The sequence below is a fragment of the Schistocerca americana genome, chromosome 2, assembly GCF_021461395.2.
Source record: "Schistocerca americana isolate TAMUIC-IGC-003095 chromosome 2, iqSchAmer2.1, whole genome shotgun sequence".
Taxonomy (NCBI): Eukaryota; Metazoa; Arthropoda; class Insecta; order Orthoptera; family Acrididae; genus Schistocerca; species Schistocerca americana.
The window spans coordinates 14,465,980-15,619,412 of record NC_060120.1 but is presented as its reverse complement, the minus strand read 5'-3'; the positions used below and the strand labels follow the sequence as shown (position 1 = coordinate 15,619,412).

Genomic DNA, 1,153,433 nt, shown 5'->3' with positions numbered 1-1,153,433 from the left:
AACTTCTCCAGTGCAAAGCTGTCCTTTAATGTAGCAAGACATATTAATATTTCAGGAAATCAAACCTTATATTTCTTTCACTGCTAAATGTTTCACAAATAAGAAATCTGCACTAAATGCATGTGATTGGCACTCAAAATCTGCTTTCACTTGGTCCTTAATCTCTGCCCATTTTCTGTTCACTGCACCTTCACATTCCCATACCCTGCATTTTAAATAGTTGCCACTTCTTCTCTTTATCACATCACTCATGGACTTCTTTAACCAACACTGACACTTGGTTTCCAGAGCCGAGTATACGCTGTATTGCATTTTCAATGAATGTAACTCCATCTTCTGGCGGAGTATGCGACTACAGCTGTTCAATATTCAATAAAATCAATACCAACTGCCGTTGTACAGGTTTATTTTTAGGCAACCAGTTTCGACGTTACACTACGTCATCTTCAGGCTTAAACTGCTCCAGTCTAGTAACCTTCGTGTTAAAAATATATCACTGTCTTTAACTGGCCTCGTAATAGCTATTACGGGCATACATGCCCGCTGGACAGCAGTTAGCAAATGACGCGCAAAAGGTTTTAACTGTGTACGCCGGCCATCTAGATAAACTAGCGCACACACGTTATCTAAAATGTATCCGTCTGTGCGAGTTACAGCAGTTAGGCCACAACAGCAGACAGACAGCAACTCAACAGCGCTACAAGCTCACACCGCCGAACTTACCACACAAGTCGCTCCCCATGCAAACGCATCCGCTCACCTTCGGATACGAAAGTACGATGGTACCATCACCGATTTGGGTCCGAGGCACAGAAGTACAGCCCACCTTGTGAACAGCGAAACAAAATAGGAGCTCAGTGACGCTACGAACGGCACCTGTGTAATGTTTACGACAGACAAAGGTACGAAATTACAGTTCTTTGTGTAGACGGGTGTTAACGGTTGTAACCTCCCCCTCACTTATCGACCTCAATGACAGTGAAAAATTAAACCGCGTGTACCTAATGGAAATTTGGGAAAAGCAATCGTCACCGAAGTTAATCTGTCGGTAAAGAGGGAGGAAAGGGTTACATCTAAATGAAAGGAAAAATGCAAATGAAATTGGTGAAAATTAATTTTGAGAAAAGGGTAAAATTAATAAAGAAAGTAAATGTGCAGTCGTTACGTTAACAATTAATTGGCGTTAATTAGATATTTGAGATTTGGGGAAAATTACGGTCGCCAGTCCTATGGACAACTACAGTAATAACTGAAAACGAAAAATTAATGCACATATAATTAGCACCAAAGGTGTGGCAACTGAAGGTTGACATGTGCTGTGTGAAAACTGAATGTTTGTCAGAAGTAATTAATTTCGCTACACTCTGACTTAATTTAACAAAAGAATTAATAAAACTGGAAAATTGAAAGTTAATTTAGTGACTGAAATTAATAGTGAACTTTGTTTTTGAAGCACTACGAAATTCAATAAAATAAGGTTAGTCTTGGGCTACCTCAACAATCATTTCAAAAGCTACTTGAATCTACGCAATTTAGAAATAAGAGATTTAACTTTGAACTTGAATTAAACGATTCTGAACAATTAACAATAGTACAATTTAGTACGTACCAAGCTGAGCTGCAGTCACAGGTAAGCTAAAATATGGTAACAAAACTCGCACTCTTAATTTCTGCTTGTGTAATCTAAATATCGTAGCCAGCAATGAATACTTTAACTGAATTTTGAAATTAAAGCAGTGAAATGGAATCATATTACTTTAATGCTGGCGTATGAATTTCAACGACACTCGGGTTCATTCCGGAAAAGGAAGGGACCCTGCTTGGTAATGCAATTGGGACAACGAGCAACAAAGGTTCATGCTAAGTTGCTGTATTTCTGTGATGCAACAGTTTAAAAAACTGAGGTCTGCCATACAGTTCTAAAACTTTACGTGCTTCCAGTCTTCCTTGTTGGTTGATTGAAGGTTCGAAGTCGTCGATTGGGGAGGTGGCGACAGTCACTCATTGTCGGCCGTCGCTGTTGCAGAAGCTGGATGTTGGCGCGCCTTCTTCTCGACACGGTCACCAGGCGAAACGGGCTCTTGATGTGCGCCAGCTAATGCTTACCGTCCGCGACACCGTGTCAGAAACTATCATAGCCAGTCGAGCGCAATTACATGCTGCCTAACGCCGAAAGCGCGGCAACTCGCGGGAGCGTCACACAACACACCTGCTCCACCGGCCTACTCCAGCCAGATTCTAGCACTACCAAAGATCCTAAACACTTTGGTTCTCCACACGACTCATCGATGTAATCGCTCGATAGCATAGTTTTCCCCAGGCAAGACCCAGCGAAAAAATACAAGTAATACTTACGAAACAAACTAATTATACATCGACATAAATGCATAAATATATATATATATATATATATATATATATATATATATATATATATATATATATATACAAACTGTAAAACAATTACAATATATGAAGACACAGAAATGTCATATCTTCAGGTAACAAAATAAGGAAAAAAGTGTATAGTACAATAGATAGAAATAGGAGGATATGCACTTCCGGCGTTAAACGGTCCTGCTGCAGTGGTAGCACCGGTTCCCGTCGAACCACCGAAGTTAAGTGCTGTCGGGCTGGGCTAGCACTTGGATAGGTGACCGTCCAGTCTGCCGAGCGCTGTTGGCAGGCAAGCTGCACTCAGGCCTTGTGAGGCAAATTGTGGAGCAACTTGGCTGTGAAGTAGCAGCTCCAGTCGCAGAAACTGACAAACTGGAAGAGTCGTGTGCCGAGCTCACTCCCCTCCATATCCGCAACCAGAGACACATCCAGGCTGAGGATGACACAACGGTCGGTCAGTACCGTTGGGTCTTCCGAGAATTATTCGGTCGGAGAGAAGTGCAGAAGTAGACACGGGTGATGATGTATCGGTCTATCCATCCACCCATCTGGCACCTCATAAGCATAATGGTTACCAACTCTTTGCAGTCAATAGCTCTATAATAGACACATACTGTCGTACCACGTTAGTGTTAAACCTAGGCCAACGATGCACACTTGGGTGGCAGTTTTTTGTGACTGACATCACATATCCTGTACTGGGACAGAGTTTCTATTATTTTATGGACTTGTACCCAACCGGCATCATCGACGCCTGCTGGACACCAGCACTAACTTACCTAATAGATGACCAGTACGTCATGTGGAAGATGCTAACTTGAGGTGATAACTGCAGATTCTCCGTTTATCTCGGTTTAACGAGATTATGTGTCAAGCTCCGACGTTAGCCCCCGTGCAGCACTCCTTAGTGCTCTACGGTTTGATACTTTGACCACGCCTGAGCTACAACTTCGTACTCGACCTCCGCGTTTAATGCTGCAGAAACTGAAAGCGGTTAAACAGGAATTCGCATCCATGCTCACACAGGTGATCTGCCGTCAGCCAAGTAGTTGTCGGGCATGTCCCCTCCACCTGGTACCAAAAACGAACAACGGATAGCGAGGATTTGACGTCCGGTTTCTACGGAAAGAGATCTCGACCTCATCAGAGGCTTTTACCAGATACTCGTGGTTCCAGACAACGTTCTGAAGACAGCTGTATGCACGCCTTTCGGGTTGTTTGAGTTCAGCCCCATGCCTTTAGGTTCAAAATGGTTCAAATGGCTGTTAGCACTATGGGACTTAACATCTGTGGTCATCAGTCCCTCAGAACTTAGAACTACTTAAACCTAACTAATCTAAGGACATCACACAGATCCATGCCCGAGGCAGGATTCGAACCTGCGACCGTAGCGGTCGCGCGGTTCCAGAGTGTAGCGCCTAGAGCCGCTCGACCAATTCATTTAGGCTACGTAACGCTGCGCATACGTTCCAACTATTTATGGACGATGTTAAACGCGACTTCGATTATTACTATATATATATATATATATATATATATATATATTGACGAGGTTTCGTTCATGTCTGGCTCAGAAGCTCAGCATCTGCCCTCAACGACGACAACATTTTATCCGTGTAGTTGAATATGGCCTCATTTATCCTTCCAAATGGGTCTTTGGTGGCCATGCGGTTCTAGGCTCTGTAGTCCGGAACCGCGCGACTGCTACGGTCTCAGGTTCGAATCCTGCCTCGGGCATGGATGTGTGTGATGTCCTTAGGTTAGTTAGGTTTAAGTAGTTCTAAGTTCGAGGGGACTGATGACCTCAGAAGCTAAATCCCATTGTGCTCAGAGCCATTTGAACCAGTTTTTTGGGTCTTTGGGGCGGCAGATGTTCGGTTTCTTGGCTGTACCAATAATGCTCAAGGAAATCGGCCATCAAAAGAGAAGGTAAATGCAGTACTTGGTTTTCCACGATACACAACAATCAAGGAATTACGAAACTTCCTCGGAGCCACAAACTATTACCGTCGTTTCGCCGGTAACAACGGCCTCCTGACTGCGCCACTGAACAAATTCATAAAAGGCAAACCAACATCAAAGGATGAACTACAGTGGGTTTCAGAAGCTGAAACGGCGTTTTCCCATTTGAAGTCTGTCACTGCTGGAGCTGCAGTCACGGCGCACCCAGTAGCGCAACTTGCACTGACGATTGGATGTTCTGCCTCTGCAATCACTGCTGCACTACGACAACGCACGGATGGACACTGGCAACCGCCAGCCTTCTTTAGCAAAGTGTTGTCACCTTCACAGGAAGACTGGTCAACATCGGTGAGCTGTATGCTGTTCATTCATGAAAAAGTTCCGGCGCATGTTGGAAGGGACAACAGTTTGTTTTGGTAACGGATCACTAGCCACTAATACACTAGACTAGCGAATCCTGCCCTCCGTAGTCCGGCAACTCAGTAACCTGCCGCACACCCAAAAACATGTGCATAATGAATTATCGTGCGCAACAATGCTTAGTTAAACAATGCTTTATATAGTGTATTTGAAATTGTAACTTTATTTACAGTTCGGAATCATGTCGTCTAAAAGGAAACACATTACACTAGACCTCAAGCAGAAACTCGAAATTTCAGATAAGTTAAATCGAGGTTCTTCGCAGAAAGCCATTGCCGCTGAGTTCATTGCTGGAGGAGCAACTATTTATGACATGAGAAAGGAAGATGATGTTATTCGATAGTACTCGACATAAATGGATAGTGAGTTCGGAAAACGGAAGGTTATACGAAAGAGAGAATGAAGAACTAGACGTACCTGTTTATAGATGGTTCACAGAGCAACACAGTAAAGGAATTCCAGTCAGTGATCCGATTATAAAGGAAAACGCAGCTGCATTTAACAAACAACTTGGCTCTAGTAACTTATTTGCAGCGAGCGAAGGTTGGCTATTTAACTGGAAAAAACGACTTGGCATTCGGCAGGTGACAGTCACCGGAGAAAGTCGCTCAGCTAACGATAAAGATGCTGATGAGTTTGTAAGCAAGATAGGGACGATAACAGAGGAAGAAGATTTAACTGCTGATGTCTTGTATAATACTGATGAAACAGGACTCTTTCACAAGATGCTTCCTTCAAAAAATTTATCTGCCAAGAACGAAAAGGAAGCTCGTGATTACAAGCAACAAAAACAGCGCGTAACATTAATGGAAATGACAGTGATAAAGCACTCCTTATGGTGATTGGAAAATCCCAACATCCACGCTGTTTTCAGCACAGTGACATTAATACTCTACCAATGCAGTCTTGCGCTCAGAAAAAGCGTGAATGAACAGACAAATATTCTCTCGGTGGTTCCATGAAACGCTTGTACCAGCACTGAGAAAAGAGCTAAAGAAGAAAAAGCTTCAATTGAAAGCTATCCTGATAATTGACAATGCTCCCAGTCATCCTTCAGATGTTTCTCTTAAGCCCGATGGTAAACATGTACAAGCACTTTTTTTTTCACCCAATGTGGCAGCACTAATTCGACCCAGGGGCCAGGGAATTTTGGAATCAATTAAACATCATTATCGACATTCACTTCTCGTCTCCTTGCTGAACGAAAGTGAAAACGACTCTATCGAGACTATGCTGAAGGCGTGGAAAGCAATTAACATACATGATGTTGCTTCCTAAGCAGCTGAAGCATGGGATAAAGTGGAGAACGCTACCATAATGAAGAGCTGAAGAAAATTGTTGCCATCCATTAATGCAGAGTTGGATCCAATAGTGAGTGACATCGATGATCCAGTCACTTTGGGATTATCAATTAGTTTGTACAATGAAATGTTCCACAACCTTCCAGGAGGAGAAGAAATTGACGATGAAGATGTTACTAATTGGCTGAATGAGGAAAACTGTGATACGGACCAAACTTTAATAGATGAAGAAATAATAAAAAGCGTGCAAGAAAGTAATGATGAAAGTGGTGAAGAAGCGGACACAGGAAGAGAGATCATGAAGATTTCTCACACTGCTGCTGCTAAAGCCGCCGAGGTCTTCCTGGAATACATCATGCAACAACCAGATACATGCAGTACCGATGTACTGCTTGTAAAGTGATACATCATGTCACCGTCGCGTGTCATCATTGCGACAGCTAAAAATTAGACACGCGTCATAGTGAGTGATACAACTGTATAATTATGTACAGTATACACTCAAGGATTAAATTTTCTTTGAAAATTAATGGCGGCTCGGGATTAGCCAAGCGGTCAAAGGCGCTGCAGTCATAGACTGTGAGGCTGGTCCCGGCGGAGGTTCGAGTCCTCACTCGGGCATGGGTGTGTGTGTTTGTCCTTAGGATAATTTAGGTTAAGCAGTGTGTAAGCTTGGGGACTGATAATCTTAGCAGTTAAGTCCCATAGGATTTCACACACATTTGAACATTTTTGAAAATTAATGTATTTTTGGGTTTAATAAAGTATGTGCTCTATGTTTCAAAATTGTATCCTTCGGTTAATAAATTACAGTACCCTATATCCCCTATGGTTTCAAAATAAATAAAAACAAAATAAACGAATAAAATTAATTTCAGACACTCAATAATCCGGCACTTCCGCTAACCTGGTACCCTTATGTTCCAGGAATGGCCGGATTAGCGAGAGTCTAGTGTATACTCTTTCTGACAGCGCCCAGAGAAAGTTTCACCACGACAGGCTCGAGAACTTTATTTCATCAATCAAATCACTACCAACATCATCCCAAGCTGAAGGCGAACTGAACGTGGCAGCTGACACACTCTTGCGTGTAGAGTCTGTTTTCTGAAGCTGCTGACTTTGAAACTATCGCAGCGGCGCAACTACCTCGACGATGAATGATATGGCGTTGCCGCAACAGTCATGCTTGTACGAGGGTTGTTTTTTAAGTAAGGGCCGTTTTTATTTAAAAAAAAGATACAAATACTTTTGCAAAAAAAACTTTTATTTTCTGATTCTACACACTTTTACCTATTTTTCTACATAGTTGCCTTGTTTATTTAAGCACTTGTCATACCGTACAACGAAGTTTTTAATTCCCTCTTCAAAGGATTCGGCCGCCTGCTCCGACAGCCAAGAGTTCACGGCCGCTTTCACTTCATCGTCGTCATTGAAGCGCTGCCCGCCAGGATGGTGTTTCAGGTACTGGAAAAGGTGAAAATCGCTAGGAGCAAGGTCGGGGCTGTATGGTGCATGGTCCAAAACTTCCCAGCCAAAAGAATCAATCAAATCCCGAGTCTTTTGAGAGGTGTGGGGCATAGCGTTATCGTGCAGGAGCAAAACTCCTTTTGTCAGCATGCCGCGCTTTTTGTTTTGAATTGCTCTGCGGAGCTTCTTTAGAGTTGCACAGTAGGCATCTGAGTTGATTGTCGTTCCTCGTGGCATAAAGTCCACTAGCAGAACACCGCGCCGGTCCCAGAACACAGTTGCCATAATCTTGCGCTTTGACAGCGTCTGTTTCGCTTTGACCTTGACGGGTGAGGTTGTGTGACGCCATTCCACCGATTGTCGCTTGCTTTCGGGAGTGATATGGGATACCCATGTTTCATCTCCAGTGACAATTTGACTCAACATGTCATCCCCTTCTTCCTCGTTACGAATCAAAAAGTCCAATGAAGTGGCAAATCTCTTCCCTTTGTGGTCCTCTGTGAGGAGTCTGGGTACCCACCGAGAACACAGTTTCTTAAAGTTTAGGTTTGCAGACACAATTTTGTACAAAACCGATCTTGAAACTTGTGGAAATTCCAAAGAAAGAGTGGAAATTGCGAACCTTCTGTCCTCACGAATCTTTGTTTCGACTGCAGCCACCAAATTATCAGTGATCACAGAGGGCCGGCCTGAGCGTTCTTCGTCATGGACGTTTAGACGGCCATTTTTAAACTCTCTAACCCATTGACGCACTTTACCTTCACTCATTGCATTCAAGCTATAAACTTAACTGACGATGAATTTCTGCAGCTGATAGGCTTCTCGCGGTCAGAAAACGTATCACTGACCGTATCTCACACGCGGCGGGCGATTCAATAATCGTAAACATTATAAAGTAGCACAGCGATGCGTACACGACAGCTACAGAGCTGCAACTTGCATCAGTGTGAACGGGAAGGATGCCGGCAAGTGGCGCAGTGGCTTGTTGCGGCGTCCGCGCGAACTACGGGACTATAGGCGCGAATGGCCCTTACTTAAAAAACAACCATCGTAACTCAGCGCCATCGCTCTACTAGCGTTAGCTGTTCAGGTAATCGCCTCGCTGCACAACACGTTGCACCCATGGGTTAGAACCACAACAAACACGGTGAAGTGAGCATTCGTCTGACGGCCGGCCGGTGTGGCGGAGCAGTTCTAGGCGCTTCAGTTTGAAACCGCACGACCGCTACGGTTGCAGGTTCGAATCCTGCCTCGGGCATGGGTGTGTGTGATGTCCTTAGGTTAGTTAGGTTTAAGTAGTTCTAAGTTCTAGGGGACTGATGACCTCGGCAGTTAAGTTCCATAGTGCTCAGAGCCATTTGAAACATTTGTCTGGCAGTATAGGGACAGGGATTGTGAGCAGTGTGTACGACTGCTTGGCCTGTCATCGCAATAAAACTAGCATACATGTCAGCTCACCGCTGGGAAGCGTTATCCTTACAAATCTACGATTTGAACACTTTGGAATGGATCTCAACGGACCTCTCCCGCCGTCGGAAGGATACACTTGCTGTCGGAGAGCTATATGAGCCGTGGCGACTGGCACTGGTTATGCTCCACTTGCATCGCTAATATCGGCACTCGTCTGGTCTTGTATCTCTGACTGTTCCGCCTTTGGTTTTCCGGCTTAGCGTGTGGCCGAGCTCTCTCGCTGGTTGGTGTTCAACGAACCAACATGTTCTATCCGCTGTGCCTGGGCGCCGCCGTCGTTGCCGTTTTGCGGCACGCCGGGTATACACTGCTCATTAGTAGACGCGTTTTCGTGCGAAACGGTGGCAGGTCCGTCATCTCAAGCTGGACATCTTCTCATCACGTATCTGGAAGCATGAAGTTACGTATGATTCATACGCTGCTGTTAACCTGTGAAGATTTGCGTAACTTATGGTGGCATATTGTATGTGCCGGAGATCAGCTAAGGATGGCTCTGAATAAGAGAGTGTTATACTGAACTTACAAAGTCTAAGACTTCCAAGTGTTGTTTACTGCTTGTTTCAAAGGTTCTTTGAAGTGTTAACTTGATGGAGTATGTTAATTAGTGTGATCTTCGGTCAATTTTGGTTTTAGACTTTCTTTTAATATGAAGGGCAAAGATTTTGTTAAGGGTGATAGGCAGTCAAAAGGGCCGACTTGGAGCAGGAGAGGCATCACAGGACATTTTAATTTCCACTGTCTATACTTTTACAAATAAATTCATAACACTTTGTCTCCATCACCAGGGAGGATTCAGGATTCACGCTCATTGCAGTGGAAGTTCGAAAACGTAACAAAATAATTTTTTGTTTACTTGTGAAATTTCATCATTCTTCCTGGTCATGCTGACAAAGTTTTATGAATTTATTTGTAAAAGTATAGACAGTGGAAATTAAAATGTCCTCAGAAGCCTCTCCTGCTCCAAGTCGGCCCGTTTGACGTCCTGCCCCCCTTAAGGCAGAGTAATTTTAATTGTTCTTTTATTCGGTAAATGTCCCAGTTTGGTTGTCAGTTGTTACAGTTAGTTGCGTAGTTAGTAAGCCTTGCATGGCCTTGAAAAGCTGAATTATGAGTTGAATTTGTCTGCCGCGTGAATTATTTGCTGTTGCAGAAATGTTCTGGTACGTGGGGTAGATAGGGTTCGTGGCCTTGGCAGGCAGGCTGAGATCGTGTGTATGTGTGGCGTGTTTTCTGCCCTAGTTTGCAGCCTAAACATCTTAGAAATTGCTTGGCGGTGCTTTCTACTCGTTTGTTCCGAGTACCACCGTGCATAAGCCGTGCTTCCATCCTTTAGTTACGTATCCGGCCTGTCTTCCGGAACGGACGAGATATTTTCTTCAGTAACTCAAAGTGAATCATTAGTGTTGTGTAAAATTTGGTTACGTAAGCAATGAACTGAACAGTGGGCTTATGGTACTGACTGTCTGTGATCCTTTTGCAATGAAATCTAATTATTATCTTTAAAATATTGTTTGTTATATTAATTCATGGCAGACAGTTAAAGTCGACTGTATGTTCTCTTAAGAGGACAAAGGTCCGAATTAAATTTTATGTTGTTATTCCAATTCTGTAACTCCGTAATAATGAAATTTGTTTTTTAGTGGAAATTACGACTACGTGCCAGTCACAAGTTTGTCTGTCAGCAAAGATCCCTAGCTCCCTATCTCCTTTTAGTAGCTGTGGTTAAATTGCGAGTCTGATTTTTCCAGCACGTGACTTGAGCAGTCACACAGATCACTATAGACCATTAGACACGCTGGCCTGAAGTATCCCGGATAACTGATACGCCCGATGGAGCTGTAGTGACCGGATTCTTTCGTGGGTGGATCACCCATTTCGGCTTACCCCTGTCGATCACCACTGACCAGAGAAGACAGTTTGAGTCCCATCTCTTCAAAGCACTCGCTGCCTTAGTTGGCATGAAGCGAATCAGGACTACAGCGTACCATACAGCAGCAAATGGTTTAGCTGAGCGTATGCACCACCAGCATAAAGCATCGCTGCGCTGCCACAATTCGCAACGGTGGTCAGACACGCTACCTATCGTTTTAAACGTGTCCCTGAAAGAAGACCTCCAAGCAACTACAGCGGAACTCGTGCATGGTCACCCTATACGCCTTCCTGGCGATTTCTTCGCCAGTGTACAAAATTAATCCATTGACCCGTCGAGTTTTGTGAATAGCCTGCGCACAGAGATATACGACAGCTACGTTCAGTGAGGGCAAGGGATAAGGCGAATTTCCACCCGTTCGTTTACCATCTATGTGATGGTCACTACTTTAGTTCGATACGACGTGGTGCGCAAGCCGTTGTGGCCATCCTTTGATGGACCATACCGTGTAGTTAGTAGGCAGGACATAACATTCACCGAGCGGTATAAGGCGCTGCAGTCATAGACTGGGCGGCTGGTCCCGGCGGAGGTTCGAGTCCTCCCTCGGGCATGGGTGTGTGTGTTTGTCCTTAGGATAATTTAGGTTAAGTAGTGTGTAAGCTTAGGGACTGATGACCTTAGCAGTTCAGTCCCATAAGATTTAACTCACATTTGAACATTTTTTTTTTTTTTGGAAACAAAACATTCAAAGTCGACTTAATGGGCGCACCCATGGATATCAACGTCAACAAAGCCAGCCTTCCGTATAACCGGCACAGATCATCACCCAGCTGCTCCCACCACGGACACGAGAAGCACATCTGCCTCCCCTCCACACACTACGGAGCAGCCGTAACGGCCATTAGGGCCCTCCAGGAAACCAGCAGCAACCGGTACACAACCTTTTGTAATCCGATCCGGGCCGCGCGGGGAAGCCGTGAGGTGTAGGGGGTCTTGTCACGGTTCGTGCTGCTGCCCCCGCCGGAGGTTCGAGTCCTCCCACGGGCATGGGTGTGTGTGTGTTGTCGTTAGTTTAAGTTAGATTAAGTAGTGCGTAAGTCTAGAGACCGAAGACCTCAGCAGTTTGGCAGTTAGGTCCCATAGTCCTTACCATTTTTTTTTTTACCCGATCTTTTGTAGTCGTATTAAATCGGGTGATGATGCGGGAATTAGATTAGGAAATGAGAGGCTTAAAGTAGTAAGTGAGTTTTGCTATTTGGGGAGCAAAATAACTGATGATGGTCGAAGTAGACAGGATATAAAATGTAGACTGTCAATGGCAAGGAAAGCATTTCTGAGGAAGAGAAATTCCTTAAGATCGAGTATAGACTTAAGTGTCAGGAAGTCGTTTCTGAAAGTATTTGTATGGATTGTAGCCATGTATGGAAGTGAAACGTGGACGATAAATAGTTTAGACAAGAAGAGAATAGCAGCTTTCGAAATGTGGTGCTACAGAAGAATGCTGAAGATTAGATGGGTAGATCACATAACTAATGAGGAGGTATTGAATAGAATTGGAGAGAAGAGAAATTTGTGGCATAACTTGACTAGGAGAAGGGATTGGTTAGTGGGACATATTCTGAGGCATCAAGGGATCAGCAATTTAGTACTGGAGGGCAGCGTGGAAGGTAAAAATCGTAGTGGGAGACCAGGAGATGAATATACAAGCAGATTCACAAGGACGTAGGTTGGAGTAGGTACTGGGAGATGAAAAAGCTTGCACAGGATAGAGTAGCATGGAAAGCTGCATCAAACCAGTCTCAGGACTGAAGACCACAACAACAACCTGATCTTGAAGACGCATCAAGTTCAATGAGAAGTATCGGTGACTCTAAGGAGAGGGAGGGAGGGGGGGGGGGGGTGATGCCGAAGTCTACGCAAGGTAATGCACAGTGTGTGTGAATGGTGTAGTGATAAGCGCAAGTGAAGGCTCCATGCAAGATCATTTTTGGCTCAGCATATGATGTATCTTTACTAGTTGTTTTCTCTGGTATAGTCCTCTGCTGTTTTGTCACCCAAATGTCATTTTGGTTTACGGGTTATTTTAAAGCCAACAAAGTGAGTTTTGTCAAAGCACTACACCGAGTCGAAACCAGAGAAGGCAGTGATGTTATTTTCTGAGATCTGGAGCGACATTAAAGTTCTAACTCTGTTGGGTTCACTTAGGACTGTGTGCCCTCAGTCGATTGCCTCACACATGTCACTCTATTACATGGTTCAATGTCGTGCGGATACGAGCAATCATTGTCGCTAAACCGTTCCTCTACTGTGTGCAGTACAAATGCTATAAAACTTACTTATGTCCATCTGCATTTAGGATTTTATTAACCACAAAGTGTTGTTCACAATGTAACTATGAAAAATGCCCCTGTACCATGATATTACGTCCTCTGTACTTCACCCTTGGCACACGATGGCAGGCAACATTTTCCAGGCACTCATCAAACCCAAACAGCTCCAACAGGCTACAGCAGTGATTCATCACTTCCGATCACTCGTTTCCAGTCATCCGTTGTCGAGTGGTGTCAGTCTTTACTTCAGGGGTGGCCAAGATTTCAGCTCACAGCCTGTGCCTTGGCGCGAGTGCTATAGCTCTCAGCTTTGATGCATACTTCCCCCACCACTGCGCCCTGCTGTCTGAATGGTTGGAGGTTCCAGAAGGGGAAACTGGGAGCATGCCGCATTTAAATGAGAATGCAGTTGTACTCCAAACAACTTGATTTTATATTTCACATATCTCAACAAGAACATCGCATACTGCTTCTCTATCTACTGACCAACTGTCGGTCGTAATGTTTTGCTCGTTCAGTGTCAACTAAATATTTAAAATCTTTCTTCACGATATTATAATATCGTTTTACAGTAAATTTGCAGCACCTACCACTGCAACTGCATCACAGATACTGAGAATTGTCGTCCCTCTCTTCTGTCATTCCCATTCATTGTTAAAGGCTTGTGACGATAGATGGCTAGATTCCCTCTTTTTCGTGCAAACAGCTAGCGGACATATTGAAACTTCTTAATAATTTTTTTTATTTTTTTTTATTTTTTTATTTATTTTTTTTACTTAAACTGCTCAATGCTTACTCAATGTTCGTAAACTGGTGAGTGAAACTGAATGACCCTCACTTTGCTTGTTTTTATCATTTCAACACCGACACACAATATTGTAGCGCAACGCAATCTGACTGCTCAAAAATGATAACCTGACTTCAAATAATTAATACAGAAGAATGGCCCTGAATTAGAGGTAAACCTATACATTTCATAAGTCACTTACCTCACAAAAGTCTTCATTACACGAACTACAGCAGTGCCGCAAGCACCAATACTGCCAGCTGAATAAAAAATTCTAACTACTGAAGGCTCCAACTACTGATAGGCATGTAGTTAGCAAAGGAAAGCTTTTGTTGCAAAGCAAACAATGTATTTTTACCTTAATAATGTGACATCCGCTATATATATATATATATATATATATATATATATATATATATATATATATATATAATTGTCCGTGACATCAAGCTCCAAAAATTATATAATTATGAATAATATTGAATCTCCAAGTCGGACACCTCCAGATTGTCCGCTAGGGCTAATACTGCAAACCCCCAACACTGCTAATTATTATCCTCTAACCTCCATCACTACTGACTACTCACTTCCAACTTCCATCACTGCTGGCGACTAATTTCCAACTGCCACCTCTGCTGGCTATTCACCTCCAACTGCCATCACCGCTGACTGTTAACTTCCAAGTGCAAGTGCGACCAGCCACAGAGTCTCTTACAGATGGCGCACACCGCAGTCAGAGTTATTAATGCAGAGCGCTACACAGCGCTGCCAACATACCGACACACAAACAGGCTACCTACAATATGAACGTCCTTCACATCACAAACAGTAGCCGAGGGTAGACAGTGATGACACCACAATTCCCCAAACCGAACAGAGTTGTGCCGACTGAAAAATGCCATACGGCTGTACTAACTGAAATGTTGTGATGAACCGTGTGCTTCCGGAGAGAGACGAGGAATGCTACGACACACCGAGCAACTACTCACACATGGCCGCACACTCGACCCCCATCGAGTTCGGCATGCCGTGGTCGGCCCTGCTCTACACCATCCCACTTCTCTTTGACGACAGAAATGTTTGACTTGTGAGGAGCTGTTTCACAATTTCACTCCACTCTTTGTAACTGTCTATGTGCGACGTTGTGCTAGGTGGACTGCTGGTGGTACTTTGTGACTCACTAGTGATTTCTTCCACTAATTTCTTGTGATTTTTTCAAAGCATCCTCTCGAATTTTTAGAGCCCCTCTCTGTCATTTCATTAAGTCTGCCTGGTCTTGATTTAGCTATGCTTGTTTCTTAGTGTTTCCGCTTTACAGTTACATCACCAACGGCCAAGTGTGGCAGCGTTAGAAGGATTGAAATGTCCCTGACAGATCTGTTACGTAGGTGACATCCAGGGACTTGTCCCCGTTCGAGGTCACTGTGCTCTCCTGCCTGAACAATTCTCCTGTCACTGCTTCCCGCTCACCACACAATACTTACAGAGTCTTCCTATAATGGTGTGTCTACCTCTCGTGACGTCTTGTGTCCGAATGCTTTTGATCAGATTATGCAGTTAGCTGCTGCTATTCCGTGATCAAATTCGTGTCATCGGTCCCATAAGCTTGAATAAGTGGTCCAAACCATTATTGTTTAGTCCTGGCTCCCAACAAAATATTTTATATAAGCTGTACACACATGAAAATCCCGACAATTGCCTTTGACTGTTAGGTTTCGGGAAATTATTGACTGCTGACAGTATCTGAGGATCACACTTTATTCCTTCTGATACTATGTTCCAGTTTCACATACTGCAAAAGACGTGCTATTTATACTTATGATGGCACCAAATTTAAAAATTTTCAGAACAACTTTTCCAGCGATTCCAGGTGTTCTTTCCACATTGTACTGGCTATACAATATCGTCTACATAAACTATAATATTACTCCACAGTTTATCTACTAGGACTGCATCAACCTTACTTATCAGTATGGCGACTTAAACGTTTAACCCCTATGTAGTGATAATATATATACCCTTCCTTATAGAAAAATTGGGTGTTGACGTGAAGCTTCTGCCACATAACTTTAATGAAACTTTGTTTTCATATTCAAGCTTCAAAAGATTATAGCAACGCTGAATCACCGTAATATTTTTTCAAATTTCTCTGGTAGGTACTTTTCTGCCTCAAGGATTCAATTTTCCTTCGAGGTGTCGAGAACCAGCCTAATTGCACTCTTCCTTTTTTTCCGTGGGAAGGAAAGGATTATTTAATTATTGCATTAGCTGCGATGTCATTCAAGATTCCTTCTGACAACATGCAATGTACTTCCTTCTCCACAAAGGTTTCTTAGCCTGTTGCACTTGATGTTATTTGGTGCAGAATGCCATAGGGTTTTTAATTTTAATCATACATTATGGGAACCACAGCATTAAATATGCATAATAGGTATTCAAAGGTCACGTCGCCTGCAACTGAAGTAGTGTTCTGATGATATCTCCATTGGCAAGAGATTCAGGATTAGTCCCCCATTCACATCATCAGAAAGGGCGCAGGGGGGGGGGGGGGGTGAGGAATGAGAAAAAGGTAGAATAACTAACAAATGCATAACATTCTACGAGTCGAACCATGTAATGTCAGAAGTTTGAAAGTAGTAGGAAGGCTATAAAAATTAAAAAACGAAATGCAAATGCTCAATCTATATACAGCGTGGGCCAGTGAAGTGAAAAAGGAGATAACGATTAATATCATTGAAAGCGCTCTGCGCCCTCGGCAAAAAGATTCTATGGTTGGACAGACAAGGAGTTAGCGAGTGGATAGGGAAGTGTATGAAGCATATGGAGAGAAGTCTTCCGAAGTAAGAGTGATTTCAGGTGTGCCGCAGGGGAGTGTCGTAGGACCGTTGCTGTTCACAGTATATAAATGACCTTGTGGATAATATCGGAAGTTCAATGAGGCTTTTTGCAGATGATGTTGCAGTATATCGAGAGGTTGTAACAATGGAAAATTGTACTGAAATGCAGGAGGATCTGCAACGAATTGACGCGTTGTTCAGGGAATGGCAATTGAATCTCAATGCAGACAAGTGCAATGTGCTGCGAATACACACAAAGAAAGACCCTTTATCATTTAGCTACAATATAGCAGGTCAGCAACTGGAAGCAGTTAATTCCATAAGTTAACTGGGAGTAGACATTAGGAGTGATTTAAAATGGAATCACCAAATAAAATTGATCGTTGGTAAAGCAGATGCCAGACTGAGATTCGTTGGAAAAATCCTGAGGAAATGCAGTCCGAAAACAAAGGAAGTAGGTTAAAGTACACCTGTTCGCCCACTGCTTGAATACTGCTCACCGGAGTGGGATCCGTACCAGATAGGGTTGATAGAAGAGATCGAGACGATCCAACGAAGAGCAGCGCGCTTCGTTACAGGATCATTTAGTAACTGGGAAAGCGTTACGGAGATGACAGATAAACTCCAGTGGAAGACTCTGCAAGAGAGACGAGAGACGCTCAGTAGCTCGGTAGGGGTTTTTGTTGAAGTTTCGAGAACATACCTTCACCGAGGAGTCAAGCAGTATATTGTTCCCTCCTACTTATATCTCGGGAAGAGAACATGAGGATAAAATCAGAGAGATTAGTGCCCACGCAGAGGCATACCGACAATCTTTCTTTCCACGAACAGTACGAGACTGGAACAGAAGGGAGAACCGCGCGAGGTACTCAAGGTACCCTCCGCCACACACCATCAGGTGGCTTGCGGAGTATGGATGTAGATGTAGATGTAGACATGATTTTCTTAGAGGAGAGTCTGTGTTGAAGGGACACGCAGTGTAATGTGAGATGAAATGATGTGTTTATAAGAAAATATGCAAGGAAATGTATGATGATGGAAGTTGTTGATAAATTTTAGGTAGTGGAATTATTGACAAGCATATAATTTTTAGAACTGGATGCCACTTGAATAAGGTAAGATTTTTTAAATACTTTTTGTTCTTCAACAAAATCTTTCTTTTGCTAACCATACGCCTCCTAGTAGTTAGAGTCTATAGTGGTTAGAATCTTTTTATCTAGCTGGCTGTTTTTGCTACTTGCTGTATTTGTTGTATTTCGTGTTATGGAGATTTTCTGTGAGGTAAATGACTTATGAGAAAGAACGGGGCTTCCACTATCGGGATTCGTAACTGAATTGAGTTTAGGCAATTAACAGTGTTGGAGGTAGTTTCATATTTCTTTAATTTCATATTCTTTGAATTTGTGGTATTATTAGGATTTCTTGCAATTCAGCAACATTCCTTTGTGTTAATTGTTGGAAGTCATGTTGTCAATGTATAGCAGTCAGATTGCGTTGGGTTGTATATTGTGGGTAATAAATGAGTAGATTAAGTCTGAGTTGTATTTGTCAGCGAAAATTCTGTAGGTCAATGTTTCATAACAAAAAAAATTAAAGAGGTAGTTTGAAGTGAGCTACTATGAACATTCGAGTGATAGGGTTGTTCTTATCAGGTTCGATAGCACACCCTGTATACCTGACGACATTGCAAGCAATAGACGACGGGACACACAAAATATATGAGGATACTGGACAGCGTGAAGCGAGTTGAAATCTAATAATAATTGGTTGTAGCGAAAGAAAGAGAAGTAAGAGCTACGGGAGAATATCGCCATGGTAGTTGGAATTAGAGAGGAAAACGATTAAGTTCTACAATAAATTTCACATAGTAATAAAAAACACTTTGTTCAGGAGTCACAAGAGACGGAAGAGGTATACATGGAAAAGACCCAGAAATACGGGAAGATTCCACCTGGATTACATAACGGTCAGGTAGAGATTTCGAAATGAGATACTGTACTGGTAGACGTACCCAGCAGAATATGTCGACTCAATTTACTATTTAATAATGATGAAGAGTAGACTGAAGAAGAGCATCGGTAGGGTGAATCAGTGTGGAATGAAATGTGATAGCCGGCCTTTGTGGGCGAGCGGTTCTGGGCGCTTCAGTCTGGAACCGAGCGACCGCTGCGTTGGCAGGTTAGAATCATGTCTCGGGCATGGATGTGTGTGATGTTCTTAGGTTAGTTAGGTTTAAGTAGTTTTCAGTTCTAGGGGACTGATGACCTCAGATGTTAAGTCACATAGTGCTCAGAGCCATTTGAACTATTTTGAAATGTGATACGGAAGTATTGAGAAATGATGAGACACATTTGAAGTTCGATAAGGATGTCGATCGGGGATAAGGAATATTAGAATAGGCGGCTCACTTGAAGAGGAGTGGACACATCTAAATAGGGCAATCAGAAACGTTCTACAGACAAAAACAAGTAAGAGAAAGAAATATTGGGTAACAAACGAAACACTTTAATTAATACGTGAAAGATAAAAGTACAAAAATGTTCAGGGAAAGACAAGAATACAGCAGAATATATCACCTAAGAATGACATATATAGGAAGTGTAGGACAGCCAAGGCGAAACGACTGCAGGATGAATTGAAAGAAATCAAGGAACAGATGTTCATCAGATTGACTGACTCAGCATATAGAAAAATCAAAACAGTCTTCGAGGAATTTAAAAGCAAGGATGGTTAACGTTAAGACTACAATGGTAATTCCACTGATAAACGCAGAAGGGATAGTGGATTAATGAAAAGAGTACATTGAAGATTTTGAGGGGAAGGACTAATCCGATGACGTGACAGAAGAAGACACTAGAATCGGTGTGGAAGACATAGGGGATCCAGCATAAGATTGAGAATTTTAACAAGCTCTTAATGACTTGGGATCAAATGATGCAGAAGGGATAGATGACATACCATCTTCCTAAAATCGTTGAGGGAAGTAGCAATCAAACGACTATTCACGTTGATGTGTAAAATATATGAGACTGGCAACGTGCTATCAGATGACGTAAAAAAATGAGCCACACAATTCCGAAGATAGGAAGAGCTGATAACTGCGAGAACAATCGCACAATCAGTTCAGAAGCTCATGCATCCAAGTTAATAAGAACAATATACAGTAAATAGAAAAGAAAATTGAGGATCTGTTAGATGACGGTCACTTTGGCTTTAGAAAAGATAAAGGCATAGGGAAGCATTTCTGACATCACGTCAGATAATGGAACCAGGACTGAAGAAAAAGCAAATCATGTTCATGCGATTGTCGACTTAGATAAAGCGTTCCACAATGTTAAATGGGGAAATATGTTCGAAATTCTGAGAAAAGTAGGAGTAAGCTGTAGGAGGAGACGGGTAATGTACAGTAGCTACACGAACAAGAGGGAGCAATAAGGCTGGATGCCCATGAACGAAGTGGTGAGATAGAAAACGGCATAAGACAAGGTTGCAGCATTTCACTGTTAAATCCATAAGCCAAAAAATCAATGACGGAAATAATAGAAATTTTCAATGGTGGAATTAAATTACAGAGTGATAGGAAATCAGTAATAAGGTTCGCTGATGACGTTGTTGTCGTTAGAGAAGGTGGAGAAGAATTTCAGGATCTGTTCGATGGCATGAAAAGTCCAATGAGACGGAATACGAATTGAAAGTAAACTGAATAATGACTCAATGTGGTAAGAAGCAAAAGAAACGAGGGTAGCGAGTGACTTAACATTAGAATTGGTGATCACGAAGTAGACGAAGTTTAGGAAGTCTATCTTGGAAGCAAAATAAACCATGAAGGAGGAAGCAAGGAGGACACGACTAGCACAGGCAAAGAGTGTATTTCTAGCCAAGAGAACTTGACTGGTACGAAACAGAGGCCTTAATCTGAGCAACAAATTTCTGAGAATGTACAAGAGGAGCACAACATTGTATGGTAACGATTCATGGACAGTGGGAAAACTGGAACGGAAGAGATCTGAAGAGTTTCAGACGTAGTGCTACAGAGAAGTGTTGAAAGTTGGGTGGAATGAAATATTTTAATTCAGGAGGTTCTCCACGGAATCAGTGAAGACTGGAACATCTGCATGATAGGACACGTGTTAAAACATGAGGAAATAATCTACATGGTAGAAGACACAAAAAAATGGTTCAAATGGCTCTGAGCACTATGGGACTTAACATCTGTGGTCATCAGTCCCCTAGAACTCAGAACTACTTAAACCTAACTAATCTAAGGACATCACACACATCCATGCCCGAGGCAGGATTCGAACCTGCGACCTTAGCGGTCACGCGGTTCCAGACTGAAGCGCCTAGAACCGCACGGCCACACCGGCCGGTGTAGAAGACAGAGCTGTAAGACAAAAACTTTGGGGAGGACAGAGACTGGAATACATCCAGCAAACAACTGAGAATGTATGGTGCAAGTGCTACTCTGGGGTGAAGAAGATGGCGCTGGTGAGGAATTCAGGGTGGGTCGCATCAGACCAGTCGGAAGACTGGAAACAAAAAAAAAACAAAAAAAAAACAAAAAATATGGGCTACTAAAGCTTACCAGTGAAGGAAACCTACTAGTGAACCAAACGTACACTACCCCAGCTGAGCGAGGTAATATAAGGTAGCGAACACACAGATGGAGTGATTGCAGTTACCCCTCACAAAATTTATACCAAAATAAACTAGTTTTTGCAGACATAGAAACTTTCTTCCCTGTCTGTGTTTTATCATCAAGGATTGCAATTTTTTAAATTACTTTCTGTATTTTGGTTTTTGGTTCATAATTTTCTGAATCGTTTGTTGCAGCCCCTTACGGCTTCCACTTCTTTGCCAACTGCTTCATCTCACAGCAGCACCTACGCTCAACGTCCTCATTGTGTGTCTACTTAATTTTCAATATGCCTCCATAGAATTATATCTCAAATGTTTTCTCTTATTTTCCGCATGCTCCAGCATAATACATTTCGTTGAAATGCAGTGCTCTGCACATACATTCTCTGGAATTTATTTGTCAAATTAAGACCAGTGCTTGATACTACACTGAAGCGCCAACGAAACCGGTATGGGCATGCGTATTCCAGTACAGAGATATGTAAATAGGTAGAATACGCCGCTGCGGTTGGCAACGACTATGTAAGACAAAAAGAGTCTGGCACAGTTGTTAGATGTGTCACTGCTGCTACAATGAGTTTGAAAGTGGCGTTATAGTTGGCGCACAACCGATGGGACACAGCTTCTCCGAGGTAGCGAAGAAGTGCGGATTTTTCCGTACGACCTTTTTACGAGTGTGCTATGAGCATCAGCAATCCGGTAAAACATCAAATCTCCGACATCGCTGCGGCCGAAAAAGATCCAGCAAGAACAGAACCAGCGACGACTGAAGAGAATCGTTCAACGTGACAGAAGTGCAACCCTTCCTCAAATTGCTGCAGTTTTCAGTGATGGGTTATCATAATGTACGAGCGGGCGAACCATTCAACGAAACATCATCGATATGGGTTTTCGGAGCCGAAGCCCCACTCGTGTATCCTTGATGACTGCACGAGAAAAAGCTTTACTCTTCGCTGGGGCCCGTCAACACCGACATCGGACTGCTGACGACTGGCAACATGTTGCCTGGTCGGACGAGTCTCGTTTTACATTCTATCAAGCCAATGGACGTTTACGGGTATGGAGACAACCTCGTGAATCCATGGACCCAGCATGTCAGCAGGGGACTATTCTAGCCGGTGGAGCCGGCCAGGGTGGCCGAGGGGTTCTAGGCGCTACAGTCTGGAACCGCGCGACCACTACGGTCGCAGGTTCGAATCCTGCCTCGGGCATGGATGTGTGTGATGTCCTTAGGTTAGTTAGGTTTAAGTAGTTCTAAGTTCTAGGGGACTGATGACCTCAGATGTTAAGTCCCATAGTGCTCAGAGCCATTTGAACCTAGCCGGTGGAGGCTCTGTAATGGTATGGAGCATGTGCAGTTGGAGTGATATGGGACCCCTGATACATCTAGATACAGCTTTGACAGGTGATACATAAGTAAGCATCCTGTGTGATACTTGCATTCGTTGATTTCATCGTGCATTCCTACGGACTTTTGTATTTCCGGCAGGACAATGCGACTCACCACACGTCCAGAGTTGGTACAGAGTGGCTCCAGGAACACTCTTCTTAGTTTAAACACTTCCGTTGGCCACCAAGATCCCCAAACATGAACATTTTTCAGTATATCTGGGATTTCTTGCAGCGTGCTCTTCAGAAGAGATGCCCTCGCACTCTTACGGATGTATAAATAGCCCTGCAGGTTTCAGGTATCAGTCCCATGTAGCACTACTTCAGGCATAGGTCGAGTCCATGCCACGTCGTGTAGCGGCGCTCCTGTGTGCTCGCAGCGGCTCTACACGATATTAGGCAGGTGTACCAATTTCTTTGGCTCTTCAGAGCAGTAGACATCTTCCAGGCAGGAGAGCTAAAAATGGCTCTGAGCACTAAGGGACTTAACTTCTCAGGTCATCAGTCCCCTAGAACTTAGAACTACTTAAACCTAACCAACCTAAGGACATCACACACATCCATGTCCGAGGCAGGATTCGAACCTGCGACCGTAGCGGTCGCGCGGTTCCAGACTGTAGCGCCTAGAACCGCTCGGCCACTCCGGCCGGCCGCAGGAGTGCTCACTAAGACTGTACTCTCTGCTTTTTATATCATTCTTGCCACATCTGTCATTTATTACCTTACTTTGAAGATATCAGAACTCGTTAACTTTGTCTACTTCGTGATCCCCATTTTTTACGTTAAGTTTACCGCTAATCTCACTTCTGCTAATCACCATTAATTTTGTGTTTCTTGGGTTGACACTACGTCCAAGGCGTATACCATTAGACCCTTCTATTTATCAGATATCACATCTGAATGACAGCACAACAGCTTGAATCACAAGAGTGATAACAGATTTGCAGTCTGGATGTCGACAGGTTGGTAGCAGGCCCTCAACTTCCCTCCTTCTAACCTACGTACGGCCATCACTGGCAACGAGGCAGAACCAACTTTAATCAGGAAACACAACAGATCTCTACCCTGTTCTCCAACACGCTTTCGCTTGACACCCCCTGAAGTCGCAAATAGCGGTGGTTTGGGGCGAGTGGAACGCATACTACAAGGCGCTACAAGAGCTGTTCTTGAAGTAAACGATTTTTAAAACTTCGTTGTGTCACTGTGGTGCCAACAGCTGTTCATATTGCTTCTGTAGTTGCTTCACGACGTGCCAGAACCGTACGCCGAACACGATTACCTTCCCTCTCGGTAGTTCCATATTTTAATATGTTATTCTGCAAGGAAAACAGAAGAAACAAGTTCATATAAACAGAGATGCCCAAATCTCTAGTTACGAAGTTACGGCTAGTAAAATATTTTGCCTGAAATTTAGCAACTTCGCTAATATGAAGCCATCGCAAAACTGTGCGAGGTTAAAGTAAAACACGGTTTCCATTTATTTTGTTGTTATTGGTCTGGTGAATCAAATAAAACAAGTTCCAGACGTGTATCTGCAGTAGTTATCCAGGACATCAAGAGAAGCAACTAAGTAATTTCGTAAAATTTTTAATTTATTAGCTACTCGGCCCAATTTGTTTCTTAAATTCCAGACAATTACAGACAGTTTTCAACAAAGTTGTAGAGAATTTAATTTTGGAAAAATGATGGTAAAACGTTGACTGAAACTGTATGAATGTGTCAGATAATCTGCTTTTATTAACACCATAGCACACGTGAGTTCATGTTGCACCGAAAAAAAAAAAAACAAAGCTCAGTGTTAAGTAAGTTGTACAGTGCACACACAATTTCACAATACATTCACAATAAATGTTCAAAAATGTCTCCGCCGAGTTCAAAGCATTTAGCTGCACATGTATGAACAGATTTTCTTGCTCGTTTCATTTCACAGGGTTGTTCTTAATTTCATCTATTACATTCATAATGCGAGCAAGTAATGCCTCACGTGTACTGACTTTGCCCTCATAAACTGTGTCTTTCATCCATCCCCCTACACAAAAATCCATTGGTGTTAAATCGGGCGACCTGGGTGGTCACAGACGTGTAGCACCACGGCCAATCAATTTCTGGGAAAATGTTCATTTAAATGCGTAGTAACGGTGTTGGTGAAATGTGGAGGCGCGCAGTCATGTTGAAAATACATTTTCAATCGTGTAGCAAGTGAAACATCTTCGAGCAAGCGGGGCATTTCTTCTTGAAGGAATTGTAAGTACGTCTCGCTAATTAGACGGTGTGGGAAAATGAATGGTCGAATAAAGTGCGTGTTGATTATACCATACCACACGAGTGTGCTAAATCGCTGCTGGAAATTGCGTTGCAGTATTGCATGTGGGTTTGTTTCAGACCATACGTGCTAGTTATGTAAATTGTTTATACCATCTCGAGTAAACTGTGCCTCATCAGTAAATAAAATATATTTTTGTAACTGCCGATTACTATTTAGCCAGTTGCACAACTACAAGCGAAGGGCAGTTTCTCCCGGATGTGAATGATGCACTTTTCGTTTATGGTAAGTCTACGCCATACCTTAGACTGTGAAATGCCCAATCGTTGAGAGATACGTCATGTACTGGTATCCGGGATACGTTGAACAGCATCAGCAATATCCTCAGCATCGTCTTCACATATCGAGCCATAGTACAGATTATGAGCGCTAGGTAGAGAACCTGTCTCTCGTAACATTCGAAACACTACACTAATGGTTCGTGCATTCGGAATCCTCCTAGTTGGATAACGTACGCGATATTCGTTAACTGTGGTCGTAGCATTACCATCACATTTGCCATAAATAGATACCATATCAGCGTATTCCGCTGTCGTAAATTTGAAAGGCATCCCTATTTCATAAATAATATACAAAATACAACAGTTACGATATGGTTTCACTTAAATACATTGTTGTTATTATGTTCTTTCACTGAATAATACAGAAACCTAACTCGTTTTAAGGTTAGGAAACGGCTGAAACAACTCACTAACGGTTGCCAACAGTGAAGTAAACGTCTCTACATTCTTAATAGAAAGTAAACAAATTTACTTGTATAATTATCTTTGGTTCTCTGGATATTCTGGAAAACTACTGCAGATATACGTCGGGGACATGTTTTATTATATTCACCGGACCAATAACAACAAAATAAATGAAAATCGTGCTTTACTTTAACGTCGTATAGTTTTTCAGTGACTTCATATTAGCGAAGTTGCTAAATTTAAGGCAAAATCTTTTATTAGCCGTAACTCCGTAACTAACATTTCCAGACCTATGTTTATATGAACTTTTTTCTTTACTTTTACTTGTAGAATAACATATTAAATATACGCATATCTTCGTGAATCACCCTACATGTGCAGTGGCTACATTCATGCCAAGTCTTTCTGTATTATCGTAGAAGAAACACCCAGCTTCTCGTAGCCCTATTCCGACCTGATTCAAACTCAGTGAGGTGTCGATAATGGCGTCTTTGTCGCCTTAAAGGTATTTTTGAATTTTTGACTAACATCAACTCTCCATGCCAGTCTCAAAGGTAACTAACGCTCACGTCAGTTAGTGCGTGTATTTAAAGCAAACTTAATTTCCTTCCTCATAATGGCGTTACTACCACTGTTCTTATACAGCTGACACGAACTGTGAATCTTTCGGATGTAGAAAGACGCCTACCAACTTTCCTTGTCGCAGAATTCCTTCTTCGTGTTGTGATTTTGTTTCCTGACAGTGTATTTTTATATAAACAGTATCATAACTTCTCAATAAAATGTGAGGCGTTATTAAATAACCGGATTTAGTTAGTAATAAATGAAGTGTTTTCATAAAAATGGTTGTCACTGTTTCGTACACTACATCTTCTGTTCAGAACAGTATGTTTTGCCAACACTCTTCCAATCATTTGATTTCAGCTTTCCAATGAGGAGGTCTCAAGAGATTCCAGTCGACATTCCGCAGGCGACATTGATGAGAGATTAAATTGGAAGAAACACATTGATGATCTGCTGAAACGTTTGAGTTCAGCTACTTATGCAATAAGGGTCATTGCAAATTTTGGTGATAAACGTCTTAGTCAATTAGCTTACTACGCCTATTTTCACTCATTGCTTTCATATGGCATTCATATTTTGGGGTAATTCATCACTGAGGAATAAAGTATTTATTGCACAAAAGCGTGTAATCAAAATAATAGCTGGAGTCCACCCAAGATCATCCTGCAGACATTTATTTAAGGATCTAGGGATATTCACAGTAGCTTCTCAGTATATATACTCTCTTATGAAATTTGTTATTAACAACCAAACCCAATTCAAAAGTAATAGCAGTGTGCATAACTACAATACTAGGAGAAAGGACGATCTTCACTATTCAACATTAAATCTAACTTTGGCACAGAAAGGGGTGAATTATACTGGCACTAAAGTCTTTGGTCACTTACCAAATAGTATCAAAAGTCTGACAGATAACCAACAAGTATTTAAGAAGAAATTAAAAGAATTTCTGAATGACAACTCCTTCTACTCCATAGAGGAATTTTTAGATATAAATTAAGAAAAAACAAGAAAAGAAAAACAAAACAAAAGTATTAAAAAAATTAAAAAAATAAAAATAAAAAATAAAGAAAAACAAAAAAACACAAAAAAAATAAAGTTGTTATATTAACTTAAGTATGTGTTAAATTAACCTAATTATGTCATGTATTGGAAAATTCGACTCGTTCCACATCATTACGAAATATCGTATTCATGATCCATGGAACTAGTATTAATCTAATCTAATCTAATCTAATCTCACCAAATTTACCCGACGTTCAGTTCTAGTAAACAATTATATGCCGGATCCAGAAAAAAACTTTATAACAATGTTTTTTCTTCCTAACCCAGCCAAAACGAAACGAGACAAAAAAAGGTCAGTTTTAGCGACTGAGTTCAGCTGACAGTTCTACGCATCGTCAACCTCAGCTGATGCTACTGTCTGAATACGGCCTAAACCTAGGCCTAAACCGGTCATTTTAATAAAATAATCAGCTCGTTCAATACTGTTTTTCCACTGATTTTAAAAGGAAGGCTTATAGTATACTGCAGAGTGTCGCTAAAACGACTGGTTATGCGTGTAAGCACATTTCGAGAGCACGTTGTCACTAAGGTACGAAAACTTCCTAACCAGAAAAGATGCACCATAATACACGGGATAAATAGCCCGATTTTTCAGGTTGATATGAAACTGTACACCCAACAGCTTTACGCCATCAACGATGATGCAAATGGTGCACTCTCTTCGTTTGCTCGCACTCCTGAGTAAAATCATGTCCAGTGCAGTTACGAAACACCGAACCACCGGTCGCCTTGGGCGCCTTGAATTCCATGTTCTCCGTTTCAGGGAGCCCAGCGGCCCGATCAGGAACGACATCGTCTGCTTCCCTCACAGAATTGTCTCATCGCAGGAATTCGTTAATAATTATACCTCCTGACCTGTACTGCAATAAAGGAAATCTGAAATAAAGAATATAATTTACTTACATGTTGTAACGTCCCCTTTGAAAAATTATGAATGACTGTGCTGGAAAAACTCTTACGTTATTTGAGTTTCAAACACCTGAGCAAAACTCAACGTACTCAGACAGTTTTATCTTTACTTACTCTGATCATCACTAAACTGACACACAATACTTTAGCGCAACCCAATCTGACTTTCAATAATCCCTACAAAAGAATGGCTCTGGCTAACAATAACCTATACCTTTCATGAAAGACTTACCTCACAAAAATCTTCGTTATTCGAAATACTGCAATACAGCGAGCACCAATACTGCCAGCTAAATAAAATATTCCAACTGCTGAAGGCACTAACTACTGATAGGCATATTTAGCAAATGAAAAATTTTGATGGAGAACAAACAATGTATTTACCTTAATAATGCTCAAAAGTCATCATATATATATCTATCAAATCATGATATCCATCTTTACAAACTTCCTTTTTCTGGCGGACACACGCCCAGATCGTCCGCTTATAATAACTTCCCAAAACTCTGGCATCTCTCTCCAACTGCCCAACGCTACGCGCTGTTCACATCCAACCGTCCAACACTACACAAGCGAATATTCCAACAATGAGTCCAACCAGCCACAGACTGCACACAGTGCAGTCAGTGATTTTCATACAGAGCACTACGTGGCGTTACCAACATAAAACCCGAACAGCCTACTTACAATGTATAATTTTTTCAGTGTATCATTAAGATATCTGCACACTTCAAGAACAGTTACTGAGATTTTTTGCTGGGATACTTTGAAGAGATACTTCAAAATTGAAAACGTGTCTCCAGTAGCCAAAAACAGTGTTATTGGAATTCTCTCTTTAGAATATACTGCACTTCAATAATTTGTCTCTTGTTTCTCTATTACTGGTTCAATCTAACTGGATAAATGTTCAGTATCTTCCAACGACATGTAACAAAAATTTTCAATCTTTCCATTGCTGTCGATACGTAAATAATTTAAATGATAATTTCCACCATATTTGTTTATCCTTTTCCAGTACTGGTTTCCGTGTCATCTCGTTGTCCCTGTAGAGCTGTATCTTGGGAAGCAAGGAGAAGATGTTTGATGCCCGGTATCCTCTTACTACAACACAACTGCACACATAAATTAACATGGTTCTTTATTCATAAAAGCAAAAGGTTACATATCTTAAGCTAGTCCATGTGTCGTGGTACAAGCCCTTCCATAATAGTCCAAGTTAGCCTCTCTGCTGGTGAAATGCAAGTCCTGCTATGGCACTACTATGGTCGCTGTGAGTCGCCTGAGAGTGAGATTGTGACTATGCTTTTGATTGCCTGCCGCTGACTCGACTCTGAGTTAGAAGTTGAGCTAACTGTGACTGCGACTCTCACTGGACTGTGGCTCTCCGGTCCGCAGCGGTGATCTAAATACTGGTGGCAGAGAGGGCGTTGGCGGCACGTTTCTTGCGTGTCTGCTTTGGAGATCGAGGTGCTGGCAACAGCTTACGCCAGCACACTGGTGACCTACAATAATTACGTTTTCTACATTGTTTAGTCCTTCAGCTGATGATAAAAAAAGTATGAACGCAGCAGTTGCCATTTTTAGAATTTCGTCTTCCATTTTTAGTGATGCGCACGCCCAGACTGAGACATTGGTCTGCACTTACAAATATACCATTCTATTCTGTGCCATTCTGTGCTGCTCCACACTGTTTTGCGCTGCTCTGCGCCATGTTTTTGTGCACACACTGAGCGCTATGGATCAGCGCGGCCGCTATGGACGCAGCTTTAGGTGAGGCGAGCCTGTTTCTCATACGATTAAAGTTTACCGTAAGTTAAGATACTGTACTTGAGGAACATTGGATGTGTGAACAAATGTATGAATGTAAAAAGTTTTTACAGTCTGAAGACACAAATGAATTATAAAGATTAGCAGCAAGTGGGAAATGATTTATATCAATGAGCAAGTTGAAAATTGTCAACTTGACTCAATGATATAAATTAATGCCCACTGGCAGTTAACGTTTTATTTCCTTTGTGTCTTGATTCATAGTAGCTGGCAGGATATGCTATATCTGACATGACCAAAAGAACAGACACCACATATATATACCTAATGAAGGCTATGATGGCTCATGATCACTTAATTGGAGATGCACACCAAGCTCGAATTCGAATGGGAATCAGTGAGATGCTGCAAATAATGTGGCTAATCAGTAGGGACACTGCATTAGTGGTGTGTGGTCTAGGTTTCCATACGGATGACGACAGGGCTTCCTCCTCGAGGTTCTCCATGTACAAATTCGCTACCACCGGTGAGAGTGGGCTACCCATGGCGACTCCCTCCGTTTGTTCGTAGTATTCTCCATTAAAAAGAAAATACGTGGAAGTCAAGACATGCCTAAAAAGTTCAGTGGTCTTCTCGTCAAACTTCTGACTAATCAATTCTAGTGACTCTCGCAGGGGTACCCTCGTAAACAAGGAAACAACGTCAAAACTCACCATGATATCTGACTCATCCAACCTGAAGCTATCAAGGCGTTTAACAAAATCCACGGAATTACGGATGTGATGAGGGCATTTACCCACATGAGGACTTAATATTCCCGTCAGGTATTTGGCCAACAAATATTTAGGTGCCCTGATGTTGCTGACAGTGGGGCGTAATGGTACCCCCTCTTTGTGAACCTTCGGGAGTCCATATAGTCTAGGCGGTACTGGACCTTGGGTCAACGCCCCATTGTCAGCAACACCAGGGCACCTACATATTTGTTGGCCAAATACCTGACGGGAATATTAAGTCCTTATGTGGGTATTGTGTACAGCTGTGATGGTCACTGTGTCCAGGTGGCACAATGGTCAGAACATTTGCCTAGTAAGCAGAAGACCAGGTTCGAGTCAAGGGCCAGCTCAAATTTTCAACTTGTTTTATTGATATAAATCAATGTCTTTAATTCTCTTGTGCCTCATTACATAGTGGCTACAGGATGAAAATGGTGTCTGTTGTTTCGGACATGTCCGAAAGAACAGAAACAACATAAATATCAAGCATAACAGGTTACTAAAGAGAAGGTGGTAGTGGTTTTAGCGAAAGGTAGAGATTCAACAGTAGTGACAGTAACACAAAGTTCATTGGCCACATGAGTTATAGCAGAAGGGATTAATTACGGCATATTGGATTTATCTAGCAACTTTGATAATGGTAATCGATGAAACTCATGCATTTCATCTGGGATTACCTCCGGAATATTGTTATTATCATTTTTTGGATGTAATTCAAATAGTGAACTGTGCAAATATTTCAAGTAATAGTGTGCAATTTTCTCAACCAGACTAACTGATGCAGCTCGATGTCTCCCAAACATAAGTTAATGGTTTGTTTTCTTCATTTTCTTGCCATTTTCTATAGGTAGTTTTATGAAACCTCGTTATGTCTTGAAACTTTGCTGTATTTATTGTAATATTTCATGTACTTGTTAAAGTGTGCTTTAAATTTTCGTCTTAACTTTAATAGCTGTCTTGATGCAACTCACACATTCTTTTTTTTTTAGTTTTCTTTCCTTCCTGCAGCATCTTTTCTGTTTCCATATGAAAAACCAACCTGGACCGTGATAGCAATGAAAGAGTCTGAGATTCCAGTCCATTTGCGCCTCTTACGGTCTCTGCAGCCTCTCTTACTACAGAGATTTGAATAATTTTTTGTGCTCTACTACGTGCGGTGAATGGAAGGCAGGCTGTGAGAATGGCTACTTGTGGGGTATCCACGTGACAACGGTGGAGCTGGACAACGGGCGAGGAAAGGAGAGGGAAGAGGGGGGGGGGGGGGGGGGTGCGCTTCTGCAGCTGAGCCAACAGAGCCGGCGCCGCTCCCTATTATTGCGCTCATGAATATGCAGCAGCGAGGCGGGGGCGGAGTCCCACTCGCCAATCACTCAGTGTCTCACATATGAATGTGCTGCGAGTGGCCGGGCCGGGGGAGAGCGCGGTGGAGCGCGTGGACACTGGCCCAAGGCGCCGACTCACTTTGCGTCCGTCTACAGCGCCGCTCCATTAATGCAAATGGAGGGACGTATCCCACTCCAGTATCGGATAGCACAGGCTTCTCCGGCGATCTCGTATCAGCACTGTGACAGCTGCAGACCGTGTAGACAACGCTGTATCTCACTTTCTCATCCACAAGAGAACTGTACAGTTATAGCAACTGTAGTACTCCTAAACTTTTCATTGACGTTGTAAGGCTTCCCATTGGGGTAGTGACCTATATTAAACATGATTAAAATATATTAATGTGACAGTGACGGCTAACTACCACTGATTACTGAATCAAAAGCGATATTCTTAATAACTTGTATTTATTGTAAATTATCTCACGATAGAAATTAGATCATATTGAACAAATCATGAATGAAAACAAATTAAACAAATTGTACACTGTTCTTAGATATACTACACTGGTAAGATTGGCTCTCAGCTCTTAATGTTAAGTTGATGCGAAGTTAGATTTAATTATACCCCTGGACAATCAAATGGTAAATGCGATCTGACTGCGTTCCTATAATCTCTTTTGTGTCTGAAATAATACGCACTTCGGACACCACCACGAAGAAACTAACCAAGCAACATGCAAAAAGACAAATAACCAATAACGAATCGTAAGCAAAACTGCACGGATGCTCAGTGGATGGCAAGAACACGATCCAACAACTATTTCTGGACTTTACTGCCGCTGCTGCAAGTTTTGCTATACCGTCTACCAGCGTGCTGGCTCCGTCGATACTGCTGGGGCGACGACTGCGGCTGCGAAGTCGCTAAATTAGGATAAGTCTCTCAAATATCTTGACCAGAATAAACTACTCAGAAACTACTAATACCACAAGCCCTATATTTCGTCTAAATGGTATACAACGCTTTCAAGACTGGCTCAACTACCTTTAAGATGCAGCCCAGTGTGTCTTGTGCTAACGTGCAATGCCGGTATGATAGCTCTGTGCACTGGTTGACTACATTCAACGGTGACTGCCAGCCTATAAGGCGGATTCAACTGCAATTATACTAGTAGTCAATGCAATGCCTATCGTGGACGCTGACGTCCTACTGTGGCTGCAGACTCTAGATCACACACAGCAGTCTTCAGAATCTAAGTCCCTATCTCAGAGCTACCGAACTTTGCGACTCTCCACTTTCACGGCACAAGACGCTCTCCCACCTGTCGCTCTCTGCACGATGCTCTTGCGACAATCTTGCCGTCAAAATCTTAATCAGCCAATCCCGACGCTGCAAAGGCCTCCCACATCTCCCTCGCGGAGTGATACAATTTCTTCACCTATCCAAGAATTTCTCTGTCCAAACAGCGGGCGTTGACCCTCAGCGTTTCCCGCACTTTCTTATGAACTGCCCAACCAGAGCTCAGCCCATTTGCCGCTAAAACAGCGCGCGACCGGGCGGCGCCAGAGCGTACGTTGGACGCTCTCTGTCTGCTCGACATTTCCCCTCTCTCTCTCACCTGGCACCCGGCGGCGCTCCTTTTGGTGCTTGCAGGTCATGGCCGCATCCCCTGGGACCCCCGGCCCCTGCACAATGCTCTTCCAGCGCTCACCGGCCTTCGCCTCCCCACCTCCACTGGCAAATCCACTTTGCTTACACCAACAGCATGCAACTAAATATTATCATTACCAAAGCATGTATTATTTCAGACATGTGTCTAATCATCACGTATCTCTCTTTCTAATCCACCTAATAAGACTAATTAACCATTATATGGGTTTATGTACTCCAAATATGCAGAACAATCTGCGAAATGAATGTCACAAATGAAAGCCACCTTTCAACGTCTCCATATATCTGTATTCATAGAACCAGTTACGCGAAGGAGGCGTTTGTCGACAGTCTTCATGCGATCTGTCATTTCACCTACAGTGCATTAAAAGACAAAATTTCACCAGCAATCACATTCGACAGTGCAAACTACGACACTGCAGTGGAGAAATTTAGAATTCATTGATGTCAAGACACAATGAGTAAGTGGCTAGCTTCTTGTTTAGCAGGTAGGAAGCGAAGTGTTCCACAAGATAGCACACACAGTGCTCATGATGAACTGGTGCCAAGTTACTAATGTACCACAAGGTTCAATACTGAGACCGTTCTTTTTCTACCTTCCACCATATTCTGATAAAGCAAAAGAAGTGCTGTTAAGGCCAACAGCCTCACTGCTGTGGTACCACTGGTTTCCATCAGATCACCGAAGTTAGGTGTTGTCAGGCCTTTGCTGCTACTTGGCTGAGTGACAGTCCAGGTCTGCTGAGTGTTGTTGCCAAGCGAGGTGCACACAGCCCTTGCGAAGCCAATCGAGGGGCTACTTGACTAAGAGGTCGCGGCTCCGATCACGAAAACTGACAATGGCCAAGAGAGCTGTATACTGACCACGTACCCTCCATAACTACATGCAGTGAGGCCTATTGGCTGACGATGACAAGGCGGTCGGTCACTCAGTAAGGTTGGGCCTTCCAAAGCTTGTTCAGATGGAGTTTAGTTTACTACATATATATTGTAAACTAAACTCCTAAGCAAGCTCTTCATTTGTGAAATTCAAATGGCACTGAGCACTATGGGACTTAACATCTGAGGTCATCAGTCCCCTAGAACTTAGAACTACTTAAACCTAAGTAACCTAACGACATCACATACATCCATGCCCGAAGCAGGATTCGAACCTGCGACCGTAGCGGTCGCGCGGTTCCAGACTGAAGCGCGTAGAACCGCTCGGCCACACCGGCCGGCATTTGTGAAATAGCAGACACAGTTAATATAGAGAGTTGAAACATATGTGATTAAAAGAATAAGAAAGTAATACCTCTATTTTAGCTGGAAAAAGCCGCTTATGCTCTGAATAATTGAGTTATATTTATCCCGTCCGCAGCGCGTGGTCGTGCGGTAGCGTTCTCGCTTCCCTCGCCCGGGTTCCCGGGTTCGATTCCCGTCGGGGTCAGGGATTTTCTCTGCCTCGTGATGACTGGGTGTTGTGTGATGTCCTTAGGTTAGTTAGGTTTAAGTAGTTCTAAGTTCTAGGTGACTGATGACCATAGTTGTATAGTCCCATAGTGCTCAGAGCCATTTGAACCATTTTTTTATATTTATCCCTAATGCTATTCTGAGATATTTCATCCCACACAACTCAATTTTCTGTGTGCACATGGTGTAGATTTCTAGATAAGTGTATCGTCCTGCTAATGTAGGTGACATAAAACCCAAATTCCCAGCTGGAGATCTTGATGAGTTGGTTGCCCATGGTATGCACATTCTAAAGGCAAGGTGTGGAATTCGCACTATTTGTGTATAGAGAAACATTACAGCCAGTGTACGCAAAATAACTTTACTTCATACGAAAATAAAATTAGTGCTCAAAATCTTAAGTACCTGTATTGGACAATTTAAACTATTTGTAGCGACATAGGAGTAATAAATAATGTCAGAGTGGTTGACAGAGCTGTAATACATCAGAGGCGCACCATATAAATTAATCTGATCATTTCTTCTTGTGAAGATCATATCACTAACTGTTTTTTTTTTTGTAATGATATTAGTAGAAATTATTAAATTTCCTGTTTATTTATGTTATATGAAAGCATGTACCTTTACCTGTAAATTATATCACTAGCCATGTTAGGGACTTGGTGTATTGAAACTGTTTGGAGTAAGGCAACGTCAGTCCATCCGTTTTCAAGAACAATCCGTCAATACGAGCTGTCTACTCTAAGGAACATACATGTCTGCCGGCTGTCGATGAGATGTTGACGTTCTCCAGTTCATGCAAGGCTCCTAGCTTAGATTATGTGCTGAGCTATTTGTCACGAGCCTGGCATTCTGTTGTAGCAGCGGCCACGACCGTACGGGAAGCGGGATCCCACTCATAGTGCCGTTATGACGATCCAGAGTGGCCTAATAAAGGAGAGTAAAGGGGAACGTTGACGGCTTTCATCACACTACAGCATCACTACTGCATTGTTATCATCGCCACTATCGCCTGCGCAATAAAGACTTAGACAAGCTTTACGCTGCATAGCTACCCCAGAGTTTGATGACAACAGTGTGCATGAGTGATTGTTTAATTCTACAAAAGATGCCAACAACATTAAAAACTCAGCCTATGGATCTGATGAGGACATAAGTATATATCAGATGTTTTTAATAATTTTACATGTACTGCAGCACAAAAATTTTACTGGACTCTTCTTCTCAACGGTAAAACGGCCTAAATTGCTATAGTGAATTTTGTGAGTAAATAGTTTTTACAGTCAAAGACGACGATTATGTTTTTAAAAACTTTTTATGCTACTGTGAAACCTTGCCAACAGAATTATTTTTTAAACAAGCTTTGGACCGTATTGGTGCCTGGAATGACGTTGGTATTAAATTATTATATTAAATTTATAGCATAAGATATGAATAGTGCAAGAATTAACAATATTCCAACATAACACCTGTTAGCAGCGCATGGAATTTTAGTGGTAGAGTTATTTTAGTATTTGCAATAGAACATACACGGCATATGTTCATGTTTCGTGGCATTTCGGTGGTACCTCTGTTGTGACTTATACCAGTACCTCGAGTGAGTAAACGTTTTTCTCTTGTATCGATTCCATGGATGTTTAATTTTTAATAACTTTGTGAGTTTATTGATGATTGAGTCTGTCGCGTTCCACTATTATAACAGCATTACATTTAGTGATCTGTATTATGTAGGTCATTTCTGCTGCACTTCCTAACTCTAATAATTTCCCGTGGACTTGTACGTACAGTTGTCTAAATGATAATGCTTTCGCTATTTGGCTGTTATTTGTTTTCTTTTGAGAAAACTATTGCAGTCCCTGCTTTATAGCTATTGTTGCGTTATTCATTTTTGTCCTTTGGCGATTAGTGACGTTGGATGTCGTAATACATGACAATAATATCATAGTCATTATTTGACCACACTAGTAACGTAATGCAGTACCACTTTAATGATATATTATAGTGTGAATGGAAGCTGTAATGTAGCTTGTCAACAATTTTAAACAGGAGCCCTCTGAAAACGGCTACATGTCTTACATAGCAATAGTACATCCCCAAGGAAATGTACCGCTTTTCCAGCATGTTCCGTTATAGACATTCACGGGTAATCCTATTTGTCTGTTTTTTGTCTTTGTTGTTGTTGTTTCTCGAACTATTTAATGGCTGCTTGAAGAAAATTCCTTTGGATTTGGGCAGATCAGTTGCTGGAAGTTGTTCGATGAATGTTTCCATCTCTGGGGAAGGCCACCATAAATAGTCTTTTATAGCATAACTGCTTTATACATTCCAGAGAACTTTGAAAGTTGAGCCATAGTGTTAACACAAAGATTGGTAATGAGGAACTATTTCAGACCTACATCACCTCTCAGACCTGACTTGGTCTAGTGACTGAAAAATTATGTGTTGTTTATCTCGATTATTATGTGTTGCTCTCTGTAATGCCATTATGCAGGAAATTTGACAATAATCAGTAACATTAAGGGGGGATGTAACGAAAATGTAAATATTTATTTAAAAAATCATTACAGCCATACTTATTAATGTAAAAATCTAAAACGTTGCATGTGTAAATCAAAGAGCTGTGTTTTAACAGAAAAAATATAATAAAATATGCAGGATTAATATTTTGCCAGAAACTTGGATTTTTAATTTTTTTATTGTCTTTTCTATAAAAATCCCTAACTCAAATTCTAATCATGCAATTAATCTGAAAATTTTATTCTAGTGACCTGAGAAGGTTTTAAGACCACTGAACTACAGTTATTAATTTATGGTACAAACTGTATCATTAACAGAGTTTTTAATTTAGCAGAACCAAAATTAATTTTTTCTATATACATTCATCTAAAAATCAGAATGTATTTGCAGGATTTCGTAATTTTTAATTTCTGGGGTGACAGCAACACGTTGCGAACAGTTCCCGAAAATTTCATACCATTAGCGCATATACTTTTTGAGGAAAGGCTTCTAGTAACGTAAAAAAATGTAAAACAGAGAAAATGGGTTTGAAAGATTTTCTTCTCATACTTCTACATGTAATAAGCTTACGTCAATTTTCGAATCCTCCATGCTGATACTCCTCATTCTCCAGGTTTCTCTTCTCTCCCTTTCGAATCTGCCTGGCCTGTATTTGCATGTAAGACACTGATCTGTTAGCTTTCTTGACCTGCTCTCGTCGATGGTGTAAAATGCTTTTGTTGTAAACACACCTGGATCTATACCAACTCTCTTCAACACTTCAGTTCTGCTATTATTTACGTTATTGCAACATAAAACTGATCGTAGACACCTCTTTTGAGTACTTCAAGTCCACGGAATGTACTTCTTGAGCATCTAATCCAAATTAAATTATTGATGCTTTCATTTGCATTTTGTGTCTTTCCGTGAAGACACTTCCTCAATAAATCAAGGTCTGCAAGAAACCCGAATGTGGGTTTAATTGCATTCAATGACAGGTTCTGGTAATGAGTGTTTATGTGAATACGTCTCATTCCTGTTGTTGGACTTACATGAATCGTCTTTGGTGTTTGGTCAGGGGGTAGTTTGTAGCAAAAAATTGCCCAAACAGCACGCCTTATTGCCTCTAAATTATGTTGGTTTTTCGTAATAGCTCTCCCATTAAATAACTGAAGAGAATCAGTTTCTTTCAGAGTAAGCCTGCCTTTTTCACCGAGTGATTTTCCATCCACAAGTACTTCACCTTTCTTCTCTTTCAGCGAGTGACGAAGCCTACCACCAAGCTTCTTTTGGATGTGGCCAACACATTCCAACTTTTCTATTGTTGTATTGGTCCGATTTTTATCTGTTACGGCTTTGAACGAAGAGGAGTCCTCATCACGAAGGTATTTAGTATATCTATCACCATACTGTTCCTCAGATATGGAGAACATCCTCACAACTGCAGCAGCTTCCATGCCCCCACTTGAGCCACTATAGTTTCTAGAGCATGCCGCTGCATGCTTTTCTTGCCACAGTTTCTGACTTCATTGTTGGAAATTTTCCTTGCTGCACAGTGGTGGCAGTATTTAGACATAATTTCTACATCTAAAACTTTACAGATAACAGATGTAACTCCATACAGGGATGTGTGGCCCCTTTTCATCCAGGTCCCCTCTACACACACACACACACACAGGTCACTAACATTTGTAGTAGATTCACTGCCATGAAAACCTAACCCAGAATCTATTGCTTTTTGGTTTATTTCCACCAATTCCTCCACTGCTTTCTTCATAGAAACTTTGGCAGTGTCACATACAACATCAGACATTTATTTACTTATTTTTTCAAACCTCACACAAGGTGGAGCCATTTTCAGAAAACCACACAATAAATTACCTCTTTCCCTGCCCCGTCCAAGGCATCTCAGAGCATATGCTATCCTAAAATTGCTTTCATAAGTACCAGTGTCAGTTCTTTTGGAGGAGGAAAATGAAAATTCATATCCACACGAATTACAATTAATATAAAACCACAAGCTGTTCCCACTCTTCTTTCTTCAACAACAATCATATATTCCGTATTTTAAAGCTAACACATGAACAGGAAAACTTCATAGCCTGGCAGAGGCGCTCTAAATCAATAAATCTGAATCCCGTGGAATCCATATCAACATCATTCACGCACCTGTACAATTCTCTGTCCCAAGTTTCGATGCTGTAGCGGAAAGCTTATGTTCTTCATTTTGAGATGTTTCCTCTTTTTTGTTAGTAAACCAATTTCCACGAAACGTCCATTTCTAAATACAGTTTTCCACCGCCCATTATGCGTAAATTTTACCTTCCACGTAAAGGTTTGCGAATTCAACCTTCCTCCTATTGATATGTGTTAGTATTTTCAGAACGTAAATAAACAACATGCATTTACGTTTTTAGGCAAACATATAGTTGTCAGCCAGAGATACAGATGTCAGCCAAAGACATCAAAAGAAAATAGCCTTCACTCTGTCAAAAATTCCGCTGAAGCAACCAATTTCCCAAATGTCGGAAATGGCCGCCAGTGCAGAGTTAAACAGTTAACAATTTTAAGACATTTGTGTAGCTGCTATCACGATAAAATTCACACACAACATGGATTAAACTCTGTAGATCAAGAAAATAAAATTTTTGAAAACTTGGTTTTTTGTACCAAAACAGCTAACACATGAACATGAAAACTTCATAGCGTGGCAGTGTGAATCCAGATTAATATAGTACGTTCTAAATGGTTTGAAAAAAAAAATTCTACGAAATACGCTTCATTAAAAGAGGATATCCCCCTTAAAACATGACACACAGAAGTTTTTGATGTATTTGATACCACTGGTCGGATCATACGAATTTATTTTACCAGATCCTCATAATGCAGCCTCATCCTCCTATAGGTCACTGGAAGGTCATATACACTACTGTTCATTAAAATTGCTACACCATGAAGATGACGTGCTACAGACGCGAAATTTGACCGACAGGAAGAAGATGCTGCGATATGCAAATGGTTAGCTTTCCAGGTAGGTGGCGACACCTACAACGTGCTAGCATGAGGAAAGTTTCCAACAGGTTTCTCATACACAAACAGCAGTTGACCGGCGTTGCCTGGTCAAACGTTGTTGTGATGTCACGTGTAGGGAGGGGAAATACGTACCAACACGTATCCGACTTGAATAAGGTCGGACTGTAGCATGTCGTGATTGCGGTTTATCGTAACGCGACATTGCTGCTCGCGTTGGTCGAGGTCCAATGACTGTTAGAAGAATATGGAATCGGTGGGTTCAGGAGGGTAATACGGAACGCCGTGCTGGATCCCAACGGCCTCGTATCACTAGCAGACGAGATGACAGGCCCTAAGTCAACAGATGGGGACGTTTGCAAGACAACAACCATCTGCACGAACAGTTCGACGACGTCTGCAGCAGCATGGACTACCTGCTCGGAGACCATGGCTGCGGTTACCCTTGACGCTGCATCGCAGACAGGAGCGCCTGCGATGGTGTACTCAACGACGAATCTGGGTGCACGAATGGCAAAACGTCATTTTTTCGGATGAATCCAGGTTCTGTTTACAGCATCATGATGGTCGCATCCGTGTTTGGCGACATCGCGGTGAACGCACATTGGAAGCGTGTATTCGTCATCGCCATACTGGCGTATCACCCGGCGTGATGGTATGGGGTGATATTGGTTACACGTTTCGGTCACCTCTTGTTCATATTGACGGCACTTTGAACAGTGGACGTTACATTTCAGATGTGTTACGACCCGTGGCTCTACCCTTCATTCGATCCCTGCGGAACCCTACATTTCAGCAGTTTAATGCACGACCGCATGTTGCAGGTCCTGTACGGGCTTTTCTGGATACAGAAAACGTTCGACTGCTGCCCCGCACAGCACATTCTCCAGATCTCTCACCAACTGAAAACGTCTGGTCAATGGTGCCCGAGTAACTGGCTCGTCACAATACGCCAGTCACTACTCTTGATGAACTGTGGTATCGTGTTGAAGCTGTATGGGCAACTGTACCTATACACGCCCTCCAAGCTCTGTTTGACTCAATGCCCAGGCGTATCAAGGCCGTTATTATGGCCAGAGGTGGTTGTTCTGGGTACTGATTTCTCAGGATCTATGCACCCAGATTGCGTGAAAATGTAATCACATGTCAGTTCTAGTATAACATATTTGTCCAACGAATACCCGCTTATCATCTGCATTTCTTCTTGGTGTAGCAATATTAATGGCCAGTAGTGTCTTTATTATTCTCGTAACTGGTATTAACTGCGTGACCACTCCACCAGTGGACAATGTCACCTATAATTGCTCACAGTATGAGGACAACAGGGCTATGTAATTACATACGAAAGGGCTTATTCAAATTATTCTGAAAGTTAGACTCCTCTCTTGCATAGATTTTATGTCGAAATTCAACTGCAGTTTATCATCTGAACAGGCCATCTATGAATAATAACGCTACGAACACAGTTCACTGTTAGCGACGTTAAAAACCGTCGCACGTCGACGTTGTGCTCACAAGTAAACGGGAGGGGAACTGAGTTTGCAGTACGAAACAGAGGCGACTAATGGCGCTTTGGGCGTCATCAGCGCTTCCGGATTCCACGGAGGTGCGTACCTGGTGGCGGGGGTGGTGGGGGGGGTGGGGGGGGGCAGCGCGCGCGCTGACGACGTAAGCGGCCGCCGGGCGCTTAATTGCAATTGGCTGTGATTAAGAGGACGCCTCGCGTCGCCCGCCGCCGCCGCTAGAGGCGCTGCTGACTGCGCCGTGCGCCGCCGACTGCAAACAACCGCCGCCTCCACACGCGATTACGAACTGCGTCTGACGCCGTGTTTAGGGGGGAGGCGAAAACCGACGCTGTGCAGTCAAATATCATGTCGCTGCTCCACAGTTATTGCTTCGCGTTGAGAACAGCCGCCGATCCACAATAACGGAAACATTTTAAGTGCGAGTAATATCTGCCCTCAGCACAAGTAATGCCTCTCACACAAGGGGAAACCTAGCGTGTCATGAACGTTCCTGGATAACGAAATGACATATTCGACGAGCGATAGTATTCGAAAACGAGATTTTTCTTGTTGTGTAATACATAATCATTGCTGTTTTACCTACCGAGGAGCTGAAATAACTACGTTCTTCCTTTGTCTTCTTTTAATGAAGCGCACTTCGTAGCATATTTTTTTTCGAAAGCCTTTTGGAACCTATTATATTAATCGGAAAAACAAAACAAAACTCAGCGCCCAATATCCTAGTAATCCAGTTACGGCTGAGCTGGTGCTTTTCTGGCGCCAGTTTCCATCGATCGTCATTTTGATCTTTGAGTCGACTTCGACGCTTATTTGTCTTCTGCTCATCTTTGGCGGCGCGTTGCTGCCCCCCGACCCCCCCCCCACTCCATCTGACTTTGGCTCAGGAGTGTCATCTTTGTGCCGTGTTTTACAGTGAATGTTCCGTGTTGTGTCTTTTGGGAAGTGTTGCGAACGGCCATCATACTGTCGCTGGGTGTGATTTTTTATCTCTTGCGAACAGAAACCAGACTGTCGCCATGTCTTTTAATTGTGTGTCTACTATGTTACTTGTATGATTCCTGTGTATTTTATTAACATTGCCAACCCCTTTTGCTTTCTGTTTTAACTTTCCGCATTTTTCCGCCATTTTACACTTTAAGTCGCCGTTTTATCGCCTCTTTTTCTTGTTTCTTTTCTTCTTCCGTTTTTACAAAATTCTGTAGGCTGTAGAGCAGCGTACTAAGCTGCTGCCAGCCGGCCCCCTTCGGGGGAAATTGAAAATCAGTAAAGAAAAAAGAAAGAAAAAGCTCTGCTCGGGAGGTGTGTCGGTATCGGCGGAGACCGACAGTCACGTGGGACTGTGAACGTACGCAGGACGCCAAAAGGACGCGTGCAGGTTAATTGAATTTGCCAGTGTACTAAAAATCCTTTGGAATTGTTTTAGTTGTTTATCACTTACCTCGATGTCGTGACTAACTATCTTAACTATCTTGGGGAAGTGTGGCTACGCCCAGCCAACCGACATGAAGCGTGGTTAAAGAAGGAGCTAGAAGTGCAACGAGTAGTAAATCCCGCTCTGGAGTTCAAGACAAGCCGAGATACGTCTTCTATTCTATTGGTAATTTGGCGTGTAAATTTGCACCGAGATAATTCTTGTTTTCTTAACTATAGGGCATGATTTTTAGTGAACTTATTAACCGAAGTTTAAGGGCTGGCACTGGCCAACTCACGCAGGCTAATTTGTTTCTATTCAGTTGTATTGATCACCTGTTCTATAGATAAGGTTGTGTAATTTATGTCTCAGAATATTGTCTGCCGTTGATGTGTGTTGTGCTACAGACAATTGGCAGCGGTCGACGCGAGCATACTGGGAGTAGAGTACAACGGGGACAGAGATGTATTTAAGGCCCTGTCTTCTCCTACGCATCATGGTTGTGTTGTCACTGAGGCGTGAATCCATCTTTCCAGTGGAGAGTTATAGCATCTGAAGTTCAATTGTAGTGCAAGCTTCAGTACATTTCTATTTCATTTCTTGTCTCGTGTATCTCTCGTATTGATTTGAATCCTTGGTCTGCCCGCGTCTATCGCTAATTTACACGCAATATTGAAGCAATGTCATTTTAGGGATATTGTCATATGGTCATGTTCTAGTTGCAATCATTCTAAAATATTGATGATTAATCAACTAAGTGAGTAAATTTGAAGATTTATTTGGTCAAAATTAAAGCACCTCCTTAATTGTTTTAGTCATTTGTATACAGTTTTGCTTAGGAAAGTTGGCTAGCCAAACATTAAAAGATCTGTGTTCTTACACTTAAGCTGTTCCTCAGCTGATTGAAAGTAATGAGAACTCTGATGGGAATTGTATGGACATTTGTACTATTAAAGTAAATCTTTACCTGAGTATATTTACCTAGTCATATTCAAATTTCAAGTTTTATGGGTCTTGTTCCGGTTAAAGAAATTTATTTGTTATTTGTCCAAGTGATCTGGCCTTGTGAGGCAGTCTCCTGTATTATCATGATTGTGATTTTATAATGCTTTTGATTGTAATAAAATATGTAGCAACTACAACGGACTAATATTGTGATTTTGGTGTGTCACTACCACTATACATTTCAACGGCTACAGTGTTACTGTACCATATCCATCACTAGCTGCCTCCATGGCTGCCACTTTCCAAAGTTGTATCCAAGTATTAAGGCGGTGCAAAAGTTCGTAGGATTTTTACATAAGTTTCATAAACGCAACATACACACATAACAGAGACTTCAGTCATGAATAGTATATTCTCCTCAACTGTTTCTATTTGCTGGGATAACTTTTCAATTGCGCTACTAGAGAAATCATGTAGTTTTGAGGCAAATACCTCGTCGAGCCATGTTCGGAGCGCATTTTCATCCAGAAAGTAAGTTACTTGAAAGTTGTTCGATATAGATCGGAAAAGGTGAATATCTGAGAGCGCAAGATCAGCTGAATGAGGTGAATGTGGAGTGATTGCCCCAACCCAGCTCCTGTACAGTGTTTTTTCTCAGTCTAGCAGAATGCGGATGGGTGTTGGCGTGGAGTAGCATCACTTCACGCAGTCTTCCTGGTCGTTGTTCTTAGATTGCATCTGTAAGATGTCTCAGTTGTTGACAATAAATGCAAGCAGTAATGGTTACACCTCCGGGAAACAATTCGTTGTACACCACACCGTCACTGTTCCACCAGACGCATAACATTATCTTATGTGGATTTGTGCAGATCTTTGTACGGGGAGTTGCTTCTTTGTTTGAGCTCACTCAATCATTTATGTATTTCTTTCCTTCATGTAAGCATAAATATATCGTTTCTCGTCTTTAGTAACGCTAAGGGATAGGAATGGTCGCTATTTTTTGCACAATGGAATGATCACAGTTCATACCAGAATGAGATTTTCACTCTGTAGCGGAGTGTGCGCTGATGTGAAACTTCCTGGCAGATTAAAAGTGTGTTCCGGACCGAGACTCGAACTCGGGACCTATGCCTTTCGCTGGCAAGTGCTCTACCATCTGAGCTACCCAAGCACGACTCACGCCCCGTCCTCACAGTTTTAATCTGCCAGGAAGTTTCACATCAGCGCACACTCCGCTGCAGAGTGAAAATCTCATTCTGGAAAGATCCCCCAGACTATGGCTAAGCCATGTCTCCACAATATTTTCTCTTTCAAGAGTGCTAGTTCTGCAAGGTTCACAGGAGAGCTTCTGTAAAGTTTGGAAGGTAGGAGACGAGGTACTGGCAGAACTGAAGCTGTGAGGACCGGGCGTGAGTCGTGCTTCGGTAGCTCAGATGGTAGAGCACTTGCCCGCATAAGGCAAGTTCAGGTCTCGGTCCGGCACACAGTTTTAATCTGCCAGGAAGTTTCACAGTTCATACGATTTGCCAGTTCTCGAGTACAGTGACATGGATCCTTGTAGATTAATGCGTTTAAACGATCTTCACCGAACTCTGAAGGCCTTCCAGAACGTGTAGAGTCACAGATGTCAAAACGATACTGCTTAAAACGATTAAACCATTTTCTTGCCGTGCTCTGTTCAGTGGCATTATTCCCATGTACCGAGCAAATTTCTGGGTGTCTATGCTGCTGTCACCCTCTCCTGAACTGAAACAGAAGAATGTCCAAAATGTTCCGATTTCTTCACTTGGCACTCCATTTTCTAGCATTCACAGGTCAGCTCACGATCTCCAAATGACAGAATGACAGTATCTTAACTCAAATAGCAACAGTGAAGTACAAATAAAAAGAAACAGTCAATAAATAAGCATATAGCAACCGGAATACCAACATTCAGAACAAAAAATTTTGAACTCATGCATCAACCTAATATTATATCTTCACTTAAAACTTCCGGGCTGATAGGCCGTGGTCGAAGTATAAAATTCTTCCCTGACGTTTCGTCTCCGACTGCGGGAGACATCCTCGGAGGTAAAGCGGCGAACTGCGAAGAGAACTCGAGGAAGCGCTGATTATACAGGCAGTTCAGAGGGCGCCACTGTCGATCACGTGGCGTCGGCTGTGAGATTGTCTCTGGTAATGGCAACATTCTCGATTGAAAGCAATCGATCGTCACGCTTGCGGTGCAACGCTGACATCCAAATTGTATCCAGTTTAGCACCTTCGTCTTTCCTGTTAAAATTATTGCGGTGTTATATATTTTATCCTAATATTATATCCTTCCTATCAGCCATAGCCAACAATGCTCTAAGATGACCGCACCACAGCCTAACCTTCCTTCTCCTTCTTCTTCTTCTCTTATTCTTCTTCTAGCTCCTCCACCCCTCTTCCTCATCTACTAAAATTGCCTCTTTTATAACCTATAGTTATAAAACCAAAAAACTTATTATTGCCGAGAATAAGATCTGTTCATTCCCTTTTATTGCTATCTCCAGTGATTTGCTGTTATTGCTATTTACCTATTTACGATCGATTGCAATGCCCAGAGGCTTCAACTTCTGGCATGGTGTGTGCCTTAAGATTAAGCCATTGTGCTTTGAGATCGATAACAACAAATGGTTCAAATGGCTCTGAGCACTATGGGACTGAACTTATGAGGTCATCAGTCCCCTAGAACTTAGAACTGCTTAAACCTAAATAACCTAAGGACATCACACACATCTATGCCCGAGGCAGGATTCGAACCTGCGACCGTAGCGGTCGCGCGGTTCCAGACTGTAGTGCCTAGAACCGCTCGGCCACCCCGGAAGGCAATCGATAACACGCAAGGAAAAATAAGAACAGCTTTCTCAATATTACCGTAAATAAGAGTCAATATTTTTTACTCTCCGAAATAAGTTTTTTAGCATCTCAAGTACCCAATTACTCCACCACTGTGGAAACCACAAAATCTTTGCTTCAATTGTTTTAAATTTTATAAAACCATCATAAACTACGTAACCTTTTGACCGAAGATCAATTTTATCCCAGTTCAGCCTCTCGCACTGTAATAAAATAACAAAAAGCTTAAAACGATCGTTTCGGTTCTTACTGAGGACTTCTGTTCGTCCCAGTGGCGGTCGCGGTAAGGTTCCACTTCAGCGACGTGCTCCGCGCGAGGCAAATTGTGGCGTGGACGTAAATAACAGGTGAAGCGCCAAAGAAGGAAAAGTTGAGTTACCTGCGAAATTCCACTGATAATGCCAAAGGCAGTAACGTAATGTATATTCTGTCACAAGTGCCATAAAAACTGGGGAACAGTGTCTACAGCTGTCTAAAGATGGCACACGTGTCTAAGACCAACAATGATGAATGATGTTCAAATAATGTATGGTGCACCAACTCTCCGTTTGTATCACGAAGTGCACTCGTGTAAATTTCTGACACTTGAAGTAGCTCTGTGTTTTGTTTGCAACGATAGGGCATTACTGAAGTAATTTTTACATGCAAACAATACACAATATTGCAAAATGGAAAGGAAAACTACACCGAAACAATGGAAGAGAGGTGAAGGTAGTCCTCACAGTAAAAGGGAGGAACTAGGCAGTGAACGAAAGGAACATACTCGAAAAGGCAATACTGTGGTTCCAGCTAAAGGGACTTTCAAACACCAGGGAGACTTTGACTGTCTTTTTAACATCTATTATAAGGTTTGCAATCAACGTACGAAATATGAAAGTGTTTTATTTCCTTTAATTTATTATTAAAAGGAATTTCCTGTCGACAACAATCTTCGCCATGATTATGAGGTTACAGTTAACTACAGTACTTTTCTGTTATTATTTACTTACCTAACAGAAAACGGTTACTTCACGGAAATAAAACACAAGTTACTGGTAAAGGATGCTTTTTTGCAGCTTGCGATCGTGATTTTGTTCACAGCGAGAAATGAAAGAGGCTAACTATGTGTAAAGTTCCGAAAGATTTAGTTAGCCTCTTCAGCAAATCTATCGGCACAACACTATTCATAGTGACTGTTACGTCTGAAAAAGTTTTTTACGACTTAAAGTCAGTTGTTGAAAAGATATGAATTTCACTAATTTCCATATATCAAAAGCACAGTGGATCAGACAGACTGCTGAACGGTTAGGGGTATTGCAAGTTCGGTTAACTCTGAATGCAACTGGAAAATTCAACGAGGAACGTGAAGCGTTCTGATGTTCAGCAGGTGCACCTGGAAACACTACGCTGTGAACCTAGGCTGTCTGAAAAAAAGAGAGAAGATTTTTAGCTAATTTGGTTCCATTTGTTAATGAGCAGAATTTCCGCCCCGATAGCTGAATGGTCAGCGTGACGGTTTGCCGTCCTACGGGCCCGGGTTCGATTCCCGGCTGGGTCGGGGATTTTCTCCGCTCAGGGACTGGGTGTTGTGTTGTCTTCATCATCATTTCATCTCCACCCGGCGCGCAGGTCGCCCAATGTGGCATCGAATGTAATAAGACCTGCACCAAGGCGGCCGGACCTGCCCCGTAAGGGGCCTCCCGGCCAATGACACCAAACGCTCATTTCCATTTCCAACAGCAGAATAAGTGGTTTTATGTGAACCTTGTAAAATGAGAGAAAATGGATATGACGGCATTTGTACCGTCATTTTTGTTAAAGCCGTTGCAAACAAAACGTTTCAGTTTCTTCAAATGCCGGCCGGAGTGGCCGAGTGGTTCTAGGCGCTACAGTCTGGAACCGCACGACTGCTACGGTCGCAGGTTCGAATCCTGCCTCGGGCATGGATGTGTGTGATGTCTTTATGTTAGTTAGGTTTAAGTAGTTCTAAGTTCTAGGGGACTGATGACCTCAGCAATTAAGTCCCATAGTGCTCAGAGCCATTTTTTTTTCTTCAAATTTTCTATCATTTTGTTCTTAAACCTAGTGACGTGGAACATAATAATGTAAAGGTGCGTGTGGCTAGGGCCTCCCGTCGGGTAGATCGGTGGCCAGGTGAAAGTCCTTTTTGGTTGACGCTATTTCGGTGACTAGCGTGTCGATGAGGAATAAGCGGTAAAGACAACGCAACACCCAGCCCCTGAGCGCTCGTACACATTGTGTTGATTATCTTTATATCAGATTTCAAGTGCTTGACCCAGAACGTATTTACTAACGTGCCACATTATGCGATGTGTTGTTCGGCAGATTTACTCGGATGCGTGTACTGGCATATTCCTTGCCGTATGGGATCACTACGGACATCAGTGAATATTCTACAACGTGCTCCCATGCTGGCCATAAGATTGGAAGGAGTTCCTGTGTTAGGGCGTCCCATTCTTACATCAGTGCGCAAGTGACAATTGTTCAGTGGTTGTTGGTGCATGCTGACGTATGTCCCCAACGCGTCCCATACGTGTTCGATGACATTTACGTCGAGAAAGCGGCAGGCCAGTCTATTCTTCGAATAATGTCGTATTCCAAGAGCTTCTCGACCTGGATGACAACCAATAAAACTGAAGTTAGCTCCGAAGGCACCCCTGAGACGCCGCATACACAGAGGGTAATAGGAAGGTTTTTCAATACAGCTTTACATATTTAATTTTTTCGAAATAATTTCCACCGTATTGAATACACCTTTCCATCCTCCGAAACCAATCCCTAAACCAGTTCTCCCAAGTTACTGTGAGGAGTAAGGCAACTTACTGTCCCAAGCCCTCAGGAGGCCTCACCACTTGAAAACTGCACTCATTTCAGCTTCATTTTCACATGCGGGAATTGTGAAAAGTCACAAGGAGAAAGGTCTGGATTGTAAGGAGGGTGCTCAAGAAGTTCCAGTCACGTACCAAGCAAATATTCGGTGCATGCTTTGGTGCGGTGAGTTGTAGCGTTGTCGTGACGGACGAACCAAGTGTCCGTTCTTGACTTCGGTCGCAGATTCTTCAAAAATTGGTTAACTTGGGCAGGCACTGCTCTGTGTACCACTTGGCTGTGACTGTCTTCTGTGTGTCCAAAACAACCCGCTCCACAATTCCACAGGTGCCATTTTCTTCTTTACTGATAGGAATGTTCTGACATACGGGTATGTCGTCATCTTCAAAGACCCCAATATTGTTTTGAGTCTTATTCTGCACATCATAATAGTACAGCCAAGTGTCGTCACCTGTCACAATCTTATTCACACGCTGAGACTGTCTCTTAGAAAACTTCTTTAAGATCTCCTGCACCACGTCACATGTCATGTCATCAGCACTTCCGTCAGCCTGAGACAACAAAGTTTCTTTACCTGCAAATCATCATGCAGAATCGAAAGAAATGCTGCTGCATCTATCCCGAAGGTATCCTCTGCTTATAGGTCACTTGCCTGTCTTCCTCTAGCATTTCCATCACAGCATAAATGTTTTCCTGCGTAACTGATGATAGTGACCTTGCCGTCCTCCCAGCGTCTTCCAGAGTGAAATTTCCTCTTTGGAATTGTCTGTCCCACCTGAATACTGCCGGCCGGGGTGGCCGAGCGGTTCTAGGCGCTTCAGTCTGGAACCGCGCGGCCGCTACAATGGCAGGTTCGAATCCTGCCTCGCACATGGATGTGTGTGATGTCCTTACGTTAGTTAGGTTTAAGTAGTTCTAAGTTCTAGGGGACTGATTACCTCAGATGTTAAAGTCCCATAGTGCTCAGAGCCATTTGAACCATTTGTAGTGGTGTCTTGGTAAGGAAATAACACGTATTTTATTAAATATTCTATATTTACACACTAAAATGAATTCCCTGCCTGCTTTTTTCTGTATGTCCTAGCTAATCTGAGAAACTACTGTAAAGATTTTGATACGAGGTTGGAATTCTCGGTACCGATACCTTACCGCCATCCATAGCGATAACAGGTAAAAATTGTTGAGATTCTCGCTCGCGGGGTGTATATACGAGGATTGGAACTTTAATAGTGGCAGCTATTTATATACAGCTCGTAAAAAAGAGATACGCGTTTCAAAGTTTTACTGACCTTCTAAGTAGTCACCAGCATTGTGTCTAACCCGTTGCCAGCGATGTGGAAGTCGTGGGATACTCTTAGCAGTGCCAGTTGTGTTGACAGTTCTAGCGGCGCGGTCTATAGCCCGACGAATTTGTAGCAGTTATGAAGCGAACGCTGTGAAGTGTTTCCTTTAGTTTAGAAGTCGGGTTGAACTCACCAGGGCTTAAGTCTGGGGAGTGCAGTAGGTGGTATAGCACTTAGCAGCCCCATCAGTCAAACAAATCAGTAACAGCTTGCACTGCACGTGCTTGAGCCTTATCCTGCAAAATGATGGTCAGGTCGTGCAGAAAGTGTCATCACTTCTGTCTCTGAACTAGTCGTAGGTTGTGTCCCAAAAATGAACAGCATAGAGACAGAAGTGATCACACTTTCTGCACTTTGCAGCACAATGCGAAGCGCGTGCAGTGCAAGCTGTTGCTGATTTGTTTGACTGATGGGGCTGCTAAGTGCTATACCACCTACTGTGCTCCCCTCAGTTAAGCCCGCGTGACTTAAACTCGATTTGTAAACTGAAGGAAACACTTCACGGCATTCCCTTTGGAACTGCTACAAGTTTGTCGGGAAATAGACCGCGCCGCTCGAACTGTCAACACAACTTGCAGTGCTAAGAGTATCCTACGACTTCCACATCGCTGGCAGTGGGTTATACATAATGCTGGTGACTACTCTGAAGGTCATTAAAATTTTGAAACACATATCTAATTTGTACGAGCTGTAAATAGTTGCCACTAATAAAGTTCCAGCCCTCGTATGTATACGGTGAATGGAGTGACCTGCACTCGCTCCTTACTTAAATCCCATGGAGCACTTCTGGGATGCTGGGATGCTTTGGAGAGACATCTGCAGCACGTCCACGTGCACCGGTGACCATCCAGCAATTGTCAACAGCGCTGGTGGACGAATGAAATTCTCTAACAGAAGAACTTAGTGCCGATCTTGTGGCTAGCAAGTGAACACGATGAAGAGCACGGAGCACACGCTGCCATCAAAGTGGTCGCACATCCTGTTAAGAACTACGCCCCACTTTTTGTCATGTGGAGGAGACCATCATAAATCGCAGTGATTTCAGTGTAATTATCAGCTTTGAATGAAAGTGTCGTTTCTGTTCGTCTCATGGCGTATTTCTTTCAGTTACCTCCCATACTATACTGCAGAAATTCTGACAGTGGACCACATCGACTTACGTAACTTGGCAGTGACACATCGCGCTGAATATAGCAGCAAACTTTGGAAGGTGTGAGGACAACAAAGGCTGTGTGTAGATCAAGCTGAACGATACCGAGCGTAATCAGATCCCATGCTGCCTGCACAGGTTGCGCTGCAGGTAGCTCCGCCGGGAACGCATTTCCACTCCGCTCACGGCTCGCCCTGTCAAACGACTGGAGCCGTGACTACCGAGGAGGAGGCGAAGGCGAGAAGGCGGAGGAGAAGGCGGCGAAGGCGGCAGTGATTGGTTGTCTGCGAGGCGGCGCGTGCCGTCTAGTTACACTTTAATGGGATACGCAGGGGAGGCGGGCTCTGGCACCGCGCTTAGTTAGCGATTCTAATTACAAAGCAATCAACACTGAGAATACACACCGTCATCGCCGGGGCCCGCGGCGCGCTCGATAAACGACGGAGGCGGCGACGGCGCTGGCGGCGACGGCGGCGGCAGCGTCCCGCGGGGAGCCTATCGACTCTCCTAATCGATTCCTGTTGCCTGTCGACGGCTCGCAGAGGGGCTTTCCCTGCGGCTAGTACTCTGTTAGCGCGCATCTTCCTGGGATAGCCGCACTCGGCCAGCTCGAGTACGGTGCACGTAGAAAGCACAGCCGAGCGACATGAGAAGTGCGGCAATGCCTTTAATGCGGTGCATTGCTAATTCGCTGCCTTTTGATTCTATCCAGAGGTACTTTCAATGGCCACTAAGTCGCTAGTGACTAAGGAAATTGGCACAGTGGTTGAGAAACTCGAGTAGAGATAAGTAGCCTATTCGTCATCCTGATTTAGGCAGTCGGCTTCAAATACTGAATAAATCAGTAACGCCTTGGGTCACCTCTGGCGCTTTTGCAACTAGTTATTCGGGTTGGCATTCATTGTGGAGGTTGCAGCATCTCCAACTCTCTTGTGGTTCCGTTTTTAGGTACTCCACGTCGACGTCTGCTTGTAGATACGTATCGTCGGTAGGTTTTTCGGCTTTACTTCCCGACGTGACAGCGACGACTCTCCGATGAGGTGCGGGCTTTGTGTTTTGCTATTACTGCGAGTCTTGTAAATATCGCTTTTATTTAGTTATTTGTCCGGCTAAAACTCTCCCCTTCTATGATTAAGACAGCCTGCGCCACCTTTCGGAGGGAGTGGGGACGTCAAAGAGTCACAAAAGTTCATATTAAGCAGTCCGTAAAACACGTAAACGTTCACTTCAGTTAGCGTGTTAGTTAATGCCTACGCTTTCCGCTAGATGGTGCTTACTTACTGCTGAATAGCTTTGGTTCCGTAAAACCTTCACTGATTAGTACTGGGTAAATGAAATAAGTACAACACTCTTGTATTTCACTTCCACTCTATATTCAAGGATTAAGATGCTGATGGATGATGGTTTATTTAAAAGGTTCCTAACCTGGAGGAATCTAAATAGTCCGCAAATGCCAATATGCACGCGCTCTACGTCCAGATTCGCAACTAACGGCACACGACACATTCAAAACTCCACACGTTAATATCTGAATACCGGTACCTCTGAATTCACTCGTATCAGCACATAATTTGAGTTTCTGTATGTCCGTAAAGTTCCAATCTAGCACCAAAGTCCTAAAATCCCCTTAAATACTCCGTTGCTACCAACAGTCAGAGATCGTACACTACATCACTTTTAATCTCCGTAATATTCTAACCGTTTATCGTGAATCTTAACACGATAAAGTCCAATCTAACTATTGTCTCGCTGACTGACACGGGTTCCCCGCCCTTTAACGAAACAATCAAGGAAAAAAAGGCGACAATAATGACGATCGGGCCTTTTTCTAGGTTTTTCATCAAAAGAGTTTAACGTCACTGCCTTCTCCATGAAGCAGCTTCCGCGGCTTTGCTGTACTTAGACGCTAAACTACTTGTTGATATAATATAATTTTGATCTGCAATTACCGAACTCTGATTCTACAGTATTTTCCCCTCTAAAAATTCTATTCTTAATTTTAAATTATTGTTTCTATAGCTTTTATCACTGTAAACTGAACGGAGGTGTTACAAGGTCCTCCTGAGGGATGTCGTGCCAAATTCTGTCCCACTGGCGCCTTAACTCAAAACCCCAAACTAGTTGGAGGGACCTGCCCATAATACTCTAAAAATTCTCAGTTCGGGAGAGATTCGGCGACCTCGCTGACCATTGTAAAGTTTGGGAAGCGTAGAGACAACCAGTCGAAACACTCGCCATGTTCGGGTCGATATTATTGAGCTGAAATTTAATCTCAGAAAAACTTGTCACGAAGGGCAACACAACACGGCGTCGAATATCGTCGACATGCTCTGTTATGTAAGGGTGTCGCAGGTGACAACAAAAAGGATCATACTATGAAATATCATCCCATGGCGTCACTACATCCCACATCTACATCTACGTGATTACACTGCTATCCACAATAAAGTTCCAGGCAGAAGGTTCAAGCAACCACCTTCAAGCTGTCTCTCTACCGTTCCACTCTCGAACGGAACGCGGGAAAAACGAGCACTTAATTTTTTCCGTGCGATCCCTGATTTCCCTCACTTTATCGTGTTGATCATTTCTCCCTGTGTGGGTGGGTGCCAACAGAATGTTTTCGCAATCGGAGGAGAAAACTGTTGTATGAAATTTCATGAGAAGATCCCGTCGCAACGAAAAACTCCTTTGTTTTAATTATTGCCACTGAAATTCACGTATCATGTCTGTCACACTATCTCCCCTATTTCGCGATAATACAAAACGAGCTGCCCTTCTTTGTACTTTTTCGATGTCATCCGTCAGTCCCAACTGATGCGGATCCCACATCGCACAACAGTACTCCAGAATAGGGCGGACAGTCGTAGTGTAAGCAGTCTCTTTGGTAGACCGGTTGCACTGTCTAAGTGTTCTGCCAGTGAATCGCAGTCTGTGGTTTGCTCTACTGACAATATTATCTGTGTGAGCGTTCCAATTTAGTTTATTTGTAATTGTAATCCCTAAGCATTTAGTTGAATTTACAGCCCTCAGATTTGTGTGACTTATCGCGTAATAGAAATTTAGTTGATTTCTTTTAGTACTCATGTGAATAACTTCGCACTTTTCTTTATTCAGGGTCAGTTGCCTCTTTTCGCACCATACAGATATCTTACCTAAATCATTTTGACAGTCGTTTTGATCATCTGATGACTTTACAAGACGGTAAATGACAGCATCATCTGCAAACAATCTAAGACGACTACTCAGATTGTCTCCTATGTCGTTAATATAGATCAGGAACAATAGAGGGCCGATAACACTTCCTTGGGGGACGCCGGATATTACTTCTGTTTTACTCAATGACTTTCCGTCTATTACTACGAACTGTGACCTTTCTGACAGGAAATCACGAATCCAGTCGCACAACTGAGGCGATACTCCGTAGGCACGCAGTTTGGTTAGAAGACGCTTCTGTGGAACGGTATCGAAAGCCTTATTGAAATCTAAAAATATGGAATCACTTTGACATTCCCTGTCGATAGCACTTATTACTTCATGAGTATAAAGAGCTAACTGTGTTTGACAAGAACGATATTTTCTGAAATCGAGCTGACCATGTGTCAATAAATCGTTTTCTTCGAGGTACTTCATTATGTTCGAATATAGTATATGTTCTAAAACCCTACTGCAAATCGACGTTAATGATATAGGCCTGTAATTCAGCGGATTACTCCTGCTCCCCTGTTTGGGCATTGGTGTGACCCGAGCAATTTTCCAATCTTTAGGTACGTATCTTTCTGTGAGCGAGTGGCTGTATATAATTGCTAAACAGGGAGCTATTTCACCAGCATACTCTGAGAGGAACCTGACTGGTATACAATCTGAACCGAAGGCCTTGCCTTTATTAAGTGATTTAAGCTGCTTTGTTACACCGAGGATATCTACTTCTATGTTTCTCATCTCGGCAGTTGTTCTTGATTGGAATTCATGAATATTTATGTGGTGTCACCGCCAGACACCACACTTGCTAGGTGGTAGCTTTAAATCGGCCGTGGTCCATTAGTACATGTCGGACCCGCGTGTCACGACTGTCAGTGATAGCAGACCGAGCGCCACCACACGGCAGGTCTCGAGAGACTTACTAGCACTCGTCCCAGTTGTACGGACGACTTTGCTAGCGATGCAACGCTGACGAAGCCTCGTTTATTTGCAGAGAAGATAGAATAGCCTTCAGCTAAGTCAATGGCTACGACCTAGCAAGGCGCCATAGCAATTGATAGTTATCGTATGAAGCATGTCTCATCAAGAACGATGTATACAAATGATGGATTAAAGTTAAGTATTCCAGCAGCTACTTACTTTTCTTTGTAGCATTCATTACGTATCCTGTTTCAGACCTCACGCCATCCTGCGTGAGCTTATAGCGTGCATTTCGGCCTTCTCTAGCAATATAACAATTTACTTCGTCTTCTTTGGTGAAGGAGTTTCGGAAAACCGTGTTTAATAACTCTGCTTTAGTGGCACTGTCATCAGTGACTTCACCGTTGTTATCACGCAGTGAAGGTATTGATTGTGTCTTGCCACTGGTGTGCTTTATGTATTACCAGAATCTCTTTGGGTTTTCTGTCAGATTTCGAGACAAAATTTCGTTGTCTGGTTGGTATTGCACTGCTGCCCGAATTGTGTCCCAAACGTCTTCGTTGGTCATTGGGGCTTGGAATCTCATTAAATGGAGTAGAATTATCTTTACTGATGAGTCCAGCGTCGAAGTGATCACCGATGACGGCCGTAGACGCGTCTGGAGATCACCCGGACAGCACTGAGCTTTACCAACCTGCCACCCATCATACGGGCAGATGAGGAGCGATGATCTGGGGTGTCATTTCGTTTCATAGCAGGACCGCTTTATTTATCATCTGCGATCTCTTTACAGCACCGCGGTACGTCGGGTATATTACACGCTCCGTTTTGTTTCCCTTCATAGCATCTTGGTCTTACATTTCAGCAAGATAATGCCCGCCCACAGATGGCGAGATTTTATACTGCTTGACTTCGTGCTTTGCAAATCCTACCTTGGCCAGCAACATCACTGGATCCCAACCCTGCGCAGAACGTTTGGTATTAAGGGCAGGACCCTCCAACCACATCGATATTTAGACCATCTAACGCTCCAATTGGACAGAATTATGCACGATATCCCCCAGGAGAACATCCAACAACTCTATTAATCAACTACAAGCCGAATAGCTGCTTGCATAGGAGCTAGAGGTGACGCTGTTTCCCTTGAACAGGTCATGCAGTTTTTTCTGGAATTATAGTCATTTGTTCGTCTGTACATGCACGCCTCAACATTTTTTTTTAAATTTTGGTCTTAGTGCTTACAAAAAGTTTATCGTTCAATGTCACTAGGGCATTAAACCTTCCATTCTCTGTTCTTCTTTATATTTATTGAGTATATTCTGGCATTTGATTCGTGTTAGGAAATGAGAGATATTATAGTGATATTTATCTGATTGGTCCTAGTATTAAACTGTGTTTTGAAGGCCCCAGGAGTGTCCCGGGAGGTTGCTACTGCTGGCACTTCGTTTACATTTTGGCACTCCAATTGGTTTGGCCACACGGCGCGAAAGGGTGTTCAGTATTTCTGGTCACAGTTACTTCTTTCAGGTAATAGGAAGCTCCTTTACAAGTTATGTACTAGAATTTCCTGGCCATTGTTATTGATCGACTGTAAAGAGAATAAGGTGTATGAAGGCGTTGTGTAGCCTAATGTTAGACGGTTTTCCATGACGTCAACATACATTTTTCATTATGTTGTACTGACCGTCACTAAAGGCAGCAGCATGCTTGGAGGCGCAACTTTGGAAAATGAAGGCTACACTAATCACACTGGCAGAGGGAGTGATCATGCGAAATTTCCTGTTGATGCCACTGTCAAACTGATGATGGGGAAAGTATATGTTAGCTCTATTTCATAATAATTAAGTTTGCTGTTGCACTGTTTCTACCTCATGCTACAAATTTGTAATATCAAGTGACCTCGAGGGAGGAAAAGATGTTTACTTTATTTACGTCTGGATTGAGTATCAGTGTTGAAACTTCCTGACAGATTAAAACTTTGTGCCGGACCGAGACTCAAACTCTGGACCTTTGCCTTTCGCAGGCAAGTGCTCTACCATCTGAGCTACCCAAGCACAACTCACGGCCCGTCCTCACAGCTTTACTTCCGCCACTATCTCGTCTCCTACCTTCCAAACTTTACAGAAGCTCTCCTGAAAGAAAGCATACTGCGGAAACATGGCTTAGCCACAGCCTGGGGGATGTTTCCAGAATGAGATTTTCACTCTGCAGCGGAGTGTGAGCTGATATGAAACTTCCTGGCAGATTAAAACTGTGTGCCGGACCGAGACTCGAACTCGGGACCTTTGCCTTTCGCGGGCAAGTGCTCTACTGGCAGAAGTAAAGCTGTGAGGACGCCCCCTGAGTCGTGCTTGGGTAGCTCAGTTGGTAGAGCACTTGCCCGCGAAAGGCAAAGGTCCCGAGTTCGAGTCTCGGTTCGGCACACAGTTTTAATCTGCCAGGAAGTTTCATATCAGCGCACACTCCGCTGCAGAGTGAAAATCTCATTCTAGCATCAGTGTTATTCCCATCACTGCAATCCTGTGTGTGAATATCAGTGAGTGGTGCATTGGATTGAGTTCTTATGAATGATGGAGTTCGTGGTCTGCTAAGCCAGGTTTGCTAGTCTTTGGGATACTAATGTTTGCACAGAGATATTAACTGTAACTGCACAATGGATACCTTCGCAGGATTACTTCCGCTCGACTGGCGAGGGAAGGGCGAACCTCTTCGAAGTACTTCTTCCCTCCCCGCCACCGTTTTAAACAAGCAAGGTAGCGGTTGGAGGTTTTGTACGACACTGTTTGAGTTGATTTTGGTAAGGCATATGTCGGTGCATTTCCCTTCACAATCGCTAAAAGAAGGTGTTGGGACGTTTTTAAGCAAGAGAATATGCTCTCACTTTTTGCTTCAGGACTAAGATGTTATTAGAGGTCTTACTTGTTGAAATAAATGCGACATTGATTCTAAGCGAGTTCTAGTTATTATGGCGGGAGTGCTCTGTTTACAGGCAAAGTGGCCATGTACTTTTAATCACACAGAGTAATAGTGTTTTGTCTGATTAGTCTTTCAAAGTAAATTCATTGCTGCCGTGTGGAATAAGAAAAGAATATGCGCTTAGCGTGGTACCGAAATCCATTATATTTCATTAGTTTGGGAACTTTAGAAAGTAATGCCTTTGTCACGACCCCATAACGACATGGGTAGTGCAGAGATCATTTCAACTGAGCTTAAACCGTTATTACGTGTTTCAGTTATTTAACAAGTGTCATATTACATTCTTAGTTGATTTTCAGAGTAAATGTTTAGTCTATTCTTTTCTCACTGCACCTATGTTCAGTCAGATGTCCAGCAGACAGAGCGTAGGTACCTGTAATGTTGCTCAATGAACAGAACCCACTTGGTTTGTCTGCACAGCTGTTGTAACAGTTCTTCTTTTGGTGATGATATACCTCATATATTCATCGATATGATGGTCTCGTGCTCAGGAAAATCTACGAGAATTCTTGAGCTTATGTTAACATCGGCGAATCAATTCAAGAATTCCGCATCACGAGGGGTGTCAAGCAAGGCGATCCCATCTCCCCAAAACTGTTCTCTGCTGTATTGGAAATGGCTGTGTCAAAGCTCAGCTGAGAAGGTCAGGGAAACAGAATTAATGGAAGAAGGCTTACCAACTTGAGATTTGCTGATGATATTGCCTTACTGGCCAAAGATTTCGCAGAGCTCCAAAACTTAGTTACAGATCTTGCATCGGAATGTCAGCTGGTTGGCTTGAACATGAATCTTTCCAAAACAAAAGTAATATCCAACAAATGGGTCCCAGCTGGAGATGTGAAAGTCAAGGACAGTCTACTAGAAGAGGTCAGTGAATATGTCTACCTTGGCCAGATTATAAATATGAAGGGAGACATAAGGCCAGAAATCTATCGACGCATCAAGCTTGGCTGGCAAGCATTTGGGAAGAATTCAAAAGTATTCAGATCAAAAATGCCAGTAAATCTGAAGAAAGCAGTATTTGATCAATGCATTCTTCCTGTGATGACGTATGGCTGCGAGACATGGACACTGAACTCATTCACCAATGGGAAACTTAGGACAGCACAGAGAGCCATGGAGAGATCAATGCTGGGCTATACAAGAAAGGACAGGAAAAGGGCAGATGACATCCGGTCTGTGACAAAGGTTAATGACATCTTAGAGAGAGTAGGTTCCTTGAAATGGCAGTGTGCTGGCCACATTGCAAGAAGAAAACACAACAGATGGACGACGCTAGTGCTGGAGTGGAGTCCGAGAGAGCACCGGAGGCCTAGAGGAAGACCACCAGACAGATGGGACAAAGACATCAAGAAGATCGCTGGTAACACCTGGCAGAGAACTGCCCAAGACCGTCCCACTTGGAGAAGACTTCTGAAAGCCTACCTGAATCCACGACTCGAAGAGGCCACATCATCTAATGATTGAATTGGCTGATGATGTTGATGATGATGGTCAACTGTAGTCCTGAAAAGGACCAAGATGATGTTTCTGGTGTGAAAGGATCAGCCGCCAGAGAAAGCTGACGCCCAGGGTACGCCCGATTGCAAGTCTTATCTTGGTCGGAAATCATTGGAATCTTCGTGAAGGCTCCTTTCATGAAACAAACTAATTCGCAAACTAGCGGGGACACAGTGGGGATCACATCCAGAAAATATTCGCTGTTCTGCAATGGCACTGTGCTTTTCTGCTGCTGAATATGCTTCTCCATTCTGGTACAGGTCATCTCATGCCAGACAAGTAGACATTGCCCTCAACGAAACCTGTAGGTTGATCACAGGTTGCTTAAGATCTAACCCAACTGATATGCTCTACTGCCTGGCTGGAATAGCGCCACCATGGATACGCAGAACAGTGGCTGCCAACAAGGAGAGACTGAAAGTGGAACAGGACAGTGCCCATCCACTGCACGGACATAATCCACCGCAGCAACAGCTGAGATCGCGAAAGAGCTTTCTGAGAACATCCGAGAAGCTGACCATTTCACCAGAGAAGGCAAGGCTGGAGTTATGGAAGAAGTCGACGCCTCACCTGCAGACGCCAGAAGCTGAAGAACTACCACCTGGACGCAACAAGAGCTGGCTGGTGTGGAAAGCTTTAAACGGATTACGATCAGGAGTTGGACGATCCAGAGACAACCTGAAGAGATGGGGCTTCATAACAGAAGATACGTCCTGTGATTGTGGACAAGAGCAAACCACAAGCCACATGCTCCAGCGCCTTTTGTGCCCTACATCCTGCACGAAGATTGATCTCCTGCAAGCCACTCCAAGCGCCTTGGAGGTTGCAAAGTACTGGGCACATGTAATATAAATACAATTTATGTATATGTACGTACAGTATGACTACTGTAAATTTGTATGTTTCTGATTCGAGACTAAAAAAAAAAACCAGAACCTAAATTTCTGAGTCTCCTAAGACCTACACCAGAATCAAAATTTTATTCAGCTTAGAAAAATTGAATTTAACTTAGTTTTTCGAGCTTCCGTCATATGCAGTCATAGGTCCATTAGAAAATCTTAATGAAGAGAACTCAAATTTCGTAAATTTAACACATTTTTGTGATTCTTGAACTAAGTAACTTATGCACAACTTTGTCACCTTTCATGTGAACACAGTTCTGCTTCTCTGACACACATATTTTAGCGTTTTCATGATCCTGTACTGAACTAGAAAATACTTTTGTGTATGTGGTATGTTGGACGCATGCGAGGATCAATGCTTCCTTCTTAGCGTACCTTTACAGCGTGCTCCCCGAGTCCATTCTCAGCCTCGCACTAGCAAACGATATTCTTACGATCATGCACATGAAAGAAAACGCTGTATAAAGCTAAATTAATTATTTTGTTAAATGTGGGGACCAGTGAAGTTCAGAAAATTATGTGCACTTTATTGTTCCTTTCTTGTTCAATAAATCCCACGTGGACATTACTAGCAGACCGCAATTACTATTTCCCCTCTCAGTTTTGTTAATTTGAACCATTATTTGCTGTATGAGTTAGATCTTGACTTAGTAATACCTGTATGTCATTATCACAGATAAAGTAAAGGTGATCGTATGACTACCCTTTGTTGTTACAAGATATTATTTAGAACTTACCCTTTGCTAGCCAATAATTAAATTCACATGTCACCTCAACGAATTCAAAGTCTCCCTTCCCCCTTCTGTATCAATGAGTTTACACCCACCCCTCGCAGTAGCACGGCTAAATGACGACATGATACCTACATCGTCGTCAAGATTTAGATTCTCACTAACAGTGACGTCTTGCTGAAACTCAAGGTACAACTAGCTGTGCTCACGTTAGCTACGTGGTCACGTCCAATTTGTTTTCTTACAAACTTACACAGCAAAACTGTACGACAATGGAACATTTAAAAATTAAGCATGACAAATTGTGTGGTAGAGGAGGACTCGAATTTAAAATGGTTCAAATGGCTCTGAGCACTATGGGACTCAACTGCTGTGGTCATCAGTCCCTTAGAACTACTTAAACCTAACTAACCTAAGGACATCACATACATCCATGCCCGAGGCAGGATTCGAACGAGCGACCGTAGCAGTAGCGCGGCTGCGGACTGAAGCGCCTAGAACCGCTCGGCCACCGCGGCCACCGCGGACTCGAATTTAGATTAATTCTTTTCACAGGCAGTGAGCAACTACGAGCGTTATACTCGCACACGTCACAATCTCATATCAAATCAGTTAACGTTGAGATAGGTATCAGTGATCATAAGGTTGTGACAGCATGTATGACGGCGGATCCTACAAGGAATGTTAAGAAAGGTGGGAAGATATATTTGCCCAGCAAGGGTGACAGGATACAAATTTCAGAATATCTGAGCAGTCAGCATCAAATATTTGCTGATGTTGACGAAGATGTGGAGAACAAACGGAAAAAATTCAAAGGCATTGTTCAATATGTCCTAGGCAAGTATGTTCCGAGTAAGGTTTTAAGGGATGGGAAAGATCCACCATGGTACTTCATCTCAGATTCAAGAGAAGTAAAAACCTTGCTGACAAACAAAAGCTGAACGGAGTGAAAATGACCGTAAGGAGAGCAATGAGAGAAGCTTTCAATGATTTTGAAAGTAAGACGTTGTCAACTGACCTGAGTAAAAGTCCTAAGAGATTTGGGTCATATGTAAAATCAGTATGTGGGTCAAAATCATCTAGTCATTCTCTCAGAGACGATACCGGCACCGAAACGGAAGATAACAAAGAGAAGGCCGAAATACATAGGAAAATAAGTCCACTACTGTACAGCTACACTGTTGATGACAAACAGCTGGAGACAATACCTGCCATAAAATATCGAAGGGTAACTATGCAGAGCGACCTTAAATGGAATGACCATATAAAACAGATAGTGGGAAAAGCAGACATCAGAATCAGATTCATCGAAAGAATCTCAAGGAAATGTAATTCATCCTCGAAAGAAGTGGCCTGTAAGGTGCTTGTTCGCCCGATTCTTGAGTATTGTTCATCTTTCTGGGATGGTAGGACTGATAGAGGAGATAGAGAAGATCCAACGAAGAGCGGCGCGTTTTGTCACAGGATCGTTTAGCTGGCAAGAGATCGTTACGTAGATGCTAAACATACTCCACTGGCAGTCGTTACAAGAGAGGCGTTGTGCATCACGGAGAGATTTACTATTGAAATTTCCGGACATCTCTTTTCAGAAGGATTCGGACAACATATTACTTCCCCCTCACATACATCTCGCGTATTGACCACGAGGAGAAAATTCGAGAAATAGAGCCAATACAGAGGCTTACCGACGCTCATTCGGGAGTGGAACGGGGTTGGGGGGATCAGGTAGTGGTACCGAAAGTACCCTCCGCCACTCACCATTAGGTAGCTTGCGGAGTATGATGTAGACGGTGAGGAAACCCACTCAAACTTGACCGCGTGCCTCATTTGAACAAACCCTTCGAATTGAAAATAGGGCGAAACAAGGTAGAAATTGTAGTTTTGAGCCTTCACAGAAGCGTGAATGAATACTCTCACAGGTTCCGTAATTCCTGCGAAAAGCGGAAGTCACGATTCTCGAACGACATCAGATATAGCGTGGTTCCACAAGTCAGCGAGACTTCCGTAATCTACGATGAACTCGACAAAAGAATCTGCGACCAGCTGGCGGGGACGCGTTAAAATTTAGTCAACACACAGAAGCGTCGACTGCCTGAACATATTCAACTATTAAAAGATAATTCCCTGGAAATCCGTCAAAACCGTAAGTAATGTTGCGGGCTGTTATTCCACTTTTAATTGCTGCATTATATTTAGTTTGTGAATCCTATGGCATCCTGTAAAACATTTTAATTATGAATCATATAACAATCATGAACTGTCAATAAATTCGAAAAGATGAGACTCGAAGTGTTCGCGATGCGATGGTGTAGAAATATGTTGAACATCAGATGGACTTGATAACATTTAAAAAAATGGAATTCTCCATCAGATCAGCGAAGAAAGGAGTATATGTAGCGCACTGACGAGAAGGGATGGGTGGTAGCAAATGTGATAAGGCTGGGAATAACTTTCATGATACTCAGTGAGCTGAAGAGGGTGGGACGCGTAGGAGAACACAGAGGCGTTGAGTGTAAGTACTCCGGGATGAAAAGTTTGGCACAGGAGACGAACGTACGGCGGGACGCATCGAACTATTTAAAAGACTGATGTCGAAAAAAGAGGAAACTACCAAGCGTCAAGACAGGAAATTCTGACGACGTTCAGTGAATGTTCTATAATATTAGAAAGGGACTGACTTCAGAATCACGCAAGTGTCTAAGCGCCGTCTGTTGCAAGATCAAATTCTGTAGGTGTGTGAGCCGGCCGGTATGACCGAGCGGTTCGAGGCACTTCAGTCTGGAACCGCGCGACCACTACGGTCGCAAATTCGAATCCTGCCTCGGGCATGGATGTGTGTAATGTCCTTAGGTTAGTTAGGTTTAAGTAGTTCTAAGTTCTAGGGGACTGATGACCTCAGATATTAAGTCCCATAGTGCTCAGAGCCATTTTTTTGTAGGTGTGTGAAGAAGTTTTGCAGTCCAGTACGAGACACTTAAACTCCCCTTTAAAAAGCGTATTAAGAAATGTAATGGAAAACATGCAGTTCAGATGACCAGAAAAACAGTAGTATGTGTCCACACTAAGAGCTATGTTTAAGATACACAGAATTTTAAGTGAACCTCTTTCCAGTAACCAAATATATTAAACAAAAAATTTCGAAAGCAACGTCCAAACAGAAACAAAACGAACGCTCGATAAAAACCAAACAAACAAGGACCAACAGGTAACAACCATGAGCTAGTGAGAGCACAGGATTTATCTAGCAATGTTGCTGCATTAAAAGTACGACAATGTCGTCCGTCTTTCATCAGATTAACATTAATAATAAGAATAATAATAATCATTACCATCAGCAGCAACAACAACAACAACAACATCTACAGTTCTACACTACATGAGACCTGCCTCCTCCAGCTATCTCCATGGTCTTGAGTAAACAACGAAACCTAGTTCAGGCTCGTCCATAACTGGAATTAGACTTTGGCACCAATTTTGATGCCAACTTCTTTGAAAAAAAAATGGTTCAAATGGCTCTAAGCATTATGGGACTTAACATCTAAGGTCATCAGTCACCTAGACTTAGAACTACATAAACCTAACTAACCTAAGGACGTCACACACATCCATGCCCGAAGCAGGATTCGAACCTGCGCCTAGAACCGCTCGGCCACAGCGGCCGGCCAATTCTTTGAAGCATATTACTTACAAAAGCCTCGTTCGATGAATAGTCGTGTTACACTAGACGGGTTTGGACCCTCATAACTTAGGATTAGGGGAAACATCAGATCCAGAACAGTAAATTTTTTTTTCAACTGTACGGTTAGAAAGCGATAAAGCCTCACGTAATGCCCAGCCAGTTCCTGACGCACTCGCTACAAGGCAGCTGGTATGGTTTGTTGTTAAAATTTCGGGAGTGTACGTTCCTAGAAGAATCAATGTATTGCTCCTTTCTGTAACAACAGTCATGCGATACCTCCAAATATTGTGTCCGACCTCCAAATTTTCCGCTCGAGATGTCCAGAATGCTCTTCAAATCAATCGCGATCTTTTGTGGCCCGGTGACATGGCGCATTGTAATCCATAATCATTCCATCGTTTTTTTTTTTTTTTTTGCGATCATAAAGTCCATGAATGACTGTAATTGGTCTCCAAGTAGCCGAAAATAACCATTTACAGTGAATGATTGGTTCAGTTGGACCAGAGGACCCAGTGAATTCCATGTAAACACAGCCCATACAACTATGGAGCCACGATCAGCTTACTAAGTGCCTTGTTGACAACAGTGCCTATCACTTCGTGGAGTCTGCACCACACTTGAACCCTGCAACGAACTCTTTATCAACTGACCAGGCCATGGTTTCCGGTCGTCAAGAGACCAGCCGATATGGTCATGAGCCCACGAGAGGCGCTGCAGGCGATGTCGTGCTGTTAGGAAATACACTGACTTCGGTCGTCTGCTGCCACAATTAACGCCAACTTTCGCCGCACTGTTCTGACGGAAACGTCCGTCGTACGTCCCACAAGTATTTCTGTAGTTATTTCACATAGTGTTACTTGACTGTTAGCGCTGACAACTTTATTCAAACACCGCTGCCTTTACTCGTCAAGTCTACATCTACATCTACATCTACATCTACATCTACATGGTACTCTGCAAATCACATTCAAGTGCCTGTCAGAGGGTTCGTCGAACCACCTTCACAATTCTCTCTTATTCCAATCTCGTATAGCGCACGGAAAGAATGAACACCTATATTTTTCCGCACGAGCCCTGATTTCCCTCATTTTCTCGTGCTAATCGTTTCTCACTATGTTGGTCGGTGTCAACAAAATATATTCGCATTCGGAGGAAAAAGTTGGTGATTGGAATTTCGTGAGAAGATTCCGTCGCAACGAAAAACGCCATTCTTTTAACGATTTACAGCCCAAATCCTGTATCATTTCTGTGGCACTCTCTCCCATATTTCACGATAATACAAAACGTGCTGCCTTTCTCTGAACTTTTTCGATGTACTCCGTCACTCCTACCTGGTAAGGATCCCACACCGCGCAGCAGTATTTTGAAAGAGGACGGACAAGCGTAGTGTAGGCAGTCTCCTTAGTAGGTCTGTTACATTTTCTAAGTGTCTTGCCAGTAAAACGCAATCGATGGTTAGCCTTCCCCACAACATTTTCTGTGTGTTCCTTCCAATTTAAGTTGTTCGTAATTGTAATACCTAGGTATTTTGCTGAATTATTGCTTTTAGATTAGACTGGTTTATTGTGTAACGGAAGTTTAATGTGTTCCTTTTAGTACTCATGTGGATGACCTCACACTTTTCGTTATTTAGGGTGAACTGCCACTTTCCGTACCATTCCGATATTTTTTTCTAAATCGTTTTGCAGTTTATTTTGATCTTCTGATGACGTTGTTAGTCGATAAAAGACAGCGTCATATGCAAACGACCGAAGACGGCTGCTCAGATTGTCTCCCAAATCGTTTATGTAGATAAGGAACAGCAAAGGGCCTATAACACTACCTTGGGGAACGCCAGAAATCACTTCTGTTTTACTCGATGACTTTCCGTCAGTTACTACGAACTGTGACCTCTCCGACAGGAAATCGCAAATCCAGTCACATAACTGAAGCCCGTCGGTCACTACGTCATCCGTGGTGAAAGGTAATACCTGAAAATTGGTATTCTCGGCACTTTCTTGACGCTGTGGATCACGGAATATTGAATTACCAAACGATATCCAAAATGGACTGTCCCATGCGTCTAGCTCCAACTAGTATTCCGCGTTCAGAGTCTGTTAATTTCGGTCGTGCGGTCATAATCACATAGGAAACTGTTTTCACGTGAATCACCTGGGTACAACTGACAGCTCTGCGAATGCGCCGCCCTTTTATACCTCGTGCACACGATACTACCGCCATCTGCATGTGTGCACCTCGCTACCCCATGACTTTCGTCGCCTCAGTGTACACTGGTGAGCCAAAACATTATGACCGCCTGCTAAACAGCTTCTTTGTCCGTCTTTGGAATGAAATACATCACTGATTCTGCGTATCAGAGATTCGGCAGTTTGCTGGTATGTTTTTAGAGGCATGTGACATTGGATGTTGTAGGGAAGCAGCCTACTCACGCCGTAGTAAATTCACATCAGTCTTTCCATTGTGTGCCAGCCAGTCCGCTGTAACTAGCTCTGACGTCATAAATGTTGCGCAATACTTTTAAAATCAAGTAAATAACCTGAAACGGTTCTAGCATGTTAGGAGTAATACTAAATTAATATGTGTTGAATATCAGTTCGATAACTTTAACCATTTCCGAAATTTGGACGTTTTTCTGTAAAAATCATTGGCGCAACAGAAAAGAGCTAGAGACTTAAAAATTTATATTTAGATTCCTTTTCCATAATAATTTAATAGAAACAGTACTTTGGATCTCACAAATTAAATTTTTTGTTGAAATTCATAATTTTCTGGATTTTGTCTTAAAAATTAAGGAAGCAAGATAGATTAAGTAGGCTAATAAATAAGGCTAGGATGTTTATATTTAAGTAGAATGGAGATCCGCTATAATCATAAAGATGTGAGAAGTTTCAACTGAATAACTATAAAACTATAGCGATAGCGTATCTCCAAAGGGCAAGTTCAGAGCTCGTCTACTGCGTGTAGTGTAATTAAATTAATTCTCTCGCCCAAAATATTTGACTTAGCCATGTCAGACTTTTATTATGATTACTTACCTGTGTGCTGAATGCACATTTAAATTGAGAGCTTCATCGGCCATCAGCAAAAGAAACTATGATTTATTCAATAACTTAATGTGGTGCATTACAGGCCCAGCGGCTAGTCGGGAGAGCAGACTTGATCAGGCCTTCCCTTAACCGTCCGCACCGTGGCTTTATATATAAGAACGCTGCGCGAGGAAGCAAGGCCCCAGTTCTCTCCAGACGCTGAATAGCACGCCATCTGTGTCGGGATTCGCGTAGCGTCGGTATCATTGCTACAAACAGCCTCGGATGCCGTATTAAGTTACTCGGGATACGTGTAACCATGAATCATTTTGGAGTGAAGTGTTAATTCTGGGATGACTTTAATTATCGATTTTCAGTTTGCGTATGTCGTATTTTCACGTGCCGTCGCGGGACAGACATTCTACCATTATTAGCGTGGCGTTTGATGAACATTATCATCAAATTATGGCGAGCATTCACTTAAACATTTAATTTGGACAGTTATAGTTGCACCAGCGCATTAGACTCTGAACTGCTCTGTTAGTCAGATTGTGTGGATTCTTTTTTTTTTTTATCTGTGACTTTCAGAAAATACTGAACTATTTTTAGAAAATCGTTTAGATTATGAATCCCAGACAATCTCCTAATTTCTTAGAGCTATAAGCTGTAGCTATAAGTGTATTTCTCAGATGAAGTGGGCACTAGGAATTCTAATTACAGGCTTCACGTTTTGCTAATCACTTTCTGGTTGCCAAAATTGTAGTTAGAGAGCCAGTGTTGAGAACGACAAAACAACAGCATAAATAATAGGAACATTTTAAACAACAAATATTCCACCAGCCGCCCCACAATTGGTGCATCGGCTTGGAAGTGTTTCTACATTCTACAAAATTTTATGACAACATAAAATTCCACCCGCCGCCCCACATATGGTGCATCGGCCGGGAAGTGTTTCTACATTCTACAAAATTTTATAACAACATTAAATTCCACCCGCCGCTCAACATATGGTGCATCGGCCGGGAAGTGTTTCTACATTCAACAAAATTTTGTAACAACATTAAATTCCATCCGCCGCCCCACAATGTCCTCGCACAGGTCATGTAATTCGCGTAAATAACGGGTCGTTGGTGGTGATGGCTCCTGATAGCGATCCACATGGGTTCTATAGGATTTACATCAGGCAAGTTTGGTCACCAAGACATCAGTGTGAGCTCGCTATAATGTTCCCCAAACCACTGCAGCACGGTTATGGCTCCGAGACAGGGATAATTAGACTGCCTTCGAAGAAGGCGTCAAGCGTGGAGGGATGCAGATGATTCGCAGCTCTCATCGTGTGTTCCATTACTACCACAGGTCCCATGCAAGCGCAGTAGGATGTCTCCCATAGCGTAACATTGCTCTCACTAGCATGCGTCCATTGCGCGCTGCACGTTTCGAGCCTCCATTGTTTTCGATGACGGCGTTTGCGGAGGTGAACACCGATCTTTTTTTTTTTTTTTTTTTTTTGGTCATCAGTCTACTGACTGGCTTGATGCTGCCCGCCACGAATTCGTTTCCTGTGCTAACCTCTTCATCTCAGAGTACTTGCAACCTACTTCCTCAATTATTTGCTTGACGTATTCCAATCTCTGTCTTCCTCTACAGTTTTTGCCCTCTACAGCTCCCTCTAGTACCATGGAAGTCATTCCCTCATGTCTTAGCAGATGTCCTATCATCCTGTCCCTTCTCCTTATCAGTGTTTTCCACATATTCCTTTCCTCTCCGATTCTGCGTAGAACCTCCTCATTCCTTACCTTATCAGTCCACCTAATTTTCAACATTCGTCTGTAGCACCACATCTCAAATACTTCGATTCTCTTCTGTTCCGGTTTTCCCACAGTCCATGTTTCACTACCATACAATGCTGTACTCCAGACGTACATCCTCAGAAATTTCTTCCTCCAATTAAGGCCAGTATTTGATATTAGTAGACTTCTCTTGACCAGAAATGCCTTTTTTGCCATAGCGAGTCTGCTTTTGATGTCCTCCTTGCTCCGTCCGTCATTGGTTATTTTACTGCCTAGGTAGCAGAATTCCTTAACTTCATTCACTTCATGACCATCAATCCTGATCTTAAGTTTTTCGCTGTTCTCATTTCTACCACTTCTCATTACCTTCGTCTTTCTCCGATTTACTCTCAAACCATACTGTATAATTATTAGACTGTTCATTCCGTTCAGCAGATCATTTAATTCTTCTTCACTTTCACTCAGGATAGCAATGCCATCAGCGAATCGTATCATTGATATCCTTTCACCTTGTATTTTAATTCCACTCCTGAACCTTTCTTTTATTTCCATCATTGCTTCCTCGATGTACAGATTGAAGAGTTGAGGCGAAAGGCTACAGCCTTGTCTTACACCCTTCTTAATACGAGCACTTCGTTCTTGATCGTCCACTCTTATTATTCCCTCTTGGTTGTTGTACATATTGTATATGACCCGTCTCTCCCTATAGCCTACCCCTACTTTTTTCAGAATCTCGAAGAGCTTGCACCATTTTATATTGTCGAACGCTTTTTCCAGGTCGACAAATCGTATGAAACTGTCTTGATTTTTATTTAGCCTTGCTTCCATTATTAGCCGTAACGTCAGAACTGCCTCTCTCGTCCCTTTACTTTTCCTAAAGCCAAACTGATCGTCACCTAACGCATTCTCAATTTTCTTTTCCATTCTTCTGTATATTATTCTTGTAAGCAGCTTCGATGCATGAGCTGTTAAGCTGATTGTGCGATAATTCTCGCACTTGTCAGCTCTTGCCGTCTTCGGAATTGTGTGGATGATGCTTTTCCGAAAGTCAGACGGTATATCGCCAGACTCATATATTCTACACACCAACGTGAATAGTCGTTTTGTTGCCACTTCCCCCAATGATTTTAGAAATTCTGATGGAATGTTATCTATCCCTTCTGCCTTATTTGACCGTAAGTCCTCCAAAGCTCCTTTAAATTCCGATTCTAATACTGGATCCCCTATCTCTTGTAAATCGACTCCTGTTTCTTCTTCTATCACATCAGACAAATCTTCACCCTCATAGAGGCTTTCAATGTATTCTTTCCACCTATCTGCTCTCTCCTCTGCATTTAACAGTGGAATTCCCGTTGCACTCTTAATGTTACCACCGTTGCTTTTAATGTCACCAAAGGTTGTTTTGACTTTCCTGTATGCTGAGTCGGTCCTTCCGACAATCATATCTTTTTAGATGTCTTCACATTTTTCCTGCAGCCATTTCGTCTTAGCTTCCCTGCACTTCCTATTTATTTCATTCCTCAGTGACTTGTATTTCTGTATTCCTGATTTTCCCGGAACATGTTTGTACTTCCTCCTTTCATCAATCAACTGAAGTATTTCTTCTGTTACCCATGGTTTCTTCGCAGCTACCTTCTTTGTACCTATGTTTTCCTTCCCAACTTCCCTTTTTAGAGATGTCCATTCCTCCTCAACTGTACTGCCTACTGCGCTATTCCTTATTGCTGTATCTATAGCGTTGGAGAACTTCAAACGTATCTCGTCATTCCTTAGTACTTCCGTATCCCACTTCTTTGCGTATTGATTCTTCCTGACTAATGTCTTGAACTTCAGCCTACTCTTCATCACTACTATATTGTGATCTGAGTCTATATCTGCTCCTGGGTACGCCTTACAATCCAGTATCTGATTTCGGAATCTCTGTCTGACCATGATGTAATCTAATTGAAATCTTCCCGTATCTCCCGGCCTTTTCCAAGTACACCTCCTCCTCTTGTGATTCTTGAACAGGGAATTCGCTATTACTAGCTGAAACTTGTTACAGAACTCAATTAGTCTTTCACCTCTTTCATTCCTTGTCCCAAGCCCATATTCTCCTGTGACCTTTTCTTCTACTGCTTCCCCTACAACTGCATTCCAGTCGCCCATGACTATTAGATTTTCGTCCTCCTTTACATACTGCATTACCCTTTCAACATCCTCATACACTTTCTCTATCTGTTCATCTTCAGCTTGCGACGTCGGCATGTATACCTGAACTATCGCTGTCGGTGTTGGTCTGCTGTCGATTCTGATTAGAACAACCTGATCACTGAACTGTTCACAGTAACACACCCTCTGCCCTGCCTTCCTATTCATAACGAATCCTACACCTGTTATACCATTTTCTGCTGCTGTTGATATTACCCGATACTCATCTGACCAGAAATCCTTGTCTTCCTTCCACTTCACTTCACTGACCCCTACTATATCTAGATTGAACCTTTGCATTTCCCTTTTCAGATTTTCTAGTTTCCCTACCACGTTCAAGCTTCTGACATTCCACGCCCCGACTCGTTGAACGTTATCCTTTCGTTGATTATTCAATCTTTTTCTCATGGTAACCTCCCCCTTGGCAGTCCCCTCCCGGAGATCCGAATGGGGGACTATTCCGGAATCTTTTGCCAATGGAGAGATCATCATGACACTTCTCCAATTACAGGCCACATGTCCTGTGGATACACGTTACGTGTCTTTAATGCAGTGGTTTCCATTGCCTTCTGCATCCTCATGTCGTTGATCATTGCTGATTCTTCCACCTTTAGGGGCAATTTCCCACGCCTAGGACAAGAGAGTGCCCTGAACCTCTATCTGCTTCTCCGCCCTCTTTGACAAGGCCGTTGGCAGAATGAGGCTGACCTTATGCCGGAAGACTTCGGCCGCCAATGCTGATTATTTATCAAAATTTAGGCAGTGGCGGGGATCGAACCCGGGGCCGAAGACGTTTTTGATTATGAATCAATGACGCTACCCCTTTTTTTTCTATCCATCTTTTTTTTAGACGCTACCCCCTTTTTGGACCACTTTTTTCCCTTAAAAAGCCCCTTAGGAAAATGGAACTAAAAAAATAAATAAATAAAAAATAAAAAAATAAAAAAACCTAAGTGCCACCGCCACTTGTCATCCTATAACAAAAAAAATATGATCCACTTCAGGCGTTGGCTCCTGAGTAAACCCACCCCAGAGAGCTGCCTATAGACCAGGGGAAGTATGGGAATCAAGGTTAGGGCTATTCGTTGCCACTTTTTCTTATTTTTTTATACGATTACATTTAGGGAGCGTGTACAAATGAGAATTCTAGTAACTAAGTGTTACAAGTAAGTGTTACAACATCAAAGGTGGCATAAAAGAGTAATCAAAAAAATAAAAATATAAACCACTGATGTAATTCTAACTAAAAGGTTCTTCAATAACGTAACTGGTTCCACTTGGAGCCTTGCCATCGTTATCTGAAATCTCCAATAGCGCCTTTGAAGGGCATCTGCAACGGAGGCATTCTGCTTCGCTAGTGCCTCAAGGAAAACAGTATCCTTGCAGCAGCTTGTCTCTTCCTTTGGTCATGGCTGACAAGGCAGAACGTTGAGCCGTTAGTGTGATGCGGCACAGCACATTAACCACAGCCTGGCACTCCCCAGCTGAGTGGGGGGTTAACGAAAACGCTGCGTAAATGATTTGCGAAGAGCATACGGTATTTCGGTGTGCGTTCGAGGGCATTGTGAGCATTTTGTAGGAACCACCAGTAATCAAGCTGCTCTTTCTCTCCGTCGCTAAAGATGTAGGCGACGGTAAGTCCCTTGAACCATGTAAGCGCATGATATTTTGCAGCCGGAAAGTAAGTTTCATCGGGACAGAGTAGGGTCTGCGGGTCAATCATATCAGGTGTGACCCGAAGGTAACAAGCCAGTATCTTCTGTGTTAGTCGCCAAACTCCGGACGATGATGCGCAAGTAAAACGATGTTCATCGGTATCCAAAAGGTGACAATCTGGGCAATATGGGGAGTCTGCCAGTCCAATAGTGTGAATTCGCTGGCGTGTGGCATATTTTTTGTTGGCGATCTGATACCACTTCGAACGCACCGTGGATGACAGAAAGTGGTGGTGTATCGTTTTCCTCACTCTTGGCCAGCGAACCGTAGGATACTTGTTTTCCACCACGTTATGGTGAACAGCCCGCAGAAGGTTGGTATAAAAATCATTCGCCTTCGGTGGACGTGTGGCGGAGAGGTTCAAGCTGACATAGCTGTACTCAAGAATGAAGGTCGACACATGGGAGAGCTGTGGTGCGACGTGCGCAACCGACACCGGCGGGACGTTAGAGGCTGGCATCAGAACCTGCAGTAAACGACCCGTGAGAGAGGTATATTGACTTTTCCATCGTTTCCTCATGTTGCTCATGTAAAGGGCAGCTGCTCTCGCCCTGACGTTGACCAATCCCAGCCCTCCTTTGTGCACTGGGAGGGTAAGAGTGTCGTATCGTACCTTAAAGATATGACCTGCGGAAACGTAGTAACTGAAGCCGGCGACCTATCTGCAGCGGTAGTGGGAGGACCTGTGCCACGTGGTTGAGTTTGGATGCTACGTGGAGGTTCAGGTATTCAACACGTTGTAGCTGATTCAAGTCCCGGAGCAGGTTCTGTCGCACCATTGCGCGTATGATCTGTAATAACCGTCGGTAGTTTGCTGCAGCTGTTTTACGTACATCTTTCTTGAACGTGATGCCCAAATATCGCAGATCAGAAACTGGTGGGTGGGGAGCGAGGGCTTCCGGTCCGAGACCACGCCCAATGTCCAACGCCGCCGACTTGTTGATGTTCAGAAGACTGCCTGCGGCCTGTCCGTATCGCTCAATCCAGGTTAGTACGCTTTGAACTTCGTCATTGGAACGAACCAGCAGTAGCAGGTCGTCAGCGTATGTCCTATAGCGAAAGGTGACGTCCCGCAGCGTCATACCAGATAGGCGGTGGTTAAGGCCTCCTAGGAGTGGCTCGAGTGTGATTGCATAAAGGTAGGTAGAAAGGGGACAACCCTGTCGTAGAGACCTCTTAATGGGTACTGGTCCTACCGTCCTTCCATTGACCTGGACGTGTGGGCTGGCTGCGGTCCAAAGACGCCGTAGGGTGTCGATGAGGCCCGGGGGGAATCCCATACAGTCCATCACTCGTAGGAGGAAGTTTTGGTGCACTCTATCAAAGGCGCGGTTGAAATCGACGGAGACGATCGCCGCTCTCAGACGGCACGCAGAAGCGATCGCTATTAAGTCCCTGCAGTCACCGGTGGGCATGTGTATGTTGGCTTCTCCCCCCTGCGACGTCTGTTCTGGAGCGAGGATCATCGGCAAAGTCGTCTTAATACGGCTCGCCATAATCCTGGTGAAAATCTTGTAATCGGCGTTCAACATTGTAAGCGGCCGATAGTCGTTAATCGATAGCCCTCCACCTGGCTTGTGTACTGGTAGGAGGAGACCTTCTACAAACGCTGGCGGCCCAACACAGTCTGGAGACATAAGTTCGCGGAACATTATAACCCAGCGAGGCATCATGATATCACGGAAAGTCCGGTAGAATTCGATGGGCAATCCATCAGGTCCAGGAGATTTATTGGCCGCACCTTTGTCCACGGCGTCTTCGACTTCTTCGAGTGAGATTTCCTCTGTTAGTGCATTCACGGTAGCCTTGTCGATAGTACGTGTTATCTGCTGTAACACTTCAGTAGTGGCCTCGTCAATGACGGTTCTTTCCTTGTACAGATGACGAAAATGATCCTCCACCGCCTTTACTATGGTTGCTTGGGTCGTACATAAGCGACCGTCGTGTGTCCTGAGTTGTGTGATTAAATGTTGACGTTGTCGGCGCTTATCCGCCACAACGTGGTGCATAGTGGGTTCCTCTGCAACCGTTCGGTCGTGCCGTCGCGAGCGGACTACTGCACCTTCTAGTCGACGCTTCGTCAATGATAGTATGTGAGCCTTGATTCTGCTTTGGTCATGGTGTCTCTCCGGGGAAGGGCTAAGGCGTCGAGGTCCCTGAGTGCCGCGTAGTAAAAATCGAGGGTCTGTCGATGCCACGCAGTCACGTCCTACGGATTGCTGGTTTGGCACAGAGGAGCCACCACTCCAGGGTCGAGGTGTATCGTGGGTGGCGGCGTTCACAGTCAGTCCACGTTGCTGCAACTTGCCGACGGCAATCCAGGTCCTGGAGATGAGTTATGTTGAGCTTCCAAAAGCCATTGCTGCGCCAGACTTGTTGGGGGCGTAGGTGTATAGTGCAGATATAGGCACTGTGATCGGAATAGGCTTGAGGCCATACTTCGGCGTCCACCACACCTTGTGTGAGATCTTGTGACACATATATGCGGTCAAGTCGGCTGGCCGAATGACTGGTAAGATGAGTGTGGCCAGAGCGGTTACCGTGGACTTTTTCCCACGTGTCGCACAAGTGAAGTTCTTGGATCATCGCACCCAGTTCCGGACAAGGCATGTAATGTGGGATTTGGTCCTTGGGGTGAAGTACGCAATTAAAATCGCCGGCTAAGACGCTGTGGTCGTATCGTCCAAGGAAAAGGGGAGCGACATCTGTGGAGTAGAATCTGGCGCGGTCGTGACGTCTTGTGGTACCCGACGGCGCGTAAACATTAATGAATCGGGTGTTGAGTGCCGTAAATGCTATTCCTCGCCCGGAGGGAAGAAACGTGACGTCGGTAACTTCAATACCTTTACGCACTAATATCGCCACTCCGGTGTCTGCAGGGCTACCGGGCGTCACATGTCTGGCGTAACCGTAAAAGTGCGGGAGTGCAGTCATTTTCACTTATTGTAGGAAAGCAAAGTCAACTCCCATGGCTCGTATGGTTTCTTTCAAAAGTTGGATCTTGACAGGAGAACTGACCATGTTGATATTCATTGTCGCCAGGCGGTAAGCCTGGCAACGCGTTGTTTGGGCGAGGTTATCCATGTTGAAGTTGGAGAGAAGCGAACATCGGAAGTGATGTCACCCCCCGCCAAACGCGGTCCTCCCTGTGCTGCTTATGCTGCATGATCCGGCGGCGCCTCAGCTGGCCGCGGGTCGGGAACTTGTGTCTCGACGTCCTCGGCCCACGAAGCGGGCGCGGATGTCTGTTCATGTTCCATAGCCTCGGAATGTTTGGTAGTAAGGGACCGGGCGACTTCGCTGCCTGCACTGGTACCTTCCCGCTGCTCACTGTTTCTGTCAATGGGCTGATGTTCGAAAGCTGCATGTTTTTCTGTCTGTTCTGCAAGGTTGGAGTCAGTGGAAACAGCCCCAGCTTCGGGGCTGGCTTCTTGAGGGGTCAGTTGTTCTTCCCCGGCCGAATGCGAACCGCTGTGTTCCGACACGGTCCGACGACGGCGCTTTCGGCGTTCCGGTGATCGCTGTTTCCGTACATGGCCTTCATTGTCAGAAGACGGCACTGACTCACGCTCCGCCGGAACAAACGCTTCGGTCGGTACAATAAGGGAATCAATTGCCATCTTGCCGGCGTCAATGTCTGTCGCGTTCGGTAGCTCCAGAGTCGTAGTACTATTTTCCACCACTGGCCAGGTCGGCGGATCATCCAGGTTTTTGTCCGTGGAAAATGATGCTTGTACCGCTGAAGCGGTCGGCCGTGTCTGTTGTGTGGAGAACGTCGTGAGCGCCGCCGCGTAAGTCACGGATAGAACAGTCTTCGCCGCTGGTGGTGCAACGTTCTTCGGTGGGAGTTGTGTGATCCGACGCTGGAGGCACTCGGAACGAAGGTGTCCTTCTTTGCCGCATCCGGAACACGTCTTCGGCTGGCCGTCATAAATAACTATGGCCCGGCATCCTCCTATCTGTAGATAGGATGGCACGTGTCGTTGGAGATCTATGCGCACTTGGCGTACTCCATTGAGTACGGGATACGTCTTAAACTGGGTCCATTTTTCAGCCACGTGTTCGTGTACCGTGCCGTAGGGGCGGAGCGCCGCTACAATTTCTGCCGCCGGAAGTTCAAATGGAAGTTCGAATATGCGGATAGTCCGCAGTCCCATTGCGGCATGGCCAACCTCGACGTTGCCAACATTGCCATCTGCGTGGCAGAAGCGGAGTTCTTGTTTCATCTCACGAAGCACCTTGTCGCATGTAGTTTCGTTTATGAGCTTTACGTAGACCGTGCTACTGACGATCGAAAAGTGAATGCCGACAATGTCGGCAGCCGGGATCTTGGCTTCCTCTTTTAAAAAGCGTTCGACTTCGAGCGCCTTTGGTCGGGTAAAGTCGTTCCGAAATGTGAATTTCAAGGTTGATCTTCTGTATTGGTTTGCCATGGTCTTGTAGCGCTACGGCGTCACGTTAGTGTCGGCCGAAGAAAGTAAACAAGGCGCGCGGGCTCTCTCTGACAGCGGAGAGCACACACCGCACGTCTGCTTCGCTCGGCTGCGAGAGCCGCACTCCCCCTAGACCACCGATCTAGTATAGCAAAAATGTGATTCACTCGAAGAGCAGACACGTTTCCATTGATCGACGGTCGAATCCCGCTGGTCCCGTGCCCATTACAATGACGATGTCGTTGGTTAATGTCGGAACTTTAGCGTTTTCAATCAGCCCTAAAGTTGCAAATGCACACAGCGAACGCCCTCTACTGGTGCTGTGGCCTGCGTGCATTTTCAGTCTCAGGACAGATTGAAAACGCCAAAGAAGTGACGTTAATAGTTGTCCACTGCATTGGATACGTTCACCCGTCGTATCATCCTTTTGCTTCTTCTTATCAGTGTTTTGCCTGTGATCTGTCCTTCGCCGGTTATCCAGAGATCCTAATCATCCCTTATCAGTTCATCAGATGGTTGTATGACATAACAGTTAACTTGTTCTGTTTTCTTTCCGAGGCAGTGATTACACATTCTTGTTGTCTTACTACAGTAGATTTTTGAACCCATTTTCAGTCTTACTTTTTTAAGACCTTTCATAATCTGCCTGAGTTCATCTGAAGTAGAAGCGAAACGTGGAATCTCATCACCAAGAAACTGGTTGTTTAGGCACATTTTCTACGACTTTTTCCCTATTTAAGAGTATCAAATCGTCCTTCCGCTGTTCTCCGAAAAACTTAACTGTTCTGGAATATTGTTGCATGAGTCCTCTTTTAAAGAACTTTCAAAACGCAAATCATTAGATACCTCACGGAAAGGCATAACCGCTGTTTGACTGTATGATATGTATTACTACACGATCTAGATTTCAGCGGCCGGCCGCGGTGGCCGAGCGGTTCTAGGCGCTTCAGTCCGGAACCGCGCAACTGCTACGGTCGCAGGCTCGAATCCTGCCTCGGGCATGGATGTTTGTAATGTCCTTAGGTTAGTTAGGTTTAAGTAGTTCTAAGTTCTAGGGGACTGATGACCTCAGATGTTAAGACCCATAGTGCTCAGAGCCATTGGAACCATTTTTAGATTTCAGCCTTAGACCATCTTCTAGTGCCAAAAATATCATCTGAACTGTGTGGAACGTTTATTTTTTTAATTGTTATTTCATCCCCCCACGGCCCGTAAGGGCGGAGGGTGGGCTGTCACCGCTACAGTACTCTGCTCGTCACCTAAGAGTCCTCACAAAAAGATAACAAAGGTGGTAGAGATATAAATATGGGAATTGTTTACATTTTAAACTAAAAAGATTACTGACGAACAGCTAAAAGGACGAAGAATATATACAACTTAGAAACAAAATTGCCATGAAGGGAATTTATTCTATGAAAAACGCTGGAGCACTCGACATTCACTTAACATTTGAAGGACCTGTACTGGATGAAAAATTATTTTGGGACAAGAGCCATGGAGGCTCGGGGGGGGGGGGGGGGGAGAGGGAGGTTATGTGGTATGGACATATGGATTGTTATGCGCGGAAACTAATGAGATGATAGTAGGAGGTGAGGTAGATGGTGGGAACATAGACACTGGGAAGGACAGAGGGTGAGGAGAAGTAATGATGTATGGGGAGGGTACTAGCACAGGAATAAAGTGATACGGGCGGATATAGAGAGAACAGGGGAAAGGAGTCCTGATGTGTAGTGGGACAGGTGGAGAAGGGTTAAAGTTGGTATGAGGGATTAACATCTGGGCGGATCTCATTGACTGGGAGAGGGAGTTAGTTGAAGCTGCGTTGAAATAGGATATGGAGTGTGTGGAGTTGTAGGGACGGACGAATGTGTTTGTGAAGGTGCGGCAGCATACCAGGATTGTTGATCAGAGGGAAGAAACGCTTGAATACATAAACCTGATGATTCGTAAGTAAAAGTCAAAACACTTAGTGAAATGTTAATGGTTGGTGTAATGGTTCTTTATTTACGTGACCATTACGGCACTCCAACCACAGTCCTCGATACCAGTAATATCGTACTACTTTTCTGCGAAGTGACAGACATATTTTTGTGACAATATTCACATTTGGTTTTATTAATGTATAGGTACTCCGATGTATCGATATAATTACAGTGATATGGTTCTTGTGTGTATTCATTTCTGTGACACTGTCATAATCTTTGACTTACTTGTAACCGTTTAGGCGCGAATGCGCACAGAGCAGTCTTTGTTTCACTTTGCAGAAGTTGAGTTGTTATTTCGCTTTGTAAAAGAACAGTCAAGTCTTGTGTTTGGTTAAAGTGGAAATTAAAAATATGAAGATTGACACAAAACTGTTTTCTTGATGATGCGGCAATTAAGAAGAAGTATATGTGAATTTACAAGAAGTTTAATAAAAATGTGGATCGTGGACACCAAGTCAAAAATTATTTCTACCATACCAATGTTCTGATCTGGGATTGTTTGATCATCAAGAATTTCCTGAAAAACGCATTTGTTAGGTCTTCAAATATTGTTAAAATACAGACCTGGACCTTCTAGCAGTCAAAGTGGAATCCCGCTAGAATCAACAAGATGAGCCATAACAACTTCGACGAAATCTACGTATGAATCCATTCAAGATAAGTGCCAAAATTAATGACTTTTTTACAGTGCCTTCATTGTTTCCATTCTGACGATACCATCCACTGTCATTAACTTTGTTGTTGCCCGATATAGAGAACATATGCTGCGTGAGCAACTTTATTAATCTGATTTCTAACCTACTTTGCAAGTGGTGGTATTGTTAGACTGGCGACTAGCAGAAGTTATTAACGGGATAATGGTGGGAAATAAAACTGGTGACCAAATCACAGGTTTACACTTCCTCAAACAAAAAGTCGTATAAGTCGTCATCCAATTAACATTTCACAAAAAAAATGTTCTCACTTTTACTTACGAATCGTCAGGTTTATATAATTAAGATTTTTGACTTTTTTAACACTTGAAAGTGGTCTAACGCTGAAATCGCGTAATGAAGTACATCGCACCGGCAAATGGCCGTTGCATCTTCCCGTAAATTTTATGTGACTGTGGCTCCTCTTAAGGGAAAAATCAGCATTAAAGCCCGTTTCATACCCAAGTCCACTCATCGAGACCTTTGAGAGCAGTTCGTTGTGGGTGTACTGCAGTTAAAGAGACACGCGTCGATAGCCGTTTGAATAAAACACCAGTTCCCTCTCGGACGAATCTCTTTAAGCCTTACAGATGGGTAGTCTCGCGTCCCAGAAGTACTTTGCTTAAAACCCCGAGAGAAGGAAAATTTAAATCCGCATTCTCTCTGTCCCTCGGAATTAATCCCAAGCGACAGCCAGGCGGAAGATTTAGGCCGAGGAATCCTTCGGCCCAGAAAGCAGGTAGGCCACGCCGGGACTGAGCTTAGCTTAGGCGAGCTGATTAGCAGCGAATCGTTCTTCCGCAGGGGGATTAACCGAGCAGCGCTGCCGAACGACCGCTGCGCGGAAACACGGTTCAGCTCGATAACCCTCATCGGAAAAAGACCGGCAATGTATCGTGATCGGGTGTGCGTCATACAGCACTACAAGTCGCCACACGGAGTCTGTTGAATACACTACTGGCCATTAAAATTGCTGCACCAAAAAGAAATGAAGATGATAAACGGGTATTCATCGGACAAATATGTTATACTAGAAATGACATGTGATTACATTTTCACGCAGTTTGGGTGCATAGATTCTGAAAAATCAGTACCCAGAACAACTACCTCTGGCCGTAATAACGGCCTTGATACGCCTGGGCATTGAGTCAAACAGAGCTTGGATGGCGTATACAGGTACAGCTGCCCATGCAGCTTCAACACGATACCACGGTTCATCAACAGTAGTGACTGGCGTATTGTGACGAGCCAGTTGCTCGGCCACCATTGACCAGACGTTTTCAGTTGGTGAGAGATCTGGACATTGTGCTGGCCAGGGCAGCAGTCGAACATTTTCTGTATCCAGAAAGACCCGTACAGGACCTGCAACATGCGATCGTGCATTATCCTGCTGAAATGTAGGGTTTCGCAAGGATCGAATGAAGGGTAGAGCCACGGGTCGTAACACATCTGAAATGTAACGTCCACTGTTCAAAGTGCCGTCAGTGCGAACAAGAGGTGACCGAGGCGTGTAACCAATGGCACCCCACACCACCACGCCAGGCAATACGCCAGTACGGCGATGATGAATACACGCTTCCAATGTGCGTTCACCGCGATGTCGCCAAACACTGATGCGACCATCATGATGCTGTAAACAGAACCTGGATTCTTCCGAAAAAATGACGTTTTGCCATTCGTGCACCCAGGTTCGGCGTTGAGTACACCATCGCAAGCGCTCCTGTTTGTGATGCAGCGTCAAGGGTAACCGCAGCCATGTTCTCCGTGCTGATAGTCCATGTTGCTGCAAACGTCGTCGAAGTGTTCGTGCAGATGGTTGTTGTCTTGCAAACGTCCCCATCTGTTGACTCAGGGATCGAGACGTGGCTGCATGATCTGTTACAGCCATGCCGATAAGATGCCTGTCATCTCGACTGCTAGTGATACGAGGCCGTTGGGATCCAGCACGGCGTTCCGTATTACGCTCCTGAACCCAACGATTCCATATTCTGCAAACAGTCATTGGATCTGGACCAACGCGAGCAGCAATGTCGCGATGCGATAAACCGCAATCGCGATAGGCTACAATTCGACCTTTATCAAAGTCGGAAACGTGATGGTACGCATTTCTCCTCCTTACACGAGGCATCACAACAACGTTTCACCAGCCAATGCCAGTCAGCTGCTGTTTGTGTATGAGAAATCGGTTGGAAACTTTCCTCATCTCAGCACGTTGTAGGTGTCGCCACCGGCGCCAACCTTGTGCGAATGCTCTGAAAAGCTGATCATTTGCATATCTCAGCATCTTCTTACTGTCGGTTAAATTTCGCGTCTGTAGCACGTCATCTTCGTGGTGTAACAATTTTAATTGCCAGTAGTGTAAAATTCCGAGATCAAGTGTTGAAATTGGTGTGTTTCCGGCAAAAGTGATTTCTATCCTACATGATTTTCTGTGTTATCTGCACTAGTGAAGATTTCATTTCCGTTGCCAATACATCCGTAAATAATTGCAGATATTGAGCCAATGCATACTTTCACGGGGAATTGTTAACAGTGGTTGCAACTCTTACGCACAGGGCCCCGGAAATCATGAAAATGTAAAAGTCTCAGGAGCAACATTCTTTTGCAATCCGAAAACCTCCGCATTATGTCAGAAAAACGATAATGTAAGTCGAACATAGGCATTAAAATCCATACAATTAGAAAAACTGCTAACGAAATTCTGTCTTCTAGAAGATACTGAGTCTAAATAGCTAAAAATGAACATTTTGGCGTAGGGTGACTAGAAGTGGTGGGTTCGTAGGACACATCATGAGGCACAAGGGAATCGTCAATTTGCTACTGGAGGAGAGTGTGGAGGGTAAAACGTGTCAGGTGTGACTAAGACTTGCGAATAGGTTGCAGCAGTTATCCAGAGATGGAAAGGCTTTCGCAGGATAGACTAGTCTGAGAGCTGCTACGAACCATTCTATCGACTGAAGACAGCTTCAACAACAACAGCACGAGACGCTGTTAATTTATTTCTTTTTCACCTGTTCATATTTGAGAAAATTATGAGCTATCTTTCGTGCGTTCGTTATTTGCTCAACTTTCTCTTGAAGATTGTTCGTACGGAGTGGATCCATGCTGAGTGTTCTAGTATTAGGAATATTCCACGTTCAACAAACTCAGATTTTGTTCAGACTTTGCATGCACCCTTTCCTTTGGACGATATAAGAACTATTTCCTAATTTCAAACCCACAAAGTTAATATTTTATGAGTAGAGGTCTCTTTAGGGACGGCTGATACCATTTTATGGCGATATTTCAATAACTCCGAAGGTATTTTAAGTGATGTAATACAGGGAATAACTGTGCCGAAGGTGTAAAACATGAAATGATAGTGTAAAGGATGCTTTCTGCTTGTTCTTTACGTTTCAGGCCATTTGACTAATTTTGCTCCTACTGACACTCAAAACTTTCAGTACGTTTCGTCTTGATAAAATTTATCGCCACTTTAAGTAGCTTCAGCTGTTCTTATTGATGGACGTCTTCTCGGTTTTGTCAAGCAGCTCTCAGAAAAAAGCAACGAGTTGAATCAGTTTCGTAGCTGCATGTTCAGTCGACTGAAAAAGTTGGTTAAATGTAAATAACTTGCTATTATTTATTTTTTAGAGGGGACAATTCTCTCATTCTTGCGTTAAACACCATTTGAAAGAACGAGTTTCTGTTTGAATTACATTTTCTCTATCGCTTTTCTTCTGGTGATCAACTATTATTTCCAATGTAAGTCGCTGTTTTGTTACATCTTATTTCAAATCACACAACTCTTTGGCATATGGTAGTAAATGAACGCACAAATTCAGTATTTTTGACGGCAAATCAGAAAACTAGGCCACCACGTAATTCTCAAATTTGCAGATTCCCTCGAAAAAGTAGCCAACTATTAAAAAAAACAGGACAAGCGCGATCAAGACTCGCTCTCTAAGGATGACGCACAAACTTAATTATGTATCAGATTGAAACTTCCTGGCAGATTAAAACTGTGTGCCCGACCGAGACTCGAACTCGGGACCTTTGCCTTTCGCGGGCAAGTGCTCTACCATCTGAGCTACCGAAGCACGACTCACGCCCGGTACTCACAGCTTCACTTCTGCCAGTATCTCGTCTCCTACCTTCCAAACTTTACAGGAGTGCTAGTTCTGCAAGGTTCGCAGGAGAGCTTCTGTAAAGTTTGGAAGGTAGGAGACGAGATACTGGCAGAAGTGAAGCTGTGAGTACCGGGCGTGAGTCGTGCTTCGGTAGCTCAGATGGTAGAGCACTTGCCCCCGAAAGGCAAAGGTCCCGAGTTCGAGTCTCGGTCGGGCACACAGTTTTAATCTGCCAGGAAGTTTCATATCAGCGCACACTCCGCTGCAGAGTGAAAATCTCATTCTGGAAACATCCCCCAGGTCGTGGCTAAGCCATGTCTCCGCTATATCCTTTCTTTCAGGAGTGCTAGTTCTGCAAGGTTCGCAGGAGAGCTTCTGTAAAGTTTGGAAGGTAGGAGACGAGATACTAGCAGAAGTGAAGCTGTGAGTACCGGGCGTGAGTCGTGCTTCGGTAGCTCAGATGGTAGAGCACTTGCCCGCGAAAGGCAAAGGTCCCGAGTTCGAGTCTCGGTCGGGCACACAGTTTTAATCTGCCAGGAAGTTTCATATCAGCGCACACTCCGCTGCAGAGTGAAAATCTCATTCTGGAAACATCCCCCAGGCCGTGGCTAAGCCATGTCTCCGCTATATCCTTTCTTTCAGGAGTGCTAGTTCTGCAAGGTTCGCAGGAGAGCTTCTGTAAAGTTTGGAAGGTAGGAGACGAGATACTAGCAGAAGTGAAGCTGTGAGTACCGGGCGTGAGTCGTGCTTCGGTAGCTCAGATGGTAGTGCACTTGCCCGCGAAAGGCAAAGGTCCCGAGTTCGAGTCTCGGTCGGGCACACAGTTTTAATCTGCCAGGAAGTTTCATATCAGCGCACACTCCGCTGCAGAGTGAAAATCTCATTCTGGAAACATCCCCCAGGTCGTGGCTAAGCCATGTCTCCGCTATATCCTTTCTTTCAGGAGTGCTAGTTCTGCAAGGTTCGCAGGAGAGCTTCTGTAAAGTTTGGAAGGTAGGAGACGAGATACTAGCAGAAGTGAAGCTGTGAGTACCGGCCGTGAGTCGTGCTTCGGTAGCTCAGATGGTAGAGCACTTGCCCGCGAAAGGCAAAGGTCCCGAGTTCGAGTCTCGGTCGGGCACACAGTTTTAATCTGCCAGGAAGTTTCATATCAGCGCACACTCCGCTGCAGAGTGAAAATCTCATTCTGGATGTATCAGATTATTCACCTATAAGCTTTGCTTAATAAGTTTAAAAGTATTAAAATATATGGCATAAACGGAAGTGTTTTTTGGTTGCACTGACTTACAAAGTTTTTCATCGCCAAGAGGCTGTGGGAATTAGTATTTCACATGTATTTCAATTTGATACGTCTACCAGTTCGGGAAGAAAAGGGACTGAGACAGACAGAAAGACAACAAAGTGATGCTGAAAGGATTCCGCTTTTACCGATTAAAGAATGGAACGCTAAAAACGATTCAGATTCTATTTTTTGATGTGACAATAATTCTTTCAAACTTTCAGAAATGTTGTAGACTGCTCTCTTGGACAACACTGTTTTGGAGTTCTTCTGGTTTGTAGTGGACAGTTTTACTTTCAATATACAGTTATTTTTCTGACAAAATTTGAATCTCTTAGAAGATCATACTGTAATCTCTTTTCAGAAAAGCGTAATCACATTTGAAAGAAATTGAGACTGCTTAGTGAAAAGCTTCCAGAGCAGCTAAAAATTCAGCAAGCACTGTTCATTTGGACAAACCATGCGTTTAAAATGCCAGGTGAAGTGACTGTAACAAATGGTCTTCTGTTAAAGCTTCAACTTCATCTGACTGATGTTCAAAGATTCATGTAAAAAGTTGAAAACTATGAAACTTCCTGGCAGATCTGGCAAATTGAAACTACGTGCCACATGAGGACTCGAGTCTGTGACAGTTGTCATTCGCAGGCAAGTGCTCTACCGACTGAGCTGCCAAGCGTAACTCATTACCCGACCTCACTTTCGCCGGCAGCTCGTCTCCTACCTGCCAAATTTCACATACGTTCTCCCGCGTAACTTGCAAGGCTAGCACTCCTGAAGTAAGGCTATTGCGGAGACATGGTTTAACTAGCTCCTGGGGAATGGAATGTTCCCAGATTGCCTTTCATTCTCTAGCGGATTGTATGCTGATAAGAAACTTGCAGACACATTAAAACTGTGTATCCGACCAGGACTCGAACCTCTGACCTATCGCTTCATCGGGCAAGTGCTCCACCGACTAAGCTGATGAAGCACGACGCAATATCCTTTCTTACAGGAACGCTAGTCTTGCAAATTACACAGGAGAACTTCTGTGAAGTGTGGACGGTAGATAGGGTACAGGCGGAAGGGCAACTGTGAGGTCGCGTCGTTTGTTGTGGTAGGTAGCTCAGTTCGTAGAGCACTTAACCGCCAAAGAAGAACATTTCAGGTTTGAGTTCCGGTCTGGAAAACAGTTATAATCCGTCAGGGAGTTTATCAGCGCACAATCCACAGCAGAGTGAAAATTCGTTCTGTTTTAAGAAACCATGAAATGAAAGCGCAAGCACAGAACTTTGAACCATGAGGTGACGACAGGAAAGGGTGCAGAACAAGGCACGCAAAGAGTCATAAGCAATGGACATTTTGAACACTATTCCCTTTTGTACACGGAGAAGAGATCGGGTCCTGAGATCACTGCTGCTGTCGCTGGTCTGACATACGCCACTGTTGCTACGGAGCTTACACCAAATGCTAGAACCGGTGACTGATGGAGAAGTATTGGGTACCATGAGAAAAGAAGCACGCAGTATGACTCCGGGACCGCATGAGTTACCCCTTACTCCAGGCTCTGCGCTCGTAGGTAGCGCACCGCGCCTTGTACACGTCCACCGCTGCGCTCAGGGGTCACAGCACCAAGTTACGATACCTGAAGATGGGCGTATAAGAGGCCGAAACCGGTCGAGTGATCATAAAAGAATTTTATAGCTGTAGCGGTAGCCCTGGAATTTTACGCGACGTCCTGGAGGCTGATCGTACCCTATTGGATGACAGCATGTCAGGATCCCACGACACCGGAAGTGCAACTTCCGGCTATCTTTATAGAAGGTGCTGTATTCCCAATCCGCAAATCTCGCGGAGGATCACGTATTGTGGACTAACGTTCATTACCTTCGTTGAACTGTGATATGAAAACCTTTACACTCTTATTGCCAGTTCAAATTCGTCGTAAGACGTCTCTTGTCGTATCAGTGGATCTGGCATCTACGAGTGGAACTCTTAATACCGGCGTCGCCCTGGGTGGAAGAGGTGCATCACGGAGCCCCAGGGCTGGAGGCGATAGACTGTACTCAAGCATTTGATCACGTCAATCACGTAAACGTAGCTGGTGTTCTTCAGAATATACACTACCATGGCGCGTTCGTCGAGATGATGCTACGTCTCCAATGTAGTGCAACATCCGTAGTGCTCGTCAACATAAAACTGGCGAACACTTTGCCACTCTGTCAGAGAAGGATGCTCCTTATTGACGATACTGTACGCCTCAGCATTGGAACCGTTATTTCGCAGTCTGCGACACCGCCCACGGTGTTGTCTACCGGTTGCACCGTTTTTGGGTCCACCGCAAACGCGTATGATACGATGTTAACACTTCGTGATGTACATGTTGACCGCGCAGCCATCGATTGGTTAGCCACGTATGGTGAAGATTCGGGGAACCACGTAAACGTACATAAATCGGTGGCCTTGAATATTGTCACTGGGATGACATCTGCAAACGTCGTCCCACTCACACTGTGCGATACAGTCCGCTGTCTTGGTATCGATGACATCTTAAGCACGACGACCCTTAATTATCGGAACCTCTTGCAACATATCCGTGGTGGACTTGTGAACAATCGTCTCTGGGCTTCTGACGTTCTACTGGACCCAGTTTAAAACGTTACCAATGCCTAAAGACATAGCCTGGAGCCTCATGTCGTTGATGCCACCTCTTGTAAAGGTTGCTTCGTCACTGAACGTTATGAAGCGATATAGTTGCCCATTTCCATTTAACCAGTTACAAAAGTGCAAACGGTTGGCACAATCATGTGGCTCTAAATGGTGAACTCTCTGCACATGAAAAGGATACAGGCCGTTCTCATGAAGAATCCTACATACCTTAGATTGTGAACCGCTCGATCGGGTAGCTAGGCGTCTTGTAATTGAACGAGGACAGGGCTCTACTGAATTGAGAATGTTTTCCTCCTCTTGAACGTCACGATGTTTTTCGGAGTGAATAAGAATACTGGGAAGAGTATCAGTTTCTAACAATGTTCGATATCTATCTATCTTCTCAGCGATCACAGGCCCTGTACACCACGCGCTGCATCAACGATCTGCTTCCGCCGACATCTGTGTCTCACAGCCTCTCTCCACCCAGCGCAAATTCCTAATGCTGCGATGTCCTTCTCTATGTCATCTTTCCATCTTGTACAAGGTCGGCCCAATGGTCTTGTTGCCTGAAGAGTTCCTTCAAATGCTTTCCTGGTGATTCTGTTGTTTTCCATTCTGGCCACATGTCCAGCCCATTCCAGTCTCCTACTTTTTAATTTCTGGATGATAGTGGGTTGCTTCATTAACTGATAAATTTCATTGATCTTTCGAATTCTCCATGCGCCATTCTCGAACAAAGGTCCCCAGATTTTTCTCATTACTTTTCTTTCGAAAACATTCAGTTTTTCTCTTTCATTCTTTGTAAGCGTCCAGCTTTCTGAACCGTATAGTTCTATGGGGCAGATATGTTCGATATTTTCCACTAAATGTCTTGACACTCGGAATCCTACGATTAGGATACCGACGGTAATACTCGGCAACAGCAGCTTTCGCATTACCATCACAGAAGCCCAAAATGTTCACCATCTCTCCACACTCCCGCGATAAAAACTTGTAAGGCATCGCAATGTGTACTGCGAAGAGACAATAACAGTAAACAGTGGCTGCAGTATCAACAATGTGCTTGTCGTGCAAACGTACCACAAGCTGCACTCGTCTACCTAAGACTGATCGTGTGTCCCGTGAACACAAGTGTAGCGCTCCATACACCGTGGTATGTTTCAGAACTCCGTTGTAGCTCCTTAATTATGGACCTGATCACATTACTGTTCAAATGGTTCAAATGGCTCTGAGCACTATGGGACTTAACTTCTGTGGTCATCAGTCCCCTAGAACTTAGAACTAGTTAAACCTAACTAACCTAAGGACATCACACACATCCATGCCCGAGGCAGGATTCGAACCTGCGACCGTAGCGGTCGCGCGGTTCCAGACTGGAGCGCCTAGAACCGCTCGGCCACACTGGCCGGCTTCACATTACTGTATTTACATTTTTTGTTCCGAGTAACCTAGGGAATTACCTCCAGCAACGGCGGGAAAACCTCGAGACTGACCCTGTATAATTATTAGTCGAGCAAATGACGTAAGCATTTATGTAATGTTGTTCAGTATACCGTCCTCAGTCACCAATGGAAATATCTTCACTTATATCCATTACCCCCTGGATACAGAATGGAGATGACGCCATTCCGATCTACATATTTATGTGTGTCATTTGCATAGTTAAAAGCGGTGGCTCGTTATTTTCAGGTTACTATTCCTTGCTGTAGGGGCTCTGATTTTTGATATTTTTGTCTAAACCAGCAAGGTAAAACAGAGGCCACTACTTCCACCACATCAAGTGGATTTAGTGCACACGCTTTCACACTCAGCCGTGAACACTTCCCAGTTTATCTATGGGGAGTAATTGAACATGGTTAGTACTGTTATTGGTACCATGCGTGCAATAGTCGTGCCAGGCGCGTGATATTGAATCTTTATACTATCGTTAATGGCGCGAGACCTGCACGACTTCATAGCAACCGTTATGGTTCTGCATTATTCTGTTACACTAGGGGTGATTTCACGTAATGAAAGAAAGAGAATGTAATATTAATGGACTCATTTATTAAACAGTTGAAAATTAAGCAATAATACAACAAAATGGGGGTGGGGGAAGAAAGATTCGAGTTCAGCAGCCTGCCTCGACGTACGTTCATAACAACCCACGATAGCAGGAGGAACGGAATTTTAGTAACGATCGCTGTATTATCAAATAGAATCTCATTTAGTAAAGGAAGGGGTTGCAGGCATGTAACGACCACCACCATGCATCAGCCGAAGACCAAGAAAGTTGCTACTGTGCGTGAATCGCTAGGTAGCCTCCTGTACTAAAGGAATAAAACCCGCAAGACGCGAAATTATTCACAATGACCTATAAAGTTCCCACTGGGCCGCAGGGCGCGAACCTACAGTGCACGCCGGTGCTCATGCTTACCGAACTTCATCTCCTGGAAGCAGCACCTCCGGACTCCGGTACGGTCACACTAGAACTGACCTACTGCCCCTTTGTCCACTATCCATCCGCGGAGGGCGGTTGGCGCCTACCTGCGAAAAACGGGCGCGCACCTGAACCGGCCAATCACAGGGCCGGAATTCCACAGGGAGGCGACCTCGCGTCGTTAAAATCGAGTAGAAATAGCAGTTACAAGGTTGGTAAGGCAGGTTGGGGAACTGAGATCAGGAGAAACTTTGGCCACTACTGAACTTTCAAACGACACCACATGCTACCCTGGCGATCGGAAATAGAATGGGAAACGGGAAGCCATCGTGGCTACTAGGAAGACTGCTGACCTCGTCCATAAATAAAGAAAATTCCGGGCGCCAAGCTAATCTCACAGATCAGTGTGAGACAAATTGTAAAAACCGTCAAATAAATCAGGCAACCCATAGAAATTATTATTATTTTTTTTTTTTTTCATCAGTCTACTGACTGGTTTGATGCGGCCCGCCACAAATTCCTTTCCTGTGCTAACCTCTTCATCTCAGAGTAGCACTTGCAACCTACGACCTCAATTATTTGCTTGACGTATTCCAATCTCTGTCTTCCTCTACAGTTTTTGCCCTCTACAGCTCCCTCTAGTACCATGGAAGTCATTCCCTCATGTCTTAGCAGATGTCCTATCATCCTATCCCTTCTCCTTATCAGTGTTTTCCACATATTCCTTTCCTCTCCGATTCTGCGTAGAACCTCCTCATTCCTTCCCTTATCAGTCCACCTAATTTTCAACATTCGTCTATAGCACCACAACTCAAATGCTTCGATTCTCTTCTGTTCCGGTTTTCCCACAGTCCATGTTTTACTACCATACAATGCTGTTCTCCAGACGTACATCCTCAGAAATTTCTTCCTCAAATTAAGGCCGGTATTTGATATTAGTAGACTTCTCTTGGCCAGAAATGCCTTTTTTGCCATAGCGAGTCTGCTTTTGATGTCCTCCTTGCTCCGTCCGTCATTGGTTATTTTACTGCCTAGGTAGCAGAATTCCTTAACTTCATTGACTTCGTGACCATCAATCCTGATGTTAAGTTTCTCGCTGTTCTCATTTCAACTACTTCTCATTACCTTCGTCTTTCTCCGATTTATTCTCAACCATACTGTGTACTCATTAGACTGTTCATTCCGTTCAGCAGATCATTTAATTCTTCTTCACTTTCACTCAGGATAGCAATGTCATCAGCGAATCGTATCATTGATATCCTTTCACCCTATTCCCTCTTGGTTGTTGTACATATTGCATATGACCCGTCTCTCCCTATAGCTTACCCCTACTTTTTTCAGAACCTCGAACAGCTTGCACCATTTTATATTGTCGAACGTTTTTTCCAGGTCGACAAATCCTATGAAAGTGTCTTGATTTTTCTTTAGCCTTGCTTCCATTATTAGCCGTAACGTCAGAATTGCCTCTCTCGTCCCTTTACTTTTCCTAAAGCCAAACTGATCGTCACCTAGCGCATTCTCAATTTTCTTTTCCATTCTTCTGTATATTATTCTTGTAAGCAGCTTCGATGCATGAGCTGTTAAGCTGATTGTGCGATAATTCTCGCACTTGTCAGCTCCTGCCGTCTTCGGAATTGTGTGGATGATGCTTTTCCGAAAGTCAATTGGTATGTCGCCAGACTCAGACATTCTACACACCAACGTGAATAGTCGTTTTGTTACCACTTCCCCCAATGATTTTAGAAATTCTGATGGAATGTTATCTATCCCTTCTGCCTTATCTGACCGTAAGTCCTCCAAAGCTCTTTTAAATTCCGATTCTAATACTGGATCCCCTATCTCTTCTAAATATTAATATTACCTGAATTATTATTTTACCGAATACCAGAATGCTGCGAATAGAAATATGGAATACGAACACTGAATGTCGAATGAAGTGCACGTCTTTCATAGTATTCAGGCAAGAAGAATACTTCATTGTAATTTGACATTTGCTGCTTACCACCTTCCGGGTACTGCAATTTTCATTGCTACTGGCGCACTTAGATAAAGTACACAAAGAAACGTAGCTATTTTGGACTGTGTACAATATTTCTGGGAAATTAGAGCGTAATATTCTGAGGAGGAAGAAGGTGAGTTGTTATACTGTTGTGGTGGATCAATCTGACAGAACAAAAATCCGTTGGCGCCGATCAGGTGCGTTCGGTTCGGCTCTCCCGCTGATCACATATGCATTCGGTCATTTGAGGCAGCGCCGAATAATTCGCCGCCGCGCGCCTGTGTGTACAGTTTCGCCGCGTAATTGAGTTATTCTCTTCGGACGGCAATTACGTGTGACTGGCCGGCAATTAACTGCACAGTGAGGTCTGCATTGTGGGGTCGTTCGGCCGGCCGGGCGCTCACTCGCGGCCGCTGGGCGCCGTATTGATTCAGCACTCGTGTGAGTGAGCGAGTGTGTGGCGCGTGTCCTGTCTGACTGGCGCTGTGACGTGCGTGGCGGCGGAGGCAGCGCGGGGCGAGGACAATGGAGGGGAGCCGCGCTGCCCGGCAAGTGGGAGGCCTGGAGTTGGACCGGAACGTGTTTTCCTCCGTGTCACATAAAACCCCGGTTTTCTCAAGGAAAGAAACGTGATTAGAAGAGAGTGACAGTCGCATCTACCTATAAGAAATAAACCGAAGAACTGAACTCGCGCCGGCCGGTGTGGCCATGCGGTTCTAGGCGCTTCAGTCTGGAACCGCGTGACCGCTACGGTCGCAGGTTCGAATCCTGCCTCGGGAATGGATGTGTGTGATGTCCTTAGGTTAGTTAGGTTTAAATAGTTCTAAGTTCTAGGGGACTGATGACCACAGATGTTAAGTCCCATAGTGCTCAGAGCCATTTGAACCATTTGAACTGAACTCGAGCTCGCATGACCGTTGTTATTCATGAGTTTACAAGATAATTAGTCAGTTTGTTACTAAAGCATGCATTAAAAAAGCGTCGCTATAGGATGTAGAACCGTACTGGTCAATTTGCAGTAGGATTTTGGAGCATATACTGTACTCGAACAATATGAATCACCTTGAAAAAAATGACTTATTGATACGTAACCAACATGGATTCAGAAAATTATTAAATTAAGACAACCAATATCAATAACACTTTTCATTGTCCTTCAAACTTTCCTAGTTGGATTAATAACAGGAACAATAATGCAAAGCTATTGACTATCATATATTTTATTCTTAACATTTCTTGGCGGTATATTAGTTCTATTTATTTATATTACAAGAATTGGATCAAACGAAATACACTCCTGGAAATTGAAATAAGAACACCGTGAATTCATTGTCCCAGGAAGGGAAAACTTTATTGACACATTCCTGGGGTCAGATACATCACATGATCACACTGACAGAACCACAGGCACATAGACACAGGCAACAGAGCATGCACAATGTCGGCACTAGTACAGTGTATATCCACCTTTCGCAGCAATGCAGGCTGCTATTCTCCCATGGAGACGATCGTAGAGATGCTGGATGTAGTCCTGTGGAACGGCTTGCCATGCCATTTCCACCTGGCGCCTCAGTTGGACCAGCGTTCGTGCTGGACGTGCAGACCGCGTGAGACGACGCTTCATCCAGTCCCAAACATGCTTAATGGGGGACAGATCCGGAGATCTTGCTGGCCAGGGTAGTTGACTTACACCTTCTAGAGCACTTTGGGTGGCACCGGATACATGCGGACGAGCATTGTCCTGTTGGAACAGCCGGTCTAGCAATGGTAGAACGATGGGTTCGATGACGGTTTGGATGTACCGTGCACTATTCAGTGTCCCCTCGACGATCACCAGTGGTGTACGGCCAGTGTAGGAGATCGCTCCCCACACCATGATGCCGGGTGTTGGCCCTGTGTGCCTCGGTCGTATGCAGTCCTGATTGTGGCGCTCACCTGCACGGCGCCAAACACGCATACGACCATCATTGGCACCAAGGCAGAAGCGACTCTCATCGCTGAAGACGACACGTCTCCATTCGTCCCTCCATTCACGCCTGTCGCGACACCACTGGAGGCGGGCTGCACGATGTTGGGGCGTGAGCGGAAGACGGCCTAACGGTGTGCGGGACCGTAGCCCAGCTTCATGGAGACGGTTGCGAATGGTCCTCGCCGATACCCCAGGAGCAACAGTGTCCCTAATTTGCTGGGAAGTGGCGGTGCGGTCCCCTACGGCACTGCGTAGGATTCTACGGTCTTGACGTGCATCCTTGCGTCGCTGCGGTCCGGTCCCAGGTCGACGGGCACGTGCACCTTCCGCCGACCACTGGCGGCAACATCGATGTACAGTGGAGACCTCACGCCCCACGTGTTGAGCAATTCGGCGGTACGTCCACCCGGCCTCCCGCATGCCCACTGTACGCCCTCGCTCAAAGTCCGTCAACTACACATACGGTTCACGTCCACGCTGTCGCGGCATGGTACCAGTGTTAAAGACTGCGATGGAGCTCCGTATGCCACGGCAAACTGGCTGACACTGACGGCGGCGGTGCACAAATGCTGCGCAGCTAGCGCCATTCGACGGCCAACAACGCGGTTCCTGGTGTGTCCGCTGTGCCGTGCGTGTGATCATTGCTTGTACAGCCCTCTCGCAGTGTCCGGAGCAAGTATGGTGGGTCTGACACACCGGTGTCAATGTGTTCTTTTTTCCATTTCCAGGAGTGTATTTCAACCTAAATCAATTACCATAATTATCATCTTAACAATATGAGTCTTTATTGTATCAATATTAGTTATCCTAGACATAACAATATTTATAGACTTCTTCAAAAATAATGAAACCATAAATATTGATAATTCAATCAATTACCAGAAATAACAATATCCTTAGAAATATTATATAATAGACCAACATTTACTATTACAATAATAATAATAATAAATTTATTTTAGTACTATTAGCAGTAGTAAAAATTACTAATATTAACCAGGGGCCTATTCGGAAAATAAGATAATTTACTAATTAATAAGCCGTTACGATTAAGACATCCTTTAATTAAAATTATTAACAACTCTTTAGTTGATTTACCTGCACCAACAAATATTTCATTTTGATTAAATTTCGGGTCCCTACTAGGATTTTGTTTGGTAATTCATATAGTAACTGGACTATTTTTAGCTATATATTATACATCAAATATTGAAATAGCATTTAGTAGTGTAGTACAAATCTTTAGGGACGTAAATAACGGTTGAAATATTCGAACTTTACATGCAAATGGAGCATCTATATTTTTTATTTGCATTTATGTGCATGTAGGACGAGGAATTGACTACGGATCTTATACATATATATGCACACCTGAATAATTGGTACAGTAATTATATTCTTAGTTATAGCAACTGCATTTGTAGGATACGTTTTACTTTGAGGCCAAACATCATTCTGAGATGCAACAGTAATTAGCTCTTTACTCCCATGAAGAAATGAGTGCTGTCGACAGGGGATCTGAAATCGATTCCATATTCCTAGATGTCCAGAAGGCTTTTGATACCGTTTCTCACAAGCGACTATTAATGAAATTGCGTGCACATCGAGTATCGTCTCAGTTGTGTGACTCGATTCGTGATTTCCTCTCAGAGAGGTCACAGTTCGTAGTGATAGACGGTAAATCATCGAGTAGAACACAACTGATACCTGGCGTTCCGCAAGGTAGTGTTATAGGCCCTCTGCTGTTCCTGATTTACATAAATGATCAAGGTGATAATCTGAGCAGCCCCCTTACATTGTTTGTAGATGACGCAGTAATTTCCGGTATAGTAAAATCATCAGACGATCAATTCCAATTACAAAATGATCTAGAGAGAATTTCTGTATGGTGCAAAAAGTGGCAATTGGCATTAAACAAAGAAAAGTGCGAGGTCATCCATATGGGTACTAAAAGAAATGCGATAAATTTTGGGTATACGATAAATCGCATAAATCTAAGGGTTGTCAATTCCACTAAATACCTAGGAATTGCTATTAAGAGCAACTTAAATTGGAAAGAACATATAGATAATATTGTAGGGCAGGCGAAACAAAGACTGCGCTTTGTTAGAAGATGCGACAAACCCACTAAAGAGACAGCCTACATTATACTTGTTCGTCCTCTGCTGGAATATTGCTGCGCGGTGTGGGATCCTTACTAGGTAGGATTGACTGGGGACATTGAAAAAGTGTAGGGGTGAGAGGGTCACTGATATATATGATACGCGACTTGGGGTGACAGTCACTGAAACACAGACGGTTTTCTTTGCGGCGAGATCTATTTACGAAATTTCAATCACCAAATTTCTCTTCCGAATGCGAAAGTATTTTCTTGACACCCACCTACGCTGGGAGAAATGATCATCATAATAAAATAAGAGAACTCGGAGCTCAAACGGAAAGATTTAGGCGTTCCTTTTTCCCACGCGCCATTGGAGAGTGGAGCGGTAGAGAAGTAGTATGAAAATGGATCGATCAACCCTCTGCCAGGCACTTAAGTGTGAATTGCAGAGTAATCATGTAGATATAAATGTAGAACTGTAAATACACTGACCGAAAAAAAGTCACAACACCAAGAATCAGTTGTGCAACATGAACGGAAGTTGATAGGCGTGTTTCTACATATGAAACGTTATGTCTATTCCAACTTCGTGCCAGTAGCAAAAGAAGGGCTCTAGTTGCGCCATTATGAGGATGGAAATCAGGTTGCTTTAAATATACTCTGTAACGGTCGTGAGCGTTAGCTACCTTTGAGATGGGACATAGTGAGCTGGTGTTAATGAAGAATGCCTTTAAGGGGACAAAGACTCTCCATCTATATTTACACTCCGCAATCCACCCAACGGTGTGTGGCGGAGGGCACTTTACGTGTCACTGTCATTACCTCCCTTTCCTGTTCCAGTTGCGTATGGTTCGCGGGAAGAACGACTGCTGGAAAGCCTCCGTGCGCGGTCGAATCTCTCTAATTTTACATTCGTGATCTTCTCGGGAGGTATAAGCAATATATTCGATACTTCACCAGAAACGCACCCTCTCGAAACCTGGACAGCAAGCTACACCGCGATGCCGAGCGCCTCTCTTGCAGAGTCTGCCACTCGAGTTTGCGAAACATCTCCGTGACGCTATCACGCTTACCAAATAACCCTGTGACGAAACGCGCCGCTCTTCTTTGGATCTTCTCTATCTCCTCCGTCAACCCGACCTGGTACGGATCCCACAGTGATGAGCAATACTCAAGTATAGGCCGAAGGAGTGTTTTGTAAGCCGCCTCCTTTGTTGATGGACTACATTTTCTAAGGACTCTCCCAATGAATCTCATTCTGGCACTCGCCTTACCAACAATTAATTTTATATGATTATTGCACTTCAAATCGTTCCGTAAGCGTACTCCCAGATATTTTACAGAAGTAACTGCTACCAGTGTTTGTTTCGCTATCATATAATCATACAGTAAAGGATCCTTCTTTCTATGTACTCGCAATACATTACATTTGTCTATGTTAAGGGTCAGTTGCCACTCCCTGTACATCATCTCATCTGTTATCATGATCTCACTGAGTTTGAACTAGGTCGTGTAATAGTGCTACGAGAAGCTGGATGTTCCTTCTGCGATGCTGTAGAAAGACTTGGCAGGAATGTAACCACTGCACAGAAGTGATAGCGGCAGTGACCACGGTAATGTATGGTCGCAAGAGGACCCGGCTCCAGACGGGCACGTGGCACTACCGAGTGGATGACCATCGTGTTCGGCGTATCGCTCTGGCGCATCGTATCTGCATCTGCAGCAGCAATCTAAGCGGCTGTTAGCACCACAGTGACATAACAAACTGTCACAAATCGGTTACGTCAAAGACAGCTCCAAGCCAGATGACCTGTTGCTCGCAGTCCACTGACCCCAAACCATCACCATTTGCGACTTCAACTGTGTTAAGTGTGAGCTCATTGGAGAGGAGGGTGGAGGTCTGATGTGTTTTCTCATGAAACCTCGTTCTTATCGGTGCCAGAAAAGGCCGCGTGTTGGTCATAATAAAGCTAATTGAGGGTATGCAACAAGCCTTTTTATGCGTGCTAGTCATACTGGACCTGCAACTGAAGCTATGGTCTGACGTGCGATTCCATATGACTTTCGTGATTACCCCACGCACCCTGACTGCAATATTGTACATTAATCTTGTGATGCAACCTGTCATGCTGCCATTCATGAACAGCACCCCACAGGGTGTTTTTCAACAGGATAACACTCGTCCACATTCTGCTCTTACAATCCAACGTGCTCGCAGAGTGTCGATATGTTTCCTTGGTCTGCTCGACCACCAGATCTGTCTTCAAACGAGCACTTAAGGGACATTATCAGACCACAACTGCAGCGTCATCCGTAAGCTACTTTAACTCCATCTGGCTGGACCGACGACGTGCAACAGGCATGGAACTCAATCTCACAAACTGACATCCGACACCTGTAGAACAGAACGCACGCACATTTGCATGCTTGCATTCAACAGTCTGGCGGTCACACCGGTTGTTAATGTACCACCATTTCACATTTTCATCTGCTTATCTGGTGCTTACATTAAACTGTGATCTTGCAATATTAATCACTTAAATATGTTACCTAGACAAATGTATTTCCGAAATTTCATTATACGAAATTAATTATCTTTTGGTCTTCTGATTTTTTTTTCCGTCAGTGTACGTGTCAAGAAACAAATAATTGTTAGAATTATTTGATACTGATTGAAGCTGTAATTTTTTTCTTCATTTGTGTACTATTATACAGTTTCGGTTATCGATCATTTTCATTTATTCTAGTAAACGGAATCAACAGGAATTCAGCGCGTTAACAATCGGTTAAAAATTAAACACAGTAATAAAATGTGCTTGGATCCCTAACAACTTACTGTACAAAAATTTAATGATGGTTCATTAAAACTTAATAGTGTGTATTTTTACTTTTTTAAAATTTCATCCCCGCTCGTTCTCAGGGGCGAAGGGTAAGCTGTATGTGATACAGCGTCCCTTTCTGCAGCCTAAATCTTTAACAATATAAATAAAGACATTTCAAACAAGATTAAGGATAAGCGATTGATGCTATTTGCATCAAATGACGCCGTTAGTTTCTATTCGTTCCTTAATTAAGACAAAACAGACTACAACATAAAGATAAAAACTAAATACTTGAAACACAGTGAAAAATACGGACACTTTAGTTAAAAGGCGCACTGCACTTTAAATATGAAGGTGAACGACCTACACTGAAAAAATTGTGTCTTAAGAGAGGAAAACGTGTTTTCTGTAATGTTGAACGGTGTGGATAGCATCTGTGAAATTTAATGTGGATGTTGGGGTGGATAGTGGGAAAACAGGAAGTCACGAGGAGTGGATTGAAGTAAGTGGGCAAGAGTTATAGTTGGTAGCACGGGTAAGTATCGGGGCGGATTTCATTGTCTGAGAGACGGAGACAGTAACACTCTATGCCCACTTTATTATTGAGTGGCGTCTTCTGTCATTGAGCTTGTGAGGGAAAATGTAGTCGCCATAAACCAGTATGACAAGCACTGTTAATGTAGGAGCACGTCACCGACTTAAAATTGTGTGTATTTCCTTGTACCATCGTACTCTGTTATCAAGTTATACCACAATGATCAAAATAGCCATAGCATTACGCAAAACGCTGTTACAAAAAAGCTTACACTAAGCTACACAGCACAAAAACAAGAATGATGTACCCTACATACAGAGATGATGAATGCAGCCGTCATGATTAGTCTATATCTGTCAACTTTCTTCATGTAGAGTTAGGAGTGATGTGTCAGTTGGAAAGAAATGGTCAAAATCTATAACTTACTGGTCGAGAAAAATAAAATATCATGTTTACTCCTACGGCTATATTAAAATAAAGCAACTATACAGGGTGTTACAAAAAGGAACCCCCAAACTTTCAGGAAACATTCCTCACACACAAAGAAAGAAAATATGTTATGTGGACATGTTTCCGGAAACGCTTGCTTTCCATGTTAGAGCTCATTTTATTACTTCTCTTCAAATCACATTAATCATGGAATGGAAACACACAGCAACAGAACATACCAGCGTGACTTCAAACACTTTGTTACAGGAAATGTTCAAGATGTCCTCCGTTAGCGAGGATACATGCATCCACCCTCCGTCGCATGGAATCCCTGATGCGCTGATGCAGCCCTGGAGGATGGCGTATTGTATCACAGCCGTCCACAATACGAGCACGAAGAGTCTCTACATTTGGTACCGGGGTCGCGTAGACAAGAGCTTTCAAATGCCCCCATAAATGAAAGTCAAGAGGGTCGAGGTCAGGAGAGCGTGGAGGCCATGGAATCGAGGAAGTACAGTACATACTGACGAAACTAAAATGAGCTCTAACATGGAAACTAACCGTTTCCGGACACATGTCCACATAACATCTTTTCTTCATTTGTGTGTGAGGAATGTTTCCTGAAAGTTTGGCTGCACCTTTTTGTAACACCCTGTATAATGCTAGACAAATTAAGAAAATGGAAAAAATGACAGCTCTGTGAAGTTCGTAAACAACTACTTCTTGAGATATGGGCGGTTTTACTTGTGTCGAGAAGGGTCAGTACTCAATGATTCAGGTTGCCTTCCCGCCTAAGTTCTTTGCTCACATCTTACTGCCGGCCGCGGTGGTCTAGCGGTTCTAGGCGCTCAGTCCGGAACCGCGCGACTGCTACGGTCGCAGGTTCGAATCCTGCCTCGGGCATGGATGTTTGTGATGTCCTTAGGTTAGTTAGGTTTAAGTAGTTCTAAGTTCTAGGGGACTGATGACCACAGATGTTAAGTCCCATAGTGCTCAGAGCCATTTGAACCATTTGAACCACATCTTACTGGTTGTGACTGTGCCTATACTTTGTCCTTTGTATAAATAAAACAGTTTTCTGCGACAGTCACTTATTTATTTTTCCACTACGCGTTTCGATACTTCACACTGTCATTTTCAGTGGAGATTTGTTTAGTTACATAGCTGGTGTTATTGAAGCGCACAGACGCGTTTTTACAGCAACAGAACAAGTGCAACACAGGTTGTGTTGCGTCTTTTGCTAGCGATATTTGTGTTTTTAGAAAAGGCACTGTTAATTAAGAAAAAACATGAATTTCTTAAATGCACCTACAACGGACATAGGGTCGAAAGAAAGCTGCGTACGGCTACTTCCTACATGTGTTCTGCACTGTACATTATGTTTGTACTGTCACTTTAGAAACATTCTTGTTTGTAGCTGAAAGGTGCATTTTGTGGATCTTGGATATTCGTCACTGTACATACCAATTCAGTTTTTAAGTTACATACCTGTGATCTTACACCAGTGGTAACACTGGTTTCGTCAGATCACCAAAGCGCTGTTGGGTTTGGGTAGTATTTGTGTGGGTGAACGTCCGGGTCTGTTGAGCGTCTTTGGAAAGTGGGTTGCACTCAGCTCTTGTGAGACCATTTGAGCAGCTACCTGACACAGAAGTTGTGGCTCCAGTCACGAAAGCTGACAACGGCCAGGACATCGGTTTGCAGACCACATATCCCCGTATACAGAGCCTATCGGTTAGTAACATTGAGCCTTACGCGGCGTTTTGGGATGGAAATTTGTTTGTGTTATTATATTAAATGCTTACGTACACAAATCCGTCCTTTTTTATTTTCAAATATATCAGTGGGCTGCAAGAGTGTATGGGCATGTCAACAATTCAGTTATTATGTCAGATGGCTATATAGATACATAAACATGGTTTTCTTGTATTTCAAAAAATGTGGTGTGCTGCAAGACAATATGGATATAATTATTCAGTTAATATATTTAAGTGCTTATACAGATGGTCAGGAACAATGTGAATAGCTTGTAGGGGTGTTGGAGAGGAGATTTTGCTAAGAAATAATTTTTAAGAAAAATTTCGATGCATTCTACCGTTTTCGAGTTATTTAACAATGAAGTTAGCCAATAGGCCGTCAAGGGCGCACATTCTAGAAACAGCACGCGCTAAAATGCGGCAGTGAACGGACGTCTGTGGGTCCGTCAGTTACACTTCTTCAAATGCTCATTACCAGCTAAAGTGTACCTTTTTCGGAGTGATACATTTAAGTTAGGAAATGAAACGAAGAACACATTTGGTGACCCTGTCTCTGGAAGACTGCTTGAATCTGCGCGCCACGAATTGATTGGTTATCTTCAAAGCTAAATTGTTTGGAGGTGTATCGATTTTTCTTTTTAACAATTATTTCTCAGCAGAACCTGCCTTGTAACCCGCCTCGGTGGCAGAGGTCGCAGTTCAGCCTCTAGCGAGTAGCGAGAAGGCTGTTATTAGTTTGTCGCCGGCCGGAGTGGTCGTGCGGTTCTAGGCGCTTCAGTTTGAAACCGCGTGACCGCTGCGGTCGCAAGTTCGAATCCTGCCTCGGGCATGGATGTGTGTGATGTCCTTACGTTAGTTAGGTTTAATTAGTTCTAAGTTCTAGGGGACGGATGACCTCAGATGTTAACTCCCATAGTGCTCAGAGCCACATGAACCTTTTTTTTTTTCGCCTCACAACAGCTTTTTTTCAGTCTTCGAGTGTGCTGCATAGTTGTTTGGTTCGTAGCGTCTGTTACAGATTATGTCCGTCAGCAGCGGCATAGTCCACTCATAACGTCCGCATTGGTTCCAACTGGGTTCCCAGAAAAGGTACAATCAGCTTTAGTTTCGATAAATCTTTGCTTTCCGTACAGCCCGTATCTTTGGAGATTCATAACTGACTCGCTGATACCATTCACATATCATCTGATTGGCTTCATATTGCCAATTCTGATTCTGATTACTAAGCCTTTTTCGTAAGGTTTTCGGATCCAATACAGGGAGATAGGTTACTTTTGCGACATGGTTCTCAAGTTACCTTTAAGAATCTTGATGGTTCTGTAAGTAGAGTCCTTCTTGATTACGCAGAACGGAATTATATCAATGTTCGAGTGTTCAGTATCCCGCCGGAATTTGAAGACAGTTTACTTATGGAGGTGTTGCTCCCTTACGGAGATGTGAGTAGTATACGAAGAGAACGCTGGTGCACTCAACACTGGTTGCAATGTTATGGTAGTCAAACGTACGTTCATGTCACGTGTAGTGGGCCAGTGGCGACATGCTTTCTCTGCAACGGAAGTGGTCACCTTGGATCTAACTGCTCATGAGGGGTCTTTGTATTGAAGTCCTCATATGAATATCGCAGAAAATCGACGATTGCTGATCTCGTTTCTGCTGCTCACGAGGTTGGTACCACCTCTTCCCTGAGTGCAGTGGAACTACAAAGGACTGCCCAGTTTACTGCTCCCAACAGCACGGTCCTCAGATTATTGTAGTGAAGCCGGTAGTGTCCAGAGTGCAACAAAGGAGACTTGGTATGCAGGATGGTGTTGAGTCGGATACTTCTGCTCCTCACACCCCCTTCCTGAACTAACTTTGTCTGTAATTCTGAGTCCTGCATTTCTGATGAGGCAGATAGTGCGAAAACAGTTACTGACGTTGCTAATGTTTCTCCAAGTATTTCTCTCGCGGCTGAGGTAACTCCTCCGGAACCACCCAAGGCCGGGGAAGTTTGTGAGCGTTCTGATGTTCCAGTGCTTCAGCAACAGCACATCGAGGCGTCCCTAAAATTACCTCTTTCCTTGATGCCACCTGTTCAGGAGACGTCGGTATCACTAGTTGTGATGCCAGTCCTCTCACTTGCCATGTGAATTACAAGTATCTCATCCTACGGAATGAGAATCTCTGGCTCCTTGTTTATAAGCTACTTTGGTTAATGTTCGAGAACCCCCTACGTCCCCAGCTGCTGATGCTGTACTGCCTCGCAGCCGTAAACAAAGCGTCCGACCTGAGCGGGCGATGGTTAGTAAAAAGAAGAAACAAAGATGCCAGAGGTGGCGGGTGGGAGCTCCCCAACTTCTGTCTCGTCACTGGACCTGACAGTGGATCTTGACGCTCATTGATGTAATTCAGTGCCTCGAATTTCGTTTCTTGACGTTAACGAATGTAGGATTACACATTTCTTTCTGTGAGTGTTAATAAGGTAGAATCGATTCTGCGGCTCGCTTCGTTGCTTCAGTTTATTGACGATTCCTGTAAAGATGTCGTAATCTTACAAGCAGTACAATTTACTCTATTTTATCTCTCTGGTTTTTTATAGAGTGATTAATGCGGCTATGGTTCCCGAATGTTCCAAGGGGACTGCCTTGTTTCCTAGGAAGTGTAACCCATTGAAGGGATCGATGTTCTCAAATAATGGTCGAGGAATAGGATGTATTTTTCTTCACCTAACCTTGATTCTTTTTTATGCACCGTCCGGTACAGGATGCACTTTAGACTGTTCCCGATTTTATAAGGAAGAGGTGGTTTATCTGCTATGGAAGAGTTCACAGAATATTTTCAGAGGTGGTGATTTTAGCTGTGTGTTGCTTCCCGTGTGTTGCCACATTCAGTTCATTCCTTGAAGCTGCAAGATGTTTGGGTCCGTAAATATCGGACTCTGGTTAAATACGCCTATTTTACTGCTACTTCCAGTAGTAGGTTTAACAGATTTTATTCATCTGATAGGATGAGTGATAAGATTTTGGCTGTCGATGTCATCCAGGCCAGGTTCTCTGACCACTGTGCAGAAATTGTTACTTTAAATCGTACACGACAGTCGGTGCAATTGTTTCTATCGCCCTGGATATGGCACGCGTGGAGGATACGTATCTCGATGAGGTGATCCGAAAGTGTAGGAGCGCACTTTATGTTTAAATGCGCGATCCGCCTCTATTTTGGAATGGTGTGTTCAACTGGCAAAGCCAAGGCCCATACAAAGGTTGATACGATTCTGCGATGATAAAACGCGGGAATTTCAAAGGACGAAAGAGTTTTACTGCCCTTTCTTACTTCTGCAGAAACCAGATGGCAGTTATAAGAGTCGAGGGGCATGAAAGGGAAGCTGTGGTTGGGAAGGGAGTGAGACAGGGTTGTAGCCTCTCCCCGATGTTATTCAATATGTTTATTGAGCAAGCAGTAAAGGAAACAAAGGGAAAATTCGGAGTAGGAATTAAAATCACGGAGAAGAGATAAAAGCTTTCAGGTTCACCGATGACACTGTAATTCTGTCAGAGACCGTAAAGGACCTGGAGGAGCAGTTGAACGGAATGGACAGTGTCTTGGAAGGAGGATATAAGATGAATATCAACAAAAGCAAAACGAGGATAATGGAATGTAGTCGAATTACGTCGGGTGATGCTGAGGCAATTAGATTTGGAAATGAGACACTTAAAGTAGTAAAGGAGTTTTACTATTTGGGGTGCAAAATAACTGATGATGGTCGAATTAGAGAGGATATAAAATGTTGACTGGCAATGGTAAGGAAAGCGTTTCTGAAGAAGACAAATTTGTTTACATCGAGTATAGATTTAAGTATCAGGAAGTCATTTCTGAAAGTATTTGTATGGAGTGTAGCCATGTATGGAAGTGAAACATGGACGATAACCGGTTTGGACAAGAAGAGAATAGAAGCTTTCGAAATGTGGTGCTACAGAAGGATGCTGAAGATTAGATGGGTATATCACGTAACTAATGAGGAGGTACTGCATAGGATTGGGGAGAAGAGAAGTTTGTGGCGCAACTTGACTAGAAGAAGGGACCGGTTGGTAGGACATGTTCTGAGGCATCAAGGGATCACAAATTTAGCATTGGAGGGCAGCTTGGAGGGTAAAAATCGTAGAGGGAGACCAAGAGATGAATACACTAAACAGATTCAGAAGGATGTAGGTTGCAGTAGGTACTGGGAGTTGAAGAAGCTTGCACAGGATAGAGTAGCATGGAGAGTTGCATCAAACCAGTCTCTGGACTGAAGAGAACAACAACAACAACAACAACAACTCCTCTTACGTGACCTTCATGAAAGCTCGCATCAGGCTCCGCTACAGATTGCAGCCGTCAGGCGTGTAAAGGCGCAATTGTTACAGTTGAAGCAGCATCAAATGGGAGGATTAAATATGCGAATTAAGCCACGTTCCGCGGTAGCAGATGAAATGACTTCTCTATATCATCTCATTCGACATCAGATCTGCCGTCGACGTGCGTATATCACATCTCTCAAGATAGACGACGGTAATATTGTGACGGCACAAAAGGATATATTACGTTCTACATGAATTATATGACGGTATCCGTTCCTGTCGATACGTCAGCCGATTTGTTTGTTGAGGCTCTGGATATTAGACTTAAACCTGATCAGAATGCTGCGCTTTTGAGTGCTTTTCAGAGTGGAAGTGGGCATAACCTTATCGTCAATAGCCTTCTCGCAAATCGCAAGGACGGTCTACCTAAGGAGTTTTACAGTTGTTTTTGGCTTTTGTCGGATACTACTTTTACATTGCTTTTGAATGAATTGTTGAGAGGAGGGTGTTTGCTCTAGTCGTTGAAAGTTGGCAAAATTGTGTTAGTTCCTAAAAGTTATGGTCAGGCGGCAACCGATAAATTTCGCCTGATTACCTTATTCTGATTATAAGACTGTGGCGAGGTCGGTGAATACCCGGCTGTTTGCGTTGCGGGGGAAAGTTGTTGCCGACCACCAAAGTTGTATTCCTGGTCGTACCACACTGACGCTGGTAGCAGAATGTCATAGTGTCGCACTGGTGGCCGCTCTTACTTCTCTTCCTAATGCTCTGGCATTGTTCGATTTTGACAAGGCTTTCGACCGGGTCAGCCATGTGTAACGTTCCCTTAGAAAAATTTATGAATTACTGTGCTGGTAAACCCCTTACGTTATTTCATTTACAAACAACTGAGCAGAACCGAAGGTACGCAGATATTTCTCTCTCTAGTTATTCTGACACACAATATTATTAGCGCAACGCAATCTGACTGTCAATAATCCCTACAAAAGAATGGCCTTGACTAACAATAACCTATACCTTTCATGAATCACTTACCTCACAAAAATCTTCGTTACTCGAACTACTGCAATACAACGTGCGCCAATACTGCCAGCTGAATAAAAGATTCTAAGTACTGAAGGCACTAACTACTGATAGTCATAGTTAGCAAATGAAAGATTTTGATGGAGAACAAACAATGTATTTACCTTAATAATGTTCAAAAGTCATCATATATATAACGGTTCATGATATCCAATATTACAAATTTTCTCTTTCTGATGGACACACGTCCAGATCGTCCACTCTCAGAATTCTGCCATCTCGCTCCCCACATCCACCACTGCTGGCAGCTCACCTCCAACTGCGCAACGCTACGCGCTGTTCACATCCAATTGCCCAACACTGTAATAGCAAATATTCCAAAAATGCTAGCCAGCCACAGACTGCACACAGCACAGTCAGTGATTTTCATACAGAGCGCTACGTGGCGTTACCAACATAAAAACCTAAACAGCCTACTTACACATGTCTTCCTGTCGCTGGTACTGGAAGCCGTTGGGTTCACAGTTGACGTGCACAGTATCTTGTATAATTTGTTGAAGGGTATTCAAGCTTCGCTGGCTCTCAATGACCAACTGACACCCTCTATTGCCATCCGTAGAGGTTTTGCTCAGGGAAGTTCGCTTTCACTGTCAGTGTTTGACTGACTGATTAATTGAGGGCGGGGGAGATTGGGGGGGTGGGAGTTATGGGACTAAACGGTGAGGTAATCAGCCCAGCGATCCCGCAGTTACTCGCGGAGGAGAGAGAGTCAGAGTAGTCAACTATAAAACGAGAAGTTAAGACGCACTTAGTAGGGCATGAAAGGGTAGACCAATATAAAAACTCGAAAAACAGAGGGGGTCTTTTCATGGGACAGTGGTCATGGGTCCCATACCGAGAAAACATGAAGAGAGGCCCCAACCACAACCACCCTTCTCGTGCTCCAGGAGTAAAGCAAAACCTTGTAATTGGAAACAAAAACGACTGTCACGAAGGAAACCGAGGACCATTTCAACCACCCAGGAATCATCTGTCAATATTAAAATTGAGGAATCTGGTCGACTATACTATGCATGAAGGGCCAAAAGAAGGGGACATTCTTCTAATACGTGGTGACAGTCCATTCCTTGTTTGTTATGCTGATTATTTTTCATGTAAGAAGTATCTCCCTTTAATATAAGCGGACGCAGTGCTCCATGGTTCCCATTTCTACCGCCTTGTGTCTAATTCTCTCAATTAGGCCCGATAAATTGAGATATGTGTAATCAAACCCGCTAGAAAAGATAGTATTCTAATTTAAAAATGAAGCAACGGATAACGCAACATCGGTGAATGGCCATGGAACAATACGTGCACATTAGAGACTGTAAGACTTTCTTTTTTTTTTGATACTATGAATTCAGTTAGTCGCATGAAGTGCATAATGTATACAATGGATATGCCTGGAGTGAAAATTCATAGAATATAGTCATTATCTCAGGGGTATGGATGAAGGATACTAAATAGCCCTAAGAGAGAATTTCAGTTATCATTCTGATTTCTTTCGATAATATTTAAGAAAACTATTACTCTCTCTGACAAAACATACACGAAATCTATTATATTTAAGAGAACTACCACTCTCAGTGACAAAACCTTCATGAAGCACTCACTACCTCTTGCATCTCGTCATACCGGAAACATAGACGACACTTCGTCGCCAGTTACATCTACTAATGATTAAAATGGGTAAAAACGAATGTTACTGAATGGTGGCCGCTTAACACCATTTAGTTATTGTCACACCTATTTAACGCGCAGAGTAGGGAAGGATATTACCTTCCACTCTCTCAAACATTACTTGTGTTAGCACACATGCAGTACCATGCGGATTAGTTCATGTTGAAACTGCGTATTATGCAACCGCAATGCAACGTGAGCAAACCAGCCCAGGCTTCGTGACTCCACGTTATTCATGCTATGATTAACGAAAGGCTAATCCAGTGACTACCGTTATGAATGCTGGCAACACGTGGCCAAGTTCGACAACAAAGAAACGAGTAAAATAAATCGTTTAATCATGGAAAATTTATATTACTTGTATCCGGAACTAAACTATGCAACAAATGAAACATTAGTGAACCTATCTACTGTTGACCTAAGAACAAGAACCGTTGGTTCACGCCCAACTCCGCTAGTTGAAACACATTAATCTGAAAAATTTCTACAAATGCACTATCGCTGAACGTTTCCCGGTATTAATTCACATCCGAACACGTTTCATAATGAATGTTACCCCAATGAACCTACATTATGAATAACTTTTCTCACCATCCATGACAAGCGCCGCACCCCTGCGTCCGTCTCGTGCAATCGGCGGCCCCAGAGTGTCTTAATATGGCGCGTTCCAGGACCAACCGTCAACCGTTCAAAAAAACTGGTGGTGGGGGTAGGACCTCAGTGAGAACCAACCTCACAAACTCTGCCCTGCTCATCCACACTATCTTTGGAATCACGAACTCTCTGCCGAATCTGCTCAGGTTGTTATGTTGGTGCTGAACTACCCTACTGCTCCCACCTTTGACTAACCCAGATTATTATATATTCCATGGATAATTACGTTTATCCATCCACATACATAATGGGATCATAGGATGGGAGAGGAGGTGTGACACCAACAGCAGAAAAAATATACACGGAAGCGTTCTTGAATCCAGAGGTTAATTAGCTAGACGAAACATTGAAAGGACGCTCTCGGCGTAAAATGAATTATTAAACATGTAGAAATTAATCAGTTAGTTAAATGAAGCGTAAACCTGTGACGTTCCAGTGGGATACCGTCAGTCTGGCTACGCAACCACATTGTGGAGCTGGTTCGTTACACAACAGAAAATAATGGATGAGCCTGGTATGACCAATGCATAAGACAGTGGACTTCTTCCGAGAGCGGAAAGAAGAGCGCCGAACCGCAGTAGTCTCTTCAATAAAATTCTTCAGGGTATCAGACCGCATCGTCATAATTTTAAAATGCGCCAACGTTTCGGCCAGCGTTGCAGCTAGCCTTCATCAGGGCCTTACGTTAACTGCTAAATGAACACACTTGGATTCCTTAAATAGCTGCACGAGAAAACCGTGTCGTTACTTGATTGGCTGTACTAGGAGGAGGAGGAGGGGTGAAAGGTATGCTTTATTGGTGTTTCCTTTATTATCTGTCATTGGCTGAAATAGCTGTTTTCTATTGGTCTTTATATTAATCCACCCCATTGGAGGAGACGGACGAATAGCGAACAGGTGATGGCTGTGACGTCACACTGTTTCCCTGCTGTCCAGAAGCCGGCTGCGGCGTGCCATTGCTCTGTGTGCTCGCGACCACTACTGTGGCTCTCCGCGTGTCCGCATGGGCCACCACGGCTCTGCCGCCGCTCCGTAGCCCTGCTATTGCAGGCAGCCAAGACCTCGGAAGCTTGTACCCGTCCTCTCTATTCATGTTGGCGGGTCTTTTGGCTATTTCTATCGCCTCTCTAATCTTTCTTTTGAAAGTGAGAGGCTGTTTCGCCAGGACGCGGGCTTCTTGAAAAAATATTGGTTTCCCGCACTCGTCTCGGTGTTCCGCCACTGCTGACTTAGTGTGTTGTTTCAGGCGGATATATCTTTCATGTTCCGAGAGCCTAGTGCTGATCGGACGTCCCGTCTCACCTATGTAAACTAATCCACACGCACAACCAATTTCATACACGCCAGCTGTGTGTAGTTTGTCAACTGCATCCTTGGTAGAACCGAGCATGTCTGATATTTTGTTTCTGCTTCGGAAAATTGGTTTGATGTCGGCTTTTCGTAGAATTTTGCCAATACGTTCGGTAACCCCTTGTACATATGGTAACACAGCAATACTCTGTGCCTCCTTCTCCTCTTCCCTATTAGTCTTCTCCCTTGTCGACATGGTGCTGTCTATCATCTGCTTCTCATAGCCATTAGTTCCAAAGATGGACCTGAGGTGTTCAAGTTCTGTCTTCAGATGCTCTTCGTCGCTTATCCTGTACGCTCTCTTCGTTAGCGTGTGCAGGGCGGACTTCTTCTGCGTGGGGTGATGGTGGGAGGAGGCGTGAAGGTACCTGTCCGTATTGGTTGGTTTCCTGTACACTTTGTGGCCAAGTTTACCATCAGGTTTTCGATAAACTTCCACGTCGAGAAAAGGCAGCACCCCATTCTTCTCTGTTTCCATTGTAAACTGGATTTTCCTATGCTGTTGGTTAAGGTGCTTGTGGAAGTTCTGTAACTCCTCTTCTCCGTGGGGCCAGATGACGAAAGTATCATCGACATAGCGAAGCCAACAATTTGGACGTAATGGTGCGGACTGGAGGGCTGTTTCCTCAAATGCCTCCATGAAAATTTCTGCTGCGATAGGCGATAGGGGTGAGCCCATAGCTACACCGTCAGTTTGTTCATAAAATTGACCTCTCCACTTGAAATAGGTGGTCGTGAGACAGTGGCGCACAAGCTCACATACATCATGTGCCACGCGTTCTTCTAGGATGTTCACAGTATCTGACACTGGGACATTCGTGAATAGGGATTTGACGTCGAAGCTAACCATCAGATCTTGGTCCGTAACACGCATTTCCTTTAGGAGAGACACGAAGTGAGAGGAATCCTTAACGTAGGACTCGGTTTGATGCACTAGGTGTCGGAGCCTAGGTGCCAGTTCTTTCGCTAGGTAGTAGGTCGGCGAATTTATACTGTTTACTATGGGCCTTAAGGGGAAGTCGGTTTTGTGTACCTTCGGTACACCATATATCCTTGGTGCCTGTGTCACTTGCGGGATGAATCTTCTGGCCTTGTCGAAATTGATTCTAGAGTGCTTGAGCAGTGCCTGCGTCGTTTTGATTACCTTGGCCGTCGGATCTCCCTGAAGTTTCTTGTAGATAGGTTCTGCGAGAATATCTTCCATTCGTTTGTTGTAATCAGTCGTGTCCAAGACTACAGTGGCGTTGCCCTTATCTGCCTGTACCACTACTAAGTGGGGGTTGTCCCTGAGTTCCTTGATGGCATGGTATTCCTCAGCGTTGATGTTTTGCTTCGGTGGCTTTGCTTTATTCAGAACTCTGACCGTTTCCTGCCGGATCTTCTCCGCCTCGGCCTGTGGCAGATGACGTACCGAAGCCTCTACGGATTCTATGATATCTTCTTTTGGAACTCGCTTAGGTGCGACTGCGAAATTCATCCCCTTGGCCAGGATTGCTGTGGTTGCTTCGCTCAAGGTATGGCTGGAGAGGTTGACCACTGTCCGTCGCCTGTCCAGCGTCAATGTTTCGTCCGTGGCTTTCTGTTGTAGTTTGTCGTACTTTCTCATCTGGCGGTTAGTAATACTATTGCTGGTCCTTGATGCTTGTTGAAAGGTTAACCTGTCGACTTTATCCCAGTCTTCCATCTGAAGTTTTCCGGCCAGAAATAGGTGCAGATCACACAAATTCCTGTTGTGAGCATCGAGACTTATGCGGATGTGGCGAATCCTTTCCCGTAGCAATGCTTTACTGGCTTTAACACAGATATTCCTCCCCTTGTTCGTTTTTATGTGAGATGTCAACCGCAAAGAATACGGCACAACACTCGTGTCTCTGCATCTCTTCAAAAAAGCAAGGTCATTCAGCAGATTACATCTTTTTAAACGCAGTGCTTCTAACTTCTTGATGTTTCCGTGAATTTCCTGCCCATACAGGTTGGTTAAATGTAAGCGTAGGCTTCCGCGGCCGTTGTCTTCTTCAATAAAATTGACACAGGCACCAAGGATATATGGTGTACCGAAGGTACACAAAACCGACTTCCCCTTAAGGCCCATAGTAAACAGTATAAATTCGCCGACCTACTACCTAGCGAAAGAACTGGCACCTAGGCTCCGACACCTAGTGCATCAAACCGAGTCCTACGTTAAGGATTCCTCTCACTTCGTGTCTCTCCTAAAGGAAATGCGTGTTACGGACCAAGATCTGATGGTTAGCTTCGACGTCAAATCCCTATTCACGAATGTCCCAGTGTCAGATACTGTGAACATCCTAGAAGAACGCGTGGCACCTGATGTATGTGAGCTTGTGCGCCACTGTCTCACGACCACCTATTTCAAGTGGAGAGGTCAATTTTATGAACAAACTGACGGTGTAGCTATGGGCTCACCCCTATCGCCTATCGCAGCAGAAATTTTCATGGAGGCATTTGAGGAAACAGCCCTCCAGTCCGCACCATTACGTCCAAATTGTTGGCTTCGCTATGTCGATGATACTTTCGTCATCTGGCCCCACGGAGAAGAGGAGTTACAGAACTTCCACAAGCACCTTAACCAACAGCATAGGAAAATCCAGTTTACAATGGAAACAGAGAAGAATGGGGTGCTGCCTTTTCTCGACGTGGAAGTTTATCGAAAACCTGATGGTAAACTTGGCCACAAAGTGTACAGGAAACCAACCAATACGGACAGGTACCTTCACGCCTCCTCCCACCATCACCCCACGCAGAAGAAGTCCGCCCTGCACACGCTAACGAAGAGAGCGTACAGGATAAGAGACGAAGAGCATCTGAAGACAGAACTTGAACACCTCAGGTCCATCTTCGGAACTAATGGCTATGGGAAGCAGATGATAGACAGCACCATGTCGACAAGGGAGAAGACTAATAGGGAAGAGGAGAAGGAGGCACAGAGCATTGCTGTGTTACCATATGTACAAGGGGTCACCGAACATATTGGCAAAATTCTACGAAAAGCCGACATCAAACCAATTTTCCGAAGCAGAAACAAAATATCAGACATGCTCGGTTCTACCAAGGATGCAGTTGACAAACTACACACAGCTGGCGTGTATGAAATTGGTTGTGCGTGTGGATTAGTTTACATAGGTGAGACGGGACGTCCGATCAGCACTAGGCTCTCGGAACATGAAAGATATATCCGCCTGAAACAACACACTAAGTCAGCAGTGGCGGAACACCGAGACGAGTGCGGGAAACCAATATTTTTTCAAGAAGCCCGCGTCCTGGCGAAACAGCCTCTCACTTTCAAAAGAAAGATTAGAGAGGCGATAGAAATAGCCAAAAGACCCGCCAACATGAATAGAGAGGACGGGTACAAGCTTCCGAGGTCTTGGCTGCCTGCAATAGCAGGGCTACGGAGCGGCGGCAGAGCCGTAGCGGCCCATGCGGACACGCGGAGAGCCACAGTAGTGGTCGCGAGCACACAGAGCAATGGCACGCCGCAGCCGGCTTCTGGACAGCAGGGAAACAGTGTGACGTCACAGCCATCACCTGTTCGCTATTCGTCCGTCTCCTCCAATGGGGTGGATTAATATAAAGACCAATAGAAAACAGCTATTTCAGCCAATGACAGATAATAAAGGAAACACCAATAAAGCATACCTTTCACCCCTCCTCCTCCTCCTAGTACAGCCAATCAAGTAACGACACGGTTTTCTCGTGCAGCTATTTAAGGAATCCAAGTGTGTTCATTTAGCAGTTAAAGTAAGGCCCTGATGAAGGCTAGCTGCAACACTGGCCGAAACGTTGGCGCATTTTAAAATTATGACGATGCGGTCTGATACCCTGAAGAATTTTATTGAAGAAGACAACGGCCGCGGAAGCCTACGCTTACACGCAGTAGTCTCCTTCATCGTGTGGAGTTTATTACTGAGAGCAGTAGTGCACCAGATGTCCTTCCATTTTTGGGCATAGAGAGATCTGACGTAGATCATCGTATCTGCTGCAGGAATAAAAGGGAATGGGGTAAGTATCTTCTTCTCTAGCCGAACAGTGAGCCATTTCATTCCCTGGGATGCCTACATGGCATGGGACCCAGAGAAAGAAAATAGGGGTGACACAGCCAAAGGCAGAGAGAAGGGCGACGAGAGTAGCATCGGTCGATAGCTCGCAGGTTGCTCATTGAGTCGGTAGATACTAAAACACTGTGGAGGGAGGCACAAAATGGAGGGCCCATTAATGACTAGAAGCTCTGCTGAGAACATACTAGATAGTCTCGGCAGTAAATGGTACTCAAAGGCAGTTGGAGATTTGATGGAGTATCCTGCCTTATTTATCGTCTTAGACTCATCATTGTAGAAGATCTTAGCATCCTGAAACTGTACAAGGATGTGACGTAAAAGACGCTGGAAGACCATAGGGGCCAAAGAGACCTTGGAGGCACCACATGGGGCGCTTACCAGTGAGTGGAGATGGAGATCCACATAAGAGGAAGTGAGATACATTCCAACTGGCAATCCCACTCATGAGTGGTTATGAGGAGGTAGGCATCCCTCGTTGGCAAAGAGGACAGCGTATCTGGGATGGTCAGGGAATCGGTGAATGGTTATTGCATAACAAACCCGAGTTGGCTCCATTGTATTTGTAGAGGGAGAATCCCCACTTCTGGGAGAAAACTGTCAACAGGACAAGTGCGAAAGGCACCAATAGCCGTATGCACCCCTCCAGTGGTGGACAGGATCAAGTATTTTCAGAGTGGAAAGAGCTGCTGAGCCATAAACTTGACTACCATAATTTACTCTGGACATGAACAGAGCACAATGAAGCTGAAGAAGAGAAGCACAGTCTGCACACCAAGATATGTGGACCAAGAGATGGAGAGCATTAAGCTTCCACAACCACACAGTCTTCAGGTGGAGAATATGGAGCAGCTAAATCAGTTTTTTATCAAAACTAAGTCCCAAGAAACGGGACTTTGCTACAACATTTAGGGGATAGTCGCCTAAATAAAGTTCTGGATCGGGATATAGTGTGGGTCGACAACAAAAATGTGTAACCCTTCTTTTTTTTTTTGCAGGAAGAAAACTGGAAGCCATGGGAGACAGACCACCAGAGGCCTGTCGGACGGAGTCTTGGAGCCGGGACTCAGCAGATGCTGCACCAGAAGCAGAAATCGTCGACTTTCAATGCCAGGGTAACCAGAGGACCAACAGAGGTTACATGCCCATTGATGGCTATGAGTGTAACATAGAACCCTGTAGGATACCGTTCTCCTGAATCCGAGGGGAGCTGAGTGAAATATCAACTCCAACCCAGAAGAGCCAGTGTGATAAAAACTTGCGGATAAAAATCGGAAGGAGGCAGCGAAAGCCCCAGTCATGGAGGATAGCTAAAAAGTGATGGTGCCAAACTGTGTCGTATGCGCTCGTAGATCAAAAAAGACCGCAACAAGGTGCCGGTTTCCAATCTGAGAAGATGGTCTGTTGGAGATCGTCCTTCCCATTAGCATACTGATACGGGGACAATAGGTCCCAAGATTCGAGTCACCAACATAATCGGAAGCTACCCATCCTCTCAGGCAGTTTTCAAAGTACGTTCGTCAGGCTAATCAGCGGTAGCTGTAGGGAGATTGGGTCCTTCCTTGGCTTAAGGATGGGGATAGTTATACTGTCTCGCTATTGTGAGAGGAAGACACCCGTGAGCCAAATGCAGTTGAAGGACCCTGAGTAGATGTTGTCTCTGCAAAACTTCCAAGTGTTGGCTCATCGGTTGTGTATGGAATGCAGGCTGGGGCCGTGTCATGTGAAGAGGTAAGACACTGCAAGAACTCCCATCCAGTGAAGTGTTCATTATAGGGTTAAGCTTGGTTGGGGGTTGAAACAGAGGGGGGTCTGTTCAACAAGGCGTCTCCGCTGGAGAAAGGTTGCAAGATATGAAGAGGGCGCCGAAGCTGTCGCAAAGTGTGTCGTGAGGTGTCCTGCAAGGACCAATGGATCAGTACACATCGTCCTTGGAGGATAACGCCCTGAACAGTTGACTGTCGCTATTGGCCAGAAGACTGTGGAGCTTGGGCCAAACCTGAGATGAAGAGGCGTGTTCCCCAGCGAGAAAACATAGCGCTCCCGGCTTTCTTTTTTACTCTGCTTCATAAGGTAACGAGCCTTAGCAAGGAGACGCTTAAAAGCGAGGAGGTTGGTCTGTGAAGGGTGTCGTTTAAATAGCTGCAGCGCCCGTCGGCGCTCATGGAAATCGACTGTGACGACCTTGGTCCACCACGATATTGGTCGACGGCGAGAGGGACCTGTGGATAGGGAGACAGCAGTGCCAGCAGCATGAAGAATAGTGGCAAAGACGCCCTGCATGATCACATCACTGCAATTCAAGAGAGTTGTCGAAGTGTGTATGAGAAGTATACAAACGCCAATTGGCTCTGCAGGCCTGACGGCGGCAGGGTAACGATATACTGGAAAGTGGTCAGTGCCACAGAGATCACCATGGGGTGAACAACACAGGAAAGCCATGAGGGCAGGGGAGATATCGTGATATCGATAGCAGTTTATGTGCCATGAGCAGTGCTGAAGTGAGTAGAGCAACCATCATAGACGAGGCACAAAGTCTGTAATGAGTCGGCCTGTTAGAGGACCGCTACCTGAAGAAGTGGCATCCCCCCCCTCCCCGAGGGGGTGGTGTGCATTGAAGTCCCTGAGGAAGATATATTAAGATAGACAGTTCAACATAAGGACTGGTCTAGCTGCAGAAATTGCAAATGGTAGTTGCCAGAGTCACTTGCACTCTAACCACTATTTGCTTCATGGTTGGTATCAAGGGGAATCCAGCCACTAATGACCCTGGCGCGAACCAACGTGTGGATCCCTCCAGACACTATGCTGGGGCTGGCATTGTTCCGACAGAACGCCCGACAACCACAAAACTTTAGAGGGTGGTCACTATGTAAGTGCGTTTCTTGAAGAGCAAGACATAATGCAGAATAGGAGGGAAAAAAGCATTGTATTTCTGGTAGGTGACGATAATATCCATTGTAATTCCACTGGATTATATTGTGATGAGAGTCCAGATTAGACATGAAGAAGCTAAGGTGACGTCAAGTCATTCGATCAATGGTCGTGACCGAGGAGGATGGGGTTTTATCTATAAATACTGGGTCTGATTCAGAATGAGGAGGAGGGGGTGAAATCCTCCAGGAAGTCTCATCATTTGCCTTGTGGTGCTTCTTCTCTTCTCTTGGAGGGAGGGAGGGAGGAGGTATTATCACTAAGGGAATACGGGACAGCAATGTTGGGATAAGATAGAGATCAAGCAGCTTTGGGATCCTCGGAGTGTGGATCTCTCAAACGACCCCAGGTTGTAGGCTTCCTATACTGAGAATGCCAGGGAGGAGTGTTCCAAGAGGGAGCACCATCCCTAGCAGGAGCCAGAGAAGAAGATGTTTTCCCTGACTGAGGAGGAGGAGGAGGGGGAGGAGGGGGAGAAGGAGCAGTTCCTGGAGGGGAAGGGATGGGAGCTGCCGATGGTGAGGAAAGGGAAGCGGGGGCATGATAGGGATAAGAGGAATGGGTGAGGAGGGGAAGACATAATTAAGGCAAAGGTAGAGAAGAGATTTACAGAGTGAAGTCTGTCAGTCTACTTACAGGCCTCAAAGAAGCTGAATTGGTCAAGGATCTGTATTCTTTTGCAGACATTGAACACTCTGGTGAGTGAGAAGAATGGCGACCAGAGCTGTTTACACAGTTAGGCAGTGGTGTGCCATGGGTCCCCACATGAAGAGGGGGGCCACAGTCACCACAGATGGGAATGGCTGACATCGCGAGGACATGTTGCCAAACTTGAGGCAATGGAAGCAACGCATGGGAAGTGAACTGTACAGTTTCGCTTCGCATCTCTACACCATTACCTTGATCTTCTTGGGCAGGGTATCCCACCCAAATGACAGGATGAAAGCGCCAGTGTCTACAAGATGATCCTTAGGGCCTCTCTGGACACGCCAGATGAAACGAACGCCACCATGTTCCATATTAACCCTAAGTTCATCATCGAACTGGAATAGAGGCTCCCTGTGTAAAATTATATCCTGTGTTATACTGAGTAACTTGTGAGGAGCGATAGTCATGGGGATGTGTTGCAGAGGGAGGCCAACAGACTGGCAGAAGCTGTCTTTATGAGGAGAGAGCCAGATCGCATCTTGCTTAACGACTGAACTTTACCGAGTCTGTGGCCCATGGTCTAGTGACTAGCATTGAAACCTTTGGATCACAAGGTCCCGGGTTCGTTTCCCAGCCAGGTTCGAGATTGTTACTAGACTGGACTGTGTACAGATTGGGAATTTGTGTGGGTGCTGATGACTGCGCAGTTGAGAGCCCCACAAATCAAACGTCATCATCAGAATCATCAACTTCACCGAACTTGTTCACAATATGGTCCACAAAGAAAAGTGAGTTGGCAGTGGCAGAAGTCTCCCCTAACAGACGAGGAACCATGGAAAGGTGTTTGCCCCGATTCGGTGGGCCTGGCCCTCCTCCCACAGCGTGAATTAGGAGGGTAAGGCCGGGAAGGCAGAAACAGGAACTGAGAGAGGACTATGTCGAGGAAGAAACGCGGCCGTAGTAGAGCGACAAAAGAATTTAACATGTTTCATGTGCCGAAAGTCCGTCCTGGTACCACCCACTCCGAACAGGGGTTTGCCTCATGGGCGCCACCCAACCACAGCTAAAGCTGCCTGGCAGGAAGGTCGTTTCTGGGAGTTCCGATGCCCCATAAAGATGTGCAACCACTCCTGGGGTTGCACAAGTCGTTTACAGTGCAGATACCGGTAGCGTGATTCCTGTTGTGTCAGGGGACTCAGCAAGATGTGTACATAACAGCCACAGCAAACAGACTGACTACCGGTCTGGTGACCCAGTAAGGAGGCGAAAGGACTTTGTAGGGAAGGGGAAGGAGGGACAAGGGAAAGGGAGAGGAGGAGGAGGGTCTAGGAACCTACGCTACAGATTTCAGATATGGAGGCCAAACCCTTGAGTGGGACCAAAAAAACGAAAAGCCAAAAAAGAGAAGGGAAAAGCAACCAACTAAAACCGCAAGATGAAGCAAACTCAGGAGGATATCCATGCCAACAAAAAGAATAACACCAAGAGAGGGAAAGGAAAGTGCAAAGATAAAAGAACAATGGCAGGGAAGAAGAAAGGGGAAGGTAAAGCAGCCCGCAAAAGGTTCGGGGGCCCTTGCGTGTCATACACATACCGCAAAAGAACTGTGGGCCCCCTGGAGGGGTCGTTGTATTTTTGTTACTTGGACCCCTTCTTCGAAGAATCATCGCCCAGTTATAAGGATGGACACTCTTGGGTGAGTCGATCTTGGTGCGTGCATACGCGGATGATGTGATGGTGTTTCTCCGTTCTCCCGCTGAGATTCCATTGCGCAAACGATGTTTGGTGAAATTCCGGATTTTAATAATGCTTTCGTTTCATAGGCGTTCTCCAATCCAAGATTGGAGAAGATACATGGAACCATCCTGAACATGACTGGCGTTCCCTTAACCTGCTTCAGAAAGCTCCGATTCTAGGTATCTACGTCTTGTGCAAAGCATATTACATCGGTATGATCTTTCCCCTTTTCGCGATGATGGACTGGAAACAAAAACAGTTGTCTAGTCGTTTGCTATGGAAGTATCACATTTTTCGATTACTGTATGAAATGGTTGCGCTTGTTTGCTCTCTCGGAGGTTTGGAACTTTCCGATACTCGGAGTACGGCGTCTGTTATTTGTTCGGCACATTGTGCTGTCTATCTCTCATGCAATCCACACGTTCACGTCTGGATTATATTGCTGTTGAGGCCGGGCAGTGTTGATCCACCTGTCGATATAGGTCTAGCGAATTTGCATTTAAAACATTTCCGTGAATTTCATATTCCTAGGCTGAAATTCTCATTATCACATTTTTGTCAATTCTCGATAGAGGACAGACTATACGGAACCTGTTGAGTGGGCATCACCGCAGTCTTCTTGGTGTGCTTTCATCTGCGTCTTCCTGTTTTACCAGTGACGGTGGCGTCTTCGTGGTATCACGTGGTACACAATCTATTATCCACCAATGAGTGCCTATTTCCTATTGGACTTATTTAGTGTCACTGGTCGGTGTAGTCGGTATCCTGGTATAGACACGCTGCAACGTAGATTTGCCAGTCACTGTCACGGAGCGAGCTAGCCCTCGCTTAAAAATCAACTAGCGTTTCTAAGTCGATCCACTGAGATTGCCTTTTCGGCTGATATCCCACTGCGTCCAGAAAATTAAATACCATTGCATGGTTGATAAAGCTGTACTTCACTACACTGTAGATGAAAGGGGCGCTATGAACATATTCGCCTTCCACCAGTATAGAGCCACTACATATTTAAAGTGTTTGTGCCCGCTGTGGTATCGCGACCTATTCGCCAGTTCGTTGAAACCTGTATTTCGTCGTAAGGGTGTGGGTTGAGTTCACCGGTTCTTGTGGTATTCTCGTCATGTTCCATTGTAATATCTCTTTATATTCGATGAATTATTCAGATACAATTCTACCCTTGAATGACGTTTACTAATTTTCTATCTTCATACTCGCAGAATCCATGCGAAAAGTAGCTCATACAATAGCTATGCCATGAGCGCATAAGTATTCTTTGTAGTACTCTCTCTGGTGGTTGTTAGAAAAAAAGAAAAAAGAAAGGGGGCTTCCGAGATTGTCTTCGTGCCGATTAGCCTGAGCTTGGTTTGGAAGAACTGTAATCTGATTATTGAGATTTATCACAGAAGATAACTGATACGAACTGTACGATTAAAAGGAAATATATATAGACTGCTCCTTCAAAAGAAAAAGGTGTGTATTTTAAATTTGAGAATTAATGATATTTATCGATATATTGCGTAGTTGTTAATCAGAAGGGAACTTCCGAAAGACTGGATACGAACCTGCATTTAATAATCCAAGAGCTCCATTACTTCTTCGGAAGGTTAAACTTCATCAAAGCCAAATATCCGCTTGATAGGAGATTTCCCGACTGATTATACAACGCTCCCAAAATTACGAGGCATTTTATTTGTATAGATTAGCAGACTGCCGCAAAGCACGAGCCTGCAGAGAAGAAGAATCATCGCCTGATTTCCTTCTGACAAGTAAAATTTCAGAATCATTTTGAGTGACTGAGCTATGACTGTGTTTCCTATCATGAATGATTGATTGCTCGAACGAATTGAGAGCTACAGAATTACGTAGAAAAGATAAAAAAAAATAATTACAGTGGCGCCAGTGTGACAGGACACTCTTGGATTCTTATATAATATATGTATTTTTTGTTTCATGAAAACCAACGACAACGAGAGGTAACTAATCTGAAGAGAGATTCGGTGCCCATAGTAAAAGATTGCTGATACCAAGAAACGATGTCAACTATTGGACAACACCGAGACTACAGAACAAGGCCAGAGATATCTAATTTTTTTATCCTGTAGTTAAAAAAGTTTGAAATCAATTTAGAAAGAACTTTTTTTCAGATAGTAGTTAGATTTAGAACTGTATATTGTGTGATTTTCGTATCTGGACATTGAACTTTATACCATCTGTGAAGTAATTTGAAAGTTAAGTGTGTCTACGACAGTAAATTTGAAACTGTATTTAGTGATTAGAACCTGATATTGACAGTTATTTAATGGTATTGACTAGAGCGGCATTTAAAATGTCATTGAATCAGCAACGAGATGTGCAACAGCCTTCAGCTGTTTGCGCAGGAGCAGAGGCCACGGATAGCAATTCTGAGACTGTTGTGGCTAGCGGTAGCAATATAAATAATCCCGCTGGTTCAGAAAACATTCATACAACAGCTGATCAGACTGTTGTTGACACATTAGTTGTTATTATGCAACAGTTGTCTCTATTAGCCGAAGGCCAAGCGGAGGTAAAACGAGACTTATCCGTTATACAAAATGAACTCCAAAATCAATTAGCCGAAAATCAAACAGAATTACAAAATCAATTAAGAGCAATCTTTACCGAATTAGATCAGAGATTAAATACCCAGACACAGAAAATAAAAGAACAGGCAGAAAGGACCGAACAGAATCTTATTGCTCAAATTGAGCAGGTCCGACAACAATGCCAAGAAAACAATAGTAAATTAAAAGCGGAACTAACCGAATATGTATCCGTCAAAATTGACACGATACAAAAACAAGTAGAACTGTTTCCTCAAGTAATACAAGCTCAAAAGGACATACAGTGTTCCGTAGCTATGATACCAGAAATTATAGAATCCCAAGATAATCTAAAGAAGCAATTTGACGAAGTGAAGGAAAAACAGGAGACAGTGGAACATAGAATGAATGTACTTGCGGGAAAGTTTTCAGAAATGACATTAGAGCGGCAAAATTTTCCTTCGGAAACCATAGAAGAAACTGTGAAAGTAGCTTTACAGTCAATTTCAGAGGGTTCCGAGGAGAATATTTTCAACAAAGGGTTAAAGGAAGTTCGAGAACAACTTGGCGAAGAATTCTCGCGTTGGAAAGAAAATATCGAAAGATCACTAAATCTCTCGCAGGAGGATTTAGAAACAGCGAGAAGTAGGAAACAACATTCTCAATCTGCGCGTGAAATTCCGTCCACGTCAAGATCCGATGTAGACAGAACTGGAACATCACAAGTTAGATTCGATATAACGGATAGCCACAGGGAAGAGTACGAACAGGATGATTTTTGGAATCGTAGTACCGTTGAGGAAAAGATGATTAAACAGAGACAATTTCAAATCTTTAACCCCGACAAAAAGAATGTTCACCCTGTAGTCCTTATTCGAAGTTTCAGAGGTCTATTTCCACGATCTTGGACAGAATGGCAAAAGATTAGTTTTGTATCTGGATATATACAAGGATCAGCAGCATTGTGGGCATCCGAACAAACATCTTCTTGTAAATGTTACAAAGAATTTGAGCAGGCTCTTCTAGCAAAATATTGGTCTGCTGGAATACAAGAAAGACTTAGGCAGGAAGTATTATATCCTGAGCCTTTCTCATTTTCTAGAGGATCTCTAAAGAGATATTTTGAGAAATACATTAATAAATCTTTGTATTGGGATGTATCGATTTCTTTGACGGATATACTTAGAATACTCAAGTCCAGACTACCCACCAGTATAAGGAATCAGCTGTTATATATAAATGACATGGATATAGATTCATTTATGACTACTATTGATATAATTGTGGAGGACAATAAAAGGGCAAGAGAAATGTCATATCAAAGAAGAGCAATAGAAGCGAATCCGAGCTGCAACTCGAGTGGGAATGGCAGTAATGGTAGCAGTAACAATAATCATAACCAACTACACTCTCCGAGGAGACTTAGCAATGGACAAAATGCAAACAATAATTATTACCATAATGGAAACTTTAGTAATTGTGCAGCGAGGGGCTATTTTAGGAACAGTAAGAATTTTAATCGATATAATCCAAAGTATGGCAACACAGGAAAGTTCTACCAACACCATCAGAACAACAACAATAATTACACGAATCAAGCAAGACGACATAGACAGAATTCACCACAACAACCGATAATCACTGAAGTAGCTGAAGAGACAAATACCAATCGGACCAACAATCAGTCAAACTAAACATGACCGCATCGTGCCCCGGAGGAGCGGTCAGGGGATCTGTTAGGGGTGAAACAGTAAAATTACAATTGTTAAGATATAATGATGGTGAGCTGTTGACTGAAGAGTTAACAAAGGATTTAATAACGTGTCATAATGACAGATCGAGTGTTCCGGTATCGCAAGTATTTGTTGAAATAGAGGAAGTTCCAACGAATGTGATATTAGACACCGCCGCTTCCGCCAATGTCATCTCAAGCGCTCTTTTTCGGAAAATTATTAGGAAAAAGAAGGTACCAATTTTGCCAGTACAGAACTGCAAAATTATCGGAGCTGTTGGAGCACGCTCTCCCAATGTCAAAATACAAACACAATTAGAGATGAAAATGGGAAATGTAGCAATAAAATGCACGTTCCTTGTAGTGGAGAAGTTATTAGTGGACTGTATTCTTGGTATTGGGAGTATGCAGGAGTATGATTGTCAGATTGATTTCTTGGAAGGAATAGTTAAATTTAGATTAATTGGAGAAGAGATAGCACTGGATTTAAATAGAAAGGAAACTGTGCATGAGAAATATTGTTGCGGTGCCATAATTCAATTAATTGACACTACAAACGGTCGTTGGAAGGAGCTTTCAAAGGATTTGATACAACAGGAGGACTTTAACCAAACAACAATGATAAAAGCTAGTGAATCAAATAAGTTTACCGGAGGACCAAGGCAGCAGCTTCATTATTTGTTAGAGGCATATGAAGAGATTTTTGATGAGAAACCAGGACTTATTACTGGGTATATTTGTCACCTACAAGTGAAGCCACATCAGACTTACTGTTACACGCACTATCCGATCCCCTGGCGTTTAAAACAATCCGTTCAAAGGGAGGTAAATAGAATGTTAGAATGTAACTTGATTGAGCCATCAACTAATCAGATTGAAAAGAACTTCTGGATAAACCATCTGCCAAAGTATGAAGACCAGAATTTAAAATGGGAGGAAAAGATTAGACTCGCACTTGTCAATTTAACTAAAAAGGCAATGCAACGGAAATTGACATATGATAAACGGATTCACCGGATTCAGACGTATCATCTTGGAGAAAAGGCTTTATTGAGGCGACACATCCATTCCTCGAAACTGATGAAGAACATAAAGAAATGGAATCTTATTTATACCGGACCATATGTTATTGTAAATATACCAAATCCTGGATCATACTTGTTGGCATATCCCAAATCGAAAAAAATAAAGGGATTATTCCCGCATAATGATATTAAGAAATTTTTTGAAGGATCGTAGATCCGTGATACCAAATATGGAGAAGAATTTAGAGTGGAATTTGACTATGAGTCAAATGTGTATATAAATATCAAGAAGTTTATGTTGTCTAGAGGTTAAGAGACAGTGAGATTACTCCTGTGGGAGGTTAAGAGACAGTGAGATTACTCCTGTGATAGGTTAAGAGACAGTGAGATTACTCCTGTGATAGTTTAGCACAAAAATTTTAAGATAGGTAGAAGAATTTGTTAATTACTAGTGTTTGTAAGTGTGGACTATGAGCAGAAGCCACAGTGATATACAATGAAAGTTCATCTACGTTTCCTCAAGACACGGCACTTATGTGAGAATTGCGTGTGAAACTTGAACAGTGTGGGATATGTAGCTAAATACGCTGTGAGTATGATGTGCGCTGTTCGTGCAAGAAAACAAATGAACTGTGAAATGAAGCAACAGTCGATAATGTCACTGTTGCAAACAACTTAAGAAACTCTCTGGTTGCACGAGAGAAAATTATTATAATTTTTAGATTTTTCATTATGCCTTCTTTACCAGGAGAATTAATTTAAGAATTTTAATTAACTTTTTAAGAATAGCAGTTTGTGTGATCCATATTATGGACATAATTGTTGAAATATATTTTCATAAATGTTCATGAGAGGATGAAGAAGATTCTGCGATTGGATGATTTGTTAAATGAACATACGTCATCATTAATGATATTTATTTGCAAGTGGATCTATAAATCAATTAATTATAAGAATAATGAAAATTTTTGAAATTATTTCTTTTGTGGAGTCAGTGTCATATGCCTATGTTTAAAATTTTTCATCAGGTGTAAACTTAAATTTTATCCATAATCCATAATTTCGTAATTGAAAGCAAACCTCGGACAGATTCAATGCTCTACTTCACCTGCACTATAACAAAACGAAGCTTTGATTAAAAATTTTTTCGAGAGGAATACATTCGATATGAGCTACAACAAAATTTAAATGCCCACAGTCTATTTGGCAATGTTTTGGACAATCAGCAGTTGTAACGCAAAACAACTTTGGTATTGAAGACTACAAAAAAATTCGCGATTGTCAGGACTGATGGATGTTCCAGTCTAGTACAGATGGAAGAATATAAGAATCCACTCCGATTTTGAGTTCAACGATGAAATATGGACTTCGTTGCCTTAATCCACTCTCTCCCAGGGATTTATTCAGTCAGAACCTTTTCTTATTCCACTTTAAACCTGTTTCATGTTCACGTCCCTGACCATCTGTTCCTGAGATCATCTTCCTGTTTCTACGGCACGTTACCAGCTTCTATCCTGTACCATAAGCCATCGCCTGTCCTTCGTGCCGCGTCCACCAAACGCTGTACGTCGCCTACCCGGTGTCCGTACCCAGTGTTTCTGTTCCATCGACTTCACAACGAGATCGCCGGCTGCATCGTCGAAAGAAGAATTTTGAAAAATTTTTTTTGACCAATATTGTAAAATTTTTTTTTGGCTATGAGGCACTTTTTCTTCAATCTAATCTATGGAGCTTCTATATATTTCAAAATTACTGAATTTAGGCTTTCCTATCTTCTTTAATACCTGAGCTGCGGTCTATTCTTCCGGGTTTTCCAGGGTTTCCCTGTGAAGGCCAGTTCCCAAATGGGTAGACCTTTTTCGTAATTACACAAATCTACATCTTCCCTGGTTATGTACTCGGGATGCAGGTATACCCCGGTACATGTAAAAGCTACAGCTTAAGTATTCCCGTAACTTATTGTCTTAACATGTTACCCATACTCTCTACAGAAAAAATCTACTAGTTCAAAATATTCCTCTTTTGAATAAACAACCCAACAATTTTTTTCTGTTAGCTCGCAAAGTGTATTATCATTAACTTTGCTCGCTGCGAGGGGCAATTGTAATATCTCTTTATATTCGATGAATTATTCAGATACAATTCTACCCTTGAATGACGTTTACTAATTTTCTATCTTCATACTCGCAGAATCCATGCGAAAAGTAGCTCATACAATAGCTATGCCATGAGCGCATAAGTATTCTTTGTAGTACTCTCTCTGGTGGTTGTTAGAAAAAAAGAAAAAAGAAAGGGGGCTTCCGAGATTGTCTTCGTGCCGATTAGCCTGAGCTTGGTTTGGAAGAACTGTAATCTGATTATTGAGATTTATCACAGAAGATAACTGATACGAACTGTACGATTAAAGGGAAATATATATAGACTGCTCCTTCAAAAGAAAAAGGTGTGTATTTTAAATTTGAGAATTAATGATATTTATCGATATATTGCGTAGTTGTTAATCAGAAGGGAACTTCCGAAAGACTGGATACGAACCTGCATTTAATAATCCAAGAGCTCCATTACTTCTTCGGAAGGTTAAACTTCATCAAAGCCAAATATCCGCTTGATAGGAGATTTCCCGACTGATTATACAACGCTCCCAAAATTACGAGGCATTTTATTTGTATAGATTAGCAGACTGCCGCAAAGCACGAGCCTGCAGAGAAGAAGAATCATCGCCTGATTTCCTTCTGACAAGTAAAATTTCAGAATCATTTTGAGTGACTGAGCTATGACTGTGTTTCCTATCATGAATGATTGATTGCTCGAACGAATTGAGAGCTACAGAGTTACGTAGAAAAGATAAGGAGGAAAAATTACAACCAGTATAGAGCCACTACATATTTAAAGTGTTTGTGCCCGCTGTGGTATCGCGACCTATTCGCCAGTTCGTTGAAACCTGTATTTCGTCGTAAGGGTGTGGGTTGAGTTGACCGGTTCTTGTGGTATTCTCGTCATGTTCCCGTTCAGGAGTGTTGTCAGGAAGTTTATTTGTCCTCCTTTTCTTCTTTAATTAATTAAAAGAAAATAAAGAAAAAATTGCAGGCAATGACTGGAAAAGACTTTCTTTCGTAAGCGGCGGGACTTAACTTTTGAAAGTGGCGGAAGTCATATAAGATGACCTGAAACTGACTGTGTCGGCTCCTTCCTGCCGTTACAAGCATTTTCTGTATCATAAAAAGGTCGATAATTGATGTTTATACGGTCGCTCTCGATCCGAAGGTAAGCCGGTTCGAATCATGGCGGTGAAAAAAATTTTCACTGGCAGTATTTGGCTGGCAAAGGGGGCCAGGTAGTGATGTAAAGTTACTGATCACTAGACCTTGCGCCGAGGTCCCCAATTAAATTTCAAACCTGTCCGCAGTGTTTCTGAAGTGAGCTCATGTGATACTGTTGACGGTGGTCCGTCAATGGGATGGGAGGTTAAGCTCGGCCCGCTTGGTGTTGTCTCCAGAAGTAGGCTATATGCCAGCCCCAGGTTCCACCCTCTCCCTTCTCTCATCATGATATAACGCAAAACATTACACCACACAAACACAATACGTACATGTAGTATTACAAATATTGCAAGGGAACATATTGCAAATGAATAAACAAGAGAACCTCCCCTGCAACACCACTGCAAATTTTTCATAATTTTCGTGACGACCCTATACACAAAACAAATAACAGAAAGTCATATTTGTGTATTGTAGGCCGAACGTATTGGGAAATTAATGTAAGAATGAATCTGAGATCGTCGCGCGGGATTAGTCGAGCGGTCTCAAGCGCTGCAGTCATGGACTGTGCGGCTGCTCCCGGCGGAGGTTCGAGTCCTCCCTCGGTCACGGGTGTGTGTGTGTTTCTCCTTAGGATAATTTAGATTAAGTAGTGTGTAAGCTTAGGGACTGATGACCTTAGTAGTTAAGTCCCATAAGATTTCACACACACTTTTGAGTCTGCAGTCGCATCCCCGATAAAAGATATAGGTCAACCATTTGACAGTGTACTAAGCAACAAGATATCTCTTTGTGAATAACTGGAAATCTGTATCAGCAGAAACAGACTTTCAAGAAATCGAGTCAGTGACAACAATGAATCAGGCTCAAACAACCTTTTTCAAAGGCTTTGAGACAGCTCTTAAAAATATTTTTACAATTTACAACTTCAATGCACAGAATTTTATGTCACCTCTTACATTCATTTCTCAATAAGTTCAACCTATAATACATATAGAAGATCTGTTGTAATCTTTTTTAGATATAAGCACTTAAAAATAAAATCTGAATTGTCCACGTCTCCGTAGTCTGTAGCGGTACGTCACATGTTCTAATACATAAGAAAAACACGTATATGTATATAACCATTTAATATAATGAGTGAATTGTGATGTATAGTAACGAATAGCCAAGCTGCAGGGAATGAACATTTCAATATTATCTTTGTACTTAACGTAAGCAACATCTTTGTTGACAGTGTGAAGATAATGTACATGCAGCAAGTAGCTGTATGCAGAGACAGACTTGTACAGTCATTCAGATTATTGCTCAAATTAACAAGTGCTGTTCATTATCAGTGTCCCACACTACTAGAGAATGTTACATTCGTACAACACAAGAGACGTTGTTTACGTATAAAGGTACTAAGCGATATTTCTTACTCTTGAATGACAGTACGTGAAATAAATATTTAAGGAGCAATGGTTGAACCGTGACTAAATGTCGCGGTTGGTACTCTGCGTTTCCTCCTTGTCTGTATAGCGCTCCTTTTGAAATTCCCGCCTCGCGCTCTGCTGTTTCCTTACCGTAAGTCCTCCCCCGGTAGCTGAGTGGTCAGCGCGATAGACTGTCAATCCTAAGGGCCCGAGTTCGATTCCCGGCTGGGTCGGAGATTTTCTCCGCTCAGGAACTGGGTGTTGTGTTGTCCTAATCATCATCATTTCACCCCCGTCGACGCGCAAGTCGCCGAAATGGCGTCAAATCGAAAGACTTGCACCAGGCGAGCGGTCTAGCAGACGGGAGGCCCTCGTCACACGACATTTTCATTTTTTTCCTTACCCTAGCCAGAGGGCGCTGTGGCGTTGCTACGGCCGGCTGCCTGCCGTGTTTACGGGAGAGCATCGGTCGGAAGGAGGGACTCCGATTGCGGACGTCTTTGAGCCTACAGGAGAGGCCACGCCGTTTTTTGATGTTTAGCGTGACTCGTGTCAGGTGTGACGCGTCGTTAAAGCCGTGATAGCAGCCAATGTTAGTATCTTGGTCGCAAGTGGATCCAAGGGGATGAGGCCTGGTTGCCCATTGAAACTCCTATCCTACGGATGTCGTCAGATTTAAAGTGAGACGTTTTGACCATTATTTGCGTCATTCGCAAACAACTGGGGATTCCGGCGTCTGCAGTAATTCGGCGAAGATTATTTGTTTCGTTGGTATGTAAATGATTGAACAAGGAGCAGTTTATTTAATGCTCACTTTATGCTCGTGTTCTGCGTGTGCTACTTGCGAGTGTAAACTTGACTCTCAACTTTGTCTGTTGATTTTGAGCGCATCGTCAAATACTGAATCCAAGTAGTGACTTTCAGTTAATTACCTGCATTCCTTCTTTCCCCGTCACGACGCGTGTTAAATGGCAAAGTAGAATTGTAGATCTTAAACTTGCTACCTTATTTGCGTGGCATCAATAACATAGCCTAACCTGTTAACTGATTATGGCTTGTGGTAAACCAAGGTGCTTAAGTGTGTTGTTCTAAATTTTGTCTGAAATGTGTCAATGATTTATGTCGCGCCAGTTGATTCTGGGGTAGGAGCGGAAGTGCTGTCACGTGTACCCTGTAAGAGAATCCTGCTAGTTTTGATTGTTTTGGAAACTTTAATTGAGAGAGAAACTAGTGTGCTTTAGTCCTGCCTTGGGTTAAGGCTATATTTGGGCCCTGGCATTTGTACTGCAAGCTGCTATATCATCCTGTTGTTTCATCGTTGTTTTGTTCTCAGACTAGTTGTTTGCGCTAAACATGCTTCGGGATGGGAGTTTCGCCCCTCATCATTATACTTGGGTTTCAGTTGAGTGTTCAGTCTACTGACTGTCCATCGTACGCCACATCGGTAATGGTCAACCTGTCATCAGTTGATTTCAATGCTGTAGTTAGTTGTAAATCAGTACTGGTTCCATTTCCTTCTAACCATGGTTCTTGCTCGACGCTTGAATATGCCACTAACCTGCTTAGCGTATGTTGTGGCTAACTTAATAGCCCAACACAGTTTGTCGGCAGTCAGAAGCAGTGTATGTGTTATTTATTCCCTTATTCTAGGCAATCTATAAGCATGCTATTCTTAATTTTGTTACTCTAGGTAGCCATTAAGCTGCCATTTTGAAGGTGTTTAGATGGAGTGCGGCTCCTTTGAGTATAGATTTGTCAGTTTCCAATTTAGTGTTTTTCCACCAGTTATTAATCGTGCTTATGCGCTTATATATATCGATGGAATCTAAGTGTTTTTGTATTACCATTGAGCTTTACTTAATGTCATACTGAAAAGAAAGGAACTTATTGGAAGTTAACTGCCACCGTAAGGTGTTGTGGGCGGTGCACTTTCATGTTATTCACCTTAACGTTCTAGTCAGTGTGTAAAATTGCTAATTATTTTCCCTTTAAATGGAGTGTGTCGGCCTTGATGTTATAAGTGACTCTTTCATAACCAGTTCTTTAACGCGCCTACGCGAATTTTTATATTTATGGCAGAACTTAAATTGAGTTCGCTTGTTGAACTTTAACTAAAATGCAGAAAACTGAATCAGGTGTTTATTATTGTTCTAGCGCTATTATCTGTCTAGTGTAACACGTGACATTTTCTTGGTCTGTTATCAAGTGATACAATAAATGCAAATTGCGGTGAAGTGATGCGATATTGCAGTTGTTCCCGTGATTGCCTATCTCCGCATATAATATTTAATTGTTTGATATAAGAATGATTAAGCCTATGTTGAAATATTGCAGGGAGGTGCGCGATCTCTTAAGTTTCTGATTATAAGGGCATTTAAATCCATAGCTGTGTTGCACACTCACAGCTAACGAGCATCCTTTACAGGATAGTGTAACAGTAGTAGGACTGTACAGCACCTGAGATACTTTGTTTACATTTGTGATATAGGCCACTGACCTCAGGATATTATCATCCCTACAGGCGACATCATCAGTGACATTGTCTGTTGTGGCTTGGCAAGACAGTCAAGCCACTATGAGGTAGCCGAAAGGCACGCGTTTAAGCTCACGCAGGCTGGCGTGAGGTCTGGACCAGGTAAGGGAATTTATAGTAGCAAAGAACATAAGTAACTACTGGAATACTTAACTTTAATCCATAATTGGTGAACATCGGTCTGACGGTACATGCATCACAAGATAAATAGCAATTGATAATGGCGCCTTGCTAGGTCGTAGCAAATGACGTAGCTGAAGGCTATGCTAACTATCGTCTCGGCAAATGAGACCGTAATTTGTCAGTGAACCATCGCTAGCAAAGTCGGCTGTACAACTGGGCGAGTGCTAGGAAGTCTTTCTAGACCTGCCGGCGCTCGGTCTGCAATCACTGATAGTGGCGACACGCGGGTCCGACGTATACTACCGGACCGCGGCCGATTTAAAGGCTACCACCTAGCAAGTGTGGTGTCTGGCGGTGACACCACATTATCACTGTTATCACATTATTCTAAAACGTCGGAAAAATTTGTCGACACGCAAAAAGAGCCATGTTTACATCAATTATCATCTATTTATTTCGTAAAGTTATTTTCCATCTATAAAACATGATTGTGAACACTAGAAAGTATTTGTTGATGTGGGAGGTTCAGGCGAGGGTAGAATTAAGACAATATACCACAATAAAAAATAATATCGATAACAGTTATTGCAAAAATAAGTACAAGAAAAACGCTGTAAGTCACAAATTAATTGTTTTACCTGAGTTATGACGCCTATCCAAGAAAGTCACAATATTCTAAAATTCACCCGAAGGTATAATATTTACATTGAAACATTACCAAAATATGTAAGGTGTTTTCAATCTGATAATGTGCGTACTGTTATCACTTAACGTTTTTTCACCAGTTTATGAAGGGCTCAAACGTGATGTGCCACAAGAAAAATTACAGTCGATGACAAGTATTAGAGACAAACTGCTTCTGAATTTGGAAGTGTTAACTGATTCTTTAAACACACTGCATCTGCAGTGTGCACATTTCGTTTCTAAACTCGGATCTGATACATTTCCTCTCCTTAAAACTATTAATAGCGTGCGGAAAGGTATTTAAAAATTCCCAGCGGCTTTTACAATAGATACATCTTCAACAATAGCTAGTTTCGCTACTTTAAAATCTTCTGCAGTCCGTTTTGAATCCATCTAAAACATAAAAATGGATTCCATTGACTCATTGACTCAAGGTGGTGTACTCAGTAATGAAACAAAGCGGTAGGCTCTGCCAGAAATATTGACTCTGAGACAATGTGTATAAGAGTGTAGTTTAATACGACAGTAGGCCATCTTAGGCAATTTATAACACTTAAAACACTTGATAATGGCACTTTGAAGCCGAAATCATGACTGTGTAAGTGTAAATGTAACGCTGTAAGTAAACAACAGTATAATGGCGGTACTGACTTTAAAGAAATAAATTATGACTGTGGCCGCGCATTATGAAAAAATTATTGAACAGCAATTTCAAATACCGTGTGCAACACCGTTGACTCCGATGTAGTATAAAAGAGAGAAATGTAGCTGGTGGTACAATATAAATTAAAAAGTTCGCTTACATGAAATACAGTATACGGCTGACATATTTTTGGAGGCATTTTAGTAACTGATCTCTTGTGCGGGAAGTACAGAAATGCTTTTTGTTTCATACAGAAGCATTGTTTTGCGGTTGGTTTCACATAATCATTTGTACGTTTCAGACTGTGTACTTCCGCATTGGACGAAAGCTTTAACCTGTACCACAGTTCAGCGTCTCGCTTTCCTCGTGATGAGCCAATGCAACCCTCGGCGCCCTGTTGCAGCTAAATTTGTCCGAGAGACTATGAAACTCAATTTTCGGGTCCTACTGGGAACAAAGTTAAAATTGCATATTGCCGTCAATGCAAGCGCGAGTTTTCTCCGATACCATCTCTGAATCCAATGGAGTACCCCAGCTCCCTGTCGTATTTGAAATAAACTGCGAAACTTTCATCATAACAATGAAACACGTATACGCATGAGGCCGGGAGGCAATATACGTGGCAGCTTTCTCATGACATTTATTCACCGATGGACAGGCTAGGCTATACTGGATTTCCATGCAAATGATTTGTTACTTACTCCACACACAGACAGTCAAAGGGTAAATATGGGTAGGTTAGTTAATGGTTATTAAAACTGAGAGATAACTTGGTGCGGAAAGTATAGGTGTTACGAGTCTTTTCTTATGCCATAAAATGTTAGCTTCAGGTCGAGTAATTGTGAAAAGCAACGAGTAGGGGGACGTAAAACCGTGTTCTTCTTGATCACAAATGCATAGAGTTAGTTTTGCATAGTAATAAAAATCACAATCCGACTTCATTTAAAAATATCGAAGAGGAAACAAGATGGCCCGTTTGCAGCTAATTTACAAAGAAATAAAAAAATAAACTTCATTAGTAAGGGGAATCAGGTTTTCTTACTGTGCTACCAAAATAAAGAGGAAATGACTTAAATTGCACTTAAGTTACAGGAACGATACAGCCTTCTATAGCGAGTCTCTAAGTAGAAGAAAGGAACACAGTCTAACACGTAGCCACGATGTTATACAGTGCGACAGCAGTGCACCAAGCGGACAGAAAGCTACCCTTTTGAATACGATATCGGATGAGTAGGAATAATATCGTTTATGTTGATCTGTAACACAGTTTTAACTACAGGGAGCGAATGTAGTGGCATAGAAATGACTTCACGTCAGTCATTCTTTAGTTTCTTAAGGACCCTGTGAGCTATGAAACGTAATATTACAGAACAGTTTCTTTACGATTCTCTTGAAACCTACAGATATTTGCCGAATTTTTTTTTTTCTTTTAAGAATAAAAATAGCTAGCAAACAGCAGAAGACCTGACCTTCCGCAGCAACATGAAGTTTTCTTCAATCCACTTCCAGTCAAATCAGTGAATGTAGAGCGTAGGAAACTTGTGTGGAATGCAATAGCTACATTATTTAACGTACCAAACAGGTCAAAAGGCATCGTAGCGGAAAACCACGCAGACGTGATAATAAAACGTCAAAAGATATAAATTGTTTCCCAACACAGAAGAAACCACTTCCACAGTAGTTGATACATCTGAGTTACAAAAGAAAAGTATCTCCAGTAAGTTCATTTTTGGAGCAAATTAACTACATTTACACAAATATTTGTGTATCGTGAAGTCGGGTGAAGTATAAGAACGTACGAATCATACAGAGTTGTCAAGTGTGAAGGAAAGCGCCTGTAATAATAAGAATGAACAAGAAGACAAGTATCAACTTCCCATGTATGAAATATGTGTTTATACTCTCTCGTTTTCAGCGGAGTAAGCTGCAGCTATACGCATATTCGAAAGTATTTCTACTGGAATAGATTGTAGCTTATGTCACTGAAGCAATGAGATTCAACTGCTTTGTAGATTTGTTTCACGACCATCCGAATCTTTTGATCGGTTACACTACTAGCCATTAAAATTGCTACACCACAAATATGACGAGCTACAGACACGAAATTTAACTGACAGGAAGGAGATGCCGTGATATGCAAATCATTAGCTTTTCAGAGCATTCACGCAAGGTTGGCGACGGTGGCGACACATACAACGTGATGACATGAGAAAAGTTTCCAACCGATTTCTCAAACACAAACAGCAGTTGACATGCGTTGCCTGGTGAAACATTGTTGTGACGCTTCGTGTAAGGAGGAGAAATGCGTACCATAATGTTTCCGACTTTGATAAAGGTTGGATTGTAGCCTATCGCGAATGCGGTTTATCGTATCGCGACATTGCTGCTCGCGTTGTTCGAGATCCAATAACTGTTACCAGAATATGGAATCGGTGGGTTCAGGAGGGTAATACGGTACGCCGTGCTGGATCCCAACGGCCTCGTATCACTAGCAGTCGAGATGACAGGCATCTTACCCGCATGGCTGTAACGGATCGTGCAGCCACGTCTCGATCCCTGAGTCAACAGATCGGGACGTTTGCAAGACAACAACCATCTGCACGAACACTTCGACGACGTTGCAGCAGCATGGACTATCAACTCGGAGACCATGGCTGCGGTTACCCTTGACGCTGCATCATAGACAGGAGCGCCTGCGATAGTGCACTCAACGACGAACCTAGGTGCACGAATGGAAAAACGTCATTTTTTCGGATGAATCCAGGTTCTATTTACAGCATCATGATGGTCGCATCCGTGTTTGGCGACATCGCGGTGAACGCCCATTGGAAGCGTGTATTCGTCATCACCATACTTGCGTATCACCCGGTGTGGTGGTATGGGGTGCCATTGGTTACACATCTCGGTCACCTCTTGTTCGCATTGACGGTATTTTGAACAGTGGACGTTACATTTCAGATGTGTTACGACCCGTGGCTCTACCCTTGATTCGATCCTTGCGAAACCCTACATTTCAGCAGGATATTGCACGACCGCATGTTGCAGGACCTATACGGGCCTTTCTCGATACAGAAAATGTTCGACTGCTGCCCTGGCCAGCACATTCTCCAGATCTCGCACCAATTGAAAACGTCTGGTCAATGGTGGCCGAGCAACTGGCTCGTCACAATACGCCATTCACTACTCTTGATAAACTGTGGTATCGTGTTGAAGCTGCATGGGCAGCTGTACCTGTACACGCCATCCCAGCTCTGTCTGACTCAATGCCCAGGCGTATCAAGGCAGTTATTACGGCCAGAGGTGGTTTTTCTGGGTACTGGTGTCTCAGGATCTATGCACCCAAATCGCCTGAAAATGTAATTACATGTCAGTTCTAGTATAATATATTTGTCCAATGAATACCCATTTATCATCTGCATTTCTTCTTGGTGTAGCAATTTTAATGGCCAGTAGTGTATTAATGCTTGAAAAACAGAATTTTAATAACCAGTTCGTTAATTAGGTACAAAAATAATCAAAATAAACGTGAATCTCATGACTGGCTTTCTCACCGTTAGGTGCGCTAGTGTCCGTCTGTCAGGCGGTCACAATTTTCGCAGCAGTGAGTATCGAGACTCTGTATGTCAGACTGTGGAAGGAAAATCAGTTCAGTCGGTTTAACAAAAAAGATCAAAAACATGTTTTATACACTGCTGGCCACCGTAAATGCAACACCAAGAAAGACAAGAGGTAGCACAACAAAATTTATTTTGTAGATAACATGTTGACCAAGTATCAAATGATTACGTTTACAGACATCTGTGACATGTGGTTCCTGCCAGAATCAGTAGCCAGAGTAGCCGCCATTGTTGGAGATCACCGCTGCCACACGTCTCGGCATTGACTCAAAGAGACGTTGGATGTGTTCCTGGGGTACAGCAGCCCAAGCAGCTTCCACACGTTGCCAAAGATCATCTGATGTGGCAGCTGGGGATGTAATCTGGGTCACTCGTTGAGCAACCATCTATCGGCGAAAGATCCGGAGAGCAAGCCGGCCAGGGAAGCACTTCAATCTGGTTATTGACGAAGAACCTTTGGACAATGCGTGCCACGTGTGGTCGCGCATTATCCTGTTGAAATATGGCTGTGGCCGAGCCCTGAAGTTAAGGAAGGACAACTGGCTCCATCACCTCGGATATGTAGCGCCGGCTATTTAAAGTACCGGCAATGCGAACTAGAGGCGTGCGAGAATAATATCCAATACCGCCCCAACCATAATACCCGGTGCAAGACCAGTGTGGCGGTGCATAATGCAGCTGTCCAGCATCCTCTCTCCACGGTGTCTCCACACTCGAATCCGACCATCGTGGTGCTGCAGACAGAAGCGTGCCTCGTCAGTAAAGACAACGTCATTCCATTCTGCCGTCCACATCCGTCTGTCATACACCATTGGCAACGGAGACGTCTGTGGTTCTGCGTCAATGGTAGACGAAGCAATGGACGTCTTGCGGACAGACCACTCTGCTGTAAACGGCGTCGAATGGTACGCGCAGACACTGGATGATGCTTACAGACGCAATGTGCTGTGCTATGGTTCGGGATGTCACTGAGCGATCCATCACTGCCATGTGCACAATTTGCCTATCAGCACGTGCAGTGGTGCACCGAGGTGAATGCGATCGACCACGTCGGTCCGTCGTACCCTCCTGCATCCAACGGTCATATATCCGCATTACAGTTGTTTGGTTTCGTCCAACACGACTAGCAATTTCTCTGTATGATAATCCACAATCTCGGTAAGCCACTATCCTTCCTCTGTCGAACTCGGATACTTAATCAAACGATGTTCGCTGTTGTCTACGAGGCATAACTGATCGTCTTGTGAAACAACCACAAGGTAAACACACGTGCTGAACGTACACTCGTCGAAATTGTCAAGCCTTAAATGGCGCTATGAGGTGGTGCCACAGGCGCGCGTGATGTGCGTATGCGCTGAAATTCTAATCAGTTGCATATCTCATCGCTGCAAACCCATGGTGTAAATTTCACTTGATTCGGATGTTTCCTTCAGGGTGTTGCATTTACGGTGGCCAGCAGTGTACATAGCGAATATACAAAGGTAAAGTTTCTCTAATGTCGAAATGTCAATTTCAGTCGGGGCGGTTGGTTGAAATAATTTTTTTGCTGTACTGGAAAATAACCCAATTTCAGAACTGCCTTGAACGGCCATTTGAAAAGAGCGAATTGTGGTCCAGGACGATGCTGCGTTGTACGACACATTGGCCGAAAGAACGGCACTGAATTGGATAACCGAAATTTTTTAGAGAAATCTCAGTTATTCGCCAGGTGTAATGTAAGGCGTATGAGTTTGGGAAAAAGCTGAATGTCATTAAAATGGATATGAGAAGACTCCAAATAAATATGTTTAAGTATCAGGAAATTAAGAGGGACTCACGTCGTTTCAGGCAACGAAGTACAAATGAAGAACTGCCAGCATTCACAATAGAAAAAAACCTAAGTAATGCAGTTCTTGGATATAATCCCATAAATAAAAAGACTATTACCAATCCTAAGAAGAATACAAGTAAATTTATCTGTAATACATGGGTATATTCCAACAACTAATGAAAGTACTAAGACCGCGGAAGCTTGTGTGATGAAGTGCAGGAAGCTCCGGTTTTGACACCAAATGATATGGCAGTTATTAAGGGAGTCTGTAATGCTGAAGTTGGAGGTATACAAGAACCAAAAATTACAGGCAAATTTGGTTTGGGTCAGTGGGAGTTATCAGGGGAACGTTTACTAGCGTTCATTATGGAAAAATCTCTGCTACTGCCAACACATTTTTCAAAGCGTATAAACGCCGACTATTCACGTGGAAATCGCAAAAAGTACTGTACAGGAATGAAACTGACTACGTGTTAGAACAAAGGAGGAGGAAATGTTCCATACGGTCGGGAGAAACACAGATACAACAAACAGGCTCACGTTTCTTGACTCCGTTAGCTAATGAGCTATGGGAAAATATTAACATAACAAAAAAGAAGCTGGAACAACCACTTCTAGCATCGAAAAGCGATTCAGAACGCCATGCCTCTCAGAAGAGTCAGTAAAATGGCAAAATGGAAGTACTGTGAGAGCAATGTGACCAGAAAACTACATAACGAGAATACAAAAATGGTCGAGATAGACAGTATTATTTTAATGTAAATGTGATTGGCCAATTTCAACCTTTGGTTATTTTCAAGCACCTTATGATGACTGCGGCTTGTAGACATTTCTTGCTGAAATTTTAAAATATTATGTCCACAGGCTATAGTCTTCCCAAGGTGCTTGAAAATAACCAAAGGTTGAAACTGGCCAGTCGCATATGCATTAAAAGCATACAGCTTACCTGGACGATGTTTTCATTCTCAGAATACGTTGAGGCCGTGGAACCCCTGGTACGTGGTTCCCTGGTTGTACCACACTTACCCACCATATCTTAGATACCATAAAAGAGGAAGCGGGACGGACTCTTGGTTGGTAGTCACAATTTAGAATTAAGACAGTTTATTGACGTTACGCCTTTGAAGGAATCTGGCAATTACGAATTGTGGACGAGCCACTTGATAAAGCTTTGTAAATACAGTTAGAAACCCAACATACTCAGTACTGAAATAAAGAGTCCGTTAAGAGAAAGTTATAAAAAAATTTAATGTGCCAAGCATTTACAGAAACCTTAAGCATAGCAGTTATCAATTACTTCACATAGCCACTTCATCAAACTCCTTAAAACCAGTTATTACATTAAGACGGTCACACTTTTCTTCACTAAAATACACTTATAAACTTACTACTTCAATCCGTTAAAGAAGCGCTTGTTAAAAGGTCAATTACAAACTTAACGGTGGCAGGCACTAATACCCCTCGCTTTATTTTCCCTTATTAAGAAATCAGAATTATTGACAAACTTTAGAAATTCAAACTCCCATACAGGATTTCCCTCAAAATACGAATAATGCAAAGAGTTACCAATAAAGGATGACTTAATGACACTGGCGCCAGCTCGCCACGGCTCAATCCCCACATAAATAAAATTTTAAAACTAAATACTGAATTCCAAAATCAAGCTAGAAAGACAAAGAGATACGTAAGCAAAAAAGAGAACAATAAAATATTGGAAAGAAGGGACCTGTTGAAAGGGGCCAGAGACTAAAAAATGCCAGCTGTTGTCAACGTAGAAGAAAGGAGCAAGGGTGAGAAACTAACTGAAATGAATGATATGCTTATAAGATGTGAAGAGTAAGGAAAAACATACACAAGGACAACAGAGGTATAAAAGACAATCAAGAGACAATGCCATGTGATACTGAACGCATAGGTTCAGAGGAGAACATCACATGGACCCTAAAAAATTGCTGGAAGAAGAGCTCAAGGATTTGATGACCTCCAAATAAAGCCGGTAAAATGTGGGAAATGAATTAATAATGAGATTGCGCCATCTACACGTCTGAAGCCTAGAAAGTGAAAACATTTTACATACCCTACGTGAAGAGATGGAACCTGTGACGGGTAAAGAAATTAAGACGGTACTTTACGTCACGGTTCTGTGTCAACAACTGGTTGTACGCAGTCAAATAAAAAATGTAGGAGGACTATTCTAATTATTGGTCAATGAAATTCTTCTGGGTTTGAAGCAGCATTATCGCTTGCAAAATTCCGACGTTTCGGCGACTGTTGCAAGGCGCCTCCCTTAGGGTGTATTGGTAACAGCAGTTAGCAGTACACCCTGAGGAAGGCGCCTTGCAACAGTCGCCGAAACGTCGGAATTTTACAGATGACAATGCGGCCTCAAACCCAGAAGAATTTTATTGACAGTCACAACGGCCGCGGAAGCCTACGTTTACATATTCTAATTTTTTATGCGGCCGTTTGTAATGTTGTAAAGCGCAGTTTCAAACCGATGTTATACTGCTATGACAACCGAGTCAGATCAGAGATGAAACTTGTGGCAAAGATCCTGTCAACAAGAACTGACCACCCGAAGCTGCGTCGACGTCTAATACCAGTAAGAAAGCTGTTGTCGAATGCACGGATAGCGTTGTACATTTATTCGCTCTTAATGATTCCGAGAGGACCTTATGAACAGACACCATTGGAACACAGTTACTGTCTGACCATGGTCTAGGTTTGTTGAGCGAACTGAACTCACCTAGTCACATTGGTCGCGGATTTTATAGACGGTTATCGAGGTATAAATGGTGATTAAATAGCGGTGTGGTTAAGTTTAGTACGGAGAGAGTGAATGCTTGTAAATCTTACGATTACGTTATAACGCGTTGTGTTTCGGTAGTGTAGGTTCAGGAGTTTGCTGATGGAGATATTAATACGGGAATCTTGAAGATTGTTGAATGAAAACAGGGCTTGAATAATTTTGTTAGACTGTTCTTTGACGTGCATGTGTACAGACATTCTGATCAAGTAACTGTTAATGGAGACTGACACGTTAAATAGTTAAAAATCGGGCAATGATACGAATGGTTCCTTATTTCATGGCTAGTGATCCTGTTGGCACTCAACGGCAATTGAGATAAGTAATTGATTGAGGTGACAGTAGGCACACTTAACGTACTTTATTACTAGATTTTGTAGATGATGTGCACGCTCTAAGGTAACGGAGTCGTTGCTTTTTGATTACACTGTTCGACATGGGTTCTATTTCTGACATTAAAGTTTGTGCTTCTAGACCATTTTACCATCGGAAATTCAAATATGTAAACAAAATATCGTTGTCAGGGATACTTTTTATGTAATATGTATATATATGTATATTCACAATTTAAGGCATACACAGAGACGTTGTAGAGAAATACGGGTATGTTGCCGTATCCAGTAGTGATAGTAGGTGGGAAGAATCAGACATCATTAGGTTATCCCCCGCCACACCTATGTCATTAAGACCACATGAAACATCTCATTAACGGCGACAGCCGGTCGCTACCTCGGCAGTAAAGCTTCACGCCTCCTAGGTGCAGGTGCATCGAGTTTACAACAGTGGTGTTAACCGCAACTTGTGTCAGTCTTAACGAGTGGGTGTTTTGGCTGACAAGTAACTGTGTGTCATATTTCCGAGCAATGTTGAATCTTTTAGTTCCTGTGTGTAAACTGATTGAGCCTGGTGCTGAAGGTAAAACGACTGCTTGTTTTTACACATCAGCATTCCTCTTGTTCCCTACTATTAATTTAATATAGGTGTATTACCAGAGTGGTATTTTTAAATTTGCACAAATGCCACGTCGTCGTGGATGTTGATATAAGCCGGACAACTTCTGCTACATCTGTGGGAAGTTCACTTTTGCCAGAAATAGGAAGAAAATTTCTTCAGTCATAAAGAAAGCATACAAACATTACTTGGGAGTAGAGGTAGGAGACCAAGATAAAGAATGGGCACCACATTTCTGTTGTGCTACATGTTACTGCAAACTAATTCAGTGGTGGAACGGTAAAGAGAATGTGGCGTTGTTTGCTGTTCCCAAGGTGTGGAGGGAGCCTAAGGACCATGTTACTGATTGTTATTTCTGTCTAACAAAAATTCAGGGTTTTACAAACAAAAAGTCGAAGAGGCACATTGTTTACCCAGATCTGCCTTCAGCGAGAATGCCAGTGCAGCATTCCGACAACCTTCCAGTACCTTCAAGAGCCCGAGGTCAAATTCCGAGTGACAGTGAAATAAGTAGTACTGAAGAAATCACAGATGATGATTCTTTATTTCACTGCACAAGTGAGTCATCGCCACATTTGTTAACACAGGCAGATTTAAATGATTTAGTACGTGATCTAGGACTAATTAAACAAAAGGCGCAGCTGCTTGGTTCAAGATTACAAGAGTATAATCTACTGCACCAGAGTACCAAAATCAGTGTGTTCAGGCACAGAGAACATGCCTTTATTTCTTATTTTTCTACTGACGAAGCACTGACATTTTGCAAAGACGTTGCTGGCCTAATGAAAGTGCTGAACTTCACTTATATTTCACAGGAGTGGAAACTTTTCATAGATGCACCGAAAACAAGTCTGAAGGGTGTTTTGCTCCACAACGGAAATGAAATACCCTCTGTTCCAGTAGCTTACGCTAGTTTGACAAAAGAGAGTTACGAATTCGTACAAAGGAGCTAAAGTCATTAAAATACAATGAACACAAATGGAAAATATGTGCAGAGTTCAAGGTAATTGCTATGGTACTGGGAATGCAACAAGGCTACACAAAGTATGCCTGTTTTCTTTGCGAGTGAGATAGTCGAGACCGAAATTCTGACTACGTGAAAACGAAATGACCTAGGCGAAGATGGAAAGTTGGCGAAAAGAATGTACAACGTGAAAGTCTGGTAGCTCCTGAATATATACTACTTCCACCACTTCACATCAAACTTCGCCTGATGAAACAATTCGTGAAGGCCATGGATCCAACAGGCTGTGGGTTTGCATATCTAGCTACCAAATTCCCCCATCTTTCAGCTGCAAAAATAAAGGAAGATGTATGTGTGGGCCCACAAATCAGGGAGCTGCAGAAAGATGCAAATTTTGAAGCATGTTTAACTGATAAAGAAAAAACCGTATGGGACTGTTTCAAGATGGTGTCGGAAAACTTCCTTGGAAGAAGAAGAGCTACTAAGTACAAAGCAAAGGTGAAGGATATGATCAAAGCATATCAGGATTTGGGGTGCAATATGTCTTTGAAGGTACATATGATGGACTCTCATCTGGACTACTTCACAGAGCATTGTAGTGACGTATCGGAGGAACATGGGGAAAAGATTCCATAAAGACATTTCTACCATAGAAAGGCGCTATGAAGGGAAGTGGGTACCCTCTACGTTAGCAGATTATTGCTGGAATATCATTCGAGAGAAGAAAGATTCACAATACAAGAGAAAAAAGTGATGTGCATTACAATGCAGTGGCTCATTGTTTGTCAATTTTCTGTAATTTCTCATGTCAAATAAATGCTTTAATGTGTATACACAAAGGTTACTGTGTTATATGTTAGATCCCACCCTCCATTAATGTGATGAACTTATAACATCATAAAGATGTGCATTTGTTTGTCGAATTTCACCTCACGTTTGCTGCACTATATCAGGAACTGAAAAGAGAAATAAAATTGCGATTACTCATAAACTATCCCTGACAGAAAAAAAACAAAAACAGTTTTCAATACAGCACCCATATACAACTAGGTTTTTTTTTGTAGAACAGTGTTATTAGTTGAAGCAGAAGAAGCTAGCATTAAGCGAGGTATTTCCGCTTAGAGCGAGGTATTGCCTTATTGATAAGAATACGTTTTAAAGTGCACTTGTCGGACTTCCGGAAGAGTGTGTGGACTTGGTCATAGCGTAAATATTGCCCAAGAAAATGGCCTAGATCCAACCGAGTTGAATTGAGGGGTTATTAATTACGGAACCGTTATCGCAAGCTATATATAGAACTGTTGTAATAATTGTGGCAAGTAACCATTTAAATTAGGTAATATTACAGGGACGCGACAGTACATCTCAAGTGGATTCAAATTCTCTGTAATTGTTTAACTTTGGGGATAAAATTAGTGGCGGCGCACTGGACTATTGTTTCTTTTTTGTGCTCTTTTTCGTCTTAACACGAATAATGAATTTTGCTGGCATTCGACCATCTACTACAGATGCTATTGTACTTGTGAAATATTAAGAAAAAAAATAAAAGTTGTGCATTAAATTTAATTCCTAGAACCCGAGTGTTCGTTTGGGGTGTAGTTGGAAAGCTTCCCTGAAGTATTTACACATCTGATTCACAAAGAAATAAAAATGAAGGAAGGAAGAAAATAAAAACAGAATTCAGTACTCGTAATTTAAGAAAATCTTAACAAGAAATAAAGTCTTATGCTCTAATTATTTGTATTAAGTGATACAGGTAGATATACGTATAGCTCGCAGATGTATTAAGACTGAAAAAAGAAGACAGACGTGACGGTATTCAGCAATTCTAAGTAAATAACGGTAAGTAAAGGCACAAAAGGAAAATAATACTGTAATAGTAAGGATCATTCAGACAATATTGTGAATATTCTGTAACGATAGTAAAACAGTACTAATATTAACAGTACTAAATATTAATAGGATTGAGCCAAGAATTGTTTGCCCAGTAATAACAGTACAGGCTCATTACGGTTAAGTCATTAAGTACCACTGGCTGACTTCACGTTTCTACGCTGAACGAGTAGAAGTGACCAGAAGAACTGCGGATCATATTTAAACGGTAGACTGCCAGATGCATTGGTTTTCATTAGATGTTACTTGTTGTTGTTGTTGTGGTCTTCAGTCCTGAGACTGGTTTGATGCAGTTCTCCATGCTACTCTATCCTGTGCAAGCTTTTTCATCTCCCAGTACTCACTGCAACCTACATCCTTCTGAATCTGCTTAATGCATTCATCTCTTGGTCCCCCTATACGATTTTTACCCTCCACGCTGCCCTCCAATGCTAAATTTGTGATCCGTGGATGCCTCAAAACATGTCCTACCAACCGATCCCTTCTTCTAGTCAAGTTGTGCCACAAACTTCTCTTCTCCCCAATCCTATTCAATACCTCCTCAGTAGTTACGTGACCTACCCACCTTATCTTCAGCATTTTCTGTAGCACCACATTTCGAAAGCTTCGATTCTCTTCTTGTCCAAACTGGTTATCGTCCATGTTTCACTTCCATACATGGCTACACTCCATACAAATACTTTCAGAAACGACTTCCTGACACTTAAATCTATACTCGATGTTAACAAACTTCTCTTCTTCAGAAACGCTTTCCTCGCCATTGCCAGTCTACATTTTATATCCTCTCTACTTCGACCATCATCAGTCATTTTGCTCCCCAAATAGCGAAGCTCTTTTACTACCTTAAGTTTCTCATTTCCTAATCTAATTCCCACAGCATCACCAGACTTAATTTGACTACATTCCATTATCCTCGTTTTGCTTTTGTTGATGGTCATCTTATACTCTCCTTTCAAGACACGGTCCATTCCGTTCAACTGCTCTTCCAAGACCTTTGCTGTCTCTGACAGAATTACAGTGTCATCGGCGAACCTCAAAGTTTTTATTTCTTCTCCATGGGTTTAATACCTACTCCGAATTTTTCTTTTGTTTCCCTTACTGCTTGCTCAATATACAGATTGAATAAAATTGGGGAGAGGCTACAACCCTGTCTCACTCCCTTCCCAACCATTGCTTCCCTTTCATGCCCCTCGACTCTTATAACTCCATCTGGTTCCTGTACAAATTGTAAATAGCCTTTCGCTCCCTGTATTTTACCCCTGCCACCTTCCATCTACATTGTCAAAACTTTCTCCAAGTCTACAAATGCTAGAAACGTAGGATTGCCTTTCCTGAATCTTTCCTCTAAGATAAGGCGTAAGGTCAGTATTGCCTCACGTGTTCCAACATTTCTACGGAATCCAAACTGATCTTCCCCGAGGTCGACTTCTACCAGTTTTTCCATTCGTGTATAAAGAATTCGCGTTAGTATTTTGCAGCTGTGACTCATTAAAATGATAGTTCGGTAATTTTCACATCTGTCAACACCTGCTTGCTTTGGGATTGGAATTAGTACGTTCTTCTTGAAGTCTGAGTGTATTTCACCTGTCTCACACATCTTGCTCACTACTTGGTAGAGTTTTGTCAGGGCTGGCTCTCCCAAGGCTGTCACTAGTTCTAAGGGAATGTTGTCTACCCTGGGGCCTTTTTTCGACTCAGGTCTTTCAGTGCTCTGTCAAATTCTTCACGCAGAATCATATCTCCCATGTCATCTTCATCTACATCCTCTTCCATTTCCATAATATTGTCCTCAAGTACATCGCGCTTGTATAGACCCTCTGCATACTCCTCCCACCTTTCTGCTTTCCCTTCTTTGCTTAGAACTGGGTTTCCATCTGTGCTCTTGATATTCCTACAAGTGGTTCTCTTTTCTCCAACGGTCTCTTTAATTTTCCTGTAGACACTATCTATCTTACCCCTAGTGAAATAAACCTCTACATCCTTACATTTGTTCTCTAGCCATCCCTGCTTAGCAGTTTTGCACTTCCTGTCGATCTCATTTTTGAGACGTTTGTATGACCTTTTTGCTGCTTCATTTACTGCATTTTTATATTTTCTCCTTTCATCAGTTAAATTCAATATTTCTTCTGTTACCCAATGATTTCTACAAGCCCTCGTCTTTTTACTTACTTGATCGTCTGCTGCCTTCACTTCTTCATCCCTCAGAGCTACCCATTCTTCTTCTACTGTATTTCTTTCCCCCACTCCTGTCAATTGTTCCCTTATGCTCTCCCTGAAACTCTGTACATCCTCTGGTTCTTTCAGTTTATCCAGGTCCCACCTCCTTAAATTCCCACCTTTTTGCAGTTTCTTCAGTTTTAATCTATAGTTCATAACCAATAGATTGTGGTCAGAGTCCACATCTACCCCTGGAAATGTCTTACAATTTAAAACCTGGGTCCTAAATCTCTGTCTTACCATTATATAATCTATCTCATACCTGAAACTTCCTGGCAGATTAAAACTGTGTGCCCGACAGAGACTCGAACTTGGGACCATTGCCTTTCGCGGGCAAGTGCTCTACAAACTGAGCTACCGAAGCACGACTCACGCCCGGTACTCACAGCTTTATTTCTGCCAGTACTTCGTCTCCTACCTTCCAAACTTTACAGAAGCTATCCTGCGAAACTTGCAGAACTAGCATTGTTTTTCTTTATTGTATTTCAATTCCTCATTGGGGCGTGCTGGCAGCAGCATATGCGCTGCTCTTCAGCCGAAAAACAGAGAACAAACAATAGAAGACAGTTAAAAATATACAAAGGAGAGAATATGGTGAACATAGATATAAAAAAGGGGGAACATCATGGAAGGCAAGAGACAAAAAAAGGGGCGACTGTAAAACGGAGATAAAAAACTCTATAAAAGTCGCGCACACAAAAAGCCACACACTGCGACAATTAAAAGAACACAAGGCACAGTATGATCGGAGCATAAGAGTACCAACGGATGGCGTAGCACATAACAAACACTGACGGCGAACCTCAAGGCAGTACACAATTAAAAAATCACGCCTCTTCACGCACAGGAGAAACAGCGCTAAACACAACACTGACGTGACACACTGACGATGATCAAAATGGAGGATCTGCCAGGCGCTAGGAGATGATGGTGACCGGTAGAAGGGAGGGAGGGGAAGAGAGGGGGGAGATGTCCAGGGGGGCATGCTGAAGAGGGCCAGGTAGGGAGGGATGTGGGAAGGAAAGAGGCAAGTGGAGTGTTTCTGGGGGGGGGGGGAGGGGGGGGAAGGAGGAATATCCGATCTGGGAGAAGGAGGCGAGAAGAGAAAGGGGGCCCTGGGGCGGGGGGGGGGGGGGGGTCGAAATGGCAAAATGTGATGTCTTATAGGAGTAATTAACGCGTACGACAGCGGTAACTGTCGTATACCGTGCAGCGGCGGTTCTGTTCATATATATATAAAGCGTGGTCCATTGATCGTTATCGGGCCAAATATCTCACGAAACAAGCGTCAAACGAAAAAACTACAACGAACGAAACTTGTCTAGCTTGAAGGGGGAAACCAGGCAGTGCTATGGTTGGCCCGCTAGATGGGGCTGCCATAGGTCAAACGGATATCAACTGAGCTTTTTTAAATACGAACTCATATTTTTTATTACATATTCGTGTAGTACGTAAAGAAATATGAATGTTTTAGTTGGGCCACTTTTTTCGCTTTGTGATGGATGGCGCTGTAATAGTCACAAACATGTGGCTCACAGTTTTAGACGAACAGTTGGTAACAGGTAGGTTTTTTAAATTAAAATACAGAAGGTAAGTACGTTTGAACATTTTATTTCGGTTGTTCCAATGTGATACATGTACGTTTGTGGACTTATCATTTCTGAGAACACATGCTTTTACAGCGTGATTAGCTGTAAATACCACATTAATGCAATAAATGCTCAAAATTATATCCGTCAATCTCAATGAATTTGCAATACGTGTAACGACATTCCTCTCAAGAGCGAGCAGTTCGCCTTCCGTAATGTTCGCACATGCATTGACAATACACTGACGCATGTTGTCAGGCGTTGTCGGTGGATCACGGTGGCAAATATCCTTCAACTTTCCCCTCAGAAAGAAAACCAGGGACGTCAGATCCGGTGAACGTGTGTGGACCATGGTATGGTGCTTCGACGACCAATCCACCTGTCATGAAATATGCTATTCAATACCGCTTCAACCGCACGCAAGCTATGTGCCGGACATCCATGATGTTGGAAGTACATCGCCATTCTGTCAAGCAGTGAAACATCTTGTAGTCACATCGGTAGAACATTACATAGGAAATAAGCATACATTGCACCATTTAGATCGCCATCGATAAAATGGGGGCCAATTATCCTTCCTCCCATAATGCCGCACCATACATTGACCCGCCAAGGTCTCTGATGTTCCACTTGTCGCAGCCATCGTGGATTTTCCGTTGCCCAATAGTGCATATTATGCCGGCTTACGTTACGGCTGTTGGTGAATGACGCTTCGTCGCTAAATATAACGCTTGCTAAAAATCTGTCATAGTCCCGTAATTTCTCTTGCGCCCACCGGCAGAACTGTACACGACGTTAAACGTCGTCGCCATGCAATTCCTGGTGCACAGAAATATGGTACAGATGCAATCGGTGTTGATGTAGCATTCTCAAGACCGACGTTTTTGAGATTCCCGATTCTCGCGCAATTTGTCTGCTACTGATGTGCGGATTAGCCGCGACAGCAGCTAAAACACCTACTTGGGCGTCATCATCTGTTACAGGTCGTGACCGACGTTTCACATTTGGCTGAATACTTCCTGTTGCCTTAAATAACGTAACTATCCGCCGAACGGTCCGGACACTTGGATGATGTCGTCCAGGATACCGAGCAGCATACACAGCACACGCCTGTTGGTCATTTTGATCACGATAGCCATACATCAACACGGTATAGACCTTTTCCGCAATTGGTAAACGGTCCATTTTAACACGGGTAATTTATTACGAAGCAAATACCGTCCGGAATGGCGGAATGTTACGTAATACCACGTACTTATACGTTTGTGAATATTACAGCGCCATCCATCACAAAGCAAAAAAAGTGGTCCAACTAAAACATTCATATTTCTTTACGTACTACACGAATGTGTAATAGAAAATGGGGGTTCCTACAGAAAAAAACGCAGTTGATAACGGTTTGACCTATGGAAGCGCCATCTAGCGGACCAACCATAGCGCCATCTGGTTTCCCCCTTCATGCTAGACGAGTTTCGTTCTTTGTAGTTTTTCGTCTGATGCTTGTTTCGTGAGATATTTGGCCCAGTCACTATCAATGGACCACCCCATATATTATAAGAGGTAAGCGCTGCCTGCAATAGGCAAGGCATAGGAGAGTCTCTGAGCAGAGAGCAGTATGTTGTTAGTTGTTGCTTGTCGCTAGTCTGCAGTAGTCTGCAGTAGTCTGCGTGTGTGTTGCGTGTCTGCGGTAGTCTGCGCGTGTCTGCGCTTGTCTGCAGTCCGCTCTGGTCGGGACTCTGGAGGATGAGTATTATTGTACACTCCTGGAAATGGAAAAAAGAACACATTGACACCGATGTGTCAGACCCACCATACTTGCTCCGGACACTGCGAGAGGGCTGTACAAGCAATGATCACACGCACGGCACAGCGGACACACCGGGAACCGCGGTGTTGGCCATCGAATGGCGCTAGCTGCGCAGCATTTGTGCACCGCCGCCGTCAGTGTCAGCCAGTTTGCCGTGGCATACGGAGCTCCATCGCAGTCTTGAACACTGGTAGCATGCCGCGACTGCGTGGACGTGAACCGTATGTGCAGTTGACGGAGTTTGAGCGAGGGCGTATAGTGGGCATGCGGGAGGCCGGGTGGACGTACCGCCGAATTGCTCAACACGTGGGGCGTGAGGTCTCCACAGTACATCGATGTTGTCGCCAGTGGTCGGCGGAAGGTGCACGTGCCCGTCGACCTGGGACCGGACCGCAGCGACGCACGGATGCACGCCAAGACCGTAGGATCCTACGCAGTGCCGTAGGGGACCGCACCGCCACTTCCCAGCAAATTAGGGACACTGTTGCTCCTGGGGTATCGGCGAGGACCATTCGCAACCGTCTCCATGAAGCTGGGCTACGGTCCCGCACACCGTTAGGCCGTCTTCCGCTCACGCCCCAACATCGTGCAGCCCGCCTCCAGTGGTGTCGCGACAGGCGTGAATGGAGGGACGAATGGAGACGTGTCGTCTTCAGCGATGAGAGTCGCTTCTGCCTTGGTGCCAATGATGGTCGTATGCGTGTTTGGCGCCGTGCAGGTGAGCGCCACAATCAGGACTGCATACGACCGAGGCACACAGGGCCAACACCTGGCATCATGGTGTGGGGAGCGATCTCCTACACTGGCCGTACACCACTGGTGATCGTCGAGGGGACACTGAATAGTGCACGGTACATCCAAACCGTCATCGAACCCATCGTTCTACCATTCCTAGACCGGCAAGGGAACTTGCTATTCCAACAGGACAATGCACGTCCGCATGTATCCCGTGCCACCCAACGTGCTCTAGAAGGTGTAAGTCAACTACCTTGGCCAGCAAGATCTCCGGATCTGTCCCCCATTGAGCATGTTTGGGACTGGATGAAGCGTCGTCTCACGCGGTCTGCACGTCCAGCACGAACGCTGGTCCAACTGAGGCGCCAGGTGGAAATGGCATGGCAAGCCGTTCCACAGGACTACATCCAGCATCTCTACGATCGTCTCCATGGGAGAATAGCAGCCTGCATTGCTGCGAAAGGTGGATATACACTGTACTAGTGTCGACATTGTGCATGCTCTGTTGCCTGTGTCTATGTGCCTGTGGTTCTGTCAGTGTGATCATGTGATGTATCTGACCCCAGGAATGTGTCAATAAAGTTTCCCCTTCCTGGGACAATGAATTCACGGTGTTCTTATTTCAATTTCCAGGAGTGTATAAGGTAAAGAAGCAGCCTTGCGCATATCTAGTAATGTATGTGAACTGTCACCCAATTTTTTTAAAAAATGTCCTAATAATAATTTTTATAATATAAAGTAATTTTTTTAAAAGCATTCATTTCAATTTAAAGAATTTATCCAATGCATGATCATTCCTTTCACGAATCACAAATGTATAGGCCAGCATTGCACGGAGCTGTGCCGAAAATTTTTTATGTAAGAGCAGATATATTCGCCGTTTTTATTGAGGTAGGAATTTTTGCTTTTTTATTCAGAATACAGGGCCGTGGCGCAGCATTGCTGTCGTCCTAGAATTTACCAGGTTACTGAATTTTATTTTTTTTAATTTCGGGGTTTAGGAATTTTTCTGTTTCGAACTTAACATTAAATGAGAAAAGAATTTTGGGGGTACATCAAATGTGAATGCATTTCTGCATGGAGATTATAAATGGGAACCAATTTTGTTCAGAGGTTACATTAAATTAGAATCACATTCATTATTCATATTTTTAAAATTCGTGTGGAGAATCTCATTCATTTATTCATATTTTTATTATTACATGTGGGGAGGTTACAATGTATATAATAATAATAATAATAATAATGATAATGGCATCCCTCCATCCTTGAGGGATGATGGTGTAGCATGCTTGGTTCAGAGTCTGCAGCGTCTGCTGTGGCTAAAAAGTCCCACTCGAGAGTGGCAGTCCCTACTGCAGTTTGGACATGTAAAATTTGAGGGACTTGGAACAGAAGCCGCTCTGTCTCTTCGCTTTGTCCTCTTCCTGATTTGTTCCTGTGTGCGTTCATCCTCTGAGAGCTTGACGCCGTTGTGCACAGTTACTCACCACTTGACACGGTCATCTGCAACGCTTTCCCAGCGACTTGGATTGATTCTGGTCTTGCTCAGGTCTCTCTTGCAAACATCCTTGAAACGAAGATGCGGTCGTCCCACTGGCCTCACGCCTTCTTGAATGTGTGTGTATATATATATATATATATATTACACGCTATAGAAAGTGTCGACCGTCATTTGAAACAAGTCATAAAATGTAGCTGTATGTGTACATTTATTACTTTTGTGCACGAAACTTTACGTCTCCTATTATGTAAATTGGAGTTGGAGGGGGGAAAAGAGGAAGTGAGGCGGAATCGACAATCCCCCACGTGGATCCTCTATGACCTCATTCCTTTTCCCCATCTGCTCCTCTTCCTCGAACATATCCGCATCCTCTACATCTCCCGCCGTCTTGAACCCCCTCACCCCCTGGTTGCTCCTCTCCTCTCCCATCCCCGCCCCCTGCCACGTCTTCACTGTTGTGTCGCCCCTACCCTCCATCTCTACGCCCTACATCTCCTTTCCCAAGGTGGCTTCCATCAACTCCCCCTCCCGGATGATGCCCTCTCTCCCTCCATTTATCCCTCCTATCAACTCTGATCCTCAATTCCCCTCCTTTCCTCTGTCCTTTTCCCGGGCTCCTTCTCCCCCCCTTCCATCCTCTATTTTCCCCACCTACCCTCTCTCTGCCCCCTTCTCTCCCCCAAGTCCTTTTGCATTTCCCTCCTCTGCCTCTTCTCATTCCCTCTCGCGTCTGCCCTGCCCCTCTCCCCCTTTATGAGTCCTCTCCCTCCTTGGTTCCCCCCGCCCTTTTCGTTTTTTCCTTCTTCCCTCCTTGTTCTTCCCCCTCCTCCAGGACCCCCCCCCCCCCATCTGCCTTTGGCCTGGGAGTGTCATCATTGTGCCAACATTTTAGTGCAGTGTTTACAGTGAGTGTTCAGTGTTGCGTGTTTTCCGAAGTGTTGCGAACATCATACTGTCGCTGGGTGTGCTTTTTATATCTCTTGCGAACAGAAACCAGATTGTCGCCATGCTTTTTAATTGTCTGTCTCCTATGTTACCTGTCTGCTTCCTGTGTATTTTATTAGCATTGCCAACCCTTTGTTTTATGTTTTAACTTTCCACATTTTTCCCCCGTTTTACAATTTAAGTCGCCGTTTTATCGCCTGCTTGTATTGTTTCTTTTCTTCTTACGTTTTGAAAAATCTGTAGGCTGCAGAGCAGCGTACTAATCTGCTGCCAGCCCACCTCCTTCGGGGGGGAATCGAAATTCAATAAAGGGAAAAAAAAAGAATCGATAATGGCAAGTGAATATGTTTTCCTGACCGAGACTGGAACACGGGTTTTCCTGCTTACCAAGCAGCTGCGTTGACCACTGCGCCATCCAAAACACACTGTTCAGCACAAATGCACGGACTACTTTGGCAGGCGATTGAACTATACTGTGCATTCGCATTGAAAGTTGTGGATTCATTGCCGTAATCTTCTGTGCAGATGCACATCTCCGCCGGGAATCTAAAATTAACTACAATGGGGGACACGGACCGGGACGACGGGTGGGTGCCGCTAGGTGGGACCGTAGGTCGTCTGGGGAGCGAGGAGAGGTAGTCCGTGCACTTACTATAGACTCTGTGCCCGGATGGCGCAGTGGTCAACGCAAGTGTCTACTGAGCAGGAGATCCTGTGTGCATCATCATATTTTTGCAGCGCAAGGATTGTTCCATAAATTTTCGAGCTTTCAGGCGCTTGAATTTCACTTCTTCGTCTGATATTTCGGCTGCAAGCCGTCCAACCATCTTCAGAGTGTGCCGGGTGACTGTCGCTCCACCACTTATCCCGCCCTTCCAAATCCGCGGACCGCTCGACTGCGTATGCGGTCACAGCCGCACAAGGCGCCAGAGACATCGGTCAGCGCCAAAGAGGTACAACATATGCATGAATTAGATCTATAGCTGCTCGGTCGATCCATACGGTGATATCGATGTAGCAACCCCGTTTCGACGTCTTTATCAGTTTATTACAGGAAGTATCGGATTCCATGATTTGTCCAAGTTGAAGCCGCTATCTCCATTAATTAAATTCATGAGGTGGCCGCATCAAGACAGACGGCGAAGCTCAGAAGGCCTGAGTCGTGTTGGTGGAAAGAAGCAGTTATTCGACACTCCATCAGTAATTTGACGGATAGGGATTTAGACGACGCTACGATGATAGTTTTAAGAAAAGGATTGAAGTTTGCACCCACGACAAAGGTTTCAGCAGTACCTGCGTTCATCAGTGCCGTTGAAGAGGCTGAGCGACCTCCTTCCACGGACTCAGCAGAACCAATGGGACGCTGAACTTGTCGACCAGTTATGAAGGTTCCCCACAAAGAAGTAACGATTCTGTGGCAGGGAGGGCTACTGCGTAAGCTTCGCAAGGATGCCGAGACGGTGGTTCTTACAGCTGATCAAGGTTTTAATTTCTCGTGACGACTATCATGTTAAAATGAACTGTTTACTTAGTGATAGCACGTACCGGGAGATCAGTAAAGACCCTTCAAACAAGTGGTAAGGAAGGCTGCTTCGCTTCTGAACGCCTCCTACTTTCCATCAAAAGTTATGCGAAGATTGAAACCAAGTGATGCGGTTCCTCCGAGGCTTTATGGACTTCCAAAGATCCTTAAGAATGATGTTCCTCTACGATCGATAGTGAGTAACGTTGGCCCTTCAACCTACGACTGTGCCAAACAGCGTCGTCATTAAGACCTCTTGCGAGAAAAATGTGCTGGTCACATACGTAACTCTGCGTACTTCATTGGCAAACTAGAATCTCTCAGACTGAACAGTTCTGATATGTTAGTTTAGATGTAGTGTCATTGTTCACAAAGATTCCTCTTTCAGAATCATTATTCCTCACTGGCAAAACCTTTGATAAAGAGACTTCTGTTCTGTTTAAACACGTCTTGACGTCGACATATTTTTTGTTCAGTAACGAATTTTATGAACAGACTGACGGTGTCGCTGTGGGTAGTCCCATGTTACCCTTGGTGGCCAAGTACTTTACGGAGGACTTAGAGGAAAATGCGCGGAATCGGCTAACTTGAAGCCCACAGATCTTTGGAGATAAGATGACACATTTGTAGTGCGGACCCAGGGTGAAGATAAATTAAAAGAATTTTTGAATCATCTGAATTACATCCATACACAAATTCAGTTCACAATATAAATCGAAAAAGATGGATGCCATCAATTTATGGATGTTCTGGTACGTCGCACAGATGGCACTTTGGGAAATGCAGTATATCAGAAACAGACCCATATGGATTTATATTTAGGTCCAATTAGCTGCCACCATCTTTCGCAGACGATGAGAGTTCTCAGAGCTCTGTTACACAGAGAACACATCATTGCTGAAGAGAGCACAAGGACAAGTTTCTACACTTGAGAAGAGTTTTTGAAGCCAACGGGTTTTCTCCACAGCAGACCTGAAAATTTGGAAATTTGTGGTAAGGTGGGAGCAAACTGCTGAGGTCATCGGTCCCTAAGCTTACACACTACTTAATCTAGCTTAAACTAACTTACGCTAAGGAAAACACACACTCCTATGGCAGAGGGAGTACTCGAACCTCCGACACAGGGAACAGCGCAAACCGTGCAAGACGCCTCAGACCGTGCAGCCACCTCGCGCGGCTCCACAGCAGATACCTGAGGCACTACGAATGAAACCAACAGTGGGTATAAGGAATGCAGAAAACGGAAAGTTTTAAATGAGAGAATGAGAGATAGTAAACTGGATATACATAGCCACTAAGTGGCTGTGTTATTTCCTACTTGTGTGCAGCACTGGTACATTTGAATGAAACGGTTTTATTGTTCGAATGATTTATATTTGACAGCCTTGTCATCCATTCTCCAAGTGCCTCGATCTATTTCCATTTCAGATATGATATCAACGATATCAGCAAAATGTAATTTTATGTTTCATTGTGATCAAAAATATTTTAAAAAATTAACATACCAACGACAGCCAAGCACACCACTTTTGACGGAAACTGAGTGACGTAATGACGTCCTACACAGAAAGATTCACTCAAACTACATGTCTAATTCAGATGATCTACAACTGTCCATGCCACAAGGGTAAATACCTGCTACGCCGGTTAGATCTCAAGCTATCGATTGTTTCTGAGACGTTATGTAGAGCCAACTCAGAGCTCAAAGACCATTCTGTCTAAAAATATACATGACGTGAATGATCTTTAATGCTTTTAGGTGGGGATCGACGAAAGAGCGACGTTGAGAGAGGCTGCGACCGACTCGCCACCGCACAGTTACGTCGAGATGGGCGACCATAGATGCCAAGTCCCACTTGCAAGGGTCGCTGAAAGAAGGCGTTGCACTGCCCCTTCTGATGCCCTCTACTTAGTGCTCATAAAGCTGGCAGAACTAGTTCCGCATGTAACGGAACCTATTAAAGGCTTTACTTTACCGAAGTATGCGATACCCTCCAAATTCAACCAGTTTAACGAGTATTTATGATTATAGAAAAGTTATTGTATATGTTAACAATGATTGGATAACATGTCTCTATAAACAGTCAACCCATTAAATTATACTGAATAACTGAGCCATACAAAAGTTAATATCACTTGATCACTGATGCAGCAAATGTCATCATGCAAAAACACTAAGTTCATCTTAAATAATTAATATGAAGTACGAAAAATAGTGGCCAACTTAGGTATTTTGGATCTCCTTAAATAAAAATCACCCAGTGAAACCTATTTGTTCACTAGGATCGTTTTCACTCAGTATTCACGTAAACACTCCTGTTTTAGAGGAAAACCAATGTAATTCTTAATAATTCATGTTATTTACTTATTTATGCAAATTAGAGAAGTCAATTGACAAACTTCTAAAAAACTGGCCTTTTTGTACCAAAGAATTATTCTGTCAAGTCAACAAATCTGTCTGTCATTTTAATAACATGTTAAATTATGTCACTCGATGTAAATTAATAACTTTTCTGCACAAATTACGATAACGTGTGACTTATAAACTATATCTCTTTTCAGTAGTCCTTTGACAATGTTATAAATACAAGCAGCAAGAAGGGTTGGGGGCGCAGTCGGAATGTCACTTTGGTAATGTGTGTTGGTGTGTTATTGTTTGAGGTGGATAAACAATGTAAAGAACATGTAAAAGAAGTATTACTTTGTGTTGTGTCATTGTCTTTGGTGGACAGTGGAATGAAGATGGCCACCAGAGTAATAAATAATTGAAGTTTAAATATTTGTTGGTTGCGCTCGTTATTTATCATCTTTTTACCCCTAGACAAGCAGATTTAGAGCCAGCATCAACATCGAGACATAGCAGCGATCCAGCAAGCAGCAGCGATTACTACAAAGCATTTTAATGGCGCCAACCTAACATCAAGTGCTAACAAGCTCCGTAAATGGGAGTGAAATAGTGCGAGTATAGCAATATCTACGACTAGGCGACCATTACACGCACTCACACGGGAATGAGAGATTCAGTGAGCTACCGATTTTGCTCGTCTTTCATCCGACTGTGGTACTTATCCGAGTTATCGAGTAACCCCGAAAAAAATATTTACACCATAACATTTCTTCTTTTTTGTGTGTAGATATTTGCTGACCTGGTACACAATGAAATTCTGGCGCCAGAGCACCGTATCATGTCGTCAGAGGACTCGAAAGTAAATGTCACAACCCACGTCCCCTTAGGAAAATCACTGACACACAATATTTTTTGCCGCAACGCAATCTGACTTTCAAAAATCCCTACAAAAGAATGACCCTGACTCACATTAACCTATACCTTTCACAAATCACTTACCTCACAAAAATCTTGGTTACTCGAACTACTGCAATACAGCGAGCTCCACTACTGCCAGCTAAATAAAAGATTCAAACTACAGAAGGCACTAACTACTGATAGGCATAGCTAGCAAATGAAAGATTTTAATAGAGAAGAAACAATGTATTTACCTTAATAGTCATCAAAAGTCATAATATATTTAGCAGTTCATGACATCCAGTCTTACAAATTTCAAAATTCCCCTATTTCTCTCCCCACATCCACCACTGTTGGCGGCTCACCTCCAACAGCGCAACGCTACGCGCCGCTAACAGTCAACTGCCCAACACTACAATGGCGAATATTACAACAATGCTAACCAGCCACAGACTGCACACAGCACAGCCAGTGATTTTCATAGAGAGCGCTACGTGGCGTTACCAATAAGAATACCTAAACAGCCTACTTACAAAGTTAAGTATCGTGCAGTAGTTCGCTTTCGCCAGGAGCGGCTATGGGTCACATGTGTTCGGCCAACAAAGACGGCTAAAGAGGGCACCTGGATTACCCCGACACTGCTGCTAAATTTCCGCATCCGACGAAAGCGGATTACTGCACAAAACTTAACTTTATCAGTGGATTGTGACACGTGGTTTGACTTCCCTAACAATGCGTTATTGTGGCGCGGGAATTTCAGTGTATACCAGAGCCGAAGACATTTACCTGTAAACAGACACTACATCAATTATGCAGCTGCCACGCGGGATTAGCCGAGCGGTCTGGGACGGCTGGTCCCGGTGGAGGTTCGAATCCTCCCTCGGGCATGTGTGTGTGTGTTTGTCCCTAGGATAATTTACGTTAAGTAGTGTGTAAGCTTCAGACCTGATGACCTTAGCAGTTATGTAAGCTTAAGGACTGATGACCTTAGCAGTTAGGTCCCATAAGATTTCAGACATATTTTTTCACTTATGCAGCTTTACAGTTTTCAGTGTAAGACGTAGGTTGGATAAAAAGTAGTGGTGAGTAGCAGTGGCTACGTTCTGGCTGATCAGTACAACGCAGATGAATATTATTCCACCATTCATTTGAATAACGACCTATTCCTGGAATGGAAGTCATTGGTTTCTGCTTATGCGCTAGCTGTATATCGCTAAACAGCACTGCGTGGTAAACAAAACATGTGATATACTTAGAGAAACATCCATTTGCTGGGACCGAAGCTTCTGCTCTGCACACACGGCATAGAATGAGGTAACGGATTTCGGTGAGTAGGCAGTTGGCAGTCAACACGATGGCACAACAAACATTACATTTTCTTGCTGTCTAAAAGCTTCTGGGGAACAATAACTCGAAATGTCGATTGCCGTTTCAATTCTGATAATAGCGCAGCGCAGCCGTAGCCACGAATATTACGCAGTTCAGTATGATTGTAATGGAAGGCAGACCGAAAGAAATGGAAAGTGGGATGCATTTCTTACTGGTCGCTCTCTGCTCGTTCACCGGCTGTACCTCCTCACTGGCGGTGACTAATACAAAGACGAAGGTTTGTAGCCCGTATGTCTTTCATTACTGCTCCTCAACTTACTCTTCCGCGTTAATACCTGGCCAATGTCGTTGTTCTGAATAGGGACCGACGATTTGTGTTTGTTTTTCGTCGACCTCTGTGGGAAAAAGAATATTCAATACATTTCTACAACATAACTTTAAGCCGCCTGAATTTGAAGACATGGATGACAATATTGTAAACTGCTAACTACATATGAACTCGAATCTCGAAAAACTGCATGAGTCCGTCGGCCGGGGTGGCCGAGCGGTTCTAGGCGCTATAGTCTGGAACCACGCGACCGCTCCAGTCGCAGGTTCGAATCCTGCCTCTGGCATGGATGTTTGTGATGTCCTTAGGTTAGTTAGGTTTCAGTAGTTCTAAGTTCTAGGGGACTGATGACCTCAGAAGTTAAGTCCCATAGTGCTCAGAGCCATTTGAACCATTTTTGCATGAGTCCACTGATAGGTTAGGTTAGGTTAGGTTAGGTTAGGTTAGGTTAGTGAGTGACTGCTATATGAAATTATTAGGCACGTTTCACTCCAAGTTAGAAATAGAAGACTTTACTTCCGCAGAGCAGTCTTACGGAGATTCTGTCTGTGTGTACCGTTGCAGTTGACATTAGAAAGCCTACATCATTGACTTATTTCCTAGTTACTCTATAACATACTCAATTACGGTGGTCTTGGGCTAATATCTTCGACTACTACTAAAGGCGACCCGGGTTCGTTCCCAAAAACAGCTTAGATTTTGAAAAAAAAAAAAAATTGTCAGCTATGTCGTCCAAAGACTTCCGGTATAAAGAGTTACTCTCATTCTGCCAACGCCGTTGGCGATGACGATGGTCGAATGGAAAGAGTTTTAGAGCCATGTCTTGCAAATTTAATGTCAAACTGGCCCCAGACTGGAAGAACAAGGGATGATCGAGAGCATGGGTCTCCAAACATTTTAGCCTAAGTGCCATATGAGCTCTTCCACTAACTTCGAAAGGTCAAAACCTAGCTATAGTGTTTCTTGTGGGCTTGTGTACTTCTCGGAAGTCATCAGCACAATTCAGTACCCCGTAAACTGCATATTTTTTGACCTTGAGCTGAGGCTTTAATTTACATCTACATCTACATCCATACTCTGGAAGCCACCTGACGGTGTGTGGCGGAGGGTACCTTGAGTACCTCTATCGGTTCTCTTTCTATTCCAGTCTCGTATTGTTCGTGGAAAGAAGGATTGTCGGTATGCTTCTGTGTGGGCTCTAATCTCTCTGATTTTATCCTCATGGTCTCTTCGCGAGATATACGTAGCAGGGAGCAAAATACTGCTTGACTCTACGGTGAAGGTATGTTCTCGAAACTTTAACAAAAGCCCGTGCCGAGCTACTGAGCGTCCCTCCTGCAGAGTCTCCCACTGGAGTTTGTCTATCATCTCCGTAACGCTTTCGCGATTACTAAGTGATCCTGTAACGAAGCGCGCTGCTCTCCGTTGGATCTTCTCTATCTCTTCTATCAACCCTATCTGGTACGGATCCCACACTGCTGAGCAGTATTCAAGCAGTGGGCGAACAAGTGTACTGTAACCTACTTCCTTTGTTTTCGGATTGCATTTCCTTAGGATTCTTCCAATGAATCTCAGTCTGGCATCTGCTTTACCGACGATCAACTTTATATGATCATTCCATTTTAAATCACTCCTAATGCGTACTCCCAGATAATTTATGGAATTGACTGCTTCCAGTTGCTGACCTGCTATTTTGCAGCTAAATGATAAGGGATCTATCTTTCTATGTATTGGCAGCATATTACACTTGTCTACATTGAGATTCAATTGCCATTCCCCGCACCATGCGTCAATTCGCTGCAGATCCTCCTGCATTTCAGTACAATTTTCCATTGTTACAACTTCTCGATACACCACAGCATCATCTGCAAAAAGCCTCAGTGAACTTCCGATGTCATCCACAGGGTCATTTATGTATATTGTGAATAGCAACGGTCCCATGACACTCCCCTGAGGCACACCTGAAATCATTCTTACTTCGGAAGACTTCTCTCCATTGAGAATGACATGCTGCGTTCTGTTATCTAGGAACTCTTCAATCCAATCACACAATTGGTCTGATAGTCCATATGCTCTTACTTTGTTCATTAAACGACTGTGGGAACTGTATCGAACGCCTTGCGGAAGTCCAGAAACATTATCCAAAGTGAGACATACAAAAGAATTTTACAGATCTAAAAATAGTATTTTAAGTCGCTGCTGATAATTTCCACTAGTAAAATTGATCCAAAATTGCAAAACAATAGTAAGTGAAAAGTTACAGCTACATAAATCCCATTACTCATAATTAAAGACCGAGCGAGGTGGCGCAGTGGTTAGACACTGGACTCGCATTCGGGAGGACGACGGTTCAATCCCACGTACGCCCATCCTGATTTAGGTTTTCCGTGATTTCCCTAAATCGCTCCAGGCAAATGTCGAGATGGTTCCTTTCAAAGGGCACGGCCGACTTTCTTCCCCATCCTTCCCTAATCCGATGAGACCGATGACCTCGCTGTCTGGTCTCCTTCCCCGATACAACCAACCAACCATCATAATTAAAATGCTTAATTTCATTGCGTGAATTGCCTATTTACGTCCTTAGGTACGATAAATTTTCAGGAGCTCTCACATAATTAATGATATTTAAAATGTTTGGTTACATTACATACGTCAGTTACATTGCCAGATGCAAAATTTGTTTTGTTTGCAGATGATATAAACATTGCAATAAGTAGCAAGTCAAGTAGAGATTTAGAAGGTACCTGCTAATCGAATTTTCACTGACAATAAATGATTTAAAGCTAATTGACTGTCATTAAACTTTGAAAAGACTTGCAATATGTAGTTCAGAATCTGCAACAGATTTCCTTCCAGCATGTGTATAACATATGAAGACATGCAAATCGAAGAGTTTGACAATGTTAAATTCGTCATACTGGATCATATAATATAGCATTGTAATTTTTTATTTATAGTACTCTACGCCCTATTTCAGAAGAAAGTTCTCTAAAGAAATTAATGCCTGTGCTTCAAAATTTTCCGAATAGAGACATAACATCGATAGCTACGATGCCACGGAATAGGCTGTGCAGATCTACGAGCTCCTCTCCAGATTCAGCCCATTTGATTCAGAGGAGACGACCTAGCAACATTGTTTCTACTTCATAGTGGGCTAGCAATTACAGACTGTGTTACTTCAATGATAGTTTGTCCAACTACTAGTAGCTGTTAGATTTGATGGATGAACGGCTTCTCACCTACGTGCTCATCCGTACGCAGAGTTAAGTAAAAGAGTTGTAACCTAACTGCAGTACCAAGCTTTTCTTGCTCCTCCTAGCTTCCTTCATTCGGTCTACCCTTCAGTTTACAGGAGCAGACCCACGCGCCGCCTTCCAGGCGGGATACAAAAGCATTTTCGTTAGTTAAATTCCTAACCTGCATAGCTACTGCCTTACGGGCGTCTTTAATGAATTCTTCGTAGTTAAAAACGATGAATCAGAACTGGAATTAATGAACAGATACTGCAAGCAAGAAGGTTACAAAGCGTCGGCGAAGAAAAGACCTTGCATCATAGGTGCAGATAATGTGCAACATAGTCGTGGTTACGGGTGACAACAATTGTGACGCCATGGGCATTGCTCTCTGTACAGCTGACGAAATACAGAATTATCCGAGCTTCTATTTTACAGAATGGTAGTTCATTGGAGAAGGCGTGAGTTAGTGCTCATTTATCGTGACCAAAGATACCAGTTCACACCAGACGGTCGTTTTTGTAATGTTTATTAGAGACTGAAAAAATATCTGTAAACAGAACCTTTATGTGAAATATACGATGGGCGTTCAGAAAGTAAGCTCCGATCGGTCGCGAAATGGAAACGACTATGAAAATCCGATAAAGCTTTGCACAGATGTGTTGGGTAGTGTCTCTAGTATAACCCCAGTTAGCATCACGTCGCTCTTCTCATTTCTGAGCTCGCAGTGAGTGCGCAAAGATGTCTAGAAAATAGTGTCTGCCGCCAAGTACGAGGGCCTGGTGAGAAATTTCGCCTGAAGCTATGCAGCTAACATTACATAACTGTCGTGCTGTTTCGTCTTCACGACAATTCTCAGCCGCATTCTGCAGGGGCAATGAAGATGCTCCTGCATCGTTTTCAAATGGAAATGTTAGATTACCCACAATACAGTCAGCAATTGTCTCCCCCTGAGTTTCATCTCTGGTCACATGAACCGCTGTCTTTGAAGACAACATTTTGACACCGACAACGAGGTGTAGGCCAGCGTGGAGAATTGGCGGAAAGCACTGGCGGCTGCCTTCTATGATGAGGCTATTGAAAAGTTGGTACAACGCTATGACAAAAGTCTAAGTCAGAACGGCGACTACGTAGAGAAGTAGCTGAAAGATGTAGCTAACTGTTACAAGTAAAACATTTCTGATGTTCACTGTGGTTTCAATTTGGCAATCAATCGGAGCTTACTTTCTGAACAGGCCTCGTATTTCGTTAAGCGAATCAGTTGCTTACATTTTCTTCTACTCATTGTGCGAATCACTCGTTATGCGAGGCGTTCCATGAAAAGGGTTTCACCGTACCGGAAGTAACAATACGGCGCGCCTGATACCATTGGCTATCCGAACCGTTACCGCAGGCCGGTGTTGGCTCGCGGGCCGTATTTTGGAGACCGTTGATCAAGAGCGTGAAGATGCAGAAGACTATGTAAACCACAGAACTAAAGACATATAATGTTTGTGAACAGGAAATGTGGCCTGCATTTAAGGAAAAGAAAATAATATCATGATGATTTCTGCCTGTAGAACAGTTCTGGATTTGTGCTCCATTGGAATCTCCAGGAGGTGACTGCCAAGGAGAAGTCGAATATTACACAAATATTGATAAGCCATAGAAGCTACGTCAGTCTACGAATCGAAGTGTGGAATATGGTAGGAAAGCTATAAAATTTGAATGGGGAAATACAAAGGCTCAGTCTAGATAAAGTAGGTGGGATATAATAGGGAAAGACGCAACATATTTCTGTTAATATAAGGATAATACCAACAGTACCGGAAAATGTTATAACGGGAGTAGGATTCTTTATGAATAAGTAAATAGGTTGCTTTGAAGAGTCCAGTGATAGGATTAGTCTCCGGCAGTCGTTCTTCCCGCGAACCATACGCGACTGGAACAGGAAAGGGAGGTAATGACAGTGGGACGTAAAGCGCCCTCCGCCACACACCGTTGGGTGGCTTGCGGAGTACAAATGTAAATGTAGATGTAGAATCGACAGCAAACGAATGATAATGACAATACATCTGATACAAATGCCAACGTCACAGTCAGAGGAGATTAGAGTGTAGGAGGTATTGGACGGGTAACTATCGGAGGAATGTAGAGGGAGATGGAAGTCTAATAATCGTGGGTGAATACTACGGTATGTTAGGGGCCGGATCAGAGGATCGGATTCCGATATCAGACTGTGACGTGCACACAGGAGCAGACTCAGATCACAGATTAGTATAAATTAGGAGTGGAGCGGAGTTTAAAAAAGTCGTCAAGATGAATCTCTGTGTAAAAGAAGTTCTATAAAGGTGTAGATAATACTATTACAAATGTCAGAGTAGGCAGTACAGCTGAAGAAAAACGTACATCACTAAAAAGTGCTATCCTAGCCTAGAAAAAAAGGGGCGTGGCCTTTCAAAGAGTTGCTTTTTTGGACCAGTTGAATATAACTGGTCCAAAAATGTAACTCTTTGAAAGGCCACGTCCCTTTTTTTATCCGCTAGAGAGTTCGAATGACGAAGAAAAATAAATATTGTTATTAGTTATTCGTGAAGATTAAATAAAAGTATTTACTTCAATATTACTCATTTACACGAATAAAAACGCTTATTCGTCATTTGAATCAAACAGGTTACGAATGAGAGATAAATTACAAATCCAAAGACATTTACTGTTCTAGTTTTATGCCATTTGTAAAACAGCTGTACTATCTGTTGCTTACAAATCAGACTTCAGAACAACTTCTTTTTCATAAAACACCACGCCAAACAGTTTATTTGGTTTTGGTACAGATGCCATATAAATACTTCCTACACTTTCCAAAGAGGGACTCGGTATGCTACAGATTCTAAGGTTCGTCTTCTTCCTGTGACTCCACGTTGGCCTCATCCCTGATCTAAATTGTTAAACATTTTTTTATTTTTACACACGACTTCATATGAAATTGGTCACCGAATTTTTTGACGATCGTTTGGATATTATATGTCTGTAGTTCAGATCGAAAAACTGTTCTATTTTGTAATGCGAAGCCTACTCAGAGTTAGTCCTTAAACATTTCTCCTTATTCCGTATAACACAGTGCCACAAAATGTTACATTTTCGAGTAATTTTGCGATGCACTTCGACTATTGCCGTTTAAGGATTTTTTAGGTATTATGCCCTTTGATGTCAGGTGGCAGCAACCAGTGCCCTTATTTTGTTCCTTCGTTATATAGAACTGCGAATATGTTAGAACTACGGGCTTGTATCAACGGAACACCCGTATTTGACAGCGTTTGCTATTGTAGATTTTGAGTCACAGTTGACTGCGATCTCATTTTTGACAAATCTGTAGAGTGGAGACTGGGGGGGATTGGGGGGCGAGGCAGCATAGTAGGAAGTGCTGGCAAGTGCAGACTCAGCTGAAGTGGTACTCGTCAGTGTAGTGAACTTCTATCTTATCATGTTGCTACTGGTGTACCATAACCTTCCTTCGACCTTTGAAGCGATTTATCCTGCCAGGGAACTGTAACATGGACGGCGAAATCTTATGTAGCTTGATATTTTTCTCGTTGCTAGAGGAGAAAGGAGTGACAAGTGACTGAAAAAACATCTGGACCAATGGGAGATCGAATCCCACCCCTTACTTCCGCCGCCTGGAACTTACCCGTAATGCAATCTCAAATAAAACCAGTTAATAAAGTATTAATCAAACACAAACTGCGTTGAGCCACAAAAACAAGTACATGTTATAAGCAATAGGATTCTGTTATAATAGTTGGCAAAGAAAACGTGATTGTATTATGCTATTCCGTCATTTAAGTTACGAACAATAAATAACAAATAATTATTTGTCAGTGAATAATTTATTCTTGAATAACATTTTCGAATGATACACTTATTAAAATAATTATCTACATAAAAATGTTTTAGAATAATTCCCATGTATTCTCCACCAAGACGAGCTTTTGCTTCGTCTTCAAAGACCTCGTCGTCCACGTGACGATAAATCCTATGTCGTTCCTCCAACATGCTGTGAGTTTAGGTAGAAGATCTTTTACTTCTTCTTTTACGGTGCAATCTCAGCGAAGTGAGAGAGCAACTCGGTTTCGATTGAGTTGCTCATAAATTCATGCATGATTACTTCTGTAAAGAGTTGTGGGGACTTTGAAATTTCTGCTGTATCCACATTTTCCGTATACAGTCGCTGCATCGTTGCCTATCTCGTGGCATTAGCTGCCAAAATAAATAATGATCGATACTCTGTATGCATTTATCTGGTGGGTCACTTAATTAATTATAGAAAACAGTTATTAACATAGACCCATATCAGTGTGCCATAAATTAATACAAAATTAACTAACAGTTTTCGATGTAGACATTTCAGTCCATAAGGCCTAACTAATTGAAATAAATTAGGAAAAGATAAACTTGGTAACGGAATGAGTAATACCTTGTCACACATTAGCAGCAAGGCCTGGAAAAATACTGGAAAACCAAGTATCGCAGATTCCAAATATTTATTGGAAATAGCAGTTTTTATTCTTGGGTACATATGTGCCATGTCTTAAGTAATGGTGATGATAAAACATGGTCATATCGTTACAATGAAGGACGCAGCTCAGTAGCTCTAGTTTGCAAACATATTATTAAGTTTAGGTTCCGTCCAAGCAGTGTCCGGCGATATACACTCCTGGAAATGGAAAAAAGAACACATTGACACCGGTGTGTCAGACCCACCATACTTGCTCCGGACACTGCGAGAGGGCTGTACAAGCAATGATCACAAGCACGGCACAGCGGACACACCAGGAACCGCGGTGTTGGCCGTCGAATGGCGCTAGCTGCGCAGCATTTGTGCACCGCCGCCGTCAGTGTCAGCCAGTTTGCCGTGCCATACGGAGTTCCATCGCAGTCTTTAACACTGGTAGCATGCCGCGACAGCGTGGACGTGAACCGTATGTGCAGTTGACGGACTTTGAGCGAGGGCGTATAGTGGGCATGCGGGAGGCCGGGTGGATGTACCGCCGAATTGCTCAACACGTGGGGCGTGAGGTCTCCACAGTACATCGATGTTGTCGCCAGTGGTCGGCGGAAGGTGCACGTGCCCGTCGACCTGGGACCGGACCGCAGCGACGCACGGATGCACGCCAAGACCGTAGGATCCTACGCAGTGCCGTAGGGGACCGCACCGCCACTTCCCAGCAAATTAGGGACACTGTTGCTCCTGGGGTATTGGCGAGGACCATTCGCAACCGTCTCCATGAAGCTGGGCTACGGTCCCGCACACCGTTAGGCCGTCCTCCGCTCACGCCCCAACATCGTGCAGCCCGCCTCCAGTGGTGTCGCGACAGGCGTGAATGGAGGGACGAATGGAGACGTGTCGTCTTCAGCGATGAGAGTCGCTTCTGCCTTGGTGCCAATGATGGTCGTATGCGTGTTTGGCGCAGTGCAGGTGAGCGCCACAATCAGGACTGCATACGACCGAGGCACACAGGGCCAACACCCGGCATCATGGTGTGGGGAGCGATCTCCTACACTGGCCGTACACCACTGGTGATCGTCTAGGGGACACTGAATAGTGCACGGTACATCCAAACCGTCATCGAACCCATCGTTCTACCATTCCTAGACCGGCAAGGGAACTTGCTGTTCCAACAGGACAATGCACGTCCGCATGTATCCCGTGCCACCCAACGTGCTCTAGAAGGTGTAAGTCAACTACCCTGGCCAGCAAGATCTCCGGATCTGTCCCCCATTGAGCATGTTTGGGACTCGATGAAGGGTCGTCTCACGCGGTCTGCACGTCCAGCACGAACGCTGGTCCAACTGAGGCGCCAGGTGGAAATGGCATGGCAAGCCGTTCCACAGGACTACATCCAGCATCTCTACGATCGTCTCCATGGGAGAATAGCAGCCTGCATTGCTGCGAAAGGTGGATATACACTGTACTAGTGTCGACATTGTGCATGCTCTGTTGCCTGTGTCTATGTGCCTGTGGTTCTGTCAGTGTGATCATGTGATGTATCTGACCCCAGGAATGTGTCAATAAAGTTTCCCCTTCCTGGGACAATGAATTCACGGTGTTCTTATTTCAATTTCCAGGAGTGTATATGAGGAGACTTCGAAAAGTAAGTTGCACATTATTATGGCAGCTCATGTAATTTTCATTGAATGTTACACTACGCTACGAAGTGGCACAGGTATATGAACTAATTATCCGATCAGCCCCCAGATCTCTATAAACAACAGTTGGAACACTACTGATCATTCATTTCCTCAAAGATAGAAACCTGCTCCCTGTTCAGGGAGCCAAGCCGAGAGCCATTGTGTGAGCGCCGGTAAATGTTTCTAGCCCCTCAAAAAAATGGTTCAAATGGCTCTGAGCACTAAGGGACTTAACATCTGTGGTCATCAGTCCCCTAGAACTTAGAACTACTTAAACCTAACTAACCTAAGGACATCACACACATCCATGCCCGAGGCAGAATTCGAACCTGCGACCGTAGCATGTTGCCCCTGACGCTCTTTTACGCGTTACTTGCCGAAAAGCTGGAAATCGCATGGTGCAAGATCAGGACTTCTCAATCGATCAATATCACCCACGTTTCTTAGCACCCTTTCATTATGGCTGGTGGCGACATCGATTGTGGTCCATATATCGCTGGCATTTCAAGGTGAATCTGTGTGCAATTTAGACTACTGTCCTCCATACCTGAACTATAGAGTTCATTTCCGGTTGCCTAACCATATCACTCGCACACGCGATGTACCTGTTATCAGAACTGCACCAGAGTCTTGTCTGCAGGAATGCTGGAATACGTACTCCCTCTTCTAATGAGGAGCAGAAGCTTTTGGATAAGGGGCTTAAGCATAATCCGCAAACTTGCAAGATCGAGACATCAACAGAATGATCGCAGAAGTGAAGGTAACATGTAGGGACGCTACGTTAACTAAATTCCAGGATACATGTATCGCCACCAGAGTCAAAGAGGCAATTGAATGCCAGGAAACATTACGTAACGGTAAATATAGTGAGCTGACGTTAGTGAAAGAAATTAACTTAAAATTGGATTCTAACAACGCAATCGTGATTAAGTCAGATAAGGGCTGTACCTCAGCTGTGATTTACGAAAAAGATTATGTAGATAACAGGATGCAGTCTTTTTCAAGAAAATGGGATCAAAAAAGATCTAACAAAGAAGTTTCAGATAGATTTAAAGGCTAGGGTAGAAGCAATACAATTTTTATTCACTGCAAGTGAAAAATCTAGATTAATAAAGATGAATCCAAGAACACCTGAAGCGAGTGCGCAAATAAAGTTGCACAAGGAGAACAAACCAATGCGTGTTATTTGTAATGGGAAGGAAGCCGTTAATGAGCTCTTGAACGCAAGATCGAGACATCAAGAGAATGGTCGCTTTGTACCGTAAGTTAAAATCTGCATATAAATACCAGCAAGCTTACAACGTAAAAAATAGTGTGTGTTTCGCGAAAGAAGTGAAGGACATTGCAATTCTAGAGGACACCGTCCTAGCCTCGTTAGACGTCGTGAAACTCTACACCAATTGCAGAAACTTTGCAAATTATAAGGAAAAACATGATAAAAAGTAGGTCAATCAGCACGGTTGAAATAGTCGAACACGTGGATATGCTAGAGTTCACATTGAGTTTTAATAGTTTCGTCTTTAACGACAAGGTTTTTATTCAAGATGAAGGTTTAGCTATAGCGAACAGTCTATCAGGCATTTTAGTTGGAATTTTTATGAATGTCTTTGAGAACAAAGTTTGCAGCTCTTTTCCAGAAATTAAGGGGAAGTTAATTTATCACAGACGGTATTTTGACGACACTATTTTATTATTCAAAGGGAAAAAAGAAGTAGAGGAAATGACTAAAGTTTTAAACGAGCAGCATCCAAGAATTCAATTTACGCTAGAAATGGAGAACAATGGGGCGAATAACTATTTAGATTTGACCGTCCGAAAGGAGGGAGGTTGGCACGTTTTCGGCGTCTATAGAAAAGACTCTTGTTACGACAACATTGTAGAAGCGACGTCACACCACCAGGCACACCATAAAAGAGCGTACTTTCACGCAATGTGCAACAGAGTCCCGAGATTGCCACTGTAGGTAGACCAAATGCAGAAAGAACTAGGCAGCAGCTAATGGGTACAGGACACAAGATGTTACACGTATGTTTAACAAGATTAAAAACAAATCCTCGGGTATCAGTAATGATACTAGGAAAATTAAAGTTAAGAAGAAGTTTGTTACCCTGACGTACAAAGAGCATGCGTCGGAAAGAATTGCTAAATGCTTTCCAAAAAACATCGCTGTGGCATCCCAGAATGAAGGACAAGGCACATAGACTAAGACATAAACCAGCAACGACAAAACAAATGAAAAAAAACAATTCCGGAGTATACAAGATCAAATGCGCTGAATGTGACAGTTATTATAATGGCTCTGAGCACTATGGGACTTGACGTCTGAGGTCATCAGTCCGCTAGAACGTAGAACTACTTAAACCTAACTAACCTAAGGACATCACACACATCCATGCCCGAGGCAGGATTCGGATCTGCGACCGTAGCGGCCACGCGATTTCAGACTGTAGCGCCTAGAACCGCTCGACCACACCGGCCGGCCAGTTATTATACAGGGTGTTACAAAAAGGTACGGCCAAACTTTCAGGAAACATTCCTCACACACAAAGAAAGAAAATATGTTATGTGGACATGTGTCCGGAAATGTTTACTTTCCAAGTTAGAGCTCATTTTATTACTTCTCTTCAAATCACATTAATCATGGAATAGAAACACACAGCAACAGAACGTACCAGCGTGACTTCAAACACTTTGTTACAGGAAATGTTCAAAATGTCCTCCGTTAGCGAGGATACATGCACCCACCCCCCGTCGGATGGAATCCCTGATGCGCTGATGCAGCCCTGGAGAATGGCGTATTGTATCACAGCCGTCCACAGTACGAGCACGAAGAGTTTCTACATTTGGTACCGGGGTTGCGTAGACAAGAGCTTTCAAATGCCCCCATAAATGAAAGTCAAGAGGGTTGAGGTCAGGAGAGCGTGGAGGCCATGGAATTGGTCCGCCTCTACCAATCCATCGGTCACCGAATCTGTTGTTGAGAAGCGTACGAACACTTCGACTGAAATGTGCAGGAGCTCCATAGTGCTTGAACCACATGTTGTGTCGTACTTGTGAAGGGACATGTTCTAGCAGCACAGGTAGAGTATCCCGTATAAAATCATGATAACGTGCTCAATTGGGCGTAGGTGGAAGAACTAAAATGAGCTCTAACATGGAAATTACGCGTTTCCGGACACATGTCCACATAACATCTTTTCTTTATTTTTGTGTGAGGAATGTTTCCTGAAAGTTTGGCCGTACCTTTTTGTAACACCCTGTATAGAGCAAACATAGCGGAATTTTGAAATTCGATACAGGGAACATTGTAATCATAGCAATCGGACAGCATTTGTAGCGCATGTAAATTATAGTAAACATGAAGTGAGCAATATAAATTAACAAATGGAGGTGCTACATAAAGATCCAAAAAGTCTCTATCTCAACGTGCTCGAAGAGATTGAAGCATACGCTCATCAAATGAAAAACCCAGATCTCCTACTTAATGAGATTTTTAAAGACATGTTTCAGGCTTACTCTTGAATGCAACAGCGCGATCCAGTAAGAACCAGCTGCAGCGGAACGGCCCTCAGCGTACTGGCGGCGAGGTGAATTGGGCGCGGCGAAAGAGGACTCGGCGTGGCGCAGTGTACGTTCTGACGTAAGAAAATCCTATCCACCACCGGTCAATACAAAGAAGAGGAAAAAATGGTTCAAAGGCTCTGAGCACTATGCGACTTAACTTCTGAGGTCATCAGTCGCCTAGAACTTAGAACTAATTAAACCTAACTAACCTAAGGACATCACACACATCCATGCCCGAGGCAGGATTCGAACCTGCGACCGTAGCAGTCACGCGGCTCCGGACTGAGCGCCTAGAACCGCACGGCCACAACGGCCGGCAAAGAAGAGGAAACGGACATTTTCGAAAAGAATATATAAATATGTTTTATTATATTTTTAAGTTTCTTTAAAATTTTTGAACTAGTGTAAATTATTTCAGTTCATGATCCTCTCAAAAAACATTATTTACATGTTATTTCTTTAAAAATTTTCTTATTATTATAAGTATATTCGACATTAATATGTATGGTGAAAAATAATATCTTACTACATATGCACAATTCTTACAGACAGAGGGCACTGTTTATTTTTACCAGTCAGGTTTCTCCAAACTGTGATACAAGGTTTTAGCAGATTAAAAATTACTTTAGTTATGACAGCGAACCAATAGTTCAGTACTTACAAGTTACTCTGTAACTGCAGTATATGGTATGTTGGCATTTAATACATTCCAAAATTTCTTTTTCTAAACTAAGACAGTTCTCTCAATAATTATATCTCTCTTGTTAATTATATTTTTAACTTTATCGAACAAAACTTGTAGTTCTACAACGATGAAAATTAATATTACGACGATGTCAAACCTTATTTTCATGATTTAAAGAAGTATTCACGATATTAAAATTGTAATTATAATTTTATTATTTTCATTTTTGTGTTCAATGTATCAAAGACTTTCTAGTGCACGGAATAAATTAGCATTGTTTGTACTACAAAACTATATATGACTGTTAAGGGTTGAGCATGTAATAATTCGATGTAAGACATTTTGTTGAGTCTGAATTTTGTTCTCGTACTGGTCGGTAGAGAAGGAAAAGTTCCTTAATCGATGTGGAGGTGTAAAGGCTGTAAAAAGGAGAGAGAGAGAGAGAGAGAAGGTAAATACAAGTTATTCAAAACAAATATCTCTAAAGTGTTACGTCTTGTGATTTCCTATAACTAAAAATTGCAAGGTCTAATCTGAGCCTGAGTAACAGCGAAGAACATTTATGTTATCATATATTTTCTTCGTTTGATCACGGTTGTGATTCGCATGTTTCTTTTCGTTGCGCGACGTGTTATGAATATTTTCATTATTCGCGCAAAAGTGCACACAGCTTTAATCGAACCTGCGTCTTTCGGAAACGATAACTTTTAATCAGTACAATTACGCGAATACCGTCTAAATCGCAACCGTGACCGCAAAAGTGTTTCCTGGACCAAATAATTCTTATAAAATGTGTATTCTCCAAAGCGAGCAGCATTGCACTATCGCTGACTCGCAACAATCGAAAGAGTAAAAACAGTGCTTAAATAAAATTGCCACCTTTTAATAATTATTATTGTCCCATTAAATAAATAAATAGCAATTCAGTGGCTATCCAATCAATAAACAGAGATGGCAATTCAAACTGTAGATGGGCAGCTAGCCTGAAACCGGTCACTGAAAATAAAAAATAGCGAAGAAAGACTGATATGCCATATTTTATTCAAAGAACGATCGCGGCAATCCCAATAAGACAATCACGTCTAGTTATGATAAAACCTCCGAGTTTTCTGAAATTATATTCATATTTAGTCTGTAGATGTACGTCACGTCTACTGCATTCCGTATCATTCGGATACTTCCTTCGTGGTGCATCTTTTTTTTTTTTTTTAATGTCTTGAAGTGTAACTTGGATATAACGTGCCTGAATGGACTGTAGTTGCATTTTAGTACGAATTAATAAGGAATCCTGACGCTAAAGAAGCGTACCCTCTGTAACAGACGTCAGCAACCTCTTTGTACAGAGTGTGTTCAGAACTTTGAAAGTCGACCTTTTACACACAGAAGTTGACCCCAAAGCTAATAGTTTAGAAAATATGGCCGCAGTTAAATGTGAGGTGGTTTACAACGTCTTGAATGGACAATGCATTCAACTCACTTTTTTGTAAATTGTTTGTGTTTCAAAACAAACGACTCTCTGATACGTTGACTTTGTTGGTACTTTCTTGAAAGACAACTCCCAGTCACTGATGTGTGTAAGGTGCTTACAGTTGTGAAGATGATGAATCATTACTCGTTAGAAGAATTTGGAAATACGAATTCGTTGTATGATGCAGCATACCGCACTAATCAAAGATTGTATGGGAAAACTTTTGTAATAGGCGTATATATATATATATATATATATATATATATATATATATATATATATATACGCCTATTACAAAAGTATATATATATATATATACATACAGGGTGTTACAAAAAGGTACGGCCAAACTTTCAGGAAACATTCCTCACACACAAATAAAGAAAAGATGTTATGTGGATATGTGTCCGGAAACGCTTAATTTCCATGTTAGAGCTTATTTTAGTTTCGTCAGTATGTACTGTACTTTCTCGATTCACCACCAGTTGGCCCAATTGAAGGAAGGTAATGCTTACTTCGGTGCTTGTGTTGACATGCGACTCATTTCTGTGAGCGTTTGGGCAGGCATTGTTGGTGAGGTCTTGATTGGGCCCCATGACCTTCCACCTACGCTCAATGGAACACGTTATCATGATTTCATACGGGATACTCTACCTGTGCTGCTAGAACATGTGCCTTTACAACTACGACACAACATGTGGTTCATGCACGGTGGAGCTCCTGCACATATCAGTCGAAGTGTTCGTACGCTTCTCAACAACAGATTCGATGAACGTTGGATTGGCAGAGGCGGACCAATTCCATGGCCTCCACGCTCTCCCGATCTCAACCCTCTTGCCTTTCATTGATGGGGGCATTTGAAAGCTCTTGTCTACCCAACCCCGGTACCATATGTAGAGACTCTTCGTGCTCGTATTGTGGACGGCTGTGATACAATACGCCATTCTCCATGGCTGCATCACCGCATCATGGATTCCATGCGACTGAGGGTGGATGCATGTATCCTCGCTAACGGAGGACATTTTGAACATTTCCTGTAACAAAGTGTTTGAAGTCACGCTGGTGCGTTCTGTCGCTGTGTATTTCCATTCCATGATTAATGTGATTTGAAGAGAAGTAATAAAATGAGCTCTAACGTGGAAAGTAAGCATTTCCGGACACGTGTCCACATAACATATTTTCTTTCTTTGTGTGTGAGGAATGTTTCCTGAAAGTTTGGCCGTACCTTTTTGTAACACCCTGTATATATTGAATCTTGTGAGTGTTGAGTACTGGCGGAGCAGTACATAGCTATCACGACTAGCTTGTGCAAGTCTTGCGGTCAAATGTTTTTCAACGCGTTGTTTATTTGTGTCAATGACTATGTTACATTCCTCGCACTGGGATCAGCCATCATAACTTTAAACATTTGTTATGAACTTGTTTCTACAAATGTAAGGTGCGTATGACAATCTGGGTAACGTTGACTCTGAACGTTTAGTCTGTGATACGCCTGTTGTGTCCACGCAGCAAACAGTTATCATTAGAAGCAAGAGAAGTAAACACGTGTAGGGACATTGGGTGAATGTCCCACGCATTGTGCACATCCCAGTTACTGGGGCGCTGTTTACAATACTGTCCATTGCGAGAGCTAATAGGGTCTAAGGCAGATCTGACACTCCCCTATAAACGTTCTTACACGTACGCAGTTTACGTACTTAGCTGAAACGCAGCATTACGGATTTTTTAAACAAGTGGTGGAGCCCATCCACGCCCACACCGGCATGATGGCCAACTCTAAAGGTCTACTGCCATCTCTGCATAAGGGTTAGTGTTCACTAAAGTGAGGTTCGCAGGATGTGGGTACTGCGATGCTTGCGTACGTCTGGTTAAGGTTAACCATTAATACGCGCTCATGTTGTGTCGAAAGTCGAACCAAGGATAGCGGTTTGAAGGGTAGAGGAAGAAAAGTCCCTAGGCAAGAGCCAAGAGAAGAAAAACACTGTGATAGTTCGGTCGGGTAGTAAGAGCAGTAGCGGATGTCTTGCTGCCTGCGACAGGTCATGCAAGGTAGGCTTTGTTAGTAGTGGGTATCGTGCAAGTCGATACCTTTGACGTTGTGCGGTGCTGTTACTCGGCGGCTGCCGCTGGGTGCCGGTGTTGGTCTCTCGGTCAACGTCAGCATACCTGTAACAGTTAGGTTCATCATTGTTTTGTGTCCGATAGTTCAGATGCACATTGTAGGGTGATGTTGACGGTTTTTTTGTGCGTCAGTGGGCGAGCTCGTCGGTTTCCCTGCTGTAGCCTGTTGGTCGGCGTTAATAGCAGCCGGTATATCCAGTCAACGTTGCTGATATGCAGGGGGTTGCCGACGTTTGTCACTTGTTGGTGAATTTTAGCTTGCCAAAGGTGGTTATGCCCTAGCTGGTAGTGTCTCTGGCAGCTTATGTTTCTACCTATCGTCGTGATCACAATTTCCCAGAGTAAGGATCAAAGGATTGTTCGAGTGCCTCCAGTTCCTGAATTCCAATCAAGAACAACTGCCAAGATGAGGAACATAGAAGTAGATACCCTCGGTGTAACAAAGCAGCTTAAATCTCTTAATAAATGCAAGGCCTCCGGTCCAGATTGATTACCAGTCAGATTCCTCTCAGAGTATGCTGGTAAAATAGCTCCATATTTAGCAGTTATATACAACCGCTCGATCACAAAAATATCCGTACCTAAAGACTGGAAAATTACTCAACTCACTCCAATATCCAAAATGGGAAGTAGGAGTAACTCGCTGAATTACAGGCCTATATCACTAACGTCGATTTGCAGTAGGGTTTTAGAACATATACTGTATTCGAACATTATGAAGTACCTCGAAGAAAACGATTTATTCTCATATAGTGAGCACGGATTCAGAAAATATCGTTCATGTGAAACACAAGTAGCTCTTTATGCTCATGAAGTAATAAGTGCTATCGACAGGGGATGTCAAATTCATTCATATTTCTAGATTTCCAGAAGGCTTTCGACACCGTTCCTCACAAGTGTCTTCTAACCAAACTGAGTACCTACTGAGTATCGCCTCAGTTGTGCGACTGGATTCGTGACTTCCTGTCAGAAAGGTCACAGTTTGTAGTAATAGACGGAAAGTCATCGAGTAAAACAGAAGTAATATCCGGCGTTCCCCAACCAAGTGTTATAGGCCCTCTATTGTTCCTGATCTATATTAATCTTAGTAGCCGTTATAGATTGTTTGCAGATGATGCAGTCATTTACCGTCTTGTAAAGTCTCAGATGATCAAAACGACTTGAAAAATGATTTAGATAAGATATCTGTGTGGTGCGAAAAGCGGCAATGGCCCCTGAATAAAGAAAAGTGTCAAGTTATTCACATGAGTACTAAAAGAAATCAGCTAAATTTCGATTACACGATAAGTCACACAAATCTGAGTGCTGCAAATTCAACTAAATACTTAGGGATTACAATTACAAATAACCTAAATTGAAACGATCACATAGATAATATTGTGGGAAGAGCAAACGAAAGACTGCCATTCATTGGCAGAACACTTAGACGGTGCAACAGGTCTACCAAAGAGACTGCTTACACTATGCTTGTTCGCCCAATTCTGGCGTATTGCTGTGCGGTGTGGGATCCGCATCAGGTGGGACTGACGGATGACATCGAAAAAGTACAAAGAAGGGCACCTCGTTTTTTACTATCGCGAAATAGGGGAGACAGTGTCACAGACACGATATGTGAATTGGAGTGGCAATCATTATAACAAAGGCGTTTTTCGTTGCGACGGGATCTTCTCATGAAATTTCAATCACCAGTTTTCTCCTCCGATTGCGAAAACCTTCTGTTGGGACCCACCTACATAGGGAGAAACGACCATCACGATAAAATAAGAGAAATCAGGGCTCGCACAGAAAAATTTAAGTGCTCGTTTTTCCCACGTGCCGTTCGAGAGATGAACGGTATAGAGACAGCATGAAGGTGGTTCACAGAACCCTCTGCTAGACACTTTATTGTGAATAGCAGAGTAATCACGTAGACGTAGATGTAGACAGTCGTGTGGCGTGTTTTTTGAATACTTTCTCGAGAGTTTCAAGGTGGTATTCAGTGTGAAGATCCACGGTGCGTGTGTAGCGTGGAGCGTTGCTAATGATTCGTGGCACTTTGTCCTGTATGATCTGCAGACGGCGCAGGCGTGTAGGAGCTGCATATCCCCAGACGGGAGCTGCGTACGTCATCAGAGGTCTAGTTAGTGCGATGTGTATGCGCCTCGACAGTCTCCTATTCAGTGTGCTTTGGCTCTGAGCACTATGGGACTTAACTTCTGAGATCACCAGTCCCCTAGAACTTAGAACTACTTAAACCTAACTAACCTAAGGACATCACACACGTCCATGCCCGAGACAGGATTCGAACCTGCGACCGTGGCAGTCATGCGGTTCCAGACTGTAGCGCCTAGAACCGCGCGGCCACACCGGCCGGCCAGTGTGCTTTCCCTGTTGAGCATTGGGTAGATTTGTTTGAACCTCGCGTGCGCTCTGTTGGCAACGTATTCGATGTGGTCCCCCCATGTAAGTTTCCGATCCAGCCATTTCTCTCGGAAACGTATTGGGCGCGTATGTAGTGTTATCTGTCTACTATGTTGATGTTTGCGGAGTAGTTTCGGTCTGCGTGTGAACAGAACTGCTTCGCACTTGTCGACGTTTACTTTAATAAGCCATCGTTCCAACCAAGGCTCGGCAGTTCTGAGTGCCGTCTGTGTTCGTGAATTAATGTTCGATGATTTCCAATCTTGCCCAAGGATGGCTGTGTCATCCGCTTAGATGGCTAACGTCGTGGTTTGTGTTGCTGGGAAGTCGTTAATGTACAGGTTGAGCAAGATGGGGCCTAGGATGCTTCCCTGTGGTACTCCAGCTTGGATACCGTGTTGTGTCAATTGTTTTCCACTGCACGTCAGTGTTGAAACATCTGTTGGTGAGATATGAGTGTATGAGACGAACGAGTCCGTCCGGGAAACCTGCTTCGCTTAGTTTGCGTATAAGGCCGTTTGCCAAAGACAGTCGAAACCTTTTTCGACGTCCAGGAACACGGCCGCTGTGGCTTTGTTCATGTTTTAGCCGTGTGTTATATGTTCGACTACGCGGAGGAGTTTTTGTGTTGTTGAGTGGCGATTCCTAAAGCAGAATTGCTCCGGTCATAGGGTGTCATTGTTAATGCAGTGCCTAGTGATGCGTTTTAATATTACCTTCTCAACAGTCTTGCTGAGCGACCACAGCAGACTGATGGGTCGGTGATTTTGTGGGAGGGAGTGGTCTTTCCCCTGGCTTCCTGAACATCTGGACCTTGGCCGCCTTCCAAAAGTCCGGCAAGTGTTGGTGTTTTAGGGTGGCATTCATTATGTGTGCAAGGTATTCTACGGCTCTATCCGTGAACTCCTGGAGGACACGGTTTTCAGTGTCCTAGTGTTGGCATGCTTGATAACCCATGTAATTTCATTTGTGCTAGTGCTTCTAATTTCGTAGCCCGTGGGCTGGGCTACAAGTCTTGTAACCTCCAGGCCCGTTTCAAGTGTGAATACTGAATCTGAGGGAGCCAGATTCGGAATGAAAGACGCTGCAAGTGTTGTGGCCATAAGCTCTGCATTCTCCTCGCGGAGTAAGCTCGGCCGTCTGGTCCGTGTAGAGTGGGACTGTAATGTTTCTGCCTGGTTGTGAGGTAACTGGCGAGTCGTCGCGCCCTGAAAATATTCTGAGGAAGGAGTAGCCGCACGGACCGTTCGGCAAGCGCGGACCGCTCGGCAGCAACCACGTGGTCCCGGGCGTTAGCTTAGCAACCGCGTGATGTCGCACAACGGCCGGTCCAGCCGCGTGGCTGGGAATTCCTTGGCGACGCTGTATGCCGAGAGCGCCAAAGATGGCGGACTTCGTAAACCCATAATGGCAGACATTTCGCAGTTCATAAAGAAATTAATAATAGCCAGAGGAATCATGATACCTCAAAAAAGGATTCTGATGGTGTAATCAGATTTTCAGTATCTTTATTAGTTTAAAGTTTAGTGTCTGACTGTTAACTAGAGAAGTAACACCCAGAACGAATTTCCAAAATGTAAACGCTTCATCAGATTTCGTCGACCGAAGTGTCTTTAGAAAGCTATTACTGTAAACCTAAATTGTTATAAATTACAGGCATGTAACTTGAATAGTACATGAGTTATTGGAGGTCAAAGTGGCCGATTACTATCGATCGCGTCAGGCCATAAGTACACCACAGTTACACGAAAAAACGGTAGCAGTATGCTTATAAATTTATTTATTCATCTATGTCTTTGTTTATATCAGATATATACTGTTCATGAAGAAACTGGTTAAATATTTACTGCCGGCAGGAGTGGCCGAGTGGTTCTAGGCGCTACAGTCTGGAACCGCGCGACCGCTACGGTCGCAGGTTCGAATCCTGCCTCGGGCATGGATGTGTGTGATGTCGTAAGGTTAGTTAGGTTTATGTAGTTCTAAGTTCTAGGGGACTGATGACCTCAGAAGTTAAGTCTCATAGTGCTCAGAGCCATTTGAACCAGCCAAATATTTACTATGTCTTAGAAAGCACAGAGACATTAGGCACCTGGCCTAGATTTTGCTTCTTTTCTTTTGATACATATTTATTTAACTGTTTATGTATTTAATAATGTGTCTTAGAGCGTGTTTATAGCCCAGCCGTAGGATTATTTACTTAATTTCAAGTTATTTAAATGTAATTCCAGTGTTTGGTATGTGTTTTAATATGTTTGTGAGTGTACCTTAGCTTGGAGACATGGAGGGAGCGCTCTAGCCAATCACAGCGCTCGTTACTAAGAGAGACATCTGGAAGTTCTGGCAGTGCAGTACTTCTGGACAGTACGATACACGACACGGGACGTACTGGACAAGACGGCGCGACGGACGCGGAGTCGGCGGAAAGACTTGGAGAGTGGAGCGGTTTGCACGTTGTCGCGAGAGATAGAAATACCTCGGAGTGCCGAATTGTGAACTTGTGAGATTTCCGTGGTTTCTGCAGTGAAGACGTAGTACGCGTTTGGAAGTGAATATCTCGAGAGCTATGTTGTTGTTCATAACTAATTACGTGAAGTAGGAATCTATTGTTGCCCTTTTATTCAACTTATATTTTATGTAATTGCTGGACCATCGACACCAATAAGTGTTTCGCAGAAATATACCACATTCTGAAAAGTACTTCTACTATCGTACTCATCATTGAAAGTAGTTAAGATAGTACCTGCAGATTTTATTTAATTGCAATCTTTCATTTATAATTTATATGTTACATTCATAATTCGCAATTGCCGAGTGATAGAAACCTTCGACCATTCGATTCATGTGTGTGTTCTTATCGTATACTGTAGACGCAGCAGTATTAGGTCTGTAATGCGGAAACTACGTATCCCAGCCCCTAGACAAAGAGACCAGCCAAAACTTTTAATGTTTCAACGTTGATTCGGAGGGTGCCTAGTTATTTGAAAGCCCGCATGGTGAAGTCTCTGGCTAGCTAGCACTGCTAGTTCCTGTCCCCATTGTTCGTTTATAAATGTTGGAGCCTGTTGACGTGCAGTTCACAGAACGGGCGCCTGGTACGCTGCCAGTACCTCCTGAGGCGATTCCTCATTGAGATAAGGCCCAGGATCTCCTGCGACAGGGCCGTCGAGTGTTGTTTTGGTGTTGTGCGTGGAATGGCGTCAGTCATTGCGTCTTGGACGGCAGTAGTAAGAGCCTCCACAGCCTCATCAATTTGTTGCGTGTTGTTAATTTCGTGGGTGTCAGGAATACGACTATCAAACTTTTCCTTGAACAGTGTCCAATTTGCGCTTGTAGTTCAGTATCCTGCTTGGTCCTGTGTCCTGCAGTGTTACTTCCGCGTGCAGTATTACCGGCATGTGGTCTGAGTCCAGATCGTTTCCAACCATAAGATTCAGCGGTCATGTGATTCCCTTTATGAGGGCTATGTCTAGCATGTCTGGCCTGTGTCGGGCCTGTGTAGGCACGAACTTGGGGACGTCCGGCCCAAGTATAATGTAGATTATGCCTAGTGCGTGTTCTTTGTAGCTTCTTGCCGTTGGAGGTACGTATTCGTGAGTTCCAGTCGGGGTGTTTTGCATGTAGGTCTCCAGCGGCTATTACCCGCGGTGCTATGTTGAGAACTGTGCCGATATCGCGTGTTACTATGTCTCTAGGAGGATTGTACATCGATACCAGTGCGGTGTTGGCTCCGTTGAACTTCAGCCCGACGGCCGTGGCCTCTAGTCTCTCAAGTGCAGGGAGCTCGATGTTTGTGCGTTCTGTGTCTTTGTGTATGATGAATGCTGTGGCGCCTCCCCTCCTCCCATCCTCTCGGTCCGTACCACAAACACAATAGCCTGGGAAGTTTTCCTGTTTGCGGGGCTTAAGCAGTGTTTCGATCACTAGGGCCATTCGGATACCCCTTCGCTCCGTGAACACAACCATTTTGGCTCTTTTTTTGCGATCCCTAAAACAGGATCTGTGAGTTTGTGTTAGCGTCTGCATTTCGGGGCTGGCGTGGTCTATTACCCATGTAGTGGTGTAAATAGTGGCATGATAATGGTTTGGGTGCTAGTCCAGTTGAGCGAGCCCGACATGAACTGCGTGAAGAGCTGTGTGATACACCCCATAATTTTCATGACTACTTTGGTGGTCGTGAGCCGGGAAACAATGTCTCCATTATTCTATGGAATGTTGAGGTAGTGTTGGACGTGTCGGAATGTGAGTTGATGGTTGTGTTGGCAGCTGCTGATACTTGTGCTGGCGTCTGGTGAGGGCTGGCTTGAGTATCAGCTGTTTGAGTGACGGTTGTGGGCGCCTGTGTGGGCTCTGTGGTGAGTGGTTGTGTTGTGTGGGTCGTTGTGTTGGTGTCCGAATTGTGTTCGTGCGGATTGGCGCCCTGTTGTCTGTGCGCCTGTTGTGGTGTGGTCGTGTTCCTCCTGTTTCTCCTTCTCCATCTCTGGCGTTGTGGTTCTCCCTGTGTTTGTGCGTCTTCTGTAGCCTGTGGTGGGCTGCAGTCCACGATCTCAAGGGGTAGGTGGTGCTGTTATTGGTGTTGTGTGGTGTATCTGGTTCAAAAATGGTTCAAATGGCTCTGTGAACTACGGGACTTAACTTCTGAGGACATCAGTCCCCTAGGACTTAGAACTACTTATACCTAACTAACCTAAGGACATCACACACATCCATGCCCGAGGCAGGGTTCGAACCTGCGACCACATCGGTCGCGCGGTGCCAGACTGTAGCGCCTAGAACCGCTCGGCCACCCCGGCCGGCGGTGTATCTGGTGTTGGGTGTTGTGTGTATTGGTTGTGTGTCTGTTGCTGGGGGTGTTTGTTGTGCGTGTGCTGAGCTCTGAGGCTCCTCTGACCGTCCCGCGCTGCTGGGGCTGCCAGCGACCACTCCAGCGAAGGATACTCCACTCCTTACTGGGCGCCGAGTCGATTTTGGAGCTTTGATGGCGGTAGTTTTAGTGTGTTTCGCTATTTTGCGCCTCAGAGCTTCTTTGTTGCGCAATGCACCCTCTGTGGTTGGCCGGATGGGCCGCACCACAGTTGGAGCATTTGCGTGGTGCTGTGTTGGGGAGTTTGCACTATTGTGTTGTGCTGGCAGTTGTGACATTGTTGGGGGGTGCGCGGTGTGTTGTAGACTTCTACTTTGACGACCATGTTCAAATAGTTCTAATGGCTCTGAGCACTATGGGACTTAACATCTGAGGACATCAGTCCCCTAGGACTTAGAACTACTTATATCTAACTAACCTAAGGACATCACAGACATCCATGCCCGGGGCACTATTCGAACAAGCGACCGTGGCGGTCGCGCGGTTCCAGACTGAAGCACCTAGAACCGCTCGGCCACAGCGGCAGGCGACGACCATGTGAAGAATTAATTTTAAATTCAGCAGGTCGCTGGACTTGGCCGTGTCAGCCATCTCCGCCATGTAGTTGTCAGATGGTCTCGCTGTGCCGAACTCTGTCATTCGGTTTACACTAATGCACTCTAACCCGAGGGCGGTGAGTTCCTGGTGTACAGTCTCCATCGGGGTTCGTGTGTCTATCCCCCTGATCGCGTACTGCTGTGTTTTTTCCAGGACTTCCCTGTACGTGTAATGTTCTACCTTTCTCTCTTTCAGAAAGTCGAGCAGATTCGAGTAGTCAGATTCGTTAGCCACATACAGTTCGGCGTGGTCCCCGATGAGTTTTGACTAGAATGTTGTGGGGTCATGTTTCTTATTAAATTCTTTGTTAAAAATGGCTCTAAGCACTGTGCGACTTAAGATCTGAGGTCACCAGTCGCCTAGATTTAGAACTACTTGAACCTAACTAACCTAAGAAGATCACACACATCCATGCCCGAGGCAGGATTCGAACCTGCGACTGTATCAGCAGCGCGGTTCCGGACTGAAGCGCCTACAACCGCTCGGACACAGCGGTCGGATTTCTTTGTTTAGGAGAGTAAGGTCTCCGTAGTTGTGTATAATGACTGGTAGGAAGGCAGCCGAGGAGATGTTCTGAATCTGCTTACCGGTATCTGTTTGTGTGTGCTGCAGTAGCAGGAATGTTCGTATTGTTGTTGCTGGTGTTGCTATTTAGCGATGCAACTAGAGTTGGCGGTTGCCTCGTGAGTTTGTGGACTCACTTTTTTGTGTCTTTTGAAACGGTTTGCGTCGCGGACCGACCTGTTGCCACAGTCCGCCTTCGGAGTTGTTAGTGTGTCCTGTCAGCTCTGGATCCGGTTCGGTCGGTACCTAAGCCGCCAGAGTTGAGATCGAGCGCACATCTCTCGTGTTTGCGGCAGGCGCTTGTGTTTGTGGAGCGTGTGTTTGTGTTTGTGTGTGTTAAGCCCCCAATCAGCAGCTCGATCAGCTGTTGCTCATCTGCGATCTGCTGGTCCTTCGAGGCAGCTGCCCCTTGGAACGTGGCGAGTGGGACGGAAATGCTGGCGGGAACAGCCGGCATTCCCGCCTCTTGTGCTGCAGCTTTACTGCGGGTAACTGGAAGGGATATGCGGGAAGCTGTTTCACAGAGGAAGACTGCACTGTAGTTCCTTCTCTAGATTGTCGCACAGATGACAAAATGGTAGACATCGAAATAGATGACAGAGGGATAGAGAAACAAATAAAATCGCTCAAAAGAGGAAAGGCCGCTGGACCTGATGGGATACCAGTTCGATTTTACACAGAGTACTCGAAGGAACTTGCTCCCCTTCTTGAAGCGTTGTACCATCGGTCTGTAGAAGAGCGTGGCGTTCCAAAGGATTGGAAAAGGGCACAGGTCATCCCCGTTTTCAAGAAGGGACGTCGAACAGGTGTGCAGAACTATAAAACTATATCTCTAACGTCGATCAGTTGTAGAATTTTCGAACACGTATTATGTTCGAGTATATTGACTTTTCTGGAGACTAGAAATCTACTCTGTAAGAATCAGCACGGGTTTCAAAAAAGACGGTCGTGTGAAACCCAGCTCGCGCTATTCGTCCACGAGACTCAGAGAGCCATAGACACAGGTTCACAGGTAGAAGCCGTGTTTCTTGACTTTCGCAAGGCGTTCGATACAGTTCTCCACAGTCGTTTAATGAACAAAGTAAGAGCATATGGACTATCAGACCAATTGTGTGATTGGATTGAAGAGTTCCTAGATAACAGAATGCAGCATGTCATTCTCAATGGAGACAAGTCTTCCGAAGTAAGAGTAATTTCAGGTGTGCCGCAGGGGAGTGTCATAGGACCGTTGCTATTCACAATATACATAAATGACCTTGTGGATGACATCGGAAGTTCACTGAGGCTTTTAGCGGATGATGCTGTCGTATAGCGAGAGGTTGTAACATTGGAAAATTGTACTGAAATGTAGGAGGATCTGCAGCGAATTGACGCATGGTGCAGGGAATGACAGATGGATTTCAATGTAGACAAGTGGAATCTGCTGCGAATACATAGAGAGAAAGATCCTTTATCATTTAGCTACAATATAGCAGGTCAGCAACTGGAAGCAGTTGATTCCATAAATTTTCTGGGAGTACGCATTAGGAGTGATTTAAAATGGAATGATCATATACAGTTGATCGTCGGTAAAGCAGATGCCAGACTGAGATTCATTGGAAGACTTCTAAGGAAATGCAATCCGAAAACAAAGGAAGTAGGTTACAGTACGCTTGTTCGCCCACTGCTTGAATACTGCTCAGCAGTGTGGGATCCGTACCAGATACGGTTGATAGAAGAGATAGAGAAGATTCAACAGAGAGCAGCGCGCTTCGTTACAGGATCATTTAGTAATCGCGAAAGCGTTACGGAGATGATAGATAAACTCCAGTGGAAGACTCTGCAGGAGAGACGCTCAGTAGCTCGGTACGGTCTTTTGTTGAAGTTTCGAGAACATACCTTCACCGAAGAGTCAAGCAGTATATTGCTCCCTGCCACGTATATCTCGCGAAGAGACCATGAGGATAAAATCAGAGAGATTAGACCCCACACAGAAGCATACCGACAATCCTTCTTTCCACGAACAATACGAGACTGGAATAGAAGGGAGAACCGATAGAGGTACTCAAGGTACCCTCCGCCACACACCGTCAGGTGGCCTGCGGAGTATAGATGTAGAAGGATCAGACGTCTTTCCTGCATAGGGACGTTTTATTGGATAGGGAGGGGTGTACGACAATTTTGCTCTTTTGGAAACGCCAGCTTTTGCTTTTTTGGCGATAGTACAGTATATTGTGTACCTACGGAAGAGGGGAGCCCCTACGACCCATCTGCGCGAAGTGTAATGCGTGGCTATAGAGAGCGCGGGTAGAAGAGAGCGGCGTACAGTGCACGGGGTTATCCGGCGTTGACGGGCCCCTGACACGGAAAAAAGGCTACCAAAGAACGGGAGAATCTCGCGCTGAGGGGTTTGCAACCGAGGTTGCGGAGAGTTGGGCCGAAGGTCTTACCGCTTAGCGCTGGGAAGCGTTAAGCGGCTTCCGCTGGTTCGTGGCGCTCAGGAAAGCATCGCCGGCAGCTATGCCTGTTGCAGCTTGTCAGAGACCACTCCGAAGAGCTATCAGCGGGCAGCTACGCCTGGTGCAGAGAGCAGCTGTCCGCTCGGGTCGGCTGCTCGACCGCATTACGGATATCTCAGGTTGCCATAGTGACAGCGGTACTAGACACTGATCTGTTGTAACTGCGACCGGGACGGTCGCGGGGTTGAAATGACGGAAAGCGCGGCGGGACGCTTGGAGAGGCCCGTGAACAACAACACAACGGGAGAGAACGGACACGACCAACGAAGAACAGAACGAACAACAACAATATCGAACAACAGAGTCACAAGGAAACCTAACAACCACGTCCACTTGTACACAGAACAAGAAAGTAACTAAGTTATCTAAGCGAGACGATGTGTCCACAGACGTACGCGAGATTAGACTGGCTGGCTGAGCTTTTTTATTTTTATTTATTGTTATTTTTAAACCTGTTTACAGGCAGGCCAGCAGCAGCATACTACGCCACTCTTTGGCCGTGGAGAAACACAAAAGAGACAAATGAAGACAATTAGAGTAAAACACGGTGGACATATAAATGGATACAAACACTTTTTAAAATACATGGAGCCATTCACAGGCGTAGAGACCAAGATAAAATTTGTTCAGACACTTGGATGCATACAGAGATGAAAATTGTCACACGCGAAAATAGGCGCACAAAACGAATAACACTGAACCACTTAAGCACAAAACGACGGCACACACAGAAACACAAGGCGTTGTTCTCCGGCGCGCGAATGTTCACTAAGCAAGTGTGTAGGAGTCCGGGTAGCTGCCAAGAGAGGAGGAGGGGGGGTGGGGTGGGAGACGGAGAGGGGAGAGCAGAGATGCCACGGGCGGGGGAGAGAGGGGGAAGGGAGGAAGGGGGAGGGGAAGCCCCAAAGGGGGCGGGCTGGCAGCAGCTTAGTACGCTGCTCTACAGCCTACAGACATTTTTTTTAAAAAAACGGAAGAAGAAAAGAAACAAGAAAAACAGGCGATAAAACTGTGACTTAAAGTGTTAAATGGCGGAAAAATGCGGGAAGTTAAAACAGAAAGCAAAAGGAGTTGGCAATGTTAATAAAAGACACAGGAATCAGACAAGTAACATAGTACACACACAATTAAAAAACACGGCGACAGTCTGGTTTCTGTTCGCAAGAGATAAAAAGCACAGCCAGCAACAGTATGATGGACGTTCGCAACACTTCCCAAAAAACACAACACGGAACACTCACTGTAAAACACTCACTGTAGAACACTGTACGAAAGTGGCAGCACAAAGATGACACTCCCAAACCAAAGGCAGATGGGGGGGGGGGGGGACCTGGAGGAGGGGAAAAACAAGGAGGGAGGAGAGGAAAAAACGAAAAGGGGGGGCCCAAGGAGGGAGAGGACTCATAAGGGGGGGGGGGAGGGGCAGGGCAGACGCGAGAGGGAATGAGAAGAGGCAGAGGAGGGAAATGCAAAAGGACTCGGGGGAGGGAAGGGGGCAGAGAGAGGGGAGATGAGGAAAAAAGAGGATGGTAGGGGGGGGGGGGGAGGGAGCCTGGGAAAAGGACAGAGGAAAGCAGAGTTGATAAGAGGGATAAATGGAGGGAGAGAGGGTATCATCCGGGATGGGAAGTTGATGGAAGCCACCTTGGGAAAGGAGATGAAGGGTGTAGAGATGGAGGGTAGGGGGGACACAACAGTGAAGACGTGGCAGGCGGCGGGGATGGGGCTGGCTGAGCTTTTTTCTTTTTTTTTTTTTCCTTTATTGTAATTTTCAGCACCTCATACAAGGCGGGCTGGCAGCAGCTTAATACGCCGCTCTTCAGCCGTATGGGGTACAATAATATGAGATAGGTGACACAGAAAATACAAAAAATGGCGGGCAAAGAAAGTAGTTACAAAAAAACAAAAAACAAGAAGCCGTTCACGTTGGACGAAAAAACACTAACACTTGTTGACACGGCGCACAAAACACGGAGAGCTGCGACGGCACATGTGAACAGTGGAGTTGTAACTGCACGAAACACAAAACGAAGCACACACACTAGACACTGACGGCGATGATCTTTGGCGCGCGAATGTTCACTATGCGTGTGCGAGTCCGGGGACCTGCCAAGAGAGGAGGAGGAGGAAGGGGAGTGGGAGAGGGAGAGGAGAGAGCAGAGATGCCACGGGCAGGGGAGAAAGGGGAGAGGGAGGAAGGGGGAGGGGAAGCCCGGGGGGAAGAGTGGTGGAGGGAGGGGACGGGGGAAAAGGAAAGAGAAGGGGAGGGAAGGGAAGAGAAGGGAGGGAGGGAGGGAGGGTGCCTAAAGGAAAGGACACCGGAAGTGGGTGGTGGGGCAGGGTCAAAGTTGATAGGAGGGGTAGATGGAGGGGAGGAGGACATCCTCAGGGAGGGGGAGCTGGCGGAAGCCACCTTGGGAGAGAGTAAGGAGGGTGGAGAGATGGAGACCGGGCGGGACGTGGGAATACAGGCGCGGCAGCGGGCGGGGATGGGAGAGGATTGGGGAGACGAGCGGGTGAGGAGGATCGAGTTTACGGTAGGTGTACAGGATCCATATCCTTTCAAGGAAAAGGAGGAGGTGGGGGAAGGGGATGAGATCATACAGGATCCGCGTGGGGGAGGGGAGACGGATGCGATAGGCGAGGCGGAGAGCATGGCGTTCAAGGATTTGGAGGGATTTATAAAAGGTAGGGGGGGCGGAGATCCAGGCTGGATGGGCATAACAAAGGATAGGGCGGATGAGGGATTTATAGGTGTGGAGGATTGTGTAAGGGTCCAGACCCCACGTACGGCCGGAAAGGAGCTTGAGGAGACGGAGGCGGGAACGTGCCTTGGCTTGGATTGTATGGAGATGGGGAGTCCAGGAGAGGCGACGGTCGAGGGTGACGCCAAGGTACTTAAGGGTGGGAGTGAGGGCGATGGGACGGCCATAGACGGTGAGATAGAAATCAAGGAGGCGGAAGGAAGGGGTGGTTTTGCCTACGATGATCGCCTGGGTTTTCGAAGGATTGACCTTGAGCAACCACTGGTTACACCAAGCGGTGAATCGGTCAAGATGGGATTGGAGAAGGCGTTGGGAGCGTTGCAGGGTGGGGGCAAGGGCGAGGAAGGCGGTGTCATCGGCAAACTGGAGGAGGTGGACGGAGGGCGACGGCGGCGGCATGTCCGCCGTGTACAAAAGGTACAGAAGGGGGGAGAGGACGGAGCCTTGGGGCACACCGGCGGAGGGGAAAAAGGTGTAGGAATCTGTGTTATGGATGGTGACATAGGAAGGACGGCGGGAGAGAAAGGAACCGATCAGACGGGCGTAGTTAATGGGAAGGGCAGAGGTTTGGAGCTTGAAGAGGAGACCGGAATGCCAGACGCGGTCATAAGCGCGTTCGAGGTCAAGGGAGAGGAAGATTGCGGAGCGACGGGAATTAAGCTGTTCGGAAAGGAGATGAGTGAGGTGAAGGAGAAGATCGTCGGAAGAGAAGGATGGCCGAAAGCCACACTGGGTGACGGGAAGGAGGCGGTGCTGGCAGAGATGCTGGTGGATGCGGCGGGTGAGGATAGATTCCAGGACCTTGCTGAAGACCGAGGTAAGGCTGATGGGACGGTAGGAGGAGACGGCGGACGGCGGTTTGCCAGGTTTAAGGAACATGAGGATACGGGAGGTTTTCCACAGGTCGGGGTAGTAACCGGTGGACAGGACTACATTGTAGAGCCTGGCCAGGGTGGAGAGGAAAGAGACAGGAGCTTCACGAAGGTGACGGTAGGTGGCACAATCGTGACCAGGAGTGGTGTTGCGTTTTGTGCGGAGTGTATCAATGAGATCCTGTGTAGTGATAGGGGCATTGAGTTCCGTGTGTGTAATGTTGTCCAAGTACTGGAAACCAGGAGCGAGGGGAGGGACAGAGGGGTCAGTTCGATCGCGGATATCCGGGAAGAGGGAGTAATCGAACTGGGGATCGACGGGGATGGAGAAGACATCGGAGAGGTAGGAGGCAAAGTGATTGGCCTTACTAAGGGTGTCAGGGAAGGGATGATCATCGTGGAGAAGAGGATAGTAGGGGGAGGGTTTAGTTCCGGTAAGGCGACGGAAGGCCGACCAGAACTTGGACGAGTTGATTGGTAGGGTTGCATTTAAACGGGTGCATGTCTGTCGCCAGTCCCGGCGTTTCTTAGCTGCGAGCAAATTACGAACGTGTCGCTGGAGTTGCCTGTGGCGTCGTAGTGTGTCCGGGTCACGCGTGCGGAGGAAGGCACGGTAGAGACGACGGGATTCACGGAGGAGGAGAACGGCCTGTGGGGGTAAGGTAGGACGGTGGGGGTGGATGGCGACAGTAGGAACGTGCGCCTCCACGGCCTCAGACAAGGTCTGCTGGAGAAAGGAGGCGGCATGGGTGACATCGTCAGGGTGGTGGTAGGTGAGAGGGTGGCTATCGACCTGGGTGGAAAGGGTATCCCGGTAGGCATTCCAGTAGGCTCGGGAATAGTCGTGGGCATACTTAGGGGGAGGGTCAGTACGAGGGTCAGGGCGAGGGCGACGACCGTCTGAAACGGTGAGGACAGGGAGATGGTCGCTACCAATAGGCTCCAGGACATCCACCGTTATGCGGCCAAGGAGGTTGGGGGAGGAGAGAATAACATCAGGAGTGGAGTTGGATTCAGGACGGGTATGCCGGGGGATGGGGACGAGGTCACCTTGAAGGGTGGAGAGGAACCGATGCCATCGCCGTAACTGGGCAGCGGAACGACTATGGATGTTGAGGTCGGCGGCGATCACGTAGGAGGAAAAGGTACGATCGACGTGGGAGAGGAAGTCGAAGGGAATAGGAGCGTTGGGGTGGACATAGATGGTGGCGCAGGTAACGGTAAGGCCGGGGAAGAAGAGACTAAGGATCAGGTGTTCGGTGGGGTCGGGAAGGAGAGGTTGGAGCCGAACGGAGATCTGGCGGTGGTGACCAATGGCAACTCCGCCACGCGCAATTGGGAGGGGATTATCGGAGCGGTGGAGGAGGTAGGGCGAAGTGTGAATGGTGTGGTGGGGTTGGAGGAAGGTTTCATTAAGGAGGAAGGCATCCACGCGGTGGGTGGCAAGGGTGTGCAGGAAGAGGTTCCTGTTGGCGGGTAGGGAGCGGATGTTGTTGAAAAGGATACGTTGCTGTCGCGCCATGATAGGGATTTAGACGAGGGTGTCGAGGCGGGAGAAGGTGAAATGGGCCTGGTTGTTGGAGTAGGTGGCGTACATCTTGAGTTGGAATATGGAACGGGCGGCGAGGGAGATCTGTTGGAGGGTGTGTGGGCGCTGAAAGGGATGAACATTCTGGAGGACGATGGTAAGGAACCTGATGATGTCCTCAGCGGTGGGGGGGGGGGACGAAGGGAATTGCCAGGAGGGGTGGGGGCGTCCAGGGGACGGACAGGGACGGTGAGTTCAAGAGTGGTTGGAGGGGGTCGGGCTTTACACTTTTGGGAGTAGGTGGGATGGGGGATATTGCAGGTATTGCAGGAAGGAGGGGATTGGAGGTTGGGGCACTGCCTGAGGAAGTGCGCTTGCCGACAATGCAGGCAGGTGGGGGCCTCGCGGCACTCAGCTGTGGGGTGCGCGTTATAGCGTAGACACCTCTGGCAGCGCAGGGATTGAGGAGGGGAACGGGAGGGGTCGACCTTGTACTGCTGGTTAAAAAGGAGGGCACCCTCCTTCAGGAGACGGTCAACGGAGGGGGCGTGCTCAGAAAAAACCCGCATAAGGCGGGTGGGGCCGGCAGCGTTATGTATGCGGCGAACCGCACGCACCTCCAAATGGGGATGCGCCTGGAGCTCCGCCAACACCTCCTCTTCCGTGATCACTGGACTAAGCCGAGTGATCACGGCAGTGAGAGTTGGCGGGCGACGCGGAGGTTGAGGTTGGCGGGAGGGAGGTGGTGAAGGAGCAGGGGTAGAGAGGCATGAGGGCCAAAGCGGGTGACAGGGATGCGGGAAAGGAGGTAGGTGTGGAGGGTTGGGCTGGGGGAGGAGATGAGGACCGAATCTCAGCGAGGAGTGAGGAGGGAGATGGGGGCACCAGGACAATGCTGGCGAAGGAAGAGGGTGAGGTTCCGGGCTTCAAGGAGAGAGGGATCAGGACGGGAGAGGAGGTAGCGGTAGGAGGAAGGGGGAGAGGAGGAGGATGAGGGGGCAGGGAGAGGCGGGGAGACTTCCATGGCATCATGGGTGGGGGAAGGAGGACGAGGCGCAGCCTTTTTGGAAGCAGAGGAAGCAGGAGTGCCACTGGGGCGCTTGACGGCGGTGGAGGAGGTGTGGGGGATGGGAACAACGGAAATGTAGCGGGGAGGGGCAGGTCCCGGGGCCGGAGTCGGCGCCGGAGATGGTGACGGTGAAGGCGAAGGCGACGGCGACGATGACGATGACGGTGGCAGTGGCGGCGGTGATGGCGAAGGTGACGGGGAGAGCTGGGCGTGGGCAGTGGCCCGACGGGCCACCACCCGAGCCGGAGCTGCAGTGACAGGCTGTGGGAGTGGGGGGAAGGGATCAGAACGAGAGGAGCGGGAGGAAGAAGCGGGAGAGGGGGCGACAAAGATAGAGGGTGAAGGGAGAGTGAGGAGAGGTGGAATGGAGGGAGGGGGGTGGGACTGGGCACACCAAGTTATAGTGGTGGAGGCGGCGGAAGGGGAGGTATAGACAATGGCGGTGGTGGTAGTAGTGACAGTGGTGGTGGGGGCGGACATGACGGGAGAGAGAAACAAGAACGAACAGAATGAAGAGCAGAGGACAGAAACTGGGGACAGACAAAGACGAAGACGAAGACGGATGAAGACGGCCGTAGACCAGGGTCAGGACGGCGGCGGCGGCGGCGGCGGCGGCGGCGGCGGGCACCGGCGGCGGCGGCGGCGACGGTGGCGATCAGCAGGCGGCGGCGGCGGCGGCGAGCACCGGCAGGCGGCGACCAGGCGGGGGCGGCGAGCCCCGGCAGGCGGCGACGGCGGCGGCGAGGACCGGAAGGCGGCGACCAAGCGGCAGCGACGGCGGCGAGCACCGGCAGGCAGTATAGACGGCAAGCAGACGACACGGCAGGGATCTTCCTCGTCGAAGGTGCACCCTGAGAGTAGCCCAGGCAGTGAAACTCTTCGATGAAGAAGAGAGGGAATCCAACCCTCGAATGCGGCTGGCTGAGCGAGAGGCAGGCGCTTAAGTAGTCTATCGGGGGCGCCACTATTGGCCGCTGCAACCACGTGTTCCACTGTGGCGCCCTCACGCTAAATGCGGGCCAGGAGGCGCGCGCCGCCACAGCTTACGGCGCGATGGTGCAGAGACCTGTAGGGCTCTTCGACGTCCATGACGTCTGGCGGGTATTCAAATTCCGCGGCGCGCGGTACCTGATCTGTAGCTTCCGAAAATTGTATCTCAGTGAGCGTAGGTTTCATTTGCTTGAATGTCATAATCCACTCCCCACTGTGTTTCGAGTACTGTGGTCTTCCGTGGTGGTCATTTTGGACCGTACCTAACGACGTTTCCTGCGGCGGAAGTTCTTCTTAGAACATTACTGTGCATCTGACATTAACTGCATTTCCTTAGATTCCTATAGCGAATAACGCTCCAACTTTAACATCTAGTTTTGCAACAGTTACATTTTCCCATGCTCAGCACGACGCGTATCAGCAACTAATTCCCATTTTAACGTTATGTGAGAGTTTTCGTAAACATGGGTCGTGGTCTCTGCGTGCCTATTTTTCTGCCTCTCTTTCCTTGCAGTCATTTTTCCCTGGTCTCAAAGTATTGTGCTTCCTTCATCCCTGAGAAATTTACACACATGCTGTACATCATCCACAGTGTTTCATTACCATGGCCTTTGTTATATTTTGTGAGAAACAATGTGAATCATTTGTAGGGTATGAATGAATTTATGCCAATTAAGGAGTCACAATATCTTGACAACATAAAAAGACGACCGACATGTAGACATCACATCTGACAGATATACAAGGTGCTCCATTGATCGTGACTGGGTGAAATATCTCACGAAATAAGGATCAAACGAAAAAACTACAAAGAACGAAACATGTATAGCTTGACGGGGGAAACCAGATGGTGCTATGGTTGGCCCGCTAGAAGGCGCTGCCATAGGTCAAACGCATATCAACTACGTTTTTTTTAAAATAGGAACCCCCATTTTTATTACATGTTCGTGTAGTACGTAAGGAAATATGAATGTTTTAGCTGGACCACTTTTTTCGCTGTCTGATAGATGGCGCTCTAACAGCCACAAACGTACAAGTACATGGTATCACGTAACATTCCGCCAGTGTGGACGCTTTTTGCTTCGTGACACATTATCCGTCTTAAAATGGACCTTTTACCAATTGCGGAAAAGGTCCATATCGTGTTGATGTATGCCTATTGTGATCAAAGTGCCCAACGGGGGTGTGCTATGTATGCTGCTCGAGATCCTGGACGGCATCATCCAAGTGTCCGAACCGTTCGCCGGACAGTTACGTTATTTAAGGAAACAGGAAGTGTTCAGCCACATGTGAAAAGTCAACAACGACCTGCAACAGATGATGATGGCCAAGTAGGTGTTTTAGCTGTTGTCGCGGCTAATCCGCACATCAGTAGCAGACAAACTGCGCGAGAATCGGGAATCTCAAAACGTCGGTGTTGAGAATGTTACATCAACATCGACTGCACCGGTACCATATTTCTATGCACCAGGAATTGCTTGGCGACGACTTTGAACGTCGTGTACGTTTCTGCCACTGGGCACAAGAAAAATTACGGGAGGATGACAGATTTATTGCACACGTTCTATTTAGCGACGAAGCGTCATTCACCAACAGCGGTAACGTAAACCGGCATAATATGGACTATTGGCCAACGGAAAATCAACGATGGCTGTGACAAGTGGAACATCAGCGACCTTGGCGGGTTAATGTAAGGTGCGGCATTATGGGAGGAAGGATAATTGACCCCCATTTTATCGATGGCAATCTAAATGCTGCAATGTATGCTGATTCCCTACTTAATGTTCTACCGATGTTACTACAAGATGTTTCACTGCATTACAGAATGACGATGCACTTCCAACATGATGGATGTCCGGCACATAGCTCACGTGCGGTTGAAGCGGTACTGAATAGCATATTTCAAGACAGGTGGATTGGTCGTCGAAGCACCGTACCATGACCCGCACGTTCACCGGATCTGACGTCCCCGGATTTCTTTCTGTGGGGAAAGTTGAAGGATATTTGCGATCTTGATCCACCAACAATGCCTGACAACATGCGTCAGCGCATTGTCAATGCATGTGCGAACATTACGGGAGGCGAACTACTCACTGTTGAGAGGAATGTCGTCACACGTATTGCCAAATGCACTGAGGTTGACGGACATCATTTTGAGCATTTATTGCATTAATGTGGTATGTACAGGTAATCACGGTGTAACAGCATGCGTTCTCAGAAATGATAAGTTCACAAAGGTACATGTATCAAATTGGAGCAACCGAAATAAAATGTTCAAACGTACCTACGTCTGTATTTTAATTTAAAAAACCTACCTGTTGCCAGCTGTTCGTCTAAAATTGTGAGCCATATGTTTGTGGCTATTACAGCGCCATCTATCACAAAGCGAAAAAAGTGGTCCAACTAAAACATTCATATTTCTTTACGTACTACACGAATATGTAATAAAAGATGGGGGTTCCTATTTTTTAAAAATGCAGTTGATATCCGTTTGACCTATGGCAGCGTCATCTAGCGGGCCAACCATAGCGCCATCTGGTTTCCCCCTTCAAGCTAGACGAGTTTAGTTCTTTGCAGTATTTTCGTTTGATGCTTATTTCGTGAGATATTTGGCCTGGTCACGATCAATGGGCCACCCTATATATAAACTATCATGACACATGAAAATTGGAAAAAGGACATCAAAACACGTCATGCCAAGCACGAAAAAATGTAACTGTTGCAGCATTCCTTTACTTAAATCACAACTCATCGACATCCACACGAGTATCGGCAAGCCACCGTACAGTGAACGGCGGAAGATGCCACGTACCACTACGATAGTCCGATCCACAAACTATGGCGGTTCACGCATGTCGAGGCACGGACGGGGAACGTATTAATGTCGATTCAAGCGACAGTTGGGGTACGTGAATGCGCGTCCTTTCTGCTTGAAGAAACCGTATATCCTGCAAATTAAGTCTTTTGCTTACTTATGCAGAATTTATCACTTACCACCACAATCAGCGATGATATCTCGTAAGAAATGGAATCTAACTACTAAACAACTGGCTACGATCACGTTTAATGCTCGCATTAGCTACGGTATTCACGGCAGGGCAATCTGAACATACTGAACGATCATTCGCTCTCGGAGTATACGTGATGTAGGTGCGCAGAACAAGCTGAAACCCGACCGCCATCGTTCGTGACTCCAATTATAGTCATTTCCTTTCCTGTTCCACACTCAAATGGAGGGAGAGAAAATCGTTACCTATGAGCCTCCCTACGAATCCCTAATTTCTCTCAACTTATCTTCGTGGTCCTTACGCGAAATGTATGATGGAAACAGTAGAATCGTACTGCAGTCGGCCTCAAATGCCCGTTCTCTAAATTTCCTCAATGGTTTATCACGAAAAGATTCCCACTTTGTTCCCATTTGAGTTCATCAAACAGGTACGCGCTGATCGAACCTATCAGTAACAAATCTTGCAGAACACCTCGGAACGGCTTCGCTGTCTTTCCTTAATCTGACAGGGTGCTAATTCCAAACACTGGGGCAGTACTTAAAAATGTCCTATACGCCGTCTCCTTTACAGATGAGCTACACTTTCCCAAAATTCTCCCAATGAAACGAAGCAGACCATTCGCCTTCTCTATTACCAACCTGAAGTTTCGTTTCTTATCGCTTTGCAACTTTATGCCTGCACATTCAGTCGATGTGTCTGTTTCAAGCAGCACGCTACTGGTGCTGTATTCAATCGTTACAGGACTTTCTTTTTCTACTCGTCTTCATTAACTTACACATATCTACATTCGGAAGAAGCTGCCGTTTATCACAACAACTACAAATTCTAAGTCATCCTGTGTCCTCCTATAGTCACTCAACCACGCTACCTTTCCGTGCAGCACAGGGTCATCGGTAAACAGCCGTAAATTGCTGCTCTCACTGTCCGTCAGATCATTTATGTACATTGAGCAGGTCTGGTCGAGATTTACGTTCCCTGCGTGCGCTCACGCTCCGCAAACGAAGCTGAGTTTGCTCAGCATTCTGGCCATTTGGGGCACGTGTACAAGTGGGACGTCTATACAGGGTGAAAACATTTAAACCGACAAACTCTGGGAGGTTGTAGGGGACATCAACTGAAGAGTGTAATACGGCCTCTACCGGTTTAAATAATCCTCATAGGGAAAAATGACATTAGGGAAAAATATTTGTTTCGATGTCCCACGCAACCTCCCAGAGTTTTTCGGTTTAAATACTTTTCACCCTGTATGTTGAAAGCTGCAGACGCGGGAAACTTAGGAAGAAGTGTTTGCAACACGGTGGAACTTATACTAAAAGGCGAATATTGCACCACACTTTTATAAGCAGGAGTTTATTATGTGTGTTTATTTATTTTTCTGCAAAAGCAATAACTTCTAAACTTTATTAAGAACATTAGATAGTGGTAATACGGTGAATAGGACTACAAAAAGCTTTACATACAGACATTGATAAGTTGTGACGTTTATAAATTTATACAAATGTTGATTTTAGAATATGCTGTATATCTAGGACTAACAAGCACATGGAGCTACGCAAATTGAAATCTGTTTAGTCTGATCTAGCAGTATAGGTTATTGCTCTTGGGTTTTTTTTCCCGCCTGGAAGGCGGCGGGTGGATCTGTTCCTGAATACTGAAAGGTTGGCCGAACGACGAAAGGGAGTAGGAGCACGAGAGGTAAAGTTATAGATGTTTACTACAGGCAAAAACCAAGTTCATAAATGGTTGCATAACTTTGCAATGATGAGCACGTAGGTGCGAAGTCTTAGACCCGTCGTAAGTAGTGCGAAGTCTCTATATGAAGCGAAGTGTCCCGGCCGTCTGCTCTTGGTCAGTGGGCTGAATCTGGAGCGGAGCTCGTAGAGCTGGACAGCGCCGGCTAGAGGGCGCTGTCGTCCGTGTCGGTGTCGTAGTGCCAACCTAAGAACTTGCACCTACGCCGTGGCATCGTAGCTATCGATACTACAGGTTGAACAGCTTATAAAATCCTCTTAAGTTACTGATACGTGTGTCAGTTCAGGTTGGAAGTAATAAGGTACATTAACAGCCAAAGGCAAGAATCGTTTGACGCAGTCCGTCTTCAATCGTGCAGTGTGGTGGAATCTCCTTCAGAACGCATAATGAAAAACTTTAATTACGGCAATGAAGTCAGACATGTCTGGTCCACAAAAGACTGCGTCGAATTACACGAAATGTCCCGTGTCACGAACTTGAATTGATTTTTTCATAGGATTGCTTTTTGCGACACAACATCAATCTTGTTATTGAAAAGGCTGTGTATGTAAGGATAAATGATCATTTTATATCACACGATTTTCTATCAAATGTACAGGTCGTTTAACAACTGTTAGGTACTGGATGGTTTAAACAAACGCTTGGTATATGTTTTGATTTAACTATAGCATTTGATTGTGTTGATCACAAAATATTGCTCCAGAAGTTGGACAATTACAGAATACGGGGAGTAGCTCACAATTGTTTCACCAGCAAAGGTCATTATTCACAGTGTTGATAACGGCTGTGATGTGAAGTCTGAGTGGGGTACTGTCAAGTGGGGGAGGTGCCGCAGGGATCAGTGTTGGGGCCACTGTTGTTCCTTATTTATATAAATGATATGCCTCTAGTATTACGGATACTCTAAGATATTTCTGTTTGTTGATGACACTATGTTGGTAGTAAATCATGTTGTGTACAACATTGGCTCGGTTTCAAATAGTGCAATACAGTTCATGGCTTGTAGAAAATAAACTAACGCTAAATCACAGTAAGACTCAGTTTTTACAGTTTCTAACACACAATTCGACAAAACCTGACGTTTTAATTTCACAGAACGGGCATATGATTAGTTCAAATTTCTAGGTGTTCAGATAGATAGCACGCAGTCATGGAAAGCACCCGTCCAGGATCTTGTTCAAAGACTGCCATTTTTACTATTCGAACGGTATCAGAAGTGAATGATCGTTCGTCATGAAAATTAGTCTACTTTGCTAATTTTCATTCGCTTATGTCGTATGATATTATATTTTGGGGATACGGGATATTTTTGGCTCAGAAATTGGCGGTACGGGCAATAAGTGGTAAAAGTTCACGAACCTCTTGTCGACTCCTGCTCATGAGTCTGGGTATTTTGACATTGGCCTCTCAATATATATATATATATATATATATATATATATATATATATATATATATATATATTCCTTACTGTCATTTCTTGTTAAATACATTAGCTTATTCTCAAGAATAAGCAGCTTTCACTCTGTTCATACTCGCCAGAAATCAAACCTGCATATGGATCGGCCTTCCTTAACTCTTGAGCAGAAAGGTGTGCAGTATACTGCCGCATCCATTTTCAATATGCAACCACTTGAATGCAAAAATCTTAGCAGTAATCCATGCGCTTGCAAATCGAAACTGAAGAGTTTCCTCATGGGTCACTCCTTCTATTCTGTCGAGGAGTTCCTTGGAAAATTAAACTGATTCTTGTTGATTGCGCTTATTTAAACTTATGAACTGACTTTTTTCGGGTTCATAAACATTTATTTTTATCTCTTATCTGTTATTACTTTTATGTTCTAATTTCATGTACTGACACGTTCCATGACCTTGGATTTGCTCCTCAGTTTGGTCCTATGGAACTTGACGTGTAAATAAAATAAATAAATTGAGATAATAAATTCAAATAATTGGTGATGTTGACCATAAAACATTTTGTCCCCTCTCTCATTACCGTTTTTTTCCCGTACTGCCGTCTTCAGCCAGCATTGAGTGTCGTTCGTCAGAAAACAAATCCATCCAATTGCCGTCGTGGCTGACGTCATAATGACATACCAATAAGTCACAATTCACAAAATATTACGGGCTATTAAGCAGTGGTCGGATGGATTTGGCAATAAAGTCCAACGTTTCGTCCTATCTGTGGAGGACATTTTCGTGGGGGATCGTAGATACTTTGATCGTCCGATTCACGCACTGGCTTGCTACAGACTGCAGCAAGACTCCGTTTACGCGTGCTCCCGCACCGTGGCGTGGCGTAACATAGTTCGATTACCAGAGTGCAATTAGCCGATGTTCAGTTTCACGCCCTTCTCTTTACTACTGGAATTCCTGGGGTGCTCAACAATCTCTATGATCTCTCTATGTAGCCTTTCATGGTATCCGCCTGTAGCTGCCAGTACTTGAGTCCCATCAAAATGACTGTGGTCCTCTCCTGACAGCAAAGCATGCTCCGCAACAGCTGATCTGTCAATTTCCGCCCTTCTGCAATTGCCCTCGTGCTCCTCTAGTCGTGTTTGGACCGTTCTCTTTGTAGTATCCACGTACACTTCTCACAACTGCTCGCAAAGCTATAAATTCCTGCTTTTTCAAGTGGTCTGCCAGCATCTTTGGGCAATTATAGATGATCCTGTATCTTCCTATATGGTCCGTAATGTCCTTAATGAAAGACAGGAAAAATTCCGATTTCACAGACGTTTATGCATCGCTATGATTTTTGCGCGACGGTCTTAACGTTATTTTTACATCAGGGGACGAAAAACCATTCTTCAGAAATGCCTTGGCGAGGTTTTTTATTTCCGCCTTAAGCAGCTGTGGTTCACAGATATTCTTTGCTCTATCCGCCAACGTCCAGCATGAGATTTTCACTCTGCAGCGGAGTGTGCGCTGATCATAATAACGCCTCGTTTTTTGCTGTGGGGCCGTCTGCTGCGGCCTAGCGGTTCTAGGCGCTTCAGTAGGGAACTGCGCTGCTGCTGCTGTCTCAGGTTCGAATCCTGCCTCGGGATGTGTGTAATGTCCATAGGTTAGCTAAGTTTAAGTAGTTCTAAGTCTAGGGGACTGATGACCTCCGATGTTAAGTCCCATAGTGCTCAGAGCCATTTGAACCATTTTTGTTGTAGGTGGTGACTCGAATCCCGGTGCAGGTAATCGTTTGCGCTGAACTCTGTGGCCTAAGCTATCATCTTCTTTCTGGAAATGTAGTATATCGAGAAAATATAATCTTCTGCCTCCTCCAGCACGGCAGCACCTTCGGGTTAATCCCGCTTGTGAGAACGACCTAGTTCTTCTCTGCCATTATGTAAGTAGCAGAGCCATATATTCAGTTTCTTGTTGGTAGTTTCCAATGCCTGCTGCTCGAATTTTTCCTTAAGGAAATTTATTATTTCTGTGCTAAAGTGGCTCCCCATAGCCATATTTGTTCATAGAACCTATCGGCCCACTTGAAATACGTGGTCGCGGGACGATATTAAAACAGTTTTACAATATCAGGAGGAAAAAATCGGATTCAGATGTTGCAACATCTCATTGAGCGGAACCACAGAAAATAGCGATACCACATCAAAATTAACTAACATGTCCTACAGGTAGAGCACTGTATCGTTTAATTTATTAATAAAGTGTGGCGAGTTCTTGATTTAGAAGTCCGATCGGCCCACATACGGTCGAAATAATGCTGTCAACAACTCGGCAATCGAAGGTGGAGGGGCGGGAGGGAGGGGGGGAATCAGTGCTACTCGCTATACATCTCAGAGGAAACTTTTCTTTTTGCACCTTTGGTAACCTATGAAGTGTTGGTGGTAGCGCAACTGATTTGAACAGATTTTTCTGAACCCTGTCTTTGATAGAGAACTTTTCTTAACAGCCGCGTAACAGTTCTGTCAACTTTGTCAGTGGTGTCTGAGGCACGCGGCTCGGCTTTCTTTGAATTCCCAGGATCTGTCTGTCCTTTTGTTTGTTCCCTGCTTATACGTTCTTGTTCTGGAGCAGGTGTCGGCCTCGCGGTGGCAGCTGGATTTCAGCGACGGTGGCTGCGAGAGGGTGCGATAGGCAGTACGGCGGGCGCAGTTATCGGTGCTAGGCAGTTGTGTGGAGCGGCTCTGGCCAGAGGGAAGTGACAGCAAGCTAGGACGAAACCGCCTGGACACACAGAACGTCCACAGGTGTATGCGTTCCGTTCAAGGGGATCATCGTTCGCCCTGGTCGTTTAGCCAAGTTTTCGTGACCTCCTTTAACTTCTGTTATTTGGTAGAGTGGCTGTAGTGCTGTCATCTTGGACACGAATTTTGATTCTAGTTACAAACTCCGACTGATGGCTTAGTTATTTGCTGTCGTCAATTCCCAAAATAATGAGCCTGGAGAATGTCGCTTTGGTGGCAGTTGTTTGATACGAGGGCTGTTCAGAAAGTAAGTTCCGATCGGTCGCGAAATGGAAACCACAGTGAAAACCAGAAACGTTTTATTTGCAACGGTCAGGTACACCTTCCACCTACTTCTCTTCATAGTCGCCACTCCAACTTCGAGTTCTGTGGTAGTGTTGTATCAACTTTCCAATATCCTCGTCATAGAAAGCAGCCGCCTGTGCTTTCGGCCAGTTATCTGCACTGGTCTGCTGCTCGTTGTCGGTGGAAAAAATTTTGTCTTCATAGCCAGCGGTTTTCGTGAGCAGAGATGAGACTCAGGGGCAGCCAATTACGGACTCTATTGTCGGTGATCAAACACTTCTCATCGTAAACGCTGCAGGAGGGTCTTCATTGCCCCTGCAGTGTGCGGCCGAGAATTGGCATGAAGAAGTAACTGCTCGACAGTTGTGTTACGTGGGCTGCATGACACAGGCGAAATCTCTAACCAGGCCCCCATACTTGGCGGGAGACGCTATTCCCTACGCATCTATACGTGCTCACTGTTCACTCAAAACTGAAATGAGAGACGCTACACGATCGACGGGCATACTAAAGACACTGCCCAACACATCTGTGCAAAGCTTTCCCGGTTTTTTCCAGTGGTTTGCATTTCGCGACCGATCGGAACTGACTTTCTGGACATCCCTCGTATTTATTCAATTAATCTGAAGACCACCTTCCCCCGTGTTCTATTCTTGATATTTCCTGACATCGGGGTAATGAGAGTGTCACAAGCTGCTATATGGGTGTGGGTCATTAAACCCCACCCTTGAACTGCGCGAGTTGCTGTCTTCTCCGTAGTTAACCTAACTGGGCGGCTGTTTAGTTTAACCTTGTGCCTGTCGCCCACCTCTCTCCTGTGGAGGGTTGCGCGCCTTGGTTTGTGCCCGTTGCCTGTTGAGACCCTGGCAGCTCGGTGCTTATATTGACTGTTGTTTTACAAAGGCATTGTGCTATTTCGCATAGGACTTGCATTCCCCTTCTCTGTGTATTCATTAAAACTACTTCTCGACAAGTGGTATGGAAGCGGCCGTTAACACACGCCTTAGCGTGTTCTCGCTTTGCTAGCGTGAGGGCCACGCCTTACAGAAGACGACGCCGGTCTGATGGGATGGAAGGATTCATGGACCTGCGGCAACCGAGGGACAATGGCTCTGCAGACGGCTAACCGAATCAAGAGTTACGTAAAGCAGTTATACATATTTGGAAGCTTCGCTTGAAAGCACATTCTGTGGGTGTCTGTTAAATAGCTGGTTTTAGTAAATGGTTAATACTTTAAGAAATTTCCTGTTGTTTGTTAAAGTGAAAAAAATTGTAAGATTTTGTTAAATGTGATGGAATCACTGAGAGTCAACATTTTAAAGCAATTATATATAATTGGACGCTAGTCTTGAAAGCACATTTTGGTTGTGTCCCTCAGATGGTTGTTTTTTATAAAATAGTTAATACCTTTTTTAAAAAAATTACTTGTTGCATTTTTAACCGAGCGAAAAATGTAAGATTTGATAAGTATTCTGGAGTCTTCCGCAGATAATATCTTAAAAGATTTGATACATATCTGCTAAGTCAAGGTAAAAGCATATTTTGGGGGGGGGGGGAGGCTCTTAAATTCTTCTTTTTTTTTGTCGTAAGTGGTTAACACTTGTTTTAAGAAATGGACAATTGTAAACCATTCTCACGTGATTGAGTAGGCTTGTACTTTACGCTACATGTTTTTTTTTTTTATTTAAGTCCTTTAAACATTTTATTATATTTCTTAAAACACTGGAAATGTTTTCTTATTGAAAAAACTTTGGGTCTTGTTTAAATAAATTGTGTAAACTAAAACGTGAAAGATGTTTTCCTGAACTTGCCTAGCCGTCCCACGTTCCCTTGGCCTTTTTTCTAAAACCGTTGTTACGTTATTTTTGGCCATGTCACGGTCTTTACTTAGTTTCCTATATGCCTGCGAATCTAATAATCTGTTTGGTGGTCGATCACATTCAAACCTACGGTCGCATTACCCTCATCAGTAGGGAGAATGATAATACACACCTCGATTCCGACAGTTCCGAAACCTGTACAGAAAACTGGAATAGAGATCAAAAGAAACATCATTTCCACCCTTTTTATTGCTCTTGAAAACCACACATTGCATGTTGTACCACCATACAGCGAGACCTTCAGAGGCGGTGGTCCAGATTTCTGTACAAGCCGGTACCTAAAATATCCAGTAGCACGTCCTCTTGCATTGATGCATGCCTGTATTCGTCGTGGCATTGTATCCACTAGTTCATAAAGGCACTGTTGGTCCAGATTGTCCCACTCCCTAACGGCGATTTGGCGTAGATCCCTCAGTGGTTCGAGGGTCACGTCGTCCATAAACGGCACTTTTCAATCTATCCCAGGCATGTTCGATAGCGCTCATGTCTGGAGAACATGCTGGCCACTCTAGTCGAGCGATCCCGTTATCCTGAAGGAAGGGGCGCGAATTGTCGTTCATGAAGACGAATGCCTCTCAAATATGCTGTCGATATGGTTGCGCTATCGTTCGGAGGATGGCTTTCACGTATCGTACAACCGTAACGGCGCCTCCTTGGCCACCACCGGCGAACTTCGGCCCCACATAATGCCACCCCCAAAACATTATGAAATCTCCACCTCGCTGTACTCGCTGGACAGGGTTGCCTGACTGGGCTGCCTCCAAACACGTCTCTGAAGATTGTTGGTTTAAGGCATATGCGACACTCATCGGTGAGGAGAACGTGATGCCAATCCTGAGCGGCCCATTCGGCATGTTGTTCGGCCCATCTGTACCGCGCTGCATGGCGTCGTAGTTGCAAAGACGGACCTCACCATTGACGTCGGGAGTGAAGTTGCGCATCATTCAACCTATTGGGCACAGTTTGAGTCGCATGACGAAAAGCATTATTCAACATGGTGGTGTTGCTGTCAAGATTACTCCGAGCCATAATCCTTAGGTAGCGGTCATTCACTGCAGTAGTAGCTTTTGGGCGGCCTGAGCGAGGCATGCCATCGACAGTTCCTGTCTCTCTGTATCTCCGAACAACGTCGCTTTGGTTCACTTCAAGACGCCTGGACACTTCCTTAGTTGAGAGCCCTGCCTGATACAAAGTAACAACCCGGACGTGACCGAACCGCGGTATTGACCGCTAGGCATGGCTGAACTACAGACAACATGAGCCGTGTGCCTCCTTCCTGGAGGAATGACTGGAGCTGATCCGTTGTCGGACCCCCTCCGTCCAAGAGGCGCTGCTCATGCATGGATGTTCACGTCTTTGGGCGGGTTTAGTGACATCTCTAAACAGCCAAAGGGACTGCGTTTGTGATACAATATCCACAGTCAGTGTCTGTCTTCATGGGAATCGGGGTGATGCAAACCTTTTTTTTTTTATTTGTGTTTTACTGTCGCCGTCATTCAGGCGTTTTATGGCATTCTTCTCTCCTAGTGTTAAATTACCTTTTCGAGGCTTTGTGCAAGCCAGTACTCTTACAGCACTACGAATGAGTGTTTCTACAACTGCTATTATGTCCTCATCGTCAAATGAAGAATGGCTGGATGAAATGGTAACAGTATGGAAAGTGGTTCCCCAGATTTGGTTGCAAATTATCAAATTTCATTTTTTGCCTACTATATATTATCAACGCTTACTAATTGTACCGTACACTAGTTTTGCCAGTTCTGTCCCAGTCACCAGTAAAAAAATTGTTACTGGCAGTAATACGGAGAGGAATTAACTTACAGTCTGTGTTTGCCAGGTTCCTGCGGGTCTGTTGAATGCCCTCTTGTAGTAAAGGCTCTTCCGTCCGTTCGAAAATCCGCTACTCCTTGGCCGAACTATATAATCAGTTAATACTTAAAAACTTCGGATTAACACTTACCGCTCTGCAACGAGACAGATATGTGAGGGAATACAAAAGTGGAGATCCTCCAAGCGTCGTACATTTCTTGACATCTCCTCCACTTGGAGGCGTAATACGGTATATACAATGTAACTGTTTTTTTACAAAATGTATAACACTCTGCTGTCTATGATAATGTTATTTATTCTACTACCGGTTTCGGTTCTAAACCATCATCAACGGCAGAAAAATAATCATCACAGATGTGTCACACGTCATACATGCTCCGACATAAGTTACCAAAGAAAGCCATAATTGCCAACAGAAATCAGAAATTGTGACAAGATTAAAGTATGATGGCACATTGACAAAAGGACAACTTCTGATATATCTATGATAATTTTTTTGCCGTTGATGATGGTTTAGAACAGAAACCCGTAGCACAATAAATAAAAATATCACAGACAGCAGAGTGCTACGCGTTTTGTAAACTATGTACATTCTGTTGACCATCGCCTAAGTAAGATGTTCTATAGCCGTCCATAGTTACGAAAATGTTGGGGGTATCAGATTTTGTGCACGAAATGACTTCTCGATGATGTCACATAAATGTTCGATGGGGCTCATGTCAGACGATGTGGGTGGCTAAATCATTCGCCGGAATTATTCAGGACGTTCTTCAAACCAGTCGGGAACTCCTATGGCTCGGTGCCATGAGATCGTAGTTTGGGTACATTAAGTCCATGAATGGCTGCAGACAGTCCTGAAGTAGCAGAACTTAGCCATTTGCAGTCAATGATCAGTTCAGTCGTACCAGATGACCCAGCCCATTCCATGTAAGCACAGCTAACTCCATTATGGGGCCACCACCAGCTTGCACAGTGCTTTGTTGACAACTTGGCTCTGCGCCATCAGTTCTTACCAACTGAAATCGGGACTCATCCGACCAGCCCATGGTTTTCCAGTCGTGTAGGATCCAACCGACATGGTAACGAACCCAGGAGAGTGGCTGCAGGCGATGTCGCGCTGTTAGCAAAGGCACTCTCCTCGGTCGTTCGCTGTCAGTCCGTTAACACTACATTTCGTCGCACTGTCCTATCGGTTACGTTCGTCGTACGTGCCTGATTGACTTCCGCGGTTATTTCACGCAGTACTGCTTGTCAGTTAGCACTGACTACGCTACGCAAACGTTGTTGCTCTCCGTCGTTCACAGGCCATACTTGCATCTACATCTACGTGATTACTCTGCTATTCACAATAAAGTGCCTGGCAGAGGGTTCAGTGAACCACCTTCATGCTGTCTCTCTACCGTTCCACTCTCGAACGGCACGCGGGAAAAACGAGCACTTAAATTTTTCTGTGCGAGCCCTGATTTCTCTACTTTTACCGTGATAATCATTTCTCCCTATGTAGGTGGGAGCCAACAGAATGTTTTCGCGATCGGAGGAGAAAACTGGCGATTGAAATTTAGTGAGAACATCCCGTCTCAACGAAAAACGCCTTTGTTTTAATGATTGCCACTCGAATTCACGTATCATGTCTGTGACACTATCTCCCCTGCTTCGCGATAATACAAAACGAGCTGCCCTTCTTTGTACTTTTTCGATGTCATCCGTCAGTCCCACCTGATGCGGGTCCCACACCGCAAAGCAGTACTCCAGAATAAGGCGGACAAGCGTGGTGTAAGCAGTCTCTTTAGTAGACCTGTTGCACCTTCTGAGTGTTCTGCCAATGAATCGCAGTGTTTGGTTTGCTCTACCTGAAATTTTTTATCCTCGGTACACTCTTCAGTCTGAGGGTCTCGGAAATGGAATGTCGCATGCTTCTAACTCCAACTACCATTCCGCGTTCAAAGCCTTTCAATTCTCGTCATGCGGCCATAAACATGTAGGAAGCCTTTTTACATGAACTGCCTGTGTACAAACGACAGCTTCGCCACTCACTTCTCTTTTATATGTTGTGTACGCGATGCTACTTCCATCTGTATATGCACATACATCTGTCGGATGACTTTCGTCACTTCATTGTGCATGTAAGCTTCCAGCTGCGGCTATTTCTTTGTAAGAATTTCGTATTCTTGACACTTTGCAAAGACCACTGTGGTGGTAGCCACGCAACAAATATAATTCTCCATTTTATAGCTTAAAGCACTAAAACAAGGGAAACGTCATGTAAACAATGGCCCTCGCACTAACTTTTATCAAAGATCTTTGCTAAAAGCTTCCCTACTACGCTGTCAAAGATATAACCGATAGGTTTTGACAAGTATTTATCGCTGACCAAGAACGCAACGCTGCTGACGTTATAAAGACAAACTCTCAGGATTGTATTTATCGTTGGACCTGCTTTGAATTTGAAAACTGCCTTGCCGCAGTGGATACACCAGTCCCCGTCAGGTCAACAAAGTTAAGCGCTGTTGGGCGTGGCCCGCACTTGGATGGGTGACCGTCCAGGCCGCCATGCGCTGTTGCCATTTCTCGGGGTGCACTCAGCCTCGTCATGCCAATTGAGGAACTACTCGACCGAATAGTAGCGGCTCCGGTCACAGAAAAACCATCATAACGACCGCGAGAGCGGTGTGCTGAGCACACTCCCCTCCTATCCGTATCCTCAGCTGAGGATGACACGGTGGTCGGATGGTCCCGATGGGCCACTTGTGGCCCGACATCGAAGTGCTGCTTTGAATATCCGAGCGTAACTGACTGTTTCCACTGCAGCCGTGAGCTAGTTTTTGCATAGATATATACGTAAGTTTAGGTAACAGACACAGGATTCTCTCTCTTTCCGAGTCTCATTGAACACGGAGCTGTGGCGTGCGAGAGCGATGGTAAGCGGCGGCTGCGCCTGTATCGCCGCTCACCGCTCGGCGGCGCCATAAACGTGATAAGAGGAGAGAGCGGGCCAGAGCGCCTGCGTGACGGGGCGTATTTTATTTAAATGCAATCAGGGCGACGGTGTGCGCCGCTAACGAAGCTCGCAGATCCTGATTAGAGAGCCGCCAAGTTGCGACTGAATGCCGGCGACGCGGCTAATCCGATAGTGCTCTCGCCCACACCTGCCGTGACTCAAAACTTGTAGCTTATTCCATTAAAGTTTAACTAGGATTCAATTACAGCTTACGGTCACCCCCCGGGGAAGCGTAACTTATGGAGCTGAGTCAGTTATGGTAAGTTCGCCGCTTCTTAGCCCCGCAGCGAGCGGTTTTAATGAAATTAACTAAGCCTATTATAGCAGGTATTAAAGCATGACCCCCCAGATTTTGGCCTTGCGTAGGCCAACAGGCTGGAGTGAAATACTGCTCCTGCGGTTAACGGCGGTGTCTAGGGGGAAGCTCTGTGGCAACGCCTGCTGGCTCTCTTGTTAGGGACTCAGGTACAGTAACAATGCGCAGGTAGCTGCTGGTAACAAAGGTGCAGTGATGTGAAAGTCTAACTTTCGTTTCTTTTTTTGCTCATTCGAAACTGGATCAATTAAGTTTATGGATTGGTAAAATACGTTTCATACAAACTCTCGGCACTTGAGCATGGCACTTTCGTTAAAGGTCCGTCTCTAACATCATAGCTGTAAGGCTCTACTGATTTATTTTGCCTTTTTGTTTTATTTAACAATCTGTAGTTAAACTGTTCAAAAATGGCTCTGAGCACTATGGGACTTAACTTGTAAGGTCATCAGTCCCCTAGAACTTAGAACTACTTAAACCTAACTAACCTAAGGACATCACACACATCCATGCCTGAGGCAGGATTCGAACCTGCGACCGTAGCGGTCGCGCGGTTCCAGACTGTAGCGCCTAGAACCGCTCGGCCACTACGGCGGTCGTTAAACTGTTGTAAATATTATTTGACTGTATCGATACCATAAGAACGTTTACATTTTTTCTTTGTGAAAACTTTGATGTCCTGGTAAAAACATATGCTATGTATTATCATTATTAGTTAACCACTTTGCCTCACTTGGAGGGAGACAAAACTTATCATATATAACTGGAATTTGGGTGAATAATTTTTTTGTAGAAATGTCAATACGTGCAAACGTTCCATTTTAATTAATATGTTTGGTTGCTGATCCTCATTTAGGATTCTTAGTTCTTTATATGCATAAAAGGAATCTTGCAGTGTGCGCAAAATGTGGTTGGCAGGGATAGAAAGGCGGAGGGAAGAGTTAGTCTGGGGCGAGTTACTTAATTGCGAACTGCTCATGTAAAAGTTGTGTATTGTGCTGGTGCCGAGAGAGGCTTTTCATGCGTTTTGCAATGTGCCAAAGCCTCGGATGGATGTATAAATAGCTGGAACTATTCTGGAATTGGTATCTATCATCGCCACCAAGAAATAACAGAGTCCAGCATTTCTACCTGCGAATCCACCAGCAAATCTACATGCACTCGCCACCACATTGCGCAATCACTGTAACGGAATGGAGGAATTGTAGATATGTAAAGTGAAGAATCAGGTCATTGGATGTTTAAGTATGCTCAAATATAAGGTAACTTATACCTGAATCTATGTGGTTCCCTTGATTTTTTCCTTATTACAACACCTTTTTGGTTCCTCTCCGTTTGAACTATGATTACCGAGTGTCCATGATGTGAAAAATGAAAGTCATAAAGTAAAACAGTTAGTAAATTGTGTGATCTGAGGTTATCCCGGCGTTCTGAAATCTTGAAAATTTCTCGGGTATTCAGCCAGATAGCGTCGCCCAAAAGGCGCCATATTTCGGCAAATTTTATTTGAAATTTGGTAAAAATGAGTATTTAAATTTTCTGTTGAATTTGGTAAAGTTGAGGGAGGTAGTATGTGTACATTTGTGTGAGCCTCCCAGTATTTGAGATAAATCAATATAAAGTTTTGTGGACTTTTAAAATCATTTATTTAATTACTGACTTTAAAGTTAAAGACTGTGATGATAACGAAAAGGCAATAATCCGTCTTGTGGTTAGTTCTAAAATTAAATATTACTAAAGTTTGGTTTGAAATGTTCTTCTTAGTAAACAATTACTGTGCAGTCTGTTGAAATAGCGCAAAAAGGTGAGTCATTGTGATATAACTATGTCAATTTGAGTCTCATTGCAGTAAAAGTTAAAAACTGTTACTGTTGAAAGTTATATACCTACACTTGCTCAATTCTTGATCCTCATATGTGTTAAAAGTGCATATTGCCGGTGCAACAGGATCCATAGTTTGTCTATTGTGCTCACTGATAGAAAATTATTGACAGAAAGATAATTTTCTATGAAAATAGTAATTTGTTTTATTCAGAGGACAGTGAGTAATTGTTTGCTAGTGAACTCCTTTTTAATTTCATCTCAGATAGAGAAGTATTTGGTAAAGAGGGACTAAATTCACGCCCAATTTTATAATTCTACAGTAATCTTTAATAGTAATGTTATTGAAATTATTTAGTTTGACTAAACCCTGAATGCAGAAGTGTGTGTCATTATATGTTGTGTTTATGCAAATAGCTTTGTTCTGCTTTAACTGTTTGCATTTTCTTTACCGTCAATATCTGCTAGTGGCAGAGTCCATTACACTCTCCTGTAGTAAAGTATAGGCTGTGTCCGTTCATTAAAGTTACCCATATCTATTTTATCGAACAAGAATGTTAATCATTCTCACGCCTAATTAGGCTGGCGACCGTTTTCTTTATTATTTGGACAATATGAATAGGTAAATTTTATCTGTTACTTGTTGAATAATTACGTAATTCAGACTTTCACGTCCGATAAGCCACCTCCTTTAGGTACATCACGGTCAAAATAACAAAGTTCCTTTCAGAGAGTAGCATTTCACTGCTTCTAAATGCCATAATTGGTTAACAAAATAGTTTCAGAACGTAAATAAAGAGCAGTGGTAGTGTTGTACGTTCACGTATTTTTAACCGTGTTTCTTCTCCATGTGTTTTCACTAAAATCGGACTTAGTTATCAAACAGCACCCGAAGACGACGGTGGATCGAGCTCGACGACTTTTGGGGTTAAGAGTACGGAACCTTTTGCCATGCCAAGTCAACCAACCAGCGTACAATGACTAAAGGCACAAAATAAAACATACATAGGTTAGTAATAATTACATTCTCAAATAAAAACACAATTTAAAATTACACATACTTTATGTGAGTACGAGTGCCGTTTGGTTGCTGCTCGTGAATAAAATAATGAAATAATGTAGAATTAATGGCGGTGCGCCTAAATACGTCCGATCCGGACAAGACCTAGAAAACAAAAGATGACTCTTCCTCTTTCGCCAATAATATGACGATCAAAAATCTTCAAATGTTACCAGCGGCTGCATATAATATTTATACAGCCGTGGACTATATCTATGGCTTAAATTATTTTCTTTTATTACCTACAATTACGTTTTCTGCTAAGGAAACTCAGCATGCAAATATGCCTTTAAAAGCCGAAATAGAAATAAAAAATTATAATTGGACTGCGGTGACAGAAATATCATTACCACATAAATGATGAGAAATTTAATTCGGGAATAGAGCATCACCTTTGTAACTACTTCAGGCACTGAGGATGGTGTAGTAAGAATAGCGACTGTTAAGGTCAGCGAAAAGATTACAATAGCAGCTTTACGAGGGGGTAGTAATAAAGCTGTAATTGTCACCTCGAAGAGATTAAAGCTTTTTAAGGGTACGATGCTCCTCCCTTGCTTTAGCGTTTAGGAATTAAAGTATTAATGTTTGTAATTGACGTTGTTGACACTGTGTAAAACATTTAATTAGCAACCAATGTATTTTCAAGTGCAAGAAAGGTGACATCAAACAATAGAAAAAAGTTCACTTCGCTTTTTAAGATGGCTTCAGCGTCCAGAGGCTTTGAAATACTGTGTAAAGTACTTTTTGAGGTCCGGAGTGTTAAATGACACAGTACAGAGATAATACAGTTATTCTGTCAGAAAATACAGTTTGTGTTTGAATCCACATAAAATTTCACACTCATTCTCACATTTCTATTAGAACATCTTAACACGTAGAACGTAGAGCTCTTTCGTTGTCTCTCCGTTACATACATCATAAACAGTCTGTAACTGATCTGACATGAACTGAACTGAACTGAACGTATGACTTGATATCAACTGAACTCAACTCAACTCGACCGACTCCACTGTCACCAAACAAAAATAAAATGAGATGCGTTATTGTTTCTCGAATCTTCCAGTACATTCCGTAAGTCCAAACAATATTAACGTGACTTTTATAAAAATTATACATCAGATTTAGTTTACCGTCTCTGAGCTCCATGGGACTTAACATCTAAGCCCCTAGAACTTAGAACTTCTTAAACCTAACTAACCTAAGGACATCACACACATCCATGCCCGAGGCAGGATTCGAACCTGCGACCGTAGCGGTCGCGCGGTTCCACACTGTAGCGCCTAGAACCGATCGGCCACTACGGCCGGCATTTAGTTTACTGAACGGTTCCACAAAATGGATTTTCATGTGAAGATCTTTAGTAAAAATACTTGATAACAAAACATACAAACATAAAAATTGGTAGCTTACTATTGTGGTGCAATATCTGTGAACGTCCATAGTTATGGAAATATGAGGTCAAAATCTAGGTGGTCTCGCATAGTACCGTATCAGATCAGAAGTTCGGTCAGATGGAAATTTATTACAAAGAGAATCCGCGCAGGACGAAACCACGGGGCAGAACGGGACTAGGGACTATTCTGGCTGCTAAGTGGTGCACTGTAGAATAGCCCTCAGTAAGTACAAGTAACACTCCTGGTAAGAATCCACTGTAGACAGAGTTAACTAGTAATTGTTGTGCAGCTAACATGTTTGCTCTTGTTCTTCACAAACATATTATAATACCATTAATACTTCTGTCTGCTATGTAAGCGAAAACGTTTTACTTACTAGCCTTCTCTTTCCTAAAATCTCGAAATGCATGCTTGGGTCTTTATTTTAGAGCTTTTATACGATGTTCATCTCTCAAAGATCGTTGTGCGTTTTTTGAGTTTTTAACTGTACCTAACCTCACAGGTCTTTGATGGTTAGAATATACGAACGCAAAACTAATCGTCAAAGTTGGTCCACAGACAAGACATGGTAGTGGCAGTGACAGCCGTTATGCAAAAAGAAATTGGACTTTGGAAAGCCAGTATGCAGTTCCAATTTCCTAAAACAACTCTTCAGAGAGCAGTTCAGAATAGATTTCAAAATGAGTTGTTTCAAATTGATACTCAAAGGAAAAATCTTTGCGTGTATTCTTGAATGAGCACGAGTTAGAGCTTACCGGTTTTTTTAAAAAATCATTGAAGGTAGGTCGTTTGAATTGGCAATGAAGGAATTCCGAGCTTTAGCTTTCCAGTTGGCAGGGAAAAAATATTGGAGCACCCACTTAATAAAAAACTGAAATTGGCTCTGAAGACGGGATTATTCTTTCTTTCGAGGCATCTAAAATTCTGCCATTTATAAACTCATATGCTTACGGTGGTTTTTGTTTTTTACTTTAGGAAATACGATTAGATTTTGAAATTAAACATGTAGATGTTCGTATGTGTGTCTTCTTAAGGGACCAAACTGCAGAGGCCATCGGTCCCTTGACTTACACACTACTTAAACTAACTTAAACTAACCTAAGAACAACACACACACCCTTGCCCGAGGGAGGACTCGAACCGCGGAGTCAGTAACATAGCGCCTCTAACCGCGCGACCACTCTGCGCGGCGTTAAACTTGTAAAGTAATCCAAACAACGGACCAGCTGTGAGCCTCTTAATTTTTTTATAGTGTTCGTCAGTGTGTCTTTACATCAGATTTCTTTGTTTCACTGTTCAAAGTACATATTAAATTTCGTACAGATTTTTTTTGCCTTTTCTTTACCAGTTTGACTTACGGTCATATTAATGTTAATGTAATCGTACTGCTTTAGGTTACCCTATACGCCCAGCTCAGATGTACTTTCAAATCAGACGCTGCTGCACCATAGACTATCGCTAAAGAATCCAAAATTGAATATAACACAGCCTATTGGTAAAGCAGACTACCGTGAAGTACTCTGAAGTGCCAAGGTATGAAAGGGCAGTGAATTGGCGGAGCTGTCATTTGCACTCAGGTGATACACGTGAAAAAATTTTCCAGGTGATTACGGTCGCACGACAGGAATTAAGAGACTTTGAACGCGGATTGGCAGTTGGAGCTAGACGCATGGGACACTCCATTTCGGAAATCGTTAGCGAATTCAATATTCCGTGATTGACAGTGTCAAGAGTGTGACGAGAATATCAAATTTCAGGTATTAACTCTCACCACGGATAACACAGTGGCTGACGGCCTTCATCTAACGACCGAGAGCAGCGACGAAAGCATAGAGTTGTCAGTGCTAACAGACAAGCAACACTGCATGATACACCTGCAGAAATCAATGTGGTACGTATGACGAACAAATCCGTTAGGACGGCTCGGCGAAAACTTGTGTTGCTGCGCTACGGCTGCAGACGATCGACGCGTGTGTCTTTGCCAACAGCATGACATCGCCTGCAGAACTTCTTCTGGGTTCGTGATCGAATCGTTTGGAATGGAAAACCGTGGCCTGGTCAGATGAGTCCCGATTTCCGTTGGTAAGAGCTGATGGTAGGGTTCGAGTGTGGTGCAGACCCTACGAACCCCAATAAGACACTGGGCAAAGTGGCAGTGGCTCCATAATGATATGCGCTGTGATGTGGAATGCACTGAGTCGTCTGGTCCAAATGAACCGATCATTCACCGTAAATGGTTATTTTGGGCTACTCGGAGACCATCTGCAGCCGTTCGTGTACTTCATGAAGCCAAACAACGATGGAATATTTATGGATGACAATGCGTCATGTCAGCGGCTTGCAGTTGTTCCCGATTAATTTTTTGAATATTCCAAACAATCCAGGATTTGGCCACACATCTCGCCCTACATGATTCCACACGTCTTGTGTTGGTTTGGTGGCTACAGATGTAGATACACATCTTTTGTCTTAAAAGCTGGCATCTGGCCCTGCTGCACCAGGAGGAAACTCTCGCGCAGGAGGTGTTGTGACCTTCACAAAGTGCCAACAACTGTTTCACAGAAGTGTTTCGGGTAATTTTCTGTTAATGCTGGTACTTTTACAGACACAGGAAATACGATTTATAAAACAAAAGAATAAGTGGGCTCGAACTGTCGACTTAGTGTTCCCACTGAGCAACGTTTACCATTTGAATACACAATGGCTGTGATCGAAGGGGACCCAGAATGTTTTGACTACTAGCCAAGGACACAACCCTGACACAACTGGTCTAAAAAAATTTTTGTTAAACAGTTCAAGGAAAATCTCACCATTTCCTTTGCGTGGATGCCGTTTCTGGAAGATGCTCTCGGTAAATGTTCCATACCACTCTGCAATTGAGTTGCTCCGTAATATCACACCATCCTTCCTCCAATTAAAACAGGGCTTTTCTTCGCAGCATTACTCCCTTCCTTGGGTGGGTCCGTCACATCACACTACAGAACTGCTTTGCACTTACTGGCGGGCTACTGCAGATCGTTGATGACTTAAGAGAGCTCCCTTTACAACACTGCCCATCAAACACCAAGGAAGGTAGCAGGATTTCGATAGTATGCACTTGTGTTATCAATGCAGGTTTGCAAAATCCTGTCACCGAAAGCACCAGTAGTCCATTGCAGCTGCATGAATTGCCTGGTGATCTGTGATAGAGTGGCTTCAGTGACTGCTACTGCTGCTAGACCCTGGACGTTGCCATGCTGATTCACTGCACACTGAGCACGGCAAACATGAAGGTCCAGATTGTGGTAACGGGGTCGAACTTGGTGACCACGGCAAACGTGCGGGAGTCGATGATCCACACCAGTTTCATAGTACAGGTTGGGCCAACGAATTTGTGCTCAGCGACCGCTCAAATCTAGGGTGAAGGAGGCACCGCATATCGTGTTTGTGGGTGTGGCGGCGGGGCTGCAAGCAGTGCGCCGCACGGGGTAGCCGCGCGGTCTAGGGCGCCTTGTCATGGTCCTTGTGGTTTGCCCCAAGAAAGGTTCGAGTCCTCCCTCGGGCATGGGTGTGTGTGTTATCCTTAGCATAAGTTAGTTTAAGTTAGATTAAGTAGTGTGTAGTTTGGTCCCATAAGACCTTACCACACATGAGCCGTGTGCAGGTGGCGCTGGTGAAGTTGGTGACATTGGTAAGTTGGCATCGTGTAATAGGGATAGTGTCGTCTCGTTTTCTTCTTCTGTTTACTGGCGCCAGTGCATTTGCTAGCGTTGTCTGTTCGCGTGTGGCAGCAGCAGCGTTTATCGATATCTAGTACCTGTGCTATCTCTGGAAGGACGTGCTACGTTTTCTGGGTCGGGTGTGACGTAGTTCGGTTGGGGCAGAGCAGTAGACATGGTAGCAGGCTGACGTGGACGTAGTTGTACGAATCTTTTCGTTACAAGGTACCGTCATCGATGCTCAACTTACTGTGGATGGATAATTGCTACGTTAACAATTTAACATAGGACTGTATAATATGTTTGATGTGATACTGTAACATATATCGAAATAATTTTTACAATTCTCTGCTTTGGTAAGATGATACTGCTGCTCGTAGTTCATTAAATATTTTATATGAGGAATTGCTTAATACCATAATGCTGGACTCCTTTATGCTTTTTGAAGACGTCTTGAGAAGCTTTCTGTGGTTCCTCTCTGTCATGTAGGAGTCATAGAGACTACCATAAATCTTTCTTGTCAGTTATGAGGAACAGGTTAAAGGCAACAAATATACCATTCGGAGAAAAATTCCATATCAGATTAAAACTCTAAGAGTTACACTGGAAGATACAGCAACCAGATATTGGACATTTGTTTCCGTTTTCGTCAGCCAACTTCGGGTCCTTGTAAACGATTGATACCACTTGTTTGCAGTTATGCACAATTAACGGCTCCACATTTCCCACGAAACACTTAATGCTAAGCATACCTATTACTCCGATAGCAACCGATTTGTGTTCGTCTTAGATAAGACTGTCTGAGCTCTTGCTGCTCTAACGACGTCTGAAAAGCGGCAAAAGAGGATTCGCAGTAATTCTCAACGTCCAGACTCTAAGATATCCCTATAGAGGCGACACACACAATATAGTGTAAATGTACTAGGTGTCTATAGCGGGATTGCAAATACAGTCGATAAATCACATTCCAGATGTAAGAACGACATGTTTGTTGACTTGAAATAGTGTTGGGTGGGGGGAGCTTAGTATATAAAAAAAAACGGCTAGCGGTTGTGGTTTAGACTTGTTTGTGCTGGCTACCAACCTCAGGGTACGGTATAAGATACGATGTAGCTTGTTTGTCTGTATGATTTACTACGTTGGAATATTACATACGGCTAACATGCTAGTGCCATCTTCTGCACTGCATAGAGTAAACCCACAGCCCCTGGTTCACTATGCAGTGCTAGTGTCGTAGGCATTGGTGAACATCTTCGGATTGTCTCCTCTGACAAATGTTTTGCATCTCGCAGTGGGCACAGCTGGATTAGAGCTACTGAATGTTTACAAATTGTCCCTTGTTATAGTAACATCATATGAAAAGATGGTTCTTTAATGGACATAAGTTCCTCTAGCTAAAGAGTATTACAGAGATAGAACACTCTAACGTCATGTTTGCTCATAGCTATAGTTTACTTGCCGTTTTTCGTTTTAAGTCATCAGTCTCCTGCCTGGCTTCATGAGGCACGCCAAGAATTCCTCTCCTGTGACAACGTTTCATCTCAGATTTGCACTTGCAAACACACGTCCTCAGTTATATGCTGGGTGTATCTCAATCGATGTTTTCCTGTACACTTTTTACCCTTTACAGCTCCATCTAGTATAATGATGTTATAACAGATGTCCTGTCATCCTGTCCTTTCTTGTTGTTAGTGTTTTCCGTACATTCCTTTTCTCTCCGCTCCTGAGGAGAACCTCCTCATTCTCTACAGTATCTATCCACCTAATCGTCAGCATACTTCTGCACCGCCACATCTCAAATGCTTTGACTCTCTTCTCTTCCGGTTTTCCCACAGTCCGTATTTCACTACGCTATGCTCCAAACTTACGTTCTCAGATATCTCTTCCTCAAACTGAGTCTATGTTTGATAGTAATAGACTTCTCTTGGTCAGGGCTGCCCTTTTTGCCACTCCAGTCCCCTTTGCTCCGTCCGTCATGGGTTAATTTTGCCGCCCAGATAGCAGAATTCCTTAACTTATCTGCGTAGTGATCCCCAATTCTGATATTAAGTTCCTCGCTGATTTCGTTTCTTCTGCTTCTCACTGCTTTCGTCGTTCTTCGATTTACTCTTTGTCTATATTCTGCACTTCTTAGACAGTTCATTTCATCCAACATATCCTGTAATTCTTTATCACTTTCACTCAGGAGAGCAATGTCATCACGAAACTTATCATTATTATCCTTTCACCTTAATTTTAATTCCCTCTTGAGCTTTTCATTTACCTCCGTCACTGATTCTTCGATTTATAAATTGAACAGTATTGGCGTAAGTCTTCACACCAGTCTTACACCCTATATAATCCGAGCACATCGTTATTCGTCTTCCAGACTTATTATTCCCTCTTGGTTCTAGGACATATTGTATATAGCCCGCCTTACACTATAGTTTACAACTTTTTCTCTCAGAAATTCGAACATTTTGCAACATTTTACACTGCCGAACGTTTTTTTCCAGGTCGAGAGATCCTCCGAAACGTCTTGATTTTTCCTCAGTTTTGCCTCCGTTATCAAATACAACGTCAGAATAGCCTCTCTAGTATCTTTTCCTTTCCTAAAGGCAAACAGATAGTCATCTAACAGATCCTCAATATTCAATTCCATTCTTCTGTTGTTATTCTTGTCAGAAACTTGGATGCATGAGCTGTTAAGCTGATTGTGCGGTAATCCCCGCACTTGTTGGGTTTTGCAATCTTCGGAATTACGTGGATGATGTTTTTCTGTAAGTCTGGTGGTGCACAGCCAATCTCATACATTTACACATCAACGTGTACAATAATTTTCTTGCCACTTTCACCAATGACTTTAGATATTTCAATGGAATGTTATCTATCCATTTTGCCTTATTTGTTCTTAAACCGTCCAAAGGTATATTAAATTTGTTATTTAGTACCGGATCCAGTATCTCTTCCCTAGCAACTCCGGTTTTTCCTCTTATCACATCATCAGACAGTTTCTCCCCCTCATAGAAGATTTCAGTGTACACTTTCCACCTATCCGCTCTCTCCTCTGCATTTAAAAGTGGGTTTCCTATTGCTCTCTTGATTTCACCGTCCTTGCTTTTAGTTTTGGCTTTTCTGTTTCCTATCGACAGTCATGCTTCTTTTATTTCTTCACATTTCTCATGCAGCCATTTGAAACGTCCCCTTAGAAAAATTACACATGACTGTGCTTAAACTGACACACAATATTTTTTAGCGCAACGCAATCTGACTTTCAATCATCCCTACAAGAGAATGGCCCTGACTAAATTAACTTATACGTTTCACAAATCACTTACCTCACAAAAATCTTCGTTACTCAAACTACTGCAATACAGCGAGCGCCAATACTGCTAGCTAAATAAAAGATTCAAACTACTGAAGGCACTAACTACTGATAGGCATAGTTAGCCAATGAAAGATTTTGATAGAGAACAAACAATGTATTTACCTTAATAGTGTTCAAAAGTCATTATATATATATATATATATATATATATATATATATATATATATATATATATATATATATATATATAACAGTTCATGACATCCCTCGTTACAAATGTACTGTTTCTGATGGACACACGTCCAGATCAGCCGCTCTCAAAAATCCGCCATCTCTCTTCCCCACATCCACCACTGCTGGCGGCTCACCTCCAACTGCGCAATGCTACACGCTGTTAACAGCCAACAACCCAACACTACAATGGCAGACAACAATGCAAACTAGCCACAGACTGCACACAGCACAGCCAGTGATTTTCATATAGAGCGCTTTGTGGCGTTAACAATAAAAAAACCTACACAGCCTACTTACACATTTTACCACAGTTTTCCTGTACTTCCTATTTATTTTATTCGTAAGTGATTATTATTTCTGTTTTCATGACTTACCCTGAACATTTTTGTACTTTCTTCAACTGGAGTGTTCTTCCTTACATTTCTTACACCTATGTTTTTCTTTCGAACTTAGTGACTGCCCTTATTAGGTATGTCCATTTCTCTTCAACTGAACTATCTACTGAGCTTTTCATTATCGCAGTATCTACAGCCTCAGTGAACTTCAAGCATATCTTTTCATTGCTTAGTATTTCCGAATCTATAGCCTCAGAGAACTTCAAGCATATCTTTTCATTGCTAAATACTTCCGTATCCTATTATTTTGCATATTGATTCTTGCCGACTAGTCTCTTGACGAAAGTTCATCATTACGAAACTGTGATCTGAGTCCGTACCTGCCCCTGGGTACTCCTTACAATCCAATACCTAATTTCAGAATCTCTGCCTGAGCGTAATGTAATCTAACGGAAATCTTCTCGTATCTCCCGACCTTTTCCAAGCATACCTGCTCATCTTGTGATTCTTGAATAGAATATTCGCTATTATTACCTGAAATTTATCGCAGAACTCAATTAGTCTGTATGCTCTCTCATTCCTACTACCAAGCTCATATTCTCCCGTAACCCTTTCTTCTACACCTTCCCGTACAACCGCATTCCAATCCCCCATTACTATTAGATTTCCATCACCCATTACGTACCGAATTACTCGTTCAGTATCCTCATATCTTGCGACGTCGGCGCAGTTGGAGTTGGTTCACTGTTGATTCTAAAGAGAACAACCCTATCACTGAATTGTTCACAGTAATTTGCTCTCTGTCCTACCTTGCTGCTGACTAATTACCCTACACTCGTCTCATTAGATGTCCTTGTCTATTTTGATTTCACTTCACTGACCATCATTATATCTAGATTAAATTTTATCTTTTCTTTCTCGAGCTTTATGCTTCCCCAGTGTGTTGAAACTTCGACATCGCACTCCCCGACTCGTAGAACATTACGTTTCGTTGGTTATTCAATTTTTTCTCATTGTCACCTTCGCCTTGACAGACCCCCCCCCCCCCTTCCCAGGGATCATAATGGATTTTTCCAATAGCGATACCATGACGACGCTTTTTAAATCAAAGGCCAGATGCCATGTGGATGCACATTATGCACTGGTTTTCACAGTCTGCATCTCCATGCGATTGATCACTGCTGATTCTTCCTCCTTTGAGAGGCAGTTTTCCAGCCCAAGACCAAGAGAGTGACTAGAGTTCTGTCCCCTCTTACCTCTGTCCTCCCTTCCGCCCTCGTTGACAAGGCCGTTGACAGAACGAGCGTGACTTCTTATGCAGAAAGTCTAAGTCTTCTCCAGCCATTGGTGATCTTTGGCCGCCATTGCCGTGCAGTCTCGATATTTGTGATGCGGTTGCAGGCAAAGAGTCCAATAGTTACAGCTAGATACCCAACTTATGATTAATGGAGGCATTAATTACAGTAATTTGGCCAACAGTGTGTTTAGTAGGCTAGCCTCTAGTCACACACAATTCGGCTATAAGAGATGGACAAGTACCAGCTGTAAATTATATTTGATAGCAAATAGCAGGGTTGTAGTGGTAATTAAATGAGGCTTGGAACGTAATAGCACTGGTTTACACAATGAAATAGACTGAATGTTCTTCTACATATCCACAGCATCCGAATATTTAATGTAAATTCGTTACACAGCCTCGTTTTTAGAGCAGATGTTTGTGCAGTGCTTGCAGAAAATGGCCAATCCCTTGCTGATAACTGTATTAATTAAAATACGAAAGCCATTAATTATGGTAATATTGAGTACCGTTTTTAGGATGCCATTCTGCAATGTCAAAGTACCTTATGTCACCGGTTTCTTGAACCTGCTTCTCACTACAGCACCTTGTTCCTCTCACATTAGAGCACAATTCTCGACCAGGGAGCGGCAGCGCATTATTGATAAATAATTCATATTTTGAGCACTAAATTAATTATAGACCTGAGCAGCGCACGATGAAGTTGACGTAATGTGACGTATACGTGACGCCAGATACGCCTACGTGACACCTGAAGTTAATATTACTACATTGTCACAAGATAAAACCCCATGACGCCGTATAGTCATGTGTAGGAGCGTACACAGGCTGTGACACAGCTAATGAATCTGCTACTACCAGGAGCTAGTAGTTACACACAAGTGTCGTCAAATAACCAATTTAACATAGGCTTGTCATTTGGCAATAATTATTTACATAACCAATTTAACATAGGCTTGTCATTTGGTAATAATTATTTGCATAGCATTATAGGTCAAGGCGTACTTAATAAAGCGTGGAAAGTGTGATTAAGTTTCGTGTCATGTCGTGTTTGCAGAAGGTGGATACGTGTGGGATTTATGTCGGGTGGTGAAAGTGCAAAGTGAAGCAACACTGCCTATCTCAATCTGCGCCTATTTTAGAGGAGTATCTGGTATAAGAGTGTGGTACTCGTACACGGTTTCAAGCAAACATAGGTCACCTAGTCACCAATCACAGAGTTCATACCATAATGGAGGAAGACAGCTTTCATCGATATTTCAACACGGTATTTGACTGTTAGTGTCTATATAAACGCATCGTACGTCCGGTATCCACCTAATATTTCCCACTATACGTCGTCTCACGGTCTCTACCTTCACTTTCCCTGCATAACTAACACACTCATCATTTTAAACAATTCATGTGCGAAGTATTTGGGCAGTAACAGCGATCACTGTAAGAAGGAACTTACAGACGGAAGGTAAGCACTGGTGCTTCTTTGTTTCCTGGCTGTGGTTTATCGACAATCTTTTATCTATTCATATATACATGCATAAAAAAAAGTTTTGCATCACCTCGTTTCCGCGAGTTCCGGAGCCTCTACAGAAAATTAGAATAGAGATCAACATCACATCATTTCCGACCTTTTTATTCCTCATGAAAACCGCACATTGCATGTTGTACCACCATAGAGCGAGGCCTTCGGAGGTGGTGGTCCAGATTTCTGTACACACCAGTACCTCTAACAACCAGTAGCACGTCCTCTTGCATTGATGCATGCCTGTATTCGTCGTGGCATACTATCCAAAAGTTCATCAAGGCACTGTTGTTCCAGATTGTCCTACTCCTCAATGGCGATTCGGCGTAGAATCCTCAGATTGGTGGGTGGGTCACGTCGTCCACAAACACTCCTTTTCAATGTATCCCAGGCATGTTCGATAGTGTCCATGTCCGGAGAAAATGCTGGCCACTCTAGCCGAGCGATGTCGTTATCCTGAAGGAAGTCATTCACAAGATGTGCACAATGGGGGCACGAATTATTGTCCATGCAGACGAATGCCCCGCCAATATGCTGCCGATATGGTTGTACTATCGATCAGAGTATGGCATTCACGTATCGTACAGCCATTACGGCGCCATCGATGACCATCAGCGGCGTACGTCGGCCCCGCATAACGCCACCCCAAAACAGCAGGGAACCTCCACCTTGCTGCATTCGCTCCTCGCTGGACAGTGTGTCTAACGCGTTCAGCCTGACCACGTTGCCTCCAAACACGTCTCCGGCGATTGTCTGGTTGAAGGCACATGCGACACTCATCGGTGATAGTAACTTGATGCTAATTCTGAGTGGTCCATTCGGCATGTTGTTGGGCCCATCTGTACCGCGCCGCATGGTGTCCTGGTTGGAAAGCTGGACTTCGCCGTGGACGTCGGGAGTGAAGTTGCGCATAATACAGCCTACTGCGCACAGTTTGAGTTGTAACACGACGTCCTGTGGCTGCACGAAAAGCATTATTCAATATGGTGGCGTTGCTGTCAGGGTTCCTGCGAGCCATAATCCGTAGGTAGCGGTCATCCACTGCAGTAGTAGCCCTTGGGCGGCCTGAGCGAGGCATGTCATTGACAGTTCCTGTCTCTCTGTATCTCCTCCACGTACGAACAACATCTCTTTGGTTCACTCCGAGTCGCCTGGGCACTTCCCTTGAAGAGAGGCCTTCCTGGCACAAAGCAACAATGCGGACGCGATCGAACCGTGGTAGAGACCGTCTAGGCATGGAACTGCAGTCGACACGAGTCGTGTACCTCCTTCCTGGTGGAATGACTGGAACTGATTGGCTGTCGGACCCCGTCCGTCTAATAGGCGCTGCTCATGCATGGTTGTTTACTTCTTTGGGCAGGTTTAGTGACATCTTTGAACAGTCAGAGAGACTGTGTCTCTGCTACAATATCCACAGTCGACGTCTATCTTCAGGAGTTCTGGGAACCGGGGTGATGCAAAACTTTTTTAATGTGTGTACTAATAATAAAACTACAAAACTATTGTGCCAGTTGGTTCGAACACAATAATCTCCAAAACTACTAGACGAATTATCACGGGGTTCCGCACGTAATTTGACGTAGTTTGTGGTAAAATATAGGATTTGCATCAACAAAATCGGATTACAGAAAAAAGACGTTGTAATTCAAAGTGTTATAACGAGTCATATGGAACCATAATTACTCTCTGACAAAGCTATTTCCTCTTTGACGTTTATATTGAGGTATATTTGCAAAATTACGTTTACTGATTGGTAGATGCTACGTAAACCATAATGAGTGCAACGACTTTACAGCCCTCAACGTCTTTAATCCGTAGCTCCCCATTAATACTATGAATTGCGAAGGTAACACTGTTTGCTAAGCTTTCATGACTGAACTGACAGTTCTATGAAGTTTACTATGAAGAGAACATGAGTCTTTGAAATTTCATCTTTGACTCTATGTTATCATTTACTTCTGTACTTTAAACGTACTTCAATGTAATTTTAAGTATTGTATACACTCAGATTAACATTTATAGCTGTCAGTGAACATTAAAGGCAATTTTTACTCCTGTCAGCCAGCTTTGAACTGTATATTCTGATGACGCTCTTACACTTTTGAAGAGCGAAACCGGTAAATAAAAAATACAAAGTGCGATTTATCTCTATTTTTAAAAACTTATTTTTAACAGTTACTCCCTGCAAGCAATGCCTGCTCTTCGAAAAACCTAGGTAAAAGGAAGGTAACTGTGAAGAAACAATGGGTAACAAAAGAAATACATCAGGTGATCTACATAGAAGGAAGTATAAAAATGTTTCAGAAAATTCTGGAATACAGAAATACAAGTCATTTAGGAATGAAATTAATAGGAAGTGCTGGGAAGCTAAGGTGAAATGGCTTCATGAAAAATGTGAAGAAATCGAAACGGAAATGATCGTCGAAAGGACTGACTCAGCATAGAGAAAAGTCAAAATCACCTTCGATAAAATTACAATCAAGAGCGGTAACATTAAGAGTGCAATGGGAACTTAAATGCAGAGGACAGATCAGATACATGGAAGACTATACTGAAGGCGTCTATATAGTGAAAGACTAGACTGATGTGATAGGAGAAGAAACTGGAGTAGATATAGAAGAGACAAGGGATCCAGTAATAGAATTTCAAAGAGCTTTGGATGAGTTAAGAACAAATAAAACAGAAGAAATTAGTAACATTCGAATGGAATTTCTAAAATCGTTGGGGGAAGTGGTAACAGAGCTACTAATCATGTTGGTACGTTGAATGAATGAGACTGGGGACATAGTATGGGACTCTTGTAGAAACATAGCCACAGAAATCCCCGGACAGCAAGAGCTAGAAAGTGCAAGAAATATCGCACAGTCAGCTTAACAACTCATACATCCACGTTGACGATAAGAATATTGTACAGAAAAATGGAAAACAAAACTGACGATCTGTTTGATGACGAACACTTTGGATTTGGGAAAAGTAATGACACCAGAAAGGCGGTTCCAACATTGCAGTTGATAATGGGAGCAAGGCTACAGAAAAATCGAAGAACGCTCATAGGATTTATCGAGTTGGAGAAAGCGTTCGACAATGTAAAATGGTCCAAGATGTTCGACATTCTGAGAAAAATATTGGTAAGCTATACGGAAATACGGGTAATATATAATTTACACAAGAACCAAGAATGAACAATAAGAATGGAAGACCAAGAACGAAGCACTCGGGTTAAAAAGATTGTAAGAAACGGGTGTAGACTTTCGCCACTATAGTTCAATGTGTTCATCGAGGAAGCAATGACGGAAATAAAAGAAAGGTTCAAGAGTGGGATTAAAATTCAAACGATATCAATGATAAAATTTACTGATGATATTGATGTCCTCTCTGAAAGTGAATAAGAATTACAGGATCCGTTAAATGCAATGGACAGTCTAAAGAGTACAGAATATGGATTGAGAGTAAATCAAACAAATACGGAAGTCATATATAAAAATTTTCTTTAAACTTAAAACAGGTTTTTCTCCAGAAACAATGTTTCAAAACTTCGTGCACCATAAACTAAAAGCACCTCAACCTATTAACTTCTGCCTTTGACCTCCCCCCCCCCCCCTCTCCCCAAATTAACACTTTTCTTGGGAGCCTATACGTATAATACTTGAAATTTGTTGATTTTAAATATTTTTTGTAAAGCCCTAAAGAGTGAAACAAACCCCAAAAAAATCAGGTTCAGAATTCGAATTAGCACCATATCATTTAATTTAAGGTTATTTCATTCTGGTTAGATATAAGTTCACATAAATGTAATGCAATATCGACTGAAGTAGTCCATTTTTGATTTCAGATAACTCCTGAGGGACTATACAGTACCTAGTCTGCGTACTTCAAACTCGCAGCCCTTGGTCAAACCACAACTATGGGCTCAATTTTGTTTTTTCTTGTACTGAAAATCTAAAATAAATTTGAAAATATGGATCACTCATAATCCCCAAACAGATCTTTTGTCTAAAAAAAATCCTTACTTTCCCTATTTCTTGCTCATTTGAGTGAAAACCTGCGTTAAGACGTCAGGGTGCGGCGGCGTGGTTCTTTACGTCCCTTTACGACGTACGTGGACCTACCTGTGAACATTGTCTCAGCAGATCATCAGCAGGAAAGCCGAGTGAAACCTACTGTACTTCGACGTGAACCAGGCTGCAATTTAAGTCACAAATCTACGTTTCTGGAGACAGTTTTCACACAAATGAAAGTTTGGAAATTTCGTCCTCAATTAATGTATTCTGAAACTTAGGCGAACAAGTATCTACGCCAAGCCCGTGCTAGTCTTTACACAGTCACTCACAATTCCTTTCACTCACGTTAGCAAGTTTATGGTGTTGCATTTCCCGAAAACGTAATAGCTAAAAAAATACGTATTGTATTTTATTCATAATGCTCGCCAAATATTAAGTCTGTCTGTACCTTATGCAGTCACAATTTTTAGCCACCGACCTGCTCAATACGCCACGTGGAATTTATGTCTTATCTCTTCACAAAATTCACTTAAAAATTCTGAAATTTCTACACGCCCATCGAAATAAGTATGCTGTCACTTTACCACGCTTTTGAAGTATGAAACACTGCTAGATCCGGCAACTTATCGTATCCATCGGAACTACTATTACATACGTCCGAACTGTTTCATGGCTAGGCTCCCACTCTTCTCTGGAATACTCTAAGTCTTCTATACCAGCAGAGAAAGGCGCGAAGAATATTGCTTTACCATTGGTCAGTTTACTCAACAGTCAATAGCAGAACAACATTCTCCCGCGTCACTCCGCGCTTTTCATCAATAACCAATAGCAAAATAGTAAACCTAATGACTGCAATTTTTACCGACGTAATTATCTAATATGCTGAAGTTTTGCTTATGCATAAAGTTATTTACTATTGTTATTTATACCTGAATTAACTTTCCCTTTACCATAAACTTACTTTACAAATCTATTTTACAAAAATCCCCTATGTCCATATCCATACTTCTTCGCAATGTTCCCACACTAAATCCCACTGCATAATTCGTTAAACAATTATCTTCATATTAACCTTAAACACCACTCACCCATCATTCATACTGCTAAAACACATTTATAGCATTTTACATACACAAAAAGACATAACACTTTATGAAAATACTAGAACAGTTTATTAAAAATATTCTATTACTTTAGTGCCCTCTAGTGGGCACAATCGAAACTAAAATCACAATCCCCCTATCCAATATTGACCTCTATCGGCTGATACATAAACTACGTGCACGTCCAGTCTCGCGTCACCATCTGTCACTATCCAGCTCTGAGACACATCTCCCACTTAACCGCCTCCAAGGCAGGATCGTTATACGGCGCTACGCCTCAAGGGAATGACGTCCATGGCACTAGAGTGTACTGTAGATGCTAGAAACTGTAGAGAAAGACAGAGACTGGAATACATATAGCAAATAATTGGGAATGTACGTAGCAAGTACTAGTCTGAGGTGAAAAATTCGGCACAGGAGAAGAGTTAGTGGTGGGCCCACCACACCAAACCACTCAGAAGACTGGCCACTCAAAAAAGAAAAAAAAGTGGTGTTTCACTCGCAGCCATGTAACACTACGTAAAATCAGTGATCGTAAAAAGATTCTTGCCTACTTGGGTACGGAGACAAGTGCCACGCCTCGGAAACACCTGTCGATTTCAAATTCGACAGGAATTCGGTAAATGGAGGTCCATCTCAATTAATTTCCAAGCGAACACTGCGAAGGCAACTGAATGGTAGGGCCATTTGAATGGTACCTCTCAAAAGGCTGGTATTCACAGTGGCACATAAAGCCACACGCCTTCAGAAGATCAAAAAACACAGACACTGGTAGTAGCTGACTGGAGGCGTGTCGTGTAGTCCGACGATTTGCGGTTTTGCCTCTGCCGAGTCCGGGATTGTAAGCTCTGTTGTGACGGGGCACAGTGGACTGCTTAATATGGGGTTGGAATACTTGCACGGAGTGGCATTTGCACGGAGTGACACTTGCACGTATGCTGGAGCTCTTGCCGGGCTAACAGGCTTTGCACAGGTACAGGCACACTAAGACGTCCAGCAGTTCAGAACAGTTGCTCGCGAGAGCTGGCTCACAGTCACACCACAGCAGAGAGCAACCGTGTATCACTTCAGGGTGGATCATTAACGAGTTTCGTGGCAAATTTATTTTTCAGACATATTAATGATAACTGACAATGAAATTCAAAATAATGATAACTGACAATGAAATTCAACATCTATTTAATATTTAGTCGATGCAAAGGGTAGTGGGCGGAAGGGGGGGGGGAGCTAAGCAAGAAACATGTTATTTCTTGCAATTGATGTAGCCTTATGATGACTGCTGTTTTAGGACACAATTTAAATTGACAAGTTTGTATTTGGTTACCATTTTATTTAAACGTTAAACACGGAAACACAGAGTGTCGATGAATATTACTTATTTCGCTTTTCACTAAAATATCAATGTCTAGTACTACTTTTCGCGTAATACTAATTCGAAGACAAGCTCTTAAGTTGAAGTCTGCTTCTAAATACCCACTGCGTAAGACACTGTGGCGCACCGAAAGATGCCAAAGACAATTTCTGATTTCTATCACCATCAAACGGAACCAACTTTACTCCGAATTTTGCATAAACTCAAACTGGGAAACAAAAATTGCAAGATTTCCACGAAAACTGAAGCAAACAATTGGCAGCCTGTCGCTGGAAGTCAATTACCTTGCCTGTTGACCGTGTAAATATAAATTTAGGGAATACACTGAAGTCGCGTTCAGTAAAATTAACACTCTCCAAGGAAACAAGCATCGGCTTTCAATCAGACATCTCTATCACTGCACCTCCTCAAGAAGAGTGTGACAGATTTTTTATTTAGGAACTTCAAGAAAAAGGCTACCCTGATTTTGAAACTACAAGAAGTCTCATATAAACAGGAAGGGAAAACGTTATGGTGCTGGTAATAGTAATGGGCGTGTAACTTGTAGAAACATTCATTTTATGACAAAATATTGAAATCGATTTTACCATAAGTTTGTCCCTACTTTCTTATCATTAATGTTAACCAATACGAACGAAATTTTTACAAGAATCTATGCATTAATATTATCAGCAATATAATTTGTTTGCTTTAGCAATACACTTATGTTTCCATAATTAAAGAAAATTCAAGGCTAAAATTTAAGGCTAAAATTTAATGTAATCACTCCCCATAAAATACTAATATTTCTCATAAAATAAATACAAATAACCGTTGAACTATGTCTTGTGAAAGTACCTTCAAAATTTGTCATGCGAAAATTGTGGTGTGAGTACCAAAAGTTGGTTTTCAAGAATACCATTCAAATCATATAAAAAATTCAAAACTCGAAAACCAGTGAAGTTATTGAGTTCAGAACTTGAGTATTGCTACACCTCTACATAATAGACACGATTTTAAAATTTGGTTGCGATCCGCAGCAAAGATTTCGTATTTGGTGTCCGCTCGTACAGATTTTGACTCTAAGAACCTCTAAAGGCGAATGCTGCACATATTCCCCAGAAAAGGCCTGGGCTTTGAGAGGGTCTTTTCAGTCAAGGAATGTTTTACAGGTTGCAAGATACTTTTAGCCGACTTTGTGTCGTTTCCAGGTAACAGCAAAGGAGGGAGTCCCTTTCAATCACCCATAAAATTTCTTTATAACGATTACATTACACTACTTTTCAATATTTACAAATTTGTCAATCATTCTAAAGTTCTTCATCACTGTAACTTCTCTGCGTAGGTCAAACAAGTCAGAAATGATTTGAAGGTACCGTTAGCTGCAGTTTCTCTAAAGTCTTTGCAATCATTTCGTCAGTCTTCATTGCTGAGCTTTTTCTTATTTTACCAGCAAACAATAAAACTTGCCGGTCAAACTGGTAGCCATGGTACGCTGCATATTCTCTAAGATTTTTACTGACGAGTAAACATTCGGTTGAACTTTTGATGTTATTGTACTTATTCTTTGGTTCCGTCCTTCTGAGATGTTATTGGTGCTATGGCGCCTTCCTCCGCAGTTTCACATCTCTCTTGGCATGTGTCCGTTATCGAGCCACTGTTCCAAAAAAACAGTCATAACAGTCCTGAAGCTTTTGGTTTTCAGGACTCCTCTCTTGAATACAAAGCCAACCATAGACCAATTTTTCGAGGGGAATATGTATCAGAGCAGAACACATTTTTATGTGGCGCCATATTTCCTCTGAACCGTGAATTTACTTTCAAAACCTTTTCTTAAAAAATTACTTTATTTACTAGAGATTCATCCAAAACATTAACACACTTCATCACACTATGTGAGCGTGGAAGTAGTTGCCAGTGGATAACTGATGAAAACAAATTAAATTTCTTTCAACAAATGGAAATTTTATTCCTAAAAGCCCTTCTTTTTTTTTAGACAGATTTAAAATTATAATCAGAAAGCACCTTCTAAATATCAAGTTACAATTTATTCAGAGGCAGAAAGAACAAATTTTGACAGTATGAACTTTCGGGCTGAGAACCTTGCTGCTTCCTTTTGACACGGCCGTAGTCACGACCGTTCACAACAACCTCTGAAAGACTACACTGGTGCAAATCTGCAACACACCAGATTACTTTAAACTAAAAATTTTAACAACTCACACAAGTACATAAACTATGCACCCCGTAGGAGGGACGGAAATGGTACAAAACACTAACATTTAAAAAAATTAACATGCCACCGAAGGTGGGACTTGATTTAAAAAAAAAAAAAGAAACTCTTACGGTGAAAGGGTGGCAACTTTATATACTAAAATGACCATTTAAACAAAAACCCATGAAATGCACTCTTACATAAAATATACAAACATGCTTTACATTACACATATACCGCCAAGATGATAGGCAAGATAAAAATATATCTCAGGAATTCGGCCGTTACAGTTGAAGCAATAAATTCGTTAACACCGAATCCGACAAGCATGACAGAGGCAGCTATTAACGTACGGCAGACCGATAGATAGACACTAACTGCCTAACCACTGCGGACAAGAGACAGACGAGCAAGCTGGGGACGAGAGATTAACCAAGAAAACAAGTAGAATTTAACAAGTAAATGAGACAACATATCACGAATCACTTAACTTCTAATAAACTGCGATATCTGGCGAAGACCTGGCGCAGCAGCCCCAAATCGCTCTCCCGAACCGTCCGCTGCCAGCCGCTTCAACGGACGCAGGAAGGCGCGCCAATCTCCCGTCTCACGGCGTCGCAGCTCGCACCGGCCAGACCGATGTCGTGGGTTGACTCCCGTTGCTCTCACGTCGACCGCGAAGCCACTGCCCCTCGCTATACGGCGCGGCCCACTGGACTCACGTGGCGACCTCGCATGCGCCGACGCTCAAGGCGGACAAGTCGTCTTGTGTCTCAGTGCGCGACCGACCAACCTATCGATCCAACTGCTTATAACCATTGCCTAAACAAACTCGAGCAGACTGGCGGCCTAACACATACTAGCACTCCGCACGACAGACAGACACTGACTGCCGCACACTGACCCGGCTGACTAACTGACCAGACTCGACTCTTTAGCGAGCTCCTAGCGTCCCTTAAGTACACGTGAACAGGCAACCTTTGCCCTATCCCACCACAGGGAGACACCAAAGCTGCGACTGCCACAGCGGCGCCACCGCCAGAAACGGAGGGCGACTACTTCACACTACGCGCTGCGGCGCGCTCTTCAAAACAGCAAATTTTACCACTGCTCATCCTCGTTTTCCTTATAGGCTGGAACGAGGCCGCATCACTGAACTTGTTTTCACAAATATGGATTAAAATGATAATTGCAACCAGTAATCTCTGTTCCACGAAACAAACTGTTTGCTGCTTGGACGACAGCAATTTCGAAGTCCATCATCAAAGATGCAGGTTTCTATCCACGCACTTTAGTTCTAATAGCTTTAAAAAAGGTTCACATATTTCTCGCTTTATACTTTGCAGCAAAGCCTAAACAACTGAAATGGTGTTTGTTTCATCCCAAGAACTATTAAAGTCGTCATGCGATACAAACAACTGTTCAAACTGCTTGCTCGAACTCTTGAAGAAGAAAGATTCGCAGTTTGATAAACACGGCTTTTGCGTTTTCGCTGGCAAACACCAGTATTAAGTCATTCGATCTCCTGTTACTTGCAAGTAAAAAGCTGCTACAATTCTTCTCGTGTCACATCCTTCAAATCTGTTGCATCCTCAAACGCACTTTAATTAACCTCTAATTTTACTTAGTTTCATTACTGCCTATTTCTATTGTCTCTCTTACGTTAAATCAATAGGATTTCTGACGATTTCTTCCCCGCCATTTTGCATCTGCGTGCCATCAATGACTCGATGGCGATGGACGTTTATAGCTTGAAGGGCCTGCACACATTCAGTTTCGCTGAGCAGTGTATCGCAACTGACGTCATGTGACAGGGATAAGGTGCACGATTACCGATGACGCTGCGCAGTTCAGACAAGCTGTTCGACTACGTGAGAGTCTCGTCTTTTACGACGATGAACTGGAATGGTTCCCCCGCTAATTGTTCAGTTCGTATACACCTGTCATCGTCAGGTGCTTGAACTTCAAGCTGCCATCATCGCCCCCGTGAAAAATCTGAAAGGAAGGGCGATTTGCTTCTATTGGAGCCTACCAGATGCAGAAGAAAAATTGAGACTTCTGGAACCTGCCGTAACTCTTGATAGTATGGTGAAGAGTAAGAAACGAATTAAATAAGCAACCACACAAGAAAGTGTGGCTCACATTTTTCTGTCATCCACTGTCAGTTGATTGTGTGAAACCCAGCTCGCGCTATTCGTCCAAGAGACTCAGAGGCCCATAGACAGGGCTTCCCAGGTAGATGCCGTGTTTCTTGGCTTCGCAAGGCGTTCGATACTGTTCCCCACAGTCTTTTAATGAACAAAGTAAGAGCATATGGACTATCAGACCAATTGCGTGATTGGATTGAAGAGTTCCTAGATAACAGAACAGAGCATGTCATTCTCAATGGAAAGAAGTCTTCCGAAGTAAGAGTGATTTCAGGTGTGCCGCAGGGGAGTGTCGTAGGACCGTTGCTATTCACAATATACACAAATGACCTTGTGGATGACATTGGAAGTTCACTGAGGCTTTTTGCGGATGATGCTGTGGTATATTGAGAGGTTGTAACAGTGGAAAACTGTACTGAAATGCAGGAGGATCTGCAACGAATTGTGCATGAAATGACAATTGAATCTCAATGTAGACAAGTGCAATGTGCTGCGAATACATAGAAAGAAAGATCCCTTATCATTTAGCTACAATATAGCAGGTCAGCAACTGGAAGTAGTTAATTCCATAAATTATCTGGGAGTAGGTATTAGGAATGATTTAAAACGGAATAATCATATAAAGCTGATCGTCGGTAAAGCAGATGCCAGACTGAGATTCATTGGAGGAAACCTAAGGAAATGCAATCAGAAAACAAAGGAAGTAGGTTACAGTACACGTGTTCGCCCACTGCTTGAATACTGCTCACCGGTGTGGGATCCGTACCAGGTAGGGTTGATAGAAGAGATAGATAGATCCAACGGAGAGCAGCGCGCTTCGTTACAGGATCATTTAGTAATCGCGAAAGCGTTACGGAGATGATAGATAAACTCCAGTGGAAGACGTTGCAGGAGAGACGGACTTTTGTTGAAGTTTCGTGAGCATACCTTCACCGAGGAGTCAAGCAGTATATTGCTTACGGCAAGAAAAAAAGGAATAAAAATGTTAATACTTTCATCCTTCTCTACCTCCTCTGCATTACTGCAGATGACGTGTCACTGAGCACATTTGTACTGTGCATGTAGTACACGTGAGGTGCCTAGTTGTTTCCACTGCCCTGTGTGGAATACATAAGTTCTTGTACGCTTCACTAACCTGCTGTCTTCATGATGATGATGTCTCCAGCGCAGAAAACTGCACGCAGGTCGTGGATTCTTTTTCTTGAGGCTGAAATTAACTTCGCAAGGAACTGCTGCTACGAATAAACTATTTTTGGGATGCCACTCGCGTTTTTATTGATATAGACAGTAGAAACTATGCTTGATCACAACATATTGAATATATCTTTCCACAGTCATTATATCTGGCTAAAATAACATGAAATACATCCTGCCACAGACAACATGTCTGTCTATTGGAGCCGGCCGAAGTGGCCGTGCGGTTCAAGGCGCTGCAGTCTGGAACCGCAAGACCGCTACGGTCGCAGGTTCGAATCCTGCCTCGGGCATGGATGATTGTGATGTCCTTAGGTTAGTTAGGTTTAACTAGTTCTACGTTCTAGGGGACTAATGACCTCAGCAGTTGAGTCCCATAGCGCTCAGAGCCATTTGAACCAATCTGTCTATTGGAACCGTCGGAACTGGAGAATAAAATTACATGAATCAAATACTACTATTACAGACAACATTTCCGTGCCTAGCGACGGTCGGAACTGTAGTAAATGAAATTGTATGAAACAAATACTGCTACAACAGACAACATGTCTGTCTACTGGAACGGTCAGAACTGGAGAGCCGGACTACCCGAGACACTTCGCGCGCCAAGCAAGCAAGGCGTGACCCGAACGCCACCGAAGTGCATCGGCAGTAATATCGTCAGTCTTTTGTTTTAGTAATTCTTTGATTTCAATAATTTTGAAATGACTGATTGATAGCTGGCTGTTGAGAGATGTTTATTTAAAAAATGAAGTAATTTGGATGACAGGTTTAATTAATAATAGCCGGCCGAAGTGGCAGTGCGGTTCTAGGCGCTGCAATCTGGAACCACCAGACCGCCACGGTCGCAGGTTCGAATCCTGTCTCGGGCATAGATATGTGTGATGTCCTTAGGTTAGGTAGGTTTAACTAGTTCTAAGTTCTAGGGGACTAATGACCTCAGAAGTTGAGTCCCTTAGTGCTCAGAGCCATTTGAACCATTTAATTAATAATAGCACCTAAAGTTTAACGTTTATGCGCCCTACCGCCGAACACAGCAGCCAATCACAGAGCAGCAGCATCATGCAGGCGGTCTTTCTCACGGGAATGGTACCGAATCTAACATCTGTCACCGGTACCTCATCCCACATTGCGTCATCTCTATGCTTCTTGCATCTCCACTGCCCTGAGAATAGCTTCCTGGAGCCTAATATGATGGCTGAATAAGCCAGAAATATTACGTGCTCCCTCCTACGTATATCTCGGGAAGAGACCACGAGTGTAAAATCAGAGAGATTAGAGCCCACACACAGGCATACCGACAATCTTTCCTTCCACGAACAAGACGAGACTGGAATAGAAGGGAGAACCGACAGAGGTACTCAAAGTACCCTCCGCCACACACTGTCAGGTGGCTTGCGGAGTATGGATGTAGATGTAGATGTAGAGTGTCACTAACTGTTGTGTACATAGTTCCGCGTAGTCAGCGCGTACACAACTTTCCCACTAGAGCGCGCCCCGCTGAGCACAACAGCGCAGGCGCAGCGCTCGTCCATCTCCGCACTACAAGATGGCACTGCCATAGAGACGGACCAAATTCACCAAATTCTGCTTATGCCGATCCGCGTATTAATATGTAACGCAGCCAATGAGATTGCTGCTAACGCAGAACCTTTTCTCCTGACGGGGGGGGGGGGGGGGGGGGGGGGGTTGTTTGGGGAAGGAGACCTGACAGCGAGGTCATCGCTCCTGTTGGATTAGGGAAGGACTGGGAAGGAAGTCGGCCGTGCCCTTTCAAAGGAACCATCCCGGCATTTCCCTGGAGCGATTTAGGGAAATCATGGAAAACCTAAATCAGGATGGGCAGAGGCGGAATTGAACCGTCGTCCTCCCGAATGCGAGTCCAGTGTGCTAGCCACTGCGCCACCTCGCTCGGTTCTCCTCGCGGATCACACTCGTGCAGTGATACCTAAACGCTCGAGGTATTATAACGAGTGTACAGACCTCCGATTAGTCAGTCTGCATCAGTCTGCATCATGTTTCAGTCTGCGCCTAATAAGATTATCATATTCCTGTACATAGCCATGAAGAGAAATGTGAGAATAATATTAACATACCAAGTCCAAAGGAATCTCAGATTGTCAATTGTAAATAGCATCCAGAATCAAGCTAAGTAAGGTTTATGATTATTATTACTTTAATAAATGTGTGTGAAAATTAATCAAGTTCTGAATAAAGTTGGTCACCGTCAATCTGCTACTCTAAACGTGCAAGTGGCATTTCCATCGTCTGACCTAACGGCAGAAGATAAACACGCCACGATAAGACCACGAGACATATTGCTGACACTCGCCTACTTCGTTAGAGCGACAAGTCAAATAATCTGATGGTGTGTGTACAGAGGGTCTTACAGTACGCACACCACACTAACACTTTACAGAACTGAGGGAACTGAGAACCGAATGTCGCGTACGCACCTTTAATTCAGATAACGAGCCACATTCGGCTGAAATGGAGGCCTGTAGGCCGCTTTAAGTTTACTTCTGCCCTTCGCTCCGCGCGGCCCAACTTCTCGCTCCCCCCTGCCACGGCAGCCAGCTGGAGCCCCGGCCGCGGCCTCCGTCCTAGGCCACTGTGCAGAGGCGAAAGGGCGCCGCGCGCGTGCGCGCTCGCCGCGACGCCGCCGTTGCCATGGCGACGGCCGACGCCGGCGCGGCGCGCGCACCCCGGCGGCCTCTGCGGGCCAGTTGTGCCGCGGCGCTCTTCGACGCCGGGCGTCGTCCGTGTAGCGCGCACCTCCCCGCCCCGCAGTTCTCGCGAGTGTCGGTCGGTCGCGGAGGAACCCGGCGTGTAGTTCGGTGGTCGCCGACCGTGTGCTGTCAGCCGGATCGTCATTCGCCCACCTCTTGCCACACAGGTAACAGCTTCCTCCTCTTACCACTGATGAGCGACGCAATAAAAATTTCGCAATTTTGCTGATTAAGTTCACAGTTTTGAGTACATTATGGGAGTAGCAGTGATCAATGAGTTACAAATATTTACTATTAAAAGCAGTCTTGATTACGATTTATTTATTAAGGTGACCGGTTTCGACCACTACTGTAGTCATCTTCAGACCATTGAGTAGGAACCTCTTTCTGCTGGAGAATCACTACTCAGCAGAAAGAGGTTCCTACTCAATGGTCTGAAGATGACCACAGTAGTGGTCGAAACCAGTCACCTTAATAAATAAATCGTGATCACGACCGTTTTTAATAGAAAATATAAGTTCAGAGTGTTTAGATACGTGAAACAAGATATCTCATTTGTAACGGAAATAAAGTATACGACACAGATTACAATGAGTGAAAACCTAAATTTACATCGCTTTCGCTCTAGTCACTACCAGCTGAAGGCACACATAGCGGAGTCTTCATTGCTCACTTTCGTCAGACGAAGAGAAGTATTTCGAAAATCTCCAGTTTTTGTTCTCACCCAAAGAGATCTGACAACCTACACCAAACAACCTGGCTATGCAGCAGTGTAGCATAATGTGTTCTGAACGGCTGCGTTAGTTGAATCTCAGGCAGCCTTCGGTATTTGGCAACACCGTCTCCTCTAACTTCTCTAAGTGTGACTATGAAGTAGTGACCCCTATATCTATGTAGCAATGAAATACGCTTTTTTCTTTTACGTTTTCCTTTTGTATTTTTCTTCTTCAGTTATAGTACAGCGGATACCACAGACAATTAAAGTATTTCGGCCACTAATAGTTTCGAAGAAAGGTGACCTTGTATTGTTACCAACAAAATCCGAATTCCCTGATACCTGCAGGTATATAGGTCATCCCTCTATGGATGCACAGTACGTATGGATGTCACAACAAAATATACTCGGTAGTCAACGACATGAAAGTGAAATGCTGGACCATCTGTCTTCATCCAAATCACAACCACGAATGCTTTACTCGCAAACTAACACTAGAAGTTTATTACTCAGTTATTTTCCATAAATACTTTTATGATTTTATGTTTGTGGGTGTGTTATTTTGTCCTTACTAATAACACTGCAAACACTGTCACCGTTCAAATGTCGCCTTATTGGAAAGATTGAGCAGATTACTATATATGGCGTCCAAGTCGCAGACATCAAACCATTGTCCCTCTCCTATCATTTGCCTTCCCTAATTTCTAAGCCGTTGTACGGGATTAACCAGTTTTGTAAAGCTGCTGATCTAAATTACCCCCATACAGTAGCAAGATAATTTACGTGTATGTAGTCATAATATACTACTAGCCTGCGTTGATTCTAACACTTATCATGGAAGAAAGAAGAAAGATTAGATATCATCAGGTTACCTTCCATTCGGAAAGTGGGTGCACGCAGCGACTGTTATGTGGCTTATAAATTAGAGTGCACCAATCAGTCGTTCTTTTTCTGATTTTGTTACACAAATCCCGATTTCGGCTAGTGGCTAGCCGTTCACAATGCACTGTTTTCTAATTTCGGTGCAAGTAAGTCCCTGATGTTCGGGCGTCAGTCACATTATCTTTGAATACTACTACAACAAGGACTTACATAAAAAAGGACGACTGATTGATGCACTCTATAATTTCTAAGATTGATTATTGTGTGACTATCTTTATGCAAGGAGCATTAAGGGCGTTCAGCTGAATTTCATTAATATACTATTAATGGATAATCCATTCAGCTGTTTTATAGGTGATATTTAATTCATGCGACCTATTTCTTTAATAGACAATCGAAATATTGAAGTACACGAAGTGATCCGAAACGTAACCACATCGAAAATCGGTAGTGCTACTGCAAGCATAAAGCATCCTAGTTCTTATGTGAACCCAGTATGAAGGCCAAACATACCGTAATCAGAGTTTTATGACTGTTCACAGAAAACAAAGCTCGGAGAGGCTAAGGTTGAGATAAGAAATCGGCCACGTCGTTTTCAAAGGTACCATCCCGACATCCGGCATAGTCGATTTAGGGAGACCACGGAAGACGTAAATCAGATTGGCAGGATATGGATTTGAACCACGCCTCGCCCCGATGAAGAGCTCAGTGTCTTAACCATTGTGTTCCCTTATCAGTTTCTTGGAGCGGGATACACTGTAACTAAAGTTTTGAACAGACAGATCTCAGTTCTTTCTCTCTCATTAAATTTAGTGTTGTTTTTCCCATTGCAGTGTCTCCCATTCGCCTAGATGGAGGCTTGTCTGCTGAATGTCGTTCGGTTTGAGACTGCAGTGGAAAAGGAAACCATTCTGAAAGAGTTGCCAAATAAAACAGGTGTTTTTAATTTCATGTTAAGTATCTGTAACGAAAATCGAGCTTTAAAGAAAATAACGGCGAGAAAGCGATGTCTTCCTTCGTATAAGAATTGCAGGCGAGCCACGATGATGCATACGAAACTAAATTTATCTTCCCAGAGCTACAGTAGTAAATATTACAAAGCAGACGCAAGCAAATATTCTTCAGTTAACAGTCTGTAGAAACAACTGTTGCTAATATCATTGTGATTCTGGAGGAAGTGGACACAGGAGATGAGCATTAAAAAAAATTGAAAGAAATTTTTTATGAGAACAGCTATGAATAATTATACTGTAAAGCATGTTTTGTTTAGAAGTTTGACTTCCATTAAAGCCAGCTTCGGGACATGAGACACATATAAGTCTCACTGTGCAGATTTATACAAATGAAGACAAATTAAAATTGTTTATCATTTAAAATCGGTTAACGTTTATTTTCTGATCAGAAAAAGTATGAGATCGGCCCTCAGGTTAATGCCGTGTTCCTAGGCTTCCAGAAGGCGTTCGGCACAGTTCTGCATTGCAGTTTAGTCAACAAAATACGAGACTACCGAGCCTAGGACCAGGTTTGCGAGTGGACTCGGGACTTTCTAGCTGACAGAACTCAACACGGGGCGAATCGACAAATTTGGCAGTACCATAAGACGGCACTTTCAATGTCGTTACTGTTTACAACATATAACTGATCAAGTAAATAACATCAGAAGCGCTATGAGACTGTTTGCAGACAATGCTGTTATCTATATAGAGCGAAATGCAAGACGACGTGTAGAATATCGACAACTGAGCAGCGACTGGTAGTTCATCACGAAAGTAAATAAATGTAGCGTATTCTAAAGAAACAGAGACAACTTCATAGCAGTTAAAAAAGAAAGCATAGGGCTACAAAAAGAGAGATGCTAAATGAAATGCTTTTCGCAGTCAGGAGAGCAATGGGTGAAGCCTTCAGTGACTACCGGAGAATAAAATTGTCGAAATAGTCTGATCGTATGTAAAGGCTGTTAAGTGACACGAACTTAGCGTCCAGACATAGGTGGAAAAGGTAGGAACTGAAATCGAGAGTAGATAAGCAAAAGGAGAAATGTTTAACTCTGTTTTCAAATATTCGTTTACAGAGGAAAGCCCAAGTAGGCTACTGCTCCGTTTTAATTCTCGTGACACCGGAGAGTGAGTGAAGTAGATATTAGTGATAGTGGCACTCAGAGACAGCTCAGATGTGCCCGATGAAATCCCTGGATCCCTGTCACACTGTACTCCCCGTTTGCGGCTGAGTTAGCCCCTCTGTTAACTGTAATTTGCCGGCCGGGGTGGCCAAGCGGTTCTAGGCGCTACAGTCCGGAACCGCACGACCGCTACGATCGCAGGTTCGAATCCTGCCTCGGGCATGGATGTGTGTGATGTCCTTAGGTTAGTTAGGTTTAAGTAGTTCCAAGTTCTAGGGGACTGATGACCTTAGAAGTTAGGTCCCATAGTGGTCAGAGCCAACTGTAATTTATCGTAGATCCAGCAAACAAAAATCCGTGCGCATTAGCTGGAGGAAAGTACGGGACACACATTTCTACAAGAAGAGTAGCAGAAACTATCCTTGACTCAGACATTATAAGGCCTTTAATGCTTTGGTTAGATAACATTCAGCACCATTTCAGTGACTGAAGAAAAGCTTTTTGATCATCAGTTGTTTTTATTTGAAACTCGATATCTGCCGGTTTCGGTCTTGGACCATCTTCATATTATATCTACAAAAAATGCAAAATGGGAGTTATATCGTGCGCGACAAAATTCTTCATACGTACATAACCATAATTATTGGCAACTTGCTTTAAACGTCCAGAAATGTAAAATGGTGCACTTCACTGAAGTAAACGACATAGTATCCTGAGAATATAATATCAGTGAGTCACAGCTGGAATCTGAAAACTCATACAAATACCTGGAACTTAGGAACACGAAACACGAAAGGCGAAGGTCACATACGCTTTGTCGCGAGTAAAGCAGATAGCAGGCTACGATTTATTGATAGAATAATCGGGAAACGCAACTAGTGTACAAAGGAGATAGCTTACAAGTCACTCGTGTGAGCCATCCTAGAATACTGTTCAAGTGTGTGGGACCCTTACCAAACAGGACTAGCAGCGGATAACGAAAGTATACAGAGAAAGGCCCTACGAATGCTCACAGGTTTCTTTGACCCGCGGGAGAGGCTCAGAGGTGTTTAAAGAACTAAACAAGCAAACTCTTGAAGGTAGACGGTAACTACCCCACGAAATTCTACTAACAAATTTTCATGAACCGGCTTTAAATTATGTATACTAAAACCCTCTACGTATCGCTTGCAGACGGATCGTGTGAACAAAATTACAGCAAGCGCAGAGGCATTTAAACAGTCATCTTCCCTCGATCCGTACGTGAATGGTACGAGAGAAAGTCTTAATAACTGGTACACTGGAACGTATCCTACCATACACTTCACAGTGGTTCGCAGAGTATAGATGTAGATGTAAATTGTGCATAAATTTTCGAAGAGATCCGTTTCTGTTCGGTGACGCTTTTTACATAAATCACTGGAGGTAAGAGTACCCGTCTGGAACGACATCGAGTGGAATGATCACATAAAATGTGTAAAAAAAGAAAATACCATGCAGAAATTCAAGAACCTTAAGGAAAAATAATTCACCGACGAAAGAAGTAGTGGCATAAAAAACATTTGTAAAACTGATTATAAAGTATTGCTCATCAGTTTGGAACCTTTCCCGAAAAAGAAGACATGGAGAAAATGTAACTGAGAGTGCGTCGTTTTCATCACGAGAGCGTTTTATAAGCGTGAGAGATTTACGGTGTTGTTGAACAAACTCTAGTAATAGAAGTTACAACAGAAGCGCCCTGCGCGACAGAAATGTTTACTGTTGAAATTCCAGGGACGTACATTTCGAGTAGTCAGGACGCATTTTACCGCCTTCCACATACGTCTCGCGAAACAAACACGATGAGAAGATCAGAGAAATACGCTGGTTTCTTCCCACGCCCCATTCGCGAGTTGAGCTGGGAAAGGCATAAACGGTATAAATAGCCGAAGTATTCCCTGCTACATACCACGATGTCCCTTGCAATCTACGGATGCAGATATGCTATTGCAAACATCCATTTCGAGTAGAATTTTTCAAAACGCTCTTACAAGGGGCAAGCACCTACTCGACATAACCCATTCCGTCCAATGTGATCAGAAATGACACTGACAGGAGTGAGAGCTTCAGATGGACAAGAGTTTAAAAAAAAAGCACCGCGTGGCGGGTGAGAGGTGAGGCATTTAGCTACGTTAGTGATTTTTTTCCAGAGAGCGGGGACAGAACGGTAATCGGCGGGTCGTGCCCTTGACCCCTTGTCGGAAAGTTTTTTTTTTATTTTTCAATTTTTACGTTACACAAATAGTCACTATCCACTTCTCCATATTCACCAAATTCGTCAAGATCTTCGTACCAAATCAGCTCTTCGTCTCAAACAAGTAAATACTTCAGTAACACTTCCAATTTAAATGTGTTTTCCGGTTGTTAAGTCAGAACTTTCTAATGTCGTCAGATCGTTTTCGGCCAAAAGATGTGAGCTACAATCCAGCGCCGTTTCCAGTCATTGCTGTGTGTATCCATCATCCCCGTTCTACTTTTACCAATGTTGCAGACACGTCAGTATTTTCACGCGCACTGTCAGACATTTTCCGCCGACGCGATATTCTTCACAGTATTCTCGCTGTGTTTTCGCAATATTCTCAAACAATTCTCGTTACCAGTTCTAGCGCTAGTGATGGAATGAGTTCCTTAGCTGTAGAAAACGTTATCTAGAACGACTGATGGGCCGGTTTTACCTGCACATGGAACCTATCGTTTGCGTGCAGCGCTCGAAGGTCAACATGAAACTAACTGAATACGTCGTCCTGTGCGTTTTAATTATAATCTCTTCTTTGAAAATTATTTACGGCGTCCTGAAGGGCGCTGTAAGTAGCAACAATTTCTTCGAAATTTGTTTCCTATCCTAAATTTTCCTATACTCTTCCTTTCCATGCATTTCAAGAGAATGTTAATAAATATAAGTGGCTTAGCATTATTTTGGTTTATTTGCAGTTTAAATAGCGTGAGAGGTGAAATTTAAAAGAAGAATTCCACAGAGAGACTCTACCCACGACCGTCCAACTACCGTTCCGTACTCTTTCATTCCTGGTCAGGTTATGCATATACAATAACTTTGAGTGAATTTAGTGACGACGAATAGTTGCGAATCCCTAGTGACCTCATAAATGACAGACGGGGACGACTCACGCAAAACGTAAAAACTATTCTCGTTTCCATTGGCGACATTTCTGCCTTCAGTTCCTTTTATTGACGCATATCGGATGGTATCATTCTTTCGTTTCCTATTTTCTTGGTTGAAACACGGTGGATGCTGGTGCTTAATTTTTTCACGCTGTCAGAAGGAATCCAATAAATAATTTGGTTTGTTCTATGCTTGCCAGCTAAGCATGAAAAATGCCACCCAGCGTAACACCCTTAGCTGATTTCATCTAATCGTATCAGGTGATGATATACACGCTGGCTGTGAAAATAACGCGCAATTTTATCCGCACCATTAGAAGCAGGATACTCCAGGTTCAGTAGCACCCTCTACACTATTTAAAATGAAATAAAATCATAATCAAACGACTGTATGAGACGTGCCCGGTTTGTTAAATTACATTTTACAGCTTCGAAGCTCGCCACTAATAATTTTCGTTCTAGATTTGTTTCTTACAGTAGGGTATCACAACGACAAATAATTTGAAGGAAAACTGCCTTTCTTACTTGAAATCTTCATTCTCAAGCGCACCTAGCATTTTGTACGGAGTACGTTTCCAGTTTTCAGTAAACACTGAACCGCTGTATTCCTCACACTTTTTTTATGAAACGTATGCACCAACTTGGCCGTCTAAGTGAATGGCTCCAAGAAGAGGTTAACTTCCTTTAAACCCCCAGAATTTCCCAGCAGGTTTTATTCTTCACACTTCAAAAACTGCTGCAAGTTCCCCTGCTTTCCTCTTCAAGCGAGCCCTTATTTAATTATCGCAGAACTGTTCGCTGTATAATTAAACGGTCTTGCAGAAAAAAGAGTCCTTCCTGTAGCAGTTACATTTCTTGAAACCAAAGTTCCCCAAGTACAAGCCATTTAACGTCGTTATGCGTTTGCGACATTTCTGCGAGTTCCACGAGAGAAACTTCGTAACGTCGCATGAGTTTAGCGGTTTTCCGCAGCGAGTTAGGTAGCCGAAGTTGTGTCGTTTACTGAGCAGTGGAAATTACTCACGGCTTGGACTTCCCGTCCGAGATGTTGCTAATTGCGCTCGATTTGTGCTGCAAAAAGTCGTTTTGAAACTCAGAGTACGGTCGGGAAATCTCTTGCATTGTATGACACTCGGCAGCGTGAAGCGCTATAGAGGGTGAATCAGGAGGAAAGGTATATGCTTTGAAGGATGACAGTGATTCTTCGTAAAAGACGTCGTGGAAAAACAGCCTGTTCTTAGCAGTTTCCGAGAATGCTAATGAAAACAGTGGGGAACAGGACAAATGCTGTTGATAATAAAAGAAAAATTGTGAGACAATTATTTGTTTAATGGTGTGTATTGTTGTGTCTAGACAAGACAGCCTAGACACAATGAGAGGAAGCCGAAAGGCACGCGCTTAAACTCACGCAGGCTGGCGTGAGGTCTGAAACAGGATACGTAATGAATGCTATAAAGAAAAGTACGTAGCTTCTGGAATACTTAACTTTAATCCATAATTGTATAACATCGCTCTTGATGATACATGCTTCATATAATAAATATCAATTGAATACGGCGCCTTGCTAGGTCGTAGCAATTGACTTAGCTGAAGGCTATGCTAACTATCTTCTCGGCAAATGAGAGAGTCTTCGTCAGTGTAGCATCGCTAGCAAAGTCGGCTGTACAACTAGGGCGAGTGCCAGTAAGTCTCTCTAGACCTGCCGTGAGGTGGCGCTCGGTCTGCTATCACTGACAGTGGCGACACGCGGGTCCGACGTATACTACCGGACCGCGGCCGATTTAAAGGCTACCACCTAGCAAGAGTGGTGTCTGGCGGTGACACCACATATATTTCCTCACAAAAGGTATCCAAAAAGTCCGCCGTCAACCGCAGAACATTTTGCAACTCTTTCAAACATCTGCGGTGTTGTCGATCTGAGTTCATTCGTACGGTCCTTTACTTGAGCACACCAATGGAAAATGAGAGCAGTAATTTCCTTGTAGTAAGGAATATCTTCGCTGCTGTTCCCGTCGAAAGGTCCGTAATTGAGGTAACATCAGCCCAACTGGTGTAAAAATCTATTACCGTGAAGACATGTCGGAACACTACTACCGGAAGCCGCGGGAACACTAAGTTAATGAGTATGTGAAAGAAAAGTGTGGCTTCAAAAAAATGATCTATAGTCAGTTAAAAACACCAATACGCAGTGTAACCTCGCTCTGGTTGTTTTCGCATGTGAGTGCTGGTGAGAAGGGCTGACGTCCGTATGTCGGATACGGTTAAGAAAATGAGTGAGGCAAATGAAAACTTTTAATATATTTTTAAATATTGTTTATTGTGCAGAAATGGTACAAAGCTGTATCACTTTTCAACATAATCTCCTCCACGCTCAATATAAGTCCTCTAGCGCATACAAAGTGCATAAATTCCTTTAGAAAAGAATTCTTTTGGTAGTCAGCGCAACCACTCATGCACCGCGTGGCGTACCTCTTCAACAGCACGGAACTTCTTTTCTCCCACTGAGTCTTTGAGTGGTCCAAACAAACGGAAATCATTTGGGCCAAGGTCTGGTGAGTGTGGTGGATGAGGAAGACACTCAGAATGCAGGTCTGTGATTGTTGCAACTGTTGTATGGGCAGTGTGGGGCCCTGCATTGTCATGTTGCAAAAGGACATCTGCTGACAGCAATCCACGTCGCTTTGATTTGATTGCACGCCGCATGTGATTTTTTAGGAGATCTGTGTATGATTCACTGGTGACAGTGGTCCTCCTAGGCATGTAATGCTCCAAAATGAAGCCATTTTCGTCCCAGAAGAGAGTCAGCATAACCTGCCCTGCTGCTGGTTCTGTTCGAAACTTCTATGGTTTTGGTGATGAGGAATGGCGCCATTCCTTGCTCACTCTATTCGTTTCCGGTTGGTGGAAGTGAACCCAGGTTTCGTCCCCAGTAACGATTCTTGCGAGAAAGCCATCACCTTCTCGTTCAAAGCGCCGAAGAAGTTCTTCACAAGCACCAACACGTCGTTCTCTCATTTCAGGAGTCAGCTGCCATGGCACCCACCTTGCAGACACTTTGTGAAACTGGAGCACATCATGCACAATATGGTGTGCTGACCCATGAATAATCTGTAAACATGCTGCAATGTCATTCAGTGTCACTCGGCGGTTTTTCTTCGCTATGACTTCAACTGCTGCAGTGCTCTGTGGAGTCACAACTCGTTGTGCCTGACCTGGACGAGGAGCATCTTCCACTGAAGTCAACCATTTGCGAACTTCCTACTCCATTCGTAGACTTGCTGCTGTGACAAACATGCATCACCGTACTTGCTGCTGTGACAAACATGCATCACCGCACTGAACCTTCATTCGTCGATGAATTTCAATAGGTTTCACACCTTCACTACCCAAAAACCGAATAACAGAACGCTGTTCTTCCCTGGTGCAAGTCACAAGTGGGGTGGCCATCTTTATACTGATACTGCGACGGTATGTGTGCATCTGCACTATGCTGCCACCTACAGGTCATTCTGCACGCTGTTTGTAGCACGCTTACCAACTTAAAGGGTAACGGCGAGAAATTTCAATTTGTTATTATAAATTTAAGGTTTTATATTTGACTCAGCCTCGTATGTTCATTTGAGGGTTTTTGTTTGGAATCACCAATACTATCAGCACTCAGTGCATGTGCCGTTCTTCCAGGTTCTTTCTGCACCATGTTGAGGTGAAGGTAGCGATCTTGCTGCTTACTCGTGAAATGTAATGCGTTACAAAACTAAAGAAACGAATAGGGAAGTAACCAGGTACAGGTACTATGGAGGATTGTCGTGCTTAGTATTTATGAACACGGCACGTAATTTATTTGTGATACGCTGCAGTTTCTGGCGTCCACAGTGGTGACAGCTATGTTACGAACCGTTGAGTAGAGTGAAATACTCGAGTACAATACGTAACAGCCTATAATGATTACAACTTTAACACCGTATTAGAGTAAAAGCAGAAAAAAATAAAGCTAAACTTTGTAGAAGAAACCATTTTATCATCGTCACCATAGTAACATTAGGACTAAGCAGTTACTCTTACTACTGGTTTGGTGCATGGTATCGTGGCGTTTTTCCATTACTTTAATAAACACAACAGCTACGCATAACAGAGACTCGAGTCGTCAATAATATATTCCCCTTGACAATATGCCAACGTTGGGATAACTTTTCGATTCCGCGACTGTAGAAATAATGTGGTTTTGAGGCGAAGAACTCGTTGAGCCATGTTCGGAGCGCGTTGTCATCTGGCAAGGAAGTTCCTTGAACGTTGTTCGATAGAGAGCGTAGAGAGCGGAAAAGAGGAAAATCTGTCGGCGCAAGACAAGTGAATAAGATAGTTGCTTAATGACTTCACATTCTAACTCCTGTACAGTGTCTTTTGACAATCTAACAGATTGCAGGCTTATGTTGTCTTCGAGTACCATCACGCCATGCAGTCTTTCTGGTCGTTGTTCTTTGAGCCCAAGACATCTAAGTATTTGACAATAAATGCCAGCAGTGATGTTTATACGTCGGGAAGCAATTCATAGTACGAGAACACTATACCTCCGCTGTTCGACCAGATGCATCCTGCTGTCTTTTGTAGGTGCGCGCTGGTCTTTATAGAGGCAGTTGTTGCCTTGTTTGGGATCAACCATTCCTTTCTTTTTCTTATGTTAGCATTAAGACACCATTTCTCGTCACCAGTAACGACTCTGGATAGTAATTATCGAGAGGTAGGAATCATCACGACAAAATTGATGACGAACAAGCAGATATGCACATATTTTATGATTTTGGCTCAGAGCATGCTGTAGCCATACACCCAATTTTTGAACCTTCACCGTTGCAGGCAAATGTCGCACTATGGTGCAATGATCACACTTGATCTTGTAGCGTACGCTGATGTGGATCATATTAATGATTTTAATCGATCTTCATGAAATCCCGAAAGTGTTCCTGAACCTGGAGAGTCACTAACGTCAAAATGACCCTCCTTAAAACGATAGGACCATTTTCTCGCCATCCCTGTGTCCAGTGGCTTTATCCCTGTACAGGGATCAAATGTCAAATGTTTCTGTCCGTCTCCGCTGCTATCACCCTTCTACTGAACTTAAAGAGAAGAATAAGTCGGAAATAATCCGATTTCTCCGTTTGATACTATTCCATTTCCTAGAGTCCACAGCCACGCTCGCTATCTCCGAATGAGAAAATGATAACATGTAAACTCAGATAGCAACAGTGAACTACAAATAAAAATATGACAATCATTAATAAACCCGTAGTAGTCGGAATACCAACATTCAAAATAAAAACGCTTCCAAGTTATGCACCAACCTAATACAAAATCGGAAAGGAAGTCACTGGTGCCCATTTGAAGGAAACCTCCTGCCATTCAGGGATTTAGGATAATGAAGGAAAACCCAAATCTCCATGGTCGGGCGGAGATTTGAAGCGTCGTCCTCCCGAATTCGGATCCAGTACTCTACAATTCTGCCACCTCCAGCTGTATAATTTCAGCAGTATACAACGGCATAATATCGAACTGGAGAAGATACCTGCGGTAAATCACTGGTTAGGCAGAACGCTGTTAACTTTCAGTTATAGGTTAAGGTATTGTGTACTTATCGTATTCACTGCCTCGTTTTCAATGTTTCATCTGCGGGCACACAATGAGGCAGCAGTTGTTTTAGAAATTTTTTTCGAAGTTCGTCTGCACACCCGCAAAGGACCAAGCTGATCCAAATAAAAAATGTATTTCGTTTTTCTCGTCAATCTGATGTCGAAGAACAGTAAAACGGTCTGCAAAATGGAAAGAAGGAGAAACCCTACGTTTTTAAACATTTATAATGTTTAGAACATGGCTGTGCTCAGCAACCGTAATTAATTACCACGTTACAAACATCCAGCCAACCGACTGAAAACAGAATTTAAAACTCTTTAACTAGTTTTCAACGCCAACCACATGTAAGGTAACAGTTTCTTCTGAAGAAGGCTCCCCTAGTTGGCGTTGAAAACTAGTTAAAGAATTTTAAATTCTGTTTGCAACCGGTTGCTGGAAGTTTGTAACATTGTAAACATTTATAACTATTGCGTATAGTCTATTTCTTACTCCCACCGACTTCCAATAGGCTAAGGACCACTAAACACCACGGCGAGAACGTTAATCACGACCCCAAGGCACACAAAGGGCAGGAGTTAATGTACCGAAAAGAAGGTGGAAAGACAAATGAATGCACGTCAGGTGAACGGTACTGGAGGGAGACAAACAAATTAATGTGCTCGCGTGGAAGGGTTAAAAGTTTGCTCCCCATTTCTCGCTGTAAGACAAATGCCCTCCATCGCCACACCTCTCTGTCCAATGGAGGCTTCGTTCTTCAAAACCGTCGGCCACAGCCATATTAGTAATATTTATTTTCAGCAAGCCATAAATCCCCTTAGCATGCGTTGTCGAATACATATAGAAAATAAAATTAAGGACCTCTAAGATGATGATTAGTTTGACTTCAGGGAAGGTAATTATACCAAAGCAGTTCTCAAATTGCTTCTGATAATGAAAGGAAGACTCAAGACAAAGCAACTCACTCACTAGATTAGTCGACCGTTCAAATTTTTTCAACGTAAAACGGTACAAGATATTTGAATTTCTCAGGAAAATCGGTATAAGCTATACGGAAAAAACAATAAGTTGTAAGAATCGAAAATCAGCACAAGCTGCTCAGAAAAAAACAATAAGCTATAAGAATGGATGGCCAAGAGCGAAGAGCTAGCATAAGAGTGTACGACAGGGAAACAGCATCTCTTTCCCAGTGCGCAAACCCTACATCTAAGAAGCAATGATTGAAATAAAAGGAAGGTTCAGGAGTGTGATTAAAATTCAAGGTGAAAGGATGCCAATGATACAATTCGAGTCCTGCATTCCTATCCTAAATGAAAATAAGGAAGAATTCTTAAAGAACTTGTTGCGCCAGGTGAAAACTCTAAGTACAACAGGATATGGATTGAAGACTTTAAATAATTAACTGCAGCAGCTTAAAATTATCAGGCGAAGTAGGCGTAGTGAAGTTACTCTGCCACTTTGGATGCATAACTATGCACATCAGACGAAGCAAGGTGGATGTAAGAAGAAGACTAACATAAGCAGAGAGGGCATTCCTCTTTGAAAGAAGTCTGTTAATATAAAAAGTCCGCCTTTATTTGTAGCAGAAATATCTGAGAATGTGCGTCTGGAACGCAGCATTGTATGGAAGTAAATAATCGGCTGCAGGAAATCCGCAAGACAAGAGAACGTATTACTATAAAAGGACGTTTAAAATAAGGCTGAAGTAATGTAAGAAAAGGATAAGGTTCTCTCCAGAGCCGGCTAAGAGAGCAACATATGGAAAACACCGAGAAGAGGAAGGGACAGGATAACAGGCTGTGCATAAAGACGCCATGGAAAAGATTCCATGATAACTTAGCGAGCTGAGGAGGGTACAAACTTTAGGGAAAGAAAGAAATTCGAAAATGTGCAATAAGTTAATGACGTCTTTCAGTGTAAGTGTTAGAGATGTAGCGGTTGGCACAAAAGAAGAAACTGCGGTAGGGTGCATGATGCCATACAAAGGACTGATGAATAATAACAACAATAACGATAAAAATGACAGTAATAATATTAATAACATAGCGAAAAACAACGCTAAGAGTGTTCCCTGCTGTTTCCCCCAGAGAAAACCAGCGTAATTTCCTTAACCGTTTATTATTGTATGGCATAACAGAAGAAAATAATTGTTGTTTGAAAACCAACATTATTATACTAACGAAAATCTTGATAAATGGAATGTCACATCTGTACTCAAACTGACGTTGGATAATCTGGTTCACAAACGTCTTTACTGGAATAAATGTACGAATGCGCAACGTATCTTTGCTGGATTTTACCCACATTTGTTCACTTACATTTAAAATGAAAGAAATTTGATAGTCATGCATTTCCCCATTTAAAATCCTTAATTAGCATTAAACAGTCATTAATTTTAAGAAGCTCATTATTCTTCTTTCGTTTTACAGAGTCCTCAAGGAGCCTGCTTACAAATTTAACGAAAATTTTTGGAACTATGTATTGCGTTAAATACGCTGTATCGTTTCTTGTTGCCTGATTTTACACATTTATTTCACTATCTACTTGAAAATGCGACTCCTCTATTACCAGGCCCCTCTCTCTGTTGTCTTCATCTTAATCGTATGGGTTCTGTGGTGATTACCACGGTCTTTCTAACGCTGACTGGGTGGCAACAACTTCCACTGCTAAACCGGTCGTGAAAGACTTTTTACACATATTTCAGCTCGGGTTATTTTAAACACAGCAGTACATTACAGTTATCATCATTAGTATTAATTCTAGGTAGAAGGCTATAGAATAATTTTGGATCCACTTCTCTCAATCCAGCTCATGTAGTTATTTCTTTACTCAGTTAATTAATATCAACCGGTCTTTTTCCGGCAACCCTTAGATCAACTAAGTTACGATTTAAATGATGAAAATCTGCACCAATTAGTTATTTTTTTCAGGTTCAGCACAACGCGTTTCGAGGATTTATTCTCAATTTCAAGTACATTTGTTTACGTAAATATTTTCTATGACGTTTGCATGTGTGATTTTCTGCCTCTCTTGCATTGCAGCTGTCTTTTTGAGGTTATACGGCAATCGAAAAATAGGACAACTGACTCCTGGAACGAATTTCTATGCTAAGATGATATTTTTGTTTGCATACATACAATTATTGTGGCTCTTGCATTGCACAGAATATCACACACAGTCAGATCATCACCTACACTGATTGTTTTTGTACTGAAACAGGCTACATAGTTATTAAGACACAAAAGTTTTACAAAGTGTTTGTGAATATTAAGAGGTGTTGCATTTTCTGTGGATTACATTTTAAACACGAAGTTGTCAAATTTATTTAATCGTTACGTCAATCTCTCTCTCTCTTTCTCTCTCATATATGAGAAAATATACAAATTTATGAAAGTTGTTATAGTTATTGTATGCAGTAGTAACGTTTGAAAAACAACAGTGATTTGCTTAACTGACAATACGTCCTTGCATCCCCTGTCACCGTGCTGCACTGCACTGAATGCTGCATTCATATTCTCAGTGAATTCCTTTAGCTCTGACTTATTTCTGTTAAAAGAGTTGCTTATTAACTGCACTTATTTCACTAACTTTATTGCTACTGGAGGGGTTCATTTTTTACAAAAATAAATTTACTGAATCATAATGTCATTGTCACTTGCCTAAGTTTCGTTATGTTGCAGTGGCAACGGCGTCTTTTCTTTGGCATTGCTTTCCGCGTTTTTTTAACCTGTATTTTACGAGTTCTGCTGGGCCTTCCTTTCGTCTTTTTCCATCTTGTCTAGCTTCGACAGGCTCCTCTGGAATTCAAATTTGGTTTCCTCTTCTTTTTGGACCTGTATTACCTTTACACACCTGATTGGCCTTTGCTACTGTCGACTTGCTGTGCGGAATAACTAGATATCCTTCCTATTCTCTCTTCTTTTGTTCTCTCACCCGATTTGTGATCTTGACCGCCGAAAACGCATTTACCTCACATGGCACTAAAAGATTTATCTGGCGTTCCCATTATACGCTTACGAGACTTAGGCAATAATGAATAGTGATCTGGCTCCATTGTAAAGTCGTAAGAAGTGAGAAGGAGTACGAGCCCTTACCTTCGTTACTTACGGCAGGTGAATGGAATTGAGAGGATTGTTATCACACTAGGAATATTTCAGATTTCAAACACACAGTGGCTATGCACTTCAACAATTTTGTTCACATACATTCCTTAACGGATTACGTGTCTTTGAGTGACTTGACTTTTATGCCCTAATCCTTCAAAAGACAGCTGCATTATACTAAACCGCTGCAATTACTCTAACAATAATAGCACACAGCCGCCAGAGATGAGTACTGTTCCATTACTCTTTCTGCTTTCTTACGGAGGACCATACATTTCATTCCACTTTCTTAATTACTCATCTTTGTCAGAAACGAGTAGTATGCGACTACTCGTTCTAACTTTTTACGGAAATACATATACAGTGTTAGCTCACTAACGGAGACAAGCGCAGATTGCCCTTGTTTTTCTATTATCTGAAACAGGCGGACAAAATTTCTGTTGTACTATACACTGATCAGCGAGGAGGTTGCGACCACCTACGTAACACCGAAATGTCCACCGTTGCCACTGATAACAGCGGCGACGCGTCGTGGCATAGGAGCAGTGAGGTCTTGGTAGGTCAATGGAGGGAAGTGGCACCACATCTGCAGACAAAGGTCATCTACGAGTAATACCGAGGAGGGGGCGATTAGCTTCGACGCCACGTTCAATCACATCCCAGATCGATCGGGTTCAGATCTGGCGAGTTCGGGGCCAACACGTCATTCGTAACTCGCCACTGTGTTCCTCGACTCACTGCATCACACTCCTGGTCTTGTGACATGGCGCTTTATCTTGCTGAAAAATGCCACTGCCGTCAGGAAAAACAATCGCCACGAAGGGATGTACGCGGTCCGCAATCAGTGTACTATACTCCTTGGCCGTCATGGTGCCTTGCACGAGCTCCTCTGGACCCATGGATGCCTACATAAATGTTCCCCAGAGCGTAATAATGGAGCCGCCACCAGCTTCTCTCAATCCAGCAGCACAGGTGTCAAGGAGCTGTTTCCCTGGAAGACGATGGATTCGCGCCCTCCCGTCGTCATAATGAAGTTATTCGCATTGATCGGACCATGAAACTCTCTGCCGATGCACCAACATCCAGTGCCGATGATCATTGGTAGTTGCCCATGTCGTGGTGTTAACATTGGCACATGCATGAATCGTCGACTATGGAGGCCCGTCGTTAAGTGTGTTCGGTGTACTGTGTGTTCAGACACACTTTTTCTCTGCCCAGCATTAAAGTCTGACGTTAGTTCCGCCACAGTTCGCCGCCTGTCCTGTTTTACCAGTCTGACCAGCCCAAGACGTCCGGCATCTGTAATGAGGGGTATATGTCAGACACTCTGTGACCAAAATGGTACTGAAACAGAGGATTACAGACTAAAGGCCGAAATACTAAATGCCTTTTTCCAAAGCTGTTTCACAGGGGAAGACTGCACTTAGTTCCTTCTCTAGATTTTCGCACAGATGACAAAATGGTAGATATCGAAGTAGATGACACAGGGGGTAGAGAAACAATTAAAATCACTCAAAAGAGGAAAGGCCGCTATACCTGATGGGATACCAGTCCGATTTTACACAGAGTACGCGAAGGAACTTGCCGCCCCCCCCCCCCCACCCGCCACCCTTCTTGCAGCGGTGTACCGTAAGTCTCTAGAAGAGCGTAGCGTTCCAAAAGATAGGAAAAGGGCACAGGTCATCCCCGTTTTCAAGAAGGGACGTCGAACAGATATGCAGGACTATTGACCTATATCTCTAACGTCGATCAGTTGTAGAATTTTGGAACACGTATTATGTTCGAGTATAATAACTTTTGTGGAGACTAAAAATCTACTCCGTAGGAGTTCGAAAAAGACGATCGTGTGAAACCCAGCTCGCGCTATTCGTCCACGAGACTCAAAGGGCTATAGTCACGGGTTCCCAGGTAGATGCCGTGTTTCTTGACTTCCGCAAGGCGTTTCATACAGTTCCCCACAGTCATTTAATGAACAAAGTAAGAGCATATGGACTATCTGACCAATTGTGTGATTGGATTGAAGAGTTCCTACATAACAGAACGCAGCATCTCATTCTCAATGGAGAGAAGTCATCCGAAGTAAGAGTGATTTCAGGTGTGCCGCAGGGGAGTGTCGTAGGACCGTTGATATTCACAATATACATAAATAGCCTTGTGGATGACATCGGAAGTTCACTGAGGCTTCTTGCGGATGATGCTGTAGTATATCGAGAGGTTGCAACAATGGAAAATTGTGCTGAAGTGCAGAAGGATCTGCAACGGATTGACGCATGGTGCAGGGAATGACAATAGATTCTCGATGTAGACAAGTGTAATGTCCTACGAATACACAGAAAGAAAGATCCTTTATCATTTAGCTACAATATAGCAGGTCAGCAAGTGGAAGCAGTTAGTTCCATAAATTATCTGGGAGTACGCATTAGGAGTGATTTGAAATGGAGTGACCATATAAAATCAATCGTCAGTAAAGCAGATGCCAGACTGAGATTCATTGGAAGAAACCTAAGGAAATACAGTCCGAAAACAAAGGAAGTAGGTTACAGTACACTTGTTCGCCCACTGCTTGAATACTGCTCACCGGTGAGGGCTCCGTACCAGATAGGGTTGATAAAGATCCAATAGAGAGCAGCACGCTTCGTTGCAGTATTATTTAGTAATCGCGAAAGCGTTACGGAGATGATAGATAAACTCCAGTGGAAGACTCTGCAAGAGAGACGCTCAGTAGCTCGGTACGGGCTTTTGTTGAAGTTTCGAGAACATACCTTCACCGAGATGTCAAGCAATCTGTTGCTCCCTCCTACGTATATCTCGCTTAGAGACCATGAGGAGAAAATCAGAGAGATCATAGCCCACACAGAGGCATACCGATAATCTTTCTTTCCACGAATAATACGAGACTGGAATAGAAGGGAGAACCGATAGAGGTACTCAGGGTACCCTCCGCCACACATCGTCAGGTGGCTTGCGGAGTATGGATGCAGATGTAGATGTAGATGCCCGACCTCACAATGACTGGACGTGGTTTCAGCTGAGTTTCACGACGTGTGGAAGATACTCAACACAGCTCTGCTCGAACGCTCGACAAGTCGTTCGGTTTCCGAGATACTCGTGCCGAGTCCCCGGACCTTCACAATCTGCCCTCGGTCAGATTGATCGGCGTTTTCCCCGCTCTACTCACGGACAGTATGCTCCCTGATTCTACATGCACCATGCGTGTGTCTGACGTGCAGTCATTCTTCGCCAGGTGACGCTGCTATACCTCGATGGTAGGTCGGTGCTCTTATTGTTCTAGCTGATCAGTGCGTCTAAGTCGGTTGTTTCCCGAAATGGGAACCATTCTTCCCCATAGACTGATTCATTGGTGTACTCAGTGCCGTGACGTCGAGGATTTGCTGGTGAACTCAGAGGCGTCTAGATACTGGAGATGATAAATAAGTTCCGTTTACAAGTTTTAAACAAGTAAGTGAGTCCTCCGTCACCAACTCCGAACGCTCCGTCCCCGCGCGCCGGTAGACTAGACTCGAACTGGACGCGACTCGCTTTGAAAGGAGAGCGAATACACGAGATTACAACCGCCGACTTGCGGTATTCCCGCTACATACACAGTCGTCTTTAAAGATACTCCGCCAGTTAACTGTAAATTACTATTCATTTATTTCACAAAATCATTATTTCCGCTTTATTGCCATTCTCGAGTGACAGTTGAGATATCGTAAACTGTCTCACAGCCTGGATAAGAGAAGATACCATTGGGCATGAAGATTATTATATACCAGTATACTGACTGCTCGGTTAGCAGTGACTATTGTTCAGTTTATATTTAAATGTACCAGATGATCAAAAAGTCAGTATAAATTTGAAAACTGAATAAATCACGGAAATGCTTGGAATGACATGGGGTTTTATTAGAACCAAAAAAATACAAAAGTTCAAAAAATGTCCTGCAGATGGCGCTTCATCTGATCAGAATAGCAATAATTAGCATAACAAAGTAAGACAAAGCAAAGATGATGTCCTTTACAGGAAAAGCTCAATATGCCCACCATCATTCCTCAACAATACCTGTAGTCGAGGAATAATGTGAACAGCACTGTAAAGCATGTCCGGAGTTTGGCTCAAATGGCTCTGAGCACTATGCGACTGAACTGCTGAGGTCATCAGTCGCCTAGAACTTAGAACTAATTAAACCTAACTAACCTAAGGACATCACACACATCCACGCCCGAGGCAGGATTCGAACCTGCGACCGTAGCGGCCGCTCGGCTCCAGACTGTAGCGCCTAGAGCCGCACGGCCACTCCGGCCGGCTACGGAGTTATGGTGAGGCATTGGCGTCGGATGTTGTCTTTCAGCATCCCTAGATATGTCGGTCGATCACGATACACTTGCGACTTCAGGTAACCCCAAAGCCAATAATCGCACGGACTGAAGTCTGGGGACCTGGGAGGCCAAGCATGACGAAAGTGGCGGCTGAGCACACGATCATCACCAAACGACGCGCGCAAGAGATCTTTCACGCGTCTAGCAACATGGGGTGGAGCGCCATCCAGCATTTCGGTTCTAATAAAACCCCATGTCATTCCAAGCATGTGTGTCAATTTTACCTCTCTATCTACATTATTCCGTGGTTCATTAAGTTTTCAAATTTATACTGACTTTTTGATCACCCGGTATATAGATAAAACTTTTTCGTAGACTGCTGTAAATTTGTTTTAATACTTTATATCTATTCAGAGAATGTCTAACACTTACATCTACATCTACATCTACATTTATACTCCGCAAGCCACCCAACGGTGTGTGGCGGAGGGCACCTTACGTGCCACTGTCATTACCTCCCTTTCCCGTTCCAGTCGCGTATGGTTCGCGGGAAGAACGACTGTCTGAAAGCCTCCGTGCGCGCTCTAATCTCTCTAATTTTACATTCGTGATCTCCTCGGGAGGTATAAGTAGGGGGAAGCAATATATTCGATACCTCATCCAGAAACGCACCCTCTCGAAACCTGGCGAGCAAGCTACACCGCGATGCAGAGCGCCTCTCTTGCAGAGTCCGCCACTTGAGTTTATTAAACATCTCCGTAACACTATCACGGTTACCAAATAACCCTGTGACGAAACGCGCCGCTCTTCTTTGGATCTTCTCTATCTCCTCCGTCAGACCGATCTGGTACGGATCCCACACTGATGAGCAATACTCAAGTATAGGTCGAACGAGTGTTTTGTAAGCCACCTCCTTTGTTGATGGACTACATTTTCTAAGCACTCTCCCAATGAATCTCAACCTGATACCCGCCTTACCAACAATTGATTTTATATGATCATTCCACTTCAAATCGTTCCGCACGCATACTCCCAGATATTTTACAGAAGTAACTGCTATCAGTGTTTGTTCCGCTATCATATAATCATACAATAAAGGATCCTTCTTTCTATGTATTCGCAATACATTACATTTGTCTATGTTAAGGGTCAGTTGCCACTCCCTGCACCAAGTGCCTATCCGCTGCAGATCTTCCTGCATTTCGCTACAATTTTCTAATGCTGCAACTTCTCTGTATACTACAGCATCATCCGCGAAAAGCCGCATGGAACTTCCGACACTATCTACTAGGTCATTTATATATATTGTGAAAAGCAATGGTCCCATAACACTCCCCTGTGGCACGCCAGAGGTTACTTTAACGTCTGTAGACGTCTCTCCATTGATAACAACATGCTGTGTTCTGTTTGCTAAAAACTCTTCAATCCAGCCACACAGCTGGTCGGATATTCCGTAGGCTCTTACTTTGTTTATCAGGCGACAGTGCGGAACTGTATCGAACGCCTTCCAGAAGTCAAGAAAAATAGCATCTACCTGGGAGCCTGTATCTAATATTTTCTGGGTCTCATGAACAAATAAAGCGAGTTGGGTCTCACACGATCGCTGTTTCCGGAATCCATGTTGATTCCTACATAGTAGATTCTGGGTTTCCAAAAACGACATGATACTCGAGCAAAAAGCATGTTCTAAAATTCTACAACAGATCGACGTCAGAGATATAGGTCTATAGTTTTGCACATCTGCTCGACGACCCTTCGTGAAGACTGGGACTATCTGTGCTCTTTTCCAATCATTTGGAACCCTCCGTTCCTCTAGAGACTTGCGGTACACGGCTGTTAGAAGGTGGGCAAGTTCTTTCGCGTACTCTGTGTAGAATCGAATTGGTATCCCGTCAGGTCCAGTGGACTTTCCTCTATTGAGTGATTCCAGTTGCTTTTCTGTTCCTTGGACACTTATTTCGATGTCAGCCATTTTTTCGTTTGTGCGAGGATTTAGAGAAGGAACTGCAGTGCGGTTTTCCTCTGTGAAACAGCTTTGGAAAAAGGTGTTTAGTATTTCAGCTTTACGTTGACATATACGCACTTTTGGAGCGTTACCGAGTCTGTAACGACAGTATCAGAATGCATGACATGATAATGACGTGCAATCTCTAAATGTTGATTAATTATTAAAATAAATTACAGAAACGAATGAAAAGTCATACTATTGGCTGTCAGCCGATAAACACAAATTGTCATCACCAAATGAATACAGAGATAGCGCGCTTTTTTATTGTAGGGATATAACAGTGACGTTTCTCTATGTCCAGTTTTCGATTGACGCAGCACGTGCTTTCTCACGCGAAGGTGCATCAAACAAGAATACAACCATGTTGTTTGTTTTAGACGTAATTTTTATGTTTTTGTTTGAAACATGGACTATATCACGGAACTTATCCCAGATATGACTCCTCTAATGGAACACATTGCAGTTGTGTACTTTGCATCAGTTAATTTTAGTCTTACACCCTCCACAGTCTCACAAAACACAGCTTCGTTAAAGGACATCTGATTCCAACGATCGGTCATTTTACCTTATCAGTACTACTTTGCAACTACAAGATCGCTTATTAATCTTCCGTACTAACAGTAAGTCACGACTACTCTTACACTCCTGCATCCTTCGGACAGAGAGCACGGCTTGACGAGTCCTTGGCGAGCACATCGCCGCAGTTCTCAGACTCGTGATACCATAATCGCGAAACTGCGGCAGGAACAAAGGAAGGCCGTTAGCACTGATATAAGAGCGACGCCTTGATTGGTTAAATACCTGCAAAATTAGACCCCGTACTCTCCGTGTTTCTGACCTGTACTAGGTTACACCCTCTGATTCACTAAGCACCTGTGCTGCGACAGCTACATGCTTCTGCTCATGCTTTTGACGACTCACTTATAGCAGTAGTACGCCGACAGCTATTAGTTCCATGTTCGTAGGCTGCCTCGTCATGTAACTTCTACATTCACTTACTGCTTCCCTAATTTCTGGAAGCATCCTATCTACGCTGGGGTGATTTTATAATACTGGTTAGCTTGCCAGTATTTCCGAGTTTCATTTGCCTGTATTTTCTGTTACCCAGAGGCATTATATCGCACCGCAGTAATCTTTTTGCAGGGTACTAGGCATTCCACTTTCACCTTTGCGTATTGACAACACGATGCCCACTCTCCCAAACCACTCTCTGCCGGTCCCATACAATATTCATCGCATTGGAACCTACCTCATATACCGTCTCTTACATTTAACAATTATGGAATCTGGTAGTCATGACAAGTCCTCATGTGGAGTAGTCGTAGCTACCAACCGCAAGTAACATGGGCAAACCGTGAAAAAGACCAGTTTTCCAAATAAGTCATCTGTTGGACAAGACACACAAGTATCAACATAGTCATACACAATACTTTCTATGAATAAAATAATAGATCATTCCAGCCAAGTTCTTCTATTCAACCAGAATCTCTTGCGTCGTCCGTATTGCTTTGTAAAATTTGGAGTTTTTAACTACCGTGACATTTCTGTCACGTACAGCTATGTGATACTGATTCATTTTTGCCACCACTTCGTGTTTAATTTTATTGCTAGGAGAAAAGTTTTGCTTTTCTCTCACTGAGAAAGTGTTCTCCCAGTGTTATTTCAGTGTCCTCTTTGTCGGTATGAAGCGGCCAGTTAATCTCATTAAGAAGGACGAAAGTCCCTTGATAACTGGACAGTTTTTGTGGACGTAAGCCTACTGCTCATTTCATTTTATTTTTCGCCGGAGTAGGCGCCCTTCCTAGCCATCAGCCCTGCTGCCACAGCTATCCTCCAAATCGTTCTCACTTTGATCGCGTTGTCCTTGTCCATATTGGTCAAGTCCAGCGATCAGTTGTATCCAGAATTCAGAGACAAGAACAAGCACTGCACTAGCTCGTCTTATACAATTAAGAACTTCTTTTTTTACAAGCATTGCACTTACGTTACTCGACTCCGATTGCGAACAGTGATCCAACTTCCAGTACTATTTGAGATGGGCTTGAGCTTTCTGAACTATGTTTTTCTCCCTTGTAGAACAGTATTCCCCCTCCCGAGACTCGAACTCGGGACCTTTGCCTTCGCAGGCAAGTGTTCTACCAACTGAGCTACCCAACCACGACTCACGCCCCGTCCTCATAGCTTCACTTCTGCCAGTACCTCGTCTCCACCTTCCAAACTTTACAGAAGGTCTCCTGCGAACCTTGCAGAAGTAGCACTCCTGAAAGAAAGGGTATTGCGGAGACATGGCTTAGCCACAGCCTAGGGGATGTTTTCAGAATGAGATTTTCACTCTGCAGCGGAGTGTGCGGTGATATGAAACTTCCTGGCAGATTAAAACTGTGTGCCGGGCCGAGACTCGAACTCGGGACCCTTGCCTTACGCGGGCAAGTGCTCTACCAACTAATTCCCACTATATCTAACTTTAACCTATCCATTTCCCTTTTTAAATTTTCTAACCTACCTGCCCGATTAAGGAATCTGACATTCCACGCTCCGATCCGTAGAACGCCCGTTTTCTTTCTCCTGACAACGACGTCCTCTTGAGTAGTCCCCGCACGGAGATCCGAATGGGGGACTATTTTACCTCCGGAATATTTTATCCAAGAGGACGCCATCATCATTTAACCATACAGTAAAGCTGCATGCCCTCGGGAAAAATTACGGCTGTAGTTTCCCCTTGCTTTCAGCCGTTCGCAGTGCTACAACAGCAAGGCCGTTTTGGTTAGTGTTACAAGGCCAAATCAGTCAATCATCCAGACTGTTGCCCCTGCTACTATTGAAAAGGCTGCTGCCCCTCATCAGGAACCACACGTTTGTCTGGCCTCTTAACAGATACCCCTCCGTTGTGGTTGCACCTACGTTACGGCTATCTGTATCGCTGAGGCACGCAAGCCTCCCCACCAACGGCAAGGTCCATAGTTCATGGGGGAGAGACTTTCGATAATGTTTTAATTTTAAGTTTCAAGATTAATTTTTTGTGTAATTTCGCGTTCTATAGTCTTTTTCATTTATTTTATTAATTCTGAGTTATATTAATGTGTTACACTAATTAGTTGCACCGATTAATGTTTAGGTGAGTGAGTTTGCGAATATTAAAACATGCGATATAAATGGCAGTATTTTTTGATTGCATTGATGTAGAAGCTTTAATTTCTGTATACGACTAAGGGGCCATAGACCTTAGTATATGACACAAATTTCAGCTTGAGACGTCCCTACTCGTTCCTAAGAAACATGGATCTTAACAGACAGATAAGAAGTGACAAAAAAGTAATTATTTTTCGTGTGATATAAATTAATAATTTCAGTATTTTTTGCTTTATTTGTACTGTGAAATATTGCTTCTTGTCAAATCTAATGATTCTAGGTCAACGGGAAGTACTCTACAGGTTTTGATGAGTGAAATTTCGAGAGTCAAAATATATAACGTAAATGATCGTGTCTTTTGATAACATTGATTTCTTTTTACACTATCAAGAGACCGTAGGCCTTAGTATGTGACAAATTTCGACTTGATACGTGTACCCGTTCCTGAGGAAACAGAGTGTTAACAATCGTACAGACAGACAGAAAGACAGACAGACATTGGAATCGTGTGTTGTTTGCCAGCAGCCTCAGAGAGCAAAAAACCAGCAGACCATTTACGTACGACGTGAACCGGAAGAAAGATTGATCTGTAGCTGTTTTCGCTTCTAACGACGTCTTCACTTTAACAACTACCTGTTGAGTTCTGTTTTCTAGGAAGTCTTCACTCCAATACCTGTTTCTACCGATTCCCAGAGATCACATACTTTGTTTGCTGTGAGACGGTAGTGAACTACTTTTCAGAAGTCACGGTTTCTACACCATTCTGAATTTCGTGAATGAATGTGCGAAGCAGAAATGCACTGTGCTCATTACAACACTCTCGTGGCTCGAACCGCAAAATGCCATCACGTCCCCGCCACAAAGTATTTTGAGCAAATTTTAATTTTAATAATTAACAGAGTTGCACCGTTTATTTTATTAAAATTAAAATTAATATTTACACAGTTGCTGACAGGGCCGCGAAATGTGAAAGATATTCATTTTGAGAAATTTTACTGCCGTTCTGTATACTTGACCGAAATAACGTGAGCTTTTTTATTTTTTATTTATTTTTATTTTTAATTACGTGTTACACTCCCTCTAATCAGCGGCATACGGCATACCGTTGCTGTGTTATAGTGGTAAAGTTCTTGCTGAAGAGAAATCTGTTTGATGTGTGTCATGTTGCTCTGAGGACCCCCTTGAGTAAGCCATCTAGTATCGTCAAGGTAACAGAACAGGTAGAAAGCGTTACCTGTCTTGAATATAAAATAAGTCATTAAGGAAATCAAGATGTTAAGAGAAAAAACTTCCAAAAATTTCGATTTTAGTGAAGCATTGTAAACGAGGAAGGAAAGTAAAGCTAAATTTTATAAAAGTATGGGGGTTTCTGTGCATTTCTATACGGCAGTGAAGACGGAATCGTTATCCAACGACAGATAAATAAAATTTAGATAACTAAAACTAGATTTCTAAGAGCTGTGAAAGGATCTACAAAATCACATTAAATTAAGAGAAAGTACAAGTGTGAGTATGATTCGCAGTCTGAACGTACCGCACAAAGTTAATTATGTATACAGACGACAATTACAATTTCGTATAGGTCGGCGTGTACTTCGGCGACTTACGTGACTCTATCCTAACCCAATTATGGATCCGGGGAAAGGGGACCCATACTCTGACTTGGAATATTAGGTCGTTAAGAGATGAAGTCCGTGGCCCGACCGAGATTCCTATCGGTTTCCCGACGCGCGATTTACTGCTACACCACCAGGCTCAATATATGTTTTCTACGGTATAGGTTTTGAAACGTTCCCTTAGAAAAATTATGAATGACTGTGCTGGTAAACTTCTACGTTATTTGATTTTCAAACAGCTGAGCAAAACTCAACGTACCCAACCAGTTTTCTCTTTACTGATCATCACTAAACTGACACACAATATTTTTAGCGCAACGCCATCTGGCTTTCAACAATCCCTACAGAAGAATGGCCCTGACTAACAATAACCTGTACCTTTCATGAATCACTGTTACTCGAACTACTGTAATACAGCTAGTGCCAATACTGCCATCTAAATAAAAGATTCTAACTACTGAAGGCACTAACTAGTTAGGAAATGAAAGATTTTGATTGAGAACAAACAATGTATTTACCTTAATAGTGTTCAAAAGTCATCATATATAAATCTATCAATTCTTGACATCCATCTTTAAAAATTTCCTTTTTCTGGCGGACACATGTCCAGATGGTTCGCTCATAGTAACTTCTCAAAACTCTGGCATCCCTCTCTCTCTCTCCACATCCACCACTGCTGGTGGCTCACCTCCAACTGCCCAACGCTACGCATTGTTCACATCCAACTCCCCAACACTACAGTAGCGAATATTCCAACGATGAGTCCAACCATCCACAGACTGCACACAGCACAGTCAGTGATTTTCATACAGAGCGCTACGTGGCGTTACCAACATAAAAACCTAAACAGCCTACTTACAGTTTTAATGAATGCGTTTGTCAGTATTAAAATACTTGACATAAACGGCGGTATCTTTGGACGCATTGTACACCTCCAAGCGACCGTAGACTTCAGTAGCTGGCATAAATTTGAAGTTGATACGTCTATCCGTTCCTGAGAAAAAGAACATCTTCACAGACGAACAACAAATCGAAAAACCAATATTTTATGTGTTATAATAATAAATTAATAATTTTCGTATTTTTTTTCCTTTGCGCATACCGTAAAACCTTGTTTCTTGTCAAATTTCGTGATTCTAGATCAACCGGGAAGTGCCCCACCGATTTTGATGAGTGAGTATGCGCATGTTGAAAAATGTGACATAAATGACCTAACTTACGATTACACTGATATAGGAACTTAGGCCTTTTTACGCTGCCAAGGGACCGTATACCCTTGTGTGTGACTTAAATTTCAACATGATACTCCGTCTGTTCCTGAGAAAAAGGGGTCTTAACAGACAGACACACGGACAACGGAGTCATCTTATAAGGATTTCGTTTTTGCCGATTGAGTTACGGAACCCGAAACTACTATATCAGCAGTCGTAATTTGATTTCATGTCAGGAAAGAGTTAAAATTTGAACCAATAAAAAATATAATAGATGCATATAGAAGTAAGTGGAAAGAGGAGGTACCAAACACCGAGGAACGTAGGGGAACGATGCGGGAGACCCGCACCGCCGTACTAGGCAAGGTCCTAGTGGAGGTGGTTTGCAATTGCCTTCCTCAAATGGAACAACTGTGCCACGAAATGTGTACTACACTGTAAAACAAGTCTTGAGATTCGAGAAGGGATGAAAAACATGCCTAATCCCTGCAAGTAAAGATTTATAATGCATTCACTATTTTTCCATGTGTTGTGCTGTTTCTTTAATTTATATTCTCCTGAAACACTACATTCAGTAAGTCACTCAGGTGATCTTGAAAATCTTCCTAGCCTTGCCGCCCAAGATTTATTCCAGTTGTGACACAGTTAATTAAAAGCTCCTTCCTGGTGGAGAATGATGGAACACTTCCCGAGTGATATGAAATCTACCTTCATAATCACAGCCAAACAAGCGGGGGATGAAAATAACGATACATCTTGTTCTCCATCCTGCATTTACAGAGTGTACCACTGTCGTGGTTGAATAATGGAGCAGGTGTCTGTCGCCAGAAATGGGTACTTTAAGACCACTACTTTTCATATGAGGACGTCGCCAAACATTCCAAAACTGGACCTCATGCAAAGGTATGCCGACTGATGTTCTTCCCGAGTACCATTCTAGATTCGAAAAGGAAAGAGACGTATTTAGTTGTTCGCTAACTATCCTCTGGCACCCACCGCAAGGTGCTTTGTGGAGTCCTATACAGGGTTATTACAAATGATTGAAGCGATTTCACAGCTGTACAATAACTTTATTATTTGAGATATTTTCACAATGCTTTGCACACACATACAAAAACTCAAAAAGTTTTTTTAGGCATTCACAAATGTTCGATATGTGCCCCTTTAGTTATTCGGCAGACATCAAGCCGATAATCAAGTTCCTCCCACACTCGGCGCAGCATGGCCCCATCAATGCGTTCGAAAGCATCGTTGATGCGAGCTCGCAGTTCTGGCACGTTTCTTGGTAGAGGAGGTTTAAACACTGAATCTTTCACATAACCCCACAGAAAGAAATCGCATGGGGTTAAGTTAGGAAAGCGTGGAGGCCATGACATGAATTGCTGATCATGATCTCCACCACGACCAATCCATCGGTTTTCCAATCTCCTGTTTAAGAAATGCCGAACATCATGATGGTAGTGCGGTGGAGCACCATCCTGTTGAAAGATGAGGTCGGCGCTGGCGGTCTCCAGTTGTGGCATGAGCCAATTTTCCAGCATGTCCAGATACACGGGTCTTGTAACGTTTATTTCGCAGAAGAAAAAGGGGCCATAAACTTTAAACCGTGAGATTGCACAAAACACGTTAACTTTTGGTGAATTGCGAATTTGCTGCACGAATGCGTGAGGATTCTCTACCGCCCAGATTCGCACATTGTGTCTGTTCACTTCACCATTGAGAAAAAATGTTGCTTCATCACTGAAAACAAGTTTCGCACTGAACGCATCCTCTTCCATGAGCTGTTGCAACCGCGCCGAAAATTCAAAGCGTTTGACTTTGTCATCGGGTGTCAGGGCTTGTAGCAATTGTAAACGGTAAGGCTTCTGCCTTAGCCTTTTCCGTAAGATTTTCCAAACCGTCGGCTGTGGTACGTTTAGCTCCCTGCTTGCTTTATTCGTCGACTTCCGCGGGCTACGCGTGAAACTTGCCCCCACGCGTTCAACCGTTTCTTCGCTCACTGCAGGCCGATCCGTTGATTTCCCCTTACAGAGGCATCCAGAAGCTTTAAACTGCGCATACCATCGCCGAATGGAGTTAGCAGTTGGTGGATCTTTGTTGAACTTCGTCCTGAAGTGTCGTTGCACTGTTATGACTGACTGATGTGAGTGCATTTCAAGCACGACATACGCTTTCTCGGTTCCTGTCGCCATTTTGTCTCACTGCGCTCTCGAGCGCTCTGGCGGCAGAAACCTGAAGTGCGGCTTCAGCCGAACAAAACTTTATGAGTTTTTCTACGTATCTGTAGTGTGTCGTGACCATATGTCAATGAATGGAGCTACAGTGAATTTATGAAATCGCTTCAATCATTTGTAATAGCCCTGAATGTGGGTGTACGTATAAGTAACGGCAGTGTTTCCATTTGTCATCCAATTGACTGATTAATCTTTGCAGTGACTTTACTAAATGACATGATGGGCGCGCTGGAATGGTCCCCCACGGTATGACAACGGCGAGGCGTCTTTCCTTCCCGTCCTTTCTTGGTGATTAAGCCTTTTGTCAAGAGACCACTTCAGTCGCTGAGCAGCCAGCGCGTCACTCTTCCACTCGGAACATCCAAATGTGGTCCATGATACCACTAGCGAAATCACGTCGATGGGATAAACAGAATGCAGTGAACTTGGCCTCATGAGAAAACCCCAGGAATTATGTCAAGCAGAAATGAAGTTACCCTTATTTCGATTCCAATTTCAACATCTCCACGTGACCGACATCACTACAGATGGTGTCCAAACTCCGTTGGGTAATGATAAAGTCTGAATGTTCCATGCCCTTATTGCAGGGAGGCTGCATGGATAGCTGTACACACATTGGGGCACCCTCGAACGAAAGCGCTACGCCAGCTCTGCCGAAACAGAACTATCGGTTAGGAGTACGAAGTAGTGGGAAGGCAGAGGCAGAGTTTCGGTAGTCATGTTTTTACAGCCTGTCCTCTTACATCCATTATGCACCTTCCCGCACAGGGGAGGCTTTTTATCTGAAAGTCGACGGATAAATACGACACTGCAGCGCCCTTATTGTTCAGAAATACGACGCCGTGTTCCTTCAGACATGCATGCATGCACTGCAGTATCGTATCACAATTCCTCGTGCTACCATATATTCAATTAACAGACATTACAATAGCCAAATATCGCGTCACTTCTCATTTATAATCAGCAATAACTAACAGAACAGATAAAATTATGCACAAAAAATACATTGTTTTGACTGATTCATATGTCATTGCCTGTACAATAGTGACATCTCGTGGCCGGAGCTGTAACTTCTAGCAACTAGCCTAGAAGATACTAGCCATGAGAGTGCCGTGACTTATCTCTGCATGAAGCTACTTTTTGGGAGCGATGTATCGCACTTAGGGTGCTTCTTTATTTCTTGATTCTTGTATTTCCTCACTCAAACCTAATAGACATCTATCCTTTCGTTTTAAGAAGAATTTTAAGACCTTGTTTGTTGAAATTGAAGGCGAGGAACCCATGCCCCAGTGGCCGACAAGTTGCGTCATATCGGAATGTACTTTTTACTATCGCTTATGCGTGTTAATGATTGCTGTCGTAGTTCAGATCTCAGCAGCGTAATGTGCGCTGATATGAAACTTCCTGACAGATTAAAATTGTGTGCCGGACCAAAACTCGAACTCGGAAGCTTTGTCTTTCGCGGACAAGTCCTCTACCGACTGAGGACAATTTGTCTGTATTAGCACACCCTGTTATTCTGCTGAAATTCTTTTGCAGGTACCCCGAGGATAATGGGGAAGACTGAGCAAAGAAAGAAGAGTCCATCTAAAATGACTAAAACTATTGATGCGTTTCATGTAATGATGATGGGCTGGAAGAAGCGAGCAAATGGTTTAGCATTCCAAAAACAACACTTATGAGGCTGTCCAACATGAAGTTCGGTACACCAGAGGAGCCAATAAGAACAAAATATAAATAGGCAGACCTACAATTCCGGGTAAAGATCTTGAAGAAAAGAAGGTTTAATATTATCTTCGCCGGCCCAAGTGGCCGTGCGGTTAAAGGCGCTGCAGTCTGGAACCGCGCGACCGCTACGGTCGCAGGTTCGAATCCTGCCTCGGGCATGGATGTTTGTGATGTCCTTAGGTTAGTTAGGTTTAACTAGTTCTAAGTTCTAGGGGACTAATGACCTCAGCAGTTGAGTCCCATAGTGCTCAGAGCCATTTGAACCATTTTTTAATATTATCTTCATATGGATTTGTATGGAGTGTAGCCATGTATGGAAGTGAAACATGAACAATAAATAGTTTGGACAAGAAGAGAATAGAAGCTTTCGAAATATGGTGCTACAGAAGAATGTTGAAGATTAGGTGGGTAGATCACGTAACTAATGAGGAGGTATTGAATAGGATTGGGGAGAAGAGGAGTTTGTGGCACAACTTGACTAGAAGAAGGGATCGGTTGGTAGGACATGTCCTGAGGCATCAAGGGATCACAAATTTAGCACTGGAGGGCAGTGTGGAGGGTAAAAATCGTAGAGGGAGACCAAGAGATGAATACACTAAGCAGATTCAGAAGGATGTAGGTTGCAGTAGGTACTGGGAGATGAAGGAGCTTGCACAGGATAGATTAGCATGGAGAGCTGCATCATACCAGTCTCAGGATTGAAGACCACAACAACAACAACAACAATGGATGCTTCTTTCTTTGGGCTTACTCATAATGACTAGTGGAAAATTCCCGTACAAATGGACAAAGAAATTGCACTGAACACCCTCTCAAACAGGAATTTCTGGTGAAAAGTGGGTTACACTTTTTCTTAACCTCACAGAACAACACTGTCAGAAAGACTGCCTACACGAACATCCTACAGCAGGTCTCTTGGATTCAGCAAAGGAGTCATAGAGAAATTCTGCAACATTCTGAAAGGTGTTATATTATTGAGACTGAACTATGTTTTCTCTAATATAACACATTTTTCCAGTTTGGTTCAGTGGTATTTCGTTTATTTTTAGAAGAGGTCCGGTTTTGGAAACTAATTACCAAATTCGCTAAGTCTTTAGTATCAGAAACTTTTATCGTAGTAACTTTTAATATTCTGTAAGACCAAAAGGTAAATGGTGTGTAACATTTATAAAATATGATTTTTTTTACATCTCCTTAAAAATAAAACAGGTTCCCGGTTTTGGGCACTTTTCTTTACCGTCATGACAGCTATGTAATGCGTAACAACCCATGCAATATTTGTAACTAATGTACGTGTTTCAGTTCTTTTCACAGCGTTTTCTTTCCCTCACGCGCCAGAAAAATGTTTCAAGAACTGCCGCATCATTCAGATATTTCTGCTTGTCTTATTTACTGTCTCGCAAGTCCATGTGATGTTCATACGCGCGTCTCCACTAAAACTTGAGTACGGGTAAATCCGAGTCCCCGATAGCTTGGACAGTGTTTATAGTTCTAGAACTCTTTGATGTATAGATATTACTGTGCGGCTTCGGAGATCAAAGTGGTGTGAACTGGTGTGCCAACGAAAATCTGTACACCGGCCAGCTAGAGCTCATTCTCGTTTCCGGAGGGTGTGAGTACATGACTGAATTACATAGGTCTTAACACGACATGTGGCAGAAATAGCATCCGTCTATTCTAGGGCTTCTCCAGTTTATAAAATGCACATGTAAACCATTTTCCAGTCACTTTGAAACATCACATGAGCTCTTCAAGGAAGATGGCCTTGGCCCTTCCAGGTCTTTGCGAGCGAGATAGAAGCGAATACTGTGTTATATTTAAAGTGTGGAATAATTCTAAGGCGATAAATGTTGACTTTAGCTTTCAGGTACTCGCAGATATAAAGGAAAAAAATACGTCACGTCAATCACTACGTCACTTTTACCACGCAAAGAACTCAGATTACCAAGGAGTGTCTCTCTCAACAATGATAGTAAACGATCAGATCTGTAGTCCACATTCCGATCTAGCTGAAACCAAACGTTCAAGTTCATAAGACGTAGCCACAAAAAGTTCCGTAGGACATTACAACACTAATTCGAGGTCACACTAGCTATTAAATGCTTCAGAAATACTTGACGATACATACCAGTTTCGGGGTATTTCCAATGTGTGGGGATGAAGGTCTTCCGTGAGAGCGGAGAAGTTATGTATAAAATTCAATATTACAATTATTCTGCATCCACAATCTAAATGCACGAAGGTTGGCACTTAAATAGTGGCAACTATTTATTCACGACCGATACAAAAGCGTTACATGTTTGCACTTGTTACTGTCCTTCAAAATAGTCACCAGCGTTGTGTAGAACCCGTTGCCAGCGATGTGGAAGGCGTTGTATACCGTTAGCAGAGCCTGTTCCGTTGGTGGTGCGATTGGAGCGGTCTACTGCCCGTCGAATCTCTAGAACAGTTGTGAAGCGAATGCCACCAATCGGTTCCTTCATCTTCGGAATCAAATCGAAGTTGCAAGGACTTAAGTCTGGGGAGTACGTTGGATGGTACAGTATTTCCCAGTCCCATCTACCGAACAGAGCAGCCACAACTTGGGCTGTATGGGCCCGCGCATTGTCGTGCAAAATGATCGGTGGGTTGCGCAGAAAGTGTTACCGCTTCTTTCGCAAAGCTGGTCGCAGGTGATGCTCCAAAAACGAACAGTAATACTGTGCATTGACGGTCTGCCGTGGAGGAACGTAATGCGTTAGGATAACACCATCACAGTCGTAGACGAGAATCACCATAACTTTGACCGTATTGGGGCTCTGACGCACTTTCGACTTTCGCGGCGACCAATAATGACGCCATTCATTGGATTGGAGTTTCAGTTTTGGCTCGTACGATGTGTCCCAGTGTTACGATACGGCGTAAGAACGCCGCTCATAGCGCTCCAAGTGCGTCAGAGTAACATCGTAACGCATCCATTTCTGCGTTTCCGTCATGCGGAACCCATCGTGATGCAATTTTTCGAATGCTCAGGCGTTCCTTCATTATGCGAAGCACAGTCGTATGCGCTAATCCGGTTTCGTGGGTGAGCTCACGAATCGTATGGCGTCGATCACTGTCCACTTACGTAGTAACACCGTGCACTTGTTCAGGGACGCTAGGATGACCTGCCCGATGCATGTCTGCCACAGTTTGCCGACCTTCGTTGAAGGCTTTTACTCAACATGTCATTGTTCTGTACGGCAATGCCGATTTCCCGCACGCCTCTAGAAGACCTTGATGACATTGTCGTGCTGTACGACCTCTGCCTTTGATAAGTGCACGATATCTATATCTACATCTACATACATACTCCGCAATCCACCATACGCTGCGTGGCGGAGGGTACCTCGTACCACAACTAGCATCTTCTCCCCCTGTTCCACTCCCAAACAGAACCAGGGAAAAATGACTGCCTATATGCCTCTGTACGAGTCCTAATCTCTCTTATGTTATCTTTGTGGTTCCTGAAGCATTTCCATAACACTTGCATGATGATCAAACCTACCAGTAACAAATCTAGCAGACCGCCTCTGAATTGCTTCTATGTCCTCCCTCAATCCGACCTGATAGGGACCCCAAACGCTCGAGAAGTACTCAAGAATAGGTCGTATTAGTGTTTTAAAAGCAGTCTCCTTTACAGATGAACCACATCTTCCCAAAATTCTACCAATGAACTGAAGACGACTATCCGCATTCCCCACAACTGCCATTACATGCTTGTCCCACTTCATATCGCTCTGCAATGTTACGCCCAAATATTTAATCGACGTGTCTCTGTCAAGCGCTACACCACTAATGTTCAAACATTACAGGATTCTTTTTCCTATTCATCTGCATTAATTTACATTTATCTGTATTTAGAGTTAGCTGCCGTTCTTTACACCAATCACAAATCATGTCGAAGTCATCTTGTATCCTCCTACAGTCACTCAACGATGACACCTAACCGTACACCACAGCATCATCAGCAAACAGCCTCACATTGCTATCCACCCTATCCAAAAGATCATTTATGTAGATAGAAAACAGCAGTGGACCTACCACACTTCCCTGGGGCACTCCAGATGATACACTCACATCCGATGAACACTCACCATCGAGAACAACGTACTGGGTTCTATTACTTAAGAAGAAACAAGGCTTTGCCCATCGCCTGGGCCCGTCAACACCGACATTGGACTGTTGATCTCTGGAAACATGTTACCCGATCGGACGAGTCTTGTTTCAAGCTGTATCGAGCAGATGGCCGTGTACCTCATGAATCCATGGACCCTGCATGTCAACAGTGGACTGTTCAAGCTGGTGGAGGCTCTGTAACGGCGTTGGGCGTGTGCAGTTGTAGTGGTATGGGACCCCTGATACGTCTAGACATAACGCTGACAGGTGACACGTGCGTAAGCATCCTGTCTGATCACCTGCACCCCTTCATGTCCATTGTGTATTCGGACGGACTTTGGCAGTGCCAGCAGGACAATGCGACACCCCACCGTCCAGAATTGCTACAGAATGACGCCAGGAACACACAGAAGAGTGTCAGCGTGCGAACCATTCAGACACATCATTGATATGGGATTTTGGAGCCAAAGGCCCACTCGTGTGTATATGATGACTGCACGACACAAAACTTTGCCCCTCGCCTGGGCCCGTCAACACCGACGTTGGACTGTTGATGACTGCGTCTTCTGAGTTTAAGCACTTCCGCTGGTCACCAAACTCCCCAGATATGAACATTATTGGGCATATTTGGGGTGTCTTACAACGTGCTGTTCAGAAGAGATCTCCAGTCCCTCGTAGTCCTACGGATTTATGGACATCCCTGCAGAATTCACGTAGTCAGTTCGTTCCAGTACATTAGTTGAGTCCATGCCACATCGTGTTGCAGCACTTCTGCGTGCTCGCGGGGGCCCTGCGAGATATTAGGCTCGTGCAACAGTTTCTTTGGCTCTTCAGTTTCATATCTTTTATCCCGATGCAGTTTTGGATTCGGTTGTTTTGGACGAGGAGACCAAACAGCGAGGTCGTCGGTCTCATCGGATTAGGGAAGGATGGGTAGGAAATCACCGTATCCTCTTCAAAGGAACCATCCCGGCATTTGCCTGAAAAGATTTAGGGAAATCACGGAAAACCTGAATCAGGATGGCCGGACGCGGGATTGAACCGTCGTCCTCGCGATGCAGTTTTCATCTACTTAGCACTAAGATGTGTTGTGACCCGGTTCTGCTGCCTTTGCCTCAGTTCACAGGTTTAAGTGTATTTTTCGTAATATGTGAATATTTTAATGCAGTTTTCCAGGTTTGTGATTAAATTTGAAACTGACGACTCAGTGCGTCAAATCTAGTAACGCAGCCTTTTGAAAATTTGATGCTTTTAGTGACTGCGGCTTGACGACTGTTGTGGTGTCAAACTTTTCAGAAGCGCATTAACTGTTGAGTGCACGCATGGTCCGTGGGAAGAGTGCTCAAAGAAAGTATTATTAAAGTGTTAACGTACTCAACAATATTGATGGATTTCGTGGGTGAAGAGGAAGCCCTTGGGTTTGCTGATAGCTGAACATACACTCCTGGAAATGGAAAAAAGAACACATTGACACCGGTGTGTCAGACCCACCATACTTGCTCCGGACACTGCGAGAGGGCTGTACAAGCAATGATCACACACACCAGGAACCGCGGTGTTGGCCGTCGAATGGCGCTAGCTGCGCAGCATTTGTGCACCGCCGCCGTCAGTGTCAGCCAGTTTGCCGTGGCATACGGAGCTCCATCGCAGTCTTTAACACTGGTAGCATGCCGCGACAGCGTGGACGTGAACCGTATGTGCAGTTGACGGACTTTGAGCGAGGGCGTATAGTGGGCATGCGGGAGGCCGAGTGGACGTACCACCGAATTGCTCAACACGTGGGGCGTGAGGTCTCCACAGTACATCGATGTTGTCGCCAGTGGTCGGCGGAAGGTGCACGTGCCCGTCGACCTGGGACCGGACCGCAGCGACGCACGGATGCACGCCAAGACCGTAGGATCCTACGCAGTGCCGTAGGGGACCGCACCGCCACTTCCCAGCAAATTAGGGACACTGTTGCTCCTGGGGTATCGGCGAGGACCATTCGCAACCGTCTCCATGAAGCTAGGCTACGGTCCCGCACACCGTTAGGCCGTCTTCCGCTCACGCCCCAACATCGTGCAGCCCGCCTCCAGTGGTGTCGCGACAGGCGTGAATGGAGGGACGAATGGAGACGTGTCGTCTTCAGCGATGAGAGTCGCTTCTTCCTTGGTGCCAATGATGGTCGTATGCGTGTTTGGCGCCGTGCAGGTGAGCGCCACAATCAGGACTGCATACGACCGAGGCACACAGGGCCAACACCCGGCATCATGGTGTGGGGAGCGATCTCCTACACTGGCCGTACACCACTGGTGATCGTCGAGGGGACACTGAATAGTGCACGGTACATCCAAACCGTCATCGAACCCATCGTTCTACCATTCCTAGACCGGCAAGGGAACTTGCTGTTCCAACAGGACAATGCACGTCCGCATGTATCCCGTGCCACCCAACGTGCTCTAGAAGGTGTAAGTCAACTACCCTGGCCAACAAGATCTCCGGATCTGTCCCCCATTGAGCATGTTTGGGACTGGATGAAGCGTCGTCTCACGCGGTCTGCACGTCCAGCACGAACGCTGGTCCAACTGAGGCGCCAGGTGGAAATGGCATGGCAAGCCGTTCCACAGGACTACATCCAGCATCTCTACGATCGTCTCCATGGGAGAATAGCAGCCTGCATTGCTGCGAAAGGTGGATATACACTGTACTAGTGCCGACATTGTGCATGCTCTGTTGCCTGTGTCTATGTGCCTGTGGTTCTGTCAGTGTGATCATGTGATGTATCAGACCCCAGGAATGTGTCAATGAAGTTTCCCCTTCCTGGGACAATGAATTCACGGTGTTCTTATTTCAATTTCCAGGAGTGTATATTGGACGGTGAAGAAAGACGATTACTTGCACCAGACCTATGCGTAGCATAGAGAAACAGCATAATGTTTTTGACTCTACGTCAATTAATAGTACATCTTCTTCGGCACTGAAACGCATTTATATATTTTTGTGCCATATTTCCCTAAGCGAAAACTTTGCGCTGTATAGTACATAATGCACCTGACCTACTGCGCCGTCCACTCAACACGGACAAAACAGTGAAGGTGTTTCCCGACATAGCGCAATAGTAGTGCGCTAGCGCTTTACGTCGGGCGTGACGGGCCAGCTGTTTCTAGATGAGTCTACAGCCTTGAAACCCGGGTTCTAGTCAATCAGAACCGAAGACAGTGTAAGACCATCCGTAATCACCACAGAACACAGAGAACAAAAGAAATAAGTGTCGCACGGTCTGCTGCAAACAATAATAGAGTTAGCTACTGGGGCAGGCTGAGATTTCTAGATTGTTTGGAAGATGAACACTTTTATCAGATCTTATAGGACATTGAAAATACGGAAAATTTTCCTAATGTGTCGGCGGAATCCAATAATAGACTCTGCAGCAACGCTGATGATGACTGACCGGAAATAACTGACAATGAGCGTGAACCAGTTTCTCCCGAATATCACCAAACATCGGAATGAACATAAACTATGTGATCAAAAGTATGCGAACACCTGGCTGGAAATGGGACACTCCATCGGTAATGCTGGAATTCAATATGGTGTTGGCCCACCCTTAGCCTTGATGACAGTCTCCGCTCTCGCAGCCATACGTTCAACCAGGTGCTGGATGGTTTCTTGGGGAATGCCAGCCCATTCTTCACGGAGTGCTGCACTGAGAGCAGGTGTCGACGTTGGTCGGTGAGGCCTGGCACGAAGTCGGCGTTCCAAAACATCCCAGACGTGTTCTATAGCGTTCATGTCAGGACTCTCTTCAGGCCAGTCCATTACAGGGATGTTATTGTCGTGTAACAACTTCGCCGCAGGTCGTGCTTATAAACAGGTGCTACAAAATGGCTCTGAGCACTTTAGGACTTAACATCGGAGGTCATGGGTCCCCTAGAACTTAGAACTACTTAAACCTAACTAACGTAAGGACATCACACTCATCCATGCCCGAGGGAGGATTCGAACCTGTGACCGTAGTGGTCGCGCGGTTCCAGTCTGAAGCGCCTAGAACCACTCGGCCACACCGACCGGCAACAGGAGCTCGATCGTGTCGAAAGATGCAGTCGCCATCCCCGAATTGCTCTTCAACAATGGGAAGCAAGAAGGTGCTTAAAACACCAATGTAGGCCTGGCTGTGATTGTGCCACGCAAAACAACAACGGTGCAAGCCCCCTCCATGAAAAACACGACTACACCATAACACAACCGCCTCAGAATTTTACTGTTGGCACTACACACGCTGGCAGATGACGTTCACCGGGCATTTGCCATACACACATCCTGCCATCTGATCGCCACAGTGTGTACCGTGATTCGTCACTCCACACAAGGTTTTTCAGAGTTCAATCGCCCAATGTTTATGCTCCTTACACCAAGCGAGGCGTCATTTCGTATTTACCGGCTTGATGTGTCGGTTATGAGCAGCCGCTCGACTATGAAATCCAAGTTTTCTCATCTCCCATCTAACTGTCGTAGTACTTGCAGTGGATCGTGATGCAGTTTGGAATTTATAAGTAACTATCAGCCTCGATTGCGGTAATGAAAGCAACCTTACCTATGTTTCACCCCAAATAATTGAGCCTTCTTCAGAAGATATACCTGAATCTATAATTTGTCTAAGAGGGCACAGTCTAGAAATAAAACTAGAACAGCCTGAGTAGGCGTAGTCACATTTTAAAAATGCGGAACATACTAAATATACTAAATAGGACTAGATAATTTCACGCGAGCTCCCGAGGCCCACCGCACGTCGTCCATGGAGACGAGGCGCACGCCAGAGCTTAAGTCTTGGTGTTGAGGTAGTACTTATGTACCGCATTTTTAAAATGTGACTACGCCTATTCAGTCTGTTTTAGTTTTATTTCTAGACCAGGCCCTCTTAGAAAAATTATAGATTCAGGTATATCTTCTGAAGAAGGCTCGATTATTTGGTCTGAAACCTAGGTAAAGGTTGGTTTCATTACCGCAATCGAGGCTGATAGTTTCTTATATATTAGATTATCACGGCTGCTGACTGGGCTGCAATGTTGAAAGTACAGTTTGGAATTCCTGTGTGATGGTCTGGACAGATGTCTGCCTATTACGCATTACGACCATCTTCAACTGTCGGCGGTCTCTGTCAGTCAGCAGACGACGTCGGCCTCTACGCTTTTGTGCTGTACCTGTCCCTTCACGTTTCCACTTCACTATCACATCGAAAACAGTGGACCTAGGGATGTTTATGAGTGTGGAAATCTCGCATACAGACGTATGACACAAGTGACACCCAATCACCTGACCACGTTAGAACTCCGTGAGTTCCCCAGAGTGCCCCATTCTGCTCTCTCACGATGTCTAATGACTACTGAGGTCGCTGATATAGAGTACCTGGCATAGGTGGCAGCACAATGCACCTAATATAAAAACTTATTTACTATCAAAAACAGTCTTGATCACAATTTATTTATTATGGTGACCGGTTTCGACCACTACTGTGGTCATCTTCAGACCAATGAGTAAAAACCTCCTGGTGGTAAATCAGTAGTGTTTTACCACCGGAAGGAGGTTGTTACTCATTGGTCTGAAGATGACCACAGTAGTCGTCGAAACCGGTCACCGTAAGAAATTAATTGTGATCAAGACTGTTTTTGATAGTATATATTCACCGTTCACTCCCACAATGTATTCAAAAATAATGAAAAAATTATGTTTTTTAGGGTGTCCATATACTTCTGATCACATGATGTACCAAAGTCTCCCGATCAAAAAGAGAATCGAAAGTGATGCTCTTCGGAAATATTTAAATAGGAACAAAGAAGATTAACTCCACTTTAAAAGCTGTCAGCAAATGCCGCCGATATTAGTACCACAAGAGGATAAAATAGACGTGTTCGTCAAAACCTTGGATACGACTGTGAAAAAATTGCACCCGGATCACATTACTCAGACCAAGATTGCAGTTTTCCGAATCGTGACAATGGTGAAGTTTCACACCAACAGCCTTATTACGGTTGTTGTTCACCAACAGTGACTTATGGCAGTTATTCGCCGTCGCACCTTCGCCAGCACTGCTCCTCATATCCCCCACTGAGACACATACAGCCCCTCTTAGTGCATTGTCACTCAGGCATTCGGTTTTCCACTAAATGAGTTCACTGATCAGCAGTACTAATACAACAAATAACACGGAACGAGGCAGTGCCTTGTGTAAGGTACCATCCTTTATTTGCTATATAAACCTTAGTGGAATCTATAAGAGCTGATCAAAAAGTTCTCGTGTGAAGGCCGTACGGTCCACAACCGCTATGTCAATCAGACAAAATCGCTGTGAGCATTGAGGCAATAATCGCACTGAAGCACCAGATCGAAGATACCCGTTTAGTAAAACTCCGTGTCCTGCTGCGTGAAGCAGTCCGTAACTACCTGCTGCACAACGTTGTCTGACAAGAAACGTCGACCCTTCAGGGTCTTTTTTCAGGGACCGAAGGCGTGATAATCACATGGGCAGATATCAGGTGCTCGATGGTGATATTTAGTTTGTAGGGCTCTCAAACGCGCGCTTATCAGAGCCCGTACAAATTCCCACTGTTTACACAGTCCAGTCTCGCCACTTTCCCGAATGCTGCTGAAATGATGAGGGGAGCACAAACACACAGTTTTCGACCCGACTGGAAATCGAACCCGGGACGCCGTGATCCAGAGGCAGCAACGCTAGCCACTAGACCACGGACTGCGGAGTCAAGTTCTCTACGGCCTCCGTATTGAGCTAGTGTAACTTCTGCGTTACGATACTTGCGATGTGGAAATGCGCCGGCACGGAACTTGGCGTGCTATTCCACGACAGTGGTCTTCAAGGGACATACTACCCCGTACACATTCTTCACTCTCCGATGGACGACCACCGGTGATGGTCCTTCGGCAGCCGAAAAAAGAACAACAGCACGTTGGTCCTGTTTGGACGCGTTTGGAAGTCGCCATTGTTCAAGTTTCCGCATTAATCCCACGCAGGTCGGAAAGACGCGAATGCAACACTTACCCTTTGCCAACATGTTGTTACTTATATACCAGCATCGGTGTCACGCAACGTGTCATATAAGCCACAGCAACGCCCTCAAACGGACACTTTTTGTTCGCCCCTTTTATATAAAACTCACTAGAATCTTTGAAAATTGTTTTGTGGTTGTACGGCGCTGAGGTTTTCGTATGGCGTGTTATAGACTTGTAAAAGGTTGCATTGAATCCCTTGCAAATAATAAAAAATTACGGGAATTATATTCGCATTTGGGGATATTGTAAATCTGACTGCACTCTCCATTGGTGACACCGAAAATTTTTGCACGGGCCTTGATTCGAAGCCGAATCTTCCAGTTGACGCAAGCAATCGCCTTAACTGCATCGGTCACCCGAGGACGCTCACCTGGACCGACCCAGACTTCGATATGGCACCGCTTTCGTCTACATTCTATAAACGCACAGATACTGTGAGTCCCGTACAGAAAGACACATGTGATTACAGTCGGAGCCCACTTGTTAAGTGTAAAATACTATACTAAGGTGTATGTGTTGTTCTAGTGTGCTTTGCAATGTCCGTCAGACATACATGCATTCTGGAGGGGCAGGCACTGCAGCGATTGACAGCCATATAAACGCGAGAGTCATATTCACATTTGCGAATATTGCTAAACTTTGGTTGCACTACGCATTGGTGACAATGAAAATTTGTGCACGAGCCGGCATTCGAAACCGGACCTTCCGCATGGAGCGAGCTGTTGCTTTGATCGCATCGCCCGTTCGAGCATGTTCGCCGGATCGACCCAAAATTCGATATGTCACCGCTTTTATCTCAGTCCTACATTCGCACGAATGCTGCGATCCCGTACTGGGAGAGAAGTGTGACTAAAGTCTAAGCCCAGTTATTATGCGTGAAATACAATGTTGCAGTGCCTGTGGTGTTCTGAAGTACTTTACAATGTCCGTCAGGCTTGGCTGCATACACAGTGCTATCAAGGTTATACGTATTAGCAAATGCCAATTTGATTCTCATGTTTCATATGGCTGTTAACTGCTGCAGTGCCTGTTCCTTCAGACGTTCAAGCATGTGTGGAGGACATTGTAAAGTACTGGGTGATCAAAAAGTCAGTATAAATTTGAAAACTTAATAAACCACGGAATAATGTAGATAGTGACGTAAAAATTGACACACATGCTTGCAATGACATGGGGTTTTATTAGAACTGAAAAAAAAACAAAGTTCACAAAATGTCCGACAGATGCTGCTGGACAGCAAAACTGCTACCGCGATGGGTGAAAGGTACGCCGATATGTTACAGAATCGCATCATCCCCAGCCTGGCTGATAAACACCTGCTGGAACGTACCATGTTTATGCAGGATGGTGCTCCACCCCATATTGCTAGACGCGTGAAAGATCTCTTACGCACGTCGTTTGGTGATGACCGTGTGCTCAGCCGCCACTTTCGTCATGCTTGGCCTCCCAGGTCCCCAGACCTCAGTCCGTGAGATTATTGGCTTTGGGGTTCCTGAAGTCGCAAGTGCATCGTGATCGACCGACATCTCTAGGGATGCTGAAAGACAACATCCGACACCAATGGATCGCCATAACTCCGGACATGCTTTACAGTGCTGTTCACAACATTATTCCTCGACTACAGCTATTGTTGCGGAATGATGGTCGACATATTGACCATTTCCTGCAAAGAACATCATCTTTGCCTTGTCTTACTTTGTTATGCTAATTATTGCTATTCTGATCGGATGAAGCGCCATCTGTCGGACATTTTATGAACTTTTGTATTTTTCGCTTCTAATAAAACGCCATGTCATTCGAAGCATGTGTGTCAATTTGTACCTCTCTATCTACATTATTCCGTGATTTATTCAGTTTTCAAATTCATATTGACTTTTGGATCACCCGGTACATTATAACAACACAAGCACTGCAATACAATAATAAAGAAATTATTAGAGACAGCTACAAGAAAACTGCTATCACACCATGCACTTCCCAAACTGCAAATGTGGACACAACAGTCGATTCCCTTGTAGTTTCGTTTCCTTGGTAAACACAAATGCGCTGCGTATTTAAATTAGGCGACGCAAAACGCTCTATCTTGTTTGCACGGGGTAGAACTCCTGTTCTCAGGAAGACCCGGCTTTAACACAACATTTCGCACACGAAATTTACGCAATTTGCAGCAGCTGCTTCATTGGTACACAGCGTACGACACATTAGAGTCATTCAGAGCCTGTTCTCCTGTCACGCCTAACGTAAAGCGATAGCGCATTACGCATTGCGCTTTGCCAGAAAACACCTTCACTATTTTGTCACTGTCGAGGGGTCGACACGATACGTCGGGGGCATTATGTATTGAGCGGCCCAAAATTCCTACTCTGAGAGAAACTTTGCTTAACTTGGTAACGAGCCGCCAACGACGGAGGGTCTCTTACATCAGAATGCTCAGAAGGAATCAAATGGCTCTGAGCACTATGGGACAGATCATCTGAGGTCATCAGTCCCCTAGAACTTAGAACTACTTAAACCTAACTAACCTAAGAACATCACACACATCCATGCCCGCGGCAGAATTCGAACCTGCGACCGTAGCAGTCGCGCGGTTCCGCACTGAAGCGCCTAGAACCGCTCTGCCACAGCGGCCGGCAGAAGTAATCCCTGGAAAACCTCTGAAAGGTTGACTGTGAAGTTCTAGTTCATCCTGCATAGAACACCTGCAACATTAAAACACCAGATAACTTTTTTCTGTTTTCTTTTATGAATCCAGTCTCTAGCCTTTCTGGACTGATGAGGTTTTGTTGTCCAACAACTTGTTTCCCTCCTACCAGTCAATAACAAACACTACAACGAATGAAAATACTTGGGACACATTATTAGGTAGTAGATCGTGAGAGATGTAACAACAACTGTTGTTGTTGTTGTGTTCTTCAGTCCTGAGACTGGTTTGGTGCAGCTCTCCATGCTACTCTACCCTGTGCAAGCCTCTTCATCTCCCAGTACCTACTGCAGCCTACATCCTTCTGAATCTGTTTAGTGTATTCATCTCTTGGTCTCCCTCTACGATTTTTATGCTCCATGCTGCCCCTCAAGTACTAAATTGGTGATCCCTTGATGCCTCAGAACATGTCCTACCAACCGATCCCTTCTTCTAGTCAAGTTGTGCCACAAACTTCTCTTCTCCCCAATTCTGTTCTATACCTCCTCATTAGTTATGTGATCTACCCATCTAATCTTCAGCATTCTTCTGTAACACCACATTTCGAAAGCTTCTATTCTCTTCTTGTCCAAACTATTTGTCGTCCATGTTTCACTTCCATAAATGGCTACACTCCATACAAATACTTTCAGAAACGACTTCCTGACACTTAAATCTATACTCGATGCTAACAAATTTCTCTTCTTCAGAAAGGCTTTCCTTGTCATTGCCAGTCTACATTTTATATCCTCTCTGCTTCGACCATCATCAGTTATTTTGCTCCCCAAATAGCAAAACTCCTTTACTACTCTATGTGTCTCATATCCTAATCTAATTCCCTCAGCATCACCGGATTTAATTCGATTACATTTCATTATCCTCGTTTTGCTTTTCTTGATGTTCATCTTATATCCTTCTTTCAAGACACTATGCATTCCGTTCAACTGCTCTTCCAAGTCCTTTGCTGTCTCTGACAGAATTACAATGTCATCGGCGAACCTCAAAGTTTTTATTTCTTCTCCATGGATTTTAATACCTACTCCGAATTTTTCTTTTGTTTCCTTCACTGCTTGCCCAATATACAGATTGAATAACATCGGGGAAAGGCTACAACCCTGTCTGACTCCCTTCCCAACCACTGCTTCCCTTTCGTGTCTCTCGACTCTTATAACTGTTATCTGGTTTCTGCACAAATTGTAAATAGCCTTTCGCTCCCTGTATTTTACCCCTGCCACCTTCAGAATATGAAAGAGAGTATTCCAGTCAACGTTGTCAAACGCTTTCTCTAAGTCTACAAATGCTAGAAACGTAATCTAGCTTCTAAGATAAGTCGTAGGGTCAACAACTGCGAGATAGGAAGAATTGGGGAACACCGTCTAACATGCCAAAAAAGGACGAAAGGGTCCAAAAAAACTGAAAAGTATCATAGAGAGTGGCCATATTTCTGATATCCGATTCTGTTGTGCGGCCGCCCAAAGACATTTTCAAGGGTTGGTTGCTACGTCGACCTCGAGACTCGATTTCGAGAAACCAGTCCCAACGCAACTCAGACTGGTCAGGGAGGAGCCACATCTTGCCTGCCAGCGGCCAGGCGTATTAATCTCTCAACCTCACGGTCCAGCGAGCGAATCGCCCTTCGCGCAGGGCTCCGTGAACGATACTGGAAATGGCCCTGGCTGGCGTAGCGGCGCGTCGGGCCCGTCCCCTTGGGAAGCCGATCACGCGTTTCGCGCGCGGCGGCGGCCGCTGCGACGGCGAATTCGACGGCCGCCCCTTTACTCCCTCCCCCCCTTCCCCCCCTCATCACTGTGCGCAGCAGTCCTGCCAACAGCCGGTGCTGGCGTGACAGAAATACCGCGCCCGGTATAAATAGGCGTGCCGCGATGCCACCGCCGGCTGCTTCGGTCGTGCGCCCACTGTGCGCGGACGACCGCTGTAAATATCGGCCGAAATCCGATTTGCCGCGGCAAATTGGCTCTGCCGTAATGCCCCGGCGCCGCTGCTGCCGCGTGTTGTTGCTGCGCGGCGCAGTCGGCGTAGCTAGGGTTTCCCTGCACGGAAACCGACGAAAATTCCGCAGCGATGAGCTACTGCCAGCAGTTACTCTCACTGGAGGACAAAATTAAATAAAGGCTACGCGAGGTACTTTTTAGTCTTTTCTACAGTCCGAATAACAAGACTGTTGATGTAATGACAAAATTAACATAGAAAGCAGTAGTTTGTACCATAAGATATTTATTGTATAAACAGTCCATATCGACAAATAGTTAGAAAAAACGCGTTGACAAATTACTAACGGTTGAGTCTTTGATAAGTGATCTGCACAAATTAATTATGGAATGGCTTTCATGCACATTTAGCGTCATCTCCACCAGATGATATTTATCTGCATCCTAAAATTGGCGTATTGGGAATTTGTAGTTGATTTGCAGGAGGCTGTTGACTGATGTTATGATGCAAGAGAGACAGCTAGAGTTGTAACTGAAATGGATTTTATTTGAAAGACATCATGTTTACTGTGAATCCCAGTTACTAAAAGGATGTTTATTTAGTCGGTGACCGTTTTCGGCCTATGCCCATTCTCAAATCAACCAGTGTACGAAGGTTATTCGCAAAAATCATCTACATCTACGTGATTACTCTGCTATTCACAATAAAGTGCTTGGCAGAGGGTTCAATTAAGCACTTTCAAGCTGTCTCTCTACCGTTCCACTCTCGAACGGCACGAGGGAAAAACGAGCGCTTAAATTTTACTCTGCGAGCCCTGATTTCTCTTATTTTATCGTCACGATCATTTCTCCCTATGTAGGTGGGTGCCAACAGAATGTTTTCGCAATCGGAGGAGAAAACTGTCATTGAAATTTCACGAGAAGATCCCGTCGCAACGAGAAATGCCTTTGTTTTAATGATTGCCACTCCAATTCACGTATCATGTCTGTAACACTGTCTCCCCTATTTCGCGATAGTACAAAACGAGCTGCCCTTCTTTGTACTTTTTCGATCTCATCCGTCAGTCCCCTCTGACGCAGATCTCACACCGCTCAGCAATACTAATAGGGCGGACAAGCGTGGTGTAGTACACCTGTTGCACCTTCTGAGTGTTCTGCTAATGAATCGCAGTCTTTGGTTTGCTCTACCCACAATAATATCTATGTGATCGTTCCAATTCAGGTTATCTGTAATTGTAATTCCCAAGCATTTAGTTGAATTTATAGCCTTCAGATTCGTGACTTATTGCGTAATCGAAATTAAGTGAATTTCTTTTAGCACTCATGTGAATAACTTCACACTTTTCTTTATTTAGGGCCAATTGCCACTTCTCGCACCATACAGATATCTCATCTAAATTGTTTTGCAAGTCTTTTGATCATCTGATGACTTTACAAGACGGTAAGTAAGGTCCGATCAGTCGCGAAACGGAAACCACAGTGAAAATCAAAAATGTTTCATTTGCAGCAGTCAGCTACAACTTCCAGCTTCTTCTCTGCAGAGTCGCCGCCCCCACTTAAAAATTTGTCGTACCTTTGTACCAACTTTCCAATGCCCTCATCATACAAGGCAGCCGCCTGTGCTTTCCGCCAAATCTCTGCGCTGGTCTACAGCACGTTGTTTGTGCCAAATTGCTCTTTTCATAGCCAGCGGTTCACGTGAGAAGAAACTAAACTCAGTGGGAGCCAATTACGGGCTACACTCTGGGTAATCAAATACTTCCCACTCTGCCCCTGCAGAGTGCGGACGAGAACTGTCATAACGAAAGAAACCCATGACAGTTAAGTTGGCTGCATAATATCAGGCGAAATCTCTCACCGGACCATCACACTTGGCGGGAGACACTATTTTCTAGGCATCTTTACCTGCTCACTGTCGCTCAAAACTGAAAAGAGCGACGGAACGTGATCGACGGACTTACTAGAGACACTGACCAACACATCTGTACAAAGTTCTGTCGGATTGTCACTGTCGTTTCCATTTCGCGACCGGTCGACCTTACTTTCCGAATGGTCCTCGTACCTGCCGTGTCGTCCGAACAAGACAATAGCACCACAGGCGCAAAGAGCGACCTGGTGGAGTGCCATACAGACTCGAAACTTGCGCAAGTTCCACCAGCGCCACTGACGGCGCTGAGGATGAAGATATCGACTTCGCCTCGGCCAGTTGTCGGCCGAGTACAATCCGCCAATGACCCGACGACATCGGACAGAAGTCCAGAAGCCGATTCGGAAGATAGAAGAGCAGCTCTCGCCCACCTGGTTAGAGATCATCGTCCAGGGCTGACTTAGACAGGGAAAATCGTTTAATGAACTCTTTTTAAATGAACAGACAGTTGCTATAAATTACGTTTGTATGAGAAGTTTACCTACGACTGTTTCTACTTAACCACTGAGGGCGTTTTTTGTGTTATATTACGAGCAGTGTTTCAGACTTAATCATTCAAAAAGTCACAAAGATAAGTAAACCTTTTTAACTCCTTTGTGTGACTTAGTTACTAATTTGTTGGAGTGTTGTAGAACCTTCGTTCTCCTATCCTCTTATCTGACCCTGGGATCTAGCTGCGTAATAGTGGCAGGGAGAAAATGTCTTAGCGGTGTACAGCACCAGAACCGTTTTACGAATTCATATTCTCGACCTACTGCAACAACAGTGGCAATTCGACCTCCAAAGCCGTAGCGACAAGGCCTTTACAAAACTGGCGACGAGGTTTTACAAAAGTACCGACTTAATTTGCTGCTGTTTCGGAGGGAAATTTTGCTTGGAAAAAATTGGTTGTTTTCAGAATGGACATAGACCGAAATTGGTCACTGACTAAAGAAACGCCAATTTTAGTTGCAGCTCTGTCTGTCTGTTTTTGAGTCACAATCCAAAATAAGTTTGTGTCCCACATTACCCAACACACTTAAGTTATTCAAATGACTGAGTTTATTTTACCAAGACGTCTGTAATACGTGGCCCTAATGCCTAAGTACAGGGTAAGTCGAGTTTGCATTGCTGTGTTTGTGCCTTGGAGGATATTTACATCTACATGTAACCCTGGAATTCACGAGTAAGGGCCTGCCAGAGTGTTATCGAACTACCTTCAAGCTGTTTCTCTACCGTTCCACTTTCAAACTCCACACGGCAAAAATGAGCACTTGAATCTTTCCGTGCGAGTTCTGATTTCTCTTATTTTACTATAATAAAGTCTTTGTTTGTAGGTCGTTGCCAACAAAATATTTTCACAATCCGAGGAGAAAGTTGATGACTGAAATTCCACGAAAAGATCCCGCCGCAGTGAAAACTGATTGCCACCACAATTAACGTATCACGTCGTGGCACTCTCTCCCGTATTTCGCGATTGTACAAAACGAGCTGCCCTTCTTTGAACTTTTCCGAAGCCCTCCGTCAGTCCCATCTGACGCGGATTACAGATGCTAGTACAGCACAAGAAAACCTGGTCATCTTTTTATTAGTTTCATTGATAGAACTGATTTTTATTTATTTAAACGTATGGCTAGGGCCCCCGTCGTGTAGACCGTTCAACGGGTGCCGGTCTTTTATTTTGACGCCACTTCGGCGACCTGCAGTCGATGCGGATGATAGGATGAAGACGAAGACAGCACAACACCCAGTCCCTGGGCGAAGAAAATTCCCCGACCCAACCGGAATCGAACCCGGGCCCAGAGGATTGACAATCCGTCACGCTGACCATTCATCTACCGGGGGCGGACAGGACTGATGTGGAAATATATTACGATTATTTATGCTTCAAACTATTTCCACTTTCAAATGGTTAACATTACCCACGACTGACGCAAAATTCCATGGGTCTTTTCCTGGCGGTTACAGCCAATTTTTATGGGACAGAAAGGTCTGGTAGCGATGCACTAGTTGTCAGCTGTGCTTTATTTTTATGCCACTATCAGGTTCGACGCATGTTTATTGTTTATGCCGAGATCAACAGAGTCACATAATAAAATTAATAATTTCGGACGACGTGCGCTGTTGTCAGATCGAGTAAACCTTACTCGAAGCCCATTGTGAACCTGTTGTATTGCTGTAAAAATATATAACATTTTGTGTTCTCAATTACGGCTGTTTTGGAGGATAAATATTCGATGGGTGGCCAAACCATTCGCTCAAACTGCTCAGGAGTTTTTGAAACCAACTGCGAACAGTTGTTACCCGGTGATATGGCTCCCTGTCATCAACAAAAATTCCATAGTTCTTTAAGAACAAGAAGTCCACAACTGGCTGCGTAGCAGTTAATAACCATTTCATGTAAGCCGGCCGGAGTGGCCGAGCGGTTCTAGGCGCTACAGTCTGGAACCGCGCGACCGCTACGGTCGCAGGTTCGAATACTGCCTCGGGCATGGATGTGTGTGATGTCCTTAGGTTAGTTAGGTTTAAGTAGTTCTAAGTTCTAGGGGACTGATGACCTCAGCAGTTGAGTCCCATAGTGCTCAGGGCCATTTGAACCAACCATTTCATGTAAACACAGCCCACACCGTCATGAAATCACCACCAACTTGCGCAGCCTGGGTCCATTTCTTCGTGGGGACTGCGTCACACTCGAATTCCACCATCAGCTCTTACCAACTGAAGTAGGGACTCTTCTGACGAGGCCACGGTTTTGCGAACCTATTGTATTGCTGTAAAAATATAGAACATTTTGTGTTCTGAATTATGGCTGTTTTGGAGGAGGATAAACTTCTCTATTAAAGTCAACAAGGATTGCACAAACATAGATATTGCGAAATTCAGATCCTTGTGTTCGTCCATGAGGCCTAGAGTAGCACAGACAACAGCGACCAGATTCATGCCATGTTCTCTGAGTGCAGGAATTCGTTCAATACAACTCCGTACCATCGTTTAGTTTTCAAAACGTGATCGTCCGCAGTGACTGTAATCAGAACTTCCCAGCACATAGAACTCACAACAGTGCTCTTATCGGATACACAGCGGTTCGAAAAAAATATAGAAACACCGCTCGAAATGATTGCTTAAACTTAGATGCCGATGCTACCCAAGCCTGCAGGTCGTCCTCAGTACATTGCAAGTAACAGTCGTGATGTGAACAGGGTCCTTTGTAGTTGGGAGTGCGTTTTATCGCAAATACGTTAATATGTACATGGACAAATTGTTCCTGCTCGTATGATAGGTGTTCCCGTAGCCAAAGGTGCCGAAGCGTTTAATGTTTCCAGAGGCACCTCAGCAAGATTGATACCGCTAAGTCACATCGCGGACGAAAGTTTGCGTTACGTAATGGTGAGGAACGGCCATTGAAGAGGACTGTGACATAAATAAGAAAGACGCCACCTGTTGAAGTCGCTGCAAAACTGAATGTCTGACTTGTGTTTCCTGTCAGCACCAAAATAACGCGAAGGGAACTCCGTAAGAAGACAATCACTGGGCGAGCTGGAAATTCAAAGCCGCACATCAATGCTGCAAATGGTTGTTGCTGAAAAACGTGGTGCCGAAGCCATAACACCTGAACTATGGCGCTATGAAAAAAAAATCATTTGGTCGGATGAGTCTTGTTTCCAAATGCTGATCGAGTTTATGTCTCAAGACTGAAACATGGCAGGGGTTCGGCGGTGATTTAGCACCCATAACCCAATATATCCATGGGTCCGTGGTTATTCTCCAAGGTCGCATTACTGGCAACGATTTTATGTGATCAGATCCATTCTGCGATACAATGTTTGTTCCCCAATAGTGACGTTGTCTTCCAAGACGACAGGGCAACTGTCCACTCAGCTGACATCGTCCAGAGCAGATTTTATGAGCGCTGCACTCACGAGATCTCAGTATTGTTGAGCCTTTGTGCTCTACCTTGAAGAGAAAGATGAGTAATCGCCAAGAGCCCCCATCATCATTACCTAAACTTGACTGTGGGGTTCTTTTTTTCTTTTGCGGGATCTTTGTTTATCCGTTTTGAGACGAGTGCGAGCTATTTTGAATGGCGAAGAATTTCCTGCACTGCAGTAGGCGTGGTAATGTAATGTGTTTGTGGTGTTTAAATACTTTTGTGAAATCCCTGTGCATGCAAAAGGTATCTACACTCCTGGAAATGGAAAAAAGAACACATTGACACCGGTGTGTCAGACCCACCATACTTGCTCCGGACACTGCGAGAGGGCTGTACAAGCAATGATCACACGCACGGCACAGCGGACACACCAGGAACCGCGGTGCTGGCCGTCGAATGGCGCTAGCTGCGCAGCATTTGTGCACCGCCGCCGTCAGCGTCAGCCAGTTTGCCGTGGCATACGGAGCTCCATCGCAGTCTTTAACACTGGTAGCATGCCGCGACAGCGTGGACGTGAACCGTATGTGCAGTTGACGGACTTTGAGCTAGGGCGTATAGTGGGCATGCGGGAGGCCGGGTGGACGTACCGCCGAATTGCTCAACACGTGGGGCGTGAGGTCTCCACAGTACATTGATGTTGTCGCCAGTGGTCGGCGGAAGGTGCATGTGCCCGTCGACCTGGGACCGGACCGCAGCGACGCACGAATGCACGCCAAGACCGTAGGATCCTACGCAGTGCCGTAGGGGACCGCACCGCCACTTCCCAGCAAATTAGGGACACTGTTGCTCCTGGGGTATCGGCGAGGACCATTCGCAACCGTCTCCATGAAGCTGGGCTACGGTCCCGCACACCGTTAGGCCGTCTTCCGCTCACGCCCCAACATCGTGCAGCCCGCCTCCAGTGGTGTCGCGACAAGCGTGAATGGAGGGACGAATGGAGACGTGTCGTCTTCAGCGATGAGAGTCGCTTCTGCCTTGGTGCCAATGATGGTCGTATGCGGGTTTGGCGCCGTGCAGATGAGCGCCACAATCAGGACTGCATACGACCGAGGCACACAGGGCCAACACCCGGCATCATGGTGTGGGGAGCGATCTCCTACACTGGCCGTACACCACTGGTGATCGTCGAGGGGACACTGAATAGTGCACGGTACATCCAAACCGTCATCGAACCCATCGTTCTACCATTCCTAGACCGGCAAGGGAACTTGCTGTTCCAACAGGACAATGCACGTCCGCATGTATCACGTGCCACCCAACGTGCTCTAGAAGGTGTAAGTCAACTACCCTGGCCAGCAAGATCTCCGGATCTGTCCCCCATTGAGCATGTTTGGGACTGGATGAAGCGTCGTCTCACGCGGTCTGCACGTCCAGCACGAACGCTGGTCCAACTGAGGCGCCAGGTGGAAATGGCATGGCAAGCCGTTCCACAGGACTACATCCAGCATCTCTATGATCGTCTCCATGGGAGAATAGCAGCCTGCATTGCTGCGAAAGGTGGATATACACTGTACTAGTGCCGACATTGTGCATGCTCTGTTGCCTGTGTCTATGTGCCTGTGGTTCTGTCAGTGTGATCATGTGATGTATCTGACCTCAGGAATGTGTCAATAAAGTTTCCCCTTCCTGGGACAATGAATTCACGGTGTTCTTATTTCAATTTCCAGGAGTGTACATCTACATCCATACTCCGCAACCCACCTGACGATGTGTGGTGCAGGGTACTTTGAGTACCTCTATCGGTTCTCCCTTTTATTCCAGCCTCGTATTGTTCGTGAAAAGAAAGATTGTCGCTATGCCTCTGTGTGGGCTCTAATCTCTCTGACTCTATCCTCAGTCTCTTCACGAGATAAACATAGGAGGGAGCAATGTACTGCTTGACTCCTTGGTGAAGGTATGTTCTCGAAACTTCAACACAAGCCCGTACCGAGCTACTGAGCGTTTCTCTTGCAGAGTCTTCCACTGGAGTTTATCTATCATCTGCGTAACGCTTTCACGATCCTGTAACGAAGCGCGCTGCTATCCGTTGGATCTTCTCTCTCTCTTCTATCAACCCTATCTGGTACGGATCCCACACAGGTGAGCAGCATTCAAGCAGTGGGCGAACAAGTGTACTGTAACCTGCTTCCTTTGTTTTCGGATTGCATTTCCTTAGGTTTCTTCCAATGAATCTCAGTCTGGCATCTGCTTTACCGACGATTAATTTTATATGGTCATTCCATTTTAAATTGAGAGGCACCCACATGCCTTGCTCATACTGTGGCATCAAGCAGTCAGGCCTGCAAGATGAGTGGTCTGCCAAGCGAGTGGATTCATTCTTAATTTATCGAGTAACATGAACTCTACTACTCACACTTAAGTTACAAGTTATCCTCCTATAAGATTAATACGCAACGGAAACACGCATCTGACTATCAGTAATTTACAGAACTCTGACTGTACACTATGCACTGGCAATACCACATTTTCTTTTTTTTTTTTTTTATTTAACGGCTTTTGTCAACACGTGGCCACCGCAATGAATATGAATGGCGCACACATTATAAATTTGGGACACTATGACAACATACAATTCGAAGGAAAAGTCCACCAATCTTTTTCTTTTCACTATTTTCGTTTTTATTCCGATAAATTCTCTAACCTAAACACACAAATCCTATAACCTACAACAATAACACATGAGAAATTCCGCCCAGTGGGCATGGCTTTACATTGGTGAGTCTCTAAATTATGGTCTCGTAATTATTTAACGCTACAGTGCACTTTCTGAATATGATGGTGGATCTTTTATTATTTCTCACACTTCGACTCTCACAATCATCATCACGAAACTATCCTCCAGACCGAGCAGTACAGAAGGAACAAGCATAACCCACTAATCTTTTGCAACTACCTTGCTACTCTCCCATGCAAACCACACATACCCAAATTACGTGACATACACCACACTACAATATGAAATACTACACAGAGAATAGTCACAACATTATCACTTTCAGCTTTCCCACTTCAATTAATATTTATCCCAGTTTCACACGACACTGCCCCACTTCGTAATTCTACTTTACTACTATGAACTCTGGAGATATATCCACGTCTTCCTGTGCAATGCAAGCCAAGTGGCGTTGCTGGATAGACGGCCGACTCACCTTGCTTCTCTCTCAGAGTTTGAATCTAGCGTCACACGGAATCATATCACGCAAAGTAATATTAAGAACGTATTCATCACACACGCGAGTCGTCAACTGATACCATGGACGAGTACTTCTCTTTATCTTTTGTCTCATACACAGTTTGAGACTCACGCAGTACTCACCAGGTGGAAGTTCTCGTCTCTAATTTCAAGTCCTGCACACGCCATTTCTTAAATATTTCAACTTCTTCCGAAGATTACTACAATCCCATTAATATTACCTGCCTGACATTTAATTCTCCCCACAAAAGTTCCTGAAATAGAGAAATTATTATTTCAAACTACTCTTAAATATTCCACATGCATACCATGTCTCCACTCTTTCGTCATTACAGAGCACAACTAAAACAGGTCTTAACAGCACAAGATCCAGCGGCAGAGTGCTGAAACATGGCCGTTCTCCAGGTCCTCTCACACCTCTGTCGAAGTGGGGGAGCACCTTGCTACCGTATTGGTCAGCCACATTTCAGGCGCTCAAAGCTCAGGTAAATTTCTTCTCTTTGGTCCCACCAAAGGTGGCCAAAGGATCGTCTCAAAGATGATCGTATATTCACATTCACTATCTGCGGTTAGCAGACGACCATACATTAATTCATTTCACAGATCTCACCAAACTGGATGTAGGGATTTATTTTGTGGGAGTGCACATGTGATCAATTAAATAAATAAATTGTCATTCTTTCCCACTGGTACCCGGCTTCGTTGTATTAATTGAAATTGAGTTATTTTACAAAAAAAAATGTGTTGTTCTGACAAAAATAATGAAGTATATTGTACCTATTTTCAATGTCGGGCGGTACTGTACCCTTTCAAAATCACTCCTAATGCGTACTCCCAGATAATTTATGGAATTAACTGCTTCCACTTGCTGACCTGCTATATTGTAGCTAAACGATGAAGGATCTTTCTTTCCGTGTATTCGCAGCACATTACACTTGTCTACGTTGAGATTCAATTGCCATTCCGTGCACCATACGTCAATTCGTCGCAGATCCTCCTGCATTTCAGTGCAATTTTCCATTGCTACAACCTCACGATATACTACAGCATCATCCGCAAAAAGCCTCAGTGAACTTCCGATGTTATCCACAAGGTCATTTATACATATATTGGGAATAGCAACGGTCCTACGACACTCCCCTGCGGCACACCTGAAATCACTCTTACTTCGGAAGACTTCTCTCCATTGCGAATGACATGCGGCGTTCTGTTATCTAGAAACCCTTCAATCCAGTCACACAATTGGTCTGATAGTCCATATGCTCTTACTTTGTTCATTAAACGACTGTGGGGAACTGTATCAAACGCCTTGCGGAAGTCAAGAAACACGGCATCTACCTGGGAACCTGTGTCTATGGCCAGGTATCATAATTAATAGCAAAAAGTGATAACAGAAGCTGAAACGTTGCAATAAGCATTGGGCCACTAACGAGCCGCTTGCGAATTAGATGCAAATGTGGTGTGCCACTCTTTCCGGTATGAAATATTATCCTAGTTAATGAGGAATATTTTAAATGTAAACTTTTCGATTTAGCCTCCATCAAATTGCACTCATATTTTACCTATGGCCTACGTTAACAAGAAATATAATTTCATTACAAGATGTTACACTTCACTATGGACTTGGACTTGTTAAATTCGGTGTTGTACTTGTTGTTTTCACATTTTGATGTGATACTGCGCTAGCCTCTGCACTGTGCTACCGCTTCTTCTAAAGACCCCCGAATCACCTCGTAAATCTTGCCATGGCTGTATCGTTCCCTGTTCCAGTTCTTCAGCTGTATCAAAGGGCGTAATGTACACTCTGAAATGACCCTAGACGTGATCTTTGAGGGTATTTATGTTGAACAGTATCGGCGCATTCAATGTCGTTTTATATAAAGGGAGCGATCAACGAATTCCCGTTTGCAACACAGCACAACACTGAAGCGGCTACATAAGCACCGATATGTAGGCAAGGAATTAGTGTAGTATTCGCGACTTGCCGACATGCATGCGATAAATACGGGAACATAAACTATGATAACGTGATTACTAAATGCGCCTAAACAAGACCAGTGTGTTGTTTTTCTTTTCTTGGCTGCCGAAGGGCAAACACTGTAGACGTACATTAGAGAGTGAAGAATGTGTGGTACGGATAGCTACGATGCTACAGCGTAGGTGCGCTCTACTAGGTTGGCACTACGACACCGACACCGATGACAGCGCCCTCTAGTCGGCGCTGTGCGGCTCCACGAGCGCCGCTCCAGATTCAGCCCATTTGATTACGAGTAGACGACCAAGCAACATTGTTTCTATTTCATAGTGGGCGAGCCACTACAGATTTGTCTTCGTAACTTCTAGTAGCTGTTAGCTTTGATACATGAACGGCTTCGCATCTATGTGCTCATCTGTACACAAAGCTAAGTAATATTATCAGTTGTATATGTTCATATGCCAGTAAAAGAGCTTTAACCTATACGCAGTACCGAAGTACTTCACCATTGCCTGCTCCTACTCGCGTTCTTCACTCTCAGCCTATTTTGCAGAAACAGTTCACTGGAGCAGATCCACGCGCCGCCTATCCAGGCGGGAAACAAAAGAATGTGTATGGGCAGAATGTCTATCGAAAACCACTGTCGTGGGATGGTGCACCAAGTACAGTGCTAGTCCCCATTCGACACAAGACGCAGGTCGATCTGGGAGGGTGGCCTCATCTACTTCGGACAAGTGGGAGACAATTCGAGCAACCGCCATGGTGTCCTGATCTCTTCACATACCATTACCACACCTCCGGTCCCTTAAAAATCACGTTTAAGATTCGACGATTGCCCTCGGTCGGGGACGTGCAGCAGGCAGTTACGGACTTGTTCACACAGCAGGGCACGATCTGTTACCAAAAGGGTATCTTCAAACTGGTGTGTCCTTGGGATGATTGCCTCTATGGTCATGGCGATTTTGCCTGACTGGCGTACCGATTCTTGACTATACGGCCTTCGAACCGAATCTTTTTGATCACCTCTCATCTCGTAAGGTTGTTAATATCTGTCAAGGGTTCGGATATGCAAACTTCAAGTTTAATACCAACATCTCTGGGCATCTTTGCAGCATGTCAGTGTAAGCAAGAATAACAAATTTGAATATCACAATCGAGAAAGGTTATATTACCGTTGATTAATCAACTCCTTATTACGGTAGAAAAGGTGCCTCTCTTGCTCAGCAACAAGCCACAACCTATCGTGGCCAATTTTTTGAGCTGGCTCTCACGATGAAGAAGGTATTTTGATTTTATTGAAAAACCTCGATAGCGAACTTAGTTATGCAAATCTGCTTGAGTATTTTCAGCCACCAGCAATCAAGACGAACGTCCCTGTCAGAGAAAACTGCTGCCGAAAACTGGTAAAAAAATTCCACACTCGAATCGCCAGTATTTTTATTCCACCGACACAAGTGGATTTTGCCGGAGAAGCTTTCCTCCGGAGACAGCGTAACAGCTCGCGGTGGCTGCCCTTTGGAGAGCGCTGCTTAATATTCTCGTCAGGGAGGGCCCGTCTGAGGAGAAGAAGGCCTGTGGGCGGTGGTGGGGGGAGGGATAAGGAGGGAGGGGAGAGGGGAGGGGTGCTAATATCTGCCGACCGACGGCAGAGGATCGGCACCGTCCTCTCCCGTGCGTCGGGCCAGGACCTGCGGCAATATCGCATAATTTTTCAATAGCGGCCAGTTTGGCAGAGGCCTCTCTTCTCCGCGTCTGCGGGGCAGGCTTTCCCCTAAGGCCGCCGCCACAGAGCCTTCCAGAAGGCGTTCCACGGCGGCGACGGGTGGCGATATTCGCCCGGGGAAATATGAATCTCCAATCGTCGGTCTGTGGTGGAGAAAGGAGTGGAACAGACCGGAGAGAAACGTGGCTGCCGTTTCTCACCAAAGCTTAGGTCGACTCAGTCTCGGGAACAATGGCCACCCGTAGGAACGAAATTTAGCTAAGCGCCTCAGTTCAATGTAAACATCCACGAATTTACTAAATATTCCGTAATTACATAATCATCGATAATTTCGCAACCACTTCTATTTTTTTAGAAATGTTCGTGGCCACTTCTTGGCATCAGAGGTGACTCATCCCCATATCACAAGCTCCAAACGCTACGTGTCAGGCCGGCCGGAGTGGACGAGCGGTTCTAGGCGCTGCAGTCTGGAACCGCGCGGCCGCTACGGTCGCAGGTTCGTATCCTGCCTTGGGCATGGATGTGTGTGTTTGTCCTTAGGTTAGTTAGGTTTAAGTAGTTCTAAGTTCTAGGGGACTGATGACCTCAGACGTTAAGTCCCATAGTGTTCAGAGCCACTTGAATCGCTACGTGTCACGCGTTATCGGGGGCCGTCAATTTCGAGTTACAGGTGTGAGCTTGGGATTGATCTGCGATGTTATTCTGTGCAACGGATTAATCTGAGATGTACCCTTTACCCTGTGGCTCCTGCAAGATGCAATTTCCACCCCCACACTACTACAGAAGTCAGACAGACGCTCCTAACGTTCTAAAGAGAAATGCCTGAAAAACTTTCAGCAATAAATATCTTCTGGAGTCGTCTGCTGTCGGGAAATGACACAAAAATTCACAAAATTTCTTACGTAACTAGTGGGATAATTGGGTACTGGAGTAGTGCTAATTAGTGTAAGAAAAACATGAAACTAACGAAAATTATTATTTATTTTGCAAAAATTCTAAGAAATCACAATGGCACTTTTAGTTATGAATTGAACAAGTTATATCCTGGTTCTTTTCGGAATGTGAAGTTACCTCTCAAGGATAGGATTCGCTAATGATGTAAGTGGGCTGTTTAGGTTTTCTTATTGGTAACGCCACTTAGCGCTCTGTGTGAGAATCACTGGCTGTGCTGTGTGCAGTCTGTGTCTAGTTTGCATTGTTGTCTGCCATTGTAGTGTTGGGCAGCGGCAGCTGGATGTGAACAGCGCGTATCGTTGCGCAGTTGGAGGTGAGCCGCCAGCAGTGGTGGATGTGGGGAGAGAGATGGCGGAGTTTTGAAATTTGTCATGAACTGCTATATATATTATGACTATTGAGGTAAATACATTGGTTGTTCTCTACCAAAATCTTTCATTTGCTAACTATGTCTATCAGTAGTTAGTGCCTTCAGTACTTTGAATCTTTTATTTAGCTGGCAGTAGTGGCGCTTGCTGTATTGCAGTAGCTTGAGTAGCGAAAATTTTTGTGAGGTAAGTGATTTGTGAAAGGTATAGTTTAATGTCAGGCAGGGCCCATTCTTTTATAGGGATTATTGAAAGTCAGATTGCGTTGCGCTAAAAATATTGTATGTCAGTTTAAGCACAGTCTGTATAAATTTTTTCAAAGGGGACGTTTCAATGAAATTTCTATACAAACTTTAATATTGTTATTGACTTGGCAGAATGGTTGAGAGCCGCGCCTACTCAACTTGAATAATTATCCATTAGAATGTTGCTAGGTACGGTCGAGACTGTCGCCTGTGAAATGCAGTGAAGGGTACTGTTGTGGAGGAAATATGGGGCTCGCAGTAGCTGTAGCGTACAATACCGTAAGCTGCGATGACTGCTGTCTGCGCCACTCGCTGCTGACAAATAAGATAACTCTCGTTCTATCTGGCTTGACCTTCGCCAATCAAACTCTCCCTACGCCTTAATGAATTCAAGGACTCCTATTCGCCCCTAGTCTGACTGTTGGCGTGGTACACCGGTCAGATAACCAGTCCACTGCGATGCCACTCAAAAATTCGCTCGCAAGAGTTTAACTATAACTCTGCCCGTTCAACCGCACAATAAGTGTGTCGGCCAACACAGTGAACAATGCTTAATCGCAAGTACTCAATATAGATTCGCACTTCGATTCGCTCTCGACAGAGGTGCTCTCCCAGTGACATACTGAGGAGAGACTTGTTCCTCGCTCTTTGAGTACACATACGAGCGCGCACGCTCTCGTTACGTGTTCTCGTTCTAAGAGCGACCCCTCTCAACGCCAGACATGAAGGGGTATATCTCTCGGACTCTTCCATTACTCCTTCAGCTCAAGGCGTCAGAAATATCGTCTGCCAATCTGCATTGACGTTTCGTTTAAGGCGAACAGTCCGGAAACCTGTAGTATCGGCGTTTGGCGTTTGCTGCCTCCCTGTGAAAATCTCTGAAACTGCGTTCTATGTGTAAAGAATGTGTAGGCTGGCCGCTCCCACACAATGTAGCGGAATTTGCTTTTAAGCCAATCACAGGGTTGTTCCTCCTTTCCCTCGGGCAAACACTGTCTTCTCCAAGGGCGGTCACCGGCCGACATAGATAGGCTGAGTCGTCCTCTGAAGGGACTGGCGTTCCGTTGTGCGGTTTCTCTCCCGAACTAAAAGCTCCTGTGACCGTCGTGTCTTGAATGTGTGTGTGTGTACGCCAGCCTCGAGTATTTCAAACACGGTGCGCTTACTTCTTATGTGCATACCGTTTACATGAATTCATACGACATTGGCTTTATCTTATCGAGTTTGGGTTCGAATGAAGCATCTTGATGTTCGGAATATTATTGTGAGGGCGGAATATGTAAGCAACGAAGGTCAGGAGACCACGACGTCTTACACAGGGGGTGGACAAAAATGTGGAAACACCACTCATACCTTGACAAATACGGTGTACAAAAACCGTTGGCGTCGGAAACTGCCTCCACTCGTCTCGGAATGGATAAATACCGACCCTGTTCTCCTTTCGAGGGAACATTATACCATCCTTTACCATTAGAACAGTATCTGAAATAAGTGACATTTCAACACGAAAAGTAGTATACTTCGCATATTTTCATACGCTTATGTCATATGGTATTATTTTTTGGGGTAATTCTTCTGATTCAAAAAGGGTATTTTTGGCTCAAAAACGGGCTGTTCGAGCTATGTATGGTGTAAGTTCGAAAACCTCTTGTCGACCCCTATTCAATAGTCTGGGAATTTTGACATTGCCCTCACAGTATGTATTTTCTTTAATGTCGTTTGTTGTTAGCAATATTAGCTTATTCCCAAGAGTTAGCAGCTTTCACTCAGTTAATACTAGGCAGAAATCAAATCTGCATGTGGAATGCACTTCCTTGACTCTTGTGCAGAAAGGAGTGCAGTATTCTGCTGCATCCATTTTCAATAAGCTACCACAAGAACTCAAAAATCTTAGCAGTAGCCCAAACACTTTTAAGTCTAAACTGAAGAGTTTCCTCATGGCTCACTCCTTCTATTCTGTCGAGGAGCTCCTGGAAGAGATAAAAAATTAAGCAAATTCCAGTGTTACATTCTTGATTTTCTTTATTTAAACTAACGACTTGTTTCATTTTATCTGTTTCTACAATCGTGTTATAATTTCATGTATTGACTCGTTCCATGACCATGGAGACTTCTCCTAAATGTGGTCCCACGGAACAATAAATAAATAAATAAATATTGGCAAGTTCATGTAACGATGATAGTGATGAATAGCGAACAGGCATATTTTGCTCCAAAGTAGACCAGATAGGCTCCATAATATTGAAACGTGAGTGCCTATCGTGGCCAGTGGGAGATGCGACATTTCGTCCTCGGATTCACAAAACCAGTCATAGACGATGTGAGGTCTGAACAGGGGTCCTGTAGTCTTGCAAGACTACATCACTATTGAGGAACAAACATTGTGCCATGGGATGGATCTGATCATCCAAAATGGACACGGAACCTTTGGCAGTAATGCGGCTTGTCTCAGTACTACTTGGGCGCATTTAATAGCAGGAATTGGCTACCCAAATCACCATGTTTCCCTTGTCGGAGGTAAAATCGGCTAGAAGCTGGAAACAGTGAACAACAAGACTCATACGACCTAAAAATTGTCTTCCACTGCTCCACAGTCGAGGTTCTGTGGCTTCAGCATACGTTTTCCTATTACCGGTATTTGTGGTGGTGGTGGTTAGTGTTTAACGTCCCGTCGACAACGAGGTCATTAGAGACGGAGCGCAAGCTCGGGTTAGGGAAGGATTGGGAAGGAAATCGGCCGTGCCCTTTCAAAGGAACCATCTCGGCATTCGCCTGAAACGATTTAGGGAAATCACGGAAAACCTAAATCAGGATGGCCGGAGACGGGATTGAACCGTCGTCCTCCCGAATGCGAGTCCAGTGTGCTAACCACTGCGCCACCTCGCTCGGTTACCGGTATTTGTATCGCTGATGAATGGTTTTCAGCTGATGAAGACTGGAAATTGAAAAATCCAAAGTAGTGGATAGTTGGGGAAATTCACAAAAACTCTCGAAAAATTCCAAAGAGATCGATTCCCTCACGAATAAAATGCCAGGAAATTAAAAAAATGGTGCGAAATTCTAATAAATATAACATGGAAGATTTTGGGGAATTAAAAAAAATTAAAAACGATAGGAAATTCAAGAAATCGAAGCTAGCGTTGGCGGGAAATTTAAAAACTGACGGGAAAAAATGCAGCTAGCCCAGTTGTGCATTGTACAGCTCCCGAATCCCCGCAGCCTCCTTTTCCACTTCTACATTCCCTTCAATCTGTCCGAGTGATGGCAATGAAGTTTTAAAAATAAAAGAGCCAATCAAAAAATCCAAAATGAATGGACTAGCCGAATTGTATTAAATGTAAATTTAAAATTCCCTCCTCTTTCCAACGATGAAAACGTAATAGTTAAATTATGTGTAAAAAAAAAATTTCAAATTATATTATCTCCAGAAGTGGCTACCATTGGATTGCAGGTGGTAGGGATAGTAGCGGTTGCCACGCAGGATACGCGTCGTCGTATTTTGATTCACACCTCGTTGGCGAGCTACTTGTGTGGGCTTGCATTAAGATTCGTCTCAGTATCCTGTGGAATCTGGTGGTCCAAATCTGGTTGGTTCAAATGGCTCTGAGCACTATGGGACTCAACTTCTGAGGTCATTAGTCCCCTAGAACTTAGAACTAGTTAAACCTAACTAACCTAATGACGTCACAAACATCCATGCCCGAGGCAGGATTCGAACCTGCGACCGTAGCGGTCTTGTGGTTCCAGACTGCAGCGCCTTTAACCGCACGGCCACTTCGGCCGGCTCCAAATCTGGTGTACGCACAGTCCGCCACCTCCCTGCATGTTCGTCTGTCTGAAAGGACCTATGATCACACAAAAGCCCAAAAGAGGCTTAAAATGTTTTGTTGGGTTGGGTTGTTTGGGGAAGGAGACCAAACAGCGAGGTCATCGGTATCATCGGATTAGGGAAGGATGGGAAGGGAAGTCGGCCGCGCCGTTTCAAAGGAACTATCCCGGCATTTCCCCAGAGCGATTTAGGGAAATCATGGAAAACCTAAATCAGAATGGCCGGCCGCGGAATTGAACCGACGTCCTCCCGAAATGTTTTGCGATGTGGCTGCTATATGTGAGGGTGGTTGTTTTGGTAAGGCCGTGCTGCCTCTTGACCGTTTCCATCTGCGTGGCCGTACACAAACACCATTTCAGCTTATTCCCGACATGAATAACGGACCATTCTGCTGCTCATGGAACGCGCTACGTCAATCACACAGCCTGCAACAAACGAGGAACACACGGCAGGCAGGTGGTCAGAGGAACGTTCATTGTCAGGGCCATGTACTGTGGTAGCGATGCACTTCCAGACACTTGTTCATAGCACCTTTTTTCCTCTATTCCCAGTCAGGAATCGGTCCCTGCAGTTTGTTGGTTTTATTAATGTTCACCCTGTGTAGTCATGAACTCACTAACAGGCAGGTGTGATTGGAATAATGGGGCCTACAATGCGTGCTTCCTTTGTCGATGTTGTGACGTCCAGCGTTTCATCTCCGAATAGAATTCTGGTAGACCATTTAAACAACATTAATGAGACCTAAGAACAGGTGCCGCAACGACAAGAATATATCCTGTAAAAATGCAGTGTCTGTTTGTTTGAACACGCTAATCTTCAAAACTACCACACGAATTTTCATGTGGTTCTCATGGGTAACTTAAGTATAACGCGGAGCACCGTACACACATTGGTTCATAAAAACCGGATCGCCGGAAAAAGATATCGTGATTTACACATTTATCTAAAACCGTCACATTTGCCTGTTTCTCTGAACACGCTAATCTTCGTATTTACTAAGCGAATTATGATAGGGTTTTCACATGTACCTCGAGCATACCTAAGAGCACCGTACAGGTTTTACTTCACCGAAACGGGCCCTGGAAAAAAAGATACCGTAATCAAGTTTTGTCCTTACTAACATAAAAGCGAAAGTAACTCTGCTATGTTACCACGAACTGATTTCGATTAAATATGTTATGGAGATAGCTTAAATCCTGAGTAATTAGTGATGTATTTACTCTGTGAAAAAGGTATTTGTTCTTTGGCTTTTGATCTTTATCATATTTGTAAAATTGCTTTTATTTGTTGATATGTCCTACGTGCTACGCTCCGAAGCACCGAATACACTAAGATGAAAAGGAACAGAAATATGTAAGCATCTATGTCAAATGAGGTGACAAAAGTCGTGGGATAGTGATACGCACATGTAAAGTTGGCAGTAGTAACGCGCACACAGGGCACAAAAGAGCACTTCTTTTGTACTCAGGTGATTTATGTAAACAGCTTTCCAATGGGATTATGGCCGCATGACCGAAAGTAACAGACTTTGAACACGGAATCTTAGTTGGAGCTAGAAGCATAGGACATTCCATTTCGGAAATCGTTAGTTAATACAGTATTCCGAGATCCACAGTTTGAAGAGCGTGCTGATAATATCGAATTCCAGGCATGACCTCTCACTATAGACAATGCTGTGGCCGATGGCTCGCACTTAACGACCGAGAGCAGCGGCGTTTGCGTAGACTTGTCAGTGCTGACAGACAAGCAACACTCCACGAAATAACCGCAGAAATCAATGTGAGACGTACAATGAACATACACATGTGATCAAAACTATCCGAACGCCTCCAAAAACATACGTTATTCGTATTAGGTCCATTGTGCTGCCACATACTGCCAGGTACCCCATATCAGCGACCTCAGTAGTCATTAGACATCGTGAGAGAGCAGAATGGGGCGCTCCACGGAACTCACGGACTTCGAACGGCGTCAGGTGATTGGATGACAATTGTGTCAAACGTCTGTGCGCGAGATTTCCACACTCCTAAACATCCCTAGGTCCACTGTGTCTGATGTGATAGTGAAGTGGAAACGTGAAGGGACACGTACAGCACAAAAGCGTATAGGCCGACCTCGTCTGTTGATTGACAGAGACCGCGGGCAGTTCAAGAGGGTCGTAATGTGTAATAGGCAGACATCTGTCCATACCATCACCTACGAATTCCAAACTGCATCATATCCACTGCAAGTACAATGACAGTTAGGCGAGAGGTGAGAAAACTTCGATTTCATGGTCGAGCAGCTGCTGATAAGCCACACATCACGCCGGTAAATGCCAAAAGACGCCATGGTTGTGGGCGTTTCAGTACGGAACCGCGCTGCTGCTACGATCGCAGGTTCGAATCCTGCCTCGGGCAGGTATGTGACGTCCTTAGCTTAGTTAGGTTTAAGTAGTTCTACATCTAGGGGACTGATGACCTCAGATGTTAAGTCCCATAGTGCTTAGAGCCATTTGAACCATTTGATTGACGAATGACGGTACACAATATGGCGATCCGATGGTGGTGTGGGTATGGCGAATGCCCGGCGAAATTCACTGCCAGCGTATGTAAGGCCAACAGTAAAATTCGGAGGCGGTGGTGTTATGGTGTGGTCGTATTTCTCATGGAGGGGGCTTGAACCCCTTGTTGTTTTGCGTGGCACTATCACAGCACCGGCCTACATTGGTGTTTTAAGCACCTTGTTGCTGCCCACTGTTGAAGAGCAATTCGAGGATGGCGACTGGATCTTTCAACATGATGGAGCACCGGTTGATAATGCTCTGCCTCTCGCGGAGTGGTTTCACGACAATAACATCCCTGAAATGGAATGGCCTGCACAGAGTCCTGACCTCAGTCCTACAGAACACCTCTGGCATGTTTCAGAACGCCGACTTCATGTCAGTCCTCCTCAACCGACAATGATCCATTCCCCAAAATACCTTCAAGCACCTGACTGAACGTATGCCTGCGAGAGTGGAAGCTGCCATCAAGGCTGAGGGTGGGCCAACACCATATTGAATTCCCGTATTACCAATGGAGGGCACCGAGAACTTGTAAGTCATTTTCAGCCAGGTGTCCGGATACTTTTGATCACATAGTTTATCTGTTAGGACAGTGCGGTGAAGCTTGGCGTTAATGAGCTATGGCGGCAGAGGACCGACACGAGTGCCTTTGCTGACAGCACGACATCGCCTGCAGCTAATCTTCTGGGCTCATGACCATATCAGTTGGATCCTACACGACCGGAAAACCGTGCCGTGATCAGATGATTTCTGACATCATCTGGTAAGAGCTGATGGTAGAGTTCAGGTGTGACGCAGACCCCAGTTGTCAACAAGATACTGCAGAAGCTGCTGGTGGCTCCATAATGGTGTAAGCTGTCTTTACATGGAGTGGAACTGATCAGTAACTAGGAAGGGTTATGTTCGGCTACTTGGACTTCATGTTCCCAAACGACGATGTGTTTTTTATGGATGCCAATGGGCCATGTCATAGGGCCACAGCATTTGGGATCGTTTGAAGAACATTCTGGATAATTCCGAAGGATTTGGCCTCCGATGTCGCCGACATGAGTCCCATCAAACATTTGTGGGACATAATCGAGAGGTCATTTCGTGCACAAAATCCTGTACTGGCAACACTTTTGCAATTATGGGTAGCTGTAGAGTGAGCGTAGCTTATTATTTCTGCAGCAGATTTCCAACGACTTGGTGAATCCATGCCACATCGAGATTCCCGACGGAAGGAGGTCTGACAGGTTGTTGGGAGGTATCCAACGAGTTTTGTCACCTCAGTGTGCAATGCCTGCATAAACTTCAATGTTTTTAATGCAAACTGCTTCCAAGCTATTTGTTGCATACTGTAGACATAGTATAATGTATAGATACTTCAACAGCACCACGCACAGACGTGTGCTCCCGCCGATGCCCCCCAATGTACGCATTGCCCGGCAATGACACTGTACGTGCCGAGCATTGTGCATTGGGACAGCTTGGGAGAGGAAAGCGGGACGCACATGTTGAGCAATGATTACCTGAACAGGCAGACACGTGAGGGCAGTTGATGTTATTCCACATACAGCATCTTACTTACTCATCATCACTTATCGTAACAAAACTGCTGATATGCGAGTTCAGCTGCTGGAAGCACTTGGTTCATGATACAGGGTGTGGTAGATAAGTAATGAGACTCAGTCTAGAAAAACAAATTTATTGATCCAATTTGTACAAAACGTTAATATTCTTCAAAGTACTCGCCTTGGGCGTCGACACAACGTTGCCAGCGCGTTTTCCAAGCTTCATAGGCCCCACTGTAGTCCATTTGAGTTATCCCAGTTAGTGCCTTCGTGACAGCACGTTGGATGTTCGGAATATCGTCGAAACGATGACCCTTCAGGCATCTTTTGACCTTCGGAAATAGGAAGAAATCAGGAGGACTCAAGTCAGGGCTGTATGGTGGCTGTGGCAAAACTTCAACTCCAATTTGGGTCAAGTAGGAGGTCACAACGAACGCTGTGTGCGCCGGAGCGTTGTCGTGGTGGAGACGCCAGCGTTGAGCAAGGTCCTGTCGCTTCCGTTTGACGGCTCTGTGCAATCACTGAAGGACTTCTTTGTAGAATTCGGCATTGACAGTCTTCCCCTGAGGGACAAACTCTTTGTGAATTAACCCCCGCTTGTCGAAAAACGCAATCAGCATTGCCTTGATGCGGAACATTGACATTCTTGCTTTCTTCGGCCGTGGGGATGCTGGTGTGTGCCACTCCGAGCTCTGGGCTTTCGTCTCCGGGTCGTACTGGAATGTCCACGATTCGTCGCCTGTTACTACGTTGTCTAAAAAGTGTGGATTATTTTCCAAATCATTCAACATCTCATGGCAAACGTCCACTCATTGTTGCTTTTGTTCGGCGGTGAGCACTCGGGGAACCAATTTTGCACAAACTTTCCTCATCATCAAATCTTGCGTAACAATGTGGTGAACCGTAAATTTATTCACGGAGACCTCATCGGCGATCATTTTGAGACTTAAACGACGGTCGGAGTCCAGGAGTTCTTTCACTTTGGCCACCGTTTCATCCACACGACTCGTTGAAGGGCGTCCAGATCGTTCCATGTCTTCAACGGATTCCCTCCCGTTTTTAAAGTCATTAAACCACCGGAACACTTGAGCTCTTGATAGGGAGTCTTCTTTGTAGGCCTCCGTAATCATAGCAAAAGTTTCCGAAGCAGTTTTGCCCAAGCGAAAGCAAAATTTGATTGCATACCGCTGTTCTATCGAGCAATCAATCTTCAGCGTTTTCACAAGTGTCACGGGCACACAAACAACGTAATACGCGAAGCTCGACCCTCACTGCACCAGAGATCCGACGCGACTGCGAACCGGTTCTATTGTTAGCTCAGATCCCCCACCACGTGACGTACAGGTGGAGACCGCCCTGCGAGCGACTGGGGCGCCGCGCGGCGGCCAGTCTCATTACTTATCTACCACACCCTGTATACTTTTTAAATAATATCAGTGCCGCCATTTGACTGTATGTTTTTTATTCGTTCATTTCACCATCGTAATTTTGTCTTTAGAGCCATTTTCAGCCGCAACAGTGAAAAACAGCTATCTCAGACAAATTTGAACGATTATTACACCTATGACACGTCATTCAGAGATGTCATTTTATGAGTTTTACACCTTAGCACTTTAAAATGGCTATGCACCCGAAATCTTGACAGTGAAATAAATATGCTCTGGCGTAACACTTAGCACCGGCACGAAGGTGCACAGCGCAAGAGCAGAGAAGGCTGTGTGACATCGTCGGTCAACAGCATGCTGACTAGGACGGCATCGCGAGAGAAGCGGCCTCTACAAGAAAAGCATATAAGCGAGGCTCCTGCCAGCCTTGCGGAGAGCAGAACGCAGTACCACACCCGACCTAGCAGAGAGCATTACGATAGCAGGTGTTAGTGATCCATACCCGTTGCTTGTATGGATATAGTATATAGAGAAAGACTCTGACTGTTTGCCTGTCGCCCATCTTTTGCGACTCGTTCCTGTAATACAAAGAATTGCCTATCATCTTTATTGTAATGAAAACTGTTAATGTTATTTGCTAAAATTGTTGTACAGCGTTCCGAGAATGCAGCATCCTTTAGGCACGCTATAAGAGACTAGCGGGCAGGGCCCCACAAAGTATACAACAAAAATAAAGTTGCACATCTAGATTTAAGCACAAATGCACAGTCAATGACATCTATCACAGTGTTGTGGTAATGCAATGTAAAAAGTAAAAAGTTGAACAATAAATAAATACAAAAAGAGTTAACGGGAAAGTGGAAAAGCATGACTACATACCCGTCTATATTAATAAACAAAACCAATAAAATAAGATTAATACTTGTCAAGGCTATTTGAAGAGGTTTAAAATAAGGGGAGTAATACGCAAACCAATTGACAGTAAGAATTATCAATTGTAACTACAGAATATATGAAGAATTTAAGCAGTCTCAATAAGACAAACAGAAATAAATAAGTGCAGGAAAATGGAGGAATGTGACAGAACATACAGCAAATGTCATCTTTGATGGTGTAGTGGTACTACATTTTAAAAAGTAAAATGGTGAGCAAGATACAAATCTAAACGCAGGAAACAGAAGAAATGTTAATACTATGCATTACACCACATTCTACCTTATTTTTAATGCGTTTGTGCTTCTATCTAGATTTGTAACTTCTCTTCCAGTGTCATTTACAAGCAGTGTAACTTCTTTGGCGACAATAGTCAGTAAAGGGCTGATGATGGCCTTGTAAGCCGAAAACCGGGTAACACAATAAATTAATACTGTAGAAGAAAATAAACTAGCGCTCTTGATTTATTATAATTTCCTTCTACCAAGAACAGACGGAAAATTCAGTGAGAAAGATAATAAAAACTTATACACTACTGGCCATTAAAATTGCTACACCACGAAGATGATGTGCTACAGACGCGAAATTTAACCGACAGGAAGAAGATGCTGTGATATGCAAATGATTAGCTTTTCAGAGCATTCACACAAGGTGGGCGGCGGTAGCGACACCTACAACGTGCTGACATGAGGAAAGTTTCCAACCGATTTCTCATACACCGATAGCAGGTGACCGGCGTTGCCTGGTGAAACGTTGTTGTGATGTACGGGTAAGGAGGAAAAATACGTACCATCACGTTTCCGACTTTGATAGAGGTCGGATTGTAGCCTATCGTGATTGCGGTTTATCGTATCGCGAGATTGCTGCTCGCGCTGGTCGAGATCCAATGACTGTTAGCAGAATATGGAATCGGTGAGTTCAGGAGGGTAATACGGAACGCTGTGCTGGATCCCAACGGCCTCGTATCACTAGCAGTCGAGATGACAGGCATCTTATCCAAATGGCTGTAACGGATCGTGCAGCCACGTCTCGATCCCTGAGTCAACAGATGGGGACGTTTGCAAGACAACAACCATCTGCACAAACCGTTCGACGACATTTGCAGCAGCATGGACTATCAGCTCGGAGACCGTGGCTGCTGTTACCCTAGACGCTGCATCACAGACAGGAGCGACTGCGATGGTGTACTCAACGACGAACCTGGGTGCACGAAAGGCAAATCGTCATTTTTTCGGACGAACCCAGGTTCTGTTTACAACATCATGATGGTCACATCCGTGTTTGGTTACATCGCGGTGAACGCACATTGGAAACGTGTATTCCTCATCGCCATACTGGCGTATCACCCGGCGTGATGGTATGGGGTGCCACTGGTTACACGTCTCGGTCACCTCTTGTTCGCATTGACGACACTTCGAACAGTGGACGTTACATTTCAGATGTGTTACGACCCGTGGCTATACCCTTTATTCGATCCCTGCGAAACCCTACATTTCGGCAGCATAATGCACGACCGCATGTTGCAGGTTCTGTACGAGCCTTTCTGGATACAGAAAATGTTCGACTGTTGCCCTGGACACCACATTCGCCAGATCTCTAACCAATTGAAAACGTCTGGTCAATGGTGGCCGAGCAACTGGCTCGTCACAATACGCCAGTCACTACTCTTGATGAACTGTGGTATCGTGTTGAAGCTGCGTGGGCAGCTATACCTGTAAACGCCATCCAAGCTCTGTTTGACTCAATGCCCAGGCGTATCTAGGCCGTTATTACGGCCAGAGGTGGTTGTCCTGGGTACTGAATTCTCAGGATCTATGCAACCAAATTGCGTGAAAATGTAATCACATGTCAGTTCTTGTATAATATATTTGTCCAATGAATACCCGTTTATCATCTGCACTTCTTCTTGGTGTAGCAATTTTAATGGCCAGTAGTGTAGTTGCATGGCTGCAATTATTTCATTTCAGATATCTTTTGCAATTCCCGTATGGGCGCTACGTACGTTTATGACGTAACAAAAAGATATCTGTGACTGGGATCATGCGACGTGCAAAGCGTGCTTTCTTTGAGCTGTCGATGTTGTGACACCGGTACAGTTTAGCGTTCCATTTCAGAATAGTAGTCTGGTGGCTCAGTGAAGCAACATTTCATCAAATGTAAGCTCACCTGCCGAAGCCGACAAGAATACTGCAATAGACCGGCCGCACGTGAGTACTACACCTTTTCCCTTCCGAATTTAGGCCCTACTCCTCAATCACTGTGCCACCTCGTTCACGCTTAATGAACATATTGTCCGCCAGCGAGATACTCCGTGATGATTCGTCACCTCAGCTCTCGGACAGCGGACGTCACCGACGCTGCGTTCCGCGCCGCCGGGGCTGTACACGCAGCGGCACGCCCTGGCGTCGCCCCCGTTCCGGCCCGCAACTTTTGTTTGCGCCGGGACAATGGATGGGCGCCGGCGGATTCCTCACCACCCGCCCCCGCATTTGCGTCACTCGGCGACCCGCTTCTGTCACCGGCCACCAGAATACCGGCCACCAGGAAAAACAAGTTGGCAACTTTCGCCGAGGCACTCAAACGTGCGTTCCGCACTTCACATTTACATTGCCTCTGTTAGATGTCGCAGACTTGGACGAACACTTTGTAATGTAGCCTTCAGAAATAAGTTCGTAAACGAAATATCTCTTTGGTAAAATACAAGGACGTTCAAAAATGTTGCTGCCAAATACAGATCTACTAAGAGCCTGTCGTAAGTCTGTAGTGCATGAGACTAATAATCTTTACCCGAGATGCGCTACAGTTGAGCAGTCGTATGTTTCAGGAGTGCAGCAGGTGTCTAGCAGTCATCTCGACTTAAATGCGCTCCATCATATAAGGGTGATTCAAAAAGAATACCACAACTTTAAAATTGTGTATTTAATGAAAGAAACATAATATAACCTTCTGTTATACATCATTACAAAGAGTATTTAAAAAGGTTTTTTTTTACTCAAAAACAAGTTCAGAGATGTTCAATATGGCCCCCTCCAGACACACGAGCAATATCAACCCGATACTCCAACTCGTTTGCGACCGAACCGCCGAATCTTTCCATCAGTAAATGGGGTATGTTCTCAACTGACTCGGTTGTTTTAACCCCTCCACTGACGGAATGACCCGCTTCCTACTTCCGTATGTATAAAGCCAATACGGACTTGTAGCTGTCACGCCTTTGCGCTTACTGCTACGTATTTTAACCGTAAATAGCTCAGCCCTAATGGTAAGAGGTAGTAGTGAATTCACGTTATTAATCTTTGAAGACAGCACAGCTGCCACAAGCTCAGCTCACTTTTACTCCACTCCTACCCTCGCCATTGCACCACATTAATTAGGTGCTACATGGACCTTGCTAAATTCACTTGCGTATACATTTTTGACCGTTACTCGCCAGTATTTACCTATTGGATTAGTACACTCCTAACCGGACTATTTCTCAAAGAGCTGTGGTGATTGAACGGGTTCGATCCACGGCCTACAGTGCCCTACAGTTCACACGGTAACACTGCCTACCTGACCCACTTAGCTTGGTAGTGAGCTTATGTATCCAATCACCACTGCTAGCAGCAGTGGATAATCCTATCAGCACGACGAGAGTAGCAGACTTACCGTCGAATCCTCCTGAAAATACTTATAACTACGGTCGCCAGCTCTGAAGGAGCAAAAGAATAAATCAGTTTTTTGGCTCGTTTCAAAGTGAAACGGCTTGAGTTGAATTTAAACTTAATTCTGAATATTACTATTTCTGATGATTCTAGGTGATTCTACAAAGCAAATACTCTCTCAATTTCTGTGAGTTGGCTTGGTAATTACCACCAAGACAACTTATGCAACTTAGGTTAACAAACTTCTACCCTTCAACTTTTTTTAATGATTTTTGGATATTACTCTTTGGACAATTGCTATAGAATTAGTTAAGTGACTTTACTTGAAAGGTTACTCAGAAAAATTTAAGTAACTATAAATAGGCGACTCATTCTGGTGTGACCATTGCTCTTTTCAAAATTCTTATACGCTAAAGTATTCTACACCCAAAAGAATTGTAAATGAAAGAGGCGATGGTGGCCTCAGTCTGATTTCACTACACTATGTTTCAGGTTACTACACTTTACAATGAACAACATGCGTCGTAATTTTACTCATTACTATATTCTGTCTTCTGCACTTGCACAAAAGAAAACTGGTATTCTCCTTTTACATGTATACAAAGTTCGACTTAACAATTGCAAGCAGTCTTGCCTTGGGTAGACGCGTCGGTGCTGGTGGTGAGATGCATGTGGCTAACGCAGCTCTTCATGCCTCATGCCCTCAATGGCGGCTGGAACTACGAGCTGTAGCACTCGTATAAGCTACTGCACGTCCGCCATTAAATCTGGGCGCAGGAACTCTTACAATCAGCACCAGTGGCATAGAGACGGCTTCGACAACCATTCGTCGCGTTCCACTCCACCAAACGGCGACGATATTCGCCTATTCGCTGTTGCACAATCACTTTTGCGTGAGCACAGTTACGCACGTCCGGTCACGTCAACCCTCCCCAGGCCATTCCATTGTTCTGTCCCTGTGTCTCCAGCTACCTCTAGCTACGCTCGTATCACCAAGAGTGGGGGCGTTCCCCTACCATCTTTTCACCGAAATCATTTAGTATTTAAGAATATTTATATTTATTACCCTGGAGTTCATACCAGTCATAATAATTTACTACTAGCGCCTTATAACATTAAATCATACACTAATAACTTATAATTACCAAGAAAAAGAATACATTTGACTCCAAGAGCTTAGTGCATTGTCTGAGAGGCAGCGCTAATTCCCAGTTTCGCCAATAGATGGCATCAGGGTGTACTCCCTGGCAGTCTCACACCAGCGCGCCCGTTTCCGACGCGCGGGCTCCAAATTACTGTCAGCCCACCATCATTTCAGTTCCGTTACACGTTCCACACTCTCTGTAGCATATCAGGCGTAACATTTTGGATAGCTGCTGTTATTTCTCGTTTCAAATCATCAATGGTGGCTGGGAGAGGGGCCGAAACACCATATCCTTAATATACCCCAATAAGAAAAAATCGCAGGGGGTAAGATCAGGGCTTCTTGGAGGCCAGTGATGAAGTGCTCTGTCACGGGCTGCCTGGCGGCCGATCGATCGCCTCGTGTAGTTGACTTTCAGGTAGTTACGGATAAGTGCCAATGTGGTGGCGCTCCATCCTGTTGAAATATGAATTGTTGTGCTTCTTGTTCGAGCTGAGGGAAAGGCCAATTCTCTAACATCTCCAGATACTGTAGTCCAGTTACAGTAGCACCTTCGAAGAAAAAGGGACCAAAAACTTTATTGGCTGAAATGGCGAACAAATGTACAACTAAATGAAACTTTATAGCTCCCTTAATTCGCCGACAGATAGTGCATAGCTCTGCCTTTTGTCGTTGCCGAGTTTTAAATTCCTAAAGTTGTGGTATTCTTTTTGAATTACCCTGTATTACGCCTGATCCACTTTTAACAATTTTTAAATGTTCGGATAATAAGTTGCCGTCTCTTTATCTAAGAATAGATGATGAATGCAGCTAGCCGCTATCTCTGTGTAATGTCTTGTCTGTATAGACGTGTATCTGTTGCCCTTAAGATCCCTTCACCTTCACACATAAATCTATACAGTAAAGTAAGGCCCTCCCCGTTCTTAGCTGATCCGTGATAAGACAGGCGAAAAACTAGACTAATGGAGGATTATTAGTATTATCTCTATTTTCATTCGCTCTCTCTCTTTCTCTCCCTTACCTATGTACAGTTTTTAATATAATTTCATTACGTGAAATCAGCCAAATAGGATCTTTGGTGGAGTCCTTCGTCTTGGTAATCAGCGGCTGGCTTGCTGTAAGAGATCTTTACATTTATTATTGCTGTTAAACACTTCAGTCAGTCGGGAGAATCAATCGTTTGGACAATTTGTTCCTTTTACGACAGATTGCGAATTCCAGATGTGTACGAAGCCTTTTTGGACGATTTAACACAGACTCAGTGATTGCAGGCTCTCTTCGGCACAGCTGAAACTTCCCCACTAATTACAGGGCCAACGTGATCATCAAATGATTCAGAAAAAACTCATTCGTTCGTTCACTCAAGAACAAAAAAGTCACAAACCTTATTTATGGAGGAAATTGTGTATTAAATCCATCTCCATTACATATACAGATCTCCGGTGATTCCACGCCTTAATTATTTTCCTTTAACAGTCTCTTTCCCCTCAAACAAACCGCTAGCGGCACAAATGTTAATTGGCTCGCTTTAGCGAGAAGAAAAGCAGAATATGTATCTCTCAGAAACACGTAAATCCCTCGACAGATACTCCAGAAGCTGTCCTAGTTACCACTCTAACAACCATGGAGAATGCATATATGCATCTCTGTTATTGCAAAGAATAAACGCACTAGAAAATACTTTGGCTTCGTCGAGCTGTCGCCGGATATATTACGAGAAAATCAGATCAGATAACTTTTTCAAAGTGAATGAATGTGGATGGTTTGATTGAAAATGATTAATTGGTGCGTGGTAGAGCGTATTTTCTGTGGGGACATTACACACTGCTCAGAACTTGGATTTCATCAACTCATACTGTTGTGCTGAAGGAAAAGTGATGTGTCCGTTAGGGTGCTCTGTCCATTGAAGAATGCACGTGTGTTTTCGTGTCCAGCTTCAATTTTATTGGTTCAGTAAAAGCTTTGAACATTTTTGGCGGTGAATTACAATATTGTGTCTCTAATGGTCTCAGACTGGCATACTTAGCCTATGCAGACGACATCTGTTTACTCTCTAGGTCAGAAGAGGAGCTGGAGCAAGTGACCAAAGCAGTAAAGGAGGCTGCCAGCAAATTTGGGCTAAACATAAACGAAGCCAAGACAGAGTACCTCGTAATGACGCGTGGTCATTGTCAGACTGCTGATCATCAATCACTGCAGGTTGGGGACCAGTCCTACAAGAGAGTGCAAGAATTCAAATAGCTAGGGGCACCTTTCACTGAGAACTCGCCATGTGAAGCAGAGATCAATGCCAGAGTACAAGCAGGAAACCGATCTTACCACAGCCTAGCACAGCTGCTTCACTCCAGATATCTCTGCAGACAGTTCAAGATTCGACTGTACAAAACCCTGATCCAGCCTGTTGATGGCTGTGACACATGGAGTATCCGGAAACAGTACTTCCATAAGCTCCTTGTTTTTGAGAGAAAAGTGCTTCGGAAGATCTTCGGTCCGGTTCTGGATGCAGATACAGGGGAATGGAGGATTAGATACAACAGAGAGCTTCAGGAACTATACCACCAGCCCAACATAGCAGGAACTGTCAAAGCCAAAAGAATGCAGTGGGCCGGCCATGTGGCCCGGATGGAGGATCACAGATGGTCTCGGAAGCTCCTGGATTTCACACCTACAGGAAAGAGACCGCCAGGGAGACCCAAGAAGCGTTGGATGGATGGACTCCATGAAGATTTAAACCAAGTGTCAATAGATGTGGACGGCTGGCGGATAGCAGCAATGGACAGAATACAGTAGAGGAGGAAATTTGTAGAAGCGTGCGGTCCACTGGGCCTAATCACGTAGTAGTAGTAGTAGTAGTAGTAGTAATGGTCTCGTAGACCATTATAGACACAATAAGCAGAAACAGCCACCTCCAATGAAAACAATGTTTCTCCTGAGGAAGGAACATCCAACACGCTACGTGGATAGATTAGTGTCGAAAGTATTCTGTACAGGGTGTCCAAACAATCTCTTTAATAATTCAGCAATTCACTGCAAACGCAACTGATGAGAGAGCAATAACAGATTTGTAGTGTGCGCTCAGTGGCTATCAAAGTCTTTATGTGTATCGAATACTCTGTTGATGGATGAGATACTCTGAAATGAACCCTATAAGAAATGGATACTCTCCATGAAGAAAGCATACGGTTTTTCGTGATTTATTTGAACAATATCGGATCTGCAGGTCATTGAAACTTCATAGCTAGGTCCACGGCATACAGAATTGGTGTGTAGAGTGTCAATGTTCGACAAAAGCAGGAGAGGATGGTCAAAAATCTGAGGATAACATGGGAAGTGTAAAGCAATCCTTTACTCTCTCAACGAAATTCGATCCGTACTGCTATCAGACAGTCACAGATATCATATTCAGCGGTACACAAAATTGTAGATCTATACTTCCGATTGCATGTTTACAAAGTGAAATTGTTACATACATTGCAGCCAAATGATAATCGAAGGCGAACCAGAGCTATTTTCAGAGAAAGATCTATAATGGAATATGGACACATACACTGTGAGAATCTGGAGATTACGAAACTCCCATGTAACCAGGAAATGGCCGAGCAGTTCTAGGCGCTTCAGTCCGGAACCGCGCGACTGCTACGGTCACAGGTTCGAATCCTACTTCGGGCATGGATGTATGTGATGTCCTTAGGTTAGTTAGGTTTAAGTAGTTCTAATTTCTAGGGGGCTGATGACCTCAGATGTTAAGTCCCATAGTGCTCAGAGCCATTTGACCCATTTTTTGTAACCAGGAAAGTACGGCAAGATAGTCCGAAGACTAATTTGTTGTGTCAGGCTATGTTTAATAGCATCAGTGGTCCATTTTTATTTGACAAGCCAGCAAAAACTGCAAATACACTCCTGGAAATGGAAGAAAGAACACATTGACACCGGTGTGTCAGACCCACCATACTTGCTCCGGACACTGCGAGAGGGCTGTACAAGCAATGATCACACGCACGGCACAGCGGACACACCAGGAACCGCGGTGTTGGCCGTAGAATGGCGCTAGCTGCGCAGCATTTGTGCACCGCCGCCGTCAGTGTCAGCCGGTTTGCCGTGGCATACGGAGCTCCATCGCAGTCTTTAACACTGGTAGCATGCCGCGACAGCGTGGACGTGAACCGTATGTGCAGTTGACGGACTTTGAGCGAGGGCGTATAGTGGGCATGCGGGAGGCCGGGTGGACGTACCGCCGAATTGCTCAACACGTGGGGCGTGAGGTCTCCACAGTACATCGATGTTGTCGCCAGTGGTCGGCGGAAGGTGCACGTGCCCGTCGACCTAGGACCGGACCGCAGCGACGCACGGATGCACGCCAAGACCGTAGGATCCTACGCAGTGCCGTAGGGGACTGCACCGCCACTTCCCAGCAAATTAGGGACACTGTTGCTCCTGGGGTATCGGCGAGGACCATTCGCAACCGCCTCCATGAAGCTGGGCTACGGTCCCGCACACCGTTAGGCCGTCTTCCGCTCACGCCCCAACATCGTGCAGCCCGCCTCCAGTGGTGTCGCGACAGGCGTGAATGGAGGGACGAATGGAGACGTGTCGTCTTCAGCGATGAGAGTCGCTTCTGCCTTGGTGCCAATGATGGTCGTATGCGTGTTTGGCGCCGTGCAGGTGAGCGCCACAATCAGGACTGCATACGACCGAGGCACACAGGGCCAACACCCGGCATCATGGTGTGGGGAGCGATCTCCTACACTGGCCGTACACCACTGGTGATCGTCGAGGGGACACTGAATAGTGCACGGTACATCCAAACCGTCATCGAACCCATCGTTCTACCATTCCTAGACCGGCAAGGGAACTTGCTGTTCCAACAGGACAATGCACGTCCGCATGTATCCCGTGCCACCCAATGTGCTCTAGAAGGTGTAAGTCAACTACCCTGGCCATCAAGATCTCCGGATCTGTCCCCCATTGAGCATGTTTGGGACTGGATGAAGCGTCGTCTCACGCGGTCTGCACGTCCAGCGCGAACGCTGGTCCAACTGAGGCGCCAGGTGGAAATGGCATGGCAAGCCGTTCCACAGGACTACATCCAGCATCTCTACGATCGTCTCCATGGGAGAATAGCAGCCTGCATTGCTGCGAAAGGTGGATATACACTGTACTAGTGCCGACATTGTGCATGCTCTGTTGCCTGTGTCTATGTGCCTGTGGTTCTGTCAGTGTGATCATGTGATGTATCTGACCCCAGGAATGTGTCAATAAAGTTTCCCCTTCCTGGGACAATGAATTCACGGTGTTCTTATTTCAATTTCCAGGAGTGTATATACCTCACCCGTAGTGAGAATCCTAAACGTAGAATTTTCAGACCAAGGGATAGGAAGGGGTCACCCATTTCCTTGGACATTTCGATTACCATATGTCATGTCCCTCGACTTTTCTATGTTCAGGTTATCGTGTACTAAGCAGGGGTACGGGATAACAAGCAGAGGATTGCTGACACCATTGCCTCCATCAAAGAGGCTCTGCTAAAGTAGACGTTTCCATGCTCTTTCTGCAACCGATGGCACCCATATAGAAATGTAATTGATGTAGGAAAACTAACACATGAGTAATGGCTGGAGCTTCAGCCAAACGGGTAACCCACTTCTCTTCAGTGTCTGTTGGGATCAGGTACACTAAACACGCCATCTGCTCCAACAAAAAAGAAATCAAATGTTTACGAGGGTTGTAGCTTAACGCACGCAACACCGAAAGGTCGGGGGTGGAGCCAGTGCGTTCTTGGACAAATGTACTCTTCGACACAGCACTCACCAGGTCTACATAGAACGCGTGTGCAGCCAGAATCTGCTTTCAATAGTGAAGACCACAGAGCAAGCCATTCCACCTTCAAAGTGATCCTCTAACGGCATCAGTCTGGCGCCCACGTCGATGCTGTGGTGTGAGTGGAAGATGAGCTGGAGGTGTGCGTGCCCATAGCCCCCACTGTTAATAACCAGTTTGCAACAGTTCACGTTGACACGTCAAGGGCTCACACGTCCTTTCAACTGTGTTGTGGTGGCTGTACGAATCGTCATTGCTGCCCTTACAATACGACGATCCTGGCGGGCGTCTGTGCTGCGTGGACGAGCGGAATCTCATCTACAGGTGTGACAGTGTTCACGTGATCACTGATACCTGCATCATGGCCAAATTGACACAAATTGTGTGGCAATTTCTCGAAAGGAACGTCACACAACTAGGAAAACCACCATTGGTCTCCTCTCAAACTTGTTCAGTTGGCTGTAGGAACCACGAGTGCACCTCCTTGTAATGGTCACCTGGTTGCTTTAAACTTTTGCACCATACTGAGCCTTCTGGCTGTGAGAATTCACCATTAAAAGATAGACACAGATGGCGCCGTGGTAGCTGTGTTGACGCACGACGTTGAAACCCGTTTTCAGCACGTCTACTAGCCCTCAGATACCACATGCCGTCATCATATCAAAACTGACATCGTCTTTCCAGGTGTACTAATTCTTTTTTTCTGCCGGTGTATAAAATCAGAATATAGCGACCCATCAGATCATAATAATTATTCAACACTGAGTGGTTAAATGCATTTCAGTATCAGCGATTTTCAGTAGTTAAGTTGTGTAATGTATATTTTTATTTGACATTGGGTGGTTTATACAAGTACGAAGCCACATTGCAAGCACACTGGGACGAGCTGCCATCACCCAGGCAGGCACTGAGGTCAGGTAGCTGGGCTGTGGGATTCCCTCCATGGGAATACTCAGAACGAGGCGCCAGCAGAAGTGCAGGTCAGTGCCAGTCGGTTGAGCAGGCTTTCCTTTGAGATGCCACAACTGGAGAGAGGAGAAATGTTATTTTTAGTAAGGTCCGGGAAGGCACTTTTGTAAACAAAATGTAGACAGCTTTGTTTCTCTTAAACACACCAGATGCCATAGATAACGTCTAACAAAATGGAGAGAGAGACCGCAGTTTGGGACATCTTTGTAAATTTAGGGTGTCACCAAAGGCTGGTCGACAAAAACTAAATATCTGTGCAATATAAGAACGGCCAGGATTGGCTGATGTAAATAGCCTGGAAGCTAGAAAGAGAAACTAGACTGCGCTGACTGGCTCGACTTCATTGACCATAGAAAATGACAGAAAGAGAGTGAGATGTTTTTTACAGCACGAAACGGTAGGAAGCACGTTACTGGTTAACTGCCTGAAGCAAAACTCAGGGACCAGCATCTTTGAAAGAATCTTTTCACTGATTGACGCTCGGAATATCCACAGCCCAGCCAGTATAAGTTAAACGCAAAGGTATGAGCCCTCCTTTTAGTGAACTGTCGGTTCAAAATCACTTTAGTTACGGGAGTCTTCTCTGCCAGAATTCGATACCAGGAGCCTTCTCCACCAGAATTTTCTTAAGGCAGCCTTCGCCGCCACCACATTCCATGTCTCAGCAGAAGAGCTGAGAGCTAACCTGAACTTAACCAGAGGTGCGGGTCGTTGGTGCACTGCCAATGACTGATTCTGCAGTCACTTCAGACCCTGTCTATAGACTGACATGATGAGACTGAACCATGACAGCGAGGTGATCCATAGGGTCAGTAAAGACAGTTTTATAGAATATCAATAATTTCAAGCTTCACTCTGAAGATCTCCTTTCAGATTCGTATTACCAATATGCTTTCAGCTCCGACCACAGCGCTATCTGTCTATTATAATGAATACTGCCATTACGAAAACCATGGAACAACCGTGTGAGTGTTGTTGTTTCATTTTGAAATACGATCTTACTCAGACCCTTTAGTCAGATGTGCCAAGGTTTTACTTTAGAAAATGGTTCAAATAGCTCTGAGCACTATGTGACTTAACATTTGAGGACATCAGTCCCCTAGAACTTAGAACTACATAAACCTAATTAATTTAAGGACATCACACACATCCATGCCCGAGACAGGATTCGAACCTGCGACTGTAGCGGTCGCGCGGTTCCAGACTGAAGCGCCTAGAACCACTCGACCACAACGGCCGGCTTTACTTTAGAACTGCTGTTACTTGTCAGATGATTTATTAGCCACTTTCATATAATAAACTGAATTAACTGTCATCATCGTTTCCTTTAGTAGTCATTGAATTCCTAATTCATTATTCTGGACAGTGTTTAACAATAATGGATTGAAACGAAAGGTGCGAGTAGAGGACAATGAAACAAGGAAATAATCGTAATAATCATAATAAATCATAAATCGGTGATTTCCCAGATACCTCGTATGCACAAGTGTGGTCATCCCAATGTTCTAACGCTATTAATGTGTAAGGCTACGTTTACTTCGAAACATTGAGAGTGAGATCTAAATGAAAAAGTGACAAACAGTCCTCGCTCGATTTTATCGTCATTCTGAATACAAGTAATAGAAAGACCCGTGACGCAACAAGTACATCAGTCGTGACTCGTCACTATCATGGCCTTCGGGGTCCCCCGACTTGAACCAGTCACCTTTCTGTGTGTGGGGATATTTAAGAGCTTTGTTGGTGGCATCGAAAAGCACTGAGCACACATTTTGGATGCTTGTCATTGCCTTTGGAACTTTCCTGCATGTTTCCAACGTGTACAGGCAAGGACGAAGAGATGTGTTTCAGCCTGCCTTCAGATGAACGATGGCAATGTGAAACACTTCTTGTAATGTCTTTGGTATCAAGTTCATATCTGCAGTTTGGTTAGGAAGTCTGAAGAATGATGCAGCAGTGCTATCGCAGATCTTGTTCTCGAACGAATCGCGACTCCGCAATAATGGGACCGACATACGCGACAACACGCACTATCCGAGTACTGACAGTCCTCACAGGGCTCTACAGGCAGTCTCTATCAAAAACGATGATGATTGTTTAGTGTGGCCTTATTGGTCCGTATTTTTTTGAAGGCCATTTGACGGTCACACGATGCCCGGCGCTTTCTCTGTCAGAACTCCTACTGCTGTTGAAGAGTGTGCTGCTGCGAAGTCGTTTAATGATGTGCATTCAACAGGCTGGAGCTGTGCCACAAAGGACTTTACCCGTTCGTAACCATCTAAACGAGAAACTTCCAGGGAAATGGATGGGAAGCGGAGGAGCAGTTGCCTGGCCCGCTAGGTCACCGGATTTAACACCACCAAACCTCCTCTTGTGGAGGCATTTCAAACAAGTAGTTTATATGCATGTTCATATTTTCGGGGCGGAAAGACTAATCCATAAAATTTCGGGCGTGGAGCGGCATAAATTCGACGTCTCCTAATATTTCCAGCCAACTCGGCACACTCTGAAGATGGCTAGACGGTATTCAATCGAAATATTAGAAGAAGTCGAATTTATGCGGCTGCCCGCCCGAAATTTTATAGGTCAAGTAGTTTATACTCAAGCAGCAGAAACTCATCACAGAAACCTGCAGATCAATAACGCAGGAAATGCTTTGGCGTGGAAGGAGATCTACTCAGCAGCGAATCCAAATGTGCATGAATCGAAACGGTCATCACTTCGAGTGATTGCTAACATAATAAATATTGTCGCTGCAGTTTTCTTGCCCCTATTTCGGCTCCGCATTTTTCCGTCCTTCTGACAAATCATCCACGCTAAGGGCCACAGACACTATCATTCACATACAGTTGGAATAATAAGAGGGTCTTTCGTGTATATTATGTGCGTCAAAAACTGAACAAACGCAAAAAATGAATGGAAAGTTCGCCCGGACTTCGAACGTTGCACCTTACACGCAACACATTCCCGCAATGCTCGGTGTGCCCTTACCGACTATGCTACACTTCAGTACAGTGCAAGTCGTGCAGATTGTAACATGTATTAGTCTTAACACAGTCACAATATCACCTATTGTAGTAGGTATTATGGCGGTAGATATTTGCGTTTGCTGTCATTTCAGACGCATAGATGTTTTCGGAAAATATAAAATTGCAGTAAGAATATAATAATTCCAATCCCGAAGAAAGCAGGCGTTGACAGATGTGAAAATTACCGAACTATCAGTTTAATAAGTCACGGCTGCAAAATACTAACGCGAATTCTATACAGACGAACGGAAAAACTGGTAGAAGCCGACCTCGGGGAAGATCAGTTTGGATTCCGTAGAAATATGGGAACAGGTGAGGCAATACTGACCCTACGACTTATCTTAGAAGCTAGATTAAGAAACGGGAAATCCACGTTTCTAGCATTTGTAGACTTAGAGAAAGCTTTTGACAATGTTGACTGGAATACTCTCTTTCAAATTCTAAAGGTGGCAGGGAGCGAAAGGCTATTTACAATTTGTACAGAAACCAGATGGCAGTTATAAGAGTCGAGGGACATGAAAGGGAAGCAGTGGTTGGGAAGGGAGTGAGACAGGGTTGTACCTTCTCCCCGATGTTATTCAATTTCTATATTGAGCAAGTAGTGAAGGAATCGAAAGAAAAATTCGGAGTAGATATTATAATCCATGGAGAGGAAATAAAAACTTTGAGGTTCGCCGATGACATTATAATTCTGTCAGAGACACCAAAGGACTTGGAAGAGCAGCTGAAAGGAATGGACAGTATCTTGAAAGGAGGGTATAAGATGAGCATCAACAAAAGCAAAACGAGGATAATGGAATGTAGTCGAATGAAGTCAGGTGATGCTGAGGGAATTAGAGTAGGGAATGAGACACTTAAAGTAGTTAAGGAGTTTTGCTATTTGGGGAGCAAAATAACTGATGATGGTCGAAGTAGAGAGGATATAAAATGTAGACTGGCAATGGCAAGGATAGCATTTCTGAAGAAGAGAAATTTGTTAACATCGAGTATAGATTTAAGTGTCAGGAAGTCGTTTCTGAAAGTATTTGTATGGAGTGTAGCCATGTATGGAAGTGAAATATGGACGATAAATAGTTTGGACAAGAAGAGAATAGAAGCTTTCGAAATGTGGTGCTACAGAAGAATGCTGAAGATTAGATGGGTAGATCACCTAACTAATGAGGAGATACTGAATATAATTGGGGAGAAGAATAGTTTGTGGCACAACTTGACTAGAAGAAGGGATCGGTTGGTAGGACATGTTCTGAGGCATCAAGGGATCACCAATTTGGTATTGGAGGGCAGCGTGGAGGGTAAAAATCGTAGAGGGAGACCTAGAGATGAATACACCAAACAGATACAGAAGGATGTAGGTTGCAGTAGCTACTGGGAGATGAAGAAGCTTGCACAGGATAGAGTAGCATGGAGAGCTGCATCAAACCAGTCTCAGGACTGAAGACCACAACAAAATTACAGGTTGCATAATACGACATCGGTAGGGGCAACTGAATCACACTGTATATACACGCGGAAAGAAAAATCGCAACAGCAAAAATTTATTAATGTAAAGTAATGAAATTCGGGGAATACGTTTGTCTTGGTAACATACTTAATTGATTAACATTGCAAAGTCACAGATTAATGTAACCGCGAGATAAGATTGCAAATGTTAGATGCTGGCACCTTAATAACCAGTATGATCACCAAAATGCTGAATACAAACATCTGAACATACATGCTTTGTGTTGTACGGATAGCGGATATCGGTCTGTGGGATGGAGTTCCACGTCTGTTGCATTTGCTTGGTCAATACAGGGACACTTCGTCCTGTTTCTGGAGGACTCTGCAGTTGTAGTCTGATGATGTCCCGAACGTTCTCGACTGCACACAGACCTGTTGAACGACCACGCCAAGGCATCATGTCAACATGCTGTAGACCACGTTGGGTTGCGTCAAACACCAGTAAAGACCACTACACGCAAATGCCCAGAAATTATTCATCCAATACATGAGAGTGGGAGCACTTACTGACTTGGAGCAAACTTTACACTTAATTTCTAAGCTCTACGAAACATTTTCACTGACAAACCCCACAAAATGATGAAAGGAAAAGTTTCTTGCTTGCTAAACTGTCGCTATTCATGCCGTAAAACTGTCGATTCAGCCATGAGGTTTGCATGTATTACTTCTTTACTGCTGCCTGCATTCCTCCCATACATGTTGTACATTATTCACATATTCCACTGAATGTAGCTGCAAAATTTTATCATTGTATTTCACAGCAGATACGACGTCGTGACTGATGAGATGCGTGAAAAACTGCCGCATCATGGATAACGTTAAAATTTATTACTTCCTTGCTACTAACTCTACTCATCCCTCATTTCGCAGACAGTATCCACAAACGCAAGCTGAATGAGTCTACAAAACTATAACATTTTATTACACGTAGTTCTGGAGATATAACACCACAAACATTGACCTGCGTGAAAATGATACAACAGTGCAATTCGCTAGGGACAGAAGGGATATACACTGTCTGATCAAAAGTATCCGGACACCTGGCTGAAAATGACTTACAAGTTCGTTACGCCCTCCATCGTTAATGCTGGAATTCAGTATGGTGTTGGCCCACCCTTAGCCTTGATGATAGCTTCCACTCTCGCAGGCACACGTTCAGTCAGGTGCTAGAAGGTTTCTTGGGAATAGCAGCCCATTCTTCAGGGAGTGCTGCACTGAGGAGAGGTATCGATGTCTGCCGGTGAGGCCTGGCACGAAGTCGGCGTTCCAAAGCAACCCAAAGGTGTTGTATAGAATTCAGGTCAGGACTCTGTGCAGGCGAGTCCATTACAGGGATGTTATTGTCGTGTAACCATTCCGCCACAGGCTGTGCTTACGAACACGCGGTCGATCGTCTTGAAAGATGCAATCGCCACCCCGAATTGCTCTTCAACAGTGGGAAGCAGGATGGTGCTTAAAACATTAATGTAGGACTGTGATGTGATAGTGCCATGCAAAACAACGAGAGGTGCAAGCCCCCTACATGAAAAACACGACCACACAATAACACCACCGCCTCCGAATTTTACTGTTGACACTACACACGCTGGCAGATGGCGTTCACCGGGCATTCGCCATACCCACACCCTGCCATCGGAACGCCACATTGTGTACCGTGATTCTTCACTCAGCACAACGTTTTTCCACTGTTAAAACGTCCAATGTTTACACTCCATCTACAAAGCGAGGCGGCGTTTGGCATTTAGCGCCGCGATGTGTCGCTTACGAGCAGCTGCTCGACCATGAAATCCAAGTTTTCTCACCTCCCGTTTAACAGTCATAGTACTTGTTCCTGATGCAGTTTGGAATTCCTGTGTGATGATCTGGATAGATGTCTGCCTATTACACATTACGGCCCTCTTGAACTGTCGGCGGTCTCTGTCAGTCAACAGACGAGGTCGGCCTGTACGCTTTTGTGCTGTACGTGTCCCTTCACGTTTCCACTTCACTATCACATCGGAAACAGTGGAGCTAGGGATGTTTAAGGATGTGGGAATCTCGCGTACAGAGGTATGACAAAAATGACACCCAGTCACCTGACCACGTTCGAGTTCCGCGGAGCGCCCCATTCTGCTCTCTCACTAATGACTACCGAGGTTCCTGATGTGGAGTACCTGACAGCATGTGGCAGCACAATGCACCTAATATGAAAAACGTATGTTTTTGGGGGGAGGGAGGGTTTCCGAATACTTTTGATCACGTAGTGTATAACATCATAAACATTGAGCTACGTGGAAATGGCACTACAGGGCGAAATTCGCTAGAGATAGAATATATGGGCAATGACAATCTCTATCTGCTCGTAACTAGCATTTAATTCTACTAATCAGTATTTCCACGAACAAAGAGATTTTTGAATGTGCATGGACTTCTCTAATTTTTCTAGACTTCTACTGTATAGCTACACTTTTACACATGTAGAACTTTATCTGTATCACATTATGTTAGCTTTTGAGAAACGGTCTTTGCTTCTCCCATAAAATTTAACAAAAGCGAGTTATGAGGTATCATTGCCTACCATATGTGAAATACTTGAAACGCAGGATGCTCAAAAACAGTGACGAATACTTTGAGAAGTGGCGCTACTCATCGAAACAAGAAAAGTAAGTCCAATAAACATGGGTCAGGAAGCGTATACTTTCCGAGATAAACACGAGTTCCTAGGAAGGGTTGCGCGATGCTTGGTTGCGGATATCAGCACAGTCATTGCATTGGCGCTGCGTCAAATGTGTCGGAAGAGTATTATGTCGTCTTACTCACAGTACACTACGTGCCATTAGGTGGTCTGCTGTCAGATGCCTGATTAGAATCGTGTTGTCGGCTACGTTAGTTTCCGTCAGTACCGTCTACCCTGCGCACGTAGCATGATGTTTTACCTTCTTCCGAACGCCGATTTAGTGATGTGTTTATTGTTATTGTGCTGTTTATATGTACAAATGATGTAGTACATTTACATTTTCTCTCTTCCGCCATTTGTTAACAATGGAAGCCTACTACTCGACAAGTGAAATAGCGGATATGACGTTCTGATATGGTTTGGCGAATGGACATGGCCTGCGAGGCCGCGCCCTCTAAGCTGAAAAATGTCCACAGAGCAGAATGTTCTCTGATAAGCTGTTCGGCAGACCAACGTCTGGTACCCTTGTAAATCGGAAGTCAGACATGGGAAGGCCCCACACAATCTGCATGCTTGACATGGAGAACTGCGTGCTGCGTTCAATGGAAGAAATGGAAGAAACCCCTGGGACCTGATGATTAACAGCAACGGAAGGCATGCGTGTATCACTATCTTACCTGGGGGGAGGGGGGGGGGGGGGTTATGTGGGTGGGGTGTGTTATATGTGTACTAAATCGTGGACCTAGAAATGACGGTGAAGCTTTGTCCTGCCGTGGCCCTCAGTGGTTCACAAGAGGCCACAGCAATCCTCCCTCCCCACCGCCGCCCCACACCGAACCCAGAGTTATTGTGCGGTTCGGTCCCCAGTGGAGACCCCCCCCCCCGGGAACGTCTCATTCCAGACGAGTGTAACCCCAGATTTTTGCGTGGTAGAGTAATTATGATGCCGTACGCGTCCGTGGAGACAATGTTTGAGCAGCAATCGCCGAGATAGTGTAACTGAGGCGGAATAAGGGGAACCAATCCGCATTAGCCAAGGTAGATGGAAAACCGCAATAAAAGCCATCCACAGGCTAGCCGGACACCGGACATTGACACTTAATACGCAGGGCAGATTCGTGCCGGGGACCAGCACGCCTTCCCGCTCGGAAAGTTGCGCGTGAGACCGCGCGGCTAGCCTGGTGGGCTTGGGATGGGGGGGGGGGGGGGGGGGGCACTTTATGAACAATTGCTGTACCCGTATCATTTACAGCGCGTTCAGGCCCTAAGGCCATAGGATCATCATGGCAGATGGCGGCAGATCCACTGTTCACATCCAAGACTTTATTTACCAATGAGGCAGGGTTCACAAGCAATGGTGCTGTGAATTTCCACACACTTTCGTCACAATGTGCGTGAACATCTGATGCAGACAGTTTAGCATCACTTGGTAGGTCAGAAGCAGGGCCCACATGTTGGCCTGCTCGTTCCCCAGAACTGAATCCACTAGCGTTTTCGTCATAGGACCACTTGAACGAATTGACCCATGCCACGCCAATCAACGATGTGCTGACACTACAGGGTCACGTCATCAATGGGTGTCAGCAAGTACAATAACACCATTGTATACTTCAATGGGTGTCCATTCCTTACGCCACAGTCCAGAGGGATGCATTGTCATGAAGGAACGTCACGTTGAATAGCTACTGTAAACATGTGTTTATCGTAGAAAGTATGCATTTCTGGACCCATCTTGACTGGACTAATCTCCAAAAGTACACTTTTCCAGATCCATGTTTACTGGACTTATTTTTCTTGTTTCAATGAGTACTACCACCTCTCAATGCACTCGACACTGTTTTTTTGAGTTGCAGGATGTTTTCGTATCAAGTGCGGTACTTGAACAAGACATCTGGGTCGCAACCTGATCGGACACAGCGGCTCGAGGCAAATCAGCGGATGAAATACTTCCCTTAAACCCCTCGATCGATTTCAGACAATGCAGATATTACTCATTATTTCGCAAGAAAAACTATGGGGAAACCCCCAACCTCTTGTTTGGTGTGGGTGTTAATGTGGACAGAGAATGGGGGCGGGGGGCGGTGATGGAGGAGGAGACAGAGAAAGGGAAGGAGGCAGAGGAATAGGCAGCGAAAGGAGAAGGAGAGAGTGGGCAGCGAGTGAAACAGGTAGACAGAGAAAAGGGGAGAAAGAAATGTGCCACAGATATGTGGAACGCGGAAGAGGACAGAGAGAAGGGTGAGGGAAATAGGGAAATGGACAGAGAAAGGGAACACAAGGAGACGCATGGAGGAAGGAAAGAGGAGGAGAGGAAAGAGGAGATGGACATAGAGAGAGGGAGAAGCACGGCTCGCACACGCTCTGCTGCGACAGAAAGAGCATGGGAAGGAGTGGCCTCAAGGGGGGGAGGGGGGGAGTAAATGGACAGAGGGGGCAGAAGCAGAAGGACAGGTAGAGGGGATGTAGCAGATTGACAGAGAGAGGCAGGAGGATACAGACAGAGTGGGAGGTAAAGGAGTTGAGGGAAGAAGGATGGAGAGGTGGGGTGAGGTGACGGGCAAAGAGAGTGGCAAGGAGAGGAGGGACTATTAGGAACTGGAATAAATACATACCCAGGTCACACCAGGAACTGAGCTAGTCTGTTTATAATGGAAGTAACAACAGCCCTGTAATATCATTGCATCATCTTCCTTTCCAAACCCATCGCCTTTTTGCATTACGCAGATTTACAGACTGGACTGGTTTTATACTGCTTTATTCATTTCAGTGGGCAGTTGTAGAACATCTTACTACAAAGCTTTACAAGATTCCAACCACGACACAAGCTTAAGAAGAGTTCAGGTTAATGGGCTTTTTGTAAGAGTAAGTAACAGTTTTTCATTGTTACTGTTTCCTTCATTTTCATAAATATCATTCACCATCAAAGTATTTGTATGGAGTGTAGCCATGTATGGAAGTGAAACATGGACGATAAATAGTTTGGACAAGAAGAGTACAGAAGGTTTCGAAATGTGGTGCTACAGAAGAATGCTGAAGATTAGTTGGGTAGGGGAGGTATTTAATAGAATTGGGGAGAAGAGGAGTTTGTGGCACAACTTGACAAGCAGAAGGCACCGGTTGGTAAGACATGTTCTGAGGCATCAATGGATCACAAATTTAGTACTGGAGGGCAGTGTGGAGGGTAAAAATCGTAGAGGGGGACGAATACACTAAGTAGGTTCAGAAGGGATGTAGGTTGTAGTAAGTACTCGGAGATGAAAAAGATTGCACAGGATAGAGTAGCATGGGGAGCTGCATCAAACCAGTCTCAGGACTGACGACCACAACAAGAACATACTTTTTAGGAGCAAGTACTATACTGCTTCGACACGGACAAACGTGTTTACCTGTTCTGCAGGAGGACGATGTTTGTCGCCTGCTACCCGCAGTGTGGCCGCCCTCAGAAGGGCTCGCACACGCTAAGCTGCGACAGAAAGAGGCCGAATGGCATGTGGGACCACGCTGCGGCGCAGCGGTCAGCGCGAGTTATATTTTACGCTCCCGAGATTTCGGCCGAGCGCCGCAATAATTCCTTCTCGCCACTACGGCCGCGGGCAGCTCCGGTCGGGCGCTACGCTCTGCAGCCGTGGGGGGCGGCGGTGGCGGCGGGGGCGGCGGGGGCGAAGGAACGCCGAGGGCGGCGGGTAACCGGCGGACTGGCGGCCGGCGGGGCGGAACGAAATATTTCACGGCAGGCTTCCGACAGCGGCGGCGACCGGGGGCGCGCGTGGACGCAATTACCGTGTCTCGGGGCGGCGCTTCCTGAGTGCGCGACGGCGGGCAGCGTCTCCGATGCGTTGCCCAGCGACCTAGGACGGCTGGCACCACTCCTGCATCAGTAATTCCTCCGAGAACAGCTAGGGCGACTATAGTCGAAAGCTGTATGGGGGGTTACAGTCCAAGGCCCGTACAGTCACAAGAATTGTGCCAAGCAGAATGTGACGAGGAGGTCTGTGTACAGCAGCAAGAAAACATTATTCACAGTGACATACAGGCTGTTTATAAATTAGTTGTTGTTGTTGTTGTGGTCTTCAGTCCTGAGACTGGTTTAATGCAGCTCTCCATGCTACTCTATCCTGTGCAAGCTTCTGCATCTCCCAGTACCTACTGCAACCTACATCCTTCTGAATCTGCTTAGTGTATTCGTCTCTTGGTCTCCCTCTACGATTTTTACCCTCCACGCTGCCCTCCAATGCTAAATTTGTGATCCCTTGATGCCTCAAAACATGTCCTACCAACCGATCCCTTCTAGTCAAGTTGTGCCACAAACGTCTCTTCTCCCCAATCCTATTCAGTACCTCCTCATTAGTTACGTGATCTACCCACCTTATCTTCAGCATTCTTCTGTAGCACCACATTTCGAAAGCTTCTATTCTCTTCTTGTCCAAACTAGTTATCGTCCATGTTTCACTTCCATACATGGCTACACTCCATACAAATACTTTCAGAAACGACTTCCTGACACTTAAATCTATACTTGATGTTAACAAATTTCTCTTCTTCAGAAACGCTTTCCTTGCCATTGCCAGTCTACATTTTATATCCTCTCTACTTCGACCATCATCGGTTATTTTACTCCCTAAATAGCAAAACTCCTTTACTACTTTAAGTGTCTCATTTCCTAACCTAATTCCCTCAGCATCACCCAACTAAATTCGACTACATTCCATTATCCTCGTTTTGCTTTTGTTGATGTTCATCTTATATCCTTCTTTCAAGACACTGTCCATTCCGTTCAACTGCTCTTCCAAGTCCTTTGCTATCTCTGACTGAATTACAATGTCATCGGCGAACCTCAAAGTTTTTACTTCTTCTCCATGGATTATAATATCTACTCCGAATTTTTCTTTTGTTTCCTTTACTGCTTGCTCAATATACAGATTGAATAACATCGGGGAGAGGCTACAGCCCTGTCTCACTCCTTTCCCAACCACTGCTTCCCTTTCATGTCCCTCGACTCATATAACTGCCATCTGGTTTCTGTACAAATTGTAAATAGCCTTTCGCTCCCTGTATTTTACCCCTGCCACCTTCAGAATTTGAAAGAGAGTATTCCAGTTAACATTGTCAAAAGCTTTCTCTAAGTCTACAAATGCTAGAAACGTAGGTTTGCCTTTTCTTAATCTTTCTTCTAAGATAAGTCGTAAGGTCAGTATTGCCTCACGTGTTCCAACATTTCTACGGAATCCAAACTGATCTTCCCCGAGGTCGGCTTCTACCAGTTTTTCCATTCGTCTGTAAAGAATTCGCGTTAGTATTTTACAGCTGTGACTTATTAAACTGATAGTTCGGTAATTTTCACAACTGTCAACACCTGCTTTCTTTGGGATTGGAATTATTATATTCTTCTTGAAGTCTGAGGGTATTTCGCCTGTCTCATACATCGTGCTCACCGGATGGTAGAGTTTTGTCATGACTGGCTCTCCCGAGGCCATCAGTAGTTCTAATGGAATGTTGTCTACTCCGGGGGCCTTGTTTCGACTCAGGTCCTTGCAGTGCTCTGTCAAACTCTTCACGCAGTATCGTATCTCCCAATGCATCTTGATCTACATCCTCTTCCATTTCCATAATATTGTCCTCAAGTACTTCGCCCTTGTATAAACCCTCTACATACTCCTTCCACCTTTCTGCCTTCCCTTCTTTGCTTAGAACTGGGTTGCCATCTGAGCTCTTGATATTCATACAAGTGGTTCTCTTCTCTCCAAAGGTCTCTTTAATTTTCCTGTAGGCAGTATCTATCTTACCCCTAGTGAGATAAGCCTCTACATCCTTACATTTGTCCTCTAGCCATCCCTGTTTAGCCATTTTGCACTTCCTGTCGATATCATTTTTGAGACGTTTGTATTCCATTTTGCCTGCTTCATTTACTGCATTTTTATATTTTCTCCTTTCATCAATTAAATTCAATATTTCTTCTGTTACCCAAGGATTTCTATTAGCCCTCGTCTTTTTACCTACTTGATCGTCTGCTGCCTTCACTACTTCATCCCTCAGAGCTACCCATTCTTCTTCTACTGTATTTCTTACCCCCATTCTTGTCAATTGTTCCCTTATGCTCTCCCTGAAACTCTGTACAACCTCTGGTTCTTTCAATTTATCCAGGTCCCATCTCCTTAAATTCCCACCTTTTTGCAGTATCTTCAGTTTCAATCTGCAGTTCATAACCAATAGATTGTGGTCAGAATCCACATCTGCCCCAGGAAATGTCTTACAATTTAAAACCTGGTTCCTAAATCTCTGTCTTACCATTATATAATCTATCTGATACCTTTTAGTATCTCCAGGTTCTTCCAGGTGTACAACCTTCTTTTATGATTCTTGAACCAAGTGTTAGCTATGATTAAGTTATGCTCTGTGCAAAATTCTACAAGGCGGCTTCCTCTTTCATTTCTTCCCCCCCAATCCATATTCACCTACTATGTTTCCTTCTCTCCCTTTTCCTACTGACGAATTCCAGTCACCCATGACTATTAAATTTTCATCTCCCTTCACTACCTGAATAATTTCTTTTATCTCGTCATACATTTCATCTATTTCTTCATCATCTGCAGAGCTAGTTGGCATATAAACTTGTACTACTGTAGTAGGCATGGGCTTTGTGTCTATCTTGGCCACAATAATGCGTTCACTATGCTGTTTGTAGTAGCTAACCCACACTCCTATTTTTTTATTCATTAGTAAATCTACTCCTGCATTACCCCTATTTGATTTTGTATTTATAACCCTGTAATCACCTGACCAAAAGTCTTGTTCCTCCTGCCACCGAACTTCACTAATTCCCACTATATCTAACTTTAACCTATCCATTTCCCTTTTTAAATTTTCTAACCTACCTGCCCGATTAAGGGATCTGACATTCCACGCTCCGATCCGTAGACCGCCAGTTTTCTTTCTCCTGATAACGACGTCCTCCTGAGTAGTCCCCGCCCGGAGATCCGAATGGGGGACTATTTTACCTCCGGAATATTTTACCCAAGAGGACGCCATCATCATTTAATCATACAGTAGAGCTTCATGTCCTCGGGAAAAATTACGGCTGTAGTTTCCCCTTGCTTTCAGCCGTTCGCAGTACCAGCACAGCAAGGCCGTTTTGGTTAATGTTACAAGGCCAGATCAGTCAATCATCCAGACTGTTGCCCCTGCAACTACTGAAAAGGCTGCTGCCCCTTTTCAGGAACCACATGTTTGTCTGGCCTCTCAACAGATACCCCTCCGTTGTGGTTGCACCTACAGTACGGCCATCTGTATCGCTGAGGCACGCAAGCCTCCCCACCAACGGCAAGGTCCATGGTTCATGGGGGGGATAAATTAGTTACACAATAGTTGCCTTTAACATTTAACATTTGACTATGCCACTATGGGTGCAGTAAATTAGGACTTTGTTTTTATAAAACAAATCTGATGATGGCCATTATAGACCGAAACCGGTAATCTGTTAACAGAAAGTTTATGACCATAGAGGTAAATTAAAGGAACTTATTGTATATACGGGACACTGTTGTATTCGCGACCATATCGTTGCTTGTGAGTTACCTTAAATTATGAAAAAGCTAAATAACTTACAGAAGTATTTCATACAACACTGAATGCCGTCTATCTGCATCTCTTATGTATAAATGTTCACTGCGTCTTTCTTCTGTAAAGCGACAAATTCCCATCTGTAATTAAGTCCCTACCAAATCCTGAGAAGCAACTCTTGACGTACAGTGGCGACTGCTTGTGGTATCCGATGTCGCAGCTCGCTCATGTTTCTCGGAAGCGGAGGAACAGACAGTCTTTAATGTATACTCAGACACAGAAGTCAGTTGGGGTTAAATCTGGCGATCGTTCTGGACAGCATTTTTTTTTTCATTTTTCTCTGTCACTGTCTCTTAAATCTTGCAACAGTTCAGATTTGTAGGGTTTGAATGGCAGACATTTCAGCAATACTTTCCACACAGTAACATTAGGCATATCCAGTCCTAAGCTGGCATATCGAGTTGATGTATGTGGACTACAAATGTAAGACTCCCAATCTTGTCCAGTTGCTGCATCAGAGACTGGTGCCGAGCGTCAACAGGCGTCCTATGTGACGTACAGGCAGACTGGATGAAAAGATTGTACCACTTAATAACAGTCTGTTTGTGAAGCGATAGCTTCCTATATTTAGCCCCGAATTGCCTCTGAACTGTAGTAGCATATTTGGATTCATGAAACCATAAACAATACTGTGGATGCTCTGCACTATTTTACGACTACAAGATCACTTTTAGAATAACTCATTCGCGCACATGACCTAGCGGGCACGGCAATGTCGGGATAGAACAATGTTAGACGAGAATAAAGCTTGAAAATACACTGCATTCAGTCTTACATTAAACCTTCCTGTAAATTATTTATCCTTTTCACAATTAAACGTTACTTTTCTCTTCCAAGATACTACTCCAGCCGGGTGCGCAACGGAAAATACTGAACGTGAAAATCAAGATTTGGCCCAGTCTGACTACCCCCTGAAGCAGATCTTCAGGATCTCTTAATTGTGATATTATTTCTTCCTTCTTACTCTTTAACATATAAATTACAACTTAAACATAAATGAATGATTAAGGGAACTGGTAACTACTAAATGATATATGTTTCCTCTTATACATTTATTGTAGATTAGAAACCCCTTTATATTACAAATGTATATATTTCCTAACTAATATTACTCATAAACTGCAAAATGTGCCCCTTTTTATAGGTACACGATCTAATATAAATAACGCGAGATGACTGACATTGTGTACCAAACACTAGAAGACACTACTTTCAAAGATGATCTACCGTGATGTGCAACCTCAGTGGAAATAAAATTTACTTGATCACAGCTGTTTAGGCTTATAGCCCTAATAAGCCGAAACAATTAGCAATATCACCATACGTACCGCGTCCGGTGTGTCAGAGTGATGGTTCTCGTACAAGTCTGCGACCATGGAAGAACTCCAGCAACAAAATAAACTCTTTTAAACACTAGGACGCCAGCAGGCGGTCGTCTCACTAATATAATCTAATACTCTCTGTGTTCTACAGATAAGAAACGCTAACTCCCAGTCACAATGACGGAATTAAGATAATGTCTCATCGTGAGTATAGGCAGAAGTGCTCCCAATCACTGAACGCTGCGTACTCAACGACAACTCCCTACCCGGAGGCGAAGTCCGAAATCGTATAAGTTCACGACAGTACAGTGCCACCCGTTCTAACTATAAAATTTCCTGAGAGCAAGGACAGCAAGTCCATCAGTAACAACAAAAGCTGATGCTGACCGACAGCCAAACAGGAGCGCTCAAGACTACTTCCTCTCCACCACTGGCTTCCCAGCAAAGCTCGGCTCCCCTCCCTCGTAACTGCAGAAAGCGAATCATATTCTCGAAACCACGGAATATTCTCCCTCTCTACAGATTCTTCCGAACGCCGACCAACCATACTTTAGTCTTCTGTCGTCCAGCGCTGGAAGTTTGCGAGGAAATACCTATCCCCGGTAATTAGGAATTCATACAATCGTACGCTTCTCAGAGTAAATATCCTCCAAAATAACGCAGCCTACGTGATTTCCGAGGTAACGCTTCCTCGTTCCTCTTTGCCGCTGTATTGTGCTTCAGCGCTCAGGTGTCCCGACTGTCTGTCTAGGCTACTTCCTGCGTCAAGAGGCTTTTCCACCCAGGGCTTGAGTTATGCTGCTGTCTCATTTCCACTGTCATTCCAACCTCAGTATAGGCAATCATTCATTATGCTGTTTTGATAGTAAAGACACTCCATCACCTTTCATGTAATAAGAGTTAACAGCTATTTACGAGGTGTATGTGACAATGTCAGTCTTCTTTAAAAATTCATATATACGAGGTACAACCTATCAAATGATACCTAATTCCGGTTGTAATTCATGGTAAAGTATGTAGATGAGTGCTTGTAAAGTGCGAAATTATAGCCACCTTACACTCTAACTATACAGGGTGAGTCACCTAACATTACTGCTGGATATATTTCGTAAACCACATCAAATACTGACGAATCGATTCCACAGACCGAACGTGAGGAGAGGGGCTAGTGTAATTGGTTAATACAAACCACAAAAAATGCACGGAAGTATGTTCTTTAACACAAACCTACGTTTTTTTAAATGGAACTTCGTTAGTTTTGTTAGCACATCTGAACATATAAACAAATACGTAATCAGTGCCGTTTGTTGCATTGTAAAATGTTAATTACATCCGGAGATATTGTACCACTCCTCCGCTGTTCGATCGTGTTTATCGGAGAGCACCGAATTACGTAGGGATCCAAAGGGAACGGTGATGGACCTTAGGTACAGAAGAGACTGGAACAGCATATTACGTCCACATGCTAACACCTTTTTATTGGTCTTTTTCACTGACGCACGTGTACATTACCATGAGGGGTGAGGTACACGTTCGACGGGCGTTTCATAGGACGTGGAGGACGCATAAATTGGCCAGCCCGTTCTCCTGATCTCACACCTCTGGACTTCTTTCTGTGCGGTACGTTAAAGGAGAATGTGTACCGTGATGTGCCTACAACCCCAGAGGATATGAAACAGCGTATTGTGGCAGCCTGCGGCGACATTACACCAGATGTACTGCGGCGTGTACGAAATTCATTACGCCAGAGATTGCAATTGTGTGCAGCAAATGATGGCCACCACATTGAACATCTATTGGCCGGACATGTCGGGACACACTCTATTCCACTCCGTAATTGAAAACGGAAACCACGTGTGTACGTGTACCTCACCCCTCATGGTAATGTACATGTGCGTCAGTGAAAAGACCAATAAAAAGGTGTTAGCATGTGGACGTAATGTGCTGTTCCAGTCTCTTCTGTACCTAAGGTCCACCACCGTTCCCTTTGGATCCCTACGTAATTCGGTGCTCTCCGATAAACACGATCGAACAGCGGTGGAGTGGTACTCAAGCGTCAACTTTAGGTTACAATATCTCCGGATGTAATTAACATTTTACAATGCAACAAACGGCACTGATTACGTATTTGTTTATATGTTCAGATGTGCTAACAAAACTAACGGGGTTCCATTTTAAAAAACGTAGGTTTATGTTAAAAAACATACTTCCGTGCATTTTTTTATGGTTTGTATTAACCAATTGCACTAGCACCTCTCCTCACGTTCGGTCTCTGGAATCGATTCGTTAGTATTTCATGTGGTTTACGAAATATATTCAGCGGTAACGTTAGGTGACTCACCCTGTATATAAACACCTTGTATTTGTTGTATTTATTACTTAGAGACACACAGCTGTCTACCCTGGACGCTGGCATCTCAGTTGGGCTGGTTGTGTGTGGACGTTGTCGGCAGCAGCAGGGATCCAGCTGCCCGGCAATAGTGCTGTGTGCAGTTTTACTCGTGCCACTTCCTTTCCATCACGGCTGGACGGGGCGCCAGACGTTGTAGCTCGTGCAGTCTGCATCGGGTGACAATGGACAGCAGCTCTGCAAGCTGACCTCTGAAGGGCTCTCACTGGCGTAGAAGATACGCACGGATGAAATCACTCTCCATCCCAACCTGAAGTACTTGGTGCCGTGCAGAGTCTGGCCATAGGTCCTCAGTTGCAAGACAGAGACCAGCAGCATCAATGTCGGCTTCAGGAACAGGTCGTGCGGCAATAGTGGCACACCTGACGATGGCGGATGGTGAACAGCTGATTGGCGCCTCTGCTCAAGCCAGCCTCCAGCAGGACAGTGGGTTGGTGGCGGTCTCTCCATCAGAGATGATCTAAAAGTTGGCATTGCAGCGTCCAATGGCAGAGCCTCGAGTGAGACTCCAGAGATAATTGAAGACGATTAGCCGCGCAGAGGGCCGACTCCACAGGATGCACATTGCAAGGCAATAGCATGCGAAAGTCGACGGGGACTGTCAGATTTCTTACAAAGCCTTACTTTTAAATCACAAATTTCTGAGAGCTCAAAGATCATTTCTACTTATTGTCTCTATTTTTGTTATTATTCATTAAGTAATTGTTGTTCTATTACATAACTATCACGAAATTATGTTATTACTTCTTCATTACGGGTTCAAGTGTTCGTTTTACATCATGACACATGTCAGCACAAGCATATGTTTATATCTAGGCTTACGTTTATACTGAATATGGCGCATGGGAAGCACAGTTGTCTCTACAGCTATTGCCCTGGCAGGATTAGCACTAGCTGATGATGATGACGAAAAGCCAGATGTTGTCCCCTGGCGGGGAAGAAGGGATGAAATCAGTGGAATGTATTCTCCGTTAACGAAAAAAACTGATCCCCGAATATCCGCAGCAATTCAAATGTGGGTGAATTCCTAAGGGACCAAACTGCTGAGGTCATCGGTCCCTAGACTTACACACTACTTAAACTAACTTACGCTAATAACAACACACTCACACGCGTGCCTGAGGGAGGATTCGAACCTCCGGCGGGAGGAGCCGCGCAATCCGTGACAAGGAGCCAGAGACCGCGCAGCAATTCCGCGCGGCCCGCAGGAATTACGGAACTTCGTCAGGATAGAGGTGGTTTGTTTTGACAGTTTCTCCTTCCTGGCATGCCGAAGTAATGCAAAAGAAGCAAATCAAATCAAACGTAACTTTCCTCAATTACGGCACGCCACTACATGTACAACCTGAAAATCACGCATATTGTAACCTCCCCACAAAATTTTCAATGACAATATTTAAATGTTAATGGGAATAGGGCCCAAGTGTAATCTCCCCGTAAAAATATGAAAATGAAAAGAATTGAATAGAATTGCAAATAGTGCCAAATGTTAGCTTTCCACAGTAATAAAACTCAATGATAATAAAAATGTGCAAAAATGTTAAGTCCCCACAAAATTAACGTTAAGATCAACCTGATAAATTTTATAAGGGCAGCATCGCTGACCTTAGGCCCTGTGCAATAATTAATCTGATAAATTGAAGGGCAGCATCGCTCACCTTAGGCCCTGTGCAATAATTAATCTGATAAATTGATTCTGGGATGAAAAGCATAGGAAATATTGTTCCAATTGGAATGATTCTTTTCTTAAACATGATTGCTTTGAAAACAAAATTATTATTGGGGCATTTCTTGAACAAATTAATTACAATTAACAGATGTTATTGGCTGAGCGCAATGCTGCTTCATTACCTTATTTAACAATATACCTCGTCCCGAACCGTGACCAGAGACCCATGTCGACGCCCGCCGACTCCTCAAACACGACTTCCGACTCGCAACTACATGCTCTCGCGACTCGCTACGTACAACTACTGCACTCACGCGCGGTCAAGCGCAGACTAGCCATGATAAATAACTCTCTGGTCAGAGATTCTGTCATGCCTCGCCATCGCTGCTACTGAATACATGCGTGTTTCGTTATTTACTTAGAAATAAAATTACGTCTCCTAGTTATACGCGTAAATTAGGTCACTTAATTCTTGTTTGGTCTATTTTATTTCTAGAACACGAATCAATCAGTAAAAAGAATGCTATTCGCAAACAATTTATATAAAGAATGATTTTGGAAAACTTTTGTTAAATAACTGCATTTATGAAAATTTAATCACCAAAGTGAGCTGCTAGACACAGGTGTCAGCAACAGAAATAAAACATACACATTAATACGCAGAAAGCACAGTTGGAGTACCCCCTTCTGGGCTTCCGCGAGCAACTGGCATCCAGTGCGCTTGCGCAGATTCACGGGAGCTTAGAACTGCTATTTGGTTCAAATGGTTCAAATGGCTCTGAGCACTATGGGACTCAACTGCTGAGGTCATTAGTCCCCTAGAACTTAGAACTAGTTAAACCTAACTAACCTAAGGACATCACAAACATCCACGCCCGAGGCAGGATTCGAACCTGCGACCGTAGCGGTCTTGCGGTTCCAGACTGAAGCGCCTTTAACCGCACGGCCACTTCGGCCGGCAACTGCTATTTCCGGGCGCGGGTAATGTGTCTTCCAATTCTTTTAATTCTACCCGTTTTACCAGTAGGTGGCTGTTGTGCTAGACCTGTTTCGTTCGTGGCGGATCGATGTGCAATATCTCCTTTACAGTGTCAGAATAGTCCGTTACGCACTGACAACGTTAAATGCCACTTACTCGGCGTTGGTGGAATCACGAATGCGTCGATGTCAATATCATACTTGATTTAGCAGCTGCAGGTGGAGTGTCGATGGCGGTCGGCCACGGTGGTCTCGCAGCGGCTGGAGCCTTCGTCACATGCTTACGTCAGACGCCCCTGCAACAAGAATGGGCGCATGTGCCGGACTGCCAGATGCTTTGGCTGAAGGCCAGGTGCGAGGCGCAGCCAGGTGCGAACTGCTAACCGAGGAACCCTTGGAGCCCAACAGGAGCCGGTTAATGACAGCCTGGAGTCGACCCCAGCTGGATGGCACCCGTTCGAACACCGGCAGCATCAGGTCTAGGCGCAGCTAGCGGAGATAGTGACTGATAGTGACTGATACCGTTAGATCAAGTTGGCAAGTGTTCATGGCGCTCTGCAGTCTTATGAGGAGAGCTCTGCTAATCCAAGCATTGTTTTTGCGAAATTTCAGAGAATTTACTAACAACCAATTTCCAACTACTTCTTTATTTGAATATTTTTCATCACGAAGTTTTCGAAGGCTCAAATATAGCGCTTGATATTTTATTAACTGGAGCTAGTTGTTTTTTTTTTTTTTTTTTTTTTTTTTAATCTACTCGCCTACCTCATCCCATTTGCTTGATATCTTAGGAAGCACAAACTTTTCCGCAAAGACTACTATTAAGTGTATTTATTCACTACGATCGTGATTTCGGCTTATTACGCCATTCTCAAGTAACCGCTTACTATGAAGTGCGTCAGTGCATCATTCCTTTCAAGAGAAAACCGTCCTTGTGTCATCCAGGTTTACATATTCCATCTGCATAACAACATATATGTCTTCGTCACTTATACAGAGTGCTGAGAAACGATTTCACCAAAAATGTAGAGCAGAAAGACAGCATCAAACGACGTAATTTGAGAATAGGACCTAGGAGTCGCAGTTGAATATTTCCGGCGCTACATGGAAATCCGTCATTTGGTCGTCTTCCTTTACTCAAAATGAAAGCCGCGGGGTAGCCGCGCGGTCTAAGGGCATCTTGTCATGGTCCGCGCCTCTCCCGTCGGACTTTCGAGTCCTCCCTAGGGCACGGGTGCGTGTATTGTCCTTAGTGTAAGTTAGTTTAAGTTAGATTACGTAGTTTTTAAGCTTAGGGACTGATGACCTAAGCAGTTTGGTCACATAAGACCTTACCACAAATTTCCATTTCCAAAATGAAAAGTAATTTACAGAAAATGTAAGCGTAAACAAAATATTTGGACTAAGTAATAGTCGCTGTGACAACAAGGAGATCTGTGTCTTACTTAACTGACACAAAATATAGCTCTCCTTTAGAAACGAAAACAGTTACATGTCGGTGTTTCATGTTACACGCCCTAGGAAGTCAAAGCAAATTACAGATGAGTATGCTCTTTTTTTCAGTGCTTTATTGACGTTTGTCGTAGCAAATGTTCAAACCGGCCACAGTTTTCACGCTGGCGTAGAACATAGAAGCGATGCAGGGATTTATGTGCTCCATGAAATGCACCAAGAGTAGTCTGAATCACTTCTGCTGCTGCCATAATGCGGGCCAAGTCCTGATCATCCTCAACTGGCGTTGTATACAAGCTGTCGCTCATGCTTCCCCAGGGCACAAAATCGAGCAGTATCAAGACTGGCCAACTTGGAAGCCACCGCGTTGGTCCACAGCGTCCGGTCCATCTGTCAGCAAATGTCTTGTCTAGGTGATCTCGGGCAGCTCGTGGAAAGTGTGGAGTTGCGCCGTCATGTCAGAACTAAAGATACTGCCTAATTGCAAGCGGCACATCCTCCGGCAGTGCGGGCAACACTTGCAAAAACACAAGGTACGTGTGAGTATTCAGCCTTTGATGTAACATGTAGGGGCCAATGAGCGAGTCATTCAAAGAATTTTTTGAAGGACATCATCTTTACGCCAGTGACTGTTATAAGTTTTTATTACACTACTGCAATCTCGGCCTTAGGCCATTACCAAGTGCTGATATTATGGCCTTAAGCCATGTCAATACTTGATAATGGCCTAAGGCCGAAATTGCAGTAGTGTAATAAAAACTTATAACAGTCACTGGCGTAAAGATGATGTCCTTCAAAAAATATTTTATGACTGTGAATGCCAGCTACAACAAGTTGAGACATTTAAAGTTCTCGCCAATTTGTTTACAGCTAATCGCTCGTGATGACCAAGTGTAACACCTACTTTTAACCTATTTTGTGTCTGTATCGATATTTCTGTGTTAATTTGCAGTATTGCTTATGTACAATGTTGTATCTGTTATGGAAATTCTTTGACTATGTATACATGTTTCAGCTGTGTGAAACTTTAGAACAACGATGTTGTTTAAATTATGCTTGTGGATTTAAATAAGTAACGGAATCATTTTATGTAATGTACTGTAAATGACTTTATCCATAGTTAGGGAACGTAGTGTTGAATGTAATAGAGATGGGGAAGTCCCGCAGCTACGGAAATAGCCTGGTGGAGCGGAAAAGGTGTGGTTGGCGCGCGAGTGGCAACTCGTCCTTGGTCACGGGTAATGAGTCTGGGCTGAGCAGTGCTGTGTTTAACACCTCGCTAGCAGTAGCGGACCATTGTGGCTCGTATTCCTGGAGTTTTGAGGCCATAAAACCTTAAGCGCAGTATTTATGGGTCTCGTATGTTGCATTTCGTGATATCATTATGATGGCATGGATTTTGGCCCTGTAAATATAATTCCGACGCCAAGAAGATATGTAACAGGGCGAGGCCAACAGTATTGCTGTGATTGCATCGCCTCCAGGTTTAATAGCCACAGCAAATTACGCCACCAGTACCACCAGCCTTCCATTAAATTGGTTATATTTGCCACTCTGTAAATGGACCAGGTATTTGTGAAATATGGTTGATTTTATAATAATAATTGTGGTGATGCTGAAAACTCTATCTTACACCAGTTATTATTCCAAATCAATAACCTGGACAGGAACCCTATCCTAGTGGATATAATTCCGAGTGCCCTAATTTATTATGACAAAGTCGTTGAATTTGAATATAATGTGTTGTCATATTCACTTCCGATTTGAGTAGCTCAAAAAACTGATTATGAAAGCAAATTTGTTATTTAAAGTGTTATACTTCGTTGTGCTTTACTTAATTAATAATTAATGTTAATAATACTTACTATTTCTCATACACACTAGTGTAGTTTTGTTAATGAGCATCGTTCTTCAAACCATGAAAGTTAAAGGGTCCTCATGTACTAGACTACTTAGTTAATGAAGCAATCCAAAGGCTCCTTAAGAGCCAGCGTAGTTACACTACTGGCCATTAAAATTGCTACATCAGGAAGAAACGCAGATGATAAACGGCTATTCATTGGACAAATATATTATACTAGAACTGACATGTGATTACATTTTCACGCAGTTTGGGTGCATAGATCCAGAGAAATCAGTACCCAGAATAACCACCTCTGGCCGTAATAACGGCCTTGATACGCCTGGGCATTGAGTCAAACAGAGCTTGGATGTCGTGTACAGGTACAGCTGCCCATGCAGCTTCAACACGATACCACAGTTCATCAAAAGTAGGGACTGGCGTATTGTGACGAGCCAGATGCTCGGCCTCCATTGACCAGACATTTTCAATTGGTGAGAGATCTGGAGAATGTGCTGGCCAGGGCAGCTGTCGAACATTTTCTGTATCCAGAAAGGCTCCTACAGGACCTGCAACATGCGGTCGTGCATTATCCTGCTGAAATGTAGGGTTTCGCGGGAATCGAATGAAGGGTAGAGCCACGGGTCGTAACACATCTGAAATGTAACGTCCACTATTTAAAGTGCCGTCAATGCGAACAACAGGTGACCGAGACGTGTAACCAATAGCACCCCATACCATCACGCCGGGTGATACGCCAGTATGGCGATGACGAATACACGCTTCCAATGTGCGTTCACCGCGATGTCGCCAAACACGGATGCGAACATTATGATGCTGTAAACAGAACCTGGATTCATCCGAAAAACGGACGTTCGTCGTTGAGTACACCACCGCAGGCGCTCCTGTCTGTGATGAGCGTCAAGGGTAACCGCAGCCACGGTCTCCGCCAGATGGTCCCTGCTGCTGCAAACGTCGTCGAACTGTTCGTGCAGATGGGTGTTGTCTTGCAAACGTCCCCATCTGTTGACTTAGGGATCGAGACGTTGCTGCACGATCCGTTACAGCCATGCGGATAAGATGGCTGTCATCTCGACTGCTAGTGATACGAGGCCGTTGGGATCCAGCACGGCGTTCCGTATTACCCTCCTGAACCCACTGATTCCATATTCTGTGCGGTAGGACAGCTACTGTGTTCCCGTTCTTCCGATAGGTAAACAAATGGTCGCTAGGTTAAAGCTGACCAAAGCATTTGACGCCTTTTGTCGGTGGTAAATAGAATACGAGGTACGGCCACCTGGAGAATCGCATTTCCGCGGGCCGCGTTTAAGAACATAATGGTACCGTCCACTGTAGTGCGCGGACCGATAGGCGGCTTTCGAGTTCACTGTCAGTGTTTCTTACCGGTAGACATCTTTCGTCGCACAAAAACTGTTTTCACCCTCGTAAATCTGTGTTCTTGATTTTTCTAGCTATCACGCATAATTTTCATTCCTAAATGGAAGGATGATTTGAAGTCTTCTGCCGGCCGAAGTGGCCGTGCGGTTAAAGGCGCTTCAGTCTGGAACCGCAAGACCGCTACGGTCGCAGGTTCGAATCCTGCCTCGGGCATGGATGTTTGTGATGTCCTTAGGTTAGTTAGGTTTAACTAGTTCTAAGTTCTAGGGGACTAATGACCTCAGCAGTTGAGTCCCATAGTGCTCAGAGCCATTTGAACCATTTTTGAAGTCTTCTGCTGCTGTGCCTTCCACAATATTGATATAAAGCAGGCTGCAATTGTCATGCTGATGCTGTTCGTTACTTTCCACAGAACTTCAGCCGAATTCTGTACTTAGCGAACTGTCGTGGCATTTGTTTATTACAGTGTTCGCCCACCACGTAGCAACGGTATATCGTAATGAATACAAAAGTTCCTAGTCACTCGATATAAATTGTCATAAAAATCTTTCCTGTGATACTGCCGCGTCATAATATAAAATACTTACCGAACGTTTCGGCTGTATTACAGCTTCCTTTCCACTCTGTTAAGTGCAGTGCAATTACTAAAGATGCTGTACGCAAATTCCACGGCAAAAACAGTTTGGTAGTCTTTTGGTTACAATTTTACTCTCCAGAACCATTTCACATTTGCATATGTCCCTTTGATACCAACATTTTATGTTACAGGTAATGTCGGACACGGAACACACGCTTACCGAGGAGGATTACTACGCTCATGATAACCTGTGAAATACCGCAATTTGTCAAATCATACGGTAAGTAATTAATAACTGTACGCCTACAATTATCCTCACCGTAATGTTAAGGATTTTCACCAGTCGCGTAGATAGTAAGTCGAATATAATCATGTAGCGGAATATAAATGCTACTGAAGTGGTTATAGAACGATGTTCCATATGCGTGAACGTAAATGTAGACCAAGTCACTATGAATTACCCCTTATCACGGGATTCATAGATTTTCGAGCAAGATTTTGGAACACTTTTAACTGAATCTCTGCTAACATGTAACATCCTTCTGAGGACCAGGAACTGATTCGGCTCACTTTATTATCATGAAGAATTTGCACATCAGTTCTGTAGCTTCCACAAAATATCGGAATAATTAAAGAATTAATAATTAATAATTAAGGAATTAATTAAAGAAGTCTACGAGGAGACTCGTTGTCTTTAAAACTATTCTCTGTAATCTTGGAAGCTTCACATCCCTCCGACGCGCAAAACAAGGAAAGCAATTAAGGCAAGTGCCGAAGGAACATACCAAAACGATCTCCATTTTGGTGACATTGTTGTGTTTGTTTCTTACGTACATTAACTATATTAAACAACGGAAGAGTTCACTACATCACCTTTACGAGGTTTTATTTTTGGGCATAAGGCTACAAGAAATGGATGACAAGCAAAAGAAGTAAACCCCAAGTGTAAATATGATCTGCTTACTACACAGAGTTTTCACAACTGAACTTTTGATGTGTTTGGAACGGAAAGTTTACTTTTAAATATATTAACAATATTTATCTGCAGGTATTATGTGCAATGTTTAAGTACGGGATCTTTAGGTAAGGAAATGTGATGTAGTTTAACAGTATATGTAAGGATGCAGATGGATGACAGACACACGTTTTTCGCTAGACTGCAAGAAATATCGAAAGATGGTGACAGCAGATTGATGTAAGGTGTGTGGGACAACAAAAAATGTGCGAGAGTAATATGGATACTGACGGCTGAAAACCGTGAAGAATGAGAAGTGAGTAAAAGCACTTAGGTATCAGTAGATGTCTAACTGCTGCTCCTGTTCTTTCTCGCGATGACTCTGATGGTGGTAATGCCACTAATTCGTCTAAAAGACAAAAAAGTCTAATTTTAAACTTTCACAAACAATTTATTTCTAAAAAAGTTGTATTAACCTAAATATAGTTGAACACCTGTTATGAAAAACGTGAAGTTGAACAGCGTTAGTGATAGTGCGACGCTCAAATAACTGGAGATACAAAAATGTTTACAATGGATATGGAAACAAGAAGTCACGTTTTTTGCAGCTGTAAATAACGTCTTCTGGAGTCGACTTTCAGAATGATGACGCTCTGCATTACACACAGGAGGTTAACCACGAACGAATGTTGATGTACTTTGAACCCCTATTTTCAGGTAATCAGTGCACAACTTAAATAAATGTCGAATAGAAACGACTTTACTGTTGTGAGTCGTGTACGAAATCATGCTAATCTAGAATTAGTGATGTTTTAAAACATAAGCAATGAGAAAAGGTTCTCTGTGTTGAGGGAACCACTAATGAACCTGTGACTCGGTGTCTGTAGATGTGTCTGTGTCATTCGTCTAGCCTTGTGCACTTGAATATGTAGAAGGCTTTCAAATATTTCGCATGTGATGAGCCATTCATTTCAAACTTTAAGGGATGTGAGATACTTTAACGAAGTATATTGTCATCACATTTTCATGATTATCATCAAATGCGCGGAATCTTCATGGTCAAATCCACTCATTACCAGCACCATAGACCACAGACTGAAGGCTTTAGACACCAAAGGGAAGTTAAGTGTGCACTGAAATAGCACATACATTCGTTTTATGAATCAGACTCTCGTCTATAGTCAGCCCTGTGATAGGAGATTAATATACGAGTAAATCTTATTAGTACTGTATATCGTCTACATGTTACATTAATACTCTACTAACCACCAATCATCAGTAAGTCAAAATAAAGCAGAAGTGTTATCAAAATCCAATTCTGCCATAAAGGCTATTGGGAACTATCACAAATTTACATTTTTAAGACAGGTAAAATAGTTCAAACATTAGAGAAATTCATTTCATTTACAAGTGTCGCATGTTCCATGGTAAAAGACGTTCTCAGGTTTCAAGATAAAAGATCGTGTACAACTACGTCTACAGATATATATTGTTCCAAACATGCATGGTGTCATAGGAGGAACGGTCAATATTTAAGTATATGACTGCAACGAAAATTCGAACCAAAAATGTTTAGTAAGCATGACCTCTACAGGGTGGTCCATTGATCGTGAGCGGGCCAAATATCTCACGAAATAAGCGTCAAACGAAAAAACTACAAAGAACGAAACTTGTGTAGCTTGAAGGGGGAAACCAGATGGCGCTATGGTTGGCCCACTAGATGGCGCTGCCATAGGTCAAACGGATATGAACAACGTTTTTTTTTTTTTTTTTTTTAATAGGAACTCCCTTTTTATTACATGTTACCGTCACCGACTCCTGTGAAATTGACCGCACTCTAGTAAATAAATTTCTAGTTGCCGCTAATTCCAGTTACCACTGTGTAGGGAAGAAATTTTAGATATTAGATGAGAGCTTCAGAGCGCGTACTTACCATCACATTAATATGTATATTTTTATCATCATAGAGCAAATAATTCGAGGTGTGGGCAACGTACCAGCAACGTTTATGAATGAGTGATATCGAAAACAAATGTGAAACGGCTGCATGTTAATACTCCAATGCAAACAGGACCGGTATTAACAAGTACCTGCCTCTGTTTATATTTAATTTTAATTCTGCCACGTAAAGCGCAACGTTGAACTGACGATCGACAATCAGACTGCATTAACTGCTTAATGTACACCGAACACACATATTCACGCCAAATATAGTGAGGCTAGTTGACGTCTCTGTTATTTCTCAGCATCACTAGCTCACTCTTTCCATCCCCGAGGCCCAGAAAGCAATAGAAACAGGCGGCGAGGTAGACGGGGAGATACTGTTTTCCTTGACTTCCGGAAGCCATTCGATTCATTTCCGCACTGGCGCCAAATGAATGAAATGAGAGCGTATGGAATATCAGACGAACTGTGTGGTTGGGTTGGAGAGAGTCTAGCAGGGAGAACACAGAATCTCATTCTGAACGAAGAGAAGTCTTCAGACGTAGAAGCAGTTTCTGGATGCCCCAGGGGAGTGATTATAGAAATATTACGTTACGTTTCACAATATGTATAAATGATCTAGCAGATAACGTCGGACGTTCCATGAGACTATTCACGAATGATCGTGATGTATACAGAGAAGGCGCGATGCTAGAGAATTGTAGCGAAATGCAGAAAGACTTGGTGGTACAAGCAGTGGCAAGTGACCTTCGACGTAAAGAAATGTAAATTATTGCGATTTCATAGAAAGGCCCTTTATTGCATGATTACAGAAAAAAACGGCTCTCAGCGCTATGGGACTTAACATCTGAGGTCATCAGTCGCCTAGAACTTAGAACTACTTAAACGTAACTAACCTAAGGACAACACACAGATCCATGTCCGGGGCAGGATTCAAACCTGCGACAGTAGCAGTGACGCGGTTCCGGACTGAAGCACCTAGAACCGTTCGGCCACCGTGGCCGGCTGATTACAAAACTGCAGAAAAATCACTGAAAGCACTTAAGCAGTCACATCCATAAAATTATGCTAAAAGAAAGAAAAGAAGAGAGAGAGAAAGAGAGAGAAACAGAGGCTTAGAATTTACTTTGTAATCCCCTCTTGAAAAAAAAATTACAAGAAGACTAAATCCAGTCACCAAACGCCAGATGGCTTATAAATTGCCTTGAAATTTTTGTTACAACAAGGTGAAGGTGAATCCAGAGCCCCAGAATGATTCGAAATATTCGCTTTCAAAAAAATTAAAGAAACGCTTTAGCGGAAATAGATCAAGAAATTTTGCAGTTCTTCCAAACAATTTAACAGAGTAAATTCCCCGCTTCAAAACAACTATTCCACAGTGGTGGCTGCCAGGAACCAGGAATACAAGCGACAGCAAGCAGACTTGCAGCGGCTTAGTCTACTTGCTGTCGCTTGTATTCCTGGTTCCTGGCAGCCACCACTGTGGCCTAGTTTGACCAAGTTAAACTCTATTACAAGTTTAGTTCACCATATAATTGTGCAAATAGGAAGGTTTCAAACCATTACACAGTTACCAAATTTCACCGAGCTATATATGTCTATTGTTTCAAGCCATCAGACAGTTACCAAGCTAAACTGCATTTTGAGACTTGATTCCAGGAGGGGAAGGCAGACTAGCACAAATTTAAGGAGGAACAGAAAATAAAGAAGTTCTGACAGACACCAAAAAATCAAAAATCATCATATTGGTAATATAACATTGTAGCAGAATGGACTCAGTATCTGTCTGTTCACATTTAGCGCCTATTTCAACGGCAGTACTCACAGACATACTTTTCAGCAGTGTCACAAACACTCTGAATGAATAAGCGTTAGAATTTAAGTGACGGACGAACCGCAACCGCAACGCGACGCGAAACAGCAGTCACAGTGAGGTCCCAGCACCGGCCTCCGCCCAGAAACGCGCCCGCTTCCTCTCCTGTCTAAAAGTCTGCCAGCTGGTGAGACATACCGGAACACTTTGTTGACTGGTCGGATAATCAGGAGCTGTCTCACATACAGTACGGTTAACTACCCCAGCTTGCAAAACTGACAACTTTTTATTAGTGTTAGATCAACTTACAGAGTAACCACACTATACACAAGAACAATTCACCACCTGATGCTTCTACAAATTTGTTCCCTCTTTTTTTTTTTAAAAAAATGGCAAACACTTGAATAAGATCAAAATACTGAAAGATAACTTCAATAAAACTGTAATTTGCCCAAAGAGGTCTGTATATATTACCCTGTTGTTTAAATGTGTACATACCGGATGGTTATAATTAAACTACCCTTATTTATCACGTTATAACACGGAAATTAACAACCGTATGAGTACCAAACTTGGTAGCATTACTCTCAAGGACATGGGAAAAAGATATAATCCAGAATCAATTCAATTGAGACACTTAATGTGTTGCTACAGTACACCGCACCTTTACATATCGGTATCATTACTGCTACAAAAACCTCACTATGGCGCCCATCAGTGTCCAGAAGAGTCTGCAAGTGGAGGACTGCATTCTGCGCAGAATAACGAAGCATGTCCATAGGTAAGGAGGCTCTCCTCTTGTGTAGCGGCAACACCGTTTAAGATAGGGAACATGTGCAATATTCTGAGCACAACTTACAGCCAGGTGTGGGCTGGATTGCAGTGAGTTACGCATAACAACGGTTGCGAAGTAGAATGGAGGCCAAAGGGCTGTCGAACCACTGAAAAGCGTAAACGCAGCGTTTTGCATGGCGCAAGCTGTAGGCAGAAGAGGCCCCACTGGTCCAACCTAGGTGTGGTGACTATGTGACTCGGAGTGGTGCATTAGCAAAACAGGGGTGCACAACCAAGAATAAATAGGTGCCGTTTTCTAACGAGAGTGATTCAAGTGTGGCAGCTCTCCTGGATGGCGGGGCATGTCACACTACCAGCTACACACAGCAGCATATGGGGCGCCAGCGTTCCAGTCCACAGTGGGTCGCTGGTTCGACCCTCTGAGACCGACGTGGGGTCCGTAGCTAGCCAGCCAGCCAGCAGCAGGCCACCCTTCACTACTGTGGGCAGTCGTCTTGACTTCCAACTCACACTGGAGGCATCCCAAGGGAAGGGCCGCAAATCTGGATGCCAGTTGTGGTCGCCACGATCTCAGCTATGCCAGCGAGGAAGAACGCTGCAAGCCGCTTGCACTGTGGTGGAAACAAATAAATCATTTGGAAAGCTTGGACGAGTCTTAATATAGCACCTCCTGGCACCAGCCACTATACTTGATATGCTGCACTTCAGATCAGGATATGTGTGAATGTTCCCCCAGTAAACCCTGTCCTTCAGGTAGCCTCCCGACCATAAATCACAGGGAGTCAGATCAGGTGATCGTGCTGGCCAAGCATTTGAAAACGATCGGCTGATAATTCGATCGTTCCCAAACGTGTTTTGGAGAAACAGGTGAACTTCATGAGCGGAGGGGCTTCATCTTGCATGAAAATTCCTGAATTGTCTCTCTCCTATAGGGCGGGTACGACATGCTGGCAAAGCATATCGCAGTAACGCTGGCCAGTCACACTGCGCGTCTTTGGCCCTTGAGAGCCAACTGTTCAAAAAAGAATGGGGCAATGATGAACGCAGCCTTGAGGCCACACCATACGGTGACACGTTCACCACACAGAGGAACTTCATGCACTGCAACTGGAAGTGAAGACCCAATTCTGTGTGTTCACCCAGCCTGTCAGAGAAAAATGAGCTTCGACTGTCCATAGGATGGTCCAGAGCCAGCCCTCGTCATCTTCAGTCCTTGCAAGAAAATGGAGAGTGATGTCAACACGTCGTTGTGCATCCTGTGGTGCAAGCTGCTGTAAAATATGGATCTTTTATGGGTACCGTTTGAGAACGGTTCGAAACATCTACCCTACAGTGGAGCACAGGGTGTTCAACTGTCGCGACAAAGCATGCGCACTGCCTGCCGATCGGGAATTGCGGGCAGCGTTGCCTGTCATTGCAACCGCTATTTTATCAAGCACCTGTGGTGCAACCGGCCTCTTCCTGGAGCGACCCCAGCTCTTCAGTTGATTCGAACTTCATCATGTTCCGCACAGCAGGTGGTGAAAGAGGACCCTTCCGTAATCCTTTCAGAAGGCGATACTTTCGAAGTACAGCTGCGGCATTACTGTTGTTTTGATACATGTCTTCAATGATGAGTCCGAACTGAGCCCCGTTGACCATCGAAGATGTGACTGGAGAAGCCCCAGACTGCGATGGGATACAAACCTGACGCCTGCCATACGGACCGACAACAAGGACTGAAGGTCTGGGATAACATTTCGTTTCATAACAGAGTCCCATTGGTTCTCATCCACAGAACACAGCGGTACGTCGACGATATTCTACCTCCTGTTTCGTTGCTCTTCATGGAAAGCTATCCTGGGCACACATTTCAGCAAGATAATGGCCGCCCATACACGGGCTGAGTTTCTATTGTTTATCTTTGCGCTTGCCTAACCCTAAACACTTCCCAATTGAGAACCTCTGGAGCGTTATGGGCAGAGCCCTCCAAACAGCTCTGGGTTTTGACGATCTCCATACGCGCCATCTGGCCAGAATTGGGCACAGCGTCCCTCAGAGGACATCCAACAACTCTATCAACCAACGCCAAACCGAATAACTGCTTGTGTAACCAGAGGTAGACCAACACCTTGTTGATATTCTAGACTTGTGAAGCTATTGAACAGATTATCCAGTTTTTCTAAATCTGTAATCATTTGTTTGTCAGTACATGTACATGTCATCTACTGATTTCCATCCCAAGGGATAATTCCTTAGTGGTGTGTCGCTTTTTTGTTCTTTTTTGTGTCGTAGAGTGTGTGTAGAGTATGCGTACATTGCGATTTGAGGGCGATGTACTTGAGGACAATATTATGGAAATGGAAGAAGATGTAGATGAAGATGAAATGGGAGATATGACGTTGCGTGAAGAGTTTGACAGAGCACTGAAAGACCAGAGTCGAATAAGGCTCTGGGAGTAGACAACATTCCATTAGAACTACTGACGGCCTTGGGAGAGCCAGTCATGACTAAACTCTACCATCTGGTGAGCAAGATGTAAGAGACAGGCGAATACCCTCAGACTTCAAGAAGAATATAACAATTCCAATCCCAAAGAAAGCAGGCGCTGACAGATGTGAAAATTACCGAACTATCCGTTTAATAAGTCACAGCTGCAAAATACTAAGGTGAATTCTTTACAGACGAATGGAAAAAATGGTAGAAGTAGACCTTGGGGAAGATCAGTTTGGATTTCGTAGAAATATTGCAACATGTGAGGCAATACTGACCTTACGACTTATCTTAGAAGAAAGATTAAGGAAAGGCAAACCTACGTTTCTAGCATTTGTAGACTTAGAGAAAGCTTTTGACAATGTTGACTGGAATACTCTCTTTCAAATTCTAAAGGTGGCAGGGATAAAATACAGGGAGCGAAAGGATATTTACAATTTGTACAGAAACCAGATGGCAGTTATAAGAGTCGAGGGGCACGAAATGGAAGCAGTGGTTGGGAAGGGAGTGAGACGGAGTTGTAGCCTCTCCCCCATGTTATTCAATCGGTATATTGAGCAAGCAGTAAAGGAAACAAAAGAAAATTTCGGAGTAGGTATTAAAATCCATGGAGAAGAAATAAAAACTTTGAGGTTCACCGATGACATTGTAATTCTGTCGGAGACAGCAAAGGACTTGGAAGAGCAGTTGAACGGAATGGACAGTGTCTTGAAAGGAGGATAAAGTTGAACATCAACAAAAGCAAAACGAGGATAATGGAATGCAGTCGAATTAAGTCGGGTGATGCTGAGGGAATAAGATTAGGAAATGAGACATTTAAAGTAGTAAAGGAGTTTTGCTATTTGGGGTGTAAAATAACTAATGATGGTCGAAGTAGAGAGGATATAAAATGTAGACTGGCAATGGCAAGGAAAGCGTTTCTGAAGAAGAGAAGTTTGTTAACATCGAGTATAGATTTAAGTGTCAGGAAGTCGTTTCTGAAAGTATTTGTATGTTGTGTAGCCATGTATGGAAGTGAAACGTGGACGATAAATAGTTTGGACAAGAAGAGAATAGAAGCTTTCGAAATGTGGTGCTACAGAAGAATGCTGAAGATTAGATGGCTAGATCACATAACTAATGAGAAGGTATTGAATAAAATTGGGGAGAAGAGGAGCTTGTGGCACAACTTGACTAGAAGAGGGGATCGGTTGGTAGGACATGTTCTGAGACATCGAGGGATCACCAATTTGGTATTGGAGGGCAGCGTGGAGGGTAAAAATTGTAGAGGGAGACAAAGAGATGAATATACTAAACAGATTCAGAAGGATGCAGGTTGCAGTAAGTACTGGAAGATGAAGAAGCTTGCACAGGATAGAGTAGCATGGAGAGCTGCATCAAACCAGTCTCAGGACTGAAGACCACAACTACAACAACAACGACCAAATAAGACTAACCGTTCTGCTTCACGGTATTTTCTACCGTTGAAGTTCAACAATGTACGTTGCTTCATTAGTTAATCAGTAGACTCATATTGCTTCCTCCTACGTATATCACGCGAAAAGACGGTGAAGGTAAAATTAGAGAGATTCGAGTCCACGTGGAGGCTTACCAGCAATCGTTCTTCACGCGAGCCATACGCGACTGAACAGTAAAGCGGGAAGTGACACTGTCGCGCAGATTACCCTCCGCCACACACTGTAAGCTGACTTGCTTTGTTTTCGTCAAATCAGTTATTGGTCCAAGTTACAGAATCAGACAGTAAGCTTTTATAAAACATAGTTGAGTTTATTTCGGGTTTGTAACTTTTAGGATTTATATTATTGTTCTGCAGGCGGTTTAGCTCCTGCTCAATTTTTAACAGTGTCACTAACTTCCTTATGGCTTCAAAATTTATGAAATGTGAGACTTTTACAGATGGCTTGTATTCTGCAAAATTTTGATTATACTTAATATTTTCCACTGAATACCATTAGTTTGGGTTTCCCGCTAAAATATATAGCACATAATCGCCGTGTAATTGCTGTGGTAGAAAGACCACATCATTGTCTTAAACTCCCATATTTTTGCCGTGGGTTTCGTTATGCAAATAGTCGAAAATAGTTTCAATATTTGCATCGTTATACGTTCACCCGACTGCTTCGATCTTATATTTAGGGGTTCCTCTTTTTCTCATTACTTCTTAGAACAAATTTCTGTGTTATCAAATGCTTTTTTCTCAATCGATGAATGTAAATCAATTCTTATGTTAGTTATCTGATTTCTGTAATAGCTTCTCGGCAATAAATGTACCAAAAGTCGGTATTCTTTATTTGACATTTAGGAATAAATGTAATTATTTATGAGATTCTTGATGTAAGCACTCTCCACCAAACTTTCTTTGTAGAAACTAATTATTAATTTTTACTGTGTATTCTCCTATACGACACTGCATGTTACACAACTGATTAGGAAAACAGCGGCACCACCACAGTAGAACCATTCTAATATGTAACTTACACGACAGTGAAGGAACTATTGCCATATAAATAATTAAAAATGCAGAGAAATAGAATGATATAGCAACATATTCTGACTGGCCCGGTGAGGTTAAAACATAAACAGAGAAAATGTTGGGCGCTTCAAATAGCTGTGTGGCAGCGACGGGTCTGTTGTGTGACAGCAATAATACGTTACGAGATGGATCATTGTGCCTCATCCATCAAAGAGCGCCTTACAGCATAGTTACGGAATTTGAACGAGGCTGAGATGCTCTATATCGTCAATGCTGGGTGTCAAATCGTGAAATTACAAGCTTTAACTTACCCCATGAATCAATGAAGTGTGTTGCACTATACATATTAGGCTTCCATTCACAGTCGGCTGGGGCGAGTGGGGCTGTTGTTCGTTTAATTATACCATTGCAGTGTCTTCGGGGCCTACGTAAGGTTGGAACATGTTCTTAATTTTTGCCTTGAAATCAGCAGAGACTAGCGCAGTGTACGGCGTCTTTCTTCGAGTTTCTGAAATTAAGATTTTTTGACGCTTCTCTTGCGCTATCTCGTCTGTCACAGGCAATCCCTTCTTTTTATATTGTCGATACTCGACTTAATTAGACCTGATTACCCACCTACCTAAGCAGTTCTGTAGTATGCACCATTAACAGGTTATTATATGCGGTAAATGTATTTTGCAGACAGATTGCAGTTTCCCAGTATCCTATCTATGAATCACAGCTTGCCTTTTGCTTTACCAACAACTGAGACTGTAAACGCGTGCCATCCCATTTCTGTACACGTAGTTAGGGATAATCCCAGACATTTATGTAACATCGCTGTCTACCTGCCAGGTCAAAACTGTGTGCCGGATCGGACTCGAACTCGAGGTTCAAAAAATGGTTCAAATGGCTCTGAGCACTATGGGACTTAACATCTGAGGTCATGAGTCCCCTAGAACTTAGAACTTCCCCTAGAACTTAGGTTTAAGTAGTTCTAGGTTAGATTAGTTAGGTTTAAGTAGTTCTAACTAACCTAAGGACATCACACACATCCATGCCCGAGGCAGGATTCGAACCTGAGACAGTAGCGGTCGCGCGGTTCGAGACTGAAGCGCCTACAACCGCTGCCGAACTCGAGGTCTCGCGGGCAAGTGCTCTATGTTTGAGCTATCCAAGCACGACTCACCACCCGTCCTCACAGCTTTACTTTTGCCAGTAACTCGTTTACTAACTTCCCACTTTGCCCGCGAAACCTGGAGGTCCCGAGTTCGAGTCGCGGTCTGCCACACAGTTTTGATCTGCCAGCAAGTTTCATACCAGAGTGCAAATTTCATTCTGATCGCTGACTAGCTTCACAAAGGATATCACTATTTCATGTTTGATTTTCTGTATATATTGAGTGTGTTCCCACTGTTTTCATCACGCTACCTTTTTTCTCGAAATCTAACACCACAGTACTGCAATATATACGCATGACAGAATTTCCTAATAGATCTCTGTATAATTTGAGAAAAGAGTGTGTTTGCAACTGATAACATCCGCTAAGTCTTTAACGTGTAAGACGAACAGCGACGGTCCTATACAGTTCCCTGAGACGTAACAGATCAGTTCATTGCCTGTGGACGACACTTCATCTACGATAATATGCTACGTTCCGTCCAACAGGAAATTTTCGTTCCAGTCCCAAACCTGGTTATACGAGCCGTAATCTTCCCACCTGAAGCGCACTGGTTCACATTTGGAACGCAATACACCTTTGATTCTACGTGGCATGGGTTCGACAAGTCCTTGGGTTGGTCGGCGCACAGCTGGTGCCCAATAGCTCCCCACGTGTTATCCTTAGGATTGAGATTAGGCAAATTTGGTTACCTAAGTATCAAAGTGAGTTCACTACCTTACTCCTCAAATCAGTGTAGCAAGATGCTTTCCTTCTCACAAGAACTGTTATCCTGTTGGAAGATACCATCGACCACGAAGTAGGTAAAAACACTAAGGGATGTAGGTTTTTCGCAATAAAATTCACGTAGTAAATAGCTGTCAGGATGCCTTCAACTATCACCACAGGTCCCACGGAAGCCAGATGAACGTCTGTCACGGCATAGCACTGGCCCCAGTGGTCTGCATCCATGGAGCACTGAAGGTTTCGGGTAACTGTTCGTCTGGATGACGTCTTATCTGGACACAGTCACAGTGTAAGAATAAACACGATTCGTGCAGCCGGACGACACGTTTACATTGATCCACAGTCCAATTTCGGTGATACTGTGTCTATTGCAATTTTAGCTGACGATTTCTTTAAGCCAACATTGGAAACATAGGGGACATCTGCTGTGCAGATAAAACTTCAACAATGTACGTTGAACGCGTTTTGTGCCTTCACCAGCGCTGTACCCTGTTGTCGGATCCGTCCCATATTCGGCTTTACAGAGCAGGCAAACCTCCGATCTCAACATTTGTGATCTACATCTACATCTACGTGATTACTGTGCTAGTCACAGTTAAGTGCCTGGCAGACGGTTCAATGAACCACCTTCAAGCTGTCTCTCTACCGTTCCACTCTCTAACGGCACGCGGGAAAAACGAGCACTTGAATTTTTCTGTGCGACCCCTGGTTTCCTTTAGTTTATCGTGATGACCATTTCTCCCTATGTAGGTGGGTACCAACAGAATGTTTTCGCAATCGGAGGAGAAAACTGGTGATTGAAATTTCATGAGAAGATCCCGTCACAACGAAAAATGCCTTTGTCTTAATGATTGCCACTCCAGTTCACGAGTCATGTCTGTAACACTGTCTCCCCTATTTCGCGATAATACAAAACTAGCTGCCCTTCTCTGTACTTTTTCGATGTCATCCGTCAGTCCCACCTGATGCGGATCCCACACCGCACAGCAATACTCCAGAATAGGGTGGACAACCGTAGTGGAAGCAGTCTCTTTGGTAGACCTGTTGCACCTTCTAAGTGTTCTGCCAATGGATCGCAGTCTTTGGCTTACTCTACCCACAATATTATCTATGTTATCGTTCCAGTTTAAGATATTTGTAATTGTAATCCCTCAGTATTTAGTTGAATTTACAGCCCTCAGATTTGTGTGGCTTATCACGAAATCGAAATTTAGCTGATTTCTTTTAGTACTCATGTGAATAACTTCACACTTTTCCTTATTCAGCGTCAATTGCTTCCTTTCGCACCATACAGATATCTTATCTAAATCATTTTGCAGGTCGTTTTGATCATCTGATGACTTTACAAGACGGTAAATGACAGCATCATCTGCTAACAATCTAAGATGGCTCCTCGGATTGTCTCCTATGTCGTTAATGTAGATCAGGAACAATAGAGGGCCGATAACACTTCCTTGGGGGACGCCGGATATTATTTCTGTTTTGCTCGATGACTTTCCGTCTATTACTACGAACTGTGACTTTCTGACAGGAAATCACGAATCCAGTATCACAACTGAGGCGATACTCTGTAGGCACGCAGCACGAAGCATGGACGTCCATGACAGTACTAAGCGAGCAGCCAACCGGTTTCCACTTTTCCGAAATGCTCTTTCGCTGGCGGTGGGTTACAACGAAATCCTTTTTGAACGTCATGTGTGTCATCGATTTCTCCATTTGTGGCCTGTATTGTCGCTAGAATGGCTCACCATTCATATCTGGTCCGTGAAAATGCAGTCATTCCTGCATCACGTGCCCACAACGCCAGTACGCAGTATTCAGTCTTGTAATGGACAGTAGTCACAATTTTTGGCTCATCAGTGTATTTTTTTTTTTTTTTTTTTTTGTATCATGTGTGGATGTACCACTTGTATGAACATCAAGAGCTCAGATGGAAACCCAGTTCTAAGCAAAGAAGGGAAAGCAGAAAGGTGGAAGGAGAATATAGGGGGTCTATACAAGGGCGATGTACTTGAGGACAATATTATGGAAATGGAAGAGGATGTAGATGAAGATGAAATGGGAGATACGACACTGCGTGAAGAGTTTGACAGAGCACTGAAAGACCTGAGTGGAAATAAGGCCCCCGGAGTAGACAACATTCCATTGGAACTACTGACGGCCTTGGGAGAGCCAGTCATGACAAAACTCTACCATCTGGTGAGCAAGACGTATGAGAAAGGCGGAATACCCTCAGACTTCAAGAAGAATATAATAATTGCAATCCCAAAGAAAGCAGGTGTTGACAGATGTGAAAATTACCGAACAATCAGTTTAATAAGCCACAGCTGCAAAATACTAACGCGAATTCTTAACAGACGAATGGAAAAACTAGTAGAAGCCGACCTCGGGGAAGATCAGTTTGGATTCCGTAGAAATACTGAAACGCGTGAGGTAATACTGACCTTACGACTTACCTTAGAAGAAAGATTGAGGAAAAGCAAACCTACGTTTCTAGCATTTGTAGACTTAGAGAAAGCATTTGACAATGTTGACTGGAATACTCCCTTTCAAATTCTAAAGGTGGCAGGGGTAAAATACAGGGAGCGAAAGGCTATTTACAAATTGTACAGAAACCAGATGGCAGTTATAAGAGTCGAGGGACATGAAAGGGAAGCAGTAGTTGGGAAGGGAGTAAGACAGGTTTGTAGCCTCTCCCCGATGTTATTCAATCTGTATATAGAACAAGCAGTAAAGGAAACAGAAGAAAAATTCGGAGTAGGTATTAAAATCCATGGAGAAGAAATAAAAACTTTGAGGTTCCCCGATGACATTGTAATTCTGTCAGAGACAGCAAAGGACTTGGAAGAGCAATTGAATGGAATGGACAGTGTCTTGAAAGGAGCATATAAGATGAACATCAACAAAAGCAAAACGAGGATAATGGAATGTAGTCGAATTAAGTCGGGTGATGCTGAGGGAATTCGATTAGGAAATGAGACACTTAAAGTAGTAAAGGAGTTTTGCTATTTGGGGAGCAAAATAACTGATGATGGTCGAAGTAGAGAGGATATAAAATGTAGACTGGCAATGGCAAGGAAAGCGTTTCTGAAGAAGAGAAATTTGTTAACATCGAGTATAGATTTAAGTGTCAGGAAGTCGTTTCTGAAAGTATTTGTATTGAGTATAGCCATGTATGGAAGTGAAACATGGACGATAAATAGTTTAGACAAGAAGAGAATAGAAGCTTTCGAAATGTGGTGCTACAGAAGAATGCTGAAGATTAGATGGGTAGATCACATAACTAATGAGGAAGTATTGAATAGGATTGGGGAGAAGAGAAGTTTGTGGCACAACTTCACCAGAAGAAGGGATCGGTTGGTAGGACACGTTCTGAGGCATCAAGGGATCACCAATTTAGTATTGGAGGGCAGCGTGGAACGTAAAAATCGTAGAGGGAGACCAAGAGATGAATACACTAAGCAGATTCAGAAGAATGTAGGTTGCGGTAGGTACTGGGAGATGAAGCAGCTTGCACAGGATAGAGTAGCATGGAGAGCTGCATCAAACCAGTCTCAAGACTGAAGACCACAACAACGTGTGGATGTACGAGAGCCGTTTTCTCTTTCAACATTCGTATTCGTTTATGTAGCCCTTAACCACTATCAATGCAACTGCTTATTGTGAAACTTCACGACGTTTGCGGAGAGCCATTCAAAACAAACAAATGCTGACTTCAGGAACTGTGTTGATCCATGACAACGCTCATCCACACACTGCTGGCACAGCCCCACGGCTCCTTGAACAATTTCAGTGGGACATTTTCGATCATCCGCCGTACAGTCCAGCCCTACTCTCAGCGACTTTCACCTTCTTCCCGCCGGCCGGGGTTGCCGAGCGGTTCTAGGCGCTACAGTCTGGAACCGCGCGACCGCTACGGTCGCAGGTTCGAATCCTGCCTCGGGCATGGATGTGTGTGATGTCCTTAGCTTAGTTACGTTCAAGTAGTTCTATGTTCTATGGGACTGATGACCTCAGAAGTTAAGTCCCATAGTGCTCAGAGCCATTTGAACCATTTGAACCTTTTTCACGAACTGAAGACTTGGATAGGAGAGCAGCACTTTCGAACCAACGAAGATCTTCAAAACAACGTCAATGCTCATTTGAAATCATTGGCGGCAAAATTTTTTGAAGAGGGTATAGCAAAGCTTGTCCACAGGTACGATAAATGTCTCAATCTTTTCGGTAATTATGTTGAAAAGTAACAATAAGTGTACAAAACTTCTGGTAATAAAATAATTGTTTTGTATGAACTTGTCTTTCATTTATAGCCGATCTGAGGTTAAAAGAAAACGGCCCTCGTATTACTGAGTCAAAATCCCTACATAAATAGCAAACGAGATGAGGCTCGTACATGTAGCACTGAAGATAAAAGGGATGACTCAGCTGCCTCTACAGGTAAGTTTTATGCAACCCGCCATCCCTTCAAAAATCACAAGCCAGATTTTCATATTCTCTCGCTGCTACAGAAAAAATGAAAACGACCTTCTTGCAAGAAATAAAATGTAGTTAAATTTTGTACGCTTTTGCTGCAGGCGACAGTTTTCGAATTATTCAAGAAAAACGTCTCTGAAGGTTTCCTTTGTAATTTTTTCTTGAATAATTGGAAAACTAACGACTTTAACGAAAATGGGTCTCTGTGCAAAATTTAACTCCGTAAACTTTCCTTCAAAAAGGTCCTTTTCATTTTTTTCTGCAGGATTAATACTTTGTATGTAGCGAGTGAGAGAATATGAAAATCTTGTGTGTGTGTGTGGTACCCGAAGGCTTTGCAAGTTGCATAAAACCCAGCTGAATCGCCCTGTATATGACGAACGTGTATTGACTGTTGCATTATCAATGTTTACAGAATGCAGCCTATTTTGATGGAGAGGATTTTTATTCCAGGCGGGTGATAGTGTTTGACCTCAGATCTGCTACAAACATATGTGATACAGGAGGATAATTTTACGGATCCGTTCCATTTTGTAATCTTTTTTTTCTTCTCCTTCTTCTAATCATACGTAACTTACCCCTGCTGAGAGGATTTACGGAAAATTGAAGTAAAGAGCAGTTTAAATTAATTCTCAGGTAGTTTATTACATCCGACTGAACTCTATAGGGTCCAAGAGCCTTATTGAGGGACAATGATTTCAGCTTGTTTAGCCCGAAGAGGCTCGTACGAGCCGCAAATCTGTCGGTGGACCACGAAATGGGTTACGTCAGAGTGATTGACACCTCACCCGTACTGCATTACCGAAATCACGTAGCTTCATTTCCACCCAGTGACATGGGGTAGAAATTATTTTATACTTCGTATTCATTGCTACCCCAGATTCCATCGGATTATCTCAACTAAAGCAAATATTAGTGTTGTGCAGTTTTTTTTTTATCCCAGCACAAATTTTGTATAAATGGATCCCTTTCATTATGGATTTGAGTGCCATGTCCTTCCTTTTAACCGTCCCCAGTGGAACTCTCTCATTTCACCGAGGACGGAACTACTAGTTGAGAAAACTACATAGTGTATGTGCTTATATGATCTTATCGGATTTAGATCAACAAGATGTGTACTAATGTCTTGTGCAACAGTTTAACTATTTATTAATACGTTCTGTTCACTTCTTTCACGTTCCAAATAATTAGCCGCTGAAGAACAGGTGCGTGTCATATTGTTACTAAATAAGAAAGGCAGGCAAATCACCAGGCGCAATAGCTCGATGTAAAAGAATGTAATCTCGTGCAGGTTTTGTTTACAGTTGTATCTCAAAGATAATGTCGCACTCCGCGCTCCTTCGCTTCTAACACAATAACGTGCTGTTCTTGCTGTTATTGGTTATTGGAAGCGAAGCGCAACAATGTCGCTCCCCGTGTCGACTTTTATTGGTTCGTTTGTGCGCGTTATTAGACCCGGGACGCAGCAAATGAATTAATTGCGCGCTTCAGAGGATATTGGCCCCAAATCGATTTGAGAGACTTGCTTTTATTTCACCCATCATTTAGCGAGGCAGCAATTCGTGTTGCTGCCGCATTTCAACAGACGGTAAATGCATGGTGCATGAAAGAGAGAAAGAAATGGGTCTGAAAGGTCTATGCTCTTTATCAGTTCCTGACGAATACCAAGCTGTAATTATTTGTTGATCTCCTATGCTATTGTTAATCTCACAAAAGAAGAAAAATGGACTCGTTTTATACACCGAGAGTTCCGGAACCTGTACAGAAAATTTGAATAGAGAGCAACATAAACATTATTTCCGCCCTTTTTATTGCTCGTGAAAACCACACATTGCATGTTGTACCACCATACAGCAAGACCTTCAGAGGTGGTGGTCCAGATTGCTGTACAAACCGGTACCTCTAATAACCAGTAGCACGTCCTCTTGCATTGATGCATGCCTGTATTCGTCGTGGCATACTATACACAAGTCCATCAAGGCACTGTTGGTCCAGATTGTCCCACTCCTCAACGGCGATTCGACGTGGGTCCCTCAAGTGGTTGGTGGGTCACGTCGTCCATAAACACCCCTTTTCAATCTATCCCAGACATGTTCGATAAGGCTCATGTCTGGAGAACATGCTGGCAACTCTAGCTGATTGATGTCGTTATTCTGAAGGAAGTCATTCACAAGATGTGCACGACTGGGGAACGAATTGTAGTCCATGAAGACGAATGCCTCGCCAATGTGCTGCCAATATGGTTGCACTATCGGTGGGAGACTGGCATTCACGTATCGTACAGTCGTTACGGCACCTTGCATGACCACCAGCGGCGTATATCAGCCCCACATAACGCCACACCTAAACAGCAGGGAACCCCCACCTTGCTGCACTCGCTGGACAGTGTGTCTAAGGCGTTCACCCTGACCGCGTTGCCTCCAAACACATCTCTGACGATTGTCTGGTTGAAGGCATAAGCGACACTCATCTGTGAAGAGAACGTGATGCCAATCCTGAGCGATCCAATCGGCATGTTCTTGGGACCATCTGTACAACGCTGCATAGTGTCGTGGTTGCAAAGATGGACCTCACCATGGACGTCAGGAGTGATGTTGCGCATCATGCAGCCTACTGCGCACAGTTTGAGTCGTAACACGACGTCCTGTGGCATCACGAAAAGCATTATTCAACATGGTAGCGTTGCTTTCAGGGTTCATCCGAGCCATAATCCGTAGATAGCGGTTATCCACTGCAGTAGTAGCCCTTGGGCGGCCTGAGCGAGGCATGTCATCGACAGTTCCTGTCTCTCTGTACCTCCTCCATGTCCGATCAACATTGCTTTGGTCCACTCCGAGACGCCTGGACACTTCTCTTGTTGAAAGCCCTTCTTGGCACAAAGTAACAATGCGGACGCGATCTAACCGCATTATTGATTGTTTAGGTATGGTTGAACTACAGACAACATGAGCCATGTATCTCCTCCCTGGTGGAATGACTGGAACTGATCGGCTGTCGGACCCCCTCCGTCTAACAGGCGTTGCTCATGCATGGTTTCTTACATCTTTGGGCGGGTTTAGTGACATCTCTGAACAGCCAAAGGGACTGTCTCTGTGATACAATATCCACAGTCAACGTCTGTCTTCTGGAGTTCTGGGAAACGGGGGTAATGCAAAACTTCTTTTTATGTGTGTATTTCTTGTTCCATTACTTGCTGCTGCACAGGTAGCTGACAACTCTAACTGTATGAAGCGTAAGATAACCGCCCATAGCTCATATTGAGTAAAAGGCACAAATGCGTCATTTAATAATTCATTAATTGTTGGTATTTCCTCTAACGGACAGAGACAGCAGAGTGTCTGAAAATGGTGGAAATTCGTATACAAGAAGCATCACCGAAGTTTATTTCATATACCTTATACCGTGGCACAGATATTGCTAATCTTTTTTGAGCTACACAAATGCTCACAAAAGGCTTAGAAAATAATGACCAATGCATTTTAATCATTTTTTCTACCTTCTTCATAAAGAAAAGAATTTTATTAATACCACCATACTGTTAAACCGCATCATATTCCAGGTGTTATAGATTCAGTGATGTAAATAATTTCTCTAGATGTGAAAACTGATGCCTCTCTCAGTGGAATTCTGTCACGTTTGTCTCGAAAACTGTACATTGGATCAAAAAAAAGTTATCATTCCAAATTGTTTGTCTGTGAGGGGGACATCCATGATACCACACACTTCCCACCATCCTATCCCGTGCGGGGGCGGGGGTAAAAGTTGAAATATTCGAGGGAAACCCGGACAGATTACGGTTCTACGGCATATTCTACAGATATTTTGTTTGTTGTTTGAAGCGTTTTCTTCGTTTCATCACAGATGACGCTATAACCGGAGGAATAGAAATGGTTAGACGATCCTAATTTACGACATGCTGTTCGATGGCCCTCCAATATCCAATGAGCCGCGCGGGGTAGCCGCGTGGTTTGTGGCGCCTGATTACGGTCCGCGCGGCTGCCTCCGTCGGAGGTTCGAGTCCTCTCCCGGGCATAGGTATGTGTATTGTCTTTAGCGTAAGTTAATTTAAGATCGATTACGTAGTGTGTAAGCCTAGGGACCGATGACCTCATCAGTTTGGTTCCATAGGCTCTTACCACAAATTCAAAACTTCCAATGGCACTCCACCTCCATGCAGCAAAGACAGAATAGGCCAGTATTTCATAACGTCTAATCGGAAGCTCCGTTCGCAACGTTGTATTCCTCCGACATATCGAACAGGGGACTATTCGATGTGACACTGTAGCCGTGGCTCGAGACGGACGCTACTCAACTTTTCAAACGTAGTACCGCTAACTTCAAAAGACTAAGTGACCGCCTTTCAAATGACCTTACACAGGACAGAAGCATATCTGCGGGAATGTCAGCACAGACATTTGCTATGCGGTCGAACATGTCTTCAGGGCCTGTTGACACTTCCTAGTACATCCTACCTTTCAAATATCCCCACAGAAAGAAATCCGGCGATGTCAAACACGGTGATCTAGCGAGCCAATTAATAGGAGCACCTCTGCCGATCCACCGACCAGTGTAAAGTCAATTGCGTAATGGGGTGGGCAATCATCATGCTGAAACCACATACACCAAATACTAAACACCTTTTTCCGAGGCTGTTTCACAGAGGAAGACCGCACTGCAGTTCCTTCTCTAAATGCTCGGACGAACGAAAAAATGGCTGTCATCGAAATAAGTGTCCAAGGAATAGAAAAGTAACTGAAATCACTCGACAGAGGAAAGTCCACTGGACTTGACGGGACACCAATTCGATTCTACACAGAGTACGCGAAAGAACTTGCCCCCCTTCTAACAGCCGTGTACCGCAAGTCTCTAGAGGAACGGAAGGTTCCAAATGATTGCAAAAGAGCACAGGTAGTTCCAGTTTTCAGGAAGGGTCGTCAAGCAGATGCGGAAAACTATAGACCTATATCTCTGACATCGATCTGTTGAAGAATTTTAGAACATGTTTTTTGCTCGCGTATCATGTCATTTCTGGAAACCCAGAATCTACTCTGTAGGAATCAACATGGATTCCGAAAACAGCGATCGTGTGAGACCCAACTCGCTTTATTTGTTCATGAGACCCAGAAACTATTAGATACAGGCTCCCAGGTAGATGCCATTTTCCTTAACTTCCGGAAGGCGTTCAATACAGTTCCGCACTGTCACCTGATAAACAAAGTAAGAGCCTACGGAATATCAGACCAACTGTGTGGCTGGATTGAAGAGTTTTTAGCAAATAGAACACAGCATGTTATTCCCAATGGAGAGACGTCTACTGACGATAAAGTAACCTCTGGCGTGCCACAGAGGAGTGTGCGGCTTTTCGCGGATGATGCTGTAGTGTACAAAGGAGTTGCAGCATTAGAAAATAGCAGCGAAATGCAGGAAGATCTGCAGCGGATAGGCACTTGGTGCAGGGAGTGGCAACTGACCCTTAACATAGATAAATGTAATGTATTGCGAATACATAGATAGAAAGATCTTTTATTGCATGATTACATGATAGCGGAATGGTAGCAGTTACTTCTGTGAAATATCTGGGAGTATGCGTACAGAACGATTTGAAGTGGAATGATCATATAAAATTAATTGTTGGTAAGACGGGTGCCAGGTTGGGATTCATTGGGAGAGTTCTTAGAAAATGTAGTCCATCAACAAAGGAGGTGGCTTACAAAACACTCGTTCGACCTATACTTGAGTATTGCTCGTCAGTTTGGGATCCGTACCGGGTCGGGTTGACAGAGGAGATAGAGAAGATCCAAAGAAGAGCGGCGCGTTTCGTCACAGGGTTATTTGGTAAGCGTGATAGCGTTACGGAGATGTTTAGCAAACTCAAGTGGTAGACTCTGCAAGAGAGGCGCTCTGCATCGCGGTGTAGCTTGCTGTCCAGGTTTCGAGAGGGTGCGTTTCTGGATGAGGTATCGAATATATTGCTTGCCCCTACCTATACCTCCCGAGGAGATCACGAATGTAAAATCAGAGAGATTAGAGCGCGCACGGAGGCTTTCCGGCAGTCGTTCTTCCCGCGAACCATACGCAACTGGGACAGGAAAGGGAGGTAATGACAGTGGCACGTAAAGTGTCCTCTGCCACATACCGTTGAGTGGCTTGCGGAGTATAAATGTAGATATAGATACAGATATATGGTGTCGAACGGCAAGGCAACATCCTGCAGTATTACTCATAGTTCCTACTACAGAAATGTTTGATATCTACGTCCATTTTCAAGGTGTCGTCGATCAAATACGGACCAGTGAATTTGTTCCCAATGAAGTCACACCATATCTTAACGGACAAAGGACGTTGATGGTCAACTTGAGAGCAACCGGTAAGGATTGTCTACATGTCAGTAACACATGTTACGCCATTTAACGCTACCATAATTTGTGACTGTATACTCATTGAAGAATAGTACCTCGGCGAAGAACGTGGGGGTCGTTTGCCCATTCACTACCCGGTTATGTAAATCGGCGGCATGAAGTTCTTATTGCAGTGACACTTGGTATGAATGATACTTATAACGATTCAGTATTGAGACAATGCTACCTACGGGCTCACTGGTATCACGGTGTAATTACCGGGCGCTTATCCGTGGGTTGTGGTGCACTGGCGCTAGTACAGCTATTTCTCCTGTAACATTCTTGCATCGTTTACATTTGCCAGTCTGTACGCCGCCATCAGACATAAACATTCTAAAAGAACGAACGAAAGTGAACTTTCTCTGGAAAACGCTCGGCATACAAGGCAACAGCAGTTCAACATTTCTCCTACGTTCTTCTTAAATCAGGAAGCGGCTACAAAGGTAGCGGGGGCAGTGTGCAAGAGACTGCGCCGTTTTTGGGTTAGAGGGTCTCAGGGAACCACAGAAAGGGGATCCATCTAAAAGTGCGCAGCTAAAACATAGTAAGGTGCTTGTAGCAACAATCGGTACTGTAGCTGTAAATTGTCGTAGCTGTGTTGGGAAAGAGCTCCAAGCCCTAATAGAAAGCACTCAAGCTCAAATAGTTGTAGGTACGGAAAGCTGGCTAAAGCCGGAAATAAGTTCAGCCGAAATTGTTTCAAATGACCTAACAGTGGCCAGAAAGGATAGATTAAATACAGTTGGTGGTGGAGTATTTATTGCTGTCAGAAGTAGTTTACCTTGTAGTGAAATTGAAGTAGATAGTGCCTGCGAAATAGTATGGGTAGAGGTTATACTTGACAATCGGACTAAACTTTTGTTTGGATAGTTTTACCGAACCCCAACTCAGATGATATTGTTGCTGAGTCTCATTTCAAATAGATACCCCAATCATACAATTACAGTCGGTGGTGACTTCAAGCTACCCTCGAAATGCTTTACGCTTAAAGGCAGCAGCAGGCATAAAACATCATCCGAAATTTTCGTGAATGCATTCTCAGAAAATTATTTTGAACAATTAGTTCAAGAGCCCACACGGAACTTAAATTGTTGCGAAAGCAACAAATAATCCTGGACAAATAGGGAGTATCATGACGGATACAGGGACTAGTGGCCAAGAAACAATTGCTGCTAGACTAAATACCGTAACACCCACAATCATCGAAAAGAAACGCAAAGTGCTTCCATTTAGAAAGCTGAGAAAAATGCTCTTAACGCCTTCTTATGAGACAGTCTCCATTCCTTCCGATCTGATCATGTAAGCGTAGAAATGATGTGGAATGATTTCAAGGAGATGGTATCGACGGCAGTTGCGAGATTTTTAACACATAAATTAATAAGTGATTGTACTGATCCCCCAGCGTACAGAAAACGGTCAGATCGCTGTTTCAAAGCAACGAAGAAAGCAAACAAAATTTGAAAAAGAAGCAAAATCTCGAAGATTGACAAAGTTTTGCAGAAGTTCGAAATATAGCACGTGCTTCAATACGATATGCTTTCAGTAATTCCCACAACGGAACTCTGTGTTGCAATCTGGCAGAAAACGCAAAGAGATTCTGGTCACACATAAAGAACACCAGTGGCAAGATGCAGTCAACACCTTCACTGGCTATAACAACGAGGAAGTCACTGATGATAGTTCCACTAAAGCAGAGTTATTAACACGGTTTTCTGAATTCCAATCAAGAACAGCTGCCAAGATGAGAAACGTAGTAGATATCTTTGGTTTAGCAAAGCAGCATAAATCACTTAATAAAGGCATGGCCTCCGGTCCAGGTTGTACAGCAGTCAGGTTCCTTTCAGAGTATGTTGATACAATAGCCACATACTTAGCAATAATATACAACCGCTCGCTCATAGAAAGATCCGTAACTAAACTGGAAAATTGCTCAAGTCACACAAATACCCAAAAAGGGAAATAAGAGTAATCCGCTGAATTACAGGGCCATATCACTAACGTCGATTTCAAGTAGGGTTTTGGAACATATACTGTGATCGAACATTGCGAATTACCTCGAAAAAGCCAGCCAGTGTGGCCGAGCGGTTCTAGGCGCTTCAGTCTGGAACCGCGAGACCGCTACGGTCGCAGGCTCGAATCCTGCGTCGGGCATGGATGTGTGTGATGTCCTTAGGTTAGCTATGTTTAAGTAGTTCTAAGTTGTAGGGGACTGATGACCTCAGATGTTAACTCCCGTAGTGCTCAGAGCCATTTGAACCAATTTGAACTTCGAAAAAAACGATTTATTGACAGACAGTCAGCACGGATTCAGAAACTATCGTTCCTATGAAACACAACTAGCTCTTTATGCTCATGAAGTAATGAGTGCTGTAGACAGGGTATGTCCAATTGATTCCATATTTTTAGATTTCCAGAACGCATTCGACACCGTACCTCACAAGCGTCTTCTAACCAAACTGCGTGCCTGTGGAATATCGTCTCAGATGTGCGACTGGATTGGTGACTTCCTGTCAGAAAGGTCACAGTCCGTAGTAATGGGAGGAAAGTCATGGAGTAAAACAGAAGTAATATTATTGTTCCTGATCTATATTAACGTCACAGGAGAAAATCGGAGTAGCCGTCTTAGATTGTTTGCAGATGATGCTGTCATTTCCTGTCTTGGAAAGTCATCAGATGACCAAAACGAATTGCAAAATGATTTAGACATGTTATCTGTATGGTGCGAAAAGTGGCAGTTGACCCTGAATAAAGAAAAGTGTGAAGTTATTCACACGAGTACTAAAAGAAATCCGCTAAATTTCGATTACGTGGTAAGGCACACAAGACTGTAAATTCAACTAAATACTTAGGGATTACAGTTACAAATAACCTCAATTGGTACGATCACATAGATAATGTTGTAGGTAGAGCAAACCAAAGACAGCGATTCATTGGCAGAACACTTACTAGGTGCAACACGTCTACTAAAGAGACTGCTTACACAACGCTTGTCCGCCCTATTCTGGAGTGTTGCTGTGCGGCGTGGGATCCGCATCATATGTGTCTGACAGATGACATCCAAAAGGTACAAAGAAGGGCAGCTCGTTTTGCATTATCGCGAAATAGGGGAAATAGTGCCAGAGACATGATACGTGAACTGGAATGGCAATCATTAAAACAAAGGTGTTTTTCGTTGCGACGGGATCTTCTCATAAAATTCCAATCACCAATTTTTTCCTCCGATTGCGAAAACATTCTGTTGGCTCTCACCTACATAGGGAGAAATGATCATCATGATAAAATAATAGAAATCAGGGTTCGCACAGAAAAATTCAAGTGCTCGTTTTTCCCGCGCGCAGTTCGAGAGGGGAACGGTAGAGAGACAGATTGAAGGTGGTTCATTGAACCCTCTGCCAGGCACTTTACTGTAAATACCAGAGTAATCACGTACAGGTAGATGTAAATGCAGGATGATTTCAGTTGTTTATTCTGTGGTTGCAACATTCGTCATCCGCTTGCACGTCTGTTCTCCAAACTATAAGTAGGTGTACAGACCATGAACACTGTGCAAGTACAGGGTTATTACAAATAATTGAAGCGATTTCACAGCTCTACAATAACTTTATTATTTGAGATATTTTCACAATGCTTTGCACACACATACAAAAACTCAAAAAGTTTTTTTAGGCATTCACAAATGTTCGATATGTCCCCCTTTAGTGATTCGGCAGACATCAAGCCGATAATGAAGTTCCTACCACACTTGGCGCAGCATGTCCCCATCAATGAGTTCGAAAGCATCGTTGATGCGAGCTCGCAGTTCTGGCACGTTTCTTGGCAGAGGAGGTTTAATCACTGAATCTTTCACATAACCCCACAGAAAGAAATCGCATGGGGTTAAGTCGGGAGAGCGTGGAGGCCATGACATGAATTGTTGATCATGATCTCCACCACGACCAATCCATCGGTTTTCCAATCTCCTGTTTAAGAAATGCTTCTGCTTTAGCCTTTTCCGTAAGATTTTCCAAACCGTCGGCTGTGGTACGTTTAGCTCCCTGCTTGCTTTATTCGTCGACTTCCGCGGGCTACGCATGAAACTTGCCCGCACGCGTTCAACCGTTTCTTCGCTCACTGCAGGCCGACCCGTTGATTTCCCCTTACAGAGGCATCCAGAAGCTTTAAACTACGCATACATCCTGAAGTGTCGTTGCACTGTTATGAATGACTGATGTGAGTGCATTTCAAGCACGACATACGCTTTCTCGGCTCCTGTCGCCATTTTGTCTCACTGCGCTCTCGAGCGCTCTGGCGGCAGAAACCTGAAGTGCGGCTTCAGCCGAACAAAACTTTATGAGTTTTTCTACGTATCTGTAGTGTGTCGTGACCATGTGTCAATGAATGGAGCTATAGTGAATTTATGAAATCGCTTCAATCATTTGTAATAACCCTGTATTGTAATGTTTACCGCCGCTATCTGTTATACGTCTGCACGATACGTGAGCTCCGGTTGCAGTGTATTGCCTGTTATGATATGTCGTAGTACGCTACGCCGCCACTGTGGCGCATGGAGTAGTCCCCTGTTTGATATGTCGGAGGCATACAACGTTGTGAATCGTGTTTCCAATTATAGGTTATCAAATACTGGCCTGTCGTACCCTGGCAGCATGGAGGTGCGTTTCCACGTGCCATTCAGTTCTACCATTGAGTAGCGTGTCGGAGATTACGTGTACCCATTTCTATCCCTCCGAGTAGAGTGCCATAAGTGACGAAACGAAGAAAATGCTTCGGATAAATTGTATGAAGATTTTGTCTTAGAATCGTAATCTACAATGAAAAACGAGAAAGATTTCAAAGTTGCCCTCGCCGCGCACACACGGGTGTGGTGGAGGTCGAGTGTGAGATCTTTGGAAGTCCCCCTCCGTGGCAAACAAATTGGAATTATAACTTGTTTTGATCGCATGAACAGTTTCCGAGATATTTCAATGTCTTCGGTTAAAACGAACCCCCTTTATAATGTTGTAAGAGAGTCTGAATAAAGCGCCATTTGTATACTAGTAGATCGGTTTTGTTGCAGACTTTGCCGATACTCATTTGCAGTACGGTTTTCTTGGAACAATTACGATGTCACCAAACATTGATATACGGACTAATTGTGATCGATATTTTGTGTAATCGCCCTCATATTCTAGTCAAGGTTCATCCGAAGGCACGTCACTAGTTTTAATAAGCTCCGATCCACAGGATTTCGGTGAAACTGGAGTTTGGCTAGTCGTGCAGGGCTGGACTCTTAACCAATTGTAATTTAATTTTATTAACAGCATGAACCATTCAGTTCCGACAGTGCGAGCCTAAGGCGAAACAAACCAGGAGTTTGCACTCAATTTTCCAAATCACTTAACATGTAATGTAATAGGATAAAAAGTCAAAAATAGATGCCCTCACCCCACAATCACAATATATATATATATATATCGTTCCACTGAGATTAACTTTACAAAAGGGGCACTCAATACGAAACACAAGTTAACAAGACAGCACAAGGACACGCCACTACGGCCAACACTTTAAGAAAACACGGACGACAACGTAAGCATTCTACAGTGACACGATAACCAAATGTGTATCGTTTACCAAAAATGTCGAAAGACAATTTGAACCATTAAAAGTCCGTCACTAAAATACAATTGTCTAGATAATTCAAAGCTTAACAATACTCAGGCCCCTCACGATCTCGCAGTGTTTCATCAAAATACCGTATAATTATACAAGGCACTGTGCTCTTCAGATTACAGATAAATGCATGTTTCATCAACATTGGAAATACACTGATGCTGCCACAGACAGAAAAGTCAGCACAACAAAATGGCACAAGTCACTCTTATACACAGCCTTTTGCCCGTTGTAATGCAAATCTTTCTTCCGCAAACTCTTTCTGGCTCCAAGCTGCCAAGCTCTACAACCACAACCCACCTTACCAACATCACCAACCTTTTCCAGGGGAACTTCAACCGTTTTCTCCTCCCAGACGTTGAAATCATCCGTGAGATCCAACCATTCTATAGAATGTAGCCCACCCTATGTCTTCTTTTTCGTCAAGGCACCAATTAACATCTTCTCTGCGCCAGTACAATCCTACCCAGCTATTACCATTCATAGTATGTCTCTTGGCTCTTCCCAACAATCATCCCACATCCTTTCTCTTATCATTTCCCCTCTTCGTCTCCGACGCTACCTACATACATCTCTGTTACAGCTTTTGAAGACCATAGTCATGACTTTAAGGTGAAATCACCACTTTTGTTCTTGTCATTCAACATTTAATGTATTTCAGTTACATTAATCACCTGCCTCACGAACCCCTACACGTCTCCTCATACTACTACTGGTATAATGTACAACGAATCGGAAGGAATGGAGACTGTCTCATAAGAAGGCGTTAAGAGCATTTTTCTCAGCTTTTTAAATGGAAGCACTTTGCGTTTCTTTTCGATGATTGTGGGTGTTACGGTATTTAGTCTAGCAGCAATTGTTTCTTGGCCACTAGTCCCTGTATCCGTCATGATACTCCCTATTTGTCCAGGATTATTTGTTGCTTTTGCAACAATTTAAGTTCCGTGTGGGCTCTTGAACTAATTGTTCAAAATAATTTTCTGAGAATGCATTCACGAAAATTTCGGATGATGTTTTATGCCTGCTGCTGCCTTTAAGCGTAAAGCATTTCGAGGGTAGCTTGAAGTCACCACCGACTGTAATTGTATGATTGGGGTATCTATTTGAAATGAGACTCAGCAACAATATCTTCTGAGTTGGGGTTCGGTAAAACTATCCAAACAAAAAATAACGAATAAATAACTGTAAAATTCATTGCAAATAACAATTACAACTAGTTCACGGCTGTGGCTGAGTTCAGTGATTGTTCAGCGGTAGTATATGTAATGATATCCTGTGTTTTAGCCTATTTTCGCGAGTTTAATTACATATCGTTATAATGAGGGTCAGATGCTAGGAACAACAAGAATTGATCATTCCGCAACTAGTACTGCGTTTTTTAATGACCCTACTTTCCCTAAGACCACCAAATTCTACGAACAGTTGACGAATTGACACAAACGATTGTACAGTGAGTTACTGTATTGTTCACTCACGAGAAACCATGGCAAAAGAATAACAGCAACGCCAGCCTAAACGGTGCCCTGTTAGCAACTGTTATGTACATATCACGTGGCTCTCCAACAGTCCAGGAGATCGTACTCGGTTGTTTTTTTTTTTTTTTTTTTTTTTTTTTTTTTTTTTTTTTTTTTTTTACCGTTCACTGGCGGTGTTGCTGCTCCCATATTAATCTACGTGCTTCGTAATGAACAGCGGAGAGACACATACCGGTCATTAGCTTCTGTACCCCACGGCTGAGAGATGTTACTCACCAGGTGTTCTTATCCGTTACTGAATTGGCGAGTGATCTGCAGCCCAGTGACCCTTGTATCCAACTCCAGAATCTGTGGCAGTTGACAGTGATCCTTGCCATCGACATCTTGTACACAATGAGTGTTGACTCGCAGTTGTAGGCTTCTTCGAATCGAGATACTTAATATGCCCTTGACAACATGGCACTGAAAAGCAAAGTAGTTGTACAGCCTCGGAGAGATCTATTTGTTTGCACAGACGATGATATAGCTACGACGGAATGTCCTGTCCTCTTCCTGATACCTCCAGATCGACTGCAGCGCCGGGAGCCCGTAAAAGGTTCCACGACAGTTCAGTAAAAATTACAGGAATCTACATCATCTTCTTACATCATCTACGATGTGCTATCGGCACTAACATCAATTTTAGTTCCATAATTTCCACTAGGATTCTACTTTCTTGCTTTTTAGTAGTCGTCTAGGTTTCACTCCCAAATAGCAATGTAGGGGTGGCCATTACCTTCTTGATTTTTGTGTCCTTAAGAGGAGTTAAGGGCTGTACAAGATTACATAAAGAAACGAAGACCTAAGAGCAGAGCTTGGGATTATTCTATAAATGACAAGATCAAGTCTAATCGACAAAGCTGCCTGGAACATCTACAAAGAATGCCAGAGTCAGACTACCTAAACAAGCCTTAAATTTTAGATCCGTAGGAAGACCAAGAAAAAGATGAATGGATACTTGGAAGACGTAACAGGCCTATGGCCTAGACCAGGTTGAAAGAAGAAGAATTTCCACTTTCCATGAACACTGACACACTAACATCATAGAAATAGCAGAGGGTGACTGATGTATCCCGCGCCGATGGCGGCGCGTAGAAATTAAAGGTCAGGCTAGTAGTGCATAACAAGTTTACTGAGATATTTGTCAATACAAATCTCCTTCCCGGAATTTAACTCACTCAAAAGTAAATAAAAGTTTGCTTGGTAGCCCAGTTTCCAACAAAACAACAAATAATGATTAAAGGGCCAAAAGTGAAGTAACCTGAAAATTCAAGTCTCGATTCACGAAGAACATTTTAAAGTTAATGACACGACACGGCAACGGCCCGAATAACAATGCCCACAGTAGTCCACGCTGAGAAGGTCAAGTCTCGGCGTAGCTCGAAGGCGGATGCTGATTGCTTCACGTAGCGAAGAGTCCTGACACGCTAGAGGGTGTCGGCGACCAAGTACTGTGATGGTTCCAGCTGAATCCCTGAATTGAAAAGCCGCGGCAGCAGTTGGTAAATTTGCCCGAAGAACTCGTCGGAAATGAATTGGCCTGGCACTGCCGGGCACCGGCCTAAATACGCTGTAGGCGCCAGGATACAACGCGGAAGCAAGTAGGTCCACGGGACGGGCGACCTCTTGTGTCGATCTTGCTGCCGCCAGCTGACCAGAAGGGCACTCGACGATTACGTGCTAGACCTCCCGCAGCTGCCCCTACAGCTCGCGGCGTAGGCTACCCGCGAGACGCTGCTCTACTGCGGGAGGACGAAAAGCCACGACAAATCCGTCTGGTTGGCGAGTAGCCGAGACACACAGCGACCATATAATAATACGCGCTATGCGATGGGAAATAAAAATGTGCGATCAGACGTCTGAGTTCGTTTGCTACATGGGCTCTAGAGGATGGCAACACACCCATAGCATATACTAATAATGTTCTGATCATCTTAGAAACATGATTAAATTGCAGGCGGAATATATAATCGTCCACGGCACAGGGTGGATGTAGCATAGGAGTGCCGCAACACATTTATAAACTTTCGTTTTAATCAACAGAACTTTATTTGCAGTTGGGATTATTTGAAAAATATTCTTAAATTCTGAGTCACGAAATCGCGTTAGTCAGTGAACTCTGTTTCGATCGCCTAAGGGGTTTAGGCGATATTAATCTGTAACAGAATGAAACTATACGGGTACACAGTTCAGCGACACCTCGCCCTCTTCGGTTGTATTTTGGGCCTGACTCATCGTGAAGATCAGATGAATGTGTGGAGAAGAGTTGCCGCATCCCACTCGGAACACACGTATAAACTAGTGTTTCAAATAACTTACTCAAACTTGGGAACTATTCATTGTACAAAGATTATAGTGGCATCAAAGTGTTCTGGAAGAGTTGCTCTATGTTCTTTCTTTACTTTTATTTACATGAACAATTTTAAAAGATGAAGCACAGCAAGTTTACGACAACTCACTTTCAAGTTATCTTATTAAATTTTCTACGTAAAAGCGACTACTGAATTTAGATGAGCTTATTTTGCGACATAGACGTTAAGAATAAATTATACTTTCATATGCTCCAAACACAAGCTCCGCCAGAGAATTCAAACAGGAGGTAATTTACGATAAATGTGAGCCGCATTGCTCCACTATTGCGTCAAACCACACCACTTCGTCACCACTCTCCTTAAATAGCGACAGCGGCACGCAGCTATATCTTCTCTCTTCAACAAAAGGTGGCAGTCACATACATGTCCATAGTGAAAGCCGATTATGTGACGAATTTTGCATAACGGTGTACCACTTGCCTTGAAAAAATGGCGCAAAACTGTGGAGCGTCGGAGGTTCCTTTCTGCGATAGTAGAAATATAATGACATATTACATCTCAAAGATATGCATCTATGTTGGCAGGACGTTATTCATAAACAGTTTTTTGTCTTAGAGTTTCAAGCTTCGATGAGTTTCTAGCTTTCCCTTCTTTCTCGTTCCTTATCAGTATTAATAATCGTTTCTGTTTACACTCTGTCAACTCGCTAACGGAAAGAAAACTATTCCTCTTCGCTGACGCCCATCCCCTGCAAAGAATAATAGTAGCAAACAAAATATTAAGGTCTGCAACCATAAGAAGTGAAAACAAATAAAATCCTAGCGCATGATTGCAACTGAAGTGCTGTGTAAGTGTTGTAGTGGTCGACCTACGGTCGCAGGTTCGAATCCTGCCTCGGGCATGGATGTGTGTGCTGTCCTTAGGTTTGTTAGGTTTAAGAAGTTCTAAGTCTAGGAGACTGATGACCTCAGATGTTAAGTCCCATAGTGCTCAGATCCATTTGAACCATTTTTCATTTTCAGTACATGGCTACACTCCAACAAATATTTACAAGTTTAACACAAGAAAGTAAACTGTAGATATCACTGTCTTGGTTACATGTTACTTTATTAAAAATCATGACTGATTTCAGCACTGCAACTGTCAAAGGATCCAAAGAATACAACAGTGACACGTTGGCGCTGCACATTGGCTACATTCCCAACAGTAAGTTCTGTACTTGTCGGATCTGATGACAGCAGCAAAGCCAAAACAATCATTATTTTTTTAAAAAACTCAGATGTTACCAACACCTTTATTTTTATTGTTGAACCTGATACAAATTTCACCGGCGTCCTCCGCAGATCGAAGCGACATCATTTCGCGAACAAGGGAGTAATTAACTCGTGGCAATGAGTAAGAAAATTGGTAACTGCAGGAAATGGAGGCATAAGCCAAAGGATCAAACATTAAGAATGCGTTTATCTCATTACAAGATACTTTCATACATACAAAATTCTGAAGGAAAAAAAATATATGCTGACACTCTCGATATTTGAACAGATCTTGTTTCAGAGTAAGTTGAACATATTTAAGTTGTTGTCCTTCATTGTTCTAAAAGTACACCAGCTGTGTTACTGTTGTATATATTTCATAAATTTTCTGGTCTAACAAATGCGTTTCAAAAATGAAATTTCACGTTGATTATGTAGTGTCACATACTAAGTTCACAGAAAAGAAATTTGTAGAGAGAAAAAAGATATTGTGAATGGCTTTCTGTTATAATTAAACTTCAACTGTTACCAATGTGTCAAATAGTTTACTAGACTTAAATCAGTGTAACTCAAAGAAATTTAATTTGAAGTGTAATTAGTATTGGACTCATTTCGGAGCAGCATTTCATTTGAGGCTAACAGCATTTGCATTGCTGATACGTCTCTGGTGGGAAAATCATGGGCAGCCGCTGCATTAGCCCCATTCACGAGACGCATTATGCTGACCCTACAGGCTGCTACAGAATTCTATCAAATAGCCAGCTACTTAAGGAAAACACGACAGCGTCCGGCATCTCTCCAAATACACACACACACACACACACACAGGAATACATTACGAGAAATGCCTCGTTGGCGCCAATCCTCGTCGCTACTGCCAGACCCTGTGATCTGGCAAGGGCTAGTCAGAAAATAAGAAAGACAAACGGACAGTGAGAGAGGAATGATGTTAGCGAAAAAAAAGATAGGAAAAGAACAGTATTCAAAAACGTGTTCGAAAGAGAACGTGGGAGACGGATTCGGTTCAATAAAACGCTCACACACACACACACACACACACACACACACACACACACACACACGCGCGCGCGCGCATACACGCACTCACACACGTATCACATACACACGCTTGTGCATGCGCGTAAAACAGAGAAAAGTTGTGGTAGCGAGAAAGAGGAAGAGAAGAAAAAGTAGCAATGGCGCTGCTATGTTAGCAAAGCTCTCGTGACGTCGCAGAGAGGTATGACGGGGAAGTTAGACAGCGTCCAGGCCACAAAGGGCTGCACCTAGTCTAAACTTTAAAAGCTCTGTGCAGGCCGATGTACCGTGTTTACCCTGGTCTCTGAATTGCTCTCCTGAACTTTTGCTCAGATAAATGGAAAATGTTCTGTCACTTCACTCCATTAGAGGACAAGTTTTATCCAGAATTTTAATAGTGAAACGTCAGCTTAGGGCATTCAACTGGATATGCATTTAACATTTGTGTTTTACATCTACATCTACATTGATACTCCGCAAGCCACCCAACGGTGTGTGGCGGAGGGCACTTTACGTGCCACTGTCATTACCTCCCTTTTCTGTTCCAGTCGCGTATGGTTCGCGGGAAGAACGACTGTCTGAAAGCCTCCGTGCGCGCTCTAATCTCTATAATTTTACATTCGTGATCTCCTCGGGAGGTATAAGTAGGGGGAAGCAATATATTCGATACCTCATCCAGAAACGCACCCTCTCGAAACCTGGCGAGCAAGCTACACCGCGATGCAGAGCGCCTCTCTTGCAGAGTCTGCCACTTGAGTTTATTAAACATCTCCGTAACGCTATCACGGTTACCAAATAACCCTGTGACGAAACGCGCCGCTCTTCTTTGGATCTTCTCTATCTCCTCCGTCAGACCGATCTGGTACGGATCCCACACTGATGAGCAATACTCAAGTATAGGTCGAACGAGTGTTTTGTAAGCCACCTCCTTTGTTGATGGACTACATTTTCTAAGGACTCTCCCAATGAATCTCAACCTGGTACCCGCCTTACCAACAATTAATTCTATATGATCATTCCACTTCAAATCGCTCCGCACGCATACTCCCAGATATTTTACAGAAGTAACTGTTATTTGTTTACAAGCGTTTTAGGAGCTTTAAACTGAAGTAGAGTGTAATGAGACGGTTCATGTTCTTATTAAACAGAGTATAATCATCGGGAAAATCTTTTAGTTCATGTAAACGTGTTGTAAATCTTTTCTGTTTTCACCGAACTGCCTCGAGCCACAATGTACACCAGTACTTATATTTATGTATGAGCAGAAGCAGTATTTTCCATTTTGAACGCACTCTCACCCTGATTATGATTAAGTACCGTCACATTCCCCAGACCATTCACACTTCCCAAGGACTCTAGCTTGTGCAGTCTACACGAATTTCCCTCTTAGAACTCGTTCAGCCGGTATTACATTTGCTTCTTCGACTGGCACTGTTACCATTATTATTTTGTAAATATATAGTGATTACTAACTGTAAGTGCTCCTAGTCAATAATGTCGTTATCAACTGCATTAGTTATACGAACATTTGGTTACAAAGCATATTTTCACTTATATTATCGCTGTTATTATTATTACAACTTCAATTCGTTATTGTTCATCCTTTTTTTCCACTATTCATTTATTATTTCACTGTTTCTTTCCCGTCCTCCGACTACTTTGTGCCGGTTTATGTTTCTCGCCTTCTAGTTTTAAAGCTTTTCGCTTAAAATATCTTTCTGCAATACTTCTGCGCCTCCTCTTATGTTATTCCTTCCCAAGCCTTCCCTAACCTCTTGAATCCAAATGGTTGTTAATTCGTTTCCCACGAAATATTTATAGATTCTATTGCCAGCCACTCTGAAAATTAGTCTAAGACATAATAATGTGCTCTCCCTCATTTTTATGATCATTTTCTATTATCTGATAAATTTCATCGTTGTCTCATAATTTACAAAACGCTGCAGTTTCCTGAGGACCTAATACTTTCCGTAGAAATCTTCTTCGAGATATTTCTAATCTATGAAGTTTCCAGTTTAATACTAAACGTTCACTAGCATACAGGCATACTAGTTTACCTACTGCGCTGTAATAGTTTAAGTTTTTTTCCGATAAGCACATTTTGTTGTAGGTATTCCTAGTTATTCGAAACGCTTTTATCATCCTGTGTGTGTGCATACCGCTAAAGCAGATTTTTCTACATCGTTTTCTTTAATTGTCCCCCACAAATATTTGATTTTTCAACGTTTCTGTTTGCTGTTATTAAGCGTTTTGGTGCTTTTTTTATGCTCGTCAGAAATTTTGTTTTCTCGGCTGAAATTCTTAAGCCTGTAATGTTGACCTGCACTTCTGCAACAATCAGGCTTTCAGAAAATGTGGCAAAACCTTCGTCAAATGTTATGAAATTTCTGGGAACACTTTTGTTCTTCATGTTCTTCATGGCAAGTGGCGATATTTTGGATTCTTTGTTTTTCATTCCAATTTTTTATCGTTTCCTCCATGTCACAGTCCAAAATAAGTGGAGATAAACCATCGCTTTTCCAGACACCTGTATTTATTTTGAAACGTCGAAATATCTCACCCATAGTTTTACTTTCGGGATTGTGTCTGTGAGTTTTCCTGGTAGTGGATTTGTCAATTTACTTAAATTGATAGATTACTTTCTCCAAGAATATCATATCAACAGAGTCAATTTTTTTAAAGCAATTAAAATTACAACTATGTCTTTGGATTTTATTAATCTGTCCCGAATTACTAATTTCAGGTTGAATATGTCTTCAAAGCAATATCTTCCCTTTCTAAACCCACCCATATATTCACGCGATTGACAGTGAAGCGCATATTGTACTCTGCTGAGTAATCTTGTTGAGAATATTTAAGCAATATTGTTGAGAATCTTACAAGCATTTGGTAAAAGGGATATACCTCCGTAACTCGTTACATCTTGTTTTTTATCCTTCCTGTGCAAAGGGTGTATTACAGCCACTTTCCATTCCTTCTAGATCCTCTCTGTTTTCTAAACTTCTTCACAGATTATTTGTAGGTCTATGGTTCTTGCTGTAGACGATTTTAAAAGCTCAACTGCTATGCAGTCTTCTCCACCAAATATATACAGAGTATTTATTATTCCTTAATTTATTCCACACTAGGTTGTGAATCATCTTCTAAGATCTGGTGAACCTCTGAAAGTTCCTTTTTTTTTTTTTTTTTGGTTAGCTGTGGGCGGTTCGAAATGTGTTCGAAGTGTTTTGCCAGTATTTCGTAGTTTCCGGCGTTGTTAAGACTATTTTTACTATTCTCATCTTCAAATCAAAAGTTTGGGGATTAATAGCTGAAGCCATTTAGGTTATTCTGAACAGATATTGTATAAATTTAAAGAGTTATTTTTTACAAAATTGATTTGTGTTTCAACTAGCAGTGAATTTGCAAAACATTAGTTAACACTTCTCTTTATTATAGTTAAGAAAGTTCACAGTTTTCGTTCTATCTAGAGCATTTCCATGTGTCTCATTTTTTCTATAAGGCATCCTCATTCTAAAGTACATATTTCTTAGCCTGGACCGATCCAAAAATTTTATTCGCTACACTATCGATATTTTTGGACAATTCTTGCCGTTTATCACACTTAGTGATTTTAATTTCTCCATGAAATATTTCTACAGTTTATGGTGTAATTTTGAATCAGTCAGTGCTGTGTTTTACTGACTTTCTCGGCGTTCCTAGAGTTTAGTGGTTCAAAAATGGCTCTGAGCACTATGGGACTCAACTGCTGTGGTCATCAGTCCCCTAGAACTTAGAACTACTTAAACATAACTAACCTAAGGACATCACACACACCCATGCCCGAGGCAGGATTCGAACCTGCGACCGTAGCAGCAGCGCGGCTCCGGACTGGAGCGCCTAGAACCGCACGGCCACCGCGGCCGGCGAGTTTAGTGGGGTAGAATTTTTAGAGAGGTAATGATTGCAGTGGGGCTGAGCCCTCGCCTGTGGTTGATTGGGAGGTCGTTCTAAGGCGTGGCAGGCAGCGAAAGACGTCCTCGGAGGCTGATCAGAAAGGTTTCAGGTACTGTCTCTGGCTGAGCCAGATGCAGTTGCCTGCCCTGTTTCAGAGTGTGATTCTCAGCCTTCAAGGTCCGGTAAATCGCAGGGGGTGGGCTTATTGGTAGTTGGGAGCTCCAATGTTAGGCGCGTAATGGGCCCCTTGGGGATATGGCGGCTAAGGAGGGGAAGAAATCCAGTGTGCACTCCGTGTGCCTTCCGGGTGGAGTCATTCCTGATGTGGAAAGGGTCCTTCCGTATGCCATGAAGAGAACAGGGCGCAGCCAGCTGCAGGTGGTGGCTCATGTCGGCACTAATGACGTATGTCGCTTTGGATCTGAGGAAATTCTCTCTGGATTCCAGTGGCTATCTGATTTGGTGAAGGCTGCCGGTCTTGCTTACGAGATGAAGGCAGAGCTCACCATCTGCAGCATCGTTGACAGAACCGACTGCGGTCCTTTGTTGCAGAGCCGGGTGGAAGGTCTGAATCAGAGGCTCAGACGGTTTTGCGACCGTGTTGGCTGCAGATTCCTTGACTTGCGCCATAGGGTGGTGGGGTTTCGGGTTCCGCTTAATAGGTCAGCAGTTCACTACACTCAGCTGGCGGCTACACGGGTAGCGGAGGCTGTGTGGCGTAGACTGGGCGGTTTTTTAGGTTAGAAGGCCTCGGGAAATACGGGGTGGGATGCAATCTCGAAGGGTGCATGTCAAATACAGGACGTCCTTGGATCAAGGAACAACCGATTTGCTGCAGCCCTGTAACTGATGATAATTAGCTGTATCTGTATGTTCCGTGGTTCCTATAACGTAACACAAGACTCTGTAGAATGTCACATCAGCTACCATTTCACGGCTGTCCTGTTATGCACAATAAGTGGTAGTGTGTTCACGTACTGACTGGAGTTCATGTAATAGATACGAAGAATACGAAGATTGGTTTGTGGTACAGACTGCAAAGAATTTTATTCACTATCGCGATGTGAACTACGAGCTTTCATTCATTAAGCACATTTCCAATGGCACCACACCACATCCGGGTACTCTAGGATAGTCATTATAAATCCTTTTGCACTGACTGATTAAAAAAAGAGAGTACTGCTGAAGTTGAGCACCACAGCTGAGTTGGCACTAATTTTAATTACCAATGAAAACCGTAACAGCTGTGTTGTGAGAGGCACCCACATGCCTTGCTCATACTGTGGCATCAAGCAGTCAGGCCTGCAAGATGAGTGGTGTGGTGTTGGCAGAAGCGCCAACACTGTGTTGCTAGAGGAGGCCGAAATGCACGCGTTTAATTACACGCTGACTGGCGTGAGGTCTGGAACAGGACAATATCTTGAGAATTGCAAATAAAGTGCGTAGATCATGTAATAATTAACTTTAATCCACAATTGTAGAACGTCTCTCGTTACAGTACATGCTTCATAATATTAATTATCAACTGAATATGGCGCCTTGCTAGGTCGTAGCAAATGTAGCTGAAGGCTATGCTAACTATCGTCTCGGCAAATGAGAGCGTATTTGTCAGTGAACCATTGCTATGAACGTCGGCTGTACAACTGGGGCGAGTGCCAGTACATCTCTCTAGACCTGCCGTGTGGTGGCGCTCGGTCTGCTATCACTGACAGTGGCGACACGCGGGTCCGACGTATACTAACGGACCGCGGCCGATTTAAAGGCTACCACCTAGCAAGTGTGGTGTCTGGCGGTGACACCACATTCCTCCCCAGCAAATCGGCGAACGGTTGTGTTATAAGGCTTCCGCCCGCCGTGGGGAGGACCCCATATTGACGTATGCGGCGAGGTGGGGAGCCTAACAACAAGCGAGGCTGTGCCACCCGCACCCTGCCATTCGGTCCGAGGGGAGCTAGGAAACGCCTGAAAACCTAGTCCAGGGTGCACGTCAACATGCGGTGTATGCGCCCGTAAAGAGACAGGACGGGCCGAAGGGTCGACCTCCACCGGGGCGACGGGAGAAGACGACACCTGGTCCGGAGCGGGCAAGAGTTCCACGTCGGAGGACAGCTGGTCACGGGAAGCGATCGGCAGCGCGTGACCCAGGGAGGCGCCCGGCGGTTGCAGCGACGCGTCCACTGCGGGCGTCGCCGGCGGGAGAACAGGCGGCGGCGGCGCGTCGCCATGTGGCAAAATGGAAGGCAGCGTCGGTAACACCTGGGGAGGAGGCGAGCCAGTAGATGGGTCCCCAGGGCGCTGACCGGACGGCACCGTCGCTGAAAGCAGACGGGGAGCGGCAGAACCCGTGCGACGACAGAGGCGCAGCTGATTATGAGATGCCGACGCACCTCACCAGAGGCCCCCAAAACCAGATACATAGCGCGGCCGAGGCAGCGAAGAATGCGCTCTGCGAGCCAACGCCGTGAACCTCGATAGTTGCGATAATATACAACGTCGCCTGGAGCAAAAGCAGCTGGCTGCCGCTGCACAGGAACCTGATGCGGCGGATGTAGCAAAGACATCAAGGTTCGATGAGGACGACCGTGAAGCAACTCAGCCGGCGAGCGACCATCTCGGGGCTGAGAGCGATACGAGGACAAAAAGAGCAATAACGCGTCCTCCCGAGAATGCGACTCTTTCAGCTTCAACATCTGTGACTTGAGAGTCCGGACCAATCGTTCAGCGGTACCGTTTGACTGAGGCGAAAACGGCGCGGATGTCAGATGTCGAATACCATTGACCTTGCAGAATGACTGAAATTCTGCGGACATGAATTGTGGGCCATTGTCGGAAACAATAGTCTGTGGAAGACCTTCAATACAAAAGATAACGCTTGGATGGTGGCAGATGACGTCGTGGAAGACATCAGGACAACAAAAGGAAAATTACTGAAGGAATCGACAACAACCAACCATCGAGCATTTCAGAATGGACCAGCAAAATCTATGTGTAAGCGTTGCCAAGGGGAAGTGGCTTTTGGCCATGCAAAGAATTTCCGCGGTGGTGCGGATTGTTGTTCGGCACACGCCATGCAAGAAGAGCACATATTCGTAATCGCAGCAGCGATTCCGAACCAAGTACAGTGCTGACGAGCAAGCTGTTTCGTTCGCACCATACCCCAATGTCCTTGGTGGAGAAGCCGTAAGACAGAGGACTGTAACGAACGTGGGACCACGACCCGGGACTGATCATTATCAGAACGCAACAGCAAAACACCACGTCGAACAATAAGTCTCTCCTTGTGAGCAAAAAATCGGCGAACCAACGGATCCGCGATCCGTGACTTTGACAAGGGCCATTGCGTAGCAACAAAACGCAAAACGGTAGCAAGGACAGGGTCAGCAGTTGTGGCCGTAGCTACACGACGAAAATCAATCGGAAACGATTCGACCACTTCATTGGTTTCCGAATCAATGAACATGCAAGCAAGTTCGGAAGAATCGAATGCTCTATCCTCAGCAACAGGCAAACGGGACAACACATCGGCGCTTCCGTGCTTAGCAGTGGACCGATACAAGATATCGTAGCGGTACTGCGAGAGGAAAATAGACCAGCGAATGAATTTCTGCGCTGTACGTGGAGGTACAGGCTTGTTCGGATGAAAAAGCGATGTCAAAGGTTTGTGGTCTGTGATGATGGTAAAGTGACGACCATACAAGAAATCATGAAACTTTGTAACACCAAATACGAGAGCCAAGGCTTCTTTCTCTATATGTGCATAATTTCTTTGCGCAGACGAGAGCAATTTGGACGCAAAGGCAATAGGGTGATCATGCGATCCATCTTTGTGCGCAAGCACAGCTCCGACCCCGAAATACGATGCATCTACCATCAACAGAAGAGGTTTCTGGGGATCGAATGGCGTAAGGCAAGTTTGGAAAGCAACGCCGATTTCAACTGGCGAAAGGCGCGTTCGCATTCCGTCGTCCAGACAAACGGAACACCTTTACGGCGTAAGCGATGAAGCGGAGCTGAAATGGAAGAGGCATGGGGAACATATTTATGGTAATAATTAATTTTTCCCAACACACTCTGTAGCTGCTTCAAATTCTGCGGCGAAGGCAAGTCCTGTATGGCGCGGAGGTGCTCTGGACTCGGATGTATGCCTTATGCATTGATTACATGTCCCAAATATGGTAAGTCACGAGCAAAAAACACACATTTGTCCTTCCGCAAGCGAAGACCATTTTGTCGCAAGACCTGAAATAATGTTCTGAGATTGGCTAAATGTTCTTCTTCCATCTTTCCGGAGACCACAATATCGTCCAGATAGTTTGCAGCAGTAGGGACCGACGCACAAACAGTTTGCAGATATTGCTGAAACAATGCAGGGGCGGATGCACACCCGAATGGCAGTCTTTTGAATCGATACAAACCAAGATGCGTGTTAACCACCCAGACGCGCTGGGATTCTTCATCCACCGGTAGTTGCAAGTACGCATCTGCGAGGTCCAACTTCGAAAAACATTTAACCGGGCACAGTTTGTCAAAAAGATCTTCCGGGCGGGGTAAAGGAAAAGTTGCAATCACTAGTTGTGGATTCACCGTAGCTTTGAAGTCCACACAAAGTCTCAGTTTTCCGGAAGGTTTCGGCAAAATTACTAAGGGTGATGCCCAGAGAGAAGCCTGCACACGTTCAATCACACCTTGTGATTCCAATTCGTGTAATTTTCTTGCGACCTCATCACGCAATGCGTGGGGAACATTGCGCGCTCTGAAAAATTTCGGTTGCGCGTTTACTTTCAGTTCCAAATGCGCTTTATAGTTCATAGCGCAACCATGGCCCGGTGCAAAAATGTCTGCAAATTCTGCACATAGACTGGAAACACTGGCTGAAGGCACAGTCTGATTCACTGATAGGACCTGATTGACTATAGACAAGTTAAACAACTGAAATAAATCTAAACCAAACAAGTTCACTGCAGAAGAAGAACGAAGTACATAAAATGACACAAGTTTTGTTTGTCCCTTGTATGTGGCAAGAAGGCTGCACTGTCCTAACACAGGGATATTCTGACCAGAATAACTATTTAACTTAACATTTGCCGCACGCAACAGAGGTGTGCCCAGTTGTTTGTACGTGTCGTGATTGATTAGTGAAACTGCAGATCCGGTATCGAGCTGGAATGGGATCACGTTGCCATGAATGTCCAAATCTACAAAAAGTTTATTGTCCTGCTGACGACAAGAGCGACTGTCTCGTGCAATTTGAACAGACACTGGTACAGAATCACTTGCTAATTGACGTGATTTCCGGCGACGTCGACGCACACTTTTTGTGGGACGCACACAGTCACTTTTAGAGAGAGTGGCACTGGGCGGAGTGGAATTAACTACATGAATGTCCATGGGCGAAGGTTCACGAGCCTGAGTATTCTTGGTTCGATTCCGATTCCGGCGTGAAGCAAAGGGCCTGGAATGGTTGTGAGTGTCCTATCTGAGCTTTTTCTGGTAAACACTCTGAACATGTCCTTTCTTATGACAGAAAAAGCAATTAGCTTTGCGTGACGGGCAATTCTCACGCGAATGACTAGTAGCACACCGCGGGCATGATTTTAGTGCATTTGTGTACTTGCGCGGCAAACGTAGCGGAGAGCTTGGCGGCAGCTGCGCGGACGGGCGCGAGGGCTGTTTACAGTTCCGTGCAGCTCGCCCGGCGGGACGGTTAATGTGACACACGACTGGCGAAGGTTCAAACGATTCCTGAACAAAGTCAAGTGTGTCTTGCCTATCCAATATGTCGATCACTTGGTGAAGGGAGGGATTGACTAGTTTCAAAATCTGTTCCCATATACGAACATCAGCAACGTTCTGTGCAATTGCATCACGCACCATAGTATCTGAATAAGGGAGTCCACATTCACATTCAAAAGCACAATCCCTTGTAAGGCCTTGCAAGGTTGCAACCCACTCCCGATTAGTTTGACCGGCCGTACGTTTTGTACGAAAGAACGTATACCGTTTTGCAACTACATTGACAGATTCCTTGAAATATGCATCTAATGCCGACAAAATTTCTTCGTAGGACAGAGTTTCTACGTCGCGTTGGGGAAACAATTTCACTATCACACGGTAGGTGGACACACCTACACATGCCAACAAAAAAGGCTGCCGCTCGTTACCTTGAATTCTGTAGGCGGCGAGATGGAATCCAAATTGGCGTGACCACTCCGTCCAGCTTTCCAGGGCCGCATCAAACGGACGAAAAGGTGGTGCAACTGCGTATTGTGGCTGCGGTAGCGGTGAAGCGGCGGCTGCCGCATCGTTTTGCATTGCACGTTGACTCTGGACGAGCTGTCCAAGGGCATCCAATAAGGCCTGCGTCTGCCGATTCTGCAAGCGATAAAATTCGGACAGTACATCCGGAGATTGAGGCGAAGCCATGACACAAGTAAATTAGTGCAATATAAAGGAGACCGTTTGTATCCGAGTCGCCTATTTGTAGTGTTGGCAGAAGCGCCAACACTGTGTTGCTAGAGGAGGCCGAAATGCACGCTTTTAATTACACGCTGACTGGCGTGAGGTCTGGAAAAGGACAATATCTTGAGAATTGCAAATAAAGTGCGTAGATGATGTAATACTTAACTTTAATCCACAATAGAAAGAAGGATCCTTTATTGTATGATTATATGATAGCGGAACAAACACTGGTAGCAGTTACGTCGGTAAAATATCTGGGAGTATGCGTGCGGAACAATTTGAAGTGGAACGATCATATAAAATTAATTGTTGGTAAGGCGGGTACCAGGTTGAGACTCATTGGGAGAGTGCTTAGAAAATGTAGTCCATCAACAAAGGAGGTGGCTTACAAAACACTCGTTCGACCTATACTTGAGTATTGCTCATCAGTGTGGGATCCGTACCAGGTCGGGTTGACGGAAGAGATAGAGAAGATCCAAAGAAGAGCGGCGCGTTTCGTTACCGGGTTATTTGGTAACCGTGATAGCGTTACGGAGATGTTTAGCAAACTCAAGTGGCAGACTCTGCAAGAGAGGCGCTCTGCATCGCGGTGTAACTTGCTCGCCAGGTTTCGAGAGGGTGCGTTTCTGGATGAGGTATCGAATATATTGCTTCCCCCTACTTATACCTCCCGAGGAGATCACGAATGTAAAATTAGAGAGATTAGAGCGCGCACGGAGGCTTTCAGACAGTCGTTCTTCCCGCGAACCATACGCGACTGGAACAGGAAAGGGAGGTAATGACAGTGGCACGTAAAGTGCCCTCCGCCACACACCGTTGGGTGGCTTGCGGAGTATCAATGTAGATGTAGATGTAGATTGTAGAACATCTCTCGTTACGGTACATGCTTCATAATATTAATTATCAACTGAATACGGCGCCTTGCTAGGTCGTAGCAAATGTAGCTGAAGGCTATGCTAACTATCGTCTCGGCAAATGAGAGCGTATTTGTCAGTGAACCATTGCTATGAACGTCTGTTGTACAACTGGGGCGAGTGCCAGTACGTCTCTCTAGACCTGCCGTGTGGTGGCGCTCGGTCTGCTATCACTGACAGTGGCGACACGCGGGTCCGACGTATACTAACGGACCGCGGCCGATTTAAAGGCTACCACCTAGCAAGTGTGGTGTCTGGCGGTGACACCACAAGTGGTCTGCGAAGCGAGTGGATTCATTCTTTTTATCGAATAACATGAGCTCTAGCACTCACAATTAAGTTACAAATTATTCTCCTGTTTGAATATTACGCAACGGAAACGGATAACGCACGTCTGACTATTAGTAATTTACTCAACTCTGACTGTTCACTACACACTGGCAATACCACATTTTCTTTCTTACCCAACGGCTTTGATCAACACGTGGCCATCGCACTGAATATGAATGGCGCACACGTTATAAATTCTGGATATCATGACAACATACAGTTCGAAGGAAAAGGCCACCAATCTTTTTCTTTTCACTATCTTATTTATTCCGATAAATTCTATAACCATTACATTTTCTACAACAATTAACTCCGCCCAGTGGGCATGGCTTTACATTGGTGATTCTCTATCTTATGGTCTCGTAATTATCTAACACCACAGTGCACTTTCTGGATAGGATGGTGAATCTTTTGCTATATCTCACATATCGACTCTCACACCCATCATCACGAAAACTTCCTCCAGACCGAGCGGTACAAAAAGGAACATGCATAACCCACTGCCTCTGAAACTATCTTGCTACTCTCCCATGCAAACCACACATACTTAAATTACATGAAATACACCACACTGGCAACATGGAATACAACACAAGGAATAGTCAGAACGTTATAACCACATCACTTTCAGATTTCCCACTTCAATTAGTATTCAACCCAGTTTCACCTTACACTGCCCCACTTCGTAACTTTTCTTTCCTACTATGAACTCTGGAGGATATATGCACGTCTTCCTGTGCAATGCAAGCCAAGTGGCGTTGCTGGATAGACGGCTGACTCACCTTGCTCCACTCTCAGAGTATTATAGTTTGAATCAAGCGTCACACGGAACTATAACACGCAAAGTAATATTAAGAACATATTCGTCACACACGCGAGTCCTCAACTGATACCATGGACGAGTACTTCTCTTTATCCTTTGTCGCACACACAGATTGAGACTCACACAGTACTCACCACCTGGAAGTACTCGTCTCTAATTACAAGTCCTGCACACGCCATTTCTTAAATATTTCCAACTTATAGCACACACGCCAGTAATTCAGCTTAACTTTAGCACTCGGAAGTATTTCAACTTATTGCTACACGTGGTTTCATTGTGACCGTTGGTCACTTCCGAAGATTACTACGATCCCCTTAATATTACCTGCCTGACATTTAATTCTCCCCACAAAAGTGCCTGAAATAGAGAAGTTATTATTCCAAGATACTCATAAGTATTCCACATGCCTACAGTTCAATCCACTCTTTTGTCTTTACGGAGCACACCTAAGACAGGTTTTACCAACACAAGATCCCGCGCCAGAATGCCGAAAACATGGCCATCCTTCAGGTCAGCTCGCACCTCCGCCGAGGTGGGGGCGCACCATGTTGCCGTATTGGTCAGCCACATTTCAGGCGCTCAGAGCTCAGGTAAATTTCATCTCTTTGGTTCCACCAAAGGTGACCGAAGGACCGTCTCAATGATGATCATATATTGAACATTCACTAACTACGGTTAGCAGACGACCATACTTTCATTCATTTCGCAGATCTCACCAAATTGGATGTAGGGATTTATTTTGTGGGAGTGCACATGTGATCAATTAAAAAAATAAATTATCCTTCTTTCCTACACTGGTATCCGGCTTCGGTGTATTAAGTGAATTTGAGTTATTATTACAAAAAATATGTTGTTCTGACAAGAATAACGAAGAATGTTGTACCTATTTTCAATGTCGGGCGGTACTGTACCCTTTCAGTTGTTACACATCTACTGCTTTATGATCGATTTCGTTTTTAGAACTTCGACCAGGTTTCTGAGTTGTGCTGAAGTAATGATATAAATAGTATGTTTGTCGTATGTACTGTTAGAGACGAAAACCCAGAAACAATGATCACAAACGTTTTGACGACAGTCTGGCGGAAGTAAAGCGAGCAGACACAACATGTTGCGTACATTATATGGAGTACTGAAGATGCTCTAATTATGAAACCGGCCGTAACACAAAAATTGTGTAATAACACAGCTGAGATGGTTTTCATTAATCACTACAAAAAGCAGTTCTTATTTACTTATGTGGTGCTTCATACTCAACCTATAGTAATGACCTGCACGATGGACATGAAGGTTGGAGCTAACATTGTATTGTCCTGCGTTTGAGGTTGTGGTGTTTCCGTATTTTAGCTGATGTCAAAATTTTGGAAGCTGCAAAGATCGATCTGTTACGGTTCCCTCAACGCACGTATTACAAGGAATGTTCACGATTATTCTCCAGATGGTAAATATATCCTGTTCCTTGGATTATCAATGTGCCTGACATTTCAGTCGTTTAATATCTCGCAGGTTGTAAATTCGTTTGTGACCTTTGTCCAGAAGACAACGTGAGGGGAGTTACATAGATGTAATCTGAAATATCATTTCTGAAGGTTGCTTAAAAGTTTGTCATGACATGGAGACAAATGTGTTCATTGTTTTTGGGCGTGTGTTAATGCTTTATTTTTCTGCTTATTTGCACTGAGGTATTACACCAAGCCCCACCTGTCGGTCAGATTATTTCGACAGCCGCGGCCTACGCTATCGGATAAATTCAAAGGTCAGCCAAGCTCAGTGGGATGTGTTTTGTTCAGGACAATTCACGTATGTTGCATCTGATGCGCGAGTTCCGAGGTGACATTTTCAATCAGAATCGCTGATAGTGACGGTGCAATGTGCGTACATAACCCACCTTCATAACATTTTCAAAAATAAGTGGCCTTTCATATAGTATGATCTCTCGCCAGTGGAACATGCAGGCTACAGTACGGCATGTGAACAGAATCACTCTCATGGTACACAAGAACTGAAATTTCAATAGTAAATTTTGATAGGTATATCCTCCCAAAGTACGCCTTGAGCTAGAGACTGTTAGAATTTTGTTTGTGTGTACAATTTTTCCATAACAATATGTCAATTTATTTCCTCTTTGTTTAGCTTAAGACAGTAAGTTAACTTTACAGTTTGTATAATTATCGTTTGCTAATGCTACATGACATGAGCTACATTAACATTATTTCATACACCGTCATCAAAATAAAATAAACGTGTCTAGACCTTCATTTGGTAATAAAGTTATTGTTATTACTGCCGTTTAAGAAGGAATGAAATGCTCTAGAATCATTCTACAATGTTCACGTTAAGATCAGCTTTCTTATTAGAAGTGAAAGGCGCGTATATAACAATGTTATCATTCAGTTATGGTTTCTATAAGCGTATGAAGTGTTTGAAGTTTCAATAATCAATTTTTTTTTACACGAAGTACAACGCAGTGCAAATTTCTGCTGGTAACTAGTGCCACAGACCGAGTTAGAGAACAAGAAAAATAGATTTTTAAATTAAATTCAGTTCATAGGCTTAGTTTTCGGTGTTTACTCTTCAGATGCAACATAAATGTTCAAAACATATCGAGTGAAACTAAAATGAGCAGTCATACCAATGTGCACTGAATGTTAGGCCAGTATCACTGTATTTTGCCATCATTCCCGACGGAAGAAAAGTAACTCAAATTATTACACATAACGGTCTGCTGCAGTTTGATCTGAGACGAGAAGTATAACAAAGTAAAAATTTATATGAAAGCTTCATGCTTGATTTTACATTCTAATACATCGCTGATACATGTGGATATGGTAAACGTCGTGTTTCTGTGAGTATGTGGCACAAAACAAGTGCAATAGTGTTCATGATTATGTCCATTAGCCGACACAAGGGAAAGCTGTCGTATCATGGTATAGGCCTACACTTCGACCATTTTCTGGCCTCACTATAAACTATTCTCCGGCTGGATGGCAGAGGACATTTTATTCAGTGTTACCGCAGTAAGACTGAGCGTTCTTACGGTATTGGCACCAACCAAGCCGACTCTTCGGTCTTGTCATGCTACGCTCTTCCCCGTAGATTACTATGTGCTCCTTTTCTCCAGGTTTATTGTTGTACTGATATGTTCTTTCTTTTTGACATGGCAGTTGATAATGGTTATGGATTGTCATACATCTGATTATGATGTCACAATGTATCTGAGGATGGCCTGCTTATCATTTAAACTGGTGCTACAACAGAGTGACAATTCAGTTGTATGTAATCCATGATTTTTCAAAAAATTTCTAAAGGCTGTAAAGCTTCGTCGCCTCAAAATGTTATTCTTATCACTTTTTTCTCCAGTTTAGTGAGTAAAATATTTTGATGTGCCCACTTTTATCTTGTTTCTTGTAGAAGAATGAATTTGTCATTCATTTTATTTAGTTTACTGGAAGTAACTTTTGTTGCAGCTGTTACTGATTTACGTTCATGAAAGATAAAGGAAGGAACTTAAGTCTTCATTCGCAAACGTATCTTATCTTATTTTTATTATAAGTGCGATACGGCTCGAGCTCTGAAGGCCCAAATTCAGGTGCTCAATATATTATTCTTTGTTCTTACATTTTAGTCCCCTCTGATCCGTTAAGTAAGTTCATTTTGCTGTCATTACGTAACAAATGTGACTAACGTAAAACAATTGGCATAAATAACTTACTTCTCCTGTTAACAGGTGTGGAGACTTTGAGCACATGATATTTACCTTGTACGAACGCAGGTTTAAATATTATGTTCAATTTCTCTTCACATATTAATGTTTTCCATATCTGGGCACGTTAAAAAATATAAACATGTCAAAGAATACACTGCATTTTGTAATACGAAGACGTGACTTGCTTCCAATATATTTCAGAGGTGAATTGTCTTCTGTAAATTGCTATAAGTTATATATATATATATATATATATATATATATATATATATATATATATATATATATATATAGTCTATGTATATTGGAACAAAATTTCAGTAGAATTACTGTTGAAGCTGGTTTTGCTCATAGTAATGTTTTCGGAAATATTTTCTTGGTACAAGAGAATTTAAAGTGGTTCTAACGTGTCTAGAGTCATTAAGAATCTATTCATCTGTTAGTAGGGACGAGTAATAATTTGAGATTTATGTTTCACGTACAGTGAGATTCTCCTGGACATTATTTAGTAAATGTATACGTGGTCAGCTATTGTGTATTTTTCTATAGCGGGGGACACTAAACACATCGTTATTTTATCGTATTTGGAAAACACTTCCAGTTTCTGTTATGCAGGAGGTAGCACAACTGTTACAATGTAGCTTATATTTCGCACTCTGTTTTCTTAGGTTGGTGTTACGGTTACTGTATGAGGAAAGTGATGTCTAAGGTTGCAGTTTGTAAGGATTGATATGTTTGTACAAGCAACCCTAAGATAAGTTAAAATGTTGTGTGTTCACATACCGTCTTTTACGGATTATAAGACGCTATAGACTATAAGAGGCACCTTAATCTTCAGGCATGTTTAAAAAATAACGTTTTTATCATTTTTTATTAGATTGCAAAGGCAGACTAAAGATAATTCTTAGTTTATAAATCCAACTTACTTTTCTACTTTTCTACTTTTGGCCATTTTGGGTGCAGTCCTCTATGTGCACATTTAGTCTTCATCACTTTTTCCGTTCTTCTTCATTAGACCGCCAATCGCTAATGGTTTTTTTCTGTTGTGCAGGGTGAAATCCCACTCACCTGCTCTGTTTCCACGTTATTCTGCATATGCTATTACTTTCAAATTATAGCCCGCATCATGTGAATATCTTATAATTTTTTCCGTTACGGGACTAGCTACTAGCAAAAGTATTGTACTGTTACCGATAACACAAATCACTTTCAATTCATGTTCACTGACACCGTAGACTGCAATGACGCATCATAGGCTAGACCCATCATAGGCTAGACATAGGCTAGGCAGGCGGGAAGGAGACGGTGTTAGAAAACTTGTGAATCCTCTCTCAATGCGTCGGTGCATTGCTGCTGCTACTTGAATCCAATATTATCAATAGAGACAGGTTCCCTGCGGCATTGAATATATGACGATTTTTAAGACTGGTGGGAATTTTAAATTAAACATTGTAGATTGCTTTAATAAAATTAATTAATTATTAAAAGTTAAATTAAACATTGTAGATTGTAGTAAAGGAAACAAAAGAAAAATTCGGGGTAGGAATTAAAATCCATGGAGAAGAAATAAAAACATTGAGGTTCGCCGATGACCTTGTAATTCTGTCAGAGACAGCAAAGGACTTGGAAGAGCAGCTGAACGGAATGCACAGTGTCTTGAAAGGGGGATATAAGATGAACATCAACAAAAGCAAAACGAGGATAATGGAATGTAGTCAAATTAAGTCGGGTGAAACTGAGGGTATTAGATTAGGAAATGAGACGCTTAAAGTAGTAAATGAGTTTTGTTATTTGGGGAGCAAAATAACTGATGACAGTAGTTCGGACAAGAAGAGAAGAGAAGCTTTCGAAATGTGGCGCTACAGAACAATACTGAAGATTAGATGAGTAGATGACATAACTAATGAGGAGGTATTAAACAGAATTAGGGAGAAGAGAAATTTGTGGCACACCTTGACTAGAAGAAAGGATCGGTTGGTAGCACATGTTCTGAGGCATCAAGGGATCACCAATTTAGTATTGGAGGGCAGCGTGTAGGGTAAAAATCGTAGAGGTGCGACCAAGAGATGAACACACTACGCAGATTCAGAAGGATGTAGGTTGCAGTGGGTACTGGGAGATGAAGAAGCGTGCACATTATAGAGTAACATGGAGAGCTGCATCAAACCAGTCTCACCACTGAAGACAGCAACAACAGCAAAACAGATTTTCATATTAATTTTGAGTACAAGACGCATCTAAATTTTGAAGGCACTTTTTTGAAGAAAAAAGTGCGTCTTATAGTCGTTAAAATACGGCGTTAACACCAAGGACATCTACCAAATAAGAATAATGTCAGAATATATTTCACGCACTTGGAGATTTGTCCTAAGGGCTCTAAATGCATCGCGCAAAACCACGTTGGTGGGTCAAGATCCTTGTTCTTTCTTATACTGGTCACTTAAACAGAATAATTTGGCTCTTACCTGCCCATTGGGTTTGTTGTTTCAAAATTTAAAATTTCCGTGATTGTCAAAAATGGTTCAAATGGCTCTGAGCACTATGGGACTTAACTTCTGAGGTCATCAGTCCCCTAGAACTTAGAACTACTTAAACCTAACTAACCTAAGGACATCACACACATCCATGCCCGAGGCAGGATTCGAACCTGCGACCGTAGCAGTCGCACGGTTCCGGTCTGAAGCGCCTAGAACCGAATGGCCACCGCGGCCGGCCGTGATTGTCCTTTGGTCAGAATCATTAATAATCTATTCATCCGTTAGTAGGGACAAGATTAGCCCCCACAATCGGTAATAATTTGAGACTTTCTTTTAGCCTTAAGATCAGTTGCTTCGCATGATAGCGAGAGGGATAATACAATAAATTCCACATGGGAACATATGGTCCACTTTACTGAAACAAATAATTTTCTGTACTCACCTATCCGAGATTTCTAGTTCTTCTGCTATCTAGATCAATGCTCCAGAACGACATTTTCACTCTGCAGCGGAGTGTGCGCTGATATGAAGATTCCTGACAGATTAAAGGTGTGTGCCTGACCGAGACTCGAACTCGGTAACTTTGCCTTTCGCGGGTAAGTGCTCTACCAACTGAGCTACCCAAGCACGACTCACCAACCGTCCTCACAGCTTCAATGTTGTCAGTACCTCGTCTCCTACCTTCCAAACTTCACACAAGCCCATCTGCGAACCTTGCAGAACTAGCACTCCCGGAAGAAAGGATATTGCGGAGACATGGCTTAGCCACAGCCTAGGGGATGTTTCCAGAATGCGATTTTCACTCTGCAGCGGAGTGTGCACTGATACGAAACTTCCTGAGAGATTAAAACTTGCCCAAGCATGTGAGGACGAGTCGTGATTCGTGCTTGGGTAGCTCAGTTGGAAGAGCACTTGCCCGCGAAAGACAAAGGTCCCGAGTCCGAGTCTCGGTCCGGCACACAGTTTTAATCTGTCAGGAAGTTTTAGAGCGAAGTCGTTAAGGCTCAGATGTTATTCACCCAGGGTTTGATTACATGTAATCCTATGTAATTTACATTCTGATGGAGATCGTCTTACTGCTGTCGAAACCATGATCAGTTTGACAATAATTTTGTGCAACCGAGGTTGCTGTACATGCAACCTATGATTAAGATAATATAGTAACCAATCCTCAGGGGCCTAGAGTCGCAGTAAGAACCATGAGCGATCGAATTTCCCGAGACACCAGAATAAGTCTCGGTTTTTCGCACTTGCATCTCTGAGGCCTTTGTACTGGAAGGCTCGTTGTTTTGTTATCGTAGGCGATTGACCGGGGCGTATCGCGGAGTGTCGGCACGGGAAGGTCAAAGGCGATCGCGTGACAGTGTCCGACGCGTCGCAGCCGCCGCCGCCCCCGTCACCCTGTATAAATAACGTGGCGTCGGCCGTGGCGCTGCTGCCGGTGGCTGGGGGTGGGGGTGGGGGCGGTTGCCATGGAGACGGGGTGTCGCGACGCGCGCTGCGCGGCCGGCGCCGGGGCGCTCAGTCTCACCGGCGCGACCGCCCGAGACGGGCCGCGTGACGTCACGCATTCCGAGTGAATCCGCCAGTCAGGGAGGCGAGTGTCTGTTCCGCAATAGGGTCAGTACTGCCAACGCATTCACTTTCTGGCTTCGAGCAACCGACTGAAAGTGAGAACTGTGGAAACGGTGATCGGTGATACTCCCTTTATTTCTACCCAAACTGAACTATGTTCAGCTAATTTCTCTCATTCTGAATTTAATTTTTCGAAGCGCAAAAATGCCCCGATATTCGCTCATAATAGTGTAGTTATCTGAAGCGGTAATTGTGTATTTCAGGATAAGAATATAATTACTGTCATAGCTAGTTGTGTCATCCAAAGAAATGCCACACGGTGGTTGCTCTACCTTATCAGCATGGTCCCTTTGTAGCTTTCAACAATTATGATAACAAAATATGCATGGCCGAGTGTACATTTTGACTACACGTGTAATATACCGGGGAAACTATTGTAAAGTTTCGCTCTCGTTGGCATTATTTTAGTATTCCTTCCTGATGTCTAAATAATCGTAACTGATCTTTTAACCTTTAAATGAAATCATGTGTGTGTGTGAAGATAGAAATACAGAAAATATTGTGTAATTTACTAGTAAGCGATCTGCATTAATATATGAATATTAATATATGAATGCCATCTCCCTCCTTTTCGACCTTTTTCAGGCTGTCTCGGCATTTTGTCGTGATATAATGAAGAAAGTGTATCTGTCCATTGTTAATATTCGTTGAAACATTTTTACTGGGGACACAACGTGCGTGACCAGACGTTCTAAGACTCTATTTACATATCTACAATCGTAGGGAAGTTACTATTATTTACGCGTGTGACTTGGAACAGACGGACTTTTCCCATCTCATTTTTAGGTAGCTGTTTAAGGTAAGTAATCTTTATTCCTGTCGTAGAAAGAAAAATTCAATAAGCAGTCTGCACTTAACAAGAGCCTAAAGCAAATCCCCAAAAAAATACATATTAAAAAAGCGAAGTTTCTTGTTTCACTGCTTGTTTAAAGAAATGAACTGAAGTGTGTATGAACTTCTGCATGTCGTGACCATTCACTCTCAGAAAGTAAACAGCTTGAGACCTGTGAGTTCGACATAAAGATTCCTTCATTTATCATTCTCTTGCAGATTTCGATTTTATCCCGGCCGATTTGTATATAAAAATTTAATAAATAACAGCGTTTGTAACTGATTTATTTTATTTAGAGTTAACTATGTTTGATACCCTTATTTAAGAATAATATTACCCATTTCTTTCATCGCTTTTTATATTTTCCTGATAGCTCATCATGCCAGGCGAGTTAATGATCTGTAGTTTCCTCATAGCTCTTATTACTCCTCGATTTGCATTTCAAACGTATTATTTCTAATGTTGTCAGCCACCAAAATTGTGCTTGCTTTTTAATGGATCACACACATAAGTTACAGCTTCTCTTATTTCCATCGGTACACCGCTTTTAACGCTAGCCTGCATTACGATGTTTCTTTGACAGCTGGTGACACTATTCAGCGTTTTTTTTTTTTAACTGTACAGTATATTCTGCAGTACGATGAAATATTTCATTGTGTTACAACATGCTTAAACCTTTTATACTGAAAAAGTGGAAACTACGTGCAGTATTTTTCAAAGGAGACCGTTATCAGATCCATTTCATGTTTAAATTTATATCCACTAACACAGGAGCGATGATATTTTCGATGTCTTCCTTCCTAACGTTCTCCTGTGGTACAAATATCTCTTACGATACAGAACACCGATAGAATGGTTCCACGGTGGCGAAAATACGGAATTCACGTTTAAGACGAGCCGTTTTCGAATCACCGTTCTGCTATCTTAATTTACGTTTTTGTGGTGGGTCACCTGGAGGACACCCTAAATAGGAGGAGGAAACAAACTGTATCTTCTTCGATAGCGTAAATCTACATAAACCGAAGTGATCTACCAAACAAATTTACTACGAAATTAGAATTATATATTAATACCTTCAGCTCCTCACGGTCGTTGATATATATCAACGGGGGCAGGTGAAAATGTGTGGCCCCACCGGGACTCGAACCGGCGATCTCCTCCTTGCTTGGCAGACGCTCTATCCATTTGAGCCACCGAGGGCACAGAGGATAGTGCGAATGCAGGGACTAGCTCGCGCACGCCTCCTGCGAGACACACATTCTCACCTTATATGTCCACACACTACATTCGTAGTGTGCCTCGGTGGCTCAGATGGATAGAGCGTTTGCCATGTAAGCGGGAGATCCCGGGTTCGAGTCCCGGTCGGCGCACACATTCTCACCTGTCCCCGTTGATATATATCAACGCCAGTCAGCAGCTGAAGGTATTAATATATAATTCTAATTTAGTTCTAGATGGCTGCAGGTCATCAATGATGTCTAGGTTCTTTCGGACATGTCCGAAAGAACAGACGCTATATCCATATAAGTATATAATTTACTACGAGGTCTGCAGAAACTAAAACGTCCCTTGATGGCCTCAAACAAGTAAGGAGAAGAATTACAAGATATACAGACATTCGTCAATGTTTATCGACAGATTCGAACCACCACCTTTAATATGAAGCTATCAGTGAGGGGTATACTAAGTTATCCGAATTGTTAAAAACTTGGAAACAGTTGAAAACATGTCCGGATAAGAAACGACATAGTCACAATGTTGTGTAGACCAATGTATCAACCGCCGTACCAAGCTGTGTTCATCATCCTTTACTGCTTGGAGAGCGCACAAGGAGCCATGACGATGAGAGTCAGCGTCTGTTGTTGTGATTCATTTCAGCAAGATGTTTCACAATTCCATTCATCTTTCATAAACTTCTCTTGGAGCAAAGTGGCCGCCTATTTATTTCCGTATTCATTTTTTCTTATAATGTCGGCACTCGCCGCATAGAATCTAATGTTGGTTGTGTCTCCACATATTTAACGAAAGTTGTATCAATTCCGATTAAGCATTTACTTCCTGATTTGTAATGTAGTTTAGGAATTTGCAATAATTTGTGAAGTTATATATAAGCACAGTATACTATAGAAATAACCGTGAAATACCATGAAAGCGAATAAAAACAGTGGAGTCAACAAATGGCGCGAGTTAACAGTACAGTCCACTCTTCTTCCCCCACACCAGACCCCACCCCCATCCCCTCCTACCCACCCCCACACAACCTACTCTTACTGGGACATCTGCATGTCACCTACAAGTTCTTATTCAATCTGTTTGTAATGCTTTAGCTGACAAGTTGTTGGTAACTTATTCACTGCTCTGGTCACCCTCTGTGTAGGTATCAATAATGTCGATCTCGATGAATCTCATAGATATTTAGTACATTCACAATACTCAACACTATCACATATAACGAGATTTTCTCTTACAGTGCTCCTATTTTCTAAATATTTCTTAAGTCTCGTCCCACATACTTACCTGATACTTCGTTCAACAGAGGCCATTTGTCTTTATCTCTTAAACGTGTTTTAGTGTTTCAGGACGTGTTATTTGTGTCTGTAGACTTCCACAAACAGTGCAGTCTAGTGCGATGTGGTCTGGCGCCGCGATCATAGATATCTGTCACACATTTCTCTATCTTCCGTAGATATTCAAGCTAATGTTTGACTGTTTGGCAGGGAATCGTTCCTACTTAGCACGCAAGCATGTTCAAAGTGCACGTCTTAGCAGCCACGTATTGTGAGTTGCTATCGCTAGTTTGTTGTGTTGCATGAGCCGTATGCTACTGGCGTTTCGTAAGGTGTATATCTTTGTCACACTTTCTCACTACCTTACTGCACTCGTAGCTGTAGGTTATTTGATTGCATAGTATTGTATCAGTTTCAGGCGATATGACTATTTCAAGTGCCAGTGTAGAAAAATCGATCTGTAGCGGGCGCAATGGGGAGAAGAGGTCATCTCTAAAGTATTTCGCGGCATGTATTCGCAACTGCGAATATGGACAACCACCAGCAGTATAATGGAATGATGGCAACGAAAATTAATGCCGGACCGGAACTTGAACCCAGATTTCGCGCTTATCGCGAGACGGTCTCCTTACCATTAGGCTACCCGAGCACGACTCACTGCAACGCTTATACTTCCATATGTCGTCAAACACGTTTCTACAGCCTACACTCAGACACCTATTATGTATATTCCTGTACAGGCGAGACATTTTACTTGAAAATCACTTGCCTGGTGTTGGCGGATAAATACGATATTGCAGTACATGTGTTGCTTCGAATTACGAAACAATCTTCATTTGGAAAGCATGCATGTCTAAGGAAACACTGCATCATAATTCCGAATAGCACGGGCACTGCAATATCATACAACAGGATTTCATTTACAGTACATCGTCTTCTGTGACCTGTACTTTACCGTGCCACAAAATGGTTTAGCTACGACATCTGACAACAACATTCTAGAGCTACGCTTACGGAGGAGAACATTGGTGAGGAAAGGTTTTTGGAAGCAAATTATCTTGTCTCAGAATTTTGTCGTCTCAGGCATTCTACCACGCAATCTGCAGTTGTAATAGTTCATTGACTTAATAGCAGTGGATTTCATAGGAATCCTTCCGAACTGCGAGTAATGTCAGTCCAAATGGAAGGACATTTTAATATGGAATCCAATCCTAGTTGTGAGAGACCATTTTTAAGATTTGTAAGGCGTAAAATTCATTTCATTTTCCAGAAACAAATTATGCAGCAGTCGGACCTTTTCCTTGGAGATTATAGCTAGAGGTTAAAGGAGACCGCCGGCCGGGGTGGCCGAGCGGTTCTAGGCGCTACAGTCTGGAACCGTTCGACCGCTACGGTCGTAGGTTCGAATCCTGTCTCGGGCATGGATGTGTGTGGTCTCCTTAGGTTAGTTAGATTTAAGTAGTTCTAAGTTCTAGGGGACTGACGACCTCAGAAGTTAAGTCCCATAGTGCTCAGAGCCATTTGAACCATTTTTAAAGGAGACCGTCAAAGACATTACCTCCTAAATTTATCCTATATCTTCACGGGTTTGTATGACTTCTCTTTCCTTTACCAGTAACGACTGACATTTGTGCCGACTTTGACAAAAATTATGAAGCAAGGAAATTAAAATGAACTTTCAGCAATTCTACTAGCTTGCTACGTAAAAATCTTAACTTCTTACTGCTGTAGAGTTGACATCCAAAATGGTTCAAATGGCTCTGAGCACTATGGGACTTAACATCTATGGTCATCAGTCCCCTAGAACTTAGAACTACTTAAACCTAACTAACCTAAGGACATCACACAACACCTAGTCATTATGAGGCACAGAAAATCCCTGACCCCGTGACATCCAAAGGAAGCTTTTCTCGCATAATACCAAACTGACGTCTACATCTGCATCTACATCTACATGGATACTATGCAAATCACATTTAAGTGCCAGGCAGAGGGTTCATCGAACCACCTTCACAAGTCTCTATTACTCCATTCTCGTACAGAGCGAAGAAAGAATGAACACCTATATCTTTCCGTACGAGCTCTGATTTCCCTTATTTTATCGTGGTGATCGCTTCTGCCTATGTAGGTCGGTGTCAACAAAATATTTTCGCAGTCGGAGGAGAAAGATGGTAAACGGAATTTCGTGAGAAGATTTCGTCGTAACGAAGAACGCCTTTCTTTTAACGATTTCCAGCCCAAATCCTTTATCATTTCTGTGAAACACTCTCCCATATTTCGCAACAATACAAAACGTGCTGCCTTTCTTTGAACGTTTGCGATTTACTCCGTCAGTCCTATCTGGTAAGGATCCCACACCGCGCAGCAGTATTCTAAAAGAGGACGGACAAGCGTCGTGTAGGCAGTCTCCTTAGTAGGTCTATTACATTTTCAAAGTGTCCTGCCAATAAAACGCAGTCTTTGGTTAGCCTTCCCCACAACATTTTCTGTGTGTTCTATGAGTTCCTTCCAATTTAAGTTGTTCGTAATTGTAATACCTAGGTATTTAGTTGAATTTACGGCTTTTAGATTAGACTGATTTATCGTGTAACCGAAGTTTAACGAGTTCCTTTTAGCACTCAAGTGGATGACCTCACACTTTTCGATATTTAGGGTCAACTGCCACTTTTCACACCATTCAGATATTTTTTCTGAATCGTTTTGCAGTTTGTTTCGATCTTCTGATGACTTCATTAGTCGATGAACGACAGCATCAGCTGCAAACAACTTAAGATGGCTTCTCAGATTGTCTCCCAAATCGTTTGTATAGGTAAGGAACAGCAAAGGGCCTATAACACTACCTTGGGGAACGCCAGAAATCACTTCTGTTTTACTCGATGACTTTCCGTCAGTTACTATGAACTGTGACCCCTCTGACAGGAAATCACAAATCCAGTCACATAACTGAGACGATATTCCATAAGCACGCAATTTCAATACGAGCCGCTTGTGTGGTACAGTGTCAAAGAGCCTTCCGGAAATCCAGAAATACGAAATCGGTCTGAAATCCCTTGTCAATACCACTTAACACTTCATGTGAATAAAGAGCTAGTTGTGTTTCACAGGAACAATGTTTTCTAAACCCATGTTGACTGTGTGTCAATAGACAGTTTTCTTCGAGGTAATTCATAGTGTTCGAACACATTATATGTCCTCAAATTCTGCTACATATCGACGTTAAAGATATGGGCCTGTAAGTTAGTGGATTACTCATACTACCTTTCTTGTATATTGGTGTGACCTGTGCAACTTTCCAATCTTTGGGTACAGATCTTTCGTCGAGCGAACGGTTGTATATGTCGAAGACTATCAGCACTATAGTTCCTGCATTTGCAGACAGGTTGGGAAGTGTTGGCGGTTCAATGTGAGTACGTGAGCACTAAATCCACTTGATGTGGCGGACGTAGTGGCCTCTGTTTTACCTTGCTGGTTTAGGCAAAATATAAAAAATTACAGCCCCTACAGCAAGGAATAGTAACTTGTAAAATAAAAACGAGCTACTGCTTTTAAGGTCGAAAAATCTTTTCGTGTGTGTGTGTGTGTGTGTGTGTGTGTGTGTGTGTGTGTATCTCTATGTGGTGTCTAAGAGAGAGGATAGGGGCGGAGCGAAGGGAAATAGGCAGAGAGCTCATTTGTATTGATAATAGCGAGACGAACGTTACTTTGAAACTTAGATGTGCAGTCATGTACAGAAATTAATCAGACTTGTCTAGATTTCCGAGGAATAATTATAGATCCTGAACTACAAATATTGTAATGAAAATGATCAATCGAAAATATGTCAACTGAACAAAATCATAAATTTAAGATACGCCAAAATAAAATAACAAATACGCTGTCAGGTTTGACTTCGTGAAATGTAGCGGAAGATAATTCCGGTTGAACAAGAAAAGAAAACGTAAGAGGGCGTCCTGAAAATTACTGTTTCGGAATTTCTTATGTGAAAACTATCAATGCTTTCGAAATACAACAAATGTTAATAATTTTACACATATTTATTCTTCATGTCTATATATTTGTCAACATAGTCACCGTGGCAAAGAACAAATTTCTCCCAACGACAAACCAGTTTGTTGATACTGTCACTGTAGAATGTTTAAGTTTGTTGATGGCGCCACATCCTCACTTATGCTTGCACTGGCTCAAACCTATCAAACTAAAGTCCTCAAAGGTGTTCTTTAAGTTTTGGAGGCATATGAAACTTGGATGGTCGATGATAGTGAATGTGTGTGTGAGATCTTATGGGACTTAACTGCTAAGGTCATCAGTCCGTAAGCTTACACACTACTTAACCTAAATTATCCTAAGGACAAACACATACACCGAGGGAGGACTGCCATTGCCAGTCTACATTTTATATCCTCTCTATTTCGACCACATCAGTTATTTTGCTCCCCAAATAGCAAAACTCCTTTACTACTTTAAGTGTCTCATTTCCTAATCTAATTCCGGCAGCATCACCCGATTTAATTCGACTACATTCCATTATCCTCGTTTTGCTTTTGTTGATGTTCATCTTATATCCTCCTTTCAAGACATTGTCCATTCCGTTCAACTGCTCTTCCAGGTCTTTTGCTGTCTCTGACATAATTACAATTTCATCGGCGAACCTCAACGTTTTTATTTCTTCTCCATGGATTTTAATACCTACTCCGTATTTTTCTTTTGTTTCCTTTACTGCTTGCTCAATATACAGATTGAATAACATCGGGGATAGGCTACAACGCTGTCTCACTCCCTTCCCAACCAATGCTTCCCTTTCATGCCCCTCTTTTATAACTGCCATCTGGTTTCTGTACAAATTGTAAATAGCCTTTCGGTCCCTGTATTTTACCCCTGCCACCTTTACAATTTAAAAGAGAGTATTCCACTGAACATTGTCAAAAGCTTTCTCTAAGTCTACAAATGCTAGAAACGTAGGTTTGCCTTTTATTAATCTATTTTCGAAGATAAGTCGTAGGGTCAGTATTGCCTCACGTGTTCCAACATTTTTGCGGAACCCAAACTGATCTTCCCCAGGGTCGGCTTGTACCAGTTTTTCCATTCGTCTGTAAAGAATTCGTGTTAGTATTTTGCAGCCGTGGCAATAATGTACTGCAATAACAGTTTTATCAATAGGGATAATGGCATGCAGGAATCTCATGAAAGGTGCGGTTTACTAGCACGCTACACTTTAAGCATCCAGTTAAAATTCCCCTATTCTTAAGCAGCGCAGTACCCTAGAAACACAAGGCTGATGTTAATGACGCTGACAAGACATCTCAGGGGAAGGGGAGAGAGAGAGAGAGAGGGGGGGGGCGGAGGGGAGGGGGATAGCAAAAGAGGAATAGCTGCGTTCTTTTGCGAACGATTCATCAGCAGTTTGGCGGCGCGTCGTTAATTGTAAATACCCTCGCAAATTGGACGGCGGCGCTGGCGTCGCCGTGCTAGGCGAGATCCGTGCGGGAGAGAGAGACAGAGAGAGAAAGGGGGGAAAGAAAGCATTAGTGGAGAGCTCTTAATTACAGCTAATTAAACTGGTCGCTCGCAGCGCCCTCATCACATCACACAGCCGCGCTGGCAGAGGGTGCTTCGAGCACCCCTCCGGTGGCAAGCGTGTGCGACGCCGCACCCAGGGCTGCTGCGCGGCTAATTTAATGACCGCGGAACGAGCACGCCGCACGGTATTTCCACTCGCAGGCGATGTGTGAGCTCTGTCTGCAGCGTGAAGACGGGAATTCACCGAAACGTTCCGCACTTGTGGACTGAAACTCGCGCAGAATTCATTCCCTCGCTTTGCCTAACGTATCTACTACTCCTGGAATATATTAACTCGCTAACATAAACTGCTAAATGACATGGCCCCAACGAATAAAGCGTAAACCGGTTATTTCCTGCAAAATATCAATTCCGACTTACGTCTTTGTTGTTTACGTAAGAAATATGCTGCGGAAAGAAGCCGTTTCAACTACAAGAGCTATTTTTTTCCAACCTCTGATCAGTCGTGAAATTAAAACGATAGTGAGAATGCAATGAAGTTTTGTGCAGGCGTTTTGCACAAAATCTCTAGTATGATTATCTATTGCATCATGTGATACTTTTCAGTTGTGAATGCTCATTGAACATGTAAAAGCCGGCCGGTGTGGCCGAGCGGTTCTAGGCGCTACAGTCTGGAACCGCGCGACCGGTACGGTCGCAGGTTCGAATCCTGGCTCGACATGGATGTGTGTGATGTCCTTAGGTTAGTTAGGTTTAAGTAGTTCTAAGTTCTAGGGGACTGATGACCTCAGAAGTTAAGTCTCATACTGCGCAGAGCCATTTGAACCATTTGAACATGTAAAGATGCCTACAAGATAGTGTCTCCACCCACGTTGCAATATCCCCTCGCTTGTAAACTGATACTGTTATTACTCAGCTTAGCCGCGAGTCCGTAGAGGGTGGTATATGTGACGTACAGTATAACTAGTCAACATTTCCACCCGGAATTTGCGAGTGTAAGTCGGACCTTCCTTGATCCGCCTTGGTGGGTCGTGTCGTCGGATTTCCTCCTACCTGTGCGCGGTGCAGCTCTCGCAAATGTCGTCCCGTGCAGATTCTTCATTGGCGCATTGGATGTCTCTGTCGGTGGAGGCTAATTATCTGAAATTGCTGTCGATCAACTTTGGGGTATCTATTTACTACATAGGATCCATTTTCTCGAGATCGGAGGTAGATGGAGACCTCCTCCCAAGTCTAAACAAAAATTCAACGTGTTAGCTAAATTTCATACGCAGCAACATATGGTGTAGTACGCACCAAACACAAAATCATAGCGACCCCTAATTTTCGTTGCAAACTTTTTGAGTTTTACGTAGTAACTTACTAAAATGTGTACATCACAATAAGAATGGCCATTAGCGAGATGATGGACACTTCGCCACGAAGCTGACATATAACGCTACAGCCGGCCGAAGTGGCCGTGCGGTTAAAGGCGCTGCAGTCTGGAACCGCAAGACCGCTCCGGTCGCAGGTTCGAATCCTGCCTCGGGCATGGATGTTTGCGATGTCCTTAGGTTAGTTAGGTTTAACTAGTTCTAAGTTCTAGGGGACTAATGACCTCAGCAGTTGAGTCCCATAGTGCTCAGAGCCATTTGAACCATTTATAACGCTACAAGTAAGGCAAAAATCAGATATTTTCAGTGAATATTTTCTGTTAAATCGTTTGAGGAAGATAACAGGTTGCGCGCGCTTCGGTTCTGTCAGCGCAGAGCTTCGCCAGTCGGCGCGTGCGAAGTACGGTGTACGCGCCGCAATATGCGCTTCACAAGCGCGACTCGTGCGGCACGTGCTATACGCGTCTCAATTTGCGCCTAGCCTAAATGTGGGCCAGGAGGCGCGCGCCGCCACAGCTGACGGCTCGGTGGTACAGATACCTCTATGGGTCTTCGACGTCCATGACGTCTGGCGGGGATTCAAATTTCGCGGTGCGCGGTACCAGACTTTATTTATTTAAATAACAGTGTTACACAGAGTTAGTGGTGAAGTACACTGCGCATCAGAATTAAAGGACTGGTTTTGCGAGTCCGTCACTTGTCTCCCTTTGCGGCCCAGAAGTTTCAAATTCGGCTCAGTGTTGCGTGCAACCTTCCTCCGTAACGATGTAAAAACGTTGCACCCTGTGACGTCATCCTCGAGCTCGACGACGTTTCAGACAACAAGATATCGACATGTGCAGAAAAAAAAAGCCCGACCTCAGAAAATCATGTGCCTCATAAGGTGGACTAATGATATCACACTTGCACCAAATGTCACAACAATTCTGCCCAATGCCTCTGCTGATGTGTCAAACGATAAGAAGGTCGCCCTAAATCTCTTACCTGTATTCCACCCCATCTTTTGACGCCCCAGCAACGGAAGTCAAAACGGCGGCGAATAGTTGTTTTCTCATGGGTGGCCGAGGAAACATTTCAAACAGACCTCGCTGAGAATTATCAAAAACGGAGCTCAGGTAGTGGCATACAGTGCGTCAACAAAACCACTCCTTTCCTTGGGGCGTTGATTCTCACACATTTCGGGGTCGATAACGGCAGTTCGCAATGCAATGAGCAGCAGAGCGACGTTCTTGATGACAACCTTTGACACGTGTGACATCCCCAGAAGCCTTAATCCTTCTCTAAGAACACTGTGGGGCTGCACCCCCTTTGTGCAGGATCACACTTCTTTGGTGTGCAGCGCAAATGCAGTTTTTGCTCTTGTGTACAGGTTGGATCCTTTGGGGACCGTTCACAAACTTTCGCCGAAGTTTTAACGTGATCCAAAACAGTAAAGGGTGCTTATGCATTTTCAGCCCTCCTGTTTCAAGCTCTCCGGTGGCGTGATCATAGAGGGACGGGGAGGGGGCGGGGGCTGGGGGAGGAGGGTGTGCGCCGTTGACTCATGCATGAAATAAAACAACAACACCCTCAATCGCTCCCGCCCACCTGTATTGAGAATTTTAAAACTGTACATCTACTGAGACAGACACACTCTGTGAAGAAGATCTTGGCTCCTGTAGGCAGGCAATCCTTCGATACACCTCCGATCCCAGATGCCAGCTAGCAGGCGCCTAGAACTACTTTGCTGATTATCTCAATACAGATACAATTTTAAAATCCTCAGTGAAGTTGGGCCGGTGCCATCGGGAGGGGGGGGGGGGGGGAGGGGCGGGGGAGGTTAGAATGCCTCTTTTTTGTGTTATTCACACATGCGTCAGTGTTCCATCCCCCCATGGTCAAGCCACAGGAGGGTGCGAAACATAAGGATAAAAATGCATACACACCCTTTGCCGCTCCGTAGCACGTTCATTTTATGTAAAATGGTTGTGAGCGGTCCCTTGTAGTTCCAAAGAGTTGCGATTACGTTCAGTGGGGACGCAGTGTCACAGTGTCCTTAGAGAATGGGTGAGACGTCCGAAGGTGTCAGCAGTGTCCAAGGTTGTCAATAACGTCGTCCTGGTCCTCATCGCGAAATGTGTGGGAATCAACGTTCCAGCGTAAGGAGTGGTTTCGTTCACACTCTTTATGCCACGCCCTAGTCCTTTTGGTGTCGATTATCAGCGGCGGTGGTTTGAAACGTTTTCCTAGGCCATCCGAAAGAAAAACGCGTGATTTCAACTCCCTTCGTCACTGTTCAAAAGAATCGGTGGAATGCAGATAAAAGAGGGTGTGACCAGCTTCCCATCGAGTGGCCACGTCCACGGTGACATTCGGCACAATTGTGGCGAACTTTGTTGTCAGTGTTACATCACTAACCCACCTCTCACGACACGTGAACTTGTAAGGTGTGGCCACTTTTTCGAACGTGTCGACACCTTGCCATTTGAAGCGTCGTAGCGACGAGCCAGGATCCCACTTTTTTTGCACCGTTCCAGAGAAAGGCTGGAGGCACCTTTGAGCTAAACTTCAAACTTCCGTGTCGCAATGGGAGACATTTCCACTGTTTCGAAGAAGTCATCCTTTGACTGTGTTGCGCATTGTATTAAAAGATGAGGAAAACAGTGTACGTAGTCACAACAGAAATAGAAAACACACGAAAGATGCACTACATTACGAAAACCATTGGTACCGGGCATGAACAACTACTACCCTCGAAAAAGTACTTCAAAAGTAGTAATAAGTGTATGAACTAATTCTTCCAACGACTTTACATATAACGTGCTTTCAAACGATAAAAAGGTATAAAAATAAGCTGACCTGTACTAATCCACTTTAAAAATTAATGTAGTTCCAGAAGAGCAGTCGAAGCCTCTTTTTTTAAAAAAAAGGCACATGTAAGGCAAAGGTCCCGAGTTCTAGTCTCGGACCGGCACACAGTTTCAATCTGCCAGAAAGTTTCATATCAGCGCACACTCCGCTGCAGAGTCAAAATCTCATTCTGGAAACATCCCCCAGGCTGTGGCAAAGCCATGTCTCCGCAGTATCCTTTCTTACAGGAGTGCTAGTTCTGCAAGGTTCGCAGAAGAGCTTCAGTGAAATTTGGTAGGTAGGAGACGAGGTACTGGCGGAATTGAAGCTGTGAGAACGGGTCGTGAGTCGTGGTTGGGCAGCTCAGTTGGTAGAGCACTTGCCCGCGAGAGGAAAAGGTCCCCAGTCCGAGTCTCGGTCCGGCACACAGTTTTAATCTGCCAGGAAGTTTCACACATGTTTCAGTTTTTAGGCCTACAACAGAGAAACCACAACGATTTTTGTATAATACTATTACGTAAATAAACCGATGTACACAGAAGAAGACACATAGGTGTAGAAATGTATTTGGATGAACAGAAAATTAATACGTTGTGTTTTGCAGAAGGAAGAGTTTTGAAACCCAATTTAAAGTAATACAGCATCCATATATTATCTGTTACTGTCGAATATTTTGAAATAGAAAAACCCATCCTGCACTAAATAATTTTTCACGAAGTATAGTATAAAATCTTTAGGTTTATCATTGAAGAATATTAACACTTATTTGTCATAGAGTGGGGCAGCACGGTACTAAGACACTGGACACTCATTCGTGAGCACGAAGGTTGCGATCACCATTCAGCTATTTAGATTTAGGTTAAGGCAAAGGCTAAGGCAAAGATGGTCGTGTTTCCCTCGAAGAGAAAACAGCTGACTTAACCATCAGTCCTTCTTCGATCTTAGATTATGCTCCGTCTCTGCATACTTCATTGTCTACGAGACATTAAATTCTCCTTATCCTTCCTTAACATTCGACGTATAATTCGTAAAATAATAAATGTTTGATTTATCCTATATGGTTTATAGTCCAAAACCCTCTTTTCTGTTTTGTCTGGGAACAATATTGCGCGTTAATGATGGTTTTGTCGCTTGGAGAAGTACACAGATATCGGAAGTTATCTGTCCTCCCTATCAGTTGTCGCATCGCCACGGTAAAAGGAGCTTCTGATAGCGGTATGAAGGGCCTCCAACGATGGCTTGGGTTGTAAATACGCAACAGAGGTTCGAGGTGTGATTCTATAGCTCCTGTATCTGCACACACACACACACACACACACACACACACACACACACACACACAAGCACACACAAGCACACTACGAAATGTGACACATCGACGGTCAAGGAGGAAAGACTACATTTTCTGCTCCACACTATGAGCAGTCCTCGATAATCGGTAAGTGTGAGGTTAGCCGAAAACTGCTACAAGCAACAAGACTATACAATCCACTAACATCAATATTCCGTTCCCCTTTAGTTCTCTGTGTCTGGCCTCTACAGTATACTGAAAATACTTTTGAGGCTTTGGGACTCAATGCACTGATCCGAGCCATAGCTGCAATTTACTTTTAGATCGAACAATTACCTTCCCTTATTCCAAATAGTTTCATACTATATTTCATCATCTTTGTGGCGTACGTTCGGGGTTATATTGTATCGTATGTCAAGTGAAACTCACGCACTTTTACCGTTGTTGATCATGTGTTGCAAGATAACACCCAGGTCGTCTTAGACTTATGCAAATTGAATCAAATAGCGACGTCAGTTGCGAAATTGTACCTGTTAGAGTTTTCATTGGATATACTAAGAGTGAGAAAAAGTTTTACAACAAATAAAAATCAGTAATAAAACAAACTAGATAGCGATGCTTATTTTATTAAAATGGCCGATTTCGGCCTAGTCTTAGGCCGGTCAATTTTATTAGAATAACCGTCCTAAGACTAGGCCAAAATCGGCCATTTTAACAAAATAACCATCGTGATCTAGACTTTTTCACTGATTTTATATAGCTTACAGCACCGTTGTTTCCCAAAATTATTACCAAAAATTTTGAATTTCACAATAGTGGCCATGACGGAGAATCACAGAAACATCTCAGAAATAGCTAACCGTAAACACGCTTTAACTGTACGCACTGCAAATGAAATAGACGACTACTTCACCATGCAACAACATGGAAAGGGAAGTAAAATCTTAACTTCATTGAAGAAAATAGAGTTTCATTATACATGAGAAGTTGAAACTGTGTTGCACAACATTGAGACACCTACGTTTCACGTGAAGTGTTTTACGAAACTGTAAATCTGTGCACAATTTGAAGTGCTTAACTCACGTATCTAAAACTGTGAGCCCCTAATGAAACTAAAAAGTATATAGCAGCTGAAAGAAGTGAAGATATGTCACAACAAAGGGAGCAGGATTTGGTCGAGTGTAATCTCGGCAAATAGGACAGACAGCCCTCTGCATCCACTCGGTTACCGATCGATACAAGCATTCCTTTCATTTCGCTATATCGCGCGTATTCTCCGCGAAGTGGAACGCGTCCTTTCAAAGGAAAAAAATATACACGTACATATTCAGGTACGACGAAGTATCAGGAACCTCTGTAGAACGCAAGAAAAGGAAGCCCTTTTTATGCGCTGTGCAGACGTCTTGCTAAGAGACGTTTTTGATGGTTTATTTGCGGGAAACAGTTTTGCAGTGGAGTGTAACTTTTTCACTTGATGGAGTCTGCTTTCCTCCATTTCGTTCGGATGACTATTTCAGAGTAAACCGTCTCTTTGAGAATAAAGGAAAAAGAATTTAAAGTCGTATTTGGCACCCAAATTCTCAGCTGAATACATCCATCCCGTGAAAGAGCGTATTCAGGAACTAGTCACAAAAGGAACACCGATTACGAAGCTACGATTTAGCAGTTCAGACTAAAATAAGATTTTACCATCTCCGAATGATTGATCTTCTACCTATATCTTTCACAGTTGCCCCAGCTATAAAGAACTTTATTTTTATTTCTGATAGAAGATAAAAAGTTGAATAGCAGCAGTAGCGTTGTCTTGATCGCACACTATATTATGAATCATCATTCTTCTGACTGGATTGATGCTGCCCGACACGAATTCTTCTCCTGTGCCAACCTCTTCATCTCAGAGCAGCACTTGCAACCTACGTCCTCAATTATATGCTTGACGTATTCCAATCTCTGTCTTCCTCTACAGGTTTTGCTCTCTACAGCACCCTCTAGTACCATGGAAGTTATTCCGTGATGTCTTAAATGATGTCCTATCATCCTGTCCCTCCTTCTTGTCAGTGTCTCCCATAAATTCCTTTCCTCGCCGCTTCTGCGGAGAACCTCTTAAATGCTTCGAGTCTCTTCTGTTCTGGTTTTACCACAATCCATCTTTCACTTCGATAAAACGATTTTCGAAATTCTGATGGAATGTTATCTATAACTTCTGCTTTATTTGATATTAACTTGTCCAAAGCTCTTTTAAATTCTGGTTCACACACCATCATATCATTACTACGAGTTCAAAAACTTTGCACGATAACGCTCAGTGGAATGAAGGCCTCTTTCTACCCTTATTGTGAGAAGGATATTGTTCCAAGATATAATTTATGAACGTAGAAAATCTTACGGCGAAAAAAAAATGCAGACCAATTTATTTCCTCATCATCATCATCATCATCATCATTTAAGACTGATTATGCCTCTCTGCTTTCAGTCTGGAGCATAGCCCCCTTATAAAATTCCTCCACGATCCCCTATTCAGTGCAAACATTGGTGCCTCTTCTGATGTGAAACCTATTACTCCAAAATCATTCTTAAGCGAATCCAGGTACCTTCTCCTTGGTCTGCCCCGACTCCTCCTACCCTCTACTGCTGAACCCATGAGTCTCTTGGGTAACCTTGCTTCTCCCATGCGTGTAACATGACCCCACCATCTAAGGTTGTTCGCCCTGACTGCTACATCTATAGAGTTCATTCCCAGTTTTTCTTTGATTTCCTCGTTGTGGACACCCTCCTGCCATTGTTCCCATCTACTAGTACCTGCAATCATCCTAGCTACTTTCATATCCGTAACCTCAACCTTCTTCATAAGGTAACCTCAAGCCACCAGCTTTCGCTCCCATACAACAAAGTTGGTCCAAAGATTGAACGGTGCACAGATAACTTAGTCTTGGTACTGACTTCCTTCTTGCAGAAGAGAGTAGATCGTAGCTGAGCGCTCACTGCATTAGCTTTGCTACACCTAGCTTCCAGTTCTTTCACTATGTTGCCATCCTGTGAGAATATGCATCCTAAGTACTTGAAACCGTCCACCTGTTCTAATTTTGTTCCTCCTATTTGGCACTCAATCCGCTTATATTTCTTTCCCACTGACATTACTTTCGTTTTGTAGATGCTAATCTTCATACCATAGTCCTTACGTTTCTGATCTAGCTCTGAAATATTACTTTGCAAACTTTCAATCGAATCTGCCATCACAACTAAGTCATCCGCATATGCAAGACTGCTTATTTTGTGTTCACGTATCTTAATCTCACCCAGCCAGTCATATTGTTTTCAACATATGATCCATAAATAATATGAACAACAGTGGAGACATGTTGCAGCCTTGTCTTACCGCTGAAACTACTCTGAACCATGAGCTCAATTTACCGTCAACTCTAACTGCTGCCTGACTATCCATGTAAAGACCTTTAATTGCTTGCAAAAGTTTGCCTCCTATTCCATAATCTTGTAGAACAGACAATAACTTCCTCCTAGGAACCCGGTCATATGCCTTTTCTAGATCTATAAAGCATAGATACAATTCCCTTCTCTACTCATAACACTTCTCCATTATTTGCCGTAAGCTAAAGATCTGGTCCTAACAACCTCTAAGAGGCCTAAACCCACACTGATTTTCATCCAATTGGTCCTCAACTAATACTCGTACTTTCCTTTCAACAATACCTGAGAAGAATTTACCCACAACGCTGATTAAAGAGATACCTCTGTAGTTGTTACAATCTTTTCTGTTTCCATGTTTAAAGATTGGTGTGATTACTGCTTTCGTCCAGTCTGTTGGAACCTGTCCCGACTCCCATGCCATTTCAATTATCCTGTGTAGCCATTTAAGACCTGACATTCCACTGTATTTGATGAGTTCCGACTTAATTTCATCCACCCCAGCTGCTTTATTGCACTGCAATCTATTGACCATTTTCTCCACTTCCTCAAATGTGATGCTATTTCCATCATCATTCCTATCCCGTTCTACCTCGAAATCTGAAACATTACTGGTCGTATTTTCACCTACATTGAGTAACTCTTTCGAAGACTGCTAATTACGCTCCAGAATGGTTTTCCAGCAGCTTGACCCAAGGTCTCCAACCTGTTTCCAAAGTCTTCCCAAGATTTCTTCTTGGATGCTGCAATTATCTGTTTGGCTTTGTTTCTTTCTTCAACATAAATTTCTCAGTCTACCTGAGTTCTAGAAAAAAAGGAAATAGAACAGACGGTACTTTAGAAGGGGAAGACATCAATTTCCCGCTACACAGTGGGAGATCCATGCTACTAAAATGATGCGCCGGACAAGGGTTCACACGATATAGTGCTGGAAGCTTATTCTGGAAATCATTGGGAGCAGCTAGCTACAGGACCAACTCGTGAGGGTGACGTCTTAGATTTCTTGGTATTTAACACACTCGAACACATCGAATCACTTAACGCAAAAGAGACGATTGATGATCGTAGGGCTATTACAGCATCAATGATTGTAAGTATTATAATAAATCTTAATGGAGGTTAAGAAAGTAGGTTTACTTACCAAGAGTGACAGTGAATTAAATGAAGAGTATTTGAACAGTGAACATGTAATATTCAGCTCTGGGGAAGAATATACTGCGAGCTAACATCCCATAGATGTTGGGGCTCACATGCGGTTCCTCTCCGTCGAAATGTCTTGGATCTGACTTGTCTATCGGTTGAACCCTATGTGTCACACTACACGCCCTAAATTAGACACAGTGACCTTTTGCCTAAATTCTCTGGCTGATGGCAAGTTTGCGAAACTTTATATTTAATATAACACATCGGGAGCTAAATTAACGACCCATACATAAATTATTTAGCCTACGCAGTTACGATTTGGTTAGAATAATGTTTATTCAGAAAGCAAACTAATAGCGAAAGTGGTCATATTTAGAATTACACTCGAGTTGATATTTACGTTTGTCATTTTAATGATGCGCTTTTACATCAAATGTCGATCGTTAAGATCGACCAAAGCGTTCAGATTTTAGCATTCATGTCTTTGTTACAAAACTTGTTAATTTCAGTTTAACAGTAAATCCTAAACTATTATAGATATGGTCAATATTCAAGCGTTATTGGGACTACCATTAAAATGTATGAAGGATGGTAGATGGTTATGATGGATGGTAGATTAAAATTCCGGTGGCTTCCTTCCCTGAATTACTACAGAATTAAATAGTTTTCATAAATGTTTCCCTTTATGGCCGATCTTAGGTCGGCCATATTTAACACTGCTACGTCTCCTTGGCCACAAAAGCCTTCTACTGGGTTTCCCTATGACGTAGGCTCTCGTCTGTCTCACTCGCACACTACAGCGCTTAGGCCTCAGTAGACAATAGACGCCTGTGAGTTTCCCCATCTCCTGATGAATATGACTCTTTCAGCCATATATTGAGAGCGCAACGTTCGTTAACTCACAATATGGAGCAAAGTGACAAAATTCAAAATCATTGTACAATGTATCTTACTCATACTTGTGGCGACAAACGTAGTGAGGGATGTGAAAGATCCGCCATGGTTCGACAGCCGTTTCAGAAATGTTGTACAAAAGAACAGCGAGCCCTATCAGACAGTTACGCGATTTCAGTATATTGTTGACAAAGAGAAGGTGAAAGAAACCAAAATTGAAGGAATGTGGCCGACCAATTTGACAAATATCCGAGGATGTTATGGTCTTACGTAAATGTAGGAAACTTATCAAAAATTTCCAATTCAGTCAGTGAGCATACACAATATCTACATCTGCATCTACATCTACATCCATGCTCCGCAAGCCACCTGACGATGTGTGGCGGAGGGTACCTTGAGTACATCTATCGGTTCTCCCTTCTATTACAGTCTCGTATTGTTTGTGGAAAGAAAGATTGTCGGTAGGCTCTAATCTCTCTGATTTTATCCTCATGGTCTCTTTGCGAGATACACGTTGGAGGGAACAATATACTGTTGACTCCTCGGTGAAGGTATGTTCTCGAAACTTCAACAAAAGCCCGTACCGAGCTACTGAGCGTCTCTCCTGTAGAGTCTTCCACTGGAGTTTATCTATCATCTCCGTAACGCTTTCGCGATTACGAAATGATCCTGTAACGAAGCGCGCTGCTGTCCGTTGGATCTTCTCTATCTCTTCTATCAACCCTATCTGGTACGGATCCCGCACTGGTGAGCAATATTCAAGCAGTGGGCGAACAAGCGTACTGTTACCCACTTCCTTTGTTTTCGGACTGCATTTCCTTAGTATTCTTCCAATGAATCTCAGTCTGGCATCTGCTTTACCGATGAGTAATTTTATGTGGTCATTCCATTTTAAATCACTCGTAATGCCTACTACCATATAATTTGTGGAGGAAGGAGTGTTGTAATGCTGTAATCTCGGAAATGTTTTCGTAGCATCCCCTGCGTGATCTCGTCATTCTGAAAGGCACAATAGATCGACACAAGTGTCCACCTATCCTCGTGGATCATTTTCACCCGTAAATTCAGTTTATCTTCCTCGAAACGATGGCATCTACCAGCAGGACAATGCAACATGTCACGCAGCCCGTATTGTAATTCCGTGGTTCGAAGAGCACCAGGATGACTTTATCGTGGTCCCTTGGCCGCTAAATTTCCCAGATTAAAACCATATCGAGACTCAGTGGGACTGCCTCGATAGAGCTGTTCGCACCATGGATCCTCAGCCGAGAAACCCAGCGCAGGTGGCTAACGCACTGAAGTGTGCATGACTCAACACACCCGTCGACACCTTCCACAACCTCACTGGCACTCTTCTTGCACTTCTTGTAGGGGCCCACCCTGCAGAAGGCAGTTATTTAAGCTTCTGACAGGTGGTTACGTTAATGTAGTTGGGGAGTGTGCAACTACACTACTGGCCATTAAAATTGCTACACCATGAAGATGACGTGCTACAGACGCGAAATTTAACCGACAGGAAGAAGATGCTGTGATATGTAAATGATTAGCTTTTCAGTTCATTCACACAAGGTTGACGCCGGTGGCGACCCCTAAAACGTGCTGACATGAGGAAAGCTTCCAACCAATTTGTCATACACAAACAGCAGTTGACCGGCGTAGCCGGGTGAAACGTTGTTGTGATGCCTCGTGTGAGGAGGAGAAATGCGTACCATCACGTTTACGACTTTGATAAAGGTCGGATTGTAGCACGACTTTGATAAAGGTCGGATTGTAGCCTTTCGCGGTTGCGGTTTATCGTATCGCGACATTGCCGCTCGCGTTGGTCGAGATCCGATGACTGTTTGCAGAATATGGAATCGGTGGGTTCTGGAAGGTAATACGGAACGCCGTGCTGGATCCTAACGGCCTCTTATCACTAGCAGTAGAGATGACAGGCACCTTATCCGCATGGCTGTAACGGATCGTGCAGCCAAATCTCGATCCCTGAGTCAACAGACGGGGACGTTTGCAAGACGACAACCACCTGCACGAACAGTTAATGGTGTTTTATTATAGAGTGGTAAAATTATTAATATTCTAATTGATAGGAATAGTGCAATAACAGCTCCTAATTTGTTCGGAATTGATCGTAGAATTGCATATGCAAATAGGAAATATCATTCTGCAGCAGCATGGACTATCAGCTCGGAGACAATGGCTGCGGTTAGCCTTGACGCTGCATCACAGACAGGAGCACCTGCGATGGTGTACTCAACGACGAACCTGGGTGTACGAATGGAAAAAAGTCATTTTTTTGGATGAATCCGGGTTTTGTTTACAGCATCATGATGGTCGCATCCGTGTTTGGTGACATCGCGGTGAACGCACATTGGAAGCGTGTATTCGTCATCGCGGTACTGGCGTATCACCCGGCGTGATGGTATGGGGTGCCATTGGTTACAAGTCTCGGTCACCTGTTGTTCGCATTGACGGCTCTTTCAACAGTGGTCGTTACGACCCGTGGCTCTACCCTTCATTCGATCCCTGAGAAACCCTACATTTCAGCAGGATAATGCACGACCGCATGTTGCAGGTCCTGTACGGGCCTTTCTGGATATAGAAAATGTTCGACTGCTGCCTGGCCAGCACATTCTCCAGATCTCTCACCAATTGAAAACGTCTGCTCAATGGTGGTGGCCGAGCAACTGGCTCGTCGCAATACGCCAGTCACTACTCTTGATGAACTGTGGTATCGTGTTGAAGCTGCATGGGCAGGTGTACCTGTACACGCCATCCAAGCTCTGTTTGACTCAATGCCCAGACGTATCAAGGCCGTTATTACGGCCAGAGGTGGTTGCTCTGGGTACTGATTTCTCAGGATTTACGCGCCCTAATTGCGTGAAAATGTAATCACATGTCGAGCCCGCTGGGTTAGCCGTGCGGTCTAACGCACGACTTTCCAGGGGGGAAGGAGCACCTGGTCCCCGGCACGAATCCGCCCGGCGGATTTGTGTCGAGGTCCGGTGAATCGGCCAGTCTGTGGATGGTTTTTGGGCGGTTCTCCATCTGCCTCGGCGAATGCGGGCTGGTTCCCCTTATTCCGCCTCAGTTATACTATGTCGGCGATTGCTGCTCAAACAAGTTCTCCACGTATGCGTACACCACCATCACTCTACTACGCAAACATAGGGGCTACACTCGTCTGGTGTGAGACGTTCCCTGGGGGGTCCACCGGGGACCGAACCGCACAATAACCCTGGGTTCGGTGTGGGGCGGCGGAGGGGTGAAGTGGACTCTGGTAGCCGTCGTGGGGTTGTGGACCGCTGCGGCTGCGGCGGGGACGGAACCTCTCCGTCGTTTCTAGGTCCCCAGTTAACATACAATACAATACAGTACAATAAAATCACATGTCATTTCCAGTACAATATATTTGTCCAATGAAAACCCGTTTATCATCTGCATTTCTTCTTGGTGTAGCAATTTTAATGGCCAGTAGTTTATTACTTCTTCAAATAATTACACCGACACCGAAATGGGAGAAAATAAGTTGAAGCGGGCCAGTCAGATTTGTCTCGCAAACAATATTACTACTACTATTCTTCACACAGCAGAGAGACGTAGATGTATATATCTCATAGAAGAGATAGACGTTAATCACATTGTGCTAAAGATCCAACAACCTGATCTCAAAAAGACGAAATTTATTGAAAACGGTTGTGATAACGCTGATCATAATGGCAATTCCTTGACGTTTTTGACAAAAATCTGTAAACGTTTACTACAGTTGTCAAGTATACTTTTTGCACTAAAACTGTATCCAAACCGCCCTGAATCCGATGTTGTACCACAGGTACTGGTAAATAACTTGTAATCTAAACTGGAGTGAATTAAAAATAAGTTACACAGAAGCTTCACATGTTAAAGTATGCCTTTTCTACGATTTCTCATAGATGTGGAACACAACCTACGGAAACTGTTAAGTGGCACTGCACCCTTATGGAGTTTGGATGAGGGAGGTCCGCGTGAGTGGGTGAGGGGCGGGGGGGGGGGGGGGGGGGGGGGAAGGGACTGAACATTATTCGCCACAAGAAAAGCGCAAAATTCCATTTATTTATTTATTTTAAAGACAAGACAATACATTTTTTGTCTAAAGAGAACAGAAACTACCTTAAGTAAGGCGCTATAAGATCATAGGAGCAGCTAGTTAAATTTAAACTGAATATAGAGAGCAGCAAAGTCTGAATAATAAACTAGATAATCTCGGGAGACGCGAAACATATCAAGCAGGAATTAATAACAAACACTTTCCATTACGCATCTGATATTGAGAACAGGGTATATTTTAAACAGAGCATAAAATTTCGAGAACAGTAAATCTCGTAAACTCGGGCATTAAATTCCCACAGCAACGCCGGAAACGGAGGAGCCTAAACAAAACGTAGGCTCCGACGTCACCGGTAGCCGGGACGACTCACAACAGAGCGTACGAGCAACTCATATTAGCTGCCTCTAAAACATGAATTACATATAGTTTTAAAAGAAGAGAAAAGATACTCATAATGATGCAGTGGCAATATAACAACTACAGTTCTCCACAGGTTAAGAAGAGTAATCTATTTGTCTTAATGATAATTTCTCTTAATGAACAACAGTCAGAAACAGAACACTTCCAGTGAAATTCAAATCATAGGCGCGAAGTTCGTTAATAGCACATCTTAAATATATACGCCACCAAATTATTAATACTGTATACAATGACGAGCCAGAGAAACTGGTACACCTGCGTAACATCGTGTAGGGCCCCCGCGAGCTCGCAGAAGTTCCGCAACACGACGTGGCATGGACTCGACTAATGTCTGAAGTAGTGCTAGAGGGAACTGGCACCGTGAATCATGCAGGGCTGCCCATAAATCGGTAAGAGTACGATGCGATGGAAATCTCTTCTGAACAGCGCGTTGCAGGGCATCCCAGATATGCCTGTGGCCATCCGAAGCGTTTAAACTCAGAAGAATGTTCCTGGAGCCACTCTGTAACAATGCTGGACGTGTGGGGTGTCGCATTGACCTGCTGGGATTGCCCAAGTCCGTCGGAATGTACAATGGACATGAATGGGTGCAGGTGATCAGATGGGATGCTTAAGTACGTGTCACCTGTCAGAGTCGTGTCTTGACGTATCAGGGGTTCCATATCACTCCAACTCCAAACACCCATTACAGAGCCTCCATCAGCTTACCAGCTTGAACAGTCCCCTGTTGGCATGCAGGGTCCATGGATTCATCAGGTTGTCTCCATACCCGTCCACGTCCATCAGCTCGATAGAGTTTGAAACGAGACTCGTCCGAACACGCAACTTGTTTTCAGTCATGAGCAGTACAATATCGGTGCAGACAGGCCCAGCCGAAGCGTAAAACTTTGTGTCGTGCATTCATCATGCGTACAGGAGTGAGCCTCCGGTTCAGAAACCCAAATCACTGATGTTTCATTGAATGATTAGCGCGCTTTCACTCGTTGGTGGCCCAGCATTGAAATCTGCAGCAGTTTGCGGAAGGGTTGCACTTCTGTCACGTTGAAAGATTCTCTACAGACGATGTTGGTCTCGTTTTTGCAGGATCTTTTTCTGGCCGCAGCGATGTCGGAGATTTCATGTTTTACCAGATTCCTGATACGGTACACCCGTGAAATGGTCCTATTCGAAAATGCCCACTTCATCGCTACCTCGGAGATGCTGTATCCCATCGCTCGTACGCCGACAGTAACACCACGTTCAGACTCACTTAAATCTTGGTAAGCTGCCATTGTAACACCAGTAACCGATCTAACAACTGCGCCATACACTTGTTGTCTTATATAGGCGTTTCCGACCTCTGTATTTGAATACGCACGGCTATAACAGTTTCTTTGATGCTTCAGTGTATATTGATATATTTATTGATCTTTTAACCTGTTAGTCACTGTGTCCAATGTTGCAATCTTGTTCATTAGATCAGAATGTGTTCCCAAGTGGAACAGAACTGGCCATAAGTGGTCAAGTGTTGAATGTAACAGTCTTAGGAAATTATCACTCGCGACTTAACGGTGTCTTTTCTCATTTTCCAGAGGAGTTTCCATTTTAGAAAACTAGATGATTTATCTGTACTTCGTTCCATCCAGTGAGTGTACAACACGACACGTGTTTTCTGTTCGATAACCACCATTTAATCATGCTACACGTGTTGTAGAATGCAAAATATCGCGGTCAGTGAGTACCTACATCAGTAATTTTCTTTCGTTCCCTCCATTTTTTAGTATTTTGACGGAATTTTCAGACCACGTGTTTGAGGTCCGATAATCATTCTCACCCTCTCTGTTTGCTCTCTGAACGTTCTCAAAGGAGTAGATTCTAGAAGAAGATGATACCCGCTCTCTCCCGATGCCTGCACGCGGATTGTGTTTAACAAAATTAGCGCTAACGCTACATCCGAAACGCTACATCCGCAACGCCTATTCTTCATGCTCGGTTAAAGAACGCTAAGTTAACTGTTGAGTGAAACATTACTAACCTCGTGTAGTGGTCATATTTGACAATATAAATTCATCTACAGGAAAAAGTTGCTTGGATTTGCGAGGTGCCGGGGCTAGCAGTGTATTTAACACTTAATTCTTCGAGAATCTTCATATATAACTGATGCTCTAACCCCCCCCCCATTCTAACTCCGACTTTTGCTGTTGCACGTGGATTAAAAAGAAATGCGAACTGACTGTAATAGACCCTGCAAGTGGAGTAGAAAAGAGTTTGGCACCTGCAATAATTTAATTTGATAGACATTAATTAAATAAAGGAAAGTTTCAGTAACGTAGTGAGAAATGAAAGGGTTGCTCTACCGATTAACAGAATGAAAGTTCTGTCCAAAATAACAATATGATTTATTATGACTAAGCTCAAACTAATAAACAAAACACATGAAACATTTACAATACATCAAATTGGCTCAAATTGGATACTCAAATAAATGCTGTGAAGGTGAAGTTGTCCCTAAACGAGATTGTGACATTTATGACGAAGTGGTATGCGGAGCCAATTCCTTGCAACTCAAATCTTAAGAGAAAACACACAGCCAACCCAAAATTAATTGCTGCTACCCAAGACAGAACAAAGTTAGAAAAAGACGAACAGGCGCGCTCTGCTGAGCTCTGATTATCATCTAGGAAAATCCCTGTCTGCTGGTGCTGCGGACGTACATTACCAAACTGTCTTCTTAACTGCAAGAACACGATCTGGCGTACCGGAGGCGATGGCTGGTTGCTTCGACTGCCCGTCATGGTGATGATAATGTCGCGAGTATAGCCCGAAACAAATTATCCTGGCCTGGTTGTTCCAGACTAAAGACTTCCTAGCAATACAAATGCGCCTCTGAGGGAGATGAAGAAAGCTCGCCACACAATCACTGATGGTACAGTGATTGATTTTAACAAGCGAAGTCACCCAGTAACTCCGATACAGTCAACATTAGCCAAAACTGTTCAAGACAGACAACATAGGCCTCTTGTACACAGAACGCTCAATTGCCAACTGTACTCGGAAAGTTACGTTGAAGTCGAAACTTCAGCAACTTCGTCAAACAGTTACAATTAAATAAAAGTATATTAGACAGCCCACGGAAGGCAGGCTGACCCGAGCAGCGAGAGCTCAGTCTTGTAACCTACTTCAACCGAAAGGCAAGAGACGACTGCCCTAGAGCACCCGTACAGGCCGAACACAGAACATTCCCGCCCCCACGACAGTGGCCGTGGTTAAACGTTCCAATCAGCAACTCGAAAACCGGCGGAAAATTCCACTCTATTGCCAGAGCACTACCATTTCACCAATGGAGATGCTTGGCGCCAATTTCTGCGCCGATTTTTGCTACGTCACGAAGCTATGCCCTGAGCAAGCCAATCACACTATACAGCAGAAAACGCGGGAATTTGCGCGCCAAGGCTGCTTGGGAACACAATTCATTCCACTCCTCGCTGGTAGCCCGCCAGAAAGTGTTTTCTCTAAGTTTCTTCGAAGTAACGGAACCTCTAGCCCAGCCGCTACTTCAGGCCCCTCCGGGCGTGTCTTTCGACAATGTCGGCGTCTGGAAAGCATTCACTCCACTCCCTCACACCCGTCGGCTTACCCTTTCAATATCAGCAGAGCCCGCCTTACACTGGACCACCTGGGTGACGAGAGACGCTGCGTGGGAAGTCCGCGTGTGAAGGAATAGCAACTTTTCACCACATGCAATTAGAGACGAAAATCGTAAGATAGAAATATGAGAGGGGGCTCATGTCACCTCTCAGATTGATGAAAGTGTCGTAGGCAGGGGTTCATGATTATCGCCCTGGTTCCTGAACAGACGCATTATATTTGTATTTTCCTAAAAGAACTAAATTATATACCCTGCATCAGTAGTCCCTTTTGAGAAGGATAAACAGAGTTAACTAAAGTATGCGAAATAAAAAATCACTCAACGCTGGAAAATCATCTGGACCTGACAAGATACACAGAAGAGATACGCACAAGAAAACACAGTCATCCCTATCGCTGGTTTCAACACATTGTAGCATGAGTAAACACTTTTTATTCCTATGAATTATGATCTGGATTTTTATGACAAAAACTCCTCTGTAGGAATCAACATTGGTTTCTGAAACAGAGGATCTAAAGACTAAGCTTAGAGTGTCATTCCATGGACTGTAGATAACTGATTGGTGTCAGTATCATCAGACATGTCTTACAGAACAAACACCTCTCGCATGTATACAATTCTGTAAGAGCGCGATGGTACCTTGACGTTTGTTTCAGTGCAGATGTACTAGTATCGTCCGAACTCCTATGGGAACCATTAATTCGATAGTAGGGAGTTAATGAACGAGGGATGATGCATTTCAGCTTGCGATAAGCTGAGTATTAGGGTCCGACGGAAATCGTGTCTCAGTGGTTGAAGTGAAACGGTCGCCCTTCATCAGGCTAACGGCACGGACGTCTTGATTAAGTCCTCGCCGCGCAGCTCACTCGCGGAGTTTTTACGTGGTTCTGCCGTATTAGCGCGCTATATTTTCGTAGAAAGAGAATGGCTTATGCTCACAGAAAATCGACACCGATATCAGCTTTTCGATTGAATATGCTCGACCAGAAGCACTTAAAACTGAACAGTTCATCAGAGGTGAAGATTGATCCCGATGATCTTGTGATGATCCACCTGTCTATAGTGAGCAGTGTTGCTTACGTGAAACTGATTAATGAAGAAGAATGTGTTAAAATTCTTCGTACAACTAGAAGTGGTCTTACATTCCTCACTCTGATGGGCACATCGATGACGTAACAGTGGAACATGTGGGACTTGGACAGCGGACGATCCGTGCATTTGAACTCCATTTCGAGTTGCCTTCAGAGGTGGTGGTATCTGCAGTCTGTTCGAATGGGAAGGTAATTAGCCATACAGCTGAAAAGTGGATGCAGTTCACCACATAGCCAGTTCTCAGTGGAATACGACAGGTCCACATAGAGCTAACAATATACAGGGTGAGTCACCTAACGTTACCGCTGGATATATTTCGTAAACCACATCAAATACTGTCGAATCGATTAAACAGACCGAACGTGAGGAGGGGGGCTAGTGTAATTGGTTAATACAAACCATAAAAAAATGCACGGAAGTATGTTTTTTAACACAAACCTACGTTTTTTTAAATGGAACCCCGTTAGTTTTGTTAGCACATCTGAAAATATAAACAAATACGTAATCAGTGCCGTTTGTTGCATTGTAAAATGTCAATTACATCCGGAGATATTGTAACCTAAAGTTGACGCTTGAGTACCACTCCTCCGCTGTTCGATCGTGTGTATCGGAGAGCACCGAATTACGTAGGGATCCAAAGGGAACGGTGATGGACCTTAGGTACAGAAGAGACTGGAACAGCACATTACGCCCACATGCTAACACATTTTATTGGTCTTTTTCATTGACGCACATGCACATTACCATGAGGGGTGAGGTACACGTACACACGTGGTTTCCGTTTTCAATTACTGAGTGGAATAGAGTGTGTCCCGACATGTCAGACCAATAGATGTTCAATGTGGTGCCCATCATGTACCGTGTGTACCGTGATGTGCCTACAACCCCAGAGGATATAAACAACGTATTGTGGCAGCCTGCGGCGACATTACACCAGATGTTCTGCGGCGTGTACGACATTCATTACGCCAGAGGTTGCTTTTGTGTGCAGCAAATGATGGCCACCACATCGAACATCTATTGGCCTAACATGTCGGCACACACTCTATTCCACTCCGTAATTGAAAACGGAAACCACGTGTGTACGTGTACCTCACCCCTCATGGTAATGTACATGTGCGTCAGTGAAAAAGACCAATAAAAAGGTGATAGCATGTGGACGTAATGTGCTGTTCCAGTCTCTTCTGTACCTAAGGTCCATCACCGTTCCCTTTGGATCCCTACGTAATTCGGTGCTCTCCGATACACACGATCGAACAGCGGAGGAGTGGTACTGAAGCGTCAACTTTAGGTTACAATATCTCCGGATGTAATTCACATTTTATAATGCAACAAACGGCACTGATTACGTATTTGTTTATATGTTCAGATGTGCTAACAAAACTAACGGGGTTCCATTTAAAAAAACGTAGGTTCGTGTTAAAAAACATACTTCCGTGCATTTTTTTTGGTTTGTATTAACCAATTACACTAGCCCCCCATCCTCACGATCAGTCTGTGGAATCGGTTCGTCAGTATTTGATGTGGTTTACGAAATATATCCAGCGGTAACGTTAGGTGACTCACCCTGTATATGCCATCCTTTCCTGTATGCAAAGCAGGATAAGAGTTCACGCCTGGGGCTGGCGGGCCCCAACGACGCTCCCCTGACGTTTGTCGAGGTTCTCCAAAACGACCTCCGACTGCGATTCACGATGGTTCCTACTACTGAAACATCGCCGTCACCGTTAGTGCCTCAGTGTGTTGCGGATGGAAGGGCGTCTACTCCCTTTTCCCTTCCTCGTGTCTTGTTCAGTGGTGAGCAATCTCTGGCTCAGGGTATGGCCCTTGACTCAATGGTTGTGCCTACCGATGCTTTTGTGCCTGGTTATCAGGATCCCCAGGCTTCTTCGGGCACTCAAGATTACTTGCGCAAGCAACGGTCGCCGAAGAGACGTCGAAAACGGCAGATTTCCCCGTCTGACACCTGCACGACACAATCTGAAGACACCTACCAAGATAATCTCCCGATGGACGAGTCCTTGGTCGAAGCACCAGCTTGGCTACCGTCGGATGTACAACCATCGTTACACGCTGCTAGCATCACTCTTTCACCGCAGATGTAACAGCGCCTTCGGAGTCGATAGGCAGTCCGTTGGATGCACTCCATCCACGCAACCTCGCGTGGTCTGATAGTGTAGAAGACGAAACAGCCACCGCTATGACAGCAGCGAATGATGCTGTTCCAACCCACGACTACTAGTCGACAAGGATACTGGATAGGGATGTCCCGCCCTGTTGAGACGAGGTTCGTGTCAGCTGCTGCTCTTTCTGCCTAAATGAGCGTCCCGGTAGTCAAAATTCCGCGACAAGCTTGGATCATTCAATGACAACACCAATGGCACCCCTGCCAAATTACAAGTGTTCCGTGAAATGTTGGGAGCGTCGCACCTCGATGTCACTCTCCGGCAGGAAGTACTCATAGCGACGTTTGGTAGTATCTATGGCAATGTTTTTATCTCAAACTGTGTGCTGTCAGTGATAGTGTGACGGCTATACTTTTAATAGAACGCATTGAGGTAGACGAAGTGGCTTACCTACCATCAGGTACGGGCCTTGCTGCGACCTTCCATGGTGTCCGCATCATCAATGTTTACACTCCCTTGAGTGCAGCCAAGCGACGTGAACCGTCACGATTCTATTCAGAAGAGGTCGCTCCTTTGCTTGTGACCTACTACGACCATTTTGTTCTTGGCAGTGACTTCAGTTGTGTGTTACCCGACAAGGACCAACGTCCCGGCCGGCCGCGGTGGTCTAGCGGTTCTAGGCGCTCAGTCCGGAGCCGCGTGACTGCTACGGTCGCAGGTTCGAATCCTGCCTCGGGCATGGATGTGTGTGATGTCCTTAGGTTAGTTGGGTTTAAGTAGTTCTAAGTTCTAGGGGACTGATGACCATTGATGTTAAGTCCCATAGTGCTCAGAGTCATTTTTTTCAACCAACGTCCCATTTTACCATATGCCAGTAACTCAAGCTGCTAGTCCATGAACTGAAACTAATTGAAACTTGGGATAGAATGCATGATGATCAGCCTGGATATATGTAAGTCACCAGCCACTTAGATAGTCGCCTTGACCGTGTCTATGTTTCCCACACTTGACGCTGAGTTGTGACCTATGGTCTTCTCCAACCATATCGCCAATATTAGCTTGGTCGTCCCACGTGGAACCTGAATGTCACCCATTTCAAAGATCCTGAATAAAGGCAGCTCACAGAGATGAAGTGGAACAATTGTGTGAGACGCCTTCCAGCATATCCTTCAGCACTCCGGTGGTGACTCGACTACACCAAGCCTGCTTCACGTTGTTCTATGGTAAATTACGGTTGCGAAAAAACGCTGTGTCAATGAAATGCAATGGAATATTGTTTCACAATTGTCCGCAAACTCTAAGGCCATGCCCCCCTGTTCAACGACAGGCTGAAATTCAACGGATCAAGGCAAAGATAATTTCGATTATACGTTGCCACGTTGAGGACACAATGGTACATGCAAGATTTCAGAACTGGGTACAAGGAGAATCCCCATCTGTGCATCATATTATCCTAAAAAAGAAGAGGTAGCGGAGAACAGTTGTAAACGCTCTCGACATGCCAGATTGTCGGCGATTGACGTCTCAGAATAACATTACTGGCGCCTTTGTGGCTCACTACAAAGATTTCTGTGCAGCAGGGGGCTGCCTGTGGAAATTCTCACGGCGACGATTAAGGCTAATGACGTCGTTGATGCTCTTCGTAAGGCAAACAAAGCTCCGGATACTGATGGCTTTTCGCACATTCCACGACATCATGGGATCACGACGGACTGCGATGTATGATGAACTGATGAACCCTAACCATCTCTTCCGACCTTAACTCGTAGAAGACCGGCTTATCTCGGTCCTGTAGCCATCGAGGGGGGGTCGGGAAGTTGGGCATTATAGGCCTTTGGTCATGTTAAATCGTGACTTCAAGATTTTTACCAAGGTTCTTTAGGCGCTTTATTCTTCAGGTCAGCTCTATGAATCAAACGTGCTTAAGAGGTGACATTAACATTCAGACGGCGCTCAGCGATTACCGTGACATCAAAGCTCTGGCAGTGACGTGACGCATTCGTGGTGCCTTAGTGGACTTGGACCGCGCCTTTGATAGAGTGAGTCACGATTTTCTGGAGAAAGTGTTGCGACGAATGGCGTTCTCCCACACACTGCGACTCCTCCAAGGTGCCATGTCGTGAGTGCTGGTCGATGATTGCGTAGAGAGTCCTGTCGCTATCGTGCAGTCAATCCGCCAGGGATTTCCGCTGTCGGTGCCCCTTTATGCCATTACCCTTGAGCCTCTGTTACACGGCTGGCGGGCCGGCTGAGAGGGATCAAAATAAAGGTTTTCATGACCTGAAATTCTTGATTCTGTCAGGGGATGAAGTGCATGAGGCAATGGAATGGATCAACCAATATGGCACTGCTGCGCTAATCCGTGTGAAACTGACGGTATCTGGAGCCATGTTCATTGGTAGAGGTCTTCCAGCAGGGAGTCTGGCTCCGTTGCCGTTACTGTACAAGCTCAAATATTTGGGGGTCACCTCCAGACGTGATATACAGCACACGGCCACACTTAACTATAAACACCTGCTTCAAGTTATCCAGACGAACAATCGTGACAACCGGCTGAGAGAACTGGACATGATACAACGGGTGGATAAATCTGCGCTGTGGTTGCGACAACATTGGAACACGTAAAGGTAGTTTGCTGCGGTGCCTCCATGTGTATCGGACGGTGTGCTCCAAAACACTCGTGCCTGCACAAAACTTGTACTCTGCCGTTAAATCAGCCACAGAACTTTTCCTGTCCCGTTTTACACAGCAGACAAGCCCCCGATTCCCGCGTTTTGTAATCAGCTGTGGACACCCAGCATGTTGCGGAGTACTCGTCGTTCGATCGTCCTTCGACTAGGTTCCATAGATGCACACGATAGTTACACGCGGACAGCTGAATAGCTTCACCGATTCCGAGATGCTCCTTCCGGGGCACCGCGCCATTAAAAGACGGCCTTTCGTCAACACGGCGGAAGTACCGAGTGCACAAGATATAAAAGAGCAGTGATTTACACTCAGTTGATTCGTGCGAAAAGGTTTCCGATGTGGCTATGGTCGCCCGACAGGAATTAACAGATTCCGAACGAGAATGGTAGATGGAGCTAGACGCATGGAATAATTCATTTCGTAAATCGTTAGGGAATTCAGTATTTCAAGATCCACAGTGTCAAGAGAGTGGCGAGAATATCAAATTTCAGTCATTACTTCTCACGACGGGCAACTTAGTCGACTGCCTTCATTTAACCACCGAGAGAAGTGGCTTTTGCGTAGAGTATCTCTGACGTCGATCTGTTGTAGAATTTTAGAACATGTTTTTTGCTCGAGTATCATGTCGTTTTTGGAAACCCAGAATCTACTCTCTTGGAATCAACATGGATTCCGGAAACAGCGATCGTGTGAGAACCAACTCGCTTTATTTGTTCATGAGACCCAGAAAATATTAGATACTGGCTCCCGGGTAGATGCTATTTTCCTTGACTTCCGGAAGGCATTCGATACACTTCCACACTGTCGCCTGATAAACAAAGTAAGAGCCTACGGAATATCAGACCAGCTGTGTGGCTGGATTGAGGAGTTTTTAACAAACAGAACACAGCATGTTTTTATCAATGGAGAGACGTCTACAGACGTTAAAGTAACCTCTGGCGTGCCAGAGGGGAGTGTTATGGGACCATTGCTTTTCACAATATATATAAATGACCTAGTAGATAGTGTCGGAAGTTCCATGCAGCTTTTCGCGGATGATACTGTAGTATACAGAGAAGTTGCAGCATTAGAAAATTGTAGCGAAATGCAGGAAGATCTGCAGCGGATAGGCACTTGGTGCAGGGAGTGGCAACTGACCCTTAACATAGACAAATGTAATGTATTGCGAATACATAGAAAGAGGGATCCTTTATTGTATGATTATATGATAGCGGAACAAACACTGGTAGCAGTTACTTCTGTAAAATATCTGGGAGTATGCGTGCGTAACGATTTGAAGTGGAATGATCATATAAAATTAATTGTTGGTAGGGCGGGTACCAGGTTGAGATTCATTGGGAGAGTCCTTAGAAAATGTAGTCCATCAACAAAGGAGGTGGCTTACAAAACACTCGTTCGACCTATACTTGAGTATTGCTCAACAATGTGGGATCCGTACTAGATCGGGTTGACGGAGGAGATAGAGAAGATCCAAAGAAGAGCGGCGCGTTTCGTCACAGCGTTATTTGGTAACCGTGATAGCGTTCCGGAGATGTTTAGCAAACTCAAGTGGCAGACTCTGCAAGAGAGGCGCTCTGCATCGCGGTGTAGCTTGCTCGCCAGGTTTCGAGAGGGTGCGTTTCTGGATGACGTATCGAATATATTGCTTCCCCCTACTTATACCTCCCGAGGAGATCACGTATGTAAAATTAGAGAGATTCGAACGCGCACGGAGGTTTTCAGACAGTCGTTCTTCCCGCGAACCATACGCGACTGGAACAGAAAAGGGAGGTAATTACAGTGGCACGTAAAGTGCCCTCCGCCACACACCGTTGGGTGGCTTGCGGAGTATAAATGTAGATGTAGATGTAGAGTTGTCAGCGTTAACAGACACAGTGCGAAATAACCGAAGAAGTCAATGTGAGACGTACGACGAAACTATCTGTTAGGACAGTGTGGCGAAATGTGACGTTAATGGGCTACGCTAGCAGACAACCGACACGAATGTCTTTGCCAACAGCACGACATCGCCTGCAGCAACTCTCTTCGGCTCGTGACCATTACGTTGTGAGTCAAGGTTTGCTACCATCTAGATCAAATGAATTAGGCGTGACACGGTGAGTGAATTAGTATTAAGTAATGCGCCTGAATATAGATTTGGAGGTTCTGACGGTACATTGTCAGTTTGCTAACAGGTTGTGTTGATCCCAGCTCCGAGATTCAGAAGCAGTTAGAGCTGAGGCTTGCTGGAAGCATAGATCTGTTGAGTTCTGGCTTTGTTCATGTGTTTCGCTCTACTCTTTCGGCATTCAAAGACTAAGTTACCGAGGACTGGGCTGTCGCAGCACCTACTCTGACTTACAAGTTTCTGGAATGTCCGTGTCCCGACCTGGGTGAGAGACTTTTGGTAATCGTGGGCCAAGGTAAGTCAATGGGAACTCGGTCAGTGGATTCTGACTATGGGTTTTTAGCAGGACGCTTAATGTACGATTTTGTATGTCCATCCTTTTAGCAGGAGGTCTCTGGGACGACTAACGTTTACTATCGTGACAAAAAATAAAAACACCTACAGCCGTCCTTATGATTTTAATTCATTTGGTCGCTATCAGTTTCAGCGCTTCATTGTTTCATCTTCAGGCTGCCTTTGATGCGGTACAAGTTGATATGGTCCCCATGCATAACCCGTCAGTTGCCAGCATTATTGGATACGCAGATAATGTGTGAACAGCTCCAACCATCAACTGCCAACTGACACAAGAATCATTTTTTTTTCTTTTTTCACAAGCCATCACGCTACAGAAAAACAGAACAAAATTAATAACCAGATGGTTACGCTATGACTAAAGACAATAACCTACAACTCAATCTGATGTGACTAAATTTGTCGTCTGTGCTTCCTCTCTGTCGCCAACTGAAGTTTAAGGTAAGGCATATTTCTCTTCGTTTTTTCTCGTAATTAACATGTTCGAGGTTATATGCTTATGAAACTGTTGCTCTGCTATGCAAGCACGCTTGGCGGACTCAGTGTTGTGGCGTTCATGTTACTAGCGTTTGTCGTTTGCCCGCTGCCAACATGGAGCACGCTTTCAAATTAACACTGAGGGATCAGTGGCCCGAACCTCGCCCTATTCCCAGAATCCTTTGTCCGCCATATGGAGCCGACACCCGCCGTTTGCTCTGTGCTTCTATAGCCGTGACCTCCTGTTAATGTCTGATATGGAAGAAAGCGTAATGGATTAGCGTGCGTCCCGTTTAATCCGAGTGAGAAACACCACTGCTATCAGAGATATAGATAGCTGATGATTAATGGGCGGCTGTAATGGAAAGCCAAATGAGAGGTAATTAACTACACACAGTAGACGATGGCTGATTTGTGTAAGTCCTTTTGTCTAAATCTACCTTACATATCTGATGAGAGATAGCATAAACAATAGTATAGTCATAAAGACAACTACCCGTTTACGAAATTCAAGTACATTGTAAACATCTTCTGACACAGTTATAACAGGTAGTTTTTATGGGCCATTTTTGAATGTTTAAAGCTATGCAACATGTTACAATTTTTCAAAAATTAATTATATTTTTACTTACATGTTCAAATAGTTTTCCAACTAACGTAAACAGTGATGTCTAAGTATACAATATTTGAGTGAGTTGGTGAAATTAATCATTCGCACAGTGTGTCATTTTGTACTACAGCGTAAAGTATACAGTCACTACGCAGGCCATTGTACAGTTAACTGCCGATTAATTTGTATGACAAACTGTTTCATTCATTATGAAATCCGCCTAGTGAAGACGCTATATGAGTCGAAACAAATAGTGCTTTTTTAAAATAATCTTGCCACAAATATATCACGAACATTATTTATCTACATTTAAATAGAACTCCTTTTCATCAAATGAAGCGAATATTGTCTTAGTCGTTGTACAATTGGAAACTGTCGTCTGATTCTCGACGACAATGAATTTCTGTTTCATACGAACTATTTTCGCAGTTGTTAGGCAGTTACTTCATGTTCCATATATCTTTTGAATGATTCTTTTATCAAAATGATGTGGAACGAGTCAGTTTACCGGATATGTACAGATGATCTGTGTACATTATAGAACGCGTTATCATTTTCTTCCTACTACTCATGCAATTATATTTACAAACAACATTTTTTTTTATTACTGGCTACCAGTTTTAAGTAGAAATCCGTCAATGGAACACAAGGAATTGTCCAGGAGAAATGAATTTAAATTAGATTTAAAACCTGCTTCTCTACTTCTCAGACATTTTATGTTACTGGGCAAATGATCAAAACTTTTGGTTACTGCATATTGATGATCTTTCTGAGCCCCTGACAGCTTTAACAATGACAATGGGTAATAAAGGTCATTCTTCCCTTTAGTGTTGTAAGTATGTACATCTCGGTTCTTCTCAAAGTGCGATGGTTTATTTATCACAGTGCGCACAGTTAAAATGCCTAGCTCCTTGAAGAGGACGTACATTACATATGATTCTCCCTGCTTACTTTTATGCTATGAATACTTCCTTTCTGAGTGATGATTTACTCCATAAAATTATTCCGTACGACATTATTGAGTGGAAATACGCAAAATATGTCAGGAGTTTGTTTCCAAGATTAGCAATTATACGAAGAGCGGAGTAGCTGAACTTAATGGTTTAAGAAACTCAGTAATATGCTTCTTCCACTTCAAGTTTTCATTAATATCTAAACCTAAAAATGTGGAGCATTCTACCCTACTTGTAGCGACACGCAACACTGCAGGCAAACGCGAATGACAGAAAACGCCGAGGCTCGTGATCGGCGGCCTTCCGGGACTTTTGGTATTTCCGTGCACAGCTGCCACTGGACATACACTGATTTCCGTAGTGCTTCCATAGCTGCGAGACTAGCCGCTACAAGTGTGTTAAAATCTTCGCTCGGAAAGGGATTGGAACCCTGGACACTTAGATTTAAAGTTTAATGTTCTACGAACTAAGCTACCTGGGCTCATCGTCAAAGAGCATGGTATAATCAAGCGCTACATCAACTGTTGCTAAGACTCTGTTGCACAGAACTGAATGTAGCGTTTTTTCTTCAAAATTTAGGGAGACTCCGTTTAGAGAACCACTTACTAAGTCTTTGGAAAATATGATTTACTATCTCTTCTTCTCTCAAAATGTGTTTATTATAAGACTATTGTCGCGTGCAGAAAGTACCAATTTTTGTTTTTGAATGTTAAATGGGATGCCATTCAAATACATAAGGAATTGGGGACGACCCAGAATTGAACCCCGTGGAACTGTTTTACTGATTTTACCCCACCAATAAAAATTTTCTACCTTTATGACATTTTCTGAGTTATTCAGCACAACCTTTTACATTCTGTTCGAAAGTATGATTCAAACCATCTGCGCATAAAGTCATCAGTTCTATAGAACTTGAGTTTTTCTATGAGAGTATTATGATCTACACAATCGAAGGCCTTGGAGAGATCATAAAAAATACAAATGGGCGATATATTATTGTTTAAGGCTTGTACTATTTGATGAGTGAATGTGTAAATAGCATTTTCGGTCGAGTAACTTTTCTGGAATCCGATCTGTTGTGTACTAAGTAAATTGTTTCCACTTAAGTGTGCTTCTACTGTTGAGTACATTACTTTTTCGATTATTTTGGAAAAAGATGTCAGTAAGGAAACTGGACGATAATTGTTTAAGTCTATCTTGTCACCTTCCATATGAAGTGGTTTAATTATTTTATATCTTAACCTGTCCGGAAAGATTTCCTGAGCGAGTATTGCATTGCCTATATCGCTAAGGACATTACTTAATAAGTTGGAACAATTTTCCAGAATTATGTTTGAAATTCCATGAATCCCACAATCGATTTTGTTTTTTTAGAATTTTTATAATTCTATTAATTTCAGTGAAGGGTGTTGGCGCCACTTCTAGTTGCTTAACGTTTGGTGGAATGACATTTTTAATATATTCTCTTGCTTCTCAACTAAACCATTTAATCCTATATTTGCTGGTACATTTAGAAAATTATTGTTAAAAGTACATGTAACTTGTGAATTATCAAGCATAGCATTGTCATTAGTTTAATTTTTGTGGAACCTTTTATAGTGACTCGTTTTCCTGTCTCACATTTGATACTGTCCCATACGGTTTTAATATTACTATCTGCGTTATTTATTTCTGTCAGTACATGCTTACTTCTGGGCAGTCTAATGACTTTCCTTAAAATAATTCAGTATTTTTGGTAGTATGCAAGTAATGGCAGATCTCGACTTCTGCTGGTCTTTGCATAAATTTCCCTTATCCTTTTACATGAAATTTTAATTCCCATAGTTCTAACTTTATTTAATTGATCTTTTGGACGATTTTTTAGGGAAGCAATATTCAAATATTGACTCACATTTAGCATGGTACAAACTGAATTTGACATTAGCATCTCTGCCTACATATACCTCGTACCATACCACCCCTCTTAGGTTAGTCTTAAAACATCATATCCTGTTCTTATTAACAAGCCTCATAGCTTTGAATGACCCTTCCCCTGAGTTGTATAGTTTGCAGATAAAGTTAAATGTCACGGCACATCACATTCAATTTGTTCATTAGCTAACCCTGAAGACTATATGATACTGGATAATATCCCAGCTGAGGGCTGAAAACGTCGATCGCATGGGAGAAATTGAACATGACGCTGCCTAACATCCTACAAGATTTTGCATTTAATTACAACTGCCACGAAAACCTGCATACTTATATATAACAGGAGTGTCTGTTTATGCATGATCAATAACTTCATAACACGACAAAAATAAGTGACAGTTTAACATCCCTTTGATTGTGGAAAATAATTCCCCATTTAGTACAATAATAGGTATTGTTAATCCAAAATGTTACGGCCATCGATTTACCGTACATCTGTATCTACATCTGCATCGAAAGTCCGCGATCCACCTTACGGCGCGTGGCGGAGGGTATCCCGTACCACTACTGATCATTTTCTTTCCTGTTTCACTCGTAAATAGAATTAGGAAAAAAGTCTAAGGCCTCCGTATGAGCGTTAATTTCTCCCATCTTCTCTTCGTGGTCCCCAAATGCAAAGTATGTTGGAGGCAGCAGAATCACTCTGCAGACAGCTTCAAATTCCAGTTCTCTAAATTTTCTCACAGTGTTCCTCGAAAAGATCGTCGCCTTTCCGTTCAGGAATTCCCATTTGAGTCCCCCGACAAATATGTGTATCACTTGTGTGTTATTCGTACCTACTAGTAACATATCTAGCAGCCCGCCTCTGAACTGCTTCGATGTCTTCCTTTGCTCCGACCTGGCGCGGATATCAAGCACTCGAGCAGTATTGAAGGATAGGTCGCACTAGCCTCCTACAAGTGGTCTCTCTTACAGATGAACCACAGTATCCCAGAATTCTCACAATAAACCGAAGTCAACCATTCACCTTGCCTACCACAATTCTCGCATGTTCATTCCACTTCATATCTCTTTCTAACATTACGCCCAGACATTTAATCGGCGCGATCCGTATTAACTCACATTTCTACATTTGAGACAGCTGCCATTCGTCCCACCAACTATAAATTTCGTCTAAGTCATCATGTATCCTCCTGCAGTCACCCAACTTCGACACCTTACCGTACACCACATCATCATCAGCAAACAATCGCAGATTGCTGCTGTCCATCCTGTCCGCCAAATCCTTTATGTGTACAGAGAATAATAGGTGTCCTATCACACTTCGCTGGGGCTCTCCTGACGATACCCTTGTCACTGATGAGCACTTGCCGTCGAGGACAACGTACTGGGTTTTATAATCTAAGAAGTCTTCGAGCCACTCACATAACTGTGAACTTATTCCACATGCTCGTACCTTCGTTGACAGCCTGCAATGAGGCACCGTGTCAAATGCTTTCCAGAAATCTAGAAATATGGAATCTGCGTGTTGCCCCTCATCCAAAGTTCTCAGTATATAATGTGAGAAAACGGCAAGCTGAGTTTAGCAAGAGCGATACTTTCTAAAACCATTATGATTGCTGGATATAAGTCCTGGGTCTCATAAATATTACATTCGAACTGAGAACATGTTCAAGGATTCTGCAGCAAACCGATGTTAGAGACATTGGTCTGTTAAATGTGCGGGTCCGTTCATTTTCCCTTCGTATGCGCAGTAGTCATCTGTGCTTTTTTCCAGTCTCTTGGGTCTCCGCGCTGGGCTAGAGATTCACGTTAAATGCTATCTACGTAAGGGGCCTAATTGGGATTCTATCTGGACCTGATGACTTATTTTTTTCAACTCTTTCAGTTGTTTCTTTGCTCAAGGGATGCTTATTACTGTGTCGTCCAAATGGGAGTCTGTTCAATGGTCAATCGACGGTACGTTGGTATGATTCTCATGCATGAACGATTTCTTGAACATGAAATTTAATACTTCGGCTTTTGTTTTGCTATCCTCAACTGCCACACCAGACTGGCCAACAAGTTACTGGATGGAAGCCTTTACTTAGGATCAGAATTTTCTCAAGTTCTCTGGCAGAACTTTAGCTAAGGTATGACAATGGTAGTCGTTACACGCTTAACGCACAGAACTTTTCACAGACGCACGAATCTCTACTAACCTCTACTTGTCGTCATTTGCGTGTCCTCTTTTGAATCGAGATTGGAACAGCCTCTGGTTGCTCAGTATTTTCCGAGTCTCGTTATTAAAACATGATGGGTAATTCCCGTCCTTAACCTTCTTACGAGGCACATAATACTCCAAACCACGATTTACAATCTGCTAAAACTTTGCCCATAATCCTCTACGTTCATCCTATTGAATCTAAGTGATGTCAGTTCACTGTCTAAGGGAGATGCTAACAACTACTTATCTGCTCTTTCTAGCAGAAACATTCTCCTTTCCTTCTCAACGGATTTATTAACTTTTCGTAACCATAATTGCTATAATGACGTAATGATTGCTAATCCCTTTTCTATACGGTAGCAGGTTCGAATCCTGCCTCGGGCATGGATGTGTGTGATGTCCTTAGGTTAGTTAGGTTTAAGTAGTTCTAAGTTCTAGAGGACTGATGACCTCAGAAGTTAAGTCCCATAGTGCTCAGAGCCTTTTGAACCAGTACATTTCCAGACAAGCATAAATAACATCCTCAATGACATTAAAAAGTATACTCACAGAACAACAAAAACAACACATCACACAGAAGAACCCAAAAGCACCAGCACGCAGAAGCCGACCCAAAATTTGCAAACTACTTACTTCAGTGAGGCCTGTTGTTAATTTCATGAATGCAGCATCACACCATGTGGCAAAATACATCAAAAAATCATACTGCAACACTATGAAATGAAAAACAGCACAACAATGAAAAACGCAAATAAAAGACACATTCCAGAACCTGCATCACTCATCTCTTTCGACATAGATATTAGAGAAAAACCAAAACCTTGAAGTAACTACTTGCCAAAATTACTTCCGATTTGAAAAGTAATTTTAACTGCAAAAAGTGCCCTTCCACGGGCTTCCACAATGTCAGGAGCACTAGCAAACGTATTCTTCAACACATAGGAAACACTATCGTTGATATAATCTTCACAAGAAAAGGATACAAAATGTTTCCAGGTAGAGATCTATGGATGATATCATCTGTTTCGTAGACGAACCAACAGAGAAAATAGATAAACTTCATACTAGTATGAATAGTATACGTAACTTCATTTCACCATGGAAAAAGGTACATAAAAGCAAATACATTCTTGAATTTCACAATAAAGAGAAACACCAATAAGCACACATCTGACATCTTCAGAAAGCCAACAGCTACAGACACAATTACATATGACACTTACAACCACCCATGGCACATGTTACAGAGACTAAGTAATATCTCACTCAGAAAAGAAAACTGTGGAAAGGAATTCTAAACAATATAACCCATAGCCACAAGCAATGGTTATAACACACATACATTAAAAAACTCAGCCATAAAATCAGAACACAACGAAAAATGAAAAGCAGAGAACACAAGCACCACAGAACCTCACAGACAATAGAGACCTCCACAACCTACCCATAAAAACAAAATAGTAACACTCTTGATATGACTAATAGAAAGAAATGGGATACTTTATTATACAAACAAATCGACACACACGACAATATATATACTAAAGAAACAAGAATTGCACATTTCTTACAGAACAAGAAACATACTTCAGTTACATTTACAAAAAACAGCAGACAAATCAGATAAACATCAAGCAGCAGGTATATATCAGTTATAATGTCAAGAACGTGAATCAGTATATCTGGGAATGACAGGCAGAAATTTAAAAAATTTGATATAAAGGACATACAAGAAGCTGGAAGTACGCAAATAGCTATTATACCTTTAGTGAACACTTGATACAATACGAATATGAACCTCCCAGTTTGGAACAGGACATGAAAATTATTAGAGTGAACAATAACAGCAAAAACCTCCCGACATTACAGGAAAACTGTCATGTACCATGATCCCTTGCAATGAACAAGAAAGCAATTAATGACACAATCAATATAAGCAATAACTCACCAATCATGTCAGCCATGGAAATAATGGAAAACATAACTAGAGTAAACACACACAAAAATGAGTAAATATTACAGCACACATTGTAACCTCCCCACCGCAATTTTTAATGAAAGAAAATTGACAATACTTAATAGAAATGGGGGCCAAGTGTAACCTCCCCACAAAATTTTTAAAGAAAAAGGACGATACTAATTAGAAATGCTGATGGACATTACTCTATGCGTAACTTGCCCACAATCAAATGTACTGACAATGGCAACAAAAATGTGAAAATACGCAATCTGACTCAATTATAAATCCTTCAAAAAATTAAAGTCCATTCAGTGACAAGAAAATTCAATTAAACCGAAATATCGGTCTTTGGCCCTGTGTAAAAACAATCAGAATTAAAGTCTTACCTCAGAATAAATGGATGTCACATATCTGCTCTTGTTGTTGCGCACCACTTGGAGGAACTACATTGCAAATAATAATATTCTCCTTTTTTTTGTAATTCTAGTGAAATTTTTCTTCAAAAAGAAGTGGAATGAAATGGGAAGTGCAACGAGATCTTTAGTTCAAAAAATTTAAAGTTTTGAGAAAATGCATTTGAAATAAAAAATTATTATTGGGAGACTTGTTGGAGAATAATTACAATAAATAAAATTTTTCATTATCTAATGATTATATTAATTATCAGTATACCTTATTCCTCATCTTGACCATTGTTGCCGACCGCCTACATCACACAACCGCACTGGGCTGCTACTACTGACCGACCGCTCTGCATGACGACTACAGACTGAGTACTGCTCTCAACTAGACAGAGCTACAGACTCGCAACGACTGACTGACTGCTACTCTGCATAGCGACAACTAACTCGCAAAGACTACTACTGACTGAGAACCGCTCGCAACACTCGCGCGGTCAAGCGCATACTCTCTGGTCACAGATGCTACAATGCCTCGCCATCGCTGCTGCGTTACATACGTGTTTCATAACCCTCCACTCGGGGGGCAAAAATTTGGCAGCGATGGTGAGTCATTTGGACTTGCCAAGCGCGGCAAAATTTTTCTTTAATTAACAAAATCCTACAACTTACAGAATATTTAAATGTTGTGCACACGCACTAAGTACAAAATATATCAGACAAGGACAAAATGTGAATACTAAACATAGTAGCAAATCAGAAAAATGTATATACAATTTTTTTTGACAGATAATAAAGTGCACAGGCACTGAAAAAATTCTTTAGCATTTTCAGAACAAATAAACAGACTGGCAAGAATAATTAGATGTAGTACATAAAGTAAATGTTGTGCACACGCACTAAGTACAAAATATATCAGACAAAGACAAAATGTGAGTACAAAACATAGTAGCAAATCAGAAAAGTATATACAAATTATTTGACAGATAACAAAGTGCACAGGCACTGAAAAAATTCTTTAGCATATTCAGAACAAATAAACAGACTGGCAAAAAAAATATTATGTTGACAAGTGTACATGCACTGAAAAATGTCTTTAGCATTTTCACAACAAATAAACATAATGGCAAACATCATGTCGACCAGTGACATAAGTGTATTCACACTGGAGTTTAGCGAATCGAAAAATGTATAACCTATGAACATAAATGATGTTACCAAAAAAAATTTTTCTTTATGTGACAAGAATCAGGATAGGAAAGGGAAGGATTGCATCATGGTTGTAGCACTTTAGATTGCACACAGCTGCTCTGAAAGTCCATATCTTTCCACAGTAGTACAACACCAAGTGACACAACTTGAAGTTCTTTTCCCATCAGAATTTATCAGTGTAGCCAAGACACTGAACTGTCGTAGTAATGTTCCATGTTTTCATTTTGGCAGTACATTAGGTACACCAAACAGTGGGACCATAATAATGTCTTCATCGCTCATGGTGGTGGACAGCATGTCGTGTCAACACCACACTCTTACAAGGCACACCAACGTAGAATTAGTGCAAAACCAAATATAGTGCTCCATGATCACTGGGATAAACAGGACAAATGGACATTGCAGTAATTCAGGGTAGTCAGCTTATGAGGTGAAGGACATCAAGTCACATAATATTGACAATTACAGTCTTCATTGATAGTTCGTGGCATTCATAGCCCAGTTATTGAACATTTCTGTACCAAGTATGTAGTATTACAGAAAAATGTTCATTAATTGTTTTACATAGAATCAGTAGCCTTCTTTTCCTGGTTACAAAATATTATGAAATAATCGCATTCTTTTCAGTTACAGAGTATAATTAAGAATCATTAACCTTCTCCTAATTACAGTTAATTAATCATTTGTCATTCCAATCTATTGAGAATCATTAGCCTTCTTCTAATTACAAAGCATTATTAAACAATCACATTTATTTCCAATTACAAAGTATGAACATTGAAAACAAGAGTTAATTAATGGCATAATTAATAACAATTTCGTTGATTGACATTAATTATTGGCACTCAGTGGCCATCAAGTATTGAATAGAATAAAACATAGTTCATCATTCAGTATTATTCAGATCATTACAAAGTCATTATTAAAAATCAGTTAATTACAGTCAAATCATTAGTAATCACAGGCATTACAATAAACAGTGGCAGTTATTAGCTAGTGACAAAGCATTATTTTGAATATAGTCTCATTAAGAGGTCATTACTCGAGTGACATGCTATTCAGAGTTGATCAGTATTATTCAGAATTATCATAAACTAGTGACATTATGTGGGACTGGTAATACATTTTTTTGGTAGCAATGCATTGCGTTGGGATCGATAATTAATTGCTGAGGCATAATACTTTTTGCTTTTGACCTATTGCTGCAAATGAGGATAGGTAACGTCATTCGTCATGAGTCAGCTGTAGCAAGATTATGTAACAAGGCAGTACATGTGATCACATTTATAAATGATAAACAAAAATGGGTAAAAAATATAAAAATGCAAGTACTAGAACAGGTATAATAAGTAACAGGTTTAGTAAGTGTCATGAAAAACTTCTCCTGGAAAAAATACAAAAACGGATTATTGACCTGAAAGAAGAAACGCACACTATGCTGAAAAGTAGTGAACTTCGAATTAACAAGTAGTGAAATGTGTATAAAATGTGTTCCATAGCTGTCCTTTCCAAAACTTTCCGTCATCCTACTATGCAATGTAACACCTGCTGTCAAAGCAAACCGCAACAAATACTTAAATACCTACGTAGCATAAAGAAAAAAACTTCATTATCCATATCATCATAACTTCACCATTATCATCACCTGTAAAGAAAAACTTCATTATTCATAATACCATTTCCTTCATCATTATTCATCAGTATTCACTATCATCTGCAAAAAATCACTTCATTACTCATTACATAACTATTCCTTATCTCTAGCATATTTCATCACTAAAACTAAGATGTGTAGTTCTCTCTGACAGCCTGCATCAATCACCTTGTATTCTGAAAGAAAAAATTAGTTAAGACTGCTATTCTGTGATGAGTATAGTATAGTCTTGTTAATGCTTGTTAATCCTGATCCCTTTACTCTTCCTCATAAAGTTATTGCATCTCCTTTCGTTTATTCCGTAGGTGAAATTCCCATTTATGTTAAATTTATTTCTTAGAATCATCATTCCTTTCTGAAATTGATGAACAAAGATTAATGTCTTGCATTTAAATCCTATACCCACTAAATAATGACTGGTTTATGGTGACACAATTAACCATACAGCATAACATGACAGAAAACGTAATATGTCCAAGACATTGACAGTGTTCGGATGCGAAAAAATGTACACAGAATAATACAATGCAGTAGCAAAAAAAATGTGAAACAGTCACGATGTTGAGATGTCATAAGGCAAAAAAAAAAAATGTCAAAGTCGACTGGTGTGTGTTATATCTTAACTATTTCATAGTGCATACAAACAAAACTGGAGTACAGTCACATACACAAAAAAATGGAAAATGTGCACGGTCTGATGTGTAACGACAAGAAAAGCGACCTGCTAACCTTACCTTGCCGGGCACTTGCCAAGAAAAAAAAATACGATAATCATCAATAATTAGTCAGGTGGATTAATTGCATTAGTAAATGGCATCATAGTGTGTTGAATCATACAGTGGTTTCACTCAATAAACGGTTTAATGTTTGAGATATGGTGATTGCCTTTCGATTTTCTGGTTCTCAAAGTTTCGACGTGTACAACATTGGGGTGAGGGATGCTGCGAATCCGATACGGACCTGCGTATAGAAGTTCAAATTTACTGCACTTACCTTTTAATTTGCTGGATAAATAGTGTGTACGTACTAATATCTTCTGTCCAACGTGAAAGTCGCGGCGTGTACAAACCTGTTTTTGCTGTCTTCTCCGGCGCTCTGCGGCACGTTTGATGTTGTTCAGCGCAATGTCAATTATTTCGTGGTGTCGTAGGCGACGATTTTTGGGGAATTCTATTAATTCTTTAATTTTGTTCGGTGGTTCAACGTTTTTCAGTATAACAGTCGGAGATAGCATAGTGGATTCATTTGGAATGGAATTAATTACATCTTGGAATGAGAGTATGTGTGTATCCCAATCAATATGTCTTTTGTGGCAGTATATTCTGCACAGCTTACCAATTTCCTTCATTAATCTTTCACAAGGGTTCGAAGAAGCGTGGTACTTGGATATATAGATCGGAGAAATGTTTCTAGCTCGTAACATGCGTGTCCATACACTACTACGAAATTGAGATCCATTATCAGAAATTACTTTCATTACATGCCCTACATGAAATAGAAAATGTTTTACAAATGCTTTCGAAACAGTTTTAGCAGTAGCTTTGCGTAACGGAGTGAAAGTAACAAATTTTGAAGTGAGCTCAACAGCGACAAAAATGTAGCAAAAACCTCTGTTAGTTCTCGGAATCGGACCAAAAATATCTACTGCGGCCATGTGTCTTAATTTCACAGGTATAATGGGATATAAAGGAGGAATATGTGAAGTGGTGTCTGATTTAGCTTTCTGGCAAATTTTACAAGACGCTAAAACTCGTCGTATACGTTTTTCCATGTTGGTAAAATAACAGTTCTGTCTCAGTATAAGAAAACATTTTCGTGCTCCGTAATGTGCGTAACTTAAATGAGTGTACCAGATTAGTTTGTTAACCAGTTCGTCAGGAATGCATAATAACCAAATGTTGCTGTCAGGATGAGAGCGGCGAAACAGAATGTCATTGCGTACAGTGTAGTGGTTTCTAATCGTAACATTTTTTCTATCTTGCCAAAGGTGTTTAATTTCTTTCCATACATTGTCCTTATTTTGCTCTTGTGCTATGTCCTGTAATGACGATGAAATAAAGTTTTCAAATGCAACTTGCTGAATGTACATGACACTGAAATTTGTTTTGCAGAAGTTGGTTGCTACGTCTTGCTGATTGTTGCCGAGAGAACGCGATAGTGCGTCTGCTATAACATTTTGTGTACCGGGAATGTGAACAATCGTAAAATTAAATTCCTGTAAATACAGTTTCCATCTACTTAATCTATCGTGAGTAAATTTGGCTGAAAGTAAAAATTGTATCGCTCTATGGTCTGTGTAGACGGTGGTATGTCTGCCGTAAAGAAAGTGCCTAAATCTCGTGAAAGCCCATACAACACATAATGTTTCAAGTTCTGTGACGGAATAATTTCGTTCAGCAGGTGACAAAATGCGACTTGCAAATGCGATGTTTTTAATTACTGTAGAACCATCTTCTTCTATTTCCTGGAAAATGTGTACGCCTAAAGCGGTGTTGGAACTGTCGGTGGCAATGGAAAAATTTCTGGTGAGATCTGGGTGCGATAAAAGTAGAGCATTCAATAAAGCATGTTTCAAATAACATTCTCGTGAACAAAATTCTGCGTGTCAAAAGTAATGTTTGCGTTACTGTAGTATGCAATCTGTGCTGTATCTGGTTAAATTCTATCGTTCGTCCTGTTATTTACGGGAGGATGCTGTGGCATATCCACTATATGAACTGTTCTGTTATTTCTTACTGACGTGTTACGCTATGGATGACACCTATTGTCTGTTCCATTCATGATTATTTGTTGTTGCTGATGTTGTTGCTGCTCATAAGATCGACTGTTATTAAATGTACGCTGAAAATTGTGCTCATCATTCTTTTTACGTCTGTCCTAATAATCATTCCTATATGGTGTATTGCGATAGGAATTGAAATAGAGTGTTGTCTGTACGTAGTTATTTCTTTGCTGCCATGCGCTACTATTTGTTGGCGCTGAGACTATACATGCACGCGGCGAAACATTAAAGTTTGGTTGACCTTGTAGACTGCATTGTTGGTTAGGTATGCTAAGCGGCTGACTTTCATGCTATTGTGGTGAAAAACATCTATTGTTACAAAAATATGGTTCCGACTGCTCAAAATTTTATACATACTGATGATTACGATTTTATCTGTAATTAAAATTACGGCGGTACTGGAGTGCCTACTGAAAATTGTCACATTCGGTAAAGTTTGTCACATCGGGTTTTCATTACAAATTCTTAATCCTAGATAGAGCAATAGTTAAAGAGCAGTTTTGATAGATATAAAGGATAGTAGAAGAAAAGGCAGCAGTGCAGAAAACTAAAGATGAAACAGCACTACTACAGCTCGGGGCCCTATGCTCGCTACGGCACATATTCATTAAAGCGTAATGAATCCCCTGAGGTCATTTACGCACTGCAAATAAATTTTAGCTTTTGTGTTACAGGCAATAGCGGTAAAATTTCAAAGGCAAATTGTTGTATTCGTGCTAATTCAAATTTCTTCATTACAGGCAATGCTGTTGTAAATACAAAAATAAATTGTCGCATCTGGTTCAAAGCTAGTTTCTCCATTACCGATAATAGCGGTGAATGTACAAAGATAAATTGTCGTATACAGTGCAAATCGTGTATCTGTGTTCTGTCATTATTAAATTCTTTACATTTGCTTACAAATGCAAATTGCTCGAAATCTACGTTCTCGTCACTCAGTTTGATAACACGTTCAGGTTTGCGTGTGAATCTGTTCGTCTGTGTCATTTCGGATTTCAAGTTGCGTAGCTTTTCAGATTTTAAGTCGCGTGGCTTTTCGGATTTTAAGTCGCGTAGTTGCTGTAAATTGCTCACATTATACACGCTGCGTGAGTCTGACACATGTTCATAAAGTGGCGTCTGTTGTGGTATGTTATTAACTGACATGTTTTTCATCTCTGTTACTTCTTGTTGTAAATTTGATAACTTCCGACGTAACGTGTTGTTAGATGAATCGATTTCATTAATTGTCAGCTGTAAATTTTGAAATTCAGGTGTTTGGATAAAAGAAACCGGTGCAGTATCGTCTGATTTATTGTCATTAGTATTTTCGATAACATCAATACGACTGGCCAATTCATCACATTTTTCAGTCAGTATTTTAACCTGATCATCGGTTTTAGAATCAGACGCATTAATCTGTTTTTGCAACTTGCGCGTAGTTTCGCTTAGTTTTTTAACATCAGCTTTGATGACATCGCAATCCTGTGTTAGATCTAGTTGTTCGAATCTATCTGTCACTGTTTGAATATTTACTGTGTGCGTATCCGTTTTTGCTTTAAGATCAGAAATTTCATCCCGTAATTCCGCGTTCAATTGTTCTATGGTATTAATTTTGTCGGACACTGTAGTAATATTATTGTCTACATACGTCTTCGCTTTCGCGAATATTTTACGTTTGTCCTCTTGTCTCTGTGCAGTGATTGTTTCCATGACTTGTCGTTTTACTTTGTTTTGATCTTGAATAAATCTGCGGAAACGCGTATCACTGTTCTGTATGTGCTGACTAAAGCGCTCGTTAATCTGAGTGTTCTGCTGTTCGAATTTCGCGTCTATCTTTGCGTCCATAGTGCGCGAAAGTTCTACCGTCATTGCTTTAAACTCGTCCCGTAATTGTGCAGCTTTTTCAGAGCATTGTTTAGCGACTCCGCTAATTTCGTCTCTGAGTGTTTCTGTTGCGGCTGTTTGCATTTCTCTTAATTCTTGCGCAACAGACTTAATTTCTTCGCTATTTTTTTGAGAACAAGCCTCAATTTCCACGCGCAATTGTTCCTTAGTGTCATGGCACTGCGCGGCAACGTCTCTAATTTGTTCACTAAGTTTGTCTTGTTTTTTGTCATTATTGTCAAGTTTTTCGTTCTGTTGTTTGAAATTTTCATCGATTTTATTAAATCTTTCATTAAACTGTTTGAAATTTTCACTCTGTTGTTGTAGCAATCTTACCATAATTTGTTCAAAGCCAAAGTTAGCGTTTATACTCTCTGTGCTGTTTAGTGGTGGATCTGGAACTCTCTCGCTTACTGTAACCATTTGGTTATTCTGAGATTTACAAAAAGGTTTGTCAGTCAAATGTATACTATCAGTCATTGTTTCGGAATTAAATACATCTGTCCTACTTTGTGTGATCTGTTCATTTTCATTAGACAGATTTGACTGTACATTACTTGAATTTTCCAAATCGGGTGTGTTAAGCTCTACAGCGCTCATTACCATAGAGCATTCTGCGTCATCAATTGTCGTCAAGTTAACAGACGAGACAATTGAGTTCGTTTGTTCATCATTAAGGTGAAAGTCATCATTAGTGGTTGGAATGCACTGATTGTTAGTGAACGCAGGATTGTCATCATTACGTTGCGTATCACAATTACTATCGGTCACGTTGTTTAAGTCGGTAATTTCATTCACAATACTTCGCGATACACTATTCACAGTCTTTCGCGGCATTTTTACAAAAGTCAAATTTTTTTACAAAGCAAATAAGCACAATGCAAAAGCAACACACAAATACAACAAAGCAGCAAATTGCCGTTGACCTGTAGAAAGAAAGTCACAATATTATTAAAAGCGTTGCGCCAAATCCTAATTATCTAAGCAAATAAGAGCAGATATCTGACTGTCGCTCAAAAGACTCTCAACGAAATACGATCCTGGACTGGGTGTCGCCAAGTGTAACCTCCCCACCGTAATTTTTTTAAAGAAAATATAGCAATACTTAATAGAAATGGGAGCCAAGTGTAACCTCCCCACAAAAATTTTAAAAGAAAATAACGATACTAATTAGAAATGCTGATGGACATTACTCTATGCGTAACTTGCCCACAATCAAATGTACTGACAATGGCAACAAAAATGTGAAAATACGCAATCTGACTCAATTATAAATCCTTCAAAAAATTAAAGTCCATTCAGTGACAAGAAAATTCAATTAAACCGAAATATCGGTCTTTGGCCCTGTGTAAAAACAATCAGAATTAAAGTCTTACCTCAGAATAAATGGATGTCACATATCTGCTCTTGTTGTTGCGCACCACTTGGAGGAACTACATTGCAAATAATAATATTCTCCTTTTTTTTTGTAATTCTAGTGAAATTTTTCTTCAAAAAGAAGTGGAATGAAATGGGAAGTGCAACGAGATCTTTAGTTCAAAAAAATTAAACTTTTGAGAAAATGCTTTTGAAATAAAAAATTATTATTGGGAGACTTGTTGGAGAATAATTACAATAAATAAAATTTTTCATTATCTAATGATTATATTAATTATCAGTATACCTTATTCCTCATCTTGACCATTGTTGCCGACCGCCTACATCACACAACCGCACTGGGCTGCTACTACTGACCGACCGCTCTGCATGACGACTACAGACTGAGTACTGCTCTCAACTAGACAGAGCTACAGACTCGCAACGACTGACTGACTGCTACTCTGCATAGCGACAACTAACTCGCAAAGACTACTACTGACTGAGAACCGCTCGCAACACTCGCGCGGTCAAGCGCATACTCTCTGGTCACAGATGCTACAATGCCTCGCCATCGCTGCTGCGTTACATACGTGTTTCAACATACATAACAGAAACAAAGTCAGAAAACAAATTTACAGGGAGAGTTGGCAACAATATGCACTGCAAACACGCATACGTTCAGCACACAGTGAGAAGTGCAAGTGAAGTGTTGTAATGAATATGGATGAAATAACGTCGAAAAGCGGCCATCTGGAATATAGGGACCGAGCAAATACATCTGAAGGTGGACACACATGGGCTAACAACACTGGAAATAAATCATGCCAAAAAATAATTTAAATTCACGAAACTTGTTTTGCAGAAGTTGTTTCTAATCCGAAAAATAAGAGAATCCCACGAGAAAACGTAACATAGTAAACTACTTGTAACTACAATACAATGCATTTATTGTATATGTAGAAACAATGAAGTGTTACAGGCCAGTGAAGGTGCTGCCTAAATAAACGAAGCGAAACGCGCATTGTAGAAAACAGACTGCCCTTCACTCCCTTGCAAAGGCGGAAAGTACCTCCATGAATTTCGAAGCAACTAAGGAATTACAGAAAACGGAAAAATAACGAAATACTTCGTGTTGAAGAGTCTCCTGCTCGTATACTTAATGCATAGTGAGCTAGCTTCCCTAGACAGGTAGGTGAGCTAGGCTCAGATGCCCCCCCCCCCCCCCCCCCACAATCATTGGTCTGACACACTAGAAAGCACGAGTGTGTACCTTAAGCGGTTTCTCACTGTCCGTTTGGGAAATTCTGGGCTGCTCCTTTATCTCAGTCTCAGAAAACACCTTACGAAAACAGTTGTAAGACGATTAGACATAGAACAGGTTTTACATTATTCCAAACAGATCTCGAACACGAATTTCTTCTCTTAGGACAACTGAGGGCTGTAGATGAAAGAGGCTCTTCGCCATAGTATAAACAAGTGAATAAGTGACAAATTTCTAAAGAACGGTCTCCACTACATGCTAAATAAATAATACAGAGAAAAAAACTAGCTCCAGAGTGTTCTCTCTGTTAGGCCCTGTTGTAAACTATCTCGCGAGCGATCATGCACAGTGGTTCGCTCTGCTGAAACTTTGCAAGCCAGAAGGTACCGCGTTATTAATCCGCAGGCTGTCGGGAGAGCTCTTCTTTGTTTGCAGAGAGAGTCTGGTGAAGGCTGCTGATGGAGGGCTTACGTCAGCGCCACGGAGCGGCGTCACGTGTTAAACCCGCTGTGTCAACGAGTGCATCAGCCTCGGTTCTCCGTGGAACGTGGCAAAGAGCTTACGTGAAACTCACCGCGTCACTGCCACCCCTGCGTAACTATAAAACCTACGAAATTCAAATAGTGAAGCAAAATCGTTCAGCAAATAGGCCTGGATTACAAACTGAATTGATACTAACATACATGAATTGCGTAAGTTTACAAAATAAATAGAATTAAAAAAACTAAATCCACAAATTAATATCTAAGTTTTCAATCCATTCAAAGACTGCCTCTGTCACTTGTCTGCTACAGCTTGTTACAAAGTGTTTGGGGTCTGATGTTCATTGGCAATCAGCTTGAGAAAGCCTCTCACCATCTATGGAAGTTTTCTGCGCAGATGCCATGGCCTGTACGAATCCTGCTAATTGTTTTTCCAAGCGAGTCGTGGTAATTCCACGCCGGCTGTTCTCGTGTTAGGTCTTGTGATGGTCTGATATACCTCATGGGAAATATTATTCCAAGTTTCTGACCACTTCCTGGTCTGCCATTATGATAGGTGACTGCCAGGATTTGAATCGGCTCATTCTAAGTGCAGGTATATCAAACTGGATTGCGAGCTAACGAATTTAAATCACAAAATTGTTAAGGTTTTCGTGGCCACTTGTTGACAAACTGCCTATTGGCTTCTGTCTCCGGTTCTTCGGCCGACGTTCATCTAATGATTTTTCTGACGTTTCGCCAGCACGAGTGGCTGGCATTGTCAAAGCTTAGGTTAGGTTAGGTTAGGTTAGGTTAGGTTAGCCTCCATTGCCGGTGGTGAACTGGAGCCGAGCTCGCGGCCGCAGACTATATGTACCTGGCGCGCCAACGTCCGAGGGCTTCTCCGCGGTCATTTCCGGTGCGGTTCTCCTCTTACTACCTGCGACGGTCGTTCGCTGCAGTACGGGAAGCCGGGATCCGTTTACCTTAAGGATTTCCTCTTTCTTGTTCAAACTGTTCGCGTGTTTTTGTATTTCTACAGCTTCTCTAAACAAGCGCGTGTGATAGTGCTTCTCTACAGCCAGAACTTCCGTGTCGGCGAATTTTATTACGTGGTCGGTCTCATTCAGTGCGTGCTCTGCCACGGCCGATTTCTCCACCTGCCCCAACCTGCAATGTCGCTTATGCTCTTTGATCCTGGTGTTAATTGATCGTCCAGTCATTCCGACATAAACTTTTCCGCATGTGCATGGTATACGGTATATTCCCGACATTGCAAGTGGGTCTCTTTTCTCCTTCGCCGATCTAAGACACTCTTTGATCTTCCTTGTCGGTTTAAAAATCGTCTTTACGCCATGTTTGCGCAATACACGGCTGATTCTGTCCGTCACTCTGGGAATGTATGGCAGAAAGGCCGTAGCCGACATTTCTTTTTCTGGTTCCTTACTTCGCCGAGTGTTTGGCTCTGTTACACTTCTAATGTAATTTGTGGAGTATCCATTGCTCCTCAGAACAGTTTCCAGGTGTTGCATTTCTCGTTTGAGGTGTTGCGGCTCACATATTCGTCCTGCTCTCGTTACGAGCGTACTAATCATGCCTCTTTTCTGGCTCGGGTGGTGGTTTGACAGTTTGTCGGTTTTCGATACACGCTGTGTCCCAGGTTTTCGCCGCCCTTTGTGACCAGCACATCTAGAAATGGCAGTTTCTTGTCTTTTTCTACTTCCATGGTAAATGTTATGTTGGCATGGAGGCTGTTCAAGTGCCTTAGGAAGTCACCGAGCTGTTCTTCACCATGGCTCCACACCACGAAAGTATCATCGACGTACCTGTACCACACCTTAGGTTTGCAAGTCGCCGAGTCCAGTGCCTGTGCTTCGAATTATTCCATGAAGAAGTTGGCCACCACTGGACTGAGAGGACTACCCATGGCGACGCCTTCCAGCTGTTCGTAGAAATCGCCATTCCACGTGAAATAGCTCGTGGTGAGACATGGATGGAAGAGCTTTCTGATGTTCTGCGGGAACATGGAACCGATGTGCTCCAGAGCGTCACTGAGTGGCACTTTCGTAAATAACGAAACAACATCAAAGCTGACCAGTATGTCGTTTGGTGCAAGTTTCAGTTCCTTCAGCTTCTCAATGAAATTATCCTGAGTCCCTTATGTATGTGTCGGTCTTCCCCACGTGTGGCTGGAGCAGAGAGGCCAAGTGTTTTGCCAGTTTATACGTTGGTGAGCCAGGAGCGCTAACGATCGGTCTCAGTGGAACGTTGTTTTATGGATCTTGGGTAATCCATACAGCCGAGGCGGTTGGGCTTCTGTGTTGCGCAGGTTCCTCTGTATGCCCGCCGGCAGAGAAGACGCCTTGATTAATCGATTCGTATTCCGACTGATACGCTGCGTCGGATTTTAATCAATTCTCTTGTTCCTTGAGAACGTGCTGATGGTGCAATGTGCCACCCAGTGTAGAGGAAACCTGTTATTGTCCTCATTGCTGCATTTTGTTGAATACCGATTTTTTTCGCATGTGAACGATTAAACCACAGTGGCGCACAGTCATTGGCAGCAGAGTGGCCGAGTCCTAACGCAAAACAGTGTACTGTTGTAGTTCTTGCAATCCAGAGGTACCACACAGCTTCTGTTTGGTGTTATTGCGCGATAGCTTTGCTGTGGCGTTTTTTATGTGTTTCTTATGGGAAGGCTGTAACAAGAGTTACTACTAGATATTTGGGGAAGTCTTGGTGGTGGAAGACTTGACTACTATTGGCGTGGAAAATAATAGTTATGAAATTAGTGGCCACCAAATGGGAAGGTCCTTCAGACTTGCAAACGATATCTGCAACAGAAAATGCATCTCAAAACACGTAAAACTGAGACACAGCAGTCACCAGTCCAGAGTGGCGTTATGAGACTGAAACACTCGTTTTAAACAGAAAGAGGCACACTGAAGAGGTCCAAAAGGAGGAACGAAAAGTAATCATGAAACTTTTAGCTCCAATTTATACCACGAAGGAACATACAGACTACAAGCAAATGAAGAATTTGAAAAGTACATCAAAATTTCCAGCTATGAAAAAACATAGGCTACCTTTCTATGGGAATGTTAATAGAATGGAACCAATCATATTAATAAGGTAGTTTGTGGAATCCTACGAAAGTCACCGTAAGGCCATAACTGAAATAGTGCAATGGATCGGTGCATTAAAAGAAGACCGTAAGGAACGAATTTGGTGCGCCAGGCAGAAAAATTTTAGACAGAAAATTCATGAATTTACATTTGTTCTAGCAGAAAACCCAAGAAAAGCGGTAGGTTTGGTCTGATAGAATGAAACTAATATGAACGCAAAAAAAGAGAAAACAAAATTCTGAAAATACTTTTTTGTGATACAGTGTGGCCCAGAAGTGAGTTTAAAAATATAATTGGCTTACATCGGCTTATTACTTCGCTGTAGCATAACTTACACCAAATTACAATGAAGAGAAATATACCATCTGAAAACTTTCGTCCAAAAATTTGGGAAATGTCAGTACACGTGCCACGCTGTCGATATAATAACTACAACAGGAACAAAGTTTCACAATTTTGACACACGACATAAAATGGTAGTGAATTGTCAGTATTTCAGTTAGCACTAAGTCTACAGACTCTTTCCATATAAGAGCATAAAAAGGGTAGAGGGGGCGGGCCTGTTTAGCTCAGTTGTTTCAAGCTTTCTTCTGTAAATAAGTGTTAGTATTACATTTGTCTTTGTTGACGGTCCTTAGGAAAATACCTACTGTGATGCGGGAACTAAATAAAAGTGGTCCAGTGATAATATGCGAATAATATCCTGGAAGGGTGAAATAAATGAAAGATGTCTAATATGATGCGGAACCACACGAGCTGTAGCTGTTTTTTTTTTTTTTTGTTATTATTTAGTTCAAGGGTTGGCAGGTGCCTAAGCATCAGTGATAATAACAAAAAATAAAGTAACCTGCCCTATGGTCTATAAGCAGATCGACAGCTACTTGTAATTTTTCAATATCTGTAGGATCCGTTTCATATCGTTAGCTTTTTACATATTCTTCTTTGATTTTCGCCACTTTTAACTGTCTGTAGATACCACCAGCCTTTCATAAAGATGTGTGTGCCATGGTTTTGTTTAGGTTTTACATGTTAGTAAAGTGGGTTCGCACTCCTTACTTCCTTTCTGGTTGGTTGGTTGCTTGTTTGGGGAAGGAGACCAGACAGCGTGGTCATCGGTCTCATCGAATTAGGGAAGGATGGGGAAGGAAGTCGTCCGTGCCCTTTCAGAGGAACCATCCCGGCATTTGCCTGGATTGATGTAGGGAAATCACGGAAAACCTAAATCAGGATGGCCGGACGCGTAATTGAACCGTCGTCCTCCCGAATGCGAGTCCAGTGTCTAACCACTGCGCCACCTCGCTCGGTCACTTCCTTTCTAATCCAACTTATATGTAAAACCAGCCTGACACCAAACGACAAAGAAGTAAATTAATAAAAAAGAACATGGGAGGCTGATGGCGTGCATCTCACTAAATTCACTTTTACTGCGGCACCCTTCTACTGTGATTAAAAGTCAGTCAGTATGGTTTTGCAGTGATTAACAACAAGTTAAGATAAGTTTCTACCAGTAATTTCAATGTGAATATAGTGGAAATAATTGTAGTTATCATAGGAATTAGTTCATTTTACGAACTCTACACGGACTGTTTGATACACCTATTAATTGGCCAAGGGACAAACAAGTCAGATGTGGTGGAAATGATAGTTTTCCTTCGCATGAGATAATGTAAATGACAGCTGCATTACATACACGAGGCTGCACGGTCTCTTACGGGAGGCGGGTCCGTGAATGCTTTCGGGACAATGGAGTCTCCTGCATTGTAGCCTAGAGAAATGCTCCTCAGCGTAGCCGTCTTCCAAGCTGGACGAGGGTTCGTTGCAGAACGTTCTAGGTGGTACGCACCGCGGACGACACCTCAGTGATTAACTGCGTAGTCACGCCCAGTGCAGGCTTGCTGGCTCTAAGCCAGGAAGACAGCTCCGAACCTGATGACCGTTTCACGCCTACGCCGCGACTTGGTACCGCTGGATGCAAATATATAGCTCGCTGTTAAGTGGAAAATCACGCCCCAATGCGGCATCCTGGACCTAGAGAATATATGACAGCTTGCTGATGGTGGAAATTACGGCCCCAGCAAACATACTTATGCCAGAGGTGTTTACCCAAATCGTGCGAAGAGTTGACACGCTTTCTAAAAATTCCACTATGGTAGGGGGAGAAACTAAAATTTGCTCATGCCTTCACAAACTAACGCCAAGACTAGAGTTCTAATAGGGCACTTACTGGACGTAACACGTTCTGACGCCATGGTTGAATGAGGCGAGTTTTTGGCAAAATGATCTTGTTCAGGCGCCAGAGTTAGAAAAAATGAAAGAGCACAGAGTACATGGAACATGGCGGAGAGAGAATTCTGTTCTGGAGGACGGTCGAGAGAAGAATCGGCACCGGAGGTACATGGAGAGCAGTTTAGTTTCGTTCGTGATTTGAGGCGGCAACCAGGATGGTGAATAGTAGCGCTGCAGTGCTAGAATCCAATTGGGATCAGCGTCCTGTGAACCTCCAATTAATTCTGAATCATTTCACAAACGATCATAAATTTTTAATTTTTATTTGAATTCTTTCACGATCTGGGACTCAAAATTTTGCTGCGCTGAATTTTAAAAGACAGTTGTCTCTCTCGTTAAAGTGTTCGTTACATGTATTAATTCTGTTGCCTGGCTAACCTCTCTGCCTAACCCCTCCCAAATGCCATTGTTAACACAATTATTCTTGTCAAATCACATAAAGTGTATTCTGTTGCATCTTTGGAAGTGACACCTAAGTCTGGGCCTTAGTCTGTGAAGCATGAGCAAATTTTAGTTTCTTCCCCTACCACTGTCAAATTTTTCGAAAGGGTGTCACCTCTTCCGACGATTTGGGTAAACATCTCTGTCTGCACTATATTTGCTGGGGCCGTAATTTTCAACCATAATCAACCTGTCATATATTCTCTAGCGCCAGGATGTCGCATTGGAGCGTGATTTTCCACTTGCCATTCCCCTAATGATTTTAGAAATTCTTATGGAATGTTATCTACCCCTTCTACCTTATGTGGTCTTAAAGTCCTCCAAAGCTCTCTTATAATCTGACTCTAATATTGAACCACCTGCCTCTTCTAAATCGACTCCTGTTTCTTGTTCTACCACATCAGACGAATCTTCCCCCTCATACAGCTCTTCAGGGTATTGTTTCCACCTATCCGCTCTCTCCTCCGCATTTAATAGTGAAATTCCCGTTGCACTCATAATGTTACAATCCTTACTTTTAATTTCACCGAAGGTTATTTCAACTTTCCTGTATGCTTAGTCAGTCCCTCCAATAGTAATTTCTTTTCGTTATATTCACATTTTTCATGCAGCCATATCGTCTCAGCTTCCCTGCACATCGTATTTATTTCACTCCTCAGCGACTGGTATTACAGTACTTTTTAATTTCCCAAAACTTTTTTGTACTTCCTTCTTTCATCGATCAACTGAAGTATTTGCTCTGTTACCCACTGTTTCTTCGCAGTTATTTGTACCTATACATTTCTTTCCCTTTTCTGTGACTGCCCTTTTTAGAGAAGTCCGATCCTCTTGAACTGTTCTGCCTTTTGAGCTATTCCTTACCGCTGTATCTACAGCCTTAGAGAACTTCAAGCGTATCTCGTCATTTCTTAATACTTCTGTATCCCACTTCCATGCGTATGGGTTCTTCCTGACTAGTGTCTTGAACTTCAGCCTACTCTTCATCACTTCTGTACTGCGATCTGAGTCTATATTTGCTCTTGGGTACGCCTTACAATCCAGTATCTGATTTCGGAATCTCTGTCTGACCATGATGTAATCTAACTGAAGTCTTTCCGTTTCACCCTGCCTTTTCCGAGTATACCTCCTCCTCTTGTAATTCTTGAGCAGATATTGACTATTGCTAGCTGAAATTTATTACAGAACTCCATTAGTCTTTCTCCTCTCCCAAGCCCATATTCTCCGGTAACGTTTTCTTCTACTCCATCTCCTATATCTGCATTCCACTTCCCCATGAGTATTACATTTCCATCTCCCCTTACGTACTGCAACCCTTTCTATTTCCTGCGACGTCGGCATGTATAGCTAACTATCGTTGTCGGTGTTGGTTTGCTGCCGATTCTGATAACAACAACCCTGTCATTGAACTTTTCACAGTAACACACTCTCTGCCCTACCTTCCTATTCACAGCGAATCCTACTCCCGTTATACCGTTTTCTGCCGCTGTTGATATTACCCTATACTCATCTGACCAGAAATCCTTGTTTTCTTTCCCTTTCACTTCACTGATCCCTACTGTATGTAGATTGAGCCTTTGCATATTTCTTTTCTGATTTTCTAGTTTCCCTACCACGTTCAAGGCTCTGACATTCCACGTCCCGACTGGTAAAACGTTATCCTTTCGTTGATTAGGCAATGTTTTTCTCATGGTCACCTCGTCCTTGGCAGTCCCGGAGATCCGAATGGAGTACTGTTCCGGAATCTTTTGCCAATGGAGACATCCTCAGGACACCTTTTCAATTACAGGCCACAAGTCCTCTTGATACATACATTATGTTCTTTGACACTATACGTATTAATGGTAATTGAGGTATTTACGTTCATTTTACCGGTGTAATGAGTGATGCTACTCTTCTTGGGTATACAGCCAGATAGTTTAGTCGTCTTGGCGCAAAAAATGAAATGAGCGTATGCCATCGTTGGCCGGGAGAACCCTATCTGGGGAAGTTCGGCCGCCCAGTGCAAGTCTTATTTCAGTCGACGCCATATTGGGCGACTTGCGCGCCGATGATGAGGATGAAATGATGATGAGGACAACGCAACACCCAGACACCCTGAGCGGAGAAAATCTCCAACACGGCCGGGAATCGAACCCGGGCCCACTTGCATAGTAGGCAAGCACGTTACCACCCAGCTATGCAGGCGGACATCTTGACGCAATATTTCAGCAGACAAACTGGACACCATATTAAGGTGAGTATTCTGATGCACAATGTCGCCGGAACTGCGTCTCCAACAGAATCGGTAGCTCGGTTTTATACCATGGAGAGCACACAATGCGTGAACTAATAGCTCACCAGTGGAAAAAAATAAAGGAAAAAAAATAAAAAGACAAAACTATATGTCGCTAGCAGAACACTAATTGAAAGAAATTGCCGGTCGAAGTGAAGACCTTTTTCGCTTAATATCAGATAAAATCGGATTCACGTCTTATTTGCAGGGAAACCCTTATCTGTAGTATTGATATAATCGTATTATCGCTAGCGACAAAGAAAATTCAGTCATTCCCTGCCATACCTACAATTACTCGACCGATAATTCGCTAAGTACCTGAGGTGTCTGCAAAGCCTCAGCAGGGACTATGTAATTAACAAGGGGTCAACGAAGGCATGCCCAATGGACCGCCGCCTTTCAAACTGAATAATTAAAAACATTTATCAAACAGTAACTGCTCGTATGTCCTTCCTCCCACCCCCCTCCCCCCGCCCATCCCTATATAGTCTATCGTAGTAGACGTCTTTCATTAGCAGTTTCATAGGACGTTTATCCAGCAGTGGAAGACGATGATAATTAAGTATAATTTACTCAAAATATCAGAAAGAAAATTGTATAAATTAATTAGGCCATACCACGAGTTCATGAGTTTTTGTATTTAATGGAGTTGACGGCGACTGGATGGAATCCGAAAAACCGCTCAAGATGATGGTGGTGGTGGATTGAATAGTGACAATTCACATTTGCATGAATCGGTTACACTCCTCGGACTTGATTGTCCCACATACACTCTGAGTTCTTCTTCACACTGTGGCAGACTCCACAAACGAATCTCTCTTCATGACTTCTAGTAGTACCAGAAAAGAACAGTGGACAGTCTGATAGCCCGGGCTGCATACACCGTTGGTGTTACTGGGAGTAACGATCTTGCAAGTGACTACGCCCAGTGTCATTAATTTCTCAAGTGATAGATTCCTTCTCCTCGCGGAAGTCTGCGCTAAGGATCCAGTGCACTTCCAATTTCGTTTGCTCCGATAATGACATTGTGAATTACGACTTAGTGAGGCAGATCTCATCGGCAAAGGCCGTAAGTGGTGCCATCCTGGCGCTCATCACATGGCACTTGTATGAAAGACCAGTAAATTTTACAATTTCATTAAGTTCATTTAATTACGAGGGGCTTTCAATAAGCAATGGAAAACATTTTTTCCTCTGCTAGTTTCAGTTAAACAAGTAGGATTTGCTGTCGGACGTTGTCATATATTACCGCTTCAGCCCCTGTAGTTTCTTGAAGTTCTGATAGGAAGTGCCACTACACGTAGCCTTCAAAATGGCGTCTGCAATGGAGTTGCGTCCCAGAGAGCTGTCATTGAGTTTCTTTTCGTGGAAAATCAGAACATCGCAGATATTCACAGGCGTTTGCGGACTCTCTACGGAGACAGAGTAGTGAACAAAAGCATGGTGAGCCGTTGGGCTACGCGTCTGCTATCATCGCACCACGATCGCTCAACCCTATCTGATCTGCTGTATGATGGCCGGCTGCGCACATCTGTGACTCTTGCGATATTAGGATGTGCAGACATTCTCATTTGAGGTGATTGCCGGATCATAATCAAACACCTCTCTGTTTAACTGTAGGTCTCCATCGGTAGTGCTGTCACACTCGTCGACCATTTGTGGTCGTCTTATGTGCCCACCGGGTTCCTGGATGCCTAACATAAGACCGTAAAGAGCTCCCATCTGTTTGGCCCAATGAAGGACGCATTTCACAGGTAGCAGTATGTGCATGAATGGAAGGTTACTGAGGCAGCAACGGGTTGGTTCCAATGTCGACTTGCAGACATACAGTCCCTGCCAGTAAGGTGGAGTAAGGCAGTCATGTTGAAAAACAGGGTTTTGTAGCCGGAATTATGTGGTGAACTGGAACCTTCTTTCAGAACAAAACTGCGTTACATTAATTACTGAAAACCTGTTGTACATGCTTCACGAGTTTTAGTTTAATGAAAAACATTGTGCAAAAGCAATTATCGATATTTTCTCTAAAAAACTTCTCTGCTTTGGAAAATTATCAAAAAATTAACAGTGAAAAGATAACGTATGAAGCTCATCTGTGAATTTATACCTGCTGTTGCCGCTTTGTGAAACCCATCAGCTGACATTTGGGAACAATAGATTGTGTTGTGGAAGATGATGCTTAACTGATGATGATATTTCATCGGGTGAAAACACATCCGAATGCTTGTTAAGATCAGAAATCTGCTCCATGTATGAAGGCTAATTGGAAAGCGCGAAATGGAAATCACAGCGGAAATCGGATGAAGCTCTGCACAGATGAGTTGGGCAGTGACTTTAGCGTACCTGTCGATCGCGTCACGTCACTCGTTTCAATGCTGAGTGCGAAGTGAGTATGTAAAGATACCTATAAAACAGTGTCTCCCACCATATATGAGAGCCTGGCGGGTGATTTCGCCTGATATCATGCAGCCCACATAACATAGCTGTAATGCACTTCCTTCCCCATGACAATTCTCAGCCACAAAGGGGCAATGAACATGCTCCTGCTGCTTTTTCGATGTGAAGTGTTTGATCACCCGCAACTGGCACCCCCTGAGTGTCATCTCCACTCTCAACAACCGCCAGCTATGAAGACAACATTTTGGCACAGACAAAGAGCTGTAGAGCACCCGCCATGGTAGCCTAGGTCACTAACGCGCTGATTTCTGGACTCGGGTAGGCGCGCCAGCCCCGGATCGAATCCACCCCGCAGATTAACGAGGAGCGTCGGTGTGCCGGCCAGCCTGGATGTGGCTATTAGGCGGTTTTCCATATTCTACTAGGTGAATACCGGGCTGGTCCCCACATTTTGCCTCAGTTGCACGACTCGCAGACATCTGAAAACGCTTCATCTACATCTACATCCATACTCCGCAAGCCACCTGACGGTGTGTGGCGGAGGGTACCTTGAGCACCCCGATCGGTTGTCCCTTCTATTCCAGTCTTGTAATGTTCATTAATTACACTCGACGCAGACAGTAGGGGTACACTCATTCCATCCCGGGGGATGGAGCAGAAAGGGCATCCGGCCACCCCTTTCCACTACCCTTGCCAAATCTGTTCCTAACAATGCCGACCTTGCGTCAGCGCGGGACATGGCACCAGTGAAAAAAAGAACGAAAGAAAGAAAGAGATGTAGAGCAGAGAAGAGAATTGGTGGAAAGCAGAGCAGGCTGCGTTCTATGATGAGGGTATTGGAAAGTGGGTACAACACAGTGTCTAACTCGGACCGGCGACTATGTAGAGAAGTAGCTGGAAGATGTCGCTAACTGTTGCAAATAAACCATTCTGGAGTTTCACAGTGGTTTCCATTTACCGATACTTCGGACTTTAAATTTCGAATAGTTCTCGTAAATCACGTGTAGCAAGCTACACGGTTGCCACATTAGATTATTATCAGACCAAGATCCATGGAGTTATTCTTTTCTTTTTTACGTAGTGCAGCCCCAGTGAATGATGAGTCAGGGTCGCTGAGCCGGCACTTAGAGAGGGCGGGTCAGCTAACGTGTCAGCAGAGCGGCGGTCACGTGTGTGCTCATGGCGTGGTGTGACCCCGGCGTGCCGTCCCAGAGGGCAGCTGACTCACGAGCTGCGCTACACGCAGCACGCCACGCGCTACACGCAGGCGTATCGCTCACGCTTGATTGCCACCTGGCGGTAGCTGCCACCCCCACCACTGTGTGACGTAACCTCTGGGGAGACTCAGGCGAACGCTAGCGGGGTGCCGCTACCTGTGATCACACGAGAGTTGCTACCGACCCTTAACAAGCGGATGAAAAAGAGATCGCAGGGGAAACAGTGATAGTCACTCATCCTGTCACCACAAAGACGCGCAACTGTAAGTTCTTGCAAAATCACTGGGTAATAATCAGCGAGATAAGCACGTTTCTGTGTATGTGGTTTTTAAGATAATTGCAAATCATGCGGGAATCGGGGGACCCAATGATGCACATCCGCTGCCTCACGCCTCCCGTGCTTTACTTCAGGCGGCCTCATCCTTGTTGACATTTGGACTCTATTTTCTGCTGCATTACTTGCAATGAGTCTCCGTACGCTTGGAGAAATACAAGTAAAATACATCTGCATCTACATCTGCGTGATTACTCTGCTATTCTATAAAGAGCCTGGCAGAGGGTTCAATGAACCACCTTCATGCTGTCTCTCTACCGTTCCACTCTCGAACGGCGGGCGCGAAAAACGAGCCCTTAAATTTTTCTGTGCGAGCCCTGATTTATTTTATCGTGATGATCATTTCTCACTATGTATGTGGGTGCTAACAGAATGTTTTCGCAATCGGAGTAGAAAACTGGTGATTGAGAAGAACCGGTCGCAACGAAAACCGCCTTTTTAAATGATTGCGACTACTATTCACGTATCATTTCTGTGGCACTATCTCCCCTATTTCGCGATAATACAGAGCGAGCAGCCCTTCTTTGTACTTTTTCGAAGTCATCCGTCAGTCCCATCTGATGCGGATCCCACATCGCACAGCAATACTCCAGAATAGAGCGGACAAGCGTGGTGTAACAGTCTCTTTAGTAGACCTGTTGCACCTTCTAAGTGTTCTGCCAATGAATCGCAATCTTTGGTTGGCTCTACCCACAACATTATCTATGTGATCGTTCAAATTTAGGGTATTTGTAATTGTAATCCCTAAGTATTTAGCTCAATTTACAGCCTTCAGATTTGTGTGACCTACCGCGTAATCGAAATTTAGCTGATTTCTTTTAGTACTCATGTGAATAACTTCACATTTCTTGTTATTCAGTGTCAACTGCCACTTTTCGTACCATGCAGCTATCTTATCTAAATCATTTTGCAATTCGTTTTGGTCATTTGATGACTTTACAAGACGGTAAATGATAGCATCATCTGCAAACAATCTAAGGCGCCTACTGAGATTGTCTCCTATGTAGTTAATAAAGATCAAGAACAATAGAGGGCCTGAACACTTCCTGGGGGTCGGATATTATTTCTGTTTTACTCGACGTCTTTTCGTCTATTACTTCGAACTGTGACCTTTCTGACAGGAAATCACGAATCCAGTCGAACAACTGGGGCGATATTTCACAGGCTAACAGTTTGTTTAGAAGAAAAACAGAAGAAATAATTCTTCTGTTTGATGTGTTTATCTTGTTTGCTAATCATTTCTGCTCCTATCCAGCTTTCCTACGACGACAGTTGCCAGAACATTCTGTAGCCCTCCTCCCCTTACCATTGTGTACGAAGTCGTACACAGCACTTACAACCGAGAGAATAACACCAATAATTAATGTATGACATAAACCGGGCTGACACAAATGGAAAGCGTTACGCCCTGAACGTCTTGACCAACGATACCAAAATGACGCTCCAGTATTTTTATGCTTGGGGCTGTGTTGATGAAGATTTCGCCCTTTTTCGAGCTTCTTTTCAATACTATCGTTATAGATAAAACATTCTCACGGATGTGTGTGCCGGCAGCTATGGTCGAGCGGTTGTAGGCGCTTCAGTCCGGAACCACGCCGCTGCTACGGTCGCAGGTTTGAATCCTGTGATGTCCTTGGGTTGGTAGGGTTTAAATAGTACTAAGTCTAGGGGACTGATGACCTCAGATGTTAAGTCCAATAGTGCTTAGGGCCATTTGAACCATTTTTGAATGGATGTGTGTATGTGTGTGTGAATTCCTGAAGGACCAAACTGCTGAGGTCAACGGTCCCTACTACTTAAACTAACTTAAACTAACTCATGCGAAGAACAACACACACATCCCTACCCGAGGGAGGACTCGAACCTCCGGCGGAAGTGGTCGCGAAATCCGTGACATGGTGCCTCAAACCGCACTGCCACTCCGCAAGGCTTCCCACGGACGTAAACTAGGGTCAGTATATAGTTGATATTTGGTGTGTGTCTAACGTTACTGGAAGAGTTCATGTGGAATCCGGAACACAACACACAGAAAGGACTCGCACGTACAGCTTCTCGTCATCTTCCGTGTTTTCAGAGAGGTAGGGTCGTTGGCATCATACCGACATGTTGCAAGAAGAGTAGGCTGTAGTACGATGCCGGCAGAATGAGTGGTGAAGAGATTTATGCAGAGTGACTGTGTATCAAGAAGAGTATGCATCGGTCCTTCCATCATATGGCGGTTACTAATTAAATTAGCTGAAGATAATGGTTTGGTTTCAGCTTAACGTTGAATGCCATTCATTCTTTAAATTTCTGTCCATTGATGGCTACAGTAGGAACGAATTTTCTGTGATGTCTACTGGATAAAGCTTGCTTACTATATAAACAGCGGTTTAGTATCGTAGCGTAGCGAAGTGAAACATGGACGATAAATAGTTTGGACAAGAAGAGAATAGAAGCTTTCGAAATGTGGTGCTACAGAAGAATGCTGAAGATCAGATGGTTAGATCACATAACTAATGAGGAGGTATTGAATAGAATTGGGGAGAAGAGGAGTTTGTGGCACTACTTGACTAGAAGAAGGGATCGGTTGGTAGGACATGTTCTGAGGCATCAAGGGATCACCAATTTAGTACTAGAGGGCAGCGTGGAGGGTAAAAATCGTAGAGGGAGATGAAGAAGCTTGCACAGGATAGAGTAGCATGGAGAGCTGCATCAAACCAGTCTCAGGACTGAAGACCACAACAACAACAGATCTTATACTGGAATATACGTGCCGATATTGCTGTTGCTAAAATTGTAGGATAGGAAACTTTCAGAGCTGATGGTGTGGAGCAAGACAAGAAAAAAATGTCTAGCGAACATGAGCTCTAAAATGAATACCTTTAGAGCAGTGAGCACTTGTTCATCTTTGCTAATGATATCCATCTCTTCTACTGTACAAGCGTTCGTACCTCTTAAGGTACGCATTTTAGAGCCAATGCTTCCTAAATATCTTCTCTGGTTTTCGTCTGTACTACCACCTCTGCAAATTACCCACTCTACAATTTTATCAACAACGGTGCTGATACGCGTATTCCACTGTCAGATTGGCTAGTAAAATTACTTATAAATAATCCCTGAGAGTTTGAGAAGAATAGTAGTGTTCAGAGCTACAACATTGGCAGGAAAGAGGACATTAGTTACTCATTATCAAAAATGTCAGTGGATGAGAAGAGAATGAAATATAAAATGCCTGACATTGCGAGGTGCCGCGGTGGAGAAGAGTTTATACCTCCTTAATTCAGACGAATTTTGCATGTGAACGAGACATGAACTCGATCCACTCCTTATCTACCAGCTATTTAATTATGCGCACAACGGTAACGGAAGAGAATGATGGTGGACCCTGCTACTTCGTAAAATAAGGAGTGCACACTCACAATAATTTAATAAAACTCTTAATCTACTCAGAAAAAAGAGAACTTTATCATAATAAAAAAAGGAAATGGGATTCTGCATATATCTACGAAATGTTACGTGTATTAAATATTACAATGAGATTTATTATACATCGGAACACAAATGCACATGATTGCCGATACAAACAGTAGGTTAAAGGATAGGGTATACTAAAATATTATGAGAATAAGAGTTGGCTCGAGAACAAGGGGCTCCTACTCTCTGTGATTCAATAGATTGACGACAATGACTGGAGGTACTAATGAATCAAATATTAATCTCCCGACTATATAGCAGTATATAGCAATTATTAGTGAGAGCTCAAATGGGATCACATGGAGAAACAAGCAAGGTTGACTTGTAGCAAAGCGAGCGCATATGCTGTAGAGGAATTCAGTATAAAAGTGATAAGGTCCTACAATGCCGGAGCCGCAAAATACTGTATCAGTATTGAAATCTGCAGCACGTCGTCGGTAAGCAGCGTCCTGATGATGTAGGCGCCGACTTCTGCCGTGCAGCAACTCTGTGTCAACCCCTGGCCGCGAAGGCTGTCCGAGAATTCTAAGTTCTTCCAAAAACGAGCGACCAAGTCGCAAGACCGTCCGGCCCGAGAAAGAGCAGATCCCAAAATGCAAGCAGCGAAGGCAGCATTTCTCAACTCCCTACTCTCCTCGAAACCGCTCCCTCCATTTTAGAGCAGGGTTTTATGACGTCAACTAGCCTCAGTTTAAGTTGACCAATCATGTCTCTACTATTAGCTGAGGGCACTGAACTTGCCATTTGACTGATTACAAAAACAACCTGCCTAGACCACTGGCCATCCGGCGCCAGTTAGTCGCACCCAACAGGACAAGTATTCTCCAGAATCATGAGAACAATGCAGTCGGTCGCTGCCAGGACTCTTCCTTCTGGACGCTCCGGAACGGTAAACACGTAAACTGCGGCGACACTCAGACGTCTCGCAGGTCGTTTCGCCCTGCATACAATAGGCGAAACTCGACCGACGGCAGTCGTTCCGCCAGGCGCTTAAGCCTATTGTACGAACCCCTCAGAATTCAGGGAAGAGCAGCCCCCAACTGGAAATGTCGTGTGCTGCATGCTCCGATGCTTGCCTCGCACAGGCCAAACCCACCATGTATAGGAATAAAGTGAAAAGTATTTTTTGAGCTCTCAGTACAAATACTCTCATGACAATAACCTTATTCGGTCTGTTCTACCGTGTAATGACATAGAACATCGATAAAATCGATGAAAATGAGAGGCGGCATGCAAAAGAGGGCATGGAACCTCCCAACATATAATAAACGAAATTTGGAATCGAACTGCACTCTGCAAATACTGATCACTGGCATCTTGAGTAGTATAATAGAAAAATGACTCTCCTCTCTTGTTAACTGTGTACTTAATTCATAATATGACTAATGAAAAAATTAATAATTTCATGTTTATTAAATGTAACCTAAATAAACCAATAAGTCTTCGGCCAGTGAACGTTCACACAAATAAATAATCATGTACTCATAGGCTGTAAGCCGACTCGTTTCATACTATTCCCATAGCAAACTTGAAGCTGATTACTACTTATTTTATGTGGTTAAATAAAGAAACCTTAGTGTAGCTCGTTTAAATGTATTGCCATTACAACCAAAAATGAGCACAGAATTGCTGTTATTGTTTTTCCAGCGTCACGAGGGTAGTTGTACGTGCCGCTGTCAGTTTATCTGAAACGAGGTGATCGTACGGCATTACAATGAGGCGACGTATGCCATACGACACCGATATACACATGTACGTATGGCTTGATATAGAGTACACAAGGTATAAGAGAACAGTGCATTGGCGGAACTGTCGTTTCTGCTCAGGCGATTCATATGAAAAGGTTTATGACGCGATTATGGCAGCACAATGGGAATGAACAGACTTTGAACGCTGAATGGTAGCTGGAGGTAGACACGTGGAACATTCCATTCCGGAAATCGGTGCGGAATTCAGAATTCCGAAATCCGAGTGTCAGGCATTACCTCTCACTGCAGACAACACAGCAGCCAATGGCCTTCACTTAACGACCGATAACAGCGGCGTTTGCGTGGATTCGTCAGTACTAACAGACCAGCAACAGTGCGTGAAATAACTGGCAAAACCAATGTGGGACGAACGGCGAACGTATCCGACAGAACAATGCGGCGAAATCTGCCGTTAATGGGCTGTGGCAGCAGACGACCGGTGCGAGTGTCTTTGCCAAAAGCACGACGTTGCCTGCAGCTCCTGTTCTGGGTCGTGACCATATCGGTCGGACCCTAGACGATTAGAAAACCGTCGCCTGGTCAGATGAGTCCCGGTTTCAGTTGGTAAGAGCTGATGGTAGGTTTAGAGTGTGGCGCAGACCCTACGAGGCCATTTAATCAAGTTGGCAACAAAGCAGTTTGCAAGTCCATGGTGGATCCATAGTGGTTTGGGTTCAGTTTACATGGTGTGGACTGGATCCACTGATCCAAGTGAACCGATCATTGACTGGAAACAGTTATCTTCGCATACTTGGAGATCATTTGTAACCATTCATGGTCCTCATGTTCGCAAACAACGATGCCATGTCACTGTGCCACAGTTGTTCGCGATTGGTTCGGAGAACATTCGGGACAAAAAATGGTTCAAATTGCTCTGAGCAATGGGACTAAACATCTGAGGTCGTCAGTCCCCTAGAACTTAGAACTACTTAAACCTAACTAAAGGACATCACACACATCCATGCCCGAGGCAGGATTCGAACCTGCGACCGTAGCGCTAGCGCGGTTCCAGACTGAAGCGCCTGGAACCGTTCGGCCACTCCTACCGGCCATTCTGGACACTTCGAGCGAATTATTTGGCCACTCCCATCACCCGACATAATCCCACTGACCATTTATGGGACATAATCGAGAGGTGAGTTGGTGCACAAATTCCTGCCCAAGCAGCACTTTCGCAGCTATGGACGTCTGTAGAGACAACGTGATTCAGTATTTCTACAGGGGACTTCCAACGAGTTGTTGAGTCCGTGCCACCTCAGGCCGCTGCGCTTCGCACAGAAAAAGTAGGTCCGACTCGATATTATGGAATATGCCACCTTGGTGGCCACCTTGGTGGATTGGGTGGGCGACCCAGTCCGGGGTTTTTTCCGTCACCTGGTATTAGTGTTTTGTATTTGACGCCACTTCGGAGTTTATTATATCGATGAAGATGAGATGAAGAGATTAGGATAAGGCAGACAACCAAACTCTGAGAAAAAAAAATCTTGGATACAGCCGGAACTCGAACCTGGAACGCTGCAATCTAAATGCAGCGATGCTGACCACTACACCAGGGCCTGCGGACTCTAATAAACAGGCCTATAAAATTCTCTGCAAATGCCCAATAATTTTTAATTTTGTCGTCTCTGTCAGTGTTTGTTCCGTGACTGTACTATTTTCGTAAAAGAAAGAACAACCGCCTTCAGTCGCAATCGTGATTTTGTTTCAATGCGGGATGCATCTGGCGCTCTGGGGCCTCATGTTCAGGTGCACTGACAGTCTACATCGATCATATTTCCAGATTTAGTTTAACACTCGTCCTTAATTTTGATCATGTTGAGCACCACAGTTGATACTAGTGTTAACGATAAATGGAGATCACCTCAGCTTTACTATTACGACTGGTTTCATTCGTTGAACATCTTCAGGCGGGTTGTGGGACGATTTAAACCATTCTAGGTGACATATTGTGAGTGAACTGACAATTTTTAAATATATAAACACCTCACAAACAGTGAAGCTGTTCAGTACACAGATCTGACTTTTAGTCAACTTTTGACGAACTTGTCCTGCGTAAGTTCCGACTGCTGATGTTCAAAAATAATCACAGTTTGGCAAGCTGCAAATAAATCCCATTCTAGACTGTGGCTAACACATGAAAAAAAATCAGGCTTTTGATAACCATACGTAACTAAAAATATTAATGAAAGATGACATAGGACAGCTGTCCGTTGAGGCTGAGCGGTTCTAGGTGCTTCAGTCCTGAACCGCGCTGCTGCTACGGTCACAGGTTCGAATCCTGCCTCGGACATGGATGTGTGTGATGTCCTTAGGTTAGTTAGGTTTAAGTAGTACTAAGTCTACGGGACTGATGACCTCAGACGTTAAGTCCCATAGTGCTCAGAGCCATTTGAACCATTTTTCGTTCCAACTTAGGTTATTTGCAATTGTAATCCCTATGTATTTAGTTGAATTTACAGCCTTCAGATTTGAGTGACTTATCGCGTAATCGAGATTTAGCGGATTTCTTTTAGTACTCATGTGAATAACTTCACACCTTTCTTTATTAAGGGTGAATTGACACTTTTAGCACCACACAGATATCTTATTTAAATCATTTTGCAATTCATTTTGGCCATCTGATGACTTTACAAGACGATAAATGACGGCATCATCTGCAGATAATCTAAGACGGTTACTCAGATTGTCTCCTATGTCGTTAATATAGATCAGGAACAATAGAGGGCCTGTAACACTTCCTTGGGGAACGCCGGATATTACGTCTGTTTTACTCGATGACTTTCCATCTATTACTACGAACTGTGACCTGACAGGAAATCACGAATCCAGTCACGCAGTTTCATTAGAAGACGCGTCTGAGGAACGGTATCGAAAGCCTTATGGAAATCTGAAAATTTGGAATCAGTTAGACATCCCCTGTCCATAGCACTCATTACTTTATGAGTATAAAGAGCTAGTTGTGTTTTACAAAAACGATATTTTCTGAATCCTTGCTGGCTATGTGTGAATAAATCGTTTCCTTCGAGGTACTTCATAATGTTCGAATACAGTATATGTTCCAGAACCCTACTGCAAATCGACGTTAGTGATATGGGCCTGTAATTCAGCGGATTACTGCTACTTCCCTTTTTGGGTATTGGTGTAACTTGAACAACTGTCCAGTCTTTAGGTACGGAACTTTCTGTGAGCGAGTGGTTGTGTATCATCGCTAAATATAGAGCTAATGCATCTGCATAGTTGTATCAGAGACAGCAAAGGACTTGGAAGAGCAGTTGAACGGAATGGATAGTGTCTTGAAAGGAGGATACAAGATGAACATCAACAAAAGCAAAACGAGGATAATGGAACGTAGTCGAATTAAGTCGGGTGATGCTGAGGGAATGAGATTAGGAAATGAGACACTTAAAGTAGTAAAGGAGTTTTGCTATTTGGGGAGCAAAATAACTGATGATGGTCGAAGTAGAGAGGATATAAAATGTAGACTTGCAATGGCAAGGAAAGCGTTTCAGAAGAAGAGAAATTTGTTAACATCGAGTATAGATTTAAGTGTCAGGAAGTCATTTCTGAAAGTATTTGTATGGAAGTGAAACATGGACGATAAATAGTTTGGACAAGAAGAGAATAGAAGCTTTCGAAATGTGGTGCTACAGAAGAATACTGATGGTTAGATGGGTAGATCACATAACTAATGAGGAAGTATTGAATAGGATTGGCGAGAAGAGAAGTTTGTGGCACAACTTGACTAAAAGAAGGGATCGGTTGGTAGGACATGTTCTGAGGCATCAAGGGATCACAAATTTAGTATTGGAGGGCAGCGTGGAGGGTAAAAATCGTAGAGGGAGACCAAGAGATGAATACACTAAGCAGGTTCAGAAGGATGTAGGTAGCGGTAGGTACTGGGAGATGAAGAAGCTTGCACAGGATAGAGTAGCATGGAGAGCTGCATCAAACCAGTCTCAGGACTGAAGACCACAACAACAACAACAGTTTTAAAGGAACCAGACTGGTATACCATCTGGACCGGAAGCCTTGCCTTGACACAAAGAGGACCACCGCAACTGATCCAAGCGTACAGTTCGCGCAAAAATCATTAAATGATTAGGAACAGGAATTGTCTATTTAAGGAGATGGATTACACTCAAATATTTAATACCTCTCATGATCTCACATAGGGGATAATAATTCTACAAGTGGTTTACATATCAAAAAGAACACCGGAGTGTTAACAGAAATCTTTAAGTAAGCACTTGAGATAGTATATTGGTTTGTGGGTTGCAGCAAAAGATTTTGGAAGACATCCCTCAAACCGACACCGGCCAAAGCTTACGTGGTCCAGCCGACCAAAAACAACTGCATTGATCATACTGCATTAAAGGAAATTTTAAATATAAGTGACTGAGTTTCACACGGTCTACCAGCGAACAATTTATATTTTTATTTTTTGTAGCGAAAATAATATTAATGTTCTATTATTTAAGAAGTTAACGTTTCCTAGTCACTACAAAAACCCTGGCATTAGAAACATGTAAACCCTGATCCCCTCTTGTAAGACCGCTTTTCCTCTCTCCACTCATTTTAGACAGCACAAGATAAAGTGATATTTGACCAAAGGGGAAGTAGGGCGAAGGAAAACTTCAATTACAGTAGCGTGGACTAAAAAAATTTTCAGACATCTTTCCACAAATAAATTCTGGTTGTTTCCAACGCTAACATTTCATAAGAGAAACAGAAGTTATTCTACTTTTATAGAAGCTCAGATCATAATGTTAACTATGGACAGATACATCAGTCACTACTCAACTTGTACTTCGTATAAAAATAACGCAGAGAATATAAAAAAGCCACACACACTCGCAAAAAATGAAAAAGAAAGAAACTACATTAAGTGTTAATGCACGTTCCACTTCAAAGCTGAAGCTAGAGTGCCTTTGAGACAATTCCTTCCCCGGTGATAAATATTCCGTATTCCCTTTCATCACAACTTTATTTGCATCACTCATGTTTGCGCGCCACCCTCACATGCCAGATGACATGTCGGGCGCAGAATAAAGGCCAGCCACGCATTGTGCGTCAGTGCTCGCAATCGCTAGGCGAATGTACACTCCCACTTTGTTCCTCTGCAACTGTGTGTCTGCATTCAGTACTTACCCTTCCTGAGCGCGATTACGTAAGGTACTGACGTTTAGGCAGCTACCTTAGTGTCCGCAGACTTAAACTACAGCAAAAATTACTATACGACGAAGATACCGAGCGCACTGCATGTCACTGTTACTTCATTCATCATGTCATCTTCGTCGTTATACAGACATGAGTTCTATGGTGCCATTTTCAGATGTCAATGCAATCAGGGGCGGTGGTCGGTATACGTATTGGTACAGGATCTTATAACAGTACCTCCAGTAACAGTTAATTAGTTCAAAAATTATCACGTCGCGCACTCAAAGTATGATCTATTTATTGGGCAACTAAAGGGTCTTTAATGTGGCAGGTATTGCTACATCAATCGTCAATTGATTACAGTCACTGCAGAAAATTAACAATAGTATCACTTATTTTGTACTTGCAATCCAACGACGATCTCGCTCTGGCTTTGGCTCGTAATTAAAATTGTTGTCTAGGTAGCGTGACTTTCGCTGATGGTGCGGTAGGCACTCAGATGTTTATTACCCCGACTTGAAGAACTTACGAAGACAATCTTTCAGGATTAATTTGATGATTTATGTTTTTTCATTGCAATGTGCTTCATACATTTTAAAAGAATGGTCACTTGAAAATAATTCTTGACACTCACTTTTCACAAAAATTCACATTTATTAAACTTTTTGTACTTTCGGATGTTCAAAACATTACTTCATCATACAATTTCGCAGCCGTTACTGTTCTTAATAAAACTCACAATATCTTACATAGTTCACAACTCAAACTCATGTTTTCATTTGCAACACGAAGTCACGACTGTTCATATTCAACACAAAAACTTGACTACTCTCTACGCTTCCGCGCCAAAAGTCACAAACCAGCATAAAAGATAACGATAAGTACAAAGATATTCACAACAGATATTATATGGATTTCAACATCTCAAAATAACGACGTACATACATATAAAAATGAAACCAAATTTGAATAGAGTGAAAAATATGAGACATTACGTAGAAAAATATTTTCATTAATCTACGGTATTAAAAAATAGGGTTGGCGGGTGGTAATGGTTTCGTAAATAAAGAACCATTACAACCTGCAGTTTTAAGTTTACCTGGTGAGAAGTATCCGCTATGATGTCGAAACGTAGAAGTCTTTCGGAATTAGATGCGAACACAGTACCTGCAAGCCTGTTTTTCGTTTGCCCATTTCGGAACAACACGTTTCTGAAGAGCTCCAGACCTACTAAAGTGACTGTGTTGTATTGCCTTAATAATCTCTAATTTTTACAACCTAGTGATTTTCATATGTCAGTGAGCCTACAGCACTACCACCCTCAATGTCACGGTTGGTTCTCTGCGTTTCCTCCTTGTCTGTCTAACAAAACACTAACAAGAAGAAAGGACAGAGAGATAGGAAACGTTAGCTCAGGGAATTACCCTCTGTGGTGTTGGAGTCGTTGAGGATGAAATCTGTAGAGGAAGACAGAGATCGTAAAGCAAATAATTGAAGACTTGGGATGTAAGTGGTACTGTGAGATGAAGTGATTAGAGCAACAGAGGAATTCGTGGCGGGCTGCACTAAACCTGTCAAAAAGTTTCATTATAAATAGCTGCTTAATCTTTGACAGGTTCAAATGGCTCTGAGCAATATGGGACTTAACTTCTGAGGTTATCAGTCCCCTAGAACTTAGAACTACTTAAACATAACTAACCTAAGGACATCACACACATCCATGCCCGAGGCAGGATTCGAACCTGCGACCGTAGCGGTCACGCGGTTCCAGACTGTAGCGCCTAGAACCGCTCGGCCACTGCGGCCGGCCTTTGACAGGTGTGTGGTTATTCTCGGCTCCTACATATCGTCTCTTAACAGTTGCCCAATCAGATCGAAAAAACTGTCACTATCTGCATGAGAATGCCTAGTGAATGTCCGTCTCGCAAAGAACCGTACCCCGAACGATACAGTACCCTGACAGTCATAAGACTCCGACTCGTCTGTGCAGCAATTTGCTGATGGCAGCAAGTGCTTACGGAAAGCCTGTCTGCGCCGTCTCTCATCGCAGCGATTCATTTCCTCGTACGCGCGGCGTGAACCACACCGCGTGCTCAAAGAAGCCGCCAGCTCGGCACGTGGACAGCGTGAAAGCAGCTCGCAGTAAAAGCAGCAGTTGAGTCGGCGGGGGAGGGGCGGGGGTGGGGGGTGGCCTTTGAGCGGCCGCTCCGCCGAGCGGACAATTAGTGGCTCCGCTACCTGCCGTGGCCCGTGGCTGCTCTTCCGCACCGCCGGCCGCGGAGCCGTGAGTTCGTGACGTAGCCGTGAGGTCGTGACGTAACACAGCGCAGCGCCTGTGGGCGGCCACCACGGGCTTCAGCGCGTTTGCTTTGGCGTCCGATCGGTCGGCACAGCCGCGACCCGCCGTTTCCCACCCTCTACCCACTCGTCGCACTAAGCGTGTTTACGTCTGATACCACCGGAAATTGGTCGGCCGGAGCGGCTGAGCGGTTCTAGGCGCTACAGTCTCGAACCGCGCGACCACTACGGTCGCAGGTTCGAATCCTGCCTCGGGCATGGATGTGTGTGATGTCTTTAGGTTAGTTAGGTTTAAGTAGTTCTAAGTTCTAGGGGACTGATGACCTGAGATGTTAAGTCCCATTGTGCTCAGAGCCATTTTTTGAACTAAACGTGTTTACGTCTGCTACCACCGGGAGTTATTGCTCTTTCACCCTCAGATCTGGTATTTGGTATTCTACGAAAGTAGCAGAGCACGATTGTAGACAGTGGCAGAGGTTGGCAGCAATGGAGCAATGCATTTTCCATGCAGCGGAAGAGATCCCGTCTTTCCTTGGTCAGAGTGTATTGACCAGAACTTGATACGCGTTTTGTGTAAGTCGTGAAGATACGACACAAATGCAATTTTGTCATATGTTGACGTGATGGAGGCCGTGGCTGTTGTTTGAAGACAAATGTTGATGGTGTTAGGACAGCAACCAGACACAAATTTACTTTCAGTTCCTTTATTCAAAAGGTACCGTTACCGGTTTCAAATCGTTGTCATTCATTCTCAAACGGTTTACACGCTTTCTTTATGACATGTGGTGTGTTTTTTTACAGATTAACTGTCCTAACATATAAATAATACATAATTATAAACACGCCGCACACAGATGGTTGCGTTACAGATTTTCGTTGCATGTGACTTACGTAAAACGTCTGTTTGGAGTGTTTTTTTTTTTCATAACATTCGTCCAACAGATGTAAATGCATTCACACTGCATTATTATTGTTGCACGCGTAAATTGTTCTCACTGAACACTTTAGATTTGTCACTGAGAAGATCTGTACCATGCACCACATGTTTTGATACATACAAAGAGCTTAGAAACATATGAGTATCACAGATGCTATGATATATCGTAACATTTGACGATGATGTCCTATATTTGGAAAGGATCATATATTCATTTACGCAACTGTAATGCCTTTTACACTAGTACAGAGACATTGAATTTTTGAGTTGATATTGTTAAATAGCCATCTCCCAATCTGTACACCTTGGATGGCACAGCAGCACAGTCCCTTTGAATCCTGACTTGTACCTCAGCACGATGGAGGTTAACCATCCAGACAAATGAGACATCCAGCTTGTTTATGACTCCAAATATAGTTCAATAGTGTTGCATGTTAATGCAGTACAGAATTAGAAGTTACAAGATTTGTGATGGAACAATGCAGCGTAGTGTAGCACACCAATAGCACGTGCCAAGTGTAATCCAGCTGATCATACATCTGTGCACCAGATCACCAAACGGAGTACGAAGGTTTTGTTCTTTTTTTAAAATTGGTATTTTTTCTTTTATATGCATTGGATGCAGATTTTTTCCTTAAACGGCATAATGCCTAATTATACTAACACATTTCCAAATTATGTTAAAATGTTGAGTGCTATACTCGTGCCAATTCACGTGAAACATTTGATCTGTTCTTGTACCTTGATATCGGACTTAAAGATAATAGCAAATCAATCTTTCTAAATAAAATTACCCCATATGTTATTACTGCGGAGAACGTGTCACTGCGACTGGTTGTGATAGTTATGCAGCATGTTAAAAAAGTTCCCATAATGACATTTCCAGAAACGAATACCTGTTGAGATATCGACCAATCTTTCCTCTCATTACCATCTGTCTGCTACATAGAAGCAGACACTGTAGACGCCACAGGTTACCACTCCTCTTGACGCATCCTTCAGCCTTTCTTCGCACTGAATCAACACTCTTTCAGATACACCTGGCATGAGCATGTGCGTGCTATTCTGTCATTCTGCGCAACGGATTAATCTGATATGTACCCTTTACTCTGTGGCTCCTGCAAAATGCAATTTCCACCCTCAAACTACTACAGAAGTCAGACAGACGCTCCTAACGTTCTAAAGAGAAATGCCTGAAAAACTTTCAGCAATAAATATCCTCTGGAGTCGTCCGCTGTAAGGAAATAACACAAAAATTCACAAAATTTATTACGTAACTAGTGGGATACTTGGTTAGTGGAGTAGTGCTAGTTAGTGAAAGAAAAACATGAAACTAAGCTATGAACTGAACAAGTTATTTCCGGGTTCTTTTCGGAATGTGAAGTTACCTCTTAAGGATAGGATTCGCTAATGAAATTTCTATACAAAGTTTAAGATTGTTATTGACTTGGCAGAATAGCTGAGAGCCGCGCCTACTCGGATAATTATCCGTTAGAATGTTGCTAGGTACGGTCGAGGCTGTCGTGTATGAAATGCAGTGAAGTGTACTGTTGTGGAGCAAATATGGAGCTCGCAAGAGCTGTAGCGCACAACACCGCAAGCTGCGATAACTGCTGTCTGCGCCGCTCGCTGCTGACAAATAACACAACTATCTCGTTCTATCTGGATTGACCTTCGCCAATCAAACTCTCCCTATGCTTTGATGAAGTCGAGGACTCCTATTCGCCCCTAGTCTAACTACTGGCGTGGTACACCGGTCAGATAACCAGTCCACCGCGATGCCACTCAAAAATTCGCTCGCAGGCGTTTAACTATAACTCTGTCCGTTCAGACCGCACAATAAGTGTGTCGGCCAACACAGTGAACAGTGCTTAATCGCAAGAACTCAGTATAGAGTCGCACTCCGATTCGCTCTCGACAGAGGTGCTCTCCCAGTGAAGTACTGAGGAGAGACTTGTTCCTCGCTCTATGAGTACACGTACGAGCGCACACGCTCTCGTTACGTATTCTCGCTCCAAGAGCGACAACAGAACGGCCCCTCTCCACGCCAGACGTGAAGCGGTATATCTTTCGGTCTCCTCCATTACTCCTTCAGCTCAAGGCGTCAGGAATATTGCCTGCCAATCAGCTATGCTCTTCTAAAACTGGAGAATGATGTTTCGTTTAAGGTGACCAATCCAGAAATCTGTAGCATGAGCGTTTGGAGTTTGCTGTCTCCCTGTGATAACCTCTGAAACTGCGTGCTATGTTTTTAAAGAATGTGTAGGCTGGGCGCTCCCACACAATGTAGCGGAATTTGCTTTTAAGCTGAACACAGGGTCGTTCTGCCCATCACTCGGGCAAACGCTGGCGCGCGGTTTGCCTCTCCCGAACTAAAAGCCCCTGAGACTGTCGTGTCTTGAGTATGTGTGTGTACGCCAACCTCGAGTATTTCAATCTCGGTGCACACTTGCGATTTACTAGTTATTTGCACATCGTTTACATGAATTCATACAACATTGACTTTATCTTATCGAGTTTGGGTTCGAATGAAGCGTCTTGATGTGCAGAATATGATTGTGAGGGCGGAATATGTAAGCAATGAAGGTCAGGAAACCACAATGTCTTACAGTGGGGCCAATCGGAATTTGTCATATGCATTGGTCGCGTGCTAACGTAACTTCTGCACCTGGGCTGAGCATACAACAACGCTTTTAAATATCCCATAGCCAGAAATCCAATGGATTTAGGCCCGGTAAACAGGGAGGCCATGCTTCAGCACCTCTTCGACCAATCCACCGCCCATGAAACGTTATTGTGAGCTAGTGCCGCACGACGAGTAGAAAATGAGCTGTTGCCCCTTTCCTAAACCTCAGTCGCTTTATTTCTGTAAAGGTAACGCTCTCGAGCAGCACTGGTAGTTGAACGTGCAGAAGTAGGTTGATACATAATATGTGTTAATCTGTCCTTGCCCATAGACCGACATAAGCGATCTGACGTCTCACATCTTTGACTGCTCACACGTGCATATTGTGATAATTTACTATGCCATCTGCCTTGACGGCCTACACATTGAAAAGTATGCATTACTGGTCACAAGTAAAACGACCCATTATTCAACAGCTATTAGTTTCCGGACGCCCTGTAGAATTAAAAGAACTTTTCTTCCAGCTTAGAATTTGAACATTTGCTCCCTCAGCTGCATAACTCAGAGTTCTGATCAGCACTCACCTTGACTCTCCATGGGATATCCCTTGTCTCATTACGCATCACGTGATCATCGGTTCGTACGTCATTCACCTTTGGCGCTACGTTAATCGCTACGAAGAATGTGTTATATGCTACTTAATACTGATACAACTCACCGTTTAGGATGAGAAAGCCGGCCGCGGTGGCCGAGCGGTTCTAGGCTCTACAGTCTGGAATCGAGAGACCGCTACGGTCGCAGGTTCGAATCCTGCCTCGGGCATGGATGTGTGTGGTGTTCTTAGGTTAGTTAGGTTCAAGTAGTTCTAAGTTCTAGGGGACTGATGACCTCAGCAGTTAAGTCCCATAGTGGTCAGAGCCATTTGAACCATTTAGGATGAGAAAACATGTATCACTGACTTCGACTGGGAAAATGAATAAAACTCTTTACAACGTGACGACTTATTTCACACGATTACGACTGGTCCGCAAAAGAAATTTTACAGTACTGCACGACACAATATCGTCTACTTACCATCATCTGCCTTGTTCGCAGATGCGCGCCCGCTTCTAACAAACCCACATCCTGTGATGTCAATATCGGTATCTGCAATCTCCTTTTGCGTTTCTTCAGCATAGCAGGAGACCTGTTCTTTTCCCCCAATCTACCCAGAAGCTATTTCCTTAAAGACGACGGAGTTCCCCTGTCAGAATTCACTAATGAGTGGAAACTAGACGTGATGTTTACTTACAAGGCAAGTGTGTGAATACGTGCCCTATCCGCTGTCCATAATACTGTCTCTTAGAGAATCTCTCCTGAGACAGCTTCTTTGCTTTAGTTGACCTTTAGGTTTAATTAACCACGGATGTTACTCTATGCAAGATAAGAAGGATGAATCATACCACAGCAAAATATAACACTTAGCTAGCACAGGTATGCTGGGGAGAACAGCAGTCATCAGCAATTAAAATTCTAGAGCAGCCAAATGTCGCATGTAACTTTTCTTTATTTTGAATGTTTCATTCTAGCAATCGAGCATCTTCATAAACCACGTAGCCGAGAGCCACATATTACAAATAGCGTCGCAGTCATACATAGCCCTCGGCTACGTTATTACTGAAGATGGTCGCTCTGGTCGAGTGAAATATATCAAAGGGAGGTTACATGCAACTTTTATTCGCTCTTGACTTTTAAAATGGTTGCCGCTATTAAATACTCGAAAACTTTCTAGACAAAATTATTCTTATTTTTCGATTAGCAACAAATTCTGTCATTATTAGTGGTCACTGAATTCTACACAGTTAAGTTTTCGCAGAAATTACACACATTAACATGAGAGACCTTACGAAACATAGATGTCCATTTCGTTATTATGTCCTGGCTTACACAATAACAGTGACAAACGTTGAAAAGTGTATTGATTATTTTACATAAATATGACAAAGTTTTCAAAGTACGTCACGTAGGCACCGTAACATGTTTAGATAATTCAAATGCGCTCAGTCTTTCGGACCAGCACCCTTTGGCTTGATTGGAGTCTTGTGTCCCCTGCTCCACACCACCGGACTTTATACGAGTTGTACATATTCGCAAGATTCTCACTGTAGTTCAAAATTTTTAATAATATTCACTTCAAATATTTCTCTTTCACTAAACTGACGGTTTGTATGCTTTAATGACACTGAAGGATCCAATGCTACACTTCTATATAACGAAAATTTAAGACACTGTGCATCAAAACCTATTTCTGAATATCCACCTGGCCACAGTCCACAAACTTGTGAGCATCTTAAAATGAAAAACTATGATTCAAAAAATTTTGTACTTAATTAGGACTTATGAACAAATAGTTGCGTGATTCAGAAAACCCGTTAAACCGATATTTTTATGAACAAATAGTTTCGTGATTCAGAAAACCCGTTAAACCGATATTACAGGTGTTCTGTTAAGACCAATTCTTAGACACAAAAGAACTACAGGATGATTCAGTTGTACTTACCGATAGGTTTCATGCACCGCGCAACGCCTTTTAAAACCATGGGCGAGATTGTCGTACTCTCTCGCTCTCCACACACAAACTACTAGTTCTACAAAAAAAATGAACAGGACATTTTTAAAGGAAACTTGATCAGTTTCGTACTGGGATAGCTTTCCACTGAAGGCCATGGTTTTCTAGGTGTTCAAGAAAAATGTGTTTAAAGGTCACTTTTGTATTGGGTTCCTGATAAATTCGAAAATCACGGCTTCTAGCAAAAATGTATCCCAGCACAAAATTTATTTAAATTTCTAAGAAAAGTCATGTTCATTTTTTCTGTAGGACTAGTAGTTTTGTGCAGAGAACGAGAAAAAATGAAAAATCTCACGTGTGGTATTTGAAGGTGTTAAACAACATTAAACACATCTATTTCGTTGTGAATCCATATTCACAATTTAAAAAGGTAAATTAGCGTAGGTAGCTAGTTACAGTTGTGAGATATCTGTAGAAATACATTTTTATTTTCCATCAGCTGTATATGTCATATTTATCCTTAATCAGTTTCGGTTTTTAAACTAACAGAGGTTATAATTTTTCTTCCAGTGAACATGGTTTAATTAACCAAAACGGTCAAGAATAAATATTATGTATATACAGCTGATGAAAATCAAAAATGCATTTTACAATGATATCCATGTAAATTTTTCTGCACACGTTAGAATGCAATCGTGGAAAAGCTACTCTTCAGAGTATTAATTTTGCTGAGAAGAATTTACATCTCATCTCTGCAACAAAGTAGTTTTTAAAGAGGTGTTCATCGCAAAGCAGAACTGTAATACTCAATCATATGTAATCATAGAAGCAACTTTTTTCCAATGAACTTTTATTCAGTTGACATTTTTGAAAATACTTACCGTACACATTTCCTTATTATTATGTCCTATGTAACGCTTACCTATAGTATGAAAAGATGGTTTTATTTATAACGGATTGTGAGGACGAGACAAAGGAGTGTGTAGTATAATATACTGTTCAAGAATGCTGTAGACACATACACAATCAGCTGAAAATCACTTAAAAGTGAAACTGGCCAATAGTGGTTAAATAAACGAGGATATATATTTCAACAATGTTCTGGTTGTGGAACACAACAACACAGAGTAACTGATTTGGTGCCAGATGCTGAGCTGATGACAAAGACTACACTTCTGTGTTGTCCACTGAAGACTGGACCTACATAAACTACTTACATTCATTACCAGAGAAGCAGTCCTACCGCGAAAAGTTTATCATAATGCAAAAATTATCTCGATCTTATTTCCGTACATCTCGGAAAATTCTCGTATCTGTTCAAGATCACTATAACAAGATCGTGGTGCTGCAATTGCTGCCTGCCGAATCCCAGAGTAGAATTTAGGGAAATACGGAAGCGTCCGATCTAACCCGTCGGCTTTGACCCATGACGTCACAAATATAGCGGAAACGACAATTCCAATATGGCGGATATAGAAACGTTGCATACGTATCACAAAGACGAAAACACATAGAAAAACAACACACACAAAGGTTTCACAAGAACAATCTGCTAACATTGATAGCAAACAAAGATAATAATAAACAAGTGGTACTCAAGGCCAGGCAGGGGGGCTGCGCCCCCCCCCCCTGACCCCCCCCCCCCCCCCACGCCAAAAAAAAACTCCCAACCTAACCTCGTATTCAGGGCTACGCTACAGATCAATGTGTAGGTCAATCAAAAGATAAAAAAAAGAAACAAATAAAAAAAAAGAAAAAAACAATATTGATTCATTAGACATAACGAGTAGCGACAAAACATATAGACCATAAAGATTGAACAATCTAATGGCAAACTGATAAAAGCCTCATAGACGACGTTAAAACAAAAAGTACAGTAAAAAGGTAAACTATATATTACAGGCCCTAAAACTCCTACTAAGGTAACGTCAACGAGGCAACATCTACAAACACGCCACACTCACAAACCAAACTCCGCGCCGTAATGACGTCACACACCACAACACCCTTACGTCACGGGTCAAAGCCGACGCGTGAGATCGGATGTTTCTGTTGACCCGAATTTAGGCAGTAAGAGCCAACTGAATTGAAATTTTGTATACATTAATGACACTAACTGGACCTTGCCTTTTTCGTTAGCCTTAAGAGGGATGAGACCAGTTTTACCAAATCCGAGCTTAGTTCAGTACTCGGAAAAGTTTTTAGTTCATTAAGTATTCGCCCGCATCTCGTGGTCGTGCGGTAGCGTTCTCGCTTCCCACGCTCGGGTTCCCGGGTTCGATTCCCGGCGGGGTCAGGGATTTTCTCTGCCTCGTGATGGCTGGGTGTTGTGTGCTGTTCTTAGGTTAGTTAGGTTTAAGTAGTTCTAAGTTCTAGGGGACTGATGACCATAGCTGTTAAGTCCCATAGTGCTCAGAGCCATCTTCATCTTCATTAAGTATTCAAACGTTTACACTTGACATCGTGGAGTCTTTTCTTAACAAAGCTTTGCCAATAACTTCTTAAACACAGTCACCCTAATGAAGGCTGCATATTCTAAACGTTGGAAGTTTCTTTCATATCACAATACGGTCACACAATCAAAATAATATAACTGAAATGGATTCCACTCACGAAGGCCTACCCTAGTACCTTGAGTTACGAGTTGTTCTCACAGTGAGACAGCACGATATAAAGGGGTGTTATCAGATGGAGAGGGGGCTCAACAAATGAGAATCCGTAGTAGCAAGAAATAAGACAAACATTTTGCAGTCTCGGCGCGGACTGGGTAAGAATTGGAGTATTACCAGAAACTGGCGGTCTTTTGTGGATAGATGCAGAGAAAAGATGGTATATATAGTGCGAACTGGACATGCAGTATTGTCCGCTGTCACTGCAAACGTGTAAGGACTCGCAGTTACTGCAGGTGCGTGTGAGTTTGCTGCACAAGACCGTAGAAGTAAAGTATTCATGGTTGGACTTTCGAAGTCTAGTACACGACTATATAGCCCCAATCTGGTGTTATTATTCGGCAGCTGTTTTGTGTTAGTTGAAATAGCCAAAGAATTAACTGAAAAGAAAATGGTCGAAGTACCGGGTTCGGCGAGGTTTTTCGTAGCGTATACTGAAGTGTTTGATTTGATTTTCTGAAATTCATAGATACGCAAAGTTATCCCGAGACTGCCAAGAACGGTATAGAGAGACAGTTGTAGGTTAAACACAGATTTGCAGTCCAGTTATCGGAATTTATTTGAGCTACATAGCTATGTGATGAAGAGTATTAGTAGAAAATGTTGACCTTTTGTCATGGCTAAATGCGTGGTTGGCGATACTTATCAAAACCTGTTTCACTCGTATAGTATGACAAAGTGTTTATTTCCGTAATACATTCGATACAGTTCCGCACTGTCTTTTTTTGTTAACGTAATACGAGCTTACCGATCAGATTTTTGAATGGATTCAGCAGTCACTTGCAGATAGAAATAAATGTATTGTTCTTAACAGAAAAAAACAGCTATAAAAGTAATTTTCCCACTGGAGGATTATAGGGCCATACGTGTGTATAATTTATACCTGTCAATGATCTAGTGCGGACCATGGGAGGCTACTCAAGACGATGCTGTCGGATACAGATAGGATGCAATACCAGAAGACTGTAGCGAAACACAGGAAGGTCTGCAAAGGATAGACGATTGGTGGAGGGATCGGCAGTTGACCCTTAACGATAGTAAATATAGCCTATAGCGCATAAATGGAAGATGTGAGCTACTCTTCGATTATACTATTGGCGAGAAATAACTGGAAAGAGAAATTACCGTAAAATGACTAGTAGTAACCATCTGGAGCGATCTGAAATGGATTGACCACATAAAGAAATACACTGCGCAACACAGTTAATGGATCTCTTTATCGAAATCTCGGCATTGTCTGCATTGCAATGCAGAAGTTTGAAATTAGGCTCAAAGGTGCCTACAACAGTCCTTTTGCAATGCAGCAAAATGGTGTTACCCCGCTACGTCATGTGCTCTGTGCTACGTCAGCACTGTTGGCTCCTATTTTCTGTCTTCCTCCTTCTGTAAAGATGGAGTTCACAGTATGAGCAGCCCGATGGCGCGACATTGTCGCTTGGCGCCGGTGCGTGCTAGAAGGCGCGGTGGCAGGTGGAACGGGCAGTGACAGTCGGGACGTATGTGGACAGTTACGAGGTGACAGCGAACTTGGGCAGACAGCGAATTGCATGGTGTGCCTGTACTGCCGGTCTCTGGACACACTTGCCCAACCTATGGTGGTTTGGCGGAACAGCTCCGAGAACTGAGCGTGAAGGTTGTAATCGGAGGCGTACACTAGCCCTGGCTGGATTGATATCTTTTATCCAGTAGGGCGCTCTATCACGCTTCAGATATGTAAGTGGGTGACTCGCTTCACACTGGAAGTGTAAGATGTGTCGGAAGTTGTGTAACTTCCGTGAGGCACGACTGGTGCTAACATGTGACTTGATCTCTTGTAACCACACAGAGAGCAAGGGAAATTATGTTTTGTGATTTCGTAGACTCTCCCGGCGTAATAACTTCTGGTATTGTTCACGGGATTGCTGCCGGATCATGTCGTCGTCCAGACACAATATTTCGGCGGACCAGCTGGCCGCCATCTTCAGGTGAGTTAACGCTCGTGCACTGCCTCGCCGGAACTGAATTCCAGCCACAACGACGGAAACCTTACACACCATGAACAGAACACCGCGCGTGCGCGAGATGATGGCCAGCGCCTCCTGGCGGCAAGTAGCCACGCTGCGCGCTGGTGGGAGAAGACGGCAGAAAACGATAAATCGCAACAGTACTAGTTGGAAGAATCCAATGATCGAAAAGAAGACCGTTGTCGTTTAATGTCGGACAAAATCTGATTCCACATCTTACTTAGAGGAAAACCTTTATCCCTGTTAATAATATTACTGGATAATCTAATTTCGATGGATTCTTTAAGGACACATCCCCAATAGCGAGAAGCAGGCAAGATCAATTGCGTCTTGTCATACATCATCCTGTGTCCTTCGTTAAGGCAATGTTCCGCCACTGCCGACTTCTCAGGCTGGAACGACCGTGTGGGCCGATGATGTTCCACGCACCGGTCCTGAATGGTTCGAATAGTTTGACCAATATACTTCTTTCCATAGTCACACGGAATTTCATAAACCCCGGGCCTCCTCAAGCCCAAAATATCTTTAACTGAGACAAGAAGGGCTCTAGTCTTGGCCACCGGCGTAAAAACACTTTTAATATTATGTTTTCTTAAAATTGTTGAAATTTTGGATGATATACTTCCCACAAAGGGTAAATAAGCAACAGCGTCAAAAGTATACTCTATCGGCTCGCGTGACGGACCAAACTGAAGAGCACGGCATATCTGTTGTTCCGTATATCCATTCTGTTTAAAAACAATCTTCAAATGATCAAGTTCTTCTTTCAAATGTTCCTCGTCAGAAATGGCATAAGCTCTTTCCACCAGAGTCCGCAGAACTCCACTACGTTGTTGTGGTGGATGACAGCTGGTCGTATGAAGATAGCGGTCAGTATGAGTGGGTTTCCTATACACACTATGTCCAGAAGTCCCATCATCCTTTCTTTGAACTAAAACATCCAGAAATGGAAGTTTACCATCACTTTCAATTTCAAAAATGGCTCTGAGCACTATGGGACTCAACATCTTAGGTCATAAGTCCCCTAGAACTTAGAACTACTTAAACCTAACTAACCTAAGGACATCACACACACCCATGCCCGAGGCAGGATTCGAACCTGCGACCGTAGCGGTCCCGCGGTTCCGGACTGCAGCGCCAGAACCGCACGGCCACCGCGACCGGCACTTTCAATTTCCATAGTAAATTTAATACTTGAATGTAGACAGTTAAAACGATCTAAGAAGCGATTCAAAGCATCAACTCCATGTGGCGAAACCATAAAAATGTCATCAACGTATCTCAAAAAATACTTTGGTTTAAGAAACGAAGTTTTGAGTGCCGTGTCCTCAAAGTCTTCCATAAAAATATTGTGTCTGGACGACGACATGGTCCGGCTGCAAACCCGTGAAGAATATCAGAAATTATGTTTGTCAAGCCTTACGTTACTGTTTAGTGTATGCTTGTTCTGCAAAGTTTACTTCATGGAGTACTCAACATGAAGATGTGTTTGACGGAATCATCTTAATGCACCCATGTTATTTGCCTGCCGTTGATTCTTGAAGGCGGTGAATTTGAAAGCGTTGGTTGTAAGGTAAGATTAAGACTGATTTGTAGAGCACTGCACGTGACCATTTTCCTTGCACTCTTTCTAATGCACTGATGTTAATTATTACTTTTCCACTTTGAGAACTACTACATTTTTATGTCGGCTCTGGTATTCGTTCTGATGCATCAGGCTGTTCGAATCTAGTCAGTATTTACATTTTTTTTTTTTTTTTTTTTTTTTTTTTGCCGTATCTTAAGATTGTCTCAACGAGGTATATCTTAATAAATGTACTTCAAAACTGTATCCCAACTCATGCTCAACCAGTCGCTCCGGCCCTTTACATTCACCTCTCTGTTACAGCTCGGCGCATAGCCTAGGGTAAAAATGGAAATGAGCGTGCCGTATTGGGGCCCGGGAGTCGCCCATTCGGGGAAGTTCGGCCGCTGAGAGCAGCTAGTACTTACTGCATACGACGCCACATGGGGCGACTTGCGCGTCGGAGATGGGGATGAAATGATGATAACACATCAACACCCAGTCCCTGAGCGGAGAAAATGTCTTCCCCCAGCCGGGAATCGAACCCGGGCTCTGTGGCGTGACATTTCGCCGCACTGACCGCTTTTTCTTGTTAATCCCATTTTGTTCGCTTATGTTCGTTGCATCTGCTCGGGGCGGACGTCTATGACATCCGTTTAAGTTCGTTGTTGATCGATTAACTCAGTTTTTTTTTATTACAGAGGGCTGCTAACCCTCTGACAGAACACGCTGAGCTACCATGCCGGCTATCACTCAGCTAACGGGACTGGACACAGCCTAGGATACCAGTGAGCTGCTGGGCACTAATCAGTCCTATCTAAATATTGATAGAACTGTAATAAAAATATAAGATGTGGATTACCAAACTGTCAGCAGTTTACTTTATTCCCATACAGACCAAGGTATTCTAATCGGTCATCTCTGAAGTTGTAGTTACGCATATTTTACAGTCTAAGACAAAAAAAGAGTAATTAATCAAATGGAATTGTCCGAAGGGAAAGGAAATCAATAGATGTGATTTGCATGAACGACAAACAAATGATTAAAAATTCAGAAAAAATGGATGATTTATACAAGAGGAAGGGCTTCAGAGACTGAGCAAGTCAATAATGCACAGGTGTCCCTCTGGGCCTTTGCAGGCAGGTATCGGGATTGGCGCTGATCGACAGAGTTGTTGGATGCAACATTCTCTCCAATCAACTCAGGTTGTCAGAATTCCGAGATGGTTGGAGGCCCTTGGCCATAACGCTCGAGGCGTTCGCAACTTGGGGACGATCCGGTGACCTTGCTGAGTGAGGTAGGGTTTGTCAAACACGAAGACAAGCAGCAGGAACTCTCACCGTATGCGGGTGGCCGTTATTTTGCTGAAATGTAAGTCCTGGAAGGCTTGCCATGAAATGCAACAAAATGGGGCGTAGAAAGCCGCTGACGTAGATAGTGCTATAAGGATGCTGCGGTCGACAACCAAAAGGCCGGCTACGAAATGAAATGGCACCCCAGAGCAGAACTCGTGGTTACCGGGCCGTATGACAGGAGAGAGTTTATCAGGCCGTAAATGAAAATTTGTGGTACAGTCTTATAGGACCAAACTGCTGAGGTCATCGGTCCCTAAGCTTACACACTACTTAATCTGACTTACGCTAAGGACAACACACACACACACGCCCGAGGGAGGACTCGAACCGCCGAGGGGTGCAAGCCTCGCGGACCGAGACAAGCACAGACCACTCGGCTATCATGCCGTATGACGGAAGAGAGTCAGGTTAATAACCCAGTGCTGTCCGGGCCGTGTCCAGATACGTCCTTGGCCTGAAGCCTCATTGACTGTTTCAGTGATGAGTCTTCGAACTGAGTCGCCATTACCAGCGAAGGCGAGTCTGTAAAAGCCCTGAACAGCGGTGTGGCACCACTCTGTCGCCTGCCATACGACCCGACAACCAAGAGTGATGGTATGGGCTGCCATTTCTTTTCATTACGGGACCACTTTGAATGTCATCCACGGCCCCCTTACAGTACAGCGTTACGTCGACGACACTCAACACTCCATTTCGTTCCACTTCAAGGCAAGCCATCCAGAGCTTACGTTTCAGGAAGATAATGCCCGCCCACTATCACCTTTCCCCCATCCCCCCTTTGCTCACTTTCCTCCCTTTCCTACTCCATCTTCTTCTTCTTCTTCTTCTTCTCTCTCTCTCTCTCTCTCTCTCTCTCTCTCTCTCTCTCGTCCTCCGTCAACATTTTATTTTATCCGCCAGATCTCTACGACAGCACATTTTACCTGCCGGTAGGAGGCAAACTTCATCGTCGGTGGATACAGTTCGCTTAAGTTACACAAATGTACTCAACCTCACTTGCAGTGTGAGAGACTGGGAAGATATTTACAACATAATTGAATTGGCGGAGGGACCGAAGTGGAAGGCGAGAGATGAACAAGCCAGTTGAGGGAGCCACTTGATTAGACATCACTCGTATCGTGATAGGGCAGTGCGACAAAGCACTCTTTTCTGACCACCTAATGCTGCTTTCCGTTGTTTTAATGTTCTGATACTGGCTAACGATAAAAAATATTAAGAACAGTAAACAATCTCGCTGTTAAAGCTTGTAGCTTTCCAGGGGATAACTATAGCAATACACGAAGAAAAACAGTTTCTGCAACCTTGTTTGAAAAGCGAAGGTAATTTAATGGGGAAGAGAGCATCTGCAAACATTGGAGATCGGGGGCGTCGTATTTCATACTGATGGGCTACAGATATCGGAAGAATTTCAACACTTGTATGAAGAATAGCTGAGCATAATTGACGAGATAGTCATGAAATACAGGCTTGTTAGGGGAAACACCACGCAGGTTGCAAGCAATATAGGGTTCCCACTCGGATGTTCTTGAAGTGATTTTAACCGGGAGACGCATTTAGTTCACTGAAGCTAGCGGCTACTGCGGTCCCCCTTATATAGTGCAGTAACGTCCCATTTGTGGCGAATAAAGTAAGGTGCATGGCAGAAGGGGATGTTGTAAAGTAACGAGATGACGCAGGACGAGGTACATGTGTGCTGCTAGCAAAGCTTCGCCCACCGCTGCGGCACATCCTATGAAGTGTTTTATTCCTCGAAGGAGCCAATACAAAATGGGTATGAGTTGAATACGACCGCCCTCACCCCTCCAACATCGAGAAGAATGAACAGAGAAACCGTTGGAAGAGATATGGTGCGAAATAGTGAGTCCTAAACTACGAATTACACTCCTGGAAATTGAAATAAGAACACCGTGAATTCATTGTCCCAGGAAGGGGAAACTTTATTGACACATTCCTGGGGTCAGATACATCACATGATCACACTGACAGAACCACAGGCACATAGACACAGGCAACAGAGCATGCACAATGTCGGCACTAGTACAGTGAATATCCACCTTTCGCAGCAATGCAGGCTGCTATTCTCCCATGGAGACGATCGTAGAGATGCTGGATGTAGTCCTGTGGAACGGCTTGCCATGCCATTTCCACCTGGCGCCTCAGTTGGACCAGCGTTCGTGCTGGACGTGCAGACCGCGTGAGACGACGCTTCATCCAGTCCCAAACATGCTCAATGGGGGACAGATCCGGAGATCTTGCTGGCCAGGGTAGTTGACTTACACCTTCTAGAGCACGTTGGGTGGCACGGGATACATGCGGACGTGCATTGTCCTGTTGGAACAGCAAGTTCCCTTGCCGGTCTAGGAATGGTAGAACGATGGGTTCGATGACGGTTTGGATGTACCGTGCACTATTCAGTGTCCCCTCGACGATCACCAGTGGTGTACGGCCAGTGTAGGAGATCGCTCCCCACACCATGATGCCGGGTGTTGGCCCTGTGTGCCTCGGTCGTATGCAGTCCTGATTGTGGCGCTCACCTGCACGGCGCCAAACACGCATACGACCATCATTGGCACCAAGGCAGAAGCGACTCTCATCGCTGAAGACGACACGTCTCCATTCGTCCCTCCATTCACGCCTGTCGCGACACCACTGGAGGCGGGCTGCACGACGTTGGGGCGTGAGCGGAAGACGGCCTAACGGTGTGCGGGACCGTAGCCCAGCTTCATGGAGACGGTTGCGAATGGTCCTCGCCGATACCCCAGGAGCAACAGCGTCCCTAATTTGCTGGGAAGTGGCGGTGCGGTCCCCTACGGCACTGCGTAGGATCCCACGGTCTTGGCGTGCATCCGTGCGTCGCTGCGGTCCGGTCCCAGGTCGACGGGCACGTGCACATTCCGCCGACCACTGGCGACAACATCGATGTACTGTGGAGACCTCACGCCCCACGTGTTGAGCAATTCGGCGGTACGTCCACCCGGCCTCCCGCATGCCCACTATACGCCCTCGCTCAAAGTCCGTCAACTGCACTTACGGTTCACGTCCACGCTGTCGCGGCATGCTACCAGTGTTAAAGACTGCGATGGAGCTCCGTATGCCACGGCAAACTGGCTGACACTGACGGCGGCGGTGCACAAATGCTGCGCAGCTAGCGCCATTCGACGGCCAACACCGCGGTTCCTGGTGTGTCCGCTGTGCCGTGCGTGTGATCATTGCTTGTACAGCCCTCTCGCAGTGTCCGGAGCAAGTATGGTGGGTCTGACACACCGGTGTCAATGTGTTCTTTTTTCCATTTCCAGGAGTGTATTAGCGCAGTGAACGGCCTAAAGTAAGAAGATGTTTCATGAGAAAGATTCCTACTGAAGAGAGATGTATGTTCTATGGATGAATATGATGAGACAGTATTTTTCAGTAAGGGGAAGTGGTCTGATGGGGACTGCAGAACGATTGTTTGGTAACTGCGTCATTTCAAAGCACGGTGACGTTGCATGCTCCCCAACATAGCCTGAGCTGACAGTGTCTGACTTTTTTTTTTCTTGTGGGCTGTACCATCGATAAACTTAGAGCAAAAATACGAGAAGAAATCTGCAGGGATACGTGCATCAAATGGGAGCTCATCCATCGGGTTATATTCAATGAAATAAAAATGCTTGTGGCGTTCAATAACGGCATATTCTGTGCTATACATTGACATAGATAAATATGTGTAAAGCAATTGTGTTCAGTCTCAATTCCAAAACTTCTCGTTCTTTGTATACCTCGTTAGAACCTTTCCTTGGACCAATCAGTTCAGTAATGCTAAGTTTATTAGAGATCTCCATTTTACTCCGTGGTAAATATTATATTTCTTAAGCAAAAGCGTTCTAGCCTAACAAACTTTTTCGGCCGATAGGAGAAACTGGAAATGTTGTTTAAAATCAAGTTAGGCTTTATCATTAATATTAGTCAGCTGGCAAAAGATTTTATTTTATAAATTTAATTGCTACACTTACAACTTTAAGAACATGCGATCAAATTTATTTTGCTTATACATCATAGGGAGATACGATCACTTTTTTCTGGAAAGGGGGAAGATAACGCTTATCGACGACGAAGTCATTAGGAAAAAAGCATGACCGCGCATGAGGAAGAATGGGCTAGTAAATTTGTAGCGTCCTTCTAGCAGTGTAAGAGAAACGTCAACCCCTATGCTTGGACTAAGATTTGACCCGCCCTATTCTCGAACGAGGATCCAGCATGTTACCACGGCACCACACCGCTCTGTGTTTTACTTTGCGTAATAATCTGGGTTTTGAGATTTCTATAAAGCATTGAGGAATAACACAGTATGTGAAAGCTAATAGTTGTTGGAAATACATAAGCATGTCGAAAACTGTGTTAAGACTGATTTAAGTCAGTAGTGTATACACGCCCTGAGACGTTTTACGTATTGCACCCAAGATTTTTGAGATCTGTAGACGACTGGCTGACAATCTAATTTGATACTCTGACTTATAATTTCGATGCAGGCGAATCTTGTACATATTTAAATGAGTTTCTTCTAACAACTACGTCTTTGCTTCTCCTTATGCCGTCGTCAGGGTTGCTACTTTTACCATTACTGTGCCGTTGTTAATGCCGAGCACACACCTTATGTCCCAGCGTTCCTCTTCATTACTGTCCAAGAAAGTAAAATCGATGGGCCGCGACTAACTGTATGCACTGGCGCTCACCAAAAACACGGCAGATTTGTAGCCTTTTACCGGCGACACGCTTTTCGAGGGCGGAGCCGAATCTCTCGCAGCCCTACGCGGCTCCGCGCCGCCTAACGTACGGCGGGCCAAGATATACTGCCATCATTAAGGGCGGATCCCCTGGTCCCCGGGCCACATTATACCGGCCACCGCCGGCCCTTATGATTTACGCTGCAGTGAGATGAAGTGCGTCGCAGCCAGCTAGCTTCGCAGCCGTGTAGTAATTAATTGGCGCTGCGGCCTTTCAAAGAAATTTTGTCTTCGAACTTTTCTACCCTTACAGCGCTCCTGTGTCTATGAAAAGCGCATTAGGTGCGTTCACAACTTACAAGCGATTCTAAGTGCATATGTTATATTTTCCATATTTGCTATATTAACCGTAAGCGCATTTAGTTTTTGTTATTTATTTTTGTCATGAAGTCGTATGGTAAAGTGGTATAGTATGAGTGATTGGGAGAACCCGAAGGGCAACTTCAGGCACCTGATTGGAAAGGTTTTCTCTATCCTTCACGCCTGCAAGCATACATTCTAAGCAAAGAACGTGTGCGTAAGTGTAGCTGTTAAGTGTAAGTGACTATAACTGGTGTATGTGTAGTGTACTGTAGTGTCATGGGGAGAAGGGAGAGGTTAAACCCGATGCCGGCGTATACCCTACTCCTCCCAAAGAGCACCGCTGAGCTTAAGGTCCCTATGTGACGGACGGATCACCGTCAGCAATATTGTATGCCTTCACTTGGTAAGACATTGCGGAGATACTTGGAATTGAAAGCTAGTTGGTTTGTTTTGAAAGCTAGTGACCGGTTGTGGATGTTAGACAGCCAGTCGGGCAGCAACAGCCGGCCGAGACACACGCAGCAACTGGGAAGTAACAGATTCTGCGACTTTTACGAGTTCCTAACCAAGAGCTAACTTTATAATATCATCCGTGTACTTTAGTAGTTCAGTTTCTTCAGTTTCTGCGTCTTACTTTGATATCAAAAAGCCACAGTTCTAGCGTTGTCGTGTGCGTCGAAAAGTAAACCAATGTTGTGACATATTACAAGTCCCCACTCAGGGGCGAGTTATATAGTTTCAACTCAGTGCTTCGGTAGTTAGGTTTTTGAATCTCTGCATGTTAAACCAATTTATTATACACAGTTCCTGTATTTTCATTAACGTCTGCAATCGAGTTCTGCAGCACGTGCTGATTGTCCAATTATCCGGGTAGTTTAGTTTTCCACAGTCTTTAGTATGGATAGGGACTGTGATTGTTGCGTGCGGATGCAAACAGAGTTGGTGACACTTCGCTCTCAGCTCCAGGCTATGATGGCTTCGGTTGCACAGCTTGAGGCTGCAATGGAGGGGAACCACTGTTGAGGGCCGGCCGTGAGGATCCAACAGACTTCCAGCACGTCATAGTCCTCCGATCGGTCCTCACCAGTGGCCTGCCCAGTTACTGCTCGCACTGAGGTTGACCCCTCACCTGTTATCGAGTGGGAGGTCGCCCCAGGGCATAGCAGATGGCGAAAGACTTCCCAGGAGGCCACATGTAAGGCCTCCCCAGTAAGTCTGACAAATAGGTTTCAGCTGCTGTCATTGGCTGACACTGTCGCTGGACCAGATGCCGCGCCCCCCGACTCTTGTCACCTCAGTGTGTGTTGCACGCTGAATTAATGGAGAGCTACGAACGCGAACCGATAGTGAGGCACGAAGCATTACAGGGACTCAGAGATCGTTTAGTTTCCGCGATCTGCAATCTCATTAGAGGATCGTATAATAGTTACTGAATACGATGCGTTATTGTTGTGTCATTCTCTGCCACACTTTAGATTATTCTATGCATTACAGGAAGCCGTGCATAGAAAATATCACGTTTCAGTGATTGCTTGAACAAGTCTGATGCGTATTGTGAGTCCCATGTTACTTTTATCCGTTGTTTGACTAATTTGAAATAAAATACAGAGCATCAGTGCAGTATTGTTGTTACTCATTTCCGCTCTCCTCTGTAATTTATTTAGTTTTCGTACCTAATGTTGTAGAGTTTGTATGACGCCATCTTGAGAGCGCCTGTTACTTAAGTCCCCATTTGTCTTTTCATTGATTAGGCCTATAGATATAAAATAGATCAGTCATATACAGTTCTTCCAGGTTATTCGTAAGAAATGTCCCGCTCCTTTGCATGCATAACTTCCATCTTGTGAAAGATAAGTTCAGGTCTGGCGCCGGAATCGATACTTTCTATTTCAGATCATCATCATCATCTTTACCCATTCGTTTTGTAGTTCAGGATCTTGTGAGGAATTCTGTTACCTGCCAATCCCATTAGGTGTTGTTCCCAAACGTCACTACATGTTTGAATTTTTTCATTCATGCTGAAAATATTTAATTCTGTTCTAATATCTTTGTTTCTAATCATATATCTTCTTGTGCAGCCCTTCGTCTTTCTTAGGAAGCCTGAAAGACCCAGCAGTCACACAGGGGGTGATTATTAATAGTCGGGGTCTCCAACGTCAGGTGCGTTATGGGGCCTCTTAAGGACATGGCTGCCAAGAATGGAAAGAAAGTCAATGAGCACTCTGTGTGCATACCGGGTGGAGTCATTACAGACATGGAACGGGTCCTTCTGAATGCCATGAAGAGCACAGGGTGCAGCCAACTGCAGATGGTGGCTCACGTCGGTACCAATGATGCGTTGTCACTTTGGATTAGAAGAGATCCTCTCTGGATTCGAGTGGCTAACAGAAGTGGTAAAGGCTGCCAGTCTTGCTTGCGAGATGAAAGCAGAGCTGACCATTTGCAGCACAGTCGACAGGACCGATTGCGGACCTCTAGTACAGAGAGGAGTGGAGGGTCTGAATCAGAGGCTCAGACGGTTGTAGGCTGCAGATTCCTCAACTTGCGCCATAGGGTGGTTGGGTTTCGGATTCCGCTGACGAGGTCAGGAGTCCACTATACGCAGGAGGCGGCTACACTGGGGTTGTGTCGCGTGGACTGGGCAGTATGTTTAGGTTAGAGGGTCTCGCGAAAACACGGAAAGCGCTTCAGTCACAAAGGGTAGAGGCCAAACACAGGAAGAACGTAGATAAGGGAACGACTGGTATAACAGTTGTAAACCGTCGTAGCTGTGTTGGGAAAGTACCAAAGCTCCAAGCGCTAATAGAAAGCACTGATGCTCAAATCGTTATAGGCACTGAAAGCTGTCTAAAGCCGAAGATGAGCTCAGCCGAAATTTTTGCGAAGAATCTAACAGTGTTCCGAAAGGACAGACTAAACACGGTTGGCGGTGGCGTGTTTGTTGCTGTCAGAAGTAGTTTAACTTGTCGCGAAATTGAAGTAGATACTTCCTGTGCGTTAGTATGGGCAAAGGTCATCGTTGGCAAGCGGAATAAAATAATAATTGTATGCTTTTACCGCCCTCCCAATGCACATGATACAATTGCTGAAAGTTTTAAAGAAAAGAGTTTGATTTCAAACACGTACCCGACTCACAATTATAATTGGTGGTGACTTTAATTTACCCTCGATATGTTGGCGAAAATAAATGTTTAATTCCATGTTGTTGTTGTGGTCTTCAGTCCTGAGACTGGTTTGATGCAGCTCACCATGCTACTCTATCCTGTGCAAGCTTTTTCATCTCCCAGTACCTACTGCAACCTACATCCTTCTGCATCTGCTTAGTGTATTCATCTCTTGGTCTCCCTCTACGATTTTTACCCTCCACGCTGCGCTCCAATACTAAATTGGCGATCCCTTGATGCCTCAGAACATGTCCTACCAACCGATCCCTTCTTCTGGTCAAGTTGTGCCACAAACTTCTCTTCTCCCCAATCTTATTCAATACTTCCTCATTAGTTATGTGATCTACCCATCTAATCTTCAGCATTCTTCTTTAGACCACATTTCGAAAGCTTCCATTCTCTTCTTGTCTAAACTATATATCGTCCGCGATTCACTTTCATACATGGCTACACTCGATACAAATAGTTTCAGAAACGACTGCCTGACACTTAAATCTATACTCGATGTTAACAAATTTCTCTTCTTCAGTAACGCTTTCCTTGCCATTGCCAGCCTGCATTTTATATCCTCTCTACTTCGACCATCATCAGTTATTTTGCTCCCCAAATAGCAAAACTCCTTTACTATTTTAAGTGCCTCATTTCCTAATCTAATTCCCTCAGCATCACCTGACTTAATTAGACTACATTCCATTATCCTTGTTTTGCTTTTGTTGATGTTCATCTTATATCCTCCTTTCAAGACACTGTCCATTCCATTCAACTGCTCTTCCAAGTCCTTTGCTGTCTCTGACAGAATTACAATGTCATCGTCGAACCTCAAAGTTTTTATTTCTTCTCCATGAATATTAATACCTACTCCGAATTTATCTTTTGTTTCCTTTACTGCTTGCTCAATATACAGATTGAACAACATCGGGGAGAGGCAACAACCCTGTCTTACTCCCTTCCCAACCACTGCTTCCCTTTCATGCCCCTCGACTCTTATAACTGCCATCTGGTTTCTGTACAAATTGTAAATAGCCTTTCGCTCCCTGTATTTTACCCCTGCCACCTTTACAATTTGAAAGAGAGTATTCCAGTCAACATTGTCAAAAGCTTTCTCTAAGTCTACAAATGCTAGAAACGTAGGTTTGCCTTTCCTTAATCTTTCTTCTAAGATAAGTCGTAAGGTCAGTATTGCCTCACGTGTTCCAGTGTTTCTACGGAATCCAAACAGATCTTCCCCGAGGTTGGCTTCTACTAGTTTTTCCATTCGTCTGTAAAGAATTTAATTCCATAGGTACGCAGAAAACATCACCCGAAATTGTGCTAAACACATTCTCTGAAAAATGTTTCGAGCAGTTAGTTCATGAGCGCACGCGAATAGTAAACGGTTGTGAAAACACACTGTTAGCAACAAATAATCCTGAGTTAATAACGAGCATCAAAACGGATATGGGGATTAGTGAACACAGGGGTGTCGTAGCGAGATAAACGAAAAATGTACCTATTCAAAAAGGAGATAAAAATTCATTTGACGCCTTCCTGAGAGGCAATCTCAATTCCTTCCAAACTAATATAAGTGTAGACGACCTGTAGCCTGAATTCAGACAAATAGTATCAGCAGCAATAGAGAGATTTGTACTAAATAAATTAACAAAAGACGGAGCTGATCCTCCTCGGTACACAAAACGAGTCAGAACAGTGTTGCAGGAACAACGGAACAAACATGCCAAATTTCAACAGACGCAAAATCCCCAAGATTGGCGATCTTTTACAGAAGCTCGAAATTTAACGTGGACTTCAATGCGAGATGCTTATGACAGTTTCCACAACGAAACTTTGTCTCGAAACCTGGCAGAAAACCCAAAGAGATTCGGGTCGTATGTGAAGTATATTAGCGGCAAGAAACAATCAATGTCTTCTCTGCACTATAGCAATGGAGACACTATCGAAGACAGTGCTTCGAAAGCGGAGTTACTAAACACAGCCTTCCGAAACGCCTTCACCAAAGAAAACAAAGTAAGTATTCCAGAATTCGAATCAAGAACAGTTGTCAACATGAGTACCGTAGAAGTAAATATCCTCGGAGTAGTGAAGCAACTCAAATCACTTAATAAAAGCAAGTCTCCTGGTCCAGACTGTGTATCAATAAGGTTCCTTTCAGAGTACGCTGATGCAATAGCTCCATACTTAACAATCATATACAACCGTTCGCTCGACGAAAGATCCGTACCCTAAGACTGGAAAGCTGCACAGGTCACACCAATACTTAAGAAAGGTAAAGGAACAGCGACCGAGCCCTGTCTTATGCAGTTAGAAGGACATTCAGCATTAGAAGGCGTAAGAATTCCAGCGTAAGGTTCACTCTAGTTCTCCCAACGGCTTCGTCAAAGAGCGCGTGGTAGAGGACAGAGGTTCAGTACACTCCCATGCGCCGAATGGCGGAAGTATCAGCAGTGATCAACGGCAAGAGGATGCAGAAGGTAACGGAAACCACTGCATTAAAGACACATAATGTGTATCCAAAGGACACGTGGCCTGTATTTGAAAAGCGTGATGTTGGTATCCTCAATGGCAAAAGATTCCGGAATAGTCCCCCATTCAGACCTCCGGGAGAGGACTGCCAAGAGGGAGGTGACAATGTGAAAAATATTGAATAACCAACGAAAGGATAAAGTTCTACGAGTCGGGGCGTGGAATGTCATAGGGAAGCTAGGAAATTCGAACTGCAGAGGCTCAGTCTAGGTCTTGTGGGAGTCAATAATCTGAAATGGAAAGAAGACAAGGATTTCTGGTCAGCTAAATATAGGGTATATAAACAGCAGCAGAAAATGATATCACGGGAGTAGGTTTCGTTATGAATAGGGAGTTCGTTCAGAGAGTGAGTTACTGCGAATAATTCAGTGATAGAACTGTCAAACTGCTGCTGCGTAATTAGCATTTTATTTTCAAGATATTGAGATCATTTGTCGTCTTATGAAAACAGTGACAGTTATAAAACAGTCCACTAATGACGTGATATGGACGTCACACCAATCTAGACGTACTTGAAAATGGTGATAAGGCCGAAAGATTATGTCGTAAATAAAACTTACTTATTACAAGCAGCTATTTGGTGCAACTAATCTAATAATCATGTCATTATCAGGCATACATTAGGCTGCTGCCCTAAAGGAGAAGATAAAAGTTCAGTGACAGGGTTGTTCTCATCAGATTCGACAGCAGACCAACACCGACAACAATAGTTCAGGTATTAATGCCTACGTCGCAAGCGGAAGATGAAGAGATCAAGCGTATAATGGTACTGGAGTGGTTTTCAGTACAAAAAGGGAGATGAAACTCTATTAGTCATGGGGGAATGGAATGCGGTTGCAGAGGAAGGAGCAGAAGAAAGAGTTATAGACAATTTGGGCTTGGTACTAGTAATGAGTGAGGAGAAAGACTAATTGAGTTCTACACTAAATTTAAGCTTCTGATAACGAATACTCTGTTCAATAATAACAGGAGGAGGTGGTATAATTGAAAACACCGGTGGATACGGTAAGATTTAAGTCATATGACTTCGTGGACGAGCAGAGATTCCGAAATCAGATAGTGGATAGGAAGGCGTACTCAGGAACAGATACAGACTCGGATCGGAATTCAGTAATGATGAAGAGTAGGCTGAAGTTTAAGAGGCTTATCACGAAATGTCAGTTGGCAAGGAAGTGGGATAAGGATGTACAAAGGAATGAAGAGAGACGCTTGAAGGCCACAGATACTGCCTTAAGGATTAGCTCGGAAGGCAGTTCAGTTGAAGAGGAATGGACATCTCTAAAAATGTCCATCACGGAAACAAAAGCGTTGGTCAAAGAAGATAACTGCGAAGGAACCATTAGTAATAGAAGAAATATTTCAGTTGATGGATGAAAGAAGGAAGTACAAAAATGTTTCGCGAAATTCAGGAACACTGAAATACAAGCCATTTAGCACTGAATAAATAGAAAATACAGGGAAGCTAAGATGGAATGGTTGCAGCAAAAATATGAAGAAATCGAAATCAACTTTCGGTGAAGTTAAAAGCAATAGTGGTAACCTTAAGAGTGCAATGAGAATTCCATTGTTAAATGTAGAGGAGGGAGCAGATAAAAGGAATGAGTACATTGTTGGCCCCTATGAGGGTGAAGACCTGTCTGATAACTTGATGGAAAAGAAACAGGATAGAACACATAGGGGTTCCAGCTATAGAATCAGAATTTAGAAGACATTACGAAGACTTAATATGAATAAGGCATAAGGGATAGATAACATCCCATCAGAATTTCTAAAGTCATTGGGGGGACTGGCAACAAAACGACTGTTCACGTTGGTGTGTAGAATGTATGAGTCTGGCAGTGTACCCTCTGACTATCACAAAAATATCATCCCCACAATTCCGAAGACTGCAGAAGCTGACAAGCGCGAGAGTTATCGCACAATCAGCTTAACAGCTGAAGCATCCAAGTTGCTAACGAGAATAATACACAGAAGAATGGAAAAGGATATTGCGGATGTGTTAGAAGACGATCAGTTTGGCTGTAGCAAAGGTAGAGGCAGCAGAGAGGCAATTCTGACGTTGAGGTTAATAATGGAAGCGAAGCTAAAGAAAAAACAAGACACGTTCGTAGGATTTGTAGACCTGGAAAAAGCTTTCGACACTGTGAAGAAATGCAGGATATTCGAAATTATGAGAAAAGTAAGGGTAATCTATAGGAAAGACGTGTAATGTACAGTATGGACAAGAGCCAAGAGAGAAAAAGAAGAGTAGAAAACCAAGACCGAAGTGCTCGGATTAAAATGGGTGTAAGACAGGGATGTGGTCTTTCGCCACTTTCAATTTGTACATCGGAAAAGCAGTGAGGGAAATAAAAGGAAGAGTCAAAAGTCGGCTAAGAATTGACGATGAAAGGATATTAATGATATGATTCGCTAATGACATTGCTATCCTGAGTGAAAGTGAAGAAAAATTACAGGATCTGCTAAATGGAATGACCTGTCTAATGAACACAGAATATGATCTGAGAGTTAATATAAGAAAGACAAAAGCAAGGAATGAGAAGAGTGACAAACTTAACATCTGGACTGGTGATTACAAAGTAGATGAATTTAAGGAAATCTGCTGCCTAGGCAGCAAAAGAACTAATGGCGGAGGGAAGAAAGAGGACATCAACAGCAGACAAGCACTGGTGAACGGAAATTCCTGGCCAAGAGAAGTCTACTAGTATCAAAGAAGGCCTTAATTTGGGGAAGAAGGTACTGAGAATGTAGGTTTGGAGCACAGCATTGTATGGTAGTGAAACATGGACTGTGGGAAAACCAGAATAGAAGAGAATCGAAGCATTAGAGGTGTGGTACTAGAGGCAAATGTTGAGAATTAGGTGGGCTGATAAGATGAGGAACAAGGAGTTTATCCGTATAATCGGCGAGGAGAGAAAGGTATGGACATCTGTTAAGACCTCGGAGCATAATTTCGATGGTACTAGACTGAGGTGTAGAGGATGAAAACTGTAGAGGAGGACGGAGATTGGAACACATTCAGCAAATAATTGAGAGTGAAGGTTGCAAGTGCTGCTCTGAGATAAAGAGGGTTTGCACAGGAAAGGAATTGTGACGGGCCGCATCAAACCAGTCAGAAGACTAATGAGTCACAGAGAGAAGAAGAGCAATGGAACCCAGAAATGTGTACCTGGTGCTGCACACATCCAACTAGAGCCCGCCCGTGTGCCACACGACGAGGCTGTCATCGCCAGCCACCAGGCCACGGTTTTTAGATCGAAGGTATTGTAAAATGACTTTGTCACGAGCCACAAGAGGCTGTAATGGTACTTGAATTACGTAACCATTACGGCACCTCAACTCAACATCTCGATACCAGCAATATTCTACTGTGTTTCTGTAAAGTAGTTAACATATTTCTGAGACAACATTCAGATTTTATTTTATTTGTGATACATCGATATGTTTATATTGCAATGACATTGTTCTTATGTGTATTCTTTCTTTTGTCACTATGATCTTTGACGTACTTGTAGCTCTGATTTTTGGGCGCATAAGCGATTATTAGTTAGTAGTTAAAGAGTCGGACCTTGAAAAAGTCAAGTCTTGGACGTCATGTTGGAAAGACGCATATTGTAGTCAGCTTATAAAATGTGAACTTTAACAGTATGGAAGATGTTTTCAAGTATGTTTTGTATTGTGAAGTGATGTTTTGTGTGTTACGTGCCATTGCAACAAAAGCAATAAAAAAGAAGTGTAACTTGAATTCGGAGTGCTGATTACTTTTTTTTACATCACCATTGTGCTAACTTCGGAAGGTTTAATCTTCAAGAATGGTTTGTGAAGCGCATCTACAAAACTTTTGAATTAGCAGAATAAAACCTAGGCCTTTTTGCATCCGAGCTTGGAATCATCACCACCTAGACTTTCGACGATTGAGACATGATTTTACTACGAGACCAGCGTGGGAAACACGAAAAGATGAGTGCCTAGTTTATTCATTATTACATGAAATGACTTTATTAACTGTGCTCTAATGACACCTACCACATAATAACTTAGTTGTTGCCCGAAAATGCGGTATTTAGCAGCGTGAGCAACACCACAATTCGTTATTAAATTTTGACCTTTGTTGTGGTAGGGTTGTTAGAAGGGCATGAGTCACTCATACTAAAATTCTCAAATAATATGCCAGAACAACTTCGAAATAATGTCGGTGAAACTCGGTTTCTCCCCGTGGAAAAGAAGAATGGAGCAACAGCCGTGAAGCCTATGAAGTAAAATCCGTGCTAGTGGCCACCGCTCCTTTCACGCCCCACACCGAAAGTGAAGCCATTAAAGCGAGACTCCGGCAAAGTTAAGACCGTGTCGCGCTTCGCCGCGAGCGAAATTAAAGGGGATTTCCCGAGCTGCACGCCCGCCGCCTGGCGGCGCCCAGCCTAGTTAACGCATTTCCGGGGGAAGGCTACAGTTGCTCCGCTCCCCCTCCCCCCACCACATACTTCCTGCCTCCCGACACATCTCAGCTGCCGGCTGCCATTCAGGTTCCCGCGCCTAATTACATCCTCGCCCTTTGAAGTGCGTGCGGTCTTTTCACGGAGCCGCCCCTCCTGGCTGTGGGCAGAGGCGCCGCGTATTAGACCCATCAGGAGAGCGACAGCCATCTTCCACAAAGTGCTCACGCTTCCCGAGCAGCGGGAGCAGCAGCCGTTGTGGCGCCGACGCTGCTTTTTAAGTATTCCTGCTGATACTCCTTGCGTCCCCCACAACACTGGATAAAGTGCAGAGCGAACCACTGCTCCCAAGTACACAACAACAAAGTGTAGACGAGTGATGAAACAACAGCCAGAACGAAATTAGGAAATAAGTCGATGTATGATAATTAAGCGGCCGGCCGGTGTGGCCGAGCGGTTCTAGGCACTTCCGTTTGGAACCGCGCGACCGCTACGGTTGCAGGTTCGAATCCTGCCTCGGACATGGATGTGTGTGATGTCCTTAGGTTAGTCAAGTTTAAGTAGTTCTAAGTTCTAGGGGACTGATGACCTCAGATGTTAAGTCCCATAGTGCTCAGATCCATTTGAACCATTTTTGATAATTAAGCATACGGCACTTTGGTGATGGTAGTGTATGTTTCCTGCAAGAAAGGGATGAAGCAAACGAAGCACAAATTCTTACAAAACGAAACTCAAAACTAATAGAAAACTTTGTTTGTTTACAACTTAAATGCTTTAATGCTACCGTTTTAAAATAAGCGACTAAAAACGGATGGAAAGAAACTATTAAGGGGACCACAAGTACTTCCCCCACAGTATTTGATTCATATTGACAGGGTGTCTAGCGCGCGACTAGGACTTCAAGATACACAGAGGTGACAAAAGGCAACGGATAGCGATATTTTCATTTACAGATGGCGCTTGCATCGCGTTCGCAAGGTATAAAAGGCCAGTGCATTAACTGGTGGAGCTGTCATTTGTCCTCAGGTGATTCGTGTGAAACCCAGCTCGCGCTATTCGTCCACGAGACTCACAGGCCCATAGACACGGGTTTCCAGGTAGATGCCGTGTTTCTTCACTTCCGCAATGCGTTCGATACACTTCCGCACAGTCGTTTAATGAACAAAGGAACAGCATATGGACTATCAGACCAATTGTGTGATTGGATTGAAGAGTTCCTAGATAACAGAACGCAGCATGTCATTCTCAATGGAGAGAAGTCTTCCGAAGTAAGAGTGATTTCAGGTGTGCCGCAGGGGAGTGTCGTAGAACCGTTGCTATTCACAATATACATAAATGACCTTGTGGATAACATTTTAAGTTCACTGAGGCTTTTTGTGGATGATGCTGTGGTATATCGAGAGGTTGTAACAATGGGAAGTTGTACTAAAAAGCAGGAGGATATGCAACGAATTGACACATGGTGCATGGAATGGTAATTGAATCTCAATGTAGACAAGTGTAATGTGCTGCTAATACACACAAAGAAAGACCCTTTATCATTTAGCTACAATATAGCAGGTCAGCAACTGGAAGCAGTTAATACCATAAATTATCTGGGAGTAGGCATTAGGAGTGATTTAAAATGGAATGACCATATGAAGTTGATTGTCGGTAAAACAGATGCCAGACTGAGAGTCATTGGAAGAATCCTAAGGAAATGCAATCCGAAAACAGAGGAAGTAGGTTACAGTACACTTGTTCACCCACTGCTTGAATATTGCTCAGCAGTGTGGGATCCGTACCAGACAGGGTTGATAGAAGAGATAGAGAAGAGGACTCAAGCAGTACATTGCTCCCTCCTACGTATATCTCGTGAAGAGACCATGGGGATAAAATCAGAGAGATTAGAGGCCAGACAGAGGCATACCGACAATCTTTCTTACCACGAACAAAACGAGACTGGAGTAGAAGGGAGAACCGATATACTCAGGGTACCCTCCGCCACACACCGTTGGTGGCTTGCGGAGTATGGACGTAGATGTAGATGTAGAAGGTGTCCGTCGTGGTTATGGCCGCACCACGGGAATTAACGAACTTTGAACGCGTAATGGTAACTGGAGCTAGACGAATAGGACATTCCATGCTGGGAATCGTTGGGGAATTCAGTATTCCGAGATCCACTGTGTTAAGAATATGCCGAGAATACCAAATTTCAGGCATTAGCTCTCAACACGGACAACGCAGTGGCCGATGGCCTTATCTTAACGACTGAGAGCAGCGTGTTTGCATACATTTACCAGTGCCAACAGACAAGCAACAGTGTAAGAGGTCCGAGCTGATGTAATTTCGATGTATTGCTCACGCGCTGCCTGCGATATGTAAGGTACAAGAGAATCTCAGACCAGAGAACAGTGTTGACTGCAGCAGGAATTATGTGGTAGCAGTAAGTTGTTGCTTGCTAGCAGTCTGGCCTGGTGTATCGTGTTGGCTGGGCAGGTCGTGGTGCAGCGATGCCGGAGCCTGAGCATAATTGTATAAGGTAAAAAAACAGCCTCGCGCATAAGTAGTATTGTTATCTCAAGTACCATGTAAATGTTTTAAAAAATGTCCTAATAATAATCTTTCTCAAAAAAAATAACTTTTAACAACCATTCATTTCAATTTAAAGAATTTACTAATTTCTCCAATCCATGATCATCCCGATTATTGCAAAAGAAAAATCAGTTGTTTTCCTTTCATAAATGACAAATCTATCGGCCAGCATTGCACAGGGCTGTGCCAGAAAAATTTATTGTAAGAGCAGATATATATATATGTGTGTTATCCGGCGACTTCATTGAGGTAAGAATTTTTCCTTTTTATTCAGAATGATCTTTTGGGGCCATGACGCAGCACTGCTGACGTCCAAAATTTACCAGGTTAAATTCACAGTCAATTATTGAAAAGTTATAAGTGAGCGACAATTTAATTGAGAGGTTAGTTACATTGTATTATTACCAGGTTACTGAATTTATTTTTTTGTTGGCACGTTACACTGAATGTGATCGAGATAATTATAATTTTTACTGTTGAGAAGTTTAGGAAATTTTCTGTTTTGAGGTTACACTAAAATGTGAACCAAATTTTGTGGGCCGGCCGAAGTGGCCGTGCGGTTAAAGGCGCTGCAGTCTGGAACCGCAAGACCGCTACGGTCGCAGGTTCGAATCCTGCCTCGGGCATGGATGTTTGTGATGTCCTTAGGTTAGTTAGGTTTAACTAGTTCTAAGTTCTAGGGGACTAATGACCTCGGCAGTTGAGTCCCATAGTGCTCAGAGCCATTTGAACCATTTGAAATTTTGTGGGGAGGTTACACTTGGCAGTCAATAATTGAGTGTGAATTTAACCTGGTAAATTTTGGATGTCAGCTGTGCTGCGTCATGGCCCTGAAAGATCATTCTGAATAAAAAGGAAAAATTCTTACCTCAATGAAGTCGCCGGATAACGCACATATATATCTGCTCTTACAATAAATTTTTCTGGCACAGCCCTGTGCAATGCTGGCCGATAGATTTGTCATTTATGAAAGGAAACAACTGATTTTTCTTTTGCAATAATCGGGATATCCTGGATTGGAGAAATTAGTAAATTCTTTAAATTGAAATGAATGGTTGTTAAAAGTTATTTTTTTATGAGAAAGATTATTATTAAGACATTTTTTAAAACATTTATATGGGACTTGAGATAGCAATACTAAATATGCGCGAGGCTGCTTTTTACCTTATACAATAATGCTCAGGCTCCGGCATCGCTGCACCACGACCAGGCCAGCCAACACGATACACCAGACCAGACTACTCGCTAGCAACAACTTAATGCTACAGCTACACAGTTCCTACTGCAGTCAACACTGCTCTCTGGTCTGAGATTCTCTTATAGCTTACATATCGCAGGCAGCGCGTGAGCAATACATCGAAATTACATCTGCTCGGACCTCTTACAACACTATATGAATTAACCGCGGAAATCAAGGTGGGACGTACGACGAACGAATCCGTTAGTACAGTGCGGTGAAATCTGGCGTTAATGGGTCGTGGCAGCGGACGACCGACGCGAGTGCCTTTGCTAACAGCACGACACCGCCTGCAGAGCGTCACCTGGGTTCGTGACCGTATCGTTTGGACCCTAGCCTACTGGAAAACCGTGGCCTGGTCTCTGAGTCCCTACTTCAGTTGGTAAGAGCTAATAGGGTTCGAATGTGACAAAGACCCAATGAAGCCACGGACGCAAGTTTTCAACAACGCACTGTGTAAGGTGGTGGTGACTCCACAATGGTGTGGTCAGTGTTTGCATGGAACGGACTGGGTCCTCTGGGCGTTCCGTTACTTGGAGACCATTTGCAGCCATTTATAGACGTAATGTTCCCAAGGAACGATGGTTTTTTTTTTTTTTTATTGGATGACAATGCCCCATGTCACTGGTCCACATGTCTTCGCGATTACTTTGAAGGACGTTCTGGACAATTCGAGTGAATGATTTGGCTACCGTCCGCAGCTCGTGGTCGTGCGGTAGCGTTCTCGCTTCCCACGCTCGGGTTCCCGGGTTCGATTCCCGGCGGGGTCAGGGATTTTCTCTGCCTCGTGATGACTGGGTGTTGTGTGATGTCCTTAGGTTAGTTAGGTTTAAGTAGCTCCAAGTTCTAGGGGACTGATGACCATAGATGTTAAGTCCCATAGTGCTCAGAGCCATTTGAACCATTTTTTATTTGGCTACAGCGACCGCCCAACATGAATCCTATTGAACATTTATGGCACGTGACCAAGAGGTCAGTTCGCCCACACAATTCAGCGCCGACAACACTTCCGCAACTTTGGACGGCTATAGAGGCAGCGTGGCTCAGTAATTCTGTACGGGACTTCCAACGACTTAGTGAGTCTACGTCACGATGTGTTTCTTCACCATGAAGGAGGAATGACTCGATGTTGGTAGCTACCTCATCAGATTTGTCGCCTCAGTGTATGAGACGCAATTCTCAATCGGTTTGGAGAAAATCGGGTTTTAAAATTTTACGCTTACTTGAACACTTTGCATGGTCACTAGTATTCAAGAAGTGGTAGCGGAGCGAATAGCCGCGAGGTCTCCGGATCGAACCTAACTGCAGTAGATCTTTTTGTTATAGTCCCACCTAACTCTAGCAACAGAGTTATTGCGATTGAAAACATTATCAGTATTTAATAATTCGTTTATTATCTAGCCGGCCGCGGTGGTCTCGCGGTTCTAGGCGCGCAGTCCGGAACCGTGCGACTGCTACGGTCGCAGGTTCGAATCCTGCCTCGGGCTTGGATGTGTGTGATGTCCTTAGGTTAGTTAGGTTTAAGTAGTTCTAAGTTCTAGGGGACTGATGACCACAGCTGTTAAGTCCCATAGTGCTCAGAGCCATTTGTTTATTATCTTCATTTTCATTATCCTGAAAATGCAAATGTACATCCTGAAGGAAGTGAGTTGTACTAAAACGACGGAGAAAAGAATGTTTGTCGGTACTAAAACGTTAAAAATGCTTTCCTTGGGTGATGTAAGTTTACACTGTTTATTTTTCACTATTTTTCACAAATTTTCCGCGTTCTACTTATGAATTCATAACATAACATTAAAACTTGTCGTGACAGGAATATGCGTTTTACCTCATTCAGGAGAAGCAAGAAAACATGTATTAATACAAATTACACCTGACGATGGACCCACAGTGTCCGAAATGCAACGTGTAGTTAATAAAACACGAAAAAGTTGTGACTGAAGGCGTTGTTTAATTCACACCTCCAATGTTTTAAATAGTCACGTTTCAAGCTGCAAAATATGGATAAAATTACATTTTATTTATGTTGTTGCATCTATATTTGTGACAAGTATAATGTGCAACCTACGGGGCGATGCACGAATCAATATGATACTGGTCATAAAAACATGGAAAATAATAATTATTTCGACGTACAGCACATAAAATGAACGCATCGATTTTGCATGCGCGTGTTTTTTTTTTTTTTCAGTGTGTCTATTGCAAAATAAAATTGGCTTCCATCATAAACGGGTCTCTGTTATCACACAATTTCGTGGCCTATCATGTATACCTGTCGTTAGAATTGCTTGGGAATGAAAGAAAAGTACCGACGAGAAATTCGATCCAGAGAGGGGTCGCGCTTAACCCCCACCATTTCCCCCCCCCCCCCCCCCCTCCCCTGATCGTTTGGTCGCTCGGCTGCGAAATCCTTGAATACTAGTGAGAGAAAAAAGTATAAAAGCACACCCAAAAATTTCAAACTCGATATTTTCGAAAACGGTTCAAAGTTGCGTCTTGTTATTTACACTTGTTGAAGTCCTGCGCTTCCTGTCAAATCGAATTAAATTTGTGAAGTTCGTACGGTCCCTCCGTAACCTCCGCGACGAAGGCAGTTGGACCCCGACCGGCCTGCATGTCATCCTTTGACATTTGGGGTCCTTCGGATGGGGTATCGAGGGGCTTGGGGTCAGTACACGAGGCTTCGTGCCACCGTTCCCAACAGAATCGGTGCATACGCCCAGAGCAGAGGGTGTGCAAGTTCATACTGGTACGTCAGCTCATAGTGCCAAGTAATTTGTAAATTTGACTCGAGTCTATTATCACTGCAATACCTTCTCGACCCGTGACATTTCCTCCTGCATCTTCACTTTTTTCGACAGACAGTGTGTTACGAGAATGAGATTTTCACTCTGCAGCAGAGTGTGCGCTGATATGAAACTTCCTGGCAGATTAAAACTGTGTGCCCGACCGAGACTCGAACTCGGGACCTTTGCCTTTCGCGGGCAAGTGCTCTACCAACTGAGCTACCAAAGCACGACTCACGCCCGGTACTCGTGCTTCGGTAGCTCAGTTGGTAGAGCACTTTCCCGCGAAAGGCAAAGGTCCAGAGTTCGAGTCTCGGTCGGGCACACAGTTTTAATCTGCCAGGAAGTTTAAGTGTGTTACGAGTCTGACACTTACAACTGGTGCTCAATTCCGGCGATCCCTCAAGTATTCCTCGTATTTGTTTCCTCTTGTAGTCTTTGTTGACACAAACACTTCCGTGGACGCACGCGACCTTCGCTAGCTGTGGAGCTTTGTGCCTCCTCGTGGTCGCTGCACGTTGTAAACGACAACTTGCACGTATCGAACAAACACGCAGCGCGTGTTTCCCGGAACTGGTGCGTGCGACACGCCACGTGGCGTGCCCCGACCTCGTCCCGCTAGACGAGCACGATCGACAGGCAGCGGCACGCGCCGGCTGTCCGATGCGCACCAGAGCGTGGACACGACGCACAGCACCGCCTCGGGGCTACACTGTACGTTACTTGTTGCGGAGAACGCCAGTGTCTCATATACCACAAGCCCAGTCCAAAATTTTTACGAAACAAGAGTGTGTTACACATGGCAAGTACAGTAAGCAAAGGAAACTTCGGTACAATATTAAATGGTTCAAATGGTTCTGATCACTATTCGACTTAACTTCTGAGATCATCAGTTCCCTAGAACTTAGAACTACTTAAACCTAACTAACCTAAGGACATCACACACATCCATGCTCGAGGCATACTGCCAGCTAAATAAAAGATTCTAACTACTGAAGGCACTAACTACTGATAGGCATAGTTAGCAAATGAAAGATTTTGATAGAGAACAAACAATGTACTTACCTTAATAGTGTTCAAAAGTCATAATATGTATATATATATATCAGTTCATGATATCCAGTATTACCAATTTACTCTCTCTGATGGAAACACGTCCAGATCATCCGCTCTCAAAACTCCGCCATCTCTCTCCCCACATCCACCACTGCTGGCGGCTCACCTCCAACTGCTTAACACTACACGCTGTTAACATCCAACTGCCCAACACTACAATAGCAAATCAGCCACAGACTGCACACAGCACAGCCAGTGATTTTCATACAGAGCGCTTGGTGACGTTACCAACATTAATACCTAAACAGCCTACTTACACATGAATACTATTTACAATTAGGAGATGTTTACCGTTAAGGCTTTCTTTTGCTTTGTCATATTTATGAAGCAACTGTCATTTCATCGATCTTTTCCTGAGTCGGATGTAAAGATAATTTATGTGTGCAAATAGGTGGAGAAAATGAGTTGCTAGATAATCATCGAAAGTCATGGCGAAATTATTCTTTTATTTTGCACAGTGCTACTATTTTCGGCGAGATACCATTTTCAGTCTTAGCACGCTTAAAGGGCAGGAATGTTACACCACGATCTAAGGAATACATCATGGTTTAACAATCCTGCCATTCAAGCCTACTGAGGTTGAAAATGGTCTATGACCTAAACTAGTAGCGCTGTGCGGAGTAAGAGACATCCCTAAATTTCGAGGTATGTTTTATAATCTTTGACGAAAGTTGATTTTATTGAATGTAAATTTTAAGGCTTTCTTTTTTTTTGGGAATTATCTATGCACTGAGAAGGATTCTGGCTAAGTTACCAATATATTAAATTTACATTCGTAACAATCACTGGATTTTTTTTTGTCATACGGGTGTAGATACCTCTGTTCTCTAGAGGGTTTATGTGATTCTGCTTTTCTGATCTATGAAGAAATAAGACTTCTGATTATTTATAGTATACACTCTCGTTCTTCTCAAAGATAGGTAATAAATATGCAGAGGTTTTCACGCCGTTTAATACCTTATTGCTATCAAGTTTTGCAGCTATGTCAAAATAGATGAAGTCAGTTTTACATATACTGACTGTTTTTATATATTATGTATTAAGTAGTTTATTTCCAGTCAGATGAAGAGCCTGATACAGGACAAGAGTTTGTGACGGGCCGCATCAAACCATTCAGGATACTGATGATTCAAAAAAAAAATTACTTATGTCTATTGTTCTTAGCTGACCTTGTATTTAAACTAAAATGTTATTCTGTGGTGCAGTTCCAGGCTTTTGAAAGTGATGTAGCAGTTTAAATTGGATTATCATAAAAAATAAATAATTCAGCCAACTGAAGGAGATGACTAAGAAACATTTCGATGAACATTATCGTTACGCGACTGAGGAAATCACCAGTGAAACAAAAAGAAAACTGTTTGTACTTAATTTGGAAACCCTACCAAAACAAAAGAAGGGGCTTTAAATCACGATAATAACATCAGCAATTGGCTGCCTGGGAAAGTAAAGATTAAGGACAGTGCGCCTGATTCGCAGGAGAGAAGAAAGGAGCAGAGAGAGTAAAAAGTGCGGATAGCAGAGGCGGTGCTTGCTGACAGCCGACCGTGGAAACGCATTATTCCGGAGGCTGCCCGGCCGCTGCGGGTATAAATCCAGGCGCCGCGAGGCGCCGCCAGCTTTGCACACAGGCTATTGCGGGTAGCGGCTCTCGCAGGCGGAAAATACTGTACGTCTTCACTTATTCGCGTCAGGAAGACCTAAGTGCTGTGTCTGTGTTTCATTTTTGTTTCCAGCTCGCAGGTTAAATTAGCGTTTATGCATATTAGGAGTTACTTTACTATCATACGTGCAAGCCAGAAAGTTAACGTTGCCTAGAGTAATTTACAAAGATCGATGTTCCATTCTGCGACCACTTTTTAGTTCAAATGTTTTCTTCAGGCAGCTGTCTGCAGCGGCTATGTGTTTGAGAAAACACGTGACTCTTGGCTGCATTAGAACAATTAATCAATTTTGCGGTCAACGGCCATCATCTTGCACTGAATCAACGTTAAGAAACAGAAACGACAGCAAAATCTCAGTGTGCAATATGCCTTAAGGGGACGAAAATACAAAACGTAATTTACGAAAAATGGCTAATGCAAGTCACATGTCAGTCATGTTGAATCACAAATTCACATTAGCTATTCATCGCACATTGAATTTACCACTTTTGTTTTAATTGTCTCTGTGAGATTTTTGTCACAAGTTACATTATTTACATTATTGTTATGTACTGTCTATTAAACAGACAGTACATTGTGCATAATTATACATTACTTGTACAAAAAAAAATGAATTGTTTTGATAACTGATGTCTATGATTTTTGTAGAGGAAGGGGCAAAAATGTGGAATAGGGGTAGTAATACATCTACATCTACATGGATACTCTGCAAATCACATTCAAGTGCCTGGCAGAGGGTTATCGAACCACCTTCACAATTCTCTATTATTCCAATCTCGTACAGCGCACGGAATGAGTGAACACCTATATCTTTCCATACGAGCTCTGATTTCCCTAATTTTATCGTGGCGATCGTTCCGCCCTATTTTCGCACTCGGAGGAGAAAGTTGGTGATTGGAATTTCGTGAGAAGATTCCGTCGCAACAAAAAACGCCTTTCTTTTAATGATTTCCAGCCCAAATCCTGTATCATTTCTGTGACACTCTCTCCCATATTTCGCGATAATACAAAACGTGCTGCCTTTCCTTGAATTTTTTCGATGTACTCCGTCAGTTCTACCTGGCAAGGATCCCACATCGCGCAGCAGTATTCTAAAAGAGGACGGACAAGCGTAGTGTAGGCAGTCTCCTTAGCAGGTCAGTTACATTTTCTAAGTGTCCTGCCAATAAAACGCAGCCTTTGGTTAGCCTTCCCCACAACATTTTCTGTGTGTTCTTTCCAATTCAAGTTGTTCTTAATTGTAATACCAAGCTATTTAGTTGAATTTACGGCTTTTAGATTAGACTGATTTATCGTGCAACCAAAGAAAATATTATAATTTCTCGCCTTGTAGGTGCTTTACTTTAGTTAGCTACTTAAAAACTACGTACACCATCTTGTCACAGCAGTAACACCGGTTCCCGTCAGGTCATCGAAGTTAAGCGCTGTTGGACTGGGCTCGCACTTGGATGGGTGACCATCCAGCCTGCCGAGACCTGTTGGCAAGGGGGTTGCGCTCAGCCCTTGTGAGGCAAACTGAGGAGCTACCTGATCGAGAAGTAGCGACTCCGCTCTCGTGAACTGACATGCGGCCGGGAGAGGAGTGTGCCGACCAGATGCCCCTCCATATCCGCATCCAGTGACGCCTGTGGTCTGAGGATGACACGGCGGCCGGTCGGTACCCGTTGGGCCTTCGTGGCCCACTCGGGTGGAGTTTTGTTTCAGTTTTTTTTTTATTCAGTACTGTACACTGCTTTGTGATTCATTCATATTACGGTTGGCAGCAGCTGCGAGTGAGTGTAGTCGTCCTAAAGAATTCAGTAGGTGGCGTAATTATTGCAGTTTTCTGGTTTTCAGTTTCATTCTTGTCATAACACATATATTATTAACACATTTTGTAAACAGACGTTTATCTAATATAGTATTTCTTTTAACTTTAACAAACTTAAACGAATGGAGTATTCTATACTTCTACCCTGTAATCTGACGTGCCAAAAATGTCGAACTCTGTGTTAAGCCTAATTTACGAATGTTCCTAACGTAGTAGGTTTTCGAAAATATAGGAAGTATTAAATTATATTCCGAAGTATGCGCAACAGATATTTTATTTGCTTAAAATAAAGAACTGAGAAATTATTAACGAAAAACAAAAAGATATTTCACATTTGTACCACTTCCTCTATAAATATTACTTCTGACTTTACTGTGATCGTTGTAATTACTGCTGTTTTTATCTCTTATATTATCTTTGTGTATCATGATTTACATCGACTGGGCATGTCTGTGGTGTTACCTGTGAAGCTACAAGTACTTCACCTCCTCAAGCCATGTCCAGTCTACATCTGCCCTTTTGTCATGGTTCAAATGGCTCTAAGCACTATGGGACTTAACATCTGAGGTCATCAGTCCCCTGGTCTTAGAACTACTTAAACCTAACTAACCTAAGAACATCACACACATCCATGCTCGAGGCAGGATTCGAACCTGCAACCGTATCAGCAGCGCGGTTCTGGACTGAACCACCTAGAACCGCTCGGCCATTGTGTGTACATGACAAGGTAGCTGAGGTGCAAAAATTGCTCTTCTTCTGTAGTAGTTTTCGCGTATTTGACAGCTAATTCGATTTTATGGTTCAATATGATTGACATTTGACTTTCATTAGCCATTTTTTCGTAAGTTACGTTTTTATTTTCGTGTGTTTATGCCGATTTGTACAGTGTGTTATTTCTGTCACTTAACGTTGATTCAGGTGTCAGACGACGCTCGTTAACCGAAACCGGTGGCAAATTATTAATTTTTTTTTAATTCAGGCAAGTGTCACGAGTTTCGCGAAACAGTTTTAAGTTGCTTTTATTCTATTTACACCTATTAAGCATGAGAAAATAGCGAAGACTTCTACGCAACAAACTAAGTTTCAGCTGAAACAGTGGAAACTGCTGCATCGATAAGAAACTAAAAATATTTCCTATCACTAATTCTAAAGTGTTGCATATTTATATTCGTAAGCCTTAGCACAACGACCGTAGCTAAATATTTGCATTCCAGCAATACTTATACGTCATACAGCACCAGACATCACAGCACCTGAGGCTCAAGACGAAATAGGCCGATTAAAGAAACCGCTACCCTTTTAAACTCACCTGCTGGCCGTTGTTGTAACACAAAAATTCCCGGACTATTATACAGTACAGAAACACATTCGTCTAGATGTACTGGTTAACGAAATAATGCCACAAGAACAGAACTGGTGGTAGGTCTGAATGGAGGAAAAGATTACTTTCTCCTCTTCGAGTGGAGTAGTTAGGCGCGCCGCGTGTCTAGGATTCTATCAGATCGTTCGTTGTCTATCGGTGTGACAGTCGAAAGTAGGGTGGGAAAGACGAGCAATATCCGTACACCTGATCGCAACCAGGTTACAACGCGATCTGGAGGATCTCAGAGTTTCACACACATCAAAAAATTTTGGATCACCTCGGTTCCGAGAGTTCCAGAACCTGTACAAAACATTTGAATAGAGATCAACATAAACATCATTTCCGCCCTTTTTATTGCTCATGAAAAGCAGACATTGCATGTTGTACCACCGTATAGCGATACCTTCAAAGGTGATGGTCAAGACTGCTGTAGACACCGGTAGTTCTAATACCCAGTAGCACGTCCGCTTGCATTGATGGATGCCTGTATTCGTCGTGGCGTACTATCCACAAGTTCATCAAGGCACTGTTGGTCCAGATCGTCCCACTCCTCAACGGCGATTCGTCGTAGATCCCTCAGTGTGGTTGGTGGGTCACGTCGTCCATAAACAGCCCTTTTCAATCTATCCCAGGCATGTTGGATAGGGTTCTTGTCTGGAGAACATGCTGGTCGCTCTAGTCGAGCTATGTCGTTATGGTGGAGGAAGTCATTCACAAGACGTGCGCGACTGGGGCACGAATTGTCGTCCATGAAGAGGAATGCCTCGCCAATATGCTGCCGATATTGTTGCACTATCAGTCGGAGATTAGCATTCACGTAGGGTAGAGCCGTTACGGCGCCTTCCATGGCCACCAGCGGCGTACGTCGGCCCCACATAATGCCACCGCAAACCAGCAGGGAACCTCCACCTTGCTGCACTCGCTGAACAGTGTGTCTAAGGCGTTCAGCCTGAGAGGGTTACTTCCAAACAGGTCTCCGACGATTGTCTGGTTAAAGGTATATGTGGCACTCATCGGTGAAGAGAACATGATGCCAATCCTGAGCGGTTCATTCAGCATTTGATGGGCCCATCTGTACTGTGCTGCATGGTGTCGTAGTTGCAAAGATGGACCTCGTCATGGGGAAGTGAAGTTGCGCATCATGCAGCCTACTGCGCACAGTTTTAATCGTAACACGACGTCCTGCGGCTCCACGAAAAGCATTATTCAACATGGTGGCGTTACTGTTAGGGTTTCTCCGAGCCAGAATCCATAGGTAGCGGTCAGCCACTGCAGTACTAGCCCTCGGGTGGCCTGAGCGAGGCAGGTCATCGACAGTTCCTGTCTCTCTGTATCTCCTCCGTGTTGCTTTGGTTCAGTCCGGGACGCCTGGACACTTCCCTTGTTGAGAGCCCCTCCTGGAACAAAGTAACAATGCCGACGCGATCGATCCGTGGTATGGACCGTCTAGGCGCGGTTGAACTACAGACAATACGAGCCGTGTAGCTCCTTCCTGGTGGAACGACTGGAACTGATCGGCTGTCGGACCCCCTCTGCCAAATAGACGCCGAGCGGTCTCAGGCGCTGCGGTCGTGGACTGTGCGGCTGGTCCCGGCGGAGGTTCGAGTCCTCCCTCGGGCATGGGTGTGTGTGTGTTTGTCATTAGGATAATTTAGATTAAGTAGTGTGTAAGCTTACGGACTGATGACATTAGCAGTTAAGTCCCGTAAGATTTCATACACATTTGAACATTTTTCTCATGCATGGTTGTTTAGATCTTTGGACGGTTTTAGTGACATCTCTGAACAGCCAAAGGGACTGTGTCTGCGATACAGTACACACAATCAACGTTTGTCTTCAGGAGTTCTGGGAACAGGGGTGATGCAAAACTTTTTTTGATGTGTATGTATTGAACGTACCCTCAGATAAACCCTGAATGGACACATTTAAACGTTTCCTGAAACGTATTGAGGACAATGGATATTATTTTGAAAGCGAATGAAGATATTTTGTTCATATGGTCTAAATTCATTGTTTTATGATGCTATTCTTCGGATTTTATTAAAAGTCTCTTGCACGGCGGGAATGGTCACGGCACTGTGATCTACATCAACATCTCTACTCCTTTCCGTTAGCCACTTACGTCGCGCTGCGTACTTTTGGTACAACTGTCTGACTGCCTCTTTTCTACCCCATTCACGTGGGAAAGATGATTGTCGCTAAAGCTTCGTGTAAGCTGTGATTTATCTGATTACCTCGTTATGGTCATTTGATGAGATACATGGGACGAAGTAATATCTTGTCCGGTGCTTCCTGGAACGTACTCCCTCGTAATTTCCATAGCAAACCTCTCCGTGATGTGCGACGCCTCTCTTGTGTGTGCGCTGGAGATTAACAGTCTTGCACCGACTAAACGATTCCGTGACGACAAATGCCGTGCTTCGTTAGATCTTTTCTGTCTCTTCTATTAAAGCAAACCTGATAATGGTGCTTGGTTTAGGACCAATACTTCAGAATGGGTCGAACAAATGTTTTTATCGCCACTTATTTCGTGTCTGAATTAAATCACCTTGGGATTCTTCCTATGAATCTCGGGGTGGCATCTGCTTTTCCTGCTGTCTTTTATGTGGTCGTTCCACATTACATCGCTCCGATGATTTTATTTATCTAATCGTATCAGAAGGAAATAGTGATAAAAACACAAATTGCATTACATAATGGTATTTAATGATAAAACATATAAAGGTTTAATTAGTGTCTGCCCAGAAAGTTGCTGAATAACGGTCACTGCGTGTCGCTTCCATCAAGTCCTGCATTCTGCTTGTCAAAGGGCACTAGCTGCATTTCCATACGAGTTTGATCTACATTTACCAACACCAGGCAGACACTGCCCACCACTTAAGTATTTAGGAATAAAAATGGATCTCACTTTCAGGTACAAAAATCATTGCATAAACACCAAACAGAAAGTGTCATCTGGATACAACATCCCTTGCAAGTTGATTGGAAACAGTTGGAACATACAACCAGAGACTTTGGAAACTACTCCTGTGGCCCTGTGCTGCTCTGCCACAGTGTTCCTTCCCTGTTTGGGGCACATCCAATGATGCTAAACAGCTCCACACATCCATCATCTCTGGTCGTTTGAGACCAACACTAAGTTTACTATATACCAGGCATCTTTACAGTAGATATTAGTAATTGCGTGCATGAATGAGCAGTCTAAAGCTCTTGCCACACATGCGCACCCATCGTTTATACAGACCTGCACGTCAACGACTAAAGCCTAAGAGTTTTAAATCGAAAATCTAAATGAATCTCCTCAGATTGCAAGGCTGAGCTTATTAAGAAGGAGAAACAGTCACCCTGCTGGTTGGATGCTACCAATCTAACTCTTTGGATGGTTACTCGTAGGTGTTTTATGATGGTTACTGTTTCCAGAGATTGTCATCAGTAGTGTAACTGTACAGTACCGGACTTCTGCGCCCATTAAGAGCAATTTGTTACATTTATTTACATGCCATTTTCTGCGTGAATCATCAGTCCTCAACATCTCCTCCGAGGCAGTTACATTGTCCTCGCGTTGCTACAAACGCTAAACCTTCCGACGCTGTCCACAACCATTTATACAATACCAGATGCCTGGATATACATTTATAGCATTTCTATTAGTATAACTCCTTCTTCCCCCTCTTTGTTCCTGCCGTTGTGGCCGAGCTGTTCTAGGCGCTTCAGTCCAGAACCGCGCTGCTGCTACGGTCGAAGGTTCGAATCCTGCCTCGGGCCTGGATGTGTGTGATGTCCTTAGGTTAGAAAGGTTTAAGTAGTTCTCAGGTCTAGAGTACTGATGACCTCAGATGTTAATTCCCATACTGCTCAGAGCCATTTGAACCATTTGAACCCCTCTCTCCGTTCACATCCTCCGCCACACTGCCTGTCCATCTGCGCTCTCTTCTCACCTCCTCCACCCCAACTCTTTGTCCCTCTCCTAGCCCTCTCTCTGCCCATCTGCCCTCTCTCTCTCTCTCTCTCTCTCTGTGCATCTGCTCCTTGCCCCTCTATCCGTCTCCTCCTTACCCCTCTCGACGCCCACCTCATCCTACCCCCGTTCTCTCCCCGCTTATAACCCTCATCTCAACAAGAGGATAGTAATTCTTACCCCGACAGCACAGCATTTCTTTCCAGATAGTGAGTAGTACGTGTACCAAGTTTGGTTGAAATCGATCCAGGCTCTAGGAGGACTTCTTATTCGCTGCTTTGCCTGCATCCGCACATGCACATGTATTTCACATGTATCTAACAAATTTCATACGTATTACTGCGTATACGAATTTCACCTGTATCTGTAGTGAATTTCGCCCTGCAGGTTCGCTTCGACGCAGCTCGACGGGTATGTCCCCTTTCGAATTTGTATCGTTGAATGACATGATTTTGCAGGTGCATCCAGTGGTACACGTGGACACTGTCTGCAAAATATCTTGTAAATAGAGTCAGTAGTGACGAAGCAATAAATTAAAAGGTCTTTGTTGATGCGGCAATTTCTCTGCACGCACACAAAAAATGGAGACAAGTGATAAAATTTTCTCCTTTCATCATTCTGTGGCCGATGGCAGCAGGATAAAGTTTCGTATGGTTATGAAATTAAGTGTAAGGATATTGCATGTTGCTAAGTGCTTTCATTCACTAGGTGAATGAAGTCTGAGTATCTACGCGTCGTACGCTACGCTTCCGTTTCTTCACCCCCCTCGCCCCCTCGCCCCTTGCGTAGGCAGCTAGTTCTCATGCCACAGCAATTCTTTCTAGATAGTAAGTGATATGCGTCTCTTGTTTGGTTGAAATCAGTGCAGTGGTTTAGCAAGAGATGTGGAACATACAGACATACAAGGGCATGCTGAAAACTAATGCCTCAGAATTTTTCTACGTGAAAACTCTTAGGCTTTTAATAAATAGAAGCGTTATTAACATTGTGCATCCTTATTCGTCATTAAAAACATATATTTACTTCTTGAAGCAGGTGTCTGGCAACGAGCACATTTCTCCCAACGAGAGACTTGTTTGTTGATACCGTCTCTGTACAATGTCTGAAATTTTTGGCGAAGCGCACAACAACAGTTTTACTTGCATCGCTTCGTCACTACAAACAAAGTGAAGTCCTCCAAAGTATTCTTTAAGTTCTGCAAACAGATCAATATTGGATGGGGCAATTCGAAACTGTGTAGAGGCTGAGCGATGACATTGAATCCAAAGCTTCGGGTTGTTGCAGATATGGCAGCAGTTGTGAGTGTGATCTGGACGTGTCGTGGTGAAGGAGAGGGTGCGCCCTGTAGACGGATTCTTGGAATTCGAAACTCGGTTTCAGCACACTCTGTCTCGCGCACCGACACAGTTACTTCTGTATTGTGAAACAAACCCAGTCGTCGAGGACCGTCTGCCACAAAGGGCTGTGGTATATCGAGAGGTTGTAACAATGGAAAATTGTACTGAAATGCAGGAGGGTCTGCAGCGAATTGACGCATGGTGCAGGGAATAGCAATTGAATCTCAATGTAGACAAGTGTAATGTGCTGCGAATACACAGAAAGAAAGATCCCTTATCATTTAGCTACCATATAGCAGGTCAGCAACTGGAAGCAGTTAACTCCATAAATTATCTGGGAGTAGACATTAGGAGTGATTTAAAATGGAATGATCATATAAAGTTGATCGTCGGTAAAGCAGATGCCAAACTGAGATTCATTGGAAGAATCCTAAGGAAATGCAATCCGAAAACAAAGGAAGTAGGTTACAGTACACTTGTTCGCCCACTGCTTGAATACTGCTCAGCAGTGTGGGATCCGTACCAGATAGGGTTGATAGAAGAAATAGAGAAGATCCAACGGAAGACAGCGCGCTTCGTTACAGGATCATTTAGTAATCGCGAAAGCGTTACGGAGATGATAGATAAACTCCAGTGGAAGACTCTGCAGGAGAGACGCTCAGTAGCTCGGTACGGGCTTTCGTTGAAGTTTCGAGAACATAACTTCACCGAGGACTCAAGCAGTATATTGCTCCCTCCTAAGTAAATCTCGCGAAGAGACGATGAGGATAAAATCAGAGAGATTAGGGCCCACACAGAGGCATACCGACAATTCTTCTTTCCACGAACAATACGAGACTGGAATAGAAGGGAGAACCGATAGGGGTACTCAAGGTACCCTCTGCCACACACTGTCAGGTAGCTTGCGGAGTATGGATGTAGATGTAGGGAACCGATTCACCACGAGATGGGGAAACTCACAGGCGTCTATTGTCTATTGAGGCCTAAGCGCTGTAGCTTGCGAGTGAGACAGACGAGAACCTACGTCACAGGTAAACCCAGTAGAAGCCATTAGTGGCCAAGGAGACGTAGCAGTGTTAAATATGGCGGACCTAAGATCGGCCATAAAGGGAAACATTTATGAAAACTATTTAATTCTGTAGTAGTGCAGGGAATCCAGCCACAGTAATTTTAATCAGCCATCCTTCATAAATTTTCGTGGTGATCCCAATAAAACTTGAATATTGATCATATGTATACCATTTTAGAATTTACTGTTAAAGTGGAATTAACAAGTTCTGTAACGAAGATCTGAATGCTAAAATCTTAACGCTTTGGTTGATCTTAACGACCGATATTTCATATAGAAGAACATCATTAAAATGACAAACGCTGTAAATATCAACTCTGTTATTTTACACGTTTAAGAGCTATAGTAAATTTAAATTACCAGCATTTTCAGTTAAGCATCAGATTATCATTTTCCTCCACAGAAAACACATTGGAAGATGACAGCATGACACCTTATTGAATCATTAGGTAATAGAATATTTGTTATAACTTAAGTGCATAACAGTTCCTTTGTTCTTTACTTATTAGAAAGCACACTGGTGCAAGGCTACTGGCCGTGACATTAAAAGTTAAGAAGGAAATTGTATTGGTTTTATGTAAAAGAATTTAACGTTTATTATGTAATGGATATTATTCTTACTTTATTTAGAACGTGAAAGTGGTCAAGCTTTGATTATTTAAATATGTTAAAAAGTAAAGTGATGTAGATTAAAGTGTAGCCAACCAAATGGATGCCTTCAGGTAAGGGAACTGCGTTAGTCAGTTGAGCGACGATGTTCGGCGCCAGGGAAAACGCGCCCGGTGGGGGGGGGGGGGGGGGGGGGGGGGGCAGAGGGACAGTTCGGCTGGAGACACCGAAGTGTACAGTGCTGATGGAGACGTGAAAGCGGATGGACGGTCTTTAGGTAGCTAGGAAGTGAAACGACTTAGAAAATTTCGCGTTGTGTGGTATCGCGTGGCTTAGTCTCTGGGCGGTGAGCAGCCGCGCGCCTGGTGTGAACTCTTTAACTTTTTGCGAAGGTAACGAGGTGGAATATTAGATTTGTATTTTGCCATGAGTTTGTGAATTGTCGAACTGCGTCAAATGCATATGCGCTCTAGTGTAATAGTAATTCTAAATACGACTGCTTTCACTGTTAATTCCTTTCTGAATAAACACTATTCTCACCAAATTGCAACTTTGTGGCCTACATCATTTACGGGTCGTTAATTTAGTTCTCGATACTATTGTTACTGTCATTATATCTTATATAAACTTTGTATTTCACAAACTTGCCGTCAGCCAGACAATTTAACCAGAGGGTCACAAGCGTCTAATTCGGGGCTCGTAAAGAGACGCGTGCGGTTCAACCCCTAGACGAGTTTGAGCCAAAGCATTCCGACGGAGAGGAACCGCATGTGAGCCCTAATATCTTTGGGATGTTAGGTCGCAACGAGAATATATTCGTGAGATCTCTGTTTGCAGAACGCCTGCTGATTTTTGTAAAGGAATTTTTCTTTCTCCAAAACGGCCGTGATACCTGAGCATATTTCACTGTTGTATGAGGGTTACTCCAAAAGAATGCACACAATTTTTTTTTAAATCCATCTTTTATTCTACATGTTTGAAAGTTTTACAGTGTGTAGATACATCCTTTAGGAACAATATTTTCATTTCTCCAAATAATTTCCATCCCTCTCAACTGCCTTACGCTATCTTGGAACCAGCGCCTGTATACCCGCGCGGTAAAATTCTGGACCAGCCTGTTGGAGCCACTGTTTGGCAGCGTGCACAAGGGAGTCATCATCTTCAAACCTTGTTCCGGGAAGAGAGTCTTTCAGTTTCCCAAAGAGATGATAGTCAGATGGAGCCAGATCAAGACTGTAAAGCAGGTGTTTCAGTGTTGTCCATCCGAGTTTTGTGATCGCTTCCATGGTTTTTTGACTGACATGTGGCCGTCGAGCTTGAAGTTTCTTCAGTGTCGTCACATATGCATCAGAATTTATGGTAGTTCCACTTGGCATGATGTCCACAAAGCAAGAGTCCTTCGGAATCGAAAAACACCGTAGCCATAACTTTTCCAGCAGAAGGTGTGGTTTTGAATTTTTTTTGTTGGGTGAGTTTGCATGATGCTATTCCATTGATTGCCTCTTCGTCTCTGGTGAAAAATGATGGAGCCATTTTTCATCAGCTGTCACAATTCTTCCAAGAAATTCATCTCCACCTTTCTCGTATTATTCCAAAAGTTCGCTGCATAACGTTTTTCTTGTTTCTTTGTGAGCCACTGTCAAGATCCAGGGAACCCCACCTGGCACAAACCTTTTTTAACGTAAACACTTTCAGTATTCTGCAGACACTTCCTTCCCCTATCCCAGCGTGGCGTGACAATTAATTCACTGTGATGCGTCTGTCAGCAGTTACCAATTCGTTAACTCTCTGCTCATTGTCTGGAGTGTGTGCAGTACGAGGCCTGCCGCTGCGAGGACAATCCCCAATATTGCCGTGCCCGCTTTCATCACGTAACCTGCTTGCCCACCGACTAACTGTACTGCGATCGACAGCAGCATCTCCATACACCTTTTACAACCTCTTGTGGATGTTTCCCACTGACTCGTTTTCACAGCACAGGAATTCTATGACAGCACATCGCTTCTGACGAACGTCAAGTGTAGCAGCCATCTTGAAGACATGCTGTGACGGCGCCACTCACGGGAAGAGGTTGAACTAAGTTTCAAAACAAGCGGGAAGGATGTATCCACACACTGTAAAACTTTCACACATGCAGAATGAAAACTGTATTTTTACAAAAATAGTGTGCATTTCTCGTACAAGAGATAGACGTCACGGACAGTGTAACAAACCTGTTACTACTGGTTATTACGTTAAGAGTGGGAATGGAAATGCTTATTGATTGTGAAATTAACGTGAGAAGATTAGGGTCGCCACCGACTCTAACCACACAACTAATCAAAGGTTTGGCCAAGTCGTAAAATAAATTAATTTGATCACAGACCAAAAACTCAAAAAAATACGTAAGTCGTAATATCGCTCATAGGGGATGCGATGTAATTAATAGTATTTCCCGTGCACTGTCCACGAGAATCAACCATTTAAAATAAAATAGTACATGCATGAACACTGTGCAGAAGATCAGCTCCTAGCAACACACCTGAAAATAAAACTTAATCTAAAGCATTTGTTTTAAAATAAAAGGGGAAACTAATCACTGGACCTGTGCGTAAGAAAACGCGTTGGATGTGCTAACAGGAAAGCTACGAGGTGAGTGGCTTAGGCGCAAAAACGTAACCTCGGAATGCAAGAGAAAATTGTGTATAGAATCATTTATTCCTAAGATACGGATGTGAGGCATGTACACAGTTCCTGATAACATTAATTCCTGAAACATTAAAGAAAAGTATCGATACATACACCGTTATAATCTACACCTAAAATCATTGGTGTGAATCATTCATACAACTGTTGTTGCCTGATAACTGATCGCAATAACTCGTGAAAAGATACACGCTTCGCAGTACACCGGCGTGCCCACGTGGTTTGTGGAGACGCAATTTCTAGGCATGGTGGGCAAGTCGCAACAATATCACATCACACAATCATGAACAGTTAACGTTGTTTAAAACAAACATGAGACCGGACAGTTAGTGATGACGGTAGCCCAACAAAACTTTAATGTTCAACCACGTGGTCGGCTCCCCACGGACGAAAGATACATAAAGCAAGGAAAATTTACGAGAAGGCAAAGCTATTAATATTTAGAAAAATGAAAGCTTATACAGGCAAACAGACATTCATACAGAAGCGAGTGCTCACTTCTTATCGACACCTTCGTATGGCGTTCTTCCGGCGGATCCAAGTCTCCTACAGAAATTTACTAAAAGAAAAATCTGCCGAAGTTTTGCATCCTTGCTGCGACAAAGCAAAGCAATCTTTCAGAGTTGAAAAGCGAGACCAAAAGCTAACAGCTCTCCTCTTGCCAAGTAACAGCGCGCCACGCGGTCAGTCTAACTCACCCTTCTTCGACTGGAGCACAGCTGTGGACGCTTCCCGTACCGGCGGCAGACTGCCTGCCTTTTTCTTCTCCAGCCTCTTCCACGCTCCGCATGGCCCGGAAAACCCAAAGTTGCCATTTCCGCCAGCATCCTAACGCAGGTGGATTTCTCACAAGTGGCGCAAACCTCTTTGCCTACTTGACCACTACGCGAGTTGGCTATTCTGTACAACTGCTGCTGAATCTGTACGACTATCGCAGACTTTCTGCAGCAGACTACGCCACCGTCTAGCAACGTGACACACAACGACATTCATTCAATCACACCACTATGAGAGTTATGAGGAAAGAGAAACAAGGAAAAGAAAGAGAAATGCTAGTGAAAATGGGATACCGTACTAATGAAAGGTGGCTACAGGACCCTTTCAACAGGCCTAGAATTGTGTGCCCTGAGCCCTGCGCGACTTACGTCTGTGGTATGTGACTGCTGCGAGAGCGCCCGTCCAGCATTTTACAGCGGCCCACCCAGTGGCAGTCGGTGCGTGACGTTGAGGGAGCGGCGCGACGCCGGGCGATCGGGTTCGGTTCTGGCGCCTCGCGGACAGCAGACGGCGGCAGCGGCAGCCGGCGCAGCCAGCGGACAATGCGGCCGTAACGAGGCGAGTAACGCAATTTGCAGCGGCGCGCGCCGCCCTGTAACCGGAGACAAATTCCATTAGTCGGCAGCAAAAATGTGCGTCGGCTGCGGCGCCGCCCAGCTCATAGAAGCATGCAAATGCAGCCGTCCGCTGGGGAGGCGCGGAGGCGAACCGCCCACTCTGCGCGCCTCCCGGTCCAGTCCGCGACGACTTGCTGCGCGGATTAGCCGAGACTGAGCGCAGGTGGTACGTCATACCGAAAATAGCCACAGCGAGAACGGATGAGATTCTACTGCGGAGCACATTACCTTTCGTTGTAGCTACACTACTGGCCATTAAAACTGCTACACCAAGAAGAAGTGCAGAAGATAAACGGGTATTCATTGGACAAATATATTATACTAGAACTGACATGTGCTTACATTTTCACGCAATTTCGGTGCATAGATCCTGAGAAATCAGTACCCAGAACAACCACCTCTGGCCGTAATAACGGCCTTGATACGCCTGGGCATTGAGTCAAACAGAGCTTGGATGGCGTGTACAGCTACAGCTGCCCATGCAGCTTCAACACGATACCACAGTTCATCAACAGTAGTGAGTGGTGTATTGTGACGAGCCAGTTGCTCGGCCACCATTGACCAGACGTTTCCAATTGGATAGAGATCTGGAGAACGTGCTGGCCAGGGGAGCAGGCGAACATTTTCTGTATCCAGAAAGGCCCGTACAGGACCTACAACATTGGGTCGTGCATTATCCTGCTGAAATGTAGGGTACCGCAGGGAACGAATTAAGGGTAGAGCCACGGGTCGTGACACATCTGAAATGTAACGTCCACTGTTCAAAGTGCCGTCAATGCGAACAAGAGGTGACCGAGACGTGTAACCAATGGCACCCCATACCATCACGCTAGGTGATACGCCAGTATGGTGATGACCAATACACGCTTCCAATGTGCGTTCACAGCGATGTCGCCAAACACGAATGCGACCATCATGATGCTGTAAACAGAACCTGGATTCATCCGAAAAAATGACGTTTTGCCATTCGTGCACTCAGGTTCGTCGTTGAGTACGCCATCGCAGGCGCTCCTGTCTGTGATGCAGCGTCTAGGGTAACCGCAGCCATGGTCTACGGGCTGATAGTCCATGCTGCTGCAAACGTCGTCGAATTGTTCGTGCAGATGGTTGTTGCCTTGCAAACTTCCCCATCTGTTGACTCAGGGATCGAGATGTGGCTGCACGATCCGTTACAGCCATGCGGATAAGATGCCTGCCATCTCGACGGCTAGTGATACGAGGCCGTTGGGATCCAGCACGGCGTTCCGTATTACCCTCCTGAACCCACCGATTCCATATTCTGCTAACAGTCATTGGATCTTCAACAACGCGAGCAGCAATGTCGCGATACGATAAACCGCAATAGCGATAGGCTACAATCCGACCTTTATCAAAGTCGGAAACGTGATGGTACGCATTTCTCCTCCTTACACGAGGCATAACAATAACGTTTCACCAGGCAACGCCGGTCAACTGCTGTTTGTGTATGAGAAACTGGTTGGAAACTTTCCTCATGTTGCCACCGGTGCCAACCTTGTGTGAATGCTTTCAAAAGCTAACCATTTGCATATCACAGCATCTTCTTCCTGTCGGTTAAATTTCGCGTCTGTAGCACGTCATCTTTGTGGTGTTGCAATCTTAATGGTCAGTAGTGTATATTAATGACCTCGCAGATGATACTGAGGCAGAAACGTCAGACGTTTCCGAAATGATGATTAACGAATAATGGAATGATCGTTTGAAGCACTGATCAGCATATAGAAGAATCAAAACAGCCTTCGATGAAACTAGAAGCAAGGGTGGTATCATTGAGAGTACAACAGGAATACCGCCGCTAAACGCAGGCGAGAGAGCGGACAGGTATAACGAATACACTGAATGCCTATATGAGGGGAGTGTGATAGAAGAAGAAATGGAAGAGAAAGGGTACGCTGTATTACAATTTAAAAGAGCTCTATCAGGTTTGAGATCGAATAAGGCAGAAGCAATGGATAACATGCCATCGGAATTCATAAAATCTTTGGGAGAAGTGGCTTCCAAACGGTTATTCAGGTTTTTGTGTAGGATCTGTGACGTACCATCAGATTTTCGGAAAAATATCAGCGACATAATTCCGTAGATAGCAAGGGTAGGTAAGTGCGAGAAGTGTCGCATCATCGGCTTAGCAGCTCATGCACTCAAACTGTTGACATGAATAATATACAGAAGAATGCTAAAGAAAATTGAACTTCTGTTAGATGAAAATCAGTTTCGCTCTGGGAAAGGTAAAGACACTAAAGAGGCGATTCTGCCTTTGAGTTTGATAATGGAAGCAAGACTGAAAAAAAATCAAGAGACGCTCATAGGATTTGGCGATCTAGAAAAAAACGTTCGGAAATGTAAAATGCGGCAAGATGCTCGAAATTCTGAGAAAAGTGGGGATAAGCTGTGGAGAAAAATGGATAACATACAATACGTACACGAAACAAAAATGAACAATAAGACTGGATGGGCAAGAACGAAGTGCACTTATTAAAGAGAGCATAATACGGGGATGCAGCCCCACATCGCTACTGTTCAATCTGTACAAAGAAGAAGCAATGAAGGCAATAAAAAAAAGGTTCGAGGGTGGAATTAAAAGTCAGGGTAAAAGGATTCGACGTAACATAGGTCTCCTCAGCGAATCTGAAGATGAATTACAGGAGCTGTTACACCGGAGGAAAAGTCTAATGAGTACGGAATATGAACTGAGGGTAAACAGGAAAAAGGCAAAAGTAATGAGATGTATCTGAAATGGGACTGGCGTTAACATCAAAATTGGTGATCACGAAGTAGCCGAAATTGACGAATTCGCTATCTTGGCAGCAAAACAACCCGTGACGGACAAAGCAAGGACCACATAAAGACGAACTACCATAGACAAATAGGGCATTCCTACCCAAGAGAAGTCTACTAGTATTAAACATGGGTCTTAATTTTATGAAGAAATTTCTGAGAATGTACCTTTGGAGCACAGCAATGTATGGTAGTGAATCATAGACAGTGAGAAACAGGGAGCAGAAGAGAATCGAAGCGTTTGAGATGTGATCCTACAGAAGAATATTGAAAACTAAGTGGTAAGGAATGAGGAAGTTCTCCACAGGATCGATGAAGAACAATTAGAAGACTCTGACAAGGAGAAGAGGCAGGACATGTGTTGAAATATCAGAAGAAATTAGTACTAGAGGGAGCCGTAGAGGGCAGCCTGTGGCGAAGGCAAAGGGGAAAAATGAATAATGAAGTTATGTCTAAAAAAAACACAAATATTTAGTCACAGTTTGGTAAATTTTCAAAGTGATGCAAAAATTTCCAATTTTGCTTTAAATGTTTAAAAATGGAAAGTTATGCACTTCACAAAACGCAGAGAAATGCTTACCAACCATCTTCCAACCCATCGTACAATACTGCTCAAATGTATGGGACCCGTGCCAAGAAGGAATAACAGGGGACGCTGAACAGAGGAGGCAGCGTCAATGTCACAGGTTTGTTTAACCCGATAACATAAAAGAGATATTAAATAAACTGAACATGAAGAAACGCACGAACTATCCCGAGAACGTCTACTTACAAAATTTCACGAACTGTGTTTAAGTGATGGCTCTAGGAATATACTACGCATCGATCCGATTAAGATCTTGAGGACAACATTAGATTAATTACAGCGCGCACAGAGATACTTACTAATTGTGGCGTTCCCCTGAACACCGACTGCACTGACATACTTTGAGACCGAGATACAGAGAATCAGGCGTTTTCAATAGCTTTTTTATTCATTTCAAACTCTAGTAAAGGGAGAAAATTTCTGTCAAATATAAACGAAATATTGTTGTTTCAGAATATATGACGTGAAAGTGTAACACGAAAGAATTACTGACTAATTTAGATCTCAGTTAAGTTTCTGCTCTAGAGAACGCCTCAATCCTTCAGGCGTTCCACGCCTGAATGAAATGAGAAGAAGAGCTAACTGAAATAAACGCAGTCATATATCCACAGAAAGAAAACACGTTAATAAGCTTATTTACATTATTTACACTTAATATACATAATTTTGAATGCTGTTGCATTGAATAACAGGAATGTTCTTGATAAAAGCAAATCGTATTGAACAGCCATACACTTAGTTAGTTCCTGAATATTAGTAATGGTGCTACACCGATGTAAATGTCCTCACTGCAATCCTCAGTACTAATGTTGAGAAGTATGTAGATGCACTGAATCTGGAGCGAAGCTCTGAAATTCCGGGTGTCCAAAAAGACGCGCCGGCCAATCAGAATCGCAAGATGTGAGCACACATCCGCACCCTCTGATGGCATGTGTGTGTGGCCGACTCATTACTTCTTCTTCTTCTTCTTCTGCTTTCATTTCATGGAATGGTCTTTGGCCCGTTGCAAATCCAAAAGAATATAACGAAACTGTCTCCATCTCATTGGCAGTTCTATGTCCCGTCTTCCAATTCGGATAAAATGTAATGTTCGCCATGTCCGCCCTCCGATATTATCCTTCTGATGTTGTCACACCATCTTTTTTTCTTAGTACCTATCTCTTCTGTCGTTATTTTCACGTCAATCTGCTGTGTCATGACTTCACTTCGAGTTCTGTCTCTTAATGTTAGTCCAAGAAGTGACCCCAGAAGCGTTGTCTCAGTTCCTTCAAGTATTTATTCCTCTTCTTTTCTTAGAATTCAGTTTTCACTACCATACTTAAGAGTATACTTTGTACAGTAGGTTTTCTGTTGTTGCTGCCAAGATACCTCCTTATGCAACCACTTGTAACGTTACATCTCTGTATATCTTTACTGTACAGACCAATTAGGGTGGCAATATATCGCAAATGCGGAAATTTGAGCGGAAATTCAGAAAATGACAAAGATAGTGTTTGTCAGATTCGGTTGTTAGTGGGTAGGGCGCATCTTTTCACACTCTAGGAGTATTCCAAGTAGAATATAAAAAGAGCAGCGTCGATATTAAAAGTTTTATGTATATGTAACAACTATACCGCTCAGCTTAGTGAAATACAACTGCTCTAATTGCCAGTAGAATCAGTGGAACTTCTAATTATTTTATCAAAATTTTCGCGTTATAATTATTACAGCTATATTACAATACTCTCAACAAGCAAACGTACTGGAAGCTAATATTGCCTCAAACTGGAAATTGGCACGCGTGTGACATATATTTATAAGAGTGTAAGAGAAAGCTTCGTGAAAATTCTGTTGGAAATTGTAAAGCCGTTCAGTTTTGAGCATGCTCAACTGTATTCATTAAGCAAACTCGTACAAACGTTATTGGTCTGAAAGAAGTTATTGGGAATTTGTACCTCCTAGCAATTACATCAGAGCAATGACATAACATTTTCTAAAACTGTCTTAAATGAATGAAGCCCTTCCAGTGGTCCACCATCTCGGTGATGGAACCAGTCAGAAACACCTATTTAGAGTTAAAACTTCGGAACAAAATTTGGCAAGCTGATATGCAGTACTTCACTTTTTTGGTAATGAAAATTTTTGAATGTCACATCCTTCAGCTTCACTTGTATCGTAGTTGTGACTGTTAGCTGCTAATTAGAATGATGCATTTTGAACCATACTAATACACAGAGTATTTCCACTAAGCCACAATTTAAAATATTACAGAATTTTATTAGGTATTCTTCTGTTAAAGGTGGTAGGCTCTCTGCCTCATCTTGCGAACCAATCACACAGAACGGTGGATAAGTTACTATATACATGTACTTCGGAGAAGAGTTTGTTTCTATAATATTTTAAAACTCGATTTCTGGAATAGTTCATTGTGAATGGCGCATTATTTCCTTTTCCTACACTGACATTGGTTGCGCAGTAGTGTTCGCATCCACGAGTAGGTCCACGCACATATCTGACCAGCGCTAGCACACCCATATTGTTATTTATTTATTTTTAATCAGCATTCTTCTGACTGATTTTGTTGCGGCCTGCCACTTGCAACCTTCATCATGCGCTGGATGTATTCCAATCTCTGTCTTCCTCTACAGTTTTTAGCCTCTACAACTCACACTAATACCACGGAAGTTAACTCCTGATATCTTAACAGATGTCCTGTCATCCCGTCCATTTTTCTTGTCAGTGTTTTCCTTATATTTCTCTCCTCGTCGATTCTCCGGAGAATCTCCTCATTTTCAACCTCATCAGTTCACCTAATTTTCAACACCACATCTCAAATCCTTGGATTCCCTACGTTCCTGGTTTTCCCACATGTTTCACCATAATACAATGTTGTGCTCCAGACGTACATTCTCAGTAATTTCTTCATCTATAAGGATAAAATAAATCAAGATAAATGTTCTCATTTGCAGAACTCAGATGTGGAATAAATAGCGTTTTCAGTAACTGTAGGATATGCACTAGACAACGATAAGAACTGAAGATAAATTCACTGGAAACGGGTGAAAGTGCAAAAAACATAATTATGCTGTGAGACCTGAGTTTCTCCTGGCTTATACAATTCCCGTAAGTTGTTTGAAAACATGATTAAGCTGTAAATAAATACAAGAAACTATATTTTACTGAAGACTGGTGTAACATACCGCTCGTTTCTTGGCTTCCGGAGTTTTATTTCTTCGCAGTCCTACATTATCGAGACCAGCTCAGCTACAGTCACATGCGGAACGAGATCCTGATTCTTCATATGTGGCACATCTGGCAGTCTCTCCAAATGTCTCATTTGTTACTTTCTATGTTATCGGTAAGAGAAAGGTAGTTCTGTATCCATATATGCGACACACTCGCAGGTGTTATTCTTAAGGTAAGTACATATCAACGGACATTACAAACTATGGTAGCAGTAAGTTGGAGTGTCGATGTATTGTCATATATCTGGTGATGTTACGCATGCCGTCAAGGGTAGTGAATGGTGGATTGCAAGTGTATAGATATTGTACTTGCAAAGCAGTGTAATTATGAAATTGCCGGCTATTTTGAATTCAAGCAGTAACGCGCATTGAGACAGTTACATGTACCTCTGAAAATCTCCTTGTGACACACTTGATTGGCCAGCGCTAGAACGTCGCAGAAGCTGTAGACAACCTACGGTAAGATGCAATATTTGCAAGCTTCACACAACGTTCCAAGTAAATGGAGAAATTATCCTAGTAGAATTTGCACCCACCACCGCACACCGAACGCTATCTTATGAATGACAAATGTCAAGCGTACGTATCGTGTTACACAGTCTGGTCTACCTTACTTAACTAAACAGTCGGTCTAATATGGATGATGATTGCTCAACTGATTCAAATTGGTTTGTGTAGTAAGAACAGCTACCAAGAGAAATCGAAACTACTTCCAGTGTTCGAGTAGAAACGAGATACTTATTATTCGCATTCCATTTAGTATGTAGCTGTGAATGTTAAAGCCAATTTGTGTCGCCTTTACCGTAACTGGAGAAGCCTATTGCAAGAACCTCTGTTTAATGAGTTACAATCATTTGTTTGGGAATGGTCGACTATCAGAGAGCAGAGGATACCGAAAGGATACCATAAAGTGATGTCTGGTATTTAATCCAGAATTTTCTGCAGAGATCTCTGCAGTAAGCTTGGCATTTTGATGACTATTATATTCATAGATTTATACTAAAACTACCTTTTCTCCTTTTTTAAGACAATGTTGTAAAATATGACTATGTTACCAGCATTAAAAACAATCTCTAGAAAGCCGTCGAGTTTAATTCGAAATGGTATTGTTATTACTGATCGCAAAAGCTTGAATGTCATGCGCAAAATGCAGCAGAGTTTGTGAAATAAATTCGGTCATGACTTTATACTCCAATAAAGAGTCTGTCCACTGAGATTCTACAAAATAATGTATTTGACTAGGCTCTAAAATTTTATGAATTTGAGTCATTCTGTTGTATTATACTTGTACAATATATTTACTTCCCGGAGGCTTCTTATCAGGGATGCGTATCCAGTGTCTCTCATAAGCCGCCCCTAACGAAAACAGTAATGTATACCACATCAGGCTATAAAAGCGCGATTCCAGTGTCCTATAAGCATCAATTTATGTTCAGTATCGTCTCCCTTGAATAATTTCCCTATTTTCAAATTTAATTAACATTATCAAATTCTGGGATACCAACTGTTCGTCACGGATTTTGCTGAATTTGACTGGCGTCGAATTACAGCTGGATATTTTGCTAACAAGTTTACCTCCATCAGCTGAACGAATTAAACAAACCCGCTTTGACTGCGTCATGTTTGACACCCGCATTTAAGTGATTAACGGCAGAAAACAATCGATGTTGCCTCTCTTCATGAGAGCGGCCGCTCGTGAAATGTCACTACAGCAGCGTAATGCTTTTTTGGATGGCTATGAGCTGATTTTCGACATCGCTGATAACGAAAAACAGAGAGGATGAGTAAGAGGAACTACTAATTTTGTTAAATCTGCTTGCTAAGTATTCAAGTAATTAGTGAAGAAATAGTCGCTCTGAATAAATGCGCGTTAATATTTGCCAACGTTTTTCTGCTCATTGTTGGTAACTGAACAAGAAAGATATTGTGTTAACATGTAGCTAGCATCAAATACCGCCGAATGAGGAATTATATGTTACTGCGAATGCGTTGTTTCATTTTATTTGCTCTCCTCTTAGTGAGAAAACGAATCGTACATATTATATTTTCGCACAGAAAAATGTAAGTGCTCGTTTTTCCCGCGTGCCGTTCGAGAGTGGAACGGTAGGGAGAGAGCATGAAGGTGGTTCATTGAACCCTCTGCCAGGCACGTTATTGTGAATAGCAGAGTAATCACGTAGATGTAGATGTAGACAGTGCTGTTTTTCTGGGGGAACGCTGGGGGATGCGTACCCCTAAACCTTTTCGTCGACAAAGTAATTTTTTTTTTATGATGTTGAGAACTTGGAAGAGTGCCAAAGATTTATTTCACGGACTTAAATTTTTTATTTCATTTTTTCGTGTTGGTAATTGCAATACGGACGATACCAGTGCAGTTTTTGGTGGGAAAAGCGATGTCATTGACTGTTTCAAGCATTTCGAAGCTGCGGCAACCGTTCTCGACAACTGAATCGCTGGCAGCCAGTTCGACAAGCATGTAGTGCCCTCGCCCGCTAATAGTAGGCGATGGTAGTGCTAAACGGACATGCGTACGCTCAAACGCAGAGCTACCGATAGATGTCTCTACGGTCCCGCTACCATGATGTGATGACGTCATGGCTACAAGTAGACGGGTGGTATCCCATGCTTCAGTTATAAGTAATTTTCGATGCATTATATCCATTGTAGGAGTATCCTCAAACGTTTTTTTAGAAAAAAACACTAGATGTAGATATAATTAACCTGGAATACAGAGTGAACCCGAAAGCGACACCTGCAAAAAATTGTCAAATCACTATCCGGGCCAAAAGAGAAGGATTGTTAACAGACTCTTCAAGCGCTCAAGACGAGTATGTCAGCCACAGCACCTCAGACGTGAGATGCAACACCTGGAAACCGTTCTGAGGAGCAATGGATATTCCACCAGTTACGCAAGAAATGTTACAATGACAGGCGAAGCGATACATTTTCAGAAGAAATGTCAAGTACAGTCTTCCTGCCATACATCCCCAGGGTGACTGACACAATTGGGCATATATTGCGCAGACACGGAGTAGAGACTGTTTACAAACCGAGAAAGAAAATCAAAGAATGTCTAAAATCGGTAAAGGACAAAAGAGGCCCACTTGCAATGTGGGGAATATACCGCATACCCCGTACACGTGGAATCACTGGACGATCAGTCAACACCGGGATCACCGAACATAAGCGGCAGTGCAGGTTGGCACAAGTGGAGAAATCGCTCGTGGCGGAGCATGCGCTGTGTGTGACCGACCATATAGTAAAATGCGCCGACTACAGATAAGAGCTACCACGCCCAGCTTGTTCAGGGAAACTACAGAAATCCTCAAATATGACAGCAGTTCCAACAAGAAAGAGGAAAGCCTCAACGTGAACGGATCCTGGATCCCCGTGCCGCAGCGAACGACCGTTACAGTTAGCACAGAGGAGTACCACAGCGATAATGACGACGGAAAAACCCTCTGACGTTAGCGCGCCAGGTACATACAGGGTGAGTCAGGAGGAAATGTACATGCTGTGAGGGTGATAGTATTGGTGAATCTGAACAAAAAACTTCAAATGAACGCTTGCTCCTTTCTTAAGCGTTTTAGACATACAGCTGTCTGAATATCACGGTTGTTAGCCGCTTTCTTTCTCACCTGCACTCCCATGTGAATACAACCAAAGCGACAAATATGGGCATAAATGACAACACTAGGTTCTTTTTGTATACTGTGAAAACGTGCTCAAGGCTTCTTTTAAATATAATGAACGTCTTAACATCGAAACAATTCACTTTCCTATATTTCAAATCTAGCAGCTCTCAGTACAATAACCAAGTTAGTCCGATAGCGCATCAATAATAACAAAAATATATCAATATAATATTTACCTCTGACATTCCATTTCTGGTACACACTTAGTTCCATTATACTTCCTCCTTCACAAATCAGTTTTCGCTTCAAAAATGGCTCTGAGCAGTATGGGACTCAACATATGAGGTCATCAGTCCCCTAGAACTTAGAACTACTTAAACCTATATAACCTAAGGACATCACACACATCCATGCCCGAGACAGGACTCGAACCTGCGACCGTAGAGGTCGCGCGGTTCCAGACTGAAGCGCCTAGAACCGCTCGACCACACCGGCCGGCTACGTTACGACAATTAATTATTATTACTGTGCAGCTTTGCCTTCACGTTACGACAGTACAGCTATTATTACAGCTCAGATCTTACGATCAGAAACAGTACGTCAGTCATGTTTTTACTACTTACTTAAAGATAACTTTCAAGGTTCTTTATTTCCTTAAAAAGTGTTACCAGAATCCCCTCAGGATATTCCTTTACGACATCGTATGCACTTTCAGCACGACGGAGCTGCTACACATTCCATACCGCCAGTGGCACTCCACCTTACTAGAACGTATCGTGGGCGTTGGACCAGTCGGCTTGCAGTCATTTCTTGGCCGCCGAGGTCACCCGATCTTACTCCATTATATTATTGTTTGTAGCGTCGGCGAAGTGTACTACCGCAGAGTGGACACAAAGGAGGAACTTCTAGCTCGTATTTTACATGAGTCTGCTCAAGTACAGGACCGTACGAATGAGCTCGGATCACCAACACAGCAACTGCCTACAGGAGTTGCAAAGTGCATTATAGTTGACGGTAGACTTTTTAAATATCTTTTGTGAGGAAGTATACCCAATTAAGATTTGATCACAATGATTCATTACTATCACCAGCATTTGTCCCGTTCCCCATTGCTTTCATTAGTTTCCTCGGAAACTGTTAAGAACAGGACAGAGGCTCATATGAAGTTTTTTGTTCATAATCGCTAATATTATGCCCCAAAACACGTATCTTTCCTCCTGACCCACCCTGAATAACCTGCGGCCGCGAGCCCCATTCCAGTCCACCACCAGCAACGGAGGGTGAAGCTTTCACAACGCCAGCCACTTTTGCTGGCGAAACGCCAGAAAAATCGTCAAACAAACAACGGCCGAAGAATCAGAGACAGAAATCAACAGGCAGTTTGTCAACAAGTGGCCACGAAAGTGTTAACACTTTTGTATTTATTATATAAATAGTTTTCCCTTTCGGAATAGGCTTCATATTGTTAAATTAGAAGAGCTAATTTTACTGCAATGTGTTTACCACCAAAGACCTTATTCCCTCGTGTCTTGACACAATCTAACGATCCTGTCCTTTTTTCTGGTTGATGTTGTCCACATATTCCTTTCCCCGCCGATTCTGCTGAGATCCCCTTCAATTCTTATTATTTCACTCAATTTTGTGCATCTTTCTGTAACACCCTAACTCAGCTATGTCCATTCTCTTCTTTTCCGCTGTTAACCACAGACCACGCCCCACCTACTTTCAGACCCCTGTCTCACTTCTATATTTTCAGAAACATCGTTCGCATTTAAGATCTGTATTCGATATTAGTAAAAGTCAAGCGAACATTTTAATAATACTTCGGTTCAGCAAGGATTTTGATGCTTTTAGTTTGAATATATTCCTTATGTAACTGAAACAGCCTGATATTTCAAAAAATGTAAAACTTTTATTTCGACAACTGCCTCAAGGACAGTATTTGTACGTCGGAAAAGTCATTATGGAAACATCTCCTCTCAGGAGTTCTCCAGAGTTCAGATACTGGCCCATTGCTTTTCACACTGTTTTTGAATAATATTTGATTTCTGCTGACGACATTAGGTTATATCTATATGCCAGCTCTAAGAACACAGCTGCTGCCGTATCAGTTAAGAATAACGACCTTTGTTCAGTATCTCAATTGGTGCAAAATTTGGTAACCCTAAGAATGCATCCTCATGTTTCTCCAACATTTGATCAGCAGACATTTTCATGAAGCATCTCATTCTAAAATGCTGATATAGAAAATCCGCACAAAAAACTAAACGAAACAAAACCAAATGGTATGGCATAACTTTGGATGAACTTCTTCACCGGGAAGAATCAACTACAACAGCGAGCAGGAAATTTCTCTCCTCGACATTTGAAAGCCAAAGAATTCTAATAATATTTCAAGGTGAAATAAAAGAAAACTACACTACTGGCAATTAAAATTGCTGCACCACGAAGATGATGTGCTACAGACGCGAAATTCAACTGACAGGAAGAAGATGCTGTGATATACAAATGATTAGCTTTTCAGAGCATTCACACAAGGTTGGCGCCGGTGGCGACACCTAGAATGTGCTGACATGAGGAAAGTTTCCAACCGATTTCTCATACACAAACAGAAGTTGACCGGCGTTGCCTGGTGAAACGTTACTGTGATACCTCGTGCAAGGAGGAGAAATGCGTACCATCACGTTTCCGACTTTGGTAAATGTCGGATTGTAGCCTATCGCAATTGCGGTTTATCGTATAGCGACATTGCTGCTCACGTTGGTCGAGATCCAATGACTGTTAGCACAATAAGGAATCGGTGGGTTCAGGAAGGTAATACGGAACGCAGTGCTGGGTCCCAACGGCCTCGTATCACTATCAGTCGAGATGACAGGCATCTTATCCGCGTGGCTGTAACGGATCGTGCAGCCACGTCTCGATCCCTGACTCAACAGACGGGGACGTTTGCAAGACAACAACCATTTGCACGAACAGTTCGACGAAGTTTGCAGGAGCATGGTCTACCAGCTCGAAGACCATGACTGCGGTTACCCTTGACGCTGCATCACAGGCAGGAGCGTCTGCGATGGTGTACTCAACGACGAACCTGGGCGCACGAATGGCAAAACGTCATTTTTTCGGATGAATCCAGGTTCTGTTTACAGCATGATGATGGTCGCATGCCTGTTTGGCGACACCGCGGTGAACGTCATCGCCTTACTGGCGTATCACCCGGCGCGATGGTATGGGTGCAATTGGTTACACGTCTCGGTCACCTCTTGTTCTCATTGATGGCACTTTGAACAGTGAACGTTACCTTTTAGATTTGTTACGACCCGTGGCTCTACCCTTCATTCGATCCCTGCGAAACCCTACATTTCAGCAGGATAATGTACGACCGCATGTTGCAAGTCCTGTACGGGCCTATCTGGATACAGAAAATGACCAGCACATTCTCCAGGTCTCTCACCAATTGAAAACGTCTGGTCAATGGTGGCCGAACAACTGGCTCGTCACAATACGCCAGTCACTACTCTCGATGAACTACGGTATCGTGTTGAAGCTGCATGGGCAGCTGTACCTGTACACGCCATCCAAGCTCTGTTTGCCTCAATGCCCAGGCGTATCAAGGCCGTTATTACGGCCAGAGGTGGTTGTTCTGGGTACTGATTTTTCACGATCTATGCACCCAAATTGCGTGAAAATGTAATCACATGTTAGTTCTAGTATAATATATTTGTCCAATGAATACCCGTTTATCATCTGCATTTCCTCTTGGTATAGCAATTTTAATGGCCAGTAGTGTACTCGAGTTTGAATCCAGCCACATCTTTACTGCACTGACACTTCGTTTACTTCATCATGCTTTTAGTCACTGGCGTCCTCAGTGCCTCTCCTCCCATATCAAATACCTGTCATAGTTCCATAACTGCAACACCACATCAGACACGACCAGTACATCGGCTGTCCTCATTATCATTTCATCGTCATCAGTGGAAGGCTACGGGAAACCACCACTGCAATCACTTCCCTAGAAGCTCATGCGGTGGACCTCCCTGACGAGGCTTCCCCCATGTCAAGACCTGCCGTAAGGCAGAACACGAATTTTTTTTTTCTATTTGTCTCCTCCTCCCGCCTTTCTCTGTCTGTTTCCTCTTGCCCCTTCTCTCTGTTTATACTCTCCTTCCCCTTCTATTCAACTCCTCCTCGCTCCTCTACAAATCCCTTTCTCTTTATCCACCTCTCCACTCCCCTCTCTCTGTCCTTCCCCTGTCCCTGTGTATCATGTCAACTTGTCCCCCTGTCCCTCTATCTGTCCATCTCTTCCACCCTCTGTTTCTATCCACCTTCTTTCCCCATTCATCTCGTCTTCTTTCTTTCATCTATCCATTTTCTCCTTCCCTCTCTGTTCATCTCCTCCTCCCACATCTCTTTGTCTCTTCCTCCCCCCCCCTCGTCCCTCTCCTCTCCTCCCCCTCCTACTACTACTCCTATCTGTGCCTATCTCCTCCTACCTCTCGCTGCCTGTCAATCTCCTCGTCCTCTCTTCTTTCTCCATATTATATCATTCTTCCCAATAACAAGCTGCTGGGTCTACCTCTAGAGTATTTCTTTCCAGGTTGTACTTAATATGTGATTGAAATCTTGCATGGTTTAGCACGAGCTTTTTACCTGTGGCTTTGCTCGCATACGCACATGTCAGATACATTTCACACACATTTGACGTACTTCACGAGTATTTGTACACATATTTCGCTTGTACATCTAGCGAATTTACCCTCAGTTTCATTTTCACGCAGCTTAATGTTTATGACGTCGTATCTCCTGAACTATATGGTGTACGATGACTATAATTTCGCAGATAGATCCAGTGGTATATGTGCTTACTGTCTGCGAAATGTGTTGTGATTTGAGTTAGTAGCAAGGAATAAATTAAAAAGTCATGCATGATGTGGCTGTATTCACGCATCTCTGTGTTTGATGTCATGTCTCCTGAACTATTGGTCATACAATGATAATTTTTGTAGGGACATTCAGTGACGTGTAGCAACGAAGTAATAATAACTTTAAATGTCTGGTACGATGCGGTACTTTATTCAGTGTTTATGACATCGTATCTCCTGAAGCAAGTGTCTTACAATGATGTCAAGGTAAATTTTTTGATACATTGAATGATACATGTGAATACTATCCGCAAAATGTGTCACAACTACAAGAAGTACTAAAAAAGTGAAGCTGTCATGCTTCATGTGGCAGTTTTACTACATGAACAGCGAAAATATAGTAAACGAAAAAATTTCCCTTTCATCATTTTGTGGGGTCGTCAGAGAGAAAAAAATTCGTAAGGATTGGAAATTACGTGTAAAGTTTATTGCAAGTCTCTAAGTGCTCTGGTTATCAAATACTGGATGGCCAAAGTATGGGTATGCGTCATGGGCTACACTTATTTTTCGACCTCTTTGATAAGTGGGTGGTTTTTACCCCAACAGTGATTATTTTCCAGATAGTAAAAAATATATGTACCAAGTTTGGTAGGAATCGGTTTAGTGGTTTAGAAGGAGATATGAAACACATAGGTACATACTTACGTATATCCATTCTTAAAACTTGTTTCGATATACACATTTCTGATACTACGGCTATTATTACCATTATTACTGTTATGTACTGTTCATGTAACACGCATTTCGCGATGTTAACTCACTACTGATACATGGTTAGATGGAAGAGAGAGTCGAAGTTTCTAATCTTGGCAGGCCAGATAAATGCATACATAAATTGAAAGGTGGCTACACTGAGTCACAGCGCCAGAGATTGCGCCAAAGATTATTATTCCGCCGCCTCCACTGGTGCAGTAATAGTTCAGAGGATGTCGAGGGCAGTAGTTGTTCTGTTGGGCGAGAGAGTAGATACTGTTCGGTTGGTGTAATGTATAGGTGGAAGAAGTTGCAATTGTCACAGTATTTGAGAAAGGAGATGGGCTTTTGATCTATGATGCTAGTGCAATGGAATATTTTCGTCAATATATAATGAGGTAAAAAGGTATTACAGTTTTCTTTAATGACACTGCCTCTTGGTCACAGGTACAGCAAACAAAGCATCTTGCTCGTGTTCATTTATTAGACTTGTAATTCTGGTTTCTATGTGTAATTATAGTATTTCTGGTTTTTCAATTAGTTCATTGTAAACGGTGTTTAAAATATTTTGTCGTATTGAGAAAGAACCGAGCCAGGCACATGTACGTTGAGTCACACTACCACAGACAGAACAGTTACACTTGTGATTTGTTGTTTCATAGCTTTTATAGTTGCAGGGGACTTAATTAATCAATTGTGTTAATGGAAATTCATTGTCATTCTTTATTTTTATTTGATGCAGTCAGATTGCGTGCTAATACTAGTCAGGGCCAACCGGTTACGAGACCTCGTAACCGGTCACACAGCTATTAAAATTATGCATTTATTCATTAATATTAGTCCTTTCTTTTTAGTTAAGCCCCCATGCAATACTTACGTGTATCCACTCGTACAACATGTTTTGATATACACATTTCTGATACTACGCCTGTTATTACCATTATTATTGTTATGTACTGCTCATGTAATACCCATTTCGCGATGTTAACTCATTACTGATGTCTGGATAGATGGAAGAGAGAGCCGGAAGTTTCTAATCTTGGCAGGCGAGATAAATGCATACATAAATAAACAAAAAGTCATTCCTCTCTGATGTAGTTTTGACTGTACCTCTTTCTGTAAAAATGAAATTTTCCCTGTGCTTGTTTTCGATGGGAAAGAAACACAATGCCTACAGTAGTGAACGCGTTTCAAGGTAATTATGATATTCAATGCGTACGAAAATTATGGGAAAATTTTGAAACGTATTGAACAGTGGGCACAGTGGAGGTTTTCCTACAATGTAAGAGAGTTTACTTCTTTGAAGGAAACCTTATTAGCAACTGTATAAAAATGGAATGTTCTTACTGAAAGGCTCACCTGAGATAAGTAAAGTTACAGTTCCTCTTCTGAAAATAGCTTCATCGCACCAGCACTCTCTACTAACAAGGGAACCTCCCCATCGCACCCCTCTCAGATTTAGTTACAAGTTGGCACAGTGGATAGGCCTTGAAAAACTGAACACAGATCAATCAAGAAAACAGGAAGAAGTTGTGCGGAACTATGAAAAAAATAAGCAAAATATACAACCTGAGTAGTCCATGTGCAAGATAAGTAGCATCAAGGAAGGTCTGAGCTCGGGTGCGCAGCGGTCCCGTGGTTAGCGTGAGCAGCTGTGGAACGAGAGGTCCTTGGTTCAAGTCTTCTCTTGTATGAAAAATTTTTCTTTCTTTATTTTCGCAAAGTTATGATCTGTCCGATCGTTCATTGACGTCTTTGTTCACTGCAATAAGTTTAGTGTCTGTGTTTCGCGACCGCACCGCAAAACCGTGCGATTAGTAGACGAAAGGACGTGCCTCTCCAATGGGAACCGAAAACATTTGATCGCAGGGTCATAGGTCAACCGATTCCTCCACAGGAAAACACGTCTGATATATTCTATACGACACTGGTGACGGCATGACAGGAATATGTTGTCGACCCACCGAACTTGTACACTTGGCGAATGGGTAAAAAGATTCTTCTACCTTGCCCGATTTAGGTTTTCTTGTGGATGTGATAATCACTCCCAAAAAACTGATGAAAACACAAGAATTTGTCACATAAACTGCAACAAATGAATGCAACCGTTTCACAGTCGCACACTTTTCCCTGTGCTCTGTCAAAACATATGTTTTTAACGTTTTCAAATTTTTACGTGCGTAGACCGTCAAATCCTGCATATGTCCAAGCAAATCTGAACATGTCCTGGAATTTTGGAGAGCGAAGTTGATTATGTGTGAGTGCCTGATCTTTGATAATTGTCTGAAAATAAATAATTAAAATATTCGCTCGAGGGAAGTCTTGAACCAAAGACCTCTGGTTCAGCAGGTGCCCACGCTAACCACAAGACCACGACGCTCTCGATCTCAGATATTCCTTGATGTTGCTTATGCCGCACGTGGACTACGCAGTTTGCATATTTTGCTTATTTTTTTCATAGTTCCACACAACTTCTTCCTGTTTTCTCGATTGATCTGTGTTCAGTTTTTCAGGGCCTATCCACTGTGCCAACATATAACTAAATCTGAGGGGGGTGTGATGGGGAGGTTCCCTTGTAAGGTATGAAAAGTTAAAATTGTACGTGGTTCCTGCTGCCGCCTCCGCGCCTATTACATCGCGCCTCCTCTTCTGGTGTTGCAGATTGCCGCCAGCGCGAGGTGATGGGTTCGGCCGCGTGCAGCTGCCACCGCCAGCAGAGTGACGCGGCCTGCTGACGTCACGGCACCCAGCACTCGCAGGTAGGCGCCCAGCTGCCCCGTGTTGCCTCGCGAGCCAGCACTCTGGTCAGGGAGCAGCTCCACAAGGCTGAGGTGGAGGCGATACCCGTGTGGCACAGGGAATGTGTGTGTTACAAAGCAACGACAGAGACATTTCTTTCAAACATTCACAAATAGATGAAATATGCCGTTCACTTATATTGCGCTGACGTGATAAAAGTCATAGCATACCTCTTAATATCATGTCGGACGTCCTTTTGCAACAGCTCGACGTGCATGGACTCAACAAGTCGTTGAAAGTCCCCTGCAGGAATACTGAGCCATACTGCCTGTATAGCCGTCCACAACTGCGAAAGTGTTGCCGGTGTAGGTTTTTGTTCACGAACTGACCTCTCGACTATCTCCCACAAATATTCTACGAGATTGAAACTTCCTGGTAGATTAAAACTGTGTGCCGAACCGAGACTCGAACTCGGGGCCTTTGCCTTTCGCGGGCAAGTGCTCTACCAACTGAGCTACCCAAGCACGACTCACGCCCGTTCCTCACAGCTTTACTTCTGCCAGTACCTCGTCTCCTACCTTCCCAGCTGTGAGAACGGGGCATGAGTCGTGCTTGGGTAGCTCAGATGGTAGAGCACTTGCCCGCGAAAGGCAAAGGTCCCGAGTTAGAGTCTCGGCCCGGCACACAGTTTTGATCTGCCAGGAAGTTTCATATCAGCGCACACTCCGCTGCAGAGTGAAAAATCTCATTCTGGATTCTACGAGATTCATGTCGGGCGATGTGGATGGCCAAATCATTCGCTCAAACTGTCCATAGTTTCTTAAAACCAATCGCGAACAACCGTGGCTCGATGACATGGCACATTGTCGCCCACACATATCAGTTCGCACAGTGCCTTGTTGACAACCTGCATTCACGTCTTCGTGGGGTCTACACCACATTGGAACGCTAGCAACAGCCCTTACCAACTGAAATCTGGACTCAGCTGACCAGACCATGATTTTCCAGTCATCTGGTGCCCAACCGATGTGATCTCCACCCCAGGACATGCGTTGGAGGCCGTGTTGTACTGTTAGTCAAGGCACTAGCGTCGGTTGTCTGTGCCACAGACCACTAATGCCAAACTTCGCCGCATTGTCCTAAGGGATACGTTCGCAATACGACCCACATTGCTCGATTATTTTTCATTGTGCTGCTTTTCTGTTAGCACAGAAAAGACTACGCAAACGCCGCTGTTCTCGCTATTTGAATGAAGGCCGTCGGCTTCTGAGTTGTCCGTGGTGCAAGATAATGTAGTGTCACCGCCAGACACCACACTTGCTAGGTGGTAGCCTTTAAATCGGCCGCGGTCCGTTACTATACGTCGGACCCGCGTGTCGCCACTATCAGTGATTGCAGACCGAGCGCCGCCACACGGCAGGTCTAGTCTAAAGAGACTCCCTAGCACTCGCCCCAGTTGGACAGTCGACTTTGCTAGCGATGATTCACTGTCTACATACGCTCTCATTTGCAGAGACGACAGTTTAGCATAGCCTTCAGCTACGTCATTTGCTACGACCTAGCAAGGCGCCATATTCAGTTACTAGAATGTATCCTGAACAGATAATATTGTGAATCATGTACCGTCAAGAGCGACGTTCCTCATTAATGGATTAAAGTTAAGTATCAAACGAATTACGTCCGCTTTCTGAATTCTAATTCCTTTTCATATTCCAGACCTCACGTCAGTATAGTTCTTCCCTCCTCACGCCAGCCTGCGTGAGCTAAAACGCGTGCATTTCGGCCTCCACTAGTAACACGGTGTTGGCTCTTATGCCAACACAACAGATAATGCCTGAAATGTGGTAATCTCGGCACACTCTTGATACTGTGGATCTCGGAATACTGAATCCGTAACGACTTCCGAAATGAAATGTCCCATGAGTCTGTCTCCAACTACCACTCCACTTTCAAAGACTGTTAACCCCGTAGTGCTGCCACTATCACGTCAGCAACCTTTTCATATGAATCACGAGAGTACAACCGACAGCTCCGCCAATGCACTGCCCTTTTATACCTCGCGTACGCGATGCACCCGCCATCTGTATATGTGCATATCGCTGTTTTTGTGACGGCACCCAAGGTCCTCGGCGGTACTTTTGGGGCAGCCACCAAACATAGAATAAAGCGTGGGTAGTGACCAGGATGTCTGTTGGCCGAAAAATAATTAATGATAAGAATTGCGCCAGCTAGAATGAAGAGATAACTTATGTTTATTTCTGACGAAACGTGCGCCAGCAATACAGGTCCAAGTAATATCCAAGAGTAATCCGTGTACAGAGCCTAGTCGAATACAGTAGCAAATATCACACTGCACTGGCTCCGCTATAAACTCCACGAGAGGCTAGCAATAGACAATCGGCAATAGACTGTCCGTCTCGGGTTTTTTTTTTCCTTTATTGTGATTTTAAACACCTTATACAAAGGCGGGCTGTCAGCAGCACAATACGCCGCTCTTCAGCCTCGAGTTTGACAACAAGTAGTACAGAAAGGTGGGCAAAAAATGTTGACACTAAAATCGAAAAAACATGGAGCCGTTCACACTGGACAAGAAACAGCACTAACACTAGGCGACACGGTGCACAGAGCATGGATGATAGCGACGGCATGTGAACGGTGGTGGCGTGACGGCGAACAAAACTACACGCAAACGAAGGCACACACACGAAACACTGACGGCGACGATCTCCGGCGCGCGAATGTCCACTTAGCGTGTGTGAGTCCGGGGACCTGCCAAGAGGGGAACAGGGGTGAGGTGGGGGAGAGGGGAGAAAAAGGATGCCAATGGCTGAGGAGATGGGGGCAGCAGGAGAGGGACAGGGGAGGGGAAGCCCGGGGGAGGAGGGGGGAGAAAGGGAGGAGGGAGGGAATAGGGAGAGAAGGGAGGGAGGGTGCCCAGAGGAGCAAGCACAGGAGGAGGGCGGGAGGATCAAAGTTGGTAGGAGGGGTAGATGGAGGGGAGGAGGGCATCATCAGGGAGGGGGAGCTGGCGGAAGCCACCTTGGGAGATTGTAAGGAGGGTGGAGAGATGGAGACCGGGTGGGACGTGGGAATACAGGCGCGGCAGCGGGTGGGGATGGGAGAGGATCGGGGAGACGAGCAGGTGAGGAGGATCGAGTTTGCGGGAGGTGTACAGGATCCGTATCCTTTCAAGGAAGAGGTGGGGGAAGGGGATGAGATCGTACAGGATCCGCGTGGGGGAGGGGTCCGTCTCGGGGCCAGCGCTCCTCCTTATATGCAAAAGGCAGAGGGCGCTGCGGACCCGAGCTCAGCCATGGCGCCACCTCTTCCGTCGGCGGTAACGCCCTGAGACGCCGACGGCCGCGACAGGAGCTGTGGCCAGCGATGTCACGGTCAGGGCGCGCGTGCGCGAGTTGGTTGGTCGGTTGGTTGGGTCCGTGGATACAACAGCTATCCCACTGCTTTTGTCACCGTAGTCTAAAACATTGTTTCCTGTATACAAGACAATTGGCAACCTTTGTCCAAGGCGATCGTTTTCAGGTAATTATTAAAATAAAGTGTGAGTCTTCAGGTGCTGCAAAACTAATTTTATGCTGAACTATGACGAATGAAAGTGTAATGGAACGGTATGCATAATAATAAATCAGGGAGGAGCATATTCTTGGTAAGAAAAGTACCTGATGCTAGTTGAGTTGATATGTGTCAGGTGTCATACTACAGAAGGATCATAAAGAAATTTAGCGTACTACAACAGGTACAATTCAGTCCAGTAATGAACAGCTACAGATACTAACTAGTATGTTGTTTACGTCAGAGCAAGTACTTACTGAATTGGTAGGAGAAGAAAATTATGAGTGGTTTAACTTTTCTTCACTGCTAAACCATAAGCACCAATGAGACATGATAAGATGTTCGCCGGCCGGAGTGGCCGTGCGGTTCTAAGCGCTTCAGTCTGGAACCGCGTGACCACTACGGTCGCAGGTTCAAATCCTGTCTCGGGCATGGATGTGTGTGATGTCCTTAGGTTAGTTAGGTTTAAGTAGTTCTAAGTTTTAGGGGACTGATGACCACAGATGTTAAGTTCCATAGTGCTCAGAGCCATTTGATAAGATGTTCCGCATACTTACCCAGCTCTAATTTTGGTTAAGTAATAGCTTTTAATGCCACTAATTCAGCCGACAACGTGAGGAAGGTTAACCCAGTACCATTCTTGATCACTGTGCGTCTGGATCTTCGATTATTTTCCGCAACTCTCTGTAGGATATAACGAACATTACTCCTAAACATTGTATGTTTACAATATCAGAAATGAAGTAATTAGTGTCTTTGGAATTCGAAAGGGGACGACTAACGATAAGTGGAAACGGGACGAAATGGTTTTCCTAAGGAGAGAGCGTCCGGAGGGAGTTATAGATAAGTAAGGATGGAGAGCTTGCTGAATTTCTACCGAACACCAAGTATGAGCCTAGATAAGATGAACAGACACTATGAATTGAGAGGAAATCGAGGAAAGATTTAGTTAATGAGGTGTAACGGAAATGAGTTTAGCGATAAACCTAAAACGAAGTAGACGAAGTGAAGTATTTTTGCTATGGCTATTTTGAAAATAAGCAAATAAATGAGTAAAATAACAAATAAAAATTCTCGATTCCGTATCTTCTATCCTGCCCCGACTTTGTTCAAACGTGTGTGAATTCCTAAGGGACCAAACTTCTGAGGTCATCGGTCCCTAGTCTTACACACTACTTTAACTAACTTTTGCTAAGAACAACACACACACCCATGCCCGAGCGAGGACTCGAACCTCCGGCGGGAGGGGCCGCGCAGTCCGCGACATGGCGTCTCTAACCGCTAGGTCACTCCTCGCAGCTGCGCTGACTTTATGAGATTATTTTTCCCCACTCTGTATTCGGCAATGTATTTACTTCCTTTCCTGATGTGACTGTTCTCTTCTTGTAAGCTCTGCTGCCTGGCTGGAATAGCGCCACCATGGGTACGCAGAATAGTGGCTGCGAACAAGCAGAGACTGAAAGTGGGACAGTGCCCATCCACTGCACGGACATAATCCACCGCAGCAACGGCTGAGATCGCGAAAGAGCTTCCTTAGAACATCCGAGAAGCTCACCATTTTATCAGAGAAGGCAAGGCTGGAGTTATGGAGGAAGTCGACGCCTCACCTCCAGACGCCAGAAGCTGAAGAACTACCACCTGGACACAACGAGAGCTGGCTGGTGTGGAAATCTGTAAACAGATTACGATCAGGAGTTGGACGATCCAGAGACAACCTGAAGAGATGGGGCTTCATAACAGAAGATACGTCCTGTGATTGTGGACAAGAACAAACCACAAGCCACATGCTCCAGTGCCTTTTGTGACCTACATCCTGCACGAAGATTGACCTCCTGCAATCCACTCCAAGCGCCTTGGAGGTTGCAAAGTACTGGGCATATGTAATATACACTCCTGGAAATTGAAATAAGAACACCGTGAATTCATTGTCCCAGGAAGGGGAAACTTTATTGACACATTCCTGGGGTCAGATACATCACATGATCACACTGACAGAACCACAGGCACATAGACACAGGCAACAGAGCATGCACAATGTCGGCACTAGTACAGTGTATATCCACCTTTCGCAGCAATGCAGGCTGCTATTCTCCCATGGAGACGATCGTAGAGATGCTGGATGTAGTCCTGTGCAACGGCTTGCCATGCCATTTCCACCTGGTGCCTCAGTTGGACCAGCGTTCGTGCTGGACGTGCAGGCCGCGTGAGACGACGCTTCATCCAGTCCCAAACATGCTCAATGGGGGACAGATCCGGAGATCTTGCTGGCCAGGGTAGTTGACTTACACCTTCTAGAGCACGTTGGGTGGCACGGGATACATGCGGACGTGCACTGTCCTGTTGGAACAGCAAGTTCCCTTGCCGGTCTAGGAATGGTAGAACGATGGGTTCGATGACGGTTTGGATGTACCGTGCACTATTCAGTGTCCCCTCGACGATCACCAGTGGTGTACGGCCAGTGTAGGTGATCGCTCCCCACACCATGATGCCGGGTGTTGGCCCTGTGTGCCTGGGTCGTATGCAGTCCTGATTGTGGCGCTCACCTGCACGGCGCCAAACACGCATACGACCATCATTGGCACCAAGGCAGAAGAGACTCTCATCGCTGAAGACGACACGTCTCCATTCGTCCCTCCATTCACGACTGTCGCGACACCACTGGAGGCGGGCTGCACGATGTTGGGGCGTGAGCGGAAGACGGCCTAACGGTGTGCGGGAGCGTAGCCCAGCTTCATGGAGACGGTTGCGAATGGTCCTCGCCGATACCCCAGGAGCAACAGTGTCCCTAATTTGCTGGGAAGTGGTGGTGCGGTCCCCTACGGCACTGCGTAGGATCCCACGGTCTTGGCGTGCATCCGTGCGTCGCTGCGGTCCGGTCACAGGTCGACGGGCACGTGCACCTTCCGCCGACCACTGGCGACAACATCGATGTACTGTGGAGACCTCACGCCCCACGTGTTGAGCAATTCGGCGGTACGTCCACCCGGCCTCCCGCATGCCCACTATACGCCCTCGCTCAAAGTCCGTCAACTGCACATACGGTTCACGTCCACGCTGTCGCGGCATGCTACCAGTGTTAAAGACTGCGATGGAGCTCCGTATGCCACGGCAAACTGGCTGACACTGACGGCGGCGGTGCACAAATGCTGCGCAGCTAGCGCCATTCGACGGCCAACACCGCGGTTCCTGGTGTGTCCGCTGTGCCGTGCGTGTGATCATTGCTTGTACAGCCCTCTCGCAGTGTCCGGAGCAAGTATGGTGGGTCTGACACACCGGTGTCAATGTGTTCTTTTTTCCATTTCCAGGAGTGTATATACAATTTTTATATATATATATATATATATATATATATATATAATATATAATATATATAAATATATATGTATGTATATATATATATATATATATATATATATATACACTACTGGCCATTAAAATTGCTACACCAAGAAGAAATGCAGATGATAAACGGGTATTCATTGGACAAATATATTATACTAGAACTGACATGTAATTACATTTTCACGCAATTTCTGTGCATAGATCCTGAGAAATCAGTACCCAAAAGAACCGCCTCTGGCCATAATAACGGCCTTGATACACCTGGGCATTGAGTCAAACAGAGCGCTAGATGGCGTGTACAGGTACAGCTGCCCATGGAGCTTCAACACGATACCACAGTTCATCAACAGTAGTGACTGGCGTATTGTGACGAGCCAGTTGCTCGGCCACCATTGACCACACGTTTTCAATTGGTGAGAGTTCTGGAGAATATGCTGTCCAGGGGAGCAGTCGAACATTTTCTGTATCCAGAAAGGCGCGTACAGGACCTGCAACATGCGGTCGTGCATTCTCCTGCTGAAATGTAGGGTTTCGCAGGGATCGAATGAAGGGTAGAGCCACGGATCGTAACACATCTGAAATGTAACGTGCACTGTTCAAAGTGCCGTCAGTGCCGACTAGAGGTGACCGAGACGTGTAACCAATGGCACCCAATACCATCACGCCGGGTGGTACGCCAGTATGGCGATGACGAATACTCGCTTCCAATGTGCGTTCACCGCGATGTTTCCACACACGGATGCGACCATCATGATGCTGTAAATAGAACCTGGATTCATCCGAAAAAAATGACGTTTTGCCATTCGTGCACCCAGGTTCGTCGTTGAGTACTCCATCGCAGGCGCTCCTGTCTGCGATGCAGCGTCAAGGGTAACCGCAGCCATGGTCTCCGAGCTGATAGTCCATGCTGCTGCAAACGTCGTCGAACTGTTCGTGCAAATGGTTGTTGTCTTGCAAACGTCCCCATCTGTTGAGTCAGGGACCGAGACGTAGCTGCACGATCCGTTACATACATGCGGATAAGATGCCTGTCATCTCGACTGCTAGTGATAGGAGGCCGTTGGGATCCAGCACGGCGTTCCGTATTACCCTCCTGAACCCACCGACTCCATATTCTGCTAACAGTCATGGGATCTCGACGAACGCGAGCAGCAATGTCGCGATACGATAAACCAAAATCGCGATAGGCTACAATCTGACCTTTATCAAAGTCGGAAACGTGATGGTACGCATTTCTCCTCCTTACACGAGGCATCACAACAACGTTTGACTAGGCAACGGTAGTCAACTACTGTTTGTGTATGTGAAATTGGTTGGAGGCTTTCCTCATGTCTGCACGTTGTAGGTGTCGCCACTGGCGCCAACCTTGTGTGAATGCTCTGAAAAGCTAATCATTTGCATATCACAGCATCTGCTTCCTTTCTGTTAAATTTCGCGTCTGTAGCACGTCATCTTCGTGGTGTAGCAATTTTAATGGCCAGTAGTAGACCGCACTGCAGTTCCTTCTCTAAACCCTCGCACAAACGAAAAAATGGCTGACATCGAAATAAGTGTCCCAGGAATAGAAAAGCAACTGGAATCACTCAATAGAGGAAAGTCCACTGGACCTGACGGGATACCAATTCGATTCTACACAGAGTACGCGAAAGAACTTGCCCCCCTTCTAACAGCCGTGTACCGCAAGTCTCTAGAGGAACGGAGGGTTCCAAATGATTGGAAAAGAGCACAGATAGTCCCAGTCTTCAAGAAGGGTCGTCGAGCAGATGCGCAAAACTATAGACCTATATCTCTTACGTCGATCTCTTGTAGAATTTTAGAACATGTTTTTTGCTCGCGTATCATGTCATTTCTGGAAACCCAGAATCTACTATGTAGGAATCAACATGGATTCCGGAAACAGCGATCGTGTGAGACCCAACTCGCCTTATTTGTTCATGAGACCCAGAAAATATTAGATACAGGCTCCCAGGTAGATGCTATTTTTCTTGACTTCCGGAAGGCGTTCGATACAGTTCCGCACTGTCGCCTGATAAACAAAGTAAGAGCCTACGGAATATCAGACCAGCTGTGTGGCTGGATTGAAGAGTTTTTAGCAAACAGAACACAGCATGTTGTTATCAATGGAGAGACGTCTACAGACGTTAAAGTAACCTCTGGCGTGCCACAGGGGAGTGTTATGGGACCATTGCTTTTCACAATATATATAAATGACTTAGTAGATAGTGTCGGAAGTTCCATGCGGCTTTTCGCGGATGATGCTGTAGTATACAGAGAAGTTGCTGGATTAGAAAATTGTAGCGAAATGCAGGAAGATCTGCAGCGGATAGGCACTTGGTGCAGGGAGTGGCAACTGACCCTTAACATAGACAAATGTAATGTATTGCGAATACATAGAAAGAAGGATCCTTTATTGTATGATTATATGATAGCGGAACAAACACTGGTAGCAGTTACTTCTGTAAAATATCTGGGAGTATGCGTACGGAACGATTTGAAGTGGAATTATCACATAAAACTAATTGTTGGTAAGGCGGGTACCAGGTTGAGATTCATTGGGAGAGTGCTTAGAAAATGTAGTCCATCAACAAAGGAGGTGGCTTACAAAACACTCGTTCGACCTATACTTGAGTATTGCTCATCAGTGTGGGATCCGTACCAGATCGGGTTGACGGAGGAGATAGAGAAGATCCAAAGAAGAGCGGCGCGTTTCGTCACTGGGTTATTTGGTAACCGTGATAGCGTTACGGAGATGTTTAATAAACTCAAGTGGCAGACTCTGCAAGAGAGGCGCTCTGCATCGCGGTGTAGCTTGCTCGCCAGGTTTCGAGAGGGTGCGTTTCTGGATGAGGTATCGAATATATTGCTTCCCCCTACTTATACTTCCCGAGGAGATCACGAATGTAAAATTAGAGAGATTAGAGCGCGCACGGAGGCTTTCAGACAGTCGTTCTTCCCGCGAACCATACGCGACTGGAACAGGAAAGGGAGGTAATGACAGTGGCACGTAAAGTGCCCTCCGCCACATACCGTTGGGTGGCTTGCGGAGTATCAATGTAGATGTAGATGTAGTATATATATATATATATATATATATATATATATATATATATTGATGTGTATGGCTACTATAAATTTGCAAGTTTCTGACTCGAGAATAATTAGCTTTAATATCTAAATTACTTTCTGTGTTATTCTATAGTGTGCGTTGTAGCGAGCTTCAGTATCAGCACTAGAGCTCAAGCCGGCATACTAACATTCAACGAGCATAATCACTGTAATCACGTCTTGTAGTCGTTCTCTAGGAGCAGCGATCATTCTTCCCCGGAATTCTGTACTACAGTTAAACGTTTTTCCAGTTACATGAGGTCCAGAACCGCAAATGAGTGTACGACCGTGACAAGTAGCTTGTCAGAGCCGTCTAACCACAACTACCTTAATGTAGACTCGCGCTTACAACGGAGAGAGGGATTTGCATCTACATTTATACTGTGCAAGCCATCTTATGGTATGTGGCGAAAGTAGTCTGTGTACCACTGTCACTTCCCCACTTTTTTGTTTTAGACGCGAATGGTCGACGGGAAGAACAATTGTTCGCAAGTCTCCTTGAGAGCTGAAATTTTACCTCTCAGGTATTTTCTCGATATTTAAATAGGAAAGCAACACATCTGTTGACTGTCTTGGAATGTACTCTCTCGGAATCCACGCTTCTCTTATAACGTCTGACAATGGATTTGGATGAGCGTCTCTGTGACGAAACACGCTGCTCTTCTTTGGATACTCTCTACTTCTTCTGATGGCCGGCCGCGGTGGTCTCGCGGTTCTAGGCGCGCAGTCCGGAACCGCGCGACTGCTACGGTCGCGGGCTCGAATCCTGCCTCGGGCATGGATGTGTGTGACGTCCTTAGGTTAGTTAGGTTTAAGTAGTTCTAAGTTCTAGGGGATTGATGACCACAGCTGTAAGTCCCATAGTGCTCAGAGCCATTTGAACCATTTTTCTTCTTCTGATGCTCCTCCCAGACTACCGATCAACGTTTAAGTATCAATCGAACGATGTGGTTGTTAGCTACTTCCTTTGTGGATGGACCACGGTTCCCGAGGACTCCTTCAGTGAATGTCGGTCTGACGTCTGCCTTACCTGTGATTAGTTTAATGTGATCGCTCCACTTCAATTGCTCCGCACGCAAACTCCCACATACTTAATGGATGTGACTACTTACGGCGCCTGTCCTGCAATTTATGAATCATAAAATAGTGTGTATGTCCTACTACTTGTGCACAATACGTTACATTTGTTGGCAAACGTCAACCAATGTGTGTGTTTAACTAACAGTAAGAAATGCATGCGCTGTGTGAACTGGGATACGTCACACACAACCGCACCACCGCCAGAAGCACCGGCTGGTCAGCCTTGCGACCGGCGCCGCTCGCCACATTGCTGCCCCGCGTGCAGATCTGCGAACGTGTGCGTGCGCTTGTGTGCTCGTGCGTGCGCGTGTGCGAGTGCGGCCGTACGGAATCAATACAGTGGCGCGCTGCCACTGGAGACCCAGTGCAACCGGCCGTCGGCAGCGAGCCAGCGTCCGCTGGTGTGCGTACGGCCGCCGTCCGTGTTAATTGGGAGAGCGATGCGGCCACGTCGCGCACCCTTTTCCTCTTTCCACTCCATCTGCACCCGCACCTACTCAACTCACTCCACGCCCTCACCACTCCTCCACTTCGAAAGCTCTCCTTATTCCGCAGTTGTCACCCAAATCACTTCAAACGAATGTTGGATTTAAGACTGTCCTTGAAGGAGTTACTTAATACGGAAGCTGTACAATATATGACGGATCACTAGAAGTGAGCAAATTGATTCTCTTTGATGTTGTCGAACGGCCAAGAGCCAGGATGAAGAGTGGACAAAAAAATAAGATATTGGGTCGTCACCCACAGATGTAACAGAATCCTTTATGGATATCCTCAACCACCTAACCCGTCATCATTGGAGGAAACATTAACCACGCGACAACTGATCGGGAACGTTTACGTGGATAGCGGAGTGCGTTGATGTGCCACTTCTGGGATTCTGGGAGGGTAGCCTGCCCGGATCGAATCCGTCTTGCGGATTAACGACAAGGACTGCTGAGCTGGCCAGCGTGGATGTGGCTTTTGGTGGTTTCTGACAATTCGTAAGGTGTCCAAGGCCTTAGAATATATAGTCCACGACTAACTAACAAGCTACTTTACTATAAATAACCATTAGACGAATACCGATCAGATTTCCGTAAACATGACAACACAACTTTGCCTTAATACTGGTAACAGGTGACGTGAATCAGAACAGGTGACCTTAGACTTCAGCAAAGCATTTGACACTGTAGACTTTGACATTTTACTTCCAAATTTAGCAGTCTAAATTTCTCTCCAAATGCAGTGCAATCGCTTCGCTCATACTTCACATCTCGCTAGCAATACGTCATGTCCGGCACCAAAACGTAGCGATGGAGGCAGGAAGTATAAGGCATCAATCAAAGTTCTGTATCGGGATGTTGAAAAGTGGCTACACTGAGTCACAGCGCCAGAGATTGCGCCAAAGATCATTATTCCGCCGCCTCCACTGGTGCAGTGGAGAGCAGTCGTTGTTCTGTTGGGTGAGAGAGTAGACGATCTGAGTGTTGACTGAAATGTTATACTATTCGGTTGGTGTAATGTATAGAAGGAAGAAGATGCATTTGTCAGAATATATTTGAGAAAGGAGATGGGCTTTTGATTTATGATGCTGGTGTAATGGAATATTTTCGTCATTGTATAATGCGGTAAAAAGGTATTACAGTTTTCTTTAATAACAATCCCTCTTGCTCACAGGTACAGTCAACAAAGCATCTGGCTCGTGTTCATTCATTAGACTTGTAATTTTGGTTTCTATGTGCAATTATAATATTTCTGGTTTTTCAATTAGTTGATTGTAAATGGTGTTTAAAATATTTTGTCGTATTGAGAAAGAGCCGAACCAGATACATGTACGTTGAGTCACACTACCACACACAGAACAGTTACACTTGTGCTTTGTGGTTTCGTAGCTTTTATAGTTGCAGACGACTTAATTAATCAGTTGTGTTAATGGAAATTCCTTGTCAATCTTTATTTTTAAATTATGTAGTCAAATTGCGTGCTAATAATAGTCAGGGCCAACCGGTCGCACAGCTAGTAAAATTATTGCATTTATTCATTAATATTAGTCTTTTCTTTTTAATTAAGCCCCGATGCAATGTATACACTTTTCATTCTACATCTACATCTACGTCTACGTGAAAACTCTGCTATTCACCATGTAGTGCCTGGCAGAGGGTTCAATGAACCACCTTCAAGATGTCTCTCTACCTTTCCACTCTCGAACGGCGCGCGGGAAAAATGAGCACCTAAATTTTTCTGTGCGAGCCCTGATTTCTCTTATTTTACCGTTATGATCATTTCTCCCTGTGTAGGTGGGTGCCAACAGAATGTTTTCGCAATCGGAGGAGAAAAGTGGTTATTGAAGTTTCATGAAAAGATTCCGTCGCAACGAAAAACGCCTTTGTTTTAATGAATGCCACTCCAATTCATTGGGACCTTTGCAGTTTATATCAATGTCAATGACCTGCCAGTAACTTCTGGTATACAGGGTGCAGATATTTTTATTGGTGATTGAAGACAGTATACTGAACAACAACACATCAGTATTTATTTCTTTCTCAGACTAATAATTATAGTTATTACGAGAAATATGTTTTTAGGTTGGTTAGTACCTCCAAGTACATGTCCCAAGAGTAAGCGATTAATTCTTACTTTCTCCTTGGATAGTTGAAGTGTGGACACTAGACGCTAAGTGATTTGCCTGTAGTGATAGGCATAGTCCACTTAGTGGTGCAGTTACGAATGTGCAGAAACATCAGCTAATAAATTATGTGACGTGTTTGCGGGAGACTGTGAGACACAGACAAAGAAACAAGTAACGCACTGAAGTGGGTACATATTAAGGTATCAATGATCACAGTACCTGCACTTATGCCTGTCACACCCTCTATTTCAAGAAGGTGGTGTCCTTTTAGGCCCGTAAATTTTTGAGAAGCGTCATGAATCACCACCAAGAACACTTGATAAAGATTTCTTTATTATGCATCCTGTTTCGGTCCACAGACAACCATCAGGAATCATAAAATATTTACAACGGCATACAAGGCTATATAAAATCAATAGTGTCAAATAATATAAAGTCTATGATTTGTCACTGTTGTCAAACAGTAATATAAATTACGCCAATAGCAGAAATGTACGAGAAACTGTTTTCCTTCATGGTATATTAACAATCAGCTTACAATGTAATTAGAGGAGGCGCTCTACATACCTGCTGTGCGCTGTGTGTAACGATTTTTATGAATAGGGAATGTCACGTTTGCAGAGACTCAGTCGTAGGTAAAGGAGGTGGCAAGATACTGGGAAAATGTAGTCTACAAAGTGGACAGCTTACAAATCACTAGTGTGTCCTATCTTTGGATATTGTGCAAGTGTGCTGGATTCACCAAACAGGCCTAACAGGAAACGGTGACCGTATCTAAAGACAGCCGCGACAATGGTTTGTACGATTCAAGGAAAAGCGTTACGAAAATGGTGAAAAGCAGAATTCGTAGACGTTCGAAGATAGACGTCAATTATACCATGAAAACTTACTTACAAATCTACAAGAACCAGTATTAAGTAAGGGATCTAGAAATGTAATTCAGCCCTTTAAGTATCGCTCCTGTAAGGAGCACGAATTCAAGATTAGGCTCTATACGCAATTAGAGTTGGATGAACCAGATCATGTGGTGCATTGTTAAGTACCTTCTGCCATGCACGTCACAATGGTTCCCACACCAAGTGCGTACAATTAAATTTGTATATAGAAAGAATATTCCGCGCTAAAACTTCTGATGTTTCATAATGCTGAGGGATACACTATTCGATCAAAAGTATCCGGACACATGGCTGAAAATTATTTACAAGTTCGTGGCGACCTCCATCGGGAATGCTGGAATTCAATAAGGTGTTGGCCCACCTTTAGCCTTGATGACAGCTTCAACTCTCGGAGGGATACGTTTAACCAGGTGCTGGAAGGTTTCTTGCGGAATGGCAGCCCATTCTTGACTGAGGGGAGGTATCGATGTCAGTCAGTGAGGCCTGGCACGAAGTCGGTGTTCCAAAACATGCCAAAGTTGTGCTGTAGGATTCAGGTCAGGACTCTGTGCAGGCCAGTCCATTACAAGGATGTGATTGTCGTGTAACCACTCCGACACAGGACGTCCATTATGAACAAGTGCTCGATCGTGTTGAAAGATCCAATCGCCATCCCCGAATTGCTATTCAACAGTGGGAAGCGAGAAGGTGCTTAAAACATCAATGTAGACCTGTGCTGTAATAGTGCCACGCAAAACAATAAGGGGTGCAAGCCCCCTCCATGAAAAACACAATAACACATAACACATAACACATAACACCACCGCCTCCGTAATTTATTGTTGGCACTACGCGCGCTGGCAGATGACGTTCACCGGGCATTCGCCACACCCACACCCTGCCATCGGCTCGCCACACTGTTTACCGTGATTTGTCACTCCACACAACGTTTATCCACTGTTCAATCGTCCAATGTTTACGCCCTTACTGCAAGCGAGGCGTCGTTTGCCATTGACCGGCATAATATGTGGCTTATGAGCAGCCCCTCGACCATGAAATCAAAGTTTTCTCACCTCCTGCCTAACTGTCGTAGTACTTGTAATGGATCCTGATGCTGTTTGGAATTCCTGTGTGATGGTCTGGATAGACGTCTTCCTGTTACACATTACGACCCTCTTCAACTGTTGGGGATCTCTGTCAATCAACAGACGAGAGCGGCCTGTACGCTTTTGTGTTGTACGTCCCTTCGTATTTAGACTTCACTAGCGCATCGTAAACAGTGGACCTAGGGATGTTTAGGAGTGTGGAAATCTCGCGTACAGATATATGACACAAGTGACACACAATCGCCTGACCACGTTCGAAGTCCGTGAGTTCCTCGGAGCTTCCCATTGTGCTCTCCCACGATGTCTAATGATTCCGGAGGTAGCTGATATGGAGTAATTGCCAGTAGGTGGCAGCACAATGCACCTTATACGAAAAACGTATGTTTTTGGGGATGTCCGGATACTTTTGATCGCATAGTGTATGTGTAGCGGAACACTCGTAGAATGCTGAAAGTGGCGCGTGAGTTTCTCAAAATCACTCCCGCTTAACGGTTTTTGTCTTTAATTTAAGTCTCAATCTCCCACACCCTAAAACACTGATAACAGATTTTATACCGATACTTCCCACAAAAATATGTGCACAACTTCGCCATCATATTGTAACAAAATGGTTCTTCCCTAATTTCCTATGCAACGATACAATTTAATATTCAACACGTGCTTCATATAAAATTCGGTCCGTTGCCAACCTTTACCCGCATGCGTGAATCTGTTCTGAAAATAACTGCAAAGCAGAGACGCACATTGTTGTGGGTTGGCAGGAGAGCCAACACCGGGTACTAGAGGAAGCCGAAAGGCAGGCGTTTTAGCTCACGCAGGCTGGCGTGAGGTCTGGAGCAGGACAAGGAAATTAGACTTCAGAAAAACGGACGTTGCTGGTGGAATACTTAACTTTAATCCATAAATGATGTGCGTCGCTCTAGACGGTACATTGTTACAGTATCAATAGTAACTGATAATGGCGCCTTGCTAGGTCGTAGCAAATGACGTAGCTGAAGGCTATGCTAAACTATCGTCTCGGCAAATGAGAGCGTATTTTGTCAGTGAACCATCGCTAGCAAAGTCGGTTGTACACCTGGGGCGAGTGCTAGGAAGTATCTCTAGACCTGCCGTGTGGCGGCGCTCGGTCTGCAATCACTGATAGTGGCGACACGCGGGTCCGTCGTATACTAACGGACCGCGGCCGATTTAAAGGCTACCACCTAGCAAGTGTGGTGTCTGGCGGTGACACCACACACATATTCGAGGGTTCCCCAGAAAGTAATGCACAGCATTTTCTTTCTTCTTCAACAGTTCTTTATTGAACCTAATGATAATTACACACAAGAAAGAATGGTATTTTATCTACACACCCTATTTTTCCACGTAATCTCCATCCCGTTCTATGGCCTTCCTCCAGCACGAAACAAGGTCTTGTATGCCCTGTCGGTATCAATCCTTATCCTGGTGGCGGAACCAGTGCTTCACTGTGTGAATCACCTCCTCATCGTCCTTAAAATATCTTCAACGAATGACACCCTTTAATGCTCCAAACAAGTGGAAGTCCGAGGGGGCTAGGTTAGGGCTGTCAGATGTGACACCTGTAGACGGTCTTCCCGACCGCTGCAAATCGTGTAGGTCCAGCGAACCGCCTTCTGGTAACCTCACCGACCATGCCCAGCGGCTAACTGTACTTCTGCCGACAGCAGATGCTCCATAGACTTTGCACAAGCGTTTGTGAATATTCCCCACAGTTTCTTTCTCTGCAGTGAGAAATTCAATGACGTAACGCTGCTTATAGCGTACATCACCTACAGACGCCATTTTGAAACTGTCTTGCAGCTACGCTATCTGTCGCAAGTGACGGAGACTTGGCGCGCTCACTCAGCATACTTCAGATAATACACATGTAGTGTTTCGCATTCGTAGTATTGTTTTCGGCTAAGAAAAAAAATGCGGTGCATTACTTTCTGGGCAACCCTCGTAGCATATCACAAATTTTTCGGCTCAAAATTATACAAACGGCAAGAAACCTTCAACTGCTTATTTTGAGATTAGGAGCCAATGATGGGTAATGAGAAACAATGATGATGATGATGATGAAGTCCCATACTCCGTGACGGAGCGTAGGGGAATGATGCGGGAGACCCGCACCGCCGTACTAGGCAAGGTCCTAATGGAGGTGGTTTGCCATTGCCTTCCTCCGACCGTGATGGATGATGATGACGACACAACAACACCCAGTCATCTCGAGGCAGGATAAATCTTTGGTCCCGCCGGGAATCGAACCCGGGACCCCGCGCTCGGGAAGCGAGAACGCTACCGCGAGACCACGAGGAGCGGACATGAGAACAAACTGTCACTTTATACAAACAACTTAAGCTCACTGCACTGCAGTTTTACAACGAGACAATAGCCAGTTTCAGTTTCAGTACACTTTTTTTTTTTTTTTTTTTTTTTTTTTTTTTTTTTTTTTTTTTTTTTTTTTTTTTTTACAGAGCTGTAATAGTTTCTCGGCGAGTAGTCTCCACACAGGATTTCGTGTTCAAGTTGATAAGTGTTGATTTTGCCCATGACGATAAATTTTTTCCATTTAAGGTGATGCCTTATGCGAAACTTTTCTGTTACATCCTGGAGCACCATACATGACGTACAAAACTAGATGTAAATCTACATCTATACTCTGCGAACCACTGTGAAGTGTATGGTACAAGGTAGGTCACACTTACTAGGGCTTTTTCCGTTCCTTTCACGTATGGAGCGTGGGACAATGATAGTTTAAATGGTTCTGCGCGTAATCCTGTCCTCGCGAACCATTTGGGAGCGACACAAAAGGGGGGAGGGGGGGGGGTTGTGCCCTATTCCTAGAATCCTCATTTAAAACTCGTTCTTGAAAAATTTTTAGTAGACTTCCTCTGGATAGGCTCCGGCCAGGTTAGTGCTTTCAACATCGCAGTGACACTCTGCCGCGGGTTAAACAAACCAGTGATCATTCGTGCTGCCCTTCTCTGTATATTTTCAATATCCCCTGCTCGCCCTATTTCGTATGGGCTCCACACACTAGAATGTGTCGCACGAGCGATTTGTTAGCAATCTGTTCTGTGGACTGATTATATTTCCGTAGTATCCTACCAATAACCCGAAGTCTGCTACTTGCTTTACTCACGCCTGAATCTATGTGATACAGCTGTGACTCACTGAAATTATTTTCATAGGAAATTATGTTTTTTCGTTTTGTGAAGTGCACAATTCTGAACATATAAAGTAATTTTCAGTTCTTGCGTCACTACGAAATGTTACCAAAGCCTGACTCAATATTTGTACAGCTTAGTTCAGACTGTACTTCGTTGTACATAACTGTATCATCTGCGAAGAGTCTGAGTTTACTTTTAATACTGTCCGCAAGATCATTAATACACAACATGAAGAACAAGGGCCCCAACACACTTCCACGTCTGTCCATGACTTTTCGTCCAAGGTAACATGCTGCGTCCCCCTTCCCAGCTGTGGAAGTTCCTGTAACAAGTAATAGGCTACGTCTTCTTCGACAGCTCGCAATGAAATATTAAGATAAACTTCAGTATGGATCCATCACAAGGCCTCGTCATCCACGTCATTGTGAGAAGCAGTTGTTTCCAGGGAAACATGAACAGTTTATATACACATGCTCCATACGTAAAGCTCATTCAAACCTTGTATCGCCTGGAATATTAATTTCCGACCATTGATTCCTGATGTCAAAATAATGATTTAAGGATCCTCTGCAGTTTGTATAATTATGACCCAAAAGGTTTAAGTTACCCTGTACAGGCTAATTTTTATGATTCAGTATGACGAAACATAAGGTTTTGCCCACTGTTGTTTACATTTTTCAGTGCGAAGTCTGGTTTGATGCAGCTCTGTGTGTTAGTCCTTTCTATTCAAAAATGTCTCTAAGCACCATGGGACTTAAAATGTGAGGTCATCAGTCCCCTAGACTTAGAACTACTTAAACCTAACTAACCTAAGGACAGCACACACGTCCATGCCCGAGGCAGGATTCGAACCTGCGACCATAGTAGCAGTGTGGTTCCGGACTGAAGCGCCTAGAACCGCTGGACGACATCAACCTGCTCACTCTACTCAGGCTGCGGCCTCCCTCAGCAACTTTTACTCACCACGATTGCCTCCTTACAAAATTTCACTACTCCTTGATTTCCGAGGATGTGTCTTATCAATCTATTCTTCGTGATAGTTAAGTCATGTCACCAATTTCTTATTTATTCTTCATCAGTAATACACTGAGATGACAGAAATGGACTCTAGAGGTCGTTGGAAGTCCCTTGCAGAAATACTGTGCCATCCTACCTCTATAGCCGTCCATAATTGCAAAAGTATTGCAGGTGCAGAATTTATTACACTAACTGACCTCTCGATTAATTCCCATAAATGTTCGATTGGATTAACGTCGAGAGAACTAGGTGGACACTGCATTCGCTCGAATTGTCTAGAATGTTCTACAAACCAAACGCGAACAGTTATGGCCCGCTGACACAGCCCATTGTCATCCATAAAAATTCGGTCGTTTTTTGGGACATGAAGCCCTCGTGTGGCTGCATATGGCCTCAAAGCAGCCCTACACAACCATTTCTAGTCAATAATCGGTTCAGCTGGATCAGAGGACCCAGTCCATTCCACGTAATGACATCCCACACCACTATGGAGGCACCACCAGCTTTCAGGTACCTTGTTGTGAGCTTGAGTCCATGCCTTCGTGTGGTCCTCGCCAAACTCGAACCTTACCATCAACTCTTACCAAATGAAATCGGGACTCGCCTAACCAGGCCACGGTTTTCCACTATGGTCCAACCGACTCTGTTTCGAGCCCAGGAGAGGCGCTGCAGGCGTTATTGTGGTGTTACCAAAGGCACTCGCATCGGTCTGTCTGCTGCCAGAGCCCATTAACGCCAATGTTCGACGCACGGATACGTTCGTTGCTCGTTCCACACTGATTTCTGCATTTATTTCACTCACAAGGGGAGGTCGCCAAATGTGAAATTCAGATTCGACCCATACTGCGCATAATAAAAGCTCATGGCCAGAGGTGTAATGTGGCAAAGCACCAAGATGCACTTCTCAGCCGTTGTCGAGAAAATCGACAGTTAAAAGAAACCGTTGCGGTGAAACGCTCTCTACGATTAATGATTTTCTACAGCGTCGTGGCGCAGCGGTAAGCGCTCGGGTTTGTAATCCGAAGGTCACCGGATCGAATCTCGCGCCATGCAATTTTTTTTTTTTTTTAGTATTTGTTTTTTGTAATTCAAATGTGTATATATATATATATATATATATATATATATATATATATATATATTTCACAAATGTTATTAATTGTCTTCATAATGTTAACCACGTATAGTTAACGGAAGACGTAGAAACGATATTCCGAAACGAATACGTATAGCGTAAGTCAAACGTTCGAATTAGAATAGAGACCCCACGAACACAAATTTGCTGTGGCGGGTATGAAATACAAACTCCGTTACTCGCTCGTTACACTTGGAGGACAGATGTTGAATGGGCCGAAACGAGCCGCCGCATAACAGCGTAGTTGCCTGCTAACTTCGAAAGAAGGTAGATGCGGTCCCTAGCGCAACTTATAACATCGTCGAAAATATATAAATTAATATCATTAATCGTAGAGAGTATTTCACCGCAACGGTTTCTTTTAACTGTCGATTTTCTCGACAACGGCTGAGAAGTGCATCTTGGTGCTTTGCCACATTACACCTCTGGCCATGAGCCTTTATTATGCGCAGTATGAATCGAATCTGAATTTCGCAATTGGCGGCCTCCCCTTGTCAGTGTTACTTTCCTGCTAGCACTGACAACTCGTTAAGAGAACACCATCGGCCACTGCGTTGTCCGCGGTGAGAGGTAATGCCTGGGATTTGATATTCTCGGCACACTCTTCACACAGAAAATCTGGGAATATTGAATTTCCAAATGATTTCCAATGTAGAATTCCCTATGCGTCTAGCTTCAACTACCTCTACCATTCCGCGTTCAAAGTCAGTTAACTCCCGTCGTGTGGCCATAATCCCGAAGAAACCTGAGTACAAATGACAGTAGCGCCAATGCCTTTTATACACTGTGTATCCGGTACTACCGCCACCTGTATTTGTGCACATCGCTTTCCAGTGCCTTCGTCACCCCAGTGTGCCATCCACTTGAGTAACCTTCAGCATTCCCCCCGCAGAACCACACTGCAAGAACAGATGCCCTTCGTGTCTGAACCATTCCTCGCCCACGTACCACTTCCACACTGGGTTACGCTCCACTAGAATTCCTTCAGACAAGACCTTTTATCAGTTCAACTTACAATTGATGTTAAGAAATTCCTCTCACTCTGACTCTTTTTCTTGCTATTGTTAGTCTACTTCGTCCGTCGTCAGTTATTTTGCTACGGTAATAGTAAAATTTATCTACTGTTTGTCATGTCTTATTTTTCCAATCTAATTCTCTGAGACTCACCTGCTACATTCCATGCATATTTGGTATTAAATTCTTTCTGCAAATTATATTTTTTGGAAATTTATGGTAAGATCTCATTGGACCAAACTGCTGAGGTCGTCGGTCCCTAGACTTACACACTACTTAAACTAACTTATGCTAAGGACAACACACACACCTATGCCCGAGGGAGGAGTCGAACCTCCGACGGATGGAACCACGTGGAATGTGACAAGGAGCCCTAGACCGCTCGGCTACAAATGATATAATCTCTTTTTTAGCGTCTTATCTAACTAAACTGGTCACTAATTCAGTATTCCAGACTGACTTTTGATGAGCAAATTAATATAGGACCTACATCAGTGTGTCAAATTTGACACTAACTTACGAGTATATGTATATTGCTTATGAAACTACACCTTAATATTACGTTTCAGACTCTGGTGTTACTTGCTTCTTCTAACTTTCTACCAGCTTCAAATTTTTTTACTAACAAAATGTTAGCAGCAACTATCAAACAATTTAGTTATCAATTTATACTGATATGAAGTGCCAGTTATTACCAAAAACTACAAAATGACATATTTATCATGAACGGAATGGATGGTGTCTTGAAGGGAGGATATAAGATGAACATCAACAAAAGCAAAACGAGGATAATGGAATGTAGTCGAGTTAAGTCGGGTGATGCTGAGGGTAATAGATTAGGAAATGAGACACTTAAAGTAGTAAAGGAGTTTTGCTATTTGGGGAGCAAAATAACTGATGATGGACGAAGTAGAGAGGATATAAAATGTAGACTGGCAATGGCAAGAAAAGCGTTTCTGAAGAAGAGAAATTTGTTAACATCGAGTATAGATTTAAGTGTCAGGAAGTTATTTCTGAAAGTATTTGTATGGAGTGTAGCCATGTATGGAAGTGAAACATGGACGGTAAATAGTTTGGACAAGAAGAGAATAGAAGCTTTTGAAATGTGGTGCTACAGAAGAATGCTGAAGATTAGATGGGTAGATCACATAACTAATGAGGAAGTATTGAATAGGATTGGGGAGAAGAGAAGTTTGTGGCACAACTTGACCAGAAGAAGGGATCGGTTGGTAGGACATGTTCTGAGGCATCAAGGGATCACCAATTTAGTATTGGAGGGCAGGGTGGGGGGTAAAAATCATAGGGGGAGACCAAGAGATGAATACACTAAGCAGATTCAGAAGGATGTAGGTTGCAGTGGGTACTGGGAGATGAAGAAACTTGCACAGGATAGAGTAGCATGGAGAGCTGCATCAAACCAGTCTTAGGACTGAAGACCACAACAACAACAACACCATGATTTTATTACTAATGACTAATGTATTGGTGTCGGGTATCTGCAACATAATAACACACTTATCTTGATTGTGACAATTTTTATTACTCACGCGAATCAGTTTCATTATTACGCTAATATCTACATCTACATCTACATTTATACTCCGCAAGCCACCCAACGGTGTGTGGCGGAGGGCACTTTACGTGCCACTGTCATTACCTCCCTTTCCCGTCCCAGTCGCGTATGGTTCGCGGGAAGAACGACTGTCTGAAAGCCTCCGTGCGCGCTCTAATCTCTCTAATTTTACATTCGTGATCTCCTCGGGAGGTATAAGAAGGGGAAGCAATATATTCGATACCTCATCCAGAAACGCACCCTCTCGAAACCTGGCGAGCAAGCTACACCGCGATGCAGAGCGCCTCTCTTGCAGAGTCTGCCACTTGAGTTTATTAAACATCTCCGTAACGCTATCACGGTTACCAAATAACCTTGTCGCGAAACGCGCCGCTCTTCTTTGGATCTTCTCTATCTCCTCCGTCAACCTGATCTGGTACGGATCCCACACTGATGAGCAATACTCAAGTATAGGTCGAACGAGTGTTTTGTAAGCCACCTCATTTGTTGATGGACTACATTTTCTAAGGACTCTCCCAATGAATCTCAACCTGGTACCCGCCTTACCAACAATTAGTTTTATATGATCATTCCACTTCAAATCGTTCCGCACGCATACTCCCAGATATTTTACAGAAGAAACTGCTACCAGTGTTTGTTCCGCTATCATATAATCATACAAAAAAGGATCCTTCTTTCTATGTATTCGTAATACATTACATTTGTCTATGTTAAGGGACAGTTGCCACTCCCTGCACCAAGTGCCTATCCGCTGCAGATCTTCCTGCATTTCGCTACAATTTTCTAATGCTGCAACTTCTCTGTATACTACAGCATCATCCGCGAAAAGCCGCATGGAACTTCCGACACTATCTACTAGGTCATGTATATATCTTGTGAAAAGCAATGATCCCATAACATTCCCCTGTGGCACGCCAGAGGTTACCTTAACGTCTGTAGACGTCTCTCCATTGAGAACAACATGCTGTGTTCTGTTTGCTAAAAACTCTTCAATCCAGCCACACAGCTGGTCTGATATTCCGTAGGCTCTTACTTTGTTTATCAGGCGACAATGCGGAACTGTATCGAACGCCTTCCGGAAGTCAAGAAAAATAGCATCTACCCGGGAGCCTGTATCTAATACTTTCTGGGTCTCATGAACAAATAAAGCGAGTTGGGTCTCACACGATCGCTGTTTCCGGAATCCATGTTGATTCCTACGTAGTAGATTCTTGGTTTCCAAAAACGACATGATACTCGAGCAAAAAACATGTTCTAAAATTCTACAACAGATCGACGTCAGAGATATAGGTCTATAGTTTTGCGCATCTGCTCGACAACCCTTCTTGAAGACTGGGACTACCTGTGCTCTTTTCCAATCATTTGGAACCCTCCGTTCCACTAGAGACTTGCGGTACACGGCTGTCAGAAGGGGGGCAAGTTCTTTCGCGTACTCTGTGTAGAATCGAATTGGTATCCCGTCAGGTCCTGTGGACTTTCCTCTGTTGAGTGATTCCAGTTGCTTTTCTATTCCTTGGACACTTATTTCGATGTCAGCCATTTTTTCGTTTGTGCCAGGATTTAGAGAAGGAACTGCAGTGCGGTCTTCCTCTGTGAAACAGCTTTGGAAAATGTTGTTTAGTATTTCAGCTTTACGCGTGTCATCCTCTGTTTCAATGCCATCATCATCCCGGAGTGTCTGGATATGCTGTTTCGAGTCACTTACTAATTTAACGTAAGACCAGAACTTCCTAGGATTTTCTGTCAAGTCGGTACATAAAATTTTACTTTCGAATTCACTGAACGTTTCACGCATAGCCCTCCTTACGCTAACTTTGACATCGTTTAGCTTCTGTTTGTCTGAGAGGTTTTGGCTGCGTTTAAACTTGCAGTGAAGCTCTCTTTGCTTTCGCAGTAGTTTCCCAACTTTGTTGTTGTACCACGGTGGGTTTTTCCCCTCCCTCACAGTTTTACTCGGCACGTACCTGTCTAAAACGCATTTTACGATTGCCTTGAACTTTTTCCATAAACACTCAACATTGTCAGTGTCGGAACAGAAATTTTCGCTTTGATCTGTTAGGTAGTCTGAAATCTGCCTTCTATTACTATTGCTAAACAGATAAACCTTCCTCCCTTTTTTTATATTCCTATTAACTTCCATATTCAGGGATACTGCAACGGCCTTATGATCACTGATTCCCTGTTCTGCACATACAGAGTTGAAAAGTTCGGGTCTGTTTGTTATCAGTAGGTCCAAGATGTTATCTCCACGAGTCGGTTCTCTGTTTAATTGCTCGAGGTAATTTTCTGATAGTGCACTCAGTATAATGTCACTCGATGCTGAATTGAAAGTTAATCTTAATCGAATAAGAAGGTAAACTAGTAAATTCACTTTGGTAGTATTTGGTTGGAACGAGACTTAATCTTACTGCTGAGTTTCCATAATTTACGTAAATGATGTGACGCCAAGGAATGGATAGTATATATATATATATATATATATATATATATATATATATATATATATATATATATATATATATTCGGTGGCCCATCCCTACCCTCCGTTTTCTGTCAGCCTTCTGACTGTTTCGATGAGGCCCGCCACAACTTCGTGTCTTGTGCCAACCTCTTCATTGCAGAGGAGCACTTGCGCCCTACACCCTCAGTTATTTACTGGCAATATTCCAGTTTATGTCTTGCCCTACAGTTATTCCCCTCCATACCTCCATCTAGTACCCTGATGTCTTAACACATGCCCTAACATCCTGTCTCTTCTTCTTGTCAGAGTTTTCCATATATTACTTTCCTCGCCGATTCGGCGGAGAACCTCTTCATTTCTTACATTATCTGTCCACCTAAATTTCAACATTCTTTTGTAGTACCACATCTCAAACTGTTCTAATCACTTCTTTTCCGTGTTTCCCATAGTCCAAGATTTACTTCCATGCTGTGTTGTGTACAACTGTAGAAACACAGAAATGTCTCCCTGAAGTTGAGGCCCATGTTTAATACTAGCAGACTAGGAATGCCCTCTTTTTCTGTGTTTCTCTGCTTTTTCTGTCCTCCTTGCTTCGTCTGTCATAAGATATTTTACTGCCAAGGTAGCAGAATTTCTTAACTTTGTCTGCTTCTTGGTCACCTAAACTGGTGTCAAGTTTCCGTTAGTCTCATTTCTGCATCCTCTCATTATTTTCGTCTTTCTTCCATTTACTTGCATTGCATATTCTAAACACTCGACTCAACAGCTCCTTTCACTGAGAATAGCACTGTCATATGCGATTTTTATGATTGATATCCTTTCACCTGAACTTTAATCCCTCTCTTGAGTCTTTCTTTTACTTCCGTCATTGATTTTTCGATGTACAAATTGAACAGTAATGGCAACAGACTGCGTCCCTTCTCAATTCGAGCACTTCTTGGTCTTCCAGTCCTATTATTCCCTCTTCATGTTTGTAAATACTGTATGTTACCCGATTTTCCCTATAGGTTAACCTACTTCTCTGATAACTTGAAACATTTTGCTCATTTTTGAGTTGTCGAACGTTTTTATAGGTCGTCAAATCTTATGTATGTGTCTTCATTTACCGTTATCAAGCGCAGAACTGCGCCTCTTCTGCCTTTGCCCTCCATAGAGTTAAACTGATTGCAATCTAACAGATGCTCAATTTTGTTTTCCATTTTTCTGTATATCATTTCGTTCAGCATCTCGATGTATGAGGTGACAGTTTGATTCTACGATAACTTTCGCACTTACTTGGCGTTTTTGTCTTTGGATGGTGTAGACGATATTTTGCCGAAAATCTTATCATTTTTCACCATTCGCATAAACCTATTTGAGCAGTCGTTTGGTTGCAGATTCCTCAAATTATTTTAGATAGGCATTCCGCGTTATTTGAGCTGAAGTCCTCCAAAGCTCTGTTAAACGGTGTCTTTAATACTGGATCCACTACATATTCCATCTCGACTCCTATTTCTTCTTCCATCACGTCATTAGACATTTCCTCCCACTCGTACAAACCGTAATTGTGCTCTTACCATCAATCCCCCCTTCCCTCCTTGTTTAAGAATGAAAGTCCTCTTGCACTCTTCGTCACGCCTTTATTTATAATTCCACAGAACGTTGCTTTAACTATTATATATGCTAAGTCTGTCCTTCTGGTGACCTTTTCTTTTTCTGTTTCTTTACATTTTTTCCTGTGGCCTTCTCGGTATAGTTTCCCTGAACATCCTGTTTCTACCATCTCTAAGGGATTACATTATTGTACTCCTTTCTCACCCAAAACCTTTTTGTATTTGTTAATTTCGTCGATCAGTTTGAAATTTCTCTTCTGTTGCTCAAGATTTCTTCGGAGTTACCCTCTTATTGCATATATTAGTCTCGCAAACTTGTGTGTTTGCCACTTTCCAACTGAACTGCTTACTGCGATATTTATAATAGGAGTCTCTACAGCCAAAGAGAACTTCGAACGCACGTTATCATACCTCCTAAGCCGGCCGGAGTGGCCGTGCGGTTCTAGGCGCTACAGTCTGGAACCGCGTGACCGCTACGGTCGCAGGTTCCAATCTTAGCTCGGGCATGGATGTGTGTGATGTCCTTAGGTTAGTTAGGTTTAAGTAGTTCTAAGTTCTAGGGGACTGATGACCACAGCAGTTAAGTCCAATAGTGCTCAGAGCCATTTGAACCATTTTGATTAATCCTGCTGTTTCTCTTAAACTTCAGCCTATTCTTCATAGCCCCATTATGTAACGACAGTAGTGTCGAAGGGACGATGAGGTGCAAGTTACCCACTTACGCCAATGTACAACACATGTGTTTGATTATATAACCTCAATCAAGACAATTAACTCGGTGTGCGTGGTTTAGAAGGGGTAGTAAATAGTCACTGAGTACACTATGTTTTGTTACTTATATCTTGGACGACTTTACCTAGCTATATATTCAGGCGCAATGTTTGTCGTCTTTTGTAGAATCTGCCTTCGTTCTTTGAGACAAATTCATATACGCTGTAACGTTCACTGATAAATATGAGGGACGACTGTACGAGAGAAACAGAATTTATCGTGACACGCACGAAAGGAAACAAATTCTGTCTGAACGTCAGATTCGCTTCAGTTATCCCAACAAAAGCGAAAAAAGCTCCTCGGAGTGGCACGAAACGACTGTACGTAACAAGTGAAGCGAAGCGAGTTATCACCAGTGTGTGAGATTCTCGAAAGTTTGCTAGATATAAGGATAAAGGTGGGAACTATTCATCATTACCGAGTTGCGTCAGGAAAAAAGTGTCTTTCTGCAGCTTTTTGCTGCATTTATTGTAAGACTGGGACTTTTTTTCTTTCCCAGTTTCTTGCGTCAGGAAATAAAGTGTCTTTCTGTAGCTTTTTGCTGCATTTATTGTAAGACTGGGACATTTTTTTTCTTTCCGAGAGAGATATATTTTGCTACAGTTGGTATCATCAGTTAAAACAATAAAGCTGTCATCAACCCGGATGTTGATTTGAACATCACTGTGCTTTACTAGGAAAAGTTTTATTGGAGGCTGTATGCCATTGCCTTCCTCTGATCTTTGAACTAACTTCCCCAGCCAATTATAGGAGGGCCTACAGTTCAACGTGGACTCCGATTAATGATGCAAATCAAAAATTTTTCGCGTTAACAAACATTTGCAGAGGCGAAAAAGGTGATAAGTGACAGAAAAAATCCTAGCTCTAACCGGTGATCAAACCTGAGACTTTGGGTCCGTAGTCGTGCAATATTTTAAACGACTCCGTCTCCTCTTACACCCTCGCTCGTGACCGCCAAAGGCTGCCTTCTCCGCCTGGAAACCAGGGCGTTAGCTTTTGCGTCACAAAGAAAAACTAAAGTCTTCTTTCTTAAAATATGATTTTAACCAACTGCAGCTTATAATATTCACCCTTCACGAAATAATTTTATAGTTTTTATATTAAAGTAAGACATTTGCCTTTAAGATCTAAATGTTTTCTCTTTATGAAACGTAGGAAAAAATTTCTCCATTTTTGTTATATTTTATTTCAATGTAGTGTCTTCACTTTATAGTGTTCTTGAGTAAATTTATACGATTTTGGTGTAGATTTTCTGTTTTCCTGTGTGTGATTTTTCGTTGTAAGTTGTATCTAAACCTCTTCCTTACTTTTGCTTTTTTTCTTTTAAAATGTGAGACATTGTCTACACTTTTATTCAGTTAATTCCAGTTTCCACGGTGTTACTGTACCTATACTTGAGTATTGCTCATCAGTGTGGGATCCGTACCAGATCGGTCTGACGGAGGAGATAGAGAAGATCCAAAGAAGAGCGGCGCGTTTCGTCACAGGGTTATTTGGTAACCGTGATAGCGTTACGGAGATGTTTAATAAACTCAAGTGGCAGACTCTGCAAGAGAGGCGCTCTGCATCGCGGTGTAGCTTGCTCGCCACGTTTCGAGAGGGTGCGTTTCTGGATGAGGTATCGAATATATTGCTTCCCCCTACTTATACCTCCCGAGGAGATCACGAATGTAAAATTAGAGAGATTAGAGCGCGCACGGAGGCTTTCAGACAGTCGTTCTTCCCGCGAACCATACGCGACTGGAACAGGAAAGGGAGGTAATGACAGTGGCATGTAAAGTGCCCTCCGCCACACATCGTTGTGTGGCTTGCGGAGTATAAATGTAGATGTAGATGTAGATGTATTTAGTCTGAGCGTGTAAGAGTACTACTGTAATGTCATAACGTATCGATATTGTAGTTCTCACTTATCGTTGGATTATGAAACTTTTGGGGCCATCGCGCTCTGAGGAAGCATTGTCTTGCCATACACTTACAACAATGCCCCAATGCTAGTGGTGACACGCCGTCCGGGCATAGGGGGAAGAGTTGCTATTGAGCTCCGTAAGCGGACCGGTGTTCGCTGACGCGTCACGGATAAGTGATGTTCAGAATTTGGTAGAAAGAGAAATTAAGTTTAAGAGAGTTACGTCGGTCTGTAGAAGAAAAGTGTTTCAGTTGTTTCACGGAAAAGTACACGGGATTAATTAAGAGGCTTATGGTTGTTAGGTAAGAGGATCACTAATTACTGTCATGGTGGTACACATTGACAGTAGAATATAAATGAACAGGCTTCTGTGATCGACAATACCTGTTTAATTCAAGTGGAAAGGCAACGTTGCAATTGTTACTTGAGTGCGAGTGTCAAATAGACACAGCTGTTAAACTAAAGTGGATGAACGTAGGCTTTCTTAAGTATGTGCGTTACGTGCAAAAGGAACAAGTCGAAGTAATTTGACATGTACTGCTATCACTTCAAAGTGACATTTTTCGTTGTTTCATCTTTCATTCTTTAATATTTGTAAAGTAGAAGAGACATGTGTTCGTATCAGGCTCACGGTCAGGTTTATTTCGTAACGAAACGTGTCCTCTCCGTAAAGCTACCAAAGATGAGTCCGCCAGCTGCGAAATATACCTTATACACTAAAGAGACAAGGACAGTCTAATTAAGACTGTAACAAACCATCGTGTTTTATAGGTTTTGGAGGTGTCCTATTGATGGTAGCAAATTTCTGTTTGGCAATGTTCTAAACGTCTTCCACCTTTTTACACACGAGTCTCTGTTCCTCATTATCGTTTAGGGTGCAGGTGGGACATCTTAAAAGTATTACCAATTCTGTTCATTGAGTTTACAACTAGTAGGTAGTTTCACGGTGAGTGCTGTGTACCATTCTGATCTCACGGTAGACGGGAAGTCTCGATTGTTCAGATTGCCGGCCAGTAGTGCTGCGGGCATCTCAGTTAAACATTATTCCTGTTCTTATTTTCCATTAATTTTCTGCACTGTTCTTTGAAATTGGTCATTTTATTCTCAACGTTTCTCCATTCAACGTAGCAGGACTCAGTTAGGTAGTTACGCAGATGGAATGGTTCATTAGGTATCTGCTGGATATTTATTGCAGGGTGAAAACTGAGACGATTTCAACGTAACAAGTGTGCCATTTTCCATTGTTTACCCACGTGGCCCGGGTATAAGGCTTTAGGGTTTGTTACTAATGTCAGCGAGGATTAGTCCTCCGTTGGTAATGACAAGTGTTTTTGAGTCGTATTTGATTATGTGACCTCGGGTCACGAGGCGTTAGAGGTCATGACAGAACTTGTGCCGCAGAATTAGTGTATGATATGTTATAAATGTAGCGGACTGCTTTCCGAGTTCCATATAATTGTCTTTCATTGTTTTTTTGTAATGACTCCCGTACATGAGTTAGTAATTGTTTGTTGTTTATATCGATATTGCACTCTTTTCGCTTCTAAATTCAATAACAAAACATTTCATTTTTTCTCATTTTGTTAAGCGCTCTAATTCTGCATTTGTGTTCATTTTGCTACATTAGTTATAGGGGAAAATTTATTATCGTTTCAGATGCCACTTCGTATTTAATGATCTATTGGACAAAGTGTAATTCCTTTTCACCTTTTATCCAACATCCTACAACGCTTGTGTAAGCAGTCCATACTGTGTTTACCCACTTATTTGGAAATCTCCAAATTTTTCCGTCAAAGTGGCGAATAAGGGTTACATTGTAATAGAGAAGAGTGCCATCGACATTGGGCTTCCTTTTCTCGCTGAGCTTGCTTCTTGATTTCCTCAATTAGCTGCCCATTGTCCATTGTTTTGTTACGCTACTACTTAATATGCTTTTATTAAGTTGTAAACAGAGGTGGAGAGTCCACATTGCGTATAGCCTTGTAGAATTACTCATGGTTTACCTTACCAATTGCTTTTTCAAAGCCCAAGGAAACAACTGCACATTGTATTTTACCAGCTTTCCGGTTGCTATTATATCTCTAGACTCGCTTATGTTTTGCAGTAGTTCCCTGCCTTTGCTGATACTAGTTTGGTTCAGCCTTGTTAATGTTTCCATTAACGGTTTAAGTCATTGTGATATCCTCGTTGGTTCAAGCTGCTGTCGGCCGGCTATTGTGTCTTACGGCCATTACAGAAATCTTTATGCCAATCAGAAACGGTTGTGGAACCCAGTGCTGACCCATCATAAGCCTCCTGGATTAATTCAAATGACTTTGTCACTGAAAAATCGGCAAAAAAATCATATTAAAGTTTGTCAGAAAATGATAATTTCAGTCACAAAAGCCATAGCAGTAATAGGTCAGTACAGTACATGAGTTGCAAATGTTACAGATGACAGAATAACACAACACTTAAGTTCACTGAAATATCTATCTCGAACATGAAACATCAGTCTTCTCACAGATGCTTGATTCACAAACTATCAATTAAGTGAGTGCATACAAAGATATCTGAGAATTTTTTAGTAAAGAGTTGTATCTAAGATTGGTATTATAGTTTCATATGAAATAAAGTAATAAAAGAAGAATAAGAACATCACAAATGGGTTTTTCTTACATATATGTCTGTGATTTTAATTAAAGAACTTACATATTTTGACATACAGAAAACACTTGTAGTTGCAAGTACTCCAGAGGAAGATGCAAATGATACTTCGTCGGTAACGCACTGCCGTCGATGACTGCTACTGACAATACCCAACAAAAACGCCCATTTACTGCGTTAGGGGGCAAAGTAGTTAGTCAATGTTTCTCTCGCGTATAGATGTGAAAGACTGCTAGCATAAACTGTTCCCCAGAAAGACTACTGCAACAGTCATGCCTCTACGTAACAACACTGCAGGATATGAAACGACTCAGAGATGGAGATAACGTTTTCTTGCATAACTTCAGAACAGCATCTCACCCAAACAAGGAGAAACTGCAAATGAAAAACAAAGAGCAATGCACACACACACACACACACACACACGCACACACACACACACACACACACACACACACACACACACAGTCAGAGAGAGAGAGAGAGAGAGAGATATGTTCAAATGTGTGTGAATTCCTAAGGGACCAAACTGCTTAGATCATAGGTCCCCAGACTTACACATCACGTAAATTAACTTACTTATGCTAAGAGCAACACATACACCAATGCCCGAGGGAGGACTCGAACCCCTCCCCCCTACACACACACACAGACACATACACACACACACACACACACACACACACACACATACACACACAAATCCAGGTTGTATCAGAGTTGATGGTATACCAGACGGTCTTGAATGCTGCCTCTCACAAAGGGTTCAAACTACCTAGTCCAAAAGTCGTCTCCTGTCGATGGGCTGAACGAGCGAGCAGTGTACCTATGTAGTGAGAGTGACTATGTACATCACTTAATGTTGTGTGGTATTGCTAAGGCTGGTTATGGAAACGGAAAGAAAACAAAGGATGACACTCGGCGCTGACACATGCACCACTGTGCACCAAATGAGTCGCAGAGATTAATCTTCCAGGACCACTGTCACTCCACGAGAAACGGCGGAGAGACGTAACGTTGAAGGAAGGTAACTGACCCACAGTCTGTTGATCATTAGTTGTATGCTTTAATCCCACTGCCACATATGAGCCAAGAAATTGTGCTTAAAATTTGTTTCACATCCGGCAGTTGAATAAACTTCAGTGATGTTCAAGACCACCCATATTAGCGTTCATTGGAAACACCAGTGGCCGGCTGCTGTGACCGAGCGGTTCTAGGCGCTTCAGTCTGGAACCGCGCTGCTGCTACGGTCGTGGGTTCGAATCCTGCTTCGGGTATGGATGTGTGTGATGTCCTTAGGTTAGTTAGATTTAAGTAGTTAGTCTAGGGGAATGATGACCTCAGATGTTAAGTCGCATAGTGCTTACAGCCATTTTTTGGAAACACAGGTAACAAGGGTGAACGACAAAATATATGCAACATTCGTAGCATGACTCTTAATTGTTTCCGAGAAATACACTCCTGGAAATTGAAATAAGAACACCCTGAATTCATTGTCCCAGGAAGGGGAAACTTTATTGACATATTCCTGGAGTCAGATACATCACATGATCACACTGACAGAACCACAGGCACATAGACACAGGCAACAGAGCATGTACAATGTCGGCACTAGTACAGTGTATATCCACCTTTCGCAGCAATGCAGGCTGCTATTCTCCCATGGAGACGATCGTAGAGATGCTGGATGTAGTCCTGTGGAACGGCTTGCCATGCCATTTCCACCTGGCGCCTCAGTTGGACCAGCGTTCGTGCTGGACGTGCAGACCGCGTGAGACGACGCTTCATCCAGTCCCAAACATGCTCAATGGGGGACAGATCCGGAGATCTTGCTGGCCAGGGTAGTTGACTTACACCTTCTAGAGCACGTTGGGTGGCACGGGATACATGCGGACGTGCATTGTCCTGTTGGAACAGCAAGTTCCCTTGCCGGTCTAGGAATGGTAGAACGATGGGTTCGATGACGGTTTGGATGTACCGTGCACTATTCAGTGTCCCCTCGACGATCACCAGTGGTTTACGGCCAGTGTAGGAGATCGCTCCCCACACCATGATGCCTGGTGTTGGCCCTGTGTGCCTCGGTCGTATGCAGTCCTGATTGTGGCGCTCACCTGCACGGCGCCAAACACGCATACGACCATCATTGGCACCAAGGCAGAAGCGACTCTCATCGCTGAAAACGACACGTCTCCATTCGTCCCTCCATTCACGCCTGTCGCGACACCACTGGAGGCGGGCTGCACGATGTTGGGGCGTGAGCGGAAGACGGCCTAACGGTGTGCGGGAGCGTAGCCCAGCTTCATGGAGACGGTTGCGAATGGTCCTCGCCGATACCCCAGGAGCAACAGTGTCCCTAATTTGCTGGGAAGTGGCGGTGCGGTCCCCTACGGCACTGCGTAGGATCCTACGGTCTTGGCGTGCATCCGTGCGTCGCTGCGGTCCGGTCCCAGGTCGACGGGCACGTGCACCTTCCGCCGACCACTGGCGACAACATCGATGTACTGTGGAGACCTCACGCCCCACGTGTTGAGCAATTCGGCGGTACGTCCACCCGGCCTCCCGCATGCCCACTATACGCCCTCGCTCAAAGTCCGTCAACTGCACATACGGTTCACGTCCACGCTGTCGCGGCATGCTACCAGTGTTAAAGACTGCGATGGAGCTCCGTATGCCACGGCAAACTGGCTGACACTGTCGGCGGCGGTGCACAAATGCTGCGCAGCTAGCGCCATTCGACGGCCAACACCGAGGTTCCTGGTGTGTCCGCTGTGCCGTGCGGTGATCATTGCTTGTACAGCCCTCTCGCAGTGTCCGGAGCAAGTATGGTGGGTCTGACACACCGGTGTCAATGTGTTCTTTTTTCCATTTCCAGGAGTGTGGAAGAAAGAGGTTCCTACTCAATGGTCTGAAGATGACCACAGTAGTGGTCGAAACCGGTCACCTTGATAAATAAATCGTGATCAAGACTGTTCTTAATAGTAAATATTTGTAAGACATTGATCACAGCCTTTCCCGTAATGTATTCAAAACTATATTTTACTTGTATATGAAAATCAGAAGGGTGAATAAAGAAAAACTGAAAATAACAGCGGACAAGCAGGTGGTGTAAATTACTTATCGTGTTTACTGCAACAATTTCATAGTTCCAAATGCGGTTTTTTTTTCGTGGCACTTCGACGCCGTTTACTGTGCCATTCTAACATAATTTTAGAACATGCATTCGAAAAATATGAATAAATGCAGTAGAAATCGTAAAGATATATTGTTGGCTGTCACTTCTTATACCGTAACGTAAATAAAGTGGAATCTGAACCTCAGTACTGTAGCTGAAAAGCAGAAAACCATTTCCCTTCACATCCTGACGCTAACTTCATTTCCTGATTTCAAATTATCAAGATGTCTCTAAAACAGGTGTACAGAATTTGACGGTACTTCTGAAGATGATTTATCTGTAAGAGCGCAGTGATGTTCAAAATACGCCAAGCACTACAGGGACTAAAATGCGCCATTCCAAAATCACGTGACTTGAGCTGCACTAGATGTTGCGGACAGAGTTTTCGTTTTGTGCATCCGAATGCCCACTCCACAGTCATTAATACCCTGTGACTGAGCTGTCATATTCCCGTCAACCTCAAGCTGTTTTCTGTTCTCCTCAGTACTTTTCAGTCAACACAGAATAACTTCGTCTGATATTGCAAATAATAAACCACTGTATACTTTTTTAATGATAATTCGAACAGCTAATTTTAAATTCTTGCGTACTTTATTACAAAAAAATGCATAACAGTTCTAGGCAGTAAGACGTTAACAAGCCTACTGACACATAATGTCGTTACAAAATTAATTAATTAGCACAACGGTATTCATATTTTTTTGTTTACAATATTTTTCGTAAGAATCCAATTGAGCGCAGAGATCTTGAGAGTTGTGATAGAGGTCGACGTTTTATCTCTGGTGGCACCGACGAAGAAGGTGCCATTGGCACATTGCGGCACTCTTCCTCACGAAATGAAACAGACAGAAACAAACTTTTGTGCACAAAAATTATCAGAACGATACATTCAAATAAGAAAAGTTTTGAACCACTTAAGTCATTAGCTACCATGTACATTACCTTCTCTTCTCACCTGCACACGAGTGAGCAGTAAGAATCCTGATGTAACTGACACTTATTTCCGTTACACGGCCTACTCCAGGATATTTTACTTGTTTTATCTCTTTTCCTGACCATCTAGCCGTTGTCTTGATCTCCTTAAACTAGAAAACCTCGTCCTTTATATATAGTTCATTGTTCATTTGTATGATATTCTCTTGGTGTGCTGATTATGAATTATTTCAGGCTTATTAAACCGATTTTCAGGCCGACTTTCGAGCGTTTATTAAGTTCTGAACTCGTTTAGTGAACTTTATTTGCACTAGAGACAAACTGTACAATGTCATAAGCCAAAACATCCTGGTTCAAGGATGTTTCATTGACATATATCTCTTCTTCGTTTTCCAAGTTTACGGATCTAAAAACTTCTCCAAATTTTCGTGATAATGATGGTTCTTGCCTAACTCCTGTTGCTGTTTGTAATTACGAACCCTCCTGGGGGAGTCTAATAGAAGCTGCTGACGTAAATACTCTTCAGTACACTGGCCAAGGTTGACCCAGTATCCCGTTTTTAAAGTGTTATTTTATGTATTTAGTTGAGATATATATATTTAGGGTACTCAAACTGTTTCTTGCTCTAACGGCACTGATACCCCATATTCCTTCAAATCGAAAATAAAATTTCTATCCTCCAGCAAATGCATGAATGAGTATTAAAGCATGTTCTGTTAAATATAATTCAGTAACAACGTCCTCCATTTTTTGCTGAAGGACTGCCCGCCGGGCCTCTGAGGCAACTGTGGGAAACTGCGTGCTGTTCCGTTCATATTAAACTGATGATCCAGCTGCAGATACATCAATAACATGCTTAATGAAATTTCGGCAAATAAATTTAAATGCTTTCCTGAAATGCGACTGGTGCGCCGTTTCGGATAAAATTTTTGTATCGTGCAGGAATTTTGCCGCACCAGTTAACTCCCCCTGGCAACTAGTTTCACGACCAGAAAAAACGTTCTGTGCGTTCTGGCAGCGCTCGTGTAATATTTTCCGTCTGCTTTCTCGCTCGTTCCATACAGCACAATTCCCACCGAACAATTTTCCGCAATGTAAACCTGGATGCCTTCTGGAATGTTGCTGGAGTTCGCCACGATAAAGTTTGCCCTAGCCACAAATAACTGGATCTAGAACGTTGAGAAAACCAATAGTAGGTCGTGAGATGTCTTTCTATCATTTCATAAGACAGAACATAAAATACATGCGTTGACAGTACTATGTGCACTTGACAGCAAAAACAGTGGGTCACTGCCATATACAACCAACATAACGCTGTTTTTTTTGCAGGTCCTCTAAACACCAAACCCCTGTAGGGTACAGTCGTTTGACTACATACAATGGGTACCGCAAGAGACTACTAGAGACCAAAGGTTTTTATGGCAGTCAGTCTAAGCGTTAACTAGTATCGTCATACAAAATACATTAATAAACACGTTCTTAGCGATGAGACACTCCATAACACCCGTAAATTAACCTTAATTACAACAAGTGACATTCCAAAAGTTCTGAGAAAACCGATTATTTTACATATATCGTACAGTAATCCTTAAATACTTGAGACAATATATGGAATTACAAAGGTGTACGGCAATTGGAAAAAAGTTTTTCGCTCTCGAAAAGGTTTTCCATCCACGTGCTGAACGTCGCTCAACGCGAGTGGCTCTGGAAACTGGATATTGGACGAACCAGTAAAAAAACGCGATTAACGCCAACAAGCACTCTACGGAAATCTCGACTTTAACAGTGAATCACCAGTAATATCATTGTTCTCGTAATACATCAACAGCTACGTGTACGCAAATTTGAATTTTAAATGACATGGCCAACGTCGTCGTTCTGGACCTGGATTCAAACCCAGCACCTATAGCCATTGATAACTAAGCTAAGCTTTGTTTGTGCCTTATTGAGACCCGATCACTAGGCTTAAAGAGACGTCAAGTATAGACGTTTGCACCAGTATCAGTTATCAATTCAGATCCTGAAAATAAATGACGAAAATGTTTGTACTGAACTGGGAATCCTGTCATAACAGTTAACTTCCTGGGAACTACCCCCAACGACGTTTAATATGGTGTCATTTACAAGGAACAAGGTATGCTCATGTTTAAAATTGAAATGCCATCATGTAAAGCTTGTGATGGGGATGTGAACCCAGCGCCTAATCGAATTGTTAACGAAGTACGTAAAATCAAAAGTTAAATATCAAATGTTTTCACCAATAACGATATGTTGGAACCCTAAATGACGATAGAATTGTTTTTGCCTGACTGGGATTCGAACCCAGCATCTAGCGCCGTCGTTTTCTAGCCAGGAACAGACGATAAATAGCTATTGATGGTTCACCAGTAGCGAGATGCGCGCGTGTTTAGCTAGACATCAGACGACGAAAAGTTCTGTGCTGAATGGAATTCAAACCCCGCACACGTGGTCATGTGGTCATGTGGTCCAGTAATAGGTAGGAGTGGCATGTTTGTACTTTCAATGATGTAATGGAAAATACTCTGCTGGCTAGAAGTTGAATCCACAACATATCGTCGTGGTTGATCACAACGAACACAACGTCAAACCCAAATCCGTTTTCGCCAGTAGGATGGAGAGGAATGTTTGAACTTGAAAAGACGTAAGGAAACGTTTGATCTTGTAATGTTTTGATAAAAAGCTCATCATGTGGCTGTGAGTTCAAACGAACACGTTACAGCCGACAACGCACGAAGAGACGTTGAAAATGCAACTATTTTTCACCAGTAGTTCGGAGTGCACATGCTGGGGCTTGAAATGAAATAATTAATATTTTGTGCTGGTCAGGATTCGAAACCAGATTGGTGCATTTCGAGGAGGCCTAGAAGAGTTTGCAATCTTGGGGAACACAGTGAAATCGAATTCGAATCCCAGTCCAGCACCACAATTTTCAGCGTCTCAGTTTCAAATAAAGGAAGCCTTGTGAACTTACATGGCCATTGGTTCATTAAATGAAGTACGTTTTCTAGTTTACGACGGCTTGCTGGTGACAGAGTCTCTGCCTTCCGGGGTTTCTCCATCTGTCACAGCTCAAACGAATGCCTCTATGCCCCAGTCGGTAGCGAAGGGATGTTATCTTTACTGCGGATATTGAATGACGGAGCTTACCGGCGTTCTACACTTGGCGTTACTAGGGGTGCAGGAGAGTTACTTGTGTGTGTTAAAAATCTACTCCTGACGTGAGATGTGAACCTACACGTTTTACACGTCAATACAAGATTAATCCACCAGACCACAGAACCCTCATGCCAGGCACATAATTATGAATTGCAGAGTATTCATTTAGATGTAGATGCAGATGTCAAGGGACGGGTAACAGGAAGGAGGGCGGGATTTGGGAATGGATAGAAGTGCAGAAGTGCAAAACATAAGCGTGAAATGCTTGCAAAGTATTGCTTACTTAGATGTGTGCCACAGTTCGTTTTATCTTAGGAGCGAGAGACAAGGCAGGACTGTTTTCAGAACGAAGAATGGGTTATAGGGAAGGGGAGATCAAAGGATAAGGTTTCATAGGTGTTGAAAGGAATAATAGAGAGTAAAGACAGCAGCAATTAAAAGAGAAAATGTAGCGTCAATGGAAACCGCTAGATTTGTTTGCAAAGGTTTGGGAGAATGGAATAGAAGGGCACTTGCGGCGATAGTGTCAGAGAGAGAGAGAGAGAGAGAGAATAAAAGAGATATTAACAACGAGTTAACATAATATGAAATCGTTTGCGTATTTTGTGGAGGACGGAGTGTTTATTCATGGATGGATGGGAAGGGAGAGATGTATTTAAATAACATAAACTACTGTGACAGAGTCCATCTACGCTGATTAGTTTGTAAGTATCTAGACAGGGTATAAATGAAATCAAAATAGAGTATTTAACAAACTTTATATTAAAAAGAAACCCACTTGAATTAAAAAGGCAACTCAAAGGAAAACTAACCCATATTGTATCTTTTCTGTTGCCTCGCGATCTTCCACTAGCTCCCAATGAGGAAAAATGACGAAAAAGAAGACATAACAAAACATTTTAATGACTCTAATATTTTATCCCGAATCCTTCATTACTTTGTACTTCTGTCATGCGTCTTGGCATAGAATGTATAAGCCATCGGACGTAATAACCTAAAGAAGCAACTCCCTCCCAGGCTTCCAGGATGCAGTCCCAAAGAGCGTCCGCAGTAGTTGGTTGGTTTCGAGGCCAGTTCTCTGTTAATGTTCTGGCGACCTCAGCCCACATGTTTCCCATGGGGTTCATATCAGCCGACCGTGGCGGCCAGTCCATGGCGTTGACGCCAACCGGCGAGAGCCGTTGCTAAACAAGTGCAGACTTGTGAATGGGAGAATGGTCCTCTTCCAATGTGACGTCCCCATCTGCGTACAGCATTCGCACTGACGGAAGCATCGCATTTTCCAATATGTGGACTTACTGCACGCTATCCAGAGTTTCTGCTATCCTGTGAAGAATTCCCGCCCCTCCCGCAGAACTCCAACCATAGCAGGTAACAGACAGCCGGCCACTTCTTCTCGTCGTGGTTACACATTCGCGTCGATGGCGAGTCCCTTGCGGCCTGTAAACGATTCGTGGACCGTCGTTACTGGTGGAAAACACCTTCTCATCAGTGAAAATGACGTTGTCCCACGACACCCTCAGATGAAGCTCCGGAAATGCTAGCCGGTATAAAACGTTGTCTCGCTGAGCTCTTGTTTCACGGCGGATCGTCGTGCATGCATCCAGCGTCCCTCAGCCTTGGGCGAATCGTGTCACTGGAGCCGGGGAAGTTGGTCTCCAACCGCAACTGCTTCGCGTTCAGAAAGGGATTTTCTCTGCTCCTAGACACTAGGTCACTGTCTTCCTGCTGTGAGTTCACCCTTTTCCTGCCTGAGCCAGGTGCCCTGTTGGTGGTACCTCTTTCAAGGTAGATCATCCACCATCTCGTTGCAGTGGTATGTGGTACGCCATACCGTCTGCCAGCTTCTCTGATGGAACATCCTCCTTCTTTAATGAGAGCGACGACTCTATCTCGAATAGACCTCTCCCAGTGAGCCATTACGGCAGGCATTCTGATGTGTATGTCTGCTTGCCGCTCTTATACTGATTCCAGGAGAGGACGTAAACATATTTACGTCAAACGGAGCGGCAGAGGCAGAGGCATGCGGCGCAGCCGTGCTGGCTCATCCCGGCATGTTGGCCCACCAACGCCACCGCCAGCTCGCTCACTTCCGTCTCGCCTCGGCCAGGCTGGCTGGCCCGTAGCTCGCGAGCCGCGGCTTGTATAGACCCGGGCCGCAAGGCCACTATCACCCCTTGAAGGATCAAAAGTTTCACCTAACCTACCTAAGTCTGTAGTATAAACTAACGCAGCTACAGCTATTATGCTATAACATGTGCAGGCACACCTACAGTTGATGATTCATTCAAATATTTGACGAACAATACGTTCAAAAATACATTCTTTTTAAACATAGCTACCACAAAATATTTCACCTAGTTATCAATAGCATGACACAGCAAACTACTCTTTCTTGTAAGCGCTCTGCATTAGATGTAGCCTTAAGAAAACGTGTATTCAACCACGACAACTAAGCGGAATGTAAAAGTAAACAGGTTTGGCGGCAGCTTCTCCAAATAATAGTATATACGTAGTATATAATACACGTTTTGTGCACTTATAACATGCAATCAGTACCTCTGAAACAATACGTGCTGCGCGACGGAAATTACTTTCTGCTGAGGCACTTCATTTGCATCTTAATGATACACGACTACTAGAGAACATTGCTATTTACGGCAGTCAATCCACTTGTAAATTAACACCATGATATCGCAGATATTAGGAAACACGTTACTAGGGATGAGAAAGGCATTAAGGTTTGCATCTAAACATGCTACTCCTAGCTACTACTGAACAAGAATTTGATTATTAACGTGTCTTCATAACCATGTGTGCGGCGTTCGACTCTGTCAGCATACGTTTTCGTCACCTTATTTCTGGTTAAAAGTGCGCACATCCCGCTAACGGTGGACAAAACATTGGACATCTCTCGTCTGTTCCTGGTATGACAACCACGGCGGTAGGCGACGGGTTCGAATCCCGGTCAGGCAATACAATTTCAGTCGTCATTTAAGGTTCCAACCTCACTACTGGTGACAAACTGTAATATCTACATTCTGATTTTACGTACTTATTCAACAATCCTGTTAGGTGCAGGGTTCGCTTCCGTGTCACCAGTATTACATGATGGCATTTCAATTTTAAACATGTGTGTCCATGTTCCTTGACAATGCAACAGTATACAAAGTCTTTCGAGGTTAATTACCAAGAAAGTAATTGTCATGTTAGGGTTCCTGGTTTCGAACAAATATTATCGGCATTTACGTCAAGTTGAGAATTGATAACAGATACTGGTGCAAACGTTAATATTTGATGTCTCTTTCTGCCTAGCGATCGAGTCTCGATAAGGCACAAAGCTTTGCTTGCTTAACAATGGCTTTACGTTCTGGGTTTGCATCCGGATCCAGAACGAAGACGTTGGTCATGTCATTTAAAGTACAACTTTGTGTACAAGTAACTGTTGATGAGTAATGTGAACAATGATATTACTTGTGACTCGCTGTTAATGTTGGGATTTCCGTAGAGCGCTTGCCGCTGTTAATCACGTTTTCTTTTAACTGCTTAGTATTACATAAAGTTGATGTGAAACCACTCCCCGCTGAACGTTGAATGACGTTCAGCATGTGTTGGGTAAACCTTTTAGACAGCAAGGAACTAGTTTCCAATTGCCATACAACTTTATAAATCCATATACTGTCTCAAATATTTAATTGTGGCTAAGGATTACTCAACGATTTATGTGACTTCTTATGTACTATCATGTTGTTACTTTACATCTGGACGGACTGTCATAAAGATCGGTGTTCTCTAGTAGTCTCTAGTGGTACCCATTGCGTATCTTACAACGACTGTACTGTGGAGGGTTGCGACGGTGTGCAACACAGATATGTTATGTTGGTTGCATACATTCAGATGCAGCCTACAAGTTGGAATTGAGGCGTGACCCAATTTTTTTGCTGTCGAGTGTACATAAAACTGTTTTAGAACGCTGGCCGTGAAACACACGAGTCTGCATCCGAATTTTGAAGCAGTTCATGTTTTATAACTTACTTGATCAACCGAGCTCATTGTGAGGGAAATGTAGATTCTGTTTGAGTCTGATGTCATGGAACTTTGATTTGGAAGTAACCATTGTCGCGATAACAGCATGCATTTTCATCCTAGCACCAACAGTGTGCCGAATTCTTTCAGATACTTTCGTTTCAAGCAGCTCAATAAGATGATCGGACACAGTTGTAAATAACGAGTATTGTGTACCTAACCATTTAGCGACTCAAGCTGTGATTTTTAAACGCATTTGAGCCGTGGAGAACTGTTCGGAACAAAGGTAATTACAAAACTCTTATGTATATTCGTTTGAGAGTACAAGATTTCATCGCCGGCCGGAGTGGCCGAGCGGTTCTAGGCGCTACAGTCTGGAACCGCGCGACCGCTACGGTCGCAGGTTCGAATCCTGCCTCGGGCATGGATGTGTGTGATGTCCTTAGGTTAGTTAGGTTTAAGTAGTTCTAAGTTCTAGGGGACTAATGACCTCAGCAGATGAGTCCCATAGTGCTTAGAGCCATTTGAACCATTTGAACAAGATTTCATCAATTACAAAAAATTACTTCATCTTTATCGAAGAGTCGACGTAATTTACATTAATTAACTTCTTATTCAAATTGTTGGTGACAGGTTTTTAGGAGAGGCAAAATCTTAAAATTTAATATGGTATCAAAAGGACGAATTAAACAAGACAGTGAAAGTTGTGTATAAACGAAGAAGTGCGAGAGTAAGTTGAAAATACAAATCATTCATAAAATCTAATGTCTTACTGGAAATTGTCTACGGTGTTGTGGAAATATGACATAGAAAGCGCTGGATTTTGTCACTTGGTTGCGTCTTCCAAAATAGCAAAAATTGTTACTGACACTATTGACAAGTCTATATCTACCATGCGTCTACATAAAACTTGAAATGTGCTTACAACAGCTTGAAATCCCCTACAAAAGAGAAAAACTTTACAATAAAGAAAAATGTCAGCATACGATGGCCTAACAATTCATTAAATACGCGATATCCTGAGGAAAAAACTTTGCAATAAATACGAAAATAATAAATAATACGTGCACTGTCCGTCACCTGCCATAGTCTTTTGAATCCATTCGTTGTGATTAAGGGGCGTTTACACGAAGAATGATATATGGCATCCTTCCCCCAACACTCCATCTCCTTTAATACGATTTATATTGCTCTTCTTCTTGTCATGCTGCTTTAAATTAATTTTTTCTTCTTTGTCTGTAACTTCTTTTAAGTTTTCCCCCATTCGCTTTCTTGTCTCGGTGTTGAAGGCATAGACAAAAAATGATGATATTCAAAATATTACGGAAAAAAACCTGCCTGACCATATTTTGGAGCTGAGGCAACTCAGATGCACTGCACGAACTGTTTATCGAGTTTCGACGTTTTTGACACTTGTGTTCCGATAACCTTATGGATCATATGACTGCTACTTTTCATCACGATATACATGAAAGTGATTTCAAAACTGCTTCTTTCGAGGCACAAATAACGGTCATAGTATCTCTGAAAGCACGTCCTCTCAATATTCGACCATAGCCGTTTTTTCCCTGTGTGGTGTGGACACACTAGATAGGCATCGTCGATTTATGTACTATTTGTCAACAAATAAACCATTTATATGTAAGTCACTCGCTGTGCTGTGACCTTCCACTTTGTGCAGCAGAAGCGACGACAAGACCGTCAACAATGCAGTACTAAGTTGTGCTGGTTGGTACACGTCTCGCACAGCACGCTCCTCTCTGCTCAGATTTTAGTTACACAGTCCGTGAATGACGAAATTAATTTTGGAGCTGTAGTTCAAAACGTATTACACTATAAACATTTCATTTCTGTTTCACTGACCGATGCCTCAGACTGGCTCAGGTCTTAAAGACAAACACACGCCAAAAAGACGTACGAGTAAGTGTGATATTTGGAAGTAGTACATTATGGACGAAAGACTCTGTGGAAGAGGTTGACTACGTCTCAGACCGCAAGGAGAGGGCGAGATGGCGAGGGCGGGTGGGGAGGGACGTCCGCACGGAACGGCAAAATCCCTGGAGCTGACGCTGCTTAGGAGTTCATCTTTTCGAAAAGACCACTGCACTATCTTTATTTTTCGCGATTGTACATTTACTATTCTACAACTTAAGGGGCACTGCAATGTAGAATGTAGAGGATTCTTTTGATTCCGGCAGTTACGAGGAACGCTTTTAAACCGAAGGTAAATTACACTACTGTCGATTAAAATTGCTACACCAAGAACAAATGCAGATGATAAACGGGTATTCATTGGACAAATATATTATACTAGAACTGACATGTGATTACATTTTCACACAATTTGGGTGCATAGATTCTGAGAAATCAGTACCAACAACAACCACTTCTAGCCCTAATAACGGACTTGATATGCCTGGGCATTGACTCAAACAGAGCTTGGATAGCGTGTACACGTATAGCTGCCCATGCAGCTTCAACACGATACCACAGTTCATTAAGAGTACTGACTGGCGTATTGTGACGAGCCAGTTGCTCGGCCACCATTGAGCAGACCTTTTCAATTGGTGAGAGATCTGGAGAATGTGCTGACCAGGGCAGCAGTCGAGCATTTTCTGTATCCAGAAAGACCCCCCACAGGACCTGCAACATGCGGTCGTGCATTATCCTGCTGAAATGTAGGGTTTCACAGGGATCGAATGAAGGGTAGAGCCACGGGTCGTAACACATCTGAAATGTAATGTCCACTGTTGAACGTGCCGTCAATGCGAACAAGAACTGACCGAGACGTGTAACCAATGGCACCCCATACCATCACGCCGGGTGATGACGAATACACGCTTCCAATGTGCGTTCACCGCGATTTCGCCAAACACGGTTGCGACCATCATGATGCTGTACACAGAACCTGGATTCATCCGAAAAAATGACGTTTTGCCATTCGTGCACCCAGGTTCGTCGTTGAGTACACCATCGCAGGCGCTCCTGTCTGTGATGCAGCGTCAAGGGTAACCGCAGCCATGGTCTCCGAGCAGATAGTCCATGCTGCTGCAACCATCGTCGAACTGTTCGTGCAGATGGTTGTTGTCTTGCAAACGTCCCTATCTGTTGACTCGGGAATCGAGACGTGGCTGCACGATTCGTTACAGCCACGCGGATAAGATGCCTGCCATCTCGACGGCTAGTGATACGAGGCCGTTGGGATCCAGCACGGCGTTCCGTATTACCCTCCTAAACCCACCGATTCCATATTCTGCTAACAGTCGTTGGATCTCGACCAACGCGAACAGCAATGTCGCGATACGATAAACCGCAGTCGCGATAGGCTACAATCCGAAGGATTTCTCCTCCTTACACGAGGCATCACAACAACGTTTCACCAGGCAATGCCGGTCAACTGCTGTTTGTGTATGAGAAATCGGTTGGAAACTTTCCCCATGTCAGCACGTTGTAGGTGTCACCACCGGCGCCAACCTTGCGTGAATGCTCTGAAAAGCTAATCATTTGCGTATCACATCATCTTCTTCCTGTCGGTTAAATTTCGCGTCTGTAGCACGTCATCTTCGTGGTGTAGCAATTTTAATGGCCAGTAGTGTACGTTGTTCGTCAAGTCAGTGATGGTATTTTCTACCGCTAGGTGCCTCTGCTAAGCCTTGTTTTGCATCGCTTCTCCAACCATAAGCGAAGGGAAAAGTCAAAGTTCTTGTTTTCATCAGCACTGTTTCTCGTATTCAAAGAGCTTGCAGTTACAGAAGAGAAGAAACAAAAGAACGTTGAAAAACCAGATTCAGCGTTTATTAGGGAAATAGGTAGCGAAACCATCGAGATATGACCATGAAACTAAGCAACAAGCGATCCATTGGAGGGCTGCATCATCACGTAGGTAACAACCAATATCAAATCAGTTTTTTTTTTCTGACAAGATGAGGATAGTCCACCGTGAATTTCTCCCCCAAGTTAGAGCAGACAACCGTCTACATTCGAGTACAGCAGTCTGCGGCGAGTAAAGAACTGGACGTTCCACCATCACGATTCACCCATTTACGGAGGGTTTGAGTGCCTGTCACTTTTATGGTGGGCACAAACCCAATTATATATGTAGGTATGAAATTAAGGTGAGACAGCCAATATCTCTTCAGAGCAGATGAACACCAGGCTCTAACTCTAAGGGAATTGGCGAAATGCCACGAGTAACAAGTAAACAGCAAGGGACAGACCCAAGTCTTCAACTTACCTGCACACTACTACATTAGCAGTGTGCGGGTAAGTTGAGGATTTGGGTCTGACTGAAGGCGTACTAGGGTAGTCTGTGCAGTGGCAATGACCACTGTTGCCACATGGCTTAGTGGTCAGAGCATGCGTAGTAAGCAGGAGACCCCGGTTCGAGTCCTGATACGGCACATATTATCAACTTCCCCCATTGATTTCAATCAATGCTCGCTCGCAGAAAATTACTATAATTCATTTGTGTCCCAACGATATTAATCCGCGCGCAACATAGCCATTAGGCTGCACCCTCTACGACTTTCCTCTTCACTAGAAGCAAGAAACAGAGCGTTTTCTGAGCCTAGGTGAGGTGAAAAAAAACAGTCGAGGCACTACGCTGTTTTTCGGACAGCTAACAACTTTTCTCGTCAATAGGGAAACTTTGCGAAACTGAATTAGATCTAGTAGGCTCTGTTTTGAAGAAAACTGAATTTTGGGAAAGTTCTGCAAGGTATGTTGTTGTTGTGGTCTTCAGTCCTGAGACTGGTTTGATGCAGCTCTCCATGCTACTCTATCCTGTGCAAGCTTCTTCATCTCCCAGTACCTACTGCAACCTACATCCTTCTGAATCTGCTTAGTGTATTCATCTCTTGGTCTCCCTCTACGATTTTTACCCTCCATGCTGCCCTCCAATGCTAAATTTGTGAGCCCTTGATGCCTCAAAACATGTCCTACCAACCGATTCCTTCTTCTAGTCAAACTGTGCCACAAACTTCGCTTCTCCCCAATCCTATTCAATACCTCCTCATTAGTTACGTGATCTACCCACCTTATCTTCAGCATTCTTCTGTAGCACCACTTTTCGAAAGCTTCTATTCTCTTCTTGTCCAAACTAGTTATCGTCCATGTTTCACTTCCATACATGGCTACACCCCATACAAATACTTTCAGAAACGACTTCCTGACACTTAAATCTATATTCGATGTTAACAAATTTCTCTTTTTCAGAAACGATTTCCTTGCCATTGCCAGTCTACATTTTATATCCTCCGACCGTCATCAGTTATTTTACTCCCTAAATAGCAAAACTCCTTTACTACTTTAAGTGTCTCATTTCCTAATCTAATTCCCTCAGCATCACCCGATTTAATTTGACTACATTCCATTATCCTCGTTTTGCTTTTGTTGATGTTCATCTTATATCCTCCTTTCAAGACACTGTCCATTCCGTTCAACTGCTCTTCCAAGTCCTTTGCTGTGTCTGACAGAATTACAATGTCATCGGCGAACCTCAAAATTTTTATTTCTTCTCCATGGATTTTAATACCTACTCCAAATTTTTCTTTTGTTTCCTTTACTGCTTGCTCAATATACAGATTGAATAACATCGGGGAGAGGCTACAACCCTGTCTCACTCCTTTCCCAACCACTGCTTCCCTTTCATGCCCCTCGACTCTTATAACTGCCATTTGATTTCTGTACAAATTGTAAATAGCCTTTCGCTCCCTGTATTTTATACCTGCCACCTTCAGAATTTGAAAGAGAGTATTCCAGTTAACATTGTCAAAAGCTTTCTCTAAGTCTACAAATGCTAGAAACGTAGGTTTGCCTTTTCTTAATCTTTCTTCTAAGATAAGTCGTAAGGTTAGTATTGCCTCACGTGTTCCAACATTTCTACGGAATCCAAACTGATCTTCCCCGAGGTCCGTTTCTACCAGTTTTTCCATTCGTCTGTAAAGAATTCGCGTTAGTATTTTGCAGCTGTGACTTATTAAACTGATAGTTCGGTAATTTTCACATCTGTCAACACCTGCTTTCTTTGGGATTGGAATTATTATATTCTTCTTGAAGTCTGAGGGTATTTCACCTGTCTCATACATCTTGCTCACCAGATGGTAGAGTTTTGTCATGACTGGCTCTCCCAAGGCCGTCAGTAGTTCTGATGGAATGTTGTCTACACCCGGGGCCTTGTTTCGACTCAAGTCTTTCAGTGCTCTGTCAAACTCTTCACGCAGTACCTTATCTCCCATTTCGTCTTCATCTACATCCTCTTCCATTTCCATAATATTGTCCTCAAGTACATCGCCCTTGCATAAACCCTCTATATACTCCTTCCACCTTTCTGCCTTCCCTTCTTTGCTTAGAACTGGGTTGCCATCTGAGCTCTTGATATTCATACAAGTGGTTCTCTTCTCTCCAAAGGTCTCTTTAATTTTCCTGTAGGCAGTATCTATCTTACCCCTAGTGAGACAAGCCTCTACATCCTTACATTTGTCCTCTAGCCATCCCTGCTTAGCCATTTTGCACTTCCTGTCGATCTCATTTTTGAGACGTTTGTATTCCTTTTTGCCTGCTTCATTTACTGCATTTTTATATTTTCTCCTTTCATCAATTAAATTCAATATTCCTTCTGTTACACTAGGATTTCTATTAGCTCTCGCATTTTTACCTACTTGATCCTCTGCTGCCTTCACTACTTCATCCCTCAAAGCTACCCATTCTTCTTCTACTGTATTTCTTTCCCCCATTCCTGTCAATTGTTCCCTTATGCTCTCCCTGAAACTCTGTACAATCTCTGGTTCTTTCAGTTTATCCAGGTCCCATCTCCTTAAATTCCCACCTTTTTGCAGTTTCTTCAGTTTTAATCTACAGGTCATAACCAATAGATTGTGGTCAGAGTCCACATCTGCCCCTGGAAATGTCTTACAATTTAAAACCTGGTTCCTAAATCTCTGTCTTACCATTATATAATCTATCTGATACCTACTAGTATCTCCAGGATTCTTCCAGGTATACAACCTTCTTTTATGATTCTTGAACCAAGTGTTAGCTATGATTAAGCTATGCTCTGTGCAAAATTCTACAAGGCGGCTTCCTCTTTCATTTCTTCCCCCCAATCCATATTCACCTACTATGTTTCCTTCTCTCCCTTTTCCTACTGACGAATTCCAGTCACCCATGACTATTAAATTTTCGTCTCCCTTCACAATCTGAATAATTTCTTTTATCTCGTCATACATTTCATCTATTTCTTCATCATCTGCAGAGCTAGTTGGCATATAAACTTGTACTACTGTAGTAGGCATGGGCTTTGTGTGTATCTTGGCCACAATAATGCGTTCACTATGCTGTTTGTAGTAGCTAACCCGCACTCCTATTTTTTTATTCATTATTAAACCTACTCCTGCATTACCCCTATTTGATTTTGTATTTATAACCCTGTTATCACCTGACCAAAAGTCTTGTTCCTCCTGCCACCGAACTTCAGTAATTCCCACTATATCTAACTTTAACCTATCCATTTCTCTTTTTAAATTTTCTAACCTACCTGCCCGATTAAGGGATCTGACATTCCACGCTCCGATCCGTAGAACGCCAGTTTTCTTTCTCCTGATAACGACGTCCTCTTGAGTAGTCCCCGCCCGGAGATCCGAATGGGGGACTATTTTACCTCCGGAATATTTTACCCAAGAGGACGCCATCATCACTTAATCATACAGTAAAGCTGCATGTCCTCGGGAAAAATTACGGCTGTAGTTTCCCCTTGCTTTCAGCCGTTCGCAGTACCAGCACAGCAAGGCCGTTTTGGTTAATGTTACAAGGCCAGATCAGTCAATCATCCAGACTGTTGCCCCTGCAACTACTGAAAAGGCTGCTGCCCCTCTGCAAGGTAGTAAACATGTAATTGAATAATTACAATTACTCGTTTATCCTGTCCTTATTAAGATTCCTATTCGTACCTTTCATTGAAAGAGCATTGGGCGTACGCTTATATGCAACCGTGTCAGCTGCATCCAGTCTCCTGGTAACTCCACTATCTCTCAGGGAGTACTATGTGCAAAGCTAAAGAATATTCGCAAATTCTGAACACTAGAATCAAGTCGTTCTGGCTCAACATAAATGTCAGTTTCATGTAGTACTTTCTGAGAATATTCAGAGTCCTGTCACAAGTTAATCTCCAACCTTGCTCCGTCCGTAAAGAAAAGGTGCTGTGACGCAGCGGTCGCTCTCTGTCCTCTCTTTGTACTCTTATGAAGCCCCTTAAAGTTCGTCACGATTTGCAGACCTCGACATCCCATACTGGTTACATCTCCTGATTAATTAGTAGACGAATTAGAGCCCTCTAAAATCTACAACTTCAGAATGTCATCTGTTTATAAAACCTGGTGTTACGTTAGCAGTTTTGGCACGGTATAGTCTTATTGGCTGGAAACAATGGGCTAACTGATGAGCACCATCGCCTGATTGCTTATTTGTGTAGGCGACACACAACAAACTCATACATTACATGTATTAAATAATTTTCAGGCCTTAATTTTCACGAAATTTTTTGAAGTGAAGTTGTACAATTTTTTGTCCATTAATACTGTATATATTTTGCAAATTATAAGCTGGAAGCTTCGCTCAATAGCTACATCAATCAAACAAATACAAAAACGTCTATATCATGCTCTCGAGGTATAAGATTAAGCATTTTCTTTCGTTAAGGGTTTCTTTTAATGTTTGGTCAGCGAAATTCAGTTAATGCGTGCTTGTCATATAGCAATTGCGCTGCAGTGCATAGTGAACGATGTCACACTATCCTGTAACAATAATTTCATTAACAGTTTTTGCTAATTTCGTTGTTTTCAACTTGTAGCAGAGCAGATCAGCACGGAAAAAAGGTGGATTGACGGATGGGGATTCGAACTGCGGTGTTCAGTTTGTAACCGACCCACCCTCTCCAGTATTCTGACATATGTACGTAATGTTCTTTATATTCCAGAAAAGCTGTCGATTCTGAAGAATTTGCACAGACAGAATGCAGATAAGTGTACTAATGAATGTTATAATGCCAAAAATATATTGCGCTAATAACGATTGAAAAAAAAAATTGTAATTGAGTTGATGGACTTTAATCAGTTAAAAAATGATTTAATTAAGAACTAGATGTTTAGAAAACTGTAGTTGTTTAATGTAATAATGCAGTTGCCAGTCCGTTTATGGACAGTAGTTATGAAAAAACGCTGGGTTAAATTTTGGGTTTACGTAACGATTACTGATTTTACGTAGGCGACAATGTTCAATGCACTTGTGAGAGATTGGTTCAAAATGAAAAAAGTTACAAAATGTTTGAAAGTTAATTAATATGACACTGAACACTTTGCAATACTTCAAAATAAGAAGTAATTTACTAATTATAACACTTAAGGCGACTGTGTTAGTGAAACGTTACTTCACCGTAATATTCACTCTTTTCAGAATTTATTGCTCATTTCGTTCTAATAAACAAAAAAAATGTAAAAATGTAAAATGTAAAAACTGAACACTGAATAGGTCACAGTTGTCAGTAACCCGAACAGGCAATGCCATAACTACGAAAGCCAACATTAAAGAACCCATAAATAAATGCTTACATAAAATTCCGTAATACTACTGAATTATGCAGTGTTATTACAAATTAATCTAGATTCATATTATATGTTTCCTTTGAGAGGCACCCACATGCCTTGCTCATACTGTGGCATCAAGCAGTCAGGCCTGCAAGATGAGTGGTCTGCCAAGCGAGTGGATTCATTCTTATTTATCGAGTAACATGAACTCTAGTACTCACACTTAAGTTACAAGTTATCCTCCTATATGATTAATACGCAACGGAAACGCACATCTGACTATCAGTGATTTACAGAACTCTGACTGTTCACTACGCACTGGCAATACCACATTTTCTTTCTTATTTTATTTAACGGCTTTTGTCAACACGTGGCCACCGCACTGAATATGAATGGCGCACACATTATAAATTCGGGACACTATGACAACATACAATTCGAAGGAAAAGTCCACCAATCTTTTTCTTTTCACTATCTTATTTATTCCGATAAATTCTCTAACCTAAACACACAAATTCTATAACCTACAACAATAGCACATGAGAAATTCCGCCCAGTGGGCATGGCTTTACAATAGTGAATCTCTATATTATGGTCTCGTAATTATTTTTAACGCTACAGTGCACTTTCTGGATAGGATGGTGGATCTTTTATTATACCTCACACTTCGACTCTCACAATCATCATCACTAAACCTTCCTCCAGGCCGAGCGGTACCGAAGGAACAAGCATAACCCACTAATCTTTTGAAACTACCTCGCTACTCTCCCATGCAAACCACACATACCCAAATTACATGACATACACCACACTACAATAGGAAATACTACACAGAGAATGGTCACAACATTATCACTTTCAGCTTTCCCACTTCAATTAATACTTATCCCAGTTTCACACGACACTGCCCCACTTCGTAATTCTACTTTCCTACTATGAACTCTGGAGATATATGCACGTCTTTCTGTGCAATGCAAGCCAAGTGGCGTTGCTGGATAGACGGCCGACTCACCTTGATTCTCTCTCAGAGTTTAAATCTAGCGTCACACGGAATCATATCACGCAAAGTAACATTAAGAACATATTCATCACACACGCGAGTCCTCAACTGATACCATGGACGAGTACTTCTCTTTATCCTGTGTCTCATACACAGATTGAGACTCACACAGTACTCACCACGTGGAAGTACTCGTCTCTAATTTCAAGTCCTGCACACGCCATTTCTTAAATATTTCAACTTATGGTACTCATGCTATTTCTTAAATATTTCAACTTATTGTACACACGCTAGTAATTCAGCTTAACTTAAGCACACGGAAGTATTTCAACTTATTGCTACACGTGGTTTCATTGTGACCGTTGGTCACTTCTGAAGATTACTACAATCCCTTTAATATCACCTGCCTGACATTTAATTATCCCCACAAAAGTTCCTGAAATAGAGAAATTATTATTTCAAACGACTCTTAAATATTCCACATGCATACCATGTCTCCACTCTTTCATCATTACGAAGCACAACTGAAACAGGCCTTAACAGCACAAGATCCAGCGGCAGAGTGCTGAAACATGGCCGGTCTTCTGGTCATCTCGCACCTCTGTCGAAGTGGGGGGGAGCACCTTCTTACCGTATTGGTCAGCCACATTTAAGGCGCTCAAAGCTCAGGCAAATTTCATCTCTTTGGTCCCACCAAAGGTGGCCAAAGGATCGACTCAAAGATGATCATATATCCACATTCACTATCTGCGGTTAGCAGACGACCCTACATTCATTCATTTCACAGATATCACCAAACTGGAGGTAGGGATTTATTTTGTGGGAGTGCACATGTGATCAATTAAATAAATAAATTGTCATTCTTTCCCACACTGGTATCCGGCTTCGCTGTATTAATTGGAATTGAGTTATTTTACAAAAAAAATGTGTTGTTCTGACAAAAATAATGAAGTATGTTGTACCTATTTTCAATGTTTGGCGGTACTGTACCCTTTCACCTTCTTAAAAGGCCAATAAATTTAAATTTGCTAAACTGAAATGAAACTTTAAGTTTTCCTTTTCAACGAAATGGCGAAATTTAAGATTTACTATGTGGCATCATGAATATTTCCGTGTTGTTGTTGTGGTCTTCAGTCCTGAGACTGGTATGATGTAGCTCTCCATGCTCCTCTGTCCTGTGCAAGCATCTTCATCTCCCAGTACCTACTGCAACCTACAACCTTATGTCTGTTTAGTGTATTCGTCTCTTGGTCTCCCTCTACGATTTTTACCCTCCACGCTGCCCTCCAATGCTAAATTTGTGATCCCTTGATGCCTCAAAACATGTCCTACCAACCGATCCCTTCTTCTAGTCAAGTTGTGCCACAAACTTCTCTTCTCCCCAATCCTATTCAATACCTCCTCATTAGTTACGTGATCTACCCACCTTATCTTCAGCAATCTTCTGTAGCACCACATTTCGAATGCTTCTATTCTCTTCTTGTCCAAACTGGTTATCGTCCATGTTTCACTTCCATACATGGCTACACTCCATACAAATACTTTCAGAAACGACTTCCTGACACTTAAATCTATACTCGATGTTAACAAATTTCTCTTCTTCGGAAACGCTTTCCTTGCCATTGCCAGCGTTGTGGAATGGTGCGCGACAGGGGCTGTTGCTGCTTCAGGATAACGCACGTCCCCTATATGAAATGCCGTTTCAAATAGGAGCCATTCTGGCGCTCGCCCTATAATCCTGATCTCTCCCCGTGCGATAATCGACGCCTTTGGTCCCTTAAAAAAGGCCTTAAAGGGTCGACGATTCCTGTCTGACGCGGACGTTCGGCAATCATCTCGCAGCGGGTCGCGGTGTTTTACCGATCAGGTACCTTTGCGCGGTGTGTCAGTTGTATGGCTGTCTCAGCGTTGACGGTGATTTTTCATGACTAGCGTATCCATTCTGGACAGTATGGCCTTCGAACGGAGACTTTTTGATCGCCTCTTATAACTCCGCTTCAGTGGCGTTGTCATCAATAGCATTACCGCTACGTTTCTACTTCTGTCAATATATTTACGAGCTGTGGGGCAGCACTAGCACAAAATATTTTGCCTTTAGCGTGCTTCATTACATGTGATCGTTCCACTTTTAGTCCTTCCGTACACATATCCCCTGGCGTTGGGACGCATAGAAGGAAAAGGGGCGCTATGTGGAAACAAAGAACTGTGTATAACCATTATAAATAATGATAGTACTGTTATGTTATTTGGTAAGCGTGACAGCGTTACGGAGATGTTTAGCAAACTCAAGTGGCAGACTCTGCAAGAGAGGCCCTCTGCATCGCGGTGTAGCTTGCTGTCCAGGTTTCGAGAGGGTGCGTTTCTGGATGAGGTTGTTGTTGTTGTTGTTGTTGTTGTTGTTGTTGTGTTCTTCAGTCCTGAGACTGGCTTGATGCAGCTCTCCAAGCTACTCTACCCTCTGCAAGCTTTTTCATCTCCCAGTACCTACTGCAACCTACATCCTTCTGAATCTGCTTAGTGTATTCATTTCTTGGTCTCCCTCTACGATTTTTACCCTCCACGCTGCCCTCCAACGCTAAATTTATGATCGCTTGATGCCCCAGAACATGTCCTACCAACCGGTCCCTTCTTCTTGTCAAGTTGTGCCACAAACTCCTTCTCCCCAATTCTGTTCAATACCTCCTCATTAGTTATGTGATCTACCCATCTAATCTTCAGCATTCTTCTGTAACACCACATATCGAAAGCTTCTATTCTCTTCTTATCCAAACTATTTATCCTCCATGTTTCACTTCCATACGTGGCTACACTCCATACAAATACTTTCATAAACTACTTCCTGACACTTAAATCTATACTCGATGTTAACAAATTTCTCTTCTTCAGAAACGCTTTCCTTGCCATTGCCAGTCTACATTTTATATCCTCTCTACTTCGACCATCATGAGTTATTTTGCTCCCCAAATAGCAAAACTCATTTACTACTTTATGTATATCATTTCTTAATTTAATTCCCGCAGCATCATTTAATTAGACTACATTCCATTATCCTCGGTTTGCTTTTGTTGAAGTTCATCTTATGTCCTCCTTTCAAGACACTGCCCATTCCCTTCAGCTGCTCTTCCAGGTCTTTTGCTGTCTCCGACAGAATTACAATGTCATCGGCGAACCTCATTCGTCTGCAAAGAATTCGTCTTAGTATTTTGCAGCCGTGGCTTATTAAGCTGATAGTTCGGTAATTTTCACGTCTGTCAACACCTGCTTTCTGTGGGATGGGTATTGTTATATTCTTCTTGAAGTCGAGGGTATTTCGCCTGTCTCATACATCTTGCTCACCAGATGGTAGAGTTTTGCGAGGCCTGGCTCTCCCAAGGCTGTCAGTAGTTCTAAAGGAATGTTGTCTACTCCCGGCGCCTTGTTTCGACTTAGGTCTTTCAGTGCTCTGTCAAACTCTTCACGCAGTGTCATATCTCCTATTTCATCTTTATCTACATTCTCTTCCATTTCCATAATATTGTCCTCAAGAACATCGCCCTTGTATAGACCCTCTATATACTCCTTCCACTTTTCTGCTTTCCCTTCTTTGCTTAGAACTGGGTTTCCATCTGAGTTCTTCATATTCATGCATGTGGTTCTCATTTCTCCAAAGGTCTCTTTAATTTTCCTGTATGCACTATCTATCTTACCCCTAGTGATAAGCGCCTCTACATCCTTACATTTGTCCTCTAGCCATCCCTGCTTAACCATTTTGCACTTCCTGTCGATCTCATTTTTGAGAGGTTTGTATTCCTTTTTGCCTGCTTCATTTACTGAATTTTTGTATTTTCTCCTTTCATCAATTAAATCCAATACCTCTTCTGTTACTCAAGGATCTCTATTCGCCCTCGTCTTTTTACCGACTTGATCCTCTGCTACTTTCACTATTTCGTCTCTCAGAGCTACCCATTCTTCTTCTACTGTATTTCTTTCCCCCATTCTTGTCAATTGTTCCCTAAAGCTCTCCCTGAAGCTCTCTACAACCGTTGGTTCTTTCAGTTTATCCAGGTCCCATCTTCTCAATTCCCACCTTTTTGCAGTTTCTTCAGTTTTACTCTACAGTTGATAACCAATAGATTGTGGTCAGACTCCACATCTGCCCCTGGAAATGTCTTACAATTTAAAACCTGATTCCTGAATCTCTCTTTTACCATTATATAATCTATCTGAGACATTCCAGTATCTCCAGGCTACTTCCATGTATACAAACTTCTTTTACGATTCTTGAACCAAGTGTTAGCTATGATTTAGTTATGCTCTCAAAATTCTACCAGGCGGCTTCCTCTTTCATTCCTTACTCTCATTCCATATTCACCTACTACGTTTCCTTCTCTTCCTTTTCCAGTCACCCATGACTATTAAATTTTCGTCTCCCTTCACTATCTGAATAATTTCTTTTATCTCATCTTACATTTCATCAATCTCTTCGTCGTCTGTGGAGCTATTTGGCATGTAAACTTGTACCACTGTGGTAGGCGTGGGCTTGGTGTCTATCTTGGCCACAATAATCGTTCACTATGCTGTTTGTAGTAGCTTACCCGCATTCCTATTTTCCTATTCATTATTAAACCTACTCCTGCATTATCCCTATTTGATTTTGCATTTATAACCCTGTAGTCACCTGACCAAAAGTCTTGTTGCTCCTATCAGCGAATTTCATTAATTCCCACTATATCTAACTTTAACCTATCCATTTCCCTTTTTAAATTTTCTAACCCACCCGCCCGATTAAGGGATCTGACATTCCACGCTCCGATCCGTAGAACGCCAGTTTCCTTTCTCCTGATAACGACATCCTCTTGAGTAGTCCCCGTCCGGAGATCCGAATGGGGTACTATTTTACCTCCGGTATATTTTACTCAAGAGGACGCCATCATCATTTAACCATACAGTAAAGCTGCATGCCCTCGTGAAAAATTACGGCTGTAGTTTCCCCTTGCTTTCAGCCGTTCGCAGTACCACAACAGCAAGGCCGTTTTGGTTAGTGTTACAAGGCCAGATCAGTCAATCATCCAGACTGTTGCCCCTGCAACTACTGAAAAGGCTGCTGCCCCTCTTCAGGAACCACACGTTTGTCTGGCCTCTTGACAGACACCCCTCCGTTGTGGCTGCACCTACGGTACGGCTATCTGTATCGCTGAGGCACGCAAGCCTCCCCACCAACGGCAAGGTCCATGGTTGATGGGGGGAGGGGGGAATATTTCCGTACTAGACTTCATCTCTGTTCTAATCACTTGACGCTCAGTTGTTATAATGATAGGGACAGGATCTTAGTGTGAGTAGTAATGACGCAGGAAAATTATTAATGTTGGGACAGAATTGAAGTTGACAGAAAATGTAATATTCAGTAACTTATTCTTATATGCTGGCACCCCTTTTACATTTCTGAACGTCTGAAATGGCACAGTCTTCCTTTGAAGTGGAGCTGCTGTGCGCCCGACGTAATGATTTAATGGCAACAATTATTAGGCAAAAGGCTCTTTTTTCATTTACGAGGGACGTTTTACATAGTTAGCCACACTGTAATCTTCAATTATTAATACTCTTGAAACTGTTCTTAAGTAAATATTATACTCTGCTATTACACAAAAGTCTCTTCTTCCATTTACGAGCAAAGTTTAACGTAGTTGGCCACACAGTTCACTTCTGCCATTCATATTCCTGAAACTTTCAGTGCGGAACCATGCGGCTGCTACTGTCACAGTTCGAATCCTGTCTCGAGCATGGATGTGTGTGATGTCCTTAGGTTAGTTATGGGGACTGATGATCTCAGATGTGAAGTCCCATAGTGCTTAGAGCCATTTGAACTCCTGAAACTCTTCGTATATAAATGTTATACCCTCCACCACACCACTGACTGCTCATAATCTTCACCATACTAAGCGTATCACGTTATCACAAAGCAGTTCACAAATATGTTCTGTGTGCCCTTTCAGAATTACTCACGCCCTGCCTCTTAAAATGTTCAGATGGTTCAAATGGCTCTGAGCACTATGGGACTTAACTTCCGAGGTCATCAGTCCCCTAGATCTTAGAACTACTTAAACCTAATTAACCTAAGAACATCACACACATCCATGTCCGAAGCAGGATTCGAACCTGCGACAGTAGCAGTAGCGCGGTTCCGGACTGAAGCGCCTAGAACCGCTGGGTCACAGAGGCCGGCTCTTAAAATATTGACTTTTGCCTCTTCCTCTCTGTTTGTTCCGCGGAGACAGTATCTTTGCTTAGAGATCGTTATTATCAGTGATCTGTAAACTATGTGGATGTCGAACTCCTGCTGTTTGAACCTACCGCCCAAAGATGTTCGTTTTTCGTTTCTTGCCTAATTCAGCATGGCCACCACGAAATGTCACGAGAACGTAAAATGAAACTATTTTTTGATTGTGCTCCCACATCATCCTATTATATCACATAGTGATATAAAGTACGAAACGAAAAACAAATAAAGAATTCTTAATCACGTACATACCGGTGGAAATATTTTTGTCTGACTACAACATGGCGGACTATGCACATGACAGGAATCTGCAGGCATGCCAAAACCCCATGCTCTGAGATCAGATACCTACAAACAGGTAGTACAGAGAATATTGGTTATTCAGCACTGCTAAGACCATGACTTTACCAGCACGTCTACTATGTTTCTTACATTATTTGTAGATAGTTTGCAGTAAGTTTATTTTGCAGTCCTTAAAGTCGTTAGTGCTGACAAGAAGATATTAAAATAATTCATTTATGATCTGAAAATAAGATCGAAAATGCAAAAAGAAATAATTTGATAATCATGTAGCAACGTTTTGCTGTGTTGTAAGTTACCTACTCATTGCGCTCTTCGCCGGGCCGTATTTGCTGGTAGGATCAGGAGAGTAAAGCTGACAAATTTGTGAGAAGGCCTCTTTGAAGAGCTGGTAGAAAAATTGAAATTTTTCCTCATTTTTAGTATCGCGGTCTTTTTTGTCAGTTGTAATTAACTAAAGGGAGATCGACGTGAATGGATGTTCACACAAGCTATCAAACCCTGTAATCAAAGACTTTTTTATTTTGGTATTGATAATTTCGGTTTCTGTGAGCACTGGAAGGTATTGGCTGTAAAGGCAATGCTGTTTGTTGAGGCAGACACCGCGGCTGGACCTCTGTGGCTGGGCTGTGGATTTACGGATCAGTTGCGTCAGTGAGTCAACAGGGGCGCAGGCCAGAGGTTTGGCGTTCCACTTGGCTTCCACAATGCGCCGCGGCTGTGGGCTACCTTTGAACTCGCTCGCGGAGAGGGCAGCCGGCGGCCGAATGGGGCGACAGTCCAAGCCGATCATCCGCGCTGCTGCCCCCTCCCTCCTCCCCCCCCCCCCCCCTCCGACCATCCCCTTTTCCACAGCGCGCCGTCTCCACCGACGGGAAAGTTTCTTTCATCTGGAACGGACGGCCGGGAGAGGTACAAAGCGGAGGGGAAACTATGCGGACTGCCGAACTGAGAACTGTAGGTCGGGGCTGCGCGCCAGACCCAACAAGGAACGCCAGCACGGCCGGACCGCTCGCGAGGCCTCGACCGCTCGCCAGTGACGTCACACAGTGGGACTGCCGCGGCCATTACAGTGCTGCTGTGTCACTCTGCGGGTGTCTCTGTGCAGCTTGCACTGCCTTCTCCGAAGGATTATTTCTTTCATCTCACTTCCGAACATTTTTTCTGTTCTTCAAACTATTCCAGACTCTGATACAATTTCTCGGAAGGCAGCACAGTGATTTACAGTGGATGCATACAGGATGTTAGGGGTACAAGTGCAGATATTGTGATCGCTGGTACCGTGATATGTTCCCACTGCAGTTAAGTTTGTTGTTTTTTTCTCTGCATCGAACAGTCTTCCTGCAAACGCCTCACAAAATGTACTACCTGATGTTTTTCTGCACAGTCTTAACTGCACCACTTAGTACACAACACCTGTAGATATAGACTAAACGCTTGACGTCCACGCATCCACACTTCGACACTTGACTTGTTCCTCCGGTGAAAAAAAAAAAAAAAAAAACATTTAGTGGCTTGCTGTTGCCACATGTACTTGGAGGTACTAAGCAAGCTATTGGCTACAATTATTACTCTGGAAATGAGATAAATGATGATGGAACGTTGTTCAGTATACTGTACTCAGTCACCAATGACAATATATGCACTCATACACATAACACACTGTATTTAAAGCCACGAATCATTATGTACTGTAGTTACAGTTACGGTACAATATAGGCGATTGCCATTTTCGGCAGTTTTAATGCTGAGGCAACCATACGCGGCGACAAAGTGGTCGCATTACACTGTAACGGAGTTGTACAGTTGGCCGATAATGGCAGAAACAGTAAATCCCGTGTACAGTGGGGTGGCAAAAGTCGTGGGATACCTCCTAACCTCGTGTGCGTCGTCCATTTGCCCTGCAGAACGTAACACCTCGACGTGCCATCGATACAACAAGTCGTTGCAAGCCCCTGCAGAAGTATTGAGTCATGTTGCCTCTATAGCCGTCCATAATTGCGAAAGTGTTGCCGGTGTAGGTTTTTGTGCACGAACTGACTTATCGATTATGTCCTATAAATGTTCGATGGGTCTCTTGTCAGGTACTCTGGGTGGCCAATTGATTTGCTCGAATGGTCCAGAATGTTCTTCAATCACAAACAGATGTGGCCTCCGGCATAACATCATTTTTTGGGAACATCAAGTCCATGAACGGCTACAAATTCTCTCCAAGTAACCGAACATAAATATTTCAAATCAATGATCGGTTCGGCTGGAACAGAGGATCCATTCCATTCCATGCAAACACAGTTCACTCTAGTATGGAGCCACCATCAGCTAGCACAGTGCCCTGTTGGGTCTCTGGCCTTACCATCAGCTCTTATCAACTGAAATTGGGACTCATCTGAACAAGCTATTGTTTTCTAGTCGTCTAGGATCCAACCGATATTGTCACGAGACCAAGAGTGGCGCTGCAGGCAATGTCACGCTGTTAGCAAAGGACTCGCGTCGGTCGTCTGCTGCCGTAGCCCATTAACGCCAAATTTCTCCAGACTCTCCTAATGTATACGTTCAACGTACCTCCCAGATTGATTTCTGCAGTTATTTCACGCAGTGCTGCTTGTCTGTAAGCACTGACAACACCACGCAAATGCCGCTCCTCTCGGTCTTTAAGGTCCTCAACCGCTGCGCTATCCCTGATGACAGATAATGCCTAAAATTTGGTATTCTTGGCACATTCTTGACGCTGTAGATCGCGGAATATTGAGTTCCCTGAATATATCCCAAATGGAATGCCGCATGCGTCTGGCTCCAACTACTACGCATAAACACACACACACACGCACACACACTACACTACACTACACTACACTCCTCCGGAACACGCCATGAAAAAGCAACGGTACCGACCGGCCGCCGTGTCATCCTCAGCTCATAGGCGTCAGTTGATGCGGATATGGAAGGGCATGTGGTGAGCACACCGCTATCCCGCCCGTATGTCAGTTTGCGAGACCGGAGCCGCTACTTCTCAATCAAGTAGCTCCTCAGTTTGCCTCACAAGGGTAGAGTGCACCCTGCTTGCCAACAGCGCTCGGCAGACCGGATGGTCACCCATCCAAGTGCTAGCCTAGCCCGACAGCGCTTAACTTCGCTGATCTGACGGGAACCGGTGGTACCACTGCGGCAAGGCTGTTGGCTCCAACTACTATCCCGCGATCAAAGGCTGTTAATTCACGCCGCACGGTCATAATCACGTCGGAAACCTTTTGACATAAATTACCTGGATACAAATGACAGCTCGATCAATGTATTACCCTCTTATGCCTTGTGTACTCCATACTCCTGTGCTTATCGCTATCCCATGGCTTACCACCTCAGTGTATTAAATAGTATGTGTGACTGCAATAATCACTGATTTTAACAATAGTTACATCTTTCTACAGACATTACGTCTGCTCTTATGCGTAAGTAAAAATAAAAATCCTCACCTACGCTTGTGTTGGAACGCAGTTTTAGAATTTAAGTAACCGCCATCAGATATAGCTGGATCCATGCGACTGGAAAGCCCGAAATTTGTACGTACAAATTTATTTATAATACATTGATATACTGTAACGCGATGGTGTGGGAAATAATTAGGTTTTACAAATCATTATTTCATTTGATGATCAGATTTTCACTTTTGTGTGAAGCAGAAGAGTACTTTCATTCCTTGGCCCATGTATCGTAGGACCCATATACATTGGTTGAATAAAAAGTGGTGGGAACAGTGTTATGATTCATACCAGACTTAACTGACCCACTTTCCGCATATCTCATGCCCTCAGTGTAATCGCCCATCTCGATCACATTCCCGAACACGGTGGGAGAGGTCGTACACTGTCCACGCGTCCATCTCTGTCAATGTCTCGCATGAACTTCTCTCTGTCGCGGATGATGTCTTCTCTCGTTGAGTACTGCTTGCAATGGCCGAGGTGCAACAGTAGCATCATTATGCACTTGGAGAGGAATTCCTCCATCGCTACGTTGGAAGGATCATTACTACGGAGGAAGCCTGGGCTTGGTCATACGGACGCCATTAAAGTGAAATTCCAATGAATGTAAACGCCGTGGTTCCCCAGCGTGAACGTGCGCCGTGAACCACCTGGTACCAAAATGACGCTTATTGTGGCTTACGATTTCCAGGAGTGCATCTTGTATCATGATGCACCGCAGGGGCAGACGGTCACTCCAGTCTACCAATGCAGTGTCTTGAGACATCACTTTCGTCCTGCTCTGAGAAGAAAGCGGCGACCTCTTCTGGCACTGCATCCAATCATCCTTCACGACAAAGCAAGAAGCCCCACGGCAAACCCCGCGCAGGAGATACTGCGTAGATGGGGGTGGGTGGGTGACAGTGGAACAGCCATCGTGTTGCCCAAAAGGAAGAAACCTCTCTGTGGCATTCACTACAATACGAGAGAAGACATCATCCTTGTCATAGAGTGGTCCTTGAGAGACATAAAATAAGAGAAATCAGAGCTCGAACGGAAAGATTTAGGTGTTCTTTTTTCCCACGCGCCATTCGAGAATGGAATGGTTAAGAAGTAATATGAAAATGGTTCGATGAACCCTCTGCCAGGCACTTAAGTGTGAATCGCAGAGTAACCATGTAGATGTAGATGTAGATGGACGCGCTGGTGGTGTGCGATGCCATCCGTCTGTGGAGGGTAAGGAAGAGGGGGGGGGGGCGGAAGTGATCGAAATGCGAGGCGATTATAATGAGGGCGTGTAATACGGTGAACGTCTGTCGGTAAAGTATGAATTTTAACAGTGATGCAATGTAATTTTACTGTTTACCAAAATTTCGTTCTGATGAGGACACCTTTAGTAGGTGTAAAAACCCAGGTCAGTGTACCAAACAGTTATCTGCAACTAGTTGGCTATATAATCCTACTTTGAAACTAGTGTATGGTTGCTGAGTAACAGCCATGTTTAAAGCTATAGTATTCCCACTACGTTTTATCCAACCGTTGTAATACTAGTCGTCGTGGACTGCATACATCAGGAGTGTATACTCTCTCGAATGAGAGACAGGGCCTTTAATGGGCAATGATGAGCTGTGTTGCACGCCTTACCGTACTAGCGCTCTTGTAAGAGAGGAAATCTCTGAGAAATACTTTAATGTTTTATTTTAGTCTATACCCCCATATAATTACCGCGAAACGTTCCCCGGTATGGAACCACATGGTGCAATGTTTCGGCAAACTGACTTGTTGCCATCTTCAGGCAGTGCTGATGAGTGCCAGTCTTCGGTTGGGTGCCGACTTATATACCCCGAGCTCATTCACGCCATTCTGACTGAATAACTGTGAGCACACTACGTAGAAACGGCTCCACTCACCAGTGATATGGGTTCGGCGTCGGCGCACTGACTGAGGACCTCGACTCGGATCCCGCCAGCGAACTTCTGACACCACATCGGCAGCGGAGCCTCTCCGAGGCAGCTAGAGCTCGTAATCTACAATAAAGCGGAGCGGAGGGGGTAAATAAGCAGCGGTGGAACAGTATACGAGCAGTGACAGGAACCTCCGGAGATGGAAAAAATTCAGTTTCCTGTAATATCGCATCATTTGGACGACACCACTTGGCTGAATATTCGAGATTATTTCCAGCGAAGTACCTTTGCCAAAACTAAGATTAACACAGGGACGAATCTTTCACTTTGTAACGTTATTATATAAACAGTATGAGTCTTGTAGTCTATCTTACACACTGGAGTGGAGTGTGCTCCCTTTCGGAACTTACTGACCGATTAAAACTGTGTGCCGCGTCGGTACTCAAATGTGGAAACTTGCCTTTTGCGAGCAGTATCCTTATCGACTGAGCTAATCGGGTGTGCTTTGACGAACTGGAGAGAGATTCTAGCAGAATTAAAGCTATCTGGGTGACTCGAGATTCCTGCCTCCGTAGTTTATCAGGCCACAATATTTTCCGTAGAAGACAAAGTTGTGAGGTGGCGGCTCTTTTTGTAATTGAACTGGCTAGTGCAAGAACGAAGGGCGTTCGGTAAGCAACGCAACACATTTCTTTTCCGGCCAATTTTGCTTGAAAAAATGCGCAATTTGTTTTGGAACATCATATAATATTCCTGCTTCTGCCCCTATAGCTTCATGATGTTCCGACAAATGGCGGCCCTACACGAGGCCTTCAAAGTAGTGTCTGTAACGGAGGTGATTTCCAAGCAGAGAGCTGTGATTGGGTTTCTTTTTGCGGGAAACTAGGGCGTCGCAGATACTCATATGCGCTTGTAGAGTGTCTACTGATACCTGGCAGTGAACAAAAGCACGGTGAGTCGTTGTCATCATCACAACAAGGTCGTGCGAACCTGTCGTATCTACCGCATGCAGGCCGGCCGCACACAGCTGTCACTGTCGTAATCTGGACTTCAGCACGTTCGTCGCCACACAAATGCAAACGAACTTCTCCCTCTCCATGACAACGCAAGGCCTTACACAAGTCTGCGCAGCCGAAAGAGCTCAACATACTTGATTGGACTCTTCTTTCTCCACCCTACGGCGCGTATCTCTCACTTTCCGACTTCCATCTGTTTGGCCCAATGAAGGATGCACTCCGCATGAAGCAGTAGGTGAATGAAGAGGAGGTTATTGATGCAGTAAGACGTTGGCTCCAGCGTCGACCAGTAGAATGACATCATGCGGGCATACAGACACTCCAAGATAGGATACGGCCATAACATTGTACGAAGATTGTGTTGAAATACAGGGTTTTGTAGCCCAACTTGTGGGGTGTAATATAGTGTACTGGAATCTTGAATAAAACCAACCTGCTTTCAGAAAAAAATTATTGTATTACTTATCGAATGCCCCTCGTAAAACTATCAAGCCCTCAATCATTGAAACTGAGCTTTGTTATAAACAAATTCATGACCCAATAATCAATTGACTAACGCTATCTCACTATGACAATGAAAGCAAAAATAAACGGGCAGCTTACACTTACCTAAATCGACTTATAAGACTGTTACTTCTGCAGCCATGGGACTTCCTTTAACTGGCTCGTGACAGGGAAGTTAACTTAGGAGGACCAGAGCGTCGTAAAGTTTTTGTGGTGCTGAAACTCGTCACCGAGCAGGAATAGAACAGGGAAATGGCTTTCTGCTGTGTGCGCACAACAGGAGTGTAGCAGAGAACTGGAAGCGTGCCATAAAAACTTTATTGTGCAAGACAATAACTGGAATCATTTGTAGCTAGGAAACAGCTGAGGACCAGATGAAAAAGGAGAGCGTCAGACCATGGAACCAACTGGTGAATGCTGCCACACCATGCAGGAATGTTTGTTCAAATCCTAGTAAAGGGTTCTGTGATTGGCACACAGCAATTGTCTTAGTAGAAGGGGCGATTTCCCTCATGTACCTACGTGCAAATCTTTTGGTTTACCGTAGCTGGAAATCTGTCATGATTTTCTGCTTTCTTTCCCACACGATACCATTATTGGCTAACCATGACAAAATGTGAAAGAGTAGGTAATTGCTTAACATGTTTATAAAATTGTTAATGGTTTGAACTCACGAGTTCTGATGACAAGGGAAACTCCCATCACAGCCCCCCCTCCGATTTAGTGGTAAAATGGTCCAGTGGATATCCCGTCAAAAACCGAGCACAGATCAAGCATGAGAACAGAAAGAAGGTGTACTGAACTGTGAGAAAAGGAGAATACAAACAGCGACCGGTCCAACCTCAAGATGTGGTACATCAAGCGGTGACTCTGTTCGACTGTGAAGCAGCAGATCCGTGTTCAAACCTCTACCATGACCCTTTCTTTCACGAAATTATGAACCGTCCGTCAAGCCACTGGCGTGGGTGGTCGCTGAATTCAGACTTGTGTCTGTATTGTGATATAACATCCGTTTGTAACATTGATGTGTAACGAAGGGACTCTCAGACGTACGTATCTCCTCTTCGTTCTACACATATACCACATGTTATGGCTCTTGCGCTCTGTTTTGGAAGTTTTGACTCTTTAATTCCTTTGTTGTAACATAGTTCACATCCCTTTATTTTTTTTCATTTCTGTGACAGGTGTATCGTCATCTCGCCTGCTCCCACTATTTATCACATTTACTTGCGACGGTAATATTTTCTTACCACGTGACTCATATTCTATGACTAACGTATAGCATGACAGTTGCCAAGACTACAGAAGGAGAACAGACACGTCAATGACTGGACGGACAGCTCATAAATTTGTGAAAAGAAAAGAGACTTCAGGAAGATACGAACTCAGATCTACTTTGCAGTCCAACACCGTAACCACACAACCACGACGCCGACGTAATTCTCCCGACGTTGCACATCTTAAACTTATACCGTTAACTGTTTGCTTCTTTTGCCACAGTTCCGTTCACCTTCTTCCAGTTTTCATGCTTGATCTGTGTTCAGCTTTTAACGGGCTATCCACTGGACCATTTTACCTCTAAATCCAAGGGGGTGCGCGACGGGGAGTTTCCCTTTTGTGTGTTCAGCCTGCGACGCCGGCAGAATCAGCTAAATTTCGTAAAGTCAGAAGACAGTTCACCTTAGGCAGCCATAGGAGATACTGACATGGTGAGATGTCTACAACGTAGACCAAAATATGCAGACCGAGCTGGTCTCATAATTCCCAGGCGCTACTGCAGCTGTCTTCCACACTCGCACCATTCAAGAGTTGCAAGCATGTGAAATCAATGCAGTCACCAAGGTGAGGGGGACGCAAAGCTGGTTAATTTGCATCAGCGTTTCACGGCTCATATTTAAAATTCGCAGCAACCTAACTGCACGCATCAGCCACTTTGGCAAATATATTGGTGTTCTTTCTTGCTTCTCCAGTTATTGTACTTTATATCGTTGATGAATTTCGCAGTCATTGGCCTAATCCATGATGTAATTTCATATTATGCCTTCATGTGTCCAACTACCTGTCCCAAGGCTATAGATGGTATTTACAATCTCTTGTCCGCTTATTAAATATTTATGCCCTTGTTTCAGTGAATAAATCATTTCTTTCATGTCTTAAGGCAATAAGCCTAATTGTCATACTTCCTTTTGTACTCAGATGTATCCCTTCCTTAATATAGCCATGTGAGCGATTGGTACCCATATTTTCATGCATAACAGGGCCACTCCCAGTAATTTTCACTTAATAGGACATTATGCATGTGCAAACTTGTTTCTCTTAAATTTACGAGATCTGACAGAGAGCTTCTCTTTTCTGTACTTCATCGGGGGATTGGATTTGCAACATCTTCTGGGTATGCTGAATAGCTCAAGCGACATCTCACATAGGACTGACTATACTGACTACAGGAATCTACATATTACATTATAAAAATAGTTTAAATGATACTTTGGGCGTAAACCGCCATATAACAATAGGAGGTGAGGAAATGGCGAAAGTAAAGCTGTTTTGAGGGGTTGTGTGTCATGTTTGGATAGCTCTGTCGGTAGATCACTTGCTCTCGAAAGACAAAGATCCTGTTTGCGACTCCCAATCCACCATATAGTTTTAATCTACCAGGAACTTTCGTATCAGCGCAGGATCCGCTGCAGACTGAAGTATTTATTCTTGAAACGTCCCACAAGCTGTGGCTAAGCCATGTCTCTGAAATATGCTTTCTTCCAGGAGTGTTAGTCTGCAAGTTTCGCAGAAGCACTTCTGTGAAATTTGGAAGGTAGGAGATGAGGAAGTGGCAGAAGTAAATCTGCCAGGAGATGGTCTGAGTCGTGTTGAGTTAGCTCAGTCGGTAGACCTTCTGTCTGCGAACCCTGTCCGGCAAACAGTTTTAATCTGCCAGGAAGTTTCTATGTCAGTGCACACTCCGCACAGAGGGATCACTATGAACCACCCAAGTAATTTAGTATAAAACCTTGTGTATCAGCGACCACTTCGAATAAGCGCATGAAGTGGAACTTTCTCACCAATACTTCAGACGTGCTGTATCCATATCCAACCTGTATCTAACTCGAGCCAAGTCATACCAAGTGACTGCAACCAATTGTGTATTTCACAACCATTCGCAAGTATGGTCTCCCAGCTGCCTGCATTCTGGTTGTCTCATTGCCCAGAACATTGTTGCTGATAGCTTCAGACCAACATCTCAGACGGACAAAGTAACAGCAAAGACCAGTTCGTTAGTTAATAGAACTGTATCATTGAAAAACAGGAAGTGGCAAGAGGTCATGTGTTCGAATTCTGGACTGTAACACATTTTAATCTGCCAGATCTGCCAGGAGGTATCACAACGCCGCACTTTCAGCAGTAATGTGTAAGATTCGATGCAGTTTTCTTAGTAGTTACAAAGTGACTCATTTAACGAGTTTTTCTAACTATAACCAATGCTAGAATATGTTAAAGAATTTTGGTTAATAACCTGTAACGTAGAAAAAAGTAATAAAAATCCTATCGATTGATAAGTCCTCTTGTGCTAAATTTATATAAATATACACATAAATATAACTAGCAATAATAATAGAGGTTAGATAAATAAAGAGATTAATAGAAATCAAATATTTTCACTTAATGCCCCAATTTTGGATTTTTTTTATATTTATGACTTTGTGTCCGTTTTAACGTGAACTTACTTTCATATTGTCGAGATCTACACACTCCATGTTAGGTGCTTCTTCTTCCGACGCCGAAAAACTTTCCATTCTTTGTGACCGGTAATGTAATTTTCATTTATCAGACTGGTTCAAATGGCTCTGAGCACTATGGGACTTAACTTCTGAGGTCATCAGTCCCCTAGAACTTAGAACTACTTAAATCTAACTAACCTAAGGACATCACACACATCCATGCCCGAGGCAGGATTCGAACCTGCGACCGTAGCGGTCGCGCGGTTCCAGACTGTAGCGCCTAGAACCGCTCGGCCACTCCGGCCGGCATTTATCGGACTTCTTCACCGTTTCGGGCAGCAGGAGGTGGGTGACATGACCATTTCGTGGTGCGCGGAAGAAAATAAAAAGGCCACATATTCTTGCACTTAGAAAAATTATTATTCAGAATACCGTGAAACCTACTACACGCATCTCGTATCTAAATACGACCTCTCTCCACGAGAACTAAAGACATAAGGTGACAAAAAATTGAATGAGGTCTTTATCATTTGTTCCCGCCTTCCGGCATTACCACCCCACAAAAATACCGGCGATCTCTCATTGTAGGACTGATTTATATCGCTAGCGTATGGATGGCGAAAGGGAACCTAGCCCATATTATGACAGTAGCTAATAATATAGTATTCACACAGACTGGTTAAGCCGCACAATGACTAAAATCTCCATAACTTCACTACCGCATCAGCACTGGATATATTGTCTGTACGCCGTTAGCCGTTTATTTACAAAGAAACACGTGACTACGTGAACTGTACCAGTGTTTCGCGTAATAAATTACAAGTACAGAGCATTACTTCTCACGGCACGGCGCAGTGCTTCTTCCCCCCCCCCCCCCCCCCCCCACCTCTCTCGTCGGTACGAGCTTTATGCGCAGCTGCTTTATGCAATGGCGATTAAACTTGCCGTTTCTGCCGCGTATTTTTCATGCAGATGGAGGCAGCCCCATTCACACGAGAGCTGTAACGCCGCGCGATCCCTGCAGGTAATCTAAATTTATACGGCTCGCCTGAAAGAAAGAGCAATCTGACCGTGTTTCCTGAGTTTTAATTCAGCAACTTGGACGCAATCACAGTTTTATTTCATTTGCCTCGGTAGTTGGTTTTCTGACGCTGCTGCTGCGAAGTACGAACGTACGTTTGCCTCTGCTTTTGTTACAATATAAGACCAATGTTTCACAGGGAAAAGATGAAATGTTACTCGTGGGCTGAAAAGTTGTTGCTGGGACAAAAACTCAGAGTTTCTGCCACGATATAACAATGCAGGAGATACACTTCTTTGCACAATAGTGTAGTGGAAGCAAAGGTTCCTTTATACATTCACGCTACTATAATAAGTGCTTATCACCAGTTAGTGGATATTTCGCTCCTATTCTTTGTGTGAAATGCAAGTAGTACGTAATGAATATGTCAGTTTTGAACATGTTCGTCTTTCAGCAAACGTCTGTTAATTTCAACGGAGAAATGACACAGAGAAACGGCTACAAATAATTGTGTAGTAGACTGACTCATTTGCCGGCCGGAGTGACCGAGCGGTTCTAGGCGCTTCAGTCTGGAACCGTGCTACCACTACGGTCGCACTTTCGAATCCTGCCTCGGGCATGGATGTGTGTAATGTCCTTAGGTTAGTTAGGTTTAAGTAGTTCTAAGTTCTAGGGGACTGAAGATCTCAGAAGTTAAGTCCCATAGTGCTCAGAGCCATTTGAACCATTTGACTCATTTGTTCCTTGCAAGGTATACATACCAAAGCCTGCAACGTTTTTAACTTTTAATTTTTGTCTCTGAACTATGACTATTGCCTTCTCGCAGTGTAGCTTTACGACTTTTAAAATTTCATCCTGATGAAGACATGCTTAGAGGAGTCGAAACGTAGGTCAGTGTAATAAACAACAAATTGCAACAAGTTGACTGTTCCATTTCTCCATTGTAATGAATGTGTGGTCAAAATACACGCCATACAGAACCCATCCTGGACTTCTTGCTTATGGCGAACCTTTACCGTTAGCTTTGCCCCGTAAGGGACCTCCCGGCCAATGACGCCAAACTCTCATTTCCATTTAGCTTCCCCACCAGGCAACACTCAGATTTTCATTGTCCTTGTTGTTCCCATGGTTTTCACTGGTGTATCACATCATTGCATCATCACTGATTTTATCGCCATTGATCAGTTCATTTGAGCGTATGTAATTAATATGAGAAATTCCTAGGATTTTATTTATATGTTTTATTTTACACGATGGGCAATTATATAGTTTTCGTTATCGTTTCAAAAAATAAAATTCCATAAGTAATACTTCATTTTTGCAGATACTTGCCTGCAGTCCTGGAATACACACAAATCCCGGCACGGCAGTACCATAGCACGCCGCGCCGGTAGAGGAGCGAAAACAAAATAGCATCGCCCACCTCCACACTTTTTTTTTGCCTCCTTTTGTGGATTACGCAGTACTGTCGCTCGGGGTTTCAATGTGTACCATGATTGCAGACAAACAAAAATATTAATTACCTAACTTTTTAGAGGTGATTATTAAAAATGTGTAATTACCCGTCGTTGCTATAGGCCTATGTTCTCTAGAACCTCTGTTCATCCAGTGGAGCTAAAATCCTACATATCCCATCGGGGATAATTATATGTTATGGTAAGAGACTAAGACGCTGCTGTGGTCGATTACATTTTTGTTACAACAGCCTCACTTCAATGCGATTGCCATCTTCAGGTTATAGCAAGTGCTCTTGATATCAGTATGAAATTGCTGTGTTAGTTATATACAGGTGTTCCAGCTGAAGTTTTACACTCTCTATAGCTCCACTAACATCAAACGAGCAAACTCATACACTAGTGACAGCAACTAAGAAAGCGATATGATACGGATATCAAGGCCACCTGATACAAACTGAAGATGGCAATCACGCCAAACTAGGCCTATTGTAATAAAAAATACAATCGGACACAGCATCTTCTTGGTCTCATAGCGTAATCTATAATGTCCTTATACGACATACGTCGCAGCGGGCCCTGATAAGAACAAAATCTAGTGCTAATGTTCGAATATGTTAGGTAGAAAAATCAGTGTTAAAGTCTTAGTCACGCCTGGAGTCCTAGGTATGTAGCATAATGGTAAAGGCGTCTGCCCGCTGTTAACAGCAAATCGAGGTTCAGTTCCCGGTCTTGGTCCAAGATTCGCTATAATATACGAGTATATTCATCACATTACAAGGCCAGCACGTCTGAAAAATGTGCACTGTTAACATATAGCATCACGTCATGCGTCTTGACTGATTTCATCACCAACGATTTATTCATTTCTTTACGGCGTAATTAATTCGTTTCTTCTGGGTACAATGATTGTATGTGTTCCTCTTGACGCTGCTAAACTTCTTTATAAAAACTTCATGTATTGTTGTCACAGCCAAATGGATTCTTTGTCAGTTGTCTTACGCATAAGGTAACTGCGCTCTCGTTATATTCTGACCCTTTTATTTTGTACTTACACTTGAAGCACTTCTATTACGATTTAATCAAGTTATGGCTTTCGGTCTCAGCCGATTGGATTTTTCACTCTGGGTATCATTGTAACTTACATCACAGCGGTATCATACGAACTACGAGTCCTGCCCATCGATTTATTACAGCCAGCATTTTCAGGGTAGTGTATGTATCACCCTATCATTCAGTTCATGAGTCCTTCTCCTAATGGCCAAATATGGAAAAAGTGGAGGGGAGAGGGGTGTAAGATTTAACGTTCAGTCGACGACGGGTTCATTAAAGAAGAAACGCGAGCACGTGTTGAAGGAAAATACGATATCCCACAATTTACTTTTAGAGAAGTGTAGGAAGACAAGGAAAGCTAAATTTGGAAGAACCGCAGGGAATACTAACTCTACTGCTCAAGAATGTGATGGCAGTGTCTTAACTACTGCGTCATCCTACCTCGTGGCATGTGGATTAGGTGTAGCTTAAGATTCTGTAAGGTTTCAACTTGAAAGAAAATATTTATACTCGCTATTGGCGATGGATTGTCGATCTGACAGAGTTACTGTCAGAATGAGAAAACCATTTTTATAGCTTTCAGTGAAAATTTGTGGCTCTTGACTTTATACATCGTTCCAAACTTTTTATTGTACCTGATACTTCAGCAGTTTATTACGTGTTGTAGTAATTTCTAAAACGCTCTTGCTGGATTAACAACAGTATTAAGAGCTACTTTGTCCGTATAGTCTTTTCCAACCACTTTAGCAGATATATATATATATCGGTCACTGACGTCAGCTCATGTCAGGCGCCCGGCTGTCAGTGTGTGATAAAGCGCCGCTTTCGCTACGCGGAGCAGCGCCGGCCCTGGATCGAATCCGCTCGTCTGACTACCGAAGAGGGTCGGCATGCAGACCAGCCGGTATGTGGTTTTCAGGCGGTTTTCCCCATCCCATTAGCTGAATTCTGAGCTTTAACCCGGTCCTGTCTCTGTTAGGCGATTCAAAAGCTTTCTCCAACTTTCGCGTGAATAACGGTACACGCAGATAGCTGGATGGAACACAGATCCCGTCCCAGGGGTTAAAGGGATGGTGGCAGGAACGGCATCCAGCCACCCTTTAAACTAATGCTGCCAGACCCATTAATAACCGCGAAAACCCTGCAAAGTTACAGGAAAAGGCAAAAGAAAATCTAAGAAAGTCTGCTGTTTGCTTGTGTCAATGTTGACACACCAGCCACTCGATTGACAAAATGCGTCAATAATTAAGTTTTTGTATTTTTAGTTCATTATCGACAAGATATTTCATTCATGTACCTCTGTGTATAACCACTTGTAAGTCCATCTTTTAGTGATGGCCCTCACATCTTGTTAGAACTATTGAGTAACTAATAATGACCATTTTACAATGACTATTGGCGCTACTAAAATTAATAAAATGAATGAGCAAATCATCTGTAGCGAAGAAGAAATTTCTCTGACAACGGTTGTTGTACTGGTATTTTCTATTTATCTTTGTTTATTTCTACGTTTCTTCGTTGAAAGCCTGGATAGCATAAATTATAGGGTAAAAAGTAAACAGAAATCAAATGCTACAAATTCGCTGAGTTCGAATTTAGAACATTATGAAAGCAAACTGGTGCAATTTAAAAAAATTCTGAATGTAGTATCCAACGGTTTGAAATTTTCTTTCCTCTAATAGTGACCGTTAAGCTACGGACTAAATGCGATCACTTTATTGTTCAAATCTAGCGCTATGATCATTATATATTTTTTCCGAGTGAAGTATCACAGCTTGAATGGCTAAAGCCTTATGAAAATGATTTCAAGTACGTAGGTTGTCAGTGTGTTCTACCATCTATCAAGACAATCCATCCGTAAAACTCTGCATTTCTTTACAATCCATGTTTGAAAGTTAATGAGTACATAAGTCAGCCGATCAAAGATAACATTCAGTGCTTACTTGTACAGACATTTTTTCTAAATGGTCCTGTCATTTACTTTCATATTCTATTATAACAGTTATTGGTTCAAATTTTAACTCTTTCCTAATACCTTCAATTTTTATATTGTGTCTAATTTTATATGTTTTTTCACGGATCTTAGGAACCTGACTTCAGACGCTCCACTCCTATTTCTCCGTCGTTCGGCAAGCCTTACGCTTGAGAAGGTTGTCTCCGCCCATACGTAGTGCTTTCATCCTGTCTTCACCTCAAAGAGGAAAGGGTGCCTCTTCCGCCAAGTGTTGTGAACCGAATGTTTCCTTCTCCTGCGTGCTGTCATTGACATCCTCATTGTAACCGTGGCAAAGGATCATAAAAGGAGCTACAAGCCAGATCAAATGGATCAGATTGACTCTATACCTCCACCTCTGTCTTGTACTGTGACAGGCAGTGCATGGCTTTCGAAAAGGTTTCCCAGGTAGGAGAGGTTACTGATTGTACGTGATGCACGAAAAGTGAGTACCGAATCGATGCACGAAATTGTGCAACTGACTTTCACGAAGAATGGTTGTTTCAGAACGAAGGAAAATTAGGGTTTTACATCCCGTAAACGACCAGATCATTATAAAAGGAGCGCAATTCGGAATGGACAAGGATGGAAAAGGAAATCGATCGACCCTTGGCAAAAGAACCGTTCTATCTTTCTCCTTAAGTGATTTACCGAAACCGTGGGAAACGTAAATGTAGAAATTCTGGATGTGGGTTTCAAACGCGATCCTCTAAAATTAGAGTTGTGTAACATCAACTGAGCCTACTCGATCGGTAGAGAGGTTAAGCTGTGAGGCAGTCCATGAAATGTGTCTGTATTAATTATGAAGAGAAAAATGGGCGTTTCAGTCTAATCCGCTGTTTCATACCCCAATGAATTTCATAACGACTGTGATTAATTCTTCTTAAAAAAGAATTTGTGGTGTCACCGCCAGACACCACACTTGCTAGGTGGTAGCCTTTAAATCGGCCGCGGTCCGTTAGTATACGTCGGACCCGCGTGTCGCCACTATCAGTGATTGCAGACCGAGCGCCGCCACACGGCAGGTCTAGAGAGACGTCCTAGCACTCGCCCCAGTTGTACAGCAGACTTTGCTAGCGATGGTTCACTGACAAATTACGCTCTTATTTGCCGAGACAATAGTTAGCATAGCCTTAAGCTACGTCATTTGCTACGACCTAGCAAGGCGCCATTATCGTTTGCTATTTATCTTGTGATGCATGTAGCGTCAGACCGATGTTCACCAATTATGGATTAAAGTTAAGTACTCCACAGCTACGTCCTGTTTTTGCTAGTTCAGACCTGTTCCAGACCTCACGCCAGCCTGCGTGAGCTTTAACGCGTGCCTTTCGGCTTCACCTCGTAGTGGCTTGGCTGTCTTGCCAAGTCACAGCAGAATTTTCCTTCTTAGTCCATGCATTTAGAAGATACGACGCTCATGCAACATTATGAGTCCCCATACCGTAACACTTCGACTAGCAACACGAACAAGTTCGACAATCAATTCTAGGAAGGGCAACCATAGGTCAGACATATTGTGAATAACAATGAAAAACCGTCAATATTCAATAATCATTAAAATTATTACAAAAATTTTAATAATTAAGAAAAGGTGTTTCCATAAGCCGCATTCCTGTACGAAGGCATTTTATTCGCAACTACCGGTTTCACGTCGCTATAGAGGCATCTTCAGGTTTATAATGATTAAATTCTCATAATGTAGACGAACAATTTGAAGTCGCAGCATTCAACAATTTTGTAATATCCGAGAAACCATCACGATTCGCGGTGACTTCTGTATAATTTCTCACTTTCAATAAAAGTGTCATTTCTGTTCGACTCCTTGCGCAATTCTTTCAGTTACCTTTTGCACTGTAATGTAATACACTACAGGCCATTAAAATTCATACACCAAGAAGAAATGCAGATGATAAACGGGTATTCATTGAACAAATATATTACACTAAAACTGACATGTGATTACATTTTCACGCAATTTGGGTGCATAGATCCTGAGAAATCAGTACCCAGAACAACCACCTCTGGCCGTAATAACGGCCTTGATACGCCTGGGAATTGAGTCAAACAGAGCTTTGATGGCGTGTACAGATACAGCTACCCATGCAGCTTCAACACGATACCACAGTTCATCAAGAGTAGTGACTGGCTTATTGTGACGAGCCAGTTGCTCGGCCACCATTGACCAGAGGTTTTCAGTTGGTGAGAGATCTGGAGAATGTGCTGGCCATGGCAGCAGTCGATCATTTTCTGTATCCAGAAAGGCCCGTACAGTACCTGCAACTTGCGATCGTGCATTATCCCGCTGAAATGTAGGGTTTCGCAGGGATCGAATAAAGGGTAGGGCCAAGGGTCGTAACACATCTGAAATGTAACGTCCACTGTTCAAAGTGGCGTCAATGCGAACAAGAGGTGACCGAGACGTGTAATCAACGGCACCCCACACCATCACGCCGGTTGATACACCAGTACGGCGATGACGAATACACGCTTCCAATGTGCGTTCACCGCGATTTCGCCAAACTCGGATGCGACCATCATGATGCTGTAAATAGAACCTGGATTCATCCGTAAAAATGACGTTTTGCCATTCGTGCACCCAGGTTCGTCGTTGAGTACACCATCACAGGCGCTCGTGTCTGTGATGCAGCGTTAAGGGTAACCGCAGCCACGGTCTCCGAGCTGATAGTCCATGCTGCTGCAAACGTCGTCGAACTGTTCGTGCAGATGGTTGATGTCATGCTAACGTCCCCATCTGTTGACTCAGGGATCGAGAGTGGCTGCACGATCCGTTACAGCCATGCGGATAAGAAGCCTGTCATCTCCACTGCTAATGATACGAGGCCGTTGGGATCCAGCACGGCGTTTCGTATTACCCTCCTAAACCCACCGATTCCATATTCTGCTAACAGTCATTGGATCTCTACCAACGCGAGCAGCAAAGTCGCGATTGGATAAACCGCAATCGCGTTAGGCAACAATCTGACTTTTATCAAAGTCCGAAACGTGATGGTACACATCACAACAACGCTTCACCAGGCAACGCCGGTCAACTGCTGTTTGTGTATGAGAAATCGGTTGGATACTTGCCTCATTTTAGCACGTTGTAGGTCTCGCCACCGGCGCCAACCTTCTGTGAATGTTCTGAAAAGCTAATCATTTGCATATCACAGCATCTTCTTCCTGTCGGTTAAATTTCGCGTCTGTAGCACGTCATCTTCGTGGTGTAGCAGTTTTAACGGTCAGTAGTGTAATTCTTTCTATGCATGGTCCAAGTTTCATCGAACTATGTCGCTTGGCAGTGAAACAACGTGAGGAAGGTACTTTGTTCCTCAAGTTTTGCACGGCAGTGTATTCCTCGGGCTGGGATGCGACGGCGCCGGACCGCTGCGGTTAGGCCCACGGCTCCGCCGAGTGCGCAGCCGTGAGGGACGGCCGGCCGGACACGTGCGTTGCACCTGGCGCCCGCCGCCCTGGACGCCGGGATAAAGCGCGGTCAGCCAGCTGATATATAGCTAACGATCCAGCCATACGTCTTCCGCGGTGCGCGGGCCACGCCGCGCTGCAGCCAATCGTTTCCAGATATCGGAACGCGTGCCGTCGCCTGCGCTGCACTATGAGCCTCGAATCTAAAATTATCTCGTGAGTGGACCTCCTGGCTCGAATAATTTGATGAGCGTCAATAAAAGATCGCATCTTTCGACCACCACAACTGAGTGCTGAACCTTTACAATAATTCCACAGCAAACTGAGGCGAAAGATGCATATATGTTGGTCTGTAGGACAGTCTCTCTTTCCAGGAGCCTTTCTCAAAAACTGAGACTGACTGCACATTTTCCCAAATCTACTGTCCGATTTGTGGGCCCCCATCATCGCCATTATCACCTTGCACAGCTTCGCTCCACTGGCAGGGTCTGATTGGAATACATTCTCTTCTCTCATCTACCATACTATCTCTCTGTCGCTATACTGCCCAGTCTTGTCCTCTGTTCCGAATACTTTCACTCATTTCACACGCTTGTACCTTGGCGTTCCACTTCGTCTCTCAGCCTTCATCTCGGGCATCTTCCTGGGCATTCTCTTCACAGGCATACATTTATGTCTACATTGCACTCAGCAAGCCAGCTACGGTGTCTGACGAATTGGATACCTCTGATACTACTAATTGAAGCCCCCTTCTCTGTTCTACATCTACATCTGCATGGTTACTCTGCAATTCACACTTAAGTGCCTGGCAGAGGGTTCATCGAACCATTTTCATACTACTTCTCTACCATTCCACTCCCGAATGGCACGTGGGAAAAAGGAACACCTCAATCTTTCCGTTCGATCTCTGATTTCTATTATTTTATTATGATGATCATTTCCCTACGTAAGTGGGTGTCAACAAAACATTTACCCATTCGGAAGAGAAAGTTGGTGATTGAAATTTCTTAAATAGATCTCGCCGCAAAGAAAACCGCCTTTGTTTCAGTGACTGCCACCCCAACTCGCGTATCATATCAGTGACACTCTCACCCCCTACTGCGCGATAACACGACTTTTTCGATGTCCTCCGTCAATCCTATCTGGTAAGGAATCCATACCGCTCAACAATATTCCAGCAGAGGACTGTGGAGTGTAATGTAAGCTGTCCCTTTAGTGGGTTTGCCACATCTTCTAAGTGTTCTGCCAACAAAGCGCAATCTCTGTTTCGCCTTACCCAGCATTATCTATGTGGTCTTTCCACGTTAAGTTGCTCGTAATTGTAATTCCTAGGTATTTAGTTGAATTGACTGCCCTTACATTTGTGCTATTTATCGTATACCCAAAATTCATCGGATTTCTTTTAGTACCCATGTGGATGACCTCTCTCTTTTCTTTGTTTAGTGCTAATTGCCATTTTTCCCACCATACAGAAATTCTCTCTAGATCATTGTGTAATTGGAATTCCACTCGCCAATAGCGCATGGGAAGAATGATAGTCGGTAGTCGCTGTATCAGCTCTAATTTCTCGAATTTTCTGTTCATGGTCATTTCGCGAGATGTATTTGGGACGGAGCAATATGGTCCGACTCTTCCCGCTTACTCGAAATTTCAATAGCAAACCTCCCCGTGATGCGCAACTGCTCTCTTGTAATGTATGCCAGTGGAATTTCTTGAACTTCTCTGTAATGCTCTCGCACCGACCAAGCGAACACTTGAAGAAACCTACCGCTCTTCGTTGGATCTTCTCTACCTCTGCTTCCTCTTGGTAAACATCTCAGATTGATGAACAGTACTAAATAATAGCTTGAATGAGTTAAATTTCCTTAAGACGCTTCCTATGAATTACGATCTGGCAGCTGCTTTTCCCTCACTAGATTTATGTGGTCGGTCCACTTAATGTCGCTCTGGATAGTTCTCGCAGATATTTTACGGCAGATAGTGTGATTAGTCATCAATAGCGTAGTTATACAGCAGTGTTTTTCCTTTCAAGTATGTGCATTATGTTACATTTATTTACGTTCACGGTCAACTGCTAGTGCCTGCACCATTCATCAGTCTTCTACACATCATGTTGCAAATCTGTAATTTCTTCTGTCGTTGTCACTTTCTTATAGATAACAGCATCAAATACGAACAGTCTTAAAGAGCTTCCGACACTTTCTACCATATATTTTATATACATTGTAAACACATTCCTATCACACGTTCCTGAGGTACTCCGGAAATTACCTGTACATCTGTCGACTTTGTTCCGTTAATAGAGACTTATTTAGTTCTATCTGCAAGGAAGTTTTGAATCCACTAGCAAATCTGGCCCGATACTCGGTAAGCTCGTATTTTTTTTGTCTTTCACTAACCCGCAGTACCGGAAGTCAAGGAATACGGCGTCTACCTGCTCACCGATGTCTGCAGCGCTATGAATCGAGTAGAGCGAGCTCAGTTTCGCAAGGTCTCTGTTTGCTTAATCCCTACTGATTTTTATTGAGGAGACCTTCGTTTACCCAAGCGTCATAATTCTTGAACATAAAACATGTTCCATAATATTCTTCAATATACAATGTTAATGATCTTCTCTTGTCGGCGATACGCAAATGTTACCTTCCCAAGACTTTCATTTCTCTTGTTTTCCATTTTTGTTACCCCTGACTAACTTGCGAAAGAAATAATTCACATCTTCGTACTTTTCGTTTCACCCTTTCCTTTCTTAGACAGATCTCTGCAGCGTACATCAATTTGTTGTACAATATATTTATTATATTGATTGGCGACTCCATGGAGTGTCCTGTGCACCACGACCATACAATGGGTATACTTGGAAGGACAGACAGCATTGGTCGTATATTTTTGTTTTATTAAACGCAAAATCGATTTTTGGTCACTTAGTGACCATCTTCAGTGCTAGAAGTTAAAAATTATTTCACATTACGATCAGAGAGTATAAAACAGAAAATCACAACTACATCTGCATATGAACATAACAGTTTGTAGGTGTGGATAAACAATTTCATTATCATATTTAACCGACATGCTGAGTGTACAAAGGGACAAACGAGATGTACATCAGCATGTCGGTTAAATATGATAACAAAATTGTTCATCCACACCTACAAACTTTTTTGTAATGAATATTGTGTTTCACGGCATTTTAATTATTAAGTAATGGCAGTTTCGTACTATTACTATTTTTATGTATTTGACTCCTTAGTCTTAACGTAACATTTTACGTAAATCACGAACGTTGTACTTCTAACTTCCCACGCCAGATGCTGGGTATTATGTTTTTTAAAAAACCTGTGTTATACCTCATTTCATGTTAGTCATATATTATTCTTTTTCATTGTCTTTTGCTCTTTTACCTGTCCTGCACTCTAACAAGTTATCATCGATCTGTTTCATGTTTTATAAGTTTGTTTTTTAAAAACAATACGCCAATGTATTTTAGATATTTCCTTCCCCCTTCTTCTGCTATGTGTTTTACGTACATTTTAAATTTGAATTACTTCATGATTCACAAATGCACAAGAGTTATTTAGTGTTAATATCTCGAAAAACCAGTAATATTAAGTCTTCACGTGACACATGTCACATAGAGGGCGTGCCAAGCCCTGTCATACCGAGGTCTGCTGAAGAAGTGCATGTAAACAGCGGCCTCAGTTTATGTGATCGCTGTAAGCTTGTTGACACCAGTGCCTACCAATTTAAATTATATATTACAGGTATGTTCCTACCAACTGTTATGTTCATATGCAGATGTAGTTGTGATTTTCTGTTTTATACTCTCTGATCGTAATGTGAAATAATTTTTAACTTCTAGCACTGAAGATGGTCACTAAGTGACCGAAAATCGATTTTGCGTTTAATAAAACAAAAAAAATACGACCAATGCTGTCTCTCCTTCCAAGTATTTATTATATTACCTTCTAAAATATCTGAGACACTTCTTTGTACAGTATCGTTCCTCCCACAGTTCTTCAAAGCTATCAGCTTGCCATGTACGTCCACTCACTTGTTTGTCAAATCCTCCAATCTCCTGTATTATACTTCAGTGCTGCCCCTAGCAGCTCATAAAAACTAAACTTCCGTGTTGCGTCGGTGATCAGTGACAGTTCGGAAGGATTAAGCGATCACGACCAAAAGACTATCAAACAATAAGAATCCATTTATTATATTGTTGATTTTTGTTACTGAGCGACCTGAAACAGTACTATTGGCGTGCTCAGTTAATCCTTCCGATGATGACTGACACAAAACGGACGTTTATTGTTTATGAGCTGCTAGGAACAGTATGGAAGTATAACACAAGATGATAGTAAACAACTTTAAAGTGTATTGTTGTTATTGAGTGACATGAAATAATGTTATGTGCGTTGTAATAATGGTTGCAGGTGTCGTGAGCGATCTTACGTCACAAATTAAACAGATTCGGAAGCATTTTGTAGCTATGTTGACGTCTCTAAAGTATGATCCAAACATTTAGATTAAAAGTTACATTGATCAGCCGGAACACTATGACCACCGACCTAATATCGATACAAATCTGTCCACGCTATAGCAGCGTCACCTGGCGAGGAGTGACTGCCAGTCAGACACAGACACGGTGCCTGTAGTATCAGTGAGCGGGCTGCCCGTGTGTAGAACGGGGAAGGCGCTCGAGTTATCTCAGTTTGACCGAGGCCAGATTACCATGGCACGTAGGCTCCGCATGAGCGTTTCGGAAACTTCACTACTTGTCGGGTGTTCGAAGAGTGCTGTGGTGAGTATTTTCAATACGTGGCAAAATCAAGGTGACACCATGTCCAGACGTAAATTGGAAATTTGTGGGAAGGACTACGGAACCAAACTGCAGAGCTCATCAGTCCCTAGGCTTACGCACTACTTAATCTAACTTAGCGCACCCCTTTATGATCGTGTTTCCCGATGGCAGAGGCATTTTTCAACAAAACAATGGTTGAGTGGATTGAGGAATGGACTGGCGAATTCCAATTGATGTGACGGAGCCCCCCCCCCCACTCTCACCCCCCCCCGCCACTAACCCCCCCCCCCCACACACACACACACACCTCGCCAGATCTGAACATGATCTAAGACATCTTGGCTGCGTGGCGTTACAACTCATCGTTCCCCTCCCCGGAATTAATGGGAGAAAGGTGACCTTGTAAGAAGTCGTGGTCTCTTGACCTTCGTTGCTTACATATTCCGCTCTCACAGTCATATTCTGCACGCCTCATTCGAACCCAAACTCGATAAGATAAAGTCAATGTTGTATGAATTCGTGTAAACGATATGCAAATAACTAATAAATCGCAAGTGCGCACCGTGGTTGAAATACTCAAGGCTGGCGTACACACACACATTCAAGACACGACGGTCACAAAAGCTTTTACTTCGGAAGAGCAACCGCACGCCAGGAGGCTGGTCCCAAGCTATCTACGTAGGCCAGTGACTGCCCGTAGAGCAGACAGCGTTAGCCTGAGTGAAAGGACGACCTCGTGTTCGGCTTAAAAGCAAATTCCGCTACATTGTGTGGGAGCAGCCGGCTTACACATTCTTTACACATAGCACACAGTTTCAGAGATTTTCACAGGGAGCCAGCAAATGCCAAACGCCGATACTACAGATTTACGGATTGGTCGCCTTAAACGAAACGTCATTCTCCCGTTTCAGAAGAGCAATGCTGATTGGCAGACGATAGTCCTGACGCCTTGAGCTGAAGGAGTAATGGAAGAGACCGAAAGATACACCCCTTCACGTCTAGTGTGGAGAGGGGCAGTTCTGTTGTCGCTCTTGGAGCGAGAACACGTAACGAGAGCGTGTGCGCTCATACGTGTACTCAAAGACCGAGGAGCAAGTCTCTCCTCAGTACTTCACTGGGAGAGCACCTCTGTCGAGAGTGAATTAAAGGGCGACTCTATATTGAGTCCTTATGATTAAGCGTTGTTCACTGTGTTGGCTGCCATACTTATTGTGTGGTGTGAACGGACAGAGTTATAGTTAAACGCCTGTGAGCGAATTTTTGAGTGGCATCGTGGTGGACTAGTTATCTGACCGGTGTATCACGCCAATAGTTAGAGTAGGGGCGAATAGGAATCCTTGACTTCATCAAGGCGTAGGGAGAGTTTGACTGGTGAAGGTCAATCCAGATAGAACGAAAGTTATCCTATTTGTCAGCAGCGAGTGACGCAGACAGCCGTCATCGCAGCTTACAGTATGGTGCGCTACAGCTGTTGCGAGCCCCATATTTCCTCCACAACAGTACATTTCACTGCATTCCACACGCAACAGCCTTGACCGTACCTAGCAACATTCTAACGGTTCAAATGGCTCTGAGCACTATGGGACTTAACATCGATGGTCACCAGTCCCCTAGAACTTAGAACTACTTAAACCTAACTAACCTAAGGACATCACACACAACCACGCCCGAGGCAGGATTCGAACCTGCGACCATAGCGATCACGCGGTTCCAGACTGAAGCGCCTAGAACCGCACGGCCACACCAGCCGGCAACATTCTAACGGACAATTATTCAAGTTGAGTAGGCGCGGCTCTGAGCCATTCTGCCAAGTCAATAACAATCTTAAACTTTGTATAGAAATTTCATCAGCGAATCCTATCCTTAAGAGGTAACTTCACATTCCGGTAAGAACCCGGAAATAACGTGTTAAGTTCATAACTAAAAGTGCCATTATGATTTCTCAGAATTTTTGCATAAATAAATAATAACTTTCGTGAGTTTCATGTTTTTCTTATACTAACTAGCACTACTCTAGTGCCCAAGTAGAACGAGAGTTATATTATTTGTCAGCAGCGAGCGGCGCAGACAGCAGTCATCGTAGCTTGCGGTGTTGTGCGCTACAGCTCTTGCGAGCTCCATATTTGCTCCACAACAGTACACTTCACTGCGTTTCACACACGACAGCCTCGACCGTACCTAGCAACATTCTAACGGATAATTATCCGAGTAGGCGCGGCTCTCAGCTATTCTGCCAAGTCAATAACAATCATAAACTTTGTATAGAAATTTCATTAGCGAATCCTATTCTTAAGAGGTAACTTCACATTCCGAAAAGAACCCGGAAATAACTTGTTCAGTTCATAACTTAGTTTCATGTTTTTCTTTCACTAACTAGCACTACTCCACTAACCAAGTATCCCACTAGTTACGAGAGAAATTTTGTGAATTTTTGTGTCATTTCCTTACAGCGGACGACTCCAGAAGATATTTATTGCTGAAAGTTTTTCAGGCATTTCTCTTTAGAACGTTAGGAGCGTCTGTCTGACTTCTATAGTAGTGTGGGGGTGGAAATTGCATCTTGCAGCAGCCACAGGGTAAAGGGTACATCTCAGATTAATCCGTTGCGCAGAATGACGGAATAGCAACCCACACGCTCACAACCTGTGTGTGCATATGAGGTGCCAGCTTCCTCTTGTAGGGAAGCAACCTACTCACGCCGTAGTAAATTCACATCAGTCTTTCCATTGTGTGCCAGCCAGTCCGCTGCAACTAGCTCTGACGCCATAAATGTTGCGCAATACTTTTAAAATCAAGTAAATAACCTGAAACGGTTCTAGCATGTCAGGAGTAATACTAAATTAAAACATGTTGAATATCAGTTCGATAACTTTAACCATTTTCGAAATTTGGACGTTTTTCTGTAAAAATCATTGGCGCAACAGAAAAGAGCTAAAGACTTACAAATTTATATTTAGATTCCTTTTCCATAATAATTTAATAGAAACAGTACTTTGGATCTCACAAATTAAAATTTATGTTGAAATTCATAATTTTATGGTTTTTGTCTTAAAAATTAAGGAAGCAAGATAGATTAAGTAGGCTAATAAAAAAGGCTAGGATGTTTATATTTAAGTAAAATGGAGATCCGCTATAATATAAAGATGTGAGAAGTTTCAATTGAATAACTACAAAACTATAGCGATAGCGTATCTCCAAAGGGCAAGTTCAGAGCTCGTCTACTGCGTGTAGTCTAATTAAATTAATTCTCTCGCCCAAAATATTTAACTTAGCCACGTCAAACTTTTATTATGATTACTTACCTGTGTGCTGAATGCACATTAAAGATGAGAGCTTCCTCGGCCATCAGCAAAAGAAGCTATGATTTATTCGGTAACTTAATGTGGTGCATTACTAGCCCAGCGGCTAGTCGGGAGAGCCGATTTGATCAGGCGTTCCCTTAGCCGTCCGCACCGCGGCTTTATATATAAGAACGCTGCGAGAGGAAAAAGGCCCCAGTTCTCTCCAGACGCTGAATAGCACGCCACCTGTGTCGGGAGTCGCGTCGTGTGGGTATCATCGCTATAAACCGCCTCGGATGCCGTATTAAGTTACTCGGGATACGCGTAACCATGAAATCATTTTCGAGAGAAGTGTTAATTCTGGGATGACTTTAATTATCTATCTTCAGTTTGCGTATGTCGTATTTTCACGTGCCGCCGCGGGACAAACATTCTACCATTATTTAGCGTGGCGTTTGATGAACATTATCATCAAATTATGGCGAGCATTCACTTAAACATTTAATTTGAACAGTTATAGTTGCATCAGCGCATTAGACTCTGAACTGCTCTGGTAGTTGGATTGTGTGGATTCCTTTTTTTGTGATCTGTGACTTTCAGAATATACTGAACGATTTTTAGAAAATCGTTTTTTTTTATTATGAATCCCAGACAATCTCCTAATTTCTGAGAGCTATAAGCTGCAGCTATAAGTGTATTTCTCAGATGAAGTGGGCACTAGGAATTCTAATTACAGGCTTCACGTTTTGCTAATCACTTTCTGGTTGCCAATATTATAGTTAGAGAGCCAGTGTTGAGAACGGCAAAAGACAGCATAAATAATAGGAACATTTTAAATAACAATTATTCCACCCGCCGCCCCACATATGCTTAATCGGCCGGGAAATGCATCTTTTCTACATTCTACATTTAAATTATTAATAATTAATTGCACCCGCTGCCCCACACTCTAGCGACCTACCACGGTTGCATTGCTTCCATGCCATGATGCGTCACAGCTTTTATCCGTGACAGAGGTGGACATACCGGCTATTACGTAGGTGGTCACACTGTTCTGTCTGAACAATGTTTAGAGACAGTAGTGTATCCTGAAGCGAGTACGCTGAAATAAGAAGCCGACGGTGGGAGGAGAATATTTCAGGAGGCACGAGGTGTTGAACGAGCTGCGCGTGAAAAGGCACTTGTTTGTAAACTGCTTGTGTTTCAGAACACATCGACGATGAGGGCCCTGCCTCTCTCTCAACGGAACACTGAAAATGTTTCCGAGCCAGGAGGAGCAACTGATCATTCTCTTTCATTGAGTGCAGTTGGGGGAGTTCGCATCTATCTCAATGGTAGAATAATTAGCAATTAAGCGTTTGTTTGCGCATTTTTTTATTGGATGGTGGTAATTAATTGACGATGGCCATCCATAATTAAGTAACAACATAGCAATTCAGCAGTCTGTTGGAAACATATATCAACACGGATCAACAACGTTTTGAAAAATGGCTTCCACGAAAACAAACGCACACTGCACGTGTATCAACGCAGTGCTATTATGTAAATGCGCGTTCAAATAAACGACGGCACTTAGCATTAATAACAACGGAAATTATTCCATTTCGGTGGGATACAGCAAAACATTGCAGGAAAGGTTTGTGAATAGGCCAGCCTGCTACAGCAAATATTTCAAATGATTGGTAGTGGTAGTAGCCGTGTTATCGATACTAATACGAAGAGCTATAGTTACCATTTTACAAATTATTTAAGTTTTTGCATCGAAATCCTATTGTATTTATTATTTAGAATTAATTATCGGACTAAAAATCAAACCTTCTTATATATTTTTGGTAGAAAATGTCAGGATGATTTCCTTAACGTCAGTAAGCATATTCTCGCACAGTACTACCATAAATGTTCGGGATTAATAGTGAAATAAAAGAAGAAACTCATATTAATGTTAGTTTCATGATGCTGCTTCGAAAAGACGAAATATCAGTATCATCAGCTACTACTGCTTTCAGTATTCGTGTTTGTGATATTGAAGCGTCGTATAAGAGGTACATTGAAATGAAAATTTTAACATATTAAGTGTGTTTAAAATACTTTATTTGGTATGCTAGAGCATTTCTGTGATGTTGATCATATGTATTGCACCCTCGAGTTTTGGTCTTGATTGTATACAAGAGGCTCTTCGCCATGAGGGACAGGTGGCTGGATTTTTGCAATTTTATGTCAAATAATCTCTACCCGCCCATTTCAAGTGGTAACAATTTGCTTCGAGAACTACTTCTGACTTTCCGACTCTATGTCTGCGATGATCATTGGGTCCAAAATTCCGAATGAAATGGTTAATACTAGGTAACAATACAATAAATAATTTTATAAGAAAGTTAGCTCCAGATTATGGATCTGTGCACATCTGAAATGTTTTAATATTTCAACGGAACAAGATTTAGGTTGTATGAATTTTGGATTTAGTGGTACAAAGCAACGTGTGATTGGTGGCATGGCCTTGGCTGATACGAAGAGGTATCCATAAAATAGATTCTGTAAGCATGTGTGTGTGTGTGTGTGTGTGTGTGTGTGTGTGTGTGTGTGTGTGTGTGTGTGTGTGTGTGTGCGTGTGTGTGTGTGTGCAAGAGCCAAAAGGGAACAAAAATAGTTGGAGACCAAGAATGAAGTGCTCGGATTAAAAAGAGAATAAGGCAGGGATGTAGTCTTTCACCCTGTCTGTTCAGTCTGTACACCCAACAAACAATGGCGCAAATACATGGAAAGTTCGAGAGTGGATTAAAATTCATGGTGAAAGGATATCGATGATAAGATTCGTTGATGACATAGCTATCCTCAGGGAAATCGAAGAAGAATTACAGGGTCTGCTGAATGGAATGAACTGTGTGATGAGCACAAAAAATGAATTCAGAGTAAATAGAAGAAAGGAGAAAGTAATGATTAGTAACAGAAATGAGAACAGAGAGAAATTAAACATTAGGATTGGTAATCACGAGGTAGGTGAAGTCAAGGCATTCTGATACCTAGGCAGCAAAACAGCACATTATGAGCGGAGCAAGGAGGACATAAAAAGCAGACTAACACTGGCCAAAAGGGCATTACTGGCCAGGAAAAGTCTACCAGTATCAAAGATAGGTCTTAATTTGAGGAAGACATTTCTGGGAATGTATGTCTGGACCACAGCATTATATGGTAGTGAAATATGGACTGTGGGAAAACCAGAACGGAAGAGAACAGAAACGTTTGAGATGTTGTGCTACAGAAGAATGGTGAAAATTAGGTGGGCTGACGAGATAAGGAATGAGCAGGTTCCTGGAGAACCGGCGAGGAAAGCAATATATGGAAAACACTGACAAGAAGAAGGGACGGGATGTTAGGACATCTGTTGAGACATCAAGGAATAACACCCATGATACTAGAGGGAGCTGTAGAGGGTGAAAACTGTAGAGGAAAACAGAGACTGGAATACATCGAACAAATAACTGAGAACTTAGGTTGCAAGTGAAGAGGTTGGCCTAGGAGAGGAATTTATGGCGGGTAGTATCAAACGAGTCAGAAGACTGATGGTTCAAAAGCAAAATAAAGTAAAAAAGTAGAGAAAATAAATAAATAAAAATAACTTGAATTTGCATTTTTTTCTGTGTTGGCTAGGCGATGTTAGTGCTAGGACTTGTTTTCCGACATGTAGCTTCCATTAATAATGATGTGACTGGATGGTACCGAAAGGTACGTTGATCCCTACCGACACCAGAGATGTGGCCAGCTGCGCTAGGTTGCTCAGTAGAGGATCCATGGCGCTAACATACCGCTCGAGTTGGTCCAATACATTCTCGATTGGTTTTAAATCGGTGACGTGTGGTGACCGGAAGAGTACGGTAATATTATCCTGGTATTCCTGAAAACACGTATGTAAACTATGAGCTGTTTGGCAATTTCCTGCTGGTAGACGACGTCGTGCAGAGGAAGAACAAATTTCATTTAGGGGTGGACACGATCGCCAAGGATAGATGCATTCTTGTGTTCTTCTATTGTGCCTTCCAGAATGACGAGATCGGCCACGGAATGTCATCAAAATATTCCCAATACCTCAACGCTCTCCCTTTCGCCTCGATCATTCCGACGGTTGTTGTAGGCCGATGAGGCCCAAAACTTTGTTCATCTGAAAATGCCACCTATCGCCTCTCAGTGGACTTCCACTTTCAGTACTGGCGTCCAGATTCCTGCCTTCATCGCAGATGAATAACATCACCATAAGTGGATGAACCAGGCACCTCCAGCGGATGCCCATACTCGGCAACGATCACAGCACGGTCGTTGAAGGCACCTTGCTTCATCTGGACAGTCTGTTGCTCAACAGTTGCACGTGTACTCGTCCCTACAAACCTCCGAATTCATCGTCCACCGCTATCATCTACTGCTCGTGATGCACCACAGTTAACTCGGCACCGGTTGGCGTGCACGGTATACCTCAATCACGGCGGCACGCAAACAGTTTACAGAACTAGTCGTCTCAGAAACTCTTCCATCTTCACCCCCGAAAGTGAAAGATCATCTCGTTTTGGACGTAGGAAAAATTGCCTCATTTCCTAATTATGACAACGGCTGCAATTGTGTCCGAGTCCCACCGACACGCTTTATACACCCTCCATTGCTTGTGCTGCCACCTGCTGTTTGTGAATTATTGCTGGTTAACGTGGAACAGTAGGTACTAAAATCCATGGAGAAGAAATAAAAACTTTGAGGTTTGCTGATGACATTGTTATTCTGTCAGAGACAGCACAGGACTTGGAAGAGCAGTTGAACGGAATGGACAGTGTTTTGAAAGGAAGATATAAGATGAACATCAACAAAAACAAAACGAGGATAATGGAATGAAGTCGAATTAAGTCGGGTGATGCTGACGGTATTAGATTAGGACATGAGACACTTAAAGTAGTAAAGGAGTTTTGCTATTTGGGGGTCAAAATAACTGATGATGGTCGAAGTAGAGACGATGTAAAATGTAGACTGGCAATGGCAAGGAAAGCGTTTCTGAAGAACAGAAATTTGTTAACATCCAGTATAGATTTAAGTGTCAGGAAGTAGTTTCTGAAAGTATTTTATGGAGTGTAGCCATGTATGGAAGTGGAACATGGAAGATAAATAGTTTGGACAAGAAGAGGATAGAAGCTTTCGAAATGTGGTGCTACAGAAGAATGCTGAAGTTTAGATGGGTAGATCACATAACTAATGAGGAGGTATTGAATAGGATTGGGGAGAAGAGGAGCTTGTGGCACAACTTGACTAGAAGAAGGGATCGGTTGGTAGGACATGTTCTGAGACATCGAGGGATCACAAATTTAGTATTGGAGGGCAGCGTGGAGGGTAAAAATCGTAGAGGGAGACCAAGAGATGAATACACTAAGCAGATTCAGAAGGATGTAGGTTGCAGTAGGTACTGGGAGATGAAGAAGCTTGCACAGGATAGAGTAGCATGGAGAGCTGCTTGAAACCAGTCTCTGGACTGAAGACCACAGCCATAACAACAACGTTAAACATAGGCGATCGTCATATTAATGTGACTGTGCTGTGTAGTCAGGGCTAACTGGAAGGTGGATAGTGTGGCCCGCGAGACACTGGCGATGTAACGGAAACTGCAGATAGTAAAAATTGGCCGGCGAACACGAGTTGGAATACATCCAACAAATAACTGACGATGTAGGACGTAACTGCCATTGTTAGATGAATAATTTGTGGAAATCGTGACGGGTCGCAGCAAATCATTCGGACTGGAGACACAGAAGTATTGATGCAGTCTTTAACAGTAAGTCATACAGACCACGTACAGAAGCAAAGAATTTTGGGTCTGCTCCCAGAGAAAAGTTAGCAGCGCGAAATTTTTTATCGCGGGTCTACATCGACAAAAGAGCCGAGTTTCCTAAAAATCGAGGTATTTAAAATATGAAGAAGACGAAAGAGATGCTACAACGGAAAAAAGACTAAGTGTAGTGGCACGGAATTTTTATGAATCGCCGTGTTATACTGATCAGACAGTATGCACAGTGTCAGAATATTCGGCTGAATATCAATCTCACATTAATTATCGTGATCTGGACAAATCAAATCAGTGGCTGCATCACAAACATGAGAAAATTTTTTAAAGGATGATATTTTATTACGGTGGAGATTCTACCGTGATGTGGATCGTTTTTTTTTTTTTTTTTTTTTTTTTAGAAATTAGACCATTTTCTGATATATTACCACCATCTCAGTGTATTACCAAATTATTACTTCATTCGAATACACACAATGTCAAAACTAAATTTTCTTGCCCAGATTAAGACGTGTGTACGATACCAGCAGCCATGGTTTTTGTTAAGGAACGTTCCATGCCTGTCCTAGTCTGTCCCCCCTGCTTCGTCCGTCATGCGTAACAATGCATCTAAGGCAACAGAATTCCGTCATTATGAGAGCTCCAGTTTTAATGTTAAGTTCATCACTAACCTCATGATATGGCACTGATGCTATTTCCGCAATTTATTTTCTAATTTTCGTACTAGACTCCTCGTACCCATTACAAAGTTATACATCAAGTTTTGATTGAACTGCGATGAAGTCCGCATAACCGTATCTATGTGGGCTTTATGGGAAGAACAGCTTCCATTACTGTGAGAAATTGCCTGATTTCTGATTTTCCACTAGATTCATTTTATTAGGTAGTAAACTTTCCTCATTAAAAAAATAAAAGTAAGGCTTTTGTTAGCTAAATGAGAACCGTTGTGCCACGGATTAAAAAAGATGGGACAGTAGATGTAGTAAGAAATCCGTGGGAAGCAACCAGTATCAATACAGACAGTGTGTCTAAGAAAAAGATCATCCCTCAAATTGCTTCAACATATTGTGCGTGTCAGAAATCCTGAAAACCGACGGCAATGTATACGTCTGCTCGCCTTTTAAGTATGCCTGGCGCCAGCGGCAAGAATTCCCTGAGGCTATTCTGTGTAAGCACGGTCTCCCACCGCCTGTATAAATTGAAGTTCATGAATATTCTTCCGCCAAAGTATGCCACCCTCCTCACGGTTTTCTCCCTCTCCTTCAAGTCTCCCTAAGTGGTAACGAACGGCTACAGTGCTAACATAGTGTTCGTTCGTGTTGACAGAGCTCAGACAGATTCCTGCGTACGCTGCAACACCCTCTGTAGATATCAGAGAATTACTGTTATGACATTTATCCTACAAACGTTATGTACTACTATGATCGTCGGATAAACTTGAAACTGATTCCCATTTAACTTTTATCCAAGCAATTTATATCCTACAAAGCATCGTTTGATACCTCGAAATCTCATTTACACGATGTTTTTTACGTCTTCTAGACGAAAAGGACGAAACCTCTTCATTTAGACATTTTGTGTTCAATTGAACGGAAAATGCAAATCGGACTTTATTCACGTTACCCAATGTTTCACCCGTTGATCGAAAAAGTTTCTTAAGTCGCCCTAAATTGTACCACCCAGAGAGTTTGATTTTTATGTCACCTCCAAATTTTCCCTCCCCTTTCATTCGACAAGACAAATTCACAGAAGGTTAAATTCTATGTGTGAAGCATAGATGTCTATTGGGGCATAAGTTACAGCGTGAAAGCTTTAGCACTGAAACAGGCGTTATTACGAAACCAGCTCTAACAGGTTTATTTTCCATGCCTAAATTGTAGATCACAGTAGTTCAACTGCTGGATCCTCGGGGGCATGTGAAAGTGTATGCCATGTCGTCGTTTCTGCGCTTTGTGGCTGCGAGAATGTAAATTTGATTTAGCTGCGAGAATGTAAACTGTAGTTAACATAAAATCTGAATCTGATGCAACACTATTGATTTGAAATTTACCCTGGTAATAAACCAGAAATTGATCAGTTTGAAACTAATAGCCCTATGCTTAATGAATGCTGCCCCACAAATAATCAATTTTCTTATCTTTATCTGCACAATGGTAACGCTCTTTCTACCGCTCTCTGTTAGTACTTTAAATTGTAATAACAGCTATTGTGCAAGGCTATTTCTTAGCAAACATTTTAATTAAATCGAATATAACTGAGAGACCCCCCCCCCCATGAACCATGGACCTTGCTGTTGGTGGGGGGGCTTGCGTGCCTCAGCGATACAGATAGCCGTACCGTAGGTGCAACCACAACGGAGGGGTATCTGTTGAGAGGCCAGACAAACGTGTGGTTCCTGAAGAGGGGCAGCAGCCTTTTCAGTAGTTGCAAGGGCAACGGTCTGGATGGTTGACTGATCTGGCCTTGTAACAATAACCAAAACGGCCTTGCTGTGCTGGTACTGTGAACGGCTGAAAGCAAGGGGAAACTACAGCTGTAATTTTTCCCGAGGGCATGCAGCTTTACTGTATGATTAAATGATGATGGCGTCCTCTTGGGTAAAATATTCCGGAGGTAAAATAGCCCCCCATTCGGATCTCCGGGCGGGGACTACTCAAGAGGATGTCGTTATCAGGAGAAAGAAAACTGGCGTTCTACGGATCGGAGCGTGGAATGTCAGATCCCTTAATCGGACAGGTAGGTTAGAAAATTTAAAAAGGGAAATGGATAGGTTGAAGTTAGATATAGTGGGAATTAGTGAAGTTCGGTGGCAGGAGGAACAAGACTTCTGGTCAGGTGACTACAGGGTTATAAACATAAAATCAAATAGGGGTAATGCAGGAGTAGGTTTAATAATGAATAGGAAAATAGGAATGCGGGTAAGCTACTACAAACAGCATAGTGAACGCATTATTGTGGCCAAGATAGATACGAAGCCCACACCTACTACAGTAGTACAAGTTTATATGCCAACTAGCTCTGCAGATGACGAAGAAATTGAAGAAATGTATGATGAAATAAAAGAAATTATTCAGATTGTGAAGGGAGACGAAAATTTAATAGTCATGGGTGACTGGAATTCGAGTGTAGGAAAAGGGAGAGAAGGAAACATAGTAGCTGAATATGGATTGGGGCTAAGAAATGAAAGAGGAAGCCGCCTGGTGGAATTTTGCACAGAGCACAACATAATCATAACTAACACATAATCATAACTAACACTAATCATGAAAGAAGGTTGTATACATGGAAGAACCCTGGAGATACTAAAAGGTATCAGATAGATTATTTAATGGTAAGACAGAGATTTAGGAACCAGATTTTAAATTGTAAGACATTTCCAGGGGCAGATGTGGACTCTGACCACAATCTATTGGTTATGACCTGTAGATTAAAACTGAAGAAACTGCATAAAGGTGGGAATTTAAGGAGATGGGACCTGGATAAACTGAAAGAACCAGAGGTTGTACAGAGATTCAGGGAGAGCATAAGGGAACAATTGACAGGAATGGGAGAAAGAAATACAGTAGAAGAAGAATGGGTAGTTTTGAGGGATGAAGTAGCGAAGGCAGCAGACGATCAAGTAGGTAAAAAGACGAGGGCTAGTAGAAATCCTTGGGTAACAGAAGAAATATTGAATTTAATTGATGAAAGGAGAAAATATAAAAATGCAGTAAATGAAGCAGGCAAAAAGGAATACAAACGTCTCAAAAATGACATCGACAGGAAGTGCAAAATGGCTAAGCAGGGATGGCTAGAGGACAAATGTAAGGATGTAGAGGCCTATCACACTAGGGGTAAGATAGATACTGCCTACAGGAAAATTAAAGAGACCTTTGGAGATAAGAGAACGACTTGTGTGAAGGAGTATATAGAGGGTCTATACAAGGGCGATGTACTTGAGGACAATATTATGGAAATGGAAGAAGATGTAGATGAAGATGAAATGGGAGATATGATACTGCGTGAAGAGTTTGACAGAGCACTGAAAGACCTTGTGGGGAGGCGGTTGAGTTTGTAAAAATAATTAAATTGCTGTATAAATGCTTGCATGTAGAATCAGTTTCTGGCTTTTTGAATGTTGTTAATGCTGTCTTTCGCCGTTCTCAACACTGGCTCTCTATTTACTTTTTGGCACCCAGAAAGTGATTTAATAAAACATGGAACCAGTAATTAGAGATCCTAGTGCCCACTTTATCTGAGAATGTTATTATAGCTGCAGCTTATAGCTCTGAGGAATTAGGAGATTGTCCGGGATTTCTAATCAAAAACGGTTTTCCAAAATAGTTGAGTATATTCTGAAATTCACTGATAAAAAACACAAGTATCCCTACAACCTAACTAACAGAGCAGTTCAGAGTCTAATGCGCTGATGCAACTATAAATGTCCGAATTAAATGTTAAAAAGAATGCTCGCCATAATTTGATGAAAATACTTCATCAAACGCCACGCTAAATATTTGGTAGAATGTCTGTCCCGCGACGGCACGTGAAAACGCGACAATACGCAAACTGAAGCTAGATAATGAAAATCATTCCAGAATTAACACTTCACATGAAATGTTTTCATGGTTCCGCGTATCTCTAGTAACTTAATACGGCACCCGAGGCTGTTTGTAGCAGTGACACTGATGCGACGCGGCTCCCGACACAGATGGCGTGTCATTCAGCGTCTGGAGAGAACTGGGGCCTTCTTCCTCGCGCAGTGTTCTTATATATATATAGCCGCGGTGCGGACGGCGAAGGGAACGCCTGATCTTTTCGGCTCTCTCGACTAGCCGCTGGGCTAGTAACGCACCACTTCAAGTTACATAATAATTTATAGCTTCTTTTGCTGATGGCCGAAGAAGCTCTTAATTTAAACGTGCATTCAGCACGCAGGTAAGTATTGATAATAAAATTTTGACGTGGCTAAGTTAAATATTCTGGGCGAGAGAATTAATTAAATTACACTGTACGCAGTAGATAAGCTCTGAACTGGCCCTTTTGAGATCCGCTATCGCTATAATTTTATAGGTATTCAAAAGAAACTTTTCACATCTTCATAGTCATAGCGGACCTCCAACCTATTTAAATCTAAACATCCTAGCCTTATTTATTAGCCTACTTAATCTATCTTGCTTCCTTCAGTTTTGAGATGAAAACCAGAAACTCATGAATTTCCACTAAAATCTTAATTTGTGAAATCCACAGTAATGTTTTTATTAAATCATTATGAAAGATGAATCTAAATATAAATTTTGAAGTCTCTAGCTCTTTTCTGTTGCGCCAATGATTTTTTTAGAAAAACGTCCAAATTTCGAAAATGACTTAAGTTATCGAACTGATATTTAACACACATTAGTTTAGTATTATTTCTGACATATTAGAAAAGTTTTAGTTCATTTGCTTGATTTTTAAGGTATTGCGCAACATTTATGACGTCAGAGCTAGTTACAGCAGACTGGCTGGCACACAATGGAAACTGATGTGAATTTACTACAGCGTGAGTAGGCTGCTTCCCTACAACCTGAGTCGAAGCAGGGCCCCCGGAGTAGACAACATTCCATTGGAACTACTGACGGCCTTGGGAGAGCCAGTCCTGACAAAACTCTACCATCTGGTGGGCAGGATGTATGAAACAGGCGAAATACCCTCAGACTTCAAGAAGAAGATAACGATTCCAATCCCAAAGAAATATTTTGGCATACATATTGCCTTAGACAAACAAACACATACAAATTGAAAAATTATCTTAGATCCATTAAATACATTTAATACATTCTTACATACACAAATTCTAAGAAAATAACATGATACATAAACAGATGAATATCTCTTAGCAGTCTTTTCTAAACCTGAAAGAAAAGTTCACAAATAATTTTTACACACGTGGTTGTAGCCGCTTTGGCTGGCGTCCTACACTTCCATTCACAAGGGTAGAGGAGGGGAAGTTGCTATGGTGTGCGTCCTTCACGTTCTCTCTAAATTACATGGGGGAAAGGGGAGGGGTCACTGTGAGTTGTGTCCAAGTCACTCCACGCTTTCACGCAGCTACCAGGCTGCCATTATCTGGTTTGTCCTGTAGAACAAACAAAAAGAGTGCCTCAGACTCTGTTCACTTAATATCTATGGGTGGGTCACAATGAAATGGGGATATATACATTTTATCCTTTGTTATTTTGCTGGAACAAAGTTAACAGAACTTTTTCAATTTTACTCTCGTGGTTACTTAATTGTCATAAAATCGGTAAACAAATGGCTCGAAACGCCGTTAGTCACGTACTAGAGAAAATCTATGCTCAAGGCGTACAATCATGAATCATATTTAATCTGAATTTATTATTGCTGGGCCGGAACACTGAACCAATGCTCGGTACATTCCTGACAAATCTTTATTTTACTCACTTAGCTGACTCATCTTCGATTACCTTATTCTTAGAGATAGTATGAGTATGATTAGTGGTTGTTTTCTCAGCTTCTTTGTACATGTGAGTAACTTTTGGTAATAGTACAGTTGTGAGTGTTCAAAACACACTACGTTTAGTTGACTACTAAATCCACTTATTGGTCCTCTGCTGTTGTCAGTTCCACATCTGCAATTAGGTATTTACTTACTTTGAAGTGTATTTATGCTGAGCTAAAATAAGGTTTCACGTCTGTCATTATGTTACTTATTTAGTTTGCCGGTGTATGAACTTATTTAACACTCACTGTATTAACATTTAAAGCATAGGATAGCACATTTATTTCATATTCATAGTGTATTGCAACTGATTAGTTTGCTCACGTGGCAATCCATTTCCACTCGATCGGACGCTGAAACCACAGGTAGTCTCTCTCAGACCTACCACTAAAGTGCATCAAGTAATTATGGACGAGCGTAATGCTAAATTCCTTAAACCTATAGGACACCATGAGCTACTCTGTCTCATCTAACGTAAGGGTACCTATGGTCGCATTCACGCCTCCAACTCATAACCTCAATACGTGTAGGTGTATCCTGTCACACACTACACTAAAATAATGGCCAGCTCCAACCTAATAAATACTTCAGGGACGTGTCCTTCACGTCTCAACCACAAACACTGCTCAATTCTATTACACTGCCTTTCCTTGCTATACCAGGTGAGTTTATCCTTACAACTTATCTGCATATTTTTCATAACACTAAGCAATCTCTTTTACTATTTCTTAGTTAGCTCTAATGCATACACTAGGTTTCACTACCACTTCAGATCCTGCTTGTACATGAATTCATATTTCTTTTTAAATTACTGTTGGTGGACCATTTCCAATAAAACAACACTTTGTAGTTACTATATTACCTGGGTTCTATACATACTTGTTACTCCAATACATTTTATCTTAATTACGTCATACTTCTCTATTGTTTGTCACTATTAGGTTTGTCACATTAGGTATTTTTCTTCACTAATCGGTAGATAGAATGGTTACACAACTCATGGCTTGATAGCCATGACAGAAAATTTTCATGTCTGGAAAGAAGAGGTCGAAATTTTTGAGGACAGGAAAGAGGAAGAATGAGTGAGACCTGAAAGGGAAAGAAGATCTCACACAGCTGGGACTGCACAGCTGCCACACTGTGTAGAGGTTACAGAACAACCTCCTCCCTACAGCATTCATTGGTTTAATGCTGTAAAGAAGAGTAAGAAATTTTAGGTGGATAGAAAAGATGAAGAGTGAGCGAGACCTGAAAAGGAAAGAAGATCTCACACAGCTGGGACTGCACAGCTGCCACACTGTGTAGAGGTTACAGAACAACCTCCTCCCTACAGCATTCATTCATAACCTTTGACCACGCCACGTCGATCTGAAAATACTTTATGATGTCTTTTTAGAACCTGTCTCAGTTCTTCCTTTTGATTGTCTGAAATATTATCGATTTCCTGCAATTTAGCTTTTATTTTGTCTAAAATAAGTGCTTCTTCTTCTTGTTCTTCTGTGTTCAGCTTACTGTTACTAAGATTAACACCTTCGTCCCAATACCTCCTATTTTTCAGAACTCGTATAGGCAGCTCCCAAGTTCCATCATCAGTTACTACATGTTTACCACTAAAAGGGACTGTAATTACTCCGGTTATTGGCAAGACCACTTTTAACTGGCTTCTTTCAAAGTCAACAACACTCTGATATTTTGACAAGAAATCTATGCCAATTAAAACCTCAATACTGAGATTGTTTACAATTAAACATGGATGATCAATTAAATTACCATTAATGTTAAAGGGTAGTAAAGCTTCTTGCTTTACCATTTTTGAAACCTTGCCAGTAGCACCAATTATTCTTAGTCCTGATACCCTCATTACTGTAAGCTTGTCTTTACCAGGTAATGCATCAAAGAAGGACTGAGATATTGCACTCACCTCACTTCCACTGTCTAAGAGACAACGTACATTGATACCCAACATATTCACTATTATTATAGGGTGGCTTATTCTAGGTTCTACAGGTGGTTCCTCAAATTCATCTAGTAGTTCCTTTTGGATTTGTCTCCAACTAAAGTGATCGACATCTGTCTTCATTACATTTAGGTCACAGTGTGTAGGGGTTTCCTGAATTACATTCTCAGCTGCTTTTTCCAGTCAGTCTATTAATTATAAATCGAAACACCGCATGACTTCATTACATTTAGTTTGCTGAACATAACCCAAATTACTGTAGTCTGAGCGATTCTGCGCCTCCAGACCGGGCATAACATTAGTTACAGCTAAACCACTTTCACCATTATCGTCGGTTTCCTTCTCAAGTGACAACTGGTCACAGCTACTGGGTTCATCGACCCCAAACAGCCTACCCTTTACATTCCCACTTATCTCCTGTCCTAAATCTATTAGTACATTATCAACATCCTGCACAGGCACTTTAGATAAGAGCACATCATCCTCATCGTAAATATAAGCATGAATTTCTTCTGCTTCTTCACCTGTCAATTCAGTATTTTGTAGCTCGTCCCTATCGTTACATTGCTGCGCCTTCTCTTTCTCTTCCCACTTAGAAAGCGTCTCTAACACGGTATCTATCAAATACTGTGAGTGATCTAATATTTCTGTTGTATCCTTAGGTGCTACCGACTCTTCATCCACATGTTCAGTTTGAGTATTCTGATCTGTCTTACCAATTCCCTTAACTACTGGCATAGGGAAAGTAACCGCCTGGTGAGCGCCAGTGTCCTCATAGACGGGAACTAGTTTTCCTGCCTCGGCATACTACTGTTTCCTTTAGTTTCATTATAATTAGCTGGCATAGCCTTACTTTCCGTACTGTTGTTTACATGCATATTTCTGTTTGGAACAAAATTATTATCCCTTGGATGCCATTGTTGGTTCTGATAATTATTTCCCCATTTCCTACCTCTCTTAGGATGGCGAACACCTACTGTTCTGATGTTTACATTGCCATTTTGCTCGTTCCTAAAATTACTATTATTGTTATTGGCATTTCGGTTATTACGTGCTTGCTCCTCATTGGCAGCAACACGTTCTACACGTTCCAAATACTCAATGAAACGATCCAGATTGTCTCTAGGGGCTGATATAATTCTAGTTTGCCAATACCATGGCAGTTTGGCTTCAAGACCTAGTATAATCATTTCTGCTTTTAGCTTTTCCGCCAAATGTGACAAACGTGAAATCCATGACCTAGCAAACTCTTTAATTGATTCCTTGCCTGCATTGAAGCGTTTTCCACTCCAAAATTCTCTCAACACTTCATTTTGCTTATTGCTAGACCAATACTCATTAATGAAAGCTGTTTTAAATTCCGCTAATGTTTTACACTTTAACATAACATCAGCTGACCAACGCATGGCGTCACCTGCTAAATGGCTTCTAATAAACGAGATTTTCTCTCGTTCAGACCAAGTTGGTGGAATCACATCTTCAAAATCGTTCCAGAAATCTAGCGGGTGGATATTTTTATCTGGATCGAACCGCAAGAACTGCCGACACCCGATAAAAGCGGCGTTTGCAGCTACAACTTGTTGTATATTACCATTACCAGAAGTTACTGAAGCTACTTTACTCTCAATGTTAGCAGTGTTAGTACTTATATTTTCTACTTTCATTTCAACTTTATCTACTCTTTGCACAATATGAGTAGTGTCAGTTTTGATTGCTTCTACTTCTGCTTGACATATGTTTACTTTTATATTAACATCTTTAAATCTATCTGAGCACAGTTCAGATTCCGCCTCGATCTTTTCTGTTAACTTGTGCTCCAGCTTCGCATCTTCCATTTGGAAGTCTTTGCGAACCTCAGCAACTTCGGATTTAACTGTTTTATACATTTCAGAAAACTGTTGAGCAACCTTTTTCTTAATATCTTCATGATTGTAATCAATTTTATAATTCAAACTGTCTAGATCCTCTTTCAACTTATTGCAACCAGTTGTGAAGGTATCGTCCATTACCTCCAATCGTTTATTAAAATTTGTTTGGCTGGCCACAATTTCAGACTTTAATTCAGCATTGCTGGCAGCTATTGCTTGTAATATAACATTTAAATCAACAGCCCCAGCATCTTTGGGTTGCTCACGAGCTGGCTTTTTATCACACCCAGGTGACGAAAAACTAGCTCCAATACCAGAATCATCAAAACTACATGAAACTTCTGATTGATTAGTCATATCCAATTGCTCCTTCTTAAACTCTACCATCTCTGATGACTGTTTCATTTTTAATTCATCAGAGAAACTATCATCCCATAAATTTACAATTTCTACTTTCCGCTTTACTACAGGGGTCTCTATTATTGAATCATTGCCCCTTCCCACACTACTGTCAGGAGACAATACTTCATTTTTCACTTTAACATTACTACTTTCATGCATATTTACACTTGAACCGTTGTCTGGATTTACAGTTCCCTCAACAGACATAGGTTCTGATTTAAGTTTAACCTCAGCTTCTTTTGACGGTTCCATCGCCGACAGTCTTTTAGTGCAGGTTAGTAAAATTTTTAACAGCTTTTCACTTAACTTAGTTCCTTCTGCACGACGTAAGGCGTTGCCGGCGCGGCGTACCAGGATTCCTGATGCGACGTGGCACGTTGAACTGCAGACGGCTCTCCGACGGCTGTTGTGTGTTTGCGTCGCCCGCAAATGCAGGCGCTACGCCGGCTGCTCCAGCGGACGACTGCGGTGAGGCGAAACTGGCTTCTCGCGATGCCGGCAGCACCGCTAGACTCAGTGCCAGCTCCGTCAATCCAGATGCGTTGTTAATCCAATTGTGTCGTCCACATACACACGTAACACATTCACTGTTCTATACTCAGTTGCGTGTCGCATTTCACTCGCGAATCCGAATAGTTAAAAATCACTTTCACTTAGTTGATTTCCCGGCCGATGCACCATATGTGGGGCGGCGGTTGAGTTTGTAAAAATAATTAAATTGCTGTATAAATGCTTGCATGTAGAATCAGTTTCTGGCTTTTAGAATGTTGTTAATGCTGTCTTTCGCCGTTCTCAACACTGGCTCTCTATTTACTTTTTGGCACCCAGAAAGTGATTTAATAAAACATGGAACCAGTAATTAGAGATCCTAGTGCCCACTTTATCTGAGAATGTTATTATAGCTGCAGCTTATAGCTCTGAGGAATTAGGAGATTGTCCGGGATTTCTAATCAAAAACGGTTTTCCAAAATAGTTGAGTATATTCTGAAATTCACTGATAAAAAACACAAGTATCCCTACAACCTAACTAACAGAGCAGTTCAGAGTCTAATGCGCTGATGCAACTATAAATGTCCGAATTAAATGTTAAAAAGAATGCTCGCCATAATTTGATGAAAATACTTCATCAAACGCCACGCTAAATATTTGGTAGAATGTCTGTCCCGCGACGGCACGTGAAAACGCGACAATACGCAAACTGAAGCTAGATAATGAAAATCATTCCAGAATTAACACTTCACATGAAATGTTTTCATGGTTCCGCGCATCTCTAGTAACTTAATACGGCACCCGAGGCTGTTTGTAGCAGTGACACTGATGCGACGCGGCTCCCGACACAGATGGCGTGTCATTCAGCGTCTGGAGAGAACTGGGGCCTTCTTCCTCGCGCAGTGTTCTTATATATATATAGCCGCGGTGCGGACGGCGAAGGGAACGCCTGATCTTTTCGGCTCTCTCGACTAGCCGCTGGGCTAGTAACGCACCACTTCAAGTTACATAATAATTTATAGCTTCTTTTGCTGATGGCCGAAGAAGCTCTTAATTTAAACGTGCATTCAGCACGCAGGTAAGTATTGATAATAAAATTTTGACGTGGCTAAGTTAAATATTCTGGGCGAGAGAATTAATTAAATTACACTGTACGCAGTAGATAAGCTCTGAACTGGCCCTTTTGAGATCCGCTATCGCTATAATTTTATAGGTATTCAAAAGAAACTTTTCACATCTTCATAGTCATAGCGGACCTCCAACCTATTTAAATCTAAACATCCTAGCCTTATTTATTAGCCTACTTAATCTATCTTGCTTCCTTCAGTTTTGAGATGAAAACCAGAAAATCATGAATTTCCACTAAAATCTTAATTTGTGAAATCCACAGTACTGTTTTTATTAAATCATTATGAAAGATGAATCTAAATATAAATTTTGAAGTCTCTAGCTCTTTTCTGTTGCGCCAATGATTTTTTTAGAAAAACGTCCAAATTTCGAAAATGACTTAAGTTATCGAACTGATATTTAACACACATTAGTTTAGTATTATTTCTGACATATTAGAAAAGTTTTAGTTCATTTGCTTGATTTTTAAGGTATTGCGCAACATTTATGACGTCAGAGCTAGTTACAGCAGACTGGCTGGCACACAATGGAAACTGATGTGAATTTACTACAGCGTGAGTAGGCTGCTTCCCTACAACCTGAGTCGAAGCAGGGCCCCCGGAGTAGACAACATTCCATTGGAACTACTGACGGCCTTGGGAGAGCCAGTCCTGACAAAACTCTACCATCTGGTGGGCAGGATGTATGAAACAGGCGAAATACCCTCAGACTTCAAGAAGAAGATAACGATTCCAATCCCAAAGAAAGCAGGTATTGACAGATGTGAAAATTACCGAACTATCAGTTTAATAAGTCACAGCTGCAAAATACTAACACGAATTCTTTACAGACGAATGGAAAAACTAGTAGAAGCCAACCTCGGGGAAGATCGGTTTGGATTCCGTAGAAACACTGGAACACGTGAGGCAATACTGACCTTACGACTTATCTTAGAAGAAAGATTAAGGAAAGGCAAACCTACGTTTCTAGCATTTGTAGACTTTGAGAAAGCTTTTGACAATGTTGACTGGAATACTCTCTTTCAAATTCTAAAGGTGGCAGAGGTAAAATACAGGGAGCGAAAGGCTATTTACAATTTGACACAGGGTAAATTAAATCAACTACTGTAAGAAAATGTTATATTGAACCAGAGATGGTAAAATGTAGTGCCGACTGTGTAGCAACGTCGCTGCTCAACAGCGATCGCTGATTCAAGGTGTTATGGGTAAGGTATCAGAGTAACTTTAGATCGAGTAATGTATTAAAGGCGCACAACAAAGGTGACACTCAGCGCGCTGGCTGATGGGAGCGGCTGTACGGTGTCAACTTTGTTTGCGCGTACATATGGAGGACTCTCAAGTGTAAAGAAGTGATGTATCTGATGTGTGCTGGGTATATACTTGCTCACTACGGGCAGTAATGATTTCTTATTTGCAAGACACTATGATGTTTGCTAACTGTAAGAGGAATCTCAACAGAAGTTGGAAATAATTTTAAAAAATGGTTCAAATGGCTCTATAGGACTTAACTTCTGACGTCATCAGTCCCCTAGAACTTAGAACTACTTAAACATAACTAACCTAAGGACATTACACACATCCATGCCCGAGGCAGTTATAAGAGTCGAGGGACATGAAAGGGAAGCAGTGGTTGGGAAGGGAGTAAGACAGGGTTGTAGCCTCTGCCCGATGTTGTTCAATCTGTATGTTGAGCAAGCAGTAAAGGAAACAAAAGAAAAATTCGGTGTAGGTATTAAAATTCATGGAGAAGAAATAAAAACTTTGAGGTTCGCCGATGACATTGTAATTCTGTCAGAGATAGCAAAGGACTTGGAAGGGCAGTTGAATGGAATGGACAGTGTCTTGAAAGGAGGATATAAGATGAACATCAACAAAAGCAAAACAAGGATAATGGAGTGTAGTCTAATTAAGTCGGGTGATGCTGAGGGAATTAGATTAGGAAATGAGGCACTTAAGGTAGTAAAGGAGTTTTGCTATTTGGGGAGCAAAATAACTGATGATGGTCGAAGTAGAGAGGATATAAAATGTAGGCTGGCAATGGCAAGGAAAGCGTTTCTGAAGAAGAGAAATTTGTTAACATCCAGTATTGATTTAAGTGTCAGGAAGTCATTTCTGAAAGTATTCGTATGGAGTGTAGCCATGTATGGAAGTGAAACATGGAAGATAAATAGTTTGGACAAGAAGAGAATAGAAGCTTTCGAAATGTGGTGCTACAGAAGAATGCTGAAGATTAGATGGCTAGATCACATAACTAATGAGGAAGTATTGAATAGGACTGGGAGAAGAGAAGTTTGTGGCACAACTTGACCAGAAGAAGGGATCGGTTGGTAGGACATGTTCTGAGGCATCAAGGGATCACCAATTTAGTATTGGAGGGCAGCGTGGAGGGTAAAAATCGTAGAGGGAGACCAAGAGATGAATACACTAAGCAGATTCAGAAGGATGTAGGTTGCAGTAGGTACTGGGAGATGAAAAAGCTTGCACAGGATAGAGTAGCATGGAGAGCTGCATCAAACCAGTCTCAGGACTGAGGACCACAACAACAACAACATAACTGAGAAAATAACTTCTTGAAAAAAAATAGTAAATCAAAAATGATGGATCTGAGAACTGGCATTGACTTGGCGTACGTAACAATATGGCATTAACTTTAAATCTTGTGTTTTGACTCAGAAAATTGATAATGGTCACAATTAACACACTCAATAAACTGATAATACATTAGCTTTACAATATGATTGGATGAGAGTGCTATACATCGTCTCAGTCATCACTTATGAATACGCGCTTTGCACGAGTAACAAAACAACTTTCTTTAATTATTTCCGCCGGCCGGGGTGACCGAGAGGTTCTAGGCGCTACAGTCTGGAACCGCGCGACCGCTAGTCGCAGGTTCGAATCCTGCCTCGGGCATGGATGTGTGTGATGTCCTTAGGTCAGTTATGTTTAAGTAGTTCTAAGTTCTAGGGGACTGATGACGTCAGAAGTTAAGTCCTATAGAGCCATTTGAACCATTTTTTAAAATTATTTCCAACTTCTGTTGAGATTCCTCTTACAGTTAGCAAACATCATAGTGTCTTGCAAATAAGAAATCATTACTGCCCGTAGCGAGCAAGTATATATCCAGCACACATCAGATACATCACTTCTTTACACTTGAGAGTCCTCCATATGTAAGCGCAAACAAAGTTGACACCGTACAGCCGCTCCCATCAGCCAGCGCGCTGAGTGTCACCTTTGTTGTGCGCCTTTAATACATTACTCGATCTAAAGTTACTCTGATACCTTACCCATAACACCATGAATCAGCGATCGCTGTTGAGCAGCGACGTTGCTACACAGTCGGCACTACATTTTACCATCTCTGGTTCAATATAACATTTTCTTACAGTGGTTGATTTAATTTACCCTGTGTCTATACCGTTGAGTGTTCCACTGTCTCGGTTGTTGCTTGGTTTCTGAGTCTTCAGCAAGTGGTTTCCACCAGTGATTTCACTAACATGAAATAGATCTTGATGTAAACGGATTGTGCCGTCATGAGCGTAGCCGCACACGTGAAACCGCAGTTACAAAAATAAGTAATCTAGCAAAACAGTGCCTTCTTCGTAGTTGATTGTTGTTCACCGGGCTGTGAGAAGACGGAAAGTTATGGGAAACAGTCACTATTGAGCCAGTGCCTCTAGGGGAGGAATGTTTATTTTTCTTGGGTAAGCCCGCGTTTAGGCGAGCGGTAGAAAATGTTGTTGTTGTTGTGGTCTTCAGTCCTGAGACTGGTTTGATGCAGCTCTCCATGCTACTCTATCCTGTGCAAGCTTTTTCATCTCCCGGTACCTACTGCAACCTACATCCTTCTGAATCTGCTTAGTGTATTCATCTCTTGGTCTCCCTCTACGATTTTTACCCTCCACGCTGCCCTCCAATACTAAATTGGTGATCCCTTGATGCCTCAGAACATGTAGAAAATATCAGTCATAAATTGTGAAAAAAGTAAATCAGACTTGGAGGAAAATCAGGCCACTGGGTGGCGGCTCCTTCTTACGGCTAAACAGTGAACACAAATTTCCGATCACTGTGATACAAGATTATCGTGAACCATGAACAAATTTTTTGAATGTTTACTTACAGTATATTATGTTAAATCTGTTGCTGTCACAAATAACAAAGCTTTTGACCTCAGTGGATTGGATAGTGTCTTGAAAATAGGTTGTAACATGATCGTAACCAAAAATGAAATAAGGGTAATCGGGTACAGTCGATTTAGATTAGTCTCAGGACATTAGATACTGGAAAGAGACATTTGAGGTAGTGGAGGAGAATTAGTGCTTGTACAACAAAATAACTGACAGTGGTAAAAATAAAGTGGATATAAAACGCGAAGCGGCAGTAACACGCCGGCCGCTGGTGACCGAGCGGTTCTGGCGCTACAGTCTGGAACCGCGCAACCGCTACGGTCGCAGGTTCGAATCCTGCCTCGGGCATGGCTGCGTGTGTTGTCCTTAGGTTAGTTAGGTTTAAGTAGTTCTGAGTTCTAGGGGACTTATGACCTCAGCAGTTGAGTCCCATAGTGCTCAGAGCCATTTGAACCAGCGGCAGTAACATTAAAGTTTGCTGAAAAATGAGGAACAAGTCGACATGTAAATTTAAGAAGTAGCGAGCTTTTCAGAAGATATTTGTGTTGATTGTAGCCTTCGACGGATGTGAAACGTAAACGATAAACATTTCAGGCAAGAACAGACTAGAAGCTTTCAAAATGTGGTCCTAGAAAAGAATGCTGAGAGTTAGATTGAAAGACTGAATGAGTAATGACTCAAATGAGGAAGAAAGGAAGTGTATGGCACTACTGGACGGAAGAACGGATAGATTGGTAGGAGACATCGTGAGGCATCAAGAAGAGGGTAATTTGGTAATTCAGAGAATTTTGGAGCGTCAAAATTATAAAAAGATGCGAAGCGTTGACTACAGTAGGTTGATTCAAGTGGATGTTGGTTGCAGAAAGTATGCTGAAATGAAGGGACTTGTACCGGGTAGACGAACGCGGAGAGCTACATCCGAATCAGTCTTCGGAATAATGACCACAAAAAAGCTAATTTTTTATTCATTTTCGTGTACCTAGAATCTGATGGTATATTCAGAAACTGCTGTTATAATATTCGCATTCAAAATTTACTTTCACGTCAGATTCTTACAACAAATTCTCTCTGCAATAACTCTTAAGATAATTTTTCCAGACTTTGTTATACAATGCTGACATGAAAATTTCCTTACCTGACAGAGTCTTACAAAACAAGTTTGAAAGATAAAGATGCTGAAAAATAATAACGTTCGAAATGATACACTATGAGTACAGAATATGCTAAATTTATTAGTTCAAACGATAAATTTTATATATTTGGCCAAATTAGTAGCTTGTAAACCTTCGATACATAGATCTGCTACACACAGATTAATTTAGCCATGTTTTAATACATGCAAGAAGGAATTTGCACCATTCATAGCATATTCTCTGCAGTCACAGATTTCTTTCAGCGGTGTTATTGCCCTAGATCAGTTCATCGAATAGCTACAGTTAGGTTCGATAACGTGTATTGTCCATGTGTCCTTCACGGAATGCAAGAAAACAGGTGTCCATATCTTTCTGTATCGAGTTCTTTAAAACACCAAATCGTTCATCAAAGTTTTATCAATCCACACCTTTTTTTCATTTGATGATCTTCTAAATAAAAGCAATTCTCATTTATTCTTCAGTCTCATTTTCACATTTTTAGTTATATGACTTTTTCGATCACAATGGACCATCTCGAGACCTAAAACAAAGTAAAACCAAACATCTACCGTCTAATAAGAAACTACCTGGCAGATTAAAACTGTGTGCCAGGCCGAGCGAGACTCGAACTCGGGACCTTTGATGACACCCGTTCAGGTCCTTTGTTTATCCTGAGAGGCACCCACATGCCTTGCTCATACTGTGGCATCAAGCAGTCAGGCCTGCAAGATGAGTGGTCTGCCATGCGAGTGGATTCATTCTCATTTATCAAGTAACATGAGCTCTAGTACTCACAATTAAGTTACAGATTATTCTCCTGTTTGAATATCACGCAACGGAAACGGACAATGCACTTCTGACATTTACTAACTTACACAGCTCTGACTGTTCACTACGCACTGGCAATACCACATTTTCTTTCTTACCCAACGGCTTTGATCAACACGTGGCCATCGCACTGAATATGAATGGCGCACACATTACAAATTCTGGATATCATGACAACATACTATTCGAAGGAAAAGGCCACCAATCTTTTTCTTTTCACTGTCTTTTTTATTCCGATAAATTCTATAACCTAAACACACCATTACATTTTCTACAACAATTAGACATGAGAACCTCCGCCAAGTGGGCATGGCTTTGCATTGGTGATTCTCTATCTTATGGTCTCGTAATTATCTAACACTACAGTGCACTTTCTGGATAGGATGGTGGATCTTTTGCTATATCTCACACTTCGATTCTCACACCCATCGTCACGAAAATTTCCTCCAGACCGAGCGGTACAAAAAGGAACATGCATAACCCACTGCCTCTGAACCTATCTTGCTACTCTCCCATGCAAACCACACATACTTAAATTACATGAAATACACCACACTGGCAACATGGAGTACAACACATGGAATAGTCACAACGTTATAATCACATCACTTTCAGCTTTCCCACTTCAATTAGTATTCGTCCCAGTTTCACACGACACTGCCCCACTTCGTAGCTTTTCTTCCCTACTATGAACTCTGGAGGATATATGCACGTCTTCCTGTGTAATGCAAGCCAAGTGGCGTTGCTGGATAGGCGGCTGACTCACCTTGCTTCACTCTCAGAGTATTATAGTTTGAATCAAGCGTCACACGGAAACATAACACGCAAAGTAATAACAAGAACATATTCGTCACACACGCGAGTCCTCAACTGATACCATGGACGAGTACTTCTCTTTATCCTTTGTCTCATACACAGATTGAGACTCACACAGTACTCACTACGTGGAAGTACTCGTCTCTAATTTCAAGTCCTGCACACGCCATTTCTTAAGTATTTCCAACTTATAGTACACACGCCAGTAATTCAGCTTAACTTTAGCACTCGGAAGTAGTTCAACTTATTGCTACACGTGGTTTCATTGTGACCGTTGGTCACTTCCGAAGATTACTACGATCCCCATAATATTACCTGCCTGACATTTAATTCTCCCCACAAAAGTTCCTGACATAGAGAAATTATTTTTCCAAACTACTCTTAAGTATTCCACATGCGCACCATGTCTCCACTCTTTTGTCCTTACGGAGCACGCCTAAGACAGGTCTTACCAACACAAGATCCAGCGGCAGAGTGCTGAAACATGGCCGTTCTTCAGGTCATCTCGCACCTCTGTCGAGGTGGGGAAAGACCATGCTACCGTATTGGTCAGTCCCATTTCATGCGCTCAAAGCTCAGGTAAATTTCATCTCTTTGGTCCCACCAAAGGTGACCAAAGGACCGTCTCAAAGATGATCATATATTGCACATTCACTATCTGCAGTTAGCAGACGACCATACGTTCATTCATTTCACAGATCCCACCAAATTGGGTGTAGGGATTTATTTTGTGGGAGTGCACATGTGATCAATTAAATAAATAAATTGTCATTCTTTCCTACACTGGTATCCGGCTTCGGTGTATTAAGTGAAATTGAGTTGTTATTACAAAAAATATGTTGTTCTGACAAGAATAACGAAGAATGTTGTACCTATTTTCAATGTCGGGCGGTACTGTACCCTTTCAATCCGTTCACCCAGTTTTCTTATTACAGAGTGCTGCTAACCCTCTGACCGAGCACGCTGAGCTACCGTGCCGGTTTTTTTTTTACAGATCCCGCTTAGATGGACGTCCCCTGACCCCCGTTGAAGTTCATTATTGATCCATTCACTCAGTTTTTTTATTACAGAGTGCAGCCAGCCCCCTGACCGAACACGCTGACCTACCGTGCCGTCACACCAACTGATCTACCTATGCGCGACTCACGCCCCGTCCTCACAACTTTACTTCCGCCAGTACCTCGTCTCCTACCTTCCAAACTTACTTTACAGAAGCTCTCCTGCGAACCATGCAGGACTACCACTCCTGAAAGAAAAGATATTGCGGAGACATGGCTTAGCCACAGCCTAGGGAAAGTTTTCAGAATGAGAAGGAAGGTAGGAGACGAGGTACTGGCAGAAGTAAAGCTGTGAGGACGGGGCATGAGTCGTAATTGGGTAGCTCAGTTGGAGCCGGCACGGTAACTCAGCGTATTCGCTCAGCGGATTAGCTGCCCTCTTTAATAAAAAAAACTGAGTTAATGGCTCAACGACGAACTGAAACGGGTGTCTTCCGACGTCCGCCCCGAGCAAATACAAAGAACGAAGACGAACAAAATGAGACTAAAAAATAAAAAAAAAATTGGTAGAACACTTGCCCGCGAAAGGCAAGGGACCCGATTTCGAGTCTCGGTCCGGCACACAGTTTTAATCTGCCAGGAAGTTTCATATCACCGCACACTCCGCCGCAGAGTGAAAATCTCATTGTACCGTCTAATATTTTACAAGAAATAGAAAATAATTCTTGTTGTGATTATGTAACTCGCTGAGATGTGATGAAAATGCATATAACACGAAGTGGAATTTCTGCGAAAAAAAAAAAGCTTTGTTCCATTCGGCATTCGCGTTACGCGATTTGCATGTAGGTGACCGAAGGAGAATATGGAGTCCAGTGTTTTATCATTGCGCCACTGCCACCTCGTTTGTTCCAATTCCGTACTCCACAAGACAACTCGGCCGTACCATTGTCACCTCCGCCCCCGCTTCCCTTTCCTGTTCAGTGGTGAAAGCTGCGCAGGAAGAATGATTGTTAGGTCTCCGTGTGAGTTCGAATCTCTATAAATTCTCTCTTGTGGCCTTTACGCAACATAAACGTAGGAGGATCTTATTTGTTTGATTCTTACAGTGAGGGACGCTCTCGGAATTTCACCAGTAAACGACACCCTGATGCACCATGCACCTCTTGTAGCGTCTGGCGTTGGAGTTGGAAGAACATCCCTCTACGACCTTCTTGTGCTGTAGTTCTTATTGAAGAGTACCTCCTCTTCTCGCCACACCGTTGTCCTATCTCGCCACGATTAATTCTGAAGTCATTACACCACAGCAACCTGTAGTTGCAATGATCCCACGTCCCTTAAGACAATGATTCGACTATTACCAAAGGATGGCAATAAGCTGCTTGTGCATGAGTGGTTGTAACACTTTTTCTAAGTCTGCATCACCACTCTGTAATTCAAATGCAAGTTCTTGATTCACAGAACCGCTTTCAGACCATTTCTCGAACGTTACCTAACTCTTTCCGTACGATCTCTGATTCATCCTATTAAGATGTTCGTTTCTCCCTATGTTGGCGGATGTCAACGTAGTATCTTTGCTTTCAGAGGAGAAAGATGGTGATTTAAATTTTGTGAAAGGATCTCGTCGCAATGAAAATCCCATTTTTTAATTATCTCCAGGCCCAACTCGCGCATCACATCTGTGACACTTCCCTATTCCACGATAGGATGAAACGAGCTGCTTTTCTCTGAAATTTTTCGATGTCTTCCTTAAATTCCATCCAGTACCGCGCAGCGGTATCCTAGCTAGTTTCTTTAGTCGACATTGTGTTCCGCCAATTCGCTACGGTCGCAGGTTCGAATCCTGCTCCGGGCATGGATGTGTGTGATATCGTTAGGTCAGTTCGGTTTAAGTAGTTCTAAGTTCTAGGGGACTGATGACCTCAGAAGTTAAGTCTCATAGTGCTCAGAGCCATTTCAACCATTTTTTGTTCTGACAATAAATGCAATATTTGGTTCGCCTTCCTCACACCATTTCCAATGTAGTGGTTACAATTTAAGTTATTCGTAATTCCTATGTATTTAGTTGACTCGGCAGTCTTTTAAATCTGTACTGTTTATTCTTTTTAGTACTCACGTGGAGGACTTGAAATGTATTGTTCCGGTTCAATTGCTGCTTTTAACACCATGGAGATATCTTGTCGTCATTCGTGTTGTTGTCTGGTGACTTTAACGGATGGTAAACGGCAGTATGATCTGCAAACAACCCGTTCAAATTGTCTCACAAATGGTATATGTATACTAGAAACAACAAAGGACTACAGTACTTGCCTTTAGTGCTGTCTTGTGGAACACCAGACGTCACCTGTATTTCAGTCGATAACATCCCGTCAGTTACTACGAACTGTGTCCTTTCTGACAGGAAATCATTATACCAGTCGCACAACTGAGACGATAGTCCGTAGCCACGCAATCTGATTAGAAATCGCTTCTGAGAAACGGCTTCAAAAGCGTTCTGGTAATCTAAAAACGTGGAATCGAGTTGACATCCTCTGTCGATACCAGTCCTTACTTCTTATGAATAAAAGGCTGGTGTTATTCTACACGAACGATATTTTCTGAATGCATGCTATGTGACAGCAGAAGTCCGCAGCTCATGGTCGTGCGGTAGCGTTCTCGCTTCCCACGCCCGGGTTCCCGGGTTCGATTCCCGGCGGGTTCTCTGCCTCGTGATGACTGGGTGTTGTGTGTTGTCCTTAGGTTAATTAGGTTTAAGTAGTTCTAAGTTCTAGGGGACTGATGACCATAGCTGTTAAGTCCCATAGTGCTCAGAGCCATTTGAACCATTTTTTTGTCAGCAGAATAGATTTTCTACGAAAACAGTATGCGTTCTGAAATGAATAATCGTTTTCTCCGAAAACAATACAGTTAAAGAATCTTGCCGAACGATGATGTGACTTATACGTGTTTATAATTCAGCGGATAGCTTCTGTTTTATTTCTTGTGTATTTGGCGTGGTGACCTGTACAACTTTCCGTTCCTTACGTGTGATTCTTTCGTTGAGGGAGTGACTGCACGTGAGAGTTAAATTTGGAGCCTTTAAATCAGCATAGTCTAAAAGGAACGTAACTGGTATACAAACTACACCGGAAGACTTACCTTTACTGAACTGAGTTGCTTCGAACCACCGATGGTGTCTCCTTTACATCAGTCAAGTTTGCAAGATTCGAATTTTGGAATATTTGCTACATCTTCTTTGGTGAAGGAATTCTGGAAAACCGTTTTTAGAAACATGGATAACATTACCACTGCACTTCCACTTCCATCAGTATATTTACTAGCTGTTCTGCACTACCTGCAGAAAATAGAAGGAGCAATCAAAAAGTTTTCGTCTGAGGTCGTTGGTGCAGCGTATATGCAACGCAGACTGACTCCGATGCCGGTATATAAGCACCGACATGTAGACAAGGAATCATTGTGTCATTCGTGTCTTTACGACGTGCTTGCGGTAAATACGGAAACGTGAACTATAGCGACGTTGTTACCAAATGCTTCCAAACAGAACCAACATGTGGGATTATTTCCTTTAAAGCCAACGGCCTTGCCACAGTGATAACACCAGTTCCCGTCAGATCACCGAAGTTAAGCGCTCTCGGGCTGGGCTAGCACTTAGATGGGTGACCATCCGGTCTGCCGAGCGCTGTTGGCAAGCGGGGTGCACTCAGCCGTTGTGAGGCAAACTGAGGAGCTACTTGACGGAGAAGTAGCGGCTCGGGTCTCGGACACTGAGGTACGGCCGGTAGAGCGGTGTGCTGACCACATGCCGCTCCATATCCGCATCCAGTGACGCCTATGGGCTGAGGATAACACGGCGGCCGGTCGGTACTGTTTGGTCTTCATGGCCTGTTCGGCAGGAGTTTAGTTTTTTTAGTATTTCCTTTATTGGCGAAGGGCAAATACCGTTAGACAGCCATCCTAGAATGAAGAATGTGCGTGGCGCAGCATGTCAGTCGAAAACCAGCGTTGTGGAATGGTGCGCGACAGGGGCTTTGCTGCTTCAGGATGACGCACGTCCCCCTATATGAAATGCCGTTTCAAATAGGAGGCATTCGGGCGCTCGCCCTATAATCCTGATCCCTCCCCGTGCGATCATCGACGCCTTTGGTCCCTTAAAAAAGGCCTTAAAGAGTCGACAATTCCTGTCTGACGCGGATGTGCGGCAGTCTTCTCGCAGCGGAATACGGTGTTTTACCGATCAGGTATCTTCGCACGGTCTGTCAGTTGTATGATTGTCACAGTGTTCGCGGTGATTTTTCATGACTGGCGTATCCATTCTGGGCAGCATGGCCTTCGAACGGAGGCTTTTTGATAGCCCCTTATAACTCCACTTTGGCGGCGCTGACATCAATAACATTACCGTTGCATTTCTACTTCTATCAACACATTTAAGAGCTGTGGATCAGCACCAGCACAAAATATTTTGCCTTTAGCGTGCTTCATTAACGTGGTCGTTCCGCTATTAGTCCTTCCGTACACACATCCTCTGGTGCTGGGACGCATAGAAGAAAAAGGGGCGCTATGTGCAAACAGTAAAGAACTGTGTATAACCATTATAGATAATGATAGTACTGTTATGTTATTTGGTAAGCGTGATAGCGTTACGATGTTTAGCAAACTCAAGTGGCAGACTCTGTAAGAGAGACGCTCTGCATCGCGGTGTAGCTTGCTGTCCAGGTTTCGAGAGGGTGCGTTTCTGAATGAGGTGGTTGTTGTTGTTGTGGTCTTCAGTCCTGAGACTGGCTTGATGCAGCTCTCCATGCTACTCTATCCTCTGCAAGCTTCTTCATCGCCCAGTACTTACTGCAACCTACATCCTTCTGAATCTGCTTAGTGTATTCATTTCTTGGTCTCCCTCTACGATTTTTACCCTCCACGCTGCCCTCCAATGCTAAATTTATGATCGCTTGATGACCCAGAACATGTCCTACCAACCGGTCCCTTCTTCTTGTCAAGTTGTGCCACAAACTCCTTCTCCCCAATTCTGTTCAATACCTCCTCATTAGTTATGTGATCTACCCATCTAATCTTCAGCATTCTTCTGTAGCACCACATTTCGAAAGCTTCTATTCTCTTCTTATCCAAACTATTTATCCTCCATGTTTCACTTCCATACGTGGCTACACTCCATACAAATACTTTCAGAAACGACTTCCTGACACTTAAATCTATACTCGATGTTAACGAATTTCTCTTCTTCAGAAACGCTTTCCTTGCCATTGCCAGTCTGCATTTTATATCCTCTCTACTTCGCCCTTCATCAGTTATTTTACTCCCCAAATAGCAAAACTCCTTTACTACTTTAAGTGTCTCATTTCCTAATCTAAGTCCATGAGCATCACCCGACTTAATTAGACTACATTCAATTATCCTCGTTTTGCTTTTGTTGATGTTCATCTTATATCTTCCTTTCAAGACTCCTTTCAAGACTGGATGAGGTATCGAATATATTGCTTCCTCCTTCTTATAATACCTCCCGAGGAGACCAAGAATGTAAAATTAGAGGGATTCGAGCGCGCACGGAGACTTTCCGGCAGTCCTTCTTCCCGCGAACCATACGCGACTGGAACAGGAATGGGAGGTAATGACAGCGGCACGTAAAGTGCCCTCCGCCACACACCGTTGGGTGGCTTGCGGAGTATAAATGTAGATGTAGATGTAGATGATATTTCTTTTGTGAGATTTACAGTTTCGTCAGTAAGTGTTACGTAACTTCTGCCGTCGGGCACAGTGGATGAAATCAGCGGACTTTGAGTCCCACTCACAGCTGAAATCCCATCGCTCGGACAGTGTGAAGCTCCGGGAGGGTCGCCCTTTCCCCCGGTCCTAATGTCGACGCCGGCAGTAAAGGACAGCTAAATGCAATACCGGGGCAGACGGGGAGCGCGGCTTCCTGGCGTTCTCATTGTGCATGCGCGGCGCGTGTCGCCATCTCTTATTCAGCGATGGCGCGCGCCCCGCCGCCCACAACGCCTTAATAATGGACGCCGGCGGCGGTGTGATTCAGGCGGGCATACCCGGCCGGGTATGGCCCTACCCTGATGCACCCTCCGCCCGCGGGAATTTACGGCTCCGCGGTGGCCACCGACAACGCCGCCATAGTTACGGACGGAATCCGCGTGAATGCAGATGCGGCCATTACCTCGGCCGGCTGGATGTCCGCGTGTGCCACTCTGCCAACTGCCACCGCATCCCGTAGCCAGGCGTAACGGCGCTCTCCAGCTCATCCCGCAGTCCAACATCTTTCTAATTGACATTCGGCCAGCTATAACTAGTAGCCAACACCGCATTCCTTTAAAGCAGACGCTGTTCAGGGGGGCAGGGAGGAGGAGGGGAATATCTGCCGCTACACCTTTATTTCACAATCCCTCTTACGTTTGTAACCGAGGTTACTTCCGTAGAACCCAGTGAGGTGACAAAAGTTAAGGGACACAGGTATGTACAGTCGTGGACAAAACGCCTTTTCGTTATGCTGATCCGCACAGCTTTAAAGTCTCCTACACGGCATAGTAGGTAAGGCGACAAAGTGCTACCAACATACCATGCACAGGAGTGAAATTGACAAACTATCCGAACTTTGTCAGACTGTTGTCAGTCATGTGTAAGACTACATTAATGCTGATTAGTGTATTAAGGTGCGGCTGGTCCCGGCGGAGGTTCGAGTCCTCCTTCAGGCATGGGTGTGTCTGTTTGTCCTTAGGTTCAAATGGTTCAAATGGCTCTGAGCACTATGGGACTAAACATCTTAGGTCATAAGTCCCCTAGAACTTAGAACTAATTAAACCTAACTAACCTAAGGACATCACACACACCTATGCCCGAGGCAGGATTCGAACCTGCGACCGTAGCAGTCCCGCGGTTCCGGACTGCAGCGCCAGAACCGCTAGACCACCGCGGCCGGCTTGTCCTTTGGATAATTTAGGTTAAGTAGTGTGTAAGCTTAGGGACTGATGACCTTAGCAGTAAGCTTAGGGACTGATGACCTTAGCAGTTAAGTTCCATAAGATTTCACACAATTTTTTTTTCAGTGTGTTAATCACAACACGTAAGTATAAGAAATAAATGAAAGAAGAAACGCTAATTAGTATGAACTGTACCAACAAAAAATAAATCCCAGCTTATCGAGATAACATAACTGTTTTAGGAAGACAAAGTACCCCAGATCGCTACGAATTAGCAAAATATTATGCGCATTCGGCCGCGAAACAGTCTGTGTCAACGTTCAGACCAGTTATACTGGATTACCGTTGCTGACCTACCATGAATGTTTGCAAATTTAGCACTGCGTGAAGATTCATAACGAAATTCAGTTAAAAATCATTCAGTGCCACATTTAAGTCAATTCACTTATTGACAGAAGCGGAAAAAGTAGGCAGTAATAAGTATGAAATTCTACAAGAGTTTCATATTGACACCCACGGGCCCCGGTACAGAATAAAGTTACCAATAAAACGTATTGAGGGCGCAAGAATTTCTTAAAATTGCTTTACTGATAGTCTATCGGCCTCCATCGAGATTAGAACCGAAAACAAATCAGAACTCCCTTGCAGTAGCAAACACCTGTCACTACGCTAGCAGACAATACAGGCAAACAGTCCTCTATTATTACTCCAGACATGAATAAGTCGGCAATTTCCCAATGAAAATGGCAAAATGATCTGCAGTTTCTGTTGCGTAGAGCTTTCTGGACTCAAAAACGAATTTTCTACCTTTATGTCACCGCTTATGTGACAATCATTCGGGATGTTATCGAAATAACAAAATGCTCCCAAACGTATTCTACGATGTTTCGAATTCTCCGTTAGACTCTCTACAGCCAGAAAATGTTCATTAGCCTAAGTGCTTCTTAAGCTAGCTAGCAATGGGAATGCTCGCACTTCTAAAACGCGGTGGCATTAATACTGGGATGTGAATTACCAAGTGTTTCTTCTTTCATTTACATTTTATATTTACGTGTTGTGCTTAACACACTAATCAGCATTAATATAGTCTTACACATAATAGAAAACAGTCTGACAGAGTTCGGATGGTTTGTCAATTTCACGCCTGTGGATAGTATGTTGGTAGCATTTCGCCGCCTTGCCTGTTACGCTGTGTTGCAGACTTTAAAGCTGTGCGGATCAGTATAACGAAAACACGAGGGGACTCGCTCGTTTTGTCCTCGACTGTACGTATACAGATGCGGCTGCGTATAAGTATAAGTAATAAACAAAGTATAATAGGGCCTTTATTGACGGAGATGTCATTTGATTTATGTGAAAGGGTTTCCGACGTGATTTTGCCACGATAGAAATTAACAGACTTTGAACGAGGGATGATTGCTGGAGCTATATTCATGTGCATTCCATTCCAGATATCGTTAGGGAATTCAATATTCGGAGATCCACAGTGTCAAAAGTGTGCCGCCAATGCCAGATTTCAGTCATTACCTCTCACCACGGACAACACGTTGGCCGACGACCTTAACTTATCGACCGAGAGCAGCCGCATTTGCGTAGAGTTGTCAGTGCTAACATACAAGCAACACCGCTTTAAATAAGCACAGTAATGGTACACTTACCATATGTAAAAGGCGTCAGTGAACGGTTAGGCAACGTCCTCCGCCGACGAGGTTTCAAACCGATTTTTCGAAGCAGTCACAGGATCCACGAAATGATAGGTTCCACTAAGGATGTAGTCAAAAACCTTAACACTGGAGGTGTTTACGAACTACGGTGTGAGTGTCGAGCTGCCTACATAGGAGAAACAGGGACACCTGTCAGCTTACGAGTAGCAGAACAACGAACGCTATGTACGGTTACAACAACATAATAAATCTGCGATAGCGGAACACCACCGTGACTGTGGACAACCTATCAGGTTCCAGGAGACCCGAGTACTGGCGAAAGAATCGTGGATGCAAGAACGCAAAATACGGGAGGCGATCGAAATTATTAAGCAGCCTCACAACATCAACAGAGAAGATGGCTACAAACTCCCAACGTCCTGGCTGCCGGCCATCAACGGGCCGCGAGCGGTCCCAGGGCAGAAGCTACACGGGACACAAACAGCTGTAGAGCCGCTGTCAGTCCACTTCGTGCACACCAGGAGGAAAAGTTGCCGACCAGAAGCCGAACGCTGTTTGGCGGACAGCTACCAATCGTTGACGACATGGACATCCACGAATAGCCTCTTCCCTTCCATCTTCCCTTACGTCATGACTAGCCAATCATATTAGAGGGCCAATTAAGAGTTTTACAACAGTGGCGTTAGACATCGATAGTCTGTAATAAATAGAAGCACCTATCCCCATGCAAAACCAGTCGTTCCCTGAGGAAGGCCGTTGGAATTCGGCCGAAACGTCGGTTTTAGTTTATTATTGTTGTTAGTTTTTTAGCAATGACGCGGCATAATACCCAGAAGAATATTTATCACTAATACGATGAAGTTACCTGTTAGGACAGGGAAGCGAATCATGGCGTAACTGGGCTAGGACAGCAGCCAACCGACGCGAGCGCCTTTGCTAACAACTCGACGTCGTCTCGAGCGCCTCTCCAGGGTTTGTGACCATACAGGTTGGATCCTAGACGTCTGAAAAATCGTGGCCTGGTCAGGTGAGTCCCGACTTCAGTTGTTAGGAGCTGATAGTAGGGTTAAAGTATGGCACAGACCGCACGAAGCCACGGGCCAAGTAAGGCACTGTGCAAGCTGGTGGTGGCTCCATGATGGTGTGGTCTGTTTTTATATGCAATGGATCGGGTATTCTGGTCCAGCTGAACCGATCATCGACTGAAAATGGTTATGTTCGGCTACTTGGAGACCAATTCCAGCTACTAATGGACTTCATTTTCCCAAGCAACGATGTGATTTTTATGGATGACAATGGGCCATTTCACTGGGCCATTGGTTTGAAGAACATTCTGGACAATTTTATCGAATGGTTTCGCCTCTCAGATCGCCCGATATGAATCCTAAGGAAAATTTATAGGACATAATGGAGAGGTCAGTTCGTGCACAAAATCCTGCACCGGCAACACTTCCGCAGTTACGGACGGCTATTTCCGCAGGGGACTTCCAACTACTTATGGACTCCGTGTTGCAGTACGCAGGGCTAGGGGAGGTCCGACACGATATTAGGAGGTATTTCGTGACTTTTTCCACCTCAGTGTATCTTGGACTAAGTATCCAGCGCGACCTTAAGTGAAATGACCATCGAAAACAAAAAGTAGGGAAATCGGGTGCCAAACTGAGATTCATAGGGAAAATATTAAGGTAATATACGAGGGTTATTCGGAAAGTAAGGAACGATCGGACGCGAAATGGGAAATATAGTGAAAATGTGATGAAGCTGTGCACAGATGCGTTGGGCACTGAGTCTAGTACGCCCGTCGATCGCATCGTGTCGCTCCTTTCAGTTCTGAGCTCACAGTGAGAACGTAAAGATGGCTGGAAATTAGCGTCTCCCACCAAGTTATGAGGGGCTGGCGAAAGATTTCGCCTGATGCTGTGCAATCCACATAACATAACTGTCATGCAGTTCGTTCCACACGACCATTATCGGCCGCACTCTGCAGGGGCAATGAAGATGCTCCTGCAGCGATTTCGATGGAAAATGTTTGATCACGAAATATACAGCCCGTAATTGGCTACCCCCGAGGCTCATACCTGCTCAAATGAACCGCTGGCTATGAATACAATATTTTGACACAGACAACGAGCTGCAGTCCATAGCAGAAAATTGTCGAAAAGCCTGGCGGCTGTCTTCTATAACGAGGGAATTGAAAAGTTGGTACAACGCTACGACAGATGTCTAAGTATGAGCGGCGACTGTGTAGAGAAGTAGCTGGAAGGTGTAGCTAACATTTGCAAATAAAACAGTTTTGATTTTCTTTGTGATTTCCATTTTGCAACCTATCGTTCCTTACTTTCTGAATAGCCCTCGTAACTTATCCTCGAAAGGCTTTCAAGGTGATAGTTCGACTTACTGTTGAGTGTTGTTCATCAGTCATGGAACCCTTGCCGGGTAAGACTGACTGACGTTGTAGAGAAGATCAAAGAAGAGCACGAGAGCATCACAGACATGAGGCTACGAGAGAGGAGTTGTGTATCCCAGGGAAGTTAACAACTAAAATTTAGAGTGTCTCTCCCGAAAATTCAAAAGACATATTGCTTCCTCGCATATACATGTAGCAAAACGATCCCGATGAGAAAATTCCAGAAATTAGACCTGATACAGAGAGTTACCGACAACCACTCTTCCCAAGCGTCATTCGCGAGTAGGGCAGGAAAGGGAGGACCGCGTAGAAATGCGGTACTAAGACGGATGTAGACGTACCACTAGAAGTCCCTCCATTCACCTCTTACATTCGCGAATGATTCAGCGGAGGGAAAACTGTCTATTACCACGTTTCTACCGGGTTACTTTCATGTCTGTCTGTTCGAAACTATTTATGCATTGATTGTAACTATGTTCCCGATGAGTTAGAGACTTGACATTTTAAACATTGCTCTGAATGGGTGACAATGCATTATTGATTCTTAAAAACCGTTCAAAAGCCAAGATCGAACAAAATATTTTTTATTCAGGACAACGTGTTCTTGAATAAAAAATATTTTGTGTGACCTTGGCTTTTGAATCGTTTCTGACAATTACAACACATCACTCTTCAATATTCTCATAATGAGAAAATTCAATCGTTATTGGTTGGCTTTGTTGCTGGTCGGTTCGGTAGGGGTGGAGGAGGGGGTGGAAAGGTTTGATAACGTCTAATGTCTCGACTGCCCCGCGGGATCGGTGTGAAGTGCAAGTAGTATCAGAATGCGTTCCATGTAGTATGTGAGCAGAGAGGCGGAGAGAGGAGGAGAAGAAGATATGGATAAAGAGAGGTAGAGGAGGAGATGTGCGCAGTATATGTGACATACTTGTATACAGGCGAAGACGTGGGTAAAAAGGTAGTAATATACACACATCAAAAAAAGTTTTGCATCACCTCGGTTCCGAGAGTTCCGGAACCTGTACAGAAAATTCGAACAGAGATGAAAAAAGACCTCATTTCCGCCCTTTTTATTTCTCATGGAAAACACACGTTGCATGTTGTACCACCATACACCGATACCTTCAGAGGTAGTGGTCCAGGTTGCTATACACACCGGTACCTCCAATATCCAGTAGCACGTCCTCTTGCACTGATGCATGCCTTTATTCGTCTTGGCATATTATCCACAATTTCATCGAGGCACTGTTGGTCCAGATTGTCGCACTCTTCAACAGTCATTCGGCGTAGATCCCTCAGAGTGTTTGGTGGGTCACGTCGTCCATAAACAGCCCTTTTCAGTCTATCCCAGGCATGTTCGATAGGGTTAATGTTTGGAGAACATGGTGGCCACTCTAGTCGAGCGATGTCGTTATCATTAAGGAAGTCAGTCACAAGATGTGGACGATGGGAGCGCGAATTGTCGTCCATGAAGACGAATGCTTCGCGAACAAGCTACCGATATGATTGCACTATCGGTCAGAGGATGGCATTCTCGTATCGTACAGCCGTTACGGCGCCTTCCACGACCACCAGCGGCGTACGTCGGACCCACATAATGCCACCCCAAAACAGCAGGGAACCACTACCATGCTGCACTCGCTGGACAGTGTGTCTAAAGCGTTCAGGCTGACCGGGTTGCCTCCAAACACGCCTCCGGCGATTTTCTGGTTGAAGGCATACGCGACACTCATCGGTGAAGGGAACCTGATGCCAATCCTGAGCGGTTCATGCGGCATGTTGTTGGGCACATCTGTACCGCGCAGCATGGTGATGTGGTTGCAAAGATGGACTTCGCCATGACAGTCGGGAGTGAAGTTGTCCATCATGCAGCCTACTCCGCAAAGTTTGAGTCGTAACACGACGTCCTGTGGCTCCACGAAAAGCATTATGCAACATGGTGGCGTTGCTGTCAGGTTTCCTACGAGCCGTAATCCGTAAGTAGCGGTTATCCACTGCAGTAGCAGCCCTTCGGCGACCTGAGCGAGGCATGTCATCGACAGTTTGTGTCTCTCTGTGCCTCCTCCATGTTCGAACAACATCGCTTTGGTTCACTCCGAGACGCCTGGACACTTCCCTTGTTGAGAGCCCTTAGTAGTACACAGTAACAACGCGGACGCGATCGAACCGCGGTATTGACCGTCTAGGGATGGTTGAGCTATAGACAATACGAGCCGTATAGCTCCTTTCTGGTCGAATGACTGGAACTGGTCGGCCGTCGGACCCCTTCCGTCTAATAGGCGCTGCTCGTGTTGCATGGCTGTTCACATGTTTGGGTTGGCTTAGTGACATCTCTGAACAGTCAAGGGGACTGTGTCTGTGATACAGTATCCACAGTAAGTGTCTATCTTCAGGAGTTCTGGGAACCTGGGGATGCAAAACTTTTTTTGGTGTGTGTAAAAGTAATTTTTGAATAAAAAATATAATTTCATCAAAATGTTTAAAATGCATTGAGAAATTTCACACATACGATTGCAATACTGAAATGCAAAAAATAATGTTTAAATAAAAACAAATTTGTAATACAACACGTTTTTAATTACAAAATAATTTGTCCTAGCCTAATGCAGATACCTAACACCATACAGATACTCACGAAAATTTGTCGGTTTGCTTTGAAAATATTTGTATGGCTAATACACTAATGAGTCTACATCTACATCTACATGGTTACTCTGCAATTCACACTTAAGTGCCTGGCAGAGGGTTCATCGAACAATTTTCATACTACTTCTCTACTATTCCACTCTCGAATGTCGTGTGGGAAAAAGGAACACCTAAATCTTTCCGTTCGAGCTCTGATTTCTCTTATTTTATTGTTATGATCATTTCTCCGTACGTAGGTGAGTGTCAATAAAGTATTTACGCATTCGGAAGAGAAAGTCTAAACATGATGATCACTGCCCACCTCGAGGTTGGCCTGCCGCTGTTGTGAACAAGTGACGCAATAAGGGAAGAATGTAAGCGGAAGAGAGACGAACAGGCAGTTATTATAGCGAGGATACAAGCCGAAAATGCGGAATTCCACTGATGTAAGCGGTTTTAACAAACGGCACGTTTTTGTTGCGCTGCGGCTGGATGCAACAATCTCTGAAACGGCGAAGCTGGTCGCCTGTTGGCGTACTACTGTCGTGAGCACCTGTGGAAAGTGGTTGAAGGATGATGGAATAACGCATAGGCCGTATGGTACTGGATGTCTACGTTTCATCACAAAACACAGATGTCGGAGGATCCCCTAAGGTATAATCCAAGATAGGCATCGACATGTGGCGGATCCGGAGTACAATGTCGTGCAGGCAAAAGTGGTTTGCAGCACCCGTTCAAACGCCATTGCTGAACATTGAGATCCCCATCACGCGACCCTCACGTGTTCCCGTTTTGAGCCAACGACATGGTCATTTAGGATTGCAATGGGCACAGCATCACTTTTTCACCGAGGATCAATAGAAATGAATCACCCGTCGAATGAGTAGCATTTCTTGTTACACCAGGTTGATGGTTGGCTCGTTATGCGTCGTCATTCAGTCGAACGGCTGCTTGCAACGCGCACCGCCGCACAGATTCAGGCCGGTAAGAGCAGAATTACTGTATAGAGTACACTGAGTTGGACTTCTATGGGACCCATGGTAGTACTCGAAGACACCATGACAGCAACGAACTACTGGAAATTATCGCGGAACACCTGCATCCCTTCATGGTTAAAGTCTTCTCTGATGTGGTGGTATCTTCCAGCAGGATAGCTCTCCGCGACACAAGGCCAGAATAGTGCTGCACTGGTTTGAGGGGCATGATAGCTATCTCACCGATCTCTTAGCCAGCAAAGGCACCTGATCTGTACTCACTGTAAAAGCATATCGGGCGCCAGCTGTGTGTCCACAAACAGACGTTCCACAGTTTGCTGGAATTTTGTGGCCTGTGAGTAGACGTCTGGTACCGCATACTTCTGGAAACCTACCGGGGACTTGTAGAACCCATGTCGAGCAGAATCGTTGCTTTACTGAGTTTGAAAAGTTGAACAACACGGAATGAAACAGTTGGTCATAACGTTTTGGCTCATCGGTGCATGAAAAACTTGGGACGCACGCAATATGTATAAGGAAGTGAACTACTCGCGCAAAATCACGTACTGCTTGAGCCCTACGTTTATCGCAGTAAATCTTACAAGTACTGCCACAGCTATTACAAATTCAGAAGCAGAAATTTTCAGGACTAACTGTTTGGTGCTCGGAGAAATTATTTCGTCCTCTGATTTAAAAACATCTTATGTAAAAAGTAATTTTGATTTAAATAATTATTTTTCAATTATCGCCATTTCACAAAGGGTATTTCTTTGTAACGCCCCCTCTCGGAATTTTAACAGATGTTCCACACCTCTTTTTCAGAAGAGTATCTTCATAACATTCGATCTTGCTAAACGAACCCGTGACGAAACGTACTGCTTACATCGGAACTTCTCTATCTCCTCGATCAATAATTCCTGCCTGGGGAGATACCTGGACGAACAAATAATCGTCCAGCATTGGCGTAACGGGTCTTTTATAAGACACTTGTTTTGCGATAAATTACATTTCTTCACTTTTCTTCCAACAAATCACAGACTGGTACATGCTTTACCTACTAACGTACCGGTTTTTCTTCAGATTGCTCCTGAGGCATACTTCTAGAACATTATGGTTGCTACTGCTTCCATTTAATAGGGTACTGAACTACTTCCACCGATTTATGTGCAGTGCGATCCATTCACTTATTTGAGTTTAAATTACCAGATTCAGTACAAAGGGTCTACCTCCTGGGTGTTTTCAACACCATTGGATCCACGTAATGTTTGCAGAGATATTAACAAGGTTCACAATATATGCAGTAAGAAATATGATCCATGGAACATACAGATAATGAAACGTAACTAAAAGTTGTCTGTAGGTACAGAAACAACTATTCATCATCATCATCTTGGACAGTTTCCAGCCACTGGCTGGGTCTGTCGGGAACACAAGCCTCTCCATCGTGTTCTGTCTTTCCACCATTCCCCCTCTTCCACCTTCGTCCAGTTCTCTCCTCTTCTCGTCACACATTCCTTCACTCCCTTCACCCATCTATCTCTTGGTCTTCCCCTGGGCCTCTTCCCCTCCAGTTGCAGATCAAACATCCTCTTTGGAATTCTTCCCTCATCCATTCTCTTCATGTGTCCACACCACTGCAGTCTTGATTTTTCTATCCTGTCCTGTACTGGTTCCTCCTTTAGCCTTTCCCTCACATACACATTTCGCAATCTGTCTCGTCTTGTTACACTCAACCTGCTCCTCTGGAACTTCATTTCACTAGCTTGTATTCTACTTTTGTCGCTTTTGTGCATTACCCATGTCTCACTTCCGTATGCCAATATGGGGACAAAGTAGGTTCGGTATATAATTCCCTTGGATTTCTGTGGCACCCCCTTGCTCCAAATAAGCCCCCTAATGCATTTGAAGAACTGCCCTGCTTTTCTGCACCTTTCATTTATTTCTATTGCGTTTCCCCCCTTACTTTCAATCATGCTTCCCAGGTACTTGAAGTTCTCTACCACTTGTAGTTTTTCCCCTCCACAAGTTATATCCACATTTGGCCTATTCTTCTTCCTTGTTGTGACAATTATTTCACTTTTCTTTGCAGAGAAATGCATTCCATATTGTGCTGCCGTTGCCTCCCATACATCTAACTGCTCTTGCACCTCCTTCTCGCAATTTCCCCATAACATCAGGTCATCGGCAAAAAGCACTGCTTTCATTTTATGAGCTCCAATTGCATCTGATACTTGCTGTAGGATTTCATCCATAACAATAATAAACAATAAAGGCGAAAGTGCACTTCCCTGTCGCAGCCCATTTTCCAGCTTGAACCATGCAGTACGTTCCCTCCCAACTTTCACACAACTCTCACTTCCCTCATACATTTTTCTGACTTTTCGTGTTATCTCTTCATCTATCCCTTTTACGTTCAGCACATCCCAGAGCTTGTCCCTATAGATACTGTCATACGCCTTCTCAATATCCAAAAAGGCCATGATTAAGTCCTTCCCGTACTCATAGTGCCTTTCCTGCAGTTGCCTTACCGCAAATATGAGGTCCGTTGTTGATCTTCCCGGTCTGAAACCGTACTGCTCCTCTTGCAGTCTACTTTCAGTACTGCTTCTTATTCTCTTCTCCAGGATCTTTTCATAGATTTTTCCACAGTGGCATAGCAGGGTGATTCCTCTGTAGTTCTCACATCTCCTTTTATCCCCTTTCTTGAAGATCGGGACTATAATTCCTTTCTTCCAATCCTCAGGAATTCTGTTCTCCTTCCACGCCACCCTCAGCACTCTGTATAGCCACTGGGTTCCTACTTCTCCTGCTGCTCGTATCATATCCACTGTTACTTCGTCCCAACCTGGTGCCTTGCCCCCATTCATCCTCTTTATGGCTTCTTCCACTTCATTCCAAGTTAGATCATCAATTTCCCCACTATTATAATCGTCTGCTGCCTTAGGCTCTCCATCGCTGTTAGTTACCCGCTTGACGGCATTCAACAGATCTTCAAAGTACTCCTTCCAAATCGTTTTGAGCTCATGCATTTCCTCCACAACTCTTCCATTATTATCCATGATCCTCAGGCACTCGCTTCTGTCGTTCTTCTTATTTCTTACCATGGTGTAAAGTACTTTTTTGTTCCCTTCACTGTCCTCTTCTAACATTCTTGTCCATTTTTCCATCCACTTCTTCTTCTCCGCCCTTACTATGGTCTGTGCCGCTTTCTTGCTTCCTTATATTTTACCCTAGCTTCCTCTGTTCGGGTCTGGAACCATTCTCTGAAGGCTTTGTTCTTTCGAAGTACTGCCTCTTTACATATGTTGTTCCACCATGGGGTTTCCTTACTTCTCCTCTTTGCGCTAGTTCTTCCGCACACAGTCTCAGCTGCCTCAACTAGAGCCCTCTTAAAATCTCCCCATTCCTCTTCCACTGTTCTCTGATCTTCCTTTGGCAGCTTCTTCCTGATCAGTGTCTGGTACTGGGTCCTCCGTTCATCCTCTTTCGGCATCCATGTCTTCAACCTTTTCTCCTGTATGTCTGTTGCCCTCCTATCTTTTTTCTCTCTCAGGGTGGCTACCAACAGCCGATGGTCACTGTCTAAGGCCTCAGATCGAATGACCTTAACGTCTGTGAGGCTGCTCATCATCTGCCTATCCACTAGTACATAGTCTACTACTGAAGTTTGGGACCAGTCTCCACTGTACCAAGTTATTTTGTGGCTACTTCTCTTCTTGTACCAGGAATTTGCGATCGCCATCCCATTCCTCTTGCAGAATTCCAGCAACAATTTTCCTTCTCTATTTCGGTTCCCCCAGCCCTCTGGTCCCATTATCTCCTCGAATCCTTTCCTGTCTGTGCCAACATGTGCATTGAGGTCCCCTATTATAATCTGATTACCTCCATTTAGCTGCTTTTGCATGCCATCTTCAAATTCCTCCTTCTCCTTTTTTGTACACCCCACCTGTGGGGCATATGCTTGGATGATTTCAATGCTTTTTCCTTTCACTCGTACTCTGGCTTTTATCATTCGATCATTGATACCTTCCGCCTCCTCCTGCAGACCCTCTCTGACCACTATTGCCACTCCATTTCTTCCCCTCTCATTCCCTATCCAGTACAGTTTACATCCTTTACTTAGTGGTTTTTCAACTCCTCTCCACCTAGTCTCAGCAAGTCCCAAGATTTCCAATTTCCTCCTTTCCATCATTTCTACAATTTCTTCTAACTTCCCAGTTAGAGTCCTTACGTTTAAGGTGCCCAGTCGTAAACCATCTCGTAATCCTTTTCCATTGCTTGGCCTATCGCAGCTTCACCAGAGCCCCGTTAGCCGTCACGTTTCAGGGTTCCCATAGGGCCTTCCCAGCTACCGTAGCGGTCCTGGGGCACACGAAGTCCCCGCTGTACATCGCCCCTATAGGCAGTCCCCTGCTTTGTGCCGTTGCCCATCTCCCACGACTTGGACGAGGGGTTGGACTTATGGGAGACAGAAACAACTATTAATGTTTAATAATTACTAATCTTGTAAATAGTCTTCTCGGGTTTGCCGCAGGATGACGTTGTGCAAATTCCACAATATTTCCTCGGAGCATCTCCCATCTCCCACGACTTGGACGAGAGGTTGGACTTATGGGAGACAGAAACAACTATTAATGTTTAATAATTACTAATCTTGTAAATAGTCTTCACGGGTTTGCCGCAGGATGACGTAGTGCAAATTCCACAATATTTCCTCGGAGCAACTGTCCCACATCTTCAGGCGGTACAATCTTGCTGGTGAGGGGGGGTACGACTGACGGCATCCGCAAGTCGACGCCCTGTATACAGGGTGAGTCACAAGCTATTGCCACCAAAAATAACTCCGAAAGTATGTTAGGAGCTGAAAAGTTCGCGGGACAAACGTTCCATGGGACAACGCGGGCCATAATGTGACGTTGGTTTTTTGTTGCTAGGTGGGGTCGCTTCAGAGATATGAAGGTCAACTTTGTTTTCGTAAATGGAATGCTATAGTTTTGTACTTACGTTATTACAGCGGTTATCGAGACGAATCCAATTATGTGTAACAGTAAGGTCTTTGAAGGTCAACGAAGGTAAAAAAGGTGGCATGAACATCAATTTACAGAAGGTGTTAGAAGTGATGACCATTGGTATCAATGCAGTGCTGCAATCTTCTCATCACGGATTGAGTGGTATTCCTTATCACATCGGCACTTATAGAAGTACATTGTCTCTCATATCTTCAGGTGCAGTTGGAACGTCTTTATAAACAGTGTCTCTTACGAATCCTCAGAAGAAAAAGTCCAGAGGCGTCAAGTCTGGCGAACGACCCGGCCACGACTCATCTCCTCCGCGTCCAATCCAACGATCTGGGAATTGGCTCTGCAACTCATTTGTAGCCATCAACGAAAAATGTGCCAGACACCCATCGTGTTGATACCACATTCTGTTCCTTGTTCCTAAAGTATTTCTTCCAGTAACAGACCTAATGTTTCTTGCAGGAATGTGGAGTACTTCCTACAATTAAGATTTCCTTCGATGAAATAGTGGCCTATAATTCTGTGCTCCAGGATCCCACAACATACACTCCTGGAAATTGAAATAAGAACACCGTGAATTCATTGTCCCAGGAAGGGGAAACTTTATTGACACATTCCTGGGGTCAGATACATCACATGATCACGCTGACAGAACCACAGGCACATAGACACAGGCAACAGAGCATGCACAATGTCGGCACTAGTACAGTGTATATCCACCTTTCGCAGCAATGCAGGCTGCTATCCTCCCATGGAGACGATCGTAGAGATGCTGGATGTAGTCCTGTGGAACGGCTTGCCATGCCATTTCCACCTGGCGCCTCAGTTGGACCAGCGTTCGTGCTGGACGTGCAGACCGCGTGAGACGACGCTTCATCCAGTCCCAAACATGCTCAATGGGGGACAGATCCGGAGATCTTGCTGGCCAGGGTAGTTGACTTACACCTTCTAGAGCACGTTGGGTGGCACGGGATACATGCGGACGTGCATTGTCCTGTTGGAACAGCAAGTTCCCTTGCCGGTCTAGGAATGGTAGAACGATGGGTTCGATGACGGTTTGGATGTACCGTGCACTATTCAGTGTCCCCTCGACGATCACCAGCGGTGTACGGCCAGTGTAGGAGATCGCTCCCCACACCATGATGCCGGGTGTTGGCCCTGTGTACCTCGGTCGTATGCAGTCCTGATTGTGGCGCTCACCTGCACGGCGCCAAACACGCATACGACCATCATTGGCACCAAGGCAGAAGCGACTCTCATCGCTGAAGACGACACGTCTCCATTCGTCCCTCCATTCACGCCTGTCGCGACACCACTGGAGGCGGGCTGCACGATGTTGGGGCGTGAGCGGAAGACGGCCTAACGGTGTGCGGGACCGTAGCCCAGCTTCATGGAGACGGTTGCGAATGGTCCTCGCCGATACCCCAGGAGCAACAGTGTCCCTAATTTGCTGGGAAGTGGCGGTGCGGTCCCCTACGGCACTGCGTAGGATCCTACGGTCTTGGCGTGCATCCGTGCGTCGCTGCGGTCCGGTCCCAGGTCGACGGGCACGTGCACCTTCCGCCGACCACTGGCGACAACATCGATGTACTGTGGAGACCTCACGCCCCACGTGTTGAGCAATTCGGCGGTACGTCCACCCGGCTTCCCGCATGCCCACTATACGCCCTCGCTCAAAGTCCGTCAACTGCACATACGGTTCACGTCCACGCTGTCGCGGCATGCTACCAGTGTTAAAGACTGCGATGGAGCTCCGTATGCCACGGCAAACTGGCTGACACTGACGGCGGCGGTGCACAAATGCTGCGCAGCTAGCGCCATTCGACGGCCAACACCGCGGTTCCTGGTGTGTCCGCTGTGCCGTGCGTGTGATCATTGCTTGTACAGCCCTCTCGCAGTGTCCGGAGCAAGTATGGTGGGTCTGACACACCGGTGTCAATGTGTTCTTTTTTCCATTTCCAGGAGTGTACATTCACCGACCACAGTTTTTGGTGTGCAACTTGCCGCAGCCAACATGGATTTTCAATTGCCCAGTAATGCATGTTATGCAAATTAACATTTCCATTTTTCGTGAATGTATCCTCGTCAGTAAATAAAATAAATTGCTAAATGTGTCATCCCTCTGAATCTCAAGTTGAGCCCATCGGCAGAATTCAGTGCGACGCATAGTATCCGTACGAGTTAATTCTTAATGTACACTGATATGGTAAGGATGATATTTATGGCGATGCAGAACACGAACAACACTACTCTGGCTCATGTCAGATTCCCTTGCGATCTTGCGCGTACTAACACAAGGATCTCGAACCACAGTAGCAAGAGTACCAATTTCCGTTTCCTCGTTAGTAATTTTCCTTTGCCGGATATGTTTCCGATGCGGTAAAGATCCAGTTGTTCTCAATTTATCATACACTTTTTCAAATGTACGACATGTAGGTTGAGTACGTTGAGGATAAGTTTCAGCGTATGAGGCTCTAGCTCTCACTGAATTTGGTTGGCGTTCTCCGTAAATGAGAAGCATATCGACTTGTTCTTCGAAGGAATACATCATTCTCATTCGCTTGATTCGACGATACTAGTCTTAGTGTTCGTGTTAGTGTTGTACTGTGAAACAGTCGAATGGTGCTTACATGTCAATGGAACGGTAGATGGATACGCCGTTTTCGGAGAATATTTACTGTTTGAGAGAAAACAGTCAGAGAATGTGCGACCCAACCTAGCAACAAAAAGCCAACGTCATATTATGGCCCCTGTTGTCCCATGCAACATTTGTGCCACAAACTTTTCAGTTAGTAACATACTTTCAGAGTTTTTGCCAATAGTTAGTGACTCGCCCTGTATAGAACACGTGCGTGAAGACTTTCCGGTTGACGTATGCGTGTATGAAGCTGACGTTCATCTCAGCGTTCTTGTACTGTGCAACATGTCTGGCCTATATACGCTGCCCCACATTGACAAAGAAACTTGTACACGTCACATTTCCTCCGGCCAAGATCACCGTTACCTGAAGCCAACAGGTTGCTCAGTTTTGCAGATGGTAGGAAAACAAACTTAATGTCATACCTTCTTCCGGGGATTCTTCCGATTCGTCTATTCCAGAACACTGTCTGAATACAGGGTATCGTATGATTTATGAAAAGAAGAACCATTTAGATTTTAGAAATTCGTTGCTGGGTGTTATTTGTATAATTTATCGTCAGATACTAAACATTAAACTAATAAACATGTAGAAAATCTGATTACACCATCAGAATCGTCGTGCAAATAATGGTAATCTACATGTTTCTTTTTGAGGTATCATTATTCATCTTGCAACTATTAATTTCTATAGGAAATGTGAAATGTCTGCCATTAAGGTTTTTTACAAAGTCCACCATCTTTGGCACTCCCGGCCTGCCTCCTTCATCGACACAACGTCGCCATAGAATTCCCACCGACGCGGCGGCTGGACCACGCGCTGCCGCTACCCCTCTTGTCCGGCACCGCGCGGTCCGTCCGCCGAGCGGTCTGTGCGGCCACGCTGAGGGAAGCAGCCTACTCACGCCATAGTAAATTCACATCAGTCTTTCCATTGTGTGCCAGCCAGTCCGCTGTAACTAGCTCTGACGTCATAAAGGTAGCGCAATACTTTAAAAATCAAATAAATAACCTAAAATGTTTCTAGCATGTCAGGAGTAATACTAAATTAACATGTGTTGAATGTCAGTTCAATAACTTTAACCATTTTCGAAATTTGGACGTTTTTCTGTAAAAATCATTGGCGCAACAGAAAAGAGCTACAGATTTAAAAATTTATACTTAGATTCCTTTTCAATAATAATTTAATAGAAACAGACTTCTGGATCTCACAAATTAAGATTTCAGTTGAAATTCATGATTTTCTGGTTTTTGTCTGAAAAATTAAGGAAGCAAGATAGATTAAGTAGGCTAATAAATAAGGCTAGGATATTTATATTTAAGTAGAATGGAGATCCGCTATAACTATGAAGATGTGAGAAGTTTCATTTGAATAACTATAAAACTATAGCGATAGCGTATCTCCAAAGGGCAAGTTCAGAGCTCGTCTACTGCGTGCAGTGTAATTAAAATAATTCTCTCGCCCAAAAGATTTAACTTAGCCACGTCAAACTTTTATTATGATTACTTACCTGTGTGCTGAATGCACATTTAAATTGAGAGCTTCATCGGCCATCAGCAAAAGGAGCTATGATTTATTCAATGACTTAAAGTGGTGCATTACTAGCCCAGCGGCTAGTCAGGAGAGCCGATTTGATCAGGCGTTCCCTTAGCCGTCCGCACCGCGGCTTTATATATAAGAACGCTGCGAGAGGAAGCAAGGCCCCAGTTCTCTCCAGACGCGGAATAGCACGCCATCTGTGTCGGGAGTCGCGTCGCGTCGCGTCGCGTCGCGTCGCGTCGCGTCGCGTCGGTATCATTGCTATAAACAGCCTCGGATGCCGTATTAAGTTACTCGGGAAATGCGTAACCATGAAATCATTTTGGAGTGAAGTGTTAATTCTGGGATGACTTTAATTATCGATTTTCAGTTTGCGTATGTCGTATTTTCACGTGCCGCCGCGGGACAAACATTCTACCATTATTTAGCGTGGCGTTTGATGAACCTAATCATCAAATTATGGCGAGCATTCATTTAAACATTTAATTTGGACAGTTATAGTTGGATCAGCGCATTAGACTCAGAACTGCTCTGTTAGTCAGATATTGTGGATTCTTTTGTTTTCATCTGTGACTTTCAGAATATAGAGAAAGTTTTTTTTCACGATCGTTTTGATTATAAATCCCAGACAATCTCCTAATTCCTCAGAGCTATAAGCTGTAGCTATAAGTGTATTTCTCAGATGAAGTGGACACTAGGAATTCTAATTACAGGCTTCACGTTTTGCTAATCACTTTCTGGTTGCCAATATTGTAGTTAGAGAGCCAATGTTGAGAACGGCAAACAACAGCATAAATAATGGGAATTGCAGTGTTTCTCCATTCAAACATATTTATATAAAACCACCATAACAATTCCTACCAGCCGCCCCACAACGCCAACTCCGAACCCAGAATATTTTCATGGCACCACAACTCGCCCACACTGAGATAGAACCCAAGCAACTTTCTAGTATTATTTCACGGTTTCTATCTGTTCAGGACTTCACCTGATGATGTAACTAACGGTACGAAATTGGTCGTGCTTTTCAGATGAAGTCACCATACAGTTGCAGCGCTGCTTTTTGTTTTGTCGAGATGAAGTTTTTTAGGCCCGGATGTCACTTGAATACACTTTTATGTTTATTAAGAGACAGTCATGGAGAGCCAACCTGCTAATGTGGCTGATGGTTAAACTATATCCGAATGGTGTGAGCTGCCGTGAGTAGTATCGGCGGGGATGTTGCGAACATACATTAGGCATCTTTCACCTGCTCACCCGTCTCTGGAACACGTTGTGCTCTTACGGAAGTGGAATTATCTGCCTACTTCCTTGGAGTTGTAAATCATCACTAACGACACTGCGAGAAATAGACAGGGGGAGACTTTGAAGGGGAGGCGGATTTACTGCAAACTTCGTACACTCGTAGTACTGCATTAGGACAATAAAATGTGTAAGCAGTAGCGCGTAATTCTCAAGCGTCACTGAGAAAATCGCAACATAATGTCGGTCACAAATATACAGGGTTATTACAAATGATTGAAGCGATTTCACAGCTCTACAATAACTTTATTATTTGAGATATTTTCACAATGCCTTGCACACACATACAAAAACTCAAAAAGTTTTTTTAGGTATTCACAAATGTTCGATATGTGCCCCTTTAGTGATTCAGCAGACATCAAGCCGATAATCAAGTTCCTCCCACACTCGGCGCAGCATGTCCCCACCAATGAGTTCGAAAGCATCGTTGATGCGAGCTCGCAGTTCTGGCACGTTTCTTGGTAGAGGAGGTTTAAACACTGAATCTTTCACATAACCCCACAGAAAGAAATCGCATGGGGTTAAGTCGGGAGAGCGTGGAGGCCATGACACGAATTGCTGACCATGATCTCCACCACGACCGATCCATCGGTTTTCCAATCTCCTGTTTAAGAAATGCCGAACATCATGATGGAAGTGCGGTGGAGCACCATCCTGTTGAAAGATGAAGTCGGCGCTATCGGTCTCCAGTTGTGGCATGAGCTAATTTTCCAGCATGTCCAGATACACGTGTCCTGTAACGTTTTTTTCGCAGAAGTAAAAGGGGCCGTAAACTTTAAACCGTGAGATTACATAAAACGCGTTAACTTTTGGTGAATTGCGAATTTGCTGCACGAATGCGTGAGGATTCTCTACCGCTCAGATTCGCACATTGTATCTGTTCACTTCACAATTAAGAAAAAATGTTGCTTCATCACTGAAAACAAGTTTCGCACTGAACGCATCCTCTTCCATGAGCTGTTGCAAACCGCGCCGAAAATTCAAAGCGTTTGACGTTGTCATCGGGTGTCAGGGCTTGTAGCAATTGTAAACGGTAAGGCTTCTGCTTTAGCCTATTCCGTAAGATTTTCCAAACCGTCGGCTGTGGTACGTTTAGCTCCCTGCTTGCTTTATTCGTCGACTTCCGCGGGCTACGCGTGAAACTTGCCCGCACGCGTTCAACCGTTTCTTCGCTCACTGCAGGCCGACCCGTTGATTTCCCCTTACAGAGGCATCCGGAAGCTTTAAACTGCGCATACCATCGCCGAATGGAGTTAGCAGTTGGTGGATCTTTGTTGAACTTGTAAGTAGGCTGTTTAGGTTTTTTCATTGGTAACGCCACCTCTGTATGAAAATCACTGGCTGTGCTGTGGGCAGTCTGTGTCTGCTTTGCATTGTTGTAATACTCGCCATTGTAGTGTTGGGCAGCGGCAGCTGGCTGTGAACAGCGCGTAGCGTTGCGCAGTTGGAGGTGAGCCGCCAGCAGTGGTGGATGTGGAGAGAGAGATGGCGGAGTTTTGAAATTTGTCATGAACTGCTATATTTATATATGATGATATCAAGGTAAATACATTGTTTGTTCTCTATTAATATCTTTCATTTGCTAACTATCCCTATCAGTAGTTAGTGCCTTCAGTAGTTTGAATCTTTTATTTAGCTGGCAGTACTGGCGCTCGCTGTATTGCAGTAGCTTGAGCAGCGAAGATTTTTGTGAGGTAAGTGATTTGTGAAAGGTATAGTTTAATGTTAGTCAGGGCCATTCTTTTGTAGGGAATTTTGAAAGTCAGATTGCGTTGCGCTAACAAAATATTGTGTGTCAGGTTAAGCACAGTCGTGTATAAATTGTTCAAAGGGGACGTTTCAAACTTCGTCCCAAAGTGTCGTTGCACTATGATTGACTGATGTGAGTGCATTTCAAGCACGACATACGCTTTCTCGGCTCCTGTCGCCATTTTGTCTCACTGCGCTCTCGAGCGCTCTCGCGGCAGAAACCTGAAGTGCGGCTTCAGCCGAACAAAACTTTATGAGTTTTTCTACGTATCTGTAGTGTGTCGTGACCATATGTCAATGAATGGAGCTACAGTGAATTTATGAAATCGCTTCAATCATTTGTAATAGCCCTGTATATCTGTGCGTGGCCATATTTACTACGAACCGGCGGCAGCCTAGTGATAGCCGGCACGGTAGCTCAGCGTGTTCGGTCAGAGGGCTGCGTGCTCTCTGTAATAAAAAAACTGAGTCAAGGAACCAACGATGAATTTGAACGGATGTCTTGTGACGTCCGCCCCGACCAAACGCAACGAACTATGTCGAACTAAGTGAGTAAAAAAAAATGTAAAAAAAGTGGTTAGCGTTCAAGCCCCGTAATCGTTGGGTCAGTGGATCGAGTCCCGTTGGCCAGTTTTCTTTTTTTTTATTTATTTCAACACAGTCGTTTCCTTTACTATTTATATTACTGTTGATATAATGGGAAAAAATACGTGTAATCGGATGAGCTTTTATTAAATTTACAATGTTATTTGGCAGTCTACAAATTTTTATTATCATAAATAATATAATATTCATAACTATCGACTAGTAAACGACCAAAAGCATTAAGTGACACTGAAAATGTATGTCCGCGATTTGAGAAATCCCTCATACCTGAAAGGAGCGCAAACCGACTTGTTACCTCCAAGTTTATGAGCGTCACAGACGGCTTTCGAAAGATGTACAATTAATCTTCGCTTCCGACATTACGAGTACGATTTGCAGAATGGTATTTTTCGTGAAAACATGAAGTTAAACGGCAACAGTTGCATTGAATAAATGCTATGTTTTTGCATACACAAGGTCTTTTGAGGTTTTCCGTGGAGAAACAAACCTCGTTAACATTTTCAAAAACCTCTCTTTCAGACGACAATTTGGAAGCAAACCATCCGTAACGCAGCATTTCCTTAAATATCGGCGCTGCTAATTGGTCATGCAGTATCGGCTCTATTTTAATAGCGTCTTCACAATAAGCAATTTCTCGTTCTCTTTCGATTAAATACGAACAACTTTCAGGACACGGACACGTATACATTTTCAGTATCTCTTTATGCGTTTGGTCGTTTACTAGTCGATAGTACATTATATTAATTGTGATAATAAAAATTTGTAGACTGCCAAATAACATTATAAATTTAATAAAAGTTCATCCGATTACACGGATTTTTCCCATTATATCAATTGTGATATAAAAAGTAAAGAAAATGACTGTGTTGAAAATAATAAAAAATTGACGAATGGGACTCGATCCGCTGACCCAACGCTTAGGGTGCTTGAACGCTAAACCACCCAGGTTGTACGGACTACCGAAGCTCCATAAGGATAATGTTCCCATGAGACCTATTGTCAGTGCAATTGGTTCTCCTACTTATAAGCTGGCCAAATACCTAACAAAGTTGATGACTCCTATAGTCGGCCGGTGTGAACATCACATCAAAAACTCCCAGATGTTCATTGAGAAAATCAAAGAGATTAGAGTTGGCCCAAATGACATTTTAGTCAGCCTGGATGTGGCGTCGCTGTTCACAAAAGTTCCAGTGGAGGACACTTTGAAAATGCTATCGGATGTTTATCCTCCTGAAACTATAAAGTTGTTCCGGCACGTGACGACGACCACCTACTTCTTGTATGGTAATAAATTTTATGAAATGACAGACGGTATGGCAATGGGCTCTCCGTTGTCTCCATCACTGGCTAACTTTTTTATGGAGAATTTTGAAGAACGTGCATTAAATTCGGCTCCGCTCCGTCCATCCTTATTTTATCGTTACGTTGAGGATGTATTTATGACCTGGCCACACGGAGCAGAAGCTCTCGAACAATTCATGGAACACATGAACAGCATACATTCGAACACCTAGTTCACTGTCGAGATGGAGAAGGAAGGGAGACTGCCTTTCTTAGACGTTCTGGTACAACGACAGGCGGACGGGCGTCTCGGCCACTCTGTACACCGTAAACCGACGCATACCGATTTATACCTGAACGCACAGAGTTTCCATCATCCTGCTCAGAAGAGAGCCGTTTTGAACACGTTGTTATGTAGAGCCAAAACTGTTTCTGACGAGGACCACTTAAGGTCCGAGATTAACCACCTGAAGGACGTGTTCCGAAAGAATGGCTATGGTGCACGCGATATAAAGGCAGCGTTCTCCAAAAGAAGGAAACGTGAAAATGCTGCAACCTCACAGGATGAAACACCGATTGCGGTTCTTCCTTTTTGTGGCGCGATTTCCAGCAAAATAGCGAGAGTCCTGCGTAGACGTGCTAGAAGACCGATTTTTCGTCCACCTAAGAAAATTAAGGAGATGATGCTCCCTGTTAAGGACAATCTCGGCGTCAGGGTCCCTGGAGTTTATAATATACCCTAGGAGTGTGGAAGCAATTATATAGGTCAGACGATTCGTACCGTTTCCGACCGCTGTGCAGAACAGCAACGCCATATTAAAAAGGGAGAATTGGAGAAATCGACAATTGCGAAGCACAGTCTCACGAACAAACATAAAATATTGTTCTATGAAACTAAAATTCTGTTCCATGCCTCGACGTACTGGGATTCTGTGGCTGTGGAAATGAGAATGAGCCAAAAGAACTTTAACCGCGATAGCGGATACCATCTGAGCTGTGCGTGGAAACGACCGCCTGATGCATAGAAGCAGCAGAGACGTTCCTTCCACGGTTTACGTTCCAACGGAAGCGGTAACGCCACCGGCGCACACAGTGACACCGTCTGAGACAGCAGCACGTAATCGCCGACCAATCATAAGCCGACCAATCAGAAGCCGCCTTCGGGCTATACAGAGGCGACAGTCAGCTCCTGGCGATGACGACGGAGGTAATCGTCGAAAGCTCGAGGTTTTATCTAGAACTGACGCGGCAAGAATACCGAGAATGTTTTATACACAAGTGCCGCCGCGAAAAACTTCTCTCCCATATATATTTGTGACCGAAATTATGTTGCTTTTTTCACAATAACGCTTGAGAAGTACGCGCTACTGCTTGCACATTTTGTTGTCCTCGTGGAGTACCGCGAGTGTACGAAGTTTACAGTAAATCCGCGTTCCAAACGTCGTGGCCTCCACTTGTTAGCCGGGGCAGTATTAGCCACCGTCGGCGTCAGTCCGCGCTGAAGCGGGCGGAAGTCTTGCGGGCTGCTAGCGCCGGGCTCCGGCCCGCGGCTCGCGCTAGGTAATTATGTGCGGCGCGGCGCGGCGGCAGGAAGGGCGTGTGCCCCAGGGCGCGTGCGCCATGGAGAGACCCACGCCAGCCGCAGCCGCAGCCGCGGCCGCCGGTAATTGGCGTCATCAGTTTTCATTAGTCGCCGCCGCAGCGCTGCCGCCGCCTTTACGAGGCGCGGGTTCCGCTTTCCTTTTCAATTACTGCTCCACTCACGGCGTTCCTCTTCGCGGGCCTACCGAGACGATAGGGGGCTCCACTGCTCGTCTCGTAAAGCATCTGCGACGCACCTCTCCTGAACGTACTTCCATTCACTGCCGGTGGATGTGAGGCGGCCTCGGCTCCCAACTCAGCCGCTCCGAGCATTCCATAAACATCTTTAGGACGATGTTTTTGTCATTCTGTAGCAAATAGACGAGTATTTTGTTGGGTGTTTAGTACAGGATCATAGTGAATGCGGTGTAAATTTTAAGTTGACAAACCATAATAACTCGAAAAATAAGTTTCACACGAAAAAATATGTGAAATCCAAAGTTGATTATTTTCGAGGGGGACATCTGCTGGTGCAGCAAACTAGCCCCCTGGGGGTGGGGCGGGAGGCAATTTGAAAACTTTCAAATGCGAACTCCCATTTTTTATTGCAGAATCAGATTCTTCATAAAAAAACTACGTACATTTTGTCCTAAATATTTGTTTTCATTCTTGGTAGTTAGTGCTGTAATTCAAGAAAACCTATGTTCTTAATTTTGGGTGGAAAATGGTTACGGATAAATAAAAAAAAAATGAGAACATGAATTTTCTTGAATTACAGGGCCAACTACCAAGAATCAAAACAAATGTTTAAGACAAAATGTACGTAATTTTTATATAGAATCTGATTCTGCAATAAAAAACTGGGGGTTCCCGTTTGAAATTTTAAAGTTGCCTCCCGCCCCACCTCCAGGGGGGCGGGGTAATTTTAGCACCAGTAGATGTCCCTTTCGAAAATAATCAACTTTTGGCTGTAGCAAAGGTAAATGCACCATAGAGCAATTCTGACGTTGCTGTTCATAATGGAAGCATGATTAAACAGAAATCAAGACACGTTCATAGAATTTGTCGACCTGGAAAAAGCGTTCGACAAGCTAAAATGGTGTAAGATGTTCCAAATGCTGTGAGAAATAGGGATAAGCTATAGGAAGAGCCGTCTAATACACAGTATGTACAAGAGCCAAGAGGGAATAACAAGAGTGGACGACAAAGAACGAAGTGCTCGGATTAAAAATGGTGTAAGGGATGTAGTCTTTCGCCCCGACTGTTCAATCTGCACATCGAAGAAGAAATGATGGAAATGAAAGAAAGGCTCAGGAGTGGGATTAAAATTCAAGGTGAAAGGATATCAATGATACGATTCGCTGACGAAATTGCTACAGTGAGTGAAAGTAAAAAAGAATTACATAATCTGCTGAATGGAATTGACAGTCTAATGGGTACAGAATATGGATTGAGAGTAAATAGAATAAAGACGAAAATAATGAGAAGTAGCAGAAATGATAACAGCAAGAAACTTAACAACACGATTGATGGTCGCGAAGTAGCCGAAGGTGAGTACTTTTACTGCCTAGGCAGCGAAATAACCACTGATGGACGGAGCGAGGGGGACATCAAAAGAAGACAAGCACTGGTAATGGGGCATTCCTGGTCGGCTAAATCAAGGAACATTTACAATAAACCGGCCTACTATTATCGAACATAGACCGAAATTTGAGGATGAAATTCCTGAGAATCTACGTTTGCAGCACGGCATTATATATAGAGGTGTAGAACTTGCAAAACAAACTACCTGTTGCCCGCATCTCGTGGTCGTGCGGTAGCGTTCTCGCTTCCCACGCCCGGGTTCCCGGGTTCGATTCCCGGCGGGGTCAGGGATTTTCTCAGCCTCGTGATGACTGGGTGTTGTGTGATGTCCTTAGGTTAGTTAGGTTTAAGTAGTTCTCAGTTCTAGGGGACTGATGACCATAGATGTTAAGTCCCACAGTGCTCAGAGCCAGCCAAACTACCTATTGGCTACTGTATCGGATTTTTCGGCCGACAATTGTTCGATTATTTTTCTGACCTTTCCCCAGCACTAATGCCTGGAAATTTCATATCTGCACCCTCCATTGCTGGTAGTGGAACGGAGTAGAGCTCGCGGGCGCAGATTGTATGTATCTGGCGCGCCAACGTCCTAGGGCTTGTCCCTGGGCAATCCCGCTGCGGTTCTTCCTTGCAACCCGCAATGGTCGTTCGCGGCGGCACGGGAATCCAGGATCCATTCACCCAGAGGTTTTCTTCGTTCTTGGTAAAGCTATTGTCAAGTTCAGATATTTCTATAGCATCTCTGAACAATCGGATGTGATATATCTTCTCCACAGCAAAAAATTCCGTGTCGACAATTTTTCTTACGTGGTCGGTCTGACACAGCTCGTCCACCGCCACGGGCGTTTTCTCCACCTGCCCCAATCTGCTCCTCCCGAACAGGTCGCCGAGTCACCCCCAGCCCCACAGGCGACACTGGATGCGCATATGGAGGGGCATGTGGTCAGCATACTGCGCTCTCGACCGTATGTCAGTTTCTGAGACGGGAGCCGCTACTTCTCAATCATATAGCTCCTCTGTTTGCCTCACAAGGGCTGAGTGCACCCCGCTTGCCACAGAGCTCGGCAGACCGGATGGTCACCCATCCAAGGGCTAGCCCAGCCCGACTGCGTTTAACTTCGGTGATGTGACGGGAACCGTGCAGCTAGGCTGTTGGCTTGCCCCAGTCCTGGCGCTGATTGATCGTTCCATTATTCCAACTTAGCGTGTACATGCAGCAGTTCGTCTTCAGGCAACACCACCTAGACTACAGGCCTGCGCGCACACTTGTGACGTCACATACTGGTGGCCGTGTCTGTATCGGAACGCTCCTGTTACGCACTCTGCAGCTATACGAACTTTACGAGTTTTAGAACTGAGGCCGCACAGGGATTCTCGTGCTTTCTTCTTCTGCATGGCCTTGTAATGAAAGTATGGAAATTCATATCATTGCATAAAGTAACTGAACAAAACTGCCCTATGTTATTTCAAGATGTAAAATTATTTTGAAGATTTGCCTTAAATACGCGTTCCTAGGCTTGAATACAAACTGTGATTTTAAATTCTGTCTTTTACCTCAGGAGCTACGTTTTCTTGCAGTGAAAAATCGGCAATATGCAACAACAACCAGATGTTTTCGGTTTTAAATAAAGCAGCTGGAGCTCCTACAGAATTTAAGAATTTGTTTCCCCGGTTATTTTCGTAAATTTTCCTCTCTATTCAAACTTTGTTGACCTCACACGAAACACACATCATTCGACGAAATGGAGCACCACCTGACATAATGTTTAATAAATCAAGAAAACCCAAAAAGATATTTTATTTCCCTGTTTCTCCAGAACTTTAGGACCTTACACATGAAAAGATTGTTTCTCCTATATCCTTGACTGAAATTCGTGTCACAGAGTGCTGTTAATTTAATCACAATGCACTTATCTCGAAATTCTGCTTTATATACTGCCTAATCTTTCCAACACTGAATTCATTAAAATAATTTTCTAAGGTAGTTTACTCAAATCGAAATTACTTCCGAATAGCTGTATATGTAAAACTGAACATTCAGTAGCTCTTCCAAGTAAAAGTACTGGAAACTCAATAATCTGGTACGAATGATAAGGAATACTAAACATTTTCGAGTCACACTAATTAATATAACTAATCAGTGTGACAATAGTTGCAAATATGACAGACATTTCACAGCCAGCTTCGCATTAACCTCGCAGCAATGGTCCATAATTAAGAAACAAATGATACTGGTACATGATAAATAACTGATTTTAAAAACAATTGGCAAATGTGGTGCGATGTAAACAAATACCACGCTATAAATTTTTTGTCATTTACTTACCCTTGAATGATGCGTAGACACAAATTCCTGTCTGGCAATAGCTGCAATCCAGCGATTTCTCAACTTCACACATTTGGGAAATCAAAACATGTGCACTTTCATGCCTTTTTGGGATTTATAATTTCCCCGGCAAAAGGGAACGCAAGATTAGTATCCCATACTTCGAAGAACTGTAGGTGAATACTGTATGAAATCTATATCAGTTTCACGTGTCACACACTTTCAACACAATATACACGCCAACAGGACTGCCGACTGAAGATAAGGTAGCCAACAGTTTGTGACGTCAGGTGCCAATATGGCCGCTGTGCGAAGGCCTTGTATCCAGAAGGCTTTGCTTCAGGCCACAAGTGGCCCATCGGGACCATCCGACCGGTGTGTCATCCTCAGGGACTATGCAGATAGGAGGGGTGTGTGGTCAGCACACCGCTCTCCCAGTCATTATGATGGTTTTCTTTGACTGGAGCAGCTACTATTCGGTCGAGTAGCTCCTCAATTGGCATCACGAGGCTGAGTGCAGCCCGAGAAATGGCAACAACGCATGGCGGCCCGGATGGTCACCCATCCAAGTGCCGACCACGCCCGACAGCGCTTAACTTTGGTGTTCTGACGGGAAGTGGTGTATCCACTGCAGCAAGGCCGTTGCCATAGCATGTACATGCTGTGCGGTATACTCACGACGTTGAAAGTGGGTCCCTTTTCTCCCTTGCCAATCTGAGACACTCCTCGATCTTCTTCGTCAGTTTATAAATAGTCCTTACGCCGTGTTTGCGGGATATACGGCGATTCATTCTGGAATTGTATGGCAGAAAGGCCGTTTCTTTCTCGGATGTGTCATTGCGCCGAGTGTTTGATTCTGTAATACTTCTTATGAAACTGGTCGAGTATTCACTGCACCTATAACGCTTTCCATGTGTTGTATATCGCGCCTGTGGTGCTGCTGCTCACATATTCGTCTTGCTCACGTCACGAGCGTATTAATCACGCCCCTTTTCTGCCTCGGTGTGATTCGAAAATTTGACACACAACGGTCCGTGTGTGTCTGTTTTCGACAGAAACCATGTCCCTGGTTTTCACCATCCCTTGTGACCAGCAGATGTAGAAAGGGTATCTGTAGGTCCGCGTCACGCCTCCTTTCGCCCGGCGTAGTACAGTAGCTCAACATGTCGTTAGAAGTCGCCTGCCGAAATACTGAGCCAGCCGTGCTGCCTCTATGGTGGTCCATAATTTCGAAAGTGTCACCAGTGTTCCATAAATGTCCGCTGGTATTATTTGGGCCTATCTGGGTGGTCAAATCGTTCGCACGAATTGTCCAGAAAGCACAAACGGGAACAGTTGTGGCTCGGTGACATGGCAAACTGTCGTCCATAAGAACTCCATCGTTGTTTGGAAATATGAAGTTCACGAATGGCTGCGAATGGTGTCCAAGCAGTTGAACATAACCGAGAACGCAGTCCATTCAATGCAAATACAGCCTGCACCATTATAAAGCCATCACCAGCTACACACTGTCTTGTTGACATGGTTCATGAGGTCTGCACCACTCTCCAATCCTGCTGTCAGTTCTTACCAACCGAAATCGGGACTCATCTGACCAAGTCACGTTTTTACAGTCGTCTAGGGTCCAACCGATATGGTCACGACATCAGGAGAGGCGCTGCAAGCGATGTCGTTGTGTTAGCAAAGGCACTCGTGCCGACCATCTATTTTCACAACCCATTAACGTCGAATTTTCCGCCCTGTCCTAACGGATATGGTCCAAATGGCTCTAACTACTATGGGACTTAACATCTGAGGTCATCAGTCCGCTAGACTTAGAACTATTTAAACCTAACTAATCTAAGGACATCACACACAGCCATGCCCGAGGGAGGATTCGAACCTGCGACCGTAGCAGCAGCGCGGTTGCGGGCCGAAGCGCCTAGAACCGCTCGGCCACAGCGGCCGACCCTAACGGATACGTTTATCATATGCCCCCACTGATTTCCGCGGTTATTTAACGCACCGTTGTTTGTCTGCTAGCACTGACAACTCTACGCAATGCCCGCTGCTCTCGGTCGGTTACTTTAGGCTGTCTCAATGATGAGAGGTAATTCGTGACGTTCAGTATTCTCAGCACACTTTTGACGCTGTGGTTCTCGGAATGTAGAAGTTCCTAATGATTTCCGAACTGGAATGTCCCAAGCGTCTAGCTCCAATCACCAACCGCGTTCAAAGTCTGTTATTTCCCGTTTTGTGCCCATAATCACGTCGGAAACATTTTTGCATGCATTACTTGAGTAGACCATCCGGGCCGCCATGCGCTGTTGCCATTTTTCGGAGTGCACTCAGCCTCGTGATGCCAAATGAGGAGCTACTCAACCGAACTGTAGCGGCTCCGGTCAGAAAACTCCATCATAACGACCGGGAGAGCGGTGTGCTGACCACACACGCCTCCTATCTGCCATACTCATCTGAGGATGACACGGCGGTCGGATGGTCGCGATGGGCCACTTCTGCCCTGAAGACGGAGTGCTACTTGAGTAGAAGTAATAATTCCGCCAAACGACTCTACTTTTATACCTTGTGCACACGATACTACCACCATCTATATATGTGCATATCTGTATCCCATGAGTTACCTTAGTGTATATGCCGCTGTCATATCGTCGAAGTAGCACGCGTGGAAAACGATTGTCTCAGAATAGGCATAGACCGTGGAGCAACAGTGCGCTTGGTTCATTCTGCTGACGCTTACTCATCCAGGTCATGATAACTATGAAGTTTTCACTGTTACGGTATTACTTGGGCAGCGGTTCTTGAAGCTGTTTAAGACTTTGGATATTTTCCTATTTCTGTCAGTTGAGGACTGAAGGGAAACTCTTTAATCTAGATTGCTTCAAAGTCTGTGACAGAATAATAAGTGAAATTGGAAATAGATATGGCATACAACACACCCATTCGTATCACGTCAATTTTCTGTCTGGAAAGAGAAAATGAGAGCTCTGTATCTTATTTTGAAAAATGAGCTGCACATTTTGATGCCCAACATAACAGAAATATCGATACGCCTTAAATTGTTAACGAAGTAGCTGGTTTCAAATTCCAGTGAGAAGAGCTGATTGAGAACACTGAGACAGATTCTCATTCGGATTCTTTTTTTAGTATGGCTTACGAGATATTTTTTCCAAACATAGAAATTGTTATGAGGACAATTTTAGTCACTGCAGCATCTTGCCAACACAGTTTCAGTACATGATGAAAATTGTTAAGGTCGAGTATAGGCGAAGCAGACCGTCAAATTCAACTGTCTCGTCGACAGCGTGCGACACTGCTGCTAAATTTGACTTCAGTGACACTGTTAATGAATTTGCTGCACTCTAAGCAATTACATGGAAATTAAAATTGTAATAAGAACACAGTTCTTGGTGAGGAGCGTGTTGTCAATATTTAAATATAGTCGTTCTCTCCAATTTTAGTTTTAATGATTTATACGCAATTAATAATTTATGAAGAGCAGATAAAATCTGTTATTTATTACACATCATACCAAATAATTGCTGAAAGCCTGTACTGTAATTAACATGTTCAGTTACACTAACGCGACCACCGCCTATGCTAGACGTCAAAGTGCAATAACCACCCACCGACGGGAGGTGGCAGCTCTAGCAGGGCGGGATATACGAGGGTTGTCCAGAAAGTAAGTTTCAATTGGTCACGAAATGGAAACCACTGTGAAAACCCGATGAAGCGTTGCACAGACGTTTTTGGCAGTGTCTCTAGTATGACCGTCGAACCCATCAAGACGCTTTTTTCAGTTGTGAGCGCGCTGCCAGCGAGTAAAGGTGCCTAGAACAACGATGTCTCCCGCCAAGTAGGAGCGCCCGCTGAGAGGCTTCCCCTTAGTGGATGCAGCCCACCTAACACAACTGCCACGCACTTCCTTCTTCATGGCAATTCTTAGCCGCACTCTGCAGGGGCAGTGGAGACGCTCCTGCACCCTTTTCAAATCAAAAATGGCTCTGAGCACTATGGGACTTAACATCTGAGGTCATCAGTCACCTAGAATGCAGCCCATCTAACACAACTGCCACTCAACTACTTAAATCTAACTAACCTAAGGACATCACACACATCCATGCCCGAGGCAGGATTCGAACCTGCGACCGTAGCGGTCTTGCGGTTCCAGACTGAAGCGCCTAGAACCGCTCGGCCACTGCGGCCGGCTGCAGCCTTTTCGATGGGAAGTGTTCGATCATCCACAAGACAGCCCTAATTGGCTCGTCCTCAGTATCATCTCTGTTCAAATGAAACGCTGGATACGAAGACAACACTTGGGCGTAGGCTGCGCGCTCTAGACCAGATAAAGAATTATCGGAAAGCACAGGTGGCTGCCTTCTATGACGATGGTGTTGGAAATTTGGTATAACGCTCCGACAAATATCTACGTCGGAGTGGCGACTATGTATAGAAGTATCTGGAAAGTGTAGCCAACTCTTCCAAATAAAATGTTTCCGATTTTCGTTGTGGTTTCCATTTAGCGACCGATCGGAACCTACTTTCTGGACAGCCCTCAAATAAAGCGTATCGCGTGGATGTGGAAGACAGTGCAGTCGTTGTCGTAATGTGGATCTGACGTCCAAAAGGGCATGATCACTGGCTTTCGGCCCATTTCCGAACGGCAAAGTTTTTAAAAGGTTCGCTGCCGCCGTGTATGGCTATAGTGCGCTATCGAGAACTGCCGCCGAGTCCGTACATGACAGGGGAGAACGACGGCTGCGGAGATTTGTACGGGAGAACAGACATGCAACTGTTGAGCAGCTGACCGCCCAGATGAACCAAAGAGCCACCGACAGCGTCCCCTCAACGTCCGTTCAGCGAACTATGTGCCTACACACCAACCGACTGGTTTATGAACTCATGTCGACTGGCGTTCATCGTCGACGAAGATTGGAATTTGCACGCCAGCATCGCTACTGGACGTCCACTGAATGCGAACGGGTGGGATTTTCACATGAATCACGTTTTATGCTCCATCGGCGTGAAACGCGTGAAAGCAAATATCCTGCTACAGTCGTCGGAAGGCTCTTGGCCGGAATGCATTCCCTGGGTGATCTCGTCACCTCGAAAGGTGCCGTGGATCACCACAGCTATGCATTAACCTAGGCGACCGTGTTCAACACGACATACAATTTGTTTTTCCTCGCCGCAACTGCATTTATCAGCAGGAAAATGCAAAGCGTCACACACCTCGAATGTACGAGCATTGTTCGAAGGGCACCAGGCTGCTTCGACCTCAGTCTCCTGCTCACTCAACTCCATAGATTTAAACCCAATTGAAAATCTGTGGGACCACCTCGATCGGGCTGTTCGCGCCGTGGAACCGAGAATCCTAGCGCAGCTGGCAGCGGCGCTAGAGTCGACGTGGTTCCACGTCCCTTCCAGTACCTTCCTGAACCTGAGTGACACTCTTCAAGCGCGTCTCTCGCTCTAAACGGCGGTTATCCAGGCTTTTGAAACAATGGATGTTTTCCGTGCCATCCCGGCCTACCTAAATAGAGAAGTATCAGATCTATTCACTCGTAAATCTCTTTTACTAGGTCATTAGACATATCTTTGTATTACACTTAAAGAACAACAAAAATGAAGTAATTCACACATATAGACACATACCTATAGATCTAAAGTGTGCGTCATTTATGACTGCGCATCTGACGCCACAAAACACAGTCAGCCAATCAACAGAGAACGACGTTGCCAGAGCTCGATTGCAGTGCAGAGCACGGACGTGTGTCTTCAGTTTTAGAAACGTTCAGTCACAAATAAAGTAAATGAACAAAAGCAATGTCTTGATAGCAGACTTTCTTTTATAGAAAGTTTGGAAAAAGCATTCTTTATACAATTGCTTCATGTTCTATTAATTAATTAAACCCAAAAGTAATAAGCCTCCTAATTCAGGCGATAGCACGAAAAGGTGTTTGAAACGTAATTCAGTCATATCAACAGTGTTTGTCGGTATTTTGCGTGATAGTTTCAAGTTCTCGAGGAGATGAATTAAATGACGAGCTGCGTTAGCGTAATGGTTATAGTGAATTGCTGCTGTGCAAAAGGTTCCGAGTTCAAACCTTATTCGCTGCTTAATATTTTCTTTATTTAAAAACGATATCGAAATGTTCTTACTTCATGAATTTTATTCCTTTCAATGTAATTTTTTTGAAATTTCTAGTGGAAACTAAAATCGACCATATGGAAAGTATACGCTATGGACTTTTACCTCTGCAAACTCTTCAAAATTTCGTGCAATGGTTTTCTACATCTAATGATGCACAATAACTGCGTTGAACATCGAAACAAAATTAAGTCATTCATGGGGGGAAGGTATCAGTCAAGATGATGTGTAAAAATCAAATTTTTGGGCCAAATAGTTTTTATGAAATCGAATGATAAAATTTGTCAAAGCAGTCAAAACACCATGTGTCTGCACAGGCGAGCAATGCAATGATGACAAAATCGCGCACATAGCGGAATGCGGGGAGCACGTCTCTGTAGCAGCGAAAGGCTTAATGCAGCCGTGGTGACTTCACTTCATAAACCGCGCGCTCCCCCCTAAACGTAAGTTTGCGAACTATACTATGGCGCTGCTTCTCTTGGCGCGTACAACTAGCAACGCAGCAATCCCGCGCGTCTGGGCGGGCATGCACGAACCGCCAAGATAAAAGAATAGAACTATAGTGCCCAACGATGCGGCAGGTAGTAGGCAGTGGCCTTATAGTAAGAACCATCCCGGCATCTGGCTCAAGTAACTTCTAGAAAACACGAAAAACCGAAATCAGATTGCTAGATAAAGCCTGGAGCTTCCATCGTCCCGAATACAAGGCCACTAGTTTTAAAACAATGCTACCTTATTCGATTTGCCCCTAGTCTACAATACTGTTTTACAAATAAGTTATTTAATGACGTAAAAGACTAATGCTACACTGTACAGTCATTTCTCATACTCAGCCTTCACATTGCACACACTATACACACATTGTTTCATGACACTACATACACTGTCAGCTGACGTTAGGAACATTTTGTGAACCACAAGATCACATTTGCTTGCCTGAAAACCAAGTTAGCATCTTTCTATAACGACTGAGACGTTGAGCTCAAAAAATAAGATAAGGTGTTAGTTTATATACTACATAGCTCTGAAGTACGTTTTTCCAGGAAAGAAAAAAAGGAGGAAAAATGTAGTGTCAAAGCATTATGTGGAATGATAGATGTTTTACTATTATTCATTTGTATTACATTTTTTTACCAAACCCCCATTGTGTGTTATTTAAGTAATCTTTCTATTCATACAATATATTGGTTAAAAGCTACTTTTTAACTACTTTCTAAATAAATTTGCTTTATATATTTTTTTATTTTCCTTTTATAATTTATTGTATAGTTGTATTCCTTGCCAGTAAACGTTGTTTTGAGTTTTATGTTTATTTTTTTCTTGGTTTCTTGGTAAGTGTAATTTCTGTCCACCTCTTGATCATTGAGAGAGTTGGTTTTGCAGTTACATTCGGTGTTATTTTTCATTTGTGCACCTGATTGGCAAATTTACTCACACAGTGCAGTTAAAATCCCCAGCGTTTTAGATAGATCTGTACAATGAGCTCGACTATTATTTTTGGTTATAATTCTTATGGCTCCACCCTGCAGTTTAAGAATCTCGGTTTATATTTTGTGCGTTTCTGCCCAAAAAAGAAATCCATAGTCAAGAACTGAGTGTAACTAAAAGACACTGACAGGACTTTTAAGGCATGAAACGTTGATTATATTCTTTTTGCAAGTAACTTTGTGTCTTCAGACAGCTTCAGCTGAAAATAGCATTTGTTATAGAGTCTATAGAGACGCGATCTACATTTAATTCACAGTGTCATTTTCCCTCATCAAACTGAATTACACAGCTTCAGTTTTCTTTATGCTTACTTTTTGCTTACGGATCAATTTCAAACTTCCTTCAGGGTTTCATTTGCGTTCTTTGCAATGAGTTGACTTGTTTCATCTGTGACTATAACTCTGTTGTCATCAGTCAAGAGAGTTTATTCGCGATAAACGCTGCTGGGAATATCATTGATGAAATTTACTCACATTCGCAGTTGTGAGACCTTTTTGACATTAGCTGCATTATTTATGAAGATATTACCTAATGGTGACACTTGAAAATCTGTGCCAAACCGAGACTAGAACCCGGATCTCCCGCTTGTCGTGAGTGGCCACCATAACTACTTCAGCTATCTTAGCACACTTCCAGGGCCGAACCAGGCTTTCATACGTCACTGCCTGTGACATAACCGTTCCCACAAAACGGCTTCAATGAGACAATCGTATTCAATGTTAGTATTTCCTGGGGAGACTTGTAATATTTATTTTTAACGTCTTAGGAAACAGACATTGGTGAAGGTCTTGCAGACTGAAGAAGTGTGCTCGGATGGCCGAAGTTGTTAAGGCGACCAGTTGCGACAAGAAGGAAATCCGGGTTCGGGTCTCTGTCCGACAAAGATTTGTCTGTTTCACCAACAGGTAACATCTTCATACCTAATGCAAGCTAATTTCAGAAAGATTTCGAAATTGCGAATACATTTCATAAATTTAGTACAAGTGCTGTTCCTGGTATGCTACGCTTACCTGAGGTTTGTGTGATCTCTACTCTGTTTGCCCTATCTGCCAGGTATGATCGGATACACTGAGTGTTAAACTATTGGCCTGACCAACGGATTCTCCAGATTCCTCACTTGTTGAAGATACCCCGTCATGGGTTACTGAGAGACTGTCAAGTCGCCACAACGATTGACAAACTCTGTCAGAGAGTTGAAGCAGCGGGGAGTGACATACACACATTTCTGATCATCCAATCTCAATGAAACCCGATGCCTAGTGAGGTTAGTGCTGTTACTGCTGCCGAGGTGGCAGGTGTACTGAAGTTCGCATCATGTACATTCCCAGATCACTACAAATTTAATCACATATTTTTCTTACTGTACTGTATCGTACAATAATAACATTGTTATTTTATATCCTTCCTGGTGCTGAAAGTTTAGAGGCCAACAGTGTATAAGTGACTCGGTAGATGGTGATGAAAATACTATGTTGTATTCGTAACCGATTTTATTGTGTTCAGGAAGTCACAACACTGGAAAGAAGCGAAACTCAAACACACATCCAGGGACTTGATGTTTGGTGGCAGGACTCGTAGGTGATCTTAACATAAAGAGGGTGACGAGCATAAATAAGCGGAAATAGCAGTAGTCACTCGAGATTATCGATCGGTAGGCTGAAAGCAGTAACCACCAAGCAGATCTTTCCAGGAGCATTACAAGATTTACGAAAGACACGAAAGAGCACTGAGTTTAAGTGGAATTTTTAGTCTTTTCTAGGCGCTACAGTCTGGAACCGCGTGCCCGCTACGGTCGCAGGTTCGAATCTGGCCTCGGGCATGGATGTGTGTGATGTCCTTAGGGTAGTTAGATTTAAGTAGTTCTAAGTTCTAGGCGACTGATGACCTCAGAAGTTGAGTCCCATAGTGCTCAGAGCCATTTTTTTAGTCTTTGATCACAAGGCCTTTATTTCCTCTGATATTGTGATATGAAAGTCCTGTCAATCGTACTCAGGACCGTCAACCTACTGTTGTAATATTCTCGTCAGATAGTATCCCAGTTGTAGGCATGTACGGATTTTGGTGTTACTACATGTAGGAATAGCACTAGTGTCTTTGGTCCCCTATTATCAACCACAATTGGTCACCTACATTTACTTTCAGTATCCACTTGTGTTACACAGTATTTTCTGTGTTCGCACATACTCTATTACTTGTGTTGAATATCCTTATTTAAGTAATTTAAGGAAGAACAGTAAAAAACTGAGAATGGGAACACTGAGAATTCTAATTAATTTCAACAGCCTACTAGTCAAATGACATAACCACTGTGCGAGTTTTTTCCTGCCTTACCTGTAGAAGTAGTTACGACAACCAAAAACATAAAGGAACTGAGAAAGATGTAAATATAACGTGGCTGATGAATTCCCATTCATCCAGAAGTCTGAAACTGAAAGTAATGACCTATAATTTGCTAATGTGTATGCATGGTAAATTATAAAACATGTTCGTGCAATGTATCAGGAGCAAGTCTTTTTGTAAAAGTCAGTACAGAATTGTGAACAGTCTTCATGGAAAGGTGTTATCCAATATCCTATTTCATAGCCATCTTTTAATAATACAGCACAACCTCAGTTTCCAAAGTAACAGAATGTTTTAGTATCATACATCTAAAGAGCAATACCTTCTTCCAAACAATAGTTGAGAATATGTTTTGTCAGTGCTTGAAAGCCTACATCAAATAATTTCGGAAAAAGAAATTTATTATTTCAGAAACAAAATTAAAATCTCCCTTACTCGATATACTATGCACTTTAAAAATTAATTGTGCTAATTTCTACAGTAGTAGCCTTTCATTAAAAACTACCTCTTCGTTTTGTATCCCATTCTCTATAACGTACGTCCTTTTCACAGGACGGTTTTCCTTCAGGCATTATTTTTAATGAGGTGATAGTAGGTCGTTACAATTTCAGAGCTTCAGGCACAGTTCCGAATAAGTAATGAGGTCTCTAGTTGCTTATAAAAGACGACAGATAGGAACTAAGTGCCGTTCTTTAAAAATGTGTCATTAATACGGAATACATTTCTTATTTAATAACATAATGAAGTGTCAGAGCGCATGGAAATGATCCTATTAACTTGCCATATGACTCCTGCGTTTCTGAAAGTTTTAGAAAAATATCGCCATAAATGCAGAAATACCATTTCGTACAGTAGGTGGTTGCTCAAAGGTCAGTTTGTGTTTCCACAGAACTTTAGGTGATTTCATCTACACGGTGAAGTGATACGACAGAATATATGTGCTTATCGGGTACTCATGTGTGGACGTTTTTCACTGAATAGATATAGATATCTGTGTCCCAGAGACATATGATGACGGTTGTGTATTCCAAAATTGGTCATGTAATTTGTAAAAATAATCAACTTGAATAAACTACTGCTTCAGGAAGTTTCTAATCTTGTACACACAAAAATACTTGTCTTAGTTCGTACTCGTTTGTGTGGTCCAACAGGTTCATTATATGACATTTATTGGTTAAAGATTGTTCGTGGCGGATTATTAATTCGAAGAAAAACGGTCCGATACTACGCATTTATTTTATAAATAAACAAAGCGTGTACTTCGCTACTCCTTTCAAGCCAACTGAAGCAATACAATTAACACGTAGCCCTCATAAAATGGCAGTTTTTCCAGTACAAGACAGTAGCTAAGACATATCTGTTTCATATGAAAGTTGAGCACCAACCAAACTCTCTGTTTGAATGCTGTTCCGCTTATAAGAATCCGTAATTACAAGTCAAAAGGTGTAGATGTAGATTTTTGTTGTCTGAAGACCAGAATCAAACATTTATAAATAGATTACAATTTTAAATAGTGTATCTCACAGTTGTAGATTTTTGTTGTCTGAAGACCAGAACCAAACATTTATAAATACATTACAGTTGTACATGTAGATTTTTGTTGTCTGAAGACCAGAATCATATATTTATAAATAAATTACAGTTTTAAATAGTGTATCTCATTGTATACCTTTAATTCCGGTGTGAAATCACTATTTGTAATACTTTAATCAGACTTGGTTTGCAAGAGGAAGAAAATCAGTCGTAACAGTAAAAATGAGGAAAACACAGAATAATTAATTTTCGCTTAAAATTTAATATTGTCAAAAAATATGTCGATGCATATCACTCGTTTGCTTAATTCCATAGCGATTGTTCCTAGAGTCGAAGTCATTAGCTGCATTTTTCGTCGATGCTTGCCAGAGCATAACAACAGTATTAAACACGATACACTTTCTTAATGTTCTGAAAAATTTATTATTTATTTACCCAGTAATCATCTTTCCGTTGTTCAGGCCATCGTCTGGTGACAACTGAATGTAGCAAACACATGTACAATGACGGGGAACCTGTAGAGATATCACTTAGGCCTGTACAGAAGATACATAAAATTATGACATGTGGAATGTTTGCAAAGGAAATAATTACTTTTCTGTGTTATACTGAAGAAGTTACGTTTAACGAAACATGAAAAATATTTGGATATCTGGATATCAATACATGTAACAATAACACTGTGTATGTCAGACGTTATTTTATGTGCTTGCGACATCAGGTTGTCACCTAGTGAGGGGCTAAGAAGCCAAAAGCTGGTTCTTGATCAGATAAGTAATATAGCTTGGAGAACCTTTGGAAAGTGCTTCCTTTTTAGTCTTATTAACATTCCAGTCTATGGGTGTCAGACAGTTATGGACTTTGCACATCAATTCAATCTTTCACGTTTGAAAGTCAGTAGGTAACTGGAGTCATCGCAGGTAGTATTTATTGGTGTACTGTTTGTTGTCTGTCTGTAAATGAGTACATTACAAACATAGAGTTCGGATTCTTTGAGGCAGTGACACTTCCTCATGCACTCTTTATTGGTCATAATAGTGAATAAGACTGTGTACATAAAAAATAACCGATCTTGATTGTATCGTAGTGAAGTGGAGTAACTTTCTCGTTCATCTTTTTTCGCCACTTTTCAGTTGTCCTGGACGTATATGGTGGACCCAGTATTACTTCATTCATTATTATCTCAGTTAAGGACCATTAATCTTCATTTAATTAACTGGAGAAATAGAGCAACTATCCACTTTTCAGAATTAGTCTGACACTACACAATTCGTGCTTCGCGATAGCAAAAGTATGTAACCGAAGCAGACACGGTCGGAGGATCACCCTAGCTGCAAACAGGGATATCCATTGAGGAAAGCGACTTTGACAAACGACAAATTATTATTACACAGAGCCTATGAACTAGTACCTCGAAAACGGCGAAGCTTATCGAATGTTCATATGCTGCTGTAGTGAGAGGCAGAAGGGTAGTGAAACAACCAGTAGACGCTAAATACTTGGGCGTCCACGAGTCTTCACAGGACGTGGGGTTCGGAAGCTTGTCTGCTCTGTAAAGTAGGATAGATGGCGATCTGGGCCTTCTTTGCCGAAAGAACACACTGCTGGTGCAAGCACAAATGTTTCGGAGCACATCGTTCATCGTACATTGTTGAACATAGCGCTCTGCAGCAGACCACCCTCGCTTGTTCAGATGTGTACCCAACGACGTTGTCAGTTATGACTGCAATGAACAAGGGGTCACCGGGATTCGACCGTTGATCATTGGCAGTGTCGGTTCTTCGGGTAATTAGCATTTAGGTCGATGGTCGTGTCCACAGACACCGTCATAGACGTGAACAACGGCTGGAAATGAGCGGCGCGCCACGCATGCAGCTAGTAGACGACATCCGCCTGAGCTTGCATGGGACCTGTGGCAGTAATCGAAGACACGCTAACAGCGCCGGCCGTGGTGGCCCAGCGCTTCTAGGCGCTTCAGTCTGGAACCGCGCGACCCCTACAGTCGCAGGTTCGAATCCTGCCTCGGGCATGGATGTGTGTGATGTGCTTAGGTTAGTTAGGTTTAAGTAGTTCTAAGTTCTAGGGGACTGATGACCTCAGATGTTCAGTCCCATAGTGCTCAGAGCCATTTGAACCATTTTGAACGCTAACAGCTGCTATCTACCTGCATCCCTTCAAGCTTGATGTCTTTCCCCGACGGCGATGTCACCTTCCAGCAGTATAACTGTCCGTGTCTCTGAGACAGAACCGTGCTACTGTGGTTTGAGGAGCATTATAGCGAACTCACATTGACGTCTCAGCGACTAAACTCGCTTGATGTAAATCCTATGGAACCCATCTGCGTCGCTATCGGGTCCCACCACCGCGTACACAAATCAGCGGCCCGCTATTTACGTGAATTTCATGACCTGTTAGTAGACATCTTATGACACGTACTTAGCCAAACCTACCAACAAACTATCGTTCCAAAGACGGACAAACTAGCTATTGAGCAGATTGTCTTAACGTTTTGGATCGTCAGTGCGTCAGTGCAAATGGGTGTTCGCATGTGGCGTAATGTTCTGGATTATGAATAAAGTGCGAAAGTTTTGTTTTGCTGTGTACAGAATCAGCTACATGCCGCCCAACGAACGTGAATAAACGAATAATTAAGTAACACAAGTTCGCCTTTTAGTGTTTCTTTACTAACAGCCGCTCACACAGTTGCAGATGACATGATGTACGCTGAGAAAAAACGGCAACATCCGCCTCCTCAGTCTAGAAACAGTCATGAAATTATTCAACGCAAAAATCTTGCCAATCCTGGCCTATGGGATGGAGGTTATATGGGACCACCTGACAGAAAAAAAATCCAGAAACACTAGAAAAGGTAAAATCGACTTATCGGAAAAGACCACTAGGTCTCTCAAAGACAACAAGATCTAGACTAGTGTACCTGCTAGCGAGAGAGATATTCCTACTTGAAGACATCAGACTTCGATGTATGATGCCACACACCAGGGCTTCCGGAAATCAACTGAAGATCATGGAGGACAAACGAGAAAAAGTATGGCCGGAGTTCTATGGTACCAAAGCAATGACAAACCGCTCATGGACAGCACCAAACTTCGAGCTGCGACATGTCGTAACTAGACTTTCTATTAACGGCTTTCATCATCTAATTTGCAAAAACGAAACTTATCACGACCCAACCACAACATGTGTATGTGAACTGTGTAACAAAGCCTGTGCAACGATATCACATAGAACTGTGCAGTAAAAGAGTGAAATCGATAAATGAAAATGCAAAAATGTAAATGTAAAACGTTAAGCAAAGTAACTGTATATGGCTATTTGGCTGCAATTTTATTAAATAAAATAAAAAAAACACAGGAGTCGCAAACAGCGTCAATAATTCTTAAAACGATGCCGTAACATACAATAAATAGGGTAGTATGAAAGTATCTACAGAAAACTATATACTTCAAAAACTGAACAGTAAAAATGTAATAATGTGCTACTGTGTTTGTATAACTATACTATTTTCTGCATGTTTTAGAATTAAAGAAACCACTGATGATGGCGATATTTGTAGCCGAAACTAGTTTGGAAATAAATAAGTAATCAAATAATAAAGCATTTTGCATGGAGGCGGACTCACAATTCCCATATTGTTGAGAAACGTCGACAACAATTTAATCTCGTTACTGCTCTAGCTCCTGAAGGTAGACGAACCCCACCTAAGGGGTGTCGAAGAGTCTGCCTAACCCATAGGCGCCACGCTTTTGCACCGTTGCAGAGGAAGGCTGTACGCAACTTGTACGTCGCAATGAGAGGCGATCACGGGGTTTCGGAAAAGTGATTCTTTAACTCGGTTGCACAGCGTATGAGTTCGAATCTCTTTTATCTTACTTTCTTGGTCATTTCCTGAGATAGATGTACATAGGAAGAACCAATATGTCGGTTGATTCTTCTAGGAATGTATGGTCTCAGATTTTTAACAATAAACAGCGCTAGAGACGTTAGTCTCTAGCAGGTCTACCACTGGACTAGGATAAGCATCTCTGTGACAACGCGTAAAGACCAGCAATCACGTATCCGTCAAATAAGGCTTCACTAAGATACACTTTCTGAGGTTCCTTTCGATGTATCAGTTTAATATCCGCCTTTTCTACTGTTAATTTCACGTGGTCGTTAACTTTAAAACGCTTCGTTCTCCTATTCCCAGCTAGTTAACGGGTTAGTTGTCTCCAACGATAGCTCGATAATCGTTTAGCTATACAGTAACGTATCTTCCAGCCTCTTTATAAGCAATGCATTACATTCGTTTATGTTGAGGCCAAGTGCTAATTACTGCATCAAGCACCATTCTCTACAAGTCTTATTGTTTTTAGCTACAATTTTTCAGCGTATCGACATCTCTAAAAACATCAGCATCATACGCGAACAGCATCATGCAGCTCCCGAGATTATCCACTAGGTTATTTGTCTACGTAGCCAATAGTAATGGCCCTAAAACATACCGTGGTGCTACCTACGAAGTTACTTTCTGGTCTCAAGGTATGTCTCCGTCAAGAATAATATGCGGTGTTCTATATCGTAGGAACTCCTCAACCTAGTCACAAAGCTACTCTGATATTCCGTAAGCTAATGCACTACTGGCCATTAAAAATGCTACACCACAGAGATGACGTGCTACAGACGCGAAATTTAACCGAGAGGAACAAGATGCTGTGATATGCAAATGATTAGTTTTCCAGAGCATTCACACAATGTTGGCGCCGGTGGCGACAACTACAACGTGCTGACACGAGGAAAGTTTCCAACCGATTTCTCATACACAAACAGTAGTTGACCGGCGTTGCCTGGTGAAACGTTGTTGTGATGCCTCGTGTAAGGACGAGAAATGCGTACCATCTCGTTTCCGACTTTGATAAAGGTCGGATTGTAGCCTATCGCGATTGCGGTTTATCGTATCGCGACATTGCTGCTCGCGTTGGTCGAGGTCCAATGGCTGTTAGCAGAATATGGAATCGGTGGGTTCAGGAGGGTAATACGGAATGCCGTGCTGGATCCCAACGGCCTCGTATGACAGGCATCTTTTCCGCATGGCTATAACGGATCGTGCAGCCACGTCTCGATCCCTGATTCAACAGATGGGGACGTTTGCAAGACAACAACCATCTGCACCAACAGTTCGACCACGTTTGCAGCAGCGTGGACTATCAGCACGGAGACCATGGCTGCAGTTACCCTTGACGCTGCATCACAGACAGGAGCGCCTGCGATGGTCTAGGTACTCAAAGACGAACCTGGGTGCACGAATGGCAAAACGTCATTTTTTCGGATGAATCCAGGTTCTGTTTACAGCATCATGATGGTCGCCTCCGTGTTTGGCGACATCGCGGTGAACGCACATTGGAAGCGTGTATTCGTCATCGCCATACTGGCGTATCACCCGGCGTGATGGTATGAGGTGCCATTGGTTACACGTCTCGGTCGCCTCTTGTTCACATTGACGGCACTTTGAACAGTGGACGTTACATTTCAGATGTGTTACGACCTGTGGCTCTATCCTTCATTCGATCCCTGCGAAACCCTACATTTCAGCAGGATAATGCACGACCGCATGTTGCAGGTCTTGTACGGGCCTTTCTGGATACAGAAAATGTTCGACTGCTGACCTGGCCAGCACATTCTCCAGATCTCTCGCCAATTGAAAACGTCTGGTCAGTGGTGGCCGAGCAACTGGCTCGTCACAATACGCTAGTCACTACTCTTGATGAACTGTGGTATCCTGTTGAAGCTGCATGGGCAGCTGTACGTGTATACGCCATCCGAGCTCTGTTTGACTAAATGCCCAGGCGTATGAAGGCCAGAGGTGGTTGTTCTGGGTACTGATTTCTCAGGATCTATGCATCCAAATTGCGTGAAAATGTAATCACATGCCAGTTCTAGTATAATATATTTGTCGAATTAATACCCGTTTATCATTTGCATTTCTTCTTGGTGTAGTAATTTTAATGGCCAGTAGTGTATTTGGCGACAATGAGGAGCTGTATCGAAGGCCTTCCGAATTTCAAGGAACACCGTATCAATCAGGACGCCAGGATTTACAGTGCTTTGGACCTCGTCGACGAACATAACGAACTGGGTTTCATAGGACTGTCGAATCCATGTGGATTCCTACTGGGGAGAATTTCGGTCTCTAGAATAATCATAATATGTAGCTTAAAACGAGTTCGAACATTCTAGGTCAAACTTGACTTGAGCGATAATGCAATGTAGCAGTGTGTGTTTGTTCCAGGACTCTTCTTTAAAACGGGAATTAATTTTATTTTGCTTGTTCCGTAGAACCAAATTATGGAACGAGTCAGTTCATGAAATTAAGATCAGAAAAGTTAATAATAGATAAAATAAAATCCTTACGGATGCTAAGCAGACTGCAAGCTGCTAAGTTTATAGTAGCGTAAACAGCAATATAACATGGAATTAGCTTAATTTTTTTACATGAACTCCCCGACAGAACAGGAGTGAACCATGTGGAAATTCTTCAGATTCGATATGAAAGTTTGAGGATGACTGCAAGATTTTTAAAATTCTTGGGGCAGGTTACTGAAAATAGATGCAGCAGAATGCTGCGCACCTTTCTGCAGAAGACTCGAGCAACTGTGATGCAAATGCAATTTTGATTTCTGCCTAGCATTAACAGAGGGAAAGCAGCTAATTCTTGTAAATAATACTACACTGTTAGCGCAAACGTCATCACAGAAAATGTACCCTGAGTGGCCAGTGTCAGAAGTTTCAGACTACTGAACAGTGATTGACAAGAGGTTCGCGAACCAACACCAAATACCGCTCCAACTGCTCGGTTCTGAGCCAAAAGTACCCTTCGCGAACAGCAAGCCTTACCACAGAATATAATGCCGTTTGTCAAAAGCAAATGAAAACAAGCGAAGTAGACTATTTTTTGTGTTGGGTTATGACTTATTCCAGATATTGTTCTAATGTTAAATGTAGCAGTACTCAATTTTTTGAACAGTATCTTGAACACTGATTTAGTATAACATCTTAACATTTATCTGAACACGTAGGAATTTTGTTTGTTCAAATTCACTAAATATATTCTCACTCTATGTAATCAAGTTGTCAATTTCAGTTGAATGTTGTGTTGTAAACAGTAAAATCTGAAGCTTACTGTGATTTAGCATCAACTTATTTTCTACAAGCCACGAACTTAGGTCTTGAACTGCACTGTTTGCTACAGTGTGTTGCAATTAGCAAGCGTCATTTTCAAGTTAATGTCATCACGAAATACAAATATATCAGAAACACCTGTGACCCTAGAATACATGTCATATATACATAAGAAACATTAGTGGCTCCAGCACTGATCCCTGAGGTAACCCTCCCTCCCCCCCCCCCCCCCCCACCCCTCCTCATTTAACGGTACCGCAACCGGACGCCACCTCGTAGCTGTTCTCATTACTGTGGAAAATGAGCTGCTATCTTTCCGTCTAATCACGTTTTATGTTTTGTGACGTAGAAGGTCATTCCGGTTTCGGGGAGGGTTGTCAAATAAGCGCACACTACTGTTGGACTACCATTCTTGGTTAGAGGTTCATGGTTATATTCCCTTTTACGACCACTGGTGGCTCGTCCTACGAGAATATTAGCTGTTTCTCATGCCGCAGACGTTTCACATTTTATCTGTCACCCCTAAGATTATTACCAGTATCTTATTACGTTTAATTGCTTCCATGCGCAATTACATGCAGATTCTTTTTGTGTCTTCTAGACCAATCTTCTCATAACAGACTGAAATCTGTAAAAAAAATAATATGAAAAGGTCAAAGATTGATGCGATCTCTACAATTTCAAACATTATGTCGCTGTACCTTCATTATCGCTAGGTCACGCATTTCTACAACAAAATTTTCGTGACGCCAGTGTGCTCAAGTGACCCATGGTTCTGTTCGACGTTTAAGGAGTGTGTCCGCTTTATAAATTATAGTTAAATAGCAGCTTCTAGCCGTAGGAAAACATTACTTTTAGTCACTACCAGTCGTAATTCTGATTTATTCATCGTGCCTATTCTTCATTGCTAATAATACACAGTGGCTGGAAATCGTTATTACTTCTCTTGTAGATGTCCACATCAAATGGGAGAAATCTGTCTTGCTCTGGTTTATTTCAGCTTCTGTGAATCTGTGCAGCGTCAACTTATAAATAACTTGTTTACGCACGACTTAAAGTGAATCACCCGTGGGCGAAGCTATAATTACTTGATCGTCGACAGGGATAGATTTATAGGGTACTCAAGCACCAGTTTAGCCTCATCTTTCCGCAACAGCGACGCTAGACATTTTAGGCTCGTTGTCGGGTGCTTCCTGATAGAACACAATATGATTAAAAGCGTTCGTGCTACTGGATATTCTTCTAATATATTGAACCGTGATAGCCATTTCTTTTAAATTGATGGGGAGGTACGAACTTTTTCTGCGCAACACTCGTCCTACTGTTTAAGGTGCTTTACTACTTTCGTGGTGTCTGATAAAGATGTGCAATGCAAAAAACAGGAATATTACTACTAACCTCGTCTCTAAGTAGGCCCTATATTCAAATGCGGCCGACATTATCAGTAGTAATATGGGACAATATACTCCCTAACGGACCCTACGAAAACCGAAGTAAACAGTATGCAACTGTGATACATCCTTACAGAGATACTACTACGTAAATTAAAACGAACGGAAATATTACTGCACTGCAGTCACAATGATGATGGTGATGATGATTATGATGACAATGTATGTGGTTGGGCAAACATTATCGGTGTCTCTAACGTCCGTTTAGAGATCCTTGAGAGTGGTTAAAAGAAATCTTTACGTTTCAAGCAACTCCTTGAAAATTCAGATCTCTACACACACACACAGACACACACACACACACACACACACACACACACAAACCAGGACAAGTACCACAGCAGAAATTGTAGCTGGCTGAGGACTAGTCTAATGGCTAAGCCAGCAACTTTGCGAAACACTAAATCTCATACTGAGTTTAGGCTCGAGTCTAGACAATTCATAGAATTTTAAAAGGCGAATCACTCCCGTCATTTGCTATAGTAGAGGATAGATCCCCACTTAAACCTACTGATGCCTTCTCGTCAGAATGAAGCCGTTGAGCCAGAAAGTCATTCGTCAGTGAGAGGAATAGTGGCTGGAAAGGAGGGATAAAAAGTAACTGGTTCCAAAATCCACTGTGCGTCCTTGGAGTTCCTCCTTCGAGTCACACAGGCGGGACGACGTCCTGCGCACTCGCTTCAGTACAGGACACGGCCGCCTTACGCATGAGGTTTTGCTACCGTGGGCGGAACCACCTGTTTATGAAGCCTCTACTGTTACAGATTCAGGTACTTCACATTTTAACGTACTTCCTCTCACTCACGAATGACTTTCTGGTGGTCGGCCGGTGTGGACGAGCGGTTCTAGGCGCTTCAGTCTGAAACCGCGCGACCGCTACGGTCGCAGGTTCGAATCCTGCCTCGGGCATGGATGTGTGTGGTGTCCTTAGCTTAGTTAGGTTTAAGTAGCTCTAAGTTCTAGGGGACTGATGACCTCAGATGTTAAGTCCCATAGTGCTCAGAGCCATTCTGACTTTCTGGCTCAACGGGTTCTTCTCAGCATGGAAGGGAATGGCACATTTTTTTGTCACATCTACCCCTAAAACCTACAAAGGCACGACAAGGATAATGGAATGTAATAAAATTACACTGAGGTGACAAAGGTCATGTGATACCTCCTAATATCGTGTCGGACCTCCTTTTGCCCGGCCTAATGCAGAAACACGACGTGGCATGGACTTAACAAGTTGCTGGAAGCTCCTGCAGAAATGTCCAGCCATGTTGCCTCTGTACCCGTATATAACTGCGAAAGAGTTGCAGGATTTTATACACGAACGGACATCTCCACTACGTCCCATAAATATTCGATGGGAATCATGTCTGGCTATCTGGGTGGCCAATTCCTTCGCTCGATTAGTCCAGAATGTTCTCCAAACCAATCGCGAACGCATGTGACCCTATGACGTGGAGCATTCTCATGCATAAAAGTTACAAAGTTGTTTGGGAGCGTGAAGTCCATGAAAGGCTGAAAATGATCTCCAAGTAGCCGGACATAAGCATTTCCAGCCAATGAGCGGTTCAGTTGGACCAGAGTCCCCAGGACTGAGTATCTTACACGTAAACACAGCCCATAGCATTATGGAGCCACCCCCATCTTGCACAGTGCCTTGTTGACAACTTGTGACCGTGGCTTCGAGGGGTCTGCACCACACTCTATACCCTAGCATCAGCTCTTACCAGCTGAAATCGGGACTCGTCTGACTAGGCCGCGGTTGTCCAGTTGTATAGGGTCCATCCGACATGGGCACCAGCCGAGCAGAGGCGCTGAATGCGACGTCGCGGTATTAGCAAAGGCACCCGCGGCAGTCGTCTGCTGCCATAGCCCATTAACGCCAAATTTCGCCGCGTTGTCCTAACGAACACGCCACACCTCGCGCGTTACTTTCTGCGGTTATTTCACGCATTGTTGGTTGTCTGTTGGCACAACTGTACGCAAATGTAGCTGCTCGTAACAACTGAAATTTTATATTCTCGGCACACTCTTGACACTGTGGATCTCTGTACACTCAATTCCAAACGATTTCCGAAATGGAATATCCAATGCGTTTAACTGCAACCACTATTCGCGTTCAAAGTCTGTTAACTCCCACTGTGCGGCCACAATGACGACGGAAACATTTCATATGAATCACCTGAATACAAATGACATATCTGCCAGTGTACCGCCCTTCTTCACCTCGTATATGGGATACTACCACCATGTGTCTGTATATGCGAATATCCCTATTCCATGACTTGTCACCTCAATGTAAATCAGACAATGCTGAAGGAATTTTATTAGAAACTCAAGGACTAAGAGTAGTTGATGAGTTTTGCTGTTTGCGCAGTAAAACAACTTACGACGGCCAAAGTAGAGAGAATATAGAATACCAATTGATAATGGCAAGGAAGGTGTTCCTCAAGAAGAGAAATTCGTTAACATCGAATATTGATTTAAGTGCTAGAAAGATTTTTTGGAGGTATTGGTCTAGTATGTAGCCTTTTATGGAAGTGAAACGTGAACGGATAACAGTTCAGACAAGAAGGGGATAGAAGATTTTGATTTCTCGTGCTAGAGAAGAATGATGAAGACAAGATGGGTAGATCCTATAATTAATGAAGACATACTTAATGCAATTGGAGGGGGAGGGGGGGAGAAATTTGTAGCACAACTTGACAGAAATGATCGATCGGTTGAAATGACACATTCTGAGACATCAAGGAATCACCAATTTAGTAATGGGGGGGAAGTGTGGTGGGTAATAATCGTAGAGGGAAACCAAGAGATGAATACATGAAGCAGGCTCAAAAGGATGTAGGTTGTCGTAGTTATTCGGAGAAGAAGAGCCTTGCACAAGATAGAGCAACAGGAGATCTGAATCAAGTTAGTCTTCGGACTCACAACCACAAACACGACAACAGCAAATCCCTATCCTAAATCCCTTTGTTCCCACGTACCCAGGTACCCTACAAAATGCCATCACCATTCTACACCGTGCCACCGAGAGAAGAACCTCCTGTCTATCCTGCAAACCTTTTCTGCTGGTTATATTTGTTGAATGACTTTTGCAGCACTAAGGCTATCGGTGCTGATGAAACAGATGGCCTCTTGATCTCGCCTCATCTACTTTAGTGTCTTCAGAATCACGTGGAGCTCAGCTTGGGGAGCTGGTAGCGGAATTCGAAAGAGACGATCAGTTAAGGGATTCTACCTGCTTTGATCTACCTGTGTGTTCAATTTTAACATTACGTAGCTCATCTATAATATTATAAAACATATATCTAAAAATTACAACCGCAGTGCTTTTTCTATTAGGGTTAGCCAAATTTAAGTCAACTCAAGGCTCTGAAGAAGTCAAGGTGCTGATAGGCGTAAAACATTAATATTCGCCTCAACTCTTCCTAAGATATATCTCTTTACTCGGATCGCAAATGGTCTCGTTGCTCACGAACGATTACTGAAGAATTTCTGCGTGGGTGGGCGAGCAACGGTATGGTATGGAAGCTTCTAGGTACTAGATAAATTTTGTACACTTATTGCACCATGAGTAGCCGCCTGATGTGAAGTGGCAGTTCACCAGCTTCGGTGCAGAATCTGTGAGTGGAGCACGCTCTCACACATCTGTGGCCAATGTAATGTCGTCCATCCATAATCAAGCAGGCACCGAACAAATGCTCTATGAAACTGTAGCAAAAATTTCTCCGTCTGCTCTCCTTATCTTTTCTGCAACAGGTTTTAAAGTGTTTAGCACTTCCAGAAGCCGCTGTTTCAAGTGTAGCGCTGGATTTGGGTGTATTCATGTTTAGCCTGGGGTCTGTGCAGCCATAGACTTATTTTACAATAGAGTTTATTTAACATATATATTAGCACACAAACCCAATGACGTCAATAGAAGTGATTGGCAGTTCATAACGAACAACAACGTTTTTCTTGCAAATAGTTCTTATGTGAAAATGGGCGTCGCACAATAATAAATGAGAAAATAAGAAAAGGAAATGTAGTATGTACGATCCTAATTTAGCAGCTTTAAAACACAAGCGGGCACCTACCAAGAACAACCGAACAGAAATTACATTCTTCACAATTTCAGCACACAGTTCGTTATAATCAGGCAACCATAATAACACAGTATAATAAATGAATAAAATTACAGCAGGAGCAACCTCTGCTTCCAAGAGTCTCCACTAGCTACTCAATACTGCTATAGAGAACAGGACAACACGAGGCCACCTGTGTTTGAAAACAAACGTGAGCATAAAATTCAGAAAATTTTTAACAATGCACATTAGTTACACATGCCTTCAACATGATTGCAAAACACAATATAGAACTCTCCCGTGTACATAGTTCAGCACGTAGTCTGCTTGAAAATAAAACAGAATAAAAAATTTACACTCTTGCGCCCTCACACCCACTCAATAGAATGACACATCTGTAACGAATTCGTCGTATTCAGACCAGTCACTTGGCTACCTTCACTGTACTCACATTCAGTAAAGCCGCAGAATAAAATCAGCCTGACCACTTGTCAGCTGCCCACCACACACACACACACACACACACACACACACACACACACACACACACACACCAAGGACTGCGTGGCAGTTGTAATTAAGGCTACGTAGTACAGTGAAATCGGTACAGTGATTTGGGAAAGCAAAAATCAACATACAATTTTAAAATGCATCGTGATGTAGTCAACACTGTATTTGAGTCTAGGTGAGTGGTCCAAGCGTTTACATCTCCAAGTTGCCCTATTAACAGCAGCGATATTTCAGTGTTACCTACTTCAATACTGCAGTGATACTCGCAGTCACCGGCTACTGCCATCTTAAATAGATAGGATAAGGGAAAAGCTCAACACAGCTTCACGATTCCCATTTCGTCTCCTCATACAAGTCCGCATGTCTCATCGATGGGCAAGCCCCTTTGCCGTCATTTAAACTGCAGTAGCTGTTTTATCTCGGAAGATATCCCCCACAGTTGGAGGCGAAATGTTAGGGAGAAGGCCGGCCGGATTGGCCGAGCGGTTCTAGGCGCTACAGTCTGGAGCTGCGCGACCGCTACGGTCGCAGGTTCGAATCCTGCCTCGGGCATGGATATGTGTGATGTCCTTAGGTTAGTTAGGTTTACGTAGTTCTACGTTCTAGCGGACTGATGATCTCAGAAGTTAAGTCCCATAGTGCTCAGAGGCATTTGAACCATTTTTTTGTCAGGGAGAGGCTTTATACATCCACCATGGCCTCTCAGCCCGGAAGTCTTAACTGAAGAAGACGGCGGCCGTAAAAGCCTACATTGCATGATTAAAAGAAATAATTTCTCAATAAACGTGGTAAGTGTGTCATTTCAGGACGACGAACTACGAAAAAATTGCTCTAACCTAATAGAATCCATGCCACAAAGTGTTCAGAAGCTCATTAAAGCAAAAGGAGGACACCTTAGTTATTAATACACTCCTGGAAATGGAAAAAAGAACACATTGACACCGGTGTGTCAGACCCACCATACTTGCTCCGGACACTGCGAGAGGGCTGTACAAGCAATGATCACACGCACGGCACAGCGGACACACCAGGAACCGCGGTGTTGGCCGTCGAATGGCGCTAGCTGCGCAGCATTTGTGCACCGCCGCCGTCAGTGTCAGCCAGTTTGCCGTGGCATACGGAGCTCCATCGCAGTCTTTAACACTGGTAGCATGCCGCGACAGAGTGGACGTGAACCGTATGTGCAGTTGACGGACTTTGAGCGAGGGCGTATAGTGGGCATGCGGGAGGCCGGGTGGACGTACCGCCGGATTGCTCAACACGTGGGGCGTGAGGTCTCCACAGTACATCGATGTTGTCGCCAGTGGTCGGCGGAAGGTGCACGTGCCCGTCGACCTGGGACCGGACCGCAGCGACGCACGGATGCACGCCAAGACCGTAGGATCCTACGCAGTGCCGTAGGGGACCGCACCGCCACTTCCCAGCAAATTAGGGACACTGTTGCTCCTGGGGTATCGGCGAGGACCATTCGCAACCGTCTCCATGAAGCTGGGCTACGGTCCCGCACACCGTTAGGCCGTCTTCCGCTCACGCCCCAACATCGTGCAGCCCGCCTCCAGTGGTGTCGCGACAGGCGTGAATGGAGGGACGAATGGAGACGTGTCGTCTTCAGCGATGAGAGTCGCTTCTGCCTTGGTGCCAATGATGGTCGTATGCGTGTTTGGTGCCGTGCAGGTGAGCGCCACAATCAGGACTGCATACGACCGAGGCACACAGGGCCAACACCCGGCATCATGGTGTGGGGAGCGATCTCCTACATTGGCCGTACACCACTGGTGATCGTCGAGGGGACACTGAACAGTGCACGGTACATCCAAACCGTCATCGATCCCATCGTTCTACCATTCCTAGACCGGCAAGGGAACTTGCTGTTCCAACAGGACAATGCACGTCCGCATGTATCCCGTGCCACCCAACGTGCTCTAGAAGGTGTAAGTCAACTACCCTGGCCAGCAAGATCTCCGGATCTGTCCCCCATTGAGCATGTTTGGGACTGGATGAAGCGTCGTCTCACGCGGTCTGCACGTCCAGCACGAACGCTGGTCCAACTGAGGCGCCAGGTGGAAATGGCATGGCAAGCCGTTCCACAGGACTACATCCAGCATCTCTACGATCGTCTCCATGGGAGAATAGCAGCCTGCATTGCTGCGAAAGGTGGATATACACTGTACTAGTGCCGACATTGTGCATGCTCTGTTGCCTGTGTCTATGTGCCTGTGGTTCTGTCAATGTGATCATGTGATGTATCTGACCCCAGGAATGTGTCAATAAAGTTTCCCCTTCCTGGGACAATGAATTCACGGTGTTCTTATTTCAATTTCCAGGAGTGTATTCAGTAAGCTAGTAACTGTATTATACATATAGTGATAAATGTGCACAGCTGAAGTTTAATCGTCTTGTTCCAATTTATATGCACACTACTGTATGTTAGACCTCGTAGAGCTACCAAATAGCGCTTGTCGAAGGAGTTCCAGATATTTTCCATGGGCTTAAAATCGAGTGCGGTAAGTTCATTTAGAAATCATGAACGTCTCCATGCAGCCCTGTGAATGAGCCTGTTGCCATATTGGAAGTGTCCACAGCACACCCATAATGAAGATGTAGAAGAAAGGAAAACACTTGTGCTCAGAGCCAGAAACTTCATTGGACCACTGGTCACGTCGACACGTTGCATCATTTGAGACAGAGGCAAAATCCTCACTCAGAAGACCACAATATTACATCCAGTGAGCTACTATACTGTTTCTGTGTTGTTCGCTCCACTGAAGCGTTGCCACTTTAGGTGTCGGTGTGAAGAATGGTCTTTTGTGAGGTATCCAACTCCAGTGTCCATTGCATGTACATAATGCAGCAGTTTTCGCTGGGAAACTTGTTCAGACTGGCCTCTAGTCAAAGACAGCAGCAATTCCTGTAGAGTTGGAAAGCAATTGTCATTGACAAGGCAGCTCCTTGTCTCCATGTCGATTAAGATCTTAATGCTACCGCTACACCAGTCCTTGTCAACATGTTGTACGGTCATGGTGGTATACTAACAATTTGACAATTTAATTCACTGTATAGACATATTTATGTCAAAAGACAATAGGTACTTTCCACTATTCTATCATGTCTCCACACCGATCCATCTCACTGCTCTTATTCAGTGCCACCGACTGCACTGTCGTGACACGTCACCAATGTAGAGTCACATGACTGCCTGGTACGAGTTCTACAACATCTAAAAAAGCACTTATTGTGCTCTTTTAAGGGAGTCACTATATTTTCTCTGTTGAACTTATTTCTCAGAAGGTTTCGCGGCGTCGCTTTTCTCTCGGCCGCTGCGATACTACCGGTTACGCCTGTGAGTCAGTCAAGTAGCATACACTGCAGGCGCAGGGCTACTGCGCAGCGTTGATATACAGTTCACCATACGCGAAGGAAACACGAAATACACAACGAATGATCGACTGAACGAGCCGTCAGACCTCCTTACTAATTACTATGCCTCTTTTGCACAATCCCATCCCTATCCTGAGATCGCTTCCTTATTAATCACCTTAAACGTTATAAATATCACAAAATTTTAAATTTGAGCCACAGTATCCACATTATATTCGTACGCGAGAGGGAAATCAGTTAACGAACCCATCTGAACTCATTAAAATTAAATGATCCTTCTCTTCTCGCCTATGAAATGATACCGGTACTAGTCTAAGCCCTTTTTGCTCATCCAAGGTACACTACGTTTGCTTGTATTTACTTAAGCCATTGTCCTAGTAGTTAAGTTCCATTATACCTGTTGCGTATTAGGGTAAATCTACCCCCTCCCTCACCCCCCCCCCCCCCCTCGTTACGTTTCTTTATAAAGAATCTGAATTTCTAGTAAATATAACGCAAGACTGAAGAAGATTGGGTAATGCTGAATAAAATCCGCCGTCACAGTGGAAGGTAGTTTGTTTAAAGCAAGATCTGTCGCATTTTAAATAAACAGACATTACTGTCAAAAGGAACGGCCACCGAGTTCGGCAGCATCCACTAGGATTTTTTTACAAAAAATTCGACTTTCTGTGAAGATATAATTCAGCAATGAAGAAGAATGGGTGATGTTCAACAAAATCTGCTGTCGTAATTAAAGACAGATTATTTAAAACACGATCGGTCGTTTCTTAGTTAAAGCTCCTCCAATTGTGACTGGCATTGGCTTACATTCAACATTATCCTTTAAAGGAACAGTCACGAATTTCAGTAGCATTCATTGCCGATAAAATTAACTTAATGAAGCCTAATAATGAAGTGATGGATTTTTCTTAATAGCCTAATAACACTAAGTTCCTAAACATTAAGAACTATTGCAGCTACATTGCTGGCGCATAGCAACAGCGTAGCGAGTTCATCTACATCTACATCTACATGACTACTAGGCAATTCACATTTAAGTGCTTGGCAGAGGGTTCATCGAACCACAATCATACTATCTCTCTACCATTCCACTCCCGAACAGCGCGCTGGAATAACTGACACCTAAACTTTTCTGTTCGAGCTCTGATTTCTCTTATTTTATTTTGATGATGAATCCTACCTATGTAGGTTGGGCTCAAGAAAATATTTTCACATTCGGAAGAGAAAGTTGGTGACTGAAATTTCGTAAATAGATCTCGCCGCGACGAAACACGTCTTTGCTGTAATGACTTCCATCCCAATTCGCGTATCGTATCTACCACACTCTCTCCCTTATCACGTGATAATACAAAACGAGCTGCCCATTTTTGCACCATTTCGATGTCCTCCGTCAATCCCACCTGGTAAGGATCCCTCACCGCGCAGCAATATTCTAACAGAGGACGAACGAGTGTAGTGTAAGCTGTCTCTTTAGTGGACTTGTTGCATCTTCTAAGTGTCCTGCCAATGAAACGCAACCTTTGGCTCGCCTTCCCCACAATATTATCTATGTGGTCTTTCCAACTGAAGTTGTTCGTAATTTTAACACCCAGGTACTTAGTTGAATTGACAGCCTTGAAATTGTACTATTTATCGAGTAATCGAATTCCAACGGATTTCTTTTGGAACTCATGTGGATCACCTCACACTTTTCGTTATTTAGCGTCCACTGCCACCTGCCACACCATACAGCAATCTTTTCTAAATCGCTTTGCAACTGATACTGGTCTTCGGATGACCTTACTAGACGGTAAATTACAGCATCGTCTGCGAACAACCTAAGAAAACTGCTCAGATTGTCACCCAGGTCATTTATAGAGATCAGGAACAGCAGAGGTCCCAGGACGCTTCCCTGGGGAGTTTATACGGTTCACAGTGCGAGAGTTATAATGACGCAAATAATACAACGGTGCTGAGTTTTATCTTCACCTATCTCAAAGGACTATATCTGTATACTACGACCATATTCCGTGTTACTCGCCAACGTTTGTTTAATTTTTTAACGAAGATTGCAGAAGTACTGAAGATGGCAGATACTTGCATCACACTATTCACAAATTTCGGTTACAGTGGCTTTTCCAAATCGTATTTCCGTCCCCAAGTCATAAATGTACGCCATAAACGACGATTACTTTTTTCGACCTCCTATCGGTGGCGAAACTAAAATCACAGTGAAAATCCGTTGACCCTTTGTGGAAACATGTTGCTCAGTGTTTCTAGTATGGCCGTGTATAGCACCATGTCGCACTTCTCAGTTATGAGCGCACAGCGAGCACGTAAAAATGACTAGAAAACAGCGACTGCCGTCACGTGTGAAGTCTTGCTGAGAGGTTTTGCGTGTTTACATGCAGCCCACATAACGCAACTGTCACAAGTTTCCTTCTTCATGACAATTCTGGGCTGTATTCTGCAGGCGTAACGAAGAGGCTTCTGCAGCGTTTTTGATTATCCACCTTACAGTCCGGACTTGGCTCCCTCCGATTATCACCTCTTCGCTCACATGAACTGCTGGCTACGAGGACAGTATTTTGGCAGAGAGAACTAGCTGCATGCTGGTGTAAGGAATTGGCGGAAATCGCAGGCAGCTGCCCTCTATGATGAGCGTATTGGAAAGTTGGTTCAACGCTACGAAAAATAAATCGGAGCGATTACGATGTAGAGAAGCAGCAAGAAGGTGTAGCTAAATGTTGCAGAGTTGGTTTGCATTGCTCGACCGGTCGAAGTTTGGAAAAAATACCCCTTGTAACATAAAAACGGTAAAGTGGTTCATGTTACGCACAAATTCACGACAGTCATTACCATATACAGGTAATCACATTCATGTTCCATATACAACTTATCACATTCATGTTCCATGCAGAAAAGTCACAATTCTAGGCAACAGTACAGCGTTTTCTTTTCGTGCTTGAGTATGACTAACCAACCGTACTTTTGAATGTTGTACGACGTATATTTATGACCACTGGAGAATGGGTGTACAGTTGAAATTTATTCGTAGCCTATTACAAATAAAGGATATTATCAGTGACTGTACATCCTTGACCGCACTGCGTAGTCATGCGAAAGAAAATTTTAATGTGGACTGGAATATGAGGTGATGTCCTGTTCGCTTCAAATGGGAGTAATCAAACTAAAATGTTTACTCAACAAGGGAGAGAACACGGTGACTAGTTATATGGGTTTTTATGGGTGGCTAGATACGTGGAGTGCCGCGGGTCACATAAATCTATTAGAGATTGCCATCACGTCGGATAATAAAGAAGTACTTTTTTTTCAAATATGAGGAAGTTTGCACATTATAAAGCTCTTCAGGCTGTAACCAAGGAAGGAACAGTTAAATGGCGCATTCGGGCAGCATGTTTAGAGCTAATAATGAAGTAACGAAAATAACGAGAAGCCGAAACTCTAGAATTACAGTCGTTGCTATCAAAGAAGTTGAAGAATCCACCAGCGTAGGAAGCAGGAACACATGAGACGCCTAATACGTAGAATACTTAAGAAAACTAGCTGCTGGAAAACTTTTGGTGTTCAACGATAGCGCTGAGTGTAGTAAGAAGTTTCTGAAAATGTATTTCGTATACTGGCTGAACTCTTTTATTTCGATTTCTGTAAAGAAATATTAAAGTTGTTATTAACTAAAAGGATGCATAAAGAAATGAATCGACATTCACATTTACATAAATATTCCGTGAATTACTAGACAGAACACGTTTACAATAGCCGAAGTAATTTTTGCACTGTAGAAAAAACTATCAGCGATGTTTCTGCACAGTCAAAGCAAATATCCTATGACAAGTAATCTTTTTCTCACCCAAAATTTTCCCTTTTTTCGTCGCGTTGAAACTGTTTTTCAATGTTCACCTTCACCGAGCGCCTTCGCACGTTGTTTGTTTGTGTGTGTGTGTGCGTGCGTGTGTGTGTTTGTGTGTGTATGTGTGTGTGTGTGTGTGTGTGTGTGTGTGTGTGTGTGTGTACGTTATATCTATTTGCTTTTGTACATTGGCATGTAGTAAGCAATCCGTTTACCTTCTCCATCACAATTCGCGTCAATGAATCGTCTCCTTGCATCATAAGTTGTGGGACTTTGATCGGAATGGGCCTGTTGATCCCGTTATCTGACTGTAACAGTATTGCAACAGAGGCGTAGCGAACTGTGCACATCATGCAAAAGAATAAAAATGTAGGTAACAGGAAGGCAGGTACTGTGCAGTCATCTCTTTTATTAGACTTAGTTTTATTCCATCTCGATAACGGTCGGGTGCACAAACAGGAACTAACATGTAGATATCGCGCAAGTATAGGGGTTTTGTGTGTACTATTTGATAACCGCTGTACTTTCTATTTCATTCAAGCTGAGCTTTTCCTGTATCAGTGTCTTTATAGCTACTAGATACGAGGCATTGTTCATTTAAAAGAGAGCCAGATTCAACGTTCTCCAGCGAAAGGATTTATGTAACTCGAATTTACATTTCCGCATACATACCACTCAGACAAACAGATACTTTGTCTTGATCAACCACAAACTATGGAATAAGCGAATATTCGCCTCCTCCCGAGAAAATATGGTTTGAGTCGTAGGATGTTCCCGTTATTTGGAAGTGTAGTGGATGATCACAAGAGACTGGAGTTTTGAGTGTAAGTCTTTGTGAAGTCTTTAGACTGGTAACACTGACAACTTTGTAAAAAGGTATGCATTTGACTATCTGTCCGGTGGGCACGCAAACTCCACATGGAATCATCACAAAATTTACCTGCATTGGCTTCTCTTTACATCCTTTCCATATTAATTAACATTTCTTCTTTCTTAAGCAATCTCTTTTTACAAATGAGCTCTTGAAAACAAGTGAACAGCGTGACTGTTTTCTGGAAATCGTCTTAAATGATTAATCATGTAATTTTATTATCATAACACGCTCTTTTTCCTCATGCATTTGGTTTTTTTAAAAAAAAAAAGAAAATGAAGTGTAGATAATTTGAAAGCCTGTTAAGACGCTCCATTTGAGTCACGTGATGCTTGTTACGCCACTGGACAGTACGCTGATCCTGCTGTCGCGAACTGTCGTAAAGTTCATTCATAGTGTGGTATCCTGCTTCGAAATTCACGGTTCGGAAATTGGGTTCAAAAATGGCTCTGAGCACTATGGGACTCAACTGCTGAGGTCATTAGTCCCCTAGGACTTAGAACTAGTTAAACCTAACTAACCTAAGGACATCACAAACATCCATGCCCGAGGCAGGATTCGAACCTGCGACCGTAGCGGCCTTGCGCCTTTAACAGCACGGCCACTTCGGCCGGCTCGGAAATTGGGTTCCAAACATTGTGTAGTATCACGTTTTGTAGGTCCACAGACTCTGAAACTTTTGCAGAGGGAAACATGGCCCTTGTGGGCTGTAACATTATTTATTAATTGTGCGATAGGTCGAGTTCGACGTTTATGTCATTTTCAAGTGCTTGCAGATAAACATCACAGGTTCAGCCACATGTGCTCGAAAAGCACATAGACGTCGAAATCGGCCGATCGCGCAATTAATAAAGAGTATTATAGCCTAGACAATCATCATATGTTTATCCAAATGTGCTTGAAAATGACGTTGAAATCGTCCGAACGGACAGTTAATGAAGAATGTGAGAGACAACTACAGATTTGGTTTTTCTATCCTGAAACATTGTTTATGAATGTTCCAAAGAATGAAAAGAAGTATACGATGTGGTTGCAACTCGCTCGGATACAAATGAGATAACGGTCACTATGTGTGTTTGTTTCTGTTAGGATAATTTGATGTAAGTAAACAGCCCAACAGGGTAATTTGTCGCTTGTAACGCAATAAGTAGCGTTCTGTACTTCTAGCGAATTGTTCGCAAAATCGATCCTCATTTGGAGCAAGTGTTTTTTCCTATTCTCTTCACGTAATGCTACAGTCTTCTTAAGTTTTCTTCATTCGCTATACAGTTATGTAAGAGTTGTATATTTTTCATCATATTACATTTGAATAACTATTTTCTGTTATTAGCTTCATTTTACACATCATCAATTTGAGATGAAACGTCAATTTGGTGTTAAGAAACTGTATCTCATGCCTGATGTAGATTTTTGTTCTCTTTATTCTCTTTTCTGTCTCTTTATTCACATTCGCGGGGCAAATTATTGGTTATTGAAAATGAAGGGCAAGAATACAGATCTGACAATGGGCATTTCGTTAGTATGTACTCGTAAAACTTGAGTAATCATTTATCTGTTATGCATTACTATTACTGCGACAGTATAGATGTTTCGGTTTCAAAACTGAGTTACTTCTTCCCATTATTTATGTGCTAACTTTTCTAAATGTCAGAACAAAAATATTTTCTTCGATTTCCACCGTGCAAGAGAAAGATGTTAGGTTCGCAATAGGTCACTGAGAATGTATTATGCGATTGTGAAGAAAGAGCATACAGGCTACTGACTTCAAAATATTCTAGCAGGAAAAACTGAGAAGGCTTTAGAATATCTGGAATAAAAAAATGAAACTTCATCTGGTTGATTTTCATTATCTCCTGAATGTCATGAAAACTGTAATAAATGGTAAATATTTCACTGTTTTTAGCGTACGTCAGACGTATGATATTTGTTGTGTCCACATACCAAATAACAGGCTAGAGGCAACGTTTTGGTGTCGCGTGACGGATCGCTGACTCGCCGTAGCAGACAGGCGAATCAATTTTCTGTTGCGGTGTTACTTAGTTGTACATGCCGCGCAAAGTCTGGGGGGAAACATCGTGAGTGCCTGAGAACTGGACAGTTTCTCTCCCTACGAAGCCCTCTATCTTGTTGAATCATTGTGGAAAGCTGCTGCGAACTGAATGATTTGGTTAGATATTGATGAGCATAAAGCTTTGACCATGGCTGCGCGGTCAGCGACCGTTTACAAAGTAAAATTAAAGCAATAGCAGCCCTCTACCACAGAAAAGGTCTTTTTCGACCTAGGTTTCGGCACTGCTATGAGTGCCTGCATCAGAAGTAAAACACTCAAACTTGGCTTACAACACAATTACAAAATCATAGGAAAAAATTTTTAAGTGTAAGTACTAACTAGTAGTACAAAAAAGAAACAGTACTTACATGTCACACATAAAACTAGATATTAAGTGATAAAGCTTTAGTCGCAAAAGTTTTTAAAACAGAATACGTAGAAGGCAAGCCACTATCGGCTGCTCACACGCGGCGAGCTACGGTAGCATCTGGCTGGTGGTACCTTGACAAGTACAGGGTTGCGCACGAAATATGGTACCACTTTGTTTTTGAATATACTTTATTGTCAGTACAATCTGAAAGAAACATACACTGCAATGAAGAGCCGCCCATGGAGATTTGTTCTAACTTAGCACATGCTCAATATGTCCACCATTTCGTTTCCTAACTTCTTTCAAACGAACACTGAAGTTAGTGACTACCCTACGGTACACGTCTTCCGTAATTTCACTGCAAGCTTGTAGAATAAGTCTTCTGAGCTCCATTAAATCACGTGGACGTTTCGGGAAAATTTTTTCCTTTAGGTACCCCCAAAGAAAAAAGTCACATGGACTGAGGTCTGGACTACTGGGGGGCCAATTTTGTCCGTCATTGAAACGACTTGGAAACCTGAGTGAAATGATCCGCTTGTCGAAATGCTCGTGTAAAAACTCCAACACAGTGTTTGTAGTATGTGGCCTTGCTCCATCTTGCATGAACCACTGCGTGTTGAAGGGCAAGGCAGTAGCAAGAAGCTGTGGAATGAAGCTATTGCGAAGCATGCTCAAATAACGCTCGCTGTTTACAGTTTCTTCAAAGAAAAAGGGTCCAACAAGTCCGCGACTGGAAATTGCTGCCCAAGCTGTAATCCTCGGAGCATAATATTGTCGTTCATGAAGCACTTGTGGGTTTTCGGTGGCCCAAAAGCGTACATTTTGTTTGTTAACCACACCGTCTAAATGAAAATGCGCATCGTCTGGAAACCAAACGTTCTTGAGAGTTTCTTCCCTATCCTCCGCCCACTGAGCAAACAGTAGTCTGTGCTGCTTGTGTTCTTCAGTGAGCTTCTGTGCACAGGTCATCTTGTATGGGTACTTATGGAGGCCACTTTTAAGAATGCGTTGAACGGAGCGTCTGGATATTCCCAGTTACAGTATTGCCTTTCTACACGATTTCCCGGGACTTCTCTGTAAAGCAACTCGTACCGCTTCAATATTCTCCGGCGAACAAACAGGCTTAGTTTCACAAGCTGCGACATCGTCGCGAAAAACCCCAGTGACCCGTATATGTAATAGGTTTCCTTTAATTCACTTCTATCATCACAATCTTTTCTGGTTAACAGATTACCGGTGTCGGTCTTTAATGACCATCATCAGATCTACAGCAAAAATGGGGAAAAATATAAATACACTCGCAAACTGTATACAGCTTAAGAACAATACATAGAGCATATTGAAAAGTAGTACTGACAAAATTTACATTCGTGCGCTTTAAATGTGAAGAGGCATACCTGACTCATAAAAATAAAGTCCTAATGCACTGCAGCCATAGTGGCATAGTCAACTGTTAAATGCGGAATCAGCACGAGCATCGTCAAATACATATAAATCACATCACATGTACGAGTCATGTTGTCAGGAAAACTACTGTTTGAAACAAGCTGCCGTACAGTAGCAGTAGCCACAAGATTTTTGTGTAGTAAGTTGACCAGATGTCGCTAATGTCAGCATACACTAGTTTTCAATAATTAATTGAAACAGCGAAAATAAAGGGGGATCCAATAGTTATGCCCCCGCCGGCGAAACATTGCACTTGACAGTTCGCTTTTTGTCTAGTTAGGTTGGCTATACTGTAATAGCGATGTTGTAACAGCAGCCTCTATACACACAGCTGACGATACAGTTTTCCGTCCCGTCTCGTAAATGCAAGCGATTGAGCAATTACAGTGTATATAAAAACTCGTTTTTAGTTGTACTGCAATGACAGGAAGTAAACAACCGTATAATAATGCATGTAAAAGTATAACAATGCACACCCTTTCGATAACGGAGCAAAGAAATACAAAAAACAAGCATCTGACGACTGGTACTTTAAAATCAATAATGTACGTAGTTTACAAAATAAATAATAACCGAGATTGCAATAAATAACCAATATTAGTAATTTTTCACTCACCAATTTACAGCGATAATGGCGCAATTCCATCCAGCTCGCCATCGTCACTGTTGTCCGACTCATCGCCGAAACCGTCTTCATCGTCGTCATCAGCAGGACAAATCATTAATTGTTCATGGCCACTGATAATGCCTTCTAATGTCTGTGCTGCTCGTATAAGCTTCTCGACGTGCTCTACTTTTTTTCTCCATGAGGCTGCATCCACAGTCACAAGAGCTTCACGCAACAGCTTCTCCACCTCTGTTATTGTAAAGGACTTCTTGTTGTTCCTTACATACATTTTTACATCACTCCATATTAACTCAATAGGGTTGAAATGGCAGTGATATGGTGGCAGCCTTATTACAGTATGACCCTGCTCCTTGGCAATTTCGTCTACTACATATGTAGGTGTCGTAGGCTTATTTTCTTTAACAAGAGAATATAACAGAACCTTTGTCATACTCATATCCGCTGCAATATTTCGAACCTGTAACCACTGCACCATAACTTCTTTCCGATCATTTGTGGTTGGGGCTTTGTTCTGTATCACCGAATGATATGGAGCATTGTCCATTACAATTGTTGTAGGGACAGGAAATTGTTTTAAAAGGTTCCTGAACCACTCAACAAATCGTGTGTGATCCATATCTTCATAGTAATCACCAGTGTTTTTTTATCTAAAAACTAAAAGTGCGTCAGGGACAAAACCACTGGAGGAGCCTGCATGGACCACAATTAATCTAGCTCCTCTTCCCGTCGGCTGATGGCCGCTACTGCTGGGTGTGTTATCCGTCCAACATTTACTGACAGCTTCCCCGGCATTAACCCACGTTTCGTCTAGCCAAATTATGGAATGAATGTCTCTGCCCACAATTTTGTGCAAGAAAATGCTACGAACGGTAACAATATGTGCCCTCTCTAGCAGTACGTTGCGTCCGTCTAGCGTTTTGTAACGGAAGCCCATTTTTTAGCACAATTCTTAGTAATGTTTTACCACCCCTGAAGAGTTCACTTTCTTTTAAAGAGATTAATAACTTAGCTACAGTCGGATGCTCTTTTCTGCTGTAGTAAGCATAAACATGCCTACGAATTGCATCAGTCTGGACAGAATCTGAATCTGTGATAGGACTACGCCGCTTTTTCTTCTTTCCCGGTGTTGATAAAAATGTATTATTTGAACCAGACAGCTCGGAATCATTACGGCTCACTTCAGTATCTTCCAAGTTTTGTAGTAATACTCCCTTACTTACTACAGTTCTTGCACTAATACCAAGAGTTTTCGACGTACGTTCCACCACTTTGTCGGCAGGAATTGATGGCTGTCCATGAATGCTTACGTAGTTTTTCTCCAGCTCGTAAAACTCACGAGTTCTGCGTAGTAACTCCAGTGCCTGGCTGTTTAGCGGCACCCCTCGACGCAAAGGATTGTCACTAGGTGAACGAAGTCTTTTCGGTGGCATTTTCCAAGTATGTACACTCACAACGTAACAAAAGTCACAACGATATAGCACACTGTACAACGAAAACACGCGGTAAACAACATACAATTCATGTTGTGTACACATTCACTAAACAAAGCCGGCAACGCGGGAACTTTGACGTCACAGCACGTGAGTAACAGGAGTGCTCACTGCGCTGTGATTGGCTGGCGCCCCACGCTGAACGCCTTTCGTTCTTCACTTGTTACTCTGTTACGCTACCAACTTCATATGCAAACGTCAAGTGCAATGTTTCAGCGGCCCGGGTATAAAGTCTGTAATAAGTTTATGAAGTATAAAAGTATTACAGTAATAAAAAGCAATAAAAAGAAGAACACGACAAAAGTAATATTGTTAAAAAGACGAAGAGTTAAGAAACAGTGGTTGACATGTGCTCTAGTGCCAATATTTAGGCAATGACATAAATATTAAACACCGTTGATAGTGTACCGGGTAATACTAAACAACCATAAAACAAATCGCTAAAGGAGCCACAAATGAATGAAAACATAGTGCTGCACATAATCAGCGCCCCCTGTTAGCGCTAACGCTAGAATTCCGCACAGACGGGAAGTGGTTGGAGGAACGTGACCGGCAGAGGACCCCTCCTACCCTGCGGCACTCCGTTGCAGGAAAAGAATGATAAAATTCCGTAAACAGTGGATGGCCCACATTATCTGATTAATGCAGTCTATGAAATGAACAGAGAAGGAACAAGAACATACTAGAGTCATGCGTAAAACGTATGAAAACGACATAAATATGTGTTACACTCAATACTAGGAGAACTTGCGAACGCACTATATATAACAGAGGCGTGGAGTGGTTCTGGTAAAACATTGTCAAACAAAGCAAAGTGGGTATTGGGCACAAAATCGTTTTGCCAGTTCAGCAGATTATTTGGCTCTCTATTTTTTGCTTTTTAATTTCAAGCTTCTCTAACAAATTAAGAGCACAGCCCTTTTCCACTCTGAGAAGAATACGCATACAGTTATCAATGCTCCCTATAAGAGCGGCATGTTTGACCTATATAATATTTGCACAGTTACAGCAGTCGATTCTATACACTCCAGAGCCATCAAATTTATCGTAGTTTTACAGTGTTATTGACCTGAAAGCCACATTTGACATCAGACTTTTTAAAACATTTTTCTATTTGCAGGGACATTTTGCCGTTAAATTTCATGGGAATAGTTTTTATTGTATCTTTGCCGGTTCTCTTTTGTTTGTGTGTGTGTGTGTGTGTGTGTGTGTGTGTGTGTGTGCCTGCTGTTTGTTAAACGTTTCTTTAGCCTATTGTAGGGGCGCGTGACGTCGTTTGTAGAAAAGCCGTTAGCTAGTGCGATGTGCTACGTATTTCGTTTTCGTCTAAAGGTAGACGAAGGAGCCGGTGAACCATGGAACAGAAGAAAGCTTTTTTGTATCTGGGAGGATGGCATGAACTGGCATTGATGATACTGTCTGTACAAGTTGGTTTCCTAAAAATCGAAAACTTATGTTTATTATTAACTTTCTTAATAGTGAGATCAAGGTAGTTTATGGCGCCATCTTCTTCTATTTCAGTGGTAAAAGTTATTTTAGGGTGCATGTTACCTAATGCTTGGGTGAAAGTGTTGACCTCACTGGTGTCACCTATCAGCAATAAAATGTCATCGACATATCGTTTGCAATAAATCGTTTTATCTTTTAGTTGTGGATACTTGGCAAAAAATTTACATTCTAAATCATTGATAAAAATGTCTGCTAAATGTCATTATATTTTTCCCATTTTTACTGCAGATCTGTTGATGGTCATTAAAGACCGAAACCGGTAATCTGTTAAACAGAAAAGATTGTGACCATAGACGTACATTAAAGGAAACTTAAAACAGGCTTAGGCCGAGGTCGCTTCGCTTCCAATACTGTTCCTTCCTGTACAAATTTATCGTACAACCTGTGGATGGTCTTCTTGCAAGGGACCCATCGTGTGTTAAACTGTTGTCGAAAACGCCTCTGAGTCACAACAATGCTTTTCGTTTCATTCCATTTTCGGCCATTACTGCTTACTAGTCTCCTAGCGGCAGTATCGTGAATTACACGTCATTTCGTAACTCTTTTGTTTTTCCAAGCTCTGCCGCTACTGCCGTAGGGATCCCAGCGGGATTTCTAATGTGCGTCGTAAATTGTGAAAGAAACAATTGGTACCACATTTCGTGCGCCACCCTGTACTTGCTTGGAACGGGATGCCACTCTGCGCCTTGGTAACACGTTTCCGCTGCAGCAGACCTGGAGCGCCTGGAGGGAAGAGGGCGCCATTGTCGCTGCGCCTCATGGACTTTTAGGGGCCGCTTACGTTCCGGAGCGCGAGAGGCCGTCCCAGCGGACCCGGGCGGCCGGGACTGTTGCCGCTGTTTACCGCCCGCAGTAAAGGGCCGAGAACCGCCTGTGTCCACCGCCAGGGGCGCTGTCGGCAGCCGAAAAAAGCGGCGAGGCCCGCCTCGCGCGGCCCACAGGGCGGAAGTTGGCCGTTTGCACACCACTCGTTCCGGCCGCGCAGATTAGACCCGCGCCGGGTCCGCCGCCCCCCGCGTTATTGACTGTGGGCGGCGGGGGTTGGGCGGCGCTTCCGTCCCGCCGTGGCCAGCCGAACCGCCGCCCCCGCGGCTGCCGCTTGTTCTTCTGCGTCAGGTCTCCTTGCACGCTGTTACTGGCCAGCTGAAGCCCTGCCTAAACAGTTGCAGTGTTCTGGTCTGTGAAAACCGTTAACGCCTCACGAGTAAAAACGTTTTTATCGTTTGCAAAGGGGAACTGCACAGCGCAAACGTACTTCTCTTTGCCACAGGAAGTGGAATTTCAATCCCTCTCTTTTAGCTCACAATGACAGATAGCAAGCCAGCTTTTTCATCATTTTTCTTGCCTTAACGTAAGTATGAAACGTATGTTTGTATGAGGAGCAATCACAGCTGTGATGATATATTTCAAATGAAAAGCCGCAACACTGCATTAAAATGACTTATCAATCATGTCTAGTTTCATAACGTTGTAGTCACATTTTCAGGTACCAAACCTTTCGATACATAATGCCATTAAAATCTCCATGCTTGTGGACAGCTTCAGGGAGAGCATAAGGGAACAATTGACAGGAATGGGGGAAAGAAATACAGTAGAAGAAGAATGGGTAGCTCTGAGGGATGAAGTAGTGAAGGCAGCAGAGGATCAAGTAGGTAAAAAGACGAGGGCTAGTAGAAATCCTTGGGTAACAGAAGATATATTGAATTTAATTGATGAAAGGAGAAAACATAAAAATGCAGTAAATGAAGCAGGCAAAAAGGATTACAAACGTCTCAAAAATGAGATCGACAGGAAGTGCAAAATGGCTAAGCAGGGATGGCTAGAGGACAAATGTAAGGATGTAGAGGCTTATATCACTAGGGGTAAGATAGATACTGCCTACAGGAAAATTAAAGAGACCTTTGGAGAAAAGAGAGCTACTTGTATGAATATCAAGAGCTCAGATGGAAACCCAGTTCTAAGCCAAGAAGGGAAAGCGGAAAGGTGGAGGGAGTATATAGAGGGCGATATTCTTGAGGAGATGTAGATTAAGATGAAATAGAAGATATGATACTACGTGAAGAGTTTGACAGAGCACTGAAAGACCTAACTCGAAACAAGGCCCAGGGAGTAGACAACATTCCATTAGAACTACTCACATCCTTGGGAGAGCCAGGCCTAACAGAACTCTACCGTCTGGTGAGCAAGATGTATGAGACAGGCGAAATACCATCAGACTTCAAGAAGAGTATAAAAATTCCAATGCCAAAGAAAGCAGGTGTAGACAGATGTGAAAATTACCGAACTATAAGTTTAATAAGCCACGGCTGCAAAATACTAACACGAATTCTTTACAGACGAGTGGAAAAACTCGTCGAAGCCAACCTCGTGGAAGATCAGCTTGGATTCCGTAGATATGTTGGAACACGTGAGGCAATACTGACCCTACCACTTATTTTAAAAAATAAATTAAGGAAAGGCAAACCTACGTTTCTAGCATTTGTAGACATAGAGAAAGCTTTTGACAATCTTGACTGGAATACTCTCATTCAAATTCTAACGGTGGCAGGGGTAACACACAGGGAGCGAGAGGCTATTTAGAATTTGTACAGAAACCATATGGCAGTTATAAGATTCGGGGGGCATGGAAGGGAAGCAGTGGTTGGGAAGGGAGTGAGACAGGGTTGTAGCCAATCCCCGATGTTATTCAATCTGTATATTGAGCAAGCAGTAAAGGAAACAAAAGAAAAATCTGGAGTAGGAATTAAAATGCGTGGAGAAAAAATAAAAACTCTGAGGTTCGCATATGACATTGTACTTCTGCCAGAGACAGCAAAGGACTTGGAAGAGCAGCTGAACGGAATGGACAGTGTCTTGAAAGGAGGGTATAAGATGATCAACAACATCAAAACGAGAATAATGGAATGTAGTCGAATTGAATCGGGTGATGCTGCATGAATTAGATTAGGAAATGAGACGCTTAGAGTAGTAAATGAGTTTTGCTATTTGGCGAGCAAAATAACTGATGATGGTCGAAGTAGAGAGGATATAAAATGTAGACTGGTAATGGCAAGGAAAGCGTTTCTGAAGAAGAGAAATTTGTTATCATCGAGTATAGATTGAAGTGTCAGGAAGTCGTTTCTGAATAGTATTTGTAGGGAGTGTAGCCATGTATGAAAGTAAAACGTGGGCGATAAATAGTTTAGACAAGAAGAGAATAGAAGCTTTTGAAATGTTGTGCTACAGAAGAATGCAGAAGATTAGATGGGTAGATCACATAACTATTGAGGTACTGAATAGAATTGGAGTGGAGAGAAATTTGTATTGGAGGGCAGCGTGGAGGGTAAAAATCGTAGAGGGAGACCAAGAGATGAATACACTAAACAGATTCAGAAGGATGTAGGTTGCAGTAGGTACTGGGAGATGAAGAATCTTGCACAGGATAGAGTAGCATGGAGAGTTGCATCAAACCAGTCTCTGGACTGAAGACCACAACAACAACAATGAGTAAATGCGTTTGCCAGCCTAGAAGATGCGATAGGCAATATAAAATGGTGGCAGGTGTTTGAAATTCTCAGGAAAGTAGTGTTGTGTCATTTATCCTCTCCTTTGTTATGACACTAATATTTCATTCATTTTAGGTGCATAACACTATTTTGCAATGCATATTTTACTACCAGGTGTTTGCATCGTTTAAAAATTCTGATAAAAGAATGACTCGTCCGGAATTTTAGTATGTTACGACTGAAGAATAATTCTGACTTTCACTTTCAAAACTTTTTATTTTTATTTTCACTCATCACGAAATTGTTCACAAACATCACACATGGTACTACAACGTAACAGTTTCAACACCATTCAGAAACATTTTCGTACGTACTTTATAGTCGAATAAAGATTATGTGCGCAATGTATCAACAATCAAAGAGCTCACAAGGAATCTCTACAATGCAGCGAGGAACTAAAGTGAAGCCTTTGTCGCGAATTCCATGCTATATATACAAGCTTCTATTAGTCAGGTTAAGGAATGATGTAATTTCCACTTTTAATAATAGAGAGAAATTTATTTGAAATTATATTTTTTACGAAATCAAAATTCTTAGAACTGTAATGGAAAGAAAAGATACTTGTATAGTTACGAAAACAAATTCAATAAATTTTCAAAGTATTCCATACAAAAATGTCTGTTTCCATTTAGCTTTCACATCAGAATGAGTTATTTCTGAAGAAGTTAACCATGACATTGGAATATAAAAATAATTCTTTCTTGAGTGAGTAATAAGATTCTGTCTTACATCACATAAATTAAGCTTGTAAAGTAATAACGGACAGAGTAATCCAGCTGCATCTATCGCTGCTTCGAAAAGCAAGCGCGAGATTTTCATGTTCTCTCGCTCGCTACGAGCGAACTCATTGTCCTAGAGAAAAAAATTAATGGGACCTCTCTGTAGAAAATTTGATGTTTTTAAATTTTGTAGTGCGATACGATTTTGCTGGAAGCCGTAGTTTTCGAGTTATTCAATGAAAACGTACAAAAGTGACCTTCAAACCCACCCCCGCTCCCACACTCAGACCCCACAGCTAAAGGTTTCTAGTACGTTGAAACTTCCTGGCAGATTAAAACTGTGTGCCGGGCCGAGACTCGAACTCGGGACCTTGCCTTTCGCGGCAAGTCCTCTACCACGTACTGGCACTACTAGGTACTGGCGGAATTAAAGCTGTGAGGACGGGGCGTGAGTCGTGCTTGGGTAGCTCAGTTGGTAGAGCACCTGGCCGCGAAAGGCAAGGTCCCGAGTTCGAGTCTCGGCCCGGCACACAGTTTTAAAAAATGGTTCAAATGGCTCTGAGCACTATGCGACTTAACTTCTGAGGTCATCAGTCGCCTAGAACTTAGAACTAATTAAATCTAACTAACCTAAGGACATCACACACATCCATGCCCGAGGCAGGATTCATACCTGCGACCGTAGCGGTCACGCGGTTCCAGACTGAAACGCCTAGGAACGCACGGCCACACCGGGCAGCCCAGTTTTAATGTGCGCACACTCCGCTGTAGAGTGAAGAGTGAAAATTTCATTCTAGTACGTTGTTCGTTCGTCGCATGTAATGGACGAATTTTGAAAGTTACAGAATTTCGTAAATGCACTAGTGTATTGCGTATTTATGTGAAAAAAGCCAGCCGCTGTGGCTGAGCGGTTCTAGGCGCTTCAGAGCGGAAAAGCGCTGCTGCTACGGTAGCAGGTTCGAATCCTGCTTCGGGCATGGATGTGTGTGATGTCCTTAGGTTAGTTAGGTTTAAGTAGTTCTAAGTCTAGGGGACTGATGATCTCCGATGTTAATAAGTCCCATAGTGCTTAGAGCCATTTGAATCAGGAAAGTTGTGTTTATGGCTAAGTTTACAATCCTACGAATTCTATCGTTAAAGCCACTGTGTCCGCCTCCGTAGCGCATCGGTAGCGTTACCGTCTACCCGCCTATCACGCAAGGGGGCCCGGATTCGATTCCCGGCAGGGGACTGGGTGTTGTGTGTTCGTCCTTCAGCATCCTCTCATCATCATTGACACGCAAGTTGCCGAAGTGGCGTCAACTAAAAAGAGGTGTAAGGTGGAATCTGGTATGCGGTGTCTTAAAAAGGCGGTGGGAAGGCTACATTTGCATGCAGTGAGACGAAGCGAAGACGGCGTCCTCTGGTGCCGTGCGTAGCAGCAACCGTAGGAAGCGGGCTAGCCCTGAAGAGAACTTAGCTCACGCAATCAGTGTTTCCCAAATTGTGTTTCACGTAGCGTCGGTGTTCCGCGGGAGGTGAATAAGTACTCCGCGATTTAATAAGATGGCCTTTTTAACATTTTGGTGATACTAATTAAGTTATTAAAATTTTATTGAGACTTCTTTGTTATTTTTTATGATTTAAATTTGAAGTAACTTCTGAATAAAACAAGTGTATCTCATTTCATTAAAAAGAAGTCATTAACCTCCAAAATAAACAAGGTGCTCCACCAAAGTAACAGGACTGTCAAGCCGTTCCGTCAGAAGAAAAGTTTGGAAACCGCTGGTCAAACCGTCCGTATCTTCTTCCGCGTGGATTTCAGCTGTGGGCGGCGCGCCGTGTGTGGTCGACAAAGCCACAATCGATACCGCAAACAGGTTTACGCAATACGGAGTAAAACGCGTTAATAGCTCTAGGGAAAAGAGCTCTGATTAAAAAAGCCAAAAGTTGGGGATACGGTCTATTTCCTGTAGGCCACTATTCAACCTGTGTCTAAGAAGCAATATAAGGGAAAAATAGGAAAAATAGAGAGGGATTAAAATTGGTTGTGAAATGATGTAGATTACATTGCTGATCATAGCTTATGGATTGAAAGCAAACCAAGTAAAGATGAAAGGATTATGGAAGAGCAAAAATGAGACTCAACACAAACAACGAAACTGAGGACTATAGAGAAGGTGAAGTAAAGGAACACTGCTCCCTTGAAAGCAAAATAACCATGACGGAAGAAATAAAGAGTATATAAGAAGGAGAAATCTAATAGTGTTCAACTGAGGCGTTAACATGCAGCATAAATTTGTAAGAATGTATGTCTATGGAACTGTATGGAAGTGAATCGCAGACTCTGCTAAATTCCGGAAAAGAACAGAAAGGGTGCGACTGAGATATTAAAATGAAGTAGAGTTACAAGATAAAAATTGAGGAGGTCATCCGCAAATTCTACGAGGAAAGGTATGTATTAAATACATTTACCACAAGGACGGATAGGACAACATGACAGACGTTAAGCAGTCAGGGGACAACTCCCATGATGCTAATAACGGGCTTTAGATGGCAAAAATTATAAGGGAAGAAAGACATTGAAATATATGCAAGGAATAATTTAGGACGTTGGGTCTGAGTGTAACTCTGAGATGAATACATTGCAATAAGAAATGATAATAGTAGGTCGCATGACCGATAAGAAAATAGAAAAGAAAAAAACAAGTGACTCATTATTGACAAATATGGCTCTGAGCACTATGGGACTTCACATCCATGGTCATCAGTTCCCTAGAACTTAGAACTACTTAAACCTATCTAACCTAAGGACATCACACAACACCCAGTCATCACGAGGCAGAGAAAATCCCTGACCCCGCCGGGAAACGAACCCGGGAACCCGGGCGTGGGAAGCGAGAACGCTACCGCACGATCACGAGCTGCGGACATTATTAACAAAAATAGAAACTGTGTAAAACGTCGAAACAGCCACTTTTTCAGGTTACGTAACCGGCTTCTGGAAGCGGTACCCATATTCAGTTTCTTACACTTATGTTCTAAGCATTTAACCTTATAGCTGTCGCCTGACAAAGAAATCCATTGGACGAGTTTAATCAATCGTCAAAAACCAAAAATGATGTTTGATGTTGTTAATGATTGCGTTCACAAAAAATGAATGGTACATCTTTTGCGAGGTTTCTGTTGGAATCACGTGGATCGGGTGAAGTAAACATTGGCAAAATTACCTCTCCCTAGAGGACATGCTATGGGGGACATATCTGGAGCAGAAGCAGTTGTATGTGACTCATGCACGAAACTAGTCCCGATTTGCCTCTCTTTGATGAAGTAATCTATTACTGAACAATTTTTTGTTCACGATGACATTTCTTTTAAAAATTTACACTACCTTTTCTAATTGTATCAAACGGTTATCGTCAGATCAACGACAAGCACCTCTGTTGTCTTAGCCTCGTTGATTTAATAGTGAACAGGACGTTTCTCAGTAGCTCAGAACTCGTTAGTTACTGCGAACGATCCTCCTGAAACAGTAATCTATAATACGTAAGCGGCTGGTGTCTTGGATGCATACCATCGTTGCGATGGCTTCTCAGCTACTCAATGACTTCACACATTCTGGTGGCCAGAATACATTTAAATGGGGTCATCATTCGATTCCTTCGACCAAACTTGACGTGATTGCCCTTTTTTCCACCTTTGAACTTTCTGAATCTGTTATTACATATTTTTGCACTGTTTATGGATTCAGGATGGCACAGCATCTAAGCCAATGTCTCTCATGAATTTGACCGTCATGTAATCTGCGTAGTACCATACAGCACTGTTCGTCCGGTAATCGAGGGTCTTTCGAACATCCCAAGGGTCTTCTCTTTGTTTGACAGCACCGAGGGCCATCGTATTTTCAATTAATCAGCGGTTTCGTATATACGGGTGAAGCAAGCGGATTGCAGCGCAGATAGTTTGTATGTAACAGAAGTGTAAATCACTTGCATCGTAGCAAATACTCATCTCTAATGTCAGTTGCACTACTTCCTCAAACTACTACCGATTTTATAAATTTTCTGTTTCGAAACCAACGTATTCGTTTCGTCTGTTTCATCACTTACCATACAACCGAAAGGGCATGACCAGTGGCATTACACAACGCAAGGAGGCACACCGGACGTTTCTCTTCGTACCTGACGCTCACGATCCAACAAGAACAACGCCATATCTCGCAAGGATTCTTGTTCCTCTGCGTGACTTCGTATTTGTTTCCTTTGGCCGCTGGCCCCAAGGTTCTAACAGAAGCGTCTGCGTCAGCTGAGATTTACAGTTACGCAATGCACGCTATTCGATGAAGGAAACGTGCCAAACCGAAGCAGGTGGACAAAATAAACACGTGTAAAGCTCTCTGAAACGAGCAGTTAACTCCTAAACGACTTGGTTTCCTTCACACAAACGTACAGTTGATCTTACCAGTTCACTTGTGGCTGGCAGAGACAACGCAATGTTGTGGACGTGAATCTGTGGAATAAGGCATTGCTTATATTACCTAGCGTGTACAATATATGCACTATCTCAAGAAGTGTTCGTAAGACCTCGGATACTTGAAGGAAAAAACCTCCAATTCAACTCCAATTTGTGAAAAAAATCTAGCATTTGTAATGTAATATAGAAGTCCGAAAAGAGTTATAATTCTGTGTAGAGGTTGAACATGCGATCACGAGCAAAATCCCAGTAGGAAGAGGTAATTATGCACAAGTTTAATTAAAAGTATATTTATAGGTGAAAATATTGGAAAGGTCCCAAACCAGAAAATTTATTTGAGCAAACCCAACAGCTGCCATATTTGCGTGGCAGAAGTGGGATGATTCTCGATATTTCATTTTCTCCGATAGTTCTAATTTAGTGTACTTGGCAGTTTAGAATTTCCCAAGACTTCAACTTGACGTATTTCCCCACCAAAATCAAAAATTCTTGACCCAGTTCCACGCAGAAACTTGACGTTGCACAGTAGAGTCATTTCGGGAACATTACACAAGGGGTAGGGAGAGTGAAATATGGTCGTTCTCATAGCTGTCAAAGGCTAACTAAAGGATATGTATTCGACATTTTGAAGAAAAGGATAACTGCCAAAACAAAGCAATAATAATATGTAGCAACTCTTACTGTGTGACCTGTTGTAATGTAAACGGACGAGGCTTTAGCGAAGGGGAGTAATTAGGCACTTCAAACGAGTTCATGCCGATTTTTAAGAAATATGTCGAATAGGTTTTTCTACTAAGAATCGAAAGTGATAGAAGAAAATGTTGTGCATAAGTTCAACCTACAAAATTATGGGAATAGTGGTTATACAGTCAGATCTCATCAAACATTTTAAAACCATCATTAGGGAGAATGAGACGAGCAATCGAGCCCAGTGTCGTGCGCCCGCGTAGGCCTGCAATACTTACAGGCGTGTCTGAAAGAGCAGACTCTGTTGACGGTCCACAGTTGTACAATATAACGTCGAAATTCATTCGCTGACTGCGAAATCTTTCAGTCCTGCCTGGCAAGAATTTTCTTATACCACTATTGGGTAGTAGATCTATACCTAACACAAGAATTTCGGCCGGCCGGAGTGACCGTGCGGTTCTAGGCGCTACAGTCTGGAGCCGAGCAACCGCTACGGTCGCAGGTTCGAATCCTGCCTCGGGCATGGATGTGTGTGATGTCCTTAGGTTAGTTAGGTTTAATTAGTTCTAAGTTCTAGGCGACTGATGACCTCAGAAGTTAACTCGCATAGTGCTCAGAGCCAGTCAAGAATTTCGCAGTTACCGAATAAACCTCGAAGTTATTTTGTACAGCTGTAAATCGTCAACGATGTCTGTTGTTTCAGACATTCACGTTAAGTAATACAAGCCGAGGCGGTCACGTGACGATAACAGCACTGGTCTCGATTCTCCGTTGTCTCATTCTCCCTGTTGCGGGAATAAAAAGGTATTTCTGCGAGTGTTAGGGAATGACTACGATATAAGGATGCAGACAGTGTGACATACGGAAGTGTCCGTTGTTCTCAGCGAAATGATTAAGTGGGGGGGGGGGGGGGAGGAGTGGGGGGCGGTGGAATCCGAGGAATAAAGTTTTAAATGTCAGTATTGAGTTGTAGATCTATAACTAGCACAGTTGATTTTAAGGCTTTCGCAGACACCGAAAAAATTTCGAAGTTTCTTGTTCTGAGCTGATTGTGTTGCACAGCTGTTCGAAGTGCAGACGTGGTATTTCAGTGAAACATTCAAAGCAAAATGGAACAGAACAATACACACATCTGACCAAAACCAATTTTTTACATTCAGTATCACTTCTGGATCAAATAGTCCAATTTCAATCGCCACACTATTTATTCAAGCAATGATACAGGTATGTCGTTGTCATAACCTAACTTTTACCAAGCACATTGTAACATGTACTTCGGTGCAGAATATTGGTTGTGTAACACAGAGTTAATACCGATCATGATAGACGAATGTGAAACTTGTGGTTTTTTATACTGTAGTCTTAAAAAAAGCAACGATCTTCTCATGTACAGCTTATACTGCCTAAATAAGTTACGTATCAAGATGCTGGCAAAATTTTGCTGTCTTGAAACGTCCCCTTAGAAAAATTATTGAATTACTGTGCTGATAAATCTCTTACATTATTTGATTTTCAAACAGCTGAGCAGAACTGAACGCACTCAGACATTTCACTCTTTACCTATTCTAATCAACACGAAACTGACAGCCAATATTTTTTGCGTACCGCAATCTGACTTTCAATAATCCCTACAAGAGAATGGCCCTGACTAACATTAACCTATATCTTTCACAAATCACTTACCTCACAAAAATCTTCGTTACTCGAACTACTGCAATACAGCGCGCGGCGCTACTGCCAGCTAAATAAAGGATTCAAACTACTGAAGGCACTAACTACTGATAGGCATAGTTAGCAGATGAAAGATTTTGATAGAGAACAAACAATGTATTTACCTTAATAGTGTTCAAAAGTCATATATATAGCAGTTCATGACATCCAGTCTTACAAATTTACTGTCTCTAATGGACACACGTCCAGATCATCCGCTCTCAAAACTCCGCCATTTCTCTCCCCATATCCACCACTGCTGGCGGCTCACCTCCAACTGAGTAACGCTACGCGCTGTTCACATCCAGCTTCCCAACACTACAATAGCAAACAACAGTGCAAACCATCTACAGACTGCACACAGCGCAGCCAGTGATTTTCATACAGAGCGCTACGTGGCGTTACCAACATAAAAACCTAAACAGCCTACTTACAGTCTTTGACGTGTTTTTGGACCCCTTATACCGATATTTTGTTTCTTAGCATTCGAGGTAACTTTTATCTTAGCCGGAAGTTTAGTTGTATGAGGAATGGGAACGTCAGGGAAAAATTGGCATCTGCGCTGTATAGAAGTAGTCTTGACTTTTTATTGTGCTGTCGTAAGAAAAATTTAATTTACGATATTCCTGTAAAGAGAGAGGAAGATCTGTTGGCACGAGGTTTGGTCGCTACACAGCAGGTCAACACCAGGTGTGATGGACAGAGAGAGAACCAGTACATGATTCTTAGCTGCAATGAATGTATCGATGTTGGTGCTCGTCACATTGACCCTCTGTTGCAGTGCTTCAGTAATGTATAGTAACCATCGCGTATCCGTTTCTTTTTCGCACTGAAATAACATAAACATTTTTTCTAACTTTTACTACGAACAAAAGGTTTGAAGTGATATCTTTAAAAGCTTTCTTTTTATTTTGTAATGTACTGAGTCACGTGTAACTGAACTCATCATACACTAGAATTGTATGAGTTAAACATTTGCAATAGTTGAATAACGGAAAGAGACGATTCGGAAATTGTCTCTATTCAAGACATTATGCACTCAGCGCCATCTGCCTGTTCTAGAAGTTTTAACCCAGATTTCCCAACACCCCTATGTATTGATGTGTCCTGTGAACTTAGAAGCAGTATTCGACTGGCGTTAGGAAGCCTACAGCCAGTCTACTGCGTATCAGACGGCAACGAGCTGTTGCTGCGCGTGATGGATCGCCGGTAGCAGTGTACCAGCTACGGGCAACCACACGAGATTCCGCTCTATCAGTGTCACACTGATGAGATATCTGTCACCTAGTCCTAACGCCACACACGTGACATGTCGCTGCGTTCACTACTCGTTCAGTACTTTGTAGCCGCTATATTTCAAACACAAGATACGAACACACTGCACGGACAATAATATCACGGCACATTCATTGTCACAATAGATTGACCGTTAATTTCAGTTCATAGCAGGTTGGCAATTAGGTTGGTCAATTAGGTGTAGACGAAGTGCGCTACCAATAATTCCTTCTACCAATAATTCCTTTTACTGAGGCCAGAAACGGCACATTACGTCCAGTGTGACTGCGTCTGTCGCTATACTATGTACTTCAACACATAAAAGAAGAGTGCACGGAAACAGTTCTCACTCTGTGGTTCTTATTATAAACCTTTTACCTGTCGTGCCACTCCATAAACGTAAAACTGAGATAACTTGTACGCTCCCTTGACAAATACATATCTCAATTCAATACACTTCTCAAGCCTGATGTGGGGTTGGTCCGTCGACACACGAAAGACAGGAAATGTGGATAAAATCCAAGGCGTCTGAGGCAAATGAAGAGACTGATTTTATGTCCATCCTTCAAGACTTCGGGCCGATATTTATGTTTATTACTTTCAAAATTTATACCTCACACACAATCTTCGTAAAGGTAACTAATGACAGTATACCAGTATACCACCTCCGGTGGTCTCAACAGGTGTTAGTCATCATACAATGAAGGCTTTCACGACCGGATGGTACTGTTGTTGATACTTCTTCCGGGTTATATGGCCGTGGTCCATAGAATTCTTCTATTCCTAAGGTTTCGTCCAATACTACGTTGGACATCCTCAGAGGTATGGCTCGTCCTCTGAGGATGTCCAACTTAGTATTGGACGAAACCTTAGGAATAGAAGAATTCCATGGATCCCGGCTATGTAAACCGGAAGAATTATCAACAACAGGTGTTAGTCAGTCACCAACGATAAATCTACAAATTCGGCAGCCGAACTTTACCAGTTCAATTCATAACGTCGATAGAGAAAGGTAAAGAGCAGAACATAGGTACCTAATAAGGTTTTTTTGGGTCATACTTGGACTCAGCAATTAAAATTTCGTTTCAAAGCGGGTTAATACGTCACAAAGAGATGTGTTCAAGCTGTTGCCTTAGTACTGAACTATAAAGTAAATTTAATCGAACTACGCAATATTTTGTAAGAAAAAGAATTACTTCGAAAATGTAGATAACTTAAGGTAATAATGAAACGAATGAATTTTATCCATAGTGGATGCTGTTGAACTGCGTGACTATGCCTTTATAGGGCGTAGAAAAATTTCCCCTACCAGTCACAATAAAAGGTTATACAAAAACATTTATTTGTTGGTGACTAAATGTTTAGACACCAACAAATAATTTTTTTGTTTTTTTACAGTGATCTCCAGCAGTATAAACATGTACATGAATGTATAAACACCTGTGGATGGGCGCAAGTCCGAAACCAGTCGTGTAACAAATAAATAGCCCTTCATTGTGAGGGGAAGCGGAAATTTTTCTATACCTAATAATACAACGTTATTCAGTATGCAAATTGTGGCAGAGACTTTTACTGCACTAGACAGGCTCTCACTGACACTATTCGGATATAAATGGGAACGTTTTTGTGACCAGTTTGTAGTGTTGACACAAATAGTTTGCCCAAAGTACAGTCAAAAACTTAGATATGAAATTCGTTAGAGACTGCGTAGTAACAAAGCAGTATTCGTAGACCATTACCAGCGTAGACCTATGCGTATGGCTGACAATGGAGGGAATAAGGTTGTGTCAGTGGTTCCATTGACCCAGATCTTTCCTGGCTGCTCAGCAACCAGCTTAAAAGAATCAGACACCCTACATGGCTCTGAGATGGTGTGTCTTAGGCTGAGTTGGACGTTAACGGCGAGCGTGGATCAACTCGATCTATTCAAACATTGGGTCTTGCTTTCCTACAGGAACTGAATAGCTGATCATCATTTCTCATCGTCTTAAAATAACGTTAGGAATAAAAAAAGCATGACAGAGTTAACAGCAGTGAATTCATATCCCAGTCTGGCCGTATTGGATTAGGTTCTCCATTGTTTTATCTACCTCACTTGAGACGAATGCTACGTTGGTTCCTACAATAGAACTGAAAGCTATTCCTACGACCAAATAAGTTAGATGTCGACTGGGTGTTAACCACCAGGCATCGAACAGATACTAAAAATATATTTAGAGACCAAGGTAACAGGATTCTCTACGAAACGATTATACGGGTCGTTTAATAAGGGAAGGGGGGCATGAAGCACAACCGCCTTGTGTAACTCACGGGAGTCTAAGGAACTGTATCATATTTGGGTTCAAACTCGTTTTTAGAAAATTAAAAAAGACTTCATCCGGATTACTATATCCCACTATGTAATCCACTGTAAAGTACGACCTTATACGGATAAAGCTGCCAATTACGTCACCGCCCTCATTCAGTATGTGAACGGAATACGACTGGAAATTGTTAACGTTGTTACGAGATGCTTCAAGCCACACATCATATATTACATTGTATAAATGTAGTTGCAGATGAAATATTACCCAGACAGCGGCCGCAGCGCAAATATAGTGGGAGCTCTTCGCCTAGACGCTTGATTGTCAAGAAACCCAGCAAGTTCCATAGCTCGCTACAGCGTAGAGTGTCGCACATGATATTCCTTCTGATGAGCTCCTTCTCCATTTCAACACGAAAGGCATGTTTGTTGCACTGAAATTCTGTATGCTCTTATGTTTCAGCATCAATGTACGCTCTTATTGTGAAGTAATCTGTTCTTTTTTTTGCCTAAGTACGCTAGACACGGAAATTTAATGACAGAATGTACCTTACTCACTGATTTTTCATTGCGAGTAGGACAGTGACATCCGGTGAGAGTTGACAAAGCTTTATTTCAGGTTTGGTTTCGTTCCATACCTCTTTTGCCGATTGGTTCAGCAATTATTGTATATACACTCCTGGAAATTGAAATAAGAACACCGTGAATTCATTGTCCCAGGAAGGGGAAATTTTATTGACACATTCCTGGAGTCAGATACATCACATGATCACACTGACAGAACCACAGGCACATAGACACAGGCAACAGAGCATGCACAATGTTGGCACTAGTACAGTGTATATCCACCTTTCGCAGCAATGTAGGCTGCTATTCTCCCATCGAGACGATCGTAGAGATGCTGGATGTAGTCCTGTGGAACGGCTTGCCATGCTATTTCCACCTGGCGCCTCAGTTGGACCAGCGTTCGTGCTGGACATGCAGACCGCGTGAGACGACGCTTCATCCAGTCCCAAACATGCTCAATGGGGGACAGATCCGGAGATCTTGCTGGCCAGGGTAGTTGACTTACACCTTCTAGAGCACGTTGGGTGGCACTGGATACATGCGGACGTGCATTGTCCTGTTGGAACAGCAAGTTCCCTTGCCGGTCTAGGAATGGTAGAACGATGGGTTCGATGACGGTTTGGATGTACCGTGCACTATTCAGTGTCCCCTCGACGATCACCAGTGGTGTACGGCCAGTGTAGGAGATCGCTCCCCACACCATGATGCCGGGTGTTGGCCCTGTGTGCCTCGGTCGTATGCAGTCCTGATTGTGGCGCTCACCTGCACGGCGCCAAACACGCATACGACCATCATTGGCACCAAGGCAGAAGCGACTCTCATCGCTGAAGACGACACGTCTCCATTCGTCCCTCCATTCACGCCTGTCGCGACACCACTGGAGGCGGGCTGCACGATGTTGGGGCGTGAGCGGAAGACGGCCTAACGGTGTGCGGGACCGTAGCCCAGCTTCATGGAGACGGTTGCGAATGGTCCTCGCCGATACCCCAGGAGCAACAGTGTCCCTAATTTGCTGGGAAGTGGCGGTGCGGTCCCCTACGGCACTGCGTAGGATCCTACGGTCTTGGCGTGCATCCGTGCGTCGCTGCGGTCCGGTCCCAGGTCGACGGGCACGTGCACCTTCCGCCGACCACTGGCGACAACATCGATGTACTGTGGAGACCTCACGCCCCACGTGTTGAGCAATTCGGCGGTACGTCCACCCGGCCTCCCGCATGCCCACTATACGCCCTCGCTCAAAGTCCGTCAACTGCACATACAGTTCACGTCCACGCTGTCGCGGCATGCTACCAGTGTTAAAGACTGCGATGGAGCTCCGTATGCCACGGCAAACTGGCTGACACTGACGGCGGCGGTGCACAAATGCTGCGCAGCTAGCGCCATTCGACGGCCAACACCGCGGTTCCTGGTGTGTCCGCTGTGCCGTGCGTGTGATCATTGCTTGTACAGCCCTCTCGCAGTGTCCGGAGCAAGTATGGTGGGTCTGACACACCGGTGTCAATGTGTTCTTTTTTCCATTTCCAGGAGTGTAGCTGAATTTTTCACTGGCGTTTGCTTGCAGTCTGCCTGTTCCTCCCAGAATATTTTCTCGACATTTTCTGGTTTACAGATCAGTTGGGTTGGTTGTTTGGGTTGTTTGGGGGGAAGTGACCAAACTGCAAGGTCATCGGTGTCATCGAATAGGGAAGGACGAGGAAGGAAGTCTGCCTTGCCCATCCGGGCATTTGCCTGGAGCGATGTAGGTAAATCTCGGAAAATCTAAATCTGGATGGCCGAAACGGGCTGGAAGCGTCATCCTCCCGAATGCTAGTCCAGTGTGCTAACCACTGCGCCACCTCGGTCGGTAGATCAGTTGAAAAGAATCCATAACCGTGAAGAGTTTCCCCTGGTGTTGTTCTGTAGGGTCTTACCAGCCTGGGAAGAATTCAGCGCTGCATTTTGCGCAGCTTATGCGCCCATTGCTGAGCCCAAACGAGACACTACAACGATAACGCATTCTTGGTGCAGGCGTAGAACACAGTGAGGAATCGTGAAGCCCCCGTGGTTGCTGCGTCAGCTATGCTCTTAAACTGTGGTCCCTTTTCACTTGCCGTGCTGGAGGCTGTGTTTCGAACGCCCGTCCCTTCGCTAAGTACAGCATTGGGCATTAAACCAACAATACCATGAAATAGGCGTGCAATAAATGTCAGACTGAAATTAAGTTTGCAACATGCTACGATATGCAGAATATTAGTATTTCAGCGTAGCCGTACAAATTAGCTAGGTGCAAAGCCATCCACATTCACATTCAAGGGAAGATTTCGCACAGGGTTTCTAACTCACAAACCGCATTTGAATACTGGTTGTTTATGAGCGGTACTTGTTATGCCCAATGTAAGAAAAAGAGCACGTGTCTCAATTCAGTAGGACAGGATCGTGAGCTACGGGGAATGCGGTTATCGTCCGAAGTCTTGCTGACTGCTTTGTTCGGACGACTCTGATGCGAATACGGAATCCAAGGGTTCTGTAGAGTCATTCCCCACACCTCGCGGAATCTCAATGGCCTCATGCAGTAAGGGCCCGATAGGACAGGCAGATTCACTCACGTGGAGAACTTGGCTACTGCCATAGTCCGATTTCTCAGAAGGTTCGCTCGGTAGAAGAGGAGTCAAAATAAGCGACTACGTGTCTCGGCTTATCCAGAGATACTCGACCGATTCTGGGATAACGATGGTCAGAGATCTCGAAATACTTTAGATGAATAGTTTATATGAATAATGTCAGCCGGCATGATGGTGATGTGGTTATCGTTGCGCCCCTCACTTTTGCACCCAGTGCTCGAAACCCGGTTACATTTTTTTATTTATGCAATATTATTTTCATTTTATGTGTGATTTATCTATCAATGTCCACAGAAAATTGCTACATAAACTGTTATTATCAATTTAAGGTACACAGCACGGTATATTAAACGTAAAATTACAACTGGGTTTCACAACGAGTGTCATACGTTTACTATATGATGTATGTTACTTTCAAGTGTTGCAATCGTTTTAAATTCATAATCGTACATTCCATTCGTATATCAATTGTTACAGTAATTCTTTTATTTTATTCTCATATTTATTTTTCACTAAGATTTGGTGGATTCCCTTTTGATTATACCGCTCGTAGAAACATTCGAACCAAAGAAGTTCCAAATAGGACGAGCACTGGGTGAATGCAGGGTAACTACAGCGACATACATTCGTATGAATATCACTCGGCAAAGAAAAGTCGTTAACAATGCTGAATGTTTCATGCATTGGTAATAATTTAGCGACACACATAAGGATCACTTTACAGAAAACTGGCGTTTCCAATAGATTATGAATCAGGATTCACTACAGGAATTTCTCTGAAATCACTTTCAAATAATTTTCTCACTCATTAGTTTTTTTCTTTTTTTTTAATTTATTTGCCATACATACAATCGGTAGACGAATAAGAACTTTAGTTCAGGGGAAACATTTGTGTATAACTTATACGGAGAGGGTAGTTAAATGAATAAGTACAATAAAAATAATAATCGGGTTTCGAACACGGGGCGCAAAATTGTGAAGCTGTGACGCCAGCCACTATGCCACCGCTTCGGATTAACAATGTGCTCATTTTAAGGTACATAAGAACCTCGAAACCTTTGAACGTTGGTTACTCAGAAACGGTCGAGTATTTACAGATAAGCCGAGACACTTGATCGCATATTTTGACCCCTCTTCAACCGAGCGAAGTTTCTGAGAAATCCATTTATGGCACTTGACCTGTTTTAGAAAGTGCAGGTCGTACAGTCAGATCTAATGCCTTGAGTGAGGAAAACGACTTGGTCGCAGCAAAGCAAGTATCCACACGGATACTGCGACGACGTCTGCATCAGCACGGACTTCCCTTGATGAGGCAGCAGAAAGAGCACCGTAGTGCGCCCTACAACACAGGAGTGGCCACAAGTCGTGTTCTCAGACATGTCCTGGTTCTGTGTACGGCATCACCATGGACAAATCCACGTCTGAGTTCTCTGTGCATTCGTCAGTAGTATAGAGCCAGCATTTGATGGTATTGGGTGCAGCTGAATATACAACAAGATTACCTCCGGTTCGCATAGCCTATGATTTGGACGGCAACCGATACATTTCTCGCGTATTAACATCGGTTGCTGTGCCATAGCTTCGATATCTCCGTTACATCTTTTAGCAAGATAACGCAAGACCATATGCCACCTGTGCTGTCCTGATCTACCTCGGGACTGAGGGTGTTCGACTCGTGCCCTGGACATGTTCTCCGGATTCTTCACCCATTGAACACGTCTGGTTATGGTTTTCCAAGAGTCTGGCATGCCACCACTGGCGTACCATTACGACTGCTGAACTCCGGCACAGAGTTGAAGCAGGAAGGAATGGATTCTTCATGCCTCTCATCCTTGCTGAGTTCGACCAGCTGGTTTAGAGTCATAGCTGCTGCCAGAGACTGCAGCACTTTCTGCTATATTACACACCCTGCATACCACTAGGTCACCTACAATTCAACAACAATTCTCGTTACTGTACTATACACGCACAATAAGTAAAATTTCGTTATCCTCCTTTGTGTTGCAACTTTAACGGGCAGCAAGTATCTAGATATCAGGTTATTGTTGCGCGTTTCGAAAATGCCTCTTAAACTGTTTAGTAAATACGTGGAATAAACAACTGTCACTGTATGTGTAGAACAGCTGAAGAACAGTAAAGTGTCGGTACTTTACCTTATGTTTTCCTTTGTTACCTTATTTTTTCCAAAACACAGCGTATAAAAACTGGATTTTTCCAAAACACCGCGTATAAAAACAAGATTTTTCCAAGACTTATCTCTCCCGTTCTGTTGGTGGTAGTAAGCTACGATGATGTGCTTTAGATAGTCCTTGGAGTAGGGACCATTTGTGTACCCAACAGAAGGTTCGTCTTACTGTAACTGTCCCATGGTATATGGTTCAAGTTTGAATATTACACACTTCCACCAGCTTAGGCGAATGGGGAAAATGGGTTGGTTATTTTCCCTGTAGATGTGGTCAAGGGGTTTGTGGAGGCACATTTTACTTCACTGGCATTTCCTGAGAAAATCCTAAATCATAGGCTGTGGGTACCAATTCAGAACCGCCGATTCGAAGACGGTTATGCACAGCTAATGTTTGAAATTATTACGGTTATTCCTAATATCCATATCTCAAACAAACTGAAAGGTTTACTGATATCTTTATCCGTTTCCAAGATACAGAGATTCAAGTTTACCACATCTGTACACGTAAAATCCGTTAGAAGGGAAAACGTGCTTTATAAAGTGACGTAGCATGGAGAAATCTGCTGCAAAGCGTCTGTATTATCATAAGAAGGTTCTGGGAACCCCACGTTGTTGTTGTACTGAAGCATACGCTAAATTTTTCTGTACGTGAAGTCCGGTGCGAGGTGTAACATTATATAGTTTTGCGTTATTTCAATTTTACGTGAGTAAACTGTCAATATTTTACTGACCCATGAAGCTCTCTTCATATGGGTGACATGCCCTCCTGTAGCAGGGAAACGAAGGGAATTTGGTGAAAAATACTCCTCTCGGGGCACAAAAGAGTCTAATATGCTTCTTTTTATTAAGCGACGTTGGCTGAAAAGTGGAGTATAGCTGCCTTCCTCAGTACTTTTAAAATTTTTCCCAAATCTTTTGGCAATCGAAAATATTCGCACTTTTTTATACTGAGAGAGGAGGAGACAGTGGCAGCTGCAAAGGGACGGGAAAATGTACAGGAAGTTAACAGACAGGGGTTTCGGTATAGAAAGATCGAAGGAGACAACGGAAGTGTGAGAGAAAGAGAGGGACACAATGGCAGTGGAACATAGGTGTCCATGACGCAACGGTGCTAGGAAAAGAGTGAAGGAGACAGCGCCAGTGGGAGGAGAATAACGAGAATGAGAAAGTGGGAGTCGATGAGAGACAGAGATAAGAGTCTATGCCGATGACAACGAGTAGGAGAAGGAATGAATAAGGTATTAGCAGTAAGAGAGACCAAGAGGGAGGCAGTGACAGAAGGCAGTAGTAATAGGGCAGAACGAAGGACATTGTGGCTGTGAGACAGAGGACACAAAGAGATCATAAAAATGAGTTGGGCTAAATGAGCGATTGAGAATGGCCAAGTGGGACTGGATGGGTCTAAGCGACTTAAAGCTATGCACCAGTGGGTGTGAGCGAGTTACAGTTTGGGAAGCTTGCGGAGAGAGAGGTGAGCCGCATATTAATAAGAGCCAGAGTATGTCCGCATGCCAAAATTTTTGGGAAAATTTTTGAACGTGCTGAAGAAGGTAGAACGAAGCAGTTGCTACCCAACTTTTCGGTCAGAGTCTTTCAACAAACAGGAGCACATTCGCCTTTTTTGTACTCCGGCAGGAACATTTCTCCGCTGGTACCTGAATGAATACGATGATGCTTACAAAATAGTCCGTTATTTGGAGTTTGGAATGGTAGTTCTGTCGTTTTCTCTACAAAATAATACTTGAATCTTCATGGTTTCACTTGTCTACCGGTGTAAACTACTGTCAAATTAAAGCTACTCTGTTTGTTAGACTGATGGAGAAAATTTGTCGTGAATGTCATTGATCGCACAGAACAAATGCGATAGGCAATACCTACAGCTCTTGTTAACGCGCACCGGGGACAAGGCCACATGTGCATAAAACACTTCGGAACAAATATTAGCTGACAACGGCTTGTCATACTGCGAAGGGGTGGGAGATTTACACGCGTATTAATCCAGGCATACTGGAAAAATAATCGTTTGTACAGTCTTTTTTTCGTGTTTCTGCTAACCGTATGACGACCACATCGAGAATAATGTTGTTTCCAGTAATTTGTCATAGGAGTATTGATAATTTCCACAGTAATCACAGTTGGTGCCGCCTCTCAATGTAAGCATGAATAACGGGCAGGAGGAGCGTGAGTAATCTGTGTAAGGACCTAAAACAGGAATGAAATGTTCGAAAATGACAAACCTGTCCGCATTATTGTGGGGCATTTGTCAAGTGTCTCTGAGATTGATTGCCATCTGTTTTACTCCTACTCCTACTCCACTATGATCAACGTCACTTTCCTGCTCACCCTACCACGTAAAAACTCGCATACACGTGTACACATACTTGTAATGGACAGAATCGAAACTCCGTTTTTTCTTTCTTTGTTATATGTTATATGAATTTGTTATGTGTGTTAACTTTTGTGAGTGAGCGTAGGGGCGACGGAGTGATTTTACATTTAGCTGTTTCAAAGAAAATGGCTACATCCGTTACCAGCACAGAGTATTTCATTTTACTTTTCAACCCATTAGCATAAGTGTAATTTCTCCAATTATTGCTTGTTTACGAAGTATTTTATCGCTATGGTGTACTTATGAACGACATTAACTCGAGATGAGTATTGAAAACCTAAACATTTTCATCTTGAAGATATGTCTACTAGTAGAAATGTCGATTACATCATGTCATCGAGTTCGTGCTATATTTGTGTGGTGTAGTAGATGCAGCTAAATTCAGAGTAGGGTACTGCAAAATACACACACACAGACACAAACACACGAACACCACCTGTCCGACCGTACTATTTTCGCAGGATGTGTCATAAGCTGAATTTAAGAACTCCAACTTTTTTGACGTAGCGTGGTTATTTTGGAACACACAAGTAGCAGTTTTCTCAGAGCCCCTATTTCGTGAAGCGAAAAGACGCATTATCGTCTGCAGCGACTTATTTGTGTAAATTCACAAATCAGCGTATTTGTGGGACTTAAGGTTTAATTTACTTTAGTACGGAATTTCTGAAACATTTTTGAAACCATCTATGTACTGAGAGGATTTGCATTAGGAAAAATGAAATTCGTTATCTGTCGTGGCTCTAGGAAAGGAAAGAATTGTCAAGGCATTTACTGTCAGGGACAAACAGTAAAATAAATTGTACCATGACGTCAGTTCCTTTCAAGCAAGAATACGAATCCTGACAGTTGCTCTCAAAAGTATTATCCAGGTATCGGTGAAAGACATATAAAACAAAGAGACAGGGTAGTAGAAAAGCCAGAACTTTCAATCTATTTAAAGCCATGCTGTAAGAGTTTCGGAACTGAAACCACAGAAAATAGTCAATAAAACTGAGCTGAAAGGACGTTGTAAATAAGGTTCCAGTATCATTAGTAGGATAGCTGTTTCGGAAAATTTCCATGTTCAAGTAATCACGTATACAAAGTTTGAGAATTACAATGTGATACAGTTCTACAGGAATTTTAGACTTAATTTTTATAAGTGAAACGTTTCGTGAGTTGTTGAGGTGTAACTCAAACTGCGTGCATAATTTTCATTGTCACGGATTACGTGAATAACTATGTTGTAATTAACCTTTATATTTCTAAATTATGTAATTAAGAGGGAGACTTACATCTACGTTTGGTTGGTGTCATTTGAGTATTAATCGATTGTACGATAATGTTAAAGCGAGGAAGCAGTTGTAGTGTTATGTTTCAGAAGTAAAATCTCAATATACCGATGTGTTTCATTAAGATGATTATATAATGGTAACTGATCTGAGAAGGAGGAAATGTAATGGAATCTTTTATTTACATGAAGAGGAATTATAAAGTAATCTTTTTGAAGTCACTCTTTTATTACTGCAACGCCAATTTTCACCTACCTCTCTCTTATAATTTTTAATTGCGCATGGTGTTTTTCAAAAGTAGATAGGCTTGCGATTAGTCAGTACTGCACTTAGGGTTATGCATACTATGGAGACATGTTCTTATGAGTGGTTAGTGTAGTGTAACGACGCAAGTTTTGTTTAAAGGATTTTCATTTGACATATGACCATGTGCAGACTTCGTCACCTACGTCAGTTACAACACACTTCAAAATTATTTAAATTCTTTTTAAATTGTCTCAGAATGGTTCCTGAACGAAACTGTAATTAAAACATCATCATTTGAGTCGTATGCGCAGAATTACGTCACTCAGTCCTATTGGTTTGCGCAAACTTTTTCTCAATTTAGATGTCGTTTTGTTTCTTCTCAGAAGTTATATTAATGCAAGTTATCTGATTTAACAAATATTAGAACCACATTGAATAAACTTTCAAGACTCAAACTCGCGATGAATGTTGTCAAAATTAATGATCTTGTCAAATAGATTATTAATTCATTCACATAATTCTTCATAAATAAATTCTCGGAACACGTATTTAAACTTTCGTAGTATACATTACTTTATTATCTTCATACATATAGACGTGAACCTGAGCCTTGACAAGATAGGACTGACCATTTACACATGATTAAACTTTCTATGACGTCATTGTTGTACAAAACATTAAAAAATCACAATTTTTCAATTTTTAGAAGCACGACGCAACAACTCGGTTTCAGGATCATCTGTTGCTCTTTGGCTGTCGCTCCGCGACGTATAGTGGCCAGCAATTTTCTCTCTGGTCCCGGCAACGAAGATGCTGTCTCCGCCCGTTGCGCCGCCCTCTCCGTACATGAAACATAAAAAATAAATACAAACTTTAGACAATTCACGACCATTACAAATATTACAAAAAACACATAAACAAAAAACTAAATTAAACCTGTATTCACCTGCAAACTGGGCTGACACTAGTGGAGGGGTGACGCTTCAATTTCGCGTCCCATTACATTGGGTCCTTGCTAAAGTGTGGTTGGTCTATCTTTTTCAGCACATTCTGAGCTTTCTACCTCATCATTACTGCCGAGCGGTTCTAGGCACTTCAGTCCAGAACCGCGCTGCTGCTACGGTCGCAGGTTCGAATCCTGCCTCGGGCACGGATGTGTGCGATGTGCTTAGGTTAGTTAGGTTTAAGTAGTTCTAAGTCTAGGGGACCGACGACCTCAGATGTTAAGTCCCATAGTGCTTAGAGCCATTTGAACCATTTTTGAGCAAGATTGTATCTGCACTGATCAATTATACCAAATATTTCCGATGTCAGAGCCAGTGGGACTGCAAGATTGTCTTGCACTGCTCAGTTATACCATATATTTCCTACGGCTGTGCCATTGTGACTGCAAAATTGTCTCATTGCGCTTTTCTAGTGAAATATATAATGTCATTGTCTGTGGTACTGCAAGATTTTCCCGCAATGTGTCGTATACTCTTCCTCCACACTTATGGTTGGCATTTAATTACAAGCTCTACTACTCAGAGGACAGCTTTTGTGCCATTTAGATGACATGCGTGTTGCAACCTACTATGGTAATAAACGCCTTCTCTGTATTTAGAACACTACTATGTGCAGTATATATATGTATGCCATCGCTTCTACACAACTAATGCAGTGTGCACTACTGTGAGTGTACCCTAATATTCAAGAAAAAGTGTACTTGTAACAAAATGATTTTTTCCAGCAATAATTTGTACTTATTTTTTGTCAAGTAAATGTTTTTCATTATCTGTGTACACATCTATTGTATCCTTCAACTTTTGTGCTCACATTTCTACATACTTTTATCAGAATACTGTTTCTGTAAAGTAAAATTTCCCAGTCTCAGCAGTGTCACTGACATCACCTGGCCTGTGAAACTTTGGTCCACCAGACCGAGGGGTAATGGTAGGTGTCATCTCAGTATTAATCGATTGTAAGATAATGTCATTTGCTGTCGAGCTGTTACATGTGAACGAGCAGCGATGTTGTAAGCTGTATTGCACAGATAGGTTATCACATTGACGCAGGAGCAGATAGTGGTTAGCTGTGTAAAAGTGAGGGAACTGAAATTGAAATTTGCAGTAAGTTCCTATGCCAAATGCTGATGTCATCGGCCCCTTGGCTTACACACTACTTCATCTAACTTAAACTAACTTACTCTAAGGACAAACACACACACCCATGCCCGAGGAAGGACTCGAACCTCCGACGGTGTAGTCGCGCGAACCGTGGCAAGGCCCCCCCTACGCCGAGCGGCTATCCCGCGTGGCTTTTAAGTGGGGAAGCCGATGTAATGTTTTGCTTCAAAAGTGAAGTCTCTATTTATCGATGTCTTTAATTAAGATGATTATGTAACAGTAACTGATCTGAGAAGGAGGAAGGGTAATGGAATCTTTTATTTACATGAATAGGAATTGTAAGGAAATTTTTTGAACTCAATCTTTTATTACTGTAGCGCCTTTTTTCATCTATCTTTCTCTTACAATTTTTAATTGATCATGGTTGTTTCAAAAGTAGAAAAGCAGCCAAGCGCAAGACGGGTCAGTACTACAATGCTTAATCCAGATTTGCACAGAATACATGTAACGATTAAATACTTTGACATTTTTTTTTATTCAATCAGGGCCGACTAATGGCATTCAGAGACAGTCAGATTTTTCTGTGTTGTGTATAAGTTTTAGTTCTGGGATCTGGGATCAGTTTTGCAAAACTAATTATCGTCGGTTTTATGTCAAAGTTCATAATTCAGGCAGTTTATACTGTTCAAAATTCTTGCAGTCAGATTATTCATTTTACCAGTATTAGCACAGTTCACTTTTCTATTACGATTCATTATTACTTCTGCACAGTTTTCTTTATTCAAAACAGAGTACGTCTGTCACACTTTGAATTTTTAAAGAGGACCTTCACGTTGTCCTACGTCTATGTAACATCTGGTGTGACTGTGCTGGAGACTGTTCTAGTTATATTTCTCATAAAATTCTAAAGTATAGATTTCGTGTCTATTTTGTGCTGTTTTCTACAGTGTGGAGTAAAATTTTGATTTAACATTGTAGATATTTCCTGTAATTTTTTGACAGTTCACATCATAGATGTTTTATATGTGTATAGTAACAGACTGTGTTAGAGGTGATTATGTTTTTAGGTATCTCAAGTATGTGTATCCTATCTTTGGTTCTCAACCTGCGTCAGCATTGTTGTGACGTGTAAATAGTATCTGGTGTGACTGCTCTTGCAACATTCCACGTGAAATTATAGAAATTTCGGTGCATGTTGATCTTACACTGTTAGATTTCATACAGCAAGGTGTGATGTTTTAGTGTAAAATCGTAAAATGTCTAGCGTAATTTATGACCTTTACATTCACGTAAGAACAGCCTTTGGTCAGCGATGACGGTATCTTTACACATCTCTGACATGTGCATTCACTCTTTCGGTCTTAAGCTTTATCGATTAAGTCAATAAAGTTAATTTAAATAATTTTGTGTTTTAAATTGGTGTGTTCATTAAGAATTTGCTTCGGATATTTTTTGTGTGAATATATAGCTCATGTTATTTTAAAATATTCATTTTCAATCCTAAAGTGTAACAAATGCAAAATTTCTAGGAATGAATATTGATTCTCAGTTGAAGTGGTGTGAATACACAAAGGTACTAGCAAAATGAATGTCGTCAGCATGTTATGCCCTTAGAGTCCTATCATCAGTGTGTAACATGCAGTGTCTTTTAGTTACATACTATTCATATGTACACTCATTTATTAGCTATGGCATTCTTTTTTGGGGAACAAACACACAAAACATGAACACAATTTTCTAACTCCATAAAAGAGCCATAAGAATAATAACCAAAAATACTAGTCGAGCTCATTGTAAAGATCTGTTCAAAACACTGGGGATTTTAACTGTTTCACGTGAATACATTTACCAGTCAGTTATACACATCAACAACATTGGTAATTACTGCAAAAACAGCTCTGTCCATGACCATGCAACAAGAGATAGACTCAACTTACAGTTACCAAGAAAATATAAACATAAAACTCAAAACAGTATTTTCTACCAAGGAATAAAACTGTACAATAAATTACCAAAAGAGATTAAAGAAGCTGCAAACATACACTTATTTAAAAAGGCAGCTAAAAGTACCTGTTATGCAATACATTTTATACATTGACAGATTCTTAGATAAAATAGAGTAGGGGTTTGATAAAAAATGTTGTACAAATAAATAATAATAATAATAATGATTATAAAAATCCAACATTCCACATAACACCTACACTTTACGTTTTTTTTTTCCTTTCTACAAATACTTACCCCCTGGCTATGCATAGCACAATACTAACACCTCTTCCTCTTTCTGAGCTCAACATCGCACTCATTATGGAGGGATGCTGACTCAGTTTTTCAGGATAGCAAATGGGAAGTTGCAGTGCAGAAAATGCCCTGAGATCACCAGTCTGTGTATATATATATATATATATATATATATATATATATATATATATATATACATGTATATATATATATATATGTGTGTGTGTGTAGTGAGTAAAGTGTTATGAAACAATGTTTGTGTAGTGTGTGCAGTGACTGATAGTGAGATATGAGTGAACAGTGTGGCAGTACATTATTTTAATAAGTTAATTGTAAAAGAGGTATTGTATACGAGGAGTAAATCTAATGATTATGTCTAACTAGAAGTCTGTAAATATTAGCTTATTTTAAATTGATCTAAACTTGTAAATACTTCAGCATGTCCTATATCCTTGTAAAAAGAAATCTACAGTTGAATAAAGCTACTAGTACTACTACTACCTTTTGGTGTTTTATATAATACTTTTAGAGTGGTTTTGATGTTTTGTGCTCAGTGGTTTTCGTTTTTTAGATCTAGATAGAAACTTGGTTGTTTTCATTGACTAATACGTGTTCACAGAATCATGTGATGAATTTATGCCCTGTCTTAGGAAGGTAGAAGTTATTGCAGTTATCACATGTGATTGTGTAAATTCCTGGTTCTGAGTAGTGGGTATTTCTCGTTGTTTCGAAGTGTAGTTTCGTTTTAAAATTGTTGTTAGTGCGAAAAGCGAATTTAACTATCGTATTTTAGATGACTGCATAAATTTTGTTGGAAATGTTACTTAAATATACTGTGGGTATGTATTTAAATTTAGTGTATGTCCTGTTTCCTCTAACTTGGTGCATAAAATTGTGTACTGTGTCTTGTTTTGGTTTTATTTGTTTGTTATATAATTGGGCCACAATTTTACAGAGAAAGTTGTTTTTGTAAGTAATATTGTAGTATTTCAAGTTGTTTATCTACTGCTTCTTTACTTAATGGTAGATTTATTAATGTGTTGATCATGGAGTTGAAATATGCAAATTTATGTGAAGTGGGATGACATGATTCAGTATTTGTGGTACAATCGGTGGTGACAGACTTTCTGTTTATTGCAAAGTTGTGCGCAGTGTTATTTTTGCTGATAGTTAGATCTAGATTATTCACTGAATTACTCATTCCATTTCAATAATAAATTTTATATCTGGGTGTAGGTTGTTAAAAATGTATTAAATTTTTAGTGTGTCATTTTTGGTTCCATTAGAAGCATTAGTGTGTGTCCCATATACCTATAGTAGTAAACAATTTTTTGTAGAATTAGTTGGTTGGAGGTGAATAGTTCTTCTTCAAGAGCATTTAGAAACATGTCTGCTAGTGTACTTGCTATGCAACTTCCCATAGCTACACCATCTGCATGAGTACAGGTTTTGTTGTTGTGTTCCAAATAGTTCGGCAATAAGATGGCTTTGAGGAGATTAATAATTTCATTTGTTTCCGTGATAGAAATTTTTCTGTATTTTAGGAGGTTTTCGTTTATGATGTATATTGTTTCTGTTATTGGAATATTGGTATATAGGTTTTTGATATCCAGTGAAATAAATGCAGCATGTGTTGGGATAGTTATGTTTTTTATGATGTTACCTAATTTCTGTAAATTTTTATGGTATATTTTTTATGGAAGGTGCATGATTTTGTTAGAATTTTTTTAAAATTTTTAGCTTATATCGTACATTGGGCAGTTTATACAATTTACTACAGGTCATTTGGGAATTGAAGGTTTGTGTATCTTAGGCAAGACTTTTAAGGTTTGTGTTTGGGGGTTCATTATATCTGTATATTTCTTTTCGAAATCAGTTTATAGTACATTGCAGTTTTTGATACATTTTGTAATTTGTGCGGTGTATTTATTTGTTGGGTTGTGTGTCATTTCTGTTTCATTGTTTTCATCAAAGCAATTTAAAATTTTGTCTGTATAGTCGTCCTGGTTAATTATCACTACTCTGTTCCCTTTGTCAGATTTTACAGCTCTAGCTTGGTTATTTATTATGATAGGCATTTTGACAGTGACTTCATTTTATTTTCTGGTAAGTAATTCTTTGCAGTCAATTGCTATTTCTGTATTTGCGATGACATGTTTGTTAAAACTGCTGTAAATTTTAAGTTGTAGTAAATTTGTTTCAAAATTCGTGAACCGAATGTTCGTTAGGTATTTCACTAATGTGTGGAAAGAGAATGAGGGATTATATACTGTTGAAAGGGTACAGTATGGCCCGACATTGAAAATAGGTACAACACACTTCATTATTTTTGTCAGAACAACACATTTTTTTGTAAAATAACTCAATTTCAATTAATACAGCGAAGCCGGATACCAGTGTGGGAAAGAATGACAATTTATTTATTTAATTGATCACATGTGCACTCCCACAAAATAAATCCCTACATCCAGTTTGGTGAGATCTGTGAAATGAATGAATGTATGGTCGTCTGCTAACCGCAGATAGTGAATGTGAATATATGATCATCTATGAGACGATCCTTTGGCCACCTTTGGTGGCACCAAAGAGATGAAACTTACCGGAGCTTTGAGCGCCTTAAATGTGGCTGACCTATACGGTAGCATGGTCTTCCCCCACCTCGACAGGTGCGAGATGACCTGAAGACCGGCCATGTTTCAGCACTCTGCCGCTGGATCTTGTGCTGTTAAGACCTATCTTAGTTGTGCTCCATAAAGACAACAGAGTGGAGACATGGTATGCATGTGGAATATTTAAAAGTAGTTTGAAATAATAAGTTCTCTATTTCAGGAACTTTTGTGGGGAGAATTAAATGTCAGGCAAGTAATATGAATGGGATTGTAGTAATCTTCGGAAGTGACCAACGGTCACAATGAAACCACGTGTAGCAATAAGTTGAAATACTTCTGTGTGCTTAAGTTAAGCTGAATTACTAGCTTGTGTACAATAAGTTGAAATGTTTAAGAAATAGCGTGTGTACCATAAGTTGAAATATTTAAGAAATGGCGTGTGCAGGACTTGAAATTAGAGACGAGTACTTCCACGTGGTGAGTACTGTGTGAGTCTCAAACTGTGTATGAGACAAAAGATAAAGAGAAGTACTCGTCCATGGTATCAGTTGAGGACTCGCGTGTGTAATGAATACGTTCTTAATATTACTTTGCGTGATATGATTCCATGTGACGCTAGATTCAAACTCTGAGAGAGAAGCAAGGTGAGTCGGCCGTCTATCCAGCACCGCCACTTGGCTTGCATTGCACAGGAAGACGTGCATATATCTCCAGAGTTCATAGTAGGAAAGTAGAATTACGAAGTGGGGCAGTGTCGTGTGAAACTGGGATAAATATTAATTGAAGTGGGAAAGCTGAAAGTGATAATGTTGTGACTATTCTCTGTGTAGTATTTCATACTGTAGTGTGGTGTATGTCATGTAATTTGGGTATGTGTGGTTTGCATGGGAGAGTAGCAAGGTAACTGCAAAAGATTAGTGGGTTATGCTTGTTCCTTCTGTACTGCTCGGTCTGGAGGATTGTTTCGTGATGATGATTGTGAGAGTCGAAGTGTGAGAAATAATAAAAGATCCACCATCCTATCCAGAAAGTGCACTGTAGCGTTAAATAATTACGAGACCATAATATAGAGATTCACCAATGTAAAGTCATGCACACTGGGCGGAATTTCTCATGTGTTATTGTTGTAGGTTATAGAATTTGTGTGTTAGGTTAGAGAATTTATCGGAATAAATAAGATAATGAAAAGAAAAAGATTGGTGGACTTTTCCTTCGAATTGTATGTTGTCATAATGTCCCGAATTTGTAATGTGTGCGCCATTCATATTCAGTGCGGTGGCCACGTGTTGACAAAAGCCGTTAAATAAAATACAAAAAGAAAATGTGGTATTACCAGTGCATAGCGTACAGTCAGAGTTCCGTAAATTACTGATAGTCAGATGCGTGTTTCCGTTGCGTATTATTCATACAGGAGGATAATTTGTAACTTAATTGTGAATACGAGAGTTCATGTTACTGGATAAATTAAGAATGAATCCACTCGCTTGGCAGACCACTCATCTTGCAGGCCTGACTGCTTGATGCCACAGTATGAGCAAGACATGTGGGTGCCTCTCAGTGTATTAGAATTTTTTGAGCTATTTGTTATGTATGAGGTTGGTTAACTCTTTATTATGTGAATGTCGAACATATTTGTTGCTGTAGGCTATATAATAATCTGTAAATTTAAAAATATTATCAAATATCACAGGAGATACTGACTTGCTTAGGAGCAGATGAGCTAAGTATACTCTTGGTTTGACATTTCTTTATGTCAAATTTGATCACTTATTTCTTGCTCGGTCCATGTTTTTGCCATGCAGTTCTTGACATGTGGCACTCTATTTGATTTAGCAGTTACTATTATATGCATATAAGGTACACATGTTTTTGCCATGCAGTTCTTGACATGTGGCACTCTATTTGATTTAACAGTTACTATTATATGCATATAAGGTAGAATAACGCTGTGGTGTAAGCATTTTCTGTTGTATCTTACGCTTTCTATAGTCTTCATGATTTTTAATTTGAGGTGTATAAAAAGGAGTGTATTCCCCAGTGTTTCATATGACAGTGGTGTCCTTAGTTTCTTGATAATTGGACCTGCAAGGAAATAAATGTCTTGAAAAGACACTGTAAATAAGGTTCCATTATCACTGATTAAAACATTTGTTGATTATTACAACAGCTGTTTCAGAAGATTTCCACTTGCAAGTATGTGTATACAAAGAGTGACAATTGCAATGTTCTATAGTACTACAGGAATTTTAGACTTTTCTTGAGTTATAAGTGAAATTGCAGTCATAATTTTCATCATCATGAATTACACAGACAAGTATGTTGTAATTATTTTTTGTTTCTAATTATTTAAGTAAAAGGGTGATTTATCTCTACATGAACATGTAAGAGTTAGTGGAAACAATCAATCAAGTTCCTATATAGCTCTAAAAATGGAAAACCACTCAGCACAAAACATCGAAACCGCTTTAACAATATTACATAAAACACCACAAGGACTAGAAACGAATATTTTAGAAGAACTTGAGATATACATTCACACAAAAATGTCCAAAGCAAATTGTTAATGGACACACAGATTTCAGACACAAAAATTATTTGGATAACTTTATTGACTTAATAAAGGTGGATACACTTGCCAGAGATGCCTAAAGACATCGACTCGACCAAAGTTTGTTCTCACGTAAATGTAAAGCATCTGTGGTGTCAACTGTCATAAATTATCCTAAGTATTTTATGATTTTACTCTAAAATGTCACACCCTGCTTTATGAAATCAACATGACACCGAAATTTCTTGAATTTCACATGGAATGTAGCGAGAACAGTCACATCAATTATTTTTATACGTCAGAACAACATTGGCGCAAGTTGAGAACCAGTGATAGGATACACATGCTTAAGATATCTAAAGATATAATCACCTCTGACCATAGTCTGTTACTACGTAAATATAAAACATGTATGGTGTGAACTGTCAAAAAATTACAGAAACAATTTTCTGTACCATGTCCAACTAGACGCTAGGGTCGTGGTGGGAGTGTAAGTAACGGAAAATAGTCATAATTTAACGGTATGTTAGCGAAAATAAAAGATCCTTATGTTTTAGGGCACTTAAACTCCATTGCTTTGCGATATCCATGACAAATTCATTCCCACAAAGCACGTTTCTGGTGTGAGTCTTGCTTACAATGACCATACAAAAAAGCATTTTGAAAAAGAGCTGCAGCTCTGCATGCGCGGAAGTTCACCACAGCGAGGACAGTGGTCGGATGACGGGGCTGGCTGTACCACTGCGGCGCCGGCTGTTGCGACCTTGAACAAGGTGGAGCATCAGGAACTGGTTGCTATCGAAGAATGGCCTCCTACTCAAAGACAAATGGCAGAACCAGCGTGACATTAATGAGATTCATTAGACCAAGCGAGAGGTGTTTTTGTAGTCTTAATACCAATCATATTGGGAAAGTAATAGCTCTTTACTAGCGTTTAAATATTGGCAGCTTAGAACAAAGTTTCACGAGTGCAACGTCACCTGTTGATTGTTAGCGAAATCACACAACTATTCCATTGAGTCCAGACAAACGTGTGGTTCCTGAATAGAGGCAGCAGCCTTTTCAGTAGTTGCAGGGGCAAAAGTCTGGATGATTGCCCGATACTGCCTTGTAACACTAACCAAAACGGCCTTGCTGTGCTGGTACTGCGAACGGCTGAAAGCAAGGAGAAATTACGGCCGCAATTTTTCCCGAGGTTATGCAGCTTTACTGTATGATTAAATGATGATGGCGTCCTCTTGGGTAAAATATTCCGGAGGTAAAATACTCCCCCCTTTGGATCTCCGGGCGGGCATTACTCAGGAGGACGTCGTTGTCAGGAGAAAGAAAACTGGCTTTCTACGGATCGGAGTGTGGAATGTCAGATCCCTTAATCGAGCAGGTAGGTTAGAAAATTTAAACGCTACGACATTTCTTGGAAGCTAGATTAAGGAAAGGCAAACCTACGTTTCTAGCATTTGTAGACTTAGAGAAAGCTTTTGACAATCTAAACTGGAATACTCTCTTTCAAATTCTGAAGGTGGCAGGGGTAAAATACAGGGAGCGAAAGGCTATTTACAATTTGTACAGAAACCAGATGGCAGTTATAAGAGTCGAGGGACATGAAAGGGAAGCAGTGGTTGGGAAGGCAGTGAGACAGGGTTGTAGCCTCTCTCCGATGTTATTCAATCTGTATATTGAGGAAGCAGTGAAAGAAACAAAAGAAAAATTCCGAGTAGGTATTAAAATCCATGGAGAAGAAATGAAAACTTTGAGGTTCGCCGATGACATTGTAATTCTGTCAGAGACAGTAAAGGACTTGGAAGAGCAGTTGAACGGAATGGACAGTGTCATGAAAGGAGGATATAAGATGAACATCAACAAAAGCAAAACGAGGATAATGGGATGTAGTCGAATTAAATCAGGTGATGCTGAGGGAATTAGATTAGGAAATGAGACAAAGTAGTAAAGGAGTTTTGCTATTTGGGGAGCAAAATAACTGATGATGGTCGAAGTAGAGAGAATATAAAATGTAGACTGGCAATGGCAAGGAAAGCATTGCTGAAGAAGAGAAATTTGGTAATATCGAGTATAGATTTAAGTGTTAGGAAGTCGTTTCTGAAAGTATTTGTATGGAGTGTAGCCATGTATGGAAGTGAAACATGGACGATAACTAGTTTGGACAAGAAGAGAATAGAAGCTTTCGAAATGTGGTGCTACAGAAGAATGCTGAAGATTAGATGGGTAGATCATATAACTAATGAGGAGTTACTAAATAGGATTGGGGGAGAAGAGAAGTTTGTGGCACAACTTGACTAGAAGAAGGGATCGGTTGGTAGGACATGTTCTGAGACATCAAGGGATCACCAATTTAGTATTAGAGGGCAGCGTGGAGGGTAAAAATCGTACAGGGAGACCACGAGATGAATACACTAAACAGATACAGAAGGATGTAGGTTGCAGTAGGTACTGGGAGATGAAGAAGCTTGCACAGGATAGAGTAGCATGGAGAGCTGCATCAAATCAGTCTCAGGACTAAAGGCCACAACAACAACAACAACATTCTGTTCAGTCTTCCATGGTTTGAACGTGAATGAGATGAGAGCAAAGAACGACGGCTTCGGATGGCATCAATCATTTGCGGTGTGCATGTTGTAATTCGATTATAGTGAGCAAAGGGTCCACATCAGCTGAAATTCAATTGTTGTGCGTACTTTATGCATCAATAGTAATTAGGGATGCTAGTGTAGACAATGATGTCCGTCCTAGAGTTAATTTTAACTAGAACAATAACGAAAGTCGTTGCTAGTGGAGGAGCAAGTAAATTAAGAAATAAATATAAGAAGATGGTGTTCAAGATCACTGGTGATCTGCTAGTCTTCGAGTATTTGTCACTCCGAAAATTTTGATTTTTCCAGCCAGCAACAAAGCTTTTAATATCCAATCATCTTTATAATCTGTCAAATAATGACATTACCCACAGTTAGATAACTTCCTTCCGATCTGTCTGTTTATATGAGACTTCCTGGCAAATTAAAACTGTATACCGGACAGAAACTCAAACTCGGGACCTTCGTCATTCGCGGGGAACTTCTCTACCATCTGAGGAACCCAACCAAGACGCCCGACCTGTCGTTACAGCTTCAATTCTGCCACTACCTCGTCTCCTACCTTCCAAACTTCACATAATCTAGTCTACGAACCAGAAGACCGTCTGTGAAGTTTGGAAGGTAGGAGACGAGGTACTGGCAGAGTTGAAGCTGTGAGGACGGGTCGTGAGTCGTGCTTGGGTAGCTCATATGGTTCGGTCAGAGGGCTAGCTGCCCTCTGTAATAAAAAAAACAGAGTGAATGGATCAACGATGAATTTCAACGGGAGTCAAGGGACGTCCGACCGGAAAAAATGCATCGAACGACTATGGAGAAAAAAAAATGCCGTCACGGTAGCTCAGCGGGTTTGGTCAGAGCTTACTGACCTCTGCAATAAAAAACTGAGCGAAGGGGTTAACAACGATCTTCAACGGATGTCGTGTGACATCAACTACGACCAAACAATAACGAACAAAACGCAAAATAAATAGGATGGTAGAGAACTTGCCGCAAAAGGCAAAGGTTCCGAGTTCGAGTCTCCGTCCGGCACACCGTTTTAATCTGCCAGGAAGTTTCATATCAGCGCACGCTCAGCTACAGAGTGAAAATCTCATTCTGTCTGTTGATATCTTATATTCTGACAGCTCGTAGTTCAGTCTAAATTTATCAAACAGTGCAGATCATTTGACGATCAAAGGAATAGAGAGTTCGATAAAAAAGTACTGGCACTAAATGTAAATTATTACTCAATTAACGTATAAGGTAATTGGTAACACAGAAACGATTTTTAGAATCCTTCGATGTCGTTCGTAGCCATTACTGCGGGAATTACGGATGAAATCATACAGACATAATACAGGAATGTGCGTGAAAGGTAAAAGTTGACGACCCGTTAAGCGGTTTTCACACCCTCTATTGGATACGTTGCTGCACATCGTTTATTGCTGACATTTGTGACGTTGGCACGAACTGAACTGTAATTTCCATATCGCAATTGACTTCAGATTTAATTTCCTATCGCAAACGAACATGTAATGTGACTTCAGCTGTAGATTCCGATCAGAATAAATGTGTATCGAGCGCTTGGTTACGATTAGCCCGCGAGCGCTCATAGCTTTTAACATTGTCTGCAGCAATACGAGTATGCTTGCAGAATAATGAAAGTGAAAATCCTACGACATAACGCTGCAGTAAATGCACGTCAAACTTTAACAGCAGAATACACGAATAATTATTTTACGGAGAACAACAGCAGCATTCAAAATTGTTCCCAATAAAGAAACAATAGCAATGACACTGCATTAAGCTATCACGAACAAAAGCTCGAAAAGCGATATCGCAAAATAGATTACAAGAGGATGAGTCATAACTGATATTTCTTTATTTAATGAAATCTGCTGCACCAGTGTTCAACCAGAAAAAATTTAATTTGACACGCAGTTGAAACGTTTCACCACTGCACTTACCATAAAGATCAACGATAGCTTTACACAAGAACGGATGAAGAGTCATTAGCCTTTCAAATTGATGACCGCTAATAATATAGTACGAGATATCCAAAGACGAAATGTAAATCAGGTGTGACGCCCAATCATGAATATCTTTAGGAAGATTTTTAAAATGGTAGGTTTACCGTGAATTCTTCGCCATGTGAATTAAACAAGAAGAACGATGATGTACAGTATCTTGCTTAACTCGACGTTTTTATGCCTGTTTTAATATTTGGTTACGCTTATTTATTTTTTTGTCCATACTAAAGGTGTTTCGTCTGTCTCTGTATTTTATTACTACTGTCAGTAGAAATGGGGACGCCTCATTCTACGTTTAGTAACGAAGAAATTTTTCTGGAGGCAGAACTGCCATAAAGATATGCTTTCTGTTCTATTACGAAGTAGAGAGTGAGAATTATTCTTTAATTTTCTGGTAGTTTCAAGATTTCTGAATCCAACGCTTCTCATTTTGTACATATTGCTACATCAGTGTTATAAAAAATAGTGATGTCAGTACGATTGTTCAATAGTTTTACATATGTAAAACCTTCTGTACCCTGATGAAAATATCTCTACAAAACTCTGGTGATTAAATCTCCCGATTTATTGATTTTTGATGAAGCGTCAACAGAGCTATCACCTGTAAAGCTCACTGATTTCATTCACTCCAAGAGAATATCATTGATTAGCGCCGACTCTCTGAGCTCAAATAATTCACTCTTTTGCCAAACTCTAACCACTGTACTGTTAGGCCTATTTTGACCACACAGAACACCTTGTCTGTCGCACTGAGGGTACTCCTGTTGAATCTCTTCCTACGCTAACTTTCAACTCACTCGATCATTATTCTCCATACTTTCCAAATATCGTTAACGATCGCTGCCCTTTCATTTTAATTCAAGGAAGGTACCCCAACCGTAGGCATAGTTGCGACACTGGCGTAGAATATTCATTGACCATTTGTCAGTGAGACTACTGTTGTGGACAGCTGCAAGCTGCCAGTCCCCAGCTGTTGCATATGCAGACATTCTAGATTTTGGGTAGCGTCGAAGCTCCGCAAAGCAGAGGTAGCTTGTAGCGCTTCAGCTTCAGGCATGGGAGTCCGTTGAAATCTTTCCAACAGAAGACAAAATTAAAAACTTGTCGGTTTTAGTATATCTGATTCAGTGCGTTTGAACATTTCCCATGCCCGAACAACTAAATTCGGGAAGAATTGCACAAACCTTATGTTAACTCATACGACAGACAGTTATATTCTTAGTATTTTTAAGATAAATTACTTTAATACCTAGATAGTAAGCCGGCCGTTGGTGGCCGAGCGGTTCTAGGCGCTTCAGTCTTGAACCGCGCGACTGCTACGGTCGCAGGTTCCAATCCTGCCTCGGACATGGATGTGTGTGGTGTCCTCAGGTTAGTTAGGTTTAAGTAGTTCTAAGTTCTAGGGGACTGATGACCTCAGAAGTTAAGTCCCATAGTGCTCAGAGCCATTTGAACCATTTTTGAACCTAGATAGTAAACATATTGCAGTAGTATATGGAGAGTACACCTTTTTACTATTCATATCAATATGGGCAGCACCTTTTTGATTCAATGATCTGCAATACATTCCCTTATGATTAAATCCATGGTACTCAACAAGATATGGAATAACAATATTCACAAAAACAATATATTCATACTCCCATAATGTCAGACTGAAACTCAAATAAAATATCTAAAATAGGAGAAATGAAGGAATGACGGAGAAAGAAATCATGTCGTATATCGATACAAATTGCCATGTTAATAGCTCTCCAAATGAGGAAACAGCGAATAATCTTTTAAAAAGAGGAACAGGGAATAATCTTTTAAAATGACTTGTTCGACAATGATGCCATGTGTTAACACCTTATGTATAAAACTTCACTTCTGTTGATGCTAACGGATTTATTGCATTTCTCTCATGACTACTATTAGTTAGTGTCGACTAGTATAGCTCAAGCTGAACAAAATGTGTTTTGGTAGCTACATCTTTTATGGTCGGTTAGGAGATGTGCAGACAAGGGCCGATATACGACAAGACGAATGCAGAAACGTCCCAAAACTATCCTCGGATTGGCCGGCAGAATCAATATTTAGTAGTGCAATGTTCTGAAAATTGTTGCAAACTAAAATAATATGGCTCTAAACTTTGTGAGAATCGTTCTTAGTTTAAATACTACAGGAAGCAAAATCAGTAACACTTCCACAATTGAGCAGTTCGCGAAAGCAAGATAAATGAGACAAATATTCAGAATAATTAACTTAGCATTCGAGATGCATAACCAAATGTGTTAAATGCGCCCTGGAGTATGCCACTGCCTGAGTGAAACTTACGTTCCTCAAGAACGGCAAGAGGTTGCCTGTCACCGCCACGTGAGTGACGATAAGTGAATATCACTCTTGAAAACCAAGTTTTTTTCCAGAACACCCACAATTTCCAAGCTTCGAGAGGAGACTGAAAGCTGTTGCCAATCTGACAAACGCATTTGTTACCTTCTGTACGTAAAAACAGCAACAGAAACTTCTCACTCATACCTAAGGGGCATCATTACCATTCATACCTCTGATGCTGGTTTCGAACAGTCTCTCTGCATTGGTCAGCACCGACCACACCGCGTGAGCGTTTCTTTGAATTGGAGAGTCCGCAATTTCTGAGGAAAGCAACGAAATTTCTCACGCCTGAGAAGTATCCTAAGGGGTCTCCTGTTTAATGTGTGGACAGAAAGGCAAAATTCACCCTCAAGCACACTAAGCGAAAGCTGTGGTAACCAGACACACCATGCCTGTGGCAAGCAGTTTAGTGCCTGGAATTGTCCACAATAAGGATTTCGGGAAACCGGACCATTTCCGCGAAAACTGGCTGCCACCCCAGATACACCATAAAAAGCATTCTGCCGACCTTATGCGAGTGCCAATCCTCTGTACCCACTATCTTCTGGCGAGATATCGAATAGTTGCCACTCCTAACAAAACGTACCACGTTCTCACTAATTATCACATAATCGTGACAGGGCTGAAACAAAATCGTTAAGTGATATGTGGCAGTCACGAAGTATGACAGTCATGTCACATACTTCTGTACTATCCCACGACTGTCAGACTGCCAGTGATGTATCTACGTATTATTCAATCTTTACTTTATGCTAACTGCCGTACAACCGGAAGACTACGTCAAAATATCTCTTCAGAACAAGTGAGTGTATTCATACTAGACTGTAGCCCCATTCACCTCCATGAATTCTCTTTGATGCCACTTACCTTGTATCATATCATTCGCAGTTCTTCCTTGGGATCAGATCTAACTGTCCTGTCTCCAATAAAGAACTGACGAGTTGGTCTCTTCTCAAATAACCTACAGTGTAAAACGTGACGCTTAACCACTTTTTTATTGATTAACAAAATGTATTGTAAGGACATTATGTGTACATTAAGCCAAAACGCTGCTTTATGTCGTAATGTGATATGACATAAGTGTCAATATCTTAAATTTTAAATTCTTCTGGGCCTGCAGCGTCCATATGTCCTTACAAGACATATATAACGTTGCAGGCCCAGAAGAATTTAAAACAAAATGTATCGTTTGTGTGTTGCACCGGTGACTCTGTATTAGTATGGCATGCTGATTTTACTTTCGGCAGAAGGCAGTAAAAGCCTTCGGAAGGAGGACAGGACTTGTAAGCGTTTCATTTCAGCTAATTTCCTTTATTCCTCACTCATATGTTGCTGGAGTACGATCGTAAGGGCAGTTAGAATTTAACGCATCATTGAGGCAGAGGAGGGAAAGACAGTAAGGGCGACAGCGATTGTTTGATTTTCAAATTATAACGAAACCTTCTCAAACCACGAAATTTTACGTTCCTGTGAGCGCAAGAAATACGTACATTTCATGAGGAAGAACGTAAGCCGTAACGAAAATCTCTCCCCTCCACCTGAGTTACTTTGGGAGTGAGGAAAAGGTCTCTGGATGAGGGGGATGACAAAACGCGAGAACGCAAAGAAAGAGTGAGAGAGACGAAGGTGAAATGTCAGAGAGACAGAGAGACGCAGAGTTGTAAGCCTCGCAGTGACTGGACACATAAAAAACTAGCGAATTTTACATTATCCCTCTGGATGCGAGGTAACGTTTGCGAAAATGTGGGGATGGTGAACGAGAGAGCTAAGTATAGAGTCAGACGAGGACAGAAAATTTTACGCCAGATAGAAAAGAGTATAATCGGTCACTTTGAAATTTAATGAATTTTGTACTCTGTAATATTATACAGTATTACCAGAAACAGGACATCACCCGTTTCCTGGCATTGACATTGTGTACTGCCACACTCCCGAGGACCGCGGAATGACATACTTTGCCCGTGTGGTTCTCGGAGAGAGGGAAAGTGGCCTACTACATACGACGGACGTCTGCAGTAAGTGTGCCTTTGCGACTGGATGGAGTCTTCCACGGTTTACCGGAAGTCGGCATTTAGGACATGTTAGGTCGTGTTCTGTTATTTTCGTGTTTTGTCACCTGTTTCAGTCCAATCTTAGATCGATCGGGTATCTTATCTCTTAAAAGACAGTGGGTCCAACAAAAGCGCGACCGGATGTCCGTTGCCGCTACCCCGTATTGTGCTCGCTCTGTCACCTATGGTCGAAGTAGTACTCGATAGCTTTGAGAGAAGCATGAGTCTCGGAAGTGGCTGCAAGTTATGTGGGAGACCCACCGTTTTCCCTTATATACGTTATAACGTCCTCATTTCCTCCTCAATCGAGTGTAATCCCATTCCTTTACAGGATTAATGTGCTAAGGGGACCACAACTTGCTTTGTAACGTTTCATCAATCGTTCATTGTCCATGCTCTTGTCCTGGTGTTCTCCACGATTTGTCTACTTGTAAACAATCTGTTACAAAGTAAACACAGTTTGTGATGCTAAAGCGACTCGACATTCTCCTCCAAGCCATCTTCTACCAGCTGTGCACGAGACGTTTCCGTTGCGCTACTATTCGATGATTGTTAACTGGGTCGCAGTTTAATCGCTCAGCCTATTATATAAAACGGCAGAGACAGAAGCTGGGCTGGAGAAGCTTACATAAGTAAATATGCCATTCAGCCTATAACACTACCGTCTGCTACTGCTATACCATAACCTTGAAGCTGGAGGCAGTTTGCAAAACAGAATTATTTTGTTAGAGTAACTATGGTATAAAGCAACAGAGCAGTGTTACCCTCTTAGAGGAATTTCGTTATGTTGACCGTGTTGTACCTAACGGAAATGAAAGTCAGAATTTCGTAAATATTTGAACAGTACAAACAATGTTTTACCTAACTACACTCTTTAAAGAATAAGGAAAACGGTCGCCAGCATAATTAGGCAAGAGGAATATTAACGTTATTGCTTAAGAAAATAGGTATGAGTAACTATAACGGACAAACACAAACTATATTTTGCCACACGCGAGTGCAATGAACTCTTATACCTGCATACGTTCACGGTTAAGATTGGAAGCTGACAGAGCAGGACAGACTATTTGCATAAATATAACAGATAATGAAACACACTATTACTTTCAGTGCTTATTCAAACTGAATGGTCTTTATAACATTACTATTAATGAAACTTCCTGGCAGATTAAAACTGTGTGCCCGACCGAGACTCGAACTCGGGACCTTTGCCTTTCGCGGGCAAGTGCTCTACCATCTGAGCTACCGAAGCACGACTCACGCCCGGTATTCACAGCTTTACTTCTGCCAGTACCTCGTCTCCTACCTTCCAAACTTTACAGAAGCTCTCCTGCGAGTCTCGGTCGGGCACACAGTTTTAATCTGCCAGGAAGTTTCATATCAGCGCACACTCCGCTGCAGAGTGAAAATCTCATTCTGATTACTATTAATATTCACTGTAGAATCATAAATTGGACATAGGATCAGTGTTATTGTTCAAGCATTTTCCTAGCTGACATAAAATTATAAATGTAGTTCACTGCAAAATTATGAACTGGTCACAGGTTAAATATCTCTCAACTAAATACTTTACTATTAAAAATGAACGTTAATTGGAATTCACTAACAGGTTACTTCTCACTCTCTTTTGAATAAAGAAATCATTGTTTTTATAAATAGTGATAAAGAATAACCGGTGGATCTTAATACACTATTAATACGCACTTTACAATACCCAAAAGAAACAAGTGCTTAGCAAGCATCCAACTTTCCACAACTGCAATTCACGACTTTTACTGCAGTGAGACACAATGTTGACAAATTTACAAGAAACTGACTCACCTTTTAAAATTTACTATAGACAGCACTATGATCATTAACTAAGCAAAACTTTGTAAGCCTTAGATTTAAGAACTTTAATTTTTAAAAGAAACAGCAAATTGTCTTTTTTACCACAGTCTTCTACTTTCAAGTAAATGATTAAATAGGTGACTTTGAAACTTCACAAAACTACATTTACTGCCTCCCACAATTTCACTAAATCCACAGTAAATCTGGATATTCCCTTCTTATCAAAGATCAAACAATATTATGTAATTAACTGTCTGACGTTGAGGCTTTCATTTCTTCTACAAAATAGGACACTCGGTAATCATAGTTCAAATGGAGAGGAAACTGAGAGGCGTTGTGATAGGGAAAAAAATCAAGAAAGGTACATAAATTCAGTTATAAGCTACCTTATAATTGTGCACACTAAAACACCCAATAAGCTGATCCTTCACTGCACATATTATAGTACTCCTTTACAGTGATTGCGCAATGTGGTGGCAACTGCAAGTTGGTAGGTGGATTTGCAGGCAGAATTGCTGTCCCTTCTTGGTGGCGATGATGGATACCAATTCCAGAATCGTTCCAGCTATTTATCCATCCATCCGAGCCATTGGAAAGTGGCAGAAAAAGCCCCTCTCGGAACCAGCACATTATACAACTTTTACATGGCAGTGCACAGTTTGGTAGCTCGTCCCCGAGTGACTCTTGGTTCCACCTTTTCTACCTAGCCAACCACAATTTGCGCGCGCTACAAAGTTCCGTTCCCGAAGGGAACCACACTACCTTTTCCATACAGAATAACTAAGAATGCTAAGTGAAGGTCAGCAGTTTACATAACAGCAAACAAACATTTTAAATAAAGCAGAACATTTGCACATATTAGTATTTCTACAAAAATTTATTCACCCAAATGCCAAATGTATACAGTAAGTTCTGTCTCCCTCAGATTGGGACAAAGAATTTAAATGACAGATACACTACACTGCATAGAATCAAATCATGACATCAAAATTTTAACAAAGAAAGGAGTATTCAGTTTTGTGTTATCGATTCAAACACATTTACAGAAACTCAGCGATGTAATATTTAATAAAACAAAATGCAGAATAAATCAGTAGGGCATTAGAGATATGGTGTTACAAGCCTATCCCATCGAAAGCTATTTTAAACCCATTAGATGTTCGACAGAAGTACTTTCAGGTTAGTTTTGCTCCTATGATTAAAGTAGAGCAGTAAGCCGTCTGTGGTTATAATACAGTGTCTTTTCAGTGACGGCAGGTGTTTCCCAACAGCGGTCGAGGATAAACTTGTGAAAAGTCTGGGCGACAAGTAGCACTTTCCACAGCAGGTGGAAGACGGCAAACCATATAGGACTGCCTCCTTTCGTTTTTGATTAATTCAGTTATGAGTATCCAAATAAGAAGGTTCTAGGACCATATGACATCTGATGAAGTGTTTAACAATTAAATTCACTAACAGTCGTGCTGCTGAGATGTTATTTTATTTTATTTTTGCTATCAGTTTCGACATTCCGTTATGCCATCTTCAGGCCCCATAAGCATCTCTCAAAAATAAACGATATTGGCGTACTGGGCCATATGTTCCTGGATGTCGTAATTCTAAACCGTATCCCAAGTGCTTCCTTCGAAGATTTGACTGAGTTGCAATCAAGTTTTCGAAGGAAGCACTTAGGATACAGTTTAAAATTCACGACATCCAGGAACACATGACCCAGTATGCCAGTATCATTTATTTTTGAGAGATGCGTATGGGACCTGAAGATGGCATAATGGAATGCCGAAACTGGTAGAAAAAGTAAAATAAAATAACATCTCAACTGCATAGCTGTTGGCGAATTTCATTGTTAAATACTTGACCAGCCGCTGTCCCATGTCCGAAATGGACCAACAGGGACTTTAATGAAGCGGGTCGACAGTGACTGCGTACTGCATGCCTGGCATGTAGTAGCTCCGGGTGCTCAGAGATGACGCATCTTTCTTTCTGTAGAATGACCTTGAAAACTGTTTTCGCTCTGATATCCTGACAAAATATGCCTATCGCCTTCAACTGGCTCCTGCTTTTAGATTTGCACTTCATGAGCTCATCTGAAACTTTGTACTCAGCGTGTCTTTGAATCCTTCACTTGCTCGATGATGCTGCTTCTGCTACTTCTACATCTACATCTACATTTCTACTCCGCAAGCCATCCAACGGTGTCTGGCGGAGGGCACTTTACGTGCCACTGTCATTACCTCCCTTTCCTGTTCTAGTCGCGTATGGTTCGCGGGAAGAACGACTGCCGGAAAGCCTCCGTGCGCGCTCGAATCTCTCTAATTTTACACTCGTGATCTCCTCGGGAGGTGTAAGTAGGGGGAAGCAATATATTCGATACCTCATCCAGAAACGCACCCTCTAGAAACTTGGACAGCAAGCTACACCGCGATGCAGAGCGCCTCTCTTGCAGAGTCTACCACTTGAGTTTGTTAAACATCACCGTAACGCTATCACGCTTACCAATTAACCCTGTGACGAAACGCGCCCGCTCTTCTTTGGATCTTCTCTATCTCCTCCGTCAACCCGACGTGGTACGGATCCCACACTGATGAGCAATACTCAAGTATAGGTCGAACGAGTGTTTTGTAAGCCACCTCCCTTATTGATGGACTACATTTTCTAAGGACTCTCCCAATGAATCTCAACCTGGTACACGCCTTACCAACAATTAATTTTATATGATCATTCCACTTCAAATCGTTCCGCACGCATACTCCCAGATATTTTACAGAAGTAACTACTACCAGTGTTTGTTCCGCTATCATACAATCATTCAATAAAGAATCCTTCTTTCTATATATTCGCAATACGTTACATTTGTCTATGTTAAGGGTCAGTTGCCACTCCTTGCACCAAGTGCCTACCCGCTGGAGATCTTCCTGCATTTCGCTACAATTTTCTAATACTGCAACTTCTCTGTTTACTACAGCATCATCCGCGAAAAGCCGCATGGAACTTCCGACACTATCTACTAGTTCATTTATATATGTTGTGAAAAGCAATGGCCCCATAACACTCCCCTGTGGCACGCCAGAGGTTACTTTAACGTCTGTAGACGTCTCTCCATTGAGAACAACATGTTGTGTTCTGTTTGCTAAAAACTCTTCAATCCAGCCACACAGCTGGTCTGATATTCCGTAGGCTCTTACTTTGTTTATCAGGCGACAGAGCGGAACTTTATCGAACGCCTTCCGGAAGTCAAGGAAAATGGCATCTACCTGGCAGCCTGTATCTAATATTTTCTGGGTCTTATGAACAAATAAAGCGAGTTGGGTCTCACACGACCGCTGTTTCCGGAATCCATGTTGATTCCTACAGATTAAATTCTGGGTTTCCAGAAACGACATGATACGCGAGCAAAAAACATGTTCTAAAATTTTACATCAGATCGACGTCAGAGATATAGGTCTATAGTTTTGCGCATCTGCTCGACGACCCTTCTTGAAAACTGGGACTACCTGTGCTCTTTTCCAATCATTTGGAACCTTCCGTTCCTCTAGAGACTTGCGGTACACGGCTGTTAGAAGGGGTGGGGGGGAAGTTCTTTCGCGTACTCTGTGTAGAATCGAATTGGTATCGCTTCAGGTCCAGTGGACTATCCTCTGTTGAGTGATTCCAGTTGCTTTTCTATTCCTTGGACACTTATTTCGATGTCAGCCATTTTTTCTTTCGTGCGAGGATTTAGAGAAGGAACTGCAGTGCGGTCTTCCTCTGTGAAACAGCTTTGGAAAAAGGTGTTTAGTATTTCAGCTTTACGCGTGTCATCCTCTGTTTCAATGCCATCATCATCCCGGAGTGTCTGGATATGCTGTTTCGAGCCACTTACTGATTTAACGTAAGACCAGGACTTCCTAGGATTTTCTGTCAAGCCGGTATATAGAATTTTACTTTCGAATTCACTGAACGCTTCACGCATAGCCCTCCTTACGCTAACTTTGACATCGTTTAGCTTCTGTTTGTCTGAGAGGTTTTGGCTGCGTTTACACTTGGAGTGAAGCTCTCTTTGCTTTCGCAGTAGTTTCCTACACGTCCCTCACAGTTTTACTCGGCACGTACCTGTCTAAAACGCAAATTACGATTGCCTTGAACTTTTTCCATAAACACTCAACATTGTCAGTGTCGGAACAGAAATTTTCGTTTTGATCTGTTAGGTAGTCTGAAATCTGCCTTCTATTACTCTTGCTAAACAGATAAACCTTCCTCCCTTTTTTTATATTCCTATTAACTTCCATATTCAGGGATGCTGCAACGGCCTTATGATCACTGATTCCCTGTTCTGCACTTACAGAGTCGAAAAGTTCGGGTCTGTTTGTCATCAGTAGGTCCAAGATGTTATCTCCACGAGTCGGTTCTCTGTTTAGTTGCTCGAGGTAATTTTCGGATACTGCACTCGGTATAATGTCACTCGACGCTCTGTCCCTACCACCCGTCCTAAACATCTGAGTGTCCCAGTCTGTATCTGGTAAGAAGTATGCATATGGAGCGATTTAGAGTGGAACGACCACATGAAACTGGTGCAACTACTGAGCATACTGGTCGATACGTCATTCGGGCAGAGCATCTGTCCCGGCCGAAAAAGAAATTTTCATGGCGTGAAGTTGTGGCGCGAGAACAGAGCCGGCGTCCTCTGGTGTGTTTACAGTACACGCGGCGCCGTACGCCGGTGCCTCCATTTTTCGATGCCCCCGGCATGACAATGTGCCGGGCTTCCAGGCCAGCATCCGCATCACGTGCGGGGCCGGTCGTGACACGCATCGCACGCACGCTGCAACGCACCACCCCCACCCAAGTCCCCCTCCCCCACCTCACCCTACCGCACCGGAGCGCGCTGCGTCGTGCGTCGAGGTCACCGCGACGTCTGCCGACTGTGAAGTGGCGGCCCCAAAGGCAGCGAGGTCAGGCTGCCGCTAGCGGAGGTCTTACGTTACAGTGCACTCGCGTTCTGTCCTTTCATCGTGCAAGTGGTTCTCAAGGCACACAGTCATTCATTCGTTGCTTCATTCCTACATTTAATTCTACTACATCTATATCCATACTCCGCAAGACCCGTTATGCTGTGTGGCGGAGATTACTTTGTGCGCCGCTGTCGCTTCTCCCTTTTCCTGTTCCAGTCGCGAACGATTTGCGAGAAGCTCGGTTGATGGTAAGACTCTGTGACAGCTTTATTCTCTCTAATTTTACCTTCACGGTGTTCTCGCGAGAACATATTGGTTGTCCCTTGTGGGAACGACCGCCCCCGGAACGCTCTCACAAATTTGATAGTACGTCACACTACCCGCGATGCAGAATACCTACTCTTCCAGCGTCTGCCAGTGAAGTTGGTTCATCATCGCCGTAAAGTTTCGTGCACTCTAAATGGACCTGTAACAAAACGTGCTGTTCTTCTTTGAATCTCTTTTTATCTGTCATTCCTGTCTGGCACAGATCTCAGACTGACGAAATCCTGCCTCGGGCTTGGATGTGTGTGATGTCCTTAGGTTAGTTAGGTTTAAGTAGTTCTAAGTTCTAGGGCACTGATGACCTCAGCAGTTAAGTCCCATAGTGCTCAGAGCCATTTGAACCATATTGAACCAGTCTGACGAGCAATATTCAAGTATTGGTCGAACGAAAGTTTCTTAAGATACCTTATTTGTGGGTGAACTACGATTCCCAAGGATTATTCCAATGAATCTCATTCTGGTATCTGCCTTACGTGCGATTAGTTTTATGTGGTAGTTCCACTCTAAATCGCTCCATATGCATACTTCTAGATGTTTTATGGACGTCAATCCTTCCAGTGGTTGTTCTACAACGTCTAATCCAGTCTTTCTGCTTATTTATATACAATACGCTACACTGAAAGACCTGAGTCGAAACAAGGCCCCCGGAGTAGACAACATTCCATTAGAACTAGTGACAGCCTTGGGAGAGCCAGTCCTGACAAAACTCTACCATCTGGTGACCAAGATGTATGAGACAGGCGAAATACCCTCAGACTTCAAGAAGAATATAATAACCCCAATCCCAAAGAAAGCAGGTGTTGACAGATGTGAAAATTACCGAACTATCAGTTTAATAAGTCACAGCTGCAAAATACTAACGCGAATTCTTTACAGACGAATGGAAAAACAGGTAGAAACGGACCTTGGGGAAGATCAGTTTGGATTCCGTAGAAATGTTGGAACACGTGAGGGAATACTAACCTTACGACTTATCTTGGAAGAAAGATTAAGAAAAGGCAAACCTACGTTTCTAGCATTTGTTGACTTAGAGAAAGCTTTTGACAACGTTAACTGCAATACTCTCTTTCACATTCTGAAGGTGGCAGGGGTAAAATACAGGGAGCGAAAGGCTATTTACAATTTGTACAGAAACCAGATGGCAGTTATAAGAGTCGAGGGGTATGAAAGGGAAGCAGTGGTTGGGAAAGGAGTGAGACAGGGTTGTGGCCTATCCCCGATGTTATTCAATCTGTATATTGAGCAAGCAATAAATGAAACAAAAGAAAAGTTCGGAGTAGGTATTAAAATCCATGGAGAAGAAATAAAAACTTTGAGGTTCGCCGATGACATTGTAATTCTGTCAGAGACAGCAAAGGACTTGGAAGAGCAGTTGAACGGAATGGACAGTGTCTTGAAAGGAGGATATAAGATGAACATCAACAAAAGCAAAACGAGGATAATGGAATGTAGTCGAATTAAGTCGGGTGATGCTGAGGGAATTACATTAGGAAATGATACACTTAAAGTAGTAAACGAGTTTTGCTATTTGGGGAGCAAAATAACTGATGATGGTCGAAGTAGAGAGGATATAAAATGTAGACTGGCAATGGCAAGGAAAGAGTTTCTGAATAAGAGAAATTTGTTAACAACGAGTATAGATTTAAGTGTCAGGAAGTCGTTTCTGAAAGTATTTGTATGGAGTGTAGCCATGTATGGAAGTGAAACGTGGACGATAAATAGTTTAGGCAAGAAGAGAATAGAAGCTTTGGAAATGTGGAGCTACAGAAGAATGCTGAAGATTAGATGGGTAGATCGCATAACTAATGAGGAGGTACTGAATAGGATCTGGGAGAAGAGGAGTTTGTGGCACAACTTGACTGGAAGAAGGGATCGGTTGGTAGGACATGTTCTGAGTATCGAGGGATCACCAATTTAGTATTGGAGGGCAGCGTGGAGGTTAAAAATCGTAGAGGGACACCAAGAGATGAATACAGTAAGCAGATTCAGAAGGATGTAGGTTGTGATAGGGACTGGGAGATGAAGAAGCTTGCACAGGATAGGGTAGCATGGAGAGCTGCATCAAACCAGTCTCAGGACTGAAGACCACAACAACAACAACGCTACACTTATGATGAGGGTCATTTACCAGTCCCTGCATCAACCCTTGATCCTCTGCAGGTCTTCCCCCATTCCGCTGTAATTTTCTGGCGTGTATGCAACAGCGTAGCTGTCTTTTGCCTCCAGTGCGTATTGATAGGCACACCAAACAAAAAATTAATCAATATTGCTAATACTGAATACCACTGCAACTTGACAATGGCCTCATTTTGATGACAAAGAGAGTTCACGAGTTTGTTACGTTCCATATGCACCAGAAGATACTCATTCCGTAGTGCTACCTAATTGTGTGGATTGTAGTGTTACGTGAACGTAGGCGAGTCATTTGGCCGGCTGTAGTTGGTGTAACGCGGGATTAATTTGCTTGGGCGGCTGATGACTAACAGGCCGATGGCGCGTCGATGCCGCTGCAGCTAGGCTAGCCAGGTGCAATGATGAACAGTGTCATCAGATATACATAAATCCCAGCGTGGAGGATTTTGACGGCTCTTGCTCGCTTGGCCTTTGTGCAGGAGAAGCACCAAAAATGGTGGACTCTCAGAGGAGCTGAAAGAGTACTTACATCTGTTAAGAGAATCTACAATAATTCACAATTAAGTATTAAGGCAAATCTCAATATATCGATGATCTCAGATAAATGAGGCACATCCAATGACATAAGAATATAACGAATATCTTTAACCCTACAGAAGTTAATATTTTCCAGTGAATAAACATTCACACAATGAACTTCTGTGTTAACAACTTTTAGTCGCTTCGTGAAATTCCAGGAAACGACATCTAAGATTATAACACTGCTCTGTAGCTATGTATCTGTATATGTTATATTTCATGATTTACTACGTTTTCTTATACCTTCATATTTTGCAAATGTTTCTGGCAACATAGTATTCTCCACAATGACACAACAAATGAAGGCAGCGTGAGTACCTTATATCTTGGTATACTTGTGTAGTTAGTTAATGAACAGTTCGTTAGTTTGCCAGTAACTCTTTTTAAATGTTGACTGCAAGTGCTACGACAAGATCATGGTGATTTAAGAAGTGGGCAATAGCATGTGTTGACTGACGCCACAACTGTAAGGAGTGCCAAGAGACACATCTGTCAAGCAGGCCTAAATAACTGCTTAAGCCATTTTTACTGACAAGCTGTTACTGTAAGTGGCCGGCCGTTGTGGCCGAGCGGTGCTAGACGCTTCAGTCTGGAACCGCGCGACCGCTACGATCGCAGGTTCGAATCCTGCCTCGGGCATGGATGTGTGTGATGTCCTTAGGTTAGTTAGGTTTAAGTAGTTCTAAGTTCTAGGGGACTGATGACCTCAGATGTTAAGTCCCATAGTGCTCAGAGCCATCTGAAGCCATTTTTTTGTTACTGTAAGTGCACTTGCAAAACAATGCTGGCTTATTTATTTGTGAACAAACCTTCATTTTTATTTATTGTAAATGATCTGAGTGTGGCTGAAGGTTATTAACATTTCTTTATTTAAATATTGTAATATATTAGTTTAGGCCAGGAAGTGGACGAGTTGAGTCAAATCACATCTACAAAACTTGCGAAGTACGTATTTTTGGTAGGGATGGCCTTCAGCCAATGGAAAAAACAGACGGTAGCAGAACACTATGGGAGCCCAGTGCAGACTGAGTGAAGAGAGCTCAAGGAAGCGATTCTGGACATTTTGACATTTGTGCTTGAAGGAGACAGAAAAAAAAATTGGAAATTTGTGGTAAGGTTCTACGGGACCAAACTGCTGAGATGATCGGTCTTTAGGCTTACACACTTAACAAGCTAACTTAAATTAAGTTACCCTAAGGACAACATACGCACCCATGCCCGCGGGAGGACTCGAACCTCCGACGGGAGGAGCAGCGCGAACCGTGACAAGACGCCTGAGACAGAGCGACTACCCCGCGCAGCGAAGGAGACAGTCCTGTCTGCTGCTACGACCAGTATTTGATCGTGTACGTGATCGATTCTGGGCGGCGAATGGCCGGTACCGTACTTTAAGTTTTGAAGAAACTTCATATTTCGAGAGGGTTGGGTTGGGTTGTTTTGGGGAAGGAGACTAGAACAGCGAGGTCATCGGTCTCATCGGATTAGGGAAGGATGGGGAAGGATGTCGGCCGTGCCCTTTCAAAGGAACCATCCCGGCATTTGCCTGGAGCGATTTAGGGAAATCACGGAAAACCTAAATCAGGATGGCCGGACGCGGGATTGAACCGTCGTCCTCCCGAATGCGAGTCCAGTGTGCCATATTTCGAGAGGTCTGAATGTGCTCCAGTGTAGGACTCTAATTTCTTTCGCGTGTATTACGGAATGGAGCATAACCAGAGTATGAGATTCAACAATTTATCTTGCCTGTGTTAATTAACCATTACGTAGATCTCCGAGCTGTTTTGAGCTGGTGAATCGTTCGTGTGTTGTGATCGCGAAAGGGTCTTAGTTTTCGCGAGTCTTTGATAACTATTTAAATCTTGAACCACCACAAAGTAGCGTTATTGCGTTTGATAAGGATATTTTCTGTTTGTATTTTAACTGGATACTGTAAGACCTCTTCACATTTATTTAAGGTGTCCTCTCTTCAATAAACATTATTCAACATAATTCTCTGTCATCCACATCAATTACAGACGTTAGAATAGTAGTCTTTTTATTAAATTATTCTTTTATCTTTTATTTTATATTTTTGTACGTCTATTAATTCGCATTTCCAGGCAACATATAGACTATTTTACTGCAGGATCACAACTTCTGGTTGTTTCTTGCAGCGAGTTAGCTGCTGCGCATGAAAGCAGACATGCATGGCTCGACCTTACGACTCCATCGGGCTATTTCCTTTAAATAGAGCTATGCATATCCCAGCTACGGAAGATAAGAGCAACATCAGTTGAAGTCGCAACTGGTTTGCCCGTATGGGAAGCTGTTTAGAAAAGCAACTACACAGCAGATAATCGTTAGGTACCATCGCAGGATGTTGACTACTATGTTTCACAACTCATTCCAAAAATATGCTGTGGGATTAACACTGGGCGATATTGTGGGAAAGTCTAGGGGTGATAGGGTGACTCCACGTTCATGAAACAAGGAAGGTACGTGTGCAGACCTGTGAATAGCACTGTTGTCATAATGGAAGACGGTAGGATTCACAGCACACGCATTCTGTAGACCTCTTCACCGAGACCCTTGAAGTAAACAACTTGGTTTATGTTGGCGGAAACCTGAATGAGTGAGCCAAAGTGATGATGTCAAAAACAAACCGAAAACATCAAAGAGCCACCTCTTCCTTAACTACATCCTCAATACACAGCTGATTTGAAAAGACACAAAACTGCGACTCGTCGGTCTACGTTACACTCTTCAAGTTAGCTGCTCCCCAATTTCTGTGTCGCTTAATCCATTAAGGACGTGCTGCTTTCAAGTGCAGCTGCGAGCAATGGCCTTTTGCAAGACAGCCGACTCCAGATGCCCTATACATACCTTTCCCTTCTCAATGTTTGCACGGAAACTTTGAGATGGCACCGCGTTCATTGACAGCATGTGTTCCTATCAGGTTAGAAACATGGTGGTCGACAAGGGGTGATACTGTGATACTGATCTCCTGTGCCTGTTGGTTAGGATCTTTTTTACAACAACTGTTCTTATGCTACATTAAATGTCTGAAAGCGACACTCTACTGTTTGTAGTGGCTTTGAACTGTCCGCACTGATACACGAAAAAATCGGGCAACTTCATTCATGGAGGTTTTACAGGCATTTCCATTTCGGCCATTCTTTCACGTGGCCCTGGAGTGTTAGATGATCACCTGGTAACAGTTCTACACAATCTACAGCGCTGTATAGCGAACAGTCTTTTATGGCTTGATTACTGTTTTACATTAATCTAATCTCTCCATACTTTTTGTGATATCACACAGATCCAAATTTTGTTATCCGTTTTTGTTTTGAGAATTACTTTTAGCAGTATTCCCGCTCTTGAGAACTTCCACTTTTTCTTCCAGTTACCTCCAGCTTAAGGCATAAAGGTGGTAATAACTAAACTTCCGCTACTTGAGCCTGTGTAGACGGAATACTATTTTCCATATGTGTACCAAACACTATAGGAATGGTATTCAGACTGTGTGCTACAGGATTTGCGTTATTAGTAGTGTTACTAGGCGCCTGTACTGGTACAACGACATAGGACTGAAACACAAGCATCAGTGTGCATTGCAGTTTCAGATACTCAACATTGGTCTGGAGTAGGTGTGCAGAGCTTTACTCGTAAAGCTGTTTCATCAAAATAATAGCAACAGTGCCGCTGCTCTTCGGGAGCATCGATGCAGTAAAGGAATGCTGAGAGGTCCTTCTCCGCATCGGCGTTGAAGAACATGATTGGGAAGCTCGAATTAACTAGTGATTTGGTAACTGTTCCTGGGAGATGCCGACGGCCAGTTGCCCCACTAACTGTTGAAGAAGTTACTGCTGCCGCAGCTTAGAATGCTGGACGCATTGTGCGATTTTTAAGTCGTGCACGAGCTGTGTCACTACAGCTGAACATTCCATGGGCCAACATCCCCCCTGAGCTGTTTTGGGTAACAGTAGAGCAATCTCTGGTGCTGTTCCAGGCTGTCGTGGATACAGATGTTCGTCACATTGAGCAGTGTTTGCAACCTCAAACGTAAACATGGTATGTGATTAACAACTATTACTCTCTCATTTGAAAATTAAATATGTTTCTTTCACTGTTTTATTCGTTATTTGTCTTCTACAAGGTGTTGAAAATGTTTCAACAAAGTTTTCTTATCGTATGATCTCACGTTTCCCTTGGTGGCCATCTCAAGTACCGAAAATTTCATTACCACCACCCTGTTCTGTCGTTAAACGCTGACTAAGCAGAGAACTTGCTAATTGGGTAGCAGTGTCTTCCAGTGCTGAGACAGTGTCTTTGTCAGTCATTTCCTATGCTTGCAAAGATGCGTGTAACAACAAAATGTTTGTGATACAACAGGTGATTCCGTATGCCCCACTCTGGTTTGGTAACAATCGATGTTCATTCTTCTCCTTCCATTCTGACCATAATACAGCTGTATGCGGTATTAGCCGACCCTGTCGCTCGATTAACACTTTTGACATTAAATTATTCTAAAGTATAGTACTAGATTGATACGGTTCATCTCCATTCGCTTGGCGCCTAGTCACGGTCCGTGCTGCTCATCCCGTCGGAGGTTCGAGTCCTCCCTCGGGGATGGGTGTGTGTGTGTTTTCCATAGTGTAAGTTAGTTTAAGTTAGATTAAGTAGTGTGTAACCTTAGGAGCCGATGACCTTAGCAGTTTGATCCCATAAGACCTTACCACAAATTTCCAATTACCATTCGCTAGAAGGAAACTAGTCTTTTCATAGCCCACGGCCATTACCTTTTTTTCTAATCGCCAATGGAAAGGCAGAGTTTTTATTCAGTCATAAAAATTTTTTAACGACATAGTTTCCGTTGTTCGCAGTTTAAAGTCATTAGAAGAAGTCGATAACAGCCGCGTGGCCGTCTCAGCGAGTACACTCTAACTCTTTTCTTCTCCTATAAGTGAATATATAATTGGGGGGAAGAAATGAAAGAGGAAGCCGCCTTGTAGAATTCTGCACAGAGCATAACTTAGTCATAGCTAACACTTCGTTCAAGATTCATAAAAGAAGGCTGTATACCTGGAAGAATCCTGGAGATACTAAAAGGTATCAGATATATTATATAATGGTAAGACAGAGATTTAGGAACCAGGTTTTAAATTGTAAGACATTTCCAGGGGCAGATGTGGATTCTGACCACAATCTATTGGTTATGAACTGCAGATTGAAACTGAAGAAACTGCAAAAAGGTGTGAATTTAAGGAGATGGGACCTGGATAAACTGAAAGAACCAGAGGTTGTACAGAGTTTCAGGGAGAGCATAAGGGAACAATTGACAGGAATGGGGGAAAGAAATACAGTAGAAGAAGAATGGTTAGCTCTGAGGAATGAAGTAGTGAAGGCAGCAGAGGATCAAGTAGGTAAAAAGAAGAGGGCTAATAGAAATCCTTGGGTAACAGAAGAAATATTGAATTTAATTGATGAAAGGAGAAAATATAAAAATGCAGTAAATGAAGCAGGCAAAAAGGAATACAAACGTCTCAAAAATGAGATCGACAGGAAATGCAAAATGGCTAAACAGGGATGGCTAGAGGACAAATGTAAGGATGTAGAGGCTTGTCTCACTAGGAGTAAGATAGATACTGCCTAAAGGAAATTTAAAGAGACCTTTGGAGAGAAAAGAACCACTTGTATGAATATCAAGAGCTCAGATGGCAACCCAGTTTTAAGCAAAGAAGGGAAGGCAGAAAGGTGGAAGGAGTATATAGAGGGTTTATACAAGGGCGATGTACTTGAGGACAATATTATGGAAATGGAAGAGGATGTAGATGAAGATGAAATGGGAGATAAGATACTGCGTGAAGAGTTTGACAGAGCACTGAAAGACCTGAGTCGAAACAAGGCCCCCGGAGTAGACAACATTCCATTAGAACTACTGATGGCCTTGGGAGAGCCAGTCATGACAAAACTCTACCATCTGGTGACCAAGATGTATGAGACAGGCGAAATACCCTCAGACTTCAAGAAGAATATAATAATTCCAATCCCAAAGAAAGCAGGTGTTGACAGATGTGAAAATTACCGAACTATCAGTTTAATAAGTCACAGCTGCAAAATACTAACGCGAATTCTTTACAGACGAATGGAAAAACAGGTAGAAGCCGACCTCGGGGAATATCAGTTTGGATTCCGTAGAAATGTTGGAACACGTGAGGGAATACTGACCTTACGACTTATCTTAGAAGAAAGATTAAGAAAAGGCAAACCTACGTTTCTAGCATTTGTAGACTTAGAGAAAGCTTTTGACAACGTTAACTGGAATACTCTCTTTCAAATTCTGAAGGTGGCAGGGGTAAAATACAGGGAGCGAAAGGCTATTTACAATTTGTACCGAAACCAGATGGCAGTTATAAGAGTCGAGGGGCATGAAAGGGAAGCAGTGGTTGGGAAAGGAGTGAGACAGGGTTGTAGCCTATCCCCGATGTTATTCAGTCTGTATATTGAGCAAGCAATAAAGGAAACAAAAGAAAAATTCGGAGTAGGTATTAAAATTCGTGGAGAAGAAGTAAAAACTTTAAGGTTCGCCGATGACATTGTAATTCTGTCAGAGACAGCAAAGGACTTGGAAGAGCGGTTGAACGGAATGGACAGTGTCTTGAATGGAGGATATAAGATGAACATCAACAAAAGCAAAACGAGGATAATGGAATGTAGTCAAATTAAATCGGGTGATGCTGAGGGGATTAGATTAGGAAATGAGACACTTAAAGTAGTAAAGGAGTTTTGCTATTTAGGGAGTAAAATAACTGATGATGGTCGAAGTAGAGAGGATATAAAATGTAGACTGGCAATGGCAAGGAAAGTGTTTCTGAAGAAGAGAAATTTTGTTAACATCGAGTATAGATGTTAAGTGTCAGGAAGTCGTTTCTGAAAGTATTTGTATGGAGTGTAGCCATGTATGGAAGTGAAACAAGGACGATAACCAGTTTGGACAAGAAGAGAATAGAAGCTTTCGAAATGTGGTGCTACAGAAGAATGCTGAAGATAAGGTGGGTAGATCACGTACCTAATGAGGAGGTATTGAATAGGATTGGGGAGAAGAGAAGCTTGTGGCACAACTTGACTACAAGAAGGGATCGGTTGGTAGGACATGTTTTGAGGCATCAAAGGATCACAAATTTAGCATTGGAGGGCAGCGTGGAGGGTAAAAATCGTAGAGGGAGAGCAAGAGATCAATACACTAAGCAGATTCAGAAGGATGTAGGTTGCAGTAGGTACTGGGAGATGAAGAAGCTTGCACAGGATAGAGTAGCATGGAGAGCTGCATCAAACCAGTCTCAGGACTGAAGACCACAACAACAACAACAAGTGAATAACCTCGGGAACGTTGCTATTTTCAGAAGGGTGTAAAGAGATGATGTTAACTGAGCAATTACACAAAGAAGACCGACTCACGTCCAGGTATCATAAGTCTATGCCTTATTTTCCTTAAGTTACGGAGCGCAATTCATACCGCAGTTTGTGCCCATTGAGTGTTAAGCAAGGCTTTTAAGTCAGTTGCTATGACATGTGTGGATGCTTAATTCATTAGCTTCTCTGAATGTGATCCTGTGTTGTATTTGCAGTAATGAAATCATCGTAGTTATGTCAACAAAAATATTAGCCTTCCTCTATGATAGGGTAGAGTTGCCTAAATTGTACCACTTTGAGATTTTGTACAACAAAGCACAAACAGGAAGTTACCAACTTATTTAAACGATGCCATTCGCAGCTGCAGGATGTTGTTCTTGGTACCTGATTTAAAGACTGGAAATCCTGCAAAAAATAAACACACTACACTTAATTTTTTAAACATCTGCAGATGGTATAAATTAGGGATCTGTTTCCCTAATTTGTACTAGTTGGCGCACTAATTGTACAATTCTTATAAGCTATGTCTCTGAGCTTAAACACACTAGTGTACTGTTAGCTTAAATTAATCATTTCTTTCATTCGATCTTTCTCGCACAGTTCGCTACTCCACTGATATGTTTAAACAGAACAGCACGTCTTCAGATGTAAGAATATGCTCTTCCAACTCGTTTTCAACTTCGCTGGAAAACACTGTACTACGGCCAAAACTTTTTATGTCCTTGTCTGCATTTTCGTTATTATTTTTAGCCTGCCTCGTAATTGTTCTCTCAGGCACATTTTATACGCGTGCATATACGTTTAATCCATGATCCTCATTTAAATATACTCGTACTGTTACACCTAGATGTAGTTCATCTGTGCTTCACTTTCCGTAACGCCTTTCTGTTGCCGTAGTCCAGTACAAGATAACTACTTAATTAATAACTTAGGATAAGGGCCCGTTAGAAAGTTTGTCACATAATTTCAAAATATTATATTTCAGTGATAACGTTAAAAGCATTTTTAAAGCTCACTATATCAGCTTTATTCTAAAATTGTATGTTACAGTACCGGGAACTTACAGCGGCTCGTTAGAGGCAGCGTCGCCTTTCTCACTTTGTCAGTTACCTGCAAACGAACCGCAAGGAATACATATTCATTACTGCCTGAAAGCTAAGATTATTTTATGTATACTGGCTGAGAAATCGGGAGTTGTCCAGTTATTTATTTATTTCAGTCTTCTGTTAGTCTGTCTCCTCCTCTCACATTTCTCTGTCCATCTCTCTTGCCCCCTCTCTCTGTCCATCTCGCTCTAACCATCCACTCTCTCTTTATCCACCACTCATCACCCCCTCCCCCTTTATACATTCTCTTGACACCTCCAACCCTCCTTGTCTCTATTCCTACACCCCATCTCCCCATCCACTTGCTACACCAACCCCCTCTATGTCCATCTCATCCTGCTTCTCTCTCTGTCCATCTCTTCTTCCCCCACCTCTCTTTCAATTTGCTCCTCCCACCTCTGTCAAGATGAGCAACTCTCTGGGCTCTCTGAATCTCAAATACTGAACGACTAATGTGCTCCCCGCACCCCCCCCCCCCGTGCCCCCCAACCTCTGTCGATCTGCTCTTTACCCTTCATCCATCTTCTCCTCCCTCTCTAATTCCATCTTCTCCTCCCCCTCTCTCTGTCAGTCTCTTCTTCCCCTTGTCCCCGTCCACCTCCTCCTCTATGCTTTCTCCGTCCATCTCTTTCTTCCCCATTCATCTGTCTGTTTCCCCCTCCCCTCTCTCTGCCCATCTCCCCCACCTATCCGTGTCTGTCACCTCCTTCCCCGTCGCTGTCTGTCCATCTCTTCGTCCTCCCATCTGTCTTCACGTTATCACATTATCTACAATGGAAGACTGGATGTTCTTACGCCTACAGTAGTTCTTTCCTGAATGTAACTAATATGTGTGCCAAATTTGATTTAAATAGTACCAGTACTTTAGATTACGCTTTTTTGCTGATCCTTTGCTCACATGCACACACATCAAACATATTTCACACACATTTAACATATTTCACACGTATTTGTATACTTATTTCATCTGTATTTCTAGAGAATTTCATCCTGCATTTTCATTTTCACGCAGCTAAATGTGTGTGACGTGGTATTTCCTGAATTATGTGCAGTACGATACAATTTTGCAGGTACACCCAGTAGTATATGTGCCTACTGTCTGCGTAATGTGTTGTGAATAGAATTAGTAGCAAAGAAATAATAAATTAAACATCATGCATGATGGGACGCTTTCTCGCATATTTCCGTGTTTATAACATCGTATCTCCTGAAAAACATCTCATAAAATGACATTTTTTTCTAACTACATTCAGCGACAAAAGTGGATACAGCCTGCGAAAAGTGCAGCGAATAGAGTTAGTAGCAACGAAATAATAAATTTAAAAGTCTTGCAATCATGCGGTAGTTTTTTACGCATTCAGTGTTTGTGACATCGTATTCCCTGAACCGAGGGTCGTACAATGATGTAATTTTCATGGTACATTCAATGGTGTATGTGAATACTGTCTGCAAAATGTGTCACGATTATATTTAGTTGTAAAGAAGTAAGAAATGAAAACTTTGTTCTTCGTGTGGCAGTTTTACTAAATGAACACCGAAAATGTCATCATTTTGTGGGGGGCATCCGGAAGAAGATGTTTCGTAAAGGTTTGAAATTATGAGTAAAGTTTGTTACAAGTCTCGGAGCGCTCACATTCTCAAATACTGGCTGACTAATGTATGTATATTCTCGCGTCGTGGGCTACATTGCCTTTTCATCTCTACCCCCATCCCTTCGACATGTGGGTGGTTCTTACCCCCACACTGGTTCTTTCCAGACAGTAATCGGTCCAGTGGTTTGGGAGGAGACGTGGAACATCCATACATTTCTATAATTTGTATGGATTCAGACATAAATGAAGCTTTACGTTGCCACTTTCTTTATAACAGTAATTTTCTTCCTCGCATACCAATGAAGTTATGTGTAAGGTACAACAAAATCAATACTGTCTTCAGCTGCTCCTCAATATACAGAGCTCATAACTTACATTATGGCTTCATGAAGCACGTAGTTCTGATTGACCTCACTAAACGTCAGTTTGTAGAAGAGGAACTAATTTTATTGCAACGGTACAAATTAGGAGCCGTTACAATACAGGCAACTCTCCCCTGCCTCAAATTTAAATGAAGTAAGTGTCATAAATGTTTCGATCTGATTCCCTTTTCGCAGGGCTACGTTTCAAAACCGCCGGGATCGCGGTATCTTGTTTTACGACTACGAAATGGTTTTGGAGGTGGATGAGCCATTCGGCCACTGGCCACTCACGTAGGTTATTTTGGTCCCTGGTGCACTGTGGAAGCCGGATGTGGCCGGTTTCTGCCGGTTCTTGTCTGTGAGGAAGCTCAACCGACAGGGCCTGTCAGTGCTGGAGCGAACACCCCGCCGCCTGCTTGAGTAACAGACATCACCCTGGCTACAAGCCATCAGTCCCATAATACGACGGTCTCTCATTTTAAGGTAGTTATTAAAACACCTACCGTTTTGTAAGTACAAAAAGATAACATCGTAGTGAGCACGCAATAACGTACGTTCGTGCTCAACGAATGACGTTTTTATGCGGGATGTAGCCTTTGGGTGGTGTAATATACTTTCAAAGAAGCGTAAACACTACAGATTTAGTTGAGATAAAATGAAGAATTTACCTGTTTTTGACTGGGTTAGTTAGTTAAAGGAAGTGATAAATTGGCAGTTTGATAGGTGTAACACGACCAATGTGACAGAGTATCCAACTAATTACATGGCATACAAGGGCATGCCGAAAAGTAATGCCTCCGGTTTTTATGTGAAAACTATAAAACCTTTTTAAATAATATCTACATATTTGTAGCCTTCTGCCGGTAGAAAGCTACGAATTTGTGGCACGTAACATGGCTATGTATAATGTAGCTACATCGGTGCATGCTGTAATGGAATTTCGAATTCGAAGATTCGTCCACGCATGGGGCACCCTTTCCTTTACCACGACTATGCCAGACCACACACGAGCGCTGCAGCATCTGTAACAGTCCGACGCGTTGGGTTCCTGTCACGTGTCATTCCTCATACAGTCCCGAATTGGCCTCATCCAGTTTTCATCTGTTTCCAAAGTTTAAAGAACACCGTCGAGGATTTCACTTTGGTAATGATGAAGCGGTGCAGACTGAAGTTAAATCGTGATCCCTTCAACAATGTCAGACACTCTACAGTGACGGTATCAACAAACGGGTCCCTCTTAGGAAAAGATGTGTTCGTTATCTAGGTGACCACGTTTGGAAGTAAATTTGCTGAATTTTCTCATGTTGAAGACTTAGAAAGAGCTATCTGTGATTTACTTGTGAATAAGCTTTCAAGCCAGCCGGAGTGGCCGAGCGGTTCTAGGCGCTACAGTCTGGAACCGCGCGACCGCTACGGTCGCAGGTTCGAATCCTGCCTCGGGCATGGATGTGTGTGATGTCCTTAGGTTGGTTAGGTTTAAGTAGTTCTAAGTTTAGGGGACTGATGACCTCAGAAGTGAAGTCCCATAGTGCTCAGAGCCCTTTCAACCATAAGCTTTCAATACGCAAGATCTCATAAATCAGTCTTTATTCTTGACAACCCGTTCCGACAGTTGCAACTGTCATCTCTTGATCTTCAAACAATGTTTACTGTAAAACGCGTTCCATAGTGAGTTGGTACCCCATATCATGTTGCGTGAGCAGCCACTGACACACTGACAGGAATGTGTACATTGTTAATGCATGTGGGTTCCTTATGGTGGTTCTCCTTCGAATAGTATTTTTCTATTGTTGAGAACAAGCAGGCAATTTGGTCATTTAGCAGTAAATCTTGCATTGTACGTTTGGGGCTTAAAAGCAACATGCAGCTATGAGGGAAAGGAACATCTCGCAGCACTTACTGGGAACATAATGTTGAGCCCAAGAATTTCTTGCACCGGTGTGCAGACAATACGTTTGCTTGCAGAGGCGGAAAAACAGCCTACGAGGACTTACCTGCTGGGCGCCTTTTGCCGCAGTAGCGGCAGCGAGTGCGAGAGTAATCTAGGTCGCCTGGCCAATGAGTTATAACATTGTCATAAACACTCTTTGTGAAGTGGGATGACAGCCATAAAAATTCGCGACTCTCCATGTTCACCGTGGACTGGACACTATCGAGGGATCCATCAGGCGGTGTCATCCCTCAGCCTGCAGAGCTTTTTGGGGAGCCTCAGGTTTTCAAAACAATTTTAGAAGGATTACATCATCTATGGCGGCTCTGACGTGATCTATATTGGGACGCAAAAGCACGTCCCTTAGTTTAGCTGGGGCCCCTGGTCGGACACACAGTAAAGTTCGGGCTATCCTGATAAAGATCTACATGATAAATGTGTTGTTCACTTTAGAACGCCGCGTGGTCTCAGGTGTCTTGCCACGGTTCGGGCGGCTCCCCACGTCGGAGGTTCGAGTCCTCCTTCGGGCAGGGTGTGTGTGTTGTCGTTAGTGTAAGTTAGTTTAAGTTAGAGTAAGTAGTGTGTAAGCCTAGGGACTGATGACCTCAGCAGTTTGGTCCCGTAGGAACATACCACAAATTCCCAAATTTCCACTTCAGAACTATATGGAAACTCAAAATAACATGAGGCCTAAAGTGGCCATGGGGAAGAAAGCAAGTCGGGACTTCTAAGTCTCCTCCTCCCCAAATGGGAATTTGCTATTCAGGGGTTGGCTGCTTCTCTTGAAAAGGTAAGAATTTTAACTTTGATTAGGATTGGTGCTTTTGTGCAGTTTACTGAGGTGAGATGGAATGTGAGGAAAGGGAAACTTGGTCTTCTGATTCAGACTCTGGTCTGGGGAGGATTCTGGTCTTGACTTCTGTTATGAGTGGGTTGCATTTGCGACGCATGTCCTGAGCATGACTTCACACTATCACTGATCTTGACTACTGAGCCTGTGGTGAGGACTTAGCTGTACTGACAGTTTAGACCTCAGTCATCTCGGACAACTCACTGTGCTGAGGGCAGTCTTATTTCTGACAAGTCTGCCACCTTGACATTTGATCTCATTGAGCAGACTGCTATGTATGTGACCGAAATTGAACCCTAGTATGAATGGGGAACTGGAGTGTCACACACTGGAATCTGCCGAGATTTCAAGGCACCAATAGAGAGTAATTGCGATCTATCTAACAGAACGCCAGCCACGACTTTTCATGTTTCGTGCCCACGATTGGGAATTGCTGCTCTAGAGATGCTTGAACCATGAGCGTCAGCTGAGGCAGCACCACACAGCAAGAAAAGGTGTATCATATTGCTGCTCCGGCTTGTTAGGGCAAACAGCATCCCCACTCTCATCACTTGTTCTCAGCTGCACCAACGTAGTATAACGCCTGTGTAGAATAAATCCATCAAAGTCTATTTAGTGTTAAACGATTTCAAACTGCGTAATCCATATTTCGAGCCTGAGTAAAATGTTCAATCAGACAATCTTAGTCTTTACCAACCAGCCGCCACCCAGGGCAGTGTTAACTGTTTGTTGCATGTTTGTGCTGCCATCAGTTCATGTTTTATTTTGTCTTCATGCTTAACAAGTAATTTTGTCCTGTTTTTAATCAATAAACTTGTTTCATAACTTTTATAGAAGATCAATCCCATGTTGATATATTAATCATCCATCAACAGTTGACTAATATAACGACAGTGTCACCATTTCGTTGATCTTATTTCAGTATTCAATTTCATTTAGATTCCGAGAATTATAGTAACCTCTAATGCAGGCTATCAACAACAAACACAATCAAAGGGTCATCAAGTGGGAGATTTACTAGGTAAAATGATTGTTGTCAGGATGGTAACTCATAGTTGCCTGTCACCTTCCAAAACATATCGCAAGCCCAATGTAGTCTTGAAAAATCAATCCAACCAAAATCCAGGCACTAATTGTCGGCTGACTCACATCCATTTCACCTCCCAAACTTCCGCATCAGCAACCACAATTATCCTTCTCCGTCACTAAGGAGAAAGCTGGCAGCGTACTAAAGCTACCAGTAAGACAGAAACACAGATTTTACAGTTTTTCTTCATTACTTCTAAAAATGATGCATCATCTCTAGGTTTCCATTATTGCTTCGGTTGCGTATCATTGCAGATTTTATCACTCCCTGCAGATTCTTAACCATTCTCCGACTTGTATCCGTTGTCCACCTACCCTCACCTAGCCACACCAGTTACCAGCTAATTACGAGGGTGTACTAAAGAGTAATGCCTCCGATTTTAATGTGAAAACTCTTAAAGTTTTTTAATAAAACAAACATTGTTAACATTCTCCATATTTATTGTTCCTGCTTAAACATTTACAGTTGTCTGCTTCTAGAGGGCACAGAACTGTAGCGCGTATCACGACGACGAGTAACATAACTATGTCGCTGCATGAGAAACAGCGTGCTGTAATGGAGTTTCGAATCCGAAAAGTCCGTCCACACATGGAGCACCGTCTCCTTCAGCACAACAATGCCAGGCCACACCCGAGCGCTGCGACATCTGCAACAATCCGATGTCCTCCGTCCACTGTCATAGATCATCTACATCTACATCTACATTTATACTCCGCAAGCCACCAAACGGTGTGTTGCGGAGGGCACTTTACGTGCCACTGTCATTACCTCCCTTTCCTGTTCCAGTCGCGTAAGTTTCGCGGGAAGAACGACTGTCTGAAAGCCTCCGTGCGCGCTCTAATCTCTCTAATTTTACATTCGTGATCTCCTCGGGAGGTATAAGTAGGGGGAAGCAATATATTCGATACCTCATCCAGAAACGCAACCTCTCGAAACCTGGCGAGCAAGCTACACCGCGATGCAGAGCGCCTCTCTTGCAGAGTCTGCCACTTGAGTTTGTTAAACATCTCCGTAACGCTATCACAGTTACCAAATAACCCTGTGACGAAACGCGCCGCTCTTCTTTGGATCTTCTCCATCTCCTCCGTCAACCCGATCTGGTACGGATCCCACACTGATGAACAATACTCAAGTAAAGGTCGAACGAGTGTTTTGTAAGCCACCTCCTTTGTTGATGGACTACATTTTCTAAGGACTCTCCCAATGAATCTCAACCTGGTACCCGCCTTACCAACAATTAATTTTATATGATCATTCTGAGAGGCACCCACATGCCATGCTCATACTGTGGCATCAAGCAGTCAGGCCTGCAAGATGAGTGGTCTGCCAAGCGAGTGGATTCATTCTTATTTATCGAGTGACATGAACTCTCGTACTCACAATTTAGTTACAAATTATCCTCCTGTATGAATAATACGCAACGGAAACACGCATCTGACTATCAGTAATTTACAGAACTCTGACTGTACACTACGCACTGGCAATACCACATTTTCTTTTTGTCTTTTATTTAACGGCTTTTGTCAACACGTGGCCACCGCACTGAATATGAATGGCGCACACATTATAAATTCGGGACATTATGACAACATACAATTCCAAGGAAAAGTCCACCAATCTTTTTCTTTTCACTATCTTATTTATTCCGATAAATTCTCTAACCTAAACACACAAATTCTATAACCTACAACAATAACACATGAGAAATTCAGCCCAGTGGGCATGGCTTTACATTGGTGAATCTCTATATTATAGTCTCGTAATTATTTAACGCTACAGTGCACTTTCTGGATAGGATGGTGGATCTTTTATTATATCTCACAATTCGACTCTCACAATCATCATCACGAAACTTTCCTCCAGATCGAGCGATACAGAAGGAACAAGCAATACCCACTAATCTTTTGAAACTACCTCGCTACTCTCCCATGCAAACCACACATAACCAAATTACATGACATACATCACACTACAATATGACATACTACACGGAGAATAGTCACAACATTATCACTTTCAGCTTTCTCACTTCAATTAATATTTATCCCAGTTTCACACAACACTGCCCCACTTTGTAATTCTACTTTCCTACGATGAACTCTGGAGATATTTGCACGTCTTCCTGTGCAATGCAAGCCAAGTGGCGTTGCTGGATAGACGGCCGACTCACCTTGCTTCTCTCTCAGAGTTTGAATCTAGCGTCACACGGAATCATATCACGCAGAGTAATATTAAGAACATATCATCACACACGCGAGTCCTCAACTGATACCATGGACGAGTACTTCTCTTTATCCTTTGTCTCATACACAGATTTGGACTCACACAGTACTCACCACGTGGAAGTACTCGTCTCTAATTTCAAGTCCTGCACACGCCATTTCTTAAATATTTCAGCTTATGGTACACACGCTATTTCTTAAATATTTCAACTTATTGTACACACGCTAGTAATTCAGCTTAACTTAAGCACACGGAAGTATTTCAACTTATTGCTACACGTGGTTTCATTGTGACCGTTGGTCACTTCCGAAGATTACTGCAATCCCATTAATATTACCTGCCTGACATTTAATTCTCCCCACAAAGGTTCCTGAAATAGAGAAATTATTATTTCAAACTACTCTTAAATATTCCACATGCATACCATGTCTCCACTCTTTTGTCATTACGGAGCACAACTAAGACAGGTCTTAACAGCACAAGATCCAGCGGCAGAGTGCTGAAACATGGCCGTTCTCTAGGTCCTCTCGCACCTTTGCTGAAGTGGGGGAGCACCTAGTTACCGTATTGTCAGCCACATTTCAGGCGCTCAAAGCTCAGGTAAATTTCACCTCCTTGGTCCCACCAAAGGTGGCCAAAGGATCGACTCAACGATGATCATATATTCACATTCACTATCTGCCGTTAGCAGACGACCATACATTCATTCATTTCACAGATCTCACCAAACTGGATGTAGGGATTTACTTTGTGGGAGTGCACATGTGATCAATTGAATAAATAAATTGTCATTCTTTCCCACACTGGTATCCGGCTTCGCTGTATTAATTGAAATTGAGTTATTTTACAAAAAAAATGTGTTGTTCTGACAAAAATAATGAAGTATGTTGTACCTATTTTCAATGTCGGGCGGTACTGTACCCTTTCAATTCCACTTCAAATCGTTCCGCACGCATACTCCCAGATATTTTACAGAAGTAACTGCTACCAGTGTTTGTTCCTCTATCATATAATCATACAATAAAGGATCCTTCTTTCTATGTATTCGCAATACATTACATTTATCTATGTTAAGGGTCAGTTGCCACTCCCTGCACCAAGTGCCTATCCGCTGCAGATCTTCCTGCATTTCGCTACAATTTTCTAATGCTGCAACTTCTCTGTATACTACAGCATCAACCGCGAAAAGCCGCATGGAACTTCCGACACTATCCTCCATACAATCCCGACTTGGCCGCATCCGATGTTCATCTGTTTCCAAAACTTAAATATCTTCGAGGACTACACTTCGATAGGGATGAAGCAGTTCAAGCAGATGTGAGGTTGTGGCACCGTCAACGAAGTCAAGCATTCTACAGAATCGGTAGCAACAAACTGGTCCCTCTTCGGGAGAAATGCGTATGTCGTCGGATGGTTATGTTGAGTAATATACATGTAGACAAGAAGAATAAAGATGTAGAACGTTAATAGCGTTTGTTTTATTTACGAAACATTAAGAGGCATTGCTTTCCAATGCATCCTCGTATGTTCCCATTAGCCGCAAATTCGCAGCATACCTCCATAAAACCTTTTCAAACTCAAAGCAGTCTCTGCACTTCACTCTAAACCTAGTCTTCCGCCGCCGCCCCTCTACCAACAGTTACGGTCTTCTCATCACCCCCTCACATTCCAGGAATTTGCTAACCTAGAACTAACCGACTCCTGCTTATTGCTTCAAAAATCACTACAGAAACTACAATGAGGTATTGATTACTGTCTACAGACTCACTGCATTAACTGATGTAACACTGACTCCGCACATGATCTCATTTCGCGGTATTTGGGTAGTCTCAAGAATGGTGTCCCACATATTTCAGTCTTGGGTCCCTTATTGTTCTTAATATATATTAACTACTTGCAACTCTAAATTCATGAAGATGCAAAGCTGGTTCTTTTTGCTGATGATGCGAGTATAGTAATCACACCCAACAAGCAAGAAATTGTAAGCAATGTCTTTCATAAAATTATTAAGTGGTTCTCTGCAAATGGACTCTCACTAAATTTTGAGAAAACACATGTTTATACAATGCTGTACCGTAAATGGCATGACACCATTGACAAATATAGACTACGAACAGAAGTCTGTTGTTAAGGCAGAATACTCAAAATTTCTGGGTGTGTGCATTGATGAGAAATAGAATTAGGAGAAACACATCGATGATCTGCTGAAATGGTTAGGTTCAGCTATTTATGCTATTGGGGTATTGCAAATTTTGGTGATACACATATCAGTAAATTAGCTTAATATGCCTATTTTCATTCACAGCTTTCATATGGCATCATGTTTTGGGGCAATTCGTCGTTAAGAGAGAAAATGTTCATTGCACAAAAGCGTGTAATCAGAATAATAGCTGGAGCCCACCCAAGATCGCTTTTACAGACATTTATTTAAGGAACTCGGGATATTCACAGTACCTTCGCAATACATATATTCAGTTATGAAATTTGTCATTAATAACCCATCCTAATTCAAAAATAACAGCGAAGTGCACAGCTACAACACTAGAAGAAAGGATCATCTTCACTATTCTGGATTAAATCTCACTTTGGCACGGAAAGGGGTGAATTATGCTGCCACAAAAATCTTTGGTCATTTTTCAAATAGCATTAAAAGTCTGACAGATAACCAACCAACATTTAAAAGAAAATTAAAAGAATTTCTGAATGACAACTCCTTCTACTCAATAGATGAATTCATAGATATGAAACAGTAACTATAAGAAAATAATTAATTAATTATTTTTTGTAAAGAAAACTTATATTAAAGAGACACGTTCCACATCATTACGAAATGCCGTATTCATGGTCTATGGAATAAGGATTATTGTACGTATGTTTGCATTGGATACAGATTTGGAGAGGCATGTATGTATGTATGTGTTTAAGCGCGCACGTTTTACAACTGTGGAGACACTCAGACATGCTATGGGTCAGATCATGTGGGCTGTTGTGTGTGGATAATCAATTTGTATATGTACGTGGACTTTGCCTGATGTTACTCGAAGGCTTGTGTAAAGCCTTGAACAGTATATCGTAGGCCTGTTAACATGTAAACTAAGTTATGACAAAAACAGGACTTTGATTCGTTGTTCGAGATGACAACTTTTAGCATACCTTCGAAATATTCTACTAAGAGATCCTCGCGGTTCTTATTCTCATCTACGATTGCAGTATGTGGAATACCGATGACCTCAGCCTGAAATAAAGGTGCAATCGTTTCAGAAACATGCTGACTGGCTAAAAACTGATCGCTTTGGTTGAGACGAAAATGTTGCTGTCATGTTCAGTTGTATCAGGTTCACTGAGAAAATGGCATATTTCTTCTCGCTACATGATTTAAACAAAAATTGCCGTGCCGAAGCCACTTGCTTCTTTCTTGTTGTCAGGACTGGTGTCGAAGTTCACTGCAATTGAGATCAGTGGTGTCAGTGCCTGCTCTCAGTTCATTATTGCGAGGAGTATCAGATGGATGATGAATTCAGGAGAACATATTTACTGGTGAAAGTGGTCGCAGATCGACCTCTCGAAACTAAACACAACGCTGGCGGTTAATTCCTCAATGAGAACGACTTCCTCTATTAACATTCATTTTAGCGGTGTTACTAACGTACATGTCCATAGAACACTGCTGACATTATTGGTTATCTGGTACTTGCATATAATGCGAAAACCTTTGCAAACAATAGAGCAGGAAGAGTGACAACGCTCTATCGCCACCTCGCTTACTTTTCCACACTACAGAAAGCGTTTACAAATGGCAAATTTGCTCAATCATACGCTCAACATAACTGCCAGAAGACCTAATGTTTCGTTACATACGCTTCGAATGATGCTGGAGTAATTTTAGGAACCTGTTTCCTGAAACATCTCTGACACCTCGGCGTCAAATATTTTCTTAACGCTCGCAAGAGCTAAAAAAAAATGCTATGCGTGAATGCACGATTCCAGTCAATTCACTGTCTCACGTTGCGCGAGCGAAATTGTAAGGAAGAGGAGGAAAGGCACTTGAAATGCTCTTCGTTATTAACTGTGAAGTGCCATTCGGAATTTTAGTTTCCCTAAGGGTGAACGAATAAATATATGGTACCAGAAATTGAAAACAGGATTTCATCCCTAAAAATATTACGAAGTTTGAGAAATCATGATTTTCAGCGTTTCATAGATCAAAATTCTATGATTTTTGGACCACTTTGGCGTGCCAGGAAGCAATTTCGCGATGTCACCACAGCATAATTTATTAAGACAGAAACTCGGCAACGTGATGAAATTAAGTACAAAACCAAAAAACAGCGAAATACGCGCTGTGACTCTTATTGCAAACAAGCGAAACATCCCTGCACTGTTCATAGCATTGAACATGGTTCAGTCAGGATATCAAAAGTAAATTATTAACATGTCTATGAAACGCTTGCACAAAATCCACGGTAATTTAGAACGGATTATCTCCTCTGTACTAGCGGTGTAATGACACTCAAACTCTACAGAGCGCCTACGGACAAGCCTTTACAGTGCGCCATTATTGTCTCTTGGTGTCAACGTATGTTGGCGAAAAAATTTAGTTTCGCGGATTTCAGTTCTTCTTTTAGTGTTTTGCTTTTTAATATTTCTTTTTAGCCATAGGTTTGTTTGTTCTGTTTAAACTCCACTTATTTGTAGTTGTGGAGTAGGCAGAGCTTCGGATTTATCGTCTATTGTTTTCCCCTTAATCTTTAATTTCTTATGCTGTCATATTTTATTATTACGCTTTCGTTTACAGGGGAAGCATTCACCTCAGTGTTGGACAAGCCGTTCTGACATGGGATTATCGTCTATCCCTTAATCTTTAATTTCTTATCGTGTTTTATTATTTCGGTTCCGCATTCACCTCAGGAATGAACAAGCCAGTCTGACATGGGATTACCCCTCCTACCATAGGTATTCTAGCTCGTTATACGTCACGACTGAAACAAAAACACTGCGAGTGACGTTTCATCGTTGGCGCTAACATAGTCTCTGGTCGCAGTCTACTACGTTACGTATGTGAAATTCCGTTACTTCTTCAAAAGTCGTATTATTTCCTGACAGTTGTGGTTGTTGTCGAATATTCGGGTTTTTACAATGAATTACAGTTTCACGTGTGCTGTGAACAGTTTATACAATAATGCCTAAACGAATCTGTGCTTGTGTGCTGCACGACTAAGAGTCACATTGTGGTGACAGCACTGCAACGTTCCATCATCTACGCTCCGTCATTTACGCGGTATGTGAAGCCTGTCAAGGCCACAAGTGATGAGTCAATGTAAGTTCGGTAAGTTTCTTTTCGTCAACTGTTTACTAATGATGCATTAAGAATTTCTGCAAACGGCGAGTGCCTGTCCTTTGTGATTTATTACGGTGTCAATTTTAACGCAACACTCACTTCTCTTTCTTAAAACTGCAATTATTCGTGCTGTTGAAGCAACTGTTAAATCCTTCCAGTGTGTAGATAAGCTAGAACTTCCCGAAGTTCCACTGTTTCTGGGGTATAAAATATTAACAGGATAAAAGTTTGAAACTACTGCTGATATCTGTTATTACTCTCCAGTGAAGAATAACTTTCCGTCAAGTCCCTGTGGATCAATCATAATCCTTTCCGGCTATCACATACTTATCGCACCGTTTCTAATTTGGGATCTGTTAATGGACAGTATACTTAACTGTAGTTCGGATACAGACGCGAGGGGATACTGACGCAATATATAGATCTGAAGATGATACAGAGCTCGAAAGTAGCCATGTTGTAAAAAAATGTGCAACTGGGACTGAAAAATAAACGATGAATTACTTTTTAAGTATTACAGGAATATTAAATAAAACTGCCTATGGCTGAGGCAAGAAGTATTTTTTCGCGCCACAGCACTTTTATGTTTAATAAAAGTCTTGTTAAAAACAGTCTTCTCCTTTACGCATTCTTAGCGCTTCCTCAAACAGAGAATTTCCTTCTAAAGCAGCGAGTGCTTTGAAAATTCACAGTTTTCCACCAAAGATGTAACCTTGAAGATACAGACCTGGAAAAAATTCTACATAGATTGATAACATGTTATTGTACGATTACGTTTCAAAACTTAAGAAATATGCTTTACTCTGATACTAATTACATTTCTTGTGTGGACAAAATAAAAATACCTAAAATTTACATTTGATTTCTCTTTTATTTATTAGGTTAGTATACGCCCTACTGAGCAGTATAGTACGGACGAGCAAACACAGTATTTTACCTCCACTTCGCGGTCATGCTGATGTGTAGCAACGTAACACGGTAAGTACCAGTTTTATAGTATGTGCTACATAACAGTATCTGATAAGCTACATGAATTCCTTGGCTAACGGCTTTCGGCTCAGATTTAAGTAAGTTTAATAGTTTTATGTTAAGTTCGATGTTGCAACAGCTAACAAAAAGAAAATAGTATGCTCGAAAAGATAGACACAAACGGTAAACAGAACGAATACGCAAAGAAGTAAAGAAACTACTGACTTAGAACGGCAAAATAAATAAAAATTTAAGAGAAACTGGTTATCCGTACCAGGCATCATATAATATTTCAAACTGCCTGCTCTATCAGCTTCGCATAAAAATAAAGATTCATCTTTGTGCTTTATATTTAAACAAAAATAGCAAAACATAAATCGTAATAATTGTGTTCAGTATTTTGTGTAGTGACTGTAACTAGCATTTTGTGGCGTATGCTTATACTTGCGACTGCGGAATGTATGATGGGAAACCAGAGACCGAGATCTGCTTCACAGTTTACAGACACTGGTAATGCCCGTGGCAACTTTACATTCCCACCCCGTCGCGCAACGGGCGGACGCTGCATGAATTATCGGCTGTCTTGCTCCCGATTCGGTTTTGACTGCGCAGTTATAAGAAGCTGAGAGCGGGTTTCTTCGTATTACATTCCAAATAACTGAGGAACTTGCGCTAAATGCTACTCGGAGATTAAGCCGGCAGAACTTAACGTACCGTGGCGGCCCCTTATAATGTACTCTGTGAAGTTCGATGAACACCTACAGCTTCTAGTTAATCATAAGCACTCATCGCTGCAAACGCTACATCGCATAATATAAATTACATAGTAACTGAATTCTGAAGTCGAGGAGATACATCATTATAGATATTGGTGATCATTCGTAGCACTTAACAGAATGCATGTACATCAGTCACAATGTGTGTATTATTGCTTATGACGCTTTTCAGCATAGCTGTCGTCAGACTGTCAGTCTGTCACCACACCTTGCTCATTACAGCGGTTGCCGTACATTGTACCTGAGCTTCATGTTTTTTTTTTTTTTAATCTGATAATAGCTAATGCCGAAAATCGTAAACAACAATAATTAACACATCGATATCCAGATATATTCCTTCTGCATGAAATACTGAAGTGCTGCGCCATGAATTTATACAAGAAATGATGACCAAAATGACTTCAGGATTTTGACGATACTCATCAACTCACCAACTTTTGCGTAAAACTTATAGCTCTCAATTAAGCAGAGGAAAATCGGCAGCGTGTCCGGTGGCGGAAAGCCCTCGTGAGGAGGTCTTGTCAATATCAAGCAAGACTTCACTTCCGCCCAACTCTCCTATCAAGTTTGGCAGTTACCTTAAGCCGTTATGTAGTTCTAAATGCACTGCTCTATATGGTAGTATGAATAACATTTACAGACGTTTGGGATGATGGTAGACTGCCTAGTTGCCTTGACCTAATGTAATCATCTATTTGCAAATACCCTTGGTGGCAGGGGACACTGCTACATCCGTCACATCTGTGTGATTCTGTTCATTCTTCTACTGCCACTTGGTTTCCTCTCGAAGGCAATGTGGTTATGTCGAACGGTCAGATTTTCCTAGAGAATGAACTCGTCAAATGCACCGAGAAGAATTCATACGTGTCTGTACTAACACTGCATGCCTGTGCTAACTACTGCAATAGATAGAGGTCTGCGCGGATGCCGTATTTGTTACTTGGCGGATAAAATCGCGACCGGCGCGGATATCCGCGGGTCATCTGCGGATAATGAGCAAGGCATCAGTCCAGTACGTATGTTGCAATGTTTGTTCAAAACTTCAAGTCTGTTGACATTCTTGGAATCTTGCAGGGCCCGGGTAGAGCGGATGTCTGTTGTACTCAGCCCCTGACTACGACCGACGTAGCTGTACCCAAGAGAGCTGCACCTAATCCATTTCCGCGACCGTGTCTTCTGTGTGGCCTGTGAAGTGCTCTATGGGTGGCAAACCTGCCCACTGTCTACCAGACAGGGGCCCGTTGCAGTTTTCCGCTGACTTCAGTTAGCGCTTTGTAGTGACCGAGTGACAACGTGCATCGTAGCAAATATCAGTGAGAATTCTTTCTTCAAATGAACACCATATCGATGGATACAATTTCGTGTAAGGTGAAAAAAGGTGATTTTACATTAGCGAAGGAAAACAAATTGAAATCGCCAATTTGGAAAAAATTCGCATACGTATTTGATGGCAACGAAAAGATAAAAGATATAGTGGCTTGTTTTGCATGTAAGAAAAGTATATTCCTACACTGGACACAAAAGTGGAACTTCAAATTTGCTAAAACATTCGTGTGAGGCTCGACAAAGTAGCATAATTACTTATTTAAATACCAAGAGAGACGTGAAAGTTTCTGAAGTTCCGCCAAATTTGAAGACAGCCGCGACAGAAAAACTTATCAATCTTGTCAGCAAAGACATTTTACCATTCGAAGTTGCGTGTGGATCTGGGTTTCACGGGACGGCACAGTTTCTTATTAATGTGGGGGCCAAGTACGGTGCAGTGAGTGCTAAGGAACTGCTACCTCATCCAACCACTCCTAATTTCTATAACCACTGATTTTGTTGTCACTCTTCGGAAGACGAATTATTTCCTCCAGACAACGTCAATTATTGCTGGCAGTTTAACTTTTTCACAGGTGCGCCAGCGTTTTGCAGTGAAGGCCTAATACTGTAAATATTTTCACCTGGAAATGACGAGGACTGAACGCGTAAGCTATAATATAATCATCAGCTGACATGAATGGCTTCAAAATTTGACACATCCAAGCAGTGAGTACAAAAAAACTGTCGGTAAATGATGCAATGTGCTAGTAACAGTTTAAAACCATCGTCATTTTCATCTGCCTTGGCACAAGAGCAGCGAAATATATTTGTTTCTGTAGACGTATTTTCATCATTTAATACTATTACATTGAATTTTATTTTTTTTAATAGCGCTTCCAATCTCACGACATCCGAGCCGCTACTGTGTGTGCTCCGGAGCGCCAGTGCTTTCCTGTTTGGAATGGTCTGCTTTGCAGTAGGTATAGAGCACTTCCTGTGATTTAAGAAGTCAAAAGCAGTTAAGTTGTCGCTTAAATGGCACCCTAACAATAATTATGTCATTACATACCATAATCTTAAGTACTACTGTCTATTACTATTAATAACTCATTCAAAAGTTAAATATATGTGGGTGCGGATGCGGAACTTGCGGATGCGGATTAATTGCTGCGGATGCGGTTGCGGATTAGGATCTTGCGGATGCGGTGAGGATCCGCGCAGACCTCTAGCAATAGAGTTTTCTACGAAACAGATATGAGTAAGATATTGTACTACTTACTACTTTTTTACTAAGGTATAACTGATACTTGAATAAAAACCATGTTGCCTGAACACTGCAGTCAGAATTAAATCCGCCCACAACGTGATTTTAACAGCTCGGTGCCTTACTAGGCACGGTCTTATTCACAGTGGTGTGCCCTCGCCTTCCCACCGCCTCTGAACTTACCCAGCCATTCGTAAAAGATGACCTAAAGTTTACTGTGGACTCCGAACCACAGTGCACCATGGAATTTTTCAAATAAACAAATCATTATCTGAGGCCAACGTAGCGAAAAGTTACAGGAAAAATATGACGGCTGATCGAGGATTGAGTTGGTAATCTGACACTTTACTCGTTATTAACACTGACCACTGAGCGAGATTGCAATTGTTGTGCTGTTATGATCTTCAGTTCAAAGACTGCTTTGATGCATCTCTCCATTCTAGTCTATATGTGCAGCCCTCTTCATCTCCGCAAAACTATAGCAACCTACATGCAACTGAAACTGCTTACTATAGCCAAGCCTAAGGCTACTTTTAGAGCTAGCCCTCCTTTATCCAACTTACGATACATTGATGCCTCAGAATGTTGTGTGTCGTACCAACTAATCCCTCCTTTAGTCACTTTCTACCATCATTTTTCTCCCCGTTCCGTTTCAGAATCCCGTCGTCGGCAAAATAATCTACCCACCTCAACTTCAACGTCAGTCTGTAGCACCACATTTGAAAAACTTATATTTCCTTCTTATCTGAAGCGTTTAAAACCACTTCTCACTTTCGGACAAAACTAAACTCCAGACAAATAACTTTAGAAAAGACTTACAAGGGGAACTTCCCATCGCACACCCCTCAGATTTAGGGGTGATATGGCCCAGAGGACATCCCGTAAAATACTGAACACAGATCAAGCGTGAAAACAGGAAGAAGGTAGACTGAACCGTCAAAAGATAAATAAATACGAGTAAAAACAGTGAATGCAAATCGAGAGGTGTTAAACAGCTGCAGCGCCTTGGTGAGGCGATCACGGCGTTGTACTGCAGCCTGCACAAGCCGTGCTCAAAACTCTCCCGTCTCACTCATTTATAATTACTTATTTATTTTTTCACATTACGAACTGCCCGGTCGGGTCACTGAAATGTTTGTTCTCTTTCTGTAGTCTTGGCTGTTGTTATACTGTTGTTGTGGTCTTCAGTCCTGAGACTGGTTTGATGCAGCTCTCCATGCTACACTATCCTGTGCAAGCCTCTTCATCTTCCAATACTTACTGCAACCTACATCCTTCTGAATCTGCTTAGTGTATTCATCTCTTGGTCTCCCTCTACGATTTTTACCCTCCACGCTGCCCTCCAATGCTAAATTTGTGATCCCTTGATGCCTCAGAACATGTCCTACCAACCGATCCCTTCTTCTTGTCAAGTTGTGCCACAAACTCCTCTTCTCCCCAATTTTATTCAATACCTCCTCGTTAGTTATGTGATCTACCCGTCTAATCTTCAGCATTCTTCTGTAGCACCACATTTCGAAAGCTTCTATTCTCTTCTTGTCCAAACTATTTATCGTCCATGTTTCACTTCCATACATGGCTACACTCCATACAAATACTTTCAGAAACGACTTCCTGACATTTAAATCTATATCTCTTCTTCAGAAACGCTTTCCTTGCCAATACCAGTCTACATTTTATATCCTCTCTACTTCGACCATCATCAGTTATTTTGCTCCCCAAATAGCAAAACTCCTTTACTACTTTAAGTGTCTCACTTCCTAATCTAATTCGCTCAGCATCACCCGACTTAATTCGACTACATTCCATTATCCTCGTTTTCCTTTTGTTGATGTTCATCTTATATGCTCCTTTCAAGACACTGTCCATTCCGTTCAACTGCTCTTCCAAGTCCTTTGCTGTCTCTGACAGAATTACAGTGTCATCGGCGAACCTCAAAGTTTTTACTTCTTCTCCATGAATTTTAATACCTACTCCGAATTTTTCTTTTGTTTCCTTTACTGCTTGCTCAATAAACAGATTGAATAACATCGGGGAGAGGCTACAGCCCTGTCTCACCCCCCTCCCAACCACTGCTTCCATTTCATGCCCCTCGACTCTTATAACTGCCATCTGGTTTCAGTACAAATTGTAAATAGCCTTTCGCTTCCTGTATTTTACCCCTGCCACCTTCAGAATTTATACTATACACTGATTATAGAATATGAGTCATGTGGTAAGAATACGTTACCGTCGCGAGCAAATGTGATGAATAGGGAGAGCAGGCGAGATGCGACATAGACGTCTCACAGAAATGAAAACAACAAATACACGGTCTTGAAATGTGTTACAACAAAGGAATTCAAGAGTCAAAACTTCCAAAAGCGGAACGCCACTGCAAAAACGTTAGAAACTTATGTTTTGACGGAGCACAGAGAAACTGTGTGATTGTGAAACTGTTGTGTTCTCTTGTTGCAACTTATGTGATAAGCTATTATGTTTTAACTATTGCCTTGGGAGCGATCACATTCATACGACCACCTAAATCGGGCAAAGAGGCGTATCTCACACACTTACCCGGCGTACAAATTAGGTGCGTCGGTAAGAGATTCCGATCATATGACACGCGTACTGCCACTAATGTCGTATGTGACATAGCAGACGTGTTTTCCGGTAGTGGATTCTGTAAGCTGGTCGTTTTGTCATCAAACGTTTGCGGTTCCCATTCGAAAGCCACTTCCTTTCGGTTGCTAATAAAGTAGTTGTGCAGATACACCGGTCATTATTGGTTCCTCGCTGTTGCAGACAGACGTTACACCACGACGCAGACAAATTTGAATACACTGAATAGCGGAAAAAAGGATTGAACACGGCTCGCCCGCTTGCCAGTCGAACACCGCTACCACATTTTTTGATCTAATTTTGTTCCTTGACGTTCGCCACGCGGAGTGACCGCCTAGTCTAGGGCGTCATGTCACGGATTGCACGGTTCCTCCCGCCGGAGTTTCGAGTCCTCCCTTGGGCATGGGTGTGCGCGTTGTTCTTAGCATAAGTTAGTTTATGTAATGTGTAAGTCTAGGGACCGATGACCTCAGCAGTTTGGTCCCTTGGGAATTCACGCACTTGATTATTTGATTTTTTCCTTTTTTTGCTTAATGTTCGTTGCATTTGTTCGGGGCGGACGTCCCTAGACACCTGTTCATCGTTGCTCCATTCACTCACTTTTTTTTATTACAGAGGACAGCTAACCCTCTGACCGAACACACTGAGCTACCATTTCGGCGAAACCACGACGCCTTTTCCCTCTCACGCTGCTGTATATTGCACTTCGTGTCCTTGGACCATTCACTGCTTCTATTTTGCTTTTTTTTCACAGTTCAGTACACATTCTTCCTGTTTTCATGCTTGACCAGTGTTCAGTATTTGACGGCATGTCCTTTAGGCCCTCTTACCACGAAATCTGAGGGGGATGCGATGAGGAGTTACCTTTGTTAGATTCGATGTTGAGCAAAATCTCTTTTTCATAAACGTTTTTCTTCCGTCGGCAATCTGCGTTTTGCTCCCTCTCTACTTCGGGGAAAACCAATTATTTTGCTGCCCAGCTTTCAGGTTATCTCTTTCTCATCTAACTACCTTAATGAAACCATAGATTTTTTTGAATCTCTAAGAATCTCTTGACTTCCTTAATGATTCATTTGACTGCACTAGAAAATAATGACTTTTTCGAAAGATAAAGAACAGTGTGAAAATGTACTGCTATAACAATCCTTTAAATTATGGAGCAGATGCATTATTTATATTCAAAGCAGGGTGAGTGAGTACACATTGTAAAGATTTTCTCTATCGACGGGTTATTTTTTTCGTTTGAAGTATACGGAGTTCCGGTTTTGCAGAAGAGGAATCAGTGGTGTCTGAGAGCACGTGTAGGGTCACCATTCGTCCAAAGACTGCGCCCAGAAAAGGTCCGGAATGAGATGAGGGTTTTTCATTTTGCGGCTGGTGCGCGAGACTTCTTCAACTCTTTTCTCCAGCCAGATAATGCCCTAAAGCTCGGACAAAAAAAATATAAAAAAGAGCATGGCGAGGAAAGGCAGCGACGTGGCACGCACGCTCAAAAATTGTAATAACTGTTCCCATCAGCACATTTTAATAAAGCGGAAGACGGACGGCGGGTGGCCCGGTCGGGGGTAGATATGAATCTGCGCTGAATGAACACGGGCGTGCTGGCTGGCGGTCCGCAACTTGCTCGTCGGCGGCGGAGTCGAGTTGCAGCGGACCAGGAAATTAAACCGAGCGCTCGCTTCATTAGGCCGGCGGCGGCGGTGGGGGCGCGCCAGGGCTGCCACCACACGCCGCAGCGCGAGGGAACTCCCCGGCAGCAGGGGGGGAAAGCGCTGCCGCGCCGGGGAAGTCCCCGACAATAGCGAACGTGCTGGTTCTCCGATGGAGCAGGCGTCAATGGCTAAGCGACGATGACAAATAGCATTGTAGAATATAACTCAAACGTGATATCATTTCCACCAAGCTGTTATAAAACAGTACCTTATTAATCAGTACCTGCTAGTTTCGAGGTCTGATTATTCTATAAAGCATAACAGCGTTATAATCTGTTTAAAAAAAAAGTCACATGTCATGCACAGTTATGCATAGTGTGGTCGTCAGTGTACACATCCTCAGAATAAGTAACTGCAAAATGAATGCTTGAACCTAATTTTGTGGCTATGTATTCCAAGGTTGTGTACGCTGACCACTGACGACCATGGTATGCATAACTGTGAATGACATGTGACATTTGATTCACACCACTTCAGTGCATCCACACCTATTATTGGGGAGGAGGGGGGGGGGGGGGGGGAGGGGAGGCGGCTGACAGAGGGGAGAGGGGTGTCATCACATGTTAACTTTAAAAACTCAGCCATTCTCTCAGCACTCACTTACGTTATTTTGCCATAGTGGGATTTGTAATTTTGTGTCTTTTTAATCTATTTTATTGTTTGCTATGTTTTTGAAACTTAGTGCAAATGTTCCATTACACGTACATAGCTTTTTCATGATGAAAAATTAAATGATCGTATGGCATTGTTGGCCGGGAGACACCATGCGGGAAAGTTCGGCCGCCGTATTGCAAGTTCTTTTTATGATGATCCCTCTGTAAGAGAGGACAAATATCTGAAAGCGAAGGTTTGGGTTTCACCATACCTGCACAGAGCAAAACGCTACATTGTGCATAAATAGCATCATTGATGAAATAATTTTCATTAAATAGCTTTTTCCCAACAGTCAAAACGTCAGCCTTAATGTGGGTGGAAATGCAGTCGTTTAGACGTTATTCAGACGTACAAGAAAAAAAAAAACATGATGGAAGAGGTTAAAAGGCTATGTGCACTGCAGTGTAAATATTGTTTGATGTGATGATATGTACAGTGTTTCTCTAGCACATATATGTCAATGTTCTGAAATATTTACACGACATTTTTTCTATTGTTTCACTTATCAGCAGTGTATTGTCCAATCTTTAGCAAGAACATCCTTTAAAAGTCTATCATTGCATAGTCCACAATATTGATACTATATATTCTGAGTTTTTGTATCAAGGATGATATTTAATAACGCGATGAGCTGCCAGCTTTTTATGGAACATTGGAAGGTGACTTCCCTTCTGGCCAGCCGGGGTGGCCGAACGGTTCTAGGCGCTACAGCCTGGAACCGCACGACTGCTACAGTCGCAGGTTCGAATCCTGCCTAGGGCATGGATGTGTGTGACGTCCTTAGGTTAGTTAGGTTTAAGTAGTTCTAAGTTCTAGGTGACTGATGACCTCAGCAGTTAAGTCCCATAGTGCTCAGAGCCATTTGAACCATTTTCCCAGTTTAAACAGCACAAAAAAAGTATTTCAGATTTGGCTCTTATATCCCTAGTGTTTTTCTTTGGTAATTACGTATTGACATGTATATGAAGATTCCATCACTATAAATTTATGTGTAAATAAACTGTCAAGCTTCCAGTGTTTCTGATACTGAAAGTGCAGGCATGCAATATTAGCAACCGGCTCTGAGGCATAGTTTTCTAATGCGAATATCATCCAAAAACAGAGGGTTGCTAAGCGAGGAATAAAGAGCCGACTCTTAGGATTTACTAGGAGGCACGAGGAACCAAAATGTATCAGGAGACAGACTGAAGTGGGGGATGTAATTATCACCGTAATGAAAATGAGATGAAGGTGAGTGGCAGATGTGCCAGGCGAATGGATGGTAGACACATTAAATATATTCTTTTCTGCATTACAAGAGATAACAGAACACCGAGGCAGCTAACACAGCGAACGCGGTTATGGAGCCTTCTAGGTATGTAGACTTTTTGTGGACACACTCCTCAAGTTCCAAATAAAAAGAGACAGCAAAAAAAATTAATTCTGTGATTTCAATTACATAAAAATTTTGATTATTAGGTTCTTTGTTGATTGATACCAAACAAAGACCGGTCAGTTAATTAATTAAAAAGCTCTTAAATTAAATTAATAATTTTGTGTACCAATACTAATTTTCTCTGGCCAACAAACCCGCACTCGTAGCTCTCCTGCATAGAGGGCTAGCGCCTATAGCGGACACAGTAGTTTTCCCATCCCTCAATTAATTAATGCAATCAATTTATAAGATGGCGAAAATTCTCAATGTTCTGAGCTGTTGCATTCTAACTTATACCGTGGCTACGCCGACTTATAGGAACAGAAACTGTTCCCGCGTTCTGAGAATGGCCATCAAAGCTGGTGCCCCAACCCGAACTTCACACGGCAGGATCACCCAGCCTGTCTGGGGCCGCGGCAACGACTACCTCTTCCACTCAAGATTACATGGGCTACGAGAACTTTTTTGCCACCTGCGGAAGCTCAGTTGCGGATATTAGATGTATCTCTTCGCGGATAGCAGAATCGCGGCAGTTATTACCACTTTAGAATGCTTTTGTCGCTTCCCATACTTGAGAACAGCCTTGTGCGAACACCAGCTAGTATTGTACAGCATGGTTCGTAACACGAAGCGAGCAGCAACTGCAGTGATTGCTACCGCGCAATGATGTCCACCGAACCGCACGCGTTCCAAGAAGATACTGCAGGCGGGTATAAAAAGGAAAGCGCAACGGAAAATACTGCTCGCAAAAATGAAGATTTGGTCCTGCCTGACTACACCCTGAAACAGACCTTAGGATCTCTTAATGGTGATATTATCTCCTCCTTCTTGCTCTTTAACAAACAAATTGCAACATAAACATAAATGAATGACTAGTAACTACTAAATGATAAATGTTGTTTCTGCTTATACATATATTGTAGATTAAAACCCATTCTTATATATTACACATGTTTATATATCAATGTCCAATGGACACAAAGAGACACAAATGAATTTCAAAACTAATATTACTGATCAATTGCCCAAATTTGCCCCTTTTTATGGCTACGCGATCTAATATAAATACCACGAGATGACTGACATCATCTACGTACCAAGCACTAGAAGACACAACTTTCAAAGATCAGTGGTGTACAACCTTAGTGGAAATAGAATTTACGTGATCACAGCTGTTTAGCGTCATAGTCCTAATAAGCCGAAGCAATTAGCAATATCCACCGTATGTACTGTGTCTCGTGCGTCGGAGTGACGGTTCTCTCACATGTCTGCGACGATGGAAGAACTCCAGCCACGAAATAAAAAAGTCATTCAAACGCCAGGACAGCAGAAGGCTGTCAACGTGAGTACAGACAGAAGAAGTGCTCTCAATCACTGAACTGTGCGTACTCAACGACGAGTCCCTACTCGGAGGCGAAGTTCATAATCGCATAAGTTCGCAACAGTACAGCGCCTAACCGTTCTAACTATGAAATCTCTTGAGAGCAAAGGCAGCAAGTCCGTCTATACCAACAAGAGCTGATACTGAGCGACCGTCAAACACAAAACGGAAGACTTCTTTCTCTCTACCGCTGGCTTCCCAGCGAAGCTCAGCTCCCCTCCCTCGTAACTGCAGAAAGCGAATCATTATTCTCTAAACCAAGGAATATTCTCCCTCTCTTTTGTCGTCCAGTGCGTAAAGTTAGCGAGGAAATACCTACACCCGTTAATTAGGAATTCCGGCACTGGTACGCTTCTCAGAGTAAAAATCCTCAGAAATAACCCAGCCTGCGTGATTTCCTAGGTAACGCTTCCTCATTCCTGTCTGTGGCGTCCAAGATTTTCAGAGTTTTCGAAGTATTATCCAGTCCGCTACAACTCCGGCAGGCCGCCGCTGTATTGTGCTTCAGCGCTCAGGTGCCCCTTCCTGTGTTAAGCAGAGCAACACAACCGTGCGGTCTTTCCCACACAGTGCCTGAGTTACGCCTGCCGTTTCCTTTCCACTGGCGTTCTAACCTATGCTAGTATAGGCAATCATTCATTACGCCATTTTGATAATAAAGGCAATCCATCACCCCTTTCATGCAGTAAGCGTTTACAACTACACTCCTGGAAATTGAAATAAGAACACCGTGAATTCATTGTCCCAGGAAGGGGAAACTTTATTGACACATTCCTGGGTTCAGATACATCACATGATCACACTGACAGAACCACAGGCACATAGACACAGGCAACAGAGCATGCACAATGTCGGCACTAGTACAGTGTACATCCACCTTTCGCAGCAATGCAGGCTGCTATTCTCCCATGGAGACGATCGTAGAGATGCAGGATGTAGTCCTGTGGAACTGCTTGCCATGCCATTTCCACCTGGCGCCTCAGTTGGACCAGCGTTCGTGCTGGACGTGCAGACCGCGTGAGACGACGCTTCATCCAGTCCCAAACATGCTCAATGGGGGACAGATCCGGAGATCTTGCTGGCCAGGGTAGTTGACTTACACCTTCTAGAGCACGATGGGTGGCACGGGATACATGCGGACGTGCATTGTCATGTTGGAACAGCAAGTTCCCTTGCCGGTCTAGGAATGGTAGAACGATGGGTTCGATGACGGTTTGGATGTACCGTGCACTATTCAGTGTCCCCTCGACGATCACCAGTGGTGTACGGCCAGTGTAGGAGATCGCTCCCCACACCATGATGCCGGGTGTTGGCCCTGTGTGCCTCGGTCGTATGCAGTCCTGATTGTGGCGCTCACCTGCACGGCGCCAAACACGCATACGACCATCATTGGCACCAAGGCAGAAGCGACTCTCATCGCTGAAGACGACACGTCTCCATTCGTCCCTCCATTCACGCCTGTCGCGACACCACTGGAGGCGGGCTGCACGATGTTGGGGCGTGAGCGGAAGACGGCCTAACGGTGTGCGGGACCGTAGCCCAGCTTCATGGAGACGGTTGCGAATGGTCCTCGCCGATACCCCAGGAGCAACAGTGTCCCTAATTTGCTGGGAAGTGGCGGTGCGGTCCCCTACGGCACTGCGTAGGATCCTACGGTCTTGGCGTGCATCCGTGCGTCGCTGCGGTCCGGTCCCAGGTCGACGGGCACGTGCACCTTCCGCCGACCACTGGCGACAACATCGATGTACTGTGGAGACCTCACGCCCCACGTGTTGAGCAATTCGGCGGTACGTCCACCCGGCCTCCCGCATGCCCACTATACGCCCTCGCTCAAAGTCCGTCAACTGCACATACGGTTCACGTCCACGCTGTCGCGGCATGCTACCAGTGTTAAAGACTGCGATGGAGCTCCGTATTCCACGGCAAACTGGCTGACACTGACGGCGGCGGTGCACAAATGCTGCGCAGCTAGCGCCATTCGACGGCCAACACCGCGGTTCCTGGTGTGTCCGCTGTGCCGTGCGTGTGATCATTGCTTGTACAGCCCTCTCGCAGTGTCCGGAGCAAGTATGGTGGGTCTGACACACCGGTGTCAATGTGTTCTTTTTTCCATTTCCAGGAGTGTATTTACAAGGTGTACGTGACAATGCCAGTGTTCTTTAAATATTCATATATACGATGTACAAGCTATCAAATGATACCTAATTCTGGTTTTAAATCCCGGCAGAGTATGTAGACGAGAGTTTGTAAGGTGCGAAATTATAGCCACCTCACAGTGTTTGGTATCGCGATTCGACCGACAGTAATATGGCAAACGCACACATGCCGCCCTGGCTCTCGCGATCGTTTCAGAACTCATGGCTTGCAACTCTCATTTTCCGCGGTTCGTCTCTTATAATTAGTTCCTGCTTTCCCTCAGGAATGGGATAATTTACTGTTAATTTTTATTGTGCATTTGTTCAAATATCTGTGCTACAGGAAGTCAGCTGTCCCCCAACCCAGCCAAAATTGTGAGTGTGCTAGGGAAAACGTAACAGAACTACCTAAAATTTGTGTTTTTTCCGGTTTTCAATGTATACACTGCCTTTTATTGACTGAAGCTTTCCACCTATCCATTTACTAGGGGCAGGACGTTCAGTACTTGACCAAAATTCCATCAAATAAATTGTGCACAATGAATATATTTATTTCATAAATTTGACCTAATGAGACTTGGGTTGACCACCTAATAATATATTTAATTAGTGCCACGGAGTTCATGTAAGTACGAAGTGAAGGAGGATTCCCAATCGAATTACTTTGTTACAAAATTTGGTTTGAAAATACAGACATGAATTTGATGATACTATCTGACTGAACGTCAGGAATCTTAAGTACTGCATGGGGGCTTAATTATTATTTTTGAAAATAATTTTTAATTTTGGTGGCTGTATGTCCGATTATGCTGTGTCTCGTAAACGGTTGGCCCTGACTAGTATTAGTACGCAATCTGACTGCATAGAACAACAACAAAGAATGAAAGAAAATTTTCGTTAACACAATTAATTAATTAAGTCCCCAGCAACTATAAAACCTACAAAACCAAGGCACAAGTATAACTGTTCTGTGTGTGGAAGTATGACTCAACGGACACATCTGGCATGGTTCTTCTTCAATAAGACAAGAAATTTCAAATACCATTTATATTGACGTGATAAAAAAAAATTAGAAATACTATAATTGCGCAAGAAACCCAGAATTTCACTCTAATACAAGAACACACGCCAGATGCTTTGTTGACTGAACCTGTAATGACGCATTATTCAGGACACTGAAATAATGAGAGAGAAAAGAATTTTTTTTTTTTTACCTTCATTTATATTGATGGAAAGCACTCTAAACATTACAATCTCTCCACACCGACTCGTTACTATCACATCTCAACAAGAACTTTTCAGTATCACATCTCAGCAAGCACAGACTCCCACGAGTTCTCCCCAAGCACTCCCTACTACGAGACCTCGACAGGCACTCCGTGGAGGCGGCTGAATAATACTCTTTGGCGCAATCTCTGGCGCAGTGCCTCAGTGTAGCCACCTTTCAGTACACAAGCTAATTCGTTGTTAGGCATGGGTAATACTAAAGTCTTGGCAAAGACAGCAACAAAACGGGGCTGCACGAAGTCCGATATTTGCCCAGTGATTGTGTGATTACCCCGAAAGCATGGTTATCTAGGATGTACGTACTACCTCAACAAAAAAGTTGAAGGTGCTCTTAAACTCTTCATAAAATAGCGAGCTACGAAACGATTGCTCAATTTCAACATCGCATCTACCGATAACTGGAGCTCGCGCCACATTGCCGGACTGTGCACGTAGCAGGGCAGCATTCATGATCTGCTGCTAAGTGTTGCTGGCGTAGAGGAAGCCGGTGAAGAAGTGTTCTACTAGGCTCTCGGCGGTGGAGTAGTGTTGCTTCGTTCTCCAGACAAAATCTCTCTTCGGTGTCTGTGCCCCTTTAAGTGCGACGATCAGACTGTTTTACAAACCTCTGCCCAAAGGCGAGGTCGTAAGTAAATCAACAATTTCCGAGTTTGAAACGTGAACCTATGGAACAACTCAGTTCCTGTATTTCTGACGTCCCCATCCTGCTATGGAATTCACTCTCTGGCATACCCGCTGGCCACGTTTTGGACTTTATGGAAGCCAGCGCTCGTATCCGCCCTTCAGCTAAGTTATCTAGTAAGGGATCTGGTTCTAAATTTACAACATACTGTCCGGACTCCTTCGTATGAAGACTTGGGTCTCGTGGTTTCTCACGGCTCCACAGCGTGCTCACCTGTGATGTGAGGGAGGACTTTGCAACTTGAGAACAAACTTCTTTAGTGCGACAGTTATGCCTCACCACGCCAGCCCTCGAAGCTCATCAAGTTGTGTTCTCCCGCTACGTTAACATATTCTGGGAAGGCATCGGACCGCACCTAGTGCAAAATAATATGTAGCGACTACTCTGTGACTCACCACGGGCGGTACGCGAAACCTGAACAATGCCATGGCCGGCGATTTGTACGGTCGGCGGCACAAGACCTTGCGATATCTAGCCTCCAGCCACAGAGCGCGGTCGCTCCCAAGTACGAGGTGCATTCAAGTTCTAAGGCCTCCGATTTTTTTTTTCTCTGGACTGGAAAGAGATAGAAACATGTGCATTGTTTTAAAATGAGGCCGCGTTCATTGTCAATACGTCCCAGAGATGGCAGCACCATACGGCAGATGGAATTTTACCGCCAGCGGCGAGAATGAGAACTGTTTTAAATACTTAAAATGGCGACGTTTTCCTTACTTGAACAGCGTGCAATCATTCGTTTTCTGAATTTGCGTGGTGTGAAACCAATTGAAATTCATCGACAGCGGAAGGAGACATGTGGTGATGGAGTTATGGATGTGTCGAAAGTGCGTTCGTGGGTGCGTCAGTTTAATGAAGGCAGAACATTGTGTGACAACAAATCGAGGCAACCTCGGGCTCGCAAAAGCCGGTCTGACGACATGATCGAGAAAGTGGAGAGAATTGTTTTGGAGGATCGCCGAATGACTGTTGAACAGATCGCCTCCAGAGTTGGCATTTCTGTGGGTTCTGTGCACACAATCCTGCATGACGACCTGAAAATGCGAAAAGTGTCATCCAGGCGGGTGCCACACGGCTGCCCGTGTGGCATGTTGCCAAGCAATGTTGACGCTCGACGACAGCACGAATGGGACTTTCTTTTCGTTGGTTGTGACAATGGATGAGGCGTGGATGCCATTTTTCAATCCAGAAACAAAGCGCCAGGTAGCTAAATGGAAGCACACAGATTCACCGCCACCAAAAAAATTTCGGGTAACCGCCAGTGCTGAAAAAATGATGGTGTCCATGTTCTGGGACAGCGAGGGCCTAATCCTTACCCATTGCGTTCCAAAGGGCACTACGGTAACAGGTGCATCCTACGAAAATGTTTTGAAGGACAAATTCCTTCCTGCACTGCAACAAAAACGTCCGGGAAGGGCTGCACGTGCGCTGTTTCACCGAGACAACGCGCCCGCACATCGAGCTAACGTTACGCAACAGTTTCTTCGTGATAACAACTTTGAAGTGATTCCTCATGCTCCCTACTCACCTTACCTGGCTCCTAGTGACTTTTGGCTTTTCCCAACAGTGAAAGACACTCTCCGTGGCCGCACATTCACCAGCCGTGCTGCTATTGCCTCAGCGATTTTTCAGTGGTCAAAACAGACTCCTAAAGAAGCCTTCGCCGCTGCCGTGGAATCATGGTGTCAGCGTTGTGAAAAATGTGTACGTCTGCAGGGCGATTACGTCGGGAAGTAACGCCAGTTTCATCGATTTCGGGTGAGTAGTTAATTAGAAAAAAAATCGGAGGCCTTAGAACTTGAATGCACCTCGTATAGAACGGGACATCGCTCAGCTGAGCCATAAAAGATCCTCAGGCTGTACTTCAGCCTGGAATTCTCTATTCACGAAAGTTATTGGAAGAATAGGATGCAACGCCAGCATACAGGGTCGTCAGAACCAGTCTGAAAACTTGTAATGGTGTTACATGGGAAATAATGCTGAAAAATATTTGTTAGGATACGTTGCGCCGTTTCCGAGTTATTTAGCATTAAAGTTAGCCATTCAGACCGTTACGCGCAAATTGAAGCACTTCCATGAGCTGAAATGTTGTAATAGCGAAAAGAAATAAAAACTTTGAGGTTTGCCGATGACACTTTAATTCTGCCTGAAACAGCAAAGGACTTGGAATCGTGAGTTAACACTTGTTCAGGTGCTCGTTACCGGTTAAAATGTCCCTTTCTCGGTAGTGATGAATTTGAACCCACAGCGTACTGTATCCAGGCCTGTGCGTTTAGGCACAGGAAAGTGGCAGAGAGAGAAAGGCAGCGTTTTAAAAAAAAGAGGAAGGAAGATACGGCAAAGGCGTGAAACGTTAACGCTACTCAGTGATTAGACCTTCGGACTTTTCCGACTCGCAAACTGCTGCCTACAAGGCAGTACGATGAACAATCTAGGATCATGAAATCTGTCAACAGGTTGTCAATCCGTCCAGGTGTTACTGCCAGTAGATGAATCCTGATGCTGCTGCTGCTCATTTAGTGAAGCAGCTCCTCAATTGACCTCGCGAGATTGAGTGTATCTAGTGGTAGACATCCTTAACGTCAGAAAAATCTGAGGAGATATCGAAAATAGAATCCGAGTCCTTCCGTTCGGCGGTAGTGACGCTAACCATTCGGTTCGGAGGTGGTCACAGAAAACCCAAGTCTGTTAAAACAAAACAAACGGACGATTAGCGTCTCTTCAGAATTTAATCGCGGTCTGTAATTACTGTGACGCAGTTTGTGTTTTCATGCGATCTTTTAAAGGCCAGTGCGACTTGATTGTAAGTTGTAGTCTAAATGGACTGTGATATAATTCAACCGAGGAAGTCACAATTTATCCGTCAGGTAATGCGTAATGCAGCACTTACATGAAATAAATGCATACACGAGTAGAAAAAACCGCATGAAAAATCGTTGGTTACCCGCCTGTGATGTGGTGATATCTGTGGTAGTCTAGCATGACATTCTACGAGGGTCATTCTGATCACCTAGTCAATGATGATTAGCGGATTGCGTTCACAACTGAATGTTGGCTGTAATGCCTGACAGAACACGTTGTACAGCCTTGGTGATCATGAAGTGTGTGCGAGACGGATGCAGTGGATTCTTATGCAAGACTAAAAAAGTTGTCAAAGGGAAATCTAGGGGGACGTGCTGGACCAATAATACGCTGAAAGTGACAGTTTTTCATTATCACCGGAGATTAGATCAGGTGTCCCCACCACAAGCTGAAATCCAAAAGACAGTCCACAGAGTTTCGACATGTGAAGAATTGAAGACACTGTCGTTTGCTGGCAAAGTAATGTGCACAGTCTACTGGGGTAGGCAGGGTGTAGCTACTTTATATGTCACTGGATGCCTGAAATAACTGTTAACCAAGACTTCTGCAAGACCACACTAAGTAGGCCGAAAGCCAGAGAAGAACACAAACTTCCATTTGCAATCTCTTTGCCAAATTTGTCTGCAGTGTCACCACATCCAACATTTAGTACCTCCACACATCCACCTCTTTAGGCCAATGAATGGTACATTACGTGGGCAACATTTTCCAGACTCAGGATGCTGACGTCAGAGATGTAAGAAAGTGGCCAGCCTCAGCCGCTTAAAAAGCTTGACCCAGTTCCGTTATAACTGTGCCTATGAAAAATAAAAGTCATAGAATATGTTCCCATAATCACCGTATTTATTAAAAGATGTCTTCCCCTGAATCACTACACAGCTGAAATCGTTTTAAAGGTGTTGTGAAACAGTTATTGTAGTCATTTTTGGAATTACATTTGCTATTGCAGTACAACTTCCTCGGATGTCCTTAACTACGTAGAAGCGGTGTCGTTTCATTGTCAGCTTCAGCCGGCCGGAGTGGCCGAGCGGTTCTAGGCGCTACAGATGGAACCGCGCGATCGCTACGGTAGCAGGTTCGAATCCTGCCTCGGGCATAGATGTGTGTGATGTCCTTAGGTTAGTTAGGTTTAAGTAGTTCTAAGTTCTAGGGGACTGATGACCTCAGAAGTTAAGTCCCATAGTGCTCAGGGCCATTTGTCAGCTTCAATTTTGGGAACAACGAGAAGTTAGCTACGGTGAAATCCGATGAATACGGCGGGTGATCCAAGATTGTGATCCGTCTGGTGGCAAAAAACTTGCGCACAATCTTCGCGTTGTGGGCTGGGGCGACAAGAAACCTGCTCCTCGGTATTCGGATCGAATTCTCGCTCCAAAACCACGAAACTTAAACAATGTTTGATGTTGCTGAGCAACAGTCATACAATATTTTTTAAAGGAACATACCGCCATTTGACTGCGTTATTGTTTATTTAAGTACAACCCAAGTTTTGGCCTTTTGCGCCATTTTCAACTATTTGAGTTTATATCTTTAACATATATTGCAGGACACTTTAACATGTTTACCAGAGTAAGCCCGTTTTCGCTAAACCATACTTTTAAACAGTGCGTGGTGTAAAAACACCAAAGAAATTCTGTTTCTACTAAATACAGACATTCCAGCGTAAGCCCGTTTTTACTAAATACAACGTGTTCCACGATTATTTGCTGATCTTTTACAAAATGGTGATTTTACATCTGGCATTTAATGGTGAGCCAGTGTTTTCTTAAATTACGGACAACTTTGAATTTGACAACATGTTAAGTGTTCGATGAGATTTCTGGATTGCTGCCGGATCATGTTGACTTCTTGCCACGATATTTCGGCTGGCAATCGCCCAACCATCTTCAGGTGAGTGTCCGTCACTGGAGACTGCAAGTTCCCGGAGTCAACTTTATAGCAAAAAATTGGCGCGAAAACGCATGCGCATTAGCCTCCGTCACAGGAGCGTCCTCTATCGATATCTCATCGAACATTCAATACGCCGGGAAATCTTCAAGAATCACAACATGTTAAGTGTCCTGAAATATATGTTAAAGACGTAAAATCAAATATCTGAAGTTGGCATAAAAGGCCGAAATCTCGGTTGTACTGAGACAAACGATAAACAGTCAAATGGCGGTGTGTTCCGTTAAAAAAATAGCAGAAACTTGATGTTCCCTCGCTGCTGCACCGCCGTTTTCGAACAAGTGATAGACACGCACTGTTGCCGGCCGGAGTAGCCGAGCGGTTCTAGGCGCTACGGTCGCAGGTTCGAATACTGCCTCGGGCATGGATGTGTGTGATGTCCTTAGGTTAGTTAGGTTGAAGTAGTTCTAAGTTCTAGGGGACTGATGACCTTAGAAGTTAAGTACCATAGTGCTCAGAGCCATTTGAACCATTTGAACACGCACTGTTACGTTGGTGGACAGGACGGCTTTCGCATGGCTGTTGTGAAACCTCAAGGATTGTAACGCCGCAGCCTGCCATGAAATAGAATTGCCGTTCGGAATTTCACACAAGCACACACTTTACGTTTTTCACGAATGGAGCACGAAGATTATTGTTCATGATTTACAAAATTGCATAGCGAATGGTGCTAGTTATATAGAACAATGACAGTAAGTAGCTTAAATCTGGTTCTATTTATGTTACTGCTCTTTCTGTATCCGTTGTAGTTACCATAAAAATAAATGGCAGACATATGCTTCGGGATGAAAGCAATTAGGGGCGTCTTCTTAGAGCTGCACCTACAACGCACGCATCGGAACTATAGATGCCGGAGACTGTAGTGTACACACGGAGGACGTCTGCAGCCCAGTATTGCCACGTTCTCCATGACAAAGGGCGCTGCCGCCAACCACAGCTGGGCGGTCCTGATTAACACATACCTGCTGCGGTCACGAGGGCTCTCCGCAGACAGCCACACGGGGAACCGACAACTACCGCAGGTGGGTGCAGAACTGGGCACATATCTGCTGTGCGTGTATGGGAATCTCTGCGCCCGCAATGAAATCGGTTTCCTCCCCACGTATAAATAAACAAATTCAGCCGACACGATAGCATCAAAAAGTTAATTAAATTCCCATTGAAACTGCATCACCAGAAAGGGAGCACATAACGAAATTTTCCTTATTGTGCATATACAATATAGTTGAATAGATGAATCATTACAGCGCGGAAGTGCTGTAACAGATATGGATGAGGACGCTCGCAGGATCGCGGATTTCGGGGGGACCTTGGTCCTCGGTTCCTACACTACTGGCCATTAAAATTGCTACGCCACGAAGATGACGCGCTACAGACGGGAAATTTAACCGACAGGAAGAAGATGCTGTCATATGCACATGATTAGCTTTTCAGAGCATTCACACAAGCTTGGCGCCGGTGGCGACACCTACAACGTGCTGACATGAGGAAATTTTCCAACCGATTTCTCATACACAAACAGCAGTTGACCGGCGTTGCCTGGTGAAACGTTGTTGTGATGCCTCGTGTAAGGACGAGAAATACGTACCACCACGTTTCCGACTTTGATAAAGGTCGGATTGTAGTCTATCGCGATTGCGGTTTATCGTATCGCGACACTGCTGCTCGCGTTGGTCGAGATCCAATGACTGTTAGCAGAATATGGAATCGGTGTGTTCAAGAGGGTAATACGGAACGCCGTGCTGGATCCCAATGGTCTCGTATCACTAGCAGTCGAGATGACAGGCATCTTATCCGCATGACTGCTACGGATCGTGCAGCCACGTCTCCATTCCTGATTCAACAGATGGGGATGTTTGCAAGACAACAACCATCTGCACGGACAGTTCGACGACGTCTGCAGCAGCATGGACTATCAGCTCGGAGACCACGGCTGCGGTTATCCTTGAGGCTGCATCACAGACAGGAGCGCCTGCGATGGTGTACTCAACGAAGAACCTGGGTGCACGAATGGCAAGACGTCATTTTTTCGGATGAATCCCGGTTCTGTTTACAGCATCATGATGGTCGCATCCGTGTTTGGCGACATCGCGGTGAACGCACATTGGAAGCGTGTATTCGTCATCGCCATACTGGCGTATCACCCGGCGTGATGGTATGGGGTGCCATTGATTACACGTCTCGGTCACCTCTTGTTCGCATTGACGGCACTTTGAACAGTGGATGTTACATTTCAGATGTGTTACGACCCGAGGCTCTAACCTTCATTCGATCCCTGCGAAACCCTACATTTCAGCACTATAATGCGCGAACGCATGTTGCAGGTCCTGTACGGGCCTTTCTGGATACAGAAAATGTTCGACTGCTGCCCTGGCCAGAACATTCTCCAGATCTCTCAGCAATTGAAAACGTCTGGTCAATGGTGGCCGAGCAACTGGCTCGTCGGCCGGCCGAAGTGGCCGTGCGGTTAAAGGCGCTGCAGTCTGGAACCGCAAAGACCGCTACGGTCGCAGGTTCGAATCCTGCCTCGGGCATGGATGTTTGTGATGTCCTTAGGTTAGTTAGGTTTAACTAGTTCTAAGTTCTAGGGGACTAATGACCTCAGCAGTTGAGTCCCATAGTGCTCAGAGCCATTTGAACCATTTGAACTGGCTCGTCACAATACGCCAGTCACTACTCTTGATGAACTGTGGTATCGTGTTGAAGCTGCATGGGCAATTGTACTTGTACACGCCATCCAAGCTCTGTTTGACTCAATGCCCAGGCGTATCAAGGCCGTTATTACGGCCAGAGGTGGCTGTTCTGGGTTCTGATTTCTCAAGATCTATGCACCCAAACCGCGTGGAAATGAAATCACATGTCAGTTTTAGTATAATATATTTGTCAAATGAATATCCGTTTACCATCTGCATTTCTTCTTGGCGTAGCAATTTTAATGGCCAGTAGTGTATTTTAGCTAGGGATATGGGGTACAAAAGTTTTATTTTACCTCGGACCAGCGGCCATTTGTATAGCCATTCGATCATAAGTCGTACTGTAGCTATGCGACAGTGAACAGTATTAAGCAATGCTTGAACGACGCACTGAAGCTGGCATTCAGGCGAATCGTGCAGGTAGATTAATTCCTTTTGCAAAATGTTTTAATTAGGCTGAAATTAATGCTCATCTAATGACACCACTTCTGCGTACACCATTCGGATTTTACGTGCAAACACAGTCACCGTGAAATACCTCTCGATTGGAGCGAGACTGATAGTTCACATTTGGTCCACCGGTTTATCTCGCATTGGTCTAAGGTCACTTTCGACCGTTTGTAAAAGTCGTGCTTCGTTTGGATTTTACGTGCAGAAAATATATTCTTCAGGGCGATTTTGATGGGTCTCACTTCTATACTTTAAACTTGTACGAACTGGTTTGAACTTTGCACGAAGACATATAAGTGAATAAAGTCACAACGTATTTTTTTTTATTCTGTTGTCTTCATCCGTCGCCGAGATACGATGGTGTAGGGCGAGCTACATGTTGTACGCAAAATTCGTTCTCACGTGAGTTGAATGGGCAGAGACGGTTTAAAGTGAGTCGAATAAATAAGAAAGGCATTCTTACCATAAAATTTAAAACTCGCTTTGAAAAATCTAGCTTCATTCAGATTTTACGTGCAAAAAACACGTTTTTGGGAGTTTTTTTACGCGCGCTTTTTTGAGTTTCAAACTTGTGCGACTCGGTTCAAATTTTGTACGAAGGTACACAAAGAAGTGTAACTAGAATGATAAATGCTCCTGTCATAGCACAAAAAGGCGAATATGTGCTGGACAGATTTAGGGATGTAAAAAAAGGAAACTAGCTTATCGACTTATGTGGCAGCTTAAACGACATTTAAATGAAAACCTCTTGACACATTCGCGCTGTTTTACTTGTTGGTGTTTGGTGCCCATGTCATGTAACATAATTCCGTCGTGTCAAGTGAAGTAACATGTTGCCGCTTCTAAGCGTTCTATATACTCGTTTATATGAAGATGGTATTTGTTCTTTCGAACATCGCCGAAAGAACAGTTACCATCTTCATATATATGTATAGTTGAGGCTCACCGGCCATTTGACCAACTTCTTCTGTGCGGATGCACGAACAGTGCCCGAACTCTTACGGGAATCGGCGGTAAAGCCGCGAGTAATGAGTATAATGGGCAGGGGCACTACGAATATAGTGCTAGACAATAAGTTGCGAATGTGCGTCTCCCGGGAGGCGTGCCAGAGATAAGTCCCCGTAGTCGCGCTATCCTCTGTGTCCCCGGTGGCTCAGATGGATAGAGCGTCTGCTATGTAAGCAGGAGATCCCGGGATCGAGTCCCGGTCGGGGCACACATTTTCAACTGTCCCCGTTGACTTAAATCAACGCCTCCTGTGATTAACACGAAATATGGATTAAAGATGAATAAGGCAAAGACGACGATAAAGAGTAGTAGAAAGAGGAATGACAACTTACTAACATGCAAACTGGAAACGCCTCAGCAATGAAAGAAATTAAAGAATTCTGTCTAAGAAGCAAGATTACATTGGATAACCGAAGCGAGTATCAGAAGTAAACTGGCAAAACTGAAAGCTTTCTTCAGTAAACAGAGCTCTAATGCAGATATAATGGTACGAAAATGAGAAAGTTGTTGAAATCCGCATCAGGAATTTGTAACTGAAACATGGATCACTGTAAACTTGAAGAACGAAATGCAAGCATTTCATATGTGGCCTTGTCGGGAGAGGATGTAGTACAGCATCAAATACTCAAGACGGATGGCCTTAAAAATTAACGGACGTCGTGAGATCCAAAAGTTACAAAGTGATTACTGAAAGTTACAGTTCCAACAGGAAATCTGCAGAAGTGACCAGTTTCAGAACCTAGTTACGGTAGCTGAAATTCCTTCAGAGAGCAGATAGCAGCAATTGTATCTGCGTCATTCACTTTCTGGATGTTACTGTTAGAATGAGACCATCTGGCGGTGAACGATATCCTCACTGTAAAGACCATGTGCTCGTCGTCACCGTCATAGGAAAGTCGGCACTCACCGTAGTGAGCAACATTTTCTTTATAGCCGATGTGTGCAGTTCCACGTATAGTCTCACACCAACAGCTCTGTTTTCGTAATACTCATGTTGTGACGTTCTTGGCCAAATCAAACCCGTTTAAATCACTTTCCAAGGTAAACCTGCACAACACCACAATCGTACTGGTGTCCCTCTCAACGATATTTGTGAACATTTTCGAGATTGAATCTTTCATTCTGCAGCAATTTGTGCACAGCTTTGAAACTCTGAAACAGTATACCGTACCGGATCCCGGAACCTTGCAGACACTCTTTCAAAACATAAAGGCAAAACACTATTTTCTTTATTTTATTTGTCAGATTGGTTTAATAATTGTCTTAGGTATCTCGATGTAATCGTAACAAGCTCCACCATCTGTCTGTGTCTCGGAGAAGTATTTCTGTAAAGGTTTTTTTTTTCTACATTTTTGGTCCGTGCTAGGTTGTAACTTCATTTCTTATTACTTTCACGAAACACTTTCTTAAACTCTCAGATAACTTAGAGAAAGTAGAATATGTAATATAAAATGTATAAAGTATGTGTAAAAATTGTCGAAGACAACTAAATTGCGTAGGCTAAAGAATTCATTTTTGTTAAGAGTAGAGTAATGTATTACACCGAAAGAATTTGTCACTATGGATTGTAGAACATAAAACCGTAACTCAGACTGAGGAGGAAAATGATAATACGGTATACTGCCACTAAGTTTACAAATCCACTGCAACAATTCAGCTATGTTCAAAGATGATATGTCAAGTACAGTTTCACAGTGACTGTTTTCGTATTTCTGATGTAACTTATTGTAACGAAATTACTTTAAATTAATCATTTTGTTTACACGTTAGTAACCTTTATTTGGAATAAAACGACCACTTTGATAATGTTAAAAAAATATGCAGCTAAGGGTATTCATTTCATTGTAATTTCATTCTAAGTGTTCTGCCAATAAAACGCAGTCTTTGCTCCGCTTGTCATGACAGAAGGCTGAATACGACCTTCACACACACACACACACTAACATTCAGATACGATATGTCAGAGAGAAATCTGGAGCGTAATGTTCCCCTCTATACAGAATGTAGGTGGCGATAGTCGTAACTAGGTTTTGTGGTTAGTCTGAAATGCTAATCATATGCACATCCAATCTTGTGTTTACTTGATGTCAACTCATAGTTTTGCTGCCACTTTGATGATGTTGCCTTTTAATGGCCAGAGGTGTGTAATAAAGAAATGAGTGCACAGTGAACGGGATGGTAGAAGATGCACAGAGGGTTCTATAACAAGGTTAATATTAATAACAAGACGTTTGCCATAAAATAGTGTCTACAGTGGGCAATTGCTACAATTTTACAACAAAGTTAAGTCTCGCAAGGACTTCCGTAGGAGGTCCACCATGAACGAAAGAAAGTCGTTTTAGTTCTTCATTCCAACCGACAACATTTGTTGACAGCTGCTGCAATAAATAGAGAAATACTTTTTTTCAACGGTGACAGAATGATTGCTCTTATGCGATGTGTTGACTTAAAAAAGTATAACATGGGCTGACTCCACGCTTAATTCAGTGTCCTCTGGCAAGTACTGCAAGCGTGCTCTACCCAATCTTCTTTGCTCAGCAGATGGAAGTCCCGCAACGTCACGTCCTACGAGCACAGCATGTGGCGAACTTTACTTAATCTGTCAGCTTTCTAAAGACATCGTTGCATGCCGGGCCAGTCGATACCAGCCGGCAAAATAATGACAAAAATACATTGCCTGACGAAAACGGGAAGCACCCAGAGGAAACATTGGGATGTCAGTGTTACTTTGTACAAGTAGACGACATCGATGGGTATATAAGTGATGAGTTTCAGTTCTCTGCGACAGGTGAAAGGCGAGAAGAGTCCATTGATGTTGCTCGTATTTAGTTTTGCAACCAGATCTAGTGGGGAACATAAGTGGCGTGAGAAGCGTCAGATGCTGAGCGGTCACTATGAAGGGCACGGGGATGCTGCATAATATCAGCAGCTGGCTGATTTTGAGAGGAGCCTCATTATCTGTCTCCAGTTGCCCGTGGCTTGCATGGGGACGTCAGGGTATGCATACTCGTCTTCAATGTTCCGCCGCGTGGCATTAGCCGAGCGGTCAAGGCGCTGCAGTCATGGACTGTGCGGCTGGTCCCGGCGGAGGTTCGAGTCCTCCCTCGGGCATTGGTGTGTGTGTTTGTCCTTAGGATAATTTAGGTTAAGTACTGTGTAAGCTTAGGGACTGATGACCTTGGCAAGTAAGTCGCATAAGATTTCACACACATTTTCATTTTTTCAATGTTCCGGTCGACCACCTCTGAACAGCCCAAGGAAGAATGGCTATCTTATACACCAAGCGAAACACAACCTCTTCACATCTGCGCCTGCCAAGTAATGTACTCCCTGCAAAATTCTGTCATCCCGCTCCACTGATCCTGCCGGCCGAAGTGGCCGTGCGGTTAAAGGCGCTGCAGTCTGGAACCGCAAGACCGCTACGGTCGCAGGTTCGAATCTTGCCTCGGGCATGGATGTTTGTGATGTCCTTAGGTTAGTTAGGTTTAACTAGTTCTAAGTTCTAGGGGACTAATGACCTCAGCAGTTGCGTCCCATAGTGCTCAGAGCCATTCCACTGATCCTAGACTAGCAGCAGCCGAACTAGGGAACTGGTGTCCCATGCCCAGGGTGTCGCTAATACCACAAAACAAGCGGCTACTTTTGCAATGGAGTCTTGACTGGGAAGTATGGACTGCTAATGAATGACGTCCAATTATCTTCCGCAACAAACTGCGCGTCTGCACTACCTCTGATGACATCGACAGTGACTGTGGCGGCGATTTTGCGAGAGAACACATTCTTACAACGTTTTGAAGAGGCTTAGCGGCGTTACTCCTAGCGTCGTGGTATGGGTAGCCGAAGGGTGTAACTTCAGGACAAGACTGGCACAGACCGATGGGGCTCTGACGGCACAACGACAAGTCACGGACATCGTGCGCCCTTACGTGCTAAACCCTATGAGACAGTTTCGTTATGCCATTTCTAAACAGCACAGTATACCTCCTCACATGACATGTGTCTCTATGATGTTGCGGTACTCCTGTGTCCAGCAAGATCCCCAGATCTGTCCGCACTTTGACATACGTGGGGTCAGTTCGGATGTCAACTGTCCCACTGCACGTATCCAGGATATAAAGGCGCAGTTACAACACTTGTGGGCAGGATGCCTCAGGAGAAGATACCACTGTTTTATGGTACCCTTCCTAAGCAAATTAGTGTACGCATCCAGGGCAGAGGATCACTCGATATTGCAGTCACAGAAATAACATCACACACCCTATCAAACCGTGAAGTTTCATTTCGTTTGCTCCTTCACTCCTGGCAGGCAGTGTTTGTTTGTGTGTCCAGCAGTCCTGCTCAACAGGCGAGATGAATGTGAGGTAGCTCTGTGTACAGCTACCTGTTAGCCTGATGTAACCCCACTTAATTTCTTCCTATAGCGACATGAGAAAAAACTGATTTGTGTTGAGACGCCGCGCGGGATTAGCCGAGCGGTCTCAGGCGCTGCAGTCATGGACTGTGCGGCTGGTCCCGGCGGAGGTTCGAGTCCTCCCTCGGGCATGGGTGTGTGTGTTTGTTCTTAGGATAATTTAGGTTAAGTACTGTGTAAGATTAGGGACTGATGACCTTAGCAGTTAAGCCCCATAAGATTTCACACACATTTGAACTTTTTTTGTGTTGAGACTCAAAAGAATTTCTTTGACAGAACTCCCGCGGCCGATGACTACACCGTAGTTTTTCGGGCGGGTACGACGAACTCGGTGTGACATGCCCGCATAGAAGCTGGGAAGCATTATTTTAACGACTGTTGTGAATTTAAAACATTGTCATTTATCCAGAATGAGATATTCACTCTGCAGCGGAGTGTGCGCTGATGTGAAACTTCCTGGCAGATTAAAACTGTGTGCCCGACCGAGACTCGAACTCGGGACCTCTGCCTTTCGCGGGCAAGTGCTCTACCATCTGAGCTACCGAAGCACGACTCACGCCCGGTACTCACAGCTTTACTTCTGCCAGTATCTCGTCTCCTACCTTCCAAACTTTACAGAAGCTCTCCTGCGAACCTACCGGGCGTGAGCCGTGCTTCGGTAGCTCAGATGGTAGAGCACTTGCCCGCGAAAGGCAGAGGTCCCGAGTTCGAGTCTCGGTCGGGCACACAGTTTTAATCTGCCAGGAAGTTTCATATCAGCGCACACTCCGCTGCAGAGTGAAAATCTCATTCTGGAAACATCCCCCAGGCTGTGGCTAAGCCATGTCTCCGCTATATCCTTTCTTTCAGGAGTGCTAGTTCTGCAAGGTTCGCAGGAGAGCTTCTGTAAAGTTTGGAAGGTAGGAGACGAGATACTGGCAGAAGTAGAGCTGTGAGTACCGGGCGTGAGTCGTGCTTCGGTAGCTCAGATGGTAGAGCACTTGCCCGCGAAAGGCAAGGGTCCCGAGTTCGAGTCTCGGTCGGGCACACAGTTTTAATCTGCCAGTAAGTTTCATTGTCATTTATGTTATCGTTTGAAATTAATACAAAGAATTGTGTCAGCAGACTAACATTCATCTTAGTCTTTAATTTTACACTCCGTCGGTACGGGACCCAAGTTCCCCATTACATATTAGCTGATATGCATGAAAGCTTGTGTCAACATGGAACTGCTCTCAGTAGCCTAAGTGAGACAGTATACCAGGACCTCTGAAGAGATGTAAGTATAAGGAACGATAAAAAAGTTTCCGTTCGAATGCCGTACAGTCTTCGAAGGCCGTACAGTCCATAATCGGTATGACAGTAAAGCAAAGTTGCCGTGAGCACTGACGCAAGCATCCTTCCGACGCAGCACTTTGAGGATACAGTGTGTCAGTTATTGAACTATACGAAAAGAAAAACGTATATTAGTTACAAACTACGGCGTGCACACATTTTATTCAACATGTAAACGGCACTACAGATATTGGAATTTAGGTTATGACTTGTTCGCTATGCCTGCCATCATTGGTGATGACGTGGCGTAGACGAATGACGAAATTCTGCATGACCCACTGAAGTGTCGGAACATAGATGCCGTCGATGACCTCTTCAGTGGCTGCTTTCAGCGCTGCAATGGTTTTGGGTTATTTCTGTACACTTGTCTTTAATATAGCCCCACAAAAAGGAGTCGCATGTTTTCAGATTCAGAGAATATGGCGTCCAATCGAGGCCCATGCCAGTGGCCTCTGTGTACACCAGAGCCAGAATGCTGTGTCCAGCGTACTCCTCCAGGACATTAAACACGCTCTTGCTTCTGTAGGATCGAGTTCCGTCTTGCATGAACCCCATCTTGTCGAAATCAGTGTCACTTTGGATATTGGGGATAAAATCATTTTCCAAAATCTTCACGTACCATTCGGTAGTCACCATGTCACCAAGGACTATCGCACTGACTATTCCGTCATAGGACATTGCACACCACACAGTCACCCGTTGAGGGTGAAGACATTCCTCGATCGGGAAATCCGGGTTTTCAGTCCCCCAGATACGCCAATTTTGCTTGTTGACGAACCCACCCAAATAAAAGTTGGCCTCGTCGCTAAAACCGCATACTAATTCCCATCATGCCCCGCGGCCAGCCGTGCAGTGTGAGCGTCCTAACGCAAACCGTTCAGAAGTTATGACGATTTTGTTTCCTGTAGTTCAGCAATTGTCACCTTTCACCCGTTTGGTAAAGCACCGTGTCCTACTACGTGAGGAAGTCAGTGACTGCCCGTTGCACATCCTCGTCCGACAAGAAATATCGAGACCATTCCAGGTCTTTTTTAAGGAATTAAAGGCGCATCCCTGCTTGAATTAGAATCTTTTGCAGACGGAGATGTCATCGCCTACAAGACCTGGCACTGTGGAATCGACCCGAAGACGCAAAGTAGACCTAGTTTTGTTTATAGAAATATGCCTTTTACTTTGTATACCCGTTCCTGTCTCTATTCGCACGAAGTAATGGCCGCTACCGACAGGGGATCTCAAGTTGATTGCGTATTTCTAGATATCCGGAAAGCTTTTGACACCGTTCCTCACAAGCGACTTCTAATCGGTATCCGGACATTTGCCACGCCGGACATTTGCCACGGTTTTACCTGCTCCGAGGGGTTCGGTCCCTAGTCTCCCCCCCCCCCCTCCCCACCCCTCCTCCTCATCCTCTTCCTCCTCTCCCGACCGCCCAGTTTGCTTTCGAAGTTCCTAACGCGACCATCAGTATGGAAGTTACTACATCGAACGAGGCCAGGCCTCCTGCTCATTACAAAGGTTACGCGTATCTTAAACAGAGGGAATCTAAAGAAGGTGTTGTTACATGGATGTGCTTACACCGAAAAGCGGATCATTGCAAGGGAAAGCTGCTTACGAGGAACGGAGAAGTGTTGAGCGTATTAGAACATATCTGTGGACCACCTGACGACGCGACTCTGAAAGTGAGAAAGCAAGTGGAAAGAGCGAAGAGAAGGTCTCGAGAAGAAACTACACAGTTATCGGAGATATACGCAGATGAAATGGGAAATCTACATAATAAAGTTTATGACTTTGTTGCAGTGATGCTTAATTCAGAAGAGAACCATGCGTCGTCGATGGAGTCAAGAGCGGTGGAACCAACAAGAGCATAAGAACTCCTATGAAATTGATCATCATGAAGATCTATTAAAAATGGGAGATGGCAATAGTTTCCTTCTGGAAGACGATAGATTAGAGATGAGAATAATGATTTTTAGTGGACGCAAAGGAAAAAAAAGTTTAAAAACATGTTCCCATTTTTATATGATGGAACATTTAAGAGATGCAGCAAGCAGTTTGCACAAATCTACACCATACACGTAGACTTAGGAGGCCCGATTAACGAAACAAACGTTCTTCCTACTGTATTTGCTCTGCTCTCTAATAAGAAGAAACACACATACATATGTTCGTCTGTTTCTTCTGATAACAGGCAGTCTCCGAGTGGTGTCCTAAACAAGTAAAGGTGGACTTTGAGGCAGCTGCGATATCGGCCATTCGTCAAGTTCTTCCTACAGTTGAAATAATGGATTCTATTTCCATATGAAGAAGAGTTTATTGAGAAGAATTCGAGTTCTCGGTCTAACTGAGGAGTACCGCTAGAACGAGGATTTAAGACTTCACGTCAACAAGTGTGCAGCGCTGGCAGTTGTAAAAACGGAGGACGTAAGCAATGGATGGATTGAGAATCATCCAGAAGTTCCTGATTACGGAAGGTTCTCTCAATTTTTTTACTACTTTGTGGATAACTGGCTAGAGAATGAGGATATCGCAATAGAAATGTGGGACTGTTACGGAAAAAGGCACCGAACGACGAATGCTGTTGAAGGGTGGCACGCCGGCCGAAGTGGCCGTGCGGTTAAAGGCGCTGCAGTCTGGAACCGCAAGACCGCTACGGTCGCAGGTTCGAATCCTGCCTCGGGCATGGATGTTTGTGATGTCCTTAGGTTAGTTAGGTTTAACTAGTTCTAAGTTCTAGGGGACTAATGACCTCAGCAGTTGAGTCCCATAGTGCTCAGAGCCATTTTTGAAGGGTGGCACAACAAAATAAATAGTATTATCGGAAACTCTCACCCTAGAATCAACTATTTGGTGGAGTGCTTGAAAAAGGAAGCAGAGCTCACAAACTGCATGTACATGAAATTGGAAATGAATCTTAAAGGTAAGAAGAGGAAGAAGAAGTACTTGAAGCTGGACGACAGGATAGAGAGAATCGTAAAGAATTATGAAGAGACTGGCAACATTAGGCCTTGCTTGAAAGCCATTGCCCATATTCAGAAACTGGACTAAAACACGTTAAAAATAATGTATTAAGAAACTATGAAGACCACTGAGTACTCGCAGATTACTGAGTTAAAATTATTGAAACACTGAAGCAGCATTGTCGGAGCTAATATTAAGTTGTAATTGTAAATAGAGTGTACATTAGTTCAGCGTGTTTAGGCTGATTTTACACATGCCAGAGTGGTAAATGGTCATCTATCATTTTGACGGTCCAAAGCCTGTGTAAAGTGTGATGGGAATCAGCCTTTAATGTAAAAATTAAAAAGTGTTTCAAGCCTCACAAAAGTATCCCTATTGTTGTCACGTTATGATAACCTTTTTCCACCCTCCAATATTGTGGCCATACTATTAAACAGTTATGAGTTCTAAAATAATTTTCTGAAGCTTCAGAATCGCAACTGTCACCTAAAATATCATGGTTTGTTAAACTGATAGTATACGCTTTTGTAAAAGAAAATGGGATCTGAACCTTTGAATTGCACCTAAAATTGACATCCTAAAACTGATCTGATCCAAAGGTTGACAATTTTGGAACCTCAAATATTTTTTATTTAAGTTTAGCTGCAAACATTTATAGAAGATGTCAATCTACTTAAGTACATTTAGATATATTCCTTTAAAAATTAAAATTTCTTACTAAATTGTTGATTATCATTTAACAGGCCAGTAAAAGCAAGGAGCTTACTACTGAAAATTAATTGTTACTAAAGAACATTAGAGACTTTTTGAAAAGATATTTGATCATTTCCTCTGTCACTGACAGTGTAACTTGAGTTGCTTTGCAACACGATGGATATCTACTTCTAAATTATGTGTGCAGCTCTTCTCATTTAGAATTCTGGAATATTTGCTTCGTCTTCTTTGGTGAAGGAATTTCGGAAAATGCATTTACTAACTCCACTTTAGTGGCACTGTCATCAGTAAAATTACCGTCGCTCTCGCGCAGTAAAGGTACTTACTGAGCCTTTCCGCTGGTTTACCTAACATGGGACCAAAATCTCTTTGGATTTTCCGCCACATTTCTAGAGCGAGTTTCGTTGTGGAAACTATTAAATGCATCTCGCATTAAAATCTTCACCAAATTTCGAGCCTCAGAAAAATTTCACCAATCTTGGAGATTTTGCGTTCGTCTAAATTATACGTGCCTTTTGCGGTGCTCCTGCACCAGCTTTCTGTCGTGTTTTGTGTACCATGGGGGGATCATTTCGGTCTGTTATTAATTTTTTTGGTATGAATATCTCGAGTGCTGTTGATACTATTTCTTTGAACGTAAGCCACATATGGTCTTCATTTACATTGTTTGGAAGGCTTGGAGACTATCTCAGCTGCTTTTATAAATAGATATATTTCGCGTTTAGTTTTTGTGAATTTCTTTGTTACGGAAGTGAGCCTCTCTACGACTTAGTGTTCACTAATCTTTGTATCCGTCTTGATGCTTAAGATTATTTGTGGCTAAGAGGCCAAGTATGTTTTCGTAACCATTTACAATTTGAATGGTCTCGTCAACTAATTGTTAAAAATAATTTTAAAAAACAGCATTTAGAACAATTACGGAAGTTGTTTTCTATTTACAATAGGGTATGAAAATGTATTTTTGTCAACATACGGAAGGTAGATTGAAGTCACTCCTATTATTGCATGAGTAGGGTTCCTATTTGTGATGAGACTCAAGTTTTCTTTGAACTTTTCAGCAACTGTTTCATCTGAGGCAAGGTGTCGGTAAAAGGAGTCAGTTAATAATTTATTCTGGTTGTCGAATTTAACCTCTGCCCATGCTAAGTCACAGGAACTATCTGCTGTTGTAGTGCAGATAATTACAATTACGGCTTTTCCCTCCAGAACCTAGGATGCTTTCTCTGTGACCCTGTCAATACCAGAGCTAAACAATGTAGAACAACAACGTACGTTACAAGCGTAGCATTCTGTATTATTTCATTTCCTTATTTCTAACGTGTTAAAATTGTACGTTGAAATGTCAATCATAGATGTTCTTATCTACATTTAGTAAACATGTTTTCAGTTATGTTTTGAACATTGTCCCGCTACACTTTATTAACTAATGTTTTTAGAGAGTAAATTAATATGGAGTATGTCGTTCTTCTTTTCAAATATTCAGATACCCATTTATTCTTTCCTTATTGTCTTTTGGGTATGCAGTTGTAGTAATTAAAATCGGCACAAATGCAGTGATCAAAAAGAAATGATTAGTGTACACTCGCATTCTCGTTACATCGTTCCTTTCTTGTTGCTCCCATGGCGATGGACTGTTTCTACCGCAATCAGTTAGCGTGAAAGGAAGCTACCGCACAGACAGAGGGATCTATAGTTATACTTGGCAGAACTAATTACATACTGACAAAATCGTCGGTATTGCTTTCGTTTCCCAAAAGTTATAAATATTTCGATTTCGGAAAAGAAGCTCTGTATTTCACCAAGATGAAGAAGGTCCCTTACATACTGGTCGTATCTAGTATGATGTGGAGACAGCGGTTTGAAAGCGGACGGAAGTAGTACGAGGAAAGGCGTCCCTTACCTGAGGCGTCCCTTACCTGGCGAAGGGGCAAGTGTGGCAAATGTCCGGCGTGTCAAATGTCCGGCGTGGCAAATGTCCGGCATTCCTTCTAATCAAGCTGCGGGCCTATGGGGTAACGTCTCAGTTGTGCGACTGGATTCGTGATTTCCTGTCAGGAAGGTCGCAGTTCGTAGTAACAGACGGCATATCATCGAGTAAAACTGAAGTGATATCAGGTGTTCCCCAGGGAAGCGTCCTGGGACCTCTGCTGTTCCTGATCTATATAAATGACCTGAGTGACAATTTGAGCACTTCTCTTAGGTTGTTCTCAGATGATGCTGTAACTTACCGTCTAGTAAGGTCATCTGAAGACCGGTATCAGTTGCAAAGCGATTTAGAAAAGATTGCTATATGGTGTGGCAGGTGGCAGTTGACGCTAAATAACGAAAAGTGTGAGGTGATCCACACGAGTTCCAAAAGAAATCCGTTGGAATGCGATTACTCGATAAATAGTACAATTCTCAAGGCTGTCAATTCAACTAAGTACCTGGGTGTTAAAATTACGAACAACTTCAGTTGGAAAGACCACATAGATAATATTGTGGGGAAGGTGAGCCAAAGGTTGCGTTTCATTGGCAGGACACTTAGAAGATGCAACAAGTCCACTAAAGAGACAGCTGACACTACACTCGTTCGTCCTCTGTTGGAATATTGCTGCGCGGTATGGGATCCTTACCAGGTGGGATTGACGGAGGACATCGAAAGGGTGCAAAAAAGGGCAGCTCGTTTTGTATTATCACGTAATAGGGGAGAGAGTGTGGCAGGTATGATACGCGAGTTGGGATGGAAGTCATTAAAGCAAAGACGTATTTCGTCGCGGCGAGATCTATTTACGAAATTTCAGTCACCAACTTTCTCTTCCGAATGTGAAAATATTTTGTTGAGCCCAGCCTACATAGGTAGGAATGATCATCAAAATAAAATAAGAGAAATCAGAGCTCGAACGGAAAGGTTTAAGTGTTCGCTTTTCCCGCGCGCTGTTCGGGAGTGGAATGGTAGAGAGATAGTATGATTGTGGTTCGACGAACCCTCTGCGAAGCACTTAAATGTGAATTGCAGAGTAATCATGTAGATGTAGGTGTAGATAGTCGCATGGGGAGAGATCAGGGTTATAGAATGGGTGTTCGAATGTGTCACATTGAGTTTGTGCTACTTCTGCGATACGTTATTGTTACATGGGAACGTGTGTTATCATGAAGCAGCAGAAAGCCTTGTCGGTGGTTTTCGACAGACATTCTGCCCCACGCTCATTCTTCATTTTCCGTTGGACGTCTACGGGCGTATTGTTCCCGGCAGCCAAGAAAAGAATAACAGCACGTTGGGAGCATTTGATAATAACTTCGCCATAGTTCACATTTTCGCATTTCCCTCACGCACATCGGAAAGATACGAATGACACAGTAATCCTGTGTGTAGGCCTGCATATCCGCATCTGGGTCGGGCTACGTCGTATACGCTGCACCAGCGCCGCTTATATCAGTCAAAGTTTAAGTGCTGAATACTGTACTGAAGAATAAGAAGGTCAGAGGGGACTTATAGGGATCGTGAAAAGCAGTATATCCTAATAAGTGAAGAAAAAAGGGATTTGAGTTTTAAATACCAGAGAATCATTTTTAATGTTATCCGTTCCTTGTTATTCGCCTCCTCTGTAATATAGTGTACAAGAAGGCTACGAAATAAACACCTACAGAAACCTGCTTGCACGCTATGCTAAGAACGTAGTGCCCAAACGTGATTCCGCGTTGTGCATTCCGCAAGGCACGCTCCGCCATCGGAACGATCGCGAAAATGCCTCCGCCAAGAAAGCAGCAGAGGATTGGCACGACCCCCTCCCTTGTTAACGAGACCCTTCAGTACGGTGAATGCCCTCTGATGAAGAGCGAAGCACCAGAGGATGGCAAATAACGCTACCCTTGTCTCCTGAGATTGATCCGCGACCACTACTACGCTGCGTACTGTCTCGACCGTGTCACTCTGCACATCACTAGAGTAGCACCGCCTGCGTGGCAGAAACGTTACACTACGCCAGCGGTCGGAAAGACACTCTTAACTTCCACACTTCCCAATACGTATTCCACATTAACCACACGTTTTTCTAATTCTTCCACACCTGCTGCAGTTTTAGACATCACTTTCTGCTACAGTGCTGTTTGTGATGGTGAGAAATGTATTTACGCTGAAATCAAAGCAGAGGGCTGCTTTAACCTTCTACAAATATGATCCGCAATCCACATTACGTTGTGTGGGCGGAGGATACTTCTGTCAGCCCCCGTTCCGTTTGCGCGACGAGAATAAATGTCGGTAAACCACTGTAACCCTGATCTATCGCCTGGTCATTTCGCGATTTGTATGTAGGAGGAAATATTATGTTGCCTGGCTCTTTCTGGAACGTACGCTCACGGAATTTCAATATTAAACCTCTCAGTGATGCACAACGATTCTCTTACAGCGTCTGCCGTTACAAATCGCTGAGCATCTCCTTAATACTGTAGCTCATACTAAACGATCCCGTGATGGAAGGCCCCGTTCTTTTTAGGATCTCCTCCATCTCTTTCATTAATCACAGTTTATAAGGAAACCAGACAGACGAACAATACTCAAGATCGGTCGCTCACGTGTTTAGTACGAATTTTCCTAAAGATTCTCTAAGTGAGTTTCAGCTTGACATCTGCTTCTCCTGCAGTTTGCTTTATGTGGTCATGTCACGTAAGATCGCTCCGGATAGATATTCGGACGCAGTTCATGGTTGTTACTGTTTCCAGCGATCTTTCTCCAGTAGTTGGATTGGGTTGTTTGGGGGAAGAGACCAGACAGCGAGGTCATCGGTCTCATAGGATTAGGGAAGGACGGGGAAGGAAGTCGGCCGTGCCCTTTCAAAGGAACCATCCCGGCAGTTGCCTGGAGCGATTTAGGGAAATCATACAAAACCTGAATCAGGATGGCCAGACGCGGGATTGAACCGTCGTCCTCCCGAATGCGAGTCCAGTGTGCTAACCACTGCGCCACCTCGCTCGGTCCCAGAAGTGCAATGGAACAGCAGTAGATTAAATTTTCTTTTCTTAGCTACGCGCATCACGTTACATTTACTTACGTTCATGATCAACAGCCAAATTTTGCAGTGACGTCATGTTGTTAGTCTTCTGAGGTCAAATTCTTCTACTGTAGAAGTAATAAACCAGTCATACAGTTCAAATGGCTCTGAGCACTATGGGACTTAACATCTGAGGTCCTCAGTCCCCTAGACTTAGAACTACTTAAACCTAACCAACCTAAGGACATCACACACATCCATGCCCGAGGCAGGATTCGAACCTGCGACCGAGCGGTCACGCGGTTCCAGACTGAAGCGCCTAGAACCTCTCGGCCACTCTGGCCGGCGAGTTATACAGTCTTTTCACACGATACGCACAAAAGTCAGGAGAAGAACGTCGATACATGTAGCGTATTTTCTCGTACGGCATGCTGTTTGATTTAATTCCACCCCACTTACATGCTAAGGTTCGCAAGTAGGCAATGACAGTCAGACAGATGGATAGGAATTTTAGAGTAATGGAAAAGTCATTCTACCTAAATACTGTTATCTGTTTTTAAAGAAGCATTATTATAAGTAGACCGTAGAAGGACTACGCTGACGAGATCTGTAAGAAGAAACTAAAAGTGACCGTACATAGTACTGTGTGTAGAGACTAGTACGAACGGTAATTCTTTCATCACTCGATACACAAATGTAAAAGCGGGTGTAGCGATAAATGACAGCAGAATCTATCCTCATCCATTCTTTGTTTCAGTGGCATCCCTAATATAATATATACATGTAGATCTAACCTAAAAATGCGAATTAAGGGTAGGACACGTAAATTATTCGCGCCTATTGAAAGAAATATTACCCTTATATTTTGTAAGAGTTAACAGTAGAGAGTGGACCAGTGTTGCCGCCTCCACTACGCGGGAGCAGAGCACGCAGCGGATTACGTCGTACGCGGTCGTATACATCGTAGGCGCATCGGCCATCGGCGGATATGGTCCGTGACTAATGACCTCCACGTTTATGGACCGTTAGGTTGCAAGTCTGACGTCATCCGTCCATATCTCACTGGCGAATGGAAACGCGACCCATCGAACGCTGTGTTCGCCACAAACGTTCACTAGGACAACAGAAATAACATTGTCCCACGTGTCCTTTAACACGTAAATAATCACTGGAACTTTTTAAGTCGCAGTCATTACCTTTTCACAAAATAATCTCAGACTCGGGCTGCGCTTATCGGTTTGTCAAAGTGTTTGATTGAGGAAACATCTGACATTAAAATGAGATATTTCTATAATTAAACTTCTTTTTACTTTGAGATGCCATTACTACCCCTTTTGGAATGGAAGTTTTTATTTGACCTTTCGGTTATAGTGTTGAGGAACTTTAATGTTATGTGCAGTTGGTTTCAGTGTGTCTTACGTTAAAGTTATGCCAATATCGTGGCTGCACTGTTTCTTCAGATGTGAGTGTGTAATCCATCAGATGACAGTAGATGATCTGTTAGAAGAAAGTGACAATGGTGAGGAAGTTGGATTTGGCAGGAATGTATCGCGGTGAATAACGGAAAGCGAACTGTGTCCCTAGATTTAGAGAAAGCTAAATGTGAATGGAATAACTTGTTCTCCACTTTTATGCAGAGCAGTATTAACTACACGAATAGAAAGGTAATCCATTCTCCTTATGCCAATCAGTTGGAAGGAGTCATTGATGTTGGAAAGACGTTAGGCACGGTTGTTCATTGTTATCAGCGACATTAAAGTAATATTCTGGTGAGACAATAGCGGAAGGGAAGGACTACCACTATGTGGGCGGGTGTTTGTTGCTGAGAATATTTCCATGACATAGTTCGATGATGAAATAGCAGGAGTCACCAAAGTGAAAAACAATTGGGTGAATAACGTAATTTTTGGTGTCTTAGCTGATGGCTGTAATATGCCAATAAACAAAAAGAAAACTGCGCTGATGGTGTGTACAGCAGGTAACATTCACCGTAACAAAAATTTTTACAACGGTTTCGTCCTTCTTAAGGAACTGCATTAAACTTCGCTATCTCTGAAGTGCCGGCCAAAGTGGCCGTGCGGTTCTAGGCGCTGCAGTCTGGAACCGCGAGACCGCTACGGTCGCAGGTTCGAATCCTGCCTCGGGCATGGATGTGTGTGATGTCCTTAGGTTGGTTAGGTTTAACTAGTTCTAAGTTCTAGGGGATTAATGACCTCAGAAGTTGAGTCCCATAGTGCTCAGAGCCATTTTTTTATCTCTGAAGTACACACATCAAAAAGTTTTTCGATACCTTGATTCCGAGAGTTACGGAACTTTGTTCATGAAAGCCGCACATTGCGTGTGGTACCATCATACAGCGAGACCTTCAGAGGTGGTGGTCCAGATTACTGTACATACCGCTACCTCTAATACCCAGTAGCACGTCCTCTTGCATTGATGCGTACCTGTATTCGTCGTGGCATACTTTCCACAAGTTCATCAAGGCACTCCTTGTCCAGATTGTCCCATTCCTCAACGGCGATTCGCCGTAGGTCCCTTAGAGTGGTTGGTTGGTCACGTCGTCCATAAACAACCCTTTTCAATCTATCCCAGGCATGTTCGATAGGTTTTATGTCTGGAGAACATACTGGGCACTTTAGTCGAGCGATGTCGTTATCCTGACGAAAGTCATTCACAAGATGTGCACGATGGGGGCGTGAATTGTCGTCCAAGAAGACGAATGCCTCGCCAATATGCTGCCGATATGGTTGCACTATCGGTCGGAGGATGGTATTCACATATCGTACAGCCGCTACGGCACCTTCCATGACCATCAGCGGCGTACGTCGGCCACACATAATGCCACCCCAAAAACAGCAAGGAACCTCCACCTTGCTGCACTCGCTGGACAGTGTGTCCAAGGCGTTCAGCCTGACGGGATTGCCCCCAAACACATCTGGTCGAAGGCGTATGCGCCACTCATCAGTGAAGAGAACGTGATGCCAATCTTGAGTGGTCCATTTGCCATGTTGTTGGGCCCATCTGTACCACACTGCATGGTGTCGTGGTTGCAGAGATGGACCTCGCAGTGGACGTCGGGAGTGAAGTGGCGCATCATGCAGCCTACTGCGCACAGTTTGAGCTGTAAAACGACGTCCTATGGCTGCACGAAAAGCATTATTCAACATGGTGGCGTTGCAGTCAGGGTCCCTCCGAACCATAGCCCTAGGTAGCGGTCATCCACTGCAGTCATAACCGTTGGGCGGCCTGAGCGAGGCATGTCGTCGACAGTTCCTGTCTTTCTGTATCTCCTCCATGTCCGAACAACATCGCTTTGGTTAACTCCGAGACGCCTGGACACTTCCCTTGTTGAGAGCCCATCCTGGTACAAAGTAACAATGCGGATGCGAACGAATCGCTGAATTGACGGTCTAGGCATGGTTGAACTGCAGACAACCCGAGCCGTGTACCTCCTTCCTGCTGGAATGACTGGAACTAATCGGCTGTCGGGCCCCTTCGGTCTAACAGGCGCTGCTCATGCATGGTTGTTTGTATCTTTGGGCGGGTTTAGTGACATCACTGAACAGTCAAAGGGACTGTGTCTGTCAACAACATCCACAGTCAACGTCTATTTTCAGGAGTTCTGGGAACCGGTAAAGCAGGTGCCAGACTGAGATTCATTGGAAGAATCCTAAGGAAACGCAGTCCGAAAACAAAGGAAGTAGTTTACAGTACACTTTTTCGCCCACTGCTTGAATACTGCTCAGCAGTGTGGGATCCGTACCAGATAGGGTTGATAGAAGAGATAGAGAAGATCCAACGGACAGCAGCGCGCTTCGTTACAGGATCGTTTTGTAATTGCGAAAGCGTTACGGAGATGATAGATAAACTCCAGTGGAAGAGTCTGCAGGAGAGACGCTCAGTAGCTCGGTACGGGCTTTTGTTAAAGTTTCGAGAACATACCTTCACCGAGGAGTCAAGCAGTATAGTGCTCCCTCCTATGTATATCTCGCGAAGAGACCATGAAGATAATATCAGAGAGATTAGAGCCCACACAGAGACATACCGTCAATCCTTCTTTCCACGAACAATACGAGACTGGAATAGAAGGGAGAACCGATAGAGGTACTCAAGGTACCCTCCGCCACACACCGTCAGGTGGCTTGCGGAGTATGGATGTAGATGTAGATGTAGAACCGGGGTGATGCAATTTTTTGTGTGTGTATAATTGATAACATAAGGAAGACAGACGAAGTACGAGAGTGGTCCAGTAAGTAATGCAACACATTTCATGCCTTGGCCAATTTAGGCTGAAAAATGCGGAGTTAGTTGTGGGACATGGTGGAATATTGCCGCTTGAGCACCTATGGTTAGTTCCGATAGATGACGGCGCTATACGTATCCTTCAAAATGACGTCTGTAACGGAGATGCGTTAGAAGCAGAGAACTGTCGCTGGATTTCTTTTGGAGGAAAACCAGAGCACCGCAGATATTCATTGGCACATGCAGAATGTCTTCGGAGAACAGTGTGCAAAAGCACACGAGTCGTTTGGCGAAGCGTCTGTCGTCATTGCAAAAGGTCGCACAAATCGGACCAATATCCCGCGTGCCACCTTACAGCTCAAATCTCGCACCTTTCGACTTCCATATGTTTGACCTAATACACTCCTCAGGAAGCGTATCTGGTTGATGACGAGGTTATTGATGGAGCAAGACCTTGGCTCCGACGTTGATCAGTAGAGTGGTAACACGCGAGCATACGTGTCCTCTTAGTAAGGTGGCGTAAGGCCGTCGCATTAAAAGCAGATTATATAGAAAGAGTTTTGTGGTCATACCCAACCTGCTCTCAGAAAACAAATGTGGATTGCTTGTTGAACGCGCCTCGTAGTGTAGATGTCTCAAGGCAAAATGGGTGTCTGTAAAACAAAACAGCTGCTAACATCCAAAAACAGAGAGCGTGAGATCAGAAATAGTTACACTGACGATCATGTTTGGATAGCTATTTGTGGACGGGAAAATTGGAGAAATGGAAAGACAGAATTGAAACATTTCGAAGCCTTTGATATTTGGTGGTACTGGAGACTAGTGAAGATCAGTGGGGGATAAAAGTTGCAGAGGGTGACCACGGGGTGAATCTAGTGAGAAAGTTCAGACTGATGTAAGTATTCGTAGACGAAGGATGGAGTAGCGCGTAGAGCTGCATCAAACGAGTCTTTGGGTTGCAGCCACAACAAGAACAACAGAGGCAACAATGGCTCGAAAAGAGAAAATGAGTTGACAATGGTGCCAAGCGGTGCTTATAACTTGTGACATGTTGCCACTAAGGCGATGAATATGCGAGAATGCTCGCAACTGACGAGCCAAATCAGTCAAAATAAATCAAATAATAGGCGAACCGCGGCTGTGTCCGGTACGTTAATTACAAAGGACGCTGTGTTCCCTACAGGCAATGCCTGCGATTGCTAATATATTCCTTCCTGCTACGTGCATCACAAGTAAAGACCGTTCAGGGAAAGTAAGAGAGATTCGAGACGACACGAAGGCTTACAAACAACCGTTATTCCCACGCACCAATCGCGAATTGAATAGGAAATGGAGAGGCGAAGGGGGTGTATCAAATTGTTACAGCATATGGTGGCTTGCGAAGTGTAGGGGAAGATATATGCTTATTTCTTACCTATTTCCGGAAAGCTCAGCGAATTCTCGCACTATCACCATTACTATGGCAGTCTATCACCCACGTATTGAACGGTAAATGTGTCATCAGTGAGGAGTTGGTTGAGCTATTTAGCATACTGCTAAGATGCTCTGAGTGTGATCCCCTGTGATCAACAAGAAAGGGTATCTCCCCATAATGCCGTCGAAATTTAAGAAAAACAATGTCACGGAATGGAAAGATGTCATTGAAGTGGCAGCTTAATGAAGCATGAAGATACAGGTACCACACCACACGCGGATAAATTAATCATGGGGTTCACCTAACTACAATATAAACTAGCGGTTACTACAAGAATTTGCCTTATTAGCTTAAAACATCAAGCAAATGAGTAACCCTCTGAATTAAATATGTCACCATTAAATAAGTGGAAAACAAGAATTTCAATTAAGGAATATAGCCTCGGCACAGGTGGGTGGACACATGAAAGCGTAACATGGAACTATATCGCAGATGTGGCCAATGACTGTGAAATTGGTTAGTGTTTTGAGGAAAGAACCCGAAAAAGCACGTACGAACACCAGTAGCATCCCCCAAGTCGATGAGGGAAGCACCTTAAAACTCTTAAACCCTGATGTAAGTTAACTAGCCGTAAGTCCCCCTCGATTCAGTGATTGCATTGCCGTCTCATTCTTGCAACTCTTATACAGTGTGAATGTGGAACACTGCGGCAGTAGCGGCAGGAAATTCTGAATCCAGCATGCTCTCTTCATTCCCCCCTAAGGTGGAGACATACCTATCTGTGATACCTCAGCAGCAAGTACCTAGTCTTCGACACCCCGGCAGCAAGTGTCATCACTTTGATGTCTCTAGTGTGTTAGCAAGCCTAGATTTAATAACAGATGAGGTTGAGTGGATAGTACAACGCACACAGTACAGTAGCTCACTTTATTAAAATTTAAACAATCTGAAATACTTAACTTGGAAACAATCCGTGTCCACAGGAGTGTCACTGCGTATTTGTGACTGTCACTGTACACTATAAGTGTTACCACTAAATAAAATACAGATTGATAGTCTCCTTTCAGTTTAAGTGACTTTTAACTTTGATACACAGCTCTGACTAAGTTCTGTTAGGTCACCTCCAGAGCTAAGCCAAGATAATGCTGTCATTGTAGGCAATGGCTGTAGAGCTTGCTGAGTGGACCTGCGCTCTCACTTAACTAAGTTTCCGGCGTATGGGAACTCTTTAGGACGTTTCTGTGTCGACACCTCTCATTTCTTGTTGCATCTGGCACCGACTGTCTTTAGCTTGTGGTGCCACTGTGAAATACTAACTGCACCCTTGGACCTCATTCTTCGGACGACATCACGATATGTATGCAGCAAGTGTCCTTTCGCTGTACCTTCCGATACATGGCTGGTTCCGACAGTGTAGAATCCTGCCCCTCTATTGGAACAAACTTTGAGAGTTGTGACCAATAATCAGTTTCTAAATAAATTTACCAAATTCCGACTCTCGAGGTTTTTTCTTTGTTAGTCATCGATGGTCTTGAATGGAGAGGAAGATATGAGACCTCTCCCATCCCATAACCGGTTTTCAAACCTGCACAATCAAAAGTCTTACACTTAGACACACATGAGGAAGCACGCCTTGTGCAGAAACAATTATTGCGAACCAATCAGAGTCTCTGTTACTACAGTTTTAAACAAACATTTCTTTGTGGCATGACCACAGAAAAATAGCTGGTCCCACATTCTGCCATTCTGTGCGCTACATCTGGCTTCAGACGTTATCTTTCCAAAAACAATTTCTGCTAGCTTCTTGCACAAAGTAGTTTTAGAGAACACAGGCAGCCTCCAAGGAGATGTGATATAGCGAATTCTTTCTCCTCTACCTGCCCAGGAGGGCTGCTGTCAGAGACGAACACGTTTATAACGCTCTGGTCCATTTAAGTTAACCTCCATGCCCAGAGAGCTACAAAGCCTGCAGGAAATAACAGGTCCCCCTTACAGCAATAAAGGGAAAGAAGCAGAATACGTAACTAACTGAGCAATTATTGGCAGTATTGAATACTGTCTGCAGTTATTATGCAGTGTTAAAGAATCGATTATACTTACAACTAGGATGCGCATACTGCATTATCAAACATATTGCCACGAACACATAAATCCAAATGTTGGTGTGAACACTACATAACTTTACTGTGGATGATCTTATGGGATGTGTTATGTTCTTGTCTTTCTGTGACCGAATTGATACACCCAACTAGTCTAAGGTGGACTGAAGGCTATGTACATTTCTTTATGTCAGTGTTTCCAGTAGTTAAATGATTTCCTAGTCTTTTGATTTCATTCTAACAGCTACACCCAACACCATCAATAATCAGTTTTGTATATTGCAGTCTTTGTGCATACTACATAGTCCAGTCACATTAATGTTACCACTGGCTGCATTCAGTGTCAATAACCAGTGCGGATTGCAGAACTAGCACTAGCAGTTGAAGCTGTATAAAGTGTGTTGTAGGGGGGGATGTGAAATTCGGATACATCTACATCTACATCTACATGATTACTCTGCAATTCACATTTAACTGCTTGGCAGAGGGTTCTTCGAACCACAATCATACTATCTGTCTACCATTCCACTCCCGAACAACGCGCGGGAAAAACAAACACCTAAACCTTTCTGTTCGAACTCTGATTTCTCTTATTTTATTTTGATGATCATTCCTATCTAGCAGAGGTCCCAGGACGCTTCCCTGGCGAACACCTGATATCACTTCAGTTTTACTCGATGATTTGCCGTCTATTACTACGAACTGCGACTGCAGTCATTGACACAATGTGAAAACGGAGCAATTTATCTGATGTCCAAAGGGGCTGATCATTGGTTCTTATACCAACGGTGGAGGCATTCCCGAATTGGCTATGCTTTTAAGGGTGGTAGGACGTCAAACGGGCCGACTTGGAGCAGGAGAGGCACCACAGGGCATTTTAATTTCTACTGTCTATACTTTTACAAATAAATTCATAAAACTTTGTCACCATGACCAGGAAGCATTGAGGACTCACACTCATCGCAGTGGAAGTTCAAAAACGTAGCAAAATACCTTTTTTTACATGTGAAACTTTTTCACTTATTACAGGCTGCATTTGTTGCTATAGGTACACTTTTCTACCTAAGTAAGAGAGATTCTTCGATGACTTTTTCCTAGCAGACAAACAGTAGTTACAGGTGTATGAAACCCTAGAATTTTCCAAATCTATTAAAAACTGTGGAAAAAATTGAGATAATTAACTATAAAACTTGAATTTTTTCTAAACATGAAGTTTAAAATGTAACAGTTCATTCATTTTTTCATAAATTAAATTGCTTCTAGAGATTCATACACCTGTAACTATGGTTTGTATGCTGTGCAAAAGTCATCGAAGAATCTCTCTTACTTAGGAAGAAAAGTGTACCTATAGCAACAAATGCACCCAGTAGTAAGTGAAAAATTGATGAAATTTCACATGTAAAAAAAAATGTGTTATGTTCGTTTTTGAGCTTCCACTGCTATGAATATGAATCCTGAATCCTTCCTGGTCATGCTGTTAAAGATTTATGAATTTATTTGTAAAAGTATAGACAGTGGAAATTAAAATGTCCTGTGATGCCTCTTCTGCTCCAAGTAGGCCCGTTTGACGTCCTACCCCGCTTAATTGGTGATGTGCTGCTGTGTTAAAGTATACCGTGATGGCAAAATGGCTCGATCCAACTGCCGTACACCACGAGCCATAGGTGACAATGGTGAACGGCGGATGCAGAGATGTGTACGACTGAACAGATGTGTTAACTGTCCAGCCCCAATAGACCAAGGGCCACCAACAGGGTCTCCTCAACTTTCTGCGAATGCTGCTGTGTATGTGCCCCAACGGTAGTCGCCTGGTTCATGCAGCCATGCTGAATGTTGTTCCTCAGCGAACAAGGCTGGACTTGTACGCTACAACCATAACTGGACGTCCATTGAGTGAGTCTTTTCAGATCAGTCACGTTTTATGCTCCATCGGAGACATAGCCGTTGGCGTGTACGTCCCTACGACAGTCGTCGGAAAGACCCAGGCCGGAGGAGGCGCGTTATGATCTGATGAGTTTCTCATGGCTTTCCTGGGATGATTTCTCACTCTGAAAGGCACAGTGGATCAATACAAGCAGGCATCTGTCCCTGGGGACCATGTCCATCCTTACATGCAGTTTGTTTCTCTCGGCACGGTGGCATCTACCAGAAGGACAATGCAAAGTGTCACAAACACACAGTGTACGTGTGCAGTTCGAAGAACACTAAGATGGAGCTGCGCGGGGTGGCCGCGCGGTCTATGGCGCCTTGTCACGGCTAGCGCGGCTCCCTCCGTCGGAGGTTCGAGTCCTCCCTCGGACATGGGTGTGTGTGTTGTCCTTAGCGTAAGTTAGTTTAAGTTAGGTTAAGCAGTGCGAAAGCTTAGGGTCCCATAGTACCTTACCACAAATTTCCAACTAAGATGAGTTTAACATACTCCCCTGGTCACCAAACTCCCCGCATTAAAACTCAGTCGAGAATCTGTTGGATCACCTCGCACAGGCCATGGATCATCAACTGACAAGGGAATGGTCCAGTAAGACATGTCGAAACCTACACTGAATTTTTTTACACAGGAAGAACACAACGAAAGAAATGCACCACCAAACTTTTAGCTGCTAAGAGGCACTGCAAGTATTTTGTAAACATGTTGAAGTTACACGCTTTTGCCGCACGAACAACAGCTTGTAACAGCGGTTTGTACAGCCCTGACAGCCTACCGCGCGACTCGGCGAAACACTCACGCAGCGCCGCGTAGCGGAATTATCCGGACTTCACAGACACCAGTTTTAAGCACCTAAAGCCTGGTTTACAATGGAGCGAATGGAAGCGAAAATGTGCGAATTAGCATTTGCAAAAAATTCGCCACCGTTCGCTTGTATATGGGTAGAATCGTTTATACTAGAGGGAACGGAAGAGAACATGAGGTAGCGAACATTGCTTATGAACGTTGTGTTATTAGCTTTAGTTTATGGAGCTAATATTCGGCATACAGAATACAGCTCTATCTTGTTAGAGCCACAGTGCGAAACATTTCTATTCAGTGAGGATTATTTTGCATGGCGAGGGCGCTGTCCTTAACAGAGTATGCAAAATGGCGCACGGAAGGAAGAATTCAAATGTCTCAATTTGTATGGAAGCGTGACATGCGTGGAGATCGTGCACTTTACACGAAATTGCCTCTCCATCTATGCTTAGCACTGGTCCAAAATTTGCCTTGTATGTCGGCTGCTACTTTTCCCTGGGTTCTCGTTAGCACTGAGGGGAAATTTATAAACAGAGCACTAATTACCGACGTAGACCATTATCTCAAGAGGTGACACAGCTAGCGTTTCCACTACGCGTGTAAGGTCTATTTTTTTTTTCCTAAAACAAAAATGGTTTAGGGCAAAGCGCGTGCTTCGTGATCCAAAGAGTGCGAGATCGAATACCGTTCAGACCACAATTATTTCACTGTGATTTTTAACCGAGCATTCACTTCTCAGAGATGTTGGAGTGGCCGTGAAAGACATGTCGTTCGGAATCCACGTTAAGCTGTAGGTCTCCATTTTCCGATTAGGTAACTGGGGAAGTTTAGGGACACTAAGTTGCTGCAGTGGCGTCCAGTTGAAAGACCTGCAACAGACGAACCGTGTGCACCTGAGAGAATTCTCTTTTGCTCGTGCTTGTTAGCTTGTTTACTCCAGTCATAATCTGGCTTCAACTATATAAACAGCTTTTTGAATAACTTCACATCAACGGTTCAGTTCTTGCACAGGTAATTCTGATAGAAGTGGCTAGCAGAGAAAATAAAATCATAGCAATGTTTGATGTTACAGACGACTTCCATCAATGAGGACTTGCAATTTGTTGGAACGAAATATGTCTTGCAGTACTACATTTTACAACAATTCCTGTAGGCCATTCCTTATAATAATATTTGAATGTTAAACATTTGACTAGCACTGAAACAGTTCTTTGTTTATTCCCTGTAACCGTCACAAAAATGCGAAGTGTCTGTTGAATGACAAAAACACACTTTTTTTTGCACCAGGCACACCGGACAAAGGAGAAACTGTTGCAGTCAGGCACTTGGCAGTAACCTCTAGTTTTATTTAGACAGAGCTGCGATGGAGTCAGAAACGGTCCCGCTTAAGAATACTGCTCCGCTGATAAACCTGAAATGAGAGAGAGGTATTAGAAATTATGTTGTCTGATAGTTTCTTGAAAAATGCTTTCCACTGCCGAAAAAATTCTTTATCGAGAGATTGAATGGCACTAGTAGTTCCAGGCGGAATCCACATTACATCTACAGGTTTCTCGTCGTCCTACACAAAAACAGAGGCGTCGTTATGTCCAGACCATGAATCCAACAAAAGCAAAGAATAAGTTTCTGAAGCTGGTAGGAATGCATTTCGAACGGAATGTTGAAAATTATTCTTTCCCATTTTTCCAGATTTTGATACGTCGATAACAAGATTTTTGCAACTAAGCAGTTTATTTTGGTCCTAATTTGCCTCGCGGTTCTTGAAAACAGACATACAGCCGCGGAAACAGTAGACCTCTCATACTTATCACTGGCATTGTCGTATATTAATGTGTCATTGCATTCGGTGACTGGGCAACAGAGTCCGTCTTTTTTTAACCCCGAAATGATAAAGTGCGGTGTACACGCTGTTCTATCACGAAACCTGACTGATCGGCATTATAAACAGCATTTGCGGGGATAACAGCGAGTTTCGTCTTGACGTCAGCCACGAATTTCTCTATAGTCTATAGCATTGTCTATCACTGGCAGCTGCTCTACACCTTTACGTGACGCAAACTTTGTAATTTTGCGACTACCTATTCTGTATGATTTCTTTAACCTGCGTAGTGAGGTCGACGAAGCCTGGAAATTAGCAATGTTAATGTCAGATGCAATTCGGAGGGCCCAATGTCGTAGAGCGGTGCATAGCCTCTGACGATCGCCGGCCGGAGTGGCCGAGCGGTTCTAGGCGCTACAGTCTGGACTACGGTCGCAGGTTCGAATCCTGCCTCGGGCATGGATGTGTGTGATGTCCTTCGGTTGGTTTGCTCAGAGCCATGTGAACCTCTCACGAGAAGTTCCAAATCTTCTGAACAGCTTTTCATTCAGATGGTTTCGGGTTTTCGGGTTTCCGTTTAGCGCATATTTCTTACTTCATGTAATTCATTCTTCTGTACAGTTCATGCTCCCTCTCTTTCTGTCAAACTGCCATTGTCCCTTCGCTCTTTCTGTTCCCCAAGCACTGTCTACTACCTTCCAGTATTTATTACTTATCCGTCTCTTTCGTACTGCCACTGTCTCTTTCTCTCTCAGAAAAAAATTTCGTGAATATGTTCGTATGGTGAAATATTCTGGAAAATTTTTAAAGGTGCTGGGCAACGTAGAATGTGGGTATCCTACTTTTCAGTCAAAGTCTTTCAAATAGAAGCATTTCGCCTTTTTTTTTTTTTTTTTTTTTTTTTTTTTTTTGCTCTGATACATGAATTTCTCCGCTGGTTCCCTTCTTGTCATTCTTATGAAAGAACTTTATGGCTCAATAAACTTTTGATAGTTTACTTGTGTGAAACTGAAATCACGCAAAACTAATTTTGCAGCTCAGATCGGATTTTACGTCATTCATATGAAAGATCTTTATGGCTTCCTAAACTTTAGATAGTTTACTTGTGTGAAACGGAAATCACGCAAAACTAATTTTACAACTCAGACCTGACTTACGGGCGTAAAAATTTTGTGTGCGCTACATAATTGGCTTCCCAGAACGCTTCTGATAATAATGTACGCACTTTATTGCATCTTTCTCCGTGCTACGTCACTTTATAAACTACACTTTCTCCTCACGCCAGATTTGACGTGCGTGTTTCATGTGCACAAGTACAGTAGCTAACTTCGAAGCTCTGTAACTCGGAAACGGAAAAAAAAAATCAAGAAAAGTCTTCGTGGTTTAGCCCCCCTTAGCGGGGCAGGGTTCGATTCCTGGCCGGGTTGGAGATTTTCTCGCTAGAGGCTGGAAGTTGCGTTGTCCTCGTAAACATTTCATCATCATCGACATGCAAGTCGGCCATTGTTGTGGCAACTAAAAATACTTCCAACTCGGCGGCCAAACTTCCCCTGATGAGGCTCCCGACCGTCATTGCCGGAAGATCATTTCATTTCATTTCAATCGATTCAAGGTTGTTTGAAATCGAAATCTTAGGAAAATGTTGTAAAAATTACAGCCATTTGCTGCGCATGAAATCCACGGCTCGGTTTTGGTTCCGAAAAATCACGTTTTTGGGATGTTTCTCAATTAGGGGTAATGTATTTTGAAAACGAGAAGACTGAACATAAATGCCTAGAGAACATATCTTTAAAATCTGAACAATTTGCTGCGGTTAGTTATATCGGCTGCTGACGGCGAAAAAATGGTGAAAAACGCTTAATTCGAGTTTTCTCAGGAACAGCCCATGAACTAAACGGGGCCTCCATAGGACCCTTAAGGCAGACCGTAGATCACATGTAACCCAAATGAATCAACCGATTTGCTCAGTTTGCCTACGCTGGAGGAAGTTTGTAGTATTCTAAAATTGATCTTATACTGTAAGGCAGCTAAGCAGTAAGACAATCCTTTTGTTAGTTCGTCGAATGGTCCCTAGGCCAAGGACTATCCAACACACGAAACTCTACTTATCACCAGTGGGTCCCGAGGTATTGACGTATGAGCCATGGAAAAATCACGTTTTTACGCATCTGCATCATGCTCCGCAAGCCACTTAGAGGTGCATGGCGGAGGATACTTGCGGCAGCACTGTGTGATCCCACCTTCCCTCTTCCACTCGCAAATGGCACGTGGGAAGAACGATTGTCGGCAAGTCTCTGTATTAGCTCTAACTTCTCGAATTTCCCCGTCGTGGTCATTTCGCGAGACGTATGTGGGGGGAAGTGATACGGTGTCCTACTCCTCTCGGAAACAGTTTTCTCGACATATCGGTAGCGAACCCCCTCCTGTTGTAAGGTCTGCCACTGGAGTCTGTTGAGCATTCTGTGACGCACGATGTAGTGTGTGGCGTTTTGTAGCATATTGGCAGTGCATACTGTCGCATGAGCAGCGATTCACTGGAAATGTCGCCTGTAATGGAAGATACCATCGATATTATTAGCAGAAGAGTCCCGATTAGACTCCATTCAGATTTCAAGAAGGATTCCGCGAAGGAGGAGAGAACACGAGAAAATGAATAACCACCGAAAGGGTAATATTCTAAGAGTCAGAGTATTGTAAGGAACCTAGGAGAAGATCCCAGACTGTTTGTAATGCATACTATATCTTCGGCAACCGTCATATTCTCTGTTTATTTCATTTAATTATTTACTTAATCTGATGTAATTAGAGTCTGGTCCTCTCTTAAGTCTAACGAGGGATTCACACAACAGTACCTTTTTTACATCACAATTGTCTAAGAAATAACTTTTGTGGAAAGGAAATTTAAGGAGACTGCATCAGCTAAGAGTTCACGGAAATGAGGAAGATCTGTTTGGTTCCAATGGCTCTGAGCACTATGGGACTTAACTGCTGAGGTCATCAGTCCCCTAGAACTTAGAACTACTTAAACCTAACTAGCCTAAGGACATCACACACATCCATGCCCGAGGCAGGATTCGAACCTGTGACAGTAGCGGTCGCGCAGAACCGCTCGGCCACGTCGGCCGGCGAAGATCTGTTTGGAAGGAAAGATGTACAAGGGCAACGAGTGGGTACAGAGACAATGGTGATAATTTCTGGTGCCCCAGTAGATATATCTTCTGTACCTCGAGATGTTATCCAGTTCTCTAATATAATGCGGGAGGTTGCTCCAGAGACGGGTTCCTGCTACTGAGAACGACTCAGAGAAAGTGCCTGAACGATGGAGTAGAACAGAAAGGATCTTTCTCTGGTGGCAACAGGTGTTTCTGTCATGTTTTTCTTACAAGAAGTTTAAGGTCGGGGAGAGATATGGGGTACAGTGTATGTTGATCAGACAGTAGAGAAGACAGAGGACATGGAAATCACTCTGCTGGCAACGCGCAGCCAAGACCGCTGTGTATATGGTGGTGAAATATGATCAAAGAGTTGAACATTATAGATATAACGAACATAGGCCTTCATAACCACTTCCAGGCGCCCTGAGTGCCTTACAAGATGACATCGTTGTAATCAATAACTGGAAGAGTAAATAATTGTACAGGTTGCTTATTCAGGTCCAAAGTGAAGAGCTTTTCATAAAGGATGATCGAAATTTCCGTGACAGACGTAGAACTTCCAGAGAGGAACGAGTGCATAATATTTTGTATAGGAGTCCATGCCCGGAGATGTACGGTTTCCGTACTACAACCGTTTGTAAACGTGTTTTCTAGGTAGTTATGCAGCAAGGTAGTCATGGTGGGAGTAGTTACTGATGTCATTTCACGTCTGTCCGACGTCTAAAATGTTCAAATGTGTGTGAATTCCTAAGGGACGAAGCTGCTGAGGTCATCGGTCCCTAAACTTACAGACTTATTGAACTAACTTATGCTACGAACAACACATACACACACACACACACACACACACACACGTGCCCGAGGGAGGATTCGCAAACCGTGACAGGGTGCCTCGAACCGCGCGGCTGTCCTGCCTCTCTGACCTGGAGCCTCATTCACGTGTCTCTTAATGTTAGAGCGACGTGGTGGAGTACACGTTTGCAGAATTCACCGACGTCATCCTTCTGAATGGCGAAGCTCACGGTAATGGAAGAGCTGCTCGTCACCTTTATCAAGATGGTTCGCGACAACGTTTGACTCCATTGCATACCCTTTCCGCTACAATTACGCAAAGGCTTCGAGGAAGGGCACCTCCACCGCCAGCAGGTGTGACTGTGGTGCTCCAAGAATACACCGCACTCTGGACCTGGAAGAGGCTGTACTGCATCAGGTTGAAGAGAACCCGCCAGCGAGTACATGGGTACTTTATTTGCCTATTAATGACTAGAATAGTGGAAAAGTGCTGTATTGGGTCACGCCTAATGAATTACTTGTAGAAGTGGTTGTGTTACAACCTGTTTTCGTATGGTTATAGCGCGGATCTACTCACTCCCCTAGAACTTTGTAAAGGGAATTTTCGAACAGCCAGTACTTTTGTAGTGCGTGGAGAGATTACAGTTACGTGCTCAGTCAAATTTACATATTCATCTATTACGAGGGTCATTCCAAAAGAAATGCACACAATTTTTTTTTTTTTAAATCCATCTTTTATTCTACATGTTTGAAAGTTTTACAGTGTGTAGATACATCCTTTAGGAACAATATTTTCACTTCTCCACATAATTTCCATCCCTCTCAACTGCCTTACGCCATCTTGGAACCAGCGCCAGTACACCCGCACGGTAAAATTCTGGACCAACCTGTTGGAGCCACTGTTTGGCAGCGTGCAGAAGGGAGTCATCGTCTTCTAACCTTGTTCCACGAAGAGAGTCTTTCAGTTTCCCAAAGAGATGATAGTCACATGGAGCCGAATCAGGACTGTAAGGCGGGTGTTTCAGTGTTGTCCATCCGAGTTTTGCGATCGCTTCCATGGTTTTTTGACTGACATGTGGCCAACACTTCCAGTATTCTGCAAACACTTCCTTCCCCTATCCCAATGTAGCGTGACAGTTCGTTCACTGTGATGTGTCTGTCAGCAGTCACCAATTCGTTAACTCTGTGCACATTGGTTGGAGAGTATGATGCATGCGCTGTGATGACAATCCTCAATATTGCCGTGCCCGCTTTCATCACGTAACCTGCTTGCCCACCGACTAACTGTACTGCGATCGACAGAAGCATCTCCGTACACCTTTTTCAACCTGTTGTGGATGTTTCCCACTGTCTCGTTTTCACAGCACAGGAATTCTATGACAGCACGTTGCTTCTGACGAACGTCAAGTGTAGCAGCCATCTTGAAGAGATGCTGTGACGGCGCCACTCACGGGAACAGGTTGAACTAAGTTTTAAAACAAGCGGGAAGGATGTATCTACACACTGCAAAACTTTCACACGTACAGAATGAAAACTGTATTTTTACAAAAATAGTGTGCATTTCTTCGTATTACTGCCCTTACCACGCAGAACTCTTTGCCGAAGAAGATAAGTTGATATTAGTGCCATTTAGGCCTAAAGATGGTTGGCATTAGCGATAATTCGGGCTAATGAGCCCAGAATGACCAACCAATACGGCTCGGGTTTCGGATGGACTGAACTATAATCCTACATCCTGGGCCCATTTTGACAGTGCACACAAGACGGTACTGAGATTATCCATAGCTGTGTTCAGGTTTATTGGTTTTGCGCTCAGATGCAACTGGAGGTCATCAGAGTACATGCCGACCAAATTGATGACACATCATTTGCATACAATTAGAAGAATATACACTCCTGGAAATGGAAAAAAGAACACATTGACACCGGTGTGTCAGACCCACCATACTTGCTCCGGACACTGCGAGAGGGCTGTACAAGCAATGATCACACGCACGGCACAGCGGACACACCAGGAACCGCGGTGTTGGCCGTCGAATGGCGCTAGCTGCGCAGCATTTGTGCACCGCCGCCGTCAGTGTCAGTCAGTTTGCCGTGGCATACGGAGCTCCATCGCAGTCTTTAACACTGGTAGCATGCCGCGACAGCGTGGACGTGAACCGTATGTGCAGTTGACGGACTTTGAGCGAGGGCGTATAGTGGGCATGCGGGAGGCCGGGTGGACGTACCGCCGAATTGCTCAACACGTGGGGCGTGAGGTCTCCACAGTACATCGATGTTGTCGCCAGTGGTCGGCGGAAGGTGCACGTGCCCGTCGACCTGGGACCGGACCGCAGCGACGCACGGATGCACGCCAAGACCGTAGGATCCTACGCAGTGCCGTAGGGGACCGCACCGCCACTTCCCAGCAAATTAGGGACACTGTTGCTCCTGGGGTATCGGCGAGGACCATTCGCAACCGTCTCCATGAAGCTGGGCTACGGTCCCGCACACCGTTAGGCCGTCTTCCGCCCACGCCCCAACATCATGCAGCCCGCCTCCAGTGGTGTCGCGACAGGCGTGAATGGAGGGACGAATGGAGACGTGTCGTCTTCAGCGATGAGAGTCGCTTCTGCCTTGGTGCCAATGATGGTCGCATGCGTGTTTGGCGCCGTGAAGGTGAGCGCCACAATCAGGACTGCATACGACCGAGGCACACAGGGCCAACACCCGGCATCGTGGTGTGGGGAGCGATCTCCTACACTGGCCGTACACCACTGGTGATCGTCGAGGGGACACTGAATAGTGCACGGTACATCCAAACCGTCATCGAACCCATCGTTCTACCATTCCTAGACCGGCAAGGGAACTTGCTGTTCCAACAGGACAATGCACGTCCGCATGTATCCCGTGCCACCAAACGTGCTCTAGAAGGTGTAAGTCAACTACCCTGGCCAGCAAGATCTCCGGATCTGTCCCCCATTGAGCATGTTTGGGACTGGATGAAGCGTCGTCTCACGCGGTCTGCACGTCCAGCACGAACGCTGGTCCAACTGAGGCGCCAGGTGAAAATGGCATGGCAAGCCGTTCCACAGGACTACATCCAGCATCTCTACGATCGTCTCCATGGGAGAATAGCAGCCTGCATTGTAGCGAAAGGTGGATATACACTGTACTAGTGCCGACATTGTGCATGCTCTGTTGCCTGTGTCTATGTGCCTGTGGTTCTGTCAGTGTGATCATGTGATGTATCTGACCCCAGGAATGTGTCAATAAAGTTTCCCCTTCCTGGGACAATGAATTCACGGTGTTCTTATTTCAATTTCCAGGAGTGTAGGATCTGATTTCGAACCTTGGTGGAACGCTTGATACTGCCTGCCTCCACTGAAACTTTATGGTGGCGGACACGACGCATTGTTGGAGAGGTGCCAGGTATGAGCTAGTATGCACTTCACGAGAAGTTCAGGCTGACAAGTTTGTTAAGTAAACTATCGAAGTCGATAGTGTCAAAGGCTTTGCTTAAGTCTTAAAATAGTTTCAATAAGCTTAAGTTGTTGTTATGAAGTGTACGTCCCTTACGTCAATAACAGTTTTAATATTCTTATCAGACCTTTAGTTCTTATACTAAAGCACTCAGTTTGGGACTCTCTTCCGTCTATGTATTCGTTGGTCCCTTAAGGCTTGAGACGCCCTGTGCACGTTAAATTCATGACGCGCCGGTTCACCTCTGTAGTCCGACCCACGGACTATGGCGGTTCGCACAATTCAAGGCACGAACGGGGACTGCATCGTTGACGATTCCGAGCGACAGTTGCGATATGCGCGTGCGCGTGCTTTCCGCTTGAACAAAGCGTCGATTCTGCAAGTTATGTCTCTCGGATGCTTACTCAGAATTTATCACTTACCACCATAACCAGCTATGACAACCGGCAACAAATGGAATCGGAATTCACTAATACGATCACGTTTAATGCTCGAATTAGCTACCTCATTCACTGCAGACCGCATACAACATATTCAACGCTCATTGGCTCTCGGAGCGTACGTGATGTAGGTGCGCAGAATAAGCCTAAACTCTACATCTACATCAACATACATACTCCGCAATCCACCATACGGTGAGAAAAATTACTGCCTATATGCCTCTGTACAAGCCCTAATCTCTCTTATCTTATCTTTGTGGTCTTTCCACGAAATATAAGTTGACGGCAGTAAAATTGTACTGCAGTCAGCCTCAAATGCTGGTGCTCTGAATTTCCTCAGTACCGATTCACGAAAAGAACGCCTCCTTTCCTCTAGAGACTCCCACCCGAGTTCCTGAAGCATTTCCGTAACACTCGCGTGATGATCAAACCTACGAGTAACAAATCTAGCAGCCCGCGTCCGAATTGCTTCTATGTCCTCGCTCAATCCGACCTGATAGACATCCCAAACGCTCGAACAGTACTCGAGAATAGGTCGTATTAGTGTTTTATAGGCGCTCTCCTTTACAGATGAACCACATCTTCCCAAAATTCTACCAATGAGCCGAAGACGACTTTCCGCCTTCCCCACAACTGCCATTACACGCTTGTCCCACTTCATATCGCTCTGCAATGTTACGCCCAAATATTTAATCGACGTGACTGCGTCAAGCGCTACACTACTAATGGTGTATTAAAACATTACAGGATTCTTTCAAAGTTTCGTGTAGAAAATATTTTTCGAAAAGAAACGTATACTGCCCAAATCGTGCCTGCTTCCTCTTTTCATCCACAGTCTCAAAAAAATGGCCTTTTTTCACTGTGCCGTCCACCGAGCCACCTCCATACCATTTTGAACAGAAAAGTTTAATGAGGAGATTAATTTACTTAAAACCATAGCAGTTAATAATGAATATGCGCCTAACATAGTGGACGATATCCTAAAAAAGAGAACTGCAAGAACTACCACGCTCAACACCTCATGCACTGAAATTAACCCAAAAAGACGTTTTTCTATTCCTTTCGTAGGACCCATTTCCTATCAGATTCAGCGCATGCTTCTCAACAAATGCAACTGCAATGTTGCCTTCTCTACTAATAATAATCTAAAGAGAAACTTCATTCATAATTTAAAATCCATTCGCTCCCCTACAGAAAGTTCTGGCGTTTATAAGATCATCTGCGATACCTGCTCCTCCTATTATATAGGGCAAACTGGACGTGCTTTCACCATCAGATATAAAGAACATCTTTTGAGAAAGAACGGCACCAGTCCCCTAAATTCACCGTTTGGCGATCATCTCTTAATGACTGGACACGTGCCTAAAGCCATAGGCGATAACAATATTCTGCATACCGAAAAGAAGGGGCGTAGGTTAGATGTCTTAGAGGAATTGGAGATTTCCAAACATCTCACTCGTCATGATGGCCGCATTCTCAACGAACAGCTGCAGCTGCGAAATAAAAATTTTTTGACTGTATAAAGCCATTGCTTGATCTTTGATTCAGATTTCCTCATGCAGTTTACCGAAATGTTGTTTTCTTGTCACATCTTTGCTGTTTTCTTGTATGTCATATCTAACGTTTTTCTACGTTACAAAATGTATCTCTTTTTAAAGCATATAAATATGTAACTTCATCCTATTATTATTAGTGCTTACGTTGTGCCTGAATCAGCTGCATCACAATTTCATGTGCCTAATTTTGAATGTACAGTAGCCTAGTTGTTTCTGCGGCTACCAGATGGCGCTCGTAGCAGCACCATGTTTACTTGCCCACACTTTCTAAAGTGGGCACCTCAGTCTTGTTGCAACCCTTGTTCACAGTACGAGCAGCCCTTAGCGGCTCGCCATCTCACAACTGTTCATGACGTCGCCTTCCCGGCTTAGATCTTTTTTAATATGTGGCTAGTAAGTACTGCATCTTTTCGAGTCAGTACAAACTTTAATTTTATTAATGTACTATTTACCTAATATGTTTTAGAACAGTTAGTCTAATTCTGAAGACGACGCTCATAGTAGCGTCGAAACCAGGTCAATTTTGACTTAATATTTGTGACCGAGGGCTTATTTGTTCCAATATATTACAGGATTCTTTTTCCTGCATTACATTTATCTATATTTAGAGTTAGCTGCCATTCTTTACATAAATCGCAAATCCTGTCCAAGCCATCTTGTATCCTCCTACAGTCACTCAACGACGACACCTCCCAGTACCCCACAGCATCTTCAGCAAACAGCCGCACATTGATATCCACCCTATCCAAAAGATCATTTATGTAGACAGAAAACAACAGCGGAGCTACCACACTTCCCTTGGGCACTCCAGATGATAACCTTACCACTCGACCCCATCGCTCGTGACACCGACTATAGTTTCGCATTTTTAGAACCACCGTATAATCTGGAGACGCGTGTTCTCCGCAAAGTGCCGTTAGCGGGGAGCGGTCGGGTCTTTTGGCGTCTGGCATCCCAGTGGGCGGTCAGTCCGCTACAGCGAGCCGCGTATCCGGCCAGGGCGAAGCGCGGCTGGAATAGCAATTGGGCGGGCGCTGGCGTAGTCCGGCGCGACGCGGCCCGCAACATTGAAAGACAACAACAGCAGAGAGCGGCGCGGCGAGACAAGCGGCCATCCGCGTCCGCATTGTCTCCCCTGTGGCCGACTTCCAGCAGCTGCCGGCGCCCGCCGCCCGTCCGGAATACAGAGCAGGCCGGCGCGGCCGAGATGTTACCTCACTGCGCGCCGTACTCGGCGCCGAGTCCTAGGCGGCTGCAATCAACACACGCCGCGGTCTGCCTTATCAGTCACGCTTTCTCTTCTTCGTCTGCGACGCGTCCGAAACAGTCGTAGGTTCGTTTCCTCACAGAGGTGGACACATCGTTGTCGTACAGCTAGGAATCCCTCCTATTGCAGTTGCTTCGCGTCGGATCTACATTATCGCTCTTCAGTTAACACAAGATGTGAAGAGCATTCATAGAACCCGTTTCAGATTGTCTTTCTACGTTTTCATTCTCGAATAGCACGCGCGAAAAATCTACATCTACATGGATACTCTGCATATCACATTTAAGTGCCTGGCAGAGGGTTCATTGAACCACCTTCACAATTCTCCATAACTCCAATCTCGTATAGCGCGCGGAAAGAATGAACACCTATATCTTTCCGTACGAGCTCTGATTTCTCTTTTTTTATCGTAGTGATCGTTCCTCCCTATGTAGGTCGGTGTCAACAAAATATTTTCGCATTCGGAGCATAAAGTTGGTGATTGGAATTTGGTGAGAAGATTCCGTCGCAACGAAAAACGCCTTTCTTTTAATGATTTCCAGCCCAAATCCTGTATCATTTCTGTGACACTCTCTTCCATATTTCGCGATAACACAAAACGAGCTGCCTTTCTTTGGACTTTTTCGATGTACTCCGTCAGTCCTGTCTGGTAAGGATCCCACACTGCGCAGCAGTATTCTAAAAGAGGACGGACAAGCGCAGCGTAGGCAGTCTCCTTAGTAGATTTCTGTGTCCCGCCAGTAAAACGCAGTCTTTGGTTTGCCTTCGCAACAAAATTTTCTACGTGTTCCTTCCAATTTAAGTTCTCCGTAATTATAATTCCTAGGTATGTAGTTGAATTAACGGTCTATATATATCTGACTGATATATCGTGTATTCGAAGTTTAACGGATTCCTTTTAGCACTCTTGTGGATGACTTCACACTTTACCTTATTTACGGTCAACTGCCAATTTTCGCACCATTCACATATCTTTTCAAAATTGTTTTGCAGTTTGTTTTGATCTTCTGATGACTTTATTAGTCGATAAACGACGGCGTCATCTGCAAACAACCTAAGACGGCTGATCAGATTGTCTCCCAAACCGTTTATATACATAAGGGACAGCAAGGGGCCTATGACACTACCTATGGGAACGCCAGAAATCACTTCTCTTTTACTCCAGTGAATGAACGCCTAAATATCTCCTTGCGAACTCACTGGACTCGCATTCGGGAGGACGACGGTTCAATCCCGCGTCCGGCCATCCTGATTTAGGTTTTCCGTGATTTCCCTAGATCACTTCAGGCAAATGCCGGGATGGTTCCTTCGAAAGGGCACGGCCGATTTCCTTCCCCATCCTTCCCTAACCCGAGCTTGTGCTCCGTCTCTAATGACCTCGTTGTCGACAGGACGTTAAACACTAATCTCCTCCTCCTCCTCCGAACTCTGATTTCTCATATTTTATGACATTGGTCATTCTCCATCCGCACCCCCATGTAAGTCTCAACCAAAAAAATATTTCGACTTCCGGAGGAGAAAGTTCGAGACTGAAATTTCGTGAAAAGATCTCGCCGCAACGCAAAAGCCTTTATTCTAATAACTGCCTCCTCAGCTCACCAATCTGCAACAGTCCCTCCCCTATTTCACGATAATACAAAACGACCTGCCCTTCTTTAAAATTTTACCATGTCCTTCGTCAGTCCTATCTGCTAAGGGTTACGTACCGTACACCGATACTCAGAGGACAGACAACGTAGTGTATACTCTCTGTTAATACAGTAGATTTCCTGCACCTTCTAATTGTTCTGCCAGTTAAATGAAGTCTTCAACCCAACAACAATTCTAAGCAACAGTTCCAACATGAGTTGTTCTTAATTGTAATTCCTATGTATTTCCTTCAGTCGACGACCTTCAGATTCGTGCGATTTATCGAGTAACCGAAATTTAACGCATTTTTTTTTTTTTTTAGTACTCTAATGGACGACGTCACTCTTATTGTTGTTTAAGGTCTACTTCCACTTTTCACACCATACAGGTATCTTGTCTAAATCATTTTGTAATTTGTTTTCATCTTCTTGATCACTTTACTAGATTACAAACAATACCATCATCTCCAAACAATTAAAGGGGGCAGATCAGATTGTGTCAATAAAAGGTTATATAGATAAGCAGAGGGCCTACAACTCCACTAAGAAAAACTCTAAATATATCTATGGTTTAACTAAATGACTTCCTATTAATTACTATGTATTATGACAAGAAATCACTAATTCAGTCACAAAGCTGAAACAATATCCATAGGTACGCAGTGTAATTGGACATATGTGTCGATAGACAGCTTTTCCAGGTATATATTATAAAATCCTTTTTCAAATCGACGCCAATATATAGGTCTGTAATCAGTCGATTATTTCTATTTCTTTCTACATCTACATCTACATGGATACTCGGTAAATCACATTTAAGTGCCTGGCAGAGGGTTCATCGAACCACGTTCACAATTCTCTATTAATTTCAACCTCGTATAGCACGCGGAAAGAACGGACACCTATATCTTTCCGAACGAGCTCTGATTTCCCTTATTTTACCGTAGTGATCGTTTCTCCCTATGTAGATAGTTGTCAAAAAAATATTTCCGCATTCGGAGGAGAAAGTTGGTGATTGGAATTTGGTGAGAAGATTCCGTCGCAACGACAAACGCCTTTCTTTTAATGATGTCCAGCCCAAATCCTGTATCATTCCAGTGACACTCTCTCCCATATTTCGCGATAATACAAAACGAGCTGCCCTTCTTTGAACTTTTTCGGTGTTCTCCGTCAGTCCTATCTGGTACGGATTCCACACCGCGCAACAGTATTCTAAAAGAGGACGGACAAGCGTAGTGCAGGCAGTCTCCTTAGTAGGTCTGTTACATTTTCTAAGTGTCCTGCCAATAAAACGCAGTCTTTGGTTCGCCTTCCCCACAACATTTTCTATGTGTTGCTTCCAATTTAAGTTGTTTGTAATTGTGATACCTAGGTATTTACTTGAATTTACGGCCTTTATATTTGACTGATTTATCGTGTAACTGAAGTTTAACGGATTCCTTTTAGCACTCACATGGATGACCTCGCACTTGTTAAGTGACTTAGTTGATTCGCTACACCGAAAGTGACTCGGTATTCCATAAATCGGCATATGTTGTTGATTCAAACTCTGAAGTATTTACTAAAATGTGTTCAAATTTCTGTGAATTCCTAAGGTACCAAACTGCTAAGGTCATCGATCCCCAGACTTATGCACTACTTAAACTACCTTATGCGAAGAACAGCACACACACCTATACCCGAGGGAGGACTCGAACCTCCGGAGGGAGGGGTCGCGCATTCTGTACATAGTGCCTCAAACCGCGCGGTCACTCCGCGCTGCAAGTATTTACTGCACCTTCTTTGGTGAAAGTGTTTCGGGAAACCATATGTACGAGTAGTGACTCCGCTTTGGAGTACAGCCGTTGATAACATTACTATTGTTGTTACACAGTGAAGGTATTGCTTCTGTCTTGCTACTGTTGTATTCTACATAAGTAGCAGGGCAACGCCGCACTTTTGATGTCAAATTGATATGCTAATTTATTAAATTGATCAATTTAACCACCTCCTCCCCCCACTCCTTAACCTATTGATCTTCTAAGTGGCTTATGATCCCCTGAGGGTTGATTTATAACACCTAAGGTGTAATCAGTCCTTCTGAAAAACACTGCACTTCTGCTCTTCGCCCTTCCCCCCGGCCACCCTCCTCCACTTGAAGGTAGCATCTCAAGACGGAAAACCTGAACAGTCACCTCCAGTCTGATCCAGCGCCATCCACTGAGTTCATTGTGTGTCTGAAGAGCCGGCCAGCCGGAACTTTTCTTTGTAACCGCCGCTCGCGACGGGCTGAAGCCGTGGCTTCGGTCGCTGACCCCTCGTGACCGTTCCTGCGCTGGCCGTGGCACGATGCGAGACCAGCAGGATCCACTTGGATGTATTGTGCCAACTGTAATCCCACTCTTGACACAGACCCCCCCCCCCAAGTTTAAAAAATCCGCTTTACCTAGTCCGAAACGGGCTGGCTCAAATGGCTCTGATTACTATGGGACCTAACTTTTGAGGTCATCAGTCCCCTAGAACTTAGAACTACTTAAACCTAACTAACCTAAGGACATCACACACATCCATGCCCGAGGCAGGATTCGAACCTGCGACCGTAGCGGTCGCGCGGTTCCAGACTGAAGCGTTTAGAACCGCTCGGCCACTCCGACCGGCTCCGAAACGGGGATCTTGTTTTGTTAGTACATCTCAGATTTCTCACGCAAAATGTAGATTCCTCCCTTTTACACGAGTTATTTTCGAAGGCAGAAGAAATCTGACCAAAGTCATGTTTTCACATCGCTAAAGTATCGTTACTTGTTGTGAAAATCCTGTACAACACTACGGCTTGGGCTGAGTTTCCTCTGAGTATTCCCTCAGCAGGCAGAAAAATCTGTTCTTACCAGTTTAATATCTGCGATGTGCTGCATCACACGACTAGAATATTAAACGCATTTTTGGCTCATGGTGGAGTGCTGTGGCATGCTCTACCTTTGTCACAGGATGCCTCCTCACTTTCGAACTCTCTAAAAGTAACCAAATGACCCATCACCTACATAAGTCTGTTAAGGTATAAGCCTTCTGACATGTGCTTTCCAAAATGTCCCAAAAAGGCTGAGCCAGTGAGCAACAGCAAAATACCTGTCTGCTGACCTCCCCATCTCAAACACGTATATGTTTGCAGATCTATATTTCCCTCAGAATACAGACACGTAGAAGCATTTCTATTGGCTTTCGCCAGATTAGTGGGTGGATGCTTTGAGAACTCAAGTGGCGTAAAGGATCTTCCCAGGCCAGCGTGATCTCCGAACTTGTCTTGAATCGGGCATGGGTGGGATATGATGGGACGAGAAGGGACTCGTGTTACTCGTCAACCAATTGAAACGTCCCCTTAGAAAAGTTATACATGACTGTGCTTAAACTGGCACACAATATTTTTAGCGCAACGCAATCTGACTTTCAATAATCCCTACAAAAGAATGGCCCTGACTAACATTAACCTATACCTTTCACAAATCACTTACCTCACAAAAATCTTCGTTACTCGAACTACTACAATACAGCGAGCGCCACTACTGCCAGCTAAATAACAGATTCAAACTACGGAAGGCACTAACTACTGATAGGCATAGTTAGCAAATGAAAGATTTTAATAGAGAACAAACAATATATTTACCTTAATAGTGTTGAAAAATCATAATATACATAGCAGTTCATGACATCCAGTCTTACAAATTTCAAAACTCCGCCATTTCTCTCCCCACATCCACCTCTGCTGGCGGCTCACCTCCAACTGCCGAACGCTATGCGCTGTTAACATCCAGCTGCCCAACACTACAATGGCAGACAACAATGCAAACTAGCCACTGACTGCACACAGCACAGCCAGTGATTTTCATACAGAGCGCTACGTAGCGTTACCAATATAAGAACCTGAACAGCCTAGTTACACAATGGCTGTCACAGAATGACGTGAACAGATCGAGCAGGCGCGGCATCACGTGTGCCAGAACAGTATTCACAATCTATACGCTCGACTGGACGCCAGGGTCTGCACCTGCATTGCCGCCAGTGGAGGCTACACCACCTGGTAATCGATTGTTTCAGCATGGGTCGATACTTGGTATCTCAGAACCGCTTGTGCCACTGATCTGTAACTGTAATCTTTTCATGTAGTCCATATGCACTGTTCCAACTATTAGTGCTGAGTGAAATGGAAACCTCTAAAAGGCTAAACTCAGAAGAGAGTTCCTGGAGCCACTCTGTAGTAATTCTGGACGTGTGGGGTGTCGCAGTGTCCCGATGGAATTGCCCAAGTCCGTCGGAATGTACAGTGGATACGGAAGGACGCAGGTGATCATATAAGATGCTTATGTACGTGTCACCTGTCAGTGTCGTATCTAGACATATCAGGGGTCCCATATCACTCCAACTGCCCACGCCCACACTATTACAGACCCTTGAACACCAGCTTGAACACTCCTCTGCTGACATGCAGGGTCCGTGGATTCGCGAGATTGTCTTCATACCCGCACACGTCCATCCGCTCTATACAACTTGAAACGAGACTCGACCGACAGGGCAACATGTCTCCAGTCACCAACGGACCAATGTTGGTGTTGACGGGCACAGGCGAGGCGTAGAACTCTGTGTCGTGCAGTCATCAAGAGTACACGAATGAGCTTGGGCTCCGAAAGTACTTATCGATGATGTTTCGTTGAATGGTTCGCACGGTGATACTTGTTGTTGGCCCAGCATTGAAATCTGCGGCAATTTGCGAAAGAGCTGCACTTCTTTCACGTTGACCGATTCTCTTCAGTCGCCGTTACTACCGTTCTTACAGGATCTTTTTCTGGCCGCAGCTATGTCGGAGATTTGATGTTTTACCGGATTTTTTATATTCACGATACACTTGTGAAATGGTCGTGCGGTAAAATCCCCATTTCATCGCTTTTTTTTTCTACCTCTAAGATGCTGTGTCCCATCGCTCGTGCGCCAACTATAACACCACTTTCGAACTCATTTAAATCTTGATAACCTGCCATTGTAGCAGCAGTAACCGATCTAACAACTGCACCAGACATTTGTTTTCTTATATAGGCGTTGCCGACCGCAGCGCCGTATTCTACATATTTACATACCTCTGTATTTCAATACGGATGCCTATACCAGTTTCGGTGTACATTAATTGGTGTAATACAACTACGAGTAACCGAAATACGGATGGTAGTATAAAGTAAAGTCCATTCTGTCTGACCACTATGACACTTCACTAATCTTCACCAAATCACGTCTTAAGATGGTGAAGTAAATCTCTCATCAATTGTTTTTGTTTCGGGTGATGAACAGAGAAAGGTTTCTGATTGTAAAAATCTAAGAGTACTGAAGTAGTTACAGTATCTGTCAACAGATTGTGCACTCTTACGCATTTCCTTCCATACCATTTGTTATCGTCTCGCTGTTCTTACTCACTGTTTCGTGGACCAGTAAAGTGCTTCTTGAGATTAGTTTCCTTCTGTATTACCGTCATGCAATCAATATGTACGTTCTCTTATGACAAATGTGAACACAGTGCTAATAATACTGATCTTACAAAAATTATTATTATTATTATTATTATTATTATTATTAACAGCTTATACATTGTGCAATCGCAAAGTTTGTTGTAGAAGGGCTGACTGGTTTGACGTCAGAAATATTACTGTAAGACAAAGCGCATGCAATTTTCACTGCCCTAATGTGATGATGATTACCTGACTTTGTCAGCTGTATGAGTTTCTATCGGAAAATCGTTAGATAAATCGTTGCTTCATCGTAACTGTGACACGGTGCAACTTTTTGAAATTTGTTGTTCATCAAAATAAGTGTGCTAGTTTCAAGCTTGGTATGCCACCAACACCATACATAGCAGTGTCTGGGAGGTAGGGAAATGTAAAGTGGATCGTGATAGAATAAAAAAATTTTATTACTTATTTAGGAAACACAGTCGTGGTCTCATATAAGGTGTTAACTTTTATTTCTCGTGATGACCAGTTTAGATCTTCTAAAGACGTCATCATCAGAACAACATTGTTTGATGTGAAAGTACGAATCGATGGCGGTGCAGCAGGCCCGTCCGTGCGGCGTGTTCTCCTCGCCAGCACGGACAGGCAGCATCCACATCAGCGATTTCTGTTGTCATTAACGAAACTTACTCTGATTATGATCTCCTTAGGAGATCGAAACCGGTCATCTAAAAAATAAAAATTAACACCTTATATGCGACAACGACTCTGTTCCCTAAAGAAGTTATAATACTAGTAGATCGTTGATTACCTGGAACAATGTTCCACAAAATTTTAAGCTATTTTATTCTTTGGCATAAAGCAGAAAAGTGGTTTAGCGGAAGCAGAAACAGTTCTTGACAGTTTACTCACACCTAATAGCAGTGCGTCTGTGACACCGTTGCAGCACCAGGAAGCATATTCCCGTCTTGCAGCCTTCGCAAAATAGCGCATCCCACGCCAACACTTAGTCACGACCGTCTGAAAACAGTTACTTGCCTCTGGATCCAGCACCAACGGTCACAAAAAGCTACACGTAGAATCTACAGTCTGTTGGCAACGGTCGCAGCAGAGGATGTAGCGCGTTGGTATCTTTCGCGAGTACGTGATATATAACAACATTATATCCGAGTGGATTGGTTTCAAGAAATACATGACGTACGTGTCACGTGGTCTCTCTATTCCAAACTCTAAACGACCACTCGAACGATGATAATAAATCCTAGGAAGAATGAGCGCAATGGTACCATAGCGCGTATTGAAGGATTCGTTCTGTGTGTCAGGTTGACTTTGGTGCTGCAATTTGGAGCACATTCTTCGTAGTACGCTGAAAACAGCAAGATTCTACCCAGAAATAAACGTTCTCGTTTCCCCAGATCACACAGTAGTGATCTTAATGAATGAGGCAATCAAGGAAAATGTTTCGGATGGAGATCGTCTAGGTGGTTCAGTCTGAACAGAAGAGCAAAATATAAGAAATTCTGGATCCAACATTTGCTCTGCAATAGCTTTTTGAGTCGTTTGGCTATTTGAAAGGATTGTCCAAGTGCATTGCCTTGTCCTAACCACGAGGAGGCGACAAAATGCGGTATATATTTTATTTACTGGTAGAGTTTTTGTTACGTGCCACCATTGCCTGGGAGATGTCTTATGCTTAATAGAATAGCCTTGACAACACTAATGCAGTAGTAATGAAAATAACAAAGGGTTAGTTCAACCTCCTAAGATACGATATGCATATCTGAGAATAAATGTAGATTGAAAATTATATTTATGGGAGAATATCAATAGAATAAGGCCCATAAATGTAAATAATGTAGTAAGAATAGTGACTGCGAGGAAATGTTTTGAAAAACGATATGTAGTGATACTCGACTATGCGGGAATCAAGGGAAAGGAAAATGTTTATAGGCAGCAGAGGTACTTTTGAGAAGAGCACTGGAGTACAACACCAGGAAAAAGGTATCTGAATGAAGATATAAGGAAGAACTACATGTAAATGTAATTGCTGGATATGAGACTAAACTACAGGTAAATGTAATTGCTGGATGTGAGACTAGAACTCTACACGGAACTACTCAAATATTTAAGGAAGAGAACACAGTGAAGAAGATACAACTGACTGAACTAGTAACCTAAAACAAAAGATAGATGGGTGAACGACAAAAAACCATTTGTACATCATAAAAAGTAAAAGGTACTGGAGTCTAGCATTTATAACACCCGCCCACAAGCCACAGGTAATAGATGACGAATCTTCGACAAAGCCAGCCATTAGTGATACCAAACTCCTCAACACATCCCTCCTCCCACAAAAAACCTACTTATAGAGCAATGCTGTACAGAGCACACAAATTTCCACTGCAACATACAGAACACCAACAAGAAATAGAAACCATAATTATACTGCAATAAACAATGGATATGATCCTTCTCTAATTAATACCATTTCACAACAGATAAAAAATAAACTGAACAAACAACATTAAACTACACTCACAACTGACAGTGCCTAAGCAGTCAAATATGTAAAAATGGAATGTCTTGGAATGGTATCTCCCAAATTAGCAAGACTGTTCAAAAACACAGAAGTAAAAATCAGCTTCAGCACCAACAGCAACCTAAGTAGACAGGTTATTCACAATATAAAACCACCAGATACAAGTCTTGACGGATCTGGCATTTACAAAATTACCTGCAGCCAATGTAATAAATATTATATCGGCCAAACAGGCAGAAATTTCAGAACCCGATTCAAAGGACATTTAGATTGGTACAGGCTTGATAAATGTAACAAATCAGCAGTAGCAACTCACATTAAAGACACAGGCCACCCTTTGAAAATCGAAGATAACCTCGAAATTTTACATAAAATAAGAAAAATATACGAATGGATATCATGAAAGAAATGGAAATTTTCATACATAACACAAAGCATGGAGATAACATTCTTAATGAAATAACCGAATTCAAAAACTCAAAATTCTTCAACAGTCTTAAGCCAGTTCTAACTGAATCGATTCAAGATATGTCAATGTAAATAATAGACTACAAATCTGTCAGTACCAAGAATATCGATACAAAACCTCGATAATCGATACAGACTCACTTGCCACAGTCCGTCATCTTGTGTTGTGTGTATAACATCGAAACAATTTGTGCAGTGAATTACGTTGGCAATCAGTGACAAAATATAGTGTGCAATAGTGTAATGTCAATCAACAGCTCCGCCATACACCAGTGATGCAAGTGAACCAGCAAGATGATGAAATTGTAAGTAATCAACTGTCATATAAAAGCCTTTCACACTATTTTCGTAACACACAACTGATGCAAATCTATCTGCATCCTATTCAGGCTGTGATATACATAGTCAACCACAAAAGGAGAAAACCAGCAGAAGACATCACTGATTTCGATTTCTAGCCATACACTGCCCTCCTCCTCCCCCCCCCCCCCCAAATGCCACACCAGCAACTACAGTAAAAAAAAAAAAAAATGGACAAAGTGTTCTGGATTAATCTAGTTTAAGACTGTTTATTTTTATGTAACATTTCTCTATGTATGTATGTATGTATAAACGCCTGAAGATGAGCAGAACATGTTCGAAACGCTATGCATTATGTTAGATTAAGCATAAAATAAAAAGTGACTGGTAGCAGAAACTTGAAATAAATAATTATCCCACACAGTCACGGTTCACAAACATAGCCATTATGGCTGAAAATAAAAACGAAACAGGATGGTTGGCCGAAAAATCCGCAACAAACTCCAACAGGCAACACGTCAAGAAGTGACCGCGAAAGCATCAGTTGTCGTGATACGTTGCTATTTGGTTCACTGTGCTCTTTACATCTTTGGCCAGATTTTTTTTTTTTTTATCATCAATTGTACCATCTACTTAACAGGGTGTTGAAAACACGATGCGCACGCGTAACTCCAATTAAGAGAAAAATTAGTAACTGCTACAGTATGTGTGAAGCGTATCACTAGTTTAGCCACAATCGGTGCTTTAGGACTTCGCGCCGGCAAAGGAAAACTTTCCGGTCAAAGTGTTGGAAATAAGGGCTAAGTTTAGTGGAGGGTCTCTCGAAAGGAGGGTGGTTTCCTTTGTGCCGCGCCCTCGTCCCAACAATAACACCGGCGCCGGCTCTGGGACCACCCAGCACGCGCCGCTCCTACACCCGCCCCTGATAGCCGTGGGCTTGCCGCTGCGGCTGCAGGTCGTAACCCCCCCTAACGGCCGCGCGGGGGCTGCGGGGGCGGCCGCGATAAAGGCCGGCATAAAGCTGCGCCTCCGACACTGCGCATGCGCGAGCGCGCGCCCTGTTTCCGGCCACCCGCACTGAAAACTGCCTACACAGAGCGGCGCGCGTGACACCCAGATCCGGTACAGCCGCGTCTCCCTGGCAACGCGGCGATGCTGTGCGACTGCGACAGCGCACAGCCCGCTCCGATACACGTGCGAAAATGACAGTCGCTGAATAAAGCTATACATCACGTGTAAAACATTCTCTGTCCTTATTCCACACGACGTATGAGCAAATACATTTTAAATGATACACCTAGTGATCTTCTGTCGCAGGGTCATCCAAGAATTGCGCCCGGGGGGCGCGCCCGCGCCCCGCGGGCGCAAGGCAGTGTAGTTCAGCGCCCCGTCCGCGACTGTGTGTCGCTAGTGTCGGCCAAGGAGCGAGAGAGAGCTGCGGAACGAGTTAAGACCGAACAGCACTGCTCTGCGCTGGACCGTCCCGCGATCTGATACAACGTAAACAAAATATTCAATTTTAGAAACAGTTTTATGCAAGGGATATAGTGTCTCATTCTTACTGTTAGTAGTTACAAGTAAATATTTTTTGTTATACTTCGTGCTACAGCTTTTTGTATCCGTTTCCAGAGTTTAGAAATCGGATCCTGTTTTGTACGTAATAATTTTAACTGACCAACTTTGAAAACTTATTAAAAATAGAATTAAGGCTATAAAGCCCTTTAATTCTTACAGTCTACATTGTTAAAGAAGACAATTAACATTTTACACGTTTTTCTTTTTCGAGGAAACTATTTTGTCTAGGTCTGGTACAATATTCCGTGAGACTGCTAATCTCAAAGAATTACTCAAATTTTTATCGCCAACTAATGAACGGTTCTTAGTTTTAGCAAACTTTAAAAGAGAGAAAAAGCGCTCACAAATATACATAGAACCAAACATTGAGAGAAATTTGGCCGTGTGCTTGTGCAAAAGAGGATATATCTCTCGAGGAAGACGTATGTAAAAGTCGTCCAAAGTTTTACACATAAGAAAGCGGTTCTTCAGGCGCATATCGCACTGTAGGTCAATCAGCTCTAGTTGAAGCACTCTGCCCGAAGGGAAAACGGGCGAACAAATATACATAAGGCCAGTTGAAGCTCACTTATCTCCAAAAATCTGTTTTCAAACTGTTCTTGTAATTCGCAAATGATTTCAACGTAATCTGAAAAATCTACATTTCTTTAACACTGTCTAGTGCAGGAAAGTGTCCACAATTCTTCTCGCGCAGCTGTTTCCACCACAACATAAGTTTTTTTTTTTTTAATGCTTAAATCGTCTGCACTAAATCAGCAACAGAGTGATTTTCGCCTTGGAGTCAAATGTTCACAGTATTTAAAGGACCAGTAAGGTCACTCAAGAAAGCCAAATTCGCCACCCAGTTGGGGTCACAAAGTAATTCTTCTGGACATCCTTTCATTTCAAAAAGATATTTATTTCACCCCTCAAGGAGAAAAACCGATGAAGCACCTTTCCTCTGCTCAGCCATCTTACTTCGGTGTGGTAGGGGATGTCCGGGTATTCCGCTTCGATATCAGCCAGAAATTCTTTAAACTGGCGATGCGATCGAAGATAGTTAACCGTTCGAAGAACTGTGCCCTTAACATTTTTTATGTTGACAATCTTCGCGCAAAGTGCCTCCTAGTATATCAGACACTGGACTGCCGCGAATAAGGAACAGCCGACTGCAGCCATTTTTGACCTGACGTAACCCAGGAATCCAGTGCGTATCCCTCGTAGCGCAGGGGCTCCATCCGTTGTTACATTGGTCAGGCGGTCCCACTTTAAGCATATTGACTCTTAACACGCTTTCCACGGCTAGAAAAATATCCAAACCCGCGGTCGTGCCTTATAATGGTGTAAGGTCGAGAGGCGCGGCGGGCGTTCGGGCGGTCTGCACGGCCAGCTGAGCGGCGCGGCTCGGCCACTGCCACAACATACACGAATTCGCACGGGGCGCTGGCCGCGGGCGATCGCGGGCGCTAGCACCCCAGGGGCACAGTTTGGAGGAGCCTGTTCTATCGTTTTAGACTGGCCACTGTATTTTTATTGCCGGCCGGAGTGGCCGTGCGGTTCTAGGCGCTACAGTCTGGAACCGAGCGACCGCTACGGTCGCAGGTTCGAATCCTGCCTCGGGCATGGATGTGTGTGATGTCCTTAGGTTAGTTAGGTTTAATTAGTTCTAAGTTCTAGGCGACTGATGACCTCAGAAGTTAAGTCGCATAGTGCTCAGAGCCATTTGAACCATTTGTATTTTTATTCGTACCGTCAAGAAATTTTAAAGGGACATGTTTGTTGTTGTTGCTGTTGTTGTAGTCTTCAAATCGAAGACTAATTTGATGCAGGTCTCCATGTTACTCCATCCTGTGCAAGCTTTTTCATCTCCAAATAACATCTGAAACTTACATCCCTCTGAATCTGCTGACTGTATTCATCTCCTTCCTCTACAGTTTCACCCCTCCCCCCCCCCCCTCTCACTTCCCTTAACCACTAAATTCGTGATTCCTTGATGTCTCAAAATCTGTCCTATCAACCGATCTCTTCTTCTAGCCATGTTGTGCCACAAAATTCTTTTCTCGTCAGCTCTGTTCAGCACCTCTTCATTAATTACGTGATCTGACCATGTAATCTTCAGCATTCTTCTATAGCACCACATTTCAAAAGCTTCTATTCTCTTCTTGTCTCAACTGTTTCTCGTCCATGTTTCGGTTCCATACATGGCTACACTCCAGGCAAATACTTTGAGAAAAGACTTCCTAACACTGAAATCTACATTTCATGTTAACAAATTTCTCTTCTTCAGAAACGCTATTTTTGTCACTGCCAGTCTACATTTTACATCCCCTCTGCTTCGGCCATCATTAGTAATTTTGCTACCCAAATAGCTAAATTCACCTACTACTTTAAGTGTCTCGTTTCCTAATCTAATTCCCTTAGCATCACCTGGTTTAATTCGACTACTTCCCATATCACTTGTTTTGCTTTTGTTGATGTTCATCTTATATCCTCCTTTCAACACACTGCACATTCCATTTAAATGCTGTTCCAAGTCCTTAGCTGTCTGTCACAGAATTACATTATCATTGGCAAACCTCAAAGTTTTTATTTCTTCTCCCTGAACTCTATCTAATTCCTACTCCTAATTTTTCAATTTTTTCCTTTACTGCTTGGTCAATTACTGATTGAATAACATCGGGGATAGGCGAAAATCCTGTCCCACTCCATTCTCAACCACTGCTTCCTTTTCATGCCCCTCGCCTCATACAACTGCTTTCTGGTTTCTGTACAAGTTGTAAACAGCCTTGCGCTCCGTGTATTTTAACCCTGCTACATTTACAATTTCAAAGAGAGTATTCCAGTCAAAACTCAAAATCTTTCTCTAAGTCTACATGTGCTATAAACATAGGTTTGACTTTCCTTAACATATCCTCTCAAGAAAGTGATTGGATCAATATTGTTTTGCGTGTTCCTACAAATCTCGGAAATTCAAACAGATCTTCCCTGAGGTTGGCTTCTACCAGTTTTTCCATTCTTCTGTATAGAATTTGTGTTAGTATTTTGCAATCATACTTATAAACTGATAGTTCGGTAGTTTTCCCAGCTGTTAGCACCTGATTTCTTTGGAATTACAGCTATCAGTACTTCTGATGGAATGTCATCTATTCTCGGGGCCTTTTTCTACTTAGGTCTTCCAGTACTCTGTCAAGTTCTTCTGTGGAATTGGAAATTTGTGGTAAGGTCTTATGGGGTCAAACTGCTGAGGTCATCGGTCTATAAGCTTTCGCACTCCTTAATCTAACTCAAACTAACTTACGCTAAGGACAACACGCACACCCGTGCCCAAGGGAGGACTCGAACCTCCGACGGAGGAAACCGCGCGGACCGTGACAAGACGCCCAAAACCGCGCGCCTACCCCGCACGGCCCAAATTCTTCTCGCATTATCGTATCTCCCATCTCATCCTAATCTAAACCATCTTTCCTTTCAATAATATTGCTTCCCTCCTCCCTGTTAAGTCCATCTGTATCCTTCCTCCTTTAAGGTTTCCCTTCTTTACTTAGGACTGGTTTCCCATATTAGCTCTTGATATTCACACAGCTGCTTCTCTTTTCTATTATCTAACTGTACTCCAGTGCAATATGCTTCTAAATCCATACATTTGTCCTCTAGCCATTCCAGCTTAGCCATTTTGCACTCCCTATCCGTCTCATTTTTTATGTGTTTGCATTCCCTTTCACCTGCTTCATTTGTTGCATTTTTAAATTTTCTCTTTTCGTCAAATAAATTCAATAACCGTTGTGTAATCCAAAGATCTCTACTTGGCTTGGTCTCTTTACGTATTTGATCCTCCGCTGCCTCAAATATTTCATCTCTAGTGTATTCCATTCCCGTGTCCTAGCAATTCTTTACCTACTTTGCCTAATGCTCCCTCTGGAACGTTCTATAACCTCTGGCTCTTCAACTTATCCGTGTTTCACTTCCTTCATTTCCTACCATTTGCAATTTCTTCAGCTTTAATGTACAGTTCGTAACCAATGAATTGTGGTCAGCGTCATTATCTTCCACTGGCAATGTCTTACAATTTGAAATCGGGTTCCGCCATATAATCAGACAGAACACTTCTGATGTCTCCAAGTCTCTTTCACGTATATATCCTTCTTTCACAGTTCTTAAACCAAGTGTTTGCGACGGTTAAATTATGCTCTGGGCAAAATTCTACCAGACGGCTTGCTCTTTCATTCCTTTCTCCCAGTCCATATTCACATACCTATTTTTCCTTCCCTCCTTTTTCGTATTATCGAATTCCAGTCCCACACCACAATAAAATTTTCGTCTCCTATAACTATCTGAATAATTTCGTTTATTTCCTCATACACTTCTTCAATCTCTTCGTCATCTGCGAAGCTAGTTGGCATGTGAACTTGTACTGCTGTCAAGAGTGTTAGTTTTTTTTCTATCTTGGCTACAATAACACATCCACTATGCTATTCATAATAGCTTACGCGTAATCCTATTTTCTTACACATTATTAAACCTACTCCTACGATAGCCCTATTTTGTTTTTTATTTATAAGCCTATTCACCAGACCAGAAGTCCTTTTCCTCCTGCCATCAGCCGGCCGCTGTGACCGAGCGGTTCTTGGCTCTTCAGTCTGGAACTGCGCTGCTGCTACGGTAGTAGGTTCGACTCCTGCCTCGGGCATGGATGTGTGTGGTGTCCTTAGGTTAGTTAGGTTTAAGTAGTTTTAAGTCTAGGGGACTCATGACCTCAGATGTTAAGTCCCATAGTGCTCAGAGCCATTTGAACCAATTTGAACCTGCTGCCATCGAACTTCACCAATTCCCACAATATCTAGCGCCAAACTATCAACTTCCAGTTTTAAATATTCTAACCTATCTGCGCGATTAAGGGATCCAGCAGCCATAAAGATTCCACCCCAAAATATGACTAAACCCCTTTGATAAGGGTGGTGGGCTACGGTACAGTTGTCCTCACTGCTTCCACATTCGATTATCAGTATTGTCAGGGTGGAATCTGAGACAGGTCTAATCACAAAAGAGCGTTGTGTCCCACTGCTGCCTAGGGCAGACAAGGAGTGGTCTGTGCCCATGAACCTAATTTAGAGGAATAACGTTGAGAAATCTTCTGGCGCGTGATCCCTTCTCTTGCAGCCTATTTCATATCGTTTGTATTGGCACCTGCACTCCTTCAGACGTTTGAACTGCCGCCGTAGACGCGTAGCATTGTGCTGAGGGTTTCTGCTGGCTGTTTTACATAGATATCGGTTCTGGCCACTTCTGTGACTGCCGGCCGAAGTGGCCGTGCGGTTAAAGGCGCTGCAGTCTGGAACCGCAAGACCGCTACGGTCGCAGGTTCGAATCCTGCCTCGGGCATGGATGTTTGTGATGTTCTTAGGCTAGTTAGGTTTCACTAGTTCTAAGTTCTAGGGGACTAATGACCTCAGCAGTTGAGTCCCATAGTGCTCAGAGCCATTTGAACCATTTGAACTTCTGTGACTCCCTTCAATTGGTACTGTCACTAGAAACTTGTTCTAGATTCTTGAGACATCACTTTGACTCTCAGCGGCATTCGCTGCAACGTCCACCTTTCTCAATCCCTGATCCATTACAGTGACTATACGGAGACTCTGGTGGCACTTTATTGTTGCGCGAATTGTCCTGAAGCAACACAGCTCTCGTAATGACTCACAATAGAAGTACTGAAATGTTTACAGGTAACACAGTTGCCACAGACTGCACATACCGCCCCCTAACGGTAGAATCATGGACCGTTTCAGCTGGGATTACATTACAAATAAATCAATGTATCGATATTGCAATGTATTTCCGGGTTACAACGTTCGGTATTAAAATTTCGGCAATATGCGACGTTTAATTTGACCACTGTATACAGTGCAGTCCATACACACAATTTCATAATGGGATGCTGGATGGGATGCCATATTAAATCCTCAAATACGGGCAGATTTAATGTATCTTGTTCTAGCTCATGGAGTCGGGTTGTCAGAGGAGTATGGATATTCAGGCTTTTGACAGGTGGTCACATTAATGCGACTCTACAGTGTAGTTACCAAGTTCGCTGGAATTTATATCTAGTCGTTAGTCTGAATAAGTTTTCTAAACAAGAACCATCGGGAAACGTGAAACATGATGAAAGGAAATTGAACGGACTCCTTTCAGCTTGTTCTACAACATGTGGCAGGGTAACAAACACAAAATTTCATAGATATCCATGCCACGTCAGTCAGCCGGAGAACGCTTCCCGTTGCCCTCAGAGGTTTGTGAAGTAGTTGACTGACGTGCTTGCAGTGTTGTGTATGCCTGGAGTCGCGTCGCTCAGCTGACGTAGATTCAGGCGGCAGCTGTCAGCTGTCAGTCCGCCAGCAGCGGAAACCAGACAAGGCGAGTGACGGCCGCGAACAGACACTGTAGTGGCTTCACAGAGGTCAGTCACTCAGACCCCATTCAGCTGAGCAGGAACACAACTCACAGCGACAGCTGCAACAATTTAAGTCCGTCAACGGATTTTAAGCAGATTTTTAGGAACACACTCCTTTCAACACTACCATTTACAATGTAAAGGAAAAAGAAAAAAAGAAAGAAATTGACATTTTTATGCAAATAAGATTAATAAATTGCGTTGATACTGACTATTTTAAACATTCGTGAAGTTGTGAATATAAGCGAAATATAGGTCACAGCATTCGCCGGAGATGATTTAGGCAAACCACGATAAAACCTAATTTAGGATGAAATATTAGAAAATTTTTTTATTATTAAATGCTGCGTTTCTTGGAAAGAACACAGCAGGTTCAAGTCGTCACAAGTCAGGCCATATCATCACTGATAGCTGATTAGGGAGGAAAGGGAAGATGTGAAACTGAACATTCAAAATTCCTAGCTCTGCATACGAAGAAATTCAGTCGGAAATCACTTGATGTACAGTTTCTTAAACGCCTTAGTTCGGGAAGATTTTCTCTATTTGTACCTGTAGTTTTAGTTGTGAAAGCATCATAGAGACGGATCACTTGATTACGTTGTTTCGTTAATGGCGTATGGAATAATTTTCTTGGGTAGTCCCACAAAAGGTATTCGTGGCTCAGAAACTTACCTTGCGCCTGCTCGAACTGCAGGTAGACATGCTAACAACAGTCTCCCTAAATATTCATTCTTTTGTGATGTTCGTTGTGGAAAACCATAAACAAATTTAAAATAAGCATAACGTTAGGAAGAAAAATGGTGTCGCCTCCTCACAGGTTAACCAGACTCCTATACATAGTATACAACAAAGATTATTTGACCATCTACCTTGTGAATTAAAGGTACTAGCGGTCAATGAATACAGTTTTAAAACAAACTGAGATCAGTTATTCTCGATCAGTCCTACTCCACTGACGAATTTCTGACTAGGCAATGAAGAAGTTTTCATAATGTTACTTTAAGCTCTGTTCCAATGTTTGCAGAAAATAATGAAATAAAAGAAAGTCCGCCTTCTTTCAAGAATACAATATTTGTTTTGTTTAATCCCAAAACACGTAACAAATCACGTAAAGATAGCTACACACAAGTAGTAGACATAATCAGCCGCATTGTCACAGAAAATGGTTATAAAGTAAACACACTGGAGAAACTAAACCAATACATAAAAACACTACTGACACATGCATACATAATAGTATTACAGCCTAACAAACCAGTTATGATCACAGGGCGGAGAACACACAAAGCACACAAGTTGATGAAACCGCAAACAACAGGAAAACGTGAAACACTGGCATTTGACAAGAAAATACCCCACACGGTATGAAACATTCTGACAAAACAACGAATACATGTGGAATACAGAACGGACAATAAGGCCTACTCTATGGAAAAGATTAAAAACCTCAGGCACCACAATAGCCAAATTCAACAAATCACGTATGCAACAGTTAACCTGAAAAGTATATGATGAACTATATTTGAGACCGACATGTAGAAATTTCAGAACAAGGTACTTCGGTTATGTACGAACACTGAAAAGCAATGGTACACACTCCACAGTTGTAGACGGCCTCATTGAAAAATCATCCTTGTGGCACAGAAACATACCTACAGGTCTTGATAAACAGTAATCATCTATGACATTTATAAACATTAGAAGAAAATTACCACATTCAAAAAGCTGCCACGCCGGGTAAAAAAGCTATGAATGATGAAACAGTACTCTGCAACAGAACATCATTCCACACTCTAAGAAGTAAGCGAACTATCAAACGACACATAATAAGATTATTAGACGCACGCAGACACTCACACACATACACACACACACACACACACATAATGGAAGCTCATAGGAACAAATTCAAACATTGCAGCCACCAATCGAAAACAAAATAGCGTATCTGAAACGAAATATGCAGTGAAAAGTTGTAGCTGCCCGCTCAGTAGACGTGGGGCTCAATTTGACAGTTCATTTATCAAACTAAAATACTTGTGAATAACCGGATAATCAAACAATAAGAGTGAAACAGAATATAATTCTGCAGCACCTACAGTTCCTTAATGAGGGCTCAGACATTAAAATGCAATTCAAGTATCTTCCATACAATAAACAGAATTAATATCAAACCTACTACTACTGCCACGACCAAGTATATAGTACAACATGCTACAATCAATGCAGTAGACAAATTGAACTAATACATAAATACACCACTGACACAAAACATATGTAACACTATTATAGCTCGACACACCAGTTATGATAACACGGCAGAGAACACACAAAGCACAGAAGTTGATTAAACCGCAAGCAACTACCTACGTATATATCTCAATAACATCCTACACAGTAACCCTACAAATAGCTCACTCGTACAGAACAAACAAAAAATGTAATTATCTTGGGACAAAATGCGTCAACAGTTATTCTAACGGCTTGGTTCAAACAAAATCATTTTCTTTATAATAGAATTATGCACGCCCCCGCCGCATAATTTAACGGATGACTGTAGCTCACAGAGAACAGATCCGTATCAATCAGCAACCTCAACTTGTCACACGATAACCACGGACTTGAGTCCGTAATGCTGTTTGCTAATCAACACACCCGGTACACTGTACTGAAGCAGTAAACCACCGGGGCGCAGTCAGCTGCTGAAGTACTCGAGTAGCACTACACTACACCACTCAATCTCAATCATCTGGATTCTGCTGTATGAAGTCACCTCATAAATAAAAGTACAGTACTCCTGTTGATATGGCTGAAGAACTGGAGCAACGAACCGTAAACTCTCGTCAAGGTTTACAAGGCGTTCCAGGGGTGTTTTAAGGAATTCCTAACTCCCTACAGAGACGACTGCAGTATTGCGTCCAAATATGATGACAACACGTGGTGCACTTTCCTTAACGGGGCAACACTGAAGTACTATTTCTGGCAAAAATGCATACTGGGTGAAATTCCATCCCAATTGATCAAAAAGTTTACATTTTAAATATATTTGTACTGACTGGGACAATATTTGGTACTGAATTTAGTGGCCACTCGTAACCGTATAACCGGAATTATATCGCCTCGTTTGTGGCCCTAAGCCTTCTCAAAGTTTTTACTTCTGCGAAAATTGTTGTATATTTACCCATGAATCAGTTTCCACTGCTAACTATTTTTCACCCTGTACACACATTTTGCACTTGGCGCCTCTCTTGGCTGGCCGCCTCAAGCGGACACTTGAGGCTTAAATCGGCTCTGATCCACTAAACTGTTGACGGTAAATCACTGAAACAGTAACCACAGCAAAATATGTATAGTAGTCGGCAACAACCTCAAGTGAAAACACCAAAAATGGTTCAAATGGCTCTGAGCACTATGGGACTCAACTGCTGAGGTCATTAGTCCCCTAGAACCTAGAACTAGTTAAACCTAACTAACCTAAGGACATCACAAACATCCATGCCCGAGGCAGGATTCGAACCTGCGACCGTAGCGGTCTCGCGGTTCCAGACTGCAGCGCCTTTAACCGCACGGCCACTTCGGCCGGCTGAAAACACCAATTGAAGTTGGTTGCATGAAAAGCAGATGATCAGGGTCAATAATTCAAAGAATCGTAAGGGTATGTAGTTACCTGCTCGTACAGAGTAATGCACAGCGCGTTAGCTTGCGACACAGAGTGGTGGGTCAGACGTAGGTCGAATGCACACAGGGTATTAACGACCGGCCAGGCTGAGTGTGGTTTCTCCACGCTCATTTAGGAAAGTGCTCGACTGCTCCGCACATTCCGCCTTAGGGAATACGACGTACAGTCACAGTTTAATCGATTCACAGACAGATAGCGCACAGGACTTTCCTCCCTTGCATTACCTTGACGACATATGGCCACGAAAGTTACATTATAAGATGAAGTCTGCCACACTGTGAAAGAACTGCCGTCTTACTGGGTAGTATAAGCACCAGGGAGAAGAAATAAGGACATGTAAACGTATTCGAGCGATCCTCGAGTCTGTCAGTCTGGGATCCTCACCAGAGGACTTACAACGAAGTGGGCGAGTTTCGTCAAGAACGCACGATCCTCGAGTCTGTCAGTCTGGGATCCTCACCAGAGGACTTACAACGAAGTGGGCGAGTTTCGTCAAGAAGGCACGATCCTCGAGTCTGTCAGTCTGGGATCCTCACCAGAGGACTTGCAACGAAGTGGGCGAGTTTCGTCAAGAACGCACGATCCTCGAGTCTGTCAGTCTGGGATCCTCACCAGAGGACTTACAACGAAGTGGGCGAGTTTCGTCAAGAACGCACGATGCTCGAGTCTGTCAGTCTGGGATCCTCACCAGAGGACTTACAACGAAGTGGGCGAGTTTCGTCAAGAACGCATATATAAGACACGAGAGCGTTGCGGAGATGCCGGTGAAACTTCAAGGGCAGAGGCTACAAGACGGGCGCTGAGTGTCATGGAGAGGTTCACTGTCAAAACTCTGAAAGAGGACGTTCCAAGGAGACAGGTAACACAATTACGTCTCCCACGAATTTCTATGGGATTTACCACAGTGCGAAAATCAGAAATGTTACAACTGTTTGCGAGTGCAGTAGGGAAGGATCGAAATCGTAGTGGTACCAGAAGTACGCCGGTTACACACCGTAAGATGGCTTGTTAAATACACTACTACGTAGCTATCAACGGAAAATGCCAAAACAAGTATGCAACTGGACGTCGATCTTAGCTTGGAAACGTCGTCAGAGGCAACAGTAGCTGTTGCAAATCAACTAAGTTTAATAGGATCGAAACTATAGACGATACTTATAAACGTTTTGGTAATCGGTTTTAGGGTTCCGTAAGCCACTGGATGAACACGGAACCCTTGTAGGATCACTTTGTCGTCCATTTGTCTGCCTGTTCGTTAAGACCAGCAACAGGTGGTCATCAAGATAAAATTTGTGTCAAATGCTACCGTCTACGGTCCCTTCGTGGTATAAAAATATTTTACTTGGAATGCAATTGAAAGATACGCCCATTTATATCACATATTTTGATAGTCGCAAACTCACTCATCAGAACCTATGGGTGAACTATCTGTGCACATAACTAGCTTTGTACGGAACCCTCAGAACGCGAGTCCTGCTCGCACTTGTTGATGCTATTTATAAAAGCCTTAGTATTCGTTTTTAATGCCTTAAAGCCTTTAGTAATCGGTGCAAATTCATACACGGGAAGAGTATACTGCGAAATCCAGCAAAACTTGAAAATAACGAGTGCTTCATACAAAGATATAACTACCTTTAACCTAGTGCTCGTACGTAGACGAGAAGACCCAATACAGTATGACAGAAATATCGGTTACTAGTCCCTGGATTCAACCGAACCTGCTGAGTCTTTAGAGGGTTATGTGTTGGATGATTGAAGTTGAAGAACCACGTAAATACGAAGCTTAATTTACATAAGAAGGAGGTTGGATATAAAAACCTCATTTAGCAATTTCTTAACTATTTCTCGCTGAACTAAGATACTTACCAAGTAGGATAAGTGTGAGAGAAGGCATTCACATTTTAGAACAATCTGTACTTTTGTTTTTACTGTATACCGCTCGACAGTGGATTGTGATCTTAATTACAATAGGTGTGGAAAATAAATCGTTTTAACAGTCGGAGAGGCGAATATATGATCATTTATAAAATTTTGTGAGACTGGGGAAATCGACAATAAGAACTGAAGAATCTTAAACTGCTTTTTGCATAAACTGAAGCGCAGGGCAGTTATATAAACGATTAACTGCAATATACATAACTTATGATACAAACCAGAAAACGTATTTTATCCAGACGTAACATAGTTTTCGAGATTCTTAGTCATTCACAAAGGAAAAGCTGACTTGTTTCCAAAATCGGTGACAAAAGCGTCGTACGCTGTGCTGTGCCTGTCAGCAGCAGTAGCTTTGCTCTGCAGAGAAGGCCAGCCAGCCGGAGTTCGTCTAAAAGCTGTGAAATATAAACGACGCAGGAAGCTGGCAGCCAGAGAGGCAGGAAATGTAATTGCGCTCTAACGGAAGTTCGAAGAGGATGGGGGGTTAAAGAGTCGGGCTGTGGCGGCGGGGATGCGACGGCCTGTTGACGAAGCCACTGCAGACTTTGCGACCAAACGGCTTTCTGAGAGAACGTCAGAGGACGCAGCGCACACCATTCCATGTATCGCGATCACTCTCACAAACACAAACCGTGTACTGCTCTGTAACTACTTATATTTAATTCTGACAAGGGAACCTCCCAAACGCACCCCCCTCAGATTTAGTTATAAATTGACACAGTGGATAGGCCTTGAAAAACTGAACACAGATCAATCGAGAAAACAGGAAGAAGTTGTGTGGAACTATGAAAAAATAAGCAAAATATACAACCTGAGTAGTCCATGGGCGACATAAGCAACATAAAGGACAAAGTGAGCTGAGGAGCGTCGTGGTCCCGTGGTTAGAGTGAGCAGCTGCGGAACGAGAGGCCCTTGGTTCGAGTCTTCCCTCGAGTGGAAATTTTACTTTCTTTATTTTCGCAAAGTTACTATCCATCCGTTCATTCATTGACGCCTCTGTTCACTGTAATAAGTTTAGTGTCTGTGTTTTGCGACCGCACCGCAAAACCGTACGATTAGTAGACGAAAGGACGTGCCTCTCCAATGGGAACCGAAAACATTTGACCGCAAGGTCATACGTCAACCGATTCCTCCACAGGAAAACAAGTCTGATATATTCTATACGACACTGGTGACGGCATGTGTGTCACATGACAGGAATATGTTGTCGACCCACATAACTTGCACACCTGGCGAATGGGTAAAAAGATTCTTCTACCTTGCCCGATTTAGGTTTTCTTGTGGATGTGATAATCACTCCCAAAAAAGTGATGAAAACGTAAGAGTTTGTCACATAAACTGCAACAAATGAATGCAACAGTTTCACAGTCGCGCGGTTTTCCCTGTGCTCTGTCAAAACATATGTTTCCGTGTGTAGACCGTCAAATCCTGCATATGTCGAAGCAAATCTGAAGACGTCCTGGAATTTTGGAGAGCGAAGTTGATTATCTGTGAGTGCCTGAACTTTGATAATTCTCTGAAAATAAAGAATTAAACTTTTCACTCGAGAGAAGACTTGCACCAAGGACCTCTCATTCCGCAGCTGCTCACGCTAACCACGGGACCACGGCGCTCGTAATCTCACTTTCTCCTTGATGTTGCCTATCTTGCGCATGGACTACTCAGTTTGTATATTTTGCTTATTTTTTTCATAGTTCCACACAACTTCTTCCTGTTTTCTCGATTGATCTGTGTTCAGTTTTTCAAGGCCTATCCCTGTGCCAACTTATAACTGAATGTGAGGGGGGTGCGATGGGGAGGTTCCCTTGTGAGGAAGACGAGAGTCGTATCACTTTGTCGTTCCAAAGTCAAGAATTGCTCTTTTGAAGAATTAAAGAAACAAGAAATGTTACGTAATAGACGTACACCATGTATATTATATCTTATTGGACAAAGTAAGGAGAAAATAAAAAGCAGATTAACACAGGCAAACAGGACTCTGTTGTCAAAAGATGTCTACTAGTATTAAAATCGGCCTTAATTTGATGAAGAAATTACTGACAACGTAATTTTGGAATAAAGCATTGTCTAAAAATTAATCACTGACTAAAGAAAAACCGGAAAAGAACAGAAACGAAATGTTGGAGGTATGGTGCTGTAGAAGGATAGACAACTAAGGAGTGAGCACCATCTCCGCATAATTAGCAAAGAAAATAACATATTAAAAACACTGACAAGAGGAAGAAACAGTATTGTGGGAAATGCATCAAAACATCAGGAAATAACTTCCGTAGTGCTTAATGGAGCAGTAGATGGTAAAAACTGCAATGCAAGACACTGGAATACATCCAGCATAACTGAGGACGGAGGGAGCAAGTACTCTGAGATGAAGAGGTTAGCATAAGAGAGGAATTCGTGGCAGACCACGTCAAACCAGGCAATAGATTGATGAATCAATAACTAGTAGCGACAACTGAGGCGGGTGAAAGAATGCGCTAATACAAGAAAAAAGTTTATAAGATACATGGGTCTGCTTACAAGACGTTTGCAAGATAACTACAAATTTGTGAATCCTAGCCTCCACTGATGTTAATATGAAAAATTGTACTAGTTAGTAAAAATGTATTAGAAATACAAACTTTTTGTTTAATACCTCGTCTAAATGAGCCCAAATTTCGCCCGTGGCCTATGGTAACAAGAGAACGCACAATTTATTGAGCCTGTTAAAGAGGGCATTTCGTATTCGCTTCTGGATGCAATGCTACACGTCTGCTTATAGTGGGCTACGGATTCTTTCCAGGCCCCTTCACCCCCTCCCTTGATCACCTCATAAATCTTGACAAACCTGCCTCAGTTCCCCAACCATATCAACGGGAGTTTTGTACACTTCATTTTTGGGATGGCCCCAGACAGAAAAATCCTTGAGATAGGAATAAGGTGACCTTGGAGACAAAGGTACTGATCAAGAGCTTGGACCATTTTGGGGCGTTTAATATCATTATTAATCAATGGTCCATCGAATATACACCATACTCCACAGGCCATGGGTGAAATTTAAGCACAATTGGGTGTGATTTAATGGACAAGTTTAAATAAGTTTGTAGTGCTTAGGATAGAAGTCTTTAGTGACACATCTGCAGTCACCTTGCTAACGACTCGTATGTAGAACCATGTTTGCTAAAATTTTTTTGCTTCTGTTATCGTACACTATCACCCGTATCAGTTACAGCTGTTTATTATGATGCACTCTGTATCTACATTTTATATACAGTGTAATGTACGGGGTGGGTAAAATCAAACAGTCCCAAAAAATATTTGTAAGACTGATGTGGAATTCACGCTTCTTAATGAATAGGAGAACTGCCCATCGCAGAAAATACTGGAAACCGTGGTTTCGTTGCACCAATCGGTTTCTGTCACGTGTCTGAGCATGCGCATTTCCTGCGCACACTGCCCTGTATGCTACAGAAAGAGGAGTAGATGTGATTAGGGACCAGTAAAATGCAACAGAGAACGGTGGTCACGACAAAACAGTATTTCTTCCTTGTTGTGTGTTTTGCGAACCATAATTCCTGCAAAATCTGCACGAACTGTTTTCGCAAGAGCTTAATACAAAGTATTTTGGCTACACCGCGAGCAAAGTATGCCACGTAAGCGTAGCGAAGATTAGGTGCACCATCATTCATGTTCCACATTCCCCAACGTTGCACAAGATAAGGTAGGCCATGAGTGAAATTTGAGCACAACGGTATGGGAACTTAATCATAAAGTAAACGTTTCAAATTCATTTGTGGAAACTTCTTACGGAGGACAGTGGTGGGTCATAGCTCTACATTCGCAGTTAGGTGACAAACAGGTCGTTTGCTGAACCGTATTTCCTGGAACGTTTTATCTTCTGGTAATGTACCAGCTTTCGTTATTAATTGTGATCCATCCTTGACATAAAATAATAAAGTTTTTCACTAAGAACTAGAGATCTCAAGAACAACCTTAAATGGAAACAATTTCTTTTCTTAGTATTTAGCACTGGAAAAAGATTTGGAAATTTGTCTCTGGTACAGAAGAATGTCTTTGTAATACTTATTTTAAATGAAAGAACTACTTCCACGAGAGCTACACTTGCATTTATTTTTAGGGGAATTAAAGAGGTCCACTTAGCCCCTTAACGCCAATTGAGGAGCTACTGGAGCAAATAGTAGCGGTTCCAGGATACGAAAACTGACAACGGTCGAGAGAGCGTTGTGCTGACGCCACTGGTAGAGGATGACACGGTGGTGGAGTTTTTGAGTTTACGTCCACGTTATAAAGGGATCAACAAAGGAACAAGAAAAAGCAACTTATGTCTGAGGGAGGCGGTGGTTGGGGAGGGGCGGGGGTAAATGATACTTAGCTTCTTGGAAAAATGTTACTGAATCAGCCTGTGAACAGTAACCGGTCTTTCCATCTATTTATGCGCAACGCCTTACATCTCGATACGTAGAAGACTGGTAAATAGTAACGCGCCAGAAATAATTATGAACAGGAAATTAGCACAAAGTTTTATTAGCTTAGACTTCGACCGAGGACAACAAACATACAGTTTCTTTAAAAAACATGTATATCCACATTCAATGATAAACGGAACTTTACTTGATTCAACACTATCTTTAAGATCGATAAACAAAAATGGTTCAAATGGCTCTGAGCACTGTGGGACTTAACTTCTGAGGTCATCCGTCTCCTAGAACTTAGAACTACTTAAACCGAATTAATCGAAAGACATCATACACATCCATACCCGGGGCAGGATTCGAACCTGCGGCCGTAGCGGTCGCGCGGGTCCAGACTGTAGCGCCTAGAAGCGCTCGGTCACCCTGGCCGGCATCGCTAAACAAGAAACGATTTTACTAAGTCATTAAATCAGACAAATTTACTTCAAAAAGTTAACGAGATACATCTGGTTCACTGGTATTGACAAAGCAGCCCACTGAAAGTGATAACTATTAGTCAGGACAACCAGTAATGCTGTAACAGAGAGAAGGAAACACCATTAAAAATTATCATATAGAACGTTACAACAGCAATTCAAGCAAGTAATAAAATTTGGGTGCCAAAATATGGGAGAGGCATTTATATACGTCTACAGTTAATGACTACAACAAATGTACACTGAAGAATTATGGTCAAGCGCTTCAGAAACTATGTTCTGCACTGGCACTTCCGAAATTAACAAAACCAAAATAGTTATAAAAGATCCCACGTGGAGGTAATAATTTAAAAGATTTAATACAGTATTCAACTATTATTATTCGACCCCGAGAGAAATAAGGAAAACTGCATCACTTCCAATAAATAAAATCGATAAACACGCACATGAAAAGTTAACCATGGCAAGCAGCAATAAGTCAATGTTCAGTTTTCCGATGTGAACCGCGGAGACAATTTTAGCACGAAATTCTCACTAAATAATCTTTTATTGAGTGCACCTCATAGCCCTCAATGTCGTGTGACAAAACTGATTCACTTAGGCTTTTATCTTAAGGCGCTTCTCGATGGTAACCTCAAGGCCTGGACTGCAGGAACCCCGTAAGTAGAAGGCGCCACGTAGATCTTTTCCTCTCGGCCATAACACGGAATTATATGGCCGTATAGTGTCTCCAGCCCTTCACCTGTGTACGTATCTCAAGAAAGTCCAGCGCACGCCTCACCTCGCCAGAATTACCGACCCGCTAAGTGGGTGTTCTGCCGGCTCCCATTATTTTTCCACGTATTCTCCTTCCTCCAGTGAAACCCTGTCGGTACCTGTGCTTGGTTTGGTCACGAAGACATTTCCTCACTGCACGAATCATCTCCTCGTCGACGTCAGTGCGTCTCCCAAGAATGAGATCCTTCAACGGCCCAGACAAGTGGAAGTCAGAGGGAGTTAGCTCGGGGCCGTAGGGTTGATGGGTTCCGTGATGTGTTCAGAGGCCGAGTGTTATCCGTTGAATGAAAAAATCCCCTGAGTTGTTATGGCGCTAAAATCAATGGAAACGCGTCGATTCTCGCTGCCAGGTATTGGGTGTGGCAGCCGTGGATGATCTTCCCGCTCCCTGCAAATTATAGAGCTGTGCCGAACGGCCATTTGACGGCCTCACCCTCTGTGCCCAGGGACTAACTGAACTGTTGTCGACTGCAGACGCTCCATAATCATGACCCGCAGTGAGAAATTCAATGACGAGACTTACAGGCACCATTTTGGAAAATAGCTATAGCTACGCTGTCGGAGGAAACAGAAATTTTGTGCATGCTTTCAGGTAACGTTAAGGAATTCTTACTTGACGTTTGACATTTGCGACATCGCTGTTGGCTGAGGAAAAAAAATACGGAGCATTACTTTCAGTGTGACCCTCCTACGTCCGACGATTTGACATCTTGTGAAACGGCGTGCATGTGAAAAGTCACCCAGACCCACCAAACGAATTGTGAGCTGGTCACGCCTTTAAGATCCAGTCTATGAATTCTAATGCACGATTTCAGTTGCTAACACGACTTTTGAGGCCCTAATTGCACATCCTAAAGTGGAGTTCTACACAAAGAATATTTTACAATCAATGGAAGGCGTGTAACAGAAACAGTCTTGCAGTTGACACACTAAATTTTTCAATATATTCATATCGAACAGATTATGAAAGTCGGTGGCATGGTCTACAATTTCTACACACATTATTTCTAATTAATTATTTCCTATTGATTCACCGAGTTTCTTGACTGAAGTATAAAAGTATGCTCTCCTAAAGCACTTAAGAACCTGAAGAAGCATCTCAAAGTACGTTAACCGCAAAGGGAAACACTGACTCTAAACTTGCAGGTTAATCGAAAAGAACAAACATTTAATATAGCAACGGTGGACCAAAGGGCAGTCGTACAGATGTCTGCAAGTGCGGACAAGAAAAGTCCTATCACACCGATACTGTTACTCATTCTCACTGTAATTGTTCACAGACAGCTGTGATGGAAGCCGATGCCGTGGCAGTTGCTTTAGCATAGAGAAGCCGAGGGCGCATTGTTACTGCTGGAATTCCGAACCCCGTTCGTGTCCTAGGATGTAGGCTGATCTCCGTCTCAGACGTATGCGGCTTACGTGCACTGCATGTGCACAGATCCACGTCTCTTCCGATCCACTCTCCAACGTGCTTAACCACCGACTCCCCTACTTTCCACTGTTTCCTACCTCCTGGTATCACTTTCCACCAACACTACACACCCACCAACAGCGAAAAATGCATGCACACTGGCCGAATAGCGTGAATCCTCCCAGCACATAATAACCCGCGAAGCCAACACATTGTGGTACAATCACCTGACAAAAGGCCATCACACTTCTATTAAAACCGCCGCCGCAGCTCCGTATCAGTGAAGTCACTCACTAATTTCCCAGTCCGCGCCCAGCGCTAGGCTCACAGCAGAGGCCCTCTGACTCTGGAAAGCAGCTAACTAGGCTGGACGATTATTTTGTGCAGCCCGTGTGTATGTAAAAACAGCAACGAGGTAGCGGCGCTCTGCTGCAGCTAGCTTGGCGTCCCGGCCCCACAGTTCGGCCGCCGGGCAGCGCCCAGGTTCTAAGAACACAGTAGCCACGAACCCCCTGGCTCGCTCGTGGCGTCCCGAATTCCGCGAAGACAGACGTCTAAGGCTCGAAACTGCGCTAATGGTGCAGGATGGCTTTTTTTTCGTAGCATTCTCTGATCGACCTCTCTCAAATTCAGCACGCTATGCTTATCCACACTGACAAAATTCATGCAGAAAAGGAGCCAATAAACGAAAAGAATCGAGCATACACTGCTGGAAATAAATCGCAGCACCAAGAAGTAGTTGGCGGAAGGTCATGTTCCTACATCCAAATTTCTATTCAAATTTAGCGCCAGTCGTGCAGGACTGGCGGTAGTTGAGCCAGTATGAGGATGCAAACCAGATTTGCTTTAAATACGAGGGGCGGCTGGTGTGGCCGTGCGGTTCTAGGCGCTTCAGTCCGGAACTGCGCTGATGCTCCGGTCGCAGGTTCGAATCCTGCCTCGGGCATGGATGTGTGTGATGTCCTTAGGTTAGTTAGGTTTAAGTAGTTCTCAGTTCTAGGGGACTGATGACCTCAGCAGTTAAGTCCCACAGTGCTCAGAGCCATTTCAACCAGTTTTAAATACACGGTGTAGCGGTTTTGAGAGTTGGTTACCTGTAAGAATAGACGTGGTGACTTGATGCTAGTCTAGAATGGCTTTAAGGCGACATGACGCCATTATCAACACCTCACCGAGTTGGAACAAAATTGCGCAATAGGGCTACGAAAAGCGGGATATTCCTTCTGCGATATTGCCGAAAAACTTGGCAGGACGTAGCCACTGTGTATGACTGCCGACAGCGGTTGCCATGGGAATGTAAGGTCGGAAAATAATGAGCTCGAGACGGCCACGTGGCACTACTGAGCTGGAAGACTACCGTGTTTGGCCTGTGGCTCTGGCGCATCGTTCGCATCTGCAGCAGAAACCTGAGTAGCAGTTGGCACCATACTGACACACTTAGCTGTTACAAATTGGGTACTTCAATGACAGCTCCGAGCCAAACGCCCTGTAGCGTGCACTCCACTGACTCCGTATCAACTACGTTAGCGTCTTCGTTGATGCCAAGCGAGAGTTTATTGGAGGGCAGGGTGGAGGGCTGTCGTGTTTTCTGATGACAGCTAGTTCTGCCTCCATGCCAATGATGGCCGTGTGTTGGTTAGAAGGTGGCCGAGTGAGAACCTGCACCCAACCTGTTTGCATGCTACGCACGCTGGACCTACACTTGGGGTTATGGTCTGGGGTGCGGTTTCGTAAGACAGTAGGAGCTCTTTCGTGGAGTGGCGCCATCACTGTTTAGGATAGGGAAGTTACTTTTGTGCAATATTCTGAGCACAAGTTAGAGCCAGGTGCGGGCCAGATTTCAGTAAGTTACACATACGAACATTGTGAAATGGAATAGAGACCACAGGGCCGTCAAATTACTGGAAGAGTGTACGTAGCGGTTTTGCATGTTGCAAATTACAGGCAAAAGGGGCCCACTGGCCAAGCTAACGTGTTATGAGTACGTGACGCGAAGCGGTGCGTATGACAAAATAGAGGTGCACAGCCGTGTATAAAAAGATGCGGGTTTCTAACAAGATGTATTCAAGTGTGGCAGCTCTCCTAGACAGTGGGGTGTGTCACACCACCAGCTACACGCAGCAGCACATCGAGCGCGAGCGTTCCAGTCCACAGCGGGTCACTGGTTCGACCCTCTGAGGCTGACGCGGGATCCGTAGCCAGCCAGCTGAGGGCCGCACCGTGGCTCCAACACATGCCGGAGGCATCCCGAGGTGAGAGCTGCAGATTGGGACTCCAGATCGCAGGTGCTTGTTGTCGCCACGATCTCAGCCGTGCCTGCGGCTCACACCGAGCGGCACTGAGTTGGCAGGGATGCAGACTGCTGAGTCGGCTGCCGGCATCCTGCCGACGGTGCAACTCTGCTGGCGTACAAGGCCGACACACAGCAGTGCGTGCAGCCATTCCTCGCCAAGCCATGTCGCAGACAGCAAAGTTGTGTCCTCACCGTTGTTGGACCCAGTGATGCAGATCAAGAGGAACGGGGGCACTGTAGTTGGAAACAATAAATCACTTAGAAAGCTGGGACGAGTCTTAATACGGTGCCTTCTACCGGTTCTCATTACATTTGGTCATCCTGATACATTCAATGGCAGAAGTCACTACAGTGGTTACACCACGCACTCTGGCGGCAAAATTGTACATCAGTCTGGTGATTCGATCTGTTGTGCTGCCACTCACGAACACCGTTCCGAGGAGAAGTTCTGCAACAGGATAACACTCGCCCACATATCGCTGTTACAACCCATCGGCTCTACAGAGTGTCGATGTGTTGCCACGGCCAACTCGATTACCAGATCTGTCTCCAATAGAAGACATCACCGGATGACAATTCCGGCGTCATCTACAGACAGCACGAACAGTCCCTATATCGACCGACCAAGTGCAATAGGCATAGAACTTCATCCCACAAACTGGCATCCAGGACCTGCACAAAGCAGTCCATGCACATTTGCATGCTGACGTTCAATATTCTGCCGGTAACACCGGTTATTAACGTACCACCTGAGGTGTCAGGTCAGAGGGGTGTGAACACAGTTTCGACACAAAGCCGCTCAATAGGCTGTGCAGTGGAAGGGGTAGGCTAGCAATAGAACAGTGCATCACCATTGACTAGACACTCATTTATTGAACACATAAGTCAGGTATTACCCAAAGGAACAATCAGTACAAATTACAAAATAATATTCTTGTCCTTTAAGTCACTCAAACATTTAAACAGGCAAATAGCAATCATTTAACTGAAAGCCTTTTAAGAAAGCAAGACTAGAAAATTTGAATGATGAGTTAAAATAATATTTAAATAGGCTCTGACCGAGCACATACTTTAAAACGAAATACTTCCTTTAAGGAACCAGCGATCAAAACTAATTACATAATCCTCAACAACCATATTACATCCAAGACATTTAAGATTAAAGAGTAATATATAACATCAGAGAGCTGCAGTCCCAAGTTTTAAGCAGGACGTTTCAGATGGACTGCACTGCAACTGTACAATACAAGTCCCTCAGAGGATCTCCCCACACAGGAAGTTATTGCCGCAATCGACAAAATATGAACATCATTCCATGTACAGACCTAAAACAAACTAAAAGCTCTCTTCAGTTTGGTACAGTTAATTCCCTTTCAACATAACATACACCGACACCCCGCAAGTTAGCACGCGAGAAACTACAGCGATGCACTCATCACGTATCCTTACAAAATCCAAGAACAGAGAGCCGGCTCCCCAATAGCGGAACATTTAACCACGCGCAGCGTGCGGGTTTGCGGGATGCTGATCTCGCCCTTAAGCTCAACACCAGTTCAAATACTAGTCAGCCTACAATCTTGAACCACCATACACATTCCTTCAGTTACTGCATAGAAACCCAATGTGATAGGCAAACACACCAACATATGATAAAAGCTTAAGCAATTTCCTTACTAGACAACTCTTATGAATAGTAGCCGTAATTTTTTTTTAACGTGAGCACACCCACAATCAAAAGACAAACAACGCCAATCTTAAGGACAGTAGCACATAAGCAAGTACCAATGGTAACTTCTGCTTAGATTGGCTACAAATCAGCGCGTGATTTAACACACCAGAGAACAGTCTTTACAACATAACCATCAATACAATAGCAAATTACTCACACGTGTACTCCCCCACGATTTCGATTCGCAAAGCCATAGACAAAACGTGGAGAACGTATCACTTAGACCAACATAATGGTGCTCCCTCAGTTACCCCAAATAACTGACTCCCTTAGTTGCACAGAAAAGAACCAGACCTAATAAAACCACCACCGTTTTCGCATCTAAATTGTCACAGTACAAGTGAGACTCAATCACAAATGTAATTTTACATCACCAGTTCCCGTATAGTCAATACAAGTGCCTCATTTTCACCCGTTTATAACGGCAGGCAGCAACATCGTACGGAAAAGAGCGTAGACACAAGCTCTTACCAATTCTCTTCTCCGAAAGCAGCCACCGCAACTCTCGGGAACCACTGGCACATCCAACGCAAAAGTCGTTACTCCTTCACACAAATTACAGGACGCCCGCTTCCCGCTGCTTGCTACGGCGCCTTCAGTTCAGAGCGAACTTGTATATCTCCATGCGATAGGTCCGGTCCCACACTCGCTGCGTCAACTCGACAACCGTCTTCCACCACGTCCCGGAGCAGACACCCACAGGACCTCGCCTCGTTACTCCTCGCGTAGGCCCCAGAGGGCGCTGCTTACCGCCCTGACCGTGGCAGGAAAGATAAACCACCAGAGCGGCACTATCGATATGAGCCGCCACGGCTCACCAGCATTTCACATTTGCCATCACTTATCTCGTTCTCAGGTTATCCTGTGATCTTACAAGGTTAATATGTTACCTATACAAATGTATTTCTGAAATTTCATTACTCTATACTAACTATTTTTTGGCGTTGTGGTTTTTTACGTCAGTGTAGAAAGAGCGCAGTACGTCCAGTCACTGCGAATCGAAATACTTTAAATAAAAATTTTGCCCAGGGAAACTGCACCATTATCTCTCTCTAATTACGTGGTCAACCTTCAATTTGACGAAAATGTATGCGAAATTGCTTGCCGTATTTTGGTCTTTACGAACGACGTTCACTTATCTACTGTACCTCCAACGCCGCCTTGCGGACCACGCTCTCCAGACACCTCGCTTTTTTCGAACGGGCTACCGGACGAAGGCGGCGGCGGTGATCGTTACCTCGGGTCAACACGCGCTCGCCACGGCGGGTCCCCCGCCGCCACCTGCCCCCGCCCGCCACTGTTTGATTTGCTGATGGACGCCGCTCGGCGCCCCTGAGTGCCGCCGATTAATCAGGCTACCCGCCGACCCGCTCTCCCGCGGCCCGGACTCCGCTGAGTAACTCTACGCCCGCGCCACGTGCCTCCAGGAAACCCGGATGTGCCGATGGCCGCCCGGCGGTGGGCCAGCACTGTATTCCTCCCGCTAATGATTTTCCGTTGAACCGGTGCATAATTAATGCAATACGATACGGTATCGTTTACATTTGGTCCTTTTCACCGCTCTCCCGCCACATCGCCGCCCCCTCCCATCTACCGGTCCTGAGTCGCTAATGGAAGGGGTGGTACGGCGGCTCCGAACGCAAAAAAAGAGAGAGAATAAAAATAGCGGCTTGTGTGGGTAGGGACAGGGAGGGGGGTTGATCTTTTTAATTAATGCGGTTCTCGTGTTACGTTCGCTGGCCGGCCGCCGTTCGTCCTTCCAGCGGTGCGCAAATGGGCAGTAATTACACTGCACCCCGCTATTGTGCGATGGAGGTGGCGAGGGGAGAAAAAAAAATCTCCCAAACCGCGCCGCTTTCATCAGCCACATCTGCTCCGGCCAATGAGTTCGACCCTATTACAAAAAAAGAAAAGGTCGCTTTTATTTTTACAATTAATGCTTTTAAATACTGTCGTATTGTCCATTTCGCAGTTAAGCCTGCAACTACTGCTGAGGTTCAACGTGCGAGTCGGCGAGAGAGAAGCGCTACTGAACAGCTCACCAATTTCGTAACCGAGGCTGTGTAAGCGTAAATCAATGGGTGAATTTCACTCGTCTAGGGCCTTACAAAAGGAATTACGGTATTACCTTTTGTAAAGATACTCATTTTGAATCTTTGTCGGCTTATGGATACTTTACGATGAAAAAGTTCACAAATTTGTTAGAGAACGTAAAGTAATCCATTTTTGTTGGAACCATCCTTTCACAATTATTTATTTCGTCCGAGCCATATCACGTCTTTCTTACCAGTGACCGTTACTCTCAGCTCATTTAATACTGACAATCGACTGCATTCTAGGGCGTTTCACCCATTAGATATTAAATGATTCATTATTTCTGAAAACCTGACGTATTGTCAACCGGTGATAATCTACGACTACTGGATTATAAAAACGTCATTTGTTTAGAGCAGGCTATTGTCGCTGGTAACCTTATAGCACAGCCACCAGTCGGTTTCATTTGTTTTGTACACCCTTTAATCCTTGTGAGAGTTAACTTTGTTGCAAAATTGTTGCAGTTGTCCATTGTAGACCCTTGTTATTAATATTAACCTTGTTGTAGATGGTTCAGATGGCTCTGAGCACTATAGGACTTAACTTCTGAGGTCATCACTCCCCTAGACTTAGAACTAGTTAAACCTAACGAACCTAAGGACATCACACACATCCACGCCCGAGGCAGGATTCGAACCTGCGACCGGGTCGCGCGGTTCCAGACTGAAGCGCCTAGAACTGCTCGGCCACTCCGGCCGGCTGTGTACACCGTCTATGAGTCATTAACTAGGAACGCTACATACAGCAAATGAAACCGACTGGTTGCTCTTTCATAAGAAAACCAATAATCGAAGTGAAAATAAGTGAGACATTGGACTTCATTAAAAGACATTATTGTAGTCAGTACTTACACTTTCAATTGTTATTCACTCATAGAGGGCAGGAAAAGAGGTAGCCACGTACCTTGAGTTAATAAAGGCAAAGCATTTTATGTAAAATGAATACATGGAAATCTATACATAGCGGTAAATAGAATTACGGTTCTCAACTGCAATGGGTTCAGAAGGGGGCAGAAAATTCAATCAGTTCAAAGAATTAAGTTTCGAATTTACACGATAGTACCAGATGGACGTACTCCAATGCTAGGGCAGATGTACGTAGTCTGCCGCGAAGCTGTCGGGCACAACTATCTATATGAAATTTGTGGGAAATAATGTGGAGCGGAGCAGTAGGTGAACAGATCTATTACTGCAGGACTCCGCTATTGGCGATTAATCACTGAAAATAGTAAGGAGCCGTGACGCGTGAGTTATCGATCACGTTCGTGAAGAGCAAGTGATCTTTGTTCTTGATCTGTAGGTGACATCTTCTGTGGTTATCACCAGGGCGTGAACTTGGCGTTCCCGTGCTTCTAGGTTTGGCCGAGTGCGGGAGAGGACAGTGCAACGCGGAATGCAGTTGATAGCCAGGAGTAGGCAGTAGGGCTCAGAATGCCTTTAAGAAGTGTGAACGCTTCTGGACGTTTCACTAGGCAGAGGCATAGCGGACGGATTCGACTCCGCAGTGGTGTGCCGTCGGAGGAGCCGTACATTGAGATTTGCACTCCATCACGCTGTGGATCCTACTGCTGTATTTGACCAGCTTATTTCGAGTGGATTGTGTCTGTGTCAGAGTAGTGAGCATCTACCTTTGTTACGTTCTTTCAAGAAGTTATCAGTTTCGTTCTAAGGAGCCTACCGGTCTACACCATGCAGGTTTCTAATCTGTCGTATAGTGGTTTATTAAGAGGTCACTGAGAGTGCGTCGCAATCTAACCTGTATTTTGAATAATGTGTGCGTCAAGTAATACGTCTTCCGCTGCTTTTCACGTGATAAAGTGCTGTTATTTGTAAAAATCTGCTGTGTAATTCCGACCCGAGCGATTGGACGAGTGCTGGTGCGATTATGTTTCAGTATGGCTAATCAGTACTTCTTTGTTTCTGCCTGTAAATTTCCCGAGCCATTGGACAATTATTTCAAGTACAATACTTTAAAGTTGGTGGCTCATTCATCTGTGGCCGTTGTGTAATGATGTAAAGATTAATTTCGGCTGTTGAAGTAAGGATGGGTTATTATATTGAACGTTTGTGTTAACTGTGCACGTGCTTATGTATATGTGACTCGTTGCAGGTACCTTCTTTATTGTATTATAAATGCCTTGAAACTATAAGCGGTTATGTGGAGGGTGTGCCGTACGCACTAGTAAACAGAGGTGGTTCGTTGAGGCCACATTGAAGCTGGGGCCTTTACTTTGGACACCAGAGCTTGCATGCCCGCGGGTTCTGGAAATTACAATTGTAAACCTTGTATTTTGCTTTCCGCAAAGAACATCTTTTAGATATGGACGGTTTGTTATTTTAAAGTTCACTGAACATCATTAAGTTGTACGAGTTTAATTAGCTGAAGAATTTATTTAAATGGTTCAAATGGCACTGAGCACTATGGGACTTAACATCCGTGGTCATCAGTCCCCTAGAAATTAGAACCACTTAAACCTAACTAACCTAAGGACATCACACACATCCATGCCCGAGGCCGGATTCGAACCTGCGACCGTAGCGGTCACACGGTTCCAGACTGAAGCGCCTAGAACCGCACGGCCACACCGGCCGGCATTTATTTGAATATCTAAAGGTTTATAACTGTGAGTTCAGTAATTGATTTTGGTTGGAGCCGTTTTAATTAAATTCATCCTGATCAAAATTATTGTTGTCTGTCGTCACCGCGGAAGTGTTTTATTGTAAAAGAAAAGGTTAAAGCTGTTTCCACTCTCTGGGCTTTTTTAATATTTTAATAAATTTGTTTAAATAGTCTGGTTTCTATTGAAGCCCAGTACCTTACCGCTCCGCCACGTAGCCTCTTACCATTTCACCTAACAACAGTAGCACATCAAGGAGTAATCGACCTAAGATAGAATGATCACTTACAAACTAATTGTAGCAAAAGCACATGACGGGTTGTGATTGTGATTCATTATAAACACCTTGGGGAAGTGAAATTCGTCGACAAAAAGTGGCTTAGAAATAGATTATTGAGCGTTGCACACCTGTCTGGGACTTTCAGAAAGTTGGATGAGAGACAGCGAGGATCTAAAGGAGAGCTGGGGCTTTCGTCACGGTGTTGCTTAGTAAGGTCGACAGCGTTACGAAGATTCTCAACAAACTCATCCACTGCCAGATGTTACAACGGAGGAGGTGTGTATCAGAGGGCATGTGTTACTGTTGAAATTCCAAGAGTGTACATTTAAAGAATATTGCGACAGTATATTTCTCCCTCGAACATAATATTTCACTCTAAATCACCACGACTAGAAAATCAAGAAATTAGGGCTCTCTCGGGGATTTATAAACAGTCGTTCTTCCAATGTACCACTCGTCAATGGAAGAGTAAAAGAAGGAAATGACTGTGGTACTAGAAGTACGCCCAACACCATAAAGTGATTTGCGAAGTATGGATGTAGGTGAGACTGAGGCGAGAGGTATTGTGACGACTGCTACCACGTGCTGCGGCTGCGTACATTTTGAAAGGCTGATAGACTACGCAGACTATAATTCCCTTTCTTATTTATTGTCTATATATTACGATGCAGAATTTCTACGTTAATAGCACAAACAACGTTTATGTTATTTAGTAAGAGCAGAAGCATTATGTATGCATATAAATAGTACTCATCTTGCAAAGTCAGTTTCAACACCCGGGCTGGATCCTCTATTCCTACACAACCTATTATAAGATTTTGTTCAGGGTTGGTTAAAATTCAAGTCGCTTCAACATTATGTGCTTTTCACTATTTTTTCCTTTTATTTGCCTGTTCTTGACAAACATTTTACAACTTTTTTTCAAATATACATTGTGCAACTTTCTTGAGGTAGACAAAGAACACAGTCGATCAGAGAGCTACACATATACCCAACTCAGTAGCTACTAAACCCACTTTTACGCTATCTTATCCAACTCTGAACCTGTCTGACGCAACTCTGAAGCATCTTTGACGCACTTGGCGCCAAAAACGTAATATGTGTTACGAACCAAACTTCCAGTATCTTTTACAACAGGATATAGGCCAAATTAGTATTAACATGACTGTCTTAACTGAAATTGTTTCTCAGATTTAATTTGTATACTGTTTTCTGAAAATAATCATTTAAGCTAAGAGTTATGACCTTCGTGCTTAATAAGCACGGATGTGAACTTTGACAATATGAAAAATAGTAAATACCTTTATTTTATGAACACTATTTCACTGTCGGTAATCAAAGAGAGAAATTTTACTTACATGAAAATTAAAGCACAAGGATATTATAAAAATGGCTCTGAGCACTATTGGACTTGACATCTGAGGTCATCACTCCCCTAGAACTTAGAACTACTGAAACTAACTAACCTAAGGATAGCACATACATCCGTGCCCGAGGCAGGATTCGAACCTGCGACAACAATTTTATATTTACTGTATATTTGTTTTTAGTACATTTAAGTTGACAGGTGTGATAACTAATTGTTATGGTACAAGATCGATATTGCGAAATGGATTGCTGTGAGTAATTATAAATATATTACCAGAAAATTAGTATTTTGTCAGTCAGATACGTTCAGAAATATATCCAGGTAAGAAATATATAATTTAAGCAAGAAAATCAACCGAAAGCTGGCCACAGGTCATAGGGTATCGAACATTTCAGTTAACATGCCGAAGTTCCGAGGAGGCTGGTTTCATTACAAGACTCAACCCAGTCGCGTTGAAGTTCGAGCGCTAGGCTCTTCCGTCCATTACGGACAGAGAAAGCAAAGCTCCACTTTCCGGCCCTGATGGACCAGTCGAGATCGAGAGACCGCCGTGCCATCCTCCACCTATGGCGTCACTGGGTGCTGTATGAAGAGGCGTGGAGTTAGCACAGCTCTATCCCGGTCGTTGTCGGTTTTCTTTACGTTGGATCCGCTACTACTCAATCAAGTAGCTCCTCAGTTGCCATCATGAGACTGAATGCGCCCTGTATCAGTCCCCCCACTGGAGAAAATTCTTAGCAGTATCTGGAATTCCAGACACGTTGACCACTGGGCCAAATCCAAAAAAAATAGCTCCGAGCACTATGGGACTTAACTTCTGAGGTCATCAGTCCCCTAGAACTTAGAACTACTTAAACGTAACTAACCTAAGGACATCACACACATCCATGCCCGAGGCAGGATTCGAACCTGCGACCGTAGCGGTCTCGCGGTTCCAGACTGTTGCGCCTAGAACCGTTCGGCCAACCCGGCCGGCGGACAGATACCCTTTCAATTCCTTTGTAAGGTCGTACCACTGATTTACTAGTGCTTTCTCTTCTGGTATTGTCTCACAAATAAGAGAGTAGCTGGAGAGTTTGGCAACCACTGGCCCTGCTCCAGATCGCATAGGGATCTCTGCCAGGCGAGAACATAGGTGCAGCGTGTCCCCGTATTACGGGAAGATATCTCGTGCCAGCTGCTGACGCAAGCGGCTGCGCCTCTCGCCTACGTTTTTTTGTATCTACTGGGCTGACGTCGCCAGTACAGTGAAGAAGGATGGATGTTGACTGTTCTGGATTAACACGTTGAAACGTCAAATGACAGAATGATTCATCAAAGGAGCTAGCAATAACAACAAATCTAAAAGTCTCTGATATTCGGGTTAAGGTTTTTGCCGTGTGTTGGCGCTTTTATTAGAGCTTATACCCGCGTCAGGCTGCAGGTTGTCCTAGACCTTTGGAAAAGAAAACTCTCTCCTTCGATATCTAAGCGACGGTGTGTTGAAGAACTCGCTCTTATACATAGCGTTTAAAAGAGTATCGAATATTTTGGGAGGTGGTATCGCTCAACGAATAAAGAAAACAACTCCAGTAAACATGCTTTCTGGGGTATAAATGCTTCTCAAGCCATCTTACGGTGTATGGCGAAGGTTACTTCTGCTACCATTCCTCCTTCTTCACGAATGGCGCGTGGAAAAAATGCTTTGTATGACATTTAATTTCTCTAATTTTCTTGTTGTGATCATTCCGTGAACAGTATGTGGGAGAAATTAACATGTTGCTCGACTCTTCTTGGTACGTACGCTCTCGAAAATTCCAAAGTAAGCCTATCCGTGACGCACAAAGAAAAACACTGAAGAACGGACGTAACGAACGTTTTACTAGCCACGTGTTCTATGAACGTTACGCAAACAAGATGGTTGTGATTCTTTCACTATTTGAGCAAATGTAGACAAAAAACTGCACTATAAGATAAAAAACGACGCACCACGACGAGGGTATCCGAAAGAACCGGAAATCTGTAGGTATGATGTAGAAATGTATACAAACAAATGATTAAACTTTCAGAAAAATTGGATGATTTTCTTCAAAAGAAAGAGCTTCACAAATTGAGGAAGTCAATAACCTCTGGCCCTTATAGGAGCAGTTAATCGGCTTGGCACTGACTGACAGAATTGTTGAATGACCTCCAGAGTGGTATGGTGTTAATGTCCATTTACCGAATTAGATCGTTATAACCCGGAGATTGTTGGAGCGCCTGCCCGTAATGCTGCAAACGTTCAGTTTGTGTGAGATCCGGCGAACTTGCTGGCCTCGGTAGTGTTTTGCAAGCACGAAGACAGGCAGTATAAACTCTTGCCTCGTGCTGGCGGACATTATATCGCTGAAATGGCTATGCTTGCTATAAAGGGCAACAAAACGGGTTTTAATTATCGTCGACATGTCGCTGTGCTGTAAGGGTGGCACGGATGACCCAACCAGTGACCTCTCATGAAAGAAATGGCATTCCTCACCATCACTCATGGTTGTCGGGCCGTATGTCAGGCGACAATCAGGTTGGTGTCCCACCACTGTCTGGGGATTCTCCGGATGCGTCCTCGATGGTCATCGAGGCTCAGTTCGAAGCAGAATTCATCACTGAAGCCCACTGTAGTCCAGTCAACGAGGTTTCAGGCCGCATACGTGTCTGGAGACGCCCCGGACAGCTGTGGGATACCAAACTGTCTGTCGGCCGCTGTACGGTCCGACAACCAGCGGTGATGGTCAAGGGTGCCATTTTCTTCCAAAACAGGACCCCTTTGGTTGTCATCGGCGGCACCCTTCCAGCACAGCGGTACGTCGACGATATTCTACGCTCCGTTTTGTTGCCGTTCATGGCAAGCCATCCTGGGCTCACGTTTCAGCAAAATAATGCCCGCTCGTACACGCCGGGAGTTTCCGCTGCTTGTCTTCGTGTTTGCCAAACCCTGCCTTGGTCAGTGAGGTCGCCTGGTCTCTCCCCAATCAAGATAGTTTGGAGCATTATGGGGAGTGCCCTCCAACCAGCTCGGGATTTTGACGAAAGAACGCGCCAGTTCGATAGAATTTGGAACGATATCCCTCAGGAGGCCATCCAAGAACTCTATCAGTCTATGCAAAGCCGAACAGTTCCTTGCATAACGGCCATAGCTGCACCAACTCGCTTCTGACTTGCTCAATTTGTGAAGTTCTTTCTCTTGAATAAATCATCCAACTTCTCTGATACTGTAATCATTTGTTTGTCTGCACATATTTATCATATCTACCTGTTTTCGCCACAGTCTGATATTTCGAGCGTCGTATTTTTTTCTTCTCTTTCTTGTTTTTGTTGCTCCTTTGAGTGTATTTGCCAGATTTACAGGAACTGTGGTCAGACTGTGCGCTGCAGGGTTTGCGTTGTTGGTAGCGTTCGTGTGATGATCTGCAGTTAGGCGCCAGTACTGGTACGGCGACATAGTGATGAAACACGAGCGTGTATCACCGTCGCTGACACTCTTCATGGGTCTGGACAAGGTGAGCAGGGCTTTAGTCTTAAAGTTGTTTTATCAAAACAGCGGCAGTAGTGCGCCTGCTCTTCGCGAGTATCGACGCGTTAATAGAATACGGAGAGGTTCTCTTACCGCAGCCACGTTGAGGAACACAATTCGAATTATCAAGCGATTTGCGAACTGCTGACGGCCAGTTGTGCCAAAAATTGTTGGAGAAGTTACTGTTGCCACGGCTGATAATGCTGGAAGCAGTGTGTGATCCTCAAGCAGCGCACAAGCTGTGTCACGACAGCTGAATATTCCATTGTTCAGATAATACTCACATTGAGGGACGTTTGTAACCTGGAACCTAAACATGGTTCGCAATTAATACATGTTACTCTCTCAGGTGGGACTTGAAATGTGCTTCTTTCAGTGCTTTATTCACTGTTTCACTTCCACATATCCTTACAAATGTTTTCAGAAAGTCTGATTTCCCACGATCAGTCGTTTGTTCTGAGGACTTCTCAAGTAGCAAAAGTGTAATTACAACATCCTTTACTTACAATTCCTTTTCTCCCATGAACTTCGATCTGGCATCTGCTTCTCCTAGAATTTGTTTTAAGTGCTCATGCCATTTTAAGTCGCGCCGGATAGTTACTCCTAGATATTTGACGGTTGTTACATTGTCCAGCGATTTTTTATAATTAGTGTCATAGGACAATAGTGGATCTAGAAAGAAATTTTCGCTCCGCACCGAGATGTAAGCTGATATAAAATCAAGCAAAGGTGCCGCGTTCGAGTCTTGGTCCGGTACACAACTTTAATCTAGAGTAGTGTATCTCTTCGTCTATAGATGCTTAAGGTTTCAATCAAGATATGACAAACTGAAACTAAAAATAAATACCAGGTAGACAAACGTCATGTTTATATACAAGGGAGGACTTGGAGATAAGACTAACACATAAATAGTCAGTGTTAAATTCGTGAAAGTATCTTAATTTCACTATCTGGGTAGCACTGCGGAGGTAAACATTGGATGTTTTAAGGAAATCAGAATAAGAATAGCACTGGCCAGCAGTGCCTTCCTAAGTAAGAAGAGAGTTGCATGATAAATAAGAAGAATCTTCTAATGAAAAGACACGTCATCGCCCAATCTAAGAAAAGGCTTGTAATGACCTTTGTACGGAGTGTCCTGACGTACGGATGTGGAACCTCGACGTTTGCAAAGAAGGAAAAAATTCGCGGCGAAGCTGCAGATGTGGTTCTAGAGGAGAATTACAAGAACTAAGTAAACTGACAGAAAAACGAATGAGCTGCATCTGCAAGAAATAGAACTACTGAAATGTAGAGGCCAACGCAAACCAAAATTCATTAGACACTTAGAGGTGGTATTTTTCTACAGATCGTTTTAGAAGGCAAGATCTTAGTGAAAAAAACGACAAGACGACCGGTATGATCCTAACTAAAAAATAGGATCAGTGAGACGGGATTTTCTTCATGCATAGAGATGAAGAGGGCTGCTGAAGAGAGGAATCTCTGGCTGCAGAGACAAGGCTTAACTTTTGTATGAAGAAAAAGTGTCAACTCCCAGATCCTGCAGCAGTAGTCGGCCCTGTGCAGGTCTTCTTGCATATCGCTACAGTGTTTTAGTGTTGCAACGTTACTACAGACAACAGCTGGTCCATAAATAGCCCCAAGGAGCCTCCAGTGTTATCGACTGGATCACTCATATAAATGGTAAATAGCAGCGGCCCCCGAACACTCCCTTGGTGTACTCCCCGTAATTATCTTTACATTTGTCAGTTTTGTTCCTTTAAGAATGAAGTGTTGCGTTATTTCACAAATCTGGACCGATACACGGCCATCTCACATTTTGTTCACTAAGCAACATATTGGAACTGCACTGAATGCTTCCTGAAATGAAGGAACGCGGCACACACCGGAGTGCCTTTGTGTACGGCGCTCTGGAGTTCATCGACGGAGCCAGCTTCGCTTCGCAAGATCTCTGTCAGCGGAATCAATGTCGAATTTTATAGTGGGCATTTTCGTTTTCTAAGAACGTCATGACGAGCGAGAGTAAAATGTGTTGTAATTCTACAACATACCGACGTCAGCATTATAGGCATATAATTTCGCGTGTCTCTCCGACGGCCTTTCCTTCAAACGGGACTTACCTGCGCGTTTTCCCAGTCTCTCGTTACTGCAGTGACCTACGATGAGTTACTGCTGGAAGGGAAGCAACTTCTTTCACATGATGTCTGTAGAATGTGACAGCTATCTCACCTGGCCCAGTTTCCGTTGAACTGTTCAACAGCTTTAGCTGATTTTCCATTCCACGATCGCTTATTTCAAGATCTACCATTTCGGAAATCGTTCGACGGTTGAAAGCAGAACCCATAGTATGATCTTCTACGGTGAAACAGCTTCGGAAGACTGAATTCAGTACGTCGGCCATCTCTTCGTCAATGGCCGTACCGACGTGGATACACCGATTCTCGTCAGATCACCCAAGTTAAACACAGTCGAGCGCGGCCAGTACTCGGATGTGTGACCGTCCGGATACGCTGCGTGCTCCTGGGAACATTCCCTTTGTTTCTATGGTAGAGGGAAGCGGAGGGGTGGTGGCGTGAAGTCCTTGATCGCCACTCTCTGCACCAGTGTCCTGGATTAATTTGTCAGACTCTCGTGAAGTGAAGGCACGCGAAACTGTTGATGGTGGTCAGTCCGTCGGATGGGGACTTTAAGTTCGGCGTCCGTGTTGATGGTTTTCGAGAGCAGTAGACACCGGATTTCACCTTCTCCCTTATCTCATAGAATACGACACTACGCTACACACACCCATTACAGTCACCTATACCAAACATATACACTTACGTGCACAACTCGAACTTCGCGACGGAAAGGTGCCTGCAGGCACGAACGATAGGAAAAAACCTTTCCAATAAGGCGGCCGAACCTGCGCTTCGGGGTGTCCCAGTCATTCATGGCATACGAATTCACTTCTGTGACCTTCCGTTTCCATTACGGTTACTGACAGGCTGAATAGATGATTTCGAGCCTCTTACAGAGTCTGCGTAAGACCAATATTTATTATAAATAAGCAAATCGATTAGCAAAAGTTTACTTTGAAATTCATTGAATGCTTTTTACATTCTGTGCTAGCGCTCATTTTGGTTTCCTTGCGCTTCTATTTTTCTTCCTGGCTTTTGACTTCGTCTGTGGAAACGCATCGCTCTGAATTTAGGCGTAAGATGTAAGATGCCTTTGTTTTACAGCAAATGTTTATGAAATACCGACCATATCAGAATGACTCATGCTTTTCGTTGCTGCTAAAAATCGCAACGGCAGCTTCATTCACGAAATGCGGTACTCGCTCCTCCGTGTCAATCGTGCCCGCTGAGCGACGCTTTTTGCAGTTTACCGTTTGGGTTGCTGGGAAAACTGTGTCCTTGACGCGCTGGAAAAGTATGCCGATTAACTAGTCCGATGGTATTTTCCGAAGTGGATGTATTTTAGCGTAGAGGATGCAGAGTCGCAAGATAGTCACGTTACCTCAACCACAACAGAAAATAACCACCGCATCACTTCCTCTGTAGTAGGCTTCCACTGCTAACAAGTGTTGGAAAAGAGGAAAGCGAATTTACTGAACCATTCAGCATACAATGCCAATAAAAACCTAATGCTGTGATGCATAACAATAACACACACCGACATGGCTGAAATGTGAATGCAACACACCTCGAACCTGCTGGCTGCAGGTTATATAAAGTTAATGCGTGCCTAGCGCAGTATTACACAGAAAAATATCAAAACACTCTGTTGACCTTGTTGACGGAGTAGTAATACAACGGCTGTGCTTCGGCCTGCAGCCAAAAACCTTTCAGCCCCTTCTGTGAACGAATGGTCGGAGCTCAGAAAGTCCGGACTTATGTTACTGGGCTTGTTTGATTCCTTCGATTAGTATTAACACTTCTAGAAAATATTCGACACTTTTTGAACAATCTGTGGGGAGAAAGGAGGCGGCGCGCATATAATTCATGCAGGATGTTATTTCACGCATGGTAGCTGTCTCAGTTGTCTCCTCAATAAACAGGTAAAGAAAAAACCAAAAGTTATGACTACTTCCCGAAACACTTCGTGCTAGGGACGGATATGAACTTGTTGACCAAATTAAATACCTTGAATCATCTCATCTCATCTCGATAGTAATTTGTTAAAAATTTATGTACAGATTAACTAAGACCAGGTGATACCTCGGTATGTATTTGTTCCAGTCTTCTATTAGTCCATCTCTTCCCCCCCCCCCTCTCTCTCTCTCTCTCTCTTTCTATCTCTTCCTCCGTCCTCTACCCATCTCATCCTTTGCCCTTTATCTGTCCACCTCTTCCTCTCCCTCCTCTTTGCTCGTCTCCTCTTCCATTTCTCTCTCCATTTGCTCCTCCCTCTCTGCTGTCCATGTCTCCTCTCCTCTCTCTATCTATCTCTACCTCCCACCTAGCGTCTGCCCATCTCCTACTTTTCTCTACCCATCTCCTCTTTTCCCATCTCTTAGTCTATTTCCCTGTCCCCCTTCCTGTCTATCTCCTCCTCCCGTAATTTGTCTCATCCTAGCCACTCTTTGGCTGGCTCGCCTAGTCAGATGGAAACTGATAAATAAAAATAAAATAATATATTCAAACGTAAGCTAAACGAGTTCTTGTTGCCCACTCCTTATAAGGAACTCCACGAAATAAACATACCGTAGGCGAAGTAGTGGCAGTAATGGTGGTCTAAAAATAGTAAGCGGTCATTTTAGTCACGCTCCGACAGTTAATCGAACGAGCAAAACAATACTTAAACAAGATGGTGATAATGATTTAACGCTAAGGTCCTAAGGTGGATTTGGACAGGTGTATAAAGCCACTGTATCGAAGCGCAGAATACATGCGTGTGAAGGAAGAGATCTTCATCTCACATACGTTTAACTTGCCGGGGGACGTCTCATTAATGGAACGTAACTGTTACCGCACATATGAGCTGTGCAGATGTTTAGGTACAGGGATCAAGGTGATACAGCAAATGGTTAATTATGAGTCAGTTCAGGTTGGTATCAACAATTAAAATGCTAGTATCTGAGTTCATATAATACACTACTGAACGTATATGATTCAGTACGGTGGTCTCTTTATTTATACTTTTTTCCAAAATTACATGTTTAGAAGGAAAACCCTCGTCTACGGATGTCTTTGCTTGAAATTATTCTTATGTTTTTGGTGGGTTATGCATGAAATTCTTTTTGTGTCGCCTTTAGAAACTCAAGATCCCAAAAAGTTACTCTGTATTCGAACCATTCATTGCGACTCAAGTGCGTGAACAGTAAATAAGGCATGAGTAAGACCATTTCTTCCACATTTTAACTTTTAATTTTGATGAAGTCCGTCTTGACAATAAACTACCGTAATTATTCAATCAGACAGTCAGAAAATAACGGTTCACATTTACTAAGCACAGTAGTTTTTCTTTACAATAGAATTCGGCAAAGTTGAGAAATGAAAGTGATAGTATGTGTATTTTCTCACCTAAGTTCAAATGGTTCCTTGTGTCACATTCTTTACATAAGATATTTTCGCCAAAAGTTTATACTTTTTTGTGTCTTGTATCATTCGTATGTACAAACTGCATTGCAAACTGCTTGCTTTAATGATTTCCTTTTAGTCACAATGCAGTGACCTACGTACTGACTCGTTGTATGGCACAATTTCTTTGGGTTAATGGTCACACTAGAGGTGAGACAATAAAGCGGAAAAAATAACGAATACGTTAATAAAAAGTCTTTTGTGACCACAGTTGTAAACAAACTCTAAAGTTATGTGAAAGAACGTATAAACTACAAACAGGTAGAACTTGCATGAACTTAGTTGTTAAAACGAATTGACAGTTGTTGTCATTGATTTTGACAAAACTCTTAACGTCAAAAGACAACTAATGATGTTTTGTCACCGAGTATCGCCGCTTTTGCGACCTCTTGCTGAGAAACATTTATTCAAGAGTTGTCTCGAATTAGCGCGCGAGTTTTATATATACGGTGAACTCTTTAGCCTTGTGCTGCTGCCAACGCCGGCTGTGACTCATGCGCTCGTATATTAAAAGAAAGTGAAAACCGCTCCTCACGCCGGCCACTTTAAGCGGCGTACACTTGTATCACTGAGATCAAAGGAGGATGCAGACTGTCTACTACGGTAAATGTTAGTAAGCGACTGTTTTCCCGCTCTGCTATGAAAATATTAATCTCGAGCTGTTAAAAGTCCCACTTGGTGGTTGGCCGACCGGATGGCGAATGTAGTCCGATGACATACATGTAGCCTGAGCGTATGCTGCCAGCACTTAAACGGACTGGTATCGTCAGTACTTGCTAGTGATCGTTTAAGTGGCTCCACAGTGTATCCTGGACGGAAACTGGTGCATGAAACACTATGTACATTAATTACTAGTTGTTTGATCACTGCCGGCTGGGCTTGCCGAGCGGTTCTAGGCGCTACAGTCTGGAACGGCGCGACCGCTACGGTTGCAGGTTCGAATCCTGCCTCGGGCATCGGTGTGTTTGATGTCGTTAGGTTGGTTAGGTTTAAGTACTTCTAAGTTCTAGGGGGACTGATGACCTCAGAAGTTAAGTCCCATGGTGCTCAGAGCCATTTTTTTGTTTGATCACCGACCATACAGGCCGGACCTGGCTCCGATGTTCGCCTGCTGACTGTGAAGACAACATTTTGGCACAGACATCGAACTGCAGAGCAGCGTAGAGAAGTGGTGGGAAGTCCAGGTGGCTGCCTTCTACGAGGGCAGTTCAATAAGTAATGCAACACATTTTTTTTCTCGGCCAATTTTGGTTGAAAAAACCGGAAATTTCTTGTGGAATATTTTCAAACATTCCCGCTTCGTCTCGTATAGTTTCATTGACTTCCGACAGGTGGCAGCGCTGTACGGAGCTGTTAAAATGGCGTCTGTAACGGATGTGCGTTGCAAACAACAGGCAGTGATCGAGTTTCTTTTGGCGGAAAACCAGGGCATCTCAGATATTCATAGGCGCTTGCAGAATGTCTACGGTGATCTGGCAGTGGACAAAAGCACGGTGAGCCGTTGGGCAAAGCGTGTGTCATCATCGCCGCAAGGTCAAGCAAGACTGTCTGATCTCCCACTTCAGTGGACTGTTCTTCCTCATGCACCCTACAGCCCCGATCTCGCACCGTCGGATTTCCATATGTTTGGCCCAATGAAGGACGCAATCCGTGGGAGGCACTACGCGGATGATGAAGAAGTTATTGATGCAGTACGACGTTGGCTCCGACATCGACCAGTGGAATGGTACCGTGCAGGCATACAGGCCCTCGTTTCAAGGTGGCGTAAGGCCGTAGCATTGAATGGAGATTACGTTGAAAAATAGTGTTGTGTAGCTAAAAGATTGGGGAATAACCTGGTGTATTTCAATGCTGAATAAAACAACCCCTGTTTCAGAAAAAAAATGTGTTGCATTACTTATTGAACTGCCCTCGTATAACGGGCGTATTGGAAAGCTAACCCTACTTTCAGAACAGATCTCAAAAGCGACCACATTTCATCCTAGAAAACACAGGTTTTAATTGTCAGAGAGATTTTCGCCTGTCCACGTACGGTGGGAAAGGACAAGCAGCTGGGTAGAGTGACTGGAGAGGTGCTCCCACGACGTCTTCCCAGCCGCAGAGCAGGCCGATGTGCGCCGCACGGACAGTACTGTTCGGCCTCGGCCTTCCGCCGAAAATAGCGGCGCTGCGCTGCGGCCACAGATCTGTATCACACGGCGGATCCCGTGGGCGCCTTGCGCAACCTGCTGTAGGTGGACCTGGCGCGGCCGCAGCTCCAGGCCGGCAGCTGCGATCACCAGTCTACTCACTGCAACATGCACGGCCGCGAGCCACTGTTCGAGGAGGGGGGAGTGGACAGTCATAAAGTTTTCATTATCACCTCTTTAAAAAAAAAATAAAGATACGTCATTAATTCTTTTCAGGGTTCCGTGCCTCACTCTCTAGAAAAGGATCGCTATGTTGTCCGCTTGTCTGTCTGACTATCCGACACTTAGGAACCCTTTTTTTCGGGAAAGAGTACACGTATCGAGTTCAAATTTGAGTGAAATATTAAGGTCTATGGTCCGTAGGTGGCGTAAAAATTTTAAGCTTTTTAGTCACTTCCATCGCAAGATGCGGCCATTTATGTCACATATTTTGTTACTCACTAACTCGCTCATCAAAACTAATAGGGTGGTTCCGCTTCATCTAGTATCATGAAATTTGGCGAGAACCAAGGTTTCACAGTACAAGTAAAGGAAAAAGTCCTAAAAAGGCTAATTTGTGATTATATAACACCAAAAAGTATTTTTGTCATCTTTTTATCCTTTTGTCTGGTTGTCTGTCTCTCAGTTAAGACCCTTTATCTCTGGAACTGTTTGGTGTATCAAGTTCAAATTTGCGTCACATACTGAAGTCTAAGGTCCTTTCGCGGTAAAAAAATTGTTAACATCTAAGTGAATTCAATCAATAGGTACTTAAATTTATGTCATATTTTGATATTCGAAAACTCACTCATCAGGACCCCAAGGTTACGTCCCTCTGGCGTAGAATCATGAAATTCGGCAAGAACTAAGGTTTCACAGTAGAAGTTACGTTAAATTTCTGAAAGTTGTTAAATTTTAATTATATCACATAAAAATGTCTTTTGCCATTTGAACATACGTTCCATTCGTCATCGTCAAAAGCATAATAGACGAACATTATTGCATGCGAACATAAAATGTAAGTCGTAGTCATGTTGTGGTACGTAAATTAAAAAGTGTTTCATCAAATATTTTCCTGCTCGCTTCTCTTTACAGTATTTGCGGAGTACTCTGAGGCATTACTGTACAGATTTTAATACAGTTAATAAAGTTTCCATGGAGCCGTCTATGCGCGAGTCCTATTCGCACTTGGAGACCTTTTTTTTAATTTTTATTTATAGGTACTTATCACCAGCCTCTATACACATCCTCGTGATACAGAACCGTTGCACTCATGTAAAACAACCGATACCAAATGTGAGGGTCCATTGTTAAAATGGCATCCTGCTCTTCTTCATGTTCATCGCCGTCTCCCGTGAAGCCATCACTTCCTCCTGGAACGGAATCTGTGTATCCAGCACACATTTAAATGTGAGAATGTTTAGGAACATATCTGCGCAGCGTGTATCCGAGGCAGGTCGCGGGGAACCACACCGTAGTTGCCTAGTCAAATATGGGAATCCGGTTAAAAACAACATCCAGGCTGGCTGGGATATAGCGCCCTTACCGCTAATCCTTTGGAGAAAAGAGAGCCACTTGTATGAATATCAAGAGCTCAGATGGAAACCCAGTTCTAAGCATAGAAGGGAAAGCAGAAAGGTGGAAGGAGTGTATAGAGGGTCCATACAAGGGCGATGTACTTGAGGACAATATTATGGAAATGGAAGAGGATGTAGATGAAGATGAAATGGGAGATATGATACTGCGTGAAGAGTTTGACAGAGCACTGAAGGACCTGAGTCGAAACAAGGCCCCCAGAGTAGACAACATTCCATTAGAACTACTGAGGGCCTTGGGAGAGCCAGTCCTGACAAAACTCTAACATCTGGTGAGCAAGATGTATGAGACAGGCGAAATTCCCTCAGACTTCAAGAAGAATATAATAATTTCAATCGCAAAGAAAGCAGGTGTTGACAGATGTGAAAATTACCGGACTATCAGTTCAATAATTCACAGCTGCAAAATATTAACGCGAATTCTTTACAGACGAATGGAAAAGCTGGTAGAAACCGACGTCGGCGAAGATGAGTTTGGATTCCGTAGAAATGTTGGAACACGTGAGGCAATACTGACCCTATGACTTATCTTAGAAGAAAGATTAAGGAAAGGCAAACCTACGTTCCTAGCATTTGTAGACTTAGAGAAAGCTTTTGACAATGTTGACTGGAATACTCTAAATTCTGAAGGTGGCAGGGGTAAAATACAGGAAGAGAAAGGCTATTTACAATTTGTACAGAAAGCAGATAGCAGTTATAAGAGTCGGGTGACATGAAAGGGAAGCAGTGATTGAGAAGGGAGTGAGACACGGTTGTAGCCTCTCCCCAATGCTATTCAATCTGTATATTGAGCAAGCAGTAAAGGAAACAAAAGAAAAATTCGGTGCAGGTATTCAAAAATCCAGGGAGAAGACAAAAAAACTTTGAGGTTCGCCGATAACATTGTAATCCTGTCAGAGAAGGCAAAGGACTTGGAAGAGCAGTTGAACGGAATGGACAGTGTCTTGAAAGGAGGGTATAAGATGAACATCAACAAAATCAAAACGAGGATAATGGAATGTAGTCGAATTAACTCGGGTGATGCTGAGGGTATTAGATTAGGAAATGACACACTTAAAGTAGTGAAGGAGTTTTGCTATGTGGGGAGCAAAATAACTGATGATGGTCGAAGTAGAGAGGATATAAATGTAGTCTGGCAATGGCAAGGAAAGCGTTTCTGAAGAAGAGAAATTTGTCAACATCGAGTATAGATTTAAGGATCAGGAAGTCGTTTCTGAGAGTATTTGTATAGAGTGAAGCCATGTATGGAAGTGAAACGTGGACGATAAATAGTTTAGACAAGACGAGAATGGAAGCTTTCGAACTGTGGTGCTACAGAAGAATGATCAAGATTAGATGGGTAGATCACATAACTAATGAGGAGGTATTGAATAGAATTGGGGAGAAGAGGAGTTTGTGGCACAACTTCACAAGAAGAAGGGTTCGGTTAGTAGGACATGTTCTGAGGCATCAAGGGATCACCAATTTAGCATTGGAGGGCAGCGTGGAGGGTAAAAATCGTAGAGGGAGACCAAGAGATGAATACAGTAAGCAGATTCAGAAGGATGTAGGCTGCAGTAGGTACTGGGAGATGAAGAAGCTTGCACAGGATAGAGTAGCATGGAGAGCTGCATCAAACCAGTCTCAGGACTGAAGACCACAACAACAACAACAACAACAACAACAACCACTAATCCACAGGCTGGATTCGATGCGGGGACGACGCGCCTCTCTGAGCTCTTGTAATTCGTTTCCGCCAGTAACGGAAATTTTGCAGCTGTCGCTGGCCAGTCCAGACAGAAAGGAATCAGCTGGATCTGCTTGAGACAGCTGAACATTTTCGGTGCTGCCGAAACGAACTGTCGCACGACGTCCCAGTACAACAATGGGCTGCTTCATATTGTATTCAATCCTGTAGCCGAGTGCTATAGTAGTACATCGGGAACAGGGGAGTTACCGGGTGCACAGAAACCGAAGTAAGAACCGCCAAATAGGGATGCAGGTTATCGATGAAACAACCGCTTTTGGTTTATAACTCTTTTTCTTCCAACGCTAATTTAACCTGCTCGACAAAACTACTCAAATAGCCGGTTTTTAAATAACCTATTTTCGGTTTCGTATTCTTATTATCTCCTGTAATAAATACAGAAATCGAACAAAGACTGAAAGATTTTCTCACTCAGTAGAATCAAAATATTAAATTAAATAGGCAAATAAAAGAAGACTTAGTCCTCTGTTTTTCTCGAAAAGTGGTATGTGGTTGAATACTACAAAAAATCAGCAGTATTTTCTTATTGATTCTAATTTTTTATTTAATCTTTGCATTAAAATTATGTTGTAATCGATGATATTGCACTATTTGAGTGTTACGAATAGTCAGTGCTAAAGGGTGAAAACTGAGATTGGAGAATTCTGTTTCTCGTGTTAATTTGTCCGTTTTCAAGCGCTACAAGCAGATAAAGATGTGTTATGTAGACACAGGCAAAAAATCATCTACTTTCTACACTGATCAGACAGAACATTATGAACACCGACCTACTACCGATACAAACCCGTCGCCGGCCGCTGGTGGCCGGGCGGTTCTAGGCAATTCAATCTGGAACCGCGCGACCGCTACGGTCGCAGGTTCGAATCCTGCCTCGGGCATGGATGTGTGTGATGTCCTTAGGTTAGTTAGGTTTAAGCAGTTCTAAGTTCTAGGGGACTGATGACCATAGATGTTAAGTCCCATAGTGCTCAGAGCCATTTGAACCATTTTGAACAAACCCGTCCAGGCGATAGCAGCGTCAGCTGGCGGGGAATGACTGCTAGCGTGACACACGTAGGGTGCGTGTAGTATCAGTGAAGGTGCTGTCCGTGTGCAGAATACGGAAGGCACACAATGTATGTCAGTTTGACCGATGGCTCGTACCGAGTATTTCGGAAACTGCACGGCTTGCCGGGTGTTTAAGGAGTGCTGTGGTAAGTCTCTTCAACACGTGTTGAAACCAAGGTGAAACCACGTCCAGACGTCATGCCATTAAGCAGACACCTCTCATTACAGATGTCAGACGTCCTAGAGTAGGCAGACTTGTAACACAGAAAAGGCGGTGAACTGTATCGAAACTAACGTCAGACGTTACTGTTGGGCGCAGTACAAGTGTGTCTGAACGCACAGTGCAACGAACACTCCTAACGATGGGCCTACGCAGCCATCAACCCATGCGTGTGCCTGTGTTAACACCTCGACGTGGGCAACTACGACTGAAATTGGCACGTGGCCATAGGCACTAGACGTTGGCGCAGTGTCAGAGCGTTGCATGTCTCCTTCATCAACCCGATGGGAGGGCGCGAATCCGTCTCCTTCCAGGGCAACAGTTCCTTGACACCTGTGCTACAGGACAGAAACTCGCTGGCGGCGGCTCCATTATGCTCTGGGAAACATTCACGTAGACCTCCATTGGTCCAGTGGAGCTCGTGCAAGGCACCATGACGGCCAAGGAGTATCGTACACTGGTTGTCGAGCACATACACCCCTTCATGATGATCCTCTTCCCAGGCGGCAGTGGCATTTTTCAACAAGGCAGTGCGCCATGTCACAAGGACAGGAGTGTGATGGAGTGAATCGGGGAACGCAGTGGCGAGTGACAACTCCTGAGCTGCCCCCCCTCCCCCCCACCCCCGAACTCACCAGATCTTATCCCGATCGAACACATTGAAAGGTCTCTGTTGGATTCCTTTCATGTTAATTTCTTAAATCTGTTGTCATTTACGGCATACATTCCACTTCTAAATTTACTGTGGTGTTTCTGACTCTATCTGGGAGGAGACTGAGCAGTGGAACGTGTTAGTTCTACACATAAAGAAGAACGAGCTGTCACACTACTACACTTTAAAACACAGTTGGTATGTAATTCATATCACACAGCCTTATATGGAACCTACATGCGCTTTCTTTTACATAGTGTATGTGATAAGATACTGTCATCCCCCTTCCCTTCTGTGTGAATGGATGAATGAGCAAATATATTTCTAGTTGCGTGCTTGATGGTAGCAGACAAGCCTGTCTGCTAGACAACAGTAGGACCAACGTCGGAACAGGTAGCTACGCTTTCTAAAAGCAAAGAGGTTTCTATTCTTGGTGTGGTCCTGTCCGTCCCTTGTCATGTTGGTATAGGAAGCTGCCTGTGGTCACATCCGTTTGTATCTGGAAGTACCCTCGGTAGGGGCCCAGGGCAGTCTGTCTGTGGCGAGTGTCTGAAGTGGTAAGATCTCCAGCTAAGCGCGTGTCTGCTAAGTCCGTAGGACAATGGATTTCTTAAGTTCAGCCTAACTGAAAATTTAAGCACCTTTATTTCAGGTTTAGATCTAAAGTATCTAATGTTATCTTAAATTGCAACACAGTGTAATTCGAATGTGAAGTTCAGAATATCTTCCAGTAGTTGCTTTGTCAGTACTTTGTGAGTAAAGTGGAACCACGTGTTGATGATACGTAACTCTAACTAAGATCATCAATCTTAAATGCGAATGTGCGTGAGATTATAACGTCTCGTCTTGACAATATTTTTGAAAATAGCAACTTTTCTTTATGTTCAACCCACGTGGGGTGTACTTTGTGAGACCAGTACCACGTGCTTATACAATTTATTGACCCATCAGGTTAATAGTAAGCTGATAGTAACCAGTTGCGTTTCGATGTAATTTATTTTAATTATCAAAATTATAGTGAAGTTACATTCTTTGTGTAAACCAAGTTGACCACGTGAAGCATGTGGTGTAATCATCAAAGTAGCCCTCAGCTATTCTTTTCGGGAAGATTTCACAGAGAGTTAGTATGAATTTAGTATACCAGTGTGTGGTAATTTCATGACGGACAGGATTGCGCTATGAACGTAACTTCTTTGGGTGAAAATTGAATCGGTTGGTTGTGGTTAATTTCCTCTTGCATATGTTTCAACGTTCTTCGTGTGTTATTTTATGAATGCAGTGTTGTATGCAGTCTCCCAATCTTGGCTCCATATTTGATGTGTTCCGTAAGATTACAAACTCACATTTTCACAATCCTAAATAAGGCACCAGTTTAGTTATGAATCAAGTTTAATATGCTGAAATTTCAATGATCAATGTTAAAATAAATTTCCAAATATAAACTGATTTATTTCTTTTTATTTAAATTCTCATTTATATATATATATATATATATATATATATATATATATATATATATATATATATATATATATATATATCACCGGTTGTCGTATGACTATTAAAAGATTATAATTAATGTTAGTCTGGTTGGGAATTTGGTAAGCTAGACTGGATACGTGGTGAAACATTGCGCAGTAACGCAATGTTGTCTTCCCCAGATAGCTCGCAGTTTTTAACCGGCTTTTATTGTCTTGAATATCAGCACCGCTTTCAGAACAACTTAATGCATCAACATTACAACATCTTGGAAGTGATTGAATGTAGCGTCAGAGCTCATCGCCCCCTCCCGGACTTTACGGTAACTGGGTGACCTGTGTGTTCAGATGTGGTGCCAACTCCCGCCAGCGGCCTACCAAGGCCTCATTGCTTCCACGCCACGCTGTTATTCGTGTCAGAGGTGGACATACCGGCGGTTAGATAGCTGGTTCAAAATGGCTCTGAGCACTATGGGACTCAACTGCTGTGGTCATAAGTCCCCTATAACTTAGAACTACTTAAACCTAACTAACCTAAGGACATCACATACATCCATGCCCGAGGCAGGATTCGAACCTGCGACCGTAGCAGACGCACGGTTCCGGACTGCGCGCCTAGAACCGCTACACAGCTGGTTAAAGTGTTCTGGATGATCAGTGTATTTTATTTGTATACTATGAACAAACTGTGTTTAAGTTTTTAATTTATCACTGTTGCCATAATTTCCTTCCTCTTTTGTTGTTTCGTATAAATGACAGACAAATCTGTAATGTTTTAAACAAATGAGGGATTGCACTTTACTGTTACGTCACTCCTTAAAACTATTTCCAGACTAGGACTGGTGCCAATCTCGAATACAGCGCATGTCCAGCGAAGAGCAGTTGCCGTACGTCTTGCACGCTGCGTGTACGCTCGTACTTTGAGCCTTGACACACGGCGGCAGGGACAGTATCGTCTCAGGAATGCCCTAATCCATCCTCGTACCATGCGAAAGAAAAATTATTATGTATATGCCCTTGTTCGCGTTTTCAGGTCTCTTATCTCATTTTCATGGTGTCTACGCGAGATATTCAAGGGACTTTAAAAAGTAAGTTACACATGTCGTCCCACTCTTTACGATCATAGTACAAGAGGAATGACGCATTGTCGGAAGGGAGCTTACGTTCTGGGTTGCCTGCAGGCATACACTGAGGTGACAAAAGTCGTGGGACACCTCCTAACATCGTGTCAGACCCACTTCTGGCCGGCGTAGCGCAGCAACTCGATGTGGCGTGGGCTCAACAGGTCGTTGGTAGTCGTCTGCAGGAATACCGAGCCACGCTGCGCCTATAGCCGTCCATAATTGCAAAAGATGTCGCCGGTGCAGGATTTTGAACATCAACTGACCTCTCGGTTGTGTCCCATAAACGTTCGATAGGATTCATGTCGGGCAAACTGGGTGCAGCAAATGGTCTCCTAGTATCCGAACATAGCCATTTCCAATTAGTGATCGGTTCAGTTGGACCAGAGGACACAGCCAATCCCGTGTAAACACAGCGCAAACCATTATGGAGCTACCACCAGCTTGCACAGCGCCTTGTTGGCACCTAGGGTTCATGGCTTCGTGTTCACAATCGAACCCTGCCATCAGTTCTAACCATCTGAAATCTGGACTCGGCTGACCAGGTCACGATTTTTTAGTCGTTAGATTCCAGCCGATATGGTGACGAGCCCAGGAGAGGCCCCGCAGGCGATGTCGTCCTGTTGGCAAAGACACTCGCGTCGGTCGTCTGCTGCCATAGCCCATTAACGCCACATTTCGCCGTACTGTCCTAACGGATATGTTCGTCATACGTCCCACATTGATTTCTGTGTTTATTTCACGCAGTGTTACTTGCATGTTAGCACTGACAATGCGAGATGCTTATAGTAGTTTCCACAACGAAACTTTGTCTCGAAAGCTGGCAGAAAATCCAAAGAGATTCTGGTCGTATGTAAAGTACGCTAGTGGCCAGACAGGATCAATGCCTAAACTGCACGATAGCAATGGAAATGCTATCGATGACAGTGCTGCTAAACCAGAGATACTAAACAGAGCCTTCCGAAATTGCTTCACCAAAGAAGACGAACTAAATATTCCAGAATACGAATGAAGAACAGCTGCCTACATGAGTAACTTGCAAGTAGATATCCTCTCTTTAGTGAATCAGCTTAAATCATTTAATAAAAGCAAGTCTTCCGGTCCAGACTGTATACCAATTAGGTTCCTTTTTTAGAGTATGCTGATGCAATAGCTCCACACTTAACAATCGTATACAGCCGCTCGACGAAAGATCCATACCCAAAGACTGAAAAACTGCGCAGGTCACACCAATATTCAAGGAAAGCGGTAATTCACTAAATTACAGGCCCATATCATTAACGTAGAGATGCAGCAGGATTTTGGAATATATATTGTGTTCGAACATTATGAATTACCGCGAAGAGAATGTTCTATTGACATACTGTCAACACGGATTTATAAAACATCGTTCTTGTGAAACACAACTAGCCCTTTTCTCACACAAAGTGTTGAGTGCTTTCGACAACGAATTACAAATTTATTCCATATTTCTAGATTTCCAGAAGGCTTTTGCCATCCTACCTCACAAGCGGCTTATAATCAGATTGCGTGCTTGTGAGATACCGTCTTAGCTTGTAACGCCGGAAATGCATATCCTCCTATTTCCATCTAATGCACTGCAAACTTTTTTCCTTATTTTGTTACCTGAAGATATATCATTTCTGTGTCTTTGTATATTGTAATTGTTTTACTATTTGCATATATATGCATTTATGTCGATATATAATTGGATTTTTTTTGTAAATATTTTTTGTTATTTTTACGCTGGGTCTTGCCTAGGGAAAATTACGCTATGGAACGATTACATCGATAGGTCGTGTGGAGAACCAAACTGTTTAGGATCTTCGGTAGTGTTAACTCTGCCGCGTGGAGCGTGGGCAGAGCGGAGTCTGGCTGGAGTAGGACGGTGGAGCAGGTGTGTTGTGTGACGCTCCCGCGAGTTGCCGGGCTTTCGGGGTTTGGCAGCATGTAATTGCGCTTGACTTGCTATGATAGTTTCTGACACGGTGTCGCGGACGGGAAGCATTAGCCGGCGCAAATCAAGAGCCCGTTTCGCCTGGTGACCGTGTCGAGAAAAAGGCGCGCCAACATCCAGCTTCTGCAACAGCGACGGCCGACAATGAGTGACTGTCGCCACCTCCTCGATCGACGACTTCAAACCTTCAATCAACCAACAAGGAAGACTGGAAGCACGTAAAGTTTTAGAACTGTATGGCAGACCTCAGCTTTTCAAACTGTTCAATTTGCCTCACAAAATTACAGCAACATAGCATGAAACTTTGTTGCTCATTGTCCCAATTGCATTACCAAGCAGGGTCCCTTCCTTTTCCGGAATGAACCCGAGTGTCGTTGAAATTCAAACGCCAGCGTTAAAGTAATATCATTCCATTTCACTGCTTTAATTTCAAAGTTCAGTTAAAGTATTCATAGCTGGCTACAATATTTAGATTACACAAGCACAAATTAAGAGTGCGAGTTTCGTTACCATATTTTAGCTTACCTGTGACTGCAGCTCAGTTTGGTACGTACTAAATTTTACTATTGATAATTTTTCAAAATCATTTAATTCAAGTTCAAAGTTAAATCTCTTAGTTCCAAATTGCGTAGATTCAAGTTGCTTTTGAGATGATTGTTGAGGTAGCCCAAGGCTAACTTTATTTTATTGAATTTTATAGTGTTTCAGAAAGAAAGTTCACTATTAATTTCAGTCACTAAATAAACTTTCAGTTTTCCGGTTTTATTAATTCTGTTGCTAAATTAAGTCAGAGTGTAGCGAAATTTATTACTTCTGACAAACATTCAGTTTTCACACAACACGTGTCAACCTTCAGTTGCCACGCTTTTAGTGCTAATTATATGTGCAATAACCTTTCTTTTTCAGTTATAGTAGTTGTCATTAGGACTGGCGACCGTAATTTTCCCCAAATCTCAAATATCTAATTAACGCTAGTTAATTGTTAACGTAACGACCGCACATTTACTTTCTTTATTAACTTTACCCCTTTTCAGAATTAATTTCGACCAGTTTCATTTGCATTTTTCCTTTCATTTAGATGTAACCCTTTCCTCCCTCTTTACCGACAGATTAACTTCGGTGACGATTGCTTTTCCCAAATTTCCATTAGGTACACGCGGTTTAATTTTTCACTGTCATTAAGGTCGATAAGTGACGGGGCTGCCGTCGGTGTCAGTGCCGTAGTGCCAACCTAAAAACTTGCACCTACGCCGTGGCATCGTAGCTATCGATACCGCAAACGCCGTTGGCTAAACCTTACCGGAATACGGATGCCGTTCCACGCTTGGGACAATTGGACTCTATTTCACTTTTGGCGTCGTCCGCATTCCACGGGATGACTCATCTTATTGTTGTGAAAGTACAACCTAAGAAAGATTCAAATGGAACGGTTCATGTCGGTGACAGTTGTGAGTGCTATTTCTCACAACAGCGTCACATTCAGAGGGCTAAGCACAGATACAATCACAATGTAAAGGAGTTATTATGAATGTCAACAGGAAGGCTACATACAGCACCGAATATTGGTCATTCTCGATTCAACTGACATAATAAATATCTCAGTAAGTACGATTTTACGAACTTACCTTTATGAGAGTCTTTGTTCTACTTTTTAACAATACTATCTTCCATAAGAACATAAGACGCTTTTTTAACACATGAGATGCTTTTTTAACACGCGGTATAAATGGTGTAGTGGCGTTACTATAATAGCAGACAAAGGCCACTTTCAGCAATGGTAGCAATGTTGTTTAATTTCACAATACTTCAGCACTGTCACAAACCCAGAAAAAGTTTTATTGAAGATGACACTGACCGTGTGAGTTTAGGCATGTATGTATCCGACCTGCATGGACAGAAAGTACGAAAACATTTCAGCAGCTGATATCGTTGAGACTGAAGAGAAGTAATCATACAATGAATGGTAAATCGAAACCTCGTTTCCATAAAGACACACCGCCTCCAAATGCCTATGAGATTGAACAAGGCGAAAAAATATATAAGAATCAGGGAAAGAAATACTGCAGGGAATGCTTCGTTATGTTTTTTCCGATCTCGACATCGGCAACAGAACACTAGTTTTGTTAGAACATTAACTAGTCGAAAAACAGAAACCTGTAGGTAGGTGATAGCTGAAAAATTTACCTTCCAACAAGGCAGTGGGTTGAGTAATAATGTTTGACAGGCAGAAGCGGAATTTCGAAATTCTCCAGCAGAAGATGACGCAGGGTTAACTGAAGCTGGAGGAGCTGCAGACAGTAGTTTGTCGTCCTAACCGTAACCTGACGCCACCAAAGAGTGTCTCCCTAAGGAGCTCACTTTTGGAGCGGTACACAGACTTTTTCCCGAAGAGGAGATTCTCGACCCAGTCGACTCTTCTATACTTAGCACAAGCCGATACGGAGAAAGTTAAAAGACAAACTGAACATCTTGTTTCCCCCCTCCCTTTCCAAGGAAAACTACCAAAGTAAAACATCATCGTAAAGCATAAAAATGACCGTGCAGTAATTCCGAAACGTGCGTGCAAGCACAATGATGTCTTTGTAACGAAAGTATCTGAATGTTACAGAAAATACAGGACCTACTCAGCGAACCCACTTATAAAGAAATGAGGGGAAACTGATGGCCACAATAGTGGGAATAAATCAGGCTGTGAGCCTGTAATTTCTGTCTTACAGCCACCTAGATCAGGTGGAAATGGAAGTTCTGCGGTTAGACGGGTAGAGTAACTGTGGCATTGCCGGCCAGAGTGGCCGAGCGGTCCAATAGTGCTCAGAGCCATTTGAACCATTTAACTGTGGCATTCCCGCTCTTATCACATGCGGGAGACGAATTTTTGTAGGCAATGGAAGAACCAGCGCTACGAACGCTGGCTTCGCAGCTGAAATGAGTATTTCGTCACCTAGCCAAAGGCTGGAGACCGATTACCTACCTCCCACAACAATGTTTCCCAGTAATACGAGAACTCCCAATTGTCGGTAGAAACTGAAAAGAACTGTGAGCAGCACTTCATCGATATGGAATTTTATATAAATCCTGAAGGCTCGCTTGGCCGCAGAGTGTACTGAGAACTCGACAACGCAGCAGAGATACATGCGTGGCACCTCCCAGCATCTCTTCCGAGTCAGTTCAGCTCAGCACAAAGTTGTGTTTCTGTTCTTTGGTTTCCGATACATTGCGAACGTCTAGATTTTCCTCTATTACAGAAATAATATCGTGTGAAAGTGGTTTTATTTGCCTTTGCCACGTTGTTTTGTACACAGTTCTACAAGTCTCCTCCGAACGAATACGAACAGAGAAAGAAACAACTTGTTAAATAGTAAGAATCTTTGTGTACTTAGCAGTCTTCATAGTTCTTTGAATGTTCTGATCTTATCCCATATTGACTGAGAACTGAATGTAGAAAACTATCAAAATTTTTGATGTGTATGACTGTCACCTCTTTCCATCCGCTTCTATTTAGGTTTCTCGTGAACTTTCTATTTTATTTCATTAAAGCGTGAAGAGTGTTCTTTCACAAAAGCCCTCCTTCCCTCATCTATGTAAATTGGAGACATCCATCGCTAGAGACGTCGGTGTCAGCAGAAAATAAATCCGACCAATGAAAACTCAAAAATCAAATAGCACTACAATAATTTTTTTTTATTTTGACTGAAAATTAATGTTTTAGAGCAGATAGAGATGAAAAATATCTCAGTCGCATGAAAATAAACCTGATAATTGGTTGCTCTTTTGTCATGTAATACGGAGTAGAGTTACTGCATTCATCATGTCAATATGCTAAATTATTACATTGCGTTGAAACTAAGTTCGGAGAATAATGGGATACTGCATCATTTTGAACTATGAACTTACTAGTATGGCGCGGCAAAACTGACACCATTAACAAACCCTTTGTGTATCAGACATTTCCGTGCCAGTTAAATAATTATCTACTCACTGAGCACTAATTATGTTAATGAATGTAATCCGAAACTCGACGGAAAATGTTAGATACTTACTCGATTAAAACTTTTTCCAATAAAACGACAGTACAACTAGGACGAGAGACCCGGGCAATTTGATTTTTATTCTCTCTCTTCGTTTTGTTGTTGTTGCTCTTTGTTCTTTTCACTGGCCGCTTGAGCTCGGACTAATGTTGACAGATAGACTGTTCCTGGAATTACATGTGTAGTGCGGCATTCTCCTCTAATCATCTCGCGCTCCGTGTCAGTGAATATTTTAAATCATCGACCGCTGTTTGCCTTCGTTTTGCCGGCACCCCTCGCAAAGCTCATTTCCATTTTCATTTGATTTTCCCTCTCCAGGCGCGCTCGTATATTGTCCGACAAACACGGGGAACGGCGTTATTGTCGCGCTGCGAGCAGGGGTGCAGGGGTGCCGCCCATTCAGGCGAGGTACACTCTGCGCGCCTTGCAAGCTGCTTAACCCCCTGGCGCAGCAGTTCACCGGGTAGCCCAACTCTCAGGCGCTCTCCTCGCCACCCACTGTTAGCTGACGTGCTTTACGCAGGTGAATTTCCATTCCTTCTTACTATGAACTAGCTACTGAAATATTTCTATCAGCCGAATAATTTATTGCTTTACGCTATCAAACGTAGAAGCTCTTAAAAAATGAACTGTGACCAGTAAATAAATAAACACAGGGTAACAAGTCACTAAAGCTAAACTAAACTTCGTCCGAATAGGCCTTGGAAAGCCCAAGGGTACCGCACGGCTACCGTGTCATCCTCAGACCACAGGCGTCACTGGATGGAATATGGAGGGGCATGTGGTCAGCACACCGCCCTCCAGACCGTATGTCGGTTTACGAGATCTGAGCCGCTACTTCTCAGTCAAGTAGCTCCTCAGTTTGCATCACGAGGGCTGAGTGCACCCCGCTGGCCAACAGCGCTCGGCAGACCGGATGGTCACCCATCCAGTTGCTAACACAACCCGACAGCGCTTAACTTCCGTGATCTGACGGGAACCGGTGTTAACAATGCGGCAAGGCCGTTGGACCAACAAGTCACTAACGTGTAATTATTGAAGTATGATGTGTTTTGTAGACTTTTATGTATCTTGAGGTGACAGCTCAGTGCTCAGCTCGACAGCGTTGTTCACGGGAAGCTAACGACGTACAATGTTTTACATTAATCACATACATTGTAATTAATTTGGATGTATTACATGTGACTTTGCATACCTGCAGTCTTGTGCATCTGCACTGAGTACTTTTCACGGGAGTACAGTATCTGAGTTTTAGACATTCGTTGTTTACAAACAGTAACAAATATGTTGCCAGTGTTTTGTCTCTTAGCTAATAGAGATACGAGTATTATAGATGCTACGGTGTGCAAGGAATATGAAGTCGTGTATGAAAACTTTAAATATTATTATTTAACAAATAGTAAAATATATCACGTCATTTAGATCCCGAATTTATTAGTAAATAGTTCTGCGTAAGTTAGACTTGTACGTAGTTATTTTATAAATATACGATCCAGAGAACTTTCAAAATAATTGTGTGTTCTTCAATTTTTGAGTCCTGAATATCCTTATAAAACAAAATTGAGTTTAACATGATTTGTTTAAAAAAATTATTTCGTACACAAGAAGAGAATCAATAATCTGATTAATCTGGTGCAGTTGCAGATGAGTTAGTTTTAGGGAAGAGGCATATCTCGCTAAAGTTTTTTAATACCAGTGTATGTTCATTGTCAATCTTTTCACTTCAAATATATCTGGCAGTCCTTTTTTGTTTCTTCATATTATTATCTTTAGGATATTTAGCTTTGTGCCCTGCTGCAGTGTATGTAAACTGTTTATGTCTTCCATTTTGGGTCTTGTATCATACAAACATTTTGCAAGTGATGACTTACTGTAATTGTTGACTCGAAAGACTAAGATGTGTTGGCAATATCTAATTTCAAAATCACCGACGCTGCCCTGAACATCAAGACTGTCGTGTAATGATGGAGTAAAGCCAGCGTAAAGTTCGAGCACACAGTCAAGGAATCGGCCTGTAAAACAAGATGATGCATGAAGAAAATTATGTATGAGGACTATTACTCTGACGAACTTAACGTACCGTAGCATTAACTGTAATTAAATTTCAAATAAGGTTAGGTAATTACTCATAACTTGGCTCTTTCTTCACAGTTTTCTCTTGTCTCCGAAATTCGAAAAGCGATCTCCTGTTTTGCCTTTGAGAGCACTGAACACGTAGTGCTGCTATTCCCAGTGAGGGGCCCTTAATGGATGTTTCAGCGCAGCCACGTGGGTTCATGTCAATTCAGCATGTGAGATATTGGTCTCAGATTTATTTCAACATGGGTTTCTCGGACAGTAAAATACAATCGTTTTACGAAATTTCGCTTTTAGAGAAACGCTATTTATTCTTGTTTAGTATTTCCTACGCATATTACGGTGCTACTAAACAATCACCACAGGGTTTCTCTTTGCGTGTAATTACCGTTTTGAGTGTTTTCCTTATGGTCTTGTCTAAGGTATTTACTTATTACCTCTGCTAAACAGTTAAATTCACTATGTTCGAGCGATGGAATCTTTATAACGGGAGAATCATCACAAAGCTGAAGCAATAACTACACATATTTTCTGCGATTCGAACTATTACAAAAATGTAATTGTAAATCGTACCTGTTTTAAAGTCACTGCCATAATTCCATAATTGATATCTGTATGAGGGCAAGTTTTCGTAATTTGGTCGCGGGGCCTTAAGCAGGATGTATGTTAAAAAAAAAAAAAAAAAAAAGGCTTCCCGTGATGCCCAGTATCTTTCTCGTCTCCCACTGGAATTTGTTGAGCATTTATGCGACACATTCAGGCCAACTGAAAGAGCCCGAGGCGGAACGCGCATCTCTTCTTAAAAACTTCGTTACCTCTTCCATTGCTCCAACTTCGCAACTGTTCCAAAAATGGAAATGCCGTGTGGCTAGAGCCCCCGTCGGGTAGACCGTTCGCCTGGTGCAAGTCTTTCGATTTGACGCCACTTCGGCAACTTGCGCGTCGATGGGGATGAAATAATGAGAAGGACAACACAACACCCAGTCCCTGAGCGGGGAAAATCTTCGACCCAGCTCGGAATCGAACCAGAGCCAGTAGGTACGACATGCCGTCGCGCTGACCACTCAGCAACCAGGGGCGGACGGCAACTGGTCTAGGCCACTGTTCAAACGAAATAGTCGAACCAAGGTTTCATAAACGACCAATTTCATGGTTTAATTACACTTTCTTAGGATTCTGCCAGTAAATCAGAATCTGACAGCTGCCCCCTGACGGCTAGATTTATGTGTTCGTTCCCCCTTGAATCTCTACGCACAGACTTCCTTGCTAGTTGACGATGTGACGTCTCAGTGGCTGATTTCTGTTCCGATAGTCACAACATCTCAATTTTTTGCATCAATTTATCCATGCTGCATTTATTACAAACTTTGATAGTCTTGGTCGCAATACAATGCAATAGTACTACATAATCGGTTTCTGTCGACCAGCAACCATGTTCTAGTGGTTGTTGGATAGGAATGCGATCAGGACTTTTAAAGTTTGTTACTATTAATACAGGACGCTGTGGCTACGACTCCTGACGATGTCGAGGTTTTCAAACATTACATTTATTGATGTTGAGCGGCACTTGGAAATTTGCACCAAGTGCTGATAATGTGCAACACTATCGGCATGTATAAGGTCGATCAAAAATGTTCCCGTTTGAGGTTGTTGCTGCAGCGCATATGCAACGTAGCTCTACTCCGATGCGGGTATATAAGCACCGACATGTTGAGAAAGGATTAGTCGGACATTTGTGTATTACCGAGATGCGTGCAGTAAATGAGAAAACGTGAACTAATACTAATTTATTACCATACGCGTCCAAACAGAACCAACCTGCTGCCCAAGGGCAAACACCTTAGGCAAAGGTCCCGAGTTCGAGTCTCGGTCCGGCACACAGTTTTAATCTGCCAGGAAGTTTCATATCAGCGCACACTCCGCTGCAGAGTGAAAATCTCATTCTGGAAACACCTTAGACATCCATCGGAGAATGAAGAATGTGTAGGGGACAGCAAGTCTGTCGAAAATCACGCACGTCTCCGTATCTCAAATGTTATAACGCAAAAGTTATGCCAGCCCAAGTAGGAGATACTCGAGCTACCACCCTACAGGCCTTATCTCTCCCCATGCGATTATCACGCCTTCGGTCCTTTAAAAAAGACAGGGTCAACGATTCCTGTCGGAAGATGATGTGCAGCAGGCAGATATGGATTTATGCCACAGGACACGGTGTTTTACCAAATAGTTGTCTTCAGCTTCGTGCGTCGATGCGATCATTGCCTCAATGCTCCCAGCGATTTTGTCTGCTGGCAGATCGACTGTGGACCTCATGGCCTTCGAACGGAAACTGTATCGCCCCTTATACTAACAGCTTCCGACTGATGAGTCCTCGCTGTACCGCTAGCGCAGCGGTGCTAACACATTATGTCGAGGTATGGCAGGAACTTCATTCCATGCTGCTTCCATTCTACACCAGTCATAGTGGCTAGAAAGTGGTGGCATGCCTGCGCCTCGGCAGCCCATGACCAATTGTTTTTAGGGGGTAAATCGTATGGAGAATGTACTGGCTTCAGTCGAACACCCTCTGTATCGAAGTAGGTTGGGACATAGCGAGTTATATGCGGTATTGTGTTATCGTCTTGAAAAATTACATCATGGTGTCGAATATACAGCAGAGCCTCCAACTTTAACGTGGATGAAATGTAATGTCTGTTGATGACAAACTCAGTCTTTAATTCTCCTCAGAGCCTCCACACACAGATGGCCTACCTCTATCGTGCTGCTATGAGCAGAACTGGGAATCGATATGGTGACTCTGTTGTATCTTTGTCATTGGACGCATCACTTCAGTAAGCTTCTCTGCTGCAGTGGTCGCCATAGAGACAATTGGTGGTGCTCCAGACGTTGTGTTAATGTTCCTGCGGATACTTGCTTCCCCGGCTAAAGATACGTGACGTGACTGTTCTGCCAACTACGGCCAAGCGAAAGTGTCCTCTCGAGCACTACCCTCTTGCTGCCATTGAGGTCCTGCATGTGGTATGAGCCTCTTGAACCCACACATTCTACATTCGCATGACAGTCGTGGGATCCCGGCCAACGCAGTATCCTGGAACGATAAACGAAAGTCTCGATACGCCACGACACCGCCACTGTCGAATTGCGACGCGTGCTGGTAGATAGACATTTCTCCTTCATAAACTCACAAGCAGTCAATATAACTGAAATTTATGAGTGTGAAACCTGCTGCTTAATCATTCTTTATATACGAGGGTTGAATGAAAAGAAACGCCTCCACCTTCGTTAATTGGGTTTCGATGGGAATATTATGATAAATCCAACGCAGAAATAACCATTAGAATGTGCTCTCTAATTACCACCATTCACTTTTCCATATAATCACCAGCTAATTGGATGCATTTTTGCCAACGATGAACAAGTTTTCTGATGCCGTCACGGAAGAAGTCGGCACTCTGTTTCCGCAACCACAGTCTCACAGTTCTCACAACGTCTTCATCACAAGCATAATAATGTTCCCGCAGACCGTCTTTCATTATCGGGAACAGATGAAAGTCAGACAGTGCTAAATCTGGACTGTATGGAGGATGCCGTACGGTGGTGAGATTCAGTCTCTGAAGTTCTGCTGTGGTAGAACGTGAAGTGTATGGTTCGACATTGCCATGCCGCAGGAAAACATTTCCCTTTTCCTTTCTGACCCTTGTTGGCCATCGTTTGAGAGTTCGCAGCGCTGTGGCACTCTGAATTTATTGTTGTTCCACGATCAAGAAATCAACATGGATAACAACATCTGCGTCCCAGAACACTGTGGCCATTATTTTTTCAGCTGAGGGCTGTTTCTTGAATTTCTCTTTCTGGGGTGAGTCTTTGTGTCGATATTCCATAGACTGACGTTTCGTTCCGGATCGCTATGGTGTAGTCAAGTTTCGTCTCCTGTCACAACTGAATGGAGAAATTCGTCACCTTCATTCTCGTAACGCGAGAGGAGTTCCTGGCAAATTTTATCGAGTCTGTACTCTTTCATTTCAGGAGTCAGCATTCGGGGTACCCATCGTGTACAGATCTTCCGATAGCCAAGCAAAGAAATGATGTGACCCACACGTTCTTGTGAAACGCCGATTGTGCTTGCAATTTCTCTCCGAGTGATTCGACGATCGTACTGACTGAATCTGTCAACAGTTTGCTTTTGAAACTCGGTGGCTGCTGTCACAGAACGTCCAACTCTTTGTTTGTCAAGCAGGCCAGATGTTCTCGCCTCAACATCTTTAAACTTACTCCCCCAACGAAGCACAGTACTCACATCAAGACAGTCACCATAAACTGCTTTCATTCTCTGATGAATATCCTTTGTGGTGACGTTTTCCGCTATCAAGAATTCAATGACTGCACGTTGCTTAACTCGCATTGACCGACCGTCTGTGCAGGGTTCCATACTTTACACTGTAACAAACAACCGCTCAATGCTAAGGCTTCCCGGCACTTTACACTGTAACAAACAACCGTTCAGTGCTAAGGCTTCCCGGAAACTGGAAGTAGAGAAGAGGCTACAGAACAAGCCAGTACCTGCCGCATACCAATGCTGCCAACTGTTGAACAGTTACGGAGGTGGAGACATTACTTTTCAGTCAACCCTCGTACACAACGTAGGTGACGTTACCATCTATTTACATTGTGTAGCTGCACTGGACTGTTAACCATCTTTATGTTCCACCATCTACATCTACATCTACATTTACATATTTACTCCACAAGCCACCCAACGGTGTGTGGCGGAGGGCACTTTACGTGCCACTGTCATTACCTCCCTTTCCTGTTCCAGTCGCGTATGGTTGGCGGGAAGAACGACTGCCGGAACGCCTCCGGGCGCGCTCTAATGTCTCTAATTTTACATTCGTGATCTCCTCGGAAGGTATAAGTAGGTGGAAGCAATATATTCGATACCTCATCCAGAAACGCACCCTCTCGGAACCTGGAGAGCAAGCTGCACCGCGATGCAGAGCGCCTCTCTTGCAGAGTCTGCCACTTGAGTTTGCTAAACATCTCTGCAACGCCATCACGCTTACCAAATAACCCTGTGACGAAACGTGGCGCTCTTCTTTGGATCTTCTCTACCTCCTCTGTCAACCCGACCTGGTACGGATCCCTCACTGATGAGGAATACTCAAGTACAGGTGGAACGAGTGTTTTGTAAGCCACCTCCTTTGTTGATGGATTGCAATTTTTATGGACTCTCCCAATGAATCTCAACCTGGTACCCGCCTTACCAACAATTAATTTTATATGATCATTCCACTTCAAATCGTTCCGCACGCATAGCCCCAGATATTTTACAGAAGTAACTGCTACCAGTGTTTGTTCCGCTATCATATAATCATACAACAAAGGATCCTTCTTACTATGTATTCGTAACACATTACATTTGACTATGTTAAGCATCAGATGCCACTCCCTGCACCAAGTGCCTATCCGCTGCAGATCTTCCTGCATTTCGCTGCAATTTTCTAATGCTGCAACGCCTCTGTATACTACAGCATCATCCGCGAATAGCCGCACGGAGCTTCCGACACTATCTACTAGATCACTTATATATATTGTGGAAAGCAATGCTCCCATAACACTCCTCTGTGGCACGCCAGAGCTTACTTTAACGTCTGTAGACGTCTCTCCATTGATAACAACATGCTGCGTTCTGTTTGCTAAAAACTCTTCAATCGAGCCACACAGCTGGTCTGATATTCCGTAGGCTCTTACTTTTTTTATCAGACGACAGTGCGGAACTGTATCGAACGCCTTCCGTAAGTCAAGGAAAATGGCATCTACCTGGGAGCCTGTATCTAATATTTTCTGGGTCTCATGAACAAATAAAGCGAGTTGGGTCTCACACGATCGCTGTATCCGGAATCCATGTTGATTCCTACAGAGTATGTCCCTTCTCAGGCGGAACAAGTCCTGCTCAGCGAGTCTGCTCAGTGCGCCGAAATCTCGCAGACAAACTGAACATTAATAAAAAATAAAAAATTAAAAAAAAAATTTGAATATAGGTCCGAACATGTAAGAGCATGTATACAACCATTTTTGTTGCCTTAAGTGTATGCACTTGATGTCAGTTTGACGTTTATTGCACGCCGCTCTCATGGTGCTGCAGTTTTAGTGGTCGGTAGTGTACAAGGGCATCAGGTACTGCGCGGAGCCGTATCGGCACAGAGCAGCCGCCACGGGAAGCTGTGTGGGTGTGCGAGCAGGCGGGCAGATTCCTGCAGAGGGCAGGTAGGCGGGCTGACTGCGGCCCGTCAGAGGCGGCTGGCGCGCGCCGTGGCGCCCAGGCATTGTTCTCGGCGCCCAGAATAGGCGGCGCAGGCACACACCTCCGGCTGCCGCGTGCCGGCCCTTCTCAGGCGGAGCGAGTCCTTCTGCTCAGCGAGAATGCTCAGTGCGCCGAAATCTCGCAGACAGCCTCAACATTAATTTTAAAAATACGAAAATTGAGTATAGGTCCAGGCGTATCACAGCATGTATACAACCATTTTTGTTGCTAAGTAACATCGTTTTCAGCAAAACAATGTTAATTTTGGAATGACTCTGCTTCAAGAATGGAACTGTAGGGGCCTTCGATAGGGTTTCATTGATACATGGTTATTAGAAAATCCATTCCGCTGTTTCATTTACGGTATCTAATTTACATAATCGATTTCGACATTGTGCAGTTTCATCTTCAGGAATGCTGTAAGTAAAACTTATAACAACAGTGAAAACAAACTCGTTACAATTCAGCAACGTACAAACTGTAATCACAAGCACTTCTACACCAAAAAATTTTAAAGTAATCAACATTCATTTTCACAAAATGAACGATCCGTAAGATGGAGGAGCTTAGTCTTTCGCGACCCTATTCCATTTCAATAAAGTCTTTCTGGGTGAGTGGGTATGTCCTCTGTAATATAATGGCCAACGTTTCGGCTGCTATTGCAGATAACCTCTATCAGGATGACTACTGTGGCTTCTTGTTGGTGCTTTATATTAATTATTTGAAATTATCTGGACTTTTGACACTCTACTTTTTATTAGGTGACTGATTAAAGGGAAAGAGATGTCAGATACTATTGCTGGAAAGATTATGTGAGAGCAGAAGTTAAGGGCAATACAGGGAAGTTTATCTGTGGACCCAAATGACACGGATAGGTAACACTGTGGCACTCCACTCCGCTCATTATGTGGACTACCAAGAAACCGATTAAACTCGGACTCTGTTGGTCAGGCAACGGTAACGTATTCAAAACAAACGTCTCTCTTCTTAAACTGTAGAAACAAATGTTCTCATCGTCCGATTTACTTGTATAAAATACCGATCATTTGTACCAGTCAAGGCATTAAAAAAAAATAATCTGTGGATAAATTAGCGGCGTAAAGCGAAACAAAAAAACTTCAAAAGTACCCTGACAGGTCTGCTACGCTGGCTACACATATTTGTGATTACACTTTCTAATGATTTTATTTTCACTGGTATTATTCCTTTTCCTTTTATTAAAAAATGTCTCTGAGCACTATGGGACTTAACTTCTCAGCTCATCAGTCCCCTAGAACTTAGAACTACTTAATACTAACTAACCTAAGGACATCACACACATCCATGCCCGAGGCAGGATTCGAACCTGCGACCGTAGCGGTCACTCGGTTGCAGTCTGTAGCCCCTAGAACCGCTCGGCCACTCAGGCCGGCGCTTTTATTAAGTTACATCAGAAAATTAAATCGCAAAATTTCTAAATCGATTATGTGAATTAAATTCCATCAATAAAGCAGCTGAACGTGCTATCCAATAACAGTGTATTAACGTATTGTTAATACACGGTGAAAATAAATGTTGCATATTGCTGAAACTTTAGAATTGAAGGTTGTGATACAGAAACACATCATGACCTCAATACAGTGATTTATTTGTAATGTAATTCTAGCGTGAGGGAGCAAGTAACGTCTCGAGAATCTGGAACAAGTCCCTAGCTACATGATCAGTTGAAAATCGTCACATAATTAGCCGCGGAAGAAGAAAAAACAGGTGCTTACGACCGGTGTCTGCGTGTAACAGCATAGTAGACACCCTCATCAAAATGCGACACGTCTACGGTGGGAGCTCCAAACAGCTACAGATGTGCAAGTGTCAACACAGATGAGCAGGGATTACATGCCAGAAGACCTCTCAAGGCTACTCCTTGAAACTGGGTTCAGGGAGCGGCTCGTTCCGCACAGGCACAGAAGTACTCATTGTGGGGTAGGTAGCAGTGTGACATGAGGCTCTTTCCTGGTAAGACCCTTATCACTCTCCACCCTTACAATACTGATTTTCTTGTGTGGATACAACGAGGAAAATGTTTACATCCCTACTGTAGCGTAGGCTGCCATCCATATCAAGGCTCTTCAGTCATGTTTTGGGGGTGGAATCATGCTGTAAGGTGGCTATAATTTCGCCCCTTACACACTCATCTACATACTTTACCGTGATTTACAATTAGGTATCATTTGATAGGTTTACATCGTATATTTAAAGAAGACTGACATTGTCATGTACACCTTTTAAATAGTTGTTAACGCTTATTGCATGAAAGGTGACGGAGAGTCTTTATTACCAAAATGGCGTAATGAATGGTTGCCTATACGAGAAGAGGTGGGAACGCCAGTGGAAATGAAACGGCAGGAGTAACTCAAGCCCTGCGTGGAAAAGCCCGCACAGGTGTGTTGGTCCTGCATAACACAGGAAGCAGCCGAGACTTACGGTCGGGGCTCCTGAGCACTGAAGAACAAAACAGCGGCGGCCGGCCTGTTGGGTAGTGGGACCAGAAGGATAACTGGATAATACTTCGGAAACCCTGAAAATCTTGGCCGCAGCAGAGAGGAATGAGGAAGCTTTACCTCGAAAATAACGCAGGCTTGGTTATTTCCGAGAATATTTACTCTGAGAAGCGTACCATTGTATGTATTCCTAATTAACGGGGATAGGTATTTCCTCGCAAACTTTCCGTGCTGGACGACAAAAGACTAAAATACGGTTGGTCGGCGTTCGGAAGAATCTGTAGAGAGGGAGAATATTCCGTGGTTTCGAGAATATGATTCGCCTTCTGAATTTATGAGGGAGGGGAGCCGATATTTGCTGGGAAGCCAGCGGTGGAGAGAAAGTAGTCTTCTGTTTCGAGCACCCGTGTTTCACGGTCGCTCAGTATCAGCTTTGTTGTTACAGACAGACTAGCTGTCTTTGCTCTCAGGAGATTTTATAGTTAGAACGGTTAGGCTCTGTACTGTTGCGAACCTACACGATTCTGGACTTCCCCTCTGGGTAGGGATTCGTCGTTGAGTATGCAGCGTTCAGTGATTGAGAGCACTGCCTATACTCACATTGAGACGTTATCTGAACTCTGTCCTTGTGGTTGGGAGTTCGCGTTTCTCATCTGTAGAACACAGAGAGGAGAAAGTATTAGATTATACTAGTCAGAGGACTGTGTTCTGCCATCCTAGTGTTTGAATGAGGTTTTTTTTTAATATTTTGTGGCTGTTGTCACAGACGTGTACAAGAACCATCACTCAGACGCACCAGACGCAGTACATATGGCGATATTGCTAATTGCTTCGGTTTATTAGGGCTATAATGCTAAACAGCTGTGATCACGTAAATTTTATTTCCACTGAGGTTGCACACCACTGTAGATCATCTTTGAAAGTAGTGTCTTCTAGTGTTTGGTACATAGGGATGTCAGTCATCCCGCATTATTTATAATAAGTCGCGTAGGCATAAAAAGGGGCAGATTTGGGCAATTGATCAATCATATTAGTTAGGACATCCATTTGTATCTCTTCATGTCCTTTGGACATTGATATATAAACATTTGTAATATATAAAGGAATTTTAATTCACAATAAATGTATAAGCAGAAACAGCATTTATTATTTGTAGTTACTAGTTCCCTTAATCATTCGTTTATGGTTATGTTGTAATTTATATGCTAAAGAGCAAGAAGCTGGAGATAATATCACCATTACGAAATCCTAAGATCTACTTCAGGAGGTAGTCAGACAGCGCCAAAACTTCATTTTCACGTTCAGTGTTTCCCGTTGCGCACATTCATTTTACACCTGCATGGAGTAGCACCTTGGAAGGTATAGCCGCAAAACATGACTTGTGCCAATACGTGGGAAGATGACTGGTGTGAAGTATCTGGACAACATCCTTTCACGCATTTGGGGGTGAACATACCGGAGCGGGATTCACGCTTGTGGATGATAATGCACGTCCCCATCGTCACAATCTTGCAAACACTTTCCAACTGGAGGGTATAAAAGGCTGGGTGGAATGAGCCCCATATTTTCCAGATCTCAGCTGCATTGAAAACGCATGGACCGTGCTAAAACGAGCGATTAGAACTTGTCCTGTCCCACGAGAGACGACATATCGGCCGCTGGGGGTGGAATGGAGCGGTGTCCCACAGCCTTATTTCAACAATTTGGCAAGGGATGTGTGGAACCGCATTCAAGAATGTGTCCAGTTACGAGGTGGATCAGTTGGTTCATAAACAATGTGTTATACAAGACGACAGTGAGAAGAAACTGTAGTGTCTGCAGCGAAGTCTTTTGTAAGTTTTTTTGTATCAAATGGAAATGTGGTTGTATTCTTTATTTTCTCTTTCTGGTGACTGTATCTGACACAGAAAAACCAGTTTTGTTTCCTGTTATGTGCAGTACTGACAATAAAGCAATATACAACATCTATTTCTGTTTTGTTTCCTGTAATGTACGTTACTGGCAATAAAACAATATGCATCATTTATTTTGACTACAGCAAATGTTAAAAGGACTAATAAACCCTCATTCATATATAATTACGATTAATATGAAAAAAACCTCAAGCATTAAGGAAGATAAAAGTGAAAATTTGTGATGAATTAGTGGGCAAGTTTTTAATATCAGGTACCTAGCACGCAAAATAACCAGTATCATAAAATGTGTGCAGGAAACAGAAACAAGGCTAGCCATTGCAAAAGAATTTTCTTATAAAATGGGCTGATCTGTGGTCCATTGAGTAAAAATTAAGGGAAAGATTAGTGAAATGTTTTGTACGTATGGAGTTTTTCCTTGTAGGTACCGAAATAGTTAGTTGAAGATATGAAGACAAATGCATGATAGTAGCTACAAAGACGATGGTGCAGACCCGGGCGGACTGGACTATGCTGAACTTGCAATGACGGACCTCCCAAATGGAGGGAAAATATCAACATAATTTACAAAATACGATAGTTTTCATGTTTTTATCACACATGGTTCGACACCTAAAAACCCATATTTACTGACTTTCCTTTTATTTCTGTAAAATATTACACTTTTATGGGTTCACTTTTTAGACACAGAAGCTCTACCATAAACGTTTTATTTTGTTGTGATTGGTCGCCCAAAACTGCATTAATTTTAAATATTGGTTTATGCAGTTTGGATATCCGTTTTGTAATTTGATAGTGTATCATCTCTAGGGTATTCGGAAAAAAAAAGTTCTGTGCCGATAAAGCAATTATATTTGTAAATTCTTCCGAGAGCATCAGTAATGGATGATCGATACTTATGTTTTTCTTCATACAGTGCATCCTTGTATAAGTTTTTCTTCACACTGTGCATTCCTGCTATCAAAAGTTTTCAAACATCCTCGCATACACACAAATCATATACGCTCCATGGCAAAAAGTGTGAAACACTCAGAAGACTTACTTGTATACTAGGTATACACCATCGGCGGCTAAGTAAATGATTAGTGTTACAGTACTGTGTGACAGGTAGAACAGCCACCCAAGTACATTAGTGTGTTTCGTGTTTATTGTTGTTATTGGGCCTGTTACGGTATATAAAGGACGTGGAAGACGTCAGATATTGAAGGATGTCTGTGGAAGACACGGAGACGCCGCATACGCCTGTGACGTAGTGTTATCAGCACCTGACACAGTTTGAGTGGGGTCTCGCTGTGAGTCTCTGTTTGGCTGGCTGGTCTAATTTTGCAGTATCGCAGATCTCTGAGGCACTCGGATGTGACAGTAAGGCGTGCTCGTCTTCAAGGTCCACATCGACCACATCTGACCGCCACAAGGGAAGGATACCGTGAGTCCAACACATCGTAACCCCTTCACAGCTGCGCCTTCTATCTGAGAACAATTAGTGGGCTCCCTGCACCGTTTTCCGCCATACCGCATCGTTGGTCGGAGACTAGACGTAGCAAGACAATGGAAGTACGATCCTAAGCGTAGGCTGCCGTTAACACTACAAAGCAGACGATTATGTTTGGAATGGTGGCCTGACCGGGAAATATGGATTGTGGATGAATGGTGTCGCATCGCGTTCAGCTGTGAATCGCGGTTGTGCACTATGCTGGATGACTGTTGTCGGCGAGTACGGCGGCGATCCACGGAGAGGTCCCATCCTTTCAAAGTTTTTCGAGAGGCACGACAACATCGTAGTCTAGGGAGCTATCGGGTGTGACTTCAAGTAACGGCTGTTAGTGAGTGAGGGATCCCTGATGGAGCAGCGGCACGTCACGCATATCTTGCGTACTCACGTACCAGGTCATGCACGCTACAGTTTTAGACTTGAAATAGGAAAGCAAGAAACATTTTGAGCAATACTTTACAGAAATAAAGGAGACACACTGGAGGTGAGATACAAGTGTTTCATCATGCACGCATTCATTGAATGCTGGCACCTACCAAAGGAGACGTTCCAAGCAGCGTCCTGGATTTGGATGCAATACTTGTATCATCTCGTGAAACTGACTTTAGTAAAGACGTTAAATGTATATTAGAATATTCATGTCTAATTCGCAAGGGGAATTCAACCAAAGATGCAATACAGAGTAGCGCCTGTATGTGATCTCGCTGAAAAGACAAAGATATTACAAAACCTAGTTGTCTTTTTTTGTTTTTGACAAAACGTTTTATCTTTCTGGCTAGAAACACTGAGTTGAATGGGCCCATTAACATTTTGCTCGATGTGTACCCCTCAAGGTCTGTAACAATTAATAATTTCTTGTTTTGTGTTTGAAACTACATTTATTGTTGTAATGTTTAACATAATATTCTTTTGTTTGTGTATAAGTAGCGTCCTTTCCTGAGTAGTACGAGATTAAGACTACTGGACTGTTCCCATTTTTGGCCGCCTATAAGGCGCATAAAATTAATTTTGCTAAATACGAATCAGAGAGACCAGTTTGCTAAAGAGAATTGATAAATTCTTAACAACTAATGATAAATTTAATAATAGTCCTAAGAATTTTCAGATTTTGCTTCAACTTATACTCATACTGTATTGTACATGCAGAGTATGTTACCTAATAGCAGCTAGAACGGGGAAATTTTACATTACGTTAAGTAAATGATATCCAATGAGTTTAACCGAATGAAATAAGTATCGTCTAAATATGCATCGAATCAGACACCTGAGATAAATAATAAACCTAATGTGTCAAAGAATTTGTAGTCCTTCGTGTGACAGAAAAGGGTTGCGTGTTACGTAATAATTCCACAGCTCTGCGAGGACATTTAATAGCAAATATTGAAAGTAATTGTGCTCAAAGTTCATTTAAAAGTCAAATAATTAAAGTTATCATTTACATTTTAACCTACACCCTCTTTAACCCAAAGACCACATTGACCAAGAATTTTTCATACTATACTGACAGTTATAACAAACCACACCAGAATAAAGAGCATTTATTTTTTATTATTTCACGCTACGTACTGCAGTGAGTTACGAATTCTTCCCAACACCCCCAAATCATGTAAGTCATGGCAAGAGGGTCACATTCGCTGCTATGGTTCTTCAGTCTTATCATTCGAAGGCTGTGCGCCTTACGTGGAGAAGAGTCCAGACAGAAAAATGCAGAACATTTGTCAGGAGATCTTAGAAGCCAAGTTACTCGTTCTGTTCTGCTCGACCCGTACGTCCTGGCCCATTCTGGCCTGTTACATGTCGTCTTACATAATCAGGTTCAAAAATAGTTCAAATGGCTCTGAGCACTATGGGACTTAACTTCTGAGGTCATCAGTCCCCTAGAACTTAGAACTAATTAAGCCTAACTAACCTAAGGATATCACACACATCCATGCCCGAGGCAGGATTCGAACCTGCGACCGTAGCGCTCGCGCGGTTCCAGACTGTAGCGCCTAGAACCGCTCGGCCATCCCGGCCGGCTACATCATCAGGAAAATGGGACGATCTCGGATCATGCACTTACGACATTCCACAATCATGAGCCTCAGGGTGAATTTGAGCTCGGTTAGATGGGGACTTAATCGAAATATTTGCATTTAAAATACAATAAGTATTCGCATCATTTTTTTGTCTTAAAAACAGGTTTGTTTTGTTCAGAATTCCACCAAATTATTCCCCACTCTTTTGGCTAAAAACTCCTACTTTTCGACATATGTCCGTTCAATAAGACGGCCTTACGCCATCTTACTGGGAGCTCCTGTACGCCCGCAATGTACCCATCTACTGGTCGATGTCGGAGGCAGCGTCTAGCTGCGTCAGTAACAAACAGAGACGTCCCGTTGTTCAGCGAGGTGTTTCGTCGTGATCCGTCGATCACCTCGAATGAGAGTGTCCGCACGTTCCATCACCGCAGTAGCCACAGCTGCATGCGGCGGCCGAAACGCGAGAGGTCGGACAGGTTTGCGCGACCTTGTTGCTAGGATGGCAGACGCCTCGCCCAACAACTCATCGTTCTTCCGTTCACTGCCAGGTCTCCGTAGACACTCTGCAAGCGCCTACGAATATCTGCGGTGCTCTGCTTTTCCGCCAAAAGAAACTCAGAGACAGCTCTCAGCTTGAAACTTACCTCCGTTACAGATGCCATTTTGAATACTACGTATAGCTCAGCCACCTATCGGAACTTAATGAAACTATAGGGGCAGAAGCGAAAATATAACACTGTGTCCCATGATAAAGTCCGCATTTTACAACCGATATAGGCCGATAAAGAAAAATGTGGTGAGCTCCTCTCGTACATTCGTCGTAAATAGGACAGCATGGCACACAGAAATCAGAGACACCTGCCAACCACACAGTTACCACGCAAACGGCTCATTGCCAACCCATGTTAGCAGGGATGTGTTTGCTTGTATTATTGTATTTTGCTATTGATTTCAATACATCCTGTATTTCGAACATTTTCCTGCCTTTTTGTGATGTAGCTTCCAGTTACTCTTTGTCTGCATCATTTTTCTATTTTTTTCCAGACAAGTCCTTTTTTCAGTTCGAGAAAATGTAATGGGGTCTTAAATCTCCGATAATTACAAACTACATGTATATAGAATAGATAACGGCGCAACAAAACTGGAAGAACAGGAGACTCGCGTATTTCTCGGCGAATGTTACACAAGTCTCACGTTACTAGACACATCTGACGGATAAAAAATTATCTCTGATGAACCAGTGAGATAATAGCACAAGAGATGAAAGTGAAAAACTGTGAAAAAACAGGAACTACATTGCTAATTGTTGGTAAAGTTAAAAGTGCCAAATACCTACTTACCATGACCGAAAAGAGTGACCGGGATATGATGTGACCCGAACAAGACAGATTTTGCCGTCTTTCAAGTCGTGTCCATTAGCTGTTTCTCGTTAACTTTCAAGCAAGAAGGCTTGCTTCATTTATGCCCTACCGCGAGAAATGTTGTAAGAGAGTGCCGCAAGATGCAACTTCTCTCTCAGATTAATATCACATTATTTAAGAATTAATTAGGGCATGGAAAACCGGTAGAGAGAGCTCATGACGAGACGAGCTTCCTGCAAAGCTGCGTAACCGTTCACGGCGGCCGTGAGCTGAGTGTATACTTACGAATACTTTGCTGCTGTGCATCTTCTGTATATCTACGTGGATCACTGTAAACTGTGTGACTGAGGGAACTGTTCACTGTTCAATTGAATGGTGAAGCACGAGAAGAATGACTATCCGTATGCCTCTGTGGAAATCTGTGACAGTCTCATTACAAGAATGAAATATTTTCTTTACTTTATTACAAGTCACAATGGATAAATCTGCTATCAGAGTTTCTACAAGAATCAGTATTGGATCCAGTACTTTTTAACAATAGGGCGTATGAAACCCTCTTCCCCAACAGAGCTTTATAGTGCTGCTGGTCTTGCGAGTCCCAGCTCCCGAAGAGCATTCCACGAATTTACAGAGAGGCTCAGACAAAACCATCGATGATAGACACCCTCTCTTTGGCACTGAGTGCGAGTTTGGACGACTGAGATCCCGTTAAAGATTCTTAAGCACGGCAATTGAAGAACCACCAGCTGACTATCCACAAGCACAGGTAGTGCCTGGCGACAGCGTAACAAACTTGGAAACGTGGAGGACCCTGAACCACATAAGAACAAGAGTGGCCCCAGTGAAAACATAATGAAGTGAAGTCATGGTAACGTGGATGACGACAAGTGAGACATGGAGCTTTGCAAGACATGGAACACCTCCTCGCCTGTCCAAACTTCCCCTACAGATACATCCTCATCGATTTGTAGCCGCACAAGAAGGAGCTCTAACATGACCCAGTACTGGGCTGAAACACTGTGACTAGTTTTCGGACACGAAAAAGTGAAGTATCTTCTGCTTCGTCACTAGCCCTTGTGTTTCCGACGTAATACGTAAGTAATAATTAGTGAGGGTAGTAATTCAGAATGCTTTGTAATATTGCCTGGTATGTGTAGTTTCTGATACTATATATACTATATAATATCTTGAAGACCCTTACCTGGCAAGGCTAGACAAAATAAAATAAATCATAAAATAAATCATAAATGATAAAGAGACGAACTAAGTTCAGTAAACGCATTGTGAATAGGGCGGCTTCTCAGGAACAAGACTCCTTTCGTTTAAACGCGAAAGAGATGCAGATGGTTGCGTTCACCGAGTAGTTGCGGTCAAGCTGAAGGTCTGAGTACAAACGTTGACTGGTGGTGTGCGTGCCAAATGCCGAGGTTTACTTATTGTTTCAGGGAAACTTTATTGCGTACATGAATGTATCACTCACAAAGAAAACGATGGGCGTTTGTAACAGGGAACAGTCCCGAATTAAGAACCTGGGCTTCTGTGCTCAGATACCATTTTGGTGCTGGCCAGTGTGGCCGAGCGGTTCTAGGCGCTACAGTCTGGAACCGCGGGACCTCTACAGTCGCAGGTTCGAATCCTGCCTCGGGAATGGGTGTGTGTGATGTCCTTAGGTTAGTTAGGTTTAAGTAGTTCTAAGTTCTAGGGGACTGATGACCTCAGAAGTTAAGTCCCATAGTGCTCACAGCCATTTGAACCATTTGCGTAGCTCAGCCTCGCTGGGTCTAACTTTGTGTAGAGGCGTTGTTTATTGCGGCATTAGGCCCAAATGCATAAATCAGTAAGAAGTTTAATATCACTGTCAGGCATCAATATACTTTCTATTATTGTTGACAGAAACAAGCGTTGTAGGCGGTTGTTATTCCTGGTGTTTGGTTTTTTCCTAGACTCTCACAGGATGTGGTGCCGTATAAGCACAAATTTCTGTAACCAATACAAGTGATTCATACGACAGTACAGTCACCTGAACGAATAGTCGAGAGCAACGTAACGGATGTCGACTAGTTTGTGGTAAGTGCACGTATGCAGCAGTGACTCACCGAGCAAAATCCAGATGGTACTATCGCACGTTTTCAACGGAAACCCTGATCCCCTCCCCATGCTACTAAATCACCAAAAGACTATAGCATCAACCTCTAACGGCCTCGTGGGTGTTCTGACGCTGTCCAACCGATACTTTATACAAATCGTAAACGGTAACGTTCCTCTAACATCCCCATGCAGTCCTACCGAAATTGTCTTCTTTCACGGTGGTCGATTTCTTCCGAGTGTATAGAAGTCAAAAGTGGGCAGAGGTAAATTCGTGAGATGAAGAAACAGGCAATATGTGAAATATACTTCTGTAGACGAAACCCAATGAGAGGATATAAAGTACGGCAAGGAGCAGTGAAATAATTAGGCGAATTAATCATATATTGCCGCACTTACAAGACAATGGTGTAGGTTAGTGAGTTACCTGCTAGATTTTGGAAGAAGCAGTAAACAATTGATAAAAATTAAAAATTATTCTGGTAAATAAATAATATTCAAAAATATTTGAATGTAGTTATGTACAGAAGAAACTATGTGCAGAAAAAAACGGAGTGCATTGAACCTGAGCAAACGAGAATAGCTGTTTCAGAAAAGGGTTTTTCTCTTTGACACATATCATATGTTGGTTTGATGAAGAATACGAATGTGTGTTATCAATTTCCCCGTAATACTACTGGCTGAGCTTCGTGGCTCTGGATTAAATTACCGAAGAAATGTAACAACCAGTATTTGTAAATGACTTATGCCGACACGTTTGTAAATAAATCCACCTGTAGTCAGTACAATACACACACACATGTAGTATGTAAGCAAGGAACATGACAGCATTTATTATTTCATTCGTAGAAAAGCTTGCATCAAGTGTGGAGGTGAGCAATATTGAGTCTGAAACAATACTGACATCTTATAACAAAAGGAGGCAATATCTTGTTTGGCACAACTGTTTTGACCTTTGTTACAGGTCATCCTCAGATTCATCGACCTAATAGAAGAAGAGAAAAGGGTACGATAGTAGAAAGCTGATAGTAACATCACCTGAAAAATACAACCTGCGGTAGTGTTCAAGTCAAAAAGAAAACATCGTGAAGGAAATCATGATGATTACCACGAAATACAGCTTGTCATCAGGGTGAACGTTCAGTTAAAGTTATGGGAGTTGTACAAATGGAGCTATAAGGAAAGTTATATACATATTGTCACATGATTGAAAACAAATTCCAGTGCCGTTATATAACAAGGGCACCTTCGTAATAAAATACATCTATTGTAGATAGTGCCCTCCAGTGATTATTTTCTCTTCTATAAAATTGCCTATTTTTAACTTTTAGTGTACTAATTATACTTTAAGTACTCTTCATAGTAGAGGCACAAAAATGGAAAGAAGTGAAAACTTGAATATCAACACAAATTACATTTTCATGATAATTATTAGTCGGAAAAATTAAGTGTGCTTACGAAAAATATTGTGACAACTTCACATGTCATACATACTAGTTAACCAGGAAAGACCCAATGGCTGACTTTCAAACGTCGGAAAAAGACATTTCATGCCATAATACCAAGCAGAAAACATTGATAATAGGAAACCATGTAACAGCAGTAAGTGCACAGAACCATTGCTCAGACACAAAAACATCCGGCAGGTTAACACACAAGTGTCGATCAAAGAAGGTACAAGTCAAAGTCAAAGAACACGGTCAAAAAATAGTTCCAAAATACGTGTACACTACAATACAGTCAGAGAGAGATACACCTGCAGTAAAAGTACAATAAAAAAATGCAATTAAAGGAGATACAAATGTATAAAATAGTTTCTATATCCTATTTTCTTTTTCGCCTCATCTTAATACAATATTATGCAATACAAGAGCCACGTGATGCTAACAATTTGAGAAAACCACCACATAAGAAAAATATACCTAGTTGTGTACAATAATATGCAATAAAACAGTGACATGATGCAATTCCTATGTCACATGATAGAAACTAACTGACCATTTAGTATGACATACATCATATGAAACTGTACATAGGTATGCGATGCTGCAAAAATTGTATTAGGCAATCCAACTACCATGAATCATCCAAACTGCCAGCAGCCAGAGGTTTGAGGGTACAAATAGTGAAAAGAAATGGGGAGCTGCATACTGCATACAGTGTTATATAATAATCACTTTGTACTATTAAAAATCCACTGTTATTACAGTGTCACATAACAAACCAAAGATTTGGCGAGGACAACACCATAATAAAAAATGTACATAGACACACAATGTTAAAACATTATGAGAAGCAACGACGACTAAAAACAGAGCGCATAAATACCAAACAACAACCAAAACAATTCCAGAGTCAAGTCCATATCAGAAGTCCAGGATTGAACGTAGCATAACTAATTGAGACACCGAGGCTGAAACCACTTTCAATGGTGTCACACAGAAATTGTAATTTATTCATATTATTACATGTGTGACCCTACTGTCCATCCCTAACCACTTTTATTAAACTAATTTACCAATAATCCGAACACGGCACATCCACTATCAAAAAAGACATACACATCTGTTATCATATCCAAATAAGCCAGCTGTAAAATTATTCCTACTTCACAAGGTTTTAAAAAGGAGGGGAAGGGGGCAGACATCTGAACAAAAATTGGCTGTATGTGACTATGACCTGTCCCGTAGTACACATACAGAAAATGTAATTCGTGTTAATACTCACAGTTTTCACTTTGTTTGCATTTATGTGTCAGCACTGTGAAGATGATCAATGATCGAAACCGGTTGTGAATAAATATATTGTAAGACAGCGCAGTGTTTACCATGCTTTTCTCTAAGTATATCGATGCTGTTGACAGTCGCCTGAAATACACTTTTTATATATTTTTTAAGTGGCATTTAGCAAAACACTTATGTCAGCCTGTGTAATCCAGTATTAAGACCATTATATGTAGTGCATCAGGAATCTAAATCTCATAACGAAAGTTTTGAGCGGTCAAGAAGATAATCCATTATTTGACCGAATCTAATAGAAACTTTATAAAATTTTGACAGCAGCTGATTGAGAAACTACCCAAATCATGTACGTCCTTCATGAAACATATGGCACCTGCGGAGCACTACTTGTTAAAATATAGGGGGTGACCAGAAATTCCCTTTACAAACTCCTACGATTTTTAGAGAGTAGTGTGTACGTGATACGTTGAATAGGAACCGATAATTACACTCCTGGAAATTGAAATAAGAACACCGTGAATTCATTGTCCCAGGAAGGGGAAACTTTATTGACACATTCCTGGGGTCAGATACATCACATGATCACACTGACAGAACCACAGGCACATAGACACAGGCAACAGAGCATGCACAACGTCGGCACTAGTACAGTGTATATCCACCTTTCGCAGCAATGCAGGCTGCTATTCTCCCATGGAGACGATCGTAGAGATGCTGGATGTAGTCCTGTGGAACGGCTTGCCATGCCATTTCCACCTGGCGCCTCAGTTGGACCAGCGTTCGTGCTGGATGTGCAGACCGCGTGAGACGACGCTTCATCCAGTCCCAAACATGCTCAATGGGGGACAGATCCGGAGATCTTGCTGGCCAGGGTAGTTGACTTACACCTTCTAGAGCACGTTGGGTGGCACGGGATACATGCGGACGTGCATTGTCCTGTTGGAACAGCAAGTTCCCTTGCCGGTCTAGGAATGGTAGAACGATGGGTTCGATGACAGTTTGGATGTACCGTGCACTATTCAGTGTCCCCTCGACGATCACCAGTGGTGTACGGTCAGTGTAGGAGATCGCTCCCCACACCATGATGCCAGGTGTTGGCCCTGTGTGCCTCGGTCGTATGCAGTCCTGATTGTGGCGCTCACCTGCACGGCGCCAAACACGCATACGACCATCATTGGCACCAAGGCAGAAGCGACTCTCATCGCTGAAGACGACACGTCTCCATTCGTCCCTCCATTCACGCCTGTCGCGACACCACTGGAGGCGGGCTGCACGATGTTGGGGCGTGCGCGGAAGACGGCCTAACGGTGTGCGGGACCGTAGCCCAGCTTCATGGAGACGGTTGCGAATGGTCCTCGCCGATACCCCAGGAGCAACAGTGTCCCTAATTTGCTGGGAAGTGGCGGTGCGGTCCCCTACGGCACTGCGTAGGATCCTACGGTCTTGGCATGCATCCGTGCGTCGCTGCGGTCCGGTCCCAGGTCGACGGGCACGTGCACCTTCCGCCGACCACTGGCGACAACATCGATGTACTGTGGAGACCTCACGCCCCACGTGTTGAGCAATTCGGCGGTACGTCCACCCGGCCTCCCGCATGCCCACTATACGCCCTCCCTCAAAGTCCGTCAACTGCACATACGGTTCACGTCCACGCTGTCGCGGCATGCTACCAGTGTTAAAGACTGCGATGGAGCTCCGTATGCCACGGCAAACTGGCTGACACTGACGGCGGCGGTGCACAAATGCTGCGCAGCTAGCGCCATTCGACGGCCAACACCGCGGTTCCTGGTGTGTCCGCTGTGCCGTGCGTGTGATCATTGCTTGTACAGCCCTCTCGCAGTGTCCGGAGCAAGTATGGTGGGTCTGACACACCGGTGTCAATGTGTTCTTTTTTCCATTTCCAGGAGTGTATTAGGTAACAATTCGGAAGGAAACATAACGAAACATTTATCTATCATATTTGCTTGTATTAACACTTAAACATCACGTGTTTACATTTTTCCAAAATAAAAATGAACCAAGCATGCTCTACGCACAAAACAGTACTGATGCATTAACAACAAAAAAATGGTTCAAATGGCTCTGAGCATTATGGGGTTAACTTCTGAGGTCATTAGTCCCCTAGAACTTAGAACTGCTTAAACCTAACTAACCTAAGGACATCACACACATCCATGCCCGTGCAGGATTCGAACCTGCGACAGTAGCGGTCGCGCGGTTCCAGACTGGAGCGCCTAGAACCGCTCGGCCACGTCGGCCGGCGCAATTTAACAACAACGGCTCGATGTGGCGACCACCAACGTTGTTACTGACATTCTTCCTACGAAGCATGTTGTGGTACACATTCTCCATACTTCGTGGTGTATCTTCAGTTTCTGTTGCGGGGGCCAGAAACTGTGCAAGCGTATCTTCCTCTGTCTCTGTTGGACTCTTGTAAATTAAAGACCGCGTACGACATCAAGTGATATGAGGTGACTGTGTGACGCAGTACACCCCACCCTGTCTCCCCTATTGCACACCAGGACAGGCAGCTCTGAGACTTTTCTCTGTCCCTCAGTACACGTGCACGCATTACACATCTGAACTGAAACCGTCTTAGAACGGAAACGGTACGTATCTAGACAAGGGTTCCTATACAAAATATTATTACTCATCCCACTTTATAAGTCCTGTAAGTCTGTAACGGAAATTTCCGAACACGCTGTATAAGTACGAGTATATACGGGATCCGAAAAACAAGATACACAAAATTTAGGAGTGTTTAGAGGAGACAAATAGAATCCTTGTATGCGACAAAAACGTAAGAGGTGCACCGTTTCTCCGCTAGGGGTCCATAAAGGTTCTGACAAGTGATGTTCAGACTGAATATTGTTTTAGAGATATTGCTGAAAATTTCGTCCGTTTATATAAATGTACAACTGGCATCTGCTTATAATGATTGTCTAACACGCTCAGACCGAGGTGTTGCGAGAATAATCGCTTCAGCTTAAGCTGAACGGAAAACCATGACTAACATTCACTAAACGACAATCGGAACACTGTTTCTGAACATCAGCAGCGCCAACCGTTCATGGAGCGATAGCGAGGAAACAGTGCACTTGTGATATTCTTATCATGTAAGAAAATGTATCGTTTTATCTCCTCTAAGCACTCTAAAATCTTGTGTCTGTAGCTCTTTTACACTCTATTTATTTTAATCTTCAGTTTGTTTGGTGTTTTACTTAAAAATTTTAACTTCATGAAGTTGCATTTTAATATATCAGGGCGCTGGACTAAGTTGTCAGCCACCACAACATTGTGCAAAACTTTCCTTACAGCCTCATTTGCACTACTTCCGCAGTTTTAACCGATTCTTCACTCTGAGCTTCACAACGAGTATGTATGAACTGCAAAATGATTATTTTTTTTATATCGCTGCCGTTTGTATGTTTTACGTCACATTACGATCAGCTTTGTAACATCTTACTCTTTTTCACTTCTTTTTTAGATCTATGGATCTTACGATGAGCTGTAAGGAAGATTGTAACCAATTAAGCCGAGGAAACATATAAAGTTAAATAGACGTTGTCTTTCTTTATTGTAATTACAAGTGGTCATTGTTACCTGAGATGTTATGTCTCCAACTATGAACATACCCGAAAATTTTAACTTGGTTAGGTATACTACCAGACGCAATGTAACACGTGTGTGGTAGGAATGTAAGTACGAATTTACAGGGCGTAGAATAAAGGTAAGTGGATCTTGTAACGCGGAAATGCATATCCTCCTATTTCCATCTATTGTACTGTAAACTTTTTCCTTATTTTGTTACCTGAAGATATGACATTTCTGTGTCTTTATATATTGTAATTGTTCTAATATATACATATATATATATATATATATATATATATATATATATATATATATATATATATATATATATACACACTCCTGGAAATTGAAATAAGAACACCGTGAATTCATTCTCTCAGGAAGGGGAAACTTTATTGACACATTCCTGGGGTCAGATACATCACATGATCACACTGACAGAACCACAGGCACATAGACACAGGCAACAGAGCATGCACAATGTCGGCACTAGTACAGTGTATATCCACCTTTCGCAGCAATGCAGGCTGCTATTCTCCCATGGAGACGATCGTAGAGATGCTGGATGTAGTCCTGTGGAACGGCTTGCCATGCCATTTCCACCTGGCGCCTCAGTTGGACCAGCGTTCGTGCTGGACGTGCAGACCGCGTGAGACGACGCTTCATCCAGTCCCAAACATGCTCAATGGGGGACAGATCCGGAGATCTTGCTGGCCAGGGTAGTTGACTTACACCTTCTAGAGCACGTTGGGTGGCACGGGATACATGCGGACGTGCATTGTCCTGTTGGAACAGCAAGTTCCCTTGCCGGTCTAGGAATGGTAGAACGATGGGTTCGATGACGGTTTGGATGTACCGTGCACTATTCAGTGTCCCCTCGACGATCACCAGTGGTGTACGGCCAGTGTAGGAGATCGCTCCCCACACCATGATGCCAGGTGTTGGCCCTGTGTGCCTCGGTCGTATGCAGTCCTGATTGTGGCGCTCACCAGCACGGCGCCAAACACGCATACGACCATCATTGGCACCAAGGCAGAAGCGACTCTCATCGCTGAAGACGACACGTCTCCATTCGTCCCTCCATTCACGCCTGTCGCGACACCACTGGAGGCGGGCTGCACGATGTTGGGGCGTGAGCGGAAGACGGCCTAACGGTGTGCGGGACCGTAGTCCAGCTTCATGGAGACGGTTGCGAATGGTCCTCGCCGATACCCCAGGAGCAACAGTGTCCCTAATTTGCTGGGAAGTGGCGGTGCGGTCCCCTACGGCACTGCGTAGGATCCTACGGTCTTGGCGTGCATCCGTGCGTCGCTGCGGTCCGGTCCCAGGTCGACGGGCACGTGCACCTTCCGCCGACCACTGGCGACAACATCGATGTACTGTGGAGACCTCACGCCCCACGTGTTGAGCAATTCGGCGGTACGTCCACCCGGCCTCCCGCATGCCCACTATACGCCCTCGCTCAAAGTCCGTCAACTGCACATACGGTTCACGTCCACGCTGTCGTGGCATGCTACCAGTGTTAAAGACTGCGATGGAGCTCCGTATGCCACGGCAAACTGGCTGACACTGACGGCGGCGGTGCACAAATGCTGCGCAGCTAGCGCCATTCGACGGCCAACACCGCGGTTCCTGGTGTGTCCGCTGTGCCGTGCGTGTGATCATTGCTTGTACAGCCCTCTCGCAGTGTCCGGAGCACGTATGGTGGGTCTGACACACCGGTGTCAATGTGTTCTTTTTTCCATTTCCAGGAGTATATATATATATATATATATATATATATATATATATATATATATATGTCGATGTATAATTGGTTTGTTTTGTAAATATTATTTGCATTTTTACGCTGGGTCTGGCCTAGGGAAAACTATGCTATCGATCGATTACATCGATAGGTCGTGTGGAGAACCAAAGTGTTTAGGATCTTCGGTAGTGTTAACTCTGCCGCGTGGAGCGTGGGCAGAGCGGAGTCTGGCTGGAGTAGGGCTGTGGAGCAGGTGTGTTGTGTGACGCTCCCGCGAGTTGCCGCGCTTTCAGGGTTTGGCAGCATGTAACTGCACTCGACTTGCTATGATAGTTTCTGACACGGTGTCGCGGACGGGAAGCATTAGCTGGCGCACATCAAGAGCCCGTTTCGCCTGGTGGCCGTGTCGAGAAGAAGGCGCGCCAACATCCAGCTTCTGCAACAGCGACGGCCGGCAATGATTGACTGTCGCCACCTCCTCGATCGACGACTTCAAACCTTCAATCAACCAACAAGGAAGACTGAAAGCACGTGAAGTTTTAGAACTGTATGGCAGACCTCAGCTTTTCAAACTGTTCCGTTTGCATAACTAAAGTACAGCAACTTAGCATGAACCTTTGTTGCTCATTGTCCCAATTGCATTGCCAAGCAGGGTCCCATCCTTTTCTGGAATGTACCCGAGTGTCGTTGAAATGCATACGCCAGCATTAAGGTAATATCATTCCATTTCACTGCTTTAATTTCAAAGTTCAGTTAAAGTATTCATAGCTGGCTACAACATTTAGATTACACAAGCAGAAATTAAGAGCGCGAGTTTTGTTACCATATTTTAGCTTACCTGTGACTGCAGCTCAGCTTGGTACGTACTAAATTTTACTGTTGTTAATTGTTCAGAATCATTTAATTCAAGTTCAAAGATAAATCTCTTATTTCTAAATTGCGTAGATTCAAGTAGCTTTTGAAATGATTGTTGAGGTAGCCCAAGACTAACCTTATTTTATTGAATTTCGTAGCGCTTCAGAAACAAAGTTCACTATTAATTTTAGTCACTAAATTAACTTTCAGTTTTCCGGTTTTATTAATTATTTTGCTAAATTAAGTCAGAGCGTAGCGATATTTACTTCTGACAAACATTCAGTTTTCACACAGCACGTATCAACCTTCAGTTGCCACGCTTTTAGTGCTGATTATATGTGCATTAATCTTTCATTTTCAGTTATTATAGTAGTTGTCCATACGACTGGCGACCGTAATTTTCCCCAAATCTCAAATATCTAATTAACGCTAGTTAATTGTTAACGTAACGACCGCACATTTACTTTCTTTATTAATTTTACCCTTTTCTCAAAATTAATTTTCACCAATTTCATTTGCAATTTTCCTTTCATTTAGATGTAACCCTTTCCTCCCTCTTTACCGACAAATTAACTTCGGTGACGATTGCTTTTCCCAAATTTCCATTAGGTGCACGCGGTTTAATTTTTCACTGTCATTAAGGTCTATAAGTGAAGGGGAGGTCACAATCTAATAGTAAATTAGATGTAAACCAGTAAACCCCCTACCTACGATTCCTTAAACAAACGAACTCCCAAGTATAAAGCGTCGTATCTCTCGAGCTATGGGTCGTACAACGATATAATTTTACAGGCGCATTCAGTGCTATAGGTATGTGAATAACGTGTGCAAAATGTGTTGTGAATAGAGGTAACAGTAAAGAAGTAATCAATTAAACGTCATGCCTGATACAGCAGTTTTACTGCGTGACAGCGAGAATGTCGCAAGCGATGGAACATTTTTTTATCATTTCCTGAGAGGTTGTCAGCAAGAAAAAGGTCGTAGAACTTTGAAATCAGGTGTGAAGTTTGTTGGAAGTCGCTAAATGCTCTCATTCTCAAATAATGGATGAATATCATCTGGGTAATTTGCGTAGCGCTAGTTACGCTGCATCGAGACATGTACCGGTTTCTAACTGCAATACTTGGCTTAAAGAATTCAACCTTTAACTGAAGATAATATCTCTTGACGAGTAGATTATGATAACTGAATAAAATCTTGAATTTCAAATTTTCTACCTCTGGAAACAGACATAGAGGCAACCTGCAATTCGAACCGTGCTCCTGGTTAGCCGTTTAGTAATACACTATGTGATCAAAAGTATCCGGACACTTGGCTGAAAATGACTTACAAGTTCGTGGCGCCCTCCATCAGTAATGCTGGAATTCAGTATGGTGCTGGCCCACCCTTAGCCTTGATGACAGCTTCCACTCACGTAGCCATACGTTCAGTCAGGTGCTGGAAGGTATCTTGGGGAATGGCAGCCCATTCTTCACGGAGTGCTGCGCTCAGGAGGGGTATCAATGTCGGTCGGTGAGGCCTGGCACGAAGTCGGCATTCCAAAACATCCTAAAGGTGTTCTATAAGATTCAGGTCAGGACTCTGTGCAGGCCAGTCCGTTACAGGGATGTTATCGTCGTGTAACCACTCCGCCAAAGGCCGTGCGTTATTAACAGGTAGTCGATTGTGTTGGAAGAAGCAATCGCCATCCCCGAATTGCTCTCCAACAGTGGTAAGCAAGCAGGTGCTTAAAACATCAATGTAGGCGTGTGCTGTTATAGTGTCATGCAAAACAACAAGTGGTGCAAGCCTCCTCCATAAAAAGCATGACAACACCATAACAGCACCGCCTCCGAATTTTACTGTCGGCACTACACACGCTCGCGGATGACGTTCACCAGGCATTCGCCATACCCACACCATGTCGTCGCATCGCCACATTGTGTACCGTGATTCTTCACTCCACACAACGTTTTTCCGCTGTTCAATCGTCCAATGTTTACGCTCCTTACATCAAGCGAGGCGTCGTTTGACATTTACCGGTGTGATGCGTGGCTTATGAGCAACCGCTCGACCATGAAATCCAAGTTTTATCACCTCCCGCCTAACTGTCATAGTACTTGCAGTGGATCCTGATGCAGTTTGGAATTCCTGTGCGATGGTCTGGATAGATGTCTGCCTATTACACATAACGACCCTCTTCAACTGTCGGCGGTCTCTGTCAGTCAGCAGACGATGTCGGCCTGTACGCTTTTGTGCTGCACGTGTCCCTTCACGTTTCCACTTCACTATCACATCGAAAGTAGTAGACCTAGGTATGTTTAGGAGTGTGGAAATGTCGCGTACAAACGTATGACACAAGTGACACCCAATCACCTGACCACGTTCGAAGTCCGTGAGTTCTGCGGGGCGCCCTATTCTGCTCTGTTACGATGTCTAATGACTACTGAGGTCGCTGATTTGGAGTACCTCGCAGTGGGTGGCAGCACAATGCAGCTAATATGAAAAACGTATGTTTTTTGGAGGTGTCCGGATACTTTTGATCCCATGGTGTATGTACAGACAATTCGGGAAACTTGATAATGGAGAAAGGAGTTGTATTCTGCAGTGGACAGCTGTAGCGTGCATCATCCAATCGACAGAAAATTAAGAATTATAAAGATATACGTGCAGAAGATTGGTGAAAATCCGGAATTGGTATCAACAAAAATGCAGTAACATTTCATAATAACTGTGCTTGCTATATTCCTTGAATTAATGCAATATTCGTCTTTGACGGCAGTAGAATGTCGGTTAAATGTATCCTGAAATGACCGGAGTGATAAGAGTGTGGCGTAACGACACAGTGGCACAGCGGCAGCAAACACCTGTTGTTCTTTTGCAACCGTGTTCCAGCCGCGGCGTCGTCGTCGTTCCGCACTAACGAGGCGGCAACCGCGTGTTTACAGCGGGCTCGGCCGTAGCTCGGGTCGTTACCGGGCTGTCCCGCAGAGGGAACACGGCCCGACCTGGATTTTTGCCCGCCAGCCAGCCGCACGTCGCGGCGGCGAGCAGCAGGATGTAGCTGTCGTCGGGTGACGCGCTGCGGTTGCGGGGTTCACGCCGGCCGCGCTGACGGCCCAGACCGCGGGAGGAGCGTCAGCCGCGGCGGGACCGCTACTCCGTGCCCCGCCGCTGCCCCTGTTTCACCGAGGAGGCGCTCCTAAGGGGGACGTCGTCTCAGAATGAGGAAAGAGAAGGGATGTAGCGATCGCAGTACTGTCAGGGGTATAAAAGTGTTCCGTCTCGATTACGAAGTATTTTTATTAGAATGCTACCGAACTCGGAAATGCTACGCAACTGCTAAATATGTTTGGGATGAATATGTATTGGATGTACGTCCTAAAAGGTGGCAGGGGTAAAATACAGGGAGCGAAAGGCTATTTACAATTTGTACAGAAACCAGATGGCAGTTATAAGAGTCGAGGTGCATGAAAGGGAAGCAGTGGTTGGGAAGGGAGTAAGACAGGGTTGTAGCCTCTCCCCGATGCTATTCAATCTGTATATTGAGCAAGCAGTAAAGGAAACAAAAGGAAAGTTCGGAGTAGGCATTAAAATCCATGAAGAACAAATAAAAACTTTGAGGTTCGCCGATGACATTGTAATGCTGTCAGAGACAGCAAAGGACTTGGAAGAGCAGTTGAAAGGAATGGACCGTGTCTTGAAAGGAGGATATAAGATGAACATCAACAGAAGCAAAACGAGTTTAATGGAATGTAGTCGAATTAAATAGGGTTGTGCTGAGGGAATGAGATTAGGAAATGAGACGCTTAAAGTGGTAAACGAGTTTTGCTATTTGCGGAGCAAAATAACTGATAACCGTTTCTGAAGAAGAGAAATTTGTTAACATCGAGTATAGATTTAAGTGTCAGGAGGTCGTTTCTGAAAGTATTTGTATGGAGTGTAGCCATGTATGGAAGTGAAACGTGGACGATAAATAGTTTGGACAAGAAGAGAGCAGAAGCTTTCGAAATGTGGTGCTACAGAAGAATCCTGAAGATTAGATGGGTAGATCACATAACTAATGAGGAGGTATTGAACAGAATTGGGGAGAAGAGGAGTTTGTGGCACAGCTTGACAGGAAGAAGGGACCGGTCGGTAGGACATGTTCTGTGGCATCAAGGGATCACAAATTTAGTATTGGAGGGCAGGTGGAGGGTATAAATCGTTGAGGGAGACCAAGAGATGACTACACTAAGAAGATTCAGAAGGATGTACTGGGAGATGAAGAAGCTTGCACAGGATAGAGTAGCATGGAGAGCTGCATCAAACCAGTCTCAGGACTGAAGACCACAACAATAACAACAGCAACAACATCCTAATCTCGTTGTCTCTCCTCCGTCTCTCTATTCCTCCTCTCCTTCCTCGTTCCTCTGTCCATCCCTTCCTCGTCCACCCATCTCTATCACCTTTCCCGCACTCCATGTACGTCTCTCATCATGCACTCTCTTTCCCCTCTTCCTGCTCCCTCATCTCTCATCTCCTCCTCCCTTATTTCTCTGTTCTCATCTTCCTTCACCTTCTTTAAATCCGTTTCGTCCCCCGTACTTGTCCATATCCTCTTCCACTCTTTCTGCGACCTTATTTACCATTATTGCAAAAACGCAACCTTGACTGGGACTAGCAGTCGGATTGAATGGGTAAATCGGTTGGAATCATTACTACATTACGTATAAGAGAGAGAACTCTACATTACGTATGAGAGAGAGACCTTTCCACCTGCTGGATCTGTGAGGATAGTAACTTTAATGATAGTATTGCGAGTGGTTTTAATCTAACCTTATTCATCGTTATTGCAAAATCATAACCTTGTTTCGGAATAGAAGTCAAAATAAATGGCTAAATCGGTTGGACTCTTTACAGCACGGGGTATGAGAGAGACCTTTCCCGCTACTGGATCTGTGAGGATGGTGGCTTTAATGAAATGATTCAAATGGTTCAAATGGCTCTGAACAGTATGGGACTTCTGAGGTCATCAGTCCTCTAGAACTTAGAACTACTTAAACCTAACTAACCTAAGGACTTGACACACATCCATCCCCGAGGCAGGATTCGAACCTGCGACCGTAGCGGTCGTGCGGCTCCAGACTGTAGCGCCTAGAACCGCTCGGCCACTTCGGCCACTTGCATGTCAGTGGTGATGAAGGACAAACACGCAAGCCGGCCGGAGTGGTCGAGCGGTTCTAGGCGCTACAGTCTGGAGCCGCACGACCGCTACGGTCGCAGGTTCGAACCCTGCCTCGGGCATGGATGTGTGTGATGTCCTTAGGTTAGTTAGGTTTAATTAGTTCTAAGTTCTACGGGACTCATGACCTCAGATGTTAAGTCCCATAGTGCTCAGAGGCATTTGAACCATTTTTGAATAAACACGCAACACCCAGTCCCCTGCCGGGAATCGAATCCGGCCCCCCTTGCGTAGTAGGCGGTATCGCTACCACTGCGCTACGGAGGGCGACTGAGTAGCTTTAATGATAGAATTCGTATGGTAGGGTTATAATGTTAGCCATAAACATAACTTTCCTGTTTTCTTTTAAAAAAGACCGCGGAAAGGAAAACAAAATCAGGCTGTGTGTTGTCTGTCAGTCCGTTGGGCGAGAAGGGATTCATCCAATCGAAGTGTTACTTAGATTTGTGTTACTCCAAACAAAACAATTTCATTAAGAGCATGAATTTATTGTATTTAAATCGTTAAGATCGTGAATTTATTGGATTGAAATAAGTCATAATTCATGGTTTTGACAATAATTTGTTGGTGTTTTTAATGCGTTAATAGCAACACTTGGTAATGAACGACGTTTTTTGTCTTTCCGTCCGGAGAAAAAACGAGTAACACGTACAACTGCCCATGGGAAAAACACGGCAGTTAATTGTTTGTTCCACGCATTCCCAACCACTGCCCTGGCGATTTATTATTCGCCATTGCGAATACAAGACGAATCGGAAACTCGATACCCTTAAATTGAAACGTCAAGTCGGTTAGTGTCAGCGGTTTTCTTAGATTCAGAACGTTGTATTTCAATTTTTCGATGATTATCGTTGCTTCAGTCTAGTTGTTTATGAGCGTCTCAACAGGGAGACTTGTTCCACTGTATGATTTCGGTTTGTTTTGATTGCATAACACGGTTATCACAGAGCCGACCTTGAGCTGCAACACACCAAACGACCACAAACAGACATCAGTTCGACTTTCTCAACACATCAAAGATATGATCACCACCGATAATACGCTGAAATATCGCTTTCAGTTGCATTCTTTTTCGCAAAAGGCTTAGAAATTTAATAGTCATACCAATTTTCAGTTTCGACTATAAAAGTGTTGCGGAAATCCGTACTATCGTCCTACGTCATACGCTGTAAGCTCCTTATTTGCAACATAGTATTATATCACACAGGCGACTCATTACTTGTGGGATGTTCCATCCATGACGGGTAAAATTTGATTAGTTTGTACGCTACAAGAGCTAGCTGTTGTTCACCCAGTGAGGGTAAAATAGGGTAACAGATACTAAAACCGGCCAGGAATTATTATGCTTAATACTTGGCATTGTATTCCGTTTTTCATGTATTTAGACATAATTCGTTAAATGTAATATGAGTATATAAGATACAAACACAAGTCTGAATGGTGCTTTCCAGTAAAAGAAAGAAATACTGCAGGGCAGATATTACAGTTCATTCAGGTCTAACGTACCAGTATTGACATAAAAGTGAAGTTTATTTAATTGCAGTCTGAGGGAAACCCATTCTTACTCCCTAGATATAAAACACTTGGCTACAAACTGCACATCAAAGTGAACTGCACCGTCGTAAAAAGCTTATCATATTCCAGTTCACATTTAAAATGCTATTCGTAGACAAGCATCATGGCACCGCAGTTCACATGGACGTGCCATTTATAATCAAGCTTAATATACCTGATGATGGTGCATAAGTATCGAAACCGACCGTATATTAATAAAATACTTTGCGATCGAGGCAGACAATTTTAATATTACTAAAAGAATTGAAGTTGTTCCTTTTGAGGTGATAGTATGATTTTGATTCGTGGGGGTTCCTTGGAATGGTGGCGGAGGGGGTGGGGAGGGATGGAGGGTGTTGTTCTCTGCTCCACTGCTCACCTGAAATCTCGCCTCGTTTTCCAGTCAACAAGAGTTTGCACTGTCATTGTTTCCATTCGTCCTTTTTGTGAACACAGTGGCATGAGGTATTCGGACACTCCATCCAGCGTTATGTGTTAATGATGTGTTACTCGTAGACTCAAACTGTCAAGATCTCGAAAATTGGACCCTCAGCTGCAAGATTCGTTAAAGCAATACCACCTTTAGCTTAAACACCGAGAACTGAGTATCTGGAATGTGCACTAGCAATGCACATGACTGTATACCATGACTGTATCCTAACCCCTTATACCTGATGTCTGTCATAATGCATATTGCGCCACGTCCAATACAGACTGTCAGAATACCGAACAGTTTCATGTGACAAGGTGTCCGTTCGAGTTCCTTTAGTACCTTTGTGGGACTTTCGGAAGGACTGCATCTACATTTTACGATTCTAGCAGTGCGTCTCTGAATTCGTTCGATGCACGCCGCCCTGACTATTTGATAATGACACCAGATGTTGGAACAGTACTCTAGAATTAGTCGCACTAGCGTCTTGTACGCGAATTTTTGTTATAGGGACACTGCACATTCCGAGGAACTCCCATGAAGCCTAAGTCTTTCGCCTACCTGTATTATTATAGGTTTTGGATGTTCGTCAGACTTCATATCGCTTCTTCCCCTTAATATCTAAATAGTGTAACGTGCTCCTGATGTTTACAACTAATTTTGTGAATAGTATCTGTCTGGTTGTTATCTTTATTGTATTATATTGCTTTTATCCACATTTGAAGAGCACTACCATTCCTTGCGCCAAATGGACATTTTGTCGAACCCTTGTACGTTTCCTTACGATCGCCCGGCGGCGACTCTTTCTAGTAGACGAGAGCCTCATCAGCGAATAGTTTGATAGCGCTGTTGACCCTGGCTCGTAAATCTGTTTTTGTGTTGAGAGTATATCTGTTTTTGTGTTGAAGGTATCAGATATTCTATTACGCTTGCTTTGGGGGCATCCGAGGAACCAGTCGCATGTGTGCACAGATAATCCACACGACGTCTCTCTCGTATTAACTGACGGTGTGGTGTGGTATCGAACACCTATCTGAAATCAAAGAGTACAGAATTGTCCTGTTCCTCTGCACCTAACGTTTGCCGAGATGTGTCACTGAGGAAAGCTGTGTTTCAGACGAATGATTTACCTCGAATCCGTGCTGGTTCTTTGACATAAGACTTTTTATGCTGTAGCACGGTGCAGCAGACCGATGTCAGCGTACTTTATTGGTCTGTACCAACACCCACTCACCTGAATCTTCATCCGCATATACATCTACAAGATTACGCTCAATTCACAATTAAGTGCCTAGCAGAGGGTTCACATAAAAACTTTCAAGCTACTTCTCTATCGTTACACTCTTGAAAGTCGCGCTGGAAAAAGGAAACCTGAATCTTAACCATTCTCACATCGTCAGCATGGGGGTCAATCTGTATTATTAGGAACAATGAATAGATTCTCAATTGCCAAGACGGCTAAAATCATTTAGTCACATGAATTGCAGGTTTCAGCAATTCTCTATTGCCATCTCCATAAACACATATCCCAAGATTGCAACAGATAATTGCCGAAACCGGTCGTCTACGTGAATAAATGATTTTAACGATCTTGGCGGTTGAGAATTTATTCACTGTTTTGATTCTTTCCGCGCGAGCTCTGATTTCTTATATTTTATTGCGATGATCATTTCTGCCCATGTAGTTGAGCGCCGTCAAAATATTATCACACTCTGAGCAGAAAGTTGGTTATTGATATGAGAATGTCCTGCCACAGCGAAAACCTCCTTTGGTTTAATGACTGCCACACCACTTCATTTATCAAATCCGTGGCACTCACTCCCTTATTTCTCAACAATACAAAACGAGATGCCCTTCTTCCAAGCTTCTCGATGGCCTCCGGCAATGCTATCACCTGAGACTGTTCGCTGCGCTAAGTTAGGAAACTGGCTAATTCCACTACGCATTCAGTGAAACGTAAAACGAGGGGAGATTAAGATGTAACGTCCAGTTAACATCCAGCTCACTGAAGATGGAGCGCGTGCTCCGAATGTTTCAAGAACAGAGAAATAAATGAGCCGTACCCTTTCAAAGGAATCATACCGGCATTTATCTGGAACGATGTAGAAAAGTCATGGGTACCTACATCTGGATGCCCGGACGCGGATTTGAACCGACGTCCTCCCGAATGCGAATCCAGTGTGCTAAACACGGCGCTACCTCCTACATTTTCCAAGGCTTTTCTTGTAGATCTTTGGCCGTGATCTGAGTGTGCAGATTAGACTTCTCGTATAGCCGTTCTTACGGATGCGCGAATTGTCATACAGTTCTCTCTGTCGGTTTCTCTGAAGTCTCATTTACAGTGAAAGCGTACAAGCCTCTGGTTTCGCAACATTTTCAAAATGGCAACTTTTAAATAAGGTGGGTCTCCTTGTCTTTTATTAATTTACACGCCTAGCGTTCGGTTTCGAGCTTTAAGCACAATATTCATACATTTACCCTATTGGAACTAATCTGAATATACTGCCAGTATTTAAAGAATGCTCTGAGCTGCTATTAATAAATGATATTTGGTTACCTACATTGTTAATGTACGTACACAGAGTTACTACGTATGGATCAGATATAAAAAACAGCATACACATTAGTCGTGCAGTATCGTCCCATAGTGACGGAGACACGATATTACCTAACATCAATACGCAGTGGGCCCCGGAACTCAAAGAACAGGCTATGACTCACCTTTCCAGTACGTGGCTGGCTCTTCAGTTTCTTGGGAAGAGGGGACGATGGATGACACAACTGCATCGTCGACGCTTTCGACTCCACTTCCCACTGGCGGCGTCGTCGCCTGTGACAATGCTCGCAGGAATATTTTGTCTCCAACACTGAAACGCATCAGGCGCTTTAGGGAAACAGCCATCCGGCTTTGCTAGTGCACGAATTGTTGTGCGCCGATTCGCCCTAACGGCATCATCAACCACCCGCTTGTTGCTGTCCGTAACGGATGAAGCTGCCTCCCACATCGACAGCACGGAACCGGCGCACCATTCCACAACGGTGGTTTCTGTCACACATTCTGCCCCGTGCACGTTATTCGTACTAGCGAATATTTACTTGTTTTTGCCCTTCAGCAGCCAAGAAAACAACACGTTGGTCCTGTTTGGACGCATTTGGTAATAACGTCTCCATATTTCACGTTTCCTTTTAGAGCGCACACACGCCGGAAATGTAGGAATGCCGCACTAACTCTTGGCTACAGTTCGGTGCTTACATACCCCCACCGCAGTCGCCGAGCTGTATTGTATACACGCTGCAGCAACGCACATAATCGGAAACATTTTGATCGCCACTTGCAGAAGAGACTTTCCTGAGCAGAATGTGTGACTACACTTATTACACTTTTCGACCTACTTGAAAACGCGAATAATATGCGACTTTTACCAGTAGCCTACAGCTAGGTGCAACGGTACTTTACGTACATAACAGCACCGTCAGGCCAAGACTGGGACTGCTACTGATTCTCGCTGATGCAACTTATGATATGAGAACATTTTTGTGAGTTTTTCTACTGGTTGGTGCTTGTGCTCCCTCTTTTCTTGTGTTTTCACCTCTGCGCAATAAATCCAACGAACGTCTTCCAAACTGGATGCCGTTGCAGAGGTGCCACTAACCTACACCTTCTTCTGGTCTTCCACATTCTGTCCTTGCCTATTGCTTTTAGTACATCTTCATTTAGTACTTTATCTGTAGGATTAATTTATAAATGTTTTCAATTGGGCCACTTTTCAAATGTTTCTAGCTTCTCTTCTCCGAATTTGTTACGGCCCACGTTTTATAACAGGCATTCAAATGAAAACGAGACAGATGAAAAAAAGTAAACTGTTTACACTACTGGCCATTAAAATTGCTACACCGCGGAGATGACGTGCTACAGACGCGAAATTTAACCGACAGGAAGAAGATACTGTGATATGCAAATGATTAGCTTTTCAGAGCATTCACACAAGTTTGGCGCCGGTGGCGACACCTACAACGTGCTGACATGAGGAAAGTTTCCAACCAATTTCTCATACACAAACAGCAGTTGACCACCAGCACTGCCTGGTGAAACGTTGTTGTGATTCCTCGTGTATGGATTAGAAACGCGTACCATCACGTTTCCGACTTTGATAAAGGTCCGATTGTAGCCTATTGCGATTTATCGTAACGAGACATTGCTGCTCGCGTTGGTCCGAGATCCAATCACTGTGAGCAGAATATGGAATCGGTGGGTTCAGGAGGGTAATACGGAACGCCGTGCTGGATCCCAACGGCCTCGTATCACTAGCAGTCGAGATGACAGGCATCTTATCCGCATGGCTGTAACAGATCGTGCAGCAACCTCTCGATTCCTGAGTCAACAGATGGGGACGTTTGCGAGACAACAACCATCTCCAAGAACAGTTCGACGACGTTTGCAGCAGCTTGGACTATCAGCTCGGAGACCATGGCTGCGGTTACCGTTGACGCTGCATCACAGACAGGAGCGCCTGCGATGGTGTACTCAACGACGAACCTGGGTGCACGAATGGCAAAACGTCATTTTTTCGGATGAATCCAGGTTTTGTTTACAGCATCACGATGGTCGCATCCGTTTTTGGCGACATCGCGGTGAACGCACATTGGAAGCGTGTATTCGTCATCGCCATACTGGCGTATCACGCGGCGTGATGGGATGGGGTGCCACTGCTTACACGTCTCGGTCACCTCTTGTTCGCATTGACGGCACTTTGAACAGTGGACGTTACATTTCAGATGTGTTACGACCCGTGGCTCTACCCTTCATTCGATCGCTCTGAAACACTACATTTCAGCAGGATAATGCACGACCGCATGTTGCGTGTCCTGTGCGAGCCTTTCTGGATACTGAAAATGTTCGACTGCTGCCCTGGCCAGCACAGTCTCCAGATCTCTCACCAACTGAAAACATCTGTTCAATGGTGGCCGAGCAACTGGCTCGTCACAATACGCCAGTCTCTACCCTTGATGAACTGTGGTATCGTGTTGAAGCTGCATGGACAGCTATACCTGTACACGCCATCCAAGCTCTATTTTAGTCAATGCCCAGGCGTATCAAGGCCGTTATCACGGCCAGAGGTAGTTGATCTCAGGATCTATGCACCCAAATTGCGTGAAAATGTAATCACATGTCAGTTCTAGTATAATATATTCGCCGAATGAATACCCGTTTATGATCTGCATTTCTTCTTGGTGTAGCAGTTTTAATGGCCAGTAGTGTACATTTATCCCGCTTTGTCTGAAGCAAACAGACGGCCACGGATGTCTTTCTTCAGGGCTATAAAAGGACGAAATCGCACGGGGAGAGATGGGGACTGTATGGAGGACGCGTCAGGGCTTCTCGGCGAAACTTCCGCAGCGTTGTTGAAACAGCATCGTTCTGCCCACAAGTTGCCGAGATTGTTTCGCGTTTCAGGCAGTGTCCCATTGCAGACAGCGCATGAAGTAGATGCCCAGGTGTGTGACTGCCTTGGACAGTTTTTAAATAATAGAAACCTAGTCTTTGTCCTGGACGGCGAATGTTCATCACAGACACGGGTGTCGTAAGGCGTGTCCAGGGAAGTGTGATGGGATGGCATTTGTTCTCAGTATGCGTAAGCGACCTGATGGATAAAGACAGCAACACTCTGCGATGTTTGCTGATGACGCCGTATTGTACGTCTAAATGTCGTCGTTGAGCGCCTCTGTGAGCATACAGTACGATTTAGATAAAATTTCTATTTGGTGTGGTGAATGGAGGCTTGGACTAAATCTAAAAAAAAAGTATGTAAATCAGATGAGTGGGTTAAATAATCCTGTAATGTTGCAGTTAAGAATTAATTAGTGACGTGCTGCTTCAAATCTCACATATCTAGACATAACGTTCCAAAGTGATGCAGAATGAAACGAGTACTTACGGTAGAAAGTAGGCATGGCGAATGATAGATCTGGGTTTATTGGCAGAATTATAGCAGAGCATAGCTCATCTATAAAGAAGACCGTGCCTAGAACACTAGTTCGACACATTCCTGGCTACTGCTTTTGTGTTTGGAATCCGCACCAGATCGGTTTAAATGAAGAAAAAAAAATGGTTCAAATGGCTCTGAGCACTATGGGACTCAACTTCTGAGGTCATAAGTCCCCTAGAACTTAGAACTACTTAAACCTAACTAACCTAAGGACATCACACACATCCATGCCCGAGGCAGGATTCGAACCTGCGACCGTAGTGGTCTCGCGGTTCCAGACTGTAGCGCCTAGAACCGCACGGCCACTTCGGCCAGCTTTAAATGAAGACATCGAAGCGATTTGGAGGCTTATTGCTAGATTTGCTAGCGGTAGGTTCGGTCAACACGCACTTCGTCAAATGAAAAATCCCTAGAAGGAAGGCGACGTCCTCTTCGCGAAGCAGTATTAAGGGAATTTAGAGAACTGGCATTTGCGGCTGATTAGAGATTGATTACACTGGCGCCAACGTACCTTTCATGTAAGTACCGTGAAGACAAGGTAAGAGAAAACAAGGCTCGAATGGAACCGTATAGCAGATCGTTGTTTTTGTCTCGCTCCGTTTGCGGCTGGAATAGGAAAGGACCGTTACGAATTACTTGCCGCTGTGCACCGTATGGAGGCTTGCGGAATGTTTATATAGACGTAGATGTATAAGGAATCACGTACTTCCGCAGATAAGCCTCTGGTGACATTCTTCTTCAGCGGTGCTAACATCTGTGGCATGGAGAGTGGAATAGTTGTGAACGCGTACTTTAAGGGCCATTGGCGAACTCGAGTTTCCTGGAGCTTATCTGACAGTGAATGGTACTTTAATACACGGTGCAGCCACTTTAATGTAGCGTCAACATGCAAAAACCAGTCACAAGGGGCTGGTGTTAGTAGCGGCATTGAGAGGTATGCGAAGCATTGTCGCAGTGTGGAAACGGAGCGATTTATGTGACGTCCAAAAGCGGGTGGTCAGTAGCTCTCTGGCCAAGGGAGTAAGCATTTACGGACTAGCTAAGTTTGTACATTGTGTACCGCCGTGGTTAAAGTATACAGTGCATGGCAAAATGGCGCTGTCCAAAATTGGCGCTGAGGCATCTGCGGTGCACCAGAGGCCCAGGTGTCAGGGGTGTACGGGAGAACAGGCCTGCAACTGTAGAGCAACTGGTCCCCTAGAAGACCCAAGGCACTACCAAAGGTGTGTCCTCGACGAAAGTTCGGCGAACGTTGGTGCGTGTGTGCCTCCACAGCAGGCCCTATGCAGACTTCTGTTCACTGGCGACCTATCGGACAGATGGTCGCTGGCGTGAAATGTCTGAAAGCAAACACACTGCGACAATTGTAGGGATCCAGCCCAGAGGACATTCAGTGGTTGACCTCACCATTTTCGAAGACACAATGGATCAACACATGCATGCATGCATAATTGAAGGGCATGTCCACACCTACAAGCAGTTTGTTTGCCCTCGGCACTATGGCACATACCAGCAGGACAATACAACGCGTCCTACAGCTCGCAATGTGCGTGCACGGTTCCAAGAACACCAGAACCATGTGCGGCTGGTCCCGGCGGAGGTTCGAGTCCTCCCTCGCGCATGGGTGTGTGTGTTTGTCCTTAGGATAATTTAGGTTAAGTAGTGTGTAAGCTTAGGGACTGATGACCTTAGCAGTTAAGTCCATAAGATTTCACACACATTTGAACATTTTGAACCAGAACGAGTTTGTCGTACTCGCCAAAGCACGAAATTCCCGGATTTAAAGCCGATCGAAAATCTGTGGCACCACCGCTGTAGGGCGACATGGATCTTCAACCAAGAAGCCACGGCAATATACTCGGCATGGCTCCACATTCCCATCGGTAGTTTCCAGAACTTATTGAGTGTTTTCCTGCACGCCTCGCGCTGCAGGTGTTGGTTATTCGGGCTTTTGACAGGTGGTCTCATTAACTTGACTGGACAGTGTGGTAGCGTGGCTCGCAGTGAAAGCCCTGGCCTCTGGCCCACGTGCAGCAGGCGTTGGCCAGACGGCGGCTGTCGGACGTGCCGGCAGGGCAGAGTGCGGCGCTCAGGGCAGCGCGCGGACCTCCAGCGTGACTGAAGGCGCTGTCGCCGGATTACCGTGGGGGCGGCAGGCAGCGGCCGCCACGTGGCCGCGAGGTGAGGCTGCGGAAAAGTCGCTGCGAGCGAAACGTCGCGCGGTAAGCCAGCCAGCTGCGCACGACTGGTCGGGAAAGCACGCCGGCGGCGAACAATGAGGAACCGTGTGTTGCCGGAAACAGTCGTAGGCCAAGAACGACCGCTGCTCCACTCGAGAGCGCGGGATTAGCCGAGCGGTCTAAGGCGCTGCAGCCGTGGACTGTGCGGCTGGTCCCGGCGGAGGTTCGAGTCCTCCCTCGGAGTGCGTGTGTTTGTCATTAAGATAATTTAGGTTAAGTAGTGTGTAAGCTTAGGTTCAAAAATGGCTCTGAGCACTATGGGACTCAACTGCTGAGGTCATAAGTCCCCTAGAACTTAGAACTACTTAAACCTAACTAACCTAACAATATCACACACATCCATGCCCGAGACACGATTCGAACCTGCGACCGTAGCGGTCGCGCGGTTCCAAACTGTAGCGCCTAGAACCGCTCGGCCACTCCGGCCGGCGTAAGCTTAGGGACTGATGACCTTAGCAGGTAAGTCCCATAAGATTTCACACACGCACCACTCGAGAATGAAGTGTAGATCTGAGGACGTAAATGGGCCCTTAGCGTCAAATATATTGTCAAACTGTCAATATGTTGACCGTCTGAAGGCGCGTATTGACGGGTATTGTCAGTACTAGAAATATTGATGAGCAGTATTGATGGACCTCAAAATATTCTCAGTATTGTCAATACATACCGATCGTGTGAGGTCAAATATTGACGTTTTGACAATACCCTGCATTCAGATGTCGACAGAGTTTCAGGAACCGCCCACGTGGCCTTAGTGTGCACTATTTATTTTTTCAGTTCGCTGTTGTGTATTTCATACCCCAGATTCAGTTTTTAAGGAGTCTTTTAGCAATCCGTCTTCAGGCCACGGGTGGCCTACCGGGACCATCCGAGCGCCATGTCATCCTCAGTGGAGGATGCGATAGGAGGGGCGTGGGGTCAGCACACCGCTCTCCTGGTCGTTATGATGGTTGTCTGTGACCGAAGCCACTTCTATTCGGGCGAGTAGCTCCTCAATTCGCATCACGAGGCTGAGTGCACCCTAAAAAATGGCAATAGCGCATGGCGGCTGGATGGTCACCCATCAAAGTGTCGGCCACGCCCAACAGCGCTTAACTTCGGTGATCTGACGGGAACCGGTGTATCCACTGTGGCAAGGCCGTTGCTTTAGGGAGTCTTTTATGACAAAAGAGTTTTAAGAGCCTATGCAAGGGTAATCATTGTGTATGCCACATTATGAATGTTAACGGAGGATTCTCTTTGACATTGCTTACTTCATTAATTTATAAATGTTGTATAGATTCTTGTGATACAAAGTAGTTTTGAAAAACGCTCCCATTTCGAAACATAAGCCATATATCTGCAGTGACAAGTAAGACGTCTGCGAAAAGTATGTCTGTCTCATCAAATTATCAAAAGGCGTTAAAAAAAAAAGAAGTTTTACGGTAATTGCCTTAACAGGTCCTTGCCAGGCACGTATAATTGTTTCACAGGTTTCTATAGAATTTTACTAATCGTGCTTGCTGGTACTACGGAACTAAACTTAGAGCATTAAATGCCCTGTCTGTCGGCAGACATCTCGAAGTTACTCCTAGTCTCTTGCTGAAAGTGACTATCTCTCTCATTAACTTATTTTGTTTCTCTGTTTTATCTCACATCAACACTACTAACTTGTCGTACGATGCAGAACTCATCGTCACATGGGCCGCGCGGCGTAGCCATGCGGTCTAGGGCGCCTTGCCACGGTTCGCGCGGCTCTCCGGGTCGGAGGTTCGAGTCCTCCCTCGGGCATGGGTGTGTGTGTTGTCCTTAGCCTAAGTTAGTTGAAGTTAGATTACGTAGGTTGTAAGCCTAGGAACCGATGACATCGGCAGTTTGGTCCCAAAAGAACTTACAAAAAATTTCAAAAAAAAAAACTTCATCGGCACAAAATTTATGAAAGCTTTCGGGTCAGTGATTCTGATTTCAGTCAGTAAATGTGACCAGTCGCTCCTTTTTTCAACCAATATCGGACTTATTTCCTCTTTTTCATCCTCCTCTGTTTGTTGCAAGCTACAACTAATACGATTGCAGCGCACACTTTCATTTGAATGTTCGACATCTTAACTTCGTAACATTGCTTTGTCAACTGATAGTTTTTGTCACTATTGTTGATAGTGCGAGGTCGCTTCAGTGTACTCAAGGTTCGACAAACTGGTATTGTCAGTAAACAGTGAACGTGTGCAGGCCACATAACACATTATACGTGTCTGAGGGCGGGCGAACGAACATACTGCGTTATAACTCTCGAAATGTGAAGTTTACCCACAGAGGAGCGTCACGGAGGTACTGACGAGCCATAACTGGCAACCGTTCGAAACGGGCGCCGGTTACCGCAACGGAATCCTACTTACAAAATTTGAAGAGCATTCAAGGTATTCACCTACAACTAAATTATGCCTGGCAAGATGGTCAAATCAACAGATTGAACTTAATGAAGGGTAATTGTGTTTTATCATAAATTTTAAAAAATTTTATCATAAAGTTAATAAAATTTCCGTCTTTTCAAACTTAAATTTATTCTTGAGTGCCACACGTGTTTCACCTATTCACATTAAGTATCTTCAGTAGTCTATAATACACACAAAAATTATTTAATTACATATAATTTTATGAGACTTGTAATGATTCTTTGTCAGTTTCTTTAGAACTAGCTGTTTCTGTTTGTAATTACTGGGTTGTGTTTTTAACTTATATTCGTTTTTGCGTCCTGTTCAGTAGCCATTTGTTGTTCTGTACCAGATGCAGGTAGTGAACGTTTTTACCAAAAAATATTTCTTTATGTCTAACCTATACTGTAGTAAACTGCACATGCTTGTTCTACTTTTCGCGACACGATTTAAAGCTTAGGAAGGTTGGGTGGTCGGGGCATTGTATGGGTATGTGTAATATTTTCATTTTTATTTTTTTATTTGATATATTTTTAATGGTAGACATTGAGTTACTTTGTATGTGGTCTTCTATTGTTTCTGGTACTCAAGAATAAATTTCAGTTGCAAAAGACTTACGCTTATGACAAAACATAAAGGAAATCAGCGTCTGAGAAAAATTACAGCAATTATTAACAGTGTTATTAAATGTGTTTCGAACAAAGCAGATCTCATCATTGCCTTAAAAAAAAAATCTTCTGAAAGAGAGAACGTGTAATTGAAGCTTGTTTTTATACTCTTTCTTTCCTTTAAATACTTTTTCACCATCCTTCTCTCAAACTATTTAAATATTGTAATAAAAGTCAGCATTGCTGCACTCCTGCAATACGGAGTCCTATTTTGTTGAGGAGAGAGGCAACGAGAAAATGTCGGCAGTTGAGGAGCTGATATACTGATGGAGGTCAGTTTTCAGCAACTTGCAAAGTCCGTGTGGTGAGCAGGTAGAAGTGGTAGAGATAATGTCAGCCATCTAGCAATGTAACGCAACCCCTGCGTATCGCTTTCGTAATTGAGGGGACCAGGATTAATTATAGCACTGACAGAGGCATATAAACAATGATTCTTCCCATGTTGCATACGCGAATATACTGACAAACAGTAAAAAAGGTTGGACCCTCAGCCATCCCCTTCACGTTGGGTTTCCAGAGTACGTATGTAGATTTAGATGTAATAACATGTAAAGTGAAAAATTAAGATGTCTGTCCCAAATCCCACCACTCAATTTTTTTCTCATGTTAACTGAATCTTCCATCGGTTCTTAATTATTTTTCTGCCTTTGATGATGTCAGATGAAACTTTAAACTCAATAAATGCTACGAATAACTTCCCAACTTTACTGACTAGGAACACTTTCCCTTTTCAATCCTGGATGAAACAAAATTGATAGGAAGAACTTTTGAAGACATGTTTACATTTCCACCTACCCTTGCTCCTGCTGCCGCCTAGCCAGCGAAACTGGGAGTGTCAAATCCAGTACAGACATGTTTTAAAACCAAGCTTTTCCTGCGTTACGTAATGTGACTTTGATTTCAAGATCAACATAGAGAGTTATCAATAAAGTTTTTCAGAAATAACTGCAAACTGTCGCCTTGTGTGAAACAAAAATTGTACTATCGCAAATGTGAGTGGCTGCAGCTATTACTGAAAACTGATTTGTCGACATGGAAAAAGCGTTCGACAATATAAAATGGTGCAAGCTGTTCGAGATTCTGAAAAAAGTAGGGGTAAGCTATAGGGAGAGACGGGTCATATACAATATGTACAACAATCAAGAGGGAATAATAAGAGTGAACGATCAAGAGCGAAGTGCTCGTATTAAGAAGGGTGTAAGACAAGGATGTAGTCTTTCTCCCCTACTGTTCAATCTGTACATCGAGGAAGCAATGATGGAAATAAAAGAAAGGTTCAGGAGTGTAATTAAAATTCAAGGTGAAAGGATATCAATGATACGATTCACTGATGACATTGCTATCCTGAGTGAAAGTGAAGAAGAATTAAATGATCTGCTGAACGGAATGAACAGTCTAATGAGTACACAGTATGGTTTAAGAGTAAATCGGAGAAAGACGAAGGTAATGAGAAGTAGTAGAAATGAGAACAGCGAGAAACTTAACATCAGGATTGATGGTCACGAAGTCAATGAAGGAATTCTGCTACCTAGGCAGTAAAATAACCAATGACGGACGGAGCAAAGAGGACATCAAAAGCAGACTCGCTATGGCAAAAAAGGCATTTCTGGCCAAGAGTAGTCTAATAATATCAAATACCGGCCTTAATTTGAGGAAAAAATTTCTGAGGATGTACGTCTGGAGTACAGCATTGTATGGTAGTGAAACATGGACTGTGGGAAAACCGGAACAGAAGAGAATCGAAGCATTTGGGATGTGGTGCTATAGACGAATGTTGAAAATTAGGTAGACTGATAAGGTAAGGAATGAGGAGGTTGTACGCAGAATCGGAGAGGAAAGGAATATGTGGAAAACACTGACAAGGAGAAGGGACAGGATGATAGGACATCTGCTAAGACATGAGGGAATGACTTCCATGGTACTAGAGGGAGCTGTAGAGGGCAAAAACTGTCGAGGAAGACAGAGATTGGGACACTTCCAGGAAATAATTGTGGACATAGGATGCAAGTGCTACTCTGAGATGAAGAGATTAACACAGGTGAGGAATTCGTGGCGGATCACATCAAACCAGTCAGAAGACTGATGACAAAAAAAGTTCAAACGTACGCAGATAATTGTACCCCTTAGAGTGGAAGTAGACGGCGCGAAATAAAAATGAGCGTTTGTCATCGTTGGCCGGAAGGCCCCTAGTCCGGGAAGTTCGGCCGCCAAGTGCAAGTCCTATTTCATTGGACGCCACATTGGGTGACTTGCGCGCCGATGATGAGGATTAAATGATGATGAGAAAATCTCCAACCCGGCCGAGAATCGAATCCGGGCCAGCTTGCACGGGAGGCGAGCACTTTACCACCTAGCTAAGCAGGTGGACATAGAAAGCGGTATTGCAAGGGAATTAACTGTACCCCGAACCCTTTATCGTGCTAATAGAAGGCGGTATTGCAAGGGAATGAATTACAAGAAGCACATTTTGAACACGTATTTGTTGGAAACACGAGTCGCCGCTCTAGCTGTCCAACAATTTCAGAAGTTTCATACGCGTGCAAAAATAACCAGTTAGCAAAATTCATATCTCGGAAACTCAGCATTGGATTCGGTTAATGGATAACTTCACAGTCTCCTATCACAAATTTACCCCTACACGTGTTTGCGATTGAAAACAGCGCCCGCTGCCTTGCTGTATCGGAATTAATCGGTGTAGACCAGTCAGACGATCGACTACAACACGTTGATCGTAGTTATCACCTGAAAAGACTACGAGAATTATTGACGTTGCCGTTCCTCTAACGGAAAATGAAAAGAAAGAAACTGCAAAACCCCATCTGGTAGGTGTTGAAAGGTTTGTTACTGTGATTTCTGCAGACGGCGTACTTTTAAAGTATTACCAAAGAACAGGAAAAAATATGCCAAGAGAAAGAAGAACAAGAAGTCATCAATGGAATTTTTTAAAGAAAAGTAGCTCACACCTGGCTGTCAGATGAATCTCCTATTCACATGAAGAAATGTTATGGTTAAACAGTTACCGGCGACCAAATCAAATATTCAGTGTATGCTGTGTGAATTATAATAACAATGTTTAATACGCGACTGAGAATTCTTCCAAAATAAGTTAAGTGAAACGTGACTGGTGAACACTTTTTTATTCAACTACAGTAACAGACACTGTGTAAAGAAAAAAAGTCACGTTTGGTTTTAGCGTTGTTGGCTTATAGTATGATAACATTTTCATTAATCAGACAACTTATCGGAAACAACAGCGCCATCTCTGTGTCTGGCAAGAGAAAATGCAATATTAATCGTATGGCCGCCAGAGCAGCATTTCGCTAATGGTGTGTTTTAAGGAACGCTGTGAACCCTCGAGTAGGAGAATATCAACGTTTCCATCAGGAAACCTGCCCTGCTAGCGAGCGGTGTTGGCGCTTTTACGCAAACACTTCCCTTCGATAACAATCTTAAGTTCACTGGCCGCAGAAGTTAGCGTGCTGTCATATTTTTTAATCTAGCTAGCCTATCAGTGACGCCAGGCACGCTGTCTGAGTAATAGGTGCCTGTCGTGCTGTTGTATTTCAAGAATTCGGCTCTATTACTGTGTTTACAGCCACAGCAAGCAGTTACGTAATCTATTCTTCGAAACGAACTTCGTAGTATTTTGTGCTCTCATAAAATTAAAAAGCGATAATGTTTGTTTGTGCCTGGTGAGATCTGTAAGCTGATTGTTTATTTCCTTCTCTGGAAACTGAAATTTCTCTCGCCAGCATTACTTTCTAGCTGCCTGTACTCTGTAGTCCTTCAGTTTCTAGAATATTCCTGATTACGCCAAAAACTAAGAACTGATGGTACTCTTCATACACTTAATACGATCGAAATAATGTCTAGTGACCTTCTGATACCAAACACTATAGAAGGAAAAAGTATTCTACAGCTGTGTGAGTCTTGAATCATTAGAATCGTATGCTTAGCAAACCTTGTATGGAACAGAGATACTGGCGCACAGTAACAGTGTATTGCATTGACCAATAAAGATGGGACTAGACAGAAAATGAAATATTCACCTCAGAAATAATATCGTATTTACAAAAAGACAGGTATTAACAACGCCATGTGTTTTCTGCATCGTTACAAAAGATTTTCAATATTGGAAAAAAGGAGTTAAAACTTAAATATCGACATGTTCGAGGAGGGGAAGCTTCATTTACTTATAATTGAAGATTCGTTCCCTTCTACGTGTAAGAGGCAAGTTAAAACTACTAAGCGAGTAACGAGAACCGAGTCCCCTCACTCATAGGTAGTAATCATTCACCTTACGAAACAGCACGTGACTGACTGACTCGCATTCGGAAGCGGATAGGTTCAGCTCGCCATCCGCATGTCAGCGCTTACATTTTCCAGTACTCTTTATTACTTCATACTAATCGTAGGATGGTTCCCGTCGAATTCCATGTATAAATGACCACGTGCTCCATCTCTAATGATGCAAACGTTGGGTGGATGCTACCTTCTAAATTTTCTTACATCATTTATAAATGAACCATACGATCGCTCTTCACCGTTGCACGTGTATCCTCCACTAATTCCACTCCATTAAGCCTACCTACAACTGTAGTGAAATAGACGTAACTTACTTTCGCAATAGATATTAGTAATTTATTCAGCTTCGCTCAAATTGGTGTCAAACTAGGCATTATTTAGAAATAAAAACTGAGTGAAGACAGTGAATCCAACAAGAATTTGGTGAAAAGGTGACAATAACGAAAAATTCCGCTCACACGAAGTCTGCATCATTTACCTGCTCTACACCCGAATCCCGCAACTTTCTCAAAACTGGCGTTATCGCAAGTACCCGAACATCCCACCTAACACCGGACCTGTTGTTTTTTCTCAGCCACTCCCCACAACACGTCAGTAAGCCGGTTGTAGTATTGGAGCAATGTTAAGCTAAAACTGCTACTAAATTTTATTATGAAATACAATACAAGTAAATTATTGTCTTAATACCCCAATTGACAGGAATATGAGATGAAGTGTTTAAAGGAAAGATAATACACGTTGTCGAAATGCTGTTGCAGGTACATTTATTCTGAAGGCATTTAGAAGCGAACGATAGTATTTCAATTTGTATGAAATACACTTAAATATATTCCATCTCTCTGTTTCACCTTTTTGGAATTACTCAATTTTATTCACGTTCAACACTGTATTTCTTTGGATTTCTTCTCAGTTTTTGGTGCAGATCCAGAGATATTGTTTTTTGCACGCAGTGGTCGTTCTCCAAAGCACAGAGGTTTCAGCTATCCAAATGTATGTACGTGCTCTTCTACCTGAGGGGCAAATTTGCTGAATTCGTGTAAGGATCTTCCTCGAGTCCGCCCAAAATTTTAGCTTGGAACAAAGGACGGAAGATTACGGTTTAACCTGTTGTCAAACACTGGGCACATATTCAAATTGGTGAAGATGCACTTTCTAAAGGAAATATAAGAAACTATCGGCGTGGATTGCGGTAATGAAACCAACCTTTACCTATGTTTCAGCCCAAATAATTGAGCCTTCTTCAGAAGATATACCTGAATCTATAATTTGTCTAAGAGGGGATGGCCACCGGCTGCGGTGACCGAGCGGTTCTAGGCGCTTCAGTCCGGAACCACGAGACTGCTACAGTCGCAGGTTCGAATCCTGCCTCGGGCATGGATGTGTGTGATGTCCTTAGGTTAGTTAGGTTTAAGTCGTTCTAAGTTCTAGGGGACTGATGACTTCAGATGTTAAGTCCCATAGTGCTCAGAGCCATTTCAACCATTTGAAGGGGATGGCCGCGCGGGATTAGCCGAGCGGTCTCAGGCGCTGCAGTCATGGACTGTGCGGCTGGTGCTGGCGGAGGTTCGAGTCCTCCCTCGGGCATGGGTGTGTATGTTTGTCCTTAGGATAATTTAGGTTAAGTAGTGTGTAAGCTTAGGGACTGATGACCTTAGCAGTTCAGTCCCATAAGATTTCACACATATTTTTAAGAGGGGATGGTCTAGAAATAAAAGTAAAACAGTCTGAATAGGCGTAGTCACATTTTAAAAATGCGGTACGTAAGTACTAAGTTTCACGTGAACTCCAGAGGCCCACCGCACGGCGTCCATGGAGACGAGGCTCACGCCAGAGCTTAAGTCAAGTCGTGGTGTTGACGTACTACTTATGTACCGCATTTTTAAAATGTGACTACGCGTATTCAGGCTGTTTTAGTTTTATCTCATGCCCTCTTAGACAAATTATAGATTCAAGTATATCTTCTGAAGAAGGCTCAATTATTTGGGCTGAAACCTGGGTAAAGGTTGGTTGCATTACCACAATCGAGGCTGATAGTTTCTTATATTTTAGATTATCGCGATTTCTGAATGGGCTGCAATGTTGAAAGTACAAAAACTTTCTATAGGGTCCATGCCGCCGTTTCAAGCAAACCACGGAAAATCTAAATCTGCTCGACCCTCGACTGGTCGGAGATTTGAACTGCCGGCCGCCAGGATGCGAGATCGCAATCTTCAGTTCTAGTGCTGAGTGAAGGAATTGATACCGGATTACCAGTTCTGCTTATCGGCTATTAGCTGCAGTACCCGGCGTTCAATATTGCCAAACAAAGTGATTGGCCGTGTACCTCGTTGATACTCATTGCGAATCCAAGCGCCACGAGAAACCGCAATCGGTTTAAATCGAAGGGCATATATAAATCACAGGGTGTCAACGGAATACGATGAATGAATACGTCTTCGATGCGATATTGCAGTGCTTGTGTTATTCTGATTGCGACGCAAAGATTCTTTGGAAATGCTGCGCTCATATCCATAGGAACAGGCGCTGCGGCGACTACAGCGGTTATGAAATACGTTAAACGTATTTGTAACTGCGAACATGGACAACCATCAGCTGTAGAATGGATGACGTCAGTGAAAATGTGTGCCGGAGCGGGACTTTAACCCGGATTTCCCGCTTATCGCGAGCGACCGCCCTACCACTTTTTTTTAAAAGTATTGGTAGATAGAAACTGCGTACCAGACCGAGACTCGAACTCGGGACCTTTACGGCACAATAAATAAAAAACAAATGCATCGTCGGAAATCGAACCCAGGCCGCCTGACCAGTCAGCGTCAGGCTGGAGGAAGGAAGGCTGATCGATTTCCGAGGCCTAGCCACGATATCTCTGTCCTCCTACCACGGATGTCTGCAGTTTACCTCATCTAGAAGGGCCGCACTGGGGCACCACGGATGTCTGCAGTTTACCTCATCTAGAAGGGCCGCACTGAGGCACCACGGATGTCTGCAGTTTACCTCATCTAGAAGGGCCGCACTGGGGCACCACGAATGTCTGCAGTTTACCTCATCTAGAAGGGCCGCACTGAGGCACCATGGATGTCTGCAGTTTACATCATCTAGAAGGGCCGCACTGAGGCACCACGGATGTCTGCAGTTTACCTCATCTAGAAGGGCCGCACTGAGGCACCACGGATGTCTGCAGTTTACCTCATCTAGAAGGGCCGCACTGAGGCACCACGGATATCTGCAGTTTACCTCATCTAGAAGGGCCGCACTGAGGCACCATGGATATCTGCAATTTACCTCATCTAGAAGGGCCGCACTGAGGCACCACGGATGTCTGCAGTTTACCTCATCTAGAAGGGCCGCACTGAGGCACCACGGATGTCTGCAGTTTACCTCATCTAGAAGGGCCGCACTGAGGCACCACGGATGTCTGCAGTTTACCTCATCTAGAAGGGCCGCACTGAGGCACCACGGATGTCTGCAGTTTACCTCATCTAGAAGGGCCGAACTGAGACACCACGGATGTCTGCAGTTTAGCTCATCTAGAAGGGCCGCACTGAGGCACCACGGATATCTGCAGTTTACCTCATCTAGAAGGGCCGCACTGAGGCACCATGGATATCTGCAATTTACCTCATCTAGAAGGGCCGCACTGAGGCACCACAGATGTCTGCAGTTTACCTCATCTAGAAGGGCCGCACTGAGGCACCACGGATGTCTGCAGTTTACCTCATCTAGAAGGGCCGCACTGAGGCACCACGGATGTCTGCAGTTTACCTCATCTAGAAGGGCCGCACTGAGGCACCACGGATGTCTGCAGTTTACCTCATCTAGAAGGGCCGAACCGAGACACCACGGATGTCTGCAGTTTAGCTCATCTAGAAGGGCCGCACTGAGGCACCACGGATATCTGCAGTTTACCTCATCTAGAAGGGCCGCACTGAGGCACCATGGATATCTGCAATTTACCTCATCTAGAAGGGCCGCACTGAGGCACCACGGATATCTGCAATTTACCTCATCTAGAAGGGCCACACTGAGGCACCACGGATGTCTGCAGTTTACCTCATCTAGAAGGGCCGCACTGAGGCACCACGGATGTCTGCAGTTTACCTCATCTAGAAGGGCCGCACTGAGGCACCACGGATGTCTGCAGTTTACCTCATCTAGAAGGGCCGCACTGAGGCACCACGTATGTCTGCAGTTTACCTCATCTAGAAGGGCCGCACTGAGGCACCACGGATGTCTGCAGTTTACCTCATCTAGAAGGGCCGCACTGAGGCACCACGGATGTCTGCAGTTTACCTCATCTAGAAGGGCCGAACTGAGACACCACGGATGTCTGCAGTTTAGCTCATCTAGAAGGGCCGCACTGAGGCACCACGGATATCTGCAGTTTACCTCATCTAGAAGGGCCGCACTGAGGCACCATGGATATCTGCAATTTACCTCATCTAGAAGGGCCGCACTGAGGCACCACGGATGTCTGCAGTTTACCTCATCTAGAAGGGCCGCACTGAGGCACCACGGATGTCTGCAGTTTACCTCATCTAGAAGGGCCGCACTGAGGCACCACGGATGTCTGCAGTTTACCTCTTCTAGAAGGGCCGCACTGAGGCACCACGGATGTCTGCAGTTTACCTCATCTAGAAGGGCCGCACTGAGGCACCACGGATGTCTGCAGTTTACCTCATCTAGAAGGGCCGAACTGAGACACCACGGATGTCTGCAGTTTAGCTCACCTAGAAGGGCCGCACTGAGGCACCACGGATGTCTGCAGTTTACCTCATCTAGAAGGGCCGCACTGAGGCACCACGGATGTCTGCAGTTTACCTCATCTAGAAGGGCCGCACTGAGGCACCACGGATGTCTGCAGTTTACCTCATCTAGAAGGGCCGAACTGAGACACCACGGATGTCTGCAGTTTAGCACACCTAGAAGGGCCGCACTGAGGCACCACGGATGTCTGCAGTTTACCTCATCTAGAAGGGCCGCACTGAGGCACCACGGATGTCTGCAGTTTACCTCATCTAGAAGGGCCGCACTGAGGCACCACGGATGTCTGCAGTTTACCTCATCTAGAAGGGCCGCACTGAGGCACCACGGATGTCTGCAGTTTAGCTCATCTAGAAGGGCCGCATTGAGGCACCACAGATGTCTGCAGTTTACCTCATCTAGAAGGGCCGCACTGAGGCACCACGGATGTCTGCAGTTTACCTCATCTAGAAGGGCCGCACTGAGGCACCACGGATGTCTGCAGTTTACCTCATCTAGAAGGGCCGAACTGAGACACCATGGATGTCTGCAGTTTAGCTCACCTAGAAGGGCCGCACTGAGGCACCACGGATGTCTGCAGTTTACCTCATCTAGAAGGGCCGCACTGAGGCACCACGGATGTCTGCAGTTTACCTCATCTAGAAGGGCCGCACTGAGGCACCATGGATGTCTGCAGTTTACCTCATCTAGAAGGGCCGAACTGAGACACCACGGATGTCTGCAGTTTAGCTCACCTAGAAGGGCCGCACTGAGGCACCACGGATGTCTGCAGTTTACCTCATCTAGAAGGGCCGCACTGAGGCACCACGGATGTCTGCAGTTTACCTCATCTAGAAGGGCCGCACTGAGGCACCACGGATGTCTGCAGTTTACCTCATCTAGAAGGGCCGAACTGAGACACCACGGATGTCTGCAGTTTAGCTCACCTAGAAGGGCCGCACTGAGGCACCACGGATGTCTGCAGTTTACCTCATCTAGAAGGGCCGCACTGAGGCACCACGGATGTCTGCAGTTTACCTCATCTAGAAGGGCCGCACTGAGGCACCACGGATGTCTGCAGTTTACCTCATCTAGAAGGGCCGCACTGAGGCACCACGGATGTCTGCAGTTTACCTCATCTAGAAGGGCCGCACTGAGGCACCACGGATGTCTGCAGTTTACCTCATCTAGAAGGGCCGCACTCAGGCACCACGGATGTCTGCAGTTTACCTCATCTAGAAGGGCCGCACTGAGGCACCACGGATGTCTGCAGTTTACCTCATCTAGAAGGGCCGCACTGAGGCACCACGGATGTCTGCAGTTTACCTCATCTAGAAGGGCCGCACTGAGGCACCACGGATGTCTGCAGTTTACCTCATCTAGAAGGGCCGCACTGAGGCACCACGGATGTCTGCAGTTTACCTCATCTAGAAGGGCCGAACTGAGACACCACGGATGTCTGCAGTTTAGCTCACCTAGAAGGGCCGCACTGAGGCACCACGGATGTCTGCAGTTTACCTCATCTAGAAGGGCCGCACTGAGGCACCACGGATATCTGCAGTTTACCTCATCTAGAAGGGCCGCACTGAGGCACCACGGATGTCTGCAGTTTACCTCATCTAGAAGGGCCGCACTGAGGCACCACAGATGTCTGCAGAGTAGCTCATCTAGAAGGGCCGCACTGAGGCACCACGGATGTCTGCAGTTTAGCTCATCTAGAAGGGCCGCACTGAGGCACCACAGATGTCTGCAGTTTACCTCATCTAGAAGGGCCGCACTGAGGCACCACGGATGTCTGCAGTTTACCTCATCTAGAAGGACCGCACTGAGGCACCACGGATGTCTGCAGTTTAGCTCATCTAGAAGGGCCGCACTGAGGCACCACAGATGTCTGCAGTTTACCTCATCTAGAAGGGCCGCACTGAGGCACCACGGATGTCTGCAGTTTACCTCATCTAGAAGGGCCGCACTGAGGCACCACAGATGTCTGCAGAGTAGCTCATCTAGAAGGGCCGCACTGAGGCACCACGGATGTCTGCAGTTTAGCTCATCTAGAAGGGCCGCACTGAGGCACCACAGATGTCTGCAGTTTACCTCATCTAGAAGGGCCGCACTGAGGCACCACGGATGTCTGCAGTTTAGCTCACCCAGAAGGGCCGCACTGAGGCACCACGGATGTCTGCAGTTTACCTCATCTAGAAGGGCCGCACTGAGGCACCATGGATATCTGCAATTTACCTCATCTAGAAGGGCCGCACTGAGGCACCACGGATGTCTGCAGTTTTTCTCATCTAGAAGGGCCGCACTGAGGCACCATGGATATCTGCAGTTTACCTCATCTAGAAGGGCCGCACTGAGGCACCACAGATGTCTGCAGTTTACCTCATCTAGAAGGGCCGCACTGAGGCACCACAGATGTCTGCAGTTTAGCTCACCTAGAAGGGCCGCACTGAGGCACCACGGATGTCTGCAGTTTACCTCATCTAGAAGGGCCGCACTGAGGCACCATGGATATCTGCAATTTACCTCATCTAGAAGGGCCGCACTGAGGCACCACGGATGTCTGCAGTTTACCTCATCTAGAAGGGCCGCACTGAGGCACCATGGATATCTGCAATTTACCTCATCTAGAAGGGCCGCACTGAGGCACCACAGATGTCTGCAGTTTACCTCATCTAGAAGGGCCGCACTGAGGCACCACGGATGTCTGCAGTTTAGCTCACCTAGAAGGGCCGCACTGAGGCACCACGGATGTCTGCAGTTTACCTCATCTAGAAGGGCCACACTGAGGCACCACGGATGTCTGCAGTTTAGCTCACCTAGAAGGGCCGCACTGAGGCACCACGGATGTCTGCAGTTTAGCTCATCTAGAAGGGCCGCACTGAGGCACCACGGATGTCTGCAGTTTAGCTCACCTAGAAGGGCCGCACTGAGGCACCACGGATGTCTGCAGTTTACCTCATCTAGAAGGGCCGCACTGAGGCACCACGGATGTCTGCAGTTTACCTCATCTAGAAGGGCCGCACTGAGGCACCACGGATGTCTGCAGTTTACCTCATCTAGAAGGGCCGCACTGAGGCACCACAGATGTCTGCAGAGTAGCTCATCTAGAAGGGCCGCACTGAGGCACCACGGATGTCTGCAGTTTAGCTCATCTAGAAGGGCCGCACTGAGGCACCACAGATGTCTGCAGTTTACCTCATCTAGAAGGGCCGCACTGAGGCACCACGGATGTCTGCAGTTTAGCTCATCTAGAAGGGCCGCACTGGACACCACGGATGTCTACTTCGTCGGACGCGTTAGCGGAGTAGAGTGAGCGTACACGCGTACGCTAGAAGATCTCTGAACGCCGCCGGCCACATCTCAGCGTCGAAAACTGCCGATCGCAGGCCGCGGTTGACGTGAACTCGATCCAAACGGCTCGCGGAATCACTAGTAAGGTAGGTGTATGCCTTTTGGTCGCCGTATTGTATGACCAAAGTGTCCGACAAAGCCAAGTCCTTTACAGGCGCTTGAAGTGCTGGGGAGGTAATATTGTGCGGCAGCTGTTCGCATCGTCTGAGCACACAATTGAAATCTCCGCCTATTACCAAGTAGTCGGCATTGCCCTGGAAGAGCAGAACTGCCTTCGGCAAAAAAGGTGCGGCGTTCTATTTTAGACATAATAATATATATATGGACTTCTTCAAAAGACCGAAATTATAAATATTAATAATTCGATCTATTATCAAGTAATAACAATATCTTCTGTCGGTGTCGGAAGGAGCATACAGGTTCACCAGACGAACTCTACCAACCGTGAGTGCGACCCCTTGGGCCGACGGCAAATAGGATGCAACAGTTGCCATAATCCCTTCCCTCAGCAGAACAGACCCGTTGACATTGATCGTGGTGACTTGGTATGCTTGTTGCATCAACTCGCGAGGCGTGTGCTTGGTATTACAGGTGGGCAATAGTCGTGGTGTGGAGCGTCGTTATGGTGTAGAGATAGCGTAGAGATAGCCTGTGTCCTCCCAAAGTTTCACTAGGGGATCGTGTAGAAATTTGGAATAAATTGGCCAAGAGCTTTTACAGATTTTTTGTAACGACCTTTATCCTTTATGTATCACATACATAATATGTTTCAAGCCAGATTACGAAATCACACGTAGACATTGATCTTCCTCCTGTCCTGAAGCTGAAGTGTGCAAAATGTCATCAAGATCGAGATAAAACATTAGATTTGTATGAATTACAAACAGACAAACGGATACTTTTCTTTATGTATGTAGATAGATATGAAGTGACTCGTTCTAATGATCTGCACGTTATCCTCCATAACCCTCAAAGCGCGTTTCTTACAGTCAAGGGATCGTGTACTACGCATGAGTCTTGCACTCCACATTTTTACACCACTGCCGCCAGTCTATGCCATTAGCATAACTACAAAAAACAAATTATGCAGATAATCTTAACTGGTCACAACTTTAAGTAGTCTATAATGCGGTGAGTATCTTCGGAGGGAGAAAGAAGATGACGCAACTTTAAATACCCAGGATTGCGTAGCATCTCAGTCTAGTCTTGCTGTGGTTCAAAATTTCAGTGTCATGCGAGTTGACGTGAGTGAGCATTATGTCGAAAATGTTGAAGTTTAATCACAGATATTCAAAGTAGTAAACTCATGACGGGATTTACAATTTCTTTCCTAACTATTAACTTCGGTAAGAATGATATTTTTTTCTCGTAATATTGTACACTAAAGTAGCTCCTAGGCGGTCAATATCAGTTTACAATAATTCTGTACAATATTATTAAAGTTCTGCCAGAACTTACCAACAGAAGTGTGGAATGACATAGTGTAGAATGTACTCTGGTTAGAAATGTTGGACGATCAAGAAGCCGCTACTCCACTTCGTTGTAAGTAGAAGAATAAAAGAAAGTCGTTGAAAAATCGCAGTAGGAGCCTCAAAAAGTCACTCACGAAAACTTGTAGAAAAAACTGAGGTTGAACGAGATAAAAGTTTATCAGAACTTCTTTACACCGGCTTCGAAAGGGCAGGAAGACATCCTGCGGACGGTGGCTGCTGCTGCAGCTGTGGATCAGGCAGAATCTTCTGCGTGTCGACGTCAGTGACAAGGCCCTAAGTACAGCGAAACACACGTACGTAATAATAATAATAAACGGATGAATACTTGCTGATAGTCCCGTTCTTCGCAGCTGATCGCTGTTTCTCCCGCTGGCGGTGCTTCATGCTGCACGGAAGTACAGACGGTAAACAACAGCGATAACGCAATCGAACTATAAAAGAAAAGATACATGAAACGTTTTCGCATTTCCGAATATGGACAACCATCAGCTGTGTAATGGAATAACAATGAAATTTGTCCCGGACTCGAACCCAGATTTCCCACTTATCACGATCAGTTGCCTCAACATTTTTTTAAAAATCTCGTTCTGTTCGCTATCGTTCGTTGCATTTGTTCGGAGCGGACGTTCCATGGCACCCTTCCATGATCACCGTTGATTCATTCACTCTCTTCTTTTACTACGAAGGGCAGTTAACCATCTGACCGAACACGTTGAGCTACCGCGATGGCGCCATTAGGCTATCCGAGCACAACTCACGGGCAGACCCAGCCTTCCGTATGTCATCAATCATGTGTCTACAAATTGCACACGTACCTTCGTTATGTACCGGGTGATCAAAAACTCAGCATAAATTTGAAAACTGAATAAATCACGGAATAACGTAGATACAGAGGTACAAATTGACACACATGCTTGGAGTGACATGGGGTTTATTGGAAACAAAAAAAATACAAACTTCAAAAAATGTCCGACAGATGGCGCTTCATCTGATCAGAATAGCAATAATTAGAATAACAAAGTAAGACAAGGAAAAGATGGTGTTCTTCACAGGAAATGCTCAATATGTCCACCATCATTCCTCAACAATAGCTGTAGTCGAGGAATACTGTTGTGAACAGCACTGTAAAGCATGTCCGGAGTTATGGTGAGGCATTGGCGTCGGATGGTGTCTTTCAGCATCCCTGGAGATGTCGGTGAATTACGATATACTTGTGACTTCAGGTAACCCCAAAGCCAATAATCTCACGGACTGAGGTCTGGGGACCTGGGAGGCCAAGCATGACGTATGTGGCGGCTGAGCACACGATCGTCACCAAACGACGCGCGCAAGAGATCTTTCACGCGTCCAGCAATATGGGGTGGAGTGCCATCCTGCATAAACATCGTACGTTCCAGCAGGTGTTTATCAGCCAGGCTGGGGATGATGCGATTTTGTAATATATCGCCGTACCTCTCACCCGTCGCGGTAGCAGTTTTGCTCTCCAGCGCCATATGTCGGACATTTTGTGAACTTTTTTTTTTTTTTTTTTTTTTGTTCTAATAAAACCCCATGTCATTCCAAGCACGTGTGTCAATTTTTACCTCTCTATGTACACTATTCCGTGGCTTATTAAGTTTTCAAATTTATACTGACTTTTGGATCACCCTGTATATTACCGTACAGGGGAGACATTTTAATTGAATGTCGCTTGCCCGGTATCGGCAGATAAATACACGATACTGTCTGCTTGTGTTGTTTCAGAAGTACGATGCAGTGTTCCTTCGGACGGGCAAGCTGGCGATAAGCGGGAAATGCGGGTTCGAGCCCCTACACGGCACAAATTTTCACTGTCGTCATTCCATTTTACAGCTGGCAACACCGTACGAAAATTAAAATTGCTCGAAGGGAGGGAGGCCAGGTATGCAGGACACTGATGCCCTCGGAGCCCCTCCTTGTTCTCGCAAAACGTGTAACGCCACTGGCCGCAAGAGGAGGAAATTCCGGGAATAAGGTAATTTCACGGGCGCAGTATGCTGGTGCCAGCGATACCCGGAAAACTAATGCTGATGTCATCATTTTCTGGAACGCTGACACTGATGTCAGCAACTATAAACACGAAACCGAAACAAAACTTTTCTGAACGAGCGGTAAAGTTATCAGAAACAGTCCTTTTCCACAAAGGAAATCGAAGTGTTAGCAAAAGGTTTCAAATATGCTCCTTATCATAAACCTTGCACTAAGCAGTTAGGTGTATTAAAAGTTGATACAGAATACGGTATAAATAACGACATTGCAGCCAAACACAGAGCAAGGCGTGAAATACAAAAATAGCTCGAGTGTAACACTACTACAACTCAACCTAGTGACCACAACACACGGAATAACCTAAAGAAGAAAATCACCCAAAACAAAACAATTATTACGAGAGCAGATAAAAGTAATACCTTGGTCCTCCTGGACAAAAGCAAATATGTTGAAAAAGTGAAACAACTCCTCACACACAACACCTACTGTGTCCTTTACAAGAACCCCCGAAAACCTTTAATGATGAAATTAAAAACTTAACCAAGTCCTGCAAAAGTGTGATGAAAGATTACGAAGCTAAGTATTTGATCAGCATGAATCCAACAGCTCCTAAACTGTGTGGACTGCCTACACTACACAAAAAAGACCATCCTCTAAGACCACTTGTCCCAACCTACACTGCACCAAACTACAAAATTGCCGAAGAATTACTTTCCTGTATCAAAACCAAAACAAAATTCAAATCTAAGTCTGGAATTCACAACAAAATTAAGAACCTTCCAATACCGAGTAGTGCAAAACTAGTATCCTTTGACGTAAGCAGCTTATTTACAAACACAACTACACAAGAATGCCTTGATATTCTGACAGAACTACTATACAGAGCAGGTGTCAACCCAGTACAACTAGAAGACGTAAATTTTGCCACCCAAACATGTCTGAAACTAAATTATTTCCAATTTGAAGGTACAATTTACAAACAGCTAGAAGAATTGGCGATGGGGTCCCCTCTCTGTCCACTCTTAGCCCAAATATTCATGGACAATTTCGAAAAACAGTTCCTAGAAAATGAATCCCTCAGTAATAATATTAAACACTATTACAGCTGAGGGAATTAGATTAGGAAATGAGACACTTAAAGTAGTAAAGGAGTTTTGCTATTTGGGGAGCAAAATAACTGCCAATAAATCGCAATCTTTGGTTCCCCTCCCCACAACATTTAACGGATTCCTTTTAGCACTCTTGTGGATGACCTCACACTTTTCATCACTTAGGGTCACTTTCCAATTTCAGCACCATAATCTTATTTAAATCGTTTTGGAATTGATTTGCATCTCTAGACGATAATCAACCTAAGCCGAGTGCTGAGATTGCCTCCTAAATCGTTTATATAGATTAGGAACAACAGAGGATCTGTAACACAACCTTGGGGAGCGCGAGAAATCACTTCTGTTTTAGTTAATGACTTTGCGTTAGTTACTACAAACTGTGACTTCCCAGACAGGAAATCACAACTCGAATCGCATAACTGAGACGATTTCCATAAGCACGCAATTTGATTACAAGCCGCTTGTGCCTTCTGGGAATCTAGAAATACGGAATCAGCTTGAAATGTCTTGACAATAGCACTGAACACTTCGTGTGGGTAGACATCTAGATGTGTTTCACAAGAACGGTGGTCTCTAAATCCCCATTCACTATGTAGACCGTTTCCTTCGAGGTAATTCCTAACATTCGAATACAACATACGTTCCAAAACTCTGCTGCACATCGACGTTAATGATGTAGGCCTGCATTTAGTGGGTTACTTCTATTACTTTTCTTGTATGGTCGTGTGACGGGCGCAGTTTTATCAGTCTTTTGGTGTGGATATTTCGTCGAGGGATGGGTTGTATAAGACTTAATTACTCAGCTACTGCATCAGCCTAGTCTGAAAGGAGCCTAATTGATATACAGTCTGGACCGGAAGCCTTGCGGTTATTAAGTGGTTTTAGTTGCTTAACTACTCCGACGGTATCTATATAAACGATTTGGGAGACAATATGAGCAGCCGTCTTCGGTTCTTTGTAGATGACGCTGTCGTTTATCGATTAATAAAGTTATCAGAAGATCAAAACAAACTGCAAAACGATTTAGAAGAAATATAGGCATGGTGCAAAAGTGGCAGTTGACCCTAAATAACGAAAAGTGTGAGGTCATCCACATGAGTGCTAAAAGCAACTCGTTAAACTTCGGCTACACGATAAATCAGTCTAATTTAAAAGCCGTAAATGCAACTAAATACCTAGGTATTACAATTACGAACAACTTAAACTGGAAGGAACACATAGAAAATGTTGTGGGGTAGGCTAACCAGAGACTGCGTTTTATTGGCAGGACACTTAGAAAATGTAACAGACCTACTAAGGAGACTGCCTACACTACGCTTGTCCGTCCTCTTTTAGAATACTGCTGCGCGGTGTGGGATCGTTACCAGGTAGGACTGACGGAGTACATCGAAAAAGTTCAAAGAAAGACAGCACGTTCTGTATTATCGAAATATGGGAGAGAGTGTCGCAGAAATGATACAGGATTTGGTTCAAATGGCTCTGAGCACTATGGGACTTAACACCTGTGGTCATCAGTCCCCTAGAACTTAGAACTACTTAAACCTAACTAACCTAAGGACATCACACACATCCATGCCCGAGGCAGGATTCGAACCTGCGACCGTAGCAGCCGCGTGGTTCCGGACTGCGCGCCTAGAACCGCTAGACCACCGCGGCCGGCACAGGATTTGGGCTGAACATCATTAAAAGAAAGACGTTTTTCGTTGCGACGGAATCTTCTCACGAAATTCCAATCACCAACTTTCTCCTCCAGATGCGAAAATATTTTGTTGATACCGACCAACATAGGGCGGAACTATCACAACGATAAAATAAGGGAAATCAGAGCTCGTACGGAAATATATAGATGTTCATTCTTTCCGCGCGCCATACGAGATTGGGATAATAGAGAATTGTGAATGTGGTTCGATGAACCCTCTGCCAGGCACTTAAATGTGATTTGCAGAGTATCCATGTAGATGTATATGTATTTTTGTGGTGGCAGCTGTTCTTGATTCGAATTCTGAAATATTTACTTCCTCCTCTGTGGTGAAGGAATTTCAGAAGTTAAACTTCTCGTAACTCCAAAAGCTTCTCATTGAATCCTGCTGACTTGTTTGAGCTGGTGCAACACAGTGCTCCATTACGAAAAGTTCGCGGGCATGCCAAAGCTGCAGAGAGGATTGCCTAGCAACGTCGGTACGTGCGCGGTATTACTTCAGTACACGGTCCCGCTCCCAGTTTAGCATTCAGAGGGGAAACAGATAAACAGAGGAGCCAGCAGCGACAGTAAACACAGAGGAGGAGCCGCAGTGAGCAAGGCACTGCGGCGCTCTGCACACGACTCATCCCGCGGCCTCCGAGACGGAGGAGACGCAGGTTATTTGCCGGTTGCCTGGCGCACAATCTCTTTACGGCGGTTTCCAGTGGCTGCACGGGCCATTACCGCCGCTACGCGACCGCGCCCGGAGACGATCGGGCGCCTCGAGAAACTACATCGTCGACCCTGCCGCCGCGCGGTCGATCCTTAACATTTGTCCTGCTTTCGCTGCGTCTCCGAGTCAAGACGCTGCAGTACATTCTAAAGTGTATAGAATGACACTTCTGAACCAGTGTAAAGTTGATGCATTAAGTTGTTCTGAAAGCGGTGCTGATATTGAAGACAGTAAATGTGGGTTAAAAGCTGTGAGCTATCTGGGGAAGTTAACCTTGCATTACTGAGCAACTGTTTCACCAGGTATCCAGTCTAGCTTACCAAATTCCCAACCACACTAACATTAATTATAATCTTTTAATAGTCATCTTACGACGACCGATATACAGAGTGAGTCACCTAACGTTACCGCTGGATGTATTTCGTAAACCACATCAAATACTGACGAACCGATTCCACAGACCGAACGTGAGGAGATGGGCTAGTGTAATTGTTTAATACAAACCATACAAAAATGCACGGAAGTATGGTTTTTAACACAAACCTACGTTTTTGTAAGTGGAACCCCGTTAGTTTTGTTAGCACATCTGAACATACAAACAAATACGTAATCGGTGCCGTTTGTTGCATTGTAAAATGTTAATTACATCCGGAGATATTGTAACCTAAAGTTGACGCTTGAGTACCACTCCTCCGCTGTTCGATCGTGTGTATCGGAGAGCACCGAATTACGTAGGGATCCAAAGGGAACGGTGATGGACCTTAGGTGTAGAAGAGACTGGAACAGCTCATTACGTCCACATGCTAACACCTTTTTATTGGTCTTTTTCACTGACGTACATGTACATTACCATGAGGCGTGAGGTACAAGTACACACGTGGTCTCCGTTTTCAATTACGTTGTGGAATAGAGTGTGTCCCGACATGTCAGGCCAATAGATGTTCGATGTGGTGGCCATCATTTGCTGCACACAATTGCAATCTCTGGCGTAATGAATGTCGTACACGCCGCATTACATCTGGTGTAATGTCGCCGCAGGCTGCCACAATACGTTGTATCATATCCTCTGGGGTTGTAGGCACATCACGGTACACATTCTCCTTTAACGTACGGCACAGAAAGAAGTCCAGAGGTGTAAGATCAGGAGAACGGGCTGGCCAATTTATGCGTCCTCCACGTCCTATGAAACGCCCGTCGAACATCCTGTCAAGGGTCAGCCTAGTGTTAATTGCGGAATGTGCAGGTGCACCATCATGCTGATACCACATACGTCGACGCGTTTCCAGTGGGACATTTTCGAGCAACGTTGGCAGATCATTCTGTAGAAACGCGATGTATGTTGCAGTGCTCTCCTATACACACGATCGAACAGCGGAGGAGTGGTACTCAAGCGTCAACTTTAGGTTACAATATCTCCGGATTTAATTAACATTTTACAATGCAACAAACGGCACTGATTACGTATTTGTTTATATGTTCAGATGCGCTAACAAAACTAACGAGGTTCCATTTAAAAAAACGTAGGTTTGTGTTAAAAAACATACTTCCATGCATTTTTGTATGGTTTGTATTAAACAATTACACTAGCCCATCTCCTCACGTTCGGTCTGTGGAATCGGTTCGTCAGTATTTGATGTGGTTTACGAAATATATCCAGCGGTAATGTTAGGTGACTATACATACATATATATATATAAAGAGAATTTATATTTGGACATTTATTTTAACATTGATCATTGTTCCGTTAAAATTACAGCATATTAAACTTGATTCATAACTAAACTGGTGCCTTATTTAGGGTTGTGAAAATGTGAGTTTGTAATCTTACGGAACACATCAAATATGGATACACGATTGGGAGACTGCATACAACACTGCATTCATAAAATAACACACGAAGAACGATGAAACATATGCAAGAGGAAATTAACCACAACCAACCGAATCAATTTTCACCCAAAGAAGTTACGTTCGTAGCGCAATCCTGTCCGTCATGAAAATACCACACACTGGTATACTAAATTCATACTAACTCTCTGTGAAATCTTCGCGAAAAGAATAGCTGAGGACTACTTTGATGATTACACCACATGCTTCACGTGGTCAACTTGGTTTACACAAAGAGTGTAGCTCCACAATAATTTTGATAATTAAAATAAATTAGATCGAAAAGCAATTTACAAAAGAAAAACCTCGAACTGGTTACTATCGTCTTACTATTAACCTTATGGGTAAAACAATTGTATAAGCACGTGGTACTGGTCTCACAAAGTACACCCCACGTGGGTTGAACATAAAGAAAAGTTGCTATATTGAAAAATATTGTCAAGACGAGACGTTATAATCTCACGCACATTCGCATTTCAGATTGATGATCTTAGTTAGAGTTACGGATCATCAACACGTGGTTCCACTTTACTCACAAAGTAGTGACAAAGCAACTACTGGAAGATATTCTGAACTTCACATTCGAATTACACTGCGTTGCAATTTAAGATAACGTAAGATATTTTAGAGCTAAACCTGAAATAAAGGTGATTAAATTTTCAGTTAGGCTGAACTTAAGAAATCCATTGTCCTACGGACTTAGCAGAGACGCACTTAGCCGGAGATTGTACCACTTCAGACGCTCGCCGTGGACAGACTGCCATGGACCCCTACCGAGGGTGCTTCATAGATACAAACGGAAGTGACCAGAGATGCAGCTTCCTATACCAACATGACAAGGGACGGACAGGACCATACCAAGAATAGAAACCTCTTTGCTTTTAGAAAGCGTAGCTGCCTGTTCCGACGTTGGTCCCACTGATCTCTAGCAGACCGGCTTGTCTGCTACCATCGAGCATGCAACTAGAAATACATTTGCTCATTCATCCTCTCACACAGAAGGGAAGGGGGACGACAGTATCTTATCATATACAGTATACAAAAGAAATCGGATGTAGGTTCCGTATGAGACTGTGTGACATGAATTACATATAAACTGTGTTTTAAAGTGTAGTAGTGTGACAGCTCGCTCTTATTTATGTATAAAATTAACACGTTCCACTGCTCAGTCTCCTCCCAGATAGAGTCAGAAACACCACAGTAAATTTAGAAGAGGAATTTAGATTTAAGAAATTAACATGAAAGGAATCCAACAGAGACCTTTCACCAGTCCTTTAGCCTATTTACATCTTCTGCCACCTCCTCATCTCTTCAGTGTGCTGCGCTTGTGGCCATTATCTTCTACAAGGCGTACAACTTTAGCCGTTTGCCGACTGGTGGCGACAACGGTAAGTAGCGGTCGATAGAAACAGATCGCATACGCCAGGCACTTTGCCTGGACCTCGGTCAACATAACCTCATTCAAACATTAGTCGATTTGTGTCTGCATCAAAAGTTGTTCTTGGTTGAAAATGTCAGTTTACGAGCCTAAATCTTGTCTTTTGTAGGAGGTGTTACTGTTTTGTTGCAATATGAAAAAAACAGCGGCTGAGTATCATCAATACTGCCAAGTACCTATGGTAAGGACGGTATTAGTGAAAGAACGTGTCGTGAGTGGTTTCAACGCTTCAAGAACGGTGATTTTAACGTCCTGGACCGGCATAGTGCCGGCCGAAGTGGCCGTGCGGTTAAAGGCGCTCCAGTCTGGAACCGCAAGACCGCTACGGTCGCAGGTTCGAATCCTGTCTCGGGCATGGATGTTTGTGATGTCCTTAGGTTAGTTAGGTTTAACTAGTTCTAAGTTCTAGGGGACTATTGACCTCAGCAGTTGAGTCCCATAGTGCTCAGAGCCATTTGAACCATTTGAACCGGCATAGTGGTGTAAGAGAGAATGTTTTTCCAAGATGCAGAATTGGAGACATTGCTGATTGAAGACTCCCGTCAGACTCAAGAAGAATTGGCACAGCAAGCCATTTCAAAATGTCTCAAGGCTATGGGCATGATTCAGAAAAAAAGAACTTGGGTTCCGTGTGAGCTGAAACGAAGAGACGTTGAACGGCGTTTGTGTGTTCGTGAAGAGCTGCTTCAGAGGCAAAAACGGAATGGATTTCTGTATCGCATTGTGACCGGGGACGAGAAAGGGATTCATTACGATAACGATAACCCTAAACGCAAAAAATAATGGGGATATCCCGGCCATGCTTCCACGTCGACGGCCAAAGCGAATATTCAAGGCTCCAAGATCATGTTCCGCATTTGGTGGGATCAGCTCAGTGTCGTGTACTGTGAGGTGTTGAAACCAAGTGAAACAATCACAGGTGCTTGTTATCGAACGCAATTAATCTACATCTACATCTACATTTATACTCCGCAAGCCACCCAACGGTGTCTGGCGGAGGGCACTTTACGTGCCACTGTCATTACCTCCCTTTCTTGTTCCAGTCGCGTATGGTTCGCGGGAAGAACGACTGCCGGAAAGCTTCCGTGCGCGCTCGCATCTCTCTAATTTTACATTCGTGATCTCCTCGGGAAGTATACGTAGGGGGAAGCAATATATTCGATACCTCATCCAGAAACGCACCCTCTCGAAACCTGGCAAGCAAGCTACACTGTTATGCAGAGCGCCTCTCTTGCAGAGTCTGCCACTTGAGTTTGCTAAACATCTCCGTAACGCTATCACGCTTACCAGATAACCCTGTGACGAAACGCGCCGCTCTTCTTTGGATCTTCTCTATCTCCTCTGTCAACCCGATCTGGTACGGATCCCACACTGATGAACAATACTCAAGTACAGGTCGAACAAGTGTTTTGTAAGCCACTTCCTTTGTTGATGAACTACATTTTCAAAGGACTCTCCCAATGAATCTCAACCTGGCACCCACCTTACCAACAATTAATTGTATATGATCATTCTACTTCAAATCGTTCCGTACGATGCGTTTGAGCAGAGCATTAAAAGACAAACGGCCGCAGTACAGCGAGAGGCACGATAAAGTGATTTTGCAGCACGACAACGCTCGAACCCACGTTGCAAAAGAGTTCAAAACGTACTTGGAAACGTTAAAATGGGAAGCCCTACGCCACCCGCCGTATTCTCCAGACATTGCTCCCTCTGACTATCACCTGGTTGGATCAATGGCGCATGGCCTGGCTGACCAACACTTCCGATCTCATGAAGAAGTAGCAAATTGGATCGATTCGTGGATCGCTTCAAAAGATCAACAATTGTTTCGACGCGGGACTCGTACACTGGCCGAAAGATGGGAGAAAGTGGTGGTCAGCGATGGAAAATGCTTCAGATGATATATGTGTAACCAATTTGTTTGAGTAAAGCCTTAAATATTGGGGAAAAAACGGCTTAAGCGAAGCAGTACAACTTGTACTTTATTCCACAATTTTCTCAAAGATAATTTCGTATGTTAGCTTGTCTGTCATTAAGAAACAGTACACCATGTCCTTTCCTTTTTTTTCTGGTACCAGTTTTAAAATACGAAGCTTAGGCTGCTTTCACACACTACGGTATCCCCTGTAAAACGAACTGTTCTGTGTCACGTCTGCTATAGCTCTGTATATGAAAAGTGCTGCCAGTCTGACGGTGGTCTCCATGTCGGACCCAATGCGCTCGTAACACTGCATTGCCCACATTACCGGTTTCGAGTGAAGAAGCATGTTCCTCTGCATAATGTATTGCCAAGATAGAGCGCGAGCTTCACACTGTCACGTCTCGTGTATGTAGGCGAGCTGGTCGGCCACCTAGAATTGGTAGATCACAGAGAGTTATGCTGAATAATGTTTATTGAAGAAAAGATATCTCAAGTAAACGGGGAGTGGTCCTACGACATTCAGATGAAATACAGACTGAAAATACCCGTATCAAATGCAGTAAAGTTAGGTCAAGAGCGGTACAAGAATGGTGCCAAAATCCTCAAACAGAGAAGTCGTAGGGAGTTTTTTACTTGTTGCTGGTAACACAGGACAGGTGCTGTCAATACGTCAGTTAACTTCAGATGAACATATGCAACCAGATGATGAAAACAGCATTGCTTCTGCTTCCAAGAAGGCCGATGTGCTTGACTAGAAAAAAAAAGATAAAAGTAGAAATTTGGTAAAATCTGTAAGTGGAGAGCGAGACGACAGAACGTGGACGTCCACAGAAATTTATCCATTGGACTGAAACAAGATTTAAATTTTAATTTTTGATACAAATATGTTGGTCAGCTTTGAGACGTGTCATGCAGCAGGAACGAAGCTAACGTAATTCTACAACTGACTTAAGGAGAGATTTAGAAAAATCACTGGAAGTCAGTTCTAGAACTGAGCGATAATTCTGCACTGAATAATTAAGTCTGTACTACAAATTCCAGGAAGGGGGACAAGTGTACACTCTTGCACTTGAAGATGCTTGTAGCTACAGAATGAAGTTTTAGTAGACACAGATATTGCCATGAACAGACCTGTGACACAGTGAGTGTATACATGTTGAATTAATTAGTATACTGACCAGAGACAGACTAGAAATGTTTCTGGAAATATCTAACCACGACCGTACCACATGTTACCTGACAATCACTGTTTCGTAAAATTCGTTGAATTGCTTACATGACACTCAGGTGTATAATATTCACATTCAATTCATTTAACTACACTACGAATTTAGCCTAACGTACAGCAAAAATTCCCACCAAAAAATTAATACGACTAAAATTATTAAAATTTCTCATAATGTAGTACCGTTGTCGAGTATATTTTCTTAAGAGACATTACGTTTTGTCCCCGTCTATGGAAGACAGTTTTAGGAGCATGACATTACGCTATTAAATCTGAATACATTTGACTGTTTGTTGGCCGTTGTTGCACACTACCTCTACCGTCCCACCGTGGGAGACTGGTGAACTTCGTCTCCAGTATGGGAAGTTAGGTATCACTGAGCTTAACGCGTTCCTCTTTCCGACTGTCAGTCTTGTCTTGTTTACTAGTGTCTGTTGCTTCCCTGTAAAGTCGTTTGTAGTATCCGAATATGTCTCCTAGGAAGTAGTTCGTAGCAAGTTGTATCTTACGATATGCTGACTCTAAAGCGACTTTCGATACAGCTGTTATATCCATTTCCGCTGTTCAACAAAACTGCCTTAACGCTCCTTTATTCGTGCCTCTACCACACTCTGCTTAGGACCTGTCTACATATGCCGGCAACCACTTAGTATTTTGAACACGAATTTTCCCTGTTGCTGGGGACCGTATGCCAACATGTATCATACTAATGAGTTATTATACATGCGAATCTGATCCAAGAATTTGAATGTAGATTCAGCGAAACTTTAAATGACTGACAAATGACATCTTAATAATTTTTATTACTTTCGAATAGTTTCGATTTTAATGCATGCTGATGATATCTTTTCCGATGATATTTCTCGGTCTGACGATGATTAAAACTCGTAAATATCCGAAAGTAACAGAAATTAGCGGTTCTAAAATATCTCTTCTCTAAAAGAGATTGGATGTTTCTGACGGCTGTATGCTATCTTGATCTCTTCATGGTGGACTTATGGAAGACCATATGTAGAGCTTTTGTTTATCGTCTAGCTCTGACTTTGCTAAAATCTATGATGAAGCTCTCTTCACTTTCGTGGCAACTTTCTAACCACATCCCTCAAAACGTTGTTCAGCTGAGACTTTTCTAACGCTTTTCAGTTGTATCTATTTGTACTCCACTTTTTCGTCCTTAGAAACGAATATATTGTGGTGACAGTTCAGATACTTGGCATTTTGTAACCTGTCACTCTTGCCGTGTAAAAGTATTATCCTACCTTTCTTAGCAATCGTTGTGGTTCAATTAGTAACCGATAAGTACAGGTCTGTTCGTTGTTACAGTTAGAAATTGTAAGAAATTATCCTCACTAGTTGGTTTTCTGTCCGCTCCAAGTAGCTCTCGGACAAGACGTTCAGAATGACAACCGAATCCCTGTCTCTCACGTCATTATTGATCACATAACTCCACCATTCTACAGTTGTTCTCCATCCGACTCTCCCTTCAGGCTGTGCTTTAAATAGAAATACGACTCACTTCAGTCAACAAGATCAGCGCTCCTTTCTAGATCATCCAGCTGTGTATGACGAATAATGGATATGCTGTAGTCTGTGTTTTACGTCTGGTAAATGTTAAATTGCCACTTCTTAACAATCACAGCATAGCATAAGTGATAAATGGAAGATTTCCATACAGCGATTAGAACTATCATTTCGGGCTACAGGTAATTAAATCTCGGACGGCGCCTACATTTGACATTGTTACTCGTGGTATCCAAAGACTGCGACTGCAGATGACATCTAGCTCTTGTGTAAAAAATATGAACACACAGAATTTCATTTGTCGGCTGTCCGTAAAAGGCCCTTCATGAACTCTACTTCGCATACATAAGAAAAAAGGTATATCATAGTAGGTGATATTTATGCACTTATGTCGTAAGTTCGATCCACGTCTGATGGGGTTCCATATTTAGGTTCTTATAAATTTCACTATAAAATATTGGTGGAAACATAGTCCCGCAGAAAAAAATAATGGTCTTTCGAATTCGGACATTAGTTATGATGAAGTAGGTATACATACTGAAGTGGCCGTTGCTAAGCGACAATTCGCCAGGGTTAACTACCTCTGACGAAGCCCGCAAATATTTCATGGATATGCACAGCTTCCCGATAACCCGAATTCGATAGTAATGGGTGTTCGCTGTCCCATTAGGGTGAAATGTCGCTTGATCGTGTGACACCGTAGACCCCATAACAGGTACTGGCGGGCGGCTTACCACTAACGAATGGCTCGGCAGCCACTGGTGGCTTCTATGAGAGACAGTGATTCCCTGCAACTTCTCCTATTAACGAAGGGCTTTTAAGATCGTTGTTCCGTCTACGACGATTTGGTGAGAGACGGAACACAAGCTCGGACAGAACACCAATGCGGAGGAGAGCATGGCATGCCCTTTTGAAGGAAACCATTCCGGCATACACCTTACACATCTGAGATACACAAAGATAAGCTAAGTATGGGTGACTGGACGGTGATCTGACAAGTGTCTCTACCGAATGCGTGTACAGAGCTAAGGCATTAGGCCGTCCCGGTGCCCGTTTGTCGTATAGTCCGCCACAGCGCTATCTGACTGGAGTGTTATAGAATAACAATAAATTTAGCAGCAAATGTATTTTGCCAACGACCATCCTTGTGAGCTAACCGGACAAAACAGTAGGGACCGCCTTAGCGTAACACGGCGTAATAATAGTGATAGTAAAAAGATACTGGTCCCCAGATACAGCTGCCAAGCGTCACGCCGTGCCAAATGGTTTCAAATCCGACATTACTTGTGGTTTCAGTGAATACAGGTCCATCACAACCAGCCCCTGAGCGAGCATTGTAAAGGGAACTGGTGTACATTTCGATTTGAGTTCTTCGTAAAAGGCCGTTGCCGACACCGGAGCATAAAGCTGCTCATCTTCAAAGGGGCGAACAAAACAGAAACTGCATAGTAGGCGATTGGAGGTATGTAATGTGACCACAGTCCTGCGTCTTTTCGATGATCCAATGATGCTTTTAGTCCACAGTGTGTGCAGTGTGGAGTTCCAGCCGGAGGTGGTTCTGTGATGCTTTGAGGGTGAGTTGCGAACTGATTCTTGTTAATATGAATAATACACACATCAATAAATGATTTGGATCACCTGGCTCCCAGAACTCTTGAAGATAGACGTTGACTGTGGATACTGTATTACAGACTCAGTCCCTTTGACTCGTCAGAGATGTGACTAAAACCGCCCAAAAATGTAAACAACCATGCATGATCAGCGCCTACTAGACGGAGGGGGTCCGACAACCGATCAGTTCCAGTCATTCCAACAGGAAGTAAGTACACGGCTCTTATTGTTTGTAGTTCAACCATGCCTAGACGGTCAATACCGCGATTCGGTCGGGTCCGTGCTGTTACTTTGTGGCAGGAAGGGCTCTCAGCAAGGGGAATGTCCATGCGTCTCGGAGTGAATCAAAGCGATGTTGTTCGGACATGGAGGAGATACAGAGAGACAGGAACTGTCGATGACATGCGTCGATCAGGCCATCCAAGGGCTAAGTGAATAACCGCTATCTACGGATTATGGCTCGGAGGAATCCTGACAGCAACGCCACCATGTTGAATAATGCTTTTCGTGCAGCCACAGGGCGTCGCGTTACGACTCAAATTGTGCGCAATAAGCTGCATGAAGAGCAACTTCCATGGCGAGGACCATCTTTGCAACAACGACACCATGCAGCGAGATACAGATGGGCCCAACAATATGCCGAATGGACAGCTCGGGATTGGCATCACGTTCTCTTCACCGATGAGTGTCGCTGATGCCTTCAACCAGACAATCGTCGACGTGTCTGCAGGGAACCCGGTCAGGCGGAACGCCTTAGACTCACTGTCCAGCGAGTGCAGCAAGGTGGAGGTTCCCTGATGTTTTTGGTCTGATGGATCGACGTACGCCGCTGTTGGTCATTGGAAGGCGCGGTAACGGCTGTACGATACGTGAATGCCATTCTCCGACCGATAGTGCAACCATATCGGCAGCATATTGGAGAGGCATTTGTCTTCATGGACTACAATTAGCGCCCCCATCGTGCACATGTTGTGAATGACTTCCTTCAGGATAACGACATCGCTCGACTAGAGTGGCCAGCATGTTCTCCAGACATGAACCCTATGAACATGCCAGGGATAGATTGAAAAGGGCTGTTTATGGGCGACGTGACCCACCAGCCACTCTGAGGGATCCACGTCGAATCGCCGTTGAGGGGTGGGACAATCTGGACCAAGAGTGCCTTGATGAACTTGTGGATAGTATGCCACGACGAATACAGGCACGCATCAATGCAAGCGGACATGCTACTGTCTATTAAACGTATCGGTGTGTACAGCAGTGCTGATCACCGCCTCTGAAGGTCTCGCTGTATGGTAGTAGAACATACAATGTGTGGTTTTCATCAGCAATAAAAATGGCGGAAATGATGTTTGTGTTGATCTCTATTCCAATTTTTTGTACAGGTTCCGGAACTCTCGAAACGTAGGTGATGCAAAACTTTTTTTGGTGTGTGTAAGTTCATTTTATCATTCTCGGGGACTAACTGTTGCTCTTTCTTCTACACCTTCACCGACTTCACAGTCTATAACGTGTATGTTCCAGCTTCAACTGGATTTGGTAGGTGCGAAGAAACTGTCACCATATTACGCCGTTACCAAGCCTAGAGGCGAAGTCTCCTCAAGGTGCCTAATTTTTTGTGCCGTGCTTTTATATTGTTTTTATACTTACCTGCCCTCACCAAATACTACTAGAGCCCTCTTCACAAGGGACATGTTTCTCATCGCAAAACACGTCGTGGTTGCTGCACGTTCTGAAACGACCTGCCACATTTCATGAAATGCGTTCTTTACCGAGATTTGCGACCTGAGCGCTTTCCAGTGGCAGTTTTCAGCTGCATGTGACGCAGACTACTGTCTTGCAGTTCCCCAGGGGATTCACAAAACCGAATAAACTCTGCTTTGGATGGAGAACGCTACTGTCTATAATAAATAACATCGAATATTCTACTTCATTCTTCTAATAAATTGATAAGGAACTTTCAGAATCTTTTAGAAAACAAAACAAAAAAGATAAAAAAGGAAAATAATTCACATGTGAGTAGGCACGAACCTGCTGCATGTCGTCCTAGCTCACGACTGTCAATTGCACTAGGGTTCCAACATGACAACACTGTCTACGTTACAGCACACAGTACTCTTACAAATGTCCAGAGACAATAAGTACAGATGTAATTTCGTGATACTTAACTCTCACGTTATACCAAAAACGACGTAATTTTGTTTAATGGTGAAGCCGCTGCAGTACTGAAACGGCCTGCTTTCATGGCATACAAGTTATAATACCGATATGCAATTTCCCGCCGCAATATTGTACCGAATCATAGAAAAAACGACCCGTTTTCGAAATATCCTCAATGTGCTGGTGCTTTGAGACACCTTATGTTCGTTGCATGTAAGTTGTAACTACGGAGTTCAACTTTCTATGCCTGTAGCCAGTGTGGCGTCTTCTAAGTTTTCTGCTTTTGACGTAAAGCTGATGTTGCATTTCACTAACCACGTTCCCCTCCACGATGCAAAAATCTGAGTGCAGATTCTTCCTTTCACCCTGCACAATGCTGTGGAATGTGAAATTCCACGCTGCGACCTCAAAAAACTCGACCAGCTCCTCTTACACCGACACATTAACGCCTCGTACGAGGACACCTTGGCTGGTGCATTTGATGAAGACAATTAGCCTTCATCATAGATCATCGAGTATCATTTGACGTCGGCCTTCATGTAACGTAGACGAGAATTTCGGCAGTGAAGGTATCAAAAGAGTAGAAGATGGGTCTTTTGTGTTTCCCCTTAAGCTTCTCTTGATGACATTTCTTTTGCTCTCGCTTATAGCTTCCATTACACACTTTTCTTCAATAAAAATGACATACTGTAGCGCTTTAACGCGAAATTATCTCGGTAATAAGTGTAGCCACATTGTGGCGTTAGATTCTACACTCGGATATCCAGATACACCATGGGAACAAAAGTATCCGGACACCCCCAAAAACATACTTTTTTTTTTAATATTAGGTGTATTTTGCTGCCACCTACTGCCAGGTACACCACATCAGCGACCTGAGTAGTCATTGGACATCGTGAGAGAGCAGAATGGAGCGCTCCGCGGAAATCACGGACTTCGAACGTGGTCAGGTGGTTGGGTGTCACTTGTGTCATACGTCTGTACGCGAGATTTCCACACTCCTGATCATCCCTAAGTCCACTGTTTACAGCGTGATAGTGAAGTGGAAACGTGAAGCGACACGTACAGCACAAAGTACAGGCCGATCTCGGCTGTTGACTGACAGAGACCGACGACAGTTGAAGAGAGTCGTAACGTGTAATAGGCAGACATCTACCCAGACCATCACACAGGAATTCTAAACTGCATAAGGATCCACTGCAAGTACTGTGACAGTTGGGCGAGAGGTGAGAAACTTTGGATTTCATGATTGAGCAGCAGCTCATAAGCCACACATCACGCCGGCAAATGCCAAACGGCGCCTCGCTTAGTATAAGGAGTGTAAACATTGGACGATTGAACAGTGGAATAACGTTGTGTGGTGTGACGAATCACGGTACACAATGTGGCGATCCGATGGCAGGGTGTGGGTATGGCGAATGAACGATGAACGTCATCTGCCAGCATGTGTAGTGCCAACAGTAAAATTCGAAGGCGGTGGTGTTATGGTGCGGTCATGGTTTTCATGGAGGGGGCTTGCACATCTTGTTGTTTTGCATGGCACTATCACAGCACAGGCCTACACTGATGTTTTAAGCACTTTCGTGCTTCCCACTGTTGAAGAGCAGTTCGGGTATGGCAATTGCATCATCCAACACGATCGAGCAACTATTCATAATGCACGGCCTGTGTCGGAGTGGTTACACGAAAATAACGCCCCTGTAATGGACTGGCCTGCACAGAGTCCTGACCTGAATCCTATAGAACACCTTTGGGATGTTTTGGAACGCCGACTTCGTGCCAGGCGTCACCGACCGACATCGATACCTCTCCTCAGTGCAGGACTCCGTGAAGAATGGGCTGCCATTTCCCAAAACACCTCGCCCTGCCTGATTGAACGTGTATGGCTGCGAGAGTGGAAGCTGTCATCGAGATTAAGGGTGGGTCAACTCTGTATTGGGTTCAGCATTACGGATGGAGGGCACCACGAAATTGTAAGTCATTTTCAGCCAGGTATGCGGATAATTGTGATCACATAGTGTAGCCAGTATGCGATTCTGAGGCATCGTCAATTTCGGCTGGAAGTCACATACTTACTGAGCTTCTCCTAGGGGAATGATACACCTGGTGAAGGTGTGTCAGCCCTTTTACTGAGAAGTATTGTTTCGTACTACTTGAGTATTTGCAGCTAAATGTTACAAAAGATAACTGAAAATCCTGAAAATGTGCTAGTGACGGTTATTGTGGGGTACCTCAACTAGGCGTTGTCCCTGTTACTAAGTCGCTTATCTTTTGTCATGTTGGAATAAATGCTTAGTATTTGGAAGGGAATTGGTGGGGAAATAATGGCGTACAGGTCCTGATTGCCAGACTGTGTGCTAACACGCTCCATCGTCGTGTGGGATGAGGATTTGTGGTATTCGGCCCGAAGGCCATGTTGTCTTCTTCAGCGAAATTGCTGCTGTTTGGGAGAATACTGTATTCCAAAATCCGGGGCCATTCAGAACAACTCAGCACTGCAGGAGCACTCTTTGCACACTTGACACCGAGCGAGGTGGCGCAGTGGTTAGCACACTGGACTCGCATTTGGGAGGACGACGGTTCAATCCCGTCTCCGGCCATCCTGATTTAGGTTTTCCGTGATTTCCCTAGATCATACCAGGCAAATGCCGGGATGGTTCCTTTGAAAGGGCACGGCCGATTTCCTTCCCCATCCTTCCCTCACCCGAGCTCGCGTTCCGTCTCTAATGACCTCGTTGTCGACGGGACGTTAAACACTAATCTCCTCCTCCTCCTCCTGCACACTTGACACACCGCTGAGAAAATAAAACAGAAGCGTTGACGAGTATTCATAACAGCTAATGATGGGTCTTGTAGAAATTTATGTTTTTTTTTTTCTCCAGGAGAAGAAAAGTAGATTAGTGTCTGAAATAATAATATAATTGTTGCAATATCCCTAAACTTCGTGACCTCTGTGAAATAAAACACACTAACGTCATAAGGCGATATGCAAAAAATATATAGAAACCATGCAACTTTAAGGCCATCAGTAGACTACAACTAATAGACTACAACTAACTAGCCCAGCTCATCGCATCTCTCCGCTGTTTTCCATACCAGGAAGCCTTGTCTGCTTCATAGTTTCCCAAGCAAAGGGTGATGAGATTTCTGTGATCCTAAAACTTTTGTCAAATACAAGGGCCTTGCCGCAGTGGAAACGCCGGTTTCCGTCAGATTAATTAATCGCCGTCGCGATTGCCTACCATCTGGTTGGGATACCGTCCGGGTATGTTGGCACTCAGCCATTTTGAGGTCAACTGCGGAGCCACTTGACCGGTGACGTAGACTGACATACGGCCGGGAAAGCGATGTTCTCCCCACATGCCCCTCCATATACGCATCCAGTGATACGACACAGCGTTCGGTACCGCTGAGCGTTCCAAAGCATGTTCGGACGGGGTTCAAGTTCTTAAAACTTTTACCACTCCCTCGTTTCTGATTGCTCTCCTCTCCAACATGAACACTTTACCAGCTTATATAATTCCTCCCGCTCCTCTAAAATACTGGACACTAACATGTATTCCATAACTCCTACGAGTATTTTGCTATAAAATCAAGCTCTGTGGATTAAATAACTTATTGCGGGCGTTATGTTAATGATATATTGCTCCTGGTAGATCGTTACATAGATGATGTTTACAACACACTTGATACATTGCATTAACAAGATAGAAACATAAACTTCACGGTGGAGTATGAAAGTAATGGCAGCATCGATTTCTAGGCCTTAACATCATTAAAGAAAACAATTCATACGCCTTCAGAAGTTTACAGAAGGGCAACAGCAACGGATACCATCATACACAGCTCAGCTTGCCACCCCGCAACACACAGGCTTGCTACAAGTAGAGCATCAATTGACAGAACCAGGAGTATACCAATGGATAAATATGCAAAGCTTGATGAACTCATTAGAACCAAAGAAACAGCTACAGCAAATGGCTGGGATGACACACTATTTGACAGCTTCACACAAAAAAGAAAAAAAACCATGCATATTAAACCATCTGGATATAACGTACAAGATTCTTTCTAAAGTCCTTTTGAACAGGGCAGAGCCGCAATTGGATCCGCAAATCGGGGAATACCAGGGAGGTTTTGAAAGGGTAGATCATGTTCGGAACAAATACTAAACCTCAAAAACATTATGACATACCAAAAATCAAGGGCAAAGACATACGTAATCTCCTTCATTGATTTCAAAAAAGCATATGATTCGATTGATAGAGAATCTCTGTTATCAGTCCTGGAAGAAATGGGTTTGGATAAGAAAACAACTAATATTATAAAAGCGACCCTTACGAATACATTTTCGAAAGTTAAATTTATAGGCGACCTATCGGAACCCTTTGAAATAAAAACGGGAGTGCGACAAGGCGATGGGCTCTCACCGTTGCTGTTCAATTGTGCTCTTGAGAAAGTAGTCAGAGAATGGAACACAAATATTAAGAGTGGTATAAGACTGGGTTGCAAAAAGAAGAACCTTAAAGTAAATTGCATTGCTTTTGCAGATGATATGGCCCTGTTTGCTGAAACAATGGAAGAAGCACGGGAGCAAATCCTTGAACTTAAGAAACAAGCAGCTAAAATTGGTCTTCACATCTCCTCTGAAAAAACTAAGATATTGACAAACATCAAGCACTCATGTAAATACCTCAAAGTTCAAGAACAGAAGATTGAAATAGTAAAAGAATTCAAATATCTCGGAGAATGGATTACTTGGAATGCTGGGGAAAGCAAAGCAATGGAATCCAGAAAAAATAAACTTGAATTGGCCTTCCAACTAACAAAAATACATACAACAAAAAATCCCTTTCATGGGGGTCCAAAATTACACATTACAAGACAGTGATTAAGCCAGAAGCACTGTATGCAGCAGAAACACTTAACATGAATTTCAAAGGCCAAATGGAGAAGCTTGAGATAAAGGAAAGAAAAATTTTAAGAAAAATCATTGGGCCAAAATTTCAAGACAATAAGATTATATACATTAAAAATGAAACTCTCTACAAGAAAATTGAAAAACTTTCAGATTCTATGCGAAAAAGGAGAATAAATTTTTATGGTCATCTTCTCAGAATGAATTCCAACAGATTAACTAAACAAATCTTTGACTTCTTCCGTAACCGAAAAACGAAGCCCAACTGGTTTAAAGAAACTGAGAAAGACCTAGTGGAATTAAATATTTCAGAAAATACACTTATTGATCGAACTGCTAAATTAATTACTAAAGATGAAAACATAAGGTTCCAAGACAAATCCACACAAAAGTCCAAATCTTTCATCTCGGAAGAAGAGAGGAGAAGAAGATCAGAAAGAATGAAGAAATACTGGGCCCTAAGAAAAGAACAACGCACAAAGAAATGATTGATCCAGCGTACCCCAAAGAGGGTGAAACGAAAGAAGAAGAAACCATCTTCCACTCAGAAAATGAAAAAGAAACACTGCTTGCATTCCTTTCACAGGCAAACTCTCTTTCAAAATAGCAAGCATTTTCAGGACACATAACGTCAGTGTTGCTTTCACGACACGTAACAGATTTCAACGCACACTGAGGCACAGTACTAACACACACACAGATAAACACTCACAATCCGTGGTCTATAAAATAGTATGTAATACTTATAAAGTCCACTACGTAGGTCAAACCGAGCGAGACTTCGAAAGAAGATATAAAGAACATACAAATTCCTACCAGGCTTACAACTATAATATATTTGCAATATCCGCCCACATAAGAAAAACAGCTCGACATTTCCATGATACAGATAATAATCTTCATATATTACGTGATGTGGACAAGGGGCAAAAAATGGACTTAAACGAAGCATTGGAAATATTCATTCATGGTACAGTACGTGGAGACTTACTAACTGATAAACTTGAAAATAATAATACTAACTTCTTTAAAAAGTTATCCAATGTTGAATGCCCATTTCACTAAAAAGAAGTCTTTACTAACTACTCACCTAATATGTATCATGACACAAATACATCTAGATATACATGCATAGTACTGTTTTAGCAATTGAAACTAGTTTACATTTCCTTTTAAGTCTCTTTGGATTGGTTAAATACATGATTCTGAAAGTATTAAGCTGTCGTGTACTTGTTACTGTGCTCTGTGTGCCAGACAACAAAATTACCAAAACAAAAAAGTAAGTAAATGCACTAACAAAATGAGCTAATCACTGAATATGCAAATTCTAATATACACTCCTGGAAATTGAAATAAGAACACCGTGAATTCATTGTCCCAGGAAGGGGAAACTTTATTGACACATTCCTGGGGTCAGATACATCACATGATCACACTGACAGAACCACAGGCACATAGACACAGGCAACAGAGCATGCACAATGTCGGCACTAGTACAGTGTATATCCACCTTTCGCAGCAATGCAGGCTGCTATTCTCCCATGGAGACGATCGTAGAGATGCTGGATGTAGTCCTGTGGAACGGCTTGCCATGCCATTTCCACCTGGCGCCTCAGTTGGACCAGCGTTCGTGCTGGACGTGCAGACCGCGTGAGACGACGCTTCATCCAGTCCCAAACATGCTCAATGGGGGACAGATCCGGAGATCTTGCTGGCCAGGGTAGTTGACTTACACCTTCTAGAGCACGTTGGGTGGCACGGGATACATGCGGACGTGCATTGTCCTGTTGGAACAGCAAGTTCCCTTGCCGGTCTAGGAATGGTAGAACGATGGGCTCGATGACGGTTTGGATGTACCGTGCACTATTCAGTGTCCCCTCGACAATCACCAGTGGTGTACGGCCAGTGTAGGAGATCGCTCCCCACACCATGATGCCGGGTGTTGGCCCTGTGTGCCTCGGTCGTATGTAGTCCTGATTGTGGCGCTCACCTGCACGGCGCCAAACACGCATACGACCATCATTGGCACCAAGGCAGAAGCGACTCTCATCGCTGAAGACGACACGTCTCCATTCGTCCCTCCATTCACGCCTGTCGCGACACCACTGGAGGCGGGCTGCACGATGTTGGGGCGTGAGCGGAAGACGGCCTAACGGTGTGCGGGACCGTAGCCCAGCTTCATGGAGACGGTTGCGAATGGTCCTCGCCGATACCCCAGGAGCAACAGTGTCCCTAATTTGCTGGGAAGTGGCGGTGCGGTCCCCTACGGCACTGCGTAGGATCCTACGGTCTTGGCGCGCATCCGTGCGTCGCTGCGGTCCGGTCCCAGGTCGACGGGCCGTGCACCTTCCGCCGACCACTGGCGACAACATCGATGTACTGTGGAGACCTCACGCCCCACGTGTTGAGCAATTCGGCGGTACGTCCACCCGGCCTCCCGCATGCCAACTATACGCCCTCGCTCAAAGTCCGTCAACTGCACATACGGTTCACGTCCACGCTGTCGCGGCATGCTACCAGTGTTAAAGACTGCGATGGAGCTCCGTATGCCACGGCAAACTGGCTGACACTGACGGCGGCGGTGCACAAATGCTGCGCAGCTAGCGCCATTCGACGGCCAACACCGCGGTTCCTGGTGTGTCCGCTGTGCCGTGCGTGTGATCATTGCTTGTACAGCCCTCTCGCAGTGTCCGGAGCAAGTATGGTGGGTCTGACACACCGGTGTCAATGTGTTCTTTTTTCCATTTCCAGGAGTGTATTTATCTTCCTGAACAGGCGTCGTTATCGACACATAACCTCACTTTCACACACAGCAAAGGAAACTAACCTCACTTCATTTTAATTAAAATACAGAATTAACTGTAGACGCACCTGAAGAAGGTAGCACGCTGTTGTAATGCGTCCTGCTAATATAGTATAAGCAACAAGCGACTGTTGCAGTATGTATTATTTCATAGAAATCTTACAATAGAGTTGCAGCCCTCAAACAACAATCTTATAACACGGGTAAATTTAAGTTTGTGATTTTTCCCCCTCCTACTTATAATTTTGTCATTACCTCACGCAGATCGATGGAGGTGGCGCCGTGGTAAGCAGACTGGACTCACATTCGGGAGGATGATGGATGAAACGCGCTCCCGGCCATCTTCATTTAGGTTTTTCGTGATTTCCATAAATCGCTCAGGCAAATACTGGGAGGGTTCTTTCGAAAGGGCACGGCCGATTTGCTTCCCCATCCTTCCTTCATCCGATGGAAGCGATGACCTTGTCGCTTGGTCCCCTTCGTCAAATCAACCAACCAATCAACTTCGTGTAGAATATACATGTTTCACTGGACTCGGTGCGAAATAGTTTTGGGTAATTATTCTATGAGGAAAGGGAGTGAGACCTTCAAAGAGAAGAGAATGAAGAGAATACAGCGTTAATACGATTCAGTTATTGAATAGTTAGGATATAATAACACTTCCCATTAACAACATCTCATCTTCTTATCTCTTATGTATTTCAAGTTTCTGCTACCAGTCACTTGAAACAAATAATTATCCCATACAGTAACAGTTCACAAACGTAGCCATTATGGCGGAAAATAATTCTTATCTCTTGCTTTAGAATACTGCATTGTTTGCATCGTCTCCTTGTCATCTTTACTGGAAGATTCTTTTTCGCCACTTGTAGTCGCACGTCGTCTGGAACACGACCAAATTTTTGTGATGAGAGCTTGCCACGCCCTCGTCCAACTGACAGCTGCCTCACCAGCGAAACACAACAAGACACTCGGTCTCGTTGTGCTCTGCTGTTACAGCTCTACGTGATGGGTGCTGCTCCTGGACTTGACATCTGAGACGGTAGCAACAGCTCGCCTACAAAATGTGCTTGTTTCAGCACAAGTTCTCGCCAGGAGAAAGTAAAGTAGTTCTTATAAACACACACAACTTAGAAACATAATGAGATCGTTTCAGAAACAAAGGAATAGCAGGAAAGTCAATGTCTGTACTCAAGATGATTACAAGTCATCTCACCATTCAAGGAACCGAAATTAATACTTACAAATTCATATACGAATAAAATAGCCTAGTGTTGGTACGAAACGTCTTGGAGCACCTTACCTGTAACAAAAACATCGAAGTTAATTAGCCGAAACCGCATGTACATGAAGTGATCTATAAACCACCGTTGCATAAACGAAAACCACCGCTTTCGGCGTTACGCCATAGACATGTTGATTTTCTATGTTGCGTAAGTCTTACAAAGGATGCCGGTACATAGAAATGGAACATTCCTGTCCCTCATGTGATTAGGAAACAAATATTTTGGTGGGACAAATGTAAAACTGGTTACACACTAATATTTTAAATCTGCTCTTATACTTTTTAAATGATTCGGCTGAAGAAAAGATGAAAACACTACTACAGACAGTCCTGCTCTCTTTCGCAAATAGAGCGAGACGCCGTGGAATAATAATAACGACTAAATGGTGTGGGGCGGCGAGTAAGTTACTTCACTGGTTTAAAGTTTTGATGCCGTCTTTAATCACGTGAGCCTGGCAACTAATTTGGTGGTCAGCCAGAAAGCGAAGGGAAACGTACTGACCTTAGTTTCCAGTCTGCACGGCCACATTCCGGTCCAGCCCACCGAAAGAAAAGTGTATATTTCCCATTTATTTGCGGGATCAGGACTATGACTTCAGTAAAAGTTAAAAAGTTCCAATCAAGATTTAATTTAATTAAAGTTTCTCACAAACAACACTTAAAATTGCGTTATGTTCAATTGAAAAGAAGTTTTTCTAATCTAACAGCACCTTTAGCAGTTCAGAGGCGACCTCTACGGTAACTTCCTACCAGATTGTTTTCGCCCTGACTAACATCACTCACTCGCAATAAATGTTCAAAAATTAATGCTCGCCATAAAAGTGGAAATAAATTCACCACTTGCCACGCGGAATTGAATTTCACACGGACGGCACACTAACACTTATTTTACCGAATTCTAAACGATCCAGGACGGTGTACAGTCCTCGCGAGTTCACTATCCGTTTCCACTGCCAAATACGCGCTTGTCACAGCTCGGCTCTGACGTCATCCGAGACAGAGCGCGTCCAGACGTTTAACTGGCGTGGACCTCACAGTGTCTGAGAGCGAAGTGAACCTTCCTACCGCTTGAGCGGCTGTATTTATCAGGTGCCGGTGCGGGCTGCCGAGAAAACATCTGTTGTCTCTGTCTATTTGCATACGGCGGCAGTCTACAAACGACCGCTATCTCGTGCACATAATCTTTAATAATATAGTTACCAATTACTTCAGAAACTTCTTAATTTATGCTGGTATGCAGACAAGCAATTTGAAAGCAGGTAGAAAGTTTCAGCTCGCTAGAATGAAAACTTTGCTTAATAGAATTTATTTAGTGGAACTAACGGTAGATTGTTACCTCTGAACCATACCTGTGCTAAGACTTACATCAGTTGCTATTTATGTTACAACTCTTAAACTTGGTGTAGCTCTATTATTTGATATATTTGATCATCTAGTTTAACCAAAATCCTCTATCATGAAAATTTCAAGTACTTAATCTACAACACTTAGGTACATTTTAGTTACAAAATTAGTTTTTATTTAATTACTCAGAAACTATAAGAGGTAGATTAACGTGGACTCTCTGTTGTTATTTTTGGGGTGTACTGAAGCATAAAACAAATTTTCAAGTTTCAAAGTCCATTATTTAGCGCCTCTGATTTTTCCGAAAAACGTTAATTTTAGTTTTATGGTTTTGGAAACCAGCATCACTTATTTATAACTTCTAACTGCACCTTCTGACCAAATTCTGGCTTCCTAGTGTCATTATTTATCGCCTCTGATTTTTCTCTTAAAACGGCATTTTTCCGTAAACTATTAAGTATAGAACATCAAGACTTGATATTTGGAACATTATTACACTAAACTATAATTTAACAAAGTTTTAAACATAAATTTTGATTTTTAATTTCATACTTAATTGTGGTGCAATACTTGTGCGCTACATGCAGACGCGTTAAGGTGACGTGGCGCTGCTAGCAGTGAACTGGGGTAAGTCCCGGCGTACTCGCTCGCCTCTGTATCTCACACATGATACAGCGCTCGGTTTGCTTCAATGGCAACATTATGTTACATAATTATTTAACAAATTATTTGACTTGGACCTAAGTTTTGTGAAGGGGTCTTTGTGCTATAAAACAGCGTCCTTTCTCAAGCTGTCTAAGTTGGGATAAATTTTTCTTTCAACTCCATCTTCGTCAGGTAAACTGACTAGTTTCACTACTGTGTGTGTCTGTATAAGTCTTCTGTGCCGAAAACATTGATAGGAAAATGATCTGCATTTCGAAGCTGTTTCTTGTAGACACAGGGGGACGGTGTTGAGCGACCGTCCGCTGGCTACGATCGATCGCCTGTCCTGATGCGACTGCGCGACTGACGTATGACAGTGTCAGCTGCAAGGGACGACGATGGCTCGTTCTGGATTTATAGACCCTTAGCACCGGATAAATGACACATGCTCCATCATGGCCGACGACACAGCGCAGCTGACATTTGCTGGAGATGTAACAGCTGCAATTCTTGATATCTTTCGATAAAATGAGAATCGTGTCTTGCAAAAGCTAATTCTTTGGATATTACGCAAGTGAAATAACCAGAAAACAAAATAAAGGTTGAAATACTCTAGATAAAATGGGATACAACATTGAAAGTAAGCTAACAAAGGCACTTGTTAATGAGGGAGAATGTTATTTAGAAATGTTTTTTTGTGAGCTGTAACTGAAAAGTTGGACGGAGGTCAGTATTTATTGGCAATAAACTTATTAGCTACGTAACTCACATAAAATAATAATTCAATTTCATTTGGTAAAGAATAACAAATGAACCATAAACCAGTTTCATTAGTTAATTATAATTGGAAAAGTGCTCTACAAGAAGTCGTGTTGGCGATGGTATACTGTCAGTGTTCGCCAAACTAATAATCCGCAATCATTTACGTAAAGAAGTAATTCAAAAGACAAAGCTACTTTTGCAAATATGTTTCCCTACTTTCCAGATATCTTATGAAGTGACAAAGTTATTGTTCAAAAAGTTTCAGCAAGTACTTCATTTGAAGATGACAAATAGCTAACTTGTCGAAACGTTGCCTCAACAAGACACTGTTACTCTCCCGATCGCCCGTGCTTGGATCATCCTGTCGAGATACTTGCCTTTTTCGCAAAAACGAATCACTGTCAAAGCGAAAAGTCTCGACAGTTACCAGAGAGAAAAACCGAACATCGAATTCTGAACATTTATGTATCTAGATCAGTAATGAAACCAAAGGTTGTACATGTTCCTGAACAAGAAAGATTTGTAGCGGTATCTGTACATTATTCATACAATTCTGTCTACAGATGGGGAAGATTGACTCACTGAAATATAGTCATGCGCTGCAGGTCCATGCGCATTTGGAATACATGGTTCTTGTATGCAACAGAACATAATGTGTCACGGACGTATATTGAAAATTAGTACACTAATAGAGTAGTAAGAGGTTTTCAAAATTTTGGAGAAGTAAAGTGTGGAAATAGCAGAAGAAGGGACGCAGTATGGTAGCAAATGCGTTTAGATGTCACAGAGTAATTCCCGCGATTGCTACAGAGATGTTTAATTGGAAGGGAAGAGAAAAATTTAAATACATCCAACAAGAAGTGTACGACGTTGTGTGTTCGTGCTGTTGTAATAAGAAAAGTATACACTAAGTGGGTCACCGATATTTATCATCTTTCGCACCACTGCAGTACATAGAAGCAAAGAATGCTGCTCCGATACGAAGCACTTCTCACGCGTTGTCGAAAAATCTAGGTTCAAAGTTTTACGAGACAGTTGCATATCAATGCGAGAGCCGTAGCTGTCGAGCAAGCAGAGTTACCCCAGTTGCCTAGGGCAATATATCAGAAGTCTGCCAGAGCTGCGTCTAGTCACGTCATTTTATGTTTTTTTCTCTAATCTTTCACCAAACTCTTCTATCGCTATAGTTAATCATGTTCCTGCAGAAAGGGACAATGACAATAGTAACATTCGCGACCAGATAGAAAGTGATATAATAAGAGCGGCACAGGAAACGATGGGCATAAAAAATGGCAGAATGTTGTGTAGGCGTAAATATTTGATAAGATTAAACACGTTTACTAACAACAGAATTCAATAAATCAGAGCGCATGAATAAAACACAAGGAAAATGACCAGCGCCCATCCAAAAACATGCTTTAATTTAATATCTAGTACAACATTTCAAACGGTAAAATCCAGTACCTTCCAGATAATTTTAGTTTTCCAGTAACAAGAAAGGCACAAAGTAATAGACAACCATACATCTAATAATTACACAACTGGATGGAATGGTAAGAAAAATAACACAGCAGAGTTACTTCCATGAGTTCAGTTTAATTACAAAGTGCAAATGAGCCATGCTTTCTCACCCGGTAGTTCAGTACACAATACACGAAATTAAATGAACTAGAGCCGACATATCAAGCCTCATAACTAATCAAATAGAACTAATTAACAAGAGAAATAACAAACAGCAATGCTGGCCAGAGGAAAAAACAGTGCTGCAGTCAAAATCCTCCAAGAACTCAGAAAAGTAAGTTTTCTTGATCTGGCTGTCCCTGTAACAAAGAGTGTTTTGCATGTGTCATAGTATATTATTAAGACTTGGTGTTACCTCATCTGCAGAAAGGAGAAGCGCTACTGAGCAGTTAACATACATCATTTCATTCGTCAACACGCAGAATCTGAGCTTGGATTTCCAAAAGGACTTCAAACATCACTCTTCCGGCCAAAGCCACACTCTATCCAAATGTGTACTCACTGTTGCAACTACAGTACAATCTCGTTCGTTGGAACAAGCTCAGATTCTAAGTTCTCCAAACTATGATTCTTTTAGAATCATACGGATGCATTAACATTTTTTTTAATTCCACTGCGATCCCCACTAGGCGGAGATGTGATAAGGCATTACTCATATTTGATTCATCCCGTGTCGACGGAAGTTCTACCTTCTGTTTTGCCAATTGAAAAGTTCCTCATCTTTCCCTATTATCAGTACAGAGTGTAGTCAAACCAGTTACGATTTATTGGCATTGCCTATAACATACGAGTAGGTTTCGCAATACTTTCAAATCTTCTCTTATTGTTGTACACTCTCTTCAAACCAAGATCTGAAGAGAGTTCAGTTTATTAAAGGTTTCTCTCTCTCTCTCTCTCTCTCTCTCTCTCTCTCTCACACACACCCACTCACTCACACACTCAAGCACGCACGTACGCGCACACACACACACACACACACACACACACACACACACACACACACACAGGTGACTTCTCCTGCCATTTGGGAACAGCTTCTCGGCACTTATTTCATGATAGTGTGTGGTGACACTAAAACTTACTTCCATGAGTTCAGTTTAATTACAAAGTGCAAATGAGCCATGCTTTCTCACCCGGTAATTACTCATTTTAACTTCGTAGTTTCCAGTACACCATTCTGCGCAGCTTTTAGGCACTCTGCAAAGCACGAAGTAAATGAAACAGCCAACGTTTCCCTAAAGTAGACGTACTGAGCCAAATACGGTGCATATCGATTTTCGTAAAGCACTCAAATTTGTACTCGTATAATTCGATCTGATGAAAATAAAACTGCGCATTTTAAATAAGAAAGACCTTGTGGCAACATACAAACGACTTCCATGGTTATGAGTAAGGTAAGTAAATACCATGAAACATTCTAAAACGTAAGCAAATATTATTTTTAACACAAATCTAAGTTTCTTTGTTAAATGGTAACCTCGTATTATTTCTTACGCAATCAACAACACAAAATATAACAAAAAAGTGGCGTTGGTTGCATGGAAATACTATCTGTCCCGAGAAAAGGCAAAGCGAAGTTGAACCTTGAAACAACTGAAATACGCCGCTATTGCACATACCGAGATCCAAGCGCGAAACCTCCGTTGCTCGTAATCGCGATTTGACTGACGCACTACGATGCAACAAATTTGGTATTTGTTACTATTTACACAGTTATTAAGTAGACTGAAAACAATACAGATGTCCAGTCACACACAATGAAAAATAAGAAAAGGATTTATTCGTTAGTACTGTATTGACCTTGACTGCAGTACTAGAGTGGAGATAACTATAACGAAAAAGCGAATATCACCGCCCACGATGAACCTAATTAATGGCTGACTAAGCATCTAAGAGAGGAGTAAATGATGTATGCGTGTGACTGGACATCTGTATTCTTTCCAGTCCACTAAATAACGGTGTAAAAAGCAGTAAGTACAGCGACTGTTGCGTCGTAGTACGACAAACACATCGCAATTACGACCAACTTGGCATTCACGCTTGCATCTCGGGATGTGCAACAGCGGCACTTTTCGTTTATTTCAAGCATAAAATTCACTTTACAATTTCTCTGGATGTAATTTACGTATTATAATGCAACCAACGCCATTCTTTTTGTGGTTTTTCATGTTATTGATAGCGTGAGAAATAATAGGTGTTTTCAATTTAAAAAAGGATAATCTTGCATTAAAAATAATATTTATTTACATTTTAGAATGTCTCATGGTATTTTCTTTCATGAGCCCCTGCCTTGTATACATACCTGTGAAAGTCGTTTTTGAGTATCTATTTTTTCAATATCTGTTGTTGTTCCAGAGATACTTACACTGAAACATTTAAGTGGACAATCTTGTATATTACTGTAGGATGCTGAAAACAAAATTCACTTATAAGAAATAAGTTTCCTTCAGAGTCGCCGAAGAAGAAAAGAAGAGCAAAAGACTACCTAGAAGAAGGGACAAGATGGTACTTATGTGTTAATTTACGTGAGATAAGACATAGGAAAAGATTGCAAAATTTGTTAGGAAAGCGGAAATTAGGATACATATAAAAAATTATTCAGGACGTTTGATGGCAAAGACATGAAACGGAATGATCAAGTGTGCTCATTTGAAGGAAAATCAGATGAAAGTCTCGTTCGTTGGTAGGATATTGCTAAAATGCAGTCAGTCTACCCACAAGAGGCCACATACAAAAACTCGTGCGATCTACCCTAGAATATTGTTCAAGTCAGTGGGACCCATACCAAATAGAACTAACAGGGAATACTAAGTGTATACAAAGAAGGACAGAACGAACAGTCACATATTTGCTTGACTGAAGGGGAAGCGTTGCAGAAATGCTGAAAACTCTAAACTGACAGACACGTGAAGACATACGCCGACCACCTCGCAAAAGGCTACCTGCGAAGTTTCAAAGACGAGAGTCAGCTGAGCAATCCATAAATATTATAAAATGTGTGTGTGTGTGTGTGTGTGTGTGTGTGAGTGTGTGTCATATCTCCTCCTAAACCACTGGACTGATTTCAAGAAAATTCGGTACACACATCCCTTACTGTGAGGCAACAGTCGCCGTGGGGGTAAGAAAGTCCTACGTATTGAAGTTCGGGAGATATGACATAATAAACAACGGCATGCGAAAATAAATAGCGCATCATGCATGAATTTTCAATTCATTCATTCTGTACCACTAACACACTTCTACAGTAGAGTCAACCTAAGGAAATCCCTGATACCTGCCAGCGCTTTTGGTAACTTTGAACTGTGAAGCGCAAACGGCGGAACAATAGTTGTTACTAGAGCTATGAAGTAGCGCTGCCATAGAGCCGGTTACAGATTCGTGTTGTAGAGACGCGTTGGAAAAACGAATACCTAAGCAATGCCGGATTTGTCAACTAGTGTAGAAATATACTACAGCCTGCCTATCCCTCCCGCAGGCATTGCAAGGCCGAAAACAGATAAATTGCAGCTCTCACTTCCAGTAGTATATTGTTATGATTTTCAAAGAGTTGTAAGTAGGCTGTTTAGGTTTTTATATTGGTAACACCACGTAGCGCTCTGTATGAAAATCACTGGCTGTGCTGTGTGCAGTCTGTGGCTAGTTTGCATTGTTGTCTGCCATTGTAGTGTTGGGCAGCTGGATGCTAACTGCGCATAGCGTTCGGCAGTTGGAGGTGAGCCGCCAGCTGTGGTGGATGTGGGGAGAGAAATGGCGGAGTTTTGAAATTTGTAAGACTGGATGTCATGAACTGCTATATATATTATGACCTTTGAACACTGCTAAGGTAAATACATTGTTTGTTCTCTATTAAAATCTTTCATTTGCTAACTATGCCTATCAGTAGTTAGTGCCTTCAGTAGTGTGAATCTTTTATTTAGCTGGCAGTAGTGGCGCTCGCTGTATTGCAGTAGTTCGAGTAACCAAGATTTTTGTGAGGTAAGTGATTTGTGAAACGTATAGGTTATTGTTAGTCAGGGCCATTGTAGGGATTTTTGTAAGTCAGATTGCGTTGCGCTAAAAATATTTTGTGTCAGTTTAAGCACAGTCATGAATAATTGTTCAAAGGGGACGTTTCAGAGTGCTACTATTGGAAGCAATCCCTGTCATGCACTTCACACACTTGAGTGCTAAGTTGTCGATGGATTTAATTCCTGAGAGAAATTGGAATTTTTCAGTAAGCCCCTATGCTAGTCGTCATCTCTTATTGAGTAAACAGTATGGTTAGAGATGCCGATAACAAATGTCCCTTACGTCTGCGACAGCGCAACGGAAAAATTTGGGATCACGTGGACGAATCTTTATGTTAAGGCCGGCCGCGGTGGTCTAGCGGTTCTAGGCGCGCAGTCCGGAACCGCGCGACTGCTACGGTCGCAGGTTCGAATCCTGCCTCGGGCATGGATGTGTGTGATGTCCTTAGGTTAGTTAGGTTTAAGTAGTTCTAAGTTCTAGGGGACTGATGACCACAGCAGTTGAGTCCCATAGTGCTCAGAGCCATTTGAACCATTTTCTTTATGTTAAGGGTACATGAACGATTTTTCAGTCAGCCATAATCGTTTTGTTAGGCCAATTATGATATATGTATAAATGTATGCGCATGGAAGATCGAAAAATCAACCTATACTAAAAACTTTAGGAAGAAACAACAGTATAAGCCAAAGGGACACGCGTATAGTTTTGTATGTCTGGCCGTAAGTACACTGACGGAAAGAAACCCACACACATCAAGGGGAAATTGTGCGACAAACATGTAACTTAGTACAACTGTTTCTATATCTAAAAGATAATGTCTATTCAAATTTCGTCCCAATTGCATAACAGTGTCCCTTATAGAATGCAAATCAGGTTTGCTTTACGCTTTAAATACGCGCTGTAATGGTTGTGAGCGTTAGCTACCTTAGAACGTGATGAGTTGATGGTAGTCAAGAATACCTTTGAGGCGAGGAAGTCGTCATTATCAGCACCTCACTGATTTACGAACGATGTCGTGTAATAGGGCAACGAGAAGCTGGATGTTCCGTCTGCAATATTGCAGAAAGACCGCACTGCAGAAAGATCGCATCTGTAGCAGCAGTTGGCTCAGTGACGCAACGAAGTTTTACAAATCGGTTACTTCAAGAACTTCTCAGAATCAGACGCCCTGTACCGTTCACTCCACTGGCCCAAAACTCACCTAAGATGTACCTTTTTTTGTGCCATTTCTCTTGAAAAAAGTGTACGGTTCCTTCTTTTATGAGGAAAACATAGTGACTGGAACGAGCTATCTACAAATGGTGAAGACCTGGCTATTTCCACAAGTTTCGGAGGATGATTTCATTTTCCCACAGGATGTAGCTCCACCAACATAAGTCAGTTTGTCAATGACACTTTGCCTCAACGCTGTACAGGGTGACCAGGACCTCGAGACACTGGTCCTTGGCCTCCAAGACATGACCCTACGCGATTTTTTTCTTGTGGAGACATGCGAAGGCAAGTGTGTTCATCTCCCCTTCACCTCGTGACACAGAGGAATTGATTAACAGGTCATTCTTTTTGAAATACCCTGTGTTTTAAACTTTTTATTCTTTTATTGAACCGAAATACAATAAACTACAACACCGTACAAACACCTTCTCCACTGCTCTAAAAAGAACTTGTTGTAGCTGAACACCATTGCTGAAAAGCCAGAAATATTACAGTGGCTGTCTTTCGTTTTACGATGTGATGAATGTTTTAAAGGTCGATGCACCCAAAAAAATTACTCGTTTTCGAGAGGTTCTGGATGCGTCGGTGGCTTCATACGGCGTATATTCACAGCAAGTAAGTCATAACGCAAATATCAGCAAATACCGGTAAAAGCGGTGGCTCGTTTTATTTTACAGATTACTATCCCTTGCTGTAGGGGCTGTAATTATGGATATATTTTTTTTAAACCAGCAAGGCAAAACAGAGGGCGTTGCTTCCACCACATCAAGTGGATTTAGTTCTCACGTACTCACACTGAGCCGTGAACACTTCGCAGTTCATCAGTGGGGGATGATAATTGAACATTATTATTACTATTATCAGTGCCATGCGTGCAATGGTCGTGCCAGGCGCGCGATATTGAATCTTTATCCTATCATTAATGGCGCGAGATCTACACGAACTTGTAGCAACCGCTATAGTTCTTCATTATTCTACTGTGACACTAAGGATGGTTTCACGTAATGAAAGGGAGAATGTACAGATTAAAGGACTCATTTATTTAACAGTTGAATACTGAACAATTGTACGATCAAATGGGGGTGGGGGAAGAAAGAATTGAGTTCAGCAGCCTGCCCCAACGCTCGTTCATAATAAGCCACGATAGCAGGAGAAAAGGAATTTTAGGAACGATCGCCGTATTGTCAAATGGGGTCCAATTTACTAAAGGAAGGGGTTGCAGACATCCAACGACCACCACCATGAATCAGCCAAAGACTAAGAAAGATGCTACTGTGGGTGAATCGCTAGGTAGCCTCCTGTACTAAAGGAATAAAACCAGCAAGACGCGGAACTATTCATACGAGCGATACTAGATTACTTTGGCTCGCGGTCCGACTACGTTAACGAAACATGAAGGGCGCCAGACACTCACCACGTGGCGTAGGACAAAGGGCACAAGTTTTCAAGCTCGGAAGACCTAAATTCTGAGTCGAATTTTACACAGGAGAACTGAAACAGCTACTGCCAGACGAAGCGGAAAAGTGAGCATGAGTGTATGCACTTTAGTGCCGTACTGCAAGCTACTGTGACTAACCAACGCATCTCGCACATTACGCCCAAGTGTACAAGAAAAACCTACAGTCTTATAAACCGTAAAAATTGCGTAAACCGTAATTCAAGGAACGCACATCACTACAATGACCTATAAGATTCCACCTGGGGCGCAGGGCGCGAATCTACAGTGCACACCGGCGCTCATGCTTACCGAACTTCATCTCCTGGAAGCAGCACCTCCGGTCTCCGGCACGGTCACACTACAAGTGCAGTACTGCCCCTTAAGCCGTCGGTACACGGACCGTGCATCCGAACGTTGAGCGTTGAACGTGCCCAGTTTCTGACGTCACAGCATGGAATAGCACGCTCGGGAGTCTTTCCGAACGTGCAGAGCAATATCTGGCATGTCAGATATTCTCAGCGTGCGTCTGAGCGTTGACCAATGAGATGGCACAACGCCGTCTCCCTTCAGTACAGAGTTGTGAGGCGCCATATTGGCATTCATTTCAAGCCTATATGCGTATATGCGGTTTCTGAGCACCAGCAAATTGAGAATCACTGGAAAACCCGTTGTTAACTGTGTCATTCGTTCAATAAAATATCAGAAACATCATATTCGTGGCAAAAGAATTATTGTAACTGGCGTATTATGAGAGTAGGCTATTTGAAGTCAGCGACACACTGAAGATCCACCCAAAACGCATTGTTCTTGGTACAATTTGTTATATTTAAATTTCAAATAGTAACATATGTACGATTAAGGTTTTCAGCAACGCATAACATTCTATGATATATGCACAGCGCACGTTGTTGTTGTAAAGTAATGGCTAGCGTCACTGCCTCCAGTTGAGTTGTTTTGTTGGGGCGCTGGTTCGCGTTTTGCCACTTCTAATTTTTTTCCTAACATTCGCGTTTTTATTAGGTTCTGATACTTTCTTATTAGATTAATACAAGTATATACTATAATATTTGATGTTATGTAAATATAAGTTTACCTTTTTTTGAGGGGTGACTGTTCGATTGGCTTAATCTACAGGACAGCTTGCGCTACTTGTATAAAGATATTTTGCTCATTTTTCTTTTACGCTTCGTAATTCACGTGTTGCAAAGATTCTGCTACTGGTTAGGAACAGTGATCAAGTAAGACTGACGTTGGGGTTTTACTAAAATGTGGGAATGAGGAAATAATGTTTACCTTATGCGGAGAAGTATTCCAAATTTGTACCGCACTGTTTGTATTTGAACTTTTATAAGCCTGTGTCCTTATTGTTTGGACACAGTACTTTCCTTTTCGTGGACGATGGAGGAAATGTGCGTTTCAATAGAGCTAACGTGGTTATTTTACGCGCCCGTTGAGTAAACAGTGTGATTTATGAACTAGAAACATACCTCAGCTGCCGCTGGAGTGCTTTACGATCGCGTATAGCACGTTGGGGCCCACGTACCGTATGCATCGTTCCTGAGGGTTCAGCAGCACGTTGAACTTGACACGCTCAACGTTAATGTTCGACAGCACGGTCTGTGTGCCGACGGCTTTAGTCCACTATCCACCCGCGGAGGTCGGTTGGCGCCTACCCGCGCACGCGAACTGGCCAATCAGAGGGCCGGAATCTGACAGGGAGGCGACCTCGCGACGTTAAAATCGAACATAAATAGGAGTTACAAGGTTGGTAAGGCAGGTTGGGGAACTGATAACAGGAGAAACTTTGGCCGCTACTGGACTTTCAAACGCCACCACGTGCTACCCTGGCGATCGGAAAAAGGATGGGAAACGGGAAGCCATCGTGGCTGCTAGGAAGACTGCTGCTCTCGCCCATAAATAAAGAAAATTTTTGGTACCAAGCTCCTCTCACAGATCAGTGTGAGACAAACTGTAAACATCTTCGCCGGCCGGAGTGGCCGTGCGGTTCTAGGCGCTACATTCTGGAGCCGAGGGACCGCTCCGGTCGCAGGTTCGAATCCTGCCTCGGCCATGGATGTGTGTGATGTCCTTAGGTTAAACATCTTCAGATAAATTAGGCAACCCATGTTGTTGTTGTTGTTGTGGTCTTCAGTCCTGAGACTGGTTTGATGCAGCTCTCCATGCTACTCTATCCTGTGCAAGCTTCTTCATCTCCCCGTACCTTCTGCAGCCTACATCCTTCTCAATCTGCTTAGTGTATTCATCTCTTGGTCTCCCTCCACGCTGCCCTCCAATGCTAAATTTGTGATCCCTTGATGCCTCAGAACATGCCCTACCAACCGATCCCTTCTTCAAGTCACGTTGCTCCACAAATTCTTCTTCTCCCCAATTCTATTCAATACCTCCTCGTTAGTTATGTGATCTACCCATCTAATCTTGAGCATTCTTCAGTTGCAGCACCTTTCGATAGCTTCTATTCTCTTCTTCTGTTGCACCACCTTTCGATAGCTTCTATTCTCTTCTTGTCTAAACTATTTATCGTCCACGTTTCACTTCCATACATGGCTACACTCCGTACAAATACTTTCAGAAGCGACTTCCTGACACTTAAATCTACACTCGATGTTAAAAAATTTCTCTTCTTCAGAAATGCTTTCCTTGCCATTGCCAGTCTACATTTTATATCCTCTCTACTTCGATCATCATCAGTTATTTTGCTCCCCAAATAGCAAACCTCCTTTACTACTTTAAGTGACTCATTTCCTAATGTAATTCCCTCACCACCACCCGACTTAGTTCGACTACATTCCATTATCCTCGTTTTGCTTTTGTTGATGTTCATCTTATACCCTCCTTTTGAAACGTCCCCTTTGAAAAATTTATGAATGACTATGCTGATAAACCCCTTACATTATTTGCTTTTCAAACAGCTGAGCAAAACTGAACGTACTCAGACATTTCTCTCTTTGCTTATTCTGATCATCACTAAACTGACGCACAATATTTTTAGCGCAACGCAATCTGACTTTTAATAATCCCTACAAAAGAATGGCGCTGACTAACATTAACCTATACCTTTCATCACTCACCTCAAAAAAGTCTTCGTTACTCGTTACAGCGAGGCCACTACTGGCAGCTAAATAAAAGATTATAGCTACTGAAGGCACTAACTACTGGTAGGCATAGTTAGCAAATGAAAGATTTTGATAGAGAACAAACAATGTATTTACCTTAATAGTGTTCAAAAGTCATATATATATATACCACTTCATGACATCCAGTCTTACAAATTTACTCTTTCTGTCGGACACACGTCCAGATCATCCGCTCTCAAAACTCCGCCATCTCTCTCCCCACATCCACCACTGCTGGCGGCTCACCTCCAACCGCGCAACGCTACACGCTGTTAACAGCCAACTGCCCAACACTACAATAGCGAATATTACAACAACGTCAACCAGCCACAGACTGCACACAGGACAGCCAGTGATTTTCATACAGAGCGCTACGTGGCGTTACCAATAAAAAAACCTAAAGAGCCTACTTACACTTTCAAGACACTGTCCATTCCGTTCAACTGCTCTTCCAAGTCCTTTGCTGCAATCCATAGAAATTATTAACAGGGCCTGAATTATAATTTTACAGAATACCATATTTTACCGAATTAGGAATATGAAATACGAGCACTGAATGGTGGATGAAGTGCACGTCTCTCACCGGCTTCACTTCAGTTCTGATTGTGTGGCCACGTTGCTCCCCACGAATCGAAAACCTGACTTGTCATATTGCGCTAGCAGGTACTCTACAGAGTGAAATTTCTCGTTGTGACGTCACAAGCCAGTACCATCGAGACGCCCCGTACGAGCCCTGCTTTTGGGGGCGGCCCGAGCAGTGTCAGCGCGAGATCACAGGCGCCGCCCCCGTGTTGACAGCGGCTGACCGCCCACACGCAGATGGGCCGCGTGCAGCACTCGTCGGCAGCGAGAGCGGCGAGCGTTCATTAGCGGTGCGTGGCGGGGCGCCGGCCGCAGCACGCACCCTTCTAATTGCGCAGACCGCGCACACGCCGGCCCTAATTGGCCCAATAAGTCGGCCCACCAGCGGCCGCCGATCGACACGCCGTTTCTTCCCCCCAGTGCTGCTTTCATGCGCTGCCGCTGGCGCTTCACGTCGTTACCTTAATCACTGAGCCGCGATTCGCTAGAAGACTTTATACTGTGTGTCGCCGGGAATGTTTCTTTCTGACGGTAAGTACGATCAGAAGGTGATGCAATACACACACAGATTTGGATGTTTCATTGAATTATTACACCACCTGTCACATTTTTTCATCACACACATAAATTATACACTTTTCATCGTCGTCATCGTTTACTGCGTTAACGGGACTTTGAGGCCTACAGCAGGAAACAGAAAGGAAAACCACACAACAGAAGAAAAATACAAAAATGCAGACTATAAAAAATTATTAACCCTAGGACGCCCAAGCCTTTTTTTTTTCTAACTTGGATGCCTAAAAGGGGGGGGGGGGTTCGGCGAGCCCACAGGTATTAAATAAGTTTACTGACGAAAAATTACAACTTCCAAAATGATTTATGTATTTTAACTAAGGCATCGGTTTAATAATGTTGTTCATTGTTATAAATATTGGATTGAGTCAATAAAAACTTGACATATTACAATACAAAATACAGATGTGTTCATATACAATAGACACCTCTGAGTTCTCAACTTCAAGGCAAGAGACACACTTCACAATTTTTTTCTGAATGTGTGCTACACACGTTTTTTGACACTGTCCACAATACTGTTTTGGTTTACTTAGATTGTTGTACTTCTGCTTCTTTGTTTTAGCTTTCCTTACACAAATATGGCACCGACCTTTCCCTGCAGGAGGCTGATGTGGGTCTGTTGTCACTTCTTTGATTTTCTTTTGTAGAATAGTGTCCATTGATTGAACAATTTAGTTAGATAACCCTCTTGCATTGGCACTTCTTTCTTCTACCTGCAATTTCACTAGTTCCATCCCAGCTTGCAGAAGATAAAGTTTCCGTTTGTTGTGTTTCTTCTCATTCCATCTTGGATGTTGCTGGATGAATATGGTGGTTGCATTGATAGCACAAATGTCGATGAGAGAGTAAAATACAGGTAGTGGCCATCTCTTTGTTCCCCTCTTGCAGGTGTACATACACGCCATTTGATCAATGGTATCAATTCCACGTTTAGTGGAATTGTAATATGCATTTATCTCGGTTTTATTCTTCTCTCCTCCAACAGTGCCTTTATCTTGGTGCATTGTTGACAACATCAGTAAGTTTCTACTTGGTTTCGTTTTTGCTGTGTAGGACGCCAAAGTTACTGGAGGCCTACGTGTTGGGAACTGCACTAACTCACTGCAAGTTTACAAGATAAATAACAGCTGACTGACATCAACAATCACTTTGTCTGAAAGTAAACCGATTGTTGTGAATATCAAGAATGCCAACCAACAAGAAACTAACTTGCGTTGTTGTAGAGATGAGAAATACGGAATCCTACTAAGGGAAATTTTCTATAGCATGGAAGCCTAAGGGGGGGGGGGGGGGGTATGTTGGACACATAATAAGTTTATTTATTTTTTCTTTCAAAGCAGGAATTTTCTATAAAATATATTGACACTAACGTTTCATCAAATAGCCTACGAACAATAACTCAAAGGGAATATGTAGTATTTAAGTTACTTGGGCAATAGCAGGGGACATAAAAAATTATGGGTTCTACGAACCATCCCCCCCCCCTCCCCTTAGGCGTCCTAGGGTTAAGCTGTCTCCACCACAGTACTCAGGAGTTAAAATCACTGACTGCCCGGGCTTAGTGTCAGCCTCTGGAACCTTCCAGAGAGTGCCGGAGTGACGCATGCGCAGAAAGCACGTTGGGCAGCTCTCGAGCTCCGTTCCCCCAGTGGACCGAGTGAAGTCCGATGGTGCGAGAAGCAGGCGCCACCTTCGAAGCTGCCACTCTCGCATCCCTACAAGCATCAAGCCTACGTTTTTGCTTGCGTTCGGTGTTTAGAGCCCGAAACCATACCAGTAAGTGTGTACCTCTGGTCTCCGTTACACTTACTGCTTTTTGTTCTGATTTCGGACGCATCTTTTTCAACACAAGCCCAATATGAGGGCCTCTGACCCAAACTCTCGTCTCTTGAAATTGCACTTTACGCCCGTTTTCTGGGCACTGTTCAGCCGCGAACCGACTTCTCAAGTTGCCTTTCTTCAATACATCGTGAGTACCCTGTGTGGCGTCCCCGCACTCCAACCGCGTGCTGATATTGTCCACGCCGTGGAGCTGCTACTGCCACAGCTCTCGCAGTGGAGTTGAGACACGATGCGCGATGACGTAGGTTCCCGTTGGTGAACGGGAGACAGAAATGCCAGCTCGTACGATGGATGCTTCTTCTGATTTAAGATTGAATGATTCACTGCCCGGATATGCAGTAGTTGTTAAATCTTATCCGCATCGTACACACCACCAACTGCGAGGAAACATTGTACTTACCAGTCTTCTCGTACGTTGTTGGCTCGTTGCTATGCAGTTGTTGAACCTGTATGAAGCGAGATCCACAGATACTCTTTGATCACGTTTGAGTGAACCTACGCCGTAATGTTAAAAAAAAAATGTTCAGAAGTTCTCTTTTCAATTAATGAAGTAGGTATTTTCATATTCAGATCAAATTGTCCCTGCTGAACAGTCGTTGGTGAACTATCATTGATTAAATGACTTAATAATGTAGTCCACGCTTGATATTTCACTTGGAACGAACAGTTTATTGTTTCTTGGCCACTATATACTTTATAAGTTTCGCACCACACGCACACGCAGTTGGTTGGTAAGTCAGTTCTATTAAAATTAAGTTTCTTGACAATTACGACAACTTGACTCTTCAGCGTAATTGTATTATCTTCGTGAGGTCGTGTAATTGTGTTCTACTCGAGACTAATTCAGTGTAGTCCTTTGATATACTATCCACTCTTCTTTTAGTTCCAACTATTTGAAAGTCAAGTCCAATATTCACTAGTTTCGTCAATAAAGTTCAATTAACCCGTTATGCACGGTTAAACGCGTCTATCTGTCCGTGTCTCTGCTTAGAAAATCAGTTTCCGAAGTTCGTGAATCACATCACGCAAGAAACACTTCTGAACACAAAACAATCTCGTCGCGTTCCGTACTCTCAATAACTAAGACAAGAATTGTTCTCACACGTCTTTATAGGACGAGAGCCAGCAAGCGGCTTCTGTGAAAGAATATTGTAGGCGCATTGAATTTCTTCGTTGCGCTTACAACTCTCTTCCACATAAAAGTTATCTCTGACTAACATCACCTTGGACTTAGCTTTCAAGATATTAATTGCAATTATCACCTGGATATTCGTCCATTAATTAAATCTGAGGTTTCTTCCTCCTCTTTTTATAACAAAACTCTCAGTGATGTATAATGTTGTTATTAAAACTTCTTGGTGTTAGCTTATCGCCAAAGATGTATTTGCCAAGATAACTCTTCCCTACTTCATATTATGATATTTTGTCTTAATTGACTTTAAGGGGGTCGTTGGGGTGTTATACCTGCACAACACTCAGCAACAAAGCGAATAGTTTGACATATGCAGATGCTAGCACATTCACAGGAGACACCAGACACGCAAGGAACTCGAAGGCCTATGTTGCCTTTCAAGGGGCGTAACATATCTTTTGTCTTGCAGGAAAGCCGGAACAATGGTCTCACTCCACGTATCTTCACAACCCGTCATATTTTGTTAGTAGTCGCTCCACAGTGTCGCGTATTCGCAAGGCGGCTGAAAGCTTTTGTAATTTCTTCCTCGCTGGGATCATCTTCCCTGAACACGCGCTTCAAATGCTGAAATTCCGACATTGCCTAAGAAGTGGACATACTTGGAGTCCGGTATAAAAGAAGCGGCTGATATCAGAACAAACAGCAATAAGTTTAACAGAGAGCATGGGTACACCCTTAGTAGGGCATGCGATCGGGCTTTGGACATTGAGTGAAAGCAAAGACGGAGCCTTCGCGTTTGCAGGGACGCGGGTGCGGCAGCTTCAAAGGTGGTGCCTGCCTCTGGCGCGCTCTGATTTTACAGGGTCCCCTCGCAGGCCGGATTCGTTGGGAGCTGCCCAACGTGCCCTCCACACATGCGCCATCCCGGCCCTCCCTGGAAGGATTCAGACGCTGCCACTGTATCTGTATAAGCAGACCATCGTGTCAGCCCCGTATCTCCTGATGGTGACGGAGACGGCTTTATAACTTCACAAGCTGCGTGTAGACTCGCCATCGGGTCTTTTGCTGACTCCACTGGGGTTTCGTTCATACATCCTTCAGATGGCCCCATAGAAGTCGCGCAGGTTGAGTTCAGACGACCGAAACGCCCACGTTCCAGGGACACCTTCACAGTCCGGTGATCCCCAGACATCCATCCGATGTGAGTTCTAGCAACTGGCATGAGTGTGTCGGTGCAAAAAGAATGGTTCAAATGGCTCTGAGCACTATGGGACTTAACATCTGAGGTCATCGGTCCCCTAGAACTTAGAACTACTTAAACCTAACTTACCTAAGGACATCACACACATCCATGCCCGAGGCAGGATTCGAACCTGTGACTGTAGCGGTCGCGCGGTTCCAGACTGAAGCGCCTAGAACCGTTCGGCCACAACGTCCGGCCGGCTGTGTCGGTGCCCCATAGCGCTGGAACCACACACGTCGACGGACTGCAGATGGAAGATTCATCAATAACTCCGGCAGCACTCCCTTCGCGGATGAACGTTGTATAACTGTCGCCTGTGAGTAGAGGGGAAAGCGTGTAGGGGCCCATTAAGTAATCGTGGATCATGTCAGCTCATACACTGATGGTGAATTTTTCCCGATGACTTTGTTCCTGGGTTGCGTGAGCGTTCGCCTCCACCCACACATGGCAATTGTGGGCGTTGAACCACCTTCACGGGTGGAGCCTGAATAAAACGCTACTGAGGCCTTGAAACTGGTAACCTAAATTAAAGTGTTCAAAAATAACAGCTGATGGTAGATATTTTTGTATTTCTACAAAACACCGACCGGCTGCTGTCCTTTATCCCACATTTCACGATTACTCACGAGTGGAGGACGCCTCGTCCATGAACAACACATAGACAGCGTAACGTAGTTGCATGGCGCAACACTGTAGGAACCACAGGAACCACTGCCCAGAGCAGAATCGTAGGCCACCAGCGGCTGTGTCTTCTGGAGATGAAATGGGTGCCTTGCCTCCTCATGCAGGACCCGCCAAGCCGCTGAGCGCGAGCTTAGCACTGCGTGAGCGACAGCGCGAGTGCTTGCGGCTGGGTCTGCGACGAAGCTGTCCATTGAGTCCTCCGCAAACCGTGGCGTGCGTACGAAGGCCAGTGGCTGAAGTCGGCATCAGCTGTATCGCTTGGCGCAGTTGGCGACGGTTTGTCGCTGGCCCTCCCTTCCCACAACAGCGCGTCTCCTCAAAACGCAGAACGCCGAGTGCGTCTCCTCCGTCGGGCTGGTGTGGATCACAAGGCGCACTGCAGCGGTCGCCTGCCACGGTCAGATGCTGCGTGATGACCCCAAGGCGCCCAACGAGGAACACACTGAGACCGAACCTGTGCGAACAGTGCCATAAAAGGAGGAAGGCGTGGCAAGTCGTGATTCTGGTGAGATGCCGCAGCACTCGTTGCTAGGTTACATAGGCAAAGATGCGACAGAGGTAAGACCGCTATCGATATGAGCCGACACACGGTTCACTGCTTGTTGGTCACACGTGGGCATCCAGAACCTTAAGTTCGTCTCTCCTCAAGTTTCCAGGTAACTCTGAGCCTCTGTCCCACCACAATGCCCCAGAAATATGGATATTGCTCTGTTGTACCAACTGATCAAATGGAGACCCGAAATAAGGCCGCTTTCAAACAGTCAGGAGCTGATAATGCTGTATCACACGAGTACGCGGCATCTCCGTGTCCTTCACAGTGACCACTGAACTTCTGACGCTTATTTACTCTACTAGGCCTAACACAAGTACTAAACTAGGGAACAACACTATTGCACCGTGGTGCCATTCTACCTGTCACAGAGAATTATGCCTTCAGTTATTGACATGCCAGCCGACAGTGTCCACATGTTAGACTGCGAGACTGATCTGATTCGGTGTTATGCAGCTTCATGTTCTACATCTACATCTACATTTATACTCCGCAAGCCACCCAACGGTGTGTGGCGGAGGGCACTTTACGTGCCACTGTCATTACCTCCCTTTCCTGTTCCAGTCGCGTATGCTTCGCGGGAAGAACGACTGTCTGAAAGCATTCGTGATCTCCTCGGGAGGTATAAGTAGGGGGAAGCAATATATTCGATACCTCATCCAGAAACGCACCCTATCGAAACCTGGCGAGCAAGCTACACCGCGATGCAGAGCGCCTCCCTTGCAGAGTCTGCCACTTGAGTTTGCTAAACATCTCCGTAACGCAATCACGGTCACCAAATAACCCTGTGACGAAACGCGCCGCTCTTCTTTGGATGTTCTCTATCTCCTCCGTCAACCCGATCTGGTACGGATCCCACACTGATGAGCAATACTCAAGTGTAGGTCGAACGAGTGTTTTGTAAGCCACTTCCTTTGTTGATGGGCTAAATTTTCTAAGGACTCTCCTAATGAATCTTAACCTGGTACCCGCCTTACCAACAATTAATTTTATATGATCATTCCACTTCAAATCGTTCCGTACGCATACTCCCAGATCTTTTACAGAAGTAACTGCTACCAGTGTTTGTTCCGCTATCATATAATCATACAACAAAGGATCCTTCTTACTATGTATTCGCAATACGTTACACTTGTCTATGTTAAGGGTCAGTTGCCACTCCCTGCACCAAGTGCCTATCTGCTGCAGATCTTCCTGCATTTCGCTACAATTTTCTAATGCTGCAACTTCTCTGTATACTACAGCATCATCCGCGAAAAGCCGCATGGGACTTCCGACACTATCTACTCTATCTACTAGGTCATTTTTATATATATTCTTAGGGAATAAGATCTTTGTTGTGATTTGACTTCATACATCATGAAGAAATGGTGGGCAGTAGTTAATGCTCTTGCTTGCATGCTCTATGGAAGGAATAACGGTAAGCTTTATCTGCGTTCAAAGGAATAGGGTGCCGATTTAAACGACTGCAGTAAAAGCACGTCGACGGTGGGCCGAGAGAAGCGCGTTTTTTCTGCGGAACCTGGGTGGAAACATTTCCAAACGGCCGAGTTCTGCAGTCTCATTGTTGGCGCCAGTCAGTCGGCATCCACGTCCAGGTAGAATGACTAGTGCCGAGACGTCGCCGCTGCAATGCCCAGCGCTTTGTAGACCAGCAATAAGGCAGAGGTGGGGCCTTGTTAGGCAGGAAGCTGACAGGACATCTGTGTGCGTTCTGCGAATTTCCGTGGGACAGGTCACTGGCGCCCATACGTCCAGACTCTGTTACAAAACATTTGTGAAAGCACGAGGCTTTTAGCGAGTTTATGGCCGTTCTTTGGAAACTTCGAAATGGACCCAACAGGAGAGATAACAAGCTTTTTTATGGAGGTGTGTGGTTCCATCCTGGTCATGTTGTTAGCAAAAGACACAGCGTAAATGCGCGGGAAAGAGGCTGCAATGCTGAATCTTTTTTTCCTTTTCTCCCAATTAACTTTTAATTCTCTGATTGGTCAAATCGGTGTATGCAGAGCAAAGGGTGCTCTCCCAGCTTCGGATGCCGCGCTCCAGCTCGTGATTGCCTTGTGCTAAAGTGGGGGAAGTCTAAGATGTAAATGGGCTTTTGCTGCCGAGCTGAGGAGGAAAGCGGACAGAAAGAGAAGACCACTCTTGTACTGGCGCTTCGCTAGTAAAGAACTAAAGGTCTCTACCTAAGCGGTGAGACTTGTGTCCTTTACTAGTGTGCCACTTAGATCCTGTGCCAGTCACTTTCTGAACTGTCAGAGTTGCTGCTTCTAGCATCACGCACACAACGAGTGATGCGTCGGTGTACTTATTTGTCTTGAGTCCGCCATCTAAACATTTGACGTATTCTGTCACGCATAGTCGTGGCACGGAGTCAAACTGGTTTGGCAGACCAGCAAATAGGTCCACCTGCACACTGGAATCCATCGGGGTTTCAGAGGCTCGTAGGAAAGTACGTGCGTTCCGAATTAACCGAATGCGAGACCGCGTACTAGCATTTTCCAGGCACGCCCCATTAATAGCAGATTGCGGCCATCCATGACTTCAGTTGACAAAGGCATCGTGGTGTGCCGCCCGGAACAGCCGGAGGATAAGGTATTCTTTGCTACGGCGTAGGGCTGCAGTATACGTTTCTCAGAACCTTGTTCTTTTTGGAATGGTAGAGTATAGATGGTTGACGGTGGCGTAGTTTTTGTGCAATAGCCCGGGTTCACAGGTATGAAGTCAGATAAAGCGGTTAGTGTTCCAGTCAGTGTCGAGTGTCGATCCCCAGCTGATCACGTTGTCCACCATACATCCCATGTGAGTGAAAGCGTTTGTCAAAGAAAAATGTTTGTGTGACGTTTCTTTAGTCATCTTTGTTGTCTTGTGATGTTAATGATGAATAAATCTATTGTCATTTAGATCACAACTTCTCCCTGAGCTCTGATTAACAGTACCTTCTCATTTTATTATTAAAGTCTAGATTTTAAAGGTAAGTGGAAGGCTTTCACGACGATACATTGGCATGCGACCATGACATCTGGATGCTTCAAATTTTGTTTGGCAGATTAGTTTCTGCGAGAATTTGGCCAATGTGATATAAGGTCTTTCTATTTACTTACGCACATTACGAGCTGCGATGAAAATAAAGACACTTTCATCACAGATACAAAAGTCATATTTGGTAAATAAAAGCTGAATGAAGCCAAAATGAGCATCAGGAGAAAACGTGGGAAACTTCCAACGAATCCTAAGTTAAAATTATGGCAATCGATAACATTAAAAATCCTAACGTGTCGCACAGAAATGCAGTAAGCCGATCGAAATCACTATTCACTCGCTCAGTGAACTAAATGGTACAGAAGCGTTAAACTATGGAAGGAAAGCCGAAATACTGAATTCGGCCTCCCGATATTGAGAACAGTACATCGACACTTGCAACACTAGAAGAATAAATTATGTTTCTTACGCAGCAGTAAAGCCGTTAGTGATTCATGAGGAAATTCAGCACTCAGGCACCAAAATCTTTAATCATTTGCCCAGTAACATTAAACATCTGACAACTAGCAAGCAAAAGTTTAAATCTATTGTGAAAACGTTTCTTCTGGACAAGTAACATAACATTTATTTGGACACTGGTAGCGTTTGTACTACAGGAAACAAAGAAATTAGCTTTGTTTTTCGATTTGTGTTTCACGTGCAGTACGAATAGTTACAAAGTCTAATAACTTCTTTTTTACTGAGTGCAAGCCGCTGTAATATAAAGTAACACATAAAAGACTTTCATGCATCTATTCAGACAAGCAAATCATGTGCATCTAGCATGGAAACTGGTTCATCTCACAGTATGCGAATCAGACAAATGATACATCGAACATATAATTAATAAATTAAATTGTAAGTAGGCTGTTTAGTTTTTTATGTTGGTAACGTCACGTAGCGCTCTGTATGAAAATCAATGACTGTGCTGTGTGAAGTCTGTGGCTGGTTTGGATTGTTGGAATATTTGCTATTGTAGTGTTGGGCAATTGGATGTGAACAGCGCGTAGCGTTGCGCAGTTGGAGGTGAGCCGCCAGCAGTGGTGGATGTGGGGAGAGAGATGGCAGAATTTTGAGGGCGGACGATCTGGGGGTGTGTCCATCAGAAAGAATAAATTTGTAATATTGGCTATCATGAACTGGTATAGAGGGTGTGTCAAAAAATGTATGCACACTTTGAACTGTCATAGACAATTTATTTCCCATTCTACAAGGTTAAATATCTGTGAGAAAGTAATGTTATGTTTCTTCAACAGGTGGCAGCAGTAGCATAGAAAGTAACTGCAACATGGCGGACGTGCGTTTGAGCTTTGCGTGCGTTTGAGCTGGAAGTTTGAGAGTGTAGCTGCGGTTCGAAGACAGTAGAGAAGTTAGTATGGTACAGAACCACCTTCAAAGTTAACAATTACATGTCTACGAGACAAATTCGAAATTCGTGGAACAGTGTTCGATGTGTACAAAGGTCGATCAGGGCGACCTCGTACAGCTACAAGTGGTGATTCCACAACTGCGGGCTTGCAACTGTTTCAGCATTTGCATCAAAAATCTTCAAGGCAAGCGGCACGTGAGAGTAATTAAGTGCTAAGCATTCTGAAGAATGGCACGTTTCGTGTGTACATTCCAAGGCTGGTGCAGCAGCTAAGTGACGACGATCCAAATCGAAGGTTAGAATTTTGTGAATGGGTTCAGGAGATGGTGAGACGTGAACCGGTATTTATGGGTAGCATAATTTGGTCGGATGAAGCCCAATTCAAACTCAATGGAACTGTCAATAATCACAATTGTGTGTACTGGGCTGAAGATAATCCTCACATTACAGTTGAAAAGGCTGTGAATTGGCCTGGTGTAAATGTGTGGTGTGGTTTGTCTGCAAGGGGACTCATTGGGCCTTTCCGCTTTGAAGGTACTGTTACTGGAGAAACGTACCTAACAATGCTTGCTCACTCCATATTCCCTGCCATTCGTGCATTTTACGGTAATGATGAGTTTCATTTCCAACAAGATAGCGCCCCGCCGCACTATCATAGGGACGTACGAGCATACGTGGATCACAATGTGCCAGGCCAGTGGTTAGGACGCAGGGGACCAATCGAGTTTCCTGCACACTCTCCAGACCTCACGCCGCTGGCTTTCTTCTTATGGGGCACAGTAAAAGATGAGGTGTACAAACGTAAACCACGTAACCTGGACACACTTTGGAACTAGATTCAGGCGGTGTGCATAGAAATCTCGTTGGACACTTTGGTACGATGTACGGAATCAGTTGCAGTTGCTTTCGCTTCGGTTCTCTTGAATTACAAGATTTACCGCACGCCTTTCTTATGTTGTGTTCTGCATTAAACTGCGGACGTAGAAACGACGGAGAGGCTTCGTCCCGCCGTAGCCCTCAGTGGTTCACAACCCCACAACAGATCACAGTAGTCCACCCACCTCACCGTCGCCCCAAACCGAACCCAGGGTTATTGCGCAGTTCGGCCCCCAGGAACGTGTCATACCAGACGAGTGTAGCCCCAAATGTTTTCGTGGTAGAGTAGCACTTGGAGACAGTGTTTCCGCAGCAGTCGCCGACATAGTGTAATTGAGGCGTAACAAAGGGATCCAGCTGGGGCTAGCTGGGCGGGTTTTCTTACGCTACTTCGTGTCTCTTGAGGCGCAATTTGCATACTCACAAATAAAATTTTCCAGGTATCTGAAGCACATCTATTATCACACTCAATTCAAGTTTAGGCTTCTACTGCAAGGCTATTATCAAAGTAGAAACTGTGCTTCTCAAACTTAAAAATATCCCAACATTCTGAAACTCTTCACCACATCATTGGTATGTAGTATATGTTTACGCTTGGTTGATAAAGAAAAAAAGCAGCCAAAGATACGTGTCTTATTGGATACTACACTACTGGCCATTAAAATTGCTACACCACGAAGATGACGTGCTACAGACGAGAAATTTAACCGACAGGAAGAAGATGTTGCGATACGCAGATGATTAGCTTTTCAGAGCATTCACACAAGGTTGGCGCCGGTAGTGACACCTATAACGTGTTGACATGAGGAAAGTTTCCAACCGATTTCTCATACACAAACAGCAGTTGACCGCCGTTGTCTGGTCAAACGTTGTTGTGATGCCTCGTGTAAGGAGGAGAAATGCGTACCATCACGTTTCCGACTTTGATAAAGGTCGAATTATAGCCTATCGCGATTGTGGTTTATCGTATCGCGCCAATGCTGCTCGCGTTGGTCGAGATCCAATGACTGTTAGCAGAATATGGAATCGGTGGGCTCAGGAGGGTAATACGGAACGCCGTGCTGGATCACAACGGCATCGTATCACTAGCAGTCGAGATGACAGGCATCTTATCCGCATGGCTGTAACAGATCGTGCAGACACGTCTGGATCCCTGAGTCAACTACGAACCTGGGTGCACGAATGGCGAAACATAATTTTTTCGGATGAATCCTGGTTCTGTTTACAGCATCATGATGGTCGCATCTGTGTTTGGCGGCATCGCAGTTTGTCGCACATTGGAAGCGTGTATTCGTCATCGCCATACTGGCGTATCACCCGGCGTGATGGTACGGGGTGCCATTGGTTACACGTCTCGGTCACCTCTTGTTCGCATTGACGGCACTCTGAACAGTGGACGTTACATTTCAGATGTGCTACGACCCGTGGCTCTTCCCTTCATTCGATCCCTGCAAAACCCTGCATTTCAGCAAGATAATGCACGACCGCATGTTTCAGGTCCAGTACGGGCCTTTCTCGATACAGAAAATGTTCGACTGCTGCCCTAACCAGCACATTCTCCAGATCTCTCACCAACTGAAAACGTGTGGTCAATGGTGGCTGAGCAACTGGCTCAAATGTAATCACATGTCAGTTCTAGTATAATATATTTGTCCAATGAATTTGTCCAATTTCTTCTTGGTGTAGCAATTTTAATGGCCAGTAGTGTATTTCTTGGTAATATTTGGGGAATCAGACGAAAAAGCTGAATACAGTCGTGTCACCTATCGTTTGTTTACTAGTACTGTGGTCTTCCTGCGATTTTAGTTTGCGAAAGGTTGAAAGTTATTGCCCTGCGATCGTGTCTTCAGAATCCGCTTTCTCAATAAATACACCGTATTTGCTACAAAGCCTGAAACAGTTCTGATGGTACTGGATCAGATAAGGCGCCTTCAGAGCAGAAATTTTCTCAGCTGCCCCGATTCCCTTGGACCCTTACCAGAGCAGCTGTACCCAGCGCAGATAATAGTGCAAAAAGTATGGTTTATCCTTCTCCTTCTCCACCAGGAGGGGCAAAATGAATCATCTGCTGAGTACCAGGGCGTGTTGGAATCTAGGGAAACGATCAAGCAGACCAAGAAGCCAAGAAAGCCCGCAGGGAACGTGACGCAAAGCGCCATTCCCCCCCCCCCCCCCTACCCCACCCCCCCCCAACCCCACCCTCACGCAGGCTGGCATTTCTCTGTTGAGTCAGATTTCTTCGCAATTGGGGAGGAGGCGTGGCAGGTAGTGAGAGAAAATAAACTGCTCACTGTGAAACTCAGTCTCCAGGTATGGCGTACCTCAAGGCTGTCCATCCGTCAGCGAGAAGTGAGCCAGACCCGCCCCCCGAACATGGCATCATACTCCGACGAGATGACCCCGAATCTGTGATGCCTGTGGCGTCCAATCATAAGTCACATTTTCACTACATGAAATAATTTTTATGTTTCTTAAATGAAATCCTGTGTAGGCTGTTCTTTTATTATGAAACAACCACTTTATTTCATTATTTGTCTGCCTCCGTAGCACCTCGACAAACCCCAATACGGGGAACCAAGATTTCGTTCCCGTTACTGCCAGGGATCTTTACTTGGTGGGAGGACTGGACTATGGTGCTGTCAGAATAGTAGGTGTGCGTCGACAATGACTGAGAGTGCGGTGTGCTGACCTCGTACCCCTCCACATCGTGTCTGATAATGGATGACTGAGGATGACACAATGGTCGGTCAATAATCACGTGGTCTTCAGGGCTTGATCGCGGGGTTTCCTTTTTTTATTTCATTATAAATCAGTTTTCTAGTTTCGTCCTCGTGGTCATTATCAAGCTACATCATAATAACAGTTATCCTTACAAAATCAGTGCGAGGATAAGAAACAGGATTTTATACTGTGATGATATCGCAGAAGCAAATGTAAGGTCGGCTCTTTATTTCAGCTAATGACGATACGAGTGTGGTAGGGTTTTAAAATTTTGCGTAGTGTCTGGACTACAGCTGAAGCTTTTAGGCGGAAGATTTTATCGTGCCCTTTTTGTTCCAGTGATCACCCAGCTAAAGCTATGTGTTATATTATTATAATTATTTCCTCTGATTCTTTTTGTCCAAAGTTTTAGTATGGTCGGTAAACACCTTGCTATCAAGCGCCCAAAATCACCACACTTACCACATCGAAATCCGCGAAGGTGTCCGTCTGTAACCTTTTTCTTTATTCGGGTTATTAGACCACTTGATGACTGGAATACTAATTTTTAGCTTCATTCTTGCTAATTGTTCTGTTCGGCGTACGTAACTGCACCTGCTCGTATAGCGTAACGCTCAGCGCGCTATCTTGTGAGACAGGGAGGTAAGCCACGCACGGTATCGAATCCGCAACTTAGATTAACGCCTGTGGGCTGGTACACCGACCATCCTCAGCGTGGCTTTTAAGAGGTTTCCCAATCTCGTTTAGGCTAATGCTGGGTTGGTCCCCACATTCCGCGTCAGAATATACGAGACCAAAAACTGTGAAACGCACAGAGCAAAGCTTACACGAATCATAGACAGACGACACACACGACTTCCCTCTCTTAGGTACCTTGACTACTGTGGCGTTGGGAATGGGAAAGGCACAACGTTTCGTCCTCCCACAAAGTTAAATAATAAAATAAAATTTGCCAAGTTCTGAAAAACCAGACCCCATGATAGGCGAGATAAGAGCTACGGAAAATAAAAAGTTGAGATAGTACATGCCTGGCTTTCGTTTAAGTTTGTGTGTCCTTCACATTCTCTTCGATGTACTGTGGCTGCGGTTTTGTTATGTTGCTATAACTGTATTCATTTCTCGTGCTTGGTGATTGGGTTACGCACCACCAAATTCTCCATTGTAACCTGAACGAATGTCGGAACTTAGCTCATACACCCACGGTGCCGGTCGTTGTTCTACGACGTTCTTTGTGAAACCCGGGATGTTTGTTGTCGCAGATCGCCTTGATGCCCACACGTGGCAGCATTTTACCTCCTCGCTCTGCCTCGCCTTCAATGAACAGGAGGATTTCATTTACATTCTGTTCCTCTTTTGTGTTCTCATTCGGCCTCCGGCATGACATAGCTTAATTAATTGTACCTTCATCGTATGAATTCGTCTGGAATGCTGTCCGTAGGTGTGGCAGCTATTGTTTCAAGCTCACGGTGACATAAATCTGACGTAAACTTGTGATTAACGAATTAAGTATGCACCTTTTCCGTACATACAGCCTTGCGTGTCTAAATAAATTACATTACGTGCTGCTGACTGTAAAAACAAATTGTATACAAGGCTGAGGCCACACAGCAAATGCTGATCCAGTATCCTCTTGGTACAGTAACGTGATCTTCTGCTTGAAATGTGTTTTAGTTGCCAGACATCTAATTGCCAGCTGCACGAGGAATTTGCTAAGGAAATGAAATGTCAACAGCTTAACGAAGGAACACAAGAAATTAGGTCGGCGACAGAGACTGATTCTGAGAATACACTTTTAAATCAATGTTTCGTCTTGACATGGTTTCTTTTCAGAAACACCTTGATTACATAAGTTATTGAAGAGCATCGTTCGTGTTGCTTCTTAAGAAATGTTGCGAAAAGCTTTTGCGTCTGCAGATAACATTTAGAGAATGCTCTCACTGTACGATAACATACGGACGACTACCAATAACTGTCACCTACTAAACTGTTGGCCTCTACTGAAAATATTATTTATTCTTACCATCACCAGTGTCCAATATTTTGTCCGTCATAACACTGCGGCATTGCTTTTATAAGATTAACTGTCAATCAGTTAGCCGGCCGCTGTGGCCGAGCGGTTCTAGGCGCTACAGTCTGGAACCGCGCGACTGCTACGGTCGCAGGTTCGAATCCTGCCTCGGGCATGGATGTGTGTGATGTCCTTAGGTTAGTTAGGTTTAAGTAGTTCTAAGTTCTAGGGGACTGATGACCACAGCAGTTAAGTCCCATAGTGCTCAGAGCCATTTGAACCATTTTTTGTCAATCAGTTAGAGGTTTCGCACAGTGGAAAATAATTTCAAAAAAAAAAAATGGGTCAAATGGCTCTGAGCACTATGAGACTTAACTGCTGAGGTCATCAGTCCCTAGAACTTAGAACTACTTAAACCTAACTAACCTAAGGACATCACACACATTCATGCCCGAGGCTGGATTCAAACCTGCGACCGCAGTGGTCGCATGGTTCCAGACTGTAGCGCCTAGAACCGCTCGGCCACACCGGCCGGCGGAAAATAATTTTAAATCGACAAATATTAGGAATATACAAACATCAAAAAAGTTTTGCATCACCTCGGTTCCGAGAGTTCCGGAACCTGTACAGAAAATTGGAATAGAGATCAACATAAACATCATTTCCGCCCTTTTTATTGCTCATGAAAATCACACACTGCATGTTGTACCACCATACAGCGAGACCTTCAGAGGTGGTGGTCCAGATTGCTGTACACACCGGTATCTCTAATTCCCAGTAACACGTCCTCTTGCACTGATGGATCCCTTTATTCGTCGTTGAAACTATCCACAAGTTCATCAAGGCACTGTTGGTCCAGATTGTCCCACTCCTCAACGGCGATTCGGCGTACATCCCTCAGAGTGATTGGTGGGTCACATCGTCCATAAACAGCCCTTTTCAGTCTATCCCAGGCATGTTCGATATGGTTCATGTCTGGAGAACATGCTGTCGACTCTAGTCGAGCGAAGTCGTTATCCTGAAGGAAGTCATTCACAAGATGTGCACGATGGGGGCGCGAATTATGGTCCACGAAGACGAATGCCTCGTCAATATAAAATGAAAGTGCCCAAATGTTAACAAATATTTACGTTTTTGATGTAACGCAGAATATGGAGTTGAGAAACTGATGACTGCTACCTCCTTTTGTCACACAAGTCACGAGAACAGACTGTTGAGAGCTCAAACTTAAATGGCGCCTGACTCTATATTTCAGCTCGACATATTTATAACAGCCTGCCCTACTAGTAATCGCCTGGAATGTGTAGAAGGTGATTCAAAAATCATGTTGCATAGGACAAATAAGTGAACCAGCAGAGGTGGCAGTAATAAAAAGAAAAAAAGGAAGTTAGTAAACATGGGCTGTAAACTGCGTAGCTTGAGAGCTACGAACACTTCGTCGTCTACAACGCTGTGAAACGTATTTCTTCTACTGTAATTCGTTTTCCATATTTTTTTAGATGTGATATTACGGACCAAAACAAGAAAAAGATGTCCAACAACCAAGGACTCTTAAGTCTATAGCTTAAGAACTACGAACAGTTGCTCAGTAGATGAGATGTTTCACTCTAACGAAGATGAACAAGTTCTCATAGTTCGTAAATTATACTCTTTACCGCGTATGTTTATTGGACAGATTTCTTTTGTTTTGGTGCACAATGCCACCTTCAAAATATGAAAATGGCAAGTTTCCAGTAGAAGCGATTTGTTTCACAGTATCGAAGATGAAGAAGACCTCATAACTCACAAGGTATTTTTTTTAAGGTAGTTTCTTCTAGTTTTGGTCCATACCACCATCTCTGAAAGGCAGTGGGCGGGGTTCCAGTATACCGCGTTTGTCCAACGTATTACGAAAGTCTTACTTTTATTACGCCTATGTCACAAATAATCAACGGCCATGCCGCAGTGGTAACACCGATTCCCACGCAAGTTAAGCGCTGTCGGGTTTGGCTAGCACTCGGACAGGTGACCATGCGGGTCTGCCGAGCGCTGTTGGCAAGCGGGCCGCACTCAGCCCTTGTGGTGCCAACTGAGGAGACACTCGGCTGAGGGGTAGCGGCTCCGGACACGCAAACTGACAGCGGCCGGGGGAACGCTGTGCTGACCACGTGTCCTTCGATAGCCGCATCCAGTGGCGCCTGTCTCGTCTGAGGATGACTCGGCGGTCGGACAGAACAGTTGGGCCTTCCGAGGCTATTCGGATGGAGTTTAGTTTATATCTTACAGATAATCGTCACAGCTGTTGCACTACTGGGTTAAGGAAAGAACCAGTGCAACTCTTCCTATTAGTAATGATTTAGAGAAAAATGTAAACACAGTTCTCCGTAAGAATAGTGTGGTGTCACCGCCAGACACCACACTTGCTAGGTGGTAGCCTTTAAATCGGCCGCGATCCGTTAGTATACGTCGGACCCGCGTGTCGCCACTATCAGTGATTGCAGACCGAGCGCCGCCACACGGCAGGTCTAGTCTAGAGAGACTTCCTAGCACTCGACCCAGTTGTACAGCCGACTTCGCTAGCGATGGTTCACTGTCTACATACGCTCTCATTTGTAGAGACGACAGTTTAGCATAGTCTTCAGCTGCGTCATTAGCTACGACCTAGCAAGGCGCCATATTCAGTTACTATGAATGTATTCTGAACAGATAAAATTGTGAATCATGTACCGTCAAGATCAACGTTCATCATTAATGGATTAAAGTTAAGTATCAAACTAATTACGTCCGCTTTCTGAATTCTAATTCCTTGTCATGTTCCAGACCTCACGTCAGTATAGTCCTTCACTCCTCACACCAGCCTGCGTGAGCTAAAACGCGTGCCTTTTCGGCCTCCACTAGTAACACGGTGTTGGCTCTTCAGCCAACACAACAAATGGAACACGCGTCTAAATAGCGGTTGTGAAACTGAGCCTACGCCCTGATGAACACGACTGAGTCCACACGAAATTTCGTGAGTAAAATACAGGTTCACCCTGTAGCAAGAAACACATACACACACAGACACACACACACACACACACACGCACACACACACATGCGCGCCACACACACACACAGACACATACGCACACAGAAAGAGAGATAATAATTGTTGCATTCGGAGCGGTAAAACTATTAGCGATTGGCGCACGGAACTTTCTAAATGAATCGCTCATCTGCGAGGCAGTCACAAAGTCATTTGAAGTTCGTTATACATCTGTTGAACTACTTGGAGAGTGTGCCAGATTTCGGGGACTACATCCAAGTTAGTCACCACCTCGCGTTATTTTCCACGCCAGGTCTGGAGAGACACGATCAGACGTATTCGAGCCCGGGCTACAACGAGCTCCAGCAGCTGTAAAGCACTGTACAAATGTCACATACCATCGACGCGCGGGTGACCTTTATTTTTATGTGGTTAGTCAGCTTACACTGCGACGCCCCAAATGCGCCAGCACCATCCGTAAAACGTTCTTCGGCTAATAGCTACGAGATAACGGCGGCCCTCCACGTGTTCCCCCTGGGGGTCGTGGAACCGCTCCTCGGCCGAGATGTAAGACAAGAGAGGATGCGGCAATCGTCGGCCGCCGCACACTATCTGTGGGCCGTGTTCAGACGGGGGCTCCTTAATCACCGCAGCGGCGCGGATCCTTCCTCGGTTATCTGGCGGCGCGAGATTAGATCCGCCCGCGGCGCTCCTCCCCCTCCTTCCCCCTCCCCCTGCCCCACCGCGGATACCCAATTACAGGCGCAATCGGCCCGTCCAGCCCTCTGTCTGCCCACCGCCCAGGGCTGTCCACCGGCTATCCGGGCTGCTGCGTCCTCGCTCCGCGGCCAGTGGTTCACGCACGGGCGCAACCAACACCACCTAGACTACAGGCCTGCGCGCACACTTGTGACGTCACACACTGATGGCCGGGTCTGTATCGGAACGCTCCTGTTAAGCACTCTGCAGCTATACGAACTTTACGAGTGTTAGAGCTGAGACCACATAGGGATTCTCGTGCTTTCCTCTTCTACATGTCCTTGTAATGAAAGTATGGAAATTTATATCAGTGCGTAAAGTAACTGAACAAAACTGCTCTATGTTATTTCAAGATGTAAAATTATTTTGACGATTTGCCTTAAATACACGTTTCTAGGCTTGAAAAAAACTGTAATTCTGTCTTTTACCTCAGGAGCTACGCTTTCTTGCAGTAAAAAATCGGCAATATGCAACAACAAGCAGACGTTTTCGGTTTTAAATAAAGCAGCTGGAGCTCCTACAGAATTTAAGAATTTATTTCTCTGGTTATTTTCGTAAATTTTCCTCTCCACTTCAACATTTGCTGATCTCACACGAAACTCAAATCATTCGACGAAATGGAGCACTTCCTGACATAATGTTTAATGAATCAAAAAACCCGAAAAAATATTTTATTTCCCTGTTTCTCCAGAACTTTAGAACCTTAAACATGAAAAGATTGTTTCTTCTATATCATTGATTGAAATTCGTGTCACAGAGTGCTGTTAATTTAATCATAATGCACTTACCTCGAAATTCTACTTTCTATACTGCTTGATCTGTCGAACACTGAATTCATTAAAGCAATTTTCTAAGGTAGTTTACTCAAATTGAAGTTATTTCCGAATAGCTGTATATGTAAAACTGAAAAAATCATCCTGTAGCTCTTCGAAACAAAATTAATGGAAACTCAATAATCTGGTAGGAATGATAAGGAATACTAAACATTTTCGAGCCACCCTAATTGATATAACTATTCTGTGTGACAATAGTTGCAAATACGAGAGACATTTCACAGCCAGCTTCGTATTAACCTCGCAGCAATGGTCCAGAATTAAGAAACAAATAATACTGGTACATGATACATAACTGCTTTTAAAACCAATTGGCAAATGTGGTGCAATGGAAACAAATAACATGCTACAAATTTTTTGTCATTGACTTACCCTCGAAAGACGCGTAGACACAAATTCATGTCTGGGAATAGCTACAATCCAGTGATTTCTCAACTTCACACATTTGGGAAATCGAAACATGTGCACTTTCATGCCTTTTTGGGATTTATAATTTCCCTGGAAAAAGGGAACGCAGCACTTGTATCCTATACTACGAAGAACTGTAGGCGAATACTGTATGAAATATATATCACTTTCGCGTGTCACACACTTTTAACACAACATACACGCCAACAGGACTGCCGACTGAAGATAGATGGCCAACAGTTTGTGACGTCACGTGCCAATATGGCTGCTGTGCGTAGGCCTTGTATCTAGAAGGCTTTGGCGCAACACGATGCCCCGCTACGTCACCAGTGCCAGCAAATAAAATCCACTTCTGTCACACATTCCTTTACTTTTAAAGGCTGCCGTTTCGGAAGATTAAATTTCCATTTTCAGCCGCGTTGGACAGTTCTAGCCACAGGGTAAAATCATGGCACGGTCATGTGGCTATAACTGAGGCGTTCAAATTCAGAGTCCTTTATTTCCACTTCGGCTATTGCTCCATCCAGTATGAAATCCGTGTTATACGAAAATTTCGCATTTTGATGACAGACGTTTTTATTTATGTATAAAGAAAAAGCTGCTTTTTTTATACTTTTTAATTTACCGGACCAGTGTCGATCACACGGTCATCAACAGCGATCCTGTACAACATACTTAAAAGTAATACATAATCTTCGACCATAGATACTAGTAGACTGGCCTTGCTGTGCAGAAGCTGTAGGGCTGGTGTGGCTCCAACGTAAACCACGTGACTATTGGCAAAAATTGGCGGGATTTCAAATCAGCGGTCTGCCATCCTATGTGTGTATCGTATTTTACCCACATTTATCAATTGACTGCCAAACGCTTTCAACAAAAATTACTTTTTTATTTGCGAAAACGTATGCCAGAACTACATTTGACCTGGATTTGTTCACATTACCATTTATAAAATCTAACAAATACATCGAACGCCACTCTGGTGGCCAGCGGGACGAAATTACTATAAACTATCAATTAAAGTAAAATGTACTTAAAATTCTTTTAAACAGTAAGAGTGGGCTCGTCTCAAAACGTTAAACATCGGATTCGCCGCGTTTTGAGCTCTAGTCACTTATAAAAGAAAATGGGATATGGGAATTATGTCAACTATAGGTGCCAAAATTGTCGACTTCACGAGCAGGTCCATTTTAGAGTATCACTTTTAGGTGCACTTGAAACGTTCAGTTCCCACTATTTTTACAAAACTTTAAACTATCAGTTTTAAAAAAATGATATTTTAGATGAAAGGTGAGACTTTGAAGTTTCAGAAAATAATTTTGGAGCCTACATTTATTTAATAGTATTAGAAGGTAGAAAAAATTCTCTTCATGTGTCGACTTATTATAATCTTACTTGTATACGCAAACCGGCGCGTATGTGCAGATGGCTTAAACTTTTTCCGTTTCAGGGCCTGTATCCAAAGCTGCCTACGGTTTTCATCCTTAGGGAACCTATGAGTAGGAACGAAAAACAGTTACTTACTTCTGTAACCGAACTATCACAGATACTTTCCAAACCGTTGAAACGTCCCCTTTGAACAATTATACATGACTGTGCTTAACCTGACACACAATATTTTGTTAGCGCAACGCAATCTGACTTTCAAAATTCTCTACAAAAGAATGGCCCTGACTAACATTAAACTATACCTTTCACAAATCACTTACCTCACAAAAATCTTCGCTGCTCAAGCTACTGCAATACAGCGAGCGCCACTACTGCCAGCTAAATAAAAGATTCAAACTACGGAAGGCACTAACTACTGATAGGGATAGTTAGCAAATGAAAGATATTAATAGAGAACAAACAATGTATTTACCTTAATATCATCACAAGTCATAATATATGTATCAGTTCATGACAAATTACAAACCTCCGCCATCTCTCTCCCCACATCCACCACTGCTGGCGGCTCACCTCCAACTGCGCAACGCTACGCGCTGTTCACAGCCAGCTGCCTAACACTACGATGGCGAGTATTACAACAATGCAAAGCAGACACAGACTGCCCACAGCACAGCCAGTGATTGTCATACAGAGGTGGCGTTACCAATAAAAAACCTAAACAGCCTACTTACATAGAGAAAACATAAACAGCCTACTTACATAGAGAAAACATAAACAGCCTACTTACATAGCCCCCATGCTCCCCACAAAAATTTTTACAAATGGTGTTGGGCACTGGCCAATACAGATTTGACAAAAATTTTTCACAATTACAGTAACAAAGATATAAAATGCACACACTTATTAATATTATGTTGGTCAAAAGATCAAAATTTCTCACAGTCCATAAAGACAGTCCACATTGTTCATCACAGTAAAAATGCAGAGTTTTTCTCAAAGTCCAAGCAGTAAAAGAAAATGCACATAGAAGTAGTGGATTTCCATGCAGTCTTGAAGAAGTAGTGTTGACCTTCCAACGGAAAGACAGTGCTGACTCTCGACATGCAGACAGGTAATGGGCCACAACAGAGCAAACCCACAGCAGAGTCAGTCGTAGTTTGGAAGAATATTGGTAGGTAGGTCATCACAGAGCAGACCCACTGGAGTCCTGGTAGAGATTGTGGTATTGGTGGGCCACCAGAGGTGCAGACCCACTGCAGTCCTTGTAGAAATAATGGCGTTGGTAGGTCATCATAGATGCAGACCCACTGTAGTCCTTGTAGAGATAATGGTATTGGTGGGCCACCAGAGGTGCAGACCCACTGTAGTCCTGGTAGAGACGGCCAGCAGCCATCCGTTGCGACTGTGCAGGTGCACAATCACCATCGAAGATTCTTGCAGAGAATATAGCAAGTCCATAAACCACCACTTGTGCACTCAGAAAGTTTTTCTTTTAATTGTCCTTAGAACCAGCAATGCTGTTATCCAGTCCCTTGCTGAATTACCAACACACGTGCAAACACTATCAGTCCCTACTTCTCACATATTGTCCATATACTATGACCAACAGAAACGTGTGCAGTGAAATGGAACTTACAAGTTAATAATATCATGAACTGGTGACAATTACAATTTTATAACAGAAGAATACAATAACAAAGGTACAAAATACATCATTAAAGAACATAACAATACAGATAACATTTGTAGTAAAACAGGCGTTACAAAAGAATAGAAATAGACATATACGTCAGTGTTACAGGAATTATGACATGAGTACATACATAAAAGATCACAATAACTTTTGAAACATCAACTTCACACATTAGCATTAACACAAAACAGAGTAAATAATGTCTAAACATCTTTAGAAAGTAAATAACGTATTATTAATGCCAATTATATTCGAGGATAACAGTATTCCTCATCATAGTGAATGTAGCTTAATATTAAAAGAAGAAAAAATTCTATGAAACTACACAGAGACAGGAAGAAAACAAATACTCAAGGGTACACAAACACATAGTGGGATAACACAAAAGGAAAGGACAGGGTTCGTTTTCAGTGTAACATTTGGTACTGCAGTCCATCCCAAAACTTCATTCTATAGATCTTTCGTCTTATTTCAACCTTTGCTTCCACCAAAAAAATCTTATCCAAGCATGCTTTCTGTATTCTGTTCATATTTCTTTCAAAATAATTATTTCTGATTGTACAATACTCATTTGGGCCCAAATCCTTTTTATATAACTTCGCAATGCATTCTTTACCTATTCTCCATAGTCAGTTTCTCATATAGTCTACCCCCTCTTAAGCTAACTTAAATCTACTGAGCTCAGATGCTAAACTAAGGGACGAGGCAATGCAGCAGCACAAAACAATTAACACAAACATCAATGACAAAAATACAAATGCCAAAGCAATTGCAATATTACAACTCATATAGGGCACTGCGCAGCAAAAAAAAAAAATAAATCTGGCTTAGCAGAGTAACACAAATTAAAGTTCAGTAGCACTATGCCTGGCAAACAGCAGCTTATATCGAAACATGACATAGCTCAAGTAGAAAAAATAGTACACTAAAGATAACAATGCAGATAAGGCAAATGTATAATCACATCTTAATGTCTAAGTAATTAAAGTGGTGCACCACAAGAAGTTATTCTACCAAAAAGTTACCAATTACTTGAAAAGAAAATTATGAATGCAGTTACTAGTTCCTTCTTATTGTTCTTTCCTTTCCAAGTGCTCCTTTTTTAAAGAATGTGGATCATAAAATAATTATTTAATAGATCTGTTGACAGAAAGTGTTCACATTAGCAAATGCATTTTATTTTATAAAAGCAATGCTGCAACACAGCTGGAAAACAGATGTCAAATGAAATAAGCAACTATGAAAAGCAAAACATAAAAATATCATTCAATAGTCATGTGGCATTTCGTAAGTTAGTAGAAATTCTCTCAACTCTCATAGAAAGACGCTTGTCATAATCAGGTGTGCAGATGTAAAAATATTTCTTGTCATTTTATTAGGAATTCAGTAAATATCGTAAATTAAGAGCTAGTGTAATCATATGTTTTCAAGTTCGACCGTGTCGTTTTTGCGATGCTTTCTCTAAAGGAATGACAATGGCCAGGATAATGGCCTTCCCTTTCTTTTTTTTTCTTTCTTCCTGTGCTCTGAAAGGCACGCGCTAATGACTTTTTCTCCAGGCGTCTGACACAGCTGGGTGCCCGCGACGCATTACGTGCAGGTGGTCACTTAACTTTCGTACGGAAATATTTACGACAGCAATTTTCGCTAAAGTGACAGTCTCACATAAAAATACTTCACAGGTCAAGAATTAGCGTTGCAAATCTGTAGAAACAAAATCCTATGAATATAACAGTGTCCAAAAAATGTTCAGTGGCATTGTGATACATTCACACATGATTCACACATGTCATAACTCTTAAAGTACGATTCTTGGTTTCCAACATCCTTTTTCACAAGTCAAGCGTCCCTACCCACTATTCATTACTCCTTACCTCATTATACATATACATGTTCGTCGACACTTCTTCAATATTTCATCGTGAGAAATACGTAGCATAATAAACATTCCTCAACAACATAATACACATCGTCGTCGTAATAATAACATCATAACACTTCAGTCAAATCTCAAAATCATCGTAACTTCCTCCAATAATTTCTAAGCCTAAAATAATTCTCTGCTCATGTCAAAAGTGTCAGCTGCCTCAAACGTACTTTAAAAATCATGATCTCATACCAAATACATCATTCAAAGCTCTCATAGTATCACAATGATTCCGAAAAAATATGAACAGTTTACAAAGTACAGACAAAATACAGTTTCATAAGTGTGAAGTTATCCAACTCTGTAATTGCGTAAACATCTGTCACTGACGTAGTAAAAAAAAATGTTTGTTTCTCTGTCAAATAATCAGATAGCTGTGTAATTGTGTGTTAGAGAAATATGGTACCGAAGTGTAAAGTTGTATAAGCAAATACCATATTAGCTAGGGCTCCTTGTGCTTGCCAAACACATGGTACACAAAGTGAGCGTGTACCCCCCTGAGGATAAATGTAATTATGCCCTCAGGTGTTACAAATTACAGCAATGGAATGAAATGTATCACGGAAAACTTTCTTTGTAATTAAAAAATCTTTAAAAATAAATGTTTCAAGTACAAAATTAATCACTCAAATACGTGTACTGTAGCGCTAAATGTGCGTCTTGTTGCAACATAATCTGTGTGGAAGTGTCGTAGTTATCGTCCTCCGAAAGCTAAGTTCTGCAGAAGCCAATGTACTTACCTCATGATAAACAAAAGTGAAATGCTTTGCGTATAGATATCATACTTATTACGCTTATTGCCGTGATGAAGAAAGTACTGTGCTGTAACGTATTGTTGTGCTACAGAAAAGGCTGTCTCCTTGTAGCTATACCATAAAAGTTACTACTAAAACATGTTTTACTTTCCAGAATAATACAGAAAAACTGTGCAGATATAAAACAGAAACACCGCAAAATCAACATTGTACATTGTCACTCATTAGTAGCGTCGTGATAAAAATCGTGTAGCTATCACATAAACTAACCACTGTGTCGTCTGGTATCTCACAGAAAGTACTTTAAACCCAGAATGTATTTTCAAGTAAACCAAAATGTTGCATTAAAATCTCATTAGCAGTACCAGTATGTGTCCTAAGTATGTAACCCTGATAGTCGTTACGTAATCGTGCAACTAACAAGCAAGAATGTACAAATACAACACTGTGTCGTCTGTTCACTATAACAATGCATTCGTAATTTCTGTTTTAAAAATGTTCCCTAGGTTCTAGACTGGATATTTAACTTCAAACATTGTTGCGTGTTAACAGTTTCTTAAGTCTGACAAAGCATACTAAAAATGTGAAGTGAAAAGTTATATGACAAAGACAAAGTTAAAAAGCAGATTATCTTTCAATAAATGGTTTTACATGTGGAATGTGGTGTAAACCTTTACTCTTCATAGTACTCAGAGTTTGAACTTGAATGCAATTGTCAGGCGGTATACGTCGGCAAAGAATACTGGAGTTTTTCTCAAGGTTAGCGTCTATGTTATTTTTCTCTGAGCCACCTGGCGCACGCGGCTGCCTGCTGTGCGAGTCATTGTCTGTCTCTTTGTTGGAGCGCGTCGTTATTGGGATTAGGAGACCTAACTTCTACAAATTCGCCTTGCCGAGAGGGCCCTGCTCTGTTTGAATCCCGCCAGTTCTGATGCAATTGACGTCTGTCGTTATGATCATATCGTCTGTCGTCATTTCGGTAGAATCCGTAGTTTCTTCCTTGTCGGTCACGTGGTGGAGAATTTCTCCCTGAATCGTAACTCCGCGCTGAACTGTTGCGTCTGAAGTTATTCTGTCTCCCCTGGTAATAATTGTTTTGGTTCCCATATTGTCTGTTTCTGTGGTTATCTCTGTCATATTCATTACTACGGAAATGCGATCTTTCTCTGTAACTATTATTACTCTGCCAGTGGTTGTCATATGGGTGGTTTCTGTTTTGGTCACGATTTGCGTTGTAAGAATAGCCTTGTCGTGTAAAGTTATTACTTCTTTCATCGCGGAATTGCGACGGATGTGACCTGTAATTGCTGTGTTCCTGGTTTCGCGTTCCGCGATTGTCAGTGTCAATTTCTAATTCTTGTAACAGACCCTGAAATGCTTCAATGTCATCTTTGCAACGTCCTGCTAAAATAATATGTCGTAAATGTTCAGGCAATTTGAGTAAGCAAATGCGGATGAGTTCTGAGGGGCTGTATGGGTTTGAAAGATACTGATTCTTATGCAACATGTCTTCAAAATATTTCACAAGACTGGAAAATTCAGATTGTTCGAAACGTTTCATCATTATGATGCTATGTTTTACACGATCTTGTGTGGCTTGAGACCAATATGCTGAGAGGAAGGCATGGTAAAACTCTCCTTCACTGTGGCAATCGTGAATTACCGATCGCATTCTTACAGCTGGTTCATTCTCCAAGTAGCCACACATAAATTCTAATCTGTGCTCTAATGACCAGTTGGGAGGAAAACAATGAGAGAATTGATGGAGCCATGCTTGTGGATGAATGTCGTTGCCAGAATTCTTAAATGTTTTGAATTTACGTGTAGTCATGAACAGCTTATAGTCAAAATCATCGTGTCGGCGAGTAGCATCTCGGTCATAGTTACGTCGTGTCGGCGGTTCCATCTCAAAATTCGGTGTACCTTGCCAATTTCTTTCATAATTACCGAAATGCCCTGTGTTATTATTTTGTGGCTTTTGCGTATTTCTAAGTTCCTCTTCCCGTGTTGGAGCGCGAGTGTCTTCTGAAATACGTAATTCTTGTATTACCTGTGTCAGCTGATCTTGTACTTCCCGGATTTCTCTTTGGTGTTGCGTATCAATTTGATTCAGATTTTGTTTCAGTTTCCTAATTTGTTCGCTCTGTTCTGTGTCATTAAAGACTACCGGTTTTGTGTCATTCAGATTATCATCTACCTTCGTAGATAAATTATTTAGCTGATCCGAAAGTTCAACTACTTTCTCTGATAATGAACACATTTCCTCAGTGTGTTTTTCTGAACCAAGTTTCAGAGTGTCCATTTGTGTTGAAATCGAATCTACTGTGTCCTTTAAGTTTTCTTGACTTTTTGCAAGTTGCGTAACCGAATCGGTAGATGCAACTGCGTCAATTTTAGCTTGCAAGGTGTTGTGATTTTCATGAACAATAGTTTGCAGTTCTTTTATGGCTGCTTCGTGATTCTGTAATGCATTTTCATGACGCGAAAAAATAGGTTGAAAATGCTCACAAATTTGAGTTTTTACGTCATTACAGACTTTTTGACATTTCGATTCAATGTTATGTAACTCAGCAGTTAAATCCTCACGTGTTTGTTCGAGAGTTTGTTCCAATGAGTCTAACTTTTTGAGATTTTGTTCCACTGTGTCTAACTGTTGCTGTGTTTGTCTCTGGTGTTGTTCCATTGTGTCTAACTTTTGAAGCTTTTGCTGTGTCTGTCCCATTTGTTGTATTAATTGTAATAACAATGCATTGGTGTCTGAAACATGTTCCTCAGTGCTTTTCGGCAGTGAATTTACACCGGAAACATTCACATTTTGACAAGCAGAAAATGTGTCTTGACTTATTCGAGAAAACGGTGAGGATCCAAAACCTGAATCTACAGTATTTGCGAGATCGTGTCGTGTCATTTCGGCTTCCTGAGGCGAGCTATTGCCGACCGGTCGATCGATAATGCTTCCCTCTTCACTAATTGTTTCACTGTCCACGCCATTGTTTGACGCCCGCTCCATTTCCCTGTGCACAGTTACCAAATTACTACTTTGAACATTAGTAAATTCATTACTCGGCGGCGCTGATAAGCTACGCTCGTCATCACTATTATTTCTCAGTTTAGTTTGGAGCCTAGTGTTACGTTTTTCACACGCCATTATTGTCACAGTATTTCACACGACAACACAGAAAAACACAATTTGAAGATCAAAAATAAGAGAACACATTAACATAGCACTGAAAATAATATCTAGTTAATTGCAAGCGCAGCTGCGAAATACTTGGTGCAAATCTACATGCATGCCACAACTGTTTTACTATACAACAATGAAAGACTGCAACTACAAAGGAAATTCTCTCTACAATTACGCGCTAGCAATAAACAAAAGCTACACTAAATACACAAACTACAAGAAAAAATCAGAAGATTCCAGTGAGGTATCCTAGGCTAAGGGTCGACATATGAAACGTCCCCTTTGAACAATTATACATGACTGTGCTTAACCTGACACACAATATTTTGTTAGCGCAACGCAATCTGACTTTCAAAATTCTCTACAAAAGAATGGCCCTGACTAACATTAAACTATACCTTTCACAAATCACTTACCTCACAAAAATCTTCGCTGCTCAAGCTACTGCAATACAGCGAGCGCCACTACTGCCAGCTAAATAAAAGATTCAAACTATGGAAGGCACTAACTACTGATAGGGATAGTTAGCAAATGAAAGATATTAATAGAGAACAAACAATGTATTTACCTTAATATCATCACAAGTCATAATATATATATCAGTTCATGACAAATTACAAACCTCCGCCATCTCTCTCCCCACATCCACCACTGCTGGCGGCTCACCTCCAACTGCGCAACGCTACGCGCTGTTCACAGCCAGCTGCCTAACACTACGATGGCGAGTATTACAACAATGCAAAGCAGACACAGACTGCCCACAGCACAGCCAGTGATTGTCATACAGAGGTGGCGTTACCAATAAAAAACCTAAACAGCCTACTTACATAGAGAAAACATAAACAGCCTACTTACATAGAGAAAACATAAACAGCCTACTTACACCGTAATATGAGTCTGACTTTACAGGCATCACGTTCAACGCTTTAATTTACGTGATACTCTATTTCAATTGTAAAGAAACATATAAAAGTCACTTCAGCAGATTTCAATAAACGCATCTGCACTATCATAGAAAACTTATGCGTGAAATGTAATGCCATTTCCCCCGACAAAACGCTGAGTACAGCCATAAGCCCAACACGAAGCAACCATGTTTTGCCAACATTCACGTGACTTCAACCCAGAGATGTTGGAGCCACGAAAATGAAATCAGGGCCAGTCTATCATATTTATGGTCGAAGTACGTAATACATGTTATAGTCTATACCTTGTGCGTGCTGAAATGTATTTTGAGTTGGACTGTTCGGTGCTTATTTGTTTCCCTTTTAATCCTTCATACATTTATCTGCAGTTGCACTATTTATTTTCTAGCACATACTCATATGATTATAAATGAGGCCGTTCGTGCTTTTTCTTTGTTGGTCAGTAACGTTGAGATTTTACAATCACACAACTCCATAGATTTATAAAAACAAATGTGTAACCATGTTGCATCGCTGATATAACTCGACGCTGTCAAACTTACAGAATGTTAAGTAGATCTTAACGATGGTGACCAACAAAGAAAAATTCCACTGCTGAGACATTACTTAGCGAGTAATCTCGCCTGTGCTTTGCTTAAAAACGCACCAACTGAGATATCCGACAGCAAGAGCGTCAGCGACGTAATATGGAAGTAAGTGTTACGCCAAATGTACAATATAATTATTTATTACGAAAATTCACAGATACATAATCTAAATACTATACTATATGTGGCAGACGCTTGAAACACTCGACATGCGCTGCTAGCTGACGTGCAAGAGGGAAACCATTTTGTGCTAATGAGAGTTGATGGCAGCAGACCGTATTATTCGTTTCGGACCTCTTGATAAGTATGGAGGTGTGATTACACATGTCAATCACATCGCGATTACGGGCAGCATGGGGTTCACACCTGAGCCTCAGGACGTGCGCTAGCAGCGCATGTCGGGTGTTTCAAGCGTCAACTTCGCGTTTCAATATCTCGGGATGTAATGGGAATATTGCGATGCAATCAACGCCATTGTGAATGTGCTTTGTCGTGCTATGTATTGCTGAAGAAAAAATACAGGAGGTCCATTTAAAAAAACATAAGTTTGTGTTAAAAAACACATATGCTTTCGTTTTAGAATGTTTCCAAATATATACATTCATGGGCCCCAGCCCTACATTGATACCGGTGAAAGTCGTTTTCCAATAGCTGTTATTGGTCCGTAGATATTTTGGGTGGACAAGATAGCTGGGACACCCTGTATGTGAATGACCTTCCACATAACATTCCAGAAGCAAAATTGGTACTTTTTGCAGACAGTAGTAGTGTTACAATAGAATCCAGTAGAGAGAAAGCAACAGAAGAGATAACAAACGATATTTTCCAAAGAATTATTAAGCGATTTTCTGAAAATTTTGAAATAACACCGTACATCAAAAGCAGTCAGTTTCAAATGCGGGTTGTATAAATTTTATCAACAGAGTTTCTCGAAAAGAACGTCACCTTACCTCCAGGAATTCCCATTTGAGTTCTCTGATGAACACTAGCCGTCGAGGACGACATACTGGGTTCTATTACTTAAGAAGTCTGTGAACTTATTCGGCATGCTCGTGCCTTCGTTAACAGCGTGCAATGGGGTACCGTGTCAAATGCTTTCTATAAGTCTAGAAATACGCCTGCTGGCCTTCATCCATAGTTCTCAGTATATCATGTGAGAAAAGGGCAAGCTGAGTTTCGCACGAGCGTTCATTATATTCGAACTGAGAGTGTGTTCAAGGAATCTGCAGCAAAACAAGCAAGGGATACTGGTCGGTAATTTTTCTGATCCGTTCTTTTATCTTTCTTTCGTACTGGAGTCACCTGCGCTTTTTTCCAGTCTCTTGGGACTTTGTGCTGGGCCAGTGATTCACGATAAATTCAAGCTAGAAAAGGGGCTGGATCTGGTGATTTATTTGCTTTCAAATCTTTCAGTTGTTTCTCTTTGCCAGGAAAGCTTATTTCTATGTCGTCCACACGGGAGTCTGGCCGATGGCGAAATGACGGTATGTTTGTACGGTTCTCCTGTGTGAACGATTTCCTGAACATGAAACTGAAAACTTCGGCTGTCACACCAGACTGGTGAACAAGAGACTGAATGAAAGCTTTAGACCCGCTTAGCAATTTTACATGCGACCAGAATTTTCTCGCGTTTTCTGCCGGGATCTTTTGCTAGGGTGTGACGGTGTTGGTTGTTGTATACTTCGCACATAGATCTTTTCACAGCCACACGAATCTCTGCTGGCCTTCGCTTGTCATCATTTGTGCGTCCCCTTTTAAAGCTAGAGTACAACAGCCTCTGTTTTCTCAGCATCCTCCGAATTTCGTTATTAAACCATGGCGGGTCTTTTCCGTCTTTTATCGACTTACTAGGCTCGTAAGTCTACAGACCACGATTTACAATCTGCTTAAGCTTTGCCCATAATTCCTCTGCATCGATCGTACTGGAACTATGTGATGCCAATTTACTGTCTATCTGAGATGGTAGTATCTGCTTATCCGCTCTGTCTCTCAGAAACACTCTCCTAGCCCTCTTGATTGATTTATTAACTTTCGTAATCATAGCTGCTATAATGACGTCATGGTCACTAATTCCCGTTTCTGTACTGACATTGTCGATAAGGTCCGGCCTATTTGTGGCTACAAAGTCTAAAGTATTTCAAAAATGATTCAAATGGCTCTGAGGACATCACACACATCCATGCCCGAGGCAGGATTCGAACCTGCGACCGTAACGGTCGCGCGGTTCCATACTATAGCGCCTAGAACCGCTCGGCCACTCCGGCCGGCCCACACTGTCCGTACAACAGTTACAAATATCACAGACCTGCATTTTGAGTGTCTTCCTCATACACCATACTCACCAGACCTTGCCCCAAGTGATTTCCATATGTTTGGACCACTCAAAGACGCAATGGGAGGAAAGAAGTTCCGTTATGATGAACAAGTACGCCACGCGGTGCATGAGTGGTTGCCCGGACTACCAAAAGAACTTTTTTCTAAAGGAATTTATGCACTTTGTAAGCACTGGAGGACTTGCATTGAGCGTGGGGGACATTATGTTGAAAGGTGATACAGGTTTGTACCACCTCTGCACAATAAATAATATTTTTTAAAATATTTAAGGTTTTCATTTGACTCACCCTCGTAAAATACGCAAATCTTTAGATTCATCCTCGGTTTCACAGAGATTCTCTTCACCTTTCTTCCCGTCATCACGTTCTGCAGCTGATGCAACGATACGACGATGAAACTTGAGGTCATTATTCTCTTTACCAACGACACCGTACCTTTTTTAAGCAATGTATCAACGTCTAAAACTAGCACCTTCTTCAGGAGGATACGTACTGGCAGAGTAGCGGAGTGATCTAAAATACGTTCTTTACAAAATATCACGTGGTCTTACGCAACATCAGATTTGTAGAAGGTTCGGGTCTTATTTTCTCTCTTTCTCTTGAACGAGTGGAAATCACTCGCTTCGCTTCGATAAACTCGTAGTACCAATTCGTCGATGTTTCGGCTACTGAACCTTTTTGACATTTCGAAACAAAACGATGGTCGTTTCGTAATATTGAGTTCCAACTGTCTGAAAAATTCATTTGCTTATAAATTACCGGAATAAGCTTCTTATTACACAGACCAAAGAAAGTTTTCGCTTCATGTTTTCGGGCATATTACTGGCAAACGAGATCTTTTTTCAGTTTAAGCATGCCTGTGCGACGTGGTTATCATCGCCGTTGGCGGCGCAGTCTTCCTGTGTACAAGTCTTTGAAGGCAATACACACTGATCTTGCTGGCCAATTCAATAAGCAGCAGCTTATTGGTGGTCCAAATGTCTTTCATGGACTGAGAATGCAGTTCACGTGTGATGTGTCAGCTGTGTTTGGAGGTAGTACACGGTTGACCTTGGCTGTTGTATGGGGCGACCATGCAGACTATGGTGGCCTTGAAGCTTTACCTGATGCAAACATTTTGGCTTGGAAGCCTTGCAGTATAGCGGAGAGTACAGTACTACTAGCGAAGGTTTCCTTTGGTACCTTGGTTCCAGACATGCCCTTTCATTTGTCTATAAGAAGAAAGAAGAAGCTGAATGTAGACGAGTACCTGTTCATTTGGGCAAAGTACGCAACAACAATTGTAAAATAAAGATTACTGGTGACTGTATGTTATATTATAGACGGTAAAAAATACCTCATCTCCTATCCTAATTCTAAGTGACGTGAACTCAGAAAACCCAGTGATAAGGTATCTGTTAAAAATGTTCCTGAAGTCCTCCTTAGTGTGGCCTACATGTCTACAACTTACTGGCTAAAGTAAAAAAAATGTTCAAATGTGTGTGAAATCTTACGGGACTTAACTGCTAAGGTCATCAGTCCCTAAGCTTACACGCTACTTAACCTAAGTTATCCTAAGGACAAACACACACACACCCATGCCAGAGGGAGGACTCGAACCTCCGCCGGGACCAGCCGCACAGTCCATGACTGCAACGCCCTAGACCACTCGGCTAATCCCGCGCGGCGGCTAAAGTAAAAGTCTTTATCGCATCTCTCATGCCAGAGGAACTACCGGGATTTGCATTTAACCTGTAATTTTCGTACAGAAAAATGTTGGGTAACTGTCGGCGAATAACGTTGTATAAATATCTACAGATTTCATTTCAGTAACCACAGAAAATCATAAAAACAGTTTCCAGTGAAAAGCGGAATTGATGGAATGTGAATTTGAACACCATATTTGTCCAAGGCAGAAAATTAATGTTCTGTAGCCCGTAGTCCGAAGGGAGTCTATTTCATTCTTTACACTGTCTTCCACATCAAGCCTTCACACACATACATATATGGGGTGAAAGTTAATTAAACCTACAAACTCTGAGATTGCACTGGACACAAAAACAAATATTTTTATAATGTCATATTTTCCGGTGAGGATTTTTTAAACTGGCAGAGGGTGTTTTCTCCGGATGAAAATTAATTAAACCAACAATCTCTGGGAGGTAGCATGAAACGCTGAAAACACTTTCTGTAATGTGTTTTAATGTGAGACACCATTTTCCTACTGCTATCTGGGCAACCACATCCTCCCCTAATTCGACAGGGGTTTTGTAAACAACGTTTCGCATCTCTCCCCACACAGAAACGTCCGGAGGTATCAAATTTGTTGATGGAGTAGTGCATGGTATCGTACAACCTCTGACAATCCACTTTCCGGAAACTTTCGGTACACGTATCGACACACATGACGCTGTCTTGTAGCGACTGGCACGTCATTCAGAAGTTCTGGCACTTCTCTGGCTAGGAAACTATAATAGTGCGAGCCATTTATTGGCCTAGCTGGGAAGTATAACCCAACGAAACAATCACCGACAACTCCTGCCAAAATTTCACATTGAACTGACGTGATGAGCGTGAATAAATGTTGCATGGGCTTAAACTCACTCCAGGGACGCGAACTGTAGATGCTGCCCGGGAACTGCAAGGAGGGTGGAAATGTAGAATGCATTCGACACTCTTGTAAGTACCATTGCGAAAACTATGCTCTGAGTGGAAAGTCATCTGGTTTCAAGTTGTGCACATCTAGTAAGTGAAATGGATGTAACAGCTGCTCATGAAGGACGTTTCTTACATTCATCTGATTAACCCCCTAGTCACGCATAATGGCATGAGAGCTGATGTAAGGATCCCACTCCGTGTGCTGCAGGACAGCTTCTTCAAATAACAGAGTTAGTACTGTGCAGCTTCGTCCCTATCCAGATAATCTGCTAAATTACGCTGACTCGTGCAGTTGTTGATATACAACAATAAACTGCCAATATGTGAAAGAATTTTCGCTGACAGCAGCATCAACTTTCCTGGGATTGATGATATCAGCATCAGCTTTTCCCAGAATCGCAGACAGCAGTATCCAGCAATTGGGCAATGACATTACTCCTGCCTACTGTGTAAATGCATTAAAAGATGCATACAGTGTAAATAATTATCTGCCTGACCTTAAGCGTAGGTTTTCGCCCAAACAGCACTATCTAAATTTGTTAAATATGTGCTGTTGCTCTAAGCCAACAGTTGTAGGGCTCCATTACTCTCAAGCTGTTTGTTCTCCGTTCTAGGTCTGTGCTCTTTGGTGAAAGGATTAGGATGTGGTTTTCAGAATCAAAACCATTGCTATGAGGAAACATGACTTGTACTGCCTCCTCTACATTAAATATTCGATTGAACTCGCATTTCTGCAAGTCTCAGCATGTCCTAAACACATGTATTTCTACCGGGTCGGTCATTGTTAAAAGTATTGACTATTACAGGAGTTTTAGAGATGGTGTAACACAAAATTACGTGCATACGAAAGGCAGCACCACTGGAATAACAATGCTTATGGGAATTGTGGTAAGAGGAATATGTTTCTTTTACCTTAATATAGCGCTTCTGATTCATCAACTGTTCTGTACGTCATTTGTTAGCTGACAGCACATATAAGCACGTTATAAACACTGTTTTACAGCGTTTAAACAAACATTTACACTTTATAGCACAGGATCAAACACATGCCTAGAGATGACTTAGTTCACTCCTGGGCTTTTGATTTGACATAGTTTATAATATATTTTTACTCTGCAGTTGGAGTTCATCCACTTGAAACAGTCAGTTCCAACTATATTATCGTTATTCACCATCACATATCTGTTAGGGAGACGGTTGAGTTTTATGTGTACAGTCGCGCATAAAATTGATTGTATCGGAAAGCCTTCCACGTCTGAATTATGTCACAATTGTCAAGTGTAATCAGCAGTAAAAAGGTGGTGGAACAGACCAAAACGAAAGCGTAAGAAATGGTAGAATTAGCCAACCAACTTTAACGTAGTACGATTAGGGACACAGACTTCACTATAAAGAAACGACAACTTTTACTACTGGCCAAAGAGTTGATGAATTCTCTGTAATCACAACCACCAACCATCTTTATCATCCTCGCACACTAAAGCAATGCCTACAGAAAAAAATGGGACAGTCAGCTCGCCTACCAAAACTAGCAGCTGAGCTACCCGGATAAGTAAAAATAACGTTCCTTTTCCCCTGGTATATTGAATTAACGAGGGCTCTGCAACCATTATGCGTGAGCACCACGTCTTAATGCATAACTGTAAATTAACATAGAGACTGTAAAACTCCAGAACTTCTTGCAGCCTGAATGCATTTTACAAGGTGCTTCATTTTCTGCCTGTCTTTCGATTCGCCAGCCGCGCCACGTGGCATTAGTCTTGACAATGAGTGTCAAGTAGCACACATGGGTGGTACTAGACTTGACTCTGTGCGTTCTCATTCCAATTTAGCGATATGCAAATCACATAAACTATAAGTGGTAGGACATTTATATGAGAACTAATTCTATTGTTCAATTTGGAGAGACTTCGATATGTACGCAAAGTGCAAAACAGTTGATCGTAATATGCCTTTGAGATGGCGCTGCATCACGATACACACGAACCACATCGAATCTGCGACTGTGTGCAGAATTATCTACCATTTCGGTAATTGTTGGTTGTAGTTATATATATTTTGTATGTAAACGCTGGACTGGTGTATCACCCCCTGGTTAAAAAAAAATAGGCTTCCATGACATATTTTCTCATGATAATTACACCCCACATCAATTAACACAATCTGGTAAGTAGCCCAGGCTGATGAAATAATTCCATATTTTTTGCACATAACAGAATTTTTTTCTGAAAATTTATGTTAGGATTAGTACGGCATGGTGGAATTGTTTGCATTTACACATAAAATATTATCTGTTACAGCATAACATTAGAGCACTAGGCTAACAAATCGAATATACATTGTGATCAAAAGTATCCAGACACCTGGCTGAAAATGACTAACAAGTTCGTGGCGCCCTCCATCGGTAATGTTGGAATTCACTATGGTGTCGGACCGTTCTTAGCCTTGATGATAGCTTCCACTCTCGCAGGCATACGTTCAATCAGGTGCTGGAAGGTTTCTCGGGGAATGGCAGCCCGTTCTTCACGGAGTGCTGCACTGCAGAGAGATACCGACGTCGGTCGGAGAGGCCTGGCACGAAGTCGGCAGGATCGCCACATTGTGTTCCGTTATTCGTCACTCCACATAACGTTTTTCCACTGTTAAATCGTCCACTGTTTTTATACCGAGCGAGGCGTACTCTGTCATTTACGGGCGTGATGTGTGGCTTTTGAGCTGCTGCGGGATCATGAAATCCAAGTTTTCTCACCTCTCGCCTAACTGTCATAATAGTTGCAGTGGATCCTGATGCAGTTTGGAATTCCTGTGTGATGGTCTGGATAGATGTCTGCCTATTACACATTACGACCCTCTTCAACTGTCGGCGGTCCCTGTCAGTCTACATACGAGGTCGACCTGTGCTGTAGGTGTCCTTTCACGTTTCCACTTCACTCTCACATCGGAAACAGTGGACCTAGGGATGTTTAGGAGTGCGGAACACTCCTTTGGAGTGGATACACACCAAGCCCAGTCTCTTGTGGAAATCCAAAATGTCGAGTGAGTGGTTCATGAGTAGGTGACACTATGCTAGAAGTGTGTAAGAGCCTGGAGATGTGGATTGGATGGGAAGCATACTCGTATGGCCGAGGCAGGTTTACGCCACTGCCTGCAACAGATCCATGTCCAAGTTTTGGTTTGGCACTATTTTTTACCTGTTACCATTGATTTATTTCAGTATATACAGGGTGAGTCACCTAACATTACCGCTGGATATATTTCGTAAACCACATCAAATACTGACGAATAGATTCCACAGACCGAACGTGAGGAGAGGGGCTAGTGTAATTGGTTAATACAAACCGTAAAAAAATGCACAGAAGTATGTTTTTAACACAAACCTACGTTTTTTTAAATGGAACCCCGTTAGTTTTGCTAGCGCATCTGAACATATAAACAAATACGTAATAAGTGCCGTTTGTTGTATTGCAAAATGTTAATTACATCCGGAGATATTGTAACCTAAAGTTGACGCTTGAGTACCACTCGTCCGCTGTTCGATCGTGTGTATCGGAGAGCACCGAATTACGTAGGGATCCAAAGGGAACGGTAATGGACCTTAGGTACAGAAGAGACTGGAACAGCACATTACGTCCACATGCCAACACCATTTTATTGGTCTTTTTCACTGACGCACATGTACATTACCATGAGGGGTGAGGTACACGTTCGACGGGCGTTTCATAGGACGTGGAGGACGCATAAATTGGCCAGCCCGTTCTCCTGATCTTACACCTCTGGACTTCTTTCTGTGGGCTACGTTAGAGGAGAATGTGTACCGTGATGTGCCTACAACCCCAGAGGATGTGAAACAACGTATTGTGGCAGCCTGCGGCGACATTACACCAGATGTACTGCGGCGTGTACGACATTCATTACGCCAGAGATTGCAATTGTGTGCAGCAAATAATGGCCACCACATTGAACATCTATTGGCCTGACATGTCGGAACACACTCTATTCCACTCCGTAATTGAAAACGGAAACCACGTGTGTACGTGTACCTCACCCCTCATGGTAATGTACATGTACGTCAGTGAAAAAGACCAATAAAAAGGTGTTAGCATGTGGACGTAATGTGCTGTTCCAGTCCCTTCTGTACCTAAGGTCCATCACCGTTCCCTTTGGATCCTTATGTAATTCGGTGCTCTCCGATACACACGATCGAACAGCGGACGAGTGGTACTCAAGCGTCAACTTTAGGTTACAATATCTCCGGATATTATTAACATTTTACAATTCAACAAACGGAACTGATTACGTATTTGTTTATATGTTCAGATGTGCTAACAAAACTAACGGGGTTCCATTTAAAAAAACGTAGGTTTGTGTTAAAAAAATACTTCCGTGCATTTTTTTACGGTTTGTATTAACCAATTACACTAGCCCCTCTCCTCACGTTCGGTCTGTGGAATCGATTCGTCAGTATTTGATGTGGTTTACGAAATATATCCAGCGGTAATGTTAGGTGACTCACCCATTTATATATATATATATATATATATATATATATATATATATATATATATATATATATATACCAGGGACAGACTTCTATTACTACATACAAATTCTGCAACGATGTGGAAATGTGGAACAGAATAGCTAGGTTCAGTTTTGGTGTAAACTGGTAGGCAGCCATTAATTTGCTAAACCAGCACACCTCTACAAAAGGACTAAGGGTACAACAATATGAAATCCATCACATTTAGATTAAATGTAAACATGCAGTGTTAAAAACATACGTACAGTAAAAGGTGCCAGTCTGTGTGTGATGTTGAACAGTGTTCTGCAGTTTGCCTTCTGGATTAAAAAGCCTTCCTATTCGACCATTAAGCGAAATGTTCGTCCTGACAAGTTAGGGCTTGCAAAAGCAGGTAGCCAATACTTTTAGCAATCATCCCGAATATTTAATGTAAATGCGTTATACAGTCTCTACATTTGCGGAGTACTTACAGAAAATATTCAGTACTTTGCTGGATATAAATTCTTGGTTGCAGTACTGGTTGGAAAATGCCAGAACCGAAACCGTTTACCTATATATATTGAAATTTCATGAAAAGAAGTACACTTGTACTTATAACCCCGCTTCATGTGCACATTGCGTAGCAAACTCCTGTGGAGAATTAACAAACTTCTCCAATACGGGAGCCGACGAAGCAGGACTTGCAGATGTATGCTGTCTTCCTGAACCTCCTTTGTGAATATCACAAATCGTTTCATGAAATTCCAACTTGACAATGATGCGTTTAATTGTTAGGCGGGTTGGCGGCTCTGTTTCAATCTCCTGCCTCCATTGACGTTGCATTTCAACGGCATTATCAAACTTGAAAAACCACTTCACATTACATTTTCGTTGCTCGAATGACAAGCGTGCTCCAGCCATCTTGTTCTCTCAATACCGAGATGAAAGTACTAACATCTGTTGCGCCAAAGACCATACTACAACACACTCGTAACTCAAATCGAACGACAATATCGATATCTCGATACAGCCTGACAAAGAGTGTATACATTTTTCTGGCAAATTCTATACATCCACTGAAGCAGGAGGTGGTGTCTGTTCTTTCGGACACATCCAAAAGAACAGACATTCATCGTCATCATCTAACAGTTCCAGTTTCCCTGGTACAGATTCCCTCTTCCACTTCGTCCTGTCCAAATACACCTGTTCACGGAGAACATTATCCATTGTCCATCCTCTGGTGACTAGATCAGCCTTAATCATGTTCATCCCTCGGTTTCAAGGTCTTCCTTGAGGTCTTTTCCCATCCACCGGCCTTTCCAAATTTATTTTAGCCGTTGAACAGACACTACACATATAATAATATATGCACCGGACAGTGAATAATGATAACTTCAGTGTGGATGTACAATATGTCAGAACTCGTGCAGGCTTCTGGTTAAACTGCCAGCAGTGCGGATAGTGGACAGTGGATACTACACGCCCAGTATGTGACAAGTTGGGAATTTTGGCTGGACGAGAGATAGCGGAAGCAGTTAAGGCGACCCCTTGCATAAAGCGGGAAATTCCAGTTTCAAATTCCCGTCTGGCAAAAATATTCATTTGTCGTCACTGGATTTATTTCAATGCCCGATTTCAGTTGAGGTCTGAGTTACTCTCATGTCATGATCTGCAGCTCTTGCACTGACTCTTCAGACTGCTCGTGAAGCTTCAGGTATCCGCATCTCAATCTTACTCTTATTACTGTGTTTTTAGTTTATGGCGAGATAATGAAGAAGTTGCTTTTGGCGCTAGTGAAGTTACGCTGTGAGAGTTAAAGAAAATATTCCGTTGGGCACATTTTTTGTAACCTACAAATAAATAGCCTGATGTAATTCTGTACATTAATCCTCCATCGTAGCTAGCAGTCTTCAACTCGTTTACTCATTTCTATGTTGTTTTTTTTTTTTCATTTCACGCTTGTTGTATTTTCCTTGTTTGTCTGTATCTTTATTCTCCATCTACTTGCCCGCCTGCCTTCTGTCTGTCTGTCTCTCTCACTCTCTCTTCGTCTGTCTATATTTTTACAAGTCACTACGCCTCTTTCTGATAACATTATTTTTAGTCGAGGTAGATCTATTATTTACAATTTCGTAGCACATACATAACCACAAAACTTATCTAAAGTAATTGAGGTGCCTAACATGGCACTGCTGTGTGGGAAAAGTAGTACATCAACAATACATAACAGCGTACTGGGTTGTTCCCACAGTTTTTCATCACCAGACATTGCGAAAATGTCCGACACTGAAGTCGAAATATTGACTGATTCCTACTTAGTTTTCGCTTTCAACTCAATGGTCAAAACGAAAGAGAATTTGATGCTCTTTTACTCTGAATTAGCTCCAGTTAAACTAATTGATAGGTTGGTGAATAATTAATTCAGTTAAAATTTAAAATGAAATTTCTCTAAATTACCATTTAATCAAAAGCAGAGCAGAGATTCTTCTGTCAAAATACATAAGACGCTAGACTAAAATACAAATAGTTTCTTTTGAGGGGACTGATAAGTAGATAGCTAACACAGCTGGAGCATCATGGTTTTCTGCCTGTTATCTGCGGCCTGATAGCCATATTAATATAAATTAACCTGTGAAGTTTGCGCAAGGAACCACACCAGATGGATTTGATGAAGCCCAGGCTGATACATTAGTGTAGTTTGCATGAAATTATGTTAGCGTTACACTTAATAATTAACTGATCATTTGTTATCTGGTTAGATTGCCATAAAATACAAAAGATGCCAAATAAATATTACAGCTGGAAGATAATGCTGGGGCCTGATACTTATTACACAATTCACTACACTGTTCATGAATTTATACCGTAACACGTGAAAAATAAGTAGGATAATTGAAGGAAAGGATTTTTCAATGGAAACGCATGAGTGCATTTGAAATAAGTGTCCACACAGAGAGGCTAATAATGATTTCAATATACCAGACCTAATCACTGGGCCCGAGAGTTACTGGTTTAACTGTCAACGGCAAAACCAGTAACTTACATACAAATTCCCAAGTTCAGAAATATGATAAATACAGTAGCGTCTGAAATAAAGGTACTTTGGCACAAGACATATCCTAATCCAGATTAAACCACGGACTTGAGTACACTAACAACTATACAGCTCAGTAAGGACAAGCTTCTACTTCAGAAACCGAGAGGAGAAACATCTCTCGACAAATTTCACAAGAATGATACACATTTACCAAGAAGATGAATTTAGTATTCAGAGCAAGACAAAAAGCTTACCACAGGTCGAGAATACAACATATTCTCTAACTCAGACAGGAAACACAATGCAAAAAACTGAACTCATGAAAAAAATTTTTATTAAATGAAATTATATTCACACGGAAGACAACTAAAAGGATACAGTAAAGGAAAATGGATTACCGAGCTGAAGGCTCAGTGCGCCATATGAGAAACACGTGGGTGGGATCACACAATCCTGTACCCTACAAGAAACACGGAACACTCGAAAATTAAATAGAACGAAAGGCAAAAGAAGAATTCCAGCTCGAACGTATAGAAAACTGAAAACGGAATTCACGCATAAGAAATACAAATTAACCGAATTTAGACATAGCTCAGCTATAACACTCTCCCGTATTAAGTTGCAGTATAGCAGAGACATCAATAAAAATTATACCATTCCCTAACTGAATTGAATTATCCGGCATGATTTTCGATGTTTACACGTTGAAGACATACGTTAGATCCTGAAGCTAAGCAAAGTTTTAAATATTCCAATTTTATCACTAATGTTACTGGAAACGATCTGAAAGATTGCCTTGACTAACTGGAGCCACAGAGTACAGTGAGGTTCCACACTGCCGGACTGGAGTCTCCAGCTACCGCTGGAAATAGTCGGAGAAAATACTTGCCAGCTCCTGTGCCAACCTACATAATAGCTGTTGAGCAGTGGTCATCAATGTCTCTTTGACCCAGCATTGCCCTACCCAAACTCTGCACAAAAGTTGAGCAACCAGCCACTAACTTCCAAAGAAACCGTGCTCGTGAACCAAATCATTTTGAATTCTTACAAACACAATTTCTCTAGCAGAAAAGCCGCGCGGGATTAGCCGAGCGGTCTCAGGCACTGCAGTCATGGACTGTGCGGCTGGTCCCGGGGGAGGTACGAGTCCTCCCTCGGGCATGTGTGTGTGTGTGTGTGTGTTTGTCCTTAGGATAATTTACGTTAAGTAGTGTGTAAGCTTAGGGACTGATGACCTTAGCAGTTAAGTCTCATAAGATTTCACACACATTTGAACATTTTGAACAAGCAGAAAAGAGGAGGAGTGGAACAGGAAACACACAAACATTGCACAGACACATGTTGTTGTTGTTGTGGTCTTCTGTCCTGAGACTGATTTGATGCAGCTCTCCATGCTACTCTATCCTGTGCAAGTTTCTTCATCTCCCAGTACTTACTGCAACCTACATCCTTCTGAATCTGCCTAGTGTATTCATCTCTTGGCCTCCCTCTACGATTTTTACCCTCCACGCTGCCCTCCAATGCTAAATTTGTGATCCCTTGATGCCTCAAAACATGTCCTACCAACCGATCCCTTCTTCTAGTCAAGTTGTGCCACAAACTTCTCTTCTCGCCAATCCTATTCAGTACCTCCTCATTAGTTACGTGATCTACCCACCTTATCTTCAGCATTCTTCTGTAGCACCACATTTCGAAAGCTTCTATTCTCTTCTTGTCCAAACTAGTTATCGTCCATGTTTCACTTCCATACATGGCTACACTCCATACAAATACTTTCAGAAACGACTTCCTGACACTTAAATCTATGCTCGACGTTAACAAATTTCTCTTCTTCAGAAACGATTTCCTTTCCATTGCCAGTCTACATTTTATATCCTCTCTACTTCGACCATCATCAGTTATTTTACTCCCTAAATAGCAAAACTCCTTTACTACTTTAAGTGTCTCATTTCCTAATCTAACTCCCTCAGCATCACGCGATTTAATTTGACTACATTCCATTATCCTCGTTTTGCTTTTGTTGATGTTCATTTTATACCCACCTTTCAAGACACTGTCCATTCCGTTCAACTGCTCTTCCAAGTCCTTTGCTGTCTCTGACAGAATTACAATATCATCGGCGAACCTCAAAGTTTTTACTTCTTCTCCATGAATTTTAATACCTACTCCGAATTTTTCTTTTGTTTCCTTTACTGCTTGCTCAATATACAGATTGAATAACATCGGGGACAGGCTACAACCCTGTCTCACTCCTTTCCCAACCACTGCTTCCCTTTCATGCCCCTCTACTCTTATAACTGCCATCTGGTTTCTGTACAAATTGTAAATAGCCTTTCGCTCCCTGTATTTTACCCCTGCCACCTTAAGAATTTGAAAGAGAGTGTTCCAGTTAACATTGTGAAAAGCTTTCTCTAAGTCTACAAATGCTAGAAACGTAGGTTTGCCTTTTCTTAATCTTTCTTGTAAGATAAGTCGTAAGGTTAGTATTGCCTCACGTGTTCCAACATTTCTACGGAATCCAAATTGATCTTCCCCGAGGTCCGCTTCTACCAGTTTTTCCATTCGTCTGTAAAGAATTCGCGTTAGTATTTTGCAGCTGTGACTTATTAAACTGATAGTTCGGTAATTTTCACATCTGTCAACACCTGCTTTCTTTGGGATTGGAATTATTATATTCTTCTTGAAGTCTGAGGGTATATCGCCTGTCTCATACATCTTGCTCACCAGATGGTAGAGTTTTGTCAGGACTGGCTCTCCCACGGCCGTCAGTAGCTCTAATGGAATGTTGTCTACTCCCGGGGCCTTTTTTCGACTCAGGTCTTTCAGTGCTCTGTCAAACTCTTCACGCAGTATCGTATCTCCCATTTCATCTTCATCTACATCCTCTTCCGTTTCCATAATATTGCCCTCAAGTACATCGCCCTTGTATAAACCCTCTATATACTCCTTCCACCTTTCTGGCTTCCCTTCTTTGCTTAGAACTGGGTTGCCATCTGAGCTCTTGATATTCATACAAGTGGTTCTCTTCTCTCCAAAGGTCTCTTTAATTTTCCTGTAGGCAGTATCTATCTTACCCCTAGTGAGACAAGCCTCTACATCCTTACATTTGTCCTCTAGTCATCCCTGCTTAGCCCTTTTGCACTTCCTGTTGATCTCATTTTTGAGGCGTGATAATAATAATAAACATGAATGTAGCAGTAAATAGACTCTTAATAAACATATAGGTGCGTGAGGCATAAATTACAAAATTACAAGTTCTGAGTATTGAAAAGCCTCTCGAAATGCGGCAGGCAATTTTTTATGCTTGTTTCTTTTTCATACTGCCAGCTATTCAATGATCTAAAGAAGGAGAACGTGGGGTTTGCTATGAACGCTTCGTTAATGAGCATGTACCGCATGTTATTGGCAGTGTGGTGTCCTATGTAAGCGCTATTTCCTCTTAAGTGGTGAAGGACTCAATCGTTTTCAGTGTGTTTGCTGTTGTAAGAAGACACAGTGTAACGGAGCTGAGAATGGCGAAAGAGGAAATGCTACGAGAGCGGCACTGTGCGATGAAACTGGAGGGTGAGAGGGCGAATTTATAGAACAGGACTCACTGAGCCACCTCGGGTGCCCACTAGGCTTGTCCAGGTTTACAGCCTCTGGCTGCATGCCACAACAAGTAGCCCAGGCTTGTATCTGCATGTTTTTGCAGACTGGCTTTGGAGATGGCCATCGAGTGCTTTCGGAAACACGCGGCTAACAAAGTAATGGGCCAGCCTCATGAGCAGCCCTCAGATGGGAGGCTAGCGCGGTGAGAGGAAAGGCGCGCTACTAAAGTGCGCGTCATTTATGTTGGCGGCCGAGTTTAGGTTCGTTCTGCGCATCTGACGTCACAAGACACAGTCAGCCAATGAACAGAGAACGACGTTGCCAGAGCTCGACTGCAGTGCATAGCAGGACGTCTTCAGTTTTAGAAACGTTCAGTCATAAATTAAGTAATAGAACAAAAGCAATGTCTTGATAGCAGACTTTCTTTTATAGGAAGTTTGGAAAAAGCATTCTTTATACCAGTTGCTTCATATTCTATTAATTAATTAAACCAAACAAGCAATAAGACTCCTAATTCAGGCGATAGCAAGGAAAGGTGTTTGTATCAATCTCACTAACCGCTTTTTCGCAATGAAGAACAGCGGTAATTGTTTATTTCCTATTGTACTTCGACGAAGCGTGAGTAATTCATAGTCATACCAACAGTGTTTGTCAGTATTTTGCATGCCGTGTTATAGTCATCATGGCGTTATGTAGTCAGAGGAGGTGTGTTGGTGTAACGGTGAAGGTGTTGGGCTGCTATGCTAAAGGTGAAGAGTTCAAACCTTGTATGCTGCTTAAAATTTTCATTATTTAAAAACAATATCGAAGTGCCTTACATCACGAATTATATTCGTTTGAATGCAATTTTTTGAAATTTCTAGTGCTTTGTCTCTTTATTAACCCTTTCGCTGCTGCAGACACGTGCTCCCCACATTCCCGGCTGTGCGCGATTTTATCATCACTGCACTGCTCGCCTGTGCAGACACATGGTGTTCCCACTGCCTTGACACACTTATCATTCGATTTCACAAAAACTATTTGGCCCAAAAATTTGATTTTTACACGTCTTCTTGACTGATACCTTCCCCCCATAAATGACTTAATTTTGTTTCGATGTTCAACGCAGTTATTATGCAGCATTAAATGTAGTAAATCATTGCACGAAATTTTGAAGAGTTTGCAGAGGTAGAAGTCCATAGCGTATACTTTCCGTATGGTCGATTTTAGTTTCCATAATGTCGAGAATGAAATGTGGACAAGATACCTAAATTTCATATAAAATTTACTGTATAACAATATCTCATTTAATTTAAGTACGACATAGGTGTCGTATGTAATATTGAGGAATATTCCGTCTTTCGCGACTGTAATAAAAGTATTATTTACACCGGACGTGTTTCGCTTTATTTTAAAGCACTTCAATCAAGGAAAGGTAAGGCACATACACAATGGTACTCAGGTTCTCTTTCTTGTTTTTGTTCCACAGTCGCAGTTTTACCAATGGTACTGAAATATATTCCTCTTCTGCAACTGTAATAAGGGACTTATTTAGACCAGACGCGTTTCTCTCTTTTGAAGCATCTTCAGTGGACAGTATTTTGTCTCCTCCATTGCCAAGTCACCTTTCGTAGTTTTGTGCTGCGGTAACACAATATTCAACGTTTGTGTTGGCAGATTAGTGTTTTAGCAAATAAATGATGTTTGTGTGTGCCATACACAAAAATTATATTTGACATAGCTCAGAGCACTTCACTGATAGACAGTATATTCAGGTCCTAATGTTTTTGTAAGTCCACAGTTTTGTTTAATGTATTTTGTCTACTTCCTTTTGATTGATTTAAGTCCTTTAAAATAAAGCCAAACGTGCTCAGTGTAAATAAAACTTTTGTTACAGTCGCGAAAGACGGAATATTTCTCAATATTACATACGACACCTATGTGGTACTTAAATGAGCTATTGTTACACAGTAAATTTTATATGAAATTTAGGTATCTTGTCCCCATTTCATTCTCAACATTGTGGCAACTAAAATCGACCATACGGAAAGTATACTCTATGGACTTTTACCTCTGCAAACTCTTCAAAATTTCGTGCAATGGTTTACTATATTTAATGCTGCATAATAACTGCGTTGAACATCGAAACAAAATTAAGTCATTTATGGGGGGAAGGTATCAGTCAAGAAGATGTGTAAAAATCTAATTTTTGGGCCAAATAGTTTTTGTGGAATCGATTGATAAGAGTGTCAAAGCAGTCGGAACACGATGTGTCTGCACAGGCGAGCAGTGCAGTGACAAAATCTCGCACAGCGCGGAATGCAGGGAGCACGTTTTTGTAGCAGCGAAAGGGTTAATGCGGCCGTGGTGGCTTTACTTCATGAACTGCGCGCTCCCCCCTACACGTAAGCTTGCGAACTATGCTATACTATGGCGCTGCTTCTATTGGCGCGTGCGTCGTGTGCAACTGGCAACGCAGCGATCTCCCGCGTCTGGGTGGGCATGCGCGAGCCGCCAAGATAAAAGAATTCAACTATAGAGTGTTTGAATGAGACGTCATGCGCACTGATCGAGGACACGTGTTTCTTAACAGTAAGGGAGCGCTGTAAGAAGACAAAAAGCTGTCTGAAGGCAAAGCGCAGTTCCTGGCGGGACTCTGGTCTGGAGGGATGCCTCCCTACCGAACTGAAGTGCTTTTGCAATTTTTCTGCTGGGCAAAGAAACGGTTCGGCGAGAAACAGAGCGCAGACCAGAGAAGAAAGGAAGGCATTTTGAGAGGATTCGGTCGCTGACCGTTGGCGGCAGCAGTCAGATGTTCGGACGCAGACCAGCCAGAGAGGAGACAGAGGTCCGATTGCGGACTTGATGATTAGAGGTGGACAGCAGCGCAGATCAGCAGACGAGCAGAGCACGCAGCTGGTGCTATCGCGATTTGCCCTCGGTTTCTTTTTTTCTGAGCCACATGACGTCAGTGCCTTTGATCACAGAGTAGGAGAATTCACGGTGAGCGTTGCAGACAGCACCGACGAAATAGATCAGTTTGCCCCACACTTGAGGGATTCGATACGACTGCCAGTCTCATGATGAGAACAAATGAGTCGAGTGCAGGATTTTCGAAAAAGAAGTCACTTAACTTCCAGTCGTTCTTACCGTCAGGAATTCGTGGGTGCACGTAAGCTTCAGATCGCATTTGAGTTCACTACACACATGTGGAAGACAGGAGAGTAACTCTGTTGGTCAAAATAAGAAGTAATCATTAGTTTCACAAAGCGTTATTCATTGTCTCTCTGTTTCCTGAAATAAGGATCATAATCATTGTTTTATTGGAGTACACTTCGGTATTTAAAAGAAAGATTGTTTTTGTTATAAATTTTCCTATTATATTGTATGGTACGTAAGTCTCCCACTTTAAGATCTATGTCTAAGGTCTTTAAAAAAATTTGCGTACATGGAAATTATGGGATAAATCTTAAAGAGATGGGCTCCCGACAATTTTTCTGGGCAGGGCATATAAATCCCCGAAAAGGGGACTTCGCACTCTAGCTGATAAAACAAAGCACTCTGCTGCTCGCCTTTTCACCGAAAACCACAGGTGCCAAGAAGTATAAGAAAAACCTAAGTCAGCTTACCAAAACCAATGGAACGGCTCATATGGATACGTTTGAACATCTCCGTCTTGTACGCACTGGAGGGAAATCTACATCTACATCTACATTTATACTCCACAAGCCACCCAACGGTGTATGGCGGAGGGCACTTTACATGCCACTGTAATTACCTCCCTTTCCTGTTCCAGTCACGTATGGTTCGCGGGAAGAACGACTGCCGGAAAGCCTTCGTGCGCACTCGAATCTCTCTAATTTTACATTCTCCTCGGGAGGTATAAGTAGGGGAAAGCAATATATTCGATACCTCATCCAGAAACGCACCCTCTCGAAACCTGGACAGCAAGCTACACCGCGATGCAGAACGCCTCTCTTGCATAATCTGCCACTTGAGTTTGCTAAACATCTCCGTAATGCTATCACGCTTACCAATTAACCCTGTGACGAAACGCGCCGTTCTTCTTTGGATCTTCTCTATCTCCTCTGTCAACCCGACCTGGTACGGATCCCACACTGGTGAGCAATACTCACGTATAGGTCGAACGAGTCTTTTGTAAGCCACCTCCTTTGTTGATGGACTACATTTTCTCAGGACTCTCCCAATGAATCTCAACCTGGCACCCGCCTTACCAACATTTAATTTTATATGATCATTCCACTTCAAATCGTTTCGCACGTATACTCCCAGATATTTTACAGAAGTAACTGCTACCAGTGTTTGTTCCACTATCATATGATCATACAATAAAGGATCCTTCTTTCTATGTAATTGCAATACATAACATTTGTCTATGTTAAGGGTCAGTTGCTACTCCCTGCACCAAGTGCCTATCCGCTGCAGATTTTCCTGTATTTCGCTGCAATTTTCTAATGCTGCAACTTCTCTGTATACTACAGCATCATCCGTGAAAAGCCGCATGGAACTTCCGAACTACTATGTCATTTATATATATTGTGAAAAGAAATGGTCCCATAACACTCCCATGTGGCACGTCGTAGGTTACTTTAACGTCTGTAGACGTCTCTCCATTGATAACAACATGCTGTGTTCTGTTTGCTAAAAACTCTTCAATCCAGCCACACAGCTGGTCTGATACTCCGTAGGCTCTTACTTTGTTTATCAGGCGACAGTGCGGAACTGTATCGAACGCCTTCCGGAAGTGAAGAAAAATAGCATCTACCTGGAGCCTGTATCTAATATTTTCTGGGTCTCATGAACAAATAAAGCGAGTTGGGTCTCACACGATCGCTGTTTCCGGAATCCATGTTGATTCCTACAGAGCAGATTCTGGGTTTCCAGAAACGACATGATACGCGAGCAAAACACATGTTCTAAAATTCTACAACAGATCGATATCAGAGATATAGGCCTATAGTTTTGCGCATCTGCTCGACGACCCTTCTTGGAAACTGGAACTACCTGTGCTCTTTTCCAATCATTTGGAACCTTCCGTTCCTCTAGAGACTTGCGGTACAAGGCTGTTATAAGGGGGGCAAGTTCTTTCGCGTACTCTGTGTAGAATAGAATTGGTATCCCGTCAGGTCCAGTGGGCTTTCCTCTGTTGATGAAGCTGTCCATCAAATGGTAGTTATTAGATCGGCAGCTCGTTTGGTGGTATACGAGAGAATCAGGCTGTAAATCAACACCCTTTTATTTATTTATAACCTCAATGCTGATGACCACTTGTATAGAACAATGTGTAGCACGAAAACATGTTAGAACCTTCCATACATTCGTCCATACAATTCGACAAATTCTTGACATTCCACATCCATAATAAAGATCAACTAAGTCCGAATTCAAACGAATGGCTAGGTACCATAATATGTAAAACACAGAAGTAAATCACGCCAGGACATCGAAGAAAATGGAGAAGTGGACATAAGGCGGTGGACTATGCGGCACGACTTTACAGCCGGTTCACAACATGAAGTAAACTTAAGTAGGTGACGCAACACGCATGACGCAATTGGAGCGCCACAGGCGGCTATTGTCGCAATTACGCTCAGCCAACACTCCTGGTTGACCTTTAAATACAAGGTCACCGGGCGGTCAAGTGACTGAAGCATGCAGCCCGGGCACCGCCCTCACAAAGGACAGACTCATTCAGCTCCGGGACCGCCACAGCGTCCACTTCGTTCCGGTTTAACGATGTGTGTCCATGTCCACCTCCATACAGGCTGACAATTATTGAACTATATGAAATAAAATCGTCTTAATTTCTGAACGGTTTCCGTTAGGACGTTCAAACTGCACAGTTAGCCGCGAGGCATGATGGGAATTAGTATGGTTTGGTTTAGCGACGAAGTCCACTTTCATTTTGATGGGTTCGTCAATAAGCAAGGAAAACATGCTGCACTACAAAATACACTCCTGGAAATGGAAAAAAGAACACATTGACACCGGTGTGTCAGACCCACCATACTTGCTCCGGACACTGCGAGAGGGCTGTACAAGCAATGATCACACGCACGGCACAGCGCACACACCAGGAACCGCGGTGTTGGCCGTCGAATGGCGCTAGCTGCGCAGCATTTGTGCACCGCCGCCGTCAGTGTCAGCCAGTTTGCCGTGGCATACGGAGCTCCATCGCAGTCTTTAATACTGGTAGCATGCCGCGACAGCGTGGACGCGAACCGTATGTGCAGTTGACGGACTTTGAGCGAGGGCGTATAGTGGGCATGCGGGAGGCCGGGTGGACGTACCGCCGAATTGCTCAACACGTGGGGCGTGAGGTCTCCACAGTACATCGATGTTGTCGCCAGTGGTCGGCGGAAGGTGCACGTGCCCGTCGACCTGGGACCGGACCGCAGCGACGCACGGATGCACGCCAAGACCGTAGGATCCTACGCAGTGCAGTAGGGGACCGCACCGCCACTTCCCGGCAAATTAGGGACACTGTTGCTCCTGGGGTATCGGCGAGGACCATTCGCAACCGTCTCCATGAAGCTGGGCTACAGTCCCGCACACCGTTAGGCCGTCTTCCGCTCACGCCCCAACATCGTGCAGCCCGCCTCCAGTGGTGTCGCGACAGGCGTGAATGGAGGGACGAATGGAGACGTGTCGTCTTCAGCGATGAGAGTCGCTTCTGCCTTGGTGCCAATGATGGTCGTATGCGTGTTTGGCGCCGTGCAGGTGAGCGCCACAATCAGGACTGCATACGACCGAGGCACACAGGGCCAACACCCGGCATCATGGTGTGGGGAGCGATCTCCTACACTGGCCGTACACCACTGGTGATCGTCGAGGGGACACTGAATAGTGCACGGTACATCCAAACCGTCATCGAACCCATCGTTCTACCATTCCTAGACCGGCAAGGGAACTTGCTGTTCCAACAGGACAATGCACGTCCGCATGTATCCCGTGCCACCCAACGTGCTCTAGAAGGTGTAAGTCAACTACCCTGGCCAGCAAGATCTCCGGATCTGTCCCCCATTGAGCATGTTTGGGACTGGATGAAGCGTCGTCTCACGCGGTCTGCACGTCCAGCACGAACGCTGGTCCAACTGAGGCGCCAGGTGGAAATGGCATGGCAAGCCGTTCCACAGGACTACATCCAGCATCTCTACGATCGTCTCCATGGGAGAATAGCAGCCTGCATTGCTGCGAAAGGTGGATATACACTGTACTAGTGCCGACATTGTGCATGCTCTGTTGCCTGTGTCTATGTGCCTGTGGTTCTGTCAGTGTGATCATGTGATGTATCTGACCCCAGGAATGTGTCAATAAAGTTTCCCCTTCCTGGGACAATGAATTCACGGTGTTCTTATTTCAATTTCCAGGAGTGTAACACTAGCAGGCAAAGGTACAAATCTCCGTCGACTAGGATGAGAGGCTGGCGGCGAGCCGTTGGCTGGCGGCAACACATGGGGTTGTTACAACCCCCAAATGCAGATACTAATACTAATGTAGAGCTTCAGTTCTAGGAGATAATACACTTTACGTACTTTAGCATTACCGATTATATAGACGATATGTACATGAAGCGAGCAGTTGCATATGATGTGGCCAGGCACCTGAATCATCACATGTTTGATTGGGCCATCTTCCAGATTTGTCTCCTTTTGCGAGTTGACTAACTGGGAGACGTACTACTACGAGATAGTTCAGAGAAATATAGCGACGTCCTTGAACATCCTAAGAATGAAGATGTCACGGAGTTCACAAGAAATCCAACACCACATCCAAACACAGACAAAGACAACTGCACACTACCCGCACAAGAAGCAGAATATGATACAACCAATTGTTGACCCTATATTACACCAGTTCGTTTTGTCTACGGGAATAGCACACACAGTCACTACGAAAAACAAAACAGTAAGGTAGCTGAATAGAAAGACACGTCCGGCACAGGCACAACACCAGACACAACCACCCCAGAAACGGACGTACAACAGTCACCTTTCCCGAACAAGTCCCCAGAAGAGATCAAAAACAAGAAGTCACTCTCAGGAGAAATGCTCAGCGAAAACATATCAAACTCCACACAACCAGAAATCATAAAGCAAGGAAAACATGCTGCACTACAAAATTACTCGGAATCGGAGCAACAAACGGTCAAGAACCCAAGCGAAGGACCCCCAGCTGAATACCGTTTATCACGTAAACTACGAAAACTTGGAAGCTAGCCTACGGCTTAGCAGACTAGAAAACAAGGACATGTTTTAAACAGCTCTTCGCTATGTAATACGAACTAAGCATGAAAACGGGGATAAAATCTGCTTCCCAATTACAGAACAAACTGACAGGATGATCCTAAGAGTTGGAAAATCTGCCAGCGAACCCCAAAGAACTATGTAAGCCTGTAGGGAGGTATGTGCGGGAAAGGGAGAGGGCCTAAACCTAGGGAAAGTATACAAGGAGATGGACGTGTGTCTCTGGATTTTAAAGCAATCACACCCAAGTGTTTTTCCTTCACTAAATATCCCTTATGAAGGTAATACAACTAAACTGCCAGGGCAGTACCCTAGTAAACATGGAACTAGGTAGGTTCTTAGAAGAAACAAAAGCAAATATCGCCTGCGTTCAGGAACCTTTTTCTGCGAGGCGGGAAGACTTCAGGGCTCCCCTTACATTACATCACAATAGCAGGAACATCAAACGCGAAAGCCGCGATAATAGTAGTTAAAAACCTCGTAGTAACACAGATCACCAAGTTTTGCTCTGAACGCATCACCACAGCAGAAATAACAGATGGACAGGATGTATGGCTCATGTCGTCTATTTACGCGCAGTACTCGTATGATATAGAACATTTCTTAGACAAAATAAAAGACATAGCACGACATTCAGAAAGAAAAAACGCTGCTCATTCTAGCCAATATCAACGCAAAATCCCCCTTGTTGAACTCAGCTAACTGATAGAACTAACGACAGAGGACAACTAGTGGTTGACGTGGTAAATGAATGCAGCCTCTTCATACTGAATGGGGAGGGTCAGCCACCTACCTGCCGCGGAGATGCCGGTGGTGTAAGTAACACAGACCTTTCTCTAGGGAACGCAAAATCTCTTCCACTAATCAACACATGGAGGGTACTGGATAGAGCCACGCACAGCGACCAGAACGCAGTCGCCATAACCACAGACAGATATGTCAATGCACGTAACATGGACCATGAACATCAGCATTTACTCATAGGAAGAGCCGACTGGCAAATTTCGAGATATTGTTGAGGGGTCGTCACTAAACACTGACCAAGGCAGTATAGATTAAAAAACGCATGCACTGACAAGATGTTCTACAAAGAGTAGAGGAAGCAGCTGTACCACGGGCAAAAGCTGGGTGGGGACAGAAACAATCGTGGTCGACAGAATTGGCAAGATTAAGGAAGGACTCACGAGACAAAAGAAAGTATTACCAACAAGCAAAGACAGGTTCTGAAAGACAGATAAGACTTGACCTGTATCTTGACGCTAAACAGAAATACCAAAAGCTACTTAAGACAAGAAGGTAAGACTACTGGACAAATTTCGTCAAAACCCAGCTACAGAACGACATCTAGTGACAACCTTTCAAGATAGAAACAGAACGAGTTAAGACACCGACAGTTCTGTCAACACTAAAACAAGCTGACTGCACAATGACCAGAGGATGGAGAAGCGCAGCAGAATATCTTCTGAAGAGGCGCCTCCCAGATGACGACCCCATACAAGTCGAGCGACACCACGCTGACCTAAACGAGAGCATGCGCCAACCATAGATCAGTGGCAGTGTAACCATGCCATTCTCAGAAGAAGAAGTTGCAACGGCAATCAGCAGGCTTAAAAACCGAAAAGCACCCGGCCCAGACGAAAACTTTAAAACAAACAGTAACACAAATCACACCTTTTCTTACTAACATGTTCAACGAGGCACTACTAATAGGCATAATTCCAAACCTCTGGAAAACTGCTAATGTATTAGTAATCACGAAATCACAAGACAAAGAGCCAACAGACCCCAAAACGTACCGACCGATCTGCCTCTAAAACACTCCCGCCAAGGTACAGGAAGGGCTCCTATGTGACCGCTTACAATCCCACAGAAGCTTCCTCGGACTAACGCCCCACCAATTCGGCTTCAGGGAAGGTAGATCAAGAGAAGACGCCACTGACAGTTACAAGTAGCATCAGGGACAAATACGTGGCCGCCATACTAATCGACATAGCTGGGGCTTTTGACAATCTGTGGTGGCCGTCCCTCTTCGCCAGGTAAAATGAAATGAGGCTATCAGCTTCCCCCTACAATAGCCTCCTCGACTACTGCAGAGGCAGAGTGGCGGAGTGGAGGGCTGGTAAACTGAAGGTTGTCAACAGAATAACGAAGGGATGTCCACAGGGCTCGATCTGCGGACCAATATTGTGGGATATCGCAATCGAGCCCTTGCTGAACACGTTGGACGGTGACGATAGGGTAGGAGGTGTGGTGGTTTATGCAGATGACCTGCTCGTAGTGTTGTCAGCCAACTCGAGAGTAGCACTAGAGACAAAAGGCACGCAACTGCTTCAAAAATTAACAGTTGGTGCAAAGAAAATAAATTAAAAACAGCTCGTAACTAAACTGTGTGTTTACTGCTCAGAGGGACACTACAGAAGAATCCAGTTCTAAAATTAGACGGTACAAGCATACAGAGGAAGCAAGCCACACGTTATCTAGGACTGCATCTTGACGAAAAACAGACTTTTAACTATCATATCAAACTGACAATTGACCAAGCCTCCAAAATTATGCACAAGTTAGCTAGTCTCAACGCAACTAAGTACAAATTACCTACTAAGACGATAAGGACCTACCACATTACTATATTTGAATCCATCGCATGCTTCGCCGCAAGTGCGTGGGCTCACAGACTGAACATACGGACTAACAAGACAATTACAAGGCGAGGTCAACGTCGTGTACTCCTGAGAATTAGCGGAGCCTTCAACACCACATCACTAGAGGCACTTTGCGTTGTGATGGGGACCTGTCCTATAGACAAAACAATACATTACAGAGCAGCACTTTACTGGCTTAAGAGGGACAGGCTCGATAAAGTCACCAAAAATACAAGAAACCAACATTATGAACAAAACAGAAATGAAAGAGTGACTGATTGAGTCGTGGCAGACAGAGTGGGACGCATCCTACAAGGGTCACCGAGTACTCTCTTTCTTTCCAGACTTACGCGAAAGACTACAGCCGAAACATGTCGACCCAAGCCGCGAGATGGTCCATTTCCTGACAGACCACGGGCCGTATCCGGTACATTTAAACCGTATGGGACTAACTAAAGATGAAATATGCGTTTGCGGAGAAACTGGAACTCCAGAACATCTCACACTAGTACGCAGCACCCTAGCACAAGTGAGACCTATACAGAACGACAATGACATCGCCAGAATAATACGTAATCCCGATGATTAGAACACAATAAATAGCGTAGCCGATATTGTATCGAACAGTCTGCACGAAGAATACAAGCGCCAAAACCCATATGGAAGAAGGTGTAGACAAGCACAAACCAACAAACCACGTGGGAGGACACAAGCACAACGACAGATTCCGAAACCGAGGAAGGAGCCAACACATAAGTGAACGTGGCTCAGAAGCGATCAACACGGAAGGGACCCAAACCAACAGCGCATGACACTGCATGCCACAGCACAGTCACAAAGAACACAACGGGCAGTTACAATCATAAAACAAACAAACACCGACACCACATACTAAAACTCTAGTAATAATGTAATGTCGCTTGGGAGAAGAAGGCTCGAAGAACTTTTATTCCGAGGCTCCTACTCCCCAATGACATATTACATAGTGTTTAAAGATACTGCACACAACAGTAATGTATTGTTCATCTTATTATGTGCAGATAGAAGTATATTCTCTTCTCTATTTAAAGGTACAATGAATTAATTTTCTACATAAAATATATTTTATGTATAAAGTATGTATAAAACTAAAAATGTAATGTATTGAGTTATTTAAGGAATAATGCATTCAAGTAGCAATGAACTACATTCTATTTCTGCTAACAAATTTAGAAACATATGTGTATTTCTCACGTAAAGCTAAAATTCATGTATTCCATGCATCAAATGCTCAGCCAGTATTTAACCTGTACAATACCAGGTGTGTGTATCTAAGGTATCGCCATAGAATATACCGTAACTACCAACAATAGGACAAACAAACAGCTGCTGAATATCATCTAGTGTCCTGACTTCAACACTCCCAGTAATATACGAATACACGCAGACATAGTAAACATACATAAGCACAAACCATTTCAGATGAGAATAGCTCGAGGTTCTACCGAGACCTTCTCGCCAGAAATAGGTAGAAATTGGCTATTACCAACTGATATGCTAATTAGTCTATATTACACATCCAGATACAGTATATCACGTCCCTCTATATATTGCAATTATTTCCACCACACTCATTGTATTACACTTTTCTTTTTATTTTTCTTTGACATTTGCATTGTATAAATCATATTCTCATCAACTAGACAGAAACAAATTATTTAGAACTATTTTAACAACTATTACGCACTCAATTTGCTGTAACCTTAGAGAAATTTTTATATATTATGTTCTTTAAATTATTTAAAAAAAGCATTAACAACTGTATACCAATAACATTGTAATAATGAGAAGTGTTTGCTGTTTCCGATCCACCTTACATTTCAAGGCTGTGGCTTACTCTGTGCTGTTAATGAAATAAATAAATAAATCTACCAAATTGCAGTTCGATAGTTTTCGTACAGCACAGAAATGACGAAGTAACTCGTAGGACTGCAGATAGTATTGGTACCGTAGGTAGGGAAAGAAACATTAATGAATATGTAAGAGAAAAAATGGGAGCCGGCAAATCTCTCATCGTTTTGTTTTGTTTGTTTGGTTGCTTGTTTTGCACGTAAGTAGAATCACACATCATGCCATGTTAGTCCATTGTTATTTTATATTATTACAAAATATAAACTATGTCTTATAAATAATAAAAATTAGCTGGTCGTGTAACCTTTGAGCGTTTTTGCAGCCAGAGCAATAATTTTTGAAACAACTACAGCTTACATTAACAAACATAAAAATTATATGTATTTAGTCTTGTTATTTTGTACTGAAAGGAACGTTCTGAACTGTGAACAAAGGCAAATATGTCCTGTTCTTATTGATGAATGCGTAAGTTGCTTATAAATAACAAAAACATTTGTTACTCGAAGAAGTACTGAAGCATTGTTTGGTGTATCTTTTCTTTGCTGTTTTCTTAATTTTAACATTTTTTGAGCGAAGTAGGTTTTCTAGCGCTACATGACAAATCTGTACTGTTTTATTTACTTTTATACAACATACCCCTCTTTCACGTTACAAATAAACAGTTTTCGATTAAGACCTGAATAAAAAGTTGTCAATTTCAATTTTGCGACAAATAGTTTGTTTTTAAGTACCTGGCAGGAGGTTCATGTTCTGTAGGGTACGCAGCCCTTTATATGTTCTCACGAAGTATCTAGACAACTCACAGCTTCCGGCTTCTAGGGGAATTATGGAAGAGACAGTTTGTATATGAAAAGAAAGCGGTCGTTATGAGATAACGTCCGATAAGGACACAACCCCTCCAAAATACTGACAACGCCGGTATACCTTTGACTGACTGAAACTACCTTAAGCCGTCGGCCCACGGACCGTGCATCCGAACATTGAGCGTTGAGCGTGCCGAGTTTCTGACGTCATAGCGTGGAACAGCACGTTCGGGAGTCTTTCAGAACGTGCAGAGCAATATCTGGCATGTCAGGTATTCTCAGCGTGCGTCTGAGCGTTGACCAATGAGATGGCACAACGCCACCTACGTCACAAGCACGCCGTCTCCCTTCAGTACAGAGTTGTGAGGCGCCATATTCATATCAAGCCTACACGTATATATGCCGTTTCTGAGCTCCAGCAAATTGAGAATCACCGGAAAACCCGTTGTTAACTGTGTGATTCGGTCCAATAAAATAATGAGATACATCATATTCGTGGCAAAAGAATTACTGTAACTTGGGTGTTATGAGAGTAGGTTATTTGAAGGCAGCGACACACTGAAGATCCATCCAAACCGCATTGTTCTTGGTACAATTCGTTATAATTAATTTTCGATTAGTAACATATCTACAATTAAGATTTTCAGCAATGGGTAACATACTATGTTGGATATTGCAGTTGTGCGGTTGTTTTAGCGTAATGAGTAGCGTCACCGTCGTGTGTAGAGTTGTTTGTTGGGGCGGCGGTTCGCGTCTTGACACTCCAAAACTTTATTTCCTGACATTCGCGTTTTTGTTGGGTTCTGATACTTTATTATTAGTTTAATATAAGTATATACTATAATATTTGATGTTATGTAAATATAAGTTCACCTTTTTTGAGGGGTGGCTTTGTTTGATTGGCTTAATCTACAGGAGAGCTTGCGCTACTTGCATGAAGATATTTTGCTCCTTTTTCTTTTACGCTTCGTAATTCACATGTTGCAAAGATTCTGCTACTGGGTAGGAACAGTGATCAAGTAAGACTGACCTTGGGGCTTTACTAAAATTTGGGAATGATGAAATAATGTTTATCTTATGCAGAGAAGTATTCCAAATTTGTAACGCACTGTTTGTAATGGAACTTTTATAAGCCTGTGTCCTTACTGATTGGACATGGTACTTTCCTTTTCGTGGACGATGGAGGAAATGTGATTTTTAATAGAGCCAACGTGGGAATTTTACACGCGCCCGTTGAGAATACTGTGTTATTTACGAACTAGAAACATCCCTCAACTGCTGCTGCAGTGCGTTGCGATCGCGTATACCACGTTGGGGCCCACGTACCGTATGCACAAGTCGCATCGTTCCTGAGCGTTCAGCAGCACGTTGAACTTGGCACGCTCAACGTTAACGTTGGACAGCACGGTCCGTGTGCCGACCGCTTTAGTCTACGCTTGCTTACGATATGCTGCGGTGGCCTACGGTAGTTTTACAACTCTAGTGATACGTGAGAGCGCCAGACTGGAAATGTGCCGTACATACGCGTGAAGCTTGGGGCTGTGGCTGCTGTCCCCAAGCTAGGGAAAAAACCGAAATATAAACATATAAAACAGAAGCAACGTGTAGCTTTGTAATATATGTTCGCAAAACAAAAACATATTGTTTCGTCTGCAATGTGTTTGTTGTCATTGGCTGTCTTGTCTTATTTACTATTTGTAATAAGGTGGTTGTGTGACGGGTTGCCTCTCTTCAACCCACAGGCGGCGAGTTGGTGATGGCGTGAGCCTATGGAAGCAGAGTCGGCCCCCGCGCTAGGCGAGCGTCCCGCGTCGGCGGCGGCGCAGCTGCTGCACGTGCCGTGCGATGGCGCCGCCTCCGCCTCCGCCCCCGACACCGCGCGCGACTTCCCGCCGCCGCCGCCCCCGCCGCCGCTGACGCCGCCGACCTCGAACCTGGACCGCCTCGACAACGACGTCGCCGATAACAACAACAACAACAACCACCGTGCCTCGAGTAACGGCGATGACGAGGGATGCTGGTCGTCGACACTGTCCGAACGGACCTGCTCCACCAACAATAACCACGAACCGAATGCCGGCGCCGAAGAATTTTCTACCCAGAGGAGTCTATTGCGCCAGGCGTCTTCGCCCTCCAGGCTGGGACTCGTTGTTGCTGCAGACGAGAACCTGAACACCTACAGAAACAGCAATGCGGGGCAACACTGTGCTGTCGGGCGAGCGTCGTCGCAGTTGTCGGAGGCGGAACTGGAGCCGCTGTTTGGTAGCACTGCGGACGAAGAGCAGGTCAGACGGGAGGCCCCCAGCGAGGTGGTGGAGCGCCGCGCCGTGTCCTCCAGGTCCAGCTGGGAGGCGCCGGGCGCAGCTGCCGGCGCCGGTCCGACAGCGGCGGCGGCGGTGGCGGCGGCGGCAGCAGCAGCAGGTGGTTGCGCGGGCGCCGGCTCGGTGCGCCGGCGCGCCGCCGCCGCCGCCGCCGCCCCCGACGCCGGCGACCCGTGGAGGCTGCTGCGGCGCCGCACCGACCCTCTGGACGCGGCGTCGCTGCTGATGCCGCTGCCCAGGGACTACCGCGACGCGCTGTCCTCGCTGCTGTGGCAGCCTTACGACTGCCGCAGCGACGACGACGCCGCCCCCGCGCTGCTGGCGTCGTCCGCGTCCTCCTCGCCTTCGACGAGCTCCTCCGAGTCGAGCGTGGCGGCCGCGCCCCTGCTGGCCCTCCGGCGGTGGCCGGCCGCCGAAGCTGCGGCGCTGCCTTCGCTGGCTGCCGGAGCGGCGGTCGGCGGCGGCCGCGGGCGCGACCAGTTGCCGTTCGGCTGCCTCCAGTGCTGCGCCGACAGCAGCCGCGCGGCCTGCCCCCGCGACATGTTGGTCAACGTGCCGGCGCCGCCGCCCCAGCAGGCCACTCCGTCTACGGTCCTCGCCCCCTCGTCGTCGTCCTCCCCCCCTTCGCAGCCGGAGTCCGTCAGTGTTGTGGTGAATAGTGGCTCGTTCCCAGTGGTGAATGTGACGAACGTGCGGACCTTCACTTCGACCGAGGCGCAGACTGACGATTTCGGCGACGTACCCGGCCCGGGGGCGGCTCCGGCCCCGCCGCCGCCCGTCCCGGCGCTGCCGCAGCCGCCGCCGCCCCGCGTGCCGCCCCCGGCACCCGCCCCCGCCGCCGGTCACACGAACCGCGAGCAGCGGCGTCGCGAGAGGCGCGAGCGGCGGCAGCAGCGGCGCCTGGGGGCAGCGCCGGGGGCGGTGCCGCCCCCGCTGGCCGACGGCCCGCCGCCGCCTCCGGGGGACCGCCTCCCTGACCTGCTGCACTCGCACCTGCCGCCCCCGTACTCGACGCTACCGCTGCCCCCGCAGCAGCCACCCCCGCCGCCGCACCATCCGCCGCCCCCACCAGCTGTTTCGGGCATGCGCTTTCCATTCCAGATTTCACCCGCTGGAGCAAGAAGGTGAGTCTCTCTAGTTGATGCGCTTCTCTTCTGCAATGTAAATACTTATTTCTATACCACCTGAGAGCGAACTAGCCAGTGTCGGGTTTAGTCATGCTAGTACGTGGCTAAATTCTCTTTTTACACAATGCCAGGAATGCAATACGGTACTTTAGGTCACGATTCGCCGTTACGAATATCAGTTGAAACTACACATGGTTATAACCATTCACACTGACTGTATCACTTCAGATCGCGTTTCAAACGACTTTCGGGTAACAGTGGCACATTCTGGCGGGGGGTTGGGTTGGGTTGTTTAGGGGAGGAGACCAGACAGCATCGTTTAACAACACATGTGAATGTTTTTCTGTGGTCACAAGCGCCTTTACGACCGTAAATAAGAAAGGTAAAGAAGCCTGTGACCACTGAAAGTTACTAACAGTCATATTACTTTGTTATTTGAAATAGGGAGACAGGCGGTCTGTTTCTGTTATATTAAAATACGTGATTAAATATCCTAACTCAAAATTCCTTGACGAGCCACCTTCCACTCATTAAAAATTAATACTTAATTCAGTGTATATCAGCCATCAGGCATTACACATATTCATAATCTATTGAGCTGAATCGCTCTTGTTGGCATGTGCATATTGAGACAGACATAGTAAGGTAAAAGGTAACCATGGCGACCTTCTTCCTTAATGTGTACTTGTCAATAAGAGCAATTCATCTCAACAGATTATGACGATGTGTAATGCCTGGTGGCTCATACACACTGGGTTAAGTAATAATATGTATTATTTCGAGATAGTTCGACCATCAGCTAAAATTGGTTATCAACAAAGAAATTTTTTTGCGAACTTGACTGGTACTATTTTTATCCACACATATTTATATTCCTGTTCTCCTTTGGAATCAAAACATCGACAAAACTAGAGCTTTCCATTAAAATAGTTGACAGACGGTGCCATACGGTATCCAAAAATCGTACGTGCAGTACAACTGCGCCATATTAAATGGCAGAAAGCCACATGGTGATTGTTTCTTCTGAAAAGCGCAGTGGAAAGTTTATTGTAATATATTTCTCTGATTGCAGCCGTTCGTATTTGCAGTTGATACTCAGAATCGAGACGAGAAAAGATGTAAAATGTTTCAACATTATTACTAATGCTACCACTGCAATGTGGCAGTCACCAGGATCGCCACCGAATACTGTGGAAATGAAACTGAGCGTTAAAAATTACCCTGTTTGTAGGTGCTCTCAGTTCCAATGTAACTACTGAAGCGCTGGGATGCAATAACCTGGAAACGCTGAAGTCAGACATGAATGTGGTCGTATGCACTTGAGAAACTACAAAAACTACCACTATCAACAGCCATAACCATGTCAGCTGCTTTTTCGTCAGTGACCCATTAACGTAAAGCTAGGTACGTGACAAGAGAGGATTCCAATAACCTCAATTTCACAAATGGAGCTATTTGAAACGAAACCGTTGCCAGGAACCAATTGACGACAAAACATACATTCTGATTTTTCCCTGTGGATGCTTTAAAGAAACTTTTCCCGGTGGTATCACGAGACACCGTCATCAGGCTTCCATCACACCATCTGTTCCCATGACGATGGTTTCTCGCTGCGATGCAGAAATGTCGCGGGTCTTACGCGCTTGTCTCTCTTATCAGGTGGATATATGTCCCATACAGGTGTCTTGGGTGGGCAACTTTCGGGTAAACAGTGGCACAGTCTGGCAGCGGAAGAAAGCTCAAAGTAAACCGTTATTCAAGTTATCTATTAAGTAGTGTTGAAATAGGTGACACCAGTCTCCAAGAAATATAGAACAAGTATTGTTTCCGCTACGTATTCGAAATACCGTCGTGAAATATGTCACTAATGACATGCGGGATTTAAAAGTTCTTCTACCTATTAATTCCAGTTTTTGTGCATTATATTTCTTCAAGTCAAAGGTGATGACCGGAGAGTGCAAGTCATTCTCTTAGATTTTATTATGTCAAGTATATCTCCTCTCAGCTGTCTTATTATGAACTTCTAACTATACTGCGACATAAGATTCCATCTACAGACACTTCTAGGCCCAAAAGGATTCAAGTAATCAAGAATTCAAAAGTTACACTTCACTCAATAAACCGGGAAAAATTAAGGTTACGAAAGCTGATGGTAATCCTGGCCCCTCGAGAGTTTCGACATACTGATTCTGGATTCCTCAAGACGGCCTTTGCAGGTTTCTGAAGAGGAAAGTTTTGTAATCGCGAAATCAACCGAAGGGTAATTTGAATATAAAATAAATAACACAGCTGGGAGGAAAATATATTGTGTATAGTATATACAGTGAAAGCTCGCAATCGCAGTTCGTATTCTGCCATTGATGGATTCAACAAGAAAACAAAAACATTTCATGCCGCTGACTTCAAACCCATAGTTTACGTACTTCGCTACATATATCTGTCATTCTGTAGAATAATACACTGTTTATTATCCATATGATAGAGTACTGTACTGTTGACACTTTGATACAGTCCCAGAAAGTTGGTATCTGTTGATAGGGATTACAATTCGCTATTCAACTTCCAACGTCTTTTAATGTTATGGTTCTGATGAAGGCCAGTTTATACCAATACTGCTCCACATTTTGGAGCTTTTTGTGAGTGACCCAAATGAAAATAACGTTTCAACAGTTAAATAATATCCTTGAACGATGATATGTCGTTCTTCCGAAAACCATTTCTGTACTTCGGTTTAAAAGAAGTTCTCAGAAAGACGGGAAAGAGCCTACAAAAACGTGGAAAGGCTAAAAAACAATGTGGGGCACGTGTTTTTCACAACAAGAAAACTGCCTCTTGCTGGAAAACAAATCTCCACATTTCCAGCAGACCCATTTTTGAACGGAATGAACTACTAATGAAACTGTCTTCTCATTCACATGGAGACGAAGAGCGACTTCTAGAGTCATCGAGAAAAATAAACGTCTGACTGGAGTTACTGACTTGCAGCATTAAGCACATGTCTTCGTGTTGACTTCTGTCTCATGTGTTGACGAATGATGAATCCAGAGAAACTTAGCGCGATACTAATATTTCTATAACTACGGTGCAAACAGACCGAAGTGTATCAAAAAGACGCCTTCACTTTTATTTATTTATTTATTTATTGTTCCGTGGGACCAAATTAAGGAGAAGTCGCCATGGTCATGGAACGAGTCAATACATGAAATTACAAAAAATTTGTTCAAATGGCTCTGAGCACTATGGGACTTAACATCGGATGTCCTCAGTCCCCTAGAACTTAGAACTACGTAAACCTAACTGACCTAAGGACATCACACACATCCATGCCCGAGGCAGGATTCGAAACTGCGACCGTAGCGGTCACGCGGTTCCAGACTGTTGCGCCTAGAACCGCTCGGCCACACCGGCCGGCATGAAATTACAACACGATAGTAGAAACAGATAAAATGAAATATAAAAAACATATTCAGGCGACAAGTCGTAAGTTTAAATGAAGAAAATCATCAATGTAGCACTGGAATTTGCTTAATTTTTTAGCTCTTCCAGGAGCTCCTCGACAGAATAGAAAGAGTGAGCCATGAGGAAACTCTTCAGTTTAGACTTAAAAGAGTTTGGGCTACTGCTAAGATTTTTGAGTTCTTGTGGTAGCTTATTGAAAATGGATGCAGCAGAATACTGCACTCCTTTCTGCACAAGAGTCAAGGAAGTGCATTCCACATGCAGATTTGACTTCTGCCTAGTGTTAACTGAGTGAAAGCTGCTAACTCTTGGGAATAAGCTAATATTGCAAACAACAAACGACATTAAAGAAAATATATACTGTGAGGGCAATGTCAGAATTCCCAGACTATTGAATAGGGGTCGACAAGAGGTTCTCGAGCTTACACCACATATAGCTAGAACAGCCCGTTTCTGAGCCAAAAATACCCTTTTTGAATCAGAAGAATTAACCCAAAAAATAATACCATAGGACATAAGCGTATGAAAATTGCGAAGTAGACTACTTTTCGTGTTGAACTGTCACTTACTTCTGATACTGTACTAACGGTAAATAAAGCAGCATTTAGTTTCTGAACAAGATCCTGGACATGGGCTTTCCAGCTGTCCCAGCCACCGTAACTGCTGAGGTCTGCTGCATACTTCCTACATCTACAGCTACTAGAGATTCCTCTCCACCAGACTCTGACAGTTGGTCATATCTATTGCGAACACCAATAGTAAAACTATCTGAAAATCTTCTTCTCCTAGCAGATCTCCTCCCTAATACTGGAGTACAGAGGTCATGCGTTATCAGCGGTCCAGCATTCGGCTTCAGCTCTGTTCTTTAGCAAGCGCCGTTCAGGTCTCATACGGACGTTGTTTTGTTGAAGGTGATGTCCTACTGCAATAGCACCTGCTGTGCCTTGCAACAGGTGTTGATACCACGTCTTCCGTTTGTAGCTGTGTGTTACGATCCTGAAACCTGTGGACTGATATCATTGAGATAAAACACTGGCGACGTTATTTGCTCTCGTGAGAGGCTTTAGCGGCCGTTACCCGGTTTCGAGCGGCACCCACCTGGAGGGAGAGACGCTTTGCTCGACGGCTGTGACCCAGTAACGGCGCGAGTAGGCAAGAGAAATACCAGCACAGGACGGCACGTTTCTCCCGCTGTGAAGGGGCCTCACCGCTGCTGAGGCGGGGAAAACTGCCGGTTCTGCTCATTACCCTCGAATGACGGCGCCGCCTCCGATTAAGTCTCCGGGTAAAAGTGGCTCCTTAACGAGTGCATACCATGCAGCCCGGTGTCTCCCACCTCGCAGGTGAAGGATGTGAGGTACGAAGAGGTCCCACTCTTCGTTATGCGGATCGTTGCAGCTAATAACATTGACACTTTAATCCATTCTTAGCTACCGCGGATGAATGGTAGTCGTTCCAGACTACCTACACACACACACACACACACACACACACACACACATACATAAATCGTACTCTATCAGCTGGAGTGTGTAAGGGGTGGGGGAAATCATGTGAGTTTCATGGAAGGAGAAGAGGGTGAGGTATTCCTACAAATTAGACTATTGAAATAACATATTTATCAATATCCAAACATAATGAGGCTACCATTTTATAATAGATAATAATAATAATAATAATAATAATAATAATAATAATAATAATAACCCTTTAGATCACATAACATCAACAGATACAAAGAAAGTAAATTGGAAAAAGAAAACACTACATGGCAAGCACCCGTATCATCTAACACAGCCACACATTGATCAAGACGCATCCAACACATGGCTAAGAAAAGGCAATATATACAGTGAGACGGAAGGATTCATGATTGCAATACAGGATCAAACAATAAACACCAGATATTACAGCAAGCATATTATTAAAGATCCCAATACCTCAACAGATAAATGCAGACTTTGCAAACAACAAATAGAAACAGTAGATCACATCACAAGCGGATGTACAGTACTAGCAAATACAGAATACCCCAGAAGACACGACAATGTAGCAAAAATAATACATCAACAACTTGCCATACAACATAAACTAATAAAACAACACGTTCCCACATACAAGTATGCGCCACAAAATGTACTGCAGAATGATGAATACAAATTATACTGGAACAGAACCATTATAACAGATAAAACAACACCACATAACAAACCTGACATCATACTCACCAATAAAAAGAAGAAATTAACACAACTAATCGAAATATCCATACCCAATACAACAAATATACAGAAGAAAACAGGAGAAAAAATTGAAAAATACATCCAACTGGCTGAGGAAGTCAAGGACATGTGGCATCAGGATAAAGTTGACATTATACCAATTATCCTATCAACTACAGGAGTCATACCACACAATATCCACCAGTACATCAACGCAATACAGCTACATCCAAACTTATATATACAACTACAGAAATCTGTAATTATTGATACATGTTCAATTGCCCGAAAGTTCCTAAATGCAATGTAACATATACCGCACAGTTAAAAGGAAGTCACGCTTGATCAAGGTCCGCGTCACTTTCCATTTTTAACCAGACATAACGTCTGTGAAAGGAAAGAAAAAATAATAAGATTTTATTGTCGTTAAGCTTACAGAAGCAACAGACAACGTCAAATTACAAAATATAAACAAAATTGTATGCAGGAGTTATAAGTACAATAATAACTGCCCTCTGCAACTGTGCAGAGAAAAACATATTAATGCTTATTACTAGCTACTAACAAATAGGTAACTAGAACTGCTAATGAAATAATTAATATTATTACTAGCTACTAAGAAATAGGTAACTAGAACTGCTAATAAAATAATTAATATAGTATATCGGGAGCAGCCAAAGTTTATAATATTATTTGTTTTTGACTGTAATCAAGAAATTCATCAAGGGAATAAAAAGGGTGCTCGACCAGCCATTCATACAGTTTTGGCTTGATCTTTTCAATAGCATAATCGAATTTACAAAGAGAAAATTTATTGCAACATTTGGAACCTATTACATGATAGCTTCTTAAAGACTTAGCTAAGCGTTGAGAAGGTACATCAGTGTGTTTCCTGTTTCTTGTATTATACGAATGTATATTTTCTCTTAATTTCTGGTTAGGTAAATTGTCTGCAGTGTATTTAACTGAAGGAGTATATTATGATTGAGATATAAACTATAATTATGCTATTACGCTGAAAATTCTTTCTGTATTCACATTTTTTCAAGTTTTTGACACTGACTGGCAACACGAAGAAAAAAATCTGATGAAATGAAGGTACAACGACACAGGAAGCTTTAAGGACTCAAAACTGTCATTTTCAGCTGCAAGATGATCAGCAGCAAACGGCAAATTATTTTACGGGTTTCATGACCGGCAGCTCTGTGTACATCTGAAACGAATTAGTTACAGTCTTAGTTAATAGTTTTATATATGCTCTGCTGTCCAGACGGCAGAGAATGCATAAAAGTAGTTATAGAGAGCTGCTGAAGTAACTGTTTCTTTCTTTCCCTCCTTGGCCTTCAGCCAGTTGCCCACTGGTGCTACTGTTATGTTGCGTGACCTACATTCACGCACGTAATCTGGCATACTGTGAGTATGTTTATGTCTATCTGAAGGCTGCTAGTACCAACAAAACCACAAACACAGCACATACGCACGTGACACACACACACACACACACACACACACACACACACACACAGAGAGAGAGAGAGAGAGAGAGAGAAAGGGGGGGGGGGGGGGAGAGAGAGACAACGAAACAGCTAACGTGAAGAGGTCGGCAGTCGTATGTCACGGATTTGAATGGAACTTCGCACATACGCTCCAAATTAATTTAAATTCGAAAGTTATTTCGGATTTTAGCTCGACACTACGTAGTGTTTTGAGAAAAAACGACGTAAAGACTTCACTGTTTCCATTCAGCCAAGTCCTAATGTGTACAAGGGTTTGATTATACTATTTTTCGTATTTTCATCAAACGGTAACACTCACGAGCAAGTCACAGACTAGAAACATATTTTCACTAGAGCCCGCTTTTTTTCCCAATCTTATCACTGGTTTGATGCTGCCCACCACGAATTCCTCTATTTTATAGCAGTTACGCTCATCATCATCAAGTATGCGTTGGACGCATACCAATCTTTGTTATCCTCTATAGTTTCTGACCCCTAGAGATCCCTTCAGACCATGGAAATTATTCCCTGATGTCCTATCATACTGCCCCTTCTTTTCGTCAGTCTTAAGTTTATCTCTAATCTCGTTTCTGTTGCTTCTCATTACTTTCGTCTTTCTTCGATTTACTCTCAAGATGTATTCCGTTCCCATTAGACGGATAATTCCATTCAACAGGTCCTGTAATTCTTCTTTACTTTCAGTGAGGATGGCAGAGTGTAATGAGCGAATATTATCATTGGCATCCTGTCGCTCTTAATTATAATCTTATTCTAACACTTTTCTTTTATTTCGGTCCATGCTTCTTAGACGTGTAGATTAAACAGGAGGGAGGAAAGACTGCATCTCTGTCTTACACAATTTTTAAACTGAGCACTTAGTTCTTGGTCTTCTACTCATATTGTTTCTTCTTGGTTCTGGAACATATTGTGTATTACTCTTTCACTACAGGTCACATCTTTTTTTCCTCAGAATTTCTATCGGCTTGCACCATTTTACATTGCCGAACGCTTTCTCTAGATCCTATGAACGTATCCTGATTTTTCTAAAGTCTTGATCACATCATCAGCTGGTACGTTACAACGGCCTCTCTGGTTCCTTAAAGTTATCTAAACCCAAACTGAACGTAAGGTAACACATCCTCAATTTCCTTCTCCATTTTCTGTATATTATTGTTGTATTCACTATTGCACTATCTACCTCTTATAGAGCTTCAGACAGCTGTCTGGACGCATGGGCTGTTCAACTGAGTGTTCGATATTTCTCGCACTTATCTGCGCGTGCTTTTTTCGGTGTTATGTGGATGACATTTTTCCGAAAATTATATGATATACCACCAGTCCCTTTGGTTCTACACACCAACTTGATTTGTCATTTGGTTGTCACTTCCCCCCAATGATTTTAGAAATTCCGAAGGAGTATAGTATACCACTTCTGATTTATTCAGTCGGAATTCATTGAAATCTTTTTTTAAGATCTGACCGTAGTACTAGATCGCCTAGCTTATCCATATCGATTCCCCTTAATTCTCCATCGTCAGACGGTTCCTCCCCCTCGTGTAGGCCTGCAATCTACTCTTCCCACCTATCCGCTCTCCCTTCTGCATTTAACTGCATATTTTACGTTGCAGTATTAATGTTGCCTTTCTTGCTTTTATTTTCACAAGAGTTTTTATTAACTTTCCTGTGTCCCGGGTTAGTCCTTCTGACAGCCATTTCTTGTTCTATTTCTTCACTTTTTTGCTGCAGCTATTTCGTCTTGGCTTTCTCGCACTTTCTTTATTTCATTCCTAAGCGACTTACTTCTATTGCTATATTCCCGTTTTTTCCTATTCCATGTTTCGTCGATCCGTTCGAACATTTCTTCTATTTCTCGTGATCAATACGCGGTATGTATGTGGGGGGAAGTAATATGTTGTCTGACTCGTCATGAAAAGTTGTGTCCCGAAATTTCAATAGTAAATCTCTCCGTGATGCACAACGTCTCTCTTGTAACGTCTGCCAGTGGAGTTTGTTTAGCATCTCCGTAACGCTCTCTCGCCAGCTAAACTATACCGTGACGAAACGCGCCGCTCTTAGTTAGATCTTCTCTATCTCCTCTATCAGCCCTACCTGACAGGGACCCCAGATAGATGAACAATACTCAAGAAGCGGGCGAACAAGCGCCTTATAGGCCACTTCTTTCGTGGATGAGCCACATTTACGTAAGATTCTACCAATGAATCTAAGTCTGGTGTCTGCTTTTCCTACCAACTATTTTATACGGTCATTCCACTTAAGGTCACTCTGGATAGTTACACCTAGATATTTTACGGCAGACGCTGTCTCAACCTGTTTGTCATCAGTCGTGTAGCTGTACAGTAGTGACTTTCTTTTCCTATGTATGCGCAACATGTTAAATTTATTTACGTTCAGGGTCAACTGCCAGAGTCCACACCATTCATCAATTCTTTGGAGGTCGTTCTGCAAATTCTTACCATGTTCTGGCGTTGCTGCTTTGCTATGGACAACAGCTGCATCATCTGCGAATAGCCTTAAAGAACATCCGACGCTTTCTATTAGACCATTTATACGTATTGTAAACAGCAACTGCCCTGTCACACTTCCCTGTGGTACTCTAGATATTACCTTTACACGTGTCGATTTAGTTCCGTTAAGAGCGACGTGTTGAGTTCTATCTGCAAGAAAGTCTTGAATCCAATCGCAGTTCTGCTCCGGTACTCTGTAATCTCGTATTTTTTTCATTAAACGGCAGTGCGGGACGGTGTCAAATGCCTCACTGAAATCAAGGAAGACAGCATCAGTCTGAGTGCCGTTGTCCACTGAGCTGTGGATCTCCTGGAGGAACAGAGCGAGCTGGGTTTCGCAGGATCTCTGTTTGCGGAATCCCTGTTGATTTTTATATTTTCAATCTTCTGATATTTCGCCCTCACGCAGTATGTTCCGCTGGTTGTACAGGTTTTTTTTTCTTTTTTTTCCCATGGTCACCTCGCCATAGGGAATCCCGTCCCAAAGATCCGAATGCTGATGAATACAGAAATTTTTGCCAATAGAGAGATCATCAAAATACTTTTCAATTACAGGATATATATCCTGTTGATACCTTTTAACAAACTATGTATTTTTCAAACACGACTATCCATTCCGACAATTATACCGTACGTAACGAAACTTTCTCTTATGGAAGAAATATTTTCTTAGGGAATGTAAGGATTCAATGGTGTGCAAAAAATTGTTATTAGAAGAAATTTCCTATTTTTGTTTGGATTTATGTCTTCCTTTTAGTGTACTGTATTATGTAAAAGTGAAAAAGAGGAACACTTCGAGCGACAGTACACTTCCTGTACCATTTAGCTAAAAATTCATTGATTCGACATATTATCTTAGCCATTTGAGAGGGGGGAGAAACCAGTATTTGTGGAAGTGACTAAATAGGCCACATCTTTCTGATGTTTCCTGAATGAAAGTAAAATTATATGTAGTAAGAGACACGACCGTTCACTGAACTTATATATATACCAAATTTATTATAAATGAGTCTTTATTGGTATATCTAATAGAAAGGTTATGGAACTTTCGGATATTTTTAAACGCGATTTTATTTATCTCATTATTTGGAATCTGCGGTTACGGTTGATTTTGAGAAATGCTAGAGAGTAGTAAATAACCGCTAATGAATGAAATAATCTGAAAGGTTGAAGAGTTAGCCAGGATTACGATATGGAGAAAGATGAATATTCATCTTTTGCCTCCTTTAGTTGAAGCATTTTGCCTTTCAGACAGCCGATAGAAAATGAATATGTACCATGATACACTACACGTACAACACCAATATATGATTTAGGAACAGTTCATATGAAAACTTTTCGTCGAACATGATACGTGGTGAAACTTCCTGGCAGATTAAAACTGTGTGCCCGACCGAGACTCGAACTTGGGACCTTTGCCTTTCGCGGGCAAGTGCTCTACCATCTGAGCTACCGAAGCACGACTCACGTCCGGTACTCACAGCTGTACTTCTGCCAGTATCTCGTCTCCTACCTTCCAAACTTTACAGAAGCTCTTCTGCGAACCTTGCAGAACTAGCACCCGTGAAAGAAAGGATATAGCGGAGACATGGCTAAGCCATGTCTCCGCTATATCCTTTCTTTCAGTGAGCTGTGAGTACCGGGCGTGAGTCGTGCTTCGGTAGCTCAGATGGTAGAGCACCTGCCCGCGAAAGGCAAAGGTCCCGAGTTCGAATCTCGAACGGGCACACAGTTTTAATCTGCCAGGAAGTTTCATATCAACGCACACTCCGCTGCAGAGTGAAAATCTCATTCATGATACGTGGTGATAAAGCTGCTATACAGAGGTAACGCAACGAGATGCTGCAGCCTATAAACGATATATTATTGATAGTTTTCATTTTAAAAATGATCAGTGAAGCGTATGATATCTGTATCCCAGTGAATAACATCGTTCCTTTTCTACGATTACACACCAGAACATTACATCCGATAGCAACACTGGTCGAGACTCTGATCTTACATCGCTATCAACGCTGTCCAGAATACTCCAAGCGCGAGACACTGCTGAAGGGATTAAGGCGTGCTGGAGTACAATTGTCAGTAATTCCGGATGATGGTCACGACTCGCTGAATGACAAATGGACGTTCTTCGCCTGACCGGATGAACGAAGCGGATCGGTGCTGAATTTAAACACCCTACTTACTCCAGCTGGTTACTGATGTCTTGTTCATTGTGTCTTACAGGTCTCGATAACAACGGTTTCACGTTGCAATTGAATCCATACGCTACCTCCGCCGAACGGTTTGGCGACAATTCAGATCTTTTCGCCCTTAACGAAGCGTCTTTGTTATATACCCCGTCAGTCCAAACATTTTCGACGTTGGATTATTACAAATGTAGAGAAAAGTTAAGATGGTTGTTTTAATGCTTGAGGCGTTCTGTATAGTCGTCGTCTGAACGAGTCTTCATGCTTAAAGAGTTACATGAAAAACATTCGTCGCATTATCTATCAGGAGAGGGTGGACGCAGAGTGCGCACTTATATTGATTCCTGCATCCCCGTAACATCCCTCGAGACGAACCATTTGTCTCTGAAATAAAGACATGTAAATTAGAAGTACAGCTCAATCCAAAAAAGAAACTTGGAGAGTAAACAGGACTTTATTTTTCCTCTGTGAACACAATATATTACGTGCGACAGAACAGCACCAGCTGGTTTGACAATGCGCAGTTGATTCAGAATTTAGAGGTAGCATGCAGGAAGACTTCTAAAGATTAGTTTATCCACGGTGTCTTGTGAGTACAGCGTCTGATTTCGGAAAACTGCGACCAATCACACTGTTGTTTATTCAATTACGTATTATTCCGTAAGAAATTTTGCGCCTAGGTCTATCATCAGACTGGAGCGAGGATATCTTGTACAAGTTCTCACATTTTTATCTTTATAAGGTAGGCCCTATAAATAACGTGGTTTCTTAAATATAAAAAAATTTACAAACTTGTACAAGAAATGTCGCCTGCCGCCTGAGAGATAGACCTAGGCAAGCAGCCAGTTCGAAAAATGAATAAGTGACCAAAAAAAGGCTTTCCTGTTTGCGTTTTCGACCTCACTGACAATTATTATATCAGCATAGTTTACACGAAGTTTCGCGGCAGATTAAGAATAAATTTTGCACTGCCACTTGGATCCTTGCAAGAAGAACATGAGAGTATACCTCATATTTTAACTTAAAATTTTGCACAAGCATGTCATCCGTGGCTCGATGGAAGCAAAGTCGCGGTTTTAATTAATTTAATACTTTCAGAGAATAAATCGGCTGAAGCACATTTATAATGTTAATGGCATTAAAATCTGATCATATTAAAGCTGATGAGTTTTGCAACTGCCAGCTTTCCTCGTCAAACTAGCCAATAATCAAAACAAACTAATAAACGCAAAAATCAGTCTCTAAACATGAGGTGGCTTGGTTGAACTGCAGATGCATGTGAGTTACATGTTAAGCCTGATACAGGGTGATTTCGTGACGATGTTACGAACTTCCAGGGACGATGGAGAAGAGTAAATGTGTGAATTTGAGGTAAGAGACTCTGGTATGGAAACAACCGAGTGGAAAGCTATAGGCGCAAGTCGTTCTGATACCGCCGACAGTGGACCTCTTCTACTGTAAGATCTCGGTTCTCATATTTTGAGAGGTGGTTTACGGATCAAAACAAGAAGAAATGTGCAGTAAACACGTGATCTAAAGTGCATACCTTAAGAGTAAAGAGCTTTGAGCACTTGTTGATCTTTACTACTGTAAAACATATCTCTTCTACTGAACAAGTGGCGGTAGCTCTTCAGGTACACATTTTAGAGACCATGTTTACTTGAAAATTTTTTCTTGTTTTGGTCCACACTACCTTATCCCAAAATATGGAAAGCAAGGAGCTCGCAGTAGTGGGGGTTCGCTGTCAGAAGAATCGAAAAGATTTTCGTTTTTCGACTTCGTCGTTTCCAGACGAAGTCTCTTACTACAAATTGATACGTTTACCCTTTTCCATCTCTCCAGAAAGTTGGTAACATCATCACGGGTCCAAGCTGTACATCGGACGAACAGTGAAACACGTCGAAAACTGTGATACTTGCTACTGACCTTGAAAGCTGCAGTACAGCATGCTGTACGGTCGAAAATGAGATGTTGCCCGACAAGGGCACTTGTAATGGAAGGACAAATAATTCTGAAAAGATTTACATTTTTTTGTGATTTGATTTGTGCTTTGATTCGTTGATGTTATGATTCTTGTGAGAGTTTGAGTCTATAGAGGGAACGAAGTCTGTTGTTCCGAAATTCGTAAGTTTTTACGTGATGTGACTAGTGTGATTAACATTACGGATACGCCACAATGAATTTTCATTCTGCAGCCGAGAAATTTCCTTCAAGACTATAACTGTGTGCCGGACCGGGATTCGAACTTGGCACCTTTGCCTTTAGCGCGCAAAGATTCTACCGCATGAGAGCACACTACAATGCAAACTGAAAAATCAATCTGGAAACGATCCCTTGACAGTAGGTAAGCCATTTCTCAGCAATATTCTTTTTTCCAGGGTCGCTTGTAGTGTAAAGTATGCAGGAGAACGTTTGTAAGGTTTGATAGGAGAAGTACCGATGGGAAGTGGAGTTACGAGGGCGGATCTTGAGTCACGCTCGGATAGCTCAGTTTTGATCAGCCAGGAATTTCCGTTATAGATTTGGTTGAGCGAAATTATTCCTTAATACCGTCGACCAACATTCTCGGAGAGCACAACCGGTAAGCGCATTGTGTAAGGAAGGCCGAGTCGGACTGCGACTTCCGTTCCGATACACAGTTTTATTTGACCAAAAACCAGTAGAATGGGAGCCGCCCATTCTGGTTAAGCAGTCGGCTCACGAACCGTGCTGTCGAACGTCAACTTTGAGCGTGCAGAGTTCAACGTGCTGCTGAACGCTCACGAACGATGCGACTTGTGCGTACGGTACGTGGGCCCCAACGTGGTATACGCGATCACAACGCACTCCAGCGGCAGCTGAGGGATATTTCTATTCGTAAATCACACTGTTTACTCAACGGACGTGCGTAAAATTCCCACGTTAGCTCTATTAAAATGCACGTTTCCTCCATTGTCCATATCCTAGTCACGTTGTTCTATATGTAATGTACACAAAAACTTCAATATCGATGTACATGTTTTAAGACAAAAAGGAAAGTATCATGTCCAATCAATAAGGACACAGCCTTATAGAAGTTCCATTACAAACAGTGCGACACAAATTTGCAATAGTTCTCCACATAAGATAAACGTTATATTATTTTTCCCACATTCTGGTAAAACCTTAAGGTCATTCTTACTTGGGGGTCTGAGCACTGTGGGACTTAACATCTGAGGTCATCAGTCCCCTAGGCTTAGAACTACTTAAACCTAACTAACCTAAGGACATCACACACAGCCATGCCCGAGGCAGGATTCGAACCAGCGACCGCAGCGGTCGCGCGGTTCCAGACTGAAGCGCCTAGAACCGCTCGGCCACACCGGCCGGCGGTCATTCTTACTTGATCACTGTTCCTGCCCAGTATCAGAATCTTTAAAAGTCGTGAATTACGAAAATAAAAAGAAAAAGGAGCAAAATATCTTTATACAAGTAGCGTAAGCTGTGCTGTAGATTAAGCGAAATGAACAAACTCACTCCTCAAAGAAAGGTGAACTTATATTTACGTAACATCAGGTATGTAATATATACTGGCATTAAACTATTAATAAAGCATCAAAGCTTATTAAATACGTGAACGTTAGGAAAAAAAAATATTTAAGCTTCGCGAGACACGAAGCATCGTTTTACCACCCATCTGGTCGTGAATCATTGATGCTACTCACTACGCTAAAGAGATAACAATTTATGTGTGACCAATTGTAACATGTTACCAGATGCTAAATGCTTTAATCGTAGATATGTTACTACCTGAAATTTAATTACAGTAAATTGTACCAAGAACAATGGATTTTTGGTGGATCCTCAGTGTGTCGCTACCTTCAAATGACATACTCTCACAATACGCAAGTTACAATAATTCTTTTTCCAGGAATATGACGTTTCTCATTATTTTATTGCAACTAATCACACAGTTAATCGAGGGGCTTTCGAATGATTCTCAGTTTGCTGGTGCTCAGGAACGACGTATACAGGGTGTTACAAAAAGGTACGGCCAAACTTTCAGGAAACATTCCTCACACACAAAGAAAGAAAATATGTTATGTGGACATGTGTCCGGAAACGATTACTTTCCATGTTAGAGCTCATTTTATTACTTCTCTTCAAATCACATTAATCACGGAATGGAAACACACAGCAACAGAACGTAGCGGCGTGACTTGAAACACTTTGTTACAGGAAATGTTCAAAATGTCCTCCGTTAGCGAGGATACATGCATCCACCCTCCGTCACATGGAATCCCTGATGCGCTGATTCAGCCCTGGAGAATGGCGTATTGTATCACAGCCGTCCACAATACGAGCACGAAGAGTCTCTACATTTGGTATCGGGGTTGCGTAGACAAGAGCTTTCAAATGCCCCCATAAATGAAAGTCAAGAGGGTTGAGGTCAGGAGAGCGTGGAGGCCATGGAATTGGTCCGCCTCTACCAATCCATCGGTCACCGAATCTGTTGTTGAGAAGCGTAAGAACACTTCGACTGAAATGAACCACATGTTGTGTCTCACTTGTAAAGGCACATGTTCTAGCAGCACAGGTAGAGTATCCCGTGTGAAATCATGGCGGTGAATCGAGGAAGTACAGTACATACTGACGAAACTAAAATGAGCTCTAACATGGAAATTAAGCGTTTCCGGACACATGTCCACATAACATATTTTCTTTATTTGTTGTGAGGAATTTTTCCTGAAAGTTTGGCCGTACCTTTTTGTAACACCCTGTATACGTATTGGCTTGAACTGAATGCCAATATGGCGCCTCACAGCCCTGTGCTGAAGGGAGATGGCGTGCGAGTGACGTAGGTAGCGTTGTGCCATGTGATTGGTCAACGCTCAGACGCACGCTGAGAGTAACTGACGTGCCAGATATTGCTCCACACATTCGGAAAGGCTCCCGAAAGTGTTGGTCCACGGTATGACGTCAGAAACTCGGCACGCTCAACGGTGAACGTTCCGATGCACGGTTCGCGTGCCGACGGCTTTGACAGCCTGCTGGGTGCGTGCGGACAGGCCCGTGTGCCTTACCAGTGCAACAGCAGGTGGTGTGCTGCGCCGGCGCGCACCGGCGTGAGGGCTGCTACTGTGCCCGAGGCGGAGGCTGCGTTGCCGGGAATGCCAGGGCCGGCCGCCGGTTTAAAGGCCACTCACTCACCGCCGGGCAACGCCGCAGCCGTCCCGCGGTACAGCCTGCCGCGCCGATCACCGGCTCTCCGCAAGCCCGGGAGCGCAGCACGCAACTCGTCGTCTCTCAGAGGCCGCTGACCCAGCCACGCTACCTGCTCGGCATTCCGATGTGACGGCCTCAGCGAAACCTCCCCATACACTGGGAATCAAGATTAGCGTTAGCGTCTAGTCGACGACTAGGTCAGCGAAGTAATGTACCCTGAGGTGACATAAGTCATGGGACTGCGATACGTACGTATACAGATGGCGGTAGTATCGTATACACAAAGTATAAAAGCGCAGTGCATTTGCGAAACTTTCATTTGTACTCAGGAGATTCATGTGAAAAGATTTCCGACGTGGTTGTGGCCGCACCGAAATGGTAGTCGAAAATCGTTGTGGAATTCAGTATTGCGAGATCCACAGTGTCAAGAGTGTGCTGACAATACCACATTTCAGGTATCACCTCCCACCATGGATAACGCAAAATAAGTGATGATGGTCGAAGTAGAGAGGATATAAAATGCAGACTGGCAATGGCAAGGAAAGCGTTTCTGGAGAAGAGAAAGTTGTTAACATCGAGTATACATTTAAGTGTCAGGAAGTCGTTTCTGAAAGTATTTGTATGGAGTGTAGCCATGTATGGAAGTGAAACATGGACGATAAATAGTTTGGACAAGGAGAGAAATTTTCGATAATAACTGTAACCTTTCTTCAGCACACTATTTATTTTCTTTGCAGTTGATTTTGTTTCTTCTTCGTGCACCAGCGTTACTACATAGATGTCGGCCCACGATAGCTGAATGGTCAGCGTGACGGATTGTCTTTCCTCTGGGCTCAGGTTCGATTCCCGGCTGGGTCGGGGAAGTTTCTCCGCCCAGGGACTGGCTGTTGTGCTGTCCTCATCATCATCCTATCATCCTCATCGACTGCAGGTCGCCGAAGTGGCGTCAGATTGAAAGACCGGCACCCGGCGAACGGCCTGGCCGACGGGGGGCCCTAGCCATGCGATTAAATAAATAAAACTACATAAATTGCTCAAAAATACTCGTATTTTACACCACACTAAGAACACGTATGCGCTTCGAGTCAAGGGGAGCAGGGAATAAAAAAAAGGACGAATATCATTTAAAAAATACCCACTACCGTTTGTGAAAAGTGCAACACCGAGAAGCAATTACCCGAATAGGGCCACACTTGGTGGAAGTGGCGACAGATGTGCAAGCAATACGTGATACGTTTTGCAGCGAGATGGGGTACACGTAGGCCGAGCAGAGCCCTCTCGTGTCGGTCCGACAGGGTCGGTGTTGCGCCTGGTGTAGTCGGTGCAGAGCTGTCACACAAGGTGGAAATAATACGGTGAGTACCAGCATGCCTCGTCGACTTCAAAGGGAGCCATATCGGCATGTGAGGGAGTTCAAACGGGGCGGGAAACTGGGTTGTGATAGCGTGACATTTCGGCTTGCACAGGGCATGCTGCTACGACAGTGATGCGTGTGAGGAAACAGTGGATTGTGGAAGGTCGTACGCAGCGACGAGTGGGAACTGGACCACGGAACATGACCACAACACGGGATGACCGTCATCTTGTCCGCATGGCCATTACCGACCAGACAGCGCCATCCAGTGTTGGCTCGTCGATGGAGCACTGCAACAGGTGTCAACTTTTCTGCATCGACGGTTCGTCGCCGTCTACTGCAGGTTGGACTGGTTGCACGCAAGCCATTACGTCGGCTTCCATTGTCCAAAAACCACAAGCTCAGATGGTTCAAATGGCTCTGAGCACTATGGGACTTAACATCTGAGGTCATCAGTCCCCTAGAACTTAGAACTACTTAAACCTAACTAACCTACGGAAATCACACACATCCATGCCGGAGGCTTGATTCGAACCTGCGACCGTAGTGGTCGCACGGTTCCAGACTGAAGCGCCTTAGAATAGCTCGGCCACACCGGCCGGCTAGCCACAAGCTCCTCCGACTGCAATTGGCACGTCAACACCGTCGCTAGGGTGCTGAGTGGCAACCTCTAATCTTTTCGGGTGACTCCCGCTTCAACGTGTCCTACAGTGATGGCCGCATACGTGTCCGGCAGTACCGAGGTGAGCGCATTGTGGAGCGGCATAGCGGACAAAGACCAGGTGTGATGGTTTGGGGCGCCATTGGTTACAACAACCGATCTCGCCTCGTACGTACTGCGGGCACTTTGAACAGCAACAGGTACCTAAGGGAGACTGCGGAACCTGAGGTACTCCCCCTGCTTCAGGCATCTCCACAGGCCACATTTCAACAGGACAGTGCCCGGCCACATACTGCGAGGAATGTATAGGCCTTCTTCGAAGAGCACTTTCGCCAGACATGTCGGCCGTCGAACATGTCTGGGATATGGTTGGTCGGCACTTGCTGCATCACGGCCCTCCAGTGATTGGTGTCACGGATCTGTGGGCTCGGATACAAACTGCGTGGAGGGAAATCCCTCTGGAACGTATTCAGAAAGTTACTGATTCAGTGCCACGGCGTACAGCAGCTCTAATTGCAGCGCGTGGTGGCCACACGACATACTGAATAGTAGGGATCAAAGGACATGTACAGATTTGAAAAGGCAATCATTTGTTACTTGTCATGTACCTAAACTCTGGTATTAAATTAATTGAATTCCTATATACAGTTTAATAAGTCACAGCTGCAAAATACTAACGCGAATTCTTTACAGACGAATGGAAAAACTGGTAGAAGCGGACCTTGGGGACGATCAGTTTGGATTCCGTACAAATGTTGGAACACGTGAGGCAATACTAACCTTACGACTTATCTTAGAAGAAAGATTAATAAAAGGCAAACCTACGTTTCTAGCATTTGTAGACTTAGAGGAAGCTTTTGACAACGTTAACTGGAATACTCTCTTTCAAATTCTGAAGGTGGCAGGGGTAAAATACAAGGAGCGAAAGGCTATTTACAATTTGTACAGAAACCAGATGGCAGTTATAAGAGTCGAGGGGCATCAACGGGAAGCAGCGCTTGGGAAAGGAGTGAGACAGGGTTGTAGCCTCTCCCCGATGTTATTCAATCTGTATATTGAGCAAGCAGTAAAGGAAACAAAAGAAAAATGCGGAGTAGGTATTAAAATTCATGGAGAAGAAGTAAAAACTTTGAGGTTCACCGATGACATTGTATTTCTGTCAGAAACAGCAAAGGACTTGGAAGAGCAGTTGAACGGAATGGACAGTGTCTTGAAAGGAGGATATAAGATGAACATCAACAAAAGCAAAACGAGGATAATGGAATGTAGTCAAATTAAATCGGGTGATGCTGACGGGATTAGATTAAGAAATGAGAAACTTAAAGTAGTAAAGGAGTTTTGCTATTTAGGGAGTAAAATAACTGATGATGGTCGAAGTAGAGAGGATATAAAATGTAGACTGGCAATGGCAAGGAAATCGTTTCTGAAGAAGAGAACTTTGTTTACATCGAGTATAGATTTAAGTGTCAGGAAGTCGTTTCTGAAAGTATTTGTATGGAGTGTAGCCATGTATGGAAGTGAAACACGGACGATAACTAGTTTGGACAAGAAGAGAATAGAAGCTTTCGAAATGTGGTGCTACATAAGAATGCTGAAGATAAGGTGGGTAGATCACATAACTAATGAGGAGGTATTGAATAGGATTGGGGAGAAGAGAAGTTTGTGGCACAACTTGACTAGAAGAAGGGATCGGTTGGTAGGACATGTTTTGAGGCATCAAGGGATCACAAATTTAGCATTGGAGGGCAGCGTGGAGGGTAAAAATCGTAGAGGGAGACCAAGAGATCAATACACTAAGCAGATTCAGGAGGATGTAGGTTGCAGTAGGTACTGGGAGATGAAGAAGCTTGCACAGGATAGAGTAGCATGGAGAGCTGCATCAAACCAGTGTCAGGACTGAAGACTACAACAACAACATACATAAATCCGTAAAATAAATAACAAAACAATAATGAATATAGGGGTTGTCCAACATAAACCACGAAAAATAATTTTGCACCACTATATCTGCAAACATGATGGAATTATATTCAAGAGGAGTAGGGAATGAAATGAAAAACCTTATGAAACTAAAAATGGTAAAAGGTACAAAAAAAAAACAATAACCAAAATTAAGGCAGTCGATTTGAAAGTCCACTGTTGTTTACCAAGCAGGAGGTGCATAACGAGTTCCACGAGAGGCCACCAACACACAGCCACAGCCACTCGCCTGGCGTGTCTCAGATTCGTCCAGCAGCCTCCAGATGGCTCTCACGAACCTGTACCTCTTTCTGTCTTCGTGCCACAACCTCCAGCGCGTCGTGTATGTCTGCCGGAAAGAAATCATGGGCAGCAATGTCAACTGCGGACTAATAATTTTTTCATAATGTGGGGCCACAGTCATAATGCATTTCTTTTAAGTCAGTACCGCCATTAGACTGTTTTTTATTTGCAGTGTTACATTTACACGATCATGATTTCGGCTTCAAATTGCCATTAACAAGTGTTTTAATGTTATACGGTGCCTGAGATGGCATACTTTCGTATTTAAAATACACTATTAGACACATTGCCTAAGGGTCAATATTTCTGGTAAAAGCCTACTGCTTTTAAATACTGTTTTTAAATACGACAGTATGCCATCTTAGGCAGTGTATAACATTAAAACACTTGATAATGGCACTTTGAAGCCGAAATCATGATCGTGTAAATGTAACACTGCAAATGAAAAACAGTCTAATGGCTGTACTGACTTTAAAGAAAATGCGGACTACTTCACTTCCTACTTGTACTGGCGGTCGGAGAAATCCTGCCTAAACACGACGTGCCGCGGACATTCGGTTACGATATCGACTCTTGGTAAATGTTACCTGTTATTTCTGACTGTGTTGTAGGCCGCCATATCAAACAAGTGTTCAGTAATCATAGAGTGCAGTGACTACGTTAATGAACTATAGCAGTTGCTGCTACTGTGATATCATGGGCTGAATTAATAGTACCGTCCAGTTACTACATTCACAGCATCCACATTTCTGTACATGTGAAAAGATCTAGATTTGTTGCTGGCTATCATTCAGCGCCGAGCTTATACAGTATATTGTGAAATACTCGGTCCCTACTTGGTATGCTTTGCACAAGATAGATGAGATGTTGCTGTTCAAGCCCGTCTTCGTGTCTGAGGAAGTTCCGTACGACAAAGCAAATCCGACGTTCGACAGTATAGAGAAACCGACAATACTGAGTCTGGTCAAATTCTAAGCGTTTTCCTCCTTACTCGTGCACCATTTTACTGTGTGATTTGTACAGTACCGTACTGTTGTCTGTAAATGAAATCTAAAGGCAAGGTTGATTGTGTGGAAACTTAGTCGACTCGACTTAGTCCTCCCACTTGTCTCCAGAAAGGCAGCATACAGTTTTGTTACATTCTCCTCGCAGCCTTAATTTGTAGGTAATTGTCATCAACTTGCTGACCGCGGACGACCACTACAAGGAATAACTTTGGTGTTCCGTGTCTCAGGCTAGCAGTTGAATATCGTGTTGTCGTCGCAGCGTGTGCCAATTCGGTGAGAAACGTCCCTTGCTGAGAACTATTACTGTCGTGAAGTGACAGTGCATTCAGGGTTTAAGCTAACAGACATGTTGCTAAGAAGATTGATACATTTAAGAGTACACAAAACCTGCATTATGCCGTTCACGATTTGAGGCTGAACTGTACTGAGAATTCAAGTTTAGTTCTAGTAAATGTACAGATATAGAAAGATTGGAAAGTGAAAGCGGAACAAGCAGTTTCTTGTAGACTGGTCAAATGCTTGTGAAATAACATAGAACACCAAGAATAATTATTCACACAATTAAAAATGAGTGAAGTGCCAAATACCATAACGGGAACAACACTTCACCTTCCAACTAAATTGAAAATGCCATAAGTACAAACGACACACAATCAGGATCACAATGTTTCGGTCACAGCCCATCTTCACTACAGCAGACATAACTTGGGACGTGCTTACAGATATTGTTTTATAGAGGTCACATGTCATGGCACCATGTGAAATTCTGGTTGTTATGCTGAAAATGGACCAGCCCCTTCACAGAGGAACTAATAAATATTGCAGATCAGCTGCTGACGCTTACACTACGGGATTCAAGAAATTGTGCAACTATTTGGGCATTATATTCAAAAAGTATTTGAAGCGCAAATTTAATTAAGCTCGAGTACTTATAGATTTCCGGAGATGGTTGCTTAATTTAATTCATTGCATCAGTTCCCGAGGTAATAGTAATAATAATAATAATAATAATAATAATAATAATCTTCCTATTTCGAGTATCTCCAGTCTGAACTTCCCTATGATGGCACCAGTTGACTTCGGGATATTTATCCCTGCCGACCAAGAGAATAGTAGCGGTAAGCTATCGCCGGAGCCGTGGACCGGCGCCGTGCTTCTGTGAGTAACTGCTATTTGTGAGGCTTGGCTTTCACTTTCGAGGTCGTGACATTTGGGACCAGGCGCGGAGCCGACCTTTACAACATTCTATCCAGACGGCTGCTTGTCGCAGGGTGTTACACTGCTGTCCACGGTATTCGAAGGCAGTACCGCGCAATTGTCGTTACCAGGACTGGATTGCCCGGAGCCATGTTGGCATCGGGGTTGCGGGCACACTTAAAATCTGTTTAATTTTATCCATATTTTGCAGCTTAAAACGTGACTGTATTCAAAACATTGGAGCTATGAATTAAACAACGCCTTCAGTCACAACTTTTTCGTGTTTTATTAACAACACGGTGCATTTCTCCTCATTCAGGAGAAGAAATAAAACATGTATTGAGACAAACTACACCTGACGATCAGTTTGGATTCCGCAGAAATGTTGGAACACGTGAGGCAATACTGACCCTACGACTTATCTTACAAAATAGATTAAGGAAAGGCAAACCTACATTTCTAGCATTTGTAGACTTAGAGAAAGCTTTTGACAATGTTGACTGGAATACTCTCTTCCAAATTCTAAAGGTGGCAGGGGTAAAATACAGGGAGAGAAAGGCTATTTACAATTTGTACAGAAACCAGATGGCAATTATAAGAGCCGATGGGCATGAAAGGGAAGCAGCGGTTGGGAAGGGAGTGAGACAGGGTTGTAGCCTGTCCCTGATGTTATTCAATCTGTATATTGAGCAAGCAGTAAAGGAAACAAAACAAAAATTCGGAGTAGGTATTAAAGTCCGTGGAGAAGAATTAAAAACGTTGAGGTTCGCCGATGACATTGTAATTCTGCCAGAGGCACCAAAGGACTTGGAAGAGCAGTTGAACGGAATGGACAGTGTCTTGAAAGGAGGATATAGGATGAACATCAACAAAAGCAAAACGAGGATAATGGAATGTAGTCGAATTAAGTAGGGTGATGCTGAGGGGATTAGATTAGGAAATGAGACACTTAAAGTAGTAAAGGAGTTTTGCTATTTGGGGAGCAAAATAACTGATGATGGTCGAAGTAGAGAGGATATAAAATGTAGACTGTCAATGTCAAGGAAAGCGTTTCTGAAGAAGAGAAATTTGTTAACATGGAGTATACATTTAAGTGTCAGGAAGTCGCTTCTGAAAGTATTTGTATGGAGTGTAGCCATGTATGGAAGTGAAACATGGACGATAAACAGTTTGGACAAGAAGAGAATAGAAGCTTTCTAAATGTGGTGCTACAGAAGAATGCTGAAGATTAGACGGGTAGATCACATAGCTAATGAGGAAGTGTTGAATAGAATTGGGGAGAAGAGGAGTTTGTGGCACAACTTGACAAGAAGAAGGGACCGGTTGGTAGGACATGTTCTGAGGCATTAAGGGATCACGAATTTAGCATTGGAGGGCAGCGTAGAGGGTAAAAATTGTAGAGAGAGAGACCAAGAGATGCATGCACTAAGCAGATTCAGAAGGATGTAGGTTGCAGTAAGTACTGGGAGATGAAGAAGCTTGGACAGGATAGAGTAGCATGGAGAGCTGCATCAAATCAGTCTCAGGACTGAAGACAACAACAACAACACCTGACGATGGACCCACAGGGTCCGAAATGCATCGTGTGGTTAATAAAACACGAAAAAGTTGTGACTGAAGGTGTTGTTTAATTCATACCTCCAACACTTAAAATCGTTAGCTGCATGTTTCTGGCACTATAGTGATTTAGAAATGTTTAGTAAGATTGCGCTAAGTCCTTTAGTTGTACCCAACTAGAACTGACGCTTATTTCAAATCAGGCGCTAGTACTTTTTTGGCACATAGCGTGCCTTTCCTTTCTGGCTTTTCTTGACATGTGGCTCAGACCACACGCTGCCCTTTTGATAGCATTGTACTAACAGCAACGTAGATGAGACGTCGCTTACATACAGGGAGAAAAGAAAGACACCAATGACAGACCCCTGGGGGGGGGGGGGGGGCTCTTGAACAGTTCAGCACATATGTTTTACAATAATGATTACTGCACTGAGCAGACATATCGACTCCTTCTGTCGTAACATGTAGTAAATGAAGGTATGTAGATTATCTTAACGATACACGCAAATCTCCAATAAACACGACGTAGCAGCGCCTCTCTTACACGTCGTAACTTGTGAAAGAGCAATATAATCAAAGCTACTGCCGATACGTGCCATCATGATCAAGGTAGCAACTTGTGAAATGAGGTCAGAAGAAGCTTTAAACGCGGAGACCTTGGGAGTAACCTTTCTCGTGACAAGAGTCTCGGGCATTTATTTCCCTTCACGCTGTATGTAGTCAAAGATTCACGATTTTTTGCTCTCCGCAAGACAAGTTAGTAATCTCAGCGTTTCGCTGCTTGTTGCATGCCGTAGCAGCTTGTTTTTGTGCTGATTACGCAGGGCAAGTATACGACATTCTCTACGAGTATTACCTGCAGTGCGTCAGCTTTGAGCTGCAAACCAGATCCACAACATACTCGCGCACCACATTACCGAGCAGTGGTAATATTTAACTGATACTACTCAATGCTTGCGTAAGAATACGTAGCAGAGGCTCCCAATTACCAACAAAGACACAATATGTAAACAACATAAAAGTGACAGGACACTGATTGCGTCTCTCTCTCTCTCTCTCTCTCTCTCTCTCTCTCTCTTTCTCTTTCTTCTGGCACCTTATCGCATCTTAATCCTCTCTCCCACCTCTCCGCTAACATTAGTACATGTAAACCATAATAAATTGTGTATCAGTATCATATTTCTTTCCTCGTCGACCCTGCGAAGAACCTCCTCATTTGTAACTCACGCGCACTTAATCGTGGCCTATTTTAGAGCGGATATTGAGAGTGGAAGATGCAGTTCCACTCGGCACATCAACTGCAGCAAACGAGGAGCGTTGTGGAGAGAGCAAATCCTGCTGCCTTCTTCACGCCGTTCAAGCACAGCATTTGCGCTTTCTGCCTTGCAGCTAGCCTCCACGTAATCGAAAATTATATGGAGTGTAACAAACGCATCGAAGCTGAAAGTGAAATCGCCATACATCTTCAGTACTGAATTACGGCATTCATCGACTGCTACTATGATCTTGCTGTTCACTGTATTGATCAACAGGTAACGTTTACAGCGAGAGGATGTTAAATAATATTCTACTTGCTCAGTCTTCTGTCTTTTACACTGTTCACAACTAAGAAGTCTACACTAAAAGATGAAGTTTGCACCTAGCACGAAAACGAAAGTCTCGAATTTGAGAGTGTATACTCAGAGCCAATAGGTCTCAGGAAGGGGGAAACGTCGCTAAATCAATGCAGCATGGGAATAATAAAACTGGCCTGGAAAATAATTACGGTAGTATTGACGTAGGATTTTTTTTGTAAGGAGACATCACAGGAGATGCCGGAAATGGACACCGATACCGTCGATACAGCGCTTAACTGGGAGAAACGCGCACCAGCTCTGCCTGAGGGATACAGCAATAGCGTCTCCAGTGTTCAGCTGTAGCTTTCCCAGGATGCGAAGGTTGTTTGGGTACATATGACAGTTAGATTTCACCTAGAGGTAGAAATCACAGGAAGAGAAACCAGATGGTCAAGGTAGCCAGGATGTTGCACTGTTTTGTCCTCACCAAACACCTCACATACTAATGGCAACGTTGTCAAGGTGGTTTGTCATACTGTTCTGTCTTGTTCGAAATCATCTTCTGTGAGGTGATTACAGATTAAACAGTTTCTGGACATACCGATTAGCATTAACAGTTCGGCGAAAACTCACTGTTACGATGCGGTCACCAGACACTGTGCACCAAACGTCAATCTTGTACATCTACATCCATACTCCGCAAGCCACCTGACGGTGTGTGGCGGAGGGTACCTTGAGTACCTGTATCGGTTCTCCCTTCTATTCCAGTCTCGTATTGTTCGTGGAAAGAAGGATTGTCGGTATGCCTCTGTGTGGGCTCTAATCTCTCTGATTTTATCCTCAAGGTCTCTTCGCGAAATATACTTAGGAGGGAGCAATATACTGCTTGACTCCTCGGTGAAGGTATGTTCTCGAAACTTCAACAAAAGCCCGTACCGAGCTACTGAGCGTCTCTCCTGCAGAGTCTTCCACTGGACATCTTCAATTTTTTGGTCCTGTCCTCCTCAGTTGCGCGTAATACTGCGGTATGTTGATGATTTTCACTTATGGACCGTCTGACAGCAACTGAATAAAACACAATTTTAGTGTCATACGCGTTTCGCCTTTATTTTCTGCAAGGCATCATCAGTGATCATCTCCGTAACGCTTTCGCGATTACTAAATGATCCTGTAACGAAGCGCGCTGCTCTCCGTTGGATCTTCTCTATCTCTTCTTTCAACCCTATCTGGTACGGATCCCATACTTGAGGTTATACAACGGCTCTTTACAATATTTTCTGAAGCATAATGGCGCACGCTGTGTTGTTTCATATGCCTTGATAGGCTGAACCAGGCACCACCTGCAGAAATGAAAAACTGAAGATCCAACAGTCCTGTTCCCACTTCGCTCAGAAACCACCGGCAAAAACTCAACGCCCAAAAGTTGGTCAGAGTGCTTTAACTAATACACAGTAGTAAACCTATAATGAAATGTGTGCAGGTCATTATTTTTTCTGTTTACGGCCCAGACGTATTTTCGGTTGAGATGTCACCGTGCTACTCATGTCTGAGGCACTGGAAGAAGAAACGCTCCAATGGGTGGCTTGTTTCATTGTGATGATACAGGAAAGAGCGCTTTGTGTGACAGCGTTAGGAAACTGGCCTTCGGGAGTCGCAGCGGACGACACAATGGGTGTGTGGGGTTGGTGCCGCAGGGGGTAGGCCCGGGAACCACCCGCTGCGCCGCTCCTTGTCAGCGGACACAGTCGCAGCCCGGCTGGGAAACTGCTGGGGGTGCGCCCACAATGCGAGGGGCGGTGATCCCCCAAGTTTTTGTGCCGCCCGGACCGCGAGAAGCTTCAGCACACGTGCGCCCTTTGTGACTGTAGCTAAAGAGATTTATCGCGTGTCTCCGTTGACCATTACACATACACCAGCTTCCGCCCTGAACTATTTCTCTGGTCCGCAAGAGAAAGCGCACCGTCACGAACTGCAGCGGAAGCAACATTCCACACTGCAGCTGTGCAAATTTACCGTTGTGTTTCTGGTGTTACGTATCGTGTTTACTGACCTGAAGGCTACGAAATAAGTTTACAATTATCTCCTAAAACAGCAGCTAATGTCATAACTCCACAGGACTGCTTACGAATAACAAGTTCAGTCGTAAATAAATTACTTACGATGATGCGTGGTGACATTTGTCACCCTATAGGTCTTATTTTCTATTTCGTGTAGAAGCGCACTTTCGTACGACTCTTTTTTATTTTTTTTTATTTGTCTTTCGCAGTTCGATGGATTGGATGCTAGGCTATCGCAGCTAGGGAAAGAAAAAACAGATGTACATTATTTAAATAATAATTGGTCATTAATGTAATAATGTACTATATTTCTCAGTGTAGCTGTAATAGGCGTACTTTGTAATTCAAAAGCCGGCCGGGGTGGCCGAACGGTTCTAGGCGCTAGAGTTTGGGACCGTGCGACCGCTACGGTCGTCTGGGACCGTGCGACCGCTACGGTCGCAGGCTAGAATTCTGCCTCGGCCAGGTTAGTTAGGTTTAAGTAGTTCTAAGTTCTACGGGACTGATGACCTCAGATGTTAAGTCCCATAGTGCTGAGAGCCATTTTGTAATTCAAAAGCAAAAATTGTTACGAATAATAGGTAATCTAATACCGCTACGGGACGTGAAGATAACATGAGAAGTAAGCAAAGGTAGTAAGACGCAAAAAATCTGATGTGACTTGCGTAAATAAAACAATTGCAGAAGAGAATGATGATCTACATGATAGCAATAAAAGTTTTGCATAACTTTTATTTCGAATTTCATGGCACAGAACAAAAAAAATTGCATCTGAGGCATGCTTTTACATTCATTTGCAATTTGTCTATATCACCGAATTAAAAAAAAAAAAATGTGTAAAGGCAAAGTCATCTGCTTTCAATGAGGTTTTCTTCACAATACTCGCGAGCAACGTCAGTACGTGGTGGAACGTCTCCTTACTCGGATGCAGGCTTGAATCAGTTGCGTCATACTATCCATGATATCATCAACCCAGCCCGGTTAAAATTTGTTCCACTTTTGAATGGCAGTTCTGAAGAAGTCACTGAGAGAGTACGTGGTTGTTGCCAAAAACAGCTCGTTTTAATAGATCTTACGCAAGTTCATGTGGGTTCATGGCCAGGGAACGGGTAGGCCACTCCATTCTGTTGCCCCTAGAATGCTGAAAGAACGCGTTCACGAGAAGAACCTTATAACCACACGAGTTATCATCCATTAAGATGAAATTTTCATCAAAATTTCGGGAACAGGGTCCCAGTATTGACTGCAGTATCTCGTTATTGTACCGTAGAGTAATCAGGGTGGCCTCGGTAAACTCGAAAGGTGTACCGTGACGCGTTAATATGGTATATATGGCTCTGAGCACTATGGGACTTAACTTCTGAGGTCATCAATCCCCTAGAACTTAGAACCAATTAAACCTAACTAACCTAAGGACTTCACCCACACCCATTCCCGAGGCAGGATTCGAACCTGCGACCGTAGCGGTCGCGCGGTTCCAGACTGTAGCGCCTAGAACCGCTCGACCACCCCGGCCGGCTGACGCGTTAAAATACAACCCCAAACACTACCCCATCACTGCCTTGTCGCACATGTGGAACTGATTGTTATTCGATTATTCAAAAATAGTCTTAATCGCATTTATTATTATTATTGGCGTTCGATATTAATGGGTTGTCGCCAGAGACTTTGTCTGCGATTATCAGGGTACAAACGGATCCGAGTTTCGTCCACAAACGCATGCGACGCCAAACCTCGGGCGTCAATCCTGCACGGCTTCTTGCCTCTCTGTGACGGAATTCGTGATGTTGTCGTGTACGACCTGGTGCTCGTCATGGTCATCAGGAATGCAGATTCGCATCATGCAAGGTATCCTAACAGTTTGATGGTACACACGACGTCTTGTAGCCTATTAGAACGCCGAATTCAGTTGTGGGGCCCTTAGCCCACGGTTTCTTTGGCTCAAAATTTTTAGATATCGATCATCCCGTGCATCGGTCGACCGCAGACGGCCTGCGCGGCCGAAGTCCTCAACACTGCCTGTCAATTGGAACTGATTCTACGTCCGCACCACATCATTTGCTGCGGTGCACACGCCGAACAACTCCGCTGGTTGAAAAG

At 43.4% G+C, this 1,153,433-nt stretch overlaps 1 protein-coding gene, 1 long non-coding RNA gene and 2 pseudogenes across 2 annotated transcripts; 3 read left to right on the top strand and 1 right to left on the bottom strand.

The window, feature by feature from the left end:
- Window positions 1–245,557: 245,557 nt before the first annotated feature.
- On the top strand, window positions 245,558–1,121,015 carry LOC124595953. Its single transcript, XR_006978265.1, has 3 exons — window positions 245,558–245,714; window positions 563,136–563,233; window positions 1,120,902–1,121,015. It is a non-coding gene; the product is annotated as an uncharacterized LOC124595953 (long non-coding RNA).
- LOC124596774 lies at window positions 627,694–627,811 on the bottom strand (annotated as a pseudogene).
- LOC124597723 lies at window positions 681,853–681,970 on the top strand (annotated as a pseudogene).
- Window positions 1,121,016–1,121,163: 148 nt separating the features above from the next.
- LOC124596643 (nascent polypeptide-associated complex subunit alpha, muscle-specific form-like) lies at window positions 1,121,164–1,139,777 on the top strand. The gene is made up of 4 exons (XM_047135871.1): window positions 1,121,164–1,121,234; window positions 1,121,297–1,122,242; window positions 1,122,342–1,122,604; window positions 1,139,504–1,139,777. Exons 1-4 carry the CDS (start codon window positions 1,121,164–1,121,166, stop codon window positions 1,139,775–1,139,777), a joined length of 1,554 nt encoding a protein of 517 aa, XP_046991827.1.
- The last annotated feature ends 13,656 nt before the right edge of the window (window positions 1,139,778–1,153,433 follow it).

Bases quoted from the DNA above. Each gene is read 5' to 3' on its own strand.
- LOC124596643 (XM_047135871.1), top strand. From the start codon at position 1,121,164: ATGACGAGGGATGCTGGTCGTCGACACTGTCCGAACGGACCTGCTCCA. The intron at 1,122,243-1,122,341 runs GCCCCGCCGCCG...AACCGCGAGCAG, and splicing joins CCGGCCCGGGGGCGGCTCCG to CGGCGTCGCGAGAGGCGCGA. The intron at 1,122,605-1,139,503 runs GTGAGTCTCTCT...CGGCTTTGACAG, and splicing joins TCACCCGCTGGAGCAAGAAG to CCTGCTGGGTGCGTGCGGAC.